Below are 1012500 nucleotides of genomic sequence, written 5' to 3'. Positions count from 1 at the left end.
TTCCCAGGCTTGCCAAGTGGATATCAATAGAAGGGCAAAATGAGCAGAAATGGTAAGCATTCTAAGAGAAATTAAGATGCTGGGCTGCATGCTAGCTTTTCTACTAGTTATTCAGGTCTTATTATTGTTTAACATTATTTAGGACACACTAAATACTGACAGAAATATTTGAAATTACCTGACTCTTCCATTAAAGCATTATTAGAAACTAAAAAATTAGCTTTGACTTTGTGTTAAACAGTAGTGCTGTTCCAATACCCTCTAATCCCCTGACATTATTTGCACACCATGAATCCAGACATTTGACAGACTTCTTAAAGTAACTCATAGAAATTACAGTAATTTTTATCACCTGTACCTAACACAAGCTGAATTAAACACATTATTTATTTTGTAATTACTCTATGGTAAAGTAATTTTTGAAGAATATTAATTTCAAGAGTTGCACTATTAAAACTGAATTTGCATTGCAACCTGTATAACATATCAATTATATATCAAATCTGTCTGATTGGAACTTGGGAATTTGTGTGTGCCAGATGTTAAACATATGTTAAACATATCCACAAAGTACAAAACTGTCGTGCTATTTAAATAAAACACAAACTCGATTTTATGTGCTACTAACATTCTCTGCATAACATTTTAATACATGACATTTATTTTAGATCAATGTTATTTTCCACTTGTAGATTAAAACATCTATGCATTTCTATAATAACCAGCATAAGAGAAAAAGATAAAATCTTATTTTAGAAACACTGCTTAATTACACTGTTTATCATGTAAGTCACTTATATGCTGCTACACTCATTTTACAGGTGTATGAGTCACAACTTTCGCACCTAAGTGATCAAACACAACAAAACAGTATACTGATCTAAAATGTGTGTCAGGCTGCATTACTTGTCTCATATGCAATATTTGAAAGAAAAAAAAAACACAAGCAATAGTAGGCTAAATATATCAAACATTTCTATGAAACAGATTTACAGCTAAGAATGTCTCTCCTGGGTTTTATACTACTTGAAAATAAGTTTGAAAGTAAAAAGCTAAATACATACATGTTCTAAGAAACAATATTTTGCCATATGGGAAACTGATAAACCAGAGTGGCTGCTTTTGCACCAGAGCACAATAAAAATGCATTGGAAATATTCCTTCTAAAAAGTCAGTGGGGTATTTTTGCCGTAAGTATATTTACCTTGGTCCTGCAATTAGGTCTGCACAGACAGGCCATAGTTTAAAGAGACACCATTCAGCAATTCTGAAGATGCAATTTTGCATGCAAATACTGGATTGTTGGACACTTTTTTCCTTTCTTTCCTATTTTTCTAGGAAATCAAACAAAATATAACACCTGTACAAAAGAGAAATGTGAAAGTCTCCTTGGACAAAGGTGCAAACAAAATACATTGTCTGTGTTAATTACATCTATATAACAGAAAGATTTGGAAAGACAAAATACATTTGGAACATTTTCCCTTAATGTATTTAGAATCTAATTTTTGTAAGTAAAATTTCTCATACTATTTCCAGAAATATATCTAAGAAAATTAGCTAGATTTTGGAGATCCTATATTTGATAGTTTCTGCAACTGTTCTAGTATGCATTAATTTTCCTTTATTAAACAGCAGGAGTCAAATTTAATGCCACTCCAGGGCAAAGTAAACTTCCATATTTTCAGTTTTGTAGAACATTAATTTCATATAAGTAAGAACTCGCCATATCTGAGCACAAGCCACTTTTTAACTCCAAAAGCCTGTTATGCCTTTTGCACTCCTTGGATTTCACACTGCTTTAGAAATGTCACTGAGAATGGGAATGTTCTTTGATAAATTGGTATTTTTAAGAGTCTGGAGTACTAGTGAACATCAAAGCAATTCACTCCAGGTTGAGAATGGGCATTTATATGCATTACCTACAAAAGTCACTAAGAACTAGCAGTCATGTCTAGTAATGGAAGAAACAAGAATGGTTGAGATCCCCAAGTGCCTTCACTGCAACAAGAAAACTATGCCCTAGCCAGCATCATGTAATAAAATAATAAATTAAAAGAAAAATTATTTCACACTATTTTGTGTCCTTCCTATTACCAGCAGTACTGAAATGCAGGTCTTTACATCAGCAACTGTGACTATAGCAAAGTAGCTGGACATTGCAGCTTTTCAGAGGATGAAACAAATCATGTTGGGTATATATGCAACCTTGCCCATCCCAACAGATTTCCCAGCTCTGCTTTTCTTTGCTGTTCTCCTCCTTATCACAGCCGGCACAGTCCCACATTTTCTGCAAGTCCAATATGGTACAACCAGCAGTTGCTGCTTTTCACTCCTTTCCAAGTGGGCACTATCCTGAGAAGCACGGATAGCGCTAAAGACAGTTTCCACGTCCTCAGCATTGGCTCTCAGCAATGATGAGCAGTCAGCATGGAAAATTCTTCACAGACCTTTGCAAGCAGTGTGTTTAAGTAGAGCTGTGAGTATAATGGGAACAGAGAAACTTTTGAATGTTCTGCCCACTAGAAGACAGCTGGCACACAATTATCATTCCTCCTATTCTACAGTTGTAAAAGATGAAGCTTCAGAGAATTACCTTTACAAGAATTGCATGACAAAGGTCTGAACGAAATCCAGATCTCTCAATCCTATTCTTTAACTACTTGGAGATTATGAACAACAAGACATTTAGAAAGGTATAACTGGATTTCACTGTCAATAAATCGAAAAGCCACCTGCCAATAGACTGACTGGATAAAATTTTTATGGTACAAAAAGGATCCACTGGTACTGTGAAAAAGTAAGATTTGCATACTCTATTCTATCACAAAAATTCTGAAGCTTGGTATAGGAAAAAAAAGAAAGGTAACTCTGATCGTTCTGTGCCACGTGGGAAGGATGGGCAGAAAACTCACAAGCATTAATGCAGCTACATTTGACTTAAAAGTTTTGATATTGACATATTTAAGCAAACAGCGTGGAAATAATGAGCTAAGAGCAAGCAAGGATGTAAGTTCTATGGAAAGATGCATTTTAGTATGCAGTATGAAAGAGCACCCTCTGTTGTTTCTGATTAACAGAAGCAAGTCTCCCGATACCTCAAAACAGTATTTCAGTAACAGAAAAGATTGAGAGAAACCATCCATACTGACATATAGATATCTGCAAACACTTTCCAGGGATTTCAGGCACAGCAGTTTGGGAAGGATCCTTATGCATCCTCAGAGTTACTGGTTTATGGGACCCTAGCAAATGCTAGCTGTCCTAGACTGGAACCTTTTTACAACAAAATATTTATTTCTATATGCAAAATTAGAAAAAAATCCTATGAAGATCCAAAACTGATATGCTGGTTGCTTTTTATTAGGCAAGAGGTTCAGATAAGGGCGCCTATCATCAATAAATATAGGAGTTGCCGATACTATTTAAATCAAAGTACAAAGTATCTAATGAGCTATTCCAATCAGTTACAAAGATGTGAGATGTGGCTACATTCTAAAAGAAGAGTTTAAATACATCAATGGCAACAGTGGAGCTCTTAAGAACATAAAATTTTTGCAACTGGAAATGCATTTTCCTTATTTACAGCTCAAAGTCTCATATAAATTTCAAGTTTTTGTTCATTTATTTCCTGCAACTTGAAATTACTTATTATCTCAGGGACCAAGAAATTATAGTGATGATGATCCACATGATTTACTTCCAGTGGTATATCAGCGGCGATGTCACAAAATGAAAATGTTACAGTGAAAAAAGGAGGATGTATAAGGTGCCTTAAGCAGTGATGGTACTGCTCAGAGTAGAATACAAACAGAATTTTAAAATGTACTTTGCATTTAAGGTCCATACCTTACCATCTTCCAAAATTACACCATTAGCAAAGAGAACAAAACGAGAACCTTAGAAACAGCTAATAAAGTTTAGATAGATTATAAGGAATATTATAGTACAAAGGTATAAAGTCTGCATTTTACTTCAGTCTCTTTGATGAAATAAACTGCTCAGTTTCTGGAAAAAATACTCTAAATTTGAAGGAGCATTGACCTAATGTCAAATCCTCCATGATGCATTTTACACTGTTTCCATGAAAAATTGTGAAATTCTGTAAATATGGAAAACCACACTGCATATGTATTCAGAACCATGCAGCTTAACAGTCAACACTTTTATGATTAAACGTTGCTTTACATAATGTATGGGGAAGAAAAGTAAAATTGCAAGAAAAAGCATTCCTTCCTGAAGATTTCAAAGATACTCAAGCAAAGAATTCCTCTAATGCATCTCCTGTTGATTAAGACTTTTTTCACTGGAGATAGTACGAAAATATCAATTACAGGATCATTTAACAGTTCTACCTTGAAAGCAGCTGCTTGTCACAAGACCTGACAACGTATAATCTTGGTGGCACAGTTTCTCAATATTGAGGACCAAATTTGAAAGAGATACAGAGGAGTAACTATAATAATAACAATAATAATGGGGTTTCCTTTTACTGGTTACTTTTGCCAGTCAAATATTTCTAGAAAATTCTGTCCACAAACAGCATTAAAGATATATTTTGCACAGTAAATACTAAAAACCATGGAAATAAAAATTAGCACAAAGCAACATCTGAATTGTGGTAGCAAACTTAACATCAGCCCCCATGGGGCACTTTACTGTAACAGTAAACTACAACAGCCTGTAATACAAGCTGGGAGTGAGTGTTGATCTGCAGGAGGGTAGGAGAGCTCTGAAGGGACCTGGACAGGCTGGGTAGATGGGCCAAATCCAAAGATAGGAGGTTTAACAAATCCCAGTGTGAGGTCCTGCACTTTGGCCCCCACAATCCCCTGTAGTGCTACAGGCTGGGGACAGACAGGCTGCACAGTGCCCTGGCAGAAAGGGACAGTGCCAGACTGAGTAAGAGCCAGCAGTGTGCCCAGGTGGCCAAGAAGGCCAATGGCACCCTGGGCTGTATCAGGAATAGTGTGGCCAGCAGGAACAGGGAACTCAATCTTCCCCTGTTCTCGGCACTGGTGTGACCGCACCTTGAGTGCTGTGCCCATTCCTGCGCCCCTCAGTTTGGGAAGGATGCTGAGGGGCTGGAGCGTGTCCTGGGAAGGGCAGCAGAGCTGGTGAAGGCTCTGGAGCACAAGTCCTGAGGAGCAGCTGAGGGAGTGGAGGTCTTTAGCCTGGAGAAAAGGAGGCTCAGGGGAGATTTTGTCACTCTTTACAACAAGAAGAGTGTAGCCAGGTGGTGGTCAGTGTCTTCTCCTGAGCAACCACAGACTGGACAAGAGGACACAGTCTTAAGCTGCACCGGGGTGGGGGGGCAGGTTAGGACATTAGGGAGAATTTCTTCACAGAAGGAGTGATGGGGCATGGGAATGGGCTGCCCAGGAAGGTGGTGGAGTCACCATCCCTGAAGGTGTTTAAGAAAAGACTGGATGTGGCACGATGTAGTTGACTCAGCCCCATGATCTAAATGACAGGGCGGTGTTAGGTCATATGTTGGACTCAATGATCTTAAATGTCTTTTCCAGTCTAGCTGACCCTGTGATTCTCAAACTAGTAGAAAACACAATATGTTTTCTGTGCTACTATTCAGAAAACAAATTTTAAATAATTGTATGCATGCCAGGAAAGATCCATCAAACTACAGCATCTAACAACAGAAACAATTACAAGTACTTAAACAGGAGCTAATATTTCTACCATTTTTTTCATCATATTGTATATGGCATCCAGCTTTACTAAAACTGCAAGAGACTGGAGAAAAACATATTCCTCCCTTCCCCGCCTCTTTTTTCTAAGTTTTTTTTTTTTTTTTTTGGTGGTTTGACATCTCTCTGTGCTATGCATAATTCATTTCTCTGACTCCCTTCGTAAATATTCAGGATCCAATGTAAGAGGTATGTAGGCAAATGCATAACTTTATATACAAAACTATGTGCAGAGAAATCATGCAGCATTGGAATACTTGCACTATCAGACTCACTATGATTTTGAAGAGATGGGGAAAAAATCACATTCATTAGAAAATAAACTAGAGAGGCACTAAAACCAGTGAGCACAGTACGATGTTTTCTGTAAACATCTATGTGGTTTTTTGTAAACTGCCTATAGTCCAAGCTAGCAGTCTCCCTTTAAATAAACAGAGAAAATTACATTAGCCACTTAGGCGTGCAGCTTCATTAACTTCAGAGCTATCTTAGTTACCTGTCCCTTTCCCCAAATTACACTTAAAAAAACCTGCACTGCACTTTCATAAATTAACTTTTGAATCAATCATTGCATTTTCCAAAATGCCTTAAAGAAATGTCGTTTTAGCTGGAAAAGATGCCTGCATACTGCACGTTCTCAATCCCCCTTTTGAAATTGTCCCTTTTTACCATCAGCAATATAAATTAAAAAGTTACGAGACATGAAATCTTTTAATTATTTGTCTCTTATTTTCATCTGGCATTCCACAAACTTGTTCCACTCTTATCTCTCCCGCAGCATAGTTAAAATCACCTATTCTGCCCAGTTAATATTGGAAGAAGCAATCTGATGTATAAAGACTTTTTATGATATGTTACTACTGTTAAGTTTCAAGGTATTGGCTTGAAAATAGGTGTAAACGTGACATATTCCTTTTCTGCCTGCAGAAAACAATAACTCTAGCTGTGGCACAGCCTCATAGGCTGCAATCACACTAAACTGTGCATAGACACCAGCTCAAGCTCTGGCATATTGCCACATCCCCTATGCCACAGTCAATCCACACTCTCCAAACAGAGCAAAGGAATTCACAGCAGAATCTCAGATCATCCCCAGCAGGTAGCACATAGCAGGCAGCCTCCCTCTGTTTTGGAGAACAGGAGAGGGAGGAAAAAGTTTACCTGCATGTGTAAGAGCATAGCATACCATCTGCCCTCAGGGTTAGAGAATATGCTCTGGCTGTCTTTACTTCAAAAGTAAGACACACAGGAAGACTGCTTCATAAAGGATAAGCTGGTTGTGCCCTGTTCATGGAGGAAAAGGGAACCTCAGACTTGTGTTAAGGTATTACAGCCAAGAGTGGGGTATCTCAGGTGAGGCTTTTCCTCTACCCCTGTAGCTTTATATGTTCTTGCCTGCAACCACAGGAAAGCAGAGGCTAGTCTGATGCAGGCTCATTCCAGTGTCTGATAGCTGACACAAGCTTGCCCTGAAAGTATACTGTTGAGATACTAGTCAGAAAAACAGAAGCCAAACTGTCATTCATCAAAGAGCTGATAAGACATTAAGCATACAGAAGACCTGAATGTCCAGTTCCTCCATATGGCTTCAAGGTCATGGTTTCAAAATGGTGTATTAGAATCTGGTTTGGAGTTCTGTAACAGTAAGTGAAAGCTCATGGCAACACCAACAAAAGCACAGCAAGCACAACACTATCAGGCCATGTGGAAAAGATGAGTAGTTCTTCCCCAGAACTGATAACTAACAAAAATCCTAATAGTGAAAAAATATTTAAATACTGTGCTTCCCCTCTTAAAGCTGCTATGAAAATCTAAACACCGTCTTTGTGTCCCTTGAGGAGAGTTGCATTTTCTGCCATGTGAAACACTCATGCATCTATGTCATCAATGAAGAACTTCAATTCTTTCAATAACACATTTATTATGTGGCTCTATGCTGCTAGTTTGCAATAAAATAGTAAACTGAAAAGGAAAAATGAGACAGGGAAAAGATATTAAAAGCAGCATATGTTCTTGTTCAGTTTATATACAAGTTTAATACAATATTCATCTACAATGCAATTTTAATTGTATCAATATAAACTTTGTTATGAAATAACTAACAGACTGGTAACTACATTTGAAATTTATCATTTTTTGAATACTTTCTTAAAGACACTGTAATTGCAGTTCTTCTGAAAATTAACTTCAAGCTTAGCAAGAACAGTAGCATTACCAGATTTGCTATACAAGAGTTTTAACAATTTCTTGCTTGGCAATCTTGTATTTCACACCACTAATAATAGGAGAGATTTTCTATTTTGTCTGCTTTACATCGCTGACTACTTTTACTGATAAAAATAGCTTCTTATTAAAGATAATATTCTTTCAGAATCTACTCTGGCATTAACACATACCTGTATTTATTTCTACACAGCTATGTCCTCTTTTTGCCAGGTTCAATTCAGTGAAGCCAACAAAGCTAACAAACTATGAACAGCACTGACCCACCGCAGACCTGGTCCCATGAAGACAGTTCTCGTTAGCAGGTCGGCATTAGCAACCAGTGCAGCCCAGTGCCGGGGCTATGTAAAGGAAAACGGTCAATGCTGAGGATACAATATCCATCACACTACACAAATTCAAGTGAAGTGAATCTTCTGGCTAGATTTCATACACAAGAAATCCACTTTGCCTACTCTTTGAGTGCTCTGAGATGATAGTGAAAGCATGGTATGGACAACAAGGAGATTTTCTGCTGAACCACACTGCTGGATCAACCTAACACCAACTAGGCATACTTATTAGCTCTGCTTCTCTAGATATAATTCAGATCCGAAAGAGCTAACTCCGAACAGATTTCCACAAACTTATGAGAACGACTGGAGTAAATTAAAATGCTGAAGATGACTCCTTCACCTTGTGTTCAAAGTCATGGATGCTAGTTGCCCTCGGATGCCCAGTGCCCTACAGTAAAGAAGGCAGATGTATAGAAAAGTAAAACAACACCCCAAGCTGGACAATGTGGAAATGCAAGAGAAAAAAATGAGAGTGCATAAAGTAACCATAAAGGATGGAGGTCAGAATAACAGACAGAGAATGCTCAATGAATTGAAAAAGACTGCTGCAGAACATGTTTTAAGATCTGGAGAGAAAAACCCCCGCACATTTCTGAGCTTCACGTACTGATTTGTAACTGATTTTTGTTGCTGTTTTTAAAGAAAAACACAGCTCATGATGATCTGGATTTGATTCTCTTTCAAACTATGAAGAAAACAATTCCAAATTATTTTAAAAGGATTTGTGAACACACTACACCTATCAAAACAAGACCCAATAAAGATCAGCACACACAAACACAGAACCTCTGAATCAACAGTGCCTCCGATAAAATTTTACCTTTACCTCTGTTCCAGAGGAAAGAGCCTCTAAAAATCAAAGTAATATTTTACTGAACAATAAAAGAATTTTGTGAACATGTGTACAGAATCTTGCAAAAGGTAGCTGTTATTTGTACACTTTGGCACTGAGGGCAGTCAGTTGGCCAACAGTAAGAGCAATAGTAATTATGCACAATGGCATTGCAGCAGAATGCTGACAGGTCATTGCATGCTTCTTTCAACCTTACAAAGACAATGTATCAATGTCAGCTGAATGTAGCACCCTGAGGCTTTCATTAAAAAAAAACAAACAACTAAACTGAAACTTTTTACAGAAATCCTACCCTGCTGCCATGCAATCAACAGACAGAACAGACCTAAATAATGACATTTTTCTGGTACTCCATGAAATTGCAATTATGTCAAGGTTTCATCATTTAAGATAATATTTCCAACTTAGAGAACTGATAAATAAAGTTGGAGGTACATTTTAAGGTAAAAAACCAAAATAATTCCTGTCTGAATTAATTTACAAACCAACCTATAATACAAAATTAAAACATAAAGAGAAATGCTTTTGCTGATGATACTTAAACTTCCCCATATCTTATTTAAAAGGTCTTCATTTTTCCTTCCTCTATTCTGAACTGAGGTAAGCAGCAAAAAGAGATATATAACAATAAATAGTCTTGAAAATGTTTTGAAAAGCATATTGCATGCTTTGAATTTCTGATTAATTATGTATAGAAATATCAAAGAACACTTTACATGCAAGGAAGCTTACATCTGAGCATAGAGACACTCAGTATGAGTGATGAGAAAAGATGCCTGAAAAGTCCTTTAATGTGGGTATTCTTCATTTTGGGGATCTTTAACTGCTGGCAAGTATTCACTGGAAGGTAACCCTTTGTGAAGGATAGACGTAACTTGCTTAGGAAATTGTGTTCTGTGATAGAAATTGAGCTTTAAGTAAATGAAGGCAGGAAGAACTTAGAGAAGCATCATTTATGACGCAGTTCAGGTATCTCAGCACCACCAAGGAACTGTACTACTCACAAATCTATGGTGAACCATTTTCAACATGACCGGAAGCTTCCACTTGGGGGAGAAGTGCATGGGATATTAGAATCACAAATAAAATGTGAAGCAGAATTATGAAAAATAACAAACAAATAAATAAATACTAGAAACACTGAAAAAACTCCTCAGCAGAATTTCAACAAAGACATCTTACAATACCATACAGTAAAAAATAAATTTTTAGACAAAGTCATGAGTTACCCTTGTTACAAACTGAAAGAGGTTAATGATGATATTAATAGAATCAAAAATGTAAAATCCTGAATTGGCCATAGATGTAAATGCTGAAGAGAACAGACAAATAGTACAACAGAATCTACTGGGCTTTCAGATTCAGATTTCTATGAAGAAAAAATGTAAAAAAAATTTGTATTATCATCATAAAAATGACACTGAATAAAACAGGGAAATAGTTCAAAGACCATTCATTTAGTAAGAGAAACAAATGTAAAAGGCAATAAGTGACCTTGAGATTATATCACTTGCTAAACTCATATTAAGTTTGCTCAATAATAGCGTACATTTGCAGAACAATGGCAGAAGTGAGAAATAAGAAAAGCTTGGGAAATCACAGGAATTAGCCCTTTCTTGTACTCAGGTCTGCAATTTTCCCTATTATTTTCAATATAATTTAAATAAGATACTGAAATAACAGAGTTAGGAAAAAACCACACATAAAAAAATTAAATGCTGAATGCCAGGATAATTTAGTCTCAGCTATGGTACTAGTAAGAAAGTAGCCATGCAGGGAAGCTTGTAAAATCTAAGTACATGGCAAGAAAGAGAAATATTGGAATGACAGGAAAATATGACTACAAATAGTCAGATTAAATGAAAAAAAAAGGGAAAACACATGCTGCATATCAGGAAAATCTTTCTGACAGTGAAATTGTGGAATGATTTCTCAACAAACTAGAAGAAACACTTGGTGGCATAATGAAGGGAACAATGCTGGACTAGCAGGGAGGCAGACCAAAAGATCTAAAATGTATTTTCTCCATCTAATTCTAACAGACTATTAAAGGAGACAATCAATAGCCAGGGAGGTAAGTTATTTTGATAAGCTCCACGGTTTTCATTCTTTCAGAGGAAAGACTATGGTTGAAGTTGGGAGGGGAAAAAAAAAGAAACACCAAGCTGTGTGCTTTCTTACAGTTACTGTTTCCCATTGTGGATGTTACCATTATCTTTACATATGAAGAGAGATTGAAATGATCTAGAGAGATCCCCCATACTACAACACTGTGATAAAGAAGAACTTAAAAGAAAGACTACATGGTCTGGCACCAAATTAAATAGGGAAGAACAGAGCCATGTTTCCTGGGGGAAAGAGACAGAAGATTATGAGGTTAGTCACACTATTAGCGAGGCCAATAATGCCACTTAAAAGAAAAGTAAGTGTGATATATAACTAAATTTTTCATAGCGTTTCAGTTTGGCAGAGAGGCATACTGCTGTACTGAAGTTATAGAGCAACTGCACAATTCCATCAGGTGAAAGGAATGAAGAAGGAATTCAGCTGCTTGGACAGCTTTTTTCCAACAATTCAGAAAAACACTGAAACAATCAATGAAATTTGAAACTAAAACATAACTGTTGTAATTATAATAAGCAAAACCAGTATTTAATACTTAGTTTAAAGTACAATAAAATATCAGAATATACTTATATTTGAATATTGTGCTACGTTATATTCCACTCATTTTTACCCACAGTCAAAGTCTTAACAATTTAGACTGAATGGTTCAGAAAACAGCAGGGGTTTTTTATTACAGATGTTCTTAGTGCAGTTAATATAATCAGCCACTTCAGGAACAGCATTAAGATGCATGAGCTACTGGTAAGTAGCTGAGAAATATGCTGGCTTAAATATTGTCTACTGAAAGGTACAGGAAAACAAGCATGTTCAAATGGCTTATGCACAGAACTATTAAAAACAAACTCCTAAATTGTAAACCAGCTGTGCTACTGAATTAGCGTCTGTATTTTCATCGGGTTGCAAGACTGTTGTGTCTCAACATCTATAACTATGAAAGGAGAATACATAGTACTTGTCTGTTTAGTTTTTGAAGATTTGACTGGAAACCTTTTGGTCCAGGTAATGGGTCTCTCATCCTACTCCTCTGAGCGAACAACAACACAAGAAGATTGACTGCTTACAATGCTGCAAGAAGAAAGAATATTTGGGCAATACATAAAGTTCTAGTTACATGTCTAACATCTAACACTAACACAATACTATTGTACTGAACACTAATTTTCTTTACTGTTTTCATTTCACATTAGTAAACCAGAAATTAATGAAGGAACATATTAACTTCTTGAACTCTTATAAATGCTTTATAAGGCTTAAGAAAGTTCTATGCAGACTAACAAGAGCACCAATTTCAAGACACTGAATATTATGTGAGCAGACAGGCTCAAGAAAGTAGTTTCTTAAAAACCAGAGATGAAATAAGGTTTGGGGGGAAGGGGAGAAGGAGAAGCATAGGGAGGGCAGTGTGGGGGAGGGGAAAGGAAAAAGGGGAAAGGGGAAAGGAGAAAGGGGAAGGACAATTTCCTGTGAAAACTGCGAAGCTGTTTCACAAGGCCTTTCTAAGTACCTCAGCCAGGATGAATTTTGCTGTATGTCTGCATATACTACAAGTCAAGTACCCTTACAAAGGTGATGTGTATCTCCACCTTGTCATGTGAGGAAAGGAAATATCCCTCTCTTGACTCCTTGCATAGTTCAACACTCATTTTGGAGAGGCGCAGGAGAAGGGCTGTTTTGTGGACTGCCATCCTTTTAATGTCTTGAAGAACGACAGTTGTAGCATGTACCTTTTCTACTTCATGCACAGATTAGTACAAATTCCACCATAACCAGCAATACCTGTACCATTCAAACAATTACTCGCTAGCCTGATTTTGGCATCAGAAGCAGCCCTCCTATCACAGGCACATTTCACGGAAGTCTGCAGGCTTGCTTCATGCCTCACAAACTTCTCATTTTGGCATGTTTCTGAAGAAAGTCAAAGACAATGCACATATTGGAATATGCCATAATGTTCAGATGGAAAAAGGTTCACCTTCAAACTCGTAACAGATGGAGACAATGCATAACCTACTGCATGATTCACTTAAAGACTCTCTCACTAGGCACCTTAGCTTTCCAATAATCAAACTAGACTCTCAGAGAGCTGGGAAGGATATGAACAATTGGCTCTTTCCTAGATAACAGTGCTATAATCCACAGACAAGGTCAACAATAGAAGGGGCTTTGGAAAGAATAGCAGTAACTTAATTAACTGATTCAAGTAAAACTCTGATCTCATCCTTGAGATGAACTTAGGCTGCCAAGCCTCAAGAATGGAAAATGCTTTATCTTTACTGTCTTTAGCTACCACTCCCAAGAATCACCAGAAACTCACAAGATCTATCACTGCTTTGACAGAATGCCTGGATGAAGGATACAGAAGGCATCAGCTATCAACCCACACAGAAAGTTTGGCAAACGATGTCACATACATGCACAACACTCACCTAGCAACTGCAGACACATGTATACCACTAGTACTGGGTTAAAGCCCTTGTCAATAATTGGGAGGTAGCAAAGCTTGTCTTTTGGAAGACAGGAGTTGATCCAAGTTTCTATGAGCACTCCCATGTGATGTGCTGTTAGAAAATATTTCTTTGCTCATAAGGAATTCCAGATGACAGGAAAATGAGTGGATAGTCCACACAAAGACAGACTGATAAATATGCCCTTTGTTAACCCACATACTACCATTGGCATCCTCAATTTTGTGAATATCCCCATGGATGTGACAGTATTGAAAGGTGGTAACCTGCAGAAGCAGGACTCTACTGCAACTTCTCAGATACTTAATGTGGGTTAGAAATACCCAGATGTTAAATCCAAAGCAAAGCAATGGCTGAGTATACGGAATGGTGGAGGCAAACATGGCTAGAAGACTGTTGAATTTATGCCTAGAATACAATGAAGACTTGTATGTTTGTTCTTTGGAAAACATCTTCCCCTGAATTATGAAGGCAACTTGTCAAAGAAGTCTAAACAAAGCAACAACTCATTAAAGGCTCTCATGAGATTTGTCCAGAAGGAACATGGAAAAGAAGTGGATTAGGGCAAAAAGTGGATTTACACAGCGTAACAATGGGTAATGAACATTATATTACATCAAATAAATGGGGCAAGGTGCCTTTAAAGACTGTTCCTTTCCACCATAAAAATCTCATGAAAAAGTATGCATGTGTAGTTGAGGAGGAAGAAAGCTGGTGACTCTTTTTGTGCTTTGGCTTTTCTGAATCAATTTACCAGGACAGATGATGAAATTGTCCTCTTAGCAGTGTTCCTACTTTTTGATCAAGTGTCCATTGGTAGCCTTTAATTCGTACCAGAAACAAACCTTCATAATCCCTGGTCCTCAAAGCCTGGTCATGGCATCCACCTCCCTGGGGGTGTCACTGAGTCATATGTACAACCAACTAACAACCACTCATTTGGAAGTGGGGATACCCCTTGCCACTTCTACAACCATCTTCACTACCAACTGTTCACTTTTATGTCCTTGAGTTTCTTCTTGATGCCACAAAAAATCCAGTGGCAAAGTTCCCCTAGTCCTAGACTAAAGGAGAATTTGGTAGAGAAATTACCTTAGAAAAGGAAAGGAATTCAGCCTCTTTTGAAAGTATGTCCAGGTCGTTATGATTCCTGCAATTTAGATGTTGTTGAGTGTAAGCTCAATAATGGAACTTAAATTCTAATACACATACAGATACATTTGAATTACACAGACATAGAAACTATATATATATATATATATATATATATATATATATATATATATATATATATATATATAGGCTTGATATATCTATCCAACTGAATTTGTCTCTTACTTCTTGTACCTCCATTATGGATTTGAACTTTACAGGCCTAGATCTTCCTAAAAATAGACACATTTCAAATTTTACTAACAAACTTAGAGGGAAATCCATGTAACTGGATTATTATTGTAGTCTGAGATAAACCTTAATGCGCAGTTAAGAAGTGGCATAAGATAAAAACTGTTATACTTGCTGCTTGTTTAGTCAGAAATCCCACCATCTTTAGCTCTTTAAAAAGACATATTTTCATGTAAAAATCTCTTTAATAAAGCAAAGATGTTATTTCAAGTAAGCCCTTGTCAGCAAAGCTTATCAACTATATTATATAAACTTAAATGTAGTAGCAACTATTCCAAAAAGAATAGAAAAGCCACATCAAAATAAAAAAAACTAAGACTTACAAACCTAACAGAATTCTTTCCAACTGGCCACAGAACATGGAATTATCTTTTTATAAAACTCACCACATTTCACCTAGGTAATGTGGCTCAAATGGCAAAGTACAGCTCTAAAATAATGCATTGTTCAACGGTCCTTGTCAACTGCAAAGCCAAAGGTGGAACAGGGCCTTATCAGCTGCAGTGACAACACACAGTGAATAGTGGAAAGGACAGATTGCAGTGTCTCCCCATTCTATTGTTCCTATTGCAAAACAACAACCTCTGAACTCCCATCCTGTTTGTTACAAGAATGTAAGTTTATTAGTCAAATGGAACTATGGCATATTAGTATGAAAAAGATCAATACAGAAAAAAAAGAGATATTCTGCTGCAGAATTTTTATCTTTTTAGGAAGGTTTATTTTTGAACAATTCAAGGTTCATCTTGCATTTGAGATTTCTAATAATATACAAAGATAGAAGAACACAAATAGTTTCAGTACCATCTGTTAAAAAAACCCAAAACCCAACAACTCAGAAGAATATAGCATAAATCCTTAACTTTCATTTGGAGGCTGAACAAAATAAGCATGCACACCAAACAAGAATGTGGTCCCAAACTCGAATTCCCTCCTCAGTGTCAATGAAAACTCAGCACCTCTAATGTATGTTTTGATTTTTTTCTTAAATGGGCAACAATGATGCAAATAGCAATATTTAGACTCATCTGTACACCAAAGCTCTCATTCAATTGAACATATGCTGAAATTCAAGCATATTGAAACAAGCCCAAGCCTCAGCCAAACTGAATTCAAAATGGCTTAGATATCAAGACTACAACCTCAAGACATACAAGCCTATTATAAAATTGAACCATGACCTTTATTTTCCATTGCTCCAAAACCACATGTAAAAGTATCACCATAAAAATAGATGTTAGAATGGTGGTCTGCATCATTAGATCTTTAAGGAATTTCACAAGCAGAAATGGTAACCTTCCCTGTATAACAAGGAGGTCGGTGCTGTGGGCTGCCCTCAAATCACCTAGAGAGCCACCAGGAGAGGCACTAACAGATTAGTTTTCTGTTTAACTTTGAAACAAACACAGTGCACTGTGCTTTAGGTAGATGGAAGATTTTGACTCAACTAAGTAGTAAGACTTTAAAGTGAAATTTAACAATAACAATTTATTTAGAAGATTTTAAGCTGCCCGCAGCTTAAACAATTTTCTTTCTGGTAACACTACACAATTTTCTTATTAGCTTTGAGAAAAACACACTACTAGACTGAAATCACAAACTACACCTGATATTTCCCAATTAATTACCTAATATGTGACACCTATATATATTTTGGAATTTGTCTGGTTTCACCAGAGCAGTCACCAAGAGGTCAAGTTGCAAATGTCTGTTGAGAGGAGGAAAGTGCCAGCGAAACCTCAACTCTGGACATGCAGAGAAAGGACTTCAGGCTGATCAGGGAATTAGTAAGATCCCTGGAAAAACATTTTTGCAGGTGCTGGGGTCCATTAGTGCTGGTCACTTTGTTAACATTGCCTGGAAAGAGCACAGGAGCAGCAATTACAGAATGCTGAAAGTCAAGATGATGAGGCGGAAGCTTGTCTTGACTTAGCAGGAATCTTCTCCTGGAAATAAAGCAAGAAAGGAAGGTGTACGCCCAGTGGAAGCAAGCCCAGGTGACATGGGAAGAATACAAAGATGCTGCTGCTACTGCAGAGAGAAATTCCATGCCACAAAAACTCAAATGGAGTTGAAGCCAGGCAGAACTGTGGTGGACAGTAAAAAGAGTTTTTCAAATATATCAGTGGAGAAATTCAGCCCTCCTTACAGAAGGAGGATAGGGACACACAGAGGGATGTGGATAAGACAGAGGCATTCAATGTATTTTTTGTCTCTGTCTTCAGCACAGATAATGAACCAAGGAGGTCTCAGCACCCTGACTTGGAGGTCTGCAATTGCAAGAATGATCAATTTCTTGCTGAAAATGGGAGGGATCTGCTGCTCCAGCTGGATCCTTATGAATACAGGGCCAGATGAAATTAATCCAAGAAACCCACAGAAAGCTGGCTGACGTCATGGCAAAATCTCCTGATTTTTGAGTGGGAATCTGGAGACATCCCAGCTGACTGGAAGGTGGTGAACATTGTCCTGATTTTCAAGAAGTGCAAGAAGAAGGACCCTGGAAACTACAGGCTTGTCAGTCTCACTTCAGTGCCTGGTAAATTTATGGAGAAGATTATTTAGGGAGCTGTTAAAAACCACCTGAAAGACAATACGGTCTTTCAGTCAGAGCCAGCACAGCTTCATGAGAGGAAAGTCCTGCTAATCAAACTGGATTTCTTTTTATGACAAGGTAACCTACCTAGCTGATCAAGGGAGATAATCCTTTTGGATTTCAGAAAAGCTTGCAGAATGCTCTGTCTCATAATATCCTTATGGATAAAATGTGCAGCACACAGCTGGATAAACACATCATGGGTGGGCAACTGGCTCAAGGATTTTGTGCAAAGGGTGAATGGGGTGAATTTGGCACAAAGGGTGAATCATCAGACTGGTGACCTGTCGCCAGTGGGGTTCCACAGGGCTCTCTTAGACCTGTGCTCTTCAACATCTTCATAAATGATCTGAATGCAGGACTAGAAGGGATACTAAGCAAGTTCACAAATTATACTAAATTGGGACGTGCTGTTGGCTCCCTGAAGGCAGGGAGGCAAGGCCTTGCAGAGAGACCTCACCAAAACACAGGAATGGGCAATGACCAACCATGTGAAGTCCAACAAGGGAAAGTGCCAGATTCTGCACTGGGGAGGGTAACCCTGGGTGTATGGACAGACAGACTGGGGAATGAAATGCTGGAGAGCAGTGCTGCAGGAAAGGGACCTGGGGGTCCTGGTTAGTGGCAAGTTGAACATGAGCCAGCAGTGCCCTGGCAGCCAGGAGGGCCAAGCGTGTCCTGGGGGGCATCAGGCCCAGCATTGCCAACCAGGCAAGGGAGGGGATTGTCCTGCTCTGCTCTGGGACAGCCTCACCTCGAGTGCTGGGGGCAGTTTTGGGCATAACAACGTAAGAAAGGTATAAAGAAAGGCATAAAGTTTTAGAGGTCATCCAAAGGAGACTAATGAAGATAGTGAAGGGTCTTGAGGAGAAGCTGTATGAGGAGTGACTGAGGTCACCTGGCCTAGCCTAGAGAAGAGACTGAGGGAAGACCTCACTGCAGTTACACCTTCCTCATCAGGGGAAGAGGAGGGATGGACACTGATCTCTTGTCTCTGGCACCCCATGACAGTACCCAAGGGAATGGCCTGAGGTTGTGTCAGGGAAGGTTTAGGTTGGGTATCAGGAAAAGGCTCTTCACCCAGAGGGTGGCTGGGCACTGGAACAGGCTCCCCAGGGAAGCAGTCACAGCACCAAGCTTGGCAGAGCACTTGGAAGCATTTGGATATGAGAAGGCATAAACCTTTGCCTAAAGAAATCCCACTAGGTATATTCTGTATTTATTTCACTCATTTAAGCTATAACTCAAGTTGCACATAATGAAAAGCACGTATGTCCATGACTGGCAAAACTCCATAGCACTTAGTTATAAATAACATAAATTACTAGTTATAAAAGTAGAATTTGGGAAAATAAAAACACTTAAGATCACTAAGTTGTTTTAGATATTCAGTGTGTCTGAGCCATGCACTTTCAGAAGAGCTTACAAAAGACAGCTACAATCCCACTACAAAACCATGAACTTCAGAAAACCCTGGCAACCTCCTGGCAAAAGCAGTGCTATTAACGTGATGCATCTCCTCTGCTGTTTGATCCAGCTCTCCCTTCCAAGCACCACTGCCAACTAGGACTGCCACCTGCTGACCACCCTCTTGCTAGGTCTTAAACTGCAGCAGTAATTAATTAGCACAGGGGTGGCACACAGGTTAGATGGACGGAAAATATCCAGTTTGGAAACAAGGTATAAGGTTTCTGTTCAAAGAAAAAATTTTCATAACACACTTTAAAGGAAGGGAAAATTAAGAATGTTAATCTGTCCCAATGCATCAACCTGAATAATGGCTCTACTATTACTGAGCAATATTGCCAATTTATCTGTAAATAACTGTAAGACACAGACCTAATTTGAGGAAATGTATATATTCAGGAAAAAAGTAACAGTAAAAATCTAACAGTAGAATCTTTTATAGCCACTAAAATAATCCACAAATTAAGATATCCGATAAATGCACTCTCAAAAGACGAAATACCTTTTTTATTATTTTTCCAAATTACTGTTAGCCTGCATTAAAAAAAAATTATTCTGCCTTGTAGAAAGGAAAATAGTATATTTCAGCTTTATATTTAGAAATAATGCATACAAGACTTCACTGATAAAATTTAAAATGTACGTTACCAATATCATAACAGACACAAAGGTAAATCCAAATAAACACTATAAGAATAAATTATTGAAGCATATTCTGAAATATATACATGCTCTCCACTTTCAAGTTACTCTTTATTACTCAGTCTCTGGTAACAGTACATTTCCCTCAAGGGTTGATTATGTAAATCTGTAATGTATTAAAAAAATGTATGAAGCACAGCTGAAACAACAAACCTGAAATCAGACTCAAGTTTAATATAACTAGAAGCAAGTTATACCAGCTACCATCTTCCCTTCTTTCTTCAGCCTGTAATTACACGACAACAGCAAAACCTACATATATAACTTTTGAAACTGTCTAGACTTTCAGACTCTTAAAAGAACTGTAAACTGAAAGAGCAAACAAGTTCCCCTGCAATGAGCCATACTTTGTGGCAATATTTTATGAAGAAATATTTCATGGTAACAGATATAGGTACTAAAATTCTCACTGGAGCCAATCATCACATACATCTGAATATTTATTATGCTGACAGTCCCGACAAATTTTTGTTTCTATCACACACAAAGTTTTTGAAGACAATGGTCACAGCATACAACTAAGACAGTAAAAATAACAACACAGTATCTCACAGCCCATGTTCTTATAAAAATTCTCTGTAGTTTTAAGACTGCAGAAATACACATTGATCAAGTGTTCCTAAAATGTTTCCACCTTTCACATATCTAGAACCTGATAAATATGTTAATGTTGTTCTGCACCATGAATACACACATTCACAAAGACCCATAGAAAGTTAATATATCTGCGATTTGATTATTTTCTGGGTATGGCAGTGTGTTGATTTTCAACTCTTTAATATCGTTTAGGTTATTTAAAGCCTGAATATAATTTTTATACATGGGATGGGAGCAGGGACTTGCTGTCAGAGGTGATACAAACAACAAAAAATGAATTATTTCTCTCAGAAGATTTTTATCTCCTTCCTAGGGCATTAAGAGGCAAAAACTTAGTAAGTTGCTATCACTATTTTTTACATGGGAGGAAAGGTTGTTTGAAGTCTTAATCTGATGATCTGAGGAGTTAAATCCATAAGCTTATACACACAATGCAGGAAGTAGGCTATTTTTCTTTTATACCTCAGATAAAAAGCAGACTCTGTTTATCTTGAGAGATCTAAGAGATTTTCTTATCTGGAATTGCTACTCTGTACCTTATGTGTTTTGATATATAATCTGGTACAAAAATACTTCCCTGCATCAATGTGGTATCAAATGAAGCAACTTCAGAACATGTATAAACTAATGATTTTAACTCCCCATCATCTTAGTGTTTTGTCTTTCTAGGGAAGCCCTCTCATCGTTTCAATAAGTATTACACACCTGAAAGTAGATTATATAAACAAAGAAATAGCAATGCACTAGCCACCCTACTGCACACAGAATATGCTGCAATTTTCCTTTTCACTGAAAAGGCAGTATGAAATTACAACTGGATGATCTGACAAATTATTATCTTGTTTTCTGCTGCTGAGAGTTTGTTCAGCAATGTGCTTCACAGAGATCGTGAAGCAACGTGCCTGAGCCTCACAATTTACCCATTTGGGTGCAGCACTGGTGTTCCCCCATCAACCCAGTTTCCATACTCCCATTTCACTGCTCTTCCCTACCATTGATCCTGCCTGGTACACATCAGACTTTGACTACCCTGGGTGGTCTCTGTCAGATCTCACTGATCAGTGTTTCTCTCCACCAGTTGCCTTCTGGGGAGACTCCTATCAACTGTGCTCTTACATGCATCTGACAACTCTATTAGCTGACTCTGATAGCGTTTCAGACCATCTTCCCGGTGCACACACCCTTCCTCAAACAACCCCACCTTTGTAGCTGACTTAGAACAAATAATTCTATTAACACTTCAGCTTTTATACTCAATAATAAGGTTGAAATGAAGAGAAATTTCACATTATGTGCAAGCCGGGGGTTAGTTTTTATGTTTGGCCTCAAAAAATCAATCCTGGATTGATTTTTATGTATATATTGTTATTGTCAGAGGATTAATTGATGAATTTTTCATTTGCTGAGTCAGGTGAAATTGGGTCCAAGACACACAGTGAGGAGAATTTTAATTTTTTCTACTTCTTGTTGCAGTGCAGCAACACTATCTATTGCGATATTTTGTTAGATTTTTCTGACTCAAAAACAACATTTAGAGTACCTTTAAGTGCAAAGCTGAATTTCTGAGTATATGCACATCCCATATTGAAAATTGTCTTGAGTTAGAAGTTCCTGAATGGATATTCATTTCCATGGGGGTTTCAGTGATTTTTCCTTTTTTAATTGTATTTTTGTTGCTGTTGTTTTTTTGTTTTCTGAGAGCGCCCTTTAGTTTTAAATATTCTGTGTAGATTTTCACACTTTCTATTATTAAAACATATTTGAAATTCAGACTTTGGAAATACAAGCATAGATTAACACAAGAACTCTCAATTCAATAAAAAGTATAACCTCAGGTTCACTTACACTGCACTAGAATTTTTTTTACCACAGCTTTCAAATGAAAAAACTCTCTCACATACCTTTTTCTGTTATAAACTTGACATTAGAAGTTGATGTTTTAATCTCTGATACACTGCAGTGTCTTGCTGTAAAAACACACAAATGATGAAATTGTTTAAATTCAGAGTTCCTCTAGCTTATCTGCTGAACGCAACAGATTAAAAGTGTTGTGTGCAAGTAAAAAACACAGTCTATCTGTAAGCTGGTACAATTAAACTCTCCCAGTTCTTGTTGGCTCCATATGAAATAGTTTTGAAGCAACAGAAGGGTGCATTGCTTGCTCTGACTTTCACACAAGTCTGCAAGGCTTTATTAAATAACCTGGCATGTCTGAAGTATAAGAGGCATAAATATATTTTCCCAGGCCAGAAAGAGGCAAAAAGATGGCACATGAAGTGCCCTTATAATCCAACATAAACCTCCTGCAAAGTTCAGGTAGGTTTGTCTGAGGATTAGAAAGCAATCCAGAGCAGGCTGCAATCACTGACAAGCACCAGTAAGATAAGGGTGTTCCATTACTGTGTATGAAAGGTTAACCAGAAGCAAGGATCACCTCACAGCTAAGAGAAAGAGCACACAAATATACAGATCTTTTTCAAAGTCACAAATTCTTCTGGACTGTGCTCTTCCAGCACCCTTCTACAGGAAGACCCAAACACCATAGGGACAGCAAACATCAATTCTTAACTGCTATTTAATATGGGCATTTCAGCCCACTTTGGCAGCCCCACAAGAATCAATGCTGCTCCTTATGCAGTGCTGTAGAAATACACCAGAAGTTCTGTCTCCTTCAAAATCAACACCCAAATTTTTGCTGAGATCCACAGAGAAAGTATCACTAAATGAGACAAATTAAGAATGATCAAGGCAAACAAAGGAACAAAAGAAAAGAGGGATTAAAGACAAATGTGGTGGTCTAGAAGTAAAACTAGAGTTTAAAGATCAAACTGAGAGGTGGTCTGCAAGTCACTATACCCACTCTCCATGATGTCTAAAAATTCATGGCAGTCACAGGAACTCCCAGGTGACTGGAAAAGGAGAATCACTGTGCCCGTCATTAAAGAGGGTAGAAAGGAGAACCCTGGGAACTCCCCACCAGTCAGCCTTACCTCTCTGCCTGGGAAGATCACGGAATAGATCTTCCTAGGAGCTGTCTTAAGGCACATGGAGGACAGGGAGGAGACTGGAGAGAGCCACCACAGCTTCAGCAAGAGATAATCCTGTTTGAACAAACTAGTGGCTTTCTATGATGGGCTGACTACATCAGAATACAAGGGAAGGACTACAGATGTAATTTACCCGAAATTCTGTAAAGCCTTTGACACAGTCCCCCCAAAACATCCTACCCTCTAAATTGCAGAGGGACAGATTTGATGAGAGAACTGTTAGATGGATGAGAGTGGTCGGATGGTCACATCCGGAGGAACATAATGGCTCAGAGTCCTGATGGACGTTAGTGATAAGTGATGACTTTCAGAGGTCTGTATTGGGACCAGTGTTATTTACTGCCTTCATTAATGGCATAGATGAAGTATTCAAATGCACCTTCAGCAAATTTGCAGATGACACCAAGCTGAGGGGTGAAGTTGACACTCCTGAAGGATGCATTGCCATCCAGAGACAAGTTCAGGAAGTGGGCTCCTGGGAATCTCATGAGGTACTGTCCTTTTGACACCTGCCATCAGTGCACTGCAACAGTCAGGTTATTTTACCTTTCTCATCTATCTCCTCATTACAACAAACTTCAGTCATATGCCACCTAAGTATAAAAATTACTTCAAGTAATATTTCACAGTCAAGTACTGTGTACATAAAGTAATCAGATCTAAGTATACAGTAAACACACATTTCTGTTGTGTGATTCTTTCCATCATTTCGCCTACAATTATAATGCAGCTAATTTTCCAGTGAGAAACCTGTATCTATAAAGTTACTGATGTATCTAAACAGATCTTGGCATCTTAGTAAGTAAATCCTTATGAAAACTGGACATCAATTTTCTGGACAGAGGTACACAATGTATTTTTAAGGGGGTCTAATAGTCTTACTTTTTTATTGGGTTTTGGCTTGTTTTTCAATTTTCAGTTGTTATTGTCTATAATTTTCTATAATATTAAAAAAAGGAGGAAATGTACACAGAAAAAAAATTGCATGTGTGTGATGGATACCAAATATATTTTGCCCATAAGAAGTTTTTACAGAGTGAGGTATGTGCTAATGGAGACTGAAAACCTCTCCTCTTAACAACTACAGTCTGGAAAAGAACTGCACAAGACTCTCAATTGCTTTTTTAGATCTGAAATGACCACACAGAGGCATAATTAGGACAACCTGGTCTTCACGATCATTCAACACTTCATCTCTGTAATAAAATTACCAAGAGAAGCCCAGTCCATTGTTCCCTTTACAGTCAATGGCAGAAAAAGTGAATAACTGGTGATTCTCACTGGGTAGCTATCCTGAAGAGCCTAGGTTTCCACAACAGCAGCTGTGCAGATGTCAAAATGGATGCAATTTCTATGCCTATTCCTGGCTGTGCTGTTCCTTTGTGTCTGCTGTAGCATCCATCACGCATGAACAAAGTCATCTGGTATACTGCAAGTGCCTAAGAAGGTACTGCCAGAGTGAAGCAGAAGAGAGCTGGTGTCTCTTCATCTCTGCCGTCACAAGGTGATAATTTGAAGTGCACGCAGAAATGTGACCCAATGGTCTCAGATAATCTTAGGCAAACCTTCCAAGGATAATCTGGATACCTCTTACGGCATCCACTGATAGTGCAGATCTCTGGGGTCAGTTCTTTATGGTGTGTGTTAAATATTAAGCAATGCATCTACATGGATATCATCAGGAATACTACAAACAAAGTCAATGGTGATTCAGTTCCTGAAACTAGCGACTGTAAAATATTAATAAAAATAACTTCAGAAATACACATTCCTAGCTCATGTAAGCATCTCTAGAATTTAGTTTTCTACACCAGATACTATGTAATTATTTTTTCACTATTAAATGAATATTACTGAGAAGTATCCAAAAGTAGGACAAATATTACTCTACTTCTCACAAAAGAGAACTAAAGCAATTGAAAATACACTTTGTCAAAAAAGTCAGTGAACTTTCATACATAATACAAATACTAGCAGTGAAGTTGCAACCTCATAAAACTGAGATTTTAAATGAAAGTAGTACCCTGCTACTTATAAATCAAAAAAGAGTGACTTCTTGAAGTTAAGCAGCTTGTTATATAAAATTGAATCAGACCAGCATGAGATTTCATGCAGAATTTTCTGAAGCCTAGCTGTGTAACTTTAAAATACACTATAAAATTATAACTATGGACTTAACTGATAGTAACAACATGATAAAATTTCAAGAGGCTGTGTGAGGTTAATGCTTTCAGAGCCATAAACCGATTTTGAGGCCCAGCATTCATCCAATGTGCCACTTCTTCTGAACAGGGCATTTATTTGGAGACAAGCTTCTGTCTTTGCACTATATTCAGCTGAGGGTTTGAGTTCTAGCCTGGGCTGATAATTTTGATCTGTGAGCACAACTCACCACCATTTAGAAATTGTGCAAAGGGATGAAAATGTTCATGATAGAAGGAGAAGAGAAAAGAAAAAAATACGTATTTCTTAAAGAGAGAGAGAGTATCAAGGTAAAAAGAATTGTCACCTGGGACAAAACTATTACGTTACAGCTCTAATTTGTGTGTCAAATGCCATAAACCATTCTGAATGTGTTTCCACAGAAAAAGTCCCATCTGCTCTTCTTAGATACACAGGTGTCCCGTGGTTGTGGTTCTTCACCGATTTGGAACGCAAAACCTGTTACTTCTCCAATACAGACAGAAAATATGAAAACGCTGAAAGAAATATACCATTTTACAAACAAGCAGGCCACAGTTAAAGCTTCAGTGCCTTGTCCTTTCTTCTCTAAAAACTAAACTTCCTAAGAAATTCCCAGACTTATAACTACACTTCTGAAAGTGTATAAAGGAAAAGGAAAGTAAGTAACATAGGTCATAAGAATGTCTCAATAGAACCAATAAATGGCCATCATAAACACTAACTGTGAGAAGGTTACAAATCCCTAAAGCCAAGTACCAAGACTGGAAGATGCAGGAACAATGTACTTACCCATTTATATTAAAAAAAAAAAAAAATTACTCTACATGTGGACACTTGAAAAAAAAAAAATCTTTATTTTCTTCCAACACTGATACTTCCGATGATATTATGAGAGAATCATCCTTTGTTACCATGTTAGCACATTTGTCAAAAATTTCTTTCCTAGGCCCCATTCAGAACAGGGTTGCACACACGATTCAGCTCCTGAGATCCAGCCACAGATCCCTCTTTAAGACCAGGTAAGGGTAAAACGTTTTCATCAAGAGACAATAAAGGACAAACAAGGTGAGGGAAAACACTGAAGTCAACAGACAATGAAAGACTGGGAAAAGAGCATTCTAAAAAGCATTCAGGTAAAGTAAAGCTTTACAGAGTTTGAAAAATATATTATTTTATTGATCAAATTATAAGTTTGGGAGGGGACTTAAACTTCTCCAAGTTCATTATCACATGTCACTCAAATTTCCTAAGTATCAGAAATCTTGTTTTTTGTAAAATTATTCAATTGTTACTAAAACCCCACTCTAATAGGGAAATGACATTATTCCCATATAAGGAAAGTAAGAATATTTCGTATTTGCTTTCTGATACTTTACTCAAGATATCCATTTGTAATTATGACATTGTGTTATTAATAAATAGTCTTGGAGTCACCAGATTTTACTTAACAAGCTTAGAACCCTTCAGAAGAAAAACAGTGTTTCTAATAATTAGAATTTTACAATTTGAGAGGAACACTGATTAAATTTTACAATTTGAGAGGAACACTGATATTTCCAAATAATCAAACTGCCATTATGCATTCTCATGAAATAACTTATGCTGCTTTTAGCAATCATGTTTCAACATGCAAAAAAAAGGGCTTCTTCTCCAGAGGCATCAATAACTGCTCTCATTCTTCTATTGCACAATCTGTTGTGAGGCAGACATCCAAAGTCATCTGAAAACACTGCATGAGTGTTGATTTAAAGGTTAAGTAGTAATCTCTCCTTTTTTCTTTTTCACTTCTTTCCCTATGTCTCCTGGTATAGTTGCTCAATCATCTTACAAATATCTGATACACAGACTCAGAGTCAGCTTAGAACATACAATATGCAACTGCATCCACAGCATCAGTCTGGATTCCCCGGTCTCTGAACCCAGCCTCTGGGAGAATGTAACTGCAGGCTGACGTACTGGGGAAAGGGTACTTCAAAAGGTACATCTGCAGCACTTCTACCCAGGCTGACCTGGTCAGATGCCTCTCTACAGCTCACTAGCCCAAGCACAAGAGACCATCACCAGCTTTGCTCATGGCAGAGCAACATCTATCTGCACCTGTCAATCTACAGGCCTCTTCAGTCTGATCTTTAAATTACTTGCCAGGTCTAGATTTTTTTCTCCCACACTAAACTTCCTGTCCCAGTTGCATCTTACTATATACACCAGCCATGTTCTGAACCCATACCTAAAACTGCATCTCTGGAGAGTTCCCATCGCATGGTACATTCCCACCAAATACAGAAACTGCCCAGACCCATGATTTAGTATTAAAATATTCACTGATAACAACGTTATTTTTTTGCCTCTATGTTTCTTATTTCCTCCGTTTCTTTCTTATCCTTCACAACAGAACTTCCAAATGTTACCAAGCAGATCTCTTTCTTTCATTTATTGCTTAACAAATTACATGAGAAAAGGCATAATTATTCCTACTGGCTATAGTTACATCTTCCTATTAACAGGTTTACCTAAAAAATACTGTAAAGACTTGGCTTTTATTATGTTTATAGAATCATAGAATCATTTAGGTTGCAAAATACCCGTAAGATTACTGAGTACAACTGTTTACCCAGCACTGCTGCTGGGTAAACCCACCACTAAACCATATCTCAGAGTGCCACATCTACACATCTTTAAAATCCCTCCAGTGATGGTGACTCCACCGCTGTCATAGGCAGCCTATGTCAGCACTTGATAATTGTTTTGGTCAAGAAATTCTCCCTAATATCAAAATTAACCTATCCTAGTGCCACTTGAGCCATTTCCTTTCATCCTATTGCTTGTTATCTGGGAGAAGCGCCCCACAAACCCCCACCTGGCTACAGCCTCCTTTCAAGGTAGTTGGAAAGAGTAGTAAGGTCTTTCCTGAACCTTCTTTTCTCCAGGGTAAACAACCCCAGCTTCCTCAGTCACCAAGTGACTAATCAGACTTTTGTTTCAGACACTTCTCCAGCTCCATTTCTCTTCTCTGGACTTGTTCCAGCACTTTACTGTCTTTCTTGTGATGGGGGATCCAAAACTGAATGCAGGATTTGAGGTGCAACCTCGCCAGTGCTGAGTACAGAGAGACAATAATTGCCCTGGTCCTGCTGGGCACACTATTCCTGATACAGGCCAGGGTGTCATCAGCTTTCTTGGCCACTTGCTCAGACTGCTGGCTCATGTTCAGCCCCTGTTGATCTGCACCCTCAGGCCCTTTTCTGCTAGGCAGCTTTCAAGGCATTTTGCTCCCAGCCTGCAGCTCTGCATGGGCTTGTTGTGACCAAGCGTAGGCCCTGTACTTCACCTTATTGAAGCTGATACCGTTGGCCTCTGTCTCTCAATTCAGATGCGAATTTACTCCTTTATTCACTGCCTTATAGAAAAGCTAGTTTTCCCTAGTTCTTTCTGGTCCTTGGAATCACCAATTAAAAACTACTTTACTGCTATTACAAACTTAATTTTCCTTTCTTTTCTATTTAGTACACTTTGCTTTAACAGAGTTTTTAAAATGTATCCATCAGAAGATAGTTCTATTTCCTCCTTCCACGGGCTTCTTGAGAAGATATGTGAATATGATGTGTGATTATAAAATCATTTTTCATTTATGTATTACATAATATTAATATTCAATAGTTAATCGGAAGCCCAAACGTATACAATTCTGAACACATTGTAGCTAATCAGTTAAAAGTTAAGCTTACATGCTGCAACAAGCTTCATTTCTGTCTTTCTTGAACTTGCATCCACTCCTTCTCTCCAAAAGTGAGAATATCAAGAGCATCGATGAGCATCAAAACACTAATGTTTTGCCAACATTCCTGCTTTGCCAAATCTTTTGAAAATGGTTGAAAATTGTCCTCAATGCAAAGTTTATACAGGTAGTTTTCTCCTAGGATTTCCATAATAATTTTCAAAATTATCACCTACCTCTTTCTGCCTTTCTCATCTACCACATTTCCTAGTGAAAATATTTTTACATACAACCAACATTATTTTTATTATCTAACTAACAATCCAGTAAATAACAGGAGTAGAAGAGAGAGGAGGAATAGAGGAATTTTAGCTCTTGGTTTTGGGCTCTCCTTCATTTCTGCTCCATGCCTTACCCAAACTCCTACAAAACTGGCAGATTCAGGCTTTTCATTTTCTTAGACAAGTTGCATCAAACTATTCTTTAAATTCAATTTGGAATTTATTATAAATAGCTACAGAAAAGGAAAACAAACAGACTTTCTAAGCTTGAAGAATAAAGTTCCTAATCATCCAATACATTCACTAGTCTTTGTTTATACTGACTTTAAACAAACCATAACTTTCTTTATTCACAGTGAGCAGTATTTTTCCCATGAAAATGGCTGCTGATTACAGCATTTCTCTAAAAACATTTGGTTTGAGGTTTGGAGATTTACGCAGATCAGCTCAACTGAACTCTGGCTTTAGGCAGACATATTCTACTGTTCAGAATTTCTTTATCTAAGAGATGAACCATTTTTGCACAGTATATTGGCTGTAAAATCAGTAGTTGATGTCCAGGAACAGAATAGAGCAGCAATTTTTGCACTCATTTTTAAGCTATAGAAGCATACGTCTCCAAGTGAGTGAAATGCCAAGGATGGAAACTGCTGATCTAGCTTGTCCTCTATCCAAAGTCTCGTACTAAAGGAACTTAAAAGGATACTGTACATTTTATTTCAATAATTTCTTTTATCTAGTTACAGATTTGCAAGAGTGGTAGTTGAAGTCCAAACTATTTTAAGTTATCTGCTCTAAAAATATTACTATGTATTTTTAGGGACTGCAAACATATCTTCCTTCTAAGTGATTTTTAAAAACTCATTATTTTTTAATTATTAGAAATCATTTCAGCTCAAAAAGAAAACAAAAGACTTTATGGGAAGGAAACATAAAATGTGCAGACTGGGGGAAAAAATGGACAACCAGCACCTATATTTTTATGATTTAGATTGGAGCTATATGAAATTGAAAATGTGAAAATAAAGGGAAAACAATGAATGTAAAACATGAGTCTCTCCTTTGAACTGTAGCCAGATGCAAATAGCAGCATTGTGTACAGTCTGACTTGCCAGTATTTATGATGAATTTTACTGAACTTTTCAGCTCTTTTGCCTCTGCTGAAAGCAGTATCATGCAAATCTAACTCCATTCGATTTCACATACAGAATCCACACATCTCTCTAGAACTACGTTTCGTTACCAAATGCAAATCACATTAAAAAAACCCAAAACGATAAAGTGACTTCCAGCCAGCCCTTAAAGAATGGAATTCGATAAGCTATGGTACAGTGCTGCTGGAAGAATCACTTTAAATGGTGACAGTGAGAAAAAGGTGTATCTCATTTTAAAGGAGCGGTAGCCATCAGAGATATATATATATATATATATATAACTTGATTATACCCGATTCAACAATTGTTGAGGAGTCAAGACACAGCCTCTCAATGCCACTGGCTTTTTCAAAAGTATTTAGAGCTTTCTAAGAATTTATTATTTCCAGAACAACCTTTTCACTCATCAAACATATCTGCATTTGTATCTCTATCAGCATTACATAATTCTGAACCATCTCCCTGAAAAATTACCAATCTTTAATTATTTCAATTTTAAATTGAAAATTTTCAATCCAATCTGTTTTTAAGCAGATGATTCATTCTTGAAAGCTTTTCTAATAAAAAAAAAGTTTTATTCACCTGACTGAAACCTGCATTTTCTGGAACATAATAAAGGCTCCCCATATTTTCAAATATTTTCCTGATATTTGATTCTCAAAATACTATTGGCAACCAGAAAACCAATGTCAGAGACTACTCATAAACCCAGGAACACCACATACAAAATCAGAAGTCATGTAGAAAAATGGATGTATGTCCTTTTCTTTCATTTAATAACAAGTCTTTTCTGGAGATTTCAGAGGAATTAACACCTATCCTATTAAGTCTAGCCTGCCATTTTGGCCATGAAAGTCCTAGATAATACACTAAAATAAAATTTATCTTGCACAGAATGCTATAACAAACCAATTTTTGTTAAATATATTAAACACAAGTGAAAAACAAAGGTAGTCATTCCAACATTTGCTGTGGAGATGCCAAAGACATTTGCAGTTCTAGGCAAAGGAACCCAAAAGTCCCCTATTCTGCTTAAAAATAACTACTGGCAGCCTTTCTCTTGAAACACTGGTGAGCTGAGCTAGAAGTTTGTTCTTTCACTTATTGACAGGATGAATATTCTAAAACTCATTAATTTAGCTTAAATATAGATATGTATACAAGTAGTTGAACTGCTGAGGTGTGCTAGCATTTGGCAAATAATTTCATAGAAATTTCCACCTCAACAACAATTATGAGATTTTACAAGAAAGAACAGTTAACACTTCATAGTGAAATGGAAAAGTACAATATTATGATTAATTTTGTACAAAGAATTGACAATATGCTATGCCATTTTTCAGTAACTAGAAACATGATCAGTATACAGAATCAGAAAATCCTGAGGCCAGATATGCAATCACCTATATTTATGAAGTATCACTGCCATACCCACAGTGAAGTCAGCCACACTGAAACCTCTAACTAGTGCATAAAAGCAAATTAAGGGCAATGTTCCTTACACACCACTTTTGAGAAGAACTTTCAAAGTTCCACACCAGGCTTTTTCTTAGCATTGAATGCTCTGGTCTAACCATGGGCTCCAAAGGGAAAGATGCAGAAAAGACAGGGTCCACTAGCTACTTCTATAAATTCTACATCATAATAGTGAAAATGTAAATAAAGACAGGTGTTCAAACTGAAGTTTTAAAGTGCTAATATAAGACCAAGATTAATTTATTATTATTATTATTATTATTGCTGTTGTTATTTGTTTTTGGTTTTTTAACCCTCTCCTGATAAGGTTTGTAATTCTTCAAACTGCAAGAAAATTATTTTGATACAGTAAGGATTTGAGCAATGCATACAACCTTCTTCATCCTTTTTGCTGCTTTATTTTTTCCTGGCATATTTGCACTGAGAGAAACAATCCATATTTATTTTAATAGAAATTTGATGTTGCTGTTTAATTTTCTAAGTGAAGTGTCAAAAGCTAACATTTGCAAAACAAAAAAAAACTTCCCATACTTGAGCTTAGCTGGGTTTACAACAAGAAATAAACAAACACCCCACCCTGGAAAAAAAATCGCAGCACAAAGAGTAGTGGTACAAAGCATTTTGGGAATCCTAATGGGACAAAAGGTGCCTTTGTAATTGGACCGCAAAGCCCTGCAAGCATTCGAGGTGACACAGTTGTGGAGGGAAGGGGAAGCACCATATCATTGGCAGGTGCAGAATCTTTAATCTAGCATTTAAACGCCACCATTCCCAGAATGTGGCAATTGGGCTAACAGGATTGACACTGGGGAACTCGTTCAGCAAGTACACCAACCTCTGAATGGTGGGGATTTCTCTCAGCAGCTGCCTGAACGTCAATCAGCTGAAGGGGAATGTTACAGAGGTCACAGTTTGGGGCTGTTCTCTATGCCTGACATTTCTATCCATTAGTCAGAAAGACAATGAGAGAGGGACAAAGCCCAAGCATTACCATAGTCCCATTCAGCAGTAAAACAAAATTGAGGGGAGTGGGAAAGGCCTCCAGACACAAAATGATCAACAGAACAACTCAACCTACCCTCCTCAAGGGAAAAATCAGGAGAGTGCCACAGCAATGAACAGTCCCAGGCTACAGGGACAGAGACAGCTCCGAGAGGGAAGGTTAATCCCACACAAAGACATCATTTTTCAGTTCAACACTAAAGTTTAGCAAAGCTTATTTCTAAACAAAATGGAATGTCTGCATTTGACCTTGTGGGCAAGGCCTTTCAATATGAATAGCCTCGGTTTAAAAAAATTCCAAAAGGCAATTACAAATCATAGAAACATTATAAATTAAGAAATTTATAATTCAGTTATATAAAATAATTAACATGATTAGATTAGAATATCTATTAACCCATAAATCTATAGCACAAGGAGATAGAGGCTATTCCAGGAGATAAACTCTAATACCCAGGAAATAAGTTTCTGATAAAACCACAGCTAAAGCAGCCTTGCCTATCACTTAGGTTGACAGTCTTCATTTCTGTACAACAGGCAAATTAAAACCAACGATGCTTTGCAAACACAAAATCCCAGCATTTAGAGGGGGAACTTGGGTAAAGTAACCTAAAAAGAGCAAAATTATTTGAAATCTACTTTTAACTTTGATATTTCTCCAGTGTTAAAAAAAATGTTTAACTCACTTTGCCTCTACATTTTAACTTCAGGAAAGGATTAATAATTTTTACTAAAATACTCATATAAACTAGAGGACAAAGCACCACACATGGTACACCTTCACACAAACCCCATGGTTAATACAGCCATGTATTTAAGCATAACTCTGCAGGAATGAATTAAGTACAAACCAACATCAAAAGTTAATAACCTACAGAGACAGGAATTCAAGATCTAAAAGTAATAAGGAGATACTTGTGAAAAGATGAGAGAGACTAAACACTGTGTGGCAACAAGATTTGTCAGGAGCTGGAATTCCACTGATGATTCAGCCCTTCACCTAAAGGAAGGTAGGATCATGCAGGTCAGTGCCACTTGGGAACACTCATCACCAGGTCCTAATGCATAAACATGGAAAAAAAATTAAAAAAAAAAAATTGCTTGAGAGAACTGAGTCTCCAGATCCCTATCTCCTTGCAAGTAATAAATACAACATATTCTTGTGAACAATGGCTTATTTCTGTAATCATACTTACAGGGTTTTTTTCAACACTGTCCCTCACTAGTGATTTTTATTTACCCTTCAATCTCTCCTTTGCATTAGGAAAAGGGCACTGACACTCATGGTACATGAATAGGCTTTTGACCAACCTGGAAGGTGAATTAAGTAAAAGCATCTGTAAACCAAACACAAGAGATACTACATACCAGACTGCCAACATTTTGTGGAAACATTTCTCATAGAAACTGAAATTTGATTTCTTAACCCTTCAATCTAAAATTCGCAACAAATACCTTACAACTCAAACAAGTAAAAGAAAAATCTCTTTTTCTTCTAGAAAGTTCATTGACACAAACTAACACAAATAGCAAATTCTGAGTAAACAAATGAGAAAAACCCCCGGAGTCATTCAGTTGCTGCAAATTTGTTCCTCTTTGTAAGATTTCTGCCAGTGCAGCGGCAAACAAAACTTTAAAGGCCTGTGTGACATACTAGAAAAGTACAGAGTTTGAGAGGTGTAGGTTTCTGCATGGTTGCATGGGCAGATTTTTTTTTCAGGAAGGAGTATTCTCCCAGTGTTTCAAGAAATGTCAGGAAAGTAGAAGTTTACACACATCAGAGCAATGGACTTTAATGGTCAAAAATATTTCCTCAAAACTTGCAATATTTGGTATTAGCACCCACTGTATATACACTTGTTATAATTTAAAATGAGAAGAAATTTATAGAAATTATATAAAACTTTTTGTTTCATTGATAACTTATTAAACTACTGAGAAACTAAATATGCTTCTGTGAAAGACATGTTAAAGATGAAAAAACCCTTTATATCTTTTTAAAATTTTAAACCTGCTTTACCTTTCTCCTAACCCTATCTCACAACACAAAATAAATACATTAATAATTAGTCAACACTGAAACCTACCACACTCTATTTAAAGCATTAAACCAGAAAATCTTAAAATTAAAGAAATCTTAAATTAACAAACCCAAACCGCTACAACACTAATGTTAAGTTTTATAACAAATGAAGTTATTAGAAGGTGTTTTTTCATCTGTGATGGGTTGCAAGTCAAAGAGTTAAAAAAAAAAACCCTGAAGAAATGGAAATAAAAATAATGCTTATACTGCAGAGAACTGGTGCATCACACATTTACAAGAATATATACAAGTTCCATCTGTGCACCCCTGGTCTGTAATCACTCATGACATAAAGACATGGTTAAAACAAAAAAGAGGGCAAGCTCCAGTTATATTGCAATGAACCTTGCATACAGAAATTAGGTCAGCATGCTTCATTTTCTCACTATTGATAACTATAAAAGGTTAAGCTCTTACCTTTCAAAAATGAGTCAATAATATAGCCATGAAATGTGTTCATTTATTTGTTTGAAGTTTTGTCTTGCTTTAACCACACTATCTTACTAATTTTTTTTCCTTTCTGAAAAACTATCCCCAAATTACTTACAATAAAAACTATTTTTCAATAATGTGAATGTAAAATCATTGTAAATGACAAATTCTTTGAGCCTGAGGGGGGAAAAGTAATCTCTTAATTCTATAAATGTTACTCAGAACTGTTTTACTAGTTATTATTAGTCTCTATCATTCACAAAGAAGTACTAGGAATTTTCAGGGAGTAACTTAAAAAGTGCAGGTTGAACTGCAATGCAAAAGTAAGCACTATAAATGCATACTGTACTATTTCATAAAGTGAATAGCCTGTAGCTGGATATGAAATACAGCAGCACTAGACTCTTATTTTGGACAGTTCATTTTTTACAGTTGATCTTCAGTTTGCTTAAATATATAATAGTACCACAGTGTATTCATTTCCCTGTAAAATCAGATTTTTCAACAATAAGATATTATGTCTCTGAAAAAAAGTAAATCTTCTTTAGCTAAGCACTGGGCAATAGAAAAAATATTCAAGGGATCGCTTACAAAGGATGAAATCAAAACATGAAAAACGAATGGCTACAAACTAAAGCAAACCTATATCCAGAAACTACATATATAAAACTGTAAAAAAACCCCAGAATTTCAGTCTTGGTCTTTGGTAACTTTTGAATACTATTGCTGTTTCCTCTATGTACACTCTTCCACACAATTGGGCATCACAAATCTTCAAACCATTTCAGAGCTACCCTATTTCACAGAAATGGCAGATAGGCACCAACAAATGGACTGTTCCACTTTCAATGCCGATCCTTTTCAGTGTCCCCTAAACACTTGTGGTTACCTTGACAAAAAGATGATGCTGTTCTTCATGGACAGAAAGCCACTTCACAGTTGTATCTAAATTCAAGAAAGTATAGTATTACCTTTAATCAATCTTGTCTGGTTGTAAAATTAATATCTCAGGACATAAGACTAGTTGACTGGAAAATTTTATTTTTCCATATTGTTTTTCATAATGCGCTCCAGAAATTTCAGCTTCTGCTTTAAAAAGAGCAGAAGACTTTTTCAGATATTATTAGTACTCAGTGTTCTTTTCCATGAAATAGAGAAGACTCTATAACACTACTAAGGCGTGAACAGAGTCCTGAGAGGAAAATGCAAAAAAACCCAACAAAATAATAATAAAAATTGTTCCTAACAACAACCACAGTTTTTCTTTAAATATATTGAAAATAATGTGAATATTAAGACATTGGCCAGGATGCCAGGAGAGAGGAGTGTCATTTTTAGGCTTGTCACAAATTTTTGAATAGCTGGTGTAAGAGCATTCCTTTTTCCCACACCTGTTACTGCACAATATATAACATTGTTACAATATCTGCAACAATAATAAACTATGTCTTTACAGACTATGACCTCTGCAAGTTCAGGAAGTTGTTTCAACATCTAAAGCTTGGATGTCATCCATAAAAAATAGTAACAAGTACTGCAAAAGTTTCTAAACACAATTCCTTGCTGGGTCTGCAGGTGTCTGAAGAGTCTGTGGATGACACTCAGTCAACTGGACACAGCCCCTCTTAACTCCCTTCTTCTCCCTCCAGAGCTCTGTATTTTTTCCTGTTCGTTCCAACAAACAATGCCAGCAACTGGGCAGCAACATTCAAAGTCATCTAAGAAGAAAGCGCAGTTCTCAATGCTGACTGGTCACTCAAGGATCACACTTGTTAACATTCTTTCTGTCTGCATGGATAAGAACAGCATTTCTTTCAACTCTGCATCTGGACAGGCTGCATTAAATTCTCCTCAAAACATAAGGATTTCTTGGCCTCCTCCAATGACTTTTCCCTAGGCTCTGCTGTTCTATCACTTTCCACTATCATCTCCTCTTTCTTCTACTTTTATATTGGTATCACAAACAAAATGGGGTCCTGTATTTTCCTCATATACAAGGGACAGCAGCCATGCCCATTCATACACTTTCTAACGAGTGAAAAATACACTCTTTGGTTTCAAACTTTTTTAACTTGTCCTATATTTGAGCACCCTGACTTTTACATCTGGAGAAGCAACTTCATTGGCAACCTGATTCTTTATGTCTCTTTGTATCCCATGACAAGCTGTAAGGTATTACACAAAGCTGTCTGCTTTCCTACTGATCTTTATTACAATGTCCTTACCATCCCTCTCTGCAAGTATCCATACAGCACTCAGTATATAATAGCTGGTAGTTTGTAAATCCCATTATACCTGAGAGGTCCAGAGGCATGTACTGCCGTGCCATTAGCACACCATAATCACTTAATGTAATAGCTTTAATTGTCCCTCAAACAAGAGATATCCTTTTTTGGGAATTGTGGCTAAATAGGCCAGCATTGAACTATTTCAGGATAAAATTCTGGAAGTGTCTAGGAGTTGCAAGTCAAAACTGAACCCGAACGTCTTCTCTCACATGATCCCAGCTAAGATTATCCAAGAACTGGACCACAATAAATTTGTGAAGGCACTGCATAATGTTACGTCCCAAATGGTAAGTCATAGCACGAGGTACTGCACAGCTGAAGAACAGATCACCCTCAACTCATAGTCAATAATCCATCTACTTCAGAGATCATCTTCTTATGTCACATTTTAATGCTTAGCTACTATCCTCAGACCTGTGGGTGTTTCAGAAATTCTCAGTCTACAGAATATCAAGATATATGCATACCTGGGGTAAAAAAAAGTAAGAAAATATACAAAAAAATTCCAGAACAGATTTATTAAATCCAGAACTTGGAAAACAGAAAATAAAAGGAGCTCAATTGTGTTACCCACAAATTGACATAAGCTTCTGATCAAAAACAGTGAGAACCTCACTCAGAACTTTCATGGTTAAAAGTAGAATTTCTTGATGCTCGTCTCCAAACTTGGTGATTAAGGAACCCTTGTACTGCAATGAATGATGGCCGGAAATCAATTTATCTGTCTATCCTTGAGGCTCACGAAATGCCAGTTACTTTCTTCTGACTTATTCAGAACTTTATGAAACTTAAGCTAGATTTTACAGCTGGTTTTACCTCAGGCTGAATTCAGTTGAAAATTTCACAGTAAATAATTAATCTGTATTCAAGAGAAAGTCACAACAGAACAGCTCAGTTTGCCTGCTTACAAAAATCTAGTGAACTTTGCTAAAAAAACACTTTATGTCACCTGTGTCTTTTAATCAGGACCTTAAATCCTGGCTAGAATGGCCTCCTATTCCCATAAGATACTACTCAAATTTGGCTAACTTACAAAGTTTTGAAAATATATGGATTCTCAGCAGACATGTCTTAGCTTTTAGCAGCTGAAATGTACAAAGACTTAATCGAGTAAGTGCTTGCTATGCAGATGAGGGTTTCCACTTCTTACATTCACATCTGGACAAGTAAATGAGAAATATGAAAAGTCATAGTGCTGCATAATCAGTGTACCCCTGTGCACAAAGGAATACAAGGCAGAATGAAGCTATTAAATACAAATCCACAAGAAGAGTGCTAGGGAAGCTAGCACATTTGGATGTAAATATTACAACACAAAACAGGTCAGAAAACTGGCTAGAGGGATTGGAAGGCAGAAACTTGGGGGTCTTACTACTAAACCACTTTTAGAATGCCCAGAAACAAAAGTAAGAGACACTTACAAAAAAAAAAGACTACTCCCCAAAAACTGGTCAGTCACTTTCTGGCAAAAGCAGTGATGGTCCAACTTCATTCTGTCCAAAATGCTGATTTTACAGACATTCACAAATGTCTATAAACAAACATACACAATTTTTAATCAGAAGCAGTACTGAGATACTTCCCAGACAAGTAACTAGAATGTTCTAGTGCAAGCAATAAAGATCTGTATGCAGTTCAAAAAATGGCAGAGAAAAGGCCTACAATGAGAAGTGTTTGAAAAGTTACTATCTCATAATCCATTTAATAAGAATACTCCATAGTACTGCAGACTAAAGCATCCTTGAGACAAAATATTCTAGTTAAAATAAAGAATATTAATACTATTTAATTAGCAGCTCAGATTGTGGATAAACATTGTACTAATTAAAAAATGAAGTAAACAAATTTAATGACCTTCCCTGCTCCACAGAAAAGTAGGCTGTATCATTCAAAGTACACTCATAACTTTTTTACTGTATACAAATCTAGTCAGGAAGCTGAAAAAACACCATATTTACATAAAAACTTCAGTAAAGGCTTATACACAAAATAGTATGCCAGAACAGATGCAAAGTCTGATGACATATTCTTCATTCTAATTCTTAGTGCTTTTTTCTGCTACCTGAATATTCATTAGACTATTACCTTTGGCATTACTTTTAAATCTAATTTTCAAAACAAAACACATGTGACATATGTAAGATGGAGTTATTTTCAAACAACCCCAGAGCATGTACAAAATGTACATGAGGACTGGTGTGAAGTCTGTCAAAGAACCATAATCAGCTTCCATGCACTTATGATACCTAGAGGCACACCATCCCTAAATCTTTCACAATTATTTTAAGACATGATAGTGAGGAAAAAACAAAGAAGCAAAAAGTCCGTTTCAAAACTTTAAAAAAATCCAACTAAACCACCATATAACCATCTTTTCTACACTGCAAATTTCTGACAGCCAATCTAGTGGATTCTCCTTTTTATTCCATCCTAGAAGGCTTGAACCCTTGTCTCGCTAGTTGAAAAAATTAGAAGCGGCAAGAAAAACTTCCTGTTTAGTCTGTTGCTGAACTGGATTTTAATACTGCCAAAAAGAGCAGTATGCTTTACTAGTTTCATTTCCCCAGAAAGAGCTCTCAACACCCCTGCGTGCATGCACCAGTTTGCAGGGATCCACTCCCCAGGGCTGATAGTCTGCACACATTTACAAGCAAAAAGTTTGTTTAAAACAGGACTGAAAATAGGTCTACTGCTAAAACCAGCATATACAGATGTCCCTCAACATCAGCTTCATAGCAAAAAACTAAAGGGAGTACATTTCAATGTCACTATTAGCATGAATGTCTTGTGATTGCCAAGACATTTGTAAAATTGGTAACTGCAGCCTACTCTTTGAATTTTCTTTTTTTTTTCCTGTGGTGATACTGCATTAAAAGCCGCAGACTTTTGAGTAGTATCTCATACAGATCCTGAATATCAGTAAATATTTACCACAGTAAATATATCATAATTTTGACACTGCTCCAGTACTCTGTTATATAGGAGGAATAGACAGATTTCATGTAACTGAAGACAAGGCACAGAAAAAATATTTGTTCAGGTTCTATAAAGCTTTTATAAGACTGTCAACTGTCATTCCTAAGAATCTTTAGGTTTTACAAAATTATTATCTATTTCTACAAGTTCCATGACTTCGCTGCTTTCATCCTCTGGACGTCATAAGGACATCCAGAGGATTAAATACAACATACAACAGCTATATCAAATTAAATCACAAAGTAAGTTAACCTGTATGACATTAGAAACTTCACTGGCTTTGAGAAATAGTTAATACACCTCCTTTACAATATATCACAAATTACCGGGCTCAAAGAAAACAGTAACATAAAACAGTACATTTCCATTGCTGTAAAATACAATCAGCATTTCCAAAAACACAGAAGGCACATGCAGCTTACAAACCCAAAAGACATAAGAAATTAACTATTATTTTTCCTGAATGTTCCACATCTAATATTATAATTTATAAAACTGAAAAGTTACAACTAACTAGACAATTAGGATGCACTGTACCTTTCTTTACATACACATGTATATACCTTCATACATATATACATCTAGAGACACTTGAGAAAGCAGTGCTTTTAAATTGAAAAAACGTAAATTAGAGAAAAAAAATGCTACAGAAGCAGTACTTGCCTATCTGCAAATGTAAAATGATCACACCATAAAACCACTACCATTAGGAATTAAAGTAAAAAATAGTGTTGACTACATTTTAAAATAATCTTTCAAAGAGAAACACAAGGACTTGAGAGAGAAATGAGTAACATTTTCAAAATATGAATAACATGGAACTGCTAAGAAGTCAAACTAGCAATTTTTTATTTTGATTGTCTTTGGTATTTATAGGTGATTTTCTATTGGAGACCTTGCAAAATCCTAAACAACCTCCCCCAAAAAAATTTCTATAAATAAGGCTAGAAGAAAGACCTTCATTTCCACCAGAAAAACATTAAAGCATTTCTTACTTATCTAAGATGGAAGGTATTTTAACAGCTCAGTCAGTTGTACTTCCACTACTCTCCTGTCCTGAAATATTTCATACCTGCATGAAACCATTTTCAGTGAAACAAATTAAATGTACTGAAAATCTCACAAAACAACATATGTAGAGAAGGTGGACATACAGTATGGGATGGCAGGTTAATCCAAGTCAAAAATATCTGGATTGTGTTACTTTAAGAAAGGTTTCAAAATGCAGCAAAAAAGAAACACTGGACTAACACAGTGAATATAAATACAACAAGTAAAATGAAAAATGCCAACATTAACAGAAAAGATCAAATTGATTACATTTTTCTAATGCATAATCAAAGACAGCAGTTGCTTGATTCATTGTGAGGTATTAATTAATAAATGCTATTTTAATGAATTGTAGTAATAACTGTTTTCAGGATTTGGCAATAACAACACGGTAGCATTAAAATGGAATCTCAGAGTCACTTATTTTTATCATCAGCTGGTATCTATCAGTTGAATATTAGCACTCAGATAGTCCTAAATTCCATATAAATATCACTGTTCATGAACCAGGGCTGTCAAGTCTTGAAAATCCTGTATCTGATCTCAACCATGCGTGATGTGGAAGATGCATATTCCACATGAGTAGCTTCTGCACTTCATGGTAAAGCCTCCTGCTATCAGCATTCAGGAACTCATTCCAGAGGACTCAATCACACTACCCTCAACACTGGAGGAAGAGCTGAGATTCAAAACACAGGCTCAGCTACTGAGGGTCAGTAGAAACTCAATCACCTGTGCACTGAAGCACCATGAATATTTTCTGCCTGTATTTTTCAAATTATTTTTAGAAAAAAGAGTATTTACTTACAAGCTAAGTATAACTAATCTTAAGGAAAGCTTAAAATGCCAGTGGGTAACATCTAGGAGGAAAACTTTACAATAAATGATAATATTAATACAGTCACATTTTCTTGGGATTTTTTCAAGTACTGAAAAGCAAGCAACAGTATAAGACCATCACACTATTAAGTGCAACTCTGTCTTCCACAGCTAAAAGGACAATGAAAATCAACAACTACCACAAAAAAAAAAAAAAAAAAACAGAAAAAAAATGGAAAAAAACCCCCAAGTTGTTTTCCCTCATATACCAGCATATATTCACACTCAAGCTTCACTATCTGTTCTACCCTCCAAAGCAATCTGAAGTCTCACTGCCTTTGTTGTGGCAGAGAGGAGGCTGCAATGTAGCACACAATAAAGCAGGTTAAGCTATCTGTGCCAATCTCTCCTTCTCCTAAGAGGATTAGCACGGCAATATGCTAGAACAAATGGTTGTGAATATACAAGATGGTACAGCTGGTCTTTCCAAAAATAATCATACAGCTGAATAGCCTCAAAACAGGTTTACTCCTTGAATGTTGCTGAGATGAAAGGAAACTAAATTTACAAGCCCAGAATTAAAAAAGAAAACTTACTATAAAAACCTCCTATACCTTGACATGTTTACAAATTCTAGGTTTATAAAGGTTAACCAACATATTAGGGATTTTCACCATTCCATTTTTTTCCATAAAGGAATCACTGAAAATTGAGAAATTCCATTTTCTTAATGACGTTTCACCCTATTATGTCTAATTTCTCTGTTTAACTCTACACAAAAGCACACATTTTTTTAATAAACATGCGCAACTCAACTCTTCTCAAGAGGGAAACAAATTGCCTAGGATGGGTAAAAATAAAGCAACACTATTTATTAATTTTGTATAAGTTATCTATCACCCTAGAGATTCCTTGAAGGGGAAGAACGCATCTGAATTTCACCATAGAGTGCCACAGGCACAAAGTGAGAGAAACTAAACAAGCACATCCTGAAGGGAAAGAAAATGCCTGCAGCAGTAAATGACCTACTACATACCTCACTCTCAGGGTTTTTGATGTTATAATTTGTTCATTTTACGGAAAAGAAGACAATTACCCACAGTTTTAGTTTGTTTTAACAGAATTATTAAACTTTTAAAAGTTTTTGATCAAAAGGGACATACATAATTCCAAAGATCTTTGTATTTTCAAAAGGTTAAAATTCCGTGCTAATTTGCATAACAAAGTCTTTGTCATATCTATTTTCTTATTACCTGAAGCAGCAACATGCACTATTAGAACAGTACTAAAGTAGTTAAGCAGAAAGCATACCATTTTTTTATTTGAATTCCAATGCATTAAAGTTAGTATCTTCCAGCTCAATGCACAGTAATTAAGGGGTAATTTCATTTAAATATGCATTTTATTATATGAATGACGAAGTGTTTATCTCACCACTGAATTGTTAAGTCTTTTTTTGTATCGATTCATTTGGAAACTCAGCAGAGTATTGGCAATATAGTGTAATATTTAAACACGCACATATACCATACTTATACTGATACACTCTTTCCATGGTATATATTATAAAGAATACAATTTACACATTACAATACATTAAGATTGTGTAGGTGACAGTTTAGCCATGTGTACATATAAAAAGTCAAAAGACAATTTCAGTATTTTTAAATAGGTATTAAATATTTTTAAATGATAGTGAATTAACTTCTTTAAAAAATATTTCAAAATTGCAATTTTATTTTTGATTCCTGAACTAACGTTCTCCTGAATGACAACAAAAGTGCTGGCTACTGATCTTTTTTCAAAAAGTAAAATGAAGCTAATCACTTAAGATTGGACCAATGAACAATTAGACCAATGAACAATTATTGTAGGAGAGGAATCTTAATTATTATAGGAGAGGAATCTTAATAAGTAAAGATAATTCCTCTTAAAATTAATGCTTCAAAAAAATTGATGTGCTTGAGCATGTCCAGACAAGGGCAACAGAGCTACAGAAGGATCTGGAGCACAAGTCTGAGGAGCAGCTGAGGGAGCTGGGGTGTTTAGCCTGGAGAAAAAGAGGCTCAGGGGAGACCTTGTCAGTCTGTACAATTTCCTGAAAGAAGGGTGTAGCCAGGTGGGGGTTGGTCTCTTGTCCCAGGTAACAAGTGATCAGATGAGAAGATATGGCCTCAAGGTATGCCAGGAACAGTTTAAATTGGATATGGCAAAAAATTTATCCACAGAAAGGTTTGTTAACACCTGGTACAGGCTGTAGAGCATAGCTGTGGTATCATCACTCCTGAAGGCATTTATAAGATGTGTAGATATGGCACATAGAAATATGGTAGACTTGGCAGCGCTGGGTAAGTAGTTGGACTCAATAATTCCAGAAGTCTTCTTCAATCTTAATGATTCTACAATTTGGTTTATCATGCTGACACTCTCAAAACTCAATATTCACACTATCATTGACAAGATCACCTGAACAGAAAATGTTGCCAAAAAACCACATGAAAGGTATTTGAAAATCTCTATTCCGTGATCAGATAAGCACACTTGCATAGTTTATTATCCATGAAAGTAAAGCCCAGCAAAGTTTCCAACAGAAATCTTACCACTCTGTGAAGGCACTAATGCCTCCACACCACAGCTTCATTGGATGATCCCACATTGAAATGAGAGACACATCTGCTTCAGCAAATTCAGCTAAAACTAGATGTTACTTGTATGCACTGCACACAGAGATAACCATGAATCTATGACGCTTCCACAGACCCAAATTCTCTAAATCAAAACACTGGATTACAACTACACAATTACCACCACAAATAATTTCTGCATTTCCAAGTACAATCATACCAGTATGTATTTACCCAGCCATCTTTGAAATGACACACATATCAGGAATTTAAAAGAAACAATACATTGAAAATCTGTAAAGAAACAGAAAAAGCCCCACTGCAATTTCAGAGCAATTAGTAAGTCAGAGTTCCACAGCCACCTTGCCACAGGCATTTCCCCAAAACCACACAGAAATACTTGTATCTTGCCGGATGTGAGACTAGTCTATACTTTCTTGCTAATGTTTTGTAACAAATCTGTATGCAGAATAATCTCTACCAAAAAAACCTATTCCAGTGGTACATATCTCATTCCAATGTAATTTATTAGAAAATACAATGTTGTACTTCTCAAAAACATTGGTTATGTACTTGCTAAAGTCTTGTTTAGTTACTGCTGCAGAGTACTGTCTGTGATTTTATTTCCCTTAAGAAAAAAAGTTCAAATAAGTAAATAATTAATGAATGGTAAGAACCTTTTATTCCAAAGCCATTCATGCATTATTCATTGATATTTTGTACAGTAGGTATATACTTCACTATGTATGAAAGCACCATTTTTAGAGAGGCTTTGCCTTTCAAAATAGCTGCTTTAATAAAATGATTATATGAAAAAATATCATTAAAAACTTAATAAATCTCTCCTAAGATCTAAAAATATTAAACACAATAATTGCAAAGCGATATTAATTTCATTACAGTGTAAACCTCTTCATCTCTTTAGAAATTAATGATCACATATACAGAATGTCCATATAATGCTATTCAACCTAAATTCTAAAATTACTGAATGTATATTACAATTTAAGCTTATTTATTAAGGCTCAAAGTTGCAAATGTTTTGTTAGCTAAAATGACTACTTGCAGAATAAATATGTGTGTAAGAAATGAGAAAGCTAGCAAATCTGAAGTTGTATTTTTATATAGAATTCAATCTCCATTCTTACAGTTATTAGATTACATAGACAATAAGACTACAAAATTAATGCACTGTCTTAAGTAGATCACATTACTTTTCAAGCAGATTGATTCTGTAATATCGCATACATTCAAACAAAAGCTCATAGTTTGAAAAACAAACAGGAAGGAAAATACAGTAGAAGTGCAAACCTGACCTATCTCTAATCTTTTCTTTTCAAACCTAGGCTACTCAAGAATCTTCAACTAATTATTCCATTTTATTGATGGCATTTTTCCCAAGGGAAGTTATTTAAAAAGTTTAACCCCTGAGCAAGTCATGGCTTCTCCTGTCTTTGAAAGTGTCAAGTGCATTGATTATAACTGCAGGAAGTGTTACCTTCTACCCAGAGAATCTCACCCTGCACAATCTTAAACACTGTCTCTCTCCCAAAATGGCTTTGATTCAGCAATTCAGACCGCTTCAGCTGATATTAAAGGCAGAAGCACCACAGAAAAGGGATCAGCAGTTAAAACGAAATACAAAGAGGAAAAGGCCCAGATCTTGAATATAGTACCACAAAGCTTGAGAGAAAAGCAGATTTGAAAAAGACATCAGAGTGACTAAAAAAAGAACAACATGACAGAAATTAAACAAGATTTTTATGTTCCCCTTCTATGCATTTAAACTCATCTCAACCTCTATTGAAATTCTGATCATACCCAAACCCCAAGGCTTTTGACATACTTTCAAAAATCCACACCCCTTCTTACTCTTTTTTAAGTCCCCAGAGTCACTGTTGGGTATCCAACAAGTTGAATGGGGGGGAAGGGTCGTGGTGTGGAAAGGAAGAATCCTAATATGCATATGATAAAAAAGGCAATTTCAACTCATATGAAACTTTTTTCTTAAAATGATGGTAACTATTTTAAATTTTCACTGTGTGTCCTTAACCTAATACTTATCCAATTAAAAATGGCTGAAATAGTTTGACTGGAAGAAAAAATACTTTCAAGCCACATTTATCCAATTCTTATCTTGAACAGTGATTTTCTTAGGTCAGTGACAAAGTACAAGTAAAATAACACAAAGTGCTACTGGAGTCTAAAACACAACAACCAGTAGAATAAAAGAAGACAAAGCAATCTCTAAATATCTCTACATTATCAAATTATGTAGACCGGAAAACTGTAAGAATGTAATATACACAATTAATAAAACAATGGCAAATGTATCTGTGAAAGGATGCACTAAACTCCAAAGAGACTTTTAGAATTTCAAGTGTGGGGTTTTTTTTCCAGTTCAGTCATGACAGGGCCAGAAGGTAATGATACATCTGCCATGATGCAACAAGCAGACCTGTCTTCTGTCAAGACTTGAAATCATAAAGGAATAAGCTGTCGTTAGCAACCCCTCTCCAAACAGTAGAGCTGTCATCTCATTGTTTTCCTCTGTTGGCATGGGGGCTGGTTTCGGTTTATATACCCTGTCAGCTCAGTATTAGTCTAAGCTTTTAACCTTTTCTTGAATTTCTGACTTAATATTTTAACTCCTATACAGCTTATCATGTATTACTATGTATTTTGTGATCAATTAATATTGCTTTTGACTGTGCAAATTTTCCCTCTTATCTGCTTGGTAACTATAATTTGAGATATTATTAATCCCACAAAAAATGTTTTTGAAGTAATTAAATATACTGCTTTTCAAATTTTCTTTCCAGGATATGGTGGATTTAAAACCAATTAGATGCAACTCATTCTTTACTAATACATTGTGATTTGTGTTTATGTTTTTAGAAAGATCTCAAAAGATCATCCAAAAACTTTTAAGTTTTCTTAGTATAATTACCACAAAAGCAGGAGTTTTAAACACAGATTTTCTCTGCTAAACAGGACTTTACAAGCAACATTAGTTCTGTGGTCTATCAGAATGAGTAAGTCAAGTACATATACCACAGCCAGAAAAGTAGCATTTGAAATAAAACAGTATAGCAGATTATTGCCCATTTTAGTGAAAGTTGATGGTTCAGTAATATATTAGAAAACCCAAAAAGATTATGATTGCTCAGGCACTATAACTGACCATTAATAAATAAACTAGGTATTTTAACATCCTTTTGCAACAATACACATAGAAGACATAAAAGGCACATGAATATTAGTATTCTGTGGCAGAACTAATTGCAGTGAAATGTCAGTCTTTTTTTTTTCCCCAGAAAGTGTCACTTGCCCTTATTATTGATACCATGCTAAGCTTGTAGAAACTGTAAAACCAAACCAAAAAGTATGTTTGTCTAACAAGATATTCTGCACTTAGAAGTTAGATTGAAAAGTTTTTCAGCAATAATTTTTGGTAGCGTAATTTAAACTTAACATAATTTCTGGTCAACAATATGTAAATATCCACTATTGAAACTGACTGATTTTTATGAAGTGGAAAGAGAAAATACAAGAGTGTGTGTTATCATACTAGTTACGAACCATTAAGACTACTAAATCACATAAAATTTATAGTAGGAAAATTTACTTCTGTTACACTGAACGATTTTGTTGCTCCATTCAACTGCCTTACAAAACTAATGACATATTACTGCATGCTGACAAAAGTAATAACCCTCACCAATTCTTACTAAATATTGCCAATCTGACAGTTTTGTACAAATGAATGACAATATTTTGACCAAAGAGAACAGAGATTGTAAAAAAATGAAGAGCAAGATAAACACAACAGACAACTGAAGGTGAAAACCATGTTTTACCAGTTATTAAGGAAACATTTCCACAGCTAACACCCATCTGATGCAAAGAATTGGGTTTTTGCTTGTTCATATTAAGTCAGATTTTTAGATGCTGCTCTATTTCTTCTGAAAAACTCGTCCAGGTTCTTTGAAGAACATATTTTCCAGCTATATGTCAAATATCAATTTTCCTTTAAATAATAATACAAGTATCTAAGATACCTTAATATCTGAATTTTATATACAGCAACAATTCTTTGATGGTTTTTAATTTTTCTTTAATAAATTAGTGACAGTTGCTGTGGTTGAATTTTATTAGCATCTCTGAGACCACAGCTATCTTAGGTAACAAAGGTACTGAATTTTCAAGGACTCAAAAAACACCCAGTGTTTCTCTGTACTTATGCAGTAAGCTGATATCCTCTTTATTCCCTAGAGGAGAGGTATCAAAGACAGTAGTACTTCCAAACTCTTCACTATGTCCAACCAAGGCAAGCTCCTTCTCTAGCAAAGTGAACAAGGGAGTCCCTCAACAGCCGTTATTAAACCAGGACCATAAAATGTTTCATTCTTGACATCCCAAGTATATGACCTCATTACTAAATTGAAGAATTTGCCTCTGTCTTTCATCACCTTTTCCTGACACTACTTCAGTTATAGTATGCACGGTTAAACAATAACTGATCTGAGAAGACCCTCACTGTACAAACCTGGATGAGCCATTTAGGCCAAATATATTAAGAGGCAGATTAAAAATATTCTTTTAATCTACATTTATTTATTTATATAATTTACAATTATTTTTTTTATAAAAAGTGAAATATCTTCAGTGCAGAATTCTCATTATAAGTGGAATAGTCACTCATTCCCAGGGGGGAGGGACTTGAACTTCAGTCTCTCATGCACCAGATAACGGCTTCTGTCAAAAATCAGTTTTTTGAGACAAAGTTTCAGTAGAAAATTTCTACTTCAACAAAAATGCAAATCTATGCAGTATTTTGTACTGTATTTACAGGACATGGACAGTTTCTTTTGTTTTAAATATCTTTTTTAGTAAGTATTTGTTTTAATTTAGCTTTTGTTACATTCTTACTGCCTTACTAGCATATTTTTCTTCTTCATGCTTGTTTTTCTAAAGCAGGTTTTGTCCTACCACATTTTAATGTATTTACATGTGTTTTTCACATTATGTACTATTTTCTCCCTCCTTTTTCTACAATCTGTTCTCTATCTAGTTGCTTATTTGTTCTCTTCATATTTGTTCATCTTTAAACATTTCTTTTACACTACCAAGTCTGAATTTTCAAATTAAAACAATAATGCTATCTCTTCACATAAACCCTTGTCAACTAGTCACAATACCTCTAACACAAAAGTTCGAATCTACACAATACGGCTACATATAAAACATGGAACGAGAACCATTACCTACAGGAATTGCACAGATGAAACGAAAAACATATTTCTAGCTACTTGAATTCTCACCAGGATTTTTCTCTTCCAATCTTTTCTCTGTAATGTGCAGGAACCCCAAAATACTAGAATTTTAAAATACAAAACTTTAAGTCCATACATTGCTCCCTTGTTCCACACATGCTTCAGAAGTAGGGTTTCTTATTCTTTTTTCCTCAAAAGTGTTGCATCAGAGAGAAACAGTTTCTACTCTTCCCTTAACTTCCTGTTCAGAAGTATCAGTTCATCCTGCTCAATCCGCTGCTGATAACCCCAGCTGCTACATCCCTGTTTTCAGTTTTTCTAAGAATTAAACTGAGAAGAGAAGCAAATAAAAAGCAGAAGAGTTGTGGGGTTTGGCCTACTTAGAGGGTGGTTTTTTGCTAGTGTGGGTTTTTTCTGAAAAGCAGGTATTTCTGAATTAGCTCCTGCACATAGGACATTCAAGCGCTACTTCTGTAATTTTCAATTTTAGTTTTTTTAATTAGAACCTTTTCTTCAGCAAATGTTTTAAGCTGGCTGCAATGCCTGCATGTGTTGCTAAGTCACGTTAGATCATGGGAATTTTCAAATTCTACATATCATTATCCACTTCAAATTCACGTAAGTCTATTCGAAAAAAAAAATCCATGCTCTCTTGTCACCAGCACTGATGCTTTGGTAAGATCTGCTGGCTTCATTCAAGAATGAGACCTCTCCTTAGAAGAAACACAGAAAGATCTATGAAAATAATTCCCTACTTCAAATAACGTCGCATGAGAGATTAGCACAATTTTCATTTGGGCTATTTACCATCTAGGCTAATTATCTGCATTTCGTAAGTGACATGACTAAATCAACTAGAGGACTGAATACCAGAAACGGATGCAATTTTTACCATTATTTTTATCATATAGAGTCCTTACACTCTACCGTATTTTTCTGCATTTAGAAATGCAATTTATACAATCTGTGTCTGAAGCTGACACAGATACCCCAGCTTGTATCTATGTATGTATTCTCTTTTTAGTCAAAACCAAATGATTCTAAATACTTTTAGTGGGGTCCAACTTCCACAAAATATTGCCTTATCTAACCAGATATGCAACCAATTCCTAGTACAGGGATTACAGGATACAAAAAACCAGCAACATTTAATGACATAACTGAATTTGGCTTAACACAACTGAATACAATCTATTCTTCATTTTGCATGCAAAAAAATCACTGTAAATAGTATGTGTCCTAAACATGTAGAACTCTTATCTGAATTTTAAGGTGCACAAAAAGGGACAGTAAGTTTTATAGTAGCTGGAATTACTGAACTAAAGAGAACTATAAATTTAAAAAACATATTGAGGAAAAGCTCAAAGATAAGAACAAAAGTTTGATGTACCAATGTATTCAATGATTACATTTTTGTAAAAACATTTTCTTATCCAACAACTGGGACTTATCCTGTATTGTTTTTTTAAGAAGCATTCAAAATGCAGAGATAAATAATCTGGTTTTAAGTATAACAGCCATTTGAGAAAACAGAGGTTTGATCTCGGTCATACTGGCACAAATCACTGCACAAAATAAATAAAAATAACAGAAGAGAAAAAAAAAGATCTGTTAAATAAGTGTTAGTATCCCAGTTTGAAATACTCATTTTGCCCAAGACAGCAGCATCTCTAAGAGAGAACAAAAATGCAAACATGTAAGTACTGTACAAAAATTGAAGTAGCTACAGCTATTTGGGTTTCTTGGGAAATGTTTTGGAACCAGCACTAGAAGTCCCATACTGGACCTACCATACTGGACCTACTGTACTGCACTCAGTAATCCTGAGGTACTTTTTGTTCTGTCTCAATCTGAATCTTGATTTAAATTAATGAAAAACTTAATGTTAGTAAAAGATAAGCCTCACTTTCACAGGGCTAAGTTTCTTTTTCTCATGAAGTATAGTCTGGTGCTTTGATAGTGAGTAAAACAAAAAATAATTTAATGGCCCAATGTTTTTATATGTTTTCTTTCTTTGTTTTATTGAAAAAAAGTACTATTTTTAATCCTGAATACTTTAAAGACAGCTGCAAAAATTATCCATCAACCACAAAAATTAATCACTTAGCAAAATATGTAACAGTAACAATGACAACACTGATATTTAGAGTAGAATATTAGCTTAACTTGGCAAATATAATAGAAACAATGAGTCTTAAAAAAGCTCTTCTAATGTTTACTACAGGAAGTTTCCTTTAAGCAGCAGGGCGCACATGATTAATTATTCCTGTAATTGTTGCGGTGCGCTCGTTTTTTCCTGGTTTTCAGCAATTGTACAGGTTTGGTTTTGTGTATTGTTCAATGGTTTGTTCCACCCCCCCCCCCTTTCATCTTGTTTTAAAGTTGGTTCATTCCCTGCAGGTCCCTCCCCCGGTTGAGCAAGTTGCTCCTGTCACTCTCCCTCTCTCCCTGCCTGTAAGCCAATCTGCACCTTAGTTCCCCTGCTTGTTATGTGTGCCCACCTCTCTTCAAGTGTGTCAATTACCCTCCAACCCGGCCCAGGTTCCAGAGGGTTCTTCCCTGGCTGGGTCGGGATTGGTCCTTTGGCCTCGGCCACACCTTTGTCCCTCCCCTCCTCATGTTCTATTGGTCTCATGCTCTGCTTTTCCCCTGTGTGCCCAATCCCTCTTGTGTAGCTTGGATCCTCCTATACTGTATTTAAGCTTGTTACACCCAATTCTCTTTGGCAAACCTCCTCAGCCCTTCCCCGGTTCGTTCCCTCCCTGTTGGCCAATAAACCAACGCTGTTTTGCTGAGGTTGTTTGCTGCCTCCTTTCTGCTCACTCGCTGACTTCGCTGGCGGCCTGTTTATTCCCCTCGTCCGAGGGTTGAGGCGCGAAGCCGACCACCACGACGTGGGAGGTCGCGACCTCAGGTGGAGAGCTTGCCAAGCCAGTCTCCATTCCGGAGCCGTCGCTTGCTGTTGCTGCTTGACACCCCCCAGGACTGCTGGACTTGTGCTGCCCGCTCTCTAGCCGGGAAATTCGGGCAGGGACACCAGCGCTGTAATGTTCCAATGACAAAAACGTAACACAAACTGTCCACTGTCTCTCAAATAGATTTAACAAAATAGTGTCAACAACATGTGAATGTCTTCTATTGTCAAATATTGGTAAGTAAACCAGAATGAATTGGTATTTAGTGCAAATGTAAAAAAGACAATGTCTCTAATAAATTCAGTACAAGCCCAGTAAAAAGACTGCGTGTTATCATGAAAGCTCATGTCACCATTAGATTACAGCAGTCATTGAGCAATAATATGTACAAATTAAATGAAATAGAAAACAATCTAAATTGTAACAAATTTCTGTAGTGTCTTCTGCTGCATTGCATCACCTACTAAGGACTCTTGTCATAGTATCTGCCATATTAAACTACATGGCAAGCCCAACACAACAACATGACATGCAACTAAATTTTATTTTACTGCAAGACAGGAACTTGGTTCCACCAGAATAAAGTTCCAACAAAACAAAAAATGTATTCCCATCACAAATACAATGATCCCACAGTAACATGTAGAATACTGATTAAAAAATTAAAACATCACAGGTTCACAGTTCTTCATGCACAGGCACACACGTGCACATCCACAGCACACATCTTGCATCCTTGAACTTCCACTTACCTCAATAGCTCTCTTTATGTACGGTATCTGTGTCCCACTGTCCAGATCTTCATTAATTATAAGTCTCCTAGCCCACTGACCAGCTCTGACAACGCCATTACCATGAATTAGGACCAACAGCTTGTCAGGATTTACTAATGCATCTTCACTCATAAAGATAAAGCTCTTTGGTTCAGACTCAATTGCATCAACCTGCAATTACAGACAACATACATATTAATGCATCAATATAATTCTTTGAAAGAAAACCTTTAGTTACAAAGTTATCTACCAAATTTATATAAAAAAATTCACCATTAAACAATTATTTCAATGCACGTGTGCCCAGGACTAAATAAAAATACAGCAAAATATGCAACATAACTTTGAAACACATAAACATACCAGATATTAGAACAGCAATCCTAAGGACATTTAAAATTAAGAAAAGGGGTAAAAGGTGTGCTAAAGCTTTGAAACACCAGTTGCTTACAAAAATTTACAGGAAAGGAAGAAAGTCCATAAATGAGGAATTGGAGGTGGTGAGAGGGAAGGGAGTAAGTGATTTCTCACCTCTGATATGCCTGAAGCAACGACAAATTCTTACATAATACGAAAAAAAATATCCTGGAGAGTTCCAAATCAGCCACCTCAACACAAATACTTGATAAGCTACATATAGGAACCAGTACTGTAAATTTGTCCGTTAAAAATTTAATAGGACAGGTCTATTAAAATATAGAAATCCATTTGGTTCTAAATAATAGCTTCATTAATAGTCCTCCTGTACCAGGATCAATGCTTAGCTACTTTGCTGTAGGAAGAGACCAACAATTAGCTTTGATATTCAGCAAATTGCAACCCAATAGCACATTCTGTCTTTAAAGAGAATAAAGCAGCACTTTTTGTTCAATACAAACTAAAGTTTTTCCACTTGGTTTAGCAACCCTGTCTCAAGACAAAAGAACTGTCCTGATGTAAACACCATGAGGGCAAAACAAATCCTCATGTCTTCAAATCTACTTCTCTTTCTACTATATGAATACACAGAAAAGAAAGAACAAAAAGGCACATCTCCCCCTCCTACTATACTCCACACTCCTCCACCGCCACAGCCTAACTGTCCAGCTGCTAGGAACACTCTCTGCAACAGAGAAGAAAAACAGATCAGGTTACGATCCCCATGTTGAGAAAGAAGGAATTGGCTATTTGGATTCATTTTGGTAGTTTTTTCTCATATATATGGGTATTCTTAACAACCCTTATAATAGGAAAAATTAATTCTGCATGCATCTTCAGACTTTTTTAACGTAAGCCCTACAAAACCTTTTTTTAAATAAAGTCAATGAGGCTACTTAAACAAAACAAATTTGTGAATGAAAGAATAGTCATGTCTCTCTTCAGTATTTGCCATCACACTGAAGACCTTATTCCCCTGCTCCAAAATAAAGTAACATCTCACATGCCTCAGAGTTTGCACAGGAAATGTACTCACTTTCTCTCACTCTGTGCAAAAATAGAAAATATGATAAAGAGTATGTTCTATTGAAAAGACTGAGGCTACAGTCAGATCATGCTGCTGCTTCTGAAATAGCACTACTGATACCTTAAAAGGTGAAACAGATTAGGTAAAAAGTCAGCCAACACTGAATTTCAGATAGTACCTGGCAACATATAATTGACTTTTACCCACAAACTGAATATTTACAACACTACAATTAGGAAAAAAAGTGAATTTTGCATTTCAGATTAATGTGCAAGATTACCTTAGTAGGTTTTAGCACTTATATCACTTATAATATAAGTGCTAAAGTTTACATTGTAGTATATCGGAAATACCAGCACTTAGTGGCCATATGTACTAGAAGATATAGCTAGTTCACATTTCTGCAAATAAGTTAATTTTAAAAAACAGCAAAAAATGTCTACCAAGATCATAAAAAATTTTTAGTCTTTTCCCAAAATTAAATACAGTTAGAGACTTTTTGTTGAGCTAATTTACCTTCAAACAGTAGTAATTTATTAGATCCAGCTTTCACTAAAGAATGCATGTAAATATCACTCCTATACACAATCTTACTTTGCTGACAGATCAACATGGAACACCATTTAATGCCAGACACATGGAGGCCACATAAAATACTTTACAATTATTAGCCACTTGTTCTTCTGGACCTACTCAACATCACTGATTTCTGGTTACTTAAATCTAAAGTGAATAAATACAGGAAAATGTTTTTTAGATTAGTTTAATTATTTGATTCAACATTGTTATTTACAAGTGAAAACAATTCCAGTAATCTGTAGCTAGGCATGCCAAACCTATCTAAATTATAATGATAATTTACTGTTTAAAACTACAGTTCAATTTTCTTTTTCTTGGACTTTTTTCTCCATGCACAATAATTCCTTAAAGTTTATGAATGTAGGCAGCTATGGTAAGATCTCTACATATATTATGAGATTCTTAATGTTTTTAAACAGTGAACTTCCTTTTTCCATATGATTTCTGTCTCAAATGAGTTTTCACCTACACAGTAGTACCAGTCAATAAAATATTTCAGCAGCACATTAGTTAGCATTATGCACAGCTGCTGTGAATATACAGAGTAAAATCAAACTACACTTGAAATCTAGTCTTATTGTCATCCACACTAGACATCAACAGTTAGCCATTACTAACCCAAGATTTGTGAGACCTGACAGGGTTCCAGGAGTCTTTTATTCTATATATTGGAGTTTTATAAGATTGAATGTGGAAAAGGGAAAAAAATCCACAAGTACTTTTCTTCCACAATTATTCTTCTTACTAAGTATTTTTCTTATTTCAGTTGAGAAACATGACAAAAATTATGAGCCTTGAGCCTACAAAGTAGGTATAAACTGTAACTGGAAGAAGAACATGGCAAATAAGTGGTATTGAAACTGATATGACCCAAAAAAGATTGTGAGAATTGTGAGCAGCTGGTGGAGAGAAAAATCTGCTCATTTGCTTCCCAAGACAAAAAGTCAACTTCTATGTGTTTCAACATAAACCTCAGTAACTTGCTTTAGTTAAAGTCTTCACAGTATTGAGAATCCTGATTTAGAATTTTTCAATCAAAAATGTAGAAGTAAGAACTGCTGATCAATACTACAGGCAGCTTTTGACTACTAGTCAACATTTGACTATTACCACAACTAACGTAACAAACCCAAAATCTGTGGAAATTTTACGAACAAGCATTTACTTCACTTAAGTAACAAAACTGGCAAAAGGAATGTGAATTGGAGAAAACAGACCATTGTTTCTCAAAGAAAAATAATTCTTCTATGAACTTTTATCTACTGAAGTGAAAGTGGAAAGCACTGGTAACTGAGAAGATTCTATGAAGTGAGACATTACAGTGCCATTGCCAACTAAACATGTGTCCTGTTTTCAGTCAGGATAGAGTTAATTTCTTCTCAGCAGTTGATAAAGTGCAGTGTTTTGGCTTCAGAACAAGAATGGTATTGGTAACACTTAGGTAAAACTGATATTTTGGTTTTCTGCTAAGTTGTGTTAATCCAAAGTCAAGGACTTCCCTGTCCTTGTGTCATGCTCTGCCAGTGAAAAGGTATGCAAAATAAACTTGGAGGGAGCATGGCTGGGACAGGTGCCCTGAACTGGCAAAGGAATATTCCACACCCCAGAGTATCATGCCCAGGATATAAAATATAAACTAGGGGGTGTTACCCAGAAGCATGGCCAATCTGACTTCAGGAGTCTGGAGTCTGGCATCTGGCATTGCACGTCACTTTTTTTTGGTGTTATTATTATCATTTACCATTATCACTGTATTTTGCTTCACTTTAGGTTATTAAACTGTTTTTATCTCAGCTAACAAGTTTTATTTTGATTCTCCTCCCCATTCCACTGGTGTTCAGAGAGGTAAAAGGAAGGTTGAGCAAGCAGCTGCATGGTGCTTAATTTCCAGCCAGGCGTAAAATCACTACAACATGTTACTAATTATTTAAACTTCCATCTCAGGCTTCCCCAGAAGCTGTTAAAGATGCAGTTAATTTAGAAGCACACTCCACTTGTCCTCGACAGCTAAAGAAGAGCAAAGATAATCACTGATTATGCCACTAAAACCAGAGAAATACAAATACTCCATCTGGCTAAAAAAAATTGCTGTCTTCCTTTTACTCCTAACATAACCTTCAATGGAGAGCAAAATAAAACTTTAGAAGTAGTAACTGAATGGCCTTTCTCTTAATATGAGACTCTTTATTAAAATGCTCATGTCCAGTAGTACTTGTTGAACATTATTAGAAGTACAGTGCTTTACAGTAACAATAATTCAATGTGGATCTTGGCCTCCCTGTGTAGGAAAAAATGTTCAGAATCGTTCAGTCGAAGATGCTGGCATAATACAATAATGGGCAAGCTATCCTGATCTGCCAGCTGGTCTTACTTTCATATCTGAAACCAAATTAATTAATTTTTGTATCCCAAACTGAAGTTGCCACCTAACAAAGCAAAACAAAGACAGCAAGTTGGACTTTACACACAAAGTTGAAATTACGGAAGATAAAACGCCATCATGCTAAACCTTTGAAACATAACATTTCCATTCTCTACTAAAATCATGCTGAAAAAAAGCCCACTCTACCTAACAGAATCCTAAAACACATTTCAAATACTCAAAAATCACAGGACTGCCAGCTTCATTATCAGCTGACAGAAAAGTACAACAACTTTCCGATCACCTGTGATGAAATGAAAAGAAAAAAGTTTTTTGTACTGATCTCAAAAATATGCATATAAAAAGATTGTGTATCTATATATATATGCGTGTGTGTGTGTGTGTGTATATACACACATATGAGCCATCTTGGTCAGACCAAGGTCCAGGGTCCTGTTTCTACAACTGGCAGATTGCATAGGGGAACAGTAAAAACAGTGGTTACAGAGTGATTCTTGCCTGGCTTTAACAACCGGTAACTTTGGAACCTTGAAGCCACAGTTCATATAACTGGGCAAGCATGTTAAATAGTTCAAGGCACCTATCCCACCTTAATATTGTCAAATGATTTTTTTGATTGCATTTATACCTCTCTCCTTGGTAGTATTCTGTGGCAATAAGGTCCACAATATAACTGGGACATATATGAAATAATACTGTCTCTTTCAGTAGAGATCTCCTGCCTGATAATTTAAACTTGATGCCCCTTAGGTTCTCTATTATGAAAAAGGCAAAAACCCATTTCCTATTCATCTTCTCTTCACCTTTCATGATTTTATAGATTTGTCATATTCCTTCCTCAGCCATCTATTTTCCAAGCTGAAGAATCTTTGTTTCATCTTTCTTTGTCTGAAAAGAATTTCATGCCTGTGATCATCCTTGCAACCCTCCTCTGTATTTCTTTTTAATTCTTCATATCCTTTTTGATATGGTGTCCAGACTTCACGCAGTGTTTAACATGAGGGCCCATATAATGAGTGGAATGACGATGTTTTTCTGTTTTGTTCTCGATACCTCATAATTCCTAACATCCTATTTGCTTTGAGGGTTTTTGACTGCCATTGAGCACTCACTGATGTTCTCAGAGAACTACTCACAATCACTCCAGGATCTTTCCTGAGTTGTAATTTAGAGGCTACTGTTGTGTTTACAGAGTGAGTTATCTTCCCCATAATTTCATATTTACCAGAATTGAATCTCCTGTCATTTAATCATCCAGTTATTCAGCATGAATAAATAATTTCCCAAGTCATCATAATCAGCTTTAGGTTTAACTATCTCAAATAATTTTAGAAAAAAACCAGAGAAGTTTATTAGGTTGTATTAATTCCCTTTTTCATTTTGCTCACAGCTATGTCAGCTCTTAAGAGCATTTCACTGGTAACAGTTTATTTCATCTGTAAAATATGAACACCTTTCTCCACTTCTAACCAATTAACTTTAAAGGAGACTACTTTCTCCTGTGCTTTTTAAAAGCATTTGTTTGTTGGTAGTTCACAGGAAATATCTGTACTCTTTTACTGACAAGATTTTTCTTCTCCATGTGATCTCTGACTCCTGCAATGAATTCTGGATTTTTTAAAAATAAACTTGTACTAATTTTCCCTGATATTATTATTATTATTATTGTTGTTGTTATTATTTCAGCAGTGAGTTAAATACAAATTGGTTGTTCTGCAGATTCATGTTTGATTTCTTATAGAATCCTAGGTTTAAAAAAAAAAATCTCATCCTGGAATTTGTTTATTGGTCAATATATTAACTTGTCCTCAGGTCTCCTCTATTGACATGACAAATTTCAGACAGTTGCTCAGAATTATATCCTGTTTAGGATAGTTAATTGTGTAGAAATTTGACAAGTAGTATTGGAATTAATTATGTTAGTTTTTCTCATTTGACCTTGGTATTCATTTTAGCTGCAATTCTTCGACTGGCCTTATCAGCTCTCTTTCATCATTAGCCTTTACAACTCTAACAAGATCCTCAAATTTGGTTTTTCTGAATTTCCTGTGATTTTACATGTAACTTACCAACATTTATACTCTCTTCTATTCTCATGCTAAAAGCTGTTTTATTACTTTTACTAGTTTTGTTTACTAGTTTCAGCTAGAGGGTTTTGTGTCCTTACTTGGGAATCTGTCAGTGGTGATTTAAACCTAGCTTTTACACAGCTTTAATTTTTCAACTTCCAGGTATTTTGTTTCAATTTTTCACTTTTGTATATGCCTTCATAACTTATTTTTGATGGTGAGGGCTGGCTACACATAACAGCCATTCCTGAAGAACAGTTTTTGTACCTCACAAGATTTTTTCCACAATGCTCACAATTAGACACCTGCATATTTTGTGCTTTCTTATTTTGCTCCAAAATGCAATTAAATTATGACACTTCACAGAAGTTGAAAGCAATACATTTGAGAATAGCTAAACTGTATTACTGAACAACCGTATCCATTGTCACTACACAATTTCTAAATACAAGTAAAGAGATTAATCCAAAAGTGGGAACTAGCCAGGACCAGTCTTCTTCCAAGCCAAGAAATCCAAACCTTAGAGTCAGGCAGATGAATCACCACAGGTGTGACATAGGTGATGGAGGTGCTGTAACACTTATCCCAAGTTTCTTCATCTTCATGCTTGGGAGCTAATTGATCAGCTTTGCCGCTGCTCTACTTATATGCATATTCTTCATATTATTTTTTAGAAATCAAAGAAAGTCCTATAGCCTTAAAATCCGGATTTGAAGTTTATAAAAGACAGCTCACAGTTTCACAGATGAAGTGTGACATGGCTTGACAAGTCTTTTGATACATTATATTTCTGGAAGTACTTTTTGGACCAAAATTTCACCAAGAAAATTAGCCAAAAGCCAGAGATTGTAACTAGCACTGCACCAGGCAGACTGTCATGATGAACCCAATCCTATGTCTGTCTACACAGAAAAATCTGAAGTGGGGAAATGGTATCTCAGTCTTGGCTCGCAGGGCACTGGTGCAAGCACTAGGCTGGGATATTGCCCTTAGATTTCTCTGCGAACCTCGTGGCTCAGCTCCTTCTACAGTGACCACGAAACACTGAAAAAGTCCTTCTAGGAAACTACAAGCAGTATGGTCAGGTCATCAAACATTCTCTAAGCAACATTCAGGGAATGGAAATGGGAATAGTGAAATCTTACAGAACTGTTAAGGCAAAAGACCTTTCCTTCCATAGCCTAAACAGGTTCTCCTTGACTGAATATGAAGGATCCTCTGAGAATGACAGCAATTCAAAAGATTTCAAAGAGCATAGGAATAATCCTTCATAATGACAGAAAATCTACATAGTGCTGTCACACTCCAGTCTCCTCTGCGCTCTCCAATATAAAAATACCTGAACATCATCGTATCACATCACATATACTTATAAACACTCTGATATGCGGGGGAGCACTTAATCTTTTCCAAGGGTTGATTAAATATTTTCACGAAGTGACAAAAGCACTTTATATCACATGCGTATTAAAAATTACTGAAAAAGCATTTTTTAAAAAATTACTTGGGAGTATTTTACTGATACGGAATGTGAATGTAGTCCGCTTCCTGCAAAGACATTTCTGTTCTCTACATCCAGCTGTAGACATCTCAAAATACCCACAAATACTATTCAGAAAGCTTATAGCGCTCCTATTAAAAGCACCACATTTTGAAAATTCTGGTATCTGGTAAGGAAGGCTCAGTTGGAGAAATCAAACACATGAGAAGTGAGGTGGAACCACACCTCCAGATGCATACACATGCAAAATGCAAAGGCAGTGTCCTGAAACAGTGCCCTGCACAGAGCCCTGGCACACCTTGTCTTTATATGAATATGGGATCACAGGCTATGCTGTGTACAGATTCAAAAAAACAATGCCCTTGGAAAAATAAATTATACTTACTGGAAGAGTTACTTTCTTCAAGTGGCATTCGTTCTGCAGTAGTTCATAAATGTATTTAGTAATGATCTGGAAGAAAAGAAAAAAATAGAAATGCCACCAGATACTAAAACACATACAATAATGACATATGCAGGAAGACAACTTAAAGGCTAATTGGTTAAACTTCTAAGACTTGTATATGTTTTGCCACTTTCCTGAATCTTCTACTGTACAACTAATTATAGAACTTGGAGCTTAGACATAAAATTCTCTCTGTTTTACAGAAAAGACTTCTTGCCAGTACAATGGAAGGGTAACTGCACCTGTGAATCCATCATGCACTACTCTGTACACAATTAGGTGAATAACAACCTCAAAACTAAGGTTTACAACCAATTAATATATACTCGGGGGGTGGAAGAAAGGCTCTCTTCGTAAAGAAATACTTTTAAAGCATTTTGTCTACTAGCAGATTTCTGGAATTCTCTCCCCTCCAGGTTCACCTCATGATTTACATGAAGAGCAGATTTTTAGCCACCCTCATCTAAGTTACTTTGCCATTTCTACTTACTGAACAGGGGAGGTATGGGTCAAAGATTGCTGAATAGAAGAAAACCCCATATAGATTACCCACTATGCCGGAGTTTATGTCTGTTTTCTCCATATAGGAGCAAAATTGAAATTTCAATCCTGAAACCAAAGGTATCATTTCAGAAAGCAACAAAATGAAGAAAGAAAAAAAAAAAAAAAAACCAAACAAAACACCAAAAAAAGCCCACAAACAAAAAAAACCTCCAAACAAACAAAAACAACATAAAAAACCCAAACAAAACCACAAAACCAAAGCAAACCAAAACCCACCAGAAAACAAAAAAAGTTACAAAACCCACAAGCCACACAAAAATCAATGTTGTTGCAACAAAAGACTTGCCCTCTTAAATGTATCAAAGTTGTTCACATTTCAAATTCCTGCCTCCCATCTAGGGACATTTTTTTCTGCCCTTACATATTCTAAGAAAAATGGAGATGCAGATTAAGTACTTTCTAATTATAATTAATTTGGGAATTAAACTGAGGAACAAACAGGTACTTCATCCATTTGAGGTTGTAAAAATGGTGTGGACGTTACTGCCTGGATTTCAACGGCTATGAGTTTGAAAAAAAAAAAAAGGCAAATTACAGAGGTAAAATAAAGAACTCATTTTAAGAGGTTGAAATGGTACTTGCTTTCTCTTTAAAGCTCAGGGAACAGTATTTAAATTCCAGACAGGACAAGATCTAAGTCTCAGAATATTAATCCAAGAATATCTGGGTAAAAACCCAGATGGTATTCTTTAGATTAACACCTCAAGGCCACAATTACATCACAAATAGATCTGAACCCACAGTATATTAAGCCTCAACAGAAACATCACTGTGCCAAAGGTCTTAAATGATGGGATCTTAACTACACACTATCATCCAAGCAAGTAGAAGCCAGGGTGTCATAAACTTCAAATTTATTTTCCAAGTGCACAATTACAAAAGGAAATTTCAATGAAGTCCAAAAGTTTTTATTATGTAAATGTGAGGAAACACAATATGCAAATGTTTGGAACACATATGAACAAACTGGAAGTGCTGATGAAAGCGAATTAAAAATGTTGCTATATGCTCCTCTTTTCCTTTCTCTAAAACCCAAAATCTTTATTAGGATTATAAGAATTCTTTCTGATCCTGCTCAAATACATTTATCGATAGACTTATGTTCAAAAAACTTTATGGTTTACAGATTATCAGTCCTTCTGAACATTATTATCTACACAGAAACTGCATTTGGAGAAGGAATTCAGCTGCAAGCGATGAGTTGATTTAAGACATGTTTATCCCCAAAGCAGTATGCTTGGAACATGCATACAGTGTAATTTTACCTTCAGGGGCAAACTTCTTATGGTTCACCGAAAACTACTGCAGTGTAACACCAACAAGAAAGCAGTTAAGTTCCTGCAGTCTCAAATGCTAATGTTGTACTGACATTAAAGTGAGCATAATGGTAACACTGACTACAACATAGAAATTTTGGTTTTAACTCTCAATTCAGGCCTCTACTCACTGTTAAAATCACTAAAAGAAAACTTGGAAGATAAAAACTCCTATGCAGAAAATATACTTTAGACACCACTTGTGAAAGTCTACCCTTTTTACAACTGTTTGCATCTGTTTCTTCTATTCTCTCTCATTTGTTTAGGCTGTGTGTCTTCAGAGCAGAAATAAACCTTTACTCATTTTTTCCACAGACCGTCTCAATGGGGCAGTCATTCTAACTGACTTTTTATGCATCACTCTAATAAAATAAATAAACAATAAAGCTCAATACAGCCTTAAAAATGGGAGTGTTCAATCAGTAGAACACTCTGGTGTGCCAAAGACTTAACCTAATGAACGTTTTCAATAAAAGCAAACAAAGAAAGATACAGGAGGAGGAGGCTTACATGCAAAGTCTGAGATTATCATTTTCAGACAGCTCAGCACCTGGATGGCCTGCATTGCCCAGTGAGATTTCAGGAAAAAATGCCACTGAAAAAACCCTCAAACACAACAACCCCTAATACTGCCCCAGTCCATATATATATATATACACACATATATGTGTGTGTGTGTACATATATATATATATTTATATATTTATATATGTGTGTGTGTGTATGTATATGTAAATGTGTGTGAGCATATATATGTAGCTAGAGGAGGGGTTGAAGGCTTTTTTGCAGTAGATCAACATGTTTAGGGATATCCTAGCAATGGCTGGTACACTATCAGTCTCAAATGATGGAATCTGATACACAAGATTTCTTGAAGTGCCATCCAAGTCCAAAATTTTCCAGATTTGAAAACAGCACTAATGCCCAGACTTCCTGCATTCCAGATGTGTCTGGAAAACTTGACAGAATTCAGTCCTGCCTAGGAAAATCTAGCAAAATTCTGTCCTATTAAGTAATACGGCTGCAAGTACTGAAAATGCTATACATCCAACACTATCTTTGGATTTTTATACTTTTAACAGCATCTTCTCATTTTATGACTGATGATTTTAAAAAATTATTAAAATATCTTTCCTACAGGAAGCAAAAAGAAAAACAGTGTGACATTTTCTATATAGAATTAGTTAGACTATTTCAAATCTATACAATTTATATACTTAGAGAGCGACAACCTCTCTAAGTAGCAATATTATCTTGTGCATGCTGGTGTTCTACATTTAACATCTGAAAACTATTGTAGAAACCACTGTAGAATGTTGAGAAGTGTCTTTTGACTTCTTGCATGAGTAGGTGGCTCTGGTTACACTCTAGGAACTCTCCTGGACTAATTATCACTCAGTCACACAGCTGCTCATCACTGCAGGTATATAGAGACAAGGCTGATAAATTCAGTCCCGCATCAATAAATCATCTGAACTATCAAGAAACAAATTGTTCAGATCCAGACATTCTCAATGCAATCTGTAACACTTGCTACAGAGTCCTATTCATGTTAGTCGTGCTAACCTGGGATAGCTGCACTTTTTCTAAGGCTCTTGAAACTGGTTAGGTGCGCCAAAGCTGTAAGCAGTATACTGCACTGTAATTCAAGGTAATAAGGTGGCTGGAAGGCAGGCATCATCACTGTGTCCAAGACTGCAGAGAAAAAAGAACCAACAGTAAGACCTGCCCACAGTGTATGAAATTAATTGCCCGATAAATGGAGAAGGAACTGGCAGTTCTGTATCTCTTGTATGAGATACTGAAAGCTTCCACCTCATAAGAGTATTTCTGTACTTCGTTCACATCCAAGTTCTGTCTATCAGGAAAATACATCCCAAATAAGACAAATATCTGAAATTAAAGCTATCAAGGTGTTCTTACTGACTGTTGAGTGAACTGGAATAAGGAAAAAAACAAAAAACAACATAAATACCAAAAAATTCCATGCCTCTCACACCTATTCTGATAGCAAGGAAGAAATCCTGTCCAGCCATGGAAAGCCTGACACTTCAACTCTCCAGAAAATGGTTGCACTCAAACTGCGCAATAGAGGAAACTCTCTTCCCAGAACAAAGCACTCTTCTCTGGAAGGAAACTACAGTGCTTGCATTTTAAATTGCTCTCATTGAGCAGAGGAGCCCGTGTTCTGCTTTCCCTAAGCCTGAGAAACTTCTGCCATAAATGAAATCACAGCTATTCTAATTTTGTTGCACGAAAAAAATTCCCATAATGAAGGCAAGCTGATGAGAGCAGGGACCACAGCTGACTAGGACACATCCTGAGCACTAAAACAAAGTAGATTGTCCTCAGCATATTAAAGCACAAGTACCTAATCTCTGTTATCATTTCTTTATTGTAGTTTTCCTTCATGTATGGTGAACAAGGTTGAGAGCTTTATACATATGGTTCAGGAGTGGAACCAACCTTCAGTGCTCACAAGTGCCCTTCTGAGGAGCTTAAAATAAGTTAGTCATGATTTACGTCGGATATAACAGAGAATACCTCCAGAAGTACCTTTTCAAAGTGCTAGTGGTCTCAAATATGAAAACTGCACAGTCCAATAGCCTTATGGATAATTGGGGGATAGACCTACGTCGTGACCAGTGAGCCTTCATATGGATCCAGAAAACAGGCTATTTTCATCACAAAGAAATTAAATTTAATGACGTGGACAGCAAGCAAAAAGAATAGACAGAAGCACATTATCTTATGATGGACCTGAGGTTTTACCCTTGCATTGTGAAATATTCTGCACAATGATAGCAGGACTATAATGCTGCATACACTCTGCAGAGCAAAACTGAAACTACAGGTGGAAACCTAATTGCGGTATACACAAGTATAATATAAATTAATTTGTAATGTCCTGGTTTTCTACAACATATGTTCTTTTAAGACTATGGTTCATAGAGAGGACTTTCTTACATATTGTTTTCAGTGACCAAAAAGCATTGAGAAATTTTGTTATGAGTCTAATTTGTGAAATCTTTGCAATAGAGCATTCTGAAACTACATGATCAAAAGATTCATACCTGTGTAGAACTATGTGAAAACAGAAATTAAAGACTAAGAACCAGTGACTGCATGTTTAAAGTTAGAAAAATCATGAAGGTAGTGAAGTCTAAATACAATTAAAAGTGGAGACAAATATCAAAGAGACAGTTCAATACATTAAGTACAGGGGGTCTTTAAACAGACTCTGGAAAAGACCACTGAAAAAAGAATTCCCACAAAGCAAGGAGGCAATTCCAGAATAACTCAGTTTAAAATAATAACCCCTCCATTTTAAGACTGTAATACATTGAAAAAAAGCCTTGTACCACATTCTACAAACATCAAAAAAAAACAGCATGGCATTCATGAGGAAGAGCAAAATTGCAGCTGACCCACTAGTGAACTTTTCCGTAACAGAGATTGCCAGGTATACAGGCAACAGGTCACAACTCAATGACTTGATTAATAACACCTACATCCTAATCCAGAGGAGCTGCTTCAGTACATACCACACCAAAACGCATGCTGGGACTCAGTGAAGTGCACTGAGCCTTGCCCGTCAAGTTCCCCTCCCACGCTGTGCTTTACAACCCAAGTCCTCTAAATTCTTTTCTTCTCTCTCCCACAGATGTGCTCCCACTTCCAAAACTGACCATGGCTACCCACCTGAAGATTACATACACAAATACATACATATACAAATAGAACCACAAGCCTGCTGCAGAGGGAAAATAAGAAAAAAGACCAAGTAAATTACTCAAACCTGCAAAATGTTTTCTCAAGTGAATTCTCAGCTAAAAACATACTAACAATCAGCATAAGCCTGTATGATTTATTGCCTCTCGCTTCTAACCTGGCGTCTATCAGGTGTCATTGGAAATCATAACCATGCAACCAACAGTCATGGATTCACGACAGATGTGAGGAACCCCTAGGCTAGTGCAAACCACAAAGTCCCTTTTCAAGACAATCAAATGCCACATGTCCCCCTCTTTCCCCATATGTGCATCCCTCATGACCAAAATATCAACACGCCTGTCAAATGTCTGGTGTATGGTTAACACATGATAAAGAATAAAACACGTGATACAACAAAGGATAAGGCGCATGAGATTGGTTGACATTACAACCACTCCCATGACAGAGGACAAATTACAAGACCTAGGAGAAATGACGAGGAAGCACAAGCTGTTAACCCAAGCTGTCCACTCCATTGCCTATTCCTACACACTCGTAGCAGATTTTGGGGAAAAAAAGGAAATGGACAGAACTACAGATTAAAGATATCCCTCTGGTGGACCAGATCGAGCTGGATGGATCTGAGATTTCCCACATTATATTCCTCATCTAAAGATACTCAAAACAGAAACAGAAAGCCATCATCACTATTACCACTCTTGCTATCACTTTTCACTGCTCCAAGGATTAAATATGAATGGAGACAGAACTACTCTCTCAAAGTTAAGAATGGCTACTTCCCATAATGAGTGAGATGTGTTGGCAACAACACACTTACTCAGTGGATACAGGCTTCTGCCTCCAAAGATGCCAACTTATGAAAAAACACTCATTAAACACTCTGTCAGATCACTTTTCAATAATTTTTAAAGAGAGTTTAAAGTAAATCAGAGTGAAGAGAGTAAGAGAATCAAGTGACATAATTTTAGTTGTATGTTTTTATGAGTGGCCAGATTTCTCTGAATAATAGAGCTAGTATATTTAAAATTAAGTAGACTCTAGCTAATAAAACATAGCTACATTGGCATTTTCCTTCTTGATCGACTTCTTGGATTTTCCTAAGTCATATCATAAAAGGGGTTAGTACATTATTAGTGTCATTAGTAGTTTACTATTCCTCCAATAACATTCTGAGTTAACTGTATTTTTACCTCAGTTTAATATCCTACATGAACACACATTACAGAAAAAAAGGGGAAAAAATAGAATAAAAATTCTTAGTGGCATTTTTAGTTTAGAAATCACTGAAGTCTGACCATCTCTACCCTCTACAGTATGTCGCTCAGTCATAACTTCCTATACTTGTAGTGAAGAAAAATGCAAGGGTTTGTTTTCCTTTCTTTAGAGATGCAAAACTAATGTGACCTTAGGTTTATTAATCAACTCTCATTCTGTGACAGAACTACACTTAAAATGTGTAACAGCTGAACATCACCAGTTCTCCTGAGAAATCCATGTACAGATGTACAAATAACAGCCTTGCTTATTCTTTTTTCGTGAAGTTGTGTCTTTGACTGAACTTCCTACAGGACACCAAGTGATTAACCATCAGCTCCTCAGACCTCTTAAATTATTTTAAGTATTAATTTACACCCGACATAACATGTTACAATCTTTTGAATCTAAGTTTTTGAAAAATGGTCCTTCCAAGGGCATAAAAAGGATACTATTTTCAAATAATTTATATTCAATGTAAGAGATTAGACTTCTCAGCACTATTAGCCTTTTCCAATAACTTCACAACAGAGTACACAGGCTGGAGGTTTTGTAACTTATCTTAAAAACAAACAAGTATAAAACACTAGAAGCAATGTGATGACAAGTAATGCATTTTGTTATTTTATAAAATTTTTCTCCTCATTGGTAATAGGCATGCCAGTGCAAGAAGAGAAAATAAGCACAAGAGGGAAACAATCCCTGTAACATACAGTTGTCTACCTACAATGTTTTCCTCTTCACAGTGTAAGAGCAATAATGTTCAGTGAAACAAATGCAAAATGAACTCCAACTGACTGCCCTACAGCAAATTTCAAGTGGTAGGACTGACCTGAGGCTTGCTGCTGTGGCTGCCATAGCCATGGTTGAATGAGCTTTATTCTGACCCTGAGGTGACAAACCTGCCAATACAGCCTAATGAGAGATGCAATGAACTTTTTGACATACTGCTCTTTGATAGACTTACCTAAGAACTGGGACAAACAAACAAACAAAACCAAAAAAAAAAAAAAAAAAAACAAAACAAAAAAAAAAAAAAAAAACAAAAAAAAACAACCACCAAAAAAAACCAACAACAAAAAACCCCTCACCATCACCATTCTAGAACAAAAGACCCTAAAAGTTGAATGGACTTTCTAAAACCCCAGTTCACTGTAGGCTAAAAAAGGAAAAAAAAATTAGAGAGAGAGAAACAAAACCAATGGTATTTTAAAAATCCACGAAGACCTCACTTGGATTATAATGTGGCAGAACAATTCAGTAAGATGGAATTGACATTATCTCTATGTGGTTTCTTGTGTTTTCTACTGAAAGCCATTCAATTCAACCTTCATATACAGTTGTGATATTCTGTATTTTGAGCTGACTGATCACAACTAAGATCTCAAGGTCTTTCAAGAGAATTAAATTAAAGACAACAAGGATTTGTCATGAGTGCAGCATATACTGTTGATCTGATTTGACCCAATTTTTCTTTACATGGTCTTTGCTGACACCTGTTGGTTTATGTTTTGTCTTCCTTTTTTTTTTCCTTTTTAAGAGAAGCATCTTTAATTTTAGAAACCACTTGACAATTATTTGGCTTTAGAAATGGCTTAATTATTAAGTCCATCTTATGGAAATTCTCAGTTTTAAAAAAATATACATTTATATGCATATATATGTATCAATACTAAGCAGATAATTCAATCATCTGCACTACAAGCAATTAAACATCAGCAGAAAGCAAGACCCCCTTACCCAAGGTGAGACAAGAAAGATAATGATTAAAAGATTGCAAAAGAAAACAGGAAACTAAAAAAAGCTCTAAAGTTTAACAGCAGAACAAATTTAAATGAAGATTATGAATACAATCCAATATTCCAATCCTATCTGCATAGCTACAACTATCTTATCTCTAAATTTCATAGTAGAGATCAGTTATGAAAAGGGATCTGGAAGAAAGAGCAGTTCTGATTATTCCAACTATTATGGGGAAAAAAAAAAAGTTGTTAAGGTGGTGAGGCAGTGCTACAGTTTCAAAAGCTTAAAAATCCATGCCAAAACCAACTAACATACCAGATTAACATAGTAACATAGTTAAAGCACACCAGCTTTTGTAGTCATGGACAAAAAAACCAGTGATGTGTCATGCATCATCTAATTCTGCCACCTTTCATTGCTCAGCAAAAATAGCCTGATAAATACTCACAGATGGACTGAAGGATTAATTTTATGTAAATCCAGAGCAGAACTCTAAATAACACCTTCTTTTCATAGCAAGATGTCTTCCCCATTTTGCCTCTGTGCTCCAGAATACTAGTGAGTCAAAATAAACAGGATTTACTTACTTTTAACTGAAAAGGACCCCTCTTCTCCAGCCTAAACAACCCCAGCTCCTTCAGAAGCTCCTCACAGGACTTCTGCTGATGCTAAAAATCTTTAGGCATCCATATGCTCCCACAGACCTGTGAACATCTGTGTAGTACAGCTGGTCACTATCTACCTCCTCCTGGATTACAGCACATCTACTCTGCTCCCTGTCCCTGTCTACCAGCTCAGGAGGTTGGTTGTCCTGAGGATAACCAGTTTTACTGTTGAACACTGAAACTAAAGTGTGAAACACACCAGCCTTTTCCTCATCTTTGGTGACTATTTTCATCCCCTAGCATTCCATAAAGAATGGAGTTTTTTTCCTTCATCCTTTTTTAATTAAAATGTTTCTAAAACACTTATTATTCTTTACAGAAGCGGCCACATTAACTTCTAATGATGCTTCTGCCTCTCTAATTTTCTTTCTGCACGACCTAACAACATCCTTTAATACTTCCCGAGTTGCCCACTCCTTTTTCAACCTTCTTTTTTTTCCTTCTGAGTTCCCGTGAAAACTCCCTGCTCAGCCAGGCCACTCTTCTTCCCCACTGGCTTCTCTTTCAGCACATAGGGATGGCCTGCTCCTGCACCTGTAAGATTTATTTCTTGATGTCCACCTCCCTGGACCACTTTGTTTTTAAGGACTGCTTCTCAGGGAACTTTCTGAGTCAATCCCATTAATAGGACAAAGCGTGGCCTCCGGAAATACAGGGTAGAAATTTTGTGGAGGCCCCTCCTTACCTCACCAAGGACACTGAAAACTTTATAATTTTGTGGTTGCTGCATTCAAGATGACCCCCACATCTCCCATCAGCTCCTCTCTGTTTGCAAACATCAGGTCTAGCAGAGCCCCACCCCTGGCAGGCTCACTCACCATCTGTGACAAGAAGCTCTCCTCTGTACACTCCAAGAACCTCTAGACTGCCTCTTTTCCACTGTGTTGAGCTCCCAGCAGATACCTGGCAGGTTAAATGTCCTACAAGAACAAGGGCTGGCAATCTTGAAAAATCCTCCAGCTGCTTATACAATAATTCATCCATCTCTTCATGCTGGTTGGGTGGTCTGTAGGAGACTCCCACCAGGATGTCAGCCTTGTTGGCCTTTCTCTGATTCTTACCCATGGCACTTGATCTTATTGTCATTAATCTCAAGTTTCATGGTGTCCAGAGGCTCCCTAATGTACACAGCTGCCCCTCCACCTCTTCCCCCTCTCCTGTCTCTTGTGAAGAGCTTGTAGCCATCCACTGCAGTGCTCCAGTCCTGCAAGTCATCCCACCACATTTCTGTGATAGTGACTCTGTCATCACTTTCCTGCTGTGCCACGGCTTCCAGCCCCTTGTTTGTAACCCACATTGCATGTGCATCAGTGTACATGCACTTCAGCTGTGCTGCTGATTTCACCACCCTTGGACTCACCTCTGGAGTGCCTGGTTTCATCCCCTTCCCCTTCAAACCTAGTTTAAAGCGTTCTCAATCAGCCCTGCCAACTCATGGGCTAGAATCCTTTTGCCCTTGTTGAACAGATGGAGCCCATCTGACTCAAGCAGGCCTGGTGCTGTAAAAATTCCCCATGGTAGAAAAACCAAAATTCCTCTGATGGCACCAGCCCTTAGGCAGCCATTCAGTGATAGTGTGGGTTTTCCTATTCCTTTTATCATTCATCCCTGCTCCTGAAGGAACTGAGCAGAACCATACCTGTGCTCCTGCCCCACCAACCAATCAATCCAGAGCCCTGATGTCCTTTCAAATGACCTGGTACCCTTCTTGTCGGCCTCATCACTGCCAACCTGGCTGAGCAGCAGTGGGTAATAATCAGAGGGATGAACTAGTTCAGGGAATCTCCTGCTGATATCCCATACCTGGGCCCCAGGAAAGCAGCAGACTTCCCTGTGGAATGGGTCTGGGTGACATAGAGAGCCCTCTGTTCCCCTCAGAAGGTGAACTTTCCACACTACCCTTCTTCTATTCTTAATTTCCTGAGGTTGTTATAGTATATGGTAGAGATAATTCATGCTATTAATGTATAAAATATTGTAAAATCCAAACTATGTCTTTTGACCATCCTGGTTGGGAGTAGTGTCTTATTCATATACATCTAGTTCCTGGACAGTCCTTGAGAAAAACATCGGGTTTTAACGTAAGAATGGAAGTTTCCAGGTCGATAATCGCTGGCTTCCCCGGGTCACCGGGCCCACCTAAGAGTGATTATCGCCAGGCCCACCTAAGAGTGATTATCGCCTTGATGATTACATCTACCAAGATAATCGATGGCACCACCCTGATACATGTGAATACGTGGCTTCCCTGGAGTCGACTGACAACATCGAGACACCTGGACTGAGTCTTTGTCTACCTCTGCACAGGTAAAGCCACGGCGATGCACGTGAAGAGACACAAAGAACATTCTGTCATCTCTGCCTTGGGCAGAATAAACTGTACAAAACCTCGCTGCGCGAGGCAGCATTCCTGAACTGGAGGAGACTCTGACATTTGGAGGTCAGATCCGTGTTCACCCAGCGCCGATCCCGGGCTCGACGCTGACCATTGGCTGTGGTGATTTCGACAACCGAGCTTTGGTCTCACAGACAAATTAATAAATCTTTGCTAAATTTTCTTACAAGTTTGGTTCACGATTTGATCATTTATAACATTGTGATCCATCTGACAGACAAAGTGCACCTGGGAGACTCTCCAGATTTTTTTGTTTACCATCATCTGCCTGAGTCTCTGGACCCAGGGCCTTGTACCTATTCTATAAGGGCACCTGGGAAAATGATGGGGGTCAGGAGGGAATTTTACTACCTCTCTGAGTAGATACCCATTTCCATTGCCCCAGCCCGCTAGGTCTCCTCCTTCTGCCTGATAGTAAGAGGGACGGGGCTCCTCTGGCTCCTGCCAAGCTTCTCTCAGGTTGCAAGGCTGTAACTCTACCAGTCGATTTCTCTTTTTGCTCTCCCTAATACTCCTTAGCCTTTCTACCTCTTGCTTAAGCTCTGCTACCCGACAGAGCAGATCATTCACCAGCTCACACCACGCACAGGTGCCTTTTGCACTTGCCTCTGGTACTGCCCCAGGCTCCCTGCAGCCAGGGATCTGGACAGCTGTGTCCTTCTTGGCAGGTTCTCTTTGGGCTTAGCAGTTTTGCTGGCAGCAGCAGCAGGCTTTTGACCATTTGTAAAAAATTGCTTGGAAAAAAAACCATCCCACAACCAACCAAAAGACACAACCCATCACCCAGAGCCTGTCTGCACCCCTTGTGCTACCCCTGCTCAGGAGAACTGCCCAGAAATTGCTGTGCCACACCCTCACTGACATGCTATGCCCATTTGTCCCTAAAGCCTCTTCTAAATTGCCTGCAAATTGCCTGGAGATCATCCCTTGCTCGACTGAACGCTCTTTTTAATAGTCAGCCAAACAATCTTGGTTTTGCTAAGTAGAAGTATGGCTTCTTCTGCTATTTTTGCTGCTTAGAAATATTTTCCCAACACGGTATTCTTAAAATTATGACTTGCAATGCAGGATCAAGAGCATCTGCACTCCTGAATATTGCAAAGCATCCCAAAAATAAGTTGCTATGATCTAAGGATGTTATGTGTTACTGAATGTAGCCTTTTTTCCAACAAAAATGTAGCCATATTTCCAACAAAATATTAAATGGCACTAAAAATGTTCACTTTCCACTCCTAGTCACCTTATGATTTACTTAATTTGTGTTCTTTTCAGCTATATTAACTCTAGGGTTACAGGCTATTTTTATGTCAAAAATTACTAGCAGTTCATTTTATATGGCAACCAAATAAGTTCCACTTTCTAGACTAACTAACAACATCCTCATTTGGTTTCCTGTGAAGATGGAAAGGTAAGCCCAAGAAACTGAAACTAGAAGACCACTTCACCAAAGAGTGTAACTTTCTAAAAGACAGCTGAAGAAAATAAAAAATATATTTTAATTCTTAGGCTGACTGTGAACTGACATCAGATTTGTCTTACAGAAAGGTAAGTGAATATCATATTACAGATTTACTTTGAAATTACTCAGTCATACAGTATATGTACAAAGGAAGATTTACTTTATTAATTTGAAATATATTATAAAGATATACTTTATTAATTTGCAGCTTTAGCTTACTGATGGAGAACTGATAAAACCTGACTTGCAACTCAGTATGCAAATTGGTAACTTCCAGAAGGTGAATTCAACTTACCTGCTGTGAAAATTATTTGAATTTTATTTACCTACAACCATATACATATGGAAGTATTTATTGCATACTAGACCACTGCAACCAAGAGCACTGAACTATGCTGATATCTGCAAGAATTTATCAGACCTTTTATTTCATGTTTAATCCTTATGTAGTCCTAGCAAAGTAGCATCCAATGGTCTCTGACATTCCCAAAACACTTCAAAAAGAAGTGATGTGACACTGTAAACTTAACAGTAGATCGAAATTCAGGACAAACAAGGGCTCTGTTCCTGGCTGACAACTGCAAGTTATCAAACAAGCTGTTTCCTTCCCTACTACTATAAACTGATTTCAAGGCACGCAACCCTCTTAACATGCACTTTTGCGAAACACAGTAGAATTGAGTAATGGTATACGTACTATCAGGTAATACCTTTTGAAGTGCATCATGACGCATGTCTTGAAAAATCAGTTGGTGGAAGGCAATATGAACTTGGAAACTGAAACTTTCATAGAATTACAGAATAAGCTGAGTTAGAAGGGGTTCATGAGGATCATTGAGTCCAGCTCCTGTTCCTGCACTGGACAGCCCAAAGATTCACACCACGTCCCCAAAAGTGTAGTCCAAATGCTTCCTGAACACGGACAGCCTAAGTGATGTGACCACTTCCCTGAGAAGTGTCACTTCCCTGTTTCAGTGTCCAATGGCCTCTGGGCGAAGAAATTTTTCCTTATCTTTAACCTGTGCCTTCCTAAACCCAGCTTCATGTTGTTACCTTGTGTCCTATCACTGGTACACAAGAATGAAGAGGTCAGTTCTTGCCCTTCTGCTTCCCCCTGTGAGGATGCTGAGGACATGACAAGGTCTTCCCTCAGTCTCCTCCAGGCCAAACAAAGCAAGTGATCTCAGCCACTTCTCATAAGGCTTCCCCTCCAGATTCTTCACCATCCTCATGGCCCTCCTTCAGATTGCTAACAGCTTAATATCTTTTTGATATTATGGTGCCCCAAACTGCACACAATACTCAAGGTGAGACACCCCAGAGCAGAGCAGAGCAGGACAATCCCCTCCTCTGACTTGGTGGCACTGATGGGCCTGATGCCCCCAGCTGCCAGAGCACATTGTTTACTGATATGCAGCATTGCACTAACAAAAAACCCCAAGTCCCTCTCCACAGCACTGCTTCCCAGCCTCTTGTTCCCTAGTCTGTACACACAACCAGGTTTGTCCCACTGAACTAAATAACAGAGGAATTTGGGAATAGGTGGCAGGATCCATACCAACAGGAGCACCTAAAAAGGCATAGCTTTGATATTTAAAGCAGATACACCGTAAATGAAACAAACTCTCACTGAAGGATGAGCTTATTCTGATTTCTTAAAGACCTAAGTATTTTTGAACCTGAAGTGTGCAGACCTTCACACATTTTTCTAGTAAAGACATGCTAAGTAGTCCTGCGTTTGCTTTCCTAGTTGCTCTCTCTTGTGTGCTTACCCTCACGTTAGAAATCACTATTCTAAAGAACACATACTGAAAGCTACATAAGAACACCAGTCCTGACCAAACCTACAAACTCCCTGTAGAGTTTTGGAGCTAGGTGTTGAGACATGCAGTTGTAAGGCCTTCTTAAATGGTCTTCTACTTCACTCAAGAGCAGGAGCTTGAAACTACTTTTCCCATAATTAAAGCTAAGGTCAAAACCCGACAGCATTTAGAAAGCACAGCTGTTTGGTACCAAAAATGGAAAGAATACAGTTGCATATCAAGAGCTTTCAAACATTTCAGAGAGTTTAAATATTATCCTGAAGTGGCATAAAAGTAGACCAACATTCCCTAGAGCAATTAATTCTTTTGGATTTAACTACAGAGCAAGACATTAGAACAATTGTTCTTTCTTCTCTTGGTCTATGTCACATTCTGACTGTACAGTCTTGACATTCAGCATCCTTCCCAGAGGTTAAGGTAACAGCTACAGAGGATTTGTGGTGCTTCTTCTAAAGTTTTCATACAAACTTCACAAAACTTAGTGAAACATTACATATGACCACCTTACAAAACTTGAAAACCAGCAACATTTTCTCCCCTAGAAGTCAGCTTCACAGTCATACTGTAAGTCTAGCTCCATCTACCATGGTTACCTCTAGCACTTCACCAGAGTGAGTTTCATCTAGGATCTCCTTTACACCCAGAAGCTCCACCACTAGAGCAGGCAGATAGACCTGTAGCTATTGTAACAGTTAGGATGTTCCTGCTTGAAGGCACTCTGCATTTTTTTAGCTGACCAGGCTGATATAACTTTGCAACTCAACAAATTATTTCTATTAAAGACTGACACAACTGATACAGCTTTACTGACAGTATCAGTGCTCTGCTAAGTGTTAAAAAAATAACCCCAGAGAAATGAAATGTATAGGTATCTTGTTGAAAATACAGAAAGCATAGAAGTCTTTATCATGCAAAAGAAGAAAATCCTGGGAAAGAACAAGGTTTTCTGGAGTTCTGCAATTGAAAATAAACATATTTTAGAAGAGATGCTTGATCAAGGCAATAAATCTACATATCTGTTTTTCAAAAAACCCATGCAGAAAAAGCAGGAAAATACTTCATCTTTCATGGAGACTTTTAAGATCACTAATGGAAAGTCGACCTAAACATTCACAAGAGAAAGGTGCACCAACTTGCTTCATCACACATACTGACTTGTGTTCTGCCTAAGCACTACCAAAATATATATTTATTTTGGTCACATAGTTGTCAAAAAACATTTTTTTCACCACTCCTTGAACAAAAAACAAGTCAACTAGCTACCATTTTATTTCCTTCTTGTAAAATGTCTGCTTGATTTTGGAGTTTGCTCATTCTTTTAATGGAAACAATTAATAAGTCAAATGATAATTCAACTTCATTCTGCTGAGCAATAAATTTTGTGTTTTTTCCAAACCACAAAAAATAAAAAGAAAGAAATGGATACATACAGGTAGATTAGCTGTACCTTTAATTTCAGCTACATGAAAATGGCTGGTACAAAAGTTAAGAACTGAGAGACTAAACTTTTACATGTAAACCCAGAATGGCAAGAATGGTTCTAATTGAACTAAAGCTGCTGAAGGTTTTATTTTTAAAAAGCTCATGATGAACTCATTGAAACACTCCCCCTATTCCAATTTTTGTCTTCTTTTTAACAATTAGTACCATTCTTTGAATTGCAGCAACTTACAAGTGCTTTATAAACAACCATCTGCCTTATTGTATCTTTTCTGCTTTTCACTGTTTATCAATTTAAAAATGTAAAACACATTTATCAACAACGTAACAAACTCCCATCTGGGTTTATGAGATGCTCATCATTTCTTTCAAAAATCATGCTAACAATAATTATAAAACAATCTCTGAACCTTTCGAGAACTGTCATGTTACTCTGATGAACCAACATACTGCCAATTGCTGCCTGCAAACTAGAAGAGTTCACTGAAGCACATCTGACATAATCATGCCACTAAAAAGTCTTCACAAACACCAGATTTTGAAAGCTGATTTAGCATATGCAAATGAATATACTGCATGTAATGAAGATTCATATTTAAATTTCTGTAGGTACTGTTGAGTAGTCCTGAATCCTAGCTGTCCGTTTACTTAGCTCAGAAAAAAGAAATGCTGAAAATTAACGAACTGTTAAAAGCTCACATCTTCATAAAATTGCAAAGACTGTACACATATTTAATTTAGATTTTTTTCAGCTGCCTCCACTAACTTTCTCTATTATCAGAAACATTGATTCAAAAATGGGAAAAGACTGGAACTTTCTAGAAACTTAGAGCTTAGGAACTAATATTAGAGAGAAATTCAGTATCATGCCCCAATTTTAGTTGCTTTACCTGATTTGTTTAAAGCCTTCTTTGCCATTTTTCTATTTCACACTTACCTAGCAAAAACTGAAAATAATCAAACTAGTATGAAAAAAACCCCTATAACACATAGGGCATGGATTCCTAAAGTATTGCATTTATAACTGCCTTTGCTGTCCATAAAGTGGTAAGTCTCATTTAGGCTCTTCCTTCAGCTGGTACGCTCAAGATTCTCTGTTCCACATTGATTCTTCTCTGTGTTGTAAGAAATGAGATCACATCTTCACATATTTTAAAGATCCTGGCTAATCCCTCTCTTCTGCCTACCTTTATATTTTTGTCCAACCACTGCAACCATGAATGTTTTTTGTGACATTGACTCCACATCAAAATTTTGTTAAAGCAAAAAACCTTCTGCAATATTCACTAGTAGATGGGTGTCCCGGTCTGGCAAGGACAGGGTAAATTTTTGCAGTAGCCTGGAGGGGGCATGGCTGGGACCCAGACTTTATTCTATACCACCTCACATCATTGCTGTGCCATCGGGAGGGGACTCTCTGGTTACAGTACCATGGCTGCCAAGGGATCAGGTCCGGCTCCCTAGTAAACATTTTAATGTAAATCATAATACTACCGCTGTTATTCTATATTTTAAAAAAACAAAACAAAACAAAAAACAGTTGTTACTTTTTTTGCCTGTCACTATTCAATTTCTTCAATAAGCTGTTATATTTTTTCACTTACACCTCATTACTCATATTACTACTCATATTAATTTCCCCTTATTGCTTAAATTAAGAGGAGGTATCTCATTTTAGAGTGTCCCTCTTAAATTATCTTAAACCAAGACAATAATAACTAAATCAGCTACATTTCTGCTTTTCATTACAACAAAACTGTTCTAAAATAAACTTACTTATATATACTTATAAACACTGATGACTCTGTCATTTCACTCAATTCTGTCCCAAGAGGGTCTATTAGCAAGAACCTGCATTACCCTCACCTTCAAGGGCAGGTTGTAATAGAGGGTATTTCAAGGACCCCAAAAGGCCATTGGTAGGCTTTTGGGAGAGCTGCTGTGGAGACAGAGGAAGTCAGATAGCTGAATACTTTGCCTGGTCTCTCAATGGACCCTTCTACTGTGGGACTGCTGAGGGTTGAAGAACAGCAGGTACCAATCACCACCAAAGGAGTGCACCACTGATAGCACCACGTCAGCCAGGACTCTGTGAACCCCAGCCATGAGATGGGTTCTGGAGAACCAGGGAGGGGCCAGCAAGGCTCACTCACCCTTTAGTAATCCCATACGGCCAGTGTGTAAGTGCAGTGGAGAGTGGAGACTGACAGTGAGCTATCATCATCTGGATGAAGTCACACCATCCCTGAGTGGTGCTGTGCCAGGCGTGCTGGAACTTCAGTATGAGCTGGAGTCCAGGACAGCAAAATGGTGCCACCACTGACATCGCAAATGTGTTTTTCTCCATACGTTTAGCCACGAGTGCAGGCCACAGCTTGTTGCCGTCTAGAAGGGCATAAAGTACACCTGGAACTGGATGTGCAAGGGTTGGAAACCCGGGCCCACTATTTGCCTTGGACTGACCCAGACTGCACTGGAAAACAGTGAGGCTCCAGAACACTCACATTGATGACATCACCACATTGCTGGGGAACATAGCAGAGAAAGTCTGTGAGAAAGGGGAGAACAAAATCCTACTAAAGGTTGTTTTTGCTGTGAAGAAAAACACGGTCCAGGGACCTGTCCAGGAAATTTTTTTTTTGGGAGTAAAATGGCAAGATGGACACCATTGGATTCCAATGGACATGGTCTAGCAAGTAGCAGCTATGTCTCTACCAACCATCAAGAAGGGAAACACAGGCTTTCTTAGATGCTGTGGGTTTTTGGAGGATGCATATTGCAGATTACAGTCGGATTGTGAGTCCTCTCTAGCATGTGATCTGGAGGAAGGATGATTTTAGGTGGTATCCTGAATGGCAAGCTTTCGAACAAATCAAACAGGAAATTTTTCATGCAGTAGCTCTGGAGGCAGTCAGAAGAGGAGAGGATGTTGAAAAACATGGTCTACACTACAGTTAGGGAGAATGGTCCTCCATGGAATCTCTGGAAAAGTACCAGAGATGAGGAGGATAAACCCTGGGGTTCTGGAGTTGGGTATACAAAGGATCTGAGGCCCACTACATTACAACTGAAAAAGATCCTGGCAGCTTATCATGGGCCTTGAGCTGCTTCAGAAGTGATGGGCACTGAAGCACAGCCCCTCCTGGCACCCTGACTGCCAGCACTGGGCTGGATGTTCAAAGGCAAAGTCCTGTCCACACAACATGCCACCAATACTATGTGGAGTAAATTGGATAACTCTGATCGCACAGAAAGCTTTAACAGCAAATGTCAGTGCCCAGGGATCTTGGAATTCATCATGAGTCAGCCTGAAGGAAAAGATGTGATTATCATCAGAAGAAGAGGAGGAGGAAGTTACACATGCTGATGAGGCCCCATCATATAATCAGCTACCAGAAAATCAAAAGGAATATGATCTCTTCACTGATGGCTCCTGTTGTATGGCTGGGCTACACTGAAAACAGAAAGCAGCTGTGCATGGTGAGTCACAGAAACTATGGAGGAACAAGGTGCATCAAGTCAGGTCGCAGAGCTGAAAGCCATCCAGCTAGCTTTAGATATTGCTGAATGAGAGAAATGGCCAGTGCTGCACCTCTGCACTGACTTGTGGATGGCAGTAAATGCCCTGCAGGGGTGGCTGGACCAATGGAAAAAGATCAACTGGCAGGACAGAGGTAAACCCATCTGGGCTGAAGAGCTGTGGCAAGACATCACTACTCGGGTAGAGAAGCTGGCTGTAAAAGTATTTCATGTATGCAATACATGCACACAGGAGCTGGGCTACTCAAGAGCATCACAACAATGGACAGGTGGATTGGGCAGCCAAGATTAAACTGCCTCAGGTGGATCTGGACTGGCAGCATAAGGGTGAATTATTGCTGGTTGGTGGGTCCATGATGCCTCAGGCCAGCAGGGAAGAGATGTAACAATACAGATGGGATTGTGGCTTAACTATGGGGTGGACTTAACAACGGACACTATTTCCCAGGTGATCCATAACTGTGTAACATGCACTGTGATCAAGCACACCAAGCAGGTACAGCCCCTGTGGTGTGGTGGATAATGGTCAAAATACAATAGCAGAAGGTTTGGCAGGTTAATTAACTACATTGCCCTCACCCTAACCCTGTGCCTCTCAACACTGCCTGGAACACCAGCTTGGGCCTCAGAAAGCAAGTCCTGTGGCAACATGGCACCCCAGAAAAAATGGAGTTGTACTGATGTGAAGATGATTTTTTGCCTTTTCTTTTATACACCTCTTATATAACTTTCATATATCCTCAATATTTTTAGCACACATACTTGTAATTCCTTATGTCTGATAACTTAACATAGCCCTAGTATTTTGTTAGGCCAGGAGACCAAACATCCTAGAGGCCTCATAGGAGGAGGCTGGAAAACCCTACACTATCTTGGGAAACTAAGGTCTTCTCTAGAACATATCCTGTAAACTAGAAATTTGGCCCATGCAGGGGGGAATTCCTAGAATGGGGGAATATCATGCCATTCATCCAGGCCTTCCATTGGGGCATATTTGTTAGGTATGCTAATTTGTAAGGTTTATAAATCGTACGTGCTATCCTATAGCATGTGTGCTTTGCAGCACACCCCACCTTGATGAAATGGTGCACCACAGCATTCTTATTAAAATACCGAGGTAAAAACCCTTTATCCATCAAGTGTGTCTGGCTCTCAATTTTTTAAGACCAGGAAAAGGCATCAGTACAATGGGACTGGTTCCAAAAATAGCCTCATAGACCTCATGGCCAGAGAGCACAGTATTGAGTGGGTATCATGTTCCCTGTCATGCACCAGCCTCTGGGAAAGTTGAATGATACAAAGAACTATTAAAACCACATTGAAAGCAATGGGTGGTGGAAACTTCAAACACTGGGATCTACATTTATTTGAAGACTACCTGGTTAGTTAACACTACAGGCTCCAATCTAGCTGGCCCTGCCCAATCAAAACCCCCACATACCACAGAAGGGACAGAGTTCCATTGTGCATATGAGTAATCTGTTAGGGGTGCCAGTTTGGATTAGTCGGCCTCCAACAAAGGCAAACCCATCAGTAGGATTGTTTTTATTGAAGGACCTGAGTGCATTTCATGGGTAATACAGATGGATGGGGAAATGTGATGTGTACCTCAAGGAGAGGTGCAATTGTAAATATTTTTTGTGACATTGACTCCACTGTAAAATTTTGCCAAAGCAAAAAGCCTTCTGCAATGTTCATTAGTAGTTGGGGGCCCTGATTCTGGTCAGGACAGGGTTCATTTGCACAGCAGCCAGAGCAGGGGCATCACTAGGACTCCGAGATTATTCTGTACCTCCCACAAACAGGGAAGGGCTCACTTTTGGAGCAAGGGAGCCTGGCTGCATGGATCAGACCTCTACGGTGAGCCTTTTGCATGGAAATCACTCTTTTGCTTTCGTACACTCTTTGCTATTAATATTTTTGCTGTTTCTGCTAATTTTCTTATCTCACTGCTTTTTCCAGCAAATTGTTCTTATGTCAACCCATCATATTTACTTTTTCTGCCCCCAATGCTCTCCATCCTATCACGGGGGAAGAGAGGGAGGGGGAAGGAAGGAAGCAGCACACAGTGCCTCAGTGGAACCACTGAACTGAAGAATACCACTCCTAAACCACCAAAATGGGGCATAACTTGCAGAGAAACAGCACTATCAGAGGAGATCACACAAACCAGAAATTAACCACTTTCAGAAATAAGGACGGGGGGATATTTGAATTAGATGTTTTCACTTTCCCTCTGAAACAGGAGTTTTAGTAAATCTTTTTGCTACCTCCATGGAAGTTCATCCTTATTTGGCTGTAATACAAGACACTGAAAAAATTCAATTCACAGACACCTGTTAAGTATTTGGTATCTCATCTCTGAAGAGCAAAACCTCTTCAACAGGCCAAGCCAAGCAGGCATTCCACAAAGGCAAATGTTCATGAATCCAACAATACATTACATCACTATAAATTTATTTTGTTGATTCAGTAAGTTTTTCTAAATACTAAATAACTAACAGCAAATACATTATAAGAAGTCGAGTATGCAAGCAATTTTGCTCGATCCATAGTGTGAAGCATGTACTTTATATTATATTAAAGTGTCGCTAGCCAGAGAAAATCTGGAATGTTCAATGATAAATTGCAAAGAAACTGAAACTAAGAGTGTAAGGATTTCTACTAATAATCTGCACATTTTATTTGAAACTTGATCCTGAAGCCCTTATTCATAAGATCAGACCTATTGAGTTTATTCACATGAGCTTTGGCTGCAAGATTGGACCTTAAGTACTATCAGGTGCACGTGCAGCCTATCATCAGATTTTGGGTTATTCATGCAAGAAGCTACCCTTTCAAATGCAGACTACTTAATGCTTCCTTCTTCATTAACTTACATGTCCTCTTCTGCTGCTCTATGCTTTCATTTGTGCTATGTAAATAGCCTCTCAGTCATCAAAACAAATAATAATCTTTGCAACCAAGGAGGAAATTAGTAGCAGGTGAATGCTTATTTTTTAAATCATGTTGAGACCAAGCTGTTCTTTAACTTAAAGGAGATCTGGAAATAAAAATCTAATTTTACTCTTAGCCATCTGAATTACGGGTTGTCAAGGTCATAATTTTACATACTTATCCTACACACACTAGTCAAATGTTAACCTTGATGGCAATCTACTTTGTGATGAGCTGGATCTAACACTTGTGAACATACTTTAAAACAGTTTATTTAGTGGAATAAGAATTCTCTGATGACATGAAATTAACTGTATCTTATCATACATGACACCAGGAATTTCTGATCTAAGTGTTCCATTTCTTTGTTTTACGTATATGTTCTACATAAATACAAAATGTATTTATGTATACTGTCACATACTATGGTGACTGCAAAAAACCATCTCAATTCTTTTGCTACCTGCCTACAGACAGGTAGGTCCTTTTGCAGGTCAGAAGGGCTGCAGTTACAAGACATGGCATTAACTTCAATAGGATCACAGCAGAGATATTTATGTCATGGTCCACATTATAATCTACATATTTACAAATCCTCTTTGAATTTTCCAAGACATTGGTAGAGAAGCAAACTGTCAGTTCAGGTACAAGTCTCTTCATCAGTGAAGGCACTTCCAAAAATACTAATGCCAGTGTTCAATGGCCTCCAAGTAATCAACAAATTATAACTGCCTTTAGGCTGTAAGACACATGCAAAGCAACAGACAATATCCACCTTCTGATGCTAGGGATAGTCTGGATACTACATGAGTATGACAGTAGAAAGTCAACAAAAGCCTGCAATAACTAAACTGTAGTCACAAAATTTTTCTCAATCATACTTCAAACTTGCCACAAAGATTAATCATCAGTTCGAAGCAGCTGCAACACTATGTTCTATGCACTTCTGCTGCCATTTTAATTTTTAAAAAGCAAATGGAGAGGCTCTCTACAAAATTCAATGCCACAACAGCATCGCAATAGCAACGACTGAACCAGAATCACAAAATTATTAACAGTTCACTAAATTGTCTATTAACAAAACATATCAAAAGGCTGCAGAAAAAAACTGTGTGCCTGAAATAACTGATCAGTGAATGAAGAATAAAAAGATGTAAGGAGAGGAGATGTAGGCAAACCATTTTGGTTTTTGAAGAACAAATTTCCACACAGTCAGAAAAATGGCAGAATATCACAGACCGTGTATCCATGACTTTTATCAGCAAAAAAACCCCATGGATAACCAAACTGAAATTTATTAATGCTCCAGAAAAGAGAATGATGCTGGTATTATAAGGCCAGGGAGTACACTCACTTCTTAAAATCAATAAACCACATTAAAAACACTCCACAACATACATGCATACATACATATACATATATATGTATGTATACGCACAGTAAAAAAGTTTTCTTTTGAAGGATGTACATATCCTTTAAAAATTAGAAAGCCAGCATGCAATGACTGAGCTAACAACGGAAACACTGAACACGTAAAACAATTTTGTTCAGGGATACAATTTTATGTACTTCATCATCTCACTGGATGGCAAGCCACATAACTGGACCCTAATGCACATTAAAGAACTCCTACAACCAAAGGATGATGTTTCAAAGCAAAGGCCTAAGGCCAGATTTTACTACATCACTTTACAAATCATTTGAGTGACTGCTTCTTAAGCTACCACAGTTTGCTAAACACACCTTCACCTTAGACTACAAAAGAGCTTATCAGAGGGTGATATACCACTCCAGTATTATTCAACGTTCGCATCACTGACCCACTAATTTATGGCACAAATCAAGATTTTATTTATGTGAATAAATGCCAAGGAACAGCATCTTCTGTGTTCCCAAATAACTACATCAAAACCAGACAATGGAGCATCTATAAATTTGTGGCTTGTTGGAACAATTATGTGGTACTGAGCACCTAGTAGAAAAAGACTGAAAGACAAATTAAGGGTTTTTTTCTCTAAAAATGCAAAGTAGACAACTTAGAACAATTCCCTGTCAGATATCTGACCTTAAGCCTTCCTTGTCCTTTACCTACCAATATAAACAAAGTGCACTTTCAAAGATCACTCAAAGTGGAACATGGAGAATGACTATAACTAAGGCAAAATGTACAACACAGATCAGAGATAACAGATCCCTGGTGCCAGACCAAGTGCACCAAAAAATCACAAAAAGCTTTTCACACTACTGTGGGTTGAAATACACACACTTTTCAGATGCACAGAACGTGAAATCTGCCGTGCATTTCCAAATATGCATAGGAAAGTGTGGTGACACAGGAAGCCCATGCTGATCTTTAGAGTCACATCTTGCCCAACTCGCTTATTTTGGAAAATGGGGATATTTGAACAATGCAGACACACAAAAACATCCATACACACAGACCATGCAACAGTATTTTCTCTCAGAAGAAATGTGTATCAAGATACAGCACTAGCCCTTTATTTGGAAAAGTATACAAAGTGAAAAGATATGAGAAGCATCTGCAATAGCCCCACTCACTTTCTACTCCCTGCCACAGCTCTTGGCAAGAATGAGGAGAACAAGGTAAAAAGCAAGCTTCATCAATCCCTGGTAACAAAGCTCTGGCAGGACAAACAGCTGGGCAGTCCCAGCAGAGAGCCCAGGCTGACACAAGCTGAGCAAGCAGGCACAGAGCACTCCCAGAGGGCTGGAGCACCTCTCCCATGAACACAGGCTGAGTGAGTTTGGGCTGCCCATCCCAGAGAACAGACATCACCAGAGAGGCATTACAGTAGCTTCTAGTAAAGGGGCTACAAGAGAGCTGGAGAGGGACTACTGACAAGAACATGGAGAGACAGGACAAAGGGCAATAGCTTCAAACCTAGCAAAAGTGGGTAGGTTTAGATTAGATGTTAGGAAGACATTCTTGACCGTGAGGGTGCTGAGGCACTGGAAGACTGCCCAGAGAAGCTGGGGATGTCCCATCCCTGTCAGCCTTCAAGGTCAGGGCTTCAAATACCCTCATGTAGTAGAAGTTGTCCCTGCCTTTGGCAGGGGGTTGGAACTAGATGACATTTAAGGCCCCTTTCAACTGCAACCCATTTCAGGATTGTATGGATAAGGCACTTTTCTTCCTAAGGCACCATTATGCACAAACAAGCCCTGCTTTCCTGCAGATGGCTATGTATCTGCCTGATGATGTAAAGAAGTGAACTGATTTCTTATTGTGTGCACAGCTTGCGCGCACAGCTTTTATTTTACCTATTAAACTGTAACTCAGCCTGTGAATTTTTCATTTTTACCCTTCTGATTCTCTCCCCTATTCCAAAGTGAGGAGTGAGCAGGTAGTTATGGGGGGCTGAACTGCCTAGGAAGTATCAGTAGCATCCAAATACACCAACAGATAATTAACCAATTCATTTTCAGATTTCTGTTTTATTTAGTGGTTCCTGGTATCTCCTGGTAACATGAGAAAATCAACCAATGCATTTATCTTCAGCCAAAAAGAAAATCGTCACAGCTTTTTAATCCATGAGGTGACTAAGGTTAAAGAAAATACTGCACTGTGTAATCTGACTTATGTAGGTAGATGATATTCTATTATGAAGATACACTAAAGTCAAACAGTAATCTAAATCACACCCTAAGCTATATAGCAAACAATAGAAATTACTGTTAGAGCATTAATATGCAGTAAATCCTGAAATACTTTATATTAAATGACTGGAACCTCACTAAAACTTTATTAATGTATGCAAAACTATTGCATCTACAGAGAAACAGAACAAAATCCATAGCACATGAACACACACACACATATATACATACCCACATATACATCCACATACACACCTACATACACACACATATATTAAATGTGTGCATATATTTAAATGCTACACACAGAGATATACATACATGCAGGCACACACACAAATTACGTACCTCTCCAAGGGCTTCATAGCGCTTTTGGTTCCATCTATGCAAATCTTCACGATAATTAAAAACAAATGGCTCCCCAGTTTTAATGTGTCTTAATTGCCCTTCTGTAAAAGAAACAAAATCATTACAGTTAATATACTTCTTCATTAAAAGTAAGACACACTCAATTGCTGAAAATTTTAAATGAAGTCTACATCTAAAAATCCAGCCATTATGAGTTCCTCCTCATTTCTGGTTATAGGCTTTTTAACAGAAAACAACTGTAGCATAAAAAATTGCACTCCCATTTTATTGTATATACTGCTAGATTAAGCTAAACAGAAATTATGACACTGAAATTGCACACAGATATCAAATGCCAAAGTACTTCACAAGACATATTAACAACTCAACTGCTATGAATTAACAGTGAAACGTAAACATTAGCAGTTAATATTTGATCTGCAGGTGATTGAATTGTAACTACAAATCTTCTAACTCAAAACTAACTGCGTTATAAAGAAATGCAAATACAAAAGGCGCTGGAAGCTGGAAGTAAGGGAAAGATTTATCTTCAAGCTTAACAACTTTCTAAGCTAATCTGAAAAGAACCGTGTCCACAGTTAGGGAAAATATCTTAACTCCAAGATGAAATCAATCCTAGATTTAGGGTACACTGAGACTACAACAGTAGAATAAAGCAGAATGTTTGTTCAGAGCAAAACTACATGCTACTTTTGCTCTCATTGTAATTTCCTGTAGATGGCCTTGTTTATAACCAAAGTTAACAGCAAATCCAATCACTTGTGAAGACATGGACTGTGTTAAAACAATGATAATAATAAAATGGCAACCAGTAGGAAGCCAACTACAAGAACAAATATTTTACCAACAGTGTTTCGGCCTATCAGACAAAACTGGATACTACATGAGTATCTACAAGTATGATCTACACGAGTAACTACAAGTTATGATCTCAGAGCATTGGAAAACTGCAGTATATCAGTGAAACACTAAAAACAGTGATATGTGCCAGGAAACTTTGAAAGCTGAAACAAAGGTTCCTCTGTATTGTTTCCTCTTGGATAGAAAAAAATTACTTGGTTCATGTATTTACAGAACTTTTACACTTTGATTCCTGATGTTTTAAATAAAATGTTTAAGATCTGATGTCTATGTTATGTTATCTGATATCTAACAGTTATGCTTATCTGCTGATTTAACTTTTTTCCAGACCTGCCTTACCTCATGTACTAGATACCACGGAAGTATTTCTCCACAGTTTCCTACCCCTGTGTTGGGTTCAAACATCCTCCTTCTCACATTTTTCATAATAACTTTACTTTCAGCTGCTTCTTCTCAGATACATACTCTTCCAATATGCCATTCAACAGTACATGAACTGACTCTCACCACAAGTAACAAATACCTGTTATATTTTTCCTTTGACTTCCTGGAACCCCTGCCTTATTCAGATTTAAATAATCTAACAAAAGACTTCTTTACTTTTCCACTATAAAAAGAAGCATGATTAAGACATAAAAATACACAACTGAACATTTGAATTAAATGTATAAAAGCAAAATGGTGACTTTTTTGCTTTTTCTGACCCTTAGCACATGTAATAGGTTTTCCTCCATTCTATGGAAATCACTCAGGCTGTGAGGTTTAGTAATGGAATATTCAGTAACATAATTCATTCCCCAAAATTCAAATTTCAGCCCTTTTTATCAGCCACATACGAACCATTAACTCTGAAGTCAGTAAGGAAGACAGACACTGTGCAGATCTAAAAATAAGGAGCTGAAAAGTGACAGAGCTGAACTCCTTCCATCAAAGAAAGAGCATCACTTTCATGACACTTTTAGTCTCTAAGTACCTACCTGTGAAAGCCATCAGGGTATTAAAAAGCTAAGTGTTGCATAAATGACTATCATTTAAAGGAAAGCTCTTTTTTTTCCTTTAAAAGTGGAAGATGTAAAACAGGCAGATTTAGAAACTAACGTTCCTCTGTTCACAGAGCAGGCACTGCAAAGAAGTAAAATTGTAAACATTCCCATTTGTTCTACAGGTTTTAAACAATCTTGAAAGAGTCACTTCCTGCAGTCTGGTATTACTTTAGCTCAGAAGTTCATTTCTCACCCGGATTTTAAAATGCATGCACTGGAAATTATAAATACTATGTCATTTAACACAGAGACTGAGCTAGCTGGAAGTACTTGCTTGCAGTTGTCATACACTTGGCTGCAATGCAAAATTATGTTCCATACCAGAAGAGACAGTCTATCATATTGCTTATTCTTCTATCAACATACATAGGTGTTTTCCTATTGGTATTAATGGCATAGCTGGGACAAATTATTATCTAAAAAACAACTTATTTTGTAGAAATAAAAATGAATCAGGAAATAAAACATTCCTTAAATGAGCGACTGATCTTTAATTCTGATTTTTAAATGCTACAGAAATTACTTCCAGAATTTTTGTATCAACAACATTTTTTGTAGCAGAAAACAGGAAGTCATAAAGTAGGCCCAGTACAACTCCACAACATTGTATGAAATGAGGGATTTTTGTGATAATTGTATGAAATAAAAAACAGGTCTCAGATTTACAAGTCTGTCAGCACTAAAGTTTAAAATTTCCTAACAGCAAAGTATGAAATTTTAATAGAGACTTATAAGGTATAATTCAACTTCTGATAACTGCTCAACATTATTCTACATATGGTCTTTACAAAGCACATATGACTTACTTTCATTAAAAATGTACTCAAATCCTTCCAAAGTATCAGGAAATTCAAGTGGTGGCTCATCTTTTTTCATTAGTTCATCCAAATCTATTCTAGACAATAAATCTAAAAAAGGAAAAGAAAAAAATACATAATGCACGCTGTGTCTTTTATTTCCTTTGTAACACTAAGGATTTGCTGATATTTGTAGATCTTACAGACAGAAGAATATCCCAGTATTACTAAACAGTAATATCCCAGTGTTATTAAACTGTTATGGAAATCCTGTTCAAGGTTCAAAAGCTGGACTTCACTGCCTGTATACATACTTATTTATTTACCTACCTATTTATCTCTATGTTAATCTAAAAATGTCCAGAGAAAGGGAAGTCACCAAAGACAGTGATTTGCTTCAATGATTCATTACCTCAGTGTTAGAAAGTAAGTGTCTGAGGTATGCATCACGGTTTTAACATAAAGTTCTCTAGCTTCAGTTTCAAATAATTGATAGCATCTTGATTGCCATCTTGAGGAGTTCAGATTATCTGAGGACATCATCTCACTGGCATTCACCAGATGTGTGACCACACCAGTCCACAGCCCCTCCTCTGATACCCAGACTGGATAGGATACTAGGCCTAAATCCTTCGCTCAACCACCCCCTTTAACAGCCCTCAAGGTAGAGAAACTTCCATCCACTTTACAGCAAGCCATGGCATACACATTCTTTTCAGATTAGGACTGTATGGCCTGGTACAGCCTACATACAGTCACCAATGCAAGTACACTAAAATTAGCATAATCTACATTCTTTACCCCAGATTTAAGGATTTACATTTAACCAGAGGCAGACTTATGGGGACATCTTTACATCTACCTGTAACTACCAAACAATTACTGCATACACAGGTAATAGTGTACAATGATCTCTCTTCATTGCATATCACCCACACAATGCAGTGCTATGCGCCTAACATATTTTCTGATTATTAATTAAAAAAAAAATCAAGAAACAATTCAGCAGGATTTCACCAAAATACATTTTCCTACTTGTTTGTTAGATGAAATTGAAGACCACACAAACATTCTGTTCCAGAGTGCTAAACTGACTTGAACTATAATTATTTCACAAATCAAGATACTGTGTGTTACCAAGGAAATACATTAAGTGTTCTAAGTATATGGATTTTTTACCTTTATTATTATCCAACACTGTAGCTCAAGAAAAAGAAAACCATTTTAAAAGACTAATTTTCTGTAAGTTCCATCCAGTATAAATTACGTTTTCATCTCTGTATTACTTAAAACAATTATTTTTATATTTTGTACCACTATTTTTGCTTGGTCTTGTTGCCAATAGGCTACACACATTACCTAAGCTTAGGATTGACCCATTCAACACTTTGAAATTTCTACTGTTTAAAATGTACTGAAAATTATCATCAACATTCTTGAGAGTTCCTTGACCTGCACTTCTACAACTCTTCAAGTTCACTTTACATTCATTCCAGCATCCATGATTGTCACCAACTCTTCCTTCTGAGTGCTTCCACTGGGCAAAGCTGGAGGAGCAAAAGCCATCTGGTATGGTTGCTGAAATACAACATCTTTCCAAAAAGTACTACGGCTTCTCAGTATCTCTGCAGCATCTAAATGTCTATATAACACCAGACACTGATTGGATGATTCTAAATCTTTGTCAGCCACAGCTCACTTTTACATCACATCTGTTTAACAGCAAGTCCCCTGAAATCCAATTCATGCAAGCAATTACATGTTTTCTTGTGCACTGTCCTTTGGAAATTCTGCAGAAGCTCCTTTGGTTCTCAACCAAATGATATGGAAAAAGAAAAGAATTTTGTCAAAGTCTCCCACAACAGGATCTAAAAAATGTGTCCTTTCTTTCATTGTACTTTGACAAGATCAAGGTAGCAAGTCTTTAGCACATCTTTCTCTCCTTGGTGAGGAGACTCCAGTCACACTGCGTCCCTAGAATTTAATTTCACTTGAGTTTCCATACCATCTTACCATGATCTATTTTGAGATGTATTTACACAGAAGTGTCACTTACTATACAACAACAACAAAAAAAATAAAATCAATCTCCTGAGTATCAAGAACTATAGTATATGGAGTATATTATGCTTACTCACAATAGGTACAGCTTGTCATGATTTACAGCTTTCATCAGTCACTAAGGACAACTGCACCTGCTCTGAGCTGAAACCACTGAACACGTTCACTTTCTTCTTCTGTAACTTTTCAAATTAAAATTATCTAAAGTGTCTTACAACTTTGTGATTCTTTCCAAATCTGATCTACCATTCTTACCTAAGGCCTTGGACTTTCCAACTCAATTTGAAATAGTTCAACAGAGTTGAAAACTGAGTGATCTGCAGGAGACCTTCTATAGCTAAATGGAAAATTACTCAATCACATCATTAACACGAATCCTTAAAGATAATCAAATTAATGCCATATATTAAATGGGAGTTCACTTCCAAAGCTGAACTACAGCTTCCTCAAAAGATACTAATTGGACAGAATTGGCACAAAGTTTTATAAAAGCACTACACAGGTTTTCACCAAATACTTCACAAAAACTCTGTTGCAACTGAAGAAACGCCATCTATCATCACATGTAAGGGAACACTTTCTAATACAATGCTTTCTAATAATGCTTTGATAGAAATCCAGGATGTACGCTTGAGTGGCAAGCTATGTTACTTTTTTCTCCTTTGAAAGACAATGTAGAATACAACAAGCGATGCAAACACTTTAAATCAAGATTTGATTAGTTTATTTGTAGGTCTAACCAACTTCCTGTACTTCCAAAGCTGAATGCCACTATCTAAAACATGCATTTATGTAAATTACTTTTACCCCTAAGTCATTTAGATCTGTTTATTTTTCAAAACATACAAAGGGAACTTTATAAAACCAATATGGATATCAATGTCCTGAAAGCCTTTTCTCTTTTAGCACTCTAGTCCGAGAGCTTTTTAAAAACTGTAATATGGTTGTATAACTATAAAACAAAAGCATCACGCAAATTAAATCAAAACTTCTGAAAACTAAGAACATAAAAACCAGTCAACTTTCTAAAAGGACAATTATGAACATTTTAAAAAGCAATGAAAAGTTTATTCTGTTACTCCTTATCATATATAATTATGCTTTATACCATCTTATGAAAATACTGATAAATGGACACATTATTAGACAATAAGCAGCAGCACAGGTGGACTAAGAGCCTCTTCTAGTACTGTAATTCCCAAGCTCTAACTTATAACTATATAATATTATTTTCCTTTCCTAAACAATAATTTCTGAAATGTCAATATATGGAAAAAAAAGGCAAAAAAGACTCATACCCTTTAATGCAGTGGTCTTCTCTTTTTCATCTGGACCTCCTTGCTGGAGCTGAGCCATCATTTACCCAAGCTATGAACAAACTCTGAAATATTGAGATAAATGTAGATTAATATTCAAAGGACGATCTGAAAAAGAACAAGAGTTGGAAATTAATAAATTTACTGACTTCTCCTTCAACAGCTCTTGTCTGCTACTGTTTACACTACCAAAAAAAAATTCTGATTATTATAAGCCCAACGTCTGACCAAGTTTGGGTAAAGATTCAAGTTCACAAGAATGAACAATACCTCTCCCTAATGCTAAAAGTACTTCTACCTAATCAAAACTACTTCCTTCATGATTCTATGTAGCATCAGTAAACAATAAGCCTTTTACAGAAGTCCAACACCTGCAAGTCCAAAACAGAAGACACAAGAAAAACAAAAGACAATCAACAGAACTTCCACAATCTTTATGGATTTTCTTTTAGTTCAATTAACTCCACTTTGTTGTCACTACTATACTATATAGTTTTGTTTTAGTAAAGGTACATGAAGCACACAATTTTACGCCACTCTGATTTCCACAATACATTACTGGTATTGAAATGCATTTGTATTGTAAATGTATTAAAATATAAAGGTACATTTGTCCAGCTACAGAACAAATCTCAGTGTATTCAAGACAAGACCTTACATACAAAATCTATTTCCAAATTTCTCCTTCTGCAGAGAAGGCAAACCAGACATTCAAATCCACAAACTCTTTCATCTTGAGTCTGACACCAAGGGAGTGAACTACCAAGTCACAATTGCTTCTTCTTTCTCAATAAAAAGACTTCAGTGCATTGAACTCTTATTCCCTTCATCTTTTTTTGGTTCTTTGTTTCATCTGTCAGTCATTACCAACTTGTTTTATTCTTCTCCCTCTTGTACTTCATCATTGATGAGCTTGCATGAACTCTATTGTAACTTGTCAAAACAGTAACAAGATTCACCAACTGTACTATTGGCTCCCTAACACTTAGACCTGTAAGAAGGAACGCCAAAATGATTAAGTAACAGCAGTTCATTCCATAGACAGCAGAAAAAAACAACTTAGCATAATAAAGACTACTTTTCTATTCTACATAGAGAAGACCTATTAAACATTTTCTTGTATATTAAAGGAGCAATTGTATATTGTATATTAAATACAGCAATTTTAAGGAGGTGTTAGTTATTAACTAAGGAGAGGGTTTGAAGGATTGTTGTGATTTGGTCTTTTAAACCTGTGGGTCTAGGAAGTCCAATAATCAATTTTACAAGTTGGAACCATGGCAGACTTTGACACCTTCCTTTGTAAAGGTTATTCAAACAAAGCTGATGGGAAACACCAATACACTTTACAAGAGTCTTTTAAAGACACAACTTCAAATTAGTTGGAAAGGAAAGGTCTGTTTATGCTGAGTACTTCATAAATTATGACATGATTCAGTTAAAATGTGCATCTTTTGTCCAACCCTTCAGTCACCACTCATAACAAAAGCAATTACAAAAACAAAAGCAAAACCACTGAGATTTTTTGTGCATTTTCTAGCCTATAATGTTGTCAATGTAAATATTAATAATTATTAATTATTATTAATAATACGATTATGTAAATATTTGTGATTCAAATGTTGATTCCCACACATGGATGGTATTAAATATTTTCCTCAGATGCTTCCAAGCAGTCCATAGAAAAAAGACCACCAAATACAAAATCTTGTCCATCTTGTTTGTACATTTGCAGCACAAACCCACTATATTGTACATAATAGTATATTCTAACAAATTCCAGCATATTCTAGTAAAGCATATAGAAAAGAAAGTAATTTCAGTTTAAATTATGCAACGTGCTAAAAAATGACAATGGGAGTGTTTTGTAATAGCCCAGATTGAGTGGTTCTCCCTATACAACATTCAAAAATTCGTAATTTGGTATAAGTAAGTTAATGTGGTTAACAATATACAAACAGGTCCTCAAATATTTGTTGTTGGCCAAGAGAAGAAACATAAAATCTATCTGAACAGATTTACCTTGGAAAGTGAGACCCCACCCCCTGATCAAATAAATCAGGGCAGAGACCAGGAATCTTTGCCATTCTTGTCTCTGCCAGGGATACCATTCTTCTTCCTTTATCAGATCAAGATCCTGCCACTGAGTAGATAACAGTTCAACTGCAAAGCTAAAAGCACCAAAATAAATAAATCTGAATTTAGCCTTGAGAGACAGAATTTACAATTCTTTTTGACAAAGTAAAAAACGGTTACAGCAGCCAGTGGAGGCAGGACTTGATATCATAATGAGGATGGAACAAGTACACAGTATGTTATGCATTGTTTCTGTGAATACAGGATGTTTTGGAATCCCTCAGTGATACTTGTTTAATTAACTAAGAGAATAAATTACTTGAGAGTTGGATTTCTGTTCTTTGACAGAGAGGTGCCAAATCCACTACTGATGGTACAAAAATAAACAACGGAAAATTATGAAATTCTGAATGGTTCCATATAGGCAAACCAGGAATTGTAGGCATTAATTTCAAACTGCAGTTTATTCCAGATATTAATTTCAAATCCCAGAACTTCAACTGCATATACTGACCACTTCACATAATTCCTAAATGCCATTAAGTTTCTTGTAATAAATACAGACTTTAAATGTGTTATTCGTATTGTATTGATGTTCTTAAATGTCTTATTCATACAATTACTTAGATTAGTCTTTTGAAAACACCTCTGAGGGGATTTTTTCATTGGCTACATACAGCAAGCATGCTTCCTAAAGCACAAGTTACTATTTCACCTGAAGAAATAGTTACAGCAAATAAGTTTATGCGTATTTACTTGTATGTACCTTGCTTATGCATGAAAACTTACATATTCTGACACAAAGTATCTTATACACATTCTGTGCCTCTTTAACTCCGCCCCCTACAATACTTAAAAATAATTTGACACAGAAATATTCTGGTTCCATGGTTTCACATGAGCCAATGAGTCTGCATTTTCATTATATCCCTGCTTATGTAATTACAGAAACTGGTAGACTCAAAACAAATGGTCAATAAATTAATTTTTTAAAAACACACACATACATATTTCATTTTGTTGTCTGTAAAGTGGTATTGGAAGCTTGGACTATAGACCTTGTGATGGCATAACAGTTGTACTTTTAAAATCAAACTGATACCATATGACACCATATCATATCCATACACATGATACACATACACAGGTTTCAGCATATTTAAAATACTCTTCATTGTGCAAATGCAGACAGAAGTGTGACAAAAAAAATATTTTGCTCTAAATTAGCAATACCTGAGGCTAAGTCAATATTACAAATACTCCAAAGAAAAGCCATAAATTACTGTAGCATTAACAACAAGACAGAAAAAACCACACAAGTATCTTCAAAAAGCACAAGTCCTTCAGGCTTATATGGATACAATGAGGAGGTGTTATCAGAATGCTCCTTTGTACTGCACTCCTTTATTAAAATATAATAGAATGAGAGTCTTACTCTTTGTAAACTGACATCCCAAGCAAGCTAGGAACAAGTATGGGTTAGATCTGTATAATGTGGCTGATGACCGATTAAGACCAGTTCTTCTTCAAAGAGATGACTGGGTGACAGTTTGCCTCAAGTCCCTAGTCGGTATTGTCTCAATAAAGCAAAAAACCCAATAATTTATCTTAGCAGTATTTTCTCTCTAATTAGATTTTATCTTTTCCCACTTTAAGGGCACTACAGATGGCACCAGTACCTGCATCAGTTAAGGTTGTAGTTCACTTTCTCTCACTTAAAAGAATGTATTTTTAAGGGCTTATTGGTTTACCCAACTTCAGCTCTGAAAGGCTATTATTTCCAGTCTGCTTCAGATTAAATGGTTTTGAAAATGTCTGCCTCTTGTATAAGAAGATTCAGAGACAGCATCTTGTAGTCAGTTCTGATGATGTTAATGAGCAGCTATAGCACCTCCATGTTAAAGACAGCATTTCTATGTTAGAGATCAGAAATTTAGGATCAGAGGACCAGCTTAGTAGTATGTGCTTCTTGCCATTAATTACCCTTAAAGTCTGTCCCGCTCTGTTGAAGTTAAAATGGCCTTTCTCATGCATTTAATTACTAAGACTTACCGGAATTTCAAGAAACTTTACCTAGTTGTCCAGAGCATGTTCCATACCACTGCAAAAGGCAGAGGAAAGATGCACAGGAAGGGATTAATAAATGCTAGAAGGGCAGAAGTAACCACTTAGAATACAAAGAAACTGGCAACAATCCTTAAATCCCTGAATCTCAGTAGATCTGTGTACACTACCAAATGGTGGTAGAAATTGCTAATAAAGTACACAACAGCATCTGCTCTAAAGTTTGATATAGTAGCACAGCAACCACCTTCCAGTTTTATTTACTCTGTAAATTCAAACAATGGATAACTAGGACCCACATGCATTAGCAGGATATGTCAACAACTCATTACACCAAGCAGAGTCAACCCAACTCCACACATTAAGATTTTAATGATTTTGGTTTAACTTCCTTGAAATGCTGGAAACTACCTTCATAAGCATATCCATATTAACACAAGCAAAAAACCATGTCAAAATAACAGAAAAAGAGGCAGCACAATCTCAACATAGCCTCTGTGATGTTGACAATATAATGTTATATCAACGAAACACAAAGACAGAAATTATAATCTGCAGCAACAGCTTTGAGTACTTGCACTAGTTTTCTCTGGGAGAGTCAGTTTTCTTCATAGTAGCTTGTAGGGTTTGGATTTGTGCTGAAAACAGCATCATTAACACTGCTGAGCAGTGTTCACACAGCATCAAGGGCTCCCCCTGCTTCCACGTGCTGCCCTACCAGCAGGCAGGCAGGGGTGCACAAGAAGCTGGGAGGGGACACAGCCAGGATAGCTGAGACCAACTAACCACACGATGACACACAGCAATAAAAACTTGGAAAAGAAGAAACAGGGAATGTGTGGAATGACGGTGTTTGTCTTCCCAAGTTACCATTACACACGATGAAGCTGCGCATTCCTAAGAATGGCTAAGTATTTGCAACTCTTTGTTTTGCTTTGTTGGTGTGCACAGCTTTTACTTCTCCTATAAAACTGTCTTTATCTCAGTCCATGAGTTTTCTCACTTCTACCCTTCCAGTTCTTTGCCCCATCCACGGTTTGGAGACTAAAGGTGCAGCCAGAGGAACGACTTGCCCACCTACTGTGGCTAATTCACAACACAACAATACAGTCCTTTCTTAAATATGCGAACTATCAGTTATTAGGTATACAGGACCCTACTTCTGTTGAGCTAAACAGACAATTACCTAACGAATCAGGCCATCAACTCTGGGGACAGAAAAAGTGGCCCAGGTAGGAAGGAGAATGCTGCCCAGAGAATCCTATTCAGAGGAGAAATTTGCAGGTGACTTGTACCCAATGCCTGAAAGATAAAATGTTTGCAGATAACCTCTTTTTGTATATTTCTCATTTCCTGGGCAGGAAATTCAGCCTGGATTCCTGCTTTAAGAAATAAAAAGAACCTTCTTTAGCTTTCCTAATCTCAGCACCTGAAATTAATGGACACTGATGACTAAGACATTAATTTCAAGATGCCTTCACCATCACCTTCCTCTAAAAAGTTGGAAGAAATCCTTAACAAACAGCAGATGTGAGGGAAAATCCAAAGAATTAATGTTTATGAAGAACTAACATCCCACAATTGAAGCATCAGGAAAAGTCCATGTAATATGCAATAATGCTATAATTAGTGGGTGATTTCCTTTCCATTATTTCATGGGCCTATATCTCAGCTGATGAGGACAGGAAAAAAAAAAAAGAGACAATAAAGCAATTTGGAAAACAGTTGTGTGCTTATTTGTTTATGCTCCTTATTTACAGAATAAGGTTTTCCAGGCTGTGTACATTACAAGGAGTTAGGAGGACTTGGTAGAACATTACTTCATAACATAGCTGAAATTGCCCTGTGATAGTTTATAAAAAAACTGTTTGGATGAGATTTAGATGCTTGTACTTTGTATTGCTGGTTTTAATAGGATTTTGACTTGAAAGATGAAGTGGAGAAGACAGACTCTCCACAGCGTCATCTCTGCACATACTAAGCAGTTACAGGACAAAGCCAGAAATTTTATTTTTTTTTTATCATCTTTTCTCAAGAAATCCCATGAGTCAGTTGGGAGAGAAATATGCCTCTGAACAGAGAAAAACTTGAAGACTATTAATAGAGTCTTCTCTTACGAGAGACACCAAAGTAATCTTCCAGAGTGCCACAGAAGAAAGAGAAAGAAACTGGAAAACTCTAGGGAAATGGTTTCTGCTCAGGCCACCATCAAAAGCTGCTAAAAACCCCTAGACATATGCCTATGTGTCTAGTACTTTAAAATTCCTTTTTTCCCCTCTCCTCCTTTGCTCTTCAGTAACAGCACAACTTTATGAAGGATTGTCTGCCATGAACTGAAGACTCCTGAAAAGATTACATGCAAATCAGATGGAAATGCTGTGCATCCAGGTCTGTAGCCCAGATCTTTATAAAAAGCAAGGTATTTGTGATTCTGCCTCAGACTGTGCTGAGAGGTGCACTAAAGGAGGTAAAGAAAGGTAAGAAGCACATTCAGTTTTCTACAATACATCCGTTTCCTCCAACATCTTCTGGAATGCGCAGATGCAAATATATATCACCACCTCACCTGACTACTCTGCATCTAATGCAAATACTGCAGACAACACAAAAATATACAAAACAGATGAACACTATGTAGAATCAGATCATACACAACTGAAAAGAGCACACAGGGCTACTGAAGACATCAGTTCATCTTCAAGTTATCTTATTTCAGAATCAGATTAAAAAGCCCAAATCCCCATAGTGTACATACCTCTTCTTTGTGGCAACGTCTGCCTCAAAAGATCTGCCATATAGCTCTTCCCACAGCTTTTCTTCCTGTAGAACACTTGCTTCTTCAATGTTCACGATTTCTGCAAGCTTTACTAATATAGTACCTCAACTGTCTTTGCTCTGCCCCCTGCCTGAGAGGCAGCATGTGCTATATGGCCAGCTGAACCAAGTACTGCTTAATTTCAACTACCTGGCAAGCAAATAGCCCTGCGAAACACCTGCAGCCTTCAGATTTGCTTCTGCTAGATTGTCATAATGTAGCACTACAACATAGATATATACATATATTATATATAATTTGAATAACGTAAATACATTATTCCTTTTAGCTCAATATTTAAATAACTTGATATTTTAATTCTGACTTCATCAAACTTGCATTTTGAATTTTCTTCCATATCAGTACATCTTTTCTTTCATGAAACATTAAAAAGAACAAAAATTAAAAAGAACAAAAATTAAAAAGCAATGCAAGTTTTATTTTCTTTACTGGTTCAGCTTTAAAAACTAAAAATACAATATTTATATTAAAAATATCCCATCAAGTACCTGTCAGTAATTGCAACCACACTTATTTACACAGTTTGCTACTGCCTGATCTACAATCTTGCTGTATCTGTCCAGAGCCAAGCCTGACAAAAAGCTGTAACCACAGCATCATGGAGTAGTCCAGGCAGGAAAAGATCTTGGGCAATTATCTAGTCTCCAACCTTCTCTTGGACCTTATTTCACTAGGTTTTAACAGGGTTTTAGATCAAGTAAGCTATGGTGCTGCCAAGATGAGGCTTAAATATCTCCAGTGAGGGAGATTCCACCATGCTTTTCAGAAACTTACTCCAAGATTTCCTTTTCCCTACACTGAGATGAAATTTCTGCTCTCACTATTCATCCTTTTGAGCAGAAAACAGCTTCTCTTTCGCAGCTTCTCTATCTCCTATGTACTGGATGACTGATGAAACCTCTCCAAGCTGCCTCTCCACTGAGGTGCTGGAACATGTACACAGGAAGGCAGCAAAGCTGGTGAAGGGTTGGGAGCACAAGCATTATGAGCATTGCCTGAGGGAGCTGGGCATGTTTAGCCTGGAGAAAAGAAGGCTCAGGAAGGCCTTCTTGCTCCCTACAACAACGTGGGGGTTGGGCTTTTCTCACAAATAACAAGAGAAAATGGTCTCAAGATGCACAAAGGGAGGTTTAGATCAGATATTAGAAAAAATTCTTCTCTGGAAAGGCTGTCAAGCACTGGAACAGGCTGCCTGGGGTAGTGGTAGAATCACCATCCTTGGAGAGATGTACAAGATGCGTGGATGTGGCACTTAGGAGCATCATTTCCGGTGGGACTTGACAGAGCTGGGTTAACAGCTGAACTTGAAGATGTCTTTTCCAACCTAAACAATTTTCTTGAACTTCTCTCCAAATGTTGAGCTCTCTAACATGCTAATCATCCTTCCAACATGCAAATCATCCTGGTGGCTATCTGCTTGATCTTCTCCAATTTTTCATCAATATCTCTCTTGAAATCAGGGGACAAACCAGACACAGCAACACAGCACCGCAGCACATCTCCTACCAATACCAGAGAATCAATTTGACTTCATTGACACAAGGGCACATTGTTCAGTTTGCCATCCAGCAGCACCCCCAGCTTCTTTTACACACAAAATCTCTGCCAGTCATACCACAGCCTGTTTGCTGTTTGGGAATTATACCATTGTCACAGCACAACTTCACACTCTTAACTCTGTTAAACCTTATGCAATTCCTCCCAGCCTAGTCTTCCTGCATGATAGATTACAGATGTCCACAAATGCAGATGATAATTATGACAATTATCTGGCCATTTCATTTGCACCTTTGATTTGAAAGCCAGAAGGAAAAAATATGGACCAAGTGCTCTCTTTTTATTTTCAATCCTGTTGCCATACATACTCATACTTTTACTTTCCATGCTATAAAGGAAAATCCTTGAAGAAATTAAATTCTACTTGTTTGATGAACTACTTCAATGAGGCTATACAGATGCATCTATGGGACTGGTTTAGCCTTAAGCCTAAACACTGTCCTAGCAATAACCACTAAAAGACATGGGCTAAAGAAACTTCAGTCATTCTAAACCAACATCGCAAAATTCTTTGTCCATTTTGTTGAAAACACTGTATTTCCTACCAGTTTGAAGGAATCCCTACTAAGGAGAAAAACTGTCTTTAATTTTTCTAAGTGCAGAATGTGATTCAGCAGGGATCAGCCATGTACTGCCTAATACAAAGGTACAGATAAAAGCAAGAGAAGAAAGACATGGGGAGATGCAATCTAGTTTGGCAAAAAAAAAAAATTATAAATTCCTCATTTTTTCTTGGACAGTTCACAGTTTCAGGCCAGATAGTCCCTCAAAATTAACAACATCCTCTTAAACAGAGGCCTTCTGTTTTCCTCGCTACCAGTCTCTAAGACCAGTAATTTATATTTAACTACAGCAGTTCTTACAGAAAGGCATCCATGGCAAAATTCAAGTTATTAAGAGCTAAACAGTCCATCAATTGCTGTGATTTCTGAAAGGCTAGTCACTGTCCTTTGTGCTTTATTTCCAGTTTCAATTACTTTGGCTTCAGGCTTCAGTCACTAATTATTGCTACACCTTTTTATGTTAAGTCTTCTGTGTTTCCCTTACATGATTAGACACCACAGCCAAGCCTTATCTCTTTCTTCTGGTAAACTAAACAAGCTTAATAGAGTCTCTTTCTAAGAAATTTTGATTCTAACCCAAAGTAAGTTTTTCCAGTTTCTCTGTTCCATTCAATTTTTAAAATCCCCGTTGATTGCTGTTAAACATAACTTCGAAATCAGAATAGCATGGTAGCTGAAAAATATAATAACTACAACAGTGTTTATTGATAAGCAAACTGTAACTACAGGAAGAGAGTACAGAATGCATTGAAATTATTTTACCTCTATGTCATCTTTTGATCAGACAGATAGTGTCTCACCCTAAGAAGTCATGAACAACATATGTTTTTACTAAGGACTAACGTTAAAATACTTTACGTCAGTCTCTACAGCAGCTGATCATATTGATTCCCAAGGAAAAAATTAATACAATTAAAGGAGAGATACATTAAAAGGTGTGCTGAAGGGGAAAAATATAAAGCAGCATCAGCCCCACTGAGCACAACGGACTCCTGAAAAGCATGTTGTAGGCAATATAAACATTTTCTCAAATAACTGACCATTTTCAAAATATGTGCTAAAATAGCACTACCTATAAAGTATCATTGTGTAAACAAGAATTTTTTTTTCTGTAATTAAATTAATGCTGTACTGAGCACTACACAGTCACATTAGCAGTATACACACAGGACAAAATGAATCTTGAAAGTACTATATCAACTACAGAACAGCAAGCAAAAATATGCTGCAAACATACACACAATAATGTGGCTAACCCGCTAATATTTTAGATTTTTAACCTACCTCAAAATGAAAGTGGAAGAAACATTTCAGTTGCAACAGCTTAAAAATGCAACATAGGGCAAAGAAGCAAATATGGTCTGTCCTAAATTCCTTGTGCTAGAGAAGAAAAAAAGGAAAAAAAGATCTTAGATAAACCAAAATTTTCAGACTCACTATGTTTTGTTTCTAAATGGCACTGTATAAAGGCAGGTGGAAAACAGATGGAAAATAATTTGACAAAACCCCTACACCAAACAGCAACAAAACCCCAAATCTTGTGAATAAAAGATCAGCAATGCTAGACAAAATAACATACTCCCTTGATGTACATGAAGTTTAGCAGACTTCATAGAAATTTGGAAGGTGGATCAAAAAATTTGACAAAGATTAAAAAAATGGGGAAAGGAAGAAGAGAAAGAACATGGTCCTCAGAGACAATCAAAACTAACAGAATCCCAAAATGTAAGCAGAATAGATAACTATTTGAACTTAAGACTCAAGTGCTTTAAAACCAAGCCCAGAATAGTATAGAAATACTAATTTTATATTTCTGGTAAAGTATGTCTTAACTAGCCAGGTGTTTAATTACCCCAAGGATAAGGTACAAACTAAATGGAAAGCAATTACCTACTTATGTTCATAGGTAAAAATTACTCTGCTTCAAAATATTCCTCACTCCTGCAAGAATCAGCTGGAGCAAATTTCTTCCCCCCAACAAATACACCTTTTCTCTTAGTGTCTCTGAAACTTCACAAAACACAATACTATTTCAAGCTAATAGAGCTTGGAAAGGGAAAAATCCAAAATTTAGAAAGAATAGGAACTATTTTCTAGACTATATATGATGTTTCCCAGTCGTTTAAAATGAGACCTGAAGAAACAAAGCAGTGAAGATCCTTTCAATGACATCCTGCTTTAGGAAAAGCATTGCCTCTAGGTGGAGGGACATGATCTTTTTCCTCTACTCTGCACTTCTAAACACATCTGGAATACTGTGATGGTTTCAGATGTTCCAGGTGCAATATAGACACAGACACTCTGAAGTGAGACTAGCAAAGGGCTGCAAAAATGGTTAAGGGCTTGGAGCATCTGGTATCTGAGCACAGGCTGAGACAAACAGGACTACTCAGCAGGGAGAAAAATCAGGGTGGAGTGGGAGGAGTATAATCAGTATTCATTAAATGCCAGAGGAGACAAAAGACCACTGAGCTAGTCTTCCCATTGTTGTTCAGTGAGAAGGTAATATACAACTGGACATTTAAACATTAAGAAAAACTTCCTTAACCTAATGGGGCTCAAAGACTGGAGCAGGCACCCAGACAGGTGTCAGAGACTGAAATATTGTAGTTTATGACTTAAACATTTTACAAAGGATTTTTGTCCATTACAACTGTGTAGTGAAGCTGCATCAACAAAGCTGCACCAACAAAGCTGCATCAAAGACCACTGCATCCTGTCTGGCTCCCTAGGCTGAGCCCCCAGACTGTAAAGTAATTTAAGATAAAAATCATACCATTTTTAGGTCTGGGCTGAGGGAGAAGACTGAGCCCCTAGACTGTAAAGTAATTTAAGATAAAAATGATACTATTTTTAGGTCTGGGCTGAGGGAGAAGAATACTTCCACAGGAGGATGAAGCCCAGCAGCTGCCTACTGAGATCAGGTTTGTACAGACACTCCCCACCCCACCAAAAAAGGAGGAAGAGGTTTTGGGTGCATGGTAAAAAACCTCTGGTCAGAGGTAACAAACACCCATCTTCTTACTCAAAACTGGTTCAGTCACAAATGCCACATCTATGGGACATTCATGTCAGGGGCTGTTCAGGGGGTGTCATGGTCCATTAAATGTCCCCTTAATGGTTCCCCAGACCCTGAACCAGAGCACTGCATATGATGCAAAATTATACAACTGATACACAGTCCTACAAGGGAGAGGGTCAAACTTGCCCCCTCAGCGTAGGTACCTGGGCACCCCCACCAGACCCAAATGTTTATTAATCCATTTGATCCTATTCTTTGTCGGAGGGGGACCCTCACAACCTAGAAGACCAGAGGATGAATGAGACATCAAGACCCACGGAGGGGTGATATGTTTCTACACAACGTGTGTCTGTCACTCTTCCTGTCCTCCCACCCCTCACCTCTTTTTCTCTTTCTTTCTCTTTACTTCTTTACTATTAAATAAAACATCAATTTTTGGTATCAACATTTAACCTAATTTGGTTCTAATCTTGTTTTGGGAATATTCAAACCTTCGGGATTCTATCCATAATCCATGGAGAGCTCACTTTGCTCCTCTGTGATTAGAGTAGATCATAAAAACAGATTATAGAATCTCTGTCCTTAGAGAGATTCAAAACTTATTATACACTGCCACAAGTAATCTGCTCTAGCTAATCCTTCTCTGAGTACTGGGATTGGACTACAATTTCCAGAGGTCCCTGCCAATGTCAACAATTCTACCATTCTGTGATGATAAGAAAAAGCAAAAGTGCACACCAAACATAGATAGAGTGTATGTGTGTGTGTGTGTGTGCACACACATCCATTTACAAGTTAATTACCTCCCACAACAGCAATGACCACACAAGGGATATGAGAATCATTATGAGCAGTGTCTGGTTGAACAAGAATTAAGAGCTCATGGTCTCAGGGGTCTGTTTTGTGTTCTCAGGAATTCCTTTCTGATTCTGAGTCAATCTGCATGAAAAAGCCAAAATTTGTGTCTTCCTTACCCAAAGGCACAGCACTAAAACAATGCTCAGTCTACATATACCAGGGAATACCAAAATTAGGACCACCTCCACAAAAAAGGTTCCGCACCTATGCACCAAAAGTCCAGTCTCATACAAACAACAACGTGGAAAACACAAAGAGGAAAGAAGTGATCTCTATTCTCAACCACTTCTCTCTCTCTAAGGTAGTGTCATCTATATCTACGTTTCTGTCCAATACAGTCCTGGGAAGCCCCTTTGGGCACCATACTGCCCCTCTGTAAACCTTCATGGGTTGCAGGGGTAGAGCTTTGACCCCGCAGCAGGTTCATCTTGGAGTTGGCTGGCACTGGATCGGCTGGACATGTAGGAAGTTTCTGCAGCTTCTCACAAAAGCCTGCAGACCTTCTCACACCTGCAGACCTCTGCAACTAAAACCCTGCTGCATAAATCCAATACAGAAGGCATACTCATATGGTTTTTTTTCCACTGCACTTCTGCCTTTGTCAATACACTGAATGAAGACACTCAACTCAATAAGGAGCCACTCAGTATTTTGTCTAAACTTCTTGAGTTTTAAGTACAACCTTCATGTTTCTCCCAAGCCCAGTTCCTCCTTTTCCACACTTAGGTGCCTTTCAATCATCCTCTCCTATTTCTCTCACAAGCTCGCTGTCTTATTTGGCCTCACATTCTATCCTGAGAGCTTCTAGCGCCATTCCATTCACTTCCCAAGTTCTCATTTGTCTTTTCATATCAAGAGCTTTCACAGAGACACTGCCAACTCAACTCCTTGTTCCCAAGCTCCCTTTGTCCACACTACTCCAGTCCCCTGGTTTCATTCATCCTGCCATTACAGAACGAGTACAGAAACGACATGGCCAATTAAAAGCTTTCCTCAGACCACAGTCCCTGCTGTCCACTGACAGTGCCCATCCTCACCACAGCCCTGTGGCAGAACAAGCACAGTCAGCTGTTCTGTGGTGCTGGCAGGCATGCCCAAACAAGGAGAGCACAGCATGTCTTGTACACGTAGAATCACTGGAGATTTTTACACACCAATACTGAGGTTGATACCTGGCGCAAAAGTAGACTGCACCAACTACCTTCCTAATCCAAAACACAGCACCATGTATATGATACCTTGTATAGATCTATACATACCTTTGGAGGTCAACTGAAAAGTGTTACCAGAATGTGCTGCTTAGGCACTTGTCAAGTTTTGAAGATGTGCAACAACAGTGATTCCACAACTTCTCTGGGTCCCAGTCCCATGTTTGACTACCCTCACAGTACATTTTTTGGGGGCAGGTATATCTACCACCATTTTCCATAAAGTAAAACATTAAAAGTCATCTGCTGTCCTATACTGCGGAAGATAAATGTAATTTAGAACAACCAACCAAAGAAAAAATACTAAGCTATCTACACCATGCTCCTTTTTTTGAAAGCTAAATAGTTAAATATTCTCACAGAAATAAAGCTTTCTTGTATCTCTGTTAGTAGCAATCTCTAAAGACCATGATTCTCTGGAATTTTTAAAACAGTGTTCTTAAAAAGGTTGCCTCTGGACATTACTGGGAAGGTAAAATCAGATCTTCTCAAAATGAACACACTACTAGCTTTGAAAAATTCAGTGTCTGAAATAAACCAGGTAACAGTTTTATCTTTTATCTCAAGAAAATGCAGGTAGGGGTGACATCCTTACAGATATGGACTTTCCATCTCAGCATATTTCTATTCCTTCATTCCTGCTTCAACCAGCTACCTCAAATAGGCAAAAATTCCAGCTTCTGGGTTTTTTGGTGTAGTCCTCTCACAATTATTCCTTAGGGAGTTACCCTAATTTTTATGACTACTTAAATACTCACCAAAAATGAAGACAAAGATAATAGGACTAACAGAACAAAGAATGAAAAGACAAATTTTTTTAAAAAATCTTTAATTGCCCAGAGAATTATGTTAAAAGATAATGAACAAGAACTTAGAGCTCTCCTGCAGGAATGTACAGGCAACCTATTTGATGTTAGTGAAGTGGATAGGATGATTCACATGAATGTAATGCTACAATTCAAGAGATATAACCTATTTAGAAAGAGCAACAACAGAGAACAAATGGTACTGTGTGCCAAAAATGTCACTGTCTGTTTCTGAGTCACTGACAATAAAAAATCATGTCTTAATAAAGAAAGTACAAGTCAGGATACTAGCTGGGGTTTGCTACAGATACGAAAGCTCACACAGCAAGGTGGTTAAGCACATATTGCTTCTTGATGGAAATAAAAGTTTCATTATCACAGTGGACATAACACAGAGTGAAATAACCTGGAGTCTTCATGCTGCTATTATCAGAACACACTCAAAGTTTCTAAAAATTGAGGACAATTTCTTATACTGAGAAATGTTAAATCCAAGCCAAGGGAATGCTATGTTCAACTTCATCCAGGCACATAACAAGTACCCCACTGTTTCACAGAGAGCAAATACAGAACAAAGACTCTTCCTGCCCCCAGGTCTTAGAATCAAAAGATATATTCACAAACACATCTTTGCAAAATTACTTTAGCAGTCCCACCCCCTACCCATGCTATCGCCTCAGCTGACAGAACTGTTTGTAGCAATGCACAGAGAACCAGTTCAGGGAATCATATTTGAGTTAAACCAAAACAGGGGCTTGATCTGAGTTTAAACTACCTTCCTTTCTTGCTTTTCCCTCCCCCTCCTCTTTTTCTTTTAAGAGGACACTTTTAATTTATCAATTTTCACCCAGTGCAACTGAGGAGAAAGAACTGGGATACAGTTGCTGCCTAAAAACTTTTTAGTCTGATTTGCCAACATGGCCAAGAAAGAAATATAGAGAGCACAAAAGAAGGACTCAAGCAGTGATCACTGTGGTAGGAAGTTAATGCTTCCAAAATTCAAACTCTGCTATTCCATAATGCAAACATTTAAAATAAAGTACAAGGAAACCTCCACCAATTTTTGAATTATTGATTAGCACGTATCAAGAGCAAGTTTGCATTTACAGTAATTTTGATGGCTATGCTTGTTCTGAGATCTTTCTCTTAGCCTTGCAGACAGGCCATGTTAACACACTCTGCAGCATGGGAAATAACAACGTACAGATACAGAATTCTCTTTTCATTCAGACTTTAATACACAAGACTGAATCGTATGTTTCAGTGGGGAGATACTGTTTCAGTACAATGATAATTATTCAAGACATACAGACTGTGTGCATGAGCACATCTATTTATCTCTCATTTCACCAAGTTTTAATAATGATTTTATATAATGGCTCTTTCACTGCCAAGGCTTCCTGTAAACCCATTTCTTCTTTGAAATACTTTCAAGTTTTCCTTTTGACTGTGGTGCCTGCATTTATTCAAATCTAGCCTACTTAACACTTTCCCCCTTGAGGTGGGTTTGTAATACACATTCTGAAGACAAATGAGATGTCCATTTGTTAGGAAAAAAAGCAAGATGTTTTCAAGATTTGCTACACACTGTGCCTAAAACAAGAAGGAAGGATGCAAAGCTAGTTTACCATCTTCTTAAGTTAAACAAGGAGACTTAGATTTACATGTATTGTATGCCAAAACATGACAGCCACCCAAATGCACATTTCAAGGCTTTATATAGCCCGGCCTGCAGAACTTCAAAAGAAACTATAAGCACTACATTATTTGTAAGGTTTGGTCTTCAACACAGCAATGAAGACAAGCTGGAGAGCACCTGGCACTCTAACAACATGATCAATCAGAATTATTTGTCCAGATTCTCAAAGAAGCCGTTATTACTCCAAAAACCAAAACACAGAAGTATAAAACAGCTCCAAAGTACAATAATCCCCCTCTCTTCATACACCTACAACAGAACAACGAAGGGGTCCACTATGCCCATTCCTAAGAGAAAATATACCTCAGTCAAGGGATGACAAGAAACCAGAGAGCCCACTTTTTGCCATTTCCCAGCAGCAGCTTTCAACTATAGACCAGATACAGTGAAGAAAGCTCTACGGGTCAGCAGAATATGTATACTGCTGCTGAAATGTCCAGAGAATTCAAATTAAGTACCTTAAAAGATATATCGCAAATAGAAAATGGCAACTTTATGGAGCTTGTAATTCAGACAAAGCCAGACTAGCTATCCTGGGAAATAGTTCACAATTTCCAAAGCGATCTTCCTATTAAATTTCATACTTTTTATGTTGCCTTATATATTACAACAGTGCATGGCAACAGTTCTATTGTCCTTATGCTGCAAGGATCCCAAACCTTCTAAGCCTTGTACCTTCCTAATGCTTCTCGTGGAGCAGCTCCTCTGAGCAGTGACTCCTCTGGATCCTTGCAGCAGCCATCTGACTCCTCTTCTTGCTACACCCTTTTACAGCACTTGTTCTCATTAGTTACAGGTATTCTTAGTCTCTAGTGATTGATCCCAGCTGCAACTCATGGAGGGGTAAGATTACATTCTACTGCCCCCCTACATTTTTACCTACATCTTGGAGTTGCTTAGGGGTACTTAAGAGTAATCAAGAATATTTTCAATACAATCAAAACATTTTCATCACATCCATCTTAAAAGAAAAAGAAAATTATCCTAAACTTTGACTTGAAATTTATAGTAAAATTCCTTACTACCAACGATAATTACCAACACTAAAAAGAGCAGAAACTGGGAAAATATAGTGTGATGGGCCTGACTTTAAATGCACAGGTGTCAAAAAACAAAAAACTAACATTACGGGTGCTTCAGGTATGGGCCCTCTTCCACTCAACACTGAAACTGGCTAAACTTGCAATACAATTGACAACATGTACAGCTAATTCTTATTTGAATCATCATTTCTCTTTCTAGACAAGCAATAAAGAAAATTCTTTCATTTGCCTGCCTGAGTGTCCTGGTTTTGGCTGGGTTAGTGCAGCTGCCTTTTGGATTTGGGATGAGAATAATGTTGGCGGATGGTTCAGCTGTTGTTAAGTAGTGCTTACCCCAAGCCCAGAGTCTTCTGTGTCTCATGCTCTGCTAGTGAGTAGCTGCAGAAAAAGCTGAGAGGCAGCACAGCCAGGACAGGTGATATGAATTTGCCAAAGTGACATTCCACACCACAGAACATCATGTCCAGTATATAAATTGGGGATGCTACCCTGAAGGGGGGATGGTGGCTCATCAGGGACGGGCTAGGTATTATTCAGCAGGTGGTGAGCAACTGTACTGCACATTACTTGTCAGTCTCAAGTTTCCCCTTTCTCTCTCCTCTTCATTACAATTATTATCATTAGTAGTATTTTATTTTCTTTCAGTTACTATACTGCTTTTATCTCAATGCACAAGTTTTACCTTTTTTTCTTAATTCACTCCCATTCCACTGGGACAGAGGGAAAAGGGAAGGGAGCGACTCACAGGCTGTATGGTACTTAGTAGTTAACTGGAGTTAAACCACGACACAGAATAAACTGCTTGCTGATGGAAGAGTTTCTTAAATTAACCACCATACCAAATATATTGATTCAGCTAATAGTGCTTTTGCTAAGATAATACTTATTTCACCTATGTATTTAAAATCAATACCTATAACAGCCAAATGTCTATATAGCAAGCTTTGCACAGATTGGTCACCTGAATTTCTGCTGGCCAACAGAACCTGGAAGAATACAGAAAACACAATAGCAGAAACACCTAAAATTAGCCCGATAAAGTCTTACATGGTTTATCTTTCCTCTTTGGATATGCAGTCAACAGAATACAAACTGCAGTACCAGAAATTTTCCATGCAGATGGGGGTCCATACTCTTCAGGAGAGCATAACAGCATTAAAAGCAGTGAAGATTTGACTAGACCACAGAGCAGGCCACCAGCCTCACCAGCAGTATCTCTACTAATTAACTCACTAGAAAGATTGCTCAGAAAAGTGGTTGAGAAGCTTTCACCACAGTCAAAGTACAAGGTGACTCAGGATGCAGCTCCATGATCTGCTGCAGTCTCTATGATACACTTCCAGCCCTTCTCCTACTTCTAGATTCTCCAGTCCTACATAATTTCTTACAGACTCATAAAAGCATCTGGGTTTTGAGATACTTTGTAGTTTATCAAGTTCAATGACCTGCCATGGGCAGCATCACCTTTCACAAGACTAGTTTGCCCAAAACATTTGTTTGGCCTTCCACATAATGGGATGGGGCACCCACAGCCTCTCTGAACAACCTGCTCTCATGTCTCAGCATCCTTGCTGTAAAGAATTTCTTCCTAGTAGCTAATCCAAACTTGCCTTCTTTCAGTTTAAAGGGACTGCCCTGTGTCCTATCACAACTACTTGTAATGGCATTCCTGACAGTGAGCAAGCTAAAGCAATGAGAAACATTTCCTATCTCTAGTTCTATATCAGCTGGATCTGGTTCTTTACCTTGCTCACTGTTCAGCCACCTGATCTGCTTAGCTTGGAGAGATGAGGCAGGAAGCAGAGAGGAGTGCTCCCCATTCCAGCAACAGGGATCTAATGTGAACAGGCTATGAAACTGCATCCTGGGCACTTTTTTTAACAGAATGGGTCTGTAGCTGCAGGTAAGTAACTTTTGGTCCCACTCTGATTCATAGAAACATTCAGGCATAGAACAAAAATCATTACCAAAACCAGTGTACTAATAAGTAACTGATAATGAGCTAAGCAGAAAGGTAAGGATGATACAAAAGCACATCTTTTCACTTTCCAATAAAACTCAGTCGCATTACAAGAACAGTGTAAGGAATGCTGTGAGTACTTAAATATTAAGCTCTCTGTCCACACAGCAAATGAAATGCTAGAAAATAACCATGAAAAATAAGAAATTTAAGCCTATTAAATTGTACTCTGGGAATTCTACTCAGTACAAATCTGTGAAACTCATCTGCAAACTAAGTAGATATATGTACAACGATACCTGTAAAGAGAAAAAAAGTCCTTCTAAAGCACCAAACAAATTCACAGAGCAGTATTAGATTTTATAAGAGGATGTTTTCATGTCCATTGTTTGTTTCAGTAAGCTTGTGGAAAAAAAAATTTAAAAGATACCTATTCATTCTTTGTATGTATGCTTTACTTCAAAGAATTCCAGTAATCTATTGTAAATCTAAAAAACTCCTCAGTCACGACAGCATATTGTTCCCCAAAGGAACAGTGGGTCAGATTCAAAGTACCAGCAATAGAGTTGTATTCAGGACTTTTTCTATAGAGCCTGGAATGGGCAAAACCTCCAGAGTCAGTGCTGAGTCTTCAAGGGAAAAAAAAAATAAGGTTGTGAACTTAAAAGAAGAGATTCTAAAAGATAAATCCCCACTGAGTAATTATAAGGAGAAGCTCTCCCAAACATTTGCTAACTAGTACATAAAAGGCAATTCAGTAAAGACCATGGTCAAATCAACTTGCCGATTTAAATATAGTCATAACTGGCTACAATTACTGAAAAGGCAATGTCAAGAAGACACACAAAATCCAGGCACTGGTGAGAAAACTCCAATAATTAAAGGTATTTCACTAAGAGAGCAGTCTGTGTGTGCGCTGCGTGTCTGAAATGATGATGCCCTTGTCTGCCTCCAGCTGCTCAGTACTGTTGGCCTGCCGGAAGTTTTCATCTTATTCCTCTGCCTACCCACATCTGCTAACCTACTGCAGACAAAAAGAGTCAGGTCAGCTTAAACACAATAAATATTACATCTGTCTTAACCCACCATGTTCTGACAGAGGTGGGTTGGGCAGTGCCTAGACTAACAGCAGCGGTGGCAGGGACATCAGAGCTCCAGCTGACAGGTAGGCAGTAAGCACTGGCAGTGACTTCAGCAACAGCCATCACCTGGAGCCTCTATCTGGAGCTACCCTGTGAAGACCAATACTCTGGTCAGCAAATAATATTTTTTTTTCTCTTTTTAAAGAAAGTGAAATAATATCTAAAACACTCAGAACATCAGATTTAATCAATTCTAAACCCAAAGGAGCATATCAAGACATTCTTTCTGCATTTTCACATTGACTGCACTCTGTCACACACCCTAAGCCACTATCGTCAGTTGTTAAAGTTTTAGTTTCCTCTACACAAGAGCTTTTCCACTTTTTCCTATGTAGTTACAAAATACCTATTTTAAAAAACCTGTGGGCATTCTTTAACCAAGATGCTATATCATAAGACTGCTTTGCTATTTCTAACAGAACATCATGCCACCCTCTTTCACCCCCTGCCTCCTTAAAGATGCCAAGAAAATACTAAGCATTACTAAAAGGACACTGTCTTTCTTCTGTATTATGGGTATTTATTCTCCTTTGAAGGCAAATACTGTTAACACCCCACTCTTCAGTGTCACCAAATCAGTGCTCCATGAATATCAAATGTATCCAGTTAGCTTTGTAATTGTTATTGCTTTTACAACACTTTTTTTGCCAATGATGGTATGTCCTGAAGGTCTGTTACCTGCTCATGCAAACTTAATAATTTAGCCAAAAACTTCATGCAAAAAGAACTGTAAAGTGGAAGACACATTTTGTGACAAGCTGGCTTATGTCGTTCTGAGCATCTTGGTTCATGTAACACCAGCATAAGAAGTTAGGCATCTGGAAAGAAACCAGTTCAATCTCTCTCAAAAGCTTCAATATTTATCCTTGAAAGAAAACCGAAGGCAACAGTTCCTCAAAAAGCAAAGACAGTGGGTTTTGGAAAGGGACTATAGATGGCCAATCTCTCCTGGTTTAGAATTACAAATTTTGAGTTTTCTCCCTACCAAACCAAAACCAAGTAAAAGTAACAATTTCAACTGGAAAATTATTTCCCTACATTTGGATAAGTCAGAAATGGCAAGTATCTCATGCACCTTTCTAAGCTGCCAGAACAATTACAAGAAACTTAAGTCTAAAGAGAAGTGTTCAATCTCTCCTAATTAGAAAAGCAATACTTGGAATGAAAACTATCACTCAAACCCAGCTATAGCATAAAGTCAGAATAATCACGCTCAAATGACTTTTTATCATTTAGGGCTACACAGAAAGCTTGCATTAGGCAGCGGGGAAAACTGGCAAGTCTCGTTTGGCAAAAGCAGCTGACAGCACCAAAACCTGCAGCAATGACTGTAAGGATACATTCCGAAAAACAACCCCCTTCAATTTTATGTAGAAAATTGAAAATTTTAACTGTCAAACGTGGAGCGGCAGGAGGCACAGCGCAGCGCTCGGCAGAGCCTGGGGGCCAGTCCCGGGCAGCGACACCGTGGACATTCCCGGCAGCCCCGGTGACACGGGCACACGGGTACTTCTGCACCCGTTCCGACAACCCACGTGAGCAGCGCGGACGGCTCGGGGGCAGCCGCCGCCGCCCCGTCCGCTCCCGCCGCCGCTCTGGGCCTGACGCCAAGCACACGGGACGCCCGCGGGCCCGCGGTCTTCATCCCGGTGCAGGGCTGGAGAGGCGCCTGGGCGCCGCCACCCCGACTGGCCCGCCGCGGGCGGCCCGGGGGCCGGCCGTCCCCCTGCTGCCCGAGGGCCCGCGGCCGCTGCTGCCCCGCGCCCCCTGGCCGGCGGCGCTGCCGGGCCGGGCCGGGCCGCCGCACGTACCTGGCGCTGCCGCCGGCGGAACGGGGCGCGCGCGTCGCCGTCACGGGGAGCGCGCGGCCGCTCTGGGCCTAGGGCCGCGCGCGGCTCCGCCTGCCCCCTGCTGGCTCCACTTCCGGGGTCCGCGCACGGTGACGTCAGCGCCCGGGGGCGCGGCGGGGAACCCGGAAGTGGAGCACGAGGGGCGGCGGCCGAGGGGCAGCGGGCGGGCGGGGCTGCCCTGAACCCGGTCCTTGAGGGGCTGTGCCGGGATAAAGTCACGGGGGGAGGCGGGGAGCTGCGCTGTGAGCGACCAGGCGGGTACCGGCGTCTAGCTGCCGGGCTGTTGCTCGTGTGCTGGTAGATCTCACTGGGAATTCCTTGTTTCCCCTCCCAGCTTTCCATTTTGATCACTTAGGAGTTTGTAAAAAGAAAAGATGACAAAATTTTTCGTGTTAGATGTTTCAGGCGTCTTTAGAAATACGTGAGGGCTCTGCTGCATTGGCCTACAGTAAAACACTGATCACCACAAGCAGTCCCAAGACTTTTGTACTTACATAGTGAGAAGCACCTAGGCTTGGTTTCAAGGGTACCTGGGCTTGGTTTCAAGTGTCTTCCTCCCTTGAAAAGCTCTCTGGAGTTGGTCAGAGGACTGCTGACAATCTGCATCATGCTAATGCTCTCATGGTTCTGCCTGCACAGGATGGTTGTGAGGTGTTCCTTCTCAAGGACATCTGAAAACTGCCACATGCCATGTGTGCAGCTGAAATGTTTCATCCCCTCTTATATCCCAGTCATGACTGATGGTAAAATTCAGCAAACTAGCGCCACGGACAGATAGGACTATGTGGAAGAAACATTTCTAATCAGTCACTCACAGCTGCTCTCTCTGTAATGACCCAAAGCAGCAACCTTGTATTTTTGCCCTCAGTGCAATAGTTTGGGTAGGAAGAAGCCTTTAAAGGCCATCTAGTCCAAGCCCCTCCACAATGAGCAGGGACATCTTCAAACAAATGAAGTTGCTCAGATCCCTGTCCTACCTGACCTTGAATGCTTCCAAGGATGGGACACCTACAACCTCCCTGGGCAACATATTTTCGTGTTTCTGCAATACCTAAGGAAGGAGCAAGTGAAATACTTTTCTTCTTTGGTGTAGAAGATAATATAATCTCTTAGAGAACTAGTCTGTTTACATTTTAGAAATTATGTTTGAGTCTCTCATATTGAGACTATTTTCCCTGTATTTCCCATGTTAGAAAAAAGTTGCACTTAGATGTAGGTCTTTTGGTGAGACATTAGGAATACTATTGATGTAAGCAATCTTGCCCTCCCACTTGAAGTTCATTCCATCTCTCTTTGCAGAGATAGAATAGCAAGTACTGCTAAGTGGCAAAGTGAACTAGGTTAGTGCTGACTCACGTTAAAAGTAGTTGATGTTTTTTATTGGGGTTTTAATCTGGTTCACCATAATTCTCTATCTCTTGCAGTACCCAGAAAAAAAAAAAAGCCCACATCCCAAACAATAACTAAAACAAACCAGTAAAATATAAAAGTCTAGATCAAGTTTCAGGGACAGTTAGTGTTAAGTAGTACAGCTAAAAATGTACTGTGTCTCTGATCTTGATACAGCCTTTTGTAAGTACAGGTCCAGGAAAGGATTTAAGGAGGGCAACTTTATTGAATCAAGTCAGAGGATGTTGTGGGTTTGGAGATGCTTGACTCACAAAGAGATGTTGACTCACAGATTTGAAGCTCTTCAAAACTTCAGAGCTCTCCAAAGAGGTAACAGTTTGAAAGGGCAGGTTTCCAAGATTTGTAGGACTGACCCTGAAACTCCAAATATCAGAGTGACAAGGAACCAGAGGTAGTGTGTAATTAATAGCCTTTTGCTGGAAGCTGGGCTTTTGTCTTCTGTTTGCATGTAGAACTGTGAAGTTCCGGTACCTTCACAGACTTCTGTGAGCTACAATAATACCAGTAATAGGCTAATACTAGTAAAAACATCTGCATGCCTGTTAAATGCCAGGTTGGATAGGGCTTTGAGCAGCCTGTTCTAGTGCAACGTTCCCTGCCAATGGCAGAAGGGTTGAAACAAAATCATCTTTAAAGTTCCTTCCAGTCCAAACCATGTTATGGTTTGGTCTGATTCTATGCATGTCTGGTAAGGTTTTTGAGCTCACTTTTTAGAAATCCAAAGTTCAGCCTGTGACCTAACACCACTTGTTCAACTAGACAATGGCACTGCAGGGATGGTGACTTCACCACCTCCCTGTGCAGACCATTCCAATGCCCCATCACTCCTTCTGTGAAGAAATTCTCCCTAATGTCCAACCTAAACCCCCTGGTGCAGCTTAGGACTGTGTCGTTTTGTCCTGTTCCTGTTGCCTGGGACAAGAGACTGACCCCCATCTGCTACACCCACCTTTCAAGCAGTTATGACAGTGACAAGGTCTCCCCTGAGCCTCCTTTTCTCCAGGCTAAAGACCTCCACTCTCTCAGCTACTCCTCAGGACTTGTGCTCCAGAGCCTTCACCAGCTCTGCTGCCCTTCCCAGGACACGCTCCAGCCCCTCAGCATCCTTCCCAAACTGAGGGGCGCAGGAATGGGCACAGCACTCAAGGTGCGGTCACACCAGTGCCGAGAACAGGGGAAGATTGAGTTCCCTGTTCCTGCTGGCCACACTATTCCTGATACAGCCCAGGGTGCCATTGGCCTTCTTGGCCACCTGGGCACACTGCTGGCTCTTACTCAGTCTGGCACTGTCCCTTTCTGCCAGGGCACTGTGCAGCCTGTCTGTCCCCAGCCTGTAGCACTACAGGGGATTGTGGGGGCCAAAGTGCAGGACCTCACACTGGGATTTGTTAAACCTCCTATCTTTGGATTTGGCCCATCTACCCAGCCTGTCCAGGTCCCTTCAGAGCTCTCCTACCCTCCTGCAGATCAACACTCACTCCCAGCTTGTTGTCATCTGCAAATTTGCTGACGGACTCAATTCCCTGATCGAGATCATCAGTAAAGATACTAAACAGGACTGGGCTCAACACTGATTCCTGGGACACAACAGGTGACTGGCCACCAACTGGATGTGGCACCATTCACTATCACTCTCTAAACCCATAGAACCCATAGTATCTGTCAGTTGTCCAGGATTATTAAAACTGCTTTCATTTCAGTTCACAGTTTAAACAAAAACATAATTTCCTTATGTGGGGTAAGTGAAGGTAAGTTTGAAACAGTCAGACGTAGTAGAAATTAGTTTCACAGTCTTAAAAAACTCAGACTTTACCCATGTCTGGTAAACAGAGCTGCATTTCTAGAAATGTAGAGGAAAGAATGTGGTTTATGAAACAACAATCCCCTACAAAAAGCATATGTGACCGTATAACTAAAACTGTCTTGGACTGCATTTAGTTAATGACTGTCAATGTCTCTAGTCTGTAGAAGGCTACAGACCTAGTTAAAAATGAAGAGTGAATTCAACAGTGGTTACATTGTCTTTCATAGACATAGATGGCCTCTGAGACTGTAAAGGAAATGTAAGGAATATGACAAGGCTAAAACTGCATAACACATCGTTTCTGTATTAATTATTTCCAAATAAGCTGGATTGAACCAATTTATATTCAGTCACTCCCCTTGGAATGACCAGTTACTCCATACTAAGCATATATGAATAGAAAGTGTGATAGCCTAGTTTTGGCTGGGATAGTTAATTTTCATCTTAGCTAGTACAGTGGTGTTTTGCTCGTAGTATGAGAATAATGTGGATGACACACTGGTATTTCAGTCATTGCTCAGTAGTGCTTACCCTACATCCAGGACTTTGCAGTTTCTCATGCTCTGCCAGCCAGTAGGTACACAAGAAGTCATGAGGGAATATGGCCAGGACATACTTTTCTAGTAGAAAATCTAGTAGACATCTCTCTAGTATGAAAATCTAGTATGAAAATCTAGTAGACATTGCTCATTTGTTTGCCTGGACTTGTTCCCTAAAGGAGTCCTTTCTGTTGCCATGTCTTTGTTTCCCCCCCCAAATATAAGTAGTAAAACAAAGGCCAGACATCTTGTTCCTTTCCCATGAAATAATTAGGAATTTGGATTTGAAAGAGGGTGTCTCAAAGAGAAAAAATGTCAACTGCCAGTAATATGAAATAATGGCAACACTGCACTGAAAACAGCATAGAGGGCTAAAAAAATTAAACCCAAAAACAAGACTCAGATTTTCAAGAAAACCATTAAAGCAATAATACTTTGGAAGGAAGGGTCCCCGGGATGCACTGGGAATGTGAAATAAGCAAGCCAGCCAATTGATGAAGTTGCCAACTGACCTGGGCAAGTGGCTCTGCCAGTGTGTGTCTGCATCATGGAACTGAGAAAAGCTGTTCTAACTGAGGGGTGCAGTCTGTATGACAGAGCATGCAGTTATCAGTGCTGTCAGTATGAAAAGGTATTTTTTTTAATATAGAGCAAAAAATTGTAACTCAAACCATATGACAAATGGGAGAGGTTACTTTAAGACTTCATCATATCTAAAGAGAAGCACACCAAGGGCGTAATGTATTTGTCAATGACAAGCGATCATGCTCTGAAGACAGTTTTTAGAATAACAAATACTGCTGTAATGAGGATTGTTTCAGATGCTTGAGAAAAGACATCTCGTCAACTCAAAAAACTGAATGGAAAAAATGAATGAAAATATTGTGAATGAAACCATTTTAAACCCCAATATGTGAGCTTCTGAAGTTTAATATTGTAGGTCAGTGAAAACAGGGAAGAAGCTCTTAAGGTCATAAATATATTCAGGATAAATAGAAAAACATGGAATTTTTTTCCAAGAAAACTAGGAATTATTTCAAACTTATGTGAGATAAAAGTCAAAGCATAAAAGGGAAAAAGCTGCAATAGGCACTATTTTTTTATTCACATTCTGCAATGCACTTTATGATGTGTTCTTTGTTGTCCTACATCTTATTTGTTTCAACTGATTTTATTTGTATTTTTTGGTTTTTTTAAAAACTGCCTGAAGAACATCAATCAGCATGAAGATCCTGAAACAGAAGGTGAGATAGGGTGAGAAATTTGGAATGCAGAATATTCCTTGTCTTTTTTTTTTAGGTGTTTTGTTTTGTTTTGTTTTGTTTTGTTTTGTTTTGTTTTGTTTTGTTTTTAACACCACCCACTCACAATTAGAACTTTGTCTACTCCAGATAATCCAGTAAAGGTGGGCAGGATTTTAGAAGGAGCTGATAGATGATTGTAGCAAGCAGATTTTTTTTTTCTATTTTAATAGCTATCCTGCAATGCAACTTTGAGTTGTTAGGGCCTCCTGTAGTGCTCAGTGCCCATAGAACACCACGGTCCTTTCTGCAGAAGTCCCAACATTTCTGCTTTCAGTATCTGGCACTGTGAGTTACTAACACTGTTAGTTCTCGGTCATAGTACTGCTTGCTAAGGGCATGCTAACCCTGGCAAACAGCTCACAACAAGGCTATCTGACTGTACTGAGACTGGTCACTTTCTGGTTGCACAGGTTGGATTTACATTTGCAATAAATGTGGTCTGCTTATTCCACTTAAGCTCTGCTCTGCATCCTGAAATTGAAGGATGTGATCCAGTTTAGGAATAATTTTCTTTAACAAAAGAATTCAAATGGTATCAGACTGGAGAAGAATCATACTGAAAACTGCGTTGTCATTTCACTTTGTCCTATGGACCATCCCATGTCACCTGCTTTGTGAATATCACAAGACACTATTTAGTGCTGAGCAATGTGTTTGCACAATATAGGTCTCCCTATGGAGCAACTTAACCCCAGCTCTTGTCAAAACCCAATCTGGAAAACAAATAAAATTTTTTAGTCTTAAATTTTTTTGTTTTGGTTAATGACAGTTCTTACTTCCAGAGATTAAAAAAAAATAGTCTTGTCAAAGTGCCTTCTGAATCAAAACTCAAAAGAGAGTGTGAGAAAAAGTAATTCTCTTTAGAATTGCCTTTGCAGTTCCTTTTCATTTGCTCTTTTGGCTTGACATTGATGGAATTGGCTTTTTGTGTACAATTTATAGTGCATATAGAGAATGCATTTCATGAAAAATAAAAATCTGTTCGTTTTCCTGAGAAAGATAATGTTTTACCTTTTCCAAAATACTTTTCATAATAGTTGAACTGTAAACTTTAGAAAAAAAATTGAAATACTAAAAAACTCATTAAAAAACAATGCTGTTGTTGAGTGTTCTGCATGGCTGGAAAACCTCTTTTTTGGCTTTAAAGATTTCTTAATTCAAAATTCTTATTTAACTTGTTGTTTACACTCTGAATCTGTTTGTTACATCCTATGCCTGGATAATTTATTTTGGTTCTTGCTATTGTGCCAAAAGAATGATATATAAATATTCCTAAATTCATCTTCAGCAGTTTTTGCTGAAAGTTGAACATACATAAATCTGTTGTGACATTCACTCTTATGCTTCATTATATGTTCTCAAGAGTTTTTACAGTCTTTTATGTCTTTGTTTTTCACTTACTGCTTTTGCATTTGTTGTAAAGATTAAATACATATGATATATATTTCAAGTTACCACTCATAATTCTTTGGTCCTGTATATAGTTTTTAAAAAAAATCCAGACTGATATGAAAAGTTTTGGCAGAATGAAACAAAAATTGAAAGCAACACTCATGACAGAACTTTATGATCTGTGTTCTACTATCTACTCTGTAGATATATGGGTTTATGATGCAAACCTTGCAAAGTTATTTCACTGCTCTTATATGTGCAGACAATTTAATTGTACTTTGAATTTTGAAATATTTGATCTCAATATAACATTACATGATTTATTTTTGCAAGAATGTACTCAGCATACCTATAATTTTTCCATTCTAAACTACCAATCCTTCATCTCCACAAATGATTTTTGAATAAATTATGCATTTAAAATGCTTTAGATGACTGCTTCAGTCATCTTTATATAACTTAAAAAAAATTGTACAACTGCCATCTAAACATTTGTGTACACAGAAAATGGAAAAGAAAATACATGTGCCTTTTCTGTTATGTACTTAAAGGGGCCCTTTTGATGGAGGTGCACCTTACAGTGGAGTTATCTGTGTGCTGATACCAAAGTCTGACAGTGGTACAGCCAGTAATTATACAGACCCAGCACAGCTCTTGGAAATAAAGAACAGACTGCCATGTTCTGGTTCAAGGAGGCCATGACTAACATTACCCATTTGTGTTGCATTAATGCAACAACCTCTCTCACTTTCTTCATTCATAAAGTGGAAGGGCATGCGTGAAATTTGGGAGCCTTAAATTTATTGTTGAATAAATTGGGAGCCTGAAATTTACTGTTGTTTGAAGAGACCTAATCCATTTCCCTCTGAAAAAAAATCTTCACAGCACTTGTTCGGCCATTAATTTCCTGAAGTTAATCCATACCTGCAGGTAGGATTTCTGCCAACAAACTTTCATTCCCAAAGCCACCTGCAATTTCAATCTCTTATTTCCCCAATGTTTGTCCATTATCTAGAGAAAAGCATAATCTTAATCTACATAATAAAATCCCTTTAAGACATGTTAATTATATGGAATATGTATATATTTATGCATATAATAAGTGTCCTGTTACAATTCGTTAAAGATTAAATTTCTGAATTTTACAGATAGGTGAATATCCAAGTGAAAATGACTACTGCATTTCTTTAATGATAACCTTGCAGGTGGTTGGTCTCAATTTTACATTTATTGAATTCTTGATTCTCTAAGACCCTGTATCAAGTTTGAGAAGGCATAGGCTTTACTGATTAGTATTTAGATATTTGCAGATTGTGAAAACAGATGTGCTATGGATTTCCAAGGGTGAATTTAAAGTTCAGAGAAATTAAAGAAAATAAAACCTGAAGCAAAATACATTAGTCACTAACAGCACAGCAGCCACTATCCCAGATAACAAAGGTGGCTTAGAACAATGCAAGAACATAGATTCATGTGAAACATTAGGAACAGAAGTGTTCGAATCCTAAACCTGAAATGATTATCCATGTAGGACCCACACAGCTTTAGGTCTGTATAACAATCAAGAAGATTAAATATTGGTCCATATATAACTGATTGGCAGCAATACTCACACTGTAAATTACAGCAATACTAAGAAACCAGTAAGTTTGTCAAGGATGCCAGTAAGGCAGTATTGAGGGGGAAAAAAAAGATGTCAAGCTGATCCATGAAGAACTATGTGACTCTATTTCTCTATGGAAACCAAATATTCAAAAGTTATTGACTTTTTACTCAGAAACACAGATTATGGGAAAAAATTATTAAATTGTTGGATATTAAACAATCACAAATTTATCAAAGTTACTTGTATAATCATATTCCATTCTCTAGTGAATTAATCTAGGGACAGAATATACATAAACATGTCATTAACAGGTATTGTGAAGAACATTCCTGGGTGCATTTCTAATCATTCATCAGGTATTTTTTAATGACTGAGTGCTTGTATTTACTGTGAAAGCTGAAAAGATATTATTTTTTCTAAAATGCTGCCCTAAAAGGAAGAAGTTATGTGCTGTTGCAGCAAACCTCCATCATCAATGAAGTTTGAAACCTGTGTTTGGCATGGCAGACATGGTATTCTGTTTGACATAGTAACTGGAAAAAACCAAACCTCTTGAATAAGATCACGATTATGTGGGTTTTTGCCTTACTTCCAGATAGAGTATGGATGTAACTCAGGGCAAACACTGAGGATATTGTCAGTTGGAGCTTGGATCAATTTACTGCAGAGACTCTATAATCATGATGGAGGCATCAGCCCTGCAGGGACTGAAAAGATGTACAAATGTGGCTTGGCATTGCTGGGTTAATCGTTAGACTTGATACTTCTAAAGGGAAAGACAGAACTGTCCTGCTGTTACCCAGTGGGTTACTGCTGAATTAATGCATCAAGGAGAAAACCTAGTGAATGGGACACAAAGGTCTTATTTTGTTGTGTCCTTTTTTTTTGGGTGTTTGTTCTTTTGGAGGCTTTTCTTTTTGTTTGTTTATGTTCTGGTTGGTGTTTTGGTTTTTTGTTTTGTTAGTTTGTTTTGTTGGGGTTTTGTTGTTTGGCTGGTTTGTTTGTTTGTTTGTTTGTTTTCCCAGTGTGACTGTTTAAAGATTACCAGGTGTGTGAATTTAAAGGACAACAGCCCATTTGGAATAACTCCATGTATGGACATTTATATGTAAAAGTAAGTGAGGGGGTTTATTCTGGATTATATTGTTTCACTTGCAAAATGTGTCTTATTCATAAGAGTTACCCGGAAAAGAAGGTTTTTCGCAAAAGGTATTTCAGTCAGTTTTACCTCATAGGCAGAAAATGTATAATGAGCAGACACTTTCTTCAGTAGGGCATATTACATTGTATCTTTTAAGAGATGCTCGCAACCTACTAACAGCGGAAGTCGTCATGGATATTAAGGTTTTCATCCAGTAGTGAAATTTGTACCAGCAATGATTTCAGTGACTTCTTGTCAGCTTAGGGATAGTTGTCTGTTAAATTTAGAAACAGTCTTAATTCAGAAGAGCGCTTTACTCATTAGTATTTGATAATTGTTGGTTCTTCCTGAGATACTTGTTATAGAATCACTTTCTTCAGGGAAAAAAAAAAGTATTTGGATTTATTTTTACTTCTTTGTGTGAGGCCTTAGATTTTAGAGTGGTTTTCTGTCAGCACTGTATCATTTCACTTGCTGCAATAATTAGTAACAGTCTATTCTCAAATGATGCTGCCAAAGAGGAAAAATATGGTTGCTCTATCATTTTTTGCATATCAATGGATATTGCAAGGCCTTTAGCCCCACCTGCCCAAGACCTTGCATGCTTTCCTTATACTGCCTTCCTGGCAAAGTCACTTAGTTTAGTCTGCATTTCAAGAGCTGGAGTCCAAAGGCAGAGGATAAAGCAAGCTCACCTTTACTCATCACACCTAGAATACTTTCAGAGATTCTGCTTCCCTTCATAACATTGTTTACAATATGGAAAATTGCTACAGAAAAGTGGCTTTCCTCCAACAAGAACCTCCTCAAGATCTATCTAGTCACTTAGAAATCTCCCTGTTGCCATCAAGTTCTCTCATTTCATGTCTAATTGGGCAATGGATCTAATTCTTCTGTCTTTCAACCGTTGCCTTGGGAGTGTGAGTAGTGTTTGTCACTAGAAATGATTGCACATATTTTTAGGGAGCTCCATAAAATAATATTATATCAGCATATAATTGATGTTTTACTGTACATAAGACTCACTAATACTTTGTGAAGACCTTCCAGCTGAGAGGGAAATTGAATATTTCTACCAGCAGAAGCTAATTGGAAGACGCCAGTCTCATGTCTACCATGCACTGCTGTGATGATGTAAAGGTGAGAACATCCATTTGCCATTGTGCATTTTTCCTGAGCAAATAGCATAGATACACATCAAATTCCCTCTCCTAGAATAAAGAATGTCCTATGGGAGTCTGTCAGGACAGCAGTCACTAGAAAACAGGGCTGTGTCTAAATGTTAAGCTGTTCCCAAAATATCTCTCTTTCTCCTCTCTTTTTGAGTTTCATTATTATTAATGCAATTTCAATTTTGCCTTGCTTCTAATTTTATTAATTACCTTTCAAAAGATGAAAGATGTTAAGATTTGGAGCATTCTGAAGGGGACATTAAACAAACCTAATTAGAGATATTCCATGCCATGAAGTCTCCCATTGAAGCCTATTTTGTAAAAGGAGCTAAGTATATTTAATTGTTAAATAATAATTAGGTGTGAGCATCAATGATAATGTACAGTTAACCTAGTTTGTGCTATCTGATCCAATTAATTTCTATAAATGCAATAACTTCCTTTTGAGCTAATTCAGTTGAGACAGTGAGGCCAGCTCTTGTCCTCTCAGAAAGGTCTGTTGTACACAACAGACTTTAGTTTTTATTTTTTATCAACTTTACAGGAGCAATTAACATAATCAGATTGTAGTAGTCATGAAACTTGGGGCACACACTGTAGCAAACAAATCTGAGTTCTGTTGCTTTCATTTATTTAGGCTAAACATACATGTGAGACATTCCTGGATCAATAAGTAGTGTCAAAGAGCCAGGACATTGCATCATTCTTAAAAATTAATTTAATATTAAATCAATATTAGAATCAGCAAAACTTTTTAAAGAATATAGAACTATTGTTTTCTGAAGAAAAGCCAAAGAAAGCAGCGGTCTTACAGTTACAAAAGTGTTCCTAATTTTACACACAAGCATCTATGGAATACATGTACACAGTGGAAAAACAGTCAGCTCTTTCAATTTTCAATTAAGTGTTTACGTTTAAAGCAAACAGTCTTTGCTTTAAATGTAAATGCAAATGTAACATGCAAATCAATGGCATGTTACTTAGCAAGCTGTAAAATTCTTCTTATTACTGTAATTTTATTGAATAAATATGAATGTTGTAGAAGTGTGTGTAACAGTGATCACAGGGGTTTTCAGGTGGGGGAAGAGACGAGAATGTTGACTCCATGTTCAGAAGGCTTGATTTATTATTTTATGATATACATTACACTAAAACTATACTAAAAAGAATAGAAGGAAAAGTTTCATCTCAGAAGACTAGCTAAGATAAGAATGTAAAGGAAAGAATGATAACAAAAGGCAGCTGTCTCGGACTCTGAGACAGCTTGGCCTTGATTGGCCATTAATTATAAACATCCAAGATGGGCCAATCAAAAATCCACCTGATGCATTCCACAGCAGCAGATAACCATTGTTTACATTTTGTTCCTGAAGCCTCTCAGCTTCTCAGGAAGAAAAAATCCCAAGAAAAGGATTTTCATAAAAAGATGTCTGCGACAAGTGTGTATTCAGCATTAAGTAATATTGCCAAGATGATGTCCCTTTTATACTCTAAGGGTTATTTGCAATGGATACATGGTCAGCAAGACCAAAGAGGAATAATCTGGTATTTCCCGGTATGATATTTCTCAGCTCTGATATTTCTCAGTAAGGATTGTGGGTCAAGTACAATTTAAAATACACATTTGTTTGCACTCAGATACCATAAAAGATGCACATATAGGTTTGGGTAGGAAAAGCATCCAAATAAAATACTGTGCAAAGGTTCAGCTTTTATGCTGTTATGTTCTTATGCATGTTAGTCATTGGCCAATCAAAAGTGGGATTCCCCAAGGCTCAGTATTGAAGACAATACTGCTTAATATCTTTATAAATTTGTTTTTATCTTTATTTGGACCAGGGACTAGAGGGCATCCTCAGTCAGTTTACAGATGACACCAAATTGAACAGGAGTGTGGACCTGTTGGAGAGTTGGAAGGCTTTACAACAGATCAGGACAAGCTGGGTCAGTGGGCTGAGGCCAGTGGAATGAGGATCAACACTTGTACTTGGGTCACAACAACTCAAATCAATGCCACAGGTATGGGAGCAGAGTGACTGGAAAATGGCACTGCAGAAAAACTGCTGGTCAACAACCAGCTGAACATGAACCAGAGTCTGCCCAAGTAGCTGAGAAGGCCAATGATATCTCAGCCTTTATCCAAAATTGTGTGGCCAACAGGACCAGGGAAGTGACTGTAGGATATTCCCACTTAATTGTAAGTGATGGGTTTTATTCTCAATTAGCTTATTCATTGGAAAATTTGTCCTCTTTAGAGTAGGTATTTCCCAGAAGGGGAGCATTTTCACAAGAAGTATTTCAATCAGTTTCATCACATAGGCAGTTTATGTGACTATACAAAAAGTTAATTATGTATAATAGATTTTGATAAAATAGCAGAGAATATTCTGAACTCAAATTTCCATGTACACTAACACATTATTTGTATGGCTTGGAATATGTATGCCTTATCTGTCAAAATACCAAACCTACTTTCATGGAAGATCCCTGTAGACATGTTTTAAACCTGAAGTCCACCACTAATCTTTAAAAGGTGAAATACAAAGCAAAGATAAATGGTTTTCACACTTCATCACTTCCTTTATGATCTGAAATTACTACACTGGCAGCAGAGGAAAATGTCTGCTTCATTTTTTTAAGTAATTTTTTTAGCATTTTCTAAGCTACAGTGCCTCACAGCCCTTTTGTGTTGCAGTGTTGTAACAGGATCTTTGGAGATTTGTAAGATGCAATTGTCCACATTTTAATTTTAAATGGTCTGATGTTTTATATGAAAAGAAAAAAGACCAATTAAGAGGAGAAAAACAGCATTTCAGATAAGACCCTAAATCAGCATTAGTAATATGATTACCCATGATGTTGCTGAAACCTTTAGGGGAAAAAAGCATGCCTTCATCCTACTGAAGTAGTCTCAGTTATGTCTGTAATAGCATATGTGTGAAGATATGCTAGGGACACAAATAACTCTGCTCAGATTGCACCCTTAGCAAGATCCTGACAGAGTCCTTCATCAGGTAGAAAAAGTAGTTCCATTGGACTTCTAAAGAAGGAAACTTACAGAAAAATTATGTATTATTTCTGTACAGCTTAAGAGATACTAATCAGACCTTCTGTATTAAAAATGCTGATAGTTTTAACCAGTGTGTAAGAAAAATATTTAGTATTCAGAAAAATACATAATATTCAGAAAATTTTGAATATCAAACCAGGATTACTTTGAATATTAAATTTTACTGTATTTATTAAAAAAATATTATTTTCTCAATTCACTTTTAAGATAATCCTGTGAGCACTGCATGCAAATAATTATTTTAAATAAAAAGATGGTTCTCAAATCTTCTAAAATTTCCCTAATATGTGTTTTTTAAGCCATAAAATACACTGAATGTTAAGTAAGTATTTGTGAATGCAGTAACGCTGATGCATTTTTGATTTGGAATAATGGCCAAGCATACTCATCCCAGAGCAACTCAAAAAGGACTGTAGCTATGTAGTCTATACCTTTCCTTTTTCATGTATTTTGGGTGATGTAATAAACAAGCACCAAAGGAAGGAAAATGTCCTTGAGTTACACAAACTGAGGGCAGGCTGTCTCCAACTCCAAAGTGGGGAATGGAAACCAGAAACATTTGCTTAGCTTGTGTCTAAAATTGCATTATTTTCAGAGTGAATCTTGTATTTTTGAAACAATTCTTAGTTTGTCATTCAGGTTTTTGCCTCTGCAGTATTGAGGTACAACCTCCTTGTTTGTGACACTGACACTTTCCTGTACTGTTCCTCACCTTATGCATATGTGAACAATTGCTTTCTGGATAGGGTGACCAGACAATAACAAGGGAACACTCTCTAATTTAAAACTTTTTACTCAAGATACATATTTCTGAGCTTTCTAGTGCTGTGAGTTATGACATTAACTTAATCTTGTTGAATACAGAAGAAAGGTGCTACCCAAAACCTGTCAAGGTAATTGTTCTTCTTTATCCTCTGACACAGGAGTCCTTTGTGTCAAATAAACATTTTTTAAGTGTTCCACCATAATGTCCTCCTCATCTTCAAGATCTGCATCTTCTTTCATCTCCCACCTGAAAGAAAAAACATTTTATTAATTCTTAATGTGCTTTAAATAAGTCTTTAGAACAAGTAAAAAAATACAGAACTTGTTTTTATCAATTCATTGCCCTCCCCAGCCATGGTGACTCCAGTTGAGATTACTGAATCATGCAAAATACAACCCCCAAAAACCTTGCCACACAGAACTTGGCATGGGCATGAGGCAATTGACACAAATTGTCAAAGATACTACAAAATCTTATATTTACTGCAACAGTACTTTTTTTTTACATTTTATGTGTCAAACACACATTAGTAGAGGTGGAAACTTTGTAAAACTTGCAGAGAAAAAGTGGAAGAGCTAACAAACATTTTGGAAGTTGAGCAGATGCTCTCAATACTCTCTAAGTTTGCAGTGAAATATCACCACATGAAGTCCAACCCAAATATTTAATGTGAGTTGTCATAATTCTCTGGTACTGACAGTACTATTTTACAAAATACTACAAAACTGACCAGCTCTTTTGCTTCTTTAACCATCAAGTATAACAATCTAACCAAAAATAGATGACATCAGATTTTTCCTTCCCCATGTGAATACTCATTTCTAGTTTAGGATTAAGAGCTAGTGTCACTAAGACTGCAAAAGTGAAGGACTGTGAAGATGCTTTTTTTTTAGTAGTAGTAGTAGTCAAATATAAAACCTTACAAGTCATGCAGTATTCTGTTAAAGAAAATCCGGATAAAAAAAGCTGCAAGAGTGTTGATATGTAGTCAGGTAAACTTTGTATCACTGCAATTATGCCTACACAATGGTCACTTCTTTTACAAGTTCTGTGGATATTTTAAGAGTTTGATATCCTTTTAATATTAATCTCATTCTCTTCTAAGTAGATAATAGAGTGTAGGCTTCCAATTCAGACCACTTGAAGACAGAAGGTAAAACACCAATACTAAAACTAGAAATCACATTATCAAGTATAAAAACGAATAGGTTATAAATGAGCCATAGAATGATGCAGAAAAGTAGATGTAAAAAATGAGCCAAACAAGGACTGCTTTTAGGAAACTGTCAGGAGCAATACTTTAGTCCTGTCCCCACACTTCTTAGGCCCTCATTCATATTGCAAAACTCAAAGTCATATACAAGTTTAGATTGGTGAATAAAACAAATATAATACAGAATGGTGGAACGACTATATTTCATTCCTTATATTTGGAAGAAGAGAACAGCTAATTTTGGCAATAGAGCATGGTGTATACTTTGTATCTATTTTAAAGCTTACTAAAACCAGAAGGAGCAAGTGCTCTGTTAGCACAATCTCATTGTTAAAAAACAATTAGGAAAAAATATGTTCAAAGACCATACATAAATTAGCACATATACTTGCCACCTTTACCTTGAAAACTGAATCTGACAACCCATATCATTGCCTGAAGGAGTATCTGAACAAGCAAAGCATACTATGAATAAAATTATAAGCACTGAATGCCTATGGTCAAGGTTTTGCCATAATTAGCTTCCTATTACCCCACTCATATGTGACTGCTATCATACTTAACCTTATGTGCATATTAGCATTAGGTACAATTAATTGCTCTGTCTGCTTCATTCTCTGGTTTATGATATAAAATCTGGCTGTATGAGCCTTCAGTGCAATCACTTTTGCAAGCATCCCCAGTGAATGGTGTTTAACAGGGTGACTGGCTTCCCCTTTTCCTTTTGGTAATGTATATCTTCTCTTCAAACCTAGGAAGATGTTTTGCATGCCTTAATTTGAATTTATGGTCCTCAGCATTATTCAGAAACACTATTACATGAGCTGAACTAATTAATTTTAATTAATTTGATTTGTTGCATATTTTTACCTAGAGGAGCTGTTTGCTTAGAAAGACTGTCATAGTTACAGAGATAGGAGGTAGATTGTAGCATTATGTAGCATATTTGGGTGACCCAAAATCATGTATTCCATATCTTCTTTACATCAATCTGTGCAAGGTAGTTTACTATCTCTTTAAGACCCAGAGTTGGAAGCAGAACCTTTGTGTTTTACCCCAGTTCACGGAAAGGGGAAGGGTGATGGGAACAGACACATGGAGCTCTCTGTTTCGTCCTTTCCAGACTCTTGAGAATATCAGAAAATGGGGCGCTCTGACAGGCTGCTAGCCTCAGCTTCCCAGGAACTGATAAAAAAAATGACAGACAGCGACCCTTGCCACAGTTGCTATAGCAACCACGGCTTTTGGAGCCCAGGGAGATGTTTCTTTCCCTGGACTTTCTGCTGCTTCTGCTCAGGACAGCTGCCTGTCGTCAAGAGTTGGAGCTTCTCCACAAGTTTCCAGCTGCTGAGGGGGTTGGCCCTACATCTCCTGAGAAGTTTCTTCCAGTGTTTCAACAGCACTGACTCCTTTAGGAGAAAAATATGTTTTCTAGGTTCTATTTTTCACCACTCCCATTGTTACCTGGGACAGAAGGCAGTTTTGGAACCATGGATGCTCATTTAGTGTGTTGTTGCCTTTGTGCCCTGTCTTGGCCACATGGCGCAGAGAGTGGAATTGACACCATTTTGTCTGTGTTCCCCAGGACAATTCAAGGGACCTCCTCTGCATTTATGGGTGAGGGCTTAAGTGTTTGCCTCTATATTTCCTGCTGTTTTATTTTAGTAAACTGCTTTTTCTTTTTCACATACCTCTTTGCATTTGTCTCCCCTCATTGGTAGAGGGTATAGGTTGAAAACTAAGGGGAGGGAAGTTATTGCAGAGTCTCTGCCCTATAAAATTTCCTTAAACTAAGACATATTTGGCACCAAGCTAAAAGGAGGTCAAGAGAGGAAGTGAAAAAATAACAAATTTGACCAAATAATTTCTATATTGGGTACAGAACTCCCTGGTTACCACATTGCTTGGTCTGATCATGGCACTGTGGCACCTAACCTTGTATACGCATCCAAATATGTGGAAGGATCTGCCCATGATAGTGCTGTTCTTCAGATCAGGGAGAGGAACCAAGATACAGTTGATACAGTTTGTGTTACCAGTTTATGGAATGATAACATCAAAGACAATGAAGATCGTTTGGTAATTGTATTCATCATTGTTTTCCTGTCCTGATCTGGGTTGCTGTGCCTGGGGGTTTATTAATAATCACACACAGCCTGTTGGGGGAAGAGGAGAAGATGATTTTTCCTTTTGCCTTTCACCTCCTTCAGGTCCACATCACTTCTTGAGAAAGCTGAATTCCCTCTGGATGCTACGGTGGATAGGGCCCCCAGGCATAGGCACAGGGTTAGGGTAGTTTGGTTGTTGCCAAATAGGGGGTGAGTTTGGATGAGTAGGAAGATTCCGGCTACTACTATTGTGCTAGAGTGGAATAGGGTGGATACGGGGGTTGGTCCTTCTATCACAGCTGGGAGGCATGGGTGGAGGCCAAATTGAGCGGATTTTCTGGTTGCGGCTAGAATGAGGCCTAATAGGGGTAGTGTAGGAGTTTGGCAAGGAGCGAGAAGTTGTTGGATTTCTCATGTGTTTGTGGCGGAGGCCAGTCATGCTATGCAGAGAATAAGTCCGATGTCTCCAATTCGGTTGAATTAGAAGTTCAACTGGGATGGATAAGACGCTAGCCTTCATCAATAATGGAGGCATCAACTTAAGGCCTTGGGGGATGCAGGATATTAAGAAATGAAACATCTAGTTGGGTTATGGTGAGAAGCATGGAATCATGGGAGTTATTATGTTAACATTGTTATTCCATATTAGGCAATGTTTCTAGTTCTTGTTTCTGATTGGTTACATACATTTTCCATACATGGGTATGTTTTTAGTTCCTGCTGATGATTGGTTCTCTGCCCTCAGATATATTGTTGAGTTCACCCCATTGTCTTGTCTTCAAGGATCATCCCATACAGTGTACACCTTTTCCTTCCTTTGTTATTTTTGCTCATTATTAAAGTTGTCTATTTTTCAGACATTCTCGTTGTTCTCATCCCTATTTCTTCTGCCACACAACTCCCAGCTGGCCCGATCCTGAGGTCACATGCACTGGCACAACAGGACGCCATATTCTCCTTGCTGGTTCTGCTCTATCTCCTCTATACAGGCTACAACACATCTGGAGTCAGATGGAGACTTCTAGGGAGGTGTCTTGGATTGATTTATGATGATAGCCTCTTCCATAGTCCTCTGCTTTATGCCCAAAATTGATTACTGTATCTTTAAAGCCTAGGATTGGTAGTGTGTGGGACTGGGGAGGGGGGAGCTTTGGGCTTTTGCTGGGCATTTTTGAAGCCTCACTGCCCAAGCATTCCATGGCACTGTGCAGTTTGGGTTTGTTGGCCCAGGCAGAAAAGCTTTTCCCTCCTCTGGCTTGGAGAAGCTGCAGCAGCAATCTTTCATCTGCCCTGAGTGAACTGAACAGCTGGTGGTCCAAGACTGCAGGAGTGGGACTGGCTGGAGCCGGGCTGCCTCATTCCAGCCCCAAGCCTTGGGGAGCTGACCCAGGGAGAAAAACACCAAGAGGCTCCAGTCCAGCTGTTTGTCTGCTGTGGAGAGGGGGTCAATGCCAGAGAGCCATCAGGTTTTTGCCTCCTTCTGGAACTCCTCCATGATATATCTACTACCCTCAGCATGAAAGCCTGCTCTGTCTCATACTGGTCAGGGAGTTTAGTTTGGAAGCCTCCCTCTAAACAAATATAAAACTCTGATAAGGTAGCAGAATAATTGAAATAAAATTGCTGTGTCCGTTCAGAAAGGGGCAACTTACTGCTCTGTGCTGGGCCCTAGTTAATGCTTACCTGCATGCTTCTTGTTACCATACAGCAGCAGCTTCAACCAGAAGGGAAGGAGAGCAAATTGGTAGACACCACAGTCACTCAGGCTGCAGTTAAACAAGATGAGCAGCCTAAGCCAGTAGCAGTCGCCCCTGTCCAAAGGAGGGGCTAAATAAGTCCAAATCCAGTTGCCCAGTAAGATGACCATGGGGAGTTCTAGGGAGAATGTTCAAGGGGAACATCTCTTCAACACATCATGCCAACAATGCTACCTGGAGTAAGCAGATCACTCTGATCACACAGCAAGTTCAGATGAGAAATCTTAATCATTCAGGGATCTTGGAAATTATCACAAACTGGCCTGAAGGTGAGTGTTTTGGACTATCATCTGAAGAGGAAGAGGATTAGGTGGCACATGCTGAGGAGGCCTCACCATATAACCAGCCACGAGCAAGTAAGAGGCAACACACTCTCTTCACTGACAGTTCCTGCCTTATTAGAGACAAGTCAAAAATGGAAAGCTGCCATATTGGAGTCTAAGCAGCAAGTCACAGAAAGTACTAAAGGACAAGGTGGATCAAGCCAGAATGCAGAGCTGAAAACCCATCTGGCTTTGGATATTGCCAGCTGGGAGAAGTGGCCAACACTATACCTCTATACTGACTTGTAGATGGTAGCAAACACTCTATGGGGGTGGCTGGAATGATGGGGAAAGGCCAATTGGCATTGAAGAAGGAAATTTGTTGAGGCTGCAAAAGTCTGACTGGACATTGCTGCTTGGGTAGAGAAGCTGACCACAGAAGTTTCGTGTGGATGCCTAGATGCCTATGAATTGGGCTAATGAGGAGCATTGCAACAACAAATAAGTGGATTGGGCTTCCAAAATTAAAGGCAGACCTGGACTGGCAACAGAAGGGAGAGTTATTTCTAGTTTGGTGGGCCCAGGTCATGAAGTGCCTCAAGTCATGAGGGAAGAGATGCAACATATTGATGGATTTGTGACTGAAGGATGGACTTAACCATGGACACCATATCCCAGGTAATCCCTGATTATGAAACATGTGCTGCATCAAAGCAGGCCAAGCAGGTAAAACCCATTAGTACAGGATACAATGGGCTAAATATAACTCTGGAGAGGCCTGTCAGATGGATTATATCATACTGCAGCAAACCTGCCAAGGCAGGCGCTATGTACTCACAATCATAGAAGCAACCACTGGATGGCTGGAGATCTACCCTGTGCCTCAAGCCTCTCCTGTGGGAACATGGCACCCCAGAAAGAATTGAATAAGACAATGGGACTCCTGTTAAAAAGAACATCATGGACACCTGGGGTAGAGAACATCGTAATCAGAGAGTGTATCACATTCCCTATCACCCATGAGCCCTTGGGAAAGCCAAACAGTGCAATGGATTGTTAGAAACCATGCTGAACGCAATGGGTGGTGGAACCTTCAAACAATGGGATCTGTATTTACCAAAGACCACCATGGATACAATGTTTGACCTAAGACCTTGGAGAAGGTTTGAAGGTTCAGAATGGAACAGTGAAACTGACACAAAATAAGAATAAAGATTCATAGTTTAAGCAGAAATATGTTTTAAGCAATTAGAAATATGCCTCATATAAGTGACTAAATATGTTAAGCAAGATAGTAGAAAATTTTAAAGTTTAGCAATAGAACTTGTTATAGAGTTAGTAAAAAGCAGAAGATACAGCAATAAGAGTTATTCTATTTCTGTAGAGTTATATGATGAGATAAAAAGAGAGGCATTGCAGCAAATCGTGTAAAATGCAGCAATTAACAATTGGTTTATGAAGATGCTAGCAAGCTTTGTGGATGTAGCTGATTGGATAAGAAATTTATAAAAGACATTGTAAAATGTAAAACATGTAAAATTACAACGCCTTCTGATGTATGTACAGCTTCTGATGTGATGGCATGAATGGATGTAACAACCTTACAGTCTCACCCTTCCATGAGACTGATTTTGCAATAAACCATTTTTTAACCACCTCATCAGTCAACCCCGTCTACTTTGTATCCCAAAAACCAGCTGAGTATGTCTGAGCTGAAAGGGAATCCAGCAGGGGGCAGGAAGAGGTAGCAAGCAGTAGGAGTGACATCCCAGAGCTGCACCCCACTGTCACACAGAGGGAACATGGAAAACTGGCACTGCAGGCCAGTACCTGCGTCAGACAACACCAGCACATCTCCCACCAGAATCATATCATAGCCCCCTGCATTCCTGTTTTTTTTTTCTTCCCGAGGGGAAGGTTTAGCCAGGAGAGCCTCTCTACCATCTTGTCTTTGTCCTCTGGGGCACAGGACCTGCCTGGGTGGCAGCCATCTTGTTTTCTTTGTTCTCAGAGAAACCAGTTGACTCAGCACCTGTGTATCTAGAGATTTTTGTTGTTTTCTTTGTTGTTGCTGTTTTCTTTTAGTAAAATGTTATTTCTTTCACTTACATCTTTTTTGCATTTCTCTCCTTATCTGTAGACAGGGAGAAGGGAGGTAAATTTCAGAGTCTGTGCACCATAAAATCATATTAGCCTAAGACAAGGACAATAACTGAAAATTCTAAATTAAGTACATTCAAAGCAGTTATTGGCTAACGGAAGTTTAACAATAAATCAGCAGATTCTTTTTGAAGATAGTGATTTCATACCTCTCAGCATATTTCATTGAATCTTAAACACTAGCACTGGTAAAAATCTTCAATATCATACAGTCTGGACGTTCTCTAGTGTTCACTTTATAAGAGGTTATCCTAATACATTTTCATTTTATCCAAAAGTAATCTACTTTTAAAACATTTATGCAGATCCAATAATGTATATTCACTTAACAGCATCTATGAATTAAAAATCTATGAAGTGAGCTTGACCAGCATCTGGTCCCTTATTAAATGAGAAATTTTTCCAGTTTGCTGCTTTAAGTCTGGGGATAATATAGTTTTTTAAAAGACTTACTGGACTGTAAGGAAGAAGGCTGTAACACATGTTTATTTTTCTAAATGGGATGAGAAACTAGCTGTTTGTGTTTAAGTGGAAAAAGTCAATGTATACTAGTAAAAATTTTGTCCAAAATAGATCTTTTTACTAGCATATCAAAACTATGTGCCAATTGTTCTGGCAATAGTAATTGACACAAATCTAACTAGCCAGTTAAAGTAACGTGAATATGAATAAAATTACCATCAGGAATTACTTTCAAAATGCAAGGTTCACCAATTGAACAGCCAACTTGTACACTTCTGTTGGTTCAAATCATTAGTAACACAGCTCTTACAAAAAAAATTTCAAATTCAGAGGTTGTGGATACGGGTTGTGGAAACAGGATATAAGATGAAACACAGGACAACAGGAGCAGGAAGTGTTAGCACATGACCAGTGCAGAGTTCAGCAAAAAGTAACTCAGGTAAAGGAAAGGAGGGATATCCATATATGGTGAACTGTGATATTATTGGTTAGCAAGAACAGTATGTTACTGTATAAGGCAATGTTTAAGGTCATTGGATGATTGTAGTCTTAAGAGGTCCTATATAAATGCCATGTTGGGCCAAATAAATCGGTTGTGATCATCAGTCAGACTCCCAAGTCATCCCCGCCTCTTGAATACCAAAACATATACCACAAGAGGTGGTATATGTTTTATTTCAGTCTGATATATCTTGGAACATTAAATAAAATCAGCATTTTAAAAGGATATAGGAATTATTTGAAGCAATCCATTATAGCACCACCTATATTTTGCTTAGAGTTCACTTAAACATAAAAAGATGAATTCAAGTGTCCAGAATGCCCAATTTTAGTATACTATTGATGTTTAAAAAAAAGCACATGTTTAGAATAAAATGCCATTGCCTTTGTAATGTTTAGGGTAGCACCAAAAATTTTCAAGCCAACAATAACTTGTGAATGTAGATAATTAAAAATAAATATATTTTCAGAATATGCTGAAATATCAAACAATGTAGGTGACATACTGTGTGAACATGATGTAAATCACTTAAACACTTTTCTCTGTATACTGTTCCTTTCTGTGTTGCATGTGGCTAATCAAGGGGAAAAAAACAGTAGTGTATTTTTCAGATAGATAAAGCAAAACACATTAGCACAGATAAATACAGAAATCACTAAAGTTTTCTGCTGGTCAGCTTACACCTTAGATGAGGGTCAGAGGGGAGAGCTTCTGTTTCTCCTCATAAATAAGAAGCAAGAGAGGAAGTGTTGTTGGCTTGCACATCCACAAGCTAACAGAGTGCAAGGAGGAAGTATTCAGTAACCCAGGAAGATCAAGTGATTCCAGCTCAGGTTTCCTTAGCAATGTATTGATTGTGCTCTTGTGCTCTCCTTGCTTATAAATAGCATCAATATATCCATTTATATAAATCGCTACACATAACAATTTTTTGTAATGCTTTTGTTTCTCTTTATTGAATTGTAGAAAGTAAAGAAGTTAAATCTGTTTGCAGAGACACAGAGAAAAATTCTCAGTGTACCAGTAAAAAGCTTGCTGGGCGGTCCCCATTATTTTCTTCTTTAGACTAGGCCCATAACATCTACTGCATGCATGAAGTTGCTTATCTGACATTCTGAACTAAGAAATGTGCAAATGCACTAATTGTGCAAATGCATATATTTCACATACATATGCATAGAACATACTTTTTTATACCTATATATGCACACATACATACCTATAACCATGCAAGTAACAGAGCAATGAAGTAGGCATTCAAGAGGGCTGATTTTATGAAAGAATGGGGTCAGTAACACTGTCTAAGCTAAGTGCTTGGAGGTAAGTACTCCAAGGATTACATCTTTTCAGTAATATAAAATAACTCAGTAATTGTGGATTGAATTTAATTCTTTTGAGTCTTAATTTAATTTTTCAAGAATATCGAAGAAGGAAGTATGTTATAATCAGAGTGCCAAAGATATATTCATTCAGGAAATGCATACGACTTACCTGCCTATGATTACACGTTAGAAATGCATCTACTAAAAATACCCTGCTGTTCACGTGATCAGCTACTTGTTCCCTCTCTTTATATGTCACCTTTTTATTTCAATTTACAAAGCCTTTCCATTATGGATGTTGAAAACCCAATGTAAATATTTTAAAGGATTAAACTTTCAAATATGGTTACTGTGGCACATATACGTTCTGTAAATACAAATACAAGATATATCTGCTGAGAAACTATATTTGATAATCTGACAGCGTTGAGGCGTAACAGTATAAAAAATTCATATTTTGTCAACAAGAAACTTTCTCAATTTTTTAAGGAGAGGCTACTACAATAGCATAAAAAGACCAATATTTTAAAAATGTAAGATTATTATGGCTGTATTATAATCCCCTTCTTAATGCATTGAAATTTTAACAAATACTAATTTTCTTGCTTTTAGAAGGATTTCACTCAGTTCATAATTTGCAGAAAAAAATGCTCTATGTAAAGAAGAACACTTTGGGGAACAAGGAAACTGACTTGTATTGGTAACAAATGGTTTTACTCAAATTTAAGCAAATGCTGGCTGCTAAAAAACCTTGTCCTTTCATGCCCATTGCTGTTTGATATGCAGACAGAATACTCCAGTTTTTTTGAGGAGCAAAAAAATTTATTTCAACAAGCTCAGAAATTTAGCAGATGCTTCTTATTTTATTTTCAAAAATTGGTACCTGTTTGCATAATCCTGTCTCACTCTTCCTGAAGATTCCCAGGGACAGACTGAAAATGCAACAACCAATTGAAGCAGAGATACCATCCCAAAGAAGAGCAAAATAATCTGTAGATAAAAATCTACAAGCCCAACAAATAAATTTCAGACTAGCATACCAAAAAAACAGAGAGGAGATGAAGATAAACAGGATCTCTGTCCACACTAGGCTTCACCTTTGGTCATTCAGGTCCTTCACTGCTGAACTGCAATCTTTTACAGAAAGAGTTTGTTTCTGTTAGGAACTGAAAAACTAGCAATTTCCCCTGGTTCATTCTGAGAAAGATGATATTGCCTACATCAGTGTAACTGATATTTACATCCAGAAACAAGAAAGCCACAAAAGCAAGGAAGGGAAAGGTAGGTGAAATGATAACCGACAGTTCTGGAAATTCATCATGCAGACTTGACACCTTGCAACCAAGTGTAAAGGGGGAGCACTAGATAAAACACTACTCCCAAATGAATTGGCAAAGACCTTTACTTTCTGTGCTTAGTCCAAAGCCACTCCTTAAACTGTTATTAACCGGAAGAAAAAAGATGAATAAACAAGGTGAATTTCAGTTGTTTTTAACCCACTCAAAGAGGGTTAAGACTGGTGACTTTACAGAACAGCATGCTGAGCTCTAGACTGGAAAAGTGAAATCACGGAAAGCATCTATAGGAAGTTTACTTCATAATGCTGTGTATTAAATACATTTTAAAAATCATGTTGATTAATTTACTCAAAATGTATACTCATGGAAATCTCTTAACTGTAAATATTTTTTACTATATTTCAAGATACTTAATTTAGAGCAGTTTCTAAATATGGGAATGATTAAACAGAAATACGACATAATGAAACAATACATCTCACATATCATAATATATCGCATATTTACTGTAATTTTTTCCACTCTTCCATTCTTTAGAAAGTTAAATACTACAGTTTTGCTTTAAAAATAAGTAAAAAATATTTTAAATCTTGTTTAAAAAAGCATAAGGCTCTAGTTTTCAAATTAACTGAGTAGCATAATTTAAATTGTAATATTTGCTTTACTAGTGAAAGCAGAGATTGAAGAATTTTCTTCTACTTAATAACTAAAAAATTAATTGGGCTATTACATTATTTTTTATTAATCTGTTAGGGTTGTGACAGCCAAAACCTGGTGGCATATCTGCAACCAGGAAACTCATCAAAAATTGTGTTTACAACTTCCATTGACTGAAATCCAATTTAGTGAACATTTTTTTCATGATTTTCAAGAGGAAAACACATTTCATAGTTAAAAATCTAGAAAGCATCTTCAGAAAGTTTAACAGGTTGGCCTTTGCCAGCTAGGACCACTGCAGCTTTGGTCAGAGATGTGGGGAGAACAAAGGAAAGTGTACAGGACACCGTCATGCTGCAATAAATTGATAGAGTGAAGATTTGACTAATTCCTTAACACAGAACAAAGAATGACTGTGGGATGGTTGTATCTTTCTTTGACATGGAAGTGACAGAGAAAGGGTCTCTTACCTACTGGTGAAGTCCCCACCTGCCAGGCTTCTGCCTTTGTCTCTCTGTGTGATGAAATTTAAAAGGTTTGGATTTCATCTTGGAAAAGGTTGAGAACATGTTTCTAAATCTCAGAAATCCTCTCATGACAGGAATATCATTTATCTGTCAAGTGTATCGAAATTATAGACTCATAGAAACATTAATGTTGGAAAAGACCTCTGGATCATCAAGTGCACCCTTTGACTGAACACCACCATGTGAGGTAAACCATAGCACTAAGTGCCACATTTAGTCCTTTCCTGAACACCATCTGGGGTGGTGACTCTCCCGCTTCCCTGGACAGTCCATTCGAGTATCTAACAACCCCTTCAATGAAAAAATTCTTCTTGATGTCCAAACCCAACTTCCTACAGTGCAGTTTGAGGCCATTTCCTCTTGTCCTGTCATTAGCTGACTAGGAGAAGAGACTAACACCTACCTTGCTACACCATCCTTTCAGACTATTATAGAGAGTGATAAAGTTTCCCATGAGCCTCCTTTTCTCCAGCCTAAACAACCCCAGCTCTTTCATCCAAACTGTGACCCTTCTCATATAACCTGCTTCCTAGACCCTTCAGCTCTGCCCTTTTTGGACACACAGGGGGACAATCACTGCCCTGGTTCTGCTGGCCACACGATTTCTGATAAAGACCAGGATGCCATTGGCCTTCTTGGCCACCTGGGCACACTCTGGCTCACGTTCAGCCAGTTGTCAATCAGCATTCCCAGGTCCTTTCCTCCTGGGCCACTCTCCAGTCACTCTTCCCCCAGCCTGTAGCACTGCATGGAGTTGATGTGATCCAAGTGCAGGAACCACCACTGGCCTTGTTAAACCTCACAGCACCGGCCTCGGCCCCTTGGCCCGGCCCGGCCGGATCACTCTGCAGAGGCTGCCCATGCTCCGGCAGATCAACACTCCTGCCCAGTTAGTGCTGTCTGCAACTTACTGAGGGTACACTCAATCCCCTCATCCACAGCAGCAATAAAGACATTAAGCAGGGCTGGAACCCATAGTGAGCCTTGGGGATCCCCAGTAGTGACTGACCATCACCTGCAGCACCATTCACTCCCACACTCTGGGCCCAGCCTTCCAGCCAGTTCTTAACTCAGTGAAGTGTGCGCTCGCCCAAGCCACAGGCTGCCAGATTCTCCAACAGAATGCTGTGGGAGACAGTATCAAAGGCTCTGCTGAAGTCCAGGTACACAACATCCACAGCCTCTTGTCATTCACTAAGCAGGCTACCTGGTCATAAAAGGAGATTAGGCTCATCAAGTAGGACCTGCATCTTCTAAACCTGTGCTGGCTGCACCTGATTCCATGGTCATCCTGTAGGGGCTGCATGATGGCATTCAAGATTATCTGCTCCTTGCTGGACACTGAGGTCAGGCTGACAGGCCTGTAGATCCTCAGGTCCTCCATCTCACCCTTCTATTGGATGGGCAACACATTGGTCAGCCTCCAGTCATCTGGGACATCCCCAGTTACCCAGGACTGATGATAAATGATGGAGAATGGTGTGAAGTCCACTCTTCAGAAGCCCGAGTTAGAGGTTTGGTTGACAATCCAGATACTACTTGGACATTTTTGAACATTAAGGAAAAAAAAGGAAAAAAAAAAAAAAAAAAAGCAGACAGGTGGAGCCTAAAATATCTGGAGAAGAAGTATTATTTAATCCCATTTTCAGCATTTTAAACAGGAATGTCAACTTCCTTGCAGCTGCTCATACATTTCAGGAGAACATAGCACTAAGCAACAGCATTAGATTGACACCAACTAGGATAGGTCTGAGATATCAAAAAGATAAAACCTATAATAATTCATTGCAATATTTGAACTCCTGGTAATGTACTTTGTACTTCTAAAGATGAGAAATCAGCACAATGCTCTGTGCTTTCACAAAAAGAATATATCCTGCATAAAGAACAGTCAAAGAAATAAAGAAATTAGGGATATTACAATAAATAAGCCAAAGTTAGTGCAATGTTTCTCTTTTGAAATTCGAATTTTCTCTAAATTTCTGCTCAAAGTAAACAGCATTCTGGAGCATCATGTGCACTTTATTCTAGGATAAAATATTAAAAGACTAAATAGTTGAAAAGGTATTGGAATAGTTTTAATTATTCAGTATTTTTAATGAGCTTCACATATTTGGAAATTACAAAGAGCCTTAGGACCATAAAGCCTACTGTGTCTGCTGCAGCTGGCACCTGGAATGTCTATTTCATCCTTAGCAGCAGATTTTCTGATTTCTAAGTATCTAAACCAGTCACAGATATGGCTGAAACCACGAAAATAGAAGTGGACACTGTGTAAAAGTATTACTTTTTGTCTAATGACAACATTTCTTAGTGACTGAGTTACTTCAGAGGAAGAGATGATATGCTTGTAACAGCTATTTAAGATTCTTATGATCATAAGGACTTTTGTCAAGTTGTAGAATCCCAGAAGATGAGGAGCTCCAGCACCAATTGCCAGATGACTATGGAGCCACCATGAGAAAGAAAAAGATGTGGCTGCAGATGGAGGCCATGCAAAGGTAGGGCAGCACTTATCCAAGACACACGTCCTTGTTCTGGTTCCTGAAGTACAACACAGCGCAGCACAACCACACAAATGAGGCCAAGACCTGGGCACGGACTGCAGGGGGAAAACAAAGCCACCCAAGACTCCCAAGGCCCTCCAACCCATTTCCAGAAAGATCTGAAAGAATGGACTGTGCATGGTAACTAATTTGCATAGGAAATTGCAAATCCTTAGGGTGGGGAAAAGCTGTAAGAATGTACCCCCACCAAGCCTGGATGCATGCCCCATGTCCCTGGCCTTTCTGTTGGCTAGACTGGCACTGGAACTGATTGACTGACTGACTGATTGATTGATTGATTGATTGATTTCCCTCCATTCTGCATGACAAGCTTGTAATTTATAATAAAATTTGTTGAGTTTTTGTGTACTTTCTGACTTTTGTCATTTCTTTTGACCTCAAGAATCTACAGATCTTGGGTGCTCCCTTTTGCCTAAGAGTGAGATGTCACACAAGTCAAGCACAAAATGGTGACAGGTCTGTCTCATTTTTATCCTAAACGTATTCAAATTGTGGTTAAATAAACAGCATGCCTACATTTTCTAGCTTAAATAGTCCCTCCCAACCAACATTTAACATCTCTATTCTCTTTTTCAGATGTGGGCATACTGGTATTTAAAACCCAACTGCAGTGCTGCAGAAAACAGACAAGTATATTTTCCCATCAAAAAGATTCTACCTCTTTCTTATAAAAGATGCATAAAAAGAAGAAAAGGTATAGAATTTCAATCTCTGCCTTGAAATTTCTTCTAACTGTAAAGTGGCACACTCTAAAATCCACATAGAAAAGTCATTAGAAGATCAGGAGATATGGGTACCACAGAAAAGATTAACTTAACACTAGGCAAGTATATGTAGAAAAAAAATACAATGGAGTGTATGTAAAATGCCTTTAAACAGTTTAATAAAATTGTACTATGTGACATCATGCTAAAATAGGAGAGGAAATGTTTACATATACATGTACCTTTATACATTGTATAAGTTTTGCCCATGTTTGTGCCAACCAAAAATAACCTTCTCTCCTTCTCACATCTGCTACTAGTGCTGTAAATTCTGTGAATTTAACTATCAGATGTGAGAAGCCAGAAGAGACAGCAGCACTGATGGCACAAAATATGGAAAAGGCAGAAACATTGAAACAGGCACTCTTAAGCAGTTCCTTTATTTCTGGCATAGCTGCCAGATTTGCACACAGATCTATCTTGAAAATTTGTAAACTAGGAATATTTACACATGCAGAGATGTGTGAATATTGATGTCCAACTCCTTGCACAATACAGCATCACCAAGGCATCTATTCAACAGACTGACCTCCAAAGCCTGGGCTATGGCTGGGCTAAGCCATAATTTTTTAAGTAATTAAAAAATTTCAAACACTGGATTAAATAATATCCAAAGATAAAGCAAAGGGTTAATAAATATATAAATCACAAACAGGTAAATCTTAGAACAGAGAGTGAGAAGAGTATTTCTCTTGGAGGAATATATTAAATGGATGGAAATATAAGTAGATAGGAAAAGTAAATTATATAATTATTTCAAATATGAAAATATTTTTAAGACTACAAAGCATTTTACAACTTCATGGAACTAGCTGAAATCCCCCCTAGAAAATAAGACATGAAGATAAAAGGAACAAAACCTATGTGCACAGAAAGCTAGGTCAAACAAAAACAATTATATGAATCAGCACAGACTGTTTGTTTATGCCAGAAGAAAATTGTGTCCGGATTAATATTCTCAGTATCTGTAAATGGTATTGCAGATCATAAAGTGCTAATTTTGTAAAAATCTATGTTTGCTACACAGACATATCAACTATGGAAATGAGTAACTCATAATAATTTTTTACAAAAGTCAAAGAAAAAAACAATTTTAAAGGCTCATGGAAAAATTGTATTAAAATTTTAAAGTATGTTTCAATGTAAAAATATAAACCCAAATAACAAACCACCACAGAAATTTTAGTAACACATTTAGAACTCCATTTGGTACTACTACACTACATAGTAGCACATAGCAAAACAGAATCGGCGCCTTCTGGAAAGTTGTGTAGAAATCTGAAAACAAGACTATTTGACTTGGTAATAAATGATGCTCAAAATAAAAAGTTTAAATACTTGGAAGAAAAGTCCAGTAGAACAGACAGAAATTAAAATATCTTAAGCTTTTCTATATGACAGTACACACATAAGATATGAAGATGATAGTACACATATTCTATTGTACATGTATCTCCTTGCAAAATGTGAGTGCAAGTGACATTTCTCTTGCACTTAAAAGGTGGGCAGTGAATGAAACAAGAGTAATTTAATAAAACAGAATAATTTTTTATGTTCTTTTGCAAAAGGAAGAAGAGAATTTCTGAACCTAGCACTGCTGACACAAACCAGCGCTTGTACTGGCTGCTGGTGAAAGCTGCAACCTTCTAATATCCTTTCCTGGGTGAGACACTAAAAAAGTTGCTATCAGGAATGACTACCTCATGGCCAGCTATCTACATGTCCAAGGAGATCAAGTCACTGCATGGGAGTTTTTGACACTAGTCAAGTATTTTTTTACTTGAACTACCCTTTCAGTTAGGAGAAGACATTTGACTCATTTGTGGTCCTGAGAAACAATATTGCTGTTTGCTGCTTTCTTTAGGCTCATTATGCTTATATTAGCTTATCTATTCTGTATTAAAGACTCAACTTACTATGAGCTCAGTTTTCATTAATCAAAACCATATACAAACACACACACATAGAAAAAAAGCAAAGAAACAACAATTTATTAGGACTTAATGTGTCCTGCTTCTGAACAATGAATTGCAAGGCTCAGCATGTGACAGCTAATGGTCTTCAGGCCGGTTGTGTGATAAAGCACAGGATGCATTAAAAAGCCCATTTTTTTCCCTTTTAACTGCTAGTTCTATGGCCTCTTTATTTTTCTAAATTTGCTGAGCCTCTCTCTTTCTTTATGCTGTGGTAGTGAAGCAGATTGCTGATAGCACAATACCTAGCACAACACGTCTTCCGCAGCAATTTTGCAGGTAATTTCCTCAAGCACAAAAGAGACAACACATATAGGACAGAGCTAGTCTGTAATTTACTTGTGCATAACAAATTATCAATTTTGTCACTTCTCTAACAAAATCAAAATAATTTTCATCTCTGAGATTGATTTTTAACTGTGCTATTGCAATATTATTCAATACAAGAAGTATCATGCATATTTAATTTTATCTCAGAGATAAAACATTTTTGTGGAAGGAAGAGGAGGATAAACTGACAGAAGGTGAAACAATTCTTCATGTTAAAAATATCCAGCATGAAAACATACTTGCAAGGAAGGTAGATTGTAAAGTATGCATTTATCCAATAACTTTAAATACCATAATTACACTGACTGCTCATCAAAAGACTTTTAAGGCTCATTAAAATCATAATAGATTTCCAATTGAATATACATTTAAATGAAGTTTCTATAACATATCTGCATGGTACTTTAAATCGGACAACGAGGTTCTGGTGAAAAATCAAATTGAAGTTTAGGGAAGAATTAAAGCTTAAAGATGGCACAGTGGTTGCCTTTTAATTCAAATTGAATATTACTTTGTTGTATCCATCTTTAGCCCAAACTTATGCATAGAATAGTCAATCTTCATAAAATTTCATGTGCCAAATATTTTTAAATGGAAATAGTAACTTTCCAATTTATCAATTGATGCAAGTGTCACTTCCTTATATCTGATTTAACTGATGCTATTAGAAGGGGACAAGGCCTGTGTTCCTATTAGTCAAAACCAGGCTGAAGCAAAAGCATCCACAGATATGTGTTTTTAGTTACTCTATTTAATCCCTTTCAGACATGAGTGCCTCTTGGCCAGCCAAGGCACTACAATACTGGAGCTTTGTCCAGTGCACTGGGATGCACCTTCAATATTTCTGTATTGAATATCCCACTAACTGCCCTTCTTTTAGACTACACAGTTTCAAGCCTTGAGGACTTGAAATCACTATCTATCTTCTGACCTCAAATAGTTTTGGTGTTTCTCAGGTTTATCAACAGCATTGCTCTTTCTCAATCTTATTAAGATGACTGCTCCCTTTATTCCTTCAAGGATGTCACTATGATGCAAGATTACTTGTCTGCTAAAGCTCTTGTCATTTTGAGAACTGGACCAATGGACTTTCACAAGTATACAGCCCAGTCTTCAGCCAGGTTCCATAGGTTAAAGCTCAAAATGTATGCAAACATTGTCCATTAGAGTCTGAACTCATTAAGTGCTATTCACCATCAAAGTTGGAAGGGATGTACAGAAGTCATCTAGCCCTGCACTAAAACCAGATGTAACTATGTTGGTTTGCTCAGGTCCTTGCTCAGAGAATCCTGAATTCCTCTATGCACAGAAACTCCACAGCATCTTTGGGCACTTGCTCCAGTGTTTGTTCCTTAAATTCAGCCTAAATATATGTAGGTATCCCTACCTATTTTCAACCTTTGTGGAACTGTATGTCATTTGCTAACTATATTTACTATTTTTTTTTTAATTTTAGATGTAGCTCTAGCAAACTAGTAAATATGAAGCTGTGTTAGAGCTTTCTATGACTAAAAAAGGGAGACTCGGCAAAGCTTGGCATTTTCCTCCAAGTATGTTCAGTGAACACGAGCAAGTCAATCTGTAGCTTCCTTTAAGAATGCAGAAATGCAGTATGGCAGTATGGAAGCTCTCACTAGCATTTTATGACATGCAAGGGTACAAAGGCTCCCTCCCATAGTCTGATGAAACAAGAGAAAACTCTCTGTGGGAACACCACCTGCAGGAGGGGTAAGGATATCCTTTTACAAAAAGAACCTATTCAAAAGAGGTCAAAACTCATAGATCTCCACAGGTATAGAAGTAAAGCATGTACCTAAGATGATTAACAGAAGACTGACAAACTCACATGGAAAAGGAAGAAGGCTTGTACACAGATAAGGGCAAAGCTACACTGACATATGAAAATAGGAAGAGGAAATATATGTCTTTCTGTCTTTGAGGAACTCAGAAAATCAGGGTCTGGTCAAAAATAACCCAAACTGCCTCCTTATAAGAGAACCAGCAATGCAGTTTTTGGTCCTCTGTATGGAGATTTCCAGTGGCACAATAAACCCATGCACCTGATTTTTTAATACCTTATTCTCAAAACAGCCACACAGAGAAATGTATCCCTATTTGCAGACTGCAAAAACAAGAAACAGAAAGATTACAGTGGCCCATTGTTCACAGTCTTCTAAACTGTATTCTGGTTTTCATTGAAGAAGTAAGGAACAAAATAATCCTTCAGCTCAGTTTTTAACTTGTGCTCTATTTGTTCTCGTTCCTGCAAATAGTTTCATTAGAAACAAAGAGGCATTACTTTCATAAAGACCATTTGGGGCAATTTTACTCTGTTGTTAAAGGGATCGCTAAAGAGATGTTTGCTCTGGCTTCCCCATCCCTCCTGGTCACAGAGTCAGGTGAGCTCCTCTGCAACCAGGCAGTGTTTCAGCAGCAGGTGAAGCTGGTGAGGCAGAGATTCATTTACAGAACTCAATTTCAAAAGAGGAATATTTTATAAGGAATCTCAGCACATGAGTATTGTGAGAGGTCAGAAGTTTTGTCCATCTTTCCTGGCTCTTGAGAGCCTGTATTCCAGCAGCAAGGGCTCTCTGTCCAGCCTGAGCAAAAAAAGAGGTACCACCTAGCATGTCTGGGCACCGCTAGCAGATTCTGTCTTTTCAGACAAAATAGGGTAGCATACAGAGTAAATGATTTGAACTATTTTGTAGGATTTTCACTCTTCATTGTCTGCCAACTATATGATTGCTGATTTCCTATGGGATGTCTACTTTGTCAGTTCCTCCACCTCAATCCATCCATGTTTGAAATTCACAAACTCATATAATGGTTTGGGTCAGAAGGCATCTTACTGATAATCTCATTCTACCTTTCATCATGGGCAGAGATACATTCCACAAGACGAGGTTGATCAAAGCCCCAGCCATCAAACTGCTACCCTTGACATTCCTCTTTCTTCTTTTCCCTTTTCTTTCTCTTCAGTCTTTTCTCCAAATGCTCAAGGGGCAAACGGCAAAAAGTTAGACCTGTCTCCCTCTCTACACGTATTCTTTTGCATGTGTTTACAAACAGAAGGCTAAGAATGTAACACAAAACGAGCTATAGATCTGAAAAACCGAAACTCAGTTGCAGTTTTAGCAATCAGCCTACATAAATTCCAGTGTTTACAGAAATACAAAGACCTCCTTGAATCCTCCCAAAGATTAATTAGACAGTGGGTGTTACAGATTTTTCTCTCATGTGTAGTCATCTTGTGGACCTTACCATTAAGAACTAATAAAGAAATGCTTAGCTAAGTATAAACTGGTTGATGGCTGGTGAAAAAGACTGATCTTGGAGTTTATGCAAAAAGGCTATCCTGCCATGTTACTTTGGTGGACAAAACAATACCAAATAAAAGTCAGTTATTCAAGTGCCTGGTATTATGAATTATTCAGAAAAACTCACTATTGTATTTCCAATATTAGTGCAACATGCCAGAAGAACAGAGCCCCATATAGGGTATACTCTTTCCATGTTATTTTTGCATTAGCTGCACTAAAAATTTGAAACAAACCCAGGAAACCTACAAAAGCTATAATCTAGTATAAACAAACTACATACACTTTATGTCAAAATATATCTGTATATTGAAAGATAATGTTATGTTTTTACTGTTCAACCATTGTATTCTCAGTATATAAATTTATACAAAATTTACTGACATCATTAATGCTTCCCCACTGATTCCCTGGCACATGAAAAGTTATATATTGTCTTGCACAATATGATAATAAACCATCATCAAACTTAACTATTTTGTACACAAACCTCCCAACATAATACACAAAGAGGCAGGTCAAGGCTATCTGAAAGCCATAATAGTTCCAGTTCTACCTCTCTGATTGACATTTTCTCAAGTAAGTTATAATTTTAAGATAAATAAGAAGAGAAATAAATACAATTTGTACATACATAATCAAATATGCATTTGGTCATTGTATTTGAGATTACTTAAACCATATTAAAAGACATGAGAGCCTTTGACTTGCTCTGAGTAAATAAAATATTACCTTAGTAGGCTAAGCAGAACAATTTTTTGGAAGTGTGACACAGGAAAACCATAATTTTGTCATTTACGTATCTTGCAATATAAAATCCTTGCTTGTTTAAGTACAAGTTATTTTTTTGCATGTTTAGGCAAAAGATGGGGAGATTTTGTTCCAAAACAAGCCACGCAGGAGCAATGCCTACTTTACAACTTTCCTGAAGATAAAAGGAACTTTGCCCTTCTGGTTGTTTCTTCTCTTTTTGCTTCCTCCAGGGCAGTGGACAATATGAAAAGAAAGTGCGAGCCTCCACAACAACTGAAGCAATGCCTAGCTTCAATACAGAGGATTCAAGAACCTCTGCTTAAGAGAATATTTGACTTTAAATACAGACAGGAACAAAAATCATACCTAAAAAAAAGAGCAGATTAAAATGTACAGAGCATCCTTAGAGTCAGACCTTAGCAGTATTTTATTTTTTTTTCCTACAGAAAAATAAATAAATAAATATATATAATTGATAAAATTAACGGGATGGTTTGCTATATCCTTTAAAATAAAATATCCACCTGTATTCTGAAATAGCATGGGATGTCAGACACTAAGCACATCAGTGGGTCTTGGCAAAAGTAAATTTAAATAAGATATGTAGTGTGTATTGCACTGGTAGGAAGCACATGAATTAATTTGACCTGTCAGCTGAAAGTTGAAGGGGGCATGCCCAAGCTTTGATAAATTTTAATAAAAATGCTATTTTTATTGATTAACATCTTTAAAAATCTATCCCTACTGAAAGCACCCTTAATATTTTACTTATTTCTTTTTCTAATCTCTTTTCTGTACCTGGAGTTATGTGATGGAAATTATATTCCTGAATTTCTCACATGACTGCATTTTAATCTTTCCTTTGTTTCAATACACATTTTGACAGCACACAAATTTTGTGAGGAAATGCCTGGGCTGATACTTTGAACCGACTCACCACCCAAGTGGCTACATTTGGGCTAAATGAGGTGTGAAGAGCCTCATCTAGGGCCATCTCTGCGTTCTTCATGTAGACTCAGAATAGCAGCTTCAAAAAATGATTTGTCACCACCCATCAATAGAAAATAAATTATTACCATTCTCACATGTCAATGTGCTTGTCTTCACTTTAGCTGGCCTAATGATTGGCAGCTCAAAGGGAACATTTCCAGCCTTTCTGGAGCATGATTATGACTGAGCACACTACTGCTCTATGCATCCTGGCCAGTAAAAACATTCAGGGAAAGAAAATTATTTCAATGTTTGGCATCAACGATTAGAGCAATAGCCATGAATGCTAGAGAAGTCTATATTTGACAGTCAAGACTGTTCAGTTCTGACATTTTCCCTCTCATTTTATTGCCTCTAGTAAGTGCAAAGTTGCAGCATTCATGTATGTGCAAAGAATGTGCCAGAGCATAATAATATGGGTGAGGAGAATGACTTCAGAAAGATCACAAATCCTTGAGGCAAAGGGACAAACTATATGTAAAATGAAAAAAAAAATAGCTTTTACATATTTACATATATATATGTCTGAAAAATATGGCTGCATAACTGTTTAAATGGCTGCTTACTTAAAATTTTTCTGAATTTTAAGAAGTCGTAGCTGACCTCTTTGGATGAACCCTGTAACAAGAAAACAGCTTTTTAAAAAACCTTTGTTTTCTTTAGGACTCAGAAAATAAAATTGTAAGAGTATTTTCAACAATTGCCAACAACGGCCTATACTGTAGTTTAAAAAAAGCTACATATTCAAAACCTCCATTAGGGGATCAAGTTTCAGTAACTGAGCACTTGGAACTGTTAAGGGGGAAATAATTCTGTAAATGATACACTTAACTGTTACTTGGTATATTGGATTATTTTGTTTCTTCTGAAGGTAGCAATTGTGTAACAAATAAAAAATCTGCCAATTTTTTTTAGGAAAAAAAGTGTTGCAGAACCAGTCGGACCAGTTGTTGCCACGGTGGAGTTCTACCTGTTTGTTACTGTAATCACCGGTCCTTGTACCTAATGGCTCCTTTTGTATCGGTAAAGCTCTACCTGGGGCCAAGTTGATAGCCCTTCTCTGCAAACAGCGAGAGGACACGGGAAGGGGAGCATCAGAGGGCACGCAAAATAACTTCGGGACCAGCATGCCATGGGAAGGAACCCTGCCAAACTCACCAAAAAGACCTCAAAAACAACGAGCCAATACAGAATTAAGAAATTAGAGTGATGTCTGGACGTGAGGAACAGAGTGCCGAGCCTGCAGAGATGCTGAGAACCTTTGTTGCCCCTCGCCCTAAGCACGAAGACTTCAGCTGAGGCCAAGAACCTGGCTGGAGCCGCTCAAAAGTCGCAAAACGCGGGGTATAGTCCTACCGCTCTCGTGAGAACAGTACCCCCCGCTCTGCTTCTAGTTGCCTGGTGGACAAAACTGCACATTTCTCCTCCTCCAAATCAGCCTGGGAGCGGTGACGGCAAAACCATGGACCTGTCGAGCTTCCCAACCCTGAGCTAGTCGCTTTTAATAAAGGCATTAAAAGGAAAAAAAGTCTCCTGCCCTGTTTATTTCAAATTAGGTGAATGTTATGTCTGCGATACAATCACAAAATATTTAATATTTTTGTTAGAAAAGTGGTGCCAGCCCGTAACCCATCAGACATCAAATGCCATGGAAGCCGAGCATGGAATGGATGCAAGGTTAGCGAAACCATCAATCTATGATTAGAGATCCCAGCCCTTTCAACATCTAACATACAATAGATCAGGGTCATGACTCATCCACAGTAAACCATGTTAACTACCTGTCACGGGTTGGGAATGATATTCTGCAATATTAATAACAGAGTGTACAGGACAGGCAAACAATTAACACGGGAGTATTCCCCACATGAAATCAACACTTGCTCCACTGTGCTACCCGACTGGCCCTTTCCTGCCACCCCCTGCACATGATGTGAAGCGGAACAGAATAATCACAGGGTCCTGGCCATGCCCCTCCTGGCCCCTCCTAGCTACTGCAAAAAGAACCCTGCTCTGACTGGAATCCACAGAACAGTCACAGCCAAGTGTGAATTGCCCATGGAACTGTGCTTCTTGTTGGGATGAGACTCTAATAGTTAGCAGGAAAAGCTGAACATACGTAGACTAAAGACTCAACAATAAGAAGACAGGCTAAAAGAAACTAAAGGGAACAATTTCTTTAAATCTCACTAGAATTAGCTGTGGCTGGGTTTGTAAGTGAAATAAATGAAGAAATTATATATAAAGCCATAACACAAAAGGTAATTGTTTTCTTTATCTGTTAAGACTGTACAGATATGTAGTTTGTTGCATAACTGGGGTTAAAAACTGAGCCAGAAATTATATTAAAGATTAAGGCAGATATTATGTGGATAGGTATTTTCAAATATGTATCAACTCAACAATTTCAGTAATCTGAAGTTTGCAGTTAGAGAGAAACACCTAGACGGAAGATATATTAAAGAGAAACGAAATATTTCCCCTATTTTTACAAACACTCTTTGAACTGCCTGTCCAGAATATTCAGTGTTCTGGTTTCAGTTCATCCTACAAAAGACTAGCTCATTTAGAAGTGCTTTCCCCTCTCATCTGCTATGACAATGGTACAGTATAAACAGACATATAAAAATTCTTGCACGGATTGAAAAAGCTTCTTAGAAGTTTTAAATTCAGGTATGTGAGAAATGACTGCTCACTTTAGAATTTTAGAAGGTCTGTTAAACCTTAACAAATACAACAATGGACTGAATAAGGAAAAAGGACAGCCCTGGGAGCATTGAACTAAACCACCACGTGCTCACCCACAAAATGGCTGCTCCACCTTCTCTACCCCTGGGCTTGCACCAGGTAACCTGGGCCCCTCCCAAGGTCTGTCTGTCAGCTCTTCCTTGCTATTTATCACTGGAGACTGATTTCTTGTCGCTTGATTGGAGGTCAGGTGTTGACATGCCGTGACCCTAGCAAAGAGCTTTTCCATTCCCAGCAGTCCCACGGAAAGGGCACACAGACACGCTTTCTCTGACCTGTCCCGGATAGCCCGGGCTGCACCAGCACAGAGTGGGGAAAGGGGACTCTGGGGAGAACAGAGGACATCTAAACAACAAGCTACAATAACATAACCATATATCAACAAAACCTCTCTTAACATATGCATGATATTTATCCCCTAATTACGAGAGCCAGTTATCAGATTACCTATCTGTAACAGGTACGTAAAAAAGTTTGAAAATATTGGCACTAACAGAAACCATTAATTTAATAATTAAGTTCTACTTAGTTTTGTCTTTTTGGGCACAGAACAGAGATAAATCTCATATTTAAATATTGTATTTTCTACTAAGCTTTCAATGAATGACTTTATATCTAACTTACCACACACTTTAAAGCCTGTATTATTATAATTATTATGTATTTTCTCTCATTATTTCCTCTTGCAGGCATCACTGCCCAGCTGTTTCACAAACACGAAGCCAATATTTTTAAAATATTTAAAGCAATATTTAAAACTTTTAAAAATACTTAAAACATTTTAGAAAATATTTAGCCAACATATTTTGAGAGGAATAGACATTACCCTATTTAATGTATTACCAAACTGGAACAAATTTGACTTCCTAGTTTGAGATACCTTTAACACATTATTGCAGAATATTTGGCAGCACACGATGGTTTCCTTTCTGAAAGAACATCTTGCAGTGATTTAATCTACTGATGAATGCTCACATCTGTCCCAAGTAACATATCATAATCACTGTTTCCAGTAGCCTGATCTGCACACTGCACAAACTGTCCCAAAAGTTGGCAAGAGTGGAAGAATTCAGCACCCCATTCAAGTGCTAGGATACCACCTCCTTCTGCAGCAGCCTGCCCCTTTGCTCACTCCAGCCTCATGAGCGAAGAAGCAGAGGTTATTCATACAGCAGCTCAGTTCACTGTAAATCTCAGTCCAGCAACAGCACAAACCACGCTCTTCACAGAGTGAAGGTGTAATTATATGAAAAGAAAGTACTGAATCCTGTAATTACAGCTCTTCTGTGCTGTATGCAGAAAATGCTCATGTGTCAGGGTATCAGCTCTGCAGTACTCTCTGCAGATGTATGTATCTGAGGATAATACATTTTTCTTACAAGCATGCGAATCAAATACTTAATTAAATATTTGGGTGAGCATTTAACTTTATATGGTAATCAGATATACCTGAATTAGAATTTTATAGCTTCATATAACAGAATTTTCTAAAAATTATCCAGTACAATAATTCTTCTGTCTCCTGACATAACGAAGCAAAATGTGAAATATTCTCTTCCTGTTATACTTTCATAATACCTGCTATTGTCATCAGAAACATAATGGAAGGACCTTACTGTGCATACATTATTTTCTTTTGATTAAACAGGTGCACCAGAATTTAAATAATTAAAAATCATAATTAAATGCCCCATTTTTCCATTGCTTTTTTTTATAAACACATTCTGGCAATTAAATCCTGAAAGGAAACTCTTTTCTTCCTTTTTGAAAGTAAGATTTCTAAATAATGAGAATAGTCAAACTTATTCAATCTGGAAAGCTGGAAGACCTTACCCAGACTGATCTAGTTGTACTGTTCATAAAGAGAACACATTATCTGTAGTTTTACTTTAGTTCTTCACTGTATTTTTGACTTGCTTAAAGTTGCTCATAATTTATATGCTTCTAGATCAAATAAAAATGAGGGTTCTAAAACACTCAGGAGAAAGATTAATATCCACATTACAAAGAAAGGGTTTTTGATTACAACAAAGGAGGAGGGAATTAGTAAAGCATGGCTAAACACTTTTGTGGTAAGAAGTTGCTACAGTAGAATCAGATATATTTTAAATAATTTAATATGAACTCAACCCAATACCCTGTATGTCCGGAAATTACTGTAGAACTTAGAAATTCTAAACTACGTTCTAGAAGGCCTACTTTTTGTAGTTAGATGCTCCACATCATTTTCTCACAGGTTCAAAGTAAAGCCTTTTAGAAACGCCTGGAAGGTAACACCAAAAAACTCAACAGAAGATATTATTCACTTTCAAAGGATAGGCCAACATGGCAGCAGTCCAACCACAAAAGGTGGGAGCACTCTCACATTAAGATAACACACACTGGCTCTGGAGTGAGCTAACACAACTAATGCTCAGATATTGTGCTCATAAATATGCAGGGTTTAAACACTTGAACAGCCTCTGGCTGGCTTTGTAGGGCTCTGACTCATGTTACAAAAGAATAAGAAGTTAAAAATGAAATAGCCACTATTGAAGATGTACATATGATAATCTTTTTGCAATTGTTTTAGTTAATGATAAATACCTTAAATTTTTATCAGAAAAATAATTATCCACCCCCACCAAAGAATAATTTTAGCTTTAAGGTTTAGAAAAAGGCCATCATCTCAGCTTCTTCAACAGCAAAGGCTACTATTTCTGGGTGTTTGACTCTACATGCCACAGGTTTCATTCACCCATCTGCCTTTGGGTACCAGTCACTACTATCTTTTTCTAAAGCACACTAGTTAGCAAACAAAAACAAAAAACAAGATTACATTGGAAAAAATCTTTGTTCTGACAACTAGACAAAGTATTGGTGGGTTTTGTTGAACTGGCATGACAATTATAAGAAGAATAAATATCCATGAAAACTTTTGTTCCCATAATTGGACTTCAATTACACATTACAGGGTAGTAGGGTGCATAAGCAATATCACATGATGAATATATGTCAGCAAAACCCATTGGAAAAGAAGTAACACAGGTTATATAGGCATCCAATAATGACCTTGAGAATGGCATTTGAAGAAGCACCAAAAATCATCAATTCACAGTAACATTTAAGACTTTTGTAGAAAATTTCAAGTTATGAAAGATGCAAGCATATGTTTATGGGAAAAAACCCCATAAATTATAAGTAGTTGAAAGAAATAAATTACAAGGATTTATTCTTGTAGTATTCAGCTGATTTTCAAATAAATAAGAGTTCTTGAAAAACAGTACACAATCTTAGGCTATTCTGCCATCAGTATTTTCTTAAGTATGATTTTAAAAACAAACTGTTGAATTGTTCTTTTCCATATTATGAAATTTAATGGTGCATGGATGCCAAATCCCTTACACCCAAAACTGAAGGCAACCATGTTGCTTATGTATACATCTCTATACATGTACTACAAACATATGTTTGAAAAAACACCATAAAACATTTACGTGTAAAAAATACCTCGAGTTTAAAAAAGATTAATATTTTTTATGATTTGAAAAGGTATTTATAGTGTTCTCAGTAGTTCTGAGCAAAAGCTCAGATATTAAAACAAGCCTTAATCACAAATCTCTTTTAAAGGATTAAACTACCTTTTTTAATTATTACACTGAGGATTTTGTAATTCAACAATATAGTTCTACTAATAATTCTGTCTAGAAGAAATTTGCATGTTTGAAATTGGAGACATTTTAAAATACCACAGTTAAATCCTGACTGTAAGAGAAAGTTCTTTTTTATATTTATTTCAGCTTCTAGCAGGTGGCCTTATTTTTTCAATAGTCACTAACTCCATGTATCTCATTTGAAGCAGCTATGTCCAACCTATAATTATTTTCTTCTAAGTAGAGTAATTCATGGTTAATTATTCAAAACGACTCTTCTTCAAAATCAAAGCCACTTCTTGCCATGGCACTTTTAAAATGCATATTATAAATCAAATACTCCTCAATGCAAATTTTTGCAAGAAGAGAGAGTCTATTTTGCCTTCCTAAAATAGCATTAAAATCTTTGTATAGAAGTAAGGACTCCGAGAATACCAAAATTATAGACAAAATTATTTGTTGCTGTGTAGGTACACATTTTACATGCACATCATCCTGCATAGGATCTGTGTCTTTAACTGGTAGTGACCAGACTAGAGTGTTTTTCTGCGCGTAAGATGGCTCCAACAGTAATGAGGAATATCCTGAGACCTCAAAAGCACTGCAAGAACCTAGATTTTCGTAACACAAGATTTGAAAAAATCACATTTGACTATAGTTTTGCTTATTCATAGTTAATGTAAACTATATTTCATATAATACAGCCACCTTACATGGCTCAGGCTCCAGAGAGATGTCACTGAAGCCCTGAAATTCATAAGTGGAGGTATAATAAATATGACAGAGTTTTTACCAAGGCCTATAGTAAAAGGACAAGGGGTAATAGCTTCAAACTGAAAGAGGATAGATTTAGATTAGATAACAGGAAGAAATTCTGCACTGGGAGGACAGTGAGACACAGGAACAGGGAAGAACAGCCCAGAGAAGCTGTGTATGCTCTATCCCTGAAAAAGCTCAAGGATGAGGCTCTGAGCAACCTGGTCTTGGTCCAAGGCAGGAGTACAAGGTGCTGCTGCCTATGGCAGGGGGCTGGAACTAGACGGTCTTTAGGTTCCTTCAAACATGGAATTCTACAATTCCATGCTTCTTTGCATTTTGAAGTGCTACTGGAAAATCTGAATAGTTATTCACTGTCTCCAAAAGGATTCTCTTCTGAACATGTTTAAGAATGAATTAGTGTCTGCCCTGAAATTATTTCTTCATTTGGCTGTCCCAGTTGGTGAGTGCTGCTCTTCCTGCTCGCTTGAGATGCAATGATGCAATATGATTATTCCCATTTTTCATGGCTAAATCTACCAGATAAATTTGATTAAAACTAGCTGAGAATTTCAGGAGCTCTGTCCTGCAGGTTTCAGTAATTATGTGATTGGCTGAATTTTACTGTTAACCAGTGCACAGTCATCTCTAAATTTAGAAGGATTTCACCACTTATATAAAGAGATAAAATTAGGTAGCAATTTAATAACCTTGCTTTGAAAGCCAATTGCATGCTACATTCCTGCAAATTACATTTGGACTGTGTATTGCAAGACAGCATAATCTGCATGACCAGAGATTTGACACCAGTGGTAATAGTGAAACATTCTGGGATGAATCTTGTCACTGCAGTGCCTTGATGGATGTTTCCAGGCTCTTCAGAAGGAATATGCAGGGCAGAAGGAGTCACACTGTATGTAACAGAAGGGTTAGAATGTATGGAGGTCACAGTTGGCAATGGCACCAGTGAGAGCCTCTGGGTTAGAACCAAGGGGCAAACAAATAATGATGATGTCATCATGGGAGTCTACTACAGACCTCCCAGGCAGGATGATAACACTGACAAACTGTTCGTTGAGGAATTAAGGGACACTGGCAAGCCAACTGCCCTTGTCCTTATGGGGGATTTCAACTTGCCAAAAATTAACTGGGAGCATCACACAGCTGGTACAACCCAGGCCAAAAGATTCCTAAGAAACCTGGATGACAACTTTATGGAATAGGTCCTAAGGGACCTGGCTCAGGAAGATGCCCTCCTTGACCTACTGTTCATCTAAAGAGAGAATCTCATAAGCAATGTGGGGATTGGCAGCTGTCTTGGCCACAGTGACCACAAGGTTATTGAGTTTAAAATCTCTCTTGAGAAGAGGAAATGTGCCAGGAAAACCTCAGCTCTGGACATGAGAAGAGCGGACATCAGGCTGCTCAGGATACAAGTGAGTAAAATGCCCTGGGAAAATTTTTTTGCAGTTGCTGGGCTCCATCATTGCATTTTTTAAACATCACCTCCTAAGGACACAGGAGCAGCAATTCACAGATGTTGCAATTCAAGCAGGTGGGGCAGAAGGCTGGCTTGGCTGAACAGGAGTTTTCTCTTGGAAACAAGGCAAAAAAGCAAGCAGAAGCAAGGTCAGATGACACAGGAGGAATACAGAGATGCTGCTGCCACTGTAGGGAGAACATTTATGTGGCCAAAACACAGAGTTGAAGCTGGCCAAAACCGTGAGGTACAATAAAAAGAGTTTTTTCAAATATATTAATGACAATAGGGAATATAAAAACAACATTGGCCCATTACAGGATGAGGATGGTCACTTCACAAACAGGGGTATGGGTAAGGCAGAGGCATTTAATGCACTCTTTGGTCTCTGTCTTCAACATGGATGATGGACCAAGGAGGTCGCAGTGCCCTGAGCTGGAGGACCACGACTGTGAGAATGATCCACTCCCAGCTCACCCTGAAATTGTGTGGGATCTGCTGCTCCTCCTCGATCCCTACAAATCTATGAGACCTGATAAGATTAATCCAAGAATCCTCAGAGCTAGCTGATTTCATAGGAAAACTTCTTTTGATGATTTTTGGGTGGTCTTAAGAATCCAAGGGAGATGTCCCAGCTGACTGAAAGCTGGTGAACGTTGTCCCGATTCCAAGAAGGGCAACAAGGACCCTGGAAACTACAGGCCTGTTGGTGTCACTTCAGTGCCTGGTAAAGTTACGGAAAAGATTATTCAGGAAGGTATTGAAGAACACCTGAAAGACAAGTCATTGGTCAGCATGGCTTCATGAGAGGAAAGTCCTGCTTATGAAACCAGATTTCTTTTCATGATAAGGTAACCCAGCTGGTTGACCAAGGGAAGCCAGTGGATGTAATCCTTTCAGATTTCAGAAGAGCTTTCAATGTTCTCTCTCATAGTGCTGCACATTTTATCCTTATGGATAAAATGTGCAGCACACAGCTGGGTAAACACATCACTGGATAGGCGAGCAACTGGCTCATGGGTGAGGCACAAAGGGTTATGGTGAATGAGGTTACATCACACTGGTGACCTCTCACTGGTGGGGTTCCACAGGGCTCCATCTTTTTTTATGGCTGCACAATAAACTGCAATGACAAGGCAAGTATACACACTTTCAAGAAAAACAGATAAGCTCTTGTCCCAGAATTCAAGTAAATGTGCGCTGGTACTTTTTTTAAACATGCTTGAGTTATCGACCATCTAATATATTACTAAGTCCTATAAGAGTCTTCTGTAGAACAGAATTTACTGTATCTTTTCTTTTGAAGCAAACAGAAATTTTTGCTCTTTTGTGGCAAAAATGCAGTTAATTTCATTTGGAGACACCAAGTGAACACAATCCAGCATACCTGTTTTAAAATTCTTGATCCAATAAGTTATTTCTTGGCCCATTCCAGGACCTACCCAAAAATAATAACAGCAAAACATAAAGAAAGCTGCCTTCAAAAATTACCATGCTAGTATCAGTACAAAGTTTTCCTCAAAATTATGAAGCAAAGATAAAAACCAGGGCTTGTAACTCCCGTTTCCTATCTTGGAAGTATTTTTTCATAAAGATGAACACACAAATGATGCATGGACCTGCCTTTGAATCTGGCCCTAAATCCACAGAAGAATCCAGCACACTTTTAGCAGCTTTGTGGAGTAGCTGTATGATACCCAAATAAGAGGATTTGCTACTTATCTGCCACCTCTTTCTGAGAGTTGCAGATCATCATAGTTTTCCTCCAGCCCCCCAAATGCTTGTCTTAGGCTTCTTCCAGTGAAAGATTGCCATTAACACAGATTTTCCACAAAGATGGCATCATATAAGCAGCATATTTTAAAAAAATTAATTTGACTTTTTGTTACTAGAAATCAAGTGCTTTGAGACAAGGAAAAAAAATCACTTTGTTAAGTTTGTTTGCTTTTACTCATGGCCCCTCCTTATCTATGCAGCATCTGAAAGCCTTCCACTGCTAGGCTGTATATGTCACTGCGTCACATTTAGCCTGTCTGAGAACCACCTGTCAGCCTCCCCAGCTGGCTGACTGGAGCCCTCCAGGCACTCTAGACTTGCCCAGCCTCTAGAACTGTCTATGATACTTATCTGAACCACATACTTATTATGATTCAATTATTGACAGATGCCTCTGCCCAAATTAAGGTGAAAACAGGACCACAAAGCCAAAGTCAATAGCTTGGATTCTATTTAACTGTGAGGTAAATGTGAGGTAGAGGGATAGAAAGTAATGGGGGGTGGGGGAAGGGGAGGAAGAGAGACAGAGGGCGACCAGTCAGAAGATAGTCACCACTCCATGGATCCAGTAGCATCCTGTTGGTCCTTCCTCATCCTGGGCTTCTAAGTGGTGGGGGTCTCTGGAGTTGCTCTTCTGGGGCTGCCACCTTAGCAAGTTCCTGGTATCTACAGGGTATAGATGCTGTTCTCGGAACTTGTGGCAATATGTGTATAAGCAGTAGCTTCCTTTCCCACAGTTTGCCACAATAGGAATTTTTGCCAGGATGCATTAACTGGGATGCCCATACCAGATCTCACCTCTGCTAGGCCTGAAATTAGCATCTTCCTGCTCTAAAGTAATCTCTTCTGTGCTTACCTCAAGCTCCCTCTGTGGCACTTGTTCTTATGGCAAATTCCTTCTGTGGCCTTTGACAGTGTTTGAGGCAATTGTGATCTTTTAAGTCTCCCACAATATTATGTTAATAAAATGAAATAAATTACCTGTTACTAATAAATTAAAATAAAAAGGCAATGCCAGACATTTCCAAGGACAGGGAACCAAGACTGAAACTACAGAATTTCTGCTGTCAGATCATACTGGATCCTGTCTGTAAACAAAGCTCTGCAACCCAGCACCTGGCCATATTCAGTACTGCTGGAGACTAGCAATCATTTTGACTAGTGGGCTAACAAAACCCTGGTGTACAAGAGCTGTTTATTTTCTGGTACGCATAATAACACCAGTCTGAAGTAGCATTTCTGTTTAACAAGGCCTCTTTTGCCCTTTACTCCCACTGGTCCACCCAAAATTGTGTCCTAACCAATCTCTCTCCAGTCCAAAATCTCATCCTACTGTAGCACATATGACCAGGGATCTTTTAATTTACACTGGCCCCTGATAAAGTTTTCTATCCTATCAGAAGGGTTTCTCTCAAAATCATACGCAACTCCCAATGCAGAAAGAGGTAAATCCCTTGAAAATCCCTAAGAAGCATAAACCAGGAAAAAAAAAAAATCTATGTTTTGGTTCCTTTCTACACCCCGATGAAGACTGACAGGAACTAAAAAACCCCAAAATGACATATACAATACATCTAATTTCTAGAATAAAGCAATCTAGACTGAAAGGGAGAGAAACTTATAGAGAAACTCTTCTATCTTTTACATGGAGAAACTGTCTATTTAACAGTGTATGCTGTATTATAATGTCTCTCGTTGTTCAGGATATGAAGTCTATCAGTGATAAAGAAAAATCCCCTTATTTTTCTGCTTATTCAGGTTTTTTTTGGTCTTGTTTGTTATCTTGCCTCTTTGTTTTTTGCAAGGAGACTAACCCAGGATTGTTTTGCAAGGAAGTTTGACAGTACTGGCATGAATTGCACCAACACAACAGCAGCAGACTCACAGATTTGAAAAGGAGCACATCCCCCAGTGGTGGCCTCCTTACTAAGAGAAATGTTAATAGAATCATATATTCCAGCCTGCAATGAATTGTTATATGTTATCAGTACTATCCACAGTAATAAGCCTCATAAGAGTGCTTTCAGACCTGCTTTCTGCTGCATTGTCAAGAGCACTGATCTATAGGTTTGGTAGTCAATGGTGGTCAGGAAGGCAACACAGATGATTTCTCAACCAGTCCTTTTTTGGTATCAGATAATCACTACTTCTCACACTCTTTCATATCCACAGAAGAAAATGTAATTCTGTATTTTCAGCTACCTGAAAATATCTTCCAAGGATGTTTTTTAAGGCTTAGACTAGTCATTTGAAAAAAGAGAAATTCATACTGATGAAATCGAATCATAGAATCAGTAAGGCTGGAAAAAATCTCCAAAATAATCAAGTCCAACAATAAGCCCAGGTCCTCTATGTGCACCACTAAACAATGTCCCCAGGTAACACATCCTTTTGAATACTTTCATGGATGGTATTACCTCTGTTTCCCTGGGCAGCATGTTCCCTTGCTGCTATTTGATGTTAGAGTTTGGTAAAGGAGTTTAGCGGTGAAATGGAAAATCATGCCAAAAGATTTTGGTTACAAGCCAAGAAAAAGTACAGATACCTGAAAGGGAATGGGTACAAGATTGTCCCTTGCAGATTATAACAAACCATACTCCACGTTTAGAGACTGTAGACTACAAGAGCAGTATCTTAGTGGGCGATGGAGCTTAAAACTGGACCTAACAAGAGCATAAATGTAAAACAGGGGAGAGATTAATGAATGAGTTGACACTTACAGGCAATGAGGACGACCAGCAAATCACAGCCTAAGTGCAAAGAGTAGCTTATTTCATTACCCTGCTGACAGCACTGGGCAGCAGAGGCACACGAGGACACAGGCTCTGTAAGGCTTAGTTCATCTAGTGAGCAGCAGAGAGGCCTGCTGCCTGCCCCAGTAAATCAAAGGGCTTCACGCGTGCGCAGTTATCACAAGGCTGTGCTTTTATGATCTCTGAGCTTTTGATCTCTCTCTCCCCCTCCCAGGAGGAGGCTCAAGCATGTCTGTGAGCATGTGTTATCTCTACATAGGAATTCTACTTCTCAAAAAAGGCAGAGAATGAACAACATCAGGCATAATAAATGGACTTTTGCCCCCCTGGTATTCTTAGTATTCCCAGCTGCAAGGTCACTTAAGTGAATTTACTATCCCCCTTGTCACTGTTCTGCTTTTAACCCTTTCCCCCCAGCATTATGACACAGGCATATATATCACAAAATATATCTTATTAGTATACTCAATATCTTCTAGGACCTCCCTTCATAGGAATTTAAGATTACTTTGCTGTATATAAAATTTCAGTTCTGCTGAAATGACCACCACTTTGTATTTGCTACAAGAATCCTGGATGGCATGTCCAAATTTTACGAGCAACCATAACAACCATCCCTAACTTCATATTTAAATCTAAAAAATCAATTAGCAATTGGCTGCTAGCAGTTGGGATAATAAGTTTCCACTAGAAATGCTCATGAATAAGGAAATCCCACATGACTTTGCAACACAGCAGCTTCTGGAAAATCCCTTCACATACTTCAATAAAATGGTCTTCATCTACCTCATATTCCATAGGCAAGGGTAATCCCACAAGTCCTGAATTGCTTGTCCTTGCTTAGCTGAATGAATCCAGAAGCTGTCGCTCATCAAGTAAATTTACTCCACATTTCTTCCCCCTCTCACTTAGCCACAAAGGTGAAGAAAACATGGAGCCAAACACATCTGCCTGTCTGCCATCTTAAGACACACCCACAACAGTCGCCTGCATTCATCAGTGAGACCAGTAACACTTTGCAGAACACCTGTAGGGTTTGGTAAGTATTTTACACTGCATCATAGGAAAAATCACAGACAATACTGCTGAGGAGTGTTGCAGCATGAACTATCTGCTCACAACACTAAATGCTTAATAATGATAGTGCTCACCTGATAGATCCAATAATTAACTGATCTAATTATTAGTTTTGCTTGTACAATAAACTGGTATGTAAACAGTTCTCTTTGGATTTTTGCACTTAAAGCAAAAAAAAAAAAAAATCCCAATATATGAATGATAACATGAGGTCAGTTCTATGTGGGTGGAAAAATGGTGATCCCTAATCTATTTGAGACTTTGTCCAGTTGTAATCCTAAAAGAAAGCTTTACTTGTTTTGAAAGATGAATAGGAATCAATAAATTCTGAGTACTGCATTTTCACTGTCTATGTACCTAAATCGATGGACCATGACAGTTAGCAATATTTGAAATCCTTGTACTACTGCATTGCAATTTCTAAAACAGCAAAGTGAGATGGTACATAACCAGTCTGGAAGAAACACAAATCCAAGCCAAAACCAAGATACCCTCCATTTTCACAGCAACTGCTAATGCTATGCTGTGGTCACTGGAAGCAGAGAGGCTTTGCAGTCTTCATTCAGAAGGGTTTCCAAGAACAGACTGGATAAAGCCCTGGCCTGACCCCATGTTAACCTCCACAGCTTTTTTCCAACATGAATTATCTCAGAAGTCTGTGAGCACTCCAAGTGGTTCACCTATTATTGCTGGATTATACTAAACAAGTTTGCTTTTTTGCATTACGTATTTTTTCACTTGCCAGACGTCTATATTTAACTCATTCTTGCTTGTTAAGTACCATGCCAAACAGAAGGCACATCTTTCTATGCTAGCAACATTCATTCTCAAATACTTACAATGTACTTTAATTTCTTCTACGCCAATTAGCCCACATATTCTGGATTCCAGTTCCAGTTGGTGGGTGCTGGAGATAATGGAATCACTAGCATTTATGAAAGGTTAAGACTGTTTTCTCAGATACTCTAGCTTGCTCCTTTTAAAAGATGTTACCGTTTTATAAAACATATAAATAGGGAATAAATAATGTACTTTCCTGTCTGAATTTTAGGCAAGCAATGAATTATTGAAGAAGGTTATGTTCAGTAGAGTGTTCTGTCCAAAAATTTATTGCTTTTTCCTGTCATGACCCATGTTCAACCATTGCTTACCAGAATAAATTTTTTCAAAAACAAGTAATTGTAGAGATTCTGCCTATTTTTCTCAATTTATATGCTAGGCACATTTTTAAATTCTCAACTAAAGTGGATAACCAGTAAATTTATACCTTTAGTTTCTCTCTTCAAAACAATGTGTATCACTGAGGTGGTATCTACTCTAATTTTCATTTTATATTTGAACAAAATTAGGGCATTAACAGTCTGTATTATGAGTGACTTTTATAACACCATGCCATTCGAGCTGTTTCAGCACTATTACAATAAGGTTCTCAAGTTTGTAAAGGTATGCTATTTCAACATGCATTTTGACCATTACGACCAAAAAGTGCTAGTGTTTCAAACACAATTCCAAATCCTGCAAAACTTTAGAAAGCTACTGCATTTTCTGTTTCTTACTGAAAATCACTGTGTATAAATTAATTTTACAATATGTGGCATTTTGATTTAGAGAAAGAAAACCAAAGAGGCAGACACATCCCCTCCCTTTTTACAAAAGAAATGTAATAATAGACAACTGCTCCAATTTCTATGACTTTTTCATCAATAGAATTAATGTATTTGTTTCTTAAGAATATTTCTTAAACTGTTCTTTATATTTACCGCTACTTAATTACTTCAGTTTGCCAAAAATAAAGGTCATAAAAACAATCTTGAATCTTGACTAAGATTTCTTGACTAACCTGCAAGTTGTAAAACCTTTAACTGTGTTCGTTTAATGCATGTAATAGACATAAAAGCTCACAAGCAATGATATGAAGGATAATTTACGCTTGCAATGCATTTTTGTCCAATTAATAGATTGCTTGTGTGTTGCACACTTTGCATGACAAAAGAGCAGAATATTAAACTGCCATTTATGAATGCATGAAATTGCACTTTGCAAATTAGAAGTGCCGAAACAGAAATTTTTCACCCTGTTTAGGAAATAAACAGTCCTTAACCAATTAAATTGCATTGTTATAATTCTATGATTTATTGCAAGTTGTTTAACTTTCAAAAGTTGGCTAACCCATATTAAGGTCACAATCCATCATGTCTTGCTTGGAAAGTCAGCAAATAATGGCTGTTGTAGTAGCTGCTTTTGATGATAGTATGAAAGAAGTATTAGCACTTGTCAACAAAACTGCTTACAACTTAACATTAGCATGCATGGGCTGCTGTACCTATTTATTATTCTGGCAGCTTCACACATATTGTTACAAGCTTATAAAACATTTTGTCGGGTGGAAACTGAATGTACACTGTTTGGTTTTCTGATAGACTGGCAGCATAAATGTCTGGGCTGACTTAGTTTAGGTTAAGTGTAAATAGAGACACAAATTCTTCAGCCTGTTCTCTTATTGATACTGAAAAGTACTGAATTATTCAGCATCCAACTCTTCTGTTTGTGTCTATCACAGTTATCAATTACCCATCAGTCTTCTTGTCAAAACAGAATGGATTAATCTGGCTGAAAACAAGACAAAGAAGTGGATACAATAACAGAGGTGCAGGGTTGCCAAACTGTCAAAGGGAAATCCAGGCAGTGACAATTACCATCAAAAGTCAGATATCTGGCTTAAGCGAGCAAGTGATTTCCCTTTACAAGCAAAGAATGCACTTAGCTTACTCTAAGTAAATTAATCTACCTACTTTGCGTACTAATGCATTATCAGCAGTGATAGTCAGAGTGATTTTGTCAGTCATGCTGCTCAGATGCCTTTATAGCTCAATGCTCTGTGTGCAAGTTGATACTTAAATATTAATATACACAAAATGTTATTTTATTCATTAAAAGAGAGTTACTTAAACACATGAACTTCTGATTACTTGTGTCTGCTTGATCCATTATAAGCTTGTGCACATAAATTGGTAAGAGAAATCAAGTAAATCTTTGAACTCAGGCCTGTGAAATACACTCAGCTTCTGTTAGATCTAGCCTTCCATTTTCCTCCCAAGCTCTAAACTTTGAAATCTTGCTTGGTGAACTCTTTAGGTCCATTTATAACTCTTGAAAAAGCATGCAGGTGCATGTGATTTCATTTGTATCTTCAAGTAAAATGTTAGTAACACAGGCCCAAGTCTGGAGCAAAGGTTTGGCACCCACTGAGCCATGTTTGGGATTCTATCAGAGGTTTCTGGTTTGTTTACCTTCTCCACCTCCTCCTCCCCCCAGAGTAATACTATCAGAAAAGACTCTTCTAAACTATTTTAGTTAATCATTACTTATGCCTGAAGCCTTGTAATCATGGCAGAAGATTTCAAGACCTTGATATAAGCCATACTTTTCTACTGTATACTGCACTAAAAGCTTTTCTATTTAGCATATTTTACACTTATTTTAGAAACTTATCTGCTACCTGATTTTAATTCTTATATAGACATAGAGTACGACATTCTGGACTTCTAAATGCATATTAAAAATTACCAGTATTTCCCACTATATACAAAATGATATCAATATAGCACATTATTCACAAAATCTTGGGACAAAACTTGCACTTGCACATTAAACAGTTTGACAGACTAAAAAACTGGTATCCACATATTTCTACATAAATTATTGTAATTCTTTAAAAGTCAAAATATGGTCAAGATTATCACCAGAGTAATAAATTTGCAAAAACAAAAACAACCTCCCCCCCAACTAACAAAATAAAATCCAAACAAAAACACGCACATAGAATGCAAACAAAGAAACAAAAACCAAACAAAAACCAACCAACCCCCTCCCTGAAATTAGCAGAGATATTTTGCAATCATTTCCCCTACAGGCCTGACTCACTGCTGATCTCTCTAAATATTCACTAAAAATACAGTGAAAGCCATTATGTCACATTATTTCAGTAAACTAGTGACATTTACCTGTTATATTTTAATCTTCCAATTTTTTTCATTTCTATTAAGCATGAACAGTAGATGGCTGGCTCTGTTAAGCACTTGATATCAAGCATCAGGATTTACTGGCAGACATTTAACAGTCAAGAAAAGATTGCACTTTTATAAAAGTTATTCAGATTGTACAATTCATCATTGCTAGACATCTGCTCAGTTCTTTTAATAACTTTAAGACTAATGTTAGAATTGATAAACAAGATACATATTCTAATATTCCTTGTTCCTCTTTTGGAGATATGCTCATTGGGATCTCTGTAAATTTGTGTGGAATTAGTGTCAGGTCCAGGTCTGATTAACTCTCTTGATCCCTTTTAAGTGAAACAGTGTAAAGAGATCTCAGGATATCTTTCAGGAAGACCTTTCCAGTTCCAACAAGGAAACAATATAAACTTACCTGTTACTTAATTCTTGACAAAACTGCTTTGTTCTCTTGAAAATTAAGAAATCATTTTTCCCCTGTAACTGGTGAGAGCAACCATTACTATTATTATAAAAGACAAAAAATAATTTAAACAGAAGAAATTCGTTGCTTCATGTCAAAGGTTTTAAAAAGTAGTTAAAGAAATCAAACACTGCAATGAAAAGAAAATTGCAGCAGAAGCACTTATCCACTTCAAATGTCAGAGAATAATTTTCATTTTAATATAGGGTTTTTTGTCTTTGAGATCCAGCTTACTCATTTGTTTACTCAAAAAGTTGTTAATTATGGCTACTAGATCTATCTGCGTGCCTGAAAACTGTCTAATTTTTTCATGTAATGTCCACTGGATTTCCAGAAAAATCAACCCATAAGCTTCATTAACATCTGTCATATGAGACAATTAGGACAATAACGTTGACATTACCGATCTGTTGAAACACCAGCCCAGATTTAACATTGAGGCAAAAATTGCACCAGTTGACATAGCTCGTATAACTTCCAAAGATTGTTTCTTATGGTAAACATCTTTCAATTCCAATCTTACTGTGTTTTCCCCCAAAGATAGGCACATATCTGAGGACTAAAAGGATTAATTTTTATTACTAATACCTCATTATATGAAAACTGCTTCTCATGAGGTATTATCTAGGTTTGCATATGAAGCAGCAAAACGGTTGCACCTGTTTAACTTTAATTCTGCAATTCAGAAAAAATAGTTTAACCAAAACCAAGGGTTGAATGTAGGTCTGTCACTATGGTTTTTCTGATAAAAAAGCAAAAAATGCAGAACTGAGAAGCCCCTCCAGTGGCAGGGACCTCAGGTTGATAAGGCTGCTGGAGTTTCATTTGAGACAGTCAGCAAACATAGCCTCCAAGCTGCAGATGGAGAGCCCTGACCAAATCTCAGTATCATCATGAAAACTGAAAATATGCAAGAGTTAAATAAGTATCAGAGCAGTTGGTGGTAGATTAACATTTCATAAAGCCCATCTCACTTGATGGTTTCTTGCATTGATTGTCAAATGTTATGTACACTAAAGCACATTCATACTAGCTACAAAATTAAAATCTAGTATACATATTATAAAGCAGCATTTGAGGTAATCAAGCTTTTTACATAAAACTGCAAAATCATATTTTGACAGTTTAAGTAAGATTATGCAACAATAAAGAAGAGCATTTGTGCAGATTATTATGAGGTTTCAGAGGAATTTTCCAAGCCTAAAAGACAAAATAATACAGGAAATTGAGATAATCCCAAACCTACCCACAGAACTACAAAGGCTAGGATGCTGCTAAAGAATGTTTTCAAAATTCTTAGTAACTTTCATTATCCCACTTTCAAAAACTAAGCAAAATGGAATTGTGTCAAATTATATTATCTTTCCATAGTTTGAACACTTACTTCAGAGGTAGCTTCTCCAAAGAATTAAATTAATTATGTATAAACTAGTGGTGCTAATGTTAAAAGATTTTCTAAAATGCTGACAGCTCCCAAACAGAAATATTTTGAATGTACAGAATTTATATTATTGCTTGATATTATTATTATTATTATTTTAATTACAAACTTAGGTTAAGAAAACATTGGATTTATTTAGCTGTCCACCATACCTGGTCCCGTTACTTACCTGATTGTTTCAATACGGTAGAATCTGCCTTGTTTAAACTATCATGCCAAGCAGAGTTATTATCAACTACTTGGCATTGGGCAACATTTGTGGACACACAAGTCCAGATGACACAATAATTTTCTAATTTCTTTTGAGTATATCAGTGTTTGATGTGTTACTTCAAGCTAATTCTATGCATTTTCTGAGGGAAAAACTCCAGCAAGTTAAAAAAATAGAAAATAAATTATTGTGAACTGGTGCATTTGAACAGTGCTTTATCTAATGTAGTCTGTGCAATTCTGCCCTGTCTTCAGACAGGCGATTATCATTCTGAATCATCCATAAAAAGAGGACAAGGATCAGAACTCCCTCTGTGATCACAGCTTATTCCAATTACCATCCTAAAAATACTCATCTCTCACTCTTCAAAGCTTGTATGGAAAGAGAATCCCAAGGGTGGTCTAAAGAACCCCTTCCCAACATACAGCCTGTTATAAATGATAAAAACAAGACCCTGGCTAAGAAACTGACATTCTTAACTGCAGTAATAATGAGATACATGAACTGAAAATTGCTTTTGAAAACTGATCAATTGATCATGGCACTTCAATTGCAAGTCAAAGTATCAGGGTAAGCAAAATCTCTCTTTCAACCCATAACAATACTTAAAGAAAGAACAAAAAAAATTCTGCTGGGTATTGGAACTTTTGGGTTCTTTTCATCAGGAGCCCACATTGGTATTAATAGTGTGGGTTGCATTGAGTCAGAGCTAGAAGTCTCGGGAACCACATCTTTGTCAAACTCAATAGGAAGGGCTGCTTCCACCTATTCATGCTTTTCACTTAATGTTTCATTTTGAGATTTTTTTGGGCCTAGAGGGAAAACAAACACCAATCTTTCTATTGAGCACTAAATGTTTGAGAATGAAGTGTCTGACAAAACGTCATAATTATGACTAACTTGCTTTCAGAACATACTTCTGGGCATTCAGTTGTACAAGATCTGTCTATTTTTGCTAACATAGTTACACTTAGAATCACAGAAACATTCCAATTTTTTTCTCTAAATGTCATATAAAGCTTATAAAAACATCATTGAAATGAACAGCAGTTTAAAAATTAGAATCATTGATCAAAATGAAAAACACTGATAAAATTAACCATAATTAGTGAGTAAACCTGACACACAACTTCAATGTTCCTTGTGAAAAAATATATTGGTAGAAAATGTTGCTTAAGCAAAAGTTAAATCCTACAGAGAATTTTTTTTTCACAGGAATTCTGTATTTTAAAGCAGAGAACAGAACTAGTAACAACCCATGCTATTTCTGTCCATTATTTTGATTAAATTGAACTGTTTAATCTTCCATCAGTTCAGCAGTGATGTAAGTTTATTGATCTGCCCATAGATCTTAGATAGATTGTGTATTTATTGAGTGCCTCATATCTCTCATTATTTTTTATGGGGAAGATTTTTTATGCTGCATCTTTGGGTTAGTGTGCACGAGATTGAAATGCAACATAGCTAACATGCACCAAATGGAACTTCTCCATTTAACTCAAAATGCAAAGATCAGCTCAGAATTGTTCCATATGGAACTGTGTTTGGGAATGCTTCAAAATCTTCTGGTTTGGAAAAATTAGAGTTTTATTTTTCAGTGTTCATAAAAATTGTCTTAATAAAGAGTATTGAGATCAGAAAGACTGAGCAGGCATTGAAATATATAGAAACTCAAAATTTTTGCCCTATGTGAACTTAATTTTTTTCTCAGTAGCTCACAGGCTAATAAGCACTCACATTGAATTTAGTAATACATTAATGTCTGTTTCTATTTTGAAATTTTAAATTATAAGATAGATGGCTGATTATTTACTTTATTAACTTAGCATTGATCAACTTTTTTTCTTACCTTGTTCTTATCAAGGTGAGGCTAGCACACAACAGCTAAAACCTATTTATCAATAAACTAGGGTAGGATTATTCTGAATTCAAGAGGTATGATAATAGATTACATAGTCATATGTGAACTAGATTTAAAATAGACAGCCTAAGAAGAAATAGAAAACCCAGTTATATAATTCTGGGCCCTAGCAAGAAATAAAAACACAACTGGAGAACCTCAACAAGGATAACAACAGTCTGCTGCTATGGCTATAGTGCAATCAGTGACTACTCAAAGTAGTTTAAAATGGCTTAGAATATGGATGGTATGCAAAAATATTCTTACTTTGGGAGTACAAAGATAAATTTTAAAATGACATGTATTAATATATGCAATAATTTGCATAAACAGAAAATGCTTTGCAGTTTTGGAGAGGAGAAGAAAACAGATTGCAAAAGGTATGAAGAGAACACTGGACTAACTAGCCAAGTGAGACAGGCGTGGTGCAAAGCTCTGCCCTGCAGAAAAATATTTTAGAAGATGACAGAAAGAGAAACTTTTTCACAAAAAGTTTTTCAGAAACATTTTAAGAAGAAAAATTTAGAAGGCAGGCACAGAAAACCAAATGTAGGATGTTGACATCCCTTTCCACTAGATACTTTTCCCAATCACACCTACTTAGAGAATGATGCAAGGCTACCTTTTATCTGTCCAGTTTGTATCTCTTCCTTATCAGTAACTATTAAAATGCACAGTTCTGAAAGAACTGACAAGACCTAGCTTGCTTACTGAAAGCATTCAGTGGAAATTACCTTCAGGCTACTTCTGTACTGTATAAAAGTATATTTATACCTGTTAAGAATTTGCTATTTTTCTATTTCCCTTGTGTTGTTTTCCAATAGGAAAACACAAACTCTGTGTATAAACTACACATTCACTGCACACACATTTTCACTGTTTTCAGGTACAATATAAACTTTTTAACCTTGCATGACTCCTTCTGAGCTCTTGTCAGCCTGACTTATTATGGGAAATACCATTCAAAATCAGAGAGTTCCTGTATCATATTCCTGCATTATCCTCTAGCATATTTGTTCTACATACCCTAATTTATTTTTGACAGCAGCCTCACTTTTAACAGAAATTTCCATTATTTCTCTAAATTAATATTGCCAATACAGTAATAATTAAGGAAATATATAAATGCTTCAAAGTTTTTTCCTCCTTTACTTTGCACTTCATCTGGCACTGTTCATTTAACTTGGTCATGATTCTCCTCTAGACTTAACTAACTCAATCCCTGCCCCCAACAAACCCAAATTATACCCTCATGAACAAAACAAGACCAAAGCCAATCTCACCACCATCTGGTTTAAAACTTGTCATCCAAGAGCTGAATGACAAGGTTGTTTTTAAGTGTCAGCAAAACCAATTTGTGATCAAAGGTTCTTCTACAGTTGGAGATCCATGGCATAGGAATCAGCCATTAATATCTGGTTTAAGTATTCTGCATCGCCTCAGGGCTATGTAACTCACATGCAGGCACAACAGGACTAATCCTGCTCTTATGGTAGCATCACTGAAACTAAGCCGGGCCCACCATTAATGTAAGCCACCACGAAGAATCATTAGACTAGCTGCCCAAATTTCAAGGTACAATTTAGACAACAATCCCTTTGAATTATCTCTTTCCCAAGTCTCCTGCTCAACAAGCAGCATGCTCTACTTAAGGTGACATAAAAGCCTGGAATCTCATTCTACTGAAATTAAAAACAGGATCTGCTTCTTTATTCCTAAAGGTAGGACATTATCTTTAAACTCTATCAATTGATCTATGTATCTATATCGATCTATATTTTTAAAAAGCAACAGGTTCTAGTGCCAAGACCATTTAATCTGCTGGGTACTGAACTAGGCATTCTTTAAAATTTAATTTCAAAATAATGAAAAAGCATGTAGCTGGATATTTCCAGCCATTATTTCACTAAGTATAATTGAAGTTATAATCTTTCTCAACAGGACAGACTAAACAATAATGTAGACTGTGATTCATCTCAGGTGTTGGTCTAGATGAATTATGAAGTGTAACTGTGAAAAGAAAAAAATTCAAGTTTGTTATACAGCAATAATGTGTTTAAGTGTGCTCTGACACAAGATGCACCTCATCTTTGACTAATTAGGTAACACAAAATTGAAATTAGCATACAATGGCAGAAAAGGCAGATCAGCTTCCTTACTGCCACTACAAAGATAAGTGTTAATTGTGAATTAATTTTTAGATCATTTCAATTCATAAAACCTTCTCAATTAAAAAAATATCAATTGAAGAAAACAAACATTTTCCCTTCAGTTCTTTTGAACGCTCAGATTCTGCCTGTTTCAATAGTTTATTTATACTAACTGTATGCACATGTGGTCCCAGATTCATTTAACCACTGGAATTAACAAAATAAACATAAGCACTAAGTGCCTGATGAAATTCAAGATATCAAATATGATACTCTGTGTGAACTAAATGGCAATGTATTTGCAATTTAAAATACAACTCATCATAATGAAAATGTAAAGCTATAGTTCTGCTTTATTCAGTATGGCAGGTCAGTGATCCCTGTAAAGCTACATTGAAGCAAAGAGTAGATTAATAATTTAATTTGGTTCAGGACTGTGCAAGTGGGGCACTGCAACATATTATTCTGTAACCAGCTGTTGACCCTAATACGGGTCAACCAATTAGACACCTCTATTTAATTGTTGGTGACCTATGTAAAACTGACTAGGAATTTTTGTTGTAAACAAAACACAGTGGCCCAAAACAATCCCAGTTATCCCCCTGGCGGAGACAGCAGGTTTGATAGAGGCTCACAAAGAAGTTCAGCAAATGAAAATACTGCTGGATCATTTTAGGCTATGTTCTGTGAATGAGCCTTTTTTCAATATCCCTTGGTGAAGCAACAGCCCTCTCAGATAAACCTCCACAAAGCAAACACCATTCATATGAAGTTATGTTTGCTCCTTGTTATCACAACTTATGCCACTGATTTCATTATTCAATGAATTCAGTTTCTTATTTATTAGATGCAAGGTAGCCACTCATCCCTAAAGGCCATGTATGCAAAAGACTGCTTGTAATGCTGTCACTTCAAACCTCTCCAGGCTTTTACATTGCTTCAAGAATTAGGAAAAAAGTAGCAAACAATTTAGATTTATTCATGCTGATATTAAATCTGTATATGATAAAGGCAATGAAAGAAACATTACATAGTTAGCTTAAAATCTGTTGATAGAGATCAACAGAATATCTTACTCCCTTTAGCTGGGACACTGACTCCTGCAGTATTAAACCAACTATATGGTATTTTATGTTTTCTAAGAGATCTAATTAAAGAAATTAAAAAGTATTGGTTTGTCACATTCCTTCCTCCCATTGAAAGGTACTTCAGCGTCTTTCCTCAAGTGCATTTGATATATTCAGTCCACTACCACTACCAGAATTATCTGCTCAAGTGCTGAATCCTCGTAGTGAGCATATGAAAATCAGTGATTAAATGCCACAGATATTGAAGTCCAAAATATTTAAAATATCCTTTTGTTATATAATGGACTGTAAGACATATTGCAGCTGATTTTTGTAACTCACAAATGTGAGTTCTCCAATGTTTTTAAATGTAAATTTTGCTAATGACATTTAATAGCACAAAATAAGATCTTCAACTCTTTCTGCACTGCAGTAGCAGTCAACAAGATGTTTCAATTTTAATCTGTAACTTTATGCTGTTAGAATAATTAAAATGCAAATGAATTACTGAATTAAAAAGACTTCCAATACACTCTTAGCACAATTAATATTGTATAAAATTATCTGCGTAATTACACACACCAACATTGATGTAAGACATTGTAAAAAATCACCAATAAGAAACTTGATGTAAAACTGGCAAGAAATTGAACAGGCATCTACATATGAAAATATAAGAGATAGCTTACAGTTAGTACTCTATGTGGCTATTTTACACAGTAGATTCCACATTTCAGTCATTGAAACATTTAAAAAGTAAGCATTTTTTCCTAGGAATTCAATCTAATTATGCATAATAAAATATATAAAATATAAAAATATATAAAAATAAATAAATATATAAAATATATAAAAATAATTATATGTATATATAAATCATATATATCATATATATAAAATCTTGCAGGTATACACCTCAAGAAGTGATTGAATGACTCAAAATAGCATTCTAATTATAGCAATTTATTGCTAAAGTTTCTACAACAAAAACTGCTTTTTAAAACACTATACTTTTCTAAGGGTGTGTTATATGGATTGTGACTTTAAAAATATATGTATGATTCTTATTAATCCTGCTCTAATAGGATCAGTTAAACCATCATAATTCAGGAACTCATCCACCTGAATAATTAACCTTTTATTCCTGCAATAGCAAGTACAAGATGTATTGCTTTCCTTGAATTCATAATGTGGCAAGTATAGAAATTCATAAAGTGTAATACAAGACCCAGTTGTTTTCTCTGTGTCATGTAACAGTGTCAGTAGCTGGGCTGTGTGGGAACTGTATTCCACATTCATCTGATATTCTGAAGCAATTGTGAAAACTTAGTAGGGAATAATAATAATAATGAATGAAAACTTTTCTGGTAATATAGAGAGTCCTAACTTTATCCTATATTGTGCAATGTTTGCATTTTTGCACATGGGAGATTTTAAAAGTCACACAGAGATTTTTGTAGTGCGACCGTATGCTAGATAAAGACATTTAAGCTGTCAGTATAAACTGCTTCTGTTTTCATTTTGCATTTAATTTCAATGCCAGACTCAAGGCATAAATTTTTCATCACCTGCAATGGTATGAATAAAAGATTAAAAAAAGAACTGAGAAGAAATTCTAACACATGCAGTGCATGCAGCACATTGTGCAGACACAGTGTGCATAACTACATGTTTAATTTCCATCACTTTTTCCTATGTCAGGAACACTATTATTTAGTTCATACATCATGCAGCTAATTTCCAGGATTTCAACTCTGTGGAATTCAAATTTATCTAGTTCTGGATAATAATCCATTCAACACTCTTGAAATCTGAAGATGAAACGCATATTTGTAAATTCACATAGTACTTTCTGAAAATTAAATAGAATATGTCTCTTGCCATCTAGTGTTGGTAAGTTAAGCACTATTAAAATTTTTCAACAGCACATATTCTTGCCTTACTTCTTGAAATAGTGAATGAATAATTATTTTCCTATGTTCCAAGAAGCAAGAATTACTAAAAAATTCTGAGCTGATTTCAATTTCTCATTAAGGCTCACTTCATATTTTAGCTGAAGGATGTTATCAATCCCAAGAGGTGACGTCATGGTCTCACTCTGACAGAATTTTTTTTATTTAGCACTTAAGAGAGTTTTTAGGAGCATCTTTTATTTAACTGTATTAACACTCAGAGGGGCTTGGATGAAATTCGGTTTATCTCTCTCCAGCAGCCTCTGCGGAATAAAGAAAAGTTCTGTGGAATATACCTTGTTTAGCATTAATGGCAACCCTCTATTTGTCAGAAAATATCTGAGATTCTTAGTTTGACTTTCGCCTAGCAGCAAGCTCTCAGGCATACTATACATTTCAGTCAAAAGTGAAAATATTCTTCACTTTTGCACCATTTCTAATAATGTACATCTGTGTAGTAATCTCTGTACACTGAAACTAATTTAAGGGGAAAAAATACACTGTACAATTTAACATAATAAGGTGTCAAAATGTTTCCTAAAAATAAGTTCAAGCTGTGGTTTTTAGTGCTTCACTATCAAGAGACTGAAACATCTGAGCAAAGGAAATAATGGTACTACTCCAGTCCCTGACCTTTTCAGTCTGGGACGAGCACTTTTACTGGAAAGATACATTTAATGGATGGTGACTGTATTAATGTGATTTATGGCTGTCAGAATCAACAGGAGGGAACTACAGCATTTTACTAGTTGCTTCTCTGACTTGTAGCAAAGCTGGTCCAAGTCACCACTTTTGAAGACCTTCTAGAAGGATTTTGTATAAGTTTTCATTTCTAATGCTTCTATTAAGAGTTCAAGCAGATAAAAAGAGGTAGAATATGAATAATGAACTACTTTCACTATTTTCAGTGAAAAGTTGTCCATTTGAAATAGACTGTGACAGTGCTGGGGCTGTGTGACACCTGCACTTATGACACTCATTTGCATTCATTCTCTACTTCCTCTAAACAAATAAAATTACATTCAGTGTTTCAAGCTGTCACGGCACAAAAGTGAAATTATGGATTTATTTTTAATGGAGCATCACCAGTGGGAGCAATGGTGGTGCAATTTTTTACTGGCAATTCCCTTCTCATTTCCGGCCATCAGCTCTGCAAGTTGCTAAGTATTTTAGCCTTGATCCAGTACAGATCTTTGCTTTACTTCACATTGGATGAGAAACCATCTCTTACGAGCATCTGAACTCTCTTTTAGCAAATTTAACAAATTATAGTCTGCACCACACAAGTACAGTCTTATCACATGAGACAGTAAGCAAAGGCTAAATATGAAAATTTGGCAACCAGAAATAGCTTTGAATTTGCAGAGTTCCATATATTTAACCTTTTCCTATAAAATTTGTGAAAATGATAAAATACACAGTTACATTGCAGTCTCATTTTTTAACTCTTTCAAAGTCTATGAGTAACTTGGGCATCTGGCAGGGTAACTGTGAACTTGTATACATTCATCCACATTTATTACATATGTATATATAAAACACAGAAATTAAAAAATGCAAAACCAGAAGTGTTGTACTTTAAACACACTTTAAACACACTTAGACATGTAGGATTCAAGGAAATAAATTGAGAGTGGAAACAAGAATAAGAAAATATCTTGTAAAGAATATCTAAAACTACTTCTAGTTCTTTACACCACTGTTTTCAATCAATAGTGAAAATTGAAAATTAATTGGCAGTTAGAAGGTAACATTTTTCCATGCCACATCCTTAAAAAAACAACTTCAAGCATTTTGGACTCTAGATTGTTTCCTTCACAGAAAATATTGCATTTCAGAAATGGGATGGAGAACAGAAAGGCTTCTTAAATGTTTAGGAAGAGGGATGTGAGCAATCAAACAAACTGATCCATTAGACTCAAGGCACTTTCTGTTTGTTAAAATTTTTTCTATCTGCCTGGCATTATTTTTCCCAAAATAAGAAAGTGTGGTGTAATTTTTATAGCTGTGTCTATGGATGAAGTCACTAAAGGTAGTGGTGTACAAGACATAAATGTACAAGTTTGTCTTATTCTCTTGTTTGCCTGGGGAGGTAATTTGATGCTGCTTATACTGCATTCAGTTCTGAATTTTCTAAATATGAAACTGGAAAAGGTGGAAAATTTAGCCATTGTCTGAGTGTTGCTGTGTATGGTTTCATTTTAGATTAAGATATTACAGATTTATATTCAATATCAATGATACTGAATTTTGGTGTGTAAATAATTATTCATATCATTTAATTACAGCATAAGTACTTAATTCTAAAACTGCAAAATATAATAAAAGTACAGAAAGTGTTTAAATTAATTTGCGTTGCATCAGCTGGTGAATATCTGCCTTAAAGTTTCTTGGCTAATTGATATAAATTTAGGAGTTACTCTGTGATTTCATTATGAAGTACAGCCACGGAATGTGATGGCTTCTGTCATTTTGAAATGAATGCTTACAGTGTGGTTGTTTAATTCACATTTATTTTTTATTTTTTATTTATTCTAGACACAAGCACAGGAGACTTCCAAGCTTTTAGTCTAGTAGTAATTTCAGCATAGTGATTCCATTTCTAAAGCTCCACCTATCTCATTGCTAAATTTTACTTAAAATCATGATTCAGTGACAGTTCGTCATAAATTTTAATATATAATTAATTGCTAATGTATTTTGATAGTATAAATCTAGTTTCATTTACTCATGTTCTAAAGTACAACATGAAGTTGATAAAAATAATTTTGCTGTATTATATTTCTGCTTGCCTACTACAAATCAAAGATTTTCTTCTTTTCATAATACACTATAATATGGTTACAAGTGCATTGAAATTCATCTTGTTAGAATGGTAGTAATATATCCCACCAGGACTACTGTTCCTAGTAGCAATTTAAAATAATTATTGTGAGACTTGATGCTAGACATCAGGTTTGCAATAGAATTACAATGAGGGAAGCATATTAGAGACAAAACATTGCTGGAAGAAAACTTCATAATGGTGCAATTTGGAACTAAGCCTCAATTTTACAGTAATAGATTCTCTTTATGATGGCACAAAGGAGTAAATGCACTTAGCAAATTTAAATCTATTATTAATCACACTTCGTCGATTGCAGTGCAGAAAGGAGAAAAGATATTAAGTTTTTAGTTATATTTCTTATATAAAACAAGTTCTGCAATGAAGAACATTTTAGAAAAATCTCCTTGTTATAGCTCAGAAACACAGCAAGTCTTCATAACTGCAGAGAGTTAAAGAGGTTCAAAAACTTTCTAAAATAGTTTTGCGTGTCTTCAGATTAGAAGTTACTCAAGACGGTACGCCCTACATCACCAAAACAATTTCACTTCTAGAAACAAAATATCCAACAAGAAAGTTGAAGTAAATGTGATATTCACGATTGCTTTCTCTAATCACTCTTCTTAAATGGAGGCAGACTTGTACTATTCCTGCTTAATTATGTCACAATTTTAACAAAGCAAAGTATACTCATTTAAGCATCTACAGATTGATTCACAGTTTAACAGACCACTGGATGCTTACAGAAAGATATTTCAAAGAAAGTAACGGAAAGTAATCCAATGCAGATTTTAGAAAGTTGTCATACTGCACTGGAAACATTTCTTATTCTATTATTGTGAAAACATCAAGTTTTTATACTCTAAATTGTAATTTTACATCTAACATTAAAATAACACATAGATTTGGTACCTCTTTTCTATTAAAAATGAAACACATTTTTAATAAAAATAAAAAATATATAACATATATATCAATATATTAGACTGGCAGATGAAGAGTTGTTTACATTTTGTTGGTTTGGGGGTTTTTATCACTGATGCTTTTGATAAACAGCTGTCTGATGGAGACAATTCAGATGAAAATAAAACTTCTAATATCAGCACAAAGTAATGTGATAAAGATATCTACCAAAGCACCAGCATATGAAAACCAATAGTCCTTGCAAATTCTTATTTTAAATAATATTAGTTTGACATTTATTTTATGATCAGTAAATAAACATTTTAAAATATATTTAATAAATTCATATATCTTATCTTTGAGAGGACCATTAAGTTCACATTCACCTACACTTTACTGCCTTTGACCTTTGCCTGTGGAGACTGCTTCTGAGACTTTGGGATAGACTAGAGTCTACAAGTGTGTGAAATAGATAACAGAGAATAATGTAGTTTGTTGTTTGTCACAGGGTGAGGAATTTAGAGTTCTGGGATTCTAGTACGGAAGTAGATAGGAGGCAAGGTGGAAGATTTTGGGCGCTGTCTCAAGCTTCTTCTTCTTCTTCATCTACTCAATTTTCTGCAGTGTTGGTGGCACAGGGTGATTGGCCACAGGAAGCTGCAGTGCAGAGGTTACGTGGACAGACAAAGGATTAGTTATTGGTAGAAAGGTAGAAATAAAGTATGTTTTAAGAGTTAATTAGATAAAGGAGCTTTAAAAGACCCTGAAACTGTACATCTTGTGACCATTTTTGCTGTACTTTCTTGCACACTAGGTCTGGTGCAGACAGTGTGCCAAGCTTCTGTAAAATAAACAGCAACCTAAAGACTGGAAAAAGTCCCGTGCATCTCTCAATCCTGGCACAGAACTGTTAAAAGGAGGTTTTCCCCTATCAGGGGCACTCTGGGGCCCAACGAGAGGGGCAACACCCGCACTTGCCCATTTAAACTGTGTTTAAAATTACTGACAGGCAGAGGATCATCTGATCTTTAATGAATTTAGTTCCATGCATGCTCCAGCCATCACCAGACAATAAATGTACACCTACACTGCAGCTTGCAGAATTTCCAAAGCTATTTTTAGATGAGCTGACTTGGATACCAGAAGCACTTTAAGCAGCAAAAGCTCATGTGGGCTAATTTACTCTGCTTCAGCAAGGAAAATCAGGCTGTGAGGAGGTCCAGACTGTAAGTTCCTGGTACCCAAGGTACCTCATGTATAATTTCCCCCGTATTATTTCTCCTATCCTGCAGTCTGTAGCATAGCCAAGGCTGGAGAAACCAGTCAGTCCCTCCGTGAGATAAAAATCTAAAAATGGTTCCATGTCAACGGCTTAATGCGAATGAACATGCATTACCCCCCGCTTCTCACATAATTTCCTTGGGGATGCTGCACACTTATTTTGTCAGATGATCCTAGTAAAGTCTGCAGAATAACACATCTATAACATTACAAACAAAAACTTCAAGTACTCAAACCAGTTTTCTGAAAGAGGAGTTGAAGACAGACAAGCCAACTCTTTTTCTACTTCCTTTTGAAGAAGACACCATTTAAAGGAAAAAGGAGACAGAGGGAACTACCTGATCTGTATGCAACACCTAGAAGAGGTGGCATTACTTGCTTTCATAATTACTTCTCAAGTCTTTGCTAGTTCATTCTTACCAAAGTGAAGAACAACTTTCATTCTTCTTACAAGTAAAACATTCAACTATCAGCAAAATGTGACACACATTCGCAGATTTAAAAGCAATTACACAAGCAGAAGGAGGAAAAGGAACCCCATAAATTACCAGTATCCTTAGATAAATTCATTACTCAAACAGTGAATTTTTTTTTATTGTCCTTATGATATTTCAGAGCTTAACATAGTTTAAAACAAATTACTCAGCCAACATTTTGGAAGGATGTTAGAAATTCCAAGTTATATCTTCATTGTCTTTTCTTTTTTATACAATACAAGCATGTCAATGTCAATTGATAATTTTCTTAATGGAAACAAATACTTCCTATAAACAACTGCTTAGCATTCCTGAAAAAAATCCCAAACAGCTGAAAATTTCCTAAAACCTCACAAACAGCCAGAATGATACACACTGAAACCTCAGGATAGTCAAATTATATGCATCTGACACAGCTTGTTCAAAAATACTGGTAGTACTGTATAAGTCAATAAAAAACCAGTTCCATGTTTCTATTTTCAATTATTTCAGCAGGAATGCTGCTATAGTCCTATTCATTTTCTTCACCGAGTCCATACACAGTCATCAGTTTATAGTTTACAGCAGAGGTGATGATAATGCCTGTGTGTTTATGATAAAGCCATGCCTTTTGACTACTAAATAGAATTTAAGAATGCCTGCATCTTGCAATATTCATTACATCTTCAAGAAGTCCAGCCCCAAAGCACTTGTGATGCAGAACTGACCCTGGCTGGAGCATGGTGTTTTAAAGCCAGCCTGCAGCCAAGGATTACACCCATGCTGTGTGTCACACAGACTCCATGAAGCATCTCTTTTCCAAATGCCATCAAGAACTGCATTGCTCAAAGATTTTCTTTCCTTTCTCTGAAACATCCTGCCTGATGGTCTGAGGTCACCAAACTAAAATACTAGAGAAAAAACCAAAATCCTGTCAGTTTCTCAGTATAGTTTATGAATTACAAGATGCTATGCTAAAGAACAAGAAAAAAAAAAGAAAATAAAATATATCATAGTAGCAGTTCCTAAGACTGAGGAAAACAATTCTGATGGCATGCAACAATTAAAGCTGCAGAGCACAATCCAGAATAATACAGTCTAATGGGGCAATTATATGCTTTTAGGACATGGTTCTAAAATTAAATTTTCTGTCTTTTGACCCCATATAATTTTCAAAACAAACAAAATTATTTCTATTTATACACTAGTAACTCCAAGATAGGACCAGATGCTCTGACTATATATTCCAAATTAGGCACATGGCCATCCACAACCTGAAAAAGGAAAAAGTTTAGATAAATAATTTCTAATGGGACTGATAGTAAGGCTTTTGTCTCAGATTATCAAAATTTCCAATTGTTAATGTGAAAGTCCATCTGTGTACTTCCAGAAGCACCATGAACCAAGGTCTAAGACAGGACAATGAAACTTTCACACTGAGTAATATTGATAGAGGTATATATATACACATGAAAGTTGCCAGCATAAATAATAGGCACTAAAATTAGTTTGACTTTCAGATGAACCAGAACTTGTTTCAACAATCTTCACATTTGCAAGCAATGAAGAAAGATGAGAGATTAGTTTTACCCCTAAATAAACAAGATTGAGTAATGGGTCCATGAGGAATTACTGTCTATTTTTCAATATTAGCAGAGAACTCAATTTCTTACAGTGAAAAAATATGTATATTGCAAAACTAGTAATCCCAAATATTTTCAAGCCTATGATACACTAATAGCTGTAAATGCAGATTATTTGATGGTCCTGAATAGATGAATGAAAAGGTACACAATGACTTCAACTGGCAATCAGTTTAAAACATTAAAAAGAAAATCAGTGAGTACTTACCATGAAGCTGAAGATCATAAGATTACTGACAATAACAGATCAGTAAAAATTAAAACCAATAGATATTGCATGAATAAAACAGCTGTAATTTAAAACCAAAACCAGACTTTGCAGAGATATTGTGCTATAGGTTTGAAAGAACCAGTCTATACACAGAGAGATGCTTCCCATAAAATCAGATTGTTCTTTAATGTTTCCCTTCAGTGACATAAAAAACCACATCATAGTGGCTCTTACTGAATGCAGGATCTTTGCCATGGTGGTTCAGGAGTCACATCCTTCTGACAGTTGAAAAAACTTCTAGAGTATTTCCATTACATGTTCTTGCATCTCTTAAACTATATAATTTGTACATAACAACACTCCCAATACAGCCACTGTCTTCCTCCTACTTGTATCTTCAGTACTGCAATCTGCTAATTCTTCTATGGTATCTTTCCCACCTCTGCTGCCATAACTGCCTTCTACTATTGAATGCTCTTTTCTGGTATCTGTATCTGTACCTGTAACCTCTTGTCTCTTTATGTCTTCCACTTCTTTCTTTCACAGCTGTGCCTCTAATTTAGAGCTTTATTACTTTCAGTATGATTCCTCTGTTACTTGTCTCAGTCACAGCACTGAATGCTGACCACTGCCTCTAAAAAACACCAACACTTGTCTACTTTCTTTTGTGTTTTCTCTCAGTTTGCCATTTTACTACACCATCCTGAATGTCATCATCTTCTAATTTAGGTTAAATCTTTCTATCCCCTGTAAAAAAATCTCTCTTCATTTTCAAGGGATTGCCCACATTTATTAGCTCAGCATCCTCTAAATGACACTTGCTATTTCACTGGTTTTCATCTAAACTGCAACCAATTTCTGTCACATATAATTCATATAATCAAATAAACATCTTTATTTTCCATGCCCACAATCAAAGCACAAATTTTAGTACATAACTCAATGTAAGAGAACTCTTATGGAGCAATATGCTCCATGGACCACTTTTTTGGAGACAGGGATGAACCTTTTTCATGCCTATGACCCCCTCCAAATTAGTGTGTTGCTGGTTCTCCAAACCTTCAGGATAAAGTGTCTTTATTTCTCCACTCTCTCTCAGCTTTGAGTCCAAAAACCTATGTCTCCTTCCACCCAGCTACTTTTCTTTGATCCTAATTCATGTGCTGTGAAGATGCATCTGCACATAATAATGGCATCAGTAGTGCATTAACCCCTTGGCTAATCCCTTTTTTTCCACATGCATAAGAAGGTCACATTTAAGCCCTTTTAATGTGTTGTCAACAGCATTTAAAAACTCAATTATTTGTATGGCATTTTATAAATTACACTATAAGTCTATTTTTGTCTGTAAAATGCTGTGTTCATAACTGTTACTCTGTTAATGAGCAGTAAGATAGAAATAGGAACAGTAAAAGAAATCAAACTTTAGGTGATTACAAGTGAGAAGAGGAAAGAAATGTTATACAGCATAAACATTCACAATAAATCTACTTTTATGGATACTGTAAAAGGGGAGTTTTGGAGGCTTGCTAAGAATTTGGTTTAGCTGGGACCAAACACATTTGGTCTTGACTGCAGCTGTGTTCATGATCAAGATGGGAATAACTTCATACTGGAATGATACTGCTGTCTGACCAGAACTGTGACATGCTGTGTGATATGCCAAGGGAGAGCTGACAACAAGGATGCTGTGATATTGGGAAACATGGTTTACTATCTTGTACGTGGATTGGAGAAATATAATTTTGTGACCTGATGATATGACTGGATTTGTAGACCTGAATCAGCAGTTGATTGATGGAGCAGTCTGTTTAGTGGCCCATAGGAGAAGAAACCACCTTTGTTTTGGTTTTGAGCAGAACAACAGATTTGATTTGAAATGTCAAAAAGCCAGTCTGGAACAGCAGCTACAGTATACTGGATTTAAACCTTTTAGGGCAAATCCCCATGACTGTGCCTTCACTCAAAAAATGGCACCCAACTTCAGCAACACCAGCTCTGCTACACATGAGGACAGAAAGCTTTGTACACCTGAGATAAGCAGCATTAAATCCCTAGAGGCACTGCAAAGGCAAGGGGCATCTTGTGGGAGGCAGAAAGCAAATGGTCATTTCAGAGACCTGATACACCAAGTAGAACTAAAAATAACTAAATAGGAGGGGAAATGAAGTTTCTAAAAGAAAGAAGGGATCATTTTGTAAGTTAAAAATAGTATCCTAAATTGTGGTAAGTTAGTTACAAAACCCAGGGAGGCAGTCCAGAAGGGAGTTCGAGTAACAACCCATGCTATCATCAAAAGCTTACAATAGAATAATAGGTTTTCAAACATATCAGGAAGAGGTTTTCTGCTTCAATCTTCCCATGGCTAAAAGAAAATTAGTGTGCCAGTGTAATGGGTTTTTTGCTGGTTTTGTTTTTCATAGTGGTGGTAGTTTTTTGTTTCTGAATAAGATGTGGAAAATTTGAGGAAGTTCCTACACTTCCAGTTTTCTTAATAAATGCCTCAGTAGAAAATCTATCTCAAAATAAATTTCTGTAAAGAAAAATTATGTGAGAAATAGAGGAATAAAAAAAGATGAGTAGCAAAATTCCAGTACCAAACAATACCTGTTTCAAAGTTGAAATCATTAACTGAACCACTAATTGTAGTGTGCAACCTACTACTTAAAGCCTACTTAATTAAGAAGTAGAGAGCAGTAAATGTGCCACTCATCTTTGAAATGTATTCCATGGAGTACCTACAAACAGGTAAGTCTCAAAACTACATCAGATCAGTTAGTGGATACTATAATAAAGAATAGAACATGTGTGTACGGATGGATAAATTGCTTATACCGGGTAAGAGTCAGCCCATCCCTGGTAAATGGAAATAGGTTTTGAAAAATTTATAACATTATGTTTGTAAAGGAGATCTGCTCAATATAGTCTACTCCAGTTTTCAAAGTTTCTGACATAGTCTTTCATCAAAGCCTTGTAAACAAATCCATTATGGTGGAAAAGAAGGAGTTGCAACACAGATAAATCTGGCTGAAGGACGGGAGTCAGTTTGCATGGTGCATGCCACAAAAATTCCACAAGGAGCCAAGTGTTTAACTTATTCATGGTTGCTGAGGAGAGAGTGAGTCAAATGTGAAATGAGAAAGTTTGCTGATGATTCAACAAGTGATAAAGTAAGAACTGATACTGCAAACATCAAGAAAGCCCTTATGACTGAACTCCTGGGCATTAGGGTGGTTAGTGAAACTCAAGAGAAATGAAGTTATATATGCACAAGAATCTCAATGCTTACTGTATTGGTGAAGTGATGGGTTCTTGAGTACATTGTTACCAGTTATGCATGAAATCTTGAGGCCTTTAATAGGTCTGGGAAAATGTATGTTCAATGAGGACTACAAATGGGGGAAAAAATAAATAAATTCAAATCCAAAATAAAATTTAAAAAGAAACAGCCTTGGGTTTAAGCATTTGTATTAAGAAGGAAAATAAGAGTAATATACTAAGCAATGGATATAAATTCATGGCATGCTCATGTGTTGAAAACCGAACACATTTCTCATTTCATCCCTCTATCTTGTGGAAAAAAAAGTTGAGTTATGTACTAAAGAAAAGATATAGTAGGATTGAACTAGGTACAAAAGTAGATGGGATTAGCTAAGGCTGGAAAAGACATGTCAGAGCAGGACATAAAACAAGTCCACAAAATCTAGAGTAGTGTGGAATGAGAAAGAAGGAATTTATTTTTCAACCATCTCTTCCAACTTATGATTTGGTGGGCCTCAACCACAGAGAAGAGCATCACATCAAAACCAAAAAAATTGCATCATGCAAAGTGCAGTAAAGTTATCCATTGCTGAAGATTCTAAAAGTTTATGTGGACTCAAGTGGAGAATGGACAAGTTCATGGAGGAGAAATCCTTAATTAATTAGTAAATATATGGATGCTTCCTCTGTTTATAGGAAACTGTGACCCAAAAGTTGCAGCAAACTGAATCAGAGAACATTCTGAATTGGAATGGACCCATGAAGATCATTAAATCCAACTCTTAACTGAATGGTCTGTAGAGGGATCAAACTCAATGCCATGGCATTATTAGCACCATGCTCTGACCAACTGAACTAATCTCAGTGTCTGAGTGAATATCCAGGGATATTTTGATATGTCATCTGGCTTTTGACTGCTTGCTACACCAGAACATTCTTCACTGTAGCAATCAAAGATGAAGTTAAATAAATAGACTCTGTTTTTAAAAAGTCTGTTTATTCAGTAAACTACAAATGAGATATTCCAGGTTCTCAGATTTCACAATAGTAATGTATCATTAAGTTTATTATGCAATATTAAAGATGGCATCTACAAATGTCTTTTTTATTTTAATACATGGAGAGTTACTAGTACTATCTACTGTGTCTGCTTAAGTCATCTAATTTAGATTGAGTCAGAATACTTAAAATTAGTGCTACCTACATACAGGAGCAGAAGTGTTTCCAGACAGATCTAAACTAAATGCATAAAGAAAAAAAAATCCATAAATATTCCTTCCAGTGTTACTTCTACTTTACCTAGCATTTGCCATATAGTATTGCTTTCCACATCTGTCTCTACCCAATTATTAAAAAAATTATTAGGATGAAGTATTGGCATTTTTAATGCCTTTTGTTGACATCTCCATTACAGATCTATCTCAAGGCTAAACAGATTGTGACAATGGCACTTTATGAGAGAAATAAATTGCCCTTCTGTAATCTTTTTCTTTTGGATATATTGTTTCATAAGCTAACATAAAACATCACCTTTAACAAAATCTTTATGGCAAAAATACACATGAAACTCTACCTCTTACATGGTCTTTTCTTTTTCAATAACTTCACAAATAGAAGAGTGCATCCTTCAGATTGTTCTGAGGCATATCGATGGCATCACCTACATGGCAGGTATCACATGAAATTACATGAATTATGCTCTACTTGGCATTTGCCACGATTCCAGTTTAAAACAAAGTGCAGCTTCTCCCACACAGCATCCTGACTAAACAAATAGACTATGGCGCTGACTGCAAATGTACACACCAAAGTGCAAAAAATGAACAGATACAATGGCCAAATCTGTATTTAATTTTAATTAAATTTCATTCTGTAGCTCAATTAATCCACAACTCCAAATGTCAGCAGGGCTTAGGCAAATGGAATGACATCTGCTAGACCGCATGCTGACTGTAAAACCTTCACTACATGCTACAGCTCTGGAAAAGTACCAGAAAAAGAAAAAAGAAATGTTCTCAATAAATATATATCAATGTGCAAAAGTCTAATTTCAACAAAACATAGGAAAGGTACTTGATAGAAAACCTGGGAAAATTTCTTCATTTTATAACTCTCGCTAATAGTGCATAACTAAAACTGAATACAGTGTTGTCCATTAGTAGTAATATATTTACAATGGAATTGTGTTGTTTTTAAGTAATCTACTAAGAGATACCTTGTAGCATCCTTTGTAACTGAAAAAAATAATATTGTAAACACTCGATGTTATTTCTAATATAGCTATGTATCTGCATAGAAGTATTATCCAGAAGTTTCTGATCATGTTTGAGAACTGTAGGAAGACATTATTTTTGTCACAGAGAAACTGATGCACATTTTTAACAGCATTAAAGTACTTCAATGGTAATCTGACATCTAAATATGCTTACAGTGCTAGCCACATGACAGGTGGATTAGAAGAGAAGTTGTGGAATTTGAGGGAGGGAAAAAAAAAGACACTAACAGTGCAAGTAACTTCACAGATTTTCTGAGTCACATAGCCATACTGATATCTGTGTTAGTCCTTCATTTCTTTTTATTTCTTTTTTTCATTCTAAAAGATTGGCCTTATTCCAGCCATAGTTTTGGACTGACTTTTAGGACAAATGACAGAGAAAACCAAGTAGGGCTAAGGGATGAGGCCTGTACATCTCCGAGATTAGGGAGAGGTTTCTATAACAATGGTTGTGAGGTAAACAACTGATTTTTAATATAACTACCTAATTCAATGGACCTTATTTAAAATACACAACCAAGGCAAAAAGCAAAAATGAAAGGAAAAGCCTGTATGCATTTCACAGTACTTTACGAATAAAAATGTATTAAGATGTCTCAATTTTCCAAATATTGACTATGTCTTTGATCAAAAAATATAAAATAATGCTGAACTGCAGGATAATGGATTCTCTGTCATAAGATCTGATTCTGCAAATACTCAAGTCAGTCACATAATGTGTTTACAGGACACAGCCTGTCATTTATTTTTCAATTTACTGATCTCTGTAATTATTTCCTCCCCCAATTGATAACTATGACATTGAGCATGTGAAAAGTGAAATAGAAGCTTCCATATTTTTTCAAATTATCATTACAAGTCCTTCCAGCACTATAAACTGTGGTTTGTGCAGGTCTTGTGTATTTTCGATGGCTGTAAAATTATCAAGTGAAGCAAGGAATATATAAAATTATGCACTGAAAATTGAACTCCATTCTTCAATGGAGTTGAAGAATGGAGTTCAGGTGGGTAGATTATATGGCCTTAATAAAAGTGCTTACCTATAATGAGAATAAAAATTTTTAAAAAACCACAGAAGATGCAGACAGTTTCAAGGACTACATTTCTATCAAATAATCCAATTACTTCTATTCCTTTTGCCCTTTTGCCCATAAACTTTGAACTTATGTTATATCAAGTGCCTTCAAAAGATGTATTTAAATGTTGATCATGGAACTAAACAATCCTAAATATGATTATACTCAATTTTTATTATCATCATTATATAATTAACTAAAGTACTGTCTAAAGTTCCTAAACCTACTTTTATCTTTCCTTTATTTTTGCTTTAGCAATGGCTGCTCTTGTTGTTACAGAGAGCATTCCTCTAAAATATGAGCCTGCTTTAGAGCTAGTTGTATCAGTTGATACAATTCAACTTAGTTTTAACACATTTAGGATTTCTATCTAATAGAATAATTCAGAATGGCCGAACATTTCAAAAATATGGCTTCACCATATTTTATGTACCTGTTAGCAACAAAAGGTTTTATTTTTATGACTATATGTAACGGTAATATCTTCAAACACTTTAAAGATGTATCTTAGAAAAAATATTAATATACCCTGAGATACAAACAATATATTCTTATAACTATAAATCTATGCAGAGTTTTTAACTATCAAGATTTTATCCTTGAGGCTATATAGAGACATAACTGACAGTTCACAGTATCACTATGGAATTCGAAAGACATGGACCCCAACACCACTGAAATCAATGCTGAAGCAGCCATTCATGTCAAAAACACTAAGGTTTGACCCCAGAATCTCTAAGTTTAACGTTCAGGTCTGTCTTAGTGTAATTCTACTATTGGTAAATCTACCCCCTCATTCACACTGACAATGTCAGACAATGGTATGTTCACTATTGAAATAAATGTGATTTGGGTTTTTTGAAGGAAATGAATGTGATGTCACGAAATTACCAGATGGAACACCTTTGAGCTTAGTGACCGCAAATGAAAACAAATATAATAGAAACACCTATCTTCACATTTCATTCCAAGAAGATCAGGTAACTGTTTTCCTGAATATCCACAAATTTCCCAGCTTGAGCACCTTAGTGTCACTGTATACCTATATCCAGCTGGGATCCAGACTGCCCCCTCCCCCACCACACACATCCATATTAAACGTGATGCTTGTATAAAAACACAGTGCTCAGGAACACTGACTTTATGGAGCACACTGTATGTCTCAATATATGCACAAAATAAATGCATTACTGGAACAGCAGCTAAGATGGTTAACAAACCACTCTCATTTTTACCTTGTGTCACAACCCTGCAGTATACTTAAATTAACATGTTCAATTATTCAGCCTCCTCTGTGACAGCCAGCAGATTGCTGATGAGTACTATGCACCAAGTACAGTCTTCAGATGTGTGCCTAGTTCTCTCTTCCTTAAGTAGGAAAATTGCGAGCTATCCATGTGACAGGAAAACCTGGAGCATATCCGTCCTCATTGCTCCAGCCATCAGCAGATGTAAAGGAAGAACCTATTAAAGGCTACAAGAACTGCAGTGTCTATTCAAGTGAATACTCCCAGGTCTTCAACTTTTGATATCCAAAAAGGAGCTCCACCACATCTCCTGCTGTTGGTGTCACTGTAAAATTTCAGATAATGAGGTAAGAGGTAAGGGGCTTACTTGGGTTCTTTATACACCAAGATGAGGAAAATTAATTTTAATGCTACAAAGATGGGAGTACTGGTACAGACAGCCACTAAACACTTCCAGCTGCTCTACTGTCCTGGAATCTGGAACAAGAATCCTGTTATAAACATTGCAAGTACAGAGCAGTTTCCTATGTTCCATAAATGCAAAGGGGGCATGGGGTGCTAGATAAAGCAGGGGATTAAGAAAAATAAAATAGAAATGAAAGCAAAATACTCCTCTGCAATAACTGCAACAAAAAATATTGCTCAGGAGGAAAAAAAGTGAATAAAAACGCTTCTGGAAAGAAGCATGATAGGTTCATCATTGTAATAATTCTGTGTTATCGAGGTCAAATTCCCAAACAGATTTTTGGTTTTACAGCATAATTCTACTTCCTAGTTCACAGCTGATTAGAGAAGATGCAACTTGTGAACAAATACTAATGCTTATTGTTGCTTTTATTTATCCCCTGTTATGTGTAGACAATGTAGATCATGTAAACTAAAAATCAATATGGAAAATTAAAAACTTTTGCATTAAATGTTTTCCTATTTTTGGTCTTTTGTGAACTTGTCTTTTTTTAATGATACAAAGGAACGATGGAGTTCATGGCTTCAGGTGCTTAATTTTCCTAGGTAAATGATGTCTAATATTCTGAGTTTACTTTTTCAACAGAAAATAAAGTTCTCTAAGGTTATTTTGAATACAATAATTTTATTTTCAGACTTTGTAACAAACATATCTGGGAGAGCTACAGCTTGCTTCTAGGCATGCAGATACCACATTGCCATTTTTATAGATAAGATGGACAATTTTACTTCTCAGCAATAGAATTCAATAATGATTTCCAAAATACTGACCCCATTAAAAAATTTCAGGACTACTTTTTATACATATATAAAATTGAATGCAAGTTTTAAAAATTTTAATACTTAGAATGCAGAGACCTTTTCAGAACCATGAATCAAATTTTAACATGCTGGAAGGTAAATACTAAAAGGAAGTTTTCAGACTACAGTTCTCTAATTTTTTTTCAGGTAAAAACAACTGATTTGTAAAACAAAATTAAAGCAAATACATTTCCTAATTACTAATGCTAACATTTCTAAACTGGTTAGAAGTCACATCTAGAATCTAAAAACTACATAAAAAATCTGTAATTTGCCTTTTCTCCAATTCCGTCATTATTAGTAGTACAATTAATACAATTGTAGCATCTAACATTTAGTAGGAAAGATACAAATCTTTACAGAATGTAAAATAACCAAGTATAAATCTCAAGCCATGTAAGTAATCTAAAGAACATAACCGCTAATGTGTAAGCTTTTGTCTGATTCAATTTTACTCCAGATTTTTGTTGTTTAGATTTTTTTTCTCCAAAGGAGAAAGGAGTGGTTTTGATTTTTCATTGTGAACTTCGTTCTAACCCAACAAGTTGTGCATATTTCTAGACAGACCAAGCACTTCTAATCTGCTTACCACTTACTGTCAAGTTTCTGCCACTCTCAGTGTGAAAATCAGAAGGAGTATCACAAACTGACGCACAGACAGATAAAATAAAGACCTAATTTTCAGTTTCAAACTCTCCATGTAGCTGCCACTATGCATTTTCTCAATTTTCTACACTAAATGTACATATGTGAAGAAAAGAAAAATTATTTTAATGCACTATGTGAAAACCAAACTAAACTATTCACAATAGGATAAAAATATATAACTCTCATATTGACTCCACAAATCATTGCCCTTTATTTCAGGATAATGTTTTATTAGTGTTAGACCTCTAAAAAGGAAATCAACATGGAAAGGCAAAAAAAAAGATAAAAGTTTGAAAGGATCTCAAGGATCTCTGCTCTATAGACACAACAAGTTTATTACTGCTTACAGGCAAACTATATCCATATCTTGCAGACTCTGATAACTTTACTCTTTTCTCCCCATTCAGAATTAATCTTTCTTTTTGATTTGCAAAAAGAAAATCAGGTTCAAGTGAATTTTCACAGTGGAATCATGTGAAAAGATGCTGTTCAAAAGCTGCACATTTGGTCTTTGAATAACAGTTAACTTTTATGACATCTGTCCCTCTTTAAAAATATCGGGGTGTATATCTGTGTGTATTCATACACATACAGTTTGAAGTCAGTTAAAAGGTATTCAAGTCATATACAATATCTAAAACTACTAGTAAAATGAGACTGTAAGGCACAGTGCTACACATTACAAGAGTCAAAAAGATCAGCAGTTTGAAGCAAAAGCAACACCCACAGAACTCTGGGCAGAGTGAACCAATGCAAAAAAAAGATTTAAAATTCTGTTTGCCACAATGACTTTCTCAGCTTTTACTTTTACTGTTCACTCTGAGCCTTCATTCTTTACACAAGCTTCTCATCATTAAACTATCTGCTTAATTTTATAGCCTGGATGTGTGCTGGAACAGAATTACCCATTTGTAATTTCATGGTAGAAAATTATGCAGTTTGTTCCAATAACTGAATGTAAAGATGTTAAATGTTGTTGTGTTATAATTATTTTATGCACAGGAAATTCTTGTTCTTACCTAACATCGGCAATATCATCAGTGGATAGTATCCAGAGACTGCTTGGAGAAAATAGTTGTACAGAGCTCAAAATGAAGTGAAACTAATAAAATAATGCAAAAGCAAGGAATGATCACATTACCATTTTAGTCATGAGAGACTTCTAAAGAGAGAGACTTTAAGTATTTCCTTATCATGTTAGAGCTGTGACCTATACAAAAAACCTGTCACAAAAAGACTACCTGTCCAACTGTAGCAAAGTTTTCATTATAAAGAAGGCAATAGAAAGGAATTCATGCAACAACCCATTTTTTATGCACAGGTTCTGAGGGCAAAGAAAATTCAAATGAGTGACTCTGGTCTACGGTCCTTGAGTTGTGTTGGGCACACTAAATGGTATTCACATACTCTTTTACATGAGAAAGTAAAACCTAGTGGAAGACTTACTAAGACTGACTTATTAGAACTATCACAAATTCTTTCTACTGAGGGTCAAACATATATCATACACCATCAATATGCCAGCTTCTTGCTGGAAAATAAATGAAAAGTAGAAAACCTAAAGTTCCTTAAAATTCTATTTTTTAACCATACTAAAAGCAAAATATACATAAATACAAATTTCCTGAGGATTTTTCTAGAGATATAGTTGTTTGCGGCATGACAAGGACCTCATCAAAATATATTCCTCTCCAAATTAATAAATAACTATAAAACTATAATCTTAGCCTCTGAACATGAAACTTGAATTCAAGAACAAAAGAAATTACACACATAGAAATTATGTAAGGACAAATTGGTTCCATTATATTGTATGCTCAGGGTGACAAAGGAGGCTCAACTGTAAATATGCAGGTTTATTAAAATAATGAAGTAAAATTAAATAAATTTTAAAGTACTTTCAAACCTTGTTTATATTATTAATAGCACCATGAAAACAATACCATTAAACACGGTATGTAATAAAACACATTTAAATGTCTGAGGTATAAAGGTTATTTCTCATTTATACTCTATTAGATGCTTCCCTTTCTTCCATAACACCGTTCATCTGGCTTACACTTCATGCTCAAGTCATGCAAATTGGAGCTGACTCTCAATTACACAAAGTCTTTCTCCAAAGATGACAGACCAAATACAGTAGAGATAAAATACATCAAGGTTTAAAATAGGTCCGTTCAGCCCCACTGCCACTTCATCATGAAATGATATAATTCACTGATGCCTCTGCCTAGCCTAACATATGTTCTATTCACAGCCTGCGTCACTCTTCATTTGTAATTCTTTCCCTTTTTTTCCCCTCATCTTGTAATACTTTGCTTGGTTGAAGACAAATACTGAAAGGAAAAAAGAGTATTATCATATGATGACCTGTTCCAGGGTGTTAAGTCCCTGTCAAGGTTTGATTTTAACATGGGGTATTGATGACAGTACATGAATTCAGGCATCATGTCTGGAATTAGACTATATTAATTATCACTTGAGTGCAGTAGGCATGAAAGTGCTGTTTCATTGACTAAAAGGATTTGACTGAATAAAATCCATTTCTCATCTGGTTGCTTATGGATAAAGACATTTTTTCTCTTTGCAGTGGATTTTTCTTTATTAAATATGATATTTATAAGATTGAATAGACTGTCTCATTCGACTACAGATATAATATTTTTAAACAAAAATATTAAATCTATTGTTTTGCTGACAAGTGCTTATATATCAAAGTTTACAATTTGGTCATTCCATAGAAAATATAAAATTATACACAAAATGCATATGTATGTAATAAAATATTATTTTAAACCACAAAATTATAAAATATTATTGTTTTATAAAAAATAAATTTAATAATGACACGTAGGTAAAAATTATCTTATAATTTTATTTCCATTTAGTAAGAAAATGCATTCTTATACTGGGAGTTGCTCTTTATTTTCATGCAATCAAAAAATGAATTTTAAATCATTAAAAAACCCTAGGTCAGTGTAACCTAGTTACCTAGAAAAATTCTACTTTTAGCCCTTACTATATAAACTATAACTTAGCTACAGAGAAACTGGAAGGAGATCTGAACTTTCAAGAGTAAATAGCCACAGAGATAGGTAGACAATACTATATATATAACAATACTAAAATATTTATCAATGTAATTTTTTTTAAGTTATCATTTTCAATTGCCACCCAGAAATACGTGTTTCTCACTTAATGTTACGTGCTAGCTGCCTCATGTATTTGCACTACCGTAGCAAAGTGCCAGGAAACATCACCACATGATTGCCATTGCACAGATGTTGCTCACGGTATATAAATTTTCTCTTAGTGTACCAGAGATTCTTCATCCCTCTTTTTAGCATCCAGCTATGCTGGGAGATGATGTTGGGACAAAGAGAAGATAAAAGAGTAGGACTCAATGCAGAACAGCGTACTTAACTGCTAATGCCAGATGTAGGTATGCAAGAAAATTAGAATTATGAATAATTTTGGTAGTTATATTTAATCAGCCATGCACCTTGTATCTATCTACTGATCTTTCTACATCTGTATTTATAGTTTTCCTCAGAGTTTCTAAACAGAGGAGAACTATATAATGCTGTTACTTTTTAAAATCATGCTCTGTGATTAGAGATCTGAGGAAATGGGAGAAACGTCTTTCTTTAATAGGTACCAATTAAGCATGGGTAGATCCACCAGTCAAGAGCATGCACATTGAAACATTCCAAGCCCTTTAAATCTTGCTTAATCACAGTAATAAACTGTCCTAGTTGACCTAGGTGACTCTAGGCATCAGGTGACCGAACATCATGTATTCCATGTTTCTCTCCACATCAAACCATGAAAGTTTGCTGTCTCTTCAAGACCTGCAGCCAGAAAATTGAACTTGTGTGTTGTACCCTGGTTTACAGCAGGGGAAGGATGCTGGGTCCCTTTTAAAATGGGGAACAGACACAAGAAGCTCTCTCTTTTGTTCTCTCTGGGCTCTGGAGAGCTCTGCAATACTTCCACTGCTGCTGCCTGCTGTTTGCCAAGGGAGGAGGACCCACAGATGCCCACCACCATGGATCAGAGCCATTCTGCAGGTTTCAGCCAGCAGTCCACCAGTGCTTTTTTTACCAGTGCATTGTAGAGAGAAAGCCTGCCCAGCCATGACTCAGAGTCTGTACCAGCACCCAGCAGCACTGGCTCATTTTTAACAAATATAGTTCTTCCCAGGTTTTGTTTTTTCCCTGCTCCCTGTTGTTTTGTTTATCTGGGGGAAGGGAGTTTGTTTTCTTGAACTGTGGAGGCTCATTTGTTCTGTTGTGTCCTTTGTTCTCTCTCTCAGCCCGACAGCCTGGAGCAGGGGCCTCTCCACCACCTTGTCTTTGTCCCCTGGGCCATCCCCGGCAGCAGCCATCTTGTCTCCCTGCTTCCTCAGGGACCGTCTGACCCAGCGGCCTTGTATTTCTTGGGTTTTGCTCTTTTCTTTAAGTAAACTGGGGTTTTTTCGCACTTGCATCTTTTTGCATTTGTCTCTCTTTATTGGTAAGAGGGGAGAGGTTGAAAACAAAGGGAAAGTAAGTTATTTCAGAGTCTTCGGCCTGTAAAATGGTCTTAAAATAAGATATCAACTACAATCAGAGATTAGCTTTAGCTGGTTCTAAAGACTAATCTTAAGGGATTAAAAATTATAGCCATTGAGAGAAGTACACTGAATCATACCTTCCCAGACGTTTCAATAAGCAATAAGTTAATTATTTTCTCTAAAGGGATAACCTAGATGATGATGCTGATTAAGGTAGCATCAGAAAGGCATTCACAAATCACAAGGTTCAGGTAGGAGACAACACATTGTACTGCCATAGAAGATGATGCAGAAATTTTTGCTTTTAAATCAGCTAAGTTTTATAGACAGTATTAAATCTTCAAACACAGGATCATGTAGGATCACAGTTAGTGTTCTTCTGTATTTGGCAGGAAGGAGTAGTCAGCCTGTTTACACTTTTTTACTTTCTACTTCTTGATTCTCCTTCCCTTTTCAGGCCACAAACACCAGCACGGAGTAACTCTATGCTTACTCTTGTCTAGCAGGTTGTGATTTAGTTCCTCCATTCCTGCAATCCTTTCCTAACCCAATGTCTTCTCTCACTATTACTACTCTTACCAAGGAGCTCATTCTACCTTCCCCAAAATGACTTTCAGACTATGACTGTACCTGAGCCATGCTGAGCATAGCATAGGTGTGATAACAGTTGAAGCAAGAATGACAGTTTCCAAGAACTAAAAAAAATTACCAGATGTAAAAACATAAAGTTTGGTTTTTTTCAGAAGAAAGCAAAAAAACCCAAAAACCCCCCAGCCTATAAATGTGTAGGGCAATGTTTTAGTAATTTTGGAATATCTGCAAGACAAAAAAAAGACTGCTTTCCCTTCTAGAGGAGCATAGCATGACAAGTGGTAGATTAGAATGATTATGCCTGCTCTGCCTTCTCCATTGCATGATCCCTACTAAAAAAAAAAATTGTCCCTTCCTTTTTCTTCTCCAGTTATTTGGTTTGCACAAATTCTTTGTCTTACAGTTCTTGCACATTAGAAGCCAACCGCTTGATCCCTGCTTTAGAATAGTATCCGCAGAAAAGTATGATGTGAATGAATGGCACTATTCATTCAAGTCAAAAGAAAGGCAGAGAGCTTACTGTACAAAACGGAGGTTGATTGACAACAAAATGCTGCATAGGTTATGCAAAATCAGAGAGGCTACAATGCGGGAATGAATGAATGGGAGCTGTGTGCTGAATGGGTGACTCACCACACCTACACCCTGCAGTGAGGTGCTTGCAAATATCTTAAGAACAGCCTCAGTAAAACATCATTATGCCAATGGTTAAGCTCCTTCAAACTCTAGGAAACTACACAGATTATTTTAATACTTCTAAGTGTAATTATGGGCATTGTTTTAAAATACTTTTCCTTAAATATCAACTGCAATCTGCTACCTCAGAAAAACTGTCACTAGAGCTCCTTGCTTATTTGGATGACTCAGTAATCAAATGAAATCACATTATCTTTGATCTTTTCTTTACAGTGATGTAATTAAGAAACTTGTGATTTGGGAGCAACATCTTTTAGCTTGCAGCTGTCTTCTATGAATATTTACAACATATCCATCTTTGTATGGATAATATAATCATTGCTTCCTGATGAGAAGTAACACATTTTTGTATCTTTCATGAAGTAAAAGGCACATGGTATTCAACAAGCACTTCTACAGAGGCTTGGTTTGGGGTAAAAAACAAAAGTAAACATCCATCAAGACAGCCTAAAAGCAAACATATTCAGATTGCTTCAAAATGTGTGAACCCAGCACCATTACAGTTACAGAAATGTTGAAGAAAAAAAGATCAAACTAAGAATAAACAAGACCAGTAACAACTCAACAATTCTTACGGGACCTGCCCTAGAATTGAATCTGCACCTGAGACACAAATACGCCATATCTTCAGAGCTCACATAAAATGATGCACTTCAGATGCTAATCATCTAGACGGTATTAAATATACTAGTATTGTTACTAATATTGCTATTCAATCCACAATATAAAAAAGAACTGTTTACCAGATATATAATGAAAGGGAATACAAGCCATCAGTGTCACTCCCACAGCACAGATCATAGGACACTCCTATTTGCAAGGAAAAGTGGAGCTGGGAAAGTCCACATAATAAATTTTCTTCTGACTTCTTGATTCTAAAGAAAGTAGATATTATCACTTCCAACATTTTGGACTATTGGTGAACACTTGAAATTAATGAATCTATATCTATATAGAAGTGTTTATGGGAGGGCCCATTGAAGAATTTAAGACACTAATTATCCCACTCAAACGAAAACTGCTGGCATGTATATGGGTCTTTTGCCCACAGTATAATACACATTTCACATTTAGTATATGAGATAGATAAGTACTCTGTTTTTATGAATATCAGATTCCTGCCGTGTTTCCTTTCTCACGCTAGAATTACACTTTTTTAAAGCTGCTGGTTTTTGTACAGGTTGTTTGAACTTTTTATTGTGATTCAGGACAGTCACATCTATTCAAAAACATTTCTTCACTGTGCAGGCAGGTGAATAATCACAGTTTGTGGACACTTGTTCCTCTGACACTTCTGACTTATTAGTATAGTCTAACAATATAAAACTTAAAGAACAATTAAATTATCTGAGAGATATTCCATAAGGCATTAGGAGACTATTGATTTCTTTACTGGCTAATGAGAGGAAGATGGGGATGAGTCTTAAAATAAGATTGGTAACGCCCTGGGTAGAAAAAGTGTATTATTTCTAGACCTGATATACTTGAATCCGTAGTGAACAGGCAACATCAAAACTCTAATAGAAACCTGCCTACGTATGAAATCTACATCAGTGATATTTTGAATTCCAAAACATAATATGAGATTTTATGGAAAATGTAGGGTTAAAATATTTCACAATCAAAACCAAAATACCTGTCCTGTTTTAAATTTCTATCATAAAATTATTTCCAAGCTGGTACTACTGCTCTAATTTTTCCCTAGGCAGTCCTAATAAAAATACACTATTTTACCGCTTCACTAATAAAACTTTCAAAATTTCATAAGTTTAAGTGAAAAAAATATTGGAAACCATGACAATACTTCAGTAGTTATGAAGAGCAGAACAACTGTATAGGAAAAACAAGAACAGAAATCAGGCTGATTATTCAATAACTTAATGCATACCTTTGCATGGTTAAGACTTACAATCTTGAGAAATAACTGATCTCATACTGAGGTAACTAAGGAAAATTGCAGCACCAAGATCAGGTTGAAACATCAGATGCTTTTACCTAAACTAATCCTATGAAGATTTTGAAAAACAAACAAACAAAAAGACAAACAAAAGCCCAAAAGTATTTCAAACATCTACACAGCTCAAATACTTCCCCACTTTATTATTTATATGAGGGCATGCCTTCTATATATGCAAATTCTTACCATTAAATCATTGATCAAATCAAATATGCCTTCAGACATGAGAGGTCTGTATCACTCAGAATGTCAGTGCTAATGAGCTGTCTTGGTTTGCAAACAAACAGAACAAGAACTTCTGAAGAAGTTTATGCATCTGCATTCTTATTTCCTTGTTTGGCATCTTAAAACTTTACAAACTAACTTCTGACTCAAAGCAAGCAGACAGATGAATCTAGATGAATTGCTGACTGCAGAGATCAAGATTCAGGACAGTCCAGTCCACCCAGATTAGCGCAGTTGGCCAGACCATGGAGCAATTAATGCCAGGGTTGTGGGCTTGATCCCTCTACAGGCCATTAACTTAAGTGGCTGGACTTCACAATCCTGAGGATCTCTTCCAACTTACAATATTGTGTGGTTCTTTGATCTTTTTAAAAGATTATTGTCTCTCATATTAAAATAATGGCAAAAGAGTATCCTCCCCATGGTGACAAAATTAATTAGTGATTCAGGAATCTCAGATTTAAACACATTCATTTGCTTGCTAAAACAATATTAAGCTCATAAACTAAGGAGCAAGAACCTACTGAATAAAGTAACACTGGCCTCAACCATAATCCTAATAACCAGTTTGTATATATTTGGTGACATTTCATAAGTACTTTTATTAATTTACTGATATTCATATTGAAGAAAAATTGTGACAGATCTGTGCACAAACAGCGGAACATCAAAGCAAGGCTGCAGTAATTTTCTCAAAAGCTGCAATGAAACATCATTATAGGGCAAGATTACTTTATATCCGCCTCTACTGCATCTAGGAAAGTCTATATCAAGAAGTTATTAATGTATTTTTTTAATCAATCAGGACAAGTTTCAGTTTACACCATAGCCAAATACCCACCATCATGTGAAACTATCGTGCTGCTCTGAGTAGAACAGTATATGAATATTGAGGAAATTGAAATCGAGTATTCTCACTAATTGTTTTCTTATATTCTAACATTTTCAAAGTTCCTTACACTAGCTCTTCACATATTATTGTATAACAGGTTTCAGTCAAGTATTTGTCACCCTTATGTCCTTCAGCTTTAAATCTGGGTAATAAATATCAACTACTAGTACTGGATGAAATAATGAACATATTATTTCAGGAAAAAACCCTTTCCTTTCTTTTTCAAAAATGAAGGATTGCCAGAATGAAAGTCTAGCAAAAATATACTGAGAATATACTAATTCAAGTTAACTGTGACTGACCATTAACCTTCCCTTTTCCAAGCAAACCCCTAAAAAGCTTATTGAAAAGCCAAAATAAATTGATCTAATGAATAATGTTATAGGCTCAGTGCAAATGGGACAGGCTAGTGGCTCTGCTGTGTAATTTTCTGTACTGGTAGAGAGGACTTGACATTCATATTAATCTTAGTATGTCTCAACAGAATTAATGCTATTCCCATAACTCATAAAACTATTGACTATAAATAATTATCCTTCTTAAGAGAGCTTCATGAATTCTTAGTTAACTTACTAAAATAGAGCGAGTACTTTCTCAGTGTTCCTTCTCTAATACTAGACAATATACTAAATTCCAGAACTTTCTGATCCTTCTCATTTCAGCATGTACCACCCATTGAATGATTTGGGCGAAATACCACAGAATGCAGGACCAGCAGTATATTGATGATGCTGCAGTGCTACCCATCCATCACCACATACAGCTATATCAATATTGTCTATCAGCCAGCCAATGGATGAAATCAGATCAGAAGTAGAGAGAGAGCAATCTGTGTGACAGGGAATGAAGAGCATGTCAGATGTACAGAGAAAAAGCATTTCAAAGGATTCACAATGAATATACAATTCCCCTTACTTTAAGGGAGACATACAAAATATTGGTCAATTCAACTTGTAGATAAGAATTCTGGCATTTTTCCCTGAGACTAAATTTCAACCATTACCAGTGCCTTCAGTTTCTTGTTGCTAGGAAACTTCTTCCAATCCTGGTGGACGATCATAAGATCATAAGAAAATTCAGGTTGGAAGGGACATTAGGAGGTCTTTAGCTAAACCTCCTACTTAAAGCAGGGTCAGTCATGGGGTCAGCCAAGGGCTATCCAAAAATGGCTGAATGAGTGATGTCCTAGCCTTATTACATCCACTCCGTGTTGGACTATATGCAATAATTGGACACATTTTCATTCTCAAAACTGCCTAGCATAGTGCATTCCTCCTTAACAAGATGTGCATTCTTACCAGTAGGGCTTTTAGCTGGTGTATTCTTAAATATGAACATCTCCACTTGCCAGAGTGGCTTCCCCTAGAGTTGTGATGTTCAAAGTCTGTACAAATATTAAAAAGGCGTCAGCAGCTTACCTATAAGACTGACTAAAGCCAGACAGTAGACCTCTGACCTAAAGAAGCTCTAAGAAAAAGGAAAAAAAATGCAAAATGCCTTCCCACAGGAACTACAGATCATCAGAAATCCCACCCCTGCAAGTATATGTTCTATTCTGTGATATGATATTGTTATAGCTAATATGTATACTTATATACACTTCTATATGTAACAAACAGTATTTACATTTACTGGTGCATGCATCTTGCTCCATAAATTTGCAGAGTTTATAAAATGTTTAAACAAAAAAGTCCCCAAAACATTAATTTAGGTATTTCACTGAACACACATTTCCATTTGTAAAAGAATCAGGGAAGAAGCACACTTATTAGCTACCTAGATTAATGACACCAAACTAAAAGGCTTTGTTTTGCATTTCAAAGCCATGGTCTTCATCATATACCTTGATTTTTATTAACTTCCAGATAAAAACCCACATTCATTAGGCATAAAGTTTTCACAACTGAAACTTTGAAATATCTTGGCAGAAATGAGGCAGTTTCCAAAGATAACCATCAGATCTTTGGAAATAGCTGGATATTTAGAAATAACTGGAACAGAAATGCACACTGAAATACTAGCTTTGCCCAACACTAGTGTCACTCAGACAAAGAAAAAACTATTACTATTAAGAAATAAACTATATAACTTTGTATCCTAAAACGTACTGGCTTAACTTTTTCTTTACATATTTCAGTTCTGTAGTCATGTGTTCTGAATAAGGAGTAAAATAACATGAAAAATTAATAAATTCCTCAAGTACTGACAACACATGTAGTATGAAATTGAGACCCAGGTTAATCTGTTACCTATGCAACTGATTTATTCACATATTGAATAAAACTACCAGCATAACATGTTCGGCATGTTCATCAATTTCATGTAATTACCTTGTATGAATGATGACAATGACTTTTTAATTCGTATTTCATTTCTTTGTATTTTTATGTGTACATAATGATAAGCTCTTTTGCAAACCATGTTGCAAAACAGACAGTGTAATAACTAAAACCACTTCCACCATTATTAAGCATTTCTGCTTTCTCTTCCTCAGCAGCCTTTGCACTCAATAAAAATTCCGTTTAGTTCAACATCTGGAAATTATTACTGAGGTTTCTCTCATATTAAAATTCAACTAGGTCCTTTCTATTTTAAGAGTTATTGTCTACTTACACTAACATTTTTATTTCCAATTATGACAATCGCCAAGGAAAACTGAATTTAAATTGTGGCTTATAAAATCTGAAAATAGCTCAAATATCTGATATGGATTTTTCATGTTAGCATGGAGGGAGAACTCAGATTAAGTAAAAATTAAGTTGATGCCATCCATGGCTTTTTGATGTCATATGTCATCATAAAATGACAAATATCATTAAAAACCACATAACACATTCCTTTAAGTTCTCATTTTCCTTATTATCATAAATCCCCCAAACTGATATTGATCTAACTATGAGATTCTCATTATTTTTCCTGTGATGAAATAATTCCTATTTACAAAGAAATTATAAGTATCTCAGAAGGTTTTATAACCTGAAAGATCATATTGTAATAGAATATGAAGATTCTGTATGTTTTTTTCCAGAAATCTATGACTAAACTCTAATTTATTTTCAAATACTATAGTTACACTACCACTTTTTCCACTTATCTAATTTTTATCAATTGTATATATTGGTTGTCTCTTCTGAATAAGAATACAGATTGACAGTATGTCAGTTTATTTAACTGCTCCTTTTCACAGACCTAATTTTTGATTTTAGGTATGACTCAGTGATCTCAATGCATATGCACTTTTAAAGAAATTGTAGATGAAAAATTTTACTACTGGTTTACTTAAATTCATTCAATTCCCTAGATCTTATGAAATCTTTCCCTCAGAAAGCATTCTATTATGTTTTTTTTGTTGTTGGTTTTTTTTGAGTGTGTCTGTCAGCTTAAGTCATGGAAAAACAATTCTCAGTAGTCCCAAACTTTTTGTGTAGAAACAGTTTGAACTGTGAATACCTATACTGGGCCATTACTTGGATTTTGGACTGGACTCCTTTAATGGGCAGCTAGGAGGCATGACTTGCTCATGCTGACACGATGCTAGAATAATGGGGAACTGGTGGGATGAGTTTGTTGTTGTTTCTCCATCAAAAACAAACTCTCCTCACATTTTCCACCTCCTCACTGTTTGTTCAGTTAAAGCTACCGGAAAGGCATCTCTTACTAATTGGTTATGATAATGTTACACAACATTTGCAGGCCCATTTCAGAATTGCAACCTTATTGTTACATCCCAACAGACTAAATTCATACTAAAATTTTATCTGGTTAGCACAGTCATGTTTATAGCAGCACATCAGCAAGCAATTAGGGCCAATTTTATCCTCGGACAAAAAATTTGTATTTTACTGAAGACTAACTCAATTATGGTGACTTAGCAGAATGACCAAAACCACCCAAAACAAAAATCAAAAAAACCCTCCCCACACAACATTTTCCCTATGCTACTGCATACTGACAGCAACAGGTCAGTATGATCACAGATGTGTGATCTATCAGAAGACTTTCTGCCATGGAAAAGATTGAAAATGTAAGGACCCAGGCTTAATTTTAAACTTCCCCTTTGAGATCTCTATGGCTTCAGTGGACAGATTTTCTCAAGACTTTTCTGTTTTTAGGCTAATCAACAGTAAAACTCTGTTTTTAGGCTAATCAACAGTAACACAGGCATATTGCTCATCAACTGAATAAAACATTAAATTGCACATATATAAGGGCATAATAGTTATTTTGATGGTACTTTAATACTTCTACATGCCTTTGGATGGGCCCTAATCTAACAAAGCAATGACAGTTTAGGTAGCTGTGCTAGAACCAGCTTCTAAACAAACTCTAACTTTCCTGGAGGGTGATAAAAGGAATTGCCTGTAGCAGGCAGTCTGCAATGCAGACTATAGAATCCTTGAGGGACTTCAGGCAAACACATGCCAAAAAGTTTTTCTGAAGACCTATACATATACTGCATACTGCTTAAACAATTAATGAGTTAACACAGTGACAAATGTGTACTTGGATTAGTGATTTTATTGCTAGAAGTATATTTAAAAGCTCAGTGTGCATTTTAAAAGGTTGCTTGCCTTTATTTTTTTAGAAAATCATAAAACAATTTGGAGTAGCAAGGGTGACCTCCAGTGTGCAATTAAGTTTATGTCATTACATCTTCTATGTAACAAAATATTTTCTTGGCCTATTACTTTTGGTTATTTTCTTGGCCTATTACTTTTGCTTATCCCAAAAACCAATCATTTACTTTCTTTCATGTGCACAACACAGAAATTCAAATCATTGCCTTCTGCTTTGAACCGTGATTTTCTCACAACATTCTGAGCTTCTCTGTATTACAGGGAACAGCATAAAAAATAACTGCCTAAACAGAAAAACTAGAAAATTTGTTTGTGGCTCCTGTCCAAATGCAGATTATCACAGTCTACACTTTTCTTTTAGAATAAGAGTAATTAAAAATGTGTATTACAGTTAGTGTATTACAGAAGCTTTTGCATTTTAAGAATAGTAGAACATTACAGACATTGCTACTACCATACAAAATACCTCAGCTCACAGTTCAACTCACATGCACTTCATTGCAAACCTGAGCAAATTCAAAAATATTCAGAAATTCTAACAAGTCAAAACTATCACAGGAACTTATCATTAGGTACAGTGTCTAATATACTCCACAAATACCTATATTGAATACGACCTATTCAAGAAAAAAGTTAAGCTCATGTTTCAAAAGCTAAATTCATTATATTAATGAGCTGTGTCAGATGGATATCTTTGAATGAAACCTTTAGTCAATGGGGTGTCTTTAAATTAAAAGAAAACAGATGTCACGTTATGAATTCAAAACTAAGAACATTATTTTTACACAATTTTTTATTTCCATCATCAATACACAATTAAGTTTTTTATTACTAATTTCGAGGTAGTTTTTCTAATAAACAAGGGAGCATTTTCTTAGCTAACTGCAAGGACACAAAAGATCTGTTTATGGGTACCAAATGGGGCTACTATGCCAGTGCAAGTGCCATTCAGGCTCTGTGAGTACTCCTTTTATACACCACTACTTTCCGAGGGTTATAATGTGAAAGTTAAAATTTGGTTCAGGGCTGACTCCTGGCATACTGTGTAAGGTGTCACACTAGATGTGTTTTGGCTTTTAGTTTATTTCTTTTTATTAACTAAATATCAAGGTTAGTAATCTTAACCCCTAACTACAGAGAAGGAAAGAGCTAGTTGAAGAACACACTTTTCTAAATAGCAATAATATAAAAGCATCTTACTGCTTTAGAAACTTGAATGCTGCATACTGATTATCAAAATAGAGAAGAAAGATCTCCATTGCAACAACAATTCAAAGCAATTCATTATTAAGGGTAGAGGAAGGTTTCATCAATCAGCAGATTACATATTTGTCCACAATCTCCAAAATACTCTACTTTCTAATTCTTTCTTTGGACTTCTTGCACACTTTTATAAAGTATCTTAACCCTCAGCAGAAGTATGCAAATTCCTTTTTAGTATATATCCTTCTGTTTACAATGTTTATAAAGCAGACAATCATAAGTTGTCAGAAAATTACTTTCTCTCCAGGAGAAAGAGGTGTGCCAACAGCTCAGGGCGTCGGCACTCGCGCACAGCTTGTGCACCCACATCGACACCAGCATGGCACGTTAGGGTCTGACGGTAACACTGAGTACACGGAGCTGAGCGCTCCAGGGCTACAGCACTCAGCAAAGGGGTCACTCAGCAAACGGGTCACAGCAAAGGGGTCACAGCAAAGGGGTCACAGACCGGGCCACTGCACTCTGTGTGTTCCATCAAGGTTAGGAAAGGTTTAAATGATGGAATGCAAACAAATCTTTTCTTCCTTTCCAAGATGGACAGACCTACCAGCATCTTCATTATGAAATTATGAACACATAATATTAATTTCAGTCCAAAGTAATGCTTTTCTGAGCACAATCAGGGCTAAAATATGTTGAAGTAACTAAAAATGTCTTTAAAGTAGCATAATTCATATCTATTTCTTATAACATTGATTTATAACAGTGACCATCATCTATTTGAGGAAAAGATTTTAATCTTTCACAAAATAGGGGTTTGAACTTGATGGAGTCTTGAACAATAAAATAATCCAAAAATAGCAAGTACCTGTATTTATACTTTATGTTTTAAAGCTCAGAACTGTTTATTTGTTAATAGGATTGAGAATGCAAGAAAACATGTCTTTCTAGTGTCTTTATACGCTAGATGTTGCTTGACCTACAGGTTCTCGAAGTGTTCAATACTACAAAAAAACCTGTAATCCAAAGACACAAGATTATAATTATTCACTATGAATTTATATACTGGTTGCTTTATTTTTATTTTAGTAGTCTCTTTACTTTGATAGATGCCATGAACCTACATATGTTCACAACATGAAAGAAGGGAATTGCATTCAGTATCTTGCATAATACTCACATAATACTGAAATAATATGCAATACAGAAAATAATGTTGAAGGATTACATAATACAGCTAAAACTGAGGACTGGTTCAAGTAATTTTGAGTTGTTTTAGAGCAGTAGTTATGAGATTAGGGGATTTTAATTTAATTACACTTTAAACTTCAGATTTCTTGCTGCATTATCTTAGCACATGCAAAAATAAATGAAAACCAAAAGGTTGCTCAAAAATTTTGTTGGAGGCATATGAAGTACTTATGTTACCAGTATATAAATACCCACAGCAATTTTTGTGCATCCGTCTTTCAAAAAAGAAACATTTTTTTTCTGAACTAAGTTAGTGTCTACTCATTGACTTTAACACAACATTTTAGCAATCTGCAGAATTTTTAAGTGAGGACCTCCCCTCACCCTCTATCTGTGTATCAGGAGACCATTTTTATTCACTCACAAAATCTCAAAGGGACTGGTATGTGTGGCAACATAGGAGCCAATATCGCAGCTATCAGTTTTCATACAGCCTGGCTGGACCTTTACATTAGAGCTGCCCCACATTGATTGTTCTTTCATTGCAGCTGTCAGCATTGCCTGACAGCATATTACGAAATACATGGCTACAAAGTCAGTATCAATCAGGACATGATCATGCAGATAATAGTAGCAGACTATTGATAATAGACCTTAAATCAGATCATCATGTATGAGATTCTTAAAAGCCAGTAGCCTTGAGAGCCTTCCTGTTCAGTTCTATCTGCTGTAAAACTAACTTACAAAACACCTAAAAACTTCATAGGAATATGTCATTAGCAACACTAAAAATAAGTAACAAAGTCCTATTACTTTCTGCAAATCAAGGTGAGAATTAACAGAAATTTTCCCTGTCTTCTAAATGATGTATGGTAGAAATAGTACACAATACCTGCCATTACACTAATGTTCTTTCCCACTCCACTGGAAACAGCAGTTTTGTTGTGCTTTGAAACTCTCTCACTTCAAAAGCACTTCAACTTGATATGGCCATTTAACAAGGAGAACGGAAAATGTGTATAGTTTAGCAGCACTCTTCACCAAACTGAAAGCACCATGTTAAAAACAAAAGGATCTAATTTGTCCTAGACATAAATAATAAAACAAAACAAGAGTTGCATGCAAATTTAGTAACATAAAATTTTAGGTGATAAACAGAATGGAGCCTGGCTTCTTGTTTAGTATTCCTTAGTTATCACCATAATTGCTGAATGTCTGTCATCACCAGGAGAAGAAAAAAGTGTCTCTCTCAGCTGTTCGCCTGCTTGTTTTGTTCACTGTATTCTTGTAAAGTGGGAGAAAATAAGTGTCATTTAATGAATAGTGCTATTCTTTGTCTGACAGCTTCATATCTGTTAGGTGTAGGAGGCCTAGTACTTTCCTTTCTGATAATGTTTTTGACAGTGTGCTAAATTCCTCCCCCAAAAGGCCGGTGTATATATTCTGCTAAAAGAGGCTTCATCTATCCTGAATGAATGCCCTCTTTTAACCCCCTTCAGCTTCTGTTCTTACATTAATTGAGCTGATCAGATTGAGCATATGAATTTGTCTTTGATGTATTCATATGTTTAGTTGATGCTGCTCGCGCTCCCATTGGCAAGCAGGCAGAGCTCTCAGACAAATAGGGCTGTTTCCATAGTAACAAGCAATAGCTAGGGATCTCTTGAAAAATATTTTTATTTCAAAATTCAAACTGGAAAATTCTCACTGGATATGGGTCTAGTTCTAAATGTGTCATATCTAATGATGGATGCAATTAGGAATCCCACCAATGTTTTAAATAATAAATTAGGCTAATTTTCTAGGCCTGGCATGATGACACACAAATACTAGAAAGGCATCTCTTTTTTTTATCCATGACAAAAGACTTATTAATTACTTTTGTTTTTAGGATTTCAAAACTAATTGAATGGTGAAATAGTCACATAGATGCCTATGTGCTGTAGAAGAGAAGCCTAGAGGTAAATTCTTGTTTGAAAAAATACTTTAAGCTGCTCCGATATTTGGTTATTCCATGTAAAAGCAGGTGAAAAAAATCATTCTACAAATGCTATGGCAGTTGGTAAATCTCAAAGGGTGAAAAATGCCCATAGCCATTTTTAATTACTGAGCATGAAGAAGGAAAGATGTTGAAAATAAGTTTTTTAGACGCTTACAATCTGAGAATGCCAGAATTCTCTAATAAAATATCATTTGAAATACAAGGGAACAATAAAAATACGGGGGTTGGGGGGGTGGTGAAAAGGGGGGGAAAGAAACAGAAAGAGGGGGAAAGGGGGAAAAAAAGGGGGTTGATTATTATACTATGATTGTTCGTAATTAAAATACATATTTTGCATTAATCTGTCCTGAAAGTTTTTCTCTGAAAATTAGATACCTGACACTGGTTTTTAATATACTGCCTGTCAACGTGCAGTAATAAGAGTTTCAGGGTTCTGCTTCAACATACTATTATACTACACTGAAATCCATTGATATTATCATCTTGCTGCTTCCAATTAGACATGTTCCATCTTGAGAGGTCAATTATTCATATCTCAGCATTCAGGAAAATTCAGTTAAATGTTAAAAATTTGACAATTCCCTGAGAAACAAGGTTACATTTTAAGTACTTCACTTGAAATCTACAGTGTATCTGCAGGTGTCATACGGGGAAAACAGTTTTAAGGAGTATAAAGGTCATAATCACATAGAACTAGTCACAATGTAGTGAAGAAAAACCAAAAATCCTCCACTATATTAATTCTAAGACTCTTATGTATGGATTTACATTCTTAAGATGTTGCTTATTACAAGAAGGAAAATCCCTCTTCTGAATCCCCACTCTTCTGTCCTCTGCTCGTTTTACAGTTGAGGAATTCTGTAAATTAGGATGTGTGCTACATTTTCAAAGACATTTTTTACAATACCTCAAATTTTAAAAGAAAAAAAAATTTCAATCATACTTAGTCACCCAAGAGGAAATCATAGCTTTACTTAAATTGGATCATTGTCTTCATTAGACTCACACTTTCTGTCTGGGAATATCTTTTATTAAATCAAGGGAAAACAAAGTCTGAGACCACTATGAAAGCCCATTTAAGAGGAAAGCATACTGCTTTACCAGTTTGTTGTCTTCTAATCTTGTGAGATTACAAAATTGGGCTCTGGATTTACTTCAGATAATGCATTTTCTGCTCTTACGATAATTCTTAATGTAGCTATTTTTTATTTTATTGCCTAAAAAAGAGACAAAAATTACATGATAAATCACTTTGTTCAATTTAATAAAGTGATGCCTGTTTTAGAAATTTCTAGCATTATACTTCTGATCATGGTCAATTTAATCTTTTAAACTTCTATACATAGGAATATCTAGTCTGTTGATAGTTTTAAGCTACAAATTCTGCATTTTTTAAATAAAATAGGCATTGCTTTATCTCAGAAAAAAAAAGTGTTGTACAACATCATGTACTGTGAGGCAACAGCTGACACGGCTTTCCAACACATGATCTTTCCAAGTACCTCCTTATCAGAAATAATCCAGTAAGAAAGTAATTTTTGGTCAAGGTAAACACTAATAATAGTTAACAAAATAGAAGATACAATGTATTTTTTTATCACTAGTAGTGTTCATCAAAGTGGAGGATATAGTCATATGACTGGATGATGGTCAGAGTATCACTTGGCTGGATGCAGCCCTGAGGTTGACGGAAGAGATGCGTGGACCTGTGTATCATGGGACTGGGGCACACATCCCACCACGTAAAGCAAAGGGGATCTGCATTCCCCCAAGTCTCATTATAAACCCGAGATTTAGGAATGGTACCCCCCATTGAGACACTCCCAACCACATTGCCCTCTCTCACTCCGCCTTTTCCCCCTGCCCATCCCCACCACAACCTCATGGAGAGAATTGGAGGCACAAATGGCAAAGATCGTGGGCTGAGGTAAGAAAAATTTGCTGAAAACAGCAATGAGGTAAGAAAACAAACAGCAACAGTAACAAAAATGACAGAAGGTATAAGAAAAAGTTCACATGAAAAACCACTCCTTCATAATAGACAATACGAGATGGGTCCCTCTGCCATTCTTTCTTGACTGGAAGGAACCCCTCCTTCCCAGAAGAAAGTCCCTTTCCTCTGCCCCAGCAATAAAGTAAGGTGGTACAGAATAACATCCAGGTCCTAGCCATGCCCCCTCCCAGTTACAGCAAAAATTAACCCTCTCCTAGTTGGAACCAGGACAAAATAGCATCACAGTCCTTAACAATCTTAGATCAATAAATTTATCTTGTCATGGTACAAAATCCAACAGTAACATTGTTAGCACGAGGCCAGATCTGAAAAAGCACATGAAACTGCAATTTATTTAACGAATATAGGACTGCATATGTATTTTTAAAGTCTGAATCCGATCCTCTTCCTTTAGCAGAAAATTAGTCTCTCAGTAGGGGAATACCTTACAGCAGTCAAAAGAAATGTTCAAAAATACATTATGCTAACTATTAGCAGCCATAATTCATTACACTTTAAAGGTATTTTAAATAGGATGGAAAATTACAGACTTTTCCTGTACCAATCAAATCTATGTCTACCCTACAAAAAATATGTGGATATGTAATTAATTAAGCTTTCCTAAACCCAAAGTATTTGGTTTAATTTAGCAGATACACAAAAAAGTTTAAATCACAGTAAAAGTCAAAATAAACACAGTATGTACCCAACACAGGATCTGATAATTTGAAAAAGTGTTAGTCACTGGATAGATGGAGGAATTTAGATTTTAGATAGTAAAAGATTATTTATGACACTTGGTGATGATTCTCTTTTCAGGGCTTAATTTCTCTAATTTTACACTGGTGTTTTGCTTTAAGTCAGTTCCTTCTTCAACTTTTTGACTGAAAAATATCCATAACTATTAAAACTAGTAGAAGATATTACCATAGCTGCTTATCATGAAATACAACTGCATAGATAAAAGTACCACAACGTACTTTCTTCCAAAATGATTTTGTGAAGGTTAGAATGTCCTTCAAAAGCTGCTATAACTTTTATCTTAAACATGACCTTGTACTAACACTATACAGCCTATCCTATTTTCACAAAAATCATCTCAACCAAAGATGAGTGGATTTTCTAAGAGGAACTTTGGACTGAGCTGTGGTCATAATCTTGTTACAATGGAAAAAAGATCCATTTACTATTAAAATGAATACAAATCAATATTCAGTACTAAAATGAAAACCAATGGAAACAACTGCCCTTCATGAAGAGTAATCAGTGAAGAACTCAAGTCCATAACTTAAATTCACCTAAACAACATTTCACAATTCACTGAGTAAGGAAAGAAATTAAATGACACTGAATGCAGGTTGCTGACAATACAGTCCTGTTTAAGGCCCTTTTAAGCATGAATAGGTTATAAAAAGTGAAAACAGACATTCACATGGTAAAACAGAGTATTGTGTGAGGCTGAAGGTACTCCAATGAGCCACTGATTTCTAATGATGCATAGTGAAAAATCAATCAATTAATTAATTCTTATAAAGAATTATAAGACATTCATAAATAAGAGATTCAAAATTGCCATATTTATTAGAAGACCTCAGAAGTACAGGAGATATAATTCTTAGATGATGACCCTGTAAACTGCTAATCTGCGTAGAATAGCACTGAATTCTTTTCAACACACATTTACACTCAATTGTATTTTTTCCAATCAGAAAAAAAAACCCTGAGCAGTGCATTCCAAGTTCTGCTTGACCCACATTTAAACTTGGATGTTGCTGCTTATTCCAAACATAGTTATAAGTATGTTGGAATGAGCAACCAGAATGGACAGGCATAAAAAATTATTGGAATTAAAACCATATTTTATTATATGTTATTTTCAGTTCAGTGCAATTACACCTTCATACAATTTACTTAGCACTTACTTTACATTTTTATGATAACTTTCTAATTTTCCTAGGGCAAAAACTTGGAGTAAACAAGTCAGTTAGCTCTAGATATTTCTCTTAAACCTGGAAAAAGTGTTGAGATCCACAATTCAGAAACATTTTTTCCTCTGATTAAACACACTGAAGTTACATGTCTGAACTTTAATCCAGAAAATATATCAATATAATTAAATACATGTTTTAGGCTAACTATCTGCTTTACAATTCTTTAGAATTGTAGTACTCAAGCCCTCAGGGGCTAATTAAGTTTTTCCTTACCATTTCTTAAACTTTCATCCATTTCATGATATGGATTCTTATAAACTACAATGTAACATTTTAAAATCTTAGGCTATAAAGAGGCCAAGTTCCGAACAATATTTTAAAAATAGACTGTGTAGCAAACACATGGTTTTATCTTTACATCAAACATTTACTTCCTCAAAAGTATTTCAAGCCAATGGGAATTTTCCTTCTAGCAGACTATGCAACAAGCTGTGTACAGACACACTTTGCACTCCAGCTGTAGCAGTAAAATTACTGAAACTGTAATTCTCTTAATATTTAAATAATATATTAAAATTTAATTTTCAGCACCTGGTAGAATCTGTTTGTGTGCCAGCAAATGATGTAGTTGGGCCTGGAGCTGCTATACATATGGGATTCAAAAACAACCTATCACAAATAATTACTAAGAGCAGCTGTACTCATGACATTAGCCATTTAAAAATCAGGTCAAAGTTTCCTCAATTCTTTTTCCATTTTCAAGGATTTCTGCAAAACAGTTGTGTAGTTTTTATATTTTTGTCTTGTTTTCTGTATATTTTTTTAAATTGTTGATTCTGAGATTTTTAGATTTCCTGATATTCCAGGCATTTAACAGTTGAAGGTTTCATGACAGATTATAAAAACATGCAACGTTCATTTTCCAATATATCTTTCAAAATTTTTATAGGACAGAAAGTAAATAGTATGATATGAAAATGCATTCGCTGATATACAACATACATGTGTTACATGAATATACACATGGTACTAAGTACAATTCAACATACACATATATATATATTTTTAAAAACAGGATATATCCTATGGCTCAAAAAAACCCCAAACATTACTTGTATTGTAGGCTTTAATTTATTTTTAAATTGACGGTTTTAAGGTGGAAAGTTTTTATTTTAAAAGCATTTTCCAAATTATCTTTTTTCAGAACCACTTCATTTTTAACAGATTTCCAGAAGTTGCTTTCTAGCAACCATTACCAGCTTTATGATCGTTTGTGAAGAAGAAAGCCTATGTACCACCTTTTTTAATCTCATACCTTTTCAAAATGGATTTAGAAAAACATAATATGAGATCACATTTTTTAGATAAGATTAATAATGTTTGCACTGGATGTGAAAATTTTTAAAAGCTCAGAAAGATTCGGCTATAAGCCTTTCTTTTATAATTTTAAAATATTCCAACCTGCATTCCTACACATTGAAGTAAAAAGACTCATAATGAAAACCATATATTTTACAATGACATACTGAGAAATAAAATACATTACCCTTCAGGGGGAGAGACCCAAGCATTTATACACTACTACCTTCAATCACTTGAATGCAAGTCATTCACACCACCACTATTGCTAACAAGGCATCCAATTTACGAAACAATGAATAGTGAAATTACATTTAAAAGGTACAAATGACTGTCCAAAGAATGACACTGAAAAATATTAAGTAACAGCTCTACCTCAAGATAAGCCTCACAATTAAAGACTTTTAATGAAGAGAGCCTTCAAAGGCTAAATCAGGAGGCATTGATTAGATTGCTTCTAACTTTGTGTTTTGACACCTTCATCTTTCATGGCATTATATTGTCTCTGTGCATCTTACAAAGGAAGCATTTTACTAAGGCCACACATGAACAGGAGACAGCAGTGCTTATAATAGAGACTGTCAAGGGTGTGAGCCAAAATGGGTTCATTTGGATTTCAAGTGAGGAAAACTCCTAATGCATTTCATTACAATGTATGTGAACCTCTGAAAAGAACGATGGATTGGGATTCTCATACCTATTAATTTATTGAAATGGATTCCATTTTTTCTTGTATATCAAGAGGAACCATGTGTTTCAAGCAAGGTAACAATATTATAGTGCCAAATAACTAAATATGCCATGATGACGTATACCCTTCCGCGAGACAAAGAGGATGCAATTTTCTTGATAAGTGGGATTTGAGTTCAGAAATAAATCCTCCAATAGCTTGGCAACAAATAAATGCTCTTTGTTGCTATTAGGTCTAAAGATATGATCAGGAAGCTATGCAATATAGGAATGGATTCCATCTTTGTTACTACAGCATGTTTTTACCATATGAAATTGCATACCCCCTCTTCCCCGTGCCAAACTCTCATTCAGGTATTGACTTTTTATTTCATTGACAGAGTGAGTGATGTAATTTGGGTACCACCTACATAAGTCACCTTTTATTAAAAGATAACAGAACAGGATGCAGAAAAGTAAAAAAATTCAATAAAATTGTAATACATTGCAGGTCAATGTAGTTATAAAGATATAGCTCTATAGATATATACTTGCCATAGCAAGTATATCACCGATTATCTTATTCACAGTACAAGAAATTTATATAAATACTTATTTGTCTTTTTCTCACTTTAACTTCAATAACAAAAGTTATTATATGCCTATAATCTGCTATTCAAAAACTGTAAATTATGATCTAATACAGAGAACAGGATACAAAATCCTTCTCTATGCTAAATAATTTTACCAATATAACTATTAAAAATAAAACATATGTTCTCATTAACCTTAGAAGTGATTGATTGTTCTGCACCAATAACATTCAGTAAGTTCAAAGCTCATCTATTTTTTATGGAAATCTTACAACCTGCTAGTTAAACTAAAGGTTAAATATACATAAAGTCTTAAAACAAGACAAAAGTATTCCATATGTATGTAGCTGATAAGCAGAGTACACAAACACATACATAAATCTGCTCACATTTAAAAACCCAAGGCCTTAAGAAACCTTCCATTGTCACACAAAGACTTTAAAGATAAAGAGTTTGCTATCTATGGAATATTAAGAAACTATGTTTATTAAGTTAGGAATTGCCTCTCAAGTTCCGAACTCAACTGACATAACAATTACAATAGAAAGAATTAATCAAAACCATAATCAGAGCTAAAGATATGGTTGCTTTCACAAATCAGTCCTCAACAAGCATTTTATTTGAAGCAAGAGGGAAGTCCAGGGCACATTTTACTGGTTTAACAATAATTATAAAAATACATATATGCAAAAGTATGTAACTAATTTATTTCTTTATATATAACATGCAAAAGCAGAAATGTAAGTGAAGAGTGTATATATATATATATATATATATATATATATATATATATATATATATATATAAATATGTACTCTGTATAAATTAAATAAACAGTCTGAAAACTTTCAAGATTTGAATCAATATGATTTTTATGCTTATGTATCACGTGTTTAAGTGGTGTATGCACATGTGCCCAAGCAACAGAGAAATCAGCAAGAATCATACAAAACAAAATCAAATTCAATCTTAGCAATAAAGAATGCAGATTTCTACATACAACACAAAACCACAAAGACATGTATTCATTTTTTAAGAATTGTCATAATTAAATTAGAATGATGTATGTTCCATATTTGTTCCGTCTTTTATCTTGACAGCTCCTGCATACTCAGGCAGAGCCCATTAAACACAAGCATACAGCAGCTTACTTGGTGAATTATGTATTTAAAGTACTTAAAATTACTAGGGATTTGACTGTGATCTGTACATGAATACATATTTTGGACTTAATTTTCTGCACTGGCATTTCTTCTTCTAAATATAATTTAAATTCTACCACAAACTCAGTTAAAATTAGGCTTTTCCATGACCTAACAAAGGTAATAACATTATCTTTTAAATGTAAGCTTTATGACACTAGGAATATACACAACATTTTTTCAGTTGTAAAATTTGATCCATAAACTAAGTGATATATTTATGTTAATTTACCTTTTAAAAGATATTATGTGTTGTTCATTTTTTTTTGACAGGGCTTCCATTCATACTGAAGACATGTTTAAATACACTACATTTTCTCTCAATAAGGAAAATCACTTAATCCACTATCATACTCATTCTCTTTCAATAAAAAAATCAATCATCAAATACTTATTTCCAAGTTCAACTTATTTTACTCTGATTTACACATGCTGTTCAAATCAGTTCTAATTCTTTCAATTCTACTTGGTATTCTTGGTACTGTTTTTAATAGTATTTCACATTTTAAAAGAAAAAGGAGAAAAAGAAACTTTACACATATTATAATACATTTACATTTAGAAGTTTGTGATCTGGTACTGCTCAGAGCCTTAATTTTTATAAGAAAAAAACCCCACCAAAATTAAATCTGTTATGTAGGTTTCAAAGTAATAAAGATCTGATTGAGCCCATTGAATAAGGCAATTGCAGCGGTTGTCTAAATGGTAGCAATGTCAATGTCAGATATGTGGTTATCTTTTCATCTTGGCCTATTCTCAAATGTAAAAATCAAATGTTTGAAGGACATTTCACTGACCTGTTATGGCCTCTTCAACTCTCCAACACAATACTACTATTCCTCATATAAGTGCCACATTTTGGATAAAAACCCACTTCATCCACGATGCCTTTGCGACATCTGGCGGTCCTTATTATACATAAACTTTAAGTTTGTTTCTTTGTTGGGTGTTTTCAGTTGCTGTTGGGTACTTTTAGTACAATAATTTTACTCTATTTATTTATTTATTTGCAAACCTACTAGCATGTAAAACTTCAGTCCAAAAGGCTTTGATACCCCCTAGCAGGGGAACAAAAGCAATCTAGTTTGCAAAAACACAAGGTCTACCATGAGTCCATATGGAGCAAAAGGTCACAAATCTTGAGATGCAGTGACATCATGACAATAAGACACTTTTGAGACAGAAGCTGACTCATTTTGAATATAAAAAGGACACTGATCAAATTCTCCCACGCATTTAAAACTATGGAGAAGAATAAGCATGAGAAGAACCTGATGTAGATGCGTAACCGAGGAGAGTTAAAACATACTCTTTAGTTCTCACAATTACAAGATGCCACCAAAAACTTGACAAGTCTGCTTCAGAAGATTTAAAAGCACTACTTTTATGTCATTATCAGATGCTGAGAAAATTTTATTAAAGGAAAAAACACTGTTCACAGGGTGCGCGTTCCCTATAAGAACTCAGCTCTTTTAAAATTAATTCACTTATGCCAAAGCTTGTTCTACATGTTTCAGTCCTATTATTTATCATTTGAATTAACTATGAGAAAAGTATTATAAGCAACAGAAAAATTATCTTCCCTTCTATATCCTTCTTCCTTAGCTATTTCACTGCAGTAGGAAAACCTCATTCTAATTTCTTTATTACAGTAACTGCAGGGGTATTTGACATCAACTTTGTGAAACCATAACTTTGCTATTTCTTAGCCCAGCAGGAGGAACTAGTGCATTAAAACTTCACTTGTTCTAAAAATTTTTATTTCAAACCAAGAGATGATACAGTAACCAAAGATTAATGGTATATTACTTGAGATATAGAGCACCACTTTAAATTCTAATTCGCTGCATCATGGTAAAGATTTAGTTAAACACACTACTGTTCCAAAACGAGTAATATAGTAAATTGTTTGTCCCCATATGAACAGATATGTAGCATGTATTACTAACATTCAAAAAAATTTCTAATAAATCATAATTGAATCAAATTGACAAAAAATAATCTCTCAGAACTGCTCTTGGCATGGACTGGATTTATTGAACAGTCTAATGGTGTAGTTCACTATTTTCTTATTTTACAACAAAAGATTTCTGCATCATTAGAATATCTAGTAGGTGTCTGTAAAAGCCACCATTCAAATTTTAATTAAAATTTCAGTAGCCTGTGTTTTCAGTGTATGTATATGGACAAGATACAAACTATGCACTGCAGCACAAGCACATGATTCTCTGCAGATTGCAGACACATAACCAAATATGTGAGAAATACCGGCCAAAGAAACACTGTTAATTCTAAGTAGTCTTCTCATGCCACAAAACTGCAGGCATACAATCTAGCCTAACATGTTGAATTGAAGTTATTGTACTGAATTCACAGAGACAACTCATTAAGGATGTGAGTGAGCACATTCAGGATTATGTTTTAGTATGGAATAAAAAGATTAATCAGTCGTTGAACTCCATGTACAAAAATTTAGCATGTGACAACATAGAATAAAACTAAGCAAATTTAAAAAAACAAATCAGGAAATGTCATAAACTAATGAAAGAATTAAAGTACCATGGTATAAGGAGGAGCTTTCCTTCTCCAAAGGAAGATCAATCCTCACTGAAATAAAGATAAATAAGTAAACAAAAAACTGACAACAAATACTTCTAGAAGTATTAGAGCAATTCCTTTAAGCTGGTATGAACTAAAGCATGGTCTTTTAAGACTTCAGAATCTGTTAATTTTCTGTGAAAAATTTTTACCAATAGTGAAAACACTATGAAAGCCTGATCACATAAACCTTTTTCTGGACTCATGCCTTTCCTGATGAAAAAATAATAGAAAAAAGCACCACTTTTTGTCAGATAAGTATCTCTGAATTTTTCTCGCTCAGAAAGTTATAGACTGAAGCTGGTTAACTCACATCAGTTAATATCCAAATATTGAGGCTTGGGCATGATATTGGAGAATGATCTGTGAGCATAACTTCATAGTATATTAATCCCATAGGTCACCTTGAACTATGACAATATGGCACTGAAGTTTAGATAGACAGAGATCAATGACCATTCATTTTTAATGCTAAAATTCTGAAACCACTCTATCAAATTTTACTATGCAACAACCATCTATCACTGAGATATGCAAAGAATACCCAATTGTCTCTGCATTCACTTAGAGGTTATAAAGCCCACTGTTTCTATTGCATGATCTAACAGTGACTCCATATGAAACAATAAAAAATTAGATGCCAAAAATAAGACAGAAATAGAAAATAAATTTACTGTTAAAGAGATACGACATATTTTTAAAGGTTTCTTTCTTACTTGAAAGACAAGAAAACCTTTTATTTTCTACATACCATTTACAGAGATTTAACTATATACCATATTAATGCTCTCAGTTTTTATTCCAATGTACTGTTAAATTACCCATGTAATTACCCCAAGAGAAATCATGATAGTTATTTTACTGACTATATTTATTGACTGATATAATTTCATTAATACTTTTGTGGGAAGAGTTTGGTAGTACTTAAATTCAGCTATCACGCTTTTTATTAGTACAATTAAAAGGATAATTTCTGTATTATTTTAGAGGGTGGGTCTTTTTACAGAGATGTTTAATTGCTGGGTTAAAGCAACAACAGAAAGCTAATGAGAAAAAATTTAGGCAATAATTTATGGTCAAACATGAAACAAAACTAAAATTGTCCCTGATTCCAATAATGAAATCTCTTTAAAATGCAAAAAATGGTTGTTAAATAACAACAGTTCTTTCTAAAATGACAACATGATAGCTGTATATGCCTTAAGCCCTCCAATAACAAGCAGTAGCACCACATTTGAGTAAACAGAAAAAGTCTGTTACAAATATAACTTAAAGAGATGCATATTCAAATATCTGCTTACAGAACCTTGTAAAGGCAAAGCAGTTATAACTTTTGATATACCAATAATATAAGACCTTATTGCTGCAATAAATGCACCACCATTTTTTCCTCATCTTTTGTGTGCACTACAGTGTTTACTGATTCAGCAGGCACTATACTTACACACAGTTCAATTTACTTAAATTCAATAACACCAAAATAACTTTGCAACTGGCAATCCTGGAAATCAAAAAAAAAAGTGAGTGAAGAATGTGGATTGCAAATTAAAATCTATTTCTAGATATGAAGACCAAAAGTAAGACAGATGTTCTAAAGAGGGAGACAGAAAATCAGACTATGGCTATTAAGAAATTACTCATCTCAGATGACAGTGGGAAACTGTTCTCATCTGCCTCAGATTTTAGAGAGTAATTTTTATTATACTGAACATTTATTTTTGGAAAAAATGTGAAAACTGGGGAGACCAAGGAATTAGCAAATACAAAAATTCTAACAAATTCATACACTCTGACAGAGTAAAATTAATTTTTATCCATGGGGAATATATCAATTTAAAGATAATCTGAGGGAAAAAAAATTGATGAGGAAGTATAAGACTTCTGACTAGACTCTCCTTCATTCCAGGGATGCAGAAAGTTCAAGGAAGCATGATGTGGAAAAATTGTATGGCGATTTCATTCTTTGGCTTCTTATTGTGGGTTTTTCTCATCAGTGCAGGTGAAAAATTTAGTGCAGGTTGATTAACTAATAAAATCTTCTAAGTAATTTCACTTTAAACATTTTATGACTGTCTACATTGCAGCACTACAGCATGACTGAATCTTAGTTCAGATGATTTTTGTAGTAGGGGAAAGTATTGGAAAATCATGAAGAAAATAGCCAGTCATTTATATGCAGAAAATCCCTGTATTAATTTTTTTCAGTCAAAACTTCCATGAGCAATTTCTGTGTACAGAAATTTATAATATTAAAACTCTTTACATTAATCATTGCAATCAAAACTGTGTTTCCATTTAAATGACTATGTTGTATTAAAATGAACAAAGGGTGAAAACAGTGTCAGCATTTACTTTTGTTTCCTAAACTAAATAGTATTGCTTGGAAAACAAACAAATATTTTTCTTTAAAACAAAGGAAATCAATAATGAAAACATGAAAAGAGTTGTGTTTTTCAAGTAAAATGGAAAGACAAAAGTTTAAGAATGTTTGTAGATGTGCCTTGTTTAACAGTTTTTTGTGTTGGATGTGACTTTCACAGTCTGTTGGCTGTTGCAGGAAAGACATCACATCTGTGACTTGGCTGTTGATTAATGAGTCTTTCAATTCCCTGCTACCATCTGAAGAAGGGCTGTGGCATTTCTAAGCTTCACTGGTTTACTCGCCTTCAGCTGTAGTCCTACCAAGGTATCTTCCATAAAGAAAATCACACCTGGTTAAGGCTAATGAAAACCTTAATATGTCATTTTCTAGACAAGTCAAAAAGCATGTAAAACTAGACAAAAGATGTATTCAAGCAACATGAATGCAGTTTTGTCATAACCTGTCAATCTAAAGACTAACATGAAAAAGCTTTCTTCAATGACATTTTACAGTGTCAACTATCAGAATGAAAATTCTTAATTCCCTCTTTGGTATATGAGGCAGTATGCACAACAGTTTCCCACTCTTCTCAAAGACTAAATTTTGTTTTTAGACCCTAGAAAGAAGTTAAGAGGGGAAGAAAAATCCCAATCAAAAAGTTTTTCTGGGTCGAATCATCAGTCAGCATCAGAAACGCCTAAATCACTGTGTATAGGCAGATTTTTAACTTACTACTTCCTTCACCAACATTGCTGTATCTGCATCGTGACTGTAAAACTTCCAAGGTCAGTTTGACAATAACAACTCAACTTAGGGAAGAAGCAATAAGACCTCTAGGACTTGTCATCCTTTCTTAAGCAGTGCCAACCTGGCAAGACAGAGGAAGTACATTCAGGAAAGCCATGAGAGAAGTCAATAACTTTGGGAAAGCCATAGCTCTAAGAGACAACAGTTACAGCTGCAAAGGTCTGGGATCCACACTGTGGCCACCACCACTGTATGCTTTGTCCTGACCTTGAAATATTCACTGTTGCAACAACAAAGCTTTGTTGTTGCAACAGTGAACATTTCAAGGTCAGGACAAAGCATACAGTCTTCCCCATCCCCTTCAGGGAAAAACTAATGGGACTACCACTTCCTAAAATGAATGCAAGGTTATTCAAATTAGATAACCATTAAAGCCTCACTAAAGCTGAGTCACCTCCCCTTTGCTGCCACAAAGGAACTGAGGATAGCAACAGCCACCACAGATCAGCTAATATGTGATAGCTTTGTATCTTAAATTTAGTCAAAAATCTAGGTTCTGCTCTTTAATTTGATACAGCCCAATTTTTCAGCATAGAAGAAAGCTTAAAAGTGACTTGCATGACCAGATTTTCCATTTGTTTAACTCTGATATTAATACTTCCCCCTCTACCTTACAGGGGACTTGCATGTCTCAGCTCATTACAGCTTACAAAGAAATTGAGATCCCTGTATGGAAATTGAATTACTCTACATTACTAAAACTTTGATGAAAAATCCCTTATCTAAAAGCAGCAAAAGGATGAAACAATGCCTTGATGGACAAGACCGATTTTTAGCTTGTCAGCTTGTGTCCTGCAGCCTCTTCCCTCGCAGGTGTAGCAAGAAAGTCTATAGATAAGATGAGAAGCTAAGCCACTGTGTACAATCAGGGAAGTCAGTACTTTGAATGCAATAATTCACATTTATACATTTAGCAATTATACATTACACTTACATTACACTTACAATTGCTATATAACTATGTATCTACAAAGAATGGAAATTTGGATCAATAGGAGTCTGAAAGAGGAAAGAGAAAATAGATAAGAAAAATGAACATGAGTATCTCCACTTAAGAATCCCTAGTGAGAACAGGATTTGAGACAGAGTTGAAAGGAGGGCAAATTATTTACAGATGAAAGGAAATATCTGTTTTTAAGAAAAGCCACCGAAGTCACAGGATAGCAATCACCAGGTTAATTATACAGTGATAAAACAGTGAAGTGCCACACTTCCAAGTGATGATTTATAGAACACAAGTACCTAGTTATGAAGAAAAGATACATACCTTTAAAGGAACCAATGAATCCTAACAATAAATACACAAATGTATTATTAACACAATACATCGAATATGCCTAGCAGTATTCCCATCAAAGCCATCCTGGTTCCGGGCAGGACAGAGTTAATTTTTGCACTAGACAGGAAGGGGCATGGCTGAGACCTGGAGGTTACTCTATACCCTCTCATGTAGTTTTCTGGGGATGGGGAAAGAGTTTTCTTCGGAGCCAGTGGGGTGGAGGGAGCAGTTGGGTATTATCTCTTGTCAAGGGGTTTCCATGTGAATTGCTTGCCTCTTTCTTGTACCCTCTGTTGTTAGTATTGTTGCTGTTACTACTTGTTTTCTTCATTCAGTGTTGTTTCCAGTAAATTACTCTTGTTTCAACCCATGATGTTTATGTTTTGTGCCTCCAATTCTCCTCTCCACAGCACCACAGGAGGGGAGGGAAGGGGGAAAGGAGTAAGCAGTAGTTCAGTGGTTTGGAGAGTCTCAGCAGGAGCACTACATTGTGGAATACCATTCCTAAACCAAGACAAAAGCAAATCAAAGGATATAAAAATGCAGACAAATGTGATCTAATTTAAATGGGGAACCAAGATAGTGTGAGACATTATTAGAAGAAAGAAGTTTGGATCACATGTCTATGCCCTAGCCAACACGCTCAGCTTACCACACTTTTGAATGCAAAAAGATGTACCAGTTTTCTTCTTAAAATACTTTCTTCTTTTCATTCATTTTATTTTCACTTTTTCTAGAAGGCAGGTTTGTGTATTAAAAAAAGCACCTAATTAGCATGAAACCTTATTTAAGTAATTTTATACTTGTTAATTAAAGGAGAGCTGGTAAGTACATGCTTTTGTATTGCAAGGCTAGCAAAGGCCTCATCATAAAAGACTCCCAAGTATTAAAAAGTAGATCATATTAAGTGAGGTTAAAAGGGATATGGCAATCCTTATGTTTTTAGCACTTTCTGTTGGAGACTGTCATCAGAGAGGTTTTTTTTTCCGTATTATTCATCAATATATCGGCACAAGAGAGAAACTGATAACAATCAGAAAAGTGTATTGCATATGGGGGGCCTCATCTTTAACCTCATTTACTTGTGAAATTCATGCTGTAACTGTATACATGATAGGGGCTTGAGTGGCAGTCAAACAGTGTGTACTACTGTTCCCTTTTGCTTACTGATGTATGTTCTGCCACCAATGCTTTAGAAGTGCCAGGCAAGGAACTAAGCCTACTTCTGACAGATTTTTTAAAGTCACATTATGGTTTGATTAGCTATGTCAGAAGAGGATAAGCAGACAAAGGATAATCCTTGTGATGACAGATGTGACATACCTTGTTATTGACCAACTCATCTATGGAACAGGATCCTTGCTTACCCAGAAAGGTCAAAGTGAGATTTTCCACAAAATCCCATTGGCTTTTATTTGGTACATCCAGCACTAGGGTCTAAGCCTGACTTTGCGATTAACCAAAAGATGTACAATAATGGATTAATACCTTTCACCTGCTTCTTTTGATACAGGAGCAATGAGATACTGCCTTTCATAGCCTCCCACGCTCTTTAGAAAGTCTGTTATAATATGCATTATAAGGGCATCATTTATAGTAACACCAAGCAGGCGATGATTACTGCAATATTAATGGCATCCTAGCTCTTCACCAACCATCATTAATAGTTGACTTGTAACTGTAGCAACAGTATGAATTTCCAACATCCAGCAAATTTGGATACCAAAGATCTGGAAGCATCTGCAGTTTAGAAGACAGATTAACATACCTAGAAGTACACTAGATATAAGACTGCTGTCCTCTGCCATGCAGATAACCTCTCTGCCTTGGCATTGTGTCAGTAACTGCTCTTCCATCATTTGTTTCTTCCACAAACAAAATTGTTAGAGAACTTCCCACCTTTTAATACCCTGGAGGTTTTTTTCACTCATTTCTCAGATTTAGACTTTTGTAAAGTTTTATAAAAAATCTTTGGCAGACAACAAAACACATGCAGTTTGTTGGCATTCTTTTCAGTTTCAAAATGACATAATAAACTTTTCCACACGTTGATAAACTAGATTTTAAAAGTGCGTTTTCTGGATATCTAGATAATCAACAACACAATGAATATAAACATTTTCTATAAATAGTTCACCATATGCCTATCATTCTCAACAGATGGTGTCTGTGTATTCACTAGAATATACAAGAGCTATGCAAATTTTGCCCTGTAATCATTCAAAATTCTAAACAAGATTTTCTTACTTCAGTTTTATTAAGCTTAATCAAAGTCAAAACACGTAATTTTATCCCTTAGCTCTAATATGGGGAAAAGACGCCACAACTGTATAAACAAATCAATTTGCAAAAGGCAGTACAGTTGAAAGGATTTTAATAAAGAAACACTAGATACAAGGTTTTCTCAATCCTAGGACAGTACTCTGCTAACGATAGTTTTTACGTAACCAAAAAGCAGATCCACCTGTAAACAGTCCAGTAGTTCATCAACAAGAATGCAGTCTGGACTATGTTATGAAAAAATCTGTAGTCCAAGGGATCTGAAAGTCTGTATCTATTTTGCCGCAAACCAAGCAGGTGATGACTACTGCAGTATTAATGGCATCCTAGCTCTTCACCAACCATCATTAATAGTTGACTTGTAGCTGTAGCAACAGAGCCTACTAGAAAGCCTATGGATTTTATCCAATTTTAGTAAAAAACAAACTTACTCAATTTTTTACGGTTTCCTGAAAGCAAATATATAAATATCTCCATGTTTTCGTCTTTCAGAAGTTCAGAATCTTTATCAACACATGACCAAATGTTGACTAGATACTTGGCTATCTTGTTCCAACTTAAAACTATTTAAGCTCATATCACTGTATAAAGATTTTCTGGAAAGTTCTTCTTGAGCTACTCTGGCTTGTCTGTTGGAAATCAAATTCTAATTCTCAGTTTAGACATTTTTATAGCATTTCTTATCCACTTGAACAAATATTAGTTTTAATTTCTATAGTTTTTCAAACTTGTTACTATTTCTCACCTGACACACTTATGTAAAAGTAACACATTCCCATTCCTCTCTTAGTTATTAAGTTGTTAAGCTTTCTGTTCTGAAGGTCCTGACTGTTGTTGGCTTTGCCAGTCATGAGTTCTTCTCTATTTCTATAGCTCCCAGTGTGCTCCTGTAGCAGGATCTACATCATTCCAACTAAATCACTACTTGTCCCTGCACAGACACCAGCTCTTAGTGAAACCTCCCTAAGTGCAGAGGAGGGAATCCCAGCCATTCCTCTTCAGAAGTGCAAATAACTGCAATACTGAATAATGGCTTCACATGTTACAAAAATGTCTCTTTTTTTCCTCCTCTTTATAGTGACAGGAATATCTTTACATTATCGTAAGGTATTCAGTGCACCTGAAAGTCCTGCACAACTGCAGATGGCAGGTCACATCTCAAAGCCCTGCAAAATAATAATATCTTCTAACCATGTACAAATTGCCAAGATATTCCTCTGAAAATTAATGGTCATAAATTTAACTTTTATATAAAGGAGAGTACATAAACAAGAAGAATAATGCATCGTAGTGTGCTCTGGAATTGTGCCTCAGTGTTGACAACACACGAGCTTTTTGCCTACTGCTTAGCACTTCTTGATGATTTTCAACACACTGATTTGGCCAGACAATAACAACTGTAACTTTATAAGCAGGACACTAAGTATAAGTCGAGATATGGGTAATTAAACAACAATTGCTCTTCTTGCTTTAATATATGTATTAGAGGTAAGGAACCCCTTTTGTTATTGGAGCAGCTAAGGATGAACAAATGACAAGTGAGTTCAAGACTTGAAAAGGCGTATATGTGTAGGATATTTTTCAAAACTTGTGTAAATCAAGTTCATAGGTTAGTTGAATGTTAATGGTCTTATTGCTAAAAGATACTGTTTCAAGTATAACTGAGAAATACATTTTAACTTTTATTCTTCCAGTTCGAACTATATACACAATATATATAAATACGTATTATTTATTTTTGAGTAAATTAAAATCAGATGGGTTGAAATTTGTTAAATTGAATGGCCTTAGAGCTTGCTAAATTGATGTTTTGTCAAACGCTTTTTATCGATTCAATGTTGCTTTTAACTTTAGAAAAAGTTCCCTGATTTTCTCAAGTTTGCCAATTAAGTTTTTACTGTTTTGACTCTTGAGGAGTATCTTGTTGGTATTCCTCCCCTGCATCTAACTCAGGGTACATACATAAATCCCTGTAAGCCCCTTTCAGGGATTCAGTGAGAGGATTCTGGGGCCTTACAACCACCACATCTTTAATTTGAAAAATTTCCTGGACTCTTTTACTTTGAGGATCATAGGAATGCATGGATTAGATTCCCATCATTGTGTGAAGCCAGCAATGAGTAGTAGACAACAATTCATTTCCTTTTTAACCAGTCCTAAAAGTATTTTACTTTCCCCTAACCACCAACCAATTAATTTGCCTAACACTTGCTGGCTCTGGGACAATGCTCTCATAACACCCTCTCACCTAACTCAGTCATTAACTAGGTTAGGGGAGCATTTCCCTTGTAAATGAGTCCCCTAAGCATTTTCACTTTTTTTTTTCTCAAAAGAAAGACTGTGCTTTTTAAACTTCATATGCAACTGACAGTATTTTTTCTTGAAATATGAAAATAAGTAAATAAATATCATTCTAACATCACTGTGAACTGGTGAAAATATTTCTGCCTGCACAGACATAACTATTCAGGGAAAGCTTTAGCATGTGTCAAAGGAAAGAGTAATTTAAATATTATGGTGCTCCACTTTATCAACTGATGGTTCTGAAACAGCTCAAGTACTGCCCGTGGTTTTGTTTAACTCATCTCGGGAGGGAAACAGTAGAATAGGTCCACCATAAATGGGAGGTCAAAATAATCACACACTCATTCAGCTTGAACATTAAGTCTTGAGCACAAGTAAGGCTGATTTATGCAGTTCTAGGAAGGATGATGAAGAATCAACTAAAGATAGGGCTCACCTGAGTCTTGCTGCAAAGCTTGTTTGTGTAGCCACAAGAACAGCTAGAATTGTCCTAGTCAGCTGGAAAGTATGAGCAGACACACTCAAGCTATGATAAAAGTAAAGTCAGATAAAGACAAGGTGTGCTGTCAATGCTGGCTGCTATGGCAGATTCAGCTATTTTATTTTTTATGATCACAGTGGATCTAAATAATGCGCTGGTTTGCAGAGTGGGTGAAATAACAGATCCATGCTCTAATCATTAATTACTTGCATAATGTCACTTCTAGATGAGAATTTCCTTACCATGTAGAAGGGCAATGAATTAAGACATTTTCAAATTAGGAAAGATGACAACAATTAGGAAATTAATTACACTTTAAAAAATAGATTATATGACAAGGATGTGAGGTACAGAGAAGGAGAGAGGAGGCATACACATGATTTCTTTCTAACATCTATAAAGAGATCAGAAGAAAAACAAAATGTGTTTTAAGGGAACAGTGAATATGAAATGTCCACACAAAATATTTCCTGTGCAAATCACAGCAGCCCTCTGCTCCCTTTGGCTCATATTGATGACAATAACATGAAGTGAAGTTCAAGAACCAGTTTTAGTCTAAGAGCCTCTTTTAAAAGGACAATCTACTTCATTTTTAATGAAGGACATGAGGTAAAAATCAACAGGAGAACCATCAAAATAAAAAAAAATAGTACTGTATTTTCTCCGATATTTAACACAAAAAGTCTGCGAAGTTTCACATTCTGTCTGGTAACAGGTAACAAAGGACATCAAGAAGAGAACTGAATAACAAATTTTTGCTGGCATGATTTTTTGTGCAATTAAACTTTTGGGAAAGAACAATTTGAGTAGGGAAAGAAGTAGTCTTATCCGAATTTAGATGGAAGACTCAAAACAGACTAAAAGTATTTTATATATGAAATGAAGGAAGAATTGAATGTTTAAGACTAACTGCTAGTGATAAATTGAGAAAATGAGACAAGTCCCAAAACCTTTATGACATGCAAATTCACACACTTTTGAAATCATCACTCCAGTTTCTAGGTAGAGGAACAGTCTGTTCAAAAGTTGACTGGTAGGATCATATTAGGTATCAAAAGGAGGATTCAGAATTAAGAAGTGAATGTCTTAGTTCAGTGTGCAACATGTAAGTTTTCACAAATGACAAATATTAACAAAAACAAATAACAAACAAACAAACAAACCACACAACCCCCAAAAAAGAATTCCACCTAAATTTTTCTGAATTTAAGAAACTGCAGTTTCTGAATTAAGCAGTTACATTTTACAAGTGAAAAGGCAATAAAATATGAGGAAAAATTTTATTAATTGAAAACTATCCAGGAAACACTTTCTATTTCTAGCTACACTTGTCATGCCCCCAGATGAATTTAAGATCCTTTGCAACTTGAGCAAACATAGCCTAAATTCTGTGCTGAAATTTCCCTGAGCAGTATAGGTTTGCAAAAGTTACTAATTTTTTTCCAAAGCCTCATTTAAGGGCAATATCAACATATATTCATATAATCTGTCTCAGACAGAAAGAACAAATTATACACCTCAAAAGAGGAATTGAAAGACATCTGAGTATGGATCAAATACTGCAGAAAGAATGTTGCTACTTTTTAAAACTATGTATTTTAAAAGAAATGCAGAATTTGCTTTACAAATTTCACCACTAAAATCTTTGTGAATTCACTATTACAAAGTCAAAAATACAAAAGGAAAATGTGATGATTTGCCAAAATCCTGTTACCTGTGTGACAGCAGCACCTTGAAGGCCATCTGATTCAGTCCCAAGTGACCTGGCAGCAAGCTTGACCAATCCCAGTTCCATTCAGTAATGGCTGACTGTTGATACAAGGAAAGAAGCTAGCTAGTTATTAATCAGCATTAATAGGATCAGTACATTAAAGCCCCAGCTGCGATATACTGACAAAAGAGGGAGGTCTAGAATGAGGATTTAGAAAGGAGTTATCAATCATGTCCACAGAAGAAGGTTTTTATTGCAATAAAATGCCAATTAATTAATTAGGGACATAGCCACTGTTTATAAAAAAAACAAATCAGTTTTTTTAACCATTATTATTCCAACTGTTGACGGCATTCTGATCAACTACTTTGTCTGCAAGCTTTACTCTTTGTCCAAAATGCAAAATAGTTGGTAACTTTCTATGTAACAGCAATTTGTATTTTCTGCTGTCAGCAAAAAGTTATGTCATGAAAAATTTGGCATAGCTGGAATTCAAGAAGTAACTGTATCATAATTAGAGTAATTTAATGCTGTATTATAAACAGTATTAAATCTAGAAAATAGGAACAAGTATAACTCCATAGTGCTTATTTAATAAATAAAAGCAATCTACATCATCAGTGGGCAGACAAGAGACCATACACAACATTCTTATTTTTAAAAAACAGTAAATTCTGTTGCATAATGTTCCTTATCATTGTCAGCAATGGTCAAGTAGTGACTATAATCTTCTTGGGAGGAAATAAGTGCAAAGTTGTTGTCGTAACACTGAATCATCACTGAGTAGTAAAAAAAAAAGTTTAAGCAAGTCAAAACAATGAAAATAAACCCAAATAAAAAGTAAAGTAGAACTTGGAGTGCATATTTTTCTTCTTACAGATAGCACTTGGTTCCTCTGGGAGAGCAGAATCACTGCAATCCCTCCTATTCCTCCCATCTATATTTCATCACTTTCCTTCACCTTACCTAATTTACTCCCTATCCCCCACCTTTGCCATGCAAGTTAAAGTAAAGTTGAAAAACAAAGGTGAAATACAGAGTACGAAGGGGAAATAAGGGTAACCAGAAAAAACAAAATACTGAGAAAACAGAAAGCAAATGAATAAGAAAAGGTTCCTTGTCAGTGCTCTGGCATCTTTACAGGCACTGGAAATAATTTTCATTGGAAACCAGACACTCTGGTTATACTGATCACTGTTTTATAAATGGACAGTCCCACACCACTACATAAATGTACAATTTAATGGTAAAGGGAACTGAACTATTTAATAACATCATTAAACTTGGAAATAGAATCAGAGGAGACAATTATAGAATGATTGAGGTTTGAAGGGATCTGAAAGATCACCATGTTCCAACCTCTTGCTATGGGCATGGCACATCTTTCACTAGAGCAGATTTCTCAGAGCTCTGCCCAGCCTAGCCTGGAACACTTTAAACAGATGGGGCAACCACAGCCTCTCTAGGGAACCTGTTACACTGCCTCACCACCCTCACAGGAAATAATTTTTTTCTAATATCTAATCTAAAGCTACTCTCTGTTTGAATCCATTCCCCTTTGTCCCCTTTACATGTTCATGTAAATTGTCCTTCTCCATTTTTCTTGTAAGCTTCCTTCAAGTACTGCAAGGCTGCAATTAGGTCACACCGAAGCCATCTCTTTTCCAGGCCAAACAATTGCAATTCTCTTAGCCTTTCTTCACAGGAGAAGTGCTCCATCCCTCTAGTGATTTTGCTGTTCCTGCTCTGGACTGGCTCCAGCAGCTCCATGTCCTTCCTGTGCTGGGGACCCTAGAGCTGGATGCAGCACTGCAGGTGGGGTCTCACCAGAATGGAGTAGAGGAGCAGAATCAACTCCCTTTACCTGCTGGTCATGCTCCTTTTGATGCAGCCCATCAAACAGTTGGCTTCCTGGGCTGAATATGAGGAAGAACTTTACTGCCTGGCTGACTGAGCACTGGAACAGATTCCCCAGAGAGACTGTTGAGTCTTCCTCACTGGAGATACTCAAGAACCATCTGGACACAATTCTCTGCCCCTGTGCTCTAGGATAACCTTGCTTGAGCAGGGAGGTTGGACCAGATGACCCACTGTGGTCCTTTCCAACCTCGCCCATTCTGTGGTTCACTGACTCTTGATTGGAAGGTCCCTTTCAACTCAAGCTATTCTGTGATTCTCTTGATTCAAAGATTCTATAAAGCATGTTTCTCTGGAGTGAGAAGCCTTGAGCAGCCTTGTGGAATTGGTATTTGTCTCCTTTTTCAGGATATTAACACTTTTATTGCAACATGACAATGATTAAGCATTCATTAAAAAAATTAAGAAAAACAAGTATATTTATAGCAATATAACTGATGAAATAGACCAAAATAGTCAAAACTGGAGAGATTACACTGTATATAAGCAGGGCTGCACTGAAAAAGGATGCATTTCCACACAAGTCTGTAAAGTGAATTTGTGTCAGTGCAATACCACATGCTCCCAAATATTTGAATTGAATGCTGGAATCAAAAACGCTAATGACATATTAAGAATATATGAGAAACAAAGGCATAAGATTTTTTAAAGTATAAAAGTGGTATCAGAAACTAACTAGCATTTTGTGTAATGAATTGGTTATGGAGTGCTCCAGCATAGATTTAGGCAACTAGATCTCTTTTTTTAAACTGTTCCATTATAATGAAACTAAATTCTAATAAGAAAATTGTAATCCTTTACATATTATGAGTATGACTTAAAGAAAAACAGAAATTTATGCCTTTTTTTTGTGTGTGTGTGTGTGTGTGTTTTAACTTGCTTAGTCTCGCTGTTCTGTAAAATCTCTGTCTTTCTAAAGCATTCTCTACTTGACTGATCAACGTATCTGTGAAAGCCCCATGAGGAAGATTATAAATATGAACGTATGGTTCTCATATGATTTTTCAAAGGACTAAGACTAACCCTATGTACTATTGCACAGATGTAATAAAAGTTATTGCTATTATGGGCTTTCCCTCAGTATATTGAACACAGAAAGTGTAAGTAAATGTGAATTGCTCTTGCATGCAATAATTCCGATCAAGGAAGAGGCCAGTAATGGCTTTTTGAACATCATGATATTGTAGAGGGTACCCTCATTATACTCCCAAGAAATAATATAACTTTCTGCTTCATTAAATGTGAACTCACATAAATAAATCCATTCTCATACATTCAGTCTTTATCATTATCATGATCATAATAATACCAACAAGTAAAAATATACTATAACCAAGGTTTCAGATTTTCACAAACCTGATTGAATACTTTTGCATAAGATTGTCTGTACACCTGGAAAGGGTTGAAGACAGGCTGTTCTTCTCTGCCCTTCAGTGTCAAAGGCAGATATTGACTCGAGGTAACACCATCTTCAGAAGAATTCTCACAAGACAGCTGCTCCTTCAAATATTCCTTTAGGAAGAAAAAGCAACCACAGAATAGTACAGGCCACCTAGCTTTCTATGTGAAATTTGCCTACATTTCAAGCATAAGTTTGTAAGACAGAAGTTCCTTTTAATACAATGGCAAATTAAAAATCTCTTAAAAAATACAAACCTTTTTAACAATATCACCATTTTACAATGAACAAGAAATAACCTCGGAAAACATGTGCCCAGTTTTAGCAAAACAGAACAATCTAACCTATTCCTTTGAAATTCTTGTCAAATTATGCGTATGAGTTCTCATTTTTTTTTTATATATATATATATATACGCACTAGGTATATGTAGAAGTGAACAACAAATGTTTTTCATGACTTTTGAATTAAACTTTTTGGAAAACAGTCAACCATTGCTACATGACTATAAATCAATTCTTTGATTAACTTGTTGTAACCATGTTATTTAAACATAGGAAATAAATATTATCCCACTCTTGAAAGCTATTTTAAGCTGCTTAAACATTCAAGGACAAGAAGCTGTATGATTTGCATTGTAATTTTAGAAACTATACTGTAATAGATGCATTGTTATTTTGGACACCATCTTTTCTGTTTTCACTTCTTCTACTACTACGTAAATAAACCATCATTGCAGGCCAATAAAGTGTTTTGATTAAATAGAACCATTTTATGAAGAACTAGATAATGAAACATTTACACATCCATTTGCTGGATTAACGACTGTGATTAAACAGTTTATTGTTATTAAAATGAAGTCCATTACATGGAGAAGTACTCAAGGTGAGTCATTAGGATGGGTGGATGCAAATGCTCCTCTTATTTGCAGTAATGCTGAGGTGGAATAACAGGCAAACTACCTGCCAAGGCATCCTGTGCCTCTCAGTAGGTCTTTCTAAAAGAAGAATTTCATCATCTGTTTAAATTTACCCAATTATGGACTGACTTGAAAGGCACAAATTCAGTTTCAGGCCACACAGACTGTAGCTGTTTCTCCCTTGTGTTGGCACTAGCATATGTTGTGAAATCAGCCAGGAAAAAAAAGGTTTCATCCAGATAAACGAGCCACATGATTTCTAGTACTAGTACAAAGGGGGGGCCTACGAGTGGAAAAGCACAAGGGCAAGAGAAAGAGAAGGACTGTCTCTCTGCTGGTTGCAATCAAATGTCATGTACGACCAAGAGAATCACAAAATTGTCTTAGTGTACAGAAAAAATCCCCAACCAAGCAAAAGAAGAAAAACAAACTGAGCTTTTTTCTGCTTAAAACAATATCACAGAGCAACTGTGAAAACATACCCTCTTTTAGCTATTTTTACTCAGCTTTTCAAAAATATCTGGATTTTTATTTCCCAATTCATTTATTCATTCACTACTTTATGCCATAACAAATATTTCAGAGTCACAGTGAAGGAGGTTATTTAAAAGCTATTTCTGTACATCTACCAAATTTTCATAAATGTACTGCCTTCCATGTACACATTTTTACAAAATCTGTAGACTAAAGCAACCCAGCCCTCTGGATGTAACAGAGCCAGCAGAAGCAGATTGTGTTGCTTTTCAGAAGCAATACTGGAAATAGCTGTCCATGTGTTGCCAGATGAAGAACTATTTGCTCAGCTGGTGGGAAGACACAATGCTTATTTTGCAAAACCAGTAGTCCACAGAATGGCACTATACATATTCTGTAGGATCATGTTAAACACTAACAAAGTAATGAACCAGCCTGGGTCTGCCATCTCATCTCCCTTTCTGTAAAGCAACACTAGTTCACTGAACGGGTAACTTTGGGGTCTGGGACCACCAGAGACCACCAGAGGGACCCCCGGGACAGACGAACGCACGCGCTAAGTGGGGAGGGCATGTTATGGGGCTCCAGTAAATTATTATTATATGTATGGTTCGTTCTGGGAAAATCAATGAATATGTATGTAAAATACAGTATATAAAGCAGGAGCTTTTCTGTACTTGACATGCACAATTCTGGTGGAGATATCCCTGCAGCATCTGGCACTGTAATAAAGAATGCTTGCTCCTTAGTGTTACAGTGGTGTTAGGAGGGAGATTTTGATCAATTTTGCTAACACCTGCTTGCCAGGGTTCGAAAAATTCAAGTGGTATACAACTGACCTCAATAAAGATATTTTTCTGTCTTTAATAAAATACTGTGGATTTGCTTTTGATGAAGAGACTTATTCAACAATGGTAAATACATTACATTAAGATGCCCTTTAGTACAGTAAATATCATAGTCGCTGAAAGGGTCATGTTTCAAAAATGTGAAAATATGAAATCACATCTGTAAACATGTGAACTATATCCTCAGTACACTGACCGGGCATCAAACCAAGTATACAGAATATTATTGAGCCTGACAGCTCAGAAGAGCTATCTCTTTGGTTGCCATTACTAAAAAAATATTTTAAAAATTATAAATTTTTTTGGCAAACATACGAAGGGCTGAACATTGTTTGGAGTACTACAGTAACTGTTAAAAATGTTTATAAAAGCATATCTCTATTTTCAAATCCAGCTTCCAAGAACCCATATCCCTTTTCACCTGCTTTTCTAAGGAATATTACTAAGAACAACAATTTTCCGTCTCATCATTTTGTTTTTACACATGATTACCAAGCAGTGTAGCATAAAGATCTCTAAACATATTTTAAGAGCACAATCCCGTGACATTCCAAGGAGTCTTTAAACAAAAGAGTGGACCTTTGAATACACAATCAAATCTATTTCTTGGTAAGCAGGCACATAAAACATAATTTGGTTTTGAAAAATAATATTGAAAAGTCCATAATCATAATACCATGCTAAGCATTAAAATGTTTTGTAATGGTTTCAAAGGCATTTGAAAGTATTATAGTTAAATCCTTCTGTAACTCAAGCTGGTCAGGATCTCTCTTCTTCTTCTTCTTCTCTTTTAAAACAATTCAGTTTTGTCCACTGAGAAATGTTCTATTTTTAAGAAGGGTCTTACTAGCTGCAGAAATTCAAGGAGAGACACCTGGGATGTGGAAAGCCAGGCTGAAGTCCCTTTTCCCCCTAATTCTCTTAGCTTCATACCTCCTATTGGAGCTGCTCCACTTTGTATAAATAACCGAATACTCACAGGAGTCAGATCTTAGATCAGGGTCTCCAAAACCCAGGATGTGCATTTTATTCCTTCAGCTACAGTATCATTCTATTTTTAACCCTAAAAGTTACAGAATGCATTTTTACCACTATTTCTACAAGGCAAAACAACTCCAACAAGGGAAAAAGGAGTTACATGCTGATAGCTAATGGTATGGAGGTTTGGGGAATTAGTTCAGATGTGGGAGATGCAGATTTAATTCCCTGTATAAACCAGGAAGTATAAAGATTTGAGCCTGCATATGCTGTCCCCTAGGTAACTGTCCTAACTTCTGGACTATATGCTATTTTCGATGGTCTTTTCCACATCTCTTTGTACCTAAGAGTAATCCTGAATGTGCTCCAGGCGAGGAAGTCTTGTTTATGACAGTAATAATTTTCACTTCACTTCCTAAACCAGTTAATTGTTCAGGAAATTGAAACTTGAAAAGATTCTATACTGTACTAATGTAAGGTTGCCATCTCTGCATATATGCTTACATTGCTTCTGATGCTTCCAAAGGCAGATTCATAAAGGTTGTTTTTAAGCCTCTGCTTGGGAACTAAACATTTGGATCCTATTTTCAGAAGCACAGTTTGTGTACTAAGGTGCTCTCTATGTACAGAGACAGACATAACTCTCTAAGTCAGGGTTTTCTGCAAACAGGTCTTTCAGAAGAAAAATCCTGGCCTCTGCCTATATTTGCATTATTTTGTATTTTATTATAAACACTTCTGTACACTTGCAAGGGTCTTAAGGACCTGCTTATGCATTCAAGGAATTTAGTAATTAAAACTAAAACCAGAACTTTCTAAATTAAGTTGTGTTACCATACAACTTAAACAAACCTATGTTTATTTCAGCGAATAAAACCAAAATGCTTTTGGTAACTTGGGGCAATTTAGAACAGCCTTAGAAATAATGCAATTACTCCTTCACATTGTCAAAATTCCATGTGCAGCAAATAAATCTGAATTTGTATCTTCTAATTTTAAAAGCACTTTGGCTGAACAGAATTGTCTAAATTGAATAAGATTTCATTTACTTCCTCAGTACAGCCATAGGGGTTGCTTGTTTGTTTAAACCAAGATAGTTAATTAACCAAGTGTAATTTTACCTCTGTAACAGTCAATTCTTCTACAGCCTTCGTTAATTTTTTAATTTTGTCTTTTTTACTGTGCTCAGACTCCTAGAATGAATCTATGGTCTACAACATGAAACTGAAGGAAGTTTATGAGCCATACTACTGTCTAAGAACCTAAATAAAATCTACAGTGTTTTCTACAACATAGTCTTTTCTGTAGAAATGCACAAAAGCCTAAACTGAATGGATTCTATTAAAACACAATATAGGATTCTATATTGATTTAAAGAACTATTATCACCTCCTTGACTAACCCTTAGCTGCCAGCAGATGTTGCCCCAGGCCAGTACACACCTAATTGGTCTGTGGAAAGGCCGTTTCCCTACCTCATTGAGCCGGATGATGTGATAAATTTGCCTCAGGTACTCACTACCACCTGGTTTGTGGCAGATATCCAGGACCATCATGTTTATATTATGCTCAGAGAGTCCAAGTGCAATACCTCCTTCCTCTAATGTTGCATCTTTAACTGCGACTGAGGCACTAGAAGATAGAAAAGATACAGTCCTAAGTTAAATTGATAAAGAGCAAAATATTATTATCAGCTCAGCTAGAACTACATGTTCAAAAAAACCTGGAAGTACTTAGACATATGTTGCTCTACATATATCTCTCACATAATACGTGTTAAATAACAGTATTATACTAATTTTAATCACCTTAATTGGAAACATGAACAGATAAAACACTCCTTAAGAACAAAGAAGTAGCAAATATTTTCGTTTCCCCTAGAGAAGTATCTTTGGTACTAGAAATGGCATTTACATTTGATCTCCTGTGCATTTTTCTTTGCCTGTCACAGCATATATTAAAGCCTAATTAACATGTCAGAAAGGTAGCCATTACTTTAAGTATAGGTTAGAAGTTTTAAATTGAAGTAGTTTTATTTCCATTGCTATGTTGTTAACCATTTAAAAGGTCCGTATTTGCCACTTGTTGCATTTTTTTGCCCTATACCGTTCCTTGGGGCTTTTTTTGTATTTGTGTGGAACTTCTACCAATGAAAATCTGAAAGCGACATTCCCAAATGCCTCCAAAAATGTGCATTCAAAACTCTGATCATTGCCAGACTCTCTGCATGCAACTACAAGTTACTATCTTAGTACTGCAACTAATGAAGTCTAAGAAAGAAGTGGTACTAAAATTTTCCTCAAATACTAGAGCTGCAGCACAGGTATTTAACATATGTGTGTCAAGAACTCAAAAGATTAACAAGAATATATTGCCCTTTCTACAGACACGGTTGGATAATTTAAAATAAACCAAGGAAGCATTATCAATCAATTTAAAAATCAGTGTTGTAATTGTTAAGAAGTAAAACAAAAAACAAAATATCAAAAAAAAATTCCAAAAACCTGAAAACAAAACCACTGTGGTTGCAGTTTACTGTTTAAAGTGTGCCATGGTTACAAAGTCAGTCCTTCTGAAAGTTGCTGTTTGACCTACAGGCTCTCTGAAATGCTGCACAGCTGCTGGACATTAAAGCCGACATTGCTTCCACATGCAGTTTCAGAATGTCCTACAGAGCAAATAGTTTCAAAATATAAACTATAATTTTGTTCTTTGCTGAATGCAAGTAACTGATACTATATTATTATGTTGTACTTTACAGAAAAGCTTCAAAGAAATTGATCTTTAAATTAAAGCACATTTAAGGCTGATATTTGATGCCACATACAGATACAACCTGAATTTCTTGCCAAAATTCTTAGCAACTAACATTGAAAAAGCTAAGGACCTGAAAAGGAGTGTATCAGTGCCAGCACCCAAATTGTATTCTTTACTGCCCGTTACTGCACAGGTGAAGCAGATGATTGGATTCAGGCAGCACTATGATTAATGACTTCCTTTCTGGATTTGGGACTGCCTATCAATCATGTCATTAGCAAGAATGTGCCCTGAGAGAGGCAGACCTCAGCCAAGGAATAACTGCATTCATCTTAATCTGTATATGCACCCAGCCATTAAGGTCAGGGTCACCATGATGAAAAACAATAATCTTCAATTCGACAAATTACTTTGCAAAGACAGACATTTCTTTTCTTCCCAGGATGTGTGTTTGTTAGAATCTAACGTGACTGTTTACAGCTCTGGTGCTACCATAAAGTAAAGGTTACTTTAATGAATAGTAATACTTTCAGGCAGTACACAAGACAGGTAAAGAACTTTTGCCATTTTCTGAACCTTTCAATGAGGGCTATAATTTCTGAACTATTCTTTAAAATTAAGTTAATATATGTTATTTAGACTTTTTATGTAAATAGCAATTCTGATAATAACAACATAGCATGAAATCAAGCAAGAATTTTACTTACAAAAACCCACTACACTTCAAAAATGTTTTTATGGCTGTGTAGGTGAGTCCCAAATAAATTTTTGAAATTTATTGGGTTTTTCTTTCCTATGTATCTATTAGAAGTCTATAAACATTTATAAATATGTGTATATATATATACATATGCACATGCATTCAGCTAAATCAGAAAATAATTTGATTATTGAATGGTTACATAGCACAAATATAGTACATAGTATATAATTACAATATAGTAATTTCATTCATGAAAATCATAAATCCCCTCTTGAAAGACTGTTTTTAGTTTAGTAATTATGTGGCCGCTACTTACTTTAATTGATTATTTGAATTTCAGCTCTAATATATTAGTTTTGTAATTTGCATTTATAATAACATTTATTTCTAGATATCTCAGGTATTTATAAACTGGATCTTTTTTTTCCCACAGATATTGACTCATAATATTTGAATGAAAAGTGGAAAAACAACATTCATATTAGATTTCTATTGCACAAATGCAACTGAAGTCAGGGGAGTCAACTTCATAACTGCATCAAATAACTGCTCAATTGGAGAACAGGCAATGTATTCTTCATTCTAATTTTAAAATTACCAGGCCTAGTCACAAACTAGTTCTCTCATTGCTGTAAACAAACTGTGGACATACAGAAACATTTTCCCATGTTTTACTTTCCACAATCTGATACCTAACATGTAACACAGCATTTTTGTGGTATTTTTCAAAAGAAAATACAGTAGCATATTAATTTAAAATTCTCAGCTTCTGAAGATGTGTAAATTAACTCAAATTTTAGTTTTTAGAGGTTATCCACAATACTGTCTTCCTATATTTGTATTTTTAAGAAGTACCTATTCTCTCAGTGACATTATGAATAGTATTATGGGACCACTGTGTTAAGTATCAATGTACAAATTATCATTATGCTCTTTTATTCTACAACTCCATCAGTCACTGGCATCTGGCTTCAATCTTTTAATCATTGGATTAGATCTCGTAAATTAGAATTTAATGGAAATGCAAAGATAACAAAGGTCAGTGTCAATGAATGTTTGTGTGACACTATTGCTGCTTACCACATTTATTACTGCTACCCACATTAACTGACTACTCACAGAAACAGAACACTGTCCCTTAAAGCACTGCATGAAAACCTGTTCAGTAGTATCACTGATTCCAGCCTACAATCACTGTATCCTTTGTTTATAGGGAAAATCCTGACATGACAACAACAACTGCAACCTTCAAGAATACTCACAGAATAAACCAGCAATCTTACTTTTGGCAGTTACAATTTAATTCAGTAAGTCATGTTATTCCAATCAATCTAATATGGCAAAGTTGATGAATGGTATTTTTACAGAATGATACATGAATGCAACATTAAAACAGACTGGACTACAAACACACTGACATGTACACAACTCCTTGAAAAATCACTGTAAAGGTCTTAATGTCAAATCTGAAGGAAAAATTGGTATTTTCTCAGAAAGGCACAGCAGGATATTATTCTTGTCCTTTTATGATATATCCTATTTACCTCAGGGTTTTATCTGTTTTAGAATAAAGTATGCTTACTTTTTATTCACAGATGAACACTGAAAACTTCTCACAGTTCCTCTTAATTTAATCACCACAGCAAAATTAAACTATAAATGTATTTAGCACCTGTTCACATTTTGAAAGATAATGGACTTGTCCATATTTTTGATAACATGAAATCTTGTAGTACTATGAACACACTGTTCTGATGAAACAACCATGTTTTAGTGTTTCAGCAATGAACTTAAATTACAAACCCACGATATATCAATATTTAGGACTAATCTGTTTCATATAAGATCACTGATCATCTCTTTTCCTTAAAATTGAGCAATAGCCATAAACATGCCAATAATCCAGTAAAATAAAGAGCAAATAATAGCATTTGAAAAATACCATGTTCTTACCAGTCTATGCTCAATTTTCTTGCCTTCAGCAACTGGCTCTCAATCCAGTTTGGTCTTTGCTGCTCAATGCTTTGTATAACCTTCTGGGTCACTTGCTTAGGACCACTTTTCTGTTTTCCCATAATACTTTCTAAGCACACACGAACTAAACTGAGTTTTTCTTTGCTCCATCTGTCAAGTGTTGCACCTGTTAAAAATTCTGCAGTATTTCCATCCTCAAATATCCGACATATAATTACAATCAAGTTCCAGACAAGCAGACCAGCTTTCTTCAATTCAGCAAAGTTTCTTGACATTTTTCTCTCAGCCAGAAAAAAGAAGTATTTAACTGGGGGAGGCAAACATGCAATCACTGTAGGTAACTTGCTGATTACAATAGATACTGCTTGAGCTGCAAGCCTTGTGAAGCCTTAAAAATAGAAAGAAAAGATTATATGATTAACATTAACAGTATAGTTCTAACTGCTTCTGAATGTTGTATGATAATTTCTAACCTCCTTTTGTACTGAAAACGGGTAAAAAGCTTAAGTACTCAACACTGTAGTTTCACTTGTATTATGCTAGCTGCACATAAATCCCACAAGACTCAAACAACTACATTAATTAAAAGCAGAAAATTTAAAATTTAGACTGTGACTCTCAACAATTAGTCCTGCTTCGCACAGTCATTACAGATTCATGAGAAAGACAGTACTCAGGTATTCTGAATGGTAAAAAGTTGTCTTCAAAATTACAGTATTTTTCAACTTCACAACTGAAGCATTGTGCAAAGTGTATCAGAATATTACATACATTTATAATATCTAGTTTTTTATAAATTCCTTTCTATGTTCAAAATTACAAAAGTTCATCTTTCATCTTATCATCTTTCATATAAACATCCACACTAGATAGCACTGCATTTTAAAGACCCTAGATAACAAAAGTAGCTATAAAAGTAACTATAGAGAAATTGTGCTGCTCAAAACCCAAGACATATATAAAATTAAAAACATAGCAAAAGGTGTCAAGATTAAAAAAAGCACCAATCTCCAAACAATTCAAGAAAACCCTGTGTCGTTGCACCTGCATTCCAAATGTTTTTCTTTTATTTAAAAAAGAAACCATATCTGTTCTAGATATCACGCATACAAATTTAAATTGTCTTGAAGCCTAGACTGTTACCTCTCAGTTTGCATATCAGTTCACACATAGCAATTAGCCTAAAATACTCATACAAAAGTTCTAGATTAAAATGAGAGTGCAGTGAAGATGTATGAAAAAAAAGAATGGATTGATGCCCTGGCTTGGCCACAATCTACATACTCAAAACTCTGTGCCACAATATACTACAGTTTTGAAAATAATCAGGTAATATTTTGGTGGCAAAAATTTATCACGAAATGTTTCTAAAAGTTAGCCTTCTGAACTACGACCTGAAATGACAGATGCTTTAGGCACTGTGGACTATGAAAATACATACCAGAAATCAGCTTTACATCTAATCACCTTCAAAACACCTCCTGTTCTGTATGATTTCTTTCTTCCTTTACTGTTTTGACAACCAAGCAGCAGCATATTCGACAAAAGTTTCAGTGCTTGTTTTATTCAAGCATAAATTGCTGTGTTGTAAAGTTGGGGTGAATGACAGTCCCAAATGAAAAGATGATAATGAGCAGGAAAGCTGTTTACAGCCATTGAGGCCAAAGTATAGGCATTATTCTTCACTTTGTTTTGAATCCCATCTGACTACTGCCAGATGCTGGAAACATCTCCAGCATAATATTACCAATACTACAATACTGATTATTTTCAAAATCTTGTTTGTATATGTACGGCTGCAAGCCTCAAGAAAGAATAACCAAATTTTAATGGGAAGTACTGAAAACACCCCAACCACAATAGAATGTTTAGGAATAGTTTGTTCATTGTAAAGCTATAACACTCACAAAATTTAATTGCCTAGTTTTGGAGTAAATGAGTAAAGGACTGAAAAGTTCTTATGAGAAGCTTATAGGATGCACTGTACACATATAGAAATATTATGAATAAATTTCACCTACATTTCCCAGATTCTTTTCTCTTCATTTCCCGAGGAGTGTAATTCCATTCCTTTGGAACAGTTTTCAGTAAACCTTCAGGAACTATTTGCTTGTGCTGGTATGTTCCATAGTTTTCTGTTGCCTCCCATGAATGCATCAAAGAAATTATTTGTTTCACTATACCCTTCACTGAATTAATCAAAGTCAACTTCAAGCATCTGACAACTTCTGGCTCCGACTCACCACAACTGGAAACTTCAGAAGGAAGAACTATTAACTATTCAGTAAGCGTAACTTTGTTTCAGAAAGTGTTTCAGAAATCTGTTTCAGAATTCTTATGGGAAAAAAATTAACATTATGTCATAATAAATTAGACCTATTTGTCTGTTACAAATTAAGAAAGAGTATAATGCAAAACATATGGTATCTTGGAACCATCTTAATACAGTACTGACAAAAAAATAAATTTATTTCCTTCATTCTCATTTCTCCACTGATATATTTTAAAATTTCTTTTTAAGCTCATTGATTTCTTCCTTTTTATATGGAAAACATTTAAGTACTTGTTAGGTATCAATGAGGCAAACAGATACACCTTTTTTCTACCTTCTTGTCTTGAAAGTATTAATGAAGTTGCTTTTATTAGATACCCAAACTGCTATACAATAGACAGTAAAGGAAAAGAAAGGTATTTTTCAAACAAAAATACATACAAATAATAGTTATCAACAGAAACACAGCATGTCATCAGAGACTGCATGTTCAAAACAAACCATCCTAAATACAGTTATTGATACCACAACAAGTATCAATCTTCTCCACATTCTTAATACCACAGCAAACTGCAGTTTCTCCATTGTCATGGAGCTGCAATTGTCAGACAGAGTGTTGCAGAGCATTTCAGAGAGATGTTTTGACATGTTAGATCTTTAGATCCTTTGCTCATACTTTTGCTTCCCTCTACTTTTTGCTGATCTAATCATGGTCTTTCTGGAAGCTTCCAAGCACTATTTCTCTGTTTTCTTCCTCTTACATGTTAAACGTTTACTTTTTGCAATCCCATTTTTCTCTGAGAAGTATCTGAGCACTTTTATCACTGTTTTCTATTTTGTGATGCTCATCATTCTCCTCATGCATTCTCCCATTTTCATCCTCTTCTTTTGAGCCCTCCTGCTTTTAATGCATAATTTGCAATATCACCCTTCTAAACCTCACCTCTCTTTTCTGGTTGAAAACTGTTTTTCCTAAGGGATAGAATTAGTTGCTCTAATTGTGAGGCTGGCTCTCCCCCTCAACAGAAAACTGAGGCTGAATGCCTGTTGACAATAGAAACTAAATGCTCATCAGATTATTTCTCCATCAGTAGCAGAAGAAGTCCTTTCTTCTCTTTTTCCACTCTTCTTTCTTGCTTCCTTACTTTTAAATTGTGGCAAAGGTCTGGAGCTGGTCTTGAATGCATAGAGATGAAGAACCTCTACTGGTAGAGACCTACAAAAACATTCTGCAGCCAGTCTGCTGGTAAGATAAACACTTCAGGTCATCAGACTCCTGGTCAACAACACTGCTCTGGAACCTCTGCATTCTTCAAAATTTTAACCATTCTTACCATGGCCTGACTGCACAAAACCCTTAAATAGTACTATAATTTTGAAGTAAGCTAACATACTTTCAGCTGATTTATTACGCTAAAAATAATACTCACCGCATGTCTGAAAATGAACAATATTTAACATCAGATTTGAAATGCTTATTAATAAATTAAGAAATTAATAAAAACCTGTCATATTGTATAAGCAGTTCCACAGCAGCTCTTTCTCCATGTAGGACTCAAAAGCAATGCCAAGAGATTTGGGTGATAAAGTGCAGTAAGACAATACTGTGAAGATTGTTTCAATCAGAGTAGGCTCTTTGTTATTTTCCTGTTCCAAGAGACAACTTTGTTCAGCACAATTTAATGCTTGATTACCTTCAAAATAAACAAAAACATGGTTCCAATAATTTCTAAGTAACTTAAGGTCTCAGTAATGGATAGTATTATTCAAAACAAACTGCAAAGCGTATCTGAAAAATATTTCAAACAATAACACTTACAGATATTAAAATCTGATCTTTCTCTGCCTAATGACAGTTGACTGTCTTCCTGAATTATGTGTAGCCAATAAAAAAAGAGACTTAGGCATGTTTTCAAACTATGAAATATGCCTATTTAATTCATAATTAAATTGGAATTGACTGTAATTGGAAATTTATTATTTACTGAAGATTAATCATTAGATTCTAAACTGCAGAATCACAGTCAAATATCTATTACTGCTTAACTCTTCCGTATATAACAGTCATATGAAACAATAAAATCCCATTTAGATATAAAAAACTAAGAAAAGTAGCAGCTCCATATTCCCTACAATATGCTTTGTTTTTCAGTGTAAGATGAAACTCAGAATAAAACAATTTCACAAAACAAAATCTCAGCCCTGCTAAAATAAAGATTTTAAAGACAAGTAGTGATTATCATAAAGTGATATCTTCTTACAAATATATACAAATATTTCTGACAATCATTATAACACAATCTCCCTTATATAACACAGAAGGATATGTTCAAAACTCCAGGAATCAATGCAATTCAATGACTTTGATTTGTGCTAATGTTGAAGACCTGAGCTTCCCAGCTGTTTGTGGAATATGCTTCCAACTGTGACAAGCAGAGCCATAACCTGTTAAATACTCTTAATTTAAATTTCTAGTTTGCAAAAACAGTGGTTTCTGTAAAAAGTATCTAGATAAAATTATATTATAAAATGTCATTGCTTTCTGCCAGCTTCGTTGTCTTTACCTTTAGCAGCCTGTGGAGGAGAAAGAGGGAGTCTTCAAAATCTACCATAATGGAAAATCATTGCTTTCAACCCATCTTTGAATGACTGGAGAACTAAAAAATCTCATTTTACTCTCTTCTGAATTCCTAAAACCCAATTCATGCATTACTGTAAATCATTCAATCTAGGTAGCACGCAACCTTAGCAGAAACAGAGGATGTAGAAAGCTGAAAAACATGATCACTGATTTCATAACCAACGATATGTGGCTTTTTTTCTCCAAGGCAGCAGACAGATTCTGCAATAAGACAGATTTTAATCAGCTTTCTTTTTCCTATGAGCTGAGTGAGCTGACATATATTGTTTTCAATTCCAGATGCTTCTAAGTGAAGAATCAAATGGATTCCACTTATTCACTCAAACCAGGTATATGTATGACAAAGAACTAACCATCAAAGCAGAAAAAGCAGTTCAAATGGTGAGATGAAAATCTGAAATGAACTTTGATTCTATTACTGTAACTATTTATTTTTGAAATTAATTTAACCAAATTCTAGGGGGAGTTTTGCTAAGATTTCAAGTACTATGTAAACTGCCTTTGAAGTACATGATTGGGACTTTGTTTAAAGGTGCTCATGACTTGAAATTAAGCTTAAATTTGGTTTATGACCAATGGAAAGTTTAAGTCACAACTTACTTTTACAATAACTTATTGTAACAAAGTTACAATAACTTTTCAAATCAATTAGTGCTACCAAAAGATTTAGATAAAGAAAAAGGACCATAAAAGAATTTTGTAGAGAGGGCTATAATACATCTTGCTATAACGACTGTGTAATGCAACTCTTGTGCTTTTAAGCAAAGATCTGCATGAATCCACTACTAAATCGTTCTGTGACTAAATATAACAAGGCATGTAATTATTCATCAGCTTTTTCTTGCTTTACCCTGAAGTATATGTTGTCCTTGTTGTAACAACCTGAAAGCTCAGGTTAAAATCAGTTTTCCGATTGATAAGTGGGCATGGATCATAGAATCACAGAATCCCTTGGGTTAGAATGGACCTTAAAGGATAATGTCATTTGAAAAGTTTAGCTAGCAGAGCAGTATAGCTGGTTAAATATTATGAATTAGGAGTCTACAGAAAGATAGGTTGATTTCTCTTGCCTTAGATTTTTTTTTTACATTTATTAGTTCACCTGTCATAACATTAAATATTCATATCAGGTTGAACTCCAATGCAGCCTTCTTGTTAATTATTACATAGAACAGAACTTATATGATAAGTATTTTACTTACTGCCCTGTAATGCTTCCCTCTATTTTTTCCACTCACTGCGTTTGTACAGCAGAAGCTAATTTGTGAAGGGAACCTAAAGCTCCCATAGGCAGCTCAAAGGAGATGCTTCCATATTATTTCAGCAAGACTTACCATTCATACATAAATGTGGCTATATATTTATCAAGATACCTGCTAAAATAAAAAAAATCAGCTGTCTGTTATTTCCATATAGCATGATGTTCTATATGCACAAAATACACAAAAACATATTAGAATACTATTCTTTTTAATAAATATCTCTATAAGAAAATTATGCATCTATTGAATAAAAGCTATGCCCTAACCATTCACAATGAATCATTCTTCCTATGGCAAAATAATGCACTAAATTTCTTGGGATACTACCATGTATTTTAAAAGCATAACTTCAGAAAGGCAGTTACAAGTGCAATTTACCCACATTTCTTTCTTACTGATAGAAATACCACCCAGTAATTTGCCAACATTATCACTCATCCAGTACTTATCTGGCTGGTCTAGCCATAAAATGAATCTTGCTGAATTCAGAAAATCCTATTACTGATGCTAGACCTCACTCTCCCCAGCTAATCCATACACGTCAGCCAAGATACAAATAGTTATGCTGTCTTTTTTGACCAAAAGAAGTAGTCAAAACTCAAATTCATCATACATGCTGTTTCACTTAGGAAGAGGAATTGAAGATGGAACAAATTATTTCTGATACTGGTCTTTAATTTGCAAGGAGCATGAAACTTTTGCTTTCTTTATTGAATATAAAGGTTTCTTTAAACCACAGTAACTGATCAGGATATAAAGAACGCAAAAAGGACATGCTTTATTTGTTTATAGAATCAAATACTTCAGCAGGCAGTTTGCAGTACACTATATTCTCAGTGCTGCTTCTGTCAGTGACCTTTTTTCTGTTCCTTACTGTATCTGACCTGGTAGATCATTTTACTTTTCTTTCAGAGTTGCTCCTCTCCAGTGACACCAAAAATCTATTGTAACTTTGAACATGGCTTCATTTTGGCAGATGGTGTATTATTTTAGTTTTCAATTCCAAAGAGAAATTTTACATTATAGATTCATGGAGGGGTCACAGAATACTCTGAGTTGGAAGGGACCCACAGGGGTCATCAAGTCCAACTCTTAAGTAAATGGCCCATATGGGGATTGAACCCACAACCTTGTTGCTAACAGCACCATGTCCTAACCAACTAAGCTAATCTCAGGACCACATTATTTCTATTCTGAATAAAACCCAGATCTTAAAACCTACTTGTTTCAGTTTAATACATCCCAAATAATAATAAACCCTGTATTAGTTGCTACCTATGAATCAAATAAATCCTGAATTTATGACAACCATAAAGCTCAACATGCCAAAAAAGCTTTAAAAATGCCTATATCATCTGCCCATAAATTACTAATATATCACCAAATTACTTCTGTAGGTATATATTTATATGTCATCAACGCCACAGCATTTTAATTTCATTCAACTCCATTTAGAGTTTCTTCTCCCTAAACAATTTATTTGCAACTATTTGAGAAGAAGCTTCCATTAGTGAATTTCTGAGTTAGTGATTTCTGTAGAATCTATCTTATCTATGGCCAACAGAAAAAACCTATTACTGTCAGAATACCTCCAGTCTGATTTTATGGGATAGTATGCAGAAAGCATGACATTCTGACAGCCAAAATTTCATAAGGCAATACTGAATGTAGCCCTATGGCCACATTAGCTCCCTAGTGTTCCTCTATGTATTCGAGTAGATACTAAACAGCTTACCTTCTTAAAACTTACTCAGTCAAGATCTCTACTGTAGCAAGAACTTCCTACCAGAAATTACGATGTCTTTGAAAAGCTAACCATATGACCATATATCACAGACTCCAAGTCTATCACACATGTATCAGACACCATCTTCACATTCTGTCAAGAAAAGGTAAGGTATTCACAGCAGGGGTCCAGTGCAGTCCAAATAGGAAATCCTATTTAGGTTTTTGGAAACTCCATGTTTTCTTTAGCTTATCACTGGAAAGTCACCAAATGGAACAGGATATCTGTATTAGGGTCCCTTTTTAACTTATCTTCCAGCTACAAGTATATCACTTCAGTACATCCTTCATTGCTTATGCAGGTACAGAATCCAATAATCCATCTGACCAATCTTACTGGAGGAGGTGCCTCTTTTAAAGTAATCTTCCAACCATTAGGCTACCATGATACAGACTGCTATCACAAAGAGGCTAAGAAAACTTCAGAGGTATCCACGAGCCTTATATTGGATGATCCACAAATACCAGGAGGAAAGATCTATCTCTGAACAAAGATACAAATTACTCTATGAGATTCACTTCTGGTCACCTTATTGAGGGCAGGGCTACAGATCAACATCTGAGTTTTGTGAGCAAAACCTGCAAGACTACTTTTCCCAAAATGGTGTGTGGTTGAGCCATGGAACTAGAACGATTGCTAGTTTTTTCACTGATGTGATAGACCATGACAGGATTATTAAATCCAAGGAATCATTAGAAGAAAGTACAAGAAAGTACAACGAAAGCACAAGAAGAAAGAATGACCCTCAAGAACTTGAAACAAAAATTGTTATAGATTTTAACAATGCCAGAGTTTGGATGGAGTTGGTAATTAATGTAAGCATGTACATTTTCTTCTGTTATAACTCATTACTGCCACTAGTAGCTCAGTCAATGAGGTCAACCAGTGAAGTTACCACTTTTCACTGTACTTTTAGGGTAACCTAAATTTTATTAAAATTTTATTAAAAATTAATTAGTACTTAAAATGTACCTTAAAATGACACATTATACTTCGTGGCAGTTAGAGAACTGTTTCAAAGCAGGCAAAGAACTGGAGTGGGGAAAAATATCTTTCAGTGCTACAAATACATTTCCAAGTTCTCGTTCCAGAAAAAGGGGAATAAAAGAACAGTCTTAGAAAACTCCTAATATCTATTAGTGTCTAGAAAGTTGTATAATGGTCCACCGCACAATTATATTTTCTTGGTGGATATCTTCCCTCCCCCAACCTTCTTACGTGTGCAAGGTAATTGATCTCTTTTTGAAGCAAATCACATTTATTTAGGTCCAATTTCAGACTTGCAGCCTTAGACTTACTACAGAATATTTGTAAATTACTATCAATTCTTATTTCAAAATTTTAGTGGGGCCCAGAATATCATCTAGGTTGAGATGTACAGACTAAACAATACTGTCTCCTAGTAGTCTTTCAAATAGGTATTGTGCAAGCCAAAAACATTAGGTGAAACTGCCAATAGCCTGGTCCTGCTGTGAATGCAGATTTCTTTCAGTTTATCTCCACATGACAATATTAACTTTAAGGTTGTGTATAGAAAGACAAATTAAATTTCTGTAACAACTGAGGTCTCAAGTTTTTATCAATAAGATTATTTTGAAGATTAAAAAAGCAATATGTTGCATTTTCTGTTGTTCTTCATCAACTTGATACTACTATCTCTTCCTAAACAAATGTATGAGACCCAAAGACTGACTGAAGGTCTAGAATGTGCCTTGTTGACAATGCCTCAGTGACAATTTCATAGTGACCACTGTCCTATCTGCTATTCATAAGTGGCCAGGTCTACTGTCTGATGGGGTCCCCTCTGACACACATTAATCCTCTGTTGGGCCAGTGCAATCCAATAAAGCTAGAGCTGTTTGCTTTACTGTGCAAAGAAAAACCCCTGATTCCTAGAAATAATGATTATCAAAAAAGAAGTCCCAGACTGTTCAATTGGCATGATGTGTATTTAGAGCAAATCTAGCAGAAATTCTCAGAATTCACTTACATCCTTCACATTTTCACATCAGCATCTTCTGGATTCATCTGCTTATTTTATAGAGACACTGCTTCCTTTTTTCCTCTATTATTTTTTGCTTATCAAAATGATAAATTTCTATTTCACATCCATGAATGATAAGGCAATATTGGTTTAAAAAAATTTGCCAAGTAAATTGCAAAATAGCTTATTTTGCCAGAAAATTAACATGGCACCAGCTACCTTCACTATTTCTCTCTATGGTCTCTGCAAAGCCACAGCAGAGACCTTAGACCCTTTACTCACTCAAGAACATGTTTTGAATAAAAAGTTGCTGAATGTTGGACCTACTGAAAAAAACTCTAAGATTATATGGCACTGTAATTTAACACACCTAGGTTATTTAGACTCACAGCGTGTTACAGATGTCAAATACGCAAATCAAATTTTTCAACCATCTCTTCAAAATTGCCTCTATGCAGTAGCTATGTGCACTGAAAACAAATAAAAGGTTCTGTTCTGGGTAACCTGATTTATTACCTTTAGTATTTTTTGATGCAATAACATCATATTTCCATATTTTAATTTTTATGTACATTTCACATATCATAATGCACAAAAAAATTTCAAAAGTGCACTTTTTTCATTTTCCTGTCCAGATAGCATATAATTATATGCACGGAGTTTTAATAGCTTCAGCAAATATGTTATCCTTCTTATAATATTTAGCAACATGAATCATGCCCAAATAGCTTCTCTACAAATACTCTGTTGGCATTCCCAATGGTACTCCCTGCTATGATGGGGAATATACATTCCTTCTGAATATAAATTCCTTCTGAAACTCCCTGTGGTACAACCATGAGAACAATGGGACTACAATGAAAATTAATGTGTTTGAATGATGTCTACTTTGAGCATCCCAAAGTGTTAAAACAGTACAGGAAAATTCCTCAATACCTAAGATTTTTTGCCTTCTGGCCTGTTTTTAAAAGGAAAAGGAAAGATTGAATGTAAAATATGTTAAAAGGCTTTTCCTTCTTAAAAAATTCTTATGTAATTAAATACCAGGGAGTCTTGCTATCACTAGGGCAAATTGCTCACAAACTATGGTATACTTGGTTGTATAGGAGAAGGAATTGTCATTCCATTCAAACTCTTTTGTCATTACACAATTAACCCCATTGAAATTAATTTAGATGATATGGGTCATCACTGATATTGACTTTATCTAAACTGGAAGTTTATTCATTCCAATATTGAAGTTACATGAATAAAGCCTGCGTAAATAACACATGTAATTCAAAGTCACATGGATTTCTCTAAAGCTTAAGAGGTTGGTCAGTCAATAGACTAATACATTCTGTCACTTATTACCTGTAATAATTTAAGCAGATAGTAAAACTCAATACTGCATAACACTAGGTTAAGACTCTGACCCTGATCAAACATTTGTCAGCCTTTGTAAAAGATGACATGTGTTTGAGTAGGCAATTGTATGCACTGCAGCTCTCAATAAGATGTGTGAGAGAAATAGAAGATGTACTCCTGACAAACATTAGACCATTTCAAAATGACAGAACTAAACATGTTATATATAGATAGATAGACAGATAAATATACATAAATATAAATATAAATATATGCAATATTATGTGGAGCTAATAGTTTTAAATAAATAGTAAGAATTTGTTTGCCAAAAAAATAAAGAAATGAAGACTCTCACATTCCTGCAAAATTAAGTCAAATAGGTGATTATACCATTAGCTATTCAACAATACGACCATTTGTTCTGCAAACTACTAATGGAAAAATGTGATAAAGTTTGTTGCTTCAAACCCGATACCATCAGAATGCAAATAAAAATTTGTAGAAATATTCTTTTATTTATTCTACTTTCAAAGCAGCATTAATGAATTAACAAGCAGAAGCATATATACGTAATTCTAGAATGCCGACAGCAATAAGCATATAATAATATCAACAAAACATTTAAGAAGCTTCCCACTGTTCAAATGTAATTTTGAAAGTGTTCTTTTAGACTACTGAGCCACACTTTTAAAACCCTCTGTACAATAGTTGCAGTATCAAAGCTCCATAAAGTTCAAATTAATTTTGACTCATTTGCATTTATGATAGCAGCCTATTTTATCAAATTGCAGTTTGCTTTGAAATTATTAATACACTGGTTGAGTGTATTATGTAAATTCTCACTCAAAAAGTGATGATTTTTCTATCTTTTTACCCATTCAAGAAGTGTCCTACTGGTAAGTAAATGGGTACTTAACCCTCAAAATGGCTGTCAGCCTTCCTCCAGCTTTTAAGTTAAAAAAGAATTTGTGTTTCTCACTGATAATCTTATATGGATTGACAATATCAATACTTACTTGAGCTTTTCAGCAAAATTTTCACTAAGAGACAATCATGGTGTAGCAATGTTTCCAAAAGCAAGTTCAAATTACAGTATGGCTGGGATAAGAGCAGCTTCAGCAGACCTTGGGCTGCCATTTCTCTGGCTGATGGAGTCCTTTCAAAATATAAGATAAAGACAGAAAGAATAATAAAGTTAATTTATCTATGAAATTAATATCCTTGAATTGCAGATGTAACTCTAAATCCCTTAAGTGTCAACTCCTCCCAGATCACTCTGAAAATGCTTTCATGCTTCCTTACTTTAAGGCAGCTCAGAGAAAGAACTGCACTTAATTTCAACTAGTTAAAAGAAAATTGACATTTGTTAGTCCGCCACAGTTAAATCTGATACAAAGCAACTGTGTTTATCTCTTTCATGGAACAGTACTTATTTTGTTCTTCCAGGCAAAAAGGAGTTTTGTTTTTTTTTTTTCTGCAGTTGAATAAATGTAAGGGTATAATTTTTTAGTTTATTATTGCAGTAATCATTGACTAAGACATCTGCAGTGTCTCTCCTTGATGAAGTGTATAAAGCTCTTAAGTAAAAGGCAGTGAAAATGCTCAAAGGGGTTGCAAAATTCCACTTTAGGTTGAGTAATTCTTATGTGTCCTGAAAAATCCACAAGAAATATTAGACTGGTTGAGTTACTGCTTCACCAGCAGGGAGAAGTGAAAAAGCATAGTACAAATTCATTAGCTTTTAAAAAGATGGCAGTTTATTTTCTGTTTGTAATTTCCATGTTCTGCAAAAATTGAGGTTTACAAATACTATTCCAGGGCTTACTCTGAACAAAGCCAGCGACCCTACACCAATCACTGAACTCACATTACAGTTAAATGAAAAACAAACAAATCTGTCCTGCCAAATGTTTATCACCTATTGTATTTAGTATTTTCTTCTTGAAACATTTTTGAAAACAAGTTTTCAAAATTGGATTGTGGATAATTTTTTTTCTTTAATGTGTAAGTTTTTATTAATTTGAAGATTCTTTGAAAATGAAATTCCAACTGATGTTTAGCCGCTGTATTTACTTTTTTGGCTACAAGTTCATACAATAGTTGATAACATTGAAACTTTATGCACCTCATAAACTTTTATGCACATGAATTTTACATGCATGATTTTAGGGACTTCATATGCATTGATTGGGCAGGTATAAATACTACCTGCCAGTATGCAAAAAACACATTCAGCATCAGTTAAAACCTTCTTCATAGGGAGGTTTTCATTCTGACATTTTCTTGTCAGACTAGAGAAGTATTTATATGCCTCTGCTCAAACAATTTACATGCCATTTACACATAACTTTTGCAACAGAACTAAAATGGGCTCATGCGATAGTTCTACCAGAGGGGTACCCCTCCATTAAGCTGCACGCTTTTACAACCTCTGACTTAGCCAAGTGTGCCACCTCCCAGCTATGCTTGACTACACACACACAAAATAGATAACTGCACAAGTATTTCACTGTTGAATCAAAGCTGCTATTTATACAATATACTCAATACAAACCTACAAGTCCTGGAAAAGAAAATGTCAGCTGATACACTCCTCTACTTTAGTCCCTCACATGTCTATGTTTCCATTACCAGAAAAAGCAGTTTGCCACATATCTTGCAGGGCAGCCTTGAAGTCACCTAAGGAAACCATAGCACCATCTTCCAGCAGGGCCCTTACATCCCACTGTTACGACAAAACTCCACTGTAATAGTAATTTTAGTAAAGGAACCTCAGCCTTTGCTCTTTTAACACTACAGCAAATGCCTCTAACTTCATAAACAATGTCTGTGCCAGGAAACCTTATGTACAGCTTTTGTGATTTCCATCTGGTACTTTATATATTTTGCTGACAGTGTAGCACAGACTCTACAATTATATTTGAATATTAGCACATATTAAATTCAAGCAGTATTTATCAAAAATACCTACACATATACATTTAAATCTTGATAGAACTTGCAGTCAAATTAAATTCTCCATATTTAAAATAACTATCCTAATTTCTGTACATTCAATATTAGTCCTATATATATAATCTAATGCATATATAATCTATATATAATCTAATCAGTAGTTAGTAATTAAAGTTAAAATTAAAATGGTTACTATATTCACACTAGAATTAATGCTATGGCTGAGAGCAAACTCAACTCTTTGGTAATTCAGTTAAAATATTCAGGTCAGTTTAATTTCTTTTCTCTTCTTTTAATGTCATGTTATCCTATCTAATAAGGTCACTCATTGCCTTCAAACTAAAAGATAAGTGACAAATTGAGTCAATTAGATTTATGAAGAATAATATTTTAAATTCCTATAGAAATAAATTATATTTTTAGAGTATCTGAATTGAAAAAAAAACCTCTGTCTGTCATTGACCAGGTGGGAAGTTATCATGTTGTAATATACACCAGTTCTTGGCTCTTTAAGCATCTTGCAAATTGAAATGTACAATGGTGTGACTCACTTAGAGGAAAAATAAAATATAGCAGACATTCCCTACAGCCATGAAGCTAGCACCAATAAATGCACTGAGAAGTTTTGTAACGTGCATATGGAGAGACATATGTTCTCTCATCCTCAAAATTCAGTACTAGTGAAAATAAGACTAGCCTCATAAAAAGTGACAAAAGGTGAAGTACATATAAATATCACACATATAAATGTCCCATTTTGTACACTAGAAGGAAAAAACTCCGACTTTGATTTGCAAATGCTATGATTATAAACCCCAAATCAGGCAAAGAACGAATCACAATTAGCACTGAAGGAATCACAATTAGTAACTAAATAAATAAGTTAATTATTATCACTAAATGAACTGCAATATAATTTATCAGTAACTCTTTAGTTTGATAACCAACTATATTATTTTGGTTTCTATTCAAGATAGAAAGAAAGAAAATCTCATGTTCTAAGTTCAAGATGTTATAAGGCAGGTAGATATGCTAATTCATGGTGACAACCTTGACACTGATTTTGGAGTCAAATTGACAAAATTAAACAGACTGTGGCCATTTGCAGCAATGAAAAATAATGTAAGAAATCAGGTTACATAGTAAACAAAGTACTTTCAGGAACTAGCAAAACTTTTTTCTGAAATAGCAAGCTTAGGAAGACTAAATACTTAATAGCTAAATGTATGACAGGTTAGCATTGTCAGTTAAAAATCAGGTGGCCACACTCGACAGGTATACAATGGCCTGTGCTTCCAATTTTGTTACAGACAGTGAACATATATTTTAATTAGATATAAGACGTAAAATCAGAAAACAACCCATGAATAACTAGGATGCTCTGAAATACAATTTTCTGCAATACTTAAATATGATGTTTCTTTATAATATTCTCAAGGCAATATTTGAAGGGGAAAAATGTTTCACTCACATAGAGTATAAAAGCAATGCAAAAACTAGAACACCTTAGAATTACGCATTAGATACAGAGTCCTTAACCTTTTTTTTTCCTGAGCAGCTGAAAGGTGTGTTGTTAAAAAGGAACAATAAGTATTTTACCAATATAGTTTGGTCATTATCACCAGGACAGTATGCAAGGCTCTCTCTATATACGGACTTTTCTCACAAAGGTACACTGACTGGATCTTCTCAGAGATGTACTTTCTTTTGTACTTCGCATTTTCCTGTTTGGTGACTGAGAAGTAGTGTATTTTAGTACCTTTCTTCCACAGAAAATAAGTGCATACTACATAGCTCTGGAATAGTTTTCTGCTATTTATTTTTATCTATCTTAATTCCACCTCAGAAAAGAAAATTATGTCAGACTGAAATGGTACCAGCATTTCCTTTACATGCTGTTACACAGTATAGGGTACTCAGTTGCAAAATCATCTTCCAAAACTCATACTTCACAGTATCATTTATATTTTGAGATCTGGCCATGCATGAGGGCATCAAAAACATATTGTCTTTTCTACAATGAATACTTAATGGAGCATAAATTTTCCAGAAATGGTTGACTAGATTCCTTTCTAATGCAGTCATTCCCTCTACTGTATCCATCCTTCTACTTTCTCTCCAACCATGCATAACTTAAAAAGTCACTGACAAAGTTCCTTGAAGCTTGATAAACACACATGATCTTTCACACTTTATAAGAACTTAAATTACTATTTCGAGCAGGACACATTCTGAATTCACAGTTATTCAACGCCGTTTAGCATGTAGTTAGCAAACCACATGATTTTGATGCAGTCACAATACGTATTGTCTCTGGTTCAGCAGATACCAGAGGCATAGGGAAGGAGAGAACAGGATTTATGACACATAGTTAGGAGTGCAGCCTATGGAGAGAAATCAGCATGTTTTGTGTAGTATGGAGCAAAATTATAGGGAAGATAATTACATATACAAGGTAAAAGACGCTGTGTGTACAAGGAAAGAGGTAATAAATCCAAAGCACATGGGTCATCCATAGGTCACCAGTCATTTGATAACATACTCCTCCAAAAGATAAAAATACTTTATTGGAAAACACAGTAACTTCTCACAAAAGCAGCTTTTCATGAAAATGGAGAGTGAAAACCTCTCAGGAAATAACCTTGAAAAGGAGGAGAGGGAGGTGAAGGGGTTAGGAGAGGATCTACGCTGGTGTGGGAGTGCTTCAGTTTCAAAATTAGAAAGCAAACAACAGCACAGCTGGTAGCATCTATCTTCTATGTCACTTGTCCTTATATGCAGTGACACAGAAAAGTTAAGCTTTTGCTTCTAATCATTCAATAATCTCCAAAAAATTCAACTACAATCAAGCAGCATATTGTTAAATGAGTTATTTATGTACCAAATATTTATTTTTAAACAGCATCCTAAACAGAAAGACATACATTCTTTATCTCCCCTTTAATTATAAGTCCTTCAAAACAGCAATTGTGCTGAACTTCTGTATTATCAAGAACTATATAGTCTTTAATTAAAGCCAGAAAACCTTACAGATAATTCAAATCTCAAACATAATTAATAGACTAACAAAATACAGTGCTTTCAGTGCAACTTTTCCTCAGACTCTCAAAAATTAGAGAAATCTGTAATTAATTTAAAAATGCTTCTATAACTTAAAAATCAGAATATTAATTAGACATTGATTCAGATATGATCTTCAAAATGTAACAATATTTGACTAATACTGACTTCTTTTTCCCATGGAAAATGGCCTCCGTTTGCGGCCACTCGCCCTGGCCGACCAGGCAGTGTGAAGCCAGAAATTGGCAAACTTTGCTGGATTTCTCCAAAACTAAAGCTGCCAGCAACTAGGACCCTGCAAGTCCTTAGACCCCCAAATGCCACCTTTAATCTGATACCCAGACCCTGGGGAAATGACTTCTTTTCCCATGGAAAATGGCCTCCGTTTGTGATCCTTTTACAAAAATCAACTTTTGATACTCACTTTAGAAAGAAAAAACAGGATGACGGTATGCAAAATAACCAGTGTAATGGATGATAAAAGACTTCTGAAAAATCTTGAGGAAGATGTTCATCAGAATTATTCAGAAATGTCCTGGAAGAAATCAAATACTTCCAAATTACTAGGGAGACTGAAAATTCCCTTAGGCCACTACTACTAAGTATGTCTACATGAATAGAAGACAGAAAATATGATAAATACTATTAATATATGTATGCAAACACATTATTGCAACTCTATGTACTGTAAAAAATATAATTATATATTTTTATTCACTTTCACTCTTTGAAACTCGGTATCTAATAACTGTTATTCAAGTTTTCTTCATATTTTTATTCCTATATAATACATTTTCAAACTATGTTTGAAAATGTATTCAATAAGCAAATTTCTCTTCAGTCATTCATTTCTATAGCTCTTTTCTTCCTGCCTAACAAAAATGCATAGTATTTTCAACTCTTTTATAATAAAGATATGTAAAGTATCTTTTGAAATTATACTGACTGACATGCTAGCATACATAGACTTTAGATCATACTGGGCAAAAATTTGAACCAGAAGCTTTGGACCTTCACTGGCTTGAGAGAAAAGGAATACTGGTTGTTTTCAAATATAAATGACTAGAGAAGAACTAGATTAGGACTAGATGTCACTTGTGCAATATTTTACTTACTTAAATGATGTGAGAGGCAAAATCTATGGATATGAAAAATGAAATATTTTATTAATTAATTATATGATAGGACTACAGATGTGTGTAAGAACAGGATTCTATAATTTAATATTTGCCTTTAATTATTGTTTCATAATAAATTATTAGTATTTGTAATATTTTCTAGCAGCCAATAGGATTCAATAATGCATGATAGTAATGGATGCCCCTTGGCCTCTTCCCTTTTTATTCTCATTTACATTGTCTACAATTCCAGCAGAGGAATTCCTGCCTGTTACATGTATCCTCCATTAAATATAAACAATTATCACTTCACAAGCATCTTACTTTTCATCTTACTTGGCTGTGAATTTTTTATCTTTCATCTGAAGTAATTCAGAACTATAGCCACATGTCTATTAGACTCAGATGAAAGAGAGAATTATAGTTTTTCAACAAGAAATGTAGCCATATAGTTTCTGAACTTCTCCAAAAGATAGGCTGTTTTATTTGGAAATCACTCTTACTAATAAAAAAAATAGAAAGAATTTAATACAGATCTTAAGCAAGCAAAATCTGAGCAGAAGGATTAGCACAGTCAATTTGTGCTCTTTATGAATTCATGAAAACCTGAAGATTAAAAATAAAGCTGAGATTCTAATATAGCCAAAAGAAGAATGCCAACTTGAAAAGAATTATTTTAAGGACAGTAATTTCAATATTATGAAAGTAAAAAACAAATCTTATTGTCTCTCATCCACTGAAATATTTTTTTCTGAATATAGCAAAGTATAGAGCAAACATCCTACATAAAAGTGTGATAAATACATCTTGGTTAGCAATCTAATTTAAAAAAAGAGGACCACATCTTGTCTATTGCTTGTGTAGGAACTGTTTGACAGAATTCTGGACTAAAGCAGCTTGCTAAGTATGACTTAGCTGTATCCTAAGGAGCCTTAGCCATATCCTAAGGAGAAGCACAGGGCATATTTTTGGATTCTGACTTACTTGCTTACACCAAAATCTGTACAGAAATTTTTAAAGTGAGGTAGAGATAATCTGAGGGTTTTAGAGATTGTTTAAATATTAGAATAGTTTCAAATGCTATTAAAAATCAAGTGTCTGATGATAATACAGTAATTCTCATTAGAACATTTCTTAATGTGCACTGCTGGCTAGGTAATTCTTACCAGGAAAAAACCAACTCTGTGCCAGACTGGTGAACTCAACTGCTCTTCTGACAGAAGTATAATAATAGCTAATAGGACATTTGTTTTTGCTTCAAGTTATGCTAAACCAGCTGCCTATTGTCTCAAAGCACTGGATAGCTGATTTAATATCAAAGTAAGATTTCAAGTTATAGTGGTTTTATTCTTCAGTAGAGTATGACAAGGTGAGAATTGACCCTGTAAGCCTGAGTGCAGGTGTGAAGAAATGAGTTGCCAGCAAGGTGCATCCTAACAGTATTTCTTTGTAGTTTGTATGATTTCTCTCTGTATAACGAATAAACATTACTGAAAAGCAACTTCATTAGTTATAACTCATCTATTAAAGAGAAATGTTCTCAGTCTTTAATAGTGAATAACATTGAATTTGCAACAATAGAGAACAATTTTGCCAATAAACTCTCTATATGATTCTCTCAACATTTAAATAATTTACTTGACTTCTTGTTGAGAAAATAAGATATAACAATTCATATTATGAAATCACAAAAAGGCGCATCCACCCTCCTCTTTATACTCTTCCTTTAAAGACTATTGTCCCCTACTCAGTACAAAAGACTAAAGCATATCAGAACAGGCACAAGAATAGATCTGCTTCAAACTGAACCTGAGGCAGAAGAGAGTCTCTACTTTGAGGCCCAGGTAATTTACTCCTCTACAAACTTATGAGTAAAGAATGGCGTTGGACTCTCCTGTGTATTCACAGGCAGCACTGAAACTGTGTGATCCTCTACATGAAACCCCAGCTACTAGAACTGAGTCACTGACAACAATCTTGTCAGCAAGTAAGACAATGATGGTTGGAAATTCAGAATTATGAAAATCCTCATATTTCAGAGCTTTGAGTAAGCAGCAAGAAAATAGCAACACTCAGTAGATTTGAGGAGCACATTCTAGAGACTCACTGTTCAACATGTCCTCAATAACGTGGACAAAAGTCAACAGAGAGCAGTTGCTTAGCAGATTTTCAGGTGACACTAAACTGGGGGAAGCAGACACAGTAGTTAACACAACAAACAGCTGAGTGCCTACTCATGGACACCTGGGCCAACAGAAATTCACAAAATTGACTGAGGTAAAGAGCAACTGTTTACTACAGCTACAGAATTACAATAACCTAGGTTGGGAACTGACTTGTCGAAGTGCCACCCTGCCCAACCACAAACTTGGGGTTTATGGGCAGTAGGGCACTGAAGACAAGGCAACAGTGTATTATCACTAGAAAAAATGCAAACCACACACTGGGCTGTATTAGAAGGAACACAGCAACTCAAACAAAGATAGTGATTTACTTCATCTGCTTGTCAACAGTTTAAGCCTTACCTAGAATATTTTGTCCAGCCCCTGGGCCTACAGTTCAAGGAGTATGTGAGGAAACTGGAGAAGACTAAACTGAATCATCTGTAAAAATGTTTGAGGGCCCTAGACTCCTTTACTCGGTGAAGAGGTGGCTAAAGTGTCAATTCGTGTAATGGCAGCCTACAACCACCCAAACAGTAATTACGAAGACAACACTGATCAACTTTACTCGGTGGGGCTGATGTGATACAGCAAATTATAGCCAGCAGCTTTGAGGGCTCACACTTGATATGAGGCAATATTTTGCACTAAGGCATCGCAGCTGCAGAGCAGGCTTCACAAGAAGTAGGAAAACTTCAGTTCCTGGAGGTTGGCATGTGTCAGTTAAGTAGGTCAAACACAGTCATGTTTGACTGCTCTTGGTGATTGTTCTGCTTTGATGAGGAGGCTAGATTAGACAACCTCCAGCAGTCCTTTCCAACCAACATTTCCATTATGCTAAAGATACTTCAGGAAAGCCACAGAAGGATGGAGAAAAAATGAAGTACAGAAAAAAAAGTATTAAACCCAGATGACCCAAGATTCATAGATGAATTTCGGACCAGATCTAAGTAACCTTGTCATACAGAAAAGAAAGTCTAGATCACAAAATTAGGAATGAGAAAACAGAATCACCTTATCTGAAGTTAAGGATATTACCAATTTTTCACCACCATTACTGTTTTGATCAATTTCCACAAAATAATTAAGAAATTTAAATAATTTTAGTTCCCTTAAGCAATAGAGAATACAGCCTTCCTAGTAAGTTGGAAATGAACCAGTCATATTATTACACAACTCCTGGAAAACAATGTTTCATCATTGCCACTTTTCTGATTACACAGAATTTTCCTGAAAAGCCTAAAGATTAATTGACTTCTAGTCACTTAAGGGAGAACTTCCAGTACAACAAGAGAGCATGATAGATTTAAAAGAAAATATTTCACTTCCAGTTAACTTTACCGAAGGTGTGAAAGATAGAGAGCCAAGACAAGATGGAAATTGTGATTATACAATATAATTGCAGAGAGAATTGATGAAAGATTAATATTCCTTTAAAATCAGGTGTAACTTTTGAATTTATTATTCTTAATGTATAGATAGATTCTTAATGTAAGGAACTATGCATACCCCAGTAAAATTACACCTAGGTACTTTACCTAAAATTCACTATATCAAGGTGTTTCCAATTGAATATAGTCATTTAAGAAGCTGATTGGCTAAACCACTTTCTTCTTTGTTCTCTGGACACTGGGCTAGGTTACCTGTCAAATATTGGCTGCAGTTAAATATAAAATATAAAAAAATTGTTTCGATAATGGGGGCCTCACAGATTGTGAAAACACAAGGTCTGAATAGAAGTTAATTAAAAAAATACAATTTTACTTACTATAAAACATGCGTCAACTATATGGAAATGATCTGCAGTGTTAATATTATTTTTGTAACTATGTAACAAAATAAGACAATTTTTTGTATTCTCTTTAAACAGAGCTGCCATATTTTGGTGGTGATTTGCACAGTACTTTGTAGTAAATGAAATGAGCTGCTACATTTGGCACATGTCAAGGTTTTGATCTCCAGATAAGCAAATTCAGGTAATGAAATTCACATCCCTAACTCTGCAAGCTATATGACCAAGATGTTTACCTGCAGCATTTTACATAAAATAAAAATCAAGTTTTTCATGGGCACTTTGTTCTGAAACTCTGTGAATTCTCCAGCAAGCACACATTTTTTGTTATGTATACATAAATATGCTATGTATACATAAATATGTAAACAACACTGATCAGTGGAGGAGACTAGAATCGCTTAAAGGAACAAATTATCGTGCATATTTACTTTGGTCTATCATTTTAAGGCCTTTCATAAAAGAAAGATGAAATGTCAAAACTGACAGTAGGAGCAGTTACAGACACTGCAATCCTTTCTTGCCTCCATTTCTACTGCTATAGCAGGACTACTTAATCTATTCCTGAGCCACCTTCTAAATTGCTATCTATTCATAACCCTGTGTTATATAAGATCAAACAATCAGGTAGAATCCACTTCTGCATGTTCTTTAGAGGCCACAAACATTAAAGTGAGCCCACACATGACAAAAAAAAATTTAGTTAAAGAGGCTTATATACAGGAGGTCTCCACCCTAGTACCACCTAGAATTTTTCTTCTTTTGAATAATGAAGTAAAAGCCAGTTGAATAGGATGTGGCTTCATTACCTTGGGGTTTTGTTGTTCCTCTTTTTTAAATTTGTGATCTTGCTTTGCATTGTCTCTTACACCAAATTTGCAGATAAATTTTATCAACAAAAAACCCCGACTAAATTTCCGCGCAAGTTACATGTCCATTTTTTACAGTTGTGACTTGTGAAACCATGATTTTATAAATATGGGCACTCTATATTCTTACATTTTTAACTACATTTGTTGCAGCATACTGGTCGTGTAACCAGATGATCATTTTAGTAAATTACCTTTACATTCCAATACTTCTAAAAGATTGACAACATGAGGGATTTGACAACCTGCTTGCCAAAGTATTTGGTACCATAGTAGTAAATGTTTTCAGATCAATAAGACCATATTTTAAAAGAAATATGTCCTAACTGGAAAAATAAATTGCAAATTTGGGGCAGTAAAAATTAATTAAATTCTACTGGTTTTGTCACAGAGGAAATAAACCCAGACATTCACTATGGTCTATGTTATTTACAGAAAAAAAAAATGTACAGCACCAGAGTTTGATCCAAAGCTAATAAAATCTCAGCAGATATAACTGGGATTTAGGCAAGATCACAAATATAAGCATGGGATCAAACTGAGAAATAGTCAAAGACTATTAAAATGTTCCAATACTATGCATTACATTTGATTTCAACACAAAAATTCACCTTTCTAGATCTATCCATGTAAGCTCAAGAACCAACTTTATCTCAAATTAAATGTTTATTTCATACTCACTCATACAAATTCTTCAATGGTGAAGTTAAAATAGCCAGCACAGAGATCAGACTATTGCAGTGGCTATGTATTTTATAGATCTTGAGATTTCTGTCTTTGTGTGGATTCAGAAACTCCTGCACAGAAGTACAAATTGACCAGAGCATATCTTCAGTGGACATCAAAATTGCTGCAATATCAATTCTGTAGGAAAAAAAGCCCAAGAATAACATTACTTAAAACATCTTTACAGTGGTAAATTCCAATTAATCAGACATTTTCTCTGACAGGATAAAACACCAAAATCATAGCATGGACTTTTTAAATTTGCTCTTCAGCGACACAGAAAATCTCCACCCACTACTCTGTAAAAATCAACTCTTTCACAGAGAAGTTGTTACTGAAACTAGTAAAAAGAAGACTTAAAAATTTGGAAATGTCCTTTCTGAAAGGACAGTGTCACTAGGCATGAACAATTTACTTCCTAAACTACAAGTAAATAAATATGAATTTTGTTTTCTTCTATTAAAATGTACCTCCTATTTTCAAATCCTGATGGGGCAAAAAATAGGAACAAAATAACTTAATCTTCAATTTTCAAAACTAACTCCATGCAACACTGTACAATGTGGAACATTTCTGAGTCAGTAATCTATTACTTGTTGACACTGGTTGGCAGAGCGCCACATGTCATTGGCCCAAACAACAGCAAGAACCCAAACTACAACAACACAACAGCTATGACATACAATACAGAGGAAACGTGAATAACACAAAAAATATGGGAGGTATGAGGTTGGACTTTAGAAACTACTTAAGTACCTAAAAGCCATGGATGCACTTGTGATCATATGCATTTTTAAGGATCATGTTATTTTTGAAAAATCTAGGGCAAACACATGTAAACAGACATTTGTCCATATACATCAGTTCTCTACCATTTGAAGAACCACTGGGAGAAAAGATAACCCCACAAACTACAACAATATTTTAAAAAAACATGTAAAGAGTTTGTAATAAAAATATGTTGAGTATTTTTTTCATTTATTTATGACTGGATAGTTCAATCTACTTAGTGAAAAATTCAAGAATCACACTAACAAATATACAACTTTTCTACAAAATGACAACATAAAAAGTTTTTTCTTGTTCAGTAGTTTGAAGTAAATTCATATAGAATTGACTAGTATGACACTCAGGTAATATTACATTTTCATATTTCATGGAACTTTTTCCCCAAAAACATTTCCAGGCAAGTTTTCAGAAAATTTCTTTGTACCAAAAGATACAGAACAGCCTGATTACAGTGAGTGATTGCAGGAACAGAGCACACAAATAGGTACATAGTATAAAATTTCGGGTTTTTCCTACCCATTTTAAGAATGTGATCTTGTGCAAGTTACTTGAGCTTTCATGACAACACTCCTTTTCATAATAAAACTCGAGATGACAGCACATAACTCTCAGGTCACACAGAGCATGGACCTGGTAAGTGTCTCTAGCCCTCTAAAACAGCAAACTCTTTAACTCTTCTAGGTGGTGCTGTGCAACAGTACTAAAGGCAATGGCCAGAAATTGTGCACAGGAAGTTCCACCTGAATATGAGGAAGAACTTCCTTACTGTGTGGGTGACCAAGCACTGGAACAGAGTGCCCAGAGAGGCTGCGGATTGTCCCTCATTGGAGACACCTAAGAGGACTCTCTGGACTTGGCCTTGTGCTATGTACTCTGGGACAGCTCTGCTTGAGCAGGGAGGTTGGACCAGATGACCCACTATGGAACCTTCCAACCTCACCCATTCTGTAATTCTGCATGATTCTGTTAGGAGAAGTACACCTATTTATTCAAGTACACCTAAAACAAGACATTGGATAGAAAGGACAAAAGTAGGGTTAACTTCCACTTGAAGACACCTGCTTTAGTATTTCTCAAAAAGACCATACTCTCTGGCAAAACATAAGAATTGCAACAAGAAAAACTTCCAATTTTTTATTTTTTAAAATGACAGAAAAAGGAATAGCTTCTTTCTCCTCTCTCCTTCTACACCACTGGCATCATTCTGACAAATGTTTTGATGTGACCTTGTAGTTCTTTCACTTGAAAAGTCCTATAAAACCACAAATTCTAGAGGAACTCATTAAATTTTCTTAAAAAATCAACAGCTTGATTTCTAATCCTGACATTGTCAATTCTATCCACATTTTTGGTTGCATCACCAATCCTCTATGAACTTTCATTGTGAGGCTTTCAAACCAATCAAGCAGTTTATGGAACAATTTCACAGAGTTGAGAGGCCTTCAATTCTGCCCAGTTTGCAATATAACTACCAAATATATATACAAAATAAATTTTATTAAAACAAACATCAAAATGCATAGATTTGGTCTGTCCCCTCTGCTGTGTTCATTAACATTGAAATTTGAATCAAAGCAGTAAATAACAGAAAACTAACATTTACTTCTCTAATCCATCAAAATGGTGTATTAAATATACAACCATTACCTGATTTGTGGTGTTCTTTTGTAACTGGGACACACCTGACAATATCTGGAGGACAGAATATCCAAAGATCGCTCTAGTACATCTGTAAGAATCTCCTGGGCTGTCTTTGGAGGTAGAATGGTCCATAGATCATGATGAAGAGCACAGCAGAAGTAATGCCACATTTGGACAGAGAATGAGCATCTTTCCCCCTATCAAAACCACCACACATTACATAACAAAAACACTCATTCCAAAATGTCAATTTAACTCTTACAGGTCTATTTAATTAAATCTGAAAGGAAATAGCTAAAGAGTTCCAGGAATAGGATGGCCAAAAAATGGTGCTTGAAAAGATGTGAGACATCTTTATTTGCAAGGAAACACATGTTGAATTTCAGTCACAAAATTACAGTGTTGCCACAAAATAAAACCACAGCATTTGAACTTTTATATCCTGAATTATATTCTTTTATATTCTCAAAACCCCTAATGTTGTAAGTTTAGTTTCAAAACATAGACAGTATTCTGTACACAACAGAATAGTCAGATAAACTTAACATAGCAGTTTCTTTGTCTGCAAAGAAAATAATTATTTAAATTATTTAATCATATGTATTTACCCAGATGCAGAAATGCTATGTGTAACCATGACTATAAAACCTTGGTTATTTATAATAGATATGCAAAAAGAGAAGAGAAGAGAAGAGAAGAGAAGAGAAGAGAAGAGAAGAGAAGAGAAGAGAAGAGAAGAGAAGAGAAGAGAAGAGAAGAGAAGAGAAGAGAAGAGAAGAGAAGAGAAGAGAAGAGAAGAGAAGAGAAGAGAAGAGAAGAGAAGAGAAGAGAAGAGAAGAGAAGAGAAGAGAAGAGAAGAGAAGAGAAGAAGAACTGAACTATTAAACTGACAATGTAAGATATCCAGATTGCTTTACTAAGATATTTTTTCCTCTTGTAATTTGGATGTATTGAAAACAAACATTTTCTGGCAAGGAAACATCATTGGCATTAATATTTCATTGTCTAAACAGATCTATCCCATTAAGACACAGAAATAAATATGCAGGAGTCAAAATCACAACAGTTACTCCATAATAATTCTAAAAATTACCCAGGAAATATGTTTCACGTTTAAATATTTCAACTAATATCTATTCAGTAAATAGCATTATCATGAAGCTTTTTGAGAACAGAGACTTCAATCTTCAGTTCCCACATCCCAAAGGAACGGAGAAATATTTTAAGAATTTTTTTATATTTTAGCATTATTAGAAATATAAAATAACCCCCCAATTTTTACAATGCTTTTAGAATTTGATAGGCATTCTTTAACAATAAAATAAAAAAATAATCTGGCTTCTTTTTAAATATATTAGCATGAGCATTCATAGATTATTGGAAGTTGTCACTATTTGGATTTCCTCTGACATAATATTTGAAGTGCATTTTATATTAAAAACTGGCAAAAATTATGACAAAGAACAAAATAAACAAGCTTGTTGACAAGTTTTACTTTTTAACTCTGTAATTATAAACACAAATTGTTTCACTTTCTCTGCTTTGGTTTATTTAAGCAATAGCTCTTTTCCCCTTTTTTAGTATTTTACCTCCTCTGCAGAAACAACAATATCACTGAAGATTTAAATGAGATTCACTCCTCTTTTCTGACCTGTGTTTCTATTTGTTGCCATTTCTGGACAATTCCTGAATAACTGATAAACACCTGCTATTTTTGCAGGCTTCATATAATAAAAACAGATGTGAGCTTTTATTTAGCTTAAATATGAGGAAACAAGCAGCTGTTTTATTACACAAGCCACTCAGCATCACCTCTGAACAGACAATTCTTTATTCTTTGCCTGTTAGAAAACCTAAGTTGCCACAGCTACAGCAGATGTCTGCTACACTAAGAGCTTCATTCAAAAACATAATCTGAAGAGCTGGCCCAGTGGCGCACTCTTCCTGCTGAGCTCCTGCGCTGGAAGAAGCCACCTCTCACTGCTGGAAGCTTCGGCAGGGAATTGCCTCTGTAACAAGCAATAGATCCTAATCCAATCTCTTCCATTTAGGATGCTTACAAGAGATCAACTGAAGTAACATCTGCTCTGCAGAATGCCTCCTCCAGGAACTCAGAGTGGATCAGAGTCCAGCCTTGGGCCATCTCCCATGGACCAGTAAAAAGAGGAGCAATGATGTAAAATTATATACTTTTCATCTCAAATCCTGTAAACATACAGAGCTGAGACACCAGTTTTCCTCACTCCACCTACACACATCAGTTCTGCTCAGTAATGATAAAACTGTTTAGCTACTCCATATTCTTTCTTGTTAGACAACTGTTTCTCCATGGTAAAGTTACTGGATCACCAGTAAACAAGACGCAGCACCATAGGCACTACAGACAATGAAGATCATATAATGATTCAGCAGTTGCCAAAACCCACTGCCTCATCATCTATCATTCAAACAAAACTGAAAAGTTTATTCACTTGCCTTTGAGAGATGGACATTTTGATAAATTACTCTATGGTTTGTATGCCCTGTCCAGCACAGATTTTGTCACTGACTGAGCAGCTTCTTATATGGTATCTGTAGATTACATGTATCAGATGGAATTTTTTCTCATGTAAGAATTCTAGAAAATGCTTAACAGAACACACTACTTGTCTCACACAGAAAATTATATAAGGAAGGACAAGACTTCGTCTCCAAGAGATCTCAGGTATTATTGATTAAAAATCCATATAATACTTGACCCTGCAATTAAGTGAAAATAATTTCAAACAGTGTATGTCAACCATGTTTGTATTTAACTAGGATGAAGGAAAAAGATCCAATAAATGAAATCATTATCTTAATTTTTTTTTATAGAATTGTTAGGATTATAGCTATAGATCAGACCCATTACTTCAAGATACAAGTCAAATGGCACTGGTTATTTCAGAAACATATTGCTGAATGCTTTAGGTAACTATATTGACCATCTTTCTTTGTTTCACCCTTTACTAACAAAAAGTAAAAAGGTTTTTATTGAAAATAAAAATCAAAGAATCAGATACAAAATTTTCCAGAAAAAGATCTTCATATATCACACTTTCTAAAAGAAGTGTAAAATTCTTAGAGATTAAGGTGATGGTGTCCTCTTTACTGAGTTCTATATAAGTGCTTTGACACACAATAAATATTTTATGAAGTAAATCACACAAACACGCCATGATAACAATCTATCTCATCTTTAAATTACTATGTTTTCCTACATCATTTCTAAATCGACACCTGCCTGGAATAATAGATATTTCAAAGTAGTACATTCCAATAATCCTTATGTAAAAACAATGCTGATCTCATGCTTCTGATTAGTCAGTGAGCTGACAAACACTAAAACACATTCTGTAAAAAGGAGCCATAGTAAACTTAACCTCACACCTCGTAAAAAGCTTTGTAGTCATCCCAGCAGTGGCTCTCAGCATCCTGTAAAATGCTTGTAGCACAAACTCTGATGCAGTAGTTCGTAACTTGAAACTGGAGAATGTTGATGAATTCCTGACATTTTTGGATAGGCACTAGGAATAGGGGTCTGTTTAGAGAGAATCATTAAAAAGACAATGAATGAAAAGCTATGCACTAAGAGGTAACAATCCCTAGTATTGCAAATAGTTTTTATTGGTACATATCAATCATTCATTTCCTCTTGGTCTTGAACCTAGCATTCAGATTTGCAAATTTTTGTTTCAAAAGTTCTCAAAATATGTATGCTTGTCTATAAATTGTCATTTAACCAATCACTGAGAAATAAATTACTTCATCCTATTTTCTGAGACAAGTACATTCGACATTCACTTATTTGGCGTTTTCAATTGCAGCATTCTTGCATCAACAATTATTACATCAGCACTGAGCATGACAAAAAACACATAAGCACAGAGTACAGAGATTGCTTTTGGTAGATATGTACTAAAACTCTTTGATAATACATCTGAATAGAATTACTGAGCAGTATTTTAGGTCAGACTTTCCACTCACAGAGATACACTTCATGCAAGAGACAGTAAAACATCAGAGGGAAAGCAGCTCAACAGTGCAGATAGCCTCTCAAAAATCATACATTTCTTAGAAATTGTGCTACTTCAGGGTCCCTCCCCAAAAACACTGTTTCTACTTTTAAATTGCACATGGCTGGAAATATGTGGACCAATAGACTCCTAGCACCTTAAGACAAAATCTCCTAAAAGCAAGTGCAGCTATATTTCCTCCCAGGTCAAACACTGCCTTTGACTTTACACTCCTACTTCATATCTGCTTTAATTTTTTTCTGCATGTAATAACAAACTAAATTATAAAACTACAATGTATTGTATGCATTATATTGTATATATTTCTTCACATGTCTGAATACACAGGGTGTTAAGAAAAAGAACAGAAATGTACTTTTATATTGTCCTCTATGATTGCTATGTCCTGAACCAAATCTTAAGAAAATTAGGCATTATAAAGGTCAGAAAAGGAAATCAAGCCCCTAGCACTTTATATGACAGCAGAGTACATTCAGTGCCCTGGACAATCCTATTTTCTCAACATTAATAATTAAAAAAACCCGAAATGCAAATCAAATGCAGATCCTACACATAAATAATTTGTCTTGCAATGGCTGGTGCGGACTATCAGGTTGATTCAGGTATTTCCATATAATAGTACACATACTACATGTGCTAAAAAATATGATGCAATTTGGAAAACTACCAGCACACTGTATCACCAAAATGGAATGAACTCTCATATTATTTACATTTGAACTAAACATTTTAAGTAAAAAGGACATACTTTTTGCTTGTTTCTCTCATTAAGTTGCTGTACATTGTAAAATGCTGAAAGACATATATCGCCGTGGAAAGGGCAGCATACAAATCTTGCAGAGGAGCCTTCAATGGAACGTCTTTGCTTTTCTCCTCTAGTCTTGCCAGAACAGCTGTTGCCACTTTACTGCAGGCCTCTACAAAGTTTGCTCTAATTTCCTGAAGAGAATCATCTCTGCAGGCCAGAGCCAATGGAAGCAATGTGTCGAGTTCTTCCATGATGTCAGAACAAAACTGAGAGAAATAAATGTGGCACCAAGTTATTTGTATTCTGACAGTACTGCTTAATTTATGCACGCTGGGGTCAGATTGTTGAATAATGAAATTGGCATGAAACATAATATATTGAATCAGCGTTACAAATATTTTAATCTCTTAAACAGAAGAGTAACATTTTTTAAAGTAAATTAAATATTCTTTCATTCCTTCCTGCTTTAAAGCTGCATATTCTATACTAGAGGAAAAATTAAAACCATCTTATATGCTAGTAATCATTCCTTTGGTTTTGATGTCACTAAACGTTCATTCAAAGCACGAGGTTAATTCCTGGTAAATAATGATAATTTTCTAAACTAATAAGTTTTGAAAAATACACAAACACATTTCTTAACACTGGATTTGGAAAGATATGTGTCATCTCTTCATAAAGTCATACATTAATCTCCCTAAAATTATCTCCCCAATGCTCCTGTGATATTTCAAGCAAGCATTCATTAACAGCATTCCAAATCTGCTAGCATAGTTGCAGATCTTACTAGAAAAAGTCTTTCAAACATACCTTTCCTTATAAAAGGAATTTAATTAATAAATGACCGTTCAGCCAAATCAAATAACTCAAAATTGGTTTTTTTTACTGGTTATGCCAATTAGTTGAATGGCATGTCTAATGATATGAATACAGGAAATCCTTCTATAGCCATATTTCAAAGCTTTTGACATTTTCCCATCTAACCACTTGGTAACAGAGCAGATACTAATCAGAATGCTTTAGAACTTTTTGTCTGAAAAAAAATGCCAGTGAAGTTTAAAAGGTAATTCTTTCAAGTACAAACTATGGGCTATTGTATAAAGCTCTGTTCAGCTTCACAATGTAATGCCTCTCACTTTCTTCTTAATTCCATTTATATAAGATATAGAATATTAATAGTACTGTAAGTACTTCAAAGTGTAGATGGCAAACAGTCTTGGCATTCTGTCTCCCTTCAAACTTCAGATCTTTTGATACCTGCCTTAGCAATTCGTTTTGGTTGCTCCTCCTGTTGGACTGCTCTGCAGGACTCCCTCATTTGCTGGTTGTTTACAAGACTCATTGCACAGCCTGCAGCTGAAAACTCTTCTTTCTGCTCATGTTGAAGAATTTTAGATGAAAAATCCTCAATTGCTATTGTTATACAGTGAGCCACAGAAGAAGACAGGTCTTTAAATGCATTTCTCCAGCCAAAACTCAGTAAAATAGGCTGAAATACATATTAAAATTAGATAACTCCAAAGTCATTATTGAGTGTTAATATAATCTGAAAATTAAATGCACATCCATAATTAAATTACAGGACACCATCACATTTTGAAATTATTTAAATAATTTAAAATATAGTCCTCCAGTGTTGAAATCATACTAAAAGTAGTATTTACACTCAACAAAATGCATAGCAACATGAAACATGTCATCAAATTTTTCCGAAAAAATAAATTCCTGTTTAAACAAAAGAGCTTTTATAAAAACATGCTTAATCTTTACTTAATTTGTAATCTTTAACAGACTCTACTTTAATAAGTGAAAGAATTCATAGGAATTTTCAATAGTAATAATAAAAAGTAATATAGCAACGTATACCCTGTAGCAATTTTCACTGCAAGTTAACAACTGGAAGTTACAAACCATGAATCTCAATGCGAAACCCTTAAGAGGAGCTGGTTTTAACACAGCCACACTGTATTTCACTTCTCTAGAACTGGATTTAGAAAAGATTAAAATGTTTAAATAGAGATTTGTAGTTTTAGGCCAAGGCTGGCTTTAGCTGTGGTTTACATCAGTTCCTTGCCTTCTTTAAACAGAGACTTCTGCAGTAATCTGAAGTGTAAGAGTTGCCATAAGAAGACACAGTAGGACATCATTATTTTTTGACTTATCTGACTTTGCATTGCTCTTATGATTTATATCAGACTTAAACCTTTCCAGATATGGCCATTTGAGAATTGCACCACTGTAAGAGATATATTTTAATGACATAAGATGATGTTCAGTAAATATCTCCACCATGAGGGCACAGTAGGAAAATAGTAAAGACAGATTTCTAACTACTCCTGCAGCTATAATACTACATTGGAAGAGAATGAAGGGCTACAAAGTAAAGCCCTTCCAGTTTACTTCAATTTAAAAGTTATGTCCTCCTTCCTTTCCCTTTTCCCACTAGCAACATCCAGCTCTTGTAAGCACAGGGGAAGCCCCCATGGATACACACTTTTGCACTCCCTCAATTTTTTAATGGGGATCAAGTACATCCCAATCTACCTAAAATATTCTTCTTTGTAATACATGTTAATTTCACACATCAATCCAAAGAACATTTTTAAAAACTTTCAGCATCAAAATCAAGCCATTAAGAAATTAAATTCCACTATTATAAAATATGAGACAATTAGAGCATTTATGTGCCACAAAATCAACAATAAAAATGTGTTTTGTAGTAAATGGGAGCCAGATAAAAACAATCTTGTATGTACATTCTACAAAGCACAGTGCTTATTACACAGAGTTTGCTGGCATCAGAAAAACTAGACATTATATGACATCTATACCTCTAGGAAGAACCATTATGATAAAATTCTAAAAACTTAATAAATCTTCTTTAAGGTTGAGATTATATGTATAATACTAAGAAACCTATCATATTTAACAAATTTTTTTCCATTTTGTTAACAGTTTTTTCCGCTAATAACTACTAAATACCAACCACGTCTTTGAACGCCATTTTATTCCATCTAAACTGAAACTTTGCACATACAAGTAATCATAGAAGCTGAAGTAATGAAACTACAGCAATAGGTGTTTATAATGAACATGGTGAAAGCCTACACTGGAGACACAAAAGAAAACCCCATACAAAGTGTGCGACTCTTTTCATACTCACCTCTTCTACCTGAAGTAACTGTTCAGGGAGCACGCTGGTTTCATTTGCTCTAGTTTCTCCTATTAAAAGCTCCCCACTAGCTCTCTTCAGAACTCCTGCACAGTATGACAAAAGAGATCAAAGTTTGGATTAATTCTGCAGAAAAGTCAGCAGCCTTCAACATCTTCTTATATATCAATATGAAGCATAAAAATACCCTCAAGAAGATGTAGGGGAATTTTAATGTTATAATAGAGTCAAATTCAAGTTATATACAGTTTCTTCTACATAAGACAATGAAATCAACATCTGGTGGTACTTGTACTTTATACAAATGCACATATAATGCGTAAAATATGGTTTGTTTTGTCATTAATGCATTTTTATACTGATTGTGAAGTCATCTCTTCTTAAGGAGAATAAATAACACTAGATCAGCTGTATAGAAATTAATTTCTCCTCTTTGTTCAAAGAATTATAGCAATTGAACACTAATATATTTTTATAGTTTGGAAACACCAATACAATAAGAATAAAAAGACAGGTAATTAGTACAGATATTATAAGCAAAATAATGGCTTATAAAAACATAAATAACAAGAGAAGCTCCTTAAGAAGGGCTGGTACAAAGCTTACTCATAAATCTTAAGAGGGATACTTAATGGGATATTGCCCCAGTTTTGTCAAGGTCAAACCAGTATCTGGGGTTGATATCACTTTTCTCAGTGATTCAAGAAATCTGGGTTCCTGAAAGGTACTGATGATTCCACTTCCAAGTGATACAAGCACAAATGGAGGTGCTTGTCGGGGATTCGAAAATCAAGGCAGCCTTGGCTGCAATGACCATGACATAGTGGAGCTCCAGATCCTGAGAGCACAAAGGAGGGTAAAAAGCAAATCACAGCCCCAGGCTTCAGAAAAGCAGACTTTTGCCTCTTCAAATATGTGCTTGGAAGAGTCCTGTGGGATAAGGCCCTAGTTAATGGGAACAAGAAATGTGATTAAAATTCAAGTATCACCTCTGCTAATCTCAAGAGAGCTGAAAAAAAAAAACTGCAGAAAGCCTGCATGCATGAACTAGAAGAGCCTAGCCAAACTCAAACACAAAATGAAGCATACAGAACATGGAAGTAAGGATGGGTAACCGGGGAGGGACACATAAATAACTTCTGAGCATGGAAAAAGTTACGGAAGCTAGAGCTCAAATGCAACTAATTTGGCCAGGGTTGTCAAAGACAAGAAGGGCTTCTCTAAGTACACAGGTGATAAATGGAAGACTAGAGAAAACATGAGCCCATTGCTCAACAAGATGGGGGACCTGGTAACATAGTTATGGAAAAGGTTGAGATAATGGATGTCTTCTTCAACTCAGTATTTACTATCAAGACCAGCCTTCAGGAATCCCAAACACCAGAGACCAGGAGGTAAGCTTGGAGCAAGGAAGATGTAGTCTAGGTGGAAGAGGATCAGGTCTGAGAATAACTAAGCAAACATACTGAAATCCTTGGGCTCTCCTGGGATGCATGTCCTGGGATGCACCCACACCTAAGTGTGGAGGGAGTTGCCAGAAGTCATTGCAAGGCCACTCTCAATAATTTTTGATCAATCATGACAACTGGGAGAAGAGTCCAAAGGCTAGAAGAAAGCAAATGTTATTCCTATTTTCAAAAAAGGGCAAGGAGGAGGACTCAGGGAATCAGAGTCTTGTCAACCTCACTTCAACCCCAAGGAAGGTAACAGAGGCATTTCCACGTACATTACAAAGAATTCATCAGGAGCATTCACATGGTTTCAGTAATGGGAAGTCATGCTTGGCCAAAGCATAATAAAATTCTATGAAGAAATGATTGGCCTGTTTTCTACATGGACTTCAATAAAGCCCATAGCATCTTGTCCTCTACCATTAGATCTTGTTAGAGGACAAGATGCAGACAAGATGTGTGGACCGGACAAATAGTCAGAAAGGTGAGTTGAAAAGTGGCTGAATAGCCAAGCCCCAAATGCAGTGATCTGTGGCACAAAGTCTAGTTTGAGGTCAGTAATTAGCAATCTATCTCAGGGGTCAATACTAGGTCCAATCCTGTTTAACATATTCATTAATGATCTGGATGATGCAGTACAGTGTCCCCTCAGCAAGTCTGCAGCTGATATCAAACAGGATGGCAGACGGCCCTGGTACCAATCCAGAAGGATCTCAACAGGCTGGAGAAATAGGCACATTAGAACCTCATAAAGTCCAAGAAGCAAAGCCATGCACCTGGGGAGGAACAAACCCCAGGTGGTGTGAACCTTTGCATAAAAGGACCTGGGGGTCCAGAAGAACACGAAGTTGAACATAAGCTGGCAAAAAGGTTGATGGTATCTGATCTGGATCAGGCAAAGCATTATAAGCAGGTCAAAGGAAAATATTCTTCCTGTCTGCTCAACGGTGATGAGCCCACCTGGAGTGGTGTACAGTTCTGGGTTACTCAGTACAAGACAGACATGAACATAGCGGAGAGTGTCCAACAAAGGGCCATGAAAGATGACAAAGGGAATGGAGGACAGGCTGAGAGCACTGGGAGTGTTAGCCAACAGAAGAAAAAGGGCAGGGCAGGATATTTCACTAATGTATATAAATACCTGAAAGGAGATTTCAAAGAGGTCAGAAATCAGTTTTCCACAATGACAGGGCCAGTGGTCACAGGCCCAAACAGACACAAAGCCAGGAGGTTTCCTCTGAACATCAGGAAACGCTTTTTTTGCTGTGAAGGTGACCAAGCACAGTAAGGTTGTCCAGAGAGGTTATAGAATCTCCATCCTTGCAGATACTCAAAAGCTATCTGGACATAATTGTGGGCAATTTGCTCTAGAGGCCTTGATTGAGCAGCGATTGTTGGACAATACGAATACCAAAGCTCCCTTGCAACCCCAACCATTTTGTGATTCTGTGAGAGAATAGAACAAAGAGATACAAGGATAACACCAAACAATATGTATTTTAAAAATCTGTCTTGTAGCATAAACAAGACTGGTGCAGATATTCCTAAAGTAATGTACATTATATAAAATTAAAAGAGGTTTTAAATGACCAGGTGCTACCAAAGCATTGTCAAAGATTATCTCCCAGGCATAACCTTGGAGGTCTTCAGTGATCTGAAGCTACCAGCAGTACATGGCCAAGGTTTAAAGAGCTTTTCTCTGTGAAATTTCCAGCATTGGATTTAATTTATCCAAAGTGGATTTAAGCTTTCCCTTAACTGATTTGCATTCTGAAAATAAACACTGTTTTTCATACACATATACAACATTGTAGAGTTTTGATTTTTTTTGGTGGGGTTTCTTTGTCTATTTTTTTTTCCCAAACATTTGGAGTTTTTTTCCCAAATACCATTTTTGTTTGCATTTTCCTAAGACATTGACAGATTTAAGCTGGTTTAAATGAAAGATAAAATGGTGGAACATAAAATCAAGAGATATTATCCAGGCCATCCAACTCCCCGCTACTCATCATTATAGACAATACCAGAAACTTATTGGGTTTTCCCCAGCATGTTTTAATGTATTTTATGATAAAGTTTCTAAAAGTTTTCTTTAGAAATTGGTCCAGAATTTAAAAAACCCAGCTAATAGTCTAACTGACTGGATATTTTTCCTATTTTCTATTTTGTGCTTTCTACCTTAAATTTACCTTTTCTTCCTTTCAATTCTCCTTTTTTATAGATATAACATCACATTCTATCTATAAGCACAAGTAAGCTTCTATACATTCATATTCTTCTATTATTATCACCACTTAGACCTACTATTTATAACTTTTTATGCGAAGACTTCAAAGAAAACCTTAAACATTTAAGCTGAAATCCTTGTGTATTCACAGAATTGCTGCCTTACCTGTTAAGAACTCATAGCTGAGATAAATAGGTATCTAGCTGATGGTAGATTTTTGACTCCAGAACCACAGGCAAAGAGCCAAATGATGCTTACACCCACACCAGTCATTTAACAGGCTCCTTCATTATTAAATTAACATGTTCTACTAGATTATCCCACCTCCTTTTCTAATTAACAGTCTGGACACTCCTGCTTTATACTCATATGCATCTATGCATGTGCATTTAGGCTTACACACATCAAAAATTTCACTGGTCTTCTCAAAGAAGCCCCAGGTTCAAGTCTCCCATATTTTACTGACTTCCTTCGGTTTCTCAAATTTTTGCTTTCCCCAGATCTCATCTGGGTATGGCTGGCTAAGGCCATCTTCTTCTTTGATTTAACCTCCAGCTAGCAAGGAGGTTAAAGCAGCAAGAGCCTCAGCTCTTCAGATGCTACTACAACCTTCCTCTCAAACACAATTTCCACAGAGACAGATAACAAATTACACCCTTCCTGTCCTGCGAACTCTTCACTTGTGTGAGAGTGGAAGGAATGCTTGCTCAAAATGTTTTGGAGGTGTGTGTGAGGGGAAGAGGCAGGTCAGGCCTTGTTCTGGTGAGGCAGAACATTGCTCCACATACTCCACCCCGCAGAGCCTGTATCCCAGCCCCACAGTGGCCACCAATCCCTGGCATTACAGGCAATGCTCCACACTCTGCCCCTGGAGCCCCAGTTCAGCCCCAGAGCGGCCAGATGACTGGAACTCCCACCTGGGGAAGGGCCCAGGAAAGCCAAAGGGTATTTAACCTGACACAAGGTCAGCATGTCTTGACCCTATCTCCTCTTTGAATCTCTATGAGAGATTCATACCACTCCGCTGGAACCTGGAGTGGTAATTATGTTTGTTCTTTTCTATATAATTTCTGCCTTTCTCTCTTTCTTCTTTTAATTCCCTCTTGGAATTTTTTACGGAGTCACTTAGAATTGAACAGGCTTAGAGTTTGCAAAGTTAAATGAGCTAAGTTAATACTCTGAAAAGTGTTGATTGAATGCTGGCCTAAATGTTTTGCCAAAGTTCCTTGATATCCCGAAGTTGTCAGTAAAGTTGTTTTGACCTCTTGAGAATATCTTTTTGGTATTTGTCTGTGTGTCTAACCACGAAAAACTGCAAGCCCTTTTAAGTGTCTCATCAAGTAAGGATTTTAGGGCCTTACAACTTGTCTTCTGACTGTCTTGCCCTAATCAACAAACTCTCCTGGGAAAGAGAAGCACAGCTTTATTTAAGGTACAGCTGCTACTCAGCCCAAATTAGCTTGCCACTGCAGACAGAAAGACAGGCATGGGTTGGAGGAAACATACCTATCTAGACGAATCCTCTGACTCCTCTCTTTAAATAGCACATATCAAACTGCTTTTGCACAGATAGAAAGAAATGCATGTGATCCCTCTCACATGGGAGAGGGATGCTTTCTACCTGGAATTTACCTTTCTTAATTAAATTAAAATAAATTTTAAATTAAATCCCTCTCACATGGCAGAGGGATCACTTGTTTAGAGAAAAGAATTTGCAGAAAGAGAGCTGAAAAAAGTGAGTGTTGTAAAAGAAGATGGTGGCTGAAGAAAAACAAAATTTTCTCATATTTGCTCCTTTTCCAGAGCATATTCTAAACCTTCAGCATTCTTGATTATTAGGGAAGAATGGATTAACCACAAATCCTTACTTTTTCTTTCTTGAAACCGATGTTCTACAAACATCTAGTCTTGATGGAATGCTCATAATTTGTGAACTTTCTTTAGTTTACCAACGAGGCAGCTTTAATAACTTTGTAAATAATGAGAACAAGATCCAGTGCTACACTTAAAATCAAAATGCTTCAGCCACCTTTCCATGTGTGTATTAAAATTTGTCTGGGATTACTCTTCTCTTCAAAACAATTGTTTGCCTAGGTCCCCTTTATCTATTTATTTTTTTCTCCAATTCAGTAATTTTCTGGTTTTGTAATGGTGGTTACAAAGACCAAAGAATGACAGTGACATCTCTTGCATTTTAAAGATAATTATTTTTATTTTTTATAAAAGTTCTATTAATTTTTTTCTATATAATTCCACAGCTTTCCTATTTTTATAGCATTTAGGGCTATAAGAACAGTCATTGCGACACTGTCTTGCATGCAGCAGAGAATAGCAAAGTATCAAGGAAAGCTTTTGTATGAGCTACTCACTATCTGTGTATAAGCTAAGTATCAGTGCCAGCAAAGTAGCTTACAAATTGGATTCAGCCAGCTCAGTCAGAACTCTTATTGAAAACATGCTGGAAATAATACATCTTGCAGAAGTAGAAAGAACCATTCCTCCAGAAATATAAATGACAATTAAAAAATCCCTGACTAACTTATGGGTCAAAAACACCCTCTGCTATCTATCTTCAATAATGAACTTTTTAGGTGTTGTACTATACTGAGCAAACTGTACTAACCCAGATGCAGAAAATGTACCTCTGAAATCATATTGTCCTCCTAGTGTAAATTCATCTTCACTGTGGATTGATCCACTGAAGCTGTGTATTTGTAAAAGAAGATACTTGAACATCTTATGTTGAGACCAAAGCAAAAATCACAACTTTTTTAAATCTTCAATTGCAACTTTTGCAATACTGCAACTTTGCAATAAAAGTCTGTTAGGAGGATGCACCTCAAAAATTTTATTCTACATTCCTTTTATTACACTTTTCAGAAATGGATATAGAGTTAAGCACTTTTCTTTAAGGTGTGAAGGAAAGACCTTTGCAAATCTTCCCAGTCCTCTGCGACAGAGCTTGTAAACCTAAGGACTTGACAACTTTACCCACAGTGTTTTCAAGCACTCCATTGGAGAAAGCCTTTCTTGGTATTCATTATCTGATCTCTCCAAAGTTTACCTTTCTCACTGAAATGGGAAAAAAAAAGCGAGACAGATGAAAGCACATTAGATATTTTTGATTTTTTAGAAGTCTTAACAAGAGGCTCCTGAAAACCCAAGAGGAAAGGAAAATCTAACTTAAAGATGGAAAGAGAATGCTATTTGTCAGAGTTCTAAACCCAAGTCTCATGCTTAACACTTGATTGTAGACAATCATGTTCCTGACTGCTTCAAAGAGAAGCTGTGATGCTGGAAGTACTAGGTATGTTAGAACTTCTCATTAATTTCAACTGAATGTAAATAGAGAAGTAGACTATCTCATCACAGTAGGTACGACAAGATATCTGCAGATTAAAGGGTTAAATAGTCAAGAAAAAACTGGGGATAGCTACTCCTATAATTTTATGAAATCCAATGCCTGTAGTGGAATGAAGTTATGCACCATTGTGAATTAATGTCTTGTAAGTGATAGAAAAATACAGATACCTTTCCTCTGAAAGGCAGAGTACCAGTCTTGCCCAGATGTCACACTACTGTTCAGGGGTGGAACAAAACCACACCACCACTTGTTTGTCCAAGAACTTTGCATTATTTTCTCCTTATTTTGATTTAAAGGAAAACTTGAAGAACACATTGGTAGTAGATAAAATGTCTATATACACTACCTTTTAAAAAACCTATGCTTAGATAACATAAATACAGTTTTAAATCAAGCTCAAATCTTGGTGTATACGTATTGAGGAACAGTAAGTTACTGCTGGTAAAGTAAAAAAATAAAATCGGGAAGAATTAGAAAGAACAGTGAAAAGAAGTTAGAGCAGAAAATGCAATTCAGAGAATTTTTTTCTCCAATCTATGCAAAGTAATTTGTGAAAATGAGGATTCTGAATATATTCCAGAAGATGCCAGATAAAGAACTCAAACTGAACTCAGAGACCTATCTGTATCACCTAAAAACTCTCTACATCCATTTCCCTACAGAGTTCACTCTGGTTCACTGTTTCCTTTGGTGCTATTGTCTGCCATGGGGTTACCATCAGAGAACACTGGTAGGCAGTACTTCCCTCTAACATCTATTTTCAACGGCCTAAATTGGTCTTCATAGGATTCCATTGTGCACGCTGCAAAGAAACTTGTCTTGTTGCCAGCTAGAACTCTGAACTACATGTCTTTCTTTTCTTCACTGTTCTTTTTTTGGTTCACAAGCAACCTCCTACCAAAAGCAGAATCTGCAGAAGAGACTACATCCAAGCAATAATGCAATGAAAAAGTATGAAGAGAAGCCCAGGTGGCCACCTTGCAAATTTCCAATGTGGAAGCCTTCGACCTCTCCGCCCAAGAAGCAGCTATAGTCCTAGTGTAATGAGCTTTACAAACCCTGGGAGCCTCTTTACCCTTAACTACATACGCCTCTCTAATACAATCCCTTAACCATCTAGCTAAGCAACTCTTAGAAGCCATTTGACCCCTCTTAAGACCCCCTAAGAGTACAAACAATCTGTCAGAAGATATGAAATCTTTGATTCTTCTGTGATAAACCCTAAGTGTTCTTCTTACATCCAATTTATGCAGCCGTTGCTCTTTGTCATTGCTGGGTTTAGGGAAAAATGAGGGCCAAGAAACCGTCTGGTTTAGATAAAACTCAGATGCCATCTTTGGGACAAAAAAAATTTTACAAAGAGGAACCATCCAAAGAACTACTTTGTTTCTGATGGAACTTTATACATGTTCTAAACATCAAAATTGAAGTACTACAGAATATAAAACAAAAAATCAATTGACATTGAAACAGCTATACACATAAATACACCACTTGACACAAGCACATGAAAAAACATTATTTTTGTTGCACCTCTGTGTCAGCTACATAGATTGTCTCCCATGAATACTAAAAGCAACCAAAACATAAAGGAAACAAGTACAAGGCTTCTGTCTACGCAATGCCTAGGGAAACTTTAGGTGACTTGGACATTCACCTACCTTTTATGAATCGGCCATCTTTCCCCAGTTTGCCAGCAGTACTACTTGCAGAGCACTGACACTTCAGATATCCCTCACTGCAGACACTGAGGGGTAGGCTGGATATACCCAACCTCGCTTGAACCTGCTCAGAGTATGGGTAACTTTCTAGCACCATCAGCACTCCAGTCTGGTCTAATTCACTCTGCTTCTTAGGCTGGTTCTGCAGCCTGTGCTGCACTGTAAACCTGACCTTTGTAGTACACAAGTTAATTTAAAGCTGCTTCAGACACATCTACACTCTTGACTCTGCCAAATTAAACAAGATTTCTAGTAATAAGGCTTCTAAGTACTGAAGATGGCCATTATATTGTCTAGTCATATGGTACAATGTGTTCTGATGAAAATAAAACAAGGATTTTAACCAATACTTCTTATAAAAAAACTCTGCTATCATCAGTGAAAAAAATAAAATTATCAACCCAATATGGGACATTAACAGGGAAAATCTTAAATTCTTTTAGGTACTTAACATAACCTGAAACTACTGGGAACATAGTTTTCATTCTCCCACATCAAATCATCTTTCACTTCACTACAACTGAGATTTCCAACAATATGAAAATAAAATAACACAAATAAACCTTTCTTCTAGTCAGACCTCTTGTTAAAAATTTCTCTGGACTAGTCTTTTCACAAACTATCTGTAAACATATCATGGAGAACAGTTCTGTGAATAGAATCACCTGATCACAACAGCAACTCTAAAAACAAATGTATGTCTGAGACTTCATTAAAAGCATCCGAAAAATATCTACCCTCACTTGTTTTTCAGGGGAAAATGAATTCTATTTTTTTTTCTGGAATGGACCTTTTACCCACAAGACTGCCTCCTACAAGATCTAATAATATTTCACATTCAGATTTGATTGAGTAGCGGTACCAATTAAGAATCAACTTGCAATAGACATGATTACTCTAAAAGAATACTTCTCAAAGAAAGTGGCTAAACACTCTTTGGAGAAATGGTTCTGAATGTAATTAAGCTTGGAAAAATTTTTATTAATTAATTAAGCAGGATAATTTTTACTTCCAGGAAAGCAAAATCTTTCTTGCTAATCTTGAAATTGTTAAGTCCTCTGAATTACTGGAGACCACATGCCTTAGAATATAGTCATATAAATATCAAATAAATTTCCCATTTGAGATTTCTTGATTTTTTTACACTCTCTCACATAATACAGTAATAAAAAGTATATTTACCATCGTCCTTACTGAGTGTATAGCCTGCTCAACACATGAGGAAAACTCTACAAGTTTATTTTAAGACCTCTTTGTAGAATCAAGTCCATAAAACATAAATTATAATGTATAATAGAGTAACATTTCTTGAGGATTAGTAAAACTGAGTAAAGGAGGCAGAAATACATTGAAGTTACTGAAGTCATTGAAGTCAGCAACAATGGAATTTGAATGCATATTTTATTAGAGCTTTGACGTATATTCTAACAATATATAGGTTAACCTGTATTTCTTTATTTTGGAGTGTCAATATTACAGGTGAAGAATACAACAACAAACTGTGTGCCTTAGAACTCTTCTTATTTAATATTTTTATTTTCGTCAATGTAGTATTCTGAGACATCATTCCCAAAACACCATTATCCTCAGCCTGCAGCTTGACTATAGAGATTGTGACATTTGATTTCACCTATCCTCTCTCCCTGAGCAGCTTGGCCTCATTTCTGGTCTGATATTTTCCTGCAATAAAATCAAAGCTCTTGAAACCACTTCTCTCTCATGACTTGGAGTCTCCACTGGCAGAAGCAGCAGAGTAGAAGTAGAACATTTGTGAGAATACTCCTGGAAGTTGTCATTCACCTGAATTTTCATGATACTCAGTTCAACTGAATACAAGTAGATGAAAAAAAAGTGAGCTTCGAACCTATAGCAAATGCAAACTTGAAGCTTGATAATTTTACTGATGTAGAACTTCCTTCTGTAACACAGACACTGAAGCCAGTGAGATAAGCATGCTAGTAAACACAGTTAATATGAGTAAGTGTGAGAAATACAGGTTAAACATGGACTATATCCTTTAGCAGTTAGTTTCACATACACTAAGATCAACTAAACTTATATTAATGTATGTGCTTTTCTCTCTTGAAAAAGCAGTTTTCAAGGCCAAGTTCAGAAAAAGTCAGTTGCAAAGAATTCAGACTCCGAGTATTGTTGTGTCCTATATGAGACACAGGATTTATAGAGAATCCAGTAGGAGATATCTTGTTGCAGTGTTTGATAGTTTTTCATCATGGCTCTCCATCAGTATCTACAGGTAGTACATCACATATTTATACACAGCAATCAGTTCTTTTCTACAAGTCATCGTGCTCAAATGTAAATCTGCACATTTCAAAAGCTTTTTCAGTGGATATGGAAACACATTTATTTGAAAAATATGATGCCGCAAATTAGGTAATTAATGTTGAAAATAGCATAAAATTATTCTTTTGCACAAAATAAACCAATAAATCAGGACAATCATTCATTACCTTGAACATTCTTATTCCTCTCTGTAAATGAAGGCAGCAGCAGAAATTCTGTAGAGACCTCTTCAATTTTTTCCTCCATTAATAAGAAGAGTTTGATAAGTTGAGAAAGACATTTGAGTTGATATAAGGTTAAGCAGAAGTTCCGTCCTTTCCTCTGGTATTCCTGGGAGGCTATTCAAGTAAAATTATAAAATAGCTTTTATTATAGCAGAAAAAACCAAATGATACTGCAAAATTGATTATGTAAGACAGTGTAATACATCAAGCAATTTAACTTTCCTTATAACATAATGTATTTTTTTCTCATTATAAAATACTGTTACATTATTTTTCCTAAGTCTTCAGAACTTCTCAATTATCTGTGAGATTCCAATTGACTTCCAGGTTTTGTTATTCATTAACTAGGATTTTTTCCACGCAATGGATCTGCTCAGGAATGCTCTCACCTGTGTTTTATAGAAAACCCACTGTGTTGCAAAAGCCGAAAGGGAAAAAAACACACCATTACTGTATTTTAATGGTTTGGGACATCACATCACTTGTCACTCTGCAAGTCACCTTGTCTGTTTAACAATCTGCTAGCACAATACAGTTGATGAATATGACATTTGAGTGAAAGAAACATCAATCTAACACTCCACAACTTTAAATATGTGGGGTTTGAAAACAAGTGAGACTGTCAGTGAGCAAATATCAGCAAGTATTATAACTATAAGCATTTGGTATTTAAAAGAAGAAACCGAACATTTTATTTTGAAAGGTTAACACACACACTTATAACATATAATCATGTCACATCAACCAGGGAACTCTGATTTCAGCACAGTCAGACTATAAATGATTTGGAGACATTTCCAATTCAGTATTACCAAACCACATGGGTTTAAGTACTTTAATTTTATAATGTCTTTAAGTGTAACAAATTTGCACATCTATGCAAATTATGGTGAGCTGATACCATGTTCCTATGCAATTCTGTTGCAGATGTAACACCAGCAGAAAAGTTAATCTGGAAATCGTCAAAGAGAAAGTCAGAGTAGTTTGAAAGGGAAGCTCTGAAAGATGAACACAAAAAGAAATTGACTGAAATGTACTTTTATGTGTCAAATCTTTCTGACCTTTGCAAATTTTAAGTATTTTGTACCTTCCTTTTCCCTCAAAGTTTCTAAATATTTTTTAGGCATTTACAAATCACTTTTAAATAGACATAGATCTAAGTAGCAGAGCTAATTCCATAATATGCTATTCCAGTTTTACAGCATTAGAGACTGGACTGCAGGCTTTGCATCCACATCTGAATTTCTTCAAAGTTCCAAACAGATGTATTCATGTTAGTTCCTTGCATTTCTAAGAATGTCAAAAGAGTTATGCATAACTGCCTTTGTTAGTGTCTTTCCTCTCTGAATAATGAGTAAATAGCAAATCTATCACTGGATTTCTAATTTTAAGTCTTAAACCTACAAAAAATCACATTCACAGAATTTTACTCCTTATCTGAAAACTAGAGAATATAATCTGAGTTTAATTGACATGAAAAGACTGCCTGAGTCTGCAATGTTAGAACCACAAAACACATCCTAAAAATGAACAGAACATTAGTTCAATCTTCTATAATTCCAAAACCTTGTGATATTTCTGCCCCATCTATAGAGGAACAAGGAAACGGTCCACTTATTCGATTCCCTCAAATGATATTGTCCTTATTAGATTGAAAGAGAGTGGGTGTAGAAGATAAAGGTATACCACAGTAATGCTGTGCTTAGAATAGATTACCAAACTCAGAAAAAGTAAAAACTTTTACTTTTAATGATTCTTCAGAATATATTTCAGTTTTATCATTTCTCAGAAATGACAATTCATTTATTTAGTGCTTGATGCTCATGTAGTGCGCACACACCTGATTATCCAAAGCTTGACTGAAAGGCCTTCTATACATCCAGATCATTAGGTTTAAAATAGTGATAGCAGCATTTAATTTTGAAGAACACTGACCAGTCTGCTTGAACAAGCACATCACTGTCCATGTTTTAGCAGAGTAGAATGAAAAGGCACCTCTTTCCTGACATTGTTTTGATTGGACAACCACAGGACAAAAACCTTTAAGAACTGTGTGCTTCGCCAAGAGCAAAGCAGCCAATGCGATGACATAGAGAACGCCTCAAAACAGGTTTATAAATCCTGTAGAAGATTGTCATGAAGAGAACATGTCTTCATGTGGACAGATGTGAAATAGACATGAAGGCTGTGATATATGTCAACCAAACCTCAGTGACATCAACCTGTTTGGAGGAAAATTTGCCATATTCACAAAGTGGAGTATGCTTACTCTGAAAATGTTACCAAATGGGTCATGACTTGGGAGGGTTAGGTCAGAAAACTAATATAACTCACTAAGCCAGGTGACACTGTGCACCTCTCCATTATGAAAATGGTCTGAAATTGTTGTTAGCATTCTATCCAATCCACGGAGGACAACACAGAGTGTGGCTGAAAGTCCATGAAGCTGATCTCAGCCAGCTGCGAATCAGTTAAGCAGTGGCATTCCAGTCTAACTGAAGTGTCACAGATATCTTTTATGAAAAATCCTTTTCTTGGGAATTTTCTCCTGAGAAGCTGAGAGGTCTCAGGAACAAAATGTAAACAATGGTTATGTGCTGCTGTGGAATGAAACAGGTGCATCTTTGATTGGCCCATGTTGGTTGTTCCTAATTAATGGACAATCACAGCCCAGCTGTCTTGGACAGAGAGTCCGAGCCACAAGCCTTTGTTATCATTCTTTCTTATTCTATTCTTAGCTAGCCTTCTGATGAAATCCTTTCTTCTATTCTTTTAGTATAGTTTTAATATAATATATATCATAAAAGAATAAATCAAGCCTTCTGAAACATGTCTCTTTCCTCATCCTAAGACCCCTGTGAACACAGTGACACTGCAGGATAGAAAGGAAATGGAGAAAGTTACATGATACAAACCAGCTTCCTTCCTGAACCACCCGCAATTTACTACTATCATTCTTCTAAATTTAATTTTTTCTGCATGCCTGACTTTAATTCATGAAGTCCCTGTAGAAGGAAATAGCTGCAGCAGGATCTTTGGATACAGCCAAACATAAATAGGACCTCTATAGTACCTCCTAACAACAGGACATGTTGGCTTTCTGCTAAAGCAATACCTAGAGAGAAGAATTTCTGAAAAGGGACAGAGGCTATTGAGGGGTAAAGTGCATTCTACAGCCTTGGCCAATGTGCCAATGAGCTGATTTACAAATATTGCTCAACAAAAAAGTTGAGATCAGAACCTAAACAAACACAGAGGAGTAAAAAAGGGTTCTGAGCTCCTGAACATAGCCCCAGGCTTCCATCTCTGCAAAACAAGGATCACACCAATACTGCTGTACAAAACCAATGCCTATGCTGATAATTCCTAAACTGCTCTGGAGGCAGAAATATCCTAAGTCAGGAAAATGAGCTATCTTAAGCTACAACAGAAAAGATTCAAACCAAGCACAGTGTCAGGGACCACTGAAGTCTGGCTGCTACTTGAGGAACAGAGAGTCAAGCATGATAATACGGCCAGCAGGACAGGCTCCTTGCCAGCCAGGGCCCAGTCATGCAGATCCTAAGTAAGGCAGATCCTGACATGATAGGTTTCAACCAACAGTCCACATCATCAGCCAAGTTAATGGTGATGACACAAATGTGAGGTCAAGTCAGGAAGCTAATTCACCCTTTTGAGTCTGGATCTGGTCTGGTGAGGGTAAGCACAAGTCAAGCAGAGTTCAGTGGAACCATGGTGATAAGGCAGGTTCAAGCTCATGGCAGGAAAATTGAATCAACAGCAGATGAACACCAGGACACCTGTGATGTAGTTCAAGCAATGATTGAGGACTCAGGTGCCGGTGAAATAGATCTCCTGGGCAGGCTGCGGTGTAGGTCCCTGGAAAGGCTGCTCAGGGTCTTCAGGCTCAGTAATGCATACAAGGCTTTGTTGCATAGCTCTTAAGGAACTTGAATTTTCAGACAAAGACCTCAGAAAAACTGGGAAACTGTCTTTCTGCTTCACAGAGGACAGAACAACTATTTTGCTAAGAGGAAAAAGAGAGTACTTGAGGTTTCTGCAGTTCTTTCTGGGGGGATAGCAGGGAGAAGACTAAAAGATTACTTGAATTAACATGAACCTGCACTGCATTTATTTGTAGCAAGTAAATAAATCTTGAAGGTTCCTTACACAAAACTGGAATGAAGCAAAAGAATAAGCTCAAAACTTCCATGCAATTTAGATAATCTGTACTCTTGAGTTCCTACCACATAGAGGCAGAGGGGAATCAAAGGATATTTAATTTCTTCAAGCATGCTCATTTACTACCCCAACTATCAAAAAATGGGCACCAGAAGTCTGTCAACCCAAACAATGTTACCCTTAGAGAGAGTTTCTATTTTTCTAATAGAAAAAGAAGGCCTAAAAGAAGGGTGTCTATCAATTTATGCAAGGTTTGTGTGATGGTGCCAAGGCAGCTGATGCAGTTACACAACACCGGAGAAACTAGGGGTACTATTTTCAGGTTTGGCCTTTCATTTTAGCAGAATTGAAGCTGAAGAAATTTTCCTAAGATCTGAAGGACATGCCACCCTTGTCGAAGAATAAAGCTGTCCATTTTACCAGAGACCATTTGGCTGGATGTAGTTGGACAGATGGTATCATAGAATTTCACTTCACCAGTGATGAAGCTGAGAGGTGCCCGTATGAATTCTAAGACAGCTAATAGGTTAATTAAAGCATTTTTCAAGCAACATAAAGTGAAAGACATTCTATAAGGCACTTGATTATTGTACCTGACCTTCTCCTAAGTACTTAAATTCAGTAGCAAGGTATCTGCCTTTATCTTAGCACTTTTAGAGATTTTCCCTCATCTTTGAAAAGGAAGATGCATAAGAAATAAGGCTGAGCTAGATCTACATGACCTGTGTATATCTGCTAACTTGTGATTTTATAGCAAGTTTCAAAAATGATACTTTCCTCAAATCTGTAGCTCTTGAAACCACCAAAAAAAGTGTTCCAACTCCCTTGGTTATAGCCTGGAGGCACTAAAAATCTCAAAAGGCATAAGAAAACATGTATGAATGAGACCCATAAACTAAACGTAACTTTTATTATTATTTTCTCTTCATATTTTTTTTCATGAGCATGGCACCTCTAATTTTTTAAAGAATTTTGAATTTACAATGTTTAAAAAAATGAGTGCGTAATTCTGATAATTTCAACTCATCCAGGTATCTGACACAGTAAAGTGTAGCACAGAAATACCTGCATCAGAAGTGAGCTGGCTCTAAATGGTAAAGAATAACTACATTATGACAATGTTGATCTCAGATTAATTAGCCTTTACTACTCACTCTGCAGAGCCACATGGCTAAACTGCTTCTGAGACTCATGGTGGAATCCTTGCTAAGCAACCTGATGACTGTTTTCTTCAGTGATTACAGCAGGGAATTCTCTCAGCAGGAACCAAGGGTCTAAAACCCTCTTAAACAATTACACTATAACATGCCTTCCCAATACACAATACATTAAGTATCATTCACCTGTCCCCATTTCTAAGGCTTGATTTCATGTAAGATAGATCAACAATATTGTACTACCACGGACACAAGTAGGCAATGTCAGTGATTTCATTCAATAAAGCTATATAAGGAAGAAAATAAAAACATCAGAAGTGCAGTATTAAATTTAAAATCTACCTACAACCTGCACACGTAATAAATGGAATTACCATTTTGCTAAAATCCAGAAAGAAATAGCCTAATAAAGCAAAACAAACTTAGCTGCTGACAGTCACTGTGTATAGGGGTATTCCAAGAGGTAAATTTTCAAAGCCATGCACAGGGAGTTACATTCATAAATTCCATTAACAAGAATGTGTTCCTCAGGTCTCAGTGATATTAACTTTTAAGTGATGCCATAACTATTATAAGAACTTTGCATTTATGACAGCATTCATCTGCACACTATCTCCTAAACAGAGCTTGTATATAAGTTGTATTATTCTTTCATTTGCATTTAGAAAATATATATTCCATTTTTATGGACATCTGCTCACAGTTTTCTCAAACTGCGTGTTGGTATACAATTTTTAATGCAACTGCTAGGTTTAAATAATTGGTATTGCTGGATATAATCGTTAACTTGCTTATACTGTAGAAAGCAACTTAGTATTTCTGCATAGCAGATGCAATACACAGTATTACATGGAACTAAATTATTACAAACAGTGCCAGCAGTTTTCTATACACAGTACTTACGATAATTATAAAAAATCATCTTCATTACTGCAAGCTAGCATTTTTTTAACAGTTTAATTTGGATATGTTACAAGATACATTCAAGTCACATGGATACAATTACTGCAAACCCAAGAAGCTATAAAATATTACTAAACAAATCCCTTTGACCCTGTTAATGTCTGTTTCTTATTAATCTAAGGCTACATTGTCTGTAGCGTGAATTTTTATGGAATATGAAAAAAAAAAGGAAATCCCTTAACAGTTGTTATTGATTCCACCATTTACTCACTCAAAGATAAGTGCCATTTACAAAGCAGAACAGATGCAGATGCTGACAGAAATGTAAACAATTGTTGCATGGCTTACTGCCAGATTCTAAGCCAATACATTAAATTCCAAGTGAAGCACATTTCCCCTATAGATTGCACTTATTGCCACTTCATTTCCTATGTGCTCTGTCTCTCTATTGCTGTGCCTGGCACTAAGCTATTTTCAGTTCTTTGGTGACCCCTGAGGCCTAGTCCTACCTCACATAGCCATTAGAGAAGGGAATTGCATGTGTCTGACATGGTCTGAAACCAATTATTCGATATTTTCTTCAGAATGATGCCCAACTCTGTTGGGAATGAGCAATCATGAAATAATTTACCTCCTGATTTAATTTTTTTCTGCACAAATTAGTTGTAGCCTCAGCTAGCTATACACAGCTGCTTGTATCTCTGTCTTATCAAGATTCTACTTGAAATGGTGAAAAAGGAAAGGAGAGAGTAGAGTTGAATAGAATAGATTGGGGAATCCTGCTTTAAAAAGGCATCGACAAGTTTATCAGATATACTGATCACATGTGTTCTCTGCTGATTGAAACTGACAGACCTAGAAAGAACTATTAGTGATGTAAACTGTTATCTGAGCCGTTAAGGGTTTTTAAACACCTGTCTTGCTTTGCAGCTCCCTGTTAGCTGCAGTGAGACCCAGGAGTTCCAGGATAAACTGGTAAAGCCGCCTTCACAAAGATACTACCCATTGGCATTTTTTGTCCCTTTAAAAAATAAAAGGTCACAGATCTAAAAATGGTAAACATTTTCTTATTAGATACCTCCATTACCACATGACATTCATAAATGCTCATACCATATATCCATACTGTGCATGTGGCAAAAAAAATGCAGTGAAGTAAGGGAACTCAACTGATGTATAAACATGATAAGCATGCATAAATTTGCATAGATTTAATTCAGTGTGTCTGTCACAGAGATGTCACTGCCAGCTATTAAACAACGTCAGTGAAAACTACACTAATGTTTTGAAAGAGATTCACTACACATGCAACTGATTAAAATTAAAATTAATTTAAGGGTTCTTTTTTATATTATTGATTAAAATTTATTAACACCTGCTCCATAATGTCTTCCCAGTAAAATGAGATCAGTTTTGACCTCATAGTGAAGGTTGATTCCATGTCAGGTTGCTAGATGTTTGCCACCAAATGCTGAAGTCCTTTGTGAACATTGCATGGGTAGGTCTGCCAAAATGAAATCTTTCATTGTAAATCGTGTTTACTGACCAATTGATGAAAGAAAGAATAGACCAGTGCTGGAAACACAGGATGGAAAACAAGAACATTGAATTGCACTCTGACTTCAAATTTATATTGTTATCTTAAACAAATGATCTCACAAATCTGACTCCTTGACAGCATATAGCTCCTTTACAACCCTGAGGAACAGACTACAGAGACTTCCTGAAGCACTCTGAGGATTAAGTGCCTTGTAATCATGTTCAAGAAAATTACTTCATACACAGATACCTATCTCAGTTTGCTCTGAAACCAGAGACTCAACCTCCTACTAATTCTCAAAAGCATGCATAGCCTCTAATAAATTACAAGACATTCCTATCATACACTTAAATTCCGGGTAGACAGTGACACTTTAAACAATTCAAACATAAACAAATTATTTCATTTCTGAATTAGAACTAATTAACTGACTGGTCCACTTAAGGAATTAAGCATGTGACATTCAATAATTTTTTTGATAATTATCAAAATACTGAAATAGCAGACATTTTTTAAACATTCCTTCAACTAAAATTACTTTAAAACTTGTAGATAGACAATAGTTGCAGTTGTTTCTAGCAGTTAAGAGTGGGTTTTTAGGTGCTATTCTATATTCAGAAGAAATTAATAATTTCTTCTGAAGTAGTAACTACTACCAAAAAGTCCTTTTCGAAAACTGCAAGAACTATCCTATGACAAAATTATGCTCTTAGTATTATTTCTCAGAGATCTGAAACAATATTTGGGCCTTGCCAATGACATAAACTGATTCCACATGCATTTTTTGATTTTTCTTGCCTACACTGTGGGCTGAGAGAGTTATCACATTCTCTGAAGTCTTCACACTCACATACAGAAAACACCAAAGTAGAATGTTTTAAGAGAGCATAAAAACTAAGAAAGCCTGCTGAAAATAACTGAAAATAGCACCTACATTGAAACAGGAGTCCTTGAAGAACTTTAAAAGTTGATCTTCCTCAGTCTTTGCTGAAAGAGAAATTAAGGACTGCCAGGTCTGTCAAACCTTCTCATGAATTCTAACTTTGACAGGACTTGCATGTGTTTCTCTGCAAACCATTTTATTACACTTGGCTGATAAAAGGCAGTTCTAATGTGTATTTGAAAACACAGTAATCAACATATTTATTTTAATCTGGCTTACATTTCTTTAATGTCTGCAAATGTAAAAATTTCTGCTAGCTGAATTTCAATTTTCAACACTCACAGAAGTTAGGTCTCTCACAGATTGGTTCATTACATTGGAACTACTCTACTCAAATTAGATTGCTAGGAGCCTTCAATCAATCAGTAATTTCTATCATGTGTTGATCATTCCTTTCTGTAGGAAGGAATATGCATGACATTAGATACTCCTACTAGTATTTCCTTTAAAAATAGATTTAAGTGCCGGTGTCACTTCTGCTTCTCTTACTCCAAGATATAACACAGCCAGGTCTAATTTGTTCAAATAATATAAAAAATACAGCTGGAGGCAATACTCTTATTTTTGCTTCCTGCGCCTTTGTATTTCAAAACCCTAGTTGCAAAGTCACCACAAAGTTCTCATTTTTCCAAGGAACATAAACATAAAAAATAAGTCTAGGCAGACAGCAAAGAGGGCAGACACTACAATTTAAAAACTTCTAGAGAAATGTTTCAAAATTCCTAATTTGTAAACAAATATTTTGTAGAAAGACTAATATACAAAAGCAGGATTAATCACATTTGTCAGTAAAGACACACATTCCCACTCAGTGAGCTGAGATTACACAATTAAAACACTTCTTTACACATGAGCTGATAGCATGGTGCATAACAGAACACGTAATTTCTGTGTTATAGAACTTCCTGGAATTTCCCAGCACATGAACAGAAAGTCAGTACAGCGCCCCTTGTGCTAGAGGACAAAGATCTGGTTCTTAGCCAGAGGATGATCAGTGTGTGAATCTACTCTAGGTAAAGTAAACTCTTCTGGAAAATCTGAGACCAGTAACTGATCTAATTTCAGACAGTCCACAATATTTATGGGCACTATGTGCTAGATTTCTAATTAAGAATTTGGACAGGGTTTTAACCATCCTTATTCTCTCCAGGTTAGATGGACTGGAATAAACCCATTGCCTTGCTCTGTTCAGTAAATGTAGTAAAAAGTACTATAAAATGAGTGAAAGCTCTGTTTTTCAAAAACTCAGTAGATACAGTGGCCCCTTAATTGAAGAGAGAGGGGTTTTTTAAAATTGTAAGACTAAGCCTCAGTGAAAAGGACATTAATATCCTAATTTAGCATGTTAGAACCATCTTGTGGGCATGACACTCCCCCCTAATTTAATCACCTATATTATTTTTCAAAACAAACTATTGTGACTAAAATAATTTTGACTTTACACGGTACAATTTTATAACAGAAGGGGTTCTCCATCTTAGCAAAAATCAGTCAAGACCATCTCATTGACTTGAGAGTAATGATGGTAGATACACACATTGAAAAGACTCCTGCAACAACTTTCTTTGAATCAGTTGTGCAGGAGCATATTTTAAAGACATTTTTAAAGTGTCCTCTAATCTTCCATAGTCCTACAAAGTCTTCTTCATGCAGGCCCATATTCTGAAGTAAAAGAGAGACTTCCATCATAATTGTCCCTCAGATTTTGTCACTTTTTATTACTAAAGAGAAAACTACAGTATATAAATGTCAAATTGACTTCTAAACATTCACAATATATCAGACTATAGAGTAAATCAGTCTTCATCTTTTACACTTGGGAGGAGAACGAAATTATTAGAGAGCACTGTGAGTTAAATGTTCTGTTCATTCTGAGGAAGAAAATGCAGGTATGCTGTGAAAACACAAAGGAAGGCAAGTAGCTGGTACTTGCTAATTGTGAAAACATTTTGAAAAAAAAATTACCAAGAATGAAACCATGTACCTTTCAGGACAATGGGAAATAGCTTCAAATTGAAAGAGGGTAGCTTTACATTAGATATTAGGATGAAATTCTTGATTGCGAAGGTGATGAGGCGCTGCAACAGGTTGCCCAGAGCAGCTGGGTATACCCCATCCCTGCAAGTGTTCAAGGTCAGGTTGGATGGGACTTTGAGCAACCTGGTCTAGTGGAAGGTGTTCCTGCTCACGACAGGGGAGCTGGAAGTAGATGATTATTCAGGTCGCCTCCAACCTCACAATTCTGTGAATATATGTGCAGAGCAGCTCAAGAGGTCAGCAGTTGCAATGGTGACTTGCACAAAGGCACCATTCTTTCTGTACCTTGTTTTATATAGGTCCTTAAAGCCCTGTTCCTACAGAAGTAATGTTGCCAGGCCCTCTGCAATGGGACAGAGAGGTCAGAAATAAAAGACAGAAAGATATGCCAGGCAGGCGGCAATATAATGGATGCACATAAAGAAACTGCTGGTCATGCACAAACAGAAGCAAAACAACCATGTCCACAGGAGGGGATGAACAGGTTGTTGCGGGTCTCTTGAAGTAAGGAAAAACAAGAAGAGAGACATGCAAGGAAGCAAACAGGATCAAGTTACAGTTTTTATTGTAACTCTCTTATTTTTCTCTTTATAATGTCTAGAAGTCACTAGAGTAGTCATGTGGGTCTTCAAATACCCTGAAGTTAAAATTTATGAAAAAAAAAGCCAACTTCAAATTACTTCTGTAATTAAGATCTCAAACTTTGCAATCCTAAACATGTGGCCTTAGGGATGCATTAGACATTTAACTGAAAGCTAGCTTGTGCAAGTCCAAAGATTTGGACAACAGAATGAATTTGATCTGCAGAAGCAGGATGCCATACTGGATATTATCATCTGTAATCCATATGGATTAGTTTGTATTATGTGCCTTCTCAAAACGTAAGAAAGATGCAACAGGACTTTCAGGACTGGAGTAGCAAGTCAAGTGACTAAAACACTTTCCCCTTTTACCCTCATACTTGTTAAAAAACAGACAGTGGACTATGGGCAAGAAAACATGGTGGAAAACCAACTGTAACCACAGCACAAATACTGTATATTATCTGCAATAAATTCTCATCTTTACAGAAATACCAAAACAGTTACAAAGATATAAATATTAATTGCATTAATCCAAGTTTGGAACTCTTCAATTTCCAGATATAAATGGAAGATGAATTACATTAAAGTTATTGAGCTGAAATTATTCCTAGATGTGAACAGCTGGTGTATTTTTAATTATGCAGTTGTTAAACCAGCAAGTATTAATACTATTTTAGGTATATTTTTGATAGAAATGACAAAAATCATAGAAGACTGTTTTAGGCCATAATGGTGGCTATTGAGATCGTAAACGAAGTGAATGCAAATTATACAGAAGGATAAAAACAAATCTGAAACTAAAGCTCTTAATTTCAAAAAGAGGAAATTATGAACGAGGGGGAATAAACCCATATGCACATAAAAATAGTAGAGAAATCAAATTTAAGTTAAATGTGCAAAGCCCAAAACTTGTATCTCAAGTTTGCTCTTCAGCAAACTGCTGGGAATATGTAAGCATAAGTGAGCTCAAAAGAGGTTTTTCATACCAAGTACTTTAATTTAACATTCCAAAGTTGTCTTTACTTCAACAAGTTACTCCAGAGCCTGTTTCTCTTCTTGTTCTCATCTCCACTGCACAAATGCAGCTCCTGTACATGGTAGTGAGTCCTTCTGTACAAGATTAGCTATACGCCATATTCATTTTAGGTGTTTCACAAACACAATATATTCTGTAGGAACTCATGAACATTTAAAGATAATAGATTTAAAATATAATAATTTAAATCACAGTTTGCATTTGAATATATCTTTATAATAGAATGGACATGGGTTACATTCTGGAGAAAGAAAAGATAAAGGAAGCCTGCTGGACATTTAACCAAAAGGCTATATACTGGGATAAAAGTCTAATACATTAATATTAATATTATAGTATATCTCTGAAGGTATTTTAATTATTTTCTACCTAAAAATGTACTTAGTTAAATCTGTATCACTTTAGTTTACCTCCACTTTGTGATAATATTTTTCTTAAAAATTACAAACTACTGATTTTTAGGAACACAATATCTATTGCCTCAGATTTTAAAAATGAAGTTCAGTTATGATTTTAAATGTTTAAGGGCCTCTGGAAAGTTTGTGATCTTTAAAAATATTAAGCCAATCAATTTGAATATGTCAGAAAAAATAAAACTTAAAGCTCTGATCTGTTTCATTTTAACCACAGGAAATTAGAAAAAATAGCTAAATAGTCTACATAAATATTTATACTCTGTTTATATATAAAAACTATATAAATAAAGCCAAAGAAACCTTCCACTAATACATCAACTGTTCATAATTTCATGGGGTTTAAGTTTCTCTGGCAGATGTCTTATTATCTGTAAGAGTAGCTGTTTCCTCATCTAACAGATGAGAAATTAATAAAAGTTAGTCACGCCTGATTAAACCAGCTTAATATTTTTGTAAACAAAAGAACACAAAAAAGGTTCAAGAGGTAAAACTACAATACACAGACTTACCACCTTGGAAATTGAAGCAAAAAATCACAAAAAAATCTCAGCTGAAAACCAGCTGAGATTCTTTCCATGCTAAGTATTGTCAACAGATATTTTTGTATACTTTTAAATACCACAACATTACATGAACTTTAGAAAGGTGCAAATGACTAATACGATAGAAAGTCTGAAACAACAAAATCCCATTAATAACAAAAAAAATTGAGGGAGTGGGTTGGGAAACATTATTCTAGCAAGCTGGAAACACTACGTTCTGAGAGTACACAGAGCAATTATAATTAATGTTATATAAAAACCTTGTACAGGAACAGCCCAAATACTATTGGCTGAATTCTGCACTGTTAAAGGTAATAAGAGGCACAAATGTAACAGGTAAGAGGATCAAGCTGTAACATAAAACCACCTGCTTCCACTAGAGCTGGCAACCCAAGATGCTGAGTTCCAAAATTTGCCTCTTTTCACATGCCATTTTGACAGCTTCTCTGTCAAGCCACACACTTCCTAGGTACTGATAAATGGAAATAATCTCTTTATAGTACTTCACAAATAATTGCTCTAGCACAGAATGAAAAGAAAAATGTTAATTCTTTACTGCACAAATAGATTATTATATATGGAATATTTTAAAGATAACTCTGTTAACGCTTGTTATGGACTACCTCTATTTTCCCAAAAGAAATAGGTGGTCTATAAAAAGTTTTCCAAGGTTTTGGCACTGCTTCATCATTTTCTGTTATTTTTTTCCCTAAACTATATAGTAGGATCAATTACAGAAGTTCTTATGAAAAAAACCCACAACAAATATAAAATAAAAACCACATTATCCTGAGGATGGACTAAGCAAACACAAACTCTTCTATCACCTCTGGGATAACAGTCCCAACTGAATGCCCTAGATTAAATTATTCTGGTATTCTGAAATGTGTTGGTTTGAGGGCTCCCAAAGGGCAGAGGCAATATACATCAAAAAATAAGACACACATTTGTCTTTCAGCTAAGAAAAAAACCTTCTCTTTCTGTCCTTCCCTCTATATTTATGCATGAGGTTCTTTTAATACTTGGCAAACTGGGTATCATTGTCAAGGTAATCTATTAGAGCTGTCTTTTAACCTAGCCTATGTTAGGTTGGGAAAAATAAATTTCTACTCCAATTTGTGGGAGGGCAACAAAGAGCCAGAATTTAAGAGTTCCAAGCAGGAAAAGTCACTTGACATTAAGAACTTGTCCACCATTACAAATCTCTTAAAATATTTCCCAAATAGTTATTTCACTGTAAACTGCCTTATGAACATTTTAATTCTAAAGGAAAAAAATGCCTTTATATAACTTAGTGTGGTACAAATGTAGTATATTCATATATTTATAGGAGAGAAATCTCTTTCCAAAAAAGATTCTTCACATATGAGCTCATATATAAATAAGTTACACAGTAATAACTGTTTTAGTTATGATATAAGGATACCTTTAGCTTGAATTGATGAATAATACAAAATAGGCTATGACACATCCGGAAAATGAAAAAAACCTGAAATCACACTCAAAACTTCACAACTCTGACCACATACTTTGTTTTAGCCTGATTTCTGATTTCACTACTGGTGCCTTATGGCTTCCCTGGCTGAAGTGTGTATGAGCAGTTTTCTGCAGAAAACTAGTAAGAATAGTAGAAAACCAGTAGGCAAATCAATACCTACTTCCCATACTAATTTCTTGAAGTAAAATAACATGAAGACATGACTATGACAGCCCCTGTGAAGAAAGTAATGCTGAGAATTAAATTACATTAATGAACAGCAATTCTAAACACATTTTATGGGTGTTAAGGAGACAGCTGCTGCATCTGAAATCTGACATTTAATGAATTTTCAATAAAAATTAAAATCTGATCTAATATTTATGAAATAGTGAAATTATATTTTAATTAATTGCAGAAAATGTTTTAAAGTTTTAAAGCAAGCAGGCAAGTCCTAAAATTTACTGTTTGTTTTCACCTTCCTCTGTGTTTTTGATCATGCAAAAGAAATGTGCACTGGAAATCTGTAGTGATAGATGTACTGGCACAAAAACATGCAAAGTCATATCCTGTGGCAAAAAAAATGTAGGCTGAGGAAGTATTCTATGAATAGATTGAATGACTGTTTTCTTCCATCTTATAATACAGAGTTAAAGTATGATTTTTTCAGAGAGACATGGTTGTGAGCACTATAAACTCCACGTTTTAGATGTAAAATGGAGATAACTGAACATCCCCATCTTCATGAGCTGTTTTGAGACTGAAAGAAAAATGAAGTTACAAACTTCTGTTCACTCCAGGCAATTTTTTTTGTCAGTGAATCCTTTCACTGACTCACATCTCACCACGTAATTCAAAAACACATTTCTTGTTATTTCATATCTCAACAGTACTCTGACACTACTTCTTCTCATTGTTTCCCACCAACACTGAACTTCTCATCCTTTCTATTCACCTGCATGCCTTCTTCCTTGTCTTTCACACGTTCCAGTATTCCTCCATATTTCAGTTCCTGTTGAAAATAATCTTTGCATTTCTTCCACTGGAATTTTTAGTTGACTAACACATATGCTGACTTTAAAACTCAGAAGTATGTGATTTTCTTCTGTGTAGACCTGACAAATCATCATCTCACTAATCCTTTCTTTATGCTGCAGAATTCAAGATGTTCTGTTTCTGTATTTTTCACATGATTCTGAACTTTTAATATTTTTTGTCTTCAGATCACTTCATGGAAAGCTATGCTTTAAACAAACAGCTCCTGCACAGAGGTGTGCTCCAAACACTGCATTGAAAAAACAATTACACACAATTGTGCAATTATGTTATGGAAGTTTTGATTCTGTATTATTTTTTTTACAAAGCATTGGTTATTCCCTTTGGAAGTTAGCATGTCAGACTTAAAAACTGCAAAAGGAAAATACAGAAAACACTACATCAACAAAAGATTCTTTTTCCTCTTGACATTTCTCAGAACAAGAAAAAATGACCAGGCAGTATTAACTTGAACCTACTGTATTTTCACAAGAGTAGAAAATGTAAATGGGTTTCCTGTTTGTTTCTTAGTTTCAGAATTAGAATCTGTATAGCAATCTTTTGGGTCAGCTCTGATGCGTGAATCACTATCTATTTTATGGACACATTACTGTACTCTCTTTCCTATAATCTCCTTTAAATGTCTGACAATTTAAAAAAAAAAGTGGGAGTAGAAGACTCAACAGTTTGTGTTTATATAAATCTGGATTAAATATTTCTTATTCTAGTACATATTTCAGTAGCTGGAATAAAACAGGCTGAAAAAAATTACTATGACATGACAGTGTTATCCAATGGATTATAATAGGATTTTGTTTAATTACATGAGTTTCTCTTACTTTTGCACCACAATTCTGACACAGTCTAGAGTTCAACTGCAGAAATGTGTTTTAAACATAAAGCTGTAATTACTAATTTCAGGTCTCTCTCTTCACAGAAAATAATCGAGTATATATTAAAAAAAATAGCATCATTAAAATAACACCTAACTACAAAGAACATAAAATAAGACTACTAACCCACAGCGTGAACTCTTCCTCCATGCTTCTTTGAAATCTTGTTTGCTTTAACTACGTGTAGAGCATTTTCTTTGAACTGCAGTTCACAAAGTCTTTCAAGAAGAACTGTCATTTCTTCAGTGATGGTATCCAGGTAAGTTTCATTAATAAACTTTAATGATGAAGATGGACCAATTGTCCCACTTAGTATATACAAATCCTCTTTTATCATTGTGCACAATCTGGGTATGGAACTTTGGTAACCATGAACGACCTTATCAAAATTTGTTTCACCACAACTAGACAAAATACAGTTTTGTAGAAGATCACTAACCAGTTTATTCTGCATATTTTGATACCTCATTAAGACTTCTGATTTGGGATAAAGAAACAAAAGCTGCTGTACACACTGAGTTTTAAACTCCATTTGTTGTTGAGAAGCATTAGTGTTTGTTTCTTCTTGACTTTGCAGTCTATTTACTAAAAATTGTCGAAGATGCAATCTCACATCGTCCCAAAGAGATTTCACATCCACAGCTGAATCATCCTGAACGGTATGAAGCGAAGATGTTAACTCAAAAGATGTCCCACTTGCAGTACAGGGAAATGAGACACCACACTGACTAGACAGATCCAGAAGGAAGTGAAGTACCATTTCTTCTTGATTCTTCTCATTCTTCAACAAGCTTTGCTAACAAAGGTAAATCAGACAGTACTTTAGAAATTTTTGGTAATTACAGTTCATTAAATGAACAGCCTCATATTAGACTAAAACCTGTTTCCTATACTAATTATCTTAACAGCAAGTAAGATATGTCAGCAACAGAAATCATAAAATCTGTGGAAAACAGGATTTATACATGAATTAAGTTTCTGTCTACCTCTGCCAATAACTCACACTCATCTTCTCATCTTTCTTATATCCCCACCCTCTTTTCTCAATCAATTCTAGACCACAGTTCAAAGGAAACCCTTGGCAGCCTTTTTGTTGTCACAGCATCTTCTAAAGAAAGAGGTATGAAAAAATCACTTAAGATTCACACAGATAATGACTGGTTTTTCTCATAAAACCAAGCAAGGAATTTATAAAATGGTCACCTTCTATGGCTCAGCAGGCAATCATCAAAAAGATCATTCTAAGGATAAAAAAGTCATCCCAGGAGTCGCTTAAAGACGTAAAATTGAAAACTTGTCAAGAATTAAAGAGTCTTAGATGACACAGGACAGAGGAATAAGAAGCTGCGTAACCCATCAAACCAAGATGCAGACTGATATATTAGTGACCTCCATGTACATCTGTGCTGTATGGGTTGGAGAAGGCAGTCGGTTAACAAAGCAAGTGAAATCACATGGCTGCCGCTCCTTCTTCATTCAAGTCTGAAGAGCTCTCTCTCAGTCCAGGGCAAGGATCTCTGACCTTAGAGCTGCTTCAGCTTCAAGAGGTCATGCAGCAAATGGCAGCTCCTCTTGTCACAGCTCAATACTATCGTCACAAGAAAACTGAGTGGAACTGGTGGTATTCTTGATTTTCTTAGTTTCAGTAGGAAAGCCTTAAGTGGATGAGAATCTAGAAGCCCTCTCACTTGCTCCTTCATCTCCCATTGATTCTCCCTAACAGAGAAAAGCATTGTGGCAAACCACCTCAGGGGGGTTCATTCCAGTCTGTCCTTTATGTGTTATAGTTCCACCTCAGCCAGCAACCAAGCCCCAGGCAGCCACTTGCTCACTCTTGCACCAGCAGGACTGAGGAGAGAACTGGAAGGGTAAAAGCCACAAAACTCATCGGTTGAGAGACAGACAGATTAAAAGTAAAGCAAAAGCCATGCACACAAGCAAAGCAAAACAAGGAATTAATTCACTGCTTACAATAGCAGGCAGGTGTTCAGCCATCTCCAGGACACCATCACTCATCATTAGGTCATCACTTCAGACATGCCTGTTTTCTTTCTTCCCCATACTTTATATATGGAGCCTGATGCCACATGGTCTGGAATATCTCTTTGGTCAGTTTGGGTCACCTGTCCTGGCTATGTCTCCTCCCACCCTCGCATGCACCCCCAACTTCCTCACCAGTGTCACAGTATGAACAGCAGAAAGGCTCTGTGTAAGCCCTGCTTGGCAATAATAGAAAAACCTCTCTATTGTGATGTGTATTCAGCACAAATCCAAAACATAGCCCTGTACTAAACACTAGAAATCAGCAGAGTCTGCAAGTCACACTCCATCCTATAAAGCAAGGCTGGTAAAGAAACCTTTGCTACCTTCCACCTTCAGCATTGCTGATTTATTTAACTTACAATATTTGAAGAAAATATTAGTTTTATTTCTGATCCCATTTTGAAGGGCAGGTAAATTATTCAAGTTTGAGTGTAGTATTGCATAAACATAACCATTTTGGAATGCCAAATACTAAATCTTTCCCCTGTAGCAAGATTTTATCCATAGATAAGTATGCTTTAGAGTGAAAAAAATTTTTAAATTCAGAACCCCTATTTTTTGTTCTTGATGTTTCAAACCTGTTACATACCTTAGAGGGTTTAACCTTCTTGTTGCCCTCTACTCTGATCAGAGTTTCTTGAAAAAAACCCTCACTTTCACTACAGTACCTAATTCTGAATAACAAACTGGGAACTTGATTGCGTCTTATAAAGAAAGTCTTAAAAATAACAGACTACCTATTTTTCTTCTATTTTAGATCTTTATTTCAAAATAATTCTTATTAATTCTTCATACTTAACAAGCAGGAAAGATGTGGAAGACAGAATAATAAAGGAAATTATCAGTTGAATATCATCCTACAAAAGCATGTGCATGTAACAGAAATATGTGCAACTTGTTCAAATCTTAAATCATATATATCAAAATGCATAATACTGATCCCATTTTCTTTTATTATCTGCTAAACTATTCTATAAAGTTTAGCGGCCCCAAAGAAAAATGTGTTTCAAAGTGTAAACTGAAACCCTGATTACTAACCACTGTGTTGAAAAGTTGTCTCTTGGCAAGTAGACTTCTGCACTCTAAATGTTGGGGTTTTTTATGAATCATGCTCAAATACTACATTCTGAAATGTACAAAGAAAAAGAAGCTATCAAAACATTGCATGCACCTGATGCCTTCAATGGTGAATCCAAACGGTCTTCCAAGCAAGTCCCTACTGCTGCTTTTTAAGGCAAAGCAGAAATATTTTTATATATCCAAGGACTGTTTCAATCCCTTTGTAATTTAAACTACAGCATTAAAAATAGGAGCTTGCAGATGCTATTTTAGATGTAGTGATACTCAGAAAGAGTACCTGAAGTGAACTTTGAAGCTCTAGAAAGTGTTATCAAGTGTCTTCACACATTGCCTATATTGATATACGTTTTTAATTTAAAAATTAACCTATAAAAACATTGTAAAAGATTATGCCAGCACTATTCAAGAGAAAAAGATCCAAATTAGTATCCAAACGTTTTGGAGAAGCATAAAAAGTTCCCTTTTGAGCACAGAAAGTTAGTCATAACAATAGCATACAGAAAACCAGTTGCAGTTTACCAACCAGATTACAGCGTAATATGCACAACTACCTACCATATCAATAAACAAGTACAGTAAGATGAAGACTTGATTAAAAAAAGAATCTGCCATTATTTTATCAGGAAGAGAATTTAATGACAATGTGTTAGTGCATATATTCAGCTTTTAAATATTGAGTTACAAGACAGTACACAGAATGACAACATTTCACATAATTAACATTTTTGGGCTTTATGAAGAAATTCTCGGTATTTTCATAAAAATTTACAAACATATGATAATAACAATAAACCTAAATATAGCACCCCAGGCAAAGCCCAAAAAGAACTTTGTACTGCTTTTCAATTGTCCCAGCAGCTTTACACAAAATTCTTAACAAAATAAATACACATAATAAATTATAACAATGAATAAGGATGTTGTCCTGAAGTAGAAAGAAGGTTCCTGTTACTGAATATTTATTATATATACTTAATTAAAAGCATGCAAGAAGAAATTATCTAATTAGTTCAATGGATAGAGATATATATTTAAGAAAGGTCCCTTTATAATAATCTCATTAATCCTGAATATTATTGAAAATAGTTGACTGCAGATGAAAGTAACTTCTTACAGACAGACTGTAGTACAGTCAGCACTATAGATACAGACAGTACAGATACATTTTTCATCTGTAATTCCATCTACACAGCAGGCTGGATTATCTAAGAAGCCATAAGCGTGGAAATAGTGATGTGAAAGTTACTGAGCTCCAAAACTGTTTTCATGATAAACTGCAGAACTGAGACTTCCAGGCTTCTCACTTTGCTGTCTGTTTAGCAGCCTGCCACAGAGCCATTCTCAAGGCTTAACTGGATACTACAGCTCACAGCAAGACTGTCATGCAGTTAGTAAGCTCCCGGGAAGCTGGAGAGCTGGAAAGCACATTTTATATAAGATGGGGACATTTTTGTGTTTTCCAAACAAATGCCGCCACCTGGTGTTCAGGCATATGGCTTGAATAGACCTTGAAGAAGGAAGCAAGCAGGGAATGGACCCAAGTAAGTCATCAGTGCCATGCCACATTCTGAGGGAATACAGGAAGGATCTAAGTGGACAAAGAGGAATAAAAAAAGACTCCTGAAAGCAAGAACTTCACAGTCAGCTTCTTCTGGGATTCTCCAATTTCATCTAGATCAAGTATGGCATGTGGCTGCCTCTGACATCCTTGAATGGGATGATTTTTAACAGCAACATTCATACTTATCAACTTTGTCAGAAGAGAACAAAATCACTCTTCACCACATGAACATTAAAGACCTGCCATCTCTAAAAAGTAACTTCCTCATTTGATACAGATCAATATCCAGTGGAATCAACGGTGACTGAAAGAGCAACAAGAGTCCTATGAGTCAAAACAACGATTGATTTTATCAAGCTTGTGCTCTTGCCAGAGAAAGCACTTCCCTTCTCTAAATTCCCCTTCTGGACATTCCCCTTCTCTTGCATTAGAGTTAATCTTAGCCTAAAGTTGTTCATGGTCTAAACCATGACATGGAAGTGACAAAGAATAATCACTGGATACTGTTTATGTGTTTGGATTTCATATATATGTATCATATCAAATGCACACATCTAGTTTATATATAAACTTGAAGACCATAATTTACTGAGGGATCAGCCTTCACTTATCTTGCCAATTCAATTTTCCAGACTTCTATTTCCACATGTATATCCAAATGCAAGCTTTCAATAAAAATTTTGGATAAAAATACTCTCTAATACTCTTTAATTTCACTGAAGTGAAACTTGATTTCTGGTTGCATCTCCTTGTATAACTTGGTAGAACAAAGAATGTAGCTCCCACATTTCTCACTGGGAAACATAGAATCATTTGGATTGGAAGTGACTTTTTAAAAGTTTGTTTAGTACAATCCTCCTACAATGAACAGGGACATCTTCAACCAGATAAGGCTGCTCAGAGTTCAGTAGTACTTGGCCTTGAACATTTACAGGGATGGGGCATCTATGGCACCTACCTCTTTGGCCACACAGCAGGTAGGAAGTTTATGCTTAAATAATGCATAAAGGACAATAACATACATTAGATGACTTAAATTCATACTGATAAAAGTGAAGAACATGCAGTAACACTAACAGCCTCCATGTAGACAGCAACTTCCAATGTTTTTTTTACCAACATGCGTTTTATAAAACAATCCAAGCAGTGCTGAACATATGGTAGCATCTGTGAAAAGATTTTGTTCCAAGTTTGTCTATTTAAGGCATGATCAAAAGGAAATATAACACCCTGCTGCAGGCATGGATTTATGAACTATCCTCACAACAGTAAAGGCTGAAATGAGAAAACGAATTGAACTCATCCACCCACCTCCTCCCACCTCCAATCATATAATCAACTTTCCAACAATAAAATTTTTAATAAACAATTTTTACCAGGGTCTTAAGGAACTCCAGCAGCTCTCCATGGTCCGTAGAAGAAGGTCTGAGAGAACTAAAATTGCAGTTATTTAGCCACTGAATGCAGTCAGTTGTGCTTTGTAGTACTTCATCAGTACATATTTCATTTACATCCGATTGCAGGTCCTTAAGACACTTTTCTATGCTAAGAAAAAAAAATCACAGGATTTTTCTACATTATTTGCAGACAAAAGCATTTTATACATGCCATATTTTAAAAAGAAAAACTACTTAAATTTAAGATAACTCTGGTCCTTCTTATTCACAGATTAAGCTACCCTCACAAAATAAGCCCTGAATTTGCAGAATTAACAATTAACATTTAAGTACTGTTGAGCTAGAGCTAAAAAAACTTTCCTTCAGGCCAGACGGTATCATCCTCAGCCAGAGTATGTACGGCTTCACTTTCAAACAATCTTATTCATTTTAATAAAGTAGTTCATGAACAAGACATTAGCCAACCTAATATCTGGTCCTTGGTGCTTAATTAGCTAAAGCAGAGACTATAAACTGAATCAATTACTGCATTCAAAGGTGAATGTGTAATTTTGCTCCTTTAAAAATCAGCAGTTGTTTTATAAAACATAAGATATATTAATAACTTCTTAAAGATCCACTGACATCACAGAAAAAGTTGAAAATAATTTCAGAGCCAGTTGTGCTGAGAAAGCAGATCTTTTCTTTCTTGTTTTGTCATTAGAATATTTGAAAGAAAACAGACTTTGTTTTCAAGGAGCTGATCTACTCCTTAACATTCATGTAGAACCATAACTCTTTTTATGAAACTAAATGCGTCAGTTACATTTTTACAGTGATTTCATTTGCAAAGATTACAAGAACAATTGAACATCCAGAATTATTTTATTTCTACTTGAGTGGACACTTAAGTGAAAACAAAACAAAACAAAAAAATCCAAAACAATCTAACTCTATTTATTTTCCTGCAAAAACACCTTTTTGGTATTTCATTTCTACATTTTTTTTCAAAAGCAATGCTTAATATTTCATACAGTTTCAGTTAGAAAAATAGAATTTAGATCCTGGCAAAACTGGGTTTAATAGCCCAGCCATGAATTCCAATCCTAAACTTGACAAAAGATTGGCAAGTATCTTTTTAGTTAGGGAAACCTGTTCTCAGGACTATGAAACTAAATGCCTTCATACACCTTGGCTCCTGGGACACTATCAAAGGCTCTTATTGTGGTGTGCTGATGTATCTCAAACATACCTAAATACATTACAGCATTGTGCATTATAAAATACACTACTATTGTTAAATCTCTGCCAATCTACTACTATTATGAGTGAAGTTTTACACTTTGACATATGAATCTGTGACCAAGCTAATAAACTACAAGCTTTGAATAAACTACAGCCTTCTCAAGACCAGACATGTTGGTAATTGGTCCTAATACTAATAAGGGGATTAAATGGATAGATTTCAGTGCCACTCCCCTGCTCCTTACCTCCCACACAAGTATAAATCATGATAACTATGTTCATTTTAATTAATCCTTTTATCCTCCCAAAATAAACATTTAATTAGGACTAAAGCTGTTTTTGATTGAATAAACATATTTTCATCCTGTTTATTTACAGCATACAGAATACTGTAGGTAAACAGAGTTTCAAAACCACTGCTGCATCTTGCTAAGAATTTTGTCAACACTCAGTAATACAAGAACATGGTTAATTATAGTTACTTACTCCTTTACATGAATTACATTAATTAAATATTTAGGAATTTGGTTACCTTAAAAAAAATAATAGTCTATTATCTGAGTTTAGAAAGGAAGCATTTCAAGTTAAAAAAAATTATTCTGTTAAATATTATTAAAATTATTCTCACCACCTAGGTTGGTATCAAAAACTTTATAATTTCATACCAGTGTAGGTAGAATGAGTCTTTGATTTCCTGGTTTAGAAAAGAAATTTCCTAAAGTTTCAGAAACTGCAAACAAAAATGTAATTTTGATGTGAAAAATATGCTTAATGTATTTCATTAATTTTCTTAAAAGTACAATTTTTAAGCCATATAAAGGGCTAGATTCCTTTTTTCCCAGTAATATTTTTTCATTAGGTGCAAATGTACTTTGTTCAAGTTCAGAGTAGCAAATTCTCTCCTTCTCTGAACATACTGAGACACTAATCCAGATGATGTCAACTGACATGATATTCATATTATGGACCTGCAAATTTAATGACCCTCAATAAATTTTTTGAGTCCACAGATGACTCAACCGTTTTTTTGGAACCTGTGGAACTCTTCAGACACAAACAGAAAAAAACCAGTCACCAAGCTACTGAGGAAGGAGTGGAATGTAAAAGCTCAAATTAAAAATATAACCTTTCTCTGTAGCAAAGAAACCTGATAGTTATGCTTGTACTTTTTTTTTTTAATTGACTAGTTTTTCAAGAAACAAATCTTTAGTCTGACACAGGTAGTACCCTGAGCCTTTGTGGGCACATATTTTTTGTGGATAGTACTCCTAGCATACCATTATAAAAGTGAAAATGATGTGACTGAAATAGCTTCTCCTCCTTACAGGGGACAATGCCTGCTGTTCTTTAACAAACCAAAGCCAAGTTGTGTTATATTATCTGTGTCCACATTGGAGTGCTTTTCCAGAGAAACATTTGGTAAGTACTCACACTGCAGAGAGACAATCTAAATGTAAGAGCTCTTAGGTGCTCTTATTTATTAAGTTAATGATAATTTTTACAAATAACCTAATCATCTGGAGAGAATGCTTTTTAAGTGGCTTCATAAACAGACAAACAGTTTAAAAAGTACTGTAATGGAACTGATAGTGTAAGCACTATCATACTATCATACAATGTCACACGACATTATTTTGAAACTTATGGTATCAGAATAAGGGTTGCCCCCTCCATATATCATCTTCCATTGCCTAAGATTACTGTGAGTAAGTTGAAGTATGATCTTCTAACTCCTTTCAATTTCTAACAAGCACATTTCAATTTATTTCATCTAGCATGGGGAGCAGCCATAAAATGACAGTGACATTGGTTAAATTAAACTGCTAAGCTATAAAGGGAAATTATCTTTTAACCTCATGTTCCTTGTTCTTAAGATCCTCACATTCATGGAAACACAGCTTTAGAATCAGTTTACATATCTTTTATTCAGAACAGACTGCTTTAAAATAACTAAGATCATTGTTTTCACTGCCGTTGAAGAATCAAGCAGTGTTAGAAAACTACTGTTATTACTCATTAAAAACCTTGACTGCTAGAGGTATAGGACATTCATACAAAAAAAATGTCTCATCATTTGGAAGTCTGTGTATCAGAGGACCTGCTGTGAGCAGTAAAAAAATTTGCAGAAAGACTTTTAGCAATGTAATTCACACAGACATTTTCATTGTTAAACTTTCTCTTGATCTTGAACCCAAAGAGGTAAACCAAAGACACAGCACCTGGTTCAAGGACTTCGAAAACTATTGCATATCTCTAATTTAGCTCCTTACAAAACATATCCACTCTTAACTGTAAAGTGACTGTATCATTGAAACCAGAAAAAATAGAATGGTGATGGCTTTGCTACACTTTAGCAAGAAAAAAGTACTCAACAGCCTAACCATATATGAACAGTCAGTTCTAACTGAACCACTACCTGCCCACATTTGATTGCCATTCTTGTTTTAAAGGCTCAAGATATTTCTGTCACAAGATGTAAGCTTTGTCTTGGTAAGTTATTTCAGAAGACAGGCAGTGAAACATGAGTTTTTCAACTCCATTGACTAAAACATGACAGTGACAAATAAGGGTTCAAAACCCATCATCTCATATATGCTCATATGAAATGAAATGGGATACTTTACAGGGCAGTCAAAAATCTGATTATAGCTTCTGTAGATGTAGATGACAGCTAATTAACCACCTAAGGTACTGACACAGTGATAATCACTGAATATTTGAATAAAGAAATCATGTGTCAATAAAACAGCCAATTTCTGAGCAACTATGCTGCCCAGCTAGCAAGCTGCTGTGGAACAACTAACCCAGACTCAGTGATTATGCACAAAGACAACACAGTCTGCACAGGAAAAAAAATACATTCCTTTCTCAGTTTGTTTACTTATTCCTAGCAATTGGTCCAGTAAAGTGATTAGACTAGACAACTACTATTCTGACAAATAATAATATCTTTAATAGCTGTAATATCTTTATAGGCATCAAATTTTCAGGCAAACACTAAAGTAATACATTTGTACAACAAGCCAGCTACATTCACCCAAAAGAGCCAAATTACTTTTGAAAGCTGTGATAAATATTAGGTCCAAGTAAAACTGATAAAATCATAACGTTTTTTCCTCTACAATTAGCCCTCATTTTGAAATCCTCCCAAATACTCAATCATTCTTGGGATTTTGGTTGAAAAAGCCAAAATTTTGATAAATCTCTTGACTAATAGGAATATGAGGCATAACTGCTTCCTGAAAATTCCTGAGCAGAACAAGCAAAGATTTTCTTCAAAATAAGATAGAAAGATGACTCCTGCAGCACATCTCAGTTTAAAAACATATAAGCCCTTTTACACGTCAGTTCTGATACAGGAAAATGGAATGAGATAGCTTGACTTAATACCCTGTTTGAAACTTCTCCATCCCTTTATTTTGACATTGGTAAGCATTTCTTGGCAAATCAGCAAAGTTATGATCAACAGCTGGACCATGTCATACTAACATCCTTACTGAGATATCTTCCAGATCTACAATTCACAAGATCTTATTAGTTCCCAAATAATAATCATAATTTTATCAAACGGTGATGGGGAAAGATGCAATGCTCTAAGTGCTTAGTAGCACTGATCTCATTGCAGCCCTTCAAAATCCTTATGAGTAAACTGCTGTTAATTAGGTCAGGTGGAGGTTTGTCGTGGTTTGACACCGGTCAACATGCCAGGCACCCATGAAAACCAGAACAAAGGGCTCATGAGTTGAGATAAGGATTGGGAGAAAACACTCTAAGGGCAAAACAGGCTCAAACTTAAAGGTATAAAGTAAACTTGTTACTAACAGAGTCAGAAGAGGATAATGAGGAGTAAAATAAGCCTTGAAACACCTTCTCCCCCCAGTTCCTCTCTCCTTCCCACTGAAAGTGCAGGGAGACAGGGCATGGGAGCAGTTGGTCAGTTTGTTGCTCGAAATACTTCTTCAGTTTGCTTTTAGGGAGAAGTGTCTCTCTTCCGCTGCGCTATGGGGTCCTTCCCACCGGAAACAGTTCTCCAAGAACTTCTCCAGTGTTGCTCCAATTTCACAAGTAGCAGTCTCACCTAACCTCCTGCTGTAATGTTAGTCCCTCCCAGGGGCAAAAGAGTCTTCCCAAAACTGCCATGGCATGAGTCACTAGTTCACGAGGTGTAGTCCTTTAAGAATAAGCTGCTCTAGTTTGGAAGCAAGGGCCCTCTTTGTCTCTGGAAACAACGGCCTCTCTGTTCAGGTCTCCCACTGGATTACAGCTTTTTTTAGCATCCACCCACTCCAGCATGAGCACTTTTCCAACAGGTTGCAACTGGATCTCTGCATCCCCCCCATGGACTTCATGGATTATATGGAGATAGTTTGTTTCATTATAGTCCTCCCCATGGTTTGCGAAATATCGACTCCGACTCCAACGCTTGAAGCACCTCCTCTCCCTCTTTCTTTTCACTGATCTTGGCGTTGCCATGTTGTCTTTTTCGACATGCCCTCACTTCCTCCTCTTTCTCTGACTAGGAAAAAATCTCCCGCTCTTAAGTACCATTGCCAACAAATTCTACCTTTTTAAAGATATCTGCAGGATCCTGCAGCACTGAGAAGTTGATTTTGTCTAGATTCTGTGCAGGGGAATCACTCTCTGTGTTTCCACTGCCAGCCACACAGCCCAGCCGCCACCGGGCACGTGGCGCAGCTGCCGTGGGACCATTCAATCCCTCTCTTCATGCGGGGCACTGGGAGGAGAAGCCGCTGTCGCTGACCCTGCCCTTCTGCTTGCAGCACGGCTGGCTAGGGGCGGCCAGCAGGCAGAGCTCACCACGGGCTGTGCTGAGATGGCGGCGGCCACGGCGGCAGCCACACAACTGTGCCTGCAGCGCCGAGCCGGTCCCGGCGGTGGTGCCTCGCCACCCCTGAGAAAAAGCTGCTACTTGTGCAGATTTTCCTCTTAAATGTGTCATCACAGAGGCATTGACAACTTCTCTAATTGGGCCAGCAGCATGTCCATCTTCAGAGCTGTATGAGACTGGGTCTGTTGGACATTGTGGAAAGTTCTAGAAGCTTCTCACAAAAAGCACCTCTGTGCCCCGCCCTCCACCCCCAAAAACCAGGCTGTGTTAAACCAACACAAAGTTTATCAGATTGAAGTCAAATTAGGCTTTTGTGAAAAGCCTCATAAATTTATAGTCTCCAGGGTGCTGCAGAGATACAATTATTATTAAATAATTGTGTTGAATTCTAAGCAATTGTTCTGTTGATGAAGACATAGAATATCTCCTACTGTCCTACAATCTCACAAAATCTTGTTGCTTTATCACAACTAAAAGGTAGCACTCACTGAAGAAAAAACTGAATACAGAAATAAAAATCAACTGCTGAAGTGACCTCATGCTTAGCAATCACTTCAAGTTATGAACTATAGGCTTGGTTTCAAGCTCTGTACTGTATTTCCTGCTTAGAAGTATTAAATATAAGCTGCAAGTTTAGTTCTGTGAATTGCTAACAAGTGAAATGTTAATAATTCTTAAACCACCAATTTGGAAAAATAATCCAAATACTCAGTTTTGATGAGCAGTAAAAGTCAAAGTAACCGTGAAAGGAATGAATGAAGACAAAAGGTCAACCTGATTAATACAACTTCACACTTGAGAATAACCTTGAGATTACCCCTGTAGCCAAAACTGGCCAGCAATGATGATAGTTTTGAGAGTCCATATTCACCGGCTTCTACAAACTGCTGTAAAAATAAACTAACATTCAAGTGTAATAAGAATTCCATTACATAACAGTGAATGAATGAACCACTTACTACATTAAAATTTGCATATAACACAATTGCACACAGATGGCCTTTTTTTGTTGTTGTTACAGCACCAAATAGAATTGGTACAGTACAAAACTGCTGAAGGTAATTCAACAGCTAAAAAACATATGTGATTTGTCATGTCACACAATTTTATAAAACCTCTTCAGTTAGAAGGCAATAAATGAGCGGTTGAATGATTTATACACTCTTGCCTCATAATTTTTTACACAATGTTTTATTTTTAAATATATATATACATGATGTATACTATTATGTTCATTCTCTGTGGTCTAATAAAAGCATAAATCTATCTGATGAAAAATGGATTGTATTTCAATTCTATCACTGTATCCATAGAGCTGCTCTTATCATACCACTTACAAAGATCAATGGTAACTTGAAAATTATTACATTCTATGCTGACTCTAATATATTACCAATAAAAGGACTCTTTTTAATTTAAAAGTCACATCAGCTGCTGTCCATCTTATTTTAAACTCTTTCAGTTTCTGAAACTGACATACTACAGGAGCAAAATAGCACCTGGTAACTACAGAGCTACTTCCTCTTTTTCCTTGTGAAAATAAGGTTAAAGCTAGCTTAAGTGTCAATTCAGCAGAAATTTCTCCTGACCTGCATTGCTGTGTATCACATCCTAATCCAAATTCCAGCTCTCCTTTAATAAAATATGATTTGGATCTCACAAAATTTACAGTAAAAGTTCCTTCTAATTTGTAAGACTAGACAGGTAAGACAGTGACAATCAGCCTCCTTCAAGACATACAAACACTTCCACTGTGATGATGTTAATGTAAAATGTAACATAAAATGCTAAGTGGCTATAAAGTACCACTTAAAAGAAGGAACAGCTGGTTTCTCTTCCCATAGTCAGATGTTTTCTCAACAAGCAGCATACATTTTTCCACATTAAAACAAAAAATAGTAGTGAAGCATTCGTTCTAAAGGTTCATTTTGAGAATAATCTTCCTAATTCTCAGGATATCTCTGAACAAGGACAACAAAATCACTTCTATTTGTTAGTTGAAGAGGTGACAACAATTATGATAAAAACGCTGATGCTGTTTTTTTCGAGATACACAAGACCACAGACATAGGAAACTTAATTACCTGTGTAATTAACTATGTTATGACATAAACTAATCTCTAAGTATCTACATTTCGCTCATGTCAACAGCTGGAAAACTCTTAACATTAAATTGTATTATGCAGTGGTCCATAACAGCACATTTACCAGATCTTCGCTACCATTGCTCTAATGGAATTAATATTGCAAGTACTTTAGTAAACACTAAGTTTTAAATGCAAATGGGAGGTAAAACTAATAGAAATATGCCCCCCCAAAAAACCTCTTAGCTCAGCATAACCAGTATGACAATAACTGAGAAATTATCTAAGTCGGTTTCCAGCGAGGTATGGCAATGGTTTATTTCCATCCTTTCAGAAGCTGTTTGGGAGCAAAGACCTCTGACAAACGTGGGCTACATTAAAATGATACAATCTTAAAAGAGATGTCATGATGGATGTTCTTTGAAATCATACTTTAAGATGCGCTGTTCATACTTGAAGATTCTCACAAAGGTGAGCATTTTCAAAATTTAATATAAAATCCTACCATTTGTTATATCTCTGACTATATACTTATTTTTTTAAATGGACAAAAACTTTATTTGCTTAAGAGCATCTTTCACTGATGAAAGTATTACAAAGGTACTAAAGAGTTAAGCCATAATGTTTAAACTTTGCCTTTTGTCAGATTCTGTAGTTCTTTTAATCAACAAAAATGTATCTCATTAGTAGGAAATTCTATCTCATAATAACAGAAAATACAACTGTCATGGGAATTCACATTTTCTTCCTTCACTATCATACCTACTGTAACAGAACCTAAGGTTAAGATGATAACAATTGTTAAAAATACCATAGAGAGAAAGACTATAGCACAATAATTATACAGCATTAAAAATCTGTTAAATGCTCGAGTGGTTAAAATAAAATTACTGCTGAAATATTTATCAGAATTTTAACCTACCACTAGAAAAGAAAGGTAAGTTAAGCCACATTTCTTCCCAGATGACTTTCCCAATAACTTTCACTAGTATTTTGGATTCAAATAAAGTACTCTTTACCTGGAAGAGTTCTTCTTTATTTTTTCATCAAGATCACTAAGGATTTGTCGAAATTCCAATTCTCCAGGGAGGACATCTAACAAACAGTCTAAATTGGAAGAATCAAAAGAATACTCTCCTCCCCATTCCATTTTTAGAATCTGTAAAACAAATACAGCAAAATGGTTAAATAAAGGAAAGATGCAGGTCAGAAGTACCAAAGTACACAACATCTTGTTCTTTGGAGATATTAGATTATATAATAATACAAATATTAGATTATTATCCTTCTGCATAGACTGCTACAGAGGGAAACCAAGAACACAAGTATTGAGATAAGTTTCATAGTATCTTGCATTTCTTTAGTTTAAAGAAATTAGTTCTTTTACCTTAATCACAGCAGTAACTTTTTTTTAAGACTTAGAAAAAAGAATTCTCTTATTATATATATATATATATATATATATATATATATATATATAAAATTATATTGTAAATGGAAACTAAAAGCAAACATATTACAAGGTAAACTTATTTTCTGTATACTTATAATTTCTGTCCAAGGAGTGACTGTCTTCTGGAAATTCAGCATATCATTACAAATACATGCAAAAATAAAAATCCAGACTAAACCAAGTTTCATCTTGCTTTGTACTCATTTTGACTCACATAGCATTTGACTCACAGGTCAAATCCACCAGCCTATTCAAACCAATACACTACCTTTGTGTCTTTATATCAGAAACAAAGCATTAGCAGGGTTTTTTTTTTCCTGTTTTCTATTTTTTTCTGCATCCTCTTGTGGGGAAATAATGACATTGATTTTACCATCGGTGATGACTTACTACCAATTAAGGAAACATATTATATAAAAACTGGACCCTTCTTAATAATCAGTATATTTCATGTTTACTATTTAGTATGTCATATTTAATACTATCCATATTGCAGCAACAACATGAGAAACAAACATAATATTCGCATGCACACAGTTTGAGCAACAAAATATAATAAATATATTATTTTTCCTGCAACCAATATTCTTTTATAAAGCAGCTACAGTGTTGGTTTTTATCTAGAGGCACTACTAGAAAAACAGATTGAACTTTTGTAAGTGAACTGTCTGCAAAACACATGTTTAAAAAGAACATCAGAAATTTAGTATGCAAGGTCAAGATGATTGGTTTTGGTCATAGGTGTAGACTTAAAAGTAGCAGAAATGCACATTTCTGGTTTTGCTCTTCCAAAGCAACGTTTAAAAAAAACATGGAAGCTCTCTAAAGCATAATATCTTGCACATCTCAATTAACAGCACACCAATATGAAATATTTCATGGATAAAGTGTTTTCTTAAATTCTCAGAAGTTACAGAATACCCCATTGCAAGTAACAATTCAAACACCCGCAACATGTTGGGATGTAGCTGAAACTCAATCACAGGCTGGTGAAAAAGCCTGGATGTAAATCAAATACATCTCTTAAAGCATTAAGGAAATGTCAGTCTTTCAATATAAAACTTAACAGATGTTACTATAGTTAAAGACATTAATTAAAAGTAGTAGTTAAATAGAATCTATTAAACAGCACTTTACAGAACTGAGATAAAAGGAATACTGAAAATACAGCTCTTTCTTCAAGTATGATACTACTTACAGTAGACTCGGTCACCCACACCCTTTTCTCTTATAAAGGGTTTACACAGAATGTAATTTTAACTCCATTCAATACCTATAACTCAAACCCATCTTTCATTCAACTGTTTTGTAGAACAATCAATGATTGGTGTAAAATGAACTGTATTATAGAAATATAAATATAGATATATATATACTGCAAAAATACTAACATTTTGGAATGAGTTTTCATCAAATAGCTGCACAATCAAAATTATGTATTTATATTTAATCCTAACTCTTTACAGCCAAAAGAAGCTTGTGCTCCTTGGGAAAAAATATCAGTATAGTTTACAGACTAGTAACTGTTTGAAAAATTCATCAAATGAAAAAAAATCACCTTGTAAACATGACAGCCTAGTTTTCATGCATGCATTCCTGTAAGACTTCTATGTCATACTTCTTTGGTTCACTTGTCAAAACAAAGCAATTATTCCTCTCAGTCTTGGTTTATGGAAGAAAAGCAACATTTGATTATTCAGTTTTTAAATACTGTTTTAGATGGCTAATACTAATTTCTTCTTCTGAAAATCTAAACCCAAAAATGTTTCAAAAGGAAAAAATAAGAGCATCAAGACATAAATTAGCACAATTGAGAAGAAATTTTACTGTTATTTAGCATAACCAGAGCCAGGGCCTTCAGTGCACCAAAAGACTCTAACTGATGATCTGACTCTAAACAGAACTACACCACCAGCCTGCTGCCGGCCCTCCTTGTCTCCCCTGGGGGCAGCAGGATGGGTGTCAGCTAGCAAGAGCCATCCCCTGTCATTTGGGATTTTCCCCGCCTCTCCTGTTAATCCAAAGAGCAGACAGTTGTTGATGCTCTCAAAGAACCAGTATGACACAGCTCTCCTCTAAAGGCAAAACCCTCAATGTTTGTTTTTTCCAGAAAGAAATCCATTTCTTTCTTAAAGGAGAAATGGGAGAAGAACTCAGTTTGGAAAATTTGAATTCTGTCAAGTATTTTAGACATTAATAACTCTCTTTTTTCTGTAAAGGAGATTAATTGAATCTTTGTTATTAAGCTGCATAAAAATATCATTCTATCATATTTCAATTTTCTAATATGATGAACTACTGTATGTTTTAGTACAAATGGTCTTAGAGAACCTGTTTCAGGTGCAACTCTCTAAGTCCCTATCTTAATAGACTTGTTCTTTTCAAAACATATTAGAGGACTGTTCATCAACATTAAAATGACGTAGCTGTCAATGTTTTCGGTAGCTACTCAAGAAACTTAATCAATGCACAGTTTAGTATAAAAAGAAATATTTTTCAGGTGTCTTATTTTAAGCCACAGTATCAACGAAATTTAACATCAATGTAATAACTTCCCACTTCTAACAAGTGTAAATTATGAAACTTTTTACCAAAAATCATTAGTCTTTTAAAAAAATACTACACAACAATCAAGTTAATACCACAGATAATTTTTGCTTTTAAAACTCACACGGTTTACCATTGAAAAGCACTTTTTGTGTGTGTGTTTTCTTTTTCAGTGTCAATTAAATGGAAAAAATCTCCTATAAAAATTATATTTAGTTCCAATTGGGTATTTCTTCATTCTGATTAAACAGTTAAGTTAAACATAATTGTAAAAGCCTTCCAGTACAAACATACATCTGAAATTCCATGGAATTTCTAAGATCAATTTGTAATATTTATATTTACTATAATAAGCCTTTGTTCTCAGACATAGAGTTTGTAAAAGTGGCATTTAGCTAAATCTTGAACAGAATTTTTTGAGCACATCTGTTGCTTATTCACATCTCAATGTACCCATAATTTGGAAAAAGGGGTATGTCAAACTGCAGCACTGAAATATAGAGAATTAGCCAAATCTTTGAAGCTTTTTTCTGTTACTGCTTCTTATCTTACAGGAGATGTCTCTTTATTGCCCTAACATTCTTGCAAAACTAAAAGGGAATGAGAGAATTGACAAGATTTTTCATCACTCAGCTTATGCTTTCAATGAGACGTTAACAATGATTTCCTTTATCTAGCTTTAGTTGTGTAACTGTTTCCAGCCGCTTTACAGCACAGAAGATGTCATCTGCAATTGCACAGCAGGCAGCAAGAGCAATGGCAGTGGCCTGAGATACTACAATTCAATGTGAAATTCCTATTGTTCTGTATATTTAAATAGTCTGAACATTTAAAATTATTTTGAAAACCACATAGAGTGTACAAAAGAAATCCATTTAAAAACTGCAATTTCTTGAGCTCCACTCTGACATGGTAAAAGCTTTTTACCCAATTTTCTGTCACAAAAATCCTTTAAAATTGTTTACTGTTTAAAATAGACTTGTAAAAGAGAAGGAAAATTTAAAATTCTCTCTATACAAGAACATGATTCAGTTTTGTTTCTGCTCATATGTATCGAAGATCCCTATTTAAGTTTTCCAAACTGCCTTTCATGTATTTTGCCCACTTTGCTGAAGCCCACAAAACATTTACAAAAAGAACATCATATTGTTCCAATAAAAAAGAGACTTTTAATGCATACAAAAAAAACCCCTCAACAAAACAGAACAACCAGTCTTCATTATGGTTTTATTTACTAAATATTTTGAGTGCCACAAATAACTTTGAAACAAGTTTACAAAAATAATTTGCAATGTTCCCCATTTAGACTTTACCCATTTGCTGTTGTCATAAACTTTTACTTCAATGTTAATTTTATATTTGTAAATTATTATCCACTAGACAAGTAAAGCATTTGCCTTTATATTTTTTGAAGATGGATTCTAAGTATCTATAATTAAATACTCATTTGTAACCCTTTTGAACACAGCTTTCTTCCAAATTCTGCCATAACAGTCAAAAATAAAAGAATGGTAATAAAATATAACTAAAGAAACACAGTCCTCACTATGGATGAAACAGAAAGCTATACCTTTCCACCTAAAGCTGTAATATCAGAATGCAGTGCTGTGATCTAAGGCAGCTATATCAGCCCTTAAATCATAATATTGTCAAAAAGGACTGTAAAAATGCACATTTCTGACAAATAGCACATGCTACTATTTTTAATATCTGTAGTTTCTTCAAACTATATAGCTTAGGCCTGCATTGTAGGCATATGTACATGCCAGAATTTCTAAATAAAATATGTGAGTTCTCCCTATTGTCTCTGCCCAATTCTTCGAGACACAGAGAGTGAAATGCTGAGAATAGAAAGGAATCAGCACTACTTTTTAAGATTTGTTGCTACTTGGGACTGGTAAAAATGTTCAAAGACAGGAAAGAATTCTCATTTACATAAACTTAATCAAACACTATTGGTGTGACACTATTGTAAAGGCAGTGACTTCAAAAGAGGAACATGCCATCTGGAGTTACAAGGAAATTCCTGAGTAGTTATGTCAGAAGACAGGAATAAAGGAGAATGTGATTTCATAACCTTCAGTAAAGAAGAAATGGCCATTTTCTGAGTAGCTCTTGAGACAAACAGTCCTATATCATCTTCAGCTCTCAGGTGGTTATCCTGCAGATGCAATCCTGCAGTGTATGATCCAAGGTTCGACATCTATAAAAAAGCCACCCTTACACAAGAAGTCCACAAGCAGTAAGAATCCTACCTCTAAATCTAGTGGCTTTCCCTACCTCCTTGTTAGTCTATATGGTTGCTAAAACCATAAGTGTGACAACACAGAAGTGTGTCTATATACAAGTGCAACTTTGGTTTTTTTTTTTGTGCCTGAGCTTCTATTTTATTTCATAAGTTTGGGGTTTTTTTTAAAAAGGATAAATCTGGTGCAATGTTGTCTTCTTTTTATATGGTTTAAGGCTTACAAAAATTAATTTGCTAATCAACTTTTCTGCCAATGTCACATACAAACACAGGACAAAATTACTCTGGCACTGTCACCATTTAAGACTACATCGATTTAGATTATGTCACCATTTAAGACTACATTAATCTCATTGTCAAATTATTATACTTTATGAATGATGTTTTAAAATAATTTTCAATTAAAACAATAATTACCAATCAGTATACTAAAGTAATCATCAATGCATAGAAAAGAGATTCTTAGAAGCCTAATTGGAAATACCTACTCAATATTTTCTTATAATCTTCTTAGTCAAGAAACTGCAAAATAAATAAAATAATTTCAAAACAGACTATAGGACCTAATTTATTTTGTACTGCTCCACATGAGGGTTATAACTACTGGGTAATTTTGCATAGAGGTATGAAAAAATGTCTAAGAGCAGTAATTTTCCCAGAAGGAGTGAATGGCATTGTTTTCTTCCTGAAGAACAAGAACATAAGACATATATGAGACTAATGGTGCATCCTCTGCAGAATTGTCTATCTAATTGTGGCAATAAGTACTGCTATTTAGGTACAATAAATAGGTATTTTTTTTATTATACCTAATTAGGCATAATAAAAAAAATATTTGAGTTTTGTCATTTTGTGGCACTTACAAACTCAGAAAGAAGAGGTAATACTTTATGAAATCCCCCCCAAATCCCTCACAGAACCATGCTCTGAAAAGCATCTGCTATGGCATTCCTATCTTGCTGATCATTAGTGTCTAAAACTGCACAGATTTATAAGGACTGTTCTGAAAGAACTTATCTTTAAGCACACTGGTAAAGCACCAAAAGTACATTATTTTCAACTAAAAACCTTACAAATACCTACTAGCTACTTCTAAAAGTCTTTTCTTTTCTTGTTTATTGGAAAAATCTTCCACTGTAACACAATTCACTTTAAGGACAATGGTATTTAAAAGACAGAAATTTCAAGAGCTTTAAGGTCTTGTCATTCAGTAGATCAGACACAGAGTTGCTGGAATTTTAACAGGAAATAGCCTTCCAATGAAACTATTATATTTAAAAAGAATTACAAAAATAGTCCGTGACCACAGCTTTTAAAAGATAGGCTGCATTTCAGCTCCTTCATTCCCACACACTCTATTTTCTTTCATTACTACTCAGTTTAAAGCTGAGAGCCTGAAAGATGTCCATTTTATAAAAAGGAAATACAGAAGCTCTCCACAGAGATGCCTCTTAAATTGGTCCAAGTTTATAGTCACATTCTTAAAAGTTTGTTTCGTAGTATAAGTGTAATGGATTTTGGATTTTTTCCCAAATACTATTATTACTGCTACTGTAGTAGTACTACACACGATCATATGAAACATTTTATTAGCCAAGAAATTTCCTTTTTTTTTCTTTTTCATCTTTTTTTTAATTATTACCTTTTTTTGCTGCCATTACTCAGCTTGTAAAGTTTGACATGACACTGCCTAATGTACAATGCGCCACTCAGATTCTACAGCACAATGCAGGCTCATATTCTTACTCAGCTATGTTTTTCATCCTCAAAAGCACTGCTAAGCATCAGTTTGCCTCTCCTTAAGAAAAAGACATTTCATAAGTAAAATAATTACAAGCTAACCATTTTTACCATGTTGTTGTGATTTAGGAGTCATTACTGAAAACACTCCAAAGCACGCACTGATTCGCACACTCCCCCTTTCTCCTCCCCCACTTCCTGAGGCAGGAGGGAGAGGAGAATTGTAAAAGGTAAAGCTTACAGGTTGAGAAAAGGACAATTTACTGGAAACAGCAATAAGATCAGAAATGTAACAGGAACAGTGTTACCTGAAATACACAAAAGTTGTACAAGAAAGGAGATTGATTCATACATGGAAAAGCCCACCACACAGAAACCTGCCCTGAGCAAATGTCCGCCACATTCCCCACAGCCAGAAGGAATGCCCTCGCCTTGCCCTCAGTGATGATGTGATGTGGTAGAGAATAACCTCCAGGTGCTAGCCATGACCCATCCTGGCCACTGCTAAAAATAATCCTGTCCTGGAAAAAAACAGGACATTATCCACCTCTTATTATGCACCATATAATTTATACTCAAATCCTACACCTTCCACCAACACACATATAGTACATATGCACAAGCACATTTCCATCATCAATAGTCATTCCTCCAAGATATCTGTTGAGCTCGTTGAGCCCATGGCTGTGGGTTCTCTGTCCTAGATGCCTTCCAGAGCAGGAGGGCTGGTGTGCTGTCAGGTGGTTGCAAGCTGCAGCATGAGCTCATGACCAGTGTATCTGGAGCAGTCCATACTTACTATCCATGCTAGTTGTGGCATTCAGCTACTAATATTATACAACAAAATATTACAGACTGCTCTCACCTAAAAATCAAATTCTTTCAGGTACACATCATGTTTCCCCATCCAACTGCATTAAATACCAAGTAGACCCGGGTCACTGAGCAAAAACAGTCCCACAGATGGGTTTGTCTTAGCTTAAACCTGGACTAATCCGAACTGTCTCCCCTAACACATTCCTAATGTGCATCACAGGAACTTTATCCCCCTCTTTGGTATGAGATTTGATTGGGTAGGGCCAGGTCGATTAATGGAGCCTCCCTCTAGTGTTAACTAACCAAGTGGGCTTTGCTAAGTGCAGACCTCAGTGTATGAAGGTCCAATCACCCATTGCTTTCAATGTGATTTTAAAAGTCCATTGTATTACTCAATTTTCCCAGAGGCTGGTGCATGACAGGGAACATGATACCCACTCAATATCGTGATCTCTGGCTATGAGGTCTATGAGGCTATTTTTGAAATGAGTCCCATTTTACAAATCCATTTTTTCTGGGGTGCTATGTGGTCACAGGAGTTGCTTTTTGAGGCCCAAGCTGGTGTTCCAGGCAGTGGGGTGAGGCACAGGATACATCTCCAGCCATCCAGTGGCTCTTTACACCACTGTCAGTACTCAGGGCCTTCCTTGGCAGATTGCGGGACAGTGATGTAATTAACTTGCCAAATCACTCCATATTTATATTTCGACCATTGTCCACCACATCACAGAGACCCTACCTACCTGCTTGCTTAAATGCAGTGCACATTTCACTTCTGAATAAAATGGAAAAAAATGTCCATCATTAAGTGCATAACTGAGTTGTGAGCCCCTCTTCATGTTGCATCTCTTCCCTGATAACCTGAGGTGTACTGAGCCCATTGACTGGAAATAATTCACCCTTATGCTGCCAGTCCAGGTCCACCTGAGACACTTTAGTCTCGACAGCCCAATCCACCTGTTCATTGTTGTGATGTTTTCCAGTAGCCCAACTCCTGGCTACATGTGCATCTACATCATGTACATTTACAGCCAGCTCCTCTACCTGGGCAGTGAGATCTTGCCACAGTTCAGCAGCCCAGATTTACTTCTGTGCTGCCAACTGGTTTTTTCCCATTGGTTTAGCCATCCCCACAGGGTATTTGCTGCCATCCACAGTGCTCTACCTCTACACAAGTCAGTGCAGAGGTAGAGCACTGGCCATTTCTCTCATTCAGCAATATCTACACTCTATGCCACTGCAGTCTGGATAAGTCCAAGGCAAATAGTGGGGCTGTGTTTCCAGCCCTGGGGCAATTGATTGCAGGCATACTAGATACCCTCCAGGTGAAAGCAAATTGTTGCAGGCAGTCTGCTGCTAAAGGAATGGAGAAAAGCACATTAAGCAGTATTAATGATGGCAGCACTTTGCTGCCTTGGACTCCAGCTCATACTGAAGTTCCAGCATATACAGCACAGCAGCGCTCAGTGGTGGTGTGACTTCTTTCAGACCACAATTCCGACAGTCTCCACTCTCTACTGGAGTTATGCACTGGCCATATAGGGCTCTAAAGGGTGAGAGTCTCACTGACCGCTCCTTGGTGCTGTGATCCATGAATCATCTTGTGGATGGAGGTCATCAAGTCCTGGTTGGTGTGATATTGCCAACACTGCACTGTTGTGGTAGTGATGATTACCTGTTATTCTTCAACCCTCAGCAGTCCCACAGCAGAAGGGTCCTCGGAAAGACCAGGCAAGGTTACTTAATGCCCTCTGTCTCTACAGCAGTCTCACTGATTGACACTGGCTGGATGCCAGGCACCCACCAAAGCCTCTCTATCACTCTGCTTTGCAGCTGGACAGGGGACAGAAAACATAACAAAGGGTTCACGAGTCAAGGACCAGGGGAGATCATTCACCAAACACTATCATATGCAAAACAGGCTCAAATTAGAGATATTAACTGAATTTATTACTAACAAAATCAGAGCAGGATACTGAGAAGCAGAATAAGATCATAAATAACACCATTCCTGCACCCCTACCTCCATTCCAGCTGTGCCCCCCAGTGGCTCACAGGGAGACAAGGAATGGGGGTTATGGTCAGCTCATTACATTGTTTCTCCCTCTGCTCAAGGAGAGAAGTCTTTCCACTATTTCCACAGGCAGTCCCTCCCACAGGAGACAGTTCTCCACAAACTTCTCAGAGGTGAGTCTATCCTCCCCAGACTGCTGCGATGTGGGTCACTCTTGCACTGGGCTCAGTCCTTCAAGGATAGGTTGCCCCAAAATGAGTCCCCCATGGGGTCACAAGTCCTTCCAGGAAACCTGCTCCAGCATGGGCTCATCTCGTCACAGGTCTGCAGATCCCTGTCAGATACCCTGTTCCAGCACAGGCCTCCCCCAGGGTAACAGCCTCTTTAGGGCATCCACCTGCTCTGGTGTGAGCCTACTCCATAGGCTGCAGATGGATCTCTGCACCCCCATGGATCTCCAAGGAGTGCAGGGGCACACCTGCTTCACCATGGTGTTCACCATGGGCTGCATCGCACAAGCTGCTCAGCTCAGGCACCTGGAGTATCTCCTCTCTCCTCCACTGATCTTGGTGTCTGCAGAGTTGCTCGTCTCACATATTCTCATTCCACTCTTCTCTAGCTATAATAAAAACTGTGCAATACTTTTCTTTCTTTTCTTCTTCTCCTCTTCCTTCTTCCTCTTCTTCTTCGTCTTCAATATGTTATCACTGAGGCATTACCACCATTTCTACCTGGCCCAGCCTTAGCCAGCAGCACATTCATACTTGGATCTGCCAAAGACCAGCTCTGCCAGATGCTGAGGAACCTTCCAGCAGCTTCTCACAAAATCCATCGCCTATAGCTCCTGCTTCCAAAAGCAGGTCACGCAAACCCAGTACAATCAGCTATCCCAAAAGTCCAATGATGCCCTTTTGGGTCCTTGAAATATCCTCTTCCTGAGGTAATCTATGCCCAGGATGCACAGGGCCTCTGGGCCAGTCACAATGTTTGCCATTTGTTCCCAGTCAGTCACTTCAGCTTCCAATACAGTCAGCTGTCCAGCTCCCCCTGTCACCTCAGAAACAGAGACGGATTCTGCCCCTATATATCTTGATGGCATCAGGGGACACTGAACACCTGTGTCAACTAAAGACTTAAGTTCTTGTGGGTCTGATGTACCAAGCCACTGGATCCACACAGTCCAACAGATCTGATTGTCCCTTTCCCCCACCTGGCTAGAGTCAGGGCTTCACTAGTTCTGGTCATGGTATTCATTGATATTTCTTGTAAATATGAACTGGACATCCTTTCAGGATTGGACGTAACATCAGCCGTTCTGTTCTGTATGAGGACTCACCCACTGGAAACTGGAGCTGCATTTATCCTTGCAGAGTTTCCTCTGATGTTTGTTCTTCCTCTCAACTCACATACCTGTGCTGCCAGCACAGAGGTGGGTTTTTCATCCCATTTCCTTACATCCTCTCTGGAGTTACACAGCAAAAGCCACAGGTCACCTTGTGATTTGTACCCCCTCACTTGAGCAGAGGGGTACTTACTCCCAATAGTTTAGACTCTGGTCCACACTGGAGGGGTATGGGACATTTCCCCTCTAATCTGCTGAAGTCTTTTGAGTCTGTCCACAGTCTTGGACAGTCCTTCCATGGACAAGGTGTGGGTCAGTAGGGAGGAAAAAAGATGATCATCACATGGCTGTAGCTAGGTAATCACCTAAAGCACTTTGTTCTCCTCCTGTCATGAACATGGATACCAGTGAGTTGGTGTATGATGATCATGTGCTTCGTACAAACTTCTGCCATGTGGATTGTGCACTCTGGACCTCATCCAGATCTACAGGGATTGCACCTTATTTGAATCCCTAGAGACTACCTCCAGAACACTCATTCTCCCAGGTACTGGATACCTTTCTCCATGGTGCCATGCTGCCTGGGTGCACTACTAGATCATCCCTGAGAGAGAACCTTTCTCTCACACTTGCCTGGAGTTACCTCCAAAGGCTGAGAGCTTCTGTCCTCTTCCCAATGCCCTTGTCAGTGCCAGATCCTGGGACAGAGACCCCAGCTCCTCAGCCTCACTACCATCTAGTTTCATATCATGGGCCATGATATGGCAGCATTGGAGCAGCCAGGTCAGACTGGCAGCTCAAATCTTCTTGCACACCCTGCAGCTCACCTGGAGACAGGGATCAGTGATTATCTCTGGACCTGCCTTTTCCTCCTGTTCTATTGGCATGGGCTGCTCCTGCAGTTCAGCTGCAGTTTGAGTGGCCACAGTGGTTGTTGGTCTGATTTCCTCCTCTTACCCTAGGTAAGTGTCTACTCTCAAGCAGCATCAATAAACAGGAGCCAAAGCCCAGCATAATGCATAACTGCTTGCTTCTCTGGGACTGCCACAGCATTTTTCTTTCAAATACTCTGCTTCTTCATCAGGGTCCTGCAGTTGTTCAGAAGTGAACTTCAAAACCATTAGAACAGAACAGACCTCCAAATGCTGATCCATCTTCTCCCAAATTCCATACCACTTGAAATTATTCACACACAAAAAAGTTCATCACATAGCAATCTGCCAAACATGAATCACCTCCACACTACCCTCAACTGGAAGAGACGCCCTTTCCCTGCCCATGGCAATGATGAGAAGTGGTAGAGAATAACCACTTAGCTACTGCAAAAATTACCCCTGTCCTGTCTGTAACCAGGACATAAGGTGTATACACACACTGGAGTACACGCAACCTAAAATGTGTCACATATTTTCAAGCTTGCAAGGCAAGTTCTTGTTTGAATTGCTTGCTTGCTTGCTTACCCCCTATGCCACATCCAGGAGTAGCTTCCTAGTCAGCCTCTCACCCAAACCTTCAAAGCATGCAACAGATCAAATCAGACTTATCTTAAGGACTGAACTGGTAAGAAACCTTCACTGCTCTCACTCAACGTGCACCAGCAAACTCATGACGAAGCCCAGAAAAGACAAAGTCTTTTGGTTGTGAATATTTGATTACATAGAAACTGTAAGAGGACAGCAAAATTGACTAAATAATCTTAAAGGCATCTGCATCACTTCCTTTCAGAAAAAAAAGCTTTTCATCATGGCATAAGTGACATACCACCTACAATAACACCTTTCTCCTCAGTGTTGACAGCCTCTTCTTCACAGCAAAATTGTGAAATGAAGTTAAATTTAAGAAGTTTCCTGCTGGTTTTTATACCAAACTCTTTCTATTTAATTATTTAATTGCCTTCTTACCTTCCATTCTTGTACTTGACTTCTTTTATATTTCTGCTTTTCAGTCAACTTTCCAAAGAAAATGAGGCTTACACCACCTGGATTTGCCTGGATTTCTTCTCCAAACTGCCTCAGGCACACCCTCTTCCCAATGCAAACAAGTTTTACAAAGGGGTAAAAACCTCAAAACTAAATTGTTAAAGATTTCAAGAAAATAGTTGCATAAATGGAAAAGAAAATCCCTGCAACTGACTCTGCTGAATTTAGCCAGATTTTGTAATCTAATACAAGAGACAAAGTCTCAAAACACTAGGTATTCCTAATTAAAGATGCAATCATACTGTGATGCTGGACAACATGGCAAGTGAACACCACTGACCCGTCAGAGGCAAGATGAAGTTCACAAAGTCCACAAAGATGAACAACTAGTATCAGTCCTCCTGGAGGGATCACAGTAGGACACAGAGCTGTGTCTTGATTTCAGCTTTCAGTGATAACAGTCAGCACCATCTACGCAGACAATCCTTACTCTGATTTGTGCTATCTGGAGGTCTTGGAAAGCAGGGAAAGAAGGCCAGTCTCCAAATAACTTTTTACAAAAGAGAACTGGATGAAAGCATCAGTCAGAAAGGAGCACAATGTCACTTATGGTAAAGGCACCTACTAATTAGGGTCTGCAGTCATCTACATAACAATTTCGAAAACATCTTATCAAAAATAAGAACATATATCTAAAAGGCTCCCTATTGTCCCGATGCAGGAAATAAATGGATTATCCTGTGACATCTGAATTCACACAACATGCTTAGTGTTTGGCAGATGAATCACACATGAAATTTTTTAAATAAAAAATACCTCTGACAGGCAAAATCAGAAAAGGCAAATAGAAGGAGACTCTAGGACATTTTGGGACCATTTATACTTGTCATGGGTTGATGATGGCTGGATGCCACACACCTACCACAGAATTCATAAAATTACTAAGTTGGAAGAGATCTTAAAAATCATCAACCAACCCATGGCCAAAGCCACTCAATCCCTCCATTCGGCAGCTGGACAGCAGAGAGAAAATCTAATGAAGGGTTTATGGGTTGAGATAAAGATTGGGAGAGATTGCTCTTCAAATACCATCACAGGCAAAAAAGGCTCTAATTAAGAGCCTTAAGAATTAAGTTTATTATTAACAAAATCAGAGCAGAATAATGAGAAGTAAAATAAAGCCTTAAAAATACCTTCCCTCCATCCCTCCCTCTTTCCCAGCTCTACCTATCACAGTGGTGCAAGGAGACATGGAGTGGGGGTTGTGATCAGTTTATTAGGTGTTATTTCTTCCGCTGCTCAGGGAGAGGAGTTGTTCCCCTGCTGCACAGTGAGGTCCCTCACACAGGAGACAGTTCTCCATGAACTTCTCTGATGTGAGTCCATCTCATAAACAACAGCTCTCTGTGAACTGCTGCAACATGAGTCCATGCCACAGACAGCTATCCTCCCCAGATTGCTGCAGCATGGGCCAGTCTTCCACAGGGTAGAGTCCTTCAAGGACAGGCTGCTCCAGCCTGGGAGCAAGGCCTTCTCTCCATGTATCTCTCACAGGGTCACAGCTTCCTCTCAGACATCCACCCAGTCCAGTATGGGGCTCCTCCATGAGCTGCAGGTGGATCTCTGCATCCCTCCATGGGCTGCAGAGGCACAGCTGCTTTACCATGCTCTTCACCACAGGCTGCAGAAGAATCTCAGCTTCAATGCCTGGAGCACTTCTCCCCCTCCTTCTCCACTGACCTTGGTGTCTGCTGAGTTGTTCCTCTCACATGTTCTCACTGCACTCTAGTTGCAATAACAACTTATTGGTTTTTTTCCTTCTTAAGTATGTTACCACTGAGGCATTGCCACCATTTCTAACTGGCCCAGCCTTGGCCAGTGACACATTCATCTTCAGAACCACCAGGAATTGGCTCTGCCAGACACTAAGGAAGCTTCTAGCAGCTTCTCACAGAAGCCACCCTCTGTAGCTTTCCACTCAGAATGTCTGCTGACAGAAACAAGAATCCTGCAAGAGCAGAGTCCCAGGAAGGATTTCAGGACTCAGATTATTATTAAACACAGAGATTTGGCTTTGTTAGGCACTTTGGAAGCCTCACTCAGAATAAGAAGCCAAGTGAGTGGCACACAGTATACCAGTCAGAAAGTCACTTCTCCAGTGAATCTCAGAACCACATCCACCTTCCCTGTCTTTGTTTCTGAAGAACTTCTCAAACCATCTACTTGGACATTGCTGCTTTATGTTGCACAAGAAATCATGCAGAAACATGATGAAGAAGAAGACAGAAAAAAAAAAAAAAGAAAAAAGTAATGAAAATTATATGAAGATATGCGTGGATTCTTCTTGAAAATAAGTAAAATGCCAAAACCACAAGAGACATGAAACTCATGGCTTGAGAACAGCATCATTGTTTTAGATAATTGAGAGGAATTGAGGCAATACCAGCTGCACAGTGGCCCAAATATTAATAGATAAAGTACGAGAAACAGGAGGGCACAACTCCCATTATGCCCTCCCATTTCATAAGCAAGTGATATTGCCTTTCGTTACTGCCCTCGAAGTCTTACCCACAGGAATTCTACCTACTTCAGCTGACAACCAAAAAACAAACCTGGCCTGCTTGGTAAGAACAGTTGACTCAAAGACTTCTGCCCAATCATCATTGAGATTGAAAGATACATGACAAATAATACAAGCAAAAAGAATGAACTAGTGAAGGCCTATGTGTTCTTTCTTATTCCTGTACTAAGTTGGAAAACATCTAAAAATTAAAACAGCATCCCATGACAAAGATTGTTTCTAATTTTTTACAAGGTTTAAATGAATAATCATATTACAATTCTAAAAACTGTGAAATGACATACTCATTCCTGGCATACAAGTAAGATCTTAAAAGTAATATAAAAGATTCTTAGATTTGTTCTATTTTTTAGTATTACTAATTAATAGAAAGTTTTTTATTACCAAACCAGAATTATTTTTTTTTCAATTTTACTTTGAGAATTTGTTACTCAAAATCATTGTTTACTCCTAAACTTAGATATTTGTAATTAACAAGTATGCAAGATGGGAAAGGGAGAATGTGAGAAAGGGAAGAAGATGGGAAAGAAAGCTTGACATGGTTTAGGAATGGTACTCCCCAAGTCAAAGCCCTCACTGAGATTCTCCAAAACCACGCTACTGCTTACAGTTGCTTCCCCATTTTTTCCCCCCCCCCACCCCAATAGCAGCGTGATGGAGTTGAGAACTGGACAAACAGAAAGCAAGGATCATGAGTTGAGAGGAGAACAATTTAATGGGAAGAACAATGAGACAAGAAAACAAATAGTAAGAGCAATAATATGAATTTTAAAAGTGTACAAAAGTGAGGGTGATTTACATGCAAAATGCTCACTGCTGAACCTAATCCAACTTCAGCCATGTTTTCCCAACCAGAAGGAACCCCTTTTCCCTGGAAAATAGAGAGTCTGCTTCCCCACTCCTGGCACTGACATGAGGTGGTATACCATAACCTTGGGGCCTTGGCTGTGCTACTTCACAGCTACCGCAAAAAATTAACCTTTTCCTGGTCAAAACCATCCTTTTTACTTGTTCATGTTGCTTTCATTTCCCCCCCTTTTAATTAACAAAATTTTTTAAACCTACATTTAAATCATAGTATAAAGGCTATACTTTGTCACCTTCAAATATACTGAATCCAGTATTGATGATATTGGGAATGTTTTATCTAATAATTGGCACATCAAATTAGTTTAACTATTCCAATTTTGTTCTCTATCAATTTTTTCAATTTCCACTTTTTTCACAAAAGATAAAAGTCAGGCACTGAGAGATATTCTTCAGATAAGGGAATTTTTCTTCAACATAAGATACAGTGTACTTCTATAAAAATGCCATGCATGATTGCTAATGCCAGACTATGATTGCTGTGGTATAAGAGACAGTAATTTTTATAACTAGCTCATTATGACACATTAAGCTGGATGTTCCTGTGCCGGACTTCCAAATACCAAAAATTCATTCAGACATGGGTACAGCATTTATTAGGGACTAAGTAAGAATGAAGAAAAATTAGACTAATTACATAAATTACAACTTTAAAAAATTAATACATAGCTTTTAGAAAGACGATTACTGTAGTATATGGTAGAGATAATTCATGCTATTAATGTATAAAATATTGTAAAATCCAAACTATGTCTTTTGACCATCCTGGCTGGGAGCAGTGTCTTATTCATATACATCTAGTTCCTGGACGCTCGTTGAGATAAACATCGGGTTTTAACGTAAGAATGGAAGTTTCCAGGTCGATAATCGCTGGCTTCACTGGGTTGCTGGGCCCACCTAAGAGCGATTATCGCCTTGATGATTACATCTACCAAGATAATCGATGGCATCACCCTGATACATGTGAATACGTGGCTTCCCTGGAGTCGACTGACAACATCGAGACACCTGGACTGAGTCTTTGTCTACCTCTGCACATGTAAAGCCACGGCGATGCACGTGAAGAGACACAAAGAGCAGTCGGTCATCTCTGCCTTGGGCAGAATAAACTGTACAAAACCTCGCTGCGCGAGGCAGCATTCCTGAACTGGAGGAGACTCTGACATTTGGAGGTCAGATCCGTGTTCACCCAGCGCCGATCCCGGGCTCGACGCTGACCATTGGCTGTGGTCATTTTGATGACCGAGCTTTGGTCTCACAGACAAATTAATTAATCTTTGCTAAATTTTCTTATAAGTTTGGCTCATGATTTGATCATTTATAACAATTACACAGACTACACTTACTAATAGTTTACAAGAACACACTTTCTTAAACTTACACAGTTACACTTTCTTAAACCAGGTAAATTAAAGATACAAAGAAATAAATTTCTGCAGCACTGATTGAGGTTTTAGAAATTCTTCTATAAACATATCTGTGTGATGTTCATGTTCCTGTTGGATAATTTCAAACAGTTGACTAGAACAAACAGCTATTATTTCCACCTTGCAATAGCAGCTGAATGACTTCATCTCAAGATTTTTCATAGATGATCATATACTCATATACTCAATCAAGCATAACTGGAATGATTACCCAACTAGGGAAGACAACACAATTCCATATGTAACTTATCTTTGTTTCCTAGATCACAGAGCAGTTTGCACTCAATAGGTTTTCAACCTATGTTCCTATTTCAGTTTTGGAAAGCACTGCACTAAGACATATTCTAAAACTGAATACTCTGAAGAACAGAGACGTAGAAAAGACAGCTCTTGACAAAATTACTAAAATTTACCTTACTTATCATAGAATCAGAAAACATTAAGGTTGGAAAAGAGCTCCAAGACTAGCAAGTCCAACCTTTGACTGAACACCTCCACGGCAACTAAGCCACCAAGTGCCACATTCAGTTCTTTCTTGAAAATGCTTCTAGGGATGGTTACTATACCACTTTCCTGAGCAGCTCATTCCAATACTTAACAACCCTTTCAGAAAAAAAAATTCTTCCTTGATGTCCAAACTGAAACTCCCCTGATACATCTTGAAGGTATTTGCTCTCATTCCAGTATTTAACAACCCTTTCAGTAAAGAAATCCTTTCTGATGTCCAAAATTAACCTTCCCTGACACAGCTTGAGGCCATTTGCTCTCATCCTGTCACTAACTGACCTCAAGAAGAGACCAACCCCACCTCCCTTACAGCCTCCTTTCAGGCAGTTGTAGAGTGACAAGGACTCCCCTGAGCCTCCTTTTCTCCAGGCTAAACAACCCCAGCTCCCTCAGCTGCCCCTCATATGGCCCTGCTCTCTACACCCTTCACCAGCTCTGTTGCCCTTCCTGGACACACATTCCCACACCTCCATGTCCTTCTTGAAGTGGAGGGCCCAGAACTGAACACAGGACTTGAGCTGGAGAATCACCACTGCACAGGGGGACAATCACTGCCCTGGTCCTGCTGGCCACACGATTTCTGATAAAGACCAGGATGCCATTGGCCTTCTTGGCCACCTGGGCACACTCTGGCTCACGTTCAGCCAGTTGTCAATTAGCATCCCCAGGTCCTTTCCTCCTGGGCCACTCTCCAGCCACTCTTCCCCCAGCCTGTAGCACTGCATGGGGTTGATGTGATCCAAGTGCAGGAACCACCACTGGCCTTGTTAAACCTCACAGCACCGGCCTCGGCCCCTTGGCCCGGCCCGGCCGGATCACTCTGCAGAGGCTGCCCATGCTCCGGCAGATCAACACTCCTGCCCAGTTAGTGCTGTCTGCAACTTACTGAGGGTACACTCAATCCCCTCATCCACAGCAGCAATAAAGACATTAAGCAGGGCTGGAACCCATAGTGAGCCTTGGGGATCCCCAGTGACCATCACCTGCAGCACCATTCACCCCCATGCTTGTTACTGTACAAAGCTGGCTTGTACTGATAAATAAGAATTCCAGCCCAGTTTCATAAATTGGGCCCTGGGTTGACAGACAGGGAGCTTCACCAATTATATTCCATCCTGGGCCGCAGATATCTCACTGGTCAGGAGCTGGCCTGTGCGAGGATCAGACCAATGAGCTGTCTAGATCCAGGAGTTTTGAATTCCCTATTTCTTTGAGGCCCTAGAGCCTAAGAAGGCTCTCAACAATGAAATATACTGTTTGTCACATGGACTTTTGAGGTGTCTGTGTTGTTCTTGTCTCCAACCATCAACCCCATGGAACGCGTGGAATTAAACATAATACAATACACACTCTGGGCCCAGCCTCCCAACCTTCCAGTTCTTAACCCAGTGAAGCGTGCACTTGCCCAAGCCACGGGCTGCCAGCTTCTCCAACAGAATGCTGTGGGAGACAGTATCAAAGGCTTCGCTCAAGTCCAGGTACACAACATTCACAGCCTTTTCCTTATCTACTAGCCAGGTCACCTGGTCATTAAAGGAGATGAAGCTGGTCAAGCAGGACTTGCCATTTCTAAACCCATGCTGGCTGGACCTGATCCCTTGGTAGTCCTGTATGTGGGATGTGACTGCACACAATATAATCTGTTCCATAACCTTCTCTGGCATTGAGATCGGGTTCACAGGCCTGTAGTTCCCTGAATCCTCCTTCCAACTCTTTCTGTAGTAACGTTGGCCAACCTCCAGTTGTAAGGGACCTCCCCAGTTAATCAGAACTCATGATAAACGATGAAGAGTGGCTTGGCAAGCTCTCCTGCCAGATCTCTCAGTACCCTTTGGTGAATCCCATCCATCCCCATAGAGCTGTGAATGTGTCAGTACCACAGCAAGTCACTACTTCCTCCTGCACTGCAGGGTCTGTTCTGCTCCCTGTCCCTGTCTATCAGTGCAGGGGTCTGGTTGTCCTGAGATAACAGGTCTTTATGCTAAAGACTGATGCAAAGAAGGCATTAAGTACTCAGTCTTTCCATCATCCCTGGTGACAAAGCTTCCCCTTACCTATCCAATAAAAGGATCATCCACCTGGTCATAGCACATGCAGATGTTGTGTCCCTGCTGCCCTCTGGTACTAATGCTGGGCTTTAACACTCTCTGCAGATGGAGAACTGGACAGCTGTATGTTTCTGAGGGAGCTCTCTGGGCCACCTTGCTCCTTCCAGCAACAGCTTTCAACCATATGGAATCCACTGTTGGGCCTCTTCTACTTGGGCGGGAAAAAACCACCAGCAGAGCTCACCTGAGGAGCTGGGGAGTGCCTGTGCCCTCCCATATGCCCTGCTCACACAACCTGCTGAGATAACTGCTGTGCCTTATTCAACTGATGTGCTTATACCCTTGCCTGAAGTAACTGTACTTCTAAATACCACATTACACATAGTTTCAGGCTGCTATTCCTTTCTTATTATGCAAGTCCTCATGCTTGCATCATTATAACGAAAACCAGGATAGCTGTCAGAAAATAAGTCTAATTCTTTCTTGTTTAACTTGTTAAAAAGATATACCTCGTGAATCTGATGTTATTCATGCTACTGCGGCTGAACATAATTTAGTAACAGATAACAGATTTCTTTGGATATTAGTTTTAAGAGCTACTCTGCATCTAAAAAAAATCTCAGTTCAAATATTACTCAGTATTTTTGCAAAAACCTTCTGACAGATTAAGGAGTCATAGATAAAAATAAGATAAAGATCCTCTGTGGTATAAAAACAATTATAGAACACTAATTATAGAACACTAACAATTACTAGAGAAAACATTTAATAGAGAAAAATACAAAATCCTCTTGCTTCTCATGTACTTTTTTATTTAATTTCAAGTTCATTTCATTAATGTGCCTTCTGAAATGTAGAAATTTATTTCACTTTGACATCCTGTTAAGATGTTTTAAAACTACTGAAAATGCTTATTTAGTACAACACCCCTACTTTTTTTTTTAATATGTTATTTTACTGTTCCAACAAGCTTTCAACAACAGGCAGAAGGTTTATGTGTTACTTTACCAAAATTCAGCATTACTTTCTAGCTGCAGTGGTTCTGGGAACAAAAGACATTACATACTACCAAAACAAGTCATCGTCTTACACAAAACATTGACAGAAATGTAAAGAGGAGATTATCCCTTAGAAATTAACAAAAACTGTTTAATCACCCTGTGGACTAGTTTCGGGTGACCATGGCATCCATTGAGGCCCACCAAAACCCTTAGGCATCCTTCATTTCTTAGGAGATGTCCTTAGGGAAAGATTCCAATCCTTTTCCCTTACATTTATATGAATTAGACTTTGACAGGAGAATGGAAAGAGAGCTTCTGCTAATCCCAAATACTGGTGCTACATTGTTTCTTAAAAAAAATTATAAAGACATGCCTTTGCCACAACTGGAAGCTCTGCTCTAAAAATGAATTATACAAGGAAAGGGATATGAGTTGAATTACACATCTCACTAAGAAATGAAATTTTAAATTACATCTTCACAGACTAACTTATGCCAAAATGTAAACATGTGCACTTCACCTGCAGTAAAAATACTATACTGTATTATCTGTGAAATTCATTTCTGTTGTTTACATTAAGAATAAAACTCACTACAACCATTACATGATAACACGAACAAGCAATCTGAAATTAATTCTGGAACTATAGAAGATAATCCACACTCACTATTGCCAGGTGTATTCCCTCTGATCTGCCATATTCTGAAGCTCTAAAGAATTATCTTTTTGTACTTAAAACACTGCAAACACTGAAATGCTAGGTTTTGAGTTTATTATTTTCCTCTTCTTGCTCTTCAGATTAATTCCACAGATGGCAAACAGTAGGAAATGTAGTTTGATTCAATTAATCTCCCCTTTGATGAATACTAGACAACAAGGAAACAGAGATGAATTTCAACAGAACAGGGATATTCTCGAAATTATGGGAATTGGGCTAAATTGCATGGTAAAACCTATGTATTCAGGAAATACAGCTCTCCCACAACCCCAACTAACCTAGAGTAGGTTTAACTAAGTTTAAGTGTAAACTGAATTTTAAATGTTCTTCTATTTTAGAATACTGTAATTTGTGATTTATTTTTTTTTTTAATTTCTGCACTTGGAACTAATTGTGTACACAAAGCATCTAAAGAATACCATTGAATTATAGAATCTCTTGAGTTGCAAAAGATCAACCAGATTCATCAGTCCAACTCCCGGCCCTCAGAAAAAGACACTCCAAGAGTCACACAATGTGCCTGACAGCACTCTTGGAACACTTCATGAGCTCAGACAGAGTTGGTGCAATAATCACTTCTCTGAGCAGCCTGTTCTAGTGCCCAACCATCCTTTGACTGAAAAACCTTTTCCTGATGTGTAAACTAAATATTTCCTGACTGAGCTTCATGGAAGACTCATTTCCTTGAGTCTTGTCAGTGGTTACCACAGAGATCAGCACCTGGTCCTCTGCTTCTCCTAATGAGGATATTTAAAATTGCAGTGAGGGGTCCCCTCAATCTCCTCTTCTGCAGGGTGAATAAACCAAGTGACCTCAGCTGCTCCCCATAAGGCTTTCCTTCCAAACCCTTTACCATCTTCATAACACTCCTTTGGTTAATGTCTTTCTTATATTGTGGTGCCCAAAAGAGCACACATTATTCAGTGTGAGGCCCAGTCAAGTGCAGAGCAGAGCAGGACAATCACCTCTTTTGACCACCTGGTGATGCTGGGCCTGGTTTGCCCTTCTGCCTGTCAAGGCACATTACTGACTCATATTCAACTTTCCATTGACCAGGACCCCAGTCTCTTTCCACAGCACTGCTCTCCAGCAGTCTAGTCTATGCACATATCCAGGGTTGCCCCATCACAGGTGCAGAATCAGCACCTGACCTTGTTAAATTTCACACAATTGGTGACTGACCATCTCTCTAAACTGTTCAGGTCTCTCTGCAGGGCTTCTCTGCCCTCAAAGGAGACAACAGCGCTTCCCAATGCAGCGTAATCTCTAGACTTACTTTCAAATTCTGCATCCAAGTGTTAATGAATGTGTTGAAGAGAACTGAGGATGGAGCCCCATGGAAGCCCACTTTTGACTGAACACTAGCCTGATGTCACCCCATTCACCATAACCCTTTGTGCCTGACTCATGAGCCAATTGCTCACCCATTGCATAAAACGGTTATTCAGCTCCAAGTCAAACATTTTGTCCAAAAGGATACTCTGAGAGGCAGTATCAAAAGCCTTACTGAAGTCCAAAAAGATTACATCAACTGGCTTTCCTGTATATATAGATGGGTTACTCTGTGATGACATGGATACAGGAGTAAATATAAATATATAGATGACATTTACTTCCCTGTAAGACTGTCTTTTACGTACATTTTTTTTAAATTTTAATGTGGCTATCTGTGTTTCACATTTCCCCATCCAGCCCACATCAGTGTCTGGAACTTTCCTTTTACACTGGGTTCTGAGTTACCTGAGTACCTTCTTTAGCAATGTCCCAAGTGCTATCCCACTATCTCTTCTCATGACAGTCCTTATTCTGCAAGTTTGCAAACAACTCTGTGCAACCTCTTTTCCCTCTTTTCCCTCAGTCAGCCTAACTGCTCCCTTATCCCTTCTGTTCTGCTAGATAAATCACTCTGGATGCTAATATGCTGCTTTCTACTGTAAGATAGGTGAAGATGACATGCTAGCATGGCTTAACTGTTCAAATGTTGCATGACATTGTTTGAAAGATACGAAGGTATGGCTATGCTAAATAAGAGCAAAGACTTTCATGTGTCACCTATTTTCTTTTGAATTCCTTGTTTTCCTATAAAACTGTAAGACTCTACAGCTAAAAACTCCCAAAATGCAATTTTTCACAAAGTTCCCATACCGGAAAGTAGAAAAGGAAACCAAATAGAAATGACAGCACGCTTCAAACTCAACTAATCAGATGTCTTACTTCTGCACTAACTAGTCTAGTCAAAAAATGAAAGTTTACCTATACAACTAAGAGATTAAGAAAGGATTAAGATTAAATAATACATTGTATATCCACTAGACACCAAAAGATGCATACAGTTGGTAGCTAATGTATCTTCAGCAATTAAATATTCAAATTATTGCAATATTCATATAGTTAAGTTTTTAAATTATTTATCTCAAAGTGGCAGAAAATATCACTATTTAAAAATAGCATACAAGATGCAAGTCATGAAAAATGGATGTGAAATAGCAATCTAAGACTTGAGCTCACTTTAAGCAAAACTATTAATGCAAAAAAAATTCCTACCAAATTCAAGTCAATGCAAAAAGAAACTTCATGGCCCATGGCCCATTCCACCAATTCTTAATTCTCAGTTTTGTTCTCTCTCTGAAGTATACCAACAAGCTGAATAAACTCCAAAAAAAAAAAAAAAAACCACAACAAAGATAAATGAAATCACAGAGGAAACAATTAAGCTCTTTCTGAATCACTCCCTTTTCCCTTCTGTTTCCCTCTCTAATCTTTCATTTTCTGCTACACTTCCCCTCCCAAACTTCCCAGTGAAAATAAATGTCGGATGGTGTCCTCTTAAGACAGAAAAATAATCTCTAACTGCATTTTACTGTATTTGCTGGTTAATATATCTCCACAGTGAAACTAACATTTAGAATCTATCATATCAATGTAGTCATCATGATCCAAGCTGCAAATAATAGTGTGTCACTGTCAATTTTGCTTTCTCACACTTTCTTCCCTTCACTTCATCTGATTTTAATAATCCCTGTCAAACCACAAACAGTCCAAATTACCTTCTTGACACAGAAGCTTTCAAGGAAGAGACAGAATCTCAACTTTCATTTAGTGACTACAAAAGCAAGCTGTCCAACTGGACAAATATTATTTTCACTCTTGACAATCTCTGTAGTAAAGCATGCTTTTTAATTTTCACTGAAGCTGCCAAGGGTTTCAGATAAGCTTCTTGTTCAGCATAGATTGACTCACAGGATTAACAAACCAACAAGTATAATTGTGTTTAAAAAATCCAGCAGTTTTGAGGAAAAAAACCCTCAAGAAATGACAATCGCATGTCATCAGCTAACTGAGTTAAGAAAAAGATTATACAAATAATTTCAATTTAGTAGATCTCATAGGATGCTTCAAGATCATTTTACATTTCAAAGATTGAACAAATGGCTGCTCCTAACAATGTAATATAAATCAGAATTTCAAGGAGGACAAATTTATTCAAAGACACTAGCAACAATATAAAAAAGGTTACCATTTGACAATGGGAAATATGTTCAAGGAAAACAAATTCCACAGAGAACGTCATCTGCAACCATTTTCCACTCTGTTGGCTTGTCCTCAAAGTAAGCTCAAGAACATAACACTCTGCTTCACCTGTATCAATTTAAAACTAATTAACTTCTCTGATGAGGTACAGTATTGTATAATTAGCATTATGTTATAAGTTTATGTGAATAATCAAAGTATAATACATTTTAATACAAAAATTTTCTTCCCATAGACACACTGGTCTCTAATTATCTGAATCTTTTAGCTGAAAGCAGTAATCAGGTTTTGAAGTGCTACTAGATGTGAAACAAGAAAACATAATAACCAAGATGCTTCCCATCAGAAGACCCATGTGAAGTATTTGTTCAAATACCTCAGATGATTGTCCCATGCATGAATTTAATTTAAGCCTAATCAAAACCATTTTAAAATATTCTTTGACAACCAGTCCGTATATACCAAAACAATAAAAGCCCATCTTTGATGAATCTCTAAAATCACAACAAAATGCAGAGACATATGCATAGATGGCGTTTAAAGTTCCACAGCAAGAGAATTATGCTTTCTACTAATACAGAAACCTTATAGTGCTCTTTCAACAGCTTGGGCTGGTAACCGGCTCTTCTGAAGACTCACTCATCTTCATGGCCAGATATCTTCCTGCTTGCCTTCTAATTCTGTTTTTCTTCCTAGAGAAGAGAGTTTCAAGAGCTTACTGTTTTCCTTTGGCACAGCTAGTTAAAGCACAGTCTTGATACTCAGCAGTATATTGATTCTACTACAGATCTGCATCAGATTGATCTGTATATTTTATTCTTAAAAAACTATCTGGTCAGAAGATTACTTAAAGGAGGAAAAAAATTATAAAACACAGACCAATGGTATTGTCTGTTTTAATTAAAAGGACATTGATTTAAGCCTCTTTATATGAAGTGCTTAGCCCTGACTATAACTTGACTTCTAGTTAATTATCAGTTTATATTCAGAGCAAAACTCATGACTGCTGACAGGTACATTAAAAAATCCCACAGATTATATATGATTTGGGGTTAAAAAACTACTGAAGAGAATAAAAGTAGAAGATACGAAAGGCATCTGTGGAACACTATATTAAACTACAAATATACTGAATGATCTGAAAGTAGGTCTACACCACATCTAGTTAGTGATTATCAAACTACACATTGTGTCTAATTGCTTTTCAGTTCTGTAACTATTAGGGAAGATAAAAAAATCTTAAGGCAGATGCTTCTCACTAATTCACAAACCATACATAAATAATTTTTCCATCTAGTTTCTCAGTGGTAGCCTTTATCTTCCCAGAACACCCTCTCCATATTTCAATTTAGTTTTGCTACTTGATAACTTTATAACATTATAAGATCTTACATCTTTAGCTCTTTGCAGGAAGAACAAGTCACCTCAACTATGATGCTACGAAAGCAAAAGGACACACAACCAAGTGGCAATTTTAAAGAATATTTATCCTCAATATTTTTCCATTCCTGTTGAAAAGAATGAAAGGAAAAAAAAGGAATAGTTACAGTTAAAGGAACTTCCTACTTATCAAAGACATTGTAAACAATACCTTTAAGCTCCAGCCTAAAGCTCTTTATCATAGAGCAACAAAGAATCCCACAGCTGCCAGCTCACCAAAGAAACATACTGTATTCATGGTGAAGTTCATTTACCTTTATACTGTTACTACATATGCCATGGAAATGCCACATGGTTCAAGAACATTCAGAGATAGTTCTAATACATTCAGCCATCTCTTCTGGGAAGATGCTGTGTCAAGAATATTATTTCAAGGTATGATAGAGACAAGAGCACAAAAATGGAGAGAATTAATCAATACTAAATGCATTCACACTGGGAAAAAGAAATAATTATTCAGAGCCAGACCAGGTCATAAATTACTGTGCAAGAAGGAAAGACAATGAGCTGATTTGTGATGCAGAAAGGGCTTCATCCTCCCTATCTTAAAAAATCTACTATAAAATTTATTTTAGATTCTTTAGTGCCAAAACCACTTAGCCTTTGGTTTCATTATTAAGAGGGCAAGTGCTCATAAATATCTTGTAATTGAATACCATGCACTGTATTATTTCTTAAATAATTACAAGACTTAAATGATTTGTGCAACTGGACAACAAGTGGAACTACAGTGTAAACAATGTGTACTACTTGCCTATTACATCATAACAAAACTTCACTGAAAACTAAAGTCAATTTTTGTTTTTTTGAAGGAAGACTACATTTCAAGTTTGTAGAAAGACAGGAGGACATCACAAACTAAAGGTGTAAAAATTTTCTCCAAGGTCACACTAACATTTTAGCAAATTTCTTTTTCCTTGTATTAATTTCAAAGAATTTTACAACTTTAAAAAAAATAAGCCATGTAAGATTCAAGGAGGAAATTTTAGATTTACTCTATATCTTTTTTTAACTGCCTAAATCTGTAATAACTAAATAATAATGAAGTAATAACTTTAGCAGAATATCCTTCAGAAGCATGAGCTGTCACCAAATCTATTTTTATATAATAGTTCTATAGTGAACCAGAGATTTAATTCAATTACTCTAACCTGTAAGATAAATTATGCTTGTTGTGACCCAGCCAACAGCAAGTCGTCCCAAACAAAAATCTCTTCACTGGTACACCACCATGAAGCAGTTTGAAGGACATACCAGAAAAACCAAAATATCCAATGAGAAAACTAATTAATGGCACATAGTCTGACTAAGGAAGAAAGTATTCAAAGATAGAAAAGTGGGGTAGCATTTATTGAAATCACATTTTTCCTAGGTAAGCTGGTAATAAGTGACAGCACAACACCCTTATGCTAATCTTTGGAGTTAAACATTACTCAGAAATTTTAAGTTTGTTCCAAATAAGTTAAACAAAAGTAAATAGCTTTGCAAATGTATATCAAGCCAGTGTATTTAACAAATAATTTGATTTTTGGTACCAAGGCAGACCAGGATGATTTTTCCATTCTTTTCCTCTCTCACAGTGTGCACCAGGGATAAATATATGACAGTATAAGCACAAATAAGGTTGTATTGTCCACCATTCCCTGGCACGTGGCAGTTACACGTGTGATGCAGCACACCTACCAAACCCCGGCCGAACATCAGTGAATGCTGAGCTTTATTGTTCAGTGCTTACTTTTATAGGAAATTCAAAACTCCCAGGTCTAAACAGCCCATGGGTTCATACTTTACACCCCTAGACCTTGAAGCAGTGACATGCTTGCACCTTAGGAAAGATATTATTGGTTGAAGCCTCTGTCAGTCAGCCCAAGGACCAGTTAATGGAACTGGGCTGGATTTCTTATTTATAACTGGATTAATGCTCAGTACAAGCCAGCTTGTAATTTAATGTGGCAACAATTCCCTATATTTACATTACCTGACATAACTTACATGCACCCAGTCAAGTGGCATCTTAAGAACTTAAAACATTCTAGAGACTACTGTTCTGATTTCAAACAATCCACTTACCTGTAGTACTAGATGATTTAGCTCTCTAAACAAATTCTTGTTGGAATGATCACAACTCTTTATTCAAATTAGGTTTTTGTACCATTACTCACTAATAGCAACACAATAAAAAATTGTGAGAAACTGATTGACTACTGAGAAAAGAGATTTAGACAAGTTGAACAAGAGACCACATTTTCTAACCCTTTTTTCACAGGATCCTACCAACCTTCTGCACCAGCCACTTAGCCTGTGCAAGCCCCTTTATCCCTATTTACCAGGCAGCTGTATAAGCACTGATGGTACCATGGGGCTGAAGTGAGTGACTGGTGCAGGACTGACAACTTGGCAGCAGTACCAGTTTATGCTAGATTAAGTTGACAAAATGATGATGAAAATAATAGATTGCCTGCATTAGACTTACAGACCTTGACGAATCATCTCTACAGAGGAACTGAAAGGACTGTGTTTATACAGGCACGCTAAAATACCTGAACAGAAAGTTCTATTACATTTAACAGCAAAAAAAATGGGAAAGCATGTGTAAAAAATAACAGAAACTCCCCTGTTTACCTGCTTTTGTTTCACATATTTAAGTAATTAAAAATCTTTTAACCAGCTTTCTGTATACTCTTGGTTTAGGCAGCAGTATTCAATAAAATGGAAGTGGTTCTTTATGTGGAAAAGCATTAGGAATTATCAATACTTTGTGGGGTTTTAGCTAAAGTACTTCAGGACTAAAGTGCTCATAATTTGTAAGTTCCATAGAAAAATCAATAAAGACATAAGCAAGGGAAGTTTGAAAGAACAGCATGGAAGTTTGACAACAGGATAGCATTCTTTGACCAATACTCTTACATTTGTGTTTTATATTAAAAACAAAGACAGCAAAGCCTTTACTGTTTCCACTGCTTTTATTATTTTTCTAAAAACAGAGAATATTCAAAAAACTGAAACAAAACAAAACAAAAAAAGCCGAACAAAACAACAAAAAACCCCATATAGAAACTGACAGTAAGGTTCTAACTCCAGCCCACAAAAGCCAAGAAATTTAAAGTTACTCTGACATTCAATCTTTAAATCATGCAAGGGTGCTTCTTTTTTTTTTTTGAAAAATGACAATGCAAGGTAATGACAAGTTGTCAGCCCTAACTTTGAATTGCCTGAAGTTTGTCATTTGGTGTTTGTGTCACAACCTTAATGTTATTTAAATGTAGTTTTTAGTATCTATTATTTAAAAAGGTCTACTTTATGACAGCAAAAAGCTTTGATGGCATAAACCTCAAAGTACACTGTAGTGCTGGTATGCCACTTCATTAGAAGTAGTGCATAAAACATATGCTGTTGACAAATCTAATTCATTAAAGTTGAGGTAGAAGCACTTTAAAGCAACTGGATGGCATCATTAGCTACAGTTCCTTTCATAAATTATTCCTCTTTTTTCTTCTGAATGATTTTGTCAGTGTTCCCTTTTCAGACTGGGAATGTTTTTGCCTTAAAGTTCAATACCTTCAACATGTTTGGTCAATTTAAATAAGTAGCTTATTTGCTAACGCTGAAATAGTAAGCTGATTATTTCACCCATGTTAACTAAAGAGGAATAAAATTAAGAAACAATGTATAAGAGTTTCAGCCTTATGAAACATAAAATTTTAAAATGAAGAGAAGTAGAGATTATCTAGTACAACAGAATAACGTAGTGGCAGCATTGTTTTATGCTTCCAAGAACTGCAGCAAATCAGGATCTGGAAGCATGTCTCAAACCAGATTGATTTGCTGTAGAAGTTCTTTGAGAGACAACATACTGTCCATTTCTAGTTCTCTGCGCTTGAATACAGAAATTTCCTCTTAAAGGTCTGCAAATGCTCTGCTGAATATGCCTGATTAAGTCATCCTGCCAACTACGCCCCTTGTAGCAGTGTAGCTGCGAGAAGACTCGGTCAGGCATGAGAAATATGACAGTGATTATGCGGATGACTATGATTAGAATTAATGCTAATACAGTATCTAAATTTGTCAATCCACTATACAACATAAGTGGGTCTGAAGAGTTGTAATATCAGAGGCTTGGCTAGAAACATAGAGGTTTACAATCTTTGGCCTTACAGAATGAACAGTTACAAAGCAACATCTTTGGCCTTACAGAATGAACAGTTACAAAGCAACAAAGTATCTATGGAGCTACTTTAGGATTTTATCTCTGTATGTGGCTAGATCTTACCGCCTTTTTTACTCAAACCTCCAAAAGTCAGTTCTCCCTGCCTTTGGGTTGGACATACCTTGCAGGCACCCATGCTGGGGAGCAGAGGGAGGTGTTTCACACAGAAGCTGCCTGCAACCTCAGGAGACCAGTTTGCCCAGTCTACAGCAACATTTAACACCCTTTTGCTGGCCAAGATGCATCAAAGTCAGTCACAACGATCAGAGCTCTCCCATCTCTGGAATACATCAATTATGCAACCATCCAGACTGTTATGAACAGAATTTGGGTAAATTTTATTTCTGTAGAAAAACTAAGTTACAAAATTTAGACCTGGAGTTGCCGCGGCAGTGTTGGTTGTTATGTTAATTACAAGTCGTTAGAGTTAATAGTTCTCTTTGTATCACTTAACGACCCTAGCCAGGGCAGGTTGATAGCCCTCCTTCTGTATTGGTAAAACCCAGCCTAAGGCAAAGGTGTACCGCTCCCAGTCAGGGAGGGAAAAGGACATCAGAATATGCAGATTTTGAGAACCAGTGTACCATGGGACGTATTGAACTTATAAAAAAACCCCCAAAAACAACGAGCCAAATATAAAATTAAGAAATTAGAGTGATTCTGGGATGTGAGGAGCAGCGTGCTGGACCTGCAGAGATGTTGGGAGACCTTGGTGCCCCTCACCCTGACTACAGAAGCTGCCTGAGACCAGGACCTGAAGCCGGGAAGCAGGGAAAAGCGGGAAAACACCGGGGTCCCGCCCAGAAGTCCTTGTGAGGATCAGTTCCCCCCCCCGGCTCTGCTCCTCGTGGACAAAGCTGAACATCCTCCTCCTCTGAGCCACGCTGGAAAGGAAATGGAGACTGCAGACCCGTCGAACTTCCCAATCTTGAGCTGATCACTTTTAATAAAGGCATTAAAAGGAGAAAAGTCTCCTGCCCTGTTTATTTCACAGATAGTTCCTTCTGCAATTCCTACCTGGTGTTCTTACCTTAGGATAATTCCCACCACATGTTTTTATCTTAGGACAAATCAAATTGTCTATTAGAGACAATCAAAAGGGAGGAGGTGTGTGTGTTGGAGGTGGGGGTAGGGGAACTGCACACAAAAACATGAATATCTTTTGTCAGGTCACATTTACCACATTAGTTAGCATTTACCATTTCCATCAGAAGATTAATGACACGTATGTCCAATATGCTACACATAAAATTTTCCTAATGGGTCTCTGCATTAATTCTCATCCTGCTCTTTTTCCATTTTGTTCCCTCTCCTGCCATACTGTCTTTATATGTATATGGAACAAGCTTTGCACCACCAAAACATAGGAAGAGTTACCTGCAGATGGGCAAGCAAGATTTGCAAGATCTGCTGATAATAGGTTTTCCACCTTAAGGGACAAATAAACAGTTACAAAGATCCTCTATGATCCTCTGTTAACCACTCAAACTTCTACTCAGCCCCCGTGAGACACTTCCTGGAGCACAGCCTCTAGCTCTGGGACCCCCGACATTAGAAGGGCATGGATCTGTTTGAACAAGTTCATAGGAAGGTGACAAAGATGATCACAGTGCCTCTGCTATGACAACAGGCTGAGAGAGTTGGGGCTGTTGAGAGTGGAGAACAGAATGCCCTGGCAAAAACTTATCATAGTCTTCCAATACTTAAAAGGGAGCTTGTAGTGGGCTGAAACTAGATGACCTTTAGGTTTTTTCTAATCCATCCCATTCTATGAATCTCACCTTAAGTGGCAAATCCATGTCTGATACCCATATGTTGCTATCTTATATTCCAGTTACATATTAATAAAAAACCAGAATCGTAACATTCTGGTAGGTATTTTGAATCTTTCTTGCTCTTGTTGCACCTTCATTATCTACCCTATAATAATTAATGCCATACTTTCTCCTAACTTTTTTTCAGTATTTTTGTCCTTCCATCCACAACCATCTCTACCTTTTTCCTCTATACTGATCTCAAGTACAGTGAACTGCAGAGAAGGTAGAAAGTGTACAAGTAACACATTACCCCACTGACTATATCCCATCTAACTTGATTTTCTAATGTCTGTGACCCAGGGTTCATGTTTATCTGCATTCTGGACATGCTGTAGGCAGTTGCCTAGCCAGAAATAAAACTGAGGGGAGAGATCTGTTATTGCCGAGAATAAACCATTCTGGAAAATTCATAGTATATACAAATTGTACTCACCATTCAGTTATTAGCAAAAATTTACAATATCTTCTAGCATTACCTATATTTACCATTTTAAATGCAGTTACTTGGAGAAGAACAAAATACCAAAAGACAAACAAAATGCATTTTACAGCCCAAAACTCAAATAATCAGCAAACACAATGCATTCTCAAAAAACAAAGAGAAAAAGAACAAGATGAAAGGATTTTGATGAATGAAAAATTGCTGATCGCATCAGAACGGATCACCTGTGTAGGAAAAAATATTATTAGAAGGTCACCGGGAAACTAGGTCACTTAAGTATTCCAGGCAGGTATATAGTGCATTTAGGGCAGGGGAGAAGAGCAATAATATCATTAAGAAGGTCTAAGAAGCAGTGATAGATTAACTCATGTCGCACAATGAAAAGAAACTTGGACTTTATGTGGTAGGAAAGTTAAGTATTAAACGCAAAATAAATCCATTTCGTAACTATATTTTAAAAGAAACAAACAACCAAAACCTTAGTCCAAGTCTCTCCAAGTGAGAGACTGAAAGTACGCTAAATGATACAGTTCACTAATTCATTACTGACTGAACTAATCCACACAAACTCACGTACAGAAGAGTTACAGAACAAGCTGTTGAACACTGTTCTGTGCTCTCTGTGTTTGTCCATTGATTCACTGACATACATTAACAGAAAGTGATCTGGCAGAAAGGCAGATAAATGGAAGGAGATGAGAAGATGGGCAGAGCTCATAATAGTCATAAAAATAAATGTTCTTTGGAATAAAAATGGTTACATGAAAGAAACACAAAAGATACGTCCTGAAAAGAACATGAAGACATTTTTAAAAATAACTATTAAGTTATGATAACAGAGTTTATATAATCAGTACAGACTGAAGAAAAGCAGGAACTTTCACAATGCTTGTTCTGCCTTTCCTGTATTCATTAGCTCATGAGAGAAACTACAGGTATTTTTATAGAAAGGTGGTTACTACTAAGAAGCTTCTGTAGCTTCTGTGGATTTATATTGTATTATTTCTAATCCTTGTAATCCCTTATCACTACAGAAGAAAATTTAAACTCCTTCAGTTTCAAGAAGCCAGAGACAGTGTTGCATACTGAAGAAAAAAATGGACTTTAAGTGGCACAAAGTTAGATTTTTATCCACACGAAGGCAGTGTGGAGACACTTCATACTGCTTTAGATTTTATGACTGATTTTTCAGTGTAATTTCACAGTTGTTTTTTTTACAAAGCTGTGATTACTAAACGTTTGCCTATTGCATTGCGAGTTTCATTTAAGAAGCATACATATTATGTTTAGACAGAAGAAAAAAACTCCAATGAATAGTTTTCTTTAATCTGTCAACTGATAATCTTGTTTGCATGATGGCAAGTATTTTAAGCACATACTACAAAACATAAAAAAATCTGTCAGATTATACTTCACAATGGAAAGATGCTTTTGCATGGACTTTATCACTCTCAAAATGTGCAAGTAATTACATAAGGAATTCACACACAGGAAGTCAAAAAGCTTATGAGGGACAAAGAGTACATATGAAAAAAGACCAAACAAAAAAAAAAAAAGAAACCCTAACTTCCAAAGTAAAGGACAAAGTGGCAGAGGCTTTGAGAAACAGACTGAGATTTACAGACAAGGATCAAGAGTGATAACATGGAAAGCAGCAGCACCAATAAGGCCTGAAGAAAGATAACTGTGTGAAGTAAAATAGCTATTACTGGGAAACGTAAGAAGTGAAATTTCAAGGCAGAAAACACAGTGGTAATGTAAATATGCATAGAACATAAAGGAAAGAAAAAGTATAAGGTAGAAAGCCTGAACAGCGTAATGAAAATGAAAACTCTTTTTTTCTCTCTAGGTAATAAAATTAATAAAGGAGGTCTGAAAGAGATGGACACCTGATACACTGTAAATAAAATCTTTCTGTGATAGGAGGAAAGGAATATTTATTTTTCTGATCTTGGCTTCTTAATGAACTGGACATGAGAGCTGTACAGCCATTCTTGATCATCCTTAAACTGCAATTACAAGTTTTATAAGTCAAATACCATGTGTGTTGTACAGAAAATTGCTTCCTAAATTTTATAGAACATGTCACAGGTACTGTAGAAGAAAATATGTAAAAGTAGATACTATCTAAAACCCAGAGACAAACCGTTATAACATAATTTATAATACTGAGCAACTGAATTGTATATTTGACAAATACATTAAAGAAAACTAGAGGGACTTAAAAATGCATCAGTTTAAAAGCCTGCTCCCTATGAGACATAAGAGACACTTAGCTACTATAATGAGATCACAACAAGGCAGGAAAGTAAGAAAATATTTTAGACTTTTAATGAACCAAATAATTGAATCAGGCAGTAAGTGAATTCTAAACTTAGCAGTCATCACTGAAATAATGGTTAAAAAACTTAATTCCTTAAAACTACATTTTGGTAACAAATTGCATTTTTGGTAAAATTTTGAAGAAAAAATAGATGTGAAATGTTTGAGATCTCAATTATTTTGATTCCACACTATTTTATGCACCAGAGACACGAGGAAAAAAAGTTAATTCTTAAAGGTAAGAAATGGTCATCATATAAGTATGAATGATTGAATCAAGAATATCCTGAGTTGGAAGGGACCACAAGCATCATCAAAGTAAAACTCCTGGGCCTGCACATGACACCCCAAGAGTCACACCATGTGCCTGAGAGCATTGTCCAAGCACTTGTTGAATTCTGCAGGCCTGGGACTGGGACCACTTCCCTGGGAAGCCTGTTCCAGGGCACAATCACCCTCTGGGTGAAGAACATGAATCTAACCTAAGTCATCCCTCACAGAGCTTCACAGTTTTGTTCACTAGGAGTTCGTTTAGACTATCATATGCTGAAGACTTCTCCAGCCTGTTAAGGATCCTGTGACATAAAACTGCTGTTAGTTATCAGTCAAGTAATGAATAGTAGCTAGTCCTAGTTAGTAAGAATTAAACTGTTTAAAATAAAGCAAAAGTTTACAAGAATTAAAATCAATACAATCCTGACAGTCCTTCACAGTCCTGACAAATCAACAGTAAAAGTATAAAGGTGCAACAGGTACAAAATAGAAATCTTCACTGTCGATAGAGAAGTGGAAGCAATAACTGTAGTCCGAATATTAACTCTAAATATTTAAGATTTTCTTCACTGTCATTTTTGCAGAAAGAATAGTGACAAAGATTGTTGATGGTTATTTCTTCATGCAAAAAAATAACTGCAATGCTAAGAAAACAAGAGATAGGAAAAGTTTCAGTAAGCATTAAGGATACCAGAATACTTTTTAAACAGCAAGACAAGAGTCATCTGTGGCCCAGAAGAACTGTTTTTCTGTTTTGATATTCTGGGAAACTCAGATTTAAACCAAGTGTCCAATCTGCTGCCAAATTTTAGATGTCTGCATCTATGTGATTTTGGTTTTTGAGAGATACTTATGTTTTACAGCAGTGGTGAGCTCAAAGCATTGCTTCTATTGATCTAAGCTGCAGTGACAAAAACTCAGCACTTGTGAGTTTTGTGGTACCCATCTCAATTTACAGGTCTTAAATATGAAAGAGTATCTGAAATACCTCAGTGAGTACAGGGTGACTTGACCACAATTCAGTTCTCTAAAAGAGGTACTTCAACCATATTTTTTTAATCTTTTTTCTTGAATGCATGCATTCTACTCTCAAACTAGAAAAAACAAATAAAAGTGTTCTACAAAGCTACCTCTATTTGCTAGGAAGCATCAACAGATTTCTTGTGCAATATCTGTTCATTGCATGAGAGAGAAATAGTCAAAAGTCATCTCTCAAATACAGAAGGGACCAAAATAAAGAGTGGGACACCGAAAAAAGTTTCATGAACAGCAAATCTTGCCATTTCTACATTTCTGAATTCTACACTGAGTGCCTGAGGTACAAGATGAATATTATTTTGATCTCTTTGTATTGCTTTGTAACTGAAAAAAAATCAAGCCTTGACTCTCGTAACCAAAACGTTGTACCAACTTGATCAGAGGGGCAGGAATGCTTTCCCTTCAAGAACAGGGCACAAGCCCTTCCCAAAAGTGCGTGGTTTGATTATCTGGCTGCAGTACTACCTTCTTACCTGCCCTACAAGGACTATGAATCATGTGGCTTTGAAACTTTGAAATGTTTCCCCGAGATACTGAGAAAATGGTTCTGAGGGTCAGAAATCTCTGGTCCCTCTCCTGATTCTTACAGCCAGCCTGTTCCAGAGGCAACACACTTCAACTTGAGTATAGACCGACACACCCCCCTGCCAGACCGCCTCCCACAATTTCAGTTCCGCCGAGCCACAGCCCCAGTGGGCTCCGCGAAAGCGTCAGCGCGTTTCCCAGCCCGCCCCCGCCTCCCCGCGCCCGACGGGGCCCCCTCCTCTCCGTCGGACGGAGGACCGCCCCTTCCCGCTCCTCGCTGAAGCCGGGCCTGGAGCGCCACGCCGCCGAGACCGCCTCAGACGGATTTCGGCGCCGCCTTCCCGCGGCAGGCGCCAGCGCCCACCAGCGCCTCGGACCCCGGGGAGCTCGGGGGCTGCGCAGCGCCCTGCCGTGCCGCACGGGAGAGAAGGCGGCTGTGGGGAACGCCGCTGCTCCGCGGGCGGCCGCAGCGGAGACCAGCCGTGTCCCGCTCGGCGCCAAGGCCCGGCCGCACGGTAAGCTGAGGGGAAGGGCAGCCCCAGCGGGGCCACTTACCCGGCCGGGATCCCCCCGCGGCTCCGTGCCGGCGGCCCCGGCGACCGTGGAGCGTCAGTAACAACGTCCCGGAACGGCCGCTCCGCCACATCCGGGGGCGGGGCGTGGGAAGGCGGGAACTTGCCGGGCTGCGGTGCCTGGCGGGCGCCGAGGCGGGACCGGACCGGACCGACCGGACCGAACCGAACTGGACCGACCGGACCGGACCGGACTGGACCGGACCGGACCGAACTGGACCGGACCGAACTGGACCGGACCGAGGCAGCGCCGGCGCCGGCACAGCGCCCGCTCCCGTGGCCTCCGTACGTGAGCGTTGGAGGGCTCCCCGCCACAGCCGGGGCCCCTCGCTCGTCACCTCCGTAGCGGGACCGCCGCCAACTTGCCGCTCCTTGGCGGCCTGTGCCTGTGACGCGGGGCGATGGGAGGCTGCCCCGCACTGCCGACAGCGGAGCAGGGGTTCGAAGGCCTGAACCTCCGGCCATTTGGGTGTAGAGCCAAGATGCCAGACCTGGCGGGCTCGGCCCACTGCAGGCTGCAGTTTGGGGTTCGTTCTCAGGCTGCTCCGTTACCGCCTGTCAGGTGTCTTTGCTGTGGCAGGCAGTGAGAGCTTAAAATGTGGGGTACCAGCATTCATTCCTTTTGGTGTGTTTTCCTATTTTATTGGAAAAGAAGTAGAAAACACTAATCAGGCCTTGCAAGCAACTTCCCATGGTGTGTATGTTATGTGTTAATGTTTCCTTTTCATTCTTCTTTGAACAGATGGCAAGTTGCAGCCAGAAAAAGATAATACAAATAACTGGATTTAAAAAACAAGAGAAGAAGGCACTGCTCAAATGCCTGTCCAAGCTGAACTGTGTTTTTGTAGAGAGTAAGGTATTGCAATACAGCAAAGAGAATTAGAAGTGGAAGTAAAAATGCAAGTCTTAGAAGAAAGGACTGTGCAATGGGTTAGCTATGTATAAATAGACAAAGAATTTTAAAGTTTGCAGTGATACAAAGTGTGTTGTTTTGTTTTGTTTTGTTAGAAATACAGAAATTGTACACATCTTATAGCAAAAAAGCTGTGCAAGAGTGAAAAGGTCTTAGCTGCCTGCGCTGCTGGTGAGTAAACGATTTGCTCTTCAATTTCATAGCATCACAGCATAAGTCTGGAAAGAACCCTTAAAAGGGTTTTAATTTCCTGTTTTAATTTTGTGTATGAACTGTCTTACAAACCTTCTTTCTTCTTGTTCCATTAACCTTGATTTTTAACATAGTATTATGTTTAAGTTATGATGAAGTCCACTTTTTTGTTTTGATATTTTCCCCTAAATGGTATGCCTGCTATTTCCCTTTGTTGGATCTGCATCTGTTCCCAAACAGAACACTTTGTTATATGTTAGATAATGAAGTCATGCTCAAATTATTTGGATGCTTAAAAGAGGGCAGAGGGAGTATGAACACCTGTAGTCAGCTTGGATTTTTGATGACAAATTCACATGGAACATTCACTGGCAAAGGTCACTGTAAGTTCCTGTTTATGCAGCAAAAGAAAATCCCAGGCTATTGCCATTCTGACAGGAGCTACTGGTCTTTCCTCTTTAACTAGGGTCTGGTGCTGAAATCCCATGCATTAGCAACTAAAATGCTTTTAGAATGAAAACTCTATTTTAAGATTTCTTTATAGACTGATCACCCGTCAGAATTCTGTGATGCAGTTTGAGTATCTTGTAGTTACGAGATATCACAATGCCATTTTTAAGCATTATATTTATTTTCCCTGTATCACATTACTCTAAAGTGTTAAAGCAGTTGTTAGGATGGAGAATCTTAAATTGAGAGATAATAGACAAATGAGTAAACATACATTTGGGTTTAAAGATATATGTAAATTCCTTAATTTCCATATATATATATATATATGTATGTATGTATGTATGTATGTATGTATGTATGTATTTTTCTTTGTACAAAAATAAAATGCTGATTGCAATCTTGCCAAAAATTAAATAGACCAAAAGTTTCCAAGAAGGGAAAAAATACTGAAATGCATCTAAGTTTCTGGCACAGCACTTCATTTCGGCAATTTTAAACCTCTGAGTTAATGTTTTCTTACTTTTTGGAGTTTAAAATTTGAAGATATTTTCTTGAACAGAGTGGAAATGGTACATGTAGTGTCCTCATGGTGATGCAGAACTCTGTAATGCTTCGATACATGCAAATCTTCCCCAATACCATCTAATACTTCTTAATCCAGAAGAGGTGCTAATTTTGCATAGTCATTGCTCTTACTCGTGATGGCAGAGACAGTGTATTCATTCCTACTGTGCTGTTTTCCAGGTAGTGAAGAAAGATCATGTTTAAACGTATTTAGAACTCCATAGAGTTCAGCAGAAATACTATCAAGGATACCACTTGTCATGTACTTCCTACCTGACAGAAGTTCTGGGATGGAAACTTCACATGAAAGTGGTTTTAACATCCAGATCGTGCGCAGCATACCTTTTCCAGTCATAAATCCACTGGTACCTGTACTAGGTTTTGTAGAAATGCCATCTGTGCTCCTGCACTGAGACATTTTGTCAGTCAACCCTGCTGTTCTGTGAAACCAATTAGGTTCACACAATTCAAGTCAATTTCTCTTACAGTGTCTTCTGTAGGTAGTGTTTCAATACAGGAGCAGGGTACTAACCAGTGCTCTTGACCTGAACCTGTAAGAAGAGAGAGAGACAGAGAAAAGGGGAAGATCATTACATACTATATCAAAAGCATGCATGTGGAAAATGAAAGAGGAGAGGCGGAGGAGGTGGAGCCAAGGGATGAGAGAAAAGGATATGAAAAGAAGAAAGGGGAAAGAAAAAAGTCTAAAACTGTGTCCCCCGAATATTGATATTCACTACACCAGCAGTGCAAGTAATATTAAGAATATGTAAGAGAAAGAGCTTACATGTTAAATGTCTAGTTCCTTAAAATCATAGGTAGTAAAAGATTTCTTCATTTTAGTACATTTGTAGAAGTGTCAAATGGTATTAAAAATAATGGACTTACCAAGGTTCTGTGAAAGTCCTAAGAACAAAATCTGGGAAGCTGAGAAAATGTATTTGATATTTTTGAAGAGATAGAAAAGTATTTCATCTAAGAAGGATAAAAAGACACTTAATCATTAAAAGAAAACAAAGCGATCATTTTCAGTGGCATTGTGAGATTTTTGATTCTGGAGTCTGAAGTGGAGGACTCTTGTAATAGGAAGAAGTTTTTTAAGTGGTACTTATAATTTCATATTTTATTTGCACAAGAAATATTTAAGTTAATTTTATTTTAATTCTTCCGTTGATTGCCATTTGTCTCCACAAAAAATCTTTTGTGGTTGACAGTTAATTTTCTTTTTAGGAAAGTGGGTACTAACTAAGGAGTACATAATTAATAGTGCTGAAAGTGGCAGATGGCTTGATGAAACAACGTACGAATGGGGATATGAAATTGAGAGAGACACCCATTATTCACCTCAAATGCAATCTGCACCTAAAAGATGGCGTGAAGAACTGACAAACTCTAGTGCTCCAGGGGCCTTCCACAGATGGAAAGTTGTCCTCCTTGTTAAGAGAGGTGATAAACGAATGGCGTGTATTAGAAGGTAGGAGTTCCATCTCAGTTAAGTTGGTCCATAACAACCTCCAGCTATCCAAACTCTGAATTATTTTCATTACTATAATGAAGTATAATGACTTTAAATCTGTAACATCACTGCTTTTCTTGCCTTCTTTTAGTATAGTGTTAAAAATAACATGCATACGTTTTTTATCAAGTAAGCTGCAAACAGAAACTTCCTTCATGAGGCAAGATACACAGATTTACAGTTTTTGTTTTGTGTGTGTGTGTGTTATATTCAAATAGTAGCTGGAACTGTATACTTTGTTTCACTTGATTAGATGACCTGACTGTCTCATGGATCTGGGCACCACTGCTACTGACCTCATGAGTATTTGTGTCACATTTATGTAATAGATTCTTCTAGTTCAGAAGATATAATTTGTTCTAAGACAGATGATTCTGGTATATGATAAATACAGATAGTTTAGAAATTGAGTATAGAGAAGTAGAAAAGGAAAGAAGGAAAAAAGGAAAGATAAGGAAAACCAAAGTGCAGGAATGCTGAGAACAAATGTTTCTTTTCCATACTCTCCCTACACATTTGGTTTCATTACTTTAAATTCTACACCTGAATTTAATTCAGTGCATATTTAAGTCCTATTTGTGTCTGGTACAGTAAAAGGAACATCTGACAGTTTCAGAGCTTTCCATTCATTCATATACTGTCCAGCTTTCTATTGAGATCCCAGTTAGTTAGGACTGCTCAGGTTTGTGTGTGCCACCAATCCACAGTCAAGAAGGGAATTGCAGTTTGTTGGATCATAGTACTGGGCTGTATGCTATATCACAGACTGTCTGTCTGTACTTCATAAAGACAAAGTGAGGGGTAATTGAAGTTGTTATCTTCTGATTTTACCAACTGAAAATATTTTAAGTATGCTGTTTTTTGGTTGAGTGGGAGGATTTACTATGTCCTGCTACACTTGTGAAAATGCTGCTTCTTTTTCCATAAAAACTGTTAGTATAGATGTTCATGATAACACTGTTGAAATGATGTCTTGCACAATGCTGTCTGTTTCTATTTCTTGCAATAGAAACAACCTTTGACAGGAACAACATCAGTAAGACAGGTGAACAAGTTTTGGGAAATATGTCTTTTTACAGACTGTTTCCCATGCACTCAGTTTTTAGTTAGTCATAAAACAGTGACAGGTAGATATTTTTTGGCTTCAGCAGGTACTGCTTTCAGTCATAAAGGACACTGTAGCTTTGAGGAAAGTCTGGGTTTTTTCTAATATTTAACAACACTGTGCCTTTTATCCCCTTTCTGTGCTCTTCCTGCCTTTAGTGCCTAGCTGTTGGATGGGTAAGTGTGTAAGACCAGCACCCTTTTCTTTTTATATATCTGGATTATGAAAAATAAAACCTATATCCAGAATGTCATTAAATCTTATTTTTCCACCTTTTGTTTTGTCTGGCATTTGTTCTAAAAGATAGGAGCACTTGTAGCTTAACAGGTCTGGAAATTGTCCCTGGGGAAACTGTTACACGTGATGGTGCCCCAAAGACAAGCACATCTCTTTTCTGTATGTGACTGGACAGCAGTAATGCTGCAAGTGTGTATTTCTGTTACAAAAACATCATACTACATTTCAGAAAAGCAGTCTGCCATTTTTTGTTAACTGCTTAATTTCTAGGAAGGCTTAACCAAAAGATCATTATTTTGGGATAGATAATGCAATAAATTATAGTTGCTGTCATCGAATTTGATGCTTGGAAAGGTACAGAGGTGAAACTTTCTATCAGATATATTGGAGGTGTACATTTATTTAATAACTAGGGTTAAAGTGGGTTCTTTAATTTTCCAAAGACTATTAAGTGCCCTTTTATCTTTCTAATGAAGTTTGTGCTGTGCCATACATCTAGAAGCCTTATTCAGTTGCACTTGCATGCCTGTATTTTGTGAATGTTATTGTAGCTTTAGGCAGTGTTAATATAATATAGTAAATACATCTTTCTAAATATGTTTATTTAGAGTTCTTAAAGCTGGAAAGGCAACCATATGTTCATCTGAAAATGCAGAGCACAGTATAACTCATGTATTCATCGGTGGTAAAATTTCTCCTTTACAAAATAAAAAGTGTCTCTCTGAAGCTCGACAGTACCCATTGCAATATATAGGACATTACCTTTTTCAAGTGAGTAAACCAATTCATTGATTACTGTAAATAATGCAGTGTTAATAATGGAGGGGAATATAATAGTTCAGAGTGCTTTGTGATTTGATTAAAGTTAAGACAACTTTCTGATTCTGGGACCATGTATCCAAAAGATAGAAAGGCTCATGAATATATACAAATACCTGAAGAGAGAATACATAATAGACGGGTAGGTGGTTGTCTGTCATGCCCAGTTACAGGAAATTAAGTACAAATCGAAAGTCAGGAACCACTTGGGTTTTCTTCCTGTGGAGTTGATGGAACACTGTAACAGGTTGTCTGAAGAGGCTGTAGGGTCTCCAGATGCCATATGGACATGGTCCTGTGCTAGTGCAGAATTCACTGGAACCAGAATTTTGTTTTACTATTTCCCTTAAGAGAGATGTTTCATACTTGTTTGCTTACCAGATGCACTGCTCAGAAATTATAAGAATTTTGGCCTGTAACAATTCAAAGGCTTCAGAATATTCATTTAGTTCTCAGACTCTGGGGTGACTTTAATCAACTGCTAATTGAAACTACTACCTTTATAAGCAAATAGGAGCTAAAACTGTGTGTGTTGCCATTTGTAAATCTTTTGGTCTCTTCTGATCAAGGCACTTAGCTCTTTGTAGTAAAGGTATTACAGAAGGGTGAGAAGGTTGGAAGGTCTTAATGTTTACATTCTGAATAAAACACATCAATGTGGGCTCTTACCCTAGCGCTTACTCTCTTAATGGAACTTGTTGAGGGAAGTTGCTCTCATTGAAACCTTTCAGCTAAGATGAACATTCTCATAGATGAATTAACGTAAAAGCTTTATGGCTACGTCATCTTTTATTGATCTCTATCAAAATCATGTGTTTGTTGCTATGCACCTTGAATTTCACCCAGGTGAGATAACAACTTTCCATCTTAACAACTCCATTAACTTGCACATATTTTTTTTTGCTTAGATTTCATTAAAGGAACTCACCTCAGAGACTAAGAGAACGTTAGCTTTCTGTTTAAGTGAATCCGAAGAACTCAGGAAACTGCCAGGACTCCTAGTCTCTTAAAAGGAAAAGAATGAAACATAGGCAATCAAATCACAGTCCTTGTCCAGATATATTAAGCTTTATCAAAGAACATTATGGACACGCTCTTTTCTCTTTGTCCCAGAAGTACTTGGCATATTATTCATTAGATTGTTCCAACTTAATAAATTTATGGTCATGCTATCTGACTGCTACTTCTAGCAAATACAAATCTCATTCCTCCCCTAAACATCCATATATGTGTCTAGATGATGGATTTAGCAAAATAACATTATATTCGTTTCAGGGCAACTGAAACTCCACTGATGTTCAGAGTATTTTTGGTGTGATTTTTTTTTTTAACTAAGTCTTTTCTTCATGCTTATATTTCAGTATCTGTTCTTATTATCTTAACCTTGTAAGTCTACTGTTAAAATACTGTTGGGATTGTCATTGGTTATATGATGTTATAAGGCGTCAAATTTATTGATTCAGGGTATTAAAACACATACATGATTTTTTTTAGGAAGCTAGTCTCGTCATTAAACAGTGACTTCAAAAGCTTTTTTGGATGCATGCTGGAGTTTCTAATTTTTTGCCAAGGTTGTACTATAAATTGTTTGAATATAAGTGTTTTAATGAGCATATTGAAACTAACATGCATGAAGGGCCATAAGAAGTAAAGGCTAGTTAATGCATCAGAGTTCAGTTATCCATGGCTCATCAAAAGCTATTTAGAACTGTATTCTAATTACAAAAAATACTTCATTCTCCTTTGAAATGTGCAAGTTCTTGTTCTCAGTATTTGTTTAGAGATATGTTATGCATGTGCCAAATATGTTTGCATTGAACAATACATTTAAGGGAAAATCTGAAAATAGGATGAGGCATGTAACTTTTGAAACTTTTGCTTGAAAACATGGAATTATAAACTTCTTGCACCTTATCATTGCATGCACTACTGTGTTTTTTCTCTACTGTTATGTCCCAGACTCAGTTCAGCCATCAGATTGAAGTGTTTGAATTATTAGACAAGTTACACCAAACCTTCCACACGTGCTCACAATCAGAAATGGCCAAGGAAATACTTCACTTGTGTCTATCTTGTGATTCTTAACTCATCACACTGCAAGAGTCTGGTTTTGTTTATTTACCTTAAACAAACACAGTGTTTTATTCTTAACCTGTGTATCTTTGATGAAAAGCATGCATTGAAACTCTTACTGAAATGTATGTTCTCAACACATTAAGTAAATTCAAAATATTTTGCATAGTTATTTTTTTCAAGCAAAAGTTATTTTGTGGTGTTACTGAGAGTAACCAATTGAGAGAAATTTGAGAAATGCTTCTTCATTCCCTGTGCTGAAGAAGTGGCTGAAAATGATAGGTGGGCTCAAGAGAGTTAATTACAAACAGACAAAAATATCAAAGAAAAAAAAGACAGTAAAACCTATTACATTTTAAATTACTAATTTGTTTCATGTTTATAGGCAAGAACTGAAAATATTTCATTGTAGTGGTCTCTATTATATGAAAAGACAAATTGAAGAAGAAATGCCTTATAAAATCTTTACTACATTTTGAACCAGTTGAAAATTTGTGAGCTCTGGTTTTAGTTTTTGAAAAGTTCTGAGAGAGAATCTGTTATGCAGAAATAGTCCTTGTTTCAACCACAGAGATTGTGACTTTACCTGAAGTCAGTTAGGAAAAATAAATATGGGGAAGCTCACCTTGATAATTCCTGTCCTGTAACTTCGTACAACATCAGTGGTTTGTTTCCAAACCAGCTCTTTATTTGACATATGATATGATGACATAAACGTACAAAGACACATACAGTTTGCAGTACAATATATAGAAGGACCTAGCGCATAAAAATTGGTTAGACCATTAGCTTTGAAACAAAGTATTATTTTTTTGCTCTGCAGAATGAAATACAAAATCCCAAAGATACACAGATGAACCGTTTCCTAGCTGCACAAGAAGCAGACCAAGTCATGTCTAAAATGCCACTTGCTGAAATGAAAAATGTTATTATAAAACATATGTATTTTACTGCGGTAAGTAACAGTTGTTACTTTGTTATAGCATTATATATTTTATATACATACAATTTTATATTTTTATATTGCATGAATTACATTATAAACCTCTATATTTCATTATAGTATTGAGCTAATAAAGTAGATACTTAACATACCCTTTAACAGGTCTTTTAACCTGCAATATTTAATAATCCCATATTTACTACATCTACCAGTAGTTAAAATAAAACTTAGTCATGGCAATTCATTGACATGGATGTGTAGAAGACATGGTGTACTACTTAAAGCCTTGGTGTAATAGATGAGGTAAATAGTAGCAAATATTGTTCAACAAGATATCTTTGAATTACAGTATTTCTGTGATTTTCCTGTTATCTAGCTAACTTATGCTGAGACATTTTTCAAAACAATCATATTGTAGAGCCAGTGTTTTGTTGACTCACATGAATGTTTTTTATTACAAGTCAAAAGTGGAGCTAATGCGTTCCTTTGGTTTTCTGTTGTCACAGATCTAATCCTGATAAAATTGCTACATTAGTAGTTAACAGCTCTATTTCGAGTCAAGAGAAAGCAACTGAATACCTTGAATTAGGATATATTATCTCTGTAAGCTACAGCGATGCAGGTTATGGTGTTGAAGTATATTTGTGGGCGCTTGTTTATGAAGAACTGTAAGTTTAGTAGTGGAAGAATTAAAAATTTTAAGTCCTCAAAAAGTACACACAATGTTTAAGCACAAGATTACAAATAGAAGACTTATGCTGGTTAAATCTGTGCATCATCATCACATGATACATCTTTTATCAGTGACATTTTTTCAAGGCTATAACCCCCAGACATTTAAAAAATACATTTGTTCTTTTCATGTATTTTACATACAGCAAATGCCTCTGGTTCAAACTATTATATAGCAGTGTGCCGCTGGATTAACCCTTCAAAGACGATCTCTCCTAAGGATATTTTAGTAACATATTTTAGTAACATTGTAATACTATGCAATATCTAAATATGGCTATAATAGTAAACATTTTTGCACCTATGGCCATATTTTTGCGTGCAAGAGGAATCCATAGTTGGCATTTTGCCACAGAAAAACTGAAAATTTTTAGTTTTTAATGTCTAATCTAGGAACACTGTCCTTACAGAGCAACCACGTAACAACAGAGGGACAATAGCAGGGGAAAATGGGAAGGAGAATTTGGCTATATTTAATTCCTTTTAAGTCATTAGTCCCCTATTTCACAATTTACCCATCCAAGTGAAAAATCTAAATAAACAAATCTAAATGCTAGTTTGTGCTTGAACTACATTTAACATAAGTTGTCATTTCAGGAGTTTCATACACTATTTATTGAATATGTTGACTGGTATCCAGTGTGCAGCTTGACTTTATCCTGTTTTACAGACTATTAAGTACAGACTTATGCAAACACACCAGCTGAACAAATGCAATCTAGAGGTAAGAATTATTAAAAAATAGGGCGTGTTATGCATATGGAATTTTATTATGAAGTTAGGCAAACATACTTTAAGCGAAATTAGTTATCAAAAATATTTTTAGATTTTGGCTATCCAAAACTCTGATAAGGTTATTGTTGCATTAAAGAGCATCATTTGGTCTTGAGTGTTGTTTGTCCCTGTGGTACTTTTAGTACTGTCTCTGTTATTACAAAGAAACAGCTTAATCCTAATGCTAGTTAAGAGAACCTTACCTGTTAATGTTAGAAAGTCAAAAAGCAAAGATGTCCTAATGTGATTTAAAGCGTCATAAATTACTCAAGCACCATATTAATGCAGTAAAATAAAGAGTGTACACAATTTTTAGCACTGCTTTTTCTAGTAGAGACATATTTTAGCTAGAGGTTATCTCACTGTAAATAGAAACAGTACTTGTTCTTTCAGTACATGCCTGATACTCCATCACGTGAGATTCCAGAGTCAGCTGCAGCACAGATTGCAAGTAGAATGCTTTATGTTTTCCAGTCCTGTTTTCATAGTCACTTTTGACTTAATTTATTTTTTTGTACTGTACTCTCTTTTCTATTTCCATTAAGCCAAATAAATGCTGTAAAACAGGTCAGCAATAGATTTTATTAAGTCTTTGTTATAAATACCTGAAGTAAATTAGTACTTTAAAAATTTTGCCTTATCTATCTATAATACTAAGAATAAATCTATAAACAGTGTTGAAACATTGCCTCTTTAGTACTCAAAAAGCATTTTATACAGTGTCCATGAGCTGCTGGTAGTGCATTTTATATGGTAACTTGTGTTGCTTAAAAGTTAAAAAGGGAAACACTTAAAGTATATGTTAGCTTCCTGTATCTCTTGGTAACTGAAGGTCTGGTATCTTAATGAGCCATTCTACATAAACAGTGACTTGAAACCAGTCTTTTTCTGATTTCTTTCTATTGACAATAAGGAAGGAAGGAGAAAAAATTTATTTTTAAAACATAAGGAATAAAATACTTTTGTCATGGTCCAACGCCATCACTGATCTGTAAAGTGCTGTGTATGTTTCTGTTCTGCAAGAGGTTTGCGTTGAAATTTAATCTTCATGTGTAGTTTATTGAATTAATTGGATAAAAAATTACCTTTCTCAACACATGTAAGCTGAAACTGTTTTTCTGTACTCTTAAGAATAATATCATTTTTTGCTTGGAAATTTTAAGCCTAATGGTAATACTTCTCTTACTCTTCTGTCACTTTTATTGCTTTATGGAATATGCATTGCTAGCCTTTATATAATATGTGTCTTCTATAGTAAGTATATTTATGACTTTTAGAAGCAGCTCCATCCAGTAAACATTTCCAATAATACTAATGAAGCAAAATCAAACCTACAAACTAAATGAATGTGTTAGATCTGCCTATTGTGTTTTGTCATTTCAGTTTGCATCTGCTAGGAAGGCTTAGCACAGCTAAGTGTTCTGTTCTATCATTATCCCAAAAATATTTATTTCTCTTTTGTCAGTTTTCATATTTTGTCAGTCATATTTCATTTCCTTTTGCTCAAAGTGCTAATGGTTGTACCAGCAGTGCTTCACAAGAAACTCTGATTCCTCATCAGAGTGCAAGCCAGTGAAGCTTGGACAACTGATTGAGTATTAAGTCTCTTCAATAATAGGTCTCCTGATACTGGCAAAAGTTTATTGCCTCAGTTTTGTATCATCCTTCTTTACCTCTTAGAAATGCGATGAACCAGTCTCTAGTTTCTCTTTGACTTGAATGCTATACAAAATGTACCACAGTCTTCCCAAAACATCTTTATTTCAGTGTATTTTCAAAATAATGCATCAATGTTACTGTTTCTTCTAGTACAGAATTTTCAGTAAATAGAAGTTTCAGTCACAATATATAAAGCTGGATCCTGGTGTGATCACCAGATGAACATCAGTGATAGCATGCTTGTACACACCCAATATCTTACATCTTAAATCCAGGTGGCAGAGAAGTTCTTCTTTGACTGTCATTAAACAGTTCACAATTGCTTTTTAGATGTGCTGTTTGCATGTAATTAACATTACAAAAGTATGAATGCAACCTTTATTTCCAAAGGCAATTTTAGTGGAGATTTTAGTAGTTAATATATGAATGAGAAGATTGAAATAAATGTGAGTTGCAAACACCAGATGCACAAAGACTTGGTTAAAAGAAAATTGTCTACATGAGCCGCTTTATTTATTGTTAATGTAACAATGGCTTACATTAGGAACCTAAGATACGAGACATTTGCAAGACACTAAATATCTAATGCTAAAGTGGAGTTCATTCACTGAGATTTTAGCTGTGATTTAACCATGTTTATAATTTCTTTCTGAATTTTCTTCATGTTTGAACAGAGCTCCTAGTGTTTTTTTATCTTATTGCTGGAACATTTTTGGTAGCTATCTAACAGCAGTATATTCTTTAGACTTCAAATCCACTACTGGACTCAAAATCTCTGTCAATTTAAAATACAAACTAATATTAAAACAATTAGCAAGATATTTAGATTGGATAGAAGGAAAATTTCTCCCTGCAAAGTGTTGTCCAACTCTGGAAAAGGCTTCCCAGAGCAGTAATGGAGTCATCATCCCTGGAGGGATTTAGAAGATGAGTACAAGTGGCACTTAGGGACATGGTTTAGTGGTGGGCTTGGTGGTGCTGTTAACAGTTGGACTCAATGCTCTTACAACAATTCTATCTGAACTATTCTGTTAATGCGTACTAGGAGACAGGATTTTTGGCAGAGATCATAAAGTCTACAGGTTACCAGAGACTAAAGCAACAATAAATTTATGTAACAGTGTAATTCCCAGCAGCCCAATCAGTCTGACCCTGCTTTTCTCAGCTGTGCCTCTTATCCCAGAATTAGGAGAAATTTGAATTTACTGGAGCCTCAGGCTGTGTGGTCAGACAAAAAAATCTGTATTTCAAAAGAGTAGTTACCTGGCAGAAGAAAGCCATGCTTTACTCAGCAATACAGTTGCAACTGGCTTGGGCATCAGCTTTGGCTTGAATCTGAACTAGAGGAAAGATGTAAATAGCAATGTACCTGAGACCTTCAGTAGCTCATTAGGGTCATTAATTTGTGGTCTTTGGAGACCTGAAAGTACAGATAGTAACACGGAAATTGCAGAGCAAATACAGCATCTCGTGGAAGCTATTGCATCTGTCTGGGTTCTCTGAAAACTGTTAAGAGTTTTGCTGTCATGAGTGGCAGAGAATAAGACACAGTGTCCTGTGCCGTTAAGATCTTCTTGACTGGAAGGACCCCTTCTGCTTGGAAATGAGAGTCCCTTTCCCCCTGCCCTGGCAGGGATGTAAGGTGGTATAGAATAACCTCCATGTCTTAGTCACATCCCATGTGGCTACTGCAAAATAAATTCTGTCCTGTCAGGAACCAGGATATATAATACAAACATTTTAGTTAGGGATATGCTCGGTTAGTTAACTAGGTTGGTTAAAGGGTTTTTTTTAATTTAAGCTTTTTTTTTTTTAACAATGATATCTCATTTCTAGGTTAAAAGTACTGGCTGGTCCAGGGGCACTTGGTCTATACTTCAAGGACTAGTGGAAGAGGACTTACTTCACGATGTAGTCGCAGAACTTGCTGCAGGCCAAATGTACAGTGCACCTCCTGTGCAACTTCTTCATCCTCTTCTAGAATATGTCCTATTGGTGAGAGATGAAGACTAAAGTAGTATTAAAAGAAATAAATGGAAGTATTATGATCTTTGCTTCTGACATAGTAATTAGAAGTTCTTAGTAATCTATTCACCCTTCTTTTTGTGCTCATCAATGTGTTTGTAAAAATAAGAAAGGATTTTAAAAAGGTTTTTTTTCAAATTAGTATTTATTTGCAAGCCAAATGAATGTGATGCTCTAAATATTGTGGAAGACTTGGCCACAAATATTTTTTGTTACTTTTAGAAACACCACTATGCAGGTATGCTACGGATAGAGAGATCGATTGAGAACAAGGTTTACTCTAAACAGTGGTGCATTCAACTGGCATATCACACTAAAGCAAGTTCTCCTTTTTCTCTTCCCTATTTTTTTTTAAATTTAACTATGTATTTTTCTCCTTGGAGTTGTGCATTAAATTGCATGTTACTTTAGTGATTAAATTTAGTCACTTGAGATTATAAAGATTAAAGAAAATAAATTAACTCTTAGTGAATATATAGATCTTTGGCTGGTCTGGAGCCAATATTATTTTCTCATTTTTTTACAGGGAAACACCGATACAATATTTTTTGCCAAACTTTGTCATGTTTATTACCTTGCTCTTCATTGTGAACCTCCCTGGAAGTCCCCATCGATGTTGAAGTATTATTTAGATCTTCTTCAGTGTCCTATCTGTAAGAAAGGCACGTGGTCCTTGATAGAGATGCTTGTAAGGTAAGGAAGATTAATGAGGTACCGAATGCAATAGTTATGTTACTCCAAACCCAGAGGCAGCAGAGGAGAGTTGGCATTCTATTGCAATGAAGTGCTGTTTTACAACAGAACAAGTTACCAGTATGTGACAGTCTAGAATTGTAACAGATTTGGTCATTTCGCTTCATGTTTCGTCACAGGCAGATGAAATTTTTTGAAAGAAAAATAAGTACATTTTCTTAGCTTTACTAGTTTTTAAAAATTATTTCTTATGCTCTTTACAGAGTATAGTAATCTGTGTACTCTTGCTGTTGTTGTGTGTATACATGTAAACACACATGTGCATATATCTGCAGTTACAAAGCAAACTCAAGGCTTATCTTACCAAATGTGAAGTTTCATCTTGTATTTTGATTTTAAACATAACCTTTACCATTTTTTTGAAGATGTCTGATTTTATCTTGTCTACATCTACAAAGACAGGTTTGGATAGTTAGTCTCTGCTTTATCTTGAGAACTTATTTTTTGTAATTTGCATCAACAGAAATTAATTCTTCATTTGGAAAAGAAACTACAGCTCTTCTTGTGGCTGTGATAAAACCTCAAGTAATATTTAAATACTTTGATACAACTATGATTACAGATGTGTGATTATAAGCATATTTTGAAGAACATGAAAGAGAATTTGTCTTTGAGATGAAGTATTTTGTCTTTCAGTACTTCCTGGAGAATGGGAAGACCCAGGAGTTGTATACCTGGTTCTAGTACTCAAAATTCTAGACAAAAATTATGTTTGCATGTTACTTCAGAATTATCTGCATCATGTTTGAAAATCTGTAGTCCTGTCAAGTAGTATGTATGAACTGTTATCTGAACAGAAGTTTGTGGGATGTTACCATGTCTACAAAATACCACAAAATTATCTTGTGTGTAAAGGATTTTAAAGAAGTTATGTTTAATATAGTAATTGTACAATATCTCAAGTAAAAACAGAAAAATGAAATCCAATTAAATTAATTTGTTTACACTATAACACAAAATCTTCATCTGGAACACAGAAGCTCAGTCACAAACGTGTTGTTGGTTTTTTTTTTCCTTTTGAAAAAAACTTTAAAACTAGAAAATTAGGCTTTAAGATGTTGACTGTTACTGGGGAGCAAACTATTTCCTTGTCAAAACAGACCAGATTCAAAGCTGACTTTTTTGCCAATAGATTATCTGTTATTTCTGTCATACAAATGGAATTTTTCATTTTTTGTTTTTCAGGTCTTGCCTTTATTGTGAAACAGTTTGTCATACGGTCACAGTTTCAGGGACAGAAGATGAACTGAGAATAGTTCATAAAACATTATTGAAGTTTTTCTTTGATTTAATAAAAGGCGAAGTAGAGTTTCTGACAAAAAGGTGGGATTTATAGAATAATACATGCACTTTATTTACAGCAGCTTGTATCCTGATTTGTATATATCCCTGATAAGATACTGTTCTAGAAAGCAGTTTAGCAATTCTATTTATATTTCTCAATTCTTAGCTTGTTTAATTGTAAATTCATAGGTTTTTTCATAATCATGTTTTAAGACATCTTTCTTTTTCCAACTTGTTATTCCAGCATGCATTTAATTTTGCTCATAAAGTGGTACTTCTAGATTTGCAGTACTTCGCTATTCATTCTTTAAGGCAGACAAACAGCATTTTGAATGTGCTGATGTATATGTTTGATTTTTTTAAAAATTCAATAACTGTTATCTCTCTATTATCTTAGGGAGACTATTACCTTTCTTTGGTTTATGAAGTATAAAGGAAGTGTAGGTTTTGCTTTGCCCTTATATAGAAATGATGGCCTTTACTTTATGTGAATAGTTGCACAGTATTAGAATTCCCCAGGTCTAATAGTAACAGTAATAGTAATAGTCATCATCATTGTACTTACACTGCATCAGAAATTGTGTCTGATCCTTCCATAGGTAAAAATTGCCAAATCTGTGTGTATTTTGAATGAGGACAAGGTTTCTATCTGGTAACTATAATAATCAAAGTGTCATAAAGCTTTAGGTTTTTTCACTTTGTTTTTTTTCAGTTTGGTTGAAGGAACGAATTCACAGCATCAACAAACCTTGCCAGAGACAGTTCTTCTGAAGACATTCTTGCTTGAAAGTGGAACTGCAGTGCTTTTTACCAAACACATAAATATTCTAGCAGATTGGGTCATATTTTCCCATAGAGAATTAAATGGAAAAAATGATGTGAGTGTGAATTTTATACTTTAATGAAGACTGACATATATTTTTAAAGGCGTCCCTTTGTTCATTCTTTTGTGAGGAATTATATGTAAGTATAACAGCTGCTTGTTATAGCGGCCTTTTGTTGTGAAGCGTGCTGGTTTTTGCTCCACTAAAGAAATGAATTGATCCATAAGATTCTTATATAGATATGTAGAGAAGAAACGAGTCCTGAGTAGCTTGTTGGCTACATTCAGATGTTCACATGCCCTTGCCAGCAGGTATTACTGTAGTTATTACAGAAGCCAGCTTGTTCTCTCAAACAATATGGTGTAGTGAAAGAAGTGATTATCTTATTTTACAGTGACAGGATTCAGGAAACGTTTGAAAGAGAAACCTAACAAAACTAATACTTTTTTGTTGTTGTTGTTGTTTGCTAGGTATGCATTGTTTTACTGTAATAGAATGCCCTGGTTTTCTTCCTAAGTCTTTTAGTTTCATTTGGAATATTTCCTAGGACTTAGCATAAAAATGGAATTGAAGGCAACTTAATTGCTATTCTGTGAACTGCTGACCAGCAGGACATTGACCTGAAAGATACTAAGTGTCCTCTATACCACCTGTTTCTTTTCAGAAGCAAGAGGCCTTGTAAAACATCTTTGACTTCTAGATTCTCACATAAAATGAAACCTAACTGCTGTCTCTGCATTCTCTTTTAAATTATTGTGAGAGCACAGGATAAATAGGTACTCCATTCACTTTTTCCATACAGTAACAGAACAATAGAAAATCAAGTATTTCAGGGAGAAAAAAGCACTTTCAATATAATACCAAGTAGTTATTCATTATGCTATGAAAGCAAAAAGATTAAACATAATGAGAGCTTCAATCATCTTACCTAGCCAGACCTCCTACCTTTTTTGAGGGCTATCAAAGCAAGACATTGTGAAACAGTGCTGCTTTTTATCCTCGGTCAAGATATTTGAAAAGTGCCTAAAATTAGGCTTCCCATATAAAATGCCCATATTTATATTTAAGCAATGTATCTTTTCAAAGGTACTGAACAGCAAGCAGGCTTACATGCAGTTGGTGTCAGTAGCCATTCTGGTTTTTTGGAAAATGACACTGCTTTCATATTTTTCCTGGTTTTGAATCTGCAGTTTAAGTGTAGGTACCATTTAGTTTTTTCTGCTGTGCCTTCCTTTTACAGGTCCCAGCACTGTAAGACATGCCTTTTTCATAAACCTTTCTTTGCATTGGCAGAATAATCACTTCTGTCAGACTGTACTACATATATGAAAAATAAGCTTGATCCCCACACACAACATAAACCACAGAGATCTGCATCTTGTTTAGATTCTATTTGTTCTATATACATATATATCAGAATTTTTGTTTCAGCACAAATCCTGGATGTCTGTTGCTTTCTTACTTTGATCTTACGCACTGTAGTGTAAACTATCCTACACAGATGAATTCTAGCCTTAAAAAGCAGCTTGTTGCCTCATAATATCGGTAGTGTATTATGTTTTTTCTGTCAGCTTTGTTCCTCATATTTATTTATCTATTACACTTTCTTTCCCATTGCATTTTTGGCAAAAATAAATTCTAAACCAAAATACCATATTTTTGCATTTCAACTCATTTGTCCCTTCATTCACTCTCAATCTTGTTATACTAAAGCTTGATGTTTTTCTGTATTTTCAGACTAATATTAAAATTCCATTACACAGTGTAAACTTTCAGAAAATCAGAAGAGTGAACCCTCCCTATCTGTGCAGACAGAACTGTGTTTTCTCCTTCCTTTTTCTATCATTTCAGAACAGAAATAAATACACAATATTTCCATGTCATTAGAGGTAGCATACAGGGTGCAAAATTGTCCTTCCTATCTTCAGTTTGAGGGTGTGAGTCATTGTTACCAGTTTTGTTTTATAAATACTGTTTAAGAGGTAACACCTAGATGAGGAGCATGTAGGGCCATTCAGAAACCTAAATGAAAGAAATTATTTTGGATATTGTTACTCTCTGCATGTGGTTTGTAGCACATTGCAAAGGGGTGACGGACCATATTTTTCAGTGCACCTAAGTGTGGTTAGCTTGTGGGAGGAAACAAACATCCATGTTGTGATATACCAAACTTCTGTACATTTCTTCAGCGAAAATATCTATAAGTGGAAACAGATGAATAATTTTTACTAAATTCTTTCTTAGAACATATCTAATATAATATTTTCTAACTGGTAAAAGTGAGCAGTTATTAATTTTTTTAGCTTTCTAGAATCAGATTCTCTCTTTTTGTGATTCAAAGAGGTTGCAACAAAGAGCGCTGGAGTGCAGGGAAAATATCTGTGTATGTTTCCTCTCTTCTAGGGCTGAGTTGCTGCAAAATTGTGTTTTATGTATGTGTGTAAACATATCATGTAAAAAGAGCAGTCCAAAAAATAGTGAAAAACAAAGCATAAAGTTGAGTGCAGTTGTTTTCTGGAGTTAGATAGAATTTTAGAAGTAGCAGAATAAAAATAGTGACAGGAAATTGGATGTCCTCACTGATCACTGGGTTAACCTGTTTGGACAACATGGTGGAATAATATTGATACACTATTCTTGTAGTTAAAAAGGCGCTGCCAAAGAACCTAAAATATTTCCTATTATTTGAGCTCATAAAATCAATTTTTGAATATAATTCTAAAATGAATTAACATACATTGTTTGTTATATTATTTAAACAGGTTTGATGGGGGAGCTCCTGGTCAAAGTTCCTTGAATCAAATGTCTTAATTCAGTTTTAGAATTTACCAGGGAATGTGTATGTTGCTTATAACACTTCTAGTTGCATTGAGCTATTGCATGGTTTTTCACAATGTCACAGATGGCATCAGAAATGCTTTTCATCCCTTAAAATACTGGTGGGGATTTTTTAAAAAAGCTGTCTTACATAGCCTGACAAAGAGGTGACAAAGGCATTCATTCGGGTTTTTAGTTGCATAGTATAAATTTGTGTGGTGTAGAACTAAATGTCTTTCTGGTCTGTCACTTGCAGTAGTTTTTTTGGAAGTATGTTTTAGGCATTTGTGGAGTACTACATTTACAGCACATGAAAAAAACCCTCTTCTTTAGAGTTCTAAAGTAAGTCAGTAATTCAAAGTAAAAAAAGTTAAAATTAATTTTCCTATAAGAACTTTCATGCGTAAAAACACACTGTGAAACTTCTGCCACCATAGCACTTGACAGAGCATTAAATGGAACAGCAATGTAGGAATTGCATTTGCTAATCTAACAGATAACAGTTGAAGTGATGTGACCTTTGTATGCTAACACAGTCAATAGCTTCTTCCCACTTCTATGCTTTTCTTAGTGAGATAGCTTTGATTTTCAACAATAAGAACAAAGAAGAGAATTTTGAAAAGAGGTTTCACTGCATATTACTTAATTAGCTGTACATGGTGTAGTGGATCGATCTCAGCTGGCAGGTAAGTCCCCACCCTGCATTTGGTTGAGGGAGAGAATCAGAAGGACAAATTAAAAAATGCGTGACATTATATAAAGACAGTTTAATAGGTGAAACAAATACTTACCCACCAGCAAAGCAAAATAAGGATTCCATTCAGTGCTTCCCATCTGCAGGCAGATGTTCTGGAAAGCAGGGCTTCATGAGACATGGCATTTAATAGGCAAGGCAAACACCATCACTTCAAACATTCTCCCTTTCTCCTTAACCCAGCTTTTACTGCTGAGCAAAATGTTCAGAAGGCCTTTGGTCATTTTGAGTCATCTATCTCGGCTGATGCCCCCCCCCAGCTTCTTGTTGTAGGTGCTCTAGTGTAACAGTAGTAAATCTCTGGTACAGCCCTCAGTCAGATTAATTTCATGTGTTCCTGCTATGGTGTCTGTGTTCTTCCAAGCTGTGCTTTCAAAACATCTGGTGGTACATATGGTCAGAGGAATAACTTATTTCAGAGTAATTTTATAAAGTATTTCTACTATGGCTCAGAAAGGTGTGTAGGTAGATGTGACGTTGCAAAGACTAACTCAAGCATTAGAAAAACTGCTTTACCTGACCAGTATTGATTAAATTCTCATATGGGTGAAAAATGCATTCATCTATCTCAATGTGGTGTCTGGATAGCTAAATTCCTGTGTATTGTCTTGATGCCTCTTGGAGAAAATACACTTCAGTTTTCTTTACTTGTTCATGACCATTTTCACAGGATCACTGAATAAGCTGAGCTGGAAGGGACCCATAAGGATACATATATGTAGATATAGTCTCTCTCTCTCTCTTTCTCTTTCTCTGGTTTTTGTGTGTGTATGTGTGTGTGTGTGTCTGCCTGTTCAAGGTAGAAAATTGTATGGCTAATATTCAGAAGGATGGCTTTTTTCGTAAATTTGCAGCTGCTCATCTTACTGAATTTTTTGGTAGCTGAAGAAAGTTTCCTTTTGCAAAGTGACTGCCAGAATTTCTTCTGTGGAGGAAACTAACACTTTCCATCGTTTTCCCTTTTGGCACAGACATACATAGTCACAAAAAGAACTTTATTTCATGATGAAATCTTCAGAAAAAGGCAATGCTAATAGAGCAGGGAGAAAAAGATCGTTGCAACTGTCAAATTAAACACAAGGTTTAGTGGAGTAAGTGCTGTACTTGCAATCTTATGGTTAAACAAAATCTAATTTAAAAAGAAATCACATTGCAATTGTAAGTTTTGACACCATTTTGCATATAGTTATAGATGATTTCATAAAACCTGTTTTTCTCCAGTGCCAAATCTTAATTGATATGGCATCAGTGGCACTAATTTTGGTAATCTGGCTGCAGTAGTTAGCTTTTGAGCAGCAGAAAGGCCAATGAAGGAGTGACATGGCAGCAGAGTGAGCTTTTATCTAAAGAAGTTTTCTATGTTATTTCTAGTATATTATCAGTCTGAATTTTTTATATATTACAGATACACCTATGGGTTTTTTTCCATTTAGGCTTTCAGACGTGAAGTTGCTGGTCTATTAAATGCAATTCTTGGAACTGTAGTGGACTATTGGATCATCTCAGGTTTGCTTATGGACAGAAATGTGTTTCATCAAGTGCCTGATTTGGCACGTTACCTTGCCATTTCATGTGATGGTGAGTGTTTGCAAGGCCTCTCAAAAGTCTTCTAATCAGATACACTAAGTCCTAATTGAAATCCTTGGTTTATAGTTTCAGATTGTTTTTTTTACCCTGTTTTGCAGCTGTGCACTGCATGGTGTGTACATATGCAGGAAACCGTTTTATTTTGTATGTGTCTGTCAGTGCCAAGCAAAGATCAAATAGAACGTGTTTTCTTATTAAAATCCCTCTAAATAAATGTCTAAATGTTGATGTGAAAGCAAGACCACATAGTCTGAGGAAGAAAAAAAAAAAGTCTTTGGAGCTCTCTTGTCAGTTTAGGAGAAGTTTAAGGATATCATAATAAAACTTAAATTCAGACCAGCAATCGGAGGCACCTTACTTAGCTCAGGCAAATTTTATCACTCCAGAAAATGAATAGATTGCTAAAGACGCTTCAGTCATAAGTCTGAAACCTACACTGAACTGTGTGACTCCTGCAACTTCAAATGAAACATTTCAATGTCTCCTTCCAAATTCTTGGACTTAATGGAGGGAATGGGAGAAAATTCCATTTGGTCCCGTGAATTATTGTAGTTCCTTATTAAACAGACTAGGTAAACAGAAACATCATGATTCAAATAACCATTTTCATTTAACATGGAATGTCAGTTGAGGTATCTGTACTTTTAGCCACAAGGATTTGAGGAGCTTGCAAGACAAAATTATCTCAAGAAAGTATTGAATTATTTTAATTTAATTTTCAAAATTAATTCCTACCAGAGCTTCACCTGACTCCTTTTCCAGTCATCATTTTATGTGGTAACAGGTATATGTAAGCTTCATTTAAATCGTGTCTGCCTTCTACCTGGACACTCAGGAAGAACCATAATGAAAAGAAATGACACTAAAATCTTAATCTCTGGACAATTTGTTTCACTCCAGTCTTACAGAAAACAAATTATATGAACTTTTATAGGCTGACTTAGTTCTTAGAGGGCAAACTCAGTTCGAACTCCATGGTGTTTAAATCAGTGGAGCTTTTAATATGTACCACTTCAAGGGATTTTGTAGCCCTCATATAATAGGTACAATCTTGGATAAGTATTTCTGTAAGCCTTTATTAATTTCCTTTTTACTAAGAGGAAGACAAGAATAGGATTCAGTCTGTTTATAAAGATTATTTGACCTGTGCCACTTGGTACAATCCACAGCACTCAAAGCAAAATTATTGCGAATTTTTCTAAATTCAGTTATACTTACAGTAGCAAATATCTGTGTTCTTAAACTTGGGTTTCTGTTTTGATTGAGTCTAAAGATCAATTAATTTATGAGCACTTCTTAGCAGAACAGAAGATTCCCTCAATAAAGTAAAGATTTCCTTCCTCACCGCAGGTCTTACTTTCCAACCATTTCAGTGGTTATTTTGACAAAATTATTTTCTTAGAATCAAAATACAAATTCTTACCACTGTAAGAAAAAAAATCAGTCTTTCTGTCTTCTTTTCCAAAACAGAGGTAGGTCAGACGTATGCCTGATACATACTGATATATGTTGTATGGATATGTAAGTTTCTCTGCCACTCTGTGGGGCATTTTTTTAAACAGTATAAGCTATTTGGTACATTTGAATGGGGTTGCAGTTTGCTTATGGTGACTTTTAATGTAGAACTTGTAGGTCACCTGCATTATTTGCAGATTTCTTGTTCATGTGTTATAACTCTTACTTGAATTTGTGTCTCTTCGAGTTTTAGAAGGTAATCACTTGTAGAACTTCACAAAAAAATAATTCTATTCTCAAAATAAAGGCATAACTTTTATAACATTGTATTAAGAGCATTTTAAAAAATTTCACACAAAAAGTGACGCTTTGTCTTCTAAAATATGTTTAACATTCTCTCAGTATCTTATCATCTTACCAGATGATGGTTAAAATCTATTTTCATGTGAAGAATTTTAATAATTCTTGAGGAGAATAAGCTTCTGAATCTGCAATAGGAGCAAAAAGCTTGGAAGATCTATCTTCCTGATGACTAGGTATGTAGATTTCTGTATTTTCATTTTTAGGCTTGCTTATTTTTCTCCAATTGCTTTTATCCAGATTTCTCTGTACATCAATTAAAAATATTTCTTTGTGCCATACCATCCGACTGGCTTCAACTGTTTTTTGCAGAAGCAATTTTCAAACAAATGTGTTTACAGAGGAATATTACTGTTTCTACAGAACCTCTTTCTCTTCAGAAAATAGTAAGTAACTCCTTAAAAATTTGTCACACTTCAGTATTTTACAAGTAATTTCATTAATAAAAGTTTTTAAATACATCCTTTCTTTGTGGTCCAAGGTCATGCTTGTTGCCTGCGTTGTCTTTCCATGTGTTCCATACATTTAAATTTCCCTTTGCCTGAGATCTGGGTGCAGAACAATAGTAAGATTTTTCTTGCCAGAGAATTTGTCTCACCTGCTATCTGTTTACATGCAGTTACCATGAAAGTGAAAAAATGCAACAACAGTGAAAGCTTTTAAAAATAATCCCTGATATAATGATTGCAGTGTTACATTTGTTCTTAAGGAGAATGCCAAATATAGTGTGATTTTTCTCAGCTACCTTCTCCTTCAGGGTTTCGAAGAGATAGGTCCAGGCATTTGTTACATTGAAGATTTTCTCAGTGTATTCCTGTGAAATTCTCCTCTTAGAAATTTTTTCCTACTCACAAACCTCTGCCTGCCTTCCAGTCACAATTTGTGATAGTTGGTGAGGAAAAACATGGTAACAGCTGGAAAAGAAACTCATGACTGCTGGCAGGATGCAGGCAAATCAGGGCAATCACATGGTAATGTCATGCCCTAATTTAGAATCTCATTTCAGTAATCTTAATACTAATGACAAAAGAGAATATGTAATCCATAGCTGTTTGTCTGTGTTCTACAGTTCTACAGGCAGAGTCACAAAGAACCAAATTTATACCTTTGTACATTTCCCATACATAAGTTTTCCTAAATTTTGCAGGAATTTATTTTGAAGAGAGGCCATTGTTTGTTAATACAGCACATTTAAACAGAGGTTGAACAAAAGACTGTCAGAATTCTTATCGTAAACCAACTGCATACTAATATTTGATGTATATTGCCACATATAGAGCAGAATTGCTACTTTGAGTATCACTATGACTACTGATCACTCTCTGCAACTCCTTAAACATTGTTACCGTGCTTGAAACAAGTCTGTCTGCTTTTTGTTGTTTTCCTTAGTATGACTAAGTCTTCTTTCTCATTCCATACAGTAAAAAATTTCCAGTTTTGCCAGTTCTTCTCATACAGCATCTTATCTGCTTGGCTTTTCTCTGAGTTCAACAGCTCCCTGGTGGTAAATGTGCAGCGAAGGTGCAAGTAAGGTGTTCCTCACCTACTGTACATTGCTTGCAAGATCTACAGTGAACTGCTAAATACTCAAAGCCTTCCTTAATACCTTTCTTCAAATATAATTGTTGAGTGTTTGATGCATCCCTCTCACTGGCCTTTTTTTCTTATGCTTTTCCCAAACTGCAGAAACTTACATGACTTTTTAAAATTACCAATGTAAGTGGATTTGAAGCTCTGTGTTACTGGAAAGAAGCTAACATCTACAACAGCCAAGGCTGTCCTAATAGAGAGCACCTAAGGGATAACTGGCTTACTGCCTTTGCAATGCTTAAAGACTTAATCCAAACCCTCATCTCAGAAAAGATGAAGGAGTGGAGTGAGTCTGTCTTTAAACAAATTGCTCCCTGATTTGGGAACAGGAAGTCTGTAAATACTTTGTTTTAATACATGAAAGTCTGTTTACTGTACTCGAGTCTTATGTCCAGCTAAAGATCTAGATTTTCTCAGCTGCCAGAAACCTGAGAGAGGCCTAGAACTTCCCATTTTCTGTCTCAGACACAAGCCACTCACTGAGGCCAGTGTAAAGAGTGAATTACAAAAACATCGAAAAGGAATGTAAAAGACAAACTGAAACAATCTATATGTACAGTCATTCAGGGATCAGATTTTAAAAAACGTATATACATGAAGAATATAGATGGATACATGTGGATAAAGATGACTGCTTTGCAGCAAGAGTAACAAAAGAAAACTTCTTCATTTATAAAATGTTACTTTTGCAACAGGTCTGTTCCTATTCACCTGCTTTGCGAGAGATAGGGATGCGTGAGACAGAGGTACACAAAGCAGAGGAAAAGAAAATAGGGCAACAGCCATGCCCTGAGTCTCAAAGGACATTACAGATGCTAAATGGCGATAAGCAGAACCAAGTCAAAGTGCTGCCTGATCTACCGTAAGTAATACCTATAACATCACCAGTTTTATTCTGCTTTGGGGGACAGCTTCTGACCTGACACATTTCTTGAACTTTATCTGACCTGTTTTGTTGTCTACAAATTACTTCAACTGACAGAAAGCTCTATTGTAAGCCCATAACACCTTTGGGCTGGGGTTTCCCCTTTTCTCTTTGATCATCAATTTCAGTGTATATGCAGACTGATGTAGTTTTATTTGCCTAATATTAAATTTATAGGGTATATACAGAAGCTCACTGTTCATGGAATTACATTTAAAGAAAGTTTAAAAGTGGACAATCCTATTTGATTTCTATTTTAAATACAGTTATAATTAAATGTCACAGAACGTACATAATTAAGACATTTCCAATATGATGCTGAAATGACTAAATCTAAGTACCCTGTATGTACACATTTAAAACCATTAAGTACATATACATTAAGTATGAAATAGTGATTTTAAATGTGTCCCCTTTGGTTTCTTTTCAGTGACTTAATCTTCAATAAACTTAGAGCAAAAACAGAAGTCCAGACTGCACACACCAAAAGGAGCTCACTTTTGGCTGAAGAGGTACACAAAAGAAATATTAAAGGTATTCTAGAGATCTAATTTATGTTAAGAAGTTTAAAGTGGTTAGAATTTATAGTTTGATGTTTAAAAACTTGTCCTGATGAATGCTGGACTAAAACAATGGCTTATGCCCAAGAATTATTTTCGTACGGTCCACGTTTCTCTTTTGCAATGTCTGTTTTAAACGAGGAATTTGTATATATGGTAAAATGAAGTTGCCTTCTTCATTACCCTCCTCCTTCCGTACATTAAATACAGTGTATAGTTCTTGTGAGCTCATTCCGGTCTTGCCTGCCTTACTTTGCTAATGCACCTCAACCTGTGCTTGGTAGGATCAACGTCTTCTGATTTGCAAGTATAATTCAGTCTTCATCTCTCTGAGTCCTAGACATTTCGTGAACAAAGACTGAGGAGTATGCTAAGTTACATAGCTGTTTTAAGCATATGGACTGTTTTCTTCCAGGCATTCAGCCCAGACTATGAAATGCACTTGGCTTTTGTTTTAACTGTACTGGAACTCATGTACCTAAGGAATAAAACAGCACTGCAGTAATTAATTCAGTTCCTATTTACTACACAAGTTTAATAATTGTACTTTGCATGAGGCTTGCTTTACTACAGAATTGCTTGCTGGAACTACTTTTTCATCTTTATCATCAGAAATTTACCTACAACTCTATTAATATGACACCCAGGAGAAAAAAACTGGCAAAAGCAAGCTGGAATTGTTCAAAAAATTAAAAACAGAATTGTATCACAAACAAAAGACAACCTCACGCCCTTTAAAGGTTTAAAAAAACTTCAGCAACAGAGTCAGACCATACATTTTTAAAATTTGTTCCCTTTGTTTTTATTGCTTTTGCAAGTAAAATTGATGTGAATTATTACATCTGATTTCTGCAAAGAAAAGTGAGCTGAAAGACTTGGTGGGGGGGAGGGGGAGGGAAGTGGAACCAAAAAAACCAATCCTGCTTTTTATTCTATTCTCCCCTGCTGAAATTATAAGTAGTGTCTTCTGTTGAAAGAATGGGCATGGAGCTGGCAGATTTATATAGTAAAGGTATTAATATAACAAAATATTCCGTGTAAATCTTACTATAAAAGCTAAGAGATCTACCCTAAGATATCTTGAATTTCTAAGATGCTTGATTCATCATCTTTCACCTGGTATCAGGATTTTCTTCTGGCTCTTGTTCAAAGCTAATCAATTATTGAAAAGAAAACAGCATTTAGAATGTGTCTGAAGTTTTCATTGCACAGAAGCTAGTGGTGTCTTTACATACACAAGCAGCAGCTCTCAGTTGTTTGCTGTTTAATTTTTCACACTTAATTCAGCTGTACATGGTACTACGGTTTGGGATTTTTTTTCCCCAGGGTCTACTACTAGTAATAATTTTATTATTATTAATATTAGTATTATTATTAATTTCCCTCTTTCTCCCCTCCTTCTTTACTGTAGCCAAGTCAGAGAGTCTATTGAGAAACAGAAACCATCTGCTAATAGATTTGAAGTTTTGATTTATTCTTGAGTGTGTAGAGGCACTTGTGCTTAGCCAGAAACATTCATTTAAATTAAGCTATAAACGCTGTGTAAAAAGAACCATACATCTTAATGTAGGTTCATGAATAAATTTAAGGGAGGGCAACTGCAATCTTAAGTTTTATTGCTTCAAAACCCAGTATTTTTTGGTGTTTTGTGATCATTTGGTGCTTTTATAGTGTGATTGAAGCTTTAAACCTTGAACTAGAGGGGAGATAATTCCTGTGTTAAACCATTTGCAGTACAATTTCATTGCTGGATCTCTGGTGGAACAGAAGCTCCGTGGGGTTTTTTTTTCTTTTAAGATGTTTGAAAAGGATAAAGGAAAATCGTACTCATTATTGAGTTTTCTGGTACATAACCAGGTCTCCTAGTTCCAGACCCTTTGATTATTTTCTTTAGTTGCTATCTTCTCTAGTCTAGTGTAATCTATTAATTTTTCATGGTAGGAGAGACAGCCCTGCATAAAGCTTGCAGAAATAACAAAGTGGAGAGATTGATTCAGCTTCTCTCTTTGCCGGGAATAGACATTAATGTTAAAGGTAAGTTATTCATTTTCTCTACAGAACTAAGAAATTAAGACACATGAAGAACTATATTAGTGTCTGTTTGGTAACAAGTTTGTATTTATACAATCTGAAGCTCTTTCTTTTTTAAATATCACAAAGTGAGGACTTTACAGCAAACATTAAGGTAAGATGAATTTATAACTGAAGTGTATTTAACATCACATTTTCTACTGATTCTTAAAAATGCTATTTTTTCAGATGTTTTTCAATAGAATTTCTTGTTTTGAAATCACAGGCTGCCATTCCAGCTGTAATGAGTACTAAAAAAGTGAAGTGTTTTCCTGTCTAATGAATGACATTATTAACATTTCAGTACTACTTCTGCTGTTTTAAAACTTCCCTTGATTTATAATTCAGATTATGCTGGCTGGACGCCTTTGCATGAAGCCTGTAACCATGGTAGCACAGTGTGTGTCCGTGAAATTCTGGAGCGTTGTCCAGAGGTAGACCTGCTCAGTCAAGTGGATGGGGTGACTCCTTTGCATGATGCACTGTCAAATGGACATGTAGAAATTGGCAAGCTGCTACTTCAGCATGGGGGTGAGTGCATTTATGCTAAACTAGTTTAGGGAAATTAACCTCTGTTCTGAATCCATATGAAGTTCTCAGTGTTTTTCTTGATAGTTTTCTAAAATACAAGGTTATTATGAAAAATTTTAAAACTTTTTTAAGCCTAACTGGTTTGTTTACACTAATATAATAATACTGTTTTCACACTTACCTTGATCAGCTGAATATGAAATTAACCAGGATTTCCACATGTTTTTCTAATGTGGTAGTGTTTTTATCCTGCATTTTACACCATATGCATTGCAACTATATTCTCCACTAATGAAAATAAAGATTATCCAGTCACCAATTAAGGCTAAGTATTTTCTATTGTTTAGATCTATTTTTACCACAACACAAACCCAGATTGGTTAAATCTCTCTATATTCATGTATTTCAACATAATTTTTTTCAGCATTTTTGAAAATTGATGTGATGGTCTCTGAATACTATTAGTTGAAGAAAGTCATTGATATTGTAATCATGATAACTGCTGTTTAGGGATAATAGTGAGAAGGATGCCTTTGTTTCTAAAAAAAATACTTTGCCCCTTATTTTAAATATTTTAAGCACACAATATTTTAAACAATACTTTTTGTTCAGATTTGTATCTTGAAGTATGTACTGTACCAATCTATTTAATTTAGCATGTTTAAAAAACCCCAAATATCCACAAAGAATCATCTTGGATAGCAACTCTTACTTATTTTAATTAATTTACTAAAATGAGTGTTTGCAATATCTGTACCATTTCCCTACTGTATCACTGTAAACTGTGTTTTATGTACCGAACCCAGATTTTTTCAGTAAAAATCATTCTGTGCTTGATCACAAGGCAGAAGAGTGTATTTAGGCAGCCTATTAATTAAGGTAGAGAAACAAAATTTTAATAGATTCTTGACATATGACCCTCTGTATTTATAGTCTTCTCCTGCCCCCTAAAGGCTGTGTTTGTGTCTGTTGTGCAAGCACCAGATCATAATCAATACATTCCTTCTGCAGTTCTGCCTCTGTTTACTGAGTCTCAGTTCTGTAGCTCCCAGGTGTTTTATATCTCTACTGTGCCATGTCACCTTGGCATGTAACATGCCAAGCCAATACCTGGGCTCAGTTCAGTCAGCTGAAGTGATGCAATAGCAAATATTATAGTAAGCCCAGCTCCCCAACTGGAAAAGGCACTGCACTAACAGACGTGCATTTTTCCTGGGCTGCTGTGAAGAACAGGTAGTGGATGATCTTGTTATCATAGGGGAAGAGCTCTACTTGCACTTGCTTTCATCAAGGTTTTCTGGCAAGTGTAAGGCTGTGTGTGCCTCTGTCGCATTCTGAGTTATGGCTTGTCAAGTAACTGACAGGCCCATGGTAGAAAGCATGTTACCTATTCAGTGTGAATTTACTTAGCTCGATAATTTAGAACACAGAAGTTAATGATCAGTAATAATAATAATAATAATAATAATAATAATAATAATAATAATAATAATAATAATAATAATATACAGCTTTAATCTGAGCAAAATTAAAATATCTATTACTGGTACGAAATGTGGGAGTTCATCTTTTGTCATTAAAATGTATTTCGGAAGAAGCATTCATGTTAATATGGTATCATTACTTTAGTGTAGTAATACAAATTTATGTAAGATTCCTGATGTGTTCATATTTGAAAAGCATTTGTAGCGTCTTAACAGCCTTCATTTTTTCTTACTGATGCAGCCTTTCTTAAACTTCCCAAGAGATGTGTAAGCTCTTTAAATATTAATAGGTCCCTTGTACTAATAAACAGGAAATACCAAAAGGATTTATTTTTTCAGACTAGTTCTGAACAAATAAGCATGTCCTATTTACTTACTTTAAATCTATTTATTAGAGTAATTATGTTTTGCATTTCAGAAATCTGTTAAGATCAAAATTTTAAACTTAGTTATTGGGGAAGGCTTGGATTCCTACCCCAACAGTTTACCTTGCTGCACAGCGTAAGGCAAGATTGGCCACACCATCCAGAAAAGTATAATAAAGACCATCATAGTAACATGCCTTTAATTTGAAGTCAATGTCAGCAAATAACCTAGTGTACAAAGTACTTAATAGAATTTTAGAAAAGTAATAACATTGCATACTCTATGCAAGTTAAGACAATACTATAAAGAAATTGTTACAAAGGGTCTCTACAGGTTCTATCTTGTGTTGCAAATGTGTAAGTCATCAGTTACATTAACATAACTTGGTACAAAAAAGGAACTTAAACAAACACCTGGCTTCTGGCAGTAACCAGCCCAGAAACCTTGTTCAGCTGCCAATTCATCACAAAATGTGCTGTTGTTATTAATGTTTGTGTTTTCCCTGAAGGGCCAGTTCTTCTAGAGCAAAGGAACTCCCATGAGAAACTGCCACTGGATTATGTTGAGTCAGTCACAGCAAAGGAAGAACTTCTGAATCTTGTTTATCCAGGAGAGAGCATTGAAAACTTCTATGAATGCAGAGAACAAGATTTTTGCAATCAGAAGAAAGAACTGTGTTTGATTTCATTTACTAAGATGCTGATTAATTTTTGTTCTGTTTATAATTTGTCTACACCCCTGACTGTAACTCTGCGAGCAATAGCTTGTTCAAATGTACTTCCAGTAATGGTTTGTGATACTTCTAAGATGAAAAATGCATTTTCTGGAGATTGGTTGGTAGATATGTATTTTAAAGAGCTAGAAACTTTTGGAAAACTACCACAGTTTCTTCAAGAAATACCTGAAAGCATGTTATTCTTCCCCGGTGAACAGGCGAAGGCCTTATTAGCAGTTCTGGAAACTATGGTAGAAGCATGTCAGTGCCTAAATCCTTCTAGCAGTTAAATTCCAAACAACCACATTGGCTGGATCTTGAGTGGTACTACCTTCTACTTGCCTGACAGATCTGGATGTGTATGATCTTAGGAATGTGCTGTATCATTTACACTCAGTTAAACTGTCTTGCAAGTATTTTTTTTAATGTGCCTTGTGCCATATTTCTCTTTGGTTTTCAGATGCAGTGACCCTGAACTTAAACCAAACAGTTGATTGTTTTATTTCCTGGGAAAGCCTTGTGTCTACGTATTTTGTTATCCCTTATTAAAGCTAATGTTATAAATATGTCTTTAAATAAAAACATACGGAAATGTGAAGTCCTTCTATCCATTTTTGTCTTACTTAATAAAAAATAAATTATGTAAATTAATTGCATGTTGCAAAATTCAAAGGAGAAGGCACTATATATTTACAGAATGAATATTTAACATTTCCCATGTCTTTGATAGAAGTGGTCACACAAAGACATGGAAAATGTTGTTCCTCATCAGCACTATGTTGCTTGTAGTCTCATTTATTTGTGCAGTGGCCAAGCGAAGGAGAATGGCTCGAACACTTGGGTGATCTGCAAAATTCCAGTGCGTTACCACTTGCTGCTTCCCAAGTCAATGATGCTTTGGAGAATTGAATTCACCCTCAGGAGAACTTAAGGCTGTCCTTGGCTCTGCTCTAAATCGTACTGGCTTCCAGTGATTTGGTAAAACCATTACTCTGGCATGTAATGATCTGGTATCACTCCTGGGACTACCTCAAAGGAAGATGCAGGTGGAAGCAGTGGCAGAAATCTAGTTATGTTGGCAGAGGAGTTTACAAAGGATAGAACAAGAGCTTAAGTATATACTGGACATCATACTCTGAAACTAAGAATGGATATCCTTAAAAATTATGCCCCACTTCATATGAAACTTTCATTCTCCATTCTGTGAGTACTTGCAAACTAAACAGTTTAGGATTGTATGCTACATATTTTATCAAACTTTTAAATTAATTATGAAAGAGAGAAATTCCCATGCTGCTCTTTAAAAGGTATTGAAGGCAAGGCAGCTGAATTACCTAATTGTTCTTATGGGTTTGGGGTTGTAGAAGAGTCACATCTTTTGGGGAGCCCTTACTGCTCATTCATACAGAAACAACTACAGTTCCTGCCCTGCATTTTTGTGGAGATCTAAGTAATTCCATGCTAGGATCTGGAAGAGACACACTCAAACAGAAGTTTATTCCTTTCCCTTCCAAGCAAAGAGAAATAAGAGCTGCTTTAGAGTAAGGATATGTGATTTATTTTTTTCTAACAGATTCAATAATAGATTACTTAGAAACTTAGCCTTTAAAAGGTAGGTACAAATAAGCAACATTCCAAATTCCAGTTCTTCTGTAATAACCATTTATAATATTTTTTTAAAAAAAGGAAAAAAAAAAGAATGGGTGTGGAGCAGGAGCTGCTTAAGTAACTAATCTTGCTAGACTAGAGGGATGAAATTCCATTGATGCATCTGGCATGCGGCACATTAAAATTTCCATTTAGCCTTTCTGTAGCTGAGATATATGATCTTACAGCAATCCACAGAAGATGCTCAAACCAAGCTGACTTTGGAACCAGACCTTTCTTACAAATGTTCCATGCTTATTAATGACCTATTATTATTTTTATACATGCAGGCAGAACAACATGCTCTAATAGACTAAAGCGTCAGTGCATATTGGATTTGTTTCTGTCTGTGCACTTTTAATTTTTCTCTAGTAAGAAACACTAAAGCTTCTGTCATATATGAAATGGACTAATAAAACTTCAGTATTTCCTTTTGTAGGACAAAATGAAAGAAATGTTATGTGTTTACTTTCTAAGGAGTGCAGAACCTAAGTTTACAATAGTAACATTTGCTTTTAGTCAATAATTTGATGCATAATTGTGCATTTTAAGTGGGACTCAGAGGACCCTGAAAAAATTCTGGTGGGTCTTAAAAAACAAATCCTTTAGAATATTCAGAATTCTAACATACCACTGACTGAAATGAAAGCAGGAAAAGCTTTCATTTCATTAATTTTGGCCTGATGGTGATTCTGCTTATTTAGGCAAGACGTGCCTGCAATTATTTGTTATTATTTAGATCATTTAGAAAGAAAAAAACTGCACATTAATAATTTAAAAAGCCATACTTTACTATTTAAAGTAATTTCAAGTACCTCCTTCCAAGATAATGTAGGTAACATATGCTAAATGAACATAATTAACATTGGAAAACAAAACAGTCAAAAGTTAGCAAATATATGAATTATGTTCCAGAAGAAGCCCCAGCTAAAACACTGTCTGTACACATCAGTCTTTGTAGCATAATTCTGTTCTAATATTCTCTTAGTTTAAGGATCATACATTCAAAGTTTTCCTGTTATTTCCCAGTTCTTGCAGTTCAGTTTTACATACACTTAAATTTGCAGACTTCATACCTTTGAAAAGTTTTAAGCATATCTGTCATATTTAACATAATATGCTTTATCCAATTTATCAGAGTACCTGTTCTCTTTCAGTATAGCAAAACTTTCCTGTAAAAGCGGTATCTATTATTAAATGATTGTTTGCTTTTTAAAATCTCCCAGGGTATGCAGGGTACCCTGTCTTAGCTAAAAGAACAAAAAAAAAAAATCATCCTTCTTCTCCAAATGCCCACATTTCACGCACTGACATGCTTCAGAAGCACAAAGGTATATCTTTCCATATATGATATGGAATATAAGTATACAAATATGATAAGGTATATGATTCCATCAATCAATCCTATTTTTCCTAAGCCTTTAAAAAGTTCTTAATTATTTTTCACGTTCAGCATACAGGTGGAGAATATATGTACCAGATGATGATGCTGCAATGCTACTTCCCAGTCAGGTGAGCAACAGAGGTCAGCAAACTTGACAGCAGCAAAACAAACGGTACAGGACACTGGGACACACGAGTTGGGAATTTTACTTGCACACGAAGATGTCGGTCAAGCTTTGAAAGTTGTCCAAAAAGTTGCATTAAGCATTAATTCCAGTGTTTTATACTCTCTGTGTCCCGTCCCACTAGAAAACGGGCAGTGGGGAAGGATCCTTTCTGAGAGATTTCTCAGACGAGAATAAAGCGTAAACGCAACAATATTAGATCTAAGACCCGTTTAGCGATAAAGAAGAGTAAGCGTTCCTACAAAAGCGAATTAGGAAAAGGAGCACAGACGGAAACCGAAGACAGGCTGGGACAGCGCTGCTGCAAGAGCCCCAGCGCTCTGTCAGCGCCGACATGGCAGAGGAGAGCGTGTGCCGCGAAGCGCGGCGCGTTTGCACAGCTCCCGTGGCGGGCTCGGCGCGATTTCCGAACAGCAGCAGGCTGCGTGTCCCCCTCATCGGCAGGGAACAGGCTCTCGTGGTCCGGGCGCAGTCCTGGAGCACCGGCGGGTTCCCAGGTCGGAGCGCCGCGGCTGCGAGCGCGGCCGAGGGCAGGCGGCGGCGGCGGCGGAGGGAGGTGGCCGGGGGCCGGGGTAGGGGACCGAGGGCCGGGGCCGGAGCCGGGGGCCGGGGGCGGGGGCCGGGGCCGGGGGCCGGTGCCAGGGGCCGGGGGCTGGGGCCGGGAGCCGGGGCCGGTGCTGCTGCAGGTCAGTGCGGCGGGCAGCGCAGGAAACACAGCCACTGTTAAAAATAGGTTAGAAACGGTTGTAAAATAGTTGATAATTGTTAAGCATGTACTTGTTACTCGGTAGAAGAGACCGACTCTCACCTGGCTACATGCTCCTGTCAGGCAGCTGTGGAGATTGATAAGGTCATTCCGAGCCTCCTTTTCTCCAGCCTAAAGACCCCCGGCTCCCGCAGCCACTCCTGATTTGACCTGTGCTCCAGACCTTTCCTTAGCTCCACTGCCCTTCTCTGGACATGCTCCGACACTTCAATGTTTTTCTTGTCACGAGGGACCCAAAACAGAGCACAGTATTCAAAAGTTGATGATGGGGATGAAACACGGTTTGGTACTTTTTGCAATACAGCGACTTAACTGCAGTCGGACTTGTAGATGGTGCAGGAAGAGCTGCAGGATTACTCAGTTAGATTGTTTAAAGGGAGCTCAGACTCTGAGGTCTGAACCCCTTCTCTCTTATAACAAATTTTAAATGGTTATTGAACCTGCAGCAATATTCAAATTTCTTATGCTAAATTTTGCTTCCATATAAAAGTACACCAACAGCAAAACTTTTGATGCCAGACTGATGTTCTGACAGTACTTATTTGCTAGGGTGAGTGACCATTTTGAAATCAAGAAACACTCTGCAAAACTTCTTACAAACAATTTTTGACGTGATGTGCTTCCTATCTCGTAATATAGTAGGATGAAACAAAGAATATATGACATAGTGAGAGGGACCAATTTTATTTTTATTTATGCCTCAACATATGTTATGAGCACCCAGTAAATTCAAAGGGATCCAGCTCCAGTTTATTTTCAGGTGACAACAGACTTCACTCTGTGATCATTTAAAGATCAGTTATTTTTCCCATGTGAATAAATTTTAAAATCTGTCAAATAACTCAATTTTTGATCTGTTAAATGCATATAAAGTAATTACAATCATCCAATTGTTATATATAAAGATCCTTAGAAATTCCTAAATTTGTCATCATATTTAATAGGATTATGAAATTATGCATTTTTAGGAAAACAGCTCTAAAAATAAATTTGTAAAATATTCATCTCTGTGCTCATATTCACATAAAGATGGGGAACTGCACCTGATTTATCAACCAAACTTGTAATCTTGAAGGGGAAAAAAAGGAAAAAAGGTTTCTGATTAGTCTAAGAAGCTGGTTTAAGTCAGGCTATCAATAAATACTATTATAATAGCATATTTTAGGCATCTGAGTAAATAAAAAATGCCTTTTTATAAAAATGGATGGGCTCAGTAGACTATCCAGCAAGCAGGCACCGAACTCCTGTAGAAGAGATGAAGCAATAAAGCTGCAGAGCTCCAGTAACAATATCTACACAGACATCTGTGAAACAGTGTTTGGAGACCACAATTAAATTGATCCAAAAATAATTAGAAGTATTAAGAAGCAATACGTCTATCTCCCTATAGCTGATGATATTATACATTTTTTAAAAAGAGAACTTAGACTACTTTGATGATTTTCAACAACATCAGGAAGTACTTTCTGTTCACATCCAAAGACACTGCTGGCTGGAAAGGGAACAAAAGGAAGAAGAGAGCCCAAGTTCAAGTCCAGCTAAGAAACTGAGATCCTGTTTCAGAGTTCTTTCTGTGCAAATTTCTTTAGTCCTTTGGAAGAACTATCTAACTGATGCTGGAAATTTGCCAATAATCTTGAAAGTAGCAGAAATGAAAATAAAACAGTCAAAGAGTGAACATTCAGCCTATACCAGTTGTTAAGAGTAATGACACAGAGAAGTTCACCTCTTGTGTTTTTCAAGGCCCAAGCTGATGTTCCAGGTAGTGGAACAGGGTACATCTCCAGCCATCCAGTGGTTCTTTACACCACTGTCAGCACACAGACCTGCCTTGGTGGGTTTGTGGGAGTGTGATTATTTAATTTGGTAGGTAATTAACCTGCCAAACATCCCCATATTTATATTTTGACCATAATCCACCATACTGCAGGGGCTGTACCTGCTTGGTGTGCTTGATCACAGTGCATGTTACACAGTTATGGATCACCTGGGAAATAGTGTCCGTTGTTAAGTCCACCCCATAGTTAAGCCACGATCCCATCTGTATTGTTACATCTCTTCCCTGCTGGCCTGAGGCATCATGGGCCCACCAACCAGCAATAATTCACCCTTATGCTGCCAGTCCAGATCCACCTGAGGCACTTTAATCTTGGCAGCCCAATCCACCTGCCCATTGTTGTGATGCTCTTGAGTAGCCCAACTCCTGGGTACAGGTGCATCTACATGACACACTTTTACAGCCAGCTTCTCCACCTGGATAGATGTCTTGCCAGAATTCAGCATTATGGTCCAGCCACACCTGCAGGGCATTTACCGCCATCCACAAGTCAGTGCAGAGGTGCAGCACTGGCCATTTCTCTCATTCAGCAATATCTAAAGCCAGCTGGATGGCTTTCAGCTCTGCGACCTGACTTGATGCACCTTGTCCCTCCATAGCATCTGTGACATGCCATGTAGAACTCCATACAGCAGCTTTTTATTTTCCATGTAGCCCTGCAACATGACAGGAGCCATCAGTAAAAAGAGTGCATCGTTTTTCCTGGTATCTGCATATATGGAGGGACTACCACAGCATATGTCAACTTGTCCTCCTATGATGATCTGAAATTTTCACCTTCAGGCCACTTCACAATGACTTTGAAGATCCTTTATTGTGGTTTCCTGTTTGAGCTAACTGTATGATTGGTGCAAATCCCTTACTCTCTGTGGCATCAGTGCCATGATGTGTGGAAGGGTCTTCTCCTTTGCACATCCAGCCCAGCAGTGGCAGTCAGGGTGCCAGGAGAAGCTGTGCTTTGGTGCCCATCACTTCTGAAGTAGCTTGAACTCCTTCAGAAGCTGCCAGAATCTCTTTTATTTGGGGTTTGTATCCCAGACTCCAGAACCCAAGAGCTCATCCTCTAGTCTCCTCAGTTATTCTTCCAGAGACTCCAGGAAGGACAATTCTCCCCATCTGCAGTGCAGAGCCTCTTTTCACATCTTTGGTGTCCTGACTGGCCCCAGGGCTACTGCATCAACAATCTCCTGTTTGATTTGTTTAAAAGCTTGTCACTTAAATCATTCTGGGCCACATGACAAAGAGGATTTGCAATCTGACTGTAATCTGGAATATGCATCTTCCAGAAACCCACAGCACTTAGGAAAGTCTGTTTCCTATTTGGTGGTTGAGGAGGATACAGCTGCTACTTTATTGACCACATTGGAATCTGATGTCTCCATCTTGCCATTTTACTCCTACAAACTGAATTTCCTGGACACATCCCTTGACCTTGGGAAAATTATTCAGAAGGGTTTCTATTATCTTCTCTCCTTCTTCAAAAATTTTCTCGGCTCTGTTGTCCCACACAATGATATCTTCAATGTATTACAAGTGTTCTAGAGCCTCAGCCTTTTCCAGAGCAGTGTGGATCAGTCAAAGGCAAATAGTGGGCCTGGGTTTCCACTCCTGGGCAGCTGGTTTCAGGTGTATTGGATACAATACAAAAAAAAAACAACCCTGTGGCCTGCACTCTGCTGCTGGAGACATGGAGAAGAACACATTTGCAATGTCAGTTGTGGCACTACTTTGCTGTGGTGGACTCCAGCTCATACTGAAGTTCCAGCACACCTGGCACAGCAGTGCTCGGTGGTGGTGTGACTTCCTTCAGGCCATGATAGTCCACTGTCAGTCTCCATTCTCCATTGGACTTACACACTGGCCACATAGGGTCATAAAAGAGTGAGCAAGTCTTGCTGGCCACTCCCTGACTCTCCACAAATCATCTCAGGGATGGGGTGCACAGGGTCCTGGCTGGTGTCGTGTTATCAATGCTGCACTGCTGTGGTAGTAATGGTGTTCTGCCCTCAGCAGTGCCACAGCAGAGGGGGAGAGATGAGGCAAGGTGTTCAGCTGCCTGACTTCCTCTGTCTCTACAGCTCTCCCAAAAGCCATGGATGCCCTTTTGGGTCGTTGAAATACCCCCACCTGAGGCAATCTGTGCCAAGGAAGCACAGGGCCTCCAAACCAGTCACAGTGGTGTGTGTTTACCATTTGTTCCCAGACTCACTTCAGTTTCCAGTACAGTTATGTGTTGGGATACCCTTGTCACCCCTGAAATAGAGATGTATTCTGCCCCTCAGTATCATGATGGTATGGGGTATGGGACATTTCCCCTCTAATCTGCTGAAGTCCTTTGAGTCTGTCCGCAGTCTTGGACAGTTTTTCCACAGACAAGGTGCGGGTCAGTAGGGAGGAAAAAAGATGATCATCACATGGCTGTAGCTAGGTAATCACCTAAAGCACTTTGTTCTCCTCCTGCCATGGACATGGATACCAATGAGTTGTGCTCCATACAAATTTCTGCCATGTGGATTGTGCACTCTGGACCTCATCCAGATCTACAGGGATTGCACCTTATTTGAATCCCTAGAGACTACCTCCAGAACACTCATTCTCCCAGGTACTGGATACCTTTCTCCATGGTGCCATGCTGCCTGGGTGCACTACTAGATCATCCCTGAGAGAGAACCTTTCTCTCACACTTGCCAGAAGTCACCTCCAAAGGCTGAGAGCTTCTGTCCTCTTCCCAATGCCCTTGTCAGTGCCAGATCCTGGGACAGGGATTCCCGTTGCTTGGCTTCACTACCATCTAGTTTCATATCATGGGCCATGACATGGTAACATTGGAGCAGGTGGGGCTGACCCAGCTGGTGGTGAAATCTCTTTGCAGATCTCACAGCTCACCCAGGGATACAGATCAGTGATTATCTCTGGCCCTTCCTCTTCCTCCTATTGTGAGGGTCCTGCTTCCTCTGCATACTTTACTAAAGAAACTGATTTGGCTTTGGATTTCTTCTTCTTTATAGGGGCAGCTTCTGGGGCATTGGGTTGTTCCTGAGGTTCCCCTGCAGTCTGTGTGGCCCCACTGCCTGTTTTTCTGCTTTCCTCCTCTTCCCCCTGAGGGTGCACTCTAGTATCACATAGTGTCCAATTAACAGTAGCCAGGGTCCAGGCATACTGTAGAACTTCCCTCCTCTCTGGAACTGCTGCACCATTTTTCTTTCAAATATTCTGCCACTTTAACAGGGTCCTGTAGTTGTTCAGGGGTGAATGGACACCCTTCCAACAAGAGACAATACCACAATTTCTTGACTCGAAGAAAGCCTCTCTGCCAGAATGGGAACTTATCTTTCAAAAGTGTATCCTTCCCTAGATATCTCTATAGGCCAGAGTATCTTCAAAGGAGGAGAAGACTTCTTTTTTTTTTTCTACTTGCTGGGGAGCATATGTACACTCTTTTTTCTGCAATATCTTCATGAAAATTGCATAATTTTTTGCTAGTTATATTTCCAATTTTTCTGTTATCCACTGGGAGCCTTCAAGGCTGCAGCCCCTCTCTGCTGTCTCTTGAACAGTCAGTTCTGGATCTTCTTCTCTAGTGAAATCCAGCTGCAAAGAGCATCGATACTCTGATTAGATCCACTACCCCTCTTCCTTCATCTCAGCAGCCTCATGTCTACCAGAGCATCATCTTAGGAAATATGCATTGTGGGTTTGAGTCTACCCATACTGAACAGAAACCAGAACTGCAGTTTCTTGTCTAGGGCAAGTGCCATGCCTCTACACTTAAACTGAGGAGCTGCAGCAGGGGAAGCTTCACATCATCTGAGTTGTGACTGTCACAATCACAACTCTGCATGTCTGTACCTGCCCTCCAGCAGCCTTGCTGAAAGTGACCTCTGTCTTCATTTTAGACAAGCTACAACGTAAGAGTGGCTTTCCTATCTGTTTCCTTAACCATCAAGTAGCTCAGCCATCAAACTTCCTCCATTTTAATGTCACAGGCCTTAGAAAAAGACTTGTCCGCCTGATCTGTGTCCTGTGGCTTAAGTAGCCTGGTTAGGCATTAAGGTTGAAAATTTATTTCCTCATATAATAGCAGAGTCTATTATGTGGAGTCTACACATATGTCTGCAATTCTTTCATGGCCAAATGTCTGCCTTTGGTAACAGGCTGAATAGGGCTGAAATTAGGAGAAAAGCTGCCAGCTGCATTTACTCACTGAATGTCTGGACTAAGGAATTCATTTTAAAACATATTATTTGTAAATAACATCAGAGTTTACACATTTCTTATCATTGAGATATGTGGCCTTGCCTTGTTGCATGAATGTGTGATGTAAGGGAAATGGCTACTGTCCAGTATCAGCCCACTCTGTGCAAAGGAACTGAAGTTTCAGAGTGGGAACTGTGGTTTCTAAAAACTCAGGACTTCTCAGTTAGCTGCAGTGATGTATGTCACATATCCTCAACTGTGTATTCATACTAGAAAGAGGGTTTAAAGTTCAGGTTGGTATGGAGGAGGGCCAAGAAACTCCCTCCTTCTCTTGCACCACTATGCATTTTCATATTGTACACTGATCTTTTAAATTAGCACTCACAAAAATGATGAACTAATACACTTGTTTGAGACAAGGCAGCTGGGCAGATGCTCTATAAAGCTCTTCACAGGAACTTCATCTCAAGCCTCCTCTGTTACAGCCAAGATGGTCTCAATTGCTGTCAGCCGTGCCCAGTGTTGGCCGCTGTGGGACAGCACACTTCAGTGTGCTCTGCATCCTCAATCATACATGAGGCCAATTTCCTGCTGCTGATGGGCAGGGGCAAACTCCCTGCATCATACAGGCAGTGTGCACCTGTGATTCTCTTCTGACTCTCCCTTCACTTTATCAGAACTTTGCTTTATCATAACTTTAAAAAGGTAAACATAAACCCTGGCTTTAAACTTCCTGGCACTTGACAGCTTTGACACCAAGTGACGGAAAGTGTCAGCTAATTAAAAAATTAATTTCCTTTTCAAATGCCACTCTTTGTTATGAAAATGTCTACTCAAAGTGCAGCCTACACATTACCCTGTAGAGAAGGAACCCAAACTGCAAAAATCATTGTGCTGTATTTAATTATGAATCAGAGGATTTTACAAAGAACAGTAAATTGCATAGTGAAAGCCTATTTTCTGTGATGGAGAATACATAAAAACAATCCTCTTCAACCCCAAGCAACCCATGCTTGCTACAATTGCTAATTTTAGACACAAACTTTATAAACTACAGGTTTTCTGCTTTGGCATGCATTTATATTAATTGTTTTTCCCCCAGAACAAATGCCTACTATGTCTGGATGCAAATCACAGAGAGGTCCAAATCGTTTAATGGGAGCAGAGCAAAACTGCAAGCTCAGACATTTGAGAAGCCAGTAACCAACAGCAAGATGCATACATATTGCAGGAACAGTTATACAACTTCCAGAAATTTCTTTTCCTTTAAACTTAAATTTCCTTGACTATTCTTTTCTGCACTATGATAGAGAACAGCTTCAAAATATGTCACCACCAGGGAGTGAGGAGTTAAAAAAGTCTGAATGCCTGAGGAGGTTGGTCTAGATGGGTGTCACTGCAGGCCCAAGAGACGCAGAGCTGAGGAAGGACAGGTATGTATGACTCTTTAACGCAGCAGTGAGAAACCAAACATTGAGCTTCAAGTAGGAGGTATGTGAGGGAAACCTGAAGTGCTGGAATGAAACCAGCAGCTGAAGCTTTGTGACCTTATTGTCAAGGAGTTGTACCTATAAAAAATGAATTAGTCAAAGAATGTGGATGAGGAAAAGCAGCCTATCAAAAGAACAAATAGGGAGAAGAAGCAGGAAAGGATGACATGGCAAACAGTTTCTATTAAGGTTTAATTGTAAGTATCAGTGGTGACCAGGAAATTAAGAGTTTGGTCATGTAGAGAGTGAGGCTGAAGTGGACAAAAGGAGAGAGGGACCCTTGACATTGAGGGTGTAGGACCACCTCCATGGCATGACATCAGCAGTGTCTGAAGTTGGGAAGAGGTGGGGAATGGGGTGGCTCTTGGAACTGTGTGAATGTGACTGTGGTTTTGAGCTGTCGTGAGCATGTCAGAGGAAAGTATGTATCTGCATTGTGAAGAGAAAACAGGAACAGGCTTCTTCCAGCATTATAATCCATTATAATTCTTCCCCAACTCTTTTCCAACCCTGTCTTCTCAAAACTGTACTCTGCCTCAGCAAACTGCAGTGACTGAACTTTCTCCTAAGAAAGATACTTCTAGAAACATAGTGCAGAAAGACTTGTCTTTTACTCAAATCCCAGTCCTTAAAAAAAAAACTTGTAAGAATTTAAGATATATTTGGTAGTTACCCAGTTTTTCAGTAAATATTTTATTTAAGCAATCCTTCCCCATTTCTTTTTCACTTTTCCCAACAGATATGTTCAGGAACACTCAGCCTGAATAATACAAACACCGTGTAGGAAAGGTCTTGCTTTACTCTCCAGGCTCATTTCTTTTGATCAAGTCATTATCTCATGACTGTAAACAACAGATTCCTCCTGATAAAAGCACATTTGCTTGTTGAGCTTGTTACATGTCCCAGGGCTAGAAATCTATGGGGAAGAAAAATAGTTTTCTTTTTTTTTTTTACCATATTTTTCAAGAGGCAGCAAAAAAACCTCCTTTTATGAATGTAACTCAAGGATATATATGCCCTGCAGTCTAGTTCTGAGGACTCAATTTTTGCAAGTCAGAGAAATGGTCAGTGCACCAAACTGCAAATCAGCAAGATCAGTCCTATAATGTGGCAAAAACACCACTGGAAAAGAGATGGTTTTTTGTTGAGTACCCAGCTCAACAAAAAGCCAATACCTTTTGCTGTTGCCATTCAGTGAGGAGGTGGTAGAGGCTTGGAGCAGACTCTGGGAGTTGAGGTGCAGATGCAAGTGGTTCAGTGTCACCTGAAGTGTTTCTGCCACAAAGCACTCAATCTCTGTGTGAACCACAAGTCAGTTAAACCACTGGTTGGGAACCCTGCCTGCTGAGCAGAGAGCTGCAAAGCTTTTCATTATGTTTTGTAACGCGTGTAATCTAACAATGATGAAAGAAATAAGTTTTCCTTTACCTTCTTTGTTTCATGCTCCTGAATTATCTTCATATTAAATACCTTAGCATCATGCAGTGCATTTGCTGGCAGCTCTTCCTCTTGTTGGTGAAGTCTATGCCCTAGGGGACCAAATTAGCTGATAGACTGTATGCAGACTGCTTAATTATTTTCTTGTTATTCCACTGTTGGTTTAATTGCAATAGAAAAAAACCCCAAAAACTTGAGGGTTATTGCACTTGGATTTAAAATACGAAGTTATAATACAGCAGCTCTTCCAGTTAAAGCTCATTGCTATTATGAAAAATACTTAGGTGTTCCTACAAAGAAGAACAACTGTAAAAACAGGGTAAGCAAGCTCTGTACTGGGAGTTATCAGCAGGAATGTAACAACAGCCTCTCAGATTAATCAGCCTTAGTGAATTCTGAGTGCTCTGACATCCAACTAAACGAATAATTTTCTATGAACTCACATGAAGTTAAATTTTATTTACTGAGAACAGAGACAATTTCATGATTGTGAGATGCCTTATTCTTTTTTGGTTGTTTATGAACAGACAAGTTGCTTTCAGAATAAAGCCTGCCAAATCCAACAGGTTAGAAATGGACTTCAGAATCAGTCTGGAAAAGGAAGGTATGTTGGAATATTCATGGCATAAGACAGGATTGGCTCTTTACAGAGGCCACCTATACAAAGCAGCATAGACAAACTGGAAATAGTGAAAATGGGTTCACTCACAAACTATTTTAATTGTGATTTTAAATTGTCTTGTTGTGGAAGGAGAATAATATTTAATCAGTAAGCATTCTTAGCCTTGCCTCTGAGTGTTATATTTTCAGTGAGATCAATTTTGAGTGACTGAGGCATTTAAAAGGAATTCACCATTTTTCACAAACAGATATTTGTTGTCTCCCCTTCCCCCGCCCCCATCCCTGCATGTTAGGGAACTTAAAATACTAAAATCTTGCCCAAAGAAGTTCACTTGCCCATCACAGCACTCATGGAAAAACGACAACATAGGATTTCAAAGACAGAGGCTTAAGAATATCTAATAGAGTGATGCTTAGAAGTGTGTTTAATTCTGGAAACATGCATAACCAGCTCAGATATTACCACCAAAGCAGACATTTTAAATTGTGTACAAAAAAAAAGACAACAAGAAATCACACACAGGCTGGTGGGCAACGTTAAGAAGGTACAAGGCTTGCAGTGTATTAAAGAAATGTGCAAAACTGACAACAGGCAACAAACATTCACATCTTGTTGAGTCACAAATTTGGTTTTTTTAAAACAAAATAGGCTGACCAGTGCCTTTGATTTCACCAATAGTATGTTGCTCTTCAGGTAGGATACAGCCAAAAGGTTACACAAGCTGCAAAATTAAACCCTTTCAAAGTCATGGTGTAACAAGACCTTGTTTAAGTCCAAGGCTTTCTACAGACCATTCATTTGATTGGCATTCTTTTAAATATCCAAACAGAAGGATCAAAGTAACTATCACATAAGAACTTGGCTATCATCTTATCTGCAAAACAAAGAAATCCAGGATGATCTTTCACGAGCAATGCAACTAACACGGATTTCTTTGGACAAATACATATTCACATGTGCTTGCAAAGTATTTCTAAATAGGCTTTTCAAAAAGTCTTTTTAGAGTAGTGCAATATAACTTTATCTGCAATTGCAACCAGTGAGAGGTAATCCAGAGAGGACCACAGCCCCCTTTGAGGATGCAGTCCTGTCATTCTCCCCTGGGCAAAAAATCCCCTTTAATGTCACTGGGAACTAATAATGAGGAGCTGTGCACAGGTAGTCCCTCAGGAATCAGTCTCTGCTCACTATGTGGGGAGCTGAGTGTGGAAGTCTGCATGCAGCTACCAGAATATATCCCCAAGTACTCGTTATGCAGTGGCCACTAAGACATTTGAAATGTAAATGTTTCTCATCTATGTTCCATGTAATTTATAAGATAATGCAGTTTCCATGCAGTAGGGAAAGCTTGTATCTGAAGAACTGACATTATTAACTAAGGAAAAAACCCTGGTGTATCAGTTTTACCACAACTGTATTTTTTTTCCTCTACACGGTATTTCACATTGGTAACAAGCAATGTTATACCATAAAGCATATTAATATGATCTTGTGATTTGAATGAAAAACCTTTTCTGCAAGATACCCATATTAAAATAGTTATGTGCACAAAAAAGTGTTCATAGCATGACATCCAAAGCAGTTAGTTAGTTTTACCCATTAGAGCTAAGCTATGTAGTACAAATGAAGACTACTGGTACATGTAGAAAAATATGACAGGCAATCAGTTACAAACCTGGCAGTATTTTGAAACAGAGATTTTTAGGTCTTACAATGGAATGATAAAGACAGCAGGAACTGCTTTTGGGAGCTCCACAAAGAGATTTGCACTTGGCGTTTCTCACTGTTTTATAAGCAGCCCTACCACATAGAAAAATGTTGCACCAGATGTTAACATCGGGGTCTGAAATTTAAAAAAATCTGCTAAAACATAAGTGCAGTAGGCTCCACTACATTGTATTCCTCTTGCAATATATAAAACATAGAAAATTGTAATGATGACTTACTGGATAAAAATATGAAGGCTCACAAATAAAATATGAGAAATTTCTGAGTCAGATTTAGATGTTTTGTAGGTTTAGTTAGCATGATTTGACTATCTCATGTATCTTTAACCACCAAGTAGCAATATATATTCTCCATTTTAGATTGACTCATTTAATGTGTTATATTATTTCTAACAAGGCTTTGAAATGACAAAAACCCTACTTGAAACAAATGTCTTTACAATGAGAAATAGATTTTCCACGAGAAATAATTTTCCGCCTTTTAATACTGTTACAAAATCTCCCCAGTAGATAAAAAGGCAAGATAAATAAAAATCTTAGAGAGAGGAAATGCTTCTTAGGCTTGCTCTTTTATCTTCCCCTGGCAGATGCTGGTCTCCTCAACACATGAAGTTGGCTAGGCAGGATTGTTTTTCTTCCTCTTGCTTGGGCTGTGAGTAGGATCTTGTTTCAGTTCATGGTATTGCATCTGTTTAAACACAAAGTTCAGAAAGAAAGTTGTCAGGTGGCACTTGTTGGGAAAAAAGAAAGATACCCTTTTTTTCTGTCAGGGGATAAAAGGTTAAAAAAAGAAGATTTTCCCCTGAAAACAACACAGGATTTGCAGATGTGATTCACCAACACCAGAATGACAGATCTATAATAAGAAGGGAAACCAACACTAGGAAAATCCTACCAGGACATAACACTGCATGCTGATGTAAACTTAGAAAAGACTATGGTTTTTTTGTTTTCTCCATGAGCTCTAGCAGACAATAACATTGTCATCTTGACCATATTGGATACCATTCTTCATAATGTTTCTTAAAAGCTTGGTTATTTCTAAATGCCTACCACGGAGGGTATCAGATACAGAGAGAGTGTTTGCACCTGTATCTCCTACCTAGTACCAACTCTGAACTGAAACTAGAAACATGGGAAGGTCTATAATCTTTGTGACACTGGATGTGATTTATGTGCTTGATGCTGTCTTAAATCTTGCATGCTCTCTGGGGATTGTGTACTGCATCATAAAAGCTTGTAACTCACAACCAGCTTTTTTTGGGTTATTTTTTGAAAGGAATTTAGGAGCCCAGTGGAACTGTGGCCACAGCAAAAGCTTTCACCCTCTAGAAGGGAAAGGCCAAAGTGTTCTCAGAGTGCTGAGCAATGCTGTCTGCCTCTTCCATTATTTGACCTTCCTGTTCCTTCTCTGCCTTCTGAGAGCCACAGCTCCAGTGTTTCCTATAAAGTGCCTTATCCCAATCAGATTCACATCATGCTGGATGCTGCTTAATACAAGCTCTAGCTACCATCTCACAAATACTTGTCCTTCTACTGATTTTTTCCAAGGATTCTAAGAGGCACAACCAATGCTGGAACTTTTTTCTCATTGGATAAAGATCTAGCAGCCTCCTTCTGGTTAATAGACTATCCTCAGCTTGAGTTTGCAATTTCTTTCTGCCAAAGAATATAATAGTAAATCAAAATAACTGCTTTAAAAATGATAAAATAAAAGAATTATACACACCACTTGCACATCAGAAGGGACCCTGGACAGAAAGTCAAGTAGCTCATTGTTATCAATTGCATATGGATTTCGAATCTTCTTTGTAAATTTATTGATGCCTGCAAAAGTGAAAGTTCAAATGTTACTATGATAAGATATATGATATCAAAAGATACATACTTTTGTCAAAGTTTTAAAACAGATTTTAAGATCCATTCTGAATCCTGGCAGTAGCACCGAATGAATGCATGAATTGTAAACTTGGGCTCCAAAGGTTGGACTCTGCTTCTGTGGTTCCCTGTTTCAAAATGCAAAAGTTCTAGGGACATTTTCAAATTCCTTCAATATATTTTTTTTTTAAAGTCACAGAAACTGTGATTATTATGAGGAAGTTGGGAAAAGCAGAGGCATAAAAAGTACTTAATTTCTGAAACAGAGAGGATGAGCAGAATTGGGCTTAATTGGAGGACACAAGATTCATATAAGATTCAGAAGATTCAAAGAAAGTATTTTTCATGCTAATGACAATGAAACATATAGGAAGCATGAAGTCTGCATCATATGAAAGCTTTAGAGGGGTTTGCACAAACCTCTGTGTGAGAATGACAGATAGAGACAAGCTGATGGCAGTGCAGAGAGGATATGTCTCCTTTAGACATCATGGTCTTATAATGCCTATTGAAAATTAGTATTCAGAAGTACCAAGAAAAATCATCCATAAAATAATCAGGAAGCAGGCTTTTAAATGAGACATATTTTCTTAATTACATACTGAGTCAGATTCACAGACTTTGAGAATCTGGTCTGTGGGCTCTGGGAACACATGTCTAAAACATGGACAGGAACAGTGCAAACTGCATTGACTCTCATGTGAGCAGGAGAAAGCCAGGACACTATTAAAAATATGCCTTTCTGTGTAATTCATCCAGGCTCTATCAGATATAAGATAACATAGTTTATCTTCCACAAAGTCTTTGGTGCCCAGACTTTTCAGAAAGCTTTAGCAAGGACATAAAGCCTTTGGATAAGGCACGCAAGATTCAGTGTTGACAACACCCACAGTGTCCCCCTGCATGAATCCTCAGTTCTGCAGTGCAGATAGAAGATGCTGCCCTCCCTTTATATGGTGTTGGATAGTGAGTGTTCAGAAGGAACATCTGACCTTCAAACACCTTTGTTTAAGAAGAGGTTCTGCATCAGGAAGTGGCTGCAAAATTTAAGGTTGAATGCCACTGTTCATTGCACATGGCCACTGGACCACTCATGGGTGAATTCTGGTGGTATGATCTCACTTTATCACACCTGATAAGGAAAAATACCAGTCAGCATGCAAAACCTCAAGAAAGGAAAAGCGCTGCAAAGGTGAGACACTACAGGCGAAGCAGAATACAACAAGGGGATTGGTCTTTTCCAACAGTTTGAAAATTTTCAGATTAAAATAGTTACAGTTTTTTCCACGTAAACAGCAGTAGCTGTTACCAGGAACTCAGCACTTCATCAAGTGGGATTAGGATGGAGAGCTGGTTTCTGCTCCACCCCACCTAACACACCACATCTTCAAGGACTGGTAGTCTCCATGGGGAGAGACACAGCAAGGAAAGGATGGAGAATTTCTTGCTAGGGCAGGCTGAAAGGAGCAGACCCTATAGATGCACAGAAGAAAGACAGCTATACAAAGGATGACACCTAATATGAAGAAATTTTAATTTAAAAACTGCCTTCCAAAGAACAAAATGGACAAATGTTGCTACAGACCAGCTCAAACATTCCTATGGAAGTAAGTAAAAAAAGAGAAATCAGTGACTTCCCACAGGCAGGATGGATGAATACGTTGAAGAAATATACACAGGAGAGGCTAGAAACATGCAGTGATGGAGAAAACAAGTAGGTGTTTGGAATACTGCAATTTTTGAAGGAACAGCTGCTCAAAGCTGTTTTCAGCATAACAGGGCTCTGTGAGATTTCATTTCACCCTGAAGAGGTCTGGATTGTGGCACCTGCACCTGTGCAGTACCTGTGTGGTCTCCTGCCATGATGCAAGAGAAAAAGACTCCTAAAGAAAGGATCCACAGACACTTGCTGAGTAAGAAGTCACCTGAACTGAAATGCAGGAGAAAAATGCGGAGTCAAAACCTCTAGTGAACCAAGGGGCTTGAAATTGTATCTCCATAGCCTATGTAACTTGAAGGCAGGGAGAGAAGAGATGCAGAGAGTGCAAGGTGCATTTATAATAATTCATGCTTTCACTATCCATCCATGGTTTGGGAGGCTTGGGAGTTGAGACTCTGCCTTATCTGAAACAGATATTTCTGTGGGAGTGTTGCACTTCCAGGGGTATGAGTCATGAGCTTTTGAGAGAACAGTTCTGGCTCTACAGATATGTGGATCTTGGAGGGCTATTATAATCTCAGATTATTGTATCTAACCTGATGTAAAAAAGCAAGAACCTGTCTGAAAAATGACAGACAAATACTTAGAACTTCCTGTGAGTGTGCTAGAAGGAATGAAATTTTGGGAACAAACTAAGAGTCTGGGTTACACTTAAGTGATGCATGGTATGGAGGAATAAGTAAAAGTTAAAGATAGGAAAAGAAAGGAAGCCCATATGCTTGTTTTTGTTCATTCTGTAGAAATATTTTTGTTCATATCTTCTTTATTGTTTCAGCTATGATAATTTGAGAAAACATTCTAAGAAAATTACTAATACTGACTGATAAACAAAAAATAAATTCTTTGGAGTCAGTTCAATGATTTTATGCTGTCTCCTGAATTCAAAACTTCTTCACAAAAGAGTGACTGCTATTCTTCAGAAAGAATATCTGGCCACTGATGTAACTGAGACTGTGCTCTTCATAAGTCAGTGTTACTGGGTAAGGGTACAGCAGCTGGTGGTGTAATAAGTATGAAAAGATATACAAATTAAAACCTGGAGCATTATTTACAACAGATGTGGTAACAGTAGTTTTTAAAAATCAGTATAAAGAATAGATATAAGCACAACTAGTGAAAGCTTGGATCAATCATAATTCCATCCCCCTATTTGCCCAGAGTTTCTGTTCATTATTAAGCAGCCAAATACCATGCATTCCTTTCTGTCTAACTAAAGGTGACTCCTTAAAAAGGTTTCTTGCTGCTATGTTTGCATACACTTACACAAGATAAAGTACTGCAGTAAAAAAGGCATATTGTCCTAAATGCACTATATAGATTGAAATGCCTCTGATTGTGTGTAAGTGGTGAAAATAAATCAGAGTAATATCTAGACAAAGCTAGACTTTGATATATGAAGAATCCTCATGGCTACATATTGATAGTATGATTCAGTCTAAAATGTCAGCCAAGGAAAATGCATTTTGCAGGCGGGCCTAAATATTTACACTGTTGCTGTTAACTAACATGCCTAATTCCATTATAGGGTAGCTTCATGACCATAAATACCACAAAGTAGTGTCAGTATAAGTCATCCATTAAAAACCAGGTTTTTAAAGCAAATACAGACAGTTTAAAAGGGCTTTACTTACCCCAGACAAGGACAATGTATCTCAGTGGAATGAAATACAGGATGACGGTGAACACAGAGAGGGCAACAATTGCCAGCCAGCTCAGGAATGGGACAGTCCAGTTGAATGTACTAAAGAAAAATGCACAAAAGTCAGAACTGAGGTAGGCCAAAAAAGCCAATAAAAGAGGAAAGGACAGTGGGAGAAGTGTCAGTTTCCATCAGGAAGAACAAACTGAGTCTAGTAATGAAAGCATGGATGCATTTGTCATTGATCAGGGAGAGCCTGGGCTTGGATCCAGTGTCAGTAGAAATGAAAGGAGGACCTAGCTTTGCCTACTTGCCTGCTGAGCTTCACCTCTCCCGGCCCAGCAGTGCATATCTGCCAGGTGAATCACTGCTCTGCTTTTTGGAAATCTCATTGCCTAACCCCAGTTTCAGCCCCAGGAAAAACCCACAGAGCCCCCTATTCTCCAAATATACTCGCACAGGCAATCTCCATTCCCTTCTCAACACCATGGTAGAGTAGGATACAACAGTTGTAAGAACTCCTGCTAAGGCTTTCTTGTTTTATCTCCTCCCTATTCCACTGTAAGGATAGCACAAGAAGTTAAAGGCTGAACAGGGACATTCCCCTCCATCTGAGGTACAGGGGCACTCCTCAGCCAGGTGCCTTCCAGCTCTGGGGGAAAAGGAAGAGGCAAGTGCATGGCTATGCAAAGGTGGAGACTCATCCACGTGCATAAGAAGGAGAGGGCTAGGGAAAAAAAAAAGGAGGGGATAGAAAAGTTAGCCATGAAGACAGGGATAATGCAAGAGCAGTGGTTGAGGGAAGAAATAAAAACCCTCTGGATGTCAAAAGAAAAAAAAAAACTCTGAAATAAGTAAAGGTTATTTTTCTATGAATAACAGAAGAGAATTTCTGGGATCCCATCAGAGTTCCAGGATATTACCTTTCCAAAAAAAATCCCAGATAAAAACATCCTCACTAAGGGTCCCAGACTATTCTGATAAAACTCGGCCACATTCTGCAAAATTGAGATGTGAGGGAGAGTTAATGGATCTTGGAAAGGGTGCTGTGGGTCTCCAACTCCTGTGTTCAATGAGGAGAGAAAGACCAGATGATAATTTTATACATACTTTCCATAGGAACGTTGGTTAAGGGAGCCTGGCTTGGCATATTTGTTCCGTGAAGGCACTGCCATCTCAAAAGTGTTGCATGACATTTATCCAGAAGGATAATGTGGTTTAAATCTAAATAGTTTCATGATGCACTTTAAAGTATTACTACTAGCTACATTCTCAATCCATGTGATTACATAATTTTGGCTTCTCTAGATGAATAACTGCAATTACCTGAATTGCAAGCCATATTTTTCATAATGAGCTCTGGCTTCCTGTGTTTATTTGTCTTCTTTTTGCCTTGGCAAATTTGACATGTCTCCACTAACATTATGTTAGTGTGACTTAGTGTAGGATGCCTCCCTTTATCCTCAGGGGACACCTGCTCTTTTCCCCTTTTCTGTAGGCATTTGGGATGAACAGAAGGCTGAGGGTCTGCTCGTGTTCCTGTGACTCGGCTTTGTGCAATGATCACAGACACACCATGATATGTGGGAGCACTGGCTCCTCACTTAGCAAAGCTCCTTATGGGCTGCGTTAACACAGCATTCAGTACAGGTTTCCCATTATAGTTTTAGGAACAAATTACAAAGATTTGTAGTCTCACTCAGTTTACAAAATTCTGTAGCTCTCATCTGGTATACAATAGAACAAACCCTACCTCCAAAATGCACAATTAGAACTACTTAATCATCAAGACAACTTCCAGGAACAGCCTTTTGATAAAGGACTTTTTTCAGAGACTGGTTCATTTTTCTAACTGGAGAACTTGTGTGATACAATATGCTTGCACCTGCCTCTCCTGCTGTGAATACAACCTGCCTGGAATTGTCCCTATGGGAACAATTTTCCCAGGCTTTCCTATTAGGAACTTTGTTCTCAAACAAATAAATGACAATGTCCATTTTATCAAGACTGAACAGGACAGCATTAGAGATGATCCTCAGGATTCCTGCAGACTGGCCTTCACCCAAGGCACAGGTTTCCTAAAATTCATTTCCAAAAGTGAATTGGGTAGTGGTGAGATGCTCTTGGCGTTCAAGGTGCAGAACATCAAGTCAATCCTCTCCACGGTTTGCAGCTGACAGCTGGAAGGTGTCTTTCTGGAACCTGTCTGACCTCAAGTAATAAACCTTGTGCTGCTGTCCATTGACCATGGCAGAAATACACCAATACATTTCCTGCAGTAAATCTCAGAACCTCTCTTTTTAATGTCCAGATTTGTTGGCAATTTTTATATATTATGTATTAGGTGTTACAAATTACAAATAGTCTAAAGGAAAGGTTTTGCTGACCAACAATAAAACTTGCAGCAAGGGAACATATTTACATCCTTAAAATATGAAACTCCCATTCAGTTCTGCTTATTTCCTTTATCAAAATTGTGTTTTTATTGCTTTTAAATAACAACCTCACAACAGTATGCTCTTTCTGTTTTACTTAAAACCCTTACTTTTTATTTTTGTCCCACTTAATATAGTTCTAAACTCCAGAATTAATGTAAGAGAATTTCCACTGAGTGAGGGCCTCCATAAAGCAAAGTAAATATAGGTGAGTTTGACCAATGGACTCCCCTGGAATAAGTAAGTAAAAATCTAACATATTATATCTCTGCATGAAAAAGATGTTAAAGAGTATTGGAGAGCAAACCAGCACCTGTGTCAGCACTTACTTCTTGATCCTCTCACCAAAGGAAGCAATTTCATCTAGGATATTCTGGACAGTGACACACACCTCCTGGATGGCATAAAGTCTATTCATAAATCCTTTCTTTTCACTGTCCTAAATAAAAGAATAGGAGTAGTTGAGTAAAAGAATTTCTGACTGTAGGAAAAGGATCGTGTAGCTGTCAGTTAAGTTTCAAAAGGTCCTGTGTTACAGATTCATGTAAAACAATTGGTAAAACCTGGCAATAAGAAAACTATTTCTTGTCCTGTAAACAGTGCTTATTGCAACACATAGGGTTTAGTATATATGCTGAGCTCCACACAATTTTGTCTGTCACTGCATTAGTTTCTAAACACATATTTGAATAAGCCTGGTCTCAAGGTTTTAAACATGCTGAAGGTGCCAACCTTGTATGTTGTGTGCTCTTTCAAGTGACAAGAGTCATAAGGTGGAATAAAGGCAGTTTTATTGAAATGCTGGTTCTTGAGCTGATGTAAGCAGAGGAAAATAAACATTTCTGGTGGAAGGCATTGAGCAAGAAACCAGAAAAACTCAGCTTCTATAGAGAGCTGTTCTTTTTCCACCAAATATCTGTCTCTAAATCTAAACATGTTTGCAGCATCAAATCCACTAACAATACTGTGTTAAATGGGATTAAAATGAAGTATCACCATGGGAAAAAAAATAGTTTCTCTTTGTTTTTTTCCAGACCACAGATAAGACAAAAGGTTATGTTCAACATTTCCAATGGGTTGTTGCTGTATTACCCTAGTAAGTGTGAATATGATTATTGTTTTCTGAAAATAAGAAATGGAAAGAAAATTTTGTACTCTGAGGACATTATTTCATTAACGAAGTTCAACTTTTTGTAATCATAAACCACATGATACAACAGTCTCTGTCATTGACTCCAAAGTTCAACATCTAAGAAATATATGTTGCATTTGATTTTTCTTTTCTTACCCTGATGCGTAACTATCAGACAGAATATTTGTTCACTCATTTTGTTGACATTTTTGCTATCTTAATAAATTAGATTGGGAGAAAATATAATTTATCATTTAATCATTTCAATATCACTGGTTCACTGACAATGGTGTTGTCAAGAATACCTGTGAAGATGTTTGAAAGTATTTAGTTAGAGAATACAGGTTATCTAAAAAACAACCACAAGAGAAGCAGATAGAGATGAGAAAACTGCTTTCAGTGATTCAGTGTAATTTATAAACCAAGCACTTCAGACAGAGCAAAACCACCAGTTTCTTAGGCAATGTGAAAGACCTTATATTTCACATAAGATTAATAATTATTATATCACAAAAAAATATTTTTGTTTTCTGAAAATGACCATAATGGATCAGAACCAGTGATATCAGCTACATCCAGTGCTGCACAGCAACACAGAGCCATTTATGTAAGTTATTTCCTTAATCTTTACTGCATTCTTGAAGCCTTTGCAATGACACCATTATTCTTCTCAGGTATACAGCTTCTGAAGATGTGCATCATATATCCAGCGTGCTTCATTTGTCATCAGGAAATAGGCATCTGCTCTATTCCTTCATGTAAAACACATACTTCCTTGTACAGCAGAAATGAACAATAAGCCATACAGGTATTTTTCTGCTTTCTAAATATGAAAATTGCCCCTTGCCTCTTCAGTTTTAAGAGATTCTGCCCTCCATGTAAATTCATTTTGGTTTATAACTAACTTGTGTGAAAAAAGAATTATGTCATTCTAACAAAACTTGTGTCATATCCAGAACTCAAGTGGGGTTACATTCAAAGGTCCTGAGGCTGTTTTAATTTATAAGTATCATACACGATAAAATTGTACCTTTATTCATGTCATGATTTAGGAATGGCACTCTCCAATTTAGTGCTCCCACTGAGACTTTCCAAATCCTGCTGCTGCATGCTCACTCCGTCTCCCCCCCCCACCCTTGGTGGGCTGGAGAGGAGAACTGGAGGCACAAAAGATCATGTTTACTGGGAACAGCAATGAGATAAGGAAATGAACAACAACAGCGACAATATCAAAAACAAAAGTATACGAAAGAGAGAGAGTGATTTACATGTGAAATGCTCACTACAGAGCCTGACCTGCCCATAGCCTCACCACCCCAGCCAGGCTCGGAGCCAGTGCCACACTTACTCAACCTAAAGGAACCCCTTTTCCTGGAAGAGAATACCTTTCTCCTTCCCCCAACAACGATCAGCGATGATAGAAAACAACCTCTGAGTTCTAGCCATTCCCCCTCCTGGCTACTGCAACAATTCATCCAATCCCAGCCAGAACCAGACAATCCAAAAATATATAGTTTTAAATCACTTCCCACAAATACCATGAAGACAGAATGACACAGAGAAAGGATCACTATTTCCAACCCACTGCACCTTCTGAGCTTAAAGGAAATTTGTTGACATACTCTGAGGCATTATTAGACAAAACAGCACAGGAAAGAGGAGGCAGTCAGAAGAATCATGGTTCATCTTTGCTTAAACTATTCCAACTATTCCCACATGTCCCACAACTATTAATTGTTTTTTATTTCCTGCTCCAAATATTTGTATAAAAATAAGCTGGACTAGGGAAAAACTGCACTTATTTTCTTCCAGCAAGATGCCATGTTATCAAATACAACACATGAGCTACCAAGAGTAAACCAAGGTTCTTAATAATCAATTTTTCAAACACTACTGGCATTTCCTTTCCAGAGAAAGATGGTGTGAGAGACTGGAGGAGATTGGTGGCTTGAAACATTTCAGTTGCATGAATGGGATAAGGGGTAAGACAAGCCTTGCCCTGGTGAGGTGGTGAGTTGCTCCATCCACCCCACCCCCTAGAGCCCCTAACCCAGCCCCAGAGTGGATACCAGATGTCCTACCTGGGGGATGGGCCCAGGAAAGCCAAAGGGTACTCACGCTAGAGCATGAGGCAAGCATTTGACCACTGCAACCACCAGTGGGGGTCATATTTGTTCTTTTCTATATCTCTTCTGTCTCTCTTTGTTGTTTTTCATCCAATTACTTCTTCTTGAAGTCTAAGTAACTTAAAATCAGATGGGTTGGAGTTTGTCAGGTTGGATGGACTTGGAGCTTGCTAAATTAATGCTTTGTGTTGATTCAATGTTGCTTTAAACTTTTGCCAAAGTTCCCTGATTTTCTGAAGTTGCCAGTAAAGTTTTTGTTGTTTTGACTCTTGAGGAACATCTTGTCGGTATTTCTCTTTTCTCATCTAACTCTGGGTAAAAGAAAAAAAACAACCCATAAGCCTCTTTAAGGGACTCAGTAAGAGAGGTCTGGGGCCTTGAATGTGGGCCGTGACTGGAATTGACTGATATCAATTTCATCATTTGCATGACTACAACTGCCAATTTTCTGGACATAATTGTCATTTAAATAGTAGATAAAATTTCTAATACAAAGCTAACAAAGCTTAATACAAAGCTTTATTACTACTTCATTTGTGTGTTTTATTTGTTTGCAGTAGGCTTAAGGTATCTGAAAAGCAAGAGATTTGCTAGGGCATGATTGTGAGCACAAACTGTGAAAGCAGAGTCAAATTGATACTGATGGTACGACCTGAATTTTAAAAAGGGTATGAACCCAAATTAAAGTCTGAGAAGATGTCCTACTCCTCTTTCACAGGAAATTGTAAATTAAAGATTGATACGCTGTTTGGTGATTAGTAATATTTAACATTTACATACTGATTTACAGCCAGAACTATATTTTCCTTTTGGTGAAACCAAAGCAAAACAAAGTAAATTACTAGCTCTAAACTATGTCGAGCTAATTTACACAAATCCCTAAATAAAATCCATGTTATGTGAGTCTTTTTATTCAACACACTGTTCTTCCAACCCCATGACAAAATAGGGTGATTTAGGAAAGGATTATATATGTAATCCTAAACCTCTCTCCTCTCCAAGTGAAAGTGCATTTGAAAACCAAACATTTCAAATGACCGGGACAGTGGGAGAAATAAATAAGCCAGACTTAAAAGTATACTCTGGTAAAGGTAATGGGTTTAAGCCAGAAACGGGGAAAAAAAAAAAAAAGGAAAAAGAAAAGTTTTAAATACAGAGAATAAAACTCTGAACATTTTATGGATAACTGTCCTACTAGTAACTTCTAATTTGGACAGAAAGGCACAGATCATAAGAAGAGAGTTTTGAGAAAAAAAGGAAATGCTCAAGGGCAGTATACTGTCTCTAAGGGTGGGGAGTGTGGGGCAGTTCACTGCCCCACCAGGCAAGGCCTGACCCCTTCCCCTACACATGGGCATCCAAAAAAGGTTGAACATCAACCTTTCTAGGCTCTGGCACCTGTGGCTGCAAAAGCAAAAGTATAGCCCTTCTGTTATCAGTGAAGAACTCCTCTAATTATCTTTGACTTTTAGTAACAAGCCAGAAAATCTCTATTGCTTAAACAGAAGCTTCTGTGAGAAAACTCTTCACATTATTTCAACTAATAATTGGTGTCCAAAGTAAAGTCTATAAATAGGCACCCACATCACCCCTCAGCAGGAGACTCAGCTATACACAGGGCTCTAACACTGTGGCAGACTTCCTTTGTGGACTGATGAAACAGACCCAGAAGTAGCTGGTAGTTAATGCATTAGTCCTTACTGGCAGGAGTCATTAGTACTGCCCAGAAAAACATACAGACAAAGACCAGTAGGTTTATGGTGTGGCCACTGCTCAAAACTCCACCTCAGTAATTACCTTCCAAAACCTAACCACTGCTGTCTGTGAAGCCCACAAAGAAGAAGATAGTAAGCCAATACTGTTTCAGCTCTGGAGGCCTTTGATCTCCTTAAAGTCTCCTGAATCTCTATCAAAAGGCCACAGATCTGGTGACAGACACCCAGTTAAGTTTTATTTTTTCAAATGTGGGAGACAGAAATCCTGTTCACTTCTGGTGAGCAACACAAAGCACTCTGGGAAAGGTTCGACTAGCGGAGAGGTGAAAAACAATTCCTGTAACCAGGGAACAGGTTGTATGGCTGGCATGCGGTCACCATGTGTGTGGGGCAGGGATTGCTTGGGGAGATGTATGGACACTGCAGATCAGAGAGCTGCAGAGAGCTGCTTGGGTGAAGGGACATGTGAACAGCGACACCGCAGTGCCAGGCAGCCAATGCACGCTGGTTTGGTTAAGTTTAGAGCATAGAAAGGCTTGGTTTGCTGCAATAAACAATCTTCAGAGCAAGCAAGAAGGTCTGTGTGTCTTTGTTCCCCATTGCTACAATCAAATTCTCAGGTAAATAGAAGGAGGACAGACAACCATGATGATATTGTTATCTTAAAGCTGAGTGTGGAAGCAGATCTTGAGGTAAAGCTGAATGGTCTACAGGATCTGGAGAGGTGCATGATGTGACTTGAGACTGGCCTCCTCATTACATCCTATAATGAGCTGAGAGAGTCAGATTATTTTAACTGTTTTTTCACCTTGCAGGCTATCCCTCATGGAGCAGCACAACCACATTATTCTTCCCAATTCTTGAATTGAAAAGGTATGGGAAGACTCTTGGAGATATTAAACCTTCTCAGTGGAACCTTAATGATTCAGAAGTCCCCACCCTTTCAGTAAGACAGATTGTAACTCTTGAGACTTTCACGTGTTTCAAATAGTGACAGATAGCGTGTCCAGCAGACAGGGACCTGCATGTCTTCTCTTTTCAGCAACAGGAAAATAGAAAACCTGTTTGGTACTCTTTCCACTCTGAAAAGGACTAGCAGGAACAGGTTTCCTTAAAGCACTGGCACCATTTCACCTCAGACATCAAATCCGTGGGTTATGTAGATAACCAGAAATGAGTTTTTAAACTTGGGGCTTCAACTTCACCCATATTGCTGGGCACCACACCTTAAGTGACCACATTTTTCAGATACTATTGGCTGTCTACAAATGCTTAATACATTATCTTAAAAATCTTTGTGCTAGCACGTGTCTTTATGTGTGCATGGTGATGAGGTCTGAAAATTAGGCTCATGCCTAACCGGAAATCAGGCTGCGAATTATAAAATATGGAGAAAATCACATAATAATGAAGAGTAGGGTATTACAGAGAGAAATTATATTTGTGGTCATGATTATTAAAAATAAAAGCCATAAACTGTTATTGACTAGTAAGATGCCGTATTTAAAACAGCAGACAATAGGAACAACAGAAATTAATAAACATGTGGAAGAAAATACTGAAGACTCAGTAAAGAACTTTTAAACAGACTTTTTTCACCATTGCCCACCCTTTGATAAGATCTGCAGTTGAAGACCTGGTGTGATAAGGGGCCATGAGCCTTGACAGTGGCAGTGAATGCTGCTGGCCCTGCTGTTAAAGGTAAGTGAACAGCAGGGCAAGCTAACTATCACCTATCACGGGAATATCCCGTGAATACCATGTCCATGGTCCCAGGCTGGAGTGGAGCTGCCCAGCCGCTGCCATAAAGCACCACTTAGCCTCTATATAAGTGAGTGTGCAGCAAGTTTGTCAGAGCCCTCCTCATCAACAGACAAAGGAAGAAGGATCTTCACAGGATGCCACGGATTCTTGGTGGTAATTATCTACCTGTCTGTAGTTCTTTGCTTTTTCCTACTTCTCTGTTTTCTTTCTTGCTCTTTCTTTGATAGTGAGTAAATGTGTATTATAATTTTGATTATCAACATTTGACCTCCTTTGTGTCTTAATCTCACTCGGGGTATTCTGGAATCCTGCCCCTCCCTGTGTTTGCAGCTTAGGACACATTTCCAGATTGGGACAGACTCACTGTTTATGAAGACACACACCTGTGAGCATGAATAACCTGCTCTTAGCAGTGGGGTTTGACTAGATATCTCCAGAGGTCCCTTCCAACCCTAAGAATTCTGTGATTTTGTGTGAGTATTAAACCGTCTGTTCTTCTCAAACATTACACTGAGAGTTGATAAAAATAATTTTGAACCTTCTGTGACTTTTTGGCAGTACCACCTATGTAATGAATTAGATTTTTGTCATGGACTACTGCAGAGTTAGAAGATAAATATAAAACTGGGGGGAAATATGCCAAGAGCTACAGTAATAATTCTAAAGAAAAAGCAGATATTGCAAGCTTTCCAGAGTAAAGAACACCGTAATGGCAATTATGTATATTATGTTTAAATTGAGATTTTTGACTAGTACCCTTTATTTTCTCTTTCTTCCTATCACATTACACAGTGTTGCCCAGTGCTTTTTTTAAAACATGTTCCTTCCTGATCTCTCCTACACTGCACATTTGAATAGTGTAAGGACAGCACTCCAGATAAAAGGCAGAAACATGGAAGCAATAGAGCCAGTTTATAGAGCAATGTGCAATTCCACCAAAGGACCATCCACTGGGGAAAAAAAAAATTAAATTTTCCTTTCATGATACCCTTCTGACTAATATGAGACTGACTCATACCTCATAACCTTTATGAGGTATTTATTTAATATGTACTCCAAGCAAATATATTACTTGAAAAGGGTGAAATCTTGTTTGTTCATGGTGATAGATTCAGGAGCAAAAAGTCAACAAAAGGCACAAATTTTGCCTTGCCTTTCTTGGCCTTGTTTTGGAAGGAAACTCATAAAACTAAGGCGCTGTAGGGTAGAGCACTGGTGTGATTAGAATACACTCAATGAATGTGCTTTAGGTCAATGTTTTAAGTACCTGAAATTCTTCTTTTGGATGTCTTTTTCTTCACCCCTTTGACTATGCTTAAAGAAGGGAAGACAGAATATCTTACTTTACCTGAGTCAGAACAACACTGGAGCTTGACAGTGATCTCATTAATACTTCTTTTGTACCCAGCCACAACAATGTAATCCAAAAGAGTCTAACACAGAAATCATGGTATATTGTGCATCAGCTGTTTGCAATAGTTAATTTAGTCAGAATACAGTCCTGGCATTCTACTAAAGAATAAACTTTGGCCATGATTTTACAGTTGAATTTGTAAATTCCAGTGGTTATAATGTGTTTACCCTATGCTGAATGAAAACTGCAATTAATAAGGTGGTCACTAATGCAGCTCTTCAAGTTCTGTTATACAAATGCGAGGGATGATAGACACAAAAGTTAAATATCAAGGGTCTAATAACCCTCAAAATGTAATGAAAGAGCCTGCTAGTTTTATTGGGAAGAGTTACTTTAAATAAGATGAATCTTGAAAATGCAAGAGCCTGGAAGAATGGTGCAATGAAAACAAGACCTACCAGCTAGCATAAAAATTCTGCATGCAGGTAGGGATGAAAGAAATAGGTAGAGAAACCAGAAAGGGAATGCTGAAAGACTGAGCTTAGCAAAACATCTGAATCATTGAGATAATCTATAATCATTGCTTATCTAAATCACACACACACATTTTTGTTGTCCACGCATTATCAATAAGATAATCAAAAATAATCATCAAAATAATACATTACTCTATTTTGAAAGTTAAAACTAGCCTGAATATTTATCTTTCTGTAAGGACCTACACACGTAACACTAACTGATATGCAGGGAATTGATATGCAGCAGTTGTGCTGGAGTTAGTAATCTAAAATTTCAGTTGCAATTCTGAAATACAGTTTCCAGGATGTAGCAGAAGTAAAAGTTAATTTGATATTTTAGTGTATGTAGAAAGCAATTTTCATTTTCTCCTTGTAAATATTAAAATGTTAAATGTGCTTTTGCGCAAAGGACAAGATTGACTATTTAAGATGCCCTCCACACTGGGCTAGGACACTCTGCATCAAATTTTGCAGATTTAGATTGACTGTCTCTGGAGGTTTTCCAATCCTGTGTTGACAAGATATTGTGATCTTAGAACTCCTAATATGCCATGCACCTAAACAAACAGCTCTGTTTTTTCTCTCTCAGACTCCCCACTATTAACAACAGCTTTATATCAAACACAGAAAAAAGTAATTTTGTATTTCAAAATTCATGTGATCACCTCTTGGACTGCTCATGTTTTTGGTTCACAGAAATCACAAGACATTCCCTGAAACTTCCTTACCCAACTAGCACAGTATGGTATGAAATTGCCTGGGCCTGGTCAAGCAGACGGCTGAGCAGAGAACTACAGAAATGTCTTTACTGTTGATACATGCTGCCCAAACAGTGCTCCTTTGGAACAACTATTCCAAACTTTTTAATGTCTGTTTTAGATTTCAGTGATTTAACTCGATAACAAGTTGCTGTGGGGAAAAAAACCAAACAAAACCAGTTTCCTGGGGACACTAATTGTAAAGAGCAACTGCACAGAGATAAAATTCTTAGTGGCTACATGTTTCTTCATATTCTGAGGTCAACAGAGCCCAGATGGCCTACACCAGTTGAAGAACAAACCCTAGAATCTTAAACACTTGATTGCTGTCAAGTGATCAATCATTAGTTAGGAGTATGATCTGGAAAAGAAAAATACTATACGGTAGCTCAGCTAAACCAGCAAGTGTAGATTATCTGCAATACTTAATTCCAAACATGAACCTAGAGCAATGAAGATGAAAATAGTACTACGTGAAATCTGGCTGGCATTGTTTTTATGAGTTGAATGCTTAAAGGAAGCTATCTTGAAGGCACTTTGGGATTGAAAAGAACGGTCAAAACAACCAAGAATATTCAAAATCAAAAAGAAAAATTACATTATCATAATCATTGGCTCTGTTACTTTAGCTCAGAAGAAATCCCACAATGTCTAGAGCAGGAAAGATTACATGATGTTCTAAAGACAATGGATAAATACACATTTCAAACAGCAGGCAGAGTTATCTAAGGAATGTATCAAACTGATAAATTGATGAAAGAAAACAAGCCATTCAAACCCACTACTTTTTTACATGATTCCCATGGAAAATGTTCAAACTCTGCTTTTGGAAAATTGCATAGTGAAGAAAAATAGTTTGGCATTTGAGGCTAAGCAATACAAAATGGAAGAAAACAGCAGCATCTAGAAAATAACCCTACAAATGTACAGTGGGCAGGGAATGATGAGTGAATCAAGAATTCTAGCATGTAGCTTAAGAAAATCTTGAGCACAACCCGAAAGCACTCCATTGCCCATTTTCTTTCTATGTTTACTTCGCTGAAATCAGAAAAAATACCCCCAAAGCAAAACAAAATAAAAAACCCCAAAACAGTGACAAAAAACCCCAACCCAATCCAACCCAACAAAAAAACTCCAGAAAAACCCAAGAAAGCCCCCCAAAAATCCCCAACGGACACACAAAAAACCATATAAAGGAAAAAAACCCAAAACCAAAAACCAAATCCCACCCCTTTTAATTTGTTAGGAATTACTGACATTTTAGAGAAGATCTAAATCTGAGCCATGTAGCGAAGATGGGGTGGTATAATGAATATGCAAAAATCAAACCAAAAGGTAATTTGTAACAATGTTATTTTAATATCTGCCCACTACAATAGTCTGTTCTACATTCATTTTAAATATGTTTCATCATGCTGATTTCTCAGAAGTAAAAATGTACATATTGATTTGGACCACAATAAATCACACTCTGACTAAAAACTGTGAGAGGTGCTCACATTCAGCTGATGTACTGCAGACTACAATCTCAGAAAGAAAAAGAGTAGCTCAAAGGCATTTATTTGCTCAAATGTCTATTTTTTCCCAGAAGAACAAATATTTGTAGCTTAGGGAAAGGCTTTGACTGTGAACTGCATGGATGTTACTTCACAATAAAACATGTAGAAAAAGCTACTAGCTTGTCTTCAGTGACTTAAAGTGAATTCCTTTCTAGAATTGAATAATAAGATTTGCTGACTTCAACTAATAATGAATGGAGCTTCTTTAGAAGGAAAAAGGAAAGCAAAACGTTGTTAAAATAAGTGCAAAAAACCATATGATTACTGCAATGTTGGAATGACAGCTGAATAAAACAAATGGCAGGAAATACAAACAGTTGTCATTCTTCGTGAATGACTAACTGGGCCACTGAGCACTCATGACACAGGAAGCATACTGGGTCACAGATGATACTATTTATACTAAATCTTGCAGCTAAAGAAGAAAAAAACCCTGCTGAGATATACCTAATATAAGATAAAAAATAAGCATTGAACAGAACTTATCTGCTTTCCTGAAGAAACAAATAAGAAAAGGACTTTAACCAGTCACCATGTGACATGTATTTCCCCAATTTACCTTTCTTTTCCATCATCTCCTAACTTGCATAATGCCTATTTAAAAACTTTTAAGTACCAAGATCAACAGATATACAAATGCCAGATGAGGAGGGCTGGGAAACCTGCAGCTGACAGCAAACTAACATATCATTGCTGTTTAACAATTCAGAGTGAATATTGGACATTAAGGAAACGAATGAATGAGACAGATTCTAGAATAAGCAAAAAGGGGCACCCAACAGCACTTAGCCTGAAAAGCTGCAAAAGAGCTGGCATTCAACCCATGATGCATCCCTGCTCAAAGGGGATGCTTTTGAACACAGAATTATTTTCAGCTGAGAAAACAGGAAATTGTAAAGGGAATTGAAGACCCTCTCTCCCTTCCTAAATTCCTGAGCCTTTTGCGTCATTTTCGCAACTGCCAGGGATCCATGTAGGAAGGCATCAGCTTCAAAGGTTTGCTGGCACCAGCTGTCCACAGATGTAGAAGCAGTGTGCCATCTCCTGCTTCTCCAGCTCCACTACTGCAGCTCTGATGGTGCATGTTGTATAGTGTATCCCTAACAAGGTGCAGACTGTTTAGGACAGCTAATTTTATTCACATAAGCCTTTTCAGCAGAGAGGACACATTAGCCCTCCACACTTAAAAAGCTTGTTTCTTCCAAAATTTTAAGCTCATTGCTTGTTTTTGTGTTACTCAGAAAAGCAACAACAACCAGCCACAATGAAAGAATTCAATGACAGCTCTCTTCGTCAATTTTCAGTAGTCTTTGTACTACTTATTGTCTAGTAAATAAAGTTGAAAGGCTTTTCAACCTTGGTTGCAAACTCAGTACCCAGTTGCAGTCCGACAACGGCAGGGAATAAGGCTGCCATGGTAAAATATCTTTTTTTCTCCTTTGTGACTGCTTTCTGTAGATTTCATTATTTCTCCTGGATCTGTGCTTTGTCATATCTAGGGCACAGCAATACTAAGTAAGCAGGGAGAAGGGATGTGAAATTTTTATCACAGAAACAACTGGCTAGGAGGTGATACCACATTCAAGCTTTTCCCAGAGAAAACATGGAAGAGAACAGGTGCCATTCTTCTAGAAAACTGTGCTATTCTAGTCTGACAGTTTGGGATTAAACATACAGATACTTGAGGTACTTAGACTTTGTGGCACAACAATTATCTGAGAGGCTATAATAAGCAACTCCACTGGATTAAAACAGCTTTTTGAAAAGCGGCAGCTTTGTGTGATACTTAAAAATAGCCTTTTCTATTTTAGCACAGTTCTTTGCTATCAAACAGATGGAAGGATGGCTCACGCACAACACAGGGTGGACTTGTGCAGAAACTGAACAGCCAAGACAAATGAGCACGTTAAGGTCAAACAGTTAGACCAACTTCTCAAAGTATTTCTCAGACTTTCAGAGAATGGTGGGGCAGGAGTTTCAACAGCTGTTTGTTCCAAGTTACTCTCAATGGCTTTTCCTTCCCTGAGTTTGCCCACTCCTATGTTGGACCTACATAGGCTTCAAGAACCTACACCACTGTTAGTGTTTCAACTATTTTCCCAGGTTCCTTCAGAGTTTTTTAGGCAAACATCATCCAGTCCTAATAATATTATTAACTCTGTTGATTTTTTTTCTGTAACTTCTTTTACCAAAATTGGATTTGAAGCAGACAAACTCTATGGAAACTTCACCATGGTGTTCCATAATGAATACACACACCCGAAATTACAATTAAATCTTAAATCCAAGGCCCATGGGTAGGTTGTTTTTAGTTCCTAGTACCATACACTGAAATTTGCAAATTATTAGTTATTACAAAGTTCTTGAAACTTTTCAGAATTTTAAAGCAGTCAAATGAACAATGAGAAGGCAAATGATAATTTACATTGTGCTTAAAATAAATGTTAGGCTGTTGCTAAAAGAAAAAGGATATCAAAATAACTATGAAAGGATAAAGAAGTAAAAGAACATATTATATATATACACTGAATGATTAATTGTAAAAATGAATTGAGATTATGTTTAACATATTTATAAATCTAGATCAAAAAGAAGGAAGGTTGAGATGCCCAGTTTGGAGGTGACAGAATTACTTAAACATGTGATGTCAAACTTCTGAGGAATATAGTGAAGTTAACTGAATTACTAACACTAGTAGATTACTTAGTGCCATTGTATAAGCCTAAAAATTTCAGCTAAAGTACTGAATCCAAATTACAAAATAAAAATAAAAAATCAGATTCAGAAAAGCAGACATGATATTTGAAATAATGAAAATTATGTGAGGAAAATTAAGATGATGAGCAACAAAAAGTACTGGGACATTTTAATTTACACAGAAGATGAATGAATATAATCAAGATACTCAAAATAATGAACGGTTTAGGGAGAGCAAATTGAGACTCTTAATTACTCTCATAAGACTCTAGAGAGAAATGTTCTAACAACTTGAAAGGCAGAAATAAAGCTGAGAAAAATAAATTTCTTTTTTCCATTCAACGGAAAACTCACCAGTGGACCTTGCTGACAAAGCAGCATTAGTATGAAGAACTTAGTAAAACCAACAGCAGAATTAAATACATATGCCATCATTTTCCTAGTAGGAAAGGTACTAGGTAGGACAACTATCCATTATTTCACACAAAAATATGACACTTCAAAAATATCTTCTGGAACTTGAACACAAGTTTAAGTCAGAATACAGAGCAAAATTTACTATGAAAATTAAGTATAGACAATATACACATGCGTGATCTTAAAGGTCCCTTCTAACCTAAACTATTCTCTATGATTCTATGAGCTGAAACTTTTCCTTTTTACTATTTGAGACACTTGCACATTTGTTAAAACATTTCAGAGAAGTAGTAGTAGAACAAGAAATCAGTAGACAGAATCATGGAACTTCTGACATTTTAGCCTAGACAAAAATACTGAGAAGTACTGTCCACTACTTTCTATAGAAGATTGTACAGATATGAAAACACCTTAACCTTATAGTAAAAATAAATTTCCTATGAACTTTCCGAACAAACAGGGTCACAAAAATGTTTTCCAGTGACAGCACTGATTTCTTTTAGAAGGAAAAAACCTTGCAAATACACTTTCAGCTAACCATTCCCATCCTAGGTGAATAAATGTGTAATTATATTGTGCATTTTTTTTCTGGTTATGAAAACTGGGACTAAGAGAACATCTGACATGGCCATGGTTGCAACACTAATCACTTGCATCAATCCTGATGTTGTAAGACCTATTTTATATTTCCTTCAGGTGAACTCTGCCAATCCACACTTTGAAATAGATTTATTTTTAATATACAGTTGTATAATAGTATGTGCAAACCAAATATGTAAGAAGAGCTCTGGTGTTCTCAGGGAAGAGAAGAAATCTTAATACCTAAATATCTTCAACCGTATCTCAAACTGAAAAGCACATGAGAACCTGTGTTTTGCATATCAAAATACAGAAGTGGGGAGGGTGGGGGTGGTGGTGGTGCAGGGGTGTTTGGGGTTGTTTATTTTTTAGGTAGAAATCAGCTAACTATGAGTCAGTACCTCTGTACTGTGCAGTAATTTCTTCCTCCTCATGAGATATTAGCCTTCACTTGGACTCCAAGCTCTGTAGAAGCTGGCGCTCCTGAGCACACAACTCCCATGGGGCATCCTACTGCACTGCCTTGGCCCCAAAATCTCACCACCTTTGTTTTGACTTTAATGCTCTTGATTCCTGTACAGCTGAATATACTAATGTGGTGGGAAATATTAATATAATGCTACAAGGGAGAGAAACCAAGAGAGTTCACTAACCAGCCTTACTTAAAACCAAAGGAGCACAGATGTTTGTAGTATGCAAAGCATTTCCCTCCAGTATCTGGAAGACACTCCTGTTGTGTTACAATAATACAAAGGGAATGTAGGGAAAATCCTGTGACTCCACAACCTGACGGGCATCCTTCCAGGGCTGTCTTTAAGATTGCTCCCCACCACAGAGAGATGGATAAGGCTCTTTATTAGTAGCTCTATTGACATTATTATGTAATATTATTACTACTAATAAATAATTACCAGCATTAATATTTTTTTCTTGTTTGTCCTAGGAAGGGAAGGGGGCACCTGTCAGAGCAGAGCCTGCTGGGTCCCAGCATCCCCAGAGGATGAGTCTACCTTGAAACAGGGAGCAGAAAAACAATTATCTTCTCCAGAGGAGATGACTCCAGCATCAGAAGGGTTGAGATCTGCTCAGTAGCAAGAGGCTATTAACTATTACACCCTTCTGCATGGCCATGTGTTTCCAACTCTTTTTATTTCCCATTTATATTGTATAAATCCCCTGGCTGATTTCAGTGGCAGAGTTGCACTGAGCTTTCCCTCCCCACCATGACTAATCTTACGGAGCAAAACAGAAGGTTTGTCTTTTGCAGCATTGTGTTTTAATCTCATCCACACCACATTCAATTTTCCTTACAGTTACTACTTTCAATCAGCATTTTAAAAACCTCAGCCACCACTGAAGAGGTTTAAATAAGCATCTCAACCTGTAAAACAACTAAATGCTGTGAAGTATATGTAGTATATGGCGGAGATAATTTAGTGTATATATTCAGAGTTTCAATTTTCTCTGAGAACGTAAGAGTAGGATGAATTATTTGGGGGAAAAAAAGAGACAGAAATAGAAGAAAATAAAGCTTTCCTAAACACAAACACTTTTCAGTGTTCTAAAAACAGGTAACGTGTCTATATATCATACTTTATAACCTTGTGTCAGAGCTCTGGCTATGCTCCTGCCTTGTACCCTTAGATGTTTTTTGGGATACAACTCCACACAGTGAAATTGAGACCTGAAGAAAAATATAATGCCTGGGTGTTATCAACATCTCTAAAGGGAAAGAACAACACTTCAGGAAGGTCAAGGTAGTATAGCAGTGTTGGAGTGCTCCCTGTCCTTGACTAACCTCCCTCCACCTATGATGGGAAAAGCAAAGCAGGATATTATAAAAGCATGATTTTAACAATGTTCTGCTGAAACTAAAGTTTTATCCTTGATTAAATACATCCTTTCTAACTCCCCGGAAGCCATTATAGACATCATCCTTACAAATTACCTTATTCAAAATGTTAAGGAACATTGAAATAAGAATATGGTGTAATATGACACTTACTGCAGAGTCTTTTATTTTAGTTTTTTAAAAGGTAATACTATTTTTTTCTGAATGTTTTTTCATGTTCAGATTATGAAAAATTAATTACTCCAACCCTACACAATTATTATCTATATTTCATAACTACTCTGATTTGGTAATCCAGAAAAAAAATCAATTTTTTTCATCAAACCTTGTATATTGTTCAACTTTTCCTTGCACTGTAATGCTAACCTGCTTTTAATAGCCAATGGTATGTTTATAAACTCAATAGTTAGTGTTTATCTGCAGTGACAACTGAGATCCTAATCAAAGCATTAATTCTGAATTGCAAAATTGGCTGAACTTTCCCTATATTATTCTCCCAGCAGGCTCCCAAGGAGGGGTTGTGCTGTCCTTTGACCACATTCAAAGATACTTTGTAAACAGATGGGATACTCACCAAATTCTTTTGGGGAGTTTCAACAGTGAGAAGCGCTGCTTTTCAATCTGATAGTTTTTGATTGGACCTTTTTGGCATTATGGTAGTTCTAAAAAGTCTAACTGACATGAGAGGAAAACATGGCCACAGACCAAACTGCTGTGGGACCTTTCAAAGGCAGCCAGTCTCAAAAACAAAGAAATTCCAATGTTCAATAAACAGACAACATTTCACTGGGGCAAAAAAAATCTTTAGCACTTTCAGGAAATGACATTTCTGTGTTTTTGCATTAAGACTTCAAAATTCAGCATGAAGTTCTTCTTTCTAAAAAGATCAAGGTGTTAAAATACATTTTCTTCTGAATAAATATATCCTGAGGTAGATGAGTGAAAAGGATTACACAATGTAAGAACTACTTGAAAACAATTATTTAGTAAAAAACTGACCCTTATTATATAATGTAATTTTTGATAATGCAGCTTCAAGCACTCCCTGAACAGACTATAAAATCTTAATAGACTATACAGGAAAAACAACTATTATTATGCAAACCATTCTTCTATCAAAATGCAGAGGTGTGTATTATACTTCAGAAAAATAGCAGAGTAAACTGTTTCTTCATCTTCACTATATGCTGTGTATTGATCTAAAATATTCAGTCAGCATTAGTTCTTTGAGAGTGGGAAGGAAAGTAGTCCTATGAATCAGAAAATACAAAGGAAGATGTTTTGGTGTGGACATATGCACGAATTTCAAATTTGCTACAAATTTAAAAAAATCCAACTACAAATTAGCAGCGGAAAAGAATTTCCATCTAGTCTTCCTGTTGGCATTTAAATTTTTACTCAAACAGTAAGTAAAGGTCAACAAATGGCTTTTCCATATAGTTAATTCTGAATTATAGCTAATACCATGCATTAAAGGCATAACAAGACACTGGCTACATTGATGGTAGGAGGAATTGTACCATTCTTTTGTGTAAAATATTAATACACACATGTGCTGAGCAATTGATCTTAAATTACTATTTCTGATTGCAAGAAAGCTTCAGATTAGCAATGCTGTTCCGACTTATTCACTCTGCTAAAGACTAACCAAAAGCAATACTTTTTCAATAGAATTATTTTCTCTCAGAGCTCTCTGTTACTCTGGCATTAAAGTATCTATGCCATCATGTAAAGGAGTGGTATCCATTTTGATTTTCTAAAGCTGTTAGCCTTCAGAACAAAAATAGTTTACTAGGATAACTCTGTAAATCTGTTTTTCCCATCCTGGACTCAGTTACCTTAGCACCTCAGCAGGCCAAGAAAATATAGAAAAGAGAAAGGAAATACAAGAAAGAAGAAAAAAACAATACTTAAATCTTTATTAGTAATTTTTCTTATATATTTTTAATATGTATTAAAATAATCCATATACATTTCTCAGCTCAATTACTTACAAATAACTTATCTGCAGAATCAAGTAAATCTCTCAGCTGTGGAAGTTTATTTTTCCATGTGCAATCTTGAGATAAGCAGCTCTGTAATATCATATTTCCACTGACATAATTGTGCATGAATTCTGATCTGATTTAGTATTACATGGTGCAAAAGGTGACAGATTTCCTTTAATACAGCCCATTAGAAAAGGAAAGGAATTGCCAGTGTATGAAATCTAAAGAGTTTGATTGAAAGACTCTGGGACTTGGGGGTCAACTCAGTGGAAAAGTAACTTGCTCAACTACCCCAGGCACTAAGCACTGTGACAAGCAAACTTAACACCCTGGAGCATTTACTGAGACAATCAATAAAAACACTGCACTATCAGACTGCTACAGCTGTACATTAACCTACCATATTACCTCAACTTCTCCTGAACCAGTCAAACATGCATTTGCTGATCATGCAGATAACACTGATACCTCACTGGTCCTTAAGTCACATTTAATAGCAAGTCAGAGTGCTAAAACAACCATTTATTGCTTTTCCATGTGCCACAAATTCTAATTTTCAAATCTATCTAAATTGTACACAGAAGACTATATTCAAAGACTACTGAGATGGCGAAGCCAACTGCTCTGAAATTAATTTATGGGAGATTTAAGGCACATTCCTACTTGAATCCTCAATCCACACCTGTTACCCCAGCACACCTGCACCTGGGGCTTTGTGGCCTCTCCCTACCTCCCTGCCTTCTCCTGATGCAGGTCTCAGCATCATCACATCCTTGCCTGCCCAAGGACTGGTCATTCCTGCTCTCTAGCTTGTCTTTGTTTATTTTTATATCTTATTTCTCCTACTCTTTCTCCCAGTTGCAGCTCTGGTTCTTGAAGACTCCTCAGCTCACAGCTGCTCCAACAGGGTTCATGGGTGCTCATTGGTACTCCTGCACGCAGTTCAACAGAAAAATCAGTAAATCCATACAAAAATCATTGCCCTCCTCGGCACTTGGTCCCAGTGCTTGACCTCTCCTAAGTCCAGGCAGGAGCAGCCTGGACCTTCTTCTTACCTTTGGAACTTGGTTCAAATGCATAGAATTCCTACCACAGAAGAAAACAGAAACAGAACAAAGCAGTATGCAGTATGCACTATTTGTCCAAAATCTTTATGCTAAATTTGCCTCTTAATCTACCAGCAGATTACACCTGAGTAGAGACAGACTCCGCTTTGTACCATGATGTGATGTGTCCTAGATGCTGTTGCACAACACCAACTTTTTAATTCCATACCACATTGCTCTAGGATGAACTTTGTTCTTCAATACTTCGGGCACAGGTGCTTCTTTCATTTTGTCAGGATTGTATTTTGCCTAGACGATCTGTCCTGCAACTTCATCACTAATCCACACATCAACATAAAGTAAACAATATAAAATTTTCCACTGACACACAGATATTTCAAAGTGTAAACAAAATGCATGTTGCATATTGTTTGCATAATCTTGCACTTTATTTTCCCATATTTCTGTATTTTCCTCCATAAAGCACAGCAAAGCCTGATCAACTGTCCTGGCAAATTTTTGTAATTGAGGTTGCAATTTTCCTCAGAAGCCTATCTGCGAAGTCAAAGACAAACACCTAGCTTAAGATATGGATTTTCAGCTGTGTTGTAGTGCAAGCCTCAGCATCAAATCTCAGCTGAAAACCCAGACTACAATACAGCATCCATTTTGCGCACAGCTGAGCACCCTCTTCTCCCACAGCATCACCTCTGCCGCTCATTCATTTTCATCCACATACATTGTGTCAACCTTGCTCCGCTGAAAACTGGGTCCATGCAGCCCTTATCTCATGCTAGCAAATCCTAACCATCACTTTTCTCTACGAGGCTTCCAAAGTTGTATTTACTGTAATGTCTTTGCATAGCCAGGTTTTGGAAGGGGTGGGCTACAAAGCTGGCTTCTATGAGAAGCTGCTGGAAGCTTCTCCTGTGCCTGGCAGAGCCAATACCAGCCAGGATGAACCCGACACTGGCCATGGCCGAGCCCACCAGCAGTGACAGTAATGCCTCTGTGGTAATTAGGAAGGAAATAAAAAAAGATATTGCACAAATATTATTGTGGTCAGGGGAAAATGAAATGAAAATATGTGAGAGGAATAGCTTCACAGACATCAAAGTCAGTGGAAGAGGGGGAGAAAGTGTTCCAGGAGCCAGAGCTGAGATTTCTCCGTAGCCCCAGATGAAGACCATGCTGAAGCAGATGTGCCTCTGAAGCCCATGGAGATGCCACATCTGCAGCCTAGGAAGGAGACCCAGGCTGGAGAGAGTGGATGCCTGACAGGAGGCTGTGATTCTGTGGGAAACCCATGCCGGAACACAGCCCTGGCAGGGACCTGCGGACCCATGAAGAGAGGAGACCCTGCTGGAGCAGCCTTCCTGGTAGGACTTCTTAACCCTCCAGGGGACCCACTCTGGAGGAGCCTGTGCCTGAAGGAATGTACTGCGCAGAAGAGTGACCCACATTGCAGAAGTCCGTGGAGAATTGTTGCCTAGGGGATGGACTCAGGGTAGAGAAATTTGTCAAGGACTGTCTCCTGTGGGAGGGGCCCTATGCTGGAGCAGGGAAAGGACTCTTCTTCCTGAGAGCAGTGGCAAGGACAACCTGTGATGAACTGACTGTAACCCCCATTCCCCATCCCCCTGCACTGTTGAAGTACTGGAAGTAGAGCTTGGGAAGGAGAGAAAAGTGGAGGTAGTTTTAAGATTTATTCTACTTCTCATTATTCTGCTTTGATTTTGGTAGTAATAAATTACATTAATTTTCGCAAGTTGAGTCTCTTTTTCCTGTGATGGTAATTGGTGAGTGACCTCTCCTTGTCCTGACCTTAACCCATGAACCCTTTGTTGTATTTTCTTTCCCCTGTCCAGCTGCAGAGGGGAGTGATAGAACAGCTTTGGTTGGGTGCCTGGCATCTAGCCTCGGTCAACCCACCACACTTACACCTTACAGCTCTGCTTCCTCTGGGACTCAGAGGATTTGTTGTGTATTATGGGCTCTACACTTTGCTGTAGAAAATGCTCAAAAGGCATCTCTCCAAAGGTGTTTGGGGCTGTCCTTTGGAAGATTAAAAAAAATGGAGTTATGAATAAACCTGAAGAAACATTCAGGTGGCTGGCTAATCATGGCTTGCTTAGAGTTGCAACGGGTTCATGGCAGTAGTTTAAACAAAACTCAGATCTCATGATTCTGTGTGAAACTTCTTCAAATAAATTCTGTTAGAGAATGAAGAATGGTGATTGTCCATTTTCACCACTTTTGAAATCACACGGAGCTAAGGTATAAACCAACCTGCGCACGTAGAAAGGTTTCAAAGCAAACCCAGCAGTAAAAGCCTTTGGTTGTTTCCTTTCACACTTATTATTTCTCTTCCAAGTAATGGAGAAGACCATACAGATGTTTTTAATTAGACCCTAAAGTTACTTTTGAGGACCTAGGTGAAACAGCTTGGCCTCAAAGAATTTAAATCTATTTAGTTACATTAAGAAATAACATTAAGTGTAGAGGAAAAAGTATGTCCCATTCTTAAATAGCTAACATAATTTAGACACATTCTTTATTTGATTTAATAATTTATTGACTTATACTTGGATTGCTTCATAAGGAACATCACCCACACTATACTGGTCACAATGTGGAAGGGTAAGTGTAATTCATTCAACAGTCTATAGACTATCCTGGGGTAATCCATAATGTTAGTACATTCCACATTTTTCTGTGCCCAAAGCTTGTTCCCTTAAGACTCTTCAAACAAGGACCTTGTGTGTGGGGAGTGCTTTTAGGGGCGCTCTTAAAACCTGCCTTTTGCCGTGCACTGTTTGCTTGGCCGGCTCTTCGGTCGTTACTCAGACAGAGGTTTTGTTCCCCTTTTGGGTTCTCTTTTCGGTTGTGTGGGGTTTTTTTCCTTTTTTCTCGTCTCGGAGAGGCAGACTTCTGGCGATTTCCAGGGGCTGTTTCTGTTTCAGTTCCGGCCGGGCCCCACTGCCGCGCAGGCCGCACCCCGCAGCCGTGGCCCCGGCCAGCCCAGCCCGGCAGAGCGCGGGCCGCCCCGGCCGGGAGCAGGGCTCGGCTTTGCCTGTCCTGCCGCCTCCTGACGCGAGGAAGGTGAAGTCCTTCCCTGGGTTCTGGCACCTCGATCCAGAGAATACTAGCTGTCGGGGATCTAGATGAGCAGAGCGGGGAGGGGGCAGGAGGAAAGCTGACATCACTTTTCGCTTTGTCCTTCGAACCACGCACTCGACTGCAGAGCGCCACCTTGGAGGGGAGGGATGTCCCCAACATTTTTGGCCCTCTCTTTATTTTCGAGATATAGCAATTTTGCTGTTATTTTTTCCCTGTTGCTGTTACGCTTGTTAGTAAACTGCTGGTTTTTTTCACTTATCTCTACTTTCCTTCGTTCCTTAGTGGTGGAAAGGGACTGGTGAAACCTATAAAGGAAACAGCTCATTCCAGAGTATTCTTTAAATTGTCTCAAACCAAGACAGAGACCCATGGTCCCCCTGTGACTATCACACACATACACCCCTCCTCAAATGCTGAACTTCAGATATTAGTCTTAGATTCTGATCTCATTAATTCTTATTTTACTTCACTGTTTTTGATAGTATTTCAAGACTGCACCAGGACAAAGAAACCTGATCTCATTAAAACGAAACCTCTCAGAAGGCTGTCCAAGTACCTGTTTTCAAAGATGTGTACGTTAATGATGAAGACTATATGATGTCCCACTACAGGGCAGGATGAAAACTGCTTTTTTGTGAAACTTGCTATGCAAAGGCTCCACAGGATCTAAGGTATATCCAAGCAAAAGTAACTTCATGGCTGTGACTTGAGGGTGATCCAATGATCAAAACCAGGTGATAGTCCAGAGCACAGGCTGAAGCAGTCTACACTATCAATCCATACATTATGTACAACTGTTATTAAAACTACAGACCTCTTATCAACATCTCTACATGAATAACTAAACTGAGCTGAAACCAAACTGTACTGAGAAGTATGACTTTTGCAGCCATGTACTGTAGATTGCCCTGTTGTAGAGATTTTTTTGTAAGTAGACACAATTTTATAAGCTAAGCTTTGAGAGGATAACAGATTCATACATAGCTACAGTTTTCACAGGAAGCTGCTGTTGGCTTTTTATTTACAAGTTAGTATTTAGATGCTATGTTCATGTAGAACATATATAATGGTAAATCAAGCTAGAGGTGGACCAATAGATTTACCTGTTCTGGAATTTTAATTCCAGTCTCTCTTTCTCTGTATCATTCCCCCACCATTTATTTTATAGAAAATAACTCCCACTGTAATAGATTACAATCTTCTCTTTTATAGAATATAAAAATGTAGGTTACATCAAAACTATCTTTCTTCCTCCTCATGATCTTCTCCCAGTAAAAATGCAGGGCACGCTTCTGAGACAGGATACTGTCTTGTCTTGAGAACAAAGTTGATAGCTCTCAGCAGCAATGATTAGAAGCTTTAAAACACATTTTATTTTGACTCAACTATAATTCAATACAAAAGCTTTTAGTTATCTTGAAGTGCAATTTCATTGACTGAGAATTGCAAAGAATTTTTCGAAGAATGAAAGGATAAAGAGTAACCAAAATCGCACATGTTTTGAATATTTTTTCATAATAAAATGTTAAGATGAAGGTAAAACAAAATTGTTCATAACATGCATCTTCTTCTCTTTATGCCTGCAGTGGCAGCAGTTTTCAATGGCCTAATTCTGTGGTGTGCTGAGGGTTTCCAGCAAAAGGCTGACCTGAACAGTCTTTGAGATTATCTGAAATCTTACCTGGAGTTTGTTAAAAGAATAAAGCTATGTGAAGAGCTTTATATGTAAACTTCTTAAAAACTAAATCTTAGATACACAGACAAATTCTAGATACATAGATAATCCATATTGACTACTACATTATTATAACTGCATAAAAATCCTTTTGATAGCTTATTGATAACTTGACTTCATGTGATTTAACTGACCCATATTTGCTAAGGTATTGTATAAGCCAGTGTTTGGAAAGGAGCCAAAAGAAAAAAAAAGGAAAGAGAAATCAGATTAAACTATTAATCCGTGGTTGCCATAGGTTTAGCATACATTACAGAACATATAGAATGCAAAATCCAAAGCTATTTCTTGGAACAACTAGTATTAAATGCCTGAGCCAAACAAACGACATCTTTTAAAATTCCTAAATACATACCAAGACATGAAGAAAAATCAGGAAAAAAGTGTTCCATTGCTAAGCACCACTTTGTAGTCAATACAGGTAGCATACCTGCTGCTTTCGTTTATTATTCGTATTGCAAGTGAACATGAAAGTTAATATTCTCCAGTAAAAAAACACATTACATGGCCTTAAATTAACAGTCCTGTCTTGACTGCAGCAGAGGGTGAAAAAAGTTACTAAAATCCAGAACATTAGAATGAGACATGGTAGTGCAAATCTATCTTGTCAGACTGCTCTCAGTATTACACACCATTATTAATAAAATGCATTACATTAACTAATTTCTTATATTTTGGCATTCATCATCCTCAGTTTACTACTTCTATAACTGCAATTTGGGGATGTTGAGCCATGTCTGTCCATGACATAACCTACATCAGGGCATGCCCACACTGAAGTCGTCACGTAGCAAGACGCTGATACCCAAATCAGCTATAAAGAAAGGCACTTTTCATAATCGCCCAACAATCTGATAAGTGAAAACATATGGATAGGTTTAGTTAAAGCCTGCAAGGAGCCTTTACTAAATGGAAAACAGGTGCTCCAGTTCCATGCCATGTAATACCCTATTGATCATAAAGTCCAAAGGTTACAGGACTAATAGCTTCCTCGTGGTAATCAGGGAGCAAAGACACTGGCCGTGGTCAAACAACTGGGACATATTTTACATATTTGCAACATATGCTTCAGTTTTAATGAAAATAATAGTTTGGCACATTTATGAATCTTGTAACTTTCTTCACATAAGGAGACCCATTTTCCTAGGTTTTCTATTATACCACATGAAAAAAACCCAGAGAAATAATAAAAGCCGAAGGCCACTACCAGCTGGTGTTACAAAACATGCATTTGTTTTCTCACAAAAATTCCTTTAGCATACAGCTTTAAGAAAACACATACAAACTAAACACAAAACTGCACACCTCCATTTAGTCAAAAGATGTAAGCGGAACAGCAGGAGTTAAGAGAGTATGTCTAGTGCACCAGAAAGGCAAAACAGCTTCTAACAACAAAAAAATTAATCCTAACCATGTGCTTACTATTTACAATTTAACCTAGTGCAAAATAACGCCCACTGCAAACATCCTGAATAAATAGAGTAGTCTATACATGCTTGTTCTAAAAAGTGTAGGGCTTTTTTTCCCCAATTCAAACAGCATATTTAATCTTGAGAGCTCAAAACATTTGCAATAATGAAGACAGCTTTGAATTTATGAAAATCAACCTTAACACCTTCTGTATAAAAAACAGGTCTTAAATATTCAATAGAAGGGTTCAGTGAATGCACACGGTAATGTCAGTACTCACTTTAATTCAACCTTGGTAACTAGATCTAAAAAAATGTTTGAACTCTGGTGTCAGTTTGAGAAAGCTGAATATTAGATAATAACATTGAAACCTAGAGTGATATTTCTAATTAGGGGTATTTGCTCAGAGTATCACCAGAGAACTGGGAGGAGGGGGGGGCTGACCTCTGCCTTCATCTTCTCTTTTAAAGGAGTTTGTTTAGCAATTTCCAAAACCCACTAAGCAGTAACTACACAGGCTGGTTTAATCTACAAGCAGTCAAGTACTATTCTTTGTGAACCAATCACAGTGGTTAAAACATCCAGGAAGACACACACTACTGGTATGACACATTTGCACCAGTTCTAATAATAAAGCAGAAACAAACAGGAGAAAATGCCTCAAATGGATGGTGAATCAGTGTCTATCAGGAAACAAATGATGACTCAAAGTTAGCATATTGAGATAAAATTCAAGCCCTCCATAACTACATGATGGACTTTTACAGTCAATCATATATTTTATTGCTAGAAATGGATGCTCACATAATTTAGCATCAAAAACCATCTCATATGTGTTTTGTGAAAGAAGATTTTGTTAGTACAGTGTTATGAGATTATGCAGCTAACAATTTAGGTTATGTATAGAAGAATTTCTTGTGTAAATTTTAAAGTGTTTGACCTGGCAATGGAATAAGGAAATACTCTTCTTTTTTATCATCTCTCACATCTTAGGTGTTAGCTAACAGAAAAATAATCATTGAGGGAATTAACTAATTACAGTGAATTTTCTGACATTTCAAATGCTGCTGCCAGCATATGAATTCTTACAGGGGTGTATAAATGTACATCTCAGCCAGAAAAAAAGGTTAAGAGCATAAATTAAGATGCACTGTTTCTCTCATCTCAGAAAATAAAAAAAGCTATATTACAACAGAAGTGGGGGAACATCTGTGAAGGTCAAAATAATCTGAATTTTAATACAGAGTTGTTGTAAAACTATGTATATTCTTCCTTTTTATTTTCTTCCACAAATATCACCCTTCTGATAGGAAAGTACCAGCAAGTATTGGGCTGTCTTCACTCATCTCACCAGAAAGCCATCCTGCCAGTGCTAGCCATTGCTTCAGTGGTGCAAGGTCATTCTGATTTATTTTCTTTGGTTTTTCCCTCTCTCTGGGGGACAACCAATCCAAGAAGCCCCATGGCTTGGCTCAATGATATGTGGAAATGAGTTATTTACTGTGGTTGCAATCCTCAACCTAGCTGGCAGCATCTAAACTGAATCACATCCACTCAAACAGATGAATGATCTGCTGTGGTTTCCCAGCTTGCAGGGCCACAATGCAAACTTCAAATGGATATCTATGAGAACTATGATTATTTGAATGTCATATGAAGTCCAAAACATTCTTCTATCCAGCAATTATTTGAAAATTTTAGATGTCAATATCCCATCCTTAACCGGCATAGAGTTGCTATTTCCACACCATTTTTCCCCTGAAATGCAGCCCTATTTTGTAGTACTCAAGACAGAAGGAATTTTTGTCCTTCAAAACCTGTTGTTGTCTTCACAAGAGCTATCAAGTTCCAGACTGGCAGAGATACTCTTGTTCCTGGCAGAAAAAAATATTTGATCTGGACCAAGAAAAGAAAAAAAAAATAAAAAGGAAAGGAAGAGAAAAAAGCAAAAAGAAGAAGAAGAAAGAAGAAAGAAGAAAGGAGAAGAAAAAGAAGAAGAAGAAGATGATGATAAAAAAAGGAGAAGAAAAAGAAGGAGAAGAAAAAAAAAGAAAAACAGAAAAATAAAAAGAAAGCAGGATTTATAGTCCTCTAACCTTTCCTGCAACATGCTATACCTATTATTATAGGATGATAAACAACTCTGTCCAATTTTCTGGACTAAAACACATCAACTCCTTTTTTAACTGTCGGTAAAAACAGCGTCATGTCTAAATTCTCCCATCCCCAGATACCCAAGTGCTAGGAAAGATAATTACCTTGTCATCTCTGTCATCCTCTTCTTCCTCGTCCTCCAGCATGTCCTCCACTACCTGCAGACAGAAACAGTAGTAGTTGTCATCATTTAAAAAGAAAGAGTTTTGTTCTGTCAATTCTAAGCCTTTTGTAGATGAAAACTTTATTAACATTTGAAATAAATGCACAGAGGGAAAATGTACAACTAGGAAAAAACACTTGATCTAGTGATTCAAATTTAGGAAAGTGTTATAACTTTAATTGACCTACATTGGGGAATTATATACTGAAAACCCTTCCTTTGCAAACGCTTGCTTGACAATTTAAGTATTTAAAAGGTAGTAAAAATTCAGTATATGCCAGCTCTAACTAAAGGAATCCTTTGTCAGCTCCACTGGTGCCCATGCAGCACACACATGCTCACTTAAAATTTATGGTTACCTACATAAAAGGTCAACACTTTTAATAGAATTTACAGTATTCACCAAGAGATTCTTGAAGAATACAAAGCCAGGAATAAATTCAGAGTAGCTTATCTCCTTATCATGTTCAACAGTGATATACACCATATGCTCTATCAACATTAGCCCTGTGTTTCTTTAATAATAATTTTGTACAATCTGTGCATCTAGATTTATGCACATTAATTGCAAGCTGCACCTGCCACACGTCTGCATCTACGTATTTTTCCATATATAGTTTTTCAGTCCAACACCATGAAATATAAAAATACATTAAATTCTTTCTCTGAATATTAATAATTATTAATCATGCCATCAGCATTAAATAAACCTCTAAGTTTAGTTTACAGAGAGATCAAATGATATTCCACAGATGGACCATGGCAGACTCAGACTTAAATCTCTCTCTCTTTCAACACTGTGATCAATGACACTAACAGGAAGAGTCTCTGTTGATAGAAAGCAAGCTGTACCTCCTTATAACCAGAAAATAGTGTGCTTCTTTATATGTTTATGTATACATATTTATAAGTACCTATTAGGATATAAGAAAATCCATAATGAAGGTCAGCAAAGATCCAACCAGCCCAGTGTCCTATTATGGGTGCAAATATTTTATACTATGTATTATAAAGTATGCATAAAGAGGAAAAGTGGAGGTAAAACTCACTGATATGAAACAGTTTTTGTGATTGAAGACAACACACTAAAATTAAAGTTCATAGCCACCCCCTCAGACACTGCTGCAAGGGGGTTCCCACATCCACGTACAAGTACTTAAGGGATTTTATTCAAGAACTAAATTCAGGTAAAAGAATAACTGAAAAATAAAAGCACGTGAATCTTTCTACTTTCCCAAAGTTAGCTCTACCATCAAGAAGATCCCAATTAGCCATGTTACATGGGCCCATGCAATGAGTAAACAACATATGGTTTGATGTAACATGCCCATCTAGTAGAGCACTGTGCATACATGAAAGTCACCCACACAGTTCAAAACATTTGCAGTTTCAGCTATTCCTCCTTGTTTGAACCCTGTCACAGAACTCTGTAACAACAGTAATTTGGAGGGGAACCTCAAGTTCTGCCTACTGGCTGCTCTGTCCTGGAGGTGTGAATGAGATAAAACTAGAAATGCAAAGAAACCATAAAGAGCAAGCATGTCCTAAGGCATGAGAAGGAAGCATGACTTGAGAAATGAAGGAATTACTCTTGAATTCTTCTATGCCCAGAATAACAATTTTAGCAGGAGGAGCCTGACTGCAGCCTGGCATCAGCCTGTTGGCCTTTTAGGCCAACTCTGATGTCTCAAAGAAGGGGAATCAAAGACAGTTTTGATCTGAGGGAAATGTTGAGAGCATGTTGCTGAAACAGATGTAGCTCCTGCTTAGTTCAATATACCTTTTACATCTCATTTAGAGGTGTCTGAGTGATCCAGTCTTCACTGACGACTGACCACTTGGAAACAAAGGCATTTTCTGTTTCCCATGCATCTGCATCATCTTCTTGTTCCTCTCCTGATTGCTCATTGCTATATTCCCTGGGCTGTTCAAAGTCTTTGGGGAGCTGAGCTGTAAACTGCATCACTGGAGTAACTGAGTTCTTCAAAAACACACATCCTCAAACCTTTAATGCAGTTGGTTCCAGTGACCCAGTTTACTGAGCAGCTTTACCAGCTCTACAAAGAAAATGGTAAACTGAAAAAAAAGAGGAGGAAAACAAGCTGTTGAGGGCTGCAGCAAGATGGAAACTCTCTTAGATCAGTTTTTCTGCAAAAAAAACCCACATGCAAAACACCCACTTAACTATACCATCAGTTGACTAAAGCCCTAGATATAAATCAGATCTGTTGACTCACATGCTGCCTAATGCCCTGAGCTCACTAAGTCAGTAAGTCTCTTACTTTTCAACATTCCCTAGACACTTAAACATCTCTTTTATGTACATCCAGAAATTCATTATCTTGGGAAGGTTGAATAGCAGGATGCCTATCTCACATTAGCATTCAAGTTGGCATTGTGACAATTAGTTGAACTGGAAATCTCTAAAATTGTTGTAAAATTGTTGTAAAAGGGCACCTCACAGAAATAACTTGCATGACAATAATTCTAAATTATCCAGAAAATACCACTTCGGAATCAGGTGCAGGGTTTTTTTTTCCCACATCTAAAGATCTCAGACTACTTTACAAGCTTCTATAGAGAGGCAAAATGTTAACTTGTTCAAAGGGCATAAAAAGTCCTTTGAAATTACTTGAAGTATTAGACTTAGCCCTGACTTCCATCTCTTCCATTCCATTTTTTGCTCTATTTGGTCCTTCTATGCTGTATTTATAGTTTAGCTATGCTGTCAATTACCTTTAGATTTGGAGTACTCAATTGTTTGGGAAGAAAAACAGAATTCAATATTTGTAGCAAAATAAAATGTAATGAAAATGTGCCAATACCCAAGATGCATAAATAATTCTTTGAAGTATATGAAACACAGCCCATGCTTTCACTTGCCTTGAAACTCAAAAGAAAGGGTTAAAAGAAAAAACCCCAATGCACACAACCATGAAGGCAATATGAATATGATAATACAATTCATTAAAGCACCAAAGTAAGTGCTGGCCACAAATTAAAACAAGGAAAGCAGATTCTTCATAGTCATAAGACATATGAATCACTGGCACACTGAAACCTTAGAAAAGCTGTATACTGAAGTAAAGTCTAATCCAGAACAAAGCAAGGCAGTTCAAGAGAAGTACAGTAGATCTGAACACAGGTTTCAGTTTAACATTGTATTAAGAATACATTAGAAAAAAAAAAAACCCACAATGGATTTTTTTATCCTTTGATTCTACCTCGTTTCTTTTCAAATAAAGTGCACGTGACACTTTGTTTGGAAGGAATACAGTAGTTATTTGGATCCTTATGTCAAGCATTATACATTGAGGAGCTATAAGGGAGGAAGGGACATGATGGAGAAGGAGGGAGAGGAGAGAGAAGGTGGGCAATTAAACACATAAAGATAAAATGCAATGTTACATTTATTTTAATAAAAATTCTGTAGCAAAAATCTTATGTTGTCCTTAGAACATTCACTCTAAATGATGCCTTTTGATAACTTGTTTGAAATCAAGTAGAATTAATCAAACAATGGAAGAGCACTAGGGAAATCTAATCTAATTAGATTAGAAGGATCTAATGCAAGCAGCTAAAAGTGACATGACCTTCTGTAACATCACTTGTCACAGACTTATATGCTGCATACTGGTAGAAGGTCTTGAAAGAAATTTCTTGGTCCTGTCCCTTGAATGTAGTGCAAATACACATGACATTTTAAAAAAAGCACACATAGATAGCCTCAAATACAACACGTAAAGCTACTTCACAGCCAAAGGTAAGGAGATGATGTTTAAATGTTGCAAAGTCCCTTCCTCTCCAATATATGCCTATTAAAAGCTTATAAATCAGAAGCAGCATGTAATCTAATTCCTATGTACTGCCATTATTCCCGATCCATTCCCGACATGTTCAAGAAATGCAGGCCAAAAATACTATACAACTCATAATCCATATAAGATTAGAGAACCATTGCTCTGTCACAGCAGATGCTATAAACCAGGTCACCAGAAGGAAGCACAACCATCCCATTTGCACACCAAAGAAAACCTCAGCATCTGTGGGCTACAATGCAGTCTTCTGAGTAAACTGACATTAAATACAAATTGCATTTATTGTAAAGATCTACTGACTAACAAAGAGGATAGAATTGCTCAGAAAATAATTCACTTTGACTTCTAACCTCAACACCTGCAAAGCAGAGTTAGATTCTAGTTATTTACAGGCTTGTTAAGTCAAAGCCCTACAGCTGTAGAGGACTTAGAAATACCTCCTGAATCTAAAGAATCAGTGGCAAAGTGATACACTGAAACTTAACACCACCTCTAATGAAAGGTCCTTCTCTCTTAGCATCAGCCTGCCATTTCTCACTGTGTGCAAAGCATCAATAATTGTCTCTGTTCTATGTTTTTCAGCTGATCCAAAAGAAAAACCTGCACAGAAGATACTCTGATGTCTTTACATGTTAATAATACCAGGTATTTGCTCTGCACTGAGATGTAATATAAAGAAAAGGGGAAAAAAGGGGAACCAATTCTGCAGATAGCTGTGATGACTGTTACCTCAATGCCCCTCATTAGAACTTCTCTAAATCTGCTTAGATCTTACTTGACATAGTCCTTCAAAGCTAGGTAGTTTCCAATAAAAACAACACCAAATATCTACGTATGATTTCCAAATATCTGCAGACATTGGTATATTCATACATAAGTATTAAAATTATAAAATAAATCAAAAGTGAGGGTGAAGTTTGGTTCCAAACTGCATCTAAATGCATTTTAGATGGGCAATAAAAGTAGTCAGAATTATCCTGTTCAGAACTGTTTGGATTTCATATTGTCCTGACATGAAATGTACTTAAGTTCGTGAACCATGCAACTCAGTGTACAGCTGTAAATGTAATATAAAATTATGCAATTTGTATGGATTAAGAAGGATGCGGAAAACCACTTGGGCTTTTTCAGATAATTTCCTGGTACTTAATTTGAAGGAAAGATATCCATTGTTCACAAGCCCACTACAGCAGCAGTTACGTGCTCATCTTCACAACATGACGTCTGCTTCTTTTATGGAATTGTCAAGGAGAAATTTTATGGAAGATAAATCTTCATAAAAATGTCCAACTTTTATACCACATTTTAAGGAAAATAAAAATCAAATTACCAGATTCTGATTTAGGAGTGCAGTGTATCTGGGTCCAACTAGATTTATAGGTTTTGAACTTAGAATAACTGAACTACTAGATGTGATAATTAGTGTGATAAGCTTCTCAGTAACATTGAATATATTGCAGAAGACAGAAGAACAAAAGCATTAGTACTTTTCTACTAAATTACTTTCTAGTTTTTACATAGGCACTCAAATTATTTCTTCTAACAGAATGCATTTTGTTAGCTTATTCTGGAAAGGGCTCATAATGTTATTTAGTCTGATTCTTAATAGGAAATGAGACTACTATGGCTATCAGAGGCCTTTTGATGCATGCTGCTGATTACACTGAGTTCTGTAATGTCAACAACAGAATTTTGATTTACAGTATAATACATTTCTTGGGAACATGTTTCAGTTGTAAATACAGTTGATTATACAAGAACATGTAATCTTTTTGCTGTTGCCAGCTTGATACACCCTCAATATTCAATTGCCAATGCAGTTAAGAGTAAGTAATTTTTAACATTACTATGGCACAAGTACTATAATATTTCTTTCATTTTCTTTCAATATTTGGTTCTCATTTATTTTAGCTTTCTTTTGTATTTACACAATGCACTGTGAACTGAATATTAGGTGTTTATATGAAGTATGTCTCCATCTAAAGGCTTCAATATGTACTGTACACTTGAAATGTCAGGTCTCTCAGAATGCCGTTATTTTTACTTCAGCAGAATAAAAACAACTGCATTCTTTCCTTGGCTAAGTATCAGTGAAAGATTACTATGCAGGACTATTAAAAATAACATCTTCACAAAATATTGTGAACTAGAATTCTTAGGCAAAACCTTATGATAAACTATCTTATAAAGAACACAATGTCTAATTATAGGTTATTATATTATTTCTTTTCAAATATATTTTTTCCAGATTCTAATAGAACCAGGTATGCTTCTGTCATAAAATGGGTGTGCTCCATTACACTCAGATTTGAAGCTGACTAGCTTTTTGGTACAAAAAATTTATATTTCATATTGTAGGTGAAAATGTATGCAATACACATATTGTAATTTCAGTTAGCTATTTTTGCCCTGGTATTTATATATTTCTATAAATACTGTAAAATCCAAAAATTCTTAAAGTCTTGGCTCAATGAAAATGTGCTTGAGTGATAGAAAGCCAAACAAAAATTAATAAAATCTCACATTGCTATGGGAATTTTTTCTAGAAACTAAACTGATATTAGGTTATATGGTACTGATTATTTATAATAGCCACTACAATCTGTCTAGGAATCTTGTTGCCATTTAAACCTTCAGGCAAATGCAAAAAAAAAATTCATTATAACAGTCTCATACAAAAAATGCTTCCTCTGTGCTGTGAACTTCAATTTTATTTTAGATGCCAGCAATACTGAAAGACTGTGGAAATAAAAAGTGGCAAAATTTAAATTAAAAAACCAGCTGGTTTCTGACAGGAAAAGAAGATCCAATTTTAAAAGAATGCTGGAGATATTTAGAGCAGGGTTTTCGTTTTGGCCTTTTTTCTTCAGATTGCCAAAACAAGCCAAGGCTTTCCAATTCTGTAGTGCATTTGGGTTTTGCAGCTGTTGCTGGGGTAAGAACAGGCATGTAAAGGTTTACCAAGGAGTTTACTACATACTCTGCTACTGTGAGCAAACCTCTGGCACAGGAATTATGATTGCAGCATGGACAGCCTCTTTTATCTGTAGCCCAGACAGCCACTTGGAGCAACATATTTTTCTGTTACGCTGCAGAAGAGAAATGCCTACTGCCCGATGTAGATCTTTACATAGTGTATTGTGGGACTGTTGAATTGAATTGATGCACAATGCATTCAAAATATTTATAATACCAACATTTAGTTAAATAACCTTTATGTAAGATTTATGTTGATTTGTTCAAGTCTCATTTAATGGCAAATTATGGAGAGGATGTTTCATAAAGATACTTCTCCACTTAAATGCAGCAGGCCACCAAACATTATGATGCGATCTAGAGCAAATTTGTCCAGCTTCAGTGATTATGTGCAGTCATAAAAATTAGACTTGATCAACAAAATTTAAATGCATGGTTAAGCTGACATTTTCATGTTTCTGTTCTGATCTATTAGAAGAAAACCTACCCTGTCCCATTGTGGAGCACTAAATTATATATTTATTTCTTGACTGTATGGATCACATAGAAAAAAATCTAAACACCTGTGTGGAGACAACAATGATTGTTAGTGGACTACATAATATTCAGGCACATTTTGCCCGTAGTCCTTGTTTTTGGACAGCATGCACCCTGCCCACACATAGAGATTACAACTCATCTGCAAAAGCCCTTCTAACTTATTTTATTGATAATGAATGAAGGCAAAGTTTATGATTAGTTAGGAGCTAGAAAATACAAGGTAAAACCAGTTCTGCATAACATTGAAAATAATTTTATAAAAACAATCATGCTTTCCTTACTTTTAGAGTCATAAATCTGGCTAGCTTCACACACATACTGTTCTGTGGCTAACTCTGTGTGCTCCCAGCAGCCCTCATGCTGGGGGAGTTTGTGGCTACTGCCATTGCTATGATACCAGAGGCAAAACTTCTCAGGAAAGTACAGTCAGAAGGCAAGCAAGATGTACTTGCTCACCTGACAATGTCCTTTTGTATCTTGTTCAAATGACATGCTCCAGACACTGTCTAGCCAGAATACAGGGGCAATGACATTTATTTTTTCTAATAATTCACAAGAATTATTTTCCAATAATTCAGCAAGAATTCAGTCTGCAGTTAGAAATCTCTGCAGATTCCCTGGCAGAACAGAATTTCTGGACTTGAAGCTCAAAACCCCAAAGCACCACACTGGCAAGGGATCTGAAGCACTTGGTGTTTGTCCTTCATTCATCGCCACATGAAAGCCTTTGAATATAAGGACCGTAAGGTCACAGTCTTTAACATCATGAAGTGAAGAAACAAGAAAAAATCAAGTTCCTGCTTTGTGAACTTACTTGGTAACTCAATTTTCAATTTCTAGGAAAACAGCTGGTTAAAGTCAGGCACTTTCCTGTTAGAGTTAATTTATGCATTGAATGTACTGCAAAGTGGGACTCTTAGCCCCAAACAGAAGCAGCAACAAATCTACTTGACAGTGCTCTGACAGACGCTGTTGCCTGGCTCCTAGAACAAAGTGATAGGATTCTAATCAGAAAAAATCTCCTATGGGGAAGTGAGTTGGGCTTCCATGACCTACTCAAGCTCATTGTGCTGATCACCTTTTCTTGAGTGAAGAAAAATAATTCACTGAGATGGATATATTCATAAGCATAATTCTTCCCATTTTCACTTTTGTTTTTTTTTAACTTGGCAATTTCCAGAACACACATGACGATTTGAGTCGTCATATTGGAGGACTACAGAAAAGTACCCAGAGAAAACTACTTAAAATCTTAAAATAAAAGGCTGTCTTTAATAAAAATATATTTCTTCTGTTGTCAAAATTTAATCCTAAGCATGGCTAGTTCTAACTTCTAATAGAAACATATACATATAAATCATCAAAGTCTATGTAGGGGAAAACCTACAATGAAATTAGAAGATCCCTTGTTCTCACTTTATATAATTCTCACAAGATAGTTTTTTATATATTTACATATACACTCTACTATGCAAATTCATAAAAAATTGTGTATGGCGCATTAACTCCCAGCTGTTTAGCATAATTTGCTATGCAATGACACGTGCATCTCATAAATTCAAGAGAAAATTGGCTACTTAATATTTCCTTAAAGGCTCTAAGTATTAACTGTCAATGCAAGATGTGAAGTGATCACTTTTCCATGGGTATATATATGGCAGAAGAACATTCACAGGTACCTTCAGGAATGTGCATTATTCTTCTATTAAATGTTAAATTACTTTGAAAAAATCCCTAACAAATAATAGACCAAAAGGAGAGAAAGATTAGTATCTTCAGTTGAGACAATATCAGAGTGGCAGATGTTGGCAGGGCCATCCTACCCTCCCTAATCAAGCAGACATCATCAAGCCTAACTTCCCTACTCAAACAAGGTCACCTCCGAGGATGTTGCCCAAGACCATGTCCTGAAAGGTCTTGAATATCTCCACAGATGAACACTTCACAACCTGTCATGGCAATCTGGCCCTGGTTGTCACCACAGTCACAATGAAAGTGCTTTCTAGTAGTCAGATGAATGTTCATGTTTTTTGGTTTGTGGGCATTGATACTGCCCAGTGATGGAGCACCACTGAGAAGAGGCTGTGTCTCTCTCCCACTCCCTTCAGCCATTTATACACATCATCAAGAACCTTCCTCCATGCAGAACAGTTCCAGCTTGCTCAGCTTCTCCTTATATGCTACATGCTTTGATCCCCTCATCATCTTCCCTTTGCTGGAATGAAAAGTAACTCCCACTCTTCACCTTCCCAGCCTGTGCTGATAAAAAGCCAGAATACGTACACTGCATAATGGACATGACAGCAATTTCAGCACGTCTCTCTGATTGTATGAATGTAGCTGCACGTGGACCTCTGAACTCCTGCTGGTTCCTATATTGTGCATACTTTTGTACCTAATGTGCATGCTAAACTTCCCTCTGACAAGCTGGGTTCTGAGAGAGGGTGTGAGAGACTTTTCCAGAGCCATTTCCTTGTTTGTGTGCCTATAACTGGCCTGGGGGGCACATCTGTCTTGTTGGATTGGTTTTGAGAGCTTCCTTGGCCCATTCACCCTGCGCCCTTTTCTTGCCAACTCAGACCACCAATTTCACAACAGGACAAGGGGCAGTAGCTTCAAACTGACAGAAGGCAGGCTTAGATTAGATATTGGGAAGAAATTCTTCATTGTGAGGGTAGGGAGGAACTGGAACAGGTTGCCCAAAGAAGCTATGGGTGCCCTATCCCTGGCAGAGTTCCAAGGCCAGGTTTGACAGGGCTTTGAGCAACCTGGTCTGGTGGAAGGTGTTGCTCCAAATCAAACTATTCTGTGATTCCTCACTTGATGAATCACTTTTATGGGTCACCATCACCTCCCTCCCCCATTTATTTTTAGTTCAATACTTTCCTTGTCAGGTTGGACAGCTTCTGGGAAAGATTTTGCCCCATGTGGTGAAGTGAATATCTTCCTAGTAGTCTTCAGTCCTCAAAAAGTATCCCCCAGTTGTAAAAACCAAGTCCCTGCTGTCAATAAGAGCTGTGCAACTGGTTGTAGTCCTCCCAGATGTGTACAGTCCTCCACAGGCAGGATGGAGGAGAAAATTACCTGTGCTCCCTGTCTGCAACCTATTTGGTCATGGCAGAGCAAGAACTTACAGTGTCACCAGAGGAGATCCACTGTGCCTGTTACAGCAGTTAAGCATTATAGAAAAAGATTGTCACAGTTTGTCCTGATTGTGGTACCCAGGCTTATGTACACAGGGTAAAACTAAGATTCATAGCTATGCAAACTGTGTTTAATCTCCATATGACACACTACAACCATATAATCCACTGTTTCATTCCAGGGAAGGGACAAGAACAGCTGGATCATGGAAACATTTTAAATAAGTTTGAGAGATTATCTGACCATTCCTTAAGTTAGGCAGCTCCAGCAGGCAGTCAGAACACACAGAACATAGCCTGAAGTAGAAATGCACAAGTAACAAAAAAAACCCCAAAAGACCCAACAAACTAAAACTCACAAAATTTTTTTCCCCACTAACTCCATGCAGTTATAAATGACTCTGACTTTTGCTTAGAAATAGAAGATCACGGACACCAGACAGAAGCGCTGCTGTTTGCTCCAGGTTGCAAAGGTGAGGGGCATTTTGGTATATTTGAAATCATCAAGGTATTAAACAACTTCTTAAAAATACTGAAAATAAGCTTTTAAACCCACCATACTTTCTGTTAGTTTGCCGTCAGTCACCATGCCATGCTCTATTATGTACAGGGGCAGCACCTCTCCCCACTACACAAATCCAGCACAGGTGACAAGGAGCAGCAGGGAGTGGTGACAGAAACACAGCATTTGATACCTACCCCACAGACGATGTAAAAAAGATGATGGAAAAAAGGCAGGAGAAGAAAAAAAAATCCGAGCCTTGTAAGATTCACTCAGTTCTAATCTTGTGTGTTTAGGTGATCATGGTTTAATAGAACAACAGCGGTGCTAAAAATAAATTATTTTGTGAGATCAGATACTCAGGAGTACAATTATAAGGAAGTGTAAGTGTCTTTGGAGAAAGCAGCAGGGTGTATTTCAGGCAAAAATGTTACTGCAAAATTCAGAAGAAGGCCTTAAGAATGCCATCTTAGTAATTTTTTTCTTGCTTAATACCGGCAGATTTTTACACCTGCCACATGATTCAATGACAGAAATTCATTTGTTTTAGTTCAGTTCAGAACTATCTATTAAGTTCACATCTATCTACAGTCACACCAATGTTTAATGTGAGAGTCCCTATTTCATGAGAGCATATCTTTCAGAAATACAACTAATCTTGATCAAAATGTACAAAAGGTAGGGAATCCAATGCTTCTTTTGGAAATTTGCATCAGCGTTAGACTAAAACCACAATGATTATCAATTCTACAAGGTGTCCTATAAGGAGTACTATATCCATGGAGATATAGTACACTGCTTCACCTCTGTTGGGCATTCCAATTGACTTATCTCCTACTAGGAAATACACTTGGGCCTTCCCCTTGTCCCAACCATATTGCACCTTGAATTCAAGAAAGGACTCACATATATAACTTGTTAGGAGTCGTAATAAATGGCAAAATAACCGTACCTGCATTCAAACAAGAAGCACAGGTTCATGTTATAATAGAAGTACCCAGATCCTTGCTTGGCAGGTGAATTTCTCCATGAGGAAGTTTCAAACTACTTCCAAAAAAACCTGATGCCCAAAAGGAAAAAGCAAATGGTATCTTATCTAGAGAGATGGTCAAACAAGGATGAGTTAAGGCTGGTCTGTCTGCCATATCCAGACATAAACTCAGTGTCACTAATTATTGACCAGCAGAAGTGTGGTCCCTAGCACCTGGACTGATGAGACAATTGACAATTGATTTGTCAAAGAGATATTACAATGGAAATCAACTCTTCTGAGCTGCTTTGCATGGTCCCAAATTTAAGCATGTTCCATAGACATTAAACAAGTATAGACCATATACAATTTTTAACTATGCTTGTCTAATGTTAATCAGATAACAAATACATTTGTCTTTGTGTCTTATCATTAGCCTTAGGATTTCAAAGCAACTTCTGAAGTTAGGTGATATATCTAAGATAAATAGTCAATGATTTCACAGAGACACACAAGGAATCTCTGACAACTTGGAGAAAGAAGCCAGATCATGTGAATGCTGAAACATTCTCTAGCCACCAGGAAACATTGCTTCATTAATTTAGATAAAATTTACACACTGCACAGGGAAATGTAGGTATTTAAATTACTCCTAATGATACTGAAGACTCATGAGTTAATTAGAAAGGCTTGCAATAAATCTGCAAATTACTTCACTCAAGGTAGATGCTCAACGTGATCATAACCAAACTTAAATCATTAAAAAAACAAGGCCATTAATGGCACAGATACCAAATATTTGGGATCAACATGGTTGCTTGATATGGGCTGTATTAGCTTGGTATGAAGCACTCTCACCAAGAGGAAAATTTTAGGAGCAGCATTTGGTATTCTTAACTGAGAGTCCATCACTAGCTTCATTAGTTTGTTAGAAAAGTTACATGATCAGAAAATCTTCCCAGGCAGGTGGTATTTCAGAGAGAAATTAAAAGAATTTGTATGCTCACAAAAAAAATTTCTCCTTTCACCAGGGATTTCAGGTACTCATGAAATCTTCAGGTTTGACAAGCTTTAAGCATTTCAGCCATCAGGAGACAATGGGCTGTGTTTTAAATATTGCACTTTTAAATCTTGATCTTAGGCCTTTTCCATAAATGTAATCACATTTGGGATTACGGAATACCTTTATCATTCCCACCCTTATTTTTATATGATCCTTGGAAGCATAACAGTCTTAGTGATGTAGACAGGTAGCAACAGTGTTGGGATCAGGGCTGTTTGGGTTCTAATAACTGCAGTTGCAATACATTAGGGGATCATTCAGGCTGGAATGGATTTCCAAAATCTTGCTCAAAGTGGGGTCAGCCATGAGGTCAGATCAGGTTCCTCAGAGCTTTACACAGTCAGTTCCTGGAAACTTTCTATAGTAATTGCAGTTTCCTAAGCATTCTCTTGTACTGCTTAAAAATTCTTATGGCAAAAAAGGTTTTGTAGTCTGAACCTCTTTTGTTTCAAGTGAGGTTTGTTGCCTCTTCCACCACAGATCACTTGTGCAGTCTAGCTCCATCTACTTGTTATCCTCCTTATAGGGCGTTCCAGTCACTAAAAGCCTTTTATTTGCCAGGATCTTTCAAGTCCACTTCCCTCAGCTTCTCTTCAAGGGCTGGTTGATGAGGGCTTAAGCCCCTGATCATGTTGGTAGCCCTTCACTGAACTTGCTGCAGTCAATCAACGACTTTCTTGAACTGTCATTCCCCAAACGGGACACTATCCTAGATGCATTCTGGCAAGTGCTGAAGAGTGGAGATAACCACTTCCCTCAATACACTACCCATGCTTCTGATCACTTTACTGCCTTCTAAGACCCCTAGGCCCAGTTCAGACAGCTGCTTTCAGACAACCAATTTCCACTCTTTATCACTGCAACAGGTTATTTCTCCCCAAAAGCAGGATTCTTCCTTCTGAATTTCATGGGGCTCCTATCAGTTCATTTAATCAACCCACTTAGATCCCTTTGAGTGGCAGATCCACAGTGTCAAATGGTCCCACACATCTGATGTAACCCAAAAACTTGATGGGAGTGCACTATCATCTCCTGTACATCACTGGAAGAGATGTTAAACAGGACCTTGTACTGTGGTAGTCCACTTGTTACTGACCTCCATTAACCACTGTCCTCAGAGACCAATTATCTAATCTGATTTAGATTTTTCTCCTGCCCATTCAGTTATCTATTCAGATCATAAAGTAGTAGACAACATGCTGCTTTTGGGATACAAGAACTAGTACAAATATCAAATTCATAAGGCTCAGCAGTACGGCATACAAAATCCTTTAACTGCCTGGATGCTGGAAAATTTGTACAGCATAGAATACAACTTAAACTTTTGATATGTACTTCTGAAAATTTAAACGATTTTAATATTGTTAATAAATGCCATTTATTAGTAAATGTTTGCTACATTACATTGCAACTACATATTAATTAAATGATGGCATTAAATGAGGAGAAGAAAATAAGAAAAGGCTAATATTAAGCTCAATGAATATTAATGATGAATTGTGAAATACAGTAAAATATGATACATTCTGAAACTGTTAACAAACTGGAATAATTTTAATCTTTAAATTCAACATGTTAATAAAAAATGCAACATAAGGACTTAGCCATATAAAATCATTTCAAAGAATTTGCCTTTTCCTCAACAATAAGCCTCTCTGCTCCCACATAAAACAGATTCTCTAGATAATGCATGTTCTATTGTATTTTTACATGACATTTCAACAAAATTGGACTCACTTATATTGGACAGCCAGAATAAAATTAAATTGCAGGTGGGAAAATTGTCCATCGAACATTGTGAAGGGAGACATTTTGAAAAAGATATCATATTTAACCCATTTTAAAAATTTTACCTAGTTAAAAAGAAAAGAACATGTATGCCCTTGAAGTAGAGAAGACTTACTGTATCATGTTGTCTGTTATCTTTTCCTGATACGATCAAGAAGTAGTTCCATGCCAGCAGCAGCAACAAAGCCAGTGGTATCATGTAGAGCTCAAAGTTCCAGACCACAAAAAGAAAAAGCTAGAAGACAGAGCAGGAAAAAAAGTGATTGAAATCAGCATTAAACTCTGTGCAGAGTTAAGACCAATAAATTGAAACAATTCTAAAGAAATCCACCTCTCCTTGTGTTGTTCAACCACTTTGCTGACTCACACTTACCTCCACAATACAACTACTACCCTTCCCAATCCTTCCTACCTTAATTCTTGGAAAAGAAATTGATGTACTGTCATTAAGAGAAATATTAATTGTTCTCTCATAAAATAATGCTTTTGTGAATAATGCAAAAGAGCATAAAAATAAGATTGCATTTTAAGAAAGGTTAGTTGCTTTCATGAATCACAGAAAGGCTTGGGTTGGAAAGGACCTTAAAGGCCACCTAGATCCACACCCTCAACACAGCAGGGATATCTTTCACTAGACCAGACTGCTCAGAGCCTCATCCAACCTAGCCTTGAACACTTCCAGAGATGGGGCATTCACAACTTCTCTGGGCAACTTGTTCCAGTGCCACCATCCTCAACAATAAGGAATTTCTTCCTAATATCTAATTTAAACCTCTTCTCTTTCAGTTTAAAGCCATTATCTCTTGTTGTATCACTACATACCCTTGTAAAAAGTCCCTCTCCATTTTTCATGTCACAGGGATATGATAAATTTAAAGAAGACCTCAACATGTTATTGGATCTGGTTATAGCTTGAAACAACCGTCTAGCAGTGTAAAGGTGGCACAAAAGTTGATTAAATATTAATCTGCTATTTAGAAAAAAAGAACATGGTAATTTTGTACTTATGTCATACAAACAAACAGAAGTAGCAATCAGAAGTCTTTTGCATGGAAAACTAGCAAGAAATCACAGTAAAACCTAAATCATATGATTATTTTAAAGAAAGTATAGTAAAATAGAACTGACTCTGAATTCATCAAAAATGAGTTTAAAAAGAATGCTGAGAAGCCAACTAAGCCCACCACTTTGAAAACTTTGATTTATTGCAGTGTTAGCTCAAAACAGCTCAAGTGCTGTGTGACCAGGGGCTGCCAGAAGCCTGGTTGGGTTACATCTCCTAGAGATGTGTGCCTAAATAACTGGGGCTGGTCTTCAGCATGGGATCAACTTGGTCATCCCACTGCCGGAGAAACCCATCCCACTGCCAGCTCCATACACCACTGTCTAGACATTGTTCCCTACCAATGCTGCTACAAAATTAATGGTTTACAGGAAAGAACTAAAAATAATTGGACTACAGGCCAAACTAAAACCATTTTTACCTCCAATTTTCCCTATCAATGAACCCCCTTTTTATTTAAGCCAGCTGTAGCCACAGCTGGGATTTGTTTTCTTCAACAAACAACAAAACAACAACAACAAAAAATGAAAGCAAATTGTACTACATACTACAGCTGGATAAACACCCAGAAATCTTGATAAGCCTTTTCATTCAAACAGTAAAGCTTTTGAATATTATTACTTTTAATACCTTCTAAAAGGATTGAGGTGTTGTGCTACAAAACTCACAAACCTAAAGCAAAGACAATACCTAGATAAAGCAAAACAGAGCTCATTTTCCCAAATTAGCCGTCAAGATGTATGTAAAGACCAGTAAGAATAAAATGCAGATTTTAATAGTCTTCAGCTAGATTTTTTGTTTGGAGTCTTCTGCTAGATTTTTGTTAGGAGTTAGAACAAAATGATCTTATCAAATACAAGCACCCACATAGAAAGCAAAAAAATAGTTCTACATCTTAGGTAATCTTTCTCAACATCAGGTAACTTATCTCACCCCCATACTTTCTACCACTTTTTACTATGTATATGCAAGCCTATGAAACTGCAAGACAAACATGATAATTACTAAAAGAACTGAAAAGCAGTGTTTGTGATACAAAAACGAGGATATTGGCATTTCTAGAAGTTTTTAATTTGAAAGAAAAAAAATTTTTAAGGTTGTTTAGTTTAAAAGAAAATCTGTTAGACATGGTAATGCCTAAGAAGCTGTGTTGGTTTCAGCTAAGGTAGAGTTAATTTCTGCCTAGCAGCTGTTTCAGATTCAGAATGAGAATAGTGCTGATAACACACTGATGTTTTGGGTTTTTTGCTAAGTTGTGTTCATCCAAAGTCAAGGGCCTTTTTTTGAATTGCCTCATGCTCTGCCAGTGGAAGATTATCAAAATAAACTGGGAGGGAGCACAGCTGGCATAGATGACTGGAACAGACCAAAGGGGTATTTCCACAGCATAGAGCATCATGCTCAGGATATAAACCAGGGGGACTTACCCAGAAGGGTGGGTGATGTGGTTTCAGGAAGAGGGGTCTGGCAAGGGTCAGTAGGTGGTGAGAAACTGCATTGCATTGTTTTGTTTGGTTTTTTTTTAATTACCATTTTTATTTCCATTTATTATGGCATTTCACTTTACTTTCAATTATTAAACTGTTCTTATCTCAATGTAGAAACTTTACTTCAATTCTCCACCTCATTCCACCAGGATGTGGGGGAAGAGAGGAGACATTTGAGCAAATGGCTGTGAGCTGTTAGGCAGCTAGGCTTAAAACAACAACAGAAGCAAGCAATACCTCATCTCATTCAAGAACTGCTCTGTGACCTTGCTGTATATAAGAGAGTGGCAAATTAGATGTAACCAACTTACAACAAATTTTGTGTCTCAAAAGAAAAGCAAAATATTCTTGCATGCTTTAACCCCAGAAATACTGAGTCAATGGATGCGCACTGAGGGGTGCTCTGGAAGCCAGCAAAAAGCACAAAGTATCAAAAAAGTAAATATTAGAGATTACCTGTTGAGAAAAGGCAACACATACAGTCTTTATCTGGGCCCCAGCTGAACTTTGGTTAAAAAGTGGTTAAGAAATGAAGTACTATTTAAACACTCCCTGGCCCCAGAGGAAAAAAGCCAACAATCCACACACAGTCTCAGGAGACATGGACCTGACTAGAGTCTGAGGAAGATGGTCATCATGTACTCTGTACTCCAGAATATTGATGAATTCCAATTCAAACACTTCTCCCTTGAAGTTTCTAAAGGCCAAATGACCTTCAAGGGCATTATCTCCTTACAGTACAGTCATTAAAACATATTAAGATATTACCTTTTTTACAAATTGTAAGGACATGCCATTCAAAATGTTGATATTACACCTGTCGTCTCCTGAAGATGATTTTGCTGACCTGCCACCTTAATTTCCATCTCGTCTGGCTGAATTTTAACCAGTTCCTCCTTTCAGGCAACTATCTCAGCCAGGCACTACACAAACTTTGCAACACAAATGATATGTGTGCTGCATGAGACCAGCACAGTTATGGCCCTCTGACCTAAACGGCCTCATTATTCTTCGCAGACAAGAAATGCAGTCATGAAATGTGTATGAGAGAAAACAAGCAGATTTCCAGTATCAGACAAAACTTTTAAGTAAACATGAGCAAATCCAAAATCTGGTGCAGAACAGCAAGAAAACTCCAGGACTCAGTTCTTATGGATGAAAGGCCTGATAGCAGAGGTGAAAGAGAAGAGGGAAGTGAAATGCACAAACCTTCATGAAAGGTGGAGAAGTAAACAAACATTCCATTAAGCAAGTAGGCCAAAAAGTCCCAAACCCAAACCAAACCAGAAAAGCTAACAAATAAGTATAAAAGAACACTTCTGAGAGCTGTCCATGTCTGTAAAGCATCTAGTGGATGGTATCTGACATGATAACTTCCAGGAAAATAATGGCTGTGTGTGTAAAAAAAAGGATGCTCATCACTACTAAAACAAGCTAACTATTTTAAGAAAAGAGTGTGAGTCTGAAAGGTTACAATTTAATACAACTGCCATTTCCTATACAGAAGAAAATAAGGAAGGGATTTTTTCATCTCTCCCACGAGATCAAAGTTTTCAGAGTAACAGGCATGAACTGGTCATTTTCAGTTTATACTCTTAGTGAGAGACACATGCATTAAATCATCACTCAGAGAGACTCATGACACTATCCCTAGTGTACAGCACTTCAAAAATTAATTTAAGTTAGGATATTGAATATCCTATTCTTTTGCAAACTACAGTATATTTTGAAAAGAAATCTTATCCAAAATTATTAACACTTCCTACTGTTGAGAAAAAAAGCCTGCCCTTTCAGACTAGCAGCTGTGGATCATTAGCTTTCCAGTGATGAGATGTGTTTGATGAGTATTTTTCTTTCTGATTAAGACACGAGATTCTCTATTTGACTATCTTCTGACAGAAGTGAAAAGAAAGATTTCTGCCTATGTGGAATAGCCATATTCTACAGAACAATTATTTCAGATTTCTTTTTATCTACCTCCACCCAACCTCTTTTCATTTTTAACAAAATCCTGTTTGCACCCACTTCACAGCAGTAACCCCCATTTTTCTCAGCTCTTCTCCTTTTTTCCTTTTGCTTTTGTTTTGACTGCTAGTAGGGAAGAGCATGCAAAAAAAAAGGATCAACCTCACAGGGGACACTGACCTCATCCTCAGGTACAGAAGAGACCAGAGGACATATTGAAGGAGGGCAGCAAGAACTGCCATTTGAAAGCTTTATGACAAAACTAGAAAATGTTAATTCCACAGAAATGCCTGAGTTCAGTGGACCAGATATTGGCACTGGTAGTACCCAGAGCCATGAGCTGTAATGTGTTGGGAGTGAAGCAAAACAGAGACATCCCCACTACCATTGTCTCACACAGGGCACAACACTCATGCTGCAATGTCCATCTCAAATTGTGGCTTTCCTTGATCATTTTCACAGAACATCTCTACAGCCTTATTTACATATTATCTATATCCTTGTCTTATATTTATAACCAATCTCTTGATTACCTTGGAAACACAAAAGTTGGCTGCACAGCATTTTGGCACAATCACAAACAGACAATGTCTACAGCTCCAAATACTGCACTCCAAACACAGGATCTTCCATTTACCATTTAAGCTTAAAATGACAATTTTATCACCTAAGGCTTTGTCCCTTGATGTATTCTCACAGGACTAGAAAGAATGAGACAGAACCTATATATCTTCTTGATACAGACTGAACCAAGGACTGCAGGTTTTAAGGTTCCTGCATGGTGTTTTATACTATGAAACACTGGCAACTACTTTGTATTGCACCTTAGAGAGATACTAGCTTCTTCCATTATGAAAGTAGTCAGTTCTAGCAATCACAACTCCTCTGATCTGGTACAATACTTTTATAAAAAATCAAGAAGCATTTCTTTTAGCTGCAACAGGTCTCAAATACACTACCACTAATATAAACACTTATAGGAATCCACTCCAAATGCAGTGCCTTCATTCAGATAAGTCTGGAAGAAATATGCCTTTTAAACCTACTCTAAAGCATACTCCAGCAGTTTTTCTTATCAGTCTTGCAATTTTAGTTCCAATTACCTGAGTGCTAGGAGGAGGTGCAGTATGAAAGATTTGAGTTTGAAAGGCATTATTTGTTACTCTGTTTTTCTGTACACACAAAAAATTAACTTGAAAATAATAAAAGCATACAACATGTAAAAAAAATACAGAAAAAAACCCCTATAAAATTCCCATTTGCTTTATTTTGACAAATTTTCAGTTCCACCTTGGATTAGTGTTGGTTCTCTTTTAAATGCCTGAGGTCTTGGGAGTCTGAGAAATGTATAATAATTAGTATCTTTTATTCTCTAAGATCTTTTCCTTTATCTCAGAAACTAACATGGATGTGTTTGAATTCTCACTCTCTTTGCTGGAATTAGAAGACCTGAGTTCACTTTAGATTTAGTTCACTGAGTTCAATTTAGATTTTTATTACCATTCTTTCTATTTTTTCATGTAGAAAGAGAAAAAAGAGATACATTCATGATGAATAAAACAAGAACTTTACAGAATAGATGAAGTATTAATTAATGCCAGTCCAAATGGGGCTTTTGATGTATTTTGATGTATTGAAAGCTATATATTAGCACTTGCTAGAGCACTTGGGTCCTGCATCTAGAAGAACATACCAAAAGAAAATTTCATTAAACAATGGCATTAGATGAGAAGAAGAAAATAAGAAAAGGCTAATGTTAAGCTCAATGAATATTAATGATGAATTGTGAAAGACATTAAAATGTGATACATTCTGAAACTGTTAACAAACTGGAATAATTTTAATCTTTAGCTTCAATATCTGAAATTTTAAAAAAAGCAACATAAGAACTTACTAGGTAGGACATTTTTCCTCACAGGTTTTCCATGCTGGGAATCTGTACAACAAACCCAAGGTTCTATTTAATCGCACTCTTTTATCCATCTGCAGTGTACCCACTTGTTACTAAAGCAGCAATTCTGAAAACTAGATGTGACTCACTTGATCTGCATCAAACCACCCAGTTTATTTGTGAAACACATTTACAGCCAGAACAACCTTTGCTTTGTGCTGATACTGCTATCCAATTACCATAATGTATGTTGCATCTCTTCAAGATTGTCAGTACCAACAAAATGTTTTCTTTAAAATTCTGAAAATCTTATTTAATTATTTGCTTACAAATAATTATTTTCCTTACAACTTCTAACAGATGTTTCAAAATAATTTTCCAGAAGAACCACAATCTTTGCTTTGAGAATATCAACAACTTCAAGAATGCAAAACTCAGAGTACAAATGAAGTGCCACTTTAAACAGCACATGGATTACAGACATAAAATTTTTACTGCTGTAACCAGTTGCTAGTCTATCTACTAAAAAAAGTTAGGTGGGAATAAAAATTATACTACTCAAAAATATTTTCAAAATGTGGAATCTCTTGTGTCATTTTTTTCCCCTTCATTTAAGAGTTTCTGAGCTGCATTATTACATCTGGGTAGTTAGTATTCAGGATAAAATTAAAGGGCAAAATATTGTTCACTAAGGGAATTCCCATACACACAGCCTCCTGCCATTCACAGGCCATTTCAAGATGGATTTTTTCTGTCAGACTGCAAAAATGCTGACAAACTATGAGAAATTCCTATGAGCACTGACACCTGGCATCAATGACCAGCTAGGGTACATAAGATCAAAAGCATATCTAAGAACGGGGCTATTAGGGTCACTGAACCTCCATCCCATCTTAATACCACATTTTCTGAACAATACCCAACTGTTCACTGAATGGTCCACGTTTTGTCTAAGTGACATTACCTAAAAACTGCTCTAAATATTATTTTCCAAGTAAAAAACTGCTTTTGATGTCCCCAGATTGATTTTCAGAGAATCACAGAATGATTAAGCCTGGAAGCAACCACATTGCGTTGTCTGGTCCAACCTCCCTACTCATGCAGGGTCATCCCAGAGCATGTGGCACAGAACTGTGTCCAAACAGATCCTGAGTATCTCCAGTGAGAGAGAGAATCACTTCAGAAGAAAAATCTAAGGTGTTGACTTTGTGAGAAGTGTAAAATCGCAACATGGATCATGCTAGATAACTACACACAATTTATGCACAATAGATTGATGATCTTAAGAGCTCTGTACAGTTTTAAATTGTGTTGTGCTGAAAAAGATCACATGCAACCAGGGATCTACATATTCACATCTATCTTCCTTCATTATGTAGGCATTTTATCATTTCACCTGGGCATCAATTTTCTGTCATCTACACCTTGCAATTCAATTTGAAAAATGTAATTTCTTCAGACAATCCAGGAACAAAATGTTATCATTGCCCCCTTCCTTTCTTACTGCCTTATGAGAAGCTGATGGGCTTTGAACTGGCCTCCTGTTCTCCCAGAAGCCTGAATATTGTAAAATTAAATTGTCCATCAAATGTTATTAAACTGGGTATAGAGAAAAAATATTTGGTACCTTCTTCAGCTTAATTACACTTCACTGTACATCTACCAGAATTCAGACAACATACATACTCCCCAAACACCTGTATGGAAGTTGTTAGAAATACTGTTTTCTGTACATCACATACTGCATCAGATTAACTTTTTCTTGAGCTGCTCCCTCACTTATCTTCTATCCACTTTTGCAGATGAAGGAAGATCATTTAACATTTTAAGAAAACACTATTAAAACGTTTAATAGGGTAGAAATAGTCACCATTACCCAAATACTGGAAAATACAAAACTTTCAGACTTACTTTTTCCAAAGCAAAATAGAAAATACATTTTTTAATGAAAAGTAAGTCACTTTAAAAATTGCAAATATGAACAACATAAACTTCACAAATGCTTAAATAGTGCCCATATTCATTGGTATGTCAGAAAACCTAAATAAGTCCTCCTCGCTACTCCTTCATAAATAACCACCACCAAAATAAAAGGACCATCAGGACCAAAGGATATTAGGAAGTACAATCTTTGATAAAGTTAAGTCCTTTGGTTGTAGGAAGACGGACACTTTACCAACTGTCAGAGTGAAAACAACAGCAATAAAATTTAAACCGTATGAATGAAGACTAAAACCTTGTAGCTAAAGGTGTTAAAGTAGACTGTGATTTCCAGTGATAAAATGCAAAAATACTGTGTTTTGTTTTGGTAACTACCAGTATGCCTGGCTTCCCTATGGAGAGACACTTCCATAGGGAGTCTCTGAAGTCTAATTTCACAGATGGGAACTGTAATGTCCTTATTATATTAAAGAAACTCTGTCCAAGTACATCTAATTATGAAATTATTTCAACTTTTCAAGATCATCAGTCAACCTCAGTGGGTTCTCCAGGCTGATTTTCATACTCATGATTTATGACCTGCTTCATCATGTTGTTTTGTGATGTCTGGAGTATTGGTTGAGTATAACTGTATAAAAGCAAATACATAAAAAGCCTAGGATTTGTTCCTCTATTACTGACCAGCTTTAAAGTACATGACCTGCAATTTGTTCACACAATGTAGGAAAATGTTTTTCTACCTTTTAATGTACTTATTTGTAAAGAAATTTTAATTAATAAATTAATTTCAGTAATTAATTTCAGCTAGCTTGCCATTCATTGTAACTTGATCTCCCAGTCTATATTGTACTTAAAAAAAATTCTCCTTCATTGATCTCATTTGCCTCCAAAACTTCAGTTCTCAGAGTCTGCAGATGTATGTGTCTGCTCTGCCATCTACAGCTATGAGTGCCTGTTCCTATTCACAACTCTAATGTTAACTAGGGCTGACATTACCAACTTCTTCTAGTCTATTTATAGTCTTTTACTCTTTCCCTATGAACATCCTATAGCTTTCCACCCTCAATGATTTGTTTGAAATAACTTTGATGCCAGAGATATCTACATGTTAGCATGTAGGCTATGTGTTTTTCTTCAGTATTTACCAAGTACTTAAATTTTTCTGTGCAGAGTACAACTGTACGTTGCAGAAATGAGAACTTAGCAGAAAATAACAGTTTAGATCACAGAGTGAAGCAGCTCCAGGTGTTTGAACAACCCAAATCCTGTGCTTATAAGTCTGTCCCCAGGCTGATGTCAGCGAGACAAGTAAGTATTTTTTGTTCTTTAGTAGGATAGGTGCAATTATACTCTGCAATGCTTTCTTTAAACAAAATGCAAAACAAAACTCTTCAAGGTCATTTTTAGCTGGCAATTTTTACAGTAGACTAGAGCAGGTCCCAAGAAAGCTAAAGTATATTCACATGCTTCTGTGTAAAAGTTAACAAATTTTACAATAAAGAACATAATGACTTCTGCTATCAGCATAAACAGTGCAAACTCCAAATTTTTCAGTGAGATAAAGAGAAGACAGAAGTTAGAATGCAGTTCATGAATATGTACATCCTGTATATTTTTTCTCTTTTTATTGTAAAACATAGCACAAAGGAGTGGGAGGACGTCTACTAACAGTCACTTCACAGTTTGGTAGAATCAGTTATGAATTATTAAACAAATGTAATTGATAACATAACTAGCATATTCACTAGTGTATCACCACTCAGTCTTCTTTGGTTGAGTTTACTTCATGCCCTTGCTAAACTTCTCTGTTCTGCCGAGTAACCCTCAGGTTACCCTCAGTTACCCTCAGGCGTTTGAGGAATCACATCAGACTAATACAGCCTTTCCTGCAAGAGCAACGTTCTGAACTGCTGGGAGTTGTACAAGAAATGGAGTCAGATACCTGGTTAACAAATACACTTTTCATATTTACAATGTCTGAGGCACTTTCAGTCACCTAAAAGATTTCTCTCAATGTGTACATAAGTGACCTGTTTAATGAGGGCAAGCACAAAACTGACATCTTGGAAAAACCAGAGGTGCTTCATGGGACAAGAAAAGAAAAGGAATATCAGAAGAAGACTTACCAAACAAAACTGAATTATTGTGTTAAAAACTACAGAAAGCCCCCTTACATTTTGGTTAAAGTTAAGTAACCATTCATATAAGGTGCTGGAAAGAGACAAGAGAGGTGAAGGCTGAAAGAGAAGTAAAGGTGAACAATATTCAGAAGTTTACATTTTTGAATCACATACTTTTAAGCAACAGCAAGTTCTGTGGGCAGCAGTAAGTTGGATAGGGCATCACCTATCCAAAACACAGAAAGACTATACCATGTAATTAAACAGCCCGCAATACAGTTTTTTGTATTTTTAAATCTGATTTTAAGGTTCACTCTTGTAAGATAAATTGAGAAATAAGATTTTTAATCTATAACATGCAATTTAATTTTTCAGAACAAATAAATTCAACAAAAAAAAAAAAAATTCTTTCTTATGATCCTAGAAACTATCTTCTGCTGCTTTCATTGAGTGATGTTTCTGCAGGGAGAAGTATATTTTCATGCTATTGAAAACACCAGTTGTTTTTCTGTAATAAATTTAATTATATCTGTATTTTTACAAACTACATTAAATCATATTTACCACAGAGATCTGTGTCCTGACAACTATCCTATTGTTTTTATAGTTTATATTTCCAGTCAGCAAATGCTAGAACCCAAGCTATATTCCTCTCTCCACATTTGCAGGAAGTAGTGTTGTAGACTCCAAATATATGATGTTTCATAGATTCTACCTCAGTAGTTTTTTGTTTCAGCAGAATTACATTTTATTGATTTAGATGGTTGCCACTCCAACATGTTTAGCCATACTTGAACATAGAAATGTTTCACAGCTCTAAAAAGCATTTTTTGAGCCAGGACCATCATCAATAACATTTACTAACCAGGGAAGAAGAAGTACATTTATAGATATTTACTTCAATGAACATCCTTAAAATGTGAATAGGGAAATGCAGAGTATTTGACTTTGGTTTTTTTGTTTGGTGGATTTTTTGGGGTTTTTGTTTGTTTGTTTGGGTTTTTTTGGGGGGGTGTTTATATAAAATAACATAGCAATGACATCACAATCAGTGTTTAAAAAACTACAGATTTTGTATGTGTGTTTAAACTTGCTATATATGGCAGGAAGCAGAGAGTTCTCCTTTAAAGGACCAAACTCTGAAAACAGATATTTCGTAAATTTAAATGAGCAGGGCCCAAGACTTGGAATTATACCCATATGGCTTCTGTAGTTTAACACTTTGTTCAAGTCTCAAGATCTTTCAAACAAACCAAAACAGCCAAATATTCTATTAGAGAAGTCTCATTATTAAGTCGTCTACAGCTTAAAAGAGATTTTTTTTCAATTTTATACAAGATTTAGTGCATTAATTCATCATAAAAAGTCTTTGAAACACAACAAGAAACTGTCCTTAGGGCAAAGGAGTACAGCTGCTTGCTCTAACCTCAAACCCTGAATCACTAACACTGATTTATGCACATGTGAAAAACCTCTCTACTCACTGTTGTGTTTCTAGTAAGCCCAAATAAAAATGACGTTTAAAATTCAAGAGGCTTGATCTTTTGATTCTCATAGTCACAGTGGATGAGGTATTTACAGCATAATTACTAACCTTGTATTTTTTATTAAAGATAGAGCAGACTTGGGGTTTTAGCAGACTGTCTTTTTGATGTCACTTCTCCTTCCCCAATTCCCCAGTACCTCCCTTCCACCTGAGCTTTGTGTGACACCAAGGAGAGGAAGTCAGGAGTTACTTCACCTGGGTTTTTAATAAATCTATAAAGTCCTGTGGAACTGACCTGTCACACTGAAGCAGATTGATGATTTGTGAGCAGACCTGGACTCTTCAGAGCTGCAGCTCATGTCTACCACTCGAGGTAACTCTCTCAAAATGACACTGCTTGCCCAATGTCTTCACAACAGCATCTGGAGAGGGGGATAAATGTTTTGCTGATGCTCAAGAAAGCTTTTTGCAAGACTCAGGAATTCAACTACCTGTTCTCTAGGCAAGTGTATTCCAGCAGGTATAGACTCCTCTCCCCCTCTGCTCACTCTCACCAGACCTCTGATTAGCTCTGATGGATGTCCTTCCCTTACTCCCTCAGAGATGACAGAGTCCAACCTTTGACAAAAACCACCATGTCAGCTAAACGATAGCACTGTCAGGTCCAGCCTGTTTTGAATACATCCAGGGATGGTGACTCTATCCCTTCACTAGGCAGCCTGTTCCAGTGCCTGACCATCCTTTCAGTAAAGAAATTCTTCCTAATGTCCAACTGAACCTCCCCTCACACAGCTTGAGGCCATTTGCTCTCATTCCAGTATTTAACAACCTTTTCAGTAAAGAAATCCTTTCTGATGTCCAAAATTAACCTTCCCTGACACAGCTTGAGGCCATTTGCTCTCATCCTATCACTGACTGCGAGAAGAGACCAACCCCATCTCGCTACAGCCTCCTTTCAGGCAGTTGTAGAGTGACAAGGACTCCCCTGAGCCTCCTTTTCTCCAGGCTAAACAACCCCAGCTCCCTCAGCTGCCCCTCATATGGCCCTGCTCTCTACACCCTTCACCAGCTCTGTTGCCCTTCCTGGACACACATTCCCACACCTCCATGTCCTTCTTGAAGTGGAGGGCCCAGAACTGAACACAGGACTTGAGCTGGAGAATCACCACTGCACAGGGGGACAATCACTGCCCTGGTTCTGCTGGCCACACGATTTCTGATAAAGACCAGGATGCCATTGGCCTTCTTGGCCACCTGGGCACACTCTGGCTCACGTTCAGCCAGTTGTCAATCAGCATTCCCAGGTCCTTTCCTCCTGGGCCACTCTCCAGTCACTCTTCCCCCAGCCTGTAGCACTGCATGGGGTTGATGTGATCCAAGTGCAGGAACCACCACTGGCCTTGTTAAACCTCACAGCACCGGCCTCGGCCCCTTGGCCCGGCCCGGCCGGATCACTCTGCAGAGGCTGCCCATGCTCCGGCAGATCAACACTCCTGCCCAGTTAGTGCTGTCTGCAACTTACTGAGGGTACACTCAATCCCCTCATCCACAGCAGCAATAAAGACATTAAGCAGGGCTGGAACCCATAGTGAGCCTTGGGGATCCCCAGTAGTGACTGACCATCACCTGCAGCACCATTCACCCCCACACTCTGGGCCCAGCCTTCCAGCCAGTTCTTGACCCAGTGAAGTGTGCGCTCGCCCAAGCCACAGGCTGCCAGCTTGCCTTAGTTTAATACAGTTATACAAAAGAGTGACTCAAAAGTGAGTTATTTCCCCTTTAATTTTAACCACTCCCCTTTCATTAATAAGGAAAAATGAATGTGGGAAGGTCTAAGTGAAAAAATAAAAGTTTACTAGAAAGAAAAACAGCAACAACCAAGATACTATTTTTTGTCCAAAACAAATCAACATTGCTGGGATGCTGGAAGAAACTTCCCAGCTGCTGCAACACCGACCACCCTCAGGGGCTGGAACTCACGGAGAGATAGATAGTCAAGCTTCCCGGCACAGCACAGCAGCTGTGGGCAGCAGCTGGAACTTGTGCAGCGGGCTTGATCTCTCCTGGCTTGGTGCAGCAGCTGGAGAGAAAGGTATTGTGAGATTCCAAAGCCCCAGGAGAACAAAAGAAAACTACCTTGCCAAACAGCACAGCACAAAGCAGCAGCAGCGAAAGTTGTTGCAAAGTTCATTGTGGAGAAGATTTGGATTGCAAAATGTAGCTTCTTGGTTGCAACTCAGAGATCTGCCCCATGCCAACCCCTAGATAGCCAGAAGATAACAGAAGAAAGAACTCCACGCGCATCTGTTTCTGGTTTTTAAAGGGATCCCCCATTCCCCATTCTGTGAACCCAGTGTAAAACACACAAGTTTGGTTTCCTGGGCTGCTGAATCTTAAAGTGACAGTAAAACAGACTCCATGGATTAACACAGAGGAAATACAGAATACACATTTTTTGGGTCACCCAGGACACAGCTTCCCCAGCAGAATTCTGGGGGAGACTGATGTCCAAGGTAGACAATATCCACAGTCTTTCATCATCCACTAGGTTGGTAACCTCATCATAAAAGGAGATCATCTTGATCAAGCCGGATCTGCCCTTCCTAAACCCGTGCTGGCTGGGCCTGATCCCCTGGTTGTCCTATTTGTGATGCATGAAGGCACTCAAGATATCTGTTCCATAACCCTCCCAAACACGAGGTCAGGTTGATAGCCCTCTAGCTCCCTGAACCCTCCTTCCAAACCTTCTTGTAGGTGGGCACTACATTGGCCAACCTCCAGCTGTCTGGGACCTCCCCAGTTAACCAGGACTCATGATAAACGATGAAGAGTGGCTTGGCAAGCTCTCCTGCCAGATCTCTCAGTACCCTTTGGTGAATCCAATCCATCCCCATAGAGCTGTGAATGTGTCAGTACCACAGCAAGTCACTACTTCCTCCTGCACTGCAGGGTCTGTTCTGCTCCCTGTCCCTGTCTATCAGTGCAGGGGTCTGGTTGTCCTGAGGATAACAGGTCTTTATGTTAAATACTGATACAAAGAAGGCATTAAGTACTCAGTCTTTCCATCATCCCTGGTGACAAAGCTTCCCTTCCATGTTCAATACATGATGAAGATTTTCCTTGGACCTCCCTTTGTTGTTCATTTATTATAAAACTACTTTTACTATTTTTCACAGCAGCGGCAAGTTTGATGTCTAGCTGAGTTTTTGCCTCTATTTTCTCTCTGCACATCCTAACTACATCCTTGTACTTTTCCTGGGTTTCCTGCCCCTTCTTCCAAAGGTCATAAACTCTTTTATCCCAAGTTCCAGCAAAAGTCAGACCAGTCTTCTTGCCTGATGGCTTGTCTTTCAACAATAGAGCACGCTCCTGTGCTTTTAAGATTCCGCCCTTCCTGATCCCTTTATCATCAAGGACTCTTTCCTAAGGGACTCTCTGTGTCCTGAACAGGTAGGCGCTGTGTTAACCCCACTCCTTACTTCATGAAGAATCAAAAACTCTCTCATTTTATGGTTGCTGTACTCAGGATGGGCATTCTCCCGCCACTTTCAGTTCATAAACAGCAGATCTAGTGGGCACTACACCTGGCAGGCTCCCTTACCAGCTGTGACAGAAAGTTCTCTTCCACATAATCCAGGAACCTCCCAGACTGCCTCCTTTCTGCTGTGTTGTTTCCAACAAATATCTGGCAAGCTAAAGTCTTCCACAAGAAAAGGGCTGGCTATTATGAAATACCAGTCATCTGCTTAGTGAATAGTTCACCTCCCTCTTCATCCTGGTTGGTTGTCTGTAAGACTCCAACAAGGGTATCTGCATTGTTAGCCTTCTCACTAATTCTCACTCAACCTTAACAACACTAGCCTTCCTTAGCAAACAGGTTCTAGCTTCAAATCAGGATCCTTATTCCTTTTCTTTGCCTGGAGAGGACAACACATGGGATTTTCTAGTTGGCAGCTCCTGCATATGCATCTCCCCCACCCGGGACCATTTGCAGTTCTTGATGCTTCAGGAGAGAGCATCAAGGCTGCTGGGGAAAAAAAGATCTACAGAAGATGGCAGCCAGATAGACACATTGTACTGTTTTTGTGTGATGAGGTTTTGGTAGTGGGGGACTGCAGGTGTGGCTTCTGTGAGATGCTGCCAGAAGTTTCCCTTTTGTCTAACTGAGTCAATGCCACCTTGCTCCAGGAAAGACTCACCGCTGGCCAAGGCTGAGTCCATCAGTGCTGCTGATGGACTCAGCAGCTTGGGTCTTTGAAAACACTTAGGAAAATTTTACCAGTAAAGACATATTGGTGTCTTAGTCCACAATTCCATTTTTTCTAAACACTGGTGATGTGGAAATCACCATAATTGAAATAAACACGTAATAGCACCAATAGCATACCAATCTGAAAGACAAATGAAAGGGCTCCAAATAAAAAGAGAAATATACATTATGTGTACAGTTTATATACACATTCAGGTACAACTCTTTGATAACATAGCACAGCAATCTCTGCTCCACATGTTTTTAAATTCCATTTATACACCTTTACATAGGTCCTTTGGGCCACATATATTCAGCAATTGGACGAGGTTTCATTCCTCAGTTCTTCAATTGATTATTTACATCTGTTCACAGAAATGAGACAAAGTATCAAATCTATCCACTACTTTGCATTTGTTTTGCCTAGGTAAAAATAATATATAACATCTACTCATTGAAAGTAAAACAACTCTCCATTTTACAGACAGGGCTCCTTTGGCTTTTTTAGGGTATCCTTTGTTTCCTACGTAATTTTGGAATGCATAAAATCACATTAAGAAGTCATGGCAGTTTTGTGTTGATCCTGCATCTATGGTTACCTAACTGGTGGTTAAATCTGGAAACTCATATGAAAACTTAATGAGACAGAGTGTCATGAGCCTCCCCTCACCATCAAATCACACAAGACATAGCTACACCTCAGTGCCTCTGATTGTATTTTCTTCCACACTACCACACATCTTTATCATCAAACCTCTAAATACATGCTAATGTAGAGTCTAGTGTAGATCTATATGTGGGAAACCCTGATTATGGAAGGTATCAAATTACAGTATGAAGACTAGCAAGTTATCACAGAGCACAATAAAAGACAATGTCCCATTCCAGAGCAGGGACTGAGGGGGATTCCTAAGATTTGCAGGGTGAAAATAGACATAAGCAAGGTCATATTACACCCGTGAGCAGTGTATTGATCTGGAGAAAGAAATTGGCCTCAATAGTGGAGACAGTAAAGGCAGAAGCAAATGAAGGAACTGACCACAAGTGGCAAGACGCTCAGTGGGTGATGCGCTGTTTGGGCAGGACAGAGGGTGATGAGGCGGCAGGAAGGGTGGCAGGACAGCTGTGGGCAGCACAGTGGGCACCAAACAGTGGGACAGCAGGGCAGCGGGCAGCGATGATTACATGGGCTACAGGTGGATGAGCACGGGCAAGAGGCAAGGGCCAAGGGCAAGGGCAGTGTTGTGACAGCAAAGGCTGGGCAAGAAGGGCCAGTGAGAAGCGAGCAAGGGAAGGCAAGGCCCAGGGCTGGGGCGATGCACTCCGCAATTTCTTATATACTGCACAGCCCCTCCCACGGTCCAGCTGTCCAAGGAAACCCTTGGGTCGTCTGGAGAAGCTCCCCTAACAGCAGGAAGGAGTTCTCTCCACCCTCGGGGAGAGTGGCCTGGACAAGTCCTGCCAGTGAGAAAGGTTTTAAAGGCTCTCTCCAGCCCAGGAGGCTCCCCGGGGAAGTGCCCCCAGAGACAGAGCTCCTCTCCACCCCTTGGTGGGGTAGCCTGCTGAGAGACGGAGCCCCTGCTCGCCCCCCTCCCGCCACACCAGCCACGGGTGCTTGCTGTGCACATGGGCACGTGCTGTTGCTGCCAAGGCATGTGCACATTTTCTAGTACTTTTGCATTTAAACAACAGATTTTTGAACAACAGTTTGGAAGAAAATCCAATGTTGAGATATTTTCACTCTAACATTAATGAGTCCCTCCCAAGTAAGAAAGGGAAGAAAAACAATCTGAAACAAAGGAAGGCATCTCATGAAACAAAAAAGAGAAGTAACAGCAGTAAATATAAAAATATGCTCAAGCAACAGATGTTTTGGAAAGCTGTGTGTTCTAAAACTGATTAATGCATGAAATTAAAAAATAATGGCAGCGTTAAAACCTCACCAGATAATTATATAACTTCTTTAATTCCTGTCACTTTATCACATAATGTTCAATACTATCACATAGTATTAATTATTTGTGAAACAACATTAAACTTGTTGAGGTATAACATCTTATATTAAATATACCTCAGTTATGGGATACTCTCTTTAATTCCTCCATACAAACAGCAATTTTGGTTCTAAGAATAAAAAGACAATTGTTTGAATTACTGAACTGTGATATCAGTCTTTGAATACTTAGGTAGATGGGTGTTTTCTGTTGTTTTTCTTCTGCACACCACTAACATGAAATTGTTATTCCCATCTAAGGCAGAAAAAAAGGAGCAGAATGAGTTTTCTAGCAGTACATTAAAGTAAAAGATAGTTTGTTTATAAGGCTGCCTTTTCAAGCTCCCCAAATGCATTGTGAATGATGACTAGTAGAGAAGAAGGTTTATTGAAACACAACTTTAGCATACTGATAGACCATGATATCTAAAGAAAAACAATTCTTGTAAAAAAAACAGTAAAACAGTATTTACTGTCTGTTTGAATTTCCCTGTATTAAAATATCTTTAATATCTCTATTCATATTTCTGGAATTTCTGTTTCAAAGTTCTTATGAAGAGTGACTTTTGTACAACCTGACTTTAAACATATAAATCCGCATAACTGAAAGCTGGTTTTACAGACTGGGAAAAAGGTACACCACCCATGTCCCATTTGGGATAAGGATGCAATCTCCCCCTTGGGTAATTCCTTTCAGAAAGAGGCACGTCTGCATACACAAAGAGTAAGAGGGAGGCAATGCTGTTATGCTCTGCTGTGCCCTTGCCAGCCAAGGCAATTTTTATTTCAGGGCTTACATACAGATGTTGGTGTCCAAGTACCCACACTATGGCTACTCCTCTTAAAAACAGAAAACAGCTAATAGCTCTTCAGTTACTCCCAGCTCTTTCAAAATTTGTGGCAGCAGAGAGAATTCATGTAAGTCATGAAAATTGTGACATATCTGGAGAAAGTTCTGTATGAAATTGCTGGAATATCATTCACTCTGACTGTATTTGCTTCAAACATCAGAAACCAAAAGCTTATTTCCAATTCACTTGTTTTTTGCATGAAACCCCAAGTGCTATAGAATTACTTTCAGTGTCAATTTCTTGTTTATCACATTTTCCACCCTCTATGTTTTTTAGTATCTGGTAAGTCTCTCTGGGATCTAGCTACATCTCTGATAAAGTGCTGTTTGACAACTCATCCTTGATACAAGATTTCTCACTCATTTTAACGATATACTAATATACAGAAAGGGCTTATACGTATTTATTTATAAGTATAGGTGTTGCCAGTATCATATTCAAACACATAGAGAGAGTAAATGCGCATATGTGCTCACACATACACAGTCAAACAATGGGATTTCCATGGGGAAATGCAAAAGTTATTGTTAAAATGTCTGTCATCCATGTAAGAGAAACAAACATGAGCTGGGCATTAAATTTGCATACAGCCCCAAGCACAGAGGTTCCTGCATGTGTAGTGTTCTCCTACTCTTGAAGATGGGCATATCTGGCAGGGAGAGTCTGTCAAGATTAGCTCAGGAAAAAACACCTGCAAGGAGCTAATTTGAAGACATACTGAGAATTTGCCTCAGTATGTGAAAATAAACACAGCTATGCATACTGACAGTTACCACAAACACTACACCACACATCAGGGAATAATCCAATTAACACACAGTCATACACCACACTGTGAAAAATGGTAGCCACTTACGATTGATTTAGGTCTTGCATTGCTTAGATTTGGAAAAGAAAGGGCTTTATAAATGTTCAGACTTTATAAATGTTCATAGAAGAAAGAAAAAAAAAATATGTGAAATTAAAGTAATTGTGATATAAACAGGCCCAGATTCACTTGATGGCTTAGTGGATAACAAGGCAGCATAAAGATGTCAATGCTTCCTTATGAAAAATAATCAAAAGGTACAGTTCCTTTCTTGATTTTGAAGCTGCTTTTGACAAAGTCTATACTAATAGCCTCCGCTTCAAGTTACAATCAAGATTTTTTTTTACCTAATGGGTTAACTTGTGTAAATAGAGTGGTTCCTTTACCAACAAAGCTGGCTGCTGAGGTATAAGTTATTTTGATTTAAAATTCTGGTAGGAAGCAGATTGGCATTACTGCATGGGATTCGTATTTTTAAAAAATTGTATAATCTACGTGTGAAAACAACTTGACCTAAAACCATCTAGCATGTCTTTCCTTTCCTCTTCTCTTTTCCCCAAAATTAATCCTCTTTTTCTTTCTATCTTTTTTGTTATAAGAGAAAGCATGATGCCATTTCATAATTTATTCTTTCTTAACACACACAGACACTCAAACACAAGGAAAATAACTCATCATATCAAAAGTAGGACAAAAAAGCATATCTCCAAATGTTCACAGCTACATGTCTTATGAGTCTTTACTACTCTTAAATAGTAATCGAAATTACTCCAGAGATCTCACACATTTCTGGCCTGCTAACATGAGTTTAGTTACTTCATTGACAGTTCACAGATACTACTGAAGTGCAATAAAATAGATATGATTGGGAAAAAGGCAGCTGAAGATTGCTGACACACCCACAAAAGGTTTTAGCCAGACTGCAAACCAAGAATATTGAGAAGGGGTCACAGAACTCAGACAAAGAAAACTGAGGTAGTATCTGTGGCACTTTCGGAATGTGCTCAGCTGGTGTTGGCCCCTGCACCTTCAAAAAAGAATGGCTACATAGGCATGGCCACAGTTTGAGCCAGTTTGAGCCAGGCTGCAGGCACCTCTCCTTCAATGTTCAGCAGCATTGCGCTCAGCCTGAGCCTGCTGTCTTGCCAACAATAGTCAAGGAGCCTGGCACTCACTTCAGGCTTGTGACTCCAGCAAATGTGAGCATATTGTGTGCATTTGAGATAAAGGCAGAGGGGGACAAGACTTCTTACTGAATAAGAATCTAAAAAAAATCTAAATCTACTGGAAAAAAAAATCCCACTACTGCCAACGCTCCTGAAATAAAAAGTGCATCCTTCAACATACATGTGTCTTGGAGACGTCTCATAAGGATAAGGTATCCCAGACCCCCCAGGCCCGAAGATTGTTACTGAATGTTTAAGACTCGCAAGGAGCGACCTTGTGTGTGGAGGCAGCGGGGGAAGCGGGCATCCCTTGTCCCTCCCACAGTTCAGGAGGATGAGCATACTGCCTGAAAAGTTACCTGCTCCACCCGAGACTTCCCCGGGTGTGGGTCTGTCCTTCCGTCCTGCCTTGCTCCCTTCTGCTGGGGGACTGGGCTGTGCTGCAGAGGCTGTGCCCTTGGCCAGGGATATTGCAGCGCTGCAACTCGGCACTGTGATCGCATCTGCCTGCCTCCCCCAGCTGCTGCTCTGCTGTCGGCGGTGGTGCTGAGGTCGAACACTGCCTGTGAGTGAGCAAAAGGTGCCATTTTCCTTCCTCCCTCCGCGCTGGGCCAAGCCACCATCGCTCCGGGAATCACTGTGCCGCAGGGAAATCCGCGTTAACTGGTTGGAAACTCCGGGCTCTGTTTTGCTGCTCGTTCCGTTACATACATATATAGCCTAGTAAAGAACTGTCACTCTTGTTTTCTACGTTTTTGCTGGAAACCTCCATAATTTCTGAAGTTACAATAATTCAGAGGGAAGGGTCTTCTTTCCATTCCAGGAAGGTTCCTTGGGAGAGATTTGTCTTTTAAACCAAGAAATTAATTGGCACCTAATGTGTGGTTTGAGAGAAAAGGATGAAAAGAGGATAACAGTTCTTGGGTAACCCATTCGTGTACTGGTTACAGAAACCTCATTAGGAATCACCATGGTCCACCTTACCCCAGTTCAGTTGGCAGTTGATCACGTTCATGTTTTTTCCATTTGCGGATCGCTATCTAAACATGGGCCCCAAAACTAATGCCATTGGGACTGTTAACAAGTTTGTAGAATGAGTCAGTTTTGTGAGTAATTCAATGCTTGTAAACCTCTTTTGGACTGTGTGCATATGGCTATCTAATTACCACAGCCTAAGATGCTGGCATTGGGGGTTCATGGTACCTGTTTTGGGGAGAAACACAGCGGGGTGTTCTCTCCCAGTCTTTCATTCACCTTTTCAGGCCAACCACAAGACCTTTTGAAGGGTTTAAATTCCCCACAGTTGCTAAAGGTACCATATTCTTGATGATGTTTTTGCCAAGTTTATTCAACATGGTCCATTTAATTGCCTTGGGTAGCTACCCCAAAATCTGCCCCAGGGGGAAAGTATGCTGCCCAGATACCTGCAGCAGAGGCAAGGGACACTCCCCAAAAACACCACCTGCAGTCAGAGGGATAGGTGGGTAACACAGCAGTGCAACTGACAGATGTCACAGCCATTCCGGCTCCACACAAACCCGAAGGGCAGCCACAGCCAGGAGCCATCACCCCATTAAGCAGGCCAAGAGGGTAAAGCTTCTGTGGCAAGGAGAGCGGTGGAATAATTGTACGTATGGAGAGGTCTGGCAGGTTGCTTATGTCACACTGCTGTGAGAGGTGTTGGGGCTGACCCAAGTATTGGCTGGGGGTTAGGGCTCCCTTCTTTCCTGCCATTTGGGCATCAAGCAGAGTGGTCACTATGGGAGTTTTGTGTATTCAGCTCCGTGACCTTGCTACGCTGCAATTCAGCACTCTGATAGAATCTGCCTGCTTTCTCTGCTTCTTCCTGTTGCTGCTTGGTAGTGCAAAAACCAGTTGCTGCCTGCGTGAGTTTCGGGGGAATCCCTCCTCCCCTCCCTCTTGTCAGAGGCTGCCATCGCCCCTGAGGAGGTTCCATGCTCGCCCCGGAGTGCCCGTGCCAGACAGGAGTGAGTCACTGCAGCATCTCTGCAGCACCTCTGCAGCACCTCCACCTTGCCTGAGCTACCAACATGGCCTGCCAGCCATGGCCATAACTGCACTAGCATGGAAAAACAGCACTCAACGCGTGGGAGGCCTCTGTTAATGTGTTCCTGCTTGTTCTGTTCTATTTTTTATTTTTTTCTAATAAGGAGTTGTTATTTCTTTTCTTATATTTTTGCCTGGAAGCTCCATGATTTTCAAAGTTATAGTAATTTGGGAGGAGGGGTCTTCATTCCAGGAAGGTTCCTGCCTTCCTTGGGAGACATTTGTCTTTTAAACCAAGACAAAGTAGTATAAGAAAGGCCTTTCACATAAGAACTTGTAGTAACCTGTAAGATCTGTGATGTTTCCAAGCCCATCTGTGTGCTGTTTTTCAAATAGGTGAATATTTTACAGTAGGGGCTCTTGGTTAATAGCCTTCTCAATAGAAACGGGTTAAAGAAACCTTTTGTTTATGAATGCAAAATTATTGGATAGGATCCAGCTATTTATATCTATACATTAATAGCTATTTCTCTCTCTCTCTCTCTCTCTCTCTCTGAATATGTATATATATAGACACAACAGAAAGCAGAAAACAGCGCAGTGTTTGCATCCCACTCTAAAACCACAACACCAAAATTAACTATTTCAGGTGCCAAAGAACTGGCTGTAAGCCTCTTCAGTTGTCTTCTCTTGAATCTTTAACTCACAACTCTACTTCAGGCAACAGCACCCCTACTGCAGGAAATGGAAACCCCTTTCTTAGTGGGGACAATAAACATAAATGACAGAAAGGCATGTAGTGGTGGAAACCCAGCCACGCCTTTCCAATGACAGGAATCCAGAAAGCAGTGACTTCAATATCCTGTTAGAACCCACCTAAATGAATGAAAGCCTCACTGCTGAAACATGTAATTCTTTCTCCCCAACTGTCAATCTGCCCCAGCAAACTAGCCTCAGCAACAAAACACCTAAAATTTGATTTAAAAGGGTGTAAGTGAGTGGAGAATCAAACACAGGTAAATCCGGAGGTAAAAATAGCCTCGTGAGAACAGAATTCATGTGTGGGTTTTTCACATCATAGAAAAAGTAGTACCAGTAATCCTCTAAAACAGTATGTCAATAATGTTTATCCATGTCAGAACTCAAAAAGAAAAATACATTAAAAGAAGGACTACAATACCTCATGAAAGCTCATGATTGCATTCCCATTTTTTCCTTCAAAAATTTGATTTTGTGTCTTGACAGTGACAAATTGTTATTTGCTTTCCTGATAATAGAAGATATTCTTCCCCAAAAGAAGGTATATTTCAGGTAAACACATTCACATGTACTGAGTCTGTCCTTTACTGAAAAAGAGTTTGATCTAATAGGTAGAATGTCATCATGGAACAGAAAATTTTTAAATACATTACCAGGTAAACTTTAAATTACTTCAAACATCGAAAATGCTGATTTTTCTTAAGATACTATTCCTAAGATATTGATATCTGTGAAATATAAGTTTTGCACATCTCAATGACAGCTACATAGTATTTATCTTCTGAATAATTCTTAAAGACCAATCAGTTCACCTAAAAAAAGCAGGAAGACAATAGAAAACAGCAAAATTGATCTATTGACATTTTATCTTAAGTTTATCATCTATGTATTTCTCTGTAATCTTTCCATCACAGAACCCAACAGATTTCTATCTATTGTTATCTAACTACGAAAAAGTTAAAAAATAAAACTTGCAGCTCATCCTCCAGACAAACAGCTGAACAGTTTTCTATCATGCTTAGGTAGGAAATAAATGTAGCCTTATTCTACCACATGGTGAGAATTGAAAAAGAGAAAGTAAATATACAGGAAAAAAACCCAAACCTACCAGCCATGCCTGTGTACACCTACACAAATATATACCTGCATATGATCTGCATGTAAAATACCTGATGTAGAGATATGTAGTGGTGTGAGGATGCAATAGCAAAGTAAAAAATTAAACTATTACTAAACCAAGATTTTTTCAAATTTGTATTAGAGTTGCCTCCTTTCCTTGTGTTAATGTTTTTCCTTCTCCTGTATATGCAGTATATGCTCTGTTTTGACAATAGTCAGTCGTGATGTGGTCCTGCTTTCCTTGGGTGCCCCAAGCTGGGAAATGACTCCCTTGCCTTATGAGTTACAATATGAGCATTTGCTATGGACAGCAAGTGCCTTTCTAACTTGGCCACTGACATGACAAATTGAAGCAGGGCCTTCAGAAACAAGTCAGCTTTCCTTGTTAACCATGCAGCACTTGCTCAGGCAAAACAACTGATAAAATATACTTTCCTCTCTGGTTTTTTTTTTTTGGTGGGTTTCTTTTTTTTTTTTTTTTTTTTTTTTTTTTTTTTTTTTTTTTTGTTTTGTTTTGTTTTGTTTTTTTTTTTTTTTTATGCTTGCTTGGATTCCTGTAGCAATTTGAAAGATGAAAAGGTTTGCATTTTACAAAACAAAACAAAAACCCAACCCAGACAAAGAGTGGCTCAGTGCATGTGGGAATTCAATCCGTGCTTCTCTCATCCACAACAAAAATGCCTTCTATTCTAGTGAGAAAGGGAAAGGCTGGAAACTCCCATGCTGATAGTCCTGATGTTTTTCTGCTGCTACAGTGTGTCAAAGGTTAGTTCCCTCCCACCTGCATCACACTTTGCTTCTTCTAATACACAACCAAGCATTCAGACAATACGATTAAAAATCATCTTGCTCATGGGAGTCTCTCTCAGATATTCTGTGTTCCCTTCTCAAATATCCCAGTCCAGCACACAGATAACATCATTAACTTGTACTTAATAAGAGCTTTGTATGATTTTTTTTTTAAACCCTATTTGCTGACTCTCACTAAAATTAAGCACAATCTTAGTAGAATCAAATAAATGTCAGCAGTTTTATTCAGCACACTTGTGATCATGGGTAAGGGTGATAGATAACCAGACTTTCTTTGTTATGACCTCTTAGGAGAAAAATAATAAACCTAGAGACATTCTGCATTATATGACCTAAGAGCAACTCCAAAGGAAAACAAACTGTCATTTTAAGAGATGATTAGCTACCAGTGGGTTCTAGAAATGGAAGCAGTGATATTATGAAGTATATACTTGAGGGGGAAAAAGAAGGAATGTTAAACTCCAAAGATTTTTTTGCAGAACAGCTTCAGATTTAAAAATAATGCCTATGTTACATTTTTTTGATATTGCATTTTGAAATTGAAGAAGCAAGTAATGGAAGCATTGGTAATGAGTCACCCCCCCCAGCACTGACAGCAAAGTTGGTATTCTTATGGGGTAGCCTGATCCTGCATTGCAGTGGTTTTGGTGAAACTCCCTGACCATCAAGGCAGCACCTTTAAGGTTAGCTGCTGACTGTTGTAAGTCATGGATCAAGTCCAAAGGGAGAAGGATGAACAGAGTTTGGTTAAATTCATAGGGTTTACCTTACTCAGCAGATAAAAGAGACCACTAGTGTAATGTAATTTACAGAACAAAAAAAGAAAATGTGAAATATAAATGCAGAATTATGCTCATTTATTAATACCTGATGGACAGTACATTAAAACAAATAATTATGAGAGAACATCGTACCTCTGAAGTACCTCATGAGAGTGATCTGCTGTATTAAGATCACATATTGTCATCGAAGTCTGGAAATTATGCAAATAGTACTAGCTACATTTAGAGGTCTGCACAAGTAAAGACTTTCCCACCTAAATAGTAATTGTCTCTCAGGAAAGGCAATGATTTTTGTGTGATGCAAAGGTGCTACCTACAGGCTTGAGCAGAGAATGACATGCAGGGAAGCCCAGGAAAAAGGATCCCATTTTATGAAGAAATATAACAGAATTAGCATTACCACTAAACTAAATACCTTTTAATTTCAGACTAAAGAACATATTTTAACAAAGTTTTAAAATTCATAATATCAAAGATTTTCAGTTAACCCAATTTAATTCTAAATATTAGAATGATGCCTGTATTTTCCTGGGTTTCTTTATTTAAATCAGTTACTGTACCACAAAAAAAAGAGATGCTTTCTTTTTTAATCAACAAACATTAAATAAGCTGTATGCTCTTCTATACACTTATGTCAGGCTTATTTTTATTGACAAATAAACTTGGCCACAACTATCAAAAGATCACATCTGAAGATCAAAATTAATGTTTGGTCTTACAAATACAATTAAGTGCCAGACAGGAAGTATTTGTATCCTATTAAATGTACATCTATCCTATACCTCTTGTATAAACAGTATTTAATTCAATACAGTGCAACTGTACTGAGAATCACTTGTCTAAAAACAGCAGCATGTCAGTATTTTTGAGATCGTGAAAAAATGCTTGGGAAAGTGCTTTAACCTAAGAGCATGCTTTCTCTTCCTCGGCATCTTTTACACATTTGTACCCAACCAGATCAAATATGGCAAATATTTATAAATATGTGGAGATTTACTGTTGGGGATATTCCTACTGATTTGAATGAACTCAATTATGAATGTAAAAGCAAAGGCTCTGTTTGTTAACTTTTAGGAACAAAGGTGTCTCCACCACCCTATACGCGCCACTGCAGTATACATCCAACATGTAATGGTAACAGCAGTAGCAGCAGTGTTCTCTTACACTTACCTTCAGCTAAGACTAAGGCAAGTCATGCAATTGAAAACTAATATATTCTGCCTTTCAAAAAAATTCTGGCATCCTTTTTTCTTTTCCATTTTTGAGGGGGAACAGTTTCAAAAGTAGTACAAAAATAGAAAATAAAAAGATAAATATTATTAAATGCATTTTGTATTATATAATAGAGTAATAATTGAGAATATCTTTTTCTTTCAAATGTATAATTCAGCAGTTCTGTATTTAGGGGCTGTATTGTTCATATCTATAGTGACAAAAAGACAGCACCCGTTCACAAGCACAATAACATAAATTTTAGAATCCCTACCGTGACATGAAAGCATGAATTTTAAAATGAGATTTTCTTTTCTGTCCATTTGTCCAATTTCGAAATTCATTTTAGGGAGCAAATGTCCACATAAATTTTTTATTTGTATCAAATAATTGTGACATTCAGAGTCAATTATCTGTTGAGCTGAAAAAGTGCCTTGGTTTACTGTCTCAGATGAACAGATAATCTAGATTAAAGCACTTTTCTGAAATAATTAGGATACATTAGTAGCTAATTCCAGCTTGTCTAAATACACTATTCCAAAGAAATTGACCACAACATAAGCTTAAAAATATATAAAAAATAACCTCAAAGAAGAACCAATGGTACGGATGTATGCTATAGAACGACAAAAAGTGTGTTCAGCAACAATACATATCTTTTGTTTTATTCTTAAACTACTAAATCTCTCTTAAGGACAAGATCCTATTCATACTGTTACTGATTTTAGATTCAAATTATTATGCAAAATATCCAATTATTCATGATTTTCAGATGAAATTTCAAGAATGCTGTGATCAAAACTCATCAGCTATTCCTATACATATTTTTAGAAATTGAGTAAAAAAAAAGTTTACATCACTGTAACTCCACATGTACATTATTCTACACACAATATAATTACATCACAATTAAGTAAGTTCAATTCTATTTTATTTATGAAGATAATACTGAATAATTTTTAATATCATAAAAATAAATATCATTATAATTAAAATCTTCAGAGTACATTTAAGTGACTGTTGAAGAGATAACCACACAAGCGCCAACATGTTCATAACAACAATACTGTGAAATTAAAATTTAACTCATTTAAAAATACTTAATGCTTCCTATATAGTTGTCTGTAAATTAGTTCAAGTTGCCTTTGCTGCAGGTTGAATTTATTCATATATTATTGTATTCTCCCAATTTTTAATCAGAAAGTCTGTGAGCAGTTAGTGGTAATGTTCATGGGTAGCTGGAGAAATAGCAGTAAAGAGAAAAGTTCCTACTAGATTTCTCGTTATGGTAACTAAATTTTCAATGATATGCCCATATCCTTCTATTAATAACTTTCCTGTGATGAACTAATGCATCAAAATGTAAAGCTATTTTGGTGCTGTCTATTATTTTAGATGCAAAGATATTTTTTCTCCCTTGTTAGATTTCCTAACCTGTAGCCAATATTAAATTCTTCCAAAGAGTGGGAATAGCAGATGTCTATAAACACTCCTAGTTTCATGACAAAAGGAAACAATGGCTTGTGGATTACTGCAAAAATATTTCTGATGGGGAAAATTCAAAATTATTCAGTTACATGCAAATATTCTTAATTTTGCTGCAGATATATGCAATACAAACATTTCCAACTTTTAAAACCCAACCATGATTAGATAAATCATAACTGACTTAACTAAACATTTATACCCTGCTGTAGTTCTAAAATTAATTTCTTCTTTGAATTGCTGTAACAGAATTTACATGAAGTTCCTTCCAGGAAAAGGGCTATTATTTTTTTCTTTGGAACTTTTCCCTGAAATGTTCACAGAGTTCTTCAGAAAACTGATCAAAACTAAAAAAGTAAAATAAAATAAATTTCTTTATGAATGCTTGATGACCTTTGACATCATTCACTATTTAGAGGCCTCTAAAAGAATAGATAACATATATGACTCACAAATTACCAATTATGAAAAATTATCTGGGGTAGAATGCTACAGTAATGCAAAAAGATGGATTACTTGTCATAAACCAACAAAGCTTTTGTTTGCAAATCCAGTATCTCACTTCTTTCTTTTGTGTTGGGAAGCTTAAAATTATTTTTAAACTGTGTTAACTTAAAAAAAAATTCAGCCCATCATACAAGTCAACACTGAAAGTGACCCAGAAAGAATCTGTTATCTTTTAACGAATATATTTTTTATATTTTACTATCAGTTCTAAAAATCAAAATTCAGCAGAAATAAGTTACATCATAGAGCAAACAGATAGTTCTGTACTTCAGAGGTATTGGGGTTGCTGGTTCTACCAGCCACATCTTTAAGTGGTCTCAGAGAAGTGGTGCATTTGTCATTGTCAGGTAGGCAACAGAATTTAATTAGTCAATAATCACATTTTAGACCGCAGGCATCCCCTATTTTAAAGCACCCCTCCTGCATTAGAAATTCTTCAGAGTTTTGGATTTACTTTTTTCTCTGCATCTTGAAGGAGACAGACTTTTCAATTTTTAATAGAAACAATGTGAGAAAGAATTAATGTCTGTAGAAAATAAAATAAGTACAAGGTTCAGAGTACCACAGTGCAGTGTCATCACAGTGTTGAGGAGTTATCTATGAAAAACTCTGTCTGGTGATGCAGCTGAGCATTCGTTACACTCTCTGACTGGTAAATTACAGGACTGCTCAAATCAGAGATAAATCAAGATGGACTTTTTCATCCAGAAACCAAACCCCCCCCTTCTCAGCCTTTTGCCTTCCCTGCAAACAGTGAACCCACTGCTTGTAGCACAATGCTGAGAGAAAAATACCAGTAGGAATGCTTCAGGTGCTTATGAAAGCAAGTGCTGTATCTCTCAGCTCCAGTTTAAGTGTGGACTCTCTTTTCACATACACCTTTTGCTCTGCCTATGTCAGAATCCACACTAATCTTTGGCTTACTAACTTTGGCCGAATCAAGAGGGGACACCTGATTCGTAGCACTGCCAGTTACAGCTCTTAACTGTCTTGCACTGTGAGAAACAGTGGAATGATTTAATTAAAATAATTTAATTCAAATCAGACATATTAGACATTGTAAGTAAAGGAGCAGAAGGGCGAGTGCAGTGATCCGGAGACAATGAAGCATACTAACCAGAGTTTCCCAGGTTCAGATCCCAGGTCAGATACATACTCCCTGCTCCCAGCTTCAGCCGAGAGTGTGCCCGGAGGTGGCTGCCTCTGCTTTGGGGAGAATGGAGGAGTAGGCTTGTGTGTCAGGGTGGGGAGGAAGGGGGGATTAGCTGCATTGTCACTCACTAATGACAGCTGCCAGATTATTAGAAAGCACATTAAGTTCTTAACTTTAACTTTGCTAATCAGCAAGATCAAACTCCTAACACCAAATTGGGTTTTTTTCATATTTAAAAAAAAAGAGGAAAAGAGAGAGTTAGCACATTTGCTGCCTAATCTGGATGTAAGGCAGTGAACAAGCATGCAGTTGTAAAAATGAACTTTGATGGAATAAAATACTTGACTGATTTAGACTGGCCTCAACAATATCATTTGCAATGGATATGCGTACAGGACTAAGGTTTTAAGCAGAATTATTTCTTCCTATGAAATTCTGACATTCAAGAATCAGTCAACAAAAAGGAAATGTATTTAAGCATTTTGACATCATATTCTTCAAGAAGGTGGCACTGGAGAACAGCACAGCTCTACTGTAAGAAAGCAAAACTAAACCAAACCAAAAACTTGCAGAAGAAGAGCTGAGTAGCCTTTACCATGACTATTCTCTGAGTAGGCTGTTGATCAAGGCAAATGTACATTAACTTCTGGGAAATGTGCAATTTTACTATATTGTGCATATAGACAGAAATCTTACCTCTTTAACACTACGTTTGAAGCGGGTTCAAAATAGATGGTTAATGGTAAAGCTGTAATGAATGTATTTTCTTGAGGTTTGGTTGGGTGTTTTTTGTTTGTTTGTTTTTGTTTGGTTGGTTTTTTTGGTTGGTTTTTGTTGTTGTTGGGGTTTGTTTGGGTTTTTTGTGTTTTGTTTGTTTTGTGGGGTTTGAGGTTTTGTGGTTTGTTTTTTTTGTTTTGATTTGGTTTGGTTTTTTGGTTGCTGTTTATTGTGTGTGGTTTGGTTTCTTTTTTCTCCCTTTCTTTTTTTTTACTTAACCTATGGCTTTGATATGGCTGCTCTTGGATATACAATGGTTACCCAACCATTTTATGGCTTTAACAAACCCTTACTTTCTGCCTCTCATTCTATACAATGTAGCCTCTATTTGCACCCAAGTGCTACTAAATTACAGATAAAGTTACAGCAAATTTGTTTTCTCAAAAAAGCAGTGAGGCCTAACATCCCCTGAGTAATAACAGCCTTGCTTTTAATTCAGAAGTAGAGCTGGAATAATTTTCCCTCAGAAAAGGCAACAATAGAGCTGTTCTTGCAGGGCTGAATGGGGCATGTCTCAGTTTGCAGGTGTGCAGGTGCTGCAGTGGAGAGGCACAGAGTGCCTGACCTGGGTGGGCAGCCCAGGCTCTGGCAGGTAACTCCAGACTAGACCACCATCTATTGGATGGGGCTGACGGAGCTCTCAACTCTGAAGCAAAGAAACATGCTCCAGTGAATCAGTAATTTATAGAGATGTATCTTGCTCATACTGATGAAATCAAAGTAGCTAATAAAAATCTGAAGCACTCCTGGAGCAAAGCAGAAATGTTAAAACTCCATAAAACACAGCCAAAGCGATACTTGAATGTGAAAATACTACATTATAAAGACCTACCAACACACTGCAGTTATTTTCCAAATGTTCCAGCTAACAGACTGTGATGAAGAAATAACTTCTTTTTAATGTGTTTCACTGGAGTTGTGATAAAGAAGCTTAATATTCAGGATTAAAATTGCTATTCTGGCTGATGTGAAGGTGCAGTGCTATGAAGAGAGTGATATAATACAGAAACAAAGCTCAAACAAGGCATTAGTTACCTCTACTGTAAAATAAATCACCCCCATAAATTTCCATGTTTACTTGCTGCAATATTATGATACTATTTCCAAGAGGTGAAAATCAAGCACATATAAGGAATAAGCATTAAGTGCTGTTAATGTGGTCTTATGCTGGTAATCATTGTCTTGGGAAAAGTATATTGTGTTTTATACACTAATGCTATGACGTGTTTATTAACTCAGAATCCCTCTGCTAACAGTGCGTTAAGCAAGTAATAATTAATATGGTGGCAAATATTAAAAACCCTACTTTTAAATTCAACTCATGTTAAAGGAATACATTATCTGCAGGTATTATTTCTTCTTCAAGACAAAAGTGCAACAAGAATATTATATATGAAGCAAAAATTACTCAGTCTTTCTTTTTAAAGGAAAACATGCTTTAATAAACATTATTGCTATCCCTTACAGTATTGATTACCCATTTTCAAAGGAACTAGTTGGTTTTAATTTTAAAAACCACACTTTTCCTGCAAAATGAAGGTTTTGTAATTGGAAAATAAAGATTCAAATGCATGCACCTATGCCTTCTGGTCTGAGATAAGGAAGAGATTTTTTTCTCTGCCTTGTAAATGAGCACCAGGAGGAAACAGAGCAAGAAAAGCCTAACAGACACAAGCATGTACAAACTGAGGAGAAATGTAAGGAAATACCAGAAGTTCCAATTACATAATATTATTTTTAACAGATAACTCTGCAGTGCTAATAACAGCTGCGAGAGTAGTGGTCAATCCCAAATAAATAAGACTAAATTATGTAATTTTTTTTTTTTTTTTTTGAGAATCTATGTTCCCCATAGAGTACTTGTACACCTGGAAAGCAGGTGGTTTCTTGTAACTTCAGAGCAATAGTAATAGTGTAGATGTTAATAATGAAAATGTACAAACTCACAGATCTGCCATACAGTTGTAAGTCTATTTAACATCAGTGGAAGCCATTTGGCTTACAGCTATTAATTATTTTTTTTCTCTTCAGTAACAATTGGAGTCACAACATTAGTTATTTCTTTGGTAAGTGTTAATACTTACCCTGGAATAAATACAGTCTGCTCCTGAACCCATAATAAACAATACTTTTTAAATTATGTCATCTTGTTTATTGCAAAGTATTAAAGAGATTGCATGTATAAACATATTTTTTTTCCTTTCTAAGAGTAAATAAGGCAAACAGAAAAACCAAACAAAAAATCTTGCTTTCATCAAACAAATGGTTATGACATTTACAGGCTTTTTACTTCAAGGTCAACTGAAATTCTTCTTTCCTGCAGAAGTTAAATCACTTAAGCATGATACTTGGTAAAAACTTAACACTCTGTCCACACTGTTAAGTGTTCCACATATTTAAAAATTATCTAGACAATATTGTTTCTTGCATTGACGCTTAACTAAAATGATCTTTGTGGCAGTTTTTGCTCCTCTTTATATCGCCGTGATCAGTACAAGAAGTTACTGTGCAAGATCGGCCATTGCAAACATGCAGTCTTTACCAGTGAGGTGGCTAAAGCTACAAGAGTATTTTCTTCATAAAACTGCAACCACAAATTTGGCCTTTAACTGAGAAATTTAAGAAAACATTCTTTCTGGATAGCAATCTGCATGATTCACCCTTGTCACCAAGATCTTTAGGTGCTGCCTTGGGAGCGATAGGAGAAAAGCACATAGAAAAGTAGTTCAGGAAAGCACTATTTTTTGGAAAATGTTTTCTTAATTTTTCAGGGATGGAAAACAACCTGAGTAGAAACTTCATTAATCTTGATTGAAACTATACAATAAAAAATATGCTAATAAACTACTGTATAACTCATACATAATTTAGAAGAAAAAAAAAACCCACCCTTTGTAAACTTCCTAAGGTTTTTCTGCAACAGCACCCTTCAGAAATTTGTCCCTTTGACATTAAAACTGTCTGCTCAGTGCACAGACTCGTTATCCCAAGTAAAGAACAACTTCTAGTGCTATGGCTTTTTCACACTCTGTCACAAGGAAATTTCCCTATCTCTGACAAAAAAACAATTGTAAAAGACCACTGCTTTCACAGGACTTACAGGACCTACATATCTCAGTGGAGTTCCACTGGAAACAATGCTTCTTGCATTGCAAGTCCCCCTCACATGTAGGGTATCATCATCACCACAAACAGCATCACCACCCACCAGGGATTTACAAGAATGAAACAAGCTTTCAAACACTTTCCAGGTCCAAACCATACATTTATGGAATGGGAAGCATGCAGCATCTCTCTTTTGCTAAAAACATAGGATAAAGCTAGATGTGGCAGACGCTCCCTCTTTAGGAAAAGAAAAACTTCACGTGTAAGTTTTGCAATGGTTATTTAGGGTTGGTTTTTTTTTTAAAGGCTTTACTTACATCATCAATAAAAGCAATTACTGTTAGTCATATAGCATTATGTGGCACTAGTAGACACAACATATGCTCTAAGGCTTTTTTTATGCTGACAGCCTGGATTTCTCATTCAGCTACCAAAACTGAAATTATAAAATTGTGAGTTAAATAATATAAGCAATAGAAATATAATTCTAACGCATATCTGAAATGTTACAAAATGGTCTAAAATGTTTTCACTCCAGTAAAATCCAGCACATTGAAAAGAACTAGTTTTTTTTTCCTTAATTCTTCCACTGAGACACTTATGTCATCACCTACTAGCTACATACCTACTAAAGAAACAACTCTACAGGGATAAGAAGATTCCTTAAGGAGCAATAGGAAGAAACTGGTAGTTTAATTTCTGAATTTAATATCTGTCTTTTCTATGCCATTTGCATTTTGTATTTTCAAAAGATTTGAAAAAATTGCTTCTCTGTCTGATTTACCTTACTTGAGCTTTTCTTACCAAAACACAACATATCTGCTTCTTTTGTTACTACATTGCATCTTTTGGCAAAACCATGATGTTCCATTATTTTAACTACTGAATGGCCCAGAGAAATCAATGTGTCCTACAGTTCTCTCACGTCAAAACAAACCTTATAATGCCCATTCCTACTAAAATAAAAAGGAAGTAAAACACTCTGTAATGTGACTTTATAATGTGTTGGTTCTCATAATACTTATCATTAAAAGATGATGAAAAAGATATAACTCAATCATGTGCAGTATCTAAGTCATGGAAGTTTAAATGGCCAAGCTCTGCGATAACTGTGAAATAGCACCTCAGGGAACCTGAGGATGATGGGGTACACAGCTACCTTAGAACACCCAAGCTACTTAGTAATTATCCAAATTCAGGGTCAATGATGTCTGAATTTATTCAAGTGCTAAGTTTTTCATTCAGTGCTGTTTTATGCACTGCAGAGGAGAGTACAAGTAGGAATTGGTGATGCAATGCAAGTCCTCTCTGGGGGCCCAATGGTCCACTCTGCAACTCTGCCCAGTTATACCAGGCAGTGGGGGATCAGAAACATATTGCAGAGTAAGACTGCAACTCACACTAATTGGCTGCCCAGATTTCTAGTCACATCACTGTCCTAACAGGAAATCTAAGCTTGCTTTTAGAACTTTTTAGGAAATCCTAAAAACAGGAGAATGAATAATAGTTTTTGTCAACTTCCACAATTTTTCAACCACCACATTTTCATCCATGATACTTTTTGGTGTTATAATCAAGCTATAATAGCATTCAAAAAGGTTTGGTAGTTTAATACTTTCAGAATACTGTCAGCTTTCAAAGGAGAATATATGGGAAAAATGGTATAATATCGAAAGAAAAGCCTAAGACATGGGATACCAATGTTTTATGCTGCTGTGTATTCCTGTTTGATAAAACACAAAATAAGGGAAGTAATTCCCCACACAGCATAGGTGTTTTTGAGATTTAATGCCTTAAGGTTATGAAGAAACTCAGAACAGCATCTAGTTAGGAACTAAAATATATATGCAGGTAAAATAAACACCTGTGGGAGCAATTAAGGTGCTTAAAGGTAGAGCTAGTGCCATTTTAGACACCCTTGGGTGGGCACCCCAGTCACCTGGATGGTGATGGCAGAAATGACAGAGAACCCAAGACAGACACATACTCTTCTGGGACAGTAGCTGGACAGCAGACATGTTGCTCTACATTACTGAAAATGGCACAGGTCTGTGCTTGGACAATAAATCTCACTGTAAAACTGGTTTAGCAAGTATGAAGTCACTCTGTGAAGAAAGTAAATTGAAAGTGACTTTTTATAAACAAAATAAAATACTTAAAGAGGCTTTACATACACAAATATTCCTGAGTCTTTCTTTGTATCAGATTTGCAAACACACAATTTGCAAAACAAAAGATGTGGATTGATGACAGCAGGTTTTCCACACCAGTATCATTACTCATTTGTTATAGTTAAGAGCTGTGTTTTTAATCATAGCTGGTGCTGGTGTGTTCTTTCAATACTAATAGCTAATGGATCTCTTTGGTCCTATATACCAATTTTTCCCACTATTTTTTTCTTTCCTATTCCACCTTCTAAAGCCTGGCACAAAGTAAAGCTAAGTGTTGTAAAAAACTTAAATTCCATTGTAATTTAGAACAGGTCCAACATTAGTTCTGCTGAAATATAGAAAATTAGGAGGAGGGGAAACAGAACTTAGATCACTTTTCTTTTTGTCTCCTTTACTTTGGAAAATAACCCCACCAAACCCCACAGTAGTCTGGTCCACTTATTTTTCTAACCTGTTGGTGTGGATACAGATGACAAAAAGCTGAAAGACTCTTACACATGTGTGTTACATGCATCAGAAATTAATCTTTTTCCTGACCTTGCCATTGCCATGACACTTTATCTCTGCAAATCCTTTGAGAATAGGCAGTTTTGACAGCAACAACAATTTTTGGAAAGGCTTTTTTGGGGAGTTAAGAAAAACTTTTCCGAATACCTAACCAGCACTTATTCAGATTTCAAATTCCAGACAAGAGATGGCAAGGAAAATCTGACAGTACGTTTCACCCAGGTTTAGCAAAAAAAATTATTTGAAAGTTGTATCCTCAGTAATAGTATCCACGATGGGAACATTTACAAGTTTTTTAATATATGTGAAATTCTGATTCTCTTACAATTACAGTGTCAAAAAATAAGGAAAATATGTAATAATTACGACAGATGCATTCCAACCCTTGATGGTATCATATCAAATCTCTCTGGAAACATAACATTTGTCTTTCTTCTTTGAGTGACATTGCTTCCAAAATACACAGTGGTGATTGTTTCCCTTTTTATTGAGGAAAAGCTCAGCAAATTGATGAAATTGCTTTTTGTCTCATATCCTTCTAGGAACCAGTTCTTTTAAATCCTGTTTCCTTTTCAATTAATTAATGTGACACCATCAGAACTAAAAAGCATACGTGCAAGAGAACTAACACTTAATCAAAAGCTAGGGATGCTATTATGTCATTTTCACACATGAATTCTGTAATGTTAGAAGACAAAGTGAAGGTGAGTTAGACCTGACAAATGACTTGGATGCAGGGAGAGTCATTTTATCAATATTTGAGAGGCTGAAAAAGAAAGAAAAGTATCTTCTCTGTGTGTATATGTACACATATAGAATGAATGAAAGGAATAAGAATAGGAACAGGAGAATGTGTTCATGAGAAGCTTTAATTTGAGGCTAACATGTATGTTCATCACATGAGGGCACTCTGCTTCCAAGTGAGAAACAAAATAAGTTTATTTTACGAGCAAAATAATGAGCTCATTGCTCAAGTAGGCAATTAATTACCTTACTGAAGCCATTTTGGGATACCAAACACTTTGAAGATTATATATTCCCTCACAGTCCACATTGAGTGTACTTCTAAGTAAAATACATGGTTCTCTTTAATTACTCAGTTATGAAAAATACTTTAAAGGCAAGGGGATATTTTTGATAATGCGCATCTTAAACTTTTCATTAAACTACCAAATTTAAATTTTAACTTTTTGTGCACTCTGACATTTTTGTCTGGCATTTTCATTAATTTTGCAACATACATAGCTGAAATGTTAACTGATCAATACTTTGTCTCTCTCCTGTAGCACTAGAGCAAAGCTCCCTACGGACCACAGAGCACTACAGAAATTAAATGTGTATCAAATGTTAATGTTAAACACAGCAGTACTTACTGTATAATGACTGAAATGGTTAAAAGAATTTCAAATGGGCAGATGGTAGCACAAATTATTTACAATCCCATTTCAAGATTAAAGTTTTTCCCATAAAATAATTCACAGGCTCACACTGAAGTGTCCTTTTACTGATAGCCCCATTGTCCAATTATTTTTCTGCTCATTACAGTATTGCTAGAGAATTAGAGAATTGCTAGTATCGGAAAAAAAGAATACACACCTTTATGCCCTCATGTTGCACCCACTGACATCTATAACAACAGAAATGTCTGGTTAGGAAGCTGGTGGAAATTAGGCCAGACTTAGCGGACACTTCAGTGCCCACAGTGGATTAATCTGAAGAAAAAAGATCCACTTTTGCATACTTTACTAAAGTTCTTCCTCCTGAAACGTACCATATTAATTACCAAATAGTAATAAAAAAATTAACTGCTAAATACTGCAAAGGTCTGTTTTAAACAGAGAAAAAGATGTGATTTTATGTGAGCAAATGCTCTCTACATATTCTGTTTTTTCCCACGGTATTTAGGTTTTAAGAAGCATAAATGTAAGTACATAACACACTCTTTATCAGCCTAGACATGTGACATAATAAAGCTGTTCTGGAACTCAAATATTAACTTAATGTTGTTGCTATGTACCTCCTTTATTTTTCATGAAATAAATACAAAAAATCAGGAGAGAATATAGAATTTTCTAATTGCTCTAAGATAAAGCCAGATCAACCTATGGTTCATGAGCTATTAATTAATATCTTTAAGTACCTGAAAAATAATAGCTATTAATACATCACAGTTATATATATACACACATTTATAGACATATATATATATACACATATACACACACATATGTATAAAATTTTTCTTCTGCTGTGAAGTACCAAAGCATAAAAAAAGGAAATGGAGTGAAAACTCTCAGTTATTCAAAAAAATCCCCAGTGAAGGTGATGAGCTTACGAAGTTTAGTGGAAACAGATAAAATAATGTTTAGTTGAGGAAATACATAATCTAGAACATTGAAAACGTAACTTGAAGCTTCTGTATGTCTATGAACAGCACAGGCAACACTGGTCACTGACCTGATGCCTTTGAACAGATTTTGGAAAGAATCATCCTAAATCTTCAATACAACATTTCTGTACCTAAAATGTCCCAAATAATGTAAAAGTTTGAGACAGATAAGCTCAGGAATATAAATAATCAGCAAGCCCTTTCAAAGAACATTGTTAGCCTTGTGACTAACAGTGTGACTCTCCAAGGAAAATGACTTTAAAAAGAAGTCATTTTCCTTGCAGTGAAGAGTGCAGAAGGCATATGAAGGTAACTGTAACTTGTTATAGTTAACTTATTAATCAAAGTTCTCTGTAGGTTTCCAAGAGAAGTTGTCCTTTCCTGATCAATCTTAGAATTTATATTTTTGGAAACTGAGCTATTCTGACAAAATTTTTTCACATATGGTCCCCCATATTCCCATCAGAAAGAAAAGTCACACAGCAAAAGAGTATCCATAATTGTAATACCAAGAACATGGGGCACTGGGAGATACACAAAATCAACTCTTACATATGCAACCTACGTGAAATTACTGTAACTCTGTAACAGGATGCACACATCACAGAATATTTAAATCCAACAGAATAGAAGAAGTGGTTAGTTTAAAGCTTTACTTCTCATATGTTGCTTCTTAGTCTGGCTAAAGAGCTGAATAACCCCAGAACAGCCTGTTTCTCATCTCCTTTCTGGAACTGACATTTCAATGTGAGATTTTCTAGCCTCTAGAAGACAACTTCACAAGGAGATATAATTTGTATAATGGTGAAGAGAAAATGAAACATATATGTACATTTATTTTATACACTGTATTAAATTCAAATATAACCCTAGTGCAAGTATAATTCATCATAACACAAGCAAGTGGATCACTCTTGAGATTTCAACAGCCTATGAAAGTCTAGGAACCATCTAAATCCAAAGCTTATAATCATGATAAAAATTCACATATATTTGACTTGGCCAGCAAAGACTTCTTTTGCCTGACAGAGGAATGATTTGATCCTTGGAGAGGATAATATCAGGTCAAGAAGCACAGGATGCATTTTGGATGCAGAAGTGGAATGCATCTGTACAATCACAGCACTGATATAATCATAAAAATTTACCGCAACACATGCATAAGCAAAAAAATACTGTAAGAAAACCAAGAAAATCAGATTTTTTTATATATATGTCTCCCTATATAAATAGGTATGAAAAATATGAACATATCTATAAAATATAAGAAGGAAAATGTTTCTATTGCAATATGCTGTAACTATAATAATAACACATACTGATTATTGGCCTCACTATTTAAATTCTGTTTTACATGCTACTACTACTACTACTTGCTATGACACTGATTTTTTTCTATGACCAGAAACAATTACCTTTTAACAGCAACACTACTACTTCCACAGCCACAGCAGTGTGCCATGAGAAAAAAAATAATTTGCCCAAAGAACAGGATGTCTTTCCATTTCCCTTCTTCCACTGGCAACAGTGTCCCATATCCATATTAAAATCTGACTTAGAGTGATGAATACTTACTAACTGAAGCAGTAATAGCAACATGAAACATTTGAGTTTTATGTTGAAACGTGCATTTTCCCATGAACTGTTAACTGAAATGATAGATCACCTTTCTATAGCAAACAGTAGCAAGCATATTTTGTCTTTCCACACAGTGCCATTACTACAGCCATTGGCAAAAGTACAACCCCTGGCTCTTTGAATAGAACATGTATCTCCTGTACTCCCAATGAACATGGCAACCAAGGGCTTAACAAGCAACACAGTAAAAACGGAGCCTGCCAGGAGAGACTTTCTGCAAAACAGCATGATTTAGTGACAGACCCAACTACCCCATTTTACTGCACAGCCAGCTACCAAAGCCTGGTTTGATTTCTTCAAATTTGAGGCACCCAACCTTCAGGCACCCAAGCAAAAAGTACTGTCACCAGATGATGTCTATAATTATTCAAAGTTATACCAAAACCCTTCCCTGTTCATAATCATAGTGGAGCGGCTACTAATCTCAGTCTCTCTCAGCCAATTAAAAAAACTTTGAAATTATAGAAAGTATGTCCATGCATACATTTCTATTCTGTAATGAAAAAATAATGGTTTTATTTGTAGCTCTTATGATTTTAAAAATAAAGAGGTATTTATCTGGGTAACACAATACAATCTACAACTGTGCTTGGAATTCTTAAAGTCTAACAGAAAAATAAGTCTAATACAAATGAAGATAATGTTCCCAAAGAAACAGCAATTTTGTTTAAATTGCTAAAAACAAATTCACTTAAAACCATTCACTAAAAATTTTGACCAGATCTTGCTGCCTAAAAGTTACTAATTTGTTTGCATTTATGGTTTTAAAGTTGGGTTTGTTTTATTTTGGTGGATTTTTGTTTCTAGGAACACTACCTTTGAATAATTAGTAATCAAAATACTTTGAGAGTCATTATTCAATATGCAAATAAAATTTAATGGATATCATTTGTGAGAAGCTTAAAATATATTATCCATAGCTCACTGACTCTATTTTGATTTGCATCACCTGCTTGCAACTTATAAAATCAATTACTTTTTAATATAAATATACAATTATAAATTTTAAAAATCACTCTATCTTGTTTGTGTGGCATTTTAAACTTAATTAACTTTTTAAAAAAGCTGAATAAACATGACTGATGATATAATCATAATGCAAACTTCTAAATAAATTAAAAAGAAACCACCAATCTACACAGTATTGTCTCTCAGTCCAGAGCACAAACACACTGGGATGATTAAAAATAGTATAAAGAAGATCATACCAAAAAAGCAGCTAGACTTCTTGGTGGAGAATCCCAGTCAAAACAACTGCTAATATAGCAGACAGCAGTAACGAGCGCCATGATACAATGCTTCATCCTGATGAAGTTCCTCAACAGTAGCTGTTAAAAAGATGAAAGATTGAAAATATTTCAAACCCCCAAAAAGTTTCAGGAGAGGTTCAAGCTAACAATACTGTCATTCTTAATTTGGCTGAAAGGCTGAGAAAATATTAATCTCTCTATCTCATAAACTGAGCAAGTTATTTTAAAATCTGAGACCTGGAAGAGAGAGAATTTGCTAATTGTATTAATTGGTATTTTTGAATTTAATTCTAGATGGTACAAAAATTGTTCATCATTCCAAAGCCACTTGCAAAATTTCACATATTATTTTATTAATTAGATTTCAGTTTCATTAAGCCTTTAACAAATGTTGGCCATTTTTAATAAAAAGATGCTTCAGGACACTAACCTTAAACCATGCAACACTACTGCTCTAATATAATTAAGATATCTGCACCATTTAACATTTTTAACAAATTTATCACTGTGATTTATTTTGAAAGCATTGTTTTAAGTATTTACCAAAGTAATCTACATACTTTCAAATTACATATATGTAAGACATAACAACTCTAGGTCTTCATTCAGGAAAATGTACTTAAATCCTCGAAAATGGCAACACTCCTCACCACAAAAAGTGGACAAACCAGGGAATGATGTGTGTACTGAGACACACAGAAAATGGTCACTCCTGCCATCTGCAAAAGTCACAATGCCATTTTCATTTATGAAAATAGGAAGAAGAATGAATCTTGAGTAAAAGGCTTTGTTGCTTCTTTCCTGGAATAGTAGTGCAAAATTCAGCCTTAGTAACTGCATTACTCAAAATTGCAAATAAAGAAATATTTTGCCTCTTGAAATGTTTTGTTTCATGAACTACATCACAAACTGATATAAAATCCATCCAACAGATAATCTAAACCATGTTTAAGAATGCAAGCTTTCAGAAACAAAGAAAGCAGTTCTGAGACCTTTGACTTTTCACTGAAAACAACAAAAATCTTGCTCCCATAGTCCAACAAATTCTCTCAATTTAAGATACAACATTTGTGGAACGAGAAAAAATGAGGCCACAGTAGTTCAAGTGCATAAAAATATGTGTGTTTAAATAATTTTTTACCAAAGCATTAAAACTGTGTGTAGCAAAAATATTCAGAGGAAAAAAAGAAAGAGTCAAGACATTTCCTGCTCCTGGGATTCCAAAGAATTTCAGTCTGCTATCACCTTTGATTCAAACCTTAGTGTAGTAACTTCCTTGAAATTTGGCTAAAAGAATGATGACTCTTTACCTTGCAACAAATGGAGAACTTTTGGGTCAAAGTTAACAGCAAAAATTTATGCAAGACTTATTTTACATGCACCTGTGCAATAATCTGATATGTGTGAAACCTGATGGTTTCAACTGTGTTCTTATTCATGTATTTCATGGAAATTAGGCAGCAATTTATAGAGGAGACACATTAAACCCATGTATTCCATTTCTGACTTCTCAACCTATCATATTCTTTTGTAAACAGGTAATGAAAATGTTATTCTTTACTCTCAGCAGTAGGATACCAGATATTTGAATGCGTACACTTGATATTAAGGATTTTAGAAGGGATTAGTGTTTCCTTACTCTTTACCTGTTTAGACAGTCTGTCTTCCTCTTCAATGTACTTCTGTTCTTTGGGCATTAAGGTTCGTATGCTGGCTTTCACCTATGCATTAAAATGCGTGTCAGTATTTCAAGTTTACTTGCTCCTCACTAGTTACACAAGCTTCAGTTCACAAAATTTACCAAGTTTCAAAGTCATGGCTGCCAAGCTCAGGACATATAAGCATACACAGAGACAAGAGTTGCTGCTCTGTATACTAGCAGCAATACCAGCAGCAGCAGCAACAAAAAGAGTGGGTGTTCCAAGCAGTGGCAGAAGAGTATTCTGTAGTATACATCAAGGCTTAGAGAAAATGAGGAATGACAGAAATTCTCTACAAATCAGGAACAAAAGCTTTCATGAAACTGAACTCTTTAGCAGTACAAAAAAACCCAAAGTTAAGACTTACAGCATTAAAAATCACATCTATTTCAAGATAGATGACCCCCTTTGTTGGCCCTGTCAGCTGCTTGTTTTTCAAGACGTAGGCTTTCTGTTCACCATTTTGAATCTGCAGGAAAAGGACATGACAGCCGTCTGTCTTGCGGTCTCCGCTGAATACACCCCCCCGGTGACCCCTGACCCCCAGCTGCTGAAACTGACAGAGAACCCAAAACAACTGTGGCAAGTCTGACAAGTACCTGTTCATTACCAGGACCGAGTCTGTCAGGAAAAATTAACTATCATGGGATTCAACATGGCCGTGAATAGAGTATGTTAAAATTTTAGTGTTCTTATTACAGACCTTGGTTGAGAAATGACAGACTCAGAGCTGCAAATTTTATTTTTTTTTCTCTTTCCCTCCTTCAGCAGGAAAAATTCAGAGCAGTATGTCAGGTGAATGAAGCTTACAGACAGCAATGGTATAGCAACTTTGCCTAGAAAGTCAGCACTTCGATCGCGGTCTTCGTCGTAAACTGTCACTTCAAGCACTGAGTGGATGTCCTTTATATTGCTACAAAGAGAGAAGTACACACGGAAGAAAGAAGTCACTTACACCAGTGAGTACCAAGGACAAAACTGTAAAAGGTTAACACAGATATCCATCTATTTTTCCAAGCCATGGAGGAGAACTGAGATTAAGTGAATGAGACATCTCTGCATATAACCAAAATGCTTTCTAAGGGCTGCAGTGATTACTCTGTCTCTCTCTCTCTGCAAGGCTTTTTATGACCAAAATGCTTTCTAGGGACCAAAATGCTTTCTAGGGACCAAAATGCTTTCTAATCACTCTTGCTCTCCGAAAGGCTTTTCCAGCACAAGTTTTCTGAAGGATGTTGCTTTAAATTTCCTGCCTGGGGTTTGCACTGCATGACCTGCAAGCAGCAGCACTGGGGGATTTACAGCCACCAGCAGAAGGACAGCGAGCTTTTAAAAGCTACGCTAAAACACCGCTACCCTTGTGGCAGTTCTTACTGCAAACACAGTGAAACCTGTAGGTTTGTAAATGGAAATAATTACAATCTACAAGAATTTATCCTTGCACTAAGAACAGGTTCTTTGTTTCTGAAATTCTCGTTTAATTACAAATATACAACAAATCACAGCAAATAAAGAACAAATAATATGGAACAATGCATCTCTCAGGTACAACTGAGGAAAAAAGACTGCAAGCTATTAAACACTCCATTGCCATGCACAGGATATGTCACTCTACATGTAAACTTTTGGGTGAAAAATTCATATTCCTTATTTGAATAAAAAAAATTATTTGAGAGAACTCATATTTGATTGAATGGCTGATCCAGGAAATACAAATTCAAGCAAAGTAGTTCAACTTCAGTAAAATATACTCCTCCAGATGAGGGATTGCTAGCCCAAAAATTAATTAAGAAATCTGAATATAAATGCAAATGTACATAGAAGAAAGGCCTTGAAAGCCTTTAGAGGTTTTCTATTCGATTTCTGATTAGTCTTTTGTCCTCTACAAATCTAGGCAATTCCTTGTGCACAGAACATTGGCAAGAAGTAGACGATGATTAGTTATTGGCTCTATTGGTAAATAATTAGAAATATATTAATGAAAAATTTAGCATGGTTTTGCAGATACAGAAATGAGAACTACTATAAAAAGCTGTTGAAAAGTACAACTACTGTGAGATTTGTTTCTTTTGCTCTGAATTAATTTCTGAGAGCTCATTGCAGGTCACAAAACCAATGCTAAATGTATGAATGATAAATCTAGAGGGGAAAACAAAAACTAAAATCAGACTGAGTTTTGACATTAAGGGCAAAATATAGCATTTTAATGTACGATAAAGTGAAGTAAGTGTACATAAAACTAAATCTACTGCTTTTGCAGAGGATTGTTGCTGATTTCAGCAGCAGTGATCAGTTTTTTCTACTCATTGGTGTCACATTACAGTCAGGTGGAGAGAAGGGAGAAGAAAAAAAAGGCAATTGAGCAAGGCAAACAACAAGGACATTTTATCTGTGGAAGACCTTTTTTCTATTTTGTCAAAGCCTTTAACTGTCTTCAAAATAACAAAAGGATAGAAGAACCAATCACATCACTCCTCAACCAATTGTTTTAGGCTGCATTTTTCACAACAGCTGACTTATACTAGTATGATACTAGATGGTATTGTGAGAAGGGCAGTTAGTAAATGGAGACAGGAAGAAAGTATTTAATCATAATTCAGAGAAATATTAATGCATGTGGAATTTCTAACTTTATGTACCTATCTAATGTTTTTTACAGTTAACAAGCATATTTTAATAAAGGTCATATTCACAGTATCTTTTTTTTCCCCACTCAAAACTTCAGGAGCAAATCCATCACACTGGATTTGACCCATGAAACTCTTGCTGAACCTAACAGGAGTCTGGTGTGCATACCATTACTCATACATGCTTTCCAAGAAACAGTCCTGGCATTTTTATGTTTAAAATTATACCACTTTTGTATCTTTTTTCATGTTTTTAATCCTCAAAATGTATTTGAATGTTTTGTTAAGAAATATCAGTATGTCATCACTATTCTCCTTTAGAACTACCAGTAAGTATTTTTGTTCCTTCCCTCTCCAACACCCTCACCTCCAAAAAACTACCCCAAACCCATTGTCCATCCATTCCCCCCACCTAAATCCAAACACCTACAATGTGAAGATTTTGTTCCATTCTGGATTGAGGTTCCTGTAGACAGTATGTGTCAGCAGTCTGTCATTGTTCAATTCAACTACACAAAATGGGTCACTTTTACCTGTAAGAGAAAATTTAGAACTAAATTTATGAACTAAGAAAACACATGATGAGCAAGCTTTAAATAAAACAAGTTTAGGGGGTTGTTTCTTATTTTCTGAACTTCACTGTAATGGTCTGCACTATATTCAGGATATTCATAACACACTATTAATCTCCATAATCTATTAACATTCTTTGCTAAAAGAACAATTCTTTTGCTTAAAAAAAAGTGGGGTGAGGAGACAACGAAATCACCATACAGACTCTTCTGATGAAACACAGCATGTTCCTAGAAGTTGCCAAGCACCCTTGTGAGACAGCTAAGAGAACTTTACTTCAATGGTACCAATGACCCATTCACTTTAAAGAGAATATAATGAAAATATTTTGATATGAAGGAAATGTGTTATTCTGTATTTGTAACAACACAGCACCTATGAAAATTATTCAAAGACTATTATGCTGTATTATGTGTCACACTGTACAAATCCTCTCCCCAAAATTAAAGAATCTTGATGAGAGCCTCATATAAAAGCCTAACACAAGACAAAGTGGGCAAGTACAATTAAAGAATGAGATGGTATGGGCTGGAATGATCGGCTGTAGTCTCAGCACAGCAGAAATACAAACATATTATTTTATTATACATTAAAGCACAAAAAAGTAGTTTTGGATATATTTATGAAGAGGTCCCTCAGCATGAAAGCCACCAAATGAGAAAGTATGAAGTTGCTGCTTTGAAAATGCATTATGTTGATAACTGAAGCATGATAATGGAAATAGATATGAAGGTATGGGTTTTTTTTTTCCTTTAAAGAAAAGCAATGGGCAAAGCAAGTGTGTGCATATGTGTGTGTGTGTGTGTGTGTGTGTGTCTGCGTGTGTGTGTGTGTGTGTGTGTGTGTCCTTAAATATTAAATAGGCAGCTTACAGGAAAAGACTGCAGGCAAGCAGTGCTTAGATACTAAGGAAAGTGCAAGAAAAATGATCAGAACTGCAAGTTTAGGAGTAGAACATGAAACTGACACTTACCCTTTTAAGGTTTTATTTTGGAAAGATGTTGTGGTTTAAGCCCACCAGGAAGTTAAACTGCTCCCCTTTTCCCCAGCCCCTCTTTCAGGTGAGTGAAACTAAAGGCAGAAATTACTGGTTGAGGTAACAACTTACTGGAAATGGCAATGAGATAAGAAAGCAAACAGTAACAGTGTATAAGAGGGTGATTACATGCAAAATGCTCCTGGAGTCTGACACAGTGCCTCCACACATGGTGTGCCACCCCACCATTCCCTACCCCATGTTTTTTCCCACAAGCCTAAGACAATGAAAGATAATGGCACACAAACTTTCCACACCTGCACTTTTTGTCCCCAAGACCAAGAAAACGAGAAAACCCAAAATGTTAGAAAAATCCTCCAGCTGGGATCAGCACCAACCCACCACTCCATTCGCTGCACACTCTCCCAGAAAGGGAGAAAATGGCTGCTGAACCTCTGCACTGCCCATTTTCATCCACCAGAATCCATGATCTCTTCATCTTGAAAGAGAGACTCCCTGACTCCCACATACCAGCGATGATTTGAGTGTATAGAGTAACAGCCTAGACAAGCCCACATTGCTCCAGGCTCTACCCTCACACATCCTTGGCCTAAACCAGCACAAAAAGACAAGAAGAAAAGTAGACACCTGAATCTGATACAGAAGAACAGCTTGGTTGTCTGAAATAAGAGTGCTCCAAAGTGGGATGGGAGAAAGAAAAAGGTGGGATTGGTATCTTCAGCATTTCAGGGCAATCCTGAAATTACCTAGAAGGAGGGGTGGAGAGGTAGACCTAAGGAACAGCTATGATGGGAAGGACACTAATGAAAACATGAGGGCCATGGTGGGGAGACCTCTTTCAATAAAGAGGCAATAAAGGGAAGAAATCAAATTTTGGGCTAAATTATTTAACTCATATTTCAAATCATGTCAGTAATGATAACTGCTATAAATCTGTCGAAAAAGAAATATGCTATCCTGATTTTATATTTTTATTTTCTCTAATAACTTGAAGAAGTGATCTTTGCCTTTGGCACAGTAAAAGTGTACACATTATTTTCATGTAAATAGAAAGCTGAACAAATTGCTGCTTCCTGGACCCAGGGGAACTTTGTCTGACGTGAAGGAACACTTGAGCTGCATAGTACCACATAACTTGCTCTTCTCTTCAGACTTTCTTTGGACAGTAAACTGTTCAAAATATATTAAATGTTGGCATTGGCCCTCCATAACTAAATCTAGCATACTAGGCAATTGTGTTTCTCAATGACTTCATTAATTCTGTATTATTTTTTCATGCATTATTAGAAACCATAAACTGAGTAGCTACAGTAGCTACATTAGTGGGGTTACATTAATGATATTAGGAAAAGCACATAATTTGTTTCATACCTTATACAAATGACAATGAAATCAATACTTAGACAAAGCTGCCCAGGGACCACAACTCCCAAACTGCAGTATTGACTTTGACTACACCAAGGGCTGATATGCATATTATGTGCATATTATTAACTTTAATGATAAAGAATAATTGTTTTAAACACATTGTGAATTATGGTTAATTGATGTTTACCTCCTCTAGAAAATCATATACTGCTGAATATTTCCCATTATCTTGAAAAATGATACAATTCATTAGTCAGCAGAAATGGATGTACCACACATCTCAAGATTCTTCTATTTCACAAGTCTAGAAGGTGATAGGAAATCTAAACCGTTTATATTATTTGATTTCTTTAGCTTTCAGTATTTGAAAAAGAAACATACAGAAGACAGTTAAAATAACAAGGCAGCACTGGCACAGCAGGTGGACTGCTATATCTTATTTTTTAAGGCATTATCAATTATATTTGCATATGGTGGTACAATGTGAGTTGAACTTATTAAACATATACAGACACAGTAAATTACATTGCAGCATATACATGCCTTTGTCTATTAACAAAGAGAGGGTATTTACTACATTTATTTCTCTTCTGTGCCTCTTGGCATGCACTTTTTCAATGACTCTTCTTACAGATTTACACGGATATCAATTAATAATATGTAGCATTAATTGCAGAGCTCCTCAGTCAAACCAAAGACAACTGGTTTTCAGAAAGGAAAAAATCCCTCACTTATAGTCAGCATTTCACACCTCCTTTCTCCCATCATTTGAAAACGCTACAAGAACAAATTTGAATAGAGGCAATATCATGACATGGTTCAAGGGTAGGTTCAAATACCATGGCTGACAAAGAAAAGTTTCCCAGCTTTGAACATCTCTGCTAAGGAATGTTGGTTTTATCATATTTACTTGGTTACAAAGTTCCCACATGCACCTTCAGCTCTGCCTATGGGGATTTCTTACATATGCTGAAACACCCATAACCAAGCTGGGCCTCTGAAAAGCACCACTCATTGCTGACATGCTCAACATAAGGTATGTGCAACCATTGTTAAGATACTAACCCAAATTAGTGAACGTGATCCAGAAAGACAGAAAGAGCAACGCATGAAGACTTGGTGAAACTTGTATCGATCTGTCATCTTTCAAGTTTTCATTATTAGAAAGAGTAACTGCAATCTTAATTCTCACTGACAACCTTGGCAACCTGCTGCACTTCAAGAGTGTTCAAAATAATGGGATCATTCGCAATGAAAACCTTAAGAGAGCACTAAAATAGTAAAAAATGTACTTAGGTCTCCTTGGTCTCTAGGAGGACCCAAAAGATTCAACAACACTATATTCAAAACCAGTACCTTGAGCACAACATACTCTAACAAAGGCAGCCTCAGATAATTTCTGTCACTTAATGTGATTAGCTATTTCAAACATGAGATACAGAAATTGTTTTCCTTATTTTTTAGAAAAGAGCCACACATATTCAGAAGAGTGTCTGAAGAGTGTGTTCTTCCTCTAGCCCTTCTAAAAGTACACATAAAAATCTCTGATAAGTCTTGTGCTGCCTATGCTCAGTTGTATCATTCCATATTATATTATCATGAACATAACACCTTTCACTATAAACTAAACCACAACTGTTGTATACAACTGTATATAACATGTCATACATCAAGAAGTTCTACTAAATCCTCTGTATCTACTGAGGATCTTCCAGCTAGCAATCCCTGCTCTGTGCTCTTTGTAGGCCTCCAGCTACTACTCCAGTGATTTTAGAGACATTTAGCTATTGATCAGGCAGACATCCCCAGCAAACTTCTCAACACAATCCTAAGCATGTGGTCAGCACTGTACAAGAATAAGATGACCACCACCTGCCTAAGGCACACATTAAAAGCATGCTCCCAGCAGCACTAACACCAGCACTGAAAATCTTGAGTATACCATGACCACAGTGGGCTAACTGTTATCATACCTTACCACTGGTTGCAGGAATTCATGGTAGGAGTAGGTAGTGCAAAAACAAAGCACACCTTCCAACTTACTGAAATCAAATCTGCAGAAAACCTCCATACAAAGTTAAACAAATATCATTTATCCATTCTTTGTTGTAACAGCTCGTTCTATTTGGTCTCTACTTGTACAGTCTGAAGGGCTCCTGAAATTATAGAAATAAACTGCTAATTTACATAATATTCATAATTGGAAGGAAAAGCAACTTCTCTTTTGACAGATCTCCCTCCCCTGTTTTCTTCCTTTACCCATCACAGAAGTTGATTATCTGAGAATGAACTCTAGGACTTCTATTTTGCAATGTATGCCACCACTGAAAAAACCCTAAAAAGCTATCTATCTTTTGAAGCTTTGAATTCTATCTTTATTTTTATCTTTGAAGCTTTTGAATTTTAGGACACATGTTGCATCTAGTTTGACAGATATCCTTGTTTGTGCTATGCTATGTCTTTAGACAGTGCAAGACCAGAGCACAAACTTAGATTACCTTACTTAGATCTAAGAAGAGGATTTTACTTCAGTCAGCACTCTGTCCCTCACATTGCACACCAAGCACACATTAATTTAAATTAGTCTTTTACTTGTCCCCTTATTTCTCAGGACTACCATAGGTCCCCGGATGAACTGTATGCCATAACCTGAAATCAGCCCCAGCTCTCCAAAAGGGGCAGCAATGAGGAACTAGAGATGTGTTGCTTGCTGTTTTTGTCAAAACTCAAAGTCCCCCAAAACCCAGAAAGTCCTTCACAAAGTCAGTTGGCAGCTCAGATTCATTATCTGTTTTGGCTGGTCACCTAGACATTTTTCTCCAACAAGAAAATATAAAATGCACTTTTTCATTATGGAAAAGAGACCAAAATAGTGATTGATAGAAGCAATCTTAAAATATTTCAAAAATAGGCTTCTCAAAATATATAGGAAATCAAAACAACAAAGCCTCAATCTCCACACAATTTCAGCTTCCTGGATTTTCTTCCCAAGAAGCCATAGTACCACACAGCCTGTGTTTTTTCTAGTGGAAAAGTTTGAGAAAGGCCCTTTCCATCAGTTAAAACAACTCAGGACTTTCATCTGGCTCTCTATGTTGGTACTTACAAGCAAGCACCAAAATATTAGGTGACTTGTGAACCCTTGTATCCTGATGGTTGTGGGCTGGTGGGCTGGTCCACACACACCACTGCAGCCCATCTTCCAGGCTGGAGGCGAGCTGGACTGTCCAATCTAAGGGACAGCTAGAACAACAAACCATTGGGTGTCATCTCAAATTCACAAGAGACGGTAAAGACATGTGACCAATTCAGATGCAAGGATCTTTTTTTTGTCTATTTATGAACTTCACCTGAGTGTTAGAACTGTCAAACTGCAATATGATATAACTTATATTTCTGGGCAGTTTATATAGGCCTTCCTTCAACGGTCTCTGAAGTGAAAATGATCCAACATAAATTTTTGATTCTTGGCAAACTGTTTTCAAGCAAAAATTAATTTTGGAACATATTAGTTCTTTCAAACAGAGATTTCAATTGAATATAACTGCACTTTCACACTCACTTCCTAGCTCCACTTGTATACAAAGCTGACTTTGACAAAAAGCTGTCTAGTCTTAAAGCTGAACAACTTGCTTGCCATATTTTGTACAAGTTCAAGAGTTATTTTTTTTATTTTAAAACTCCATTAAATACATGCATTTGTCTCCAGAAAACTGCATATCATCTGCTCATTATCCAATTAATATTGTAAAATAGGAGACTTTAGTAAAGAGAAATATGGAAACATCTATATTTTATATAGTAGGATAATCCTCTGGTTTAGAAAGGAAGAAAACATTTGTGTATGGTAATAAACATGCTTCTCTATCATCAATCACTGAAATTCCAGCCTTTAGGAATGAAAATGAAAAATCATAAAGATCATCAGTCACTATAGAAAGGTTCTTACTCTCTTAATTAAGGATGCCATGGGCCTTTCCTAGGAATTACTACTGATATAACTGCTCTTCAGAGCATATGCCAGCAAGAGAGCACATGGCAGATCTAGCTGTCCTCCAAAAAATTTATTGCATTTCTGAAATATTAACTCAAAAGGGCCAGCAGATAGCATTGGGTTAGATACCCATTAGGCCTTCAGAGATACTTCTACCATTGCTATGGAAAACATACCTTGCCTCAGTATAACTCCAGGGAAACAAATAATTTCATAATTTTGCCATTTCACAGTCCATAAAGTCATAAAAACTGATAAAAAGTCAATTTCAGCATTAGCTAGTCCATGAACCCATTTTCATCAAATCACAAGCCTTATTCTAAACTAAATATTATCTGAATTTTTGCATTATTGACATTACATTACCAAACTGAACAAAAATGCTTTGGACAGTTTAAAAACAAAATAAGGAATTTCAGCTGCATTTCTACATTTAAAAGTAAAGTTCTCAAAACATAACTTCATGAAGTTGAACCAACTTTAACAAGGCTATAAAAGCCAAAATATTGTTTAAATATTTCATAGGCTATTATGATTCTCTCCTACTTCTGGCCATGCCTATCCATTACGGATCTAAGTCCCCACAGCAAAAAAGGCCTTTATTTTTTCAGAAGACAAGACAGCCAGTTCATGACTCTGGGGGGCAGTGCCACTCATGCAGACACTAATGTCACTAATGTTGTTCCAAGCTCCCTGCCAGCCAGCTGCTTGCAGCAGAACAGTCAGTCTGACCTTTGGCCAGGAGGAGGAATGGCTCAATAGCATGAGAAGCTGCCTTATCTAATGGATTAAGTACAGAACCCAAGTGAAATGCCACCTTTGACAAGGACTTGCTCTGTTGGCCTTAGCTGAGTCAGTTAACCTTTCTTAGTTTTCCATCTTTAAAATGGGAATTATAATTCTACTCTATCTGTGATGATGCAAACATGTTGCAACTCACTGATACCATGAATGCTTGAGGTATCTTAAAAGGCAAGTCAGTGTAATGCCATAATCAAGTTAAACTCATCTCTACAGACCACTTTAGAAAAAAAAATCACAAATCATCCTTATCATCCTTTCATTGTATGTATAATTATAAATGTTATGGTTAACAAAAAACATATTTTAATAAAATATCTTTCTAAAATGTCTTTTTAAATCCTGTTTTTTCTATTACTAGCTAGAACTGGCACTTAAAACCCAGAACCTTTCCTCTACATGATATTGGACCAAAGTCTTCAGGTCACCTATATGACGGCACTTGATAAAATATTTTATCTACCATAGAATTCTGCCCACCTACTAGAATTTTTGTACTTTGTGGAGATAGCTCAAGTGTATATTGAAATCTTTTTGCACTAATTGACAGAGCAAATTACTTTTGGAACCGTATTTCCAAAGGGCCTCTGAATTTATTCCTTCAATTTTACACGTATGGGCTTCCATACCTTTGTGAATTTAATGTTTGTGTTCATCACTATGACATTTCCTAGCATTTGAAGAACCATTCCAAAGACCATTTTTGAACAGGTGATGTTAGAACAGTTTAGCAGGACAGATTTTAGAAAAGACATTTACATTTAGCAAAATTTTAACGTGGAATTTTCTAAGAAGAGATGCTGAATCCAGACATAAAACTGAAAAAAAGGGAAGAAAACAAAAATCTGACTCATTTTCTATGCTTAGTTTCTCTTCTTTAGAGGAGGAAAAGCCTGAAAAGCTTTTGAAAACAAACCTAAATAACACTGAGCTCTTTAGTAAAATCTCTCTGATATATAAGGTTCTGAAATCACAGTACTCAGAAAAACCACAATTGATTAATAATGAGGACAGAAATACAAAAAAATTTACTTCTAATGACGGCTGAAGACACAGTAATCAAAGTGTTAAAAATTCATTTCATGCACATTTCATTTGCCTCTGAGCTGATATTTATCACGTAATTCTGTGAGAAAGTGGAGGCCTAAGATGCTCCAGATAAATGTCTCAATTAATTGTACAGAGGTAGCCCTCTTTGAGCTGAACCAGAGCTGTGAGCTCTTTATTAAAAGCACTATTCTGTAGCCTGTAACCTTGTTCCTTGACTCCTCTCTAGTTTCCAATTTAAACAAGTCCCCATGCGGCCCACTCTAAAGGGCTTTGTCTCCCTGTCATTGTTATGAGAGCCAAGGCATCCTGGAAGTGTGAAATCAGACCTCATGAGCTGAACGGTTCCCCAGGGAACACAAGACCTCGCAGAAGGTCAAAGTCATGGGCTGGACCATCTGAAAGCGTCTGATCGCTGGTCTGTGACACAGCAAGAAGGGTGGGGGCAGGGGGAGAAAGAGCCAGGGGGCTAGAATTGAACACATCTTAATTAAAGCCCAAAGACTACAAAACAAGCTATTTTCTAGTCAGGCCATCTTATGGAGCTTGAATTTTGCTCTTGCTAATGAATCTGAGTTCCTAAATATTATTCCTTAAAAGCACAGCACTTTTGCTGAAATTGATCAAACCTGTGGCACACCTTTTCCCACTCTGCTTACTTTTCATGAATGATAAGGCAGAGATTTTGAATTTTATTTCATGTCACAAGAAGCAATGTATCTGCCCCAGTAAAAGAGATGCAGACACTGCCTTGCAAAGCCAGCAGCCTTACACAACCACCCACCACCTATACCTGACTACACTGCAGAAGGATTAAATATATCTGACTATTGCCTAAACCTAAATGATGTCACAGCGAAGGGCTTATTTCTTTACTACCTGTAATTTATATGGGTTAGGTGAAACTCATGTGTATAATGTCAGAAGCCAACTGTCATGATGAGTCCATTATACTTTAGGTTTTACAGAACCACCAGAAAATCTCTTCATATCAAAGGATGTCACTGTAGGCACAGCACCTATCCTGCCAGGGCTCTACAAGCAGCCAAATCCTTGAGAAAGTCTGCCAGAGATATCACGAGCAAGCAAAGACTTAAGGAAACAGGAATATAATTCTTTCTAACTCAGGATTTAGGGAGAAAAAAGGCATGCACTGAATAGCTAAAACACAATGGAAGACTCAATTGGAAGTTTCTTCTCAGACAGAGATGGAAAAACTAACCTTGATTCTCTATATCTTCCCATTCATTAGATTACACTTTCAAAGAATTTATACTAAATAATACATAATTTCCAGAAAGGTGTATTTGCTGCGACCACAATTTCCAACAGAATATAATTTTGCACTGTTGGAATCCCTAGGACTGTGTATTTATCATGGAACTACACTGTTTTTTTGGGGGAAACAGCCTCAGAGACCAAATAATTTTCCTAAAGGCCCTGGTCCTGAAAGATACACAGTTTTTCAGCTCTTGTAAAAACCAAGTTAAGCTTTCAAGCACCAGTGGGGAGTCTCTCAACCCCTCAGTGGTTCTTCCTCTCATAGATCTCCTGGCAAGTGAGTTGAGTGAGAACTCTAACTGTACTTTTCTGGGGTATTTTTAATATCCACTTATGGCATGTTCCAGCAGCACAGCATTTCAAAACTGGTAATGTCTATTTGCTCCCCTGCCTACAACTTAACTGAAATTTCAGCTCATCCTGGCACATTATTCATTGCATGTACGTGTGAGGGAGGTTGTAAACTGAGACCTGAACCACCACCCTTAATCACTCTCTTTTTTAAAAAAAATCTGTACTAACCTTAAGGAATTGAAGTGCACTGTCCAACATTAGGCTATTGAAAGTGGAGGAAAAAACTGCCCTTGGCTATCAACAGTGTATTAAGGGCTTAGCTAAAGTGACCTACCAGCATTCCACTGAGGGAGGCTATGAGCTTTCTGAGGAAAGGAGTAGAATTGGGGGTTTCATTAAAAAGTAATTTGTGCTTTTTACTCATTCATTCAACAGGAGTCTCAACTGCTCTTTATTCACACAGAGTTAGTACAGTATTACAATGCTGCTCAATGCATGGGACAAAGGAAAAATTTCACGTTTTGAAAGGGGAAAAAAATCCTTGCAATCGTAGCAGGATTGATGGCTACTTAAAAGATTACAGAAATCTTTTTCCCTCTGTGCTTACGTTTAAGAATGGAATATTAAGGATTTAAAAAATCTACTCAGCTCAAATTAATAAATTTTGATTTACTACTTCACATGAAAAGATTCCTGGAAGTGAAATGGGATATGTTTAGCAGGCAGGAAACAGAGCAAAAACACACAGATACTATACAGTTGTTCCAGCTGCCTTTCAGACTTCAGGGCAAAAGATTAACTCTGAAAACTCATTACAGTAGAGATGTGCAAACTAGTCCTTAGCTTTTACTCATAGAAGCAATCCTCAGTAGTGTAAGTAACACCACTGATGACAGCACACTAATTACTTAGTTGAATAAAGGTGGGTCAAGTTTTTACACAATTTGCAAACATGATTTATTGACAATCACCAAACACCTACTTTATTTCTCACTATTACTATTCAAAGTTTAATTTTAAATGAATAACCTTGTACTTAAATACAAGTTACTAAAAATAGCTATAAACTACATTAGCAGATAATAAAACCACTTCATCCTCTTTTCAAAATTCCCAGAGTACTTTTGTCCAGAATATACAAGATTTCTGTCACATCTGGAATGTGCAGCCATCTTACAAAACACATCTGGTGTATCAATGCTTTTTCTTACTAACAAGGGAAGATAGTGAGTGTCCTTCCCCGTCTTCCTGTCTGTCATCTTAAACACAATGTCTGAAAATTTTTGGTAGCTCTATACATCTTTAATTGAATCAAATATATTTCCAAAAATATTGTTCAACCAGCACAAATAACATGTTGATTTGGAAAAGCTGAAGATTGAATGAGGTCAGGGACTAAATTATACCATTTGCCCCAAGTAACTTAATCTCTCTGTTCCGAAAACATTGGATTATAAGGTCAAACCAGACTTTGGAAGCATTTCTACAACCTCACCAAAAATAGAATCTGTTATTTTGTGTGCCACAAACTGGATGATCAAATGTTTGCACTGATAAAATGTTTGCACTAATACCTTGTCTGAAATACTGCTAGTCATGTTAATTATCACAAAACTACTAAAAATTGAGTAAGTTGCTCTATATCTGCTCCTTTAACAGAACATTTATTCTAGTTTCCTTTTACTTTCTTCCCAATTTTTAAAATTTTCCTTATTATTTTAAATCAGAAATGGCCATTTTCTGACACAGATGCAGCTCATTTTGCTCCATTCAACTTACGCAGTAGGAAGGTAATTACCTAGAGGAGATAACTTGGACATTTCTGAAGAAATATGGCCAGTATGGCTGAAATACTTTTTCTTTATTTTGCAAAGCAACATGTCAAATTAACTATTCAACTTATAACATAGAATAGAAAATTTGAAAAAAAAATCTTATTTCCCTTATAAAGATAAGCAGTAGCTACAGCAAATTGCATTCAGTTGAAATGTCTGAAACTGACAGCAGCCTTGCTAAATATCTGACAGATATCAAGTGGTTCTTTTGGCAACAATTTTAAAGTAGTATCTAAGTCTGGAACCTTTTATTTGCCTTGTACCTTGGAATTTAATGTTGATAATTTTGTATGGTTTCATCTACTAAAATAAAAGACATTTCTTCTATGTAATATTTATAGGATGTCTGATGGAGAAAAATTTATATTTCACTTTTATCAGAAATAATCTACTTAGGGTTCTCTTAGCATTAGAATGACTTGCTGCCTTACTTACAAAACTTTTGTTTGTGTTTAGATTTTTCATTAATGAGCAGAAGGCGGAAGTGCACAAATAGAACATAACCTGCAGATGAACTTTTGTTTTTAGCATTTTTTTCCCAGTTCTAAAATCACCAAATATTACTACAGTACTTAGTGTCACAGAAATTAAATGAATCCTTGCCTGTGACATCAGCTGCCATCAATGCTTCTGCCCTGATGACCTTCACCTGAAGAAATCCCACATCACTGATGTTATGGAACATCATCATTGGACTCTAAAAAATAATAAAAAGAAAAATAATTCTGTATTGCAAAAGAGACAAACCAAAAGCAATATTAATACTCTCCTCTCTCGCCCAGGTGCAAGTTACTGTAATTCTGCCTACATATTCAGACTTTGAAATATTATTTGCTGAAGAATGTGCAGTTGTTTGCATTTCTTCCTATATTTTGCAACTTTAACTTATCAATGAAAATTAAAAAGGAAGAGCTAGAATATGATTGATTAAATGTAATATAAATTCTAGTGAATTAATCCCCTAATACTACGGGAATAACTGAACTTCAAAATTTGAAATTATAGCAGTATATCAAGAAATTAACACAAAAAAAGAAACAATGCATCTCCCTGAATTATTTTGCAAGAACTATGTTCACATTTTCCCTCTGATGGCTCCAATATTATCTTAAGCAGTGACCTAGGGATGATATAGATTTTTATAGTGGACTATTACGTGCAAGCTTGCATATACCTATATATAAGCTTGCATATACACTTATAATAAGCTTGTGAATAACATCAGCAAAAGCAATCAAAAGATAATAACAACTACTTAATAACTGTCATAATAATCACATGCAGAAAGGGTAAAAAATCAAAATATGCTTCAATTCCATGGCAGAAAGCTCTTAACACAAATCATTATATTTTTTAGCTTAAATTTTTTCAATATCTACATGTATTAAGAGGAAGAAAAAAGAGTTCACTACACTAACACTTGCATTTATTCATCCAACACAGATTTAGAAAACTTATTAAAAACCACTGCTGCTATTTTTTCAAGCAACTAAAACTAACAAACTGGGAGTATTGCACTAATTAGGTGTGACATACTATGATTCTCAAACTCTAGCTTTTAGTATTATTTAAAATTTGCAGAGTTTTAAATGATAAAACATTGAATGCAAATTTTGTTCATAAATACTAGCCCATACCTTTATTTTGAAATATTTTAAAATCTGGACTAATGAATTTAGTGCCTATGGCCCTCCCTGGAATTTTAATGTGGTAGGCTTTTCCACTGCCTATGAAAATGTCCAGATTTCTACAAAAAGCAAGCATCTGTGAAAACATCAAATCAACAATTCCTAATTTATTACAAAAGCAAAATTTACTGTTATGGGAAATGAGAATAAATTTAATCACTGAAAAATCCACAGATGCTGCTTAAATGAAATACTAAATGTCAGCTTGGAAAACCAATTATGCTTTTGCACAGAAAATCTACCCATTAAGATGTTAGACATACAATATGTATCCCTGTCTTTCTAACTAATAAAACAATTCTAACAGTTAAATCACACTGACACTAATTTCACAAAACCAGCTGACCGTTTACTGTTTACAGTGAAGATTTGACCTTGCTACACTGAACTTAAAAATCCAATTCAGGGTAGTAGCTCATATGTTACATACATGCATTGTGTTATAACAGGGTAACAGTGAATAAATTTTTACCAATTTTAATAAGATAATCATCATAAATATTACTTCAAAATACTGGTGGTCAACTTTAATCAATACACACGCAATCTCTTGCTTATGTGCTTACAAGCTGAGGGTAGCAGAGATGGTATTACAGGTAGCACTGGTATAATTCAAAAGCATCTTTGCATCCCTCATTTATTATAACGATGATCAGGGTTTGGAAGCTTCTTATCAGAACTGGTACCAGAACAGAGGAAATTCTGCTGTAGTACGCATGATGAAAATTACAGGACTTATAGAAATGTTTCCACATTATACCCAATTTTCCCAACAACCGAAACAAACACCAAACTGTAGAAATAAAACAAAGCAAAAACCGAATACAAAGCAAGACAAGTAACAGCACTCACTTCCTGTGATGCCATACAGTCCCCTTTTCCCAAATTTCATCCTCGTTAGCTCACTCTTCAAAAGGATGCTAGTGCTGTATTTTGCTTTGCCACCTTTGTTAGAATCCCACAGAATCCCACAGAATTTTTGAACTTTTATTTCCAGAAAGTAGTTGACTTAGATTCATTTACTGCACATAATGACTGGGGAGACTGATGAAAATGAATACAATGCCACAACAGAGGCTCTTGGAGAAGCAAATTACTTTAACACATTGCTTTAAATACATAACTTTAAGTAATGATTTATCAGACTATAGTCTGTCTTCTTATTTATGATTATTGTTGAAGGTATCAAAAATCCACATAGTTTCTGAAGCCTAGAATTTTCATAGCAGAGGAATCTGTGATTTGCTGGGAATCTTTTCAGCCCTCAATAGATGGGAAAAGATTGAAATGCTCTGGAGATGAGTCTTCTTTATTTTTTTAATGAAAGGCTGTATAATATATTTTCTGTATGGCTGCAGCAGCTGTCAGGAAGAGCATCTCAGTTCAGCTCTATTATGGGAGAAGCAATACCCCATCCCATGGCATTGAGATACACTGAGGGGCTAGTACTGATTGACAGCTTGTCACCATGACGTCTTATTCCATCTCTGTTATGGAGAAAATTAATGTCACACCACCAGCCTCATGACTCGCTGTCATCTTAGAACTGCTCACCTTTTATCAATGCTCTAAATAACATTTCAAGCCCATCGTCTCACACTGGACAATCTGGTCAAGGGACATTAAATCGGATGACTGTGAAATGTCATAATAAAAATGGAATGCTAACAACTTCTCTAAACTAGCTCCTCTGGTTTTTAAACTGTGACAAGGGGGACCATGAGTTCAGCACACCAGTTCTGAAAAGGTCATACAATCTCTCTTGGTCTGTACCCATTAATGTGCCCCCCTCCTCACCCCAAAAGGAATTAATCTTTTCAGACAATCGTGGTAAAATAATGGTTCAAACAGTAATGCCTATTTAATTTGTAAGGCTCTGATGTTCAGCTACAAATAGTTAAGTGACAGTAATAGAGTCATTTTCTAAGGCTATTTGATCTGATGGCAATGTCAGCTCATTAACTGTTTTTGGCTGTAGAAAGGGTGCAAAATATATTTCTCAAATGGAAGCTAGATTTTTTTTAAGAGGAAATAAATCCAAAAAAACACCCACTCAATAGGGAACTCTACATCTTGCTAATTACACATGTTGTCTTTGTATTAGTTCTGAAGTGCAGGTATGAATACCGAAGTAAAATTTAACATCAGTGAAAATAAACTACTGGAATTAAGTTAATCCTGGTAATTTCTTTCTTCTGCTAGTATTTTTAATAAAAACAGTAGAATTTATCAAAAAAGTATGTAAAAGCCACAATTTTCAGAAACACATAACGAGAAACTCATACCTCCGCAATATGAACATCTTTCAAAAATTTAAATGTTTCAAATGCATACACCACTGTAAATGTATCCTTGTATTTACAAGAAAACATATCCTCATATTTACAGGAAACAGGAATAAACCAGATCAATCTTATGCCACATAATTATGCTTTACACTGGGGACAAAAAATTGAGGATTTAGGAAGAATTATTAACAGTACAGTTGCAACACATTTCTATACTGCTACTGAAATAATCAAAACCATCAGTATCACTTGTCTGCCACATCATCACACAGAATAAGCCACGGAAATATGTTATTGTTGCTGTTGGTAGCAGGAACTATGGCACCTCAAAAACATATCCATCAAAAAATTATTCTACTTATAGACATCTATTTTGACAACCACAGATTGTCTTGGTGGATTCCAAAATTTACAGTAACTCTCTTAATTGTAATTATTTTTCAGAGATGGTGGACAATACCTTAGCCTTCAATTCATTTTGGAATATCATATTTAGCCTCACTAAGTCACCTCTATTAAATTGTGTTTATGATAATAACACTATTGGTGTATGAGTTGTACAAGCATTAGCAGACAGCTGATTCAGTGGAGATAGACAGAATAAATTTGCTGAAGCACACATCCTGCTAATCTGTTTGAAGAATATTGTACAGCATTAGTACTAGGACTTCATGTTATCTGCACAGCCTGATAAGGTACATCTTTATTAAATTCAGTTATTGAAAGGATGTCCGTCATGGAATAGGAATATTTTAAAATCTCAAAAATAAATTAAGCAGCCTCTTTGATAGTCAGAGGTTGGTTTAATGGCTGAGTGTCTAGAGAAGCCCTTCTAAACACCTGGCAGCACCGTACAATAAAAGCTTTGTAATTGCAAGTGGAAATAGCATTTTTTTTCTTTCTTTCTTCATGTGCAGCGAGACAGTTACTTTTAGTGATTTAGGTATTAGCAAATGCTGGAGTAAGAGCTCCCCTCTCTGTTGCTTTGATAAAATTACAAAGATTCTGTGTAATGTAAGGACGCTGGGAAATTAAAGTAATCTGCTTCCGAATATTTTAAAATGGAAAAATTGTTTGAAATTATTATTTTTATGTGCTTCAGTCTCTAATATTAAGACAAAAAATAAGTTTTCTTGACCTCTAACAGATGATACCAAAAAAACCCTGAAAACCATTAGCACCCCAAATTATTTGGCATAAACAATCAGTAGAAACTGTTGAGTTGCTGAATGATCCCTTAGCCACTTTGTACTTGGTAAAAATCATCTGCAAGGCTGTAAAATTACCTTCATTATGTGACACTTTATCAAACAGTTCAACTACCATGTAAAAAATAACATTATTGTATGAAGAGCATTTGTAGCCTTCTTGATGTTACTTGTTCTGCCTGTAACTATTTATATATTAATAACTAGTTTAAATGATTGTTATTGGCTAGGTGTGATTAGAATAGAAGAGATATATTTAGATTTTCCCCCTCACTATAGTTATTTTTTATACAGGCCAATATTTTACTAACAAAGGATGAAAGAAAACTTCATACATATCTCTTCAGAATCGCCTCTCGCTCCTTCTGGTCCTCCAGGGAGTTGATGGAGAGGTCAGAGATAGTGACTGCAGCTGAGGCTGTGAGAGTGACCAGCAACACCAGGTATCCCTCTCCCTCCTCTAGCGGCACCTCCAGTTTGTGGGTTTGTTCTTTACTCAGGGTTGACAGGTCAATCTGGCACCTAGAAACACACATTCTCCATCAGCATGTGTTTTTTCTCACACCAAACAAGAGCACATTGGCTCGCTTGCATTTAAATGGACAAAAAATCCAAGTAAGCACAAACTCCCGCCCAGCTTTTAAAAAAAAAATTTAATCTCTCTTCAGCTTTAACCCATGCCCTTTGTTTCTTTTTTTTAGAGGTACACAAACAGTTTTGAAATGAAAAATCAATATTAATAAGAATGTAAAGACACTAGAGACAAGGTTTAGATAATATTCCTTACTCAAATGCAGTTAAAGGAAATTTTTAAAAATCCAGCTCAGATGGAAATTTTACTTTTAATTACACCTCGTATACATGGAAAACATAAGTCTTCACCTAACAATAGTAAAAATCCCTTTCACTTAACAATAGTAAAAGAGTTTTCACCTAACAATAGTAAAAACCCCTTTTTAAAAAACTAGAATTCTACATGGATTTAATTGTGATTGCATAAAGATGACTAAGCATAGAAAAACTCAACTTATGCACCTCCTGAAAGGCTCAGCTCTCATGCAGTAAGCTGTGTGTGGGTCAAATCCTCATGGTGCCTCCCATGGTAAAATCTGATGCCACAACCCCCTATATAATAAAATGTCTCAGGCTGTAATGAGCAGGGACTACATATAATTGTGTGGAGTGTGTGCAGAGTGGCTGAAGCAAATCTGCCCAGTTTGATCCCCTTCTGAGTAACTCTGGCTGTACCATACACTGAACTAATTAAGAATGATTCCATACATGCCAGACAGCAGAAACAGCTTTGCAACAGCTTTAGAAATTTAAAGTACAGGAAAGAAAAAGTTATCTCTGCTACCGAAGAGCTGACTAAAGCCTTTTAAATAAAACAATAATATCTTTGGATCAATTAGTCTGTGCACAGCTTAAATGTTTTAATACTTTAATTCGTACAATGCACAAGTTTCAACTTTCCTAGATTGCAACTCTGAGCATGTATTGAAATTCAATGTCTGTGTCAAGTGCCGGTTTGCATTGGACAGGAATTTCTGTGAAAAAGCACTATTCAGAATCCTTATAGCATCCCAAAATGAGTTTTGCCAACTTTTTTTTTTGCCAATGAGTTTTGGCAAAACTTTTTTATAATACTGAAATAAAATAAATGTATATATTCTATATGTAGGTTAGCCACTCTACACTCTACTTTCAACAGCAATTATTTACCACAAGCATATGTACTATATGCCACTAATCCATTAAAATAAACATCAAGCAAACTCTTTCAATAAGATGTCAAGTGATTTTGAAGACAAAGACAATGTGGTCACTACAGGGCCAATAAACTAAGAAAAAGGTGGTAGAAATGAAAATACGGCCATTTAAGGATAGGAAATAGCCAATTATGAGAATAAATGCAGCCTCATAACATGAGCATTGTGCTATCACAGGCAGATCAGATTTACTACAGGAAAACTGTCTTTGGTTTTTCAGAGACATTTACTACCTGTGGTACAGTTCACATTAACTAGTGCAAAGCTCATACAGTAACAAAGTTCAATTATCTTACAATAAAAAAATTCTAACTGATGTAGCATTCTGAGCTTAATGCTTTTCTTCTCCTTTGAACTCTTTAGATAATAGGGAGTGAGAAATTAAATTAGCAATAGTAAGGAAAAATAAAGCTGTTGCTATCAGTGCAGGCTGACAGTCAATACAGGCTTCATACATGTACACAAACAGTCAAATTCTTATTTAGGATGCAGTGAGGAATTTAAATCCCTCCTTAAGACAACAAATGTTGTAATTAAACATTCAAAGCTGTAGCAGGTTATAATACCACCAGTATTAAATACTATTCAATAGTTTATTTCAAAACAGATACCCCTCAAAAATAGGATTCAACAACAATATTGAGTCTTCAATCAATAAACATTTAAAGAGCCAGTCTAAACTCCCTTAAAATCAGTAAAAGACTCAGAAAGTCATTATGATACTAATGGAGAAATAATCTACCCCTCACTCAAAAATAGGCAACAAAGTCTAAAATAGGCAACAAAAGGCTACCCCATATGTATCCATCAGAAAAAAAAAAGTGTGTAAAATTACAAGGTCTACATCAGGGCTACTAGATCTAATTTCTTCAATTCTTGAAGCTACAACACTTTAACAATATGAGTAGTCCAGTTTTTTTATTTAGGCTGAAAGAAGCGACTGGCAATTTGCTTTTACCTGTGCACCTTTCCTAAAGAAATGAAATATTTCTAATACTATCTCATCTAGAACAGATTACCTGAGAAATATGTATCTATCATCTGCTTGATAAATCTTCATGAACAGACCACTACCAGCTTGTTATTTCCTAAAATCATACAAAGGTAGGAAGTGATCTGGAAAATTTTTTCCAGTAAAAAGCCTTAACAATTTTAAAGGAAAATTATTCTCTCAGGTACCCTCAGAAAAATTTATAAAAATATAGGGTTATTCCTTTAAGGACTGTCATCTTTGCACTTTACAGAAGTCCAGGTTAAAAGCGCCTTTATGCACACATGGTCAGGTGAAAGCAGATTTCTCACCCCATGCCAGGTACTCTGCCCTTGCCTTCAAGGAGATGCAGCTTACATGTGCATAACTTGAAACTGCCCAGGCTCAAGGAGCACCCAGCACAAGAGGAGCCTATTTACAACACATACACTCCAGTAGAATGGTAAGAGTTTCCAATCTACAGACACTGTAAGAAAAACTGCAATTTTTTCCCATCGGCAGCTGATTTTTTTAAATGATAAAAAATCAACTTTGTTTGATCTCATGCCAAATTATTTTAAAAAAAGGAAAAAAAATTGAATAATTTTTTGTTCATTCTCCTCTGTCCTCATCAGATCTTTGCATGGGACCAAAAAAAGTGAAGGAAGACTGTTTTTTAAGGTATTACCTAAACACTAACCCTATCCTAGAATAATCTTGACAGATTCCAACTGGAAAACCACAAAACTCCTTTTTGTACTATATTTTTTAAGAAGGACTGAAGCTAACAAAATATTTCCAAAAATAAGCATCTGTTTGGAAAATATGTTTTCCAAATGTAAATATCTTTGGAAAGCGCAAGCTGACAATGTCCCTTTATATTTTACTGAAATTATATTCAAGTATTCCAAGCTTTAAAGCTTTAGCAATGCTGACTTTTGTAACAGTTAAGAAGTTCTCTAAAAGACATTTGTTTCCTGCAACTGTGTCTCCAGGGAGAACAAAGATGCTTTGACAATGAATGTGAAATTGTAAGTTAGCAGAAAGTGGTGCAGAATGAATGAGAAATTTTTTTCCTGTATTCTCAAATTGAGGATCATGAAAAATTACAGCCATTTTGAGAAGGCCATAAGCTGCATATGACCAGAAGCTGTCACACTGGAAACAGGAGAAAATAGTAACTTTGTCCAATCCTGTTTCTTAAGGAATTATTATTTACATGGTGCTGGTAAGGGCAAAGACTTTTTCCACCTGTAATGAGATCAGCCTAAAGAATTATTGAAAAAAAAAATCTGCTGTTAACTCCACAGACAGACTTCCAAGCATGACTATAAATCACACTGCAAGTATCTGTAGTTTTTAGTGAAGTTTGAGTTCTTTTGTATCTTCCATGCTGTATGGCCCCTTCAGTGCACAAGCGTTTCAGCACTTCAAGTGGCGAGCAGGAGCACTGGAACAATTTCCCTGGCTGGCTGGTTGGCCTTTCGGAAAGAGGCGTAGGGGCATATATCCCACCTATCAGTTCTGCATGTGAACACTACCAGGCACCATGCGTAGCTGGATTTTCAGGACTTGAGAGATCAGAAGAGAGAAAAACCACAAAGTGCAACAAGCTCATGTGCCAAAGTTATCACAGATGAATTGCTCAAAAACAGGGTACAGCTCCCACGGAGGAAGATTTGAAGGTTCAAGGGGAATCTACCACTTGTCTGAAACTGTGTTCAATGTGTTAATCACACAAAATTTTAGAAATATATTTCAGATTTATTTTTAATTTGAATATATCTGGCCTTTGGTTCTTTTTATGCCTTTCCTTACCAGTTGAAAAACCCTTTAGTGTTTCATGTTTTCTTCCAGTGAAGGAACTCATACACTATAATCATATCTCTTCTTGATCTTCCTTTTGATATGCTAAGCACCTTCAGCTCCCTATACATTTCCTAGGAACATATCTCCTACAGCCCTCAAATGACTTTTTTGTAACTTTTCTGATCCAGTGAAATTCTCCTGCATCCTTTTTAAAGTGTGGAAGGCAGAACTATATGTAGTATTTTATTATCAGCATGTCTAACAGGTAAAAATCACCTCCTCTCTTTAGTTCTAACAGAACCTGGAATGTAAGACTGTGTTGGCACCCTGGTGAAATATTCTTGCTAATGAATGAATTACAAAGGTAGCGACATGACATAGAAGGCCTCTTAAAAGCCAGGTGGCCAGGCAAGTGAGAGACAGCAGATAGTGGAATCGTTTTCTCACATGACAAAATAAAGCATAAAAGAGGAACTGGCACAATCCTAAGTGATAGGGACAGAAAAGCACCACTTGGCTACAAACCAGGCAACTTAATTACCATCATGACTTGTTCAGGAACACAGATTTTTAACTCCACTGTGATCCAGGTCTATGCTGCTCCAAAGGATGCCAAGGAGAGGAAACTGTGTGATTCCACAATTAGAACTGAGCTGGACACACATCAGAAGCAGCAAGGCATGAACTGCTACAATTTGTGAGACTCCATACCCTTTATGAGCAGATTAAAACGTTCCAATAAAACTAAGAAACAAAAGGAGAGGGGAAATTTTGCAAAGCACTAGCAGAAAATGACACATCTCAGAAACACCGAGTGTTGACTGCAGTAATGTGAATTTCTCAGAAGAATCAGAGCGTGACATTTTTAACTGTAAAGATAATGAGAAAGAAATTAAATTATGGACTCCACATGATGCTTGTGGAAAGTGGTTGATAGAGGTGTTAGATTGAAAATCAGGGAAGCTCCCAAAGGGGTAGGAGACAGTATCTCAGCTAAGTAGGACATTGACTAAGGATGAGAGTGGTGCTTAGCTGGGGAAGCTGGAGAGGATCCCTGGGCAGCTGGGAGAGGAGACCTCAGCAGGACTTGAAGAACAATGCTGGCAGTTGCCACGTAGCAACACATGGAAGGCAGGAAAAGCCCCTGCACTTTGGGGTAAGTCAGTCATGGTAACAGAAATATGAGAGCTCTATGAAATACTATTTTACCAGTCACCAAGCAATGCCTGAATAGCGAATTACTGTTTGTTGCTTGCTGAAAGAAATACAGTCCATGCTACAATAACCTGCTGATGGATTTTGAAATGACAGATTAATTTTTTTCCTAAGCATAGTTCTTCACTATAAAATTACAGATTTACTTTTGATATTGCACAGGCAGAAATTACTTACAATTGGTTTCTGATGTGATATTTCCTAGATTGTCCCCATGGCACAACCACATACTACAGACTGTTAGTTCTGTTACTAGTACAATTTCTCTGCAGCAAAATGAACACTTTCATCTGCTAAATCAGTCTATTGCTTTGATAAACATTATGTCTCCCTACACAGTTCTTTCCTCACTAGTTGGCCCAAGAAATTTTGCAAGAGCTTTCACACAACTGCAATCTGTGCCTTACATATATAGTCACAAAACCCTATTTGCACTCTTCACCATTTTCTACACACTGTCATGTCTTAACTGGCCATTCCATATTTCCTTCTCCCTTCCTCTCATTTTGCCACTCTTCAAGAAGTAGACTTCCATATGTGAGAAAACAGAGGGTCAGAAGAAGGATTCATGAACAGCCCAGATTGCATGGAGCATTCTGTATCTCAGCATACACTGGAGAATGCTATCAATTTCGTGTCAGAACATGACAATAACAACTTTCAGTAAGAGTTGTAAATAATAAAGTATCTGGTAAGAGAAAATTACTGAAGATTTGTGTGCAAAAACTGAAACTCTTTTGGCTTTCTAGCAGAACAGAAAGAACACTACTAACTCTGCATTAGTAGAATGAAGATGTGCTGAGATAGGAATAAATAAGGTATGGAATACCTAAAGGCCAAATTTTGAGACACAGTATTACATCTGTCTCCTTTTGACAACAATCAGAAATGGAGATGGCTCAGCACATCACAGGATTTTTCAAAGGCAGACCTGGCAGTAGCATTTTTAGATTTTAATGCTTCAGACATAACCTTAATTTTACATCAAGAAATGCATCTGTAATTAATTTTTCTTTAGTCATCATGTATAATCAACAAACAATTATACACACAGACTACTGCTTGTGTGCTCTTCGCTGTTTGCAGAGAATTGCTGTGACTCACACGTGCACAGAGTTCAAGTCAAAATTACAATAGAATATTGACCATTATGTTTACATTTTTATTATAAAACATCTTTTCAAAGTTACATATGAACAACTTTTCAAACTGCAATGCAAAAACCACTTTTGAAAGACCAGCATAATAAAGTACTATTTCTATTTCCAGAGGAAACCATCTTGTTTCCAGAGTTTTGAAAAACTGAGGAAACTTCAAGACTTTGCAACTTTAACATTAACATGGACTTCACAAATACTATTCAGAACCTTCTTCCCGGGCAACAGAAAATTGCCAATATTTCAATATAAATCACAGCCTACACAACACCTCTAGAAAAATATCTGGGCATAAACTCTTACAGTAACATATTTCGAATCCTTCACTCAGCTTTAGGTGCATGTTGGAGTACTCATATACAATTCAGTTCTCTATGATAATGCTCAGTCCCCCATAGCAAAATTACAAAAACATCAGTGAGGGAAGAAAAATCCCAAACCATAAATAATTTATAATTTTGTATTTTTAAAATAAAATCTCACTTTAATTTAGAAATTTGAGATAATATTCCCATGCTTTGAGACTAATCAGAGAATCATAGCTGCGCATCATTTGTATTTATGTACGCCTGAAAACCACTCTATGGTTGTGTTGCCACAAAAAAATGTAAACAGACAAGGCATAGCAGATTAGGTATTATAAACTTAAATAAGTAATTTTCAGTATTTTAACTTTTGTATTTCATAACATGAATGCTCACAAAATCAATCTATTTGCATCAATATTTAGCAAGATTATGGGAAATGCCACTTTCCTATAGATAAAATTAATACACAGCCTTAATGAATTTGCTACGTACAAGGTGTTCACTTCTTAATTTGCATCAAATGGGAAAAAAGACAATAGCTTCTATAAATACTTATGAAAATAGATATAGATGAAGTCAGCAGTAATTTTCTGGCACAAAATAAATGCAAAAGTCAATGTCATTTTAAAGATAAATGTGCATTTTTCATAACAATTAATAATGCTATAAATCCTGCTGCACTGGATTGCAAATAACTTCAGCTGAATAAAATTGCATGACATGGGATTTACTTATTCTCTATGTTCACAGAAACAACTTGTTCTCTGACAGCACTCATTCTTGGCAATTTATTGCACCTGTCAGCAGCCCATTTGTTCAGATTAGTGCTATGCATAAAGGTGTAACAGTCATGAGGATTTATTAACTGATTATCGTAAAGGTGACAGTCAGAATTGCCTTCAAAAACATAAATGATAAGAAAGCTAAATAATTACATGATTATTAAAATCACCTTCATTTTGATCTTAGTATTACCTACATAAACTTAGTGCAGTATGTTTTTAATCACAGGAGCATATTGACTCAACATAGTACATAAATTGTTTGCTCATAGCAAAAGCGTGACTATTAAATATATTCACACTGAAAAATACATCCACATACATACTTCTACTTATCAGATGAAGCAATAACTAATGCCACTTATGCAAGTCTATACCTTTCTTTAAATGCAAGAAAGTGGCCCATGTGGCTTTAGTTCCTGGTGTCTTCCATAAAAAGAACTTCTAGACTTCATTTTTTTGGTCCTGGAATGTTGCTTATTTTTTAAAAAACTGTATTCAGAAGGATGGGAGAATTTATCTCCAGTAAAATGCATCTCAGCTCTAGTCAAGTATAGTGTTTTCTCACATGAATCTGCGCATGATTGAAAATATATTTTCCTCAAAGCTCTATATATAGTTCTTTCCCCAGGCTTTTGAAATGCTGAAATACTGAAATAAACACTGACTTGGTTGTAAGGTTTGGGGCTTTTTAGAATATTCTGAGATGGAAGTTCATAAGATGCTACAAGCTTTAAACTCTCATGGAGAATGCACACAATTGAAATTCAAACGTACTTTATAAACAAAATGCTCCAAGTTAAGAATGGAAATCAACCAGTCAGCATTTCATTTCAGACACTGCCATATTGAACATGCCAGGGCATCAAGACGAAGGCAGAGTTGCATGCTACTTCTGTGACAGACGTCTCCTTTCACTTTTCTGAACTAGGATGTCATGCTGTCACTCACCCTCTTAACACCTTCCTCCCTCTCACAGGCAGATCTTACAAGCCATCCCTTCCACTTCCATCTTCATCACCTCAAAACCAGCATCTCACTTCCACATCCTCAACCTTCTCGGACATCTTTCCTGTATTTTTCTGCCCTCAGAAATGGATTGCAAGCCCAACTCCTTGCATCATTGCTACCATGTCAGATTCCCAGCTTTCACCTGCCCTTATTGTGCTCCAGCCTAACAAGGACAATAATATACAAGGGCCACAGAAGCCTATGTTCTTGATTTCCCACTTTTATTTCACAAAAGTGCAGCTGAGACATGTTGTCATTCTGGGAGACTTCATATTCAGCATTCTGGTTTGGAATAGAATTTGCATGTAATAGAGCTTAGCACAGAAAAAACACAGGTTTTCTGTGCTGGTTTCCAGGAAGATCCTGGAATTTTCCCCTTCTACCTTCCACCTGGGAAACTTTTTCTCAGTTTGGTCAGTTCTTCAATTTAGTGTGTCTTCTCCATAGGCATATTTTGTCCAGGCAGGACATCTTCAAGAAAGAGTTGTTTTCATTTGCATTTAATAGAAATATTCTTACATAACATTACAGCTGCTGCTTGCACATTATTCAAGCAAGCAGGAAGATCTCAGCAAGATGAAATGGATTACCCTTCATTCTTGAGCAATAGTAGAATGCTACCAGGAAGTCTTTTGTTTCCCTCCTATAGCCTCATTATCACTTCTTCTGGAACCTGAATCAAGATATTCAACTTATTATGTGTATCTCGAAAGCCATAGAGCCTTAGTCATGGTGCACAGCTCAGTTGTGCTTTTGAAAACTAATACACACCATAACACATTCACAGAGCAAGTCTGCAGTGTGTGCACCAAAATATTTCCAGCTTTTAGGGACAGCCTTGAAAGGAGAAACTGGGGAAGAGGGGTCAGCACTAAGTAGAGCTGTCAGGTGTTGGTGATTTTTATTTGCAGTGACTGGAAAAGAATATCAGGGAAGGGGAATATTAAGACCTATTTTCATATTCAGTTTGAGCTTGACAAATGATAGTTTTTCATGGAAATCTCCTTGGAGAAGAATTTTTTTGCAGATTACATTACCAGAGATACAGTACCAACAGAGGTGAAATGAGATAGTGTATGCAAGGACAAACTGAAGAGGGATTATATGTACACCGACAGAGGGGTCAAAAAAATCAAGAGCAGCAAGATTTCAGCAAGTGGTGCTTGGATGACGATGCTCTTAAAAATCACTCATGAAAACTTTGAATCTCACCAGATTTTCCTAAGAATGTTAGAATGAAAAAGAAAACTGGAATAATTTCCCAAAATATATAACATGTTGACATAGGACTAGATTAGTACATTACTTCAGAAAAATATTGATAGTTATCATACCATAACACGTGAAAGTGATAGTGAAAGCACCTCCAATAAAAACAATGAAAATATATAGGATTAATAATTATTAATTATTAAAATCATTATTATGACTGTGTGGCTATCAAGGAAAATATGAAGTAAACAAATATCTGAGCTTTCCAAACAGCATCTATTTTGTAGTAGCTATAAGCACAAGACATTTTTTCCCCTATTAGCTAGCATTTTGTAAAATGGAGCATAGCCATACAAATACAAGCTATTTCTTGAACTCCCAGACAGATTCACTTTTCCTGAATATGAATTAGGTGAACGATTCTTTGTCTCAAAATATGTGCGTAGTCCTTCAACTCTATTTTCATTTACCAAAAAAAGATTGGTACATAAATTTGGTCTTATGCATCAAGTGAAGAGTTATTTCTCCTACAAACTGGATGCTGCTATATGGAACCTCCTGCACCTTGGTAATTGCTCTAAACAGGGGATTTTTATAGTTGAAAACCTCAGTCTATCAATTGGTAAAAGCTGCCACCTACTGGTCAATAAAAATTATATTACATCATCAATGTAAAAAATTACAGCAATGCAGCAAATTGTACTGTAACACTGCAGAAAATCCTCCCCAAACTTAAAAAAAACCCCAAACAATAAACCAAGAACAAATGGTCATAAAAAACAGTTTCAATGGCAAGATTCATTTTAATCATCCTCGCTCATGGACTTCTCCCCACAGACCAAGAGGCCTAAAATTGCACAAACCTGCCAATGAAATCATCCTTTTTGCCAACATCTTTGTCCCACACGGTAATATCAATAATTCCACCTCGTTCTTCATAGAGATGAAAGTCAAACTGCTCCCTCCACTGAGGATTCAAAGTTTTTGGAACAATCTAAAAAGAGAATAAAACAAAAGTTGTTTTACGTTGCATTGGCATACACTTTCTTAAATTGTAAATTTGATCATTAAAGTCTGTTCAAGAAGCTTCTTTTATCTGCAGTATCAATATCTCAAGCAGTGATAACTAAAAAGTGGTAATTAGGAAAAACTACTAGCCCGTTCTCTCAAGCCTCTCAGAGGTACCAGCAACCTCCAAAATCCTGCAACTTGTCACCTTCAAAAGCCTCCTGAACAAAGGATTTGTCCTGGGAATTGAGCCATTTCTCTGTAGAAAAATTATGTCCTCTGTGAAGTGACAGTTAGTTATAATGTTTCTGAGCCCAAAGGTAAACTAAGCATCTGCAACTGGCGCATAGATGGTCACTGTAAGTACTTAAACAAACAATTGTATCATGTCCTTTTTTCCCAGCTGCAATAATATTGGGAGAAACATACTATGGCTTACTTTCTACGGAATATAATTAGTTCACTTCCAAAACTGTATTTTACTTCCTTTCCTTTGAAACTCTGATGAAAGCAGCTTTCTTAATAATTTCAGTCCAAATTTCTGAATTTTCTACCATACTGCAAAAGCAGTATTCACTGTCGTGAGCAAGAACAGAAGACCCCTAATATCTTCCCTCTTTAGCAAACACTACTCCCTACAACCACCAGTTCTACTGGCTTGAAAAAAAAGAAAATTCAGAAAGGATTATGAAAATTTTTTAATTCACAAAAGCATGAAATTTTATTTGTTCTAATTTCAGATTTAGAGACCCTAATGCAGGCCCAGAGGTCTACAAATACGACAAGAAAATGTTCCTGCCCTGTTCCTCAATTTACCCTTAATTAGGCAGTGACTGTCATGGCCATGCAGAGAGGAAGGTCATGTGCATCATCAACAGCCCCAGCATCTTCCCTAAACAGCAATTTTCAAAATGGCAGGGACCAACAGAAAAAAAAGTAGCAACAAAGCCAAGCAAGTCTTCACAATAATTATCTCCTCTCTACCTGTGAAGCTTATACATGAAGAAAACTTTAATGAAACTTGTTGTGAAGGACATGAAGAGGAAAGTGAGTTTATGAACATGACATGGCTTAAGATTAAAACAATGCAAAGAGTCCAAGAGGCACCCAGCAGCAAGGCAGGAAGAACTTGTCAGAATCACCCTGCATCTCCTCCCTGCCATGAATGACCCCTAACAGCAAATAAAAGCCAACACAGTTCCTGTATGAACATTAGGTGTGTCCCCCTTCCAATCCACATTTTTCAGTGCTTATTTCCCCATCTAGTACTACTTTTGTTTACAAAAAAACAAAAAGAAACCTTTAAACAAAGCTCCAGGTGCTCTGACAATTATTACCTGACAAGGTAATTATTACAATAAATCTTCATCACCATTGAAAGTCATACAAGCTAAAAACACCAAACAGGAACAAAGCATTAAAAAAAAAAAAAATTGGTTTCACCTAAAATTACCTTGCTCTTGTACTTCTGATGCCCCAAACGAAACTTGACGTAAGGATCGCTGAGCCCATTTGCATCCATCGCCTTAAGGTCACGACCTTCTATTAAGGTAACACTAACTATCCCTCTCCATAACTGAGACTTTCTGTGCAGGTCTGAGAGACGTAAGCTCTGGGTCTGAAACTTTATGGAAACAAAAGAATAGATTTAGTTAACACAATTCCAAAAATTTCCCCTGCTTTTAATGTTCTATTTCATGTAACTATGAATCTAAAACAACCACTGAAGAAATTTTGAATCTATTTGACAGTACATATGTAAACTATATTGCAAAGAATTATTTGGAGAGTAATAAAATTGTGACAATTATGCAGGTAATGTCATATGCTGCTTTTGCAAAAACAAGGAGAACAAATGCTGCCCAAGGAAATGCTCATTTTTAAGAAAGGGGTTTCTTTCTGCTTCACTTCTTCCCCTGCTGATAGAATAAAAATAAATGTTAGAAAGTCTCTTCTATTAGTAGCATATGATTGAATGAACTTGAACAAAATCCATGTTTATAAACATAAAGCCCCATTGAGAATATAATCTTGCCTTAGAATAACATGATATAGAACCACCATTATGTATCAAGGAAAAATAATTCAATAAACTCCTCTATCTCTGCCTCTGAAATGATGTGGTATTCTCAGAATACCACATCATTGCTTACCAGCATGTAAGCTCAAGAGTTTGGAAAGAACAAAACCTCTGTTCAGAATTGTGGAGAGACTTGTGGACTTGTGAACCCTCAGCCACTGACTCTGGGGGTCCAAATCAGATTCACACACACAAACCAGGCAACTACAGCTTTTGTCAATGGACTCCACTGGGGGTTTGAGACCACGAGGATATAAACTTGAGTAACTGAAGAGAATTTCCAGTTTGCTCTGAGCTACAATGGGTCCAAGGTACCAGAACCGGGGAATCCCCTTTGCACTCCTAAGGAAGACAAATGTGTCTTGAGTGCATCCAAGAGGCAATGTTGGTAAAGGCTCTTCCCTTGCAGACCTCTACTACCTCTGTAAGAGGGTTTCAGTGCAGTTTTTTCATTTTGAGTCTTTTAGATGGTAAACTCAGCTGGATGGCTACAGCTATGCAGGTGCCCAGGACGGGGGTTTTACTCTATTACCCAGAGACAATGATAGAGATTATAATCACACTTACCCAAGCTCCAGAGAGAACAGACATGAGAACTGTGGCCACTGGGCTTGGAGCAAATACAATTAGCATACTTTTTGCAGTATTTCAAGTATTTTTTGTCATGCATTTGTGTTTTCTAATGGTTTTTCCCTTCAAGTAGTGTGGCTATTCCCAAAATATTTCACTATATTTATTAAAGGTTTCTCTTCCTGAAGTGAAGGATTTGACTGCAGAGAAACTTCTCATGAACTTGCTGTTTCTACAAAGGCAAACAAGGAACTGTGAGTGGAATAATCTTGAACTTGAACTGCAACATGAAGCAGCAGTGGGACATAAGAAAGCAGATCTTCTACAAAAATTAGGGCAGAATTGCGAAAATCAGTTGCCAGAAGAGATTTCATTTATCACTTGGGAGCATTATATAAACTTTTTCTCAGCAGAAATACATCTCTCATTGAGGGCATGCTGTCATCACTGCCAATAACTTGATTTGTGAAGAAGTGGTAATTTTTTTTATTGCTCCAGTTTCTTAGAAGGCTTAGAGCAAAACAAAGACTGGATAATAAATAACTGGGTCTGCCCTGAATACAAGATGATGAGAGATACAGAAAGAAGACCAGACATGTTTAAGAAAGTATTTAATACTGGGATATAACCATTGGTTGAGGCTTCTTCTGCAAAAAATATACAGTTCTTGGGGGTGTTTTACAAGCTGAATGGGTGATGATTTCCAGAAGTCTATCATAAGCTTGCATTTACAACTTTTTTGAAGTAAATCTTAAGCACACTGCATAGCTCTCTTCTTCTTCATCAGTGAGACAGTGAAAAATTTAGAGTGTACTTGATCTAAACTTGGTATTTTCAGCAGCTCTTATAATGATTTGCTGCACTAGAGCATCTGCCCCATCATGAAGCAAGGTGATTTTTTTTTTCTGACCTGTCAGGAGTTTCATCAGTGGGGGTAATTTCCACACAAGGTAGCAAGGTAAGATCTAGATAACCAAGAAGAGCTGGGTGTAAAATGACAGACAGGTCAGACAGGAGTTTACAAGAGTCAGGCAGGAGGCTGGAAAACAAGTGTTCATGTGCTGCGGGAGGAAGCCCTCCCAGGCCAGACTCACATCTTGCAGCCAATGACGAGCAAAGCTTTATGCAGACTCCAGTGGCATCTTCACTGACAGTGAAGTTCCAGAGACTATGTCTCACCATGCTGGAAGAAAAGCAGCCAGCTGCTAAAAAGAGGTATTGATTGGTTGTGGCTGTTTCTTCCTCAAGGTAGTGAATGTGGACCACAGCAGTGCTCATTTCTGTCTTTACTGGTAACACACAGATACATGGAACAGCAAAAGGGAGAGGTGCTGAAAGAGTCAGAGCATAGCTCACTGAAGCTAAAGCTATTGAGATTTCCTGGACATGAAAAGCATAGCCTATGTGGCCTTCTCCAGCAAGAGTAACTTCCAGCTGGCACTTTTATTGTTTCTAAGCAAGACTGAAGGGAATCCAACACACTTTTCTTCCAGTCAAAACCACACTTATACTCAGAAATTACAGATAATTTACTGACATAACCTTTCTTTTCATATAATGGTTCTTGTAGGAAGAAAAACAGAAAAAGAATGTTGAGATTTCAAGTCAAATACGACAAAAAGCTGAAAAAATGGGAACGTAAGACTGATTTCACATTTTAAAGTTCTTTCCTTATGAATTTATTTTCACAGTGTGAGACAGGTACATTTCTAGGTACATTTCTGGGTACCTAAGAAACCTGTAAAATTCAGCCCACAGTGAGATACAAATTCAGAAGGGTAACCATGAGACTAAAACATATCTTTCTCAATTTCTCCTATGAAGGACTCTTTCTCAAGACTTATTCTTAGGCAACTTGTTTCCCTCAGAAACCACGTAGTGAGTATTGCAGCCTAGATTCCCTCTTGTGCCGCAAACAGGAAAAAAAAGAAGAAATTGCACAGCTTTTCATTTGTCTATAAATAGGTGGGAAGTTACAAATTTCATATAAAATGCCACAATTTGGAAATAAGCAAGATCAAAATCTCAGTCCAAACCATCATTAATGTAAGACTATTGTTTACATAATTCACATTTTTGTGCAGATGGAGGCATAGTGACATCCACCTGACACATCCTAAATGCCATTTCATATAAAATGCCACAATTTGGAAATAAGCAAGATCAAAATCTCAGTCCAAACCATCATTAATGTAAGACTATTGTTTACGTAATTCACATTTTTGTGCAGATGGAGGCATAGTGACATCCACCTGACACATCCTAATGCCCCAAAGAGAGAGGGTGGTAGAGTCTTTCACACCAAAGGACGCTCAAAGATACCTGTGAAAGAAAAACCCACCTATTTCCATATCCACATACCGCTTTAATGCTTAAAAACAGCAAGCAAACCCAGCACTTTTGTTATGTGAAAAACACATCTTTTATTTGTGTTCCACCTATTCTGTGTAAATGTGATGTAGTGAGTGGGCTAGAGGCATCAAGAGAAAAGAATCTTCTGACAGAACTGCACCCTCTGCTAGATGTGATTAATACAGCTAGCCAAACACCAGAGCTGAAAGATGATCTAATAAACATGACCTAATATTCTGCATGCATTCAGGTATTTCTGGATAACATTAAAGGATGGGAAATCAATAAGACTTAGTCAGAATCTGGGCATTGATCCCAGGATAATCAATACCACATTGTTAATGAGCTATTGTTATTTTTGTCCAAAGAAAAGATGCACTTTGTTGGTACTTTTAAAAATCCCCTCGTATTTTTGTTTATCTTTGGGTAACTAAATGTCCTCTGAAACTTTAGTCCATATCAAGTGGGAGAAACCACACAGATTGTCCTGTCCCAGCCCAAACTCATTTCTTCATTGATCAGGCCTCATGCCCTGTGAAGTACCACATGTGCTTGTGCAAACAGACTCTGCTTTTATTAAATCTCGTCCTTATTACACACACACCTAAGACACACTGCTCCTCTGAGTCTTGGAACACAATAGACAGAAATAGAAAAGTCTACCACAAACTTATTAATTTATAAAAAGCAAATCAATAATGCATTTATATGACCTGCAGAGGCACTTCAATCAAAAAAATAACTTTGGTTTCGAAGTTCAAAAAATATCAATCAAGAAATTAGTGAAAAATATAGAAAAGAAAAATACTTCTTTCCACCACTTAACAGATACAGAAATACAGCAAAGTCAATCAAAGTCAGTGTTGCAAATTACTGCTGTAAATTCACATAAACAAAATTCCTCTCCCCCAGTTTCTAGGATGCTTGCAGAGCTTGGATAAACAATGTAAAATAAAGATTGAGAATTTCAGTAGATACAACTGCTAGCTCTATGCACAAAACAATGAAAAAATCAAGAGACGGTCACATGCATTTGCAATGCTTTTCCTATATTAGAACAACAAAAGTACGACCTGAAAGGTCTACTCTAAGTAGTTCCTACACAGTGTGTCAGAACAGAGTTTGAACTGGATTGAAATATTTTTACATTATCACAATGCAAAATACATAAAGTAATATTTTAAATATCCCCACATGGTTTTCTGATTATACTAGAGTTCTGATTATACTAGAGTACATTTAGTATTATATGTAATAGCTGCAGCCAAGATTGTTAGGAAGTAGACCTTTTTAAACCTTGAGGACCAGCTGTGTGTCTCCTGAACAGTGTTTGGCGAGGGGAAAGAAGGCTGGGGTCAGCCTGTGTCCTCAGTCAGCCTTTTCAGGTTCTGAGAGAACACCATGCATTACAAGGAGATTTCTCATTCTCCTTCTACTATAGGCAAATAGAAATGGAAGAAATGGTTTGAATTCATCAGCATTATAGACACTGAGCTACAGAAATGCCTTTAATGGGATCATGATGATTCCTTCTTATTTTTTCCTCATTGTAACTAAGGAAGTTTTCTGAATGGACTGCTATTGATAATTATTGCAATATGAAATAATGCTTTCCTTAACTTTTTATTGACTAAATTTTAGATTTTAGGTTCTTCTAATTCTAGTTGCAGCTAATAAAAATTTCTACTGCCCTACCCCCTGAGTGTTTTAACTGCCATGTTAAGTCTGGTCTATGGAGTTTGTGCTAACAACCGGATGCTGCTTCTGTACAGCAATGCTATTGTGACACTACAATATTTGTAATAACAGCTCATACTTTTGCAGCATTTCATATATTTTTGTGGTTTTCTAAATTGAATAATTTGGCATTCTATTTAAGTGTACTTGCCAAACGCAGCTCAGGTGTAGTATGACGCAGGCTGTGGCACACACTGTGACTTGGATTTTCTGTAACAGGGTGAAAACATTTATACAGGACAACAGTATGCAGAAGAACTTTGCAGAGAGGCTGTGCGAGCATAATCCTAACCGCCTCCATTCTTTGTCCCAGTAATTCCCCTTGGAAATTGTGGCTGCAACACATGAAAGTCAACGGGTCTTCTAATGATCCTGTTATGGTCTGGGATAGCCAACGTCACCACAGTCCCAAAGCTGATGTGGACTTGATACACAAAAATAGTGGCAACCAAAACTTGATGGAAACTTCCCACACTTCTGGAAATGTAGGAATGAAACCCCCATGACAAAATGCTACTCTGCTCTTTTTGTTCTTAGCTGGATCAGCTGTTATCACTCACACACAATTAATACAAATATAAGCCTCATCAAACATTTGCATAATTTTTATAATTAGATGTCTACCAAACAGGCCTATCTATTCTGGCTGTTTTTTACTTCCATTATTTAGTAGCTTTCCTTCAAGCAATATTTACAGCTGCTAAACTGGTATCTAGAACCTCATGGCTTACAAAACACAGGTGTTTTTCTCAGTCTTAAAAGACTCTTCAAAGAACTCAAAATGCAGTAATTCTGCCATGTATTCTGAAATTCCTTTGAGTTATGGCTCAGAGATTCTGGTTGAAAGATTGAACCAACTGTAAATTCCTTCAATTAAGAAATATCATACAACTCTATGCTTATGTTTGTCCTTGCAATACTTATACCATGATTAGCTATTTCCAGTTTTATTGTCTTCTCAAGAGGCATCTCATTCCAGTGGAAAAGCATTTTGTTTCAATTTTAAAACAGAAAAAAATTCTTTTGATATTAGGAAAATGCAAATCAGGAACCACAGAAACTAAGTATTTTGAGTTGGGCATAAAACCATCAGTTTTTAAGATCATAGGTTTTGGAACTTTAGTTTGTGGAACTGGAACACAAATACTTTTGGAAAAGTTTCTAAAATAAATTTTAAAAACAGTCATCAGTTCAGACCTGAAAGCCACTCATTTAACAATTCATTCTTGTTTAAAGTGTTCATAAGTTCTATTTTTCAGTTTAAAAGTACGAGCAAAAGCTTCTAAAGCAAAATTAAGGAAATACAGTTACCTAAATGCAAAGAAAAAATACTTTAATTCACTTGCTTTAGGCAGTAAATACACTTTTTCATCCCCAGTTGCTTAAGAAGTAACTTCTCAGTTGTGACTGAGGCCCACAAAAATCTCATGGAGTTCAACAAAGCAAAGTGCAAAATTCTGCACCTTGGTCAGGGCTAAGGCAAGCACAATTTCAGGCTTGGCAAAGACTGGAAGGAGAGCAGCCCTAAGGAGAAGGTCTTGAAGGGTTTTCTGGATAAGCAGCTCAACACGATTCTCATATATTGCTGCAGCCCAGGACACAGAAGGCCCTCTGGGCTGCATCGAGGAAAGTATGGCCAGCAGGTCAAAGGAGGTGATTCTCATCCTGTACTCTGTTCTCCTCTGTTGTGACCCCAGCTGAAGCACTGGATCCAGCTCTGAGATTCTCAATACAAGGGCATGGGCCTATTGGACTGGGTCCAAAGGAGGCCACAAAGATGCTCAGAGGGTGGAGAAGACAGACTGTGAGAGTTGAGGTTGCTCAGCATGGAGAAGCATGTGGAGAGAGCTTAGAGCCCTTTCCAGTAAGCAAAGGGGCTACAAAAGAGCTGAAGAGGCACTTTAGACAAGGAGATGGAGTGATAGGACAAGGAGGAATAGCTTCAAACTGACAGAAGGTAGCTTGAGACTGAGTGTAAAGATGGAATTTTTGACTGTGGGGGTGGTGAGGCACTGGAACAGGTTGTGCAGAAAAGCTGTGGATGCCCCATCCCTGGAAGTGTTCAAGGCCATATTGGATCGGGCTCTGAGCAACCTGGTCAAATGGGATGGGTCCCTGCACGGGGGTTGAACTAGATGGTCATTAAGGTCCCCTGCAACCCAACCACACTGTGATTTGATGACTTTGGGATGACAATGTATTTTTATCTTTGTTCATACATGTTGCAAAACATACTAATTTATCTTCATTTCTGGTGAGAATGGACATTTTGTTCTAATTGATCAATGTCACTCAGAAACGTATTAATAGTAATTAATCAATAGTATTAATAGAAACTCATCACATATTAATAGTATAAATTAGAGTATTGTTATATTTTAGTACTTACTAGTGGTCTCAGTTCTAAACTACCATTGATGATATGAAACAGAAGAAAGGATATAAGAGAAGAAGACATATTACCTTTTCCTCCAGATTTTACTGGGATGATGTTACTTGAGAAGGCACAGCAGATAAATCTTACATATATTTTTCCCATAATATGTTGGCTAAAACTGCTAAACAACTTGTTTAATCAGTTTGTCCTCAAATTAAAGCATTTACAAAGTCTTCCTGGTGTTTCTTTAATGAGTTATTAATCTAAGAAGTTTAACGTGGGGTCTGATCATGTTCAAACTCAATTTAATAGCAGTTCTCCCACAGATGTGAAAATGGAAAAAGTAGACACATTCAGAAGAAAGCAATTTTCAGTGAAATAGATATTTCTGACAGAGCTCTCTCTCCATATGCTTTGGCTAAAAGGTATTGCCTTCACTGAAATAGCTTTGTTTAAATAGTTATAGTCACATAGGAAAAAACATGAGCTAGGCATGCAGTTCATGAACACAAGCCACACCATAGTGATCTGCATTGCTACACCTTAACTTCAAGCTACCTATGTTACAAAAAAAGGTAGGCTTCAAGGACAAACTTCAAAATCAAAGAACAGTGCCATAACATGTAAAAACAAATTAATTTATTAGAGGTGTACATAAAGTCTAGACAGACCCAAAATTAGATGTAGGAAATTTTATAATGGTATCTTAAAAAAATCCTAATATTCTGTTTTTTTCTCAGCTCTCAGAAGCACAAGACAAACACTTCCTGAAGAAGAAAAATCTCAAAAAGGGTATTTTCTCTGTTACCTAACAGGGTTATATACCTACAGCGAGACATCTTTTATTTTAATCTGCAAATTAAATAAGAGTCTTATTTAATATTGATTACCCTACACCCCAGAGAACAACAAGTCTTTTGAATTAATTCTTTGTAAACAGAAGATTTTTTAAATTTGTTTTTGCTGAGAGCAAACCAAAGATTTGGAATGCTGGAATAGACTCACCAGGCAAATTATGTCCTGTGTTTTAAATGACCTACTTCTATATATAAATCATTAACATAGCAATGCATGTAAGATATTGTACATGCATTACACCTACACGTTAAAATATTACTTCAGCTAAGACAATCATAGAAAAAATGCAATTTTTAAATCATGCATCCATTTTTGGCCAAATACTCTTATATGCCAGTTTGCAAAAATGCCAGCTACTGAATGAAACGCTATCCAAGAAATGTAACAAAACAGAACAGGGATAAATAACTCACTTGAAGACCTTTCAAGAATTCCCAGCTCTCATGCTGCACTGTTCATTCAGAATTATTGAAGCTCACAGTTTTGTCAGTTTGAAATGCAGACAACATGCTACCCAAAATAGTCAGCACATCAGGAGTTAACACATCACCTACATGATGCAAACCAGTTCTTCCCCTCAACATTCTCACATCTCCTCCTTATCTCCTCAGTTTGAGCATCTTAGATATTTCTTGTAGTTACATGAACCACATGAGAATCAAAAATCTACATATCATCACTTCACCATTATCTTAGTTTCATAAATTTCACAAAGGAAACAGACTGAGTATTGTCCTGCATCCCAGAAGCAGACTGTGTGAAAAACCCACCCATAACTCAAGAATTATGAACACTGTTCTCTTTTATGTTTCACGGTTAAAAATACAAATATGTCTAAAAAGTGCAAATATTTGTCAAATGAGCACCATATACAACACTGTTTATTAATAACCTCCTATTTAAAGTTGCGCATCAATATGCTAGAAGAATAAACAATTTAACAAAATCAGTGAATCACCCCACATAGCTATTTTTTTCTCATTTTAACATCTTTACATGGTAAATTCTATCGACTTCTCTAGCTCAAGTCTCTGAAAAATTTTAATTCACTCTAGGCAGTAAATACACTCTTTTTAACAACACAGAGAGAAGAAAGGTAAATATTGGTTGCATTCCACTACAGTCAAACTCTCAGCCTTTCTCTTGTGGAAAACAGCACACACTGCTCCATTTTTATCACATCCATAACTCCTAAGAGGGGAAAAGCTTGAAGACCTCTAAAGAGCTCTGTGGAGTCCGCTATGCTCTTGTAAGGCCTGGCTATGACTACCACCTGTGCACAACCAGTGATAGAGGAAATTTGTCTTCAAGAAGCTTCACTGTGAAAACTTTGCACTCAAAAACACGTATCAGTAAGAGAAGTACATAACAGGAAAATAAAAGATACTCTTCGGCATGAATTCTTTGTTCACATTAATACAGGAAATTGTTTACACTTGAAAAATTAAAGGTTTTAGAAAAGGAATCGGGACATGTTGGCCGCTTACAAGAAGTTACTAGATGGCTTCCAGACAGGTTAAAGCGCTGTGACAAAGCTGAAAGGTTTTATGATTACATTAAAAGCTGAAATATACCATGATGTTATTTAATGAAGCCAAAAACGCTGTCATTAAAACACATTTGGGAGGGCAATAAATCCTGTGCAGGAAGTTTCCAGTCCTATATGGCATGCTTGTCAAGAAATCATAGTTGTTCTAAAAAACAAAACAAAAAACCAACGCCACCAGCTAGAAGACCACATGCTAAAAGTTACAAAGTTACCTTACTTGATCTTTTCCAACTCTTCCTCATTAGCATTGTCTGAAAATAAAATAGAGCATTTTTATTACCTTTTCTCTGCAATACAGAAAAGGAGGCCAACAGTCTCAAACAGGGCAATTCACATTTAACCACCACTACAACTGAAGCAGCGACATGTACATTCCAGCAACAGATACACACAAGACTGAAATAAATCCAGACAAGTAGCAGCCCTGTGCATACCCAGGCATACTTTTCTGGGTGGTATGGGTGTCTAATTTCTGGAGACAATGCATTACATAAACTTGTAAGAAAGAAAAGACAGAAAGAACTAGATTAAAAATGAAAATAAATAATTATGCCATGATAGACAGTGATTTCAATTCTGACTAATAATTGAATATTTATTTATTATTTCTTAATAATGAAGTACTCCAACCTTTTTGAATACTAATGTATACCTTACTCACTGTGGTATAGCCACAAAAGAGAAAACCTGCATGACGCTCTTTTGATGACACAAATCTATTACAAAATCCTTAAAGTTATTGCTGCTTGCTCATTTCACAGCAGTAGAAATAGTCCTTTGGTTTGATAATAACATACATGAAATAGAAAAAAATAGTTTTCACTCTTTCATATTTTCACTCTTTGAAAAAGCCAAATCTCAGTTTTCCTGTCCCATTATCTAAACAATCTGTAAAACCTTGGCACTTCTAGGAGCCGAAGTACACACGACAGATTCTTAATCATTAAATAAAAAAGATATTCTGGTCAAGTAGGTTGGGGAAAGTTTATCTGTAAACACAACTGTTGCTTAAAGCTTTTCTGTGGAAATGCAAAGAAATTAGTTTATACAACTTAATAAGGTTTAGCAGCCTCTTACTGACACTGAGTAAGAATAAATCAAAGGCCATTAATTTCTATTGAAATTTTCCCCATGGAAAACAAACATAATTACAACTTTTTATTAAGTATTTCAAAAACACTTGCCTTTTCAGATAATGGAAATAAATTTTGAAATGTAAATATTTTCCTTGCTAAGAAATTAGCAAGGAAATATTTTCGTGAAAAAATTCAAATGATAGAAAATGTGTGTGGGATTTTATTTCTGAAATACTCAGAGATTTTTTAAATAGACATAGATTTTTGCGAGAAGAAAAATAACTAGCCACTGAGGAAACTTTTTTAATTGCTATGGACAGTTAAGTCCTAAGTGCTCTGCAGTAAGTTAATAATAATTGTCGCACTGTGCCTTTGGAAAATATACTAAATGTTTTATTAAGCTAGAGAATGCCATTTACTTCATTTTTCTAGAGAGGCATGTAAGAATTTGCCAGCTTGAGGCTCATGGCAGACCCTGAAGAAAATCTGAGCTCCTGAGTCCCGTTCAACACAGCAGTGGTCCTCCCTTACTTGTCATTTCTGAATCCTACGCAGCTACAGGTCAGAGCACAAATCCAGCTTCAGACCAGGCTGTGAGCAAGGAACAGAGGAAGTGTGACAGCTGAATTAACTATACAGGTTTAGATTAGATACTAGGAAGAAATTCTTCATGAGGGTGGTGAGGCACTGGAATTTGTCAGCCAAGGATGTTGTGGCTGCCCCACTCCCGCAAGTGTTCCAGGCCAGGCTGGATGGGGCCCTGAGAAACCTGATCTAGTGGAAGAGGTTGAGTGGAACTAAATGATCTTTAAGGTCCCTTCCAAACCAAACCACTCTATGACTCTTTCAACTCTGAGGAGTTCAGAAAGTAAATGGCATCATTATCAGCTAAAGCAGGATAAGCTGAAGCCACAACAATCATCCTTAAAAGCCAATAAAATAAATATATAGCCTAGGGATGATCTACATGGAACTTATTAATCTGAAAATATTCCATGCCCTGAGTCTATTGCTGGAGTTTTTCTCTATTATGTTAATATCCCTCTGGCAAATAAATAAATAAATAATGCAATGCATGATTTAAGACAGAAAGCAAACTGACAGAATGCTAGTGTTAATAGTTCTATATGAAGCAAAAAAAAAAAAAAGCATCATTTGAGATAGATTGTTTTAGGAAAAAACCAATGCCTTAAACTTTAATCTCAATAAATAACAATATTCAAGTAGAACTCATATGTTTCCTTTTTTTCCATTTTCTTTGTTTGTTAGGTTGCTGGCAGTGATGAACAGCTGTCCCCAGTCACTGCTGGTCCCCAGGCAACGCTTCTTATCAAGCTACCAACTTTGTCCCTTCCTATAGCTGAAAACTGCCCGTTAAGACCCAGGCAGGGAACAGCCGTGGTAGTGAAGAAATGGGTGACACGCAGCTCTGCAGAACTTGCTTACTGCAGGCTTTCCAGTGGTGGAATCTGTGTGCTGAATGCTGATGGAAAAAGAGCCAGAAAAACTCACATGCATTGTGGCACCCATGACTACAACACCAAACAGAATCTCCAGGAAGTCCATATACATGCATTACATCACAAAGAGCACACTGTCACACACAGCACCACATGTATCCAAAAGGAAATAATAAACACTGTCAGAATTAAAGTAACAAAACAAGCTTTGTTGGAGTAGGTCTAAGAAAAAAAATCAATTGCTACTTTTGAGTTCTTTTAAACTGGTCATCAAAATGAGAAATTAATGAAAAATACAGAAAGTACATCATAATCACATTATTTTATTAATAGAGTTAAAATTAACAAATCTTTAGAGCTGACATGTTTTAACATTTTTATATACACATACTTCTCTCATAATTATTTGTTTTATATCTTTTTAGTCTGCACGGATTAGCTAAGCTATCTGTCCTACCAAACAGTAAAACTGAAATGAGGTGTTAATGTAAAGGACAAGTAGTGCTAAACAGGACAAAGCAAACACAAATTAATTGTTGGAACTACTGCTACTTCAACTTACTGCATTAGGCTGGAAATAGATTAAACTTCCCTTGAACACTAAAACATTTCTAATTTTTATAGTCATATAGAAATAATTCATTAATTAATTTTGATTCATGATTTATGATTTTTCATAAATCAAACAAATCAATTGCCTTTACATGTCAAAAGTCAAAAGAACAGGACTTCTAATAACTTTAGATATGCTATCCTTCTATTTATGTACATAGTTTGAAGAGAGATTACAAGATTATTACTTTAAATATTCACATTTTAATGCCTTTAGGACAAGCACCAGGTAGCAAATGGCAAAGATACAGACAAGATTTTCTAGAAATTTTGATTTGTTTATCTGCCCATACTCTTACAATAGTATTCAATAACTGCAGGCTATTTCTGCATTTTGTTCTAATAGAATGTACTACAAAATTAAAATAAGGTGTTCCTTATTTATTAAACCAGTTTACTGAATCTCTTTATGATTGAAATGATGTCCACTATCTTCTACTGAAAAAAAACAATTGTAAACTCCTTAAGCACTGCTTTTCACAGTTCATCAGGACTCAAAAATAAATAATCCTCTTTCCTAGTCAGTGTAACATAGTTTTACATACAGTTATGTGATCGTATATTTAAGTTAATATTGTTAATTGATATCCGAATCCCAAAATATAATGTTTTGATCTGAGGAAGTGGGGCTTTCCAGTTGTAGCTCTCAAGATCATCTCATCAGTCGGCTCACATAAAATCTGAGTTTCATCAGAATTTTTTTCAGAACGCTAAGGGAAAAAATGCTCCTGTCTGGACCAAATATCTCTATAATTTCTTTTCAAGCCTCAAGTCTTCATCCAAAACAATCTATTACTGTGTCAAATTGGCTGCATATTTTTAAAATCACTTGCAACAATACCTCTCTCACAGACAGGCAAAAACTAGGCGCCTGAATTTGTGCCATTTAATTTCAAACTTGCACTTGGAGTATCCTATCCTCCAGAAGCATCAATATTTCTTAGGCAGTGTGAGAGGATGCATTTTCCTGTAACATACAGCTACATTATTTTGAAACACCAATAAAATGTTTTGTGAGACCTGTCCTCCAACAACACATCCTCAGAAGACTTTTCCTTTACCTGCACATCAGTGCATGACCTCCAAAACAGCCTCGCTGCAGCTCAGGCAGTGAAAGGATCTCTTTGGAAAGTATAATCCACATTAAAAAGTTACCAAACAACACATCACAAACAGCAAGTCTTGTTTTAAAGAGCTCAATTTGAAATATGGCTAGAGACCTGCCCAAAACACAGGATCAAAACACCATGTGGTTTCTGTGTCTGCATGGGAAATCTAACACTTCTTGTTTTAAAGCTGTTCTATTTTTGCATTTCCCTCGTGGTCTTAATAAACAGTCATTTTAAACATATGGAATTATAATAACTGCAATTTAAGAACTTCCAGGCAATTTCTGTAATCTTCAGCTGTACAATTTAACACGATTTATGTGTGACAACACACATGTCATGTAAAGTGGTAAAGTATTACCCTAATTACATAATTACTTGCAACTCTCAACTGAAAGCAATATGAGAGTTATCACCTGAGCAAAATAAAACCTATCCAGGAGAAAATTAATTTTTGAAATGTATGCTATATAGGAATATCAAACCAACAGGATTTAAGGAAATTTGCAATGACAGGAAAACATTACACATGATGTGAAGAGACAGTGTATCTGTGTCTTCCATGCATCAGTCATTAATGCATACTTAAAAGTGCTCAGGTTTTTATTTATATATTTCAAGGATTCCCAAATTACTACCTGTATAGAAATATCTAAGTAGAAGGGGATCATCAATCATTCAAACAGCATGCTACACAGACTGGGAATGTGGGAGTTGCTTTTAGTGCAGCTTTATATGTTGGACATTTTCAAGAGTATACAAGAATTAGTCTTAATCCTCTAATATAACATTTGAAAATATATTGACCTCAAATCCCTTTCACTTCAATAAAAATATCATCATTATTACAAAACCTTTCAAAACTAGCCAAAGGTGACAGTTCAACTGGAGTGATAGATTTTGTAATATACTTAAAAGCTAATAAATAATTAAGCACATGTAGTAACAGAAAAAAGCTAATTGAGTCTTGAACTATTAAACCCTTAACACATTAAACATACAGCAATTACATATTATTTTTGTAGGTCATCTTCCCTGCATTGTAACAAAATTCTCTGATTTTATTGCAACTTCACCAGAACTGCTCTGTGATCCATATCTTGGGAAGACTCGTTTCCAATAAATATTAAGCTTGAGATTAGGCATTTGATTCTTAATTGGAATCTTGGGCATTTTCAGACTGAAGTTCTATATAGTAGTTTAAATGGGAAGAAAATTTGGTGAGTTGAGTCAAATTAAAAAATCTAATAATGAAACGTGTAACAACATAAACCAAATTCTTCATCCTATTATAACCAGTCAGTTGGATATCAAAAAAATTGCTAACCAGAAAAACTACAGTCTCCCAATACTTTCAACATACAGTTGCTAATTTTTGAACACCCATATGAAAAACATGTTACACTGTAGTGTCTTCATTTCACTTTCTCACCTCTAAACTTCCAGAACACTTGGCATACTAGCAGACAACAGGAGGCAGCACAGTAGCTACCCTCTCTGTATGATGAAGAAAGGAAACCTGTGCTGTCCACATAATGTTATACCACATAAAAATACAGTGTTTCTGTGTTGCATGATTGAGGATTGTGGCAGCATAGTGCCAAAGAAACTTGGAAAAACAGGGCAAGTACCACCTGACTCAGATCGGACTGGTCTTACTCAAATGAAAAAAAATCCAAAATTAAATTAATTTCTTAATTTAAGTAAAAAAGACTCTTGTGGTGTAAATTTGCAAGACAGAATTCTGAGCTGCATGGACAAACATATTGCTAACGAAAAAGGAAAATACACTCCTTATATAAGCTAGATGCCCATTACCACCATATTTCATTATTTATATTAAGTGCTAACAGAGTGCCATGAGGAAAATTAACAGAGGATGAAATAATTTCCAAAATTCTACATCTTTGCATTACTACATACTAGACGCCTAGCTCCAGTAATTGACTTACTAGGCTATTTCATACTACCCGAGAGAAAAGTGTAAAAAGAACACTAGTAGAACCTGCCAGTACTCCGCAGGTGTGCAACAGGATATCTCACACTGCAGCATACAGAAACATATATGTTCTTGCAAAAACCATGCAGCTGACCATATACATGGACATTTTCATCAGAGTAATGCTTGGCCTCTGCTGCAACCCGTCCCTGAGGCAGGGCAAACAGGTTCATTGTTAATGGATCCTTAGGGGTGGATAAACCAAAGCAATGTTAAATAAGCAATGTAACAAAAAATTTTATTAGAATAAGTGCTTTAAAACCATAACTGGAGGGGGGAAAAAAGTGTAACGTTGGAAAAGGCATCTCTAGGTGTCTTAGAGTGTATGATCATCTTAACAGTGGAAAATTCAAAAGAGAAAAAGAAAGAAAAAGAGACAATAGAAGAAATATACCACCCCCCGTGGCTTCAGCGATGCATGGGTGATCGTGGCCCATGGTTGTGATGTATAGTCCATCAGAGGTGGAGACCTGCAACAACTGGGGATTATAACCCTGACTCTTCTGGTAAATGCCCCAATACCTCCTGCATAAGTTCTGGCATGAAAAACAGTCTTCTTCCTGGAGGATTCTGGAAATTAGGCTATGTTGCAGGTGCAGGGGAGGGTTGAGTGCATGTGTCTCTGTGTTCGAGGGCCTGGACAAAGTTTGTGAGTAAACTGAGTTTTGTGGCTGCACAGTGGCGGCTCACGGTGTGGGAAAGAGACTGGCATAAAAAATCCAACAAAACACTGCTCCAATTTCACAGGTTCCATTGCTTAGTGGAGTCTTCTCCTTCAATTTAAAACAGCATGTTTAAAGCATAATTTAGCTGCAAGGTCAAATGCTTCCCTACAGCCTAGCTGAGGCCAAAGGAACCCATATTATTTTACAACTTCTCAAAGTGAGAATAATCTCTTCTGTTTCTGCCATAGTTCTACTGCTCATGAAAAGTCACAAATGCCAGTAAATTATTGTCTTAGGTTGGAAAATGCAAGATGTGGCTGGGGGTGTGTATTCTATTGCCATCTGTTAGAGGTGGGGCAGTTATCTTCTGTTAATTGGGCCACTTGTTAAAACCAGGTGGGGCAGTTTTCTTTATCTCTTCCACAACCCATCCTCCCTCCGGGGAGATATCTTCTGTTCATGGGCCATTGACTCACTCCTTGACTGATAAAATTACATCATCCCATTTTGAGATGCTCCACCCAGGGGGAGGAGCCAAGCATTCCTACCTGGATATATTCCGAGATTTGAAACACCACAAGCAGCATTTTCCCTCTGGATTCCCAGAGGAGCAGCTTTCTTTTCCACTGGATTCCCAGAGGAAGACCAGGCCCATCTACACTACCACTGGACCTTCAGAGGAAAACTACACCCTTCTACAGGATCACTGCTCCAACAGAACCACACCTGTCACTCCAGGAGGACTGCAGCCACCATTTAATCAGACTGCTACCAACACCCTGACACACAGGGTGTCAGGTTGCATTGTGACTGTGTCGGTGTTGTCTTGTATTACTGCATTTTTTTTTCCAATAAAGAACTGTTATTCCTACTTCCATATCTTTTCCTGAGAGCCCCCTTAATTTCAAAATTATAACTATTCGGAGGGGGGGGTTGCATTTTTCATTTCAAGGGAGACTCCTGCCTTCCTTAGCAGACACCTGTCTTTTCAAACCAAGGCAATTATAATAGAAAGAGTTTGTCACAACTAAGAGTATCTAGAAACTTGGAAACTATTTTCACTTACAACTATGCAGCTCAGAAAAGTAAGATGAAGGAATTACAATAAACTTAGAAAATTATACAGCTTTGTAATTGAAATGTAAATTCAAAAAATTGAAAAGCATCAAATAATCCTTTAACATTAGTTGTCAAAAAGCAGAAACACTACCTTTTTCAACTTTATTTTTCATATGGAATAGGATTCAAATACTCTTATCTAGAAATAGCAGACTAGGTCCAAAATTCTTTAACCAATGGTTTACTGATGTTTGTCCATATTAATCACCACTATTCACCTACAACTGACTTTACCTGATCCATCTGAATCCCTTCTTATTAACTATATAAAGGAGGATTCAAGTCAGGTGAAATATGCTATACTATACCAGAAACATTGCTCAGTGCTATCTAAAGAATTAGAAAAGTCAAATTAATCTCATAATTTGATATTTACTCTTGTGCTTTATGTCATCCAACCAGAGATCAATCACAGGAGTGATGACATTTATTAAAATACATAAAATTACCGCTTCTTGCTGGTCTCCTGGAGCCAACAGAACTGACAGGAATATACTTCCCAGATCATGGTCAGGGTAATGAGGATCCTTCAGACTCAAAGTAACATCTGTTTGCCTAGGAGACAAAACCTGTCATTAACTTGGATTTCAGACTCTCAGATAATAAAATTTCTCAGTCATAAGAATTGAAGGCATCTGAATTAATACAAAGCTACTTAGAAAACAGTGGCACAAATTTGCACTATTTCTACTTATAAGTATTTCTGCTGAATGCTCATAAAAATACTAAATACTTTTACTCTGCATTAAGTACTGTATTACATGTACTGAAGTAATTAAATAAAAAATATAACATCAATGGGTTAAAAATACCAAAAAATTTCAAACATTAGGGGGCAATGCTGTGAATGAAGCTAATATGAAAACAAGATTAACATGGTTGCAAAGTGAACCTCTCCATAGACACTGTGAAAATGTGCATAATCAGCTAATAAATTAACATTCATAATACAATAATATCTTAAACATAAGTAACATAAGTGGGTTTTTTTAGTTAGTTTTATGCTGTATAGGTTTCTGTAATTATTTTCTAGCATAATGTTTTACTTACAACTCCACAAACATGATATTAGCAGATAAAAATATATAATTATTCCATAGGCTTGTTTGTGCCATACCTGTTTAATTCCAATGATGTGAGATCCAAAAATGCTGAACCAATGAAGTCATCTTGAAGTCCAAAGTCATAATCAAATACCTATGATGCACAAAAGCATTTTTTAGTACTTGAAATATTTCTTTCTTTAGAGCTTTTCTGACTATGAATCATTCTTGAAACACTTTTTCCAGAGCTGTAGCTTCATGCCTCTTTCTTGTTGAATCAGGACTGCCTGAAAGTAACATGAAACTTTCTGGCCAGAGAATCAAGTCTGAAACTGCTTGTTTATAAATCAGACTGCATCATATAGAGACACTGGTGTATACTATGCACGTGAACTACAGGAATTTTATAAAAATGAAAAAAAAATTTTTATAAACATAGGCACTGAAAGAAGGAAGATCAAAACAATTAATAAAGCTAAGCAGAATCACTGATTTCTTCTACATGGTTTCCTTTATGAATCCTGCAAAGTGGAAGCAGGAGAGTAGGATATGATTATGAAAAGTGCTTCCACTTTTATTATAACACTTGCATCAGTATTTGAAATAATATAATTGTACATTTTTAAGGCTATGTAATTTTCAAGGGTTAGAAACATTACAATCTAAGATTAAAACTGAAGGGGTATGTATAAGGGAAGAATGACAATTAATACTTTACTAGGAGAAGTCTGCCTCTTAATTTGCTACCTAAAAGAGAGAATACCTTGATAAATTTACTGACATCCAGACATGAATCTGGCCAGTACATCACAAGGTATTACTTGAGATGGGTTATAACTTCCTAAGTCTGAAGAAAGAAAAGCAAATAATCCAGAGGCAGCTATTGCAGGGAAAAAACCCAAAAAAGATGGACAGCAACAAAGAAAAGATGCAACACAAATTTTTAAAAATCCAAAAAAAGGGGCAAGATCAATTATCAAAATCAACTTTAAAGGTAAATTAACTTTTTTGAGTAAATATGAGGTTTTCTGAGAACATCTCTTCAGCTAAGTAAGAGTGAGACGTGTTAAGGAGAAAGGAGAAAATAGAGAATATGACAGGACTAGGTTCAAGGTATAAGTACTTCTACTATTGTACTACAGAAGCTATTCCAGAAGGCAAAACAGTTCACCTTCTACAAATAAATTAATATGGACAGGGTTAAGACAGTAGTAACAGAAATCCTTTGGACCAAATGCTACAGCACAGCTGCACAACTCAATGGGTTGGATACAAGTATGTAAGCACAAGTCTCTCACATGCATCAATCTACCTGAATGTTCACCCTTGCATTTTCTATATCTGTTAGTCATTCCAGTGGGAAAAGAAAACATAATATGAAATCTCAGTTCATGGTGCAATGTCAAAATTGTTTTCTCCCTCTCTCTCCCTCTACAAATTATCATGGTAAAAATACCAAGTAAGTATTTTAGCTTAGTAAAATTCAATCATGTCTTAACATATCTGAATGAGCTGTAAAACCTAAATTACTTCACACACTGTGTTTAGAGTGCAAGCACAACAGACATACCACTTGACACACTTTTCCTAGGGGAAAAAATACACACCCTATTGAAGGCCTGATACTCGGCATAAATAAACTAAAACAGGTGGCTACATTGCAAGTCTTTGCATCCTCCTCTCTCTTTCACCAGTTCATTCCTTATGAGTCACTGAACATAATAAAGGCATGAAAATGCCATTTGAGGATTCTGTTTAGCTTCTAAGCTTTTCTAGTAATGATGTAGTTTATGTGACTAGCATAAAACGTAATACTGATTAATACTTAAAAGATGTTTAAGTGACATTGCTCTACAAAAAAAAAATCTAAAATTTGGCATTTCAGTTTAAAATTCTGTCATGAATTTTAGATTAAGACTAATACTGATCTAAAACTTCATGTAATTTCAGATCAACTAAGAGAATCATATAGGTAAGCCAAGTTTCCATACTTCCCAAAGTATTTTCAATGTATGCATGTTTTATTTTGAATCCTAGGACTACAGTTTTTCTAAATACATTTTTGGGAAAATAATTTTTATCTACTTTGTTTTATACAACTAAGAATCACTTTTGCATCACCATAAACTACCAGGGCCAGAAAAGCACCTTTATCTTCTGTGGGCATAAAACAATCATCACAATTTTTCTGGTTTTCATTCCAATACCAACATTTAAGAAATACCAGTGGCACTGCTGCTTATTAGTCAGGACATTGCTGGCCACTTTTTGATCTAAACTCAAGCAATCTGATATTTCAGGATAATTGGTGCCTCTAATATGACAAAATCATCCTCACCTGCGATTTACTAGGGAGAGCTACAATGTAAAAATTGTAAGAGCAGAAAATGGTATGAAACATAAAAGCAAACTCACTGTATTCCATACAAACAGAAAAATTAGAAAACTTTGGAGAATCAGGTGCGCATCTCAATAAATGCTCAAAACCTGATGTCAGCATGGAATTGCTTTTAATGGGACAGATTATGGTTCATATCAAGATTATGCAGTGATATTTCCATAAATGAAATGGGTCATGAAATACAGTTTACTTTCTCTGTTCTTCTGCTAAAATCACACTAAAGAAATATAAAACAATTATGAGCTGAAGTAAACAAAAATGCCTGTATTTTCTACTTTTAAAAATGTTAACATCATCATTCTACAGATAAAACTTAAATAATTTTCACTCTAACTAGTCTGTAGTCTTCACTATTGCACAATAAATTTTCCAGTATACAGAAAATCACAAAGCCTGAATTCTTCCAATAATTCTTCCATTCTAATTTATCAGACATATGTAAGCTGGTATCTTACCTTTATATACAATGGTTCTCTTAGGTTATCTATAAGAATGTAAGCCTTTTCTTCCCACACAGGATTGAGGTTCTTGTGTACTGTTTTACTTCTAAATACTTCTTTTCCTCCAAGTTTGAACTTGACGTATGGATCACTTGTTCCTGGTAAAGATACATATATATACTGTTAATTTTGTCTTTGTAATACAGAAAGGAAATGGAGACTAAATCATTTCAAACAGAACTAAATGTAATTTCTATAGATAGACAAATTCAAAACCGCATCAGATGAAAAGAATAGTTTATTGCCACAATCTATTACTTTCCAGGGTGTTAATTAACTCAGTTAATTGACTCCATTAACATCAAATGTGCACTTGTATCACTTTCTGTTGTTTGCAATCCATTCTCAAAGTCATACATGAAATACTGTCAGTATTTGTTTTAGTTAACAGAATTATGTCCTATACTAGGGCTAGTATATTATATTAATGCAACAAAAATTAGATTATAAAGTTAAAATTTCTCCTGTAAAAATATTAAACTAATTACGTTGTGCCTTTGAAAAGGCACATACTCCACCGATGCCACCAGTGTAAGTCTTCACTGACTTTATTGTGTCCAAGCTTTTCTTTTCCATATAGACTCACTTCCTACAGCACTCACAATGAGAAAATTAATTCTAAAGTCTGTCCACAAAGCCCTCAACATGCCTTCTGCAACAATCACCTACTCACCAGAGAGCACTGTACAAAGCCTCTTCAAACAACTTATTAACAATTGTGATCAGAAAAACAACCCTGGTGGGTATAATAAAATGTTAAATATGCTATATGAATGCATAGGATGTGTATGTGGAAGTATCACAAGGACTGAACCACCTGTGAGAGGAGGAGTCTCAGGGCGGGTGGGCACAGAGACTTGCAGTCATCCAGGAGTGCATCTGAGACTAATTGACCGAAGACTATCTTAAAATAAACAGTAACTCCAGCTTCAGTCATAACTGCATCTTCATTTACAGCAGCAAAATTGTAAGACAAGGCTTCTTTTTTTCCTTTAACTTTTAGGGCTTTTCAAGGGACCAGCAGATTTTAGAACTCTGCATTCGTATCCACTGGAAAATACATTCAAAAGAAACAGCTTTTCTTAAAACTGCAATATGCTCTTCTAAACATAAATTAGAAGGATTATGAGCAGCATTCTTTGCATTATTTCATTCAGCCACAAGATGTCAGTACTCTTTAACTGAAGTTAATGTCTCCTTGTTTCAAAAAATTACAACAATGGAAAATGGTGGTCTCTTGTGTTACATTCATTCATCTGTAATTCCTGGGGCAGAATTTCAGCGGCACAAAAATGTTTTGTCTAGCACAACTAACTTGTTCCTTGGTAACTCAAGCAGAGGTGATGATTTTGAAGTCAAAAATCATGTATTTAATCCAGTGTATGGACACTACGTTATGGTGTGCCCACTGCCCTCCTCCTTGGAACCACTCTACAACCTCAGGAATTCTCTTAGGTCTTGACTTCATGTAGACAGTTCGGCAATGAAGCATCCCTTGACTGTACCAGGAACTTCTGCATGGTTAAGATGGGAGTGGTACTGAGTAGGAAGACAAGAGAGGGAAAAATCAGTCTTTTGCTGACAGCCTTGGAACATCTAAAAGAGGAAAAATGGTTCTAGCTTGTGAGTTGGAAGGGTTGATTGAGAGTGCTGTAAGCTAGGTTTGAAGGGAGAAGGGGATAAGACCTCGCTCACTAAAGATGAGCCCAGCAGGGCTCACACCAGCGTCAGGGTTGAAATTGATAACATAGCTAAAGCAGATGACCCCAGTAGGGATAACAAACAGGAGGAACAGGAGGTCATTCTGCAGTAGAAAAGCTGTAAGACAAGTCACAATTACAGAAATATGGTAGAATGACTTGTTGGACTAGAGTGCTGCTGTGGCTGTTCAGAAGCTCTTCAGAAGGGTCAGGCAAGGAAGAAGAGGTGATAGGTTGGCTCTGTATATCATGGAGTGTTTCAGTGTATACAGATAGTGATGGTTAAGTTTAAGTGCTCAAGATACAGGGGCAGCCAACAAGGCAGACATCCTTGTGAGAGTCTCTTACAGACCACTCAAACCATGATGAAGAGGTGGATGAAGCATTGTATAGGTGGCTGGCTGACATTTCCCAATTGCTAGTTCTTGCTCTTGTGGCAGATTTTAACTGGCTGGATGTCTGCTGGAAACTCAACACAGCAGAGAGGAGACAGTCTAGGAGATTCTTGGAGTGTGTGGAATTTCCTGTCACAGCTGGCAAGGGAGCCTATCAGGGTTGAGATTCCACTAGATCTGGTCTTTGCGAGTAGAGAAGGGATTGGTGAGAGATGTGGTGGTCAGAATGCCCATCTTGGGCATAGTGATAGAGTTTTTAATTCTCGGTGAAGTAAGGAGCAAAACCTCTGCCTTGGACTTCTGGAGGGTGGACTTTGGCCTGTTCTGGAATTGGTTCAGAGAGTCTGCTGGGAAATAAAGAGGTCCAGGAGGGCTGGACATAGTTTAAGAAAATCTTATAGATACAGAAGGGAAATGTCCCTATGTGCTGAGAGATGAGCTGTCAGGGAAGCCTTGTCAACAGGAAACTTTTGCTGGAACTCAGGGGAAAAAAAGGGGGTTTATGACCTTTGTAAGAAAGGGCAGGTAACCAAGAAAGAGTAAAAAGATGTCATTAGGTCATGTAAAGAGAAAATTAGAGAGAAAAAAAGCTCAAACTCAATCTGTCCCCTGCTGTGAAAGAAAACTAAAAGTGTTTTTATAAATATATTAACAACAAAAGGAGGGCCAAGTAAAACTTCCATCCTTTTTTGAATGCAGGGGGAAACACTGTTACCAAGGATGAGGAAAAAGGCTGACATACTTAATGCCTTCTTTGCCTTAGTCTGTAACAGTAAGACCAATTATTCTCAGGGAAACTAGTCCTTGAGCTGGTAGACAGGGGTGAGAATAAACATCCTGTAATGCAAGAGGAATTAGTGATTTGTGAAGCCATTTGGGTAGTCACAAGTCTATGGGACCAGATGGGATTCACCCAGGAGTATTGAGGGAGGTGGTGGAAGAATTCGCCAAGCTGCTCTCTATAATTTATTTATATATGGTCCCAGATGACTGGGGATTAGCCAGCATGCTGCCCATTCATAGAAAGGGCTGGAAAGTGGATCCAGGGAGCTACAGGCCTGTCAGCCTGACCTCAGTACCTTGGCAGGTTATGGAGCAGATTCTCTTGAGTGTGATCACACAGCACATACAGGACAATCAAGGGATCAAGCCCAGCCAACAGTGGTTTAAGAAAGGCAGGTTCTGTTTGACCAAGCTGATCTTGTTTCATGACCAAGTGACCTGCCTGGTGGATGATGGAAAGGCTGTGAATGATGGAAAGGTTGTGTACCTGGTGGATGATGGAAAGGTTGGGTACCCGGATTTCAGCAAAGCTTTTGTTACTGTCTCCCACAGCATTCTCCTGGAGAATCTGGCAGCCCATGGTTTAGGCAGGTGCCCTCCTCACTGGGTTAAGAACTGTCTGGATGGCTGGGCTCAGAGTATGTGACTGCATGGTGTCACATCCAGCCAGTGGCCAGTCACTAGTTATGTTTCCCAGCACATTTTAATTTTAGTATCCATATATAAATTTAGCCAATGAACATGCAACTTCCCAATTATTAAGGCAGTGTTCACCAGCTCACTTACCTCCACGGTCCCGTGCAGCTAGATTCTGTCCTCTTCTTAGAGTAACATCCAACTGGTACATTCCAGGGTCCCCAGGGGGGAAATCTGTATTACTAGTTCCAAATGAATTTGTTCTCTGGGGGGAAAAAAAAAAATGCAATAGCTAATGGTACTAAAAGTTTCATGTAAGGTATATATAACATCCCCCTACTGAACTAAGAAAAGGCCACATCCCACTCCCCCACCTCAGAGCTACTACCCAACACCAAGGAATCTGCCCCTTGATGTTGGATAGGAGCTCAATATGACAATTTCATCAGTATGACAATTACCAAGATTCCTTTAAATACAAAACAAAACACACAAACAAACAAAAAATACCAAAAACCCCTCAAAACAACCAAAAAACCAAACTGGCTGAAAAATAATTCTTTGATACAAAGGGGTTGGAAACTGATAGTCTTTAAGGTCCCTTCCAACCCAAATTACTTGATGATTTTAAGAATTACAGTTGCAATTTCATTCATATCTAGTCCTGGCCCACTAAAGCAAAATAAGTAAGAAAAATACAAAGCTAGACCTTATAGTATTATTTGAACTAGTCATTACTAGTATCCTCAAATCCTCTGTTGCTTCAATAGTTATAACACATGCATTGAATAAACGTACATAAATTAAGATTTTGTGCTCTACTGCAGTACTTTGCAAGCTATGTGGGTTTTTTCCACAGAGTTTTGGGGGAAGCTGTGGCAGGAATATCACCATAAAGACATTAAATGCATCTGTAGTTCTGTATGCCAGGGCAAATATTCTTAGATTAGTTATTTGTATAAAATATGTCCTAAGAAAATACAATAAAGGAAGTCAGAATGCAAGAAACTCTCCAGCCCTCTGGAGTCCATGAAAAATAAACACATTTCTGTCCAAAATACTAAGTAGAGTAATTGTATTTCTTAGTATACACAAGCTTTTGCAAAAAGTTTTTAACATATCTCTCTATGTAGGATCCAATTACAGCACACACTTGAAACACCACTTTTAATTTTAAGACTGGAAAAAGTAAATCAATTATACATTCACAGTACATAAAAGAACGTAATCTCTTACACACTTTGAACACTGTATTTACATATGCTCATGCTAGGAGCTAAATCTTTTAAGAGTAGTGCTATTAATATTTTATTATGTGATTATGGGTCCTCTGCAAGAAAAAAAAAATTGCATGATGGAAATATCTCAGAACATGTATCAAGTGCTATACCATTTAAACAAGAAACCAGTTTTATCTCTTTCTTCCTACTAAACCCTTTCTTCTTTTTGAAGTAATACAAAAGCTAAAGCATGAAGGAAGACACAAAATAAAGGCATTTCAATACCTGGTTTATTCGTGTTATTTCAGAGTCATAACTTCAAGCCCTAGCGTATTAACTTTTGCTGCCACACATAAAATGCTAGCCAAAATGTACGCTGGCATGCGCACTGGTTCCACAGCAGTGAAAGAGGGACAAAGAATGTCTGGCAGCAAAAAAACCCAAACAGAAGAGTTTCCATCAAGTTGCTCTTCTTTCCATCTGCCTCCATATCCTGATTTTGGAGAAAGAGTTTGCTGACATTTATTGATTTAAATCCAATATAAAATTTTACTTCTCCAGCACCACTTGCAGAGCCTAAGACAGTACAGAAAAGGTACAGCAAAAAATAAAATAAAACTAAGTTCTCCATTTCTCGACTACGATTACAAACTTATTTTTCAAGAAAGAAACCACAGCTTCCTTGCCAGTTCTGCTACACATTGCTCTCTCCGCTTTCTCCCATGTCATTATCCTCCCTTGTTTTATCACAAATTAAAAACTCTCTTATGTTCTCTTCTGTGAAAAGCAACTACTGCAATCATGCCAAATCCTTCTGGGTTTATCAGTTGTTTCTCACAAACAATGAACTGCCAGCACAGGGATTTAGACTCTAAGTTTTTCAAGGACTGAAGGAAGTAATTTTCTTACTTTTAGACTTCTTTTCATCCTAGGAATATATTGCACCAGCCTGTTTCTATGGGGTTTTGTAACAATTTTTTAATAAAACCATTTAACCATTTACAGTAATTCGAGTTCCAGAAGAAATTAATATGGTTACTTCTTTTACCAAGAAGCAGACAAACCAGTCAGTGTGCAAGTACCCACCAACATCGCATATGTGCAAAGATGTAACCCCCCTAAAGGAACAGGACACTAAATTGTACCGATGAAATAGGAGCTTCTGTTGGAAATCACACACAGTGCACTCAAACACTTCATGGGCCAAAGTAAACCATCCTCGGCCAATACCAAATGGAACAGGATGTTATTGGATATGTGGGAATAAAGCTCATAAAGTGTTGCCCCTTGGTTGGAAAGGAATTTGTACTTTCAAAGCCTTAGTCCCTAACATAACAATAATTGATAAAGACCAGGTGCCCTCAGGACTATGGATAAGAAGCTATTTGGAGTGTATAAAATGCACCTTAAATGCTGTAACTGAGCAACCAAGAGCAGAGCACTTAAGTTATTGCTGTGACAACATTTTATAGCTTTGTATGGTGGTTTTTAGCCTGGCTAGGAGTAAGTGAATTAGAGAAGACAATAGTGGATTAAGACAATTTTCTCTCAATTAAAAAAAAATAAAATATATAAAAATATATATAAAATATATAGAGAAAATCATACAATAGATGTCTTTACTGCTTGTCACATGTCACTTTACAAAAACAAATGGCACTAGATCTTCTCTTGGCATCACAAGAAGTATGCACTGTCATTAACACCAGTTGCCCTGTATATATCGATCAAAATGGTAGAGTGTCTACAGATGTCCAGGAAATCTGGAAACAAACACAAATTTGACAATGCACAGCTCAAGATGACTGTTCCTGGGAATCTGAAGAAATCTGGATCAAACTTACTTCATGGTTACCTAGCTGGACTTTAATACATGTTTGTAATTGTCACCATAATAACTGCTCTTTGTGTTTTAGTTTGCATTGTGATTCAGCTGTTGTAATGTCCTACACATAAAATGAAATACAGAGATTAGACCAGCTCCCTTAAGGAATTTAGTGTCCAGAGAAGGGTAGACTTGATAAGAACAGTGGAACAGAACAGCATTTTGCTCTCATAAGGACAGTCAAACGGAACAGTACAACTTTGGAGAAATAGGTAAAGGATGTAACTTAGGCAAACAGGAGTTGTGCAAAATGTAAGCAGCATGCCAGCCCGGCTCTGCAAGGCTGACAAAGCAGAAGATATACAAACCAACAACACTGTGCTAACTCAAAAGCTGGGGATTGAGGAAAAGCCACTTAAAAAGGACACCAGACATTAAAGACCACCAAAAAAGACCTGAGAAGGACCATATAAAGACTTTGACAAGGGGTGTGGTATGTAAAATACAGTAATAAATATACATTAGGTAATCAGGGATAGGTGATGAATATGTAATCATTGTTTATGCTCTGGTTACCTGACATTCAAGGCACTTGATTGCAGGAAGGATCCTCTGATCCAGCAAAATGCTGGTCACTGAGAGGATAAATGCCTGATTTCTATTACTCAAGACTGTGTTAGAAGAACCTATGTTTCTATCTGGCCAATTTTGGTACCAAGAATGAGCCACTTTACCCAGGCCAAATACTGGAATTAGTTGCCCAGGGAGTGTCTCTGAAGACACCTGAAAACTGCTCTGACATTGTCCGGAGCAATCTTGCTCAGAACAAGACGTTTGATTGATCTGTCTCCAGAAGTCCCTGCATCCTGTGATTTTTTATTGATTCGAAATGTCGTAGTAAATAAAGTATATGCTGACCTTAGCTACCTTTCCTCGATGCATTGTTTTGCCTTCCACTTCTAGTTGCCCTCACTGGCAGTGCTGCGGTTGGCATTCAGAACCACCATCCTCTCCAACCCTTAAGAGAAGAGTATGTCCAAGATACCAAGATGCACATAAATATTGAATTTTTCAAAATAAGCTTATATATATACTTTGCATTTATGCTGCAGTGCTCATGAAAGTTGTTACCATTCCCTGGACATTTCAGTCTTTCTCTGTGAAGCAACCCATTATTTTCAAAGGCACACCAAGCCATACTGTGTATGACTCACCAAACATGAAGCCTCTTTCTACAAGCGCTTGTAGAAAGCAAGTTGCCCGCACTCTCAAAAATCCCAAACACGAGCTTTTTCAAAAATGAAAAAAGCATAATAAATTCAAGTCATCATGAAATAAATTAGATTTGACTTTCCGAATTATTGCAGAATTACTCAGTTTCCAAGACAAGGAAAAACACTGAGCAGTTCTCTGACATTTTGGTTTTGAGATTACTGGAACTTACATGACTTGTCTGAGTACCTTTTTGCAAGCACACATGCACTTGCACTCACAAATACATGATGCATGCACAAAGTAAAAGGGGAAATAGAAGCAGGATCTAAGGAGATGAAAATAAAAAAACTGAATATACAAAAATTATGTATTTCTTTCCTGCCAAAATCAGACCCCAAATTTCCAAAATTGTTGAATTGCTAAGCACTAAAATCATTCCCACATTTCCTTTTTCCTATTTTTCCCAAAGACTAAGTCTCAGACAGATACAGTACTATTCCAATTTCTGGCAGCTAGCATTTCTGTCTCCTCTAGAAAAATTTGCACTATCACACAAAAAAATTCTCTCACTTGCCTGAAGAGTGCAGAATTACACAGCATGTCAAACATGGTAGATGGAAGATAATTCAATTAGGAATCAGAGAGAGGTGTCACATTCAAATCAAAGATGATCTGTGAAAAATTAGCTGTCTCCATTTCAAAATAAGAAAAATACCTGAAGTCAACATAAATGCTGTATACGACATTCACTTAAATAATCTCCAATCATTGTATTTAAACTTAAATCACCATGTTTTCTCTACAGAAAACAATACTAATATATTCCTACCTCAATTTTCTATATTAATAATCCCAATTATTTATATAAATACATATAAACACATTTTACATAACATGGGTTATCCAGAATTAGTTTTTTATTTAGATTATATGACAAAGTTATATTTTACATTTTAGGAAGTATATCAGAATTTGAATTATAATTGAATTAGTTTTAATGTAAATATAGCAATAGTATCACTATCAGTAAAACAACACTAAACTTTCTAAGATGAACTTCCCTAGTGCTTTGTGTCTCACAAAGATATCTGCAAATCTGAGTTAGCCTTCTGAACTCGCAACTGCTCAGCAATACTGCTCACCTCCAGCTGATAGCAATGGCTCTGCACAAATATCATTTGACTACTGCTGCAAATTGCAGCTATTCAGAATAAAAGTAACATAAATCTTGCTTCAATTTAGCTTGAAACTTGAATATGGAAAGTGAAATGTCTTTCCTTAAAATCTCTATGTATCTTTACATTTTGCAGTCATTTCAGCTTTATGGATTCAGAAAACACACAGCAGACTACAGCAAAATGGGTAACACTTCTTTCAGTAGTTCATATTTTAAACATTTAAATAACTGATTTAAGAAGCATCACTAATGACTGCAATGAAAAACCAGGTCTTCCCTCAACAGCATCTTGCTGGAAATAAGAAAGATTTGGTAGAACTGATTATCTCATAGCACATAGCACTAAACCTGCACACTAACCTTGGTCAATCTTACACCTTTTTTGTAATTTTATCTATGTTTATAATTTCCAAACGGTGGAGTTAAATATCCTTCTGGCATTCACTTCATAGCTAAAAAAAGATAATAAGATAGTCATAATAATTTTTTAAAAATCACTCCTAAAGAAAAAATAATATATATCAGAATCACTCTCCTCAGGAAGAAACAATGGTTTTGGAAGGATCTGTGTAGATTTTGTGGCTTCACATACCAGATATTGCCCATACCCATCTCATTTAATCCCTCTAGGCATCATTTTTGACCAGTGGAAGCAGCATAGTAATTCTCCCTTACTTTGCAGATGAAAGGCAGAGCACTCAAGTTATTGCTGTGAGAGGGTTCACAAAAGGACTAGCACATTTGCTATCTCCCTGACTGCAGCTCTGGAAAACAATTAATGCATTTTTAAGCACCACATACATTGCTGTTCTCGTTTAAAGGCATTTTCAAAGAGCATCACTATTTTCCATAGAGAAAAAGCAAAGGTGTTTGTTTGGAGAATAAAGATATCCCCCTTTTGACTGATGCTTCCTTAACTCCACATCATCCAGTCAGTTCCAGGCATAATTCTCCTGGGCCCTTATGCTGAGAACCCTCCCAAAGCCACTCATTACTTCTCTTCCATGATAGATAAAGGGCAAAGCAAATGAGTAAGGACTGAGAAACACCATCCAGAGTGATGCTGATGGATGCTTGGATAAAGATGTATTATACCAAGAGCTCCACACTACAGCATACACACAATGATGATACTGCCCACAACAGCGAGTCTTTCGATTTTCTCTTCTTTAATTTTCATAATGTGCCTGTCTCCTTAGTTTCTAAAGACAAATGATGATGTATCGTTACATTAAAAAAAGTTTTGTAAATTTGGTTATTTTGAAACCCTCCTACTATGGATAAGGGATCAGTTATTTGGAAGCCACATCTCACAGTACTTCATTATGAGAAATTAAACAGCACATAATGAACATAATGTGACACTGAGTAAGTGTGCTTAAAATGTGCATTTTCTGCTAAAGTTCACAAAATAAAAACCCTTTCTGCAGAATCCATGTGCAGATTTCAGGTAGATTATTTCATTTTTGAAACAATCACCTGAAAAAGTTCATTACTTATACCAAGAAATAACAAACTGTGGTTAAATACACCTCAATCTATCCATTTGAGTAAAGCATTGCATGTTCACGTGAAATATTGGAACAATTTATTTCAGTTGTTCCACTTACACACCTGAGGTGTTATTTTTCTTCAGAAAACTATCCTCATGAATAGCATCCGGTTTCCCAGAGTTTGCTGCACCACTCAGATGAAAAATACCAGCTACAAGGGTTTTGTAATGCTACTTCCTGATTTAACACTATGAAATAACATGGAATTAATGAGATAGGTCTTGTTAGCATTGGTATGATAAGGGGAAAATAAGTTTTTGTTGATGAAAAGAAAGCAATTTTAACACCACAATGTTTGATTGGAAGGATACAAGCATACTACATTAAACATTAAAATATATGTGCAGTACTTCTTTTAACTCAAGAACTCTGTTTAATGGGATATCATTTTTTAAAAATTTCACAGAATGCAGAGAGTATCATTGCTGGTGAACTGCTCTTCTCATCACAGGCAAATTTAGCAGCACCAGGGCTGTTCTCTGTGCAGCAGAGCAATTTTTCAGGCTACAGGTTGAAAATGCCACCAGACCAGTCCTCCTTCCTTCCTTCCTCCATTTCATAGCCAAGAGACAGACTGGCAAGAAAAACCATTAGTGACAACAGTTAACCAGAAATAATGGCACCAAAACTATGACACATCTTTGAAATAATTGAGGTGAGTTAACTTACTAAATTTCCCTATACCTTGATCAATGCCTCTGGTTCTTAGCCTAATGACAGCATACTTAATTCTCTTATAAATAGTTTTAATGCAAAAAACTGACCTTGGTTGTTCAATAAATGTGACTGGTTTTGATACCGGCCTGTTTACTATGTGGTTTAGACTGCATTGTGTTTAAGACTCCACCCGTAATTTTAAGACAGTGCTTTCAACTTTTGAGGAGAACTGGTACGTAAAATTTCATAAATGAGTAAGTTTTGTCAACTTGAAATGTCAACTTATGTGTAATTTTTTTGTTTGTTTTTTAATCTAGCAAAAATAGTATTTATGGCGACTCAATACCACATGAACATTTTCAAAACATAATAAACTGAAATCGCCCTATTTTTAATTCTGTACATTTTTTTCCTGTGACCAGCATAGATGCATTAAACTGTGAAGAGTCATCCTGGAATCACATCTGACATTTGCTGAACTATGAGAAAGTGAAACTAACAGCAATTGTATGCCTCCACTGCTTGCAGAAAGGGAGCAGATAAAGACCCTATAGGAAAAGTTGTCTCCACAGCAAATTTCTGCTTTCATTCAGATGGAAATATAGATCCTATCATTTCCAACAGACATAATCTTTTCACAGCTTCATGTAACTTAACGTGTAAGCAGTTTACAAAAGAGACAAGGGGGTAACACAACAGCACATTCCTCCTGAAGACAAAATTAATTTTTGCTCAAACTCAAAAATATGTATCCTACACCAAAATTCACATTGCAAGCAGATGCACTATGAAAAGAGTCACCGTGTCACAGGTTACTCAAAATGAAAGCATCTTTTTCATCATGAAAAGACCACCTGTTCCTTTAAAGTACTGCTGAATTATGCAAATACAAAATGCATTTTGATACATTTAAAACTTTAGTCTAAACAAGGCAGTGATAAAAGTTAATGGAGTGCTACTTATTTATTATCTTTTTAAGATTACATTCACTTACCCTCAATTAGGAATTTAGTTTCATTGCTCAGTGGAAGATGATAGAGTATTTATTCTCAACTCCTGGAATTATTCCTCCAGCCCCTCCTGGATTACATACATTTAAACCTATTCTAGAGCTTCATTACAAAATCAGTTCCATTCATATCTGTGAGACAACCAAATAGGTCTTTCAGTGATTTTGGTTGCACTGCTACCCTGCTGTTTATACCAGACAATCTGCTCAGTATGCCTACAGCCAATGCAACACCATGTAAAAACCCCTAGCCAGCCATGAGCACCCTGGTTCTAAAACCAGGAGTTCAGAACTTGGCACAGATTAACAACTCATGCTAACGAACATACAAAAGCCTCTCAGGCCTAAAAATGTAATTTTTGATGATCTCTAGAACTCTACAGTGACTTGTAAATGGGAGGAGTCAATTCAGGACAATACTTGCATTTTTTTACATTCCCATGAAGACATTCTTGGGACTCTAAGTCATCACGTAAACTTGGTTAATACCTCTTTTCACATCTTTACACAAACGGGATAAGGCAACCTCACCATGTGAAAGATATGGCAACACTTCTGGCAGAATTCACATGCCGTTTCCTCGGGGATTTTTGTTCCTGCCCTCTGGCTTGGAATACTTACAACACACTTACTATTTTTCTTGTCATTTCATTTGGGCAGATCTCCTCTGTGTATTTCTTCTCCCTACTCTAATATGTCTCATGTCATAAAAATTCTTGGCAGAAGAAGTCTATTTTGATAGCACGCCAGACATGCTACTGCAGCTCTTTAGATTTACTTGAGCCATTCTATGGAAATTACAGCTTTCTTCCTGTAACTGAAGAGCTAACTTTTTTTAGGTGGATTTGACAGTCAGATCCCAAGATTTTCCTCTGGCAGCACAAGTCACAGGATTTTGCCCTGAAGATCTGAAAAAGTCAGTCTGCCCTTTAGTAGCACAAGTGGAAACCACAGCTAACATGCAACAACACAAACTCAGATTAAGTACTTACTCTTTCCATAATGAGAAGCACATATTTTATTAGAAGTCCCTGTCTCTGTTCCTGTCACCTACAACATATATATCTCTTAACTCAGCTGAGTAAAATACCTAGAGATAACACAGTAAAGAGCTGTTGAAATGTTTATGGAAATGGTACTCCCGGTAAAGAATAAACCCTAATACAAGCACTATATAGAATTTATTGATTTTATTATATGGCCCCAAATGAGATTTTATCTTACTAGAAATTCTAGTTTTATAAACACAATCTTGAACGCCATTGATTCTCATTTTTAAAACTCACAATTTTGAAATGTATCAATAGATACTTTGCAACCCTGCTGCAACTCCCTGTACCTGATGCATGAAGATGGGGTTCAAGTCAGTGCAGAAAATCAGAGGATGCAAACCTGTGTAAATGTACACTTCTGACAATTTCTTCTTCCTAACCGTAAGTCCTTATTAACTAAGGACCCATTAAAGATATCACAGAGGATAATTTTGTACAAGGCCTTACATTTTACCTGAGAAACAATCAAGGATTCTGGAATAAGTATGTACATGAGAGACTATCCACTTACACTTACATACTTAGGTACTCAGGGAGCTACTGTTAAGGAACACATCTGGCGTAGATAGCTCAGGTTGTAAGCTAAAGACAGAGATGCAGGCTGAGCTCCAGATGGGAGTCCAGAGAGACAAGAAGCCATGAACTGCCAACCTTCTGCATAACAAAGGGCCCAAACACTGGCGGTCGGGTGAAGGGACACAGAGACACAGCAGGTGACGAAAACTCATAGGCACCTGGACTGTGAACGCGAAAAAGCCCAGAGATTCCCTTGTTCACACTCCCGCAAGAGGCAACAACTCGAGCGGATTCTGTGTTACTGTCAATAAATTGCTTTACAGAACTAGAGATATGAACATCTTCTATGGGAAACCTGGGGTCAAACCAACAAGGAAACCTGCTGTGACTGCATGTGAGTGGAGCGTATGGGGGGAGCCAAGCTCCAGTCAGCTCACCAGAGCAGCCTGATGCGAAGGGGCCTGAGTCCCAGCAGCTGAAATCTCCAGCACTGCGAGTGTGACTGACAGAGATTCTTGTGAATGGTCAGTGTGGGAAGTTTTCTTACTGGCTGTCATCTTAATAAGTGCAAGTAGACTTTAACAAAAAGCTCTGTGGAGAACAGAGCTATCTTGGTTTACATTTGCAGTGCTGATGCAATGTACTTGCTGAAGACATGAATTTGGGGTAAGCAGATTCCTGACAATTGAGACTGGTTCACAACTCTTGCTTTAACCCTAAAAATGCATTGTTTACTACCTTCACAGGCACAACATGCAGTTTCTGTGTTTGTGCAGGTTTCTTATCCACTATTTAAAAATACTATTAACAAACATGATGGCTGAGGGTACATTTCAGGTACCAGCTAAAAGTGTTATGACAGATGTTTGCCTAAAACAGAATCCTAAATTAAGAGAGAAGTAAGAAGGCCCCGAGAGTGACAAAACAGGTGACGCTTCTCCTACAAAAAATGACACACCGAAAAAAAAGAAGTCTGTATGCTAAACTAAAGTATGCTAAAGTAAAATATGCTAAGTATATGCTAAGTATGCTAAACTAAAATAGCCAGAACTAATACTAAAGCAACTAAAAGTAGAGGAGTTTGAGTAGGTTTATAGAATTGTGCATATCCTCTTGCAGAACACATCATGTTCACCACAGACACTGTTTGTAAACTTTAACCACTTCTGGAAATATAGCTGTTTCAACAAACACCTCAGACAGGAGAAATATCTCATTCATCTAAGGTGCACCTTCACGTCCCTTGACTTTATAAAGAGGGTTAAACTTTGACCCTCATTCTAAAGCTGTCTTTTTCAATACATTAAGGACATGGCCACCATGAAAACATTTCAGTTAACCTTCATGACTCACCTTTCATACCCGCAATAAAGAGGATGAAAGCAGGGACACAGACACTAAACAAAAAGGGACAAAAAATTGTTAGAAGTAATACAAAATTCACAAAGATAGTTCCTCTAAATCAAACTGATACCAGATTTTCATCTTTGTATTAAAGTGCAACATTCTGTGTAATTTTGAGTGCAATTTTGACCACAGAAGGCCATTATAGATAGCACTGTGGTGTACAGAGGTAAGGAAGGAGACAGGTGAGGCTATTCCTTTGGATGCAGTATTTTATCTCTTTGAAAGGAAGTGCAAGAGGTGCCCACTTCAGACACAGTGTGGGTTTGTAAATTCTAAGGACACCTGTCTGACATTCAGCTCTTCTGCTTGTGGAGCTGCAGGATGCTAAATTTCTTGTGAGGAAGATATTAACAATGACACTCTAGTATTAACAAACAGGTTAATACTAATTATTAAATGTCTTGCTACAGTCACCTGTGTTATACAGAGCGCAAAAATGTGCCACACAGGACTGGTTTTTATGGTATCAGGCAGGTACTTCTTGAATTTTATGTAAACATTCTCAGGAGTCTTGAAGTGCTAAAGTGATTTTTGAAACCTATGTGTGCTGTTTAGCTGTTTTAAAAACTATTTTAATTGTTTTTAAAAGCACCAGAATCAGAATTGTTAATCTTTCATCTATCACATTTCAAGTTTTAGGGACAATGGGAACAATGTATGTGCAAAACCACAAAACTAATCCACCATAAAAATCTATTTTCTATACAAAGTCTTACTCCTGAAGAAGGGAATGGGCATTTTCTCATATTAGTAGCTTGCATACTATTTATTTTTATAGAGTTTCCCTATGACTGTCTGTGGTTTTTCCATTTATTTTGTTGTTTTTTGTTTGGGTGTAGGGGGCTTTGTGTGTTTGTTGTTTGGAGGGTTTTTTGTTGTGGTTATTTTGGTGTGGGGGGCTTGTGGGGGGAGGAAGGTGGCACGGTATTAATCTCCATAATGATCTCTTTAAAATAGCCAGACTGAAGAATTTATCCTGAGCTCTGGAGAAAGGCTGGACCCAAGAGGTTTCAATAACTGAACAGACTAAAGAAAGCTTTGATTTGCTACTACAGCCATTTCCCAGTCTGGGAACCTGAAGAGGAGCTCCTTTTTCTATTAATGAAAAACACATTTATGAAGATTGCCCCAAGCTTCTTCACAAATCTGTGCTGGATTTAGGACATCTTTATAAATACCAATATTGATGGCAGACTTCAGCAAATATCAACAATATAAAATAGTTGCTTCAGTGTTTTTCAAAGCGCAGTAATTGCAAGGCACAGCATGCTTTCATTCACTGGAACATCACAGACTTTCCAGGAAGAGAGACTGCAAATCCTCTTCATCTCCTCTGGTGATAAAAGCACCTTGGAAAAGGGTAATTTTAATGTGCTGCATTTCAGGAGCACATTTTAACTTGTTCTTTTAGGTATGAAGGCGTATAATTTGTACAAATAAAGAAAGAAGACAAAAGTCAGAAAGAAGACAGCTTTTTGCTTAAATGCATTAGTAATAATTTTTAAGAAGTCTTTTAAATATGTAACTGCAAGTATTTGCATTTTTCTTGATGAGATCTTAGGTTTTATTTAGAAAGAAAACTTTCCTCCCTAGCCTTCATCTCTCTTCATGCTCTAATTAGTCAACTAATTTCAAAAAAAGACTCGGAAGATATCAAAGGGCCAGCACAGGTAGTTTGTTTTGTGGTCACACTGCAAGCTTAAATTTGCACTTGTAAATAGAAGATTTTGCTTAAGAAATAGATCAAACACAAAAACAAGCAGAATTCTTGCTACAATTACCTGTTATTACCAGACAAAATAAGACTAAGTTACCTACAACACATAGGAATTTCCTTTGGCACTAAGGTGAATTTAGACCTTGCACACTAAAGAGCATTGCAGCCTGATGAGGGGCCCTTCAAATCCTCCAGATCTGCCATCTACCCTGGAGGGTACCTCCTCTCAGTTCCTACTACTGCTGTTCTTTGAGGTAAAGATAAAAGCACAGACCTTCTCACTTGCTCTGAAGACTGTGTCCTGCCTCTGCAACCCAAACCCAGCTATGCCCCTGCCCAACACACCAGACAGTGTCAGAACTCACTGAGCCTTTGGTTTCACAGAATCATTTGAAAAGTGCAGCATGTGGCTCTGATGACAGGAACTGCCTTTCATAACACCATCACCAACAAAGAGAGACACCTTGGCTCATGCACAGGGTCTGCACAAGGGACTCCAGTCCCACAGCTCTACCCCACAGATCCTTCCCTGAGGACCACCAGCGCCAGCTGCTTCTGCAGCAGCTGTGCAGGGAAGGGAAAGCAGTTGCCCATGGCCTGATCCCTTCTCTCTGTTTTTAGCTGTCTCCTCCAGCTTACTTTAAATTTCTGTTCTGGGAGAGGAGATTGAAGTCAGGTCTACCTTCTGAAAGGCATACGAGTAACAGCATCATGCCTTCTCGCTTGCACTGTTTTCCCCCACAACTTTAAGCCTCTTTTGTATAAAATGAGATTGTTTTGATTTAAACTGGCACAAGAAATTAAGAGGGAGAATGACATTATAGGGAAAATACAGATAGACAGACAAATAGATAAATATAGTTCTTCTATATATAAAGACAGAGACACTCTCACTGCACCCAGTAACTCAGAGGGATGGAGCAAACACAGCTTCTCTGGGCAGCCTGTTCCAGTGCCTTACCACCCTCACAGTCAAGAACTTTCTCCTAGTATCTAATCTAAATGTACTCTTTGTCACTTTGCCCCTTGTTCTATCACTTCATGTCCTTCCTACAAGCACTCTTACAGTGTTTTTCAGTATGTAAATGCACCTGTCTTTGTGCAATAGACTTTCACAGAATAATGCAGTGGGACCAAGAATGTGAATTTAAGAATGTGACTAAATCAGTTACATCCTAAATGCATTTAGCTTTGTTACAGAAATCATTTGCCCCCACATGAAAACTGCTAAGAAATGTGAGAGACTAGCAGGATTTTTTCCTCAAAGAATGCAAAACTAGAAACCATCAGGTGCCAGAAACACTTCAAAGAATTGTGATTTCTTTAACCAAATTCACTAATGCATGCTGTGGACATATTTTATATTAAAAATAAATAAATAAAAATTGGAATGTTCTTAAATTATGATTTTGTTTTATTCTTTTGGTAAATAAATCTTATATGAAACATATACTGGAACTACCAATATTTCATATAAGCTATACCAACTCACAGTAACAGTCAGTTACTAATGCTCCACTAACGTTAATTTGACTAAACCCATAGCAGTACCACCATTTCTCTACTCCAAAAGGCGTAAAAGGGGCACATTTGATTTCCTATAATTTTTTTATTACTTAAAAATTAAAATTATTTGCCTCTTCCTCTTTCTATTCACACAAAGCAATTTCTTTGGAGAGTTACTCTCAATGTGTGAAGAAAATACCCAACAAAAGTTCAAGTGAAACTTAAATTCTTGTTTTACCTAAAGCTTATACTGGCCAGCCACGCAAAAAATCACCTGTCTTAGCATGACCAATAGCTGTTGAAATACACAAGGAAAAGCACACAGTAACAGTCCTGGCAGTCAAAACCAATATATGTACTTTGCGGTCAATATAAGCAGCACCTTGTAGAACAGAAGCAACAGTTGTGTAAATGCTTTCCAAAGAATACACAATTCTAGACATCTAGATACAGCCATTAGTGACACTAAAAAGAAAAATCAAGGAGGAGAGATTTTTGTCTATATCCCAAACAACATTGGAATTTTCTTAGATGGGAAAGCTGAGTTTATTTCAAAGTTGTGGTGATGGGAAGGAAAGATAAAAATGTTTTGATGGACAGATGACAACAACAATAAGCAACCTTAATGACTCATTCCAGCCTTTCATTAGGGTAAAATGAAGTGGACAGTTTGACATAGGTCTACATATGCTTCTGTTATGCTTTCAATACCCTTTCACTAATTGCTGCTCCACCTCAAGCCTTTCAGGCTGCCACTCAAAGGGCTTATATTTTATAGCATAAAACTGGGCTAAAGAAGAAAAAAAGATAACTTACAGCATCTATTATCACTCAGCTTGACAAAAGAGTTCCTATGGTTTTTTGTATTTGCAAAAAGCCTATGCATACTTGACAGAATTTAGAAAATTACAGTATAAATGTAGAATGGAATACCATTCTACAAAAGTTTGTGTTACTTTTTGAGTTTGTTTGTGTTTGGTTTTTCTTTACTCTGAACATTTTCTGGACTTCCAGAAATTAGTGCTTTTTCACAGTAGCAAATCAAAATTTTGCACTATTAATTAAAAATTTTAATACACGTTGCAGTAATTTGTTCATTGCTTTCTGCACTTTTCATTAAAGCAATAAGACTTTTATAGCCTAAGTGACTAAGCAGAGAAAGACTGCATATATAATATGCTTCAGAAGTAGAGTTTAAGAGATGCATCTATTTCCAGTGACAGTCAATCAATAAATAGGTTTACATCATGTCCTGACCAAAATAGTTCTCTAAGGCCAACAAGTCTCACAGAACAGATCTGAATTGCCTGTATTAAGGCTACTTATAGTACTGGAGAGAAATGGCAGGAAAGGTACAGCCAAATTCCAGAAAACTCACAGGAAACTATCACAAGAAACAGGAGTCTTAGATTGCAGTGCTAAGAGGCAAGACACCAATTGGTTTCCCAAATGCTACTCAACAAACTTCTTTGGTTTTCTATTCTTTCATCTGGAATACAATTAATGATCAATAGGAGCTGTTAACAGGTAACATTTTAGTTTGATCTTGTAACTCATAACATGTAGACTCACCTTAAAAAAGTAGGCTGGAGTCTATGGGATCTATCAGCCAAGGATTGAATTTTGACTACCTCTTCAAATATAAATAAATAGTATCATGCAGGGAAAAACGAAAGCATAGAGTAATTCTTTGCAAGGATTACTTACAGTACTACTATTTCAGCACTTTCATTTTGTAACACGTCGTTAAAATTTCTTATTTCAAATAAATGCATGTGCACTCACATAGTTCCATGTAGTGTAACACATTTCCAGAAAAGCTGATATATTTTTCTTGCTTCCTAAGCAAGAAAAACCATTCTAAACCACGCCAACTTTTGCCTTGATATTAGTATGTGTCACAATACCCCCTGTGCAGTAATTTCATTTGGATTTTGAAAAAATCCCAACATTTCTAAGAAAGGGAAAAAGTCCATTTGGACAATCACTATCCCTTAGATTTAAAGTAACAGAAGCATAACACTTATAGATGGAAAGTACATACAGTGGACAAATAAAGTACACTGAATTACTCCACGATTTTATTTTGTACGGATGAAAGCAGCTAACATACAAATAAACATAAACTGGTTTCCTAGAATATTGAGGCTATGGGGAATCTTAGTCCAGTGCAAATATTTTGCATCTTCTTTAAACAAATGCCCAGCTCTGCAGAAAGTTCCATAACCAGATGCCTCAGTCTACATGTGGAGAAAATTAGTCTACTTGACTAAATCTTGTATGGAATGATAGACCATAGCCTAGGTTTCATTCTGCAGAGTACTGAGAAACAGAAGTTATCTCAGCAGTTAGAAGTGAACATCCTGCATTGCTATTACACATTAGTGAAATCTTAATTTATTCCATGTCAGTGACCTCCTCTTAGAAAATAAAAGTCATAAAGCTATCACTGAGATGACATTTATTTTAGAGTACCAAAAAGAATTTCAGATGTCTGGCAAGAAAATATGCCATATATTACAACTATCTAAATTTTTATAATACTTTCCATACTAATGATAAAATGTGCTACAGAATTTGGAAAATATTGTAAGCATTTTTACCTTTCACATTCTCAATGCTTATTTCTATTCCCTCCTTTAAAGGTCTAACCTTTTTTTCTCTATGTATTAGGAAAGAGAGAATAACTTCTCTAAAAACAAACATCTGAAATGAAAAATAAAGAAATAAGATATACCAGAGGAGGACTGCTTTCTAATAGGCCTCAGAAATCTCATGCCTAAATTAAAATTGTATCTATAAAAAGTCGTGTGAATCACTGAAATGCTATTTCCATGTAGCTTAACTCATCCACATTTTTTGTCAGTCAAACAATACTCAAATATAATGATTTTTAAAGAAAAAGGATGCAGAATAGCTGTTTAACTTTTTAAGTTGCTATTCAGGGGTCTTTTCTTCATCTGCAGTTGAAGTTAAGAATGAAAAATGTGAATGTCAAAAGTATGTCAGCTCACATCAAGATTCTGGAGATCACTTTACTAGAATAAGAACATGCAAGTAAAACCATAAACCTGTACATCAAAAATTTATTACAGTAGTCTTAAAAATCTGAGAAAAAATGAAGTGTAAATTTAACTTATGCACAGAAATTTTTTCAGTGCATATATACATATACACATACTTAGCTGATACTATACTCATTAAGTAAGTACCATACAGTTGTTGACCTCAGTGCCCAACAAATTAACAGCTCTATCACTGCATTAGATTGGTTAATTTCTTCCATTTTATCTTGCCTAAGAGAAAAAGAATCATGAGGAAGCTACACCCCAGCATGTTCCATTTTTATCATCAAATTATAGAACTCCACACAATGGGGAGAGTGTATTTCTGTGCCTTGTTTTGTTTCCCTCTCAACATTAATTCAGTAGCATCTCAGTAGTCACTCATGTTAAATCATTCACATCTGTAAACTCTCAGCTCTATAATATCACCTCCTAAGCCTCTATAACCTACTGGATTCTCATCTTCACTGTACATAGATCAGAAAATCATTAATTGTCTCAGATCTTGGCCAAATGTCTTTTAGCCAATTTTCTAGCTGCAACTAAGATCGAAGATGAGTAACAGTCTTAACACTTTTCTGCAACTGCTTCATTATTTCATATTCTTCTCCTGCATTGCTCCTATTGACAGAAACACTTTCTTGAGTTTTAGACAAGTTTATTGAATGAAAGTGAAAAAAGTGCATTATTGTGCAGGTTATTCTTGAACCCAGCCAGCAGATAAAAAGAAGAAAGAAATTATAAGGTAATGGTACTTATTTTAATTGTTTTAAATATTTTTTCCTTCTGCATAAAAGTCTGCAAACCATTTAAATATAGAAAAAAGGTAACTTAAACAGAACTTGTCCATTATTTCAGAGTAGACAGTGTAGCATATAATCAAGCAGCGTCTTACATTAAAGATGTTCCAGAAAACAACAAAAAAAAATCTCTGTTTCCAATGGTTTTCCATAAATTCCATTATTTTTCTCCATAATTTTGCTATATACCTATATAAGATGTGATAATTAAAATCTCTGAGGAAAAAAAATTATGTGGGTTTCTCATACTGGGTAGAAAATGCCAACTCATATGCACCCAATGCTGAGAATACTCTTCACACTTATTAACAGGAGAAAATCTCATGAGGCAACTGTTAAATCAACTATGATCCTTTTCTACCCACTCTGCATTTAATGAAATTATTTAAAGTCTCTATGAAAAATCGTGAGGAAGGATCACCAGATTTCACAATTGCTGCTTTGCTTTACCCACTCACTGTATCCACAGTATACCTCCTCCACTCATCTCAGGACCAACGTCAGAGTCAATGTCCTGATATGAGATGCTCCAGCAAATGCTAGGCCTTGAGCTATTGGGCAAGACACCTAGAGTGCTCCAATATTATTTACAGCTTAAGTATATTTCCAGTTTAAGAAATAGTGTCAAAGCATATACTCCTATGACCTAATATATCCCGTAATTCCTGTTACTCAGGTTTTCTTCATGGAAAACTGACTACATGTTAAGTCCAAAAAGGCCCATGGAAAACCATGCCAATAAGAGGCCATACTAGAAGTCCTGCAAGAACATTAATTCTGCCCTCTAACAGATAAAACAGTAACAATGCACAGGCAAAGCAAAACAAGGAATCCATTCACCACTTCTCAAGGACTGGCTGTTGTTCTCCGTGTCCAGGAAAGCATGACTCCATCATATCTAACAATGATTGGTAAGACAAACACCATCACTGTGAATGTCCCCCACTTCCTTTTTCTTCTTCCAGCTTTATATACTGAGCATGAAGTCATATGGTCTGGAATATCCTTTGTGTCACCTGAGGTCAATTGCACCACCTATTTCCCTCCCAATTCTTGTGCATCTCCAGTCCAGTTCTGAAGAGAGGAAAGGAGAGTATTTTCCCTTGTCAGACCAAAAATCTCAGTCACTGCTTTGGTGCTGAAGGTCTCTATCTAAATAAAAAGTAGGCTGTAAGTTACAAAATGATAGTAATGTAATTCAGTAAGTAGCTGACATGCTGGTTTCAACCTGCCATGTTTCTGTCTTGGAGGAAAAATATAACTTCATAGCATTTTGATTTGCTGCCAGGTACTGGATGTGTCATGAATAATGCTGAGAGAGGATGCCTCCAAACCTGCAGAACTTGTTTTTAAAATGTTCTAAAATAGTACTATTCTTGTAACCCACAGATGCCTAAACAAACTCTGAGAAATACTCTCCAATTACAAATTACTTGAGTATTTTATTGAAGTGTTTTGGAACAATAATCTGCAGTGTTCAAGTTCCTGTCTTTAACAGTTACATTCACAAAACCAGTGTTTAGAGTGCAAATGATCTTTAACACCATCTGTATACTGTGAAAATGTCAGTTTCCAGGTGAATGTGGCTTATGGGATGTTTTCACAGGATGACAGAATTGTTAGGGTTGGAAGAGACCTCTGGAGATCACGTAGTACAACATGTCTGCCAAGGCAGACTTAATTCCAGGTGGGTCTTGGCCTTTTTCATTACATCCCTGCATACTCTGACAATGTTCCTATGGTCCTCCCACATGGTCTATTCCCTTTTCTACATCCCACAAATTTCTTTCTTGCATTTGCTTCCTAGGAGCTTCCTGATCCATGCTGATCCATCCAGCTCTTTTGGACCGCCTTCTGTCCCAGAGCTCTATTCCACGGGATTCCTCTGAGTAGGTCTTTGAAGAAGCCAAAGTTGGTGTCTATGGAGGGTCCTAGTCTAGTACTGCTTTGCTTCCTCCATGCAGGATCCTAAGTTCCACCATCTCATGGTCCCTTATAGACAAGGCTGCTCCCAAGCTTTACATCATCCACCAGTTCCTCCTGGTTTGTTAGTACAAGGTCCAGCAACACTCCTTTCCTCTTTGGCTCCTCCACCATTTGCACCAAAAAGTTACTTCAATAACTGCAGTAAATTCCAGGACTGTGTGTTCCAAGCCACGTTGTCCGTCCAGCAAATATCAGGGTGGTTGAAGTTCCCGAGAAACAGGGACTGTGACCATGAGGTTATTGCCAACTGCTCACAAAAAGGCAATCAATATTTCAGTCACGTGACCTATTCAACCATGTCCCAGTAACTGCAATGAGACTGCCTTCTGACCACACATGTATTTCTAGTTCTTGTTTATTGTCCCTGCTCTGTGCATTTGTATACAGGCACCTCAGAGAGGTGACTATGCAGTCAGATTCTCTAGAAGGTATATAAGAAGATTCACCTTAACCATAAACATCCTTGATATGTTTAGCCCTATGATCCTCATCTTGAGAGGCATTCAAGAACTGTCTCTCATCTGTTGCTGCACTGGTTTGTATGACCTATTCCCCAGGAGGAAGCAAAGGCAGTACCACTTCGGATCCCACCTCCCAAGACCTTTAGTTTAAGGCCCATCTCACCAAACTGGCCAACCTGCTGCTAAACATTCCCTTGCCCTTTTTAGACAGGTGGATCTTACACCTCCCTAACAGGGCACAATCATTAAAGTACAACCCACTGTCATAAAAGCCAAAACCTAGATGGCACTAGCCACAAAACAACATCATGATCCGCATTATTTATCTTCTTCTGGCTGTCTCTATTTCTCTAACCAGTAGGATAGATGAGAACATGACTTTGGGACCAATATTCTTCACCTGCCTCACCAGGGCTTTATAGCCCTCCTTTGTCCTATTTATTTTTTGGCTTGCAGCATCATTTGTACCCACACGAAAAAGTAAGAGCAGGGAGTAGTCCATCCTCTTGACAATCTGGGGTGCCTCTTGGTATGAGCTGCCTAGGAAAGTGGTAGAGTCACTGTCCATATATTCCACTGCATGCCCAATAAAGAACGGAGGTTGTCCTTGCCCCTCCATTTGCTAATTATTTATAAAAGCGTTTTTTATTATCCTTCACAGAAGTGACAACATGAGGTTCTAATTCGGCTTTTGTCTGTCTTATTTACTTCCTACATGACCTAGCAACATCCTTAAAACAATCCCTGAGATGCCTGCCCTCTTTCCAAAGGTGATACACCTTCCTTTTCTCCCTGAATTCTTTCAAAAGCTTATCAGGGCAATCATCTTCCCCGTCAGCTCATCTTTCAGCACATAGGGATAGTCTGCTCCTGTGCCTTCAAGATTTCTTTCTTGAAGTATGTCCATTCTTCCTGGACCCCTTCATTCTTAAGGGCTGTTTCCCAAGGTACTCTCTGAATCATTCTTTTGAAAAGACTGAAGTCTGCACTTCAGAAGTCCAGAGTGGAAGTTTTGTTGATGCCTACTCTTTGTTTCACCAAACATTAAGAACTCTATTATTTCATGGTCACTGTGCCCTAGATGGCCTCTGACTACCACATCTCCCACCAGCTCCTCTCTGTTTGCAAACATCAGGTCTAGCAGAACCCCACCCCTGGCAGGCTCACTCACCATCTGTGACAAGAAGCTCTCCTCTGTACACTCCAAGAACCTCTAGACTGCCTCTTTTCCACTGTGTTGAGCTCCCAGCAGATACCTGGCAGGTTAAATGTCCTACAAGAACAAGGACTGGCAATCTTGAAACATCCTCCAGCTGCTTATATAATAATTCATCCATCTCTTCATCCTGATTGGATTGGACTTCTGTTTTAAATCCACAAATTACACATTTTACAAGGCAAATTTAAAATAATGTAAGTATGAAGAGGAGGTAATTACTCACTGAAGCATCAAGGCTCAGCTTTCCACATATCTTACTTAATTAGCTGCCAGTATAAATATAAATTCATCATGTGAGAATTACATTCAATATCCCTCAATTCAAGGTATTGGAGGAGGTCCAATTTAAAAAAAAAATCTGATCACTGAACTTAATGCATTGCTGTTGATACTGGCAACTCAGGGTACTACCAGTAACAGTGATCCTAAAATTTGGATTAGGCACAATAAATTATTTTAACATAAATTAATCAGTGTGATTAAAAACCATTGTGGGAGACTGAATCTGTCAAGAGCATGAATGAGCAACTAGAATATTTATGATTCAGAAATTAAAATAACACCATCGCTAAATTTAGAATGTAATGTTACTATTGCATTTTCACACGGACTAACTCTACAGCTCAAATAAATTGTGCTGAGGTTACAGCTCCATTTAATGGAAAAAAAAACTTTTTAAGTACAGGGTTCTTAAATCAATTGTTTCACCCTAGTATGTCTTTGTGACTTTTGATTAAAAGAACACTGGAGAACACAGAACTTTTTGACTTTGGAAAGATACAGGTAGCTGAAAAATAAACTGAAAAAATAGGTCATTAGATTTTAGTCTTTATTTGAGGTCCTAATGAAAAATGACAATAAGTAATTTTCTCCAATATTTATTTCTTCTGTTACTTCATGGCCCATACTCTTCCAGACAACTTAAACAACTGCTTCAATCATCACTTGAACATAAAAAGTTTATAATGGTATGCTATAAACTTTTTTTTTTAAAAATATTTTTTAAAATATGTTTTTTATATTATGAAAAATCTGATTTCACTAGACTGTTAAAGGCAGAGAGCATTATTTAAGGAAGACTGTCTGAAAAATCTTTTGTATTCACTGGTGACTATTACAGAAATACAAATTGAATTACACTTGTACTGAAAACACAAAGTCCCCATAACTCATTTATTCTGTATAGAAACCTGTATCATTTCTACAGAAATCAGCTTACTTTGTAAATTATATTGCTAATCCATCAAGTTCACATGGCAGAGTAGGCACAGTTTCATATTCATTAGGGATTCACTTATAAAACTGACAATTTGGCACAGTCTGTACTCAGCATAACCAGGACAAGTTAGAATAAAAATTGAATCAAGTTCAAGTCAGTGAGGATAAAGAATACTGACAGGACAGCAATAAAGAACAAATTGTTTTCAGTATCTGGCTTAGAACTCAACTAACCCATCTATTTTGTTTCAACATTGGTATCTTTAGCATTAAACACTAAAACATTTTTTCTATCTAAAGAATTATAAATCTTCTATTTAAAAAGACATTTAAATGGTGATGGTCACAGTTCTGAAATACCTAGAATCAAACAGAAATTTCCACACGCCTACACAAAGTTCTTGGGGAAAAAATGCTTGCTTCAGGAAGACTCACCAAGGGACTACAAAGGACAAAAATTATACTTTGCTAATTGGCCAAAGTTACAACAACCAAAGTTGTTCCATTATAGTAAAGAACACAGAAAATGGAAGCAACACAAGAAAAGTCAGATGGATGCATTTGAAAATGTAACTGGCAGCCCAGAACCCAAATTCTTTGTCACTTAAAACCTCCAGATACATACAAAGAATAGAATAATTTGCATCTTCAGCTAGACAGGAAATTCCAACCCCTCCCAGATGGCAATGGAGATGAGGCAAAGGAGACAGGCTTTGCCTGCTGCACTTCTTGGCAAAGTTTAAAAATTTCATTTTGGCTTGAACTGATTTTTGGACCATCATGTTCAACTATCTCCCTGTTTAGACAGATTACATTGGGAGGTCCTACATTACCTTTACACATGCAACTTATAGTGGGGTCCTAAACTTTTCTCATTTATTTCTCACAACAGGTGAAGAGATCTAGCAAATACTGTAACACTGTCATTCAGAAAGCACCTATCAGCCAGATGCTGTGTGAAGCAGTAAAGTGTATTCTCTGAAAGAGTGACTGTTTTAGATTATTGTGGAAGATGGTATGAGGAGCAGTATAATGTACTCCTCCTCAGCTAAACCGTGCACTTCATTAATATCTTCCAGTAAGAAAACATTCATTCAGTTTGCTCTTACCTGTTTCCGAACTGTCAGTAATGAGGAAAATGACACAGTGGTGCAGCACCTGAAATGGTGAAGCATCAGGATATGTGCAGCAGGATACATGCTTCAGGACAAGCCTTCCGCCCTCGTAAAAAAAATGACCCATCTTGGGAGTGTACTTGGATTCTGATCTTTTTCCAAAAAATCATGGACAAGCTATGATGATTATTTTTAGTAATTTGTAGTAAAATTAAATTTGAGAAAAATTTGGAGCAGCAATAAATAGGAATGTGAAGTATTTAAATATGGATAAGATTTATTTTTTAAACAGCAGAAGAACATTCCAGAATATTGTCTAATAAACCAGTCTTGGTGAAAAGTATTTAATAAATAGTTTGAATATAACAAATTAGACAGTTGCTCCAGAGTAGTTTCTTGGGAAAAACCATGCAAACAGCTGTGCAATATTTTTAAGCATTTTCAAGGCATAAAAGAGGAGAGACAGGAGCCTAGTCTCCATAGGCATATTAACTACATACGTGAGAACTTCTGCTTTGCAGTGCTGCTCTGCAGCATTTCTGCCAGAATTTCGCATAGAAAGATAACATTCCCTAAATTATACAATACCTAATCCTGATATGATCATAGCAGAAAAATAGCTTTAGTATAATTATGTTTATGAATATTTTTCTGTCTCTTAGCATGATCTGGAAAATGATAGAAGACGTGCAACTAGCAAGAAGCAGATGTGTCCCTAGCTTCAAGCAGCAAAGTATTTTAGCAAAAGAGATGACCAGCTCATGGGACAACTGTGGGTTGACACAGCCTCAAATCACTATGTTCTCACCATTTAACATTTAATCTTTTCAAAAGCAGAGTATCTTCCATACCATGGATGTTCTATTCTAGACAAGGGATTAATGTCATATATGACTTGCCAAGTAGCTGTCAATAAATCCTACATGACAATGCTTTCTCCACTTTCATATTTCGTAATGAGCACATCTGACACATGCATCTCACTTGTTCTACGTATTTCTACTTTATTCTCCTCTACTAACAATATTCTACTATCCTGTTATGTTCATTTCATAACTGAAAATCACTAGATCATTTCACTGTGAGTGACTGCAATGATGTGAATGATTATTAGGAGAAACTGGATCATAATAATACATATGGGCATTTCAGATTAATGCAGTTTGAAAGGCTCCATCTGACTGGACTGCTGCCTCTGAAAGTGCTGTCCCTCAGCCACATCACAAGTGCCCCTGATCTCTCTACAGATTCAAGAGACAAAAGGTGACACACCTGATATCTGAGCTGCCCTCTGGGGAAAAGTGGCACTCAAAACCACCCTCTGAAGTTACTCAGTGAAATAAGCAGAGAGCAATGGCTGGATGTTGTATCAACAATGTTTATTAGCAAAGGAACACAGACACCACAGGCTAAGCAACATCACCAGGGAAGTTTGTGGTCCTCCAGACCAACCAAAAGATTGGTCATATTTCTAGTACTGCCAGAACCCCCCTCCAAAACATTTACCTTCATCTCACTTTAAGGTTTTCATATGTGATGAGTATTTTTACCAACATAAATGAATCTCTATTCCTTCTGCCTTGCCCCCTTAAAATTTCTCAGTGATAAGTTACTGGTTTTGATATTGAATTACTTCATTAATTTTTGAAAAATATGCTAGATCTCAAAAATGCTAATTTCATATTCAAGTTTCAAAGACTCCATACACTTCCATGTATAAGTAACTCATCTGCAGCTGTTTAAGCACTGAATATATCAGTCACTAAACATGAGACCAGTTTATGTCATATATAACTTTCCTGTTCCTAGTCTAATATGTTCAATTAGCAACAAGACCAATTTAGGGTCCATATTTCTTTTCCACATTAACTTACTTGAATATTCCTTTATATTAGATAGGAAAAATAGCAATGGAATCAGTCTCCCCTCTTTCTTTGTATCATGCATTTTTTATACATTTGGTAATTTTCCTGTTTAACATAAGAGGACAGACATACTCATACTCTCGTTTGATACTGCAAACATTACATAATCAGAGAATTGCAGAATAAGCTGAGTTGGAAGGGACCTGTAAGGATCATTGGGTTCAAGTCTAGGCCCTGTACAGCACCATACTCAAGTCACACTATACACCCGAGAGCAAATGCTTTCTGAATTCTGTCAGGCTTGGTGCTGTGACTGTTTCCCTGAGGAGCCTGTTCCAACGCCCAACCACCCTCTGGGTGAAGAACCTTTTTGTAATATCCAACCTAAACCTTCCCTGACATAAGTTCAGGCCATTCCCTCAAGTCCTGTCGCTGGTCACCAGAGAGGAAAGACCGGTGCCTGCACCTCCTCCTCTCCACAAAAGGAAATTGTAACTCTTTTTCTCCAGGCTGAGCTGACCAAGTGACCTCAGCTGCTCCTCATACAGCTTCCCCTCAAGGCCCTTCACCATCTTTGTAGCCTTCCTCTGGACACTCTCTAATAGCTTTGTATTTTTCTTGTATTGTGGCACCCAAAACTGCCCCCAGCACTTGAGGTGAGGCTGCCCCAGAGCAGAGAAGAGCAGGACAATCCCCTCCCTTGCCTGGTTGGCAATGCTGTGCCTGATGCCCCCCAGGACACGCTTGGCTGCCAGGGCACTGCTGGCTCATGTTCAACTTGCCACTGACCAGGACCCCCAGGTCACTTTCCATGGCACTGCTTTCCAGCATCTCATTCCCCAGTCTGTCTGTCCATCCATCCAGAGTTGCCCCACCCCAGTGCAGAATCTGGCACTTTCCCTTGTTGGACTTCACATGGTTGGTCATTGCCCATTCCTCTAATTTGCTGGGCTTCTCTGCAGGGCCTCCCTGCCTTTGACAGAGTCAACAGCTCCTCCCAGTTATGAATAATTTGTGAACTTGCTTAGTATCCCTTCCTATCCTGGATTCAGGTTGTTAATGTCAACGCTGAAGAGTGCAGGGCCAAGAATGGAGCCCTGTGGAACCCCACAGGGGACAGGTCACCACTCTGATGTCACCCCATTCACTATCATCCCTCATGCCCGACCTGTGAGTCAGCTGCTCACCCATGCCATGATGTGTTTATCCAGCTCTGTGCTGCACATTTTCTCCAGAAGGGTACTGGGAGAAACACTATTTAAAGCTTTTCTGAAATGCAAAGAGTGCATCCACTGGCTTCCCTTGATCAAGAGAACACATAAGGTGGGTTACTTCGTCATAAAAAGAAATCAGGTTTGATAAGCAGGACTTTTCTCTCATGAAGCTGTGCTGGCTCTGACTGAAAGACTGTATTGTCTTTCAGGTGTATTTCAATATCTCCCTGAATAAACTTCTCCATAACTTTACTAGGCACTGAAATGAGACCAACAGGCCTGTAGTTTCTGGGGTTGTTCTTGCCCTTCTTGGAAATCAGGACAACATTCACCAGCTTCCAGTCAGCAGGGACCTCTCCAGATTTCCAAGACCAGTTGTCCTAGGGTGATGTTATGATGCTAGTATCCCCATTCATATGTGCTGTTTCTGCAGGATATTATGTTCTGTGCCTTTAAGACTGGCTTTGAAGAGTGGAAGTTTTGTTTGGGTTTTTCTTATCAGGGACACAGAGATGTATTTAGGGCTGCTTTGGCTTTCTTACTTTCACTTTCTGCTTGGCTTGCTCTCTCTCGCTTCTGCTTGCTTTTGCTTCTGTTCTTTAGCTAGTTTAGCTAAACAGTCCAAATTTCTTCCTGGACTGTTTATCCTCTTCTTTTTCCTGACCATCTCAAACCTGCTCCGGACTGGGACCTGGGAACACCAAGAGTCTGCACCGTGCGGCTTGCAGCAGCTGCCCAGCACCGGAGGGACTGAGAACAGAGCGACCACCCCCCGAGAGGGACTTTCTGAATTTGTCATCTGTTTCAGAGTGGTGTCACCTGGTATTGTTCATTCTGTGTGGTGGGGGGTGCTGTGCCTGTTAAATAAACAGGTTCTTTCCACTTCTCTCCGAGGAATTCTTCCCGAACCGGTTGGGGGGAGGGGCCGTGTGGGTTTGCTTTCTGGAGGGGCCCCCTTTGGAGATTTCTCTCCCAAATTTGCCCTAAACCAGGACACCAGTCAAAAATCATCAAGTGAGGTTTTACAGTGCCATCAGCTAATTCTTTCAGGACTCTTGGATTAATCCCATCAGACCCCATAGATTTGTAAGGATCCAGCTGGAATAGCATATCCCACACATTTCTAGGGCTGACCAAGAGTGGATCATTCTCATAGACATGATCCTTCATGTCAGAGCACAGACCTTCTTGTTCCACCATTTGAGATGAAGACGGAGATGGAGACTGTATTAAACACCTCTGCTTTGCTCATGTCCCTGTTTGTGAGGTGACCATCCTCATCCTCTAACAGGTCAATGCTATTTTGTACACTGCTAAGTGACAATATACTTGAGAAAACCTTTTTTTGTTGTCCCTTACAATTCTGGACAGCTTCAGCTCCAGTTGAGCTTTGACCACACAGATTTTCTCCCTAGAGCGGCAAGCAGCATATCTGTATTCTTCCCATGTCGTCTGACCTTGCTTCCACTGGACATATACCATCCTTTCTTGTCTTATTTCCAAGACAAGACTCTGGTTCAGCCAAACTGGGTTTCTGCCCTTCCTTCTTGACTGTCAACATTTGGGAATTGCTGCTGTGTGCCCTTTGGAGGTGATATTTAAAAAGTGACCAGCACTGATGGTCTCCAGCACCTGCAAAAACATTCTCCCAGAGTAACTTACTAATTCCCCGAGCAGCCTGAAGTCTGCTCTCCTCACATCCAGAATTGAGGTTTTGCTGGCACTTTTCTTTCTGTCAACAGTGATTTTAAACTCGATTGTTTTGTGGTCCCTGTGGCCAAGACAGCTGCCAATCTCCATTTCACTCCTGACATCCAGTCTGCTGTCAAGAAGTAGATCAAAGAGGGCAGCTTTCCAAGTCAGCTATCTAAGGATCTGTTCCACAAAGTTGTATTACAAGTTTTTTAGGAATCTTCTGGCCTGGGTTGTACCACCTATGTGATTCTCTCTGTTGATTTCTGGTAAGTTGAAGTCCCCCATAAGGACAAGGGCAGTTAACTCGGAAGTGTCCCTTCGTTCATCAAAGAATAATTACTCAGTACCATCATCCTGGCCAGGAGGTCTACAGTAGACTGTCATGAGACTTCATCGTTATTTATTTGCCCCTTGATTCCAGAAGCTCTCAATTGTTCCATTTCCAACTGTGAGCTCCATACCTTCTAACCCTTCTATTACACAGTGTCACTCCTCCACCTCTCTCCAGAAAAATGAATTTTACCTAAAGAAGCACTCTCTCTAGCACTAGAAGATGCAGAACTGAAGTTTAAAACACAAGGAAAAAAAACCAGCTTGGGAAACAGCAGCACAGTCATCCTTTGTAGCAGTTTTGGAGACAACTGAAACATTTTTCAAAATAAAAAATATCCCATTCATTAGGGAAGAAGATGATATAATGCACTGTCAAAAATGCTGTGGGTTTGACTAGAAGATGGGTATGACACTAAATATATCTATGCTACAAGAAGCAAGCTTTGAGATTATCACTGAAGACCATAACACCTATTATTCACATAATGGTTAAATTATTAATTTCAACCATAATTTATTATTCAATAAAATGCAGCACAACTGAAATGCATACACTTTCCTCAATTTTTGAGGTCCCCTATTTCAAAGAAATAAGCCTTTAAATTGGTACTAGGAACTACTTTAATTCATGCCATTGTGTGTACTAAGAGAATGACATAAAATTACCTCTATATCTAATAAAACTTAATAATTTCCTACAGAGAAGAGTAGAAAAAATGACATTACTCACTGTATAACATTAAATTAAAAAAAAAATCCATCAGGAATAGTTAGCTTAAGACATTAAGCTAGAAAATAAAGCAGGTAAAAGTATACTGCTAGATATTCATGTCAAAATTATCAGATACCTATGAAGACTTCGATGTTATATAAATCTCTCAAAGTAACGAGTGGCCAAAATAAAATGCCTGTTCAAATTTCTTCTTTCAAATTTACTTCCTGATGAGTACTATTTCATATGAAAATGGTAACTTTTTTTCATCATGCTGTTTTATTTTATTTTATTCTGTGAAGAATCAAGATATTCATGTTTTATTGATAGAATTTTTCTGGAATAGCAAACCCTGTGTCACCAGTGCAAATCATAGTCCAAGCATTCCAATTTCAGCACCTTCTGGGAACACTGCAACAAGGTAAAAAAGTAATATATTCTCCATGTCAGTATTTAACTATTTTAACCTTGTCCATCACTCTCTTCCTGACCTCCTTTTCTCATTTGCTTCCCTACTGCCATTTTTAAAACAGATAAAGGAAAGGATTTATAAAAAAAGTCAATCATAGTACCATCAGCTCATTTCAAATAACTTAGTGTGTCTTTAGGAAGTATGGCATGATACCACAATCAAAAAATACAAACACACGACTTTGTTCCTAAAGACACTATAACTCATTTTTGAATGCTTGACTGAAATTATTACTATTCTTTAGTCTTTTAAATGCTATAAAAATCAGTTGTGCAGTTGCAGAACATGCTGTATTTTACCATACTGGCATCTTTATGCACAGTTACCATCAAAATACTTCTGATAAATACAATTATGGATTTCGTTAGAAACACAGAAAATAAAAATTGATTGAGTTTATCTAGTATGTGCCCATAGATGTTTCATTTTTAACATTTTCATCTTTACAAATACTTGATGCTTAGTGTATTACATTCCAATTACCACATAAAACAACTCAGACAGCAGTGCTGAAATAACAAAAACACCAGTGATAGTGCAGAGTCTTGTTATTAAACAGCAACATTTGACAGCTCTTAGAAAATGCTATCAAAAGTCATCTTACAAGCACAGTGCTCTGTTACTTTTCTTTGTACAAATGAAGATATTCCTGATATAAATCATGCTTATTTGACCTATGTGTACAGAAAGAATCAGCATGTCTCTCTTCTTAACAGCAAGGCTGCCAGAGGCTTACAAGATAGAAAAGTAACTGTCAACCAACAGATGAATGTCTGAAGAGAATACTTTTCCAGAAAGTAATTAATAAATACATAAATATATAATAATAAGTAGTATATAACAGGCAATACTATTTCCTGAAGAAAATCTGTGCAGGGTGCTCAGATAATCTGCTTACATTGAACACCTTCCATATCTTGAGGTTTTGAACATATGTAAAAACTGTAATAAGCAATCTGTATTTATGCAAGCAGCCTAATGACTTTTAAAATAACCACTCCACTCCTATAGGGAGGAAAGAAACAGAAGGTTATATAGCATGGAAACAGATAAAGTGGGACTGCCTTCAAAACTCATTGCTCAACAATACACTTACGGCTATATAGAGCTCTCATTTCCCATTTTCTAAATATATTGGTCAAACTTTTCCTTCCTGATTAAACAGGTCTGAATTTTGAAGCATTTTTGTTGAAGTTTTAACTATATGATAAAGGCTGATCTGGATGAAAAGGCTGTGAATGTCTCTCTGGGGATGAATGTTTCTCTGCGCACTAGTGTCTCTGTATGGGCCGAAGAAGATGGTTCAACAAGTAGACTAACACTCACAAAATAGATATCACTAGGCAGAAAAAAAATTCTTGAAGTCATATTCAGTCTTTCCTCACCACACAGATGTTGCAGAATCTGCTTAAATATGAACAGGGACAGAAGAGGCTTGACATTTTTGTTTGTTTTAGAGGGAGGTTTAGGATGGCCCTTCCTTTCCCCAGAGGTGAGTAATTATTTACTACTACCACATAATGATGTAAAAACCAGCCAACTACTCCCCTACAAAATTGATATTTTTCTTCTACTTTCTTTCATAAAAATGATTATTAACCAAGGACTATAATTACTTTCTAGAGGAACACTTTCAAAAGATTATCTCTTCCTGAGCTTCTTGCATAGGAACATTAAAACATTTGTTGTCCTAACATCTTCCTGGTGAAAAACAATTCATAGTATTTATTTCATATTGCTCTCTCAAATTTGAGCCAGGTCTGGCAGAAGGTTCTGGAAAAAGACAGGCAACTCATCATGCAGCTATGCAACAAAAATTAAAATCTTTTTTAAAAGCCCAGCAAAACAAAGCATAGACAAAGAAATTAACCAACAATGCAGATGGATACAAAACAACCTAAAGAAATTTATAACTTGCTTGTAGCTCTTGGTCACAGTACAAGGATTGCCAAAGTCTGGGGGAAAAAATAAAATTGTTTGTAAAACATAATTTTTCATGGAAACAATTGAATGAGTAGAACATAAACATGCCTGCAAAGGGCTCCGCTCCAACTTTCAGGCAGCACAAATCAGATAGACAGACAAGTTGCTGAGACAGTGATGTGATGGTCAGTGCCCAATTTCCTTAGCTGCTGTAGGCACCAAGGCAGCTGCTGATGTCCTGTTGAAGCAAATTTTGTTTTGGAGAAAAAGGATTCAAAAAATAAAATGCTCAATGCCTCTAGACCAAAATACTTCAAAATATTAACAGCAAGAAAAAAGAATCAACACAAATAAATTTCTGCCAGGCCTTTTTCACAGAGTGAAATTTCCTTTTCTGAATGGCCTTACAGTCTTCTCTGTATTTTGGACTCAAGTTTCATGTCAGGTAGAAAAGTGTGTGTTTTCCACCTCTGTTCATATGCTTAAATTTAAAGTAGATCCCATTCCTGCTCAGGAAATTCCTCAGTTCTACAACAATCTCTCGATAACATACACAGACTGCTACTAGGAACATCTATAGTAACTGGTAATTTTAAATAACAGATATGTCCACAAAACCATTTAGTAGGCTGAAGCAAACCTCAAATAATATAAATTTTATTTATTCATATAGCAGTCTGGTTACTTGCCTTCTTTCTTTCTTTTTTTTTTTTATGCCAGCTGAGCTTTTTGAATAACAATTTCATTTCAGTTGAAGGTGAGATGAATAATAAAGTTTGGTAGTATAGAATTTACCCAATTTCAGAGAGTAGAAAGTTAAGTTACTTGTTAAAAGGTACTTTAAATCAATACCAAAGACGTAAAACACCCCTATCCTTTTGAGAAATACAGACTGCCACACTTTCATATTCAGAACAAATTTTCATTCATCTTTGCAAACCCCATCTCTTTATTAGTTCTCAGTATGAACTAGACCTAGAATAAGACTTTCATTCATAATTATTAAGTCTTTAGGCCAATTACAGTGCAAGAACCAAGCAGTGCATAAAAGTGTGCTGCAATTGTCAACACACAGAGGAAATTCTTGGCTGAACCTAAAATTCATCTGTTAACCCAGTGTTTGACCTCCCTTAACATGAACTCGCCCTTGGAAGTGATTCTGTATTTTCAGTCACAATCTGTTAGCTTTCTTACAAGAGCTCTTTAGCCAGCCTCAGGCAAAATTGCCTCATCAGCCCACCAGAAAAAGTTTTCTCCTCATTTACACAGTATATCTGCGACTAAGTGCACACAACCTGCAAGCACTGCTTCTGCCAGCAAGAATGCAGGGACATTGGTAGTTTGGGAACAACTAAATATCAGCGATGCATTATACTGCATATACCCACTTGGTGTTAGGCACACCCATGGTGTTAGCCACAATTCAGTAAAAGTAAAATATTTCTTTCAAGTACTGCTGCCAAATGCCAGACCACACAGAATTAAAGCCACCTTACAAGAAAATATTTTGTACGCCTTCAGAAGAACTTCCAGTTAATTCACCTTCAAATATTCTCCAAATATTTTCCCTAATATACAAATATACAAAATATACAAAAATATACAAAAATTCAGAAACAGTAACATTCAATCCATCTTGATTTCCCTTTGAACAATGGGGCTTGCACTTAATGAAAGAAAACTGGTTTGAAAAGAAAAACTTCTGATATATTTATAGACTATAGCTAAACTTCTGATATATTTATAGACTATAGCTAAGGTGCCTTAATTCATAGGAGATCAGTAAAGCCTCTTAACAAAACTAGTGCTAATATTCTGGAAAAAACAGTAAGGTGAAACTTAAAACTCTTACTTGTGTTTCACATTATACTAAAAGAAACATTATCTTGATTAAAACAAACTGTACTGACTAGCTGTTCTGAAAGTTCATTATCAAACAGTGAATTGACTAAAACTGGTATTTAAACTAATATGTTTCCTTCTTTTCAACTGCGAAACATTGCTTAGAGAACAACTACGCTGGCAGGGCAAATTTTGGAGAGAACCCCCAGAGGGGCTCATCTACAAAAGTAGATTCAATTGGCCCCTCCCCCAACTGGTCCGGGAGAAAATGCCTCCTAAGAGAAAACTGGAAAAAACCTGTTTATTAAACAATAAAACCTAAACAATATTAAACAATAAAACCTCTTGCTGCTCCAAAAGAGATGACAAACTCAGAAAAGTCCCTTCCCTGGGTTGCAGCTTGGCTCACCCAGTCTCTTATCAGCCCCTCCGGTGCTGGAAATGCCGTGGCCCAGGCCCGGCCCGGTGGCCACAGGTGCAAGCTGGGGGTGCTCTTCTGGGTGTTCAGTCCAGGGCAGGTTTAAACAGGTCCAAAGAAAAGGGCAAAAAACCCCACAGTCCAGAGAATTCCTTTACCTCAGCCAGCTAAAACTAACTAAAAAGCAAGGGAGAGCTCTGTCCCACTGTCTGTTCATCCACAGACAACACAGTCCAGGAGCAGGAATGTGGAGGAATGAGAGCAGTGTCTGAAAACAAACTGCGTGTTCTTCTCTCCCCACTGCCCTTTGTTTAAATGAGTTTTGTTTATAAATTTTTTCAAGTTGCTATCTACGCCTTTCTGCAATGTGACACCTGCCCATTTTATTAACAGGAAATCTATTTATCTCTAGATCATAAAGTATTGGAAAGCATTGGATGGAACATTCTGAAGAATTGCAGTAGAAATATTTCTGTGCAGTGATGTTAAAAAACTACCAATTTTTGTGCTATCTTAACATGAGTTTGAATAAGAATTAGCAGCAAAAAAAAATTGTAGCTGTAATTGTACAGTACTACACCAGCTTCTAGTAATGCTGCCACTAGCACAAAAGGAGAAAGCCAGGTTTATGCCCTAAATCTCCTATTCGTGCCCTGAACACAAACTGACTAACATCCAGAGCAGGACAAGAGCTCTCCTGTGCACCTTCTCTGCCCTGCCTCCTCTCCCCTGACACACAGGCCCTCCTATGTGGGCCTCCTGCTCACACAGGCTCACCAGGCTGGCTCAGGGCAGCTGCACACTCGAGCACAGCAAGAGAGCACTGCAAGGTATGACACCCTGCTGTGCAGGGAGAGGTCTACACCTTCCATTCTAAATCACACTCTTTAGAGGCATTTTCAATAGATGGCCCTCGCATTCACAATTCCTTTTCCAATATGCTTCAACAATATTACCAGATGTATGCCAACAAGAGCATCAGTTATGGACTTCTGTTCAGTTTGCAGCCATATGCTGTACTTAAACTTATCATATTTGTTATATGAAGCCACTAAGTTTTCATTATTATTTGAATAATATACCTCAGGAGAACAGTGAGTTAATGTTTTGCCTTTGTCAGCACTATTTCTTATATAATTTTTTCTTTAGCAACTGATGTGTTTAACTATTTCTGCAGTCCCTTGCTTCTGGACAAAAATACCATTGGAATAAACCACATTATCTTATAAACCTTATATTAGTTGCATCCTCTAATCAGGATATATTCTTACAGTCACAGCTGAAAATGCTATAGGCCATCAGTATCCAATTATGAACTCCAACATAACATGTGGAGCACATTCAGACAAATCTATTGCAATTCTTCTCAGACTATTTCCCTGTCACAGGTGTTTTTTCTTTTTTTCATAATTCATCAGTGACTGTAACAAAGACTTATCAAGGCCTCACCATGACTGTAAGAGGTTATATCTCCTCTACAGAGAAAATGGTGAGCAAAATTGAGTCAGTAACCTACAACTGGCCAAACAGGAAGTAGTGTCTGCATTATAAGAAATGAGAATGGGTAATTATCATAAGCACAGATTTGGATTTCCTATACTCATCTAAAAAAATATTTTTAAAATAGTAAAAATAATAAAATGTCTCCTCTCATAAAGATAACCTGAAGAAGGAGGAGAAAAACATGAAGCTAGAAACACTATATTAAGACTGACTAATATTAGCCTTCAATGGGAAAAGATGAGGTCAAAACAAAATGAACACACAACTCCAGAACATCCCACAAAAATCTGCAGTCACCAAATCCCCAAAACTTTCTGGGATTAACCCCACTTTGCTTTGGCTCCAACTGTACCATCTTCAAGAAACAAGGATAAAACCCCTGGTAATTGCAACGTAAATGAAGGATGACAAGTTGGAAAACGAGTATTAGGGAATAGGGCAGCATGGCACTCCATGGCCCAAAGAAAATAACCAGGCCTGAAAGAAAGAGAGAGAATGTGAAACTGTAAGTCCTTTTATCTAACATGGATGCTACCAGTACAAATCTTGCTCAGCAAATACGTATCCAGGTACAGGACCATTCACATGAGACTACTGATATTGCAATTAAACACCAAATATATTCCAAACCAGAAAAGAATGCAAAGACTAAAGAAACTGACCAAAACCTTCAGAGGGAATCTGCAGCAATGAAAAGGCAGAAAATGTTTAGACTAACTCACATTCACTATCTTAAAATTCTAGTTATGATGAACTTCCTATATAAATGTAAGGTGAAGCACAGATCTTTACAAATCTAATATGCCAGCTGGCATTTCAAATAGTTGCTTAGTAGTGCCTACCAGCAAAACATTCAATGCAAGAATACAATCTGCTTGTTTTGTTAAATCCACATAAAAAAATATGAATAAGCATAAAATAAATTTTAAAATCAACAATCAGATTTTCAAGATTAAGTTATACATTCTTCCTTCAGGTACTTTTGAATGTCTCATGAGATCTTTTTCCTAATTTTCATGAACATTTCATTCATTTATCTTGTACTCTAATCAGACTTAAGACTTCAAGAATCTCTTTGCAGGCTGGTTTCTATCTATTTCAGATATTCTAATTCTATTCTTACATCTCTTTCAGGTATTGTTATAGCCATTTTGATTTTTAAATAGAAATAAGGAACACAGTAGAAAAAGTCAGCAATTACAGCAGCAGTCCGTGAGACTCCATGACTGCTTTCAATTTTCACAGGGGATCAAACAGCTTCTTATCATGGGAGTAACCAAGCATGGCATCTGGCTAGCTGGCACTGGCTGGAAGGCACACACAGCCTCACAGTCATTTAGGATTTTAGTGGGCACTTACAGAACAGCTTCAGTTATCTGAAACATCACTGTTGGCACTGAAAGGCACAGATATTTACAATATTCACTACTGACGCTCATTAAGGTACAGGATGACATTTCTGAAACTGTACACATTGCCAGTAAAAGCACTGTCATTCACTTATAAATAACCACTTGAATGACCATAAAAATAATTTAAAAACCAAAACCAAAATAATAAAATAATTCATTTGCTATAAAGGATGGAAACAGTACAATTCCAGTGCCAGCATCATACACTTTGGAAGGATTAACAGCTTGGTTTAGTGACTACTATTAGTATTGTGTTCCTCTTCCATCACTAGGCAATAATCTGCTGGGTTATGCTGTAGGGTTACATGAAAAGCATGTTGGAAATATTTTCTAGAAATCTAGCTTTTCTCCTTTGACAAGTAACTAGTACTTAATTTTACTGATATTAATTTCATGTGACAGGCCATATAAAAAAGCTACTTATAACCACTCTTAAAGAATTATTTATAGACTTCTAGTAAATTTAATGAAAGAGATAATTAGTATGAATACACATAACTTACATAACACATTGGTGTTTCTTTCAGAACAACTGCATAATGATACAATTAAATACAACTGAAACAATAAGAGTTTATTCACATACATCACTGCTCCAACAGATCTCCATCTCCCTCAAACATGCTAAAAGGCAAGACAGCAAAGGAACAGCTGAAAAACTTGCCATCACCACAATCACTGGACTTTGCCTACAGAATTGAGATACTTGCTAACTGGTAAAATAAATGGCATCTACCTCAGAGTTTCCTTACTATATTTCCTTACTATATTAGAACTGCTGGAAGATTTTTTGTTTTTTCTAGATATATATGAAGACCAGGTTTAAAACCTGCCTACTTAACATGGGTTTTTTTCATGACATCCAGTTTCTGAGATGCAGAAAGCCAAGCTCTTCTCTACGCTCCTCGTTTAATTTAAGAAGGCTCTTGCAAGAGTCCTCTGCCTTCATCCACAGGGCCATCTGCTCAGGGACACACAGAAAAAGCAACCTTCTACTTACATGTCCAGTTACACACAGTATATCGAGTGCCACTGTTCACAACCTCTGAATCTAGCCAATCGTGAAGTTGTGTCACTTGTTCACATGCAGAAAGGCAACAAGTTAATCAGTTTCTTCATTTGCATGATGAGGCACTACTTTACCACTAAATGCAACCCAACTGTATATTCCTAATGTATTAATTCACATTTCAGGACAATATGCTGCTTTCATCTCCTCTACTACACCTGAAATACATTAAAATGTTACTGGTGAACAGAACACTTCTGATCAAACAGAATAAGGATTTGCCACAATGTCAAAACTAATCCTCTTATAGGACCAGGGCTAGGCAAACACAGTACTTAGTGCAGGAAAATACAGTACTGTATGAAACACAGACACCTAAATTACACAACAGCCTAAGTATCAGCAAACACCTTAGTGTAAGACAGAAAAACCTGGTGGTATGTGTCACTGGTCCCCTGGCATTACACGAAGCATACATTCTCACTCCTCAGTTCTGTGATAAACCATTTCCCTTTGTCACCGCACAAAAGATATTCAGATTCAGTTTGACAGCAGCACAGAAAATAACCATGAAACTGCCACTGAGAAGAGACACAGACTTCCTAATGCCATGTTACTGAAGTGCAGTGATACCTCAAATTTCTTTTATTGCAGAAGTGATGTACACAAATGACACATACCTTATGCATACTCCTGCACATAAACATGTCTCACAGGACAAGAAACACAGTCTAGGGCAAGAAGACACAGTTGTAATCTGCACCAGGGAATGTTTAGGTTTGTCTTTAGGAAGCTCTTCACATAATGAGTGATGGGGCATTGGAATGGGCTGCCCAGGGAGGTGGTGGAGTCATCATCCCTGGAGGTGTTTAAGGACAGACTGGACATGGCACTTAGAGTCATGGTCTAGTTAACAACGTGGTGTTGGGTCAGAGGTTGGACTTGGTGACTTCAAAGATCTCTTCCAACTTAGATGATTCTGTGATAAGAATGTACACACACACTTGTTTAATTACTTCCACTAAAATCTTCACATGGAAGGTCCAAAAATCTCTCAGTGGAATAAATCCGAACTAGGTTAGGTTAGTTAGTAAGTAGGTAATTAGGTACCTGGCTTTCAAGTTCAAATAGTACAAGAGTACTCATTCATAGTACATAGTAAATAGTACAATAGTACAAGAGTACTCACTCATACTGAATGAGGAAAATTATTATTTATTATTATTAAAATTATGCATCTGTTTAAATATGTACATAATATTATGCTAAGGTCAAAGATATGCATTAAAACTTCTACAGTGGAAGAGTTAGCTCCTTTAAGGAAAAATGGTTATTTTTGAGACTCTGTTCCACCTAATGAAGCAAATTTGTACTGCTCTTCATTTTGGATGACACAACACTGCAAAGTGCAGCATTTATTATCATTTAAATCATAAGCTGTACAGTTTTCCAAAAGCAGAATCATGCCTCCTAATTTTGGCCAAAATAGTGTCTGTTTTGGGTATCATGTACCTTGGTGGCTGCAGATGGCTGAGATTTACTTCAAGCTACCTATGTAGCTGAACTGTGGAGCTAAATTTAGCCCCAGCCATATGTACTGTCAAGAGAACCTGCAGCTGTACTAGTGCTGGTTAACCCAAGCCAAATTCCTTACTGTTGAAACTACAATACTAGATAGAGGAGTTGATGTTTAATAAATAATTTGCCTTTACCACCAGGACACTGGTGGTTGAAAAGTATAGTATTACCATAGAAACTGAAGAGAAAGACAAGACATGGTGAAATCATTGCAGGGAGCTTACCAGCAGATTTCTCAGCATGTTGCATTAGCATCCCTCCCACAGAAACCTATTATCTATTAACGGAGGAGCCTTAATGCTACTGGAATCTACAAACCAAATTGAACAGGAAACCACAGGACAGGAAAAGTGCAGCAGAAAAATATTTTTTAAATAAATTTAAAAAACCCTAAACACCAAAGAGAAAACCAGTTATTAAATTATTAAGTTACTTATGATGACAAGGAGTATTCTGACAGCAAAGTTCACACAGGCTCTCATCAGAAGCAGATCATGCAATTACTTCAATTAACCCGTTAAAAGCACTTACTCTTTTTTGTAAGTCTTTTTCTTCCTATGTTTCCTTGAAGCCCCAAGAATACTTCTGGAAGCACACATATATTTGTACATGTTCATAACAGAGCTTCTTCCTCCACACACCACTTCTTTTCTCATTCAGGTCTAAAGCCAAGGTAAATACTTTCGCTTTTCTTGTAAGCAAAAAAAACTAAGATTAGCTTAAGCCTGTGAAATTTACAAATATACTCCCAGCACTGTCTGAGTGCTGGGAGTATATTTGAAAGCAAAGCAGGCACAAGCTCTGCCATTCACATTCTGTCCAGCAATCTGACTTCCTCCTTTGGTCTGGCTGCTCGACATCAGCTGTGACCTTCAAATAAGCTCAGTCTTCAAATATACTCAATCTGAGCATATGGAAACAGGAATTCAGGCACTTAAAAGCAGTCTTAAAATGTAAGAGGAACTTCCAATATGATAAATATCTGTTTATATAACCCATAAGAATCTTCCAGTCTTCGGGATCCTAAATGTCTCATGAAAGTCTAACTACCAAGGGATCATTTGAATTCTTGATTTTGCTGTTTGGTTCTTCTGAAGGTTTCTTTTAAAAATATTAATGTAAAAATTAAGAAAACATCCTTTTTAAAGCTTGGGGATTTTCTCCCTTATTTTGTTTTTCTATGTGTTGATCTCAAAAAACAAACAAAAAAGAAAATACATGAAAAGTGTTTCAAGTTTGCACTTTCAATAAAGGGTCAATGGCAAGTAGTAATTAATTACTAATATGAAAACATTATTTGGATATCAAAATTCTAAACTTCTTAACAACAAAAGCATTGTCATGTTTGGAATCCTCTGACTGCATTTATCTGTACAAAAATGTGCAAAATATCATCTCTTCCAACTTATTTTATGTTTTGACAATATGAGATCTTAGTCATAGAGTTGTAAGGAGCCACGTTTTGGAAAAAGTTACTTATTTTGTAACAACTCATTTGAGTTTAGGGTACATACCTTTTTCCTGAGTCTATCGTATCAGATTTCTTGGTCCAAATATGCTGCAATCTATTCATTTTTAATACCACATATTTATTTTTAGGCATTTACTTTCAAGTACAGGAGTCCTCCTTTCTTCTATTTCTTCCAGAAATTTTTTCCAGGATTTAATAATGCACACCACTGAAAGGTATTGCAGAACTTTTTTGATTTTATCAATATTCCAGAATTAAATAATAAATGATACTATTTGCTATTAAAACAGACTCTTTCTCTTTTCCCATCATTTAAAAGGAAGCATTCTCATATTTTTCTATAAATTCCTTCATTTTTTTTTTTGAACCTAGATTTTTAATAGATTGTGGTAAACAGGAAGACAATCTCCTGTCTTTACATATGTATCCTACACTTCAAAAAAATCCTGCAGTGCCAGATTGGCTGTCTCATTCACTGGTAAAATAAATCCTGTGGATTTCTGCTTCTTGCTCAAGTATAGTGTAGGTCATAAACTTATTTTAACTGGTTTTGCTTTTGGAACTTTTTTTTTCCAGCTATCTCCTTCAAATCCTTCAGGACTACCAGCAGGAGGTCTCCTGAAGCTGCACACATAGGCCCCTGTCTCAACATTACTGAGTTTCTATCAACACTACTTTTGCCTTTCCTGCTCTTCTTTCTTTGCATTTTCTCTTATCAGAAATCTTGGTCTCATTTATTGTCAGGACTTCCTCTGTAGTTTATTGCTTTTCCTTACTAATCTGGTCTTCATAAAACATTCAAACAAAAAACTCCTTTGTGTTGCATTAGCACATCATAAAAAGGTGACTCAGTTTGAACCCAACCTGTATCTAGTTCAGAAATTTCTGCATCAAAGCTTAGTAGAGACTAAGATTTTACCAGAATCAGTTGTAAGTATTCATTTAAAAAATCAAAATTCTTTATTCTTATTGGCTTTGTCTTGCTAAATGATAACATGAAAATATTATAGAGAGTTCAGTTTGTACTGCAAAAAACAACAAAATTTATTCTCTAAATCAAGGTCAAAAGCAAGATACCAGCTGTAAAAACATCTTCCAAGAACCACTCTAGCACCTCTCCAACACATCCTGTGTATAGTAGTTATGACATATAGCGATAGGGTCAGTCAACAAATACAATTCAACACACAATTTAACAGTACCGACCGTTCTCGACCAAGAATCAAATCTCCTTGGGCTACACATTGTCTTTCCATGATCCTCTGCATTATCTGCCAAGTGCACCTAAGTCCTTGAGCAAAAAAAATCCCATGGATAGAAGGCAGAACTAATCAAAACTGTCTTCCCTAACACATTTTTATATGTACCATGGGGACTTTATACTTTCTACAGTATGTGGAGGTTTTGATTGGGCAGGGCCAGTTCATTTGATAAAGCCTTGGGTGTTAACTAATCAGATTGCATTTGCTAAACGTAGGTCCAACCACCCACTGTCTTCAGTGTGGTTTTTAATAGTTCATTCTATCATTCAACTTTCCCATAGGGTGCTGTATGACAGGGAAGATGATACCCACTCAATACCATGCTCTCTGGCAAAGGTGACTCTGTGAAACATCTTTAAAATTAGTTTCATTGTTCAGCTCAGTTCTTTCTGGGGTACCATGTCACTACAGACTTCATCTTCAAACCCCAGGCTTGTGCTCCAGGCAGTGGCGTGAGGCACAGGGTACATCCCCAGCCATCCAGTGGTTCTTTATACCACTGTAAGCATGTAACAATTGCCTTGGCAGGTTTGTATGGTCTACAATGTAACTAATCTGCCAAGCCTCCTCATACTTATATTTCAACCATCATCCCCCCCATACCACAGTGACTTAACCTGCTTGGCCTGCTTGATTGCAGCGGATGTTTCACAGCTTTGAATAACCTGGAACATACTATCATTGTGCAGTCCACCCCGTGATCACAAGCCTATCTCTATTTTGCCACTCTTCCCTGATAAGCTGAGGCCCATCATGCAAGAAATAATTCACCCTTATGCTGCCAGTCCAGATCCACCCGAGGCAGTTTAATCTCGGCTGCCCAATCCACCTGTCCATTGTTGTGATGCTCTTGAGTAGCCCAGCTCCTGTGTGCATGTATTGCATACATGAAATACTTTTACAGCCAGCTTCTCTACCTGAGTAGTGATGTCTTGCCACAGCTCTTCAGCCCAGATGGGTTTACCTCTGTCCTGCCAGTTGATCTTTTTCCATTGGTCCAGCCACCCCTGCAGGGCATTTACTGCCATCCACAAGTCAGTGCAGAGGTGCAGCACTGGCCATTTCCCTCATTCAGCAATATCTAAAGCCAGCTGGATGGCTTTCAGCTCTGCGACCTGACTTGATGCACCTTGTCCCTCCATAGCTTCTTTGACTCGCCATGTAGAACTCCATAATGTAGCTTTCTATTTTTGATATACTCCTGTAACAGAGCAGGAACTATCACGAAATAGAGCATATATTATTTTCATTTTCTGGTCGTTGATTATGTGGTGCAGTATCCTAAGCACGTGTCACCTTTTCCTTCCCCTCTCCTGATAATAATCCAAAATTTTCACCTTTGGGCCAGTTCATGATTAGTTCCAAGATGCCTGAGCAATGGCTGTTTCCTGTTCAAGCTCACTGGGTGGTCCGAGTAATCCACTTACTCCATGTAGTATCAGTAGCATGGGAATCCCCCTTTGCACATCCAGCCCAGCACTGGCAGTCAGAGTGCCAGGAGGAGCTGTGCTTTGGTGCCAAACACTTCTGAAGCAGCTCAAACACCTTCAATAAACTGCAAGGATCTCATTTTTAGTTAGGATTAGCAGACCGGATCCTTTGTATCTCTGACTCCAGAAACCCAAAGGTCATCCTTGAGTCTCTGTGGGTAATTTCTAACCAGAGATCCAGGAAGGACCACTCTCCCTGGCTGCACTGTAGAGCATGTTTTTACATCATGTTCTATCCTAACTGGGCCATGGGCTACTGCATTATCGTCCCATTCCACCCCCCTAAGTAGGTGCAATTATTAACGAATTCCCAGGGATACCATCCCAGGAGCAGGCAGAAGAGCAGCACTGAACACACATCCCAAATGACCCTCATTGCCCTTGATATTATAATGTCATACAGAATATCACACAGTACAGCAACAAAGCCATTCTGATCCCTCTCCCCATTCTGGAAAAGAAACTGTGAGGAACACATACAGGAAGGCATGAGTTAGGTACCACACCCACATGCACGGACCAAGCAACATTATAACCAGGAGGGTCTGTACCTACAAAAAATGCTTAGATCAAAATTGTTTCTAACCAGAAACAATGGCTCTGAACAGATAGATCTGTTGTTATCTCAATCCTTCTTTTAAACATTAGTTTAAACCCAGCTGGAACTTAAGCTTCATCAGACAGTAAGAGAGGGACAAAAGGCAGAAGTAGGCTGAGATAATAATTTACTGGCCAACAGCAATGTGACAAGAAAACAAACATTAACAGCAACAATACTAATAACACCACTACATGGAAAGGGTGATTTACACGCAAAATGCTCACTGAGTTCAACCCCATGTTACTGCACCACAGCTAGAGCTGGAGCTGCTCCACCACCGCATTCAATGCTCGCTCCCAGGAAAAAAGGAATAAAATGGTGGTAATCCTCCATATGGTGCCTTATTCTTCCACCCAAAGCCACATTCCCCTTCTTGGCAGAAATGTAAATCCCTTACTCCTGCCCCCTATGATGACATGAATAGTGCAGCACAACAACCCCAGGGTTCTTGCAAGGCTCCAAGTTACAACCCCTCATGGGAACTGCCAGAAAATTAACTCTGTCTTTGGCCAAAATTAGGACAACTTGATACATTCTAATCCTGCTATTCAATACATTACAAGATGTATTATACTAATTATAAAAAAATCCCTTTGTGTCAAATTATCCATGTAACTGTACTTGTATCCATCAGTTTATAAGCCATTAAAATTATCCTTCAGGTCCTTCCAAAGCAATCCACTCTGTGATTGTATGATTTTATTGGCTCAAATGACTACACACAAAAGCAAATCAGTAACATCCAAGCAGAGCACAAAGGAACAAGACTGCTCACCATCCTTATTAATTACCTGACTTGATAAGACATAGTCTTTCTCCTCACCAAAAGAGTCACTCATGTGAAACATGAGACGCCTTTACTGACAAAAATCCCGGTACTGCAATATTTTTATCCCCAGATCTCACGTCTCACACTGAGTCTGAACCTTTCAAAACTAGATGTTTTGACAGCGATGGTGTATCACTGTTGCTAAGCCTCTGAAATACGAAACCTCAGGCTTGCTGGTAAGGTGTGAATCACTGCCGTGGTTACAGGAGACCAAATGGGTGTAGCCAAACCATGTCTTCCACACCCACCTAGGCTATTCTTGATGAATGGCGGATCATTTGCAACAGCTGCTCAGTGCACACCCAAGGCACCAGGCTGCAAGCTGGGTGTTAAACCCTGAGCGGCAGGACAGCATTTCTTTGTCTCCACATATCGACTCGCAGTGGTAAGGACACCCAGCCCAAGGGGGCCATCTACGCCAGTGGACCATAATGGCTCAACAGCCCCAACGGGCAGCTCTACCAACCTAGGTCATCAAGGACTCCCCAAAACATCCCACGATTTATACTTATACCAAGGCTTATACCCATCCTTTGTGGATTTCCCCACCTTGGGGAAGGTCCTGAACGTTCCTGCCTGAATCCGACCATATATAACCTGGGGTTTTGGAACTGGGAGAACAACCACCACAAATGGGCATCCAGAGGGGGAAGGAACCCAAATTTCTACAGGACAACTGCTTTCCACAAACCACAACCATTATTTCAGCAGCCCTGCAGCTACTGCTTAAATGGACTGCAACCACCATCCCTGACCAACAGGGGCCAGGTTGTACTCTGACTTTGTCAATTTAAGCCAGTGTTTCTGTACTTTCTGCCTTTATTGTAATTTTTCTATTAAATTGTAATCCAACTTGAAATCTCTCACAAGGTATTTGCATGGAGTTAATTTCTCCTACTAGTTTACCTTCAAACCAGCACAGTCACCTACCCCATAAGACTTCAATATATACAAATACATTCTGGTATTTGTATATTCTACATATACAAGATAATTCTGGTGCACTTGCTATGGTTTGTCATCAGCTCACAGTTACAGAAATACACTGAATGGAACATACACTGAGCAGGACAAAAACTTCACATAAGAAAAACCTCCATACTGGACTAAAGGTGATCTAATTTGTCATTTCTGTAAATTAAGTCTACCATAGATGAAAACTGTGGGAATTCTGCCTTCTCTTACAAGGAAGAGAAGATATTTCTTTTCTAAACTTAGAAGGTACAGGATGTAGCTACCCTCTTAAAATTACCTAGAAGGTAACACTTGTAATATCCAAGATCTACGATAGATAGTAAGATTAGACAGGAAAAGGCAAATATAGTCTTCAGATCAATGGCAAATTCTTAGTCATCTTGCCAAAGACCAGAAATTTATCCAAGGGAAAAAAAAAGACACTTGGGTCTATTCATTTATTAACACATAAGACAAACCAGTTAAGCTAGAACTTCCTACAAAACTGGATGATAAATGACATAGTGGCAGTTTTAAAACTGTTTTAGTCATATTTTTTTTTAAATGCTAGAAAGTAATTCTCTCTGCAACAATATAGTAACTGATGATAAGTCTTACTGGAATGACTGATTTTCTGCATTCAACATTTCAAAAAGAGGGAAGGAACACTTTTCAGTATTTCTTGGGTAAAAAGAAAGTCTAGTACTATAACCAAGTTTCTATATCTGTATTTTTAAATTTTTAAAGTTCATCACAGGTAGGTTATGAAACATACATATGAAGTGTGTTCTATATCTGTATTTTTAAATTTTTAAAGTTCATCACAGGTAGGTTATGAAACACACATATGAAGTACACTGAAGTAAGAGTTTTGACACAGTCACTTGAAATCCAGATAAAACCCCTGAAACTTAAGCACTTCACAGCAGAGTCACTTGTTACAAAATAAGATTTATTTGATCTTTCAGTGCAAGGACTGTGGCAATTTCTATCATTCAAACATCTATTATTCTCAATACAATTATTTCACAATAAGCACTTTTATACATGAGCAGTAAATGCAAAGGGTGAGGAGAAGAGGAAATAAAGTTTAAATGACGTCATAGATAAACAGCCACTATTAGTTCACTTTAAAATATCTAAATATTATACATGAGGATAAATGTAAACTGGCCAATACCAAAAAATCATGTAGGTCTCTTTGAAAACTCTGCAGATCTTTAGTTAATTAAGCAGATGTCATTCAAGATATAATTAAATACAACTTTCATTGTGCCATATCTTGATTTCTCTTCCAGTAATATATATACACTGTATTAAAATACCATAAACTGACAGTCTGATCAGATGCTGACAGAGTACAAGAAACAGATTAGTACATCTCAAACTGCTAGAAGATTAACCTTTTATTAGAGATTAATACAAGGAAAAATTGGCAATGAGAACATCTTTTAACAAAATCAGATGTCTAATTAAACTCTTGGAGAAACAAATTGCTTTAATCAAGTTGCAACAGCTGCCTTACAAGAAACAAACTACAGCAACAACTTTTTACTCTTGGTTGTTATTTCTGTGTAATTTAACCAGCTCCATGGTCTTCTCACCCAGCCTAAACATTGTTTCATCTACTCATGCCCTGTATGTCAGGATACACATCCCTAAAAGCAAGTGTTCTCTTGCTTTCTAAAATATTGCCCTCTCCATTTTCAGAATTATGTTGCTCTCAAATCATGTTCCAAATACCTGTGCAAAATAGCTCTCTCCAACTCTGTTTTGTACCAGCATTGTGTCAGGAAAAGGTAATTAATCCTTGACAGTCAGCACTTTTCAAATTTTCTCACCACCATCTTTCTCAGGGAAATTAAAGTAGCAATTAAGATTGTCTTGGGTGACATTATCTGTGTAGCTTTTCATTGACATTTCAGGCTTTTGTCTTTTCTTGTTCTTTTTCCTTCTTTGGCTGGATCAATTACATACACCAATTACAACACACAAACTAAATTTTTCCCTTGTGTAACTTCCCTGACTCACACAGCTCTAAGCCAGTTATAGATTCATTCTGGTACAGGCAGAGAAACATGCATGGTATGCCAGTCTGGTCTTCATTGGCTCTGCATCCCACTCCACACTGAATTCAAATTTCCCTCTCTTCTCTTCAGGCTTCTTCCCCACTCAACCTGTACTCCTTTTTACTAACTAAAATCTCCTTTCTCTTTCCCAGCATCCCAGTACAAGACAACGCTCTTTGCCCTGAAAGTACAATGTCTCCCCACACAATCCAGCTCACTAAACTCCCCTTTTGTCAGCAGGTCCTCCTCCTGTGCCACACAGTTCACCCTCTTACATCAACTTTATTGACTAATAGTTATCTTTATTTGTAAGAATGGAAAAGACCCTGTATCTGGATGCATCTCCAGTTGTTCACTTCATCTCATCTCTCATCAGTCTGTATTATATATTCTAGATCACTGTTTCCCAATCCTTGCTTATTAATGAAATAAATAACTTCATGTGTCACAAAATTAATGAAACTTGCTTTCTTATGGCTAAGAAATTAGAGGTTGAGCAGCAGCCCTAGCCAGCCCCCATCTTCCCTCTGCAATAACCCCAGTGCTCTTCCACACCTCCAAGTTATTCACATAGCCACTCACAGAACTGGAAACATTGATGGAAGGGGTTAAGAACCCGTCCACTCTTTCAGTGTAATGGATCAACCTAGACACATTTTAAGAAGTCACGAAATTACAAAATTTGTTATTTTTGAAGACACTGGAGAGAAGTGCCTACAAGAGTTCTCACTGTGACAGTCAGACTGCAGTCTGGACATCCCTTCAACCAAGAATCCTGTCCCTAAGCCCTCTTCATGTTCACTTTTGATTCAATATGACATGACCAGATCCATGTTCTTTGATTAAGACAGTGAAACACCTGTAAGGGTCTCTATTACTACATGGATATTTTCACCCTCCTGGTTTTTACTAAATTACTGCGGCAAAATACAAGTGATATAAAACTTTTCATGCAAAGCTATGTCTCACATTAAAGAAGAGGCCATGGTGGCACAGGCACTGTCAGATAAATTCATGCTCCAGCTGGCACAGAAAGGAAAATTAAAAGGGACAAGTAGAAAAACCCTTGCCTCACTGCCTTGGGCCATGGCAGCACACTCAGACACTGGAAGCATTATGAAGCATTGCTCCTGGAGTGTTGTTGTCATCTCCTGTCCAGGGGACACCCCAGGAGGCTTCCATCACCATCATCTAAGTCCTTCAAGGATGCAGCACACACGTGGCTCTCAGCAACATGACAGTGACTGGCTGCCATGTGGATAGTTATAAAAAGTTTGGCCAAGGAAATAGTCTCATAGTCTTTGGAAACTGGAAGAAAGATTATGTATAATTGCACATGTGTCCATTTCTTTGTCCTAAAAACACACATTTACATTTCAGTTACTGTTTAAAAGAAACCTAAGTTTTCTGCCAATAAAATGCCCTTTCCAAAAATATTCACAGACAGCTCCAATAAATATTCAGTCTTCAGCAAAGAACTAGGTTAGTATTTAGCACTCAAATATAATAGGTATTGTTTCCATAAGACTACGCTTCTATTTGTTCCATTCTGCTCCAACCAAGATACTAATCCTATTCAATGCAACAGAAGCCTTATTCAATACTGAAGAAACTAGGTCTCTGCTAGACTGTCCATGCCCAATGCAATAGTGTTATATCACACTTTAATGAGTTCAAATAAAATTCAAATTGCTAAATATATGTACATTTCATGATAACATCTTACATTGTAAGTCCTCCCACCCACTAACTCATGCTCCTTCTCACTGATGACAACAGACAACTGTCTTATTTCAGCTTAGAAGCACAAAAAAATTGACTTATTGTGGGATTTTATTTCTCTCCACCATCTCCCTTAAGAAATGTAGTAGGTCTTTTCGAGTGCAGATTTGCTAAAGAATTCAACAATCTTGACCCAAATGAGACAGTAGCATGTGCTTGCTCTCTATTTCAATAAAATTTTACATATGTTTTAAAAGAAGTTGCAATTTTATGTTGACTTACTTTTAGGTAATTTAATGTCATTTTAATGATTCTGATTTTTTTTTTTTAATCTTCAGGCATGTAAGGCTGACTGAAAGACAATGAAAACCCAGACACTGCTGTAAGTCTGTGCTGCTGTGTCCTGGTTACAGAAAAAATGGAATAGAGCTTTTAATGCTGTTTACTCCATACCACACACATCATCTCTGTGGTCCCAGCAGGAAAAGCCAAGGAGCAGCAGGGGAAGTGCAGCATCTTGCCTGGCTCTCTCCAGGGAGAAGGTATGTGGGTAAGCCAGGTGGACCCAGCCCCTCTTCACTGTCCGTCTCTTTCCCATTCCTCTGAGCTGTGGCTTTAAGATGTGGTGCTGAAGGACAGCAATGCACAACTTGTCCAAGACAGCTGCTCCAGGGAATATTAGAAAAGAGAGAGAGAAGGGGCACAAGCTCAGCGGAGCTATTCAGAGCCCCCAGCAGAGCCAAGTGAGTGGTGGCAGGGCCTGAGAAGGCTGTGCAGAACGTGTTGGAGCGGTCTGAGGCGGCAGCATGGCGCAAGATTCAGAGGGGTTTGCTTGTCCTACTTAGACTGGGCTGGGGGATGAGAGCATTTAGTCACCAGAGCTCTCATGGCCATATTGCCTTTGTCTGAGTACGTACCAGGCACTGTCTTTGGGAAGCACTTTCTTTTTTTGTTCCCAGTGATAAATGCCCTTTTGTGGGTGGCACACCCTCTTTTTATATACTTTTCTCGCTACTGATATTGCTGTGATTATTGTGATTTTAGTAAATTGTTATTTTAACTCATAATCTCTTACTATTTCTCCACTGTCAGAGAGCGCAGGGGGAAAGGGAACAGCTTGCTTGGAGGTTGATTCCCTGCAGTTGTTTAAACAAGCACGTGGTGTAAGTTAAAACTTGGATGTGAAAAATGCAAGTTATTCCAAACTTTGCGTAAAGCCAAATCCTCAGAAGGGTGTAAAGGCCATGGCTGAGGTTAGGCAGGGACTTTACTGCCCTGGAGTACAGCCTGCAAGCATGCAAGACTTGACTCCTGAGGTACACTGAAATGGAAACTCCAGCTGCCCACAGTGGAAGGTCCTTGCTCTGTCAACACTGCACAAATAACTAACACTGAAGAGTACCAGGCATGCTTGAAGACAACCAACAAGGCTTTATAGTTGGACTCTTACTTTCCCAAATATCCTATAACTCCATGAAGCTAGTGAATTAAACTAGATTTAATAACCCAAGTAAGATTATACTTTAGAGTTGAGAAAAGCAGTGAATGTGCTTATTATGAAATAGCAGAAAAGCTATTCTGTTTCAGATCATCACTCTGAAACAAACACAATCAACAGCTCTGCAAACTTCATCAACACACAAGCAAGCTTTTGTATTATCAAAACCACCACGTCTGGTATCCAGGAACAGCCCAAATTAATACTAGAAAATACTTGGAGGAATCAGTCATAATCCTGCTAATCAAAAAGAAGTGTTAGAAAGCCTAAATTTATTTGATTTAGCAGTATACTTTCCAAATGCTATGACTGTACCTTGTTCTAAACAAGAGTAATGCCCCCACAACTAAAAAGCATCTGACATGTTTTGTAAACAAGCATTTACAATTCTTTACTAAACACAACAGCAGAACAACACTGAAGAAAGTCACATATTTTCATACTGCTAGATGCAGCAGTCTTTAAAGCAGAATAAAGTCCTGTTGTCTCAAAAAATAGTACTTAAATACTTAAAATGTGTAATACATTCTTGTGAGCCAGCAGTTTGGGGAGGAAGGGATTAACTACTGCATGCCTACCATAGAGACACCCATCACAATAATCCCACCTCAATAAGCAATGATCCCACCTTTATAAGCATTATACAAGAGATAACCACAGTAGTTTCCAGTTAGGCCAGTGATTACAACCAAAGCAACCCCATGACATAAAGTTACCTCTAGGTCTCATATTTGTGAATACAAACTCCTTTGAATTCTGCAGAGGGACATTACCACTGACCTCAAGGTACACTTGCAAATCACTGCAGAAGTACTGTCATCCTTCATTAGTATAGGTACTGCTCTGGCAGCAGCCAAATGCATTTACACAGCTTATTTTTGAGAACACACAGAGCACATCTTTTAGTTCAGCTACTAATTTCTCCCTGATTATTACCTAAGACAATTTATACTAATATGCATTAGTCAGTTATTCCTAAGAAAGGTGGATGACTGCTTAGAATTACACAAGATCCAAAAATACTCATTTATTTTGCACTTTTCTCACAGTAAATTTATTCCAAGATTCAGCAGTCCCTATGAAGAGTAGCTTCCCCACACAATTTAAAAACTGACAGTTGGAAGAGTTATGGCTTTGTTTACCACCTTCTCCCAACAACCAGAACGAGTCTCCTAGACTGAACTGACAGCTGCTGAGACAGTACCCAGCCAATTAATTACCTACAATCTATTAAATATGTACTAGTGGTTGTCATTTGTGAGTCTTGCAGAAATCAAAAGACATAGTAATTCAAATATGGATAACCAAACAAGGAAAAAAGCCGATATCACTGGAGGAAAAGCCGTGCTGCATGTGTTAAGAGCAGACACCAGCAAAGACGGCCCTCACAGACCTGCGAGGCGTGAGAGCGAGGGAAGGCTAACTCCAGCCTCCGAGACACCTTTCCTCTGCATGGTTTATGCCATGAAGGTCTGAGGGAGGTCGCTCCTGCAGCGGAGCAGGAGCACGGCTGGCAGCGATGCTCCCACGGCTCGGGCCCGCGACACCGCCTGTCACAGCGTGCTGGGGGAATGCATGCAGGGCTCCGACGCGGGATGCGGACGGGACCGGAGCCGATTCCCGAAGGGCTCTCTTCAACAGCGAGAGAGCGGGAGAAGGGCTGAGACTCAGCCGTGGCCGTCCTTCACCTCAGCTCCCTTCCCCAGCGACCGCCCTCCCACCTCTCCTTACCTCAGTTCCCTTCCCACCTCTTCTCCCCTCCCCAAGGATTACCACCTCTCCCGCTCAACCTGCCGACCCGGCCCCGTACGCAGAGAGGCGACGCGGGCCGGCACTCACCGCGCTGCTGTCGCCGTCCTCCGTCCGCTGGTCCTGGATCCTGCCGGCGGCGGGCGATCCCTGCAGCAGCTGCTCCAGGCAGGCGGTACTGGGCAGCGAGGAGCTCTTCTGGTGGGACAGGTGCGCCCCGGGCCGGCGCCCCTCCCTGCCACCCGCCGGCCCCTCAGCGCCGGCGGCGGGCTCCGGGCGGCGGCCGGGCGGCGGCCCCTTGCCTTGGGGAAGCAGGTGCTCCCGCAGGCGGCGCAGGGCGGAGCCGGACTCGCCGGCCGGCTCCAGCGGCTCGGCGGCCGAGCAGCATAGGTTGGGCTGGGAGGACGAAAAGACGCGGTCTAGCACTTGCCGCCGTCGCTTGAAGCCGCTCCACTTGCCGCCGGGCTGGAGGTCCCCCTTGCTGCCGGCCGGCGGCGGCGGCGGGGCGAGGGGCTCCGCAGTGCGGCGCTCGGCTGCTGCCCGCCCGCCGCCGCTCCGGCCCTTGCCCCCCAGCTGCAGGTTCTTCCACAGCCGGGCCTGGAAGGAAACCGCCGGCTCTGGTTCGCTAGGCTTCTCCCCGGTGGTCACTCGCGGCTCCTTGCCCGGCTCCATCCTTCTCCTCCTGCGACGGGGGTGGCGGCGGCGGCAGCAGCGGCGGCGGCAGCAGAGCCCACCGGAGCCTGCCGCCCTCTCTCCAGCGCGGGGCGGACCGAAACGGAGCGGCGCCCGCTGCCGGAACGAGCGCGGGGCTCCGCCGCACCGCCCCCTGCTCAGCGTGGCGCGCCCGAGGTAGGACGGTGCTGCAGCCGTGATGTTGAAGAGAAAGGAAGGACGAAGCTGCCACCCTGGCCCATCTGGGCAGAAAGTTTGCCACCCTAAGCCCACAACAACTCTGGGTGGTCCTTTGGTGGCGGCGGGCGGCGCGTAGCCTGGCAAAAAAAGTTCTGGGCGAGGTGCAGGGGGAGCAGCGGCTCGCACACAGACAGTGCGGCGATGCAGGTGAGGGCTTGACAGGCGGGGTGTGCCCTGCCCTCGTCCCCACCTGTTCCTGCGGCCGGGACGGGCTCCCGTTCGGGATGGTGGGAGGCCGCGGGTGGCAGAGTGTGAGCGCCCGGCTGCTGCGCTCCCCATGCAACCAGGAAACACGCAGATCCTCGGGTGAAGGTGGGAATGTGAGGCGGCTCCCTGTGCAGCAGGCATCATCCCTGACCCGCAGGAACTTTGTGGAGGGAAGTTTCAGTGGGATTTCCTCATACATGTACAGAAAGCGCTGCGGGAAATGCGGGCCTCGTCGCTGGCTCAGTCCTTGGGCAGCGGCGGGTACTGAGTGCCAGGCCCGGCCCGGCAGGACCCGCCAGGTATGGTGGAACAAACCCTCAGCTCGTCTGCCGTTCTCGTCTTTTTTAAATTAAAGAAAAATTTTCTTATCATAGCATGCTGTACTAGTAGCCCCATCATTGCATTTTTTGATGTTTCTTTTTTAATTAAAATCATACCAGCAATGTGATTTCAGAACAAATCTTTTGTGTTCCATGAAACAAACAAGCAAAAGAAATCTTCTTGTGTAGAGTGAGCCATACCTTCGTGCAGTGTACTTTCAGGTTTCGTTTAAAAAGACACTTCTCACAATGGAGCATTTGGCCTCCTATGTTTAACTTCCCCAATAAAGTTTGCAACTAGGCATTTGACAGTATAATTTTTGCTGAACAGAATATGAGGAAAATTAAAAATACTGAGATAAAATGGGTCCTTCCAAATCATCAGGGCTTTGGGAATTCAATCTAGAACATTTGAGAAAATAGCCAAAATAACCTCTCAACCACTGGTTATTTCTGAGGAGTCCTGCCAATTAAGTGACATTTTAGAACCAGAAAAAAAGCCATAGGTAGTCATAGCAAAAAGAATAAACCAAAATGTTTTAAGATAGAAAATGACAGATAAGTAACTGACTTTGATCCTTCACAGTGAACCCAAATAATCAGCTTCTAACTACCTGAAAGCAAAAGCATGAAGTAGCAAAGCTCAAATGGATCAAGGTCTGGAGCAAGTTTATGTGTCCAAATATCTGAGTTGACATCTTTAAATCAAACAAAGAATTTGCTAAAATGAAAACTCTGTAAAAGATTTGTTTCTTGTAAATAATGAGTTTACTCAATGAACAGGAATCAAAAGAATAAAATAATAATTTTGTTTGCCAGCTACACTGGGGACACTGAAAAAGGCTGAAATATATTTCAATATATGTATGTGCCTTGTGTTTGACTCTTTCTATTTCCACCTTATACTTAAAACATAAAATAAGCAGCTTTTCAGGTAAGTTTTCTGTCAAAGTGATGATGTTTCACAAAACCAGCAGATACAGGAAGACTACAGCAGTGTATTCAGAAGATCTTACTTTACTAAGTATACTGAACTACTCTCACGCCTTTAAATGACAGTTATTTTAACCAGTGATCACATTTGCCTATTAAAAAAAAAAAAGGACCAGAAATTTCTTGTTTATATAGACATATTCCCTTCAGCAACTAATCTTGGAAGTACATGGAAGCTTGCAGTCTGGGAGGAGTGTACACAAGCCTCCATGTGGCTTGTGCTGTGTTTTTATGATCCGTGCGTTGAGTGGTTTCAAGTATCATACTGACAGGCCTCCTAATTCTTTATCCCCAAAAGCCAGCATAAACTTTCCTTACATTAAAATTGTATCGTTACCAAGTCTGTCCAACCTGCCTCCTTTTTCTACAACCAGCAAATAGATTTGCTTACAAAGAAAAGGGTCAAAGTATCTTCACCTGTTTAGTTGCAGAAACACTAATTGTCCTTGGGGCAAAATCTGTCTGGGCTGACAAGACAGTAAATGGCTATGCTGCAACAGGCAGAGTGGGATTATTCTAAAATTAATTCAGATCAGGTCACCATTAGCAGTTTTACAGCACTGTGAGTCATTCTGCACATTGAATTACTTGAGCTAAATTCATTTGTTAAAGTTGAAACAGAATTTGGCAGAAAGATCACAGCAAAACCTCAAGCTACATTCAAACAGAACTCTCAATATTTAACAGTAACATGGATTTAACACCTTTACAGATGAGAACAATACTTCGAAATATACAGATAAACATTTATTAGCCTTATAAACAAGGATATCTGAAAATATTTCTTTATGACATATTGCTTCAGTATTTTGAAAGCTAAAATAAAACAGGACAACAGTGACAACAAAAAGAATTATTTGCTATTTCAAACAGAAACCCAAGGAGATCAAGAGTGTCTTCTTTATTCCAGCATATTAACTATACATGTCAAAAAGGAAGACCATTTTCTGAGGAAGGCAATTATCAGTCTCCTCAGAACTGTATTTCATATATATATATATATATATATATATATGTGTGCATGTGTGTGTGTCATAAAGTAGTTTAAACTTACAAAAAGAATGTGCTACTCAAAGCTAAGCACTGTGTATTTTTTTTAAAATACTCTCTAATACTTTTGCAGCTTATGACCCAAAGGCCCAAATTTCTCCAGTGGTTTAGATCAAATAAAAATGTTTTATTTGGTTTTGCTTATTTCTTGAAAACAAAGTTACTTTATTGATTCTGATATTTAGGTCATTATATATACGTATCTATATTTAGAAATATACTTCATTTTTTAGTTAACTCCTCTGTTTGAAACACCCTTCCTTTTCCCATCATTCAGAATACAGCAAAGATGGTAATATTTTGCAATACATACCAGACATTTATGGAGATGATATTTGTTTAAAGATGGCCTTAGGCTCAAAGACTGAGCATGATTATGATCTTCTCAGCCTGGAACCACATTTTAACTCCATTTGCACATTATTTTGCCTTGTTCTTTCTCAATGCTTCTTCAGCCTGAATCATTATGGATTTGTGTTCCCTTTTTTTCATGAGTTATGTTTCAGATCTATAACAGAATTTTTAAGTATAGCCTCAAATGTTGTGTTTTGCTTTGTTTTTTCTCCACAATAACAATGGAACATTGGCATCCCACTAATGAAATTCAGGTCTTAGCATGATGAACAGTATCTCAGATGACTTCTCCCAATCTGTTGTAAGCAAGTTTCACATTATCAGGTCAAACATATACTGTTTAACTCTTCTTGGCCATGGTTATTTTTACCTGAAATCTTCCAACGGCGTTTCAGCTTGAGACAAGAAATACATTACAATATTGAAGCCAGAATAACTGAGAACTTTGAAATTTTGAAAGTATTTAAAGCATGTCATATGATCTTCAGGCAAACTTAGCTATAAACAGTATTATAAATCCTATCTTCACCCACAAGTAGACAATAATGAGTACATTTCTTCTTGAATTTTATACAGATAATTTTGCTCCTGCCACATAGGCCTCCTCTAATGTGATTAAACATAGCATCTCACAAAGCCAATTGCAGCTTAGCTCTGCAAAATGCCTTTATCTAGTTTTGAGTATTTTTAACCAGCTATCAATTTTTTTGGGGTGTAACAATGGCAATATGGATTCAGCCATTAATCTAGGATAGTTCAGGCTTCAAAATGTTTTTGTGAAGCAGGAGGACCTTTATGGGAAAGTACCATGAAGATTATAAGTTGCATCGTCATGAAAAGTTGATTCAATTTACTGGACATTGATTTCCCTTCCTTTCACACACATCATATACATCTTTGTCTCTAATATTTTAACCATACTGCTAGCTTTCTGCTCATGTTCTTTAGCTGTTTGTTTGACTGTTGTTTTTGATCCCTGACACAGTTCTTCTAATGACATTTACAGGAAGGTCAAGTGCAGCTTCTGGGAATAAAGGAAAGAAAAAGCCAAGTCACAGCACTCAGCGCTGGTTCTATATAAGCCATGTGCAGCACTTCAAATCATGTAGTCAGCCCACATGCCAGTCCACACACAATGGTGGGAAATCCAGCAAGACATTCTTACAGATGAGAAGAAGGAGGCTGCCCCTAAGCATCAAGATCTGCCACTCCTTCTGATGTTAGCTGACATTTCACCCTCAGAAGGGGAGTAATGGCTTTAAACTGAAAGACAGTAGGTTTAGATTAGGTATTAGTAAGAAATTCTTCACAGGAGCAGGATGCCCAGAGAAGATATGGATGCCCCAGCCCTGAAAATGTTCAAGTCAGACTGGAAAAGGCTCTGAGTAAACTGGTCTAGTGGGAAGTGCTGAGTAAACTAGTCTAGTGGGAAGTTCCAACTCCCTACTCATAGCAGGGAGTTGGAACAAGATCACCCTCAAGGTCCTTTTCAGCCCAACCATTCTGTGAATCTATGATTCAGATTGCACCACTGAACATACAGCTCTTTTTTTAAAAAATGAGTTCTGGCCCAGTTTTTCACCATCAATATTAGTACTAGAAGCCAGTAATGTCAGGGTTAAATTGCAGTATTAATTTTAAAGTTTTCAGAGTGAATCTTTTTGGCAGTAGTCTCTGACAGCTTTCACATGTCTGTTGGAACGTCACCAATGGTGAACCTTTTTCCATTCCTGCAATTTCTTTCAAGTGTCTCCTATTGACTCTGCAAGGATGTATGGGGAACTGAATATGTACACCAACTACTGCAATATCCAGAACATTTACTGATCTTTATACTTAACCTATTTATTTCAACTGCTACTGAATGAATTTGGAGAGAATTATTTTTTTCCTTTCTTAAACTTTTAGTTAATCACAGATTATCTCTGCTTAAAATCATTTCCCCTTCCAACAGCATTCCATACTCTCAATATCCCAAGGGATATGAACATTATATAAATATTTTCCATTAATATTGCTGACATTTAAAAGTGCCTCCCAGTTCTACAAGTGGCATTACATTGCAATGAGCAATTTCAATTCCATTTGAAATGAAGGGCTGTAGAAGAGTCTCCTTCATCCTGGCACTGGCATAAGGAGGAGCAGGAAAATCAAAGATTGATTGGAGAATCATTTGGAGCTTGCATGTAAATATATATATATATAATCTGAATCACACTGTCTTTTCTGTTCTTTCATCAAACTGTTGAGCTCCTTTGAACATAATTTCATATCAGTTTCTACTTTGGTTCCTTTCTATTCAGGAATTAGTGATAAAGTATGAATACAAAGCAATAAATTCTTTATTAGTATAAAGAAAAAAACCTATATAAACATACATTATGACTCTTGTTTTGAATGTATCATATATATCTATGTATTAGATTGTCTTTTCTTAAATAAATTCTTCTGTAGACCATAGTAATTTCAGGCACAGGATGTAAATATTTCATTTTTCAGTCTTTGGAGTTCATCACACAGTCTTATGTTACACATTATAGAAAGCCAGTGAAGTTTAGTGCATTTTAAGGAATAAGCAATATTTATTGACTGCTAGATCTCTGGAGTACTGGCTTGAGATACAATTGTGTCAATTCTAAACTCAGCTATTTTAATGAGTTCAGTACTATGTTGGTTTTCCCCTGTAGTTTGACCTCAAATTTCTCTCTTTACTGCATTTCAATCTGAACATTCCATGATCTGTCATTATACTAGGCCTGGACCTGCCATGTTTATGTACCCATCTGCTCTGCATCTCCCAAAGAAGTTAACTGCTGCCTTTTTCCTAAGAAACCCTTTACTGCTTCCTTATGGATACTCAGGATTTTCTAAGAAAGCATTATTATTTTAAATACATATTTTTCCTCTCATTTGCAAAACTTCTGTTCTTGAAAAACCATTGTCTGCATTTCTACTGCTTGCTACTGGCACATTTTGATTTTCTTCAACCAGGAATGAATTTAGCAGCTACGTGACATGGTTTCTACAAACTATAAATCTAGTTGTATATAGCTGGCTGATTTTTTCCACTGAGTCATATTCTTTAAGCTGTTTCCCTGTTTGAGGACATGGAAAGCTATCTGGTATGGAATTCAAAAATATCTCAGTTCTTAATTTTAACTATTTTATCTGCAAGTTCAGCTTTCTTGTTATACCTGCCTATGAACTTACCCAAATAAAATATCACTTGGCTGTTTCTGTCCATATCTTTTTCAATTTGGCTGTCTCCATACTTATTCCCTTTTTTTCCCCCCAAGTTTCTGGCAGCACTAGAATCAAAAGAGATTTCTGTAACTGTATAACTGTGCTCTAATTGAATATCCTCTAATAAGGTTTTTGCTTTGATGTATCCATTCAACTGCAATCTTATTTGACTGCCACCTTTCAGGCTTTGAGAAGCTTTGTTTCAAGTGGCCCCTTATTGGTGATTGAGAGAGACAGGGATGGGTGACTGGTGATCAGAATCCAAATTTTCTGTGGGCTACATATGGTTCTATACCATTCTAGGAAGGCTAGTAAATTTTTACTGCAATGATTGAGTTAATCATCACACAAACTAACTTATACATTTTTGAAACATCTCTTCTACTTGCAGAAATTGATTCAAGCTTCTTCCCTGTTGCCAGTCCAATCCAATCCTCTTGTAATCTTCAAAGCTCTGCTTGTTCTTGCCAAGGCATTCTGATCACCAAATCTTTTATGCTTATCAGGTCCAAAGTACTCTCTCTCTTTGCAACAACCCCTTGAAGCATTCCTAGAGGAACAAGATTTTAACCATAGCCCCAATATTCTGATATTTGACATGACAAAACTACCATTTTCTCTTTATCTATCATCTCCAAAATCCTCCTCAGTACTAGGACCCATCTTTGTAGCTGTCATTACTAGTTTATTCACTACTATGAGCTTCTCTATTTTTCTTTTTTTTTTCCTGCTTCTTCTTTAAAAATATTTGGGTATTGTTTGGGTATTGTTTTATTTTATTTTATTCTACTTTTATTTTGTTCTGTGTCCCAGAACAATGACTAGCCCTTGGCACAAGGTACTGGTGCCACTGTTGTATCGCCATTCACATAACCACAGAGCCTATGCTTGGGCAGTTTCCTGAGTTTACCTTGTTGCTTTTCTGTTCTCCCCATTCTTTACATCTTTCAGAGCTGCTGATCACCTGCATGCTGGATAAATGACAAGACCATCTGCTGCTCTTCTTTTGTCTACATCCATTATCCATCTCCCTTGTGGCTGTATTAATCCAAACATAAAGCACGTTTGGGAACAGAGGAAGGAATAAAAGAACTGTTCCTACCAACTAAGTCCTTATGAGCACCACATCCACTGATCCACTCTGACCACAATGGTCCCTGCTGCTATCACATAGCCTGTGAATTTGGAATAATAAAAGGAGAAATAGCTCTGAGCATACATTCTGCCCCCAGAGACCAGTGAAGACAAATGATAACTTTATTCCTTTCCCTTGATGCTCAAACAGTAACAAGAATGCATGCTGTCTCCCTCAGCTCTGCTAATACCATAGTGGACAGGTCAGCAGTGGCACAAGTCTGGGCCCTTGGACATGAGACATGCCATTGACTACCCTCAGATAAGACAGTGTCCCATATCCATGGGAAGTGCTATGTGGTGCTGCTTCTGGTGCACAGGTCCCATGCCAGCAGGTGCCAGCAGTGCACACTGTGCGGTACAAACAGCACAGGTTCAAGGAGGCTTTTATCCAACGGTGCTCCACCTTGCCCTCCTACCTTCTAATAAATGTACAGAATGGACCCCAGACTTCTCAGTCACTGCTTTACTCTGTGATCTGCTAATCAAGGAGACTGTCTTCCACAGCCACATTATCTATCAGCTTGTTCTTCCCACACTGGTGAGGGAGTTGAAGCTGTGGGAAGGGGGAGGCTCTCTCTTATCTTCCTAAACTCTGGTAACTAAGAGAGCTCAGCCTCTCTCTTCTTTGCAGTGAGCATGCACTGTACGTTGAGGTGGAGATTTTCAGAGCAGGTCCACTCCCCACTCCTGCCATAATCCCTCATCCTTGAGTGCTCCATACCTAAACAGCTTCACTAGGAATGTGCCAAGACTGCGACAAATTTAGAGATAACTAAACTCCTTCACAAAAAACTACAGGACATTCGCAGCACGCATGATACTGGAGCAAGGACCACTTGTCAGTGGTTCAGACAGCACCAAATGTCAGATGAACAAACCTCCAACAGCCTGTAGGGATAAGAGAAGACAGTGATTCTCCTCCTCTCTCGTCACAGAGAAGACAACACCTCTCGTGTTGTCTGCGCCTACTCCCACACATGGTTGCCTTCTGGAAATCCTGTGGTTATTCACAACACTGTAAAGTCTTTGTGTTGTGGTTTGGAGCAGGGAAATTGGAAATAAAGTGTAAATAAATATCCCTAGGATGCCTGCTTTTATTTTAATAATGGAACTGCAATTAAATATGAATGCACATTCCAGTGTAATCCCCAGAGAATGAAATCATAACTGGTAACTCTAAGTTCTAAGAATTCTTTTTTTTTCCCATTGGAAAGAATTGCTACACAACTGCTTTATGATTTGAGTTGTTTTAAAGGGTTTATGAAAATGATTTTTTTAGCCATTATTTTGCTGTGGGCCTTGATTATCCTGTTGGTATTTCGAATATTTACTCTTTGCCTTCTGGCATTTGAGTCAGCTTTTTAATATTCTATAGTTTCACTATAATTTATGTTTCCTTTTGGATGGCATTTAATCTGAGAAAGGAGAACACTTACTGGCTCATTAAATGACTAAGGCTGGAAATTAGAATGTTTTCATCTTGTCTCCTTAATGCGTTTTTCTGTAAGCCACAACCATGCATTTTGTAATACACTAGTAAAAAAGAGTCTTATTTACTTATCCAGAACACTGCAACATTTTGCTGCTCTTAACAAAGTAGAAGAAAACAACTTTATTTTTACTTAAGTTGACATGGAAGATGAACAGATATTTCACTTATAAACTACTTCTACATCAGGCTTCTTAGAAAAAATCTAATATAGCCTTATTTAGGAATTACCAGTGATTGCAAAGATGGACACAACGTTCAGGGCAATATTCACAGTCAGCTCCAGGCCTCTAGATGGGTATTAGCGTTTTCTGAGCGAAAGAACCTGATGTACTCAATTTGATAATTCTGTGTGTAATAAAGAGCTTCATGATTTTCAGCATCTCAAAGTTAGCCAACACAAATTGATAATAAAAGAACCATTATCATCTAAAGGTTGTTTTACCACTAGTTCAAACAAGGCTGGAGACAGCCTACTCTTTATCACAAAAGAACCTATCAACTGTTCCTGTAAAAGTGTCTTCGGATATTGTTCCATTGGGAGCATTTTACAGATTTAAGAAAAAGGCAAAATGCATTCTGTATTATCATGGGTTTGATAAATAATCATTTAAGGCAGCAATTTTGCAGTTGGGTTGGGTTTTTTGAGAGAAAGATCTCCAGAATAAATTCTACAAGATGCAGGCAAATTGAGCTAAGATATTTTGCCCAGAGTTGGTGTTCAGTCATGTGGGATTCAAAAACCTCAGTTACAAATGTCATTCATCTTCCATGATTCCACATGCAGAAACTCAGAAGTCATTTGTTTTCCATTATTCCAGATGAGGAAGACAAAATGAAACAAGGACTAGAAAATTCAGTGCTTATAAAGCAGAATCCAGTGAAAAAGAAGTGGAGAACAGTAAGACTACAAAGCAACAAAAAGAATCTGTGGTATGTAAAAGAACAGGGGAAGAAAGGAGACAGTGGAATATTTGTGAGTTGAATTTCTAGGAAAGGTAATATAAAAGTAAGATGTGTAGATATGTCTAAAACACTACAACCTCTTTGGGAAGAATAACTTTAGTCACAGATAACTAACACTGGCATTGCTTTTATCTGTCATGCCAGGATGTGTCTGGGAATAGCAGGACACCTGAGGTGGATGGAGCAGCTTCCCATTGCTAGTTCCCCCTTATGCGTGAGTGGAGAAAAGACAGAGCACACTTTGTACACCGAGGCTGTGTTACACACTGGAAATATATATATATATACATGCATACTTTGCATCCATAGCTATGCAGACTAGACAGGTGGTTATTAACAGTAAAATAACAGTAAAGCAATGAGCTTGCTTTAAGCCTTATGTAATTTACCTTAAAAAACTGTTGCTTATTGCTACAAGGAAAAGGATACAGAAAACTTCATTTCTGTTATATTTTTGAAAAATGTTTCCAATCTGTTTAGTGCCATATTCCACAGATTTGCCCATTCCTGAGCAATAGACACTTAATCTGATAAAATTAAACTAATTTTTTTGGGCCAAGCCCATACCCCCAATATTCATTGTGGACATAAAACAGAGCAGCAGTGAAAAGTAAAACTGATCTAGATGTAATTGCAGTGGGCAGAGTCTTAAAAATATAATCCTAAATTCATCCTGATGGAATGCACATGTGGGAATAGATAATTAAATAGGTGACTGCTAGTGCCTGCATCCATACCCAATGTGAATTTGGCAATGTGAAATGTAGGTACCTATTCTGATAAAGACAAATTGCAACAGATGACAAAAAGATGGAAATTGTTCTCAGTGATTACCTAGATTCCTGGAAAGCAAAGACTTTGTGGTCATGATGGACCAATTCTGTTTTCCAACCACATTGCTAGATTTTTCCCTCAGATGTTGTCTGTATTTTCTATCTCTAATTTATGCCAAGTAATTTAAAAATACTCATTATAGTTTCAGTATACTTTGAGTGGCCAGAGACACTTACAAATAATAGGTAATTTTCTTGTACATAATATTGTCTAATACAATTTTCAATTTCATTTTTCTCATTAACAGCTTCAATAAGAAGCTCATAGCATATATACATTTGTTTATACATTTGATTTGTTCTGTTGCTTTTACCATATATTTTCTTGTGCCAAATTTTTCTAAGTCCATAAATCCATTTATTAAATTGAATGACAGAGGAAACCTCTGATTATCAAAAAGGAGTAAAAAATATCAAAGGTAAGCTAGAGTGACTTAACATTTTACAGCATCAATAAAATGCATATTAATTTGTGGCCAGCTACTTGAGAGCCAAGTTAAATAAAAAGCCATCTGGTGCACAGGATTCTGCACAAGCCCAAACAAAACTGATTTTTGAGGTCTTGCAAATGCACCTACAGAGCAGAAGCCAGATTGCAAATTTAATGTTCATCAACAGACAGATTTTCAGGGCTGTGAGTGCAAAGTCATATTTTCTCAGTACTTTTTTGCATTTCATTTTTAAATGACAGATACCAGCAGCAAGTTTGTTATGAAATTACCTGCATGCACATGCAAACTTCAAAAAATATTTTATTATTATATTATTGATTTGAGCATTAAAAATGTCAGGCTGATTGTTGATTAGCTCCTATTTGCACACATTTGATTTGCATGTGTGAACTCTCAAACTGCCAGCCACAGTGAGAGCTCAACACAAAAAAATTAGTCTCAGAGATCTGAAAAATTAAGTGTCTGTTGAGCACCAGAACTGGTACGAAATTTAACAATTTTTTGCAATCTCACAATTTGAGGAAGACTTCTGATGAGAAATAGGAGAATTTGTAGCCCATTATTAATCCCATTCTCTGGTTATTAGCTGGAGATTGATTATGCATAAAGTTCACCTAAAGTACGTTTTGTAAGTATTTAATATTTCTGAATGTTAAAATGGTTTTGTATGTAGTATCTACATTGTATACATTGGAAAGTATGAGTGTCCTTATCAGAACAGAAATAATTTTTTTGAGCATCATGAAGCTAACACTAGTCCTTTAAATCTCATACCACAAACAAATTTATCTCCCCTGCTCATTTTGAGAAATTGTAATCTGAATATCTGTATCTCTCACTACCCAATTAGGCATGGCTCCTGGGATTCTCCCACCAAACAAAAATCTCAGTAAACTGACTGGTGCTGTGGAAGAAGCCTACAGGTGACTGAGATCAGTTGTGAGATCTGTGTAATCCAAGGTGCAAAATGTCCACTTCATTTTACATGTTGAGTCCTGGGTATGTGCATTCTCGTGTGAGCTTCTTTCATAACTGCAACCTGAATACCTTCCAGCATATTAACCTAGAACTTTGTCGTACACAATCAGGAAGAATAAGTACCTAATAATGTTCAGCATCTGTTTTCCTTGATGTGGCATTAGAACTACAGCTTACGCTTCTTTATACTCATTACTGATCTGAAATGACTTGTCAGGCAGGGCTAACTTTTTTTCTTATCCTAAAAGGCACCATTAAATGACAAAACCAAAGCAATTGTGTCTAAACAATTGTTGTGGTTAACCTAGAATTGTCTTATATGGAATGAAGAGAGCAGAATTTTTAGATCTGTGAATACATCTGAGACAAACTCTGAAAATGAAGCTGAAAAAACATTTTAGCTTCTGGTCCATCAATTTTATGCACTAGGGAATACTTTAAAGTCTCAAGAACAAGCACTTGAGCATTGCTGAAAGTTTTTGGCCCCTTCACATCTGTTAAATTGTGAAGCATCATGGAGCTTGGTTGGTGCATCGTAGGTCAATCACTGGGGCATGTTGCAGTTGAAGTAACTCACAGTTACTTTGCAGAAGACAATTTGATGCTTTTATAAGATGATGGAATTGATAGATCCAGCTGTGTCTGACATTTTCATGATTGATTTTAAGTATTTCAACAGAACACACGAATAAAAAATTATTTTCTACTTCAAAACTTCAGCATTTCAGAATTTCTGTTGTCCTTGGGAGCCAACATAATATCTCTGTATATCTGTTTATATCTCTGTATCTGCATAGCTGACTCATTGCAAATGAAAAACCACAATAAATCTGATTTTTTCTTGTCCAGGTTGCGGGAGGGTGGAGCTTAGCGCTGTGTGGGTGTGGCTAGGTTGCTATTCCATACCATTCTCATCATTACCGGGGGAGTTGTCCCAGAGGAAGGAAAGTTGGCATCCCCCTCCATGGGGAGAAGTGAGCTATTTTTTTCCACTCTCCTCAGCAGGAAGATTGTTGCAGATCCCCTCCTCTGGTGCTGCTGCCCATCCTCTGCCTGTCCCTTCAAGACAGCCTCTAAGATGTGGTGTTAAAAAGTGGCAACACAGCTCCAAGATCTGTTGAAAATCAGCACCAGTGTGGGAAGTGACGCATGAGGCCAAGCGGCGGAGGCGAGCCCAAGCCCAGCTGAGCCTGACCAGAGACAAAAGGAGCCAAGCTGAGCCGAGCTCAAGCTGCTGAGCCGAAGGGACCTGAGCAGAGCCAGACAGAGAGGTCAAAAGCAGCAGTGCCAGAAGCAGCCACATGGGATTGTGCCCATGTGAAGCCAGGTTCCTCACAATGCGTGCTGTCCAGCTCTCAGGGACTTATCTTGCAGCTCTTTCCGCTGTCGTGGGCAGGTACAGCCAACCACAGGAAGCAGCTGCCACCTTGTCTTTATCCCATGGGTGATACAGACACAAGCCATGGCAGAGTCGCTGCCACCTTGTCTTTATCCCATGGGTCATACGGACACAGGCCATGGCAGAGCCTCTGCCATCTTCTCTTTGTCCCAGCAACCACATGAAACCAAGCTGAAGTGGTGAACACCTCTCCTATATGTAAAACACCTTCCATCTTTGTATTAAAATTAATATTTTAGTGAATTTTTCTTCTGTTACTAGGTGTTACTTGTTCCTTTTTGTATTGCATTTAAGTAAATTGTTATCTCAGCCTATAGTCTCTACCAATAAGAGGACCTAATCTGGCAGCAGCCACATAATTCAATTCAGGTAAGCTAATTTTTTGCAGAACATAAAAATCATTTTACTTGCAAAGCTATTGAAAGCAAATTTGTCAGTTACACAGCAGCAGAGTAAGTATTACCAATCTCTGTCTGTTATTTTGCAGAGCAGCATTCTTTGATCAAGTAATTTAAGAAGTACCCTTTGTCTGGAAAGTTACGATCAGAGAACTTGAGTTGGAAAAGCAGAAATTTAGAAAAAAGTAGAGTAGCTGTAAAAAAGGTAGACTATATCAAAACAAGGAGAAAAAATCTGTGTAAGATGATTTACTTGGTGCAGTGGTCTTAATTGATGTCATCTCTAATGGGAATATTCTCAAGTGAAAAAAAAGGTAATGTCTCATAATAATGAAAAAATCACAATATCACAGAATCATAAACATAATAAATAATGTTTATTTTGAAACAAAGACCTATAAAGGCACTTTATTTTCCATTGAGTATGTGAAATTATACCATGTATGTATGTATGTATATTTATGCATATACAGGTGAAACCTGGTTAAGAGGGTTCACTTGTGTTTCCCACTTTGTACTGTGTTTTCTGCTGGACAAGAACTGGTTGTGTAGAGAACTGAAAAGCATAATGGTTGTCTGATAGCTGTGCTAAGAGTATAAGGTATCAGTCCCACACCTTTACCTCCAAAAAGTCACCCTGATTGTCCCTATTCTTTATGGTAGGTGCTTGGAATTATACAAAAAGCCAAAGTATCTAGCACTGAGGAAACAAATGTGGATCTTCTATTCTAGGAGTAACCCATGGTTGTGCAACATGCAAGAGGCTTCCTTAGCACCCGCTCTTTTATGGAATTTGTAAGGAAACCAGAAATTACTGTTTAACTTGAAAGATTTTCCACACCCTATGGTTGCATAGGAAGAGTTTGGTATTTCAAGATTAGTAGACTTCTGCCCTTGCTGTTCTATGCATCTAGTAGCTGCAGGATGATAAACTTCCCCAGTAAGATTTGTTCGTTCTCTGGTCCCAGATACTCAGCATAGTGAGTATTTGTTTTACTTCTTTTGGGCCATTGTGTGCAGAATGTGTGATATAACAGGCATTCAAGTCTACATATTTGTGCTGAGTCATACCTCTCTCCTACAGCATGATAGGACTTCGAACAGGATCCTAAAATAAGGAAGCTGGGCAAACTGCTTTTATCCTCTAATACCCAAGTTCTTCTCATGATATTTCCTAACCACATTGCAAATGCTCTCACTGCCCAAATGACCTTTCCATCCTTTCACTTCCACTAATCTTTTCCAGCACTGTAATTATGCTCTGCCTTTTTCTGTTTATTCTTATCTGTGTTATTTAATCTCATTAATTCTTCTTTTGACTAGTTTGCTTTTTCAGAGTTGTCTTTGCCTTTTCATTTCAAGTGAAATCAGAAATTCTGTCAAAATCAGTTGCACAGTCTGTCACAGCACATTTCAACTCTGAGTGCCAGATATAAGAAGTTCAAAGTGTCAGAACACTTTAAGGAATATTATGATAAAAAGTAAAAGTTTAAAATCTATCTAATCAACACTTGAACATTTCCCTGCTTGCTTATATTACCTAGTTATTTAAAGACTTTTTTTCAAAAAATACTTCCACTGTTTCTTACTTGGGACAGATGTGCTTTTTCTCTTGGTGATATTTTCTCCATCCTTGAAAGTATCCATGAGAAATACATTAATCAGCAGGAAACTAGGAACTAGGTTTAATCATTTTTCTTTCACAATGAGCTCTTTTTGTCTTTTTCTCAAAGAACCTGTGACAACAGCTGGTCAAAGAGTTAATTATGCATAGAAGAAAAACAATTTTGGTCTAATGAAATTTATGGGAACATTTTCAAATACACCAAAAGGGCTAATGAGGGATGTTGTTGAAAATCATTTGATGTATTATGCATCCCAGAAATGGAGATTACAGTCCATGAAACAAATGAATTAAAAAGTATTCATTTGTACTAAAACCACAAGTGAGGATCAGTGACAGCAATCTTAATGTTAACATTTTTGTATGCTCTTGGAGTGTGATGGGTGTGCACTGTTTAGCTAATGGTGGACAGAGCTATGCAATGAATCCCTGATCGTTTGATCTTAAGGTATTTAACTGTACACTGGCAAATACAGGAAACTCATACAGACAAATTTTAGGAAAACCCGGAAATTAATTAATGCCTGGGAAGCTAAGCTGCAAAGCTCTTTGACAAGCTGCAGGGTTTATAAGCCCTTGCTTCTGCTGCCAGAATCTTGGGAGCCCTGCACACCTGTGGGGTTCTGGTTCAGGGGCAGCAGTGCAGACAGTGCTGGGTTGGGTGGAGCTGGTGTCCCTAGGCCCCTGCTGAGGTGCTCTGGGAAGTCAGGGCCACCTGCAGCCCCAGGAGTGCCATCAAGAGAACCCCAGTGGAATCTTACCTACATTTCTACACATATTTGCCAAACCAACATACTCCTCCTGTTTGCCAAGGTCTTGTGCAGACTCGCATTAAATATACTTCTGAGACACAGCTGTACAGCACAGCTCCTGTGTCAACTTTTGTGGAAGAGCAGCTGCTTCCGAATTCAGTGTTTGTGAAGAAAATCTTGTACACATGGCAAAAGAACACCTGTTGATCAGTCACATTGTCTTCAGTAGGAGAAAAAATAACTACACACAACAGGAGCAGTCCTTTTTTTGTTCCTTTTTTTGTTCCTTTTTTTTCCTTGTGCTGCAGTATGGGTTGGATGTATTTATTCTTTAACACTGTATTTTTAAGGGGTTTAAGGATGTGGCATCTTTCATCTCTGATGTTTTGGATTAGTGCTAACACTACCTCAGGTGTAATAGTAGTGACCCAGAACACCTTAGATGAAAGATGCTATAGCCTAGTACCATTCCTCTCTAAAAAAGTCCCTCGGCAAGTTGTTCAATTGGCCTAAAAACTGCATATGAAAAAACACCATAGGAATAATAATGTTCTTTATCACTGGTCATGGGGGCTGGGATGCTGAAGTACACCTAGTCTGTCACAACCCTCACCTGCTAGCCTTCAAATCCTGTTTCTGAGACAGTCGTGTTTCTAAACACTAAGAACATGTGAAATGGGATATGCATGATTTTTGATTTGCATGATTTTTTATTCTGGATCAAGAATGACCAATTAAGTTACCAAAAAGAAGCCAACATGGATATAAAGTCCATAATCTCCACTTTTCATGTAAGGTTTACAGTAGATCTTTCTAATTTGCACTTTTTAATGTTTTATTACTGGATTTCCAATGACAAATGATGGTGTGGAATAGAGTCCATAAAAAGCATTTCTCTGCCTTTAACTTTCAGACCTGTAGTGATCTGGTGTACAGACCCATTTCTTATTTAGTTTCATTAACACAAAGAAAGCTGGCCTGTATTTTGTTTACAAGTAGAAAGCAATGAGTAATAACAAAATACTGCCAGCAATTATTTTGTCCAAAATAAATGGCAATGCCTACTGGGAAGAGGGCAACACTATAAGAAATAGAATGTGAGTGCCATGATACTGTATGAGGAGAGTTTCTATTTTCTGTATACTAGCAAATTCACTTCTACGAAAGAAATTCTGCACCAGGACCCCAAATTCACATTTTTACCACCTGAAACAGCCTTGTGGCACCAGACTGAGACTAGCAATAAAATGTGCGGACAAGGCTGCAGGTTTTGCTTATTTAATAAAAGCAGACTGTCACATGCTGAGAAAGCCTGCTGTCCACATCCATCATTACCACTGCTCTGTAGCTCATGTAATTAGAATTTACAGGGGATTGTCTACTGTGCTGCTTCCTTGCAGAGACCTAAATAACCTGCCATACACCAAGATCTCCAGACTGTGCACCTGCGTGGATGTGGGCAGTGAGAAGGATAATCTCCTTTTGAACTAAGTGAAAATGACATTTCTCTTAGCTGAATTCAGGCCAACATGTGTTTTAGGGTTAAGCCAAGGTGAGGTACAATAAAGATAGCAATATTCTGAAGGAATTTGTAGTCAGGCTTTCTGTTCCTTCTCTCTTGTTGCAGTCATTGAAACCCTCCTCCTAGACATCTTCAAGCAATCATCTGAATTAATATATGATAAATGACATTTTAATTCATGACACATTCTACTTAGTGAATATGCACAACAGTGCTCACTGTCTTGTTATGTATAGGAAGATAAAACCACTACCTGACATCAAGTGGTTTGGAACAGCATACATACACCCTAGAAATGACATATCCAGTCCTTTACAAATTTCCTGTGTAGAATTTTGATCAAATTATAAAGATGTGCTTAAACAATAAAGGAGTTAATGAGTAATTTTCTGCCTGGAATACACCAATGTTCTCCACCATCATAACTTGAGAAATTCGTTATTGGGTGGAAAAAATAACATGGCCCTCCCTGCTGTACTTTGCATCCAGAGTTATTTACCCCAGATGTCCTAGCACTGCTTACATATGGGAGTGGGAATATGTCACCTCTTCCTGAACAGCAGAGGAGGCTGTTCACTGCCTTTGGTTATGACTGTGTGACCTTCTGTAGGAACGACATGAAAGGGTCACCATGTCAGCGGTCTGCACAAGCTCAGAGGGATTAACCATCAATATTTTCTGGAGTGATAGTTACAATGAAATGTTGTCTGACATGTGCTAAGTAGATTAAATATCCTAGATTTTAGGGAAAATTGTTGGTGAAATGCTTATTCAGTAATTCATCTGAATTGACTACATAGTCTTTCTGATCTTCACAAGCTGATGATCTGTCATTGACAGACTTAAGCATTCTATGCCATAGGAATGCCAGCTCATTTGAGGTAACATTATCTTCATTACACTGTGCCTTTTATACACATGTTCATTCTTTTTTTTTACAATAAAAGTATTCATTTATATCTACACACTCCATCAGTTTAAACAATAGTCAATTAAAAACACAGGAAGTTGTGATGCAGTATTTATGAGTACAACAAACCTTCTTATGATTTTCATAGGAGCTTTTTTCCTGTAAATAAAATGGCATAATTCTTATTGGGCATCACAATGTTCAGCCAAAACTCTCAGAGCTATAAATGGAAGAATGTTACAAAACTAGTATACTCAGAGTTGTTTCCTAAGAGACTCCTAACAGTCATTTTTGAGTCATGAGGAAGGCTGATATTTTTGATAAATCTAACTCTGGTATTTTAGTATTCTGGAACAAGGATGGGATTTGAAAAGTCTTTTTGCTTCTATATTCATCCAGCATGAAGGCAATGGACAGATTCTCCTTTTCTTTGGCAACTGCCTATTTTTCATAGGCAGTACTCCTAGACTCTCTTATGATTATTTTTCTTTATGCTTTTTTCCATCCTGGATGCTGTGCCAGCTTCTAATTTGTTTTATTCTATTGGCAACAAAATATTCTATATTTTTTGATTGAAACATATTTAACCAAATGTATTTAATTCCTACCAACAACTGCAAGCCAAATTTCTTCCTTCAATTACATCCCACAAAACATTTCTCTGAGTCAACTTTTTCTTCTTCCACTAATGAAAACAAACTTGCTCGTGTTGATATTTTTGTGTCTCAAGATATTTTAGAAGAACACTGACCACATCTGCTCTCTCTGTGGAGATGACTACATGCATGTATTTCACACTTTAACCTACATTAGTTGTTTTTCTCCATGGCTACCAAGAGAGTAATTTTTCATGACTGAGAGAGACTCAGAGTGACTTACTGCATCTCTCAAAGACATAATACATGTCTCTTAAAGTCGTAGTATGAGTATCTTGCAAAGGTGTGATGCAAATAAAGTGTTGACCAACAGAGATCATGCTAAAACTGGCTCTGCCTCAACTGCTGCAAGTACTGCAATTTCTAAAATAGTTGTGATACCGTTCTTGCAAGAAATAGGAGGAATGTAAACAGTAAGCAGCCTAACAGCTGAACTGAACCATATAGATAGCATCTCAGTGAAGGGTTGTCTTCATGGAACACCAGGAAGCCTTGAAGGCAGAGCCATTTGTATCCCACTGAATGATTGGCTGATGATTACCTGTCTGTGTGGTGCTGTTCACTCCCAAAACTGCCTGCCATAAGGACTAGCAAGGGTTGGAAGGGTTAAATAAATCGGTGTTTTCGAAAAGGACTTTAACTCACCACATTGGGCTTCATTATTTTAAGTGTTTTCCACTCCTAAGCATTGACTGAAACAACAAATTATTTTAAACAAGACATGTTCTGCTCATCATTGAAAAATATGATGACAATATGACAACTGAGATAACTGGGACAACATTTCCTACTCATGTGGAGCTAATACCCTTCAGATAGGAAGCCATAAAGTCTAATTGGAATCACTGTCTAGTCATTCAGTAAACCAACACATCTCACTAGACCTAGTAGTCTGATGTGTAGGAATAGCTATATTATCTTGCTATTTTTTTTCTGTATATTTTATAAAAAGATATCCTGAGCTTGAAGCTCCAAAATGTTGTATTTTACACTGTTTGACTGTGTATACACATACATAAAAACTACTGCACCAGCATCACTGCTTCCCCTGACATCCACCGTCATCTTTTCTATTCTTGCTGCATACACCTTTTTAGCTCAGTATATTCAATTATGTAGCGACTCTTGCTCTTAGAATCAAGAATTGCCAGATTTTGCACTGAGACATATACAGCAGTAATTTTAATTGCTGAATGTGAGATAAAAAATCTCCAACCACCACCAAGTCAGAGTTCATAGGGCAGGATTGCTCCCAACAGAAGTGTAATACACTGTCTTCCTGTGGAACAGATAAAAGCATAGTGATATCCATCTGATCCAAAAAAGCAAAACCAAAAGAGTTGAGAATGATAATGGAAAAAAAAAGATAAAAAATAGAAAGTAAATGTCATATGAAAAGGGGAAGCTTCCTTGACCCTTAGTATGGGAAGATTTACTGGACCCTTAGTGTTTGATTTGTCTGTCAGCGTCCCAGAGAAGATGAGACCCTTGTGCTCTCTGCCAGTGTCCCACTGGGGGACCTTCACTGAGCAGTCCTGCTGGGTGGGAGGGTGGTTCCACTGACTTAGTCAGGGAAACCAGCACTGTAAGGGAGATCCCTCAGCAGATCTTCCTCTTTTGGACTGTGTTACCCACTGCCAGCCACTGCCAGTGCCCATGAAGGACACACATCAACATTTTATGGAGTAACACTCTTTATTCATGTGAAGTTGTGACAGTTTGTTTCAAAGGCCTGGTGATAGTGCCTGACTGAAAAAAAATTATTCAAAGTAACCCACAGACAAGCTGTAATCCCCAGTAAAATGTTCTCTCAGCGGAGAACAGGATTCTTCCCCAACAGGCGTCACTGTGGGGGAGAAGACAGGTTCAGCCCCTTGGCTGATCCCAGCAGTTATGATGGACTCTTCCCTACCTTTTCCCCCATTCTCGACCTACTTTTGTACTATTTCTCTGTGTTTAGGTGCAGCTTCAGTGACTCTAGTCATGCACGACTTTGTTAGTTATTGGTGTAAAGTTCTCTCACTTTGCTTTTAAAGATACAATCAAAAAGAATATGGTGTATGTGCCCAGTGAGGAGGGGTGGTTGCCCCTTGGAGGTGAGTAATTTTGGGACAGAAGTGTCCACTAAGATTATTTTTAGGCTTTAATGAACCAAGTTCATCTGAGAGGAGTGATTTAGCCATAGTTGTTGTCTCAGCAGCAGGACATGTTCCCCTCTCTCCTCTGGCTGACAGGTGCTATGCAGTTTATCAGCTGCAAAGCACCATACAGCTCCCTTCCCTGCAAGGATCACAGCAGACCCTGGCCATGGTAAATCCACACAGCTCAACCCTCCATTCCCTTCCCCTTAGCATATGTGTGAATGGGGAATCATTGAAGAATAGGTTTCAAGCCATACCAACTGCATTCCATCCAGGGACCAGCAACTGTGATTTATCCTATAATTTCCATACTATTATAACCCCTTTTAAGATACCAGTGCAAATCATCAGTTTCTTCAAATTGTATCCCTAGTTACCTGTCCACAGGGGCCCCAGACCTTTTCCCACAGTAAGGGTGTGTACATTTTTAGATTCTGTGTGAGAGACTCTCTCTGGTATTTCCTACTGAGGTTTTCTCCAGAATCTCTGTCCTGACCCCAAGGGTGGGTGCATGCTGACTTTGGGAATCTTGGGGATCAAGTATCACAGGGGCCACACACAGGGGCCTTGACATCACATTGCCCCCACCAATGGCCGCCCTGCTTTTCAGCAGCATCTTGTCTGTCCTTGTGCTTCTCCCTGTGATTACCTCCTCTGTGCCCAGTTGTATTAAAATGTCATTAGATTATTTCATTATGTTTTCGTTATGCTTTGTGGGATTTTCCTTGCACAGTGTTTTCTGTCCCAGCTTGCAAAAAACTAAGGTCCACCTCTGAGCAACTCTATTTATGTTCGTGCTTCTCTGAACTTTGTATTTCTTTTCCACAAATGAGTGGATTGCTTATTTTCCTTTTCAAACCTTCCCACTTTATAAGCTGTCTTAAAATAATATTGGAATAATTTAGCTGATAATTTATATGGGTCACTACTGAAAAGCATACTAAATATATGTATTTTTATTTTTGTTCTTACTGACTTTGTGGCCTATGGAAATATATCCAATCTGCATTAGCTGAGCAAGAACTTTTTTACTGTGGTGTGTGGGTGACCGTGCACTGGAAGAGATTGCCCAGGGTGGTTATGGAGTCTCCCTCACTGGAGACCATCTGCAAGTCCATGCAATGTGCTCTAGCATGACTGCTTGAACAGGGAGGTTGGACCAGATGACCCACTGTTGTCTCTTTCAACTTTCCCCACTCTGTGATTCTGTTATAAAATTACTGAAGAATAAAATACCAAAGTCTGAATGACTAGAAGAAATTGAACAAAGGTACAAGTACAGGATGCCACATGTCAGAGTAGACAGAGCTATCTACACAGAACACAATGATATTGTTGAGAGAAGTTTCAGTAAATGGAAAGCTTCCAAGAAACTTGATTTTTGAGCAGCCCACATTCCTGTTAGAAGTGCACCATCATGAAAACACAGTATGGGAAATTCAAGCATGTCTTCCCTGAGAATTGTTCCTGTCTCCATTTAATCCCTGTCTAGACAAGCTATGCATTATTTTCACACGTGCCATGTAAGCAGCCCATCTGTTCCTCCCCACACCAAACAGTGTGCTGGATCCTGCCATGCAGGGACTTGCTTCAGAAACACATGGTTATCCAATAGCTCTAACAGTTCCCCAGATAATTTTCTAAGGTACCAGATATGTGGGAGCCCATCTGTCTGAAAATACAGCTTGCCACAGACACCATGAGCAGCATTCTCGGTCTGACACCCGGGGAAAATGGAGCAGGAGGGCTCGTTGGGCAGTGCTGGGTGCCAGAAACCCATCACTTGTGCACTCACTAGGGCAACAGTGAGTAATAGGTAACAAGAATGATATCCTCAAATTCTAACTACTTACTGCTTAGAAATAATTAAAAAGAGGTACACCTCTATATTGGAAATACAGAATTTTCTCATGCAACATAAGGCTTTTCAGTTTATTGTCTAAGTGTGATGATTTTTTTCTTAATTTTTCTGTTTGGGAAAAGAATTTTGACCTTGAGCAATTTTTGGCATGAAAGAAAGATCAGCTGTGTAGATGAGATAATTTATTATTATATTACTTCAAGTTTTTCTTATTTTCAGAAGTTGAGATTTCCTGATCCTCTCTACTCTCTGCTTTTTTGTAAATGATGTCTGAAACCAGTGGGATCCATTAACATTGCAACAAGATGAGGACATATTCCAGAAAGGTCAAAAGTCTGTCTTTCTACTAGTCATCCTTAAGTTCATTCCTGATATTCAGAGTGCAATATCTATTGCTACATTTCATAACAGTTTTCAGTTTCTGATTTCTCTGTGGATCAGAGAAATCTTTTCTCTGTCCTGACAGAGAAAAGTACAAGCTTTTGGCTAGTTTTCATGTTCTTTGTTCCAGGTTTTTATTGGGTCCTGTTTGTCATCAAATACTGTTCTTTGGGGTTAGATTTACTCCAGGAAAAACCAAAACCGAAACAAACCCCACAAACAATCCAAGAGGCAAAGAAAGAAACCACTTGCGACAGTCTGATTCCATGTGAGAACTTCTGCTCTTACTCTTTGTTTTTAAGCAGGATGCTCTGCCAGGAATGGGGTGAAAACAACTCGAACAATATCCTATTAGCAAAGCCATCAGTGGTGAATGAAGAAATGAGGAAGGGGATGTCGTATGGCTTTTGGTGTTGAGAAATGTTGGGATCAACCCCAAAGTTAAACATCCTGATAGTGAAATGAAGGTATGGCACATCTGAGAAAGTACTGACAAAGGAACTAAGAAGTTATGCTATTGACAACTTGTCTGAGTCAGCTGGGCCAGGGATGCATGACTGACTCTGAAACACTATGAATGCCCAGTGCCACCTTTTAATGGCAGGGTCCTCTAACGTACTCCTTCTTGGAGTGTGTGGAGATTCCTCCCTTGAGAGGGGACCTCAAGGTTACTCCTTGAGGCTGTGTTGATATGGGTGAGAAACAGCAATCTCAATATAATTGATTTCATATAGCAGCTTCAATATTGTTTCATAAATGGCACACTATACTGTCCTAGTAGTTGTAGCCACGTATTACATGTAGGAAATTATTTTGATTAAGATATTTTTGTCTAATCATTAAAGTGAAAAATTTTTCAGTATCCATTTGACTTACCATTCTTAATCCTGCAGGACAAAGTTGCATAAAGATTCACTTCCATATATAATCCTTTAGATTATAAACTATTGACAAAGAATGAGGCTAAGACCGTGACATCTCAAGAGTCAGAATTAGTTAACAGTTTGCCCAGAGAGTTACAAAGAGTGAGTAGGGGGTTGAGAAACAGGGTCTTCTTGCTCTGTCAGAGAAACAGACCTTAAAGTTTCAAAGGAGGGACCATGAGCAAAGGACCACCTGAGCATTTATACCCTTCACACATATTCTGGGGTATTCCTATTCAGTTCACCCCTGCTGTGGCTCTTGTCATCTGGCTGGCACCACAGGTTCCCATGCCCTTTGTAAAGCAACAAATTAGCACGAGTTCACAGCGTCTTGCTTCAGGCTCCTGCCACAGCGAGGAGGTCAGTGTGGGGCGTGTACACCAGCCAGCTGGTTGGAAGGTAATTCTAGGGGGTGAGATTGCAACCACCGACTCACAGACCACTGGCTAAAGAAACCCACTGACCTACCAAGAATAAGAGGAAGACTGAGCAGGCAGACTAACGTCAGAAGTGAGAGAATCATTCAACCAATAGAAGGTGGGATACTAATTAACAAGGAAACTAAGCAACTGGTAGCCAATGAATTGTGATTTCTTGGATTGCCAAAATAGACATAAAATATAAAATTTTGAGGAGTCTTGCTGTGCTAGCCTTGTGGATTTACCATGTAGCACCCTCTTTGCACAACTGTTCGATAAAGAAACACATCAGCTCTGTGTATAAGATCGGCTTACTGCACTCTGGGTGATGAATATGGCTTTTAGGGACAGCAGTGGGATCCAGCTGCACCTAGACTCATCACGGAGAAGGAGTTCAGAAATCAAAGACGTCCTTTCTGCCCCTCCTAACTGAAAGGGAGGACTTCTCTAATAAACTTTGTCTGAAGCTCCTAGTCTGCCCCTGACAGATGATTGCTCTCAAGGTCTTCCCTATCCCACTTTCATCATCCCACTACTCTGCAGGGCATTGTTACCATGAAAGATAAGCATATGTAAGCTGCATAAAAGAATTTTTTTTATGTGTAAGGATCATTTCACCCATAATTGCTCATGACGTGTGTGAAAAATGCCAAACACTTGTTTTAAAATTTTAAAAGTTTATTAGTAATAAAATGGTTATAAAAACAGTAACAAAAATTAGAGCAGTAAGAATTTTGACAATCTGAGTTAGGACAATAGACGACTGTCTGGATGCTTTCCTAGGGCAATTAAGCCCTGAAAGCACATCCACTAACAAAGGATTAACCCTTAAAGGCCTGTTCATATTCATATATCCCATATGATGCATAAATTTCTTTCAAACAAAGGGTGTTCTCTGGTTATTGTCAGCTTCTCCCCTTTAATCCTGTTAGCTCCTCAGAGGTGGGAAAGAGGCAATAATTCTTCTCTTGGAGATTTAGGTGTCTTGTTGCTGTTATCTCTGTATGAAGAATTTCTTGATTATCTCATCCCTTTCTTGAGCTTGTTAACAAAAGTATCTCACACTGCATAGTTTCTATTTTAACATTATGTTATGACCTAAAACTACTTTAAAAAGATTAATACAGTATAACTTTCTAACATAACACATATAATATTCATTTTAATATCTGCAAAGAGCCAACCATGTAATATGTACTTTCCACAATGTGGCACTTAGCAACCCCTTGAAAGGAATAAGAGACTTGTCTTTACGAACAAAGTGTGGGTCTGCTGGTAAATAAAGTTAGATACTGAGAGACAAAAATAAAACAATGGGAAGGATTTCACCAACTGATAAATGGAATGAGAGATTTGTCTTTACAAACAAACTCTAGATCTGCTGATGAATAAAATTGATACGGAGAGATGAAAGAAGCAATGGGAAGAGCTATAAATTCCATAAGAAATTCCACTGAGTGACACAAGGAAAAGAAAAAGCAGGGGGATATAATTAGAAGGGGGTCTTAGGCATTTTGGGAAGTTTGTACCTCTCAAGTACCTCAGCCAATGGGGAAAGAGAGAGGGAAATGTCATCGGGAAATTAGGATAAAAAGGAGGCTGTGTCCTCCAAAATTTGGAGAGACCCCAAGGGAAACCCCCAATGGCCTCTCCCTTTATTCTAATAAAGTTACAGGACTCCTATGTCTCCTTTTTAAACATAAATGTCTGGTGTTTATGGATTAATTTTCCTGACACCCTGACTACATACCCTGACAAAACTGGAAAAACACTGCCCTACTCCACTCCCCCAGGACATGGTGTGAGGTGGTATCAAATAACCTCAGAGTCTGGACTGTGCTACTCCTGGCTGCTGCAAAATTTAGCTGTCCTCTCCGGGATGGAAAAGCTGCTCCTGTCCTGGATGGAACCAGGACATTAAAACTGGGGAAGGATTGACTTCCCGTGCTGTTTATAGGGACACACAAGGCTCCTGGCTTCTCATCATGTCACCGAACAATCTCCTACCACTAGACCAAACGTTTCATAGACAGTCAAGGAATATTAGGAGTTTTTTGAATGCTGAGGTCCCAGATGGTCTTGTATCTCTACACAAACCTATGCTAAATAGTTTTAGGTCTTCTGGAGCCCTCTTGCATGGCCACTGATTCCTTTCCCTTCCCCCATCCTCAGGGTCACTTATGTCCACCTTTATGTGTCTACAGCAGAGATGCTGCCCTTGCACTTCTGCTGCAAACATCACAATGACCAAGGGAAGGTAGAGTCACAGCACTTATTTCACGCTGGAGTTAACACAAAGATGAGTCTAAGCCATGTCCTACCTAGGTGCAGCAGGTGGATGCTGCTGGAGCTCTTGCCCTGTGGTGATGCTGAGCACTGTTTCTGACACATGGCCCCTTGTCTGCCTCACAAGTCATGCTTTGGTTTGTAGCATTGTGTGTCCTGTATGGGTTTTATTGTAAAGTTGGATTTTTGGTTTGACCCTCGGTTCCCCTCATGTTCTCCCTCATAATGGTATGCTCCTCCTGCCAGTTACCTGTCCATCATTGTAACCAACCCCCTTTCATTTCTAGAAATTTCTATGTCAATCTTCCCTTACCTATCATATGATTTGTCCTCTGAGCCTTTTCCCTCCCCTGTGCCATTTCTATTGGTTCAGTTGTGTCCCTCGCTCCTTCCCTGGGCTTCGTGCATTGGTCCCTCGTGTCTCCTTCCGTTACACCCTTCCCCTTTATAAGTGCCTCCCCAACGGGTTTTCCCTGACGCCGTTACTGGCCCTGCCTGTGTAAATAAAGCGCCTTGGCAGCCATACACGTGTCCACTCCTTCCTTCCTTCGCCTCAGTACTTCGCAGTCCTGCTCTCGCCTGCGTCACCACGCTGCCGACGGAGCCACTACTCGGGGTTCTCGCCGAGAACCTGGGAGTGGTGAGATTCACAGTGTCCACCGGTCACTCCGGGAGCGGCTAGCCGACACCCATCAGCTCCAGTGGCCGCGGGACGAGACTGCATTGGTTGACATCGTGTGGCTGCTGCTTGAGGAAAATCTTAGTCATATATCTGAAATATCTGACCTAATTTCACTAGCCAGAAGAGTAAACTAACAAGAACTCTTAAAAATGCTTGCACCTCAATTTCTTTATTTTATTGGCCAAATTTTAAGCAATTAGTTTCAATGATTCTTCAAGGTCATCTCTTTCAAAGCAGTTGAGTCTCACAGCTAATTAGGCTCCCTCTATGGATTTTGTCTGGAGCTTCTGCAAGCATGGAAGGTACTGTAGATAATTTCTATGAGTAGGGGAAAACACCTACAGGACCAACTTTCAGCTATTTTTTTGTACAGGCATTTTTTCCCCATGCTGAAGTATTGTAAATGTTTGTAGTGATTGGTCTAGGAGCTGAAGGTCAGTTACTATATTGCAACAGCAGCTGCATGTAATTTGTGTTGTTATGTAGTAAATTCCGGCAAGGTTTGGAAGCCCCTTTCAAGATCAGTGCTAAAACAGCTCCAGTGAAACCATTCTGGGGGGAGAGATTTACTGTGCGTTTCAGACAGTTCCTGAAAACTAATCTTGGTGTCTTTTAACTGAGCTCTGCACAGCAGGTATGGCCCCTGGTTCTCAGAGAAGGCCGGAAAAAAATTGCAGCTGGGTTATAATGAGAAAGGAGTGACTGAGACACTGCAGGGAGGTCACTGTGACCTACATCAACAGTGCAAACTGTTCTACTCCCTACAGGCAAAAATTTCAGTATGCAAGTCACTGTGAACTGATCTTCATTGGTTGTAAAAGTTCTTCCTTGGGCATGGATTTCCAAAAGCTGAAAAAAAAGAAGTGGTTTATGAAATATATTAATCAACTCGGTCAACAGCTCAACAACTCAGGTTGTATAGGAGCCATTCTTCAGTTCTGAAAAGCATACCTACTTTCTCAGTCCTGTTCTTTGATCACTGAGCAGGACTCATTTTTGTAATTGACACCATGCAGGGATGGTGGAACTGGCTGTTCAGGAGGGCACATACTGGTGAGAGAGTCTCCATGTCAGGAGTGACAGCAGTGTCCTGGAACGTTTATGTCTCGGATATATTTTCACCTACGTTTCTGTTGGCAGCTTGACCAGAAAAAAAGTCCAGATTCCCATTTAGCCATATTCCTGCCTGCTCTCTGCTGAATAAGCAGAGATGTGAGGACAGAACTGTCCAAGATTGTTATGAGTTGAGGGTGCATGTTCATTTCTCACAGCCTTTTGAAGTGTCACCACAGTAGATTGCCTTTCTTGTTGTAAAATGGAGGGAACAACTTTAAGTAAGGACAAATTGATCAGCTCCACTTGATGTCAAATTTATAAACGTTTCTCAAACGTTTCTCCTCTGAATGTCGTGCTGTCACTTTGATCCTGAGTGTTCCTGACTTAAACTTGGTTTCCCAAGGTTGAAAATGCAGTTGTGACACCAGAAAAGTCTGTTAGGAAATGTTTCCAATTTTTTGGGTTTTTTTTTTCCTAAAACATTCAGAAGTAACAATAATGAAAAGAGAAAATCTAGATGCCCAATTTGGATAGTTTTCTCCTTGTGCAAAAGGAGATACATTGCTTGCATATATCCCTATATTGCTGTTAGTGTGCTCATTAAGCAATGTCAGGACTAAACTACCATCAGATCTTTTTAACATGCCCAAGAAATTAGAAAATTGTTAAAAAGCTGTGAACAACTGTGAAAGTTTCTTTTTGAGCAACTTCAAAGTCTTGAATTTTCTGCAAGTTTACAGAGAATTATTAGTCATCCAGGGCTGCAGAGAAGTGTCACTACTGACCTTCACCATGGAGGTAATTTATTTAATTTTATATAATTTTGCCTAATTTTATTTGGTCTTCTGACCAGATAGAAGTGGAAAAACAGCTTGAAGCTACCCCAGCTGTGCTGTCCTTGGGCTGGTGGAAAAGATTCACAGGCTATATTACTGGGAGTGAAGGAGGGAAGAAGGAAAAGAGGAAGGGAATCAGTGAGGGGAAGGTCTCTGGGCCAGCATGGGAAAATGAGGGCACCCCAGCAGAAGGGATGGGAAGCGTCCTGGGAAGGGGGGAAAGGAAAAGGGATTATTTTGGTGAGAGGCTGTAAAGCTGCAGATTTTGGGACTGGCGTTCTGTTCACCAGTGTTTTGAGTGGGGTTCTGCTTGGTATAAGCACAGTGGGGACCCCAGCAGCCTGTGGCAAGCCCTGGTTTTGATTGTCCTGAAGAGACTTCCAAAAGAGGGATATGAATATGTCAGTCAGATGCACTGGGACCTGTAGGTGCCTCTGTGTTTGTCCAGTGCCACTTGTAAAGGGTGAGAGAGATGCTGGGGCTGCCATAAAGAAGCACTTTCATGTTTATCCTCCAGAGACCAGTAGGATAAACATATTTGAGCCCCTGGCTTAGCAGTGGTTTTAGGCAGCAGATTCAGAGGAGGCAGCAGTTGTAAGAAAACTTGTAGGATTTCAGACCTCTTTACATTGCATAGCTATATGTAATGCAAGCCAAGCACAGGAGTTGCTGGTTTTGGCACATGCTCCCCTTTTGCCCACTCTCAGTCAGGAACCTGGGGATGTTCTGTACCAGCACCACCATATCCATTAGGGTGTTTTTGAACATGGTCACTGACCATGTTATTTTTGTCTTTATTTAAATTGACACAGGAAGAGCTTAAAATGAGGATTTCAATAATGGCATTACAGAAGTACCTCAAAACCTCTGCCTCTGAACATTAGCCTAGATCCTGATGCTATCTGGGTTTTGTGTAACTGCTACCAAAATATCACTTACATCTCCAAGGCCATTAAGGGGGCCAATGCCCAAATTAGCCCTCCACGTTGCTGTTTCTAGAGCTATTGCAGAGATGCATCAGCAGTGTGGGGGAGGATCAAAGCCCCAGTACAGCAGCCAGCCTTGACAGCCGGGGTGAGACTGGCCCCACTGTGGACAGGAGACCGTGCTGACCATGTCTAGCATGACACAGGGGTTCTTTGTTTTCATAGCATAGACCCTTCCCCTCCTCCTTGCCTTGGAGACAGGGCTCAGCTGCTGGAAGAACAATTATCCAGTCAGAAGAGGACCATGGCTTTCCATATCTCCTACCTTGAGGGAAGCAAGGGTTCTCAGCACAAGGAGACTGATGCCCAGCCGCTGAAGAACCACATCACAAACATTGTCAAAAAGCTCAGCCAGGATATTGAGGTAACACGTAGCAAAGAGCATTTCCCTTCCTCTAGTAGTGCAGCTCCAGCCCATGTTCCATCCAGCACTAAGACTGGCTCCAGTGGCAGCAAAGTTCTCACCATGGCCACCACATTGCAGTTAAATTCTGATTTTTTTCTCATATAATGGCATTTGCAGTTACTCCTGAAAACCAAGGGGAGGGGACTAGGGAAAGTAAAGGAAAAAAAGTGATATGAAATAAAAAGCAGATTAATGAGTCTTGGTGGTGTTTTGGTTCAAAGGCTTAGATTCTATTTGCCTTCAGTATTGTTGGAGTGTGGAGACTGAGCTCAAGGGAAATACAGATAGTGCATTTAGTGCAGAGTATTTTGTTCAAGGGAAATAAAGAGTGAGTGTATTTCTATCTGAAGTATAACATCAAGACTCAAGCTTTGGTTTACTTCTTACTTTTCCTTCCTTTGGTTTACTTCTTACTATTCCTCAAATATTCTAATCTGTACAAACTTCTTCATAATCAAAACACTTCACAAAGTTCAGTGCAGATGGCAATGAAAGTTCAGGCTCACTTTCTATTTGAACTGATAGATGGTTTTGTACTGGAGATGCATAATGGGTTTCCCTTCTTCTACCTAAAGACCTTTGATTATTTACTATTATTTGTCAAATTTATATGTGACACTTACCAACCCCTGTTTCAGGCAAAGATGCAAAATACAAAAATATTCAGAAATAGAATTTCAGACTTTTTTTTGTTTTCGGTGTTTTTGAAGCCTCAAGTGTCTTACAAATGCCACTAAATTCAATTGGTATTCTGTGTACTTCAATAAATAATTGATCTTCTATATACTTATATCAAGAACTATGCAGTCATGACTCATCTGAATTTAATTTGAGTTAAAATTAGGGCCTATGCTAATTTCATACTCTTTTTTTTCCAAGACTTTGACAGTATGGTAGCAAGCAATGCTACCATATTATTTTAGACTTATTTTAGACTATCCAGTTCTACTCACTTTAGACTTATTTTAGACTATCCAGTTCCTCTAACACCATCTGCAGATCAAGTATCTGCAGTACAGCAGATCAAGTATCTGCAGTACAGCTTTGCTAGACGTATGCTCTAAGCATCTAAATATGCTGTAAGCATCCAAAGGTAATCTTTTCCTTTGTTGTTGTAAATTTCTCTTCTCTAGGTCCTAATCTCAGGCGTTTGTTTTCTTAGTGTATAATGGTTGTGAGGATTTGATAGGGATAGAGCACTGACAGCACAGAGAACAGTGAAGTAAGACTGTGTCAAAGCCTCTAAAGAATTAGCAGAGATTTGGAGAATTGCTTTTGGCATGTAGCAAATCCAAATAATCAGGTCAATGTAGCATTGATCATGGAGCAAATCATGTAGCAAATCAGAGCAAATCAGATCAATGTTGATTTCTCAAGCATTATCACAAAAAGAAAAGTTCCATGAGGAAATCTGATTCACTCATACTCTAAATCTTCCCCAGAGCAGGAAGAATATCCTTCAAAAAAGCCTGTGTTGGAGAAAATGATGGTTTGCTGTTCCCACTAAGAATGAAACTGAGCCTGACTACAGACTCTCCTCTTGAGACACTCCTCTTGAGACTAAAGACAGAGGCAGAGAAATGTCCCAGTTGATCAGGGACATAAGAGGAGCTAGTGCCAAGTGGAAAATCATAGAATGGTTGTAGATGGAAAGGGTCTTGAAGATCAGACCTTTGATAAGAGATCCTTCCTCAGGCCAGGATAGGATTGCAAACTGCAAGAGAAAAACATTTCTACTAAAAGTCTTGGGGTAGAGGAGAGATGTGCCTGTCATTAGTTCTAACAACCCCCATAAGATAATTGTGTATCAGTTGAGAATCTGCACACAGAATTCAGGGTGACCATCAGCCAGGACCGGCATGGCTCCGTTTTACCCAGGGATGGTGAGCTCCAGGACAGGAATGCTGGCAGGAGTCCAGGAACAGATGGAGAAGGAGACTTTTGATTTCCCTTAATAAACAAAAGGTAGCTGCTTTTCATCCTGATGAATGGCTGTATCTCGTACTGCTTTTGCAGCAAGGGTTTGGTGGTCCCATTCTGTGTCTCTGTCTTCATGGACTTGTGGCATCAGGCTTGCATCAGTGTTAAATACACTGCCAAAAATACACTTGTGTTATGCAGTACATTCCACCCTTTAAGAATGTTATTTTCTGATGCAGAACAAAAATGGGAATGCCCAGGATACTCAGTATTTTGGTTGTCCGTACTTTGTATGCAAGAGGGGTGTCTTGGTTTAGAGCAAAATTTTGGGAGAGAGAGAGAGAGAGAGAGTCTTCAGAGGGGCTCTAGTAGGAGGATAAATTCAATCGGCCCCTCCCCCCCCACAACTAGTCCGGGAGAAAATACTTCTTTGAAGAAAAGTGGAAAAAAGCTGTTTATTAAACAATAGAACCTAACAATATTAAAACAATAAAACTCTTTGCCGCTCTAAAAGAGATGACCAATTGAGAAAACCCCCCCCCAGTTGCTGCCCAGCTCACTCAGTCTCTTATCAGTCTTTCTGGTGCTGGAATTCTCACAGGCCAGGCCCGGCCTGGCCCGGTGGCCACAGGTGTGAGCTGCCGGTGCTCCCCTGGGTGTTCAGTCCAGAGCAGGTTCCAAGAGGTCTAAAGAAAAGGAAAAGAAAAACTACAGTCCAGGGACTCTTCTTTGCCTCAGCCAGCTAAAACTAACTAAAAGCAAAAGGAGAGCTCTCTGTCTTGCCGTCTGTCTGTCCGCAGACAACACAGTCCTGGAGCAGGAATGCGGGGGAGTACGTGCAATGTCTGAGCGAGGAAAAAAAAAAAACTGTGCGATTCTTCTCTCCCCCCTCTCACTCTCTGCAACAAGTCTTAAAGGTGCAAAACTTATTATTATTCAGCATAAACCAATGAGACGATTTGGGGATAAAAGCATCATATAGTCAACCCAGGACAAGGGGCAAGGAACAGGTGCATAAATGACAGATTACAGATTTAAAATTATATTTTATTTCAGAGTTATTACAGCTTTCTTCATCACCTGTGCACGAGTTTTGGTGGATGTTGAATTGTCTCCCTTTGCTGGAAAAGTGCGACTGGTACAGCTATGATGTAACCAGCAGGACTGTCCCTGTGCCCTCCCACAGCTCCAAGCCTGTGGGACCAACAAGTCCATCAGCAGCAATTCTTGCAAACTTTAGGCATTTACAATTGAAACTTTCCTTCATATTTGTCCTTTTCTATATTATTAAAAAATAAAATCCACTCGGGGGGAGCATTTCAACTAAAAAGCCAATAAAAGAAACTGTACTTTACACAACAGGGTATTTATTTTTAAAGGGATTAGAGCTGTGCTTTGACTAGGTGAGTGTTGTGTAGTGCTGAATTACACTGAAATATCAGCCTCAAGCCTCTCTTTTCAGCCTGACAAGTAAAATCAGATTTTAAAAACCATTCCCTGGCTCCTCTCTGTATCTGTTAAAGGTCGCAGAAACTGCACAAGGGTTTACTTAAATTAATATTTGTGACCTATTCAGAAACCATCAGGATGAGTCACTTCAGAAGAGCCTACTCCTTCCATCTTTAGATCAGACTTCTAAAACTGCAATGAATCACATATCAGGACACATACTGAATTATAAGGGTAGGACAAGATGTCAAAGACCTACTCCTGCTGGGCTGTATCCTCGTTCAGGGCTGGTAGGGTGTATCCGGAAAGCACTTTGGCAGCAGGTCTGTGCTTTCACTGGAACCAAACCCTGCCCTGCACAGAATAAAGACATCCCTTCATGAAAATACCTTCTCCACTTAGCCATTGACCCCCTCCTAGGAAACACCTGGTGTTCCCTGCTAAAAGGAAGCCAAAGTAGTGGGTTATTCTTTAAGGGCTGCACTGCATTGCAGTAGTTTGAGGGGAAGAATAAAATTAATTTCCCAATTCTTGCATTTCCTAGTTTTTTGTACAGTTTTCAACCTAAAGTATGTCTCTAAAGGGAAAATGGGTGTATTATTTGTGCAGATACAGATATTTGAGAAAAAATGTAGTTACTTTCCCCAAGAAAGAAAAACAAGCTGAGGCACTGAAAAAGGCTGTCCACAGAAGTTGTAGATGCCCCATCTGTTCAAAGCCAGATTGGATGGGCTTTGATCAGCCTGGTCTAACAGAATGTCTTCCAGGGAAGCTGGAATAAGACAACCTTTAAGGTCCTTTCCAGCCCATTGTGTGATTCAGTGATTCTGTGACCTGCTCCCAGAAACAGTGCTTTGAGTTGTATTTTGAAATGTTCATTTTGGGATGCAAAAAATGATATGGGATTGTGCCACTATGGAAACTAATTTGGCAGTTCAAAGTCTGACCATAAATAGATCTAATATTGGAGACCTATGTGGAAGAATGACAATGTGTTGTGGTTGAAGACAGTTTAAAAGGTGGACAGTGTAAAATGAGTTACCTCCCCTTAGTTTCAACCAATCCCTTTCCACCAACAAGGAGAAAATTAATAAGAGCAGAAACAAAGGAAAAAACTAGCAGTTTACTAACAAGCAAAGCAGCAACAGGAAAAAAGTGGATAATCACGAGGTATGAAATCTCTAGATCTCACAAACTCCTCAGGAACAAAGAGAAACCCAGAATGGCAGGGGAACTCCCACCCTTCCCAAGATGAAGGCTGCACGGGCAACCTCATGTAGGGAGAAAAAGGGAAGTGGCTTCAGCCTTCCTCCCCCTCTTTACTGCTTCTCACTCAGAGCAGCAGCTCTTCCGCTGAGAAAGGCAGCCTGGCTTGCTCCAGCAGCTGGCACTTGGTCAGGGTCTGGAACTCATCCCTGGGCTTTGCCTTCCCATGGCCTGAGACAGCAGCACAGGGCAGGGCAGGGCAAGGCAAGGCAGGGCAGGGCAGGTCAGGGCAACACACAGTCACCGTCACAGTCACAAGGGCTCCTTGGCCAGGCACTGAGTGAAGCCACCTAGCCCAGAGGAGCTGCAGCTGCAGGCAAGCACTTGCGGAATTTCCCTTGAGGCAGTATAAGAGAGAAAAAGATATTAAATAAAAACCAAAGTGGAGAAAGCTTGCCTTCTGATGCTTTGACCTTCTAAAGGGACCACGGCAAACCTCCCAGCCTTGCAATTCCATTTCCAGGTGTACCCCTGGGCATTAAAGATGGATATGGAATACAGCAGCATTTTGGGTTATCATAGGACACTCATTTTAATTTCTGCTAGCCCATTGGTGCAGAGGCAATTCAGAGTAGCATAAATGTACTTCACACTCATATCTCCATTTTAGTACCAGATACAGACTTTCACTCTGTCATGTTAGAAAAAAATTTCAAGCCAGGAAAAGATAACTATACTTTCCTGTCTTATTCTTCATCACACACTTAAAATTTTGGTGATTTTTTTTTTCTAGCTTGTCTGGATTTCATCTGAAGTAGTTATTTCTTCCTCCTTATAAAACTCTGCAGTTTTTTCAGTAAAATCTGTATTTTTTCTTTTGGAAGGTAGGTCTTGTTGAGTAAACTTGAGTTATTCCTTTGGTGAGATTATAAATTTCCATTGATAAAAGTAATTGGCTGTATTTAACATGTGTGGACTTTCATGGGGCACTTTGTAACAAAAATACTATGATTCAAAAAGAAAGACAAAGTGGAACTGTGCTATGTAAGGGAGCACTTAGATCAACAATTGTCTGAATGGATATATCAGAAATAGTAATTATTAAGGAATAAATCTTCTTGAAGTAGCTTGGTTTTTTTTTAAACTGCAGAGGCCACTTACACACTTTTCCTATAAAACTCTGCTGTTGACATTTTTGAATAACACAAAAATAGATCAAGTAAGAACGAGGCAATAATAAAGAATCACCATATTGTTAATTTGGTCTGACTGAGAAATTCCAACAAGAGATATTTCATGACTGAGTGTCCCCTGAAAAGTTTGGGGAATACAGAAGGTAAGTAATTAAATAACTTTTGTAATGATGCAGCATAAGAAATGCCAGGAATATGGCCTTGGGCAGGAGAGGCATGGAGAAACAGGGAGCTAAAAACACTCTTTGTATGGCACAGAGATTGATACCAGAACAGTGTACCAACCCCAGCATCCCCTTTCTGAAATTAAGAAAATTATATGGTGTAAAGAAGAGCCAGGAATATGATGGTGGGGTAGGGAAAATTGCTGGGTGAGTGTCTATGCACAATCATTGTGGGAAAAAAGGCCAGTCCACTTCTACTTGCATGAAGAAGAAAAAAACCAACCCACACTCAGAAGAAACAAGAGGCTGAGCACTCACCAAGTGCCACAACAATGTTATGGGGCCCCCTCTTCCTTCCTTGTCCATATATTAGATGCACTGGTTAGTGTTTCCCACATCTGAAAAGGGGGATATCAGAACAATATTGAAAATAGAAAATGTACAATGAAGGCACCAAAGTAATCATTGTATGATGCTGGAAACAAAGTCCTTAGCCCTTTTTTTTTTAAGGTGAGAAAAAGGAAAATGACATTAAAGGAAAGCTTCATTAAAAGCAACTGGAATTGCACTTCCAAGCCTGCCATTTCAATGGCATTTCAACAACAATATTATAATACAGTTTTACAAGAATGATAGCCATAAAGCTAAGGCATAGTGTAGTTTGATGTGATTCAGGATTCATCAGTGCTTTCTTTTTTTTGCTGCTGAAGTTCCCTTGGGAAATGCCAAGCTTTAACTGTGCTCCTGCCACCAGCACTGTGGTTGAGATGCGAGCCGGAATTGACAGAGGACTGCCACTACATCATTAATTTTTCACATTTTCCTGTTCTCGGGTTTCAGGATTTGAAATTGTTATGTACTTTCAGAACGGTACAGAGTGATCAGAGACAAATGCTCATGTTTATGTAATTTACACTTATTGAGTTAGATGAAACCTTCCAAATGCAAACTTGTGATGGCAGCTTTCCTCTTTATTTGTAGCCCAACCTTAATCCAATACCATCTGGGAATAAATAAACTTTAAAGGGAGTAACCGCTCTTTCTCACAGCAGATGACATATTCTCCTGTATTCTGTCATATATAAAATATTAATGTGGATTTGTTCTTAATTCAAATTGTGTCTATTTTTTTACTGTCTCTTCCCTTGAAAAATAGATGGATACTTGCTGACTGTGGTGCATTTTGTTAATGTTCGAACTTCTGAGTGCATTTCTACACTATGTAAATATTTATGTGTCAAGTAGCAGTGATCTTTTAAAAAACAGCCTTCAACATCTTAGCTATACTGGTATTCCCATTCAATGAAATATATATTTAATTTGCATTCTGCCTCTTAATAAGAATTTATCTTGGTGTGGGAATATCTATTACAGTAACAAGAATTAGGTAATAAACTGTAAAAAAAGCCACTCTTCTGATAAATACAGATTCTTTTTTTTCAGTCACATTGAGAAAAGAATAAATGAATTAAAAAATGAATAAGCAATCCACAGATGACTGCATGGGTATTACTTTATCTCATGGACATTTTTGTTGCTAAGGGGAAAAGTCCAACACAATACCATGCAATCAAAAGCCCTGGTGTGCACCTGTGAGGTTGTTCAACTCTTCTTAAAATGCAATACTTGGGAAGTACAGGAGTCTAATATACACTGTTCCTACCATGATTTTCAATGATAAAGGTCCTTGAAATATATAGAGGATAGGTATACTTTCATCTCTAATTAAATGCTTTGATATAGCCATCAGAGGTTTTTATTTCCCTATACTTTTTAATCTATATTCAAAGCTCGCACTTTCTGTACAATTCCCAGTCCATCTGCACTGGTGCTGGCATGCTCCTCAGACTCTGTTTTCTGTAACTGGAAAATCGTGATCTCACTGTAAGCTGTGGAATGTCTCCTCTGGGAAACAACAAATTAGATTAACATTTATGCAAATCCCAAGCATCCCCATTCTCTTCCTCATGCAATCTGCCAAAATGCAATAATGGATTTAACCACTTTGCACACAATAATGATGTTATGTGAAGGGAAAATGAGATGTCAGAAGGCACAAAGTTGCATCAAGCCTTGAGACCCTTCGAAGGCACTTGAGGGTCTTTGCAAAGCTTTCCATATCTGTGGGTCCTCAGGCAGGGCTCTCAACCTTCTAGCTGCACAGTAATGTGGATGTAGTTGCATTAACCCCATGCTGAAAACCTTCTTCTCTCCTCTCTTCAAACCGCCTATTTGTAAGTATTCCCTGTATAGAATATTCAGGATTCTTTCTCTTGTAACTGAATGCCTGCTCCATTTATCCTTTTCTTTCTTACCCTGTGTGCTGCTTGTGAAGTCTTGCTTTGGGTTTCCTAGGGGAGCATTGAGCCCTGGTCCCCTGGTTCTTCAAATCAATGTCTCCTTTTGATTGCAGTTCTGGCCTTTGCCTCTCTTATCTGCATTTAACTTGTATTTGCTTGATCTATGCACTACAGAGGCGTACCTCAGGGTCCGTGCATCACCAGGTGATGACAAAAAGCTGGTCTTTTTAGGCTGTCAGCAAAGTGATTGAGGGCTTTTCATTATGGTAATTCACTCTGACTGCTTTAATGTGATGAACAGGGTGCCATGAAGCAGCAGAACAAACCTCTGAATCAACATCCATTTGAAACACTAAGAGAAAGATAGTGAAGATCTATGCCATAAAATAATGAAAACACAAAATGAAAGTGCGTTGTCCCACAAGCTAATTAACAAAGTGAGGCACTAAATGCCATCTGTAAGAAAGGTATAGACCAATTAACTTTCCATACTTTAAAGAAAGGTACAAAATACAAAGGTTCTGTTTACCTTTATAATTGTGGTTAATTTGTGATTTGCCTAATATAGAAAAGAAAAAATCTTTATGCATTTGCACATCTACCCACTTCTCAGGCAGCTGCCTGGGACAGTGATGCTGCTGATGAAGAAAGGTGGGCACACCTTAGAGTGGCTGCACAACCTCATGAGCCCACAGTTTTGTGATTTATTTGTTTATTATTTACTTAGTGTATTTTTGCTACTGTAGATTCAGAAATACTTATGGGGTGAGATGTTACTCTTGTGAAGGTTTAGAGAAGAGGGAGCTCCAGGAAAGGATGCAGTGAACAGAAGTATCTTGCATCCATGTTCAGAACAAAGAAAAACAGCTAAGCACTGAATAGCAGACCTAGTGCAAGAAATTTAAAATCTGACTATAACAATCCTTCACTAACAATATTTCAAAAGCAATAGTTCTACCCCTTAAAACTGTAAGTAATAGAGTAAAGACTTATTTTAAGTAAAACTTAATCTGAGTTCTATTCAGCAGTAAAAATAGACTAGAACTTTAAAAGCAAATAATTCTCATCAAGAGAAAGGAAAATGAATACAGGTGAATGAGGCAATAACAGGCTAAAGTGGTCAGCATATTAAAGTTGGGGAAAGAGAAGGAGAAACAGGGAGACAGAGAGCAGTAAATGATAGAGATCAAGTTGATGTGAAAGGGACAAGAAATGTCACCAATCTAAGAGGGAAGAAAAACCAGAAAAATGTCAGAAAAGAAACTGGAAACTGAATAGAAGTAAAAGCTGAGATTATCAAAAGCTAATGAGACCCTACTAATGTTGCGAATCAGAAATAGGAATCTTGAAGAGAGGAGGCTTTGTAGACACTAAGATCTGTTGGCATTGAATATTTAAAATAAAATACAAAGCATTTATTTACTAAATATCAAGACATTTTTCCAGTTAATATAAAATTTAAATAAATTCAATGTCCTTTAGGGAATATCTGTCTCCTTTCACACTTCTGCTTTAGAAATCTACCAGATTTATGTGCTCTTTTTATAGAACTGAAATAAAATTTAACTTCTGGAACAGACTGGATCTTCTGCATATAACTTGACAAATCAAAATCAGTTTTAAAGCCCAGTTACCTCTTCAATTAATGTGCAGCTGTCAGGGACGCAGTCATCTTTGACTGCAGTCTGCAGTTGTGCTGTAAATGTACAAACTGATATTTTTACTGAAATCCACATGAATTTTAAACACATTGCAGGATTTCATGGTAATTGAGCCTTGCTCAGAAATTTGACCCTTCACAGAAGAGTGGATGCTTATCTCTTCTTTCTTGGAGTCAGTTAGGTTAGAATAGCTGCATTCTACTGCCTAAAGTAATTTCAATAGATCTATTAGATAGATCTATTTTCACATATGAAAATTAACTGTAGTACTATTGGAGTATGCTCTTGTTAAATATCCATGAGTATCTCTTTATTAATATTTCAAGTCTTTGCTGAGCCAAAGAGTGTAGTAAACTATCTATGGCCATACTCCTGATAGATATATATATATATATATGTATATATATATATTTGCAAGCTCCATGGAAGAGGGATACTAATGGGAAAAAGTTAAAAGTTTAAAGAATAAAATAATTACATTATTATTATTATTATTATTATTATTATTATTATTATTATTATTATTATTATTATTATTATTATTATTATTATTATTATTATTATTATTATTATTATTATTGTCACTGGCAAGTGTGTCCCTCACGATTGAGCCCAGCCACCTTCACCCTCCTCAGCATCTTGGCTGAGGCTGGAAGAATCATTTGATCTGAACCACAGAGGCCATGTAACCTCATAAGGTAACTGCTAGTGTCGTTCATAACAAAAATTTTCAGTATTTGTAATATAACTTTATTAAAAGTCAATTTTTTCCACAGTTGTCCCTTTCTCCTCAAGGCAGACTTTGCCAAATCTTTCCTAAGTCACCTAAACACAGTCTCAAGTAAATAATTTTTAGGTATAAATATCTTCTTTCTCCTTTTCCATTCGCAGAGAAATTGAAGTAGAATCAGATGCCAGCTTCCAGGGTTTGGTTTTGAGCCTTTGAACAAAACTGACCATGGATTCTAGTTTATGCATAATTTATTCACCTTATTCCAGTGTCCTGGCTCTGGTCAAGACAGGGTTAATATTTGCAGTAACCAGGAGGGGCCAAACTGGATCATAGAGGTTGATACCACTCATGTAACAAACAGCCCTGTAGACCTCTCCTTCCCCTGCTGTGGTGGGAAACTCCTCTACATCACAAACACACAGTCACAGCACCATTTTATTTTCTTTTGAACAAAGATTAGTGCTTCAGGAAACAAACTTTCTGACCACAGGTGCTTGGCTTAAACTAAAAATAACAAACCCAATGCAACAATTTGTTATTCTTGGAAAATCAAATCTTAGAACTACTTAAATGACTAATAGTGATAAACTGACTTAACAACTGCTTCTGTAAGGGAACTGTTTGAATGTAGAAGAGAGCTTTAGATGATGTGTTAGGAATAAATTGTTTATTGTGGGGGTGGTGAAGTGCTAGCAGAGGTTGCTTTGAGAAGCTGTGGATAATGCTTCCCTGGAGCTGTTGAAACCAGGTTGGACAGGGCTTGGAGCAAGCTGGTCCCGGGAACATGTCCCAGGACACAGTGGAGGGGTTGGAACAAGATGATATCTAAGGCCCCTTCCAACCCAAACCATTCTATGATTCTATGATTTTGAAAAGATACTGCCTATAGCAAACTGAAATAACATATGAATTGGATAGATTTTGCTATTGTTAGGGTTTTTTCCTACTCTTTCAGTCATTATCACTTCATTTGACTGATGCAGAGCTGTTATTACTTGCTCTCATATATAAAACACTTCAGTTCAAACATCCTTTTGAAAAGTGGTATTAATATTAGAAGGACTGGAAGCAAGCAGGCTTTTCATCCTAACTGAGGCCCAAGCAAACTGTAAGTAAGTGATTATTGCTTGCTAGCAAGCATATGTTTGAAATTAACACAATGACATTAAAATTTTTGTGATACTTGCCTGTCTTCAGGTTCTGCCTGATTTAATGCCTTTGTGTGGGCTTTCACATGTCTGTGCAACTGCTGCCTTAAAGGCAACTCTGCATTCTCTTTTTGTTTTACTTCCAAGCATTTTTATCCTTACAAACTTAATTTTCAAACTGCATTCACTGATGCTCAATGACACAGTCCATGCTTAATGGGATGATGTAGTTTCTTCAGACAGAGTTAATTCAAATGTGAAATTAACGCTTTTCACCCCTCAGGTATTTTCTTAAAGTAGACACACTGCAGAAATTGTATTTTGGCATGTAGATGCAACCTTCAAGATAAGGACTGATAAAAAAAATTAAATTTAGGAGTCGCTAGGAGCTATTGAGGACATTTGGAGTAATTTAAACAATTTACTCAAGTGATTCAAGACCACTCCATAGTCTGACAGAGATATAGTCATAATTTTAGGTTGACAAGTTTTCTAAATGACCTCAGTTTTCTAAATGATCAGCTACCCTTTCACCAGATGTGTACAGAAGCACCAGTGACATGGTCTCAGGAAAACCAAGCCGAGCACAAGCATTGGCTTGGTAAAGGAGAGACTGGTAAGACTCTCCAGGATGACATCCCACTACACTGGGGTGGCCTCCAGGCATGCCAGGGGCAGGAATGAGCAGCAACACTCCTTCACCCTGATCCCAGGAGGTACCAAATCATGCACACAAACCCCGAGATCCAACACAAAACCAGACGCCATAGAACATAGCCAGCAAAATGGTGAGTTATAATCAGAGTATACTGAGATTAATTTTGGAAGGGAAATCTGTTAGATAAGGTTCAACCCCTTGCTCAAGCAAGGCCAACAGCAAAGTCAGGGCCTGATCCTCATCTGAGGGGTTTTTGTCCCAAAGACAGAGATCACACGGAGCGCTGGACATCCTGGGAAAGGAAGTAATTCTGGATTATGGCACCACTTTACATCTGTGTAACCCCAGTGCACTCAGCCATGGTGTTTCCCTGTACCAAGGTGAGCATTGGTGCCATCACAGAGCACCATCCAGTATCATTCATTGACAAAGAATGATAGCATGATGATCTCTTCTTCCTTAGAAAAGGAAGAGATTGTGTGTTCCAGGTTTTAAGCTTAAACAAACCCTCACCATCGTGTGGTCAGTAATAATATGGCATGTTTCTGTTCCACAGCAGCAGTTAGTCCTTGGCACAGAACCAAGCCTTTCAATTAATTCCTTCACAGCTTTTAAAATTTCTCTTCCTTTGCTATGTGCAGTTAATTCCACTTCAGAATTCAAAAGCAATTAGAACATGATCACTGTATCTTAGCATCAGGGTGAAGGCTGCCGATCAAAATCAGATTTAGAAATTGCTTAGAACTATTACGCTCCTAGACTTTAATCTCCATTTATTCTGCCTGATGATAATCTTTTGTACTCAAGGCAACCAACACTTAGTGCAGCCAGGAAGATATTAAAAATGTTTCTGACTTCTCAGTTGGTATCTCAAAGGTATAATTTGCATTTCCTTCCTCCACTAACAGATTTTGTGATTATTTTGCAGAAAGCACACCAATAAATGTGGTTACCCTCTGCTAAGACGGACTGCTGTGACAAAAAAAAATACAGCATTATCAGGAGTTAAATCTTTCAAAGCCCCTCTTTAAGAAGTTGAATAAGGAATGCATTATTGTGTGTACACATACATGTACACAGAAGTATGTATTGTGCTCCTTTGCATGTCATTTCCGAGAAAGCACAGCTCAGGCCCTGGGAGCTGAAGGAAACCTCAGCAGGGGTGCTAGAGAAATGCAGGTGATGAGCTTCAGTCTGCACCAGGAGGGCAGCTCTGCTCATCATTTTCTGCTCTGGGAGCTGTCTTCAGTAATGGTCCTTTGCACATCAGTCTGAGAGGGAATGCCATCCCGAGGGATGATGGATCTGGCAGGCTGTCTGTGGGTGATGGAGCCATCCTGGGAGCACAGGGCAGCAGCTCAGTTATTCGTGGAAATGACTCACTCCATCAGCCACCTGTGCCCCACAGCAGTGTTTGTAAACTCAGAGCCCTGTTCCAACACAAAAATTCTGCCAGGTTTGCAAACACCTTCCCTGGGAGGCAGAGCCACAGGACTTCCTTGTGTTGCAAGGGCTAAAGAAGGTCAGAGGAGTTTGACCATATTGACAAGATTTGGAGTTGACCAGAGGATGTGGTGCAACTTGAAGACCAAGGGGTGGGCAACTGGGCAGCTCAGCTTTGAGCATAGCAGTAAGGGGGAATTGCCTCCAAGAGCTGTATTGGCTCAGAAGTGGGAGGGGACAGCTTGCCATCCCTCAGACAGACAGCTCTTTCAGGGCTCAGCCTCATTATTTGTGCCAGCAGCTGAGCTGGGTTTACTCCACTGCATTGCACTTCTTTGGTTGGAAAGTTTTGGCCTGAGATAGGCTCATGAAAGCAACTTGAAAAGGATTATTTATGTTCAGAGTCTCACACTGCATAGTATGAGATGAAATCACTGGATTTAAATGATTGAATAAAAATAAATAAATAAATATTTTAAAACACATTTATCCTGGCCCAGCCAGGACAAGAAATTTCCTGGTTTACTTGGTTCATTGTGGAAGAGACAACTGACATGTTCTCTGGGGTACCAGACCTCTCCTTGCAATTTATGGAGTGCTGTCCCACATGGGATTAGAAAGCTAGACCAACTTAACGTATGGGTAGCAGAAGACAGCTTAACGTGCGCATGAACCTGTGTTATGTATTTAAAGGAAAGAGCAGAAAAAAGAGCAGAAGAAAAGCTGGTATTTCCATCACTAAAACCAGAAAAAATTGATAAACCACAGAAATATGAAAAGTTGTATCAGATGAAAAGTGATTTTAAAAACTGCATGCAAGAACTGCCAAATTTAAAAAAAAGATCTGGAAAGAGCTTGAGGAAGTGCAAAATGAAGAGAGATCATGTGAGAATAGGATTTCATTTAATTTATTTTAAAAAGATATTTTTACAGTAACCTGCTGCTGCAGAAACCACTTTCCAACAAAGACAAAAAGATATTAAAGTGACTCTGTCTCTCTCAAAAACCCATCACACAGCTGTCTCTCAGTTTAGCTCACCTGTCTTTGCAAAGAGCCAGACTTTTGCACAAGAGTTTCAAGGTAATGGTCTTTCATTTAATGTCACAATCTGTTTTCCAGCTTTTTTAGAGCACCCATTTCTTTTTAGGAAGATCCCTAATCTTCATATGGAGGCAGCAGTGATTCTCTTTTGTATAGATCCTGCTGCTGTGATAATATTTAATGTTTTGTATTATTTCAATACTTTACTCCCCATTCTCCACCAACAGTAGCTGGAAAAAGAGGCAACTGGATGAGTTGCAGCTATTCAACATAGAGCATGCATTGCGTAAATGAAGAGCGAAGCAGTCAGATGGTATTGCTGGTACATGGTGGCTGCTTCTTATGGGGGCAGTCACAGTGATGTATCTCACAAAGCATAAGGCGCTTCACCAGATGATTCTGGCTGTTCACAGCAATTACAAAGACTTTCTCCTGAGTCACTGAGTACCTGGTCTGCACCAGGAAGATTTCACCTACTGTAATCTCTTCTGTGTGACTCAAACCTAATCCATTGGAATACTCTCCCATTTGCAGCTGACGGTGGAAACACTGGATGCAGCAGGTTATATATATATATAAAAATCACTCAGCCCTCTCTCCAAAGGAACAGAAGTCTGAAAATCACTGCATGAGTATTTCACATCTTACATTTTCTCAGTTGAAACCTGAGCATCTGTTTTCTCATCTTTGAGGATGTTTGTGATCAAGTACTCCAGCTCTTTCCTTCCCCTCCAATTCCTTCATCATCTGCCAGTAAGCCCTGCCCCAGAGCTGTAGAAAACTAAGCTCTCTGTTATTTATGGTCTTTGTGCAGCTTGACAAGACAAGGCTTAGCTGTCTACAAGACCTTCTGAGTGAGCACAAGATAGTTTTCAAAGAAAGTCATGGATAAGAAATTTCAGAATAAAAGATCTTGGTAGTGAGAGAGTTCTTTACTTCAAGGAAGTTGAAAATAAACCTGTGGAAAACGAGGACAGAAGAGCTCTGTTTATACCAAACTTTGGCCATGCTTGTGTTCAAACTCAAGTCCAAGGACTTCTTCCCCTTGACAGTCCTCTGGCAGCGCCGACCCTAAAAGAGGGGGGAAGGAGGCTGCTGAAGAGGTGCAGAGCAGCTTGAAGGGGACAGAGGCAGCCTCTTGACTGTCTCAGCAGCTGTTGGTGCTTCAGCACAGATTGGCATTCTGGAAATCAGAGATGTGTCTGGAATTTGTAAAATTCTAAGCACTATGAAGCAATTCGTTTTGACTGCAGCAGTGACAAAATGAATCTATATTAAATAACTGTTCCAAAAAGAAAAACATGTAATTGGCAGCCACGTTACAATAAGCACTTCAAGAAAAAAATAGAAGGCTGCTCAATTCTTAGTTCCTAAGAAGTTAACACCTATGTGAGATGCCGAACAAATACAAAGAGTTACTGCACTGTAATTTGAAAGTTACTGCAATCAGCGAGGTAAAAGCAGCTTACAATTCTACAATTCTTCAGTCTTTATTGACAGTATTTGACTGTACAGTGGTGAAAAAAATGTGTATCAGGTGCTCTGTATCTCTGTTTTGGGAAAACTGTGTCTGCACACTCCTTTCTCTCTTTTTATACACTTATACACAGCACAAACAGCTGGGGAAGCTGAGCTCCCATTCTCCTAGAAGTGCACAACAGACTATTTACACTTCCTACACCTTTGGGAAATCCACAGCACCAACTCTGCTATCTGGTGGGCAAACTGCAGAGCCACAATATCAGCATCTGATGGAAAATCCAGAGTTTTTGATTGTGTTCTTGAAAAAAACAAACCAACAAGAAAGTCCCAATGCTCAATGAAAAAAAATAGCATTAAAAGCAAAAAATTCCCCCCTTTTAAAAGACAGTGTCTTCTTTCTCCCATGTCACCTGTCTGAGGTCAATCACAGCTGTAATTATGCTTGGTATTGTCCAATGTATTGGAAGACAGCTCCCAGTAACAAGGAGCTTGCAACTGAAGCTGCAATTGTGTTTTCACATAATTCAATAAAATAATGGGATAGATTGCATTTAATGTGATTTGTTTTAAACATGGGACAGAAATCTTTGTAGAGACAAAGAATAAACTTATAATGTGTTGAAAGCAACAACTATTTAATGAATTGTTCCTATTCTTTTACAGGACATCAGTAAATGAAGTCCTGTTCAGGAATCTCTGGAGCTGTTCAAATACAGAACATAAAATGAAACTTTAAAAAAAAGTCAGAAAGACATAAAAAAACCACTATCCGAGTGACGTCCCAGAAGAGTGATAACTAAGAGCAAACTTTGTCAAGTCTTAGAGGTGCTCTCTCTAGTGAGAACTAGCATGGGGTTAAAAAAAGCAACCTCTATTATCTGAAGCCATGAAATGATCTACCTTCAATTCATTAGATCTTGTTCCATTCTGCCTTCAGCATAAATCAACATAATAACTTATAGTTGGCAATGTTTATTTTTTCCCTGCTTTACAGCAAGAGCAGCCAAAGAACACTGACTTCCTAGGCAGTGAAATCCATAAGCAAGTCTCAATTCCCCAAATCAGTGATGCTTATTGTCTTTCTATTTTGCAGTGCCCTACATTACATAAAATACATGGTTGCCTCAACCCGCAGGAATTTACAAGCTTTGCTAGTGTTACAGCAGACTTGCTACAATGTGCAATTTTGTAGAGGCTACACCTTGCTTAAAAATCAGCAGAGCAAGACTTTTACTTCACATTGTTGAATTTTACAAAAGCTTAAATTTAAACTCCTCTTCCCTGAGCATTTTTCACTGAGTACTTCACAACTCACATAGATATGTGGAGTTTTTTTTTCCTACAATGTATGTAATACAACTTCAGGCTGTATTATCTTATTCAAGGAGCTCATCACTGTTTACAGTAAAAGCAATTTCATGGTATTTTGAGCAGAAAGGCACCGAACTACTACATTTTTTTTCTAACACAGAATGTTCCCAGTTGATGGTTATTCAGCTGGCGCCTCTGGGCTGTTGTCACCTGTTGGCTCGCCTAGATGCTAGAAGGCATTCAGGGCTCAGTACAGGCAAAGTCTAGGCTAACGCTCGCACAGAAGGATTAAGAGGGGCAGGCTTACTGTGCTGCCAGGAGGTTGGTGATGACAGCTTTTCCACCACTAGAGTGGGTGGCACATATACCAAGGACACAAACCATAGGCTGCAAGAATTTCTCCAGGTTTTTAATAGCAGCAAGCTAAAAAAAGTTATAGCTACTCTTAAGAGTCATGTCTGGCTTTTGTAGCATTTCCATTTAAGATCTGCCATTACTGATAGTTCAAGGCTATTTGACAGCAGCTCTGTGAAGGGACGTATAATCAATCTAAATTTAAAGAAAATAATTTTAAGGAAAGTGAGAGAATGAAAGTGTGGAAGATAAGGAGAGATTCTTGCTATTTAGAGGTTTCATCTTACCTCCACAGACTGAAGCCCCAGCCCACTGAGCTGTTTTTCTGTTAAAAAGAAAGTGGCACACTCTCCAGAGATCAGAGTGTGTCACTTGCACTCCAACTCAGCATCCTGTTTTCTGCAAGCACAGAACAACTGGTTCCAAAAGCAAGTGCATGCTCAATGCTGTCCCCCTGCACACTTTTGAAGTGCCCTTTCCTGCCTGTAACACGGGATCTTACAAGCCATTGTTAAGACTCTGCTGGACAGAAACTTTAAGAAGATTTAAACAAGAAAATGGACTGCTATCATGACTCCCGTCAACAGAGTGAACATCCTCATGGTAACTTTCACAGGTCAGAGTCATTGCTTTATTTATTTTTTATTGTCATGTACATAAAAGTAAAATAACATATCTGAAGAATATATCATCCAGTTAAGCAATCAGCAGCTGAGTTACCAAGAAATGACAGCTGTCTGCTACCCAGCCCTTAAGATTCTGTGCCAAGAAAACCTGCCAGTGGAGTTAATAATTGTACTTCTGTGTGCGTCCAAATGATGCCTCAGGTTTTAGCTTTTATATTTTTCAGATTCTGTGCTGCTTTATGTGGGAATTTATAAAATTAGAGGGTTTTAGGAAAGCTGCAAAAGGCAGGCTTTAGATACAGTAGAATTGTGAACAGTGCTAAAGCAACAGTCATGAGATAGGTCACCAGAAAAACTATTTAAACTGTAGAAAAGGCAAGGTCAGATAGAACAATCAGCCTATGTATTAATGCTTGTCTGAATAGCTTTTTAAGCTGCAGAAAGTTTATCTAGCAAGATACTAGGAAGGTTAAAGCTTAATAATGGAGCTCTGTGCGTTGTGTCTTACAAATGGGTATTGTATTCGAAATAAGCAAGCATTGTCTTAACCAAAGCTACGAGTCCTTCTGGTGATTGGGTAGAAATACTGTCAATATGCTTTTGCTTTGTATGATTGGTCAAGAAGCTTATAAAGTATGTTGTAACATTAAGTTTTCTGGCCTGCTGCCTGGATTGCGAGCTGTTAGCATCTTTCCATTATCATAATCATGTAATGAGACTGATGCTGAAAATATAAATAGCTCGAGGCACTTTCCCAGCAGCCCCATCCTGTTTGTGTCTGTAAATAGCCCCCGGCCAGCGTCACTTTAGTGTGTAGTTCTGAGCTTCATATTAAGGGATGGTGAGCTCTCTTCACAGAGTAGCTAGACAAAACAATTCCTTTCCTAGCCAGGAACCAAGGACAACCACCCAAATCTCAGGCCCAAGAACATAGATGTGGACTGAAGACAGAAAAACAAGAAAGATGGGACTTCATAACCTAAAGCTGTAACTGGACAATTAACTCCAATATGCTAATGGACCAGAACTTATAAAAGTGTGAGACCTCGTGACCAGTCATCCGTTTTGTGACCATTTTGGGTTCATCTGGGGTGTAGCCTGGCTGGGCTCTTGTACTGCCCAAGGTGTATCCACTGAGGCCTTCCAATAAATACCTACTTTATTCTTTAATTCCATCTAGTCTCTGTTCTAGGTCAGCCTTCACAAGGCATCAGTTCTTGTGACCCAGATGGGACAGAAGGCATCTGGAAGACCCCTGCACCAAAAGAACACCCAGCTCCTGCCCCCACTCCTGCCAGCACTCCGAGAAGGGGGCCCCAGCTGCTGTCCAGGAGGTATCAGAGCCCAAGAACCCTCAGACCTGACAGAGACGCATGAGTAGATAAAGGGGAATTCTGTTTGCTACATAAGTTATGGGGGAAATACTCTATTGTGAATAGCAACAAAGTTTAAGTGGGGGAAGCAAACAAAAGCAAATTTCAGGATTTTCTTTTCAAAATAAATGTGATTTTTATGTGTGTAACTCCACATGAAAATAACCTACTTTTGTTCACGAAAAAGCAAAACTAAAGACAAGGCTGCAGATGATGAAACAGAAAAAAATAAATCAGACACAATAAACAAAACAGCCCAAACTCTATATGCTTCTGGAAGGTGAACTAATTCAACTGGATGAACATAAGAGTATTTTGCTTGAGATAGTCCATTCTAGGCACTTGATGATAATTTCTCATTTAGTTCCAGAGCTCTAACATCTCCATTAGCTTTGGCATTTTCTATAAGCACCTGCAGAGAAAAATAAAGAATGACTTGAGAATTTAAAATTTTTCTATTTTTGTCTTAATGGCAATCTGAAATGTACTTTAATTCCTGTTTGACAGTTTCACTAAAAGATCATCTAACCCATAATCCCCATAAAGGAAATACTCAACATTACACATCAACTTGCTTAAAAGATCCAAACTCTGCACTACAGTGGCTGTAATCACTTCCAATGCTCTGTAAAAGCACCACTGATTACTTTGACAAGTAGTTACCTGCTGGCAATTAAACAAGTGGACCAATTTTCCTGCTGACACACACTTGTCCCCTGCTTTGTATAAATCTTACCCTTGTATAAATCTCCATTTGCCAAACTCAAGTGTTCTCTGCAGCTGCTTTAAAAAAACTGCCACATCCTTTTCCCTCTCCCAGTTAAATTCACACTTCCCTGATTTATTTTCCACACATCATATTTGGATCTTTTCTGTTATGGACCTTAAAAAGAGGTCCCACAGTAACCTAATGTTCATAAGCTTCTGGCACATCTCTTGTAACCCAATGACATTATACATACTGAAAAGGAAAACCATTAAGCAGAACCAAGCAAATCTCCAGCCATTATTATCATCTTATCAGTAGGGACTAAAAATGACTTTGCAGAAGCAAGTGCAATGAGATCATACCAGGATCTTCTGAACTCATTAAATCTAGCTTTTTTAATCTGTGTCTATGCATGTCTGTGTATGGATTTTTGTATACACCTTTTTATATGTACCTCCAAATCCACTTTGTATTGGATTCAACATTTCACCAGCTGATAATATGGGCAAAAGACTTCATCACCAGTGGCAGCATTGAGGATAGAAGAGTGTATTCAGATTTTGAGGAGAAAAGTAGTTCTCATTATAAGCCAAAATGAATGACACCCCACTTGCACTACATCAAAGAGCTGCATAGATTTGTGAGTTTGATCAAATACATTAGTGAAGTACTGTCAAAAGAAACTAATGCAGCATCTACTATGTACTGAAAATAATACACCATTACACACAAGCCTTTAAGAGAGAGCACATAGATTCTGCTGCTCAGATATTTTGGGCCAGGGACATGACATGTTCCAGCCAGGCTAGAGGGAATTAACATTATTACTGCTAAAATTTTAATTAAATTGTCCTCATGTCTACTGAAAAATCACCAGTAAAATTGTTCCAAGTTTGGACTGGAGACTTTACTATTTATTTTTCATTACTGCATGGAGGAATGGAAGACATTCAAACAAACTGGTTCAAAAACTGAAGTACATTTGCACCTCCAGAGCAACACCTTCCTAGCCTCCTTCTACCCCACTTCCCAGTTGCAAGTATAATATCAAATATAAATAGACAGAAGTTCTGTATAAGGTGGACTGTCTTACATCTATTAATTCACAATCATCTTTGGCATACAGATGTTGCAGGAGGTACCAGCGTGCCACTGACACTATGGTTTCTGGATTGGCTGGTTGGTAAACAATTCTCTCCAACATTCGCCGAGTTTCCCTGGAAACATAATAAAAACATAATCCAAATCAAATTCAACTGAACAGGCCACATGTAACATAACAAAGCAAGCAACAATGGCCAGAAGTAATATACGGGAAAGCCCTTATTGCAGTTCCTGCAAACGGAGACAAGATGTGAAAGTGCAGAAGAGAAGGTAATTGGAATAGAGACAAAGCGTCTATTTTAGACACAAAGTCTAAAATTCTGTTTGGCTGATACTACCTTCCAAAAACAACAAAAAAAAACACCTAACAAAGGGATTTTCAAATTCACAGTGCCATTAGAAATCCCGTAAAAACTGGCAACTACATGTAGGAATGTCATATTCATTCAGTGGTGCTCCATCAGCTTTTCTTTTTTTAACAAATAATGGAAGATTTGGTTGCTGCCCACATCATTAACCCTTTCTCCCCTCTCCCTTTTATTTGCCACACTGTTTCAAGAATTAATTTCTGCTTTCAAGTTTCTTTAAGTTCTAGAACTTAGATCTGCAGATAATGACCACTTGTATTTTTAGACACTGTATTCCACTGACAACAGATCATGCATACCTTGCTCCCATTTTGAGATTATATTGTAGTAGGGCTTGAAGGAGAGCTGCCAAAGGGCAAGGAGAAAGTTTCAAAGCTTCAGTCGTTGCCTCCTGAACCAAGGATGGCCAGTGTTCATTTGAAACATTAGCCTATTGTAAAAGTTAAGAAAAAAATAAAGAAAGAGAACAATAAAGAAAGCAATTTTAAAAAATAAAAAGAAGAAAAATCAGGGGAAAAATTACTTTATTGTAGTATATTTGCATCTCTCTAGAAAGCAGGTTTTATTCAAGCTGTTCTGAGAAGTATTTGGCAGTTTAGAAAGACACTTGTCTAAAAAATCCCCCAGACTAACAGTGGTTAGAAGTTAGAAAAGTCATATTAACTTATTTAGGATCAGCCTTGCCAGTATTCCCCCCTGCTAATTTGTGCACATAGTCTTTTTGTTTCTTCATATAAATTTTATTAGTGCTTTAGAAAACCTTGCAAATCTTCCTACCACATATAAAACTATTCAAGAATGTAAAATTTATCTCTAGAAGTGACATAATTTTTTACCAAAGTCAAAACCAACTGCTAGACTGTAATCACCTAACAGAGCAACTACTGAGCAAAGCCATATATCTTAAGAATATAAGCAAAGCAAAGAAAGAAAAGCTGGCTTTAGAAAAACCTTATTATCCCCATTGCGTCTGGATAGCATTCAAATTACTGTACTTGAAAGGGTGACCAAATCTTTACTTGGAAGGTAACTGGGAGACAAGCAATTTTCAAATACAGAGCTTTCTTGGACCTAAGCAAGTTTTTCACCAGGCCTTGATACATTTCATTAAACCCGTGCAGAAATGCCAAAAAAATATCCACCTACAGCTTCTCTGCTCACTTAAAAAGTTGAGATGAGATAATCAAATTCATACTAATCTCATCTTTAAACAAAGTCTTGTTTATTCTTAGGCAATTCAGGCCAGCCCTGGAAGAAATAGTATTAATCAATTTAGGCAGTGTCTTGTGACCTCTGAAAGCATTTAGGAACAATAAGAAACAAAGCACACCAGTAAAAACTGACAGAATTACAGCAGGAAAAATATTGTCACTTGACAAATTTTGACTTTGGAGGACAACTCTCTTCTCCAAAAAGAAGAAGAGTTTTGCAGCTTTATCCTCAGTAAATCCAACTGTCTTTTCTTACACAAGATCTCAGGATATATGGGGGTTGCTTTGCCTGATTTTGATTACAGCTGGGTCATTCAATAATTTGTGAAAAAGCATTCACCAAGATCACAGCAGTATCTACATCTTACAGTAGAATGTAAATTCTGGTAGTGCACTTCAAGTTACCAGAGTGACACTGCTTGAAGATAATAAACACTTGCCAAGATCCTGAGATATGTTTACCTTGCCCCCCCCAGCACAAGGAATAGAGTACTTTTCTTTATTCCACAAGATACAATTCCCTTAGATTGTTCTTAGGCTTCAGTGCAAGGCATCATATCTGGAAATGACCATACAGCATACAAATATTTGAAACATGACTGATTGACTTCTCCAGGCACCAATGAAGAAAAAACATCTGTTGAGACAGTTGTCTGAATAAGACAGACATTTGAGGGCTAGGTCAATTTGGATGATCAAACTAAAATTGTTATAGACAAGCCTCACTGAGCAAGTGAGCCTCTTAGGCAAAAAGTGGCTCTATGTGATTATTACGTTGCAACCTGTTTTACAAAGACTTGTTCTAAGAATACTCCACTGCCCCTTGATGTCTCATTTTATTCTCTAGCTGTCATTCATAAAATGTAAAGTCATTTCAACAGGGGCATAATTTAATGACTATAGAAGCCTTCTATCACACTAATTTCTGTGAAATCATGCAGTAATGTCATGCTGGTTATCCTACCATGCAGATTTCCAGTGCGAGCATAGCTAGCCTGAGCAGACTGGATAACGTCCCGTTCCAGCTGCCCTGCTGTGATGCCAACTGCAGACTCCTTCTGTAACATATCTCTGCTCCAGTCATCATTCTCTGAGACTGATATATTTTTGCCAGCCACTGAAAATAAACATCCAAGAAAATCAGTTATGGACCCACCAAAACACACATCCATTAGGTAATACCATTTAGTCCAATTTATGAGAGTATCACAGCATAACATTAGCTGACACCATGCGCCCAGTCCTCATTCCAACAACACACTGCATTGTCCTGCAGAAAAATTACTCTGCTGCAGAGCTGGCAGTACACCTCACTACTAAATTATTTTGAGAGCTCCCTAGCCCACTCACAGACTTTTTTTGATAGGTTGTCTCAGCTGCTGCCTGCTCTGCCAGCACAAGATGTCCTGGATTTCCTCATGAAGAGAAGAAAAAGGATTCTAGCTTCTCTATCTTTAATTCTGTAGTCATCACACAATTTTGAAGCAGATGCAGCCATATTTGCAAATCCTTGTCATGTACGTGATATGCATGAAGATGTGCAAGCCATATTTAGAAATATTCTTTGCTGGATCACCAAGTAAACAAATTAATTCCCTTGCTTTTGAGCAAAGGCCTCTAGACTTTTCCTAGCTAAAGACTGTAGGGTGTTAGAGGAGGCAAAAATTATTAATGCTTTCTGGTACATAGAAGTTACTCCCAATTACAAAGAGCAAGACACTGGAAAGTACTAATTAGCACTAGTGAGACTGTGCATTCTTGACATCAAGCTGCAGGCCTGCTTTTTAGAGTAAAACACTCATCCATGTGAAGGGAAAAAAGCTTGCCTCAGCCTCAGCTCTTTGCAGCTGAAGATGTCTAGCACTCTAGAAGTAGAGAACCCCTGCAAAGGCACAAAGGCAGTTTTGCCAGATCTACTTTTCTCTATTTTCCTGACAAGTCACAGCACAAAAAGTAGAACAGCCATCAGAGCAGAAGTTCAGTAGCACCCATAAATCCCACGTAACAATTTAGACAAAAGCCAAAAACTTAATCAGAAAGAAAAGTTAATTGCCCCTCTAATGTAGTAAAACTGTAAGGCATCACAATGGATAAATTAAACTCACAGGAAGTCCAGAGACAGAAAACATAAAAACATACATTAACCCACTAGAAGCAAATGTAGCAGCCACGTTTTTCAGAATGCTATCTAAGCCCTGAGAAATACTTCCTTGAAGACTCAAAAGATCTTCCTCACAGGTATCTTATCTGTGGCCTGGATTAAAAAGACTAAAACAAATCATCCCCTCCCACTCCCCACATTACATGCACTCATCTCACTTATTCTCCCTGCTTGTAAGGAAGATGAGTTGGCTATGCAAGAGATGCTTAAAGAATGTACACAAACCCTAATTTAATTTTAAAAATGTTATTAAAAAAGAGGATACAATAGTTTCTTGCATGTTCCCTATTTTGCAAATTCAACCTGAATGAGTTCTATATTCTGAAAGATGAAGTCTCACAAATCACAGAAAAATGCATAAAAAAAGCATTTTCCCCAGAAATAATGCTCCTGGTGTTTCTGTAGAGAAGAGAATCTGCAGCCTTATAAGATGCAAGATCATGATCTGTAAAGCAGCCTTGCACTGATCTTCTAAGAGTGAAAACAACACCACTGAATCTTAGCACAAGCAGGGTTTTACTTTATCAACATGCAGAAGAGTGTCATAAATCCTTCAGCTACATAAAGGACTCTAAAAGTTCATGTAATTTTTTTAAACAATGTGCTACTTACATTGGTAAAGACAGATAATAACTGTAAACTAAAAAGCAGCTGTTAGAAAATGAACATATTTGGTGTTGCATCACCAAAATGATCTCATGGTATGTGTGAGACTTCTCAGATTGACTTGCAGAAGCAGCATATGAAGGGAGATTTAGCACTTTTGTGTAAACTAAAAATGATTACTCTTCATGCCATGGAAGGGAATTAGTGAACAATGTTACTGGGAGTGATTCTCTGCAGTCAAATTATTCAAAAGAACAGTGACATCTGAAGTCAGGACATTATGGAGAAAGATAGTTATTCAGGTTTTCAGACCCTTAAATAAGAAATTCTGTATTATTACAACAGGAAACCCTTTACCTCCATTTATTTTTATGAAGTTATGAAGTATTTCATTGGTTTCTGCTCACATGTCAAATCACAGATCCCTAAAGACATTTATCTCAAACTTTTAATTCTCCTGCCTTCATGTCTGCTTGGTCTTACTAGCAGTCCTTAACATTTCAACTTTTATAGAAGTTAACATGATATTTCAACTTTGGAACAAATAGAATTTAAGCTGTTTTTTCTGTCACTGACTGTCAGCAGATAAACAGAATCAAGCAGTGAAACAAATGCTCACTCTCTTACAGCAGGTGTGAGAGTGGCATACCAGTCAGGAAAAAGATTCACACTTACTTGCCAGGCCGCAGCTGAGGATGAACTGGACATGACTGTCTTGCGAAGTTCCTCCAGGATGTTGTCTGGAAGTTCTTTGTGACACTGCAACAACTGCTTGCACTGAACTTGTCTCAGAAGCAAAAATAGAGCTGGGTGCTCAGGGCAGCTTTTTAAACCCTAAAACCAAAACAGTCAGAATTATCATTCTCCAATATCAAGGACACTTAGATTTTCCATTCTGCTCTTTATAGAAAACAACATTGAAAGCCTTCTCAGGGTGCTTGAAACACAGCATTTTTCTCCTCCACTGCACAAAGGAGTATTTCAGGACTTACCCATAAAAAGAGGTAATATTTTTACTGTCCTCAAAATACATTTGAAGTCTAAGCTCAATTTTACATTTACATTTTATATTTCCTACTCTTACTGGTTTCTGAAAGACAGCTCTCGCTTGGTTTGACAGCTATTAAAAATTTTGGGCCTATTAATATAGGCAAAAACCTGTCTTGGGGCTAAAAAGGACCTTGATTGTGCTTCAAGCAATTTTAGTTCTCCCAAATAAGATACTTTATCTTCACTGGAACAGAAGGACTTTACTAAACATTTCCTATTCAGTAACAGCAGGCATCCATAGAGTATTTCTCTGAACCAACACAAAAAAGAAAAGACAGAAAACTAGCTATCTGTTGCTTTACTCTGTTCAGGTGAAACATGTGAAGCTTTCACAAACCTCACTGCATGTTATTTTCTGTGCTGAAATCTCAATACTTCCAAGAATTATAACTCAAACCAGATTTGTGTTAACAAACAATATTTGTATTTTTCACACACATTTTAACCAAGTATGTTGCCTGTGAATCCTTCACAATTGATTGACAGCAGTGTCTGACTCTCCACTCCCAGTTACATTGCTTTCTGAGGATTCTGGGGTCTAAAACTACCACAGAAGGTTTGTGGTACTAGGGAATGCTATCCTTTTTTCTACACTAATTGCAGACCCTGACTGTCCTCTCCTCAGGCTATTTAATCAAACAAAAATCAGCATAATACAAGAAAAATCCACCACAACCTTCCACCCTACCAAACTGGGGGAAGGACAGATCTTGTATGTCTCAAAATCTCTGATGAATGTTAATATAAGGCAGGTCAGTAGACAAGTTGGCCAGAAAAGGAAAACACCTCACCAAGCAAACAAAGAGGTAAGAAAGTACTTCCTCCTGAAAACCAGCCTGTTCAATCTATCTGCTTGTATGGTTCAGGTTTTTTATTGTTTGTTGTTGGTGGGTTTTTTTTAACTCCCATCCACTTTAATTAAATATACCAAAAACAAGGATCACATTTGCATGTGATTAGTAATTTTCCTTAATGAAAATCAGGGATGTGCGCTTTTTTGTTTATCTTTTGCCAAGTCTTCTGCTTATGAACACCCTCCTGAATGCTGTTAACAGCCCAGCTCCCTTCCATAGCTGTATTGCAGCAAGACCTCTCTTTTTTAATAATTAAACTTGTAGCATCCACTTGGTTGCTCTGAAACAAAGTACCAACACAACCCAGAAGAAATCGAAGTCCCATGTATGTCTCCTATCCTGACTTCTTGCCCTGAATTTTGGTAATGTTTTGCTTAATTCTAGGCAGGAAGAACAGACTTCAGCTTTATCATGACACATACACTACTTGTTTCAACTATTAACACAGTTCTGGGGTTGCAAACTATATTGGGGAGGGAAGAATATGCCAACCATCACTTCAGTTGGTCAGAGCATGCTGCTAGTACTGCCAGAGCTGAAGGTTTGATCCCCATACAGGCCATTCACTTCAGAGCTGGACTTGATGATCTGATCTTTGTGTGTCCCTTTCAACTCAGAATACTCAGTGATTCTGTGAACTATTATATTTTGTATCTCTGACGGAACAGAGAGTTGCTAATTCAAACACTACTTTACTGTATAATGCACAAAAATAGTGGCTTCTGTCAATTCTACCACAATCTGCCAGTGTGACCCCATCACACCTTGTTACAAAGAGCTTCAGCTTCTGACAGTTTACCAGTCTCCCCTAGACTGGTAATAGCTTGACACAGACACCAGTCTTCAAGAGTACGGACATAATTATGTGGAAGATTACTTTCTCCAGCTGTAAAGACAGACAACACACTTAGATTAGTACTTATGGTGTAGTACAATACCATGGTCACATGCTCTAGATCTGGTAAGGGAGAATTTTTATGAGTTTTAATGTGACATGGCTCCGTTCATCAGTAGGAACATTGAAAGATGGCAAAATCAAAAGCATGAGGGGAAAAAGCATACACCATTTGAGTTAATGGTTTGAGATCAATCAAACATGGAATTTTAATTCCAGTTTTCAAAACACTATGGGCAATGAGCAAGAATGAGCATCTATTGGAAGAGTTACAGAACTCAAAATTACTTTAGCACTTTCCTGTAAAGTACTGCTGCTGCAATGTAATACATCCACAACCTTCATGGGTGTAGGTTCAGAGCATTTTTGAATGCATCAGAGTTCAAAAATACTATTCTACAAAACTATTTTAAGCTTTGGAGGGGAAAGCAAGCTGCCATTAAGTATCTAAACCTATCTGTATATTAGAATTTAATGGGTTTTTTGTGTAAAATACAACTACAGCTATTGAGTAATTACCACTATTGAGTATTCCTCAGCCTATTTGCAAGTTCAGAACAGTACTGCAAGCTTAGATAATTTCAATTTTATTTTGCTTTTTTTAAAATAGGAAACTCATATAGCTTACTTTTGGCTGAAACTGTAGACACAAGTGTCATCTCTAGGCCTGTTCGTTTCGGTTCAGTGTTGTTTAGACAGACAACAGTGTTTTCAGCATGACAGGCTGCCATTAGCACTGCCCAAGCAACAGGATTATCTAGAAAAGAATGGTAAAAGGGAACTCATGCCCAGTCTAAATATGCTGGCAGTTCACTTAGAATGGGATTTATCAGATAAAGCATAAAAGCATACCTATCAATGGAACCATACACCGTAAATAAGATACCAAAAAGTAATTGAGTTCAAACCAAGGTAGGTGATAACTACTGGCTTCTAACTAGTAAAATTCATCAGATTATAGAAGGAAGATGCTGTTCCTAAAGCCAGCTAATGTATTTTTCACAGATTGCTTCAGTGTGCTAACCTGAAGCTGCCAATTTATTTTTGACTACACAGATTAATCTTAGCTTTCACTGAAGAGTTGTAACAAAACACAAAGAATCAGTCTGTTCTGCCCACCAGCATGAAAGTTATAGCAATAGGTGCCTACTTCCACTGCCAGCTAATTCCTGTGTCAACTTCACCTTTAAACAGCCCTGTGAAGAACGCCTACTACTGTAAGAGCAATCTCTGTCCTGAATTGGACAGAGCTCAGGTAAAGATTTTATTTATTTAAATTTTCATCCCTAAAATAATTAATTTTGCTGGCAAAATGAAACAAAGCTTGAAGATCTAACAAAGTAAAATGTAAAGTATACCACTTTTAAACAGTAGTCATACACTCATATTTCCTGTAGGAAAGTAATTGACATTTTTAACTTGCAAGCCAGCCTTATGCATCAGAGCAAAATGACTCTAGAAGAAGCAATGTTTTAGTATTTCACTATCAAGTACAAATTAGCAATTGAAAACCCCACCAGGCTTGCACTTCATATGGTATAGGAAGAAGACTATTTAGTAATACAACCATAGAGTTCCCTGTAGTTCATAACCCACACATTTTAACAGAACTTTTCTAATAAAAAATCTCAAGGGAGATGAATAATTCTCTTCTGTCTGGTGCTGCATACGGAGGGAACATATGTTTTTCAATTTGTCTAGTATACTAAATAATACTTATGTCTTTTCCTGTTGAGAGATTAAGAAATTACTTATGTTTTAGAACAAGACCCAAAACTCAGTGATATTTTTCTTATTGTCTGGCTAAATTCCCATTCCATTAAATTTGGAAGAAAAGTGACAATTTCCACTCTAAGCATTTTCCCCAAAAAATACATGGATAACCCTAAAGCTCCAAAAGATACATGGATAACCCTAAACAACAAATCAACCCAACAAAAGCAGATTTTACTTTAATCCAGTAATTTTTGCTTCTGATGGATAAAAAGACAAACAATCGCTACTGTGTTTGAGAACAGGAGTAACCTGGACAGACGTGGATGGCCTTCTGAATATTTTTCAGAGGATTGTTTTTCTTATCTTCTAACATGTGACATCCTGCTACCAACTGATTAACTGCAATATTCAGCAGGACTTCCTATAAAACAGAACACAAGAGTTACTTAACCATGTATGTGATCAGACAGAATTAATTTTAGGACTGTTTATGGAATTACAAAATCTGCATTTTAAGAAAGGCAAACCTTTCCACAGTTTACATCAAGCGTCTGTGCAACACTTCCTGCTACAGCTCCTCCCTGCAAGATTAAAAAAACAAACGATTTAATTGCATGGCTAATTAATTTTATGCAAAAATATAATGCCAAAATATTTTTATTTTTGTTATTCACAAGTACAAAATTTGAACAATGAGGCAATGTCCTTGCTTATGGCATGATCTGTTTATAAAAAAATCAGCAAGAGACATTCTAGACTAGAGTTTATCCATATGATTGGTTTCTAATTTCACCCCCATATTGAAAAGGGTTTCTTTTCAGGTGCTATTTCTGTTTATATAATTAGCAAAAATTAAGGGAAGGAGTATTTATTTGAGGGAAAACTAATAATAAGCAGAAAAATGGAAAGGAAACACTGCCTAATGTGAAAAGTGAAGATGACTACATTAACCAAATTAAAGACAGGTAAATCTTAATATAAATATTTATTTACATAAATACACCTCTATAAAACTAAACAAAAGAAATTATAAATAAGTATACATAGTATAGCCTTTTATTGTTAGCATAATTCTAGCAGATCTTTCCTCTAAATTTACTTCAAGAATGGTTACCTCATGGAAGATCCAAATAATGGTCTATAAATTCAGTATGTAGCTGTGCACTGCTTTGAATGTAAGCCTTACATTTTCATATTAACTGGGGACAGTCCACACACTGAAGGGTGGGGTTTTTTCAGTTAAGAAACAAAACAGACTACTTGGAATGTAAACAGCACATATGCATTACACTTACTTACTTTTGGCTTTTTTGATGCATACAGTGGAACTAGTCGTGACAGAAGAGACCAAAGGGCAGGATTATCAGGGTAACTAGGGAAAGAAAAGGTTATTAAACTCACTGGTTTAGATATGCACCTGGTGTTCCGGGACTCAGTAGGCACTTGCTACAAATACAGATAGAGCTTTTTCTATTAAGAACACAATCCAATGTAAAACATGGGTAAAAACAAACACAACATTGAAATTATACTGCTAGCTAAAGAAATAAAATCTACAGCATGCATATAAATATTAATGGGAAGAAAACAAACTTTAGGCCTACAGGTTTTGTCTTCATAGTATGAAGAACAAGAAATTTTAGTTGTAGTTGGAAAAAAAACCTGCATGAAAATAGTTTCTGAAAACCCTTGGAGAGAATATAATGTGTGCCTTCCTGAAAGGCTCAGAATGCTAAGGCTAATCAAATCAAATTTGAACACAGACACTCAGCTAATGGAAGAAACAGCTTCAAAGGCTGCTAAATATTAAATAAAAACCCAAGGGACTTTTCTAGGCTGAAGGTTATGCTACACAGGATGAAAAATGCTTTCACAGAAGAGTAAACTAACCTACCTATCAAAAAAGTCCCCCAAACAAAATCAGAAGACACTGAATGAGCTATGAAACTTCTGCTATCTGATTCCATAAATAAGAAAGCAAACTTGTCAGCTAAAGGTACAACCTTAGGTGAGGACTTCATCTTTGAAAACAAATTTGTATAAAAAAATATTTTTAGAATAAGAATTCAAAGAACCAGGTTTGTTTATTCTTCAATGTAATCAAAGCAGTACATTTACAAGGCAATTTAAAGCAAGACAAATATATACATTATATACCTGTGTATTGCTTTGGAGACTTCCCTCTGGATTGCCACATTTCTACCTTGTAATGCATAAACAGCAGATGCAATGAGACACCTCTCATAAATCCCATCATTCCCTTTTTCATGCTTTAGTAATTCTTTTAGGGCTGCTGTTGCAAGTGTTACATCCTGCTTTACCAATCCCAGTGTGCACAAAGCCTTCAGACTTTCCGTACTAGGTTCCTTTAATGAGCTGTTGAATCAAAGAGAGGGAAAGTGACAACCAGTTTTGGAGCACAAACTAAGCTTCCTGATAACATGAGACTTCTTGTTACTTTTGAGTCCTCTTGCTCCCACGTATCATGAAAGGTATACAGAATTAACACTCTCTATGGGATCCTGGATCAGGCTAAATCTATATCCTTGAAGGCCAGGTTACAGGCACCTAATCAAGCTCTTAATGATTACTTTTGCCCTCGAAAAAAGACAAGAATGTAAGCTTCTGATTCTATGTTTTGTTTTCAGTCCCTAGCAAGAACAAAAGCTGTTAATTGAACTTGAACAGCCAGCAAAAGGACCCTTTGACAAGTAGGAAATGGTATTCTATCATACTAGTTATCCAGACATACTCACTGTTAAGAATCTCTGTGCTAAGCTGGTTATGAGAAATGAAAAAAGGAGCTTCATGTTCAAGGTCCTACTTGGGCACTCCAAGTCATCTAGCACAAATTCCAGTCAAGGGAGACATCTATCTATTGCACCAGAATGCATGATTTTTGTTCCTATTAGTAAAATCCACCAAAATCTGTTTGTAGTGTTGTTTCCAATTCAGGTCTAGACATATTCATTGCGATGTTTCTTTCCTAAGCCATTCACTACCTTTTTTTTTTTCCAAACACAAACATATAATGTCATTAGAAACTCTCATTGCTCATGTTTTTGACAAAAATAGAAGCCTGCAGTGATTTATAAGATGTAGGAAATATCAGTTTCCTAGCCAACTAACCACGGCTAGGAACGGTAACGGACCTTCTCTGTGTTATTAACTTCAGGAATCTGCTGGTAAGATGGGCACTGCACTGCCACTCTAGAGTTCTCTACTGACAGAGAATTGCCCCTGGGAGTTGAGATGGTAACTTAATTTGTAGCTACTAGGAGGCTAACAATGATGCACAAGCTATTTAGCCTCCACAGATCTGAAAAATAACAGGCATTCACCACTTAATTCCACAACTAGTAGAGATCTGTTTCTTTTCATGGGAAAGCTACAGGGTTGTCCTGGTCTATGCTACTGGGAACACAATAATTTCTGAGATTTTTGACTACTTAAACTATTTTCACTGGTCATTCAGAGTTCTTACAGCTAATGAGCAAAAACAGTGCTTACGACAACTACAAAGTAGTATTATCTTAGAAGATAAAGTTTTCAAAACTTCCAGGATGTTGGACATCCAAAGTGCTCAGCCCTTCCACTCAATACTGGTTGAAGAAAGTGGAAGAGACAGACCACAAAACAAAACCAGACATATCACATGAATAAGTACACTGCATCCATTTCCACTTCTATGCTGCAATACACAAAATATCCACCTGAGTTCCCACAAAAACAATAAAATACCACATTCTGATTATTCCCTCTACTCACCATTTAAACAGCAGTGTCTTTGCAGCATCCACTTTGTTCAGTTTATATTCTATTATTGCCAAGGCAGTCAGGATATGTGCTTTATCTTTTTCAGACTCAGCAACAGACAAGGCTTTTTCATAGGCTGGTAAAAATTCAATTGAGTGAGAAGAAAAAACACAACCTTTGTACAGCCCTTAGGATAGCACAATATTACAACAGAGAGACTACTTTAGGTTCAGGTTCACTGTATTTTCCCAACTCAAATCATAAGCAGAAGATAAAAATAAGTTGACTAAGACTTTGGAAGTAACTATGTTTGGAAACACCAGATTTACTGTTTAGAGCCCGGAAGTTGTTTAACACACATTTCTGTTTAGAAACAGAAACGAAAAGCAGCATTGGGATATTCAGAAAATGCCTGCAAGAACATGGTAAAAATACTTCCCATGATAGTTCATTTACAAAACAGTAGTTCAGATGGGCACACTCATTCCAAATACAAAATAAAATTATTTAAGACACTGAGCTGACTGTTCCTTTGTGAGCACTTAACACTTCTACACTAATTGTTGCATGTACCTTTTCATGAAGTTGCACATCTCAGAAGTGTGCAGTACAATTATATTTACCACTAAAGCTAAAGTGCTTTCAACACCACATTAATCTCCTATGAGAGAATCATAGAATAATTAGGGCCGGAAAATCAACCAATCTCTCAACCTGGAGATCAACCTCTCTACCACAGTAGGGCCACCTACAGAAGATGACACAGCACCTTGCAGGTGGGTTTTGAATGTCTCCAGAGGGGAGAAACTTCACAACCTCACTGTGTAGCCTGTTTCAGAGCCATTCTCCGTGTAAAAAGTTCTTCCTCATGTTGAGGTGGAACCTGTGTTTCAGATTATGTCCATCATGCCTTGCCCTGTTGATGGGCACCACTGCAAAGTGGCTAGCACCAGCCTCTTGACACCTGCTTTTGAGACACTTATATTGATGACATCACCTCTCAGTCTCCTCTTCTCTAGATTACAACTGATTCTTCCAGAGAGAATAATTTAAGTTGAGAGCAAGGGAGGCTCAGAGAAAAACAGCTTAATGGACAAGAATCCCACACTTCAAGAAATTTATTTTTCCCTACTACATTTGAGCGATACTAGGACTAACAGATTTTCACAGAATTATAGAATAGGCTGAGTTGGAAGGGACCCACCAACATAATGAAGTACAACTGTGCAAGACACTTGAAGAATCACACCATGTACCTAGGCCATTGTCCAAAAGCTTCTTGATCTGAAGACAACATTGGTGCTGTGATAACTTCCCTGGGGAGCCTGTTCCAGTACTCAACCACTCTCTGAGTGAAAAGTCTTTTCCTGATATTCAACCCAAACCTCCCCTGACTCAGCTTCAGGCCATTTCCTAGAATCCTGTCAATGGTTGTGAGAGTGAAGAGACCAGTACTTGCCCCTTCACTTCCTCGTGAGGATGAAGACCATAATGAGGTCTCCTCTCTAGTCTCCTCTTCTCCAGGCCAAACAAATCAAGGGACCTCAGCTGCTCCTCATAAGACTTCCTCTCTAGACCCTTCACCATCTTCATAGCCCTCTTCTGGATGCTCTTGAACAGCTTAATGTCTTTATTTATTGCAGTGCCCAAAACTGCACATGGTACTCAAGGTACTGAAATACCTGTGGCATTTATACTTACACAATAGGACTGAAGAAGCAAAATACTGAATGTCAGCTAGGTTGGTTGGACAAACAAATTTTGCTTAAGATTAAATGTTTAAGATTAAATTTTGTTAAGATTAACCTCAAAAGAAGTGTTCCATAATGCTCTGAATTTTACCTTTGATACTTTCTTCAAAGAGTCCTTTCTTGAAGTAAGCTAACGCTAGCCCCACAATGCCATCAAACTCTGTTAGGGGTACTGATGTGTAAACTTCAATGGCCTCATCACAGCGCCCAAGAGCACTGCAAAAAAAGCCCCAGTCACTGGTAGGAAGGATGCAGCAACAGCTGTTATAACTCACACAAATTGTCCTTGAGGACCAGAGCCCTCTATTCCATAGCAGTTTTAAACAGACACCTAGAAAAGAGCAATATTAGGACACAAGAAAGTGCAGTAATCCCCACCCTTTGCCTGGTATAGCAGTTACTCTCTCCAACTATGTTGCATGAAGAACAACTGATAGGAAGAAGTCATCCATATCTGCATGACAGCTGTATATAAGGCAAATGACTTAATGATCATCACAGTGCAGGGGGAGAAAACAGCAAAGGAGAAACATGCAAAAAGCAAATCAAGTATTTTTTTGGAAAAAAGCAAATCATGCACACAGACAGGAAAATGCACACACAGAAAGATTACAGCATTCTTGTTCTAAGACCACTATGGAAAGAATAATAGAGGATTGTATTTATTAGAACTACTTATCAGTTACTAGAGATTTGTTCTTGTGTAAGTTGCACACATGAACTAACAGACATACAGCTTGGATGTGAGATTTCAGGAGTCTAAAGAGTTGGTTCTAAAACCTTCCCTGAAGTTAATGAATTATCACTTCGTCACAGGTTACAAGTTTCAGTGTCACATACAATAATATATGAGGTTTCCCCAGAGAGCTAACACATATTTAAGTAGTAGACCTTGAGCTGCCTCATATCAAAGAGAAATTTGAAAGTCTACATACTTAACTCCTGCATTCCCTCAGAACCAGAAGACATCACAAAAGGAACTTACAGTATAGGGATTCATCAGCAGAAAGACCACACACAGGTACACAACACCTCAACCTCACATGCTTCAGGTTGTGAAAGTCAATATAAATTCAAAGGCTAGGTAGAAGGGCTTTTGAACAAACCTCGAAGCAGCACTTTTATTCAGACTAAGACTATTACACAGCTCAAGGGTCAAGATTGCAAAAAGAAAAAAAAAATTAAAAAAACCCCCACAACTTATTGTGGAGACAATATTACAGACTACACTAAGACATGTTAGTACCAAGCAAAGGATAAGGGAATCACTGTTACGCTACAGCCTGTGAAGACATACAGCAATTCCTTACAATATGATTTTTTTTAATTACACTACATATTTCTGGAGCAAATACAAAGTCCAGTCAAACCTGTCTCCAGTTACGAATAATGTTTAATAGATGATTTTTAGCAACCATCTTTCACCTTAAGCCTCACCATATTTTGTACTGCTGCATTCACAACCTCCAAAGCTGAAGTTAGGGGCCCAGAAAGTCAACAGACACTTACCATAGTGACCTGCCATAGTTTTGCATTGCTATATTGTATTTCTCAGTATCCTCTGAGTTTTTCAGCAGTGTAGCTGCCCTAAAATTAACCACATTGAATGTTACTTATCATGTGACTACAAGATGCATATTTTGAGAACAGTTTTCAGAGCAAAATGGACAACTGTTTTATATAAAAGCTTTTCTATGCTAATTAAACATAAACAGAGACTATTTTACTGTTTTAATGCATCAACATGTTCACCAAATACTGTTTCATTTGTCACCTTCCCCTCTTTGAAAAGAAGAGAGAAGGAAAAAAAACCCCAAAACAAACCCAATAGTCAACCACCTCCATTAATTAGAGTGGGATAGAGAATAAAGCTAAAACCAAGCTTGCTTTCTCCTTCAATTTCATTTAAATCCCACACAGTGAATTAGTTAATGACAAGACATACAAGTCTTAGGACATCTTTACTTTTCTGTGTTCTGCCTTTCCAAATTTGGTATAGGAACATCCACACACCCATCCTAGAATACACTTAGTTGAAATATACTGTTGAACTGAGAAAGTAAAGTTTATCTAAGGAAAAAAAAAACTTAGGTTTTTCAGCTGGTTCATGGAAAAGGAGCTTCTCTAAGTTTTCCAAGGGTCTACAGTTTACCTCTCATAGGCATAGGCTGCCTGCTGTTTTAGATCCAGATACTCATTCAAAAACCCAAACATTGCGAAAGCAGAAGCATCATCTGGATTTCTTTCTAGAAAATCAGAATTGACAATGCAGGAAAACAAGATCAGTAAGCTGTGAAAAAGCATTACAAAAACACTGCTACACTGAAGCTACAGTACATGCACTGAACACTTTGCCAAATGCTTCTGTCAGCTGCTCATGAGAATAATTTTGACCGGCTTGCAGGCAAATACAGAAGAGACAGATGACCCAAAGCATGACATCAGGGTGGCTCAAAAATGTTTAAAATATTACGATGTAACATTAATGCATAATGCACTCAATATATTTTAAGTTTTTCAGCAGGCAGATTTTTTTTAATGAAATGGGAAAGTATTCATCTTGCATTGACTCTAGTAAAATACCAGTAGAATCTTATGTTTTATTCTTAATACATTCTGAAACAATTCTGTACAATGTGCTCTAGGACAATCCTGCTTGAGCAGGGAGGTAAGACCAGATGACCATTATGGTCCCTTCCAAGACTAGTCATTTTTAATTAATTGCTAAGGCACAAATTTGTCAGCTGTCAACTCATCTCAGACTAGTAACTTTTCTCCCCAGAACAGGAAGGAAGGCTCTCTGGAGTCCCCTTAAGAACAAGGCACAAAGAAATAACAGTCTCATATTCACATCTCATTTACTGTGAGATGTATTTTCTAGCTCTCAAGAGTCAGCAACAGATTACTCAAATGACTTCTTTACAGGAATACTTGCAGACTAATGAAAATCTGCATTTCCTCTATCTGCTTTCCAGGCTAGACATATCCAGTCGGGAGGCTGGCTTGGAATCATGCACAAAACCAGAGTCCATCACCTGCTGAAGGTTAACAAAATCATATGCTTGAGAATATTGAGTTACACAGCACACAGGAACAATGCTCTGCCAAGCTTCACATCACAGAGGCAGAGGATCTGGCACTTATCTTCCCCTGCACATACAGACACATGCAAAGGGAGTCTGAGAGCAAACACCCTATGAGAAGCATGACAAGGCTCTGGTCCCTATTTTCGTTGGTCTTTGAAACAGCTAGAAGGAGTAAGCAGACAGAACCCACATCCCTTTCATTGCTGTGTGATAATGGAAATTGGTCAGTGGTCTGCTTACCCTGTTTCAGTTAGTTTAAGCTAAAAATCCTCTCCCCACCTCAGCCAGACCTCTCTTGTCTAGAACTAGTACAGGTATATTTATTCATTCTGAATGCATGTTAGGTGAGACAGGTTAGAGAGGTATTTAAATTACCTACCTGTATATTTGCTCAAGACCACTTGGGCTGCTGGTATAGCATTCATTTGAACAATGTTGTACAGATACAGTTCAGTGTTTCTGTTGGCTTTATCCTGCAGCGTTGAACATACCCAGTGGGCATAGCCTTTTGCTCCCTCAGTCTCAAAAAACAAACAGACACCCCCCAAAATACGAATCATTAAACCTGCTCAAGATACAGCAAAACAATTGCAGATTATAATACTACTAATTTTTGTTTTAGGACAGAGTTTTGGCTAAAAATCTGCGTCAGTGTTAAGCAGAAGAATATACCAAATTGAATCCCTCCACACATACTTTTAACTTGCCATCTGAGCAAAGCAAATCCTTATGTTTTCATATAATGTGCTGCATGATTGTACAGACAATAGGCAAAAAAAAAAAAAGCTATGAAAGAGTAAGTCCTCCACTTTTTTAGAACACAGGGTCCTGGCAGAATCCTTGCTCTCTCCAGAAACATTTTATGCCTTTGATCTATGTCCAGTTCTGTGGAACAAGGAGAATGTTTATTCATGACTTAAAGAGCTGATTTCTTGAACCCTTGGGACTAAAAAATTTTATAAAGCCTGCTATACAATACCAGCATAAGTCAGCAACAACATGGAAGCCAGACAATCTCATCTGAAACATGACTGTAGCAGTTTCACTACTCAAGACATGCCTGTTTAAAAAACATTATCTCCTAAGCAGAGAGACTGGATGTACAAAAACTTCAGAACAATATAACTGTTACACTTACATGCATACTGAGTTCAGTTGTGTGCCTGAAGAGATCCATAGTATCATAGCTGCCTACAGTCTCTGCAATAAGAGCCTAGAGGGAAGCAAGAGCTGCTATGGTCATGTACTTTAAAAATTATGACATTGACAAAAACCTTAGCTCATATTATGTCAGACATATCTTAAGCATTCAAGATGAACACACTTTTTTCTCATAGCCCACAAGCAAGATTGGTTTTAAAAACAAAATGAACACAGGAGAAACACAAGCAGTCTCCACTGTATCAGTAATTTAAACTCTTTGGCTGCTACCCTTCAGAACAAAGACTTGCATGTATTAGAACAATTTGTAACAACATCTGAAAAGAGCTGAATTTCAACATGTGATGGTGCTAGTTCTTTTCTAGAATCCAGTTTTCAATTAGATATCATTAGCAGGTGAGCAGCATGGCATTATGAAATTCACCCATAATGATCATAAAAGTCACAAATATCTCAACTATTCACAGATGGCCTAGATCACTAGATATCAGAAGGCGCATGTCAGCTATCAGTAGCAGGGGAGGAAGGGACTTCCCAGAAAATGAGAAGTGTTTTGTCCCAGGTACATTAGAAGCTTACTTATTCTGACAGTGGCATTAGAAAGGGGGACTGAGATGAGAGTTGGGTGGTGCCATTTAATGAATTAATGGTACAGCTGAAGCCGAAATAACTATCATCTTATAAAGACAGTGCTTTGTTGACAATTGTCTATAAAAAGCCTCAGAGCATAGTGATTGTTTGGTTAATAGTTTGTTAGAGAACTCACAATATCAGCCAGAAAAACATCCATCATATGAGTGTGTCTGATGAACACAGTAGCTTAGATTGTATTACCACTATGGAAACAAAGGAAGTAGAAGCTCTCTTAAAACACCATTTTTAGGAGCATGAATAAGTGCCAGTTACGAGGCTGAAGTTTAAGTTCTTCAAAAACTGGGTTTTGCGTGCAGTTTCATGATTTTTCATCATACCTGTCCAATCCAACACAAGAGGTAAGAAGGTTCCAGAGACTGGGCTACCTTGAAGGCTTCATGAGCTTGCTGTAGAACCAAATAAAACACTGCTGTTGAACTGCCTGGTATGGTAACAGAACACTTCTGAGCACACACAGGTACTAACATGCAGTAGTATTAGAAGAGACTTAATGGACCAAATTAGGTCACTACTAAAAACAGCTTCTGTTCCACAGAGAACAACACATTGCCCAGAGAAATAAACCAGTTTAGTCTTAAAGAAAACAAAAATAAAAATTAGAAAACTTCACAATATCAAAGTTCCCCTCCCTTCTAAATATGCTTCCTTCCCAGCTAGAGAATTCAGAAGCTAAATGAACCCTTGGAACAATTTAAAAATCTGACTCTTGGAGGATCTAGTTTTGAAAATTTGCTTTTTTATAATACAAACGTATTTTCAAAAGGATAAAACTGATTATCACCCACAAGTCATCTCCCTATGGCCTACACATGCTTAAGAGTTCCTCCCTTAATCTGGCACAAGGGGAACCAAGTCTTAGCATTAGCAGTCTTAGCAGTAAGCAGTCTGTACTATCAAGTTATTTTTCTTAAAAATAATTCTGACCATCACATTTCCAGTCAAACAAAATTTCTGTAATTTCAACCAGCAAATAGGACAGGATGTACTTTAACTGCGTGAGAGCTTCAGACTTCACTTAATATGCACTCAGATTTTTCTCCGGAGAAACTCTGAAGATTAAAGTGTTACAGTAAATCATATATTTGCTGATGAGCAGAAAGTAGGTATCTACGGGAACTCAAACACTGGGAGTTCAGTCCATGACCTACAACTAGAAGTTCTTGGCCAAACCTGGCATGCCCTGGCTTGACTAACCACTTCTCTGTCCTTCCATTAAGTTTTCATTCCAGCTGCTGGAAAGCAATTTTGCCAATTCAGCAGAAGTTCACAATTCACCTAACCTTAGCCCCCCCAGAACAAATTTTGAATTTATCTGCATTCCTCAAGTGCCAATCTAATTTCTTTTGAAGGATGTATATTTTTTGAATTTCAAAGGGACATTTGAAATTGACACTCCCATCCCCATATATACACTCTTAAAAAAAAAAAAAGAAAGGAAAATTATACTTGAGGATGGGAAATAGATTACCTCAATGTTTCCAGTTGCCAGATACAAAACCCCCAAGTTGGTCCAGGCAACAACATTCTAAACAAAACAAATAAAGTTAAAACCAATATATTATTACACTCCTCAGAAATAGCAGTGCATCAGGGGAAATGTCTTAAATGCCCACTTGAAACAGATGGCAGCTGCCTACAGCACTTACAATTTGCTCAGCTTGAACAGATTTGATGAACGAATGTTGTGCAAGAGCATAATTCCCAACAGCTGGGGGGAGAAAAAAAATGGAGACCTAGATGTAACTGAATTTCAAAACACCATTAGTCAAGCTTCCTTCTAATTAAGGACGTTAGAGATCTAGGGCTGTTACTGAAGACTTACCACTACAAGAAGCAACTACACCAAGCGCATTCCAATAAAGATGATTTTTGCTGTCAAGTCTCACAGCTTTTTTGAGACACTGGAAGAAAATGAAATGTGGATTATAATGATTAAGAGAGCAAAAATTATGATTTTATGCACTTACTTATTCAGAGATGTAGGTTTTATTGTGTACAAAGAGAATATGCAGAGAAGCATGAACAGCAGTTTAAAGAATGTACTAGGAAATACAGGCAATACCTGCAAAGACTTCTCTAACAGTTCACTGATCTCATTCATGTCAGCGCCCACTGCTGTGAGGTGCTCCGCTTGGCGATAATAATTTATTCCAAGATCACACCATATGCTTGGCAAAGACATCAATTTTAAAGCTCTGCCATAACACCTACAGAAACATGAATCACAGAATCATTATTCTGAGTCTCTGCACGAAGAGCAGAAAGCTGAAAAAGTATTCAAAAGAGTGCTTAGAAACCTAAACAAAGTAAACATACATAAATACAAACAAAACCAGACAAGAACTTAAAGCAAAAAAAAACCAACTAATACATTTTCTTTCAGGCACTTATTGTGTGTCCGAATCTGGTCTAAAGGCAATCTGTAGTGCTTGCCACTACAGATTGCCTTTAGATGCCACAGCTGTGATTATGTAGGTGTGCATTAAATCAAAGCTCTGTCAGTTACATTATGCATGCTTTTACTTAAAACAAACATCAGTCATTTTTACAGTTCATCAGGCTTCCCCTAGGAAGTACTGGACTTTACAGATCATGGTTGAGATTCACCAAGCAGATACACTTCCTGCCTTACAGATCCAGCTGAAAAAAATTTAGAGGGAGTCACAGAACAGTGAATTTGTCACAAGAAATTTTTTACAAGAAAGAGGCACAGACAGAAAGCTGAAAGTATTATCTTGGACTTCCATTGTCCTGGGAGAATTAGTCAGCAAATACCACAACCACTGCATTTAAACAGCTGTGATTTGTGGAACAGCAGAGAGAATGTAGTCATGCACCTGGAGGCAGAAAGGAGAAGAGCAGGTGCTGACAGCACTGTGGCAATACAGGAAACATACCCGGAAATAAGTAGTGTAATCTGGAAGAATCATGAGAATCCATTTACCCAATGTGCACGTATCAACAGATCAGCATGTCTTCCATTTTCTACAAATTAAATAGTCTAGAATACTTGAGACTCTACAGAGTCTTACACAACAGACAAGCTCTTAACAATAAAAGAATATTACCTTCCTCCCAGTATGAGAAGCTCATTTTTCGTCAGCACCTGTTTGGTTTCATTTTTACTCAGAAGGGATCCTAGTACTTGAACATTCACTTTGGCTGGTGAAATAACATGTACACTAGTACAGGTATCTCCTAACAGTTTCCAGAGGCAAGATACATCAGGACGGTGCTTTACTGCCCTACAGTTACAAAGAAAACACACATAACACCTACTCAGATACTGCAACATCCTTTTCTGAATAAAAGTCACTGTGCCACTTTGTGCCACAATGTGCCACTCTGAAGAGCGGCACAACCTCAAATGCAATTAATCAGTAAGGTGTTTGATTTAATCCAGTTTCTTCCTATTCAAGCTACAAGTCTAAAAGACCAAAATTTAAAAACAACAATAAAAAGCAACCAAACAAAACCACCCCAACATGTCAGCTGACTACATGCACTCTTGCATTTGTCATATTAAAAGACATTACTCATCTGCAGAAACTTGATGGCCTTTCTCCTCTAACAGCAGTTATTCCAAGGTTTAATTTAGCACATCTTGTATGAAATGCAGAACAAAAAGACTGAGAAGGAAGGACTTATTTTCCTCTTATCCATTATTTTTTGTGGATATTTTCTGGGGAATACACTCCTCCCAGATCCATATATCAGCAGGACTACAGAAGAGAACTCTGTGTCATTTCACACTTTTTTTAGAATCAAATGACTCTCTATATTTGAAAAGAAAAAACATAAAACTCTGTAATTGCCATTAATTTAAGCAGCCTGTGTTTAGAATCTGTTACTCAAACCATTTTTAATAAACACATTCTTACTTCTAGATTAGAAGTTCTAGTCCATTTGATTCAGTCTAACTGAAAATTTTAAAACTCTTATTTTTAAATAAATTTAAAAAATTAACTCTTATTTTCTGCCTGTCAACCCACAATCCCAGCAGAAATTAAGTGAATATTTAGTACCAACCTTGTAAAATATGCAAGGGCCTGCTCTATGTAATCCACAGCCTTCCTATCCAAATAGTTATCAAGGGCTGATCTTGCCAGCATGAGATAACACTCACCAAGTCCTGAAAGTGAGAGAAAATATTGTCTGTGAAAATAAATGCTCTTATGATATGCTTAAAAGTACAGTGCGGAAGGAACCTGGAAGCTGGGTCAGCATTTCTGCCTTATGCAAAAGTCTATACCCTGCATACACTGTAACAAAATCAAAACACCTACAATGCTCCCAACAAAGACTTTGCTTTTAAACTATCTTGTGAAGTGTGAACTGTAGGATCATTTGGCTATTAAAATAAACCTAAATCATTATTTAAAAAATAGCATTTAAACTTTGGGTTTATCTTCAAATATTAAGTAAATCCATACTGAGAAATCTGCATTGTTACACCTTTGACAAATACACTAATTTGCAGTTTACATGAGTGAAAAATCAATCCTGAGAAACAAAAGGAATAAAGAATGTCAGGGTAGGCAGAAGGGAAATATTCAATGAAGAAAACCTGAAGCCAGCATTATTTAATTCTATTTATATACTAATTTACTTCATATGGTGTGTTGAGTCTGGCTGAGATGGAGTTAATTTGACCCGTAGGAACCCTCATAGTGCTGTGCTATGTACTGGTAGCTGGAAAGGTGCTGATAAGACACCAGTGTTTTGGTTGCTGCTGAACAGTGTTTGGAACAGCATCAAGGCAGTCTCTACAAAATTCCCTCCTTTAGCATTAGGCTGGGGGTAGTCAGAATCCTGAGAGGAGACACAGCCAGGACAGCTGATCTAAACTGACCAGAGGGATATTCCATACCACATCACATCTGTTCAGCCATAAAAACTGAGCTATAAATATGGAAGAGACTGGGGCGGGGGGGCACTTGTTATCACATTTGTTTTCTGAACCAATGACTAGGCAGACTGAAATCCTACTTCATGAGAAGTAGCTGGACATCACCTATTCATAGGAAGTAGAGAATAAATTTTGTTTTCGTTTGCTTCTTCATGTGGCCTTTGCATTTGCTTTATTAAACCACATTTGTCTTGACCCATGAGTTTCTGCAATCTTATTTTGTCTTCAGTTCACATCTTGCTGAGAAGGGGAGTGACAGAGCAACTTGGTGGGCAGCTGATGCCCAGACAAGGTCAACCCACCACAGCTGGAAATGGTTCCACTATGAAAAAGGAACTGCATCATAGGTAAAAATTTCTAACATTTTGGAAATAGTAACTGCTTGCTTTACACATATGCTGGCACTAGCAGTGATTCTGTCCAGCCCTAAGTCACTGGATATGAGTACCATTCACTCTCAGATTATTTTGACACTTCTGAAGCTACTTCCTCATGCTACTGTAATCCTCCACCTATACCAAAACAGAGTTTTGCAAGAGTCTTTATCTTGACTCCCCAGAAGCCCCAAGATCATGAGCTTATCAGATGTCAAGATCAAAAAACAAAATTTATTTTATTCCCCAAAATTACACGAAAGATACGCTAGAACAGAGGCAGAATAAGTATTTAGTAGCACAAAATCAAAACACATTGAAAAGATGCAGTGAAATAACACCAGTAAAGTTATTCACTCAACTACCAGAGACTATGCTTCCAACAGCTCAACTAAGAAACTGGTCAAATGGATCAGAGCAGTTGAAAATAAACACTGATGGGACAGTCCAAGAACTTCAGAGAGTTTTAAGAAGGTCCACAAAATTTACAATATTGGACCAAACATCATAAGAAGTCTCTAAGAAAGTGAAGGCTGTTTGGAGACTTTAAAGGATTTACAGCTAACAAATCAGAGGTTACAATGTGAGCCTCTAAGAAGGAAGACTCAGGACATGTAAGAAAACAGTAAGTATAAAGGCAACTATGGGCAGGAATCTTGATACTGTGTACTTAAATACTCAAAGCATTTTAATACTAGTAACACTGTCAACTGTTACCTACAGACACTGAAAAAACCATATGTATGTGCACAGATCTATACACATCTGTGCAAACTGCTGCTGCAGTCAACTCTTCCCTTCTTGCCCAACAACTAGTAAAACTGCCTAAATGCAATACACTCCAATTCCATTATGGAGCTTTTACCATGTCACTTCAGTCTTGAAAAAAACTAGTGGAGTTATACAGGAGGAGGTAGATAAGTCAACCATACTGTAACTTTTTCAGATTAAAAACCCACTGTTGCAATAATAACCCAACATTTCTGAATTAACTCTTCCAAAGAATCAGTTTAGATTCATCCAGAAATCAGAAGGCCTTACATACCATGAAAAAAATAATTACAAATTCAAACTAGCATCAAGCAGCAAGCAGCACCTGCTTCAGATTGGTATATGGGGTGAGAATGATTGAAGACTAAGTGGCAAGGAGAACACAAACAGAGCAATTATTCATTTTTTATCAAAATTTTATACACTCCCTGCATTATATAACTGCAGAATCACGGTTCCATAATGAAGAAGTTGCAATTGCCCCACTTCTCTCTATTCCTACCTATATCCTGAAGGTCTCTACCCCTGCCACCTTGTAATGCCTGTGAGATCTCTTGGGATTCACTGCTATTTTTCACCACTTGAAAAAGCTGAGAGGGGTCTGAATCACTAGACTAACACAAGAAGTGAGGAATGCATGGTCAGGAGCAGAAGGAAATCAGCCCACCTCTTTGAAATGGCAGTCTGATTTCATTGCCTGTTGAGCCAGTCTTTTACTGCTTAGGTAAAACTGCAGCCCTGTTAGCAGGCTTCCTCTATGTATCTTCAATTCTCCTACTCATTTGGCCTAGTTAGCCACATAGGATTAACTACCTTTCATACTTACATGAAAGATAATCACTCACATTCATCATAATTTAAGAGTTTTTCAGGAATTTGTAATACTACAAATTAACTTCCATGTGAGGGACCTCATGGCCCTACATACCCAAAATACAACTCTATCCTTCCATACAAGAAAACCTCAATACACCACAAGAAAACCTCAATACATCAAAAACTCCTCCAAAAGACTGTAACACTACAGTGTGTAAAGGGAGGAAAAGCGAACACTTTCAAATTCAGACATACTACCTTTCAGTGCAGGCACATAGTTTTCTGTCTTCTTTAGTATTTGTTGATAAGTAGCTATAGCATTTTCGTATTTGCCTAGAATTTGCTCAAGTGCTGCAGCTCTGTAAATGCTGTACACAAGTCCTGGATTCAGCTCACTTGCTTTCCTGAAGGATTTCAGAGCTGTTGAGTAGCTACCTCTGTTGAAGTAAGCCTCCCCTAGAGACTCCCAGCAGTTGGAATCCTTTGGATCAGCCCTGAGAGCCGCCTGCAAACTGAAGATATCAAGACATAAGTTTATTTAAATGAAATATGATACAATTTAACATAAATTATTTCCTTTCATTGTATATGCTCAGGACACTAATTTTGCATTATATACTCTTCAGGACACAAATTCACAATTACATAAAACTTTTAAACAAAGCATAGTAGGATTTTCATCTTCAGAGGACATTACACAATTTCAGGAATTGTATCTCACCCTGGCTACTGAGTGCTATAGCAGCTTGTCTGTGCCTGTCACCAGGCTTGTTAGTACAAAACACTGCTATGTTAACAAGACTACATTCTGTGAATTCTAGAACTGAAGACAATTTAAGAGAGACTCACTCAGACCCATTTCCCTTTGTTAAGTACAAGCTACAATCACCTAACTTATTTTGAAAACTTGCTATAAGCAAAGACTATTTTATTGGGATTTGTAGAAAACGACTTAAACCAACCACCAGTTGTCTTACTCAGCCACTGCTTGTGACGGCTGACCAGTTCTCAAGTAGTAAAGTCCACGATGAAGCCAGGCCCATTTTGCTGTACCAGGTCTTGCTTTTTCAGTTACCTCATTCAGGATTGACAGAGCAGTGTCCTAACAAAGCAATAAATGCCAAGTTAGTAAACAAAAAACATTTAAAAATATTCTTATAACTTTCTAGAGCAGCAAGGTGAAGGATGGAAAAAAGAAGTTACACAAGCTAAATAAAGAAAATCCCCAACTTTCTCCTTACGTCCCCTACTGAACAAAATGCTTCATCTATATCACACATGATGACTCTAATGTAATGCTTGGTTCTCCCACCCTTCTCCCAAGATAAATTTAATTTGGAATTGGAACATAAAATTGAAGCAAGCCCAACTATAAAAGCTGCTAAGCAATGACAGAACATTTGTTTTCTGATCCTAAATATAGAGGAAACCTGAAGTGATTCCTCAAACAGGAGGATTAATAGAAGAACAACAAATCAGAAGTAATCTGACATTCTGAATGTACAATACCATGTCTCCAAGTTCCACACTTAAATTGACAGCTGCTGTTCCAGATTCTTCATCCGTCTCATCCAGTTCAAAAGCCTTTTTATAGCAACCACGAGCTCTGCTTTTGTCTCCAGCAATGTCTCTGTAGTAGTTACCTAGATAACAAAAGGCACTTCCCAAGTAGCTGTCCAATTTTGCAGCCTATAAGGAAATACCAACACACTATCAGACAGCATTCTAAAGGATTATACTCATAAACAGGTTCAGTGACAGCTACTTGTTCAGCCTCTGCTTATCATATTTTAAGCCCCTTCTGTTATATATTTGAGCTGTCAAACTTTATTTTAAAATTGCACAGATTACCTGAGCTTTAAATATCTGGAAAATCTGCTACAAATCTCATGACACCAAACATTTTGTACTCAAAGTACTAAAATAGTTGTGCTAAGAGAAAGTAAATCTTTATTTCATGTTCTACTCTGTTTCCATCATTATGTTCATACTCTTACCATATAACACCAGAATTAACTCCAGCCATGTCTAAAGTTTCAGTTCCTTCTTAGATGCATTTGGCAGATTTGCTTATAGTTAAGAAACTGACAGCCTCCAAGCAGCAGAAAACAGCTTTGTCAATAATTATAAAGATTGCATAAAATGGTTTAAAACCAAAAGAACTGTTCAACTACATTTGCCACTATACTCAGCTGTTTATTAAAGTGCAAGCAGCAGGTAATGATTTGAGTTTTCAATACCTATCACGAAGTTACATGAAGAGTTTACAGTGCTTAGAGTTTTATTTTGTATACTTCCAAGTTACTAATACAGATGTCAAACTAAAGCTTTTGGATTCATGTTATTATCTATGTTCAGAGAAAAAGTCACAATAACTAAAACCCCAAAGATCAGGAAAAGCATATAAATTATGGGGCTTTACCAACTTACATCCTTGTACAGACAATGAAACCCTAACACCATTCTCAACTTTTTTTCCTTTATGTTTTTCCAATTTGAATTCTGCCCTCCCCCTTTCAAAAGGTCTTCAAAGACATATGCTGTCTAGAGGCCTCCACTTTCCAACCCCAAAGGAGAGACGGTTGAGGGAATCACCACTAGGTTTTGCCAATTCAAAGGCCTAAAGAATTAGTTGAAAAGAGGAAAACAAAAGCAGGGAGATTCAATGTAACCGTACAGCTCCCTGCAATGCCTTTTTGCACAGCAGAACCTAGTTTGCAGGCTCTGGAGGTTCATACATTGTACAAAGGACGATATTCAAGTTTCTCGTTCCAGTGAGTATGTTTTCCATATTTGGTTTCTGATGTAGGAAAACACTAATTCTACATCAACAGTTAAAGCAGTCTTTACCTTCAAGAACTGAGTGAGTGCTTTTCCTTTGTCTTTTCTTGTTTCATTGCCCATGAACCAGTATGTGAGCCCCAGGTACTGATGATACTCTGCAGTTCCAGCCTTTCTTTCAATAGCATTTAGAAAACTAAACAAAATGAAAAAAGGTCAGGTCAGACAAATTCCCAAAAGCTGCAAACCAGTATATTTTACTATCCCATAACACTTCCCTGTTAGAGGAAAGAAAACAAAAGTCTACCTTTTTTCTGCCTGGTCATAGCTCTTTTGGGAATAATGGATGAAACCCTCTAGAGCATGGGCCTCAGCCAGATCAGGGTGGGACAAGAGAAGTTCTTGTGAAACCTGCAAAAGGATGTAATTTTTTCCCAGTTACTTCCTCTATGAAACCAAGAATTGTACTTAGCTCACAGGAATGACAAAAAGCACTAACCTTTGCAGCCTGATCCATTAAACCTTTGTTTAGATAAGCCTGACCCCTGAGAGCTGAAATCACTGGATCACTGCTTCCATCTACAATCTAGAACTCCAAGTAATAAACACAATTACTTTATTATTTCCCCACATTAAGAAGTCAAAGTTGTCAAAAGCAGACAGATTGCATGAAGATAAAGACAAAAAAGCATTTAGAGGTTTTTTCTATTACCCCTGAGAAAATTTAGAACAATTCTGATGAAGAGCAAGTAGAAGATTGTAAGGACAAAGGGGCAGAAATATGAAGAACAACAAAGAATGAAACCGTGTGACAAAAACAAGGGGAAGCAACTTCTGCCAAAGCTTAACCATTCAGTAACATGTTTTTCTTCATGACTAATGACAAGTGAGCGATGGACATAGGAGATTATAACATGAATTCAAATTAAGATGGGTAACACCACAGAACTAGCAAGCAACCAGCAAGAGTGAGCAAGACCAGACAAAGTCAAAAGTGACAGCTTCCAAAATTAGAACTGCAAATGAAAAAGAGCTGCAGCAAAGCCTGGAAAAGCAGGAACGGAAGACATGTTTGAATTACACAACAGCTGGTAGGAATGGTCTAAATCACAAAGTTGAAAGGAGGCCAGGGTAGAAGTACTTGGCTTAAGTACAGAAAGATAAGAGCACTTTGTAATATTAAAAAAAAACCCAAAACATTTCAGTCAATAAAAATACCTGCTCAAGTGCTTTAATGGCTTCTTCTGCAGCATCAGCATCAGCTATTTTAATCAAAGTCTCTGCTTTCAGCTGAAAGGCAAGATTCTTCCACCGAAGATTAGGACCCTCAGGAGTTCCAAGAGCCTCAAGAGCTGTTGACAAGAAGAACCTTTCATCAAGTTAAATGAGAAAAGAAAAAGTACACAGAGCAGCATTCTTCCAAATACTTTTAAAACCGTGTTAACTACATTTTTTCTGCCTAATAGAACACTATTCAGACTGCCCTCCCCCATAAATAAGAAATTGTCCTGTAAAATTTATATTCATTCAAGTTTAACAATTAAGTCAATTCTAGGAGGTCATCTAAGATGCAGGTATACTGATTGCTTTCTAGCTGCTGGCTTTAAAAATTAAGTGCTATCATTTTGCTCATTAGAGCTCTAAAGAAAAAATGACCTTTCAACAGACAAGCTGCTCTGCATTTCAGTGTTCAAATGAAAGAATACTACTGAGAACCGGGATTTACCTGATGCCTATAAAAAGTTACTTTGTAACCCTTCATACAGTTCTGATTACTTTTTGAATACACATCATCTCACGTCAGAGATGGAAGGCATCTCTGTTGAGCATCACCATTCTCCAAAGGCAAGAACTTCCTGTGTAACTCAATTAATTGTATTTATTTATTTTCAGGTACAATGAGCTGTTGTCTCATTTGGTACAGTCACTAAGACAGGACAAGTAAAAAGCAATGTTTCCCCAGAATTGTCTCTGACTTTCTACACGTTTCGGACTCAAGAGCAATTTCTGCATCAACAGCATCTTTTAGCAAGGAACTTAACTTCTTGCATAGAAAAACAAAACTTGTTTTGTTTGCTCTGAGCTTGACATTTTAGTTGCATTTGGCACTAGTCAGACCTCACCTATGAAAACAAAACACTCAATCTTTATTTATATTCCACATCATTTGCATCTTCACAGAGTTCAAAATTATCTCCTTTCCAGGCTAGAAAAGGACTTGACAGGCTATTTATTTGTTCTCATATGCTGCATTTTTTAGCCCATGTGACCAACCTCACTTCTAGTCTATTAACTTCTACTCTTATTTTCTTTTTGAGATGGGGTAGATAGTTACCAAAACTACACACAGATTTTATTGTGCTGCTGAAGTTCTTAATGCCACTGTGTGTTGATGGTATGTTTCTCTAACCATTCCTTTCTCTGAAATTGCTAATATTTGACTTGCCTGTAAAGCACAGCAGGGGAAAGAAACAGTCCTATTTTTTCATACCAAATGAGGACCTTCTGCACCTTTCTTCAAGGAGAGTGTAGTGTAGCTTTGTGAGAACACTTTTCCCCACAACTCTATCTGCATTTAAAATAATGAATAAAATTCTATAGTCTTAACACTCAGTTATGCACTCTGGTAATCACCTCAAAGTTTTGCAGTCTACTTTGCATAGCAGCAAACTATAATTCTACTACTCAGCATTTATAAACAGAAAAGGTATCAGGGAAAATGTCAGGGATACCTCCTTCCAGCCTGAAAACATACATACTTACTATACTGTGCTCCACCTTTTAACTTAGAAGAAAAAAACCCCAACACTCAAAGTTACAGCTTTGCTTCTTAGCCCAAGGCTACTAACAGTCAAGTAAGGGATCTTACCAATTACCATCTGGAAACCTCCTTTATTCATGAGCTAATAAGCTCCGTGAAGGAGTTCTAAATTAGCAACTTTCAAAAGGCCATGCTGTCTACCCCAAAACATTTTTCTACATAAATTCTTTAATTCTATTGTTTTAGTTTACACTATTTCAACCACTAAATATACCACACCTGTCAGTATTTTCCCTGAACTTTCCTTTTTAAAATTCAGAGCCATGCCATCTACTTCCAAGTATCTGGGTGCCAAGACAGTTTCAGCAAGCAATTATGGAAACCCCTTAAAACTTCAGCATTTCACCTCTGTCAATTCTTAAGCTGGTATCTCATAGTTCCTTAATGCTATGTTTCTTTGTCTTGTTTTACACACGCTGCTATTAACACTGTAATCATAGACAAGTTGTTAGATCAATCTGCTGAAAAGAAGGGTCACGGTACGAAGTTATCCTGAGATCTTCCATACTGAGCACAGATGGGAAAACAATTTCCTCATTTTCATTCTTTCTCCAATAAATTTCTTTTTTACCTATTTCATTCCGTTTTCATTTTTCCTCCACCTAAATTTATAGGTCTTTTGAATTCCCCTCACGAGCAACTACCTTCGCTTGATTTCCCATGATTGTTTGGCCAGGTCTGTTTGGCTACTTTTACTTCTTCCAGTCATTCTTAAAAACTTTTCACTGCATTTCTCTCTGCCACAGAAGAAGTCCACTAAAGCCGCCCCTTCATTTATAACTATCAGAGAGTGGCCCTGCTCAGTTGAGATATGCATCACTAGATAGCAATAACTGCCCTCACTGCCAGTTAGCACAGATGAAGTTTTACACTCAGTGAGTTTCTTTAGATGCAGCTGTACTAGGCATTCTTTCTGCATTTTACCTTAATTTGATTAAAAATCTGTTTTTCATATTGATTATCTACCAGGTTAAGTATTTGAGACACCTACCTTGTGGTTTCAAGCAATCTGTCACTTGCCAACATTGGTCAACCACCAGCAGAAGCAGCACAGGAGAACACTTAAACCTTCTAAATATTAACCATCAGACAGCTTTCTGGATCCATTTAGCCAAGTATTTTCTCTGTTCCTGAGACTATGCACCATAAGGTGCTTTTCAGCTCTCATAAACCAAGAGAGGCAGCACAAGCTTGAGACTGCAAAAAGCAAAAGACTGTAACTACTGCTAACTCAGACCTACCATAATAAGGCCACATTGCCTGGACCACACAAAGCAGTGCAGCACTGCAACTGCTCTTTAAAGTAGTAGGCAGTTACCTTGATTGCAGGACAGGACAGCGTTCCTGTGATCATGGATTTTCATCTGTGCCTCTGCTAGATAATACCATGCTGCTGGACACTGGTTAGTCTTCTGCAAACCTAGTAAGAGTTTAAAAAAGACACTTTAAAAATTGCTTAGAGTTGCAAATACACTGTAGCAAGTATATACATGATTTCCATGTAAGCCCATCAAAAACATATTATCAATCAGATAGTTAAGACTTGCTGTAATTTTTCTGAGTCTTATTTTAGACTGTTTTGGACACAGAAGCCTCCGTGCAACAAGGCAAAAACCAGAAAGCATATAAGTTAGGCTTAATTTTGCATATAACATTACATAGACTAAAACTTTCTGATGAATCTGCCTTAATTAAGACTCACTAATAAAACTGAATTTCTGTCTTCTGATGTATAACTACTAAGTAATCACTGGAAGCCTCAACACCTAAGATGCAAACACATGGCTCATTGGAAGAGACATGATTTTCAAAAACTCTCTACATTTATGCATTATACCAAGAGCCTTCTCTTTGCATTCTCTCTGCTGTAAGCAAAATCTATGTGTAAAAGTAAAAACAGAAAAACAACTTAATATTAATTAAAATAAAATACTATCTTTTGTCAAAACATACAATGGCCATTTAAGCCAAAAGAATTTGTTTTCCAAGGAATACCTTTTCCTCTTCATGTGCTCTTAGGCACATGAAACTTTCATTTCATATTTTAGGCAAAATGTTGTTTCACTGTAGAATATTCCAAAATTCAATTTCAGAAACAATCTTATTCTAAATCTAGAGGAATGGATGCAGAACATCATAGCATAGTCTGACTCATGAATGCTTACATCCCAATTATTTACCAGTTTCCACTGTTAGCTGCCACCCTCACCCACCACAAAGTGAGGGTGAGCAGTCTCATTTTCCCACTAGTATACTTATCAGTATTTTAGAAAGAGTTTTGCCATTTCAATACAAGCAACTTAATTTATAGATGAGTAAGCCAAGTCTTCAGCAAATATGGTTACTGTAGAACAACAAAAAAGAAAAAAACTCTTACAATATTTCTCTCTAAATACTCAGTGTGAGTCTTTATCCAACTTAGAATGAAGTAACTTCAGAGAAAAGTCATCTTTGTTCAGACAGAGAAAAGCAGTGACTCTACTAGAGAGGTTGCATTACATTTTACTTCATAAATTTCACATTCCTTCATTTACTGCTATTGCTCCAGTTAGTGTTTCATATAGTTATTTCCCCAATAACAGTATGATTAAAAATGATTTACCTTAAAACACTACAGAACTTACTATAACACAAATGAAAGGCTTCAGAGATGCTATACTTAAAGCGATATTTAAAGCATTTCAACACAGTCAGACAAAGTGTTCAGCATTCTTTTAAAATCTAGCTCATCTTAATATTTGCAAACTACTATGCAACTATAAGATTCCCTAAGCTTTCAACATAATCTGGTGTTCAAGTTATACACTATTCACATCTCATACTACACATTTACCTTCAGTAAGACTTTTAACAGCCTCCTTGTATTTATTTTCTTTGAGGCATTTTATACCAAAGCCAATGATGCCTGGACCACTGCTTGCATCCATCTCCAAAAGTTTCGAGAAACAGTGCAGGCCTTTTTCCGACAAAGTACCTGGTTTCAGAAAAAGACACGTTTTGTAGGGTTTTAGATTAAAAAATAACTGCAACAGCTTACCTTATCTATGTAAATGATCACTATCCTTTTGAGTTCAAAGTGATTTTCCAAAGGCTCTACACACTTACTATCCTCCATCCCATAAAAAAACCAAAACCCAAGAAGTAACCTAAATACTCAGTACTGTGAGCACAAAATAAACTGACAGTCTGAAACCTGAATAACTACTTTGGCTAAATTACTCCAGGTATACTTCCTTTATTAATAAATAATTAATATAATAATATTAAATAATGTTAAATAATAATATGCTTTTCACATAAGTTCAGCTGAAAGCCCACAGGCCAAAATCTGTCACAAATAAATCAATATAATTTCCTTCCAAAAGAGACATTGTGTACCTACTAATTTGCTGGGATAAGCTTGCTGAAACTACCTCGCTGTAAAACCATATAATTTAATGTTTTAGCTTAATTTTAACTGATGTCACTAACTTTTGGTGCTTGTGTTTAGCTGTGATTGTAGAGTTGGCAATATTTACAAGAACTTTGTGACTTGTTGCAACAATCTTCAAACTATTATTTTCCCTAAGAAATTATTGATTCATGTGGCATTACAGTTGCTTTCATCTGCATTTGCTAAAGGTGACTTTACAATGCATCTAAATTAACAAGCCTGTGAGAAGGGGAGGACATGAAGGATTAAAACACATGACTCAGATCTAAACAAACAACCTTTCTAAAACAGAAAGCATCCTTCCCCCTCCAAGAAGCTTGTAGGATGATGAGATATTGCCAGTGCTAGTGTACAAGAATTGCACTAACCTTTTCCTTTGAAAATTAGTTTCTGCTCGTTTCTCCAAAATGTAAAGTATTTTCAAACACTTTACAAATTGAGAGTCTCGGCCTCATTTGTCTTCATACTTCCAAAACAAAGTGAAAAATTCACACTTGCTGTATTTTGTTATCATATTCCATTTCTCCAAAACAGGAAAAACTCTTTTTCTACCTAAGCTGGAAGTTATTCCTAGAGGGGTATTTTTTTTCTGACTTGGTTTCCTTGCTTTAAAAAGACACAAAATCGATTTCTGATGCCTTAAACAACAGAATGAAAAGCTAAAATCCAATAATTACCTTTGAAAATTTTGAGGAAGTGTCCAACCCTATTGCAATGTTGTTCAGTAAATGACTAAAAATAGTAATGCATAGTTTCAGATCCCTGCACTTCTGAACACACCAGGTTTTGTCTTTTTCCCCTCAAAAGGTCTCCTTTTCTACTCAGAATACATATCTAAACAGATCTGTTATTCCCTACTCACAAGGCACACTCTCTAACTTAGTTTCACAAATGTTCATCTGGGGTTTTTCTGTGGGTTTTTTTGCGTTTTTTTTTTTTTTTGTGATGGAAGAGAATCTGTGTCAAAAATAACCTCAGCATAGTTCATCGTGAACCTCAGAGCACTGGCTAACACCCTTTCACTTTTCTTAAAAGGTCAAGAAGCTAATCTTCATTTATCCAGAGAGGCTGCTTTCAAGTGAGGCATTTTTCTTCGAAAATTCAAAGAGCTGGACTTCCCTTACAGCAGGTTTTTGTCACTTACAGTCACTGTAACTTCAATTACAGGGCAAGGAAATGACAAGTCAAGGACCAAAAACTTATTTCCAGAAACATAACACAGAAGTAAAGAAAGTACTTGTACACTCTTTGTGAAAGGTAAACACTTGTAAACAGTTTGTCACAAAATAAACTATTTAAAAAATTTAAGCCCCAGAAATGCCTAAATCCATCATACTCACCTGACTGAACAAAGTGCAAGCAAAGTACTTCCAAAGGGTAAGTCATAGTAGGGTACAAAGCCATCATATCATCACAAGCCTTTTCCAATCTAGCGACTTCATGAGGAAACTAGAAAGGAAAAAAGAGTAAACAGTTATTTATGTGAGTTCTCAGATGCGAAATAACAGATCTATTTTCTTACTAGAAAGATGCTTTAACATAACCTTACTTTTGACAAGCATTGTATGAAGTCTTTGTAAAGATTTTGGTGGTCTTCACCAGGAACAGTGTCAGCAGAGTGCAGTGCATGTTCGAATGCAGTCAAAAGCTGAAATAACAAAAAGCAGGAGTGCAAAAAAAATTATTCTAGGGAAATGTTATCTTCATAGAATAGAATATTTCAGTTGGAAGGAACATACAACAATCATCTAGTCCACATGCCTCAGCACTTCAGATCTGACCAAAAGCTAAAACATGTTATTAAGGGCATTGACCAAAAGCCTCTTGAATGCTGATAGATCTGGGACATCAACTGACCTTCTAGGAAGGCTGCTTCAATGTTTGACCACCCTTTTGGTAAAGAAATGATGCCACATGTCAAGTCCTGTGAACCCATCCCACACATTCCATCACTAGATGCCAGAAAGAATAGCTCAGCACCTCCTCCTCCCACTTCCTCTGCTCAGGAAGCTGCAGACAATAGAGGGCACCCCTCAGTCTTCTCCTAACTAGGAAAACCCAAAAGTTATCTGCTCCTTAGAGGAGATAACATGCTTTCCAGCCCTTCCATATTAAAGTGGGTAGTTACATGTTATTACCTAGATCCTACTTAATACACTAGTGCTATGAACAGAGAAAGACATGAAGCAAGTTTCTTATCATGAAGCAGCACTCAGCATCTAAAGCATCTAAATTGTCTAGTACAAGATGAAGGAATAATATGATGCCACAAAACATAAGATGGTACAAGGAAGGTAAAATTTTTAAGAACATAGATTGTTCTTCAAAACTAATCCCAATTCAAAGAAGGAAATTAGTTTACTATCCTATAAGGTAAACTAGTTTCTCTCTCCACTCTGGTCTAGAAATCTAGAAGTCTATCTAATCTTTTTTCTTGACTCTTTGGGGAACACAGGCACCAGAGTGCAGGCTTACAAACAAGCACGCTAAACAAAGTTGTACCCCGCTTGTCACTAGAGAAATACTGAAGTGTGTTGCCTTCAGGTCCACAGCCTTCCAGATTCAAGTGCTTTACTTGAAACTGCAGTAAGCTGTAGATTTGCTTGTGAAACTTATTCCTGAGGCTTATGCCATTTAAAAAATTGAAATTATTTTTCCTTTCCAAAAAAGCAGTGCTTCCTGCAGCACCTCTTTTCTACACTAGCTTGAAGTCAAAGCCTTTGCTTTTTTTAAAAGTACAGATCCAGATTAAATTTTCTGCTATCTGAAATAACTTCAATTTGTATTTTCTCCTTTCTGAAACACTGCTATCAAGTGGACTGGAGGTGATACATTTCCACCTTTCATGTTGAAGGAGGTTCATCTCCCAAGAACAGATAAATCAGATAAAACAAAATTAACTTTGTCCGCAGAGAACGCAGGACTCATGATCATTGTGTTTGGTTTCAATCAGCTTTGACACTTTCCTAAGAAGTTAAAGCTTAATATCTAGAGGAGAAAAGAAAATTTGAACCAAAATATTTCTATCTAGGAAAAAGAATAGGTACAAAGAAATGGAAAAACCTCACAAATCCATCTCTTCCTACTTGGATGAAAGCAGGGGAAAGTTTGCTGTTTTGAAGAACATCTGCATTGGTTTTGTGTAGCAAAGCTTTGCTAGAGGGAGGCTAAGTGGGGTGGGTTCTATGAGAAGCTGTTGGAAACCTTCCCCATGTCCAACAGAGTTGATGCAGCTGGCTTCAAGATAGACATGCCTGGTTGAGGTCAAGAGCATCAGCAACGCTGGGAGTGCCTCTGGGATAACAGATTCAAGAAGGGGAAGAAACCAGTGCAACAATGTAACTAGGCAGAGAGAGGAATGACAATATGTGAGAGTAAGAAAAGGACCCGTACTGGAGCAGTCTGCTAGTGAAGGACTACACCCTGTAGAATAAACCCTGCTAGAACAATTTGTGAAGAACTTAGGTGACTCATTACACCTCAGGCTGCTGCACATTTGCCGTTTCTGTCAGAAGGTAAAATTGCCCCACTTTTCCTCAGAAGTTTAGTACCTCTGAACATTGAGAACAGTCAACTCAGACAAACAGGCTGCAATTACTAGTTGCACTGGACATATATATGTACCTAGCTGAATAAGGAGAGAGAAACATTACCAACTGCCCAGTCTTATTATCCTGGTTCTTTGTACTGTCTTTCAGTAACTGGATCATCTTCTTCCAAAGCTGATAAAGCTCTGCCTTTTCTGCACCTTCCTCCTGTTTCATCCTTATTAGTTTCTGCCAAGTTTCAGCCACCTGTCAAAAGGAACAAATGACCCATGCTGATTACTCTTTAAAGAGCTGAAAGTCTGATACAAGTAGTCAACTTGTCACCAAAATTCACTTAAAACTGTGTAAATAAACTCCTTAATACCAATGCAGCTTTAAGAAATCGGCATTATTTAATTTACTGGGTAAGGGATACACGCAGGACTGCTCCACCTGGCGCGCATTCCGATCTTCCGCAAGTGCGTTGCTTATACACAGTCATCAATAATACTTATACACAGTCACAATAATACATATTGTAATCACTTACTACCATAAACCCCTCCCCTGGTTCAGTCTTTTATAGTCTTGTTTAGGCAGCAGCTGCATTCCTAAGCCAGATGACCTCCCCTTATTTTCCTTTTGCTCGGGAAGCAGATTCTGCACACCCTGTTTCTTTGCCAAAAGTGCACAAACACAGCAGAACTCCTCATTCTTGGCTTACCCCTTTGGAATCAAACTCTATCACTCTAAGGTAGACAACACAGCAACATTTACAATAACCCAGATTTACCTGCTTTCTGATTAAACAAATATCAAGTCCCAAAGCATTGTGTGGAACCTCTCTACCTTCCAAGGTACAGTAAGTAAGCTAGAGAACATCAAGAGTATATTAATTCTGACTCTGGTTCCTGAAGGAAACCAACAGTAAAAGTAGATCTAAATATCTAGGTCACTACAAACAGAAAGAGAACAAAAGCAGCAGTCCACACTGAAATTCCAGTATGGAAAAGTCAACAAAAATGGAAAGAAAAAACAGGACCCTGAAGGCTATCTTCAGGTTCTTGTTCCATATAGAGTAAGTACGCCTTCATATGCTAAACTATCAGCTTTAAATTTAGTTTAAGAAGCTGGTATACAATGAGGCTTTGGAGCTAACTGATAGCACAGAGCGTGGGGCTGAAGGCTATGTAAAATTTTCCATGTTCCATTGCTGGAGGAGAGGTGGGAAGATGACATAGAATACAATCATGCACCACCATGTAAGAAAACCGCTTTTTCAAAGAGCAAAGTGAACAGCATAGACATTCTGTAACAATATTACAGAGATTGCAGGAAACATTACTGTTGACAACTCCACCTCATGGTACTGACTAGGGTCACAATGATTTCTACAAAGCTTGTGTTGCTCTGAAGAGGTTTTTTGTGTCCTTATCATTGTGTTGGGAATGCAGTACAGAAGACATATGCAATCAAGTTGAGGTTGTGTACATATCCCACCTTATCCTCTAGAATGAAGCTTCAGTAATAGCCTAGGAAGGGATCACCCCACCAGTGAAAGGCTCATCGGACACCCAGCACTGGCCAAGCCAGGCAAAGGACACCTGACTCACACATACTGCATTTGATACCACTTATGACTTTTAGAAATACAATAGAAAGATAATATTCTGCCCTTTCATTCTCAATACTAACAGTCTTTGCCAGTTCTGTCAGTTTAATGGATTGCATCTAAGTCCCACCCAGTGGAAAAGACAAAATACAGTTAAAATCAGTTCCTCCTGGTTTTGGTTCACAAGGAGGTCTTAAGTGGTCTGTGGCCCATAAGAATGGGGATTCCTTGACGAAAAGTAGTTAGATCAAATGGAAAATAATTGGTAGAAGTAAGAAAGTGCTTGACCTACCTCTAAATATTTCTTTTCTTGATGGTATAGTTCCACAAGCTTGTTACATATATCAAACCATTTCTGCTTGTCACCACTAGAAAGAAAGAAAATCCCCCCAAAACAAGCTAAGATTTTCATATAACAGTGTAACGCTTTTCAAATTCTGACAAATAATTTTCAGTAAATTCAATTGTCAAACTAACATTTAGACTATATACTAAAAATTGCCCTATAAGTTTTACTCATTGCTGCTCTGAACAAAAAAAAATTACTTTTAGGGACTTTTGGATCAGTTTTCAAAGTAACCAAGCACTCCAGTCAGCTACAGTGACAGCTGAGCTAGATTTGTTTAGAACTGTGCCTCTACAAATTGCATGACACATATTCTGTGATCTTAAAGCAGTGAAAAATAAGCCTTCTTATTAATGCAGGCAATCACTTATCAGAGTTAAATGCTTCAAGCTTAGACAGAAATAGGATAACATGGAATTCACTAAACTACTAGCCTCAACTACAGGTAAGCTAAGAGAGTCTTCACTCTACCAAAAGGAACAGGAAAGAGAAAACTTACCTAAGCAGAGAAAACCTTAGCAAAAGGGCTGAACTACTGAGGTCAGAAGGCTTTAAAAACCCAAAGTCTATACCACCAATGGCATTCACAGAACTAGAGATCTTAAGACTGAACTTACAGCATTCAATACGCTTTACCTTTCATAAAGTTCCAAGAGTTTTTGGTAAACGTCTGCTAAGTCTCCTTTGACATCTGTTTGGTTGGGTTTCTCATACAAATTTGCTAATCCCTTAAGAAAACAAAAACAAAAAAAAGCAAAGGAAGTGAGATTTTATAACAATGCTTATATTTTATGAGAATGCTATCTGTACACAAAAAATATTCCACTGCCTTCAATGAGGTCAATCACTGTGCAGAATTCTGCACAGCCCACTCAATCTACTCATATTAAGTGAAAAGCTTTCTTCACTTCCTTTACTAATAACAACAATTTTTTGAAACTTATATCTATTACTTGATCTGGTCTGCACAAAAGACAATATACAACTTCACTAGGTCTTATAACCACATATATATGTGTATGTAATATGCAAAATATATAATAACGTATATATACATCCAAATATTGTATCAAGAAAGCCAGAACCTAAATGCAAAAGTGAGGAAATTTCAACATACACTGAAATTAGGGCCCAACAGTTATACTTTAAAATAGCATTTATACTGAAAATACTAAGAACCTTATTATCTTAGAAGAACATTGACTGTTGATATCAGCAACAGACTTAATAGGAAACCTTATGTTTCATGAATCAATACGTAACAAAATTGTAGGTTGTAAACCTATATTGCAATAGGCTGTAATGCACACACCACACAGCTATTTTAAATGTACACTTTTGATTTCAAGTAACAACAACATTCATTAACAATCCACTTGATGCTGAAAGCTGGAAAAACACATTACGAGATAAACATTTTCTATCCATAAGAGAATAACTGCCACGTGTATCTTGAGCTACAAGCATAGAAATTTTTACATGGACAAATTTACTAATTTGTTTCAATTAGTGCTCACCCTTGCATGTGTCACAGCTGTGTAGTCTACATAAGAAATACAAACTCAGATATACTGAAAATAAAGTTCACCATCATTTTACATTGGACACACAACTAACAGGAACCCCATCTACTCCAAAGTTCTGTGGAACTTAAGGGCCTCAAGAAAACAAGATACAAGTCTCAACTCTGCTTTGTTCCTATATTTAATTCCATAGTGATACTTTTGAGGGAAACAAAAGTTGGATATTCACATACCTGCCATGCCAGTAACTGGTTTGGTTCAAGTTCGATGGCCTTCTTGTATGCTCCTTTGGCCTGATCAGGCTGCTCTAACTCAGCAGCTGCCAGGCCAATGAATACCCAAGCATGGTAGTTATTTTTTTCTTGCTTCAAGACTGCCTAAAACCACACAATTTTAAGTAAAAAAAAAAAAGATTAAAGAAATTATTAAAGATTAGTATGATTAAAGAAATGTAACTTATACACCCATGTACTGAGTTTTATCACTACAGTTTGCTGGATTATTTTATATGGCAATATTAGGAGTTAAGTAATTTTAAGGAAGATGCTGACATTAGTAACCTCAGTTTCTTATAGCAGAGGATGCTTCGCATGTGAAGTGTTGAGCTAGTGCTGCAGCTCAGCAATTAAAGCACTCCTAGAACGTCTGGATTAGAAATGGATTTTTATCTCTACCATTCTAGACTTAACACTCTTATCGCCACATGTAAGTAAATTCAAAAGGAAAGCGAATAAAAGTTTACATGTGGGAAACTAACACAAATAATCAATCAAGTTAATTCTGAAAATCCATCTCAATTATCACATCAATATGGTACTCTACACTCTGCACTATTAATTATACAGCTGTAGAGGTATGGGAAAAAGAACAAAATGTGCAAAAAGCCCCAAAGTTGCCTTCCAAATATAAAATTAATTACCTTGCAGTGTTTTAAGGCCTCCTTGTACTGTTTATTTCTTATTGCATCTCTAGCACTCTTTAATGCTGCCTTCACCTCCTTATTTGACATCGTGGCTGCTAAATACAAAGGACATACCATCAGTTCTTGTAAAAATAGATATTCTGACACATACAAAATGTTTATACTTTTATTACACAGGGGTTATTTTAAACAGAGAAATATAGTGCAGTATGCCAAAATGCATACAGTACCAGAAACTGAAGAAAAAGATGGCATGGTTGAAACTACTCACATTTAGCTCCAGTGCAGGTTTCAGTCATTATTCCAAAGAGTTAAATGATACAAAGTAGCTATCCAAGAACGAAACTTTTTGTACAGGTTAAGATAAATTAAAGGAAGAGGTGTTTAAGAGCCTGTAGTTAGGCTTAGGAGAAAACACCCTACACATAGCAGATCCTCTCTAAAAAGAAACTACGCAGTGAACCGTGTTTAAGAACCCTATGGCCCGAGAAATGTATTCCAGAGGCTGCTAAGAATCAGGGTTTTCTCTGTGTGCGTTCTACAGCAGCACCGAGGCTATCTGTCACACCCCGGTGCAGCCCGCCCTTCACGCACAACTACAGCAGATTCTGCCTCTGACTACTGCCATGAATCAAAAAAGAAAAAGCATTTAAGAACACAGCAAAGCAATCCTGCAATGTTTTGGTGTATGTTGTACACCAAAATGAACTTTAGAAACACCACAGTCAAAGCTGCCGAGGCAGGATGAGATTGAGAAACAACACTACTGCTGCCAGGACTCAAAAAAGATGAAAAACGCAACCAGTTGAAGAACAAAAAACGTTTTAGGAGCTGCAAAGCGAAAATAAAGGAATGGTTGGACATAGGATGACATCGAATTTCAAGGATTCCCTCAGAACCTATAAAGAAATCTGTCGAACTTGCACTGCTCAGCAGCTCCTGGAGATAAATTTGCTTTCTACGAGGGAACAGATGCTTCGGCCGTCACAAACGCACCCCACCGCGGGCACTGTCCAGCCTGAGCTGCACAGCACCAACAGGCAAAACCCTTCGGCGCAAACCTGGGCACCGGGGAGGCGCCCGGCCCCCGACCGAGGCCATCCAGCCCGGCCTGCGGGTGGGGTCCGGAGCCGCGAACCGCCTGGGGAGGAAATGCACGCCAGCAGCCCCCACCCCAGTGAAAGCCGCGGCGGACCGAGCCCCGAGCCCGGCCCCCAGGGCGGACCGAGCCCGGCCCCAGGGCGCGCCGCCGCCCGCCGACGCCGCACCTGCAGCCGCCGCCGCGTCCGCCACCTCAGCCGCCACCCGGCCGCATGCGCACTGCGACGCGGGGCAGTGACGCGCCCTGGCAGCCGCCATTTTCTCTTGGGGCACCGCGGGAGATGTAGTTCCTGTTTCCCAGGGCACGCTGGGAATTGCAGGCCGCCGCACTGGGCACCGTGGGAGTTGTAGGCCGCTGTGAGCGGATAGCGTGCAGTGGGTTCAAGTCTTTCGCTGTGGCTAGAGCTCCGGAATCTGTTTTCGGAGCTGTTGCTTCTCGGTTAGAGAGCTGGGGGCCACGGTGTCGGGGCGATGCGAGACTGCGGGCCGCTGCGAGACGGCGGGCCGCTGGGGATAGCCGGCGTGGCGCTGCTCCTCATGGCCGCCGGGACGGGAGCAAGGCCGCGGCCCGCCGCCCCCGGGGACCAGCCCCGATCTAACGTGGTGTTGGTGGCCTGCGACTCCTTGGTGAGTGATCGGGGCGTGGAAGGACACCCTGACAGGTGAGGGCGGGGCGGGGGGACATCCTCGGCGGTGGCACAGCCTCGGCGGTGGCCTGGACGGAACTAGCGGGGATGAGACACCGCCGCCGTATGGACGCATTACCTAGGCCAGAGGCACGGGCATGCGCAAGCGCGAGTTTACTGCGCGGGGCGCCCGCGGCTCGGCAGGGGCTGCAGCAGCAGCAGCAGCAGCAGTAGCGGCGGCAGCAGGGGCAGCGGCAGGGACTGCAACAGCAGCGGTAGTAGGAGCGGGCCCGCACACCCGCACCCCGAGTGTTCACCCTAGTGTTCCCCCCAGTGTTCCGAACCAAACGCGGCCCGCTTCCCCGAAGGATGCGCCTTGCTCGCATCAGGGGCTTCCCAGCAGCCGAAAACCTCTGCGCAGGTGGCTCCCACGGTCTGGGGTGATAGAGCTTGTCGCCCGGGAAGGGGGCGTGCCAGCAGGACTCCGTGGCAGGGCGGCCGCCCCTGGAGCAGGGCTAGTGTGTAGAGTCAATGCTCTTCGGTTCGCTTGAAAAGCCTAATGGCAAGCAAGGTCGCTAAACCCTGTTACCATTCCCATTGTAAGTCCTATGGCTGTTAAGTCTCCACAACAAATGGGATAGCGAATTTCTAGAATCACAGATGAAATTACTGACTTACTGGGTACCAAATACGGGTTTATTGAGGCTCTTATAAGGTATAACACAGTAAACTTGTCAGACATGTATCTCTAGCAGTAGGCATCTAGCAGCTTCGTCGCAGTGATTTATTAGTATATTTGGTTTACCCTTCAGACACAGAAATTTTCCCACTCAAAAATACTAATCCTTGCATGTATCTTCACAGTTTTCTCACTGTTTTCACCAGCACACTAAAAATGCTTTGATGTGTTTTACTCTGGGGAGCCTTGGTTTCTCTAACTCATCTGAAGTCACCTTGTTGTAGTATCAAACAAGCTCCGTGGTGTTAAGCTCCAGGTGCTTTCATGTTTCATCACCTCTCTTTAGTCATTGAGGAAGTTTGATCCCTAGCCTTCTTGGGCTTCCCTCCTTGACTGCACTGACAAAAGCAGTTGGCTTCTTGTCTGCTGCCTGTTTTTCTTGGGATGATTTTTTCCTATTTATTTGGTAAACATGTGTTATCTTTTTTCAAACCCTGTCTTTAAACACATTCATTGTGATTTCAAAGATAAATAAATAGCTCCTTTTTTATTTATGTAATACTCCTTATTGATATTTCTTCCTTTGACTCTATTCTCTATTAGTTTTATTTTCAGTAAATCGTCTCTCTTAATAGTCCAAAATAATATGAGATTTTTTTCTCCAAATTTTCAGCTTTTACTAGAAGTCTATTTACCAATAGTTAAAATTACAGTATTTAAGATTGTGAGGGTTAGTCAATGTCCATTTTATATCCAGAGGCTAGCAGCAGCTGCAGACAAACTTCAGGTGAACTTTTTTGTATCTCCTTTAAGCAGGAAGATTGTTGTAAACTGTATTAAAATGATTAATGAGGTAACCCTTAACAAAGAAAAAGATAAAACCCATTTTTTGTGGAATTCCTATGGAAACACTTAAGAACAAGGCGCTATTTTTGAAAAGTGTCATCTTTGCATAGTGCATACAAAGAAGAGTAAAAGAAATGTGTTGTAAGCTTTTTTTCTGAGATTGGTTTGAAGATAGAAATAGATGAACCATTTTGATTACATCACTAGTAGAGATTAGGAAGGATGGGGTACTGTTGAAACTAACAGTTTTTCTGGAAAAAAGCTTAAGTCTTGCAAGCTGTTAAAAGGTCTGGGTTTTTATTAGAAAGTATGCCTGCCTTTGTTGTGGGTCACACTGCCTGTGAAGGAATCACAGGTATTTTGCCAAGTGGGACAAGAATTTTCTTCACAGTAATGCTGGATTGTGTTTGGCCTGCAGAACAGTGACCTCTTGCTTGAGCAGCTAGCTTTCTGCTGCTGTGTCACACCAGGCATTGTGCTATTCCAAGGGTTTCCTGCTGAAATGTGCTAGTAGGCAATTCAGCTCCTGAATTGCTACTTGAAATTTACTGTGTGATGCATGACAGGCTTTGCTGCAATGCAGCTCAGGTTTCTGGATGAAAGGTGCTTGTTTGTGTTAAAGTAATTTTATTTCCATAGGTATTTCAAAACCTGGAAATCCTACACAGTTCTTAGGGGATGGATTTCCTGAAATAGCTGCTGAGCTTCCACCTTCTCAGCCAATTCATGACACTTACTACTTTCACTGAGTACCCTGTCATCTGTAGAAACAATAATCATGTCACAGTACCCCAAGTGTACTGTGACGCCAAGAATATAGAGTTATTTTGCTGCTGTGTCATTGAATATGGTATCAAAGTATCAATGTAAGGAACTCTTCTCTCCAGCTGTTCAAACAAGACTTTGTTGGAGAAATTTAATAGCATGTTGTTGACAGGACTGCACAGCAGTTGAGTACTTTTGTCATGGTTTAGGAGTAGTATTCTCCAATTTAGTGTTCCCACTGAAATCACTCCAAACCACGTACCACTTGCTTGCTTCTCTGTCCCCCTCCCATTCCTCTGCGGCAGGCTGGAGCAGAGAATTGGAGACACAAAAGATAAAGGTCATGGATTGGGGTCAGAATGATTTACTAGAAACAGCAGAACTAGAACAATTTACTAGAACAGTAACAGCAATAACATTAATAACAAAAATGTACAAGAGAGGTGAGCAATTCACATTTGAATGCTCGCCACTATACTATGCAGAGCCCGACAGTACCTGTTGGCTGCCGCGCTACTCTGGCCTGGAAGGGACCCCTTCCCCTGTTCCTGGAAAATGACGTGTGGTACACAATAACCTCCATGTCTTAGCCTTGTCCCCTCCTGGCTGCTGCAAAAATGAACCCTATCCTGGCTGGAACCAGGACGACTTTCTAAAGAGCACTTTCAGTCCAAAGTTTTGTTCAAGTTCTTACTGTGTGTTACAGCTTTATTTCCAGTTTGTTGTAGTGAGTGCTCGTTCAAGATGCCATTTATGATTAGGTGATTGCTCATTTAGCATGTTCTGATATGAGCTGAGTTCAGAGGCTGGGATGCTGCAGTTAGTTTGCAGTTAGTTTGCTGGTGCCGAATGAAGTGACTCTCTACAATGCCGGGTTATCCAAGAGTATTTCTGCCAGAAAGCAAATGCCGGGAATTACATTTTTCTGCAGTTAAAACTGCAGATGCTCTGTTGCCTATCTGTTCACTGAAGAGCCAGTTAGGCTGGGGCTGTGTTGGCACATCTTATTCAACCAAGGAAGGGAATAAAAGTGACAGATAAAACACAGTGATGTGAAATGTGCATGAAACCTGGTTTTGTGTGATAATAATATTTTACTGTAAAATTACCTATTCAAAATGTTTAATCTTTTTTAAGTTACTGATTGAAAAATCTGTCTAAACAAATAAGTTATTAAAATGAAATAAGCATTATGATAGCATCAAAATTAGCATTATGGAAGTATCAAAAGGGAACCATTGTGGGTGGGATTTCTGTGGGAGAATAGCCTTTCTTTAGCTTTCTGATCCCTTTTCCAGTCCATAGTTTCAAATAAGTTCACAGAGAAGTGGTATGGATAAACCTTTAGAAAGGATGAGGAATCAGTGATGATTTCACAGAAATATGTGCTAGTGCATACATCTATCTACATTGGGATCCAGCCTTACTCCTTTTTATCGTTCACTGCACCTATTCCCATTGAATGTGTCATGGTACAACCCCACCCCTGCAGAACTGGAGCTTGGAATATGTGTAGTGATACAGTGGAATTAATTTTACTATAAAGAAGCCCAGTTATTATTTCCATTTCACTTTTTCAAAAGTGATCCTTTTTATATTGTTCTATCTAGAGCTTCTCAAGGCTGTTTTCCAAACCTGCATAGAATTGGCAGCATTTGAGCAACACCAGTCCACAATAACAAATACATGAATTAATGCAGCCGACAGTTTGCATTAATGCTGTTTATGTGTTGCTTTTGTCTCATTGCAGGATGGACGCTTGACATTTTTGCCTGGAAATCACACTGTAGATTTACCTTCCATAAATTTTATGAAAAGACATGGCACTGTTTTTCTTAATGCCTACACCAATTCTCCAATTTGTTGTCCTTCCCGTGCAGGTAAAACCAAAGATACAAGCAAAAACCAAGCAAAACACCAGATAAATGCTTGCATATGTCAATTTAAATTTGTGGTAATGATGGGGAATTTGAAGTTTTTTAATGGGGAGGGATTTGTTTTGTTTTTCAATAAGATCCTTTTTTTTTAGCCTGTGTTTGAATTCTTATGGTATTCTTCTCTTTCATCTGTTTATCTATTCTGTTTCTTATGTTTCCTCCTTTATTCTTTTGTTTTTCTTTTGTTTCTCCTTTTTCAGTTAAGTGTAAGCTCCCAAATCTTTTTACAAACTCCACTGAAGCTTCATATTTTTAAAAAGTCTTCTGGATTTGTAGAGAAATCATCGATTTGTTCTGCAGTGCTGAAACTACACTCAGAACTACTCTCTCTTCCCAATACGAAGTTAATAAATATCTTTCCTGTATTCAGCAAAGAGAAATAAATAATAATAGCTGAATAAAGTGGTAGCAGTTGCCACAGTCTTCTAGATACATGACGCATCTTTCAGTAGCTTTAATTGAATACTTCCATGTTTTTCTTTACTTAATGTGATTCTTGTTCTGTGTTCAATTTCACAGTTGCAGAATTTGCTAGGAAGATAGAAGGAAACTGTATTCCTCAATCAAAGGTTACATCTTAAAACATTTCTACCTTTTTCAGTTGTTGCAAAAACCCTCCTTAATCTGTATAAAATGTAAATCCTCCTTGATCTAGCTATAGAAAGGTCCCCCTTCACTCTCAAAGCATACACTGAAAGAAGCAGCAGACAAAGGCAGTCTACTTTTGTCATATATAGGGTTACATTTTTAATATTCTCTTTATTGATTACCTAGTCCCCATTCTTTTTTCTCATGGTCACATTTTAAGTGGATGATGTTACATGAACAAGTGGTCAGCCTTCCTTTCTTTTTCTTGATGCTTGAGTCATTCAGCCATTTTTTTTTTTTTTGCTAAGAACAATACTTAATATTATTTAATTTTAAGAAGTTTGTGCAAATGACAGGTTAGTACTCCTGTGAGAAAGTGCATAATGAATTAAACAATTCATCACTTGTGTGTAATGTTATAGGTAGCTGTAACTACTGACCTCATATGTGGGGCTCTGAACCAGCAGGACATCTTTTGGTTAGCCAGGAGCTTGGATACCTGCAAGGAACTGAGGGTACATCTGTTGTGGAGGTGTCAGGAATGATACCTGAAGACATAATGGGAAAGAGGGCTTTGGAGTTGGGAAAGGACCGGTATTGCCATATGGGGCTGATGCACTTTGCTTACAGGATATTTCTATTGCTTGTGAAATGAATTTAGTTCTGTTTAGGAACTACCTTTAACTCTAAATTAGCACTGCAAAGAGTGAATGATTCTTTATAAGCTGCAAAGGAATAGGAATTCACTTAAAAAATCTTCCCTCATAGTTCCTTTGCAACTCTTGCCTTGGTTTCCTTTCTTCTTGGTATCTTCTTTAATATTCTCACTTTGTTTCTGCAAGTGATAGTGAAGTAGATTGCCTAAAAAGAATAAAATTGAGGGCATATTGTATTTATGAGAATACTGTATTGTAATTCTCTCCACAAATATACTTAACTTTAAACTCACATTAAATCTAACTGTAGTAAGGGTAACTTATATTCTGAAACACATGTAAATATAGGATTGTTTTATCAGGATCTCTACTACCATGCCATTTTCTTTCAGAAATCAAGAAGAATATTTTCTGGTCTAACTAGAACTTGATTTAATGATTGCATAGCACCTGGAAAGATAGGACATTCTTCTGCAATTCTGGGGATTATTTGAGTAAATTTTGATACATGTATTGACTATGCAATAAGATTTGGAAGAGTAATACTTTGTATTCCTTGTTCTATTGTATCACAGTTTGGACTTTTTACCTCTGTAATAATGAGAAGATTAATCCCTTCCCAACCTTATAGGTAGGGAGTACTAATCACTCATCATTTTTTTCCCCAGCTATGTGGAGTGGTCTTTTCACTCATATAACAGAATCTTGGAATAACTTCAAAGGTCTAAACCCAGATTATGTAACATGGATGGATCTCATGGAGAAGCATGGCTACCATACACAGAAGTTTGGGAAATTGGACTTTACTTCTGGACATCATTCAGTAAGGTAATCAGGTAGATTCTCCTGCTGTGAAATGGGCTGCAGTAAACAAATCATGTAGTGTGCTGTCATGTGGTTTCAGTCTCCAGGTGAAATGATAGTAGCTTTAACTTAAAAGAAATTGTGTTAGGTGCCTAGCAGAGATCTGTCCTGCAACTTCATGGAGAAGCAAGCATATCTCTTGCAGCTGTACTTTGTTTTTTACCTGTAGTTGGAAGGTAATACAGAAACTGGTTTTGCCCAACATGAATGGTTATTTTCTAATACTGGTATTATTGCTCCCTAAGTGAAATTCATAAGCTGTTTTTGCCTTGCCTTAAGACTTCCTGACTTCCTAATAGTACTAACAGTATAGGAAAAGCAGAACAAAACCCCATACCTATAATAATTAAATATTAAGCCTAGTGTCACAAAATGTCAGAGGTTTTGAGGGTTTTTTTTGAAGGCCATAAGTGTTCAAAGACTTGTGCCATTGTGGTGGGACCAGGGTCACCATGATAGAACAAACTGTTCTGTGACTCCACCTCCTCCAGTGAGCAGGAAGGAGAAAAAACAATGACTCAATGGTGAAGATAAGGACTGAGAGAGATCACTCAGGTATGCAACAAAACAGACTTAACTTAGGAAAATTAATTTATTTTATTGCTTATTAGAAGCCAGAGTAAGGCAACGAGAAGTAAACCCAAATCTTAAAACACTTTTCCATCACCCTTCTACCCAGGCTTAACTTCCAAATTCTCTACCACATCTACTCACAGGACTGTGGTCAGTTCATGACACATTGTCTCTGCTACTCACTCCTCGTGAGGGGAGAACTCCTTACCTTCTTCTGCTTCAGTGTGGGGTCCCACCCCAAATAATTTCTCCAAAGTGAGTCCTTCCCATCGGCTTATGTTCTTTTACAAAGTGCTCCAGCATGGGTTCCTTCCACAGGATGTGCTCTTTCAGGAACAAACTGCTCCAGTGTGGGTTTCCCAGGGGGTGACATGTCCTGCCAGTAAACCTGCTCCAGCCTGTATTCCTTTCCCTGCAGGTCCACAGGTCCTGCTGGAAGTCCAGTGCAGGCTTTTCACAGGATCACAGCCTTCTTTGCATATCCATTTGCTTTGGTGTGGGGGACTTCGTGGGCTGCAAATGGATATCTGTTCCATGGACTGCAAGGGTACAGCCTTCCTCACCATCTTCTCCATGGGCTGCTGGGGAATCTTCATTCCGTGTTGTTTTTATGAACATGCTCTATCTCACTGACTGATAATGATGTCTGTTGTTAAAATAATAATAAAGAGAAGCTTTTTCTTTAATGACAAACAGGCTAGAGTTATTTAATGCTTCCTTTTTAGTTATGAGTGGATTTGGTTCTTTAAACTTGATTCTAATCTCAGTCTGACTGGATAATCAGACTGGCCTATGGCCTACATAGTATTTTTTTTCTGTATAAATCAGTATTATGACATTAGGTGCAATTTGACACACCCACACACACCTTTATCAGAATTTCATTTTAATGTTTATGAAACATGCTTTCTCTGTAAACCAGATACCCTATATTGTTCTAAGTAATTTATTTAAGCCTGTGTAGGTTGAAAGTGTGAGCCTAAACAAGAAGTTAAAAGAATAAAAAAATTGTTACAGATAGCTTTTCTAGAAGTTAAAGTGCATTGGTAAAATTCCTTTGGAGATAAAACTAGTTAGGTGCTCTTTAAACAGTAATAATGTTGTGTTTTGATAAAAGCATGTGATCAAACTTTGAGCAGTTTTATACTTTCCTTTGTAATTTCTTGGTTATATTGAAATTGCCATGAACAAGATGAAGATTAGTCAGGGTCTTAGGTAGTCTGCCTCTTACCAATGTCCACCATCATTCACTCTAGCAAAGAAACAAGGATATTTGCAGCTCAGATTTTTTTTTAGTGTTTTAGAGAGACAACAATTGCCATGACATTAGAAAATCTGTTCAAAAATATTTTATCATTAAAATGTTGCCGTTTTCCCCTCCTTCTTGCTTTCTTTACACTCTTTTCTATTCTTGTTTGATAGGATTTATACAAGAGAAATAATTCTTACAGATTTTTGTCTAAATGAATTAATAGTACAAGCCACATCCAGAGTGTTGTTTCTAAAGGCAGCCTCACCAGTAAAGTTATTTCCCACTATACTCTTTCACATAAAAATCTCAGGCGCAGTTTACAAATAAATAGTGTGTGAATCTGTGCCAAAATGTGGAGAGAGGTTCACAAGATGGAATGGTATTTCTAAGTATTATTTTGTAGATGTGAGAAGAGCCATTCTGACATAAATGGGTAATAAATAAGAAAGAAGATTCAGAAGCAGGCATAAAAAGGCTGAAGGTCTGATTATAAAATATATGCACAATCATTATTGCTCAATTGAATAACAATTCTTTTTGCAGGTATTGCAAATAGATTGCAACTGAAAGTTGCAATTCCTGAAGTTCTTCAAGGAATTCATAATCCTTTTTGCTTGGAGGAAAAGCAAAGAAAACATTTTCTGTTGAGTGTGTGACTTGTGTATGTATTTTCAGTAACCGTGTGGAAGCTTGGACTAGGGATGTTAACTTCCTGCTCCGACAAGAAGGAAGACCCATGGTGAAACTTACAGGCCATAGGAAGCAGTTTAGAGTAATGGAAAAAGATTGGCAAAATGTCGATAAAGCAGTAAATTGGATAAAGGAAGAAGCTGTTAACTTTACTCAACCATTTATTCTGTACTTGGGACTAAATTTACCACACCCGTATCCATCACCCTATGCAGGAGAAAATTTTGGATCCTCTACATTTTTAACATCTCCCTATTGGCTTGAAAAGGTATGTAAATATAAAATTTAAATACTAATTTATTAATAACTGTATTTTAATACAATATTTTATTCCTGGTTTTTCAAGATAGTTTTGATATTTCACTACACAGTAAGAAAATACTTGAATGAGATATTCGATTTCTGATTAAAGGCTAAGAAAATAGAAGTGACAAATTTGTCTCTGTTGTGGGAAAAGGTTTGTTAGCAGTAGTCATTGAATCAATAAGTATAGTGTTCAATAGCTAGAACACATTAATAAAAATGAGATTGTTGCTCTTCTTAGCTGTAAATGAATTTTAGTAATGGTCTGAAGCTCATTGCTATGAACATTGTGTATTTTGCTTGTTAGAAATGATACTATATGTAATAATTTTGTCTGAGTTTTACAGTGAAAGATTGACTTTTTCTGCAGTATGGACCTAGAACATAAAACAACATAAGACACAGCGAAGTCTTCCTTTTCTGTTAACTTCTTCTGTGCTACTGTAGGTTTTCAAGCAGGTGTCCTTCAAGAAGGTGTCCTTATGTCTGTATGTGTAAAACTAGGATATAGCACTCCATTCCAAAGAAGAGATACTTCTTTCAGTCTTGTATAGTTTCCAGTTGACATTAACTGCCATAAAATACAAATTTACTACAATAGATTTAATTGCAGAAAGGCATTACTATTCTCTGCAGCTGCAGAATTAGAATTAGGTTGATAAGACTTTATACTTCAAAAAACCCCTCCGTATGCAATTTATGTAACTTGTGGCCTTTTCCATGACAGAACTGCTAAACCTCTTTATCTAGGTGTACCAAAAATACAAATACCTAGAAAAAAAGGATTTACAAATGAAGGTTGAGAGATGCGATTTTTTTTCATCATAGTGAGGGTTGTGGGCTCTTCTGGGAACGGTGAGAAGTTTGTAGGGAGAGGAAGATCTGTCTTAGTTATTAAGGAAAACTTGCTGGGTGCTGATTGCTAGGTTAGATGTATCTTGGGAAGCATAGGTGCTTTTTTTGAGTCACAAACAGTTATAGCATCTTTGACAAATTTTTGTCATCTTTTATCCAGTCAGAGTACCTTAACTGCACAGTTTGCTGGGCTCCTTCCCACCCCTATGTATACATACTGCATTGTGTGGGCTACATATTACCATTTACTGACCATTGGCCAGTTCTTCTGCAGTGTAGCTCCTTTTTGGTCATGGAAGAAGCAGTCTTTTAAAATCACAGAGGCAATCTCATGAAGAAGTTTGATCACACAAGTGAAGAACTGAATTAAATGTCCTGTTTATTTGGGCTGTAATACAGATCAGAGTATCAACACAGTATGTTTGTGAAACACTGTGTTGTCAACCAGATGGTCCTCTAGGTTTCGCACAAGTTGTCATTTTTCAGGGCATGTGGCTTCTTTCCTAGTTGTGAAATATGTGTCTTGGTAAGACAATTCAAAGAGGTAGACATTCTGAAATGAGCTCCTCCCCTTAGTTTCAACCAATCCCTTTCCACCAATAAGGAACCAATACCAATAGATACAAGTGAAAATATAAATTTACTAACAAGTGAAACAGCAACATGCAAAAAATAGCAGTGAATAATCACTGGATACAAACTTGCTGAATCACAGGAGCTCCACAGGAACAAAGAGATCCCAAACTGGTGGGGTGCAGCCCCCTTCTAATCTGACAGCCCCCCGCTGCTGACTGCCTGCAGGGGGTAAAGGGAAAGTGGCATCAGGCTCTTTCCAGGGTGGCACCTGCCACCATGCACTCCAAGAAACAAAGGGAATGGATGGCAGCAACCCCTCCTGGGAAGGCTGAAGCTTACGAAGGTCTAGTGGCAGATGGGAAGTTCTGGCACATGTGGGGTCAGCACCGCTGTTTGCTGCTTCCTCTTGCACCCACCGGATTCCACTGGTGTTGGTGCTGGTGCCTTCTGATCTGCTGGTGTGCTAGAGAAGGGAGCAGGGGAAACTGGTCTCTGGACACTGATGTGGGGTGGCCCAACCCCCTGATCAAGCTTCACTGCCTAGAGTTTGCAAAGATAACTGGAAATACAGTTTCTGTTCACTAAATGCAGTTCTTCCAAGTTGCTACAGTTGGAAGCCCAGAAATTCACCCATATCAGGCTCCTCTGAAGCAGTGTCTCCTCCTTCAGCAGAAGAGGAAGTCAGCTTGGGTTTCTTGACCTTTTAAAGAAACTGGAACCTCCTGGCTGCCCTGCAGTTCTTGTTCCAGCCATACTTCAGGTCTTAAAGGCACAGTAACAATCTTATGGCACAAATAGATATGTAGTACAGTAACATTTTGGGTTACCCAGGACATTACCATAGACAGACAAAGGGATTGTGGCTTTGTGAATATTTAAAACTAGGCTGAAGTCCTGTAGAAAAGAATCATGGATGGAAAGGGACACTTTTTGCTCTCTTATCTTAAGCGGCTGATAAGTACCATTTGCAAAGTCCAAAATGTAACTCCAAAATGTAGCCAAGGACCTTGAGGAGCAAGAAAATGACCAAAGCATTATTATTTTATCTTAATGACTTTTTCTGGCAGGGTTTTTTCTATAGATCCTAAGGAAACTTATATTTTGTTGTGTCTATTTGACTGTTACAAAGCCAGGTTTTACTTTTGTGGGTAGTAGAGCTCTTGCAGATTTATCAGCTTGTTTAGCTGGCTGGCTTTTCCTCCAAGTAACAAGTGAAAGTACAAGAGGAAATTGCCTCAAGTTCCCTTTTATTTAAGAGAATATTTACAAGTATGAGAGCCAAGGCTAAATGTGTATGTCAAATTTCAAGACTCTAGAGCTAGTACTGAAGCAGACAGTATCTGTGACTATGCACAGTTTGAATATACAAATAGATTGGCTTTTTGGTTTCATACTGATGTTACATTTCTTTATAACTAAATAGATTGACCTATGTAGAAACATGTAGAAAGTATTAGAAAATTGGATTAATGTAGTGAGTTCTTTTTATTACGATGCCAAGACTTGTCATCACTGTCCTGGAGGCTTTCCCAGACTACATGGTTTTCCATGTTGTTCTCTAGTCCCACATAACACACAATCTTTTATATCCATAGGTTCATACTTATTCTATAATTACAAAGACTCTCTGCCAATATTCTGTACCTACTCTAGAAGAGTGTTCTGTGATATCTCTCTTAAAAATATACAGCAGTTGGTGAAGCACATATTTGTGGCTCCTAGCCTTAGTTTCTAGTTGATTTTCATAGGTTAAAAAAAAAAAATTACCTGTGGAACTGTGGGGAAGTATGGAGGAGGTAGCTGCATGGTGTAACAAATAAGCAGCTACTGTTTCCTGGGCCATAAATTGAGAACTATGAATTTATGCTATACTTTTTAAAAATAAATCTGTGTTAAAAAACTTGTTTAATTCAGTTGCTAAAGTAATGTTAATTTTCTCTTATTTTTTAGGTAAATTATGAAGCTGTTAAAATACCTAAGTGGTCTTCTCTTTCAGAGATGCATCCTGTAGACTATTACACATCGTACACCAAGAATTGCACAGGAGAGTTTACAAAGGAAGAAGTGAGAAATATTAGAGCATTTTATTATGCTATGTGTGCAGAGACAGATGCCATGCTGGGTAAGTAATGTCTTATTACACAATGGGTTTTCTAGTTCTGATTTTTTAAAGAAAGTGTTGATAGGGCTGATCTTTGGAAGAAAAAAATAGAAAAAACACCACAATTCACGTCTGGGTGTTGGAAGATGCTCATTCAGTCTATATGATAAATGAGAGGATACCATTTTAGTTGAGTTGGGAGCACTCTGAAAAGTAATCACAGCCAGCAGTTAGAAGCTCTGTAAAAATCCTGTGACTGCAGCAAAATATGGCATGACCCATTGCACTGGTTTAAAACCCAATGGGAAAATTAACCCATGCAAGCTGCCCCTCCTCCTCCACCCCCTTCCCAGCACAGGAAATACTCGGAGAGGCCAGAAGTGGGAGCAACAATTTTACCAAAAAACTCGCAATAAAGACAATATAAATAAAAGAGGACACAAGAGGAGAGTGCTCCACCCACAGGAAGAGTGTTCACCAACAAAAAAGCAAAAACACCCCCCAGAGAGTACCTAGTGTGGTTTTTCCAGACAAAGGCAAGATGGCACCTGTCATCTCCATCTCCTCCCCACTGGATCCTGCAGCTCAGAAAAATGAAAGCAATGAGGCAAAATAGTTTCTGCAATTTGTTATCCTTTCTCCAGCCTGGAGGAAACAGTGGAAAACAGGAGCAAAGCAAAGCCTGGAGAGCTAATTAATCCAAATAAAGAGTTCTGTAAGTGCTGGCCTTGACAGTGGCAGCAGTGGGGAAGCACTAGCAGCCGTGATGGCAGCAGCATCTTCCTGCTGCTGCAGGAGTAGTTACAGCTTGTCAGAGTTTCAGAAACAGTTACAGCCTCCCTTGATTTCAGCAACTGTTAAGGGAGCAGTTCACACTTTTCCACCATAGAGGTAAGACTAATCAACTTCAACACACCTAAGTGTCTCCTGCTGAAAACCATGCCCCCACCATGACATAGGTGGTATGTTATTAAATAGTGCTGGAAATTCCACCCTTCTTTTCCTCTGTACCCAGGATACCCATGTACAAGAGGAACTAAATCTCTTTGATTAAGTGCTAACTGAAATAATGGAAACACTTTTGTGAAGGGGACAGACTGTAAAAGCTGAGCTGGAAGAAAAGATACATTTTAGGGCATAAGTTGTTTTCCTTAGAAGCTGATTTCAAATGTGTAGACTGGATAACAACTGCTACACAATGACTGAAGAATAAAGTTACATTTGGAATGTCCTTTAGAAGCGCATTAGTGAAAGTTGTGAAGAAATAATTAATTGTACATTTAGAATTTTTCAGAGTTTGCAGGAAGGTCTACAGATAAAAAATTTACAATGCAAGTTGGTCTTAATTTCCAGCATTTTATTTTTTGATTTGAAAAGTGACCATGAATGAACAAGAATTTGTTTGCATCCTAATAAGAAATTCATGATCAAATAAGCTAATTTTTTAGGCATATGACCTAAACCAGGACACCATATTAGCTTGGCAAAGTGAATTAAAAGACACAGAAATGCTCCTCCTCATTTTATGAATGAAACAATGGAATCCTTACAGGTTCAGGAAATAAGGGATTGCAAAATAACTGCACTGCAGTTGTAATTTTATAAGATCTTTTAACTAGTATGTTTAGGCATGAGTCATCCTTAAAGTTTTAATATTTAAGATGCCTAAGTGCTTTGCTTAACTACCAACTTCATTGATCTTGGCCCTGTCTTTGTTGCACAAATGTACGTACCAAAATAGAGGCGTATATGTTGTGTTTTCATTGCACAAATATATGTGCAACAAAAGAGGAGTTTCCTCCACTGGATTAGGAGGGTTCCTTGAAATTTACATGCTGCTTTGCATGGACGGACCTTGGAAGAAATATTTTGAATGTATCCTTTTCAGTACCTTTTTGATGTTGCAGGTGAGATTATTTCAGCTCTGCGAGATACTGGGCTTCTTGGAAAAACAATTGTTATATTCACTGCAGATCATGGAGAACTTGCTATGGAACACCGTCAGTTCTATAAAATGAGCATGTATGAGGGAAGTTCCCATGTTCCTCTTTTAGTTATGGGACCAGGTTTAAGAGAACAGCAACAAATACCAAATGTAGTATCTCTCGTGGATATCTATCCTACTATGCTTGGTGAGTTAAGTAATTTCAGGTGACAATTTTTTTTCCCTGTTACCATTACTATTCTGCTTTTGTATCATAATAGTCAGAATGATGTTTCGACTTTGAGACACAACAGGAGATAATTTGGACCATATATATGGACTTAACAGAAAAAGTAAAAAATGGATGAAAAAATAAAGAAACTGATTATCTTCCTTATTACTGTAACTGTCTTCCACATAATTACACTGACTGCTTATATATAGGGTTATTTGTTAGTAAAAAAAGGAATAAAACCCATTTTGGATATGAATAGTCCTTGCTAGCCTTCACACCCAACAGTTCACTATAGAAATTACGGTGTAAGCGCGACCAGAGATGAGATTAAACTTGAAAGGAGGGGGACAGGTTCATTAACTTAGCAAAGGAATGTCTTTTATGAAGGGTCATGTGGAAGAAGTGTGATGAAAGCTTTGTATAGGAAATATAAAAATGATCTGGGCACACGTAAAAAGGTGTGATAATGGATATCCATTCTTACCTTATGAGATATGAAAGTACTCAGTATTTGACAGAGAATAAAATAAAAAGAACTAAACTTAAATTACTTAGATGGAAATTACATTTAGAAGGGAATTTTTGAACAGTTGTCTGTGATAAATCATGCAAGAGACAATTCTAATTGGAATTAAACATCAGCTAAAGTTATCTTTTGAGGCTTTATCTGTGATCTTTTAGGCTTCCAATCAGAAGAAATATTTTTTTCAAACCAGTCTGGAAGGCTTGTGTCACATGTACACTGCAATTGCTTGGAGAACATGAATAAACATGAATAAAACTGTGCATCTAGCAGTAAATATCAGTGAAAAATCCACTTCTATATTGTTTTAAGTTGATTTTCTAAAAAGTAAACAGAAGTTATTTATCTGTTTGTGTCTTCTCAAAACTTTTGAACCAGTTATGCAGGGAAAAATAGGATATAAAATCTGCGTGGCTTTCTCTTCCAAATTTTGACATCAAATTGTTATGTATATATATCTGTACTACATATGGATCTTATATAAGTTATGTTATCCAATGTAAAGAGTTAAAAATCTCTTATTTCTTTGTTTCTTTTTCCCAAGTGACATAATTGGTCAGATGGTTTAACATCCTTCTGTCTTTTCCTCCTGCGGGTTTTTCATTTGGGCTTTTTTCCCCCAGAACTTTCTGTGCGTAATTAATTCCTTCTGTTCTGACAGTTCCCCTTCTCGGTATTCTGAATGTGAAAAAGGCATGTATGATGAAAATGAAAACCTAAAGAGCCATCTCTATCATGTATTATGTTCTCAGTCTGCATGCTGCTGCTGACTAGTGAGGAAACAGATTTCAAGTCTGTTTTTGTGACAAATTTAATTGCTTTGCTTTGGGTTGTCACAGGGGAATAATCTCTCTTTAAGATGCCATCCAAATGCTTTGGTCAAGACTGCCTCCTGCACTGGCTCTGAGAATAAGTGCAAATGTTTTGATTCCAGCAGAATCTGTGTGATACAAATGTACAGTCAGACCTGCAACAGCTCTTGCTTTTTGTAACAGGATGTAGCATAATGTCCAGGCAGCACTAGCTTTGTTGTTCTGTATGGAAATACTTTTGGCTCTCTATTGGAAAAGCAGGAGCTGCTGAATGGCTGGAACATTCTTCATACATAGAAAATCCAGTTACTGCAAGTAATAGCATTACAGGTTTAGGATGACAGAAGAGCCCATATCCCTTTTTCATTTTTCGGAATGTAGTGTGTGTTTGTTCAATTTTTTTTTTGCGCGTGCATGATCAAGAGCTGCTTGCTGGCTTTACATGTTGTGGGTCTTCCTAGTACTTTGTCAGATGCTGGCTGGGCAGAGGGCAGAAAGGAAGACGTGTGCTGATGAAGGAAAGAGTCACCTATGAGCAATTTATATGCACAGAGTATCACCACTCAACACAGAACAGACTAAATACTACCATGGTGCTCTGTGAAATGGAAAGTTTTGAATTTTGAATTACTAAAAACAATGTATAGTGGGGTGATTAAAAATAGCAGTACTGTCATACATGGTTTTTAGGACATGCTTGGGATTGTCAGCTATGTTTTTCAGAATGTTTCTGAAAAACCTTTGCAGTCTTTTAACCTGATCTTTGGGAGCTAGAGAAACTTGTGGTATAAGTTAATGCTGCAGAACTTATGGATATTACAGCATCTCCTATTGGCCGTCTAGTAGGCTATGGAGTCATCCAGTGTTTTCCGTACCTGCACTTCAAATATCATCTTTATCTCCAGTCCTGCCAGAGAAACAAGTGTCCCCACCAGTTACAGGTGATAATAAAGGCCACCTTTCATGAAGCATTTCATTATTCACTAGTGAAGAATGCTACAGATGAGCTTAGCACCATTATTGTTCAAGAAATAAACAGCTACAACATGTTGGATGTGGAGCTTTTAGGGTCCTTTCATGCTGTGTTATTCTTTTTCTTCTGCCTGATATAGTCAGAGCAAAAGAGAAATGTTTGCAACTGTGATTAAGGAATAAAATAACACCAACCATCAGAGGAGACTATTGTGATCCCTTTCCACAAACTTCTGTTAAAGGTTAAGTTATACATAGGTGATATATTTGATCAAGATCCGGGGCAGCTTGCCTTGGGAAGTTCCTTAAGGTATTTTTTATTATGTATTTTGGGATAATAATTAGGAGAGCACATTTTATTATCAACATTCAGACACTGGTTGCATTGTGTTAGACTTTTTTAAAACTGAAAACTGCAGTAGCATTTTGGTTTTGTGTTTCTTACCTTAGATATAGCAAGAATTCCTGTCCCACAGAATCTCAGTGGATATTCTCTTATACCGCTGCTACGTGAAAAGGCTGAAAGCGAAGAGTCACCCAGAGGAGCTCGGCCCTCATGGGTGCTGAGTGAGTTCCATGGGTGCAATGTGAATTCCTCTGTATATATGCTGAGAACTGGCAAGTGGAAATACATCACGTACTCAGATGGCTCTTCAGTACTTCCCCAACTCTTTGGTATGCTGCTTTTATATCTTGACTGACTCATTAATTTACTTTAGTGCAAATTGAATCTTAACTGACTTTTGTTTGTTGCAGACCTTACTGCTGATCCAGATGAGCTTACAAACCTTGCCATAAAATTCCCAGTAACTGTACATTCTTTGGACAAAATACTTCGCTCTATAGTAAACTATCCAAAGGTTTCTTCTTCTGTTCACGAGTATAACAAACAACAGTTTATCAGTTGGAAACAAAGTTTGGGTCAAAATTACTCAAGTGTTATTGCAAACCTTAGGTGGCATCAAGACTGGTTAAAGGACCCAAAAAAGTATGAGAATGCAATTGACAAGTGGCTTGGTAAGTAGATACAGACAACCTGGGGATTTCATATGAATGGGGATAAAAACATTATGCATTTGTAATATTATGCTGTATTTCAAATGGTAGAATTATTTTCTTCTATAACGTATTGAAAGTAAAGATAACTGAACTGTTACTGCTTTGTGTGAGAAAGCCAAGTGTGGTGGTGTTCGCAGGGGTCCCAGGATGAGGGAAGAGATGAAAATATTGACTCCACGTTTCAGAAGGCTGATTTATTATTTTATGATATATATTATATTAAAACAAAATGATATATTAAAACTATACTAAAAGAATAGAATAAAATGATATATTAAAACTATACTAAAGGAATAGAAGAAAGAAAGCCTTCATCAGAAGGCTTGAAAGGAAGGAAAGGAATGGAATGATAATAAAATCTTGTGACTGACCAGAGAATCTGAGACAGCTGGGCTGTGATTGGCCATTAATTAAAAACAGCCACATGAGACCAATCAAAGATGCACCTGTTGCATTCTGCAGCAGCAGATAATCGTTGTTTTTCTTTTCCTCTGAGGCTTCTCAGGAGAAAAAATCCTGGCAAAAGGATTTTTCATAAAATATGTCTGTGACAGCCAAGAGCACTTTATATAACTAACCAGCGCTAAAACTTTAGCCAGTACTCTAAAACTAGAGTTTTAGATGTTATTATTCTGTAAGTGTGAGTGTATATGGAAAGGGTTATGTGCAAATACTAATTGTGTGTAGGTAATATTTAGCTGATTGCAAAAGTACTGAGTATTAAGCATTCAAACTCAATAAGAACTTCCATTTATAAGGAAAAGCAAGGATTATAAAACTTAGTGAAGTAAAGTACCAGTTATAGTGGAGTTTCCTGTGTGTATTGTAAGTCTAGATTGAATAGACTTTCATCAAAAAGTTGGTAACCAGTACAGGTCTGAACATACATGTGGTTCATGCAAGTACTTAACTTTATGTGTGACTGACTCCCTATGTTTTCAAGGTCTGTCTGCTAATTTCTTGCTCCTCTGTGCTCATCATCATAAATTAAAAAGAAAAAGCCTTCTTGCCAAGCCTATGAACAGAACAGTTCTCTGAAAAATGACAGTGTGATTTGTATAACATAAAATAAAAACTGTTTGAATGCTATTAGATTCTGCAAGTAAATGCTTTAATGCACATCAGTGAGTGGAGAATTGAAACCTAAAATGTACACAGTGGAGACACAATTGAAGCTTGCAGAAAGAGTTATCAGAAAAATACTGTTTCCCATTTTTCCAGTGACCTGACAAAAAGAAAGTAGTTTTGGAAGAAGGTAAGATTTAGGTAACAGCTCTTCCACTTATGAGAATATGTAATTACAGCAGTGCTTAGGTTTGCTAATTCTTCGTCACCATCATTGCTGCTATAGTATCAGTTCAGAATGACATTATACTTCATACATAAAATGTTTTCTGGAATCTATTATTAAATGCTCAGTAGTAGCAGTAAGCCAGTAAAAATAAACGTAAAAATGAGACATATTTTCTGATGGCTCCACACTCATTTTGTGAGCAACTTCCCACACAGAGTTAAAAAATCTTGAAACCCTGTAGCACATGCCATTATCGTTCTTATTAATATGAATTCACGTATGGTTGAAATTACTTAAACAAAATAAATGGGCTGCATAATTAGACTAAGTATTTATATCCCCATGAAAATTTGTTCAAGAGAAAAAAGAATAGAAATTTTCTCACTTTCCAGAGGTCTGGACAGGATGCAGTACAATGTCCAAAATAGAGTTAAATAAAATTATGGTGAACTGGATGTGTTTTGTGTGTGTGCTTTTTAATGAATGAATGTTTAAAATGTAGGGAAAATTGTGTTTTGTCAGTTCTGTGAACAGTGCTTTCCTTGAAGAAATGAGCTTTTAAGACTCACTGATGTTAGGTTTACAGGGGTGCCATTTGTGATACTCTCTGAAATGGTGGAACAAATAGGTAAAAAATCTTGCAACCGCATCTTGTGCCAGAGGCTGTCCAGAGAAGCCCAGTGCATGGGGACAGGCTTCTTGAAAATTCAGGAAATCCCAGGAATGGGCCAGGTCACAGAGCAGAGCTTCTTGTTGTTCAGGAGACCAGGTAAAATCATTCTTCTGCTGGGTCACATGTCTTGCAGTCTGATTGTAATGTGGAGTAGGTATCCTCCAAAAACACAAAGTGGAAAGATGAAAGAGAAATTATTAAAACAGAAGGCTGCACTTGCTAGTGTGGTATTTACAAAAGTATCTGTTAGTCTTGAGGAATAATTAGAAAGATTTGTGTTTTCCAGGAGACCAGAGTTTGTGACAATGGGAGTCAGAGCTGGGAAATGGTGATGATGGGTAAAAAGGACTAGAAAAGATTAAAAAATAATTGGATGCCTTTATTTCAGGAAAAAGTGTAAGGAACTTAGATTAACAGAAGGGATAAAATAATTCAGAAAAACAGAATTTCCTTTGTGTGCTATTGTATTCTCTGTAATTTTTTTTTACTGCCTTCTTTGGTTCTACCAGTTTTCCATGAAGTTTCTTTAGAAGCAAGACTAGAATTATTTCCTTGTGCTTTTATTTTCTTGGTCTTCTTTTAGACTCTTAGCAGGGATTTCTAGTTGTAGACACTGTAAAGGAATACAGGGTCCTAAATGTGTGTCTCCTTGAGTACTATTTTCAAACATAACACTTCTAAAAATACTGAATGTGATTTTCTTTTACAGGAGATGTTGATGCTCTTCTGGGCATCCATTAAAGGTGTTGATATTTGACTGGCTGGATTGGGATGGACAGACACCCTTTCTCAAAAAATCTAAGTTAAAGCCCTCTTCAGGAGTCTGGCAAGTCTCTGACCAAAGATTCTTTTTCCCTGCTTTGTCACATGGGCCCCATTGCCTCCAGGAAACCAGGGCATGGCAAAAGGGCTGAAGTAACCTAAGTCCTGACTATGGCACCATGGTTTCAATCAATTGTTGCCCCTCCAAGGTCATCTGGTCCTTTCGTAATAATATAATTTCGTAACTTGTGAGCCCATAAAGAAAACACACATTATCATTCTAGTCTCAGATTGCTCAGGCATTTCTAAGAATAAGCCTTTGAAATGTGAGGAAGTGTGTCAAAGCTTATCCTCACAGTTGTGTTATAAGCCACTAGCAACGAGAATAAAGCATATTGTTGATTTAAATAAGTTTAGAAAACCAGGATAGCAGTATCATCTTTCAAACGGATTTTTCACTATTTTTTTTCCTCTTCTGTTTTATTAGATTTCAAAGTGAAAGATAACGTGTGTCTTTCTGAAGTACCTTCCTGTCAAATGTTGTTTTATAGCTTTTGCTAAACATAGGTACTTGTTTCAGCTTTTGTGAAGTCACATTACCTTTAATTCCTCTCTCTTACTGAAGCTAGAAGGTTAAAATTAAAATTGGAAGCAATAAACCTCTCCATAAAACATCTTTAATCTTACAGATTGAACTATCCTTAGGTCTTCAGGCTTATGTAATACTGAAAATTCTATGGAGGCATTGAGCCATGGAAAGCTGGTATTTTTACACAATTCCTTGTAAACAGTAAATCTATGTGTATATATACCCTTATTGTTTTTAGAGCAGCTCCTTACTGGAAACCTAGAGAAACTCTGAGATTTAATGAAATGTAGTGAGTAACAGCATATATAGGATGGCTAAAGGATTTATTTACAACGAACAGCCATACTTTTCTTCAGAATTATAAATTTTTATTTCTGTAATAATAATAAAAATTACCAGAAAAGTGCAAATATCCCCTTTGCCATTGTCTGAGCATCCTGACCCACTTACAGTATAAACACCACCTCATGTTGCAGAATTGGTGTGTGTGTGCCATGCTTATAGACAATATTTCCCTTTGTTGTAAACCAAAAAAATCATCTGTAAAATGCAAGATTTTTTGACAAACACTGCAGTAAAGATTAATCAGAGGGTGATATATAAAATATTTTTTCTTCTATTTCATACAAACTGTGAATAAGATATAGTTATGAGAAGTAGTTAGAATCCTAAGTCTTAAAATATCATGTCATAGATACATGAATTCACAGGAAAGTATGCTGTAAAGATTATGAAGATTATGTTCAGGGAATACCAGGTGATTATGAAGAAAATCTAAGTAAAATCCTCCAAGTTGCCTCTTCTATTATGAATTGCTGAGTAACTCTAATCACAAATCAGTGAACTACTGGCATCCTCTCCCAGTGGCATTCATCAAGTAGATGCACCCATCTTGCTTATCTCATTTCTAGTAATGATTGGCAGGGTTCTTCAATAAGGTCTGAAGAAAAGCTTGTTTTAGTTACACAAATACATATTGGGAAAGGATTATTCTCCACACAAATGCATAGAAACTTGCTCTCTTAACCAGATTATATCCGGAGTGCTACTTAAAAGCCTAGAAAAGTTTTATTTAGAAAAAAGGAATTTCTAGAAATATTTCTAGAAATTATTCTTCTTTCACAATAATTAATAGCAAAAAAATTGGAGGTCAGGATGCTATCAAGTAATGAAACATATTAACTAAATAGCTATAATTTCATAGGAAAAACAGTAGAGTAGGACTAATTTACTGTTAGTAAACTAGTAAAAAGTTATCTAAATGAGTAACTTTCATCATCATATTCTAGCTCATCTTCCTCATCATCCTCCAAAAGTCCATATTTAAATTTGTGATAAATTGTGCCATCCTTGCCCATGTATACAATGTCATCTTCGTCATCATCATCTTCATAATCTCTGTCTCTGTATTCAATCACTTGATCGTCATGATAACTGGGATTCTTGTGATAGTTGCTCACAGAGGAAGGAAAGGTTTTGGAGTGATTTGTCAGCTTCTCATATCGTCCTTTATTGACAGGCTGGGTTTTGGTTCGTGCCTTTCTCCAGATGAATACAATGGCTCCAATGACAAGCAGAAGCAAAATGCAAGTGATAACAAAGAAAATAGTTTTGCTTTTTTGCCCAGGTGGTAGAGTTGTCTGTAATACGCAGTCATCTACAACAGCAAATAAAAACAAAAGAACAACAAAAAAAAGGGTGAAATGATCTTGCATTTGTGTGTGTGTGTCTTAAAAGTCTGGTACAGCATGTCTGGTGCAGTAATAGCAGTCAACAAAACACCTAGCTTTTCTGGTGCCACAATGATATTTTTGTTGTTCTTATGCAGCAAGTATGTCGATAAGGTTGTTGGGATATCTATTCTTCATTATTTTATTTGAAATAATGAGAAGGAAGATGAAAAGCTAGCAGGTGCACGAATGCAATGAGATTCAGATGTCTCTTCATTGAAGTAAGCTAATTCATAAGCCTGTCAGTTTATGAAATGCCAGGCCATTTAACATAGTAGTTGAGAGTGTGAGAAGTTGCCATCTCCAGCACCAGACATAATGGTTGTTATTTGAGTAAAACCTTCCCTATTTTTGATGAGGCAGTAGAAACACTGTTTATCAGTAGCACATTTTTGCTCTAGTCCAGTTTTCAAGCAGCATAATGTCAGCATAATCAACCATAAAACACTTAGCACTATTCCTGCTTTTCAGTGTGGTCCTACCTTGTGTTTCACTGCAGTCACAGCACTCTGGGGTTTCTGCTGGGTCAGTGTTGCTGCAGCAGGGTAGGCAGCGGCTTTCCTCCAGGAAGAGCTGCATGCTGGCTGGACAGACTGTGCAGTTGAGAGGACCAGGTCCCTTGCACTCAATGCATGAGCTGTCACATCTCTCACACTTTGGTTTGCTCTCCTTCAAACACAGAACACAAGCAATGCACCTCTAATTTTGTGTGATTTGGACCTGACCTGGCAGTTCTGTCCTGTCATTGACCATCATGGTTGTCATCTCTAGGTACCATGAGTGAAGATACAATACCAAATTCAAAATTTCCTGTTTTCTGATTTCTCAGTGATCTGCTTGTGGGATGTAAAGTGCTGCAAAAGCTTAGAGATCTCACCTAGCTAGGCAGGATGTTAAAATTTACTCATTCTTTTAAGCTTTTTGGGCCAGAAAAGTAAGTGACATGGAAGAAAGAATATGAAATATTCTGGGAAAAAGCTGAGAGTATGAATTTTCTCTTTACCCAAGGAGGAAGCAGAAGTAAGGATTAAAGATGGTTGGAAATTTTTTAGCAAAACCGATTTCTCTTCAATTATGTGATTTTTTTCCTATGGAAACAGCTTAGATTCAAATACTCTTCCTAAAGTCCAGGCTTCTGGGAACCTCTGTTTACAGAGACTACCAGAGGTCACTGTGATCACACCTGCCTTGCAGAATGCTCTGAAGTCAGTGGTTTCAGTATTTGCAATGCTCACTGTTCCTGGCCATGGTACATCTTCACTGTGAACATCTGGTGACTCCAATAAACTTTCACCAAACTTGCTGTTAAGATTGTAAGGCTGTTTATCCTGGATGGAAGAACCTGTGCGAGATTGCAGGATCATAGCTGTTCATAATTTCTTAGAGTCAAAACACTTGCAAAGACCTGCACACCTGTGTGGTCCCCAGCCTCAAATAAGGCTGTTTTCTCAGATCAATGCTATGAAATAGGACTGTTGAGAAGATATTCTAGGACAGAGACTCCAGGGTTTGTAGCATCCCAGGCATGCCTTGCTGCTATATTCTTGAATAAATATCTTTAGAAGGCCATTGGTGTGGAAATCTGGAAGGTGGAATGCCCAGGCTTATGATGCAGACCCAAACCTTATCCTATTCAATTAAATATACAGCTGTGTTAATTTCAGCATGTCCTTCTACTAGAGCTTTCTGCCAGAAAAGCTGTCAATCAAAAATTAAGAAGGATTTCTTACAGAAAAGGCATCAGAAATCCAAGAGGAAATCTGTTATATTGGAAGAAAAAGAAACACTGTATCATTAATAGAACCGATTTGTTCATGTGGTTTTGATATCTTTGTTGACTATAAGGTAACCCCAGAAAGAGAAACAAGGCTTCCTCTGCCAAAAGAGGAAAAAAGCAAGCATACTTAAAGATAGGCACCATTAAAAACTCAGAGAAGAGCCATAGGCTGTTTGTATTTTGTACAAAAATCCTTGAAGTAGGTACCTTTTCTCCTGGTGTCTCCTGGACTTTGTATTCACCTACAAAACAGTCTGAGTTGCACATTCCATTTAATAAACTGTAACTCCATACACAAGATGTGCAGCTGAATGCTTCCTTCCCTAGACAGGCAAACAAAACAACAATATTACAACAGGAAATGTCAGCTAACTTCCTTTAAAAATTATACTGACCACTGCAATGAAGCTAAAGGGTGTTTGTCAGTGCCAACAGCCCTTAGTGAGGAGTTCCACATGAAGAGGTTGGTATTAGAAAAAGCTTGTGCTGAGTCCTGGGGTTTTATTTGCAAACAAAACTTATTTCTTATGTGTTTTGATAGTCATGAAAAGATGATTTCACAATCAGTTGTATAGGGAACCTCTGACATATTCAGGAAAATAAATTGGATCAGAGCACTGAAGTGAAATGTGGAGAACCTTCTCCAAATTCTGTCCTTCACAAAATCCATACTTATTTGCCCTGTTAACTATTTTCAAACAACCATGAATTAAGCAATGTTTGTATTTGAATAGAAAAATAACTTATTTAGTTGCATAAGAAATAAACCATTATTCACTAGATTCGGCACCTTGTGTGTCAGAGACTCTTTTTAAAGACAGATGCTGCATGCAGTATTTCTGTGAAACACTGAGGGGATGGGTTTGTCTTAAGTGTCAAGATGCACCTATCCATTTCCATGCACCTAGACATTTTCTGCCATTGTCTGAAAGGAAGAAAATGAAAATGCAAGGAACTGACATTAGCAGACGTTAAACTGCTGAAGTAAGTAACCTTCTATAACACAGAGAACTTCCTAAATTACTGTGCAATGCATGGTTTTCCTTACTGCTCTTGACAAAGAGACACCATGCTCTTTGCTGATATATCAGCAACGCAGATGGATTTCAGACTGACTTGTGTTTTATAATTCTGTCTTTTTAATTCTGTCCCATAGTATTTTTGCCAAATAATGTGAAAAACACAGGAGTTGGTCTGTAAATGAATGCCTTTTTTTTTTGTGGCAAATCCAAACAAAAATATTTCTGCTAAGTTTAATAATGTTGCTACACAATTAGGTTGTAAACTTTCTTGAATGCTGGCTTCATTCTAAGTGCTTCATATATCATTTTGTTGCGATTAGCTATCTGTACAATCCAGTATATCCACCATCCAAAACAGTTTGTGTGTTATAATGCGTGGTCTTCTAAGCTGCAGCATGGAACCCATTAGCTATAATCTTGTGTTGTTCAGGTAAAAAAGGACAACAAATGGGTCCAAGAGAATTAATGCTTTTTGTTTCAGAAGTGGTTTAATTAGGAAAATTGAGAAACCAAAACTAATGTCTCACAGAGCAAAATAGACAGTCTCTGAAAGTTAACTTTGTGAAATACATAACTATATTAAAAGCAACAAATATCACTGTGCTTTTGATTTCTGTTTTCCTTTCAATCTAGAGATGTGCTTTATGGGTCTTTACTCTTCCCATTGTAGGCTGTAAAGATGTGTAGTTGGAATTAAGTTCCTTGGCTTTCACGGAGTGGTAGACAGTAGAGCAGCTCAAAGAGTGAGATATTTTTCAATCATTCTTAATATTCATGTGAAAAATGGGGTCCATCTCTGTAAGCCCATTTTTTTATGATGAGCATTTTTATGAGAGGCCTGGCTGATGGTAAATTCATTACTCTTCTCCATTTTTTTCCATTCACTGACTTGGCAACGTGTGACTTGGTCCTAACCCTCCCTGTTAAGTGGCTGTCTCTCTGTGTTCTCTGCTGGAAGCAGTTCTGAAGAAAGCTTGACTGGAATTCATATACTTGGTTTCACCTCAATTATCAATGCAGTAGAAATAAATGAATGGAACATGAGTGCAGCAAGTGACCAAGAGCCAGGAAAAGCTCAGCAGCCCCTGGGAGAGGTCTACATCACCCACTGTGGGTGATGGACACCCAGAGTCGTGGGCAGATTGGTAACACTGTATGTGGTTAGTAGCTTTGTGAAGTGTTCCCAGATCATGGAGCTGAGATTCCCTTTTTTTGTTTAAAGCAGAACATATACTTTTACCTTCACAAGTTAAACAGGAAGAGTGGCATCTCTCACAGACATTGTTGTCCTTGTTTTCGTAGTAGTACTGAGGACAAGAGCTAACACATTTGTTCATGGAGTGCAGCAGGTAGAAATATGTATTACAGGAAAGACAGTCTGTGGCTCGAGGCCCCATACATTCCTTGCAACTCTTGTGGCATCTCTCACATGATCCAGTGGAATTTTGTGCAAAATACCTGAGAAAGATAAGATAGGCATAGCTTTCCATAAATGCCAGCCGTGATAGGAAAATCAACATTTGTTTAATCCTTATCTTTTTATCATGATTATATCCATTTATAAAAATCATACTAAAATGAACACAGGTATTTGTAATCTCAGTGGAAGTAGAATTAATTTCATTCCCTTTGGCCACTGGAATTCAGCTACAAAGCATGACTCTGTATAGTTTTTACAGCAAAAATTTATAAAATCTGAGTTGAATTGAGATATAAAGTATTGAAGTAGGGAAGGTTTGTGTGATTTTGCTGAGATATGATCATTAGAGGTTTCCAGTTTAATGGGAGGGACAGCCAGTGTGATCCATTGAACTCTAGTTTTAATTTAAATGGACCTGAAAGAGAAATCATAGGTTAACATTCTAAATTTAAATTTCTCAAAACTGAATTTCCCAGAACACCGAATTCACATTTTGATCGTAAATGGATTGATTATAAAGCTTCTCTCTAGAATTATGAGTGCTCAGTTCAAAGTTGTTTTAATGGTTTTTGTTATCACCCGCTGCAAGCATTAACTCAATGCAAAAAAAAAAATATAACCTTATCCAAACTTCTCCTCCTTAAGTGGAGGCAGAGTGGTGCTTGGAGGCTCTTCTGCCTGTGCTCAGGCTGACTGACCTACAAGTTAGTATACTTGTTCTGGTTCACACTGTTCTGTACAGAAATAGCCAAGAGCATACTCTGAGCATGTCCACACCACATCTAAGCAGTTCCCATGTGGGCACCAATTTTGGAGTTTTCTACAGGGAAGGGAGGTTTTCCACCATTAGAGTACTGTGATAATACAAGAAATTTTCTCCCGAAAACAAAACTCAGTTCTATTTCAGACTGGCAGTTTATATACAGGCACGAACGGGACGGGACTACTGATGGATGTGTTGGAACTGTTTATTTTCTAGAATCTTTATAATACATAGTTTTGTTTATGCAAAGATCTTGACAGTTTGCATCTAGGCAGCAAGCTAAAGAAACTCACTTGTTACAAGTCACTAAATACTCATCTTAGCTAATTACACAGAGAGAAAGCATATTGACAGTGATTCTACCCAATCAACTCCAGCACATGTAGCTGGAGTTAAAACAATACTCGCTTGTTCATTTATAAGAAAACAAAGCATAAAACTCTATTCATAATTTCAACTTTGCTATAGAAACTTTTTGCAACTTAGAAAGTTATTCCAAATCGCTAATACATAGCTCTATTGTTCTATTCTTTGCTACAGCTTAACAAGATGTATCAGCAATATCTATAACTCTGCTGCACTGAGGCCTGTCTGTTTTCTCACAAACTTGAAACTCTCTAACTTTATGGATTCTTACAACATGGAATGCTGCAGTGATCTAATTTCTCAAAGCTCTCTCTGTGATGCAGCTCTTAGCACAAGATCTTGGGCCTTACCCTGCTGGACAGTGGGTTACACATCCTTTTCCTTGTCTGTACCAACCCAGTTTGCAGGAAAGGCACTGTGAGCTGTGTTTTCCAGTGCAAGTGTCACAGGTGCTGTGGCATGCAGAACATTGCCTCTCTGTGCTGTCAGCATAATATCCATCTGGACATGTTTCAACACAGGTTCTGTCTGCAGAGACAACAATGCAAAGTAGCACATCATATTCAGTATTTGTTACTATAAAACATCTCATGCAGCTGTACTAGAGTAAACTCTCCATCAGGCTGAGGTGCTGATAGATAATGTATCAGAACAAGAAAACTCAATGTTGGGGTACAGTTATTGCTTTTTGATTCTTGTAAATTCATTAGTCCTCATTTCTGTGTTTTATGCATATTAGCAAGCTCTTCAGGACAGACAAATTTGTATCTTTGTGAAAAATAAAGGAGCATAATAATGAACTGCAGTCAAATAATCAGAAGTAGTAAGGCAGGTTTTTATCTGCATTGCTGTGTTCCCTAGATTTCACTCTAAGCATCAATCTGATTTCATTCTTTGTAGATGATGAATCTGATGGTAAATTTGAGATTTAATGACGTTTGTTTACTGGTCTTTATCCTTGTCTGTGGCTTCTACATTATGTTATCAAATTAAATGTCTTCAATGCTGCAAAGCCAGATAAGTCCCACTTTCTTCAGTGAAATTTCAGTCATTTTAGTAGGAATCCTGAATGAGAAGTTAGTAGTGTTGGAATTAGCTGCAAGTGCATAAAGCTAATAAAGTAGTAGATTACAAGCTGCTTGTGCTTGTTACATATTTGTCTCGATAATTTTGCTGCTTGGGTTGCAGTTGGGCAAAGGAACTTTCAGGTTCAGGGTTTTTCATTTTTATCTCAATTCCAATATATTTATCTGCATTTGTCCATCAACTTTACCATTTGTAATGGTGCAAAACAGCTGAGTGTGTTGATAAAAAAAGTAAGTCTGATGCAAGGTCTCAGAAATACAGAAATGTAAAATCTGCATTAGAATTAGACTCAAAAAGCCTAGGTTCACTTTTAATTTACACTGGTTTTTAGCTCTTTCCTGCATAAAGGATTATTTAATATTTTTTCTCCCAATGATTTTCTAAAATTTTTGTTTGCTTTTAGAAGAATATTTAGAGAAGAAATGTTTTATTGTGGAGATTCTATAATTTTTTTCCTGTTTGTTTCTGAGACTGTATAGTCTTAAACCTACTCTCTGCTCCAAAGTTAGGAAAGTAATTTTGCACCTTAGCTACCCATTAGATGCTGTCTGATACTTAAACAACCCTTTTAACAGTTGTTTAAGTATTCCTTTGCTCATCAGATTGCTGCAGGGATTAAAGAAGCCAACATGAAAATGTGCACGCTTTCTAGATACATTAACAGCAGCAGCAACAACAAACCTAAGGATAGCCCTCTTTTAAAGTCCTGGAAGGAAACAATAGAAGAGTACATACCAACTAAGTGAAACATCCACATTTTGTTCAATCATTGTGTTTGTTGCTATGTACAAATCCTGCATTAGTCCTGTGAGCCCTGGCAAGCCCTGCCTCACAAAGTTTCCACATAGCCCTCCTGAAGAAATTATCTCTGCACAATTTAATGACTTGTCATGTCCTCCTTACAGTATTTAGATTGGTTGATGCAGCCCAAATGCTTTGCAAATATGACAAAAACTTGTCTATTCCATGCTTTCAGTGTAGAATGAAATCTAGAGGCATTAGAGAGATACTTACTGAGAAGATACCGGTTATTTACACAGCTAAGACACTGGTGTTCAGTAGGTCCTGAGCAGTGGAAGCATTTCTTGTGGCAAGATTTGCAGGTCTGAATTTCCTCAAGGTAGTACTCAGTGGGAGGACAGTATCCAGATAACATACAGTGCCCATCATGGTTCAAAATCCATCCATTTCTGCAAGTTAGGCAGGTGGTGGAAGAAGAACAAGTCTGGCATGTCCTGTTGCATGCTGAAAAGGACAAACAGTAGGAATTTCACCTTTTCTGAATTTGTCTCAGAGTGTTATTACAGCTTTAATTTTTGAAGGAACAGCTGTAATCTCGGGATGAAAGCCTGTGGGAAGTAATTTTCAATCTTATGCAAGGAGTTCCTTAGGTTTGCTTTTGCATCAAGACTGCTTTTCACTGCACCAGTGAATAGTGTCTCCAGCAATTCTCAGAGATTCTGTAGCCACTCTCAGCGTTTTACCACAATGGTTGCCTTAAATAATAAACATAAGTATCCTGGCTAGCTCCCTCTCCGCTTTCTTTAATTTTTGCTATTCTACAATAAGCCAGATTCTTTTTCTGCCTTAGCTGTCCTCTTCAACTCCAAGACACTGGTAACAACCAGTCACATGCAGGCCCTTAGGGGGTGACCCTTAAATAGACCCGCTTGTATCTCAGTGCTCTTCTGGGGAATACAACAGTTGCCAACCTTGGCAGTCTTTGGTGGCTTCTTCATAGTAACTCCCCTCAGGGCACTCTTTAAAACACATGCCATTGTAGAGGACAAATAAGCTGAAAGTGCATGCTGTGCAGTCATCAGAATCTGGCCCGTTGCAGTCCTTGCAGTCAGCATGGCAGGGAAAGCAGTGCTTGTCTTCAGGGTAGAAGCGTGAAGGGCATTCCTGTACACACTTCCCGTCATGCAGGAAAAACTCCTCCATACACTCTGCAGGGGACAGCAGACCATTGGTTAGCAAGTGAGCAGCAGATTCTGACCTAAGTGCAAGAGAAGGTAGGTCCTAGGAAACATTATATTCTGGATTGTATGTCATCACAGAAGTCATCAGAACACCTTGAGAAGGTAGGACTTTGTTTTTCAAATCTTTCTCCCAAAGACCTACATTGACCCAACCCTCAAATGGTATCTTCTGTGTTACAGCAAGAAACTCTGAAAAAAAGGAACTTGCTCAACTTTGGTGATATTAACCAAACCATTTGACACTAATATGTAGATGGCCTTTTTCTGACATTTTCTGCATTATGAACTTCCTACAAAATTAGGAATGTACATATCTGAAGTTTTGTTTAGTTTATTATTGAAATATGATTTTACCTAGAGTGTATTGACCTAAAGGGTTGTCTTTGCCTACAGCTGTGAATAAGTTCCTCTTTTATTGTGAATATTTGGTTTAATATGTTTGTTTATGGTTTGGTTTGTTGATTGTTGGTTTTTATGTCATCCATGTTTATGTTTCTAGAATGGCTTGCTCAATATTAACCATCCTTAATATTCTGGGGGGGTGGGGTGGAATTTTGGAGGGGGGACTGCATTTAGCGTCACCTGGATACCGAAGACTTTCCTAATGTCTTTCTTTACAGGGGTTTCTTTCTCTAACAGGAGTGGTCATTTGCAAAAATGGTAAAGAGGTGTGAAGTTCAACTAAGCTATGAAAGAAACAAAGAAACATTCTGTATTTCACATTGGTGAACATATCCAAGTTTTTAAGGTTGGATACACTAGATCAAAAATAAAATCAAACTAGCAGGAGTCTCTGAAGAACTACAAGACCAGGCAAAACAATGTGAAATATTTACAGATCATTACTGTACATTTAGTCTCATCATAATCTATTTTAGAGATTAACAATGATATGCACATCACTTTTTTTTTTTTTGCGCGCGCATTACTGAATTTGGATTTGGTTTTCTGCCAGTCTCTCTTCAGACAGATCCGGTGGGTTTTATTCTACACAACAGCAGTTCTTTGTAATACCTGTGCATATTTCATTGTGAATACATTCCTGACACATTTCAGGGCAATGTTTGCAGATTCCTTCAGAGGCAAAATGCTTCTCTGAACAAGTAGATTTACATTCCTGGTGCTCCAGAAGCAAGGGACTTTTACAGGATAGGCATTGGGTGGAACTTCCCATGCATGTCTTACAGGATCCACTGCATTCCTTGCAAGTCTCAGAATCATTAAAATATCCCCTATGGAATAAAAAAACCACAAAACAAACTGTTGGTCACTCCGGGCTATGAGAATTACAACTCTAAATGAGACTCTTGCAGCACATATGCTTCACTAGACCAAACAGGTTTCTCACACATTTTTTTGCCCATCTTCCACTTAACTTCCCCTGTGTCTGAAAGCAGAAAATATACATGGTTAGTTCTATGTGAAGGCTTTCCTTTCTTCTTATACCTGCTGTCTAAGTGATGTTGAACTTTTATGTCTTTATTTCCCCCTTATATGAGATAGAAAGATATATAACATTTGGGAAAACATGCAGTCTCTAGTCTTGTGCAGCTGACCTGCAATACTGATATCAAGGAAAGAAAGAGAAGGGTAACCTTGGTGGCTCTAGAGAGGAGAAAGAGAAGAGACAACTCTGGAAATATGAAGGGTAGGAAGAATGAGGGCAGGGATTGAAAATAACAAAGAAAAGCAGGATATTTACATAACACCTTGCCTTAGTGACAGCAGGCTAGAGATGGCAAAGAGGGAGTACATTTTGCTGGTATCTGTGGAGTGAGAGCAAATGTGGAAAGCCACAGCTGGGAGTACTAGTCATAAATACAGAAAAAAATCTGCACCTCTGCTTCAGGTGAAGATGCATAGAAGAGATGTTGAATTCAATATGTCTACACTCTCAGAATCAAATTGTTGCAAGGTTAAAGGACGGGTAAATTGACATTTTGAGATGGCTGCTAATCCACAGAGCAATTGATGAAAACTAAGTAAGAAGCTGAGACAGAAAGTGTTCCCACAATATGTACTTTATATTAACAAATTTGTTACTCCTTATAGAATGATGCTTCTTCTTCTGTACTTTGACGTGATTTTTCCAAGAAAAGAAAGTCTGGGGAGATGCATCAGAAGCAAGGTTAGAGAAAAGATAGGAGGAGCCATGCCTGCCACCTATTCTCATATTTTTTTATCCTCCAACTTTTATCAAGGTCCTGTAACTACTTCTCACAGTCCTGTCCTCTTTTCTTGTTCCAATGCTGAGTACCCGGTTAGCCCAGTCTTTCAAAATTCCTCTGTCAGAAATTAATTGTGCAGTAAGTAAAATCTTTTTATCCCTTAAAAACATGTCCCCAAACCCAAGCCAAGCCCCTTAATAAATAATCTCTTTTTTTTTCTCCAGTGGAGAGTAGTTGTGTCTCAAGAACTTTACTTCAGAGTCTGAAACTGGAGCTTAAACCCTGTGAATTTTGCTCGTTGCTGGGAAGTTATTATTTACAGTCTTGAATTAGGGAAAAAAAGGGGGGATAATAACATCTGAAATGACTACTGGTATATCAAGTTTTAATTTTGTTATGCTGAGTCTAGGCAGGATAACTGGGAAACTAGCACTGACAGGAGACATATTGATGTCAAAACACAATTAATGGTTATATGTCTCAGCTTCAAATGTTAAAAATAGTTTCTGAACTAGAATTGGCTTCATTGCAATTATCTTGCACTTGCTGTGATAATTCATGAAGAAAACCTGTTCCACTGGCCCTCATTGACTTACTCAACAAAATTACCAGGAAGTCAGTGGTAGAGAGATTGCAGGAAAAGTAAGAGCTTCACAATTTTCTGAAGAAAAAGGATTAACCAAGCAAGACATTTTTCTGCATAGCATTGGTTTTATGTATATATATATATAAGATGAATGCTGATTTAAAAAAATCATAGAAAAAAGAGTACCTGATCTATTCATGTGCCTGATCTAATATCCATTGCAGTCAAATGGGAATATTTTTAAATTTCACACATAAAAATATATAAAAATGAATATGAGCCAAAGACAGAAACACACATCATTAAGCACTGTATTTACATATCAGGACTCTAATATGTTCACTGTCTGAGTTTATATCTCTGCTCTGTAATACTTGGAGAAAGGAACAAACTGGAGCATGTCTAGAACCTTTGTTATCATTTGCCATGAAGTTTTGTGTTCCTTAAAGTCCTTGAGAGCTGTTCCATCTTTCATAGGATTTAATGTCTTACCTTCACTTTTGATTTTTTTACTTTTTCTCTAACCAAAAGAAAATACTGTTTATTCAGGCAGTCTGAAAATGACATTTACCTTAATTCCTGGTAGCATGTATTACATAAAGTTCTTCCTTGAAAGTTTAATAATGGATCTGAACTTTAAAGAGAAAGGACACAGAGAAGAAATCAGGGATAATATAAGCGGGGTTACTTACTCAGGGCACTCCTGTAAACATCTGCCTTTGTAGAGGAAGAGCAGCTGGTTCTGTTCAGCCTGACACTTCTGACAATGCCACTGGTCAGAACACACCTCACAGTCATGCCCACACTTCTCACACTTTCCGCTTGCAATGTTGCCAAAATATTTTGGAGGACACAGAGAAACACAGGTACCATGGATAAGAAATTTTCCTGGCAGAAGAGCAACCCGGGGGATAAAGACATCAATTAGACATATATTTAAAAGATTTCTGCCCTGGATAGCTACAAAAAAGTTTTCAACTTCTCAAAATTCAACTTTGATTCTTTAAAGCATGAATAAAACATGCTTTCTTAAGACATTTCCCAAAATATTTTGCTCAGACCTCACTGACATTGACAGTTAGAAGGAATCATCCGGATTATCTAGGATGTCTCGCTGAAGAAATGCCTATTCAGTAATTCCTGCATGATATCTACAAATTTTAATTGAAAGGAAAGAAAAGGAATACCAACAATATTTTGACCCCTATTGCTAAGGGCATTCCCTGTTGCCTGAATTCAATTGTTCATTATCTGATTGCCTCTTGAGCTGTTAAGGGACTTTGTAGTGACCACTGACAAAAACATTCTCTGGAAGCATGTAGGATATGAACTACTATAGTTGCTTGCAAACTTATCCAAGGAAGCTGAAATGTTACCTTCTGGACATGAAGTACACACATCAGCAGACGTCTCACAGGTCATACACGAAGAGTCACAGGACAGCAATTTTCTATTTCCATCTGGGATGAAAGGGAAAAAAAAGTTCCTTTTTTTACCATCTGGTTTTCTTAATTTCTCCTCCCTTTAGAAGGGACACTTTGTGTGGCTTTTCCTAAAGTGTTTTGAAAATGCACCTTTGCGAATTTTTGGAGTTCACAAAGTTGAAGAACTTAATGATTGACTCCTCTCTTCTAAATGATAATTTAGGGGTTGTATTAAAGGAAAATATTAATGTTTTACTCATGTTCACTAAGGCATTGTTCTGGACTGCTCATCACAAATGAGAATGATAATAATATTGTTAATAATTATCCCAATAATCCTAATTTCAATGTAGTGCTCCAACCCCAAATATGGATATGTTATACTAATAGATTGCAAACAGAAATATCTAGAAAGTATGTAAATTTGGGGTCTTGGTTTAATGATGTACTTCTTGGACATTTTGAATGAAATTGTTGTAGACCACCATTACCCTGTACCTAAAAGTTCTGAGTCAGAAGGAGACAGAAATCATATAATCATAGAATATGTTGCTTTGGAAGAGACCATCAGTATCATCAATATCTAACTCCTGGCCCTGTGCAGGACACCCCATCAGCTGAGAGTGTTGTTCAAATGTTTCTTGAACTTGGTCAGACTTGGTGCTGTGTTCATTTCCCTGGAGAGCATGTTCCAGTACTCAATCACCCTCTGGGTGAAAAATATTTCCTGATGTCCAGTGTAAACCCACCCTGACTAATCTTCATGCCTTTTTCTTGTGTCCTGTCACTGGTCACAAGACTGAAGAGTTCTATACCTGCTGCCCCACTTCTCCTTATGAGAATATGTAAACCACAGTGAAGTCTCCTCTACTTTAAGCTGAGCAAACCCAGATGACCTCAGTCTCTTCCTGTAAAGCTTTCCTTCCAGACTCTTGACTATTCTTATGGCCCACCTTTGGATGTTCTCTAATAGCTTATCGTCTTTTTCATATTGTGGTGCCCAAATCTGCACACAGTCCTCAAACTGAGACTGCGTCAGTGTGGAAAAGAGCAGGACAATCTCCTTTTTGACCAGTTGTCAGTGATGTGCCTAAAGCACACACTTGGCCCTCCTGGCTGCCAGGGCTCACTGTTGACTCACATTCAACTTGCTGTCAGTCAGAGCACCCAGGTCCCTTTCCACAGCACTTCTCTTCAGCTTCTTGCTCTGTAGTCTGTATAAGAACCTGGGGTTGGACTGTCCCATGGTGCTGAATCCAGCACTTGCCCAAATGAAAATTCATACAGTTGGTGATTGCCTATCTCTAACTTATCAAGGTTTGAGAATAATGCCTATTAAATAGTTCTCCCCAAACTTACTTCTGCCTGCTGTTTCCCTCCAAAAGGGGGCCCAATGAGTGTCAAGTGGAGTTCTTATGACTGTGGAAAAGCAAATTTTGATTACTATTTGCAGAACCATCAGCTAAAAAATGACAAGGACATTGGAGCATCATACCTAACAGAAAAAACTCTGCAGTGCAATGTGACCATATACCCAGCATACAGCTCTGTATTTTGATACCAACAAATTAGAACAATGGCTAAATGTAGGTCTAATGAAAAAATAATTGTGGACAAACAGACAGCACACAGAAACTTTGTGATTTTGCTGAAAATCGAAAATAAAGACAAAACCAAAAGTTACTTGCAGGTTGAGCTGTGCACCTCATTTAGCCTACCCAGCTCATCCTGCCAGTTAAATATGTATGATTTTTGTAGGTTGATTGATGACAGTAACGATTAACCAAATGGAGCATATCACAAAATTCTTTTGTTCTGCCTGTTATGGTAAGATTGTTTAGAATTCTGAAATTTTGAATGAAAACCATGGAAGCAAATGCTTCAAGTAGAAAGACAAGGGAAGAGAGCAGAAAACTTATATAAAGCCCTTTCCCATAAAGAGAAATGATGGGCATTATACTAAGCAGATGAAAAGTGTGTATATGCGTACCATTCCAGAGGGGAAGAAGAAAGAATAATAACAAAGATACGAATGAGAGAAGTTAGGTCCACATTCATCATGACTGGGGTTGGTCTATAACTCTATGTAATAATCACACTACCATTAGCTGAGAAGCCTCAAAAACTCATTAAAGTAAAGAAGAGTCTCAATGTAACCATTGCAGCTGATCACAGCCTGGGTGTTTAACAGTAGGTTGTTCAGCAAGGACATGGTTAGTCACTCTTTACCAGGACTCATTGTGAGTACTGCTTCTACAGGATAATGAAAGCCTGTTGTGTTGGCAACTGGCACAATATAAAATTTCTCCAGATACAGCTGTGTCTTTAAAAGCAAAGAGAGACAACTTTACACCAATCAGTAACAAAGTTATGCATGACTAGAGTCACTCAAGCTGCACCTAAACACAGAGAAATAGTACAAAAGTAGGTCGAGAATGGGGGAAAAGGTAGGGAAGAGTCCACCATAACTGCTGGGATCAGTCAATGGACTGAACCCGTCTTCTCCCCTACAGTGACGCCTGTTGGGGAAGAGACATAATTTCTACAGCTCTTTTTCCCCAGCTGAATACCTTTTTTTTTTTTTGTTAAGCATTTTGACTTCTCTTATGCAAATAATCCTCAAGTAGATAATTGCTTACTTTTTTGATATTCACTGTCAAAGAGGTTTTTGGAGACACTACTCCTTAGCTTCAAGTTTTTCATTACTGATCAGTATTTAACAAAATATTAAGAAATGTCATTAATGTTGACTGTAAGAATACAAGAAATACTCCAGAAAAGTTGGCTGTTATAAGGTTTTCTATTATCCTAACTCTATTTTTACAGAGCTTCTCTCTTTTGTTGTTTTTGAGTGAAGATCAGGAGAAGTTAAGCAGATAAGTTGTTAACTACTGCTGAAAAATATCTAAAGGAGCTCTAAATGTTTGAGGCCTTACAATGCAAAATAAAGATTTCTTTTTTTGTGAACTAGTTAGTATTTCTCTTTATTTCTCTTTCCGTTTTGCAATATGTCCTGTTTTTTGTAATAGTTACTAGTTGCCACCAGGGGGGAATGTACACAAGCAATTAGGCTTCTGCAGACAACGGAAACGCCATTTAGCTTCCAGTCAAATATAAGAATTTGAATTTCCCAATTTAAATATTGACAAAAGAAATCTGTAAAAAATATTTTTAAAAAAATTCTGGATAGGTAAAATGAGTCTTTCTTGTGACTGTGGTTTTCTTTTACAAAAAAAACCCTGAAATAAAGCACACATTTAGAATAATATGAACTTCTTAAATGTAAGTTTACTTCCCTTTAAAGGTAAGATCCTTCCAAAGAGTAATAACCTCATACAGCTGAAGAAATGGTCATGCAATATGTACTTCCTCAGTCTTTGGACTGATTGCAAATGGAAAGGTTGAAAATTACTGGGTTTAAGCTGTTGGGTCATATTTTCCTTTCCTGAGAAGAGACCTGAGTGTTCAACAAAATGAATGATCTTTGGAGACCTACTGAGTTGTTTTTATCCTTAAACTTATATTATTTTTTTTTTTAATTCAGCATCCATTTTTTTCATTTTCAAAAGCAAAAGGCCTTCATTTAAACTTGGGTCAGAATCTGAGTCAAGACCATCTTTATTCTTGTGTCTTTGACAGAATCAGTAACATCTTTGGCCCAGCTAAGTCTCTGTTATTCTTTTATAGAATCTGAAAAACTGAATCTCATTATTTCTTGAGCTAAATTTTACTGCAGTTTTGAAGCTGCCACAGTGCTCTTGTCCATTCATTCTATTCAAGGGATTATAAAACAGGAAGTGTGCAGAAAGACTGTGAAATATTTTTTCCTTATTCTCTTTTCTCATTTGGGGTCATGCATCATGAGTGAGACAATGGTAGATTTTCTTGAAACATCACTGTAAGATTTGACCCAAAAATTAATTAAGGAAAAAGGAGAGAAATTTTATTTTCAATTAACACAATGTCTCCATACTTCCTTTTTTTTTTTTTTTTTTTTCCTTCAGTCATGTTCCTTTGAACTCCCAAAACTTTTTTCAATCTGCTTTTAGAGAAAAATTAAATAAGTCCTCAAAAATATTTAGGGTGAAAATCAGGGGTTCATATGAAAACAAGTATGGTCCCCTTCACTTGATCACCACTTGTTCTGGAAAATGTGAAGTTTAAAAAAAAAACCCTCTCCAAAGCCCAAGGAATATGAGCAGTGATATGGCCATATATAAAGAAGTATGCCTTGAAGTACAAAAGCATTTGAATAATCCTTCCTTAATTTCCTTCAGAACCACAATGGTGTTATAAGAGTTCTTTCTAGTTTCTCGTTTCCTTTGTGATGTCCACCTTACTCTCTCTACCTGTTCTTTAGAAAATGGATTATTAGGCCAGGTAGTGCAATCTGGAAGTGTTCAAACCAGCAAAAGATGTTTTATTTCCTTCCATTTAAATCTTATGTATTCTTGCTTTTCTATGAGTAAAGAGGGGATTTAATACCTTGTATTTTTAGTTGCTATCAAAGTAGGTGTCTGTGTACATTAGTAATATTTGTAACTCCTAGATATTATTTTCTGAAAGGATTTGTATATTTACATATATTTTGTTATTGGAATGTAGTACAATTACTCTAGCGAGGGATGCAGAAGAGAATGAAGTACTGTTTCTTACTGGGATGGTATTCCTTTTAGAAGGTGACCTGTCTAGTTTTTATGCTGTGTAGTAATACATGGTTTGAATGTGATCCAGTTGAAGTGTGGCTTAGTTTGTTAGATTTTATTCTTTGCATGGCACTGTTCTTGCAAAACTAATACAATCATGAATAAAAAACCAAAACAGTTTATATGTCTCCATGAGGTAATAGCAATTATATAAATATAGTAAAATATATTGAAAATTATAAACATACATAATAAAATGCTTGACTTCTCCCATTGTGAAGACTTACCTGAACTGTAAATTTAAAGAAGTTATAGGGGTGCTGGGAAGTAAATTACACTCCCCAATAACCATTAGTTATCAATTTAGTTGTCTTGTAACCACTACATTATTTTACAAATAAATACCAGAATTTATTGGTACAAATAAAACATACAAACAAATAACCAGAATATGAAATTGTCATGCATAAGAACATATTTGATAATGGATCATTTTTGCTTGCTTCTAGCAACTTGAAATTTCACATTTGTATGGTGATTAAAAGGGCCTTCTACCTCTTCCCATGATGTTGTAATTCTGCACTTTAAATGGCAAAACATTTTCATGTTTAAAAGACTGTGACCTGTTCTCTCCTACTTCTGATTTCTCTCCTGTATTTTGCATAGCCCATTGCTTTTTTTCCCTTCCCATATTCTGAAACCTTTGTATGCATATATGCAGAGCTGCATTACGGTCCTTTTACAGCCTTGATTATTGTTTTCTCACAACCAGTACATTTTTACTGATTTTATTTTGCTTTTTATTTAGGAAAAAGAAAATACAATTGATTAGTGGTGCTTGTGGGAGGTTGTTCTTATTATTGGGGATGGTACATAACAGTAAACTGCTGCTATTTATCTGTATGTAAGGAAACACACATTTCATCATTAGAAATTTATCTCATTACGTACCTATTTTTTCCCATTTTTAATTTTCATTACAATGTAGCATATTAAACCAAGGAATGACTGCTTTTAAGGGTGCAGCCTTTTAGTGACATGGTAAAACAAAGACCTCGTCATAATTTGCAAAATATCTAATCCAGTTAAAAGGGGCCATGTACTCACTTGGTAAATTAAGATTATACTAGTGTGTTTCCTGGCTTCCAAATGGATCATCTGGTACATGAGATAAAATACAGATATTTCATGCTAGAAACCTAGAGTTCGGTTGTTGGGTTTTTTTCCTTTCTCCTTTTCATGGCTTGCCCTGTCTTTTTAAAAGCCTGAGTAACAGAAATAACTATGTTGCATTATTTCAGACCTGAATGTGACCTTTCGGGGATTCAGCAGAATATACCAGTTTGCTCAGCAGAATATACCAGCAAAGTAAATAGAAATTTAAATAAATTTTTTAATAGAGTGTTTTGGATGCTGAAGTGTTTGGTCATAAAAAATTTGTGGAATGGTCTATAATTTATCCTTGCATAAAAAAAATGGAAGTAAAACCTTGAACATGATAGAAAATAGAAGTGTATTCCACATTCACAATGGTTTTAATTCTAACCTAAATGGACTAGTCTCTCAACTTGCAAAGAAAGTCAGACCCTGAATTGTTTTATCCATGGAAGGCTCTGATGTAGTGCCCTTTAAATTATGTTAGCCTCATAACCAGCAAAACGTTTCCCAAAAGTCACATTGCTGCCCACAGTAAGTCAACATACTCACTAAACCCACAATGGAACCCACTGAATTCATGTGGGTGGAAGGGCCAAAGAGAAATTGTTTCATTGTTTGTAATACAATTCAAGGTCTAGTACCTCAACTCTGAATTAGTACATTTCTAAAGAAAGAGAGGAAATGGAAGAGTAACATTGTAAAAGCTGATGTAAACTATTAGATGTGGAAGTTTTGTCTGTCTTCCTATTTGAGTTGTCTTCCTGCAAGTCTGGAGCAGGCCATGTACTGGGGATGCATTTTGTGCACTCCTTCCTTCATTCCGGTGGCAAGGGCAAGGTTGTTTATTTAATCCCAACCTCCCCAGACCCAGCTCAATTCCCGAAATTGGTAGGACTAGAAATCATCTGGACTGTTTGTTTAAATCAGATTCTTTAATTCAGGCCACTGAAGATCAGAGGCAGCTGTACCATGGTGCTGCAGTTAGGTAAATATGTTGAGGATGCTGAGGACGCACTGTAAGAAGCTTATATTGATGAACAGCCAGAGAAGGTGCGAGTCAAAACCCAAATCTCAGGCGCAACCTTGCTCATGTAGGGCTGGTAAAAATCATGAAACTATTCTAATAACCCCTACAGCTTGGACAAGCTACTTGAATCATGCCTGTCATGCTGCATGACAGGCTACCCTTAGAAAATGAGTTTGAAAACAGACGAGATGGAGGTCCTTGTATTTTGGTAAGAAAAAACAACCCTGGATAAAATCAAAGAGTACATAAAAAAACTAAAAAACCATCATAACAAAAACAGATAAAATGGGATAAAAGATTCCCAGATACATTTGTCCAGAGTAGCTGGTGAAAAAGTTGGAAAGATGCTTTGTTTTTGCCCTCAAGTATGAAAGAAAAATAATTTTCTCCGTATATCTGTGTATATTAAGTATATCTTTGAAATACACAATGGAAGAGAAGGAGGACCTACAGATATGCTTAAAATGAGCTGGAGAGGGACCATTTGTTCTTCACCCAGGGATGTTTTCTGTACAGGTATGAGAGCCAGACTACTCACTGATAGGAAATTTCAAGATGCAGAGATAGGTTTTATCCATTCTTGTACTAATCCTACAGAATTGTGTGGACAATGATAGTGACTGCATTCCCTAAATTTTATCAATTTTCAGAAAGATTTAGATAAGAAGAAAAGGATTAGAAAGAAAAGGATTGTGACAAATTGTGAAACACAGAATGGTTTTGGTCGTTTAATTTGCTTTCTTTTTTCCCTTTTAAAACGATCCATGTATATTAAAATGTTATCAGGGTGTGAAATGCACTGGCAGTCTCTAACGAGGAGCAGCCTTAGCAGTGTGATGCACTATTAGAGCTAAATGTGTTTTTGCCCTGCCTTCCTGGATCCTATGTTTTTTGTTAAGGACCTTTAGCATGCAACAAGAATTTCCAGTATAGACAGTACAGTTGGAAATCTGGACTCAGCTGCAATCTGCGCCTTGAATTAAATCATCAAAAGAAATGAGTGAGTGATATTTGAAACAAAAATCAGCCATGCAGGTTGCATTGTTTTTTAACAAGGGCTATTATTTTTATGTGAACTGTATGAGACTACAGTATCTGAGTAGGAAACTTCAGAAAATGCCAATAAATGTAGTTACTAAAGGATGTAACTTCAATAAATGCAGTGGCAATTTCATTAAGTTTTGACTTGAAAATTACTTCTAAGTGGAAGCCTGGGGAAAAAGTCTCAGGACATGCCCAGCTTCACATCACTTTCCCAGAAGCTACATGGTACAGCAGCTGCCACACTGAGGGAATCCCTGCAGGGCTGTCCAAGAGGAGCTGTACAGCCACCAGCCGTGTTCCCTGGGGTCCCATCACCAGCTGCAGCAGGAATCCTGTGTCTTTGGAGCAGTCATTAATGTCCAAGCCAGAACAGCTCTGAGTGAGACGTATCTTCCAGTCTGAAATGTCTCTGACACAGAGGTATTTTTACTACTGGAAGGAAAGATGAATAATATGCAAGACTGAGAGAAGTTTCACAGGACAGGAATGTTAATTTATGTAGAACTGCATCAGATGTCTGCTCAAAAGAAAAAAGTTGACAAGAAGTCACCATGTTCCACAGTGTGAGAAAGAGATAATCGATAGATAGACCAGACTACAGATGTGGTCTTTTCATTGCATTGATGTATATGTAGTCTTAAGTTGAAAAAAACCCCCAAACTTGCTTCTGTGGATTAAACGCAAGGAAATGCAAGTAGGAGACCAACTTTCTATTAATATTCTTATTTTTATGTCTCTCTGATATTTTTTTAATTGAAGAAAGGTTATTCCTATAATCTATAATACGTAATTTCTCCAACAGGCAATTAATTGAAAAGGTCAAAATTTTTTCTGAAAGTATTAATTATGGTATTTTAGTTTCTAATACAAGATCTTGATATTGATCTAAGAATTGTCATTCTTGGATGTTTTTGATTCAAGTGAAAACATAGGAACCAGTAGAACATGTTTACTTGACTCAAGAATACAGCTAGTAATCTGGCCTTTTGCTCCATTCAGCAGACATCCGTGTCAGATATATTCCATGTGTTAAAGACTCTTAGTGTTGTAAATCCCTAAACTTTATAATAGATTCTTCTACTGTTCCATTATACGATTTGAAAGTCTCTTTTTTTCCAGTGGGACAGATTTATTTTGTAATGTTAAGATTCAATTTTTCTTTATATATTGACATAATGGGAATAACAAATAGTCTATATATGCCCTCTTCATTTAAAACTTTTTAAATAAAAAATTTGTGACAGTACTAGGTTGCATTTGAAGATAGATAGGAAGGAGAATAATTTTTAAAATTATTACAGTGGTCCTCTGAATATCTTTAAATAAAGGCATTTTTGTTCCAAATACTTTTCGGATTTTTGGGAGCTTTTTTGGAACAGAGAATTCCTTCCCTCATGCTATGGATGAGACCACCAAGAAAAGAGTAATTATTTTGTCAAGGTTGTGGAATGGCTAGCATAGGACCAGAATGTCAGAATGTAGTCCTACAGCTCATATTTGGTCTCTCAGAAAGCATTGCAGATCTATACAGAGAAAGGAAAGAAGAGAGAGCACAGATTTTTTTTTTTTCACATTACACAAACAAATAGTGGCACACAATATTATTTTCTATTTCTTCCAACTTATATTGACTTCTCTGGAGGGAACAAATAGCCACAAAGCTGGTCTAAAACCTAATCTACAACGCACCCAGAGTTTTTTAACTCCCAGTACCTGAATCTCTTACACATTTTTTATGTTTTAATTTTTTTTTCTTAATTATACTTTTAATCTTTATTCAGATAAGATAGCTAAGAAACACCTACATTGTATGGACATGTTCTACTATTTGCAGGAGAATGAATTTCAGTTTGTGGAACCAGTGGGTTTGGTCAGTATACCTTTAAAATGACAAAAGTCCAGTTTCAAGCAATCTGCAAGATCTTGCTATACTCTTTCTAAAATTTAAATTAGTAGTCTTCAGAGAAACAGAGAAGATTACAAGACCTGTTTCAACTTACCCCTCCAGAACTTCCCACCTGGCAGAGAATTTCTTGGGTTCAGGCACTGTCCATGAGACAGCTGGAAACTGGTTTTGCACCCAGTGCAGTCCTTGTAACTGTGCCCAGCACAGGTTACACAGCTTCTGTGGCAAGGCTCACATTCTCTAGAGATGCCATCAGCAAAGAAGCCATCTCCACACTCACTCACACAGGTGCCATCTGCAACAGAAACAGAGCCTGGAAGCACAATGACCCCTGTCCATCCCTCTGTCTCCAGCAGAAATGGTTTAAGAAAAAACAGTATGCAAGAACATGTGAAAAATTTTGCAGCTATAAAAACTCTTTATTTTTTTTTACCATGAAATCTAAATTCAGTTCAGTTGCATATGAGAAACTTCACAAACTTCAAACCGATCTGCATTTATATTTACCTCTAACTTGTCTTTAATCAATGCACTAAACATTAGTACATACAAATCTAATAGAAGTCCATGCTTGGGTAAAAGTTTTATGGTTGACTCTTAACAATTACACAGTCTCAATAAAAAAATTAAAGACTAGATGCCCCTAAGATTTTTAGATATATGCAAATTTTAGACATATGCAAATTTATAGGAATTCCAGTTTCCACTGAATATGAAGTTAAGCTCAGGTTTAAAGCTGATTCAGATTAAGGTTTGGCATACCTCATCAAAACCTCTGGAAGTTGTAGCACTTATGGCTTTTTGAGTTTTCTAATTTCAATTTAAAGAAATCATAGACCCACAGCTCACCCTGGTTTTGATCACAGTTTTCCACAGAGCAAGGTGCCATTACTGGGCGCTTTCAAGATCCAGGGCAAGAAAATACTATAACCTCAGGAATTCCTGTGATTCATTTTTGGCACCATGTCTGAACCAGACCTGCCTGATTTATGGCTTCTTTAAAAAGCTGGGAGACTCCTACTCTCGTGTGATTCTGGTGTGGAATTTAGTGGTTTTAACTGAGCTTTTTTTAGAATGTTTAAAAGTCAAAGTAAAACTGGACTTGCAAATAGTAGGGAAACATTTAAATGTCTTTCTGCAGTTAAAAACCCCACCTTTCACAAAGTCTGAATCAAACACATTTTTTAATGTGCCTGAAAGAGCTGAAATTTAAGTATATAGACTCTTTGAACCAAATTACACTACTGGGTAACATACCCACCTTACATTAAGGCAAATGCCTGATTTTGCAATGAGCCTCCACTGTCTCCCATAGAACAGATTTATGAATTTGAGAGTTTGGACTGAGAGCATTTTTTAAAAGAAATAGTCTAAAATATTCTTGTGTGTTATGCCATTATTAGCACTTTGCTTACCTGAGAGGTAGAAGCCTTCCTTACACAAGTCACACCCATCCTTGTCACAGCTATCACAGTTGCTAGGACAATCTCTACACTGCCAAGAACTTTCATCTCTGTAGGTATTTTCTGGACAGTATTTATAGCAATGCTGCTTATACCTGTAAGATAAATTGAACACCATTAGTAAGTTTCTTTTGAAGGTCGTTGAGTTTGCTTTCTGTGTGTTTCTAGGGATGGTAATGATAAAGCATGATTAGCATAATGAACAGAAATTATTCCTATAATGAGGATTTAAAGTGTAATTTTGGTTATGTTGTTTATTCAGCTAGCAAAGTCGTGTTTCCTAATCTCAGGATTCTTAAATATGATTAATTTTATTTTATTTTTTCAAAGGTAGGCAGAAACCTGAATACATGCTTCATTAAAAAATATTATATCATAATTTTAAAGAGCTGATTGCTTGTAAAAACATAATCCACTGCCTTTGTTTATAAAGTCAACATAGTCAACATTTTCTTTTCCAATTTTCAGAGATCTGTAAATACTCTCTTTGAACAGCAGTAATGTTCTTTTCTCTCCATTTAAGTTTTAAATTACTTTTAAATTCATTTGCATAAACTCCATACATTTATAATTCTTATGAACGTCACATATCAGAACTAGACACAACATACTAAAAGCAAATTTGTTCCAAGTCCATATGCAATGTTTAACTTTTTGACACTTTTTGTTCCATATTCTGATATGTGAAGGTCCCACCAGTCCATAAGTTTTAACAGGTCTCAATACTGAATGACTAGCTAGTCTTCTGACATTTCCCAAGTCTTTTTCCCATTTACTGTTTCTCACACAAGCAATTTAATGCATGAGACAACATACACAGCACAGATCTAAGTAGTAAAGTGCATATTTTTGCTTCAGAAAAATGTGTAGTCATGAAGAGCAATATATATACAGCTCTACTTACATGTAATAGTTTTGAATGCATGTTATACAGATTCTTGGATCATCTGAAATTTAAGATATAAAATTATGTAAATAATTTTCAGAGTAAAAACCAGAATGCCAAAAAGAACTTTTTTAACAGCAATTTTATGTTAATATTTCTAACACTAAAATAATTACAGTCATAAAAAGATCATGGTTGTCTCTAAATCTCTGTTCACATTTATTTTGAGATGGAATCTTCCACAGATCCTGGACTGTATTTTCGTGGTAACCTGTGGCTTTTTAGTCCTCAGCATAATCCAGGTACCAGGTACCTGGAAGGAGCAAAGTCCCTAGGAAGTGATGATCTGAAAAGCAGAACCTTCGCAGGGGTTCTGGTTGGGTCAAATCAAACTGTTAAAAAGAGACTGCAACTTATCTGTAACAATAATTTCATCCTATTTCTTTATTTGTTGCAAAGGTAAGTTAAAAACTTTTGACACCTCTGAAAGCATACTAATCAGTTGAAATTTTAAAATCCTGAGCTAACAAGACTGTTTGTGTATTTGGAGAGGGGGCAATAGTGGAAGAGATAGTGGTAGTGCAAACCTTTTGGGTAAACCTTCCCACCAGAGAACTAATTTTTGTATTAAAATAATGTGTTGAACAAACAGGAAAGTGTTACACAACTTTTAAAACTCACAAAATTATGGATTTGACTCAAAAAATTAGGAACATTTTTATAAAATTTCTTCCATTATCTTCTACTCACTGTTTCTTTCACCTTTAACAAAATATCCTAGAAGCAGCAGAATGGAAGGAAATGGAACAACCTGGGTGAATGTATTCTGTATTATAAAAAGAATTACAGAATCACAGAATATTCTGCATTGGCAGGGAGCCAGAAGGATCATTGAGTCCAACTGCTTGCCCTGCAAAGCTCCATCCCCAAGACGCACACCATGTGCCTGAGAGTGTTGCGCAAGCGCTTCCTGAACCCTGCCAGGCTTGATGCTTTGACCTCTTCCCTGAGGATCCTGTTCCAGTGCCCAACTACCTCCGGGTGAGGAACCTTTTCCTGATATCAAACCTAAACCTTCCCTGACACAATTTCAGCCCATTATCATGGGCTGTCACTGGTTACTGTTCACCACAGAGAAGAGGTCAATATCTGACCCTCCTCTCCTCATGAAGAAGCTGTAGATTGTAGCCATGTCTCCCCTCAGTCTCCTTTTCTTTAGCCTGATTAAAACAGGTGACTTCAGCTGCTTCTCATAAAGCCTCCCCTCCAGATTCTTCACCACCCTTGTGGCCCTCCTTTGGATGCTCTCTAATAGCTTAATGTCTTTTTAATACTGTGGTGCCCAAACTGCACACAGTCCTTAAGGGGGGCTGCACCAGTGCAGAACTTTCCCTTCCTGAACTTCACATGGCTGGTCATTGCCCAGTCGTTGAGGTCTCTCTGCAGGAGCTCCTTCTGATGAATCCAACAGCTCCTCCCAGTTTTGTATCATATGCAAACTTGCTTAGGATCGCTCCTGGTCCTGCATCCAGCTCCTTTATGACAATGTTGAAGAGCACAGGGTCAAGAATGGATCCCTGTGGAGCCCCACTGGTGACAGGTCACCTGTCTCACCCTTCGTGCCTGACCTGTGAGCCTGTGCTCTTCATTTCTGGGATAATTGAAGAGAGTGCCACCTCCCCTTCTGAATCAAGGAATCATGGAAGCAATTAGTTTGGAAAAGACTGAGATCAGCAAGTCCAGCTTTTGACCAAGCACCCTATCAACACTAGATGCCATGTCCAGTCTTTCCACAAACACTTCTAGGGATAGTGATTCTACCACCTCCCTGTCCATTAGGTGTAACCACAGTTTCTGTGATGAAATTCTTCCTAGTATCCAATCTAAACCTCCCCATGTGCAGACAAAAGCCACATCTTCTCATCCTGTTGCTAGCTGGCTGAGAGCAGAGGCTGACCTACACCTGGCTACAACGCCCCTTCACACAGCTGTAGAGAGTTCAGAAGTTCCCCCTGAGCATCCTTTTCTCCAGGCTAAACAATTCCAGCTCTCTCAGCTGCATGGGGTTGCTGTGGCCATAGCATAGGATCTGGCACTCAGCTTCCAGTGTCCTGAAATCTCTTTTCATTATCCTTGAGCTTCTTGTTGAAATATCACTGGTACTCCTGTGAAAGCAATAATAAACAATATTTTGAAGGCTCTATTAACCCCTTCATTTTTTTGGTGAGGTGCCTGATTTTGGCCCCAGGGAGGCAGCAAACTTTTCTGAAAAGAAGATCTGGTCTGCAGATGGTTTATATTATATTTATTTTAATGTATATTTTCTTCAGTAATTCCAGCAGAAAGATTCAGCAGTTAACATTTCTTGACTGTTTTGATTCATGAAGCTTCTGAACTGAAAATTGTTGAAGGAGTAAAAAATACATGCTTTGTTCGTATATGTAATTTTAGAAGTATGTTTGGTCAGTGGCTTCTGAGCTAGGGTAATTTCTGGTCTGATCTGAGTAGTTTTGTTCCATGCCCTTATTTCTATGGAGAACTTTAAACTAAAATTTGGAATATTCTGTACTTGCAGAACTCAAAGTTCGGTCTCATATCTTGAGCTTTTCCAGTGATTTTTCCCAAGCTCAGATTTTACACAGGAAATAGTTTTTTCTTTCTCAGGAAAATAAAAAAATCAAAGAAAGAAAGTTTTTTCAATACATGCACCTTGTATCTTCAATGTGGAAGGAAATTCTCTTTTACCTACACTCTAGGGAAGGCAGCATGCTCCAATGTAATGTTCGGCTTACCCTGAAATGTCAGGACTGAAAATCAGAGAACAGTTCCAAAACTTGCTGGGCATTTGTTTCTGCACAGATTGCATATTATCACCACAGAAGCTTGTAGAAAAAAGTCTTACTATCTGAAAATCTGAAACCCCTTCTGCAAGACTAACCTTTTGTGGAAGATTTACTCTGAAATCCTTATGATAATTTTGTCTTGAAAGCCAAGATCTATTCATCATCAGGGATGGATTGAAGAAATGAAGTCTTCCTTTCTCTTTCTTAGGTTGCTATGGGAACCAGAGGAGTTTTACTCTTTTACCATGTAATGATAAATCTGTATCTGTAAGCCTGAGTCCATGGACAGTACTGCTCTTTCAGCTGCCTCACACTTCCTTAAATCTTCTCCAAATACTTTTCTTCTCACTCCCACAGCTTTGTAAACTCTATATTCCTCCATTCCACTCTGTATAATGGATCTTGTGTATTATTTATTCTCACTTTCAGCCTTTATATCTTTATGTTTTTCACATAGACCTTGTAACCTCAACCAAATTACATAGTTAGCTTCTGGATGACCTTTGAGAGTGTCTCAGAATTTACCTTGCTAGATCAAGGAGGATAAATGCCACACTTGGGCCTCTTTGGCAGGCCTTTATTCTCAGGGACATGGCTCCTTGGATTTTCTCAATTTCTTTTGTAAGATATCTTTGAAAGAGAAAAGTGTTATAACTTTGCTGAACACTTTTCACTCTTCACCCAATTGAGGAGTACTTTACTCTCAGTGTTAGCCTTTGAAAATAGTCCTAGTGCAAAGGTTGCAAAGCCATGTCATGGTGCTCACTGTAGAAACTTGGATGGATCAAAAGTTGGTATATATTTTATTTTGCTGCATGGAGATGACATATTCTGTAGGAACCCATAAGAACTGTTCATAACATAAGGTGTTTTACTTTCACAGGTTGGGTGAGGTGAGTGGAAGAGAACCCACAAGTGATTAAGGACTGGCTCAGGAACGTGTGGCTCCTTGGGAGCACGCTGTCAGGAAGATTGGCAGTGCAAATTGAGAGGATGCCTGACTCACTTCTGAGAGGAAGACCTTCCTCCACTGGCTCCTATGAGTTATCTGCATGAGCTCCATGTGATGCAAATATTTACCTGCTCAGCGAGCTAGGTGTGTCTATTTACTCAGCATTATTAGTTACTGGTGTGGCAATTTCTGCTTGTGAAATGCACATATGCAAGCCAGTAGATAAGGCATATCAGAGAAGTTTGTCACTTACCATCTTCAAAGGTAGCCAAATTTGGTGTCTGTTCATCATGTAAGTGCAAAAGGGCATATGTAAATTGTATGATTAGAGAGAGAGCTAAAGTTTTTGAGAAAACACTTTAGTCCACATGTATTTTAAACATAAGAACTAGGAGCCAAGATTTTTATGTTCTCGCATTTTATTGACTCTGAAATTCTCTTTGAATAATTACTATAAGTGGCTCAGAATCTATAGTTTTACCTTATTTTTTTCTCTTTTTCTGAGTGTTGGCTTAAAGCCCCAGGCTTTCTAAAAAGGAAAGTTTGGCTTTGAAGAAGGTGTCTGAAATTCATTATGGTTTTAAAAGTCTTGAGAAAATATGAATGCTATCCTGCAGTTATCTAGATACGTAAATGAACTTACATTGAGAGGTGGAAGGTAAATGTTGCAATGGCACAGAGAAAATGCTCCTCCTTAATATTTTTTGCAGCAGAATTTTATCTTGCAAAATCTGCTTTTGTTGAGGAAACTGGACTTAATTTTGTAGACTTCATGATGTTTACTGGCACCCACCAGAAAAAAAGACAATAAAATTTAATCAAAACCTGATGGCCAAAGGTAATGAAGAGCTGCAGTTCCCATCTTTCTGCATCAGAGGGAGCAGCCATTCATTGCTGCTCTGAAAAGTAAACTCAGCATGTCCAAAACTGGGTTATAAGAGCTGAGGTGCCAAAGACATAAGCTGTCATAAAGATAATATTGGCTGTGTGGACTTGTGATGTATCCAGCACACTTTCTTAGACACTTGGTCTGTCCAATATTTGCTTGCACCGAAATAGGGATCAATTTGAAGTTCTTAAGAATTTAGGCATAGGTACTGAGGCCACCCTTAAGCCTTGGCTTGTGCCTGTGCTAGAGTCTGCCTTTCAGGTCTCATGGGGAGTTGTGCACAAGGATGACAATTCTGCTTCTGTGGCATACAGCAGAGCCAAGTGCACCCCAGAGCCTGTGGGCAGGACAAAGGGAGGAGGGGAACCCTGTTGTGCACAGACATGGTCTGGACACTGTGTACACAAAGCTGTAGATTTTCTGGAGGTTAGTGCTTTCTAAGGCAAAGCTCCTACCAGCACATCCAGGACTTGTCAGTGTCTGCAGGCAGAATGGTGAGCATTAAAGATTCTTTACATCCTAAAATATTAGTGGCCTCTGAATTAATGAAGTGAAACAGAAAGGAGATAATTAACTGAATTTAAAAGAAGGCATAATTTGTATTTTAACTACATAGATTTACCTGTCATTGATTAAGTCTCTCCCTCAGAGCTCCTATCTCTGCTCTTAGACTTTCAGTGTTGATACAATGAAGATATATTGCCACACTGGTGCCACAAAACCCACTCCAAACTTGGAGGAAACCAAACAGATTTGGCTACATTCCTTGAGGATTCCAGGAGGTCTTACAAACAAACATTATCTACTTTAGTATCCTCACACCTGGTGAAGAATAACCTGCAGTGTTACTTACTGTATGGGTTTTACTTTCTTCTCTGAAATGCCTGATATGGGATGCAGAGTATGAAACCATTACAAAAGCATGATACTTCTGTCTTAATCTGGATATAGTGTCACTACTGATCAAAGAGAGAGACTGCCCATGCAGACTTGCTCTATTCCACTGGCATATGGCATCATGCCAGAAGGAAGCAAATCTTATTAATTTCCCGGTCTGTGCAAAGCAGGACAACATTGCCAGAGACTGCAGCTGGTGGTTTGATCTATTATTTGTGCCTTGTGAAAATGATTTTTTGAGCAAAACTCTTTCAAGCTAGCAGGAAAACAGGCGTTCAGTTACCTTAATATGATTATACATTCCTCCTAAAAACTAGAGTTCTGTCTACAAGAAAAGAGAAAAATATAATAATCTTTGTAATTTGTAGACAGTAAGAGAATACTTTGCATTTTTCTGGTTTAGAATGTTTAGAATTTAAATGGAATAAAATTTCTGTAAGTGACCCTGTGCTCAGTATAAACTGAAGAAGTTAATTATTTTTACTTCTTAGAGTTCATATTGAAGGATCTTAAAGCATTTAGAAGAAGCAGGTGCTGAATGATTTTGTATGAGAGAATGGTCTCCAGTCAGCTGAGGATCCATAAATATGCACAAAATATATTTGCAGCTGTGTATATGAACAACTACTTTTCAGTGTGTGAACTATGTAAATTTTTATTCCAATTGCTGTGATTACTACCTTTTTTCCCCACTGCAGTTTTACCTGAAATTTTCATAGAACTGAACTTTTCCCACATCTTCTCTACAGTTCCTAGAATAAATTATTCAGTTGTGTTAAAGGGAAGATAGGACAAAGAGACTGCAAGACCATGCATCATCCACTTAACTTTAAAATGGAGTCTGTAGAAAGACTATGAACCTGTGAAACTAAATGTAGCACATTCCTTATTTTCTCACCTTGAAATTGTAGTATTTTAAGTCATTTTTATGGCAGTGTAATTTCTCTAGAGCTTGCAAAATAATAAACTTCTTGTAGGAGACAGGCATGAAAAATTTTGCTTTTCACTTTTTTTATGAAAGTTTCTAAATACATCAGCTTTCTGATTAGACATGAGAGAGTCATTACTGTACTTAACTATGAATGAAGTTGTTGATATGCCTGAAAACTCATTGAATGTTAAGAGTACAAGCAAATATTTGCCATACAATGTAGATAGATATCGGTATCTACCATAGCTACCTGACTTATTTTAAGTTAAAGCTTACAGATTCTTATTTATTTCTAGAACAAATTATAGTTTGGAAAATCTGCTTGGGACTGTACTTTTAGGCCACTACTGCTCTTCTTTTCCAAGTAGAACAGCAAACCAATCTCTGACTCTCAGTAATATATGCATCATGAGCACCAAAGTCTTTCCTTAATAGAATGCCTGTAAATAAACTCTGGGGTCTTAGTACTTCTGACTTTACACAACAGTGAAAATTAATTCAGTCTTTGTTTTACCTGCAGCCATTCTATTGATTGTTGAAGCTCTTAAAAGTCCTCTTTTAAATCAGAACTTTGAGTGCAAGAAGTTGAAAGTATGTAATGTTATGGATGATTGATATTTAGGGGATCAGTGACCCTCCCAGGAAAAAGGCAAAAGAGTACAGCCCCTTCTTCTGTATGCCAGCTGACCATGAACAGCCTTTCAGTCTCCTTATGCACACCTATTAAGTTCATAATAAAGAAAATCTTCCTCTGAATAACTTGAAATTATTATATTTTTTAAAAAGTTGCTATTCATACATATTAAATATCTACCCAATTCAAAACACTGATTGCCACTACACTTGTTTCAGAGGAAAAACAAGTAATTTGAAGTCACAATCACTGTAAAAATCACAGAAAATATTAGCATGGGGAAGTGACATCTGATAGCACCAGTAAAGATGGGTATTGAAACATAAACTCTCTCTTAACTTCTCCTCCCCTCTGCCAAGCAGGCAGCTGCAATGGATCTGGATAACACACCATACAAAATGAGAACACAGTGTAGTTGCATTCATGTTAGAACCATCTCTTCATTCAACAGTTTGGACAGGGGCACTTGTAGTCACAGGGAAATCCTTAGGCTTGGCTGAATTCACAGGGAATGGCTGGTCAGCAGCGTCGCAGGAACTGTTTTATGGTATCCCATACTAGATCAGACAACTGGCAGAAAGAAGGAATTGTGTGATGAAAATCCTTATGGTAAGTTAGGTATGCCAGTTAGTGCAGCCAGAAGAAGAGCTGCGCAGACAGTTGTGGTTTAGAGTTTGTTGCAGGCAGTGGCAGGCCAATACTGTGCTGTTCTAAGTTTTTGAGAACTGGTAACTCAAATCCAGAAAATGCCCGAAGCATGGATGGTAGCTCTGAATGTGAGGGATACAGTTTTTACGGAAAGGTCATATTTTTACATCCAAGGTTTTCACTTCTGGAACATGACAAAGCAGAATCTGTGCTTGCCTGGAGGAGAGTTCCACACCCTTTTAACAGACCCCCACAGGACTATAAGCATTCACCCACAATTGCACCCACTGCACTTGCTGACTCCTTACAAACAGTCTCTCTTTCTGTGGATATTTGGGTAGGAGGAGAACCCCTTGAAACTGTAGGGCAGCTGCAACAGCCACATGGCAAGCACTTTGTGATGTGGAAGCTGAGATTCCACCTGAATCCCAAACCCCTCTTTTTAATTTAACATTGCTGGTTCCATTTTCAACTCAGCATATTTGCTTTCTTTTCTGTTTCACAGGAACACCAAATGAATGGCACATGGATGAATTAGCCTGCACCATCCTTGAAATGTATACAAGGAATTTTTTAGGGCAGCATCATTGTTATTGCAATAACTTGCTCTTGAATGAAATTTAAAGATTGTCCTTATGTCTATATCCTTGAAGAAAAAGGACACAATGGCAATCTGTTTTGAGGCATAGAAAATTCTGGGTCTGACAATAGTTTAATAGCTTTGGAAAGTCAGTAAGTCTTTCAGTCTGAGTGTGGCATTCAAACAGGAAAAAATAAAAGTTCTGCAAATTTTAATAGCTAAATTATTAGAAAATTATTCTTCTTTATGCTGAATATAAATTTTAGAAATGATTTCAAAAATAAATATAGTATGGAATATAATTTACTTGTTGAGAAGCCACCTGCACCAGTAACTAGCTGCTCAGCAGCATGCACTTAAGCTGATGATAAAGAGTGAGGGGAACTAAATTTTCATTACTTTAGAATAACAGTAAGGTTGATGAAGGGATTATTTACCCTGTCTGCAGTTCTGGCATCCATCTGAACATGGTATGCAGTCTTCAGAGTCAGGATCTTCCACTTCACCTGTGTTTTGCAAATCATCAGTTTAATTCTAGAAAATGCAACATTTGGAAGCACTCAGCAAGGTTCCTGGAAATAAACTTCATTCAAATCAGTAAAGGAGAAAGACTCGTGGAAGTTTGTTTCCTTATTTCTTTTTGCATAACCCACTCAATTTGAGGAAAACACTCTTACTTTACAATAACATGATACTAGAAGAGGATCAGAGATAATGCTTGAGGACCTCAGGGTCAGGTGTGTATTTCAAAACATTTTTTAATATGCTTAAGAAGATTTCTGTAATAATTTCAATACAGTATTTGTTATCTCCTACTGAAGGACACTTACCTTCTCTGCAGCTATGCTTCTCACACATATTTTGAGCAAGGTAGTAGCCTCTGAAACATCTTTTGCAGAGGCTGGAGTTCAGGCACACCTCACAGTGGGCAGGGCAAGGCACACAGGTGTGCTCCAAGTGGAAGTAACCTGGAGGACAGTTGTCTCTGCACTCCCCACGATACAGGAAACGTTCCACCCCTCTTCTGTCTGTGGCAAACAAATGGGGAAAAGCTGTCAGACACAGAGGGCATTTGTGTTATGAGAAGGAGCTTTATGAAGTTGTACAGCTGCAGTAGAGACACTGAATGCTAGATTTTACAGTTTTACACCAAATGAGATGTATAAAAGTTTCAGGACCTCAAACTTTTCACATTCCTGGGGATTTATGGCACATAAAATGTCATGCTAGAGAACAATTACTCTTTATATCCATCAATCTAATAAAAAAATAATCAAGATTTTTCCATCACTGAGTTCTCTTGCAGAGGGCAAGCAAGTATTTGCAATGCATTGCAAATGTACAATAAATGTACAATTATTATTTGTAAAGCAAAATGGCCCACTTCACCTTTGGGAAGAGTCAATCTGTGTCCCTAGAAGATTAAACTGTAATCCTCAGTTTAGTGGAATAACCTAGATTTGAATTTAAATAGCAGATGTGTAGCTACTAGCTACTAAAGCACAAGCATTCTCTAATGCATGAGAACTGGCAGGTCCCCTGTTCCAAATCCTGCTGAGTCAAGCCTGTGAAAACACACATAACTCCATCAGCCATGTGCTGCAGCAGGGGGAGATTTCCAATCAGTTACCCCACAGAAGAAAGTACACATACAGCTGTGCTAAGCATATTTCATTGCCTTAACGGCAGAGCAAGAATTTGCTGACCAGAATTTATTTTTGAAAATGCAGAGAAAGCATCTATACTAGGCAATAATGCTGCACCATAGCACAAGTTGAATTGTATTTATTTTTCTTTTCATGCACAAATCTTTAATTTTCCTGCCTCCTTAGGGTGTGAGTCTCATCAGCATCTTAATTTCTTGATTCACAGAAAAACAGAAATATATCTTGCTGTCTTCCATAAGGGAGAGACTTGGGGAAAAATTATGCAAACTTGGTCTCACATTAGACCTGAAGTTCCATTTGAAAACTTCATCTACTTGATAATGGGACCCTGGAAAATGTTAAAGATAGATTCTGAAAATGTTAGGCTTTGTGTTTTCTCAGATCAGTGCATTCACGTAAGCGGTATGATAAATGATATAATTGTTAGATGTGATGATGGTTTAGAAATTAAATATAATTATTATATAATCATAGGAAGAATCATGAGAAACTGCACTGGGAACTTAAGAGAGCTGTGTTTAGCTGAAATCTAGGTATACAATAGAACAATATAAGTTTAATGATTAACATGTAAGTTATATAACGATAGAATATAAAAACCCGTTCCTCTTGAATGTATGGCAGAATCAGATCTGAGGCTAAAGCGTCCCTGATTTCCAGAGCTCTTAATAAAAGCACCTACATATAATTGCCTGTGTGATTATATGTTTCTGAACGCTAACATACTGAGCCAGATTTCCCAAAGTGAGAAAGTCAGTCTCATCATCAGTACGACTAATTAATGCAGCCATACTAGTGTTTGCTTGTAGTTTAGACACTTATTACTAAATAAAGTCCATACCATTGTTGATTAGGGCTGAAATGAAGTAGGAACTGAAGTGAAAAGGCTGTGAATCCATTGTGAACCCTCAGAACACAGCTCATTAAAAAATTACTCTCTATTATAAATTACATCTTAAATACTCATTTCCAAGGACAGTTCAGACTAGTTGCACATACTTGGAGGTAATGGCCTCAGGTTTTTGCTGATCAGGTATTAGAGACACAATAGGAAATAATTTTTAAAACAGAATTTCAAAAGGAGAAGAGTGGCTTTTTGGAATTTCCACAAAATTAGCTACATTAGCATTCCTCTCAACCTAAGATCTATAAAAATGTGTGTTGGTGATAGGCTTCTCTTTGCAAACCCTGTTTGTTCAGCTCTAGGGATACAAAACATCCAGTGGAACCCACCGCACTTATTTTTTAGCCTCTCCCAGAGAGATGCTTAGGAAAGCAGCCTGGCTCCCTGCCTGCTTGAGCAAACTGGCTCCATTTCAGTATAGCACATCCTGTGCAGTGGGTGGGGGAAGCATGTATGAAGCTTTCTTTTCCAGAGGCAAGCTATGTAGGTTTTTGTTCCTTTTTTTTTTCTTTTTTCAGTTTCTGTTAACACAGCTCCTATTGAAAAAACACCAAGGGAAATGCATTAAGTTGAAAGGACAATACATAGCTGTGTTTTCTTGTACTTAAAAAAATTGAATTCCAATTCCCTTCCGAGTCACAAGAAGATTATGATACAGATTGGTAGTAAAAGCGCTACTCGTTTTATTGGATCTAACAACTGGCCCTTGAGTGCTGAGGGAAAAGGGAATTTAGAGGCCAAGGGAAGGGAAAAAGCTGGCAAAATGAAATCTTACTTACCTGTTCCACAAGTGGTGCATTTGTTAGGTTCACTTCCAGCACAGTCCAGGCAGGTGTGATGGCACAGGTGACAGTGCTGTTTGAATTCAAACTTTCCTCTGGGGCACTGCATAACACAGCGGCCATCATCAAAGACTCTTTTAAAGAAGACAGAGGCATAATTACAGATCTAGCTACTGTTTCTTCTTTAAATCTAAAGGAAACTAAAAAGAAACTCAATAAATTCTATTCTCACTCTATTTACAAATCCTTGAACTTCAAGGCTTTGTTTTCCTGATTTTATTCATAGTATTTACTATATGAAAAATGTTTTAAACATGAATCTTAGACTTCAAAGACCACTTTTTGGTCCTTTACCTAGATGTCCTTATGTCACAGTCTCCAACAGCGGTCCCATGTGTCTTCTAAAAGGAAAGCAATACTTGGTCTTTGTGACGAAATAACCCATCTGTTTTACTTTTAAGACTTTTAAGCTTTTAAAAAGTACTATAGCTTCAGTACTTTGACCTTGTACATGAAGTCAAATATCTATCTGAATATTGGCCTTCAGGAGCTGTGTTTTTAGACTTACATGTTGTTGTGACTTAGGAATTGTATTTAGCAATATAGTTTTCCCACTGAAACACTCCAAACCATGCTCAGCTGCCGGTCCTCCCTCCCCCTCCTCTGCTGAGGATGGAGAGGAGAATTGGATGGACAAAAGGTAAAGATCACTGGCTGAGATAAGAACAATTTACTGGAAACAGCAGAGAAATAAGAAAATGAACAGTAACAGGAACAGTATCAATTACAAAGCTCACAACAGCTGAGCAATTCTCATGTCAGTGCTCACAACTTTACTGCAGGGAACCCCTGACAATACCTGACTGGCCATGTCCTGGAAAGAAACCCCTGGAAAGGGGGTCCCAAGAAATTTCCCCTGGAAAGGGAACCCTTCCCCCACCACTGGAATTAACAGAGCAGCAGTTTAGAAAAACTTCCAAGTCCTAGCTCTGCCTCTCCTGACTACTGCAGAAATTAACTCTATCCTGGCTGGAACCAGGACATGACTCATATCTGTATCATCTGTGTCTTGCCCATCTGACACCTTCCAGTTATACACACACAAATATATATTATATATATATATACACAAATATATATACATATATATATACATATATATATGTATACACACATGAGCACAGGCATAATTTCCATGGTCAGTAGCTGTCCCTCCAACATGTCTGTGAAATTCATCTAGTCCAAGACTGTGGGTTCTACCCATCCTAGACCTTCCAGGACAGGAGGGCTGGTGTGCTGTCAGCTGGTTGCTGCATCAGGAACTCACAATTAATGTTTCTGGAACTGGCTATGCTCATTGTCCGTGGTAGTTATGGAATACTCTGTGTGTATGTAGTGTCATTCAGCAACAAATATGATACAATTCAACATTACAGACTGTTCTTACAAAAAAATAAAATCCCCTGAGTAATGCATTGTGTTTCCCTGGCCCTCTATCCTCCAAGTCCACCAGGTCCCACAGATGGGTTCACTTTTGCTTGAGGCAGGACTAATTCAACCTGTCTTCCATAACATTCCTCATATGCACCACAGAGGCTTTATCCCCTTCTAGAGTACATGGGGTTGTGTTTGGGCAGGGTGAGCTCAACTGGCAGAGCCTCAGGTGTTAATTAACCCCGCCATGTGGCCTTTCCTTTTTACCTGTGCTGCCTTGGTCTTTTTCCACAGGTCCAACCACCTCCGCAGACAGTTTGCTATCATTCATTGAGCCAAGTGTAAAGGCAAAGAGAGTGCTGGCCATTTCTCTCATTCAATGATATCTACAGCCAGCTGAATTGCTTTCAGCTCTGCAATTTGACATGATCTACCTCAACATCTTCTGTGACTTGTGTAGAAGACTTCTGTAGTTCTGTGTAGAACTTTCTACAGTAACTTTCCACTTTCAGTTTATCCCTACACTATGGCAGGAACCGTCAGTAGAGAGAGTATATTACTTTTCATTTTCTTTCAGCCAATTATATTGTGGGACATCTTCAGCCTCTCACTTTCTCCTCCTCTTCCTCCTCTGATGATGAAATTTTCACCTTTGGGCCAGTTCACGATGGCTTCCAAGATCCCTGGGCAATTGTGGTTTCCTGTTTGAGATCATGGTGTGATTGGTGCAATCCACTTATTCCATGTAGCATGGTGGAGGAGGTGTGGAAGGGACTTCCTCTTTGAAATCCAGACATCTGCTGATAGTCAGAGTGCTGAGAGGGGCTGTGTTTCCTCTAAAACAGCTCGAACTCCTTGGTAAGCTGTCAGCATGTCCTTTTCAGCTGGGGTGTATCAGGCTTCAGACCTGCTGCATCCCCAGCTCCAGAACCCTGGTGTTTGTCCTCTACTCTCCCCTGAAGCTGTTTGCCAGAGGCTCCAGGAAGGACCATTCTCCCTGGCTGCAGCGTGGAGTACATTTTTTGTCCTGTCCTGGCTGGCCCAGGGGCTACTGCATTAACAATCTGTTTGATTTACACAAAAGCTTGTAGCTGCTCAAGACCCCTCTAAAAATCATTCTTCTTTCCTGCCACATGATAGAGAGGATGTCCAATCTGACAATAATCTGCAATATGCATACTGCAAAACCCCACAGCACTTAGGGAAAGCTCATGGGGTTTTTTAGCTGCTTGGTGTGACATAGCTGCTATTTTGTTGAACACATCCATTTCAAACTGACAATGTGCCTTTTGTAATCTTGCTCTTAAAAACTGAATTTCTTGGGACTTCCCTCTGCCTGTTTGTTTTATGGTAAAACCTTTGGGATGATCTGTATTATTCTCTCTTGGTTCTCTAATTTTCTCTGCTCTGTTTCTCCAAACAATGATGTTATCAATGTATTGCAAGTGTTATGGAGTCTGTGCCTTTCCTAGTGCAGTTTGGGTCAGTCCATGGCAAATAGAAGGGCTGTGACTCCACCCTTGGGGTGAGCAGCTCTGCTGTACCAAATGCCCCTCCAGAAAACTGTGGCCTGCACTCTTCTGCTGAAGGAAAGGAGAAAAACACATTTGCGATGTTAGTGGTGGCACCATTTTGCTGTCCTGGACTCCAGCTCATACTGAAGTTCCAGCACGCCTGGCACAGCACCACTCAGGGATGGTGTGACTTCATCCAGATGATGATAGCTCACTGTCAGTCTCCACTCTCCACTGCACTTACACACTGGCCGTATGGGATTACTAAAGGGTGAGTGAGCCTTGCTGGCCCCTCCCTGGTTCTCCAGAACCCATCTCATGGCTGGGGTTCACAGAGTCCTGGCTGACGTGGTGCTATCAGTGGTGCACTCCTTTGGTGGTGATGTTTTTGTTCCACCTTCAGCAGTCCCACAGCAGAAGGGTCCTCTGAGAGATCAGGCAAAGTGTTCAGCTCTTTAACTTCCTCTGCCTCCATACCAGCTATCCCCAAAGCCCAACAGTGACTTTTGGGTCCTTGAAATATCCTCTCTTGAGGCAATCTCTGCTAAGCTTTCATGGGCCAGTCACAGTGGGGTGTGTTTGCCATTCATTACCAGTCAGGGTCACTTCAGTTTCCAGTACAATCGTGTTGGGATCCTCCTGTCACCCCAGAAACAGATGGATCCTGTCCCGACATATCTTGATGGCATCAGAGTACACTGTGCACTAGTGTCAGCTAAAACCTTACACTCCTGTGGGTCTCCATGCCAGGTCATGGGATCCACACAGTTCAATAGGTCTGATTGTCCTTTTCCTCCCCCTGGCTGGAGACAGGGTCCTCCAGATCTGGTCATAGTACTCATTGCTTGTTTCTTTTAAATGTCAACTGGAGAACTGCAAGAGGATTGGAAGTAACATCAGCTCTCTTGTTCTTATCTGAGTGCTTGTCCAGTGGAACCTTGAGCAGCATTTATCCTTGAAGAATTTCCTGAGATGATTGCTCTTCCTCTCAGCTCAGGTACCCATGTTGCCAGGGCAGAGGTGGGTTTTCCACCCCACTTCCTCATGTCGTCTCTGTAGTCATACAGGAAAAACCACAGGTGTTTTTTGTTGTGTGTGCTGTCTCTTCCACAAAGTGGGGCACTTGCTCCTGGTAGCAGAGGCTCTGGTCTGTATTGGTGGGGCATGGGACTCTAACTTTCTTGAGACTTTCAAATCTGTCTGAGGTCTTGGACAATCTTTCCACAAGGATTTCCTGATTCCTCTTCATTCATCACAAAACAAACTGAATTGGTCTTGGATTTCTACTTCTGTGCAGTATAGGGGCAGCTGCTACCTGCATGTGTTGTTTCCCTGCTTCAGCTGGAATTTGAGTGGCTGTGGTGCTGGTTGGTCTGATTTCCTCCTCCTTTCCCTGAGGGCACTGTCCAGTGTTGACCTGTGTCCAGTGAAGGGTAGCCAGGGTCCAGCACACTGCAATAAGTTGCTCGTCTATGGAGTTGCCCCAGCATTTTCCATGCAAATATTCTGTCAGTTTATTAGGGTCCTGTAGCTGTTCAAGGGTGAACTTCCAAACCATTGTAAGAGAGAATTTTCCCCCAGACAGTGCCATTTTCTCTCATATTCTATGCCACTCAAATCTACCCACACTCAGGGAAAATCTTTGAATGACCTACCTAGAAATTGCTTTCTTGACCCTAAACATGGTGTAGACCACACCAAGGGGACATACCAGACACAGCAATAAGAACATGCATTCCTTTACATGCAAAGGAAATAAAAAATTCTGAAGGAGAAAAGGGAAGTGAAAACACAGGGAAAATAATCCTGTCCTGTTCTCCCACAGGCTGGGTATGATTATTCATGAGTTCCCAAAAGTAGATAAGGGTAGAAGATTCCCTGAGATAAGGGTAGAAGAGCAGCTTTGGATGCACATCCCAGATAACCCTCACTTCCCCTGATGTTATTATGTCATAGGCTGCTATCACACAGTACAGCAAGAGAGCAATCCTGATCCTCCTGCACTCCCTCTATGCCAGGGAACCCCTGACACAGCCTGGCCATGCCACGCTCTGGGCCTGTAAAGGGACCCCTTCTCCCTTCCCTGGAAATAAGATCAGGTAGCATTGAATAACTTCCAGCCCTAGCCATGCCCCTCCTGTCTACTGCAAAAATTAACTCCATCCTGGCTGGAACCAGGACATACATCTATCCATAACTAGGAGTCTGGTTGCTAAATTATTTCCTTTTGCTGGATAATTAAATATTTGCTAAAGAATCCTTCTTTGTGGTGAAAATTTACGGTCCATTTTTCACATTTTCTTAATGTCTAATGCTTTAATCTGCTTGGGAGAAAATAGAAATGCATCAATTCGTGCATCATTCAAAGACTACTTAAAGAACATAAAACAAGCTGGCTAGATTTCAACAGTGTTTTCCCTCCTAAGAAAATAAGAAAGGAAATGCTGTAATCCTCTGCATGTAACTGCTTTGACCACTTTGCTGTCTGAGGACCTGGGACTCAGTTTCTAGAGAAGCTGAGGGCCATTTAGGCCATTAGTACAGACTTTGATTGCACCTAGACAACAAAAGGCTTTCCATAATATTAAGATAGGGCATGTTTTCTTGGAGTCAGCCAGTGGCATTAGAGAATATCTGCAACATGTCTTCATAAATTTCATTTGTTATGATCATTTTTGGATTTATTTTGAAATAAAGGGAGAAATGTGACAGAGGTCTGGAGGTAGCTGCACTAGGCTTATATGGCATGCAAATATTAGTTCAACTACATGTGCTAGCTCTAATGATAGCCATCCTTAGAAGCAGCTCTCACAGTGGTAAACTACATTTTCTTCCTCTTTGTTATGTTGCCCCTAATGGGAAACACCTGGTCAGATCTTGTCACTAACCCTGGCTCAAACTATAAACAGATGGACAAGGAATTTTGTGATAATCAGTTTGTCTGGGTAAAAAATGACAGTTTCTTATTTTTTCTTTCAAAAAATCAAAAATAAAACAAAACAAACCCAGGCACCAGCATTTTCATTTATTAAACAATCTGACAGAAATTTTATTATTAAAATAAATTGACATCTATCCTGAATTTTCATAAGGGGCTCTTGCCTCTGGCAAGGTTTCTCTGTAATATTATTTCTTTCACTATAGACTGTTCCATTTAATATGACTTTTTCTAGCAGCTTTCATAATGTCCAGAAGGGTCTCAGAAATCCTTTTGAAATCTTAGATACCAAAATTCAGAATTTTTAGAGAATTTATCGTGGTGGTTAGAACAACATCCTTCCAAAAGGTCTCTGAGGCCTCATTACTACAAACACCTCTTTGCTTTGTAAATATCTGCATGTGAGGCTCACAATATAGGTTGCAACAGGCAATCTAATTGAAATGCCATTGTGAATAGGAGAAATCCACTCCACAGTCCAAAAATCTGTGCAGATTTTCTCTGGTCTCATTTCTGATGTCACAGAATTTGATAATGCTTCCTCAGTTACAAATTTGTTTGGGCTCCATTGCTCCTGGTTTGTCTTTCATTGGCATAGTCATATAATAGATATTTTCAGGGCAAACTGCAAAATTGCTTAGGGATTTTCTTCCCTTGCCTTAGATGATCTGATCCTGTTTTCATACCAGTGGAAATATCAGCTGGCTACAAAACAATCCAATGCAACAGAACCAGAGTTATTTGTGCGAGAACACAGCTATGGATAGGACGTGTATAAAACCAGTGGTCTTCTGGAATAGGTGTGATGTGACCTAAACATAAAGCTCTGATTTGTGAAGCCCTGTGGAAAAGCTTCTTTCTTGTTTTCAATCCTCATGTCAGGTTAGAAGTATTGGCCCAACCCACAACACCTCAGTTAGGGAATGATGTTTAGGTGCTATGAATGTCTCCCAGAATTAGCCTCAGCATCCCCACTCATGCCTTGAGCCAGTCCTCATAGCTGTGTAGAACTACAGATGCCTAAGTTTTGTCATTAAAATTGCCAGTTGTGATTTCAAGAATTATGATTTAGAAAGGATGAGGATGAAAGAAATTCTATTTTATATATAGAAAAGAATTTTTTCTTTATCTGTGGGAATGATGCTGCTAAACATTAATTGCTTGTGTAGCCAGCTTTGTACTGCACTGGTGATGGGAGACAATTACCTTGTGAGTGGGCAGCTGATGCAGCTGTCTGACTCAGGTCCAATGCATTTCTGACAGGATGTGTCACACAACTGGCATTCTTGGGAATCATCAAGATATTCGCCTGGTAGGAAAAAAATGGTTTATTTCCGATCAACCTTCTCACAATTAAAACAAAACAAAACAAAACAAAAAACCAAAAAAACGAAACAAACCCCCCACCCAAAAACCAAAAAAAGACCCAAAAGGAAGTGAAAAAAGAACCAATCTTTCCAGGCTGGAAAACATAGTGGTGAAGAGGAATTGGATCTATTTTAAATTACTGAAATGAGCACATTTCCCTGTGGCATCAGGGAAAAAAGTACTGGCTCCCTTGGGGAACCAGGATAATCACACCTGTTTGTTTGTTTGTTTGCTTATTCTTTTCCACATGAATATGAGAAAGAATGTTTTTTGTTGTTTTTGTTAATTTATTTTGCATCAGTTGAGGTAATGAGACTCTTAAGATTCACGAGTTACATCAAAATTAGTGCTGCTGAGGGGTATTCATTGTGTAATGTCTTTTGAGCTCGCTTTCAAGCTGCAGGTTAAAGAGTTTGCTGTCATGGGTGTGGATATGTTACATAAGGAGATGGGCTTCAGCAAGCTTCCATCAGTCAGAGACCTGTTGGTGCTTCCCAAACCTACAGCTGTAGCATAGTCTGTTTCAGTCCTGGGCTGCTGATGGTAGACTCCCTACCTAAAGGACCTAGGCTTTAATTTTGGCTGGATTGAAACTTGGTGCAAAAGTGCACAATTTTGACTTGAAAAAGATTTTATATTATATGGATTTCTACCTCAAAATTGAGATAAAGATATAAACATTTCCAGATCATGAATACATGAGTACTACCATGCTGCTGAAGCACAAAGTTTGGCTCTTTACTTAGTGAATATTAATTAAAACACTGGTACAAACTGGTAAACTGCATGCCTAATAAGTCTTAGGGCAGAGATTTGGTAAGTAGTATGAATACTTTGTCTCTGTGCAGCGTCATGTGGGAACAGTAAATTGATTTATCATGCAATTTTATAAAGCTCAACATTGGGCCTTTTATGTCAGTTTGTTTTGGGAAAATTTATTATAACTGAGTCTATATATTTAAGGAATTGGCTGTTCCTTCATTCTTGAGTAATGGAAGAGGCTGGACAAAAAGTCCTATATAATACATAAAACCTGCAGTCTCTATGGATACTTCAATATCAAGCAACTCTTTCCACTTGCATTGCTGCTGGAAAATCCAGATCTGGCAAATATAGTGAACTTTAGGAATCAAAACACAAATATGGAATGACTCGGGTTTGGCTCTCACTTGCAGTCAGTTCCTTACATTTGAAGAGCAAAGGCACAATACAAGAAAACACTTATACCAACTTAAAACAATGTAGGGAGGAAAAATTGTCTAAAATACTGCAAATTATGTTCTCTCTCTGTTGTGTTTTGAACAGTTGTGTTTTTACATATTAAACAGCAATAAAAAAATTTATAACAGTCAAAACCTCTGGTGTGAGGTATGACCTAGGATAGTACTTACATACCTAAGGGGATGGGAACAGCAAAGTTATAAAGGCAAACTGACTGCCCTGGGTGAAACCTGGGGTACCCAAAATGTAGGCAGAGATGTAATTGTTTTGTAATGGTTTGTGTGTCTTCTAAAGAGAGGAAGAAAGTAAAATACAAGCCAAAAGCAGTGATAGAACCAGATAAACCATGAAGACAATGCTCCTCAGACGTTGGTCTGAGATCAGTGCTAGCTGGGAAGAAGTTCAGACTGGAAGAAAGTGAAGAGTCTCCTGATGAGATCAGGGAAAAAAGAGTCTGAATGCGAACACGTTCAGACATTTTTATAGTTCTCCTTATCCAAAGAGCAATTTGTATACATCTATCTCTGTATCTCTATATATCTATGTTTCTATTTCCATGTATTTATGTAATCCCTTGCATGCCCATAAAGGCCAAAACTTGAACTGTGTAAACTGACTAGTTCCATGGAACTGGTGCAACATTTCTGAACTGCAACACTGCATTTTTATGAGTAATTACTTAATAGTGGACTAAAACTAAAAACATCAGAAAAGCTATCAGACAAATAATTCAGTAGTATTCTAAATTTTTCTGTTGCCCAGATAACATTGTTGTATTAGTGCATATCTATCATAATACCAAATGTTTATGATTCTCACCTTCTAGAAAAAAATGATGTGGCCTTCAGGCCATTGACAGATTTGGTTAATGTAAGCCTCTCGAGCCTTTTTGATATGTAGCCTGAGGATGTAACATGGAATCCCACGTTCTCAAATGTTTTATAGGGTTTTAATATATAATTGTGTCATGGTCTAAGAATAGTACTCCCCAATTCTCTGCCCTCACTGAGATTTACCTAAGCCAGATACCTAAGCCACTTGCTTGCCTTCCTTCCCCTACTCTTTCCCTTCCCCCTTTCCCCTCCAGGGATGGAGTTGAAAACTAGAGGCACAAAAATGTGAAAATCACAGGCTGAGATATGAACAATTTACTGGAAGCAGCAACGAGATAATAAAACAGTAAGAGCTATGGTGTTAATAACAAAAGATTTAAATTATTACATGGAAAATAAAACAATACTGGACTGTTTTGTCCTCCACCCTTTCTCTTGCCTGTGGAAGGTGAGAGCAAGTCCCTTTGCTTGCCCCTCAAAAGTGATGTGAGATGGTAACCAATAATATAAGGGTCTTGCCATGCCCCCTTCCCAGATAGTATAGAAAATTAACTTTGTCCTGCCTGAAACTAAGACAAATTATATATATATATATATATAATTTATTATTCCTATCTATCTATTTATCTATCTATCTATCTATCTATCTATAGACACACACACATATATATTTGGACAATAATACAACCAAGAAAAAAATGCAGTATCTGAAAAGATTTTCCTTTGAAGGTTTGATGTTTGAGTTTTTTTATTCTATTGGATTTACATCGCTGGGAAATCTGTCAGAGTGGCTTTATTACATGATTGTTTCTCTGATGATGTTTTGTGACATGTATTAGAAAACTTCTCTATTTCTCCTTTACTTTATTTTCCCTCACTACCTGAATGCTTATCCTGTGTGCCTATCCACTGTACCTAAATTTATACACCTCAGCTATGCATTCACGTATAGCAGAAGTACTTTAGTTTTTAAAGGGTTTAGTTCTTTCCATGTTATGCCTTTCATTGGAAGTGGTGTAATTAATTTCAGCTGTGCTTGGAATAGTGCCAGGAAGACCAGTTCTGTGGCTCTGAACTGAAGCATTTTAATGAATAGTATTACAAGAATGTGCACCAGAAAATACTTACATATTTGGCTGTCTGAATTGCAAATCACATCTAGAACTGTAGATCTGACACGCTAACAAAACAGGTTTTGGTGGATAGTCAAAGAGTTAACACTGGAATTCAGAAAAGGCTTTTAAACTATTCCACAGGGTAGTTCAACTATCTGCCAGAATTCCTTGTGAGCAATTCACCTAGATAAATACAGGCTGCCAAAGCCTCAATCCTTTTATTCTTTTTTGTATTAAAATATGTATCTGTCTAACATATTTAATAGAGAAATACTCTCAACAATGTCTTCACGTAGCTTTCAATCAGGCAATGATTATCAGCTACTTTGGATCATCTCATATTTATCATTCATTATTGTGTTAATTCTGCTACCTTGTTACCTTGTTTAAAAACATTTGTCACAGTGTTTGGAAAAAAAAGGAATTTGAGATATTGTAGAAATAATGATATGTTAACAGACTTGATTCCTCATAATAGGAAGATTTTAATGTATAATTTTTGTGTCCATAGTTAGAAATGTTTAACTCCATATTTGGGCTACATCAGGTTTCAGGTTGTGGCTTTAACTGCCTACAAAATCCCTATACTTAATGCTCGGTTCCTATCAGTTCATATGATGCATTTTAAAGTGAGGTAAAAACTATTCCCCCCATTAAGGAGGTAGAAACCTGAGTTGCAATAATATAATCAAATTAGTTTGCAATAGCAAACTAGAACCTGTCTTTCCTGAGTCCCAGCCTGGAGCACTTGTCATAGTTGCCAAGTCGTTCTATGTTTTTGCATAAGCAGCATCACGTGTACCTTTAGCTTGTCACTATTTCTCTCTTGCTTTCCAACACCTGTGCCACTCATTGGCAGCACATGATGTTTCAGGAGATCAATTAGATCAGGGTGTGAGTATCCTTGTCACTTATGCAGGGAGGTTTCGTGTGCTGGCTGCCATAAGTCCTTTTCTCTTGTAGTCCCTCCGTGAGACTTAGTCACTGCAAGTCACGTGTTACTTCTCCACTTTGTTTGATCAAAACATCATTTTATCTAGTTTTAAAATGTTCTTTATTGTCGATAACATTGCTGCAAGGGGTTTTCCTTAAAATGAATGGAAAAAAATGACCTTATTTCCTCCATTTTACTTGTTTACTTTCATGAAAATCTGGATCTAGATTTCATACTGGGGTTCTTTTTATGTAATCTTATGGGTTATAAAGGTTTGGCAAAGCAGATAAAAATTGCTCAGAATTGCTTTTCATCCATCAGCTGTGAGAATTGAAATAAGTTGGTCTTACAGAGCTCTCTGCTTTTTCTTGTGTTTGGCTATGATACATTTTATTTTGTCTGGCTTGCTCCTTGAATTTTTTTAAGAAACATTTACTCATAAAGCTCAAGTAGATAACTAAAACTAACTTGCATATAAAAATACATGTAAATTCGCTCTAAAGAGTCTTTTTGAAGTTACTCCTTTGCTTAGCCCAAGCTCTCAGTGTTTGAGAGATTATAGCTCCCAGAAAGAAATCTTGCCATAACGTCCATGATGTAACATTTTCAAAATGAAGACATTTCCTTTGCCCTCAGATTTGGCAGTTGTACAAAATTTGCATCTGGTTTCCAATTATTTGTCTAGCTTCAGTTTTCAGTCTCCTGCTAATTACACAATGTCCAAATTTCTGTCTGTCTATTCAGATGTGTAGAAGGGACAAAACTTTTGGGTATTATGAGGTGATGAGAAGGATTCAGGATTGGAAGTCTTCTTTTCAGAAGTGCTCTAGGCAGTGACAAATGAGAAGGCTGAAAATAGGATATTGATTCCTAAGTCACTAAATCTCCCTCTTGTGCCAAGGGGCAAAGCAGAACCTTGAAAAGGATTGAACATCTCTTCCCTGAATGGCTGTGAGCTGAGTGTGATATAATGATTTTAGGATGAAAGGCCCCTTTGTTGCAGGATTAGGTGGGATCACACAGAGAGACTCAGGTTAGCTGTAATCATGACAGTCAGGAGTGAGGAAATTGCCTTTATCAGACTCTGCTGTCTTACACAGCTCTCTATGCTATTCCCTGCAGAACAAAACCATTCACATTAGCCAAAGATACCTTATTTATTTCTAACACAAAGGGATTTTCCCTTCCCTTTACAACATGTACTTCTCACCCCCATTTCTATGTAGTATTAATACAATTGTTGTTAGAAACCCATTGAAGAGCCAGAGTCCTCAGCAGTACTCAGTGGGCATAAAACAGACCCCAGAAAGATTTTTTTTTTAAAAAATCACCTTTAACCTTTAAATATCCATTTCTACTAAATTTTTAGGTATTTTAAGAATTTGCTTTAAAACTGTATTTTTCCTAATTATGTGGATACCTGGAAGCATAAACTGGCTAGGTTCATGGTTTCTCCCCTCGCCTGTGTAAACACCTATGCCAGAGCCTAACAAGGTGTTCTGCTGCTCACCTGTAGCCTGAAATCTGACAGTCCCAAAAGAAAGGGGGAAGGGAAATGAATCTCTGTGGATCTGTATCAATAAAGCTTTGGTTTGTACCCTTACCACTTGTTGAAGGAGGGAGAAATACTACAGCACATTCAAAATTTTAGATTCACAATGGAAAAAATATGCTCAGCCTGTCCATTTCTTGAGCTTCCCAGCTGGAAATTTTCCTGTTTTATGTTTTCAATCTTCCCATTCTTCATAGTAATCAGTAGCCGACTATCTTCTAAAGGGCAATGGAACAGAAACACTTGAACCTAACTGAAAATTATTGCACAGTGCTGATCATACTGCTTTGGAAAGCTAGGTAGTTGCATGTGAAATACAAAACCCAAATGCAGTATGCTTTGAGTAAAGCTGACATTATTAGCACATGGAGTACATTAAAGATAGAATCTTTCAGTGCTGGAGGAAAACACACACCAGAGGCAACCAAGGTAACAACAGTGTGACTCTCTCCTCTGTTATAAAGCAAGGAGTACGTACTTTGTGTACAGGGAGCCTTCCCTGACCACTGCAGGATTTCTGTAGTCTGATTTGAATAGACACAAACCTGAAGTGAGAAGAGCTGGATGTTTTGGTGCAGTATTTCAGTGGTGTCATCCATCTTAAGATAAGAAACTTCTGTGCAGGCTGTTAATACTGGACATCCTAAACTTAATGAGGAAATGAGCAGAGATCTGTTGATAATTGGGCAGATGTTAGCAGGACAACTATTGTCCCAAGATGTAACAACTGGTACAATAGATGCATACTATTAATCAAATGCAATTTCTGTTTAATTTGCAGAGATGAAGACATATTAAAGCCTGAAAGAAACCTTCCATAAAGATTCAAGTACGTCCTTGGAAGTAAGGAGCAGATCAAATTAAATCTTTTAATTAGGGTATAAAAGTCTAAACTTTATTCTCATCTGTAGTTCTTCAGCCTCCTCAATACACTTGCACTGGTGATCTTCCCCTGCTTGAAATCTTCCCTGGTTCCTGGTCTCTGCTATAAGAAACTCTGGATAATTTTTTACTGATTACAGATTACATTCCCTTTAACAATCACATATTCCATGTTGATGACACAGCACTTCTAATTCAGATACACCTGCAAAGAGGGTTTGTGGCAATGTTCAGCAGGATGAACTAATTTTGAATCTTCCTTTCAGCCTTGAAAGTGTTCAGAGAGGCTCTGCTAAAGGCAGACACAGCAAGATCAATATTTACACAACTTCATTTTTGTATGGCCTTGCTCTTGTAGTATGAAAAGGGGCTACTTTATTTGGGAATGAATATTTGAGTTATTTTTGTATTTTTATCCAGTGGCATTGCACAGAATGGTTCATTAGTAAAGTCATAAGCACAACCACTGATAGCAACCTGATCCATGGGGATGGAGCTAGTCTTTCCTTCCAACCCACATCTCAAAAAATATCTGCAGGCATCAGGAGGAGGGCAGTGGGCAGGCCAAGGAAAATTGTAAATGCCAAAGTTATGCAGTATTATCTGAATTATAATTAAATCACATTATTCATGCTCCAGTAAACACTCAGTGTTACTGTTGAATTTGCATGATAGAGCCATTAATTCTCCTTGGGTAAACAAGTACTCACTGCTCGTCAGTGTTCTGGCTTCTCACTGCCAGATTGATTGGAAAAATGGGTACTTAATCACCTCATTGCTCTTTACTGTATTTTCTGATGGTTGAGTGTTTTTTTGCTTTGAAAAGTTTTGCTGGTTTCCCAGAAGACCTTCAACAAATCCACCCCCCAAACACTCAGAAAACCAATAGATGATTGTATGAGGGTCATTCTTCTAAGCTTTCCTGGTCATCTTTGGCAGCAAATGTATGACCTGCTCACGTATTTGCTGCCAAAACCCAACAAAGACCAGCCTTTGGTGCAGCACAAAGAGTCTGCACTTGCTGCTTACTGCAATTATTTTTTTAAAATACTCAGATCTTCCTTCCCATAATATGTTTTCCTTTGACTACAACTCCCATTATAGAAGTGAAAATTGTCTCTGTTCTTATGCGCAAACACTGCTTTTCAATCCAGAAAGGAAGTTTTCAGGATAATTTCAATTTGTAGTTTGTTCTTAGGGACACTACACTCACAAACTCTCTAATTCTTGCTAATGGGGAGGATTTAAGCCCCAACAGATCATCATGACAGGTGGTAGTAAATAATAAGATAATAATCTATTTCAATAAAACCCAGAAATCTCACAAATTAGTTTAAGTAAGGCATGTTATTAAAATTACATTAAACAGAAATGGTTTTTTTCCCTAGTAAAGAAAATGCTCATCAAAAATATATTTTCAACCCTTTTTTTTTTCCACTTATTGAATTCCCTATTCTGGAAAAGGTCATGCAAGTTGTTGTGCATCAGTTTGCTTTTGATGAAAACTTGACTAGGGTTTTTATTTGTATGCTGTAAAACTTTTAATGCTTGCTTAAAATATCTTGCACAAAAATCTAATGGCAAAACTTTTCTTGGTTCATTCTGTACCATTGACAGCACAATGGCATATCTCATATAAATATAAGGCATGGTAATGAATCATAGACAAGTTATTGTTCGGCAAGTTGCACTGCAAATTAAAAGCTTTGACTCATACAAGCAATCTCTTACATGTCTTCACAGGAATCTTGAATTTATAATAGGCCTTCTTACAACCACTCAGTTAATTAAATATATTCATTAAAAAGTACAGATGGCTATGACGAGAATTAACTTGGTCATCAACAGTTGTCACTTGCATTTAGTGAGGGGTGAAATTGATGCAGGTAGCTCTAGTGCTTCTGCACATAGGTTCACTCACACCTCTGTCAAACTCTTGGGATCGACAATGTGGCACCAGCAGCAGTCAATTACACAATAGGTTCAGTGGCAAGGAAGTGGACATGGCATTGGAAAGCTACAATCACAGCACAGACTGGGGTAGTCTGTAAGGTCTAACAGGGAAATCTTTACTAGGAAATAGTGTGCTTCACAGAGGGGAAGTTCGCAAAGCCTCCCCAGGAAGAGGCAGGGAATGCCCATGGATACAGGTGGGCGTGGGTAGGCAGGGGCTAAGCCAAACGTTCTAGGAGCTGCTGGTCAGAAGCATAAGATTGCCATTGACCTCTTCTGGCATCTGATCCTACAGTACTGGTGTGTGGCTAAGGTGAAGAGCTACAGCTGAAAAGGGAGTAAGGTTGGAAATCCACTGCAGAAAAGGAAACATAATATGACACTCCCACACAACAGGCTTCTGCAGGATGTTCTGCAGGTCTGGGGCATGGTAAACTTTTTAAGCATGTATGGCTACTTTTTTTTGTTGTTTTTTGACCATAGTTGTCTTTCTTTAAAAACTTTGGGACTTTTAGTAAAGAAAAGGTCTAGAAGTGTGTCCAATTTGCATTTAAATTAAGGGTTCTCCTAGACTAGTATTTCCCTGAACTGGGAAATACCATGTTCTAATTACAGTGGCATCTTCAATTTGTCATTGCTTTCTGACTTGTGATATAAATAAAATGAAATTGATGAGCAGATTTAAAATGATGCCATACAGTCTTTCCTGACATAGGGAAAATTATTATTTTGTCCATACTTCTTATCTTCTGAGCTTTCTGAAATGGTCTGTATCCTCTCTGTGCGCCATCAACAGTGTGAAATACTGATCACACCAAATTACTCATCATTGAATCAGAGAAGGAGGAGCAATCACCTAAGAAATCTCTGCAGCTGGGAACAAACTACCTTCTTTCAATTGCAATCCTGTTGCTGCAGCCATCCTCTAGTACAAGCACTAGCTATAGGCTGCTTACAAATTTTGCATGTCTCTGACAACAGCTATTAAGGCAAAACAAAGAAGGATGACCAAAGAGTCTGAGCTGACACCAGAAAATTCCAGTTTTCAGCCTAAACCACAGATTTATCCTTACTCCTCTGCCCATTTGGAAGATGAAAGTGAGATGGGAGCTGAAACAAGCAGTTCTTCATACAACATTTTATTAAGGTAGGCAACCTTTTTTCCAGGTGTGGTCTCACCAAACTACTGCTAAGAATGCACCATCCCACATATGCATGCTTCTGGGGACTGAATGATGACTAACCAGGTCAAAATAGGTCAGTGACAACGAGATGCCTACGGCCAAAAAGTGGTGGGTTTTTTTTCCAGGAAATTCTTTACATGGCCTCAAATGTGCTTAACATGCCATGTGAATATACGACCCCTCAGATAACTGCCCTTTTGCTCTGCAGTCAGGCTGTGGGACCAAGTGGCAAATGGACACGAGTATCAGCTCGTGCCAGTGAAGGAGCTCACCCTGCAGGGGTGGCACAGGAGGTGGCACGGAGCCCTGTGGTCATGTGCTGTGGAAGTGAAGGGACACTCTGGCTGTGACCTGAGCTGCACGGCAGGCGAGCACGAGAACAGACATTGACATCACGCTGTGCAAGTGGCCTCTCTCTATGACCGCAGAGATGAGACCTTCCTTCCTAACTGCCTGAGCCATTAGGTAGTTACAAATTCTGATTTTAATCCTGAACACACAACAGATTAGACCCATCACAAACTATTACAGATCAGAGGAAGTCAACATTGTTACCCATTAGGGTTCAGATATGGCTCTAGTGTAACTACACAAAAAGTGATCTCCACTTAAACCAGGTATTTCTGCAATCATAGATTCCACCACTTAAACTAAAAGAAGTCTGTAACTAAATCCCCAGGTATGCAAGTGCTGTATACGACAGAGCTACCTACATCCTTCAACAAAGATGTTTAGCATATGGAGCAACATGTTTTTTCAGACCAAAAGAACAGGAATTTAGGTTAATTTAATAGAAAAAATAAAATATGGAATAACATTGATTTTGGCCAATATCAATTACAACAGAACTACCCTATTTTACAAATAACAACTGAACATTTTACACATGTACAGTATTTTTTCAGTAAAAATGGATTTCGTTATAACAATGTCAGTTTTTTTAAAAGAAAACAAAGTTATTAATTTCTTCTCTATAATAGTGTTAGAGACATTTGTAAGTATCCAAACAGATTCTTTACAATCCATTACATAATTAAATCTCAATAGTGAATATATATTTATATATAACATATATAATATTAACTTAAACTTTGAAAGCATTATGTTCTATTTAAACACGCTATACTGAGAAATGAGGCAGTAACAGACTAGTAGTTAAACTAGCACAAATTTGAATGTTTATCAGGAAATTTTTAATGGGCACCAAAGGAGCTTGACTGCACTCTCTCATACTGAAATAGTTTATCTGCTCTCTGCTAAGAGGACATTACCTCTAAAGGTTTGAATTAGTTTGTAAAACATCCACAGTCATTTTTGATCCCCTTTATTTTCCAGGATTTACATGCTTAAACAGCTGAAATCCATTTTCTGTTTGTGTGTTCTGGAAAGCTAACTGAGAAAGACACTTCTCATGTTTTAAGTATTATCCCCAGTAAACAGTATCTTTGAAGTTCAATTTGCTGTTTTATGTGAAATGACTGTCTTTTGAACAGTATGCTGAGTGAAGCTGAAGAAGACAAATTAAACAGAAATTTGTACTGGCAGCCATGTGCCTGGGTAGAAAAAGAGTGAGGCTGGGGTCACTTCTCTTATCACTCAGGACCATTTTATAGTGAGGTAACTCCATTGGCCTTAGCAGGACTATTCCTGCTGAAATTTCTACTGCAAGCAGTTAAAAGCAGATTCAGGCCCATCATGGCACCAAGAGAACCACTGGTTTATTGCCCTATATGCAATTTTTCCTGGAGGTGTATTTGGCACAATTATAAATCCAGTCCTGTAAACACATCCTGTTGTATATAGTCACACTGGCATTTACATATGGGCACTATGAAACAGTTCCACATATCTGTATGATAATATCCCCTTTTTAAATGAACATTACAAGACAACAATAATTTATGAATACTTCTTACATGTTAGCAATGTTTGCTGACTTCTGAGCATATACATTACTCTCACTTATGCAAATCAAGAGAAGTAGTATATTCTAAATTTGTCCACTACAGGAACAATGGGTTTCTTATGTTTATTTGAAATAGCTTTGACAATTTAAAAAAATAAAATAAAAATCCTAGCATATCTGTTAATAAGCCACCTGTCTAAAAATGAAATCTATATGACCAAAACCACATTTTGGGAAAACATATATACATACCGCATGTGATACAAAAAAAAGCATACAGCACAGGAAGTAAGAAAGAAATGTGTGCAGAAATGTTCACTTTCCATTTTTTAAAATAGTGTTAGAAAAGGGGCAGAACTTAGTCCTGCACTAATGATGTTTCTGATCCCCTCAGGAACTCAAGTTCCCCCTGTCAATACATACAGCACAAAAAAAGACTAATGCAATTTTTTTTGTATTGTTTAGTTTTAATCCATGTAAACTTGTGTTGTATTCTTGAAACACTATTTAAAGATCTTGAAGTGGAAAGAGGCAGGAAAGAAGGGAAGAAAAAGAACCTTCAAAAAACAGGAATAATCCTAAGGTTGACAGGAAATCAAATCAAGAGTTAAATGTTAATTTTGGCATCAAATGCTTTGGTCACACAATACTGACTCTGTGATCCTGGATGCTCAGCTCTAGACACCCAGTTATGAAAGGTAGGCGTGTTGTAGTTTTTCCATTTAAGTTCCAACAAACAGTTCGCCATCTCCCCAGACAAAGAGGGGGGAGAGGGAGAAAGGTGGCTTGCTTTCTTTTTCTTTCTTTTTTTTTTTCCTTTTTCAGTAATATGAATTAATCTGTAAGTCAACAGGAGGAGGAGGATGCTGGGAGGTGTCAGTTCACCCCTTTTGTTTACATGTTCTGCAACACAATTGCTGAAGCACTTTCCTCTGGCAGAGATTGTTCTTTTTCACCAGCATACAGAATCCTCCCTCGGCCCAGGACTCTTCCGTGGCTTCCAGAGGGTAGCAGCAAGAGAAGGAGGGGAGGTTGAAGGTTTGGAGAGCACGGCGTGTACAATGGAGGAAGGTTTAATTGGTCAGACATGCAGATTTGGTTGAAGAGACCATTCAGGAGCAGGAAGTAGGAAATTTGGTCCATCAAAAGAATTTCAGTCAACAGCATTTTTTTTTCAGGAAGAGATATTGTGTGGTCCAACAGGGAATGATTGGTATCCATTTATGAAAAGGAAAAAAAGATTAGAAAGAGAATAATTAGAATACAGTGATGTTTACAGCAAAGGAATTTGTTCTCAATTTTTATGAATTAAAAGAATAAACCAATCACAGAAAAAGAATAAAACATTCTCAACAGAAATGCAAATCCTATAGAGCAAGTTGATTGTAAGGCATTGAAATCTCTGCTTTTGTAAATTAATAGAAAAAAACCCCCAAACCCTCCTGGACTTTCCTTGTTGCCCATGACTGCTGAGAACATGTGCTATGTGGTGTGACCCTGCATGGTGCACTGCAAGTGCCTGAAAGCCTGCACATCCATGTGCTGCCCTTCCATGAGAGCTGCATTTGGAAGAATGGTGGTGACAGTAAAGAGACGGGGTGTCCTCACCCTTGGGAACTACAGGGATGTGATTGAGGCTGCATGTGTACAAATGAAGATGGATTTATGCAGCTGTACAAAGACAAAACTGGTATCTCAAATGTTTGCATTGAAGAAATCAATTGCAATACCATATTGGCATTACACTTCTTAATTTGTCTACGTATATCTGTCCTCTTCTGGACTTGCTTAAGACAATAACTCTTCCAATGTCCAGACATGAAAACGGCTCATGACTAGTTTACCAATATCTGCAATGTAACTTTACAATGAACAGGATAATTTTCAATGTTTGGGAGCCTACATTCCAACAGGAAGTGTAAAGGTCCACAGGAACAAGACTCACACCTGTGCTCTTTCTTTTTTCTTTTTAAAGTCTTCTTTAACTCTTAGTAAATCCAGCGGAAATAAGCTGGACCCAAGAGTCACTGTTAACTTTTACTATATCTGATGTCAGGTATCTTCCCAGACTTTGTTCTGATGTGATTTTCCTGTTGGATTGCTCTTGTTAGGGTCTACTTACAAGTAATTCACATGGTAACATGTTTAGGGAAGTACAATGTTATCTAAATGTTTCTGTAATTGTGACATTTAAAAGGAATTATTATTAGTGAATAATTAAGACAGTCATATGCAATAAGAAGGCTATCTTGGTTGCCACAGAGAATTTGGAGGAAGTTCAAATCTCCACCCTAAATAGTATGTTCCCTATTTCAGAATCCCTTTTTTCTCACTACCCTTTCACACAAGTCAAGCAATCCTGCGGGTGCTTTAAATCGTTTTTACTTACCAGCATTTTCACAGTTTAAAGTGCCGAGATAGATAAATGTAATTCTATTAATAGTACTCTAGGGTTCCTCATATAAAAATCTTTTGAAAGCAAAAGCTTTTGAACAAATGCTAAGGAAGGAAAAGTAGGTTGTTGGCAAGGGGAAAAATTATTTTAGGAAAATTCAGGTAAAGTGGGTGTGACTAATCTTGCTAACACATGCAAATGTAAATTTTTCCTTTTCATACATCTGAAAATTTTAAAAAGTAATGTAGACCATACTTAAGAAGAAAAGCAGGCCAAACCAACTCCATACATGTAAAAAAAGAAGCTGGCAGTGATAAAATGGATCTTTTCAGAGACTTGCACTCACCATCCTTGCATACTGTTCCAATGACACAGACACCAGTGTCTAGGTTATATCCACTTGGACAGCTTGTACAGTTTCTGTCTCCTTGGCCACTGCAATCCAAACAGCTGGCATCGCATCTGAAAGACAACAGCAGGAGTTGGCCTTCTGGCCTCACCAAATACAACACTTCCTAGGACACCTCTTCTGTATTGCAAAGGACTTGTTTGCTCTTTCTAGAGGTACAAGGTACTATAATATTACTACTACTAATTTTGATTATAAATAATTGACTACCCCTGCAACTCAGTCCTATTTCTTTCCATCAACAAATTTCTATTCCAGAGTTTTTACTAGACAGCTGTATTATTCTAGTGCGTTGCAATGACGCATAAATAATTAGCAAAAGTATCATGCTGATGGTGCAAACATGTGCATGTGAAAGGCATGAACTAGGGCCACAGGACAGAAATGACTGACATGATGCCCAGTCCCTTCACCACCCATCTCGCTCCATTGTCTTTTCATTACATATTGATTGTCTTTTATGTAGAACACATTGAAACACACAGGGATTCCCTTCCTGCCCTGAGCTTGGATCTGAGTCAACAATAAATGATTCCAAAGGGCAACAAATGATGTTTGTTTAACAAAGTATGGAATAGAGAAAATGTTCCTTCCTTGTACAGCACAACTTTGCCCAAGATTTATCCAGCCATTTGTGCACTTGAGTCAGGTAAGCTACTGTGGACAGTAGTTTGGAATCTACCTGCACTATGTTTGTGAATATGCAGTGGAAGAACTGAAATGGCCTTTATAAATAGGAACTAACTTGCAATGAAAAAAAACTGTAGTTTGATTGTTTTTGTTTTTTGTTTGCTATTAAGAAATGCGGATCCTCAGACTTGTAAATTTTATGCTTCTATGCAAGTCTACTTACAGGCTCACTAAGGCTCACTTTAAAATGAAGGTCACACACATATACCAGAAAAAATACTTTTATAGGACCTGTATGAATATAAATCATAAAATAATAATAATGGTAATAATTACAACAACAAAAATAATATATTTTTCTTATTTATTTAACATTAAGTATTTTTTTAAGTTTTGATGTCAACAGTGTTTTATCTTCTAATAAGTATGGTCATTTCCAACACAGTAATAGCCAATATACTGCCAAATATCAGATATATCAGTCACTGATCATACCTTTTGCAGCTTTTGTATCCACTTTCAGTGGAGTGATCAAGGTAATAACCACTACTACAGGACAGCACACATCTTCCATCTTCCATAAAGTAACCCTGTGTGCAGTTTATACAAGCATCTACTCCAGCACCTTAGTTGGAAGAGAAATGTTTAGAAGACAGGTACATTGTTAAAATAAACAATTACATCATTTCAGTGTATCTTTTTCTGAAATAAATGGCTGCAGTTCTAAAGCTCCCACAAAATCTACCAGTCATTATTCCACCCCTGGAAGAAAATGGAAGGCATTACTGGAAATCACAGCAAGTTCTACTAAAATTAAAAAAGGAAAAAAAAGAAAAAAGAAAGAGGAATTTATAAACTCTTTCAATTAAAAACCTAGATTTCTATGTTAGTTGAAAGAAGTTTGCCATATTTGAAATGTAATTAGAAGCTACTAACAGAATGAAGGATTCAGACATAAACAATGATGCTATACTGTAAGTGTGGTATATAGTGGAATAAAATCATACAGGAATGAAAATTAAGCAGACAAATGTCAGTGGGGTACCTGCACATGTTGCACAGGAACGGTGGCATGGCTCACATTCTCTGCCATTATGGTATTTTCCTTCTTCACAGCGGATAGCACATCTGGTGCCATGCAAACTATCATAAAAAGGAAAAAAAGGACAGAGCAGATAATGGCAACAGAGGACAAGAAGATTGTGCACAATCCAGTAATTCTCTTTTAATCAGAGAACAACACATATATTATGTTTCATCAGCTTCCTTCAATGGTCATATTTCATAAATTTAGAGACACCAATCACTTAAAGAGGGAATACAAAGCAGTTTTCCCCATGGTGAAGTAAAGAAGCTGTTTACAAACTCTTTATAAATACTACCAAGTAATACAGGACAGAAAAAAATTAACAATGACAAGCAGCACTAAAACTTTAGGCATGTAAAATGCAATTATCGAGGAATTTGGCAAAGGGTCAGCATTAAAAAAATGCTAAGGGACTTGTTAACTGAATGCTGGTTCTGTGAGGCTTGTGAGATTTGTTGAGATTACAGATGGAGGTATTCTGCCTGCAGGCACTTTTGAGAGAGCACAAAAATATGAGTAACAAGTCACATTTTTATATATTCCTTGAAGTAGTTGTTTATTGTTTTCATGTTACATGGTGCCTATAGCAGTTTGTTGGGGTTTGGGTTTTTTTGTTTGTTTGAAATTAATTTTTTTAAACTAGGACCTCTCCGCCATGCTTACCATCTTCTGCGGAATCTCAGGATTCATCCAATTTAACACCTTCCCTAAAAATGTTCATCAGCTCCGGGGTTTCCCACTCTGAGTGCTAACCATGTTTTTACAGATTGTATCCAGCAACAGCCAGGTAAGTTCAGCACCACTGACAATTTTCAAGAGTGCATTCAGCCCCAGTTTAGAAAATAAACTAGGAATACAACAAAACTTCACAATCCCTGCTTTTCTCTTGTCTTTCCTCAGTGACAAACCTCAAAGAGCTTTACAATATACATAGCATTATCATGTTTTTACAGATGGGAAAATAATTTGCCCAAGTTTATTTAATGGGCCAGTAACAGAGTAGATCTGGAATTCAGGTCCCTCAAGACCCACTCAAGGAAGGCTCTGCTCATTGATACCTCTGCCAAGAAAATGCAGAAAGTACGGAACAACTATGGAAAGTGAAATACATGTCCTGAAAGGCTCCATTAATCTGAAATAAACACACATTTTTTAAAAAATGTTACCAAAAAAGACTCTCTATTTGCTAAAATTGCCCAAGAAAACATGAAGGTTAGATTTTAAATTTTTTTAGTAATTCAATTTCAATAAAGGAATTCAGCTATTGATGTTCTAGAAGCAAAAGCTTTTACTAAAAGATGAAAAACCACTTTAATGCAATAGGAAACCTTAGGGTTGAAACATTAACACAATACTTGTATTCAAAAGAATACCTACAGATACTGAATATTGACTTCATATTTCTGTGGCACTAAGCCAGCATACAGTCTGTCATGAATATTACATGATTTTTGACCTTTGCTACTTGGACCAGAATGTCATTCTTTATAAAGAAGCTTGAAATATGTACTGCTGCTTGATATGTTTATCTATAATTTTAAAGAATAATTAAGTTCTCCTCTGAAGGAAAAAAATCTCACCTGCTGTTTAAAATACATAATCACTGTACTGTAATAGAATTGAGCCTCAGTACTTGAGGTAAGTGAATGGCTGGATATGTGAAGAAATACAATAAAGATAAGAAAATAATTTCTAACTACCAAATGAATAAATCAGAAAGATTAATACAATTCATTAGCTCTACTTCTGAAACAATCCTTCACTGACATAATGTAGGTCAAAAATCGAAGAAGCCAGCTTTCCATATGACTGTGGCTTTCATGTTATCTGATATGAAAAGCCTTCTAAAAATCTGTTGTCAGCCAAATAGGCACACAGGATCACTATTACAGACTAAGCAGCACTGGAACAGATGAAATGAGGGCCATGCAAGGTAAAATAGCTATCTGATGTTCTTCATTGTGTATCACCTGCCTTGTCTACCTCGTCAGATATTATGTTTAGAGGCATACATAATTTCCTTACCTTAGGCCATGTTTGCATTCTGTGCAGATTTGGAATTCAACACAGGTCTTGCAGTTTTCACTACATTTACGACAAACAATCTTATCTACAAGAGAAAAAAAGAAAACAACCCAGAAAACCTTGGTCAGTTTTGTTTGATAAAATTGTATGAATATATTATTACATGACTTACTACTCTCTAGTTTGACATCAACATCAAGCTAGACTAAACCAGCAAAATTCTGCCTATCATTAGCTTTTTCCATCAAATATCAAATTATTTACAATATTTTCATAAATCTGAAGCTATAGTTGTACCCCGAGAAAAAAATATGTTTTGAGGCCATCAAAAATTTTTCCTAAACACTTAAAATTTACATTCACTATTTATAATATGGACTTAAGTCACCTTCTCATATAGTAGCAATATGCACTAATAATTGCCATGTGTTCTGGAGACTGTCCTGCAATCTTACACCTTCCATACCAGCAGTCTGTCCTGTCTTCCTGATTTGGTGCTAAAGACACACCTGCATAAACAGATCTGATCTTAACAAAGTAAATATATAAATTACTTAACAACCGATTTTTTATCTCTGGAGATCCCTTCTTTAAGAAATCCCTTCTCTCTCTTCAGCCCTGCTGTCTTTTGACATGCAGTGAGCGACACATACCATTTTGAGAAGAAAAGCTCAATTTCCCCTTTTAATCCTAAATTTTCATCTACCCATCTTAATTTGTATGGGAAGGAGTTCTCTTTACTGTAGTTGTCACGCAGTGAAAATGCTGGAATTAAGGTAGGACCTGTTTTTACTAATTCTCAAAAAAAAGCACACAGCTTCATGCTGGAGAAAGCAGAATGTTAGACACCTAGATGAACAAAGCTCCTGGGAACATATTTATTTCCTAAGGAGAGTCTAAAGATAACAGACATCACTGCGGTTTTAAGCCCATTTGAATATATGTATTTTTGTTAGCCAAAGCTGGAAATTAAACATGGACAGTCTACTTGGCAATCACAGGAAGGAGCTGAAGGCAGGTACCTATCATGGCTGAGGATTGCTGCTCTTGGGGAGTGACATGATTCTGGAGGCGCTTAGGTCTGTCCGAAACATTATTTGCAACCATGTTACATCTGAAGAGCTGTTTTTGGCAGAGCACTGGTTCACTGGCCATGGCCAGCGTCTCTGCTCTCACTTCTGGTGCCATATAATCTGGCTGAAGGGGGGAATCATGTCAGAATGGGTGCTGTCTGCCCCTTCCCCAAGTAGTGATAACCTTTGCTGTCCTTCAGCTGACTTGCTCTTGAACTGCCCTGGTTCTGCTACTGTTACTCCCAGGTACCCCCAGCTGAAAAGACATCCTGCAATAAGCACAGTTTGTAAAATAAAGGAAGATTATTCAGGACATTCTTGATCATGCTTGGCAACAATTTAATAAAAGGAAAAGGATAAGAGATCAACACACACTTTTCCTGCTCATAAGCATTCCAGCAACCTCCCCAGATGAAATTCTGTAGCCCACAATACAAAACCAACAAGAAATACTAACTCTTGTCCAGGTAAAACCCATCAGGGCAGTTGGTAATACAGCTATTGGTTACTTCATTCAGGTAGTAGCCAGATTTACAGGTCATGCACTGGTCACTATGGCCTCCAACACAGGTTTCACAATTGGGTGAGCATTTTTTACATCGTTTCTTGTCTGCATTGTAGTGACCAGGTGGGCAGGTCGAAACACAGATCCTGCAGACAGCAGGGAAGAGAAGGCAGAATTGTTAATGAAATAGCCTGCCACCACATTCCTGGACCATGACTGCAAAGCAGAAGTATTTCCCAGCATTGTTGCTTTTCTAATGATCATGTACTTACTAAGATATAACCCTTCAAAGCACTGCATCAAGCTGATTCTCTTGCATTTATGTCCCTACACATGCTATCTCACCAGTATATGTCAGACAGTCTACAGTATAATTTCGATCATCTACATTTCTTCCTATCTTGTTCGCCTAATCACTACATCAGCTGTAGTAGCAATGAGAGTCTCTGAATACATATATATACAGAGAAAGCTTCTTAGGGAGAAAAGAAAAGAGATGGGGATATAATCAGAGAAGAGTTCCCCAAAGCTGTATTTTAAACACTGATTAGCTAGGATTTGGGGTTTTTTTAACTCCAAAGAAAATTTTTCAAAATCAGGGGAAAATTAATTATCCATGACTGTAATGAAGAGAAGAGGAAAGAAAGTTAAGAGATATAAATAAGAAATCAATGAAGTGAAGTTTTTTTCTCTTGCTCTTACCTTGTGTTGTTTTTAGATTTGTAGTAATAATGCAGACAGTCAGTACAATGATCTGGTCCTGGCCCATCACACCCTACTTTACTGCATTCTGCATTGCAGGGACCTGTAATAACAACAGAATACAGAGGGACAAAGGGATTAAAACTTCTCGTGTAAGGGACACCTTAAAACACAGGATTTTATTGCAGAATGCAATTACTCTGTTTCCCTCTGTTGAGGACTACACCTAGCACAGGTAGCTTGGTTTGCTACTTGCACTGTGAGCTCAAGATTGAGCTCTGGGTGGCAGAAGCTCCAAGCAAGAGGCTGTGCAGACCCTATGCATAAAAACGACATGCGGACCTACGTCACCATTCAGGTGACCAGACATGTAGAGACACAGCAAGAGCCAAAAACCCTGAGACTTTCATGTCTCTAAGGGTACAAAAGCCCAAGGTTTCCCTTGTTCAGGGTCCCTCCTCAGAGGCACTCAGCTCAAACTGTTATTTTTTTATTTAGTTATTGCACCAAGATTAAGTTATTCTAAGGACTGGGAAGTCTGAGACTCTGCTATGGAAAACTGGGGTTGAGCTAGTAAGGAAACCTGGCCTGATTATGTGAGTGTGGGGTGTATGTCCGTGAAGGGGCCTTGGTCCTAGCTCAGGTGTTGAGAGTATGACATCCAGAGTGGCTCCTGGATGGTTGGACAAGGAGGTTTCCTGAACACCTGCATGATTTGACTTCAAAAATTCAGAAAAAAAAGCCAAGCTTTTCAAACAAGTACAACATCCTCATTTCATGTGGAAATGTATAAAGACCTCTATAATTCATAATTAGGAATGATTAGCAAAATAACTTCTAAAAAGAAGGACAACATAAACAATGAATATCATGATCAGTGGCTACTCTGGTTCCTGAGTGAGTATCAGCTGGTCCAAGTGGCTACCATGAGCCAATGAACCAGACACCAGGGCCCAGATGCCCTGTGCTCCTACACGCTACAAAAGCCTCAGCTAGTACTTGCTGATTCCCAAGTCCTCCGTATCAACTGCACTCATATTAGGTTTGATAATGCTTTGGATCTGTTCCAGCTTAGTATTTTCTATGATTTAGTTCTTACAGTTTTCAAATAGATCCTTCCTTCTATGGGAAGAGAGAACCATCAAGTCTTTTCTTTATGCAGACGAACAATGACTGTGGGCGAAGTTACAACTTTCAGGATCCCTGATCTCTCCTGAATGAAACGTGTTGAGTTTGTTTCATATAAAAACTTAAGAAGTTTAAGCCAGAGACCTTTACAGTAGAGATAGTAGTGTTTCATTACCTACCAAAACAAGGAGTTCTGCAGCTGTCCATCTAAAATAGAGACTGTGCAACTGACATGCTATGAAAGGAGAATGGAATAACAGAAAATACTAAATTGAATTTTCTCCCCCTTTTCGTTGGCCAGAGATATACTTCAGATTCATCACATGGTACTGCTAATGCTGGATTACATGTAAGAAACTGACTTATTTTGCAGTGCTAAAAATGTAACTCTACTAAAGTCTAATGACAAGGTTGAAAAACTTCTGTAGGGATCAGTGAGAAACAACACAAACGTAGAAGATAATGTTCTTCTCATATATATATATGCATAAGTATATATGTAGCTTTATATCCTTGTATGCAAAACAGTACATTCTTCATAGCATGTTAAGAGTAGCTTACATAACATAACTCTATGCATGCAAACTCAAACACCCAGCTTTCAATTATGAAGCAAGTACTTCTCATCTTCAGTGAAGAATCCAATTCACTGAACATGTTACATGTGCTGATTCTTAGGTCATCCTAAAGCCATTAAGGGTTCAGTAAATGCACAAACAGAGTAAATGAATGTACACACACCTGAATAGTCATCTGTTGCATAATCTTCTGTAGGGTCTTCAACTGGACTGGAGCGCACTCTTTCCACTTTGGAAAAATCATTTCTTGGTGAGTAAGGCTGGATGGATGTTCCATACAGAACTAAGGACCACTCTTTCAATTTGCCTGGAAGTTAAGTATTATAAAACTGTTTTCAGAACTACTTCTCTTCTGTGTCTTACAAAAGTATGTAACTTTTAAGCATGTTATTATGAGTAGGTATGGAAGACATTGCTTTTCGAGTAAGTGCAATAGTTATTTTAATATAAGCTGAGAAAGTATATTTTCTTCAATCATATCTTCATACTGTATTTTCATTGCACTCCAATCTCTCGTAAATCTAGCAAATGTTTGCACCATGGGCTGAACTCAATATAAAAAATAAACAAAACATCTGAGCATACAGTTATTTGGAATATATATATGGTACTGCATAAGGTGGTTTTGATCTAGATTTCACTATCCCCTCAGAACACTATTTATTGTCCAGTAATTATTAATTGAGATCTTTTAGCTAAGTAGCTGTATTCAGAATTTTGACTTAAGAAAGGGATTTCATTGACTTTTAGGACACAACTTGATGAACAAGAAACACCTTCTCTTAAAATTTCCATGGAAGAACATCACTGTCCCCCTCAAATCAGCATAATTTCTAATTTTTTTGTGCCAATTATTTGGCAGATATATCACTCCACTGTCTGCAATCATCACTAATATTTTATCCTCGTAATATTTGAGTGAAGACAGAAAAAAACATTGGGCCACCTGAAGCATTAGCTGACTTTCTGGTAAGTTTTTTTTGGGAAGAATAAAAATATAAAGGTGTATCAAGTCATCAGTTCATGCTATCAGAACATAAAGGGTGAACTTTCAGTCCCTAGCTTTCTCTCTATACTACTAGGTGAAAAAAATTTGAAGAGCAAAAGCACTCAGGCCTGAAATAATGCCTAATGAAAAGATACATAAAAACCACATCCCTGCTTGAAAAGGTGCAACCCAAAGTTTGGTATCAGCCCATCATCTTGGCTATGTTTATCTGTCCCAGAAGAGCTAGTTGTAAATGTCAAATTTTCATTAGAACAATGAGAAATCAGAGAAGCAGGGAGAATTTGAATGATCCTGTTTTGGAGGCTGTTTTGTGGTTAAAACTCTTCACAAGGAGAACTTATTATTTAATAAGAAATGTAATCCAGGTATGACACTTCTCAAAAAAATAATGTAGTATACTTCATGTAAAATTAAATTCAAGCAATCTTCCTCTTCTTTCATTTTAATGATATTCAGACACTTAAATATTATTCTTTTGGACTTTCCAATCTATTAAACCAAATTAATTAGACCCTTACAAATGATTTTCTGTATTTTTCCCAGTGTCATCTGGTAGCCTCGACTGACATGACAAAGACAAGTATCTCTGTGCTCATACATGTATGCTTCTAGCACTAAGCAACAATAACCAAATACACTACCTGACAGATCATAAGCTAATTATTTTAAATAATTTATACTAGGGCTGAGGATGGAAATCTCTTTTATCTCTACGTTTCTTGTCAATCCAATTTAATCTTTTTGAGACAAAAATTTCTACACTTCATATGAAACCTTCTCTGCTGTATACTCAGTTTTTGAGTAGAAACTGCAAACCAGAGACTATATCATGTGGCAGTTGTGTCACACAGTAGCTTTCAACTTTTCACATCTGAATTATTACTTGCTTTAAAGAGACATTTGATCTTGATTTAAAAAATTAACTGCTGATGAATCTACCACATCTGCTGTTAAACTGTTGGCTAATTACCTTGGTGGTAAAACTGGATACACTTTGTTTTCAACTTCTTTTCCTACCCACAGACATGTTACTCCTAAAGACCCACTGGATTAAAAAGATCCAAATAATGCATTTTCTTCCTCTAAAGACATGTGGAAATCAAGTTACATCTCGATGTTCCTTAGACTGATCCAACTGTGTCCTTAATGGCACTTTTCTTTTTAAAATGAAGTCACACAGGGAGATAATTTTCAACCAGCTATGCAGTCATCTCTACTGCCCTTTCAAAGATACATCTTCTTCATATCCAGTCCCTGCCTTTTTTTGAGTTCTAAACCACTTCCAGAGTGTACAAATCATAATACATTGGATGCAATTAAAAAAAATGTTTGTTTTGCTAAGTTATTCAGATATTTTTATCCCCATTTATTACGAGCCAAAACTCACTTAAAGAGAAAAATATAATTTTTTCTATTTTTCTCCCAGAACACTGGTAAAAGTATTTGCAAGAACCCACTAAAATAACCACAGGTAAAGATGCTCCTAAGGCACAGCACATTGCATTCGGATTTTACACATACTTGATCTTGTACTAACATCACTGCAGGAAGGATTATTACTCTGAATGCATATATAATGCAAAAGGACAGCAAGGGGAATAATGTAGGGTCTCTCAGGAGATTAGTTGCCTTTTAAGAATGGTTCAGTAAATAAGGAGGGGAAAAATTCATGCGACTTGTTAGCAAATAAATTAGGACTGCCTCAAGGTGGGTTTAATTTGCACAATGAAAATATTTCAATAACTAAGTATATACACATACACACACACTTTTATAATGAATAAACAAAGTATGCCCATTTAAGCCAAAATCTTTCTTTCCCCATTTTTGGCTGATTCCATCAGGTAATCTGGCTAGAATAATCCTTTCCTTGCTTGTATTTAGAATGTGTAACAAAAGTCCCATGTTGTATCTATAGAAGAAAGGGTATATTGCAATGTTTCAGGGCAAACATATATCCATCTCCATAAACTCTTCAGAATTAAATGTAGAAATCACATGCATTATTATTATGAACTGGACTCTTAATTTCTTTTCAGGTAATAGATATGGCATTACCTTGCTAATGCAGGGATATGATGACACATTGGGTCCTTTTTAATTTGATTACAGAAAAATGGTGACTCTTAATTATAAGACCTTTCAAGAGCTGAGTAAACACATGCACAGAACACAAACAAGAAACAGGCATGATGATGATATCAGTGTGATAAACTGCAGGCTATGGTGATAAACTGGAGAGGCACCATGAACTGGAGAGGCACCAGGCATAAATTACGTTTAAGCACCTTTTGTTTACTTCATGTTCTCTTCAGTGCAGAGACTAATCCCGATATGCCCAAACAGCTGAATTTATCCACCACTAATATATGGCAGGCACTTCCAAATCTTTTTGAACAGAAGAGTTACTGGACAGCTTTCATCAGAGGGCAACCACTGCTCTAGAAAGATGGGGGATACATTACTAGACAGTATACAATGAACCAGGATCCAAATTCACAACCACACTGCATCTTGTGAAAACCAAATGCACATAAAAACCAAACTACTCTCAAGCAGTGTTTCACATTGTGGTTAAAAAAAAGTAGAGGATAAGCCCTCCAGCAGGATTTTTTCAGTAAATCAGCTTCCTCCACACCCCTAGGTTTTACAGACCCACTTTCTCCCAGTCCCCTAGCCATACTGTGCCTTTTCCAGAGTTGCATCTTTAGGCTTTAGTTCTGATGGAGGAAAGGATATCAGTTCCATTAGATTAGCTACTGCAGCACTGAGAGAGTATACATAATGTATTGAAATCAATAAACCTATACAACTATATATGTAGTTGTATGTATATGTATGTATATATGTAGTTATATATGTAGTGTGTAGGAGTGTGCAGGAACAGACCTGGAAGTGTAAAGGTGGAAATGTAGCAGGCCACTTTGAGATCATCCTGGTGGTGTAAAAGGCCTGTACAATATAGCTGGAGAATTGTCTAGAATAAAAGTTTGCAAAATGGCTCCATGCTACCTATTTTTTAGTGCAAGGTGTGTGTCAAGGAAGAGGGAAATAGCTGAAATGTGTTGCTCTGTGGTTGTCCTTCATGCCTGTTGGAGGAACCAATGGGTTCCAGTACACACAAAGGTGAAGAGCTACTCTAACTTGTCCTTCACACCAGAGATGTTCCTGGATATGTCAGGAACAACAAGTGTAAAATGGAGTTGAAAATATTTGATTTTTGTCTCTTTTCAGTAATTTGATTAAAATTAAATGACTTATTTGCTGCTTAATACCTCCCCGTCTATCAAATTCTAAAGCACTGAAAATTAAAAAAAAACCAAAACCCAAACACAAAACCTCCTCCTGAATCTCTGACTAGTTTTGCTTATACTCTGTGGCTGCTTTTCCAAACACATTTAGTGAGTACCCCTTTTTAGTGTACTGGAAACCTCGCTTTTCATTTAGTGGTGCATTTAACATCATTTGGTTAAGATCAAACCATAGCTGGAAAGCTATGGTGAGAAGCCACCAGTGGTGATAAAGTGAATTTAAAACACTGGCAATATTGGTGTTTCCTTTCAGAGCTCTAGGGGAAGATAATCAAGATTCTTAAAGTTAACCACATGACTATACAGCTAACATTTTAAGAACATCAGCCATGGTGTAAAAAGTTACCAGAGTCTAGAAGATGTTTTCTGCTCAGAAATTTTGAAAATCATAATTTATCTTGGTTTTCATTAGAAGACCATATTGACCACATATTGTGTAAAAGCTTTTCAAATTTTGGCTTATGATTGCTGGTTTACTATCCTAAAAAACTAAACTCAGGTTATATAGACTAGTGAGTCAGGCAATAGGACAATAGATTTGATGGCTGGACAAAGAACCTTTTTTAAAAGTTGAGACTGGCTATTGGAACATAACACAGCTAAAGTAGAGTAGAAATAAAGAATCAAAATTCTCATTCAATTTTATCAACAGTGATTGAGTGAGACTGATCTGTATGTTAATTTTTTTTAAACAGATCATCTAAAAAAACCACAGAAATAAGTTCAGAATAAAGGTGGACCATGTATCTTAAAAGGTAAAAACTAGTAACATAAAAATGAAGAGTGCATTGATAACTTAAATTTAGAATAATGCTCTTTCCAGCTACGGCTTCACACTAAAACCAGTGAGATGTTCCAGCTGTAAATAAAAGGTGGAAAACAGCAATCACTTTTCAGAATTCACACAGCCCACACAAATGTTAGAGTCCTACCTGGAGTCTTGAAATTTCTCAGCTGAGATGGAGTGTCACAGATTTCCAAGATCCAATCACCTGCAGCTTTTTCACTCCAGCAGTGAGTAGTCATAAACTCCCAGTTTTTGAATCCTTCCATGGAATGATCAAATAGCCTAAAACAAATGATGACATTATTTCAAGGCACACATTCTTTTTTCCTGGGGAGCTATGCCTCCAAGTGCGCAAACTCTTGAATAATAATTCTTAAATAATCTGCCAGTTTGTTCATCTGTACCTTCACATAACATTATGCATGATGGTTCTCTCACATGTATTACAAGCACATTCAATAGTTCTTTGTTGCTTGATGCAAGAGAGTCTTTACATGCCATCATGCTTTTATAATGAAAAAGAGAATGGCAAGCAAATTCATTGCAATAATGCCATAATTGCTAATGTTCTTTAATATGATTTGTGGGTCTTGGAAAACCTGCATATAATACAGAATTCCATTGCTTTAACAGCATGATGTAATTATAAATAACTTGTAAGCTGGAAAATCTCAGTAACATTTATTTTTGGCTTTGGATTGGAATAGTTAAAAGGGGTTGGAACACAATAAAAACAATAAATTAAAGACAATAGTGATTCAATACATTACTTCTTGTGAAGAAGTAATATGCAACTGAGACATTGGCCTCAATCCTCGAACAATCAAGGTATCATCCTCTTCAAACACTTCACAGAATTCACTTTGGGTAAAAGTGAGAGACTAATGTAATCTGATGGTTTAATCAAACCAATACCATTACCATAACTTAATTACTTAGGCTGTGGCTGAAGACATTAGAACTTAGGCCTGGATTATGATAATTTCTAGTATAGGGGGACCAATTTCAGATACTGCAATGTGATTGTGATACCCTGTGAGACAAGGAAGGAGGACCCTTCCTGGCAGGAGATTAGACACAAGAGAATTTGCACTTTTATTTAGTGTTCACAGTGTGTTGCTTGGTACTATTGATGAAAAGAACACTCTCAGTAGGACTGTTGCCTCCAACAAAATCATGTGGCTCAACTTAAAAAATATACATATAACTATATATTCACATATATGTATTTTATATATATTTTTGTGTATATATATTTGTGTTTACATATTTTTATTTATATATATTTTTGTGTATATATACACACAGAGATATGTATACATGTCAATTTATACATGCATGTATATACATACATATGTGTGTATAATATCTATCACTATTTAAATTTGATCTTTTTGTGTGAAAGCTCCACTGTTAATAGCTGCAATTAAATATTTTTAAAAGACAAGAATCTCTACAGTAGAAAATCCAATGGATTGAGAACGCTTTTTGCGAGACCATAAAACAGAGAAAAGCCTAGCATTAGACAACATAAATATTATATTTTAATTCATCTGAATCTGTTCTTTTCTAAGTTTCAAGCTTTTTTCTCAAAAGGTTGTGAAATTCAGCAAACAGGGAAACAGGATGCTTGTGTAGGTACATTCCTGGTGAGAACTGCCACACTGGATAGAAATAAAATGCCATAGAGTTCTTGCTGGAAGCTTTGGTCCATCAGAGGCATGGGGTCAGGTACTGTGTCCAACACTTCTTGCAATAGAAACTGTATGGACCTACAGGATTGGTGCACTTCATAGGGCTCATACAAAACCTGATTTTCATGGTATCATTTCAAACATAAAATCACAGAATCATAGAGTATCCTGAGTTGGGAAGGATCACGAAAATCCAACTCCTGGCGCTACACAGGACAGCCCCAAGGATTACACCATATCTCTGAAAGCCTGCCCCAGTGCACAACCACCCCTGGATGAAGAATCTTTTCCTAATACACAGCCTAATTCCCCTGACACAACCTCAGGCCATTCCCTCAGATCCTGTCACTGGTCACCACAGAGGAGATTGGTGTCTGCCCCTTGGCTCCCCTCAGAAGGAAGATGCAGACTGTGATGAGGTCTCCCCTTAGTGTCCTCCAGGCTGAGAATGACAAGTGACCTCAGCCACTCCATGTATGACTTTCCCTTCTGACCCTTCACCATCTTTTCAGCCTCCTTTAGATACTCTCTAACAGCTTTATAACCTTCTGACACTCTGGTGCCCAGAACTGCCCCCAGCACTCGAGGTGAGGCTGCCCCAGTGCAGAGCAGAGCAGAGCAGAGCAGAGCAGGACAATCCCCTCCCTTGCCTGGTTGGCAATGCTGGGCCTGATGCCCCCCAGGACACGCTTGGCCCTCCCGGCTGCCAGGGCACTGCTGGCTCATGTTCAGCTTGCCATTCAGTTTGGGCTACCTTTTCCCATTTTAAATGAATACCTATAATAGTAGTCTAATTTATTAGCACTTATAAAATGAAATTAAAATATACATTGGGATTCATTTTCACTGATAATTGTGTGAGATTTTCTTCTGATACAGTTCTGTGCTTCTGTGTATGTGCCTGTAAGTGTATACGTAGACACATTTTGGGGCAGAACGGGCTTATTTCATGTCACTATTAAATCAGTTGTGTGAATACAGCAAATCTCACAAAGGTATGGCACATACCATTTACTGAAATGGTAGAAATTATTACACAGTCATTATCCAGAATTTACATGCAAGTATGTTCAATTTAAGTTATGTAGGCTATTTCCAACCGTTATTTGAATTACCATACTGTTGTTTTCTCATAGCTTATGTATTACTTTCTAAACACCTTATCAATGCAACAAGACATCAGTATTTCTCTTTGTCATTGTAGCACTAAATTATATAGTATTATGCAAGTACTGTGCAATTACAAATTTGTATTCACTGAGGTCTTGTTCATATACATTAGAAACATAAGTTCCTCTTTATTTTTACTGTACTTAGTCTGATATTTTCCATATTACTTTCTGGGTAACTAGGTGTGTCTTGTTTTGAAATTTTAAAGTGTTGTCGGATATGCATTCTAATAATTCTTTTAAGTAATTTTGCGTAGAAGAGAAAAAAAAGTCAACGTGTCTTGTTTTTAAGAACACGGTTACGTACAATATACTGTGACTGGAACTGTGAGCTTTCATCCATGGAAATGGGGTAAATCGGGTAATATTATTTCTGAGAAAATTTACTGTTTTTTTTTAAAGAACACCTCTTTGAGAAAGATTTGAATTTTATAAAATAAGGTCTAAATTGGAATCTTTGAATGTATGAACTGTGTTTCCACAAAAGATTCTACAAATAAGTCAAAAAGCTACAGACAGGTCAAAAGAATAGTGAAAAACAAAGTAGAAACATACTGACTCTGAGTCAGTATGTATTTTGGACATACAAAATTGTCCAAGTACTTTTGCTTTGCTTTGTTTATGCATTAAACTCTCAAATCAAAGAACCTATGAGACAACGCAGGGATTTCACTTTCAGTGAAATAAATGAATGAAATGATCAAATGTTCAGCTGTACATTCCTTATTCAGAAAGAAATGCATAGGATCTTTTAAGGAACATGCAGCCAGTCCAGAATTTAATTTTGCAATTTGTCAAAATTCCTATCAAAAACATACTTATGACATAGATTATCTTGGATTAATAAAATTTAGTACATGGTCTGATGAACTGCTAGTTGACTATTACAGATTATTATAGACTAAAATACTTAAACAAGATAACTAGAATAATCTGATTTTTTTTATGACCATGATCATATACCTGTACTTGTGAATGTAACACGCTTTTAAAGACCAAAGCGATTAACAACATTTGAATTTTCAAAACTTATTTGCTAACATAACCACAACAGAATGCCAATTCTGTTACTCAATTACTCAGGGGACCTTTCTTAGAAACAGAACACTCAACATGGAGTGGATGTTACTGCATGATTGACTATATAATTATAAACTGCTGCCTACAATGAACAACAGCATTAAAATAAAAAAAAAACCAAACTTGCTCTTGTCTTTCTAAGGAGTTTTATGCCATACTCATAACATACCATATGTATGTCTAGATAAGAATATATGTTATACAATGTAGAATAAAATGATTATTTTTCTTAAAACAAATTAAAGAGTTTTGATCTCTTTCACTGCCGCCACTTCAGCCTAAAAATCGCATAACCTTTCTCTTCAATAACACAATTTAAAGCAGAAATATTAATCTGTAATCAAACTTTAGACCCAGTGGAAGGCAATTAGCCACTTTCTAATAGCATTAAAAAACCCAACAAACAAATGTCTCAGCTTTTCAACAAAGAATCTTTAAATTCCTAAATGCTTGGAAGAATTTGTTTCAATTTTTAATTTCATGTGAGGAAAGGCAGCGAAGATAGTGGATTTGTTTAGCAACACAAGCATCGCCCATTATGAACATTCAGAAGTAAATACATAAAAGGAGCTTTTTTTCAGTTATCAAGATTGTTTGTTTCAGCTGAGAAGGTGCAGCTGCACCTCACTGACAGCAATGGTTGTACACTGAATTAATGCATTAAGAGCCTGGAAACCGTGCACTAGCTAGTGGCTGCAGCTGCAGTAGAGTAGCTGGAAAGAGGTAAGAATTTTCTTCTCCTGCAGCAGCTGTCTTTGTTATGATGTGCTCCAGCACACAAACTGGCAGCCTCATGGACAAGTGGTCCTTGCCCGGAAGTCTGCACAGCCACCAGACTTCAAGCGTGCTTACAGTTTGAAAAGACTACGTAGTGCCTTCCCAAGCTGCACACCTGAAAGTGCTTTGGTCAGCTATTCTCTTTAAAACAGCTCTTCTCCACAGGGTTGAATCATCAGCTCCCTGTGAGATGTAGCCCCTGAGAAACTGCAGACAGCTCAAACTGACTTAACCAAAGCTTCGGCCAGACCCTACTGCCCATCTGCACTGAAGTATTTGGAAAAAAGAAATGGTCAGAGAACACACTAGGCATTTCAGAAGCTTTTTTACCTATATGTGGGAGGTCACTTAAAATTTATGGATTTGGAGCTAAAGAAAACATATTTAAAGTATTTGCATACAAACTTTTTTTTCATTTCCATGTTACATCTGGTTATCACAGTTAGTTTTATAAAACAATGGATATCTCTGAACTAGCATGATAAAGTTGTTTGGAGTAACGTGAACAGTAGTGTACAATCCTGCCAATCTGAAATAGTGGCTAGTATGGCAATCACCATATTTAAAGGCAGAGTGCTTGTCCCCAGGAACTACACATATCCACATTAAATGATCCATCATTACTTTCAAACATGTCAGGCTGAGGAGCTCCACACACTCCACTGGTCAGCCAACAGCTTGGTAGTGGTATATCTATTCATCAATCCCACAAAGGAAAAGAAAATATATATAGCTAGCATGAATGAAACAAAACAGAGCAAGTATGAGTTGGGAGAAATGGTTTTCCAATAACTGTTTCACCCTGTAGACACAGTACAAGCACAGGGTTATTAGCTTATTGTGGACTTAGATTACTACCGCCTCAGAGACATTTTCAGTGACACTCAGCATGAAGTTGGCCCTTATGCTTCATCATATTAGGATTAAAATGTTAGTTTTCTTTAATATAAGAGTATAATATGCAAGCTGGAAAAAAGATGCATACTTATAAAGAAAATTTTCCCCTATTTTAGATCACCAAGGCATTTTATGAAGCAAACAATTGAGTAGGATTAGATAAGAATAACTTGGATTTGGTGTAAGAGTCCTGCAGAGGAGGATATTATTAAAATTTACTGATTGTCTAAGGTTTCATGATAGGAAAAAGATGGTCATGAAGATACATTCTTTTGTTACTGAAGAGAAGTATTATTAATACCAGGGCCATATAAGCTTATGAAGCTAGTGGCCTGGAAAGTTGCCACCATGTGGCTGAAATATTTCAGTTACGCAGTTCAAATGGCAACAGCTGCTTTAAATTTAAAGGGCAAGAATTAAATAAGCCATGACTTCAGTGGGAGACAAATGAGCCCTAAGTTTGTTTCTCCTACTCCCTCTGTATCTAGCTTCTCCTCCACAGCCTGCCTGTAGTGAATGTTTGTTAGAACTGACCTTGGTATGTCTCAAAAAACACTCAGAAACCCACGCTGCCAAATCCACCGGCCAATTGTTTTTGGAAAAAGGATACTGTTCCCCTTTGGACTTAACTCTAGCCTCATCCTCACACCAGCCAATACACTTCCAGCTTGTATTTTCCTCTGGTGCAGTGCATCCAATGTAATCATGTTTAGTACTTTCCAAACAACAAAGCAGATGTTCCCTGTAATGCAGATTTTGAAGAATGCACATAAGGCTTAAACCAGTGACAGTGTTATCCACCAAATGCCTGCGAAGGAATCCACATCGTCTCAGACTAACAAGTTTTCTTACTGAAGTCATTTTAGGGGGTGCCAACATTAAGGATAAAATATGCAGAAAAAAGGCCAAATATTGCCTTGAGGGATGTACTTGTCAATGCACCAGAAATTACACACAATTACTTTTCTTCCAGAATTGGTGGAGAAGTGCACATGTAAAATATACCTTTTGCACTTAAAAACATTTTACCAAGCAAACTGTTTCAAATTAAACCCAAATGAGTAACTGTAAAGCAATGGGACTTTCCCTGGTTTCAGTAAAAACAGCTGGTATTGCTGCTATTAATCCTGCACATGTACATTAAAAATCCTTGTATATCTGAGAAAAACATCTCAGTCAGGTAGTAGCAATGTACAACAGCCTCTGGAGCCTTTGCCTATAGCAGAAAAACCAGACTATTTGCTGCCAATGTATCTCTGCATTCATGCTTACAACTGAAGGCATTTATTCACTGATATTCAGTATTATTGATACATTAAAAATCAAATGCCTCATAACTAATTTTTCATACTAGAAAAGAACATCCTATTTCAAGTTTTAGTTCATAACATGATGCTAAAACATATACATTGGCAACACACAGCATACTCCTATTGTCAAGAAATTACTCCCTCTAAGCTGTATGACTTCTTACAGCAAGGACAAATGAAGTAAGCCTTGAAACACCATTTCAGAAAGTATTGTGTTCACATCCCTCACTTTACCCTAAGAAAGGCCTCATGAAGGCTCTAGGTATTTCAGACCTAGAATTTGTAAGATACATTTGTCCCTAATAATAGAAGCCCAGAGTTGTCTAGTACCCCATCAGCTCAATGCGATGGTAAGTCCATATATTTCTGAAGTTTCCATGGGAAGGGAATTTCTGGTGAGACTCTATGAGCTCTGTCATGAATAATTTGTTTCCTGGGAAGTAAAAAAATGTGAAAAGGCCTTTCAGGTTTCTTTGTTTTCTGTTTAGTCTTCTGAGACTATCATATAAGAAAGAGCTGAACATCCTCTTATTTTATTACATATATTTGCATGCCCTTTCTCTTCTGCACATACAGAAAACAATTATTTTTAAGGTGCAGGGGTTACGAAGACACTGATTGAATTAAATTTTGTACCTATCCCACACACCAATCATCACCAGAGGTGAACTGTGAATCCTGGAATGTATTTCCCACTTGCTGTGAGTCAGCTGCAGCACATGAGAGTCTAGAGCCAAAAGTTAGCTGTGTTAAGACCACTGGGTTTACACAAGATTGTTTTGTTTGGATACCTAGTTGGATGGCTTTCATGTTTTTTCATTTTGAACTGAGGAAGAACTACTACATGAAAATGGAAGAGAAAACTAAAGAAGGATTTCTTCAAACAGAAAAACAAAACCCTGTTTCATAACTAATAAGAGAAACCTGTCTCACACTCGTTAGCAGAAGACAAATTTTTTGTTCGGTGCAGTAGTGCAGCAGGAAGACATGGACATGTGTGCCTATGTGCTTTATCAGCAACCTATAACAGTACTCACAGGAGATATTCTAGAGGACCCCAAACTTCCAGGACAACTTCCTCTCCATTTGGTGAACTAGTGTCTACAGCTTGAAGAATATTTTCAGTTTACCTTTTCTTTTAATTTAACATAATCTCTAATGAAAATGTGTATTCACAGTCCAATCAGAACCATTTGACCTCCACCTGTCTCCAAAACAGGCTCTTTGTTTCAAGAGGAAATATAAATCCTTCCATCATTGAGATAGAGGAGGACATGCAAGTCTCCAGAGCTAGATAATGAGCATTTTTGGCTGAGGAAGCATGGAGGAAAAGCAGTCTGGAAAGCAGGCCACTCTCAATCCATTAAAAGTCCTGAAGAGTAGGACTAGGGATATTAATTTTGTGAAGATTTAAGCATGATGGCAGAAGAGTTCTCACAACACAGGTTTGATAGATGGCCTTTTTTGCAGTTTCTGATACATAACATCAGTAAACATAAACTTTTCTGTGGGAGCCATGCCCTATGTCTAGCAGAATGGCAGTCATCTACATCAAGTCATCAAGGAACAAGAATTACCTATGTTCCCATGAGGAAGATTTCTAGCTAGCTGGAGAAGTATACAAGCATTTCTTACTGTAAATGTAACTTATTTGCATATTTGTAACTGGTGTAAAATTTGGAAAGTATTCTGATGTTTCTTAATGCCTTAGCCATGTCTGGTAGGAGGTGAAAGACCATGGATTTAGTGAGATTTACATGGGAAAGACTGCCAATGTTTTCTTTGAAGAAAATTTCTGCTAGTAGATCAGAGAAATAGAATCATCACTGAGAAGTCTTCCAGTTTGCTAATGATTCCCTCCACTTACCATTTGTCCAATGATACATTGGACAAAGTGATACTTGTCTGAGTTCAATAAGAAGAATAAAAAAGACAATTTGACACACTATGACAGTTTCTCCAAAAATATAACGTAGAGGTGACAGGATGAGGAAGAAGATTGATCTTTCTTAGTAGCTGTTGTAAAAATGGTTGGACATTTGAAAGTATCCATCACTGAACTGATGTCTAACTTTCAAAAATTTTTGGAGGTGATGTCTAACTTTTAAAAGCTTTAATCTGCAATTTACAAATGAACCCTTTAATTTCAAGTGCTAGTGCTACTTTTCAGCGTTGTCCTACTATGAGCTTTTCATGGATTGAGTATGTTTACTTTGAAAAAAAGGATTTGGAAACAGGTAACATCAGGGTTTTAAAACAAAGTAGTAAATATACACTATTCTATCTGATTTTCATTGCTATAAAAAAAAGGATAAGAAAAGAGAAAAACGAAAAATAAGTGGCAATATGTAGAAACACTTTGATTCAGCTTCCTTATGAACACTAAATCTGTTTTCTTCACATTTTCCAGCCATCTAATAAATGGTGAGCCACACAAGAACTACTGAAATTGACTAATCTTTGTCTTGTTAAAACTGTCAACAGTTTTAACACTACTCTTCTACTGAGATTGTCATCTCTGAGTTCATTTGTACTTCACTCTGCCCACCTCTCTAAGAAAAAGTAATTAGCCTGCATCTTCTAGTATCCCTGCTGTAATGACTTGACTGCTCTTTGCTGACATGGACATGTCTATGCAGGCTCTACATGCTGACTGTACTGTGAATTTGGGTTGTCATACTATACCTGTTGGCCAAGAGCTGTGACCTAGTTCCAGAAGGAGAGGTTAGGTAAATTGCCAAGTCTCCACGTCGAGGGTGAGTAATAGTGATACGTACGACAACATGCTCCAAGTAGATCACATGGTGGTTAGGATTATCTGAACAGCCAGTGGCTTTGTAAATTGAACGAACAATGCTGTCAGGTCGTATTGTTCTATAACAGAAGCATAGCAAACAACATCAGCATTTCTTGCTTTTTGTGTAAAATACACAACCCCATCTTTTTTGCTTAGTAGAGAATGACAGTGTTGGATAACTGCAAAGTCAGTAGCCTATAATCACTAGTTTTGACATGTGCTTCCTAGCTGAAAATACCACTATAGGGTGATTATTTCTCTGTAGATAATGGCTAATGGCAACTGCCTGGGTTTCTGTTAAGCACATACACAAGGTAAAATAGGAATAAGTCTTTGGGACAGAGCATTATTTTAGATTAGTGGCCAGTTGAGAAATGCTGAGATTGTCATGGGATCACAGCTGGTTGCTAAACCCCAGGAAATGCCTGGCATAGCTAATCCTAGCTTACGTACCAGCAAGTATTACATGTTAATGGTACCAAAAGGCATGTGACTCAGCTGGTTTAAATTGGCATGACATCCTTGCAGACTATACCAGTTACAGATCAAGCCTGTCAAATATAATTAGCAAACAATATTCTTAGTGCTTTGGAAGTCTGTCTTACGCTTGATGCTGCCTCTATGTCCATGGATCATACTTAACAGAGTTTTGCTCTAAAGCCTGGTTCTACAGAGACCCTATCTTAGCAAGTGAAAAGCAGCTCAGTTTTGGCCCCTGAACTAGAGACCCTCCTAAGACCATTGGAGAGACGCATTATCATACCGTTTTAAAAGCATATTTGGTTTTTACATCCTGGACTGTTAAATCTGTCTCTTCTTGCAAAGGTGACTGAAATGCATTCAACCAAATATTCTTTGATGTATCATCTACATAAAAATCCATTACCCAGTGTGGACTGTTTTACACCTTCACTTTCTGCAATGTTCTTTAAACTAGGGACTTTTCCCAGGCACTACATCCATAAATGTGATAGACTCTCTGGTATGGCTTTAAAAATGATATATTATGCACAATGCAAGGGAGGGGTAAATTATAGCCAATTTTTTTCCATAAATTTATGCCAGCGAAAGTTGTGGTAGCAGGTATTACTTGATTTGCCGATCTGTGTTCTCCACACACACATGCTGTGGAGGCACCGTTGTCCACTTTTCTGCTTCTGTCACCATTGCTTCAGCATCCATCAGTCCAAATCCATAAAGGTGGCTCACTGCAAGGTACAAACAGAATGGATACAATTATAGCATAAACCCTTGGGTTTCATCATAGACTAACCCCAGAGTGTCACATCCTAACAGGAATTACTTCTTTTTTCTTCTTCCTTACTTTCACTCAAAGCTCCAAAATCTCATTGCCAAGAACAATAATGCCGATAATTTGTTCAACAAATCTGTTCACTGCTTTATTACAGAGGTGGCATGAGGCACTACCTACACTGCCTACCATGAGAACTACAGAATGCCAGTGACTAAAATTGCCTCTGGCTGCCCTTTGTCCATGTGCATCAATTTAGCTCAGCCCTTTTGTATGACGAGGGGCTGTATGAGCATAATGAATGAGAGGAAGGTTACTTCCATTACTCAAATGCCAAACACATGCATGCGTATTCAAGGAAGCTAACTGAGACAAATTTGAGAATGAACAGACCGCTTTGTAACTGTTGTATCCTCTGAATTTCCCTGAGTGTAAGCAGCACTAGCGGATGTTCTTCTCTTCCTGTATACGGTATGTTTGTCATTGACCAACCAACTAGGTAGATCCACCCTCTCCCTAAAGCTGTCTGCTTGATGAGGATGAAAAGCACTCACTGAATCAGCTGTGTGTTTTTGATTGCTATTCCAATTGAAACAGAGACTTGCAAAAGGGATTTGATGAATTAGAAGAGCTTCTAGCCATGATGTTCCATCGTGACAAATTGGAGCTCTTGATAAAATTCTGACAGCAGAAGGTGAAAAAAAAAAGCTTCCACAGGAGGAGTTTAGATTGCAAATATTAGTAAATCAGTTTTTCTTGCTACCACAGAAACCCACAGAAAATTCTAAGTGCAAATTTAACCAGCAATGCAACAAAGCATGGTATAAATCCTCCCAAATGCATGTTGTAGAGGGTTTGTGAAAGCAATCTCTATTCATTGCCAAACCAAAATTCAAAGGACTCTATCTAAAAAAAAACCCCTAGCCTTCTAAAACAAATACAGTCCAAAGCTTAAGGATCACATCTTCCAAATATCTAGTACTGTCCAAAACTGCTAGCTGAAAAGGATTCTTCAATGCACATCACCTTTTCTTGACAAGAAATAAGAGCAGAAAAGCATGTAATTGCCACCACCCGACAGTGACCTTCAGACGGAAACTTATGTGACTTTTAAACTATTTACTCGGATAACCTTTTTTTTCCCTAGTATGCACATTAAAAATGCAAATAAAATCTATGGAGTGAACTTTCTATCCCCCCTACCCTAACAAATATTTGGCAGACAGAATTTAGGAGGAATTTTCATCCAGGAGAAAAAGTTACCACTCAAGGTTTTGTGGTTGTGGTATTTGTCTATGACTCAATGTTTAAAATCTCTTTCATGAGAGCAGCAGTGTAGTGATAAGTTCTATAGCTGATGGGGTTTTTTCAGTTGAAAAATAAATACTTTTTTTCTTTGAAAGGCCTTCCCATTGAAATGAAAAACTTCCTGACAGAGAGGGTTACTTTTAAATCCTCCCATGTGAACTGACATTTGGCTGTCCAAAACATTTCCAAGTCAAAGCCCTTGATCCAATGGGTTGGTTAGCAGCTGAAAGTACGAGCAGAGGCCCATAATTTTCAAAGACCAAATTACAGCAATTTAGGAGAGAATCACGTAGTTAAACAAAGTAGTTGTGTCTTAGAGAGGAGATTTTTCTCTCTGCTACCTTCAAATTGTGCTTTTTTTCTTCATCTGTGTACATCCTTGTATTCCCATGAGCTATATGCCAAGATGCCTGTCCCAAAGGTTAACTATAACCTGGTGGTCTGCATGGAACTATAAATGTCTTCTAAGAAATGCCTGAAACTGCCTCCGATTTGTATGCAAAAGATACTGAGTTGACATTGCTAACCCAGATTAATCAAAAACACTGTCTGAAAGGTTATGATGACTGCAGAGTGCAAAGCATAAAATGCCTCCAGACCTTGCACGTACCTAAGTATGTGCTTTGCATTATCATTGCTGTGAATTGCTACTAGGCTCAGCTGTTGCTAGGAATCATTTCATATGTCAGAGGGGGTATTGGGCTGTTTTGTACAAAGGTACTTGTCCTACACAAATGAAATATGAATACAAGGCTGATACAATGTAAGCTGGTGGCTGAGGACTAAACTCTTGCTTTTATTAAGCTGAAGGGTTGAAAATGTGATCTCCTTGTGTGACCAAGGCGTCCATCAGTAGAGCTATCTTGAATTCTCTCTCCAGTCAGGCATCAGTACTAATTGATCATTTTTATGTCTGCAAAATTACAGGCACACACAGAGTCTTACAGGCGCAGGGCATGTTTCAGAGAAAAACTTGCCTCCCACAACATGAAGTAAATACTAATTTTTAGCTGATCTCTTTAATCATTCTTAAAGATGTTTTCATCTTAAAGATGAAACAACATTTCTCATGGCTAAAGTCCATTTGTTTACCCCTGGTGCAATTCCTTCATTAGTACACTGTGAAAACAAGGCCTTCTGAGCTGCTGGAGAGACTTCCCCAGCTTCTTCATAATCTCCTTGTTTTTCTCTGAAATTGCTGTTGAAAATTCAGTAACTTTCTCATTTACATACAAAGCTACCCTCAAATCTAAAGTTAGGATGCATATCCCATTTGACTTGACTATGAGAAATATGAATAGCTGGTGTTCATAAATCATAACAGAGAATCAGGCAGACTTCAGAAAAATTTGGCACTGAAAACACAACATTTCCAGTGTAGCTAAACTTGATTTGTTAGGCTGCAGTTTCATTGCCTGTCATCAAGATGTCTCATCAGTAACTTAAACACTAAACCTTCCTTGCTATTTTACTCATGTGACAAAAGGCTTGCATAAAACTCTCTCTCTACTATATTTTTGGCATTTTATATATCATGTCCTATGTACTATGAAAGCAGCATTTGAAATATCAACATTTTGCATACACATATCAAATGCTAAATTAGGAGAGAGACAGTAATAATTTCAGTGTAACAAATGAGGAATATGCAGCTTCCTCAACTAGATTAATGTTTGATATGTGAACTGTAATGATCTGTCTTTTTATGCTACTATAGGATCTTGATCCAAAATGAAATTGACAGAATAGGAGTCTAAAAAGTCCATTAATACTATGGTTTCTTATATTGTTTAGCAGGTCTAGAACCTCTTGAGTTACTCTCAGCCCATAAATACTTTCCACTGATCTATACCAATCTTTTACATTTGACATTTTAATTGCAAATCGAATGAACTAATTCTATACTGCTTTAACAATTTCATATTGCTTTTCTGTCATTTGCTTGTAATATTGAAATGTTTCAACAAGGATAAACAACTGTATAACAAGAATTAGACAAAAAAGGCTCCTCTTTTGTTATGATGACACAGCTTAAACTGTTTTGTTTTGTCAGGCCCTCTCTAAGACAACATTGATCTTGAATAATAATTCGTCTTGTTTCAGCCATATTCCTATTTTATGTCAACTTGGCACCAGTAACCTGTCACAACTGAGTGTGATTTGATAAACACATAATTTACTGATTTACTGCTTTACAAGCCAGTAACACAAATGTGCAAGAAGATGCTTTTTCATTCTTGCTTTTAAAACCAACTCACTCATGGTTTTCAAATTAAGCACATTATTTGTATTTTTGTATTTTACAAAGAACAATCCTTCAATTTCTGTACCCAAAACCAAATGAAACAGCAAATGAAGTATTTCCTCCTCAAAGAAGTCCCTGAAATCCAGGCATTTTTATAGACTCAGTATGGATGTGGGAAGATTGAGTTCTTACACCTATCACCACACTATAGAAGGTTGTGAAAAACATAAAGTTGCCCAATAGATTTGTTTAAAAAGTGGCAGCTACAAAGATGCACAATGAGAATCTGATGGGCCTCTATAGCATAGGATCATAGAAGCACAGAATGATAAGGGTTGCAAGGGACATTTAAAGCTCATCTAGTCTGACCTCTTCACTATGAGCAGGGACACCTTCCACTATACCAGGCTGCTGAAAGCCCTGTCCAATCTGGCCTTGAGGCACTTTCAGGGATAAGGCATCCACAGTGCCTCTGGGCAATCTGTTACAGTGCCTCACCATTCAAATCATAGAATCACAGAATCACAGAATATTAAGGGGTTGAAAAGGACCTTAAAGATCAACTGGTCCCAACACCCTCTGCTATGGGCAAGGACATTTACCCCTCAAGTTGCTCAAGGCCTTATCCAACCTGGTTTTGAACACTGACAGGGTTGGGCATCCACAACCTCCTTGGGCAACCTGTTCCAGTGTCTCACCATGCTCAGAGTAAAGAAGTTTTTCCTAATATCTAATCTAAATTTCCCTTCTTTCAATATGCTCCCATTATGCCTTGTCCTATCTCTACAGATCCTGATGAAGAGTCCCTCTCCAGCTTCCCTGTAGGCGCCCTTCAGATGCTGCAAGGTTGCTCTGAGATTTCCTTCCTTTCTCCAGGCTGAACAGCCTCAACTTTCTCAGCCTGTCTTCACAGAGAAGATGCTCCAGTCCTTGTATGAATTTATCAGCCCTCCTCTGGACTTGCTCCAACAGTTCTGTGTCCTTCTTATGTTGTGGACTGTATAGAGCACTCCAGGTAGGATCTCACCAGAGCAGAGTAGAGGGCAGAATGACCTCCTCCGACCTGCTGGCCACACTCCTTTAAATGCAGCCAAGGATTGGATTGGCTTTCTGCGCTGCAAGTCCACACTGCTGGCCTGTGTTGAGTTTTTCATCAAGTTACTCTCAAATCCTTCTCCACAGGGCTGCTCTCAATCACTTCTCTGCCCAGCCTGTGGGTGTGTCTTGCATTGCCACAATTCAGGCGTAAAGACCTTGCACTCTGCTTTGTTGAACTCCATGATGTTCACACAAACCCACCTCTCAAGCCCTCCAAGGTCCCTCTGGATGACATCCCTTCTCTCCAGTGTGTTGACTGTACCACACTGCTTCATGTTGTCAGCAAATATGATGAAGGTGCTCTTGATTGCACTGTCCATGTCACCAACAAAGACGTTGAACAGTATCTGCCACGGCGCTGACAGTGGAGGGACAGTGCTTGTCACTGGTTTCCATGTGGACAATGGACACAACTCTGTGTGTGTGGCCATTTTAAGCTAGTTTTTCACCCAAGTGGCTTATCTATCAAATCCATGTCTCTTCATTTTGAAGATGAGGATGTTCAGTGGTACAATGTCAAACACTGCACAAGTCCAGGCAGATGATGTCAGTTGCTCTGCTCTGCCCCTATCCATCAATCCTGTAGGCCTATCACAGAAGGTCAGCAAATTTGTCAGGTATGATTTCCCCTTTGTGAAGCCATGTTGACTGTTACCAAGCACCATGTATAAAAATGTCCTTCATTATGGCCAGTCTAAATCTACCCTTGTTCAAATTAAAACTATTGTCCCATGTCTTGTAACAAAAGACCTGCATAAAAAAATTTTCTGTCTTTCTTCTAGAAACATTTTATATACTGAAAGGTTACTACAAGGTCTCACTGGAGCCTTCTCTTCAGGCTGAACAACCCCACCCCCCTAGTCTTTTTCATAGGAGAGGTTCTCCAGGGCTTTGAATATTTTCATAGTCAGAAAGGTGCTAACAGAATACTTCAAAATGTGCTTTTATTGAGATTCCAGTTATGTCTATGTCTGTTTCTGATTTTTGCATTAGTACAAATAATTTCTCCAGTAATATACTAACCATGGCTTTACCTGATAATAGATTTGACAAAAAAAGAAGACACTTCTGGATTTTACATTTTTCTTTTTGCCAAAAAGCTCCTATTAATTGATAAAATAAAATACAGACTGCCCAGAAAAGCTAGCAGGATAGCTAGTAGAAACTAAACCTCCAGTAACCAGTCTACCTTTTTGAGTAGCTTGTGCGTAACTCTGACACTGCTATGAGGCTTTGCAGTCATTAAAAAAATAGCCCTAGAACACACTATCTTAAAGCACTGAGAAATTAAATCCAAGATTCTATTTTCCTTCACATCCTTACTTATTTTTATTTTATTTTTTATTTACCTCATTTATTATTATTTTATCTATTTCAGGAATTTAAAACTCAAGTGGTTATTAAAGAGACATTGGTTGACATAAGGCACTAGAAGCAAAGTACCCTTTTGGGCTCCCAGAGTCAGGCTCTACTGGTAGTGACAGCACATGCCACCCAATAGCTCCCACCTCTCATGAGCATAAGCAGCTTCCGGGCAGAGAGCCTTAGTCTTGGGATTCAGCTGGTCTGTGGTCAGCAGTGAGCATCCATGAGTACCAAGCACAGCCATAACAAATTCTCCCATGCCAACAGTTCCTGATTTACTTCTCAAAGCTTGTTTAGGAACGAGTAAACCAAGTTAATGAAGTCTTCAGAACAGATGGTGTTCACACATAGACTGTGCCCTGCATATGGGGATATCTTACCCAGAGTCAGAGGAAACACCAGTGAGCTTTCCTGAAAACCTTGGCAGAGTGACCAGGAAGACCGGCTTACTTCCCTGCCTTTGAAGCAGCAGAGTTGTGATGGAAACAGAAAACATGACTACTGCTGACTAGTGATTGTTATGAAAATTCTGCAGCAGGATTCTAAGACTTCTCTGCAGCAGCATTTGGCTGTAAATCATAAAGCCTTTACTGAAGACAGTAATTCACTTGAAATAAGACAGTTTATGTGAAGGGAATAAATCTGAAGGTTATATGGGTTTAGAAGCGTGAAAAAAATGTTTGTTGAAATAAAGTTGGCTAAGGAGCATCTACAGTAAGAGAAGCTATAGTTTTTTAACTAAAATTCTTTTTAAACTGACTTGGGGTTTTTTTTCAATTTTTACTTTTAGCATGAGGATTTTTAGCACTGGAAAACATGGCGGTTTGCAACTTTTTTAAAAGAAAAAATATATTTTATGACTACATTGTGCAACACCTTGCAAAAAAATGTACCCATCTCCTCTGTTGGGAGCAAATTCAACCTAGGAGATATATTTAGGATTCCTTGATATCTCAGAAGTGGACAAATACAATGTCATTCTATCAAACAATAAAAACATCTTTTGGTGAGAGTGTCCGTGCTAGTCTTCATCTCAGAACAGATAATGACAGGTGAGTCAAAGGCACTGTAACTGGAAATCCTGACAGATTGTTAGCAGGAGACACAAAGGTAGCATTTCTGTCCTTGTCAGATGTATCAGACACATGGCATCCCTCTTGTTCCATTCCAGCTGAGGTTCTGTGTGTCCTGAAGTATTGGAACTCCAGCAGGATATTTACACTAATTCCTGACTGAGCATTCTACTGCCTCAGATTCCATCAGAAAAAGGATATACAAACATGCAGTAAATCACAGAAAAAGTGCATTGTAAATTGTTTAATGATAATGATGCTGAATAGAATAACTAGATAAATTATTAATTAACTAAGCCAACTTCACAGTATCCCTGTGGAGCTATGTAGTAGATGCTGATCAGTAACCTGAAGCAAAAGGAAGTTAAACAGTAAGCCAAGTCTACAGAAATAGCTGGCCAGTAATGTCAGAGTGGTGGGTAAAGTTCTTCATCCCCTGACTTAAAAGCAAATCCTCAAAAGCTGATTTTTCTGGAGGGAAAAAAGGATACTGTTATAAATAACTTCAGGTATCTAACTGAGCTGAGTTGTCCTATGTAGACCCTTATCTTTCCCTATTATTACATGAAATTCTACATCTTGATGGGATACATTAAAATACTACATTGTTGTTTTTTTAAAAAGACAGACCTACCCCACTCAAAAGATGTTCACCATTGCTATGGATGGATACAAGTAGGACAGATATTTGCTTAGAACATTCTTACAAGTGTACCACATTGAGAATTAGTACATAAAGAGGTCATGTAACTTCCAAGGACTTTTCTTTTAAATATCAGTGTTCAATGTCTGCAATTAAAACCTTCTGCTTTGGAGAATTGTATCAGTTTATCAGTAATTTTTGAAATTTATTGATCCTGGTTTTTTTTTCTTAATACTGCAAAATAGTACATTTCACAGTAAGTGGCAGACTCTTATGGTTATGAGTCCACAGGGGAAGACTTTCAAACCTCTGCTTCCTCCCTGTGCCCCAGCTCTTTACAGGGTTTTCATAAATGTCTGAGTTGGGCTTGTTAAAAGGAAACAATGTCAAAGGTTATCACTCTCATGGTGTGCATCCTGTTAGAGCTGTCAGTCCACTTGGCAATGTTTGGAATACTAGAGAGCTGCAGAGAAATTGTGTATACCTTTACATCTAAGACAAACAGACAGGAAGTTATCTCAGTTGTTCAGCTGAGGCACTAATTTAAATTCTTTGTCTGATATGCTGATCATGCTTTTGTGACAATTCTGAGTGCAATTATAGTGGAACATTAAAGCCTAATTTTGCCTTTTGCCTGCTGTTACTCCTGCTTTAGAGCCATTTAATGCATGTTTTAGAACATGTGTTACAATATATGACCCCAGGAAAGCAAACAACTCTAAGACAAAATCATGATGGATGTCCATCCATTTTCCTTTATGTATCCCAACACAGGCTTGAAGCTTCCGCTTGAACTCTGTTTTTACATTTTTACAGCTTCATTCCTTACTTTTCAGAGGGAACAGAAAACAGAGTGTTGCAGATCCAAAAAGTAAATGAGAAGCATTGATAATGAAGAATTTGAGGCTGGGAAAAGTAATAATGCCTGCCTGACTCCTCTGAAAGATTCCCTCTCCTACTTTGTACATCCTCATTTCTGGAACTGTACTGACAAATTTCTGACCTTATATGTCTTTCAACTGGAAACATTGTCTGTAACCTCAGTTTTGTCAGGAAGAAAAAAATTTAATAACTAAAATCTAGGCTGCATAATTCAAGATATTTTCCAGCTCCCTTCCCCAAATCCCAAAGAGGTATTTCAGTTCTTACTCAAGGCTAGCAGAACTCAGTTACCTGGCAATTTGCTTGGGTTTAACATACCTGGAAAAATCCTAGTGCAATCTTAATACTAAGTTAAAAAAAAATTTATTTATAGCCAGAAATTGAACAGCTGTATGCAATAAGTAAACAAGAGTCACCTGGAAAGATCACAGTGACCATCCAGTGAAAAGACAGTAATTTTAGACTTGCTGCTAAAACATGCATGTTTTTACTCCACCTTTCCTCGGCTATCTTAATTTCCAAATCCAACCACACATATTTTCTCTAGCTGCAGCAAGGATTTCTGTATGAAGCACTTATAAAGGTTATGATGTTGATCTGCGACTCATGTGGTATTTAAATGTGAATGAGATTCTTGAAGACACAGATCTTTCCAATCATACATGTTCTATCAGTGCTGGGGGAGACACTTTCAGCCACTGTTAGACAAGCTAGTAATTGTGGCTCGTTTACTTCTCTTCTTTCCTGGTGCTAAACTAAATACTGCCCTGACTTCAAACAACTTTCAGTAAGGAGCTATGATGCAAAAAGTTCCAATTAATCTAACCAGTTCAGCTAGCAGAAGGCTACTGCCTACCTGTGTGAGGACAATATCTCTCTCAGACTTTACATCCACCAATCTGTTAAGGACAATCATGTATACAGAGTTAAATTGCCTTTTCCAAGAATATGTTTGCTGTCAGCCTACTTAGAATCACAGAATCATTTGGGCTGGAAAAAATTCTTATGATCAAGTCTAACCACTAACCTTACACTGCCAAGTCAACTGCTAAACCATGTCCCCAGATGCCAGATCTATACATCTTTTAAACACTTCTTGGGATGGTGATTCCACCACTTGCCTGGGAAGTCTGTTCCAATGCTTGACAACCCTTTCATAGAAGAAATTTTCCCTAATATCCAATCTAAACCTCTCTGTCACGATTCTTCTTGTTCTTGGCTTACATGTGAGAAGAAACAAGAGCTCCCTCAACAGCTCCTCATCAGACTCAATAGCTATGTTGCCTTTCTCTGGACACACTCCTACCCTCAATGTCCTGTGAGGGCTCCAAAGCTTAACACAGGACTTGACCTGCAGCCTCACCACTGCCAAGTACAGGAGAATAGCGACTGCCCTGGTCCTGCTGGCCACATTATTCCTGATCCAAACTGGGATGTCACTGGCCTTCCTGACCACCTGGGCAACTACTGGCTCGTGTTCCAACTCTGCTAATGTTGATCAGCACGCCAGGTTCTTTTATGTCAGGCAGCTTCCCAGCCACTGTTCTCCTGTCCTGAAGTGCTGCACAGGGTTGTTGTGACCCAAGTGCAGAACCCAGAATGCCACCTTGTTGCCTTTCACAAATTGGCCCATTAATCCAGCCCAACCAGCCTTTCTCTGCAGAGCCTTCCTCTCCAGCTGATCAGCCTTCCCATCCAACTTGGTACCATCTGCAAACTGAATGAGGGTGCACTTGATTCCCTTGTCCAGGTTATTGATAAAGATATTAAACAGAACTGGCCCCAGTACTCAGTCCTGGGGAATAACAGTAGTTACAGATGAGTTTAACTCAATCCCCACCACTCTCTGGGCTCTCAGTCATTTTTTCATCCAGTGAACTGTGCATCCATCTGAACCATGAGCAGCCAGTTTCTCCAGAAGGATACTGTGAGAAACAGTGTCAAAGGTTGCTCTGTACTTGTCACATGATGGCACTCAAGATGATCTGGCTCATGACCTTCCCTGGCACAGAGGTCAGACTGACAGCTCTGTAGACCTCAGATCCTTTTTCTAGACCCTTCAACTGGGACCTCTCTGGTTAACCAGGACGGCTGGTAAATGACTGAGAGTGGCGAGCTCTTGCACCAGCTCCCTCAGTGCCTTTGTGTGGATCCCATACAGAACTGACCACATATGATTGTATGTATCTAAGTGGTGTGGCAGGTCACTGACCATTTCCCCTTGAATTATGGGGGTTTAATTCTTTGTCCCATTCCCATCTTCCAGTTCAGGTACCCAGAGAACAATGAGTCTTATTATAGGAGAGGTATTAAAAGGTAAAAAGGTATTAACTACTTCATTCATTTCCTCATCCTTTGTTATTGTCTTTCCCCCTGGAACCAATAAAGGATGGAGACTACCCTTAGCCCTCCCTTTGTTTGTAGGAACAATGTATTTATACATTGTATTCATAGAAATACAATGTATTTGTACAATACAATGTATTTTTAGAAACATTTTCTAATTGCCTTGTACTGCAGGAGCCAAATTGTAGTCTAGTTGGGCTTTGGCCCTTCCAGTTTTCTCAACTGCATAAACTCATGACATCCTTGTACTTCTCCCGAGTATCCCGCCAGTAGTCTCCCTAAGATGATAAACTCCCTTTTTGCTCCTGAGTTCCAGCCAAAGCTACCTGTTCAGCCAGGCTGGTCATCCCTTTAATATTTCAAGGACAAAAACCCACTAGTCTAGCTAGCACAGGATATGGTATTCCTCTCTCCTACACAGACCAATGCAACTTCATGTGCTTGGTGTCTTATTGACAACTAAAGAAAGCTGGCATATTACTATAGCTAAACTCAAAGCTTAGGTTTCACTTGCTCCACCCACTGTGTGTACGAGCATTAGGAGTTGATATTGGCTGCCAGTACCATGTGAAAATACCAGGAAGTATTTCTAAGAGTAGAAATCTTTTTATAGATAAACAGCTTTGATTGACATAACCATTTATGAGTTATGAGCTCACTGTTTTCCAAAAGTCTTATGCCAGCTTCTGCAAATGTATTAAAAATATAATTTAAAATTTATTTACATTTAAGTTATGGAAAACATGCAGCATGGTGTTTATGAATAGTTTATTTGTCTTCTCGGAAATGCACACATCGTAAAGATATCTTCCTCATTTCTGAATTCCTGCCTGGCTACTGGTTACCACAAGATAAATCTGTCCTGTCTAGGTCCCCTAAATAGAAGCCTATATATACTTTTCACATTCTCACTCCCAGGTTAATGCTCTGCTAATGCTCTGCTCACAACTAATATAATCACCAGTTTTATTAAATATTAAGCAATTTTATTAAAAGACTCAAAAACTTTAGGTGACTAATCCTTTTCAGTGGTCACTCTTCAATGGAAGCAGCAGATATTTTAGCAGCAAATATTTTAGCAGCAGATATTTAGCACCTAAAAGGATGTGACATAACTCTTTTTTTACTACCTGGAAATTGAGGCAATTTGGTTTCTCTAGGAAAAGTATCTCCTCTGGGCCTAGGAATGGCCTGAAGCTGAAAAAACTGGGTAGAATTTTGATTTAGTTTTATCTTATTTTTCAGTAGAATTTTATTTCAGCATACTGAAGTGTTATTTTCTGTGCTTTAGAGCCAGGAAGAGTGAAGTACATTCTCCAAAAATTTCCATGCAAATCCATAGTACTCCCTCTGAATGGTCGTCTATTTCTCCAGACAGAATTTCACAGTATGTGGACCTTCACTTGCAGACAAAGAATTGTTTATATGATTTGATCATTGTTCTTAAAACTGCAGTGTTTCATTCTCTATCTTTCAACTCAGAGACAAGTCAGCATTAACGCAGTTCCTTTTTATGAATGCACTTGCATGCTCTGTTGTTGACTAAACAGCTGACAGAACAAGGATTTGCATCCAATCTGCCATAGCAGAAACAGATCAACAGTTTTGATATCTTCACAAAAACAGATGCTCTCACGTGTTTTTTCATAAAATCAGCTAATTAACTGCTTTAATTATTAAAAATCCCTCTATTGACAAATTATAGGTACAATTGACTAAACAGAGAATAGCCTGAGTATTCAAATCTTTCTTTTTAGACTACAAAATAACAAGTTCCTGAGAAAAGATGCATGCTGTCTGACAAGAAAACAATAAAAAAACCCCTACCAAGTAAAAATTCTTGCTCATTCCTGAGTTAATTCTATTGACATGAATTTAATGAGCACTGTTTACTTGCCAGAAAATTAAACAAATGACAAGCACTGCTTTAGCAAACGACTAGCTGTCCTAAGTGTTTTTCATGAATTAATCCTTCTTTGTATAAATATAAGGAGTAAAAAAAAAGGAGATCTTGAAACCAGTAATGACATCTGTGAGCTCCTTCTGTGTGTTCTGCAATGGCAAAACACTGCCAGGGACAATGGCAAGGGAGAGGGTTGCCATGCAGACCAGCAAAACAGCCCTCTGAAATGGCATGCTGACCCACTTTCAACTACCAGCTCTTGCTGACCCTTTGTTGAGTGAAAGGTTTTTTCAGGTTTTTGCTGTTTTCCACCCTTTCAGTTCTTATTTTTAAAGCGGCAGACCTGTTTTTCGCTTTATTCTTGTTTTCCTCTTTCTCCACCAGTATGCACTGAAGAAAGGTAGATTGTTTCTTGTGACTCTCTGATGTAGAGAATTAAAAAAAATCTTTCACCCCTCTAAAGAACATGCTGTGGAAGAACCATGGATCTTGTTATCAACAAGATTATGATACAATTCCTTAAGGAACTCAGTCTGATCAGAGTAGTTCATCTATGAAAAACCATACTTTAATTGTTACTCTTGGCAATAGTGAAGGATAATAGTGTAATATTATACTAAATATTGCCACGTGCAATAAAAAAAACTCTTTCAGTCTTGCCAGCAGTGGTGTGCAAATCCCCTTTTGAATTCAGGTTCTGATGTTGTGATTTAAACTAAATCTTTTGCTTCTCCTTCTTCCAAAACCAACAGGAGTTTAAAAAGAGATGTATTTTTATTGGAACCATGTGTTCAACCTAAGTTGCCAAAATAATTTAGCTAAAACTAATGCTTTTATTTGGGTTAAGGTTGATTCCTGAGCTGTGCAGAGGTCAAGCATTTAGCTCATCTTCCTCTTTTTCAATTTCAGCATAGAGTCTACAGCAGAGTGCAGCCATTTCAAGTTGTTTTTCCTGAATCCAAGTTATCAAGTTGAGCTTATCTATGTTTGTGACTTTCCACGGGTGGAGACAAAACCTTTTTTCATACCTTTTCCTTACTATATATGTGTACAGTGCATAGAAAAATGGTTCCAAGGATTCAGAACAAGCAGTGGTTCAACAGTGATTCAACAGTGCAAGTCCTGCTGCCAATGCTGCTGCTGGTGTGACCTTAGTGCGACCTGTCTTTTGATAATGAGTGACAGCTGCTGTGAAATGACTCACAGGGTGTTTGCCTCTCTTGGGCAACAAATAGAAAAACATTAGAAATATAGAATTTTGGAAGTAAGATATGAAAAAAATAGCTCTGCTTTATGTTACTTGAAAAGTGTTCTTTGACTCTCATATACCTTCAATAAACTGATGATAGAGTCACCATCTCCTGATGAAACTTTTAAATCCTGGGAGATGTTTTGCAATAACAAATACTGTAATGTTATTGCAATTAAGGAAGTATCTATTTATGTTTTTTGTGTGGCATACACTTGTAAATGGGATAAAACCAGGCCCTTGAACATCAGAACCTTCACATGATTAGGAGGTCCTGATCAAATATCTATTTCTAAATACATTCTCTGTAGTTAGAGACTGGTTTGGATCCAAAAATAAAAAGGCTTTTTTTGGTTTGGTTTCTATGCCATTGCAACAAAAATGTCATAGGTCAGAATTATATATTAAAGATGCTCTACAGTAGCAGTGCCTTGATCCAAAATAGATTAAATATAGGCTTCAGTTTTAAAGTGAAACCAGGGCAAAGATTTGATAACTCTTGTATAATACATTTTTCTCTCAGGAGATCCAAGAACAAACAGATCAACTCTCATCTTATAAGAGGTATGTCAGTATTGGGTGAAATTCTTATGAAAAGAGAACCAGAAATAAGCCACTCCAGGGTTTTGTTTAGGATGCAATACAAAGTGAAAACAGAAAGAATGTAGTGAATGGGAATCAGAAGACAAACTGTGCTGAAATAAAATGTACAGATTCAAGGTTCCATTTTAACCCAACCTGAAAGTATATATCCTATTTAAGGTCACAGGTGTTTACCTCTGCTTGCATTACAAAAGTCAAAAAATGTTTTAGGATGTAGCTTTTATCAAATTTTAAGATGGTACAAAATTTTAGAAATTTACCCGACAGGTCACTGAAAAATGATTACATGCCCCAGGAATAGTCATGACAGCTCAAAATTCAATTTTATCCAAAATCTGACAGAATTCTCGCATATAAATAGCATAGGATTTATCATACAAAAATTAAATTTGAAAATACTGTTTCATCATCTTAAATTGAAACTGACAATAATTCTGAGTAAGAACATGGCTGGAATCCAGAACTGCTACATCTTCAACTCTATACTACTTTATCAAAATACTAGATATAAAAAGAAAAATTAAACACCAAAAATGTACTGAGTTTTCTGGCAGCAGTGTATATGATATGGAACTGAAAGGAACTAAGAAGATCGGGCCAATGCATTTCGTACCTGACAGTTTTGTGCATTAGTCATTCTAAAAGGTTTTCCTTGTATGAGAGAAGATAGGCCCCTTTAGATCAAGGCTGAAAGGTCTCCAAACTATGCACAGCACAGTGTCAAAGAAAATTATCAAATATTAGATTGCTTGTGATAGCAAAGAAGAAAGAAAGCTCTCACCCTTATAACCAGCTGCATTGGTTTTCCAGTCATTAGCATTCAGATGTCCTGCACGTGAAGTCCTGACAATAATGTGCTGTACGTCTCTCCAGGTCAGAAATGGACTATGAAATAAGGATAAAACAAAGTCACAGACCAGACATTTTACCAGGATGTAGGGATACAAGGTCATGTAAGCTGAAAAGTATCCAAAACAAAACAATTTTCATTTATCATCTCTACTTTCCTTTGCTCCATTCAAAATACATGTTCCAATTTTACAGAAAAACTGTATGATATTATTTATACAACTGGGAGGTTTGCTATAAGCAGACTGTAACAATATATGATAATATTCTGTTATATGAAACTTAAGGGAAGATGAATGAGTACATTTCACACAGAGGCAATTTTTATGACCATCAACTACTGTATCCTAATGAGTGCAAAGGAGAAGAAATCAAACTTTTGGCTTGCTGAAAATCTCTACTAAATCTCACTAACTACTAGCTCAAACTGGAAATTCCTCTAGGCTTTCAGTTCCCATTGAAGCTATTCCAGGTGCCTCTGTTGTTATTAATTTGTCTACTATCCCAGTCTTGGAATTCACTGAGAGTCTATGAATATTTTGCAAGAATTCCAAACAGTTGGATGGCTGGTGAGTTGCAAAGCAAGGACCTGATTACACAGATAAGTATTCCTTTAAGGGATTCCTGTCCACCTGAAAGGTGAAAAAGATGCTGTTTCTATCCTCACTGTGACATTAATATACATTTATCTTCTAGGACTAGGGCAAATCATCAGGGATAGCAGTTTTCCTGTTTCCTCTATATCTACAGCAGGGAGAATTTATCTTCTTAGAAGGCGATCTAAATGTGCCATCATTCAGCTATCTTTTCTTTCTCCTTCCATTTTTTCAGTTTTTCTATTACCTGCAAGAAGTTGAATAGTATTCTCTTTAAAAATTTAGTGTAATAGAGGGAATGATAAACTGAGCCACTAAACAATGAAGAGGGAAAAAGCATTTTGGCAGAGAACATCAGGCACTAAGTAGCATTCTCAGAGCATCATTACCTGTCCCTATTGCACACACTGCCACAATTCCCCTCAGCTGAAAGGAGACCAGAATGAAATTTATAAGACTCAGAACTGGCTGCCTACACTGCCCAGGACTATGCACTCATTGAAAACCAGGGAAACTTTGGTTCTTAAGCCAGATTCTTAACATATTTAAATATTCTGTTGTATTTAACAAGAGCAGATGCCTTCTCTCCCTGAGCATTTTTTAAAAACAGTACTATGCCTATAGGTAGCTTTTTTACTTATGATGCAGTTTCTCACACTAGGCTTCTGGAGTAGAATGACAGTAATTGTTTATCCAGTTGGGCTAGTAAAAATTACTGACATAAAGATTAAAAAAAGTCATGGAAAAAGTAAGGCACATTAAGGGTTTGTACCCTTAATGCTTCTACATGTCCTGTACAACATCATTTTAATAAATTTCTAGCTCCATTTCACAACGTTCAGTTTATATTCATGCCGCATGTCCACAGTTTCTGCAATGCATCCTGATCTCCTTATGAGGCAGCATTGAAAGGCTTTGCCATAGAATCTGCAGCCACAGAATCACACAATGGTTTGGGCTGGAAGGGACCTTTAAAGATCATTTAGCCCAAGTACCCAGCAATTAGCAGGCACATGCAATAGACCAGGTTGCTCAGAACCCTGTCTGAACTGACCTTGAATGTTTCCAGGCATGGGACATCTACCACCTCTGTGGCAATGTGTTTCAATATTTTACCACTCTTATTGTAAAGAGGAAAAAAATTCCATCTTTTGCATTATTTTATATTGGTTTTTAGGATAAAATACAGACAAGCTGTGATAGTGCATGATGTATTCCTTTAGATGAACAATGGGGTAGGCAGCTATACATCCACCATCAATGGTATTCTAGTGTACCTGTGTCAAATCTGCAGTGCACACAGAGATAAAAAATCGTTAAGTGCCAAAAACCTAACAAACAATGGCTTGATATGCAAGCTGATAATGATGAAATTGGGAGGAGAAGACCCTTGAGAGAAAGGCATCTGAATTACATATTTTATTGTGTCATCTCCAAAGGAACAATAAAATAAGACTATCCAAAAGACAATGCTCACTGTCTGCTTAATAACAGCATGGAAAGAACAGCAACAAAACCTTAGGCTAATAGCCACTCTTAGAATCAGCTTGACTGTGAAGATGGGGAAGGCTAACATTGTCTTAGGTTAATAAAGGAAGCTATGGTTAGCATTAGCTATGGTACACAGGCCATTGATTTCACCTGTCTTCCACTTTTCAAAAGACTCACTACAGGGACACTGCAATTCAGTCAAACTGCTCCTCTTCCACCTTCCTCCTTTTACTCCTACAAGGAACTGACTGGAAAAAACAGCTGGGATCCCTGCTCTCAAGGTGAACAGCCAGAAGCACCTCAAGTGTAACTTGAGAGACTAGCCTCTAAAAGCTAATGCTGGAAAACACTTGGAGGGCCAAGAAACTACAGGGGATAGAGCTTAAAAGCCTCAACTGAGAAAATGCCAACTGAGATTTATGAAAAGCTTATACAAATTAAAGGCATTGTGCTGGCACCAGAACAACAGCTATCCACTAGTTTTATTTCTAGCTGCTGCTCCAAAGCACAGACACAGAAAAACCCAATGAAGAAGTTAAAAATCATCACAAATCAAACATTACTTGTTTTTAACCTTGTTTGAGTTTAAGAAATGTCTGAATTGAATTTTCTTAAAACCTTTCAAATGCAAGTTAAATGGAAACTTTCAGCCTGAATGGCTATTCTTTGGCAAATTTTTATGTAACTGAACACAGGAACAGGAACTAAAGTACACCCAAATCAATGTCAATATAATAACGGAAATTCCATAAGTGACATAGGTGTTTAAACCTCAAGATCTAAAGTAAGCATTTATTAATGGCTATGTTTTTCAAATACTTCAATATTAAGAGTAAACTACTCAAAAAATGCAAAGATTCAGAAGGAGATTTTTAACTCACACACTCTAGCATTGCCTTCCATAACAGGCAGTCAATCAATGGAGCAGACCTAGCTAAAGCACTTAAATGATAACCTCTCCTCCTGCACTCGAATTGTAACTACAGAGGACACTTGACAGCACTTCCTCAATTTACCTCAGCTGTCTCATCACTTTTTACCTCTGACTATATTTATGACAAAGCAGTCATAACTTTGATAACACAGAAAGATGTTCTCTGTATCCAAAGTTGTACCTCGCTAGACAGTGCACTGCTTTTCTCCTTTCTGTAAGAAAATCAATCAATCCAGGAAGTATGCAAATATCTGTTCAGTTACCAGAAATCCAAAGTATCTAACTCTGGCACTGCTGACCCCTTACAATGTGAACTCCATTTTCCTTTTATCTCAGTGATTACACTTGGTGGTACTGTCTTCTAGAGGAATGTGGTACACTGTCACTTCTCTGTCTAGTATCCAAATTCACTAAAATTCTTTAGTTTTCCCAGCACTACCTTGTTCTAGCCTTGGTTCATGCAAAAATGGCAAATGCAGGAATGACACTGATCTTTTGGAGCAAGTCCAGAGGAGGGCCATGAAAATTATTAGAGGGATGAAACACCTCTCCTTTGAGGAGAAAATACATTCTTTCAGATAGTGAGTTTAGATTACATCTTTGCCGGCAGGGTGGTAAAGCACTAGCACAGGGTGTCTAAAGAAGTGAAGGGCGCCCCTCCTCTTGGAATTGTTCCAAGGCCAGGCTGGATGGGGCTCTGAGCAACCTGGTCTAGTGAAAAGTGTTTCTGCTGATGGCAGGGGGTTGGAATGAGATGATCCTTAAGGTCCCTTCCAAATGAAATAATTCTAAGATTCCATATCACTCAAGTGAAGAGAGTCATGGAGGAAAAGATTCTCTCCAAGGCTATATCACTGAGTATACCACGTGGTAGAAAGGTAACAGACTAATACTTCCATTTCAGTTGCTGCATCTTACTAATGAAACTAGTTTATTGTACACCACATACTGGAAAATATGCATTGGCTTACAGACAGGAACACACAGTTCAGTTGGGGATGTATAATGTATTCTTCTGTCAGTAACATAAGGGTTTTTATTTAAATTTGGCTTCTTCAAAGGAACATGGCACAATGGTCTCTGGAACAAATACAGGGCCATTGTCTCTCCTGACTCTGATTTCCTCAAATTCCAAATCCAACCTTTTTATCAATGAGAAAGGTATCTCTGCTACCAACAACAGATGGTACTATGCAATGAAAATATTTTTAGTAAGAAAATTGCTGCCTCTGTGCACTAAATTGATTATACTTATTTTCTCATTTGCAGTTAGAAAAATTTGACATTTTGTAATGATTAAGTGTAACACGCAAGCATTTATTCACAGGATCTGATCAAGATACTAGATATACTAGGAAACATCTACTGGCTACATGTGAAAAGCAATTTACTCCCTAAATACCATAAGAAAACTGCAGAACATGAAAATTAAGATAAGTCTGTGTGATGGTTGTTGTGTATTTGCAACCATGCACTGCAACCTCAGGGATTCCAAACAAGCAGCTCGAAACTCAGTTACAATTCTTCGATACTTGAGGAAAAATGTGCCACTTTGATACTCAAATACTATATAAAAATAATAAAAATGTGATCACATTATGCATAAAACATCCTCAAACAGTTTGTTACCAGGATTTCAGAAGCAGATCCCTGTTGGAAGAAATGGTTAATTGCAGGGTTCAAATCAGTAGGCAGGTAAGAGATCCTCCATCAGCTATTTGCCAATCCTACCATATGGGGCTTGTCAAAGAAAGTGTGAGCAAGACATATGTCTTGCTTTTTCTTTGATTAGTTGAACCTTTGTGTGAGAGCTGAAGCAACCTCTTGGCTGTTCTAACTCACACCCAGGCCATACTAGTGCTCTGCTCAACTCATGATGTTTCACAGGAATAGAACTCGCCCACTGGGCAAGTTCTATGACTTTCATAGACTCAAAACCCAGCCATGGTATAAACTGCTGTGTTTTCCAGCACAAAATGGAATGAAATGATACATTATTACAAACACTGTCAAGAAGTGTTTAGGACTAAGTGCTCTAATTTTTAAGCAGCTTGCTGTACAAAGAATGTATTTAACCTTGCAAAACCCTTTTCCAACTTGTCTTTTAAAAAAATCTCACATAAACACTGCCATTAGCAGAGGTACTAATATGGAATCTAATGAAGAATTTATGAAAATGAAAACTCCGTAAATCACATGAAATTAATTAGCTCCAGTAAGCAGTTAACTAAGACAAAATATCATGTGTCCTTTATATCACATTTTAAAAGTATTGTAGAAAATACTTCAATGGCTTCAAAACTTCCTAACATTTACTTAGGGTCACCTAAACTGAGAGGCATCACAGGTGAAAAATACAACATGAAATTTCAAATCACATAAATAAGAAATCCAGAAACTGCATGAAATAAATTTAACAGATTCCATACATGCAAACCCAAGACATTAAAACTTAATAGATCAGAATATGATCTCCCTATAATACTAAAGGCTGTACTTCATAATCTATAACGTCACAACACCAAAGATTTCTCCAAACTGGTGAAGAAAACCAGCATGGAAGCCATAGCATCAGAACTATTTTTCTCCCTAGTTTCTCTCTGCTTTTTAACTACTTTTTTTTTCTGTTTTATTTAGTGGCTGTGGTTAGCAGCAGTGGCAGATTTTAAGTACACATAAGAGAGAAAAGTTAATGAATGAAACTCAAATGAATAAAAACCATATTTATGGTATTATTAATATAATTCCTTTGGATCTACTCAAATACAAAGGCTAAGATCTAGAAACAGAACCTTCCATTTAATGAAATGGAACAGATTCTAAAGGAGGCAAAGTCAACACATTTTCACTGTGAAATCCTTTTTAGTACCATGCAATGGAGTACTACAAATAAAAAAGAGTTACTAGGATATTTAGTCACTGGCACATTTTGTCTCCATCACCACACATAAAGCTTTACCACAGTTTTGTCCTTATGTCTATTATGGCTACTATTAGTTTTGGAAAAAAATGCTAGTCCATATATACTAATATGGATTTCCCCTGGTAGAGTCACTGAAGGTCACAGAGGAAAAAGGGTAAGCTTCTCAGTCTGTTTTAAGATGTCACAACCTGCTTTGTTGCAGGTCTTGTAAGATATAACTTTTCTGAATCTTTCAACTACAACAAAAGAGAATTAATCAGTTACCAATTTCAGTTCATTAAGCAAGAATAGTGAGAAAAACTTACAGCAAGTTGGAATGTACACAGACAGAGTCTTATCTGTATTTGCAGATTGTTTGAAATGAACTTAAAGATTTTAAAACTGGGGTTAAGAAGAGATTTAAAAGTTAAAAACTTCGCAATAACACTATATTAACTTCTCTAAATACCTTTGTCTCTGGTAGCTGTGTTAAGAACACACAATTATAACACCACACGTGCCACACTACTTAAGATTATGTCAGGTCTTCATTTACAAACTGTTATGCTTATAACTCAACGGCAAAAAGTATTCTGTGCCAAATATTGGGTCAAGCTGTCTTCAAAGAAAGCAACATGAAAGATGAAAACATAATTCTAGTGTTACGAACCACACACAATTCGAATCTACTATTGTGTGCAAATTTCTTACTTCCTTCAAAGAAAATGGCTGACCCCATAGGAAACTAGTTTTCTTCAGAATTTAACAGAATCAATCTCCTATAACTTAAAAAGATTGAGCAGGATATGAGGTGAAGCATTCCATCTTAGACGTGGAGGTTTTATCCAACAGAGTACAAAGTAATGCAAAAGGTTCTAAAATACAGATTTACCTGAAGATCACCCACATTTCTGATGCTTCATGAAGCACATTGTGGATACATATTAGGCATAAAGAACCAAATCACACAACTGAGAAAATTCTTTTAAGACTGGAAATCTTTTGAGCTAAAGGTACAAGGACTATGGAGCTACACTATTAATGATTTTTAGAGCTGACAAACTTGATCTATGTTAAAAAACAGACTTGTGTCAGCATGCAGAAATTGCGATTTTATTTTTCATGCTACATTTACTTATGTTCAGGTTAACATAAGACCTCCCAAAACCTCTTTCAGTATTCAAGAAGAGACATTGCTAAGAAGAGCCTGGTGAATGGAGGAGGTGACCTACAGTACCCTGCAGGGTACAGCAGACCTAGGCAGCCTTCTAGGCGAACTGTAAGATGTTGAGAAGATGCTATACATAATTTAATGGAAACCACCTGTGCTCAACAGTGTTTCATGTTACTTCAACACTGAGTACTCTGTCATTATCTGCACTGTGTCAGCTTTCCTTCATGTGAAGTAAGCATGGAGATCTTTCCTCCCCTTAGGAGGTCACTGTGTATTGTGACAAGAAAGGTTACAAAGCACTGTGTGAAGTCTGCATAAAGGTGCTGGATGAATGAGAAATATCTTCCTGTATGCTTATTTTTTGTTTCAGAATATATCTCAGATCTTACTTTGCTTCCAGTGCCAGGGCAATGATGCCTGCAGCCATAGGTGCAGAGGCTGAGGTTCCAGTATGGCTGTCTGTGCAACGCTGCCTCAGGTCTGTAGTAATCTGGAAGAAATTGAATGTGTGAAATTAGAACACAACTTCAGAAATCAGAGCATGTTTCATATACTTGAATGAGTCACATGTATGTGGAGGGTATTTTCTTCTTTAATTGCAAGCAAAGGAAGATACATGATGTTAGATGTTCTGAATTTGAAGTCACTCGTGAATTTAGACAGAATTCTATATATTGCTCCATGGCATGATCAATAAAGACATTTTTACCCAGAAAAACAAGAGGGGTTTGAAACTGCACAACTGCAATTCTGTCCTTCTATATGGATTTACACAGGATTTTCCCTCCAAGAACCTCAAAGTGCTTTACAAACAGGAAAGACCTAATCTTATATACAGCCTGCTTATGCACATTTTAGAGACTATACAGAGGTATGGAGGGTTTTATTAGGTTGCCTGAAGTCACAGTGGAAGTATATGACACAAGAGAATACAGATTTGCTCATACTAAAATGTTTAATCTTTCATTTACTCCTTATGCAATAAATCACATGAAATTAAGCAGTAATTCGTTGGAAAATCCTGATGTGATCACAAATTTGGCCCAGCCATCACCAGCCAATTAGATGTTTTCAGTTTTAAATTGTTACATCTTATGTATAGATAATTACATGCTGCACATACGTAATTTTTTATGTAATCTAAGTGGATGTACAAACTGTAATGTGCAGTACCAACTAGATACACAGCCTGCTACTTAGTGTTAGGATGTTTCTATCCAATAATGATTTTAGACAGATGATTTTTGTAAGAATGTAAAACATGCACAAAAATGTGTTTGTTCTAAACCTTGTTTCTTTCAAGGCAATGTCAATCTAAAGTGATTCTACTCTGTGCTTGTCTTCCTGAAGAAGTGGTTCTTTGCAGGAGCAATGCAGCAGAGGTAGGATGTCACTTCTACCTAGCAGGAGGTCAGGCAAAACCCATGCAGACTGGAGAACAATTGTTTGAAGACAGCAGTCTACAGCAGGGAAACCTCCATGAAGGTGCATGACCTGTGATGTCCAAACTTAATCTGAGAACTTCAGTCACTGCCCCCTCTGAGGGGCAGAGAAGTTGATTACATAACATTTTATCTAAGAACATGGAATTATTGTGTTCTAATTCACCAGTGTTGTACTTAATTTCCAACACAGATTTGCACAAAGATGGGAGAAGGAGAGGATCAGATGATCAAAAAAATCACAAAAGAGCATAGAGCACAGCTTTGAAAATTCAAGATATATGAAATGTGATCTAAAAAACCAGCTGTATCTCATGTGGGCAGAATATAAGCAAATGTGTGCAGGAAGGATAGGTTTCACACTTGATGTTAGCTATATTCAGTATATTACATGATTTGAAAGTTCAAACAACATGTAAGCATATGCAAGTTAACACGAAAGATTTCTAACAGAAAAGGAGCTAACAGCACGAAAAGGTGTTGAAAACCAGCAGGGACCGAGTGAAACAATATGGAAGCTTCTAAAAATTGAAAAAGACATGTGAAAGCATTTATAATGTTGGATCCTTAAACGAATAAACTTACCAGGGGCTGGGTTTCTTGATTAATGAAGTCTAAACAGAAATTTTTGCCCCCTTTTATATAATATTCTTCATTAGTACACACCTTGTTAAATAATTTCTTCTATCTGTCGTTGGCTAGAAGTTGAAACCCCATAAATAAAATGTTCGTGTAATTTCCATCTCTCTTGCCCTCTCACCTATTGACTGTCTATTCATTTAGATGATGAAAATTATCAGTGTTGGGAAAAGCATGGAAATTGCAGAAGAGTTGTGACAATGAACTGTGACAAAGAGAGGAAACTGCAGCAGGAACAGCCCTAACACTGCATTGCCTATATGTGCAAATTCAAATAGGGATTTTCCAGGTGGAATTAAGAAGTCTGAATACTAGATGATGACATGCACCCAGAGATATGTAAGAAGCAGGTGTCCCATTTGGAAAATACTGGTCAGAGCTGTGGCAAGGACCAGAAGGAAGGCCAGGAAAAAGAGAGAGTGAAAAGGGATTAATACATGCTCATGTCTTTCATATCCTGGTACTTTATGCCCTGCATAAAAGTGGCACCGCAAAGAGCATGAACGGCAACAAAGCATCCAGGAGCTTGGCCAGGAAAAAAAAGTGCTGTCGCAGGAGTTTTTCTCTATGGGACAGCTTCTCTCAATACAGTGAAACTCACACTGAATTCTGCTATCCTTGTTTCTCATCATTTGGAGGACCATCCTTCCAGACCAATTTTACTGTCCTGTCACTACAGATATCAAACACAACAAGCCGTGACATCTCTTTAACTGGCAACATTGTCCCTCTTGTTCTAAATGGATACTGTGGTAGCAATTTGAACCCTTGTCTTGCTTTCAGCAGACGCTTCAGCTGAAAACGTGTTGAGAAAGCTTTGTATGTGTGAATGCCATTTGAGCTAATTCAAAGGAAAGTTGCTGACAGGAGCTAAGATGTTTAGGTGTAGATTACCTCCAAGATCCGAGGCCTGTTTTTCAGCACTATGGATTCACTGTCAGAGAACTGTTGCATTTACCCCAAGAAAAAAGAGTACATGATCACCAAGAGGTGAGAAAACTTCAAGAAGAAAAAAGATGTCCAAATTCCTGAGCAACATAAAAACATCATCAATCACAATAAAAGGATGTAGTGTTTGATAGCACCATGAAGCTGCCGTTAGTGTATATTAGCAGTCATTCTGATTGTTAGGGTGGGGAGAAGGAGGAATTTTTAAATCTTTCATTGAGTATAACACAGCTGTTGATCTGTGAAAATGCTGATTCAACTTCCTAAGAAAAGTCCATGCAGTATTTCTAGGGCCAAGAGTTACAACAACTTCTAAATAAGTTGAATCAATGAGGTTGAATTGAAGACAATGACAAAGTTTCTGGTATTTGCCTAGTTTAATCAACATGAAATTAGCCACAGACACCTTGATGAAAAGCAAAGAGAAATTATAAAAATCATTGCAATGCACTGTAATACCTCCCACAGGCATTGGTGCAAAGTTTTCAGAAAAAACAGGCATTTATTAAAGGAAAAAATCTAGACACACTGTAACAGTTTCGTAGAAGCAACTTGCTCTGAGCAACTTGCTTTCTGGAGATGCCAATTTTGTACAGTTATTATTAAGGCTGAATCATCAATCTTCCCATAGTTTTAACAACTGGGAAATTAATGAATAAAGTAAAAAATGGGATTTCTTTTAGCAGAGAAAAAGCTCACATACCCTCTCTCAAGCCTCTGCATTTCCTTGTATTTCATGTTTCATGACATGAGTTTTCTGAAGTGATTGAATAATTTTTTACCTTCTGCTACAGTTCTTCAAGTCACATTGATTTCTGTGAATGTGCCCCTAGAAGTGAAAAGATTTTAACAAAAATCTATTCTACATTCTACACAGCCTATGCATCTGTATGTACCCAGAAGAGAAGACGTCACATTGTGTCCTGTGATTATCTGGTGCATATCTTGATAACCTGAGTGAGTTTCTGAAGGAGAGCAGGCTTTTGTATTTTAAGAACTGGCAGGAGACAGGACGGGCTTTCTTTTGTTGTTTCGGTTTTAAGTTCTGCTGAGAGTAGAAGCTTATCAACAAGAGAGACAGAACATCAGCAGATGAATTACTATTTATCAAAAGACAACAAAACAGGTGGAATATGAAGTAGGTACATTATTTACAGGAGATAAGTAATTTAATATGCTTATAAATCATATCTATGAGGAACTTTCTGATATCAAAATCTTAGTGTGTGAAAAACAAATTCAAAGGAAATTCATTTGTGCAATATGTTTGATAAGAACCATATAGATAACTCTATAACATGGTGCTTAACCTGTCCTAGCCACATGATCTGGCAGGGGGAAGCTATCTTTAAGCGTTGTCCTATGGCATTCAAAGTAGCAAAGAAGAGAATAATATGAAAAAATACCTTGATAACTGCATATGATTAGTGAATACTTCTGTACTCACTGAGTATGAGAGGTAACATCTCTAAAGAACTATAATTTTATAGTCTTTATCTACTGTCCATTTGTCTCTGTGAGAGTTTCTGTGCGTGTAACTATGCCAGTACTTTGCAGCTGCATTTGAAAACACCTAAAAGTAATTCTAGTCCTTTTCCATAAGAGTCTATGTAAAAGGCATACATCTATCGGCATCTTTGGAACATTTGCATGCTTCTAATATATCCAGAGGATGGAGACTTGGTTCATAATAGGCTAACTACCACTGCAATAAAACTCAGTACAGTATAAAGTCAAGTGCACTTGGTGTACTTTCCTCAACAGCAAGGAACTCTTCCAAGAAGGTGTGTCTACCTGTAACTGTTAGCTTAAAATATTTTAAGCTGTCATTGTATGTGACATTGTATATGACAAGAAAACCCCTCCAAGACTAGAAAAACTTCTAAAATTATGTTACATCATATATTTTTAACAAGCAATTATAAAAAGTGGGTAGTAATGAAAAGAGAAAAAAAAGGGTTTTGTGTAGTTATAAAAGTGTTCGTGATTCTATTACTCCATATTGAAATCAAATAATTTTATAACAATTTTTAGTCTACAAAGCGAGTTTTTAATACTTGGTTGCTGGTTTTTCATTTACCTTATAATACATTCTGCATATACTTACTGGACAGAAAAACAGAGAGTAAAAGAAAAAATAAAGATATTCAGCTAAAGAATTGCAAGGAAAAACAGGAAGGAACTGTGAAACATGACATTATACAACTGTGACCCATTCACTTTTCCTAAGTCTTGGGTAGGTATTTCTGTACCACAACACTGTATAATCTCACATGATACTGAAATCTGTGCTGTGTTACATAAAAAAAAAAAAAAAAGTTCATTTGATGTTGGTGGTAAATCCTACACCAGGTCACTTCTTCCTGGTTTACTGCTGTGGTATTTGAATGTAGGAGTCTCACTCCAACAAAAAAAATCATCTTATGATCTGATAAAGTATTGTTACTCTTCAAATTTTGGCTTAGAGCTCAACCCTGCATTGTTTGTCAACTGCATATAAATGTATAAGCATAATAGAATTTGGATGATTTAAATTTAATAATAATATTTTTATTCACCCAGTATTGTTATTTTTCCCCTTAAAATTGCTGCAAGCTCTCAGTTTCTTGTGGAAACATATGAAGACAACCTCTGACTCAAAAGGAGCACCAGTTTAAACAAAAGTGTGACATATGATGCAGGGAAAAGGATGCATGGTACATCAGTGAAAACATAGTTTCTAGACTCTTCTAGCACTTAACAGCAGTTCGAAAAGCTTAGGATTTGAAATATTCAGTTCTGTCTTGAGTTCACTTTTCGTTTCAAATAAGACTTCCTTTCAAGGTAAATGATACATGATAGGACTTTAGGAGGACTGAATTTGAGACAAGAATAGCAATACAATCATTAATGCTCTTAAAACAGACTATAAGCAAGAGAGTCACACGGGTAATAGCAATATTCCTGTCTCCATGCAAGGATGTGTATGCTTAAAGGACTTCTCAACAATCAGTTTGAAAAGCTGGTGTCACAATTTAATGGAATTTCTCACTGGATTGTAGCATAATAGAATCACATACTTATCCCTTATGTGGACAACTAGTTTACACACAACACAAACAGAAGCTACTTATCTCCACTATGCTATATCACTTCATCATTGAAAGTATCTGGAAAGGGAACAGCCTTGCATGACTTTAAATACCAAGTACCACTAGTAAAACATGGAAGAGCTGTGTGTTTCAAAAGTCAAGTGATAATACAGTGCAGAAAAAAGAATCTTGGTAGGAATTTTTATAGTCTGTCAAGCATTTGGGATCAGTGACTCTTGCAACTGCAGCTGGAAGGTTGCTTTGCACAAGAGTAGGCAAGGATAAATTACATTCTGGTAAACAAATAGTCAACAGACATGGGTTAATTCTTATGGCTACTCAGACTTTTGCCACTTACTGTGCAAAATGATGCACACTGTAGGACTAAACTAAAACTGGCATAGGGAACTGGACTGCTGATCTGAATAGTAAAAACAATCCATCTGTCAAGTAAAAACAAACAGTGCTTATAGAATTCATGGAATTAAATTAAAAATTATTTTTACTTATCTCTGAGATTCAATGTGAGATCTCCAAGGGACACTCCAGTTAAGAACATTTTTAGAGTAATATTTTTAATTCTTTTCAATAATGTTTATGTAAATTGTCTTTCTTAATTTTCTAATTATGGCATAATTTGTGTGCATTCTATATATATAAGTATTATCTCCTTTGTAAGGTATATTTTTCAAAAATCTTATAATAAGAGATTAACCTGCCTGTATTAGCACACTGCAAAGTTCCAGAAGTGGTGGGTACTATACTTCAGTAAACTAAAAAATTATATGCTTGTGTTTCATGAGAAGTCTTTAACAATGAAGGTGAGATCACCTCACCTCCAGGTGGTTTTGATCCTAGTGCAAGATGTAAGAGAGTGAAATGTCAGAAATTAGCAATGTTCTCTTACTGAAATAGTAATTCTGTAAGAAATAGTAATTTCTGAAAGAAGAAAGGGTGCATTAATTTAAAAGAATGGATGACAATCATCAAGAAAATTACATCTATTAAGAAATCAGAGGAATGCACAAAGCTTAAATTAGCAATGTAGGAAAGTACAAATAAGGACTGAGAAATACAGAGATATTTTACTTGATATTAAAAACATGAGCAAGGATATAAAGAAACAGCAATTAATTACTTTTGAGGATAAAAGATGCAGAGAGTCAATACGGAAAGACAAGATTAAAAGGTGAACCCTAAAAAATAATACATTTTATTTTCAAATACATCAGAAGCAAAATAATCCCCAAAACAATACTGCTTTAATTGTCCAGAGATAATAGTTTATAGTAAACAGCTATTCATGGAATGTTTCTCTTTGGAAAAAAAAAGTCTAAATTAAATTTTCAGAGCATAGAAAGACGATAAATCATCTTCCTATTTATCTATATTTTAAATAACAAGCTAATATTAGAAAGATTCGAAGTGCCAAAGGCTCTTACAAGAGCTGGAAAGGAAACTACTGTGGTTTTTTTTAGCAAGTGTTTGAACGCTGCACAAATTCCAGAAGACTGACAGAAAACCTGCATAGTGTCATTATTTTAAAAAGGGTAAGCAGTATTGTCCTACTAATGTCATCTATTTGCCACCTTTTTATCTAGTGTAAAACAGATGATACAGGATTTAAACTAAGTACTAATAGATTCATTAGCTAGTAATATACTCAATGGTGGATAACATAAGATGTTGGAAAAGAAATGTGCCAAAGTACTGTAGTATTTTTTTCTGGCCATCAATTTGTCTGAAAGTAATATACTCAGGATTTTACAAGACACATCATGTAATACTACATATTTTTTCTTGAAAAGTATTTAAATTTAAGAGATTTAAAATGTACATGATGTATAATACATTCATTTAAACTGGGATAATTATATGGTCCAAAAATGTAAGCATGAATAAAAAATTAGAAGCAGAGAAATTATATACACTCTCATAGCATATAGAAGATAGCATAATGAAGAAATTATTGCTGTTTCTAATCAGGTCCTCTACAATTTGGTTCTTGGCCATTGTATGACCTAAAGCTTTTACCAAAGACCAAAGACATGGAAGAAAACACCAGCACCTTCAGATGAGTATTGGAGAAATGTGGAAAATGACAAAGTGCTGATGAGGGCTGGTCTGAAGGTGAGTACTAAACCAGCCAGTTGTTAACAGTAGGATAAGGAGACCCTACCTAGCCTTACATATTTCCTTCAACCACCAGCTTTGGAAAAGAGAAGCAGCAGCTCTGAAAGTGGACTGGGCATCACACAGTGATAGACACATCACATGATAGTGAAGCTAACAAGTCTCAGTCAGGATCAATATATAAACAGAAGAAAACTGACACGGCACACACAGGCACCCATTTTCTGGTGCTTTTGTCACTGAATACTGCTGCTGCCTGACTGGTGTGTCTAGTTTGGATTCTAGAAGCTCATAACGTGAAAAAGCGTTTATAAGAAAACATGACTTAGACAGATGGATACAAGGAGCTTACCTTCCATAATCAAAAGGGATTAACTGTCTGGGCTACATTGGCAGACAGAAGACAGACAACTGGAGTGGTCTTCATACTAGCAATAAAATCTGTGACACCAAATGCTTAGAAATCAAAGCTAAAGGGGCCCAGAGAGCAAACAAGAGAGATCTTTTAATGGCAATGAATAATTAAAATCCCTTATACTAAATTTCAGTTAATTTTTTGTCACAGTAAACTTTGAAAGCAATATTGATTTTACTTATAAAAATTGTTGTTGACTTGACAGCAACTGCTGGATTCAAAGAACTCAGGGAAGTCCTACAGACTTGGCTAAGTAAGAGGTCAGGCTGGAGGACCACAATCACATCTGCTGAGCTTGTTAGTCTCACTTAAACATGAAGAAGTTAGTGAACGTCTTTTAAAGAACAGTGAAGGGAATTTAAGCACAGAAGTGAGGACTCCTAGTAGATACAGTAATTTTAAAATTTATTATTATTTATCAGGGATAGCAAGAAACATGTCAGGAAGAAAGAGAAGGCTTCAGTGAAGAGCAGCAACTAAATAACAGAAAAATCATTGGAATGGAGAAAGATCTCAGAACAAGTTTAAAACAAAAATTAGACCATCTGAAAATAACGAAGAATCCAAGAAGGGATGGTCAGCATCCCAGAATCCTGAAAGACAAGGCAGACAGTATTAAAAAAAAAAGAGCCAAATATTTGTAACTTTTTATTGACACGAAGAGAAGAATCTGCTAAGGACCAGAAAGAAAGGTTAGATGAGTCCTTAAGAAAACATAAGGAAGAAAAAAAAACCCTGCAAATCCTTCAATTTTCTGATCCAGAAGTAATAAATTTCTGTAAGTTAAACACTAGAATAAATAAGCAGGGAAGAGGACAATGTTAGCAAACCTCATCAACCTGAGAACAAAGGATTAAAAAATTAAAAGGAGTAGAATGTTGAATACTGGAAAGTATTGGGAATGCATTCATTTTGCAAAGGCACATAGGATGTACAAATACTAATGATATCAACAGATTATCCAACAGAATTAAAACTATTTTTCATTCTCCAGCAAAGATGAGAACATTAGGGAAAATGGATGCTGTCTGCTTAGGAATGAGAAGAGGAACAATACAGAAAAGATGAGCATTGAGCCAAATTTTCCTTCCAATATATTTCCAGAATAGAAAGCAATATGAGTAATAAGTGACAGTCTCCGAATATAAAAGAGGAATGGTGCTGTGTCAAAACAAATCTGAGAAAATAGGTATCTAGGTAAATGGCTAATATGTGTGTAAAATGCAAAAACTATTGATAACTGGATTTAAAACAAAGGGAAGATATTTGTGTGAATGGTTTCCCTTTCTCTCCATCCCCCAAAGTCACTGTGCAAAATATGAACACATATTCATGAAAAAACAAATAAAACCCATACTATTTTCCTGTCATAGGATTCTCCACTGCTGTACGTTGTGGCTAGTGTGGATGCACATTCTTCCAGATACCACGGCTTTTTTCCACTTTCAGCTGTGCTGCTTATGGAGATAGTGTAGATGCTGTTGGTGTAGCCATCACAGGAGCAGTGGTCTCGACTTCTTCCACCATTTCCAGAAGCCCAAACAAAGACTGAACCTAAGCCTCTTCGTCCCTGTTTGGAAACAGTACAAAAGATTTGATTAATAATTCTTCTCAACTGCTTAATAGCCAGGTCTTTTTCCCTGAAAAGACATCTCATGAGAAGAAGAAAATAAAAAAAAACAACTACCCTGAGAAGAATTTGAAATGAGAACAGGAATTAGCAGATTTCAGAATCAGACATTAGAAAAATTAAGAAAATGAGTGGTATGAGCACAGCTTAAGAAAGAACTTTTATACAGTGTTTGTTGGTCTGCATCTATATTATCCAGATGTACCAATAAAGTCATGCTGAAAACTCAGATGAAGTAGTAAAATATCATACTGGGTGAGCTTTCTGGGTTGCAAGCACACATTATTGGCTTATGTTAGCCTCTCATTCATCAGCACCCCCAATTCCCTCTTCAGTCCTTAGCAAGACTGGTTTTGATCTGCTAATCCCACAGCTTGTATGGATATTGAGGGTTGCTCTGATGCAAGTGCACCACCCTGTACCTGGTCCTATTAAACCTTGTAAGACTTCCATTGGCCCATTTCTTGAGCTTGTCCAGGTAACTCTGGGTGGCATTTCATCTTTCAAGAGTATCAACTGCACCCCTCAGTTTGGTGTCATCTGCAAATTTGTTGAGAATGCGCTAGAATCCTTCATCCATGTCATTAATGAAGACAGTAAACAACACCAGATAATAATACCATTGTCCTTGGTGAGGTTGTGCTGGCTATCCCAAATCATGTCCCTGACCTCCATGTGTCTTAGCAGAGCTTCTAGGAGAATTTGTTTCATGATCTTCCCAGGCAGAGAGGTGAGGCGGCCGGGTTGGTGGTTGCCAAGGCTCTCCTTTCTACCCTTTTTAAGGATGAGTACAATGTTTCCCTTTTTCCAGTCACCTGGGCCTTCACCAGACTGCCAAGAGACTTCTCAATTATCATGGAGATAATTTGTGAGTTTAATAAAAGTATACTACCTGGAAAGGCTTTCCAGCAAAGTAAGTTAAATAGCAAATTCTTTTGACTAATGTCTACATGAAGTTAGGTCTCTAAAATTCAAATTTTCATTTAGAAACATTTCAAGTAGAGAGAAAAATCCCAAGGTACCAAGTTTAATGTACTATGAAATCCACATTCGCCAGACACGATCTGTCTAAATATTACAATTTTTTTCACTTCCTTTTAGGTAATCTTAGCTAATGCACCAACAGCAACATTTTCAGTGTAGTGGGGTTTTTTTGTTTTGTTTGATTGTCTGGGTTTTTGGGTTTGTTTTGTTTTTATTTTTTGTTTGTTTGTTTTCAAGACAACCTTTATGAAGTGTTACAGCTCTCTTCTCCACCTTTCTTCTTCACACACAAGTCTTGAAAGCAGTATTATGGCTAAACCCCATGGGAAATCTGGTATAACCATCAATACAACCGAGACAAAAGAAATGAGAATTCAGGGTAATCAAACCATAGCTTCCAATTAAAAAAGAAGAAAAAAAGAAAAAAAAATTGTAAAAGAACTTCTCAAAGAAGATGCATAAAGAAAAATGTCCTACTAGTAGCAGTCTATCTGTCATTTTTCTGCTGTTACCATCAGATGGTTCTGTGTGCAAACAGCAGAATAACATCATTTGTCCCATGCAATACAAACCTTTTCACTGCAGGGTATGACTGCATTATTAGTCTGTTTGCACAGAGAATGTTTATTCTCCGTGCAATCTATTCTCTGTGTAATCTATTTAATTAGATGTGTACTTATGCTGCTGTGTTAATAATGAACAAGCTGCAGAAAAAGGTTTGAATAATTTTTGGCCAAAATTTTGAAAAAATGGTGAAAACATGCCAATGGATTTTAGAAATTCTGTATTTATAATTTAAACATGACAAACATCAATTTAGATTTTTAATTGTAAGGGCAAGGCCTTAAAACTAATAGCCATTTGCACCTGAATGTACATTCTCATGCTAAGGTTTTTTTTTGGTGAACAGATTATGGCTAATATATCTTTAAAACTAATGACTCCTGCAAGTATGTAAAGGATCAGTGTCTTTGTTATTGCAATAAAAGGTAAATACCAGATGCACTGACCAATGGAAAAGAGTATTTTCTATATACAAAGTGAGAATTGCCATTCCTCTAATGCATTGCAATAGTGCATATATACATGAGCCCAGCAGTTCACAGAAAACAACAGCATTACCTTCAGATCAGACAACATGCTAGACATCTTGTTTCTAAAATATATTTGGCATAGCAAATGGCAGTCTTAAAAACAATAAAAACCTCAACTCTCCAAACGAATTTCAACACTTGTGTTCAGAAGTCTGGATCTGGTGCTGTGTAATATAGATGGTTGAGGGGCTACAGAAGTAGTGGTAGGTAGACAGCTGGACTCGCTGATCTTGAAGGCCTCTTCCAACCTTGATGATTCCATAATCCTATGATTCTTTGAACTTGACTAAAATGAATTAATTTGTCAATTCAGCAGTCCCAAACATTCTTAGGAAAATACAAACTTGTTAGCAGCTATGCCCACCAAGTAAGTAGAGCTAGAGTGTCAGCTGTTCTACTGTATGTGAATGTTATTCCCAGCTGGTATAATCTAAATAAACACAGGTAAATAATAATTGGACTGTTACAAAATTAAGACAAACACACATGCAAGACACTATGTAGCTTTTATTGGTTATCTAAATCTATCATTCGTCATCTGCCAGGTGCCCAAGGGTATCTGACAAAAAGTCAAGACATGAGATGCCAAGAAGCCATGTGTCATTTATCAGCCAAAAGCAAAGTCGCATCTACAAATCATACAGACAGAACTTGAGCAAAACTAAGAGTTCGTAGCTCTTCTACAGAAGAGGCATAGACCAGTGTTGAATGGATTTCCAGCAAAGTATGCTCAATGTTGTCTCATGATTTTAAAATTTCATTCCCTCCCCTCTAGGCACAAAGTTGTTTCTGCTCTTCCATTTGCAATGACAGCTAGGGACTGCCTCCTATAAACTCTGCATGTCATCCATAATTCCACACTTGTGCTTGTCAGTGCACCAAATCAGACCACTATGAGAAGTTCTCCTTTTTTCTCGTCTACTTTCTTAAATTGTGTAAAATGTCATATCATTTAAAAGAAAAAAATCAACTGTCCCATTATGCAAAGCAAAACTGTTTCACTGATGCCCGTGACTTGCTATTGACCCAGCCACAGTCCAATTTTCTAGCACATTTTCTAGACAAATGCCAGAGTGCTCAACAGACAGCTTAAATGAAATGGACTCAGGTCTTTTTTAAAGAGGCCCAAAGGCAGAAATTGCACTTGTAAAAGCATGAAAGAAGAATCTTGGGGCATTCTGTCTTTTTTCTGCTAATGCTTCCTTTTCCTTGGTCAGCATATTGCAAGCAGGTAAATGATACAAAAACGTCTTTTTGTTTTTTCCAGTTCACCAGCATGGACAGGTTAAGGCTGCCAAGAATCAGAGCCAGTATGAACATGCTCATGATGGCATCTGCAGAACTTCCTTATACTATTACAGAAACATCCCCTGCTCCAAGTGTGAGTGTTTGTGTATGCACCACATCTTTATGAGTGAATGAACTAGCAGTACTCTCAGGGACCTTTTTAAGGTCGAGGTTTTCACACACTCAAACAAAGACAACCAGCAGTCCCACACACTTTTAAGATGCTTACAGCACTCTTTAAAAATAAAAAAGATGTAGTAAGATGCAGTAAGAGCCAGCTGAGTAAATTTTAATCACACTATTTTACAAATTTTAGACTTTACATTCATTCACTACTTTACAAGTCAAGTTGCCTTAATCCAGCCTGTGAATCCTGATTATTTCCAGCCCAGGAATCAAGTGCCCCAATAACCCTCTCTGCCTGTGGAGTGAGTTACTGACTTGATAGGTGTGACCAAATTTACCAAGAAAAAAGGAAGAAAATGTGAAGGAGCAAGAAAAGCAGAGGACAGAACAGCTGAACTGGAGTAATTAAGAGCTACAGAGGTGGCAGCCAGGGAGAGATAATTTGGTACCAATATGCTGGAAATTGCACACTAGAGCAGAAAACAAACCATGAAAATATAAAATGGAGAGAGAAGGAGGGGCACTCAATCCACACCTAGAGCCTAAACATTTAATTTCCTCTATTCTCCCCACTACTGTTCTAGAATTACTTCATGTTTCCAAGAACAAAAAACTACTGCCAGAAAGTGAAATTGATCCTGAAGTGGAAGCTGGAAAAAGTAGCCCATGGTATGACCTCTTCCTTAAACACTAGTTCCTAAAGAGGAAATGTTCATAATTGAATGTGCAGAACAGATGCCAGCATTCTGGAGACCTAAAAATCCTACTATGCAGGCATGGCTTTTAGCTGCAGCATAGTACAATCACTGTAGTGCCAAGCACCAAGGATCACAGCATCCTGAGAAATGCACCTATGAGACACATCCCCTTTCTTCCAGTTTCAGCTGATTTCTGCACTCTCTAGGATCTGGACAGTGCTGCCCTGTGCAGAGACACAGCACTGCCAAGCTATTCACTATCAGCATTTTGCTTTTGACCAGTAGCAGCCCCTAGCTCCTGCTGAGTTTCTACCAGTCCATTTAACCTCTAATCTGGGAATGAAAAATAGTCTGGCACAACATTCTTAAAAGACTGTTTTGTAGACTGCACAGCACTGAATTTTAAAGTAGGCATCTCTCCAAAAACAGATAATGGTAAGTTGAGAGTCCAAGCCAGCAATTCTAAATTGCTACCAGAAGACAGCCAAACAGATTTTTTTTAAGCAGTCTTCTTAGATATGAAAGAAAAAATTCACAAAGAAAAGGAAACATTTCTCAGGCCATTAATTCTGTTGAGGTATCCACACTTTCAGAAAAATAATATTTGTGCCTCAATTTATTAAAAATGCACACCCATGGTATCTATCAGGAAATGAGTAATGAGCCAAACAGGTACGTATAAAAAAAGATGCATGTTTGGGGGAACGAACAAAAATAGAAGTCACATTTTTACTCTTAGGAAAACTAGGAAGTAAAGAAAATCTTTCCTGTTTCTGAAACACAGCAATCATATAACATATATGCAATGCAAAAATATATGACTACCTGCATAAAATAGTGATTACCTTAGATTGTTGGAAAGGGAAATGATTGCTAAGAAAGGTTGCTGGCTACTTTTGAACTAGTTCCTTAATCACGAAAACAAAAGACAAAATAATTAACCATGCTAAAAAAGAGGAAAAAAATATATTTTGTTATCTCTTAGGATATGATACCTTGGAAACATTGAAGCTATAAAACATTCTAATGTGCATATAACAAAACCCCATATTGAATAACCACAAGCATATATGTATTTGCACACTAATTATCAGGACATATCAGTGGAACAATTCAATATGTAGGCCTCGTGTGGTGTATTTTTTACTTTACTTTTCATGACAAAAGCAGTTTAAATAGCTCCAAGATATTCCCCACAGAGCTATAATTAGTGCCTGAAGTGCAACCAAAAGAACTGTTGGCTGAAGCCTGAACTATGAACATGTGGAATATTGGAATGAATTTCTCATTTACCTGAACAAAACAGAGCCAGCTCAAGGACTGCAAGTTCTGGTTGAGGCTCTCTCTCTACAGTATCATTACTATTGTTACCAGGATAAAACAAATTGAATATAGCAAACACAATGTGATAACACAAGAGCTTGCTTTGCCAAAATATCTGTTGTACAAAGAGTCTCTAGTTAATCAGTGGTGAAATTGTCCCTGCATGCAAAGCCAAAATAAACAAGCAGTGCACAGGAAAGCTATCAGTGTGAGAACTGGGTATGCGACTGATGTTATACACAAACACCCGTTATAAGGGATGGGTTCAGGGAGTTCTCATTGCCTTTATACTACTATCTGATTAATCACTCTAGAACCGAGCCCAGGGCCACTAGACCCACACAGCTGTTTTTCTTGACTTACATCAGACTCCTCCTTGTGGAAAACGTCAGTTTCAGAGATGTCTATTGAACTCTGGGGTTTAACAAAAAGAACCTCCTATTTTCTGCAAATAAATTTCTTTTCTAGATACACATGAAAATATGGCTGCTTCACTTCTACTTTTGCAGACTGAGGACTTAAGGAACAATTTTGTGCAGTTTGTCTCCCACAGCATTCATTTAAGAAACAACGTACAGGCTGTGTAGAAAGTCATTGCCCTCACAGTTTTGCGCCTTAAACTGTTAAATTCTTTGCACAGGAAACTTTTGACACCAAAATTCCAGTGATTTCCATTCCAGAAATCTCTTTTTTCCTACGCGACACATAGAAATACATAGCTACTACTGTTCAAATGTATGAGTGAAATGTATATGTGCTTTGTTCACACACAGAAACCAGATTCATGTTTCAAAAAGGCAGAGTCTGAAATCTATATACTTCAGTGTATGGAAAGAGATTAATTTGCCAAAGCTGCTTTTCAGTATTGTTTTTTTCAAATTAAGATTTACTCCACAAAAAGAATGGAGTGGGTTTTGGTTTTGGGTTTTTTTTTTTTAATGCTCAATATATCACCTGTTTCAGGGTGTGCATCCAAAACCAGAGGCATTTTGGCAAGTCCAAAACCAGCAATGCTATTCTGGCTTGTTTCAACAGTTTCCATGCATGTGTGAGATGGGATGAGGTAACCAAACAGTTTTGGTTTCCAGTACACTTTGTGACATTGTAAGGAAAATGGACATTTTGGTTATATTTTCCTGTAACTCTCATTACAAATTTTCCCATCTTTCAGGATTCTTTTATTTCAATGAATGCAATGTAAGAACATTTCTGATATATTAATTATTTTTCTGCATAATTTTGTACTACATGCTGATTATCTGTGAAAAAGCTCATTTTTTCACAGAGGCCAAAGGAGTGAGATTTTAAGGTTAGCTTTGTGTGGGGCAGAAATGGTTGAAAACCGGAGATTGGCGAGAAGCGAGTAAAGTAAGCTCTTTTCAGAACTGTTTTTGCTCAGAGAACAACCTTGCACCTGGGAGACGTTAGAAAATACCCAGCGTGAGAGAATTCACATATTTGTGTTTGCTTTGGGTTGTTTTCTGTCTGCTGAAGAAGAAATTAAATTTTCACAGAGTAGATAACAGAATGTTGTTAAGGACCTAAAAGCATTCTTCCTGTAGGCTGGGGGCCTCTTTGTAAGAGGGGAAGGGAGATAAGAAGTTTTGAGATTGTAAAACACAGCCTGGTGAAGACTTATGCATGCTCCAGACTCTTTGATATGTAATGCAGGGGTCAGGCCCTGCTAAAATGAGTTTACCAATGTATGTATATCCCTTTGTTTCTTTGTAATCCTGCAGCCAGTGAGGCGACGAAATAAATCTATTCTCTGCACTTCAGATGTGGGTTGTGGTTGTCTTGGTGTTAGCTGCATGCATTTGATTCACACACTTTGTTCACATACTTCCCAAACAAAATAAAGTTTACTGCATGAAACTTCATTCAAGTATCACTGAGCCTAAATATTATTTCATTTACTGGAAGGCAATATTCCAAATTCTACTTTGTTTGAACACAGGAAGTTGATAACTGTGTGCAAACAGCACAGCAAAGGATTACTATTATTAGCTTAATAATGTGTTATCACCTAACCTCATTTTTGCTGGGCAACCCCCATCTGTAGGAAACTACATCATATCAAGTTTAAACCACATCAGCAAAGTCATTAAGGCATCTGAGATACGTCAGCAAAATGCAAGGTAGTCAGACCTAGAAATTAGGCTTATTGGTAAGAAATAAACAAAGGTGAACAAATTTTGCAAAGCAGTGGCTTAGGAAGTTTAGGGCTATGGAAAATAATCAGCTGGGAATGTGCTACCCTAAAATAGTCTGTCCATTGAATTAGTAAGCAAGGTCTATATGAACCCATCCAGGGAATATAGAAGCAATACTATACATGCATGGAAAATGCTTTAACTTGTATGCCCCATTCTGGTATCCACACTGGAAATAATGCCAGAAAACAGAAAGAATGAAGTCTGATTTGTAAAGTCTGACTAACAGAAAGAACCTCAATATACAAAACATTACTCTTAAGGTTGCAGAACAGATTTTAAAGGTCAGTAAGTGATGCCTGCATTACTTTACAAAAGCTCAAAATGCAAAAAACACTTCAGAATTTCAGATAAACCTGTGAAGTTTCTGTCTGGCAACTTATTTTATGCAGAGAAATGTATTAGAACTGCACTGTGGGGCTTCTGCAAAGATGTGATGAGCCCTGCAAGAAATCAGTAATGAAACAAAAGAAATGAACATTATTGTAACATCAAGGTGGGACTAGAAATTATTGTACAGGAAATAACACAGGTGGGACTAGAAATTATTGTACAGGAAATAACACAGGCTTTAATAGCAAAACATAGAGGTCAAGGAAATTATGGGTAGAGTATTTCAAGGATGAGGTCGAGAAACAAAGTTATTAGGTATTTTGACCTAAAAGAGAAAGAGCACCTTAGTGAGTCTAGTAATCACCATCACCTGCATTCAAGAAAAGTATTCAGGCTGGAAGATGTGGAGAAGCACTACTCTATTGAGCAAGGAGATGGACAGAGTAGTTTTTAAGTGACCAGTGAGTTTGGCATGTCTATCATATCAAAATGAAGTTTGAAAGGAGACTAATTGAAAAATGTATCAGAAACAAAAATGGAGGGAGGGAAGTTATTTAAGATGAGGCACAATTCATATCCAGGAAGAAATGGGCAGAAAGCTGCACATGAGGAAACCCTATTGTAACTTAAAAGAAAATTTCTAACCAATAATTAACTTTGGCCATGAAATGTTCTACTAACAGAATCAGAGGAGAAAAGAATCTGATTTGCTATTCAACATAAAATGCTCAATGTATTTAAATGGCACAATCCCTGTGGTGGTAGAAAGCTGTACGGGATGACCTATGCTGTCATTTCCTGTCTTATGTCCTATAGTCCAATTCAATTTATCCAAGAGATCACCTGCTCAAAATCTGTAATGATTAGATGTTGAGTTTTTTAACACCATAAGATGCACCATAAATACAGCAAAAGAGGCACTTTACAGTGGAAATGAAAGTCAGAGACTTAGATGAGTAATAAGAGATATTATTTTCAATAATGAAGATTTCTACTGCCTTGCAAAGACATGGACATGAGATTTCAGTTAAGACTGGCTTTTCTCAAAAGATTTACAGAAACCAGAAAATAATAGATGGATCAGGAAAATAGGGATATAGATGAAGCAACAACTGGATGAAATTTCGCTGATTGGGCTTATGACAAAAGGCAGGTGCAGATGACAGATGTTAGATGAATATCAAGCCAATGGCACTATGTCTTGTGACATCAGCAGGAAGAAATAGAATGTTAGAAAATTGAAGGACTTTCCAAGTTCTATTATGTAATCAGCATCACTTCTAGTACAGAGCCAACCAAAGTTTAACTTAGTATGTTGAAGCATATGTCTATATCTATATATCTATCTTACCTATATTTAGATAAGATATAGATATAGATATAGAAATATAGATTTAGGCATATGCTTCATGTTTCTCATCACATGTTCATGTTCACTTTATATCATAGATGCAACCAGGATACATAGTATATATGCAAATTATATAACAGATAAATGCCAAGACCTAACACAAGATTATATCAGCATACTAGAAGTCATATCTTCTAAGACCATCCCCAAGTACAGCACTAATTCCTCTGATTGATTTTCAACAAGTATTTTTTGCCTACTTATTGGAAATGTGTAGGAGGTCTCATGCATGCAAAACACATCCATATAAGATCACAGACATGGATAAACACTGGTATGTATTATTTAGACTTAAGAAACAGCTGTACAAGGTGAAAAAACACAATATGCAGTTTAAAAGTAATTTTAAAAATCTGTTTGGTATCACTTGAAATGTATTAAACCCCAGCCATTTTGACACATTTGACTAGAAGTCTTCCTGCTGTAATTTCTGCCTTAGATTTCTGAAATGCAGTTCTCTGGCAAAGTAAAAGGGAATAATTCCTCTTGGTGTAGGCAACACATCCTCCTCAGAATAATGCAGAGACATGACGACAGGACAAATAAACGTAATAGAAACATCTTTGGTAGAACACTGGGAGCAAACCTTTGCCTAGACACTTGCAAATGATGAACAATCTCTTCCATTTTTGGAGCAGAAACATACAGTAATGATGATGATAATAATAATAACCGTTAAATCCTCCTTCTTGATTTCTCCTTTTCTTCCTTTTTCTCCCTCACTCTTCCATGTGGGTAGGATACTTTAAGTGATTTAAGTGCTTGCACCCAGCAAGCACTTGGAACAAACACTCTGTAGCCAAAGCTGTTGAAGCAAGAGAGATGAGAAGGGGCAATGATAATGGGAGGGGAGGCATGAAGCTGAGTCTGCACAAGAGGTTCAGCCACACAGCATCTGATCACTAATGTCCATCAAATATTTTGACTTGAGTCCAGCTCACTAAACAGAGTGGTGTCACAGCAATAAGATGAAGGTGCTTGTGCCCAAAGTTTCCATGCAGATTTCCCTTCCTCTCCACCCTCTCTAGATTACATTAAGGATGACCTGACCAGTTACTGATTTATATACACTTCCTTATGTGTACTACAGAAACAACATAAAACATGCAATTGGTGAGACATTGGAGAGTGAGATAACCAGCTCTTTGGAATCCTTCAACGTAAAATATCTACAGTGGTCACAAACCCAGAAACTTGATTATTTGGTCTTTGCCAAACAGCAATGAGAGAACAAGTCTGAATATCTGAAATGCTTTCCTCTCCAAACGACGTTGACACCATTGCAGAATACCAGACTTATTTGTATGAATACAAATGAACTAGCCTGAACGCTGCATGGCGGAGCCATGAACCAGCAAACTCAACTCCATCAAGTGCTTATAGCATTGTGCTTATTGACTGTGAGATACCAACAGGCATCTTAAAAATGTACTTAGATTTCATATTTATGAATCAAGGAAGGCTTTTGTGTTCTCCATGACTCAGATTCAGCACAGTCTTATGACATGATTTGGCCATGATCACATTATGCAATGCTAAGCTTTGCTCTTGAGCACAGGGTGAAACGTGACATTAGATACCTATTCTTTCCTTGAATATGTTACTTTTTGATCTACCACCATTTGTTTGGCTTTTTTTCAGGGAAATTCTGCATGATTACAATGGATTTTTTTCTTGATGTGATTAGGTCTACAAGTTCTAATGCATTAGTATTTAAAACACAGTCATCTAGAATTTTCCACACAGCTATGCTACTTTCAAGAAAAGGACCTTCTCAGCTGAAAGCATGATATAATGGGAGTTCTCTATTTGCACAGGAATTGTTTAATAGTAAAATATCCAAGGCTTCTCTTTGAACTCAAGTATGCAAATTTAATAAAATTAGATTAAATACCCTTAAAGATGACATAAAGTCATAGTACTTGTGACAGGTTTAAAAACTGGTTTCCTTTTTTATTACCTTGATCCTGGGTGGAATTTTTAGGTATATTTAACTTACATGTTCATTTCATGAATTCACTTAGTAGCCTTTCTTTAGACAGATTTGTCTGTTTCAATTCAAGGCATGTGTTGTCTCTCTGTAATTCTGCACAAAAACTATGCCGTCATCTTTATTATTTTATGCAGGATTTGAAAGGTGTAACCATATTAGTTCAGCAGATTTAAAAATAATAATAGTTGTGAAACACACAGCACAAGCTGTTAATTGGAATAATATGCGCTTAAGATAAATCAGGTGCTTTTTTCATGGAGCCAAGTCTCTCAGGAAACTCAACAATGGATGGTTCTTGCATCCATTTCATTTTTATGTAATAATTATAATAAATTTAAAATAATAATTGAGGTTGATTATGCTCTAATCAAAGTTATTATTCAGCACTACCTTTGATTTTCCTAATAAAGCCAGCCAGGCATAATTTCAAATGTTTTAAAAAAATCTTGGCATTTCTTTTTGCTGTTCCATTTTAAAATTCTAATATACAATTGTGTGGATAATTGCATAATAAATTAAGAATAATCGATCTTCAAACTTTGTGTAGGTCTGAAAAAAGGTTTTGCCAGATTTTCCTGTACTGATGTGTTCTGGGTAAACAAAAATGTTATTGTATTCCATATCTATCTGTCCCCAAAGTTGCTATTGTCTCTTTGAGACCCAGTGGCCAGAAAAGGAACAGTGAGGTCAGGCTGTCTGTTAGTCCTTTTTGAAAGTTGGGGGCGTTCAGGAAAAAGTGCTTCTTCTCTTTTGTTCTTTCTGGGTGAGCTGAGATAGAAGAGGGCAGACAGTAGCCACACCACCAAGCCAAGAAAAATAGAACAGCCCCCACTCCATATGGTTGCCCCAGACTGCCAGCAGTGCCTGGTCAAAGCAGGAGGGCATGGAATCCAAGTTGTCCAAGCCCTTGCTGCTATTTTTGCTAAAGAGAAGGCAAAGTTCCTCCATGAGTTCCAGCTGTTGACCCAGTTCCAGCCTCCAGGGACTCTAGGTTTTCTTTCTGTTTTGTTCTTTTTCCCTGTTGGTTGATACCTGGGGGGAAGAGGGAGATTTTTACTTGCTCAGGTTTGATTGCTATGCTGTTCTTGTCCTCTCTTCTCTCTCTCCACCCCAGACCGTCTGCAGAGGGAACCATCCTGGGGGTAACAGTTGTTTGCCATTTTCTCCTTATCTCTCCACACATGGTCATCCATGGAGAGTGCTATCTTGGGGGAGGGTTTCTCTGCTGTTTTTGCTTTTCTTTGTTTCTGGGGAGTCCATGAGGAATCCATGAAATTCAGCAACATTATAACTACTGATTATCACAGTTATTTTTTGCCTGTTCCTATTTCATTTTTTAATAACTGTTTTAAACTGTTATTATTTCACTTATATCTTCTTACATTCATCTCTCCATATTGGTGAATGGGGAGTGTCAAAACTAAAAGGGAAGGCAACTGATTCTGGAGTGTCCACACCTTTTAAATGTCTAAAACCAAGATACAATGTTACTTCAATTTATGCCACAGATGTGATCCTAGATGTTATACTGTTGCTGTTCAGTTCAATATTTCTGAAAAATGAGAGTAATCTGTATACAACACAATAAGCATTTTTGTCTGCCTATTATTATTGCACAATTATTATGACTCCTTAGGGAAATCTATGTTTGACTGAGTGTGTAAACACGACCTTGAATAATCAGTCCATTTCTGGCATATTCGGTCAAAGAAAATTCATCTTTTCTTCTTCCATTTCCCTCATCTTTTAAAATGACTCAGCTTATGACAGTATAAGGAAATACAGAGAAAGTACCTTTATCTGAACACAGAAAGACATTACTTATTAAAAAGAAAGAGAACAGTTCATCTTGAAGTAATTCTTGGTCTGGAAACAGCCTAACAGGGAAGGTGGTAATTCCCAAAACATGCATTTACAATCTTTCAGTCTATATTATATTTTAAAGAAAGAAAATTAGAGGTTAATTTTAAATGTTTTGTATTTCGTAGCAGTACATTTTCATGTAAGTTTTTAAAAGTACTTCCATTTCCTGAGTAGAAATGAAGCTTTCGTAGTCAGAGACAGATAAAATATCCAAATACATGGAAATATTTAGATCTATTCAAGACCTCATGGGCAGCTTCAGGCAGAACTAAGTTTGATAAAATGACATAAAAAGTTACATTGTAAAACATAATAATTTGACTTGTATCAAATATGACTTCTATTATTTCTCAAAAAAATATACCAACCTTTTCCTGCATTGTTATCAGAAAAAGCCTACCTCAGAAAATTAAATGCTATATTTTCACTATAGTCTGGTGCTTATTTCACATACAGAACAATGTGCTGGTAAAATGAAATTCATCTGGGTTCTGTAGGGTATCTTCTCATATTACTGCTCTAATAATAACAGTGGAACAATAATGTTTGTAGGCAAGATCCACGCTCTTGGCAAGTTATTCCACATATTTATCCCCAGTTTGAGAACTTGAGATTTCAATGAGGAAACGGCTGAGTCCTTCTGGTACAGAAATTCAGGCTGAACTTTTCACAGTTGTGTTCCCCACATGAAGTACAACATTTAAACAAACACATATATATGCTTAAACAAAAAACTTCCTTGAGCAAGATTCTCTGCATTCTTGCAGTTCCATTAGTGTCCCCTTCATCACAGTACTGTAAATTCTCTGAGACCAGACAAAAATGGTAAAAGACCCATGGGTATAGACCTTTTTCTCCCCCAACTCCCTATTAAAATCATCAAACTTACATTAAGAAATCATGCAAAACAAAGCAAAACAGAAATGAAGAAAGAAGGAAACACAGGCAAAGGTTTTGCTTTAAAATTTCTTTGCACCTCAGATTTGATGAGCTGCCACTGATGTGCAAAGTAGCATTTCTCAGTCAATTTATTTCTAATTACATCACTCCCTCAGAGCAGTTTTAAAAGACACTGAGGATTATGTATGCAAGATGAAAATGAACTGAGCTCATACTTCAGATGAGAGTGATCATCAGGTCACTACAAAAGAAAAATATGCTTTCAGTTTTATGCAAAGGAAGTTTTCTTCTTTCCTTCCAAGTCCTTTGCCTTGCCCCATGCTGAGCACTTGCATGCAGTGGGCACAGGTACCCTTAGAGGTGCACATGAAAGCAGATCCAGGCAATGCACTGTGATGCCAACCTACCATTCTGATGCCGTTCTCGAAGGCCTGACGTGCTAGAGAAGCAGGTCCATCCACTGTCTTACCGTCGTCATCGGGCCCCCAGCTGGCACTGTAGATATGGATGTGCTGGGGATTAAGGCTTAGAGACTTTGCTTCTACCATATCTGTCACATCTCCATCCAGCATCCGTACACCTTCAGAATGAAAAATACAATGAACTCTACAGACAAACTCAAAATGTTTCTTTATTTTTTCCCCCCACAGAGAAAATTGTTGTGTATGACACTGAACTGAATAACTACAAGAATTCCTACTGTTATTAAAGAAAAAAACAACAACAACAAATCTGTTTGGGTATCTGTTTTCCCAATGTCTCTATATGGAAAAATATAAAAAGATATGAATCTTTTCACCCTTCTCCAAGTTTTAAAAATTATAAGTAATTTATCCACTATACAGCCTTCAAACTTCAACAACAAAGTTTTATGCTAAATAAAATTTTTAAAAATACTTGAATTTTGAAGTGCTTTTATGTCACTTAAAGATAAGAATTTTATACTGCAGTGAAACTGCATTACCTTCCTTGAGTCATTCACAGTTTCAATCATGCTAACAAATGTAATAAAAGGATCCCAACAGACAAGTAACCTTGGCATCATTCCTTCATTGTATGAGGCTGCAATGAAAAAACTGTGGAGAACCCTCTTGTGTACAGAACGATTACCACACACTGTAGCATGGCAATTACAAGAGGTTATGAACAAATATGTAATGTTGTTCAACCTGAAATTACAATATGGTGAACATCCTTCTCTTCAGAAGAAGCTTTTTTGAGGCATAATCTGGAATTTTTATGTTAAAAGAATCCATTCATGTGGATTTGGACAAATCAATGTCCCAACACTTCACACTGTTTTATATTTACTAGGCTGAATATAGCATGCTAAAATCTGAAAACTGAAAAAATACAGAAGTTGGGCTTTTTTCCTAACTGTAAGACTTTGTGGTTAAATCTGAGAAAACTACCAATGCCAGTTTTAACTTAAACAAGAAAAAAGACCTACACACAGCTAGTGTGACATGTGATCAAAGGGACACTAAATATTAAATAAAAATTTAATAAAATTGTATGATAGAGGGATGATTACTCTCACAATTTACAAGTTAGATGCTCTTTCTGATTTAAAAGGCTACTTCTATTTTTAAGCCAAATTTACATATTTTTAATTACAGACACACTGCATTTTGCTTATAAGCTCAGATTAAAGAAGTTTGTGTGTTTACCAAGACTTCAACTTTCAATTGACAAGAGGCATAAGGACTGCTTTGTTGAAAAAATACTAATACTTTTTTTCCCCCCTTACTCTATTTGACTTAAAAATAAAAAGTGATTGTATTTCTCAGTTCACACAAAAGTTGCCTATGTTTTGTGAGATAATAAACTTCTAAAAACTGTGATCTCACTATGAACTTTGCTTCATGAAAAAAATCATTAAACCAACTCTGGGATTCTAGGATTTTATTTTCTTCTCACCACAGAAAATTAATGATGGGTGAAAGTTGTGTACTCAATTCCTTTAAAGTATATTAAAGTATCTTTCTCATTCCAAATAAAGACAATAAAGGTACACTGGTTTTGAAAGAAGGAAAATAAAGCTTTCCTTTATGACTTTGTTAGCCAGTCTAAATATTATATCCAACCAATGAATAATAACTCAAACACTGCCACTGGCACCTAAAGTAAATCACACGATTTTTAATTTTTTTTTTCGTAATGGTGAAGTGGTCTACTTTGTAAGCAACACAGACAAGGTTGTGACTTAGGTGCTGTTCTCTCTAGTCAGCAATGGACAGACATGCATCAAAGCTGTTGACCAAGACCAACTGTGAGGTTCAACCAGACCAAGTACCAGGTCCTGCCCTTTGGTTACAGCACCCCCATGCACCACCACAGGCTGGGGGCAGAGTGACTGGGAAGTGGCCCAGGCAAAAGGACCTGGGGTGCTGCTTGACAGCCTGCTAAACATGAGCCAGAGTGTGGCCAGGTGGCCAAGAAGGCCAATGGCATCCTGGCCTGTGTCAAGAATAGTGGCCAGCAGGACCAGGGAAGTGATTGTCTCCCTGTACTTGACCCTGGTGAGGCTGCTTCTGGAGTTCTATTTCCAATCTGGGCCCCTCACGTGAAGAAAGACAATGAGGTGCTGGAATGTGTCCAGGAAGGGGCAGCAGAGCTGAGGAAGAGGCTAGAGGCTAAGTCCCGTGAGGAGCTGCTGAAGGTGGGGGTATTTAGCCTGGAGAAAAGGAGGCTCAGGGCAGGCCGTATTGCTCTCCACTATTGCCTGAAAGGAGTCCATAGTAAGGTGGGGGTCGGCTTCTTCTCTGAGGCAACCAGCAACAGGATGAGAGGACATAGTCCCAAACTACACCAGGGAGCTTCATGGTGGACATCAGAAAGAATTTCTTCCCTGAAGGGGTTGTTTAAGCAGTGGAGCAGATTGCTCAGGGAAGTGGTGGAGTCACCATGCCTGGAGGTGTTCAAGAAACAACAGGACATGGCACTTAGTGCTATGATCTAGTTTACAAGGTGGTGGTGATCAGTCAAATTTGGACTTGATGACTGTGGTCTTATCCAACAGAAATGACTCTGTAATTCTGTGCAAGATGACTCTGAACAACAGTCATCTCACTGGATATTTGCAGTGAAAATAATGCCCCTCCCTTCCTCCTTGCCTTTCTATTTCCACCCCCCAAAGTCTGCTGTGGTTAAGTGTGCTGATCACACATCCTTCAAACTGCATTTGGCATGTGGCGATAGCACAACAAAAGCTATCCAAAAGGCAATTAGCAGACTGTGTTTGCAGATTGTTCCAAGACTTCAGAGACCTACAAACTTTTTCTAACATTTGCAGTAATTGCAAAATGTAAGTGGCTTTTTACTCAGAACAAATTTTCAATGAATCATAGGAAACATCCAAAACGGAGCTGAAAGGAGTTTTCTTTTAAAATTCTTGTTTTTATTCAACATCTGACTTAAACTTAAAGAAACAGCTCAACTAATCCTCGTCAACTGAAGACAATATACATCTGTTGTGCCATAATTCAGTGTAACTGTTTTTCCATCAGGACTTGAGCCCAGCCAAGTAACTAAGCACCCAAATCCCCACAGATGTTTTACAACTTCCACAATCAGTTTGCAATAATAACAGCAAACTAACCAAGCCTTCCTATAAAAAGTCTCACAAGCTCTGTACGTGGTGATTTGTTTTGCGTGATTATTTCAGAGTATAAATCTAAAAAAAAGATCCATCCCTTTGGTGAACTGGTTTGTCTTTTAGTGAGAGGTATCTGCGGCTTTGCTGCACAGAAACCTGTATAATCTTTTATAAGAAACTTGTCATAACCTGTAAAAAAACTAAAGACTCAGATTGCAATTTTACTAAAATTTTCTTTTCTACGAGTTACAGCTCCACTTACACCGTTTTGAAAGAAGGCTCAGACTTTCCTAGAAACTTAGTCATCAGATGTTCTGAAATATTTGTAAACACGACAAGGAGTACAAACACATTTAGAAGAAAATTAGCATTATTAATGGATTTCTTGGTAACAACTCAGTATCAGAAACATCATTAACTGGATTTGTTCAACTGCCAGTATTTTATGGCATATTGATGGGACAGATTTTTTTTTTCCCTTCTGCTTGATACATTAGTATCCCTTATGTGTTCAGAAATACTTTCTGGTTTGAAGTAAAAGATACTTATCTTGGTGGAGCAAATCCAACATCATTGTCAGCAGGTGCTCCTCTATATAAGAATGTAATTGCTTTACCTCAACTCTAGCTTCTTCTCCAAAAATACCCCAGGAGGGCCTTTAAATCCCTGGGAAACAAGTGAGCTGACACAACCACAGTATATTCACACGAGTAGTTATGGCTGCTCTGAAGGAAAGGAAGGAGGCATGCCAAGTAGAGGTCAGCAGCAGCAAAGCTCTCAAACATATTCACTTAGTGGAAGAGGAAGCTTAACCTATCTTCCCTGGAACTTCCTCTTAACTCTGATTTTCTGCAGATTATTTGTTGAGCTTCCCGAAGTGTTATTTCCAAATGATGATCCTTTGAAAAGGTGGCACCTCAAGTGAGGTTTTATACCCTGTTACTAATTTCCAGCTTTCTTTTTGGAATAAATAACAAAAAGGCACAAGTATCTAGTCTTTACTGTTTCTGTTACCTGTATGCTGTGTCCATCTGAATTCAGTTTTTACACTATAGTTAGAAAAGACTGTGAGTCAGCTAATATGCCTGGAGGATATTTATTATTACTGCACACTCCTAATCCTTAATAATTAATAAACTATGAAGAAGTCACTGTTACTTGGAGAATTATTCAAAGCCATGTCAAAGTTGTTGCAGGTTGTGTGACTATTCTACTCAAAAATGAAACTTCTCTCGAAGGCATCTCTTATTTCCATCAGTACACCAACTCTCTTCTGACTTTGGTTTGACAACTCAACAGATCTGATATCATAACTGCTGGTTCATAGTTAAATGCCATGTTCACACGAGACAACCTGTTCATCCATCAGAAAGTTCCTCACTTGAGCAGTTCTGATTTTCTAAATCACTCTGACAGGGTAGTTTTGTGGAGGAAGGCTCTTCACCTCAAAGGAATTTTTTTTTGTGCATCACTGTAACCTTATCCTGTATCTGGGATTATCTACCCTAATTTTGTTTACCCAGCAGAAAAACAGAAATCTGACGTGAGGATAATGTTGTGTGCTTTGGATAATTTGAAATGCATCTGTGCTCACATGAGATTTGGATCAAACTTGTACTGATCCAGCAGAGAATAGATGCAGTATTTTTAATAATGGAAAGATGGTCTCAATTCTGCCCGCTTGTATATTTGAACTGTCCTCTGGTGTACAAATAGGTAAACACGTTTCTGTTTTCACAGATGGGCTCTATTTTAGGCTCTATTTCGAAAGGCAACAATTAATGAGTTTGAGCTATGAGACTTGCAGCTGAAAGCCAATATACCAATCCCACAACTTCATAAAAAGTTCAGAATAAACTTCACTAGAAGTATTACAATCTATCACAGGCAGGCTACATCCCAGGAGACATGCAGATGACATCTTGATAATCGTTGTCATAAAACTACACTAAAGACATTAATTCAACAGCCAATGACAAAAAAATCACAGAAAACACTTGAAACTTCTTGGCTGAATGAACAAAAATATGTGATCAAACATTGATTTTCAGGCAATAATCTTATCACCCATAGGGATCAAAAGAAAATTCTCACCAACCACAGACAAAAAAAATAATTATGTTTTGAGACTGTTTCATTTGGGATCAATACATAAGGCAATATAACTGATGCGTACCTTTACTTATGGTCTGTCGAAGTTCATGGCTTAAGAGCTCTGAATCTGTGAGAAAACCCCCGTGTCCTAATTCTGGGGTCATGTTTTCATCAAAAGTTTGACTTTCTGTTTTTTTTGATGTGTACTAGGAAGCAGTGTTCCAGAGAGCACTGCAGAAGGGCCATCACAGACAAACTCCTTCAGTACTGATGTTGAACGACCACTCTAAACTGAGCTTTACTAGCTAACACAGTGAGGCTTGTTCATACAAATCTCCTTCTCTTGTTGAGAAAGGTCTGAATGTACCATTTAGCACAAATGGTTCTTTGGCTACATTTTTTTTTCTGTGGGAGATTGTTTCACATACCTCCAATCTTGGCATTAAAGGCGATTCCTACTGTGCAGTGTGAGTTGTTTGCTGTGGCTGCCACTTCTCCAGCACAACGGGTTCCATGCCTGCAGTCAGACAAACATTTTTCTAAGTAAGCACAAACCATTTGGATTAAAGGCTTTGATTTTGCTTATCCTCAGGTGCTAACTGAACAACTATCCATCATGTATCACACTATTTAACCCCTCACAGTAATTTATACCCATGTATGAACATGTTTTAATATTTTCACCATCACTTTAAACTCTTTGTGTCTACTGGAAACACAGTTTGTAATAAAGACATACAGCAATGATACATAATTCACAGCAACAGAAAGGAGTCTTAGATATTGGTTCTCAATTTTGAACAAAATCTTACATTTAAACAAAATGTCTGTACAGAATTCTCTAACCACCACTCCTATTGCTGGTATGTGTACGTTCATCCAACCTCTACCACGCACAATATGCCATGAGGAAGATGAGGTTGCACCAATGCCCACACTGCTGTATAGAGATGAGGCTAAGACTGCATGCCAGGTATACTCAAAGCTTAGGCACATCTTGGTCCTGCCTTAGGCCAACCCTGCAAGCCTACTTGCCTTTCTGGGAGCAGTAAAATGTCAGAAGCACCCTTCACATCAGAGGTATGCTCTGTGCCTGGAAGCAGAGCTAAGCTGCAAGTGTTCAATGTCAAGAAGCTGCTGAAGAAAAACAAGAAATGCCCAGTGGCTGCTCACCCCCTTCCCCACTGTGCAAAGCCACAGTGTGATGCTTTGCCTAGCCCTGATCCATGCGCTCTGTAAGGTGACAGTTGCCATCCATATTGCCCCCATGGTAGGAAAGCTGTCCTTATGTTTTGCATGTTTTGCCTTTAACATGGATTTCACAGGGTGTTTTCTACTAATAAGTGATGCCCTCATCCTTGTGCAGTTAAGCAGCTCCATTGGAGAAATGTGACTCAAGTAAGATGGAGCAGGCAGGGAACTTTAGAGAGGTGTTATGAAGGGGAGATATAGAGTTCCAGCCCACACAGCAAAAGAGATGGGAACTTGATAAGATGTAGACAGAAAGATAATATAAGGCTTGAGTAGCCAAAAAGAAAGAAGTTTATGTCAAAGGGAGAAATAAAAAACTACACAGCAAGCACTTCAGATTGAGGCTGAGATCAGTTGTGTACACAGACACTCTTCTCCTCGTGGTGGTTGACAGACTTGCTTGCACACACATTTGGAGAACACAGGTGCTTTTTAAGTAAAGTTGATGCTCATATTACAGACAAGAATCACTGCTGCTTTCCTTTGGTACAGCTTGTTTGCGTAGAGTTATTTCTTATTTCTTTATTAACTTTTTGCCCTTACCCTTTTAAGATACTTAGATGGGAGACACTAAGATGACTTGTTTGGAATGGATTAATGTAAAACAAGAACAACAAATAGGACTAGGAAAAAAGAGAAGAAACAAAAAATAAAAAAAAAAGCAATATAAATGATCAACACTAAACCGCTAAAATGTCAAAGACTATAATTCAGTTTATTTGACAAGTAAGATATATATATAACCTATGAGAAAAGTGTAATTTATTCACGAAATCAAACTGAAAAGTTGGAAACTGATTAATTCTAAAGCTGGCTCAAGATTTCATAATAATATTATCTCAACTAATTTCCTATAGATCTGTCACAATTCATTATTTGGTTGCCAAACTTGACCAGAGAATTTTTCAAGACTAAATTTGAAGTTTATTTTTCATATGAAGACTAATTTTAAAGCCTAATTCGGCTCAATTTGAAGAAAACTTGTTTCCTTTAATTGGTAAATAAATGTCTTACCCATTTATAGAATTAATTTGAAAAGCCTGAAGTAAATAATTAAAAAATCACAGAGGAAAACAAGTTTTGAAAAGATCCCTCTTTATTTTAAAGTATTTCCAAATAGTCTTGTAGCTCTGTGTTTGAAGTAATGCCTTTTAAGAATGTCTTAATATTTAAATGAAAAGACCTGTCTTAAAAAGTTTTAAAAGACGTTATATCCAAATATCCCTTCTTTTTATTATGGTTTTGTTAGGTGTCACATGCAAATTTTGAGGTGTTATCACTCAAACATCAGAGAGCATGCAATTATACTTTAGAAATGTAGAAATACCTGTAGACATCAGCTTAGTGCATATAATTCATTAATAAATCATTACCTGCCTGGTAAAAGACATGTAGCTAAACTGCAACTTCCCAGACAGAGACTGCATTGCCAAGAAATCCCTCATAGGTACCAAGTTTGGGAAGATGTGATGGGAGGAATGTATTTTGGTAGAGAAAGTGAATGGATAAAAGCCACACATGGAGAAGAATGGAACAAATAGCTGGAATTTCTCCTTGGCTCCAGATGGAATATATGGATACCTGCTACTTTGGTAGTTACATCCAACAGGCCCTGTCAAAAAGATTACATTTCCACTGTATCATCAAACATGCTGGTTACCCCATGGCCAAGTAATGTGTGCAACATCAGTTCTGCTCACTTTCTCTACTGAAAGACCTTCCTCCCATCACATCTTCCCAAACTTGATACCTATGAGGGATTTCTTGGCAATGCAGTCTCAGTCTGGGAAGCTGCAGTTTAGCCATATGCCTTTCACCAGGCAGGGAATGATTTATTAATAAATTATATGCACTAAGCTGATGTCTGCAGGTATTTCTACATTTCTAGAGTACAGCTGTATGTGCTTTGATGTGCCCTCTTGGGATGCTCTTTTTCTCAAAGAGGGAAACTTCCTACACATAAAGACAATGCATTGGTACTAAAAAATAAAAATCCAGCTTAGTCATTATTATAAATTAGAGCAGAATCCCAGGGATGTAACCTGTAACATGAACTAAACGATGTGGTTGGTGGAGATAGAAAATTATAGGAATAAAGGAATTTTAAATGTTATAATGGAAGAGAAAGAATGGAAATTTGGGTATCTATTGGTATTTGTAGGAAAATTCCTGAGTTGGAATTTATTTTTTGCAAAACTCTTCACTTAAACTTTCAAATGTTTTTAAAGTTGTCTCCTAAACTGCAATATAATCCTCAACAAGAAGTGTGGTATCTGAAGGGTTACAATCTAGTAACAGCTGGAGAAAAAACATATTTTAACAGCAAACATCAGAAATGCACTTTATTGCATCCCAGACTAACGTCTTATATAGTACTGAAAAAATATTATTTTAGAGTTGTTCATCTATAAATGTTCTCTAATAATCTGGAGGGTGGAAAACACTTTCCAAATTGACACAAGGTTGAGATGATTTTCTAGGTACATCTGAGTAAGGACATAAAAAGGAACTGTCACACATTAAAAGCATAGGCAAGCAAAATATCAATATTTTGCCTTTAGAACATAATCTACTACAGCTCAAAAACAGCAATAATAAAAGTACTTCCCAAAGGAGAGATATTTAGACATTAACAGTGGAGAAAGATGATAGAGTAAATATGAAAAACAAGTTACACAAATCTTCAATGTGAGATATAAAGAAAAATGCCAAAGACCTGGGTGTCATCACAGGCAGGATACTGTTTCTCAGCATCATGGTGTTGTAATGTGGTTACAGCACAGGACTGGAAGATCTCCAGTCAATGTCCCCCGGGCTAATAACTTTTTGCATGATTATGGGAAGTTGCTTTTAGAACAACTTGAAAATATCTCATCTATTTCTCACAAAATCAAAGATGACAGCATTAAAACAAACACATGGAACACTTCACACATCAGACACGCAAATTTTAAACTTAACAGCATGGGTAGCAGCAATGCTGACTTGCCACTCTCAACATTTGTTCGCTATTAGCAGTTAATTTGTCACAAGTGTGAAATTCTGATGCAAGCCTAGGAAAGGAATATGCCTCTACACTTTCATTAGCCTTTTACAGTGTTATTTTTGTGAGTGGGAAAATTAACTGAACATATAAAACAAATATGCCTTTTTTCTTTATTTTCAAAACAAACAATGAATAGATGGTCTGAAGGAGCCAATGAAATAAGATGTAGAAAAAAAAATCAAACAAAATCAGTAAATAATTTATATTTAGCCAAGTATAGAGTCTAATGTACGAAAAATTAAAAAAAAATTACTGATGTCTTAATATGCTTTAATCCAAGACAAAATTTTTATCCAGCCTCTTTTCAGGAAGGAAAAAAAAACACTGGTGAGAAGAAATACAACAGTTCACTCACCAGGACAGCAAAACTTTCAGCTGAGCTTCTTTTCTCATACTGACTTTCATACTAACTGTACAGTAACCTTCTCAAGGTAGGCAATCCAACTCTTGCTCTTAAGTTACTCAAGCCAATTGTAAGTGAAACTTGCACAGATCAGCTCCTGTGCTCTGGAATTAAACCTGTTCAACAGTAACATCAAGGTTAGTATTACGTTGGAAGAGTATATGACTACCTGGACATAACTAATGAAAAGCACTACTTTGTCTCCTTTTGAAACTGAAGCACATGAGGCTTCTTAGACTTCAAGATTCCCCTGCCACATAAGCAAAAAGTTCTTTTTATAACCAAATGCCAGTTCTTTTTATAACCTCTCAACTGGTTAGTTGAGAGGCTGTAGAAAGGGTGGAAAATGCTAGAACAAGGATGTTACAAGCAATTCTGGCAGTCTCTTTTTGTACAGCTTAAAGAATAGAGAAGAAAAGGAGCCTCAGGGGAGACCTTATCACTCTCTACAACTCCCTGAAAGGAGGATGTAGCACATCGGGTTGGTTTCTTCTTCTTAAGATGCACCAGGAAGGGTTTAGGCTGGACATTAGGAAGAATTTCTTCACAGAAGGAGTGATGGGGCATTGGAATGGGCTGCCCAGGGAGGTGGTGGAGTCACTGTCCCCGGAGGTGTTTAAGAAAAGACTAGCATTCAGTGCCAGTGGCACTCAGTACACTCAGTGCCACCCTGACAAGTTGGTGATGGATCATAGGTCGGACTTTATGGTCTTTTAACCTAGTTAATCCTGTGATTCTGTAGCACAAACACTTGGTAAGAACTGAATACCTGTCTACACTCTTCTCATTCTTAATCTCTGAGATTAGATAGCTTTATCACTTTGTTCATGACATACAAAAAAAAAAAGACAAACAAAAGCCCAAGTTCAAATCTTGGCTAGCAAAATGGTAACGGGAACAACTACGTTATGCATCTTAGTAAGCGGAAAAGGACAAAATCAGGAATGTGTTTTTATACAAGGAAAAAAATGGAAGTACCTTTTAAAAATAGTAATTTATCTAATTCTTTATATTTGGGATTACTGGTTCAACACAAAATTTAAATTCTCTGTTCCTAATTCTCTGAGTCTACAACAGTCGCAGTGACTAGAACACAATCCTAGAATTGAAGATTTTGCAGTATCCTAATAACATTACTTGCTTAACTTTGAATAACATCAGGGTGACACTGTACTCTTGCCCAATAAAGGTATCCTTGAAACTTCCCAAGGCAACTGCTAAAAATAACAAACAGAACAAACCACTTTCCCAGTACATCTCCTCCTCCTTTGGGATACCAGCCCTCTCTCACATATTAATACTGCCAGAAGATGACAGCAGTAAAGTAACCTATATTGGGTCATTCAGGACTTCAGGTATCTCTGGCTGAAATCCACAGTATTTCCACAAAAAAGAAACACCTTGCTTCTTAAGGGAGAAGAAAGTATAAAAGTGGGTATATTGCTGCCCCTCTAAGAGTTTTCTTGAAAGACTTGATAAAAACTGTCATGTAAGTAAAGAAAGATATAAAAGTAAGTGTATTTAAATGAGAAAAAAATCTTCACAGACAGCTTCTTATACTATTTTAACAATATTTTACTTCACTTTAATTTACCCTTGCTCATCTCAAAAATGAAATACGAAAAATGAAAATGAAATATGAAATATGAAAAACCTGACATATGTATATTCAGGATGATATTTGAAAAATGATGCCTCACAGTAATTCTTCACAAAAAATATGGATAATAAGCATAATTTCAGGTTTTGTCTTTTCAGTCTAAAATTAATCCTAATTTGGGAACAAGGTCTCAGATTGCAAACCAAGTTAGTGTCACTCCCAATGTTAATTTACACAAATCAGAAACTCTTAGTATGCTTTATTAATGGTTCCTATTAATTTAATCTTCTGGTTTATATCTTCTTTAACTAATGAACTGTTATCAGTGTTTCTGAATATGGCTATCCAAAGTCAACGATCTATTAAAATTTTCAATAGTTTTGAAAGCTCTAGAGTACGAGCTGGAACACGACAGAATTATTATTTTGGCTATGCCATGTATTTGCTATTCCAAGGAAAGTCCACCCATATTTACCCAAGATATCCTTAGAAAACAAAGTCTTAGACACAATGAATAAAGCTCATTAGAAAGTTGCTGCTGAAAATTCCAAAGGCACTACCTACAGTGAACATTCTTATACTTGGGAAAGGTTACTATATACTGGCTGCACTATGATATCTGTGCAGTAAGAAAGCTTTGGTTGAGATAGATACATGTGAAGCAGTTTCTCATCTGTTTTTTTAAAAAGTGATTGACTAAACCACACAAATTTGATTTTGCAATTGCATGCATTTCATCACTTTTATTATAATATCTAAAGTAATACTTTTTGGAGGTAAGAAGAGACTTCCATTCTCATTCTACTGAAGAGGTACCAAAAGCTTGAACTGCAAACCTGAGACAAAAGGAAACACCTCTATTAGAATAGTCACATCTTAATAAAAACTTTCAGAACAAATATTTAAGTTTACACAATTTTCTTTGTTCTGTAAGCAAATCACCATATAACTTCTGTAAACAAAGCCAGGAGTAAAAGTTGGACTGCAGTTTCTTAGCAACCCTGCACAAGCTAGCTAACAACATTTAAGCCAGCGAGAGGCAGGAATATTTCAATGAGAAGCAAGAATGTTTTCTTCCACATTATTATTGCCTATGGTAGATGTTTGCTTTGTGAATTAGAAGACTTGATACTGCAACCTAATTGAGCATGAAGAAACCAAATGATGTGATTTATTTGGTTTAAGATTTTAATCTATTTGTTCTTATAGCTGCCAAGCTGATTTCTAAGATTTCAGGGCTCCTTGACCTGCTTTGGAGATAGATAGCTTCCTATGTATTTGAAGTGTCTTATATATCTGTAGATACCACAATTTCCTCTGACAAATGTATCTGCTGTTGTTACATGTAATACCTGAAATTATATGAGTTAAAGGAATCAAAGGAGTAAAGTTGGTTTTCTACTTTTCTTTTTTTTTTCCTTCTTCCACCTCCATTGCCCTGACAGTTATATGATGCTTTACGAAGACAAATGGACCAGCACAGCAACTGTGGGATCAGCAACTCTGCAACAGCTCCATGTTTGAATACTTCCCTAGACTGTAGGACCCTTATACCAGAACGTGTCTACTACATATGCAAAATGTAGCATAAGATCCCTTGGTCAACTTAACACTGAAATTGAGCTTGCAGGAATAATGCTTCAGGTATCTGTTGCCATAAAGAAGCCTTCCAAAGCTGTTAGTTACTAAATTCCTGAGAGCTACTATATTTTTAAAAGGCTGGGATATTGACCCTGGCAGACAGCTGGCTCCCACACTGTCACTTGTTTCGTCCTTCCTATTGGGATTGGTGGGAGAATTGAAAGAGCAGATGAGAGAAAAACGTATCATTTTAGATAAAAAATAGTTCATTAAATAAAGGCAAAGAAAAGAAGTAAAACACTCTCAAGTGAGCCCTAGGCAATTACTCAGCATGTCCCACAAGCAGGCTTAATGCCCAGCTACTCTCCAATCAACACTTTGGCAATAACCTCCCCAGCTTTAGTTTGGAGCACACTGTTAAATGCCACAGGTTATCTCTGACCAGCTGGAATCCGTTGTCCCAGCTGTGAGCCTCTTGTCCCTGATCAGGCTCCTTGAATGAGATGGCAGTGTGAGTAACTGAGAATGCCTTAGTGCTCTGCAAGCACAGCTCAGCAGTAGCTAAAATATGCATTATCAACACTGTTCTGGTCACAAATACAAAACACAGAACCATGACATAAACCAATGTCTATGTTCTTTCACAGAATCACAGAACAATTTAAGTTGGAAAAGACTTTCAGGACAAGTGAAGTCAACCTTTGACTGATCACCACTATGGAAATTAGATCATGGCATTCTGTACCACATCCAGCTTTTTCTTAAATGCCGCTGGGGAAAATGAATCCACCACCCCTCTAGGTAGTCTGTTCCAATGTTTAACAACCCCTTCAGGGAAGAAATTCTTTCTGATGTCCACCATGAAGCTCCCTGGTGTAGTTTGGGACTATGTCCTCTCATCCTGTTGCTGGTTGCCTCAGAGAAGAAGCCGACCCCCACCTTACTATGGACTCCTTTCAGGCAATAGTGGAGAGCAATACGGCCTGCCCTGAGCCTCCTTTTCTCCAGGCTAAATACCCCCACCTTCAGCAGCTCCTCACGGGACTTAGCCTCTAGCCTCTTCCTCAGCTCTGCTGCCCCTTCCTGGACACATTCCAGCACCTCATTGTCTTTCTTCACGTGAGGGGCCCAGATTGGAAATAGAACTCCAGAAGCAGCCTCACCAGGGTCAAGTACAGGGAGACAATCACTTCCCTGGTCCTGCTGGCCACTATTCTTGACACAGGCCAGGATGCCATTGGCCTTCTTGGCCACCTGGCCACACTCTGGCTCATGTTTAGCAGGCTGTCAAGCAGCACCCCAGGTCCTTTTGCCTGGGCCACTTCCCAGTCACTCTGCCCCCAGCCTGTGGTGGTGCATGGGGGTGCTGTAACCAAAGGGCAGGACCTGGCACTTGGTCTGGTTGAACCTCACAGTTGGCCTCACATTATCAATCCATCTTGTCCAGATTCCTCTGCAGAGCCTGCCTGCCCTTCAGCAGATCAACATGCACCCAACTTGGCACCACCCACAAATGTACCACTTTACACTCCATTACCTCTCCCAAATCATCAATACAGATATTGAACAGGACTGAGCCTAACACAGAGCCCTGGGAGCACCACTAGTGACTAGATGTTAACTGGCTGCAGCATCATTCACCATCACATTCTGGACCTGGACAGCCAGTCAGGTTTTCAACCCAGGGAAGAGGGCACCTGCCCAAGCTGTGAGCCATCAACTTTTACGGGAGAATAACATGGGAGACAGTATTAAAGGCTTTGCCACAGTCCAGGCAGACAACATCCACAGCCTTTCCATCATCCCTTCAGCAGTTCAGTCGGTCATAAGAGGAGAACAGGTTAGTCAAGCAGGACTCATCTTTCCTAACCCCTGCTGCCTAGGCCTGATCCCTTGGCTGTCCTGTATGTGCTGTGTGATTACACTCAAGATGATCTCTTTATAACTGCACTGGGTACCAAGGTCAGGCTAAAAGACCTGTGGTTCATTGGAACTTCCTTACAGCCCTTCTTGGGGATGGGTGTCAGAGTGGCCAACTTCCATTCATCTATGATTTTCCTGGTAAGCCAGGACTGATGACAAATAATGGACAGCAGCTTAGTGAGCTCTTTCAACAGCTTCCTTAGTATGTTTGGATGAATCCCACTCTGTCCCATAGACTTGTGAGTTTCCAAGTGGCACAGCCAGTCTCTCATGAATTTGTTCCAGATTGAAGTGGGTCTACTCTGCTTTTTGTCTCTGTGCACCAGTTAAGAGGGTTGGTTGTCTTTACTGTTAAAGACCGAGGCAAAGAAAGCATTAAGTTATCTCAACCTCTTCCTCATCGTTGGTGATATTCCCCACCAGGTTCAATAGTGAATGGAGATTTTCCTTGGTGTTCTTTCTGTTGTTAATGTATTTATTAAAACATTTTCTATTATCTTTTACAGCAGCAGCCAGATTGACCTCTAGTTGAGATTTCACCTTTCTAGTTTTCTTCTTCATGACCCAACATCACTATATTCTTCCTGAGTTGTCTGCCCCTTTTTCCAAGGGCCATAAAACCAAAATTTTTTATCTGAGTTCCTGCAAAAGTTCCCTGTAACACCAATTTTCTTCCCTGATGGCTCACCTAATAGGGTGGTCTGCTCCTCTGTCTTTAAGATTTCCATCTTAAACTATGTCCAGTCTTTCTGGATCCCTTTATTATGAAGAACTGATCACCATAAATTCATGAGCCTGCTCTGTTACATTCTGTACTTAGATATCTTCCATTCTACATGTCTGTTTCACAAGATTTGTATGATAGTATATTATCAGTCACTGTATATTCTGATTCATGTTTTTCATCAACACTCACACAAATCCGTATCATCTAAGAATATCTCAGGTGCTTGAGCAACCTCATTTCACTTAAAATCTCCACACTTCTGTGTAATGGAAGTCCCAACGACACAGAAAAAAACAAAATACTTCTCAAAAATGTTTTTCATCAGTTCTACTGAAATCAGACCTAAGCAGAAATGAAAAATATCTTATGAATACAAGAATGCAAATCTGGAGTTTAATGCTTAGATGTCCTTGGCAGGAAAAGAACTCCTGGAAGCCTCTGGAGATCCCAAGAACAGTTTAGGGGAACCGTCTTAGGGAAAATTTTCTTTCATGGAAGGAAGTTACTGACAGATGCAAGGACACTAAAGTCACAACACAAAAAGGAGGAGCAATACAGTGATGTGCACACAGGTCATGGATGGATCTTTTTCTAGTCTGCATACTCCATTTTTCATAGTGGATGACTGCTGTGAAAAAATTTTAAAGAAATTAAGATTATGTAACTCTGGATCTGCAACATATTCCAGTTCAGAGACATACTTCCTACCCATCTTAAATTCTGAGTGCAATTTCAACTGCACTGTGCAAGATATGTACTGTGCTTAATCCTAAATTTCAATTGATGCTGTTCTGCATTAAACGGACCTTCCATTTCTCCTTAAAGATGCATTTCAAAGATGAATGAGGAAATTGCTGAAATAAATCCAAGTCCTACTTTTATCTGTGTTGATAATTGCTTTTTAATGAAACTTATGTAATTGATTCAGCAGGAGTAAAGTTTCCTTTTACTTGGAAAAAGGGTTTCAGCATTGGAAGCCTAATTCCCACACACTCATTTCAGTGCAGAACAAGTTAGCAGCTGTTCATCTGATGTTCATGGAGTCCTAAGAAGGGAAGTGCAGGGACGTAAATTTGGGCTGAGAGGAGAAGTAAAACACACCTTCTCACTACACTGTCTTTGCCATGCCTTGACAAACCTACCCATTCCTTGACAAACCTACCCATTCCTTGACAAATCTAGCCATTCCTTGACAAACCTAGCCAGCAGCCTCACCATCACACATTTTGGCTAAGTAAGCAAGCCATAGTCTCCTCCTGAGTTTTCTAAGATCAGATATTTTGGTGTTAGATGATTGCTTTGAGTCTGTATAGCAGTACAAGTAATTTTTAAACCAGGTTATACTCATCAGTGCAATCTACATCTGTGATATGCATTCCTTTACTTCTATTTCTGAATTTCTCTATCTTGATTATTTTCCTTCAGGAAAAGGAAAAAAAGACAATTTGTCTTCAAGAGAGAAATCTGACCTGGATAAAATGTCTGAGGTAATAATCTGACTATATCCTTAAGAAAAATTACAGAATCACAGAAATACAAATCAAGGCTATAAAAATAAACCTGCCAGCAGCAATAATCTTATAAATGCACATACTTTAATTTGTAAAGAAAAGCAGCACCTGAAAATTTCATATTAAAAACCCCTAGTAATGCCATTAAGACATTCATTTCTATCATAACTTTACCAAGTTCAACCATTAATAGTATATTTATAAAATGCTTCCATTTAAAAGCTTTTGATACTGGATTCAGAATTGCTTTATCAAACCTATAATTAGAGGTCAACCTTGATGCCACAAACATTAGAAGGGTAATCAATGCTATACTACTGCCAGCTGAAAAATCTCAATGAACCACATTTTGCACTACCTTTGACTGTGCTGACTAACTGTGAAATCATCTGGCAAAATCAATGACCATGGATCAACACGGATCCACTCTTTAACTTTCTCCCATGCCTATACTGTCTGAAAAGTGGAAAGCACAGAAAAAAAAGTATTTGTGCTCTCAAATTCTATTCTGCTGTATATGTATACATGCATGCAACTTGAGAGTGGTTTATCATTTACCACAATAAGACTAGCCTACTGCAGCTGCAAATTCTCCCCTGCTAAGTTCAAAACCTCAAAATACAGACATATACTTTAAAAAAATAACTACTCTGGGAAAAAGAACATCTGAAAAAAACCTTTCACATCTAACTCTTGATAGAAAAGAATTCCGAAAAGTTTGTATCCCTCCTATTGTTGACTTTGAATTGTAAGGGAATATCTGACTCATTGGGATCAGTAATTTACATAAAAGCACTAGAAGCAGTTGCATAATGCTTCAGAACTTAATTTTATTTGTGAGCTCATTGTCTGGTACTTCAGTAATTAGAAACAGAAAGAGGGCTTTCCTTAAGTGTTGTGGTTAAATGTTTTGAGACCATGAGAATCTTATACATCATAAAAAGGAAGAGCGCTGTTCCTCAAACACCAGTTAAGCACTAAACAATATTGCTCAGTGATTGATACCAGGGTATAGAAAAAAGACTATCTTTTCATATTTCAACTGAAATTCTAGTGGAATTTGTGTTTTCGTTATTCCTCTGTTTCACTCCTCTCACTTTCAATGACTACACAAAGAATTTTGTTTCTATGGCTCTCAAAAATTATAAATTATACCACTTATGGTTGTCAGACAGGACTATGTAACACAGTGTAATAACATAGTGAGCAGATTAGAAGAGTTTAACAAAAGGACAATTTTTGGCAGTCTGACAAAACCTTCATGATAAGATTTTCCACTTTTGAAGCTGGAACCTGGATCAAAAGGCTACTTAACCAAGGCTTGTAGTCCAATGAATTTTTTGTGCCTTGTGAATATGAAATGCTGTCATCAAGGACTGATCATAAACACCAATGATGAGGAGTAGCTCATGGGTACCATGGGTAGCTGAACTGATTTAACAGAGACTGCCCCTCGTCTAGCCTGGCTAATTGTCCTCAGCTTCCAGCAAGTCTAAGATCCCACCTACTTTCAGAAAACTTCAAATGGACAAACATTTTCTTCTGAAATAGCAAAGCATGAGAACTTCAAGACATCAACTGTTAGTTTGTTGCCTGTTCAATTGCACACCTCATCTCGACCCATAGTTTAAACACCTGTTTTGCATTAAAAGAAAAACATTATCAAATGCAATATATAGTAACGATTTGTGCTCCATGTTTTTACAACAATCTCCTTTCAAGAAAATAAAGTTTTCTGCTTAAAGATTCTACCCACATGTTTTCAGTTCTACCCTGAGAGAGAAGAAATGAAGCATTTTTGATGATTACCCCTGAGGTATAGCATTCTGAAGGATAAGCATGTTGTATAACTGCACACAAAGACTCTAAGTAACAGTTAAAACAGAAAGTGAAGAAAAAATTGCTCCAAATGAACATGTAAAATTATTATACTTCATCACAGTACAGTTCTGCAAGCTGCAAATTTTATCTTCCTTATCTTTACAATTTTATCCTGGAACATTTAACTATGGCAAGCAAGCAACAACTACTGGCAAGATCTAGTATGTCATGCAGTAAGATATTCCCCATGCACCATCATGCCCCATGGCACTTGGTTGGGTCATGACTTGGTTCTGGCCAGGAGAGGGTTAATTTTTGCAGCAGTCAGGAGAGATGAGGCCACCAGTTATTTGATACCACCTTGAGCCATGAAGGGGAGAGGAGTGTTGTTCAAAGGGGTGTTGTTTGTGGGACTGCTGGTTTGTAGGACTGTGAGGTCTGGTGCTGGGTTCTGCAGTGAGCAATCACATGTGGATTGTTCACCTAACTTGCACACTCTCTTATTGGCCTTCTTATTTCTTTGCTGTTCCCAGTAAACTGTTGTTATCTCAGCCAATGAACTTCACCTCCTGTGTCTCCAATGCTCTCCAGCCCCACTGTAAGGGAGCAGGAAGAAGTGAAAGGAGTGACACAAGGTTTTAATATTTATTGAGAACAGTAAACTGTGGAATACCATTTCTAAACCATGACAGGTCACTAGATTGTAACTTGGAGATTAGCTGATAAATCACTAACAATGTTCCTTGCATAAAGTGGCATCTCAGTCTGTAAGCTGTAACAGACTGAACTTCACTACTAACATCTGCTAAAATTGCAGCACAGTAGGATGTGGCCATAACAGCAATGAGTTTAGAATCAGAATATAACCAAAACACAATAAATCAGGACTGCAGTCACTGACTGCAGCTTCTGTACCAATGACCTCTGACTGTTCGGTTCAGATCGTGGTTTTCACAAATGAAACCATGTCACCAGTTAGAGAAAACAACCCAAAATCTGCAGTTTCCTAAGAATCCTAACCTAAGTCCATGAAATTTGTAGTGACGCCGAGATACACTAGACATCTGACATTTAGTCATTGGTACCTGGAATCAACAATACCACACTCAGTGTGAGCATTTAATTCTGTCGATCTGAAACACATATACACATTAAGTGAATTCTCTAGCCTAAATTACCTCCCCCTTAAGGAATATTTCTGTGCTATCAGAGACGCTTTTCTGGCATTAAACAGACTGCACTCAGCCAGTTGACAACACCACTTCATGCTTTTGGTTTTTCAGCCTCCAGAGGCAGGATAATGTCATGTTGAAAAGTCAGGGTACAGAAGAATACCAAACACAAATGAGATTCCCTCTGAAAAAAAACCTTTACCTAAGAGCTGATACCTTACTCCAACTGAAAGCACAAGATGCAGCAGTGCTTCTCTGTTTAGTTTATCTTCCCTTCAAGCCACCAGTGAGAGACTTGAGGCTCTCTGCGTTTGCTGTGCTCAGTTCTTCAGGTATCTGCACTGAAGAGTGTCACAGCAGGCAATAAAGTTTTTCAATTTTCTTCTATTGACCATCTAGACAGAAACAGAAGATGATCTGCCTGTCAAGTATCTTGTATCCAATATGATCCAAATGACACTGGATGTACTACAGGACTTCACCCTAAGCAGAGAGTACAAACTAGCAGTCTGTCATTCTGTGAAGAAAATTAAGAGTTTCATGTTTTATTGGGCATCTATGTTAATGTGACTGGCAAATGGAAGTAATAATGAATCATAATGGATGCCATGGCAAAACAATGCCAGTGTGTTGGATCAAACAGGACTGAAACTCACCAACTCACTAATTTTTTGTTTGTGAGAAATGCTGTGAAGTTCTCCCCATATTGCAAAGTTTAGACATAAGAGATTCTGCTTCTAATAACTTTTGAATTACAAGAATTGTTGTCTCTCAAAAATCTTACACTCATTAAAAAGCAATTTAGGAGGTTATTGAAATAAATTATTTATGTAGTGGGATGCATCATTGAAAAATGTTGTAGAGGCATCCAAAGAGTGACTCAGTATCTCCAAAACAGAAATAACAGCTAACTTTTACTTTTTCTTATGTAAGTTTAATAAGAACTGCATTAAAGTCAACTGGTATTATTTAAAGGAGTTTTTTTAGAAGTCTCTCTGTTTTATAAAAGTACCCATCACCATAGTAAAACCTAAGCTTTGAAATATGATCCCTAAGAAATTTCTTATGAAACAGAAGTAATTTTTGTTTGGTCCAAATCAAAAAATACTATGAACATTTCTGTTTTATTCCTGAGGCTATACAATAAGCACAGTACCATTTCAGTGATCCCATTTGCATTCTGTTATGGACCTGAGACCGATAATGCCTAGTTTTATAAACATAGATGTTAACAAATAGCACTGGAATAACAGAAAAAAGAATAAAGCAGTAAACCAAAACAAGATGCCTTGCATAGCACAAATTACTTCATCCACAGCTGACTGCCTCTGAGCAAAATGAACCTCTAGTGTAAGTCTGTACCATTTAGCAGCTTTGTGATTTGCTGGCAATTTGTAGAAACCAAAGGAAACTTTTGGCAGTATGCCTACATACCATAGTAGTTAAAGAAATTCATCCCACCCATTTTGACTACAAGACTTGAAATGCTAGTCTAATGTTTCTTCCTACCCTCCTGTTCTCCTTAGCTAATAGAAGATTTAACATAGAACTTCCAAAATGTAATTTTGGAAAGTGCCACTCTGGTACTCACACTAGAGTAATCTACAGTTAATTTTTTCTTGCCCCTTTTCACTCGCCAAGAAGTCTCAGCAACAGAAAGTCTTCACTCTAATTAAAAGTGAAAAGCTAGCACACAGATCCAATACTCTGATGTTTCACAGCTGCATGCAGAGCTACCCAGACACCTGTTTATTTTTATAGCAATTCCTTTTGCTCTTTATCATTCCATCCCTTAAAGTTGGATTATAAAATGAGGCAGAATAAACTACATCATCACGAAAACGACAGCGCATTTGTACATCCCACCTTCATTGAAAAACACAAATCCCTATAAAGCAATTTTGTCTGTCCAGCTACTACCGCAGGAAGCAGGAATCAACCAAACTGATCTACACATTATGAATTCTTTGTAATGCATGGCTTTCAGAATGTTCCCTGCCCGTGTTTAGCTTGACTTCTGACACAACTTGAGTATCTAGTGCCAAATGGCCATGTATGCTGGACAATCTGAATTCCTGCCCCAATTTCTGAAGGTATTTTAGATACAAAAAATATGGACAGGCTATTAGTAATGTTTTTCAGTACCCATGCAGTGGTTTAACTCTTTGTTTAGTCTAGGGGCAACTAGGAAAAAAGGGCAAGAGCTGCAAAACTGAAGGGGGTTAGCTGCAGATTATCATGCTTTGTGTGTCTGCTAACTGGAAACATTGAGCCTCTAAGTCCCTAGTAGAGGTTAGGCTGCCAAGTAATCTTGCACTGAAAACATGCTTCATGTATCCTTGGTGTCCAAAAGCTGACTCTACACTGACACTGTACCTCCTGATAACACTGACAAAGCTCAGTACAGCACAGCTCCTGCCCTCCTATCACCCACATTTCACTGCAGAATCTTGGAAGGCAGTGAAAGTACTTAAGGGGGAGGCAGGGTATGAAAACTAAAACCCCCTAGGCTCTAGGACATAAAAGAAGCAGTCCAAATTTATACCCTGTATAAAACTTTAACTACTAATAAAACAGAAAGCAGACTCCCTTTCCTGGACATGCTTTGTAAGAAAGTAACTTCAGTTCTTTTCAGCCAAAGAAAAAGATTCAACTTCACAGGTAAAGGTATGTGGCTTCTTGCTGCACCCAGAAGTCCTTGAAAGTGCACTGGAATTTCAGTCTCCAAGTGTACCCTTGTTATACCCCAAGTCCAAGAAGAGGAACATCTTCTCACAGATGAGCCAGGATGTATCCCTGAAGTGTGTGTAGGGATAGGTGTGTGCTGGACAGCAGAAGAGAGGGATGTGCTGTGATGCAAACACAGGAGCTCAGCTGAAAAGTACTTGCAGAGGACAAGTAACAAGGCTCTGTTCTTCAGCCTGCCCTATTATGATGTAACAGCTGTTCCTGCCTTTATGAAAAAGGTTTTGGCAAGGAGAGGATTCTCCCATCTAAGTGTGATCCAACGTTGCTCCAACTTGTTTCTGCTGTTAAATCAATGTTAAGTTTTGTAGCTGACTCCCAGCTTTCACCTGCTGCATTCTTCTGGACAAAATTTGTTTGTAGGAAAGAAACAACACAACCCCCAAAGCATTTTAGTTGTGTAAAGGACAAGGTTTCATCCTTTGTAGTTTCATTTCTGTGGGCAGAAAGCATTAAATGCTTTTGACAATAGAAAAAAAAACAAAACCAAGAACCCAAACCTCAAGAAAACAAAATGTATAGTTAACATATTGACAACAAGAGTATTCTCCTTCCTTCAAAAGATGCAATTCCAGAGAAAGGGGTTTCTTTCTGCTAAGCTAATAAAATGTTACCAACAAATAACTGCCCTCAAATATCCATCAAGCACTTCCTGAGGTGATGTCCTCCCTGATTTTCTCCAAGTGTTAACTACGGTACATCTAAAGAGCAAGACGGAATGAGAAATATCAGAAAGCAGAACTCTGAAGGGGAAATATGTCATTCATTGAGATATCTCCAACTAGTCATCTGACACAGATATAACCTGCCAGAATTCCCACTTCTGTGTTTTTATCTAACTCCAAATGAAAAATCTCCATCACTTTATCTCCATCATATTGTTGCAGGGGAAAACAAAACAACAATCACCACTAATTTGCCTACTTCAATAAAAAAATTCTACAAAGTTCAAGAGACTCAGAAACTAGGACAGTTGTAACACATAATAACACCCTAATAATTCAATGAAATTATATTTAAGAAAAGCAAGTCATCCCATACATTCTGCCTCCCAAAGGGATTGAAAATGGTTCGTTTCACATGCCCAGAACTCTCAGAACAATTTTTAAGTGTTTTCAGATAGTTTCAAATTATTTCAAAGAGTCATATGTGTGCATGGAAAAGACAAAAACATGTATTTCACAAAGATTTTAATGCAGATAATTCTGTTTTATGAGGAATAAAGTTTTGTAGACTTTCGTAGACTAATTGGTACTTTCTATCTGGCGGCTCAGATTGGAAATGTGAAGGGTGTCATAGTGCCTTACTTGTTCTCGTTGCTGGCATCATATCGAGGCATAGGGTCAAAATCATTTCCATTTACATCAAAACTGGCTTGTGAATCCTGTATCCAACAGAAGAAAGAAAATCAGTTGCTAATTAATTAGCCATCTATTCCTGTGACCTATACATTTATTAGCAGGTTCCTACAAACGAATAAATAAGCTAACTTAATACTCCTGTGGTTTTATGGTGACTGTCTTTCAGGAAAGCATTATATACAGGAATTATATTATTTTATTTTCATTTTGGAAAACACATAAAGATAAAAAATGCTCTGAAAAAGTATAGGTCCAGGACTAGGGAGGAAATAGAAAATGGTGTTTCATTTAACCAGAAGACTACTTCTCTTCTAAGAACCTTTAGGAAGTTAAGAGAGTTCATTCTCAAAACTGAGATTTTGCTGAATGTTTTAAGATTCAAAAAAGTATCTTCATGACTATCACTGAAATTTCAGACATTGTTTCAAGCACAAGAATAATATAATTTTCTTAAGAATATTGTTATAAAATTACATCTTGGAAAGCAACACAAACTGCTTCCCCACTTCCTTGAGAGTATAACTGTTCCAAATATCTGCAAGATATCTGTCTTTTTGTTCCATATTTATCAAGGGTCTTACAGCTAAAAAGAGTTCATAGAGTGAACAGCTGCTGGTTTGTATGGCTCTCATTAATTGATGCAGTGACATGTGGTGTGTCGACATAGCAAGCAGCAATTTTTAAACTCTTGTTTGTTCAAAACCAGTTACATACCCACCTCAAATATTCCTATGTGCAGCCCCATCACCTATAATCTGAGATATAGAACACATTTGTGATCAAACAAGCAATGTGTATTGCTTATGAATTTGGGGAATTCCTACCTAGCTGGCATTAGGAAAGGGAGAGAGGAGCGGTATTGGGTAAGGATATAAATAGTTGCTTTCAATTCAGTGGTAGGGCAGTACTGGAATGAGGTGACATGATACAATCTGGGGCATTCACTGAGGAGATAAAATTTTATCTGCTTTATTTAAATAATATAAGATATTAAAACAAAAGGTGTGTCATGTGATAGGACCAAACATACATTGACAAATTAGGCAATTGCCCCCCAGTTGTTTTCACATCCTCCAAGCTGAGTTCCACATATACCATAGGGAAGGATACATACGTAAATATGGCTAATTTAAAATAAGTGGCTTTAAACTGTGGACACCATTGTGGCTTTTAATGGGTCGTTAAAGATGTTTTTGTCACAATCTCTTAATGCTCTACCAAGAAGTAAAGTTGCTGGCAAGAAGCCTGTATTTCAGGCTCTTTAACGAGATCTACATTTGTAATGGGAATGAAGGTATGTGCATGCCTCGCACTGTTCATCTTCACCACTCCAGCCCAATCCTAATATATTTGCTTCTTTTATTACTCTGTGTAGAAGTACACCTTGCACATTTTATTTCAGACAAATAATAAGGTCCTCACAGCTACATGCCTTCAACTAATGCCTACTTCCAAAAGATAGGACAAATCACTCCAGCAAAACGTGGACCTGATGCTCTGAACAACTTCAAACTCTGACACCAACACAGGAACTAACCCACTAGAGAAGAAGATTCTCCTTATGTTATCAGCTTCCAAGACAGATTAAAGCAGTCATCTAAATATGGTTAACCACAAGCAAACAGAAATCTCGTTAGGCAAAATGAGATACAGAACATAGAAAACAATGGATGCAGCTCTATCACAAATTGTGAGGGGACTCCATAGAGTTAAAAGAGAGTTATTAGAAAGAATATTCTAGAACAGAATATTCTATACCTGTTCGTAACTGAGTGAATCATGAAAGGTCATATACTTTTCCTTTCATATTGTTTCTAGCAGTATGATAAACAGCTTTAAAAATTAATGCATGGAAGGATTACTGTAAAATTACTGTCTTTGAGAAAAGCTTCTGTCTCACTGACTAAATGTATTGGCCAAATATGGGATTCAGTTGCATGTGTTAACTGAAAAGCAGTGTATTTCATTTCTAAGTTCTGAGAGTGTGAAGATATGAGGTTTAAAAAATTGCAGAAAAGACAAAAATATCCAGTAATTGGTTCCAGTTCTTCAGAAATTCAGGACTCAGCTACAAGAGGCATCCAGATATTAAATACATTCAGATAAAAAACAGTCTTAAATAAAACAATGCATATTATCAAAACCTGTTTTCCTTCCAGCCATTGGTGTTAACATTTGAGGAAACACTTGTATGATTCTTCCCCCTTCCCTCCTCTTTTTCTCCACCTTTCTAGAAGCAGCAAATTATTTTTGAGTAAAAACAAAGCAGGAAATCTGGGCTCCTGTGGACACTCACATAATTCTGCATCAAGTCTGGGTGGTTTCTTTCAATGCCGTCATCCAGGATGGTGACCACAACATTCTTTCCAGTGTAACCTCTCTTCCAGGCACCTACTATATTCATATCTGATTGGCAATGGTGGGTGTTGTCACTGCAGTGCTGGGGAAAGAAGAGGAGACAAAGATGTTGTATATTGGAGGTTACTGAGCAGTGAGGGATTGAGATACTATCCTACTGACATTAACATTACTATTTAAAATCGCACATGAACATGTTGATTTGAATAGGAACTCTGCAACATCAACACCTTTATTTAGACAGAAAACAATTTTTAAAAATGCAAATTGTACAGAATCTGCTAGTCCTGCTTATTTCTCTTTCTGATTACTCTTCATGCTAAGCAATACAAAAGGAAGCATTCAGCTGCACTGAATTTGAAATATTTGAATTTTTTTTTTCAAAAAGCCAAACCATATGTGGATAAAAGCAGAAAAATGCCTGTACTGAAATGCTAATGGAAAAAAAGAACCACCTTGCTTTTTAGAGCTTATATGCTGTGTACAATTTCCTGACAGAATGTTTGGAAACCAATCAAGATTCTTTTCTATCTACAAAAGACGGCTTTTGGCAGGTTTTGTGCAGTATCAGCAGGAGATGAGCCACAGTTAAGAACCTGTAATGAAAACACTACCCTGAAAAACTTGCATCTTAGGGGGTTGGATGAATTGTAGATAGTGCTGATTGACAGCAGCCTGGGGTACAGCTTTCAGAGCAACCAAGTCCAGTATCATGGAGGAAGAAAGTTTAGTGTACATTAAAGCTGAAAGCCTCTTCCGAGACACAAATGCACCCAGTTAATGTGAAGAAATCCCAGTTCATGTGAAGAAATCTGGCTCGCCATGGCAATGAGACATGACCCTCAGGTATTTGTAATGCCCCATTAGCCACTCTCTAATCCACACGCAGAGCCCTACCCTGTGAAATTAGTTCAATGAGCCTCTCTCATGAGTACTGCTTTCCTGCAGCTCTGCCAGGCTCAGACAGAGCAATAGGCAAAAACAGAAAAAAGAGAGGGTACAGGAAAGAATAAAAGTAAAGGGTGGGAGGAAGAAAAAAGAAATTAAAGAAGAAATTTGTATCATAACAAATGATGGCTGTAGAGCCATCAGTGGCTGTAGAGCATGCTCCACCTCATTCCCTGTGTCTCCACCTCACGTCCTCACTTCAGCCTCATGTCTTGTCACTCTACTGCTTCTAAGGAGTAAATAGATTTGGATGTGTGTACTCCACCTTGACTTAGTCTTCTCTAGTCAGCAAACTTTCTCAGTCTCCATTAGCAAACCTATGTGCAAACTGATTCTATTAAATCATATTTTTCCTCCTCCTTCTTTTTCTCCACTTTACCACCCAAATCAGAGGATTTAAAAGTGGTCATTTGTTATTACTAGAGCAAGGTTATATATTATACATAATAAAAAGTCTCTCTCAGGGTTTTTCCATTGTGCCCACAAATATCTGTCTCTCTCTGTCTATCCATCCCCACACAAAGAATTTCAGGGACCAGTTCCAAGGAATGTGTAGCTTTTGTTCTCTGTATTACTTGGAAATGCTCATGCTGCTGGCTTTATGAAATTAATTACAGTGTAAACTTGCTGTCTGAGTGTAATAGTTGTACACAAAAGGATTTCTAATGTACAAACAAGAAGGTTAAACAAATTTAATGTTTCCAGGTACATCTGTCTTTTCCAAAATGTTGCTAAATTAAGTACCAGAAAATACCTGCCGAAGTTTTTAATATCATCCCTCACATTTTCTGATGTGAAGACAAAGAGAAAGGAAGATGGAACCACTAGCCTTTGGCCACAGGGTGAGCTACAACAGCCAATAAGGATTCCTGGCTCTGGCCTCCAGTCAGATTTACTGGACCATTAGATTGTACCTTTATCCCCATTTCTGGAATGCCAAATGACCCTCAGCTGCTTTGCTTAATGTCTTGTCCTCTCTTCCTAAGGGATGAACTTGTTATTTTGCTTTCATACCAGCCAAACCACACAGGCTGAGAAAGCATATGGGTATTTTAATCCCCATTCCTTTGCAAGCTCTTTGGATCTCTGCCAGAAGGTCACCAGTACTTCCCTTAATGAGTCCATTGCCCTCACTTGTCTTACTTGAATATTTTCTTTTGTGGCGGTGACTGAAGGGGCCTTTGCTACGTGCATGGAGACAGTCATGAGAGACATGTCTTGCCCTACTGTGTGCTCTGATGGTTCTCTCAAGAGATACATGAGGTCAAATTGATTAAGGAACGGTAAAGCAGTTGTAACTGTGAGCCCACTTCTAACTTTAGCACAAAGCATATGTTAACATAGGAATGTTAATACAGAATGTAAAGGCAATAAAGAAGCATCCAAATGGGAGTAGTTCAAAGCAAATGAAGAGTTCAGTTATCATCATTACAACAAAAACAACTTCTCTTGTCCTATTTAGAAGAGCATCTGGGTTTTTTCACCTCTACTCCCTACTGTTTTTTCTTCTATTCAATTATTAATTTATGCATTTTTTAATCTCTGCCCTGTTTCTAGCCTTGTTTTTCTCTTTCAGTACTGTCTTTTACCACTGAAACACCAGTTTAGTTTAATTCAACATCTGATCCAAGACTTCTGTATTTTAATCACAAATTAGATTTTCCCTCATATTTGCATCTGTATTTCTCCAGATAAATCAGAATGGGCATTTTCCTCTTGGAGCAGTCTGACTGGTCTTTAATCAAGAACACTTTGGCTCTGAGAGTGGAATTACTCTGCAAGTACTATCCTTTATGGTATATGGTACAGATATGCCACTCCACATACCACAGCATCTAATATGCCAGCTATTCCTTGGCTTCACTTGCACTCTTTTCTGTCCCCTTGGACTGATTTTGGCTGAGATAGAGTTAATTCTCTTCACAGTGGCTAATATGGGGCTGTTTAAGATTTGTGATGAACAGAGCTGGGATAAAACAGGGATGTTTTCGTTATTGCTTAGAAGTGGTTACCAGAGTCAAAGCCTTTTTTTCTCTTCACATCACTCTATCAGTGAGGAGGCTGGGGGTGGACAAGAAGGTGGGAGGGGACACAGCTGGGACACAGGCGACCTCAGCTGACCATATCATAGGATGTCATGCTCACTACTTAGAGCTGGGGAGGGGGAGAAGGAAGGGGAAAATGTTCCAAGTTATGGCATTTGCCTTCCCAAGTAATTTTTACACAATGGAGCCCTGCTTCCTGGAGATGGTTGAAAACCTGGGAAATGGTGAATGAATTCCCTTGTCTGTTTTGCTAGTGTGTGCAGCTTTTGCTTTTCCTATTAAGCTCGTTTTATCTCAATGCATATATTTTCTTGCTTTTACCCTTCTTATTCTCTCCCTGATCCCGCTGTTGGGGAAGTGAATAAGCAGTTGTGTGGTGCTTAGCTGCTGGATTGGGTAAAAATTCCTCTTTCCTTCAAAAAACACTTCCTACAAGGAAATTTCCTTAGATTTTCTTTAAGCACCTCCTGCTTCTCTACCACCAATCCAAATTACACTGTCAGGTTGTTAGCAGAGGGCTGGTTTTAATTAATTTGGAAGCAGTTTTTCAATTTACAGTGTTACCCAAATAAAGAACTATTAAACATCTGCCATGAAAATAAATGTTACATGATCCAGAGTGACTGAATTTAGTATCAAATGAGCAAATGCTGAATTTTATGGTTTATTTTCAATCTATTTTCCATATTCTTTCTTGTTAGAAATTTTATTTGAATTAGAATTTTGTTAGGATAAAAACAATTTTTGCCATGATCATGTACAAATACAGTGGTTGGAAGCTTTTACTAGATCTGTCAATCTTTGAACTGTTGTTCTCTGAATTTTAAAGGAAGCAGTATAAAATAGACTATTCTACTGTTTTCTACCTCTTGAAATCAGCACTACTTCGACATGCATTGCTTTCACCCATAGCCTGGAGAATACCACCAAAAGGAATAAACAAACTCTTGCCTTGTTATTTAGAGTAATTTTACTAAGATTTTAAAGATTTTACTAAGATTTTAAAAGGGCATTCAAAGCATGATGTTTTTCTTTGGAATGTCTAATTTGAAAATGCTAATGATACAACCGATGGTATTTCATAAAAACCATGTACAAGGTGGAAAAATTTCTGAAGTACACATAGAAGAAGGAGGAATATTGTATGAAAAATTTCAAATATTGAACTTTTCCCATACTTGAAATTCAACACCTATGAGCATAAAAAGACAAAATATACCTTGTTCTAGATATGTCTTTGATACCTTTGGACAGACATTTTGGAAGCCTGCCTTTTCACAATTAACAAACAGACATAATTTTAGAAAGATTTTCTAAAGTTTGCATGTTGCAGTCAGTTTCAGACATGGGCATGAAGTCTCACACTTTGTCTCAGGTTGGAAATGGGAGGGTGTACTCTATTCCTATCTGATGGGGCAGTTATCTTGTGTTAATTAGGCAGTTTTCTTTTTCTCTTCCACAAGCCATCCTCCCTCCAGGGAGATATCTTCTGTTCATGGGCCATTGAGCGTCACTCCATGACTGATAAAATTACATTGTTAGAAACTCTGCCCAGGGGGAGAAGCCAAGCATTCCTACCTGGATATAATCAGAGATCTGGAATACCACAGTCAACCTTTTCCACTTCCAGAGAAGAAGCTGTCTTCTCCAGTGGATCTTCAGAGGAAGACTACACCCTTCTATAGGATCCCTGCTTCAACAGAACCACATCTGCTACTCCAGGATGACTGCAGCCACCATTTAATTGGACTGCTAACAACACCCTGATCCATAGGGTGTCAGGTTGTATTCTGACTCTGTCAGTGTTGTTTTGTAATACTACATTGTTTATTTTATTTTTATTTTCTTCCCTAATAAAGAACTGTTATTCCTGTTCCCATACCTTTGCATGAGAGCCCCATAATTTCAAAATTATAACAATTTGGAGGAGGGAGTTTGCATTTTCTGTTTCAGAGGAGGCTCCTGCCTTCCTTAACAGACACCTGTCTTTTCAAACCAAGGCATGCTTATTTTGTGAAATGTCTGTAAAAACAGACATTATTTATGACTACCTTATGGTCATTATCTTAATGCGTCTGCTGCACTATTTTTTGTAGTTGGAGTCTTGGTATGTCCATTTAGGGATCAGGAACAAACCTGAACAGTTAAACTGAAGAATCAAGAACATATCAATGATTAAAATATTTTGGAATTACAAAGATTAAAATCAAATTACAAGAATAATAACTGTAAAATTCTGTTCTGTCTTGCTTAGCAATGACTATTAGTCTACAAAACCAGAGTAGAAACAGAAGTTTCTAATTCTGTGACATACAGTTCCTCAGAAATGGTATACTGTGCCCTCTGTAAGTCTTCATGACTTCACTGCACTGGTTTCTTGCAGTTTTTGAGTTACAGGGAATTCTTTGGCAAGATCCAGTCCTTATCTACGGGGATATAAAGAAACACAACATGCTAATCAGAGTGACCAATTGTGAGTTTGACAAGCCCTAGATCTCATTTAGTGTTAGAGTACCTATACTTCTGATCATGAGAAAGCTCTGAAATACTAGATCCCAGCTAGAGATTAGAAAAGATATATTCTGGGTATTGAGAACAACAGCAGCAACAACAACAAAGTCTGGTTTCCTTAGAGTCATAGTGAAATGGTCTTTGACACACACAGAAACAAAAATACTACAGTCATGTTCTCTGCATCAGAGGGTTTGTCAGCAACTAACTTGCAAGCATGGAGAAGACAGAAGCTGCACAAGATTGTTCGTAGAGGAAGGACAGTCAAGGACCTATGGCTTGACTTTGAGCAACACAAGCAGACAGAAGGGGAGCACACAGGGCTGATTCTGACATTCTGTGCAGTTAAAGAAATTACTATCTCCCTCTTCTGTGAAGGGAATGTAATTTGGGGCATTTGGCACTCCTAGCTTGGGTCCAGGCAAATGCACAGGCAGCAAAGGTCATATGCTTTTTAATAGAGGAGACATCCTAACGCTACATTCAACTTTCTGAGGTATGGATTTGTGCAGTGTTTTAAGTTAAAACTTGCCAATTATTCTCTCTTTTCCTGGAAAAAATATTATTATGCTTTTCAGGTGATCCAATTTTAAAGGGGAATCAAAAAAGCAAGCAAGGTAGTAATCAAGACAGTTGGAAAGCTAGGGTCCTTATTAAAATGGGCATAAGATATGTGATCTACTGAAATTACTTCCTGGCTTCTCCAAAAAGCCAAGAGTAACCACTTGAAAGCTACATTTTCTAAACAGACTATTAAAATAATGTTTCTTTTAAAAAAGTATTTCTCACTTTCAAAAATTATTTTATCACAAAAAAAAAAGATGATCAATGAAGACTTTTTAGAAGGAAGAATACTTACAGATCTTTATTTTTCTCAGGCATAATCTGATATTCAGCATGACAAAAAGCACTTGATAACTGTATACAAAGGTATTTCCTTCTGAGTTACATCTTTAAATAATTTCTGATTGTTGCTGCACTCTATATGTTTTAGATCTAGCAGGAGCAGGCAGATAATATAGATCCCAATTAATCTCAAATACAAGATTCTTTTGCATGAAGTATCATCCAACTTCTGGAGTCATACTTTGCTGAATTGCTACTTTTTAAAATCTGTACCTGTAGCAAGATAAATATTTCAAGACCGCATGATATTAAATATTTAATTCCAATTTATTGTTTATGCAGCTTCAGAGGGTTTAGTTAATTTACTTTAGAGATGATTTGTTTCTTAAACTTCTTTAAACTTCTTAAACTTCTTAAACTTCTTAAACTTCACTGATTCATTAACAAAGAATACACTTAGAGGCCAATAAAACAATCACAGACATGCATTATTTTTTGCCTCTTTAATCAATGAAGAAGAACAGAAAATCAATACAAAAGGGCTTCTCACTTCATGAGAGTATTTCACAAAAGAGAGAAAAGAGTAACTTACAAACCTACATATATGGGTTTTCACAGTGAAAAATATATGTTTAGATGCTTGGGGTTTTTTTTGGTGCTGATCAAACTGCTATTCTTAACAAAAACAGAATAATTCATAACATGTCAAATTTGTGTTCAAGACAAGTCCATCACTTTTTCAACATTGGCACTTTTTAAAATCAATATTCGTGTTTTTTTCTGTAGACTGTGTGCTGGCTTAAAGAAGAACTAATTTAGGGAAGCCCTTTATGTCCATTTCACACAGGCTAATGACAGCGCACTCTTTTCAGGGGTAGGAAGCTCTCCTGCTTCTAGGACTTCAGACAGCAAAGTTTCTCTCCCAGCTGCAATGGCCTCTAACATCACCTCCTCTGACATGAGCCATAACCTGTGTCTCCAACAGGACATCTAGTCCCATTTCTTTCCCATGTGGTGGCAACAGGAGAGATTCCTTCCAGGCTGAGAAGGAACAGCAGCTAAAAATGCCTTATGGTTATTGCACATGTACTGCCACCTCCACTAGGAGGTAAATATGAAAAGTTTCATTTAAAAACTTTTTAAAACCACTTTGAAAGGTTCAATACAATATAATAATGATAACAACAACAGTGATGATAATAAACAGTATATTAGACCTGGTGCACCTTGTTTGTCCTTGCATCACTGCTCATATGTCAAGGATCATATGCTGAAAAGTATGTGTCAGTGTATGGACTCTCCCTGAGAAGCACTGGGAGAAATATAAGAACAGCATGCAGAACATTTTAGGCAGAGAGAGAAAAAAATAAACAATTTCCTGTGGTTACTGCCAAAAAATGCCAGAAGGAAAGAAGCATGCATTGAAAGGTATGTATGTGGCCATCTTCTCTCAAGATCACTGCACAATGACTTACTGCTGCTGCTCCTGTTGATACCATCAATACCATATAAATAGCCTACTTAGCATGAAAATTCATTTTTCCTTGTCCAAAGTCTTGTGTATGAAAAAAAAGTATGAAACTTCTTTTACTAATTAGAGAGAGTATGTAGGAAGAACAGCCTCAGCAGTGCACCACCAAGCCTTGGGATTCAGTATTCATGAAGGACAAATGACTCCTCAGGGAGACAATGCCTTCCATTTTACGTGGCCTTTGACTCATTTTTTATCTGACCCCTTCTAAATCACGAAAAAGAAAGAAAAATATGGCAGTTTTACAGGAAGTCCAAAGATGCTTTTTTATTTATGCATCAGTTCATGCAGTTGCAGTTCTCTAGTAAGAACAAATTTCTCTCTCCCTCTCTCTCTCTCTCAAGCTAGACTGGATATTTTCATTATTTCTAACAAAACAAGTAGAGAGATGGTAAAGATTGATTTAAAATAGTTTTCATAAGTTGTTAAAGATTCTTGCCACACTACTAAAGACACACTTCATAATTTACTTTTTAAGATGCTTTCAAGTAAAAGACCATTAGTTCTACATCCATTTTTTAAGGAGCTTGGAAGAGGAAGGTGGTTTTATTTAGACCTTGAGTAAACCTATGTTACAGAATTGCAATAACTGCATGGAAAGAAGGCCCCGAGCAGATGGCTTCAATTAAGCACTAACCTTCCAAGAGACTGACTGATGAGTGGGAGGAGCCTGGGGCTTACACAAATCCACTTCCTTCTCTTTCCCTCTATTTTCATTTTACCGTGAAAAAGGAAGAGTGGTGCTTAAGAAGAATATACTATTTTGGGATGCTGGGGCTGGGCAGGGAACTGATATGGGATGGACCAGGAAACTTTATTTATTAAGAATGTTATGAACTTGTAGGACTAAGAGGACTTGCAAGGAAAAAGATTGAGAGATGTTGACTTCAAATAGTTGTGTGCAACTTTTAAGGACTCTCGCAATGCTGCAGCCCTTTTTTCTCCATTTTATGTTGTGGTCTGATTGTGCCTCTGATCCATGAGGCAATACCCTGCTGACATCTGGTCTCAATGGCTGGATGTCCTGCGGGGAGGAGAAGGGACAGAGGGACAATGAGAGGGAGGGATGTGAGACAACAGGACACATTCAGGAGGCTGAAGGAAAGATACGTGTCCTATTCTTTCTCAAGGAACAAAAGCAGGTAGGAAATACAGGGCACTTTTAGGTCAGAATATGAAGAGAACCCCAAATTCCACTACTAGAAATGGAGAATGCATGTGGTGTTTCTCAGGCTGAAACTGTTTCACAGTGCATTCAGTACCGGAATAAACATCTATGCTACTTGATACCAGCATACTTTTCTCTAAGAACCACAGCCATCAGGTTATTGTAGCCTTGGTCCATTATTTGTTCAGGTATATCAGAGGAGATTATAACTTGCTAGTGGATAAACTTTAGGATCATGAAAACACTCCCTTGAGACGCAAGTGCAGACATCACTTCATGCCCTCCTTAGACAGTCTTATAAAAGTGTTTCATCTAACAGTGGAAATGCATGCTGTGAAAATTCATTAATAGTAGAGATGAAGACTAAGATGAATGGCTGCTAATTTACTTTGCCTACAGGGAAGTAAATGCTGTAGGTATCAATAGGCTCTTCACCATTTGGGTGTGCTAGGGTTGATGAATGCAAGGCCCTCTGTGTAGTATAAGTGAAACCTGGGAAGATAAGGCCAAACCACTCGAGAGGGTGGATAGTTATAATCTGCAGTTGAGATCATCAGGTCTAAATGAGAGAACTAGCCCAGAGAATGGAGGCCTGGGAAGGAAAAAGAAAGATTACTCAAGAACATCAACAAAAACCCAACAAAGAAACACCAAAAAGTTTTGCACATGATAAAGAAGTATCACACAATTATTCTTGTTATTGTCTCGGGAAATTTGACTCAGATGATCAAATTTTGCAATGTTGAGCAAGGTTAGTCCAGAGATTTATGACATAACTGTGCAAGAAAGACTGTACAAAATAGACAATGAATGTAAAAATGTTGTCAGAATTGCAAAGAATCTTACAGAAATCTTAGCACAGTGTCAGGATTCTAGCTATCTCAGAAAATACAAATATTGGGAAAGGTTCTGGAGAAGTCAAGTGTATTTGAAAACACTATTTTTATGGACAACTGGACACAGACTGATGTCTATTGAGCTTTAAGGGTCTTGGGGAGCTGCTGCTAATCTAAATCCGGACTTTAGCATTAAAGACACATAGATACCTCAGCAGTGCTATGAAGGAACTTCTCCCAGCTGCAAACAAAGTAATTGAATATATGGAACTAATCTGAGAACACAGTTTTGAACTAATATTACAGGAATGTATTCCTTTAGACAGAGAAAACATACAACCTCAGTGTATGCACTTTTATGCATATCAAATGTAATTTGTCTAACAACAAATGGAGGAAAATACTATTGGCTTATACTATGCATAACCCAGTCTTTGCACTGAAATTATATCCATTCATGATAACCTTCAGAATTTGCAGTTATCTTTGCAAATCCAGGAAGTTTGCAGAGAAAACACTCAAAGAAATAACTAAAGAAAGCTATGATTAGAGCATCGTCAGAAGGAAAAAATATATACATCATAAATAAACTAAAGGTATGAGTTTAATTTTATGATTGCTAACAATTTCTCTGTGTCCATCACTTTTTCATGTACTACAGCTATTAAATATTCTCTGTACTTTTTATAACACTTTCTGCATTCTCCCTTGTCTCTCCTACCATCATTATCCTCTATGATTCCTGTCAGTTACTTTTTTTGCCTTACTCTGCTTTCAAATCTGAGCTGTAAATGGATCATCTTTTCCCTCTTTGTTTCTCCTACAAAGAGTCTGCTGTTTAACTGCAAAGATGATTTTAAAATGAATGAGCAAAAATATGTTACAAAGTTAGAAAGGTTCTTCCAAGTAAAAGGGGAGATTATCAGGGAAATACAATGTACCTCCAGCAAACTACATTTTTTCCATGTTCTACCATGAAAACAACCATGCTACAAAAATGTTTTTACTCCCTTAAAAACTGTAGTGAGGTGTTTGGGTCCATTAGAGACGTGGCATGAATCTGTAAGCACTTAACATATCCACTTATAAGGAAGCTAGCAGAAGATTTGGAATATCAGTTTGTACTTTGAATCCATTATGACTCCTTAACATACAGTTTGTTCAAGGAAACATTACTTAGCATTACAATTACAATTTACAATTACTTAGCATTACAATTACATTGCAATTCCTAAGTCTCAAATCTTAAGAGGCTCTACAGTTTACTTGTAGTTCAGGAAAGTTGAAACAGTGTTCTTATATAGCACACTCTCAAATCTGATGACAGAAAAGTTAGTGGGGCAGAAAGTACAGAGAGCAACAGAGACAGTGATCTGGATGACTTATGAAGGTGAACCTATTTAAGCAGAGTGTTTGTAATATAGTTTTATATAAAATCATGCAAAAAATTATGCCTATAGAATTAAGAGTGCAAGGCTTAAAATGTGAATCTACAGAAAACCAGCAATAGTTAAAAGGATTTAAGATCTAAGGTAGACAGTCATCTGCAGCTTCAAAAAGATGCTCTATGAACCTACATATTATTCTTTGATAGGTAAAGCAGTGGAATAGCAAAAAGTGGGTTAAGACATTTTTCCTAAGGACAGCAATGATGCTATTTTTGGAACAATGCATGCATGTGCCCAGTATTGAAGTTTTACAGAGTATGTCACTGGAGAATGAACACTGAGTTGTTTCTTGTTTTCTTGATGCTTCTTGTCTGAAATAAGTAGTGTAAACACAGCTTACAGTGATTCTTAAGAAGTTAAAGTCCTATTTTATCTGAGAGGGTAAAGACACGACTTGACTGCACCATGCAAATAACTCAACACAATTATATTTTTGAAGGGGGACTATTTATTTTACCTAGTAAAAAATGGCCTAACAAGGTTAGTACAGACCAAGATAAACACGCAACTAAGATGTGTAAGATTTTTAATCATCAAGAAAAGGCTTAATCAAACCAAAGGAGAATTAACCAAAGGAGTTGAGATCCTGATGCTGATTTCTGTGAGACTAATGTAGCTCAATGTCAGGAACTCTGCTAAAGCTTCAGTAAGAAGTATGATATGGGAGAACTAAGCTTTTTTTTCTGCTATTTAACTACCTTCAAATAATTTGAGAGGAATCTTCGGTTTATGCAATTGGGTGTGGGCTTAAATATAAGCATATCATGAATAATTCCACTCTAAATACACAAAGAAATGGTGTTTCTTTTTTTTTTCTAATTACTGTGACTAAATCTCAATCAGATATGCTAAGCAAGAATGTCAAAAGTCAAATAGATGATTTTAAAGGTCATCTAGTCAAACTGTTCTGCAGTGAGCAGGAATCTATTCATCATGCCCTTGGAGAGGCAACAGGCCATTTAAATGCGCCTGTCAGTTAACAGACGAGTAGCTGTGGGAATCTAAGCACAGAATTGACATGAGACATCCAAATGAGCTGATTTGTACTTTTCCTCCTTTTGACATCTTGCAGGAATGAGGGCTACAGCCAAGCCCCGAGATGTGTGGCTAAGGTCATGATGGCCTGCCAATGGAGTGTTGGGTTATCAGGTGGAGAATGACCCCTAGTACTGCCATCAGCCAGTGGGGAGAGTGACTGATGCTATATCATCACCTGTTCTGCTCCACCTCTGCACAAGACCCATAGTCTGTAATCTCTGAGCTACTCTGGACATCTCATTTACATATAAAGTGGCTGCCCATTTATGATGTAAATTACAGAATATACAGTCTCACCTTCACTACTGCTGAAAGTATAAATTGGCATCTGAAATCCTCTAGGGCAGAGGATGAGAATACAATTAACTTTGCAGACAAGTAAATGGGCTTGCTCATCTCCCAAGAGCAGGAGCACCTCTTTGGCTGAGTTCTGCACCTCCAACTCCTGAGTTGGAATATACTCAGGAATACTTATACATAGGACTGTATACATAGTACATGTACAAAGTACAGTTATATTTTGCAGGTCTAGTGAATTTATCACCAGCAATCTAAAAGAATCTATAATTTGTTGCTCCAATAAACTGCACTGTTGGTGACTCTATGTTTGTGAAAGTTCCTGTTGAAGTCCAGCAGACTTACAGCACCACAATGATGAATTTCACTGTTTGTGAATCTGCTCATGTAAGTTCTTATTGAGCTCAATGAGAATTATGCTATTAAATTGATTTTAACCAGAAATGAGGCCCACCCACACCCAGCCTCTCTTATTTCTGAAAACTAGTTGGAAAGCAATGGTGTTTATTTTATGCCAAAGTTAATGCAACACATCTCCATTTAAGAGCGGGTGACAACATTTTCGAAAAGAAGTTGAATAAAATTTTGAAAAAATAGTTTTAATTACCTCTGGAGCAAAATTTTACAAGTTTCAGTTGATAAGCACCACTACATAGATATTGATCGTTTTAAAATAGAAAAATACGGGTTTATGTGGTTGCTCTGCTATTGATATGAGTTTTCAAGGAAAAAAGATTTCTTAAAAAAAACAAGAAAAACTTTTCATTTTAAAACCTTGATGTTGTGTGATATAAATATAAACCAATAAAAATATATAAAATAAAAAAAATAACAAACACTATTATTTTTTATTAATTCAGCTGAAGAGCCATTTCAGTCTTGTTACAGACATCCTCATCAATTCCTCTAGAGATGGATGATTTGACATACAACAATACACAAAACCAACTAATGTAATGACAGGCTTATTAAAACACAAAATTTGGGCCAATTAGCAGCCAATTAATGTTGGCTTGGAGGACACTGGGAAAATTCAACCGAACTTAGAGGTATACATTAAGTTTAGGAGTATGTTTAAATCTGTCCTTGATCTGCAGCGCATGCAGGTGGATGTCTATTGCCAGCGAGGTGTATGGGATCTGATCCTGTGCCTGTACACTTTGTTGCACATATTCTCAGTAACAATGTCATTACAGGTGTAAGAATCCGTGTCTGGGCGGGCTGTTCGGGTCCAGTGCGGCTAGCTGTGGACCCCAGCCCACACGATCTCACGTGGACAAAGGCAAAAGCGCAAAGTGCTGCTCTCCACATAGGGACGAATGTCCTCTGTTTATTGACTTGTGAGGAGACACCTCAGAGTCAGGTGACCTCCAGGCAGAAGAGAGAGCGCTGCCTCACGGCGGGAGACATTAATCCCGGGGACATGGGGGGCGGAGGAAGAGGACCACAGCCAATGGGATACCAGTGAGGAGGGGCGAGGGAAGGGACTGACCAGGGGAGAGACCATCAGGGGGTACTGGGGAGAGGGGTGGGTGAGGGAAAAAACCCGTGTGATAAGAGAGGGGAAGAACAAACCATGTGATATAACATAAACTATGCAGTGCAATATAAAGAGTACTCAGTGCAAATTTCCAATCAACCAGTGCAAAACAACAACTAAATAAACTATTTAGTGCAATACAACATACAGGTAGCACTTTATTGTTAAAGATCTCTTTTTATTCTTATGAACAGCCAAAACAGTTGGTTTTTTCCCTCTATTTAGCCACTTTTCCCCTGTTTAGCCACTTTAACCTTTCATCCTCTGACTTATGGGTGCCAGGATTTAACATGGATACAGTATTCTAAGTGAGAACTTTTCAATGCACAATAAGTACTTTTCTTCTTGTCTCTCAACGTAACACATGAACCAAATGAACAAGTGCATGCAGCGTGATTAGGATCTCCTTGCCACCAAGAGGACAAATGGGGAAAATCCACCTCATATGTCATTGCATGCATTCCTTCTAATTGAATTTTCCTGTATGAATCCATTTCCTAGTAGTACCCCTACTGACAAATGCCTACAAGAAAAATAACTTAGAATAACTGATGTTAGAATTTTTTTAATTATTATTATTTTTTAAATCTAAACGCAATGCATCTACTGGCATGTAAATTGTCCCTGTCCTTCCCCACAGAACACGACTGCATCAGGAGACCTCTGCTGCTTGGTGCCTGCCTGGAGGCAACGTGGGTCATAACTTCCGTTCCCTTCACGTTCACACTCGTATATAGAACTGCTGCATGCCAGGAGATTAGAAGAGATGCATGGCTCAGGCATAGTTTGATTTTTCCTATTAGACCATGGGAAAAATCTTGTATGTGAATCATTCAAATATTGAAACCACTGAAGATAGGCCTTGGTATAGTAACAAACCAAGCTTAAAAAGTGCATTTGGCTACCCATGTAGATTAATTCAGAAGAATAAATGCTGAATTAGTCTCAGAATGTGTCTGTGGTTATAGTTTACATAATGCACAATGTGGTCTTTGGGTATCACTGTGTTTGAAGTCCCAAACAAGATCAAAGCTGCTTCACACAGTGAGAGCAATACTTACAGTTTTTGAATACTGGTGGAGCAGCAGCAGCCAGACAGTGAAAGCAGACCACATCTCATGCCCAGTGTGAGTGGCTTTAAAAGGCAGGAACCTTTCAGAACTTAGTTTCCTCTCACTGGTCAGTATCAATGACAATGGGTCAATGTTGTGGTGTGTTTGGGCAAACATTTTCAAAGGACAGGTGCAAAGTAGAATAATGTATCCAATTTCAGAATACTTTTATCCTCTTATATAGTATGCCATCACCAGTCTGGAGTGGGAGCAGATGGAAATTGCAGGAGGAAATGATGTAAAAAGGACAACCACCTAAGAGTAGCAAATAGATCTAATAATTAAATCAAAACTAACAAGATAGCTACCTAAACTGAAGGTCAAGATCCTCAAGAAAGCTGGACCAATTCAACTCCTCAGTGTTGTTAGTGAAAATTTTGATCTATCCTCATTTTGTTCCTTTTGAGGTTTTTTGTTGGTGTTTTTTCTTTAGTTGGTTGGGGGTTTTTTGTTTGCTTGTTTGTTATTTTGTTTTTTCTCTGTCATTTACAAGAGATGATGCAAAGGATGGGGACAGGATTAAGGAGCTAGGGACAAAAATACTGTGAACACAGAGCCTCAAGCTTGTGTGCTGTCTTGGGAAATTTCACCATCAGAAAAGGGTCTTGATTCTTCAACACAAATTCAGTGGCCTACAAGAACTGGGATTTTTCTTTTCAGAATCATGTTTTCTCTAAGCAGACTGACTCCTTACCAAGATGTAAGGGCTATAACACTTTCTAAGTAGGCTACATTAATTTCTTAATCTGCACTTCAATTCATGTGTAGATGAGGTCCTAGTGAATAAAGGGTATATGGATTTTAGTGCTTCCACAGCTGGTATCATATAAAGCTCATCCAAACATGGCATGTGAAATCTTGCATTTAACAAACTTTCCTCAACAGCTTATTTTCAGCCAGACTAGGAGACTTATAATGAGAAAAAGTGATCCAAACTTCAACCAGGCTATGGAAGAGGTTTTTGTAACTTCAGAAATGCTTTTTCTTTGCTTAACTTATTTTTTTTCTAAATGGGATTTCTGGCTCCAAATACAATTGTATGACTAGGAGCTGGTATTCATAAAACCCAAACAAGGAGTTTTTTACTCCCAAACAGTAGTTTATTGTTTATTAATAAACTGTCTTGTCCAAAAGACACAGGAGAGGGAAAACCCTGCTACACACTTCATATTTAGTCTATCATATATCTGCCGCTCATTAAGCCACTGTGTTTATGGTACATGGGTTTAATATAGCTTCAAACTGTTTTGAAAACTCAAAAAACCTTACTTTTTTTCTGTCAGAAATTCACATAAAATCAATGAAGACAGGAAAGATGCTTAGATGGCATGCTACTCATGATTTAGTGAATTCTATCACTATAGAAAGGGTAAGACAAAAGTAGTATTAATACCTTAAACAATTCACACTTTAATCTCTTGGGGGTATCTGAGGCTCTTCATTCCTGCACATTTCCTCTCCCTGACCACATCCTTTTCTGCTGTTAGCTGGAGATGAGTTCATTTTGAAACAGCCAGTTCTGCAGAATGTATAATCTCAGCAAAAGAGCAAACACAGATACTGCCTATATTGCTCTACACACTAGAATGGAGTATTTTTCGAAGAACTCTATCTGCCTCTCCTTGAGGAGACTTGAGGTCTTGCTCTGCCAGTGTCCTGTTCAAAATGCTTACTTAATTTTTTCAGGTTAATTTTCATCAAAACTTATTAGAAGTCATGCACATGTGCAAACAGCTGCTGTACTTCTTTCTAAAATGGTGCTGATAGAATTTGATGTACTGGTAGTCTCCCCTGCTATCTGCTCCTTGTTGGCTGGGAAGAAAATCTTATCCACAGGGCCTGAGTAGCAGAAGTAATGCACAGCAGATATTTCACTACAATTATCTAAAAGTAATGCCAAGGGTGACCTACATTTAATGAAGTAGTGCAGAATGCACTTTATTGGAGTGTCTGTCCTCAGTGCATTTGCTTCCTCTGTTGTTGGGGGGAGGGGCGGGCGGTTTCCATCTGCTTTGTGGGTTTTTTTAAAACATGGACAAAAAAGGAGCATGAATTAATGTTGAAAAAGGCTCAGCAAGAACTAAGGTGGTCTGCAAACTGGTAATTTTAGTCACAACATTTGCTCACATGATATACAGGAAGACACAATTGAACATAGATGCTGGAATCTTGAAAGCTGGAGTTTTGATGACCTCATTCCATGGGGTCTATACAGAATCTGTCTTCAGTTAAAATGGGCATACTGATTTTTAATGACTAGTACAAGACATAACATTCTAGAGCCAAATACTGTTCTCCAGTTTCTTCTTTTACACAGATCAAGCTCTACTCAAAGAATCATGGAATATCTCAGGTTGGAAAGAACCCACAAGAATTATTAAATTCAACTTCCTGCCCCTCACAATAGTACCTAAATCATATGACCAAAAGCATTATCCAGACTCTCCTTGATCCTATGTACTGAACAGTTAGGAAATTGCCTTACACTTGCATAACACTTAATTTTTGCCTCCTGACTGGGAAGTAATATAGTAAGTGTTTGCGTCAGAAATTCCTAGAAGTGTCATAGGTTTATGAGTATGCTTCAGATAAGAGCAAAATTACCATGTCACACTATTTCATTTCTTATCAATCAGATCACAAGACAGGCAAGCCTCAGAATTAATTCTTCACTGTGGTTGTGTATTTTGGTAATTTTGGAATTCCTGATGCTTGTTCTTTAGCTGAAATAATGTATAAAATATTAGTCAAGTAGATTCACCTTTCCAGAAGTATCTGCAATTTTAGTATGTGAACAACAGCAAAACAAGATATAAAGTTTGAAACAAATCAGTATTTTTTCTATTAATTAAATTACCTCTCCTTTTTTTTAGTAAATTAATAGAGTATTCAGTAGTGTGTGGCATAAGAAATTGTTTTGCTATTTGGCAATACTTAATTTTGATTTTTAAAAATCTGAAAAGCAGATAGTTAACTAAGGAGCTGCTCCTGAAAACCGCTCTTAGAAAGCAATAATTCCTTCTCCTTTGTAAAGAGGAAAAATGTACTTCCAGGAAATTACACATCTTTGTTTATATCAGTGGTTTTCCTGCTGAAGTGCAATGTAAGATAAAAACTGAAATATAGCAGAATGTGTCCCAGTATGACATACAAAAGCTAAAATCAGATATTTATCAAATATTGTTAGAAATAAAAGATTTTGAGGCATTATAATTTCTTTATTAACTGCAAAAACTACTCAGAAAAAAGCAGTGCAGAAAAACACAGTATTACACACAAGAAGAACATTATACAAATAATGTTCACGAAGAACATTATACAAACAAGTACCTACAATTTCTTAATGTAACTCAGTTGATGCTCATATAAAAAAATCTTATTAAATAAATCCTGTAAAGATAAGAGTGGATGCTCTGCCTCTGAAGATACAATCACAGTAGTAAGTAGGCAGAAGAATGTGTGCTTTTGCTATATGATTTATTACCAACAAATCTTTGACACACAGGAAAATCTCTCCCAAAGCAAGCATGGAAAGAATTTCGGTATTGCTTCTTCTTGCTTCAGTGAAAATGCTGGCACAACCCCCAGAAGGTGCTGGCTTCCATTTTGTGTTTTCTGGGCATTTCCAGGTGTGCTTATCTAGGAGAACTGAATATCCCAAAGGAACAGACCAAGAAGCTTATCTAGTCTGTTCTGCCTTCAAACTATTTGCTAATCTTGTTAAACTATCTGCATTAATAATCTCTTTTCAGCAGGCATGGATAAATCCACTTCTACAGGCTTTTTGATTACCCAAAGTGTTTCCAAAAGGAAATTAATTTAGATCAAATTGTGAATTACTTGACTTCATGTTATTGTTCTGCCTTGTCCACATAGAATGATAAAATATGTGTTTCCACAGGCAGATTTGCAAGGTAATGCGTGGCAGGCAGAGGGTTCTTTCTTGCAGCACTTCTGCTGAAGTTAGTCACAGATCATCTTCTGAACTTTACAGAACACTAAAAGCTTGATCTTCTCATGCAATAAAACCCAAAAATATGAAAGTGCATGCAACAACCAAACCAAGTTACAAAATATGCAAAACACTTTCAAATATTCCATGCCACCTCAGAAAGAACAACCATTTGGCTTCCACTGCACAGATGAAAGGAGAGAACAGTTCTTGGGAGGGCAATAAAAAGAGTGAGGTTTTTCCTTAGTTCTCAAACAAACTTTTAGGAGGTCGTAAAGGAGAGTGACACGTATTCATTTGCTGTGGTGTTAGCATATGGCAGGTAAAATTCAAGGAAAACTCAAGGAAATTCTTCCTTCTCTCCTGTGACCTTCCTTCCTGTGACCTCTCCTTCTACCTTTGCTTCTTTCCAGCCCATCTTGTCAGGCTTCTGTCACTCCTTCCTTTGTCCCTCTCTCTCCTTTCACAGTCCCATCCACCATAAGTGTCCTCATTAATGGCAAGGCCAGGGAAGTAAAATCTTTTTCTCTGCTCTGCCACTTGCTTCAGCTGGGAGGAGAGGCACAAGGTAAGCCAACTCCCTACAGATCTCATGAGCAACATAATGGAGGCAACTCACCTGTCTAACTCGTCACCTCCACCTTATTTCATGGCTACAGGACCTTTGGAGACTCACATTACTCACTGCTGATAAAGGTTTATTAGTCCTGTTCTGGCTGCCATCCAGAGTCAACTATACTGTGTCAGAGCAGAAGGGTCTGTCCCTCTCTGTGAATGAGCAGCTCACCGGGGAACTCACAACTATAACTGGAGAGCACTATGTAGCATGCTGGAGGAATTTTCTGAAGAAATGAGGTAACTGGCTTCACCAGACACTTCACTGAAGCTCAAAGCAATGCATGCTTCACAATCCCCACTGAAAGTGAAAAGTAAGCAATTTTCCCTAGGTTTTGATTTCAGCATTAGAGCTCAAGGCAGCAAGCCCTACATACAAGTAATTCAGTATACATCAGCTTGTGTGGCTTGGTCTCAATAGCAGTATAAATTACATTTCACCTGTTTACATCAGAAATTTTACAGTGCAAATATACCAATAAATATGATGATTGATGACCAATAAATACTGACTGATGAGGCTTCTCAGCAAATCTTTTACCTTCAACAGCTTTCTAAAGACCCTATTGTTGCAACAATAGCTGTTTGGTTCAATAAATTACTTTATTATTATTCACCAAGTAACTGACAAATGTTCATTTCCACTATGGCTCAGTCACATGGTTTTACTGTGCCTTGCTGCTATAATCCTCTTCCACCCTGAGCACCCTAAAACACCTCGCACTTGTTGATCTGCTTCTCCTTTCACTCCAGTTCTGTGAAAACCTCACAGAACTAGGTCTCATAACCTGTTGGAGAAACAGCACAGCCAGGCACTGTGTGTTTTCTTAGGTTTACCAACTTCTATTTGAGTATGTTTTCAGAAGTTAAAAAAAAATAGTGTTTTCATTATGCTTATCCAAAATGTTTTTCTTATTTTTAAAAAATGTAAAAACCCCATCCAGTGGAGCCCATCATCACACCAGAGGTAAATTGCAACTGTAGAAATCTGTGCCTGTATGCCTGTGTGATTCCAGTTTCAGCCTACCACTACGAAGCTGTTCTTGAAGTCAGGAACAAAAAGAAATGGTCAACAACAGTACTCTAACTGAAGTCTACCAAAGTTAGTTATATTAACCACAACTTTGCATGTATTTCTATTTTTTAAATATATTTACTTCCTCTCTTTTTTAAATATATATTAATATATTTACTTTCTATAGTTTCCTATGCAGATAAGATAAAGAAATTCATTTAAACAACTGGCAGGTACAGTGAAACTGATTAGGCATAAAATCACCTCAGTCATTCTGTTTATTGCTAATTCCGAGTTAAAAAAAATACAGAACAACTGACTCCAACCTCTTTCAGCCAAAATCACCAAACTGACTGTATATAGCTCATCCAGTTATTGGCTAAAAGGTTATTTTGTCAACACCAGTGGAAGACAAGAAATTTATTAGATTTAACATGATGGTACAAAGGTAGCTAAGCTCTGGGAATGGCAAAAATTTTGAAGAGGATGTTAACTAGGGGTGTTTTTTTTCCTTTGATATCAGTTCATTCTGCGCAAACTGGACCTGATTCTGTAGGGCACTTTTGAGTAACAGTTGGATTGGTAAAGTTTCATATGCTAATTAGTCTATAAAAATATTCTATTTTACTCTTAAGCACAGATGCCTCAAGATTCAGAAGTTATGCTAAAGATAGTTGGGTTTTGTTCAACTTTCCTTGCTTTGAGGTAGAGAAGTCAGAAGAAAATAACCTTTTCTTTCTTTTTGGTGCTGTGATGGCTCAAAAGAGAAAAAATGCCTGATTCTCTCTTGTAACTTCTTGCCATGGATATCATACAAAAATAAATAAATTTATTATTTCTAGCCTAGAAAATGAAAATTACAAGAAGTGTTACTTGTGAAGAAAAACCTTGGAGAGGAAAAGCACTAATCAGGTATGGCTTGACAAAGTCGTGGAATAACAGGACTTCTGTCAACAAATCTGAACTGCACTTATGGCCTTGTTAGAAATTGTGCCAGTTCGATGGGCAAAGGTATCAGTCTTAGCCCACAACAAAGTTACTTATTAATCAAAATACAAACTTCTATATGATAGCTTACTTATTACTTTCTCAAGAAATTACTCAAGAGTAATTTCTTGTCACTCTTACTACTTTCTCAACAACATGTCTGCAGCCAGCAACCTAAAAACCTCTTCCAGCATAGCAAAGACTGAAACCATTAACCAACCTTGAACTCATTTTTCCCCCTTCATCTTATAAAGCTATGAAATATTAACAAAAGCAACAACGGTAACAATCATAAACACAGTTATATGAGGATATCTTTTATGTCTCAAGTCAGTCCTAAAGTCAATCCACTCACATATTTTTAGCTATTCACCCTGATGAGATAGCATGGTCACTAATACTTTACTCATCTCTTCCAACAAAATGTCATCAAACCACTATCACTAATGATGTTGCAAATTCACAGAGTTATCAGTGGATGTAAATGCAATCAGTCAGGAGTGGTCTCTTCCCAGAGGGCTTGAAGGTGAGGATTTTTTTTCCACTGGGACAGAAATGAGGAATTATGAAAGTTGTACAAAAAACCCCAGTGAAGTCCATTTGATGCTCTAAAGTCTGTTCAGTGTTAGACTAGCAATTCTGGCATAGCTGTGAGGCAGTGTGGCTAGAAAACACAACTGATTTTTAAATAGGGACTGCTATCTTCCTGATAAAATTAGAGGCAACTGCTGTAATTATCTATTATCAGAGCACCTGTCCTATGAAGAAAGACTGAGAGAATTAAGGTTGTTTTTCCTGGAGAAGGTTCCAGGGAGACCTTACTGCAGCCTTTCAATATTTGTAGGGGGATCATTAAGAAAAATGAGGACGAACTTTTTAGCAGCACTTATTGCTATAGGACAAGGGGCAATGGCTTTAAACGAAGAGGGTTGATTCAGGTTAGATATAAAGAAGAAATTGTTTACAAGAAGAGTTGTAAAATGCTGAACTGGGTTACCCAGAGATCTGGTAGGTGCCCTATCACTGGAAACATTCAAGATCAGGTCAAATGTGGCTCTGAGCAACTTGATCTAGTTTAAGATGCTCCTGCTCATTGAAAGGTGGGCTGGACTAGAAGACCTTTAAAGGTCTCTTTCACCCCAAACCATTCTGTAATCCTAAGATTTTCACCTGGCAAAAATGAGGATTTTTTTAAAACATCATAAGTACAAAGTTTCTCTCCAGGCTTTAACTGTGATTTTATTAGGACAAAAAAAACCCCCTTTTTTTTGAAAAATACAACTTCTGTCAGACAGGAAAGGAATGTTGAGTGCTGGTGGATTTCTCCTCCTGTTTCAGGGCAAAATACATTTATGTTGGGACAGCGAATTATGTTAAATACAAGTGGGTTCTCACACGTTGTGTCTAAGTTCCTTCCATTCTCATTGCTTATTTATCCTCAAATAAGTAAGATATCTTGCCATAGGAATAATTAATGAATAAATGCATCAGTAAATGCTTCCTACTGCATGGCTCACCACAAATTCTTTTTAATACTTCTAAGGAGTTAACAGACTTTTATTAGCTACATGATAATCCCCAAATCTGCTTTTTCTGAACATATTCTTCCTCCCCTTTTCATAATATCAAACCAGACAACTAAACATTAGCATGAAACGGAGACAATGACCCTACATGTACTTACCATGTACCACATGCTTGGCCACTTGGGATCATTGAAATAAGTGGATTGGGTACCACCAGGTTTATAATCCCTCTTTATCCTTCTTTTAACCACCTGCTGTTGTATCCACTCCACCTGCCAACCAGGAAAACACATGGAGAATATTACAGTTCTGTGGAGATTATCAAGAAATGTGCAAAAACTTGAGATTGTTCTCATTATCACACTCCAAGGTATATTTTGTATTAAAGAGTTCATTTTGGCAGTAGAAATTGTGCAGATCATCTTGACATAGTGTTCACTAAGGAATACATTCAATTTAGCTAGCATTACAAATCTACCCAAACAATTGCTTAAATACCCTGCTAGAAGGACTTCATTGGGTATTACCTTTTAAACACTATTATTTTTCCGATTTTTCTTTGCCAGATTTACTCTTCTCTTGAATTTATAAAAACTCCTACACAAAATCTAACAGCATATTATGATGAGGAATTAAGTGCATTTCTAAAAGGGTGAGTTTGTTTTTATTTCTATCTTTCTCTTCCAGAAAATAAAAACATTAAAAATATATTCAAAAGTTTTGCTTTTAGACCAATATATAAATCACCTTCACTGCTCAGAGAGAAAAAAAAACCCCAGAATTAAAATTCATTTTAAGTAAAGTGTCAAGATTGTCTCAGAGAGGCACTCTGGAATTTTATTTTACACTAAGCACTCCCCTATGAGAAATAGGACACTGCATACTGAGCAACAGCTTGATACTGAGCAACAGCTCTAATTAAAACAAACCCAAAAAATGAGCTTAAAACAGGAAAAAAAATTTAAGGGTTAAAAATCCAAAAGTTATTTTTGTGCGTCTGACACCTCTTCAAAGATTCATGACATGTCCAAAGGAAGGCAACACCAAAAGTAACATCAGCCTTAGATCAGAGGGGACTCTGCAGCTATTTCTGTATTAGCTATTCTAAAAGGGAGCTAGTTTCAATAAATGTAAGTAATATGAACTAACCACAAAAAAAGCCCACGGTATATTCACACACATCTAGCAGCTTATATATTTATGCTGAATTGTTTCAAGGGATATAGCTACAAAAATTAATTCACATCTCTCCAAGCAAGACAGTCATCTTCTCCTAGCAGCCAACTTTGCGCCTTTTATTTGTGATGTTTGAATATCTGTGTATGCACACAAACATACAAATATATCAAAAAAGTTACTTTCAGCTCACATATTTGTTTGTCACTGGTCAGAGACAGTATTAATATTTTCCTTTAGCAGGTTAATCTCTCTACTGTGCATTCACAACAGAACTTCAAATCCTTAGGTAGACACACCATAGCATTCTGGCCTCTGCTTCTTGGGCAGAACAAAATGGAGAAAGACATGTCTGAATTTGTCCAGAGAGGATTCTTACAGCAGTCCTTATAGAGACTGGATGGTTTTCATGGTTTCCTTCATAAAGAAGAAATGAAATTTTCTCCTTCCCAAGAACTAACTTCAGGATCAAAAGTATTCTTCTAGAGGCTAAATTATGCAGTCTAAGAATACAGACTTTTGGGTAGAACTGACACTGAAAACTCATTCCTCTGTTAAATCTTCTAGGAACAATCATTAGTCGCTTTCTGGTTCTATGAGAATGGAGAAATTTGACAGTGTTTCTCTCTTACTTATTGTCCCCTCTTCCAGTACCATTTGAAATCCCCCACGACACGACAAGAGCTAACTGCTCCCTTCAGATCTGACAGGATCCAGGTGTCCTCTGCAAGAGGTGACAGCTAATCGGTCTCAGGCTGTTCAATGTAACAAAGACTGGAGGCCTGTAGGATACACAAAGCATGTCTGGGCAAAGGCCAAAGAAAGTAGGCACTAAGTGTAATGGCTGTTTTAAGCTGGGATCAACAAGCCTCTCTAACTAGCTCTCTCCTCATGAAAGAGACTGATTTTTAACTGAATAATGAACCCTGTTCTCCTGACCTTTGCTGCTAATATATGCTTTCTTTTCCAGACCCCCAACAGCAGCTTGTTGATCTTCAAAACTTCTCTTTTTTCAGGTAGCCCATGCCTCCCAACACATAAAAAACCAAAGAGACTGGCATCTTATGTACTGTTTAGCCTCTGACTCCCCACCTGCCTGGACTGCCATAGACAATGGGCTTCCCTCCTTCTATTACTACTATTTAGCCGTCATTAACAAAAAAGCTTCAACAGGTCTGAAAAAGCAACCATTCCTTTCAGGGCTTATACAGATCCACTTCCCAAGTCTCATTATGAGATTTGGGTCTCAGTGCTAGAAACATGTTCAGCTGACTGAGGTCTAAACCTTCTATGCTGCAAGAATATCTACTGTTATCTTGATTCGCCCTTTGCTGAAGGGATTAACCACATGAGTAAGTTAATCATGCTGAGAAAGTCGCAAGTCAACAAATTTCAACACTTTACAGGCCAAAACCACACAGAGCACACCACGCCATGCTTGGTAACATCTATTTTGAGTCGCAGGGAGGAATTAAACCTACCACCAACAGAATCTAAGGATCTGATAGAGCTGCAGAAGTGCCCACAAAGACAAATCAATGAGACAGACTCAGCTGAAGGGGATTAAACCTTCTGCCACTGCTGCCTTTAGTTTAGACACATGAACATTAATGAAAGAACTCACCAACACTACTATTGCCTAGAGGAGCCATAAATCAGAGACCCGGGACATCTAATTTGGCATTAGGGACTCTGATATGTCAAGGCTTCTATAGGAACTGCAATGAGTGACTGTCAGAAGTTTTGGAAAAACACCCTTACTTTTTAATGGAGCCAAAGAAGTAAACATATTCCTGATGCCTGCACAACACACAAGTTTAAGAACTTCAGCAACCTAATGCCATTTCTTTATGGATAAAATGAAAGGAGTTTTCCTGACTAGACAAACTCTTAGCCAAACTCTCTACTCATTCACTGCGACATGTTGTCTCCATTGATTACTGCCTATTCAGTGACAAATATCTGCTGATCAATAAAAAGATTTAAATATAAAGGCAGCATAGTAGTGGTGGAGACTGGTGCATGCATACATTGTGCCTCAAAAAAAAAGCCCAAATAATTTCTTTTCTCCATTTATTTCAGACAATATTATGGAGAATAGTATCAGTTATTTAGTCCAAGCAATCATAAACATTGCAGGACTGCATACTTCCAGTTTATATATACCTATATAAACTTGCATATACATAATTTGACACATAAAGAATATTCAGTATATGTATATGCACGTGTTTATACAAGACTTTGTATCAACTGAGTTAATCTGCAAGCCTGCAGTATAGGAGGTGGTTATATTTTAATGAAATATAGGTAAATATTTTTTTGTATCTTATCTACCAGTTTTTAACAAAAGACTCTCTCTTGCAGGGCATGCCCCTGTTACATGCCAGATGTTGCCCATAGTTCCTATTTCCCCAGCTCCCAGCAAAATTAGGGAAAACATATGAAACAGTAATTTTGCAAAAGGGCTGGGCAGCTTGAATGATCAGACCCCAACCCAGTAAAGGAAACAGAACTTGTCTTCCCACAAGACTTAATGATAATTTTATGTATGCATAGAATTGCTCTAGTAAAATAGCTGTTTAATTTCATACAAATGAAGATATGGGCAAACGACACATTCGCCTAAGGATGCATATAGGAAAATAGTGCAGGTGGCTATTTAATGATGGAAGGCAAGTGTCTAGATGGAATAGACTACAGAATATTTCAGCTGTAATGGAGCTACAATGATCATCTAGTCCAACGGCCTGATCAATTCAGGGATGAACAGAAGTTAAAGCACAGTATTGAGGGCCTTGTCCAAATGTGTCTTAAACATTGACAGGCCTGGGGCATCAAGCACGTCTCTAGGAAGACTGATCTCTTTGATCAACTTCTTGGTAAAAAAATGCTTCCTGAAGTCCAGTGTGAACTTCCCCTGAGCTATTCCCACATCCCCCACCACTGGATACCAGGAAGAAGAGACCAGCATCTCCCTCTCTCCATCCCCTCCTCAGGAAGCTGTACAGGGCAATGAGGTTGCTTCTCAGTCTCCTTTTCTTCAAAGTAAACCTAGTGTAAACCATTAGGACTCATTTTGTATAGTATAGGTAACCACATCAGTGAAAGGGGGAAGTCAAACTTACCACTCTCAGTCAGTGACCATGCACTGCTATGAGGGAGACAGTGCAGGATGTTAGACAGAGTAACCTGAAACATCCCACATGCCTGATCACAGTCCTACTTATAGCTGTGCCTGGAAGGTGTTTAGCAAATCCCTTATGTTGGGATCTGCTGATTAATTGTTTTTATTCTCAGGTTATATTGATACAACCTTTTAGAACTTAATTTAAACATCACTGGAAGACAATATACTCATCTGACAAGTCAATGCATACAGTTTTGTTTACAGAAAATATCACTGCCACTTAAATGGAATAGTTTACATTGTACAATCACTAGGTTATATTAATGAAAACAAGGTCAAGACTCAGAAGTTATGTTAGTATTGTAACACATATAACCTTTGAGTATTTTATGGGTATTCATCCACAAATTACTGTAGAATGCCTGGTATATTTTGGATTTGTTTGATTCTGTATGAAAGGAGTTCATTTGCATCAAAATAATATTTCTGGAGTAATTAATTATACAGATTCCCATTTCTTGCCAAAAGGTGAATCTCTGCAAACAATGAAGTTCATTTTAACATTTCCACAAAGTCACACTTACTGAGAGGTAAGAAAAGACATTTTCCCATTGACCTCAGCCTCAAAAGTTTCATTTTCTAAGTGTCTAGAAATCAAAGCCAGACTGGAGACCAAACTATTTTTAAAAATCACCCTTTTCAGTCTCCTCAATTCAGGACTCACAGCATTGTTTTGTGCATGATCCAGCTCTTCTCCACAGACCTGCATGGAATACTGCTATGGCAATAAAACTGTCTGAGCTAATTCAAGCACTCTTTTTATCTTTAAGTGACAGAATTTGAAATGAAATGTTATATGTTAATGAAATGAATCAAAACTACTTTCTACCATTTTTAGCCTCATTGATTCAATAGAATTCTTGGGGAAAAAAACCCCATGTAGGTGTGCTGCAGTAAGACCTCTCTCACCCAGAGCTCTAACTGTGAAAATAAAATTTGATAAATGAAAAAAACCTTACATGGTGGGGGAAAAAACCCACCAATTTATCAAAGCAGCATGATTTTTAACATACAAACTTGGTTGTGAAAGATAACTTTTTCAAACATACCATGACAGGGTCTGCTTAAATAAACATTTCAAAATTATTAAAAATGTGTCAACTCTAATATGCGAAAATGCCACTACTATACAGCAGAAGTTACAGGCAAGCTGAAGGTGTATTCCTTTCCATTTTGAAGAAAAATATGCTTGGGGTAAAAAAGTTTTCTAATTCTGAATAAGTTACAAATTTCATAGCAGAATCTGTGACTTTTATGACAAAATTAAATGCGAAGGTGTGGATCTAGAATCTGTGAAAAAGAGATCCTTCAGGTGCCACTCCTAATTGAAACTGTAACTGTAACCCTTGTACTGCTTCCTTCACCTCCATCTGTCCTACACCTGTAAGAAGAAACTGTAAATTCCTCCTCAGATAATAAGGGAGGAAGTGCCACAGGAACACTACAGATTAAAGAGAAAAAGAGGGAGAACGCCCACACAGAGCACATGGAAGGTAATGCCCAGTAAACAGATCAAGAGGGGCTACCTTATCCCGTGGAGAACAGGCACTGAAGAGCAATGCAGCACTGTCACTTGAGTTCGTCTGCAGACAGACTGCTCTGGGCAAGCACCCTCCCTCCCAGTTAGACGATCTCATGCTGTATCTGCTACACTTCACTCTTTACTTGCCTAAGGACCCTCAACACTCCTACATGTGAGTTCTGAAAGACCCTGCTACAAAAGGACAGAAATGAGGATAGCACACTCTGAGACAAAATATGAGACTGTACTATTCTGTCCCAGAATAGGCCATAGGAAAAAAATTGCTCCAACAGTTACAGTCTTAGCAGCATGCCATCCAGAGGGACACTGGCAGACTTGTGAGGTGAGCAAGACCAAGTGTGAGGTCCTGCACCTGGGTCAGGGTAATCCTAAACCTCAGTACAGGTTAAATGAGTGGATTGAGAGCAGCTTTGCATATGAGTGGATGAAAAACCAGAGATGAGCCAGCAACTCACACTCACATCCCAAAAAGCCAACTGTATGCTGGGCTATATCAGAAGACACTTCTCTACTCTACCCTCTGGAGTGCTGCATCCACCTCTGGGGTCCCCAGCATAAGACAGGCAGAGGAAGGCCACGAAGATGGTCAGATGGCTGGAGAACCTCTGCTATGAGGAAGAGCCGAGACAGCTGGGATTGTTTAGCCTAGAAAAGGTGTTTGGGGAGATCTTATGTCAACCTTCCTGTTCTTGAGGGGGACCTATGGGAAGGATGGGAAGGTCTCATAATCAGGGAGTCAGTCTAGTGATAGGATGTGGGGTAATGGTTTGAACAGAAGGAGAGTAGGTTTAGATGGGATATTAGGTAAGGTGAATGTTCTTTACTCAGAGGGCGGTAAGGCACTTAACAGGTTGCCCAGAGAAGCTGTGGATGCCCCCATCCATGGAAGTGTTCAAAGCCATGTTGGATTGGACTCGTTGGATTGGACTCTGAGCAGCCTGGTCAAGAGGAAGGTGTTCCTGCCTATGGCAGGAGAGTTGGAACGAGATGATCTTTAATATCCTTTCCAACCCAAATGATTCTATGATTCTATCTTTCTAACAAAACAAATAAGCATCTTAGTTGTCCTGCCATTAAGTTTTCTGCGCTACCAGCTCTACTTAAGTGTATCATTTGACAACATTCTGTTTTTGCATTTCACCTTATAATGAAAACAAAAGGCCAATGATTTAGGATAAAGTGAGGAGGACATATTAATATCCAAGGGCCACACCTAGGTTAGTGAACAAGAGATGCAAGCCATTACTCAGGAGTGCAGGAAAGATGACGAAGACTATTGACAGACCTCTTGCTAACTATGTTCAGTCACAAAGTGAGACTATCAAAAATTTGACTTCTCATCCTAAAAAGAATTTTGTGTCATTTTTTGATCAGAATTAAAACCCCAGCTATCTTCTTAACCCGTTATTCTTGGACTCACAATAGCAACAACCCCTTTTCACCATAAAAATAGATGAAGATAATTGGTAAAGTAGATGTTGATATATATCAAGACCATGAAAAATTACTGCAGTTACCATTTCACAAATGTAGGGGTCTAAAGTTAGATAAAAAGTTATTGACTCCAGCAGTGCTATATGATGCATTCTTGCTGATAAAGAAAGTGTTTTTTCAGCAAGGGTCAATGACAATCCACACTCAAGGCAGTTGTCAAAATTATGTTACAGATTCTGAAAAAAAACCAAGATAAAATTAGAAACAGATGTTAATACAGGCTGAGCAGAAACCAAAAAAGCAGAGAAGAAAAGACAGCAGATAATCCTTGAAATTACCATTTAACTCCAAAGAAACACATCTTGCACAACAGCAGGCCAAGCTACTGCAGCGTCTCCCATGGACCAAAGCTGAAATTCAATGCCCCTTTTTCCACCTCATAGCCACAGAAAAGCCAGTCAGTCCTGGTCTGACTTAAGTGGTTTCTATCTGCTTTGCTATGTATTTGTGATCAATTGTAGCAGTATAGCCTTAGTTCCACATCCATGAGGTACAAGAATCCACAGCTATGGATTTTAATGGGACTGAAGTGTCCTTAAACCCATACATATCAGCCTAAAACTATGTGGAAAAAAGTCTTCTTCCTTTATGAATAAGACTGTAGAGGAATAAATTGTGAAGAGAAAAGGGAACAACCTAGCTAGTGATGAAGGAAGTCAGGCTCTGTACCGAGGTAATTTAATAGCAGCCAGAGCTGCTGGGAAAGACAAAAGCATCACACTGAAACTCTGGAGAAGCTCAGCATATCTGCTGCTGGCCAGGATCTCTGTACCACTGAAAAACCAGGGAAAAATCTGAGGCAAAAGGACTCACATTTTCTCTCCTTGGGGAAGTCTTGACAGGTTTTCTACTTGCAGACACAGTTGTAGTAACTGATGACGAATGTGGTTACAGCCACTGCCCAACCTCCACTCTTCTAGTGTATTGTACCACAGCTGACCATAAAGGAGCTCAAAATTACAGGATTGAAATCAAGCAGCAGCCTTGTGGGAAAGCTGAGGATGAATTTCAGGGAGTCTGGGCTCCTGGACAGTGGCTTCCAGCAGCACCAGCCCCAGATGTCATAAGAAAAGCACAAACATCTAAAGCAGTTGGGGATTTTTCCCTTCCTCAAACTGAAGTGGCCTAACCAGCTTGGATGCTCTGATTCTGTTTCTAAAATAACTCAGCCTTGGAATAGTGAGGAAAAGTCTTTAGAGCATGAGCTTCAAAGCAACCTCTATATTTATACAAGGTTGTTTATATTTTTTAGCCCCAGATCACACACCTCACCTTGGAACAACTCAAGACCTACATGCTCATGATTTTGAGCACAATTTTAAGAGACCTCTAATTGATAAGTCTGTTTGGTACAGTACCTAAAGCTCTGCTTACACCATTGAATACAATGTTAGTATCTAGAAATACCTAGTCGTGGGACAATGTAATCATCTTTTCACCATTTCAATACAGTGGGAGGATTAGTATTAGTATCACTCTGAATGTAAACTTTCATGTCACAACTCCCTAAAACTTCATGTTCTTAATAAACCAAAAGGCTGATCCAGTGCCCACTACAGGATACAACTTTGAGTTCTCTAAACTTCATTAGCTTTGGAATCTAACATCTGGCATCCTAGACAGCTGAAATATCTTGGATTTCATGTCTGTATTACTGTAGCAATTGTTCTATATATTAAAAAAAAAACTGTTGAAATTTCTATGTGATATTTTTCTTTTCTTAGGTTAGTCCTCCAACTCATGTAATAAATCATTTAAGTCCTCCAGACATCTACATGTGCCCAATTTAGGGTGGCCTTAACTCATTTTGTGACATCTTAGGAAGACAACTCTCTACCACAGGGTTAAATTCAAATGTCAAAAATAGCAGTGTAATTCCAAAAGTGTTGATTCAGTCAAGAGTTTCCCATGGTTTCAACTGTCATTCAGAAAATCCACTGAGAATTAGCAAGACAGTAAAAGTATTCCATAATTAAGTGATATGTAATGTCCATCAGTGGTATACAGGACTTACCAAAGTAAATACAACTCCTGAGTAGACTGTTCACTGACCAAAACCCCCTTAATAAAGAATGTAAGGAAGTATCACAAATAACTCAACCTATTTCCAGCACTTTCGCTTAATGTTGTTTTGTCACATAAGTCCGACATGGAAAAATTCAGTCACAGAACATATACTAAATATCAAATTAAGCTGTTTTCTGATCACAGTACTTTAAACCACAGAAAAACTTGATCCCATTTGGGTTTATTTGATTGTGCCCGTCTTGCTATTTTCTATCCTTAATCATAGGAAAAGGATAAAGTATTTTCTTCCAAGCTGACCCTGTATATACTTAGAAGTAGTATTTAAAATTCAGAATTGAGCCAAAGTGCTTATGCCAAGCTTTGGTTTTAGAGTTTTGTTGCGTTTTACACTTAATGGAAGTATCAGTGGCATATTTTGCAGAACCCCATTTCCCTAGTTCCTTGGCATTTCAGATGCCTTTGTAGTACAATTTGATTACTGCTCTTATTTAGAATCATAGAATCATAATGTTGGAAGAGACTCTTGAAATAATCAAGTCCAACCATCTACCACTACCACTGCATTCAACATTAAATCATGTCCTTTAGTGTCATATCCAGAGGGCTTATGACTCTGAGATATGGTGTATCCAGGGACGGTGACTCCGCTTTCCTGGGCTGTCTGCTCCAATGCTTTACAAACCTTTTCATATTTTCTTTTTTTAAAATATGTGATCTAAACCTCCCTTGGCATGACTTGAGACCATTTCCTCTCATCCTGTTATTTGTTACCTGGGGGAAAAGCCCAACCCTCAGCTTCCTACAGCCTCCTTTCATGTAGTTATACAGAACAGTAATGTCTGTAGTCTGCTTTTCTGCCAGACAAGAACCTAAACAACCCCAGCTCCCTCAGCTGCTCCTCATACGACCTACTCTCTAGAGCCTTTACCAGCTTCACTGCCCATCTCTGGACTTGCTCCAGCACCTCAGTGTCTCTACAAAAGTGAAGGACCCAGAACTGAACACAAGATTTGGGTATGGCCTCACCAGTTACTTCCCTGGTCTTGCTGGCCGTGCTGTTCTTGATATAAACCAAGGATGCCAGTGGCCTTAGCCACCAAGAGCACACTGCTGACTAATGTTCAGCCACTGTCAAACAGCAACCCCAGATCTCTTCCCACCAGGCAGCTTTCCAACCTCTCTTCCCCCAGCCTGCAGTGCTGCACTGGATTATTGTGACCCAAGGGCTGGACCCAGAACTTCACCATATTGAATCTCATACAGTTGGCCTCAACCTATTGATTGACCAGATCCCTCTGCAGAACTCTCCTACCCTCCAGCAGATCAACACTCCTACCCAACTTGGTGTCATCTGTGAACTTGCTGAGGGTGTACTTGATCCCTTCACTCAGGTTGTCGAGGAAGACACTAAATAGAGCTGATCCCAACACTGAGCACTGGAGAACACCACTGTTTCATGGCCACTCTGTCTCTGATCTACCAGTTCAGGTCAATGGAGGAGAATTGTTAGCAGTTACCTTTGGAACAAGCTGCCTTTTTCTGCCCTGAAACTCAGTCTTGCAGTTGTCAGTGAATTTCACTGATATTAAAAGATTGATTACTACCGCTCTTAAACATCATTATCAAAACGAACACCACCATTCAAAATTAACTGCCAAAGACTACCTGTGAGAGACACATGCAGCCAGCCTCCAATGAGGCCATATCTCTCAATTTCTGCATATCAGATAACATAAAGGCTGGAGTAATGCTTGATTAACAAACTGGCAGATTACTTTTATCTCTTTTAAAGCTACAGATGAACCAGGGGTAACGTTGCTGTTTTGCAGCTTTAGGATGGTCCCTTGGACATTCTGGCAATTGCAATGTGTCTACAAACAGTCACACTGTTATGGATTCCTAATTCCCAACACTGGTCATATTATAAATTGAGAAAAAGAAAATAAAGATTGTTATATCCACGGCTATGATTTATGGGATAAATTGCATATACTAGATCTTTTTGGTCTTCAGTCACATGACTTCCAGGGCTGCAATGTGGTGTTTACAGTCTTCACAAAATTTCTTTCACCTATGTTTACCTCATTTGATAGCAATCTCTATGGCTATTTCTACACTGTCTTTCATTAGGATAAAAGGATTTCAAATGGTCTAATATAAATGTGTTTTTTCATATGAATACAGTATAGGAATACTCTCTGTACTAATAAAACAACTTTTTTTCTAACAAACTTCAAATGTACAAACATCTATCTTCTGAAATACACAAACTTAAGTTTTGTTTGATAGAATCTCAGATGTGCTGCAGAAGATGTCTGCTTTCATGAGGGAAGACATTTCAGAAGCTGCAAAAACTGAAATGGCTTTCATAAATCTTCCTATTACTACTATTATTTAATTTCTAATCATTCATTCTGTTCCTTTACCTGATGGCCTTTAGTTCATAAACAAACATATATTACCATCAGACAACAGCTTAAAAAATCACTTGACTGCATTTCCACTATTTGCCAGAATGGTGTGAAAGTTGAAAGAGATGATATCTCAGACTCCCACAATGGCAACTATTATCAAAATACCTTCCTCAGACTACCTCTTCAAAGTGTAATTGGGCTCATAAAATGACAAGTTTACCAAACATCTGCACTGAGCAGGGCTGCAAATCTCTACTAGTTTCCTTGATGTAAGGCAAGGGAAGTGTTAGTATAGCAAGGACCCAGGAAAGAAGCCCAAATATGATGAAGACAAAAACAGATCCACGAGGAAGTGGTATTCGGATGTCTTCTTAGCTGAGGAGAGGGAAGTTTTGAGGCCACAGTGTCCAAACACATATGCAGGTCACCAAACTGCTGTACAATATTATTCTTCAAACTCACAAATAGTTACAGGAATGTGAACTGTCTGAAAGTTGAAGTTAAATAACTGGCCATAAAGCAAAACCAGAACATTTTTAAAACTTCTGGATACTTTGTATTGCTGGCAGATTTTAAATTAAAATTGAAAAACTTCTAAAACCTACATTCTGCATCAAATAGAAATTAATTCTGATGCCATATGACATCTAATAAAAGAGGTTTGACTGGATGATCAAAATATTTCTTTTTGATCTCTGTCAATATGAGTCATTGGCATTTGCATTCTTGAGAACTAGTTTTTTAGGAACAGCCTGGAAGTCAAAAAAACTTTGGAATCCAGAAATTCCGGTTTCATTATACAAAGTTGTTATAACACAAAGTTGTTACATATAAAACACAAAGTATATATATAAATACAAACAGTGTGTGCCTGCGCGGGCATATATGTATATACAAACACAAAGCTGTTATAACAGCTACAGATGAAACAGTGAATTGAGTCTCAATTTAGTACAGCTACTTAAAAAAAATGTTTAATCTGCATCATTTACAAAAGTAAAGTTAAACCACTATTCTGGCCTTTATAGATATTTATATATAACTTCAGTACTAATGAGAGTGCCAGTATTTACTCTCTCTCTAAATAAATATTTTTTAAAAGGGAAAAAAAATGTCAAACAATAATGTCGGTTAAAAACAGGTTACATAAGTGATAGTCAACACACCAATGGATATGACTGCTTTAAGTGGATTACATGGATTTGGAATTGCTTGGATTCATTCAATGTTCTGTGTGACACCAAGAGGAATACAATTCCACAGAATAAAACACATAGCACTTGGTGTGCATTTGCCACTTGCAGAAATTTTTATTCAACTTTTAACTTCCAGCCTTGTCCATGTTTTGAGTCAGAAGCACGAAGGAGCAAAGTTGTCTCATGAAGGCTGCACGCCCTCAAGCAGCACAGCTGTGAACTGGACACAGCTGCCTGGCACCTCCTCTGAACCATTAAAAATGGTGAGGATCTGCTAAGAGTAAGGCAGATCAGCCAAGGATGATGAGTGGCTTTTTAATGACACTGGCTTTTCAAAATAATCCTAAAATAAAGTATTACAAAAAACTGGGTAGTGGGTAGATTCTTTTGCTTTGTTTTGGGGAGGATGTTTTTCCAGCCCCCTTTTCCTGCCTTCAATTATCTTTCAATAACCTGTCAATAATCCCAGATATGACAAATTATGTATGTGTCTCATGATTTCTTGCTGTCCACCATTTAGAATAGCTGGGTGAGGTAACAACCACTGGAATTAAACATTATGGTCTTGCCTGTCAGAAGCAGAAAGACAGATGCATAAAAATCTTGATCCATTATGTCAGGAGTACACATTGCTGCCAGAATGTTTTCCAAGTGCAAGAGAGAGAGAAATAAAATTTTAATTCATTTTTTTACAAATGTCCTGCAATACAGCTTGTATCATTAACATCAGAAGAAGCTGGATCTCCTCAGGAAATGGTGTATAGAAGCTGTTCTGTTACATTTCTATACAGTCAGTTCTGAGATGTGCCTTTCCAAAATGTGTTTTCTTTCAATTTCTCCCTCCCTCCCTGCTGATATTTTGGCATTTGGCCTTGCAGGATCAGCTGCTTCCAGAATGCTGCATCTTTCCACAATTCAAAACTAGGATCTCTTCAGTTCCTCCTCTTCTGACACTTTCTGACACCCAGCAGTTTTACAGCCCAGTAGCCAAACCACCAATTTGCTGTCTTTCTTAACACTCTCAATGCAAACTGACTTTAACAACAGCTTAAGCACACTTAGTGAAACACAAGACCACTGCAGCTGTCAGAGCTGCTGTCTTCACTATCAAGCTCTTACAACACAGATTAAAAATTAGAGGACTAACACCCCTTGGTTTTTTTAAAAAACATTTAGTCGTCCTATCATTTTTCACCTATAAATTCATTTTGCTGCTAAAAAACATAGGAGCAAGTACTGCTTTACTGGAGCTGTAAAGAAACTCAAATATTAGCACCTACTAGCATCTAAGGACTAAGGACTGCAAATATCTTTTCTTTACAACCCTCTGCTTTTACATGTTTATAACTGCTATGATGAAATTGTCTTCTTAAGGCTTTCAATTTCCCACACATATATTTACCTAAAGTGCTTTTGCCATCATTAAGGCTGAGCAAAATCCTTTAGTGCTTCCTGAATTGTGTGAGGAGTGTAACACCCTTTTCCTTTCTAGGTTCCAAATGGATTTTCCTTGTGTTTCCTGTTCATGAGTTTGTTTTCAAATGGCATTTGCACTTATAAAATAACATTGCACAAGTCTTTGATCTGCCTTCACATGCATAGGTCACTCAATTAGTGGCCTCACTTTAAGTGAGGATGAGTGTTCTCCACTTGCACAGGAGAACAAACAAAAGCAAGAAAGCATTCTGACACGAGTAGTACAGAGAAAATCTTATCCCAGAATGGACAAAAAAACCTCTAAACTGGAGCTGGAACGAGGTGACTTCTAAGGTCCCTTCCAACCAAACCAAGTCAACAACTCAAAGATGTCTAATTAAGTTAGTTATTCTGCATGCTGCATATACTTTTTGCACTCTCAGCAAAAGCAGCTGCAACCTCCACTAGTCCCTGCTCAAATCAGCTGCTAACTCTCACAGTGTGCTGCATCATACTGATGTGTATGCTGCTCAAATAACTTCTCCAAATTTTAACTCCATGATTGTGATGCTATCATGTCCTCTGATGAAGCAACGGATGGACAAAGTTTTTTTTCTCCTTGTTTTTGTTATTTTACTGATGTACACTCATCTGTGCACTTAGAATATCCTGGACTGTTTTAACACTTATAAAATATAAGGATGGAAAGAACCAAAAGAAGTACTGATAACTAATTATCTGTATCTTCAGTACCTTCATTCTGTAAAATAAGATATCAAATGCTAAATGCAGTTAGGTGTAGTAAGATGTTTTTCTGAATTTATCCATTGCTGGGATTAGCACTGCAGCTCCAGCAGTCTGCACAAGAAAATTGTAACTATTATCATGTATGAATCCTACATTTAGTTCCTAAGATACATAAATATGTTTTTGTTGAGGTTCCTCTAGTGACAGTGAAGGGAAACACAGTGACAGTGAAGGGAAAAGTACAAGACATTTTTGCCCACTATGCCCCCAAATTCAAAAGGTATGTTACATTTAGAATCTTCATCTCACTATGTGAATGTAGCATTGCATTACACCAACTTTCAGAAATATTTGTTCCCTGCACAGCAAAAGCATGCCCTGAAGGGAGTTTTCCCCCCAGTCATTCCTAAAGAATATTTCTATATATTTTAAGGTTCCTAAACAAGTTTCTGTAACAAGATCTAGGCTATAGCTGGAAATACTGTCACTGATCCTAACCTCTGCTCAACATGTTTGTTGGAAATAATTTTAAAAGTAGAATACACTCTACAAAACAAAAGCCAAGGAGTCCTATTGCCACAAGCTCCAAATTCACCAAGTGCAGAGAAGGCAAAGAACATGATTTCTCAAACAAAAAATCCCCCATGGTTTGAACAGTTCTAAGCTAAAATCCAGCTACAATTCAGCCAATGTTTTTAAATTGCTGAGACTTACCATGCTCAAGACATATGTTGGTCTGCAAAATTCAGAATAGACAATTTATATATTTTTTCTTCTCTTAATAGCATGAGTCCCTTGCTAAGGCCTACGTCATTGCATATATGAGGGGACTTTTGCTTTTGCCTCTCTAAAACCAGAAGGCTCCAAATACATCAAGGTCAGAGACAAACGAAATCTGCATCATTTCCACTATTCCTGGTCCAGAAAGGTTTAGTTACTTCTGTGAAGAGATTGCTGAGTCCTTGCCTGCCACTTTGGAGTTGCCAGCATCTTTCTCATTAACCATGAAGGCTAGAGACCTTAATAGAAGCTCTACCGCAATGCCTAAAGACTGCTGAGCAGTGGAATGTGATTACTGACAGCTGGTCCAACATTAGGAAGAAGAGTAACCTAAAATTTGTTCATTTTCTGCACAGGGAACAGCATTCTGTCTGTGGAGGATACAAAACCAGGGTAAGGATGAACCTTGGCTGACTGTAATCTAAACATGAAAAGCCAATATCACATGAATATATAGGGCCTTTCCTTTTTATTCTACTGGCCAAATCCATTGCTTCTATAAGAGGAAGTATCTGTTCTTCAGTCAACAAATTTTGTCATATAATGGTAATTTCTCTTTATTTACAATAGGTAGAAACATTTAATGAAGTTAATTGTAGCACTAGTGAGACAGGTTTATTTCTGAAGAACAAAAGCTTTTTTAATGTCTAATTAATAGCTGATTTGCTGTTTGTACTTAAAGAAAAAAAAAAACAGTCATTGAAGCTTCCTAGTGGAATTACCTTTTGATGTTTTCTACTAGAAGCACCAAAATGGCCAGCAGGAATTCAGTGTAATAGTTTTAGAAAAGGAAAATATTCACTGTTGGAGAATCTGGAAGTTTTTATTGAAATATATTACTGTATTCAGTTACCTACACTTAGATTTCCCTTTCATCATGATTTCACATGATTTCATCAGTTGTCGGCATCTGCCTCAAAGGAGCTTTGACTCCTCAATACATCTAATTTCAAGTACATTAAAAAGAGGTATTAGATTAGATTCCATTTTTTCACTTGTCATGTCATTTTACAGAACTCCTTGGCAATGAAAATCTCATTGTTAACTTCTGGAAAAGAATTGCAGATTAGTTGATGGGTTTTAACTGGCTGACTTCCTAATTAATGCAGCAAATGAGGAATTAAATCCTCCACTCCCACCCACTGGAAAAAGCAAAAACATTCTTTTGCAGGATTCTATTCTTTAACTATTTTCATATAATTATTTTCTTAAGATGGTAAAGAGATGAGGAAGGAACCTGATAAACCTCAGGATGGCAAGGAGAAGGGTCAGGATTTTTACCAGGGTTCTTTTTGAGAAAGAAACAACACTCTAGTCCAGCACTGGGTTTCTGTGATGTTGCAAAATCTTGATAAAAAGGATGGGGCACTGAACGTATTGTGTTGCTGCAGAACCCACCTGGAGTGCAGCATTCAACTCTGGGGTCCTCAGCATCAGAAGACTTGCTGGGAGCGAGCCCAGAGAAGGGCTGCAAAATGGTTTGTAAGCTGAGGTACCTCTTCTATTTGGAAGGGCTCAGAGAGGTGAGGCTGTATATCCTCAGGAAAAGAAGGCTCCAGGGAGACCTTATTGAGGCTTTTCAGTATGTGTAGGGGACAAATAAGATGGGGACAAGCTTTTTAGGAGGTCTTGTTGCTACAGGACAAGAAGAAATGGTTTTAAACAGAAAGAGGGTTGATTCAGATTAGATATAAGGAAGAAATTGTTTACAATGAGAGTGGTGAAACCCTGGACCAAGTTGTCTAGAGAGGATAGGCATATGCTTGAAATATCCCATTTCAAGGGATATGCTTAACATATCCCTTGAAATGGTCAAGGTTAGGACAAACAGAGCTCTGAGCAACCTGATCTAGTTTAAGATGTCCCAGCTCATTGCAGGCAGGTTGGACTAGATGACTTCCAAAAAGTTTCTTCCAACTTGAACCATTATAGAATTCTGTGAAAAGGGAAGAACTTGCTACAAAATGCAGCTACTTTATTGCTATACTCATTGGGTTTATCTCCGTCTTTATTCTAGTTCTAGGTGCATTCTGAACTGCTGAATAGTCATTACTGAGTGATGAATAAAAATAAGTGTGATGCAGCCTTATCACGCAAAACATATTCTTGATTCCTGCTGAAGCAACACTTATTTCCCAGGGATGAATATAGTTTAAACTAAAACTAACATGACATTCACCCCTACAAGTACAGATTTCAATTACCATAAAGAAAACAAACAACCAACTAAATAATACAAAATTTACTGCACAATGAACAGTTAGAATAACTAGCAGGATCTACTAGAATTCTTATCAGTGAACAGCAACTTCATATTTCAAAAAGCCCTGAAAAAAAAATCCTAGTTGTAGGACTCTGCTCATGTTTACATGAAACTAATTAATACTCCAGAAGCAGGTGACATAGTGTCCTGGGTTGACTATATGATGCTTTTATCCCCAAATCATCTCATTGGTTTATGCTGAATAATAATAAGTTTTGCACCTTTAAGACTTGTTGCAGAGAGTGAAAGGGGGGAGAGAAGAATCGCACAGTTCTTTTTTTTCTTCGCTCAGACATTGCACGTACTCCCCCGCATTCCTCCTCCAGGACTGTGTTGTCTGCGGACAGACAGACGGCAGGACAGAGAGCTCTCCTTTTGCTTTTGGTTAGTTTTAGCTGGCTGAGGCAAAGAAGAGTCCCTGGACTGTGGTTTTTCTTTTCCTTTTCTTTGGACCTCTTGGAACCTGCTCTGGACTGAACACCCAGGGAAGCACCGGCAGCTCACACCTGTGGCCACCGGGCCAGGCCGGGCCTGGCCTGCGAGAATTCCAGCACCAGAAGGACTGATAAGAGACTGAGTGAGCTGGGCTGCAACCGGGGGGGGGTTTTCTCAATTGGTCATCTCTTTTAGAGCGGCAAGGGGTTTTATTGTTTTAATATTGTTAGGTTCTATTGTTTAATAAACAGCTTTTTTCCACTTTTCTTCAAGGAGGTATTTTCTCCCGGACTGGTTGTGGGGGGAAGGGGCCGATTGAATTTATCCTCCTACTAGAGCCCCTCTGGGGACTCTCTCTCTCTCTCTCTCCCAAAATTTTGCTCTAAACCAAGACAGATACACTTCTGTGTATCTGTGTGTGCTGTGTGTGCTGGGCTCAGGGGGGCAGCCGGTGGTGGCTGATCCAGCAGCTGCCACCTCACTCCTGCTCTTGGCTCCCATTTTATGTCGGGAGGTGTTGAGGTTCCTTCTCCTGTATCATCATCCTCATCATCTGCTGGTCGGTTGGTTTTGTCCGTGCATTTCCCACTTCTAGTACTAGTAGCAACAGCCATTGGTTTGGCTGCTGGCTTTGGCTCACTATCTGGTTTGGCAGCTGGCTTCGAGCCTGGCGTGCTGGCTGCAGCCTGACTGACTGGGATAGCTGATTTATCTCCCTGCCCCCCTGCTTCTGTCTGCTGCCCTACAGTATCTAACAGAGTGCGATAAGCATAGGCCAGGGCCCAGCTTATTGCAATTAGCCTTTTCTCGTTCGAATCGTCATGGCACTTCTCCTTTAGGTATTTCCCCACCTCAGCTGGGTTCTGAATTTGTTCCCGTGGAAAATCCCAGCCTAGAGGATCAGAAAATTCCTTCAGGGTTTGGCCTATATTTTCCCATTCTCCACACCACTCAGGATTTTCCACGCCTGCATCTGCTTCTGGGTCAGGGGTCTCACCAACTCTTCTGGATATCTCAGCTTTCATTTTAGAGAAGCTCCAGACTATATAGAGGAAGCCTACCAGATTAAATACCAGAAAGATGGTCTCTTTAACATTCAGGGGAAACTGAACATTCTCAAACAGTGACATAACAGCTTCAAAGGAGAAGAAGGAAAAGAAAGGCTGGAAAGCCTTATTCTCAGCTCCTCCTCTAACAAACTCGGTGCAATTACTAATAAATTCCCAAAACATACTACTGGAACTGGGAGGCAGGGTAGGACGAAACATATCGTAAACAGACGCCAGCATCTTTATAAATGCCCTATAAATCATTATCACCAAGGCCAGCACAAGGGCTACTCCAATCCGTGCCCGTCTACCATAAGAATTACATATTATGGACAATAATCCGAGTGACCAGAATGTTATCGAAACCTCAGAAAGGTCTAGAGACCAGAACCACATGAAGGTCTCCACCACAAGAGATGTTACGAATTCCAGCAGCATGGCTATTGACTGCTTTAACTCACTAGCTAGTGAGCACAACCAACGCACACAATAAGCTTTTTTCCACTTTCTCTGGCCACGAGTTGGGCGCCAAGAAGTGTATCTGTCTTGGTTTAGAGCAAAATTTTGGGAGAGAGAGAGAGAGTCCCCAGAGGGGCTCTAGTAGGAGGATAAATTCAATCGGCCCCTCCCCCCCACAACCAGTCCAGGAGAAAATACCTCCTTGAAGAAAAGTGGAAAAAAGCTGTTTATTAAACAATAGAACCCAACAATATTAAAACAATAAAACCCCTTGCCGCTCTAAAAGAGATGACCAGTTGAGAAAACCCCCCACCGGTTGCAGCCCAGCTCACTCAGTCTCTTATCAGTCCTTCCGGTGCTGGAATTCTCGCAGGCCAGGCCCAGCCTGGCCCGGTGGCCACAGGTGTGAGCTGCCGGTGCTTCCCTGGGTGTTCAGTCCAGAGCAGGTTCCAAGAGGTCCAAAGAAAAGGAAAAGAAAAACCACAGTCCAGGGACTCTTCTTTGCCTCAGCCAGCTAAAACTAACCAAAAGCAAAAGGAGAGCTCTCTGTCCTGCCGTCTGTCTGTCCGCAGACAACACGGTCCTGGAGGAGGAATGCGGGGGAGTACGTGCAATGTCTGAGCGAAGAAAAAAAAAGAACTGTGCGATTCTTCTCTCCCCCCTTTCACTCTCTGCAACAAGTCTTAAAGGTGCAAAACTTATTATTATTCAGCATAAACCAATGAGACGATTTGGGGATAAAAGCATCATATAGTCAACCCAGGACACATAGAGAGATATTGCTATTCCCTCTCATTCATTGTGATTCAGTTCATGCTTTAACTCACTCAGTAAAAGGCTCTTTGAAAACAGCCAAACCTATTCTTGATTTTTACTAAGTTTAAGATGTAAGGATTGCTCATGTACAAGCTTTTTCAGGTAATTAATTACAGGGACTACAGTGGTAAATATTGGATTACTTAAGAACTTAAACTTCCAGTCAAACTCTGAACATGAAAAGAGCATGAAGGTTCCTATTATTTTGCAACCAAGTAACATCTTACTGATTCTTGGTCCCTGTGTGTTTGTACATTTTATGGCGAACCATGCAGACATCAGCAACTTACCTGGTCCCACTGTTTAACTGTTGTGTTATCCTGTATGTCTAACAAAAACTTTTTGTTCACTAAGGTTTAACAACAAAATACCACCTCACCCATAATAACATTCTCATCTAATTTCTCTAAGCTTTAAGTCCATGGTGATGGCTTTAAAAGCCCCAGGTTACTCATGGCTACTACAGCTTTGCTTCCCTTTGCGCTCTCATGAACACAACTGTTCTACCAGTAATAAGGACAGGCTTCTGGCATTACTTTCCTATCCCCTGGAAACAGCCCATATCATTTGGTGTCACCAAAGAAATGATGCTTGCCAGCATTTCACATGGTGGTACCATGAGTTCTGTTTATCTTGATTTGGCAAAGATACGGCTTTCTCCTCCATCATTCTCCTACACTCTGTGTGGGGTTAGATCAGGCTGCATAAAATATAAGTGTCTGGGAGTAATGTTTTCTCAGGTATTCTGATCCTGGAGTAGAGCTGACAAAGGTATGACACTACTGCAAAATTGTGCTCAAGCAGAGTATCTTCATTATGTAAAGGTAGCCTTATTTCTTATTTCAATAAGACTGTAAATCTTTCTGGTCCTATCTTATGTAGTCTTTATGTTTTTATGACCCGTCAAACAGGATTCAAACCCCAAATAAACCTACCCATAATTCATTAAAATTAGAAAAATATGAGATGCCATCTTAGTAGAGACTGATTAAGATGCACTATGCTCCAAAGTTGGCTGATGTCACACTTAACAGGAAAACAAATTATTCATTCCATGGTTTTTAGCATTACTGTGGGCCAGATGTCTTTTTCAGATCTCGGTTGTGATGGGAGACTCTGGGGACCTCATGAGAAAAACGGAACAAACTTTAGTACATCTATTTGAGTATATTATCAATCTTTATCTGCCCTCTATTACCTTAAGAACAGTCATCTCTAGGATTATTTATGCTACCTATTCTGTGGGATATTTTTTACCATGTGAATCACAAATTTGATTATCACAGCTCTTCACTAAAAACTCTTCATTTTATGTAGCAGTTCAAAATAAAAAGATAAATAAAATAAAAATTCCAGCTGTGCTGTCCATTTAATTTGCATATACCATTGTCATGCACAGACACCTCAACTCTGACATTTCATTGGAATTGCAATCTCTTTATTAACAGAAAAGCTCCACCTGGTTTCCCTTATTGTTTTTATTGATGAAAAGTCTGGCCTTCAGACTGCAGTTACAATCTTTGCTTAAAATGTTTCCCACTTTGTGACTCTTGATTTCACTACTGCAGCAAACCCAGAGGCATGCCTCTGCTCTTTCTTCTCAGCCCTGGAAATGCTGTAATAGTCTGATTTCAGCAGATTGTCTACCATCAATACACTCAACTATTTAATAGCTGAATTAGAGCTTCCTGATACCTTTCAATTATGGACTCATTCTGTACATCTTCCCACTTATTTTTTGCTCCTATTCCCATTGTTTCATGCATTGTGGTATCACCAAAATAACTTTGCATAGCAAACTCTGAAGCTAAAAAAAGCTCTTGGTTCGTGGTTTGGTGCTCTCATTGACCCCTGCCAAAGGCCAACCACAAACAGCACATCGGCTGGGGAGACCAGAAACCTCTGTTAATATATTTCATTCAGTTGGCTTTGATCTCTCCTTTAAATCCACAGACTTCCACTTCTGTGTCTTCCCATTAGGATATGCAAAACCCCCACATAACTATTCACTGGCTGAGAAAGATGATGCGAATAAACCTGTTTCAAATTTTCCCCATTACAATCTATGTTAAGGAAATTACAGCCTTTCTTGTGCATCTTTTCCTAGAACTGTTTAATTTTTTTCTTCGCTAAATGACAACATATAGCACTGCTAGGTAAGGACATGGATGACAACTGACAAAACTGTGTTATACTGCATATCCTTTACCTTTTCATCTAAATACAGATGATATGAGGTTAATACAGGCTAACTCTAGGGAAAGTGTAAAAATGTGCAACCCACATGTCTTCAGTTTATCACAGAATCACAAAAGGCTGATAAATACCTCAAAGATCATCAAATCCAACCTTTGATCAATCCCCATCTTATCAACTAGGCCACAGTACTAAGTGCCACACCCAGTTATTATGTTCCCTGTTGCATCTATTCATATTGTTTATAACAGTGTCAAGAGGCTTTTCCAGAAGAAGAAAATCGAACAAAAGATTTTCAAAACAATTCATTAATTTAAATCCACAATAACAAGATTTTCTATTAGTTCTACATCTTTCATTGTGTAGTCACACAATGAAATCAAAGACTATCCATGAAAATAATTCAGAAATACCAAGTTTCATCATTTCTTCCATTATATGCAGGCTATTTACATAACAAATTGCCACTCAGTCAGAATTCCATCCTTAAAAATTTTGTAAAGGAGCAAATTAATGATCCATGTTTGAAGCAACATAGAACAGGCTAATTCCACGTACATGTAAAAGGGAGAGCTTTTTCAGCATTAAGTGAATTATCATTAAATTATTTGGAAAGTAAACAAACCTCTGTGTTTCTTTGTTCCTAAATACCCATGCTGACTAATCTGCAGCAAATATTGGCATTAGATACCATTCCACTTATAAATACAGTAGTGTGCAGTACTTTCAAATTCTCAGCAATGCAATATGCCTTATATAATATTAAACCTTTTGTTTTAAAATAACTAGCTTATATAGAATAATTAACTTGCCAGTCTGCTTTAATAATCATTAAATGTTATACACAGTGAGGACAAAGTAGTCTTTATGCTACAAATACATGTCCATTTATTGACATGTCTGCAGCCGCATAAGAGTTCCCAAACCTGGGTTCAGTGAAGCAGTCACAAAGTAATGGTAATGGTAATGGTTCCGAAATTTAGAAAGTCTATACCAAAACCAGCACAGATTGGAGACAAGACATAAACGGCATAATAAATAAATGATAATTTTGATTTTCTGCTGTGATCTGCCTTAGAGTCTCTCACTATTCTAGCCAAAGTAGTCTGGACTGCCTGCCAGAGGTGCAGATGGGGTATCTGGAAGCTGGGTGTAACATCACAGTTTACGGTGGTACATGCATGTAAACTTCTGCATTGGTGTGTTAATCGCTCCACCTCTGTGCATATGGAAAGAGCATGGACTGATGCAGATATGAACACTTACCCTTCCTTTTGCATTTTTACCTATTCTACATGCTTGTTGTTTGAGTGGTGGGTCTCAGTACTCATCGGAATGGAGATTTGGGTCCTGACCACTTTTATACTAACCCTCAGTATACACTGCTCAGCAGAGCTGCTGGTGCTCTCAAACGGTTAAGCAGTTCAGGCTTATCAACAGACGATTGAGCACAGTTTTTTTGTGTACATTCCTAGTATTGTCCCATCCTCAAGAGGAACTTCAGACCTAAACACAGTTTTCCAGATGGCAGAAGTATTCCTATATGATGCTCAATTTGTACAGTGTTCAAACTCTTTCACCAGTAACTTTTATTTCTCATAAATGATTTGTTGAGTAAAACCTGACAAACCCTTCACAGAGAACATTCATCATCCAATAATTTAAAAAAGCTTCACTCTGTTATTACCACACCAGGGGCCTGGGGGTTTGTTGGCAAGACTTCATTGCATGAACAGCATAAAAAAGCTAATGGGATCCTCACCAAACTTTTTTTCTAAAAGAAAACCAGAGGCAATACAATTCTGCAGTCAGTGAATAAGCTACTAATCACTGAAATTAAAGAATTCAAACAAAAGTGTGTTGTGGGTAGGATACATGAAGATATTATATTAAACTATAAACCAGTAATTAAATTGTGTTGACAGCTACCTATTATAGTGTATCCTACAAAAAAATGGCACCATTTTTCATACAGATCTTAAAATTAAGATCAGTTAAACTACCAAAAGGACCACAGAAAAGAGTACTGTTTTTAATCCCTTGTAGACCAAGTCCAGAAGAAGACAAGAAAGAAAGCAAGAGAAACTTTCCTCTGAACAGTGTACCATCCCACATTGCCCATTTTTATTTTTAAAACTGGTTGCTTCACAGAAGAAATCTGCAGACATAGATCTTCCGTGTGTGGTTTTGCAGAGAAGCACAGTAATTAGTGTATTATCAAAATTCAAGTACTCATCTAGGAACAATCGTGCACTTTCTGTTCCAAGAATAGCATACACTCAATAGCATGGTATCTTCTTCACTTTGTTTTAATGAGAAGTAGAACCTTAGAAAACAGATAGGGTAATTCTTGTAATGCTATATGCCATTCAGGTGAATGTCCTCTGGTATAGTATTTCATATAAAAAATGCAAAGGCTTTTTCCTCAGACACATGCATGGATTTTCTTACCTTTGGTTCCATTGAAATGAAGCTGTGGGTACCTCTACTTGAGAGAACTGACCTTTTAATTGTTTTACTATGGTAGAAGTGGTAGTAGTCCTTCAACGTTCCAATCTGTAAGAGCAGAAAAGAAAAAAAAAGGAGTGGAAGACTTAATTTAATGAAACTGGTTTCCTGTTTTTCATTTTGGAAAGTCTATAAATTATGCAATTTCCTCTGAGCTGAAATGTTACTTGAACTCACTGATCATCTTTCAAAAGAAGGACATATGATATGAAGTAGATGAAGTATCCTTGAGGCAGTAATTGCATAACCAAAGATTATAACTGAGTTGCTTAGTCTGGCTATATCTACCTTTTTAATGTTTAATTTATATGCAGTACTTCAGGTAATTCTATATCAATCTATATCCAAACTTGTCCTCAAACAGCAAGTATAAAATCATTAAATGGCATTCCATTTAGTTTTCTTGAAATGTACTGTAAAACACACTAGACTTGGTTACTTATACAATTAAACTATAAAAAGGACATTCACAGCAGGAATAGTTTTCCTGTTCTATCAAATGAGAGCAAAACGTACAAGAAAGAAAGATGGAAATGGTAACTTCATAGGATAATATGCAAATTTCAAATGATGCAATATAAATGCTTCTTACTCATCCCCTCAGTACACAATAGAAATATAAATACTGAAGTGACATGGCCTTCACAATTTGAAAAATAAATCTTCCTTTCCAGAGTCATCAATACGTCTGCTTTCATGCTTCATTTTTAACTTGAAACTTCAGTTTCACTCACCTACAAACCAATATTCAGTCTCCTTGTCTTTGGGAGAATGCCCCTCCAGCTCATTTGGAATTTTACCAACTAGCGCACTGCAAATCTTGTAAGATACTTCATAATTTAGTTTCAAGTTCCTCAATGATGAGCAAAAAAGGGACAATTGAGACTACTGTCATTTTAAGTTAAAACTCAAAGTGACCTCATGAAACAGGCTTGGCTTTCCAAATAGAGCTAAATGATAACACCAAAGAGGATGGAGCAACACTTGAAAACTTTCACCTTAAAAAAACCCTCAGATTTCTTAATTTGCATCTATAAGAATACACATGCAGGAAACTTGAGAGCTCGCAGTAAAGACTTGAAGAGAACTGGAAGTAAGTCACTCACAAATTCCAAGAATATTTACAATATTAGAAAAACAAAAATCTTGGGAAAATTTGTAAGTAGACTACAAAGACAACACTGATATTGATAGAAAAAAGCAACAATTTAAATTAATTCACTTAACAGGGAAAACTGGATCTAGGATATTAACACTAGCCTGTGTGGGTGGTCCATCAATATCTTTATTTTGGAAGAGTAACTTATGTCTAGCGTAACAAAAATACCAAAACATTCCGTTAAATCAATTTAGTTTATCATAAATTAAGTAGGAATTGGTTTGTCTAAGACTAATGAGTATATCAGTAGTAGACTAATTTTCATGCTGCCTTCTCTCTGAAAGGCAATTCCAGCTGAACTGGCACACCTCCACAACAGAGGCGAGCTCAGTTGTAGTGAACTGGGTTACATCTGGCTGGTAGCCAGTCAACAGTCCTGCTCCTCAGGGCTCAGTCCTAAGACCAGCTCTATTCAATATATTTAACAACAATCTGGACATAGGATTTAAATGCTCCATTAGCATGTTTGCTGATGATACCAAACTGGGAGCTGCTGTTGATCCTCTTGAGAGACTAAAGGCCTTGTACATGCATCTGGATAGATCACAGCTATGATTAATGGGATGAAATTTAAAGCTGAAATGCTGGATTCTGCACTGGGGATTAAGTAACACCAGGACAAGTGTAAAATGGGAGTGAAGTGGCTGGAGCACAGCCCTGCAGACAGCAACCTGTGGGTGCCGGCTCACATGAAGCTAAGTGTGAGTCAGCCATATATGTGGGCAACCATGAGGCCAAACTGCATCCTGGAGTACCTCAAATACTGCATAACCAGCCAGACAAAGGAGGTGGTTATCCCATCATACTCAGCTTTGGTAAGCCTCATTTAGAGTACTCTCTGCAGGTCTGGACCCCACAATTTAAGAAGAATGTAAAGGTCCTTGAATGTGTCCAGAGGAGGCCAACAAAGCTGGGGAATAGCCTGGAAGGCATAGCTTGTGAAGTGGGGCTGAGCCCTTTGGCTTGGAGAATAGTAGGCTGAGGTGTAACCTCATTGCTCTTTACAGCTTCCTGAGGAGGGGACAAGGAGATGAAGCGGGTGATCTCTTCCCACTAGGATTCAGGGATCTGTCAGAATGGTTCAGAATGGCATCAAAGGAGGTTCACACTGAACTTTCTTTACCAAGAGTATAGTCAAACAGGCTTTTGGGGGAGTCTGTGAATGCCTCAAGCCTCTCAGTATTTATGAGGCATTTGGACAATGCCTTTAATAATGTGCTGGAACTGTTAGTCAGCCCTGAATTTGTCAACTAGATGAGCACTGTAGATCCCTTCCAATTCTATTCTACCCTATTCTAGTCTCCTCTACTCTGTTCTACTCCATTACTTTTGACTACAGCAACTAAAGTTTATCCTGATTTTAAAAGCCTGTAGCACAGTCCAGTAGCATCATGTTACTGTTGCACTCTTTCTACATTTCTATTATTTATAACAATCACTGAAATCTGGTGCCAAGCTTAGTGCAAGTGCAAGTGACGGCATGCTTCCCTGAGACAGAGGGATGTAATCAGTTACCTTCTGGATGTTTCCTGGACTTATCATTAGTCACAAATAAGATTGAAGTGCTAGTGCTAGCTAAGATTGAAGTGATGCTAGTCTTGCTTCGTCAGTCTTCAGAGACCTGTAAAGTGCATACTCACCCCACCAGTAACCTATAAAGGTAACTGAACTTTTATAGACCTTGCTGCCTTCAGAGTGCATTAGAAACCCACTACTTTGTCTGTGTGTCTACAAAGGCACACTTTACTGAAAAGACTCAGCTCAGACAGGCAACTGGATTTTACAACTTCACAGAACTGTTTAAACAGAAAGGCCATATTACAACAAAAATAAGTATCCATCCTGTTTTGCGCTACAAAGGTCTCAGTATCATCCAGTCCTCAGTGTTTTGTCTTGCACTAGTTTAAGGTGTTTATTTATTTAGTTATTTACTAAAGATTAACTCTAGCTCACCACTCTGAGGGTATCCAAACCAGCAAATTTAGGAGATTACCTAAATTTATCTAACTGTACTCCTGGAAGTTCTACAGTTTAGCAGAACTAGCCATTCATGGAACATACTGGAGATATCTGCATGCTTCCATCCCAAGGGAGACAGCATGAGGCTTTGTAATCCTTGTTCAGATCTCCTCCCTCTGAGAACTTGGGCTGAGAAGACAGAATTAAGCCCTTGGAATTATGTATGGTAATTGCAATGCAATATCTTCCAAACACCATTTTTTTCTGATAACAATAGTGATCATTTAGAATTGTGAGATCTACAGCTTTAGTTCATAATTGACAAGGAATTAAAACAAGCCCAAATCTTTTAAGTGTAATTAAATTCATATTCACTAAGTGCCAGTGCCTTTCACAGCAAAGTAACACCAGCATTACTAAAATCTTTTTTGCCTTCTCTTACCTTAATGGGAATTTACTTAGACCTTCCAATTCCTTGGACCACTAGGAAGAAGAATTAAACCATGTAACTACAGCACAATAAAACTTCTCATTGTGTATGATCTTGTTAAATAGTTTTTTATACTTCTAACTCCCAGATCCTAGAGGCATTCTCAGAGAAAAGCAGTCTGAAGACAGAAACACCAGAGCTAACTGCTTTACTACTGCTACAGACTGCTGGCAGTTTCACTCATATATCCTTGAGAAATCCTTATACTCTCCTTTTTTTTTAAACAGAGGGCATGATTTATTTAAAAAAGAAATAGGGAAATATTGCCTGGCCAAAGGAAAAAGAATGGACAGTGGGTGTAGAGAAGTCCTAATATCTTTAGAAGTAGTCTTTGTAGATAAACATTGTCAACAGATCTATACATACATTTTAGTTGTACTGTACTATGTTTATTCAAGGACGAAATAATTCCCAGGAATTATTTCAGTTTCCAGGAACTAAAAATCCCAAATATCACTGTGGCATTCCTAAAACCAAATCATCCACCCATTTACACTAAATTTATATTTATCAGGTCTTTTTTTTCTATTTAAAGTTGAGAAAATGTGTTAATTTTAAAGATAACATGAAACAAGAACCAAACTTTCTAAGCTTGCTCTTGAAAAATATTTCTTCCATATGTTGTTTTACAGTCAAGGGGCAACAGTAATATAATTTAGAACATAATTGCTGAATGAATTAATCTTCATGTGTATTGTGTCCCCATGAAGTCTGTAAGGAAATACAAATGCTAAAGATGCCTGTTAAACATACTTTAAATATAGTTATATGGTCACCAAACTGATGTATCTGACTAAGCTCTGAAACTAAACTGACTGAAACTTCTATGCAGCTGAACAAGAGTAGGGAAGTCATTCCAGTTACTGGGCAAAAACCTAAGAGATGCTTCTTACCCAGTAAACAATTATTTTTTTTAAGAGGCAAATCTAAACATCTAGGTGCAAAGTGCTTTTCTCCCAGAGGGATGAATAGTAAACAAAATGCTACTGATTTGGTGAACTGGAGGACATACTGCAAAATTCCCTGTTTCTCCTGGACTTTAATGAATTTGCTCCTAAATGGATTTGGAAAGGAAGACAGATCAGGTATAGATATGATTCTGAACTCAGTAAGATACTAAAAGAGGCAAAGAAGCACACATCAGCTACCCCTGTGCAGAGAATATAAATCATTATAAATAGGCACAGGATCATATTTCACATGGAGATGAAGGTATGACACTTCCCATTTTTTAGAACTGCAAAAAATTTCCGAAGTTTTAAAGCCCTTGGCAGAAGAAAATATCAAAAACAGAGAGATGAAGAAATTTTATGAAGTTCACTCTTATCATCTCATTTTAAAAAAATAATTTCAACTCTACTTCAAACTTTTACACTTTTTTTGGATTGAAGCATTTTCATTTGTCTCCAAAATATAATTCCTGGTGTACTCTGTATAATGTGACAACATTTAAAACATTTTCATAGTGTCCCAGTTAAAGTGAAAAGGGGGTGGAGTTTTTAGCATTGTTTATTTGATACCACCCATATCATGCCTGGGGGGCATAGCTTCAGCCGGAAAAAGCCAGGGCCAGAAACTGGGAATTCACCACTCTTGCCTTGGTCACAAAAGCAGAATGGACTGTGCTCTTAAACCATGGTGAACTTGGTCTCTTCTGCTGCCCACCTGTATTTTTTCCCTCCTCCCACTTTCCCTCTGCAGCTCTACTATGGGAGTTGAGGTGTTGAGGTGGACAGCTCCAGGCAGCAGAGTTGGAGGCAGCAGTTCAAGCAAGTGCAGAGGACTGAGCTTAGCTAGCAGCTGCACAATTCCTTTTTCCACATGAACTACCTTCCAGGTTTTGTTTTGTCCCTGCTTTCCACTCTTTTTGGGCTGGGTGGAAGGGTGGGAGAGAACACTATACTGTGGAAGCTCTCATCACCATATTGGCTTTGTTTGGAGACCACACCTGGTGGCACCTTTGAGAAGTGTTTTTCTTTGTTTCTGGTGGTGAATGTTCTTTTTATGGGTAAGCCACCTTCTTTTTGAATACTTTTTACTATTAATACTGCTGTGGTTACTGTGATTTTAGTAAATTGTTATTTTCATCACATAATCTCTCCTTAGTGTCCCTCCATTATCAGAAGGGGTGGGCACAAGTGGGATATTTGGAGTTTAGTTCCCTGTTGGTAAAACCAGCACACAGAGAATAACAGGATGACAGAATGGCCTAGAAGACACCAAGCTGACACAGCAGACAAAAGCGACACCATTAAGAGGGACCAAGACAAGCTTGAAAAGCGAGCCCATAGGAATCTTACGAGGTCTGACAAGACCAGGTAAAAAATGCACTTAAAATGTGAATCTAAAATCTTACAAGGAGAGTTCATGGCCCTTAATTTGGACCCCTGTTTATTAATGGCTCACCATCGTTATCCATAGGTGTAAACGGGTTCAATGATACTGCAGAAAATTGCCACTCCCTTTCCTTCTTGAATCACTCCAGACAAGCAAGTCTTAAGCATCTTAAAACCAGTATTCTGCTTCAGCATTTAGGGGCAAAAAAGGTCTGCAGAAACTGTTAGCTGTTCACTGCTCCACCCAAATTAAAGCACCCATACCTAGTAAGGTCATGTTCATTCCAGACCTGGAACCTAAACTCAACTTATATTGCAAGAAACAGAACTGTGTAGTGGAGGTTTTGGGGGGACGAGGATGGGGTTTTTTCACTGTAAGATACTACAGTGGTGACCACACTTTCTCAGTCTCTAGCTGTTTTCTCCAAAACCCCACTTTTGGGTCAGCCCTGACAGATCTCCAGCACACTGAGGCTGGAGGACCAATCACCATGAGGACAGCAGCAGAGCTGCTCAGACATCTGAGGTGCAGACTGAGATGAGGGCTCTGTCTCTCCCAAACACGGTATGAAATTGAAAGGTTTTTTTAATTGGTTAACTTACAGAAATTCAACTGCCCATATTGTGGAGATATCTCTGTATGATAGAGGTAGGAACCTTGTTCTCAAGGTTCGTATCTGCTTCTACCATATTCCCTTTTCTTCAGGTTTATTTTAAATGGATATGATGTCTGCAAAATGTTGCTGCTCCTGAATAGTGAAACTCTGAACAAGTTGGGCTTGGTCTTACATACATCCCTTCTTCCTGAAGAATTTTTTTGAGTCTCTTAGATGGAAAAAAGGCTATACTGTAAGCAGGAGTTCTAGCCCAGTTTACTGAATCTTCAGTCTGGAGGACATGATAGTTCAAATGGAAAAATTAAGATTCCCTTTTGAACCATCTGCATATGAAAAATAAAGAAAACTGCAAAAGAGTGAAGTTAAAAAAAAAACCACATAGCAATTTCAGCAGAAACATCACAATACCTTAGAAGTAAATCAAACTGCCTCTCTTCAGCATGGTGGTTACACAACACTTTACTATTTAACTACTGGCATTTCTTCTCATTCACTTCGAATGGAGAGGAAAGCATATCACCTTCCTGAATTAAAATACACCATTTTAGCCTTCTTTTGTATTTTTCATTTATGTTTCAGTAATTGAATGGAGAAATGTTGTCTGGCACTTGCCTGGAGCTAGTCTGGCTTTTCAAATAGCTAATGCCAAAAATTAGTAACAGCCATTAAAATAAAGTAACTCAGCCTTATGTTCTTCAAGATATTGTCACTGCTGTTGCTTACATGCTGCTGTATTTTGTTTTAAGAATCAAGTAATACATTAATTCTTTCAATCTAAAAATAAACTCCAGCCTTTTAATTTTCATATTTGTTAGTAGGATTAAAACACATCAATTTTCTGAGTTCAGTTATAATTTTCAATATCATTCTAATTCAGTATCAAAGTTAGGATTTTTTACAGTTACGTCATTGTATTCCATATCCATCTATGCCCAAAAATTGTTACTGTAAGACTCCACAAGGCAGGTATGCTGTGTGTGTGCCTGGAAGTGCTGTCATGGTCATTTTTAAATCCTCTCTCATGGGCAGCTTCCGATTCTCTGCCGGGCGACATATGCTTCATGGGCTGTTTGGTCTTTGCTCAGGCAAAGGTTTTGTCTTTTCTTTTCGGATTCTTTTTTAATTTTGGGGAGTTTTGCGCATCTTGGAGAGGCTGCATTTGGTGGCTTTGAGCTGCCTTTGGTCAAGTTCCACAGGTGCCTGCTGGTCAAGCCAGCTCAAGTCTGTTGGCTTCCTGCTCCAGAGGGAAAGATGTGGTTGTCTGGAGGGTGCCACCTTGGAAGGGAAGGCGTGACACCACCTTCCCCTTGTCCTCCAGCCATGCGGCCACCTCCAGCTGGACACGCCTTGCGAAAGGGTATTTCCAGCACTGGGGCCTCTCTCTGTTCCCTGGGGGCCATGAGATTTAGCAGTTTGCTGTCAAAAAGTTACTTACTTTTTTTCCCCTTGCCTGTTGGCATCCTGTTACTAAACAGGTTTTTGGCATTTTTTTCACTTGTATCTACTCATATCTTGTTCCTCACTGGTGGAAAGGGATTGGTTGGAATCAAGGGGTACGTTACTCATTTCAGAGTGCCCACTGTCTCAAACCAAGATAGTTGATCTATTTCATTTGGGATTACCTCTAAAAGTAGTTTTTCTCATAATTTTACTTTTCCAGGCTTTCTACTGCATTACAGAATATAACTTAAGCACATTTATAGTCTCAATTCTAAAATATAATTTAATAAAAATGAAAATCTACATTTAAATGTGGAATTCTAAATTCCTAGTTAGATTTATTCTAAACTATTTTTTTAAATCAAAGTTCTACTTTTATATATAGAGAAATGCTGTACTAAAAATATATTACAAAATAGATTTAGCAACATAAACCGAATTATGTTTCCTCTGAGACTCCTAACTGATCCATTACTTTTAAAAGTTGAGGTGAATTGGAAAAAGCTTCCTACATTACACTTTCTGCATAAAGGTTACTTTGTACAGTTGTATTTTAAAACAAATATTGTCAAATGAAACTCCTGCTTTTTGAAATTACAGTACTTTAGTGCTCTTTTGGTAACCTTATTTAGCACATGGAATTACTTTGAAAAATAAAGAGAAAAAACCTAACAACCAAATAGCAATATAAAGTGTTTTATATAATTTTAAAAACTCAGAAAGTTTCTAACACAAACAAGTTTTAGTACAAATCAGCAGCTAAGATTAATTTAGCTATTAGAAAGAATAAATTCAAACTGTATCATAGCCTTAATTCTAATACATGCTAGATCACAGTAAGATTTATTAATTGAATCTACACTACTATAGAGGAGGAACAATCCTTCCAAACATGACTGTGGCATCTTTTTTTAGATTATGTTTGTGTAAATCCTGTTGTTATTGAAACTATGAACTCTCTGCCTTACTGAGTTCTGAAAAGTGGGAGAGGTTAACTGATTTTTAAATTAAATAAATTATGCTTTGATCACATTTAATTAAAAATGGTGCTACTTCTAAAAGTGCAGGAAAAAAAGCAATATTGAAGCCAAATCACAAAAAGAGAAATCCCAAAGACCCATCAGGTAAGTAAAGCCAAGGAAAAGCTGCCCTGAATAAAGACACTGCGAAAATGATGTTTGAGTCCTACATGGGTGAGCAGCAAAGCCTTACATGCTGCAGGTAACAGGAGCCCCTAGTAAATACATATTCTTTGCAAAAGTTATGACACAAGTAGAGCTTGAGCTTGACCCCTACCCTTCTCTGTTGTAGCTGCAGCTCTGAGAAGAACACACATCAGTCTTTATGGGAGGACAATACCTGAGCTGTGCTGTGTATTGGCACCCTTTGAACACTTCCCTACAGATGAGGGCATACAGATATGCCCTCAGTGATGTTAAGAATGAATAAAAAGAGAGAAGCGGAAGATATATTGGACACTGTGTTGATTGTTCAAGCATTAAACTGAAAAAATGTCACTATAGTATTGAAAAATTTCTTTGAAGGTCTGTAAGGGTTTCAGCCACCTCTTCTCTAGGGCTGATAAACAGGTTCTGACTATTAGAATGATGTTCAAAAATAGCTAAAAATTGATGAACACAGGTCTTTTATTATTGGACAGACAGTGGTAGAGGGGTTTTTATGAATTGTAGACTCCAACAGATATATCAGCCTAAAACATCTGGGGGCAGATGGTGAAGAAAGCCATTTCCACATTTGTCATGTGACATGTTAAAATTCAAGTACAGTAATTACAGGCATTAATAACTGCAGCTGTGAGCTTTGCCTTGTGAGCACTGCAGCGACTGGGAAGCTCACATCCCTGTCAAATAAAGTAATGCAATATTACACAGCAAACCTGTGACCATGAGCTTGCAGTTCCAGGCAACATTACATTTTTCATTAAAATGCTCAAAAGGAAATAAATTATTTCCTTCATTCTCATTCATCTTTTCTATAATTTCTTTTCAATACAAAAACCAACATAATATAAACTGGTAGTTTATGCCCCTTTTTGTGAACCCCAGTGAGTCACCACCTTGTTTCTGCAAGTAAAAAAGAGTGCAACAAAGTGTATTTATATTATGCTGAACAAACAAAAGTAACCTCTGCAGTTTTTAAAGTGACTTCAATGCAGTCATCATACATTTGAAAGTTCAAGTCATAACAAACATTTTTTTTTATCTGCAAAGAAGCTGTTAGGCACTATGGTCATGCTTGTTTCAGTACCACAGTCATCATTTTGATGAAGCCATGAAAAGGAAACAAATACCTTTAACCTTTAATTTTGAGGAGTCAACTAAACTGCCACTGCCTTCTGAAATCCTTTTTTCCCTTTCCTAACTCAATAATCTGTAATTTAAAATGTCTAAATTATATACTGCATTAACTGAAGTGAGCTTTGCCTCTATTTTATTGACTTCCAAACCTATTTTATATTGCATCACAAAACAAATGTAAAGTGAGGATGCATACTCATGCAGTGACATGAATATTTGCTGAAGTAACAAATAGGACTGCCATATACCATACATTACTAGCTATGTGTTTGTTTCTTCACCTGTGCTGTTATACATGTAATTATAATAAAGCATAAGAATGAGGTTTGACAAAGTTCTGACCAGGCTACTTCATTCATGCGAACAGCATAAAGGTCAGTTAACAGGTTTTGTTTTTTCACCTACTGCAAGAAAATTGTCACAACAAACAATGTGCATATTCATTTCCTTTTAAATCTTGATCCTGAAATATTTCATAGGCATCATCCCTGTCCTGAAACTTGTAAACATCTACCCAGTCCCATGGGATCAAGTACCTTCTCACTTACAAAACTGCAAGTCAGAAACAACTGTTGAAACTAATGAATTTCAGAGGTATAAATCAAGAGCAGTCTAACCTAATGGAGTTACTTGCATGAGTAAAAGATTTAAGAACCAGGTAGTTCTTCTACAACAGTAGAAATACTGTTATATCTGCATCCAGTTATTTAAACATCAATATAAAACTCCTAAGCACATTAATAGCAAGGGAATTTATACTGTTCAAAATGACTAATGTGGTGACTTACACTAGTCATACTGTTTACAGCGAACATTTATATTGCCAGCAATAAACCTTTTCATGCTGTACTTTGTCTTACAAACCTGAATTCAGCTCTTACTGGTCATAGGAAGTACAATGTTTTCATTGAACTGACTTTCTCATGAGACTTGATTTAAGCAATTTCCTCTTCTATTACCGATATAATTTACCAAAGAGTAATAAAGAAGTGACTCGTGGGAATATCTAAGACTGATTTAAGTTCATCTATGTGGGGTGTGTAGGCAGTAAATCCAACTCTCTTATACAGTTAACCTAGATCACACTTCCTCAACTTTGTACTCCAGCAAAATCTGGTATCTTCCACTCTGTACAACATGTTTAACCAAATACAGAGAAGCACGCAACTGGTCCAGAATGCCAGGTTACTGACATATTCATCTATTTTACTTGGTTATTGCTTATACTTGAAAAAGATTATACTTTTTTTGGTGTAAAAGTTAGGTTTGTCAGTATTCTTTATTTATGTCTCCATATGTAAGGCCGTTGACTGTGATAAGACAACTAGAGGAACACCTGTTCATGTAACAGTTTAATAGTAAGCAAACAAAAGATTCTCTTTGACAGCATCTACAGATACACCAAAACAAAAAGCAAGTAATGAGTAAATGAGACCAAAAAATATTTGCATCGTGTAGCATTCAAATATAGCAAGAAATAAAACAGCTACACAATCATAAGTAACATTTAGTAAGGATTTAAGAAGTATTACAGCATACCAAGGAACTCTATTCTAGCATAGCATATGTCTCGCACAGATTTGCAATATTCCATGTAAAGTTGCTATTTGCAATCACAATAATAAAACAAACAGACAAAAAAAGTGACACCAAAATGATATTAATTCAGATATACATGTCTCTCCTGCTGTACCATTTTTCAAAATGCTAGAAGATTCAATTCAGCTTTCACTGGATTCATTGGAATATTTTGTTGTATTTAATGGTAACTACACTTAATCCTTTTTTAACCTAGACTCCAGCAAGGTTCATATTTTTGTTTAAGTGTAGTTAATCTCATTAAGCTAAGAACTAACTTAAGCTTCCAAATTACTTTACCCTACAGAGACAAGCCAAAGAGATCTGATACTCAATTCATTACAAAACATCTAAATTTACTAAAACTAATGATCAACAAGTTACAGCTCTCAGATCCTATCTATTCCACACATATAAAGAACATTCCTTGGTGATCTTCTCATTTGGAAAGCTGAATCTTACAACCTCAGGGTTGAGAGAATGCCTGAAAGTGTTTTTTCTTGGAGAAAGGATAAAAGTTTCTACTCTACATTTATTTAATACATTGATACCAAAACACTGAAATAGGAAAAAGATTGTCAGCTAAAATGACATCAATGCATTGGATAAAATGATGTATTTTTCTTTATAAATGGATTTTCATTTCTATTTTGAAACATTGTGTCAGAGTCGTACAAGACAAGAAACATCCGAATAACTATAAAAATTTCAACCACCACTAGAACTGCTCTCTGTGCAGTTATGTTTGTCAGATTAATATTTCTATTTGCCACACAAGAAATGGAAATTGCTCAAATTTCACACAATTGGAACAGCATTTATATACAAGAAAGCTTCCAAAAGTGCAGTCTGTTGCAATGGTAGAACCATTTATTGATGCCAACAGAGTCCAGGACCCTTTTGGGTCACAGAATAGTTAACTCTAGTAGAAAACAAAGCCCTGCAACTCTGTTAATTCCAGATGATGGTTTTGTGATTTGTCAGTTGGCAACCGTCATCATGCACTGATCTAAAACTGACTGTGGGTAGGGGTGTGTTGTTCACTGACAATGGAAATCTAAACTACTCCAAGCTGAAGAAAACATTCAGCCTGATCAGACAGGCAGAAAGGAGTAATGAGAGGATGTGGTGATGGGCACATGTCAGAAGTGTCAAAGTAATTCCAGATATTGTCATGCATGTATCCTCCAGGAGCTAACTTTTATTTCAATTAGGTATGGCTAAAATCCTATTGATATTGCGCTTTCAATTCATGGAAAGCAAATTATTTTGTTTACAAAGGAGCAAGGAAGAAAACTGTACAGAATATCACAATTAATACTGCCAGCCTAGCTAGGGCTGGAGCTCATGTTGTGTGGTGGTGACAGGACACATCTAGTCTGTCAGCCTTACTGATATAACTTGGGTACACGCAGAAACATTTTCAATGTTCTTACCAAGAGACTACTGAGACTTTATTAAACTGCTACCTCATGAATACTTCTTGGAGTATAATACTTTAAAAACAAAAGAAGTTAATCTGCTTTTACATACATCTACTCTGTATGTATCTGCATTAGTTTCACTCTACACCCCATTGGTAAAACTGCCAGTTGTGCAAGATGGGGCTTAGTTGCTCATGAGAAAACAGCTTATGCTGCAGCCCAATCCTGCAGGGAAGGGGTCTACTAATTTCCAAGAGGGGTAGGGGCACTTCCCCAGCTTAAAGCTGCTAATTTATGCTTGGCTCATTGGAGCGCAGCATATCCACAAAAGCATCTGATTTTTTTCAAAGTTTAGTGTTTGATTGATTTGTTTGCCTCCGTTCAGCTCAGCTCAGTTACTCAAGATACAATAGTTGACATTCTGCAGTTCACAATGTTGAAAGATTATGGATGGAATAACTGAATAAAAACATTCAGTAAATTAAAGTAATTGAAAATCTCATTTTAAAAACAGTTTTCACTTTTCAGAACAGCTGTGTAACAAATGTGATGTCAACTTTTAAAAGGAGATGTGAGATGAGACTACAAGTCACTACCAGAAAAATTAATAGAAACTAAGAAATAAGATAATTAAGGGACACTTGGGTAGAAAGTCACTGCTTTGGAAGTAGTTAAACAGAAGAAAATTCTGCCTTACAAATTTGCTGTTCTTAAAAGAGGCCAAGCATATAGATAGAGATGGGTAAATAGATACACTCTAGTTGAACTTCCAAAAGGCTTTTGACAATATCTTTCACCCACAGGTTTTAAGAATTTAAGAACCCATTGCAAAAGGTCTTAGCAGAAATAAGCAATCAAAACAAAAACAAAAAACCCCAAACAAACAAACAAGAAAAAACCTGAAAGCAAAGCTTAGGAGAAATTAGTTACTTTTTATTAGATAGCAATTAGCTTCTTGCAATGAGTGGAGTTCTCTTGTATTCCATTGCAGAATCTCTTCTGGAAGCTACACTATTTCATTACAAAAAATATGCACGGGAAAAAGAGTGAGCAATGAGGTGTAGAAATCAGCCATGACAGATGTAAAAACTGCAACAGCTGACTGTGCATGAACTGCAGAAGGACCCTGCAAAACTGAGTTACAACAATATCAAATGAAATCCAGTATAGACAAAAGTAGATTAACTTATGTACAAACCGAATGTCACATTAAAAAGAACTGTTCAGAGCTGCCCAGTACCGTACTATTAAAGAGTGACAATCTCAAGGTTATGGCAGACTAATCCACAGGAACTCAGCTCAGTAGAAGTCCCCACAGTAAATTACATACTAGACATTAGTTATCATATGAAGGATAAAGCAGAATACATGGCATTATGAGAATAATGAGAGGTTTTCTCAAACTAAATACTGTGTAGCTCTAGTTCCCTTTATTCAGAGGGAGACCTGAAAAAGTTTCCAAGTAGAAAAAGAAGAAAGGACAAAGATATGGTACAACAGAAGTTTTATGACTAATAACAAAGTAAACTAAGACCTTTCAGGCTAGATACAACATAATTTAGGGGAAAATATTCAAAGTCTAAAAAACCAAGTATGGTGTAAGAGTGGACAAAAGTCATCTTTCACCACCTCTTTCAGAAGCCATCTAACAAAGCTAGTAAGTAACAAGCAAAAGAGTAGTGTTAGCAAAGAGTAGTGGTGTTAGCAAAGAGTTTGTTACAAGAGTAGCAACCTTTGAAAATCCTTACCACAGAATATTGTGGATGCTTAAAGTTTCATTTTATTTCGAAGACCGAACAAGAATCAGGACAAAGCAAACATTGCAGATTTCCAAGCATGCAGAAACAATATCCAGCTCAGGCAGACTCCTTATCTGAAAACAGCTGAAGGCAGTGTTAGGGAGAAGCACTGGATGCTTGTTTTGTTCTTCGTCGCACAGGACAGTAACTTAAAACCACTGCCCATGCCTACGGTAGCAGCATCTAGACAGATCTTCTATCGGCCTTCCATTCTTTTGGGTCTATTTCAATAAGGGTGCTCAGGAGAACAAAAATTTTATAGGATCTACTTCTCTATGTCCTAGATGTCATACTACTGGCTTTAAAGGTGCAATACAGCATGCATTTTCTTTCCTGTCTGTTTTTAAGACATGTGTTTGTTCCACAAAGAAAGGCTCCATAAAAGAAAAGGGAATATTCTCTAGGTTTATCCAGAGGGGAAACTACTGACAGACAACAGAGAGAATGGAAATTTTCAGTTCCCTTGAAATTGCAAAATATAGCTTAAAGACTAGCTAGCAAATTAGATAAAAGAATGTAAAAGTAGGCATACAGGATGCTAAACATAGCTTGAACCGGTGGATAGAAAGATAATAAGGAACCTAATTTTTGTGACCAAGTTACAAGAAACAACTGCACATGCCCTCAGAGAATTTCCAGGCAAGGTTTACAATATTGGGGGCACTCGGTGAATACAACCACCAGAGACCCCTTTATTTAACACTTGAGGACCATCAAACGACTCCTAGTAAGGGGTGGAGGCCTGTAAATTGGTTCTAGAAGTGAAGCATATGTATTAGCTAGGAAGTACATTCTAATGAATATGTATGATCATGATGGAATAAAGACCTTGTTGTCACGTTTCACAACAGACACTGGATTGGAGGAAAATGCCTCTGAAGGTGTCCAGCACTGTAATAAAGAATGCCTGCATTCTAACACTTCAAACTGTGTTAGAAAGTTTACTTTCAGTATCACTACATGCAACCACTGTTTAAACTATACATTTCTAAAAGGACAACATTATCTAATTCTAATTGACTTTCAGGCACACAGCACTATTCTGCAACACTACACTGCCTTCTAAGCACACTTACAAACAACCCATTGGTTTTGTTCTAGTTTGAATAAAATATATAGCACACATTTTAGCTGTAACTTGCAGCATCTTTTAACTCCAATCTGACCCCAGAACACAAACCTAAGTGATGCCTGTTCCCTGCTGGCACAGAAACATCCTAAAAAGGAAAAAAAAAAAAAAAAAAAAAAAAAAGTAACTTGAGCAAAGATGGGCTTGATGGCTATCCCTTATTAAAAAGTATGCCATCCCCCTTGGGATCAGGTTTCTTTTTGGAAGAGTCTGTGCATACAATTTTTTTCTTCTTTTATTTGTTTAGAACTGTATATTCTCTCTTGCCTGATTAACATGCTTTTTACAATCTCACCTCCATTGTGCAACATCTTGTAATCCACAGGAATGTCCACAACAATCTGTTCTGGCAGGACTTCATTCTGTAATTCTCATACTCTGCTGGACTTGCCAATGTTTCATTCCAAACAGTTTTTCATTCTGGAAATATCAATCAAATTGAGCCCAGTATGTTGCCAAATAAACACTTACTGTCTTAAGGTATGTATCATTGGCAAGCAGGATTCTGTTTGATCATACCTTTTCCTGTGTTTGGCAGGTGACAGAAAGCACCACATGATATGGTTGACATGTATTTCCCCTCTTGCTGATTTTACAATTGATTATTTGGAGGAGAAGAAAAAGGTATACTGGTCAATCACAGACCACAGAACACAGCTCTAAAACAAGAAAATAGGACACTGGAAATGTCTTACCTGACAACAAGCATTATTTATGGCAAGAGAGTACAAAGGAATGGGGAGGTTGTATACAAGCAAGACATAATTTCTGGTCAAGGCAAACACATGTCAATCAAAACACAGTAACTATGATGACTGTAGGAGTGGGAAGTCTATCTTCTATCTCCTAATAGGAAACCAGAAGCTACAGAAGCAAAATAAAAGCTGGCCCTGAAAATGTCACAGAGAGACAGATGAACCATTTAAGCACAAGAGCAGATACATAACACTGGCTGTGACTAAATTTAGTCCATAAGTTGAGGGAAAAAGAAATCACTTTTAGAACTGTGGTTAAAAATCCATTTATGAACACCTTAAGGTACATATCACTCATGATTCTGTCCAATCCAATACTCTTCAGATTTTTCTATTTATTATATTATTTATGATTATTTTGAGTAGATACTTTGCAAAATAAAAACTATTTCTATCTTCAAGTAGTACTCGAGTAATAGTACCAAATTCCTGAAGTAGGGCACAGAATGAAACTATGGAACAGTAGGTAAAAACTTCATAAGATTTATCTATTTATTACAGCAGGGCAGCAAACAATTACCAGCCAGAATTCATCTTGACATTGTTTTGGTCAATATTTCAACTAGTGACCTGAATACTGGCACAGAAAAGACACCTACTAAGATACATAAAGACTAAGAGATTATATGCCAGTATGTTGAGGGGCAGGAACAGAATTCAAAACAAACTGGCACATAACACATGGTCTGGAAATGCAGGACAACATTTAGCAAAAGCATAAGCAAAGTACTACACCTAATAAATAGCAACCTGCTGAATAAATTCAGACTGGAGAACAACAGACTAGGAATTTGGCAGAATCAACCTGCGAACCATAGCAGATCACAGGCTGAACTCTGTCAAGAATGTCATATGGCTACAGGATAGACAAATGCCATAATGGGTTACATAAATAGGAGTGCTTTCCTGAGGACAGCTGAAGGAATCCTTATGCTGTACTCAGCTGTAATGCTCTAGCAGCTCCTCGCTCAATATGAGGATCATCTTAGAAAGACTAGAGTCAAACAGCATGACTGGTCAGTGAAAGCCTCACTGACATAAAACAAAGGAAAGGACTGAACTTGGATGGAAAACATAAAAGTCTGGAAGAGGGAAATGCTACAACTTTTCTAATGTTGCTACTCTTTACATTCATAGAGAAACAAGAAACACCAGCTTTGAATTGCAGAAAGTTTAATACAGTTTTGACTTCACCAGGGCACAGAGTATAAGAGACCAGTAAAACCACTAGCTTCATTGACACTGTGGAACTTCCTTACTGAAGACCTTCAAAAACTGGTTACATATCTGCCAGGAAACATGTGGGCATAGCTGGTTTTCCTTAAAGGCACTACAGTGGACAAACCAATCTGCAGTGATTTCCCTCTCGCCCTTCACTTCTACAGCTTTAGCCATTGTCAGTCAGAGGTTGTCATACCAGACATGACTGCTGTCATACCAGAGGTATCATCCACCATGGATTTACATCAATACGTTTTACAGATTTCTTCCAGTTCCATTTAACCCAGTCTGGTCCACTCCTGCACTTTTATTGAGAGAAGCAGTTTGCACAAACATCGTCATTTTTAAATTAGGTTTGCAACTACTTGTTACTCTTAGAAAGATAATTTAGTTTGTGCTTGCCTAAGGGCTTTAAATAAAAAAATCATCACACAATTTGTAGTTTGACCACTATACTGTTACACAAGATTATCATCTTCCCTCATTTTATAACAACACACAAATGCTACTAGATTGCCTGCATGATCAGAAAGCATTCCTTTTCTTCACCCAGCTCCTAATGAAAAGCTCACATTTACTAGAACTACGATCTGCTCTCTCTCCCTCTCCCTCCCATTTTTAACTACAGAGATGAGAAAACTGCAGAGATGAAAAAATATGAAGAAATAGCCATGGTATACCCTTTGTAGACTCCAATATGTTAAGGTATACCGATTCTGGGGCATTATGAGCATTTGCAAAAAATTTTTTTCAGAACTTACATTTTCCAAATATTTGTCTCCCAGTGATTATTCTGTACCACCCCTTAATGCACTTTTTTCTTCCCATGCATAAAAGAAAATTCTGTTTTCCTTGGTGTATTTGTGTAATCCCACTTTACATACCTGCATATGCATACAAATTAGAGTACACCTAGCTTCAATTCTTTTAATACCATTGTCCTGATACTTGTATCCTTAGTACTCAGGACTTCATTAAACTTATTACAGGCATTAAGTTTTAGTAAGGCATACTCTGTTGCAATACTGTGAGCACACAGGCTCTTAAAAGGTATGATTCTTCTATTATCTATCTATATTATGGGGTACTTGAACTTTACACAAAGGCCTATCATCTTGCTCTTTTGAGACATCCTTGTAAAGTGGTGGAGAGTTTTGGCAGCAAACTCCTTCCTTTGCTGAAGACAATCACCTTAGTTTAGACTTTTTATCTCAAATTAAGTTCCTTTTTTCCTTAACTGCTTCCTTGTCTTGCAATTTGAACTACTTAGTTTGCAGAATTTACTTGTGCCTTCCACCAGGAATAGATTTGGAAAATGAAAAACAGCCATTCCTCCCTTTCTTTCTATCAATTGACCTTGTTACACATCTTCTCTGTGACATCAAAAGAATGTCAGGTTTGAAATAAACTGTTGAAATTAACAGGTTTGAAATACTATTTACTAAACTTTTGAGTGATCTGCTGGCTTCAAACAATACTCCCAGTTAAAACAAACAAACAAACCAACCCACCACAAAACACTTACTGGCAAGCGATATCAGCATTTACATTATTTAGAAAGCCAGATCTGTTTATCTTACTGTGACTCCTGAGACACAGCTCAAGCTGAGCACACTTACGTGCCTTTTGGCTAATAGTGTCTATTCTTTGCTTGAAGAAAATTGTGGGGATCTGGTGGACAGTCACTTGCAAAGGGTAGGAAATTCTGGAAGAGAGCAGAAAGGTAAAATTCCTGGAAGAATACTATCAGGAGAAGAAAGATGTGTTGTGGGAAAGTGCTCACCCATCCTCAGCTCATGCCTAGAATTAAGAAAGAAGAAAGGAAGAACAGGATCTGAAGTTTACTATTGCAGCATTTCTCTCCCTTGTTGCAACCACAGGTATCTTTATCTCTTCCATTCTTCCATCACTTTTGGGGTACCAACTATTTGTTTTTCCTGTGCTCCTCAACCTTAAAGGAAAATCCACTGCCTGAACAAGAAACTCCTGGCACCTGATGACAGCAAATAGTCACAATATTTAAACCAACTGTACAAAATGCTACACAGACGATATGCTTAACCCTTGACAGCTGCCAACAGTGAAAGAAATGTTCCTGAATGTCAGTAACAGATACTTTGCCCTAAGGTAAGGTCTGCTTTGCATAGCCACCACGAAATAGAAAACAAGCCAGCAAAGAGGTGTGCTGGGGGATGCACTATAGCCCAAATTGCTCCATCCAGTGTGGAACTTAGAACAACTCCCTGGCTGCTTTATGTTAGGCTATCTTATCACAGTCCCAGAGGGCTTGCAAGTCCAGACCACTGTCTTAGAAGACCTGTGCAAAAAGAACAATGCAACACTTTTTCATGCTAGAGAAACTACTAATTGCACTTCAAGGGTAAGTCAGAAAAACCTACATTGGAAAAGGGGGAAAGAAGTCAACTCTATGCATTTAAGTCCTGATATTACATGTTTGTATAATTTTAAAGTCCAGTGAAACACAGAAGACATATCTCTTATTGGTAATACAGGAAATACGAGATAAACAAGAAGTGTGTCAGAGCAAATTGTAGGAAACAGGAGACAGAACATGTAGCCTGGAAAAACATAGAGAGGATTCTTTCTCTGTTGTGCTGTGTTCCCTAAAAATTAATGGAAATTCCTCTATTCAATGAATAGAGAAGATAAAGCTTTGAGTTTTCATAGAAAGACATGAAGACTACAGAAGTCTGAGAGCAACAAAAGTTTACCAGAAACTGTGAGAGAAAGAGTTCTCAATTGCTCACCAGCAGGTCATCTCAAGGCCTCTTTTAATAGCCCCTTCTGCCATCTATTTCTGATTGACTTGCCCAGTCATTTAGCAAGCCGTTGCAGGTTTGCTATGGCAATGAAAATTACTGAAGAGGTATTTCAAGACTCAACTGGTCATTCTCCAAATCACACAAGCATCAGAAACAGTAAGTTAAATTCCTCCCATCACCCGGAATGCACTAAATAACAAAAACTGGGAGAAGGGATGTTAGCCAGTATTTACAATTCAGAGCCTTCCTGGGTCTACCATCTTGTCTCCACTGATCAACTTTATGCACCTTTCAATGCCATTTCTCCACAAACACAAAAATTAACAGAATAGTCAGTGGAAACAAGCCCTTCAGAACCCCCCTTTCCCACTGTTTCTGGCAGCTCTAACCATGCAATTTACTGTCGTCAGAATGCTCCTGGTTTGCAACTTTCATTTTTATACAGTTTCACTACTTCTTATCTTGAATATTTTAAATAGGTTATTTTTCTGGATAATTTGTAAGTTGGTCCTTTGGACCAGCTGCAGTGGAATTTCAATTTAGCTTTTTGCACTTTCTTTCTAAAGATGAGCTCACAAATTTAACATAACCAAAACATTATGGCTATTGTGTGATGCTATGAGAAAATTATGCTTACTGGTGTCTCTTGTTTTCAGAGCATATTCAGCTAAGAAAATATCTTTCAACATCTCACACAAAATAAATTTTTTAATTGCTTGCAATTGTCACTCAGTAATAACCAGAAGATTATGCCCCATTCTTATCTTCTTTTTGCACTTCCTGCTTTGTGTGAAATATTTTCCTGCTTTTCCAGATCTATGAAAAAAGCTCGCTATGGGCAAGTCCACCTCATCTGTCCAAACTGTTCCTGATTCCCATTCTCCAAAAGTTAATATCTTACTCCATTTACCCGTCTTTACCTAGACACACAGTCTAATCTTTTTTCATCCATATACCTAATAAAGTATTTTACAGCTTTCAATTATTTATAGTCTCTATTTTCTCTCATTCTCATCTGTATACCTAATCCATAGTTGTATATTTCATAGCTGTATATAGACATTTCCACTGACACATAAGAAACAACAGAGGCTTACTACATTCTTTCCTTAATTCAAGATGGGGCTTACATATGCAAAATACAAAAAGGCAGGCTCTGAGCCGACCAGCCAGCCTGACAAAAGAAAAAATGGTGCAAGGCGCATCCTGCAGCTGACGGTTGCTAATTTTGGCACTATAAGGGCCCAGATAGGAATACAAACATCTTAAGCATAAAACGTGTCAGACTAAAAAGAAAGTTGATGCAAAAAAATTTGATTCCTACTTTTGAAACTTAGTTTCAAAGTAGCACTTCAATTTTGACATGCAATCTTCCTCCCAAATTTTAGTGCTTCCAGCTGGAAGTAGTACTGCCTGCCTGCTTAAGTGCTCCACGAGAGAAGTTGATACTCAGTTTTTCTAAGCAATTGCATCCTTACACATCATGTTTCGTGCTACCCCAGTGACATTTTCCAGCTTTTCTCATGTAAATTATTTATCTTCATTGACCACACAGCTGTCTTATTCAGGCTTGCAAAGAGTGGGAACATTGAGATGTACTTTAAACTTTTGATTCAATGATGTAAGTGGGAACCCTTTTTAAAACACAATAATAATCAGGTCTTACTTTGATTTGGTTGATATGAAACGCCTGGAGTGTAAACACAGCTGCGTTTTTGTAAATCTCATGTACAAAAGGAAGCCTTCTGTACCTGTAAATGTTCATTTCTAACCTTTCAATTCATGTAGAATAAACTACTGCCTACAAAGAATGTACTTGGATGTTTGCACCCAAGCATGCAACAGGACTGTTTATTTTGTAGGCACCGGCCCTGTAAACCCGACATATGCAACTTGGATTTTGAGAACAACTACGAGGAATGCCTAGAACGCTGAGCATAACTCCTTAAGAAGCAGTAATGTTAGGACATTTCAAAGATAACTGTGACCAATTGTAGAAGAGGGGCATTTTCAGTGTGATGGGATCCACTGAGAACCAGGTGTTTGCTAACTTGCAGTTTCTGAACCTGACTGTATCCAAGAATTTTCTGACGTGGTGATATCTGGACCGAGCCAAGCCCAGGTGTGGTCTCGGCCCCACCAGGGCGCTCTCCTTCCCCACGAAACGCCGCGGGCAGCCGCCCGCCTGGCGGCCGCTCCGGGACACCCTGCCACCGCCTCCGTCCGCACGCCCGCCAGCGCGGGGGTCGGGACACCCTCCGCGCCCAGCCGGCGGCCGCGGCTGCCACGTCCTGGCTGCCGGCGAGACCGGCGCTCGCAGCAGGACGAGCTCGTCTCGTACCAGCGCTTTTCAACTCGGAAAGGAGACACCGGAGGCTGTCCGCCGCGGAGCGCAAAGTTCAGCCGCAGCGAGGCGGCGCGCAGAGCCGCGGCGGGACGCCCCCGGCGATGCCCTCCCCCTCCCGCCCCGCGGGCGGCTCCCTGGCCCGCGCCCCGTTTCACACCTGGCTTCGAAGGGGAAGGCCACGACCCCAAGCTTTCCGGCATACCTGTCCCCGCGCATCACCTCCCGGGGCCCGCGGCGGGAAGCCGGCGCGGCTCCGCTGACCGCCCCGCGGCGGCAGCGGGGCCTGCGGCGGGGCCGTGCTCGGGCAGCGGCCGCGGGGCCGCCCGTCCCTTGCCCTCGTCGTTGTCCCTGCCCCGGCGGCGCAGGGCGGCCGCAGCGGCGGTGCCCGCTAGGAAGTAGTTGTGACTAGCGTTACCTGTCCTATATTGACGTATCCGTATTTGCTCGCTATCCTGTTGGCCTCCGGGAGCCCCCCGGTTATCCGCACAGCCCAGTGGTTGGTGTAGAGGCGCGTCCTGCAGGCGGGCAGCAGGAACCCCAGCACCAGGGTGAGACGGCAGAGAAGGTCCCCGCCGCCTCCGCCTCCCCAGCAACAGCGGCGCTTCCAGCCCATCTTCTCCTCTGCACGCAACCCCCACAAAACTTCTCTTTCCTTCTTCCGAGGCCCTTGTCCTCCCCTCCGGGCCGCTCCGGCAGTATGTCCTCCGAAGTTAGCCCGAGGAAGAAACTAGGAAGAGCTTGGAGTAGTGCATTGAACCACTCGGGGGTTAAATGATGAGGGGCTGGGAATAGTGGTTCTGATCAGTGATTGCTGCTGTGCCCTCTTCCCGCCGCTCTCCCGGGATTAAGTAACTTGCTTGTGAGAGCTTCTCTCACTGTTCCTGAGCGCCAGCTTCCCCCTCTATCCCTAGCTACATGGGAAGTCGTCTCTCCGCGGGGAGGAGGGGTCCTTATCCCTCTCTCTACGTTTCCCTCCTCTCTGACTTCCTTCCCCCTGCCAGCGGTCTTCTGTCTCCTCTCCCGCGTCTGGCTTTTCTTCGCCTCTACTCGCTCCCTCTCTCCGGAATCCGGGAGCAGCGCGGCTGCGGCGGCAGGCGATGTGTGAGTGTTGGCAGCTCAGAGCCTCAGTGCACTCCGACTCGGCCACCTCCCTCTCCCCTCCCTCCTCCTTCTCCTCCGCCTCCTCTCCCCGCCCTCGCTCCCGCAGCGCCGAAGGCCAGGAGAAATGGCAGCCGAGGCGGCGCCGGGTTGCCTCGCTCTCCGCGCTCCTGGGCCCCGGGCTACCGCTGGTCTCGTCAGCCGCCGCCCCCGAGCGCTGTCTCTGCCCCTCAGCCGCGCCCGGAGGCCGCCTCCCCGCCGGCGGGGCTGCAGCGGGCGCGGCGAGGTGCGAGGCCTGCGGCAAGGCCTCGTGTTCGGCACCGGCGGCGGCCTCCCGGCAGTGCGCCCGCGGAGCGCCCCGGGCGAGGAGGGGCCGAGGGAGAGCCCCAGCTGCTCCGGTAGGCCGGGTCTGCCCTGGCCTGCCTTCCCCGGAGAAGCTGCTCGGCTACCAGGCAGGACAGGAACAGCCCCACAGCTGCCTCTCCGGCAGCCACCGTGTGCCCGTTTGCTGACTGCACTTCACATACATCGTCCTTTAATGCAACCCTTCTGTCCGTGGTCACCACCTTCAAAAACGAAAAGTGTGTGGCTGCCGCTTTGGCAGCGGATTGGTGTTCCAGACCAAGTCTGAGAAGATAGAGCTCTCACTGCTCCCTCATCCATGTCCCTATGCAGCATTGGCACAGATCTCCTCCCTGCTTCCATAAGCAGAGCACCACTGGGCCTACAGAAGATGCTGCTGGTCATCAGCAGCTGTCTCAAGCTGGTGCCTGGATGGGGTGGGAGAATACTCATGTCCACTCCAGCCCAAGCTTGTTGTTTAATGGTCTATGCATTTGAGCCACCATAATAACTTCAGACTGCCTGTTCATCTACTTCGTTTTGCTTGAACATTAAATAATTGGTCCAACGGACTTACTGTGGGGATCTTTTGCAAGTTTTGAAGGAATTTGGACTTGAGAAGTACCATTGCAATGCACTAACATAAATTTGTGACTTTTTTCTCTGAGAAAAAGGTGTCAGCAAAGGTGACTGACTTTGTCAGGCAGCTTTCACTCTCTTTTTTGCTGAGGTATGAGAAATTACACACTTTACAGAAGGTCATAGAATAACATGGAGTTCCATTTTTCCTCCACCAAAACGTGAAGGAAACACCTCTACCGTTAAAGCAGCTGTTTCCCTTGAAAAGTAGAAATAGTAAAACACAGAAAGCTATGTTTTCCAATTCAGGCGATTCTCTGCTTTAGGTTCATTAATTTTTCACTTACACATGGGTATTATACTGGTGATTAACATCTTTCCAGTGTTATACTGGTGATTAATATATTTTGATAAGAGTAGAAAGGAGGAAAATGCATTCTTTGCTTCCCTGTTTGTTTGATGTTTCTAAGAACTTATTTGCCAGAGTCTGCTTCTTTGTTAGTTGTTTGTTGGTTTTTTTGGTTTTTTTTGTAGTTTGTGTGATCATTTTCTCAGTATATTCCAGTGTACTGTTAAGTTCTCTTTGTACATTTAAGACCTCATGGCTTGCCTTCCCTAGGATTTCACAGATGGTGGCTTACTGTTGAGTAAATTATTCTTCTATTGAAACTGCAGTCAACACTCTCATTGGATTCAGCAGGCCCTCGTATGAATTGTAGCTGTTAGGACCAGGCAGTCACACTTTGTTGCTAATATTCATAAAAACACATTCTTTGAATATGAAATTAAATATCCTGCAGCAATTAGCCCTCCTTATTCATTGGTTCAATGATAATTACACAAGTCAGCTCTTACCCTATATCTGGAGGGCTTAAATGATGCTTAATCATGAATATCCACCCTATAGAAGTAAATAGCAATCAATGGGTCACAAAACCTGAACCTTATGCAACCCCAGTTTGTTTTTCTGAAGATGGTAAATTAAAAATTTAATTTCTGGTCTTTTCTCAGATAATTTTACTATTGTTTTGACTGACATATTTTTTGCTATAGATGATGGACAAAAGGTGTACACTACAAAGAAGAAGCCATACTGTCATGTACTTACTTCCAACTTGTCTCACTTGATAGTGTTTTATACACAGGCATCAAAGCCACTAGGAATCAGTTGATTTGATAAATACATCGTTGTCCCCAAGTATCTTTTCGTAAAGCTGCATATTATTGCACAGCATAACAAAAATGTTGTGGAAATTTCACTATACATAAAAATAGCCTCTGGAAGAGGAGGGGTGTAGTCCCCAGAGGCATTTTTTTCTGCAATTATAGTCCTCTTTGCTGAGGCCACTGTATTAGATGGCAATTATAGCTAGTGTGAGAACATTTGGACATTGGTTGTGTTGTGAAACATTTGAATATGTTTCAATATGAGCTCCAAACTGCAAAGTTTTGCTGAATTCTAATCATAGCAAATGATTACACCCCCTAGAAAAGAAAAAGAAAAAAGAAAAAAAGAGGTGAGAGCTCCTGCCATGCCATATTCTGTTCCTTTCTGACAGAGCCAGGCAATAAGTATAGCAGGGGATTGGAGAGGCTGAGGGGACTGGCAGCAGTGTGGGAGTTTTGTTCAGTGTACCTGCTGGATATGGACTGTATGTAGCTGGTAGCTGCATTTGCTTTTGAACTCTGTGGGAGACCTGATAGCTTGTCTGTCTGTACACCACAGGAAGAGTTTTTATCTCCTCTTGGCAAGGACACTGATTTGCTTCTCTTCATCACTGTTGTCACACTGGTGCCTCTTGTTAACAGACACATACACCCCTCCACCCGCTTCTTGCCTCTCTTCTATGACAAAAGTCAGTATCTGTCTGACTGCTCAAAATGCAGATTTCCACAGGTCTCTCTCTTGTCCTTTACTTATTAATACTAATCTGTGAATCCCTCCTCTCTTGTTAATCCCAAACAATAGTGATCCAAAATCTGACCTCAGTGGCTGTTCTCGCTTCTCTCCTATGTGCTCTAATTGCCTCTTGTTTTGCTGTTTTGCCTACCTAGTCCTGATACTATTCTTTCCTTTCTAGTTATTTCTCAGCCTGAAAATCCCTCTGGCTCACCAGCTCTGGCAGCCTTTTTACTGTGCTGTGCTTCATGTCAGCTTTCTAGCACTCCTATATGTTTTGCAGATGAATGCTCCAGAGATGTGTTAGGCACCCCAGAGTCATAATTAAGGAGGAAACCACAGAGAATATCTGAATTTAAGGAAAGTGGCAGCTCAGTGTCTTCCAGGAAGAAGTCCTGTAAGCAGATGTACTGGCCCCTGAAGACATTCTAGAACACAGACTATTTTAAGAATAAACTGGGAATATATGTTCATCAGCCTTTGAGAGAAAGAGTCTGGACCATAGTAGATAAAAGAAAGGAAGCTTCCAAGGTTGTGTCAAGGAGATGTTTAGAGGTTGCCTTAGAAAGATGGATAGTTTTGGAATCCAAAGGAGAATTTAGATTTCCTTAGTTTCAAGCATAAACTGTTTTTACTGGTTTTTATAAACAGTACAGCCAGGTCACTTGACACCAGCCACCATACGATCCAATTTGCTGGTACACAGTTCGTTGATCTCCAGTTTTCCATGCTTCAGGCTTGCCTCTGATTTTACATATTAACATCAAATGCTTTTGAATAGAACTAAGTTTTGGAGTTTTTTATTTGGGTTTTAATAAAACTCTGGTTTTACATATAATCAAGTATATTAATAGGTTTTTTCCTCACAAATACCTGTCGCTTTATCCTTTGAAGCAGGGTATGTATTTTGAGTACTTCCCTGTTCTCATGAAAAGCCTTTGTAGGTCCAAATTTTGAGTGAGAGTTTTCACCTGTACATTAGACACTTTTTTTACATTCAGCAGGCAATTAGTTGAGGTTGCTCACCCCCCTCACTGAGATACCTCTCACTGTTCCCAGTGTGTCAACTATAGGGTCTGTATACCCAACTCTGTGTGCAGTCCATAGCAAAGCTTGACCTCTTATTTCTCTTCCCACTTCTTGTTAGTCACTATGGGAGTGAACATGATAATTGACAGCAGACTTTAATGAACTTTCTGGGAATGCCAAGGAGGAAAGCCTTTTGTCCTGAATGTAGAGGAGACAAGAGACAGGATGGTAAAAGTACTCAACTGGTGTATAGAAGCTGGGGCAGCACAAAGCAATGAACAGAAGGAAGTTGGGATGGGTATTTGGCCTCTGTCAGGGTGTGCTCCAGGCCAAGCCTCAATTTTTCCCTGAGCTCAGTGTCAGAAGCTCAGTGATTCATGTAAGGAATCAAAGGGAATGATCCTTTATTTCTTGTCTGTTGGTAGTAAAGAATTTATGTCTGGGTCTAGGAATAGGTGTGTGTCTGGGCTTTTCCTAGTCGCTGATAATTGGACTGATACTGCCTTATTCAGGTACTATGTGGGTTTCCTTTTAGTTTTATGAATAAGGCTGCACTGCCTATTTTTCACCCTGTGAAGAGAATGTCACTCTTACCTTTACATCTTTGATTGTGTTTATTGTAATTTTTTGAAAGAATGTCTCTCCCCTCATTATAGTTATGGCCATACTGGCAGGCATAATTTCAAATGATGCTAGTGTTAGTTACACCACTGAAGAGACTGATACCTGTGCCAGCATACTTATTTGCCATCTTGCCATTTGTGCAAATGCATCTCTTTGGGCTTTAATCTAAACTGTCATTATTATTTTTCCTGTATATTTATTTTTCTCTTTTTGTTTTATTTTTAAATTTTTATTTCAGAGATCTAGTTGACAGTGCCAATAGCCATACTAACTTTACTGGTAACACACAGTGCATAGCTAGAATGAATGGCAAAGGCATAGAGAGAAAAGGATGGTGGAAGCAGGAATCTCTTTCAGATGTCTTCAGTGCCTGACACGGCATCCTGGAACAGTTAACCCTGAGTTCTTTTCAGAATAACTGCACATTTTCCCACTCCAGCTTCTCATTGGCTTGTAAAGTTTCAATCATAGAAATATGTGGAAAAAAGTAAGTATAAAAATGACATTTTCAGTGTTTAGCTATGAATTTTAGCTATGGAAAATACCACAAGTCCCTTTGATATGGTGGTGGAAAGTTTTGGGTATTTTTGGGTTTTTTCTGAAATTACTTATCTGAGTGAATTGATTCATGTGGAGGATGAGGCATTTGTTCACCCAAGTTCACTGGAGTTAACATTCCAGCTAACTTGTTCCTAAATTGTCCCCTGAGTCACAGTTGTTGTAGCTGTCCTATTCTGTAAAATTAACTCAGCTGTACTGCAAGTATCTGTAGGATTTTCCTTTCCTGTCATAGTATCATAGAAGCCATCAAATACTATTGTTCTTTTCTTATACTGATGTGTTGTTGGTAGCATACAGCTGAGATAATATTCTTGCTAAAAAGGGTGACCAGTGGCAAGTGAGAATCCAACCCAATTTCAAAAACATAAAGAATAGTAGCTAAATGTCCTTACCTGAAGGAAAAAAATTCATCTCGCATGTTCTGTCATGGCCTGCTCTCATTTCATGAGCTCTGGTTGGGCTGGTTCCAATTGTGCCCCAATCCTTCTCAGAGACTACTGTAGACCCTTCACTAGTATAGCTAGTATTCTGCTTCTTTAGACATGAAATTATCTTTTGAGTCCTTGTTCCCTTATCTTTGTTCAGGTGCTCCATGAAGCTGCTATTGTCATGATATGTTCATGAAGTAACTAACTTCATGATGATAGTGGGATTATATTTAGTCTTCTTTATCCTCTTCTGTGAGAGGAAGCAGAGCTCGTGTCTTTAATCTGTAAGAAAACCTGAGGACCTTTTCCACAGAAAAATGTGTAGAAGTAATAGTTTAAGAGCATCCCTTTTAACCTGGGACTCTCCAGTCCACCCATATAACTCCTCTGGATTATATGCCTGCATTTCTTTGCATGAAACTTGCTCAGTGTAATTTGTTGATCCTTGAATTGAAAAAGATCTTGTTTACTACAGCCAGTGTCTTAACAGAAGATGTGACCTAGAAGTGGGGAGTTTGTTAGTGGGAAAGGAGGCTGGAAGAACATCAACCTATCATTTAGGAAGTATGGCAGGTTTTTATACTCTGTCCCCCAAGCAAGGAACAAGTTGGGAAAGGGTACATTAGGACATACAGCCTCTGTTTCTAGGTGATTGAATAATAATTCTGTTATAATTCAGTCATAATTCTCTCTTCAGGGAGGTCAAGGCAAGACCTGTGGCATAGCCTTTTCTCATAAGATACCATTCAACAACTTACTTGCTCCTGAATACTGAAGAATTTAAAGGGTTTACCAATCAGAAGAGTAGGGAAACCTCTCTACCCTGTGCTCTACCCTGTTGTGGTAGTAATTAAACCAATTCCAAGACTGCAAAAATGAAAGTTCTCTTTCATTAGTTTTAAACAAAAATGGGAAAATATTTAGTTATGTTTGATACATCCTGTCAGATTTTAAGTCTGAATGGAAATGGAGAGCAGAAACATAGACACCAGAAAGAATGGCCCAGCTATAAAGACAGATATTGTGAGTGGCAGATGTTTGTTTCCAACGGGGCGATGCTGATTGCATACCTCAGAAACTTATTTTACTGTGTCAATTTACTAAGGAATTTACAATTCTGGTGCTTTTGTTAAAATTAATAGAGGAAATGCACATCTCTGCAGATGCCTCTGCTCTGCCTGCTAGAGAGAGAGGTGTACTGACAGTTTCTGTCAAGGCCTCTCTGTGTTCTTTGACTTAATGCAAAGGACAGAGTAATGTATTGATGAGAGAGCTTTCCTTTTACAAATTTTCTTCTTCATATACTGACAGTCTTTTCTTCAATTTTCTTTTTTTCCCCATATAACTGCAATCAACCTGCCTTTCCTTCTCTGCTTGTCTTTCTGCTGCTGGGAAGATTTTTCTCTTCTCTTTTTGTCCAGCTCATCATTTTTCCCCTTCATTATCCCCCAGGACTTCTATTCTGTAGATACTACTCATAGGACATTATTCTCTGTGCTTACCTCTGTTTACCAAGAAAAACAAGAGCCATTGTAGCTGAAGGTTTTCATGGATAGTATTGATCATAATGGCATGTAATATAGCATTGCTGAGAAATGCTTACTAAGGTATCATATCTACCTCATAGAGACCAACCTAGTGCTCCATTAATTGGTAGTCCATGTTCAAAGTTCAGAGTCCAGCCCTAATGGTTAATGGTAACTCTGGGCCAGAAGTTGCAGCCCTGGTGAGTCTTCAACACAGTGATTTGTCTGTGTAAACCAGCACTGGACGAAGTAACTGGTGAGGGACAAAAAGGATCTGGATGTGTTTTGCTGCTCATTAATTCAGACAACTCATTTCTCCCAGAAAGTTCCAGTAATGCTATATTGTACATGAGCTTCCTGTGTGTCCATTTCTGCTCACCTGTGCATTCATTGTGTGAAATGTAGTGGCTGGAGAATGATGGTAACTAACAAGTGAAATCTATAGCCACAAAGCGTCATCTTAGGTTTAGGTAAATTCTTAGTTTCTTATCTACAGGTAATTTTTAGATAGTGTTTTGATTCTGTTATATTGTGTTCTATTAGAAGAGTAAGAAAGAAGGGCACAGGAGAGAGGAAAGGTAAGGAATTAATTTTTTAAAAGTAATTAAAAAAAAAAAGCTAGAGAAGTTTAGCCCCTGGCCAAACTTAAGACTGAAATTGATATTTTTTAATAACTGATAAGAATACTGTGCAGCTTTACTATGAGGCTAATATATTATTTACAATCTCTTTGTGTATTAATTTTCTTGCTGTTAAATGCTCACACATTTGCAAATGATGTAATATTCACAATAAAGTACATTTTCTATGTAACTGGTTTTTTAAAATAAAGTCTTTTTGGTTTGGATTTTATTGTGAGTGATGGAGAAGAGAGTTTTTGGTGTCTTTCTCTGCTCTTAGGAAATTAAACTGGCACAGTTCATGAGGAGATTAGATTGCTCCCAGAAAATTTTCACACATTCTGGAAGAAATATAAAACACTGGTTCTAAATTACATCAAGTTCTTCTGCACACATAAACACTTAACTCTTTCTTCCCTTCTGCATCATCCTTAGTTCTTTCTGTCTCTTCTCTGTCTCTTCTGAGTTGATTCCTCAGCTGGATAATTGAGAGCCACATATTTGTATTTTTAAATTTTGATTCAGCAACTGAGCAACTCAAAAACAAACAGTGCAAATGAGAACATTTGCCAATATACTTGTTAAAAGTCTGATGCTTCTGTGACCCTTTGCATCTACATTGTTTTTCTTCATGCTGCAAAATGCAGATTATTCCATGAAACAACTATGGTGCAGAGACCTGTTTAGCGTACAAAATGCATAATTTTGATTGTTAGCAGTTCCAAAGGCACTGCAAAAATCTTCATTAAAAGAAAAGAGCATCTGTGGAGAGCCACCCTGAATGTGATATTTGCCTGTTGGAGAGTGAATGGGTTTTTGTCTGTTCTGCAGTCGCAGCTCTCAGCTTGAATATTCACTATGTAAGAAGTATATGTATAGTTCATCACCACTGCCAAAATAACCAGTTCATTAAGTCCCCTTAGCCTTTCATGAGCGCTTCCTGAATGCAACCAAGTCATGCCCACAGATACACACACGATGAAAGTGACATTTAAAAGCTAATTTTGAAGCTATACCTAGGAAATGAGCTCTTTAATCATCAATTTGTTTTCTGGGAATGTGCCTTGGACACGATCTATGTCACTCTGAGAGACAGCACCTTAAAATCTGTGCCAGCTCCCCCTGAGAGATGAAGACTGAGCCTTCTAACTAGAAGGGTTGTGTTTGTACCATCAGAGAGAGAGGCAATACACTCTGATTTATAGCAACAGTTAGGACTTGCCAGCACAAATAGATTTTGTTATACCCTATGCCATTTAGATTTTGTGCACATGCAGATTTTGTTATACCCTGTGCCACTTTCTACTTTATCTATCTATTCATCCATCTGTGAAGTAAACCAAATCAAAAAAGTATATAATCACTCCTAGCACTAAAATAATGAATAAGAAATTACAATTTCTGGTAGATATTTAGTAAAAAGTAGAAGGAATTCATTCTTGTTACTTGCACTGTGGCAGAGGAATATAGCAACAGCCAATGGACTGTGTCATGTGCTCACTTAGTCAATTTTATGATCTGAATTGCTTGGTCAACTCCAGTTCTGGACAATTTTCTGATCAACACCACAGCTGTATATCACTCTCTGTTGTCATCAGAAAAAAATAATCCACCTTTCCATGAACATAATAGTGAGGAGTATCTGGGTCAGTGAATCAGGATGATGTGTTCCCAGCACACCTGCAGGAGGTCACTGATTCAGGTCACATAACTACGATGCTGGCTCTCTCTGGAGTGGGTCCAAATGTATTAATTCCTGATTCAGAGTCTTTAGATGCAGAGACACGTTTTGTTAACACTGCTGCAAGATGGTCTCAAGATGACAAAGGTGATGCAAGCATTTCTGAATAATATTTTTACTGTTGCCTCAAGTACAGGAAGTGGTGCTTGAATACTGCTGTAAGCATTGGGAAAACAATAATTCCTTCTCCAACAGAACATGCTTTGTTTAGCATCAGGAATACCACAGGTGAGGACATAACAGAAAACATAAACAGAGGAAACCATATAACAGAACCGGCAAGTTTTTAATCTCTTAATGTCTTATGGAGATGCTGTGGAGATGAGAAGTTAACACGTGGATGCCAGCTGTAGCAACTAAATATCTCAAGGAAACTTGTTCTTAGTTAATTAAATCCATTCACGAGTGACCTAATAAAACTCAGAAGAGATTACCAGATTTATTCTTGGAAAGGAAAGAAAGTGAAACTCAGAGGCTGACAGATCTAAACATGATGAAAATGTGACTGTTAATTCAGATTTTAATCTCCAGATGTTCAAATAAGTTTTTTGCTTTTTGGAGTTTTTTGAGATAACAAGTTGCATAATATGTTGGAAAATGACCTGAAAAAGTACATAAAACAAACTCAGACAAAATCAGAAAAAAAGTTACATTCAGAAACAGGTCTGGATGTTCTGTGAAAAACTGACGTTATCTGAGAAGAATTCTGGCTTTACCATGAACTCATTTTTAGGAAAACTAGACTGCTATGCTGCCCCTGGAGCAACCAGGAAATGGTGCCTTACAGAAAGAGATTACTATACTGGGTCTAAACTAACTGCAGCATATAGTACCTCAATGCAACAATGCAGCTAAATTAAGATGTATTTGATATGTGCTATTGCATTTCTCCTTGTCCTTTTCCTCCTGTGTGCATTGGGAGACCGTGGAAATGACAAGGGGTGACTTGAGGTTATCTTGTAACCTGCGAGCCACCTCTCATCCCATCACACTTGCCTATGTGAAACTCTGTATTGCAAACATAACTAAAATTTTCCTTATGCTGCAGACCTTCTTGTTTGTTGTAACACTGGATGCTGCATGTAACTATTAATTTTGTTTGCCTGAATAAATAGAAGGTACAAATAGATGAAGAGCATCTTGTGTTTTAGACATGACAAGTCAAAATCTTACCCTGCCCTTTTAAAGTGTTTATGGTAAACTGATGTCCTTCATTGGCTGCCAAAGTAGCAAAAATGCTTAAATTATTTGAAATCTAACTAGAGGCAGTATCATTATTCTATGTATTTCACATGGGATTTTGCTATTGATCATTTGATCAATTAAAAAAAAAAAAAACCTCAAGATTTTAACTCAAATTTTTAGGAAGTCCTTAGTGTCAAACTGTTTGATCAGGGATCTGACTAAAAGCCATTTGACATTAGTGAGCGTAATTATATTAAAGGCCATTAAAATCAATGCCATATACAAATGCAGGCCAAGTTAAGAAAGCCTATGCATGCATGTGTGTGTGTGTGTGTGTGTAATGTATTTGTCAATAAATTCAGTTCTATTCGTGCAGTTGGTCTGCATAGCTTACAAAATAGGAAGATATGGAGACATACAGAGGAGAGTTTACTGCTCACCTTTATACCCCATTGATTTTACTGAAAACCTCCGTAATTTTTCCCCAGCATTATCTTATACTAGTTCCAAATTCTCTCAAAAGACAGATGCAGGTTCTCAAGTTGTTAAGATGTAAAACTGTCAATATTATGTATTTCTTACTACATTCTCAGCAGGAGATTGAGTAGTGAAATTTGAACCTTCTTGAATCTGTTTCTTCCAGCAAGACAATACAAAAGGGCTGACTCTGCTGGAGGTTCTGAGAATGTGAGTGCAGCAGCTTGTTGTTAGAACTTCGTATTTACAATACTCATTTCACATTGGAAGTGGTTGTATCCCCTGTGTGTGAGCTATTTAGGCAGCCGGACAGAGGAGATAAAAGGCTGCATAACATGCACACACATGTTAGACATATTTTTGCACCTCAAGAACTAACAAATAATAGAACCAATCCTGTTTAATCTCATAAATACCTTCACCTGATGTCTACAGAAAAAATTACACAAATGTAAAAGGCAAATTTTTCAAAGTTCTGCTCTTATTATATGGAATTGTAGTCTAAAATGTTTTGCAACTGATGCATAATGTTTGTTGCTAATTGAGCTCTGCCATGCAGCCAAGTGGTTCAAATGGATTGTAAAATATATGTGCCATCAGATTTATGTTTAGGTGTATTTGAAAGTTTGGATGCAATTATAAAATGCAATTGATATGCCAACAATTATTTGTCATTTTACAGCATGATCTTTTTAGGTGTGGTCTTTTTAGGTGTGGTCCATTTTTTTTAGCGTGGCTAGAAAATGTGTCGGAGTTACTTACTTGTTTGTAAAGTTATCTGTATAATTTTGAAGCCTGGACATTATGCTAGTGCTTGCCTCACAGGCAGTATGAGATCTTTTCTTAAAGCAATTCTGAAAAAACTGGAAATAAGAAATATTACAGTCTCTTAATTTTCTTCTTAATTAAGTATTTGAGGACAACACCCAGGCTTGTAAGGTTTTTTTATGGTTTTGGTTTGGTTTTTTGGTTTTTGGGGTTTTTTGGAGATAAAGGAGCAGAATTGTGCTTGTGACTTTGCCATGCAGGATTGCGGTTTTTTAAAATTTGTTTAGAGTGGTCTTTGAAGATCAGGATCTCACATGCATAGAGGTATCTAGTGTGCCTGTGAATACATTTGTGACAGGTGCTCTGCAAGCTTATATTGTGCTGCATGGCTTAATTAGTGATCTGGGTTTTTTCTTTGTGAGGCAGGGCCTAGATAAACAGGTACCTGAGATTAAGATCTTTTCCTTCCATAGCTTTTACAATGCAGACTGCTTTATATTTGCTTTTTTTGTGTGTGTTTTTTCCCATCTGGTTCATGGTTTGGTTTAGTTACCCACTGCAAGTCACTTTGCGGAGAGCAGACATTTATCAGTGTTTGCAGAGTGTGCCATCCCCTTCCTGCCTGGGAAGCAGAAAGAGAGGATGGGGTGATGTTGTGATGATGACCTTTGGCAAGCTGAGATGCAAAGCACCCCGTAGGAATTTCCTCCAGCACAAAGGTATTTAACAAATTATCCAGTTCCATGGTGGGGCCTAGTCAGTAGGTGGTCCATTTCAGTGTCTGTCTGTCTTTCCTTATCCTCCTCTTAGGTTTAGAGAAGCTGCAGTAAGAGGAGGAAAGAAAAAAAAAAAGAGAGAGAGGAAAAAAGGAAGCAAAACAAAAGCTAGCTATTAAACTGGAAAGACATGTGATCTGCATAATTGCTCTAATTGCAGCTAGTTCTGCAATGAATAGTCCTGATGTCAAATTCAACAATGACTTAGGAGGAAAAAATATCTCTGAGTCCTTTACTATAACATGAAAGACATAAAGAAACTCTTACGATCATTACCATTCAGTCTAAAGAGCCAGTGACTAATTAAGAGGGAGGGTAAACAGTCCCATTGTTTAATTATTGAAGAAAGGGTTAAATTGGCAGGAATAAATAACCAAATTAAACTATGCACCTCTCTGTCCTTTCTGAGTTATACAGTCATGCAAGGGAGAGGTGGTGGTCAGAAGGGATTTTTAACACAATTGTAGAAAATGTTGTAGATGGAAAACATCTATCAAAGATACTACTCCAAAAGTTCTGCTATCTCAAGATTCCCAAAGTAACAGAGAATGAAACCTATCTTGGCTGTTGTCAGAAGCAAGATTGTCATCCACAGACCTGGAGACAGAGTTTAGAGAAAGGAAAGCTAGCCAGCCCTGACTCTAGTGTTTACTATGGCCTTGCATAGGAAATTCCATATTATTTCCTGATTTCTTTAAATTGGGATAATAAAACACAATTACCTGTCTAATTTTGTGTTACAAAACTTAGTGTCTGGAGAATGCATTTGGTGTAGAGGAGCAAAAGATTTATAAGCCTCTTTCAAAATTTGTTCTTGAGACATGAGCAGTGATAAAACTTCTGTTCATATTTAGGAAGGCCATTTTTACAGAGAGAAAACCTAATAGGGTTATCCAAATATAGTGTCTAGTAATAAAGAAAAGGCACCTGAGAGAAATGTTTGCCATATAGTATGGTCCCTGAAGATACCCTGGTTTGAAAAATGAGTAATCTTTTTTATCTTTCATTTCTACTTCTGTTTGGTAAATATAGCACGGAAATAATTCCATTTTCCTTTCTTCTCTTTGAAAAATTAGATGCTTTAATCTTTGTGGTTGGTTGACCCTGATCAGCAATTAAGCACCCACCAGCTGCTCATTCACTCCCCCTTCATCAGAAGGGGGGAGTGGATTGGAAAAGCAAATGTGAGAAAAACCTCACAGATCAACATAAAGACAGTTTAATAAATGAAGGGGGGGGGGCGGGGGGAGTAGGGACAAAAAAATGGAAAACCTATGTGATTAAAAGGCTGTGGCTCACCACATCCCAAAAACAGACTGTTGCCCAGCCAATCTCTGAGTAATGAGTACTTTGCAAAGACTCATCCCCGAGTCTTTATTGCTAACTATGATGTTAGGTGGCATGGATATCCCTTTGGTCTGTTTGGGTCAGCTGCCCCAGCTGTGTGCCCTCACAACCTCTTGCCAATCCCTGGCCCCTGCCCATAGCAGGCAGAGTGAGAAACAGAGAAAACCTCGATGCTGTCCGAGCTCTGCTCTGTAATAGTTAAATTTTGGGTAAGTCAACTGCAGTGTTTTGGTCACAAAAGGCCTGCTGACTGCTGTGAAGAAATTTAACTCCATCCCAGCCAGACCCAGCACACCATTGCATTAGTCAAAGTGGTTTTTAAATGGTATTTGGGTTCCTTCTAAAATTCTAGAGTCTTCTTCTCATTCTGTGTGTGTACATTGGACTGAGATCCCTCTAAGCTTAGTTCCAGGCACCTCATACTCCAACATAAAAGATTCATACCAGAAGATATTTATATCCAGTCTGAATAAAATCCATAGATTCAGACACCCCAAAATTTAGGAAATTTAAGATTTACATTTGAGATTAGTGTTTTAGGACCATCTTTTATATTGAAGATGGGTAAAATAAAAGAAGGCATGCTAAAATAAAGTGATACCCAAGATGCAGTGGGTGCCATCCTCTTTAAAAGATTGAAAACTTTCAACTAACTATTTTTCATCTCTTTATTTTGTGCATTTTTGTACTTCCTTGGGCTTTCTATAACAGAAAGCTAAAGAGACTGCTGTGGTGAAATATCCGGACTGTCAGGAGATGGGAATTAGTGTGAACAGCATAAGAAAGCCTATACTAATGGCATTTCCCGTCCAGTCTTCCTGACAATACATTAAAATGCAATCATGTTCAAAATGTCAACTGAATTTAACTTGTTCCGTGCTTGTCATCACATCCCTTTTTACATCCTTTAGCCCCTGCTCCCTATTAATCTATAGGGTACATATTGGTACCTGTGTAGTCCCTTTTCACAGAAACAGTGTATTTTGAAAAGAATATCTTTTTTTCAAGGTCAAGTGATCATGGATATCAGAGTTATGGAACAGGGTGGCCTTTGGTAGTGAATACTGATGTAGAGTCATGTTACAATCAGACTGAATGTAGAATATGCTAGCTATTATAAGGTATTGTTTCTCTCAGTTAATATTTTATAGTGTGTGATATTAACCTTCCTTCCCCCCTGTTGTACTAACATGCACCCTTATGGTAGCCTGACCTCTGAAACTGAGAGCTTTATACTGGTGTTGGCTTCACTTATGACATCCTTCCTCAGTTCTCCTGGATAAATGAGCAATTGTGGAAGACAGGCAGAGAGACCAGCTTCAGGAATGAGGTTGCAGTTGCTTTGTGCCCTCACAGCCTCCATAAATTGCAGGCTTGAGAGGCTGAGCCAGAACATAGCTTGATTCTATTTTACCTTTTTGTTTCTGCTGATGACATTTACCATCCTTTGTTTTGCTCAGTGTGGCTGCTTGTCTGGCCCCTTCTGATGGAGTGTTCCTCCATCTTCGCTTGGAACTTTAAGTTGAATCTGAGCACCAAATAAAACAGATGTTATGCAAAAAGTGCAGCCTCTGGGGAAAACTGAGACCTGGATGTACCACAAGGGAAACAAATCTGGGAAAACAACTGAGTGGAAGGAACAAACTTTAGAAAGTGTTCACACCTTAATTATTCTGTGAGCAAAGGGGATAACCAAAGAAGATACAATTTTCTTTAGATTGAAAATAAAGGAAGCAGCAAAGAAGACAAAAGTTCCCATTATCTTCAGGAATGGATAAGTGTAATAATTCTGAATTAGAATTAGGGCAGAATAGAATATTGAAAATATTAATTCTAGCTGAAAAATTATATACCCACTAGAAGTTGAAAAAAATATATGGATGGTGTAGAGCATTCAGAAAGGAAGTAAAAAACCAGGAAATTTCACAATTTCTTCTTGTGAGGCAGACTCAAATTGATTTAGAAATTTTAGATTCTGAGTTCCCTGAGGAGGCCAAATTTCAAACATTCCAGAATACTGGGTACTCCAGAGAAGACAGAGGAAATACCTGTAAATCACTAAAGATATTTCCCCATACCCTGCTGAAAATTTGTGGTTGGTAGTCAGTATTCAGTAAAGTGGAGAAAATGAAAACTGTTACACAAAAAGAAATGTAAAGAAACACACAGGATTGCATGTAGTGCAGATTTAGAGCCCAGCAGACCAGCATAGGTTGTGTGAGCTGGGACTTAGCGAGCATTTGCTTTAGTGCTTAAGTGTATGCATATGGAGCATACCAGACACTGAGAATAACAACAGCACCATTAATTTAGGGCATTTTCTCTGGGACTGCTAAGCAATATGGGAAATTATTGGACTATTAATTTGACGGTGATTAGAATATCTATTAAATTACTTTGGACATTGTTTCTGGCAACAAATGACCTAAAAAGTGTTTTGTTTACACTGAAGAGAAGCCAAACCTCTGAAAGCAAACAATTAAACTGTAGGTTTCCACTGCTAAGCTTCTCCTCACTGCAGGCACAGGGAAATAAAATGTTTGGATAGGCAGGAATTTGCTGTAGTACTCTATGCTGAACCCTGGAGCTTGTCAGTAGAAGACCCCAGAAAAACTGAAGACAGATTTGAGAACACCCTACAATGCACTCTGCCCATAACTGAAAAAAGACAAAACGAGCCATGTTGTGTGATTTGTACTCCTAGAAATCCCCTGCAGCTTTAGGTGGAGGATTAAAAGAGGATTTAGTTAGTTTTATTTGCTCTGGTTCAGGAATACCAGAGCTGTACACAACTAGATCACCTCCTAGTACAGATTTGGACTGGCTCAGGCCTGAGTGTATGACTGCATTTCTGTCAAATCAGCTAGAATACACAGTACAGTATTTATTCTGGCTTCATGGTCACTGCAGGAGGACAGGTGATATGTGATCTGCCAGAAAATCTGCCAGGACAATGTTATCCTTTAAATACTTTTGTTTTGAACAAATTTGGATCCACAGAGTGAGCCCGAACTAGCCAAACTATTTTTTCTTTTGTATCCACAATATTTTGGATCCAGCATATGTGCCCTAATCCGTCCATTTTCGTGAAAGCATGGCTGAGGAATCAGAAGGCTAAGAGGACATGTGGGGGAAAAAAGTGGATGTCCTTCACTTGTGTATAGATTTCATTTACCAAGAAATAAATATGTAGGAAATAGAATGTAATACATTACCACTAGGAAGGTGGGGCCCTCCTTCTTCCCTTTTGGAAGAGGAGACACGCCATATTTGAGATTTTGCCCAGACAGGCAATATATTTCACATGCTAAAAACCCCAATGCTTTGCTCAAACACATACAGGCTCTCAGAAGTATTGCTAGCATTTTAGGGAAACTCTGAGGTTCCTAAATATATTTCAGGAAGCTGAAGTCAATGTAAGGGTAGGTTTTTAAGTTCAATTGATAAAATGAATAAATGCACATGCTTTCAGCATGTTATACTGTTAGTTATACTCCAGATAACAAAAAAAAAAAAAAAAAAGCCAGAATTGTAATTGTGCTTTTATTTTTTAGTTATTTAACCAGAAGTGAACATTTCCTGGAGAAGCAGGGCATGATGGGAGTCCTAAGCTGACAGCCGATGTACTTGTGGCAAAAGTTTTCCCTGAAGTTGTCAGAAAAATCACAGTGTCACAGAATTGTTAGGGTTGAAAGGGGGCCTTAGGAGATCACCTAGTCCAGCTCCCCTGGCAGGGCAGGGTCATCTAAAGCACACAGGAACGTGTGTATTTGGGATGGACACAGGCCCTGAGAAGCAGACTCCAGAATCTCCCTGGGCAGTCTGTTCTGGTGCTCTGCCACCTTCAATGTAAAGACATTCTTCCTCATATTGAGGTGGAACTTCTTTTATCTTAGTTTATGGGTGTTGCTCCTTGTCCTGTCACTGGACACCACTGAAAAGAGTCTGGCACCATCCTTTTGGCACCAAGCCTATGAGATACTCATATCTGTTTATGAATTCCCCTATCAGTTTTCTCAAGACTAAGGAGGGCCAGCTCCCACAGTCTCTCCTCATAAGAGAGATACTTCAAGAGAGATGTTGTGGCCTCCACAGGACCATCTCCATTAGCTCCTTTTCTTTCTTGTACTGAGAGCCCAGTGCTGGACACAATATTCCTCACCTGGAGCCGAGTAGAGGGGGAGGATCACGTCACTTGACCTGCTGGTCATGTTCTTCCTGATGTGCCCTAAGATAAGGTTTGCTCTCCTGGCCATAAGGGCACTCTACTGGCTTATATCAACTTGTTGTCCACAAAGACCCCCTGGTCCTTCTAGTAGATTAGACCAGCGATGGTGCTTGGGACTCTTCCTCCCCAGGTGTAGGATCCTGCATGTGCATGAACCTACTTAGGTTTGTTAACCCTCATTAGGTTTCTCTCTGCCCATTCCTCCAGCCTGTCAAAGTCCTGCTGAATGTCAGCACAGCCTTCAAGTGCACCAGCCACTCCACCCAGTTTTGTACCATTAGCAAACTTGCTGAGGGTGCATTTGATCCCCTCATCCAGGAAAACAAGAACAGCAAGACTGGACCTGGTACTGATCCCTGGGGAACATCATTGACTACAGGCCTCACACTGGATTCCACTTTGCTGATGATGATTCTCTTAGCTCTGCCATTCAGACAGCTCTTGATGCACCTCACTGTCCATTCATCCAGCCCACAATTCCTAAGCTTATCTACAAGAATGTTATGGGATTCAGTGCCAAAAGCCTTGCTGATGTCAAGCTAGACAACATCCACTGCTCTCCCACTGTCAACCCATCATGCCATGCTATTATAGAAGACTATCAGATTTGTCAAGCATGATTTCCCCTCTTTTCTTCTATATGTATCTTGATGACTCCCAGTATTCCCTGTTCCATTGCCAGAGACGGAGGTGAAGCTGACTGGACAGTAGTTTCTCAGGTTCTCCTTACTGCCTCTTTTGAAGATGGGGGTAACCTTGTCCTTCCTACAATTGTCAGGCATCTTTCCCATTCTTTTTCAAAGATGATGGAGAGTGGCAGACCAGCATCATCTTTCAGCTTACTCAGCACCCATGGGTGCATCCCAACAGGGCCTGTGGATTTACTGTGTTTAATCTGTGTAGCTAGTCTCTAAGCTGACCTCTGTGGCCAAGAGAAAGTCTTCCTTTCTGCAGCCTTCTTCTCTTACATCCAAAGTCTAGGACTCTTGAGAACTATCCTCAGCAGTAAAGGCTGGGGCAAAGAAAACCCCTCATAATTTTGTCTTCTCTGTGTTTTCTGTTACCAGGAAACCCATCTTATTTATCAGTGGCCCTACATTTTCCTTTTACTGCTGATACACTTCTAGAAGCCCTTCTTGTCCTTTGTCAGACTCGTCTCCAGGTAGGCTTTGGCCTTCCTAAAGATGCTGTATGTTGTAGCCACATATCAGCAAGATCCAGCAAAAGAAAAGGGAGAAATGTAAGTGAACAGTATAGCGCTGCCCTACTTGGGGGCATCCCACAGTTAAAGTGGATTTAATATGACATGAAAAGTGTCATATTTCATATCTTAATTCCATGATTACACAAATAGAGTAAGCCAGCATAGACTGACAGTCTTGCAAGAACACCCCAAATCAGCCTGTGCTTTCTTCCTTGGTTTTTCTCTTGCTTCTTCTAAAGGTGTTAAAGGTGTACTCTCTTTCTCTCTTTTACTTTGCTGAGTTAATTTAATCTTGGATTGGTTTCCCAATCCATTTCACTGCAGGACCACACAAGAGCTTGTGTTATCAGGACCCATTTTTGGTGCATTACGATTGACTTATTCTGAAATAAATTGTGTAACTTAGCTGTGTAGTTTACCTAGTTAAAGCACCTATTTTATCTAGATACAAAGGCGTTCTGATTCAGTAGCCAGAGGAGGAGCATTGCTGAGGGATGTGGCTAGGACATGGAGGTTATTCTGTATTACCTCACACCACTGTGAGGGGCAGAGGGAAGGGGACTCTCCCTTCTGAGAGAAGAATGTTCTGTCCCCTCTAGAAAACACAGTGATAGGGCAGGAGGGAGAACTGTTGGGCATTGTTTGTTGTTGCGGGCTCAGTGGTGAGCATTTTCTTTTTGCATGTGAATCAAAAATCACATCTCTCTTTTGTACACTTTCTTTATTAGTGTTGTTGCTGTTACTGTTTGTTTTGTTGTCATTTCCAGTAAATAGTTCCTGTCTCAACACATGATCTTTAACTTTTGTACATCCAATTCTTCTCTCCAGCCACCTGCAGTGGGGAGGGGGAGAAGAGAGAGGGGAGTGAGCAGCAGGATGGTTTTATTTGGAGTACTAACTTGGGTGTACCGTTCCTAAACCATGACAAGAGGAAAATAAGCTCTGACTTGGTTGACACATTTCAGTCATCAGTAATTAACATGCTCATCTTAAAATGGTCTTGGTTTGTCACAGATATGTTGTTCTCAGATAAGCTAGTTCATAGATGGTGCTAAGTGGGTACCATACTGTAAACATGACTGACCAGAACATGCAAGTATTACAGAGAGAAGAGTTTCTCTGCTAATGAGGTTGATGTAAGTCTGTCTTTTTATTGTGTATATTTTAAAATGTTACTTTCTTAGCTTCGGGAGAATGCTGTGGCAATGTGGACTGTACCATTAAAGGCTGAAGCTGCCAGACAGAGGTTGTGGATTGGAGGCTGTAAAGTTCTCTTTGCTGTTGTGCACAGTTAATTAAAACCAAATAGAAATAAAACCAGCTCTTTTGCAAGAACCTTAAGGCCTTGAATGATTGCTACAAATGTCAATCACATTTTCCTAAAGAACTTGTAGTTGTAAGAGAAGGCAGGAAGCACTGGATGGGGACAAAGAGTAAGCAGGTTATTTTATGAAGATAAGACCAAGCTATGATACAAGACAATATAGAAAACTCAGGAACATTTTCTAAACTGCCTGGGCTCTAATCTTTACTATGTAGGCTGAATTTTCTGCAAGAACTTTTTTTTCAGCACGCTTTTCTTGTCTGGAGCTGGCTTGGTAGTGATGACAGTGATAAGCAGCTCTGGTGATACAGATCATGCATAGCTACTTGGTCCACAGCTTTGTTTGGCAGGACACTTCTGTTTACTGTTTCCTTTTGTTTTCTTTGAAAAGCATGATGCTGCATGTGTTCAATCTTGCTGATTGCTCCACAGATTTTTCAGTGGTCCTGAATATCTGTGTATGGCCCCCTGTAGTGGTTACAGGGAAAAGGGTGCCAATATGGGTGTAACCAGACTGTGTATTCTACTCTGATCTACATAATTTCTGATGCACTGTTAATGATGGGTCATTCACAGCAGCTGCCCACTGCACACCCAATCCCTCAGGCTACAAGCTGGATGTTAGATGAGAAGAGGCAAACCTCATGAGAAGGAAGAGTCTTCACTGTGACTCCTCCCGTGATAACTCCTGTAGGGAAAGCAGCAGCAGCCATCCTGAGGGGGTCACCTCTGCTAATGGCCCATAGTGAACAGAGTAGACACCAGCAGAATAGGCCACTGAAACGACCATCAGGCACTCCAAAATACCCCACAACTCATAGGACCACATCACTCCATTGTGAACTTCCTCATCCTGGGGAGGTACCACCTGAGCTCTGCTTTGTATACTCTTGAGGCCTGGGGGTTTGGGACACCACCACCGCTCAGTGGACCCAAAGGAGGACCCAAACTTCCACAGGAGCACCAGGCTTTCCACAGAACCACCACCTTCAACAAGCCTGCAACCTTCACTTCAACAACTGCTTAAGCAGGTGGTTGACTGCTAACAGGGTGTCAGGTTGTATTCTGGCTTGGTGTGTTTATGCCAGTTTTTCTGTATTGTTGCATTTATTGTAACCTTTCTATTAAATTGTAACTCCAACCTGAAATCTCTCTCAAGGTGTTTGTGTGGGATTCATTTCTCCTGCTGGCTTACTTTTGAACTGGCACACTTAAAAGTAGTATAATATTGGAAGATTTTTTTCATTTTGTGTAATAGGAAATTTTATTTCTGCGGGGAGGAGAAATGGGAAAATTAAAAGCAAATCCATTGGCTTAGCTGACATAATGGAGGATAAATGATGTCACCTTCCTTAAAATAAATCAGTGGACTGAATGCCACTCTTTATCTGAATTTCAGGTATTTTCTCCCTAGGCACTCATGTATGACCATCTGTGAAGACAGAATGGATATGCTGGAAAAACCTTTTGTCCAATTTGATGTGGCAGATCTATTGTTCTCTTGTGCCTGGGAATTGTGAGGTTTTTAGAGAACAAATAGCTGATATGTGGCTTGGTGAGCTAATGTAGTTCCTAGAGGGTCAGAAATGTGCCAGGGTTGTTGCTAGCGCACCAACTGTACACAACTGAAAGAGAGAAGAGGGCTATGTGACCCCAACCCTTTCCCCATCAGCATGCTTACAGGTTTCATTGTCACTTAGGGCTGCTGCTGTTTGTACTGCACCTATGCTGTCCTCTGGATGCTCCCATTTCTTGGGATTTTATTGGGGTACTCATTACTGATACATTTGGCCACCCAAAATACCTGCCCTCAGACCTTGTAACAGAAACAGCAGATCAGTGGTGTCTTTAGTAAGACTTTTTGACTCTACATGGCCCCACTGTCTCTATATCCTAAATCATGTTTTGTTAAATATTGAGTATTTAAGATATAGGGTAAGTTCTTGGATTTTGTTCTTCATTCTCTAATTTTCTAGAAACTCTGTATAAGTCTCGAGATTGTTAGATGGATTTAATTTTTCAGCCTCCATTTTTCATGAAAAAAAATGAGAGACTAGCTGACTTTGGTATTTTTTGGTGACTTCAGATGAGACACTTCCCCTGATCTTCTGTGGATCCAAAGGGTCTCTGCGTCTTCATGCTGGCACCAGGAGAAGAACCTCCAATCAGTCTGGGACATGGATAAGATCCCATTCAATAATAAGGCATTCTTTTGGGAATCCTGCCCATATAAGATGTGTCGGTCTTCCAGCACCATGTGGGGGTTATTTGGTATTCTGAAATTTGGTACCTGACTTTTTTTTTCAATTGATAATTGTTTTGTATTTGTATTTGTTCCTGGACTGTAACATTTTGGGTCTACTAGCCAAAAATGGGTAGTGGAAAATCTAAAGGGGGCATTTTGACACTCTTGATTGCATTTTTGACATTGGAGAAATGTTGGTCCCCTGGGGAAACATCTACCAGGGAGAATTCAGTTTAGTATTGTAATCAATGGTGGCCATTGTACAAACTACGCTCTGGGAAAAAAGTGGCCACAAAATGGAGCCTTGAACATTGTTACAGTTAATATTGTTTTTAAGATGGGAACAGAAATGGGATGAGGTTATGTATGCTGATATATTCTTCACTTTGTGGATCAGACGGAATGGCAGAAATATTGTGTCTTGAATCCAACTCTCTCAGACTCTTTTGCGCTGGGTCTTGAAAAGGAGAATCAAGGAAAATTGTTAAAATGTTGTTGTTCTATGTGCAGCATATAACAAATTTGTTGTAAACATCTCCCGAGTAAGGAGGATGATTTAGATCTTATGGTCAGTCCTAGTCACAGCTTAGAGAGGAGAGCAGATAGCCAGGCTGCCAAGACTGATATCACAAGGGAGCTGGTGCACAGAGTCAGATTTAGCACATATAGATGAGAAGATAGAGGAGATAGGGAAGATGTATCCAAGAGCAGAGGTTTTTAGTCTTGTTGCAGGGAGAACTAGAACTAAACTCAGAAATATGACAGTAGCTGACTCCCTTGGATGGTAGATGCCAAAAGTGTCATTTTCAATAACAGACTGTTATGATTGGAAGTCAGTGGCTGGCATCACCTTCCAATACTCAAAAAACCCTCCAAAAGACCCAGAAGGTTGCAATTATAGAAGGATTTCCAAAGGAATGGTGCCCCCAGGGAAAGGAAGGGAGCGCCTTGAATCTTGCACTTGGGAGACTAGGTATTGATCAAATGTGCATACTGTAATAAAGATGGGCATTGGAAAAAGGATTGTTCACAGTTGGAGTATAAAAGCCCCCCTCTTATGGCCATCACCCATGATGACTGTGGCAGACCACAGGATTTTTCCCTAGCAGAAGCTCTGCTTACAGCTAAGCTGGGAAATGAGGAGGTAAATGAGGAGGTAGAATTTTTAGTGGATGCAGGAGCTAGTTACTCTGTGCTCAATACAATAAAAGGAAAGTTGAGTAATGATTCTATGACAATCATTGGTGCAAAAGGGAATTGCAAATCTCTGCTGTTTTTCAAGCCCATTGATTTTGAGTTAGGAAAACAAACTCACCCTTTTGGTATCTACTCAATTCACCAAAGCATCTTCTTGGGAGAGATTTATTGGAAAAACCAAATGCTGAAATCAAATTTTAAAATGGCAAAATACAGGTTATTATTTCTCAACCTCATTATGTGGAAGCCTCTATTTTTGTACTAGCCACCAAAATTGGATATGATCTATCTGCCAGTATCACGTGAGGATGCAGTGATTCCCATAGTCTGGGTTGGAGACGTGACTGGGCAATCCAGAAGAGCAGAGCCTGGAAGAATGAAGTTGAAACCTGAAGTGGGACTAGTAAGGCAAAAGCAATCTCTTTTGAAAATAGAAAGTCATAACGGGTTATTTTCTCTTGTGGAAAAATATGGGCTATTGAAGAACTGTGAATTCAAAATTAATACCCCTATTTTCCAGTTAAGAAGGCAAACAGAGAGGATTACCACTTGGCACAGGGTGTAAATCAGATAGTAGAAGACATACACATGGCAATACCAAGTTCTTATACCTTGCTAACAAGCTTGAGTGAAAAATAAAAATAGTTTACAGCATTAGATTTGAAATAAGCCTTCCTTTGTGTCCCTTTGAATACTGAAAGTCAAGAGCTTTTTGCTTTTGAATGGGAAAATTCAAACACAGGAAGAAGGATCCAACTTGCACAGTACTACCGCAGGAGTGGTATTTAAAAATAGCCCCACTATGTTCGGAAATCAATTAGCAAAAGAACTGGAGGAATGGAAAAATCAGAACCCTCCTGGAGTTTTGTTACAGTATGTAGATGACATTCTGATAGCCACTGAAACAAAACAGCAGTGCTGGGATCAGAGTGTGGCATTGTTGAATTTTCTGTGACTAAGTGGATCCAGAGTATTCAAAGACAAAGCACAAATAGTCCAGACCACATTAATCTACTTGGGATTCAAAATCCTCCAAGGACAAAGGAGGCTGGGACAGGAACAAAAGAAGCAATTGGCCAACTTCCACAGCCACAAATGGTAGGAGAGTTGTGTGCATTTCTTGAGATGGTCTGATGGTGTCACCTGTGGATCAGCAGTTATGGGTTGAAAGTAAAGTCACTGTGTGAGCTTTTGAAGGCAGATCAGGAGGACCAAACTTACTTCACGGCGACCCAGCTGGACTTGGTTAAAACATTTGTTTATAATAATCTCCATTAATAATTGCTTATGTTTTATCTTGCATCATAATTCATTGTTATAGCTGTTGTAGTGCCTTATTCTTAAAAATGAAATACAGATATTAATAGCTTCCATAAGGAACATGATCTCAAGAAAAGGGAGACTTGATAGGAACAGTGGAACAGAACAGCATTTTACTCTTGTAAGGACAGTCAAACAGAACAGCACAGTCTTGGAAAAATAGATAAAGGATGTAACTTAGGCAAACAGGAGTTGTGCAAATTCACACAAACACAAGCAGGATGCCAGCTCAGCTCTGCAAAACTGACAAAGCAGAAGTTATGGGAAAGAATGATTTTGCACTTACTCACAAGCAGAGGTTGAGGAACAGCCACCTATAAAGGACACTGGACATTAAAGACAGATGCCAAAGAACCCCATAAGGACTTCTAGTGAGTACAACCACATAAAATACAGTAATGCATGTACATCAGGTAACCAGGGATAGCTGATGAGTATGTAATCACTGTTTATGATAAAAGATCTGCTTACCCGATGCTTGGGGCACTTGACTAGAGGAAGGATCCTCTCAGTGACCAGTGTGTTGCAATAAAGTATGCTTTCTTTCTAATACTCAGAAGTGTTAGAAACTTTCTGTCTGGCCAATTTTGGTATCATTTCAAAAACCTCTCAGAAACTGAGTTTGTGTTTCTCTTTAATAGCTATTGTTTATAAATTAACACCAAAAAGAGTGGGCTATTTGATATTCATGCCCAATCACCAATTAGTCAGCAGTCTTTTGTAGAATGAAGATTGAGGTCCATAGTGGGGAGTAAGCCTCCATCGCGGACTGCAGTGCCTCCCGGGAGTTTGCAAGCTAATTTGCAGCATCAAGCAGAAGTAGAGTGAGTCAAGGTTTTGTCAGAGCCGTCCACTGATTTTACTAGTTTCTTACAGAGATTCCTCACTTCAGCAATCGCAATAAAACTAGGACTAGTACCATTCCAGTTCTGATTCCCAGAAGTACTCCTAGGTTCTCCTCTCACCACCGGCCTCCTCCTATCCACCGTCATAAAACTCCCCCCAATCATGCTACTCCACATCACCTCACCCTCACTAAAACCTGCACTCTTAACTATCCTAGCTATCCTCTCAGCAGCCCTGAGAGGATGAATGGGTCTCCACCAAACACAAATCCGCAAAATTTTAGCCTTTTCTTCCATCTCTCACCTAGGCTGAATAGCAATCATCATCTACAACCCTGAACTCACCCTCCTCAACCTCTACCTGTACTCTGTAATAACTGCAACTGTTTTTCTCACCCTAAACACAGTTAAAGTCTTAAAGATATCTACCCTAATAACTTCATGAACCAAAATTCTGTCCTTAAATGCAATGCTGCTCCTAACCCTGCTCTCCCTTTCAGGACTCCCTCCCCTGACAGGATTCCTGCCCAAATGACTTATCATTCAAGAACTGACTAAGCAAGACGATAGCCCCAGCAGCCACACTTATCTCCCTCCTCTCCCTGCTAAGCCTATTCTTCTACCTTTGTCTCGCATACTGCACAACAATTACACTCCCCCTGCACACCACAAACCACATAAAACAGTGATGTACTAGCGAACCAACCAGCATTACAATTGCTATCTTAACCACCATGTCTGTCATCCTCCTTCCTATCTCCCCTATAATCCTTACCGTTGTCTAAGAAATTTAAGATTACCTAAACCGAAGGCCTTCAAAGCCTTAAACAAGAGTTAAACCCTCTAGTTTCTGCTAAAGTCCTCAGGCCATTACCCTGCATCCCCTAAATGCAACTCAGGTTCTTTAATTAAGCTAGGACCTTCCAATTTACTAGACAGATGGGCTTTGATCCCAGGGACTATCCACCAAAACCATGCTACAGTTACAAACCAAAATGGTTTCCCAGAGGAAAAAAAAAGGCAAAATACTTACTGTATTGATAAACACTGAAAAACAGCAATGCTCAAGAACCAGGCAGTTTTCCTTCTCATTTTCTTTCAGAGATTTTGAAAGAAACAAGCAGCTAATGGTTACTAAATGCAGACCCTTCATGCAGGAATAACCATGTCTTTGGAGTATCTCAGTGCAGATGAAAGACGTGGTACTGGAGTTGTGATACAAAAACGCTTACCACAGGCTGCTTGTGACAGAGCATCAGATTGCTGCTTGTGTCCTTTATTTCTGCCACAGAATAGAGAAGAAATAGTGCCTTTCACAGAACACTTACTATATCACTTTATGCAGATCATGTGACATGCCACAGCTGAATTCTTAAAACACCCCAGGAATTCTCTGCTTAATGAAAAGATTGTGTACTGATTGTGTGCTGGTTCCTCTCTGAGCCACAAAAAGAATGAGATTTAATGCATCTGTGATAGCTTATTATTTAGCCTTATAAAGCTGAATAGTAGATTTCAATTATCTGTCATTAAAATGAACATTCATAATTTCTTCTGCACTAAGATGTGGTGTGTCATGTCAAATCTCTTGCACTTTTAGTTACCATGCAATTCCCTTTTAAGATGTGCTTGAGAACCCTACAGGTTTCATAAGATATTTTCATATCATCCCTGTGGTAGCATCTCAAAGAGACCACATTATCCTTACACTGTATATAGGTGTGTGCACTATTTTTTAGACAGCTTCTTAATTTAATCCATAAATATTTTAAACCACCAACAAAACCTTATTTCAGATAACTTTGGGTTTTCACTCAAAGCCTGAAATGTGAACTCAATTTATAGTCAAGATAGACTTTGATTACCAGAAGATTTTTTAAATGTTTTGGAATTTTTTATCTTTCTTTTTTCAAACATTTCACAGTACTACTGTTGCTTAAGCAGTAACATGATATATCAGTGCAGACAGGATCTGTTGTATCTAAATTCTTCGTTCCTCTGTGCTCATCTAACTCTGTTGTGCTCATCTACCGTTCTTTTGATTCTCCTTCCTATTCCTTCTGTAATCCTGGCTCTCCCTCTCTCCTCAGTTCTCTAATCATGCTGAGGGAATGGTGGTTTCCACAGTGAAAGTCCTTGTCACTCCATAGTATCCCACCTACCCTCCCTTGCAGTGTCTTGGTCTCATTGCCTGGACAGATCCACGCTCTAAGCCAGCATCTTGATTTCTGCATACTGCAGTTTTTAATTGAATTACTTGCTTCTGACCCTCTTATCTATTCTACACCTATTTCGTTAGCACTCCTCCCTGAGCTTCTTTCCTTCATTGTTCCTCTTGCCTTCTGTTTCCTTGGGGTTCTTTTAAAAGACACCATTCTTTGCATAATTTTAGCATTCCTTTTTTCTTTGATTTCAACCTACTTTAATGTTACTATGCCTTGCTGAAGAAAGATAATGTAAACATCATGCAGCTTCCAATTCCACAAGAAAATTTTGAGGTTTTTTAATCCATTTCTCTGTCCCTTGACCAATACCTTTATTTTACATCAAGTTTGTGTTTCAATCCCCATATGGGCTGATCACTTCAGAATTGGATCAAATGATCCTTGTGGGTCCCTTCCAACTCAGAATATTCTGAGACTTTTCTTTTTTCTTAAACTAGCATGACCTTTGTCCCTTCAATTCTTTGCTATTTCTGAATTTCCTCTAAAACATCCTGCTCTATTCCTATCTCCTCTGCCAAACATTTTCTGCCAAAGAAATTGTCAGGCTTTTTAAAGGATGGAAAAAAAGTCATTGCTTTCACTCAAGAACCTTTGCCTTTGCTCGACCTGGCAGTCTCCTCTCTTTTTCTTATTCTGCCTTTGTCCTTCCTCTCACCTTAAAGCATTCCTTCTAAGTTCTCTCTTTTACATGTATTCCTCCTTGTTCTCTGGATTTCATTTTTTATAGTAATTTCTTCATCCTGAAAAGAACCTCACTTTTATTTCCCCTTCTTTGGATTTTTTAACTTCTACTGCTTATAGAGCTCTCACTATCATGCCTTTATTTTATTTTTATTAACAGTTATCTTACAGCTGATAATTTGATAATCCATTGATAATCAGTATTTTTCCCTTGATTTGACTATATTGCATTGCATATGTAAAATGTCCTTCTGACGGAAACACAAAATTCTGCCACTATTTCAAAATACGCATACTGTCTTTGCTCTTGCAGATGTTTGAAAAAAATACATTTAACCCTTTTCTGTGGAAATGAGCATTTAAATTCCGCTTGTTATTTAGATGGATAACACCAATTTAAACTTTCTCGCATAGTAGCTGCAGAAAGAAAATATAACTTAAGAATGATACCTTGGTAACATCATTTGAGTTATGCCCTAGATTCATGCAAATAAAAATATTAATGACATTTCAACCTAGGGAAGTCAGACTACATATGCGTCTAACACTGACACATATGTTACCTTTTCATTGTTAAAAAAGCACCTTTTTTGATAAATTTATCTTTTGCATACAAAGAAATGGAATTGGAAATGTCAGTGAGGCAAAGCCAGGATAGAAATGGAAATCCAAATGCTTCCAATGGAAAAGCATTGCATGTAAACTGGAAACCTGATTGTCTAAACCTTACATATAAGGGAGACCTATGAATGACTATGCATGTGAAGGGTTTGCAGGATTCCGTCCTGTGATTTGTACTTAATGTGAACAAGCCTTGCTCAGGCAGTGGAATTTGTATAGTGAGAAAGGAATGCAGGTTTCTGGCACAAGAAAACATTCACTGAGGTGGTAAAGGTCACAGTCCAAACCATCCTAAGAATTTTAATGGATATTATAGTGAGAGATAGATTATTTAGGAAAAAAGGCTACACAGAAATAGAGATATATAAATAATGGAAAATTAGAAGAAATACGTGTACTAAGTGTTGAACATAAATGAATCAACAGTAAGTGAACCTAGCAGCTCATTTTTGAAAGTGAGAATGTGAATCCTCCTGAAGAAGAGAATTTGAGAGTACTAATGTGGCTGTATCAACGACAGAGCACAAGTGACTACTCCATTTCTCTTTTCCTCTTCTTTCAGTTGTTAACTGCTTGCCGTTTTCTTCTGTAGTAAGCGTCTACTTCCATGCCTCTTTGGAATTCCTCTAGAAACATTGAATACAGAGATCATTAGCAGTGTATCCTGACTTTTTCACTTATATCAAAGAATACACGGGAATACTATCCAGAAAGATCAGATTCTTGAGATTTGCAAAGGTGAACATCAATTTGCTCTTTTGCTTTTGATGTAACACATTTTATCCAAATGCAGGAATACAAGCATTTTAAATGTTGTGTGCAAATACATGCAATTCTTTTGAAGATATGTCTTTAATTCCATTATTTCCAGGTTTATGAGCAGAAATAGATCTGATAATATTTGTAAACTACCATCTGAGCTTTTTTTTTTAAATTTCAGATTGCATTTTTTAGAAGAAATATTTGCTCCAAAGTTACGAAGTGGTTGTTGCAATTGGTCTGTTTGAAAGTAAGTTTGAAAGAGGGCTGGATTGTCTATAGATCTTGTCATATTGTTTAATGGTAAGCAGGAGGGTTAGTAGCCATAGGTTTGTGGAGAAACAAGACCTCACAGGCCTCTGGAGAACAGTAAAGCACAGGCAGGTGCCTGGGAGGGGGCCCTGGGAGACCAGAGCAGATAAAAAGCAGTGGCACAGGTGTAACACTGGTATGCCCCACTGCCTTGGATTTACAGGCAGCTGAGACTACTCTGGATCTAAACTGATGGCTATACATATTATCTCTTCTTTCTTCCTCTAACTTCCTCTTCTCAAAATGTGGATAACTTAAAGTTGGATGGATTAATGTTCATGAAGTCGCAGCTTTGTGAAGTGCCTTACTTTGTTGTTTTAAATTTGCCAAGTATCTTTTTCTACCTTAATGTTCTAAAGTTTGCAAGTAAAATATTTCTTATTCAACTTCCTGCAAAATTTGCTGTTTCCCCTGTGCATCACCAAAGTAAATCTAAATCTAAATTCCTCTTTAAAAGGTCACTGAGCAGGCTTGGGTCCTAACAGGTAGTTACATCCTTTACCTTTCTAAGAGTTTAAAATCCACCTGCAAGTGTTCCACATCATATCTTTATCAAGCTTCACTATTCCAAGAATGGCACTTCATCTTGGTAGCAATTGAAAGGGAAGTCAAGAGGGATCATGAGAATCTTCTAATGACTAATTTGCAGCATTCATATGATACAATCTGTCTACTCGTTACTGTGTTCTTACCTCATCACAGTTTGTATCTCCTGGGGTAAGAGAAGCCCTTTTTGTTGCAATGTTCTTGTTTTAAAAGTGGGGAGAATTTCTAACTACTTTTTTCTGTTTACAAACCAGTTGTACACAGGATCCCTAACAGAGCCTTGCTATATTTGTGGTTTGTATGGGCAAGTAAATGATCTTGTTTTCCTAAAGAATCAGTGGGTCAGATTCTTTTTAAGTACAATCTAGGAATTGTGGACACTCCTCAGGCATCAGAACTGAACAGAACATATTAAAAATCTGTGTAAAGGAAAACATTAAATCCCAGTGCCAAAAGCAAGAGGAGCTCTCCTTTTGTACCTCTAGAAGCAGCAGTATTTCTTTGGGTTTTATATTATTCTAGTTGCTAAACATTTCTACCTCCATTTCCCTCTTTGAAAAGCACCTTTTGAACTTGGAAAAGTGAGACTTATCTATCCTTCACTCTCTGTTGCTTGGGTAGTGTATATTTGAGGACAATATAAATAATTTCTAAGACAGATTGGAGATTTTTTGATGAAGAGAAAAGGCTCATTTCCTCTTGAAGAACCTCTCTCAATCCTGGTCTGTGTATTTCACTAAACTGCCCCAGTGATGCAGTGAACTTCTGAACAAGTAGCTGACCCAGAAAAGCAGCATGGATTGCAACTTGCTTTGATTTTCTGAAACATTATGTCATCATGAATTATGGGGCTTGGCTTCTTAACATCTGCAAAGCACTTGAAGACTACCAGATGGAAGGATAATAAAAATACTTTGCATTTATATTGCTCTATGTTAAAACTGTACTTGGAACACATTTCTAATGGTGTTGATTAATATAACAATATAGACTCACTGCAGTGTAAACTCACAACCGTAATGTCTCTGGTGAAGTTATAGTGGAATGGCTGCTTCCCTGATGAAAGTGTTGGCAAAATCCTCTCATTCTCTCCTCTTTATCTTATCTGGTTTGAATAGATTGTACAATAGGAAGAGGTTATTTTGCCCTGTTTATTCCACAAAGATATTTAATATGGCAGCCTAGTTATGAAACAGAAGGCAAGAAGAATTTCCATCTTCCTGTTTGACATTTCTGTCTAAATTTATTGTTCTAACATATAACTCTGTCCATATCTTGCTTTTCTCTTCTGCTTGTAGCAATAAAAGCTGTGAACTGTAATCATTTGCCTCCAAAATAAAACTTACCAATCACAGGGTAATGCCATTTTTTAACTGAAAGAAAACGTATGCATGTGATATGATTCCTACCCAGAATGGATCTTTTGAAAGTAAAAGTGTACTGCACGGGGACTGTTTACTGCCTGTTTTGGATGGCAGATGCAGACGTGGACTTGAGTTACATAAAAGTATCGTTACTTAAATGTTCTAGAGGTTCGGAAATGCAAATTCCTCCAATTTCCCTCTGTATAAAGAGCTGACCCAGAAATTTGGATACAAATGTTCCTTTGCAGTGTTAGAAATCTGTTCTCTGTCCTTTACCTTGGGGCCACCTGTGAGTCAGTGGTGTTAGGAATTAAACTACACAGATGTAAACAAAACAAGTGCAGATCTCATGCATGGATGAAGGAAAACTCTCTCTCATTACAGTCAGAAACAATCAATGGTTATGGCACTGGTTTTGGAGTATTTTGTATCAGTCCATTATCTTGTTTCATACATTCAACAATACTGCTACCATCAGGGGAAGCAACTTAATAAGGATTTTTAATGTGATTCTCTAACAAAATAATACCTGTGCTATGGTGTGCATCCCCTGGAAAAAAAAATTTCATTCATTGGCCAGTGCTCTTCAAAGACAGTGGTACTGCTGAATGTTTCAAAGGAATTACTAAATTTAAAAAGGACAGAGATCCAAATTAATGTCCTCAGGCAGTCAGTATGTTCATAATATTTTAGCTATTCCTGGTCTGTCTTCTGCCCAATAACTGTTTCAAGGACAAAAGGAACAGGGGATTGATAGAGGGTAGGAACTACCCTCTATAGCCCAATATAAGAACCGAAAGTAAGTTTATATTTAAAATTAGTCCTTGGTGCCTGGAGCAGCTACCTAGAACAGAGGCTATACAGTGTTAAAGGAATGAAGCAGGTATTTATTAAAAAGGCCTTCAAAGTATACACCTTGGGCAGTACAAGAGCCTGGCCATGGCTCTGACCAAGACGGACACCAAGTCACAGGTTTTTGCACTTTTATGAGTTTTGGTGCATTTACATACTGGGGTTAAGTGTCCAATTACAGCTTCATGTTATGAAGTCCCATCCTCCCAGATTGCTCTCCTCAGTTTGCTGTTGTTTATACTTTTTGGGCCTGAAGCTGTAATGGTGTTCTTGGTTCTTGCTATTATCTATGCTGACGTAGTGTAGAATGGTGCCATTCTACACTACTTCAGCACAGATCATAGCACTTTGATGCAGAGTAAACTGCAGTGACGCACAGCTATAAACTACAGCACAAACGTGTGCAGAAAACCAAAGAAAAGAACAATTTGTATCCACTGAGGTGGCTCATAACCTAAACTCAGGTCATGTCTTCTGGATTATACAGAAATAGAGAATCTGTGAGAGCCCACTGCTGGCTGGAACATGAGATGGGGCATGACAGTTCCCCTTGGCTCAGAGGGCAACAGAGAAGGTGACTATGCAGGACCACTTCAAGCTAAGCTTTTGGGAGGTTGAAGGGGATGCCAATGCCATCAGGCAGCGGTTTTGGTTAGTCATGTACACTTTTTCTTCTATGTTTGCTGCATCCTACACATTTCTTTCAGTCTCACTGTTTTTCACAAACTCTTCTTTTTCAATTCCTCAGATTTCTCTATGTCCTTCGATTTTTCCTGGTTCTTCTCTTCTGTCACTCCTTTTTCCTGCCTTTTCCTTTGTTTGTAGCTCCTTTTAATGCAATCCAGAGTTATTTTGTTCCAAGGTGCTTTCATCTGTAAAAATTATATTAAACAAGATATAAGCTGGTAATTTTGACTGAGCCCTTAGCTAGGCTGTCCAGGCTACCACATGGTATGGTTTTCCTCATACATTGCTTCTGAGTGCTGCCTAGGCCATGAGCTGGTGCAGTACCTTTTGCTTAGGTTTTTTTGCCATGCTTTCTAGAAAACACCATGCTTCTGAAAAAAAGAAAAAGAAATTGACATTTACTTCCACTGCATTTTAAAGACCCACATGGATTGTGTGATTTTCCAGTTGTTCCTGCTTTCTCACATCTGAAGAAGCCTTCCATGTTTACTCACAGAAGGAACAGCTAGCAAAAAAGGCAGAAACAGGCAAGGTAGGAAGTACCTGCTTATCCATTCATTCCTCAATTAATCCATGTCTATGAATCATTCTTTAAGCACAGGTCAGAATGAACCAGTTGTATCTGGCTACGCATAGTTTTTCCAGCAAAGCAAAGCATGCCTTTTATTCTAGGAAATTTTTTTTAACTTCTTCTGTTGCTCCTGGTCTCTTCTAATTTGTTCACCAGTGTATTTCTGTAGAAGGAAAAAAGATACCTTTTTCTTAACACTGAAACTGGGTTTTATAGATAGACCACTTATGTTTTTAACATGCATACCCACTCCTCAAGTGGTTCTATCCACTTCATATGTTTTTATCCTACCCAGACTGTCCCAGCAGCTTATTTGTTGTTTGGTTTTTTTACCACCCCCTTTTCAGAGCTGAAAAACTCATTTATTCCAAGCGATAACCATTTCTTTGTTAAAATTTGTTTCATTGAAACAAAATGGATCCATGTCATTTCAAGCAGATTTTATAGAGTTACCAGTGTAATTGGAGTTAAACACTCACTTAAAAGAAAAGGAAGAGTCAAAAACCTCTGGATTGTGGCATATTTTCCAATATCTCTGCATCTATTTAAATTGAGATTGGGTTCAGTCTTCGAGTTTCACCTGTCTCCACCCTTTGTGCAGTTATGTCCCCCCATCTCATTTCAGCATTTTTTTATGAAATGCTCCTCAGCTTTTTATTCACTGTTCCAGTTGTAAGTTTTATAATGAAGAGGTGTTCTGTAGCATTTGTAAATCAACTTTTGGAATCAGACAAGTGCCATTGAAGCACAGCAAGGCGTAGGCAATGGTGTGGAAGAAAGAAATGACAAGAAACAGTTCGGTGACTTAAGGATTCTTGTGTAACTTCTAGTCACTTCAACTATATGCTTTTTCAGCCTGTATCACAATAAGGCTGGGATCTGTAACTGTGGGGATTGTGAATAATACTGATTTTATTTGAGAAGTCAACTCATTCAGGCGCAGCTGCACACTCATGACAGTCTGTGCCATCTAAGCTGCAGAAGGCAGCTGTACTAGGGAATGCTGATCCATAGCCTTAGAGAAACAGTTTGTCACTGGTTAAACAAACTACTCATAGCTCCACCTTACCCCTTGCACACTTTATTTCATAGCTCTGCATTCTTGGGGGTCTCACCTAGGTCCTCCTCTGGTTCTCCTGGGTTTATCTTCAGAGGACTCTGAAGTATCGTAGAACATTACTTCTACTTACTGAGGTGGAGAGACAACAAGCACCTCTCTCTGCACATGCTGAATTCCTCTGTTTAGGGCTAGACTGTATTAGCCATCATGGGGGAATGTATTGCTCCTGCATCTATTTGAAGGAAAAGCAAGTCTCTGTCACTTACCCAAGTGTAAAAGTCACCACCACAGGTAAGCACAAATTGAAGACATAAAAACAGTCAAGACAAAAAAACAGCTTTTCAAAGCAGGTGGTCTGAACTTGAAGCAAAAGACATAAGATACCTCCTAATCAACCCCTTGATACTGTGGTGCCATACAAAAGACACATTTAGTGCCATATATGCAGTTGCTTGCCAACTCACCCCCTGCCACTGAAGTAAAAAAAGTGAAGGCATAAGCCTACACATGTAAAGTTATGTCCCAGTCTAACAGAAGGTAAGCAAAATGCAAAGCAGGTAGAGACAGTAATTCCAAGTTCCCAAATGCCTTGCAAGAACCTTTTCAGAGGTATTTATTGTACCTTTGTGTTAAAGAGAGTCAAATAATGTAAATTCCTGGGATAACAGTAACAGTTTCTTCTCTAACTGCTTTAACAGGTGTGCAATTATAACAGAGAAGTTGATAGTGATCCCTAAAACCTCCTATGACAAAAGACCCCTGGGACTTTTTCCAAGTTGTGTTGATTCCTCTGTTTATAGCAGGTGTTTGAAAGGTGAGAAGCATCCTAAGGGTGAAGAAATGTGGGGTTTTTCTCTTATGGGATACAGTTTGAGAGCAACTTGGGAACTCAACCACTAGGGTGATGTTTATGTGATGTTAGCATGCTATTTTATTGGAGAGAAGACAGTGAACTGCAAGGGTTATATTGCCAATGTCTTGTCCAGTACAGAAGAAGAAACTGAATTCCTTACTTTTTATCTTCCAGGAATCTTTACTTGGCTGCTGTGCAGTGTCCCAGCAGGAGAGGGGGCTGCAGGCTGAGACTACCAGTGAGGTGCATGCACTGGGGACCTCTTCATATTCTGTGTCCAAAGCTAAATGAAGCGTACATTTTACAGCAATTCTTACAGCCTTCCCTTCTGCATCATTGGGCTACAAATCCTCTCCAATGCTAAGGATTTCCATTAACCTTTGGCATGAACCAGGGATATGAGAGCAAGCTAAAAGATGCAATAAATAACTGTGAGTACTTTGTGGGCATTATGTGCAGTTTATGAAGTTTTGCTGTTTGGGCATTTTTTATATATTTAACCTTAGCATTACAACAACTGAAATCAACTGTAAACGTGGTAATGGCCAGGGAATGAGATTTCTTTCTTGCTCCACATCAGCTGAATACAGGGTAATTCCATTTTAAAGAAGGATTCTAAGTTAATTGGGCTCCTTAACCTCTCCAAAGGAGGTATGGGGCTATTAAAAGGGAATAAAGGGTCCTGATAAGATAGCTCAGAGAAAAAGGGAATGCCATCAGTATTAGCCTCAGTGATAAGATTTGTCTTTTGAAATTTGATGATGTATGCACATTTATTAAGCTTCAATTAAGAAATAAAAGAACAGACTGTATTTAGAAAGGAAAGAAATAATAGGTGAGCAATGAAACCAAAGATGCCTTCATAAGCAAACATTGGCACAATTGTGTCAATCAGTCGTTATCACAGTCCTCGATGGCCTCATAATCTGGTACACCTGAAGCACAAGTTGGCAGTCCTCCAGGGTACAAATCATGAGCAGAGATGCTGCAGTTAACTTTGATTGATGCCAGTCTTTCATCATTTCTGCAAGCAAACATCTTCAA

General features: G+C 37.5%; 7 protein-coding genes and 1 pseudogene across 27 annotated transcripts in view; 3 read left to right on the top strand and 5 right to left on the bottom strand.

The window, feature by feature from the left end:
* The window catches only part of FAM172A (family with sequence similarity 172 member A), a 257531-nt gene extending 138842 nt beyond the window's left edge, over window positions 1-118689 (bottom strand). Inside the window, exons 1-7 of one of the 8 annotated variants that reach the window (XM_030968383.1) lie at window positions 118572-118689; window positions 116705-116850; window positions 95909-95991; window positions 92559-92660; window positions 89828-89928; window positions 62931-62996; window positions 54549-54740 (exon numbers count right to left, since the gene is read on the bottom strand). In XM_030968383.1, the coding sequence (XP_030824243.1) occupies window positions 54549-54740; window positions 62931-62996; window positions 89828-89928; window positions 92559-92660; window positions 95909-95969 (522 nt within the window). In that variant the 5' untranslated portion in view covers window positions 95970-95991; window positions 116705-116850; window positions 118572-118689. The other 7 variants (XM_030968376.1, XM_030968378.1, XM_030968381.1 and 4 more) reach the window with 7 other exon arrangements.
* Window positions 118690-129466: 10777 nt separating this feature from the next.
* On the bottom strand, window positions 129467-367926 carry KIAA0825 (KIAA0825 ortholog). 4 transcript variants are annotated; one of them, XM_030968121.1, is made up of 21 exons: window positions 367750-367926; window positions 355715-355822; window positions 329391-329530; window positions 320194-320362; window positions 314260-314929; window positions 297332-297502; window positions 286089-286183; window positions 284187-284414; window positions 282926-283191; window positions 281531-281681; window positions 278129-278319; window positions 275648-275830; window positions 269450-269560; window positions 264027-264166; window positions 255496-255684; window positions 253740-253973; window positions 251698-252106; window positions 247760-247916; window positions 243024-243179; window positions 239754-239848; window positions 232020-233478 (listed from the first exon to the last, which is right to left on the bottom strand). In XM_030968121.1, exons 3-21 carry the CDS (start codon window positions 329519-329521, stop codon window positions 233337-233339), a joined length of 3888 nt encoding a protein of 1295 aa, XP_030823981.1. In that variant the 5' UTR covers window positions 329522-329530; window positions 355715-355822; window positions 367750-367926; the 3' UTR covers window positions 232020-233336. The 4 variants fall into 4 exon arrangements, with proteins under 4 accessions (XP_030823979.1, XP_030823981.1, XP_030823980.1 ...); XM_030968119.1 differs by lacking the exons at window positions 232020-233478; window positions 355715-355822; window positions 367750-367926 and adding exons at window positions 129467-133060; window positions 354144-355704; XM_030968120.1 differs by lacking the exon at window positions 355715-355822.
* On the top strand, window positions 367470-400485 carry SLF1 (SMC5-SMC6 complex localization factor 1). Of its 7 annotated transcripts, none has more exons than XM_030968125.1 (18): window positions 367470-367709; window positions 368509-368622; window positions 368775-368850; window positions 371119-371362; window positions 373355-373517; window positions 376462-376593; window positions 377984-378037; window positions 381583-381741; window positions 382298-382464; window positions 383710-383847; window positions 384521-384686; window positions 389637-389781; window positions 391846-391991; window positions 393891-394057; window positions 394551-394654; window positions 396622-396714; window positions 397099-397281; window positions 399640-400136. In XM_030968125.1, exons 2-18 carry the CDS (start codon window positions 368509-368511, stop codon window positions 400134-400136), a joined length of 2748 nt encoding a protein of 915 aa, XP_030823985.1. In that variant the 5' UTR covers window positions 367470-367709. The 7 variants fall into 7 exon arrangements, with proteins under 7 accessions (XP_030823985.1, XP_030823984.1, XP_030823989.1 ...); XM_030968124.1 differs by having other exon boundaries at window positions 367470-368051; XM_030968129.1 differs by lacking the exon at window positions 368509-368622 and having other exon boundaries at window positions 399640-400485.
* A 14566-nt stretch (window positions 400486-415051) lies between these two features.
* MCTP1 (multiple C2 and transmembrane domain containing 1) lies at window positions 415052-623443 on the bottom strand. Its single transcript, XM_030968614.1, has 21 exons — window positions 622780-623443; window positions 568501-568615; window positions 564792-564934; window positions 562010-562089; window positions 561342-561447; window positions 553065-553103; window positions 542783-542953; window positions 541185-541315; window positions 530424-530610; window positions 525508-525601; window positions 513145-513247; window positions 510898-511000; window positions 510455-510556; window positions 510034-510108; window positions 508346-508465; window positions 465812-465931; window positions 450838-450891; window positions 423139-423248; window positions 420367-420476; window positions 416867-416964; window positions 415052-415825 (listed from the first exon to the last, which is right to left on the bottom strand). The coding sequence occupies exons 1-21, from the start codon at window positions 623359-623361 to the stop codon at window positions 415754-415756; spliced, it is 2715 nt and encodes a 904-aa protein (XP_030824474.1). The 5' UTR covers window positions 623362-623443; the 3' UTR covers window positions 415052-415753.
* A 49939-nt stretch (window positions 623444-673382) lies between these two features.
* Window positions 673383-721164, bottom strand: TTC37 (tetratricopeptide repeat domain 37). Of its 4 annotated transcripts, none has more exons than XM_030968462.1 (41): window positions 721110-721164; window positions 719839-719936; window positions 719153-719296; window positions 718033-718124; window positions 717343-717418; window positions 715565-715705; window positions 713461-713559; window positions 713252-713360; window positions 711312-711452; window positions 709797-709898; window positions 706876-707009; window positions 706157-706243; window positions 705965-706068; window positions 705727-705853; window positions 704386-704565; window positions 703854-703978; window positions 703135-703388; window positions 700036-700138; window positions 699075-699251; window positions 698069-698213; window positions 697829-697907; window positions 697653-697714; window positions 697475-697531; window positions 696324-696392; window positions 695330-695404; window positions 694571-694712; window positions 693258-693351; window positions 692615-692692; window positions 691197-691321; window positions 689367-689490; window positions 687756-687974; window positions 686898-686970; window positions 686126-686179; window positions 685908-686019; window positions 684511-684639; window positions 683752-683873; window positions 681759-681917; window positions 679281-679433; window positions 677405-677535; window positions 676727-676850; window positions 673383-675336 (listed from the first exon to the last, which is right to left on the bottom strand). In XM_030968462.1, the coding sequence occupies exons 2-41, from the start codon at window positions 719926-719928 to the stop codon at window positions 675259-675261; spliced, it is 4689 nt and encodes a 1562-aa protein (XP_030824322.1). In that variant the 5' UTR covers window positions 719929-719936; window positions 721110-721164; the 3' UTR covers window positions 673383-675258. The 4 variants fall into 4 exon arrangements, with proteins under 4 accessions (XP_030824322.1, XP_030824325.1, XP_030824323.1 ...); XM_030968465.1 differs by having other exon boundaries at window positions 719839-719933; window positions 721110-721138; XM_030968463.1 differs by lacking the exon at window positions 721110-721164 and adding an exon at window positions 720113-721045 and having other exon boundaries at window positions 719839-719933.
* Window positions 721165-721231: 67 nt separating this feature from the next.
* ARSK (arylsulfatase family member K) lies at window positions 721232-744133 on the top strand. Its single transcript, XM_030968467.1, has 9 exons — window positions 721232-721569; window positions 725609-725738; window positions 727708-727867; window positions 730404-730686; window positions 734103-734274; window positions 736161-736385; window positions 739170-739394; window positions 739476-739736; window positions 742455-744133. The coding sequence occupies exons 1-9, from the start codon at window positions 721414-721416 to the stop codon at window positions 742484-742486; spliced, it is 1644 nt and encodes a 547-aa protein (XP_030824327.1). The 5' UTR covers window positions 721232-721413; the 3' UTR covers window positions 742487-744133.
* Window positions 744134-744349: 216 nt separating this feature from the next.
* On the bottom strand, window positions 744350-974702 carry PCSK5 (proprotein convertase subtilisin/kexin type 5). 2 transcript variants are annotated; one of them, XM_030968460.1, is made up of 37 exons: window positions 973977-974702; window positions 950150-950254; window positions 924655-924768; window positions 901020-901163; window positions 898670-898746; window positions 880011-880099; window positions 874298-874470; window positions 859393-859605; window positions 849777-849877; window positions 842223-842326; window positions 826565-826682; window positions 825363-825551; window positions 815896-816032; window positions 810807-810950; window positions 808938-809040; window positions 808188-808381; window positions 806658-806742; window positions 804591-804688; window positions 804041-804170; window positions 802853-802968; window positions 788370-788472; window positions 781275-781411; window positions 778755-778952; window positions 778362-778430; window positions 769569-769611; window positions 768617-768759; window positions 767296-767496; window positions 757373-757456; window positions 756689-756884; window positions 754257-754474; window positions 752973-753209; window positions 752275-752505; window positions 750525-750702; window positions 748866-749083; window positions 746811-746926; window positions 745309-745495; window positions 744350-744753 (listed from the first exon to the last, which is right to left on the bottom strand). In XM_030968460.1, the coding sequence occupies exons 1-37, from the start codon at window positions 974172-974174 to the stop codon at window positions 744350-744352; spliced, it is 5595 nt and encodes a 1864-aa protein (XP_030824320.1). In that variant the 5' UTR covers window positions 974175-974702. The 2 variants fall into 2 exon arrangements, with proteins under 2 accessions (XP_030824320.1, XP_030824321.1); XM_030968461.1 differs by lacking the exons at window positions 744350-744753; window positions 745309-745495; window positions 746811-746926; ... (12 more) ...; window positions 781275-781411; window positions 788370-788472 and adding an exon at window positions 800921-801108.
* A 23918-nt stretch (window positions 974703-998620) lies between these two features.
* Window positions 998621-1001710, top strand: LOC115915762 (annotated as a pseudogene).
* Window positions 1001711-1012500: the final 10790 nt, after the last annotated feature.

The sequence above is a fragment of the Camarhynchus parvulus genome, chromosome Z, assembly GCF_901933205.1.
Source record: "Camarhynchus parvulus chromosome Z, STF_HiC, whole genome shotgun sequence".
NCBI lineage: Eukaryota > Metazoa > Chordata > Aves > Passeriformes > Thraupidae > Camarhynchus > Camarhynchus parvulus.
This window is presented reverse-complemented; position numbering and strand designations above follow the sequence as displayed.

Coding starts and splice junctions, on each gene's coding strand:
- KIAA0825 (XM_030968119.1), bottom strand. CDS start 354,182: ATGGGCCATGAAGTTTCTTTTTGCATTGACTTGAATTTG. Junction 278,320..281,530: donor ACTACAAAGCTTTTTACGAG/GTGTGAGGTTAA, acceptor TGGTTTTGATAG/GGGGAAAGATGCTCATTCTC. Junction 247,917..251,697: donor AGAAAATTGAGCATAGACTG/GTAAGAACATGG, acceptor TCTATCTTCTAG/TGCCTCAGTCGCAGTTAAAG.
- SLF1 (XM_030968123.1), top strand. CDS start 368,458: ATGGTGTGTATGTTATGTGTTAATGTTTCCTTTTCATTCTTCTTTGAA. Junction 381,742..382,297: donor TTCTAGAATATGTCCTATTG/GTGAGAGATGAA, acceptor ATTTTTTTACAG/GGAAACACCGATACAATATT. Junction 396,715..397,098: donor AATAGACATTAATGTTAAAG/GTAAGTTATTCA, acceptor TTTATAATTCAG/ATTATGCTGGCTGGACGCCT.
- MCTP1 (XM_030968614.1), bottom strand. CDS start 623,361: ATGGAGCCGGGCAAGGAGCCGCGAGTGACCACCGGGGAGAAGCCTAGC. Junction 564,935..568,500: donor AGCTGCACGGGACCGTGGAG/GTAAGTGAGCTG, acceptor TATCTTTACCAG/GAACAAGTGATCCATACGTC. Junction 562,090..564,791: donor GAGAACCATTGTATATAAAG/GTAAGATACCAG, acceptor TGTGCATCATAG/GTATTTGATTATGACTTTGG.
- TTC37 (XM_030968463.1), bottom strand. CDS start 720,140: ATGACTGAAACCTGCACTGGAGCTAAAT. Junction 706,069..706,156: donor TAATGGATCAGGCTGCAAAG/GTTAGTGCTTTT, acceptor ATCCTTTTGCAG/GTTTCACAAGAACTTCTCTT. Junction 699,252..700,035: donor GCCCTTGCATATTTTACAAG/GTTGGTACTAAA, acceptor TTGTAACTGTAG/GGCAGTAAAGCACCGTCCTG.
- ARSK (XM_030968467.1), top strand. CDS start 721,414: ATGCGAGACTGCGGGCCGCTGCGAGACGGCGGGCCGCTGGGGATAGCC. Junction 730,687..734,102: donor CTCCCTATTGGCTTGAAAAG/GTATGTAAATAT, acceptor CTTATTTTTTAG/GTAAATTATGAAGCTGTTAA. Junction 739,737..742,454: donor TGCAATTGACAAGTGGCTTG/GTAAGTAGATAC, acceptor TTTCTTTTACAG/GAGATGTTGATGCTCTTCTG.
- PCSK5 (XM_030968460.1), bottom strand. CDS start 974,174: ATGGGCTGGAAGCGCCGCTGTTGCTGGGGAGGCGGAGGCGGCGGGGAC. Junction 880,100..898,669: donor GATGCCAGCAACGAGAACAA/GTAAGGCACTAT, acceptor GTCTGACTGCAG/GCATGGAACCCGTTGTGCTG. Junction 756,885..757,372: donor GTGTACTTCATGTCCAGAAG/GTAACATTTCAG, acceptor CTCTTCTGCCAG/GAAAATTTCTTATCCATGGT.